Raw genomic sequence first — 1,153,433 nt, 5'->3', positions numbered from 1 at the left:
GGGCCGCATTCCACTGGTGGGTGTGGCTGAAGTTAAAAGGGGCGTGGTCAAAGGCAAAAGGGGGTAGGGCCAACACACCCAAATTGCCAGTATATTTTAGCTACAAGCTCTGACTGCCAGTAACGAAGCCCTAGGAGAGGCATTTCTGCCATTTAGAAGAGGGAAAACTGCACAAAAGCTGGATGGTATTTGGGGGAAAGGAGGATGGGCCAGGAGAAGGGGGCAGGGCCTTCTGGAGAAACCCAGAAGGTCCACATTCGTACCCCAGGCAGGCTGGATTGGGACCCTGGGCCTAAAGTTCTGCACACAACAGCGCCAATAGGGTCCAGAAAAAACAGCTGTAAGGCTGGAAACCAAAGTCAAAGAAGAAACAGCTGCACCAATTTAATTCCCAATGCATTTTGACACTTGCTCTTTATCAAAGGGGAAACTCTTGGAGATTCTTTTGGAGGATTCCCTCTCCCTTGCCTCTTCCAAAGAAGACTGAAGAACCTTTGGAAGAAGCAAGGAGAGGGACTCCTCCAAAAGAATCTCCAAGAGTTTTTCCCTTGATAAAGACCAAGTGTCAAAATGCCTTGGGAATTCCATTGGTGCAGCTGTTCCCAATGTTCTGCACCCCTGATTTAGGTTATACCAACCAGCATGCTGGAAAGATCCTGTAACTGAGTTTATACAGTTGAACTATGCACATCCAATACACCCGATTTGGGGGGATGAACCTGCTCCAGTGTCTCCCCCATACCCCATCTCTTCTCTATCCGATGGTATGGGGCTGGGGGGCCCTCCTTAGATGGTAATATGTATTACTTCCCTTGCACCAAAAGGTAATAAGCCAAGCCTACTGCGTTTGGGGCTCATCCCTCCTGCTCATTCAGCTGTGTGCGGGGCCCTGGGCCTGTGCCCCAATTTCCTACTCTTATGGCACCACTGCCCTTTATTCCATTGTCCCTCCCCACTGCACACACACACACATGGGGCCTGAGGAAACTCAAGGTGTCACTTCTCTTTGGAGGGGAGGCAGCCACGGCACTGCAGGGCATGCTCTGCTAACCACAACTTCCTAATATTACTACTACTACTACTACTACTACTACTACTATATTTTTTGCAAAAAAAAACCACGCAGGGGATATGCTTATAATAAAGGGCATCCTTGTTGTCCTCGTCTCATCAAGGAGATTGAACAAAGACTGTAATCCCCTAATAGCAGTTCCAGCAGGAGAGAGAGATAAAAAGCAGGAGCAGCAGCAAAGCGGAAAAAAATCAATCTCTCCACAATAGGGCATGGAAGGAGATAAGGGTCCTGCAATCCCTGCCAGCCAAACACAACCTAGAATTTACACCACCAACCACTCACGCACATCCAGCTGTTGCCAACCCCCCCCCCCCAGACAAACACGCTGTGTTCCACCACCTCACCCAGCCATGGGAGACGCCAGCAGTTCTGGAGCCCCATCTTTTAATGTAAAAGATTACATCCATGGCTTCATTCCTAAATTAGCGCTTCCTTGTAAGCTCACAGTCAGGTCTAGTTCCCACATACAGCAGGATGAGATGGCAATGCAGACTGTACAATTTCAGACGACAGGTGGGGAATGCCGGTTTTGTACGATGTCCCCTAGAAATACTCTCTGGAAGCAATTAAAACCAAAAAAAGGCTAGCTCTTAAAGGACAACGTTTCCTATTCCAGCCTCCTCTTTTTTGTGCTTGTTTTCTGCTTGCAGGGAGATCTTTGCCCAAAGGGGTGCATTGCTAAATGGGATTCGCCAACCTGCAGTTTAAAGCAAGAAAGCCCATTCTACCATCTCAGTCTGCTCACATAGGGGGAGTGAGACCACGTCCATTCTGGAGGATCTCTCCATGGCATTTGATACCATCAGCCGTGATATCTGGTCTGGGCCTATTCTGCATGGGAGGCACCGCTATGCAGGGTTTTCTGGATGACAAAGTATTAAAGCAGGGGTGCAGAAAGTCAGGCCCCGGGACCAAATGCAGTCCTCCTCACTTTAGGCTGGTGGCTCTGATTTTGGTGGGGCTGTAAATCTACTCTGGGTTTTAATCAGAACCAACCAGAACTCTAAAGGATCTGAGCTATCCAAGGTGCTGAACCCTATCCCCAATATAGGTTTAGCACCTTGGATAGCTCCTTTAGAGTTCTGGCTGGTTCTGACTTGAGGCTGGACAGCCATCTGTTGGGGATGCTCTGACTTGGATTCCTGCATTAAGCAGGGGGTTGGACTCAATGGTCTTGTAGGCCCCTTCCAACCCTACTATTTTATGATTCTATGATTCTATGACTAAAACCCAGAGAGGATTTGCTGCCCCACTGACATCAGAGCCACCAGCCTCCACTGGTTGGAGGGGTACCCTTGAAGGTCATCTAGTCCAACCACCTGTTTAGTGCAGGAAATCCAGGGCTGGAGCATCTCCAACAGGAATTTGTCCAATCTCTGCTTGAAGACCTCCAGCGAGGGAAAGCCTATCAGCTCTCCTGGTAATTGATTCCATTTTCAAACTGCCCTTCTTACCATTAAAGAACTTTCTCCTAATGTTCATCCGGAATCTGTCCTTCTGGAACTTAAGCCCATTAGATCTACACCTGCCCCCACTGGCCATCCTGGAAGCCCAGAAGGCCATATACCCCCTTCCACTGGCCCCACCCCCTTTCCCCCAACCACCAATGGTATGGTGGCTTCCCAGCTTTTATGCACTTTTTAAAAAGGCTGACATGCCTCTCCTCAGGCTGAGTTACTCAGTAAGAGCTTGAAGTTACAGTATGCTGGGATTGCTTTTGCAGTTTGACCATGCCCCTTTTGCCTTCAACCCCGCCCACCCCTGGAAGGCAGAACCAGAGTGCTTCTCAGAAATGGAATTCGGCCCTCCAATGGAAAAAGGCTCTGCAGCCCTGCATGAAAGGGTGGTCCCAGGCCTTGTTAGAGCAAGTAGCTCATTGAGAGCTTGCATTGCCATCATGAAGGTTTCTCCTCAGGACCAGGACAGGACAGGACCTGACCCAGATGACAAAGAGAAACAGAGCTGAGTATTGTCAGCATACTGATGGCACCACCTCACTGCAGATGTCTTGATGATCTCTGTCAATGGCTTCCTATAAATGTAAAAAAGCATGGGGGATAAGATGGGACCCTGTGGAACCCCATAGCACAAATGTCATGGGGCTGAGCAGAGCTCTTGTCCCCAAAGCTGCCTTCTGGAACTGACCCTGAAGGTAGGCACTAGCTTGTCCTTTGCCTCTGGCAGCAAAATGTCTTGAGACAGCCCTGATGTGAAGAGAGGTGGTATCATACACTCCCATTTTTCAATGTCCTGGTAAATCACAGTCCTGATTCTCTGCCTGTTTTTGCTTTTGGGGGAATCCATTGTTAAAATGTCCATCTTCAGGGTTCAGTGTCCTCTCCCTTTCCTGGAAGTTCAGTCTCTGAGTGCATCCCATCTCTAGTGCGCATGCGCATACATACAAGCACATGAACACTAAGGTACCATGAGGAGCACAGAGTGCCATCTGTGTGGCAGATTGCTGAGCAATTGCTGAGGTATACTTTGAACTTGTTGATAACATATTGTAGGACAATTATGGCATGTCTCAATTATAGAATACACAGGCAGAGACACACATGCCAATCACTCCTTCTAAAAGCAAACTCAAGTGGTGAGTGCCAACAGCTATGTAGCCAAAATGGGGCCACTGAGAAACAAGAGGGTGATATCTCCAGGCTTCAGGGAACTCTGAGACAACTATACAAAATTTATTTAAAAAAATAACCTATGCCCCCTCCTAAAGAAAAAAACCAGGCCAACTAGGATTGAGTATGCTCAGCAACTATGGAAAGCTGAGCATCGGTTGTGGGGAAAAACCCCAGAAACCAGGCTGGAGGATGGAATGGAGCATCCTGGAAAGAAGACTGGCTGGCTGAAACCCTGGAACACTCCTGTTCAGAGGTGAGGATGACCTCCAACTTGCCTCTTAACTTTTATCAGTGGAGGTCAAGCAGTTGCAGAGAGTAAACGAGTGTAGCAGACAGAATAGGGAGAGTAGACTTTTCCAAGCTGGGTCCCTCCTGATGCTGCTGCTTCAAACTCCCACCATCCCTGATCATAGCCCAGGCTGTCTGGGAATGATGGGAGTTGTAAGCAGCAACATCTGGAGGGACCCAGGTTGCGGGAGGCTGGGAGAGACCCCTTTAGCATGATGTCATGATGGTGCTAGGAGGGCTTGGGCAGTGATCCACAGGGTGGGAACGGAGGTGTCGTAGCTGTGTCTCCATTTTTATCTGAGTGAGAAATGCTGGCAAGTGTACATCAGCTTTCCCTAACCCAAATCCCTCCAGATGTGACCATGATCGCCAACCAACATCACTGCTGTTGGATGTTGTGATCCATGCTAGGGCGGCCAGATGTCCTCTTCTCCAGAGGACTGTCCTCTATTTGAAGGGCCTCCAGAGGACTATCCTCTAATTTGTAGGAGTCCTCTCTTTGAAGGGCTGTCCAGTCCAAGTCCAGTTTAAAGACTAAGAACCATCGGAAGGAAGAGCAAAAGGGCCTTGAAGTTGCCCATCAGCAGCACCTGGGCAGCAGACCAAGCAAGGCCCACCGGTTACCTGGTCACAGTCTTCCCCACTACGGTGTAATGTATTGTATTTCTATTTAAATTATAATAAGGTAAAGGTAAAGGTGTCCCCAACCAGTCGTGTCGGACTCTAGGGTGCGGTGCTCATCCCCATTTCTAAGCCGAAGAGCCAGCGCTGTCCGAAGATGCTTCCGTGGTCATGCGGCCGGCGTGACTGAACACCGAGGTGCACGGAACGCTGCTACCTTTCCCGCCGAGGCGGTACCTATTTATCTACTTGCAATTTCTTGCTTTCGAACTGCTAGGTTGGCAGAAGCTGGGACTGAAGACGGGAGCTCACTCCGTCACGCAGCACTCGGGTCTCGAACTGCTGTCCTGCCGACCTTCCGGTCTGCAGTTCAGCATCTTAACCACTAATAATTACTTCTAAATTCGCATCTCTACAGATATATTGGCATATGCAAATTTTATGCAGATGTGTGCCCTCTTTTTTTGGTAACGCGTGTCCTCTTTTTGGCTGATCCACAAATGGTCCCCGTTAAGTCCACGACTTCTGGAGGGACTTGTGCTGGGAAAGGCCAGTGTACGTGATATGAACATTCTCTCTGTGGTGTCAGAGCTGTGATCGCTCAGCATGCCAACCAACGTCACGTCTCGCTTCCCCGCTTTGTTCAGGGGGCTCCTCTGAGAAGCGGACAGACATCCCAAAAGACAGCACGATGCAAAAGAGGTGTTCTTCTCTCAGGGCCTCCCTCCTCAGCATAGCAGGGCAGGCCAGATCGTTGAAGCAATTGAAGCGCTTTGCTGTGGTGGCTTCAGGAAGGTACACAATCGCACACGCTCTCTTAGGAACAGTTCCTGTTTGGAGAGAACAAGAAGACCCAGGAAGGCCATCAGGAGACTGGCTGTTGACTCTGCTAATAGAAACCCTCTGTGTAAACAGGGAGGGAATCCAACAGAGATCAGAGCCCTTTTCTCTTTCAAGGAAATTAAACATTTCAAACATTTTGGAACACACGCCCACCCACCCCCCTGGACAGTAATTAACTTCTTCCTGTTCTGTGTGCAGCCCAGTTTTCCAAAAACAGAGCTGGGATGGATTATTTTTCAAAGGAAGTGTTTTTGAAAGGCTCTTCTGTTGTGTCCTATGAAAGGGGGAAACAGTCACGGTGACCTAGGAAATGCGGGCTCGGGACATGTGCATCGAGCTCGGATACCCAAAGCCCTCGGCCGCACTCACGGGCACCGAAGCTTAGCACAAGCCAGCAGGGGCTAGTGTGTGTAGGTGTGTGTGTGAGGCTTTCCTAGCCAAAAAACAGAGAGAAAAGCAGCAGGGACCTTGGATAGCTCCATTAGAGTTCTGGCTGGTTCTGACTGAAACCTGGAGTGGATTCACCACCCCACTGACATCGGTGCCACCAGCCTCCACTGGGTGCTCCTTTCTGTTCAAGATTCCAGGCACTTTATTCTATCCCCCTCCCCAATATTCCCGTCCTCAACAGTCAGTCAGCATTCCCTAAGTATTGAGCATGCTCAGTCTTCATTAGGCTGTTATTGAGGCTTTGCCCTCTCCCCTGCCCCTTAGGATTTTTTCACCACTTTCTTTCTTTCTTTCTTTCTTTCTTTCTTTCTTTCTTTCTTTCTTCCTTCCTTCCTTCCTTCCTTCCTTCCTTTCTGCATGGGTGGGTGCTGTTTTGGCTACATAAACTGCGACACTGACAGCGTGAACATCGAAATAGAGGGAATGACTCTGTACATCTATATTAGGGCTGCTGCCTGATTACAGAAATTCACCTTCAGTTGATCAATTAATTGTTCGATTCAATCTGCAAATGGGTAAAAGCAAAATGCTCTGACTTGAGGAGCAGATTCTCTTTGTTCTTTAGATGAGGCATGCATTTGTCCTAGCCAGTGTTACCTTGGAAAAGGCGTTCCCTCACACGCTGTCAGCAAAAGAGAAGTACCTCTTTTGACATAGTGCTTCCCACCTGGAGTTTGTATTAGTATTAATATTGCATTACAAATATTGTTAATGTCTGCTGTCCAATTAATTGGGGACAGTATTTTGTCGATTTGATTAGTCTAACCCAACTTTCACCAACCTTGCACCTTCCAGATATGTTGAACTGCAATGCCCAGTATCCCCAGCTGGCTGGAGATGATGGGACTTGTAGTGTAATGCATTTGGAAGGCACCAGGTTGGGAAAGGCTGGTTTAACCAACTAAAACCACAATCCTATGCATGTTTAGACAGAAAAAAGTCCTACAATTCCCAGCATGCCCCAGCCAGTATGGCTGGTTGGAGGGATGCTGGGAGTTGTAGGACTTTTCTTTGTCTAAACCTCCATAGGATTGTGCACTAAATTTTGCAGCCCTAATGTATAGAGCACTGATTTATAGAGCTCCCTGTAAATATAAACATATCAGGCAGGGTCAGCATCAAGGGTAGGCACTTGCCAAGGGCTCGGGGGCCACTGACATGAGCCTCCGGGAGTTGCTGCTCCCCTTCACCATTGCAACCTGCTGTCAGGAGCACCCTAGCTGCTTCTTGCAGTCCCTACCAATAGCCAACTCAGGACACAGACGATGAGGAATTCTTTCCAAGACTTTATTCCTTTATTACTTTATGACTCTTTCAGAATATTAGTCGCTAGCGCCAAAGCAAGGAACAGCACTGGGGAAAGATAGCAGAGTAGCCTAAGCCCCAGGTAAGGCAGTTGGTCCCCATTTGAAGGAGAATCACAGGAAGACCCTGAACTTATGGGCTAGGGAGAGATCCTCCCTCTTTCTCTTGGGGCCTCGGGACGCAACCGTTGTTTGAGCACCAAACGAGCGGAGTGCCTCCTTTCGGCACCCTCCATCTGTCCTCGCTCCCTGAGTCTGCGCCGAGCATCCAGCAAGCCCCCCTCCAGCGCTCTCTCACTGCCAGGGTCACTATCTATCCCAGGAATGCTGGCAGGAGGGATCTCTGCCAGCTGCTGTGCTTGTGAGAGATGAGCGAGCTCCTCTCCCACGGATTGCTGTTCCTCCTCAGAATCAGAACTGCTCTGGGGCCTATGGGCTCAGTTTCCACCCTGACATCTGCGTGTTCCCCTGCAATTCTCTGTGGCCCAGACAGCCATGGTAGTGGTGAGGAAGAGGAGGAGGAGATGCCACTGCTGACTTGCTCCCTGGCTCTCTGCCTGCAGCCAAGCAAGCGGGAGCAATGATGGCAAAGTGGAAGAGGAGCAATAGCAGCTGGTGACAATGGCAGTGAGAAGGCTTTACTCAGTGGGTCAGCTTGCATCGTCGTGGAGGGGGAGATAAGCCACGGTGACTTATGTCCCCATCTCCTGTTGCATGCCAGGGGGATTGTGGGGACTGTCGTGATGAGCCCCTGCACCTCGATTAACCACTGCCTCACTGCCCGAATGCTATTCCCCATCATGTGATCTGAATTGGGCCCGGCCACAGGGTTTTGCTGAAGGTGCTGCTCAACCAGCTTTCGTTTCTGTCCACAGAAGACTTTGGGCTGGAGCGGCAGGAAGAGCTGCCATTGCCAGAGTGAGCGAGGAAACGGAAGGAACAAAAGCTAGAATTGGTGTGTGGGATGGGAATCTGTGGCTCTCAGGGAAAGTCCGTCTGCAGTTATGGGGCACTTTTTAAGAAGTCTTGCAACTGGATATCCTATGACCCTTTGCTTTCTCTTCACTCGCAGAGTATCTTGTGTTCCAAGAAGACCCCAGGCAGTTTGTCCTCCTCTCTGCCATTGCAAATTCCCATCCAGCCTTCCCTGCCCCCCAGGAATAGAGTTTCAAGCCATTGTAGCAGAAGGCATGGCAAAGAAACCCAGGCTGCCTAGAGGCACGTCTATCCAGGACAATGTGTGTGTGTCACGGAGCATTCAGGAGATGGTTAGCATATGGGCTACTCACATCTCGCTAGAAAGAGATGAGAGGCATTCAACATGGTCCACTTTGTTCTGAAAGGGATATTAGAGAACTGGAATAATGAAGGAGTTTGGAGAACTTTTCCTATGGGGCAAGTCTAAAGCAGCCTTTCCCCAACCTGGCAGATGTGTTGGACTACCCCTTCCATCATCCCCAGCCAACACATCTGCAGGGGACCGGGTTGGGGAAGGCTAGTCTAAGGGGCTTTGTTTTAAGTCTGGGGGGAAAGACAAGCGTGAAGAGGCATGATAAGGCTTTTATAAATGTCTGAACAACGTGGAGAGAGGAGATACATACTGCCAGAAGCTGGGGTCAGCCCATGAAATCGACTGCCACTGGATCGAAAAAAGACCAAAGGAAGTATTTCTTTACACAACACATAATTCAAATTCACTGCCACAGGAAGCAGCAATGACTTTAAAAAATAAAACAAAAATGGTTAGATAAATACATGCAAGCGGGGCGTATCATAAGATAAGAAGAGCACTGCTGGATCAGACCAAGTGTCTGTCTAGTCCAGCATTCTGTTCACACAGTGGCCAACCAGCTGCCCACAGGAAACCCACCAGCAGGACATGAGTGCAACAGCACCCTCCCGCCCATGTTCCCCAGCAACTGGTGTGCATAGGCACATTGCCGCTGATCCTGGAGGTAGCATATAGTCATCAGGACTAGTAGTCTTTGATAGACTTCTCCTCCAGGAATTTGTTGAACCCCCTTTTAAAGCCATCCAAATGGGTGGCCATCACTACGTCTTGTGATAGTGAATTCCATAGTTGAACTACGTGCTGTGTGAAGAAGCCCTTCCTTTTCTCTGTCCTGAATCTCCCACTAATCAGCTTCATGGGAGGACCCCACTGGGTTCTAGTATTATGGGAGAGGGAGAAAAATGTCTCCCTGTCCACTTTCCCCAGACCATGCATATCAGTCTATCAAAGGCTGGGATAGCTAACTGGAACCTCCATGTTCAGAGACAGAATACTTCTGGACACCAGTTGCTACTTATTCAGATGCATCTGAATACCAGAGGTTGACCTCATCCTTCGCTTGTGGGCTTCCCAGAAGCATTTGGTTGGGCCACTGAGGGGGAAAGGATGCTGGACAAGTCAAGACGGACCTTTCATCTAATCCAGCAGGGATCTTCTTATGTTCTTCATTTCTATCCAATCTAGCCTCCCAGAACCATAGAAGTGTGGGCTATCCCAGGTGTTTGCCTCTGTATGGGGCCTGAACAGGAGCTTCTGGGCTTGTGTGCAGCTCTCCCACGTGATGAACCACTGAACTGCTGCTCAGCAGCTTCTCAGTGAAGAACCTTCCGGAATGACCCCGCCCACCAAGGCTGGCCATTGGCTATTTCTGGGCAGGAAGGAGTGTAAAGTGCTTCCAGTTCCAGCTGAGCCTTGCTTGAGCAACAAGGTCTACCTGAGTACTGGTGTCGTTTGTGATTTTGGTCTTCCTCTGTGATCCAGGCTCCTTCTTTACTTCTTCCCCTGCCCTTCTTTGCCCTCTGGTCCGGATTGCTCTTTGGTTCTGACTCCTAGGAAGTTGCCTTATACGGAATCAAACTGGTCCATCTTGTTCAGTATTGCCTAAACTAGGGGTGGGTCTAATCTGGCCACACCCCCTTTGTCTGGCCACTCCCCCTTCCCTCCAGCCACTGCCCATTTGGTGGCTTCCTGGCTTCTGCGTGTTTTTTCCCCATTGTAAAAGGTTTCCTCAGGGCCTGCAGTGTATGTGTGCACAAGGGGGGAGGAGGCCCCAAATGCAGCAGGGTTGGCTTACCACCTTTTGAAGAAAGTGAGGTAAAAATATTACCATCTAAAGAGGGCCCCCAGCCCCATAAGAACATTAAGTCCAGAGTCTAAAATTACCTAACTGCACCAATGGATAGAGGAGAGACATGTGTGTGGGAGGGGGGCAAACACAGGACCAGGCTTAGCTTTGCACTGTACATTCAAAAGCCTGCACTAAGCTGGGCCGAAATCTGCACTCATTTGCCCTGTGGGCTAGGAGGTCACAAGAGACTGTGTCATCCTATCGCCTTGCTCATGTCTAAAATAAGAAGGTACAGAGCGTGCGTAGTTCAGTTTATATCAAAATCAGTTATGGGATGCAAGATTCCTCTTGATGTTTCCAGAGCGCTGCTTGGTATAACTTTTGCTCAGGGGTGCAGAACCTCAGCCCCAGGGGCCAAATCCAGCTTGTCTGTAGTCCCAGTCAAGCCTAATGGTTTTCTCCAGAAAGTCCTGCCCCCTTCTGCTGGCTCTGCCCCCTTTTCCCCAGCCGCCACCCAGCTTTTCTGCAGTTTTTCCCATTTCCAAAAGGTGGAAATGCCTCTCCTGTCGCTTAGTTACTTGCAGTCAGAACTGTAAGCTAATATATGTTCGCATTTTTGTCCCCGCTCCTCTTGCCTGTGGCCACACCCACCACTGGAATGCGGCCCCAAGAGCTTCTCTGAAATGAAATTCACCTCTTGGGCTGAGAGAGGTTCAACGCCCCTGGTCTACCAGGTGGCGGCTCCTCAGGGTTTCAGACATGGGTATTTCCCAGCCCTACCTGGTGATGCTGTGGACTGAACTGAGGACCTTCTACATGTAAAGCATGCGCTCTACCACTCCTTCACCTCCTGGCTCATGTTCCTGTCCTGCCTCCTGGTTTGTCCTCAGATCCTGATTGGTCTGGCTTGGTCTCCAGTCCTGCTCTCTTTGATCCTGGTTGCTCTTGGCCCCTGACTATTGACTTGTCCCACGCTTCCTGGCTCCTGCTTCCTGGCTCCTGCTTCCTGGCTCACTGTTGCCCATGACTGACAGGCCTTTTGCTTCCTAGCAGTGCAATCCTACGCTGGTTGAATCGGAAATCAGAACCACTCTGTTCAACGGAGCCTACTCCCTAATCTCCATGTTTGGAGTTGCTAGTTGAGTCTTCGCTAGTTGTCTCAGCCTTTTGCGGCGACTTCCCCCTTCCAATCTGGATGGAGGAGGTTCTTGGAATGCAAGCTTATTTTGGCATCCCGGACTGTCGTTTTTCGAATCACGGGTGCTGCTGGCTGCACATGCTAATCCCACTGTTTCAAATTACAAAGCTGCCAGAGTCCCACGGAGCCACCTCCGATCCAAAGTCGGCGTGCCAGGCAGCTTTGAAATCTAGAAATCTTTCCAGGAAGCGCTTTTTTGAAAAAAGAAAAAAGAAAGAACAGCTGGACTCTTTCCCAGCAGGCAAAAGTGTCCACTGACAAGGCCAAAGCTGAGCAAAGAAAACTCCATCTATTTCTCTCCAGTTTCTGGGGAAACTGGGGGCGGGGGGTGGAATTGAGATTTTTGCAGCCTGGCTGTAAGGAGTTCATGCTTATTCATGGAATTAATTGTCTGGCATCCCCACTGGGTTCTGAGTATTAACTCGGCATTCACAAGCTTTCATTCAGAGCAAGGGATGGTTGATGGTTGTATTCTTGGGAAATCTCAATTCTGTGGACAGGCGGATGGAACTGTCCAACATCCTGACAGAGGGACAGGCTGCATGATAGTGGTGGGCAACTCTGGGTGGTCCAGAGCCAATTTTCAGCCCCCCGGATGCCCCCCCCAGGACTGCACCACCCACAGTGGCAAAAACCCCTGCGGTTTGCCATTGAAATCTGATGACAAACCTCTACGGGGCCACATTTAGATTGAAAACAAGCTAAGTTTGGGACTTCGGGGACTCCGTAGTGCTTTACTGCCGAATTTCAGTGGCAAATTGCCATTTTGTTGTTGTTGTGACACCACCAATTTTCAGCAGGGTTGGGGCATCAGCAGGGCCATTGGCGGGCTGCACTCAAGGCCATGGGGGGCCGCATGTTGCCCACCCCTGTTCTATGATATAATTGGCAATGTCACCTAGCGGTGAGGGCCTCACAGATATAGAGTACATGGGCTGTGATGATTTGAGGTCATTGATGGAGGGGAAGGCTGTGTAACCACGTGGAAGGTAGGTCTAAATGTGTGTGTGCATGTGTGCGGGGGGTTCCCTGCATGTTTGTATGACCCAAGCCTTTATTCTGGGTGCGGCTTTCCTCATCTCCTGGGCATCACTCTAGAACCCCTCCCCAGTTCAACTTTTCCTTCTCCTGTTCGCTACGCCTTTCACTCCATTTTAACTACGCTGACTGTGCATGCAAAGTGATGGATAATGGATGTTAAGGGAAACGAATCGATATTAAGTAGAAGCGGGACCTGCAAGAAAATATTGCCGGGTGGTGTGCACCTGTTCAGTGTGCTAGCCAGACATGCCCCTTTTCAGGATAGTCCATTCCATTTCCTCCTCCTAGTTTTCTGGTTTTTCTTTAGCAGCCAGTCAGCATTCTGTGCCCACTGAACACGCCCAGTGCTCAACAGGCTGTTTATGAGTGTCCCCACCCCCTCTCCACTTGGGTTTTTTTCCTAAAGACTTTTTCGTCTTCTGTAAAACCTTGGGATTCCCCCAAGCAGAGGCGGCTCTCTATTTGGGAGCAGTGAATCTCTGCCTCTCCCACACCCACATGTGGCAGAGAAATCCCCCCACAAACAGGTACATTTGCTCCAGTGCAAGGCATGCAGCTGCCAATTGTCATGCATGATCTTCTCCGGCCCACCTCCGACAATCTCTGTACAATACTTAGCATCTGCCCTGCCCTCTGCCCCATCAGCCCCAACGAACACCAGCCTCCACTGCCCCGAAGCCTACAGATACCTCCCTCTTGTGCATGGGTCAGGGGTGTGGCTAGGCCCAGGCCAGAACCTATTTCTCAGGGCCCTGGAACTATTCCACAGTGTCCTGAGTGTCTGCTAGTGACAATTGAAGGGTTTTTTTTCTCAACTGCCATGCAGGGGGCAATTTTCAAGGGGCATTGCGGCTGGGAAGGGAAAGGTTAACTCTCCATTTCCCACATGCAGCAACACCTCCCCCCATAAATCTTCCCCTGCAAGGCAATTAAGCTTAGGAAAAAGCCATTTTCCCATTGGTTTGGGATTCTCTGGGTCAGGGTGCAAATTAATTGAAGAATTTCTTTTATTTGGGGCAGTGGAGGCTGGTGGCTCTGATTTCGGTGGGGTTATGAATCCATTCTGGGTTTCAGTCAGAAGCAGCCAGAACTCTAGAGGACCTATCCAAGGTGTTGCACCTATTTTGGGGAAAGGGTTCAGCATCTTAGATAGCTCCTTTAGAGTTCTGGCTGCTTCTGCCTGAAACCCAGAATGGTTTTACAGCCCCACTGAAATCAGAGCCATCCACCTCTACTGATCTGGGATGATTTGGATGAGAAATGAATTGGTTGGAAATTTAAATAAATCTTAGTAATAATTTCTAAATGTGCATATAGCAATATCAATTAGCACATGCAGATTTTACATAGATTTGTGTCCCATGGGTCTGGGGTCCAGATCATTTATTTTATTTTATTTATTTATTTATTTATTTCTATACCGCCCAATAGCCAAAGCTCTCTGGGCGGTTCACAAAATTAAAACCAAACAACACACAATAAAACAATTTAAAATATATAGAACATTAAAACCACAATATAACAATACAACCACAATAAAACCTAGCAGCAGTGCAGGAGTTTAAAATACAGATTTAAAACAGCAAAGATAAAAATTTAGAAAGCTAAAATGCTAAAATGCCTGGGAAAATAAAAAGGTCTTCACCTGGCGCCGAAAGGAATACAATGTAGACGCCAGGCGAACCTCACTAGTGAGCTCATTCCAGAGCCGGGGTGCCACAGCAGAAAAAGCCCTCCTCCTAGTAGCCACCCGCCTCACTTCCTTTGGCAGAGGCTCACGGAGAAGGGCCGCTGATGATGATCTTAAGGTCCGGGCAGGCACATATGGGAGGAGGCGATCCTTCAGGTAACCTGGCCCCAAGCCGTTAAGGGCTTTGAATGTTAACACCAGCACTTTGAATCGGGCCCGGAAATGGACTGGCAGCCAGTGCAGCTGGAAAAGTACTGGCATAATATGAGCTTGCAGGCCAGTCCCTGTTAACAATGTTGCTGCCCTATTTTGGACCAGCTGAAGTTTCCGGACCGTTTTCAAAGGCAGCCCCACGTATAACGCATTGCAGTAATCCAGACGAGAAGTTATCAGAGCATGGATAACTGTAGCAAGGCTATCTCTGTCCAGATAAGGGTGTAGTTGGTATACCAGCCTAAGCTGATAAAAAGTGCTCCGTGCCACTGAGTTCACCTGTGCCTCAAGTGACAGTTCTGGATCCAAGAGCACCCCCAAACTACGAACCTGATCCTTTAGGGGGAGTGCAACCCCCTCCAGAACAGGTTGAATATCACCTAGCCGGGCAGACGAACCACCCACTAACAGTACCTCTGTCTTGTCTGGATTGAGTTTCAGTTTATTAGCCCTCATCCAGTCCATTACCGTGCCCAGGCACTGATTCAGAACAGCCACTGCCTCACCTGGTTTTGATGAGAAAGAGAGGTAGAGCTGGGTGTCATCTGCATATTGATGGCACCTCAGCCCACACCTCTGGATAACCTTCCCCAGCGGTTTCATGTAGATGTTAAACAGCATGGGGGATAAAATAGAGCCCTGTGGAACCCCATGGCACAATTGCCATGGCACAGAGCAATAATCCCCCAGCACCACCTTCTGGAATCGGCCATCCAAGTAGGAGCGGAACCACTGTAGTGCAGTGCCTCCAACTCCTAACCCAGACAACCTATCCAGAAGGATACCATGGTCGATGGTATCGAAAGCCGCTGAGAGGTCCAGGAGAATCAACAGGGTCGCACTCCCCCTGTCTCTTTCCCGGCAGAGGTCATACCACAGGGCGACCAAGGCAGTTTCCATTCCAAAACCAGGCCTGAAGCCCGATTGAAATGGATCTAGATAAATGCCTAGCAATGCCCCTGGCATGGGTTGGGCTGTTCTGGAGAATTTGTTCACAATTAAGACTCAAGAACCAGACAAGGCAGGTCCAACTGTACAAAGATGAGCCACAGGGAGATGGATCGAAAGACAGCACCATTTTGCCCAGCGTTGAACTTTGCCTTCACGATAGGTACAGCGAGAACCGTGGCAGACGGGAGCCCAGGTTGATCAGGTTACCCAGAGGCCTTTTGAACACTTAACAGGCATGACGGGAGAGTGAAAAACTATTAGGAGTGCAGGGGGACCCTGCTGGAAGGTCAGAGGAGAAACGATCTGATGATGCTCAGTCCAGCACTAATGCTCCAAAGCAGATTAATAGCTCCCCAGGCTTTGAAGAACAGAAAAGGGAGATGGGGGAAGTAATTGGAGAGTTATGCATGAAGGGCAGTGGGGCAGAGTGCATATACTCCTTCCCACCCCTTCAGCCGGGAAATATAAGCTTCTGCCTTCAGTCACTTGAGCGAGGTCCTCCAGTTCACCTTGACCTGTGTCTAGCCTGGGACCTGGAACATCTGGATGGGCTGAATCAATGACTGCTCACTCAGAAAAGCCATGTCCTTCCAGGCTGCCCAACATGCAGACGGTTTGCAGACATGTCCTTCTCTCTCGACTAACTATTTGCTGCTCCCGCGGGCTGTAGCGCAGTGGCTGAGCACCTGCTTTGCATGCAGAAAGGCCCAGGTTCGGTTCCCTCTTTGAAAGGCAGGGAACATTTCTGCCTGAAACTCTGGAGAGCTGCTGCCAGTCAGTGTCAAGAATATTGGGCTAGATCAGGGGTGCTCAATGCCTTTCACCTCAGGGGCCGGATTCCATTTCGGAGAAGCTCTCAGGGGCTGTGTTCCAGTAGTGGGCAGGGCTGAAGGCAAAAGGGCACAGGGCAAAAATACCAACAATTTTAGCTTAAAGCATTTACTGCTAGCCACCTCCAAGAGAGGCTCAGAAGGTGGCAACAAGGGAGAGGGCCTTCTCAGTGGTGGCCCTCTGACTGTGGAATGAGCTCCCCAATGAGACCTGTATGGCGCAAACAATGTCATCTTTTCAGCACCAGGTAAAGACCGCCCTCTACTCCCAGGCATTTCATGGTTTATGATGGGGCAGCTGTGTCTGCTGTTTTTGAACAGGTCTATTATGAAAATATAGTTTACTTACATCGCTTTTAGCTGTTCACATTGTTTTAATTTTTCTGTGTCAAAAATTTTAGACTGTTTTTATTATGTGTTTTTGTAATGCTGGTGTATTTTTATAAATTGTTGTCAACCGCTCAGAGAGCTTCGGCTATGGGGTGGTATAGAAATGTTATTAATTTTGTTATTACATTTATATCCACCCTTTTTTCCTCTTGCAAGGAACTCAAGGTGGCTTACATGGTCCTACTCCTCTTCATTTTATCCTCACAACAACCCTGTGAGGCAGGTTAGGCTGAGAGACAGTGACTAGCCCCGGGTCACCCAGTGAGATTCATGGCTAAGTGGGGATTTGAAAAAACTGCACAAAAGCAGGAAACACCACCAAATGATTGGTGGTCAGAGGCAACGGACGTAGCCATGGGAAGGGGTTATGGCCATCCGCAAAACCCCAGAGGTCAGGTTTGCCCTCCAAGTTCTACACCCCTGGGCTAGATGGACCAATGAACTGACTCTGTATAAGGCAGCTTTCTCTATTGCTATGGAAGTCCAGTCATACAGGCCAGACCACAAGTTTATTTATATTCATTCATTCATTCATTCATTCATTCATTTCTATACCGCCCAGTAGCAAAAGCTCTCTGTTAATTTTTGTTAATTTTAACAAAAAATTAAAACCACAAAGCTCAGCATAAAACAATATAAAATATGAAAGCTTAAAACCGCAATATTATAGTACAACCAGATTAAAACCTAGCAGCAATGCAAAGATTTAAAATACAGATTTAAAACACCAACACTAAAAGACTAGGAAGTGAAAATGCTAAAATACAGGGAGAATAAAAAGGTCTTCACTTGGCGCCAGAAGGAGTACAATGTAGGTGCCAGGAGAATCTCTCTAGGGAGCTCATTCCACAGCTGGGGTGCCACAGCAGAAAAGGCCCTCTTCATGGTAGACACCCCACCTCACTTCCTTTGGCAGGGGCTCACAAAGAAGGACTGCTGAGGATGATCTTAGGGCAGTCACATATGGGAGGAGGCGATCCTTCAGATAACCTGGCCTCAGGCCGTTAACCAGCACTTTGAATTGGGCCCAGAAATGGACTGGCAGCCAGTGCAGCTGGAAAAGTACTTGTGTAATGTGATCTCATTGGCCAGTTTGATAGGGAGAGTCACGCTAGGATTGTATGAGAAATTCATTTCAGTTCATTTGTTATCAGGATTTTGATCAGGATTTACCCAGTTTGCACCTTTTGGACCGAACACAGACTCGGATGCAATCTGCAGGTGAAGCCTGCAGATTTCCGAGCTTGCAATGTGATTTGCGGACCCCCCGAATGTGTCCGACGGCATGTGTACATTTGAAAAACATGCATGAAAAAATGCATACTTTTGAAAAATGTGCACAGACAGAGTTTAATCAATGGGAGAAGAGTGAGTGTGTTTCAAAGATGTGCACAACTGATGTGTACATTTGGGAAAATACGGTTGGATTTTCATGCGAAAAGAAAAAAAAACAAAGCTCGCAATCCGATATGGACTCGAGTCAGAACAAGCTTCAAGAGGAAATTTGGAGAAGTTCTGCGAACTTGAATTTTGCTAGTCCGCACATCCCTAAGTCACGCTCTCAGGGTAAGTGATTTTTGGAGGGAACATGCTCCACTAGAGGCTCTGGGCTCCCGTTCCTTTTCTCACATAACTCATTTTTATTTGTTCTCTATCCAGATGAATCTAGAAGAGCAAATTAAACAATGGCCATGAAATTCAAACCTCGCTGTACCTCTCTTACGCACTCAGTAGCGATGCTGGAATTCTCCTGTTTGATGGCTTGAAAGTCTGGAGTATCTGGGAAAGCATTTAAGCCCATCGCTAATGACTTCCTTGTCGTTAATTTAATTACCCATTCCTTTTCTTATCTTAATCACCCTGCCTCTGTTTATAAACCCGCCCTCCAACACAGACACTGGCGTGGAACCTGAGACCAGCTCCTGGCATCTGAAAAGCTCATTACCTTCCTAAGAGTCCACGCTGCTCTTCATGCATCTGTGGATGTCTGCTGTGGATAAATTAGTGGTGAAAGCAGATAGGTATGGTCAACTATGGACCCCTGCCGTGTTGTGTAAGGCGGGGAAATACCATGATGAGCTTTAAGTTTACATCAGGGGTGTTGAACCTCTTTCAGCCTGAAGGCCAAATTCCTCTTAAGGAACCCAAGGCGGTGTACATAATCCTCCTCCTCCTCTCCATTTTATCCTCACAACAACAACCCTGTGAGGTAGGCTGGGCTGAGAGTCTGTGACTGGCCCAAAGTCACCCCATGAGCTTCCATGGCCGAGTGGGGACTAGAACCCGGATCTCCTGACTTCCAGTCCAACACTCTAGCTGCTACACCACACTGGCTCTCCAGTGGCTATTTGAGCTTGAAGTCCTTACTGCCAGTAACTAAGCCTTAGGAGAGGCACTTCAACCTTTTAGAGCAGAGAAAGAATGCACAAAAGCTGGGAAACGACCAAACGATTGGTGCTTGGGGAAAAGGGGGTGAGGATGGGGAAGTGGGCCTGGCCATGACTGCAACAATTTGGTGAGCATTGCCTGCTACAATGACTGAGATCTACAGATGAGGGCCTCTTGGTTGTTCCATCTCCTGTACATGTAACATCTGATGGCAACTAGGCGGAGGGCCTTTTCTGTTGTGGCACCCCACCTTTGGAATTCTCCCCCCCCCGCCCCGCAGTGCAGCTGTTCCAAACTCATATATTTACTCAAGCACTGGTCGACTCTAATACCTAGCTTGATAGCTTTTCTTTGTTGTTGTTTTTATCTTTGTCTTTTATTGCAATTGTTGTTTTAACATATTTTGTCTACCGCCTTGTGATTTGATCACTAAGGGTGGTATATAAATATTTTAAATATATAAATATTCAGAAAACACGTGGTGACTATCCCAGCTTCAAAATTGTTTGTAGATCTGAAATGAGTCCTTTTTAAAGAATGGGGAAAAGATTAACCCTGGATTGTTAGTTTCTCGCTGCCACCACCACCATGCTGGTCTCTGTTAACCTTATGCAGCCACCTTGCACTATGTCATGGCTCATTGCATGTCAGGATTCTTCCCCATCACGTTTGACTTAAAGACGTTCATGCCTTGTTAGCTGCCTGAAACGCCCATGCCAAGTCCCCAGAGAGGAATGTACAAACCATACACGGGCAACCACAGCTGGATGAGACATGACATCTCTCCGTGACAGACTCCTTGGGCCCCCACACTGATGCGGATTAAACGGTAACCCAGGAAACTGGCTGCAAACGCCTGGGAATTGACAGGATTTACATGCAAAGAGGGAATTCCAGCACAGTTCAGATCCCATCAAGAAGGTCCCAAGCATGCATTTGTTCAAAACACCGCTCTGCAGTGCCGACGTGCCCTCCCAATGCGGCAGCAGGAGAGAACGTTCCAATTGCTAAATCTTTTTCCCCATAGGACGTCGGGGTTTTATTTGTCAGCCTGTTCCCGAGAAGAAAGTCACTGTTAAGAAAGCTGGAGGGATTTATTTAGACACGTTTCTGGAGACACAGCATTATTTGCTACTCTTCTACGGCATGGATGCAAAACGTCAGACAAGCGGGCCAAATATCAGTCCCTGTCTGGCCCTCAGAGGTTCCCCAGATGGCTATGCCCCTTCCCTGCAACCACTGACTGTTTGGTGGCTTTCCAGCTTTTATGTGTTTTCCCATTCTAAACGTTTGAAATGCCATTCCTGAGGCATTCTTGTTCCTGTTGTTGTTATTTAATAAATGTATATACCACTTATATACCGCGGACTTTGCCTCAGTTATCCATGCACTAGTCACATCCAGGCTGGACTCCTGTAATGTGCTGTACATGGGGCTGCCTTTGAAGTTGGTTCAGAAACTTCACCTGCTGCAGAATGCAACCCCCGAGTATTGGTGGGGGCGAGGCGATTTGATCACATAATGCCTATACTGCACCAGCTGCACTGGTTACCAGTGTGTTTCCAAGCCCAATTTAAAGTGCTGGGTTTTTTTTTACCTTTAAAGCCTTAAACGGTTTGGGACCAAATTACTTGAAGGACTGACTTCACCCATATCAGCCTGCCTGCACTTTAAGATCAGAAAGAGAGGCCCTTCTCATCTGCCCACCCATGAGAGCAGCCATGTGGGTGACCACACAGGAGAGGACCTTCTCTGCAGTGGCCCCACACCTCTGGAACAAGTTGCCATCGGAGGTCTGCCATGCTCCGTCACTGCAGGCTTTTAAGAAGGCCTTGAAAAGGTATTATTTTACCATGGCCTTCTCTTGATATGATTGCTGTTTTTGCTGTTGTTATTGTTGGCTTTTATTGTTGCTTTTATCACTATTTTATTATGTTTATGTTTTTAGCACTTTTAAAATTTTAACTGTTTTTATGTATTTTATTGCTGTGAGCTGCCTTGGGAAGGCTTCTGTCCTGAAAGGTGGCCAAGAATTTTTTTAATACATAAATAAAATAAAATAATCATATTAAAAAAAATGTCTTTAAGCTGTTAGTGTCAGTAAGGGTTTTAAGCTAAACTTTGCTGGCGTTTTTGGCCCCTCCCCTTTTGCCTCTGGCCTCATCCACCACTGGAATGCAGCCCTCAAAAGCTTCTCTGAAATGGCATTCAGCCCTTGGGCTGAAAGAGGTTCAACAACCCTGTTCTACTGCCAGGAAGGCGCACTAGCACTTTGCATCTGACAGGCAACTGTGTCCGGTCCTCCTTGTGGCCCTAGCAAATGTTAGTAAACCGTTGCTGATCGGCTGTAAATCACACAGGGGCCTACCACCAGACTCCAATCTATTGTCTGCCTCTGAAATGCAACATGAACAGAATCTCACTGCTTCTGTCTGTTGCAAGTGAAACGTTGAGTAAAACCTTTCTCCCACCCCCTCGCCGAGGGGGCGAGGGGGTGGGAGAAAGGTTTTACTCAACGTTTCACTTGCAACAGACAGAAGCAGTGAGATTCTGTTCATGTTGCATTTCAGAGGCAGACAATAGATTGGAGTCTGGTGGTAGGCCCCTGTGTGATTTACAGCCGATCAGCAACGGTTTATGGCTCCCAATTGTCTAATAATAGCAACAACTGGAAAGCTTTTTGTTCTCCTAAATTAAGTAGGGGGGAAAGAACACGGGCGGGGTGGTGGTGAAACCAGGAGTGGCTTTTTGTGTGAAAGAACTCATGAGCTTGGTTCTGGTATGGATTACAAATTCCTGGGCTAAGCATGTGCTCAGAGGCACCGTCTCCTGCATTCTTGGCGTATGTCCGTACACCAGAGCCACAATTTTGCACCTGGGCTCCAGCTAGCAGATCTCTGGGTTCGAGTAAAAAACAAATCAGATCCCGCAAGCCTGAAGTTTGCCCACTCCAGTTGCACTTTATCACTATTTTGTGCATCTGGGAAAGCAAAGGACGACTGGGCCATTTGCCGCCTTACACGGAGTGAGACCCTTGGTCTATTTCGCCCAGGATTGTGTTCTCTGACTAGCAGCTGCTCTCCAGGGACTCAGTCACCTGCTACTACATCTTTTTAGGGCACAATCCTATGCATGTTTAGACAAAAAAAGTCCTACAACACCCAGCATTCCCCAGCTAGCATAGCTGCCAAAGGGTGCAGAGAATCCAGCGTTGTCTAAACATGCATAGGATTGCAGCCTTAATTGCACATGTCAGGGCTTGAACTTGGGACTTTCTGCCTGCAAAGCACATGATCTACCACTAAGCTACTGCTCCACCTCACTCCCAAAACTTTGCTTAAGGGGATCTTCCATTCCTCCACATCCTCCCCATCTCCCTTCCAACAATGGCCTCATACCATCAAGCAACTGCACTCTCTGTCTTTGGTTCCCTTATTAGGCAGCCTTCTCCAACCTGCTGCCCTCCAGATGTTTGGGGCTCCCAGCTCCCATTAGCCCCAACCCAAATAGCCAATGATTGGGGATGATGGGAATTGCCATTCAAAACATCTGGAATGTGTTGTTAGGAAATTCCACCTTTATTATGCAGCGTCTATGTGCTATCGAACAGTGGCACTTATTTCACATGCCAGTAAGGTAATGCTCAAGATCTTGCAAGGTAGACTCCAGCAATTCATGGAACGAGAATTGCCAGATGTACAAGCTAGGTTTAGAAAAGGCAGAGGAACTAGAGACCAAATTGCCAATATCCGCTGGATAATGGAGAAAGCCAGGGAGTTTCAGAAAAACATCTATTTCTGTTTTATTGACTATTCTAAAGCCTTTGACTGTGTGGATCATAACAAATTGTGGCAAGTTCTTGGTGGTATGGGGATACCAAGTCATCTTGTCTGCCTCCTGAGGAATCTGTATAAGACAAGTAGCAATGGTAAGAACAGGCTACGGAACAACAGACTGGTTTAAGATTGGGAAAGGAGTACGGCAGGGTTGTATACTCTCACCCTACCTATTCAACCGGTACGCAGAACACATCATGCTACATGCTGGACTTGATGAATCCAAGGCTGGAGTTAAAATCGCTGGAAAAAACATTAACAATCTCAGATATGCAGATGATGCCACTTTGATGGCTGAAAGCGAGGAGGAGCTGAGGAACCTTATGACGAAGGTTGCTATCAAGACAAATCTTGATAAAATAGTGAAGAGCAGAGACATCACACTGACAACAAAGGTCCGCATCACTGATGCAATTAATATGAACTTGAGCGCGCTCTGGGAAAGAGCGGAGGACAGGAAGGCCTGGCGTGCTATGGTCCATGGGGTCACGAAGAGTCGGACACGACTTAACGACTGAACAACAAAATTCCCCATAGTAACCTATGGCTGCGAGAGCTGGGCCATAAGGAAGGCTGAGTGAAGGAAGATAGATGCTTTTGAACTGTGGTGTTGGAGGAAAATTCTGAGAGTGCCTCGGACTGCAAGAAGATCAAACCAGTTCATACTCCAGGAAATAAAGCGAGACTGCTCACTTGAGGGAATGATATTAAAGGCAAAACTGAAGTACTTTGGCCACGTAATGAGAAGACAAGATACCCTGGAGAAGATGCTGATGCTAGGGAAAGTGGAAGGCAAAAGGAAGAGGGGCTGACCAAGGGCAAAATGGATGGATGATATTCTGGAGGAGACAGACTCGACCTTGGGGGAGCTGGGGGTGGCAACGGCCGATGGGAAGCTCTGGTGTGGGCTGGTCCATGAAGTCATGAAGAGTTGGAAGCGACTGAGCGAATAGACAACAACATGTGTGGAAATACAGTGCCACCGCCTACCACTCCAGAAGTAGGGTCTGTCAATGCCAGGGTCGGGCAAGATGTTTTGCTGCCTGAGGTAAAGGACAGCGAGGAAATGCCCCCTCCCATGGACAAAAGTTGACTGGACTGGCAGATAATTCCGTCTTCAACACTGACAATGGCAAAGCATCCTCCACCACACTTGAAGGCAGCTGGCTCGCATAGGGGGCACAGAACAGGCCACATGGCACACAGGTCTTTCTTCTGACTCCTTGCTGCTGCCTCCTCATATCTGCCACGTGAGGCAACTGCTTCATTCTACCTAATGGTAGGGCCGGCCCAACGTATCAGCTTCAGGGATTTGATATGAGCAGGGATTTGAACTCAGGTCTCCCTGTGATAAGACCATCACTATATCTACCAGTCACATCATTGCCTTTACAGAATAACATAAGGGGGGCAGGAGGAGAGGGTGCACTCCCTTTGGAGCAGCAATGTAAGAGGTGAGAGAGACGCAGTTCCTAAGGGATGCATAGGAAGAGATGCAGTTACCAGCCCCAGGCCTGGTGTATGGGGGCAATGAAGGCTTTTACAAGACCTATCTTGCAAAATGGCACTGCAGTGCCAACTCCTCTCTGCCCCCCCATTTCCTCCCCCCACCCCCCAGCCCGCTTTCCAGGCTCGAGCACACATCCTGGGTATCGGAGTGACACTTAAACGGCAGGAAACAGCAGCACAAACTTTGGCCAGGCCCTTAGATCAACAATATCTAGCTGGAGTGTTGTTATGAAAGAGAACATGCAGGCCCTGATCCGCCCTGCCCAGTCTCTGGCGGTCCTGATTGTGCAGGAGCGACACAGAGGTCACCAGAAGCTGCCTGCTTGCCTCGATGTCATGATAAGACACACAGCATGCGTGAGGGCAGCCTCTTGCACTCTGATTCTCCCAGTATCAACCAGAAATGGTTGCTATTTCCCATGGCAAAGCATTGCCCCACTCAGGGGGGTTGCTAGGCACTCAAAATTTCAGGGCCCAGGCCAAAGGACACAAATCTACATAAAACTGACTCTGTGGAATAGGTCCTGGGGCTTCGGAAATAGTGTTGGGGCTAGTAATGGCCCTGGTTCCTTTTTTGGTCTCTTTCTTTGGCCATACCTTGTTTAAAAACATGTTCATGGGAGTTGCTAGTGTTGTCTTTTTAAAAAAAAATACCCATGGCAAAGAATACATATAAAATGCATATATACATGAAAATACAACTTATTAGCAATTATACATGGGCTTCAACAAAAGCTGGCCAGATATCCAAATAAGTACCTATCTGAAGGTGGCATCTATATGCCACCCATTCAAATATTGAAAGCATTGTAAGGTCCTCAATCCTTACAATGCACTATAGGAGCTGAGTGTTTATCCTTCCAGGGTTCTAATATCCATCTTTTAGCTTCCAAAGGGTGCAGAGAATCCAGTTACGCTGGCCATTTGTTAATTTCCATGAAGCAGGTAAATAATTTAAAAGAGCGTATACATCAGTGAATATTAAAGACTGTTCCCGTACAAAATTTATCCATATAATAACCTCCTCCCCAAAAGAAGCAACTACTGGAGATTGCCAAAACATATATCTAAAAGAAGCGTTAACTGCATTGCACCGCCAGCAATTAGCCAAATTAGACAATCTCTTATTAAAGAGATGTGGTGGTGTCCCAGAGACATGGTGCTGTCCATCTTTAGGGCTCAGCTCCCAACTCCAGATCTCTAGAATTTTAATCTCTGTGTGGCTGGTTGGTTGGTTGGTTGGTTGATTGGCTGGCTGAATGAGTGCAACTTGTCTCTAGGGCACGCACATATAACTAGGACATAATGCAGTTCACTGGATGCCATTTTATGCACACTGAAGCTGCAGAGGAATATTTTGAGCTGTTCATAGCTGATTGGTTGTAGGAAAATTGCAAGTGTGGTATGGACTGCTGCTGCTCAGGATTCCAGCTCCTCCACTGGACTGTTTCAGGGGGGTCCCCTTTGGGGTTTCCCCCCTAAAGGTTTATTACCTTCTGCAAACCCTGGGGTTTCCCCACCCCTGCTGATACCTCCCTGTTGTGTGCAGGTGGTTGCATTTTAGCGACATAAGCAATGGCACTCACTACCTGAGCATCAGAAATAGAAGGAATAAAGATTGTTTCCCTAGCATTTCTTTGAGCAAAAGAACAATCCTTCTTATTGCAGAACAGATGGACACAGTTTACAGCCAGATGGTGAAGAGCCTTCAACAATATGCAAAAGTAGGAGAAGTGGGGACAAGGGTATTACAAGCTGGTCATTGCACCCCAAAAAGGATACCGTAGAGCTAGAAAGGGTGCAGAAAAGGGCTGCTCTTCCCTGTGCCTGCCAAGACCGTGTCCGTGCATTGTGCGCCGCCCCCATGGAGATGACACACAGCATGTGAAGCCAGGGGCTTGGCCAGTGCTGGGAGGACCGGCTGCTTTTCCCAGCACTGGCTGAGCCCATTCATGTGCCATCCAAGTCCCTTTCTCCGTGCTGAGAAGGGCACAAAACTCTGTGCCCCTCTTTGCACGGAGAAAGGCAAAACGAGCCAGTGTAAGCCAATAACTGACATCATCCAGCCCGTGAATGGTTTGGTGGGGGGCAATTTGGCCCCTAGCAAAAACATCTTCCCCACCTCTGAGCTAGAGCAACTTCCCTGTGAGGAAAGGTTACAACGTGTGAGGCTTTTCAGCTTAGAAACAGGGTGAATAAGTTAGAGGTGTTTCAAATTATGCCTGGTGTGGAGAAAGTGAATGGGGAGACATTTATTTATTTATTTATTTATTTTTAAATTTATTAATCACCCATCTGGCTGGTCACCCATTTTTCTCCCTCCTTCATAAGACTAGAACCCAGTGGGGCCCTCCCATGAAGCTGAGTGGTGGGAGATTCAGGACAGAGAAAAGGACACAGCGCATAGTCAAACCGTGGAATTCACTACCACAGGACACAGAGATGGCCACCAATTTGGGTGGCTTTAAAAGGGGGCTAGACAAATTCCTGGAGGAGAAGGCTATCAGTGGCTACTAGTCCTGATGCCTATATATTACACCAGTACCGGAGGCTGTGTGCCTCTCTATACCAGTTGCTGGGGAACAGAAGTGGGAGGTGCTGCTATGCTCATGTCCTGCTTGTAAGCTTCACAGAGGCATCAGTTTGGCCACAGTGGGCACAGAATGCTAGACTAGATGGGCCGTTGGTCAGTGCCGCTCTTCCTATGTTCTTAAGCCTGTTCCTGTTTTCAGTGGGGAAATGTTGGAGGATATGTCACTCAGTGTCTCTTTACCACTCTTCGTCGTAACATCTGGGTGAACACAATCGGGCTGTTTGCATGTAACGACAACCCATTGGCTTAAAAAGCCTGCAGTGCACTCACCTCTTCCCCTTTACCTCACAGCCCATGATCAGCTTGGCAACCCACGATCACCTCCTGCTGAGCATGACATCTGAACCCAGACTGCTGGGTTAACCACAGGTTAATCGATGGGTTAACCATAGATTAGCCGCTGGGTAAACCATAGGTTAACCACTTGGTTATTGAGCCCCTAAACAACCCAACAGTCTGGGTTTGGATGTCACACTCAGCAGGAGCCAATTGTGGGTTGTTGAGTAAAAGTGGAAGAGACAGCACACCCTCTCTTCCCTGCTCATGCATGACAACCCGCCAGCTTTTAAACCGATGGGTTGTGATTATGTGTGAACCAGGTCCTCAAGTTATGTGTGATATCCTCAAGTTTTGCATTGTTCAGACCCTGCTTAGCATCATTGACTATCGTGTCTATGGGAATGAGGCAATGCGCAGTGCAATGATGTTGCAACACACCCTGCAACAGGTCTTCTGGTCTAAGGGATGAGAGATTATTAGGTTGTACCCAGAGGAGCAACACACAGTTAATTCACTGGGCCTAACTACAGCACGATCAGGATGTTTCCTGCCTTGACTCCTGACAAACTAGGCGAGGTGGTTTCTGACAAGCTCCGTATCAGACAAAGAGAAAGGAGGGAGGCCAAGAATCAGTGGAAGGAGAAATATGGTCACACAGATTTGAGTGAAACCTTCAGAAATTAAACGTGTCTTGGGCTGCTGGCAACAGTTTACCTGCCGACAGGATCCAGGATGTTTATATATAGAGTTCCCAGACAATCAGGCAGCTGGGCCAGACGCCAAAGATGAAGCAAGAAAAACAGGCAGGTTCTGCTCCATCCTTGGCTTTCTCGGCCTCTGGTCCCAAAAGGTTCTGGCCACTGGCCCCATCGGTGTGATAGCACCTGACAACCCATGGTATCCAATCCCACTGAAGGGATTTCATTCTTGTATATATCACACCAGCACCAAGAGGAAGTCGACGCCTCTCCCGCTGGCGTGTTTTGCCTTCTTTGAAACAGACACTTATGCCCACTTGTAGCTTAGCCCAAATTTTTGTGGCTGTGGCTAGGAAGGCTGAATGAGGACAAGGAAAAGTTGCCTGTAGTATGGGAATCAAAGCAAACTGCCCCCATCCACCGAAAAGAAGTAGGACATCAAGCCCGTTAAATGCATCAATATTTGCAGAGTTCAATATTTGCATAGCCATTTTCTCCTGGCCTTGTCATCAGGCTTGGGAAAAATGGCCCATCTGAACATCAAACATTATCATGAGCTTGGTATTATTATTATTATTATTATTATTACTACTACTACTACTACCGCCACCACTACTACTACTATTATTATTTTATTGATTGTTCGTTTCCCCCTTTGGCTAGATTTTTTTTTTTTAACCTTCAGATCTGCACCGGAACATGGACAGACTATATTTGAGAGCCCCAGTGTGGTGGTAATAGTGCCAGCTTTCAGACAAGATGTTTACTGACCCTTTCAGACATCGTTGGGAACTACCCAGCAATGAATTTAAAAGATTTCTTGGCATGAATGAGAAGAACAGAGTGTCCTGCCAAACAGCATCCCTTCCTACCATCCAAGGATGGTGCCCAAACTGTTGACATACAGAAAGCATATAAAGAGGGAAGGTCCCAGATGCAAGAATGCAGGTAGGAGACACCATCATTTCTCTCCAGTATAGGGATGTCGGAGGAATCTGGTTGGGGGTGGACCTTGACAAGCTTTCCTCAGCTCGCCCCCTGACTCTGTTCCATCTTCCACCAGCTGGCCCGATTCAGTGCACAGTCAGACAAGCTAGGAGGAGACACCATCATAGGAGACACCATCATTTCTCTCCCGTATAGGGATGTCAGAGGAATCTGGTTGGGGGTGGACCTTGATAAGCTTTCCTCAGATCGCCCCCTGACTCTGTTCCATCTTCCATCAGCTGGCCCGATTCGGTGCACAATCAGTCAGACAAGCTGGCGGAATTTCTGTAAATTGTTATTTTTTTAACATAAAAACCATTTGCGCAAATTACAGCTGCAAAATATGCAAATCTACATAATTTGTGCAAATCACAGCAATAATGTGTGCAAATTACAGCCATAATTTACACAAATTACAGCCATAATTTGCACAAATTATGCAAATTTGTGCAAATCACAGCAATGATTTGTGCAAATTGTGTGGATTTGAGCAATTTACCACTGAAATTTCCACAAATGGTGCCTGTGGGCACCACACTGTGGATTGAATTTTCACAAGTGGTGCCCATGGGTGCCACATTGGAGCAGTGACATTTTTCGGGTATGGCCCGATCAAGTTCCCAGATTTCAGAGGAAAGCCTGTGGCTTGGCTGGCAAATGCAAGCCAAATCGGGGGCTCTGGGGAAATCTGACAAGCCCCCAAAAGGGCCGGATTTCCCCGCGATGGCCATCCCTGCTCCCATGTCAATCTTGTATCCCACCAGAGGAGTCCTGAAGGCACCTTAGAAATGACACAAAAATGAAACCATATCAATCATTTAAACAGATAAAACCAGCCTGAGAAACAGACTCGACCTGTAGCCATAGTGCTGGGGTCCACAAGGTGGTGCCCATGGGCACCGATGTGCCCACACAGACACCTCTCTTGGCGCCTGCCAGGGTTCCTGCCCCACCTGATCTCGACTTAATTTCTTAAGATTTTTTAAAATAATTAATTAGGAAACTGCAAAACAAATTGCTGCCCTCCAGTGCCATCTTCATTTGGGCTCGAAAGAGGAGTTTTGTGTTTTGGATCTCAGACCCCGCCTCTGCCTTGGACTTCTTAAGATGCTTAGATCCTTAGACTCTTAAGATGCTTAGATTCTTAAGCAAGTTACTTTTCTTTTAGCCTCACCAGTTTGCCTTCTGGGAAATGAGTGTTTTCTAACCAGCCCTGCCCACCATGGCAGCCATTTTATAAATGGGCAAGCCCCACCCCATGCCAGCCATTTTGTGAGAGAGCCCACAACACTCTCAAAATGTCAAAGGTGCCTACCGGCCCAGGTTGGGGACCTCATAGCGATGCAAAACATGTGCCCAAGATTCAGCCACGGACCCTCCTATAACCAAACCTCAGCTCGGAAGGAGGAAAATATCTGCCTCAGGATCCTCTCCCACTGTGGAACTTCACACATGGTCTGAGAATCTTGGCCGGGGCTGGCGTCAAAGGTAGGCATGGTCGGGCACCTGCTGAGGGCCCACCCCCTGGCTGGGGCCCGCAGACCAGAGCCCCCGGGACTTGCTCCTTCTCTTCACCCTTTCATCCTGGTTGTTCACCTGCCTCTCGCTCTGGCCCAGACAAAGGTGGTGGTGAGCTGGAGGAGCAGAAGAGGCTGCGGCCTCCTTGCTCCCCGGCTCTCTGCCTGCCAAGCCAGTAAGTGGCAGCAATGATGAGGATGAGAAGCCATAGCAGCTGGGGACCATAGTGGCGAGAAGGCAGACCCACTCAGGGAGGGGGCCCATTGGGAATGTCTTGCCCAAGGGCCCATCAGATCCTGGAGCCAGCACTGATCTAGGCCTTTGCAGGACAGTGGAAAAATGAACTATTGGTAGGCTTTGGAAAGATCCTAAAAGGAAGCCTCCGCCGTCATTTTTAGAGGGGGGAAAATCACTTCTTATTCACAATTCATGAGGATAACATGTGGGAAAAGTTACCACTTGAAGCTGTGGACATCAGTGATTTATAACAGAAGTCAAAGCAGGATACCATCAGTGGAAAGGCGACTAAGAAATTTTAGTTAGACAATAGCCCTGCATTTAGGGTGGTCTCCGGAAAGTTCTTCTGCACTGCATTTTAAAATTTTCCAGACGTGCGTGTGGAAGGGCCACCATCCAAAATTCTGTGTCCTGAATATCATTGGACTACTTATGATCATGACACAATCCAGCACAAGTTTGAACACTTTGAAAATCCCATTGATTCCCATGGAAGAGACAAGCACAGGCCAGTGTGAGAGCCAGTGTGGTGCAGTGGTTAGAGTGTTGGACAGAGAAACCTGGGTTCAAATCCCCAGTTGGCCATGAAGCTCACTGGGTAACTTTGGGCCAGTCACTGGCTCTCAGCCTCACAGGATAGTTGTGAGGATAAAATAGAGAAGAGGAGGAAGATCACATACGCCACCTTGGGCTCCCTGGAGGAAAGGGTGGGGTAGAAATGTAACAAATAAATAAATATCTCCAGCTGGCATCAATGGAGCATCGAAGAAGTGATGCAAAACTTTCCCCAGCTCGTTTCTGATCTCCTAAAAAGAGTTAATTTGGGATCAATTCAAAATGAGCTCATATTAGCTCCTTGTATGCGTGAGCTCATTCTGAGCTCCAGTTGATATCATGGACTTGGCTTGCAATTAGCCCGGGGAATCCCAAACTGGGGAAATTCTTACTCTGAACTCACCATTTCCAAAGGCTGGCTGCATCATTACTTCAAAATACTTAACGGTGAGTCCCAATCTGGCCCTCTCAGTCCCAATCCGGCCCTTCAAAGTTCATCAGATCTTTTTTTTTAATTTAATCTTACACAAACACACACACACACTCATTTGCAAAAGTCAATTAAATGGAAGAGGATATGATTCGTTTGTCACATGGCATAATCACACTACAGAGACTTGTATTGGTTTGGGAACAGTTTAACTGTCTTCCTTTCCCCCAGGAAGTCCTGGGAATTGTAGTCTGATGAGGGTGCTGATTATTCTCTCTTAGGGCCCCTTAGCCTCTGCTCATGGAACTACAGTTCCCAGAATTCCCTGGAGAAAGGAAATGACAAGAAGAAACCAGTATAAATAAGGCAGTAGTGTAGACCAGCCTTCTCCAATCTGGCTGGGGATGATGGAAGTTGATGGCACCAGGTTAGGGGAGGCTGGTTTCAGCACCACTGAAACGCCTTTCCCTTACATCGCAGCCTCGCCTGCTGTTCCGCTCCTTCCTTTCCCCATGATCTCTCCTTCCTAGGACTTCTAGGTTCAGCAGACTGCCTGCCAATCACACTCAAGCTGTCCTGCTTCTTCAGCGGCTTGGTCAAACGTCCCCTCCTGGAATTGAACATAAAGCCTTCAAAATTCATTTCCTTTTCTGAGCGATGTTGGGATTTGAACCCAGGTCTCTAAAGGTGATGCTCTAGTGCATTAAACACAGCAGGGAGTTCTCTTCTCTAACCAGCTTCCACTGTAAGTAATAAATTCCAGTCCAGCTCTGTGAACGGTTCCAGATGTTTTGGAGTTTCCTCCCATTACGATCCAGCCGCAAAAATGCATGCCTCCCACTGCAGTGACTTAATAGATGCAGCATTTTAATTTTCTCACTGGACACCCAGCTCTGATACGTAGTAAGTGTGTACTCAGCGTTAGAGTTTTGCCATCCTGTCCAGGGGACTCAGCACTGAGGGCATTGCTCCTTTCCTAGGAGCAGGGGCATTACGAGGCGCTGAACAGATTCACGGCCAAGGCCCCTGGGATGCATATCTGCATGAAATCTGCATATGCTAATTTATATCTATATATGCAAATTTAGAAAAAATTGCTATGCTTTATTTAGATTTCACAGTAGGCAAAGCCAGCCAATTAGTTTTTCAGCCAAATCATCTCAAATAAAACAAATTATTCTGTTCATTTGCACCCTGACCCAGATCATCCCAAACCAATGGAATATTTAAATCTAAGGTTAATTGCCATGTGGATTCGGGGCAGGGGGGTGTTGCAGCATGTGGGGAGAGTTAACCCTTCCATCCCCTTGAAAACTACCCCCTCCCCACCGGCAATTAAACTGAGGAAAAAAACACCTTCCGTTGTTGCCAGGTCTCTATGAAATCGATCCAGGTCTCTATGAAATCGATCCAGGGCACTGGGAAATCGATCCAGGGCTGGGGCCCCTTGCCATCAGGCTTAGCAATGCCTCTGCACAGGAGTATTTCCACTGGGGCTGGCCCAAAATGCCACATCGACATCTCACATTTGCAGGCCGAACTGCAGAGCAGCAAAGGGGGCCTTTGGAGGGATAGGGGTTAAGTTTGGGGTGGGAGTAGTGTAAAACTCACCAGTGCACTGTGGTGCTCCTAGGGTCCCTTACAGAGGACAGCCCTCTGTTTTCATGGCTGCCCAGACCAGGCCTGATGTAAACTTAAAGAACCATCTGAAGGGAGAGGAATAGGGGCCTTGGAGTTGCTCGTCCGCTGTCAGCACCTGGACCCCACACTGAGCAGGCAGGGACACAGATCACCTGCTCAATTTCCCCCACAAAGTAAGATATATTTCTATTTAAAGAACTGTGATTATTTCCAAATGTGCATCTATGCATATAAATTAGCATATGCACATTCTATTCACATCAGTGTCAACAGAACATAAGAGGAGCCCTGCTGGATCAGACCAAGGGTCCATCTAGCCCAGCATTCTGACCACACAGTGGCCAACCAGCTGCCCACGGGAAACCCACAAGCAGGACACAAGTGCAACAGCACCCCCCTACCCACGTTCCCCAGCAACTGGTGTCCACAGGCATACTGCCCCTGATACTGGAGGTAGCATATAGCCATCAGGACTAGTAGCCATCGATAGCCTTCTCCCCCATAAATTTGTCCAATCCCCCTTTAAAGCCATCCAAATTGGTGGCCATCACTACACTCTTTCTGTGGGGGGATGCATCAGTGGCCACCACAGGTTCCCCACTCGGTGGCTCCCCCAGGCTACCAAGAATTGCTGTACGTGATGCTGTAGCATTGCTCCGGCAGGGGTTTCGGAGGTGGGGGTAGGTGCCTCCCTGTGCCAACTAACAGGCCTTTGTTAACCCAGAAGACCCCCCCCCCCTTAGCAATGCTACATCATCATGTAGAAGTATGTTTCTCAGGGGCTCTGTAGGAGGGGAAATGGTCACTGCCAGTCAGCGGCTGCCAACAGGAATGCCACATAGGTCTGGCGAGCTTTGCTCCCCTCCTCCAATTTCACCCTGGCCCAAAAATTCCCAAAGGAAAACTACCGGCCCACATCTGACTTCCATAGGTCAGGCATAAGGAAACCACTGGACATGCAGTTCTGCTGGGCCAGCTAGGAATCTCTAGCACAGGGCTGGGCAACGTGTGGCTCTCCAGATGTTTTGGCCTACAACTCCCATCATGCCTCACCATTGGCGATGCTGCCTGCGGCTGATGGGAGTTGTTGTCCAAACATCTGAAGGGCCACAGGTTGCAGAGCCCTGCTCTGGCAGCACCTCACCAAATGATAATTCCCTTTGCAGGAAGCCAAGGCAGTAAAAGTGGCAGAAAAACTGCTACTGGGATTGTTTAGCTTGGAAAAAAGGAGGGTCAGGGGAGATATGATAGAGGTCTGCAGAACTATGCATGGTGTGGAGAATGTGGATAGGGAGTTATTTTTTTCCCTCTCTCAAAATACTAGAACCCAGTGGGGTCCTCCCATGAAGCTGATTAGTGGGAGATTCAGGACAGAGGAAAGGAAGGGCTTCTTCACACAGCGCATAGTCAAACTATGGAATTGACTACCACAAGACCCAGAGATGGCCACCAATTTGGATGGCTTTAAAAGAGGGTTAGACAAATTCCTGGAGGAGAAGGCCATCAATGGACTATGTGCGACCTCCAGAACCAGAGGCAGTGAGCCTATGTACACCAGTTCCTGGGGAACATGGGCAGGAGGGTGCTGTTGCACTCATGTCCTGCTTGTGGGTTTTCCATGGCCAGCTGGTTGGCCACTGTGTGAACAGAATGCTGGACTAGATGGACCCTTGGTCTGATCCAGCAGGGCTCTTCTTATGTTCTTAAAAACAGTGAGGACTAGTGCCTTCAAATCCTGCTTATGGGCTTCCTGGAGGCCTCTGGGTACTCACTGTGAGAAGCCAAATGCTGGACTAGATGGGTCTTTGATATCCAGGAGAGCTCTGCAAACGCTCTTGCCTTCTCATGTTCCACTAACAGAATCAACAGCGTGATCTATTATCTTGCTCGCTCCCAGGACTGATGCGCCCCAGGCAAACAACACACAACAGCAATGGCACATCCTGATTGCCTGAGACAACACTGAAAAACCTGCAGCAACATCCTGGTCTTGGACTGACACATCCTTGTTCCCAAGCAGAAGACAGGGAAGAGAAGAGAAAGAGAATGATGGGTGTTGACAGAGAGGGGATCCACTTACAGGTCCCTTCCCAGACGCTTGTTGGCCCTGAAGTCATCGTGTCAACAAGGAGGCTGAGAATGCCGACTTGCAGATGAAGAATATTAGCAGCTCTCTGGTAAGAGGTGAGGGATGGATGGGTTCATGACATGGCTTGAGACTGAAATACCTGACAGAGAAGCTCTCTTAGTATGAATCTACCTGCATGCTACAATTGCCATTTGAGGTCTTCTTCCAAGTGCCTTCTCCGGGGGAGTTTCGGAGCATGGCAACAAGGGAAGGGGCTTTTTGATGGTGGGTCCCAATTATGGAATGCTCTCCCCACTGAGGTTCCCCTGAAGCCACTATTGTTATCCTTTCAGTAATCCCGTTAACTGGTCCTGAGATTTTTATTGTTGATTGTTTTAAATTGTTTTTGTATGTAAGAGGTTTTTATATTATGTTTCATATTTAAAGATTTTAATCTTTTTGTAAACTGCCCAGAGCATTTTGGCTACTGGGTGGAATAACAAGGTAATAAATAAATATAACAACGACAACGACAACAACTGATTGTGCATATAGATTTGAGATGGGCCAAGGATGCCTGCAAGGAGGAACTTTGGTTGGGGTCAAGATAAGTTAACTAGTTATCCAGAGTAAGCTGTCAGTTAGAGCCACCCCTATGGAACTGCTTCAACCATCCTCAGCCGTTACCCATTAATGGGTCCCTGCCTGTCTGATAGGCAGGGCTGGCTCAAGACATTTTGCTGCATGAGGTGAAGAAGAAGATGGCACCCTTCTCAATCCATGTACAAAAGCCAACTGAACTGGCAGCTGAATTTTTCTTTGACACTGGCAATGGGACGTCATCCTCCACCACACCTGGAGGCAGCAGGCTAGCTTAGGAAGCACAAGATAGGTTGCTTGCCACACTCCAATACCTTGCTGTCGCCCCCCCCCCACATCTCCCTCTATGCCCAACCTATGAAAATGCACATTTCAGGATGAATTTGTGCATTTGGCATGTGCGCAATTACGCATTTGCACATTTGTACAAATACAAATTTGGGCGAATTCAGAAACAAAAAAAATCCGATTCCATCGATGAGCGCAGAATGGAACAAAAGGTGCTTGACAATCCATGAAACACAGACGGAACGGATTTTACACAATCCCTATGTCCCTACTTTGGAATACCTTCCCTAAGGAAGTTCGACTGGCATCAATAGGCCAGTGAGAGCCAGTGTGTTGTAGCAGCTAGAGTGTTGGACTGGGAGTCGGGAGATCCGGGTTCTAGTCCCCACTCGGCCATGGAAGCTCACTAGGCGACTCTGGGCCAGTCACAGACTCTCAGCCCAACCCACCTCACAGGGTTGTTGTTGTGAGGATAAAATGAAGGGGAGGAGGATTATGTACGCCACCTTGGGTTCCTTCAGGAGGAAAGGGCGGGAAATAAATGTAATTAAATAAATAAATAATCAACATTACAACCTCTTTGTAATGGCGTATGTAAGGGCATTTTTATTTGCCGAGGCATTTTAATTGATTGTACTGCTTCTGCTGGTTATATAGCTCTATGATTTGCTGCCTCTTGGTGTTAGTGTTTATGTGATGGCTGTTTGTCTTGTTTTTATAATAGTGTGTTTGTAATTTTGAACTGTTTGTGTCTTGTACACTGCCCTGGAATTCATTTGGATGATGGATGGTTTAGAATTTTTTTAAAAAAATAAAGACAAAAATGTAAAAATGTGTGTACACCCTATACCCACCAACATTTCAGCGATGAAAATAGGGACGTTGTAGTAATACCTCGATTTCCACAGCAAGGGAATCTTGCTTCCTGAGCCTCCAGCCCTTCTCCTGTTAATATAGCACCATAGGCTTTTAGCTGCCTGCTTATTTATTCTGAAGCCGCCAGTTCCCCATTGATTTAACCACTGAGAGGAACTGGTGGATTGTTCTGCCGCGTAAAGATGCACAATGAAAGACCTAGTATATTATCAGTAATTCCAAACCTACCCCAGTAGCTGCCAGTTCTGCAACTGTTCGCTGAGCATTGCAGAGTGCGTTCGCATTCTTGCACCCGCATTCCCATACATGCGTGAGACAAGATGCAGCAATTCCCCCCACAGAGATTTCATTTGAAGAGAACCTACGGAGGGCGCTGAACCCGTTCGAATGAGAATGCGAACCGCCACTCACACTGGTGGCAGCGCCCCATCTGTGGAACGCCCTGTCCTCCTTGCGGGGAGATCTCTTCCTCCAAGAGAGCCCCCAAATGCCGGCAGCTGTGTTGATGCCTATCAGCAAACCAGTCCTATCAGTTTTCGTCTCCACCAGCAGCAGTTCTTTTGAAAAGGAATTGGGTCTTAATTACCTGTTCGAGACCAAGCCACCTCCAAATACTTTGCATGACAACAGGGAACAAGATAGCGTTGCTCGGAAAATTCATCTCCCCCTCACAGGCTACTATGAAGATTGCAGCTAAGCTCAGAAGGAACAGAGAAATCTTGGGGCGGTGGGGAGGAAGATTAGGCCCTGCTAATAAAAAAGTGTGGGTGCTGCATCCCCGTGAGTCCTGGCTCCACTGCACCACTGCAAACATCACGAACATCACGTCTGTTTTGGCCTGTAGCCACCCACGACTCAGAGGTAAGAATAAACCTTTGCCAGGAGGATGTCTCAAAGCATTCCATCCTGTGGAGGCTGGTTGCTCTGTGGGGCTGTGAATCTGCTCTGGGTTTCCGTCAGAACCAGTCAGAACTGTAAGGGGCTGTCCAAGGTGCTGAACCAATTTGGGGGATTGGGGTCAGCACCCCAGATAGCTCCTTCAGCATTCTGAATGGTTCTGATGGAGACCCAGAGCAGATTCACTGCCCACATTGGAGCCACCAGCCTCTACTGATCCCAGCAGGCATAATATTAGATATCATAGCATCATAGGGTGGGAAGGAGCCTACAAGACCATCAAGTCCAACCCCCTGCTCAATGCAGGAAGCCTGATTCCCAAGCAGGCTCCCATCCAAGTACTAACCAGGGCTGACCCTACTTAGCTTCCGAGATCAGGCGCATCCAGCCCTTTGCTCATTAAATGTACGCGCATGAGCCTGAGGTGTGTGTTGTTGTTTTAAACTCTTCCTGGCTACAAAGGATCCCTCTCATGCAAATGCGTAATTGAAAAGATTGTGGGACACTCTCTAATGACAGTGCAAGGCCTGGAAAGGCTGACAAATCCCAAACCACAAAGATGAGTCAGTTTTCTCTGGCTTGGATCACGGTCTTTGGAATATAATTATAGTGAGTATGTAACTACAGGCCTGAAACCCCAGTGTCACAGATAATTCCTGACAACGCACAACCCCATTTCTCATCTATTCCCCTTTTTAGTGGATGCTGATATTACAGAAACGATGCCAGGGGATAGTTGCGGTGGGGGGGAGGGTGCAGGGAGACGGCTGACCTCACCTGGTCTGCGGAACAAAGCAAACACCATTTATCCACAGCGGTAAAACATTTCCAAACAGAGACCTGTGTTAACAGGTGCACCTTTGTTTGCCCACCTGTAGTTCTTCCTTGTGCTGTTTATCTTAGCAATATTTTACCCAGCGTCTTGAGGGACAGGAGTGCAAATATGATCTAAAGATTACAAGAGCGCACGTGCTGAGGGCTCAGCATTTGTGATGGATCTCCAAACTGCTCAGTTGATGTCCTATTAAGGTTATGGGGCGAAGGGCCAAACTACACTTGATGTGATTTGCAGGAGATCCATGATCCATTTCCTAACTTTTAAAGGAAAATGTGGGCTCAGTTCCCAACACCCTCCCCAAGATATTTTCCCACCTGCAGAGCAGAAAATACAAGTACCTGCAGGCTTAGGTTGATTTTAAAAAGCCCTAAATGGCTTGGGGCCAGGTTATCTGAAAGATCGCCTTTTCCTATATGTACCTGCCCAGACCCTAAGATCATCTTCAGGGGTCCTTCTCCGGGAGCCCCTGTCAAAGGAAGTGAGGTGGGTGGCTACCAGGAAGAGGGCCTTTTCTGCTGTGGCCCCCCAGCTGTGGAATGAGCTCCCTAGAGAGGTTCACCTGGCGCCTACGTTGTACTCCTTTTGGCGCCAGGTGAAGACCTTATTTTCCCAGCATTTTAGCATTCTGGTCTTTTAGCTCTGCTGTTTTAAAGCTGCATTTTAAATCTCCGCATTGCTGCTAGGTTTTATTCTGGTTGTAATTTTATATTGTTTTAAGCTTCCATATTTGCTATTGTTTTATGCTGTCCGTTGTGGTTTTAATTTTGGGGAACCACCCAGAGAGCTTTGGCTGTTGGGTGGTATAGAAATAAATGCATGAATATATATATATATATATATATATATATATATATATATATATATAAATGAACAGCTTTCTCCCAACCTGGTACTCTCCAGAGGTTTTGGACTTCAACTCCCATCAGCCCAATGGTCAGGAATGCTGGGAGTGGTGGTCTGAAATATCTGGAGGGTACCAGGTAGGGGAGGGCTGGATTAGACACATTTGTGCAGGAGAAGGCTATCAATGGGTATTTGACATGATTGCTAAGTGGAGCTTCCATATTCAGGGAGCAACTGGCTGCATGCTGGAAGAGAGTGGAAAATAACACAGCACATTTGGGGAAGCTGCAACTTTTCACCTGGAAGAGAACCCCACAAATGCATCCTGCCCCCAGAACCTTCACAGAGGAACAGCACTGGCTGCTTTCTCCTACTTAAGGGAGATGTTGGTGCTTTTGTGACCTAATTCCATTTTGTTTCATTCATTATATTTCTATACCGCCCCATGGCCAAAGATCTCTGGGTGGTTCACAAAAATTAAAAACCATTAAAAACAGTTAAAAATTAAAAGCCATTAAAAAGCACAGAGTCAACATATATCTTAAAACAGTTTTTGAATAATCAATCAAAGACAATCCAGGACCTGATTAAATCATTTTATGCTGCCAAACACCGGAGAGAAGAGGGCAGTTTTAACCCGCTGGTGCAGAAAAGATAACAATGCTGCTGTCAGGCAGGCCTCATGTGCCATGACTCCAAATCCGCACCCTCTTCTCAAATCTATTTGCAAGGTTAGCAACCAACACACTTCACAGGGAAGAACAAAGCCAAAAACACTGTCTTGAGACCTGGAGGCAAAGGGTTAAGAGACATGAGCAAGACGATATCAACTGGAAATTCAACAGACAGCCCAATCCGGTACAGAAGTAATCCCCATTGAGTTCAATGGGACTTGAACTCATGCAAGTGTGCATAAGATGCCAGTACGGGTGATAGGGAAAGACTTGGAGCAGCAGGGATACAACACACTTCAGAGTTTGAGGCAAAGAAAGAACTCTGAGCACTAGTCCAATAATGTGATTTGAGCCACAGATAGAAGACACTCGTTATCAAGCCTTCAAAGTAGCATGTGAAAGGGCAGAGATTGGCCACAAAACATGGCCCAGACGTCTAGGACACATGCTTTGCAAGGCTTTTTGCCAAGATTCAGCTTGGGGGGGGGAAAGCAGCTAAGGAGAGACATGACAAAAGTGTACAAAATTATGCATGGTGTGGAGAATGTGGACAGAGAGACATTTTTCTCCCTCTCTCATAATACTAGCACCCAGTGGGGTCCTCCCATGAAGCTGATTGGTGGGAGATTCAGGACAGAGAAAAGGAAGGGCTTCTTCACACAGCGCATAGTCAAGCTATGGAATTGACTACCACAAGACCCAGAGATGGCCACCAATTTGGATGGCTTTAAAAGGGGGTTAGACAAATTCCTGGAGGAGAAGGCCATCAATGGCTACTAGTCATGCTGGCTGCATGCTACCCCCAGTGTCAGAGGCAGTCTATGTACACCAGTTGCTGGGGAACATGGGCAGGAGGGTGCTGTTGTACTCATGCCCTCCTTGTGGGTTTCCGGTGGGCAGCTGGTTGGTCACTGTGTGAACAGAATGCTGGACTAGATGGACCCTTGGTCTGATCCAGCAGGGCTCTTCTGATGTTCTTATGCTCTTCATGTCACAGGTACAACCCCCCTGGCACCCCTGGGCAGTGGGGGCTGAGAAAGATCCTGCCTGAAACCCTGGAGGCCTACTGCCAGTCAAGGTTGACAATACTGAGTTAGATGGACCAATGTTTTGATGGTATAAGGCAGCTCCCAATCTACGAAAAAGGACGGTGAGTTCTTCTGACTTGAGGCCTTGGGATGGCAAAACTTCGTGAGAAAATCTGCAACAGGGGTCGGGGGGATTGGATGGATGCGAACCAAGAATAGCGAGAGAGGTTTGACTGGGGTGTGGCAAACGTTCCTGAGTTTTTCCCAGAACATGGGGTCCACCAGGACTCTTCTTCTGGAATTTACTGCAAGTTTTCCCGCTCACTTCCCCATGGATTATGCCTACCCAGGCTCGATAGAGCAGAGGCGAAAAGATGTTAACCCCTCTGGGAAATACCACAAAACAACACATCAGAACGCTTTCTTGTTGAATTGAGAATTTCTGAGCGCGTAAAGAAGATGGCTGTGTTAGGTGGCCCAATTGCGCCACCTGTAGTCCAGGTCCGGCATCACAACTCCAGTACGTCGCAAATTTGTTGTGTTTCCAGCTGACCTTGCAGAGAAAATGCCGTTTTCACAAACTAATAGCTACAGTGTTTAAAAAGCCCCTCTTAATATGACTAATAACTATAACATTTAGAGTTTAGGGTATGTGTTCAAAGCATTCCACTTGCATTTCCTCATCAGTCATAACAATACCCCTGTTTTATCTCCCTATTGCAAATGAGGTTGAAAGAACAGTGGACACATGGCAGAGGTGAGATTTGAACCAGGGACTTCATCATTCACAGCTCAGTTTCACAGCCAAGCTGTGCCAAACTGCTTCATAAATTGTACTTCATTGTTCCCATTTTACAGATGGAAAACTGAGACTGAGAGACTGTAGGTGTTCTATTTTTCAGACTACTTGGATTTTGCTATTGACTTTGGTGGGTGACGAATTGCACCTAATAAGTTGTCCAGGTGCACTGAAAAAACAGAACTGAAACTGAAGCATCACAACCTTGTCTAAAGAACCCATAAAGAACCGTGATTAAGGAATCACAAGTGCACAATAAATGCCTTGTGTAGAAAAGCTCTCACTCTTAAGCTTACTTCCCCACCGTGTTTTCCATTTTTCTTTTTCAGCTCAACATTCCATGGCTACTGAGGATGCTCATTTATGATCAGGAGGAGTGCCTTCTCTTTTAAAAAAGGATATTTGTACTTCTGCAAAATTCAGGCTTTCCCTGAGTATACTGATACCTGCCCATTCCCATTCCCTCCATTTCCATCAGCACTCATCACCTGAGTTCACTATTAGAAGGAGTGTTTCTTGAATGTAATATGTTTACTCTGAGCAATTATGTATTTTACACATTGCCCCCCCAAAAACAAACCCCAAGAAAGGATAAACTTAAGGTACGGTCTGCTTGGATTTCTTCACGCTGGGAGTCCTATCACTATATGTGAACCAAGGACAGAGTCAGTTTCAAAGGTTCACTCACCAGGCAATGTCCCTGGGAGTCAGTCTCATTTAACTCAATGAGTCTTACTTCTGAGTAGACATATACTGTTAATTATTGCCTCTTTTTTGAAACCAGGCCTAACTAGATGTTCCAGTTACCGACCTCTTTCTCTCAATGGCCTTCCTAAGAGCAGCACACTCTTGGAGAAACAGATGCCAGGAAATAGAAGTCTGAAGAAATGCATCCCCAAACAATGATGTCCATTGGGAAGGGTCCCATCATCACGGCACCAGTTCTGACTGCACTGCTCCCATTGTAACAGTGAAAACAATTTCAAAACAAGAACAATTCATGCCGAGCGACTGAAAGGTCTGAATTTGCTGTCAGTGGAATTTTCGGTGGCTTCAAGTTCCTGCCCTCTCTGTGGTTCAATTGGCAGTTCTTTGAAAAGTCTCTCTCTCTCTCTCTCTCTCTCTCTCTCTCTCTCTCTCATTCTCTTCTCAGATAATCCCAAGCACAAACGTGAGTTTGTGTATCCCATTATCAGATCCCAATATCTTCTAGGGTGACTCTCATTCCTACATAGCTATGTAGGCTTTCAGAAATTCAAGCATAGCATGCAAAAAGAAGAGAATAAGGGTGTGTCCAGATGTTAGGGAGGCTTTATGTCTTACAAATGGATGTAACAAAACTCTTCGTACATTTTCCACATTCATATAGTGCTGATAAAATCATATACAACCTCAAAACAACCATATAATAAGGAAATAAGAAGCTGTCTTATACTTAGGGCTGGTTATATTCCGTAGTTCTGTGCAAGTACAGGGAGGCGTGGATTGGGGCTGCAGGCAGAATCCAGCTTTCTTTCTTTTTTAAAAGATCAAGTCTCTAGCCCTTATGATTACAAATATAAGCTTCACTGTGTTTCAGCAATGGCAGGCTAAGCTCAGAAGCCAAGGGTGTATGTGAGTGTCAGAATAAGACTTTCATTTCTAGTACAAAGCAGGTTTCAGTAAATTAAAGCATGGCAGGTGAGTAGAGAAGAATAATAAAGGTGCATCCAGATGCTACAGAGGTTTTAAGTCTTGGAAACTGATGCAATGTAATTCCCCATTAATAGTCATAATTCTCATAGTGATAAACCATGTATGTCCCCAAAATCCAGTATAAGGACATAAGGAGCGGCTTTAGGGTTGAGTACATAGCCCTGTGCAAGAAAAGAAACGAGCAGAATGATGTTGGGGCAGAAGTCAGCTTCCTGAGAATCCCAGCTTTCCTCATTTGAAAAAATAAAATTTCTAGCCCTTATGATTGGAAATATGGGTTTCACTGTGTTTGATCAATACCAGGTGAGGTCAAAAGCCAAAAGTGGGTGGCTGGATAAGATCTCCAGTGGTCACAGAGCAGGTCACAGAGTTTAAAATATAAAGTGCTATAGCCGGGTGGGGAATGCTGACAGTTGGAGGACTTTTTTTTCTGTTGAAACATGCATAGGATTGCGCCATAACTAAGTAAGTAAATAAAACGTCCATTTTAGAGTTGCAGCTCATTAAACACCTCCCTGCTTTTCCTTGACACCAAGGCCACTGCAATCACACTGTCCACTAGTTTAAAACGTGTTGGATCAACATTGCTGGATGGTAAGAGAAAGTTCCCAGGGTAGAAACAATGCTGCAGCGTAGGCCTCATTCATGCTATGTTGGAGCCATAAACCCTGCCTTTGCACGCGTTGAAGTTCCCTCTTTTATGCATCCTAACAACATAACGATACTTCATTTTTGTTGCAATTGTATTTTGAGTGTGTAAATTGCAGTGTTTTAGGGCGCAATCCTGTGCATGTTCAGGCAGAGAAAAGTCCTACAGCTCCCAGCATACCCCAAACTTTTTTCTGTCGAAACATGCATAGGATGGCACCCTTATAGTGTTATTTTTATCTTGTTAGCTGCCCTGGGCTTCTTTGACTGGAAAGACAGGTTAAAACAACAACAGCATAAAAAGAACAACTGTACTAGCCAAGTTTACACTCCAGCGCTCCCCCTTTCTTTAAAAAGAAAAGAAAAGTCGAGGGATGTGTGCTTTTGGTATGCATATGTTAGTACTTAGACCCTTTTAATAATTTGGGGTGATAGTCACTCAGTGTGTGAAACCAGTAATTTAGAATACAATCCTATGCACAATTACTTGGGGGCAAATCCCATGAAGTAAAATTGGACAACTTCTGAGTAAACCGGTATAGGATGTTAGTCAGAAATAACCACAGGCTCCCTAAAACTCTAATCTCTAAAACACTGGGGATTCACCCCCCTGTTGTTGCATCTCCCTAGATGTGTTCTTCAGGGCCGCAGTTCTGTGCTCAGCTCTGACTTTCATGCAAGAAACAGAGATCTAAATCCAGGACAGTTAGCAGAACTGGAAGCACCACAGGCCGTGACCCATCATTTCTACGAAACACCCACACATCACCAAATATGTATGAAAAGGGTAGCGAAAGGGCAGCATCGACCCTCCAGGCTCTGAACAGTCTGGCATTTTCATGTGCTAGCTGCATAGCAAGTTCCTGTTCAATTAATGCAAGAGAGAAAAGGCTCCTGGAGCAACTGGAGGGAAATGTTAAGTGCATCTCTTCTTGAAAACAGTTTATTTTATGAAAAGATGGGAGGGGGTCCTGCCCCTCCCCGCTTCATGGGGAACTGTTTGTCCTTTGCTCTGCTTGGACCTAACTACGTGCATGTCTCTAACGTGGTTACCTGCACTCAGGGTACAATCGTATTCCATCTGGACATGTGCCTGCAACAGGCTTTCCCAACCTGGCGCCCTCCAGATGTGTTGGACTACAACTTCCATCATCCCCACCAACTTCCATTATTCCCATCCTGTCATTCCCATCAACATGCCATGCTGGCTGGGAATGAGTTGGGATGGGAGTTGCAGTCCAACCAGACCATGCTGGCCGGAAAGATGGGAGTTGTAGTCCAACACATCTGGAGGGTGCCAGATTGGATAAGGCTGCCCTACAAGAACTGGGCTGGGCTTTGGAAAGCCAACAAAATGCAAGAATATGAACAGCAGGTCAATGGGGCAGGTACTGAGCTGTCGGGTTGAAGCAGCAAGTTGTCAGGCATGCAGTAAACAGAAAGGCGGTACTGTGGCCCCTGTGGCCAGCAGCACCTAGGACACCAAGCACCCAGTGGCATTCACATCCATACAATCAGCTGTTTAGTAGCAACTGCCACGTTAAGGAGTCCCCCATGATCCAGATCACTTATTCCTCAAGGCCACCTATATTTCCAGCCATCTCACTGACAGGTTCCTTCATCCTCTCCCTTCGCAATCAACACACTCCAGGAAACAAGGCTTCAGGCTAACCCTGCTTTATTAGTTAAGGACTAGCCACTTTACAAAGGCAGATTCTAGGAAACTCTCAGACTGCATAGAACCAGCTAATCCACACATCTACAAATATCAATAGAGGAGAAGAAGTGGAAGTTAGAGAAGTTGCCAGCAGTCTGGGCATGAACTTCTCAGCCAGACTTGCTTGGCAGGGATGCCACTCCCTTAGGGTGGCTCCCTCCTACATTGGCTTCCACAAGTGGCCAGCCTGGCGGAGTGTCTGAGCCCTGCCCCTAACTTTCCCCACTTCACTCTGCCCGAGCGTCCCTCAAGTCAGGCTGGGCCATCTGTGTGTCAAGGTCTTGGGAAGAAAATCTGCTGTATCTGGGCTCACTGAGGAGGGGGCCTCCCTCTGTTCTGGCTGTTCCCATTCTGATTCTGAATCTGAGCTGCCAGACATCTCCACATGCTCAGACTCGTTCCTGACACTCACTGGCCCTGCACGTGGCACGATTACTATTGCAAACAACAAAATGGACTGATATACTGGCATGCCAAAAGTACAAAGTCTTTCACTGAATAACACACACACACAAATAGCAGCCTAACTGTGAAATTCACTACCATGAGATGGAGCGGTTAACTTAAAAGGGGATTAGACAGATTCATGGAGGATAAGGCTACCAGTGGCTACTTGTCATGATGGCTATCTATATTGACTTCAGTATCAGAGATAATATGCCTGTGTACACCATTTGCTGCAGAACACAGACTGGCAGATGGCATTGCTCTCATGTCTGTCTTGTGGGCTTCCCATTGTGGCATCTGGTTGACCACAGTGGGAACAGAAGGCTGGAGAAGATGAACCTTGGTCTCATCCAGCCTGGGCTCTTCTCTTGTTCCTATGGCAGTATATTTCTGAGACAATTCAGTTGTGGAAAGGACTAAAATGGTGGGCGGGGGGGGGGGGACTTCCATATCAGAGATTAAATCCAAGATACATTTATGCCAACTGTCCTTTTTCATGGAATACATCCCACTCTCTCCCAGGGCATTCCAGGAACAGCTGGGGAGGCCAACCCGGAAGGATCCTCGATCGTAGCCCGCTTCCAGATCTGTGCAAAAAAGTTAGAACATAAATTTCAGACAATGGAACCAATTACCTGGGGAGGTGGTGGGCTCTCCCACACTGGAGGCCTTCAAGACGAGGCTGGACAGCCATCTGTCAGGGATGCTTTGACTTGGATTCCTGCATTGAGCAGGGGGTTGGACTCGATGGCCTTGTAGGCCCCTTCCAACCCTACTATTCTATGATTCTATGATTCTATGAACTTGTTCGAAGAGGCTCTGGCTTAAAATGACCTTGCCGATAGCCTGCCATTTCAAAGCTGCACATTTCTCTCTGTCTGGAGAACACTGACCCAAAATCACCACTGAAGGAATATAGAACAATGGGCACAGCCAAACATAACTGGTAACTCCTCTTTTAGACTGGAGAATCTCTCTTTAAAAAAAAATTGAAAATCCCCTTTCTATCACCTTGGGTCAGCCTTCCCCAACCCGTTGCTCACCAGGTATGTTGGACTATAACTCCCATTATCTCCAACCAGATGTTAGGAATTGTAGTACAAGACATCTGGAGGGCACCAGGCTGGGGAAGGCTACCTTAGGTAGAGAATGATTAGTTTGCCCAACGGCTTCTCCACTGGGCAAAAGGAGAGTTAACTGCGGATCTCTGCCTCCGTAACAATGGTTAAAGTTATGGAGGCAGAGATCTGCAGTTAACTCTCCTTTTGCCCAGTGGGAAAGGGCTCAGTGGCAGAGCACATGCTTTGGATGCAGAAGGCCCCAGCTTTGATCCCTCTCTTCTCCAGGTAGGGCTGGAAAAAACCCTGCCTGAAACCCTGGAGAGCCGCTGCTGCCAGTCAGTGTTGACAATATTGGGCTAGATGGACCAAAGGTCTGATTCCGTACAAGGCAGCTTCCTATGTTCCAGAGCTCACAGTCAGCTAAGGCCATGTACAATAACCTATTTAGAAGTTGTTGGGTTTTTCTTTCTCAAAATCCCCTTAATTTCTGACAAGGCTGAACAATAGCTGGACAAAATTGTTATTTTTATTACTCCCTAGTACAGGAATGTTTCATGGTGTTGATATTGCTTGTGTTGGGATAAAGGGACCAGGGCAGTACATATTAGAATATTTTGTTCTTATATGGCAACACCAAACCCAGGTCGTATTCCCCGACCCTAAATAAATAATTGTGTGGTGTCAACGGCCAGGAGCAGCAACAGAGAAAGCAACAAGGCTTCTGATGGAAAAGGAGGAGGCCAAGACACTTTGCAAAGTCCAGAGGAATAAAAACGAGCTGTCAGCAAAGTTTGGCCACCAGAGGACGATTCCCCAGTTTCTCCTAGACATCTCTTCGCACGCTCTCAGAAAGAGCCAAGGAACCGGACCCCATTTACCATCTGCAAAGAGAAACACAACCCTGTGTATCGCCTCTGCAGAGCTGCTAGCCAGTTCAACAGATTAAAAGCTTCAACCTCAAGGACAAGGGATTTGCCAGCCATTTCAGACTCAAATTGCTTCCCATAAGTCCAATCACAATTCCCCAATAGCATTTTCAGATCCCCCCCCCCTCAAGTAAAACTATTTCCCTCCCCTGTCTCCATTTCCTCTGAATTAATACTTGAAATGCATTCCACAAACATTACAGATGTGGACGTTTAGAAGGGTGGGAAATATTTACTAGCAAAAATGCCTATCCTGATGATAGAAGGATGTGTGTGTGTGCGCGCGCGCGCGCGTGCATAGAAGCAAACAAAAGCAGCCCATAAATAGAAGATGCCCCTGAAACGCAAGGGCAAAATGCATTGCTTTTGTCCATAGGAGTCAATGTCAGCTACTCCCTTATGCAGGAGAATATCAAAGGACATAACTTAGGAGTGTCATCAGAGTGGGGGCAGCAGGACACTTTAAAATGGGATCAGTCCCAAGCCAATCCCACAGAACTGGCTGAGTGCAATAAAATATTAAATACACTGTATACTCCTGTAAATATATTTCCCTAAGGCAGAAAATGCTTTATATAAATATTTTGAAACTGTCATCAGGTTTTCTTTACAGGCTTATGTTTCCGCCTCCCTTTCCCTGCCAGTATTAAGGCAGTGATTGCTCCAGCTTTTGGGGTCGGAGAACCAGATATTATGGATTCTAGTATTATGAGAGAAAAATGTCTCTGGCTAGATCTACGCTGCTTTATAGGGGTACTGAAGTGCGCTGATAACTGTTGGGGCACATTACACATTCGATATACTGCTGCTGTAGTGTTATTTCCTGCTTTTTATTCCACATTATCCAGTATACCACAACAAATGTCATTGTGGGTCCTACGAGGTATAAATGCACAAGAAGGATATAGAGTTCCCATGATGGGATCGTAATGATATGACGCAAGTTGTACATCTGGCCTCTCTGTCCACGTTCTCCACATTGTGAATATTTTCATAAACCTCATCATGTCCCATCCACCCCCACACCTCAGTTAACCGACTACGAAGACCCAAACGTCGTGGCCTTTTCATAGCAAAGGTGTTCCAGCTCTCTACCCGCAAATCCATTTGCTTCCCCTTTCTTGCTCCTCTTCCAGCTCCACAATCACTTCTTCACACAGCGCATAGTTAAACTATGGAATTCACTTCCACAAGATGTAGTGATGGCCACCAATTTGGAGGGCTTTAAAAGGGGGTTGGACACATTCCTAGAGGAGAAGGCTATCCATGGCTACCAGACCTGATGGCTAGATGCTACCTCCAGTACCAGAGGCAGTCAGCCTATGTACACCAGTTGCTGGGGAACATAGGCAGGAAGGTGCTGTTGCACTCGTGTCCTGCTTGTGGGTTCCTGGTCAACAGCTGGTTGGCCACTGTGTGAACAGAATGCTGGACTAGATGGACCCTTGGTCTGATCCAGCAGGCCTCTTCTGATGTTCTCTGAGCTGTGGCAACTAGAACTGTACACACTGTTCCAAGGGCAATACAGGCTGGTTTTTCCAGTCCTTGTCTTGAGGGGTCTTTGTGCACAGCCGAAATAGAGGTGCCACGGAAACACCAAGGGTACTTTTTGCCAGTGGGACTCTGACAGGCGCCTGCCCTCCAGCTAAAGCCAGACCCTCAGGAAATCTCTGTCCCTTTGGGATAGCTTGCTGCTGCCGTCTGTTCATCACGTTGAATGCGGAGCTCTGGCACATTTAACAGCAGGTGCTTCTGTTGTAATAACCAAAGACTCCTGATGTGTGGGGAAAATGACCCCTCTGATCTTTTATAAGTAATAAAGGCAGCTGGGCTCAAATTATCAAGCTTGAAAGCCCTGTGCTTTAAATTGGGATGTTGTTGTTGTTGTTTTTAGTGTTAGCTTCCCTAAACGCCGTGACTAATATTCAGGAGATAATTCCAAGCCATTAATGGAGAAAGCATCTTCCTTCCACAAGCCCAGAGACCACAGAAATAGAACAGCATACAGCCCAATGATTGCAGCAGATTGAAGGAGCAACTTGAATTAAAATATACCTGCAGTCTTAGGGTGCCAATGTTTAAGTCAGCAAAATTCCGTTTTATTTCCAGCACTAATTCCACAGTACCTGAAGAATGTCTAGTAAAAGTCATTTTAATTCATAGTAATGTACAACACCACTTGGTTTGATGTAATTAATCATTTGAAGCTCACATGTGTAATATTCCCAAATCCCACTAGAAGGCACTTGAAAAATCTATTAATGCATTTAAACAATATCAATCTTGTTAATGCCAATGCAGTATGGATTAGCACCCAGAAAAGTTCTCAGGCCATAACTATGGTGAATAACATTTTATTTTATTTTAATTTATTTATTACATTTCTATACCACCCAATAATGGAAGCTCTCGTTATATTTGGATCCTGGTGGCGGTGTGTCCAAATGAATCCAGAAACCAGACAAAAGAGGCTGAAAGCGACAAAGGTTGTCATGATAGAATTTTGACTGCCTGATTTATACGTTTAAGGACAGTCTAAAATATTAGAACACACAGCAAGCAAGCAGACAGGTTTCTCTGCTTGTTGTATGGCTTTTACAAAAGCATGAGAACTATGTATGCTGCCCTGAGCCCCTTGCAGAAAAAGGTGGGATATTAATGTAAGGAACATCTCCTTAAGCAGCCTTCTTCAATCTGGTGCCCTCCAGATGTTTTGGACTACAACTCCCAGCATTCCTGACCATTAGCCATGCTGGCAGGGGCTTATGGAAGTTGAAGTCCAACACATCTGGAGGGCATCAAGTTAGAGAAGGATGTCCTGAATCAACACTAGAAAACCATTCACACTTAAAATAATAAAAGACACTAACGCCTGATACCAAAGGCCAGTATAAAAATAAACACAGCATCCTAAAAGGTCAGAAATGAGCACCCTTCTTCAATTGATTCAAGGTAATTAAATGCCCAAGCAAAAAGGTCCATTTTGACCTAGCACCTAAGTGCTAATAGGCAGTACTGTTTGGCGAAGAGAAACCTAACAGAAAGCTTTCCTGACCCTATATAAGAAGCAAAAAGGTTTTTTTAAAAAAAGACAAAGAAGAAGAAAAATCCTGTCCTTCGAATTGAGTGACTCTCCAAATCTTATTGCAGAGTGGGAGTCAATACAAGCAGAGCTGAGTAGCTGAAGAAGCTATTATGAGAACAGAGTAAATGGAATAAATGAAAGATTCCCACTGGGGAATACACAGGATTGGGCCTGGCTATTCACCAATCCTAAATGCGTGCCAAGGAGTGTCCCAATCTCTGGGAAGAGCAGTAGCTCAGCAGCAGAGCACCTGCTTTGCATGTAGAAGGTCCCAGGTTCGATCCCCGGCTTCTTCAGGTAGGGCTAGGAAAGAATCCTGCCTGAAACCCTGGGGAGCCATTGCTGCCAGTCAGTGTCATCAGTACTGGGCTAGATGGACCCAGGGTCTGACTCGGTAGAAGGCCGCTGCCTGTGTTCCTACACACACACACGTTGCAGAAATGAGCCAACCCTGAAGAAACAGCCATATTTCCCCTCTGTAATTCAAGCCACCCATTTCTCCTGGAAGTCCTTAACTTTTGTTTTTAACAGTATTTTTATTATGCATTTAAGAGTTACACGTTTCATGAAAAACAATCAACCTTCAAACAGACTGAGCACCAACTATAGCAAAGTGGTGCCATTTGCTAGAAGAAAAGGAAGTATTAAAAAGGGAGTCATACAGGAAGGTGTCGTCATTAGATGCTGCTCTTTAATATTGTGGAGAATGTGGTGTGAGATGGAAGAAAAAGTGGTGTTCCTCTTAGGCATGAGATATGAATGGGAACTGATGTTCAAGGAAGTGATTGTTCTGCCACAGCCATAAAGAGCATGAAATTGCTGCATAAGGTTGCCTGTGAGAGTCAGCCTCAACGTTATTTGATCTAGAAGTCCTTTCCTAACACTCATGTTCTGATCTCTCTCTCTCTCTCTCCCCCTCTATCTCACACACACACACACACACACACACACACAGACACACACACACACAAAGGCTTTCATTCCTACCTCTGTTTTTAATGCCTCCCACAACCAGTGAAAGCAAAACCGCCATGCTCAGGGCTGGCCAAAGATGTTTTGCTGCCTGAGGCAAAGCTGCCCCCACCCACCCCCACCATTCCATGTACAGAAGGCAACCAGATTGTCAGTTGAATCTTTGTTCAACTCTGGCTGCTTCTGCCACACCTGAGGGCAACAGGGTAGTTTAGGGGAAGCAAGGCACTGTGTGGTACTCACACAGCTCTGTCCTCCAACAGCTTGCTGCCATTCCCTTGACCCAGGATCAAGTCAAGGAGAATCCGTGAGCCCCTGCCAAAAGCAGTGAGGTGGGTGGCTACCAGGAAGTGGGCCTTTTCTGCTGTGGCACCCCTAGAGCTTCCTAGAGATGTTTCCCTGGCACCTACATTGTACTCCTTCTGGTGCCAGGTAAAGACCTTTTTATTCTCCCAGTATTTTAGCATTTTAGCTTCCTAGTCATTTAGCTTTGGTGTTTTAAATTTGTATTTTGAATCTCTGCATTGTTGCTAGGTTTTATTCTGGTTGTATTGTTATATTGTGGTTTTAAGCTTTCATATTTTATACTGTTTTATGCTGCACTTTGTGGTTTTAATTTTTGTGAATTGCCCAGATAGCTTCAGCTATTGAGTGGTATAGAAATAAAATGAAATAAATAAATTGGCTGCCTGTGGCAGCTGCCTCAGTCTACCTAAGCCCAGCCTGGCTTTACTCCTTTCCATGATCAGTCTTACATGTGATCAAGAAGTCAGCTGACACACTTGGGCATCTTGTGTCATGTGATCACTCAGAGAACCAACTGAAGACGTTGGAACAGGGTGAAATCTTGCACCTCTGTACTCCATGGACTTAGAGGCCAATGCTGACCCTCCTGTATGATAACCTTGGTTTCTCCTTTGCTGCTTCCCATCCAATCCATCACATGTGCTAGAGCAAAACATCAAGGATACCTCCTCCTTTAGGTACTTTCGCATACATTGGATCAACATCAAGAGTCTAGTTCCATGTCCTCACATCTGAGGACATGATGGGTGGGACAAGAGACAGGGCCTTGTCAGACGTGGCCCCTTAGCTTGCAGAATGCCCTCCCGAAATAAACCTTCCAAGCATCATTGCTATCTATTTCTCATTGCCTGGTGAAGACATGGCCTCTTTAGAAGGCTTTTGATGATAAATCGACGGCCAGCATATTAATCTTTTGTTGTATAGGTAAAGGGAATGACTGTAACACTCAGCAGGCCTCAAACACAACTTTCCTTTATTTATTACACACAGAACTTGGCAGAAGCTCCACCCACTGCTGCCACTCCCAACTCTACAGGAGCTGCCAAGGTTCAAAACAATAACAATAACTAACCCACAGTAAAACAAACACACACACACCCAGAATACATAACCTCTTTGCTGTTGGTTAACTTCATTTTGTATATTCCATGCATTTTTGCTGCACCTTAAATGGTTTTCTTTATAGTTGTTAGTCACTTTGAATTTTCTCGTTAAAAAACCCCACAACGGAATGTAAGATTATAAAAAGCAAAACAAGATGACAATGTAGCTATCTTGGGGGATTATATTGCTCAGAAAGCAAAGCCCAGAGGAACTTTGCCATTTTGCAAATTGCTCACAAGCTGAAGTTTTGGCGCTAGTGAGCTGCTGTGCATTAGCAAGAGAACTGTTTGCTTCTGGGAAGGGAAATGTGTGAGATTATAATTGCTCTTTTCAGGTCTCCATAAAGAGATTTGTGCAGGATGAAAGAACACGTTTCTTTTGTGTGCTTTGGGGCAAATGCTAGAGTTACTTTCCAGTAGTTGTTTGCCTCTGCCGAATTGTAAATACGCTTGCAGAAACCTGTGAAGAAATATAGACCTTGGCACAGCCAAAACAAATGGACTGCCACACCGGGGGGCGGGGGGGCGCTGTTCAGCTCACATTTTTCTTCCCCTCAGAGTTAACTTGTGGCTCCACTTCTCATTTGTCTTGAATTTCACTGCAGGTACACAAAAATAAAAACAGAAAAAATGTCTGACCATCCCCTTAGATAAATGAAGTTTAATTCTGCCCACTGCGTTTAAGGGCATGGAGAATTGCACTTTCAGCTTGAGAAGAAAAACACCGACCATCTTAAAATCTGAGTTTGACATCCATCTATCTTTAGAGTCACAGAATATTGTTATCAGGGTGGGTTGTCACCTTTCAGACCAGCCCCTGTAGCTGTGTCTTTTAACTGCAGTTTGACTGATCTGTTGTAACTGGCAGGTAATTATGTTTAGCTCCATGCTGCAGAAAAACTCACCTGCTAAATATTTTTGGTTTTAATTTTTGCGGACCACCCAGAGAGCTTCGGTTATTAGGCGGTATAGAATAAAATAAAATAATGTTTGGAAGGGGGGGGGGGGAGAGAGAGAGAGAGAGAAGGAAGCCTTCCCCAGCATAGAGATGGGAAGAAGCTCTCAGGGGCTGCTTAATTTCAGTATGTTCAGCTGCTGTTGAAGGCACAGCAGAGCAGCTATAGTAACTTGAATTCTGGGAGGGCGATGCAGCCACAGGGAGCAGAAAGAGAGAATGAACAGAAGTGTCCTAAATGTCTTAGGAAATACAGTGTAGCATGTCCCTAGATTTTAAATAATATTAATCCAGAGGCAGTAGAAGAATAATATGAAAAGCACCGCCCTCCAGTAGTAGGTTGCCACTTTTTTTTCTTGTGAGGTTCCTGCACCTTTAATAGCTGCTGAACTGCTGCTTGTTTTTATGCAGATAGAGAAAGCTTCACCTGTTACAAAATTTTGGCATTCACGCAGCTCTTAAGGCCTCAGGAGCTCTTCAGGAATGGAAGAAAAAAATGTCGATAACAGTCTGGCAATTATTTTAATAGCCGTGTTCACCACAACTCACCATTTCTGTCCAAATGAATCCACCCAAGTGCATAATCTAAACAAACCAATTTTATTCCTCCAATGGAGAACTCCATTCCTCTTTTCTCAATTTTCTATTCTATGACTGAGACATATTTCTGTACATTTCCTAGTTCAGTTCTGCAGAAGACTTGATTTTGTGTTGTTTTTCTACCCTGTTTTGTTGTTTTTTTTGTGTTGTTTCTGCCACCCTAATGGCAGAAAGCGAAGAGGATCTGAAGAGCCTCTTGTTGAGGGTGAAAGAGGAGAGTGCAAAAGCTGGTTTGAAACTCAACATTAAAAAAACGAAGATCATGGCATCTGGCCCCATCACTTCCTGGCATATAGAAGGGGAAGAAATGGAAGCAGTGACAGATTTTATTTTCTTGGGCTCCAAGATCACCACAGACGGTGACTGTAGCCATGAAATTAAAAGACGCTTGCTCCTTGGGAGGAAAGCTATGGCCAACCTAGACAGCATAGTAAGAAGCAGAGACATCACCTTGCCGACAAAGGTCCGTCTAATCAAAGCTATGGTTTTCCCAGTAGCAATGTATGGCTATGAGAGTTGGACTATAAGGAAGGCTGAGCGCCGAAGAATCGATGCTTTCGAACTGTGGTGCTGGAGAAGACTCTTACGAGTCCCCTGGACTGCAAGGAGGTCCAATCAGTCAATCCTAAAGGAAATCAACCCTGAGTGCTCATTGGAAGGACAGATACTGAAGCTGAAGCTCCAATATTTTGGCCACCTAATGCGAAGAGAAAACTCCCTGGAAAAGACCCTGATGCTGGGAAAGACTGAAGGCAAAAGGAGAAGGGGAGGCAGAGGATGAGATGGTTGGATAGCATCACCGATGCAATGAATATGGACTTGAGCATGCTCCGGGAGAGAGCGGAGGACAGGAAGGCCTGGCGTGCTATGGTCCATGGGGTCACGAAGAGTCGGACATGACTGAACGACTGAACAATAACAACAACAATATATCTTTGTTTGGGTTTCTTCATTTTTTTAAAAAAAACAGAAAATGTTTTTTATTCAATTTTTTCCTCATCAACAACTATCAAAGGAGGACGAGGAGCTACATGACTTGAGAATCATTTGGTACAGTTTTTGTTGAACTGTGCCACTGGGAAATGCTTGTGGTGGTGAGGTTTTGCATATTTTAATACTCTTCCATATTAACTCCCTGCACATAGAAAAGTAGCATGCCAGAGAAAAGCCTTGGTTCTTCCAGAAATCATAGTACTTGCTTTGCCCTGAAGGTGGGAAATTGGATATGTTAATGCTCTTCCATACTGAAATTAATAATAAATAAACTCACTGCACATAGAAGAGTGAATGTCAGGTGAAAGATGGGTTCTGAATGTGATGGTAGTGCTATGGATTCAATGTGGAAGTTTCCATATTTTAATGTTCTGCATATTTAAACTATCCACTCCCTGCACATAGAAAAATAGCATTTTTGTATTTTTACTGCCAGGGAGGGGGAGAACCATTTGTGGGATTTTCTGCCTCTGGTGCCAAAATAACTTGGCTAGCTTTGGGCAGTGGAGGCTGGTGGCTCCTGGTTTCAGTCCAAACCAGCCAGAACTCTAAAGGAGCTATCCAAGGTGCTGAAATTGCCACCTATTGGGGTGGGGTTCAGCACCTTGGATAGCTCTTTTAGAGTTCTGGCCGGTTCGGACTAAAACCCAGGATGGATTTACAGCCCCACTGAAATCAGAGCCACCCGCCTCCGCTGTGTAACAGAACATTAAAAAAAAACTGGCCTATAGAGAGAAAGTGATTTTTTTTATTATGTTTTTAAGAGAAGGCAAGCTGCCTTGGAAATCCCTTGAGGTACAATCCTTGTTCTTAATGAAGAACATCTGCTAAGCAAGATTCTTCACATGGCTTGTGAAACCATCCTAAAAAGGATATGAGGTCTGCATTGTCAGCATTGTCATCTTTTTGGTGCCAGGTTAAGACCTTACTCTCAGGCATTTGACATTGCAGGATGGGGCTTTTTAAAATGTTCCATGTCTTATTGGGTCCTGGTATTTTATTGATAATTGTTTTTAGCTGTTTCAAAGTGTTCCACATTTTTATATATTTTATATATATTCATAACCGTAATAAAATTGATATATGATATTTTACCATGTTTGTATTTTAGGGGTTTGATTTTTGTGAATCGCCCACAGAGCTTGGGCTATTGGGCAATAGAGAAATGCAAAGCGTTAATGAATGACAGCCTCAGAGGCAATCTTGTGGCCTTGGTAACATTTGTCATCTTGTTCACCAGTTGCCACCAAACAAGCTGTTTCTGGTAGCGAATCAAAACACCTTGCATTTCAGCTTTGTTTGCTCCTAAAGAGCCCATCGTGAACAGACAATTGCCCTCCATCGCCCTTTCAACAAAGCATCCATGGCAGCCATCGAGACAAGGCTGATCAAGTGGTTGCCAGAGACAAGATGCTGCTACACGGCCAGAGCACCAGTCCAAATGCACAGCTGGAGGAGTACTCCTGTAAGAAGAAACTGACAATCCTGCACGCTACACAGCAAGGGAACAAGAGGTGGCACCTGCCTTCACTCACCAGGAAATGAGGGCAATGGAGGTCATATGCCAAAGCCGAAGCCGTCCTGGCTGCATAGTTGCTACAGGTGAGTTGGAGTCCATAGATAAAGCTCTCTTTCGCTGTCCAGGGACCACCTTTCATGCTTGTCGATGACCAGCTGACAGTTCCTCAAATGGCCACTGATGGCTGGAAAATGGCCTGCTAAGAGGGGAGGCTACTTCTAGCCAGGAAATCCTTACCACTTTTTAACAAAACATCTTTTGGCACCCCTTGAAGATGAACAAAATTATTCAGGCATAAGCTTTCCTGGAGGCTTTTCCCAGGATAAATTTGTTCGTCTTCAAGATGTGTCGAGTCTCTTTGTCACTTTGCTGCAACGGACTAACACGGCCACTCCCCTGGAAACTCTCACTTTATGTTCTTCTTACCACTTTATGAAGGAACTGGAGCTCAATGCTCGAGCACCTGCTGTGCATGCAGAAGATCCCACATTCAGTCCCTGGCATCTCCAGGTTAAAAAATAAAAGCGTCAGCTAGCAGTGGAGGCTGGTGGCTCTGATTTCGGTGGGGCCATGATTCCATTCTGGGTTTCAGTCAGAACCAGCCAGAACTCTAAAGGAGCTCTCCAAGGTGTTGAATCCTATCCCCAAAATAGGTTCTGCACCTCCTTTAGAGTTCTGGCTGGTTCTGACTGAAACCCAGAATGGAATCACGGCTCCATCGAAATCGGAGCCACCAGTCAGCAATATAGACAGATGGACACAAAGTGTGACCGAACATAAAGTGAGCGTCTTGTGTTTTTCCAGGCCAGGATGAGGGTTGAGTGAGCAGCGATCAGCCAGTGTGTGGTAGGCAGAGAGAAAACTGTTACGGAAGGAGGTGCAACGCACCCAGCAAGAGAGAAACGGGTTGGAGTGTTCACGCTGGTTGGAAGACAGAGCCTGGGGGGCGAGGGGGGGGGGAGTCTCCATGCAGAAACTTTGCATGTATGTGCTTTTGAGAGGAGAGCAAATCGGATCTGCTCCTCTGCCCTCAGTGCAAATAACGCATCTCGCAAAAATGCTTTTGAGGCTCTGGTGCTCTTTCTCATCCCCAAAAGCAACTCAGCCATGTTAAGGGCTACCCCTGGAATGTGTCACTGCTTGGGGGAGTAGGGGGTGTATAGCACAATGGCTTCCCACCACTGACCCCAGAGGAGACAGCAGGAGATACTCATTCTGAGCACCATTGAAGGCTTGGACTGTGTAGGTGCATGGATGGATGTAGTGGCAACTGCTGCACTTTGGGGCTGGGGGAGGCAGAGGGCAGGGCAGGGACTCGACATTCTACTGAGATTATCAGAGGAGGGCAGGGGAAGACCATGTGTGGCAATTGGCAGCTGCATGCCATGCATTGAAGCAAATGTTCCTGGTTGTGGGGTGCTTTCCCTGACACAAGTGGGTGGGGGAGAAGTGGGGGGTCTGGGTGGGTGGGTGGGTGCATTCATTCATTCATTTCATTTATTACATTTCTATACCACCCCATAGCCGTAGCTCTCTGGGCTATTCACAGAAATTAAAAACCATTAAAATACATTAAAATACAAATATAAAAGCCATCCACATAATGACATAAAACTAATAACACACACAACAACAACAACAACATATATCTAAAACAATGTAAAACAACCAGCCAGAGACAATCAAGAGACTCATCATACGCTGCCAAATGCCTGAGAGAAGAGAGCAGTTTTAACCTGGTGCTGAAAAGTTGATGATGTTGGTGTCATGCAGACCTCATCAGGGAGATCATCCCATAAATGGGGAGCCACCGGCCCTCTCCCTTGTGGCCACCCTCTGAGCCTCCCTCTGAAGAGGCTCCTGGAGGAGGGCCTTAGACACTGCTGTGCAGGACAAGGACTGGTGAGCAGTCTAAAGCAGCAGCCAGGATTCAAAAATATAGCCCATACTAAAGCTCTACCCATTCTTAACTAGAATGTTAAGTGTGCCACTTAGTGTGCCACTTCCACACCAAGAATCAGCCCTGGAATCTCATTACAGTTTCCTCATCATCCTGGAATACACAAAATAACAGACCCTTTGAGACCCCCCTTGGGAGCCATGGCCCATCACCCCAAATTAAGGGTAAAGCTACTTGTTCAGAGGATGTGGCTTCAAGGGTTGAACCTCTGGTGCTAGAAAGCATGTGCCAGGCCCAATCCAAACTCTAACAAGAAGGATCCAGGGAGAAATCAGTGAGCCGCTGGCAACCTAGAAGGAGCAGAGGGACTACAGAGCACTTCAGAATGTCCTAGTTGGGATGGGAGGCCAGGGTGCGACCTCACATTAAGGCAACTTGTGCAACAGGAGCAAGAGGAGAGCACCCTCCAAGGCACAGGTAGGCAGATTGCAGGTGAGTGGGATCCATTTTGTTTTTTGCAAGGACCCCAAGGTCCACCAACCAGAGCCAGGTGCAAAATGGTGGCCCAGGCAGGCAGATGTACACTAGGAATTAAGGACCAGGGTGCCTCTGAAAACATGCTCAGGCCAGGAATTTGTGATCAGCACCCGAACCAAACTCACCAGTCCATCAGAATCTTGATGGATCGCAAGTCACCCAGAGCTCTACCAGTAGATCCAGATCTACCTTCTGCCCAGCACTCCTTTAGGGTGTGCTTTGGTCAAAGCTGTCCTTTCAGCTCTATGCTGCTCTCTCCGTGGCACAGCTGCGGCATGTGCCCTTGATGCTACTGTGCACCGTGCATGTGTGGGTGCATGGGGGGGGCAGTTGCATTTGGCTGCTGAGCACTTCTCAGTCTCAAACTTACCTGGTGGGGGCCTGAAAAAATGGAGGAGGTGCTCCCAGAGTGACAGGTGGGAGCAAGAGGTTCAGGGCGCCAGAGGCTGACAGGAAAGCAAAGCCTCATAGAGAGCTACAGTGAGGGAATGTGTGTGACTGGATGGCAATGTCAAAATGGGGATGGGGGGTGTTCCTGCGCATGAGAAAGTGTCAGGGTGAAAAATGCTCTGTCTCTTGATAGTGCGTGTGCTTCTGTGTTTGCACCTGTGCAGTGACGTGTGTATGTCTGTTTGTCAATTTCTGCATGTACACATCCGTGTAAAAAAAAAAAAAGTGTGTGTGCGTGCGCACGTGTAATAGCACTGCTGTGTGCACCAGATGTTCTTGAGTGAGTAAACCTGTGCATACTGAGAGTGGTATCAGCAGATGGGTAGGGGGAAGCTGAGCTGAGCAATTGGAGAGCGGCGGGTCTGGCAAGCAGGTGAATGGGGGGGGGGGGAATAACAATGTCTGCGGAGTCGCGCATGTACAAAAGACTCTGTAGGTGCGGGAGAAAGTCATGCGGCTGGATTAGTCGGCATAATAGGGATGCTGGTACCTTGTCGGTCTGGAGAGCACATCTGAGAAGTTTTTCTGGTGTGTGAATGAGGCGGAGGGTGTGCTTAAAGGAGTGCGTAAAAAAAGCCCCCCTCCCCCCCCCCGCGGCAGCGGAGGTGGCGGCGGCGGCGGCAGCCACAGACACAGACACAGACACAGCCACGGTCCGATCCAGTGGACATTCTCCGTCAGGAGCGCGGCATGCAACTCCTTTGGCGGCAGACTGGCGAATGGAACAGAAGACGCGCCGGACTTTCGGCAGCCTTTGCGGGCACCCGATGTGACTTCCTGCCCGCTCCATCGCCTACTCAGAGTAAGTGCATTTGCCACCAAGGGAAGGGAGAGAGACGGATGGGAGGAAAGGAAGAGCCGGGCGGGTGTGCGAACTCGCATTGCTTGGGAAAGCTGAGATAGAAGACCTGGGCTGGGAAGGAGCTGTCCTTTCAGCACCGCAACCTGGGAGGGAGGCCCTTCCTTACGGGTTACAAAACGGCAAAGGTAGCCGCGTTAATCATAAGAAAAATCCCCAAACCCATGTTGCTGTAATACTTTCATTAGGCCAAACAAAAGACCACAAAAAATTGTGCAAGCTTCCAAGATCCCCAGATCGATTCTTCAGGCAAGATGTTATACAAGGTGGGTGGGTGGCATCAGGCTGTTTTAATTTATCCTGCCCTTCCTCCAAGGAGTTCAGAAGGATATACATTGTTCTCCTCTTTTCCCCCCTCACCCCATTTTATCCTAACAACAGCCCTATGAGGTAGGTTAGGCTGAGAGATAGTGACTGGCCCAAAGTCACCCAGTGACGTTCATGGCCAAATGGAGCTTTGAATCTGGGGTTCCCCAGCTGTAGTGTAATGGTTCAATTGAGATGTAAGCAACCTGGTGTTCTTCAGATGTTTTGAACTACACATCCCATCAGCCCAATCCAATGGTCAGGCATTATGGAGGTGGCAATACAAAATATCTGGATGGTGCCAGGTTGCTTACTTCTGCTCTAATCGATACACCACCCTGTTTCTCTACTGCCACTTAGGGGCTAGGGTGAGATTCCACAAACTACAGATCAATGTATTCCTATTGGGGAGGCTTTTATCAGATGAAGGGGGCTATAGTCCATGAAAGCCAGAATAAATGTGTCAGTGTTTCAGGTGCAACAAGACTCTTCATGGGTTTTGTGGCACAGCTACCACCATCTGGAAATTATTTCTAATTTATGAGCATCTTCTATCCAAGGAACAGCCCAGAGTGTTCCTTTAAATCACAGTTGGAAAACAGACCCCATGGCTGAAACAGGTTCTAGTCTGTAAAAGCTCATGCCTCAGAGTGCAATCACATGTGCGTCCACTTGGAAGTAAGTCCCATTGAGTTCAATGTGACTTTCTCCCAGGCAAGAGTATAGAGTTGCAGCCTAAATGTGTTAGTTTTTAAGCAGTGGAGGCTGGTGGCTCCGAGGCCAGTGGGGTGGTAATTCTGCTCCAGGTTTCACTCAGAACCAGTCAGAACTCTAAAGGAGTTATCCAAGGTGTGGGAGTTCTGACTGAAACCCGGAGCAGATTCACCACTCCACTGGCATTGAACCACCAACCTCCACTGTTTTTAAGATGACTTGGGATATTTAATTGCTGATGAGAGTGGCTTTCCTTGCAGCCCAATCCTGGATGTTCAGAAAGTAGAGTTCTGACTGAAACCCGGAGCAGATTCGCCACTCCACTGGCATTGAACCACCAACCTCCACTGTTTTTAAGATGACTTGGGATATTTAATTGCTGATGAGAGTGGCTTTCCTTGCAGCCCAATCCTGGATGTTCAGAAATCAGCCTTGCTGGGTTTGTTTTCTCCCAAGCAACTGTGCCTAGGACTGCAGCCGAAATCTCCCTCATTGCACCAGTAACAATAAGATAGTATCAAGACTATTTATTTACATCACAGACCTGTGCACGTTACTCAGAAGTACGTTCTACTGTATTCAATGGGGCTGAAGCCCAAGTAAGTGTCCATGGGAATGCAGCCATATTTCTTTCTTTAATTCTTTCTTTCTTTAAAATATTTCTACTCCATCTTGCAACCACATGGTTCCCCAAGGTAGCTTGCAGCATCAAATTAAAGCAATGTTAACATGGAAGCTCCAAAGCAAGCATAAGCCTAAATCACATAACAAGGCACCATCACAAGCAGCAACAGCAGCCTAATTCAAATTAATTAAACAATATTAAATGGACAGGCCAAAAGAGCAGTTTTTACCTAGCATCTAAAAACTAGCCCCAAAAAGGTGCCCAATGGATAGAAAAGAAATCTGACTTTAGCCTGCCTTGGGCTCTACAAGTAATACCCGTGTTTTATTGTCTCACCGTGCAATCCTATACTTGCCTGTCAGAAGTAAGTCCTACTGAGTTCAGTGGGACCTAAGCTGCATTCCTAGACCCACTTCCCCCGGGAGTGAGACCCATTAAACTAAATATGTCTTACTTCTGAGTAGACATGGATAGGATTGCACAGTCAGACACAGGTACATGCATATAGGATTGTAGCCTCAATGTCCAAAATCTTAGGACATTTCTACAAATGAGTTCATTTGTGTGTGCGTGTTTTTTAAAAAAAAATAACCTCTGCAATGCAAATGTAAAATGAACAGTAACAAAAACACTCAGGTTTGGAAGACCCCGCTGGCTTTCTTCAACATTAACCATTGTAGAGCAAGATTTAGTGCTTTTAGTTATTCACATATGCAAAAAATAAATAAGGGACCTTTGTGCGATATGTAAAATTAATCTTCATTCATGTAATCATCCCAGAAACAGATTAAAAAGTTCTTAACTTATAGATTTAGATGGTATTCTTTCTAGCCAAAGTCCAGCACATTTAAGCTCAGTAGATTTCAGTGAGGAACCCTAAAGGGGTATGTTTAAATCAATGGGGCCCGAAACTGCTTATCTTTGGCTCAGTTTCAGAGGTTCATTTTATAACATTCATTTTTGTGCCTGGTAGGATATTGTTGAATAGGAATTCTTAAGTCTTCATGATTTCATCAGCTCCAAGTGTGCATCATGCAGAAGTGGGACTCAGTGGTATGGTAGCGTAGAGCATATGCTTTGCATGCTGAAGGTTGCAGGTTCAAGGCTGGGCAACTCTGGTTGGAAGCACTGGACAGCAAGTAATGGGAAGAACCTTCTCTGCCCTGGAGAACTGCTGCCAATCAGAGTAGATGGGGGTAGGAAACCTCGTGCCCTCCAGAAGTTTAGGACTGCATCTTCCATCAGCCCCAGCCAGCAAGCCCAATGGTCAGGGGCTATAGAAATTGCCATCCATCAGGCTGTCTGGTGGACAATAGTGAGCCAAATAAACACATATTCAGACCTGGTTTAAGGCAACTTCCTATGTTCTTAGCTTCCCAAATGACCATCATTCTAGAAGGTACATTTCTGAGAATATACAGTGCTCTGTATTGATTGATTTACTACCATGCCGTAACATTCTTACTGCTGGAAGGATGTGACCCATACTTAGTAAAACCTCTTATTTCCCCCCAGATTTGAATAGCTCCCTCTAAACTGATTGGGAGTCTTGCCGTAGGGAAGGAAACTCCCCACCTAATAGCAGGCTGGACTGATGTGACAGAGAAGGAAGAAGAATGAACACCTCCTTCAGTGTCACAGTGACCGGGCACCTGCGTGAGCTCTGGATGCCAGAGAACCTCTCCTCGACGGGAGGGTCCAATGGGAGCCGGGTGCTGGACTGGGAGGAGCTGGAGAAGCTGCTCTTCCTGTTCGACAAAGAGCCCGCCACCATCAGCCTCACAGTCATGTACTTGGCGTCCTTTTTGGTGGGCTTCGTCGGGAACATCATGTCGCTCCGTATGCTCACTAGGAAGCGCAGCCGCCGGATGCCCAGCCTGAGTGCCACCAGGAGCCTCCTGATCAACTTGGCCATCTGCGATCTCATGGTGGTGTGTGTCTGCATGCCCATTACGGCAGGCAACTTGATTTACAAAGCCTGGGTCTATGGAGACTTCTTGTGCAGGGCTGTGCCCTTTATCCAGGCCATGTCGGTCTCGGCCAGCGTCCTCAGCCTCACGGTGATCAGCCTGAACCGGTATTACAGCGTGCATAACCCTCTCAACGCCAGGTCCTTCTTCACTCGCCGGAAGATTCTGAGTACCATTCTGGTGGTCTGGCTCTTGTCCTTGGGAATCTGCATGCCCCTTATATTTATGAACAAAAGGGATGAGATTGGAGTGGTGCCGAGCCTTCCGCCGGTGTTCCCCATCTGCAGGGAGATATGGCCTCAGGAGAGGGTTAAGCAAGCCTACAGCTTCCTCCTCTTCTGTGCTCTCTACTGCCTGCCAGTCTCATTCAACATGGTCATTTGCTGCTTGACTGTCCGTAGACTCTGGAGCCCCAACAGGCCATCAAGGGACAGCAGCACCCTGAACCAGACCTTGCCAGCTTCCAGGCTGAAGATCCGCAAGAAGGTGGCCCAAATGGTGGTGGCTTTGGTCATGCTCTTTGCCATCTCCTGGCTGCCCATTTACACCATGGACATCTGGATCGAGTTCAACAGCCCCAAGTCCTTGCGGGACATGGCTCCATCCCCCTGGGTCCTGCAGCTCCGGCCTTTTGCCCAGTGGCTCAGCCTCACCAACTCCAGCCTCAATCCAATCTGCTACTGCTTTGTCGGCAACCTCTACCGGTCAGCCAAGGAGATGAAGAGCAGGTACCACAAGAAGATGGTCTCTCTTCTCAGCTTCTCCTTCTCTGAAAAGAGCTTGCCCTCTTCTGTTCCTGAGCTGCTCTCATACAGGGGATCAGGAGGGCCTGCAAGCAAAGAGCCTGACCATATTGTGGCAAGTGGAAAGAGATTGTAGAAGACCTACGGTCCAAGAACCCAAGTGTAAGACAGCCCTGCGGCCATATCAAGCGCTCTCGCTCGCTCTCGTTCTCTGTTTCTCAAAAGCAGTGAGGTGCTGGTAAATTTTGCAGGAACTCATCTGCAACAACCCCCACAGCCACACCTCCAAGGAGAATCCATAGTCACCCCCAAGAGATGACGTGAGGGGTGAGTGAGAATTTTGTTCTGTTCACTTCTCAGAACTTACCAGTATGCGCAAATTTCTTCAAAAACAGGATGGAAAGAACTTGAGCTTTTAAAAAATGCAAATGTGGGAGAAAATCAAATGGACAGATTACCCACTATTACCTGTATTACCTTTATGGGGCATCCTACGCATACGTACCTGGGAGTAAGTTCTGTTGAACTCAGTTGCGCTTACTCCTAACCATGTAAGTTCAACTTGTAAAACACATTGAGCACAGAGGTTTTTCAGCCAGCTGAAAAGCAACCTTTAGCTTTTTATTAGAGATACAAAAAATCTTGCAAAGAATTTAAATGGCTAGAATGAAGTAGGGACTGCATCAAAGAAAAAGAAAGAAGCAGTTATCCTCTGCCTGATCGTTTCCCTCATATTTTGACTTCCTCAATACTAATTATTTTATTTGTTTGTTTGTTTGTTTACAGTATTTATATACTGCTCCACATCTGAACAGACTTTGGAGCAGTGAACAATAAAAGATAAGAAGAATAAAAACAACACATCAAAACATATAAAAATAAAACAGCATGTTAAAAGTTTTAAAAAACAGAATACCAATAAAAACCATAGCAGGTCAGTCAAGGAAGGCTTCTTGAAATAAAGATGTCTTCAGCAGGCAATGAAAATGACACAATGTTGGTGCCTGCCTGACCTCCAGAGGCAGGGAGCTCCATAGAAAAAGGGCCACCACAGCGAAGGCTCTTCTCCAGGTGGACTCCAATCAGGCCAAATGTTCATGTGAAACCACCAGGGGCACCCCAGCTAATCTGTCACAAACAGTAGTAAAATGTGAAAACCTCATTATCACTTTGTTCAATTGCCAGAGCAAGGAGGATCTATCCATTACCTGGGCTGTCTGACAGATGACATCATTGCTTCTGCTCTGAAAAAAGTCCCAGAGCTGCCCTTGCCCATGTTCTCCCTCGACTACACCACTCTTCAAAGCACCATATCTCCTGGATGTAATCCTGCCACACTGAGCAAAATAAATCAAGGCATTAAACATTGTTCGAGACACAGGACCTGGTCTGCTTGTTCCTTAGGCTTGGTCTGAACCTCAGATTTTCAAAAAAGGGGGAGAACAATGCTGCTCTTCAAGAGGAGTGTGGATAGGATGGTTGCATCATTGTTATCTTAGTCAAGTTGACAAACCTGGGGAGAGGAGAAATCTCTTTACTTGGGATCAACAAGGGACTCAGTTCTCCAGCCTGCGTTGGACACAATGTTCAGCCAACCTGATGCCATTCAGATGTTCTCAGCCAGCATGTTGTAGCCCAACACATCTGGAAAGCACCAGGTTGGTGAATGCTGCTCCACACTGAGCCCTTTTGAATTGATAGCTTATTTCTGTCAGGGTGGAAACTGAGCCAATAGAGCCCCAGAGCAGTTCTGATTCTGAGGAGGAACAGCAAACCGTGGGACAGGAGCTCGCTCATCTCTCACTAGCACAGCAGCTGACAGAGATTCCTCCTGTCAGCATTCCTGGGATAGATAGTGACCCTGGCAGTGAGAGAGCGCTGGAGGGGGGCTTGCTGGACGCTCGGCACAGATGCAGGGAGCGACGACAGATGGAGGGTGCCAAAAGGAGGCGTAGTGCTTGCTTGGTGCACAAACAATGGTCGCGTCCCGAGGACCCAAGGGAAAGAGGGAGGATCTCTCCCTAGCCAATAAGTTCAGGGTCTTCCCATGATTCTCCTTCAAACAGGGACCAACTGCCTTACCTGGGGCTTAGGCTACTCTGCTATCTTTCCCCAGTGCTGTTCCTTGCTTTGGCACTAGCAACTAGTATTCTGAAAGAGTCATAAAGTAATAAAGGAATAAAGTCTTGGAAAGAATTCCTCGTCATCTGTGTCCTGAGTTGGCTATTGGTGGGGACTGCAAGAGGCAGCTAGGACGCTCCTGACACTTTCCTTCTCATACAGCTGGAAGGGGTGCAGTGAAATTCCCCAGATGGAATTAATGTGAAAGGACTGCTCCAGATAGAATAAAAATAACACTCACACCTCTCTACATTTGGAACTTACACCTGTGACTATTTGGCCTCAAAGCCCTTCCATGAACTGAATCAAGAGGCCATGATCTCTGCCTCCACGTCCATTTCTTCCAACTCCCTGGTCTTTCCCAATCTCTCTGATGCCTCCAGATTCCTGCAGATACAAATTTACACTCAGAAGCATAAAAGCTTTCTCCGCAGCTGCTGTAAAAAAGCCCAGTTGCATGTAAAGTAAAAGTTGAAAAAGAGGGAAAAGACAGTGTGCTTTGTAGCTAAATAAAAATCAGAACCCAATTGCCCTTGCTGTGATTTTTCTTTCAAGAGAAGAGCCTCAAAGTGCCTTTTTTCTCCTACAAAGGAGAGACAGCTTCAAATGTGTGGTGGTTTGATCTTCTCTTTTCAGGGTAATCTTAGGAAAACTACAGAGTAATCAAGATTCCCATCCAATCATTATTTTTTAAACTTTCATCAAAGTAAACAACATTATATGTACTGTATCTAAAATGTTGGTATTGATGTGAAAACTTATCTTGCCAGACCACACTGAATAGTATATATCTAGGCCAGCACCCTGTTTCCAATGGTGCACAGCCAGTGTCTCTTTGCATCCATTCGCAGGGCAGAGTCAATAGCTGTCTCCGACAGTTTGTGTCCCTTGGCATGTGGTACAAACAGGGATCCTGCCTCTTAAATGTGGACGTTTCATTTGGTGAGCAACCTTCCCCAACCGAGTGTGTGACCTGCAGATCTGTTGGACTACAACTCCCAGTATCCCCCAGCCAGCATGGCCAATGGTGGGAGTTTTAGTCCAACACACCTGAAGGGCACTAGGTTGTGGGGGGAGAGGGGCAAGTTCATAGACTAACCTCCAAGAATATATTGAATATAGTGTTTCCCAAACCTTGGATAGCTGGCAACCTTTTTATCCAATTTAATGGGTTCTTTCTTTCTTTCTTTCTTTCTTTCTTTCTTTCTTTCATTTTAAGGATTTCTCATTTATAGAATAATACAGAACAACGGAGCATCCCATAATGAAATAGCGATATTTGTACACAATAAGCAACTAAAATCAAAGAAGACAGAAAAAGGATGTGAGGGTTGGATTAAGAAAGACACATCAAAGGATTAAGTATAGATGCAATTATATTTAGGGTGCAGTCCTATGTCCCCTGGGAGGGCAACGCAGAGTTCATAGGTTACTAGGGACACACACACACACCGAGTCGGAGAGGGAAGTCCACCATAGAAGGGGAGATCCGCTGTGGAGGTCATCTCTTGACTGATTATTGAAAACTCATTTTTTGTAAAGTGGAGCTTTATATCAAAATGTGACACACACACACCTCGAAAAAACCCTTGACATTTCTTTTATGCATTTATTTATTTCAGATTTATAACTTACCTTTTGACCTGAAAAAAGCTATCAAGATGGCTTACAACCAATTTAAAAATAAATAAGACTAAGAATAGCAGAGAACAGCCACAGCAAAACTGCAGAGCAGTTAAAATTAAAACATTTAAAATGGCAGCTGAAAAGCTCCACAGAAATACAAAAGGACCCTAGATTCCATTAGCAGCTTGACTGAATGGCTAGACATTCACACATAATGCTAAGCCATGGTATGGGTTGTTGAATTCTGGGTTGTTGTGATGTGTGAACATGGCCACACTAAGAAACCATGGTTTTTTCACCATGAACAGCTGAGAACCCATGGTTTTCTTGCTGAGTTGTGAACTCTGGGTTGTTCATACCATGGATTGTCATTACATATGAAACCATGAGTTGTTCATGGGTTGTTTCGCCAGGCTACAGAGGCAGTGGGCAAGAGCGGTAAAAACAAACAAACCAGCCACTCTACATGCCAGTACTACAGAACTGCAAAGACACTTGGGATAAAGGGAAGAAGTGGGTGAAGGGGGAGGGAAACAAACAACCCAGGGATTGAGAAAACAAATTGCAGTTTGTTTGAACATCTGCCAGACAAACCCTGGGTAGGGCAACAAACCATGGGTTAAAAAAAAATGGGTTAGCTTCTGCAAACCAAGCCTTTGTCTGGTGCCTATAGAAGCAAAGGCACCAGGTGGACACATCAAATAAGAGAGTTCCATAATTTAGGCACCACTTTCAGAATCACTATTTGCCAACCGAGTTTGAAACTCCATGTTGGCTTTCAATGGCTATTCAAGGGGATGGGGGGGGGGTACTAAGTTTCCATGAAGAAATGAAATCAGTGCAAAGGTTACTAAACCCAATTGTACATCTGCCAATAAACACTGCCTGATGTCAACTGCCAAACATTATCAAATGTTGTTGTTGTTGTTGTTCAGTCGTTAGGTCGTGTCCAACTCTTCGTGACCCCATGGACCATAGCACACCAGGCCTTCCTGTCCTGCACTCTCTCCTAGAGCGTGCTCAAGTTCATATTCATTGCATCGGTGATGCTATCTAGCCATCTCATCCTCTGCCGTCCCCTTCTCCTCTTGCCTTCAATCTTTCCCAGAATCAGGGTTTTTTCCAGGGACTTCTCTGTTCGCATTAGGTGGCCAAAATATTTGAGCTTCAGCTTCAGTATCTGTCCTTCCAATGAGCACTCAGGGTTGATTTCCTTTAGGATGGACTGATTTGACCTCCTTGCAGTCCAGGGGACTCATAAGAGTCTTCTCCAGCACCACAGTTCGAAAGCATCAATTCTTCGGCGCTCAGTCTTCCTTATAGTCCAGCTCTCACAGCCATACGTTACTACTGGGAAAACCATAGCTTTGATTAGACGGACCTTTGTCAGCAAGGTGATGTCTCTGCTTCTTACTATGCCGTCTAGGTTTGCCATAGCTTTCCTCCCAAGGAGCAAGCGTCTTTTAATTTCATGGCTACAGTCACCATCTGCAGTGATCTTGGAGCCCAAGAAAATAAAATCTGTCACTGCTTCCATTCCTTCCCCTTCTGTAAGCCAGGAAGTGATGGGGCCAGATACCATGATCTTCATTTTTTTAATGTTGAGTTTCAAACCAGCTTTTGCACTCTCCTCTTTCAACCTCAACAAGAGGCTCTTCAGATCCTCTTCACTTTCTGCCATTAGGGTGGAATCGTCTGCATATCTGAGGTTGTTGATAATTCTCCCGGCAATCTAAATTCCGACCTGTGATTCATCCAACCCGGCGTTTCACATGATGTACTCTGCATATAAGTTAAATAAGCAGGGTGATAATATGCAGCCTCATCATACTCCTTTCCCAATTTTGAAACAATCGGTTGTTCCATGTCCAGTTCTTACTGTTGCTTCTTGTCCCTCGTACAGGTTTCTCAGGAGACAGGTAAGGTGGTCTGGTACTCCCATCTCTTTAAGGATTTGCCAGAGTTTGTTGTGATCCACACAATCAAAGGCTGTAGCGTAGTCCATGAAACAGAAATAGACGTTTTTCTGGTATTCTCTTGCTTTCTCCATGATCCAGCGAATGTTGGCGATTTGATCTCTAGTTCCTCTGCCTCTTTGAAACCCAGCTTGTACTTCCGGTAGTTCTCAATTCACATACTGCTGAAGCCTAGCTTGTAGGATTTTGAGCATAACCTTGCTGGCATGTGAAATGAGCGCAATTGTACGGTAGTTTGAACACTCTTTGGCGTTGCCCTTCTTTGGGATTCGAATTTAAACTGACCTTTTCCAGTCTTGTGGCCACTGTTGAGTGTTCTAAATTTCTTGGCATATTGAGTGCAGTACTTTAATAGCATCATCTTTTAGGATTTTAAATAGCTCAACTGGAATACTGTCATCTCCACTAGCTTTATTGTTAGAATGCTTCCTAAGGCCCACTTGACTTCACTCTCTAGGATGTCCGGCTCAAGTTCAGTGACCGCACTATCACGGCTATCAGGGATATTAAGATCTTTCCTGTATAGTTCTTCTGTGTATTCTTTCCACATCTTCTTAATCTCATCTGCTTCTGTTAGGTCCCTGCCTTCTTTGTCCTTTACCATGCCCATCTTTGCACAAAACGTTCCCTTGAGATCTCCGATTTTCTTGAAGAGATCTCTAGTCTTTCCCATTCTATTGTTTTCCTTGATTTCTTTGCATTGTTCATCTAAGAAGGCCTTCTTGTCTCTCCTTGCTATTCTCTGGAACTCTGCATTCAGTTGGGTATATCTTCCCTTCTCCCTTGCTTTTGGCTTCCCTTCTTTCCTCAGCTACTTGTAAAGCCTCATCAGACAGCCATTTTGCTTTCTTGCATTTCTTTTTCATTGGGATGGATTGAGTTGCTGCCTCCTGAACGATGTTACGGACTTCCATCCATAGTTCCTCAGGCACTCTGTCTATCAGGTCTAATCCCTTAAATCTATTCCTCACCTCCACTGTATATTCCTAAGGGATATGATTTAGGTCATAAACCTGAATGGTTTAGTGGTTTTCCCTACGTTCTTCAATTTAAGCTGAAATTTTGCAAGAAGCAGCTCATGATCTGAGCCACAGTCAGCTCCAGGTCTTGTTTTGACTGACTGTATAGAGCTTCTCCATCTTTAACTGCAAAGGACATAATCAATCTGATTTCGATATTGACCATCTGCTGATGTCCATGTGTAGAGTCACCTTTTGTGCTGTTGGAAAAGAGTGTTTGCTATGACCAGCGTGTTCTCTTGGCAAAACTCTCTTAGCCTTTGTCCTGTTTCATTTTGTACACCAAGGCCATGCTTGCCTGTTATCCCGGTGATTTCTTGACTTCCTACTTCAGCATTCCAATCCCCTATGATGAAGAGGACATCTTTTTTTGGTGTTAGTTCTAGAAGGTGTTGTAGGTCTTCATAGAACCCATCAACCTCAGCTTCTTCGGCATCAATGGTTGAGGCATAGACTTGAATTACTGTGATGTTGAATGGTTTGCCTTGGATTCGTACTGAGATCATTCTATTGTTTTTGAGATTGTACCCCAGTACTGCTTTTCCTACCCTTTTATTGACTATGAGTGCTACTCCATTTCTTCTAAGGGATTCTTGCCCACAATAGTAGATATGATGGTCACCTGAATTAAATTCGCCCATGCTTGTCCATTTTAGTTCGCTGATTCCCAAGATGTCGATGTTCAATCTTACCATCTCATGTTTGACCACCTCCAGCTTACCTTGATTCACTGATTGTACATTCCAGGTTCCTAAACAATATTGTTCTTTACAGCATTGGACTTTCTTTTCACCACCAGGCATATCCACAGCTGAGTGTCCTTTCAGCTTTGGCCCAGCCACTTCACTCTTTCTGGCGCTACTTGGAAATTCCCTCTGCTCTTCCCCAGTAGTATATTGGACACCTTCCGACCTGAGAGGCTCATCTTCCAGCGTCATCTCTTTTAGCCTTGTGATACGTTCCATGGGGTTTTCTTGGCAAGAATACTGGAGTGGATTGCCATTTCCTTCTCCAGTGGACCACATTTTATCAGAACTCTCTGCCATGACCTGTCCATCTCGGGTGCACAGCATAGCTTATGGCTTCACTGAGTTACGCAAGCCCCTTCTCCACAACAAGGCAGTGATCCATGAAGGGGAAACATTATTAAATACTAAAATACAAATATCAAATGTGGATGATGGATATGAAATGGTCACCAAATCTCCACTGAATATCTACATATATTTGGAGGCCGTTCCAATAATATTGTTATGTTCACCCCACTCTCCAAGCACTGAGAAATATCAGGGGTGCAGTGCTTACCTGGGTTTGGTTTCCTTTGGGATGAAGTTGCTGGAAGCTCATTGGTGTTTTGTAATATTTGTATTTAGTTACAAATATACAAGTTTGGTATAGGTAAAAAGTAGGTGCAGTCAACTTTAAACAGTCTCTCTGGCCCATCAGCGCTTTCCCATCCAACCCCCAATCTTACAGCAATATTCACAAACAGAATTCTCAACATTTGGGTGGGGAATTCAATTCTCAGTTACCTTTTTAAGGATCCAACGGCATGGTAAATGGTTCTCCTCAGATGAGGAATGGGGGACAGTTGACATGGGAGGAGGAAGCAACATCATGTTCCCCAGGGATGTCTCATTAAATTACCATCTTTAGGGCATAATCCTATGGCCACTAGACAGCATCTAGATGGCCATAGGATTTTTCAGTTTATGGGAACCGAGCTCAGAGCCAGCACTCCGAGCTCAGTTCCCAGAAATCTGACTCCCCGCCACCTCCCCTGCCACCTTGTAGGAGGCACAGTTTGTCCCCAGTTCCACGCTCCTAAGAGCAGCATGGAGTGGCTGAAAAGGGGGTGTTTCTGGGGGCAGGGAGGGGACCACTGAAGCATTGATACGCTGCTTCCTATGGGCTGTCCAGCCTTCCCCACTCCTAACCAGTGCCATGGTTAGACAGCCAAAATAGGCCATCTAGCCGCAAATGCATGGTGGCCAGAGTGCAGAGGAGAAGATCCCCTCTGCACTCCACCCACCCTGCATCGGATAGTCGGCTGCCTCCGAGTTCAGAGGCAGCTGACTATCCCCATAGGATTTGGCCCCCGGCTGCTTTTTTTGCTTCAAGATTTCAGAGAAAAGCTAGCTGTCTGTCCCCTGCAAGGATCGCCACCTGTTTATTGGTCATTAAAATACATTTACGTCTTACTAATGATTTGTCAGAAAAACAAAAGAGATGATTTCCTTCCAGGTGATGGCATCTACAATCTGTTATCCTCTTTTCCCCCCTTGCGTGGGTTCGTGTGTGTGCTGAAGTAACAATCAATGAAGCAAAGCAAATAAATTATGAGTAAATTTTGACAGCATACAAGGGATGTTTCCCAATTGTTCGGTAACAAATGTCTTTTACGATGCTGCAGGAAATAAGTTATAGGATTGGAACAGTGTATGATGCCTGGAATATGAAAATATGTTTTGTTTTGTTTTGTTTTGTTTTTAATTATGGGAGAGTTGGGAGGAATGGAGTTGGCATTAAGTTTGGTTTCTCTTTCAGCTCACATTTTCAGAGGCAGGCTGAACGGTACCAAATCGTGGAGGCTGATCCCATGACCTCTGCCCCAGGGCTGTTCGACCTATTACACAGGCAGGCCCATATTTGTCATTCAGCAGTACTTAATAGCCCCCCACCCCCTGCCAATCTTGCTTCCCTGATGAGTGTACCCACATGATACATGTGTTTGCCTCTTTCTCATGTCTTCAGATGGACACTTGAAACATGATGGCTGTTCAGCTAAAGATGTAATGTATGAAGAGGCTTTCTTCAATTTCATGCCATTACCCCATCTCTTAACAGCAGCTGCCTTCAGATTTCTAGGTCCAAGAAGACCTAACTTTAACCTGAATCATGAGACATAGATAGAAACACACACACACACACACACACGCCATCATCACCATCATCATTATTAGTATTATTATTATTTAAATAGCCTTCCCCTTTCTCCTTTTTTCTCTTCTCGATCTCCCCCCCACCCTTCTCTCCATATATATATACACACATACACATACACACACACACACAGAGTATATATACGCACACACCATTTTATTTATTTGTTTATTATATTTCTATACCACCCAATAGCCAAAGCTCGCTGGGCAGTTCACAATTAAAAACATAAAATACTACAAAAGATAGAATATAAAAGTTTAAAAGTTTAAAATTACAGTGTAAAATAGAAGTAAAATCCAAACTAAACCTAGCAGCAATGCAAAGGTTTAAAATACAGTAACAGATTTATAACCACAGAAACAGTAGGATTAAAATGCCTGAGAAAATAAGGTCTTCACCTGGCACCAGAAAGAGCACAATGTAGGTGCCAGGTGAGTCTGTCTAGGAAGCTCATTCCACAGCAGAAAAGGCCCTCTTCTTTGGTAGGGGCTTCCAGAGCTTACATAAATGGTCCTCTTCTTTCTCCTTTTTTCTCCTCTTCTCGCACTCTCTCCCCCGCCCCATGTATATGTACCATCTATTATTACTATTATTATTATCATTATTATTATTACATGAACAGCCCTCCTCTTTCTCCTTTTTTCTCCTGTTCAATCACCCTCTTTCCTCTTCTGTAACACCTGGCATTTATTCGGCACTTTAGAATCTACATATATTACCTTCTTGTAATCCTTACCGCAACTCTGTGAGGTAGATCAGTAGTATTATCCCCCTGTTGCAGTTGGGAGATGAGACGGAGAGTTTTTCTACAGGAGGTTGTTATGTTCTTTCAGTTCCATCACAGAATTGAGGTCCTAGCTCTACACAAAGAGCTTTTCCTTTCCTGCTTTTCCTCTACATAACCTGTAGATGGCACTGTGCTATAGCAGAATATTGCAATTACACAAGTAAGAAAGTGCCTTTTCTTTCATTTTCAGAAATAATACTCCATTTTCCCTGCTCTAAACAAACCTGGGAAAGTGCTCTTAAAAACCAGAAGAACTGGAGGATCACGACATCATCTAAATAACCCATAAACAACCCTGAGTAAGGAAACATGAGCGCACAATAGATGCCTTGTGTAGAAAAGCTCTGTGAAAGAGTGGTTTGCCTAATGCCACCTAGTAAGTTCATGGGAGATTCAAAGGGGGACTTTGCCAAATACTCATTTTGTTTACAGAAGAGCATTTGAACATTTGACCCATCCCCCTGAAATCTGAAGAAGTGATAGAGTCCTGCAGCAGGTACCGCAGAAGTCCCTGCAGAACATGTAGTTTGGCCCTAATACATTGACAAGTCCATTTAATGAATTATACAGTGGCCCTAAATGTTTCCCCCAAGTTCAAGAAAATAGCACATTCTCCACCTCGTTTCTTCTCCAGGCACCCACACACGCCTCTGTCCTGTACCAATTTGTTTCCATTATGTCACTGCTTTATTTTTCCCCTCTCTGGTGCTCAGTGGTTCCATCTTTTTCATCTAACCATCTCTTTCCCTGCCTCTCACTGAGGTCATTGTCTCCTGGTGAACATTCCCCCCGCACCTTCCACCTCTCAGCCTTGCTGCTGAGATCACCAAGAGCCCTCTCAAAATAATGAAGGGCTATTTTTAAAGCACACACGCGCTCTGAAACAGAAGCTGCCTTTCTTGCATCCAGTTGTCACCACATGGCCCAGGCTTGAAAAGTTCCACCTGCCAATGCCCTTGGTGGGATTTGAACCCATGACGTTCAAAGACGAGGCCTCTGAGTCCTATAGGCCACCCAGCCCACAGCCTTGATTCCATTCGCCTCAACAATTTTCTGCATTTCAGCAGTAGCTGCATGACTCATCCCACGGAGGCATTCACTGCCTTGGCATTTCAGAAGATGAGGAGGTGTTATATTCCGCTCGCACTTAATTTTAAAAAAATCCAACAAAACCTTTATTTATAGATGATTTCCCCTCAGGAATGCCTTTACACCATCTCCTCATTTCAAATGCCTGTCAATCAGCCAGATATGAAAGTGGTCTCAGCACTTCTAGATGCCGGTGCGAAACTAAAGGGAACATAGCATCATAGGGTTGGGAGGGGCCTACAAGACCATTGAGTCCAACTTCCTGCTAAGTGCAGGAAGCCTGATTCCCAGGAGGTCTCTCATCCAAGGAGTAACCAGGACTGACCCTGCTTCGCTGCCAAGATCCGACAAGATCAGGCATATCCAGCCCTTTGGCTGCTGTTGATGAAATGAATGCAGATCAGGCGGCCAGGACAGAAGCTTTGCTAATAGTTTCTAACTATCTGATATGAATGCTGTACCATGTAGCAAACCAGCCACACTATCCCAGCAGCCAGGGCCGGCCCCAACATTAGGCAGAGTGAAGTGGCTGCCTCGGGCGGCAGTTCCTGGGGGTGGCGAGTGGCAGGAAGAAGACAGCTGTACGCGTACCATGCAATCTGCCTAGTGGTGGCTCCTTTAAAAAAAGCAGGCAAACAATGTTTGACATGGATATCTTTCACAAACCCTCAATCCAAAGCCCTGTCTCCAGTTATTTAAAATCCACTGCGGCAGTCAGGTATGGCAACTGTAAAAAGTCCAATCGCTTTTCTTCCCTGTTCCAACCAGTCCAGCCTTGATCAAGTCATCCCCATGGAAGCAGTGGTGGCAAAGGCCAGCTTGGTCAATGCTCCAGAAATGTTTTCCCTCGCTTATGTCCCACCCAGATAGGAGGAATCCCGTGCTGGCTACCCTTTCCCTCTGGGCTTAAATAGAGGCGGTGGCTTGTTGGCCTTTTAAAAAGCCCTTGTGGTCACCACAGTGTCCGTTTCTATAAAACCCGCAGCTGTCGAATAGGCATCACGGCAGCAGCGATCTCCCCATCACAATACCGACATCTGACTTGGATTCCTGCATGGAGCAGGGGGTTGGACTTGATGGTCTTGTGGGCCCCTTCCAACCCTACTCTTCTATGATTCTATGACAGGCACAGTGCAGGCTGGTGGCTCCAATGTCAGTGGGGCAATGCATCCACTCTGGCTTTCAGTCAGAACCAGTCAGAACTCTAAAGGAGCCATCCAAGGTGCTTCACAGCATTGGGCTTTGCACCTTGGACAGCTCCTTTAGAGTTCTGGCTGGTTCTGGATGAAACCTGGAGTGGATTCACCGCCCCGCTGACATCAGAGCCACCAGCCTCCACTGGACAGGAACGTAGCTGGCCTCATGTACAAACAGCAGCCCTCAGAGGCACATTAGCCAGGGACATGGGAACTCTCCCTTGGCCATCCTATGGAGATCATGGCCAAGCAGTCACATATGGCTCAGAGTGAAGGAGCCATGTGAGGTCAGGGAAATCATTCATTCACTCATTACATTTATACCCCACCTTTCCTCCAAGAAGCCCAAGGTGGCTTACATAGTCCTTCTCCCCTCCCTTTTATCCTCACAACAACAACCCTGTCGGGTGGGTTGGGCTGAGAGTCAGTGACTGGCCCAAAGTCACCCAGTGAGCTTCCATGGCCGAGTGGGGACTAGAACCCGGATCTCCTGGCTCCCAGTCCAGCACTCTAGCCACTACACCCCATTATTGGTATGGACTCTGATCACCCCGTAGGCCTACCGACTTCCTCCTTCTATGCCAGCTGCCAGAGTGCCTTCCTTTGTCTCCCCAGGCTCTTGTTGACACCTGGAAATGCGTTCTCTGCCAGCACATTAATGGGTCAGCGTGACGCTCCCTTACGAAGCTTATTGCAGAGAGAGTGATTGCTTCTCCCAAACACCTATTAATAAAGGACACAGGGGGCTGAACGCAGGCAGGCTGGAACAGCACTGGCGACGAGCCTTCATGTGTGATGCGGGACGCAGACAGCGACAATTGCTGCCCGTTGACTCTTAACCTGCCAGCGCAGCCAGCTAAAAGGCTCATTGACTCATGCAGAGTGAGCAAAGCACGGGGAGAGGAGAAGGGCCATATGCCCGTCATATTACTGGTAGAAAAACATTTGTCATTATGAGGGGTGGGTTCTATATTGCAGAGACCCTGGAGGAGGTGCAAGGCATCTCTGCATGCTCTATGTCCAGAGCAACATCGCACCCCACTACAGCATCATTGTCACTAGGAATGTATGGATCTTATAAAATCTGTTCTGTCTGCATTTTGTGGATTGTCAGGCACCTTTCGTTCCATCATCTGCTCGTTGGCAGAATCAGGTTTTGCCCGTTTCTCAAATTTGCACATATTCGCACTTGCACAAATTTGGGGTGAGAACCACCATGCATAAATTCCCTCCTCTCCAATGCACATTTTCATGCATTAGCATATAGGGGAAATGCACATTTTTGGCCAGTGCTTTTTATTTTGTATCTTTTTCTATGACTAAATTTGCATAAAATTCTGGAAAGTTAAAAAACAAAACAAAACACCTAGTCCAGATGTCTGTGGAACCCGTGCAACTCAGGAAAAACTGGTCCACTGCAGAATCTGCAGGTTGGATTCACAGAAATCCAAACTCATTTGATTCCATTGCGGATTTCTCTGACATCCCTAGCTGTCACCAAGGGGAGAATCCCCCAGTGTCAAGGCAGGCAGAGAACAAGTCATGCAACAAGAACAAAAAGTCCACTCTGTCAGCTCCTTCTATCTAGTTCCATTCTTTCTATAGTTCCAGTTCTCAAATCCATTGGAGGCACACATCTTGCACTGGTGTGTTCTTGGAGGCCATCCCACTACTGACACCATGTGTTGCCTCTTGACCCTTGATTACTGAATTCACCTTCCATACAGTCATTCTTAGCTGAAGTGGTTTATCAACAGGAGTTTATCACACTGCTCTTCCTTGTGGCAGATGAATATTGCTGCTGCTTTGTCTCTCCATTGCCAACATACTTTGCAAAGAATGGCAGTCGCTGGATTTCTGTTGAGGCAGGTGTATGTCTGCCATGATCTGGTTGCTCACAATCTTGTAAGCTGTAATGATCACTCAGCACACTGGAGAGACAAAAATGCACCCAGAGCATATTGGGGAGGTGGGGAGAGGGGAAGAATATAAACCTGGAACTCGATCTTTCTGCCACACTGGAAACAACAGAATGGAAACTTCTTGAACCAATTACCGGGAAGGAAACAGACTTGCCACAAGTGCATTAAAGCTCACAGGTATGTGCTAATGCATTACGATAAAGGCTCGGACAGTTAAATTAATAAAACGATTAACCCGGCGGCAGGCAAACAAAGCCAGAGGATCCTACAAAGCCATTTGCCAGGGAGTGGAGGGAAAACACTTTCTGTTTCCCACGAGACCCAAATATTGCCTCCCAGATCTTCACAAGTTTCAGGCAGGCGCAGAATGGAAACAGCATTCAAAGTTCAGAGGACAATGTCACGCCAATCAACCGAGCATCAAGGGCTCTCTGGCGCCTGCCTAATTGCCTTGACATGCACCAGACAAATTTGCAACTTGATGCTCATCCGACGTGGAACAAGGGTATGAGCCCCAATTGCCTCTTTCCTTTTCTTCTTGCCTTCCTGAGGGCTCATTTCATCACCTCAGTTGTGACCTCTTGTCTAGCATGTGGGTATCTTTTGCCAGCTTGCACCGTTCGCTGCATAACAACCAGAAACCATCAGTGCTCAATTTTACAGGCTTCCTACCTGGATACCCCGAAAACCACCCCTCCTGAGGACAGAGAGGAGCTTGTTGAAACCTAGCATATGCTCCAACTGTTCCTATTAACTATGGACGGTCGCTGTTTCTCGACCTCTCTCCTTCGTTCCATTTCTGTCTCCATTTGATCTTGTTGGCTAAATGCCCCATGCCTAATGCACTGCCTCCACCATGGCTGGCCACACGTGAACTAATCATATCCCAGAATCCTTTGTACCACTGGAAACACTCTGGGGTACATATGGGGATGTGCAGGTTTTGTTAAATCTGTTCTGTCTGTTTTGCCGATTGTCAGGCGTCTTTTGTTCCGTTGCCTGCTCATTGATGGAATTGTGTGTTTTTTTAAACCAGGATTTCATTCTACTTCCTCTAATTCTGCCCCCGCCCCTGCGCCACAAGTGAAAAACTGAAGCAACATCACTGGAATTCACATGACTCAGAAAAAGCCGGTCCGCTGTGGAATCCACCAGTCGGATCCGTAGACCCCAAGCTCATTTGAGTCCGTTGCGGATTTCTTCGACAGCCCTAGGCACACAGAGCAAGGCTGGGGGCAAGGCACGCTGCCTCCGAGGTGGCGAAGCCCCACGCTAGGGCCGTGTCAGGGCATGGTGGGGCACCTGCCGAGGGCCCGCCCCCCAGCAGGGGCCCACTGACAAGAGCCCCCTGGAGCGGCTCCTCCTCTTCGCCACTGCAACCGGTTTGTCTGCCTGCCTCTCGCTCTGGCCCAGACGACGGGGGTGGTGAGCAGGAGAGGCTGCGGCCACCTTGCTCCCCAGCTCCCCGCCTGTCAGGCAAGCGAGTGGAAACAATGAGGAGGAGGAGGAGGAGGAAGAGGAGGAGGAGGAGGAGGAGCAGCTGGTGATTGTAGCAGCGAGAAGGCAGACTCGCTGAGGGGGCCCACGGAGGGTATCTGCCCAAGGGCCCTCCACGGCCTGGAGCCAGCACTGCCCCACATGTGGAGGGAGCAAAGACGGCATGGCACTCTTGGCTCGAGATGGGCCCTGGGCAGGGCTGCCCATGTGTCCTGCTTTACTGACAACAGTCCTCTGTTTGAAAGTGTCCTCTGTTTGATGGGCTGTCTGGTTTGGAAACAAAGAGCCGTGAAGAGCAGGGGCCTTGGCAATACCCATCCACAGCCAGCGCCTGTGCGGCAGACCGAGCCGGCACAAAGGCTCAGCCTTCTCTCCTATGGTGTGACGTATTGAGTTTCTGCTTAAATTAAAGCTATTCTCTCTAAATTTGCACCGAGACTTATAAACATGCATACGCAAATCTAATGCGAATTGGTGTCCTCTTTGGGGGCAATGCAGAATTGCCCCCCTAGATTTGCATACGCAAATCTAATGCGAATTGGTGTCCTCTTTGGGGGCAATGCGGAATTGCCCCCCTAGATTTGCATACGCAAATCTAATGTGAATTGGTGTCCTCTTTGGGGGCAATGCAGAATTCCCCCCCCCCCTAGATTTGCATACGCAAACCTAATGCAAATTGGTGTCCTCTTTTGGGGGCAATGTGGAATTGGCCACCCTAGATTTGCATACACAAACCTGATGCAAATTGGTGTCCTCTTTTGGGGGCAATGCAGAAGCGACCACCCAAGCTGCCTTTCCAGGTCTGGGCAACAGCCAGGCCCAAAGAAGCCATTTGGTGTTCTTGCGTGTTTCATTTCTTCTTTCCAGAACCCAAACGTAGGTGGACAGGAAGACCCAAGGAGGGAATGTTCCATTTGCCAGCTGGCTGTTCCACACTTATACCACTTTCAAGCCATGTGTATGTTGCAGTACTCCGTTTGCTGCCTTCCTCCTGATTTTCTGGCAGGCCAGGACTGCACACACCAGTCCGGGAAGTGCTGTTCATGGAGGGTCACGTTTCTACTGGGAGGTAAATCCCAGCATTACCGCACTTCCAAGATGCTGCTCTTCTCCTCGATACTGTTCTAACAGCAAAAAGGGTTGCCTTCATTCCTGCTTCCTGGAAACATACGAGTTTTTAATAACAAGTGCATAATCAGGAGGAAAGAAGACTGAGACAGGATGTGGGGAGCAGGGGACATGGCAGCGCTCTTCAAGTACCTGCAGAGCTCTCACACAGACGAAGACAAAGTCTTGTTCCCTGCTGTCTTACAGGGCAGGTGTAGATCTAATGGGCTTAAGTTCCAGAAGGACAGATTCCAGATGAACATTAGGAGAAAGTCCTTTAATGGTAAGAAGGGCAGTTTGAAAATGGAACCAATTACCAGGGGAGCTGATAGGCTCTCCCTTGCTGGAGGTCTTCAAGCAGAGATTGGACAAACCCCGATTGGAGATGCTCCAGCCCTGGGTTTCCTGCACTGAGCAGGGGGTTGGACTAGATGACCATCAAGGGTACCCTTCCAACCAGTGGAGGCTGGTGGCTCTGATGTCAGTGGGGCGGTGAATCCGCTCTGGGTTTCAGTCGGGACCAGTCAGAACTCTAGAGGAACCATCCAAGGTGTGGATGCCTCCACTGCCTCCAGCTGTACAAGTCTATCTCCATTTGGCCAAATCTTGTGAAAGAGAGGTGTGAATTACCAGCCAAACAGAATTTTTGGAATTACTACCACAAGATTTGATGATGGCCATTAGCCACGGGGGCTTTTAAAAACCATCAGACCAATTAACAGAGGGAAGGTCTCTAGGCAGATGTGAACAATGAGCCAAGTCCATATTTGGAGGCAGTATACCTCTGAGTACCAGAGGATGGGGACAGGAGGAGGCGGCTGCTGCTGCTGGCGAGCTGCCCAAGAGCAGGGCCGGCCCTCTCGCGAGGCGGGATGAATCCCTCTCCTCAGGCGGTGGAGTGACAGATGGTGTGCTCCCCACCCCACCAGGAGGGCCTGCTGCCGCTGCGTGCCACCCCCCGACTGCCACCATCACACTGCCCACCCCCTCCCCACTCCATCACTTCCGCCACCACCTCCTCTGCGGATCCTCTCATGTGTGGCAGGTGGGTGGGCGGGCAGGTGAGCAAGCCCTCCGAAGAGCCTTGTCGGCGGGAAAGCGGTCAGCGGAGCTCTTCAGAGCCAGGCATCCTGCGAGGGGTGTCCCTGAAGATCGCCCATGGGGCAAGCATGAGACACAGCGCCACAGAGGTGAGTACACTGGGCCGGGCGGGTGGGTGGGAGGGAGGGGACTGGTTGGTCAGTTGTGGGGGGGAATGTAGCAGCTGCAGCACCGGGCCGGCGGGTGGGAGGAAAGGGAGGAAGACAGGCATGGCAGGCAGGCAGGGGGAGGGAGGGAGGCGGACACAGTGGCAGCAGTGGTGGGCAGTGGCGTCACCTCAGGCGGTGGGAGAGCTTGCGCCAATACTGCCTAGGAGCACACACAAGACGGCCTTCTCTGCAGTAGCCCCACACTTTTGGAACAAGCTGCCAGAAGGCCTTGAAAATGTATTATTTTATCATGGCCTTCTCCTGATATGACTGCTATCGCTGCTGTTACTGCTGTTAACACTGTTGCTGGCTTTATTGTTGGCTTTTATTGTTGTTTTTATTGTTTTTAAGGTCGGCAGGACAGCAGTTCGAGACCCGAGTGCCGCGTGACAGAGTGAGCTCCCGTCTTCAGTCCCAGCTTCTGCCAACCTAGCAGTTCGAAAGCAAGAAATTGCAAGTAGATAAATAGGTACCGCCTCGGCGGGAAAGGTAGCAGCGTTCCGTGCACCTCGGTGTTCAGTCATGCCGGCCAAATGTCCACAGAAGCGTCTTCGGACAGCTCTGGCTCTTCGGCTTAGAAATGGAGATGAGCACCACACCCTAGAGTCGGACACGACTGGTTGGGGACACCTTTACTTTTTTTTTTTACTACGTATTTTATTGCTGTAAGATGCCTTGGGAGGGCTTCTGCCCTGAAAGGTGGCCAAGAAATATTATAAATAAAGAAATAAAGGATATTGGACTTGATCAACATTGGTCTGATCTAACAAGGCCATCCTGACATTCTTAGAAATCTGCAACTTGTAGCACCAATTTGCCCGTCTTTAGCTTGTTTTCAGGTCCATCCCAGAATCATCGGAAGAAAGGCTGAAGGCTTATTAAAGGCTAAACCCTTTAATACGACGAGGTAGAATTAACCAAAAAAACTATATTTTCCCACCACGTAGAATGCCCTAAACAGTGGGAAAGGATGCATATTCTCACTGCATGTTGAAAAACATCCTGTATTCTTTCCTGCGGCAAAAGGAGAAGGGGACAGCAGAGGATGAGATGGCTAGATAGCATCACGGATGCAATGAATATGAACTTGAGCACGCTCCGGGAGAGAGCGCAGGACAGGAAGGCCTGGCGTGCTATGGTCCATGGGGTCACGAAGAGTCGGACACGACTGAACGACTGAACAACAACAACATTCTTTCCTGCATTTCCTAGAATTTATTTTCTTCATCATCATCATCAACAGTTATATGCCACCTTATTTGCTAAAAGGCCATCAAGAACTTTTTAGCAGCAAACCTTGAAGCACAGGGAGCTCTGCTAAGTGCTTCACGTCTCATTCTCACGTGAACCACTGACCTGGGAAAGCCGGCATATCAGTTCGGGGTAGTGAATACGTTGTCTGAATGCGCCCTCGTGTGGCGAGAGCTGGAATTTACCCTGCCAGGGTAAATCCCAGCCTTGGCTTCATTCTTAGCACGGTAAATACCAGCTCTCGCCACATGAGGGCGCATTCACACAACGTATTCGCAGTTGTTGTTGTTGTTCAGTCGTTCAGTCGTGTCCGACTCTTCGTGACCCCATGGACCAGAGCACGCCAGGCCTTCCTGTCCTGCGCTCTCTCCCGGAGCGTGCTCAAGTCCATATCCATTGCATCGGTGATGCTGTCCAGCCATCTCATCCTCTGCCTCCCTTCTCCTTTTGCCTTCAGTCTTTCCCAGCATCAGGGTCTTTTCCAGGGAGTTTTCTCTTCGCATTAGGTGGCCAAAATATTTGAGCTTCAGCTTCAGTATCTGTCCTTCCAATGAGCACTCAGAGATGAAAAGGTATCGTGAACCGCAGGGGAAAGGGGTGATATCAGCATTGACTCTCGCGGACCGCAGCCTTGAATCTATTCATGTTACAGCCAGGACGCATATAAACAGAAGTATCTACCATGAATGCTGCTCTTTGAAGAAATATCAAGAGGGTTAAATAAATGTTCTGTTTCCAAAGCCTAACAGGAAAGGCAGGGGTCAGGGAAGCAATTAGCAGAATGTGTCTCAACAGATTTGGTGTGATTAAGTGCAGTGATAACGGAATTAAACCTAATTCCACAATCCTCTGGCCATCTATTAGATGTTTACACTGGAGGAAATATTAAGTAGATAAAACTTCTGCGAGAGAGGGAAATTCAGATGGGGGGTCATTCACCATGGAGATGGGAATGACACTATCACTAAGCTGAGCCCCCAAATCCAGCAGTCTCCTAGTTACTCTGTTTTCCTTTGGCCCAAATCCACCAACGCCTGGAGCCCAAAGCACATGGCTATGAAAGCCTCTCGCAGGACTGAGTGGCAAAACAATCAAGCACCGGATGGATCTGTTAATAGGCACCAGGATTTTTCCCCTCCAGAAGAACAGAAGGAACAGTAGGGTGGGCAAATAAAGACAACTTGGATGCTGGGGAATTAAAATATGAGGTGTTTACACAAGGAACTATTGTTAAAATATATTTTTTAAAAATTCGTTTCCATACCACCCAATAGCCGAAGCTCTCTGGGCTGTCACATACTGCTGTTTGTTTATATTTGTGGATGCACCTGGCTCATCCGTTCCAAGGAAGGAAGTCCTATTTGAACACTGATAAGAGCGCCTGAGCAGTCTCCATGTAAAGCAGCCTTCTCCAACCTGGTGCCCTCCAGATGTGTTGGACTGCAGCACCCACCATTCCCAGCCAGCATGCCTCAGGGAAGACCAAGGAAAGTGGGTTCAAAATGAACCAAGAAGAATCTTCCCTGGACAATGGGAGTGTCACTCTACTCTTTTTCTTTGTCTAGGCAGATATCTCTATATCCCTAAATGTCTGTCACAGCTGTGACTTCTCTCCTGGACTAAGAATAAAATGTGGGAGCAGGTTCCTTTATCACAAAATGATTGGGTGGAATCTCTGATTTCATGAGGGCTAGAAACTTGCTAAGACAGACACCTGGGTATGTCGGCCTGTCCAAATGGCTAATAGTTGGCATGGCTAGAATCTGGGACAGAACCTAGCCAACTGGGCCATATGACAACTGATGGGATTATTTAGTAATGATGCCTCCTGTTAGAAAGGCAATTGGTAGAGAAAAAGCAAAAGGCAAAACAAAATGAGCATTTACTTGTCCCACGTGCATCCAGGTAACAAACAGAATAACAAAAGGAGACCATGCTCTTCTTCAGTGTAGGAAAAGAAAACAGTTTACTCACAAGTATTCTTGCACATACAATGCAGGTACAGCGTAGAGTTTCAAAAGTGTTTGTTCAGTCCAGTTTGTGTCCCATTACACAGGCCGGAGCGAGAGAACAAACACGTGTGTTCCCAACAATGGAGGAGGTCGGGGGGGAGCGGGGGAGGAAGGGGAGGAGGAAAAGAAAAATTACAGGAAACCACACTGTAGGCTATAGAGAGCTTGAGGCCAGCTGTGGTCTAAATACCTATGCATTAACTCACTAACTGCAACACTGCCCGCTTCCAGCAACTTGCAGATGAGGTTGCAATATTCCCAACAGCAACGGGGGGTGGTGGTGAGGGAGCAATTCAGATTAGGGAATCAATATGGGGGAGAGGTAGGGTTGCAGTCAGTCATTGACTTTGCCCCGAGCCACTATTTTCACTCTGGCTCCTCTCCAAGGCATTCTTTTTCACCTGGATCCAGTTGGTGGACCCTGGGAATCTAGTCAAAAACAATGTAGATCCCACAAGCCACCCTTCATTTATAAAAAATACCTCACACTGGCAGCACCATCATTCCTTCTGCTGGTCTATCCTTACTTGTGTTGCTCTGTGGCTGAACAGATGTGGAAGAGCTGCCTTCTCGGTTCCAGCCCCATCACTTGTGCTTTGAGTTGCACTGCGGCTGAGATGAGATTTTTAAAAAATGTATTTCAGCATATAAGAACTTATCTAAATCTCACCCAGTACACATTATCCTTTGACAAAGAGTTCAAATCAAAGGGAACAGTGTTGGACATGGTCACTAAATCTAAATGTATCACTAAATGCATCATTCCAAAAATTCACAAAAACACTCCATCTTTCAATAAACCTGACTTGAGACATTTGTCCTTCTCTAACCCTTATACAGTAAGTTAATTTCATCTTTATTACAACATCCCAGAACCTTATCACACACACACAAACCCTCCAACCAGACGAGGAAGGAACAACGTCCTTTTTCCAAAATTAAGCTATTCAGATTTTCACCACTGTCAAGATAATGACCAACTCCAAATTCTCCATATCCACACTCTTTTAAGTAATTCAGAAGGACTCTGAGACAATCCATCAGATATCCCATTATCTGCTCAATATAAAACAGAACCAAATATTGTTGCTCATTTGGATGAGAATTTTGAGCCCATGTTATTTTTCTCCCACGAAGAAAATTATTTTGCTGAATGCACCAACCTTCCCCTTTCGGAAGAACAAACCTTGTTTGTTTTCAGCACTGGCTGAAGACATTTTTATTTAAATCAGCCTTCCCTGACTACCCAGCCACAGTTTTATTAGCATCATTTGGTTTTAAAGAGTTTGACTCTGTACTTTCTTTTTTCTTATTATTTATAGTTCACCGCTCAGGAATGTTATTGGAAGAAGAGCACATATAAATCTTGTAAATAGATAAATAAACAAACAAAAAACTGAAGAGTGGAAGGAAAACAGAAAGGAACAGCCTGAACTCCGACAATTTCTGGGTGAGTGTCTGACAGAGAGAGAGGATCACAGCCAAGTTGAAGTGGTAGGAGAATCCATGTATTAAATTGATGGGATGATACTGCAGGCTGAAAGGGATGAGACAGCTGAAACTCCATTAGACCCAGCAAAATCTCACAGTCCAAATGTGGGATATCACAGGCCGAGCCCTGGCCATGCACAGATGTTCAGCTTCAAAACACTTGGCCACTGTCAGCCACAGGACAGATTGTTCTGCAGCACACATCAGAGCCTCCTGGCTGGATCTGACCAAAGGTCCATCTCATTCATTATTCTGCTTCCCACAGAGGCCCAGCCAGATGCATGTAGGGAACTCACAAGTAAGGCATGAAGTCAGCCCCCCTCCCTGGTTCCTCTTCCTCCTCACCATCAGACATTCAGGGATGTGCATGGTGGTTCTACTTTGCTGTTGCTAAACATTGATAGACCTGTCCTTTAAAACTGTTCACATTAGGGGTGAGAGAACTGGCCTATTTCCTGCCCATGCCACTTTCACATATATTTTTACTCATAGTTCCACTCCATTTCTCCATCAACCAATTATATTAAGGCTGCCTATTAGCCACTATGCCAAGTTCAAGGTTTTGTTGCAGACATTCAAAGCCCTAAACAACTTGGGACCAGGATACCTACCCAGCCAACTAACCCCCTTCCACCATAGACGCCAAATCAACGCCTGAGTTCTTCTGAGGAGGCCGTATTGTCATTCCAGGGCCAACAGCGTGTTGTCAGGTAACAGCACATAATGGGGCCTTCTCGGTAGTGGCATCTACCCTCTGGAATGCTCTCCCACGTGTGGTTCAAGAGGCGGAAACTATGGCGGGTTTCTAACACCTCTTGAAGACACATTTGTTGAATCAGGCTTCCCTGACTTGTAATCAACCATGACACTGCTTTGTTTCACTGTTCCTGTTGTAACATTTTTAATGTATTTATTATTTTATATTGTTTTTACATTTTTTATATTGTATTATATGTATTTTTTTAGCTTAGGGATTCTAAGATGTCAAGCAGTATAGATAAAGATGTAGATATAGATATATTTATTATTGTTGTTGTTGTTTATTCGGTCAGTCGCTTCCAACTCTTCGTGACTTCATGGACCAGCCCATGCCAGAGCCTCCTGTCGGCCATCGCCACCCCCAGCTCCCCCAAGGTCGAGTCCGTCACCTCCAGAATATCATCCATCTATCTTGCCCTTGGTCGGCTCCTCTTCCTTTTGCCTTCCACTTTCCCTAAATGGATCAGTACAGAAACCAGAGATATTTATATTATTATTATTATTATTATTATTATTATTATTATTATTTACACTGGAAGCAATCCTACCGGGATAGGCGTCCGCCTCCAACCTCGGAGGCGACCACCTATCCAATGAAGGGCAGGAGAAGCACGGAGGGGATCGTCCCCCCATGCTTCAGCTGCCCTGCATTTGCGGCTAGACAGCCGATTTCAGCTGCCCAGACGCGGGAAGGCAGAGTGGGGGAGAAGGCTGCCAGAGAACACGTTGGATGTGTTGTACCGGCATTTCTGCCTTCCCCATCCCGGAATGCCCCGTTTTTGCCACTCTGCACTCCTCTTCCCAGCGTGGAGCACAGGGCTGTTCCGTGCTGCCCGTGAGGCAGCATGGAAGCGGGGGAGGTTGGTTCTCAGGGAACAGACATATCCTATGGCCATCTAGCCGCTGACTAGCAGCCATAGGATTGCTCCCTTATTTTTGACACTTCTATTCTGATTAATATAATAAAATCCCTAAGCAGTTCACATATAAATATTAAAATCACATTTATAAGACAATATTAAAAACAATTCCAGTGACAATAATAATACAGATACATATCTTGACATAAGCATTGTAATATGTATTAAATGCGTATTTTGTCTCAAAATATTATTTGCTTATTAAATTTATAGCTCACCTTTCCTCAGTGGCTTCTAGTCCTGATGGCTCTATGCTCCCTCCAGTATCAGTGATTTTGCCACCGCCACACCACCAAATTTTGATAGCAAATGTGGCAGCATAGTGGCAGGGGGAAGAGCTGCGGCCCCCGGTGGGACAATGTAGCCTCCTGATCCCCCAGAAGTTTCCCACCCCTGCTCTACAGAGCTCAAGACATTGTACATGGTTTCCACCTTCACCAATTTTATCCACACAGCAGCCCTGTGAATTAGGTTAGGTTGAGAGAGACTGGAAGGACCAAGTCACCGAGTGGGGATTTGAACCTGGGTCTCTCCAGTCCTACTTCAGCACTCTAAGCTTCTCCAACCTGGTACCCTCCAGATAGGTTGGACTACAATGCCTATCACTGGCCAGCCAGGAAAGCACTGGCTGCTCTAACCACTACACACATATCTGAACACATATTTTCTCACAAACTACATATTTAAATGCATATTTGGATACATTTAAACTTCTGAGAACTGCATCAGAACATTCTGAGAGTATCCTGTCTGGTTGATAGCCAAGCTCTGATCTGCGCATTAGTCTGACAGGTACGGATCAGGTCATTTTGCACAGGAATGTGCAAATACTGAACTTGTCAAATATCCTGACTTCACAGACGTTATCGCAGCTACCTTGACAACACTCCTGCAGAGAGAAGCAAGCACAATATTATCCACCTCTTGCAGACGGGGCAAAGTGGGGTTGGATGGCTAAGAGATAAGAGCATATCAAAGGCCATCTGGTGAGTTTGTAGCAGAGGAAAGAACTGGAGAGAAACAAGCCCAGTCTGAGAGCCACCGTGGATCTCCAGTTCTCAAACCTGACGCACAACCGTAAAGGTATCCTATGAAAAAAGAGAGGCCTTGACCTTCAAGCAGGAGTGGGCAATATGTGGCATTCCAGATGTTGCTGGACTACAACTTGCACCAGCCCCAATGGTTGGGGGTATTGGGAGATGTAGTCCAGCAACATCTGGAGGGTCAGGAATTCTCTACCCCTGCCTTAAAGAAAAAATGGTTAGCCCAGCTTTCCCCAATCTGGTGGCCTCCAGAAGAGTTAGACTACAACTCCCATAATTCTCAGCCAGCATGGCCTTTGGAGGGCCCTCCTTTGGAGAAGAATTGAGTCTACAGTTCTTGGGTCTGTTTTTGCCATATTTTATTCCAAATCAAACCCCTGGGCTTGTTTAGTAGGTATAACAGCTTCCCTGCCCCCAAAAGGTGCCCTCAAAGTATGGAGTATATTGTGCAGAATATGACTCAGAGTTATGATTGGAGGGAAACAATATACAGTCAGGGCCAGAAATATTGGAACAAGGATAACTGTTTTGGCAGTTGGTCTCTTACACCACCACATTGAAGTTGAAAGGAAACACACCCAGATGGGAGCAAAGTCAGGACTTTCAGCTGTAATTCAGGGGGGTTGACAAAAGTGGGGCACTAACTATTCAGGAAGGACAGCCAGTGGCATACACACACACACACCCATCGTTGGCGGCTCATAAGTAATGGAACGAATGGCTGACAAGCAGCTGCATGGCCAGGTGTGGCCTGTTTCCTGGGTACCCCATGACCAATCAAGCAGATGAAAGGCCTGGAGGTGGTTCTGAGTGTTACATTTGCATTTGGTAGCTGTTCACTGGAACTCCCAACATGAGGTCCAAAGAGGTGTCCATGTGAGTGAAGGAGGCCATCATTAGGCTGAGGAAACAACATAAACCCATCAGAGAGATAGCAAAAACAGTGGGAGTGGCCAACACAACAGTTTGGAACATCCCAAAAAAGAAGGAATTAACTGGCAAGCTCAGCAACAGCAAAAGGTCTGACAGACCACAGAAGACAACTAAAGTGGATGACCGCAGAATTCTGCTCATGGTGAAGAGGAACCGTTTCACAACATCTACCTAGGTCAAGAATGCTCTTGCGGAGGTAGGCATGTCATTGTCAACATCTACAGTCAAGAGACAGCTTTATGAATGTAAATACAGAGGCTTCACAACAAGGTGCAAACCACTGGTAACGCTCAAGAACAGACAGGCCAGATTAGCCTTTGCCAGCAAACACCTAAAAAAGCCTGCCCAGTTCTGGAATAAGATGCTTTGGACTGATGAAACCAAGACTGTACCAGACTGATGGGAAGAGAAAAGTATGGAGAAGGAAAGGAACAGCTCATGATCCAAAGCATACCACATCATCTGTCAAACCTGGTGGAGGCAGTGTTATGGCATGGGCCAATGGAACCGGGTCACTGGTGTTTATTGATGACCTGACTGCTGATAAAAGCAGCAGGATGCATTCTGAAGTGTATCGGGCTATACTTTCTGCTCAGATTCAGCCAAATGCTGCCAAAGTGATAGGACGCTGCTTCATATTGCAGATGGATAATGACCCAAACCATACAGCAAAAGCTACCCAAGGGTTTCTGAAGGGAAAGAAGTGGGATGTTCTGCAATGGCCAAGTCAGTCACCTGATCTCAACCCAATAGAGCATGCTTTTCACTTACTGAAGACAAGACTGAAGGCAGAAAGACCCACAAACAAGCAGCAGCTGAAGGCAGCTGCACTAAAGGCCTGGCAAAGCATCTCAAGGGAGGAAACTCAGCATTTGGCTATGTCCATGGGTTCCAGACTTCAGGCAGTCGTTGACTGCAAAGGATTTTCATCCAGGTATTAAAGGCGATTCTTAAGTTTGAAATGATGTTGGTTTGTTCCATTACTTATGAGCCACCAACGATGGGTGTGTGTGTATGCCACTGGCTGTACTTCCTGACTGGTTAGTGCCCACTTTTGTCAAACCCCTTGAATTACAGCTGAAAGTCCTGACTTCACTCCCATCTGGGTGTGTTTCCTTTCAACTTCAGTGTGGTGGTATACAGAGGCCAACTGCCAAAACAGTTATCCTTGTTCCAATATTTCTGGCCCTGAGTGTATATCTACTAAGTTCCTTTGGCTCCCTGCAGGTGAGTTACATTCTCCAACCATCCCACAAATAATAAAATCTTGTCTATAATATAATAAGCTGCCAGACACTTCATTTTATTTTATTTTGCCTGTTGCTCCCTCGCTTCATCACCACAATCTCACTCCAACTATAGGCAAAGCTGCCAGTATGGAATCTTCATGCATAACCTAACTGCTGAAGGGGAAGAGTCATTTGCGAAATGCAGACAATTGGTACAGCTCTCATGAAGGAAGCAAGAAGGCAGGTTATCTGAAGGAAACCCCAGTTAAATGTGTATTAACAGCTTTGGTGTATGGAACTGATGAGCAAGCCAGAAATACAAGTATCCTTGAGAAATGATCACGTGGTTGGAGTTGAACCCATGGTCATCTCAGTTAGGAAAGTAGGTGTCCCCCTCCCTGCCCTTTCCTTAAAAGGTGACCTTGGCCAGTCCAAGAGCCTCCTCACCTCTTCTGCATTTGATCACCCTACAAAAATGTGTGCATGCCAGATTCCTGAAAAATTAATGCAGCACTTCACAGTCTCGCTTTTATCGAGTGTAACGCACCCAAGGGCACAGAGGAGAAATGTACTTCGTAGGCGCAAGGAGCGCTCCGCCGTCGACCAGCCACCATTCCATCCAAAGGACATCGGCGGTTGCCAACCCAGCTGCCCTGAGTTTGCATTGAGGAGGTTGGGGCTGTTTTGTCCTTCCCAGGAGACATCACTGTGCATTAAGAAGATGGTGCCATTTCCCAGGACACCGTGTGGAGGTTTGCTGGCCTTGAAGAGAGACTTGGCTCTTATCACTTGGCTCTCACATCGGATCTTAAGACAACTGTAAAGGGATTGCCAACTCCCAGTTTGACCACAATTATGTCTAGGCCCATATAACCAAATTTTTGTTCACTTTCATCCCTTCTAACCCTTGCTTTTCCCTCTCCGAAGTGTTCTTCCCACTGTCAGACTTTAACCTGGAAGTCCCTTGGGGCAGAGCCTCTTCTGTTTTGGTTAATACTATATAAAGCAGAATATACAGGTAAGGGGAAATACAGGTTACACCAGGCATTCCCAACCTTTTGGGGTCAGTGGACATATCTGGAATTTTGAGAGAATCTCACTGGTGCTCTCACAAAATGGCTGCCATGGCATGTGCTAGCTGAGGTATATGGGAGTTGTAGTCCAACACATCTGGAGGGCATGTATTGGAGAAGGCTGCTCTTCAGGTTCCTGTTTTGCTTTTCTTAGGGTCATATTCATGGGGTTGTCTGGCAGGAAAGTTTCCTGCCCCCATAGCCCCCAAATCATGGCTCTCACAGCACCTCTCATCAGGCTGCCATATATTGTGTTTGCTGCTGTGGGAGGTGGTTATATATAGCAAGCAGAAGCATTGGGACCCGTGGAACCCAGAAAGGAACGCCGAGGAAACCATAGCGTTAGTCTGGAAATGTTCAATGACAGTTTGCTATCCGTAATTCACCTTCCTAGGCATTGAGAGAAAAAGAACAAAAGTAGCAGCAATAAATATGATAGGGTAAAGTCTCAGCTCTGCATTGCCGAAAAGGCTGCATATAAGAAGCAAACCAAAGAGGATGATCCTGAACTTTATCTCGCTTCATAGGCCTACTACACAAAGCATTTATTGTGCACTCATGATTCCTCACTCACAGTAGTTTGTGGGTGCTTTACAGGATGGTGTCATTCTCCAGGGCCACTCTCATGCTTTGCAACCATTATAGCAGTGGGGGTTTTTTCTAATGAGGAAAATCTGGTATTTTTGTGAATGGTGCTATGAAAATTTCACGTATTTGCACAATTCCATTATACCACAGCATCACCTAGTGGTTGTGTAATAGAACATATAGAAAGGAAGAGAAAGAAAAACCCAGACCATGGAACAACGGGCTGTTTTAAGATTGGGAAAGGAGTACGGCAGGGTTGTATACTCTCACCCTACCTATTCAACCTGTACGAAGAACACATCATGCAATGTGCTGGGCTTGATGAATCCAAGGCTGGAGTTAAAACCACTGAAAGAAACATTAACAATCTCAGATATGCAGATGATACCAGTTTGATGCCTGAAAGCAAGAAGGAGCTGAAGAACCTGATGATGAAGGTGAAAGAAGAAAGTGCAAAAGCTGGGTTGCAGTTAAATCTCAAAAAAAAACCAAGATTATGGCAACCAGCTTGATTGATACTGGCAAACAGAGGGAGAAAACGTGGAGGCAGTGACAGACTTTGTATTTCTAGGTGCAAAGATTACTGCAGATGCTGACTGCAGCCAGGAAATCAGAAGTTTACTTCTTGGGAAGAGAGCAATGAAAAATCTTGATAAAATAGTTAACAGCAGAGACATCACGCTGACAACAAAGGTCCGCATAGTTAAAGCAATGGTATTCCCCGTAGTAACCTATGGCTGCGAGAGCTGGACCATAAGGAAGGCTGAGCGAAGGAAGATCGATGCTTTTGAACTGTGGTGCTGGAGGAAAATTCTGAGAGTGCCTTGGATTGCAAGAAGATCAAACCAGTCCATACTCCAGGAAAGAAAGCCAGACTGCTCACTTGAGGGAATTATATTAAAGGCAAAACTGAAATACTTTGGCCACATCATGAGAAGACAGGATACCCTAGAGAAGGTGCTGATGCTAGGGAAAATGGAAGGCAAAAGGAAGAGGGGCCGACCAAGGGCAAGATGGATGGATGATATTCTGGAGGTGACGGACTCGACCCTGGGGGAGCTGGGGGTGGTGACTGCCGACAGGAAGCTCTGGCGTGGGCTGGTCCATGAAGTCACGAAGAGTCGGAAGCAACTGAACGAATAAACAACAACAACAAAGATCTTAATCCCACAAAGAATCCAGCAGAAGCCTCAGTAAAGTGGTGGGTTAAAAGCATCATACAGAAAAGCCCTTTCACTGCTGGGATGGTGTAAAAACTGCCTTCCCTAGCCCCTACCCATGGAGGTAATGCGTGGTCAGTAGCCTGTAGTCACCAGACATCAGAGGCCATTAAGGAAGCATCCAGCTACACAGAGGTCTAGAGAGCCCTGTCTTGATACATCACAGTAGAATTCCCGCCACAACATATCAGAGCAGGCTGAGAGCTCCCCCACATGCACAAACCCCTGTGTTCTTGCTCCCGCACACTCTCTTAGCCTCCATAAATACACATCACATGGGGTTTGCTAGACGGCATGGTTCCTTCCCACACTTCCCCTTGAGAGCCAACAACAGTAAAGGGGAATTTGTACATTCAAACTTCTCTCAGCCCTCTGTTGAGGAACAGGTAGCAGCTAGGAGTGACCACCCATCAATTCTCATTAGAACAATCCCCTGCAGCTGTTATACCATATATAAGCCTTGAGAGAAGCTCATTTTGCACCGCCAAAAGGGATGTTTGCCACACTGCCTTGAGGGGAGACCTTTGTTTTACAACAGGGAAGGGAGGGTGGAGGGGAACTTACCGTGAACTTAGCAGCATAGCCAGCAATGGGTATGTCTTGGCTAAAAGTATGGCTGCAAGGCTGGATCCCTTTCAAAGGGGGGGGGGGAGAAAAGAAACACATGGTCAAGCTTCTACAGCTGTGGCCAGAGGAACAGCCACACCTACCAATACAAACAACCCTCTCCGTCCCCTACACCCCTTGCAAAAATAGCTTCCAGGCTATGAATGGAAGCCTTCCCAGGAGAGGAGTATTTTTATATATTCAGTTGTGGGGTGCAGTTCAAAGGGGTTTGTGCGCAGAGCTCCTCTACGGAACTGAATATGGCCCGTGGGACTTTCGCCTTGTTCCTGCTCAGAGGCTAGTGGAGGTAAAACCACTGGATTCCGTGACCATTTGGCAGAGGCAAAGGTCAGGTAGTTGTTTTTAGCATCTCGGGAGGGTGGGGAATAAACTGGGCCCGGGCAAGGCAAGAGGGGGACCACTGGCCTGTACTTTTAAAACACATTTTCCCTTCCAGACGTCTGAGGATCGTGGCTCTGCCATTTTGGGGGGAGAATTTGAAGTCAAGGAATCCATTCGTGTTGATGTAGAACAACTTCCCCCAGACTGGTGCCCTCCAGATGTGTTGGACTACAAGTTTCATCCTCCTCCACCAGCATGGCCATTGACTATGCTGACTGGTGTTGATGGGACTTGTTCTCAAACGTATCTGGAGGATTTCAGGTTGGGGAAGCCAGCCATGCTGTCTGGGGGACGCTGGGAGCTGTAGGACTTTTTTTCTGTCTAAACATGCATAGGAGTCTGTCTTGAGACTTCTAAACCTCTACAATGGCTTCTTCTGAACGTTTATGTGTCCGTCCGTCCATGTATATGTGTGTGTGGGAGGCAGGGAACAAGGAGAGAAACTTAAGATCTTTGCCAACACAGATTAATATCTGAGCCAGAGAAGAACTTCCAGACCTGTAATGCTGGCCTTGTTTCTGAGGTCAACGTTATAAGCTGTCCAAATTCATATTTCTGAGCCAGGAAAGACATATTTAGCGTTCATCACTCATGTGTGCTGCTCTGAGTAGGCAAGTGAGCACACACACTAATACCACTCCTTCTAACAGTGAACTTGGGTGGTGAGTGCCTACTGCTGTGTAGCCATAATGGAGGCACTGAGAAACAAGAGGGAGGAATCAGCATTCTCCAGGGAACCCCAAGGTTTGCAGAAGTAAACAAAAACAAAAACCCTCAAACAAGCCCTTATCAAAATCTAAGCAGGCACCCCTACACACACATAAACACACACAAAATACACAACCCCATGTACTCTTAGCATGTTCAGTAACTACAGAATGTTGAGTGTCAGTTGGGAAAGAAAAATGTAAAATAGGGTGGGAGAGGGGGTGGAATGGAATTACCCTGGAAGAAGGCCTGGCGGGCAGGTTAGCACCAGGAGCGTTCGTGCTCAGAGGGAGGATGCCCTGCAATAATTTGTTGCAGGTCCCACTTGCTGCATATAAGAATCTGTTATAATTCCAGATGGCTAAGTTGAGGCCTTGGTTAGTCTTGAAGCAAAGACACTTTGCATATGCTCAGAGATATTCTCCCTTAAGCCTGCAGGCATGGGTGGAAAGAAAAGAATCCCAGCTAATGTCTTGTGTGGGAAAAGCCTAGGGCTTTTCTACATGAGGCTTTTATTGTGCGTTCACTATTCTTCACTCACAGTTGTTTATGGGTGCTTTAGATGATGTCATGACCCTCCAGTTTCACTGTGTTTTTAAAGAGCTCTTTCAGGGGGCAGGGGTGGAGCGGGGAAAATCCAGTATTTTGTTTTACCCCAAAACAAAGCACAAGTTACTGCTAGTGTAATTGTGTTATTCCACTATACCACAGCTCCACCTAGAGGTTATGCAGCAGAAAGTACGGAAAGGCAGGAAAGAAAAATCTCCTTGTGTAGAGTTCCAATCTGAATTCTATAATGAAACCAGAAGCCAATACAGTGGGTTAATAGCCTTGTCTAGAAAAGCTCCTAGGGTTAAAAATAGATCCCAGGGTTGAAATCTGTTGGGTCCCCCTGGCTCATATTAAACCCCAACCTCTATCCCCCAAATATATACACTAGAAACTTGTTTTTCCAGCCTTGGTGCTCTCATCCCTCATTGACTGCTGGGTTAGCTGCACTCCTACTTGCGTCATGCTGGATTTGCTGGCTCTCGCAAACCCCTCATTTTTCCATCTCGAGAAACATCCAAGCAAAACAAGAATCTATTCCAGTCAAATTTCTTCCATTCATTTTGCATTCCTGCAGATGCAGGCAAACAACAAGCTCAATCTGATGTTCCATCGCTATAAATCTCTGCATGCACTCGCTCTCTCGCTCTCATTTTTTTAAACCAGTGTTTGATTTGTTTGCTATCACCCACCCCAACAAACCAGAATGAAAGGAAGGCAAGACAGAGAATAGGTAATACCGTCCTGGCTCGAACCCCCAGAACCTGTTTGTCCTCAATCCTTGCCTGGAAGGACAAAGGCAATAGATGGCTTTTTATGGCAGCATCCCACGCTGCTGGAGGATGAATGTGTCAACACGATGAGAACCCCCAACCATAGGCTTTTTCAGTTACGCAAAAGATCACCCAAAAAGTTGGCACAAGACAGCAGAAAATCAGCCTAAAAACAAGCAAGGGGGAGAATGATCACACCAAGGATCTAAAATGTACTAAAAACATATAATGAAAAGGTCTGGGAAAATTTAAAAACGGTCTCCACCTGGCGCCAAAAGGGGGAAAGTGCCGGCAGTTTTTGACCCAACTGCCCAGTACGGCCTTCTCTCATCTAAGAGTGTTTTGATCACAGAGCAAGAAATTGCTGAGATGTTTGCCAGGCAAGGGAAGCACAGACAGTTTGCATCATCAAAGGCGGACAGAATTCAGGCTTGCGGGATTTACTTTGTTTTTTTACTAGAACCCCCGAGATCCACCAACTGGAGCCTGCTGCAAAAGGCAGACACTTAGAAGGAAAGAATTTGGAGGCTAGGAATTTGTTTTTGCGTACCAGAACTGAACATTGTGTACAGTCCTTTCATACAAAAATCCGTTCCTGGTTACCCCAAGCTTCCTTTATTTCAGCAGTATGATTGAGGGCGGGATGAGTCATGTTCCTGCTGCTGTTGCTAAACAATTGCGAGCCCTGAAATCTTTCCCTGCTCTATTCCATGTGCAGCCCAATGAAGGAAAAGAGTGCACGATTTCCACTCTTCCCTTCCTTGGCCATTATAGAAATGGTTTTGCTCCAGTTGGGACGTTCCTGCATTGTTTTCCTGGCTTCTGGCCCCATTGGCACACCCAAGGCATTTATATTTCTCATATAAGTACCGCTTGGTTGGCCCTCGGCACTTATTTTCCTGGCTGGGGTGGGTGCTTGATACTCATTTAAAAAGCAATTCATTACAAATTACATTCGACTGTATTTGAATGAAGGATTTGATTCACTGTAATCATAAACATCTTTGACTATTTCAACTTAGGTTTTGGCTGTCTGGCTTTGTCTCGCAGGGCCTCTCTTACCACCAGGCAGAGTGAGGCATCCGTCCCAGGCGGCTGATTTGAGTGCATTTTTATTGCCAGGGAGGGAGAGGGGCACCCGCGGGATTTTCTGCTTCAAGTGCCAAAATAACTCAGGGCACAATCCTATGCATGTTTAGACAGAGAAAAGTCCTACAACTCCCAGCATGCCCCATGCTGGGAGTTGTAGGCCTTTTCTCTGTCTAAACATGCATAGGACTGCACCCTTAGCTGGTCTTGAGTACTATGCACCTTAACTGGGGATGGGGGGGGGGGTAGCATTTGTCTTGGCCTCCCCTGCCATGGCCCCTAGTACTGCATCCCTAGGATCTACCCACTTCCATAAAACAGAGTGGCCATGTGTCTTCTTTTGCAGAGGACTATCCTCTGTTTGAAATACTATCCTGTGCAATTCCACTTTAAAGGCAAAGAACCGTCAGAGCTGCTGCCTGTTAACAGCTGGGCAGCAGACAGAACAGGTCAGCAACACCTGTATTTTACTGCATTCCTGCTTAAATTACAATAATCTTCTAAATTTGCATCTATACATATAAATTAGCATTTGCACATTTTATGCAAATTTGTGCCCTCTTTTGTCCTCTTTGTTTGGCGAGTCATAAGGGGCCACCCTACCCCAAAACGCCTGGCTATGAGCCCATGGCCAGAGATGAGTGGCCTTAAAGCAGCTGATGCAGCGCTACCGTGGAAGGCTGTCAGGCCTGGACCAGTCCTGTATATTACATGTATAGAAGAGCATCTGGAAGGCTCAGCATCAGCACCTGACAGCCTCAGGCAGCTGCTGGGGCCCCCTACAGGTGCGGCCATCATCGCTGCCCTCTGCCCTGCCTCCCTCGCCACATCTGGTGGCTTGATCTGCAAGCTGCCATTTTGATTTCTGCCGATGCCAAGCAACACCATCTCAGGGGCATTGTGGGAACGGGGAGATGCTTCCGCCATCTCCCCGCCGAGGCCCACTTGGCGCCAGCATTATTATCTTTTCGGCACCGGGTTAAGACATTCCTCTTCAATCAGGCATTTGGAGGGACATGATGCGTTTTAATTGGTCCTGGATCTGTCTCTGCGTATGACTGGCCAAAGTTGTTTTTAGTTATATGTTGTCTTTGTATATATTGTCTGCGTCTTTTATGTAAATGGCTTTTAAACTTCGCCTATTGCATTTGTTCTGATCATTATAAACTGCGCAGAGAGCTTCAGCTGTGAGGCAGTATAGAAATGTAATAAATAATAAACACAATGTGTTTTAAATGGCAGTTGCCCATTGCTACCGCTAGATAACATGGCGGCTGGAGGCCCACAGGCATGGGAGGGGCCCCACTGAAGGGCACTGGGCTGAGGGCCCGCTCAAGCCTGGCGCCAGCCCAGCCACCTGGGAAGCCTGTGTAAGTCGTCACTCTCTGATCTCGGAGGCCGTCCAGGATGTAAGAGCAATGCTTCTTTGCGGAGGAACAATGCAACTCACAAGCTCACCTCTTGCTGTTTCAGGCCTGCAGCTGTAGGAAGACGACAACCCAGCTCTACAAGATGGCTCAGATGAAACCGTCTTGACCCGTCGCTTAAAATCTCCACATGGTTTAACTACAAGGCAACCTCCAATTGAAAGGAAGCCCAAGGTTGTGCAACGGCATTCATTTGCATTCATCCCTTGTTAACCTTGCCTCCCCAGCTATTGCAATTTGTACTGTAAGTTACTTCAGGCAGAGACCTGCATCTTCTTTTTTCTTATGTGCCTTTGGAAAGCACCATGACCGTTGATGGTGACAATTAAATTAGGAACCATTAACAACAACCACAGTATAAATTTCCATATCAAGCACTACAACACTCAGATTTTCTCCCATCCCACCTCCAAGTTGTGGGGTTTGTTTTTTCTGCACAAGAAATCATGAAAAAATTGCAGTTTTTTCTGGAAACAGGCCCCTCCACATTGCAAGAGATCAATATCATCGGGTGTTGCTCTGAGCCAATGTCTCCAGTTCTGCCCACTGGCCACATACCTCAGCCCTAAGTAAAGTTCCTGACTCATTTTTTAAAGGAAGGGTTTTCCCCCCCTCCGTGTTTCCACTGCCAGTTAAACTTGTCTTTATTTTTAAAATGGTACCTCTGGCAGAAGCCAACACATTCAGAAGCCCCTTCTGACAAGCAAGCCCTTGTTTATTTTCTTTCAAGTGCTGGAAGCTTACAAGGTTCTTCTTTTGCTCACATTTTTCCTGGTTATGATTCACAAATTCCAGGCTTGGGCAGCCGCACAAGAACAGAGTGCTTTGGGCGTGCAGCATTGCATCAGGGGTAAACTATACCATGAGGGCATTGGCACAGACTTCAGGGTCATGTTTAGAACTCGAAACATTTCCCCTCCTGAGCACTGAAGCAGCTAGGCAGCCATCTAGGACGGCACTGTGGACAGCACAACACTTCTGCTGCTGCAGTCTATGGAAAGAAATTTCTCTTGCGCCTGCCCTGCGGCTGCTTCAGTTGCTTGTGAGCTATAATCCACCACTTCTGGAGGATGCTAGATTGGGAAAGTCTGCACCAGGACATACTTTAAAACTCTAAAGGGCTCAGGCTCTGATAATTTCAGGGAACATATGGGAGTATCCTGCAGCTCTCAGCCCATGAGATATTCTGACGGGTCTGTGCTTCATATTCCGTCTTGAGGAAGACACTAGGTAAGCCTCTTCATCAGGAGTCCTTTTTGTCGACACCTTAATGCTCTGGAACTCTTTTCTTCCGAGAGAAGCTCATATAGTCGCCTCGTGATCTTTCCAAAGTCTTGTGAAAAATGGTGTTTTAATTTTTAATTTATTTATTATTAAAGCCCTATTCAGCTTGGGACCAGACCATGTTCTCCCATACAAGCCTGCCCAGTTCTTAAGATCTTCAGAAGAGACCCTTCTTTCGCGACCGCCACCTTCAGTGGCATGTTTGGTGGCAACACAAAAGAGGGCCTTCTCGGTGGCTGCTCCCTGACTGTGGAACTCCCCGCCAAGGGAGGCTAGGTTCGCTCCTTCTCTGCTGTCCTTCTGCTGGCAGTCAAAGACCACTTTATTCAAGTGGGCCTTTGGTGTGTAAGCGGGTCTGTTGCACTGGATGCTGTTTTTACTCTGTTGTTGTTGTGTTTTAATGTATTTTCTTGTTATTGTTTTTATCAGTGATTGAAAGCCACCTTGGGTGCCATTTTTGGTAGAAAGGTGGGGTACAAATCAGTCAGTCAGTCAGTCAGTCAGTCAATCAAATAAAATAATCTTGCCTTTTTTTTTTCCTCTTGCAAGGAACCCAAGGTGGCTTACATGAGCCTCCTGCCCATTCTGTCCTCACAACAACCCTGGGAGGTAGGTTAGGCTGAAAGTCAGTGACTGGCCCAAAGTCACCCAGTGAGCTTCATGGCCAAGTGGGGACTAGAACCTGGATCTCCTGAGTCTCAGTCTAACACTCTAACCACTACACCACACTGGCTCTAATATATATTTGGTTTTGGACCGTAGGTATTGGGCTGGATCTAGGATCTGCTTTCTTCAAGAGAAAGATCTCTTACCTGAGAAGCACTCCACTAGCGGAAGGTCCCTCTACCTGGTTTCAGGGGATATCCCCTCCAACACAACTCACCCCATACAGCAGGGTCTCCAGCATTTTTAGGGAGCTGGAAGGACTGCTGTGGGCAAGGGGGGAACAGGGAAGTCCACTTCCACCAGCTCAGTTGATTCAGCTGAAATCTGGATCCAACCCTTTTTGTATTATTTTATTGCTGGTTGGTTTTGTGGTTGGTTTTTTTTAAACCGCAAACAGCTGTGAAATGTTTACATGAACAGCAGTACAGAAATATTCTGAAATAATGAAAGAAAGAAAGAGAGAGAGAGAGAGAGAAATGGAGAGCTGACATTCAACCAACCAATAAAGCACTATTCTTAAGGTCAACCTTTTGAGACAGGCCTCTTAACAGCCCACTCAGAAGGGGAAAGCTCTTGGAACTACCAGTCAGCACTGGGAAATGGATTCCAGGGCTTAGGGACCCAGGTTGTTAAGGGCTTTCAAAGGGAGCACCAGCACTTTGAACAAGGCCTCAAACATATAAATTGGGGTGAACATGAAGCCTGTAAGCTGCATATGCCCCACACACACACACTGGCCTCTATTGCAGCCCCCGTGTCAATGAAATTTGCCCACATGGTGGCACTTTGCTGCTGAATTTTGGCAACAAACTGCAATGGGACCACTGCGATGGGACCACTAAATCTGTCCCTCTGCAGCCTCTGTCGGGGTTTGCTGTGGCCCCGCCAAATTTCAGCAGCACAGCACGAGTGTGGCCCATGGAGGGGCCTAGGGGATGGAATGCGGCTCCCAGAATTCCTGAAGTTGCCCACCCCTGTTATAAATGTTATACTTGTGGCCCTTCCAAGTCACGGCTGCTTCCCAGTTCTAGTACTTCTCTACTGGTAGTCTGGCTTGTTCAAATGTTCAGAAACATCTGTTTGATCACTCCCAGAGGCAGAATACTAGGTTAGACATGCTATCAGTCTGACCCTATACAGCGGTTCTTCTTTTTCTTATATACAGCTGCTAGGAATTAACATGAACATCTTACAAAATGTGGAAGGAGAGACAAAGTTGGCCTCTGAGCTCACAAGAACCCAAACTGAACTTGTTTCACCTAAAACTCCCCTCAATTTCATGTTGAGATTCGGATGGGCGAGAAATGCCACAAAATCATGTAATGTGCTGCAAAGCGTTGCAAGTCCAAGACGATCTTTTCGAAAAGAGAGGAAACGCACTCACACAAGCCGAGGAATTAGGCATACACCATCTGGCTTGTCTGGATTCAGTTTTTACACATGCCTTGGCATTCTCAAGTTGTTCCCTATCAACAAGACCATGCTTATTTGTTCTTTGAGGAGCAGGTGATATAATGTGGAGGGCAAAACAACACCCCCTCACAAGAACTAAGAACAAAATATTTCATTTCTCTGGCTTGTAAAAGACAAGGCAAGCGCAAAATGCAGCAGCCAGAAATTCCTCTGGTTTGTAGCAATATCTTGGGGCACCATCTTCAACAAGCTAAGAAACAGACCAAAGATCAGCCAGTATAACCTCTTGCATGCTAAGCAGAGGGCGTTTCAGGAAATAGAAGAGTACCGCTTATTTCTCTTTCTCTGATGCACAGCAGCATCTGTCTTCGTCAATAAGGCCACAAAAACATTCCAAGTTTTGTTGAAAAGCACTCAGCGCATGAGATAAGTCATCCATATACAACACTGGCATGCCACAGATCTATGGCCTGGATAGATGCACCGCTGATGGGGTAATGCTGCACACGTTTGGGCAAAGGCCATGTGGCATGCAAGCTTATAAACGAGACAAGCATTTGCACAAGCCACGACCACGTAGGGATGGCAGAGAATTCCGCCACGGATCTCGGTGAGTCCGAATGCCAGTGCATTCGGCCCCCCGAACTCCATGGCGGAACGGCCTGCCACCCCCCCGTGGATCCTCCCCGGGACGAGACTTATTTGGGGCGGATCTTCCGGGCGGCGGCGGCTCCAGTGGTGGCTCTGGCGGCGGTTTGGCGGCGGTGGCTGCCGGTCTTCCGACCGGCTGATGCCGCCGCCATTTCCAGTGTTAAAAAAAAAAAAGACGTGATAGGCTACGCAAATCTTTACGTAACCTATCACGTCTGATTTTTAAAAAAACACAAAAACGCACGTATGCAAATGGCGGCGGCTACAGCCGCCGCCATTTGCGTTCCTTATTTTGGCCCGTCTTAGTCTACGTAAATATTTACATAGACTAAGATAGGCAAAAATAAGGAACGCAAATGTCGGCGGCCGTAGCCGCCGCCATTTGCGTACGCACGTGTTGTGTTTTTTTTTAAGTCAGACGTGATAGGCTACGTAAAGATTTATGTAGCCTATCACGGCTGACTAGAGAGGTAGAGGTGTCCCCAACCAGTCGTGTCCGACTCTAGGGTGCGGTGCTCATCCCCGTTTCTAAGCCGAAGAGCCAGCGCTGTCCGAAGACGCTTCCGTGGTCATGTGGCTGGCATGACTGAACACCGAGGTGCACGGAACGCTGTTACCTTTCCCGCTGAGGCGGTACCTATTTATCTACTTGCAATTTCTTGCTTTCGAACTGCTAGGTTGGCAGAAGCTGGGACTGAAGACAGGAGCTCACTCCGTCACGCAGCACTCGGGTCTCGAACTGCTGACCTGCCAACCTTCCAGTCTGCAGTTCAGCGTCTTAACCACTAAGCCACCGCGGCCCCTTCACGGCTGACTACAGGGACGCAAACGGCGGCAGCTACAGCCGCCGCCATTTGCGTCCCTGCTAGCCAGCGGCTGGATGTCCGGCTGCTGGTGGAGCCGGCCGGCGGTTCCGCGGAATCCCTGCGGAGCGGAGCCAGCCGGCCAGGATTCTGGGGGGAGGGATGGAGCGCCTCCCTCTCCCAGCAGAGACAGGTAAGGGCAATTTCGTACATCCCTACAACCACGATTGTTAAGTAGCCCCTTGTCCTAATAAACTTGTGAAAAAGGCAAATTCAAAAGGTAGGGATTATTAGCAAAAGGACTGAAAATAAAACTGCACTATTATAACACCCTTAGTCAAATCTATGGTGCAGCCATATTTGGAATACTCTATGCAGTTCTGGTCGCCATACCTCAAAAAAGGATATTGTAGAGCTGGAACAGGTGCAAAAAAGGGGGGGCAATGAAAATAATTGCACTACCCCCCAAATTCAGTTAAAACACTTTTGTTTGGGGGGGAAAATGGCGTCCTTACTGGTTAGTGTGCCAAAAGGGTTAACGCTCCAAACAGGGTAATTTTGACCATTTGGGTGCTCCGTAGCCACTAAAGACACAGTTTTTTCCAGCACCCGTAAGGGGGTGGGGGGAATGGCCCACAGACCTCCCAAAGTTGCCTGCTCCTGCTGTAAAATATGCATAGGGTGGGCAATTAAAAGCCCCATGTAGTCAGATACAATTTCCTGTTCCACATCCACACCGAGGTCTCCGACCACTAGTGATCCGAAGGCATTAGGCAGTAACTCCATGTTTCTTTCCTTAATGGATTTTCTGCGGTAAGAAACAATATGGAAGAAGCAGTGGGAAAACAAGGGTGGGTTATGAGTGGAAGATGAGGAGGAGGTCTGAACCCCTCGTAAAATCCCGCGAATGTGGCAGAGTGATGGCGATTTAAAAGCCTTGTCTAGAACCACCCCAAGTCCAAATAAGAACTGAGCAGATCAAACCAGGATGGATGCAGAACCAATTTCAGCCCACGGACCAAATTCAATTTCAGAGAAGCTCTCGGGGGCTGTATTCCAGTGGTTGGTGGAGCTAAAGGTAAAAGAGGTGGGGCCACAGTATGAGCATATTTTAGCGTAAGGCTCTCACTGCTAGTAACTTAGCCTTAGAAGAGGCATATTTACTGCTCTTACTGCTAGTACGCTCTTATGCTCGTATTGCTAGTAACTAAGCCTTAGGAGAGGCATATTTACTGCTCTTACTGCTAGTACGCTCTTATGCTCGTACTGCTTGTAACTACGCCTTAGGAGAGGCATATTTACTGCTCTTACTGCTAGTACACTCTTATGCTCGTACTGCTAGTAACTAAGCCTTAGGAGAGGCATATTTACTGCTCTTACTGCTAGTACGCTCTTATGCTCGTACTGCTAGTACGCTCTTATGCTCGTACTGCTAGTAACTAAGGCTTAGGAGAGGCATATTTACTGCTCTTACTGCTAGTACGCTCTTATGCTCTTACTGCTAGTACGCTCTTATGCTCGTACTGCTAGTAACTAAGGCTTAGGAGAGGCATAGTTACTGCTCTTACTGCTAGTACGCTCTTATGCTCGTACTGCTAGTACGCTCTTATGCTCGTACTGCTAGTAACTAAGCCTTAGGAGAGGCATATTTACTGCTCTTACTGCTACTACGCTCTTATGCTCGTACTGCTAGTACGCTCTTATGCTCGTACTGCCAGTAACTAAGGCTTAGGAGAGGCATATTTACTGCTCTTACTGCTAGTACGCTCTTATGCTCGTACTGCTAGTACGCTCTTATGCTCGTACTGCTCGTAACTAAGCCTTAGGAGAGGCATATTTACTGCTCTTACTGCTAGTACGCTCTTATGCTCGTACTGCTCGTAACTAAGCCTTAGGAGAGGCATATTTACTGCTCTTACTGCTAGTATGCTCTTATGCTCATACTGCTAGTACGCTCTTATGCTCTTACTGCTCGTAACTAAGCCTTAGGGGAGGCATATTTACTGCTCTTACTGCTAGTATGCTCTTATGCTCGTACTGCTAGTACGCTCTTATGCTCGTACTGCTAGTAACTAAGGCTTAGGAGAGGCATATTTACTGCTCTTACTGCTAGTACGCTCTTATGCTCGTACTGCTAGTACGCTCTTATGCTCGTACTGCTAGTAACTAAGGCTTAGGAGAGGCATATTTACTGCTCTTACTGCTAGTATGCTCTTATGCTCGTACTGCTAGTACGCTCTTATGCTCGTACTGCTAGTAACTAAGGCTTAGGAGAGGCATATTTACTGCTCTTACTGCTGGTATGCTCTTATGCTCGTACTGCTAGTAACTAAGCCTTAGGAGAAGCATTTCAACCCTTTAGAATGGGGAGGGGAGAGAAAACTGCATGAAAGCTGGGAAGCCACCAAACTCTTGGCAGTTGGGGGAAAGGGGGAGGGGCCATCTTGTGAAGGTTGGAGGGCCAGATTGCGACTCCAGGTAAGTAAGATTTAGCCCCTGGGCTGGAGGTTCAATACCCCTGGTCTACAGTACCCTGACATGACCCAAAAAGACGTGCTCTGAAGAAACAGAAGACGGTGCGCCCTCTTTACTCTTTTTTCACAATGTGATTTGTATTAAATATTTTTAATATATTAATTTTCTTTTCTTCCCATATTTGTTTTTTTTGTTTGTTTGTTTGTTTTTTAGAAAATGCAATAATAAAAAGCATCCAAAAGAATACAGTTGGTGGAACAGACAAACTTTTCTCCAAACAGCAAAACAAGAGGGTATGTTTAAACAAAACAGAACAGACTTGAGAGGAAGAGGGGAAACCCTTCAATGGGAGGTTTGAGGATCTTGCATCCAAGCAAGCAACAGGATATGTAAAATGCTGTAGAAAAAAGGTACACTTTAAGGATGCAATCCTATGCATGTTTAGAGAGAAAAAAGGCCTACAACTCCCAGCCATGAATTGTGGGTGTTTTTTCTGTCTAAATACGTATAGGATTGCGCCTTAAATATGTCAGCTTTAAGTAGGTCCACATAGGCAGAGGGACACTCTTATTTTGAACAAAAAAAGAGGTTCTTTGGGTATTTTGAATGCTCTAGGTCAACCAGCTCCATCTCATTCAGTTTTTAAGCAAGCTTTCTGGCTTGGGATAGCCAAAGAGTACAAAGTCTGCCTCATAGAGCTTGTACAACTGCTGCCGCCAAGCCATGGGGATTTTGGCAAACCAGTCTTCCTCCCAGCTGCTGGCTGTCCTGTTCCGGTAGCTGGGAGGGAAGCGGAGAAGGTGGTCCACCTTGAGAAGCTGCAACAGGTGAGCGGCATCTTCGTCCAAAGTCTCCAGCTTGCCGATAAAGTCATACTCGATCTGGCACGGGTGACAGAGGCGGTAGACCTGCCTCCAGTGCTCATTGAAAGGGGCCATCTTCTCTGTCCGAGGGTCCAGCAAGTACTGGATGAAATCCGAGAAGGAGACTTTGAGGCCCGCCCCAAAGGCCTCACTCACCGACGTCGGGAGGCTGGTATAGTTGGCGTACAGCTTCAACATCGGGATGGCGAAGCGGCGGTAGAACTCATCGTTCTCCAGCTCAAATTTGCTGCGGAAGGCCGAGATGAGCCGGACGAAGGGGTCGCGGACGAAGAGGAACTTGGTGTACTTCTTCAGCTTGATCTTCATGAGATGGCGGGAAAACTTGCCGTAGCGGCGCCAGAACTTATTGAAGGTGAAGTGAGTGCTGATGTTGTGGACGTGCTCGCGGGGGATGTCCAAGGGGTCGACGTACGGGACGCCCTGGTCCATCAAGCTCTCGCTCAGGACGATCATCACCCGCTTCCAGTTGGTGCATGCCACTTTGGGGACATAGCAGTAGATGACGCCGTGGCGGTCGTCCACGATGAGGTGGTTGAGCTCGTAGTTGGGGATGTCGTCGAACGATCGCTCCTTGGTGGGGAAGGTGAAGTTGGGACTAGCACACAGCTCCTGCAGGGTCCTCCGCCTCTCTGCTTGCAGCTTCTCTTGGTCCAGGATCAGGTTGGCATCGTGAGTGGACCAATCATAACCTCGGACGTTCTCTTCCAGGTTGCTGGCGATGGGCTGGCCTGAGGCACGTGAGGGTGGTGGTTCCGTTTTCCGACCAAGATTGACGTTCTGTTTTGAGTCAGAGTTCAGGAGGTTCTCCAAGAAGTCATCAACATCCGACAAAGAACCTCGTCCGTCCTCCCGAACTGTGGGAAGTACCGCATGGGGTCTGGAGAGAGTGGTGTGCAGGTAGAAGTGAGCTGTCCCTACGTTGTCCCAATATACGATGATCAGCAAGATCATGAAGATGGAACCCACCACCACCGAAAGGCGAAAGAGCCGCGCTTTGGTCATCCTGGCAGGCAAAGTCAGAAGCTACCTCATGCCTATCTCACCTCCGACTCCCGCGGGAACATCTGAAGCCCGGCATGGCGTTTGTGGATGGTCAGGATCCTGCAAGGATATTGAACACAATGTTAGCCTACTGTTCCCACACAAAACTGTCAGGGAGAAAGAGAACGAGGACACAGAAAAACACATTGAAAAACGGAGGCACCCAGAACTAATTCCATACATTCATTTTAAGTGATGGTACGTGTGCTTTTCTCCTAAAATGAGGCTTGTGCGTAGACATTCCTCTGGTCGCCTGTGGCGAGGGAAACGTGCATTTATTTATTTTTAAAATACACAAACTGCTCCTCCTTCCAAAAGAGGGTTTGCAGAGCGTACACACAAAAATCAATTATTCAATATGATAAAAACAACAGAAAAGCTAAACGTCAATACAGGAAAGTTTAAGATGCCTGGGCGAATGAAAAAGGTTATAACCTGGCACCAAAGTGGAAAGAGCTGGTTCCCTCTGATGCGCACATACACTCCCCCCACTGCCAGCCCGCCACCCGCTTTTAGGCCTATCAACAAGCCACAAGTGATTAATGTAAGTATGTGTGTGGGCATGTGGACTAGCAGGGCAGAACCCCCACTCAGTGGCAAAGCAACTGATTTGCATGCAGAAGCTCCTAGATTCAATCTCAAGCATCTGCAGTTAAAAAGTCAGGTAGGTGCTGATGCAAAAGGCATCTGTCCAAGGCCAACTGCCAATCAGAGGTGGATGGATGTCTGACTTGGTATAAGGAGGATACCTGTGTTCCCAGTAGTTGCTGTGGTACGATAACTTATGTGGACGGCTAAAAATTATTAGGAACACTAAGAACTTGATGTCTTTGCCAGACAGCTGTTCAGAACACACCTAGGGGGTATGTACCTGTGTCTGTTTCTCTTGGGGGCGGGGGGATATTTAAAGTCACAATAACAGCTCAGCCATTTTTCACGAAACATCGAAGAGGATCAACAGATGAAAGGAAGTACTGCTACACGAAAGGCCTGAAAATTTACTGCAGTAAGATATGTTGATATTCTACTGAGGACTGTGGAGCCACTATACAGGGACTATACGTTAAACCTATTTTAATATATGTTGATAACATATTTTATTCATATTTTACTTATTTGATTCAAATTATATGTTAGTGTTTTATAGTTAAGCTCAAAATATCATTTTTAGGTTCTCCAATGTTCACAGAAACAATCTCAAATCAGAAAGCTCATTTTAATTATTTTAATTGGTTCGATTTATTTTAGCCTGTTGCACCTATCTTAAATTATCTTCCAATGTTTTATTCTATTGATTTTAGTTGTTTTAGATGTTTTAATTTTTAAGTTTGGAAGTTATTTTTGCTGCTGCTTATTTTGCCCAAGTGGGTTATGGTGCCAAATGTTATAAGATACTAATAGGGTAGTGTATAGTTTTAAATAGCTTAGAAATGTTATATACAAGGAGGAGTTATACAGAGCTGGGCCTTTTGCCTTCATTCTTGCAGGCCCCAGTTAAACGCCGAGTAAAAGCACAGGCTAAAATTACACATTTTTTCTCTAAGCTGCAGCTTTCAACAGCTCAACAGGCAAATATGCCACAGAGCTCAGAAACCCCTCACCAAACTCTGATTGGTTCGATACCTCCCTCTGAATTTAGGACTACAGAACAGGGGAATTGTTTAGAAAAATCTGACCCGGACTCAGATGTGCCGCAGGAGGAAGGGGCTACTTTTGCTCCTGCCTATGAGGAATATTTAAGCCCCCAGGCACTTTTAAAACCTTCCCTGGACTCAGTTTGCCTTGATGTCATGGGGACACAAAATATGCTATTTGCAAATACGTTGCAGTTCCTCCTACGAGATATCTCAGATATTAAACAATCAAATGTAGAATCTAAGCCAATTCTGAGAGACCTAATGGGTCTGGGTTTAGATCCTCCTCTTAAGTTACTCTGGGCTATGGGTTCTGCCCCACAAAAGTGTGATATTGGTAGGAAAAGTTGTGTTCAAGCCAGCACCCAAACTGATCCCCTAGAAGCTCCCACAGGGACCCAAGCAAGGGCGGATATAACGAGGGAGCCCACAGTGCTGGGAGCTAAAGAAACAATTCCTAGCCCTTCTAGCAACGCCAAGAGAAAAACTGGGGGAAGACCCAAGAGAGAAGCCCTGACTCAGAAAAATTCCCGCAGGGGCGGTAAACCTGACAAGGGAAAAAAGAAGCTTGCATCCTGCTACAGTACTTCTAATAGTCATTTTAATTTTAAGGGACTGTTTAGACTCATGGACAGCGAAGTTCAAGGAAAAAAATGATAGCCCTAACAAGGTAAAGATGGCTCAGAGCTCTTGGAGGAAGAAAAACTCTTTGTTGCATCTTCCTGCTCTACCCCCAGTAGTGGAGGACCCTGACCCACAGGCAGCAATTACGAACCTTTTGTCACTCAACCCAGCTGATGTAAAATTACTACCTAATGATTCTCCCCCGCCTGGAGGCCTAGGTATAGATGGAATTATCAGCACGACTAAATTGCCTTTGGCAGCAAACCCATCTATAACACTTCTAAAATACCAGCTGATCTTCTGTAATTTTCCAAGGCCAAGCAGCGAATTGTCTCAAACTGAAAAGAAGTATTATTTTTTACAAATCCTTAGTGACATAGGGCTACGTTTTCTGTCAATTTTTGTCATAGAGGATGCTGAAGATCTGTCTCTTGACTACCCTAATTTTGGGATAAAAAAAACCTACACTAAGACCTCCACTGTGCACTCTATCCTCACTTATAGGGGGGCTTTTGCCAATGTTAGGAAACAGGTGAAAAGACATCTTTTAAACACCTGGACCCAACCTTTGATTGAAGGACTGTCTGTGAAATGTCAGGATACTGACACCTATAGACAAGAGACCCTCCTGACTCTGACCCCCTTTGTCAAAAAACAGTCAACTCTGATAAACTTTGACTCTAACAATTTAATAAATCTAGATCATGATGTTAATGAGATTAGAGTCAAAGAGTTAGATTTTACCAGGAATATGAATAAGAACCCTCTCTGTATGGCCCACTGGACTGAGAGCCAATATGATATAGACTCTGGTGAAGAATTCTCTGCAATTGAACAACCATTTACTTCTGTGATACCTGAAGAAGCTTTAATTGATACATTCTATGACCTGCCAGTAATGGAACAACAGTCAATTACTACCAGGCTCCATGCACTGTTGAAAAGATTAGCCGAAGGCCACCCTGCTTTGGACCCTTCGCAAAAGCCTCTTCAGGTTCCAGCTCTACAATCAGATGATATCAGCCACACAGGATTACTGAAACCATCTAATTTAAACTCCTTGGAGAAAACGGCTGCAGATGAGCAAATCGCAATACAGCCGCAGCACTGCCTGACACCATCCTCCTTGCCACTTTCTGCTATTGAGCCTCTCAAGTTCACCTCTTTAGGAAAATCAAATTTGACTGAGCTGGGATTCTTTCAAACCAAACTTCAAAAAGTTACAGCAGAAATAAATTTACCATCCCGCCTTCCAGCACAGCCTCTGAAAAAAAGGGCCACTGTCCCGCCCCACCTTCAAACCATGCAGCACAGAACGGTATAGCTGACGGACACTTCATAGGGCTAGAATTCGCATGCGAACAGCAGTCAACTCCACCTTCTCAGACCCCAGCAATAGACAGGCCATGTGGAGACAGGGATAGCCCCCACTCTGTGGAACTCCCTCCCTAGGGAACTCCGCCGTGCCCCCTCTTTAATGAGCTTCCGTCATGCATTAAAAACGTGGTTGTTCAGGCAGGCATTTGGGGTGGGTTAGGGTATTTTAGAAAACGTTTTTATTGTAGAATTTTGTTTTAAACTGTTTTATTATACGCTGTACATCGCCCACAGTGGCTGGGTGACCAGCCAGATGGGCGATTAATAAATTTAACAATAAATAAATAAATAAAATCTGAAGCAACAGGACTCCACAAACAAAACAATGTCAGCATTAAGAGGACTGATCCATGCTGACTATCTTCCTCTCCACAGGTTGGCACTGCTATTTCTATTAGATTACTCTCTTGGAATGTTGCAGGATGGGCCTCCAAGCTGGTAGATGAGAATTTTAAAAAATTTTGCACTCAGTTTGAAGTTCTTTTTATTCAAGAAACCTGGGCAACCACTACGACTGTTCCCACTTTTCCAGGATACCTTGTGTATACCCAACCAGCTAGCAAATCAGATAGTAGAGGCCGTGCCCGGGGAGGTCTAGCAACTATGGTTTCAGTGGATAATAACCCAAATATTTTACAGCTTGATGTAAGCGATAATAGTAACATCTTAATTCTTCAGGTGGATTGGCCTTCAGGTCTGACCTTTTTTTTTAGTAAATGTATATTCTCCCCCACAGAATTCAAAGTACGAAGATACTTCCATATGGAATGAACTGGATCGGGCCCTCTCCACCCTATTTGAAATACAGGCTGACCCCAAAATCTTGATAGCAGGTGATATGAATGCTAGAATAGGACAAAACAACTGTAAAGTCCGTGAGAAAATGGGACTTACTCCAGACGATCTAGCTTCTCTCCCTACTAGAAATACTAAGGAACTGGTGCTTAATAAAGCTGGTCTATTCCTCTTTGCTCTTGTTGTTAAGTTTCACTTATATATATGTAATGGGACAGATATAGACCCAGATTCGAACTTATAGACATATATTGGCCCAAGGGGCAGGAGTGTGATAGATTTTATGATCTTCTCACAATCGGCTCTATTCTTTTTCATGAATTTTAAAGTCCTTACTAGACCAGAGAGTGATCACATGCCGATTCAGATGTGTCTTTCGTTACCAACTGGAAAAGTTCCCCTTGTTTTTGCTTCTGCAAATAATTTAATAACCCAGGGAGAAAAAAGTCTGTGTTGGAATGGGAAGCTGCAAGAATAAATAAATTTATTTCTAGCAACCCCCAAAATGTTATCTTTGAGAGAGGAATTTTTTACCTCCCTGGAACTGCTGGAAACTTATGGGTAAATAGTGAAAGACCTTAGACCATTTGTGGTCACTACTAAAGCTCCTTTTCCAGGCCTGCACACTAGTCAAGGCTGGTTTGATAAACGCTGCACTGCCCAGAAACGTAGGCTGGCAGGAGCAATCAGGAGACTGAGGCAAGAAGACTCCTTAGAAAATGTTACTGTCTACATCAGCTTGCACAAAGAGTATAAAAATCTCCTGCGCCAGAAGAAGAACGAGTATGTCCAACAATCCTGGATGGAGCTAGTGCTGGCAATTCTAGAAAGAGATTCAACTAGATTCTGGATGTTGGTGACAAAAGGGCAAGGAGACATCATGACTCTATTGATAATCAAATTACTTCCTCACAGTGGCAAGCTCACTTTTCGGCCTTGTTTAGACAATTTTTTGGGGGGACCCCATCTGATCCCCTTCACGGCAGGGATTTTTTGTCTTTCTCTTCCTGCCCTGATTGGGAACCAGTAACCTGGGATGAAGTGCATGATTTGATTGCCTCCCTGCATCCTAAAAAGGCCCCTGGAGAGGATATGCTTCCTGGTGAATTGTTTAGATCTAATTCTACTTGGTGGCGCCAAATTCTTGCTAAAATGTTTACTTATATAAACCAGCATGGAAAAATCCCCCAGGGCTGGGAAGTGAGCATTGTTGTTCCTATTCACAAGAGAGGCTCTAAAGCAGATCCAAATAATTTTAGACCAATCAGTCTGCTTAATGTTGTTTCAAAATTATATACTAAATATCTTTTACACAAATTGGAGTCATGGGCAGCCGAAAACTCGATTTTAGCTGAAGAACAGGCCGGGTTTGCAAAGGGGAAATCTACAACAAAGCAGTGTCTTGTTCTCCATCACCTAATACAGAAATATTCTCAGCATGATAGAAAAGAGTTATTTGTTACTTTTGTGGATTTTAGCTCAGCCTTTGACCTTGTAGATAGAGATCGTTTGTGGCAAAAGCTATCTGCCACAAACATTGATAGAAGGCTGTTTCTTTTAATCCAAATGCTTCACTCTGACATTACTCTTAGAGTTAGGCTGGGGGCGAATGGATTGTTATCAGCAAGCATCCCAACTGATAAAGGACTGTGTCAGGGATGTTTATTGGCCCCTTTTCTTTTTAATTGTTATATTAATAGCATTGTACAAGAACTGAGTGATATGGAATGCTTCCCAGCTTCTACTCAGGATGTTAAACTCTCAGTCCTCCTATATGCGGATGATATCGCAGTGATTTCCACTACATTAATTGGTATGCGAAGGCTCTTGAGAAAGTTGAGTACATTTTGCACAAGAGAGCATTTGTCTATTAACTACGCTAAGACTAAAATTGTAGTATTTGGGAAGAAAAGGAAAACACATATGTGGAAGTTGGACAAAGAATTCATTGAACAAATGAACAACTTTAGATATTTGGGCCTTAATTTCAACGCCCGACTTTCATGGAGACAACATCTAGATGTAATTAAGCTGAAATCATCCCAGTCTACTCAATCTCTCCTTCAGTTCTCTCGATCACAAGGGGGAAGTTTGGTTGCCCCTGCAGTTGAGATATTTCAGAAGAAGGTAGTTTCACAACTGATTTATGGGGCTGAGGTATGGGGATATACGAATGCCACTATTTTTGAGGTGGTTCAGAACTCTTTTATGAGATCTCTCTTAACTGTCCCCCAGAGTACACCTGGGGCCCTTCTAAGGGCAGACGTAGGATTGATTTCAGTTAAAACATCTATTTACGCTGCTCTCGCTTTGTATTGGCTCAAGTTGACCCATATGAGCGATTCCCGTCTTCCAAAAAAATGCTTTCAAGAGCAACTTCAGACCCCATCCCAAAAGTCTTGGGTAAACCTGACCAAACCTATGTTGCAAGCTTATGGAACTGATACTGAGTCCTTTCCTTCTTTCCCTTCTGATATAGTAAAGCAGAGGCTTAAAGAAAAAAATTATCTTTATTCTAAGTGGATGGATTTGGTTACAATCTCACAAATGCCTTATTCTTGCTGGTACCCATTATATAAGACGTCATTTGGTCTGGAGAGTTACTTTACAACTCTGACTGTGCCTCACTTACGGAAATCATTTACAGCATTGCATCTACAATGCATGCCTTCTTGGAGGGAAGATTTGACAATACCCCAGTCCATCAGAGTCTCTGTATCTGTGGGTCTGGGGAGGTTGAGGATGTCTCTCATTACTTACTAAGATGCCCTCTCTATGGCCATCCTAGGCATAAATTTCTTGCCATTATTTCCCAGAGCCTCCTAAATGGAACACCTTTAGAACAGATATGTGTCCTTCTTTCTGGCACTGATGCTTTCACCACTGCCCAGGTAGCAAAATTTGCCTTGGCAGCAAAGAAAATATGTGCCAAAGCCCAAACAGCCTACTAGGGATGATTCTGTTGGATGTATGAATTTATGTTTATACAAATATGTGGCTGTACTGGTTTTTTTTCTTTCTCTCTCTCTCTCTTTTTAATGTACATTGTGGTGGCCTATGGCTTTAAGCAATAAAGTATCGTATCGAAGAGGATCTTTTGCATTCAACATTCAGAAAGGGAGAATCTTGGAACCTGTGTGTTTTGCCCAGAGCAAGAGGCAGGTCTGACTTACAGTCAGCTTTTGTTTTCAGAAACTTACATTAGCCATTGCTTCTTTGTCACAGAATGCTTGTTATAATCAGATACCAGCAATCACTTACCAGTCTGCCATTTCCATCTTGAGACTGAGTCTAAACTGCAGTCCTAGCCACAACATCTCTCCCAATTTTGGGACCTTTTTCTATTCTTCCCCCATCACCTGTTTCTTACACCCCCTGGCCTTGATCAAGAGTTCTGGAGGACCTGAAAGCTTGCACAAGCTTTTGCGACCTTTTGGTTGGTCCCGGTAAAGGCACCGCCCAACTGCGGGCTGTGAAATGCGAGAAGTGTTTTTCTTGCAGATGGACGCTGCTCTGCTCACCAGTGCTAGCAAAGCCCAAGTAGGATTACGCAAGAACAGCTGTGTTTAATGAGAAGGCGGTCTGGTCGCTTGTCGCAGAACAGCTGTTCCGTTGAAAACAGACAGCAAGAATGTCCCAACCAAGGCTGAAGTCCATGTCCTGTCACCAGCCACAATTCTGGCAGCCAACTGGCATTTTAATCTAACCTCTAGTCCAATGTCCTTCATTCATAGCACCTTTCAGAGCCATTTCACACACGGTGCGCTGCCTAGGCTGAGATAATCTGATAGCGTTTCCCTTTGTTAATCACAAGAACTATTACTATTATTAGCATTTTTAGAGCTGATTTTTCAAACCTTTCACATACACCTTATTATTGTTCTTATAGTATGTATTAAATTTCTCAGGGTGCGATCCTATGCACGTTTAGACAGAAAAAAGTCCTACAACTTCCAGCATTCCCCAGCCATCCATGCAAAAATACAACCACCCCATAAAACAACTAGAACCACAGTGACAACCACGTACAATTAAACAGCACAACTCAACTGATGCATGATTTATTTTTTATCGTCATCATCTAGCGCTCTTATTCATTTGTTTTAATCGCAGCTGATCAATCATATGAGCTCACGGGTGCTTTCAGGCAGAGGGCTCCTAATGCTATCAATCAGAAAGCATTATCTGAAAGTCTTACAGTGCAATCCTATGCAAGACTACTCAGAAATAAGTTCCACTGAATTTAACAGGGCCTACTCCCAGGAGAGTCACTGCCAGTCAGTGTCGACAATACTGGGCTAGATGGACCACGGACCTGATTCAGTATAAGGCAGCTTCCTATGTTCCTATAAGAGGCATAATTAAAAAAACTCAATACACATTTGCCATCGGACAAAATTAAAAGAACCCGCCTCTGGGTCTTCTGACATGTATTACCTAAGCACGTTCATCGAAACAAAACTGGTCTCCACCTTTTAAGTACAGCAATGAAGAAAATAGCTTAAGGGACAGTTCTCAGCATGCGCATACTAGTTGAGAACACACGACAGAGAAGAATGTGGATCCAGTCAGGTTTGCAAAAAAGGCACGGCTGCAAATCAATGCACGTCCAGCGAACAGAAAGCCACGGATGCCTCATTATGAATGATCATGCATCGCTTAAGGTAAGGCAGAACCTCCCTGCATTTTGAATGGAAACCAGTGGTTGTTCAGTGTTCCTCAGAGGAGGGAGAGCAATCCAAATGATCAAGGGGTTGGCGAAACTCCCCTTTGAGAAAATGTGACAATGTCTGGGGCTTTTTAGCTTCAAAATAAGTTGAGTAACCAAGGAGGACGGGGTGTGACAGAGGTGTATAAAATTAGACACGGTGTGGAGAAAGTGGATAGGGAGATTTTTCCCCCCTCTCTCATAATATTAGAGTCCAGGGTTATCCCATGTAGCTGAATGGTGGGAGATTCAGGACAAATGAAGTCCTCCTTCACACAGTACATAGCTAAGCTGTGGAACTCGCTACTGCAAAATGTGGTGATGGCCACCAATTTGGATGGCTTCAAAGGCAGATCAGGCAAATTCCTGGAGGAGAAGGCTATCAGTGGCTACTAGGTATGTGCTACCTCCAGTATCAGTACCAGAAGTATACATGCCAATGTATACTAGCTGCTGAAGAAGATAAGCAGGAGGATGCTGTTGCCCTCATGTCCTACTTGTGGGCTTCCCACAAGCTTCTGGCTGACCACAATGGGAACAGGATGCTCGACTGGATAGGTCAAGGATGGCTTTGAAAGGAGATTAGAGAGACATTCATGGAGGGTAAGGCTATCAGTGGCTACTGGTTATGATGGCTGGCTGCATATTACCTCCAGGATCAGAGGCAGTCTGCTTCTGTACCCCAGCTGCAGGGGAATAAAAGCAAGAAGGTCCTACTGTGATCATGTCCTACTTGTGGGCTTTCCATAGGCATCCAGTTGGCCACTGTGCAAACAGAATGCTTTGGACTGATCCAGCACGGATCTGCCTTTGGACTGATCCAGCACGGCCGTTTTTATAAACATAGATCCCACAAGCCTGAAGTCCCCATCCCCAGAACAGACAGCATAAGGCAGTTTCCTGTGTTCATCTGGATCATTTGTAGCTCAACGGTAGATCACACACTTTGCATCAAGATGGTCCCAGGTTTGATCCCTGGCATGTCCAGGCAGAAAGATCTCAGGCACAAGGCTGAAAATGACCCATCTCTAACTGAGCCCTGAGAGAGTTGCTGCAATGCAGAAGAGACAATACTGGGCTAGATGGATCAAGGGTCTCACCTGGTAAAAGGCGGAGTCTGATCTACCTAAGAAGCAGGGGCTGATGTGGGAAGGAGGGGCCGTGGCTCAGTGGCAGAGCCACTGCTTTGCACGCAGAAAGTCCCAGGTTCGATCCCTGGCATTTCCAGGTACAGCTAGGACAGAATCCTGCCTGAAACCTTGGATAGCTGCTGCTGCCACTCAGTGCTGGCAATACTGGACTAGATGGACCAAGGGTCGGACTCAGTATAAGGCAGCTTCCGATGTTCTTCCTAAAGACAGAAAATTTGAAAAACCATCACTTCTATCTATCGGGTTGTGTTTTTTTAAAAATCCCACTTTTCTTCTAAAGAGTTCAGGATCTGTTTTCTTTTTCATCCTCACAACAACCCTGCGAGGTAGGTTAGGCCAAGACACAGCGACTGGCCCAAGGTGAACCAGTAAATTCGTATTTTGAACTCAGATCTCCCTGGCTTACACTCAGCGCTCAAACCACCACACAACACCAACTCTTTATGCAACTGTTGCCAGTGAAAAACAAAGCGCTAAATGCAGTTGAGTTAGGTAAATAAATCCGTATATTTTCCATTTTTGTCCTCATTAGGCAGGCGACACTTAGAAAGGAACATTTGTTCTGAATATGCTGGTTCCATCCCATCTTCTGCCAGATGGGCAAACAGGAGACAGCCGACATACCATTTTTGGTTTTAAAAATGTGGACTTTGCAGGCTTGACAAGGCCTCTGAGATAAATGGCCCTCTCTGCAGACGCTGAACGCAGATGCTGAACGTTCTCCTTCACAACTGAAAACGAACTTCAGGGGGGATGTTACGAAAGCAAAGCTATTTGCAAAGAGCTCGCAGTTATGAAAGGGACTTTTCCCACCAATTTGCCCTTTCCCTTCAGCGGACTTTCTTTACAAGCCAGTTTTCACATGTGCCTATGTCTTCCACTGGGAAGGGAGGAACACAACACGTGAGGGTCACTGGCTCCAAAGAGCATCGCTGAAAACAAAATGTCATTTCAAGGCAGGACAGCCCCTTCATAATTTCAAGGGTCAGCTGAAAATGGAACCTTCCTGGCCCTTGATTTGGTTCTTGGGCTCAATATTTATGCTGTTACTACTGAGACTTAACCCTTGATTTTTATTTTTTTTTTATGTCGTAACTTCCTCCCTGCTCATCCCCTCAGAAACAGATGAAGCACTGGTACAGGAGAGAGTGCCTCTGAGCATGGACAAAGTGTTTTGTGCTCATCACTTAATAGCCACAAACTGACATTTCTGGGGTTACGAAAGAGAATATCCAGGGATGCACTGCATTTGCACTGCATTTTGCATAAAGTAGAACTGGAGGAAATTTTCTGTGTTTCCATTCAGCCAAAATACCTGAGGAATTCCAAAGAAAGCTTTTAAAAAAAGGTTCAACAAGACTAGCAGAATTACTGAGAGAGTTTGTGGACATACAGAGATCCCTGCTGGATCAGACCAAAGGTCTACCTCACCCAGTATCCTGTTTCCAACGGTGGCCAGAGACACTTCCTCGGAACAAGGAGGGCCAATTTAGCTATCACGACTAATACAGTTGATAGAGCTCTCCCTCCTACTCTGTAAATTTGCTGGATACTCTTTTAAAGACATCTAAACCAGAGACGGTCACCACATGAGTGTTATGTGAAGAAGTAGGTTGCCTTGAAATGCGAGAGCTGGAGGCAAATTCAGAGGTTCCTGTCTGGGCAAGACATAGGAGAAACAAAAAAGGTGGAAAAACTGCAACGACACCTTGGAATAAACCATTTGCATATCCTGCATCAGAAGGGGGATTGTGCCAGTCGAGGCTGGGGCCTCCGATGTCTGCGCCTTGGATAGCTCCTTTAAAGCTTGGACTGAAACCCAGAGCAGATTCACCACCCCACCGGCATTGGAGCCACCAGCCTCCACTGGTCATTGTGCCAGAGATCCAACTGGGATGATTCTAAGATAACATGCGGATGTGTTGGGACCCTGGATGTGCTGGGACTCCAACTCCCATTGTTCCCATGCTGGCTGGGAACAATGGGCATTGGAGTCCAAAACATCAGGAGGGCGCCAGGTTGGGAAAGGCTGTGATAACAAGATGGAACCGCAATGCATTGAAGCCAAGGTTATCTATAGTACTGTAATATTTCTTCACTGCAACTTCGGGTTTACAAAATGAAAAACTGTGTGTGTTTTAAAGGAGTTATGGGGCTCATATATTATCTATTTAAATAATATACTATTTCTTAGCCGCCTCTCAAGACTGAGGTCTTCCCAAAGCAGGTTATAATATAAGACAGCAAAATTCAGCATCTATTCAGTACCATAAAACCTTTTCAATTAAAAGACAGGGAGAGAGAAAAAATGTTTTTAAAGCCCTTCTAAAAGCAGGCACCAATGAAGCCAGTCATTTTTCTCTCAGGAGGGAATTTCGTAGCGAGGGGGCCACCACCGAGAAAGCCCTCTCTCTTGTGCCTGCCAACCTTAACTGATCTTTGGCGGGTCAGTAAGTAGGGTCTCCAGTGATGATTGTAAGGCCCTGGCAGGTTCACACGAGGGTAGATGGTTCTTCAAATAACCTGGACCCAAGCCATCCAGGCAGGATTATGCCCCAGTGCCTCTCATTTTAGAAATTATTTTTATTAAGGCCATCAGAGGCAGAGGAAGCAGCAGTCAGACACTTCTCCATCATGCCTAGATACAACTTCAACTGAGAGCCACCCTTCCTTCTGCTACCAATTGCCACTGCTGAGGCTATCAAGGGGAAAGGAAGCAGTAACTCTTCAATTGTGCTTTGATCCAGGTCAATAACTTGCTCTGATCCAGCTCCATGTCATACTTTAATCCAGCTCCATGACCTGCTTAACTTTGTACCTAAGAACTGAGTGCCCAAGTTCTCTTTTTTTTCCTCCTCCCTCCCTATCCCCTTTTCCTTTCATGTCATGTCTTTTAGATGGTAAAGCTGCACACAGGGACTTTCTTATTTCTGTTCTCTGGAAGCTGCTCTGGGAGCCTTTTTTGGCTGAAGGTGCGTGCATGTGCGTAAACATGCTTTCCATCAAATAAATTAAATTAAAAAGTCAATTATCATTTATATTCTATCCCATCCTTCCTCAAAGGGATTCAAGGGGGCATGCCTGGCTTTCTTTCCCTACCCCACCCTGTTATCCTCCAATCCAAGTCATGACCCGGCAACAATACAGGATGGAATAACATACTGAGGTTTTTTCCACATACAGAAGAAACTCATCAGTGATGTGGTGGGGAAAAATATGTACACACATAGAGCAAAGCTGGGAAACTGTTGGCACGGGGAATGACCACAAGAATCACACCCGCTTTGTGAAAGCGTACATCAACTTGCTGTTTTAGAACAAACAACACAAAACCTTTGATGGTTCACCAACTGAGGTTTAGGAGATGTGTTGGCCTTGGCAACATATTGTTCTAATGGATGCAGTATCACAACTTAAAGAAGTCACGACTCTCCCATATCACTTGCAGGACAGTGCCCTTTCTTAGCCAAGCAGAGTTTGAAACTCAGCATCCTATGAACTTGAACTTTCTTTACAAAAGTTAAGTTTCTAGCCCTTAAGGTAGCAAACATAGGCCTGAAAGTGTGTGGGCAACATTTGGTAAAATTGTGTGGGCAGGGGAGGTGCGGGAAGTACAAGCAGGTCTTAACCCAGCCCATGATGCACACAGAATTATGCACAGGACACACATATGTGCAAATTCACTCAGTGTCCATGATTTATATGAGTGATGGAATCTGGGTTTTCTCCGCTGAGAATTTGGGTTCATTTGCCTCAGAACACACTAGCTAACCTGACAAGTGACTCAGGAGAGGCCATGCAGGAAAAAAATAGAATTTGAAGAGGCTTACAGACCATCGTCAACAAACAAACAAACCAGGAGCCTTTTCACATACTACGCAAACACAGGTTAGCCACCAAGGGTTCTCTCAACAAGGAGCCACAGCAAATGCTGGCTCCCTGGCAAAGGTGTAAACATAATGCACGTTTTCAAGCACATGTTTGCTGCATCTGTGGATGGTCCCAGAAAATTTTGAAGTGGAATGATTTTCCAATGGCATAAGTCAATTGGAACCCTAATCAGTTTTACACCTAACTCAGCCTAATCTAATTCTGTACATAACACAGCACCTTCCACTGCCATCTCAGGTGTGTTGCACTGTGCAGATTCTGGGGTTCTGGAATTGGTTCCAATAACAGTATCACCCAATTTTGGCTTTTGGATTAAAGTTTTTAAAACTTCTCCATGTTCATAGCACGTACTGTAGCAATATCTCAAAAAAGTTCTTTCAACAGACAAAAGAAACTGAATATTTGAGGGGGGCGGGGGAGAGAATCAACTGAAATGTACTTAATATGGTTGAAATTTCATATTTAAAAAAATTCAAAGATTTATTTTGAAAGTATTCTTACTGGAGTATTTCTACATGTTTTGTGACATGACAACCCAGTGCTACGCACCTCCTTTACATTGTTTAATCTAAAAATATGAAGGCATTTCTTAACCTAATTATTAGCATGTCGAAACATGTGCGCATTAATACACACCAACACACATGTACAAGCAGGTTTTCTAGTCACCTCAAAGAAGTTATATACAACTTTAAATCTTTCCAATTTGACTGCTACAGTACCCATTCAACAGTGCACTTTTAGAAATGCAAATTTGGGGGGGATGGTTTTCCATGTAGAAAATTCCCCAAAAGAAATTTCCCATCCCAACTCACTGTTTGCATTCATGCCTTATAGCAGAGGGGCAGAAACTCAGGACCAGGGTCCCAATCCAGGCCACCAGGATTCCCCGAGGGCCATGCTGTCTTCCCTTCAGGCTGAAAGGGTTCAACACCCCCTACTTTATACTAATACATTTATTCATTTCACTTCTTTTTATCATCCATTCATTTCGTTTCTTACATTTCTATACGTCCCCATAGCTAAAGCTCTCTGGGCAGTTCACAGAACTTGATCTCACTTTTTAGCCAAAAACAGCTCACAACTACTGAAATCCAATACAAATAATGGAAAGATAACGTAAGAATGGCAAGGTTAAAAATCCTAACGATCAATATAAAACTGCGGATAAGCCAAACAATCCAGTCCCAACCAGTAAAATACGGAAATGCAGTACACCTAAGTTAAGGGATAGTGAAGGATACTCCAAACCTTACAGCTTCAAAAAGCAGGATTATCACATACCAACTCCAGTCTTCCCCAACCCAGCACCCTCCATGCTGGCTGGGGATAATGGGAGTTATAGTCCAACACATCTGGAGGGCGCCAAGATGGGGAAGGCGGATTTTAATAATAATAATAATAATAATAATAATAATATACCCCACCTATTCTCCTCTTGCAAGAAGCCCGAGATGGCTTACATGGCCCTCCTCCTCTCCATTTTATCCCCACAACAACCATGTGAGGTAGGTTAGGCTAAGAGTCAGTGCCTGGCCCAGAGTCACCCAGGGAGCTTCATGCCCAAGTGGAGACTAGAACCCAGATCTCCCAAGTCCCAGCACAACACTCTAACGGCTACACCACACCAGCGATGAACAAATCCTCCTCTTTATCTCTCTCCTTCAGCCAACATGGGCTGCCGCAAGTCAATGTGCAACAAGAGCTACAGGAATGATGGTTTAGCAACCTCTGTCAGACAAAAGATCGCGGTTGGTCACAGCATGCCACTCCGCAAGCATTGCTAGAATCACTTCCAGAAGTTTCCCCTTTTCGCTTGCCCAAGGTAACTGCACCAACCCCAGATTTCACAACCTGCATGCTAAGCATGCAAAGGCAGCAGCAGTAGCAATGACATGCCAATAAATGGGCTGGTCAAAATATTGTCAACTGAACATCCGTTATTTGACCATGATCGATAGTGTCAAATATCCACAAATCCAAGTACACTATGGTCAAAGTGGCAATTTACTTTTACGACTGTCTTTAAAAATGGCTGAGGGATTTTATTATATTCAGCAGTATATAAGTGTCACTAATAACAATAATAAGGGGCCGCGCGTGGCTTAGTGGTTAAGACGCTGAACTGCAGACTGGAAGGTCAGCAGGTCAGCAGTTCGGGACCCGAGTGCTGCATGACGGAGTGAGCTCCCGTCTTCAGTCCCAGCTTCTGCCAACCTAGCAGTTCGAAAGCAAGAAATTGCAAGTAGATAAATAGGTACCGCCTCGGTGGGAATGGTAACAGCGTTCCGTGCACCTCGGTGTTCAGTCATGCCGGCCACATGACCACGGAAGCGTCTTCGGACAGCGCTGGGTCTTCGGCTTAGAAACGGGGATGAGCACCACCCCCTAGAGTCGGGCACGACTGGTTGGGGACACCTTTACCTTTACCTTTAATAACAATAATAACAACTGATCTTTAAAAAAGACAACAACATAAGAGCCTTCCAGGAAATGTTGCCACCGGTAGATTGACTTAGGTGTTCCACGATAAAAGACAAAGAGAAGAGCTCTTGAGGGCGCAATCCTATGCATGTTTAGACAGAGAAAAGGCCTACAACTCCCAGCATGCCCCAGCCGGGAGTTGTAGGCCTTTTCTCTGTCTAAACATGCATAGGATTGTGCCTTAAGTGAATTGTTTTGCATATCTAGGCACTTTACCTTTGTTAAACCATTTCGTGGTTTCACAACAACAGCTAACTAATTTGTTTTGAGTTAGCATAGATATCAAACCTGCTGCTGATTAAAGCATCATCCTTTGTTTTTCTAGTAAAAATTAATTAATTTGTAATTGTTAAAAATTAATTAAAAAATATGTGAGCATTATTCAGGAACACAGGAAGCCAGCTGCCTCAGAGAATTTGTCCATCTAGGCCACGGTTGCCTCCCCTGACTGGCGGTGACTCTTCAGGGTCTCAGGCAGAGAAGTGTTTCAAATTGCATGTAACATGATGCTTTAAAATAAAAATGGAGAAGCTGAGGAGTGAAGCTGGGTCGTTGTGCATGCAAAGCATGTGTTATACCAGGGCTCCCCAACACAGCACCCCGGGGCACCGCCAATGGTGCCCGCAAAGCACTCCACTCCCCGTCCCTTCCAAAATTTAGTTTTAATTCAAAACTTGAAAAAACGTTGAGGCGCCACATTCTCCTTCTTGTTCCTGAACCTGCCACTGAACAGCGGTTCAGCGGGCAGGAAGAGAAGGAAGGAGTCACTTCCTGGCCCCACCCAATCTTTTTCCATCCCCACAGACCTTTCCCCTTTGCTCTCTCTCTCTCCATTCCCAGCCTCTCACCTTTCTATTTCTCTCCAGCCAACCCCTTTCCTCACTATTTCTCTCCCTTCCTCTTCCCCTTCTCCCACCTTCTTGCTCTCCCTTCCTAGCCTCTAGCCTTGCTCTTTCTCTTCCACTACCCATTACCTTGCTGTTTCTCTCCATTCTGTCTCTAGCCTCGCTCTTTCTCTTGCCCACCTCTTTATCTCACTGTTTCTCCCCTCTCCTAGCCTCTTGCCTTGTTCTTTCTCTCCCACTCACCCCTTTATCTTGATGTTTCTCTCCACTCCCAACCTCTAGCCTCACTGTTTCTCTCCTCTGCCCATTTTGACTAGCCAGTCCCCCCATGCTGGCCAGTATGTGACTAGCCACAACTTCCCTGGGAGCCTTTCTGTGGTGGTGCCCACAGCAGTTTCTCAAATTCCCAAACGTGTCCATGGGTCCAAAAAGGTTTGGGAACTCCTTTGCAATACCGCTGAGCTAAGCCCCACTCTCACCTAGGCACAAGCCTCTGCTTGGCCGGATTAGGCCTATGGGTTGAAAATTGCCCACCCATGACTTAGGAAAAGAGACAGAAATCTGTAGACTGGAGTTTTCCCCTGAAGATTTGAGAAGCATCAAAAGCTCACCCCACCCCCAAAACAAAACCCTTCTCCTTCTGTGACTTCCAACTGTTTCAATGCCAGTTGTCATTGCAACACTCTTTCCTATTTATAGTTCGCACTGATTTCCAGTCCAGTCATTTCAGAAGGACCCAAGTGGTGGCTAGATAACTGCCCAAGCTGGCTTTGGCAGCTCCTAACCACTGAAGGATTTCTGGGCCCACCATACCCCAAAAGGAGAAATATGTCTCCATCCCATACCCCAAAGGGCAGCTCAGGTCCCACCACTGCCATGACCATACAGTCAGCCACCAACAGCAGATTCCACTAACAGAATCACAGTGTCATAGAATCATAGAACAGTAGGGTTGGAAGGGGCCTACAAGGCCATGGAGTCCAACCCCCTGCTCAATGCAGGAATCCAAGTCAGAGCATCCCCGACAGATGGCTGTCCAGCCTCGTCCTGAATGCCTCCAGTGTGGGAGAGCCCCCCACCTCCCTAGGGAATGGGTTCCACGGTCGTATTGCTCTAACAGGATGTTTTTCCTGTTCAGCCGGAATCTGGCTTCCTGTCACTTGAGCCCATTATTCCATGTCCTGCCCTCCGGGATGATGGAGAAGAGATCCTGGCCTTTCTCTCTGTGACTCTGTCCTCTCTGTGTCCGATTTCAACCACATCTGAAGTGCTCCCCACCATCACCCAACCCTCCTCCAGCCCACTCTACCTTGGAAAGCCAGTGCCACTCCCCTTCAGCAAACGCCCAGGGCACCTCAGGTCCCCACCTCTACCTATTTTATGGAAACGTTTCCTGATTTCCAAACCCCTCAACTTTCCAGGGCAGGCAAAGTCTACGGCAAAGTCTGGGGAACTTGCGGCACTCCAGACGTTTCGGCCTACACCTCCCATCATCCCTCACCATATCAGGGGCAACGACTGAGTGGCAGAGCCCCTGCTTTGCATGCAGAAGGTCCCAGGTTCAATCCCCGGCTTCTCCAGGTAGGGCTAGGAAAGAATCCAGCCTGAAACCCTGGGGAGCTGCTGCTGCCACTCAGTGTCCACAATACTGGGCCAAATACAGCAGCTTCCTACGTTCTACATTCCATTGGCCATGCTGGCTGACACTGATGGGAGGTGCGAGCCAAAACATCTGAAGTTGCCCACCTCTGGTCTGCAACGCCCACCGTGCTGTGTGTCTTCACGCTCCGGAACTTTGGTCTACCAGACTAATCTGGGTTTGAGCATCCCTTCCCAGCGCTTCCTCCCTAGAAGCGTCCACAGGTGTGCGGCTGTTAGGGAGGGCTCCCTGGCAACTCACAGCTGATGTACCTCCAGGCGGAGGAGCCCCTTGTGCACCCAGCAGACGCGCGCAGACAGGCCCACGCGCAAAGTCATCAGTGTTCGCGAGTCGGGCTTAAACCCGACAGGTGCCTCTCCAGAGGCCTTCGCCTCGGAGCCCCTTCTCTCGGCCATCCCGAGGGCGCCTTAGCCCGTCGGGGGCGTCTTTGGAAAATGTACCGCTATGGCCACGGAGGGCTCGCCTCAGCACAGCGCCGGCCCCTCCTCTGCCGCTCCCTCGCGGCGCGCTGGGGCGCTCGCAAGCCCGGCCGCCTCTCCCGGCGAGCGAAGGCGGCGGGCCCGGGGCAGCCCCCGCGCGCCGTGACCTTCAGCAGCCCTCTGGGCCGGGCGGCATCCGGCGCGCTGCCCTCCTCAAGAGCACCTCCGGGAGGCGGCCGGCGTGGGGAGGCGGACGGAGCCACGGCCGCGCACTCGCCGCCACCCGCCTCCCCCCGAGCGCGGCTGGCACGAAGCATCCACGTGGGAGGCTTCCGCGGGGGGGGACACCGGGGGATGGGACGGGGGGGATGGCGCGGGGGCGGGCAAGGCGGCATCCTGCGATGCCGGGGGCCGCGCGGTCGCTCCCGCGGCCGGCATTACGCGCCGAGAGCGCGCGGCTCGGCCGGGCGTCTGCGCCAGCCCGGCTGCAAGAGCCCGCACCCCGCCGCCCGGGTGCCCAGCTCACCTCCCGCCCGGGTCGCTCGGGCAGCGCAGCCTCCTGCACCGGAGGCGCCTCGCCGCGCCGCGCCGCGCCTCGCCTCCGCAGCCAGCCCGGCAGCGGCTCCTCCTCCGGCTCGCCCTGCGCCGCCCCGTCTCTCGCGAGAAGGCCGGCCTGGGAGCGCTCTGGGCGAGCGCAGGCGCCGCCGAGGCGGGGGCTGCCGCTGCCGCTGCTGCCGCCCAGCCGGGGGGCGCCTCTGCCCGCCTGCCTCGCCGGGCGCGGCCGGGCTGGCGGCTCGGAGGAGCCGGGGCCGCGCGCAGCGAGGCGCGAGCCCCGTCCGGGCGCCCCGGCGTCGGGAGGGCGAGCGAAGCTTCGCCTGGCGAAGGGGGCTTGGCGGGAGCGCGGCGCCCTGCGGGGCGCTCCCGGTACGGCCGGGAGGGACCGCCGGCCGGAGGGCGGCGTTTGCAGAGCCCCGACGCACCGAAGGATGCCCTTCCGTGGGGTAAAGACAGACGCGACTCCTGCCTCGCGCTGCGGCGCTTGAGACCGAGCCGAGTGGCGGCCGAGTTTCGCGCGCCGAAGCCCCCTGGGATCGGCGGCCTCGGGCGCTCGCTAGACGGCGCCAAGGCTCGGGCTCAAACGCGGGCGCAGGAAGGGGAACAAGGTGTCGACGACTCGAAACGCGTCGGGTGCCCGGCTTTCGGTTTCCTCCTTGCCAGGGCAATGGGATGATGCTCCCCCCCCCGCCCCCTTTGAAACTGGGAAAGATCGAGGTTTTTCTTTAATTTCAGAACTGGAAAGGGGAGGGAGGGGGGTTGTAGGCTATCTAGCGAGCCCAGCCCCCCGAGCTGAGTTTCCAAGCACGTCGCGGCGGCACAAGCGTTTGGTTCGTGTTCTCCAGCCAGAGGGGGAGACGCTTCTTTCTCCTGTTTCGCCCGAGCTGCGATATAGCCAAGAGAACCTTCACCTTCTCGCACCCCAGCCACACGGCTTATTTGAAAGCCCAGCCTGTTCGCGTTTTTCTGCCGCCTTCTAAAGCAAGGGCAGGAAATGTGTAGCCCTCCAGATTTTGTTGGACTACAACTCTCATCAGCCCCAGCCAGCGTAGTTCATGCCGGGAACTGCAGTCCAACAACATCTGGAGGGCCACACATTCCCCATCTCCGCTTTGATGTCCAAATTACCTGAGTCGTCGTAGAAATGTATTTAACACCGATGCAAGTGGCATGATGTGAACCAGGGGAGGCAGACAGTTTAACAGAACTCCGGGCTCTGCCAGCTGGAGCCTGGTGTATGCTGAGCGGGTGGAGGGAACATACAGTTAAAGAACGAGAATGCCTCTGAGCACCTGCTCAGCCCAGGAATTTGGCGTGGGTACCAGAATTGAGCTCACTGTCCTGTCCTACAAAAATCCTCTCATTTTCCCTCAAGCATTCTTCAATCTCAAGACCCTAATTTGGGGTGGGGAGGGGAGAGAGAAGGTGTTCGTTCTCTTGTGGTGAAAGTTAGGAGTCAGAAACCCTTGGTAATCTACTGTGTTGTTTTATTATTGGATTTTTTTAAAAAAAATTCAAAGTTGTTTTTAGATATATGTTGTCTCTATATATTGTCCCTATGCTTTTATGTAAATGGTTTTTAAACTTTGTATACTGCATTTTAATGTTTTAACTTTTGTAAACCGCCCAGAGAGCTTTGGCTATGGAGCAGTATATAAATGGAATTGGTGATGATACTGTGAAACACCCAGAGCTCTACCAGTAGGCCCTGATCTACCTTCCGCCACGTAAGCAAATGCATCATCAGCCGAAGCCAAAGGAGCCAAGCCTTTGGATCTCATCCATTTGGGATGAAGGGCCCTTCTGTTTCGCCTCCTTCACCGAGTCCTCTACACCCTTTGCCACCCTCCTCAAAGCTGTTTTTTTTTTCTCCCCTGCCCACTGGGAGAGCTCAGTTCCTCTTCTGTGATTTTGCCACATCGCTTCTATGCTTCGGATACTTCCTAGCTGAATCAAGGTGGTTTTTCCCGCCTCCTGTTCTACTGCTGTGCCTCCCAAGAGCAAATGGAGCTTCCCTACCTGTGTTGCATTATACAGTCAGCAGCTGGGGAGGGGCCCAAACAGACCATCTCAACCGCGAGTTGGACACAGTCAGGGAGCAACAACCAGCGAACCAAAGCAGTGCATAAAAAGTAAAGCAAAAGCACTGCTGGTTTGGGGGGTGGGGAATTTTCACAAAATACCACCAGCATTGTGTTTAAATCACATTTGTATATATTTGATTGCAGTATTTTGGGCTGAGGCTGGAGGGTTTAAGAAGGGTAGATAGGAGAGAGGGACTGGGATAAGAGGCAAAGACAGTTTATTAATTAAATGTATGTATCGCTCAACTAGCAGGTGCCCTCGGAGTGGTTTACAATAATAAAAAAAAACAAAATGATAAAACAACAACCAAAACAATAAATGCAGCAATGACAATATTAAAACATTAACTTTATTAAAGGGTCAGCAGTAAAGGTAATAATCAGAGGAACAGATCAGATTCCTGCCGGAAAAAGACGGTCTTCTGGCAGACCTGGCATGCAAACATATACAGCGAAGATGCCAGGCAGATCTCCCTGGGAAGGGCATTCCACAGACAGGGAGGGGGCCACTACAGAGAAGGCTGTTTCCCTGGGAGCCACCCGTAGCTACCATTGTGGGCGGCAACACCCAAGGAAGAGTTCAGGTTCAGCTCCCTCCATTAGAGGACAGAAGTCCTAACAGGTGCTGGGCTGTACCACCTGATACAGGATTGTTTAGTGAATCTACCCATCTGGACAGAAGTTAGTAACCAACCACACAAGCCTGAGTCACAGTTTGTCTTACAATATTCAGCACCCCACACAATCAGTTGTATAGCGGGGCCAGAGCTCACAGGGCCAAAGTGCTAAGACCTTTTGCGCAGCGGGACACCAACATCATCTGCCACCCCCCAGACTTCCCTCTGAGCTTAGCTGCAATGCTCACAGTAATGGGGCAAGTGGGTTTTCCGAGCAACCTACATATATCACTCACACATACACGCATAGATAGACAGAGATCAACACAGCTGCCTGCATTTTTGGACTGTCCTGGGGTGTGTGGCTAAGGGCACTGTCATGAGTGTCTGCACTTCAAAATTTACCACTGCACACCCTACCTGGATGGATCCCACAGATGCAGGAATTGACCCCCACCTCAGGAAATGTGGGTTCTGTCAAGCATCACTGCTCACTAAGTGGCTTATTCTTAAAACTAGAAGTCCAGTAACCCCCAAATGTAGAAGAGAGGACCCAAGATCCCTTAGGGCAGGCACTGCACAAGCGGGGAACACGGGTAAAAACAGGAGAATGAAGACATTCACCGATGTGTGGGGCAACTACAGTTGTATAGTGATTGGGAAGACAGGTGAGTATCCCTCTCCCCAGTGGAGGCTGGTGGCTCCAATGTCAGTGGGGCGTTGAATCCATTCCAGGTTTTAGCCAGAACTCTAATGTAGCTCTGCTTCTCACCTTGGATAGTTCCTTTAGAGTTCTGACTGAAACCTACAGCTGATTCACCGCCCCACCGGGATCAGAGCCACCAGCCTCCACTCCCCCCCCCCCCCGTTCCCCTCTCCTTATACTCTTATTTATTTTATAAGAACATAAGAGCCCTGCTGGATCAGACCAAGGGTCCATCTAGTCCAGCATTCTGTTCATATAGTGGCCAACCAGCTGTCAACCAGGGACCCACAAGCAGGACACGAGTGCAACAGCACCCTCCAGCCCATGCTCCCAAGCAATTGGTGTACGTGGGCTCACTGCCTATGTACACCAGTTGCTGATACTGGACGTATCACATATATCACATAAGCACATAGCCATCCAGACTAGTAGCCATTGATAGCCTTTTCCTCCAGGAATTTGTCCAACCCCTTTTGAAAGCCATCCCTATTGGTGCACAACATCCTGTGGTAGCGAATTCCATAGTTTAACTATGTGCTGTGTGGAGAAGTATTTCCTTTTTTCTGTCCTGAATCTCCCACCAATCAGCTTCGTAGGATGCCCCTGGGGTCTAGTATTTTGAGAGAGGGAGAAAAATGTCTCCCTGACCACATTCTCCACACCATGTATAATTTTGTACACCTCTATAATGTCTCCCCTTACCCTCCTTTTTTTCAAGCTAAACCATCCCAGCTGTTTTACCTTCTGTCATAGGGGAGATGCTCCAGCCCCTTGATCATTTTAGTTGCCCTTTTCTGCACCTTCTCCAGCTCTACAATATCTTTTTTTAGGTGTGGTGACCAGAATTGGACACAGTATTCCAAATGTGGCTGCACCATAAATTTGTACAGGGGCAGTATGACATTGGCAGTTTTATTCTCAGTTCCTTTTCTAATTATGCCTAACATGGAGTTTGCCTTTTGTACAGCGGCTGCACACCGGGTTGACATTTTCATCAAGCTGTCCACTACAACCCCAAGATCTCTTTGCTGGTGGGCCACCGCCAGCTCAGTTCCCATCAGGTTATACTTGAAGTTGGGATTTTTTTAGGGATGGCAGAGAATTGCGCCACGGATCTCGGTGAGGCGGAATGCCAGTGCATTCGGCCCCCTGAAATCTGTGGCAGAACGGCCTCCCACCCCACCCCACGCGGATCCCCCCCGGGATGAGACTTACCTGGGGCGGATCTTCCGGGCGGCGGCAACGGCGGCTGGTCTTCCGACCGGCTGCCACCGCCACCATTTGCAGTCTTGTCGCTTTGCTTTTTTTGTTTTTTTCACAAGACAGTTTAAAAAAAAAAAAAGTGTATGCAAATGGCGGCGGCTACAGCCGCCACCATTTGCGTTCCTTATTTTTGGCCGTCTTAGTCTACGTAAATATTTACGTAGACTAAGACGGCAAAAATAAGGGGGAATGCAAATAGCGTAGCGGACGCTATTTGTGTTCCCCCTTATTTTCGCCGTCTTAGTCTACGTAAATATTTACGCAGACTAAGACGGCCAAAAATAAGGAACGCAAATGGCAGCGGCCATAGCTGCCGCCATTTGCGTACGCGCAGGTTTTTTTGTTTTTGTTTTTAAGTCAGACGTGATAGGCTATGTAAGTCTTTACATAGCCTACCATAGCTGACTACAGGGACACAAACGGCGGCGGCTATGGCCGCCGCCATTTGCGTCCCTGCTAGCCAGCGGCCGGATGTCCGGCTGCTGGCGAAGCTGGCCGGTGGCTCTGCAGAATCCCTGCAGAGCGGAGCCGGCCGGCGAGGATTCCAGGGGGAGGGAAGGAGTGCCTCCCCCCCCCCAGCAGAACCTGGCGGAGCCAGGTAAGGGGACTTTCGTACATCCCTAGATTTTTTGCCCCAGTGTGCATCACTTCACACTCGCTTACACACTGAACCATCTGGTCAGTGGTCTGGGCTGTACCACTTCAGACTGCAGGCAGGGGCTCACAAGATGGAATACTGCTATCTCAAATGCATCTCATGCGAAGTAGAACTCTTCTGCCTGTGACTGGTAGGAGAGGCTCCGCCTTCCAGTTGCCTTATTTTGACTTTGCTGGGTTCCTCGAGCTGGCACCTTGCTGCTTCTGCTGTCCGCTGGTGCTGTCTGCAGGCCCTGGGTGCGAAAGTAGATGACCAGTCCTGATGAAGTTTGCCAACTCAAGCCTCAGCACTTGTACCACTCACTGCTTATTCCCCATCCTGGGTACGTGCTAGGTGCTGTACATAGGAGTAATGCCGTTCCCTGCCCAGGCTGTGCCTGCCCACCTTCCCTGCCAGAGAGGTTGCAGGGTGTGTGTGGCTGTGCTCAAGTTTCAGAGCAGTAAACAAAGATCGGGGGAGGGGCAGAGATCAGTGCACAGTCCCAACCAGGCCGTGGTCAAGTTCTCAGAGAGCAGGAGCTTATGCAGGGTGCTCACACCAGAGACAAGTGGCTCAGACTGAGGAGCAAGCTCTGGAGTTGCAGCTTAATAGGGCTCAGTGGACTGGGATTGGTCAGAATGCATGGGCAGGCTGGTTCTGCAACCTGAGTGGTGCTCTTGAAATGCAGGGCTCCGCCTGCCAGACTTGCAGTACCTGATTCACACATAATGCTAATGCATGGTTTATTTAACCCATAGTTTGTTGCCCTACTCAGGGTTTGTCTAGCAAATGACTGAATAAACCATGGTCTGTTTTCTCAATCCCCGGGTTGTTTGTTTCCCTCCTCTTTAATCTGCCCCCTCCATATATCCCAAATGCCTTTGCAGCACTGTAATACTGGCATACAGAGCGGCTGGGTTTTTTGCTGCTCCTGCCCACCACCTCTGTAGCCTGCTGAAACAACCCACAGTTCTGTGGGTTGCATGTAATGGTAACCCATGGTTTAAACAACCCAGACTTCACAATCCAGCAACAAACTATGGGACCTGGTTTGCATGTAACGACAGAGCACAGATTGAGTTGCCATTGAATCGTGGATTCTTCACTATGGTTTAACAATGGGTTATTAACCACAAACAATCCAGCAAGAGAACCCATTGTTGTTGCATTGTGAATTCTGGATTGTTCGTGGTTCACAACCCATAGTTAAACCATAGTACAGGGTTTTTATTTATTATTTATTACATTTCTATCCCACCTTTTTTCCTCCTAAGGAGCCCAAGGTGGCATACATAATCCTCCTCCTCTCCATTTTATCCTCACAACAACAACCCTGTGAGGTGGGTTGGGCTGAGAGTCTGTGACTGGCCCAAAGTCATCCAGTCAGCTTCCATGGCTGAGTAGGGGCTGAGTGGGGGCTGAGTGGGGGCTGAGTGGGGGGGGTCTCCCAACTCCCAGTCCAACACTCTCCCCACGACAACCCATGGTTCAACAGCAACCCATACTGTGGATTGTCGTTACATGCAAACCAGGCTGTTCATGCTTAGCCAGGGTTTGTTAACATGGCTGGGTTTGCACAACACGTCGACCTAGAATACAATAACCCATGTGTTAAATATACCTTGGGTTAGTGTTATGTGCGAACTAGGTCATAGGGTGCTAGTGGCACAGGAGGTAAGGTGTGGGTGCTACACAGGCAGGAGGCCCAGTTCAACACAAACACAGTTTCATAGCTACAGTAAAAATATTGCAGCCTCATCCTGCAGAAAAATAATCATACACATAATACATGCAATGCAATCCTAGATGCGATGATCCCTACTATCTTACATATTTTATATAAAAACAGATTGGACAAGTTCATGGGAGAATGTGTCAGTCAACAGCTATTAGCTTTGATAAGTTAATAGAACGTCCATGTAAAACAGTAGCATATCTCTTGGGTGCCGCATGCTCAGGGCAAATGAGAGGGGCTGGTCATTAGGCCCAACTCACAAGCTATTGAAAGCAGAATGGTCTGATCCAGGAGTGCACATGTGGCATATGTATCACCATCCTTCCAGTGTGGAGCTCTCGATGTAAAATGCATGGGAAATTATTTGGAACAGGAGACAACTGATGTGGGGAAGAGGAAAAGCATATGACTGAAGTAACCTGAGAAATAGTGACCATCAGCCAGAAAAGAGTCTGGAAAAAATACCATATTGCAAAACGTACTGGATTTGCCACTTTAGTTCCTAGAGAGCGAAGGGCTCAATAGCAATACCATACCAGCCCTGTCTGGTTTCCGTTATTTCTGTGCTTCCTCTTCAGATTATACTGGGATCATGAGGCTGTCTGAAAAAGCGATACCTCCTGTCCACTAAAAACCTTTCTGGCAGGCAGAAAGAAACTCTGCATCTTTCAGACTCTTGCCAGGGACATGTGTGTGATGTGCAATTTACAATCTGGCAGCTAAGCACCGCACATTTTAAGAGGTGTTCCTTAAAATAAATGCAGCCACAGATCCGTCCCGTTGTAGCCAGCACCAGCTAGAAAAGGAGAGGACAAGGCATAGGACATGGGGGCACCTTAAACTGGAATTTGTTTTTAGATGACCAAGTAAAAGCAGCAGCGTCCATTCATTGGCCAAGATGGCTCCCATACTGACCTTTGACGCGTTTCTGGAGAACCTGACCTCGGATTTGACTGGAGTTGCTCTGCTGGACGGTGCTTGGGGCCGTGTTCCTTACAGCCAGGACCTGCCGCGGGTTTTCTTCTGGACAGGGGCAGCAAAAGAGAAGGGACATGGAAGAGCACCAGGCTACTTTAGGCAAGAAGCAATGAAGAGTGTGTTTGGGGCTAAGGATTTAAGAAGCAGACTTCTACCAGGACAGTCCATCTGGACCAGGAGTCTCGTCTCTGATTGACAGTGGCCTTTTCCTAGATCTGTTATCCGAGATCCTTTAGCTCAGGTATAAGAACATAACGTCAGAAGAGCTAGACATGGGTGTCCGCTGGGATTTTTCCAGGGGGTGGTGGGGAGCAAAGCTGCACAGCAGTTTGTGGTTGTAATTAGTGCGCAGTGCATGGACCACTACAGCACACCGGTGCATTTCCCTTGCCAGCGCTCTTTGTTGCTTAGCATCGCGTTCTGTGATGTTTAGGGTGCAATCCTATTGCGATTCCCATCAGCCTCTAAATTCTGAATCCTATGCAGAGCGGAGCAGTGCCAGTGGAGGCTGGTGGCTCCAATGTCAGGGGCGGGTGAATCCCCTCTGGGTTTCAGTCAGTACTCTGAGGGAGCTATCCAAGGTGTTTCACAGTATTTGGTTTCGCACCTTGGACAGCTCCTTTAGAGTTCTGACTGAAACCCAGAGCGGATTCACCACCCCGTTGCCATCGGAGCCCCCAGCCTTGATATTTGCCTCCGCGCTCCGCCCACTCTGCATTTTAGCCAAGCTAAACGCACCAGCTTGTCCCATCTAATGAATGCCTAACAGCACGAGGTCCTCAAAGAAGATCCAATTCCTGTCCTGCCTTCCAAGGTGCAAGGGTGGTGCTGGTGGTGGTCCTGGTTGTGAGCCACACTAGTGGTTCCATGGAACATCTGCCCCCCAAAAATGGCTTGCAGAGGCCCCCACAGAGCAAGTATGCACAGGCCAGACCTGAGACTGCCTGCTTCCCGGCAGTCAAGCAATGTTCTACCTGTTTGGTGGCCAATGTGGAATTTCATTTTGGTGGCAGGTGCAAGGACATGGGAGGGGTGGTTCTCGACGATATCTGTGGAGTTGGCTTTGGACAGCAGGCTCTCCGGGCCATGGTCTCCATGACTGGATGGGATCCGATGCTTTACTTGGGAGGCCTGTAAGACAGAGGTGGCAGAAAATAGATCGGGATCTGCAAGTAGATTGTGAGACAGTTTCCAGTCTGTTGGTAAGGGCCATGGCCGGTGCCAAAAGCAGGCATGGTCAGGCAACTGCCAAGGCTCCACATCCCAGTAGGGGCCCATTGACAAGAGCCCCCTGGAGTTGCTCCTCCTCTTCCCCATTGCACCGTTATTCACCTGCCTCTCATTCCAGCCCAGGCAACAGTGGTGGTGAGAAGGAGGAGCAGTAATTGCAATTGTCTACTTGCTCTCTGCCCGACAAGCAAGGAAGCGGTAGCAGCGAGAAGGAGCAACAGCAGCTGGTGACAATAGCGGTGAGACGGTAGACTCACTGAGGAGGGGCGCACTGAGGGTGCCTTGCCCAAGGGCCCACAAAAAACTGGAGCCGGCACTGCTTCTGACATCCAGCTGTTCAACCGCAGCAACAATAATTGCACACACACACAAATTAGGCTGTTGAAATCAGATGTAGCAGCTCAGATGAAGATTTGTAAATACAGGTGATCCCAGAGAGTGGCTCAGAGGATGCAGCCAGTCACTGACTTCATCACCACGCCAGCCACCATTTCCCACCTGGCTCTGATTGGTGGTCCTGAAGGTTCTAGCAAAAAAAACCCCAGAGTCGATCCTGCAAGCCTAAAGTCCATCCCTGCTTGTTGTAAGACACCCCCATCCCAAGGCTTCTGTTAATTAAGAAATATGCAAATTTGCTTAATTGCATACTGTTTACATTTGCTGTTTGTGATGACTTGGACTTACCACGGGGCAGATGGTTGATGCTTGTAGCGCAGAGTACACAGCCACAGGAACTGCCCCAGCTAAACGTCCTTCAATTTGTGCTCTCCACATTTGCCTAATTTCAGTTCTGGCCCCATCCCATGTAAAACAGCCTTCCCCAACCTAGTTCCCCCTAGACGTTTTGGACTTCAACTCCCATCAGCCCCAACCAGCATGGCCAATAATCAGGCATGCTGGGAGTTGTGGTACAAAACATCTAGAAGGCACCAAGGTTGAGTAAGGCTGCCAGGAAGCAAACGCACCCTGGGGGAGGTAGGTTCAAGGGAGCGGGACCTTTTCTTCCCGGTTTTCCTCTCCAAGGATCGTTCCCTCTCTCCTCCTTCCTTCCGAGCCTTGCGGTGCGGCCGTTCTTTCCTCTGGGGCTTTGCGCTGAGGCTTTCAACACTCTCCGTGCCTTTTAAGCGATGCTCCAGAGGGAATCTGGGCTGTGGATTCTTCACTTCCAGCGCCTCGTCCTCTTCAAAACAGCGGATGGAAGAGAGCTCCCCACCGGGGTCTCCATCGTGGGCTCGGGACCGGCGTCTGGCTGCAATCAAAGCGATCCGTTTGGTACCGTTGGCAATCTCCTTCAAAGCATCCAGGCTGAGGGGGCTTCCAGGTTGGACTTCTACAATGGACTTTTTCCTACTGCAGTCATGGGAAGATGGAGAACGTAGTTTGGAGGCAGCCTTTTGTGAAGGAACACCTGGCGCCTTCTTCTAGAAAGCAAAGCCATCGAAAACTCAGCATTCGCTCTGTGGTTTCTGAGTTTTGTTTGTTACTTAGCAAATCATTCCACTCAAAAGGGTGGTCTGGTTCCACTGCGGCCGGGCCTGCCAGACTCTGGCTCAAGGGTGCCATCTAGGCTGCAGTACCACCTTTCCTCAGCATTCGGTCAGCTGACCCAACCCAGGGCCAATCCCTGTCCACCAGGCCCTATTAAGCCTTAGTTCTCAGAGCTTCCTCCTCAGTCCACGCAACTCCTCTCTGGCATGAGGACCCTGCCTAAACTCTTGCTTCCTCTTCCCAATTTCCGCCTTGGATATCTTGCCCCCTGCCTGGTTTCTGACTAGGCACCGAGCCTCTGTGATCCTTATTTGTTGTTCTGCAGCCTTCCCCAACCTGGTGCCCCCCGGATGTTTTGGACGTCAGCTCCCATCAGCCCCAGCTACCACAGCCAATGGTCAGGAATTCTAGGAGCTGTAGTCCAAAATATCAGGAAGGCACCAGATTGGGAAAGGCTGCCCTGGAACTTGACCCCTGCTGTTTTGGACCACACATCTGCTCCTATCCACTTTGGCTGACAGGCAGTGCTGCCTGGGTCCCAGAACCCAACCGCTTGGAGCCTGAGAGGTTTCCAGATGGTCTCTCTCAGTCTATCCTACCTCACAGGGTTGTTGATAAGAGAAGGAGAGGATATTCTCTTGGGTGAGGGGCCATAGCTCAGTGGTAGAGCCCCTGCTTTGCAGAAGGTTTCAAGTTCGATCCCCAGCATCTCCAGGTAGAGCTGGAAAAACTCCTGCTTGAAACCCTGGAGAGCCATCGCTGCCAGTCAGGGTTGACAATACCAGGCCGTATGGACTCTGTGTAAGGCATCTTTTGATGTTCCTATAACTCCCTTGTGCTCCTCAGTTGGGAAACAGTGTGAAGGAAAGGGGAGAAAGAGAGAAGGACTGCTTTTGACTGAGTTACCTGTCGAACCGGCGTTCTCAGCAAATGGAACAATGTAGGGGTGCAGTTCCATTCACAGTTTGGCTTTCTTTTGGCTGGGGTGTTCTTAGATGATCTGTAGCTGTCACTAGAAAAGGGGAAAACAACAAAACAACGTGCTTCAACAGACAAAGTGGCAGGAAAACCACGCTCTTTGGCTTATTAGCAGACTAGATTAGGCTGATCAAAACAAGATGGAAAACAAGGATGGTTTAACACTGGAAGATGGAATCAGGGCTGCAAGACCTAGAGAAACCATTTGTAGCCCTAAGAAACGCACTGAAAAGACTCTAACTGCATAAGCCTAGGCATGTTTATTTGGAAGTATGTGCCACATTATTCAATGGGACTAACTCCATTCTGAGATTTTTTCCCCCTAATTTTAATTGCTGCATAGGGAGGGGGGGTGATTTTCATCAGGATCGCAGCTGGAAGAGATAAATCTCCCCTCTCCGTGCAGTGCGATCCCAGTGAAGGGTGGGAGGGAACGGGGCTTATTACTGAATTTTTAAGAAAAACCAGGCATGGTTGCTAACCATACAATTAAAGTAAGATGTCGTTTGGCCCAAAGTTGCCCCAAAACCTGTGCTGAGGTAATGCATAGATCTTTCTTCTCGTATTGGTTCTTGCTTTCCTGCAAGGCACTCGGCTGTCCTGAGAAGTCCCCATGAAAGCACACAATTAGTGAGAGGATAAACCCAGGTAGGTACTTCACAGATCCCAGTCGGTTTCTCACAACCGCGGATGCTTTTGCCACAGCCATGTCTGTGCATCCTAGCATTTGTGCAAGCAGCAACTACGTTAGAGAAGAGCCCCTCCCCAAAAGGGTTGTTTGACAGCAGAAGCACAGCTGGAATTCGAGAGTCTTTGGAAAGATGCAAGTACCTGTCCGACTCCACGACAATAGGGGGAAGCTCAAATTTCGCCCCCCAAATAAAATCTTTCTTGGGATCAAGCGATCCTCTTCGATTTTCTTCTTTGTTGAAGTCCAGTGGCTGACCCTTATCAAGAGCACAGCCATCCTGGGGAGGTGGGAAACACAAAAGAGGAAAACTTTGTAAGCTGCTATACATATCTTCTCGGGCAGGGGTGAGCAATTTGTGGCCCGCGGGCCAAATGTGGTCCTCCACTAATCCACATGTGGCCCGCTGAGCCCTGGAAAACTCTACCCACTTTCCCCAGCAGCCCAGCCGATAACTGGGCTGTAGAAAAAAGACCGCTGTTCCGGCACTCCTAATAAGGGTTGCTAACGGGGTCCTAGAATCTAGGAAAAACCAGCATTGTCTAGCAGACGGAGACCATTATCATCACATCACAGATTGAAGGTGGTTGAATTAGTCCTATCCCTTTCCCCCAGAACTCCCTTGGTAACTGTAGTCCTGGGAGAAGGAGAGAGGGAACTCTCAGCATGTTCACAAATTCTGCCCAACCTGTCACCAAACTACAAATCCCAAGATATTTTCTGGGGGTGGGACCACGGAAGTTAAACTGGTATAATAAAACCAATATAAGCGTGTAATCTAGGTATGGCCAAAGCACCAGACATATTCCAGGAACACCCAGGCACATACCTGCACTCAGCCATTAATTTCCTGAATAGAAAAGGTATTATGCCAATGTCCACACTTGGAGGTAGGCTGGACTTGTGAACATACAAAGATCCAGTGTGCTAGGATTAGAGTGCCAGCCCAAGGCTGGAGAGACCTCAGTTCAAATCCATATTCGGCTGTGATGCTCGCTGGGCAGCTTTAGGGCAGCTACCATTGCCTGCCTACCTCACAAGGTTGTTGTCCACCAAAAAATTTTGCTCAAGGCGGCTAACAAGATACCGATTTAAAAAATCTTAACTAAAGCATAACAAAAACAAATTAAAAAGCAATGAAAGACACAATAAAAGAAATAAACAGCACCCAGCCAATGAAAAAGCCCTTCAGCAACAGATTGGCTCGCATGCCTGAATAAAGGCATCTTTGCCTGCCTGCAGAAGGACAACAGAGAGGGAGCTAACCTAGCTTCCCTCAGCAGGGAGTTCCACGAATTGGGAAGGCCCCCTCTCACGTCCCTAACACGCACGCTTCTGATGACAGCGGTACTGAGAGAAGGGCCTCCCCCGAAGATCTTGAAACCCAGCCATGTCCCTAGAGAACATGCAGGTATGTTTCGAAGAAGCAGGCACAGTGCTGCCTCACCTGGAGCGCGCTGGACATCAGCGCATGGAGCAGGAGCACGCGGTCCAGCGTCCCTTCTTCTAACTCGCGGAAATGCAGGCGGTCCAGCTTCCCCAGCGGCACTGGGACAGGGATGTTGTGCTCTGGGGGACAAGCAAGAAAGCTTCACGCAGGTGATGCCACAAAAAGAGATGGGTTGCGTGACGTCTCGGGGAATCGAGCGCGCACAAACTCTGTTAAAGGCAACGGGGACTTGGGCGGTGTGCGCATTGTCTAGCAGTAAAGCCCCCTGGATGGAATGCTTTATGTCGTTTTCTACACAGCATCTCCTGCTGCCAAAGACAAATAATGCTCACAGATAGCTAAGGAAGGCATCATTAGAGATCAGTATTATAAAGGCTATCCGGGGGGGGGGGGGGGAGAGAGAGAGAGAGAGAGAGTCTGCAATTCTGTGACATTTATTTATTAGTTTGTTTGGTCACTTGTTTGTTTCATTTATAGTCCACCTTACCTCCAAGGAGCCCAAGGCGGCATATATGATCCCCCTCCTCCTCTCCATTTTATCCTCACAACAACCCCTTGAGGTATGTTAGGCTGAGAATCAGTGAATGGCCCAAAGTCACCCAGTTGCGCTTCATGGCCAAGTGGGGACTCGAACCCGTGTCTCCCTAATCCTAGACCAAAACGAACCACTTCACCCCACTGGTTCTCTGGCTTTTTCTGCGCAGAGCTCCGGCCATACCCTTTATCAGCAACCGCTGCTGCCGAATTATCTCTTCGCAGAGGCGTCTGTGTTGCTGGTGGCGCTGGATGACAAAATCCTTCTGGCACAGCAGGTTCTCCCGGTACAAGGCGTTGGCCTGAAGCTCCGTCTTCCCGACCTCCAGCTCGTGAGCCTTGCAAAGGAGCCTCAGAACTTCCCGCTGCTCCTCGCTGGTAATTTGCTTGGGCAAGAGCTTCTCCATCTGGGACACTTTCTTTTTGGCATTCGCCAGCCTCCGCTCCAGGTCTGCCTAAATTGGGAAGGGAAGAGGGGCCCTTGAGGGACTGCGGCCTTAATCAGGTCCGGCGCCAAGGGCAGGCATGGCCGGGCACCTGCCGAGGGCCCACACCCCAGCAGGGGCCGACCGACGAGAGCCCCCTGGACTTGCTCCTCCTCTGCACCAGTGCAACCGGTTCACCTGTGTTTTGCTCTGGCCCAAACAGTGGTGGCGGTGAGGAGGAGGAGGAGCAGCGGATGCCGCGGCCTACATGCTCACTGGCTGTCTGCCTGCCAAGCAAGCATGTGGTAGCAAGCACAGTGGGTGGCAATGGCGGTGGGAAGGCAGATTCACGGAGGGAGGGGGCCCATTGAGGTTGTCTTGCCCAAGGGCCCCACAACACCTGGAGCCAGCCCTGTCCTTAATCATTCCAGCCTGGTTTGCATATTGGAGCAGATTTCCCTGTGTTCCACTACTCTGATATCGCTTTGGTTCTGCTCCATCTGAATTCTGGAATGTTGGTAATGGAATTTCACAGGAACCTTCAACCAGCATAAAGAAGCACCAGAATCCTCTAGCGTTTACACTCCTGCTTGCAGAGGGTTTTTTTTTAAAAGGGCAGGGGGCTTAAAACAAACTATTTCCTATAATTGCTCCAGTGACAAAATTAAAAATAAATTAATTAAGCCCTGGAAAAACAAACAAACTTTAAAGCAGGTACCTTATTTTTGTTTTTCCACCAAGAGGTTTAAAAAAAAGCTTTACATTTCTTTCAAAATTTTGGAAATATACCTCGGAAAAATCTCTGATTCCAAAAGTTTGCACACTGCCTGGTAAAATGGAGCCTCAAAATCTAAGAGGTGAAATTCAGGAGGTGGTGGCTGAATCCTTTTGCTTAACATCAGGAAAAAGTCACTACTTGGCGACTGATTTTACCCCTGTTAAAAAATGGTCACCGAAACTCACCCTCAAGTCTTGCCCATAATAATAGAAAGGCGTTATTTTCTTATATCTATAAGATATAAGAAATATATATATAATATATAATATATCACACACACACTAAACGTGGAGGTAAGCAGCACAATCAGGAGAATGTCATGGTTCAGCTCTTGCTGGCAAGGTCTCCCCACAGTTTGGTGAAGAGCGCTCCCCTCACAGTTACCTTTAAGGCAGCCGTTTTCCGTTGCTCTGCCAAGAGCATGCTGATCTCCTCCCTTGCTACTACGACCTCGTGAGGTTCAGGGGAATCTTCTTGCTCTGCCTCCTCCATGGCTTCGTCTTCCTTTTCGCTGGCATGCCACTTGTTGGGACACTTCCCAGCCTGATAAGCCTTTTCCCGTTCCCAGCTGCAAGGAGTCACATCTTAGCGAGGGCTGTTCGCATCTCTGGACTCAACGGTTTATACCAGGGGTGGGGGACCTCTTTCAGCCCGAGGGCTGAATTCAATGTCTGAGAAGCTCTTTGGGGCTGTGTTCCAGTGGCGGGTGGGACCGAATGCAGAAGAGGCCAGACCAAAGTCAAAATGGGTGGGACTAAAAACACCTAAAACATCAGACCTACCAGCATATTGTAGCTTAAATGCTGCCGGTAACTATGCCTTCGGAAAGGCATTTCAATCTTTTAGAAGGGGGGGGGGGACCTGTGCAAAAGCTGGGAAATTACCAAACAATTGGCAGAATGGCAGATTAGGACCCTGGGAGGGCAGGATTTGGCCCATGTGCAGGAGGTTCCCCACCCCTGGTTTATACAACAGTGAAAGATCGGAAGAGCTTCATAGAAAGGGGGCAAGTTTCATGAACTGGAGGAAGGCCAGAACTGTTCTCTAATGAAGTTCCCATGCCATCAGTGGCAGGCAGTAAATACTGCTCTGTTGACTAGGCCAGGGCAGAAGGCCAAACCAGAATTGTATAGTATTTATATCAGAACTGGCCAATCCACATCCGTCACAATGCTGACCAATCACAGAGGGCCAATATGGCACATCATGATTCCTTTCTATGCAGTCCAACATCATCTGGAATACCACACATTCCCTATCGCTACCTTAGAGCAGGGGTGGGCAGAAAGTCGATCTCTAGATGTTTTGGACTTCAATTCCCAGGATTCCTGACCGTTGGCCATGCTGGTAAGGGGCTTCTGGGAGTTGCAGTCCCAAACATCTGGGGATATACTTTCTGCTCACCCCTGAATCCAGCAAAATTCAATAGACAACATACTCAGGGGCATCATTACCACAAAGCATCCTTGGGTAGCTGGCAGGGCCTCTCCCGGCCTCTTAATTTTCTTTTTCTGGCTTGGCTTTTGAAGCAGTGCTCAGTGTTGCTGACTTAGTAGTGTTCTGGGGCATTCTGGGAAATCAAAAAGGTAGCTAAACCCTGCTGATCAGAGGACCACCACTGCAACCAGTTAAGTCCACTGTGGGGCCCACAGACAGAGGAGGGGGGCCCACCAAGGGACACTTTGCCCAGAGCACGCTCAATTCTGCAGCTAGCCTTCTGAACACATCTTTAGCATCATGACAAGAGGGAACGGGAGAATTCTAAGAGCAAGTTGCTGACTGAATTGGGGGACATTCACCCAGCACTTCTGCCCTTTGGATAGCTCCTTTAGAGTTCTGACTGAAACCCAGAGTGGATTCACCGCCCCACTGACATCTGAGCCACCAGCTTCCACTACTTTCACCCACAACTAATCAAGTGCCCTCTGAGCCCCTTGCAGGGTAATGCCGCCCCCAGGGAATGGGTCTGATGGAGGATAAAAAGCAGAAGAGAGCAGTTTGCAAGTCAAACACGCATTCTGGCTAACAGTGCATTATTTTTAAAAAATTATGTCGCTGTTTGAAAACACATGGTGTGCTCTGATATTTTCTAGGAATGGGTGAACATGCAATATTCCTCCTCAAAGCTCAGTTTGCATCATTTGCATTCCCAAACGTGAACAACTTTTTTTTTTCACCTGGGAAAAATGCTTTCGATTGGGGAAAATGCGCATTTTTTAAAGTGTACACCCAAAATGCGCACTTTTCCCCCAGAGGCTAAAGCTTGAAAACACAGATGTTTGGGGAAATGCGCATTTGCACAAGTCCATATTTTCAGAAGTGCACAAGCATGCATTTTTGAACACGAAAGCAAGTTCAGCAAATCTCAAACATTTCATGAGAATCGTACTCCTGTTCACATTCGTGTTTGGGGTTGCAAATGGGGTGTCTTCACATGATTTGCAAACAGGAATGAAATTCTCCTACATCCTTTGTATTTTTTCTCCAGGCTAATTTATCAAAGGCTGTGAAGCCCGCTTCTGGCCATAAGGCAACCAATTCAAGAACTACAGCAGACGTCAGATGGCAAGGCTGTACCATGAAGATAAGGGGGGGAGGGGACTTTACGGATGGCCCCCTCAAGTAATACTCCTTGCTCCCTCCCTGAATTTTCAAGTTTCATTAATGGAGGTCAATTGCAATCCTATGCATGTTTACTCTGACATAACACCCACTGTCTTCAGAGGGGCTTCTTGTCAAGACTGTATAGGATTGCAGCCAATGTCTTGACATTTTACTTGTGGAAGTACATGGGGGGAAATGTGTAGGCACAATTCCATTCAGTTGCTCACTAAGAAGTTACACATTTAAATAACTAAACATTTTAGGCTACTTGTATTTATATTTTGGGTTGCTCCATAATAAATGTGCCCTTTTTTGACCACTCATCAGAAGATGTCTTTTTATGGGCCTATATGTACATGCCCACCACTGGAATGCAGCTCCTGAAAGCTTCTTCAAAATTGAATTCAGCCCTAGGGCTGAAAGAGGTTCAACACCCCTGCTTGAGCCAAAATGGGCTTCCCTGCCATTTCCAGCCATTGGTTCTAGCCCTGCCCTGAGAACAAATGCATAGCTGCGAAAAGAAACCACTCTGCTCACTCTGCAATCATCAGAAGGTGCCTGGAGGTGTCCACATGCAACTCCATGTTGGTGTTTTCCAGCTCCATAAGGCTGCGGCGCATGTCCATTTGTTCCTTGAAGGCCCCGATCAGCTGCTTCCGTAGCTTGTTCATCTGTTGACAGCTGTACTCGTCAGGGTCCTGGTGAGTCTCCGCTGAGCAAAAACCAGAGGACCATCATTTTTCCACATCAGCATTTTTTCCCCCCATTTTATTTTTAAGCAAGGTTCTAGCTCTCAGGATGCAACACTATGCACATTGACTGAAGAGTAAGCCCCCAAGAACTACGCCCGGGTTAACATTGCCCTGTTAAGACTTAAATATGTGGGTAGGAAGAAACTTAGGTGGGAGCACCAAATGGGATTTTGCATGGGGAGGGGGTGCAGAGCTTTTCTGAATGCCTGCTTTAATCAAATCCTGGGAAATTATTAAAACTGATGTGCTCAAAGAAGTGGTTAAAATGTTTTGGCTGCCTTGGGAAGAAATTTTGCCCATTGATGAATGATGGGGAAAAGTAATCTCAGAGTAACTTTTCCTTTCATCCCAGATAACTAATATAACTTTAAGAAGTGACCTGCAACAAAATGTTGCAGTATGGAGTGTTTCTGTGCACTGTTTCCATCAGCCAGCTATGCCCTCCTCCACAACACACCGTTCCGTTTCCCCTTCCCACCTATTTTTCCTTCGCTCTCCCCCACCAACATTCAGCCAGCATTCCATAGCCACTGAGTATATTCGGTCCTCATTGGGCTGTTTTGGGGTCTGTCCCTAACCCCATTGTAGGGTGGGGTGAAAACCTACAGTTTTTTGTGCAAAACAGGGCTTCCCTGAGCCTTCTAATACCTCCTTCTTGTGCATGGGTGATATTGTTTTAGCTACATAAACAGTGGCACGCACACCAAAACATTGGAAATGGAGGGAAGGATTCTTAAGAAAACAACAAAAGGAACAAAATGACAGTGAAGAGAATTCCATAAACCCTCACCTCTGCCTTGTATATCTTTGGTGCCGGAACTAAGAAGGTGCTTCTCCCTCTCTTGGTTTTCAACCTTTGCCTTCAAGCATTCGATCTCCCTGCGCAGATTTGAAATGATGCTGGTGTACTGAGCAACGTGGTAGGAGACGTTGAGGAGGTTGCGCTTTACCTGCTGAGCCAGAGAACACCTGTTGATTCATCCCATAAAAGAAAACCTGGTTGCAAACAGCAGCTGCATGTGAAAACATGCCTCTGGTATTAGAATAAACAGCCTTCGGTCATCAGACATCTGTTTCCCAAATAATGGAAAGAAAAAAAATCAGCCCTACTGGATCAGACCAAAAGACCACCAAGTTCAACACCCCGTTTCCTACAGGGGACAACCTGATACCTCTGCAGGACAAAAGCACGAAGGCAATAGCACAAATTCAGGGGAATATCACCTCTGAACATATAGCCATCATGACTAATAGCCATTGATGGACATCTTCTCTGCCATTCATTTGTCTAATTTCCCTTTAATGCCATCTGAGTCTATGCTCATGGCCACATCTCATAGCAGTAATTCCATAAATTAATAATCCGTGGTGCATAGTACATCATAGACCCCTCCATAGAGAGTTGACACTCATTTAAATTAGTGCTGTGCTGAAAATTTCAATTCTTCCATTTTCAGCATTTCTGGCGAAAGAGGCTGGGAGAGGTAAGAATTTCAGAGAATTTTCTCCTTGTGGAGGGGGACAGGGTTTCCACATACATTTTAAGTGTAGGCAGTTCTTGCGGGGTCTTCTTTCCATTTCTTATGTTTTTAAAAACACCCTCTTCACTTGCAGGAGCCCAGGACTCTTCTCCAGCCTGGCAGTTCTTTCTGAACTGCCAGGAGACCATATGACCTCGCCTTCTCCAATTGGCATTCAGGAAGAACTCCCGGCTGGAGAAGAGTCCTGGGGTCCTGCAAGTGCAGGGGGTGTTTAAAAAAAAAAATAAAAAGAAGACCCCTCAAGAATTGCCTACACTTACAAAAGGTATGTGGAAACCCTGCCCCCCCTCTCCAAGGAGAAAATTCTCTGAAATTCTCCCCCTCCCTGCAAAGGAGGCAGAAAAAACAATGCCTCTTTTGCAGGGAGAGAAAAAGTTCCTGAAAATAGGGGGAAGGATTCAGCACAGTACTAACTTAAATTATATAATACATTTGAATGTTAAGGTCAGGACACAAAATGCAACTTAAATACACCTATGAAGTATGTGCCACCCCCTCACCACACCAGTTCACACACACTTCCCAATTGCTCCTTAGTGGAACAGCATCTTAGAGATCATTATAGTTATCACAGGAGTTTTAACTTTTTGGAACTGCAAAATGCACACAGCTGGGATAATACCTCAAATGTTGAAAAACTGAGAGTGAATTCCAAGGCGCATGGTATACTCTATGGGTGTTGTCTACACTATGGACTGGCTTAACAGTCATTCCCTCTTCTCAGGTGTTACTGGGGCTTGTGGTCATTCTAGGAGGAGGACTGGCTGGGGGACCACTCACAACAAAGATTTTTTTTTACCCTCCTCACCAAACTACAATTCCCAGGTTTCTTTTTGAGAAGAAGGGTCTGGTGCACATTTGTGGTATAGATATGCCCTGTCATTACTTAGTTCTATTATCTAGGCCTCGACTCCATTTGTACACCAGGCTCACAGGACAATTTGCTAACTTGCAGTAAGATCACTCCTTCTAATAGCAAACTCGGGTACTGAGTGCCGACATGATTGGAAGCAAAACAGGGCCACTGAGAAACAAGAGGGAGATATCTGCATGTGTAGGGGATCCCTGAGGTTTACAGATGTATAAGCAATCTTACCACCACCACCCAAAAGATCCTAAAGGCACAAATGGCACAAAAAAAACCCAACCCAATGAGGACAGAGCATGCTCAGTACCCATAGAATGTTGACTGTCTGTTGGAAAAGAGAAATGGACAACTGCAGGATGCAGGGGTATGGAACAGCCCGTTGGAGGAGGGTTGGAACCCTGAACAGGAGTCCTCCCCTCAGAAGGCGAGAATACATTTTGTTGCAAGTCCTACTGGTTATTCTTCTGCTGTGTTTGGAGAAGGCAGAATCAAGTTCTTGGGTTGCTTTGCAGTCTTACCCTCGTTTTGATGTTTTTCGCTCGATATGCATACATCAAGGTTGTCCGAGATTCTTCGAAGGAGGTGCCGGCGGGGCTGACGTGGGCAATCATAACTGTCCGGCTGTTGCCACCCAGCGAGTCCTACATGGGTGACATTTTCCCATGACTCTCTAGCCAGCAGCGGCCAACAAAACTCAGACCCCTGAACGCAGCATTAAAAGATTCCCACGGGCCAGAATACACAACGCTCTGTTTTTTCCTGCAGTGCCAACCATCTATGGGATAGTACTCAGCTGGGGAACCCTTTTTAAAATGTAATTATTTCATTTTCACATGCCAAAGAGAATGGCATGTATGGTTCTTACCTTCCCACCCACCCCATTTTATCCTTTATCAGGAGGCCCATCCTACTAGAAACTTTGTTTAGCCACCTCTACAGCGCCTGATATTTCAGCAAACACAGCCCACATGCTTTCAAGAAAATCTTTACATCTATAAGGGCTAGAAACTTTTTTAAAAAAATGAAAGCAGAGATTTTCAGGAAGCTTAATTCTGAGCACAACAAGCACATTGCACAGGTATTTTCCACCATCTGCAACAGACACACAAGTCACTCAGATATAGATTTGTATTTGTATACACAGGTCCTTCTAGGGGCCAAGGAAGGCTCACCTTGAAAGACATTCTCATGTTGTCAACTTATAAGCCAGATAGGGTGGAATACCATCACTGACGTCATCAATGGCCTTTTGGTCCCATCTGACACCATCCCTGGCCTTTATTGGTGTCCTCTAATGATCCCTGGCCCAGACTGAGCAAAGCCTCTGGAGGAAGTAATTTTAGCACAATCTCTCCCTCACGTTACATTCCTTGTGCAATACCACCGCAGATGGCTTTCTAATTCCTCAGCAGAAAACGGAAACAGAAAACGGTCGGAGTACCTTTAACAGACGTGTGAGCTTGCTGTCTCGGAAATTGACATACTGGGCTCGGCTGGCCCCCTTTTCGCTCAGCGCATTGATGCAGTTCCCCAAAGCTAGCAGCGACCGGTTGATATGAGCTCCTTCCTTCATCCTCTTGCCACGGTTCTGCGTCTGCAGAGAAGGACAGGACAGATTAACTTTTGCGCTGGGAAATAAATTAATTACCGTAATCAGAAATCTATGTAGAACAAGCGTCGAAAAGTTCACAGTTCAGACTTCAGTGAGCCACAACCCCCCCCCACTGGCAAGATACACACCCTTTCTGCCTCAGCATTTGAAATATCGGGATAATTGTATTGCCCTACTTCATAGAGTTCTTGTAAGGGTTACTTGAGCTGATGTGATTATTTGCTGCTGCTTTTTGATATTTGTTGTCAAATTGTTATTCACTGTCTGTTGTCTTTATTATCTTTTTAAAATATTGTAAGCTGCCTTGAGCATTATTAACAAAAACGTGGAGGAGATTTTAAATATATAATGGATGAACAGTACTTTGAACACTCAGAACGTGCCATATACATGCTAGAAGTGTGATCCTAGGCATGCTTACTCAGGAGTAGGTTCCACTATGTTCTATGAGGCTTACTCCCTTGCAGGCATGTTTAGGATTGCAGTTTAAGTGTTATAAGCTCCTGCAGGTTCTTCAAATGCTCTTGCCTCCCAAACCCAAGCTGAGCGGTTTCCATCAGGTGATGACGTAGCTGCAGCATCCCTGGCCAATGGTCATCCAGCCTCTGCTTAAATGCCTCCAGAGAAGGAGAGCCCACCACCTCCTGAGTCCCGAGGCAATCTGTTCCACTGCTGAGCAGCTCTTGCCATTGGGGAAAAGTTTCTCCTAATGTTTAGCCAAAATCTGCTTCTCTGCAATTTCATAGAATCACAGAATAGTGGGGTTGGAAGGGGCCTATAAGACCATTGAGTCTAACCTCCTGCTTCAATGCAGGACTCCAAGTCACAGCATCCCTGAGAGTTGGCTGTCCAGCTTCATCTTGAATGCCTCCAGTGTGGGAGAGCCCACCACCTCCCTGGGGATTGATTCCATTGTTGTATTGCTCTAACCGTCCAGAAGTTTTCCCTGATGTTCAGCCGGAATCTGGCTTCCTGTAACTTGAGCCCATGATTCCGTGCTTGTTTTGTCCTGAGGACCAACAGAGAACAAATACACTCCATCTTGTTGGTGAAGTCCAGCTCCAACTCAACTGGGGTGCAAGGTTGAGGGAGGCTGCTTTAATAATACCCTAAGATCTGCCAATAAAGGCAGTCTGCCCCCCCCACACACACACAATGTTGTCTGGGCCAGAGTGAGAGACAGGTGAACAAGCAGGTTGCTTGTGATGGTGAGAAGGAGCAAGTCCAGGGGGCTTTTGTCAGTGGGTTCCTGCTGGTGTATGGGCCCTTGGCAAGTGCCCAACCGTGCCTACCCTTGACGCTGGCCCTGCATACTCCAGCTAGTAGCGACTGTCCAGGACCTCAAGTAGAAAAGGCTCTCTCCCAGCACCCACAACCTGATCCTTTTGACTCAGGATCAACAACCTTTTGGAGTCAATGGGCACGTTTTGGAATTGTGAGAGCATGTCATGGGCACTCTCACAAAATGGCAGCCATGGGGTGGCTTGCCCATTCATAAAATGGCTGCCGGGGGGGCATGGCCAGTCACAAAACACCCAAGAAAGCAGACTGGTGCAAACTAAAAGAAAAGGTAACTTTCCCAACACCCTAAGTAGAAGACAGAAGTGGGATCTGAGCTCCAAAGCACAAAACCCCACTTTTGACCCCTGGAGGGGCAGCACGCCACTTTATAGCATGCCAGCCAGCCAATTAAAAATAAAAATGAAAACAATCTTGAGAAATAAAAAATCAGGAAGGTCAGGGAGCCTAGTGGGCGCCAAAAGAGGAGTCTGCCGGCACAACATTGGAGACCCCAGCTTTTTAACTGGGTAAGTCAAGGACTGAACCTAGAAACTTCTGCATGCAAAGCAGTTGCTCTGCCACTGAGCTACAGACATGCATCAACTGAGCAGGGGGGTCTTCCAGGGCAGAGGCTGGGGCTGCTTGTGCTGAGGAATCACAGTGGGTGGAGGGTGGAGGGTGGAGGGTGGGAGGAAAGCTGCAGGACAGCCAGAGACACCTGGGCTGCGCGTTCCGATCCAGCCAGGTCGACCATGAAGAGCCTCCCCACTCTCACTTCCTCGTTGAGGTCCTTCACCCGACACGTCTGTTTTACCGACACTTGCAGGACCGCGTGCGACCGCGAGGAGGTCTTGTTGGCCGCTGTGGGCTCCTGCGTGCGCTCTTTGTTGCCTTTCGTCAGCAGCTGCATGATCTGAAACAGGCGTGTGGCACCTCAGGCCTGGGGGCCAAACCCGACCTGGCTGGGGCCCCCAAATGTCCCTGCCCCCTTTCCCCCCAACCGCTGTGGCGTCCCAGCTTTTGTGAAGTTTCTCCCCACCTCATTTTAAAGGTCGAAATGCCCCTCCTAAAGCTTAGTTGCTGGCAGCCAGAGCTTGAAGCTGAAATAGGCTGGTAGATTAGCACCGCCCGCTTTGTCTTTGGCTCCACCCACCACCAGCATGTGGGCCCCAAGCGCTTCCCTCCCTCCCCATGGATGGCCAGCCAGGTTCACCTCCTGCGCATTGGTGGTAGAGACTTCCGTTATTCCTGCAATCTGAATGCTCCCTTTGGAGTCTTCCCTCAGCTCAAGAAATCCGGAGGATGGATTCAGAAGGTCACGGATCACTTCATTATAGATCTCAAAGACAGAGAGAAAAGGGAACATTGGAAGCTGCCGATTTGTCCATCTAGCCCAGTATTTGTTTACACTGACCAGCATCTAGCCCAGTATTTGTTTTCACTGACTTTCCCATCTTCTGCCATGTGTTCCTCCTGGCTGGAGATGCCAGGGATTGAGCCTGAGACCTCTGCATGCAAAGGAGGTGCTCTGCCCTAATTTAGCCCCCACCCCCAGAGAAATGGGAACCCCCCCTTTCTCTATGTAGGCAGGTGGGAACAGGAGTTTTGCATTTCCTTCTCTGCACAGCACACACTTTGGTCTGGCTGATGCTGCGCTTGGAAATGAATCACACTTATATCCACCCCAGCTGCATTTCCCCACACTACGTCCGGAGGCATTACTGGCTCCAATTAGTAGATCACTGACTAATCTGGCTTATGGAGATACCCCATCTGGCCTGCAGAGTCACCACGGATTCCTCCAAGGAGTGCCACTTGGCCTCCAAGCCTCACTCCCTGTAGGAATCCCGGCTCCCCTCACAGATCAGAGATAACAGTGAGAGATGCAGGTGATGGTGAGTGATTCAACCAGCGCTGGGAGTAAAAGCTGTACCACTTGCTGGCAAGTGTCTCCACCTAGACCAGTCCCCCAAAAGCACCTTCTTACCTACAATCCACACCCAGAACAGAGCCCAGGCATCTCACCTCTAGGTAGGACATGCAGACCAAGTAATCCATGTCACCACCGGTGGCTTCTATGGCTCGAAAGAGATCGTTGAGGGTGCGGATATAAATGCCAGGTTCAGAATCTGTCCCCAGCATAGTGTAGGTTTTCCCAGCACCTAGTTAAAAATATGGGGGGAAAGAAAAAGGTAAATGTCTGAACTTGCCTTTAAAGGCTGTGATTCTGAACCTGCATGTTTTGGATGCAACCCGTGAAGAGAGCACCTCAGTCCACCCCCACCCCACCCCGTCCACTCCGCCAATTGTATCAGGTCATCCACCAAGCAATGCTATTTAAGTCATTTTACCTGTAGGGCCATATGCGAAAACGGTGGCGTTGTATCCAGAAATGACTCCCTCTATGAGATTCTTGGTTGTGCACAAATATACCTCCTCCTGGGAACAATTAGTAGCAGCAGATCAGAAACACATTAGCAGTCATTCACATTTGGGCTTTTAAACACTTCAGATCAAGCTGTTTACTGAAATGGTCAAGTACAGGTACAAGCCTATGCATGTTTAGATAGGGAAAAAGTCATACAAGTCCCAGCATTCCCCAGCCAGCATGATCATCCGGAGAAACCCGGAGGGTTCAAAACCCTTGATGTACAGGAAATAAGGTTTTCCCACCTTGGGAACATTCAAACGTCCAGTCCACAACCTAAACGCACACACAGAGCAGGATGAAGTGGCAGAGTTCATTAAGAACTGCACCACGCAACACTAGAAGCATATTGCTTACCTTTTACCCATCCCTGAAATAACCACAGACAACATAAAAACATCTCATTGCATGAGGTCTACAGGGTACATAACATCTCACCCCTCATTCCTAACTATCCAGACCCTCAAGTACATGCCTCTGGCTAGGAGGTGCCCCAATTATCCGGACATCTGATTACCAAATGGACTGGATATCTCATGGGTCATTTGGTTGTGTCTATATAAATCAAACTTCTGAATGCTATCAGTAAATGACTCCCCGTACCCTTTTTTCTCTTTTAGCACATTTTCTGCATGTTTTCTGCATTCCTTCTTCGCACCCTTTTAATAGGTGCAAAAAGATTTTGTGCTGCATTCCCTGCCAAGAAAATTTGACATCAGCAAAACAAAGGCAGCGGCAGGCACTTTTTAATTGACCTTAACGAAGCAATGTGTGAAGTCGATAGTCAAAAATAGGCACAAAAATTTGATCTATCAACCAGGTTTTCAGCAGAAAGCATCTCACTTACATACATAAATGGAACAAAGAAAAAGAATAACAAGGGAAACAGAGAAGAAACTCAAGAGAGGCAAAGGGCTTGATTAAGCAATCCATGAGAGTCTTTTTTCTTTCTTTTTTACCTTTTAAAGTGAAACATATATTTGGAGAGCAGTGGAACCAGTTTGGAAGAATTGCCACCACATTCATTGCATTGTAATAACCAAAAAGACCTTTCTCTCTCTGTGGTCAAACGCTAAAGGGGGTGGGTGAGAAAATTGATTCTGTCAGTTTGTAGCAAAAGCTGGCTGTGAGCAGCACTGACTGGTTAGCACCCATAACATCACCACGATGTTTCCTGTTGCAGTCTCTGGAGCAATTTTGCCACTGTTTTTTTGCTGTTGATTTCTTAAATGGATCATATGTTTTTGCTTTTATACTTTCATAGGTGTATAGTGAAAGTGAAGGATCTGCTGTGACCTCTCTTTAAACATGAGATCTGTCTTTACCTGTGACTGTGAAGGAGCAGCAGACAACTGCTCAGAACAAACCTGTATGCTGTTTATACCCACCCAGATGCCTTTGTTTTCAAATTCCATATGTGTGTGAGAAGGGCTAGTCGTCATTATTCAATTCTGAGGGAAAGACCTTCTGTCCATAGTCAGAAGCACCCTTCTTTATTACTATTTGGCCGGCTCTGAGCTCTGGCACTGGGTCAGGAGCTAAGCCCAATCTTGGCTCATATTATGCCCTGCCCTTAATGACAAAAAGCCCAGCTCACTCTTTCTCTGTTTCTGCGGCCTTCACTGTGTACTGTCACCCACATGCTACTGGGCATTCCTCTGCAGCCATGAGGACTACGGACTTCATTTTTATAAAACTAAAACAGACAATTGGCAGTTGCAACATCTCCTGTCATCCTTTCACATCTGAGCAACTTTAAAAGAGGAAAGCTACAGTGTCCTCATGTCATACAGATGTACCCATCTTTTTCCTTCTTCCATGGAAACCTAAGGGGGGTGGATGTGAAAGTATAAAGTCTCCTGTAACAAGAGAAGCTTTAAAACTGCTTATATCATACTGCCTCTATACAAATCTATGGTGCAGCCACACTTGGAATACTGTGTACAGTTCTGGTCACCACACCTAAAAAAAGATATCGTAGAGCTGGAAAAAGTGCAGAAAAGGTAAACTAAAATGATCAAGGGGCTGGAGCATCTCCCCTATGAGAGAAGGTTACAACATCTAGGATTGTTTAGCTTGGAAAAAAAGAGGGTAAAGGGAGACATGATGGAGGTCTACACAATTATGCATGATGTGGAGAAGGAGACATTTTTCTCCCTCTCTCAAAATACTAGAGCCATCCTATGAAGCTGATTGGTGGGAGATTCAGGACAGATAAAAGGAAGGACTTCTTCACACAGCAAAGAGTTAAACGATGGAACTTGCTACCACAGGATGTGGTTGTGATGGCCACCAATTTGGATGGCTTTAAAAGGGGGTTGGACAAATTCCTGGAGGAAAAGGCTATCAATAGCTACTAGTCTTGATGGCTATGTGCTACCTCCAGTACCAGAGGCAGTGAGCCTATGCACACCAGTTGCTGGGGAAAATGGGCAGGAGGGTGCTGTTGCACTCATGTCCTGCTTGTGAGTTCCTGGTCGACAGCTGGTTGGCCACTGTGTGAATAGAATGCTGGCCTAGATGGACCCTTGTTCTGATCCAGCAGGGATCTTCTTATGTTCTTAAGCTTCAAATGCATACATTCATAGAATGAATCTTAGGAAAGGAGAGTACTGAATGCAAGGAACTAAAGCAAGGTAAACATGACCTCATCCCCCAGGAGTCCCCCGACTCTGAACTCTGCTGTAGGCTTAGAATTTAGTAATACCATCCCCAGTGATTTAGAAAGACGATACAGGATGAATATATATCAAGTCTTCCTAAGAGCAATTACTCAGAGCAAATCTACATGGCAGATGTCTCTCCTTCTTAGTTACTAAGAGCTGGTTTTTATCATTCTTTCACTTTAACATTAGATTTCAAAAAGCAATTTCAAAGCATCCGTTTTAGCTCAGTGGGCAGATCAAAACTGTAAATTAAATGCAAGGGCCATAGCACTCAAACCAGCAGCAAATCAAATATTTATTTTATTTATTCATGTATTTATTTAAAATATTTCTTGTCCACCATTCAGGACAGGATACCTCCCATTGGTGGTGTACAGCAATAAAACACATCATAAAACCAAACGCAGTATATTTTTTAAAAGTAAAAACACTGCTTAGATATATTTTTATATATGGACATATATAAATCTATTAAATAAATAAATATAAAAACAGTAAAACACAATAAAACAGCAATTAAACTTTAAATTAAATACAATTTAATGCAACCAGAGAAACAAAGAAAAAGCAACACAGATTTCTCAGATGCATTTCTGCAACCCACTCCCATCAGTGTGCATTGATGCAACTTAATGCATCATTCATAAGTTAAAGAATGTGGAAGTCCCTATATATTTTGAACTTGAGCCCTATCGAGACAAAGTATCTTGATAGTCAGTGTGGTGCAAAGTTTAACGCTGCCTTCCCCAACTTGGTGCCCTGCAGCTGTGTTGGCCTTCAACTCACATTGAAGTCCAAGCAAGCATAGCCAATGGTCAAGAATGCGAGCAGCTGTCCCAAACAGCTGAAGGGCACCAAGTTGGGGAAGGCTGGATTGTCATAGACCAGGGTTCAAATAGACACTCAGCCACGAAGGTCACTCGATGGCCATCAGTGAGTTGCTGTCTCTCAGGCTAACCTACCTCACAAAGTTGTGGCTTGGGGGACTGGGAGAACCATTTATGCTGCCCTGAAGTCCATACAGAAAAGACAGGTCCTTCTTCTGAAGCCCCTGCCAAAGAAAATGAGGCAGGTGGCTACCAGGAAGAGGGCCTTTCCTGCTGTGGCACCCCAGCTGCAGAATGAGCTCTCTAGAGAGGTTTGCCTGGCACCTACACTGTACTCCTTTCGACGCCAGGTGAAGACCTTTTTATTTTCCCAGCATTTTAGCACTCCAGTCTTTTTAGCTCTGCTGTTTTAAATCTCTGCATTGCTGCTAGGTTTTATTCTGGTTGTACTTTTATATTGATGTTTTCAGCTTTAATATTTTATATTGTTTTATGTTGAACTTTGTGGTTTTAATTTTTGAGAACCGCCCAGAGAGCTTTGGCTATTGGGAGGCACAGAAATAAAATAAATAGACATCTCTTGAAAACACAGTACAAGACCAAAATGAGCTCCATATTGTGGTGTAGTTGCTGGGATTTGTCTTTTTTGGGTCCTATATATGTTTGTACGTCTGTATGTCCCCGGAGCAACAACAGATCCCAGGTTCTTTCACAGACTGCAAGTATCAGCTCACCTGGGCTGCCTTGTGGCCAAAAACCATGTCAAAGATAAAGGTCTTCTCCCGGGACCGGTTGGCTCGCAAGATGTCATCTGGATCTTCAGTTGGATCCATCAGAACCACCATCTATTGAAAAGAAAAGGGATTTGCACTTTCGGCTTAGTGATCATCATGGTGGCACCAGCTGAGGGCCAAATTGCATATAGAATGTTAGAACTGCCTGCTCAGTGCAGGAATTTGGCCCTTGCAGCATCCCTGATAGATGGCTATCCAGCCTCTGATTAAAAATATCTCCACCATATTTGGAGCTCCCATCACAATTTTCTCTTTGTAAAACCAGCCATGAGAAAGGGGGTCAGTTTTGACTGTGACTGTGGAAAGTTGGGAGGGACATTGAATTTAAATGTTTCAGTGCAAAATACAGAGCATGAGTCCTGGGTAGGTAATTTGGTATATCAACCCCTTTTGAGATTGACACCCTGTCCTAAAGAGATAAAGAAATGGTTGCAATGTCTCAAAGTTCTTGCAATGCAAAATGCTTAAAGAAAGAGACTGGGTCCGTAGTAATCGTTAGTTGATAGTATACGTTTTTTGCACGTTTTTTATGGTAGGTTATTGATCAGGCCTGGCTTCTCTTGATTCTTCTGGGAATAATTTTCCTTGCTTTCATACAGAAAAAATGTTGAAAGGGAAAAAAGCATATTCTTTTCTCTCAACTGGAACACATCAGAAGCAGGCATTTTAGTCTCAAGGGGGATTATGTACTTAAAGGAACCATGCACTGTAATTCTCTATTGAAACTTTGGCAGCTTCCTGGATAAATACATAATTAGGAAAGTGTTTGCAATGTAGATTATGAACACACAAGAGCCAATTGGTAATAAAAGCACAGAAAGATGCAAGAGAGCAATAATCCAATTAACGGTTTCAGACTATCAATAATTGATGCCCATCCAGTGAGATGGGATCTCTCTCTCTCTCTAATCCTTTATGTAGTTAACAGCTAAAGATGTTTCTTGATGGGCGCTAGTGGCTGGAAGATGTTTCATCAATGGCTTTTGATGGCTGGTGGCAACTAGTTGCCATACATACCTGGTAGATCATTGTCCTTCTGCTCTTGTGTCTGTAGCAGTCTGTAGCTGGAATATGGCCAATGAAGGGGATAAAAGTATGCATTTTTGCAGTTGGAGATGCTCAAAGGGTTTGCTTTTGGGCAAACTGATGTTGTTTTAATGACTAGTATTGACCATCTGAGTTTTTGCCCATTCTTCCAGTTTCAATATTTGTTAACAATCAAATATCACACAAACACAGAACTCCAGGACTCTCTCTTTCCAAGGAAGTGGAACCTGTGGCAACTGATCCCAGAATTCTGTACTGCCTAAGCAGAGGAGCAAACCCCCCCCCCTCATGTGGCTTTGTTCAAGTGGGTTTGCTTCCTTGGATTTCAAATTCTACAACTGGAAACCTCCAATCGTGGTTTGCAAATGTGCTTCTTTTTTTCTTAACAGGAGTTAGGAGCTTTTATAGAGAGTAGCACAGTCTTCCCCAACCTGGTGCCCTCCAGATGTTTTAGACTTCAACTCCCATCAGCCCCATCCAGCACGGCAAAGGTCAGGAATACTGGCAGTCGTAGTCCAAAACATCTGAAGGGCACCAGATTGGGGGAAGAAAGCGTTGGCAGCTAGAGTGCAGATTGTGATTGGGGAGATTTGGGTTCATGTCTCCACTCAGGCATGATGCTCACTGGGTGACTTTTGACCAGGCACTATTCTCTCAGCCTAACTACCTTGCAGGGTTGTTATGAGGATAAAATGGAGTGGGGGTTGCAGCGCTATGTACACCATCCTATGCTCCTTGAAGGAAGAGCAGGCTATAATAATAAATAACATACATTTCAGCTGCAAAAGCTTTTACACAATTTCAGACAAGGTCTGCAAACTGTATATTCAGTCATTTCAGCCACCACTCGCACGTCTTCTCTGTGTCCAGGGAAGTTTGAACCAAGTATCTTCTGACATCTTCAAGACTGCAGGTTCAATCCTTTGCATTACCCATCACCTGCTACTTGATACACACTAGAGAAGCCAGGAATCAAGCCTGAAACCTTCTGTATGCAAAGCTTGTACTTGACCACAGAACTATGATCCCTCACTCACCTGGTCACCCACTCTGTGGGCTATAATGGCTGCTCCTTCCTCAAACTCGGCTTCGTTGATGGGACGGATACGGAGAGCCACCTGCTCGTAGACACAAGAATTGGGCTTCTGATAACACAAGAACTGCCACGTGGTTCAGGCTAGCAGCCTGGCTAAGTGAGTACCCCCCACCCCCAAGGATTGTGCATACACTGTGTTAAATATATTCATCAATCTCCAAACATGCTGCACATTTTCTGCACACATGGGTAGGGACAACTAAGACCTGTAGCACAATCCTTTTTGCTCAAAGTAAATAGTTCACAGGATTGAATGCTAATGAATGTATATATATATACCCCTGCAGATAGAAAACTAGAAATGTATATATACCCCTGCAAATAGAAAACAACTTTTGTGTCGATGCACATGTACGAGCGCACGTAGTGGTTGAAACATGGGAAAGAAACATGGTCTCAGATGTAGAGTGAGACTGTGTAAATCCACCCAAGTTTGCTGGACTTTGGTAGCCACCAGTGACAAATATTGCCTTCAACTTCTCCTTGTATCAGGGCTGTGCAAAACAAAAGTCAAGATGTCTTTCCCCGCTCCACCATTTCCTGTATAGAAGCTGACCAGATCGGTAGTTGAATCTTACTTCCAACACTGGTGATAGGACAGTGTCCTCCAGCACACCTGTATGGAGTATTAGGGGGTGCAGGGGAGGCCATGTGACACACACACCCCTCAATGCCACTCCCTCCACCCCCTCCACTATCTGCAGCCCAAGGTGGTTGCCTCACTGCACCAAATGGTTGAATCACCCCTGCCCTGCCTGTACCATTGCCACCAAGACATTAAACCATCTGAAATAGATTTAGGCTGCAACTCTCAACTCACTTACTAGGGAGTAAGATCTACTGAACTTAGTGGGACTTACGTCTGAGTAGACATGCACAGGTTTGCACTAATCTATTAATCTAGTCTACCTCTGCACCAAAAAGGGCAGGGGGGGGGGAACAACACAACATCTGAAAGACAGCAGACATATTCATAAAGGGAGGGGCCTTTTAACTCCTAAATGGATTTTAACCAAGTTGTGAAGCAATCCATGTCAGATATTGCCCCAGTAACTGCATGCATATCGTTTCTACAGGGAACACGTCTATTTCCACAATAACAAGTCTAGATGAGTAATCCCTTAATGAGGGTTTTCAAGGAACAGCTCTGAGATCTAGAATTATTTTCAGGGTTCCCCCCACTCCTTTGTGCAGTACTTGAACAGAGAGAATTAAGATGAAGTGATCAGATTACCAGGGAAATTGCCCTTCTTTCTCTGGTGTTTTGGGTATATAAATAAGAGGCTTCTGAGCGATAGCTTGTGTCTGAAGGATTCTTTTGAGCAATCCTTCCCTGAGCGCAGTAAGAAATGGCAGCTTATCATTTATTATTTACGTAATACTAATTTAAATAACATTAAATAGTAATTTAATTAAAGAATAAACACACAGTTGCTTTGCATACACCTGTATATCACCAACATTTTTGTAAACATCTGGATCACACACGTCAATAGCGCAGGAATATATGAAGCAATTGCAAAGAAAGGGATGCCCTCTGAGCATGAGCAAAGTGCCTTGCCCTTCCAACAGGATGACTTCTAGCACTTGGGGATGGGACACATCTCTCAGTCTTGAGCCCCAGAACCTCTCTTTATTTTTCAGAGACAGACAGATGGTCCTCCCGATGGTGAAGTGGGAAAGGGATGACTACTGCTGCTGTAAGGGCTGCCAGACTCACCACCAGCTGCTGTTCTGCCCTCAGATCCTTCATAGTAGCTGAGCTGGGGGTGGCTGAAGCAGTGGCCGAGCCCTCGGGGAGTCTCCTCTGGGATGGACTGGGAGACCTTGCCAATGGGGTGCCCATTGAGCCAGCGAGATTCAGAGCAACTTGCAAAGGCAGTGGCACTGCTGGCTTGGCACAGATGCAGGGGAGTGGGAGGAAACAGTCAGCAGGTGAAAAAGCTGCAGAGATTTCCCCAGGTGTAGCAGGTGGTGCAAGGCAGCGGAGGGAGGAGACAGAGGAAGAGAAAACAGTGCCAGGGACAGGACAGGATGAAGGAGGAGCAATGAACACCATGATTTTTCACACTTGTATTCCATCCTTCCATTGTGTTCAGGGAGTCATGCCCCACTTTACCCTCACAACAACCCTGCAAGGTAGATTCAGCAGCAAGATCTGTGGTTGACTGAGGATTCGAACTCAAATCCCTCCAGGCAAAGTCCACTCTAACCACTACATCACACTGGCCCTCACTTTTCAGTATTTCCCAAAATGAGAGCTGCTGGTTTCACCCTTTTTCTGGAAAGGTTCAAAAGTGACACTTGAGACATGCTTAGTACATCTGTTACACTATCCTCTGTGCAAGACAGCTTGCATGGCTATTATGCACTTTGAAATGATGGAATGCACTCTAATTCTGGGATGTGTGAAAATTAAACTAAGTGTGTGCTTTTCCCACTGATGCAGCCCATTAGGCTTCTGTGCCTTTAACAACTTATTGTCTGGTAAAAACATAAGAGTCGCATAGTACTCCCAGCACAGGGACACAGCAGTGGAGAGGTTTCGTGTGTTGGATTTCTGTCACATAACTATTAAAGGGGAGAGAGAGAAAAGTGGCATAGATCCAGATGTCTTCATTCAACCTCTTCTTCAGAGCAGTTGGGACTTTTTCAAGGGTAAAGGAAATGCATTCAGCATGTGCTCCAAGACCAACTTTACTTCCAATGTTTCTGCAGCCATAGAAAATGGGTTTGGGGAGGGATCTCTCACTTAAGTTTTAAGGCCTGCTCTTCCTGCTCCCCTCCCCACTAACTGGAGGACCCCTCAGAGGAACCTATGGGGTTTCAAATAGGGATGCAAGGGGGAAAGGGAGGCAGTAAGGGACACTTTTAAGACCATGGCTCAATTGGAGATAGGAATGTGTGGAACAATAGCACCTTTGAGTGTGAGGAACACACTTGCCTTAAAGAATAATTTCGCTCATGATTTTGGGTTGGATGTTGAGATCTGTGAGGTCTGCAATTATCCTCTTTTGGAAAGCTACTCCAGGAGAATACATTGTGGAGGTTCAAGGTATTTCTCCACCCCTTCCCTAGGGCAGAAGCATAGGTCCAGTATTGCCAATTTCAAGAGACAGACCTCTGGCTTACCTGAAGCACTTTTGCCAGTGATGTGATGAGCAAAGAACCACCTCTGCTAGCAAGTCATGTCTCCCATTCTAACCTCTAGGCTTACGTCCCTGTAAGATGTTTTACTTCCAATGTTTGGAACGTCAGGAAAACCACTAGACCGTTCAGGTATGACCTAAATCATATCCCTTATGAATATAGAGTGGAGGTGACGAATAGATTTCAGGGATTAGACCTGATAGACAGAGTGCCTGAGGAACTATGGACGGAGGTCCGTAACATTGTTCAGGAGGCAGCAACGAAATCCATCCCAAAGAAAAAGAAATGCAAGAAAGCAAAGTGGCTGTCTGATGAGGCTTTACAAGTAGCTGAGGAAAGAAGGGAAGCGAAAAGCAAGGGAGAAAGGGGAAGATATACCCAACTGAATGCAGAGTTCCAGAGAATAGCAAGGAGAGACAAGAAGGCCTTCTTAAATGAACAATGCAAAGAAATCGAGGAAAACAACAGAATGGGAAAGACTAGAGATCTCTTCAAGAAAATTGGAGAACTCAAGGGAACGTTTTGTGCAAAGACGGGCATGATAAAGGACAAAGAAGGCAGGGACCTAACAGAAGCAGATGAGATTAAGAAGAGGTGGCAAGAATACACAGAAGAACTATACAGGAAAGATCTGAATGTCCCTGATAGACATGATAGTGCGGTCACTGAACTTGAGCCGGACATCCTCGAGAGTGAAGTCAAGTGGGCCTTAGGAAGCATTACTAACAACAAAGCTAGCGGAGATGACAGTATTCCAGCCGAGCTATTTAAAATCCTAAAAGATGATGCTGTTAAAGTGCTGCATTCAATATGCCAACAAATCTGGAACACTCAACAGTGGCCACAAGACTGGAAAAGGTCAGTTTACATTCCAATTCCAAAGAAGGGCAACGCCAAAGAGTGTTCAAACTACCGCACAATTGCGCTCATTTCACATGCCAGCAAGGTGATGCTCAAAATCCTACAAGCTAGGCTTCAGCAGTATGTGAACCTAGAACTACCGGAGGTACAAGCTGGGTTTAGAAGAGGCAGAGGAACTAGAGATCAAATCGCCAACATTCGCTGCATCATGGAGAAAGCAAGAGAATTCCAGAAAAACGTCTATTTCTGCTTCATTGACTACGCTAAAGCCTTTGATTGTGTGGATCACAACAAACTGTGGCAAATTCTGAAAGTGATGGGAGTACCAGACCACCTTACCTGTCTCCTGAGAAACCTGTACGAGGGTCAAGAAGCAACAGTAAGAACCAGACATGGAACAACCGATTGGTTCCAAATTGGGAAAGGAGTACGACAAGGCTGCATATTGTCACCCTGCTTATTTAACTTATATGCAGAGTACATCATGAGAAATGCCGGGTTGGATGAATCAGAGGTCGGAATTAAGATTACTGGGAGAATTATCAACAACCTCCGATATGCAGATGATACCACCCTAATGGCAGAAAACGAAGAGGATCTAAAGAGCCTCTTGTTGAGGGTGAAAGAGGAGAGTGCAAAAGCTGGTTTGAAACTCAACATTAAAAAAAAGATCATGGCATCTGGCCCCATCACTTCCTGGCATATAGAAGGGGAAGAAATGGAAGCAGTGACAGATTTTACTTTCTTGGGCTCCAAGATTATCGCAGACGGTGACTGTAGCCATGAAATTAAAAGACGCTTGCTCCTTGGGAGGAAAGCTATGGCCAACCTAGACAGCATAGTAAGAAGCAGAGACATCACCTTGCCGACAAAGGTCTGTCTAATCAAAGCTATGGTTTTCCCAGTAGTAATGTATGGCTGTGAGAGCTGGACTATAAGGAAGGCTGAGCGCCGAAGAATTGATGCTTTCGAACTGTGGTGCTGGAGAAGACTCTTACGAGTCCCCTGGACTGCAAGGAGGTCAAATCAGTCCATCCTAAAGGAAATCAACCCTGAGTGCTCATTGGAAGGACAGATACTGAAGCTGAAGCTCCAATATTTTGGCCACCTAATGCGAAGAGAAAACTCCCTGGAAAAGACCCTGATGCTGGGAAAGACTGAAGGCACGCTCCGGGAGAGAGCACGCTCCGGGAGAGAGCGCAGGACAGGAAGGCCTGGCGTGCTATGGTCCATGGGGTCACGAAGAGTCGGACACGACTGAACGACTGAACAACAACAACAAAGATGTTTTAAGGGAGAAAATGGCTGCCTATGCTGACATTCAGAACATTAGTAGTAGTTGGCATACGAACAGCTATACATCATGATCTACCGTGGCATCATAGAGATCTCCGCAGACAATTCATGGTACTATTTTTTACCTACAAAATCTAAACACATTCATTCTCACCTCCTTGTAAAACATTACAACAGAATTCCCAGTGTCACAAAAGATCACATCCTATATATTAACAGAGAACCCATTATCCGAGAGTGGATCCTTATGTAGCCAGAAGAGCACCACACACAAGAGGGAAAATGTCAATAGGCTTGAGGAATACCAAGATTTGCAGAAGCACAAACGATCTTTAGAGAAAAGCTTGGGTGGGGGGGGGGGGAATGACATAAAACAGCCCAATGAAGGCTGAGCATGCTCAGCAAGCCCAGAAGGCTAACTGTTGGGGGCAGGGGGAAGAGACCAAAAAACTAGGGGGAATGGAATATCCTGGAAAAGGGCAAGCAGGCTGGCACCCTGAACAGGAAGAAGCACCCCATGCTGCAACTTTTTACTGCAGGCCCCAATCCTTCTATTCCACTTGACATTAATATTGCATCAATTTGTATGGCACCTTTCAGTTAGCAAAGAAAAAACCCCAAACGGTCCCTGCCAAGAGGAATTTACTATCTCAATTCTGCCAGTGGGGAAGAGGGAGAAAAGAGAGGAATGTAAGGAAATGCAGCCCCATGAACTTAGCTTTGTTTTAGCTGGAGAGGACTAGAGAATATCTGACATAACTGTGAGTAGTAGGTTCCATACTCATTCATGGAGATTAAAACGATTTCATGCACAAGGATGCCTTTAAAAGTGGGGTGATGGCGGTAATACATGCTTTAGCCATATGAATTGTGAACACAGATGAGTGGTAAAAGGGTGACCAATTATTTAGTAGGGTTAGCCAAGAGTGCGCCAAACTGCAGGGCCAAGCCTACATGAGAACGTGGAGGCCCTCTCAGTGCCTGTGCTGCAACTGTAGAATTCCATTTATCTGGTGAAATCCCAAAGTTTAAGCAAATTTGAGAAATGCTGCAAGATACAGTTGGAATGGCCACTGATTGGAGTTGAACTAGCAAAGTGCAGTTTGGGCATACCATGCAGTATTTTGGGCTCCCAGTTTGACAAAGCTAAATGCTTTGGAAAGGAACAGGATGAAAATCTAGGGAAAAAATCAATCTCAAAAATAAATCATTTTATTTTTGTTAAAGTAGCAGTCAGGGCCAGAAATATTGGAACAAGGATAACTGTTTTGGCAGTTGGCCTCTGTACACCACAACACTGAAGTTGAAAGGAAACACACCCAGATGGGAGCGAAGTCAGGACTTTCAGCTGTAATTCAAGGCGTTTGACAAAAGTGGGCACTAACCAGTCAGGAAGTACAGCCAGTGGCATACACATGCCCCCATCGTTGGTGGCTCATAAGTAATGGAACAAAAATTAAATAAACAAACCAACATCATTTCAAACTTAAAGATAGCCTTTACTACCTGGATGAAAATCCTTTGCAGTCAATGACTGCCTGAACTCTGGAACCCATGGACATGGCCAAATGCTGAGTTTCCTCCCTCGAGATGCTTTGCCAGGCCTTTACTGCAGCTGCCTTCAGCTGCTGCTTGTTTGTGGGTCTTTCTGCCTTCAGTCTTGTCTTCAGCAAGTGAAAAGCAAGCTCTATTGGGTTGAGATCAGGTAACTGACTTAGCCATTGAAGAACATCCCACTTCTTTGCCTTGAGAAACTCTTGGGTAGCTTTTGCTGTATGTTTTGGGTCATTATCCATCTGCAATATGAAGCGGCATCCCATCAGTTTGGCAGCATTCGGCTGAATCTGAGCAGAAAGTATAGCCCTATACACTTCAGAATTCGTCCTGCTGCTTTTATCAGCAGTCAGGTCATCAATAAACACCAGTGACCCGGTTCCGTTGGCAGCCACACATGCTCATGCCGTAACACTGCCTCCACCAGGTTTGACAGATGATGTGGTATGCTTTGGATCATGAGCTGTTCCTTTCCTTCTCCATACTTTTCTCTTCCCATCAGTCTGTAACAAGTTACTCTTGGTTTCATCAGTCCAAAGCATCTTATTCCAGAACTGGGCAGGCTTTTTTAGGTGTTCGCTGGCAAAGGCTAATCTGGCCTGTCTGTTCTTGAGCGTTCCCAGTGGTTTGCACCTTGTTGTGAAGCCTCTGTATTTACATTCATAAAGCCGTCTCTTGACTGTAGATGTTGACAATGACATGCCTACCTCTGCAAGAGCATTCTTGACCTGGCTAGATGTTGTGAAAGGGTTCCTCTTCACCATGAGCAGAATTTAGTTGTCTTCAGTGGTCTGCCAGGCCTTTTGCTGTTGCTGAGCTTGCCAGTTAATTCCTTCTTTTTCAGGATGTTCCAAGCTGTTGTGTTGGCCGCTCCCACTGTTTTTGCTCTCTCTCTGATGGGTTTATGTTGTTTCCTCAGCCTAATGATGGCCTCCTTCACTCGCATGGACACCTCTTCGGACCTCATGTTGGGAGTTCCAGTGAACAGCTACCAAATGCAAATGTAACACTCAGAACCACCTCTAGGCCTTTTATCTGCTTGATTGGTCATGGGGTACCCAGGAAACAGGCCACACCTGGCCATGCAGCTGCTTGTCAGCCATTCGTTCCATTACTTATGAGCCACCAACGATGGGGGTACTTCCTGAATGGTTAGTGCCCCATTTTTGTCAACCCCCCTGAATTACAGCTGAAAGTCCTGACTTTGCTCCCATCTGGGTGTGTTTCCTTTCAACTTCAATGTGGTGGTGTACAGAGGCCAACTGCCAAAACAGTTATCCTGGTTCCAATATTTCTGGCCCTGACTGTATTACAAAATTAATGCAAATATTACTCTTAATATAATGGGTCCTGGGCTGAATAAATCTGAACTACTGTGGCAGATGAAGGCATTCAGAAATGAGCAATACTACAACTTGTTGGCTGAGGTCAATCAACATTTTAAAAAGAATACAAGGTTCACAATGTAACTAGCAATGAGAAATAATGTCACATGGTGGTAGAATATGTTAACCACTATTGTGCACTCTGACGTGTATGGAAGGCAATTTCTGTAACAAGAATTGTAATTTTTGCCCATGACAAAACATGTTCAGTCACAAGTTTGTGGACTATGTAAAACTGGCCTTCCAGAAGAATGTGGAGCCAGTTCTAACATTCTCAGCATGCCTGTTTGACTCTTTATTAGACATGGCAATTATTTCCTCTGAACCTATCATCCCATAATAGGAGAGAATTGTAACTCAGCATCCTTGGATCGTGATGACAAGTACTTATAGAGAAAGACAGCATCTTTGGAAGGGAGGCAAAGTACAGTATTAAAATTTACCGGGGGGTGGAGGGGGGAAGAGAATGGTTCAGGATCACTTCACAGTCACTTGCAACCTTGGTATTTAATCCAAGGGAAGTGAAGAATTAATTTTCCATAAGTTGTTCGAAGATTTAATAACCAGCCTGCTTGGCATTATCACTCCACTAGCAGATTATTTTTAATGGCTCTCAGCCATGCCAACCTAAAAAGTATGTGCTATTGCCCAGAAGTTATACTCCTTCAGCATGCAGATGAAGAAATTTAATATTTGAATACTTCCGAAAAGACCTCCCTGAATGTAGATAACTACCTTACTGGGAAGTTAGACTAAAACCATTCACCTTGGCATGTTAGCTGTCCAAGCTACAGGGGCTTCCTGATTTGGAAAAGCACTCAAAAATGCAATCCCTCCATTTGCCTCCTGCAATGGTACAGACTCAGAAATAATGTACTGTATTTGTTGTTGTTGTTGTTGTTGTTGTTGTTGTTCAGTCGTGTCCGACTCTTCGTGACCCCATGGACCATAGCACGCCAGGCCTTCCTGTCCTGCGCTCTCTCCCAGAGCGTGCTCAAGTTCATATTCAAATGTACTGTATGCTTTCCGCTAAATATGTAGATCAGCACTATTATTGCAGACGGAGTGCGAAAACCTAAAATAATTTAATAAAATCCAACAACTGCTACCTGTTGCAGAAAGGAAATTAAATCTACAATAATTACCTATTATCTGTTAGAAATCCAGAACATGTTCTATACAATGTTCTGCCTTACTGAAGACAGACTGAAATACTCTTTATTGAACTACTGATCTGAATGTACAGTGACTGGATCCACTATGATTTAGGCAATACCTCTTATTGGACCAGTGTCCAATGGTTGCACAGAAACCATTTACAAGTTGCACAGAATGTGGAACAAAAAGTCTGTAAGTGAAAAGTTTGTAATCACTACTGAGAGTTCAATAGGTAGTATTATCTAAGCCACTTAAGTTCCCAACATTTTGCCATTATTCTTCTTCTGTATTTGGTTTACGGAATGAATACATTCAAGCCTTTTACCAAAAAGGCAGACAGCCATTAAATATTTTACTGCTTTTGCTCTAAGCTTTGGTGATATGAATGATCAGAAATGGACTACTGTAGTATATGAAGTCATTCAAAATTTAGAGATGGAGTCATATGCTCTTTCATTATCTTGCTGTTGAGAAATGTAGCTGTAAGAGCTTGTAGGCCAACCACCTTTTCATTCTCTTTGGAAGTTATACAATTTGATGGCAGACTAAAGTTCAATTGCCTCCCTGTTTGCAGTTTACTACTACAATAAAAATCCATGCTCAGATGGAGCTGATTTAACAGTTTTAGTTACTGCTTTACATCCCTCTGCAAAGTAGACAGCACATAAGGCAACAAATACATAAACTCCCTCATTTGTCCAAAGACTGTCCCCACTTTCTTATTGGTGTTTGGGCATGAAGGAAAGCAGGATCTGAAGTCAAACAAATGCAAAGTTAATTTGTGGATAGGAAGAGGTTCTTGCTACAGGCAAATGCCAAACCAATACATTTCAAAGTACAGAAGCCTCAGATAACACAGACAGCTTTCTTTGTTAAGCATATAGGTCTGCTTTATTTCCAATGTTCAACCCGTGGAGAGATCCTGTCACAATCTGAACGGAGGAGGGTAAAGCCCACTGTAGTGCTGCTTCAGCACACTAAAGCACATTACGTGGAGCACTGCTCTCTCGCTGGTATTTTCCCATACAAAACCAACACCTGTCCGTACAATACAGACACAGGAACAGTCCTCAGCAAACAGAGGCATCGTAGTCTGCAACAAGACACTGGAAAGTGTGCCAAGGCTGCACTTGGAAGGGCAACGGTTCCAAGCTTCAGCTGGGAGCACTGCTGGAGCGTCAAGCAGCAAATACTGGTGGTAGAATTCTAAAAATTAAACTAAACCCTCCTCCAATAAAGAAATAAAAATTTAAAAGCAGTGCCTTTTAAATGACTCCACGGCAAGCAGTGGGGACTAGAAGGCACTACAATGTGTCAGAATGAATGAATCCTGTGCATTCACCGTCCAGAGAGAATATGAACTTTAGAAATTCCAAAGATGTGTAGACCTTCTGAAAATGAAAAAAAATCCCTTCTCAGTACAAGATATGGTGGTGCTGCAAAAGAAGGAGAAGGTGGTTACTCACAGTCCCCGGCCCTTCAACAAGCTTCTCCCCTCCTCCCACTGGCGACACAAAGCAAAAATACTTTACCACGGCCTTCGGATTACTCTGCCTCTGCAACTGTAATAATTTCTTCATTGATAAAAAATTCAACAGTCTCCTCCTCCCAGTCATCTACGTTGCTGTCCAGCTCGTCCGTGTCCACTCCTGGAAGGAAAGAGAGCAGACGTTAGCCCCGGATGATTTGAAGGCAGCAAAAGTCATCCTACCCTTGGGAAAGTACCTCCAAAAAAATAAAACAGACCCTTAACCATGTAAGGGCACAGACACAACTGTCTTCTTATGCACATCTACTAGCTCTGCTGCAAGTCAGCCTTTTCAATGAGATCTGGCTAACTCTTTTAAGTGACATTTTTGTCACTTTTCCCCTAGTAGCAAAAAACAAGCACTCATCTCTATGTGAATTGTTCCAGGTTTTTCCAGTTTGGCACAAACCGTATTCAAAAGTAAGTCCCGCTGAGTTCAATAATTCTTACTCTCAGGTAAGCATGGACAGGATCACAACCTAAGACAAATGGTGTTTTCCAAGCCATCAGTGCGCTTGCCCATCTTACCTCCTCGGAGCTCCAACCGCTCAGTCCTTTGTTCCATGTACAGCTCCTGTGCCATCTTGCGGTATTTCTTGAACTCCTCCATCATTGTTCGCCTTCTATCTACCAGTTCCTACAGAAAACAAGAGGCTGCTATTGAACCTTCCACCAAAGTGCACCGAGAAACCTCTCCAACAGCGATCACCTGAAAAAAACTGCACCTGCCAAGGCTGAGAACATAAAACTTACTTGTTAAATACTTCCATGGAAACCAGTGAGACTTACTTCCATGTAAATGTGCAAAGAACTGGGGTACAAGTTCTCCAGCACAAACAGAATGCTTTTCACTTTGTGAAGTTTAGTACACTAATACTAAATTTAGTAGTGGGCTACTACTAAAGTAGTAGTAGTACTCTCCCCCCCGTCATGGATCACTGCCTTGTTGTGGCGAAGGGGCTTGCGTAACTCAGTGAAGCCATAAGCTATGCCGTGCAGGGCCACCCAAGACGGACAGGTCATGGCAGAGAGTTCTGACAAAATGTGGTCCACTGGAGAAGGAAATGGCAACCCACTCCAGTATTCTTGCCAAGAAAACCCCATGGAACGTATCACAAGGCTAAAAGAGATGACGCTGGAAGATGAGCCCCTCAGGTCGGAAGGTGTCCAATATGCTACTGGGGAAGAGCAGAGGGTATTTCCAAGTAGCGCCAGAAAGAGTGAAGCGGCTGGGCCAAAGCCGAAAGGACACTCAGCTGTGGATGTGTCTGGTGGTGAAAAGAAAATCCGATGCTGTAAAGAACAATATTGTTTAGGAACCTGGAATGTCAGATCAATGAATCAAGGTAAGCTGGAGGTGGTCAAACATGAGATGGCAAGATTGAACATCGACATCTTGGGAATCAGCGAAGTAAAATGGACAGGCATGGGCGAATTTAATTCAGGTGACCATCATATCGACTATTGTGGGCAAGAATCCCTTAGAAGAAATGGAGTAGCACTCATAGTCAACAAAAGGGTGGGAAAAGCAGTACTGGGGTACAATCTTAAAAATGATAGAATGATCTCAGTACGAATCCAAGGCAAACCATTCAACATCACAGTAATACAAGTCTATGCCCCAACCACTGATGCCGAAGAAGCTGAAGTTGATCGGTTCTATGAAGACCTACAACACCTTCTAGAACTAACACCAAAAAAAGATGTCCTCTTCATCATAGGGGATTGGAATGCTAAAGTAGGAAGTCAAGAAATCACCGGGATAACAGGCAGGCATGGCCTTGGTGTACAAAATGAAGCAGGACAAAAGCTAATAGAGTTTTGCCAAGAGAACATGCTGATCATAGCAAACACTCTTTTCCAACAGCACAAGAGGCGACTCTACACATGGACGTCACCAGATAGTCAATATCGAAATCAGATTGATTATGTCCTTTGCAGCCAAAGATGGAGAAGCTCCATACAGTCAGTAAAAACAAGACCTGGAGCTGACTGTGGCTCAGATCATGAGCTGCTTCTTGCAAAATTTCGGCTTAAATTGAAGAACGTCGGGAAAACCACTAAACCGTTCAGGTATGACCTAAATCATATCCCTGATGAATATACAGTGGAGGTGAGGAATAGATTTCAGGGATTAGACCTGATAGACAGGGTGCCTGAGGAACTATGGACGGAGGTCCGTAACATTGTTCAGGAGGCAGCAACGAAATCCATCCCAAAGAAAAAGAAATGCAAGAAAGCAAAGTGGCTGTCTGATGAGGCTTTACAAGTAGCTCACGAAAGAAGGGAAGCGAAAAGCAAGGGAGAAAGGGGAAGATATACCCAACTGAATGCAGAGTTCCAGAGAATAGCAAGGACAGACAAGAAGGCCTTCTTAAATGAACAATGCAAAGAAATCGAGGAAAACAACAGAATGGGAAAGACTAGAGATCTCTTCAAGAAAATCGGAGATCTCAAGGGAACGTTTTGTGCAAAGACGGGCATGATAAAGGACAAAGAAGGCAGGGACCTCACAGAAGCAGATGAGATTAAGAAGAGGTGGCAAGAATACACAGAAGAACTATACAGGAAAGATCTGAATGTCCCTGATAGCCATGATAGTGCGGTCACTGAACTTGAGCCGGACATCCTAGAGTGTGAAGTCAAGTGGGCCTTAGGAAGCATTAGTAACAACAAAGCTAGCGGAGATGACAGTATTCCAGCCGAGCTATTTAAAATCCTAAAAGATGATGCTGTTAAAGTGCTGCATTCAATATGCCAACAAATCTGGAACACTCAACAGTGGCCACAAGACTGGAAAAGGTCAGTTTACATTCCAATTCCAAAGAAGGGCAACGCCAAAGAGTGTTCAAACTACCGCACAATTGCGCTCATTTCACATGCCAGCAAGGTGATGCTCAAAATCCTACAAGCTAGGCTTCAGCAGTATGCGAACCGAGAACTACCGGAAGTACAAGCTGGGTTTCGAAGAGGCAGAGGAACTAGAGATCAAATCGCCAACATTCGCTGCATCATGGAGAAAGCAAGAGAATTCCAGAAAAACGTCTATTTCTGCTTCATGGACTACGCTAAAGCCTTTGATTGTGTGGATCACAACAAAATGTGGCAAATTCTTAAAGTGATGGGAGTACCAGACCACCTTACCTGTCTCCTGAGAAACCTGTACGAGGGTCAAGAAGCAACAGTAAGAACCAGACATGGAACAACCGAGTGGTTCAAAATTGGGAAAGGAGTACGACAAGGCTGCATATTGTCACCCTGCTTATTTAACTTATATGCAGAGTACATCATGAGAAATGCTGGGTTGGATGAAACAGAGGTCGGAATTAAGATTGCTGGGAGAATTATCAACAACCTCCGATATGCAGACGATACCATCCTAATGGCAGAAAGCGAAGAGGATCTAAAGAGCCTCTTGTTGAGGGTGAAAGAGGAGAGTGCAAAAGCTGGTTTGAAACTCAACATTAAAAAAACTAAGATCATGGCATCTGGCCCCATCACTTCCTGGCATATAGAAGGGGAAGAAATGGAAGCAGTGACAGATTTTACTTTCTTGGGATCCAAGATCACCACAGACGGTGACTGTAGCCATGACATTAAAAGACGCTTGCTCCTTGGGAGGAAAGCTATGGCCAACCTAGACAGCATAGTAAGAAGCAGAGACATCACCTTGCCGACAAAGGTCCGTCTAATCAAAGCTATGGTTTTCCCAGTAGTAACGTATGGCTGTGAGAGCTGGACTATAAGGAAGGCTGAGCGCCGAAGAATTGATGCTTTCGAACTGTGGTGCTGGAGAAGACTCTTACGAGTCCCCTGGACTGCAAGGAGGTCAAATCAGTCCATCCTAAAGGAAATCAACCCTGAGTGCTCATTGGAAGGACAGATAATGAAGCTGAAGCTCCAATATTTTGGCCACCTAATACGAAGAGAAAACTCCCTGGAAAAGACCCTGATGCTGGGAAAGACTGAAGGCAAAAGGAGAAGGGGACGGCAGAGGATGAGATGGCTAGATAGCATCACGGATGCAATGAATATGAACTTGAGCACGCTCCGGGAGAGAGCGCAGGACAGGAAGGCCTGGCGTGCTATGGTCCATGGGGTCACCAAGAGTCGGACACGACTGAACGACTGAACAACAACAACAAAGTACTCTCCCACACTGGAGGCGTTCAAGACGATGCTCTGACTTGGATTCCTGCACTGAGCAGGAGGTTGGACTCGATGGCCTTGTAGGCCCCTTCCAACCCTACTATTCTATGATTCTATTCTATGACGTAGGTCAAAAAGATGCCACCACAAGAAGGAAAAGGAATTTACAGACATTTCTCAATATAAATACAGCAAAAGCCTCAATGTTTCCAGAGGAATAAAGAGTTCTCGTTTACTGACTTTTTTCCCTTAATACTGTAGTGCCCCCCTCCCCTAAAACTCGCTTTTCACACAACATCCCTGCCAGAACTCTCTATAGAGAATAAATTCCAAGAGTTCTAGATATGGAAATAGGAATCTACACTCAAACAGAAGCACTAGGGGTATTAAAAGTTGGCAGTGGTAGCACCAACTGTTGATAAAAGACTGACATTGTTCCAAGCAAACTTTCATTCATGTTCCAGAAGCAGTTTACCTTTGAGGCTTTAGATTGGCTCAGACGATCCTTCTGTTCAAATATTTTGGAATATCTTTTCAGATCTTTCTTGATTTGCTGTAATGAGGGAAAACAGACAAACCAGCACATCAAGTTTATTTCTGTTAAATAAATAACATTAATTACAAGTGGCTTTCAAATATTCTGTACCGAATACTACAGCAATCCTTCAAACGTTGAAAATTCTAAGTCAGTGCCCCAGATAATCTTTTAATGGAAAAAGCTATACTTGACCAACATAAGGCTTGGGGTAGAAATTGGCTTCCTTGGAGACTTGTAATCCTTGCCTTGAATAAATCCAGTGTTCTTCTCTGGCTTGGGGTTTAAAGCAAGTTAGAGAAAAATTCAGCTGCCCCACCACCACCCACCAGCCAGCAACCCCCCACCCCACAGGCACTGGAAGCTGCTCCAGGAGCAGACACACAAGCAGGATGGTATCTCCTCTCCAGCCCTTAAAGTGTAGTGCGAAATGCCATTTTTCCGGCATTACATGTTGTTAACCTCGAAAAATTGTATTTCCCAGAGCAGACACTTGGACTGCTGCCATCAGAAAGGGGCAGAAGAGAAACCACACTCCCTTTTCCCCTGGTAAAGGTATCAAGTTGCCTTTTTTTTATCCGTGGTCACGTGAGTGACTGGGAGGGGATTTAGAGGCTGCATGGGGCAGGATCACACCCTGTCACACCCCAATGTAATCAGGAACATAATGGGGTCCATTAGCCTTGGTCCAGCATTGTCTTCTCTGACTGACAAGAGGCTCTGTGGAGTCTCTGGGAGAGGTCTTTCCCATCACTTGCTACCTGGCCATGTCACTGGATATGCCAGATATTGAACCTGGGACCTTCTGCATGCAAAGCAGGGGCTCTACCATTGAGCTACGGCTCTTCCCATCTCTAGAGTTTGAGGTGCACATCAACTCTGCCTTTTGCAATATCATCCATAAAGTACTAGAGCTATTTCCCCAATACTGAGCTTTACTCTTTTAACCCCAAGCCCAACAAGCTACAAAAAGCCTCACACTATAAAGGACACCACACCTTTATTTGATCCTGGGTGAGCAAAGTAGGTGGCCTGGGTCTCCAAAGTAACTGGCAGAATCGGTCTTTGTTATTCTTCTGGAGGAGACGACCCTGGAAAGTCCACAGCCAATAGGCATTGTCCACCTAGAAAGACAACTCAGTCAAGCAATACCATACATAGCGCAGCATTCTGTAGCAGCCGAGCACAGCAGTTCATTTCATAGATGAAGAAGTCTAAAGCTAAAGCATCCATCAGCCCTACTGAGGTATTAAGAAGATGTGAAACAATTGCTACATTTCACAAATGAATGCCTTTGCTTCTATATGATAAATGTTTAGTATAAAGATCTGAATTACATGGAAACAACCCCTACATTATTTACTTCGATATTCCAGTAAGACCAAAACCATTATACCAGCCCACTGAGGGGCTGACATATAAAAGTGGCAAAGAGAAACAATATGCATTATTAAAAAGGAGGGGACCTACAAATCAAGGCTATCCAAGCTAAAATAACTGCAATTAAACCTCTTAAGGTGGAGAGGGATAAGAAAAAGGCCTTCATAATACCTTGTGACTCCACCAAGACACAGAAGTCACCACGTAGCGGCCTGTTGGATCCCACTCCACATCTGAGGCTGTGTAGTGCTCAGCAATGTTCATCATGGTGCAGTCAGATGTATCAACAAATGCTAAGGCACCATTCATGCTGCACAGAGAAAGAGGGAAGAAATGTATTTCATATATTACACACATACCCCTAGCTTTTAAAACCCAGTCTAATTAAGGTCTCTTTGAGATCTGAGGATGAGCAATGTCTCATTTCCACGCTAGAAAGCTGCATTTAACAAACTGTCTTCAGTAAACCTTATTTCTGTTTCTTACAGAGAAATCAAACTCTACAAAACTGTTTCAAGTAACAAAGAGTTCTGTAGCACCTTACAAACGAATGTTATTAAAGGGTCACGGGTGGGTTTTTGCTGCAGCAGCTTAACATGGCTGTCTCTCTGGAGTTTGTTTGAAGTTGCACTACACAAGCTTGATCAGGCTACTTCCATAGAAGCCTGAGGGTTGAGACTCACTTTCTCCCTGATGAAAATGCCTCAGCTTGGAACTTGTCAAGCTTTGAGCTTTTCTAGTAAAAAACCCTCAAATATCCACTTTTTGAATTTGCTTTCATCATCTACAGTACGTTTGAACAGTATTCCCATAGAGATTATTACACAGTGGGGCAATATCAAGAGTACAAAGAAAAAAATTTTTTTGCTTTGCAACTAAGGTATCCTCCTAACCTGGCGAAGAGGTACTACTCACCTCCTGAGACCAGCTAACACCACAAACTGTCCTTGAGGGCTCCAGAATATTGTGTTTGCTTGCTGCTTGTCAAAAATTTCTGAGATAAAATTTAAAAAACACACCATGAAATTGACTTAACTTCCTTACTGTCTGAAGTTAACATGCTGTAGTTAAGAAAGCTAACACAGTAGCCCAAGTTACCGGCATGACCCCTGTTCATGCTGCCTCCTGAATTTTAAAAATCAAGAGCAGCAAGGCTAAACAACCTCATTCATATAAGAAGCCTCAGTATCAACACTTAGAATTTAAAGAATATGTTTTAGCTGAGGATTTTTGCAATCAGAGGATTGACTGAGTGCTGTGCTTAACCTTGTTTTCACATTTCTCCTTCCCAAGTTTCAATGAGAGAGAAATCCAAGAGACCTAAATAAAAAACTCAAGCAATTATCTTCTAAATGAAGAGCTTTAACAGGCCATCTCACTATCATGCAAACTTTTCCATACCCAGAAGGCTTTGCATATCAAAGATATTACTCAGCATCCCAAGATGAGCCAGACTGTCACTCAATTGAGACATGTTAGTGTTTTACCTCACTTTGTTAGCCACCCAGAGCTCCTTGATATGTATGTTTTAATACATAACATACATTTTAAGAACTGGAGGCAAAATCCACCAGGAACATCTGCTGTGCAAACCCTCATCAAACGATGTGCTTGCACAGTTCATATTTATTTTCAACGCAGTACACACAAGACCATGGATCAACAGCTTCCACAGCCTAGAAATCATTTAAATTAAGTCCATAACATAGACTAAGTCCACTTCACCAACACCCACCGACATGGCCCTGGATTTTAATTATATATTCTAGCTGTTCTTATCAAAAGGAAGTAGATTTGGGGATTTAATGTATTTCAATGGTATTTCATTGAAAATCAACTGTGAAGTAGATATTTTGTTCAAAACTAGTTCTTTGGGGGCAACTACAAGCCCTACTGCCCAGCCAACTCCCACCCTCAGCTAGGCAATTTTAATGTATTTATATGAACATGCCATTTTAGCCCTAAAAGGGCCCCCACAGCACCTCACTATGAAAACAAAATGCAATGAAACCAAGAGCAGCATAAAAACAGCCAAAGCTTGATCAAAAGAGGAAACAAAATGTTCACATCAAACAAAATGCTATTAAAAGAAAGCTTGAGAGGAAGGGGGGACACCCAAGCCTTTCTAGGGAAGGACTTCTACAATGTAAATGCTGCAAGTGGGTGGGCGGGCAGGCAGTCTTTAGGTATCTTGGCTCCATGCGATGTAGCAGTTTATAGGCAAGGACTAGCACTTTAAATTGTGCGTGGAAACAAACAGAGAATCAGTGGAGATGAAAACAAAGTCTGGTAAGTATGCCCTGAAAAGTGACCTTTGGAAATCACTCTGGCTGAAGCAGCATTTTGCACCAGCTGAAGTCTCTGAACACTTTTTAAAGGAAGCCCCATATAAAATGCGCTGATCTCCACTTACTGATGAGCTCTATCTTCCCATTGTTCTTCACATGGTAAAAGGAACAGGATATTCGTGGTGACTCTCCATGCAACACAGCAAACTTGCTTCCGTTTGGCTCCCAAGCAAAGGCTATGATGCTTTCTGCAAGAGAGAAAAGACCTTATCAGCCTGGTGACATTAGTGGGACAAAACCTTTTTGCTGCTGTACATGCGACTAGAAAAGTCACAGGCTCTGTGAAAAGCCTTCTAATTCATGTGGCGGCATGAGACACTCAAAATCCTTGGGCGCAATCTGAAGGCACATGATGCACGAACTCTGCTGAAACGAAGCAGGTCTGGGTTTGGCCAGTGGTTACAGGGGCAACCCTACATGTGTCACCTTGAGTTCCATCAAAGGTGAGATGTAAATATAATTTGATGAAACACAGCATCCAAAGCAATAAAGTCTTCAGACCCAACTACAAAGTACCCAAAATAATTTCCCCCTGAAATTACATACATTCTGAGCCATTTCCAGTTAAAAAAAACCCCTATTTTAATACTCCCTATATGAAGGTGACTATATCACATGACACCTTGAAGTGCTTCACTTCTGATGCATTTAATATGCTATAAGCACCAGCCCAAAAAAGGATGCCACAATCAACATAAGTCGGGGGAAGGGAGCATATATGAAGAAGTCTTGCATCATGCTGGAACTGTGTGAAATGCATCCTTTACCTTTCATTTCTACCACATCGACTGGAACCTGCTTCTCTCTCATCCGGAAGATTTCAAAGTTGGTCACTACACCCTGGTGGGGGGGAAATATTGGCATGTCATCTACCCAGGGAAGGACTTGAGAGGAACTGTATTTAATACAAAGCTCAAGCAAGATGCACCACTGTCATTTATTCACTGCACCGAGACAAGACTGAACAGCAAAGTACTCCATTGAAATGCTCAGTATACGAGGCTATTTATTATAAAGAATCCAAGGCAGAGTGGGAGGTGGGATCTCAACAAGTTGACTGAGGTGAACTGTGAAGAATTCAACTGCCTGCAGGGATCACTCAACACCCAAGGACTGGGAAATGGGAAGGTGCACACACCAAAAAAACCACAGGCCTGTCTGTGTATAACACAAGTCCTTGCCAGATGGATAGTTTCATTTTAGTATCAACCCCTATAATTGTAATCACAATCCATATTCATGAGGTGTTATAGCTGCATCTGAGCTATCTATATTTATAATAAAAACCTTTGATTCTTTAATATACCCACTGGTTATCATTGCGTTTCTGCAGTAAATGTGTCCTACAAATTGTAAAAAAAAAGCTTTTCTGCAGTACTTTTTTTTTTAGAGGACTGCCAGAGTTTACAGTCCAAAAAGAGGGAACAATGGCACCTACATCAAGTGCAACAAGAAAGAAGGGAGAAGACAGCAAGCATGAAGCAAGCAATATATATGTCAGGAGATCAGATACCACAAAGCTACTATGGGTGGTAGGACACACCTGCAAATGATAACCCGGAGCAAGACCAATACAGTCAAAAATAGGACAGCTTCCAAGTGACTCAGTTTTAACTATGAAAGCAGTGTTTCTCAAAATATCAACCAATATTACAAGTATGTTTAGGAGCCAAGTACCTGTGTACCCTTGGGGGTCCTGTCTACTTTTACACACAGATAATCTCCGTTTTTTTGCCAGTGAAGCTTGCAGTCCACCACATTGAACAGATTCCGCACTCTGATTTCCTGTCTGGAGGGCAGCTGCATCAACGTCACCCTTGCTGGAATATCTTTGTCTTCAGGCACCCAAAATGCAATTATGTTGCCACCTGGAGACCAGGAAAAGTCTCTGAAGGATGGTAAGCAAAAGCAGGATGCAACAATTTAGTAGGTTTAAGACATGTAAAACACACACAGAGAAAAATCTATTTCTCAGATTTGGAAAAGGAGAAGGAATCCAATGTCTCAGATACCTAAAGGCATCATCAAGCAGAGTGAAGAGCTAGAGGGGAGAGGGAAAGCACACTCACTTGATCCCCGTGATTTTCAAACTTTTCTTATCCAGCAGACCCATTGACTAGAAAAAGAGAAGATTGCAAAATCATTTTGACAATTGTTGAGTCCTACTTACAACACACTTATTTATCTTGTAACACTAATGGTTTGGGGATATCTGAAGGGGAAAACAGGTGGGGTGCTTAACCCTACCCATTCTCCTCAGGCAGTTTTTCACATGTTATTTCTTCACCAAGGCTCCAAGGGCGGAAATAAGGGTAAAATATTATCAGGGTGAGGTCAGAAAGGAGAATGCAGGGGAAGGATTAAACACATACACATTGATTCTCCCATAAAAGTCCCCTCTCTCTGTATTCACATTCCTCAGCACATGGGTCTGAGACCCACACTGGCCAGGGTAAACATGCATTTCCATCCTCATTAGTGGGCAAGCATTTTTTGGAACATTTTGGTTGTGAACAGGCATTTCACAGAAACTAATGCATTATGTTAACAACACAGACCCAGACTTACAGGTGTCTCATAGATGCTAAGTGTGTCAGATGTCATTCGAGCAAAGAATTTACCATCGTGACTCCACCTGAGCAAAAAAGAATTTCAAGGTCAGATTAGTTTTTCTTCCTCACAACAGAAGTGTTTTAAAAAGTTATTTTTAATTGTCTCTCCAACCTACTTAAAAATGGGCCAGTGGGCTGAATTTTCACAGTGGAATCCTCGCTTCTTCTGTCCAGTTAGGATATCCCAGATAATGATTGCTTGAGGGTCATCCTGTGTATCCATTAGAGGGCTGAAGGTCACTAGGTACCTTCACGAAGAAGAAAAGACCCATTATAGGAACATAAAAGCAAAAATTCCCTTTCAAGTTGAAAAGTTTAAGAACAGAAGAAGAGCCCTGCTGGATCAGACCAAGGGTCCATCTAGGCCATCATTCTGTTCATACAGTGGCCAAGCGTCGACCAGGAACCGACAAGCAGGGCATGAGCGCAACAGCACCCTCCCACCCATGTTCCCCAGGAACTGGTGTACATAGGCATACTGCCTTTGGTTCTGGAGGTAGCACATAGCCATCAGGACTAGTAGCCATCGACAGCCTTCTCCTCCATGAATTTGTCCAACACCCTTTTAAAGCCATCCAAATTGGTGGCCATCACTACATCTGTGGTAACAAATTCCATAGTTTATCTATGCATGGGGGAAGAAGTACTTCATTTTCTCTGTCCTGAATCTCCCATCAATCAGCTTCATAGGATGACCCTGGGTTCTAGTATGTAGAGAGAGGGAGAAAAATGTCTCCCTGTCCACATTCTCCACACCTCTATCATGTCTCCCCTTACCCTCCTTTTTTCCAAGCTAAACAATCCCAGCTGTTGTAGCCTTCTCTCATAGGGGAGATGCTACAGCCCCTATATCATTTTAGTTTCCCTTTTCTGCACGTTTTCCAATTCTACAATATCTTTTTTTAGGTGTGATGACCAGAACTGGTCACAGTATTCCAAGTGTAGCTGCACCAAAGATTTGTGCAGGGGCAGTATGATATTGACAGTTTTATTGTCAATTCCTTTTCTAATTATGCCTAACATGGAGTTTGCCTTTTTTACAGCAGCACACTGGGTTGACATCTTCATTGAGCTGTCCACCACATCCCCAAGATCTCTTTCCTCGTCAGTCACTGCTAGCTCGGATCCCATCAGGCTATACTTGAAGTTGCGATTTTTTGCCCCAATGTGCATCACTTTACACTTGCTTACATTGAACCACATTGGCCATTTCGATGCCCATTCTCCCAGTTTGGAGAGATCCTTTTGGAGCTCTTCACAATCCCTTTTTGTTTTAACCACCCTAAATATCTTGGTGTCATCTACAAACATGGCCACTTCACTGCTCACTCCTAATTCCAGATCATTTATGAACAGGTTGAAAAGCACTGGTCCTAATACAGATCCCTGTGGGACCCCACTATTTACTTCCCTCCATTGGGAGAATTTACCATTCATTCCTACTCTCTTTCTGTTCTTTAACCAGTTACTGATCCATAAGAGGACCTGTCTCCCATCCCTGGTTTACTTGTAAACCAGTGATGGGAAACCTGTGGCCCTCCAGATGTTGTTGGACTGCAATTACCATAAGATCCAGCAATCCTGCCCCATGGTCAAGGATGATGGCAGTAGCAGTTCATCTACATAATGAGGGCCAGTTTCCTCAGCCCTGTTCTAAATCAGTTATGTAGATCTTCTTCTACTCTATCACTACCTTTTTTTGGCCTCTGTTCCCAGGAAGACAAATAAACAAAAACATGCTTAAAATACAATGCTTGGTCAAAGTCTATAATCTTGTAAGGCAGCAAGCACATCTTCATGTATTGTCAAGACTCAAGCAGATTTTTTCAACCAAAATGCAGATTTTTGTGCTTTAACAGACATCGCCCATGATAGTCCAACACCAAACTTTTAAAAAAAGTTTGGTGTTGAAGTCTGCAGGGATTGCTTCCAACAGCCAAGATATATTCTTGTTGCCAGCATGGCTCAGGGTCTTCTCAGACAGACAACACTTGACTTGGCCGAGTACCATTAAATTAATGAGACACTGGCCAGTTTTGTAATAGCTATTTAAAACCCCTTGGGCAGTACTCCAAAATATTACTTTCACACTGTGCCCTGGAAAATACACAATATTGAAAGAACAGGCAATAGAGGACAAAGAAGTGAATAAATGGCACAGCCCTGTAAAACATCACTATCTATCCTGTGCCATCCCTTTCCTTTAGCATTACTGTATTAAGAATACACTTTATTTGAAAGGCTTCATGAAGAATGTCTGGAGACAGTGCCAACAGCTTAAATCCCTTAGCAAACAAACTCATTTTCTTGCCAACAGCTAAACTAAACATCTACAGGCTATGCAGAGAAGATGGGAGAGACTGGACAAAAATCACAGCACAAAAGTCTCTGGGACCAGTATGTTCTCACCTCAAAGTCACCACACCTACAGGTAGATTCTCAAGGTAGGAAGTCTTAGGTGGTCCAAGGAATTGAAGGGGTAACTCCCCGCCCCACCCGGGGGGGGGGGGACACAAGACAAACAGGCTGTCTGAATCAAGCTAGATGGGCTGCTACAGCAGTACTACAATGTAAACTATGAGCATCTCTAGGAAGCTGCTTCGAGGCAGGAAAGCCATTTGGAATCCTCCTAAGAAGAGGAATTGACGGCTATATACAGCCCCAATGGTTTGCGCTACCCTATAAGATGTAGTCACCAGGCAGAAAGGAGGACAAATTCAGAGTAAGAGATGCACACAGATGATGAACAGGGAAAGCAAAAGGCCTAGAAGGAGTCCCTGCCCGCCTGAAAGCCCTGGACGTTAGCAGACAGAAGGTGGAAGACCGTGATGAGCAAGAAATCCTTTCCCTCTGGGCTAGGAGACAAACTCCTGAAGGAGAAGTCTATCAATGGCTACTAGGCTTGAGAGCTATGTGCTGCCTCCAGTACCTGAGGCGGTATGCTTATGTACACCAGTTGCTGGGGAACATAGGTGGGAGGGTGCTGTTGCACTCGTGTCCTATTTGTGGGTTCCTGGTCGACAGCTGGATGGCCACTGTGTGAACAGATTGCTGGACTAGACGGACCCTTGGTCTAATCCAGCAGGGCTCTTCTGTTCTTATGGGTCAGTTTCTCACAGGCTAGGGTTGGGGAACCTGTGACCCTCCAGATGTTGGTGGACTCCCATCAGTCCCAGCCAGCATGGCCAATAGTCCAAGATAAAGGGAGTTATAGTCCAACAAAGTCTGCAGGGGTACAGATTCCTAGAGACCTTTAAACCAGGGGGACGCTCCCCAACAACGTCCTCCTCAAAACTACTTTTACACAGCTGTTGGCAAGGAAGTCCTGCTACTCCTCAAGAATGCTTCCATTATAAAAAAGATGACAACAGCTTTGAAATGGAATTCAATGTTCCATGCCCTGGAGATCCAGTCAAGCTGAAAATCTAATATGCTTTACCAAGTGAACTCTCCTCTTTCCTAAGGGGTTGAGAAAACTGTTCAGACTTAACTGACTGCTTGTGAATGAGAAGGACTCCCAAAAACAGGATTACGACTGCAAACAACAACAAACATATCTAATTGCTGTCCCTACCTGTAGATTAAGAACTGGGGGGTTGGGGGGGCACTCCTGTGCGTGCCTCTGGTGTCTGAAGTACAATGACAGAATCCCAGCTGTGGGATGCACTCCACAAAGAGATTTACCCAATGCCTACATTATTGTCTTTTTGGTGCCAGGAAAAGACCTTTTATTTTCTCAAGCTTTTTAGGTACAATTTTAATTTTGCTGACTTTTCTATACTGGTTTTCCAATCTTGTGGATTTTTTGTTTACTACGTTTTGTTTCTATTTAGATTTAAATTGCTGTATTATTGCTTGTAAAACACCCTGGGAATATGATTGAAGGATGATATAAAACATCTTCTAAGTAAGCAACCTGGACATTTAACTGTAAAAGGCAATAGATTATATGTGCCCACCTCCTGAAGCACTATTTCCAGCTAATCGCTTAAGAGTACCTTTCACAAGGTGAGAAGTCAATGAGTTGCACCCCCTGGTGGCTGAACCTCTGAATCTGTTTGAATTTTTCTCCACCCCACAAAGCAATGCCCCTCTGATGGAACGTAGCCAGGTAGGTACCCTTTGGAGACCAGCGTACATAGGTTTCTGTCCATCGCTGCAGGGGGGGAAAATGTACAGCATATATTATTGGATCACATCTTATTTGAATATTGGTGTATAAAAATGTGTTTAGAGAACTCCGCATATGACTCAGAAGTTTAAAATACCTTTTAAATGGAAGGAAACCAAGATGGAGTCCAAGATGGTGCTACAGACTAGCCTTGTCACAAGTAGGTTATTACTTTTTAATCCACTTTTTGGCACCAAGTGCCCCCCCTCCCCAAAGCAAGCTGACTTGCTACACAGTATCAAATGGGCATGTTCCAAGGCATAACTTTGTAGACTATGTCTATCGTAGTTTGTCCAAATGTTGCCTTGATTCCCTATTAGTAGAAAGGCAGGATATAAATAAAATGAAATATAACTATTTTCTGATAAAGATGGGCCACTGATTCTGAAGTGGTGTTCTCTTTTATACATAGTTAAATTTTTAGTCCCCACCCCACAACAAGACGTTACGTCCCTTACTCCAGTGGGTAAACAAAGCCTAATTTCAACCAACCTCTCAATGTATTCAAAGCTGGCAGAAACATTTCCTGATGTAATTTATCAATGTACTCTGAACAGCTACTATGTTCCTTGAACCATGTACCAATCAACTGAACATCCAATCTCATTACACATTTTATTCCCTCTTTTTACCATCACTGAACACAGACTATTATCGGTACAGAGAACCCTCCTAGAGACACTCACAGCTCGCTCCTCAATTGTGACAGGATCTTTAACATCATTCCAGTAAATAGTGGTCCTATCTCCAGATTCAAAGATCACGCTATACTGATCTCTACAATCTGGATCTTCCAACCAGTAGCGCAAATTCCCCTAGAAAAGCCAAAAAGAAAAAAAAAGTGAGGTAAAGAAAGGCCTGGAAAAAAAAATGCAAAATGAGAATGTAACTATGGGAGAAAGAAAATTCTGCTAGATGGCAAACATTTTTTCTTTCATATTATCCATGTCTCAGGCTCTCACAATACAAATATAAGAACAGCTGTTGTCTAGGCACAAGGAATTTTTGAAATCTGGGGAGTGTTGAAATTCATATCTGAAAGCTGATAAACCCAGATGAATTTTGTGAGTGTCCAAACTCTCCAAGACAGAACAGTGAATACCAAGATTCAACAAATTCATCTGAGTTTGTTGATATATACCACATACCTGAATTCTCTATGACAGCTTGCAAACGTTTTGCATTCTTATAGGCGTCAATGCTATGTATTCTTTAGCATCTTGCCGTAATATTTATAAATGTCTCTGCAACCCCGCTTTTAAAAAAGTGAGAACTGGGATGCTCAGAATTCTAATGAACACCTTCAGGGAATCCCCAGCCTATCATTCATATCATTCCAAGCTGTCCTGGGGCAATATTTTAGCTGTTTAAATTATTCATTGTTTTATACTGTTTAAATGGATTTTATCTGTATGCCGCTCTGAGATCTTAATGATATAGGGTGGGATACAAATGTTTTAAATAGAATAATTAAATAAGTATTCCTCAACCTAAAATGTTAGGACTTTGTATCCAATATGGGGGGAATCTAGGGCAACCTTTTCCCCTGTACTTGAGAATACATTTCGGAAAGCTTCTGTTGGTAGAGGCTCTTACAGAAACCTTACGTTCCGCACATGCTTTTGAATACTCACCAGGTCTTTAAATGGCTGTTTTTCTGGAATTTCCCACTCATCACTGATTGTCATGTATCTGAAACAATGATTACATCAGTTATACGTATTTGTATTTAAAACACGCACACTTCTATTTTAAGGGAAGGATGTGCCAACAGTTGTACTCACTTGTCAAAGTCAGTGAAAAGGTTGACCCTGAAAGTGTGCTGCTTGTCTAGCTTGTAGCCATCTGCATTTTTTATGGCATCCAAAGCATGAGTCGGAGAACTGTATTCAAGGAAAATATACCTGTAGTAAAATGCAATCATCAGGTTAGTGTTGATAACTTCATTCAACATCTTACTGTCCACAGAGGTGATGTATGAAGTGAAAGGCTAAACACTCTGGATTCAGCGAAATCTCAGCAGTGACATCAGCCATGCTTCAACTGGATATAGTTTAATATCAATTAGCTCCACAGTTATCTTCCAGCCTTGTTTATATAACTGAGCAAATGTCGTGTGACACTGTGCAATGAGCAAAACCTAGGTGTGCGATTATGCGGTCACAGCATTAGCTCTTGGCGAGACTCCCTCCCTCACGAATGGCATATGTTATTTCAAGAGCAGGAACATCAGGGTATTTTTTTTCCAATCTGCACTATATCTGAGAACAATGGCAACAACTAAGTAACAAACGTGAGGCTCCACATGCTTGTCATGCAAGCATATGACATGCCATCTGTGCAAGAGACAAGACACAAAAGGCAAAATGAATGGGATGAAAGGCAAATGGGAGATCAGTTTGAAAATGCTAGAATGAAGATTTAAAACTTTGGCTGGCCTTTCAACACATCACACGTGGGAAGGAGGAGGAAGCAATGTCTATACCTGTTGGTCTGATGACTGAGGCCAGGCTGATCTCACACTTGCTGGTGGTTCACTGAAAGGAGAACAACCCACCAGCAGCCCTGGAACCAGACTGACCAACTAACTCTCAATTTATACTAGTTTGAAAAGCTGGATGTTGGAAGCAAAATTATGCCAATATTTAATTTATAAAACCTATTCTTATATGAAATGTGCTTTTATTATATTTATCAGGCAACTCACACTCTCCCATTATCACAACTACAAGAAGACTTATCTGTCCATGTGCAGTGGATAGTAAGTGTACATTTCTGGCACAACCTGTGAAGGGCTGCTATTTACTCCACCAACATTCCTTGATATCCAGTCTATTTTCCCAATGGAAACCCACGGTCTCCTCATCCTCATAGCACAGACCTTGACATTTTCTGTTGCCATGGTGGGAGCTCCGCTGGGTTTGACAAGCAACCAGCCTTCTTCCCAACTTTGACACTGCAGGGATGGAGAGGGAACACTTGTGCGACAATCCCCACTCCCTCCACCGTGCCAAGCTGCTTGGATGCACGACACTCAGTGCACCACACCTCACCTCTGAGTGCCCAAGGCTGCACATTACCTACATGCCTTTCCCACAGGAAAGCTGGTAGAGAGCTCTCTTGGCCACTGCTAGGTGGCAGATCTCTGAGTGCCTCTAACCCAGCAGCACCAAAGCCAGCTGTCTTCCTAGCAGGGAAGGCTGGCAGGGGGTTGGTTTGGCCACACCAACACTATTGGCACTGCCCCACATGTCTTTCCTGAAGGAAAGACTGGGGGGGGGGAGAATTTTAGTCTAATGGGGAGAAATCCGGCAATAACAATTTTTTGGCTGGCAAGGGCAGCCAAAAAATGCAGACCCATGCTCATTGCACTCACCCTTTAGTCTGGCCATCAGCTTCTGCATAATATTCATTGGTGATTTTCCCAAACTTTGAGAAAATCTTATGGATAACATTCTTCAGCTTCTCAAGACGGTCTGGTCCAACCTGGGGAACATTATCCACCACAATCACTGAATCAATTCCATCTGCCTCCTGTGGACGTTCTTGCAAAATATCTTCAAGTAATTCTGTGGAAAGTAAGATAAGGAGAAACTGAATATGCAGTGCTGGTGAAGGAGACAGACAGCCACACCCACATGTGTATTTAAACGATAAAATCAACAACTGCATTCATTTAGATTGATTAACTATCTAATAACAGGAAAAAGGGAGTGGTGCAAACTCCATATTAGAATCAATTCTTATGGTAACATACAGAAGGCTAGCTTATACTTTTAGCATAAAATCAATACTGATTTCTTATATGCTTTTCTAAACAGCATTTTGTCGTTTGTTTTGTCACTAGCTTGTCTTCACTGCCCTTTTGTATACCAAAGATTTATTTAGAACAGCAGTGCCGCTTGTCCCTCGCCCCTCATGTGCAAGCCAGTGGTAGCTGCCCTCAGATGAGCTGCCAAGGGGCAAGCTATTCCTCTCAGCACTACATACCCACATCTGCCTACCTCTCCTTTAGGCCTGTTCCAACTCTTTAAAGCCAAGAGTGGCAGTGTAGTGCTGAGCTGTTCTTCCCTCCAATATCTGCCTTGCAATCTCAACTCTCCACCTTCTGACATAAAAAACTACTGCAGCCTAATGATACCACTATAGAGTTTGCTACTACCCTGTGCACCACTACAAAAATATCTCAGAAAGTTGTTCAGCGCATCTAGTCATCCTCTGAGTTGAACACTATGAATATTGTAGCATCATTATAATTAGAGAGGAAGCCATGTTCAAATCTTTTAATTATAGCAGCTTAACAAGTTTTCCTTGCTTTCAAAGAGGTATTTCGTTTAATCATGTATCAAATCAAGACAACTTTTCCATCCTCTAGTTCAGGGGTGGGTAGAAAGTAGATCTCCAGGTATTTTGGACTTCAGCTCCCAGAATCCCCTGCCAGTATGGCCAATGGTCAGGAATACTGGGAGTTGAAGCCTAAAACATCTTGAGATCTACTTTCTGCCCACCCCTGCAGTCCAGTTCTCTAAATTTACCTGCCCCTTCCACAATATTCCTCTTTTGGATTATAATATAAGATTAATTTATAAAGCATGGTCCTCTTGATACAGTCCTATGATAGGTTTTTGTGCATGCAGCAATACCCAACAAAATATTCCAGCACACTGATTTATACCATCATGGCTTGAAATCAGATATCATTAACATGTTTTATTGCTGTACTTTATAACCATACAATGCTATACATGCCCAGTTTAAAACTGCCTTTGGAAATCTAACTTTTACATTCACATTAGTTGAAAGGTGAGAACCATGTCTCTGCATTTTATACAGCATGAACATTTGAGCATGTATTAGGAATCTCTTTTAGATTCTCTCAGCATCCTCTGAGTAAGCAATTCCAGAACACATATGGCAACTAAATCTATTTAATATTTCATCCAGAGATATGAAGGAACAAGGGCTAATGGGCAGCTTCTGATCTATTATACTGTAATACACCAGTCTGAAGCAGAGGTTGAAAGATCATGTTCTATATGCAAAGAGGGGCTAGCTATGTGTTACTTCTAAACTAATAATGGGCATGATGCCACTACGGGGAAACAGGATGTAGATGTTCCCTGCATCCATGTTCCTCTGAAGTATCTGATTAAAATATCTGGTAGGAGAAAGACAGGCATCATTTTCTTTAAAATTTGAAAAGAAAAAGGCAACTTTTTCAAATGAAAAAAAGTCACAAGGCCTCAGAAACTGGACATAAACACACCAGGCCCATACCAAACGTTGTACTGTACTAGTTTCATGTTAATAATTGCTTTGATCTGAATTTTGCAAATGACCAGAGAAAAGTGAGAGCAACAGAGAGAGGTACGTATATTGAAGTTTATGGAACAGTGGCAGTTAGACCATATTGTGACACACACTGACCGGTCTTGTTGCAAATGTAGAATTTGTCAGTGATTTGTTCCCAATAATCCTCTTAAAAAGAGGACAGCCATGCCAACAGAGAAAAGATAACAGGGCTGGGAAGGCACTCAACTTTGAAATTGGCACAATGGGAATACAGCAAATTGGGCCTTGCAGTATTTTCAAATATAAACATACTTAAATTAAAATAAATCCTCTCTATATGACTGAAAATGTCTTCAAACATTAGAACACATTAAAAATAAAGATTATCTAGATAGTAACTCAACAGGGGAACAATTTTGTGAACTTTAACCAAAAGTGTTAATTAGAAATATTGGAGGGCTTGCCCTCCTCAGTGGCCAGCGTGGAAACACAGGCTAATAGCCTCTTGGAAGGCTTATTTACAAGGCTAGAATAAAGTTCTGTAGCTATAGAACTTCGCTGCAATACGTTATCCAACCCAAATGAGCAATATAACAATGGAAAGTGGAATAGTTGTAACAACTAAATATAGTTGTACAAAAAAAGGGGAAAAATGCATGCCAAAACATAAGCTCTCTCAAACCTCTTGTAAACCAGAACATTAGCTCTCAAATCCACTAGAAAGTCCATTAATTCCCACACAGTACTCCTGCACCACCATGTTGTAGAAATAGATTTGCTTCTGACATTTATTTTCAAGATATGTCTTAGCTGCCACGTTTTTTCCAGTCTTGGCTTCATATTAAAAGACCTGACCAAAAGAAGCAAAATGGGGCAGCCCTGTGGGAGGAAGACACACACACGAACGTATATATAAGCCAGTTCCTATTCTTCTATGATTCTGTCATACTCTAGTGTAACCATAAAACAGAATCCAAGATGTGACCATGCAAATAAGAGCAGAAGCGATTCTCAAAGGATGTGGTTACAGGATGTCACCAGAAGCTGAAAGTGAGCCAATTGTTGTTTCCAAGCACACACCTTTATTTTTGTCCATGTAACTGAATTGATGCCATTCAAAACTGAGGAGAAAAGTGAATGGCTGCACCTGGGGAAACTATTTTAAGTCTGCTCTTCACCTCTAAAAGTGGGTGGCCTGGACATTACTGACAGATATCTATAGGGACAGGCACCCCCACCCCTTATCCAAGTCGCCTTCTGTCTGCACAATGCCCATAACAGTGAACACTGTGGAAGGATGCCAACCATAATGGGAAGAGTTAAGAATACAGGAGAGTGGGAAGAATGGAAAGGGGGAGTACTCTTTGGTAACAGGTGGTTTTTCAACACCAGCATCCAATACTGCCTGCATGCTAGCGGGACATAATGCTAGCACAATGAGAAGCTAACAGTTCCTGAAATAACCAGAAACTAACAGAAACTCATTTCTGGAACGGCAAATCAGTGGAACTCATAGAAGGGACCACTAGTTTCTGTTCCACTAGTGGTTCCTTTAGGAAGTGCTAGTTCCTGTTGCACTAACAGTTGGTCCCATGGGTTCAACAGGACTAGCGGAGGTGCAACAGCAATACTGTATACTGCCCTGGGATTAATAGTTGATTAAAAAAGTTAACAGAAGTTTTGAATTCTATCTGTCCTCAGGCCCTAATTTAGATTGTGTGCGCATGTGTGAAGACAGGAACTAACCAATTCTGAGTAGCTACTACCCAGCAACAGCACTTTAAAAATGGTAGTCTATAAATCCAAATTGGAGTTTGAGATTTACAATAAGGCAAGACTCTCTACATCTGTATGTTACCTCCAAATTAAGTACTTATTTTTCCTGCAATAACGCCTATGAATCAATAATAAAGCACAACTCAAGTACCATCCCTGCCCCTAGTGGGCTTAACTCTACAAGTTCATACAGGATGCGCTCCCCCACCTACCAACCTTTATTTGCGGCAAGTGATACCCACTCAGGAAAAGTTACTGTTGGATAAGGATCTCTGATCAACCTTGAGTTATTTGGAAAGACGGTGACTCAAACCATGGTCTAGGGTTAAAATACAGTGTTGATACTGAATTCCTTGTATGGCTTTAAAATGTTGAGATTCATTGAGAGCATTTGTATGAAACCCATTCAGCAGCAGTATTAACATGCTCTGATGTTCTAGTCCCCACTCAGCCATGGAAGCTCACTGGGCGACTCTGGGCCAGTCACAGACTCTCAGCCCAACCCACCTCACAGGGTTGTTGTTGTGAGGATAAAATGGGAGGAAGATTATGTATGCTGCCTTGGGCTCCTTAAGGAGGAAAAGGATGGGATATAAATGGAATAAACACATAAATGCATTACAGTAATACAGAGCCTGTGTTCTTCATTACAAAAGGCTTACAGGATGGATTCCTTTTTCTAGCTTACATATTTGGATTGATCCCAGCAGCCATTATAATTGCCCGGATGACAGCAGTTTGCCATTCTCAACCCATGATACCCAGGGACAAAAGTAGAAGCATTTGTTTTTCTAAACAGTCTTGTCTTTTGTCCTCTTCTTTGCTTAGAATAACTCAAAGTAGACCAGTAATGAAAGCTGCTTAATTCTGCTCTGGAACACTTGGATCTAAGTCTCATCACAGCGGTCCTCTTTGGTCATTCACTCTCAGGCCCTACTCTTATACTTTTAGCTTTACTCTGTCTATCTATCACCCTGTTTATAGTTAAACCACATACACACATGAGTCTCTGTACAAGTACTGAAAGTTGCTATTACCATCATAGTAATATTGTGGCTATTAACGTCAATAATAGCTCTTAACCTAACTGCTATCTCATGGAACAAACACCTGCATATTGCTTCTGTGTTTACCTCCACCTCCTCTTCCTCCAGTGTTTCCCCGTAGCAAATTTTAGATTGTACACTCCTCAGGGCAGGGACCTGTCCTCTTACACTCTGTAAAGCGCCATGCACGCTGATGGCATTATGTACATAATATGCATGAAACCATTTGAACACTCAAAGTGTACTGGGGGGGGCACAAAACCTTTTTTTGCTCATAAAAAATAGGCAAATAAAATTTGGTGCAGACTACTAACTTCGAGTGGCTTAGTAACACGGCTGCTTTATATGAAACCTCCAAGCTGAAAGACAGTGTACCTCTAAATGACAGCTGCTAGGGTTCAAAGAGCAGAGCAAAGAAGAACTGGCCTTCACATGGGCACCATTGGAAGCATATGTCTGGTCACTGTTACAAACTTAACTTCCTCTGGAAATGCAGCAGACCAGCAAAGTAAAAATATGGTGCTGTTTCTCTTTTGTCAACTGCTGCTCACAAAACTTTTTACTTGCCTGCTTTTTATTCATAAATCCCCATCTTATAAATAAAAAATACGCAAATAAAATTTGGTGCAGGCGACGAACTCTGAGTGGCTTAGTAACATGGCTGCTTTATATGAAACCTCCAAGCTGAAAGACAGTGTACCTCTAAATGACAGCTGCTAGGGTTCAAAGAGCAGAGCAAAGAAGAAATGGCCTTCACATGGGCACCATTGGAAGCATATGTCTGGTCAATGTTACAAACATGGCACTGGATTACAGACTTTCTGCCTTATCCAGAGGGGCTTTTCCTAAGACCTTGTAGGTAAACAGAACCTGCTCATTCAGGGGCAATATATCCCAACGGGGAGGGCTACTGCTCTGCTACCAAGCTTCCCAGAAACATCAGGCAGCTAACCACCACTGAAACAGGATGCTTATACATAGATTCAGGGGAGCCAAGCTGGTCTCTTCCACATGTTTGGGGCAACAGCTTGCATAAGACACAGCAGCATGGTCAGCAGCTAGACATGATCGGAGCTGAAGTCCAAAACATCAGAAGGCACCAAGCTGCTTATTCCTGGGACAGACGCGACAGCCTAAATGTGTGCATATTAAAGGTTTTGCATGCCGTTCCGTCATTTCAGGGTGTTCACTTCTGCGAGCCGCCCAAACAGCTTTGGCTACTGGGCTGCACAGAAATGCAGTACGTGAATGAATGAACGAGGCCGTTCGACCTGATCCCGCGGGGCTCTCCTTAGGCCCCTGTATCCCCAATGGCCCCGCGGCCCACCCCCCATCTCTCTATCCCCACAAGCGCTCTCAGCAAGAGCGGCCAAACACGTGTCGGCCCTGGAAGCGAGGCAAGAGGGGGCCTCTCTCCCGCTCCTCCAGCGACACCCACCTTCCTCATCGATGTCATCCACGAAGTCCTCGGGGTCGCTGAAAGAGATGTCGTCGTCGTCCTCCTCCTCCTCGGGCGTCGGCTCTTGCTGCGGCGGCGGCGGCTGCTCGTCGGCCGCCTCCGGCCGTTCCTCCCGCTCGGGCTCTCGCTGCTCCCCCTCAGACTTCTCCTCGGAACCCTGCTGCTGCTGCTCTTCCTCCTCCTCCTCGGCCTCCTCCTTTACACCGGCAACGGGAGACTCCTCTCGGGCGGGCGGCTCCTCAGCGGCAGGAGCAGCAGGCGCAACCGGCGGCGGCTCGTCCTGCTGAGGAGAAGGAGGCTTAGTCACCGCGTCGAGCGGCGGCGGCGGCTCTTCTGGTTCCGCCGCCGCCTCGTCGCCGTCGCCGTCGTCGCCGCCCTCATCCTTCTCGGCGTCGCCTTTTTCGGGCTCCTGAGGGGGCTCCGGCTCGGCCTTCGTCTCCTCAGGCTCCTCCGCGGCAGGCCCGTCCGGCTGCTCGGCCTCCGAGTCCTCGCCTCCGCCGCCTCCGGACCTCTCCGCTTCGGCTCCGGCCGCGGCGCCGGCGGTCGCGGCCGCCGCCAGGCTCTCCTCGGTCTCCTGCATGGGAAACGGGCGTCGAGGGGGCCGCGCGGCCTTCCCGCTCGCCTCACCCACCGCGCGAGAGCAGCGCTCGGCCGGAGGGAGGGAGGGGGGGAGGAGGGAGAAGGGGGCGCGCGCGCGCACGGGGAGGCGCCCTATTGCCGGGCCATGTGCGCGAGAGGCCCGCGGGCAAGTCTCGCGAGGCTGGCGGAAACCAACTCTCTCTCCTCCCCTACGCGCGGGGGAGGGGGGATACCCTACACTAGAGCCCTGTAAGGAATCTCATAAAACTAGAGTCAGCGTCGGTCTCTCTTTTTTCTTTTTCTTTTTGCGCTTTCCCCGCAACTACTTCTTCTTCTTTTTTTTTTTTTTAATGGAACGCTTTCAATCATCATCCCCCCTCTAATGTGATCAATCGAGGTGGGTCCGTCCAAGATGGCGGCCTACTTCGAAACCTCCCTTAGGTGGGGCTCGGATCAACCATCCCAGAGGGTGTGGAAGGGGGAGGGGGCTAGGAAGAATGAATTCGCATCCCTTCGTTTATTTTACTTTTGTTACAAATGGTATAAACCCTGGGAGTTTTCATTTCGGTCTTTTTAAACGCTTGAATGTATACAGATAGTAGTGGGGAAGGAAATCGTAGGAGGATGGTATGAGTACCGGCACCCCTTCAAAGCGAACAAAATGGAATCGTCTAATAGTACCCGGTACTACTCGTACCAGGAGCGTGGACTATACTAACTTAATTGGAGGGGGAAGGTCTAAGCATGTCGCTTGGACACATACTGGGGAAGACCTAGTATAGCAAGTGTAAGGAATAGGAAGGTGCGAGGAGTTTATCTAAAAAACATTAAATGTCATATCGGAACATAGTTTTTAAATATTTTTTAAAACGGTTTATTTCGCAATCAATGAGTGGTATGATCCAAGAAGCCCCGCCACATCAGCTTGTTACTGCACACGTGATCTTTTTTTCTTTTCTTTTTTTTTCATATACAGGGTGTTTCCAAAAGATGGACCCGATTTGAAAGCTCTATATCTCTGCATCCACGAACCGCCCGTGAATGAAACTCTTACCACTTGAAAGGGTGGGGCGTAGAGCGTCAAATGATTACAGCTAGGTGCCTCTCTCAGCGCACAGACAGCCCCTAGCCTCAGTCATTTGGAGGATGGCGACCCCGCAACACAAGGCGTTTCGTGTTCTGCAGTTCAGCAAGGCTGAATCCGCAGTTGCGGTGCAGCGTGCGTTTCAACGGCGTTTTGGCATTGATCCGCCAACGTCAAAGAGCATTCGTCGCCGCTACCGACAATTTGAGGGAACAGGCTGTTTATGTAAGGGGAAGAGCACAGGGCGACCACGCGCTTCAGAGGAAAACGTGAGAAGAATTCAAGAGAGTTTTCAGCATAGCCCGCACAAGTCCACTCGTCGTGCCAGCCTAGAACTTGCGATCTCTCTTACGACTCTGTGGCGTGTGTTAAGGCGACGTTTAATCATGAAGCCATACCGGTTGCGCCAGCTTCCTACCCTTGATTTAGCTAGGGATGTCAGAGAATTCCGCGACGGATCTCGGTGAGGCCGAATGCCAGTGCATTCGGCCCCCTGAAACCCATTGTGGAATGGAGCCCCCGCCCCCCCACCCACGAAAGGTGCGCGGGATGAAGTGCCCGCCGCCCCCACCCCACGAAGTGCACACGAAACAGAATACTTACCTGCTCCCGTCCGCGCTGCTGTGTGAATGGCGGCCGTCCTGCAGCCGCCATTTGCTTGCTCCTCTTCAGCCGTGATAGGCTACGTAAATACTTACGTAGCCTATCACGGCTAACACAGGGACGCCATTTGCATCCCTGTGGAGGCCGTGATAGGCTACGTAAGTATTTACGTAGCCTATCACGGCGGGGGGGGGGCAAACCCAAGCGTATGCAAATGGTGGTAGCCGCCGCCATTTGCGTATGCTGGGTTTTTTTCCCCCCTGCTGTGATAGGCTACGTGAGTATTTATGTAGCCTATCACGGCAGAGGGGGAAAAAACCCAGTGTACGCAAATGGCAGCGGCTACCGCCATTTGCGTACACTCGGGTTTTCCCCCTGCCGTGATAGGCTACGTAAATTTTTACGTAGCCTATCACGGCGAAAGAAAGGGACGCAAATGACGGTGGCTACGACAGCTGCCATTTGCGTCCCTGCAGGGCTGCCCAGCAGCTGGATGTCCGGCTGCGGGTGCCTGGCTGGCAGCTCCATGGCTTAGCTGTGGAGGCTGGCAAGGATTCCGGGGGGAGGGATGGAGCGCCTCCCCCCCAGCGGAACCAGATAAGCGGGGGTTTGTACACCCCTAGATTTAGCCCTTTCATCAGTCAAGCACTTTATAAACCATAACGTTATTCAAACTCTGCTGAGATATTAGTAATGATTCTACATTTTATTGATTGGGGGTGGGCGGAAGGTAGATCACCAGGTGTTTGGGATTTCATTTCCCAGACACCCTTGTGATTCTGGGGATATTGAAACATTGATACGTACAATGTTTTACTGTAATTTTTCTCGGGGGCGGGGGGCAGAGCAAAACTGATTCAGCCAATTTTGGCATCTTCTGGTCATTCAGATGTAGTACTATTTCTGTTATGTCTGAAGGGGTGTAATGTCAACACTACACAGAAAGGTGCAATGTTTTTGAATAGTTTTAAAAATTAGACCTAAGATGCTTGCAAATGGTGATCCGTGATTTTGCTCAATCAACATTAAGTGATTGCAACTGCTGTCCCTGTACTGTTACAATCACATATTTTACTTCACATACCCATTTTCCTTTTATTTGTAAAGAACTGTAAATGGTCTGTGGACTAATTTTAAATAAACTATCAGCTACTATACAGTTACTTTTATTACAGCATTCTTTATGTTTAAGGGAGCAATCCTATGGCCACTAGTCAGTGGCTAGACTGCCATAGGATATGTGGTTTTCTGGGAATCTTCCAACCCTACTATTCTATGAATTGACCTCAGAGCCTCTGAGGTCAGTTCCTGGAGAACTGACCTTCCCGCCCCCCCTTCTGCGCTTTCTCACAGGCAGCGCGGAACAGCCCTGTACTCCGCGCTTGGAAGGGCAGCGCTGAGTGGCCAAAATGGGGTGTTTCGGGGGGCATTCTGGGGCAAGGAAGATGGAAATGCCAGTACGACACATCCTATGTGTGGTCCGGCAGCCTCCTCTCCCGCTCCGCCATTCCGCAGCTAGACAACCGAAATCAGCTGTCTAGCTGAAAATGCAGGGCAGGAGAAGCACAGAGGGAATGATCCCCTCCATGCTTCTCCTGCCCTGCATTGGATAGGTGGTCACCTCCGAGTTCAGAGGCGGCTGCCTATCCCCATAGAATTGCGCCCTTAATCTCCAAGGAATTGAGGGCAGCCTACAACCTTCTCTCTCCCATTTTATCCTCACAACAACCCTGTGAGGTAGTTTAGGCTGAGAGAGTGTGATTATCCCAAGGCCATCCAGTAAGCTTCCTGGCTGACTGGAGATTTGAACCTAGAACTCCCTGGTCCTAGTCCAACACTAACCATTATACAGCGCTGTATTTTAATTCAGGTTATTATTATTTTAAAATATCACACATAATGAACAAAAATATATTGGCACCTTTTCAAGCAAAACTTCTTCATATATCAATTTAAAGTTGCATTTCACATTACAATTGTATAGACATGTATAAATATATTGGATCTACGCTGAATTGAAAACAATTTTTTATTGAAAATCATGGATGTTAAGGTCACTGGGAAATGTAATAATCTGATGCAAGCCAAACTGAAGTGTTATTGCAAACTCTTTTTGCATCTGAGTGGCAAAATAAATACAAACATCAGAGAGCAGAAATACCAAACTTGTTCTCTCTAGAATCCGTTAAAATTACACACACAACAGGATGCTGAACTTTTCAATTCATTTTTGATAACATCCAGTCTGGCGATTATTAAATTAGATTTTGAACAGCATGATGTGAAGCCTGTTTCAAGAATGTGGTCTGCCACTTGTAAATATTCCTTTGCAATATCTATCAGAGTGACCCCATAAGCATTATAGTGCTGGTGCAAACCTCATTATACCATTTTGTTTTGGCCTTTGAAGAGAATTGGGCAATTCGTCTCTACAACATTAATCTCAGACAGGTTTTTTGTAACACTGTGGTAACACAGATCCTATCTTCCCATCCCTATCCAGAACAAGCTTTACATTAATCTCCCCTCCTCTCGCTTCCTATTTCATAAGTCTCTGGTGCAATAATTTGCATACGTCATGCATACACCTTCCAGATGTTTGGATGACAACTCCCAGCATTCCTGACCATTGTCCATGCTGGCAGCAAAACTGTTGTCTGGGGTCTGAAGACTGGAGCATGTTTTACTCTGATCTTATGTCATCTTCAGAGGTTGCTTCTTTATTTCCAGGCTTGATGTAAAGTGTTGGTTATGGCCTGGGGCAGCTGAATTGCGATGGGGGCGGGGGGGGGGGATTTACTCACACTTAACCCTGCCCACCAACTAAGATCAGAATCTTGGCTTTCAGTCTCACCCATACATGAGATTAGATGGGCGGGTACTCGAGAGAGAGCCTTCTCAGTAGCGGCACCATATTGTAGAATGCGTAGAATCACACAGTGATGGCCACCAATTTGGATGGCTTTAGAAGGGGGTTAGCCAAATTCCTGGAGAAGGCTATCAATGGCTACTAGTCCTGATGGCTATGTGCTACCTCTGGTATCTGAGGCAGTATGCCTATGTGCACCAGTTGCTGGGGAACATGGGTGTGAGGGTGCTGTTGCACTCATGTCCTATTTGTGGGGTTCCCGTGGGCAGTTGGTTGTCCACTGTGTGAACAGAATGCAGGACTGGATGGACCCTTGTTCTGATCCAGCAGGGCTCTGATGTTCTTAGTACCCTCCCCATGGCTCCACAGGTCTCCTCTTTTAGTCTTCATGTGGTGTTTGGAAACCTTTTTATTCAGTGTGATTTTAGCATTTAGTCTTCTAATTGCTGTTCTCTGCTTTTAATTGGGCTGCTGGGTTATTGTTTTTTACTGTCTGCTTTCATTGCTGTTTTATGAATATTTTGTATTCTGTATCTTGTTTTATTGCATGTTTTTATCATTCTTGTAAGTGGCTTTAAATACATTTTGATAAGTGGAGAAATAAATGCAATACTGACAGAGTATGTGCATTATAAAACATTTCCTGATGCCAAGAACAATGGATTCTGGGTGCCTTGCTGATGGTGAACAGTCTGATACTGCAGTGCTGGAAAGAGACATTCTTGCCACCTATTCAGTGATGGATTGTGGACTTTTGCTCCTAACCTCTCTGTGAATTTAACAGCCTACCAATGAAACTGTCATGATGATGCTTAAATAACATGCTTTTTCCAAAACCTATACCCAGGGACTGATAGGTTACTGTTAATTCTCCACCCCCCATCCCTCACATTTGTAAGATTTGTAGGACACTACACCATCTCTGGTTCCCCGCTAGCACATCCGCTCCCCCACACACACACATACTGCCCCCTTTTCTATTCTCTTATTATTGTGTTATTAAAACTATATGAAAAATAAAAATAAAAAGTCACCTGTGAGTCCAATAAGCCAATTCAACAGAGAAGGCTAGCTGCTGAATCTCTGCATGGACTTTCCTCTATCATATCAGCATCCACTGGAAGTGGTAATTATGTGCACGTCTGCATTGGGTGTGATTGGAAAATACAATCACTCCCAATGCAAAAATATAGTAGAATTACCATCGGGGCCAGGTGTATGTATCATCTCTGCATGATTCACTGGGGAACGCCGTATGTGCCTTGAATGCAAAAAAGCCCAGGTTCAGTTCCTGGCATCTCCAAATAAGGCTGAGAAAGTTCCTTGTCTGAGACTCTGGAGAGAGATGCTGCCAGTCAGTACAGACCAGGACTGGGGAACCTCCTGTCAAAATCTGCATTTGCTTGGTCAAAACCTGTCAGGATCCAATTTCCAGCAGTCGACATGGCCAGAGAAAACCATGGGCAGGATCAGTCTGAAAGTGGTCACAGTTTTGGATGGGACTTTATGCTTTATTCAGTATGCTGTGGAGGAAACAGAAAAGACATTTACACCCAGGCATTCTATTTCCCCAGCTTGTGCTGGGAGTTGTCGGACCTTTTTCTGTCTAAACCTGCATCGAACTGCGCCCTTAATCAGTTTACCTAGACCATTAGTCCATCTATGCATATACATATTTTTATATAGGTATATACATATTCTATGTATATATGTTCTACATAGCAAAGGATATGTATGATGTATAATTTAAAGTATAATGTAATGAGTGTGGGTTTCTTATCTTTTTTCTTTTTTTCTGAAAGCATATTTATTACTTATTTCAGAAATGTCTGACCTGTTTTCTGTCCACTAGGGGAACTCAAAGCAGCTAATAGAACAGAGAGACAGATAATAAAGACAGTATCAAACAGCATGAAACAAACGAGATTATGTTTGGCTTCCCCCAAAGTTCACCAGATGCCAAAAGGAATATATTGTTTGGCAGGGCCGGTATCAACGGTAGACATTGTTGGACACCTGCCAAGGGCCCACATCCCAGTGGGTCCCACTGAGAAGAGCCCCCTGGACTGGCTTCTTTTCTCTGCCATTGCAACCGGCTTGTTCACCTGCCTTTCCCTCTGGTCCAGGCAGCAGTGGTGGTGAGCAGGAGATGCCACTGTCTGCTTCCTCACTGGCTCTCTGCCTGTCAAGCAAGCAAGTGGTAGCAATGATGAGAAAGACGAAGAGGAGGAATAGCAGCTGGTGACAATGGCGGTGAGAAGGTAGGCTCACTGACAGAGGGGGCCATTGAGGGTGTCTTGCCCAAGGGCCCTTCAAAAACCTGGACGACCCACCTTTAGCTCAAGCATGCATTTGAGGATGCACTAGTGGTATTACTGCTGGCACAACCCACCTTAGTGGGTCCTGATCCACCAGCTTAAGACCAGTCACTAGATCAGGGGTGGGCAACTTGTGGACTGCAGCTCCCATAAGCTGTCAGCATTGGCTGCGCTGGGTAGGGCTGACAGTAGTTGTAGTCCAACAACATCTGGAGGGCCACAAGTTGCCCACCCCTGGTCTGGATGACTAGCGGATGAATGTCTAAACTGACTATTGTGTTAAGGTGAGGTCACAGAATCATAGAATAGTAGGGTTGGAAGGGGCCTACAAGGCCATCAAGTCCAACCCCCTGCTCAATGCAGGTATCCAAGTCAGAGCATCCCTGACAGATGGCTGTCCAGCCTCGTCTTGAATGCCTCCAGTGTGGGAGAGCCCACCACCTCCCGAGGGATTTGGTTCCATTGCTGTATTGCTCTAACAGTCAGGAAGTTTTTCCTGATGTTCAGCCGGAATCTGGCTTCCTGTAACTTGAGCCCATAATTCCCTATCCTGCATTCTGGGATGATTGAGAAAAGATCCCGACCTTCCTCTCTGGGACAGCTTTTCAAGTACTTGAAGAGCACTATCATATCTCCCGTCAGTCTTCTCTTCTCAAGCCTAAACATGCCCAGTTCTTTCAGTCTCTCTTCATAGAGCTTTGTTTCCAGTCCCCTGATCATCTTCGTTGCGCTCCTCTGAACCCTCTCCAGTTTGTCTGCATCCTTCTTAAAGTGTGGTGCCCAGAACTGGACAAGTACTGCAGATGAGGCCTAACCAGTGCTGAGTAGAGGGGAACTAGTACTTCCCGTGATTTGGAAGCGATGCTTCTATTAATGCAGCCCCAAATAGCATTTGCCTTTTTTGCAGCCACATCACATTGGTGGCTCATATTCAGCTTGTGATCGACAACAATTCCAAGATCCTTCTCCCTTGTAGTGTTGTTGAGCCACGTATCCCTCATCTTGTAACTGTGCCTTTGGTTTCTTTTTCCTAGGTGCAGAACTTGGCATTTATCCCTATTAAATGTCATTCTGTTGTTCTCTGCCCAGCGCTCCAGTCTATCAAGATCACTTTGAATTTTGTTTCTGTCTTCCAAAGTATTAGCTATCCCGCCCAATTTGATGTCATCTGCAAATTTGATCAGCATTCCTTGCACCTCCTCCTCCAAGTCATTAATACAAATGTTGAAGAGCACTGGGCCCAGGACTGAGCCCTGCGGTACCCCACTCGTTACCTCTCCCTAGTTTGAGAAGGTCCCATTGATCAGCCCTGTTTGAGTCCAATTCTGTAGCCAACTGTGGATCCACCGCATCGTTGTTTCATCTAGCCCACTTCGAGCTAGTTTGCTCATCAGGAGATCATGGGGCACTTTGTCGAAAGCTTTGCTGAAGTTGAGGTATATTATGTCTACAGCATTCCCACGGTCCACTAGGGAGGTTACTTGATCAAAAAATGAGATCAGATTTGTCTGGCAGGATTTGTTCTTGACAAATCCATGTTGGCTTTGAGTAATCACTGCATTGTTTTCAAGGTGCTTACAGATGGATTGCTTTATAATCTGCTCCAGAATTTTCCCAGGGATTGATGTCAGACTGGTCTGTAGTTCCCAGGTTCCTCCTTTTTACCCTTTTTGAAGACAGGGACAACATTAGCCCTCCTCCAGTCATCTGACACTTCACCCATCCTCCATGATTTCTCAAAGAGAATAGGCAGCAGTTCTGAGAGTTCTTCTGCCAGTTCCTTTATTACTCTAGGATGCAGTTCACCTGGCCCTGGAGATTTGAACTCATTCAAAGTAATTAGGTGTTCCTTGACCAAATGCCTATCGATCTCAAGCTGCAATCCTGCCCCTTCAGCCTGTACTTCGCCTTTGCCAGGGGGGTCATAGACCCTCTTTTGGGAGAAGACTGAGCCAAAGTAGGAATTGAGCACCTCTGCCTTTTCTTTGTCATCTGTTATCATTTTGCCATCCTTATTTAATAACTGAACAACCATTTCTTTCCTCTGCCTTGTACTATGCACGTAGCTGAAGAAAGCCTTTTTGTTGCTTTTAGCATCCCTCGCTAAACTCAGCTCATTCTCAGCTTTAGCCTTCCTGGCGCCATCCCTGCAATTCTGTGCTACCTGCCTGTACTCTTCCTTTGTTGCTTGGCCTTCTTTCCACTTCCTATATGTCTCCTTTTTTGTTTTCAGGTCATCTCTAAGCTTTTTGTGAAGCCACATTGGCTTCTTCTGTTGTCTTCCCCCTTTTCTTCTTGTTGGAATTGTTTGTAATTGTGCCTTGAGAATTTCCTTTTTTAAACGATCCCATCCATCTTGGACTCCTTTTCTTGTTAGAGTCGCTTGCCATGGGACCTTACTGATCAATGTTCTGAGTTTATTAAAATCAGCTTTCCTAAAATCCAGGGTACGCGTTTGACTACACTCAGCTTTTGCTTCCCTTAGAACCAAGAACTCAAGTACAACATGGTTGCTTTCCCCCAAAGTTCCTGTAACTGCTACTTTATCCACCAAGTCATTTCTGTTGGTTAGGATCAAGTCAAGGATAGCTGATCCTCTAGTTCCTTCCTCTACTTTCTGTAGGAGGAAGTTATCCACCACACAAGTCAGGAATTTCCTGGAGGGGCCATGTTTTGCAGTATTTGTCTCCCAACAAATATCAGGGAAATTGAAGTCTCCCATTACTACTACATCATGCTTCCTTAAAACGTTGGCTATTTGCTTTTCAAAAGTTTCATCCTCGTCTTCTCCTTGATTGGGTGGCTGGTAGTAGACTCTGACCACCAGGTTTTTTATTCTTTGCTCCATTTATTTTGATCCAGATGCTCTCGATGGGGCTACCAAGCTCATCCTTCTGTATTCCTGTGCAGAGATATGTATTTTTCACATACAGTGCAACCCCACCACCCTTTCTGTTCCTCCTGTTCTTTTTGAAGAAGTTATATTCTTCAATTGCTGTATTCCAGTCATGAGAGTCATCCCACCAAGTCTCAGTTATACCTATCAAGTCATAATTTCTCTTGTATTAAGAGTTCAAATTCGTTCTGTTTGTTTCCCATACTCTGGGCATTAGTATACAGACATCGAAGACCATGTGCTTCATAGTCTGGCTTTCTTCCTACATGTGTCTGAAGACTATTATTGGGCGCTATTAGAGCTGTTCTCTCCCTTTCATGGATCACTGCCTTGTTGTGGCAAAGGGGCTTGCATAACTCAGTGAAGCCATAAGCTATGCTATGCAGGATCACCCAAGATGGACAGGTCATGGCAGAGAGTTCTGATAAAATGTGGTCCACTGGAGAAGGAAATGGCAACCCACTCCAGTATTCTTGCCAAGAAAACCCCATGGAACGCATCACAAGGCTAAAAGATATGATGCTGGAAGATGAGCCCCTCAGGTCGGAAGGTGTCCAATATACTACTGGGGAAGAGCAGAGGGAATTTCCAAGTAGTGCCAGAAAGAGTGAAGCGGCTGGGCCAAAGCCAAAAGGACACTCAGCTGTGGATGTGCCTGGTGGTGAAAAGAAAGTCCGATGCTGTAAAGAACAATATTGTTTAGGAACCTGGAATGAAAGATCAGTGAACCAAGGTAAGCTGGAGGTGGTCAAACATGAGATGGCAAGACTGAACATCGACATCTTGGGAATCAGCGAACTAAAATGGACAAGCATGGGCGAATTTAATTCAGGTGACCATCATATCTACTACTGTGGGCAAGAATCCCTTAGAAGAAATGGAGTAGCACTCATAGTCAATAAAAGGGTAGGAAATGCAGTACTGGGGTACAATCTCAAAAATGATAGAATGATCTCAGTACGAATCCAAGGCAAACCATTCAACATCACAGTAATTCAAGTCTATGCCCCAACCACTGATGCCGAAGAAGCTGAGGTTGATCAGTTCTGTGAAGACCTACAACACCTTCTAGAACTAACAGCAAAAAAAGATGTCCTCTTCATCATAGGGGATTGGAATGCTAAAGTAGGAAGTCAAGAAATCACTGGGATAACAGGCAAGCATGGCCTTGGTGTACAAAATGAAGCAGGGCAAAGGCTAATAGAGTTTTGCCAAGAGAACAAGCTGATCATAGCAAACACGCTTTTCCAGCAGCACAAGAGGTGACTCTACACATGGACATCACCAGATGGTCAACATCGAAAACAGATTGATTATGTCCTTTGCAGCCAAAGATGGAGAAGCTCTATACAGTCAGTCAAAACAAGACCTGGAGCTGACTGTGGCCCAGATCATGAGCTGCTTGTTGCAAAATTTCAGCTGAAATTGAAGAACGTAGGGAAAACCACTAAACCATTCAGGTTTATGACCTAAATCATATCCCTTATGAATATACAGTGGAGGTGACGAATAGATTGAAGGGATTAGACCTGATAGACAGCGTGCCTGAGGAACTATGGACGGAGGTCTGTAACACTGTTCAGGAGGCAGCAACTAAGAAATTAGTTTCTCATCCCCAAGAAAAAGAAATGCAAGAAAGCAAAGTGGCTGTCTGGTGAGGCTTCCCAAGTAGCTGTGGAAAGAAGGGAAGCGAAAAGCAAGGGAGAAAGGGGAAGATATACCCAACTGAATGCAGAGTTCCAGAGAATAGCAAGGAGAGACAAGAAGGCCTTCTTAAATGAACAATGCAAAGAAATCGAGGAAAACAACAGAATGGGAAAGACTAGAGATCTCTTCAAGAAAATCGGAGATTTCAAGGGAACGTTTTGTGCAAAGACGGGCATGATAAAGGACAAAGAAGGCAGGGACCTAACAGAAGCAGATGAGATTAAGAAGAGGTGGAAAGAATACACAGAAGAACTATACAGGAAAGATCTTAATGTCCCTGATAGCCATGATAGTGTGGTCACTGAACTTGAGCCGGACATCCTCGAGAGTGAAGTCAAGTGGGCCTTAGGAAGCATTACTAACAACAAAGCTAGTGGAGATGACAGTATTCCAGCTGAGCTATTTAAGATCCTAAAAGATGATGCTGTTACAGTGCTGCACTCAATATGCCAACAAATTTGGAACACTCAACAATGGCCACAAGACTGGAAAAGGACAGTTTACATTCCAGTTCCAAAGAAGGGCCATGCCAAAGAGTGTTCAAACTACTGTACAATTGTGCTCATTTCACATGCCAGCAAGGTTATGCTCAAAATCCTACAAGCTAGGCTTCAACAGTATGTGGACCGAGAACTACCGAAAGTACAAGCTGGGTTTCGAAGAGGCAGAGGAACTAGAGATCAAATCGCCAACATTCACTGCATCATGGAGAAAGCAAGAGAATTACAGAAAAACGTCTATTTCTGCTTCATTGACTATGCTAAAGTCTTTGATTGTGTGGATCACAACAAACTGTGGCAAATTCTTAAAGAGATGGGAGTACCAGACCACCTTACCTGTCTCCTGAGAAACCTGTACGAGGGTCAAGAAGCAACAGTAAGAACCAGACATGGAACAACCGAGTGGTTCAAAATTGGGAAAGGAGTACGACAAGGCTGCATATTGTCACCCTGCTTATTTAATTTATATGCAGAGTACATCATGAGAAACGCCGGGTTGGATGAATCACAGGTCGGAATTAAGATTGCCGGGAGAATTATCAACAACCTCCGATACGCAGATGATACCACCCTAATGGCAGAAAGTGAAGAGGATCTAAAAAGCCTCTTGTTGAGGGTGAAAGTGGAGAGTGCAAAAGCTGGTTTGAAACTCAACATGAAAAAAATGAAGATCATGGCGTCTGGCCCCATCACTTCCTGGCATATAGAAGGGGAAGAAATGGAAGCAGTGACAGTTTTTATTTTCTTGGGCTCCAAGATCACCGCAGACGGTGACTGTAGCCATGAAATTAAAAGACGCTTGGTCCTTGGGAGGAAAGCTATGGCAAACCTAGGCAGCATAGTAAGAAGCAGAGACATCACCTTGCCGACAAAGGTCCGTATAATCAAAGCTATGGTTTTCCCAGTAGAAACGTATGGCTGTGAGAGCTGGACTATAAGGAAGGCTGAGCGCCGAAGAATTTATGTTTTCGAGCTGTGGTGCTGGAGAAGACTCTTACGAGTCCCCTGGACTGCAAGGAGGACAAATCAGTCCATCCTAAAGGAAATCAACCTTGACTGCTCATTGGAAGGACAGACACTGAAGCTGAAGCTCAAATATTTTGGCCACCTAATGCGAAGAGAAAACTCTCTGGAAAAGACCCTGATGCTGGGAAAGGTTGAAGGCAAAAGGAGAAGGGGACGGCAGAGGATGAGATGGCTAGATAGCATCACTGATGCAATGAATATGGACTTGAGCACACTCCGAGAGAGAGCACAGGACAGGAAGGCCTGGTGTGCTATGGTCCATGGGGTCACGAAAAGTCGGACACGACTGAATGACTGAACAACAAGAGCTGTTCTCTCCGTTGCGGTGCATGAGCCTTCGTCCATTGTTACCCCCAACTTTACATCTCCTTTCCCCGTACGATTCAGTTTAAAGCCCTCCTGATGAAGTTCTTCATGCTGTGGCCAAACACATTCTTTCCATCCTTTGTGAGGTGCAACCCGTCCCTTGCCAACAGCCCATCTTCCAGGAAGTATAGTCCATGGTCCCAGAATCCAAATCTCTCGCGTTGGCACCACCTTCGTAGCCAGTCATTCACCCAGAGTATTTTTCTTTCCCTTTCTATCCCTCTTCTAACTACTGGAAGGATGGATGAGAAAACTATCTGGGCCCCAAAGTTCTTGAGTGTCCTTCCCAAAGTCTGACATGATTTCTTTGTAGCTCTGCTTGGCGGTATCATTTGTTCCCACATGGATGAGAAGAAAGGGATACCTGTCAGTGGGCTTTATGAGTGCAGGCAACCTTTCAGTCACATCTCTAATCCATCCTCCCGGGAGACAACATACCTGGCGAGTTCACAAGTCTTCGTGACATAAATGGGTTTCGATCCCACGCAGCAAGGAGTCTCCCACTACTACTACTCTTCTCTTCTTCTTGTTATAAGCCTGGGTTTCATTGCCTCTGCTTGACTGACCTTCAGCCTCTTGCTCACTCTTATGCAGGTTCCCCTATGATTCTTCCTCTGCAGGCTGTCCTCCAGTCTCATCCGCAAGTACCTGGAATCGGCTCCACAGCTCCACTGCTTCCACTGGTGCAGAGTGGCGTCTAGTTCTTCTTCTCCTAACTGTCACCCCTTTCCAAGGAGTATCCTCTACTGCATTTTTCCTCACCTCAGCATTTCCCACTTCTGCCTCAGCTTGCTGTTGCTCTTCAAGCTTTTGGTCTTCACTTTGCTGCTGTAGTTCCACCATTCTGTCCAAGAACTCTTCGTGTTCTCTTACTCCCCAGATGGTCGACAGTCACTGCTCCAGTCCACTTACTTTTTCTTCCAGCAGCATGATCAACTTGCACTTGTTGCAGGTGTAGGCCATGTTGTTCTCAGGCAAGAAAACAAACATTGGACACACCTTGCAGGTCACCACCACTGGAGAGTCTTGTCCTTGCATAGCTTCTATTCCCTTTTTGTGTCTAGCTTTCTGATTGTTGTAGACTAGCCTGTGCCTGCTCCTCTACTCAGTACAGGTTAAAAGCAGAGTCCCACTGGTGTGGTAGTGTGTGTTACAAGAAAAATAAAGAAGAAAAAAAATGTTAGGGACCTCCCCCGCTGAATGCCCCTGGCCAACTCCTGTTTGCTCCCCCTGTCCACTCGCTCTGGTCGCTCGCTCTCTGGGAGCTTGCTTGCTTCTGTAGTCCCTGGACCAGCTGGAGCAGCTTGCTCTTTTCTGCTCTGCTCAAGCTGTGAGGTAGGAAACAGGTGAGAATGCAAGTTCCATTGTTAGTGTTATATACGCAGTGGCCCTTCCACACATGCCAGACATTCATTGGTGTTAGTATTAAATTCATAGAATCTCAGAATAGTAGGGCTGGAAGGGGCCTACAAGACCATCGAGTCCAACTCCCTGCTCAATGAAGGAATCCAGGTCAAAGCATCCCTGACAGGTGGCTGTCCAGCCTCGTCTTGAATGCCTCCAGAGTGGGAGAGCCCACCACCTCCCGAGGGAATTGGTTCCATTGTTGTATTGCTCTAACAGTCAGGAAGTTTTTCCTATGTTCAGCCAGAATCTGGCTTCCTGTAACTTGAGCCCATGATTCCGTGTCCTGCACTCTGGTATGATCGAGAGGAGATGCTGGCCTTCCTCTCTGTGACAACCTTTCAAGAACTTGAAGAGTGCTATCATATCTCCCCTCAGTCTTCTCTTCTCAAGGCTAAACATGCCCAGTTCTTTCAGTCTCTCTTCATGGGGCTTTGTTTGCAGTCCCCTGATCATCTTCGTTGCCCTCCTCTGAACCCTCTCCACTTTGCATCCTTCTTCAAGTGTGGTGCCCAGAACAGGACACAGCACTCTAGATGAGGCCTAACCAGTGCTGAGTAGCGGGGAACTAGTACTTCAGTGATGAACATGCGTGAACTGTCCAGTAACATTTTAAGCTGTCCATAGTATGCCTTATTTTGCAGCATTGTTGACTGATGATAAGTTCTTCTAGCACCACACACAACTTCTGTTCTCACCAGATTGAAACATTATCTCCAAGGTGAACAGTGCAAGTGGAAACTTTACTCAGTAATACTTGGCGAATCCTAAGGTTTACTTGCTAGAGCTTAAGCTGCTGCCCTTGGGAAGCATATAAGATATAATCATAGAATCATAGAATAGTAGGGTTGGAAGGGGCCTACAAGGCCATCGAGTCCAACCCCCTGCTCAATGCAGGAATCCAAGTCAGAGCATCCCTGACAGATGGCTGTCCAACCTCGTCTTGAAGGCCTCCAGTGTGGAGGAGCCCACCACCTCCCCAGGTAATTGGTTCCATTGTCGTATTGCTCTGACACTCAGGAAGTTTTTCCTGATGTTCAGCCGGAATCTGGCTTCCTGTAACTTGAGCCCATTATTCCGTGTCCTGCACTCTGGGATGATCAAGAAGAGATCCTGGCCTTCTTCTCTGTGACAACCTTTCAAGTACTTGAAGAGTGCTATCATATCTCCCCTCAGTCTTCTCTTCTCAAGGCTAAACATGCCCAGTTCTTTCAGTCTCTCTTCATAGGGCTTTGTTTCCAGTCCCCTGATCATCTTTGTTGCCCTCCTTTGAACCCTCTCCAGTTTGTCTGCATCCTTCTTAAAGTGTGGTGCCCAGAACTGGACACAGTACTCCAGATGAGGCCTAACCAGTGCTGAGTAGAGGGGAACTAGTACTTCCCGGGATTTGGAAGCGATGCTTCTATGAATGCAGCCCAAAATAGCATTTGCCTTTTTTGCAGCCACATCACATTGTTGGCTCATATTCAGCTTGTGATCGACAACAATTCCAAGATCCTTCTTGCTCGTAGTGTGGTTGAGCCATGTATCCCCCATCTTGTAACTGTGCATTTGGTTTCTTTTTCCTAGGTGCAGAACTTGGCATTTGTCCCTATTAAATGCCATTCTGTTGTTTTCTGCCCAGCACTCCAGTCTATCCAGATCACTTTGAATTTTGTTTCTGTCTTCCAAAGTATTAGCTATCCCTCCCAATTTTGTGTCATCTGCAAATTTGATCAGCATTCCCTGCACCTCCTCCTCCAAGTCATTAATAAAAATGTTGAAGAGCACTGGGCCCAGGACTGAGCCCTGCGGTACCCCACTCGTTACCTCTCCCCAGCTTGAGAAGGTCCCATTGATAAGCACTCTTTGAGTCCGATTCTGTAGCCAACTGTGGATCCACCGGATCGTTGTTTCATCTAGCCCACATCGAGCTAGTTTGCTCATCAGGATATCATGGGGCACTTTGTCGAAAGCTTTGCTGAAGTCGAGGTATATGATGTCTACAGCATTCCCACGGTCTACAAGGGAGGTGACTTGATCAAAAAATGAGATCAGATTTGTCTGGCAGGACTTGTTTTTGACAAATCCATGTTGGCTTCGAGTAATCACAGCATTGTTGTCAAGGTGCTTCCAGATGGATTGCTTTATGATCTGCTCCAGAATTTTCCCAGGGATTGATGTCAGACTGACTGGTCTGTAGTTCCCAGGTTCCTCCTTTTTACCCTTTTTGAAGATAGGGACAACGTTAGCCCTCCTCCAGTCATCTGGCACTTCCCCCGTCCTCCATGATTTCTCGAAGAGAATAGACAGCAGTTCTGAGAGTTCTTCTGCCAGTTCCTTTATGACTCTAGGATGCAGTTCATCTGGCCCTGGAGATTTGAACTCATTCAAAGTAATGAGGTGTTCCTTGACCATATGCCTGTCGATCTCAAGCTGCAATCCTGCCCCTTCAGCCTGTACTTCGCCTTTGCCAGGGGGGTCATAGACCCTCTTTTGGGAGAAGACTGAGCCAAAGTAGGAATTGAACACCTCTGCCTTTTCTTTGTCATCTGTTATCGTTTTGCCATCCTTATTTAATAGCTGAACAACCATTTCTTTCCTGTGCCTTTTACTATGCACGTAGCTGAAGAAAGCCTTTTTGTTGTTTTTAGCATCCCTCACTAACCTCAGCTCGTTCTCCGCTTTAGCCTTCCTGACGCCATCCCTGCAATTCTGTGCTACCTGCCTGTACTCTTCCTTTGTTACTTGGCCTTCTTTCCACTTCCTATATGTGTCCTTTTTTGTTTTCAGGTCATCTCTAAGCTTTTTGTGAAGCCACATTGGCTTCTTCTGTTGTCTTCCACCTTTTCTTCTTGTTGGAATTGTTTGTGATTGTGCTTTGAGAATTTCCTTTTTTAAAAGTTCCCACCCATCTTGGACTCCTTTTCTCGTTAGCGTCGCTTGCCATGGGACCTTACTGATCATTGTTCTGAGTTTATTAAAATCAGCTTTCCTAAAATCCAGGGTACGCGTTTGACTACACTCGGCTTTTGCTTCCCTTAGAACCAAGAACTCAAGTACAACATGGTCGCTTTCCCCCAGAGTTCCTGTAACTGCTACTTTATCCACTAAGTCATCTCTGTTGGTTAGGATCAAGTCAAGGATAGCCGATCCTCTAGTTCCTTCCTCTACTTTCTGTAGGAGGAAGTTATCCGCCACACAAGTCAGGAATTTCCTGGAGGGGCCATGTTTTGCAGAATTTGTCTCCCAACAAATATCGGGGAAATTGATGATTCATTAATGATGATGATTCATTTGTTTGGCGCTATAAAAGCAAAAAGGAAGGGTGGGAGCTCAGCCATAAGACACATGCTTTGCATACAAAAGGTCCCAGATTCAGTTTCTGGCATCTCCAGGTAGGGAAAGACCCCAGTCTGAAATTGTGGAGAGCCACTGCCAATTGGTGTAGATAATGCTGAAGTAGATGGCCTAATGGTTGGACTCGGTATAAGACAGCTTCCTACACATATCGACAGAGCAGTGCCTTTATGAGAGCTAACAAGATTTCCACAAAAATGTGCAAGCTTTCAATGCACCACCTAGCCTGATGAAGAGTTCTGGAGGACTCAAAAGCTTCCATAATTTTGTGGAATTTTGGCTGGCCCTAATAAATGTATTGCCCAGCTATAGATTTTGTTGTTGTTGTTGTTGTTCAGTCATTCAGTCGTGTCCGACTCTTCGTGACCCCATGGACCAGAGCACGCCAGGCCTTCCTGTCCTGCGCTCTCTCCCGGAGCGTGCTCAAGTCCATATTCATTGCATCGGTGATGCTATCCAGCCATCTCATCCTCTGCCATCCCCTTCTCCTTTTGCCTTCAGTCTTTCCCAGCATCAGGGTCTTTTCCAGAGAGTTTTCTCTTCGCAGTAGGTGGCCAAAATATTGGATCTTCAGCTTCATTATCTGTCCTTCCAATGAGCACTCAGGGTTGATTTCCTTTAGGATTGACTGATTTGACCTCCTTGCAGTCCAGGGGACTCGTAAGAGTCTTCTCCAGCACCACAGTTCGAAAGCATCAATTCTTCGGCGCTCAGCCTTCCTTATAGTATAGATTTTGTCCCCCCCCCCCAAATATATGGTGCTTTGGAGAAAATAAACACAACTACAGAAAGTTTTATAATCCAAATTGTAAGAGTGGGGGAGACAACAAAAATGTGGAATGGGAGAAGGGTAGATAAAGAGGAATGAAGGCAGCAGAGGGAGGATCGGCCCTAGGCCAGTTCTCCACTCATCTCTTCAGTTGTCACTCATTATCATCAATTTGCCAGCAGCGTATGGAGTAATTTTCTAGTGGATAATGATGACATGGTATCTAAAGATCCTTATTTTTATCAGCATTTTATACTGATCTGGTTTAACAATGTAATGCAGTGTTTATTCTTTTAGCTTTCTTGAGCATGTACAGGATATAAATTTTTAATAAAAGTAGATGGCAACCACTCTTGGAGTGGACAGCAGAGCATATGAGCAGATGCAGCTATACATATGCAGGCTTCATTTTAGTTTGGGGATGAGAATGAATTATGCACTTGCCAACATCCCCAAGTTTGTTGCAAGGAAGCACAATAATTTTTAAGAGTTTACAAATCATGTGAAGTCCTCAAGGCATACTGTTCCAAATTCAGTGAAGCAAAGAAGTGTATTTTAAAATCAAAATGGACTTTGGGGAGGTGGGGAATTATGACTGTAACATTTCTTTAAGTATTTTTATCCTGCTCCTCAGCCCCCCTACCTGCCAAGGCTCCCAGAGCAGTTTACAATCAGTCAGTAAAATAAGACAGTCCCTGCTTTCAGGCTTATGATCTAGAAAGACACCACACACAAAGAAAAGGTGATGGAGCGGGAAAAGATTTTCTACAGGCTGGTGGAATGGCCCTGCTTTGCCTCTCCTGAGGGGCAGAGGAGATGAAATGGGGGAGGCCCTGATGTTCCTTCTGTTTGCGCCTGTGTACCTTGCTCCTTCTTTCTCACAGGGGAGTTGATGTCAGATAACCCTGTGTGTGAATATGGTGGCGGGATCCACTCCAGACTGCAGGAGGCCTCACATAACAGAGTGCTCCCCCATGGGGTGGGGACACATTTATACACATAGAAAATGAAAATGTCAAGAAGAGGGATGAGCTTTTACTGTCATTTTTGTTTTCTATGTGCACGCATTTTGCAAATTTTTGTGTGGAAAAGCATTCAGTCATGTCAACCCCCCATCTACACACTTGTGCAGTCCAAACAGAGGGTGACTACTTTTTCAGTTTTTTTGTGAGAATGAGACCATAGTTTGGATTTGACTTTTTCCCACTGGCCAAAAGGCTGGCTGCTCCTCTTCTTAAAACAGTAAAACATTTAAGATAATAAGTTGTCCCTATGGAATCAATGTATTTATTTACTATGTTTAACAGCATAATCCTATGCATATTTAGACAGAAAAATGTCCCACAAGATCCAGCATTCCCCAGCCAGACAGCCATATCCCACCCTTTGTCCAAAGGAGTCAGAATGTCATACAGGATCTCCCTGTTCTCCTTTTATCTTTACAACAATCCTGCAAGGTAGGTCAGTAAGCTTTGAGGTTCTTCTGACCACCTCATAAACCAACCTGCCCACCCTGTGAACTTTTCCCTTTCAACATCTTTATCCCCTGGCCCATCTTTTACCATTTTATATTGTAAGCTGTCATTGGAAGACTGCAGTCTTGAAAGGCGGCAAATAAATAAATAAATAAATGATTCCCCTTTTGAATCCCCACATATATAATTAGTCAACATTGTATTAAAGGAGAAGGGATCCTTACATGAGCCTCACCCCAATATATTTATTATTTATGTATAAATTTATTTTATTTACCTATTTATAATACTTATATACCGCTCCACATCAAATGATTTCAGAGCGATGAACAGCAAAGATAAACAAATAAAACACCATGTTAAAACAATTAAAATGAAAGAAGTTCTGATAAGACCAAATTTAATAAGACGCAGCTGGTCACTCAAGGAAGGCTTCCAAAAATAACAATGTCTTCAGGAGGTTGTTGTTGATGTTCAGTTGTTAAGTCGGTTCTGACTCTTCGTGACCCCATGGACCATAGCATGCCAGGCCTTCCTGTCCTCCACTCTCTCCCGGAGTGTGCTCAAGTTCATATTCATTGCATCGGTGATGCTATCTAGCCATCTCATCCTCTGCCATCCCCTTCTCCTTTGGCCTTCAACCTTTCCCAGCATCAGGGTCTTTTCCAGGAAGTTTTCTCTTCGCATTAGGTGGCCGAAATATTTGAGCTTCAGCTTCAGTATCTGTCCTTCCAATGAGCACTCAGGGTTGATTTCCTTTAGGATGGACTGATTTGACCTCCTTGCAGTCCAGGGGACTTGTAAGAGTCTTCTCCAGCACCATAGTTCGAAGGAATCAATTCTTCGGCGCTCGGACTTCCTTATAGTCCAGCTCTCACAGTCATATGTTGCTACTGGGAAAACCATAGCTTTGATTATACGAACCTTTGTCAGCAAGGTGATGTCTCTGCTTCTTACTATGCTGCCTAGGTTTGCCATAGCTTTCCTCCCAAGGAGCAAGCGTCATAATTTCATGGTTACAGTCACCGTCTCTGGTGATCTTGAAGCCCAAGAAAATAAAATCTGTCACTGCTTCCATTTCTTCCCCTTCTATATGCCAGGAAGTGATGGAGCCAGATGCCATGATCTTCATTTTTTTAATGTTGAGTTTCAAACCAGCTTTTGCACTCTCCACTTTCACCCTCAACAAGAGGCTCTTTAGATCCTGTTCGCTTTCTGCCGTTAGGGTGGTATCGTCTGCGTATCTGAGGTTGCTGATAATTCTCCCGGCAATCTTAATTCCGACCTGTTTCATCCAACCCGGCGTTTCTCATGATGTACTCTGCATATAAGTTAAATAAGCAGGGTGACAATATGCAGCCTTGTCGTACTCCTTTCCCAATTTTGAACCAATCGGTTGTTCCATGTCCAGTTCTTACTGTTGCTTCTTGTCCCTCGTACAGGTTTCTCAGGAGACAGGTAAGGTGGTCTGGTACTCCCATCACTTTCAGAATTTGCCACAGTTTGTTGTGATCCACACAATCAAAGGCTTTAGCGTAGTCCATGAAGCAGAAATACATGGTTTTCTGGAATTCTCTTGCTTTCTCCATGATGCAGCGAATGTTGGCGATTTGATCTCTAGTTCCTCTGCCTCTTCGAAACCCAGCTTGTACTTCCGGTAGTTCTCGGTTGACATACTGCTGAAGCCTAGCTTGTAGGATTTTGAGCATAACCTCGCTGGCATGTGAAATGAGCGCAATTGTGCGGTAGTTTGAACACTCTTTGGCGTTGCCCTTCTTTGGAATTGGAATGTAAACTGACCTTTTCCAGTCTTGTGGCCACTGTTGAGTGTTCCAAATTTGTTGGCATATTGAGTGCAGCAGTTTAACAGCATAATCTTTTAGGATCTTAAATAGCTCAGCTGGAATACTGTCATCTCCGCTAGCTTTGTTGTTAGTGATGCTTCCTAAGGCCCACTTGACTTCACTCTCTAGGATGTCCGGCTCAAGTTCAGTGACCGCACTATCATGGCTACCAGGGACATTAAGATCTTTCCTGTATAGTTCTTCTGTGTATTCTTTCCACCTCTTCTTAATCTCATCTGCTTCTGTTAGGTCCCTGCCTTCTTTGTCCTTTATCATGCAGTACCAGAAGCAAAAGCACCAAATGTTTATCTTGCCTTTCCACAAAAGCAAGCCTAAGGCAACTGACAGCAGTGAAAACATGTACAAATAAACACAGTAATAGTACACATAAACAGACCACAGCATATTTGATAGCACATAGAATTGCCACTTTTGGAGGGAGCAGCAATGCTTTACTTTTATGTCAGAATTAGGGTTCCTCATTACTGCATCTCCGTGCCTGAAAAGTTTTCCCCCAACTGAATTTGTGTCAAAGTTGTTAAAACTGAATTTGTCTTGAAGCTGTTAAAAGGCACAGGGGGGGAAAAAGGAAAAAAGAGCGCACAGGCGTCCCTATGACGGCTACTCTTTGATGCGCTTCCGGGCTTTGAAAACCTGGCTGCTCAGGCGGGCATTTGGGGTGCGTTACATTTTATTTTTTAAAGCAGTGCTGTTTTGTTGTTGTCGTTCAGTTGATTATGTGAACTTGTTGTTAGCGCTGTACGCCGCCCAGAGTGGCCAGGTAGCCGGCCGGATGGGCGGCTAATAAATCAAATAACTAGAACACTCTGTGGTTACGAGCACTCTGTGCATGCTCGGGGATGCTGCAGCCTGCATCCTTCCTTCTGAACGGCGAGCGCCGCTCCCCGTGCGGCAGGGCGAGGCAAGAAGAGTCGACCTCCGGCTGCGATCCCTCGCGCGCTGACCCAGGAGCAAAGCCCACTGAGCGCAGCGGGGCTGGCCTCAGAGTACGCGCGCCGAGGAGGAGGATCGCGCTGCGAAGTCGCCCGCCCGCCCGCTCCGGCGAGAAGAACAGGGCGCGCGCTCGCCCCTGCAGGCCCCGATGAGGCCCGTGCCGCCGCCGCCGCCTCGGCGTGAGGCCCGGAGGCCTGGGGCCGAAGCGAGCCCGCTTCCCGCCCACGCCGTCCGCCCGGCTGAGGGAAAAGAAGGCGGGCTGGAGCCGGGGAGGAAGGGGAGGGCGTCAGGCAGGGTCCCGGCCGCCGCCGCCGCCGCCTCACATGACTGCCGCCGGCAGGAGGAGAGCCATGGACGGCGAGCTGCCCGCCGCGGGCCCGGGGGCAGCCGGCGGGGCCTCAGGTAGGCCGAGGCGAGGCCTGTCACGCGGAATTATTATATCGTTCGCGGCTGTCACGCGGAATTATTATTTCATGTTTCTCGCGGGGATCGGCCGAGGGCGTTGCCCGCCTCGCCAGAAGGGCAGCTCTGACCGGGGGGGGGGGGCCGAGCCGGCGCGCGTGAGGTGACCGGGCCTCGAGCGCGTCGGCCCCGCCACCGCTCCCCGCTCCCGCTCCCGCTCCCGCCGTGCGGCGGCCTTGCGGCGCGCCTCCGAGGCTCTTCTTCTTAATATGCTCGCCCGCTCGCCCGCCCGCTCTTCTGTTGCTGTGTTCTTCTTAACGCGACTTTATTTATTTATTTATTTATTTCATTTCTATGCCGCCCAATAGCCGAAGCTCTCTGGGCGGTTCACAAAAACTAAAACCAAACAACACACAATAAAACAATTTAAAATATATAGAACATTAAAACCACAATATAACAACACAACCAAAGTAAAACCTAGCAGCAGTGCAGGAGTTTAAAATACAGATTTAAAACAGCAAAGATAAAAATTTAGACAGCTAAAATGCCTGGGAACATAAAAAGGTCTTCACCTGGCGCCGAAAGGAGTACAGTGTAGGCGCCAGGCGAACCTCACTAGGGAGCTCATTCCAGAGCCGGGGTGCCACAGCAGAAAAAGCCCTCCTCCTAGTAGCCACCCGCCTCACTTCCTTTGGCAGGGGCTCAAGGAGAAGGGCCGCTGATGATGATCTTAAGGTCCGGGCAGGCACATATGGGAGGAGGCGATCCTTCAGGTAACCTGGCCCCAAGCCGTTTATTCATTCAAAAGCCGCAGCTGGGCGACACTTTAGTTGAGGGCCGACCCCAGCCCCGTGAAACGGTGAGCGGGCCTTCGAGTTCTCCAGCGCTCTTGCTCAGGTCTGCGTGGCCCCGAAAAGCGGGCGCTGGAGGGAGAAGCGGAAAAGTCCCGAAACTGTGGTCAGATGTTACGGGCCATCACTTCTGCCTCTTTGAAATAGTCCTTTTCTTTTTAATGTTACTGGAGATCCTCCGTCGTTTTGAAATGGCTTCTTTAACTCACAGCGCGATCCCGTACACGCCTACTCAGAGGTAATGCCCCTTGAGTTCAATGGGGCTTACACCCAAGTAATTGATACAGGCTTACAGCCTCAAGACACAGATCCCTTGCCTGTTTAAACAGAAAAGAGGCCAACAACTCTCTTAAGCCCTAGGACTTTTTTTTTTCCTGTCTAAACACTCATGGGATTGCACCCTAACGTAACTATTTCAGTGCAGGTGGAAGTCGGATTTGAAGCCGCTTCTTCGAAACACAAAAAGCAAAGAGAAATTGTGTTGGTCCGGGAGGGCAACAGAAATCCAGAATCCACAGTGGGTCTGTAGGAGCAACCAAAATGTCTCCGAAGAGCGTATGCAAGCTAATGAGTTCCTAATGGAGGTATTACTCAGTTGTGGTTTTTGGATTTCTTCGGAACTGTATTTCCAGTGAATGTGGAAATCCGCCTGTCTGTTTCCTGGGCTTTTATATTTGGATACCCAACACCAAAAAAGTAACCTGCTGCTCTTGGGTGTTGGAGTTTTATTGCATTTCATTTCTTTTGGAAATGGACTTTCTCTCCCCACTTCCCAGTTTTGTCTCAGCTACAACCCTATAAGGTAGGCCAGGTGAAAAGATGGGTCCGTGGCCCGGGGTGCCTAGAGTTGGCTTTGTGGCTGGGTCTCACCATTTCCTACCATTAGGCAGAAGGAGGTGACCACCTCAGGGTGTCATGAAAGAGCAGCAAATTGTTAGTTACTTAACTTGTTGTTGTTGTTGTTCAGTCGTTCAGTCGTGTCCGACTCTTCGTGACCCCATGGACCAGAGCACGCCAGGCCTTCCTGTCCTCCGCCTTCTCCCGGAGCATGCTCAAGTCCATATTCATTGCATCGGTGATGCCATCTAGCCATCTCATCCTCTGCCGTCCCCTTCTCCTTTTGCCTTCAGTCTTTCCCAGCATCAGGGTCTTTTCCAGTGACTCTTCTCTTCGCATTAGGTGGCCAAAATATTTGAGCTTTAGCTTCAGTATCTGTCCTTCCAATGAGCACTCAGGGTTGATTTCCTTTAGGATGGACTGATTTGACCTCCTTGCAGTCCAGGGGAGTCGTAAGAGTCTTCTCCAGCACCACAGTTCGAAAGCATCAATTCTTCGGTGCTCAGCCTTCCTTATTTCCTACTTAACTTTGGTGGTTGTATTTTTTACTGCCCGGGAGCAGGAGTGTGGGATTTTCTACCTCAGGTGCCAAATTAACTTGACTGGCCTAAGGCACTAGGTGTGGGCATGGAGACATTTGTTGCTCTGCCTCAGGCAACAAAATATCTCATTGTGCTCCTAGACAGAGGGCTCCTAGCACTACCAATTCCAAGGCATTATATTATTATTATTATTATTATTATTATTATTATTATATTTATTTATATCCCGCCTTTTTCCCAATACTGGGACTCAAGGCGGCCATTGCAAGGCACTGTGTAGCTATTCCATCTTTCCCCTCCTTATTGGATTTTCTCTAGCAAGAAAGAAGATGGAAGAAGAGGTGGGAAAACGTGGGCAGGTGGGAAAACACGGGAGGGTTACAAGTGGAGGATGATGTTGTCTGGAGCCTTGTAAATTCCATGAATGTGGTGGGGCGATGGAGTAATAAAACCCTCATTTGGAAGCACCCCTGGTCCAAGGCCAGGCTGTGCCAGTATTTTTTATTTTTTGTATAAAAGCAACCTCAGAGGCCCATTGAGGATGTACCTAGTCACATAATGGCTGCCATGGGGGCCTGGCTAGTCAAGTGGTGTGGGGGGAGAGAAATAGTAAGGCTAGAGGCTTGTGGGGGGAGGGGGAAGAGGAAGGAGTTACTTCCTGGCTCACCCAGTCTTCTTTCATCCATGCAGACCTTTCCCCTTTGCTCTTTTCCTCTCAACTCCCAGCCTCTAGCCTCACTATTTTTCTCCCCCAACCCCTTTCCTCTCTATTTCTCTTCATTGTCCTTCTTTCTCTCCCTTCCTAGCTCCTAGTCTTGCTCTTTCTCTCCCACTCACCCCCTTTATCTTGCTGTTTCTCTCCACTCCCAGCCTCTAGTCCTGCTGTTTTCCACCTGTTTGCCTGGCAGTTTCTCCCCCCCTTGTAGCTTTGCTCTTTCTCTCCCCATTTCCCTTTTGCCTTGCTCTTTCTTCCTGCCCACTGAACAGCTGATTACTGGAAGGAGAACCTGAACGTTTTTCAAGTTTTTATTAAAACATTTCTTTTGAAGGGTGCAGGGAGTGAAGAGCTTTATGGGAGCCATTGGAGGTGCTTGCAGGGACCGTGTTGGGAACCCCTGGTTTAACTTCCACCACACACCATTTTCCCCATCTAAATTCTTCCCCACCCACCACCCACCATTCCAGCTGCTGCTGGCCCTACTGGTGGAAAAAATATAAGTATCTGTGTCCAGCTATACCATATTAGCTGCCAATATGAATTGAGTAAATTTCACATCTTTTTTCCACTTTAAGGCATCTCTTTACTTGTATTTTATTTTACATATATTACTCTGTTCATACCAAACTGAGTAACTCTACCTAACTCTGTCCTGGTAACTATTTAATTTGATATTTTCATGTGCACATAGATGACTTAAACTTTTAAAATTGTTTTTATATAAGTGGGTTCTGAGTGCTTGGGAAAATGTATATGATTGTCCTATAGGTGTCATTACTGGAATAGGTCTGTCCCAAGCCTGGGATTACTTGTTGCTTTGGGGTCAAGAGGAAAATACTTTAGACCTACAGGAGGAAGAAGCAACAGAGTGAAGGCATTTTTATAGCATGCAAACCAAGTTAATGAACGCGATGTTAGAGACATTTTGCTGCTTGTTTCACTAGCTTTTTGTGTGAAATGAGAAGGAACTTCTAAATCAGCTTGTTTTGAAATCTTGTTTCTAGATAATAAGGAATAGTCCCTCTGTTTATTGGCCTTTAAATTAATACTCATATACCAAGCACCACAATATAACCATCTGCTCTTGTATTCTGAGATCCCTTTCTTTTCCTGATGTTTACTAATAGTGGTATAGCACTTACATGGATCAGTTTAAGGTGACATGCATTATTGGTCATAAAGCAGAATGCTTTGAAGAAGTGCCATGAGGCCTAGGTTCTCCTTGACTTTAGCCTGTTCAAAGCAGGCTTAGGGAACTTTTAATAAACTGGAAAAGAGTTTGTTCTTTCAAGGTGTGCCACAAATGATAACAGATATTTGTGGGCAGTTGGGCTAGTAAAACATCTTTTTGTGGGATAATTGCTTTTGTGCACTTATTTCTAAGGGCTGTGTATAGCAGTGAGTGCCTTGCAAGACTTTATCCACCTGCTTTTACAGCAAGATCTGCTGATTCATTTTCTTTGCCTATATGTTAGCCTTTTCAGATAAATCCACAAAAGTTTTGTTCTTCAGTCGTTCAGTCGTGTCCGACTCTTCGTGACCCCATGGACCATAGCACGCCAGGCCTTCCTGTCCTGCGCTCTCTCCCGGAGCGTGCTCAAGTTCATATTCATTGCATCGGTGATGCTGTCTAGCCATCTCATCCTCTGCCGTCTCCTTCTCCTTTTGCCTTCAGTCTTTCCCAGCATCAGGGTCTTTTCCAGAGAGTTTTCTGTTCGCATTAGGTGGCCAAAATATTGGATCTTCACCTTCAGTATCTGTCCTTCCAATGAGCACTCAGGGTTGATTTCCTTTAGGATGGACTGGTTTGACCTCCTTGCAGTCCAGGGGACTCATAAGAGTCTTCTCCAGCACCACAGTTCGAAAACATCAATTCTTCGGCGCTCAGCCTTCCTTATAGTCCAGCTCTCACAGCCATACATTACTACTGGGAAAACCATAGCTTTGATTAGACGGACCTTTGTCGGCAAGGTGATGTCTCTGCTTCTTACTATGCTGCCTAGGTTTGCCATAGCTTTCCTCCCAAGGAGCAAGCGTCTTTTAATTTCATGGCTACAGTCACCGTCTGCGGTGATCTCGGAGCCCAAGAAAGTAAAATCTGTCACTGCTTCCATTTCTTCCCCTTCTATATGCCAGGAAGTGATAGGGCCAAATGCCATGATCTTAGTTTTTTTAATGTTGAGTTTCAATCCAGCTTTTGCACTCTCCTCTTTCACCCTCAACAAGAGGCTCTTTAGATCCTCTTCGCTTTCTGCCATTAGGGTGGTATCGTCTGCATATCGGAGGTTGTTGATAATTCTCCCAGCAATCTTAATTCCGACCTGTGATTCATCCAACCCGGCATTTCTCATGATGTACTTTGCATATAAGTTAAATAAGCAGGGTGACAATATGCAGCCTTGTCGTACTCCTTTCCCAATTTTGAACCACTCGGTTGTTCCATGTCTGGTTCTTACTGTTGCTTCTTGACCCTCGTACAGGTTTCTCAGGAGACTGGTAAGGTGGTCTGGTACTCCCATCACTTTAAGAATTTGCCACAGTTTGTTGTGATCCACACAATCAAAGGCTTTAGTGTAGTCAATGAAGCAGAAATAGACGTTTTTCTGTAATTCTCTTGCTTTCTCCATGATGCAGCGAATGTTGGCGATTTGATCTCTAGTTCCTCTGCCTCTTCGAAACCCAGCTTGTACTTCCGGTAGTTCTCGTTTCGTATACTACTGAAGCCTAGCTTGTAGGATTTTGAGCATAACCTTGCTGGCATGTGAAATGAGCGCAATTGTGCGGTAGTTTGAACACTCTTTGGCGTTGCCCTTTTTTGGAATTGGAATGTAAACTGACCTTTTCCAGTCTTGCGGCCATTGTTGAGTGTTCCAAATTTGTTGGCATATTGAATGCAGCACTTTAACAGCATCATCTTTTAGGATCTTAAATAGCTCAGCTGGAATACTGTCATCTCTGCTAGCTTTGTTGTTAGTAATGCTTCCTAAGGCCCGCTTGACTTCACTCTCGAGGATGTCCTGCTCAAGTTCAGTGACCGCACTATCATGGCTATCAGGGACATTAAGATCTTTCCTGTATACTTCTTCTGTGTATTCTTTCCACCTCTTCTTAATCTCATCTGCATCTGTTAGGTCCCTGCCTTCTTTGTCCTTTATCATGCCTGTCTTTGCACAAAACGTTCCCTTGAGATCTCCAATTTTCTTGAAGAGATCTCTAGTCTTTCCCATTCTGTTGTTTTCCTCGATTTCTTTGCATTGTTCATTTAAGAAGGCCTTCTTGTCTCTCCTTGCTATTCTCTGGAACTCTGCTTTCAGTTGGATATATCTTCCCCTTTCTCCCTTGCTTTTCGCTTCCCTTCTTTCCTCAGCTACTTGTAAAGCCTCATCAGACAGCCACTTGGCTTTCTTGCGTTTCTTTTTCTTTGGGATGGATTTCGTTGCTGCCTCCTGAACAATGTTACGGACCTCTGTCCATAGTTCCTCAGGCACTCTGTCTATCTGGTCTAATCCCTTCAATCTATTCGTCACCTCCACTGTATATTCATAAGGGATATGATTTAGGTCATCCCTGAATGGTTTAGTGGTTTTCCCTACGTTCTTCAATTTCAGCTGAAATTTTGCAACAAGCAGCTCATGATCTGAGCCACAGTCAGCTCCAGGTCTTGTTTTGACTGACTGTATAGAGCTTCTCCATCTTTGGCTGCAAAGGACATAATCAATCTAATTTCGATATTGACCATCTGGTGATGTCCATGTGTAGAGTAGTCTCTTGTGCTGTTGGAAAAGAGTGTTTGCTATGTTCAGCGTGTTCTCTTGGCAAAACTCTATTAGCTTTTGTCCTGCTTCATTTTGTACACCAAGGCCATGCCTGCCTGTTGTCCCAGTGATTTCTTGACTTCCTACTTTAGCATTCCAATCCCCTATGTTGAAGAGGACATCTTTTTTTGGTGTTAGTTCTAGAAGGTGTTGTAGGTCTTCATAGAACCGATCAACCTCAGCTTCTTCGGCATCAGTGGTTGGGGCATAGACTTGTATTACTGTGATGTTGAATGGTTTGCCTTGGATTCATACTGAGATCATTCTATCATTTTTAAGATTGTACCCCAGTACTGCTTTTCCCACCCTTTTGTTGACTATGAGTGCTACTCCATTTCTTCTAAGGGATTCTTGCCCACAATAGTAGATATGATGGTCACCTGAATTAAATTTGCCCATGCCTGTCGATTTAAGTTCACTGATTCCCAAGGTGCCACAAAAGTTACTAGTCCACTTTATCCATACTCTTCTACTTGCTTTAATAATTTGTGGTGCTTGGGTTCATTTCAGGCAACCAGAATATTAAGTGTTAGTCTAAGACAGGGGTGGGCAGCTTTTTTGGCCCTGAGGGACAGATGCAGTTGGGGATGTGCGTGTGCGCACGTGCATACAGATTCTCTCTCTCTCTCTCTCCCCCCCCAGAGAAGCCATCTAACATTTCAGTTAATTATGCTTGAGGAAGACTCTAACACCAAAAGTCGTGTATATAATGTACATTAATGTACATACAATCTTAACCGTTTCATAGAGCAGCAGGGCAGATGTACAACCTTCCACCGTCGACAAGTTAACACTTCAATTCCACACACACAAGTGTGCGTGCACATGCACACACACACGTGGTGGTTGCAGCTTGTGTCTAGCAGTTAACCTTTATGCCTGGACTTGAATGCCGAATATGCAGATAAATCCAGATGTGTGCATATATCCTTTCTAGTAGCCAATTGTTAACTGTGTGTAGGCTTTATGAAGAAGGCTGGAACAAAACTTTCAGGGATGTGAAATTTGTATAGAATCCAGTTTTGCATTATTTTTACTGCATATAGGAAGCTCAGCCATGAGCGTGTGGTCTGAATGAAGAGTAAAACCAATCTTACCTATGTAGTATAAATAAATAATGGCTTTTAATCCTGTGTTCTCAAAGTGGGACTACCCTTTTCCTGCATTGAGCAGGGGGTTGGACTCGATGGCCTTGTTGGCCCCTTCCAACCCTACTATTCTATGAATCTATTCTATGAATCTATGAATCTTTTTCTCATTCTAGGTGATGATCGTGGCACATTGGGTCTGCACTCTGTGTGGCCCAGTGAGCTGTCACTCCTTATTATCCAGGATGTATGGAAGCCCATTAGGGGCTTTATAAACCTATTTTTGCCTGGGACTGCAGCAATGGGGTAAGCAACAAGTTCCTGGCAAACTACAATATGTGGTTGGTGGGCTGCATTTGGTTCTCTATCTCAGTTTTTGGAGGTTTGGTGTGTTGTTGTTTATTCGGTCAGTCGCTTCTGACTCTTCGTGACTTCATGGACCAGCCCACGCCAGAGCTTCCTGTCGGCTGTCGCCACCCCCAGCTCCCTCAAGGTCGAGTCCGTCACCTCCAGAATATCATCCATCCATCTTGCCCTTGGTTGGCTCCTCTTCCTTTTGCCTTCCACTTTCCCTAGCATCAGCATCTTCTCCAGGGAATCCTGTCTTCTCATGATGTGGCCAAAGTACTTCAGTTTTGCCTTTAAGATCATTCCCTCAAGTGAACATTCTGGCTTTCTTTCCTGGAGTATGGACTGATTTGATCTTCTTGCAGTCCAAGGCACTCTCAGAATTTTCCTCCAGCACCACAGTTCAAAAGCATCGATCTTCCTTTGGTCAGCCTTCCTTATGGTCCAGCTCTCGCAGCCATAGGTTACTACGGGGAATACCATTGCTTTAACTATGTGGACCTTTGTTGTCAGTGTGATGTCTCTGCACTTAACTATTTTATCAAGATTTGTCATTGCTCTCCTCCCAAGAAGTAAACGTCTTCTGATTTCCTGGCTGCAGTCAGCATCTGCAGTAATCTTTGCGCTTAGAAAGACAAAGTCTGTCACTGCCTCCATGTTTTCTCCCTCTGTTTGCCAGTTATCAATCAAGCTGGTTGCCATAATCTTGTTTTTTTTGAGGTTTAACTGCAACCCAGCTTTTGCACTTTCTTCTTTCACCTTTGTCATGAGGTTCCTCAGCTCCTCCTCGCTTTCAGCCATCAAAGTGGTATCATCTGCATATCTGAGATTGTTAATGTTTCTTCCAGCGATTTTAACTCCAGCCTTGGCTTCATCAAGCCCAGCACGTCGCATGATGTTTTCTGCATACAGGTTGAATAGGTAGGGTGAGAGTATACAACCCTGCCGTGCTCCTTTCCCAATCTTAAACCAGTCCGTTGTTCCATGGTCTGTTCTTACTGTTGCTACTTGGTCGTTATACAGATTCCTCAGGAGGCAGACAAGATGACTTGGTATCCCCATACCACCAAGAACCTGCCACAATTTGTTATGATCCACACAGTCAAAGGCTTTAGAATAGTTAATAAAACAGAAATAGATGTTTTTCTGAAACTCCCTGGCTTTCTCCATTATCCAGCGGATATTGGCAATTTGTTCTCTAGTTCCTCTGCCTTTTCTAAACCCAGCTTGTACATCTGGCAATTCTCGTTCCATGAATTGCTGGAGTCTACCTTGCAAGATCTTGAGCATTACCTTACTGGCATGTGAAATAAGTGCCACTGTTCGATAGTTGGAACATTCTTTGGTGCTTCCCTTTTTTGGAATGGGGATATAAGTTGATTTTTTCCAATCTGATGGCCATTCTTGTGTTTTCCAAATTTGCTGGCATATGGCATGCTTCACCTTGACAGCATCATCTTGCAAGATTTTAAACAGTTCAGCTGGGATACCGTCGTCTCCTGCTGCCTTGTTATTAGCAATGCTTCTTAAGGCCCATTCAACCTCACTCTTCAGGATGTCTGGCTCTAGCTCACTGACCACACCGTCAAATCTATCCCCAATATTATTATCCTTCCTGTACAGATCTTCCGTATAGTCTTGCCACCGTTTCTTGATCTCTTCTGCTTCTGTTAGGTCCTTGCCATCTTTGTTTTTGATCATACCCATTTTTGCCTGGAATTTACCTCCGATGTTTCTAATTTTCTGGAAGAGGTCTCTTGTCCTTCCTATTCTATTATCTTCTTCTGCTTCCGCACATTGCTTGTTTAAAAATAATTCCTTATTTCTCCTGGCTAACCTCTGGAATTTTGCATTTAATTGGGCATATCTCCCCCATCACTGTTGCCTTTTGCTTTCCTTCTTTCTTGGGCTGCTTCCAGCGTCTTCTTTCTTGGGCTGCTTCCAGCGTCTCGTCTTGCCTTCTTCGTTTTCTTTTTCTTTGAGACGTTTTTTGTTGCTGCCTCCTGAACAATGTTGCGAACTTCTGTCCATAGTTCTTCCGGGACCCTATCTACTAAATCTAGTCCCTTAAACCTATTCTTCACCTCCACTGCATATTCATGAGGAATATTAGTGAGCTCATATCTAACTGATCTGTGGGTCTTCCCTATTCTCTTTAGTCTGATTCTAAATTGTGCAATAAGAAGTTCGTCATCTGAACTACAATCAGCTCCAGGTCTTGTTTTTACCGACTGCATAGATGTCCGCCACCTTTGGCTACAAAGGATGTAGTCAATCTGATTTCGGTGTCGACCGTCTGGTGAAGTCCATGTATAAAGTCGTCTCTTAGGTTGTTGGAAGAGAGTGTTTGTTATGCACAGTGAGTTGTCTTGGCAAAATTCTATCAGCCTATGTCCTGCTTCATTTTGTTCTCCCAGACCATGCGTGCCTGTAATTCCAGGTGTCGTTTGACTACCCACCTTAGCATTCCAGTCTCCTGTGATGAAAATAACATCTTTGTTTGGCGTACTATCCAGTAGGTGCTGCAGATCCTCATAGAACTGATCTACTTCTGCTTCTTCAGCATCTGTGGTTGGGGCGTATATTTGGATCACTGTGATGTTAAATGGCTTACCGTGAATTCGAATTGAGATCATTCTGTCATTTTTTGGATTTTATCCAAGCACTGCTTTAGCCACTTTATTATTAATTATGAAGGCTACTCCATTTCTTCTGTGGTCCTCTTGTCCACAGTGATAGATCTGGTGGTCATTTGATGTGAAGTGGCCCATTCCAGTCCGTTTCAGTTCACTGACACCCAAAATGTCTATATTTAATCTTGCCCTGGCTCATAGATCTTACATTCCAGGTTCCTACGGTGTGTTATCTTTAGAACATCGGATTCGTCGTTCACCACCAGCACCATCGGCTGCTAGCCGTCCTTTCGGCTTTGAGCTAGCTGCGTCATCACATCTGGGGCTAGTTGAACTTATCCTCTGTTCCTCCCCAGTAGCATTTTGACCATCTTCCGACCTGGGAGTCCCATCTTCCGATGGTATACCGACATATCTCTGGTTGTACTGATCCATTTAGTTTTCATTTTAGTTATCTTGGTGAATTGATTTTTGCTCAGTTCATAGGCTGACTTGTTGCTATGTTACAGTCTGGGATATTTAGGTGAACCCTAGATTTCAATTGCATATTCTTGAAATGCTCAGAGATAAAGTATACTCAAGACTTCATGAGTGAACTCTTGCAGCACATTAAATTTGGTTACATATTAGGCTGGTGTGGTTTATGAAGAACCAGTGGCAGTTGAATTCTTCAGCAAGTTATAGTTCAATGGCTGCTGGGGCTTATTCTCACTTAGTATCTGAGGTAGTGGAAGACCTCAGTGGATGACACTGAAATTTTCACATGGGAGCCCTCTAAAGCTTGGTGATGAAAAAGCCAAACTTTAAATAAGGTGGTAAAGCCACCCCATGACCTCACCCCCTAAGATGCAGAACATGTATCGTGGGATAATGGCAATAACCATTGGAATTGTGTCTCATTGCTGCTTTAATTCATACTGTATACAAAATAAGACTTGTCAGCTTAGATTCTATTGAACCAAGGCATGAGATTAAATGAGTGCTTCTTACACTATCTCCTCACCAACATCTTGTGGCCTCTGGAATTTTTCCTGGCATTTCATTGGCTAGAAAGCTTGGGTTATTTCTCTGTCTTCCATTGTATTGTGCAGCCTTTCTCACTTGCTTCACTCATCAGGAGTTATTTTCTCTGCAGGCACCATTATGTAGCACACACAATGTGCTCGATGCATGTTGTACAATCTAATCTGGCTGTATGGACTGATCTGGGACAGGGCTGATGGGTGGATAGTTCTGCCTTGTGACAAGGAATTCAATTAGATCAGCAGCCAGCGTCAAGGTTATAGGCATGGTTGGGCACCTGCTGAGGGCCCACGTTCTAGCAGGGGCCCACTGTCAAGAGCTCCTTGGACTTGCTCCTCCTCTTCACAGCTACAACCTACTTGTTCACCTGCCTCTTGCTCTGGCCTAGACAACATTGTGTGTGCCTCACAATGGTGCCTGTGGAGAAAATAACTCCAGATGAGCGAGGCAAGTGAGACAGGCTGCACAACAGAAAGGAAGACCAAAAAACAGGAATACAATGAAATGCTAGGAAAAAAATCAGAATTCTAGGGGTTGTAGGACTTTTTCTGTCTAAACATCTATAGGATTGTGCCTTGAAATGACTATTATAGCCAGTGTGATCTCATGGTTACAGAACTACTAGAACACGCTGGCTATAATAGTATTTTTTATAGTTTCTGTAGCGCTTGTGCAGTCTCCTTTCTAGAAATTTACTACATTAATGTTTGCAGCAATCCCGTGATGCAGGTTTCCCTGTTTTATAGCTGGGAAAACTGAAGCAAAGAAACTAGTAAGTCTTGCATAAGGCCACTCAATTAATTAATTGCCATCCTGGGATCAGAGGAAGTTTCTTCCCAGTCTTGAATCCCACAGTGTCTATTAAAAATGGCTGGCTTGGTCAAACAGAATATTCCAGGCAACCCAGCTGTTTCTTATTGAGGGCTGTTTTTGAGAGTTGTGTGTGTGATTTTCCTGGCCTGCATATAAAGGAAGAATTGCAGAAGCAAGTTAGTTCTGTGTCATTTAGTGAAATTCTGTATAAACTTCTAGATGTAATTTTATCTTCTGCTGAATTCTAGCAATGCTGTTGTGGTTGGTGATTTCCTTAAAAGCAGCAACACATACGCAAAAAAACCCTTCATAGGAGGAAGTTCTTAATGGGTAGTTGTATATCTTCCCATAGGGTTGTTTACTACTGGATGTAACTTTGCTTTGAGAGCTTTTTTCTAGGAAGTGGGATTTTAAAAAATCCAGTAAACATTTTCTTGTGAATAAGCTGCACTGATTTCTTTGGAACTGACCACTGTGCAAACTTGTTTAGGATTGTAGCCATAGTCGATAGATAGCATTCCATTTGTAGCTCCTACAGGGTAAGATAGGAGAAAAGAAAAGGAAATGCTGATGATTCTCTGTTATTGTGTTCGGATTTTTGGCTCCATATGACAGGGAAACATCTGGTTTTGCTAAGGGGAAATCTGGGTTCCCCACACTATGTGGATCTGGAATCACCTTTCCAGGGTCCCGGCTTGAGATAGTAATGGTTACACTTTGACTGCTCTTCCTGCTGGACTTATCATGTTGCTTCCTGAGGAATATTTTTTCACTCTCCTTGCTGGAATCTTTTGTTTGCTGTGGTTGCTTCTGTGATGTCTGTTTTGTACTTTATGATACTTTCCAAGATGAGTGCCTCGGAGAGTGTTCGCCTAAATGAATGCCGATAGGTTTGCCAAACCGTTTTGTCTGGCTCTCTATCCTAAGATAATTCTTTGGTCCACAAGATTTTTATGGTTGCATAAATTCTAACTGCATCGGGGACAGGGTCTGTGCCAGATGGCTGGAAAGCCAAGCAAGTGATGTCTCTCAAAAGCCCCTATGACTAAAACTAGCCTCTCCTTACGCTCCTGAGTGTAAAGCTGATGCATCTTAGCAACATGCAGCTGTGGATCTATGTGTGTTAGGAATGGGCTATCTATTGTATCTATGTTTCCTCCCATGCAACAGCCAAAGTCCTGCAACAATCCTCCTGCTGGGTGAGTCTTGTTGGGTGGCCTGAAAGACAGGGCATTCTCAGCACTGGCCTCATTGCTTTATAATTCCCTCCCCAAGGGGTTGGATTGATCTCATTACTATTTACATTTTACTGTTTAGCAGAAACGGGGCTGTTGTGGGATGTTTTTGGTGATGGCTGACTTGCTTAGGAAATCTTTTTGGGGATGATGTATGGTTTTGTAATTATGCTCCTTTGTAACTTGATTTTTTGTTGGCTCTTTGTTTTGCTATTGATGTTTTAGGAAGGGTTTGAATTCTTATGTTGGACACCATTTGAGTTTTCCTGTTTTTAGAAAAAGTGAATGTTGTGTACTCTCAAGATTTGCATGATGGTGTAGAGGTGGAAAGGTGGGGAGAAAAATAGAGCAGGTGTCAGCACTGGGTGGCTGAAACTGGCTGAACTCAAGGGGCTTAAGAAGCTGGTCCAGTGCAGATATAGCACAGTAAAGATGTGTGCGATGGCATGGTCAGTCACAGGCCTTGGTCAGAGCCCAGGAGTCCATCTGAGGGAGGTGATTTAAATCTGACCTTCAGTGTATGGCAACTACTTTCTACTCCCAGACTTTTGCATTATAAAGATAGAAAGTAGAAAAGATAAACTATAGAAAGCTTAGGGCTGTTCCTGAGGTGATGTTTTTGTACTTGCATATAATGTGTGTCCTGAAATGGGTACAAAACTCCCAGAAAAATCAGTTACTGACTTTTGGAGCATCTAGAGTAGCTTTGCATCCTTAAGGTCTGAGTATAAAAATGGGCCAGAACCAGAGTGTGCTGTTATTAAGATTCCTTTGACTTCAAGGGAGAGCCGGTGTGGTGTAGTGGTGAGAGTGCTGGACTGGGAGCTGGGAGATCCGGGTTCTAGTCCCCACTTGGCCATGGAAGCTCACTGGGTGACTTTGGGCCAGTCACAGGCCAGTCACAGACTACCTCAGAGGGTTATTGTTGTGAGGATAAAATGGAGAGGAGGAGGAGGATTGTGTATGCTGCCTTGGGTTCCTTTGGAGGAAAAAAGGTGGGATATAAATGTAATAAATAAATAATAAATAAATAAGGGCTCCTCTCTTCACTTCAGTAGTTGTGCAGCCATTTACACTTTTCATTAGCACCATTAACAACTGACTTATCAATTTTTGTGATGGCACTACATCTGCATTATATTTAATAGAATTACACTGAAGTGTACTGGAACGCATTGTGTGGTTATTTCTTTAATCGTAGGAGTTAAAGAACCCTCTGGTTAAAGTAATAGCAATCCTGGCCAGGGTCCCTAAATATGGAAGGGGCATGCCATCAAGATAGTCAAGGTAGAAATAATTAGACAGCCTGTGATTTGTTGAAGTGGAAGTAATACTCATTAGAAAGAAGCAGCTATTTGTTCAGTGGGATATTTGCAACTTAAAAAATCAATCTGTATTTCTGGGTTGTTATTGGATACAGCAGCCCATACCAATGGAGTGACAACATTATCCACCCTAGTCTTCTTGGCTGGTGCTCTTGCCAGTCAGATGATAAATTTGCTTCTGAACAGCTTTAAAGAACATTGTCTTCCAGGCTTGCTATTAATTACTTGACAGCAGACGTCCCTTGGTGAAGTTATTCCTCCACATATCACGTGAGTGCACGCCATTTCGCTTGTTGTTGTTGTTATTATTCATTTCTATACCACCCAATAGCTGAAGCTTTCTGGGTGGTTCACAACAATTCACAAGATAATAAAATACAGCATAAAATTTCAATATACAAAATTTGCGTCACTTGGCATCAAACCATGAACCTCAAACTAAACATAATTGTCTCAGGAGCTACATTGTCTAACATAGTAAATATTAGGTTTTTATTTATTTATTTATATAATTATTATACCACCCAATAGCTGAAGCTCTCTGGGCGGTTCACAAAAATTAAAACCAAGAAGCACACAGTAAAACAATATAAAATATAAAAACATTAAAACCACAGTATAACAATACAGCCAGAATAAAACCTAGCAGCAATGCAGAGATTTAAAATACAGATTTAAAGCAGCAAAACTAAAAGTCTAGAAAGCTACAATGCTAAAATGCCTGGGAAAATAAAAAAGGTCTTTACCTGGCGCTGAAAGGAATACAATGTGGGTGCCAGGCAAACCTCACTAGGGAGCTCATTCCATGGCCAGGGTGCCACAGCAGAAAAGGCCCTCAGCCACCCGCCTCACTTCCTTTGGCAGGGGCTCATGGGGAAGGGCTGCTGAGGATGATCTTAAGGTCCAGGCAGGCACATATGGGAGGAGGCGATCCTTCAGATAACCAGGTCGCAAGCCGTTTATTCATTCAAAAGCCGCAGCTGGGCGACACTTTCGTTGAGGGCCGATGTTGAATGTTAATACCAGCACTTTGAATCTGGCCCGGAAATGGTCTGGCAGCCAGTGCAGCTGGAAAAGTATTGGCATAATATGAGCTTGTTGGACAGTCCCTGTTAACAATCTTGCTGCCTTATTTTGGACCAGCTGAAGTTTCCGGACCATTTTCAAAGGCAGCCCCACGTATAATGCATTGCAGTAATCCAGACGAGAAGTTATCAGAGCATGGATAACTGTAGCTAGGCTATCTCTGTCCAGATAAGGGCGTAGTTAGTATACCAGCCTAAGCTGATAAAAAGTGCTCCATGCCACTGAGTTCACCTGTGCCTCAAGTGACAGTTCTGGGTCCAAGAGCTCCCCCAAACTACGAACGTGATCCTTTAGGGGGAGTGCAACCCCCTCCAGAACAGGTTGAATATTACCTAGCCGGGCAGACGAACCACCTGTCAGGGTGGACACTGAGCCCATAGAATCCCAGAGTAGTTCTGATTCTGAGGAAGAGCAGTCGCTCCTGGGAGAGGAGTGCGCTCCTCTTTCCCAGGACCAACAGCTGACGGAGATTCCTCCCACCAGCATTCCTAGTTTAGTTAGCAGTCCAGGGAGTGACCAAGCACAGATAGCAGACTTGGTGGATGCGCGACGCAGACGCAGAGAGCGGCGCCAGATGGAGGGCGCGGAAAGGAGGCGAAGTGCCAGGTTGGCGCGCAAACAACAGCTGCGCCCAGAGGCTCTAAGGGAAAAGGGGAGGGACTCTCCCTAGTCCTTAAGTTCAGGGGTCTGCCAGTAATTCCCTTTCAAACATGGACCAACTGTTCCAACTTAGGGCATAGGTACTGTGCTGCTCAGATCTAGTTGCAATCGGTATAGTTGTTAAGTTGTAAAAGAAGAATAAAGCTTTGAAAGGAATTCCTTTGTCTGTGTCTGGACTTGGCTACTGGTTTAGACTGAGAGAGACCTCCAAGGAGCCTTCGACACCACCCACTAACAGTACCTCCGTCTTGTCTGGATTGAGTTTCAGTGTATTGGCCCTCATCCAGTCCATTACCGTGCCCAGGCACTGATTCAGAACAGCCACTCGCTCACCTGGGTTTGATGAGAAAGAGTGGTAGAGTTGGGTGTCATCCGCATATTGATGGCACCTCAGCCCACACCTCCGGATAACCTCCCCCAGCGGTTTCATGTAGACATTAAACAGCATGGCGCAGAGCAATAATCCTCCATCACCACCTTCTGGATTCGGCCATCCAAGTAGGAGCGGAACCACTGCAGTGCAGCGGCACCAACTCTCAACCCAGACAACCTATCCAAAAGAATACCATGGTCGATGGTATCAAAAGCCGCTGAGAGGTCCAGGAGAAACAACAGGGTCGCACTCCCCTGTCCCTCTTTTTACTGCTCTAACCTATGTACATGTGGTATAAATATTGGGAAACATTTGGAAGAATCTTGAGTACACAAATAACAATACTGGGGAAGAGTGATCAAAACTGAGCACTTTTAAGGCCCTTTGGTTCCAACTCAGTCAGAGCTAGTGACATACATAAGTCACATTGAAATCAGTAGGGCTGGTACAATGACCTTTTTTCCGGATTGGGGCCATTTATTTCAATGAGAGAGTTGCATTTGTTCTTAAATGCTTTAACCCTGGGTGGATCATGATCAATATTGTTCTAAATGTTACTCTGAAAATGCTTTTGCGGTTCATTATAAAAGTATTTTGTGACAATAATTCTATATAATTGTTCCAAAATTTCCATTTTGGGCAATTTGGGAAAACCCTGTAGGAAATTTTATTCATTCATTCAATCATTTTATTTTTAATCCAACAAATAACAGACGTTCTCTGTCTGTTGTCTTCTGATTCATTTGTTGCTTTGTGATTCTTCCCATTTTTGCAGTGCTCAGCACTGCCTCCATGAGGAATTGTTTATTATTCCTCCGTCTGTTCAGCAGATTGTACTCACAATTTTCCTTTTGCATGGAAGCAAAGAGAATTGTTGGAGCCCTGGGATTGTGGCTGGAATATGATTTAGTAGCCTGTGTCATGTTTCACTGTCTCAGAACTTTCTATATTCCAGAGCCAGAAAAATATTCCAGAGCCAGTGTGGTGTAGTGGCTAGAGTGCTGGACTGAGAGTTGGGAGATCTGGGTTCTAGTCCCCACTGGGCCATGGAAGCTCAATGGGTGACTTTGGGCCAGTCACAGACTCTCAGCCCAGCCTACCTCACAGGATTGTTGTTGAGGATAAAATGCTGAGGAGGATTATGTATACCGTCTTGGGTTCCTTGGGAGGAAAAAAGGTGGGATATAAACGTAATAAATAAATAATAGGATATATTCAAAACTTTAAAATGGGTGGGCAACTGCAAGACATTGGGAGCCATTTTCGCCCTCCAGACCTGCTCCATGGGCTGCAATGTATGTGTGTAGAGGGATATATATTTTTAAAAATCATCTGTTGCCACTGAAATTTGGCAGCAAGCCTTTCCATAGTGCTCAGTACTGCTAAAATGGACAAATTTAGCTTGTGCAAGCTAAATTTGGCCATTTTAGCATTCCATAGTCACTACAGAGCACCGTTTCGTTGGTTTTTTAAAAAAAAGATAATTTGGGGTGTTTCAGGGGGCAGTGGAGAGCGGTGCGGGTCACAGTGGGCCCATGGGGTCCACAGGCCGTGTGCTGTCAACCCCTGCTTAAGAACATAAGAAGAGCCCTGCTGGATCAAAGCAAAGGCCTACTAGTCCAGTTCCCACAGTGGTCAACCAGATGCCCTAATGGGAAGCCTGCAAGCAGGACATAATCACAACAGCACCCCCTTGCTCATGTTCCCCAGCAATCAGTATTGAGAGGCCTACTCTCTCCAGTACTGGAGGTAATACAGCCAGCCATTATGACTAGTAGCCGTTGATAGCCTTGTAACAAACAAACAAACAAACAAACAAATAATCATAATGGCTATATATTACCTCCAGTATCAGAGGCACTATGCCTCTGTATACCAGTTGGTGGGGAGCACAAGCGGGAGGGTGTATTCCCATAAGCATCTGGTTGGCTGCTGTGTGAACATAATGCCGGATGAGATAGGTCTTCGGTCTTATCCAGCACCTCTCTTCTTAACAAGACACCAAATGCTGTTTTATGTGAAAACCTCTAATTTTTGAGAGGCTTGTGCAGTGGGTGAATTTGATGGGATACTGTGGAAGATGGCCTGGGGGTCAGGAGTAGGCGAGGCTGGTTGGGTGTGATTAGGAGAAACATTTGGGTGGAACAGAAAAGCCTGAGGGTATGGCAAGAGATGAAAGTGTACATATCTAAAGAGGCCTAAGTATATTTCTTAAGATTGTTTGGAGTTGAGGGGTATTGGAATTTTAAATTTGGGGGGGGGGCATATGGAGAGCTATCAATCTGCCTTTTGCTAAAGGTGCAATACAAATGTGTGTTTATATTTGTTTATATTTTGAAATGCTGCAATCCAATGTGGCTTAAGACCTCTGGGATAAAAATATAAATAAATAATGTACAAGCAAGGTGAAAATGAAATGGCTGAAAAATCAAGGCTCTAGGCTGTTACAGTAACTTTGAGAACAGACTTGATGGGGAATAAAAAAGTAGATAAGATTACCTATTGGAGTGTGTGTGTCACCTTGCTGGAGAAACAGATGGCGAAATAGGAAAAGCCTTATGCCTTTTCTTGTCTATTTTATGAGGTCAACTGGGATCGGCCCTATCATTAAGCAGATGCCTCAAGATGTTGGGAGATGGCAGTAAGATGTTGGGGGAGAGAGCTTTGTGCTGTGCAGCCTGTGCAACGCCCCTAAGCTAGCTTGCTGCCCTCAGGTGTGGCGGAGGACCATTACCAGTGTTGAAGAAAGATTCAGCTGGCGAGTCCACCTGGCTTTTGTACATGGAATGGGAGGGGGGGTGCCAACTGGTTCTTCACATCAAGCAGCACAGTGTCTTGGATTGGCTGTGGGGCCAACAGATGCTTATCTGTCACTTGGCAGGAGGGATGCTGCATCATCCATTGGAAGAGTAGGCTGCACCGATTTATGTAAATGTAACTGAAAAGTGAACTGGGAGGTTTTGAGGGCCATCTTCTTTATATTGTTTTATTATTTTTAATGACTGGTGACTTTTTCCAGGACTCTGGCAATTTCCAGGAATCTTTACATGGAGTTCCCGTTACCTGTGTCTTGACTACATTTCCTTTATAAACGGAAGAATTCCTTGTTAATAGCCCTGCCTGCCCCACATCCTGAAGTGATACGTATGTGGAACTGTGGCTTTCTGATTTAATGGTGTGGTAAGGGGAGCACCAGGCCTGGAATGGTATGATGTAGCAGCTAAGAGTGAAGTCCCACTCTACACCTTTTCTTAACTGAGCTCACTAAATAACCTTAAGCCTTAGCAATTATACCCTACTTTACAGAATTATAACTTGCCTTTGCCTCCTAGACTTATTTTAAAAAAATCACCTCCCCTTTTCTGCCTTCAGCCTTCCAAGCTTTGCTATTTTTATTTGAAATTCTGCAAAAGGTAAAAAAACCTTCAGCAGGAAGGATCATAGGCTGCCAAGGCCTCATCCCACCTTATTCCTGCTCCCACCTGCTACCTGTTGCCGAAATCCATTGCCATAGATACTGTTTGCCCACACCCATTTTTTGCCTCTGGAGTTGACAGTCCTCGGGGGCGGGGGCAGACTGGGCTCATAGTCTGCTAGTTGCTGACTCTTGATCTAGGAGTGACAATTGCCACAATACAAGAACCTCAGATGTCACAGCTAATCCTGAGTTGTCTGAAGTACAGAACATGCAATACTGGGAAGCATTACGTACTAGCGTGTGTGATGTTCTATGATAAGAAACCACCCTTTAAAAATTAGGGGAAGCTGGCAACTATCCACAGCAGAGTGGATGTTCTCCTTTGTGGCCCCTAAATTGTGTAACTAGCTGAGACACACCAGTGTGGGGAGCTAGACAGGCTGTAAAGGCATCTCTTTTTAGACAATCCACTTTGATTTTATTGTGTTTTTTATTGGCTGCTTTTGGATTTTTCCACTTGTCTCTTTTAATTGTTTTATTATGTTGTGATTTTAATGGCTGTATCCTGCCTTGAGAATCTTATTATTGAAAGGCTGGTCGTAATTCTTCTAAATGAATGATATAGCTAGCCCCCTCCACTCCCATGGGATGTAGGTTTAGGGGACAAGGATGTTGAGAGTACAACTTTTTAAAATTAGACTTCATAACAGTTCCTTTCCTTCCACAATTTGTTGTTACTAGGATCCAAGAATGCCGACTCAGGGATTCACTCAGATTCTTGTCTTAGCGGGAGCAAGCTGGGCAGGAAATACAGGCCTCTTGGCTGGCTTTCAGTGTAGATTTTTGGCACCTGACTGAGAAGAGCAGCGGCTTCTTGCTTAGGTGTGATTAGGGAGGTCCCTGGATGTTGTGGAGAGGGAGGTGATGACTCTTCACTGTGGGCACGTCTGCTTTGGAAGGAGTGGTTTGCTGGCTTCTGCTATTGGTGTAGGTAGCACAGGAACAAATCACAAGACAGAGCTGTTGCTTTTGCAGCAGCATTTTTCCCTGACATTTTATTTTTAATTTATTTTCCTCCCCTAGATGTGGAAAAACCTCTGATAAGTGACTTGAAGGAGACAGAAGAGCCTCCAATGCAGACACCCCAGGGAAATCCACTGGTGCTTTCCCATACCCTACAAGAGCTGTTGAGCAAGGACACAGTGCAGGTGGAGCTGATCCCTGAGAAAAAAGGCCTATTTCTGAAACACGTGGAGTATGAGGTTTCCAGCAAGGTAATGCTGCTTGATGGTGAGCAGGGGGAAGAGTGGGAATTGTTTTCTCGGATCCATTCTGTGTAGGGCTGTCACCTGACTGAAAATTGTACGGGTTGATTAGTTGTTAGAGTTTTAGTTGATTAATCAAATAATTGCATATGAATTAAAAAACACAATTGTTCTAAAGCAGGGGTGCAGAACCTCAGTCCTGTAAGCTAAATCCGGCCCACCTATTTTGCATCCTGTTTTCCCAGTCTATTCCCTCACCCCCTTCTCCAGGCTCTGCCCCTTTCCCTGACCACTGATTGGTGACTTTCTGGCTTTTGCACCAGGTTTTGTTTTTTGTTTTTAACCATTCTAAAAGCTTGAAATGCCTCTCCTAAGGCTTACTTACTGGCAGTAAGATTATTAAACTAAAATATGCTGGTATTTTTGTTATTCCCCCCACCCCCCTGCAATGCGGTACCTGAGAGCGTCTCTGAAATTGAATTTGGCCCTCCAGCTGAAAAATGTTCAACACCCCTTTCTTACTAATAAAGTATACTTCCTTTGCTGTAGGTGATGCATGCAGGTGCTATCTTGGATGAGGCATTCCCCCTTATGTGTGAGAGAAGTTAGGATGCCGCTTCTAAGATGATGCCTCCTCCATCACTTTGTTTGCATCATCAAAGAACAAAGGAAGTATGTTGTTTTTTTCTTTAGGAAAGTCATGTTTTCTTTTATACATTTTAAATGTATGCAGATTTAATCATTTAATTTCTTCCTGTGTGTATGTGAGACAGAAGCAGGAAATGTAGAGAAAAACCAATATTTAAAAATAAATAGATCTTTAAATTTTTAATTGTGTGTTTAAAATGTAATTTTTTTTTGTTTTAAATTGCAAATACTATATTTCTCTTGAATAATTATTAGGAAATATTAAATCTGGATATAATCATGTTAGCCCTACAGTTAATCTCTAAAGTTAACCAATGCATCTACCAGATATACTGAGTTAAAGGAGGCTTTTCTGTGTAAATGAAGAACCAATCTGACCATTTCTCAAATATGTTTATACCCTGCCTACCAAATAATAGGCTTTTTATTTTCACCTGATGAAAACAATTTGCTTATTGCCCAATAACTATCAGACCTTCGTTCTACCTATCAGTCATGGGCATGTCATTTTGTTTGGTACTTCATTTATGTTAGGGTGGGGCTGGGCCAAGGCAGAGTGACGCAGAAACAAGTAACAATGGAAAGAGGAAAATACCAAATAGTCCAGTGTGCAGATTCCTATATTTCCATACGTAACCTCACAAATTGTCATGGGTGCCACTTGTAAGAAAGATCCTGCATCGGAATATTCTTAAGATAATGGCCTTGTTCATATGTCACAATTACCCAGATTTTTAAAATGTTTTCAGTTATTGTGAATGTGGTAGTGCATGCTGCTTGATCACTCCTGCTGAAAGTGAGACTGGCGAAACAACCCATGGACACTCCGTCCTTGGGTTGTTTGCTGTGATGTGTGAATCAGGAACTCTGGCTTGTCTCTCCCATGACAAGCCAGAATTGGAAGTGTTTTGAAAGTTTTTACTGCTATCAGTCACCCATCAGGATAAACAAGCTGTTTTTCCACTTTAAAAATCAGCTTGCCTGTTCAGGCAGGGGCGATCTGCTTCAGTAAAAACTTTAAAAAAACAGCTGTGTGTGCCCTGCAATTGGTGTCTACAACTGCAGCCCCGCTCTTTTCTGCTTTCTACTTTATCAGGCGAACAGGATTAATTAAACAATTACCTATCTACCTGCATAACTTAATGCCCATCCCATGTGTTAAATCATTCATCTCAGATCTCAAATTAATTTTGACAGATGCAATGTTCCTTTTATTTACTTACATATGTATATACAGTTATACCCTGACTCATCCTATGTTCAGGGTACCTTACAGGATCCAAAACCATCCAATTGTGTATTTTGGACTGGCCTGTTAATAGTACACTTTTAGAAACCAATATTAGGAATGACAGACTAACTTGAGTCTCAGACTGCCCTCCTTGGCTGTTTGAAAAGTAGAGTTGCCAAGACAGACCAGAAGTTAATATTAACCTTACTAGCAGCAACAAAAATATGCATGGCTGCACATTGGGAAAAGTGACAGTTGTACTAACTCTGGAGTGATTTAAAGGTGTATGGTCCATTGGACTGATGACAAAACTGACACTTTTTAGGGCTTGGGGTGCCAAGCAGAGTAATGTTGTTCATGGAGGATACATCTGTCAATGGCTCCTATTGGGCTTTGTGCTGTTGGTGGAAGCATAGGTGGTGACAGTAATGAGGAGTGTCTTTTAGTAGCTTAGGCTGGTATGCCAAGTGCAACTCTATCTAATGAAGGTGGACTTTGCCTCTATTACCAATGCATTAGTGACATCCAGACTAGGGTATAATGCACGCTATGTGGGGCTGCCTTTGAAAATGGTTCAGAAACTTCAACTGGTGCAAAATACAGCCACATGGACCTTAGTGTCCCTTCCAACATGATTCCTCCCTGCCTTTTAACCTCAGGTGAGAGAGCCCTCAAGTTACAGAAGTGAGACTGGCAGTAGCCATAAGCAGGGCCTTTACTGTTGTTGTCCCAAGTCTTTGAAATTCATTATAGATTTTATAACCAATTTTTAAAAAATAAAATATTAAAACAGACAATTCATAAAAATAAATTACTTAAGGCTCTATGTTTTGCTGATGCTTATAATTCAAATATGTGACAAACAAAATCCATGCTTCAACCTAAAAAGATCCCTGCAGGATCATACCAAAGGCCAGCATCGTCTTTCAGATGCAGAGAAGACCACAAGAAGGTCATGAGGGCAAAAAGCTCTCTTCTGCTGTTGTTACCCTGCTTTGCTTTATAACTGTTCAGAACCTTCAGCAGTTATAGAACATCATGATCATTTGCCTAGTTTCATGGTCAATGAGCATTCAAGAAGTGGAAGAATGTATTTATGTAATCAACCAAGATGGTCTCTGGAAAAACCAAGAGAAGTACATGTGTCCTTGAACGGTTTCAATTGTGGCATCACCTGAGCTTACTGGCAATGTCACTGATGATGATTAATTTAAGGGATTTATGATGGCCACTGGTTTACATTTTATTAAAAGGGGACCAGGGCTGATAGTTGGATTAGTCTTCCATCTTCAGAGGCAATATCCCTCTGAATACCAGCTGTTAGAGAAAAACAATGGGTTGGATTTGACAGGAGTCACTTCAGTCATGCTGTGGGGAAGGGCTATAGCTCAGGGGTAGAGGCCCTGCTTTGCATGCAGAAGGTCCCAGGTTCAATCCCCGGCTTCCCCAGGTAGGGCTGGAAAAATTCCTGCCTGAAACCCTGGAGAGCTGCTGCCAGTCTGTGTTGACAGTACTGAGCTAGATGGACCGATGGCCTGACTCAGCATAAGGCCGCTTCCTATGTTTCTGTGCTGTACTTGTAAAACATCCAAAGGCATCTGGCTGGCCACTGGTCAGGAACAGGATGCTGGACTAGAGAGACTAGCCTTCCCCAACTTGGTGCCCTCCGTATGTGGTGGACCGCAGCTCAGATGTGCTGGACTGCACCAGGTGGGGGAAGCCAGAGATAGATCTTTGTTCTGGTCCAGCAGGGCTCTTATGCTCTCATTAAAAAGAGATCAATCACATTCGTGGAGGATAAGTCTATTAGTGGTTATTTGGCATCATAGCTCAATCAGGCTTCCATGTTCAGTGATAGTATATCTCAGAAGACCAATTGCTGAGGGGTAATGAGTAAGGGAGGGTTATTGCCTTCAAACCCTGCTTGTGGGCTACCAGGAGGCATCTGGCCACTGCTGGAAATGGGACACTAGACTAGATAGACCTTTGGCCTGTTCCATTAGGACTCTTTGCATTATGAGGTACAAAGAACTGCAGTGGTCCCATTGAAACACTAAAAGGTTTCCTCTATCTCTGCTGTAGCGTTTCAGGTGCTCCGTGTACAGGCGATACAATGACTTTGTGGTCTTCCATGAGATGCTCCTTCAGAAGTTCCCATACCGTATGGTCCCTGCTCTTCCTCCAAAAAGAATGCTAGGAGGTAAGTCTTGGCTGATGAGGTGGGATGTGGGGTAGTTGTGCTTGAGGAGTGATGGCTGAAGGTGAGCCAGTTTGGAGACATCTGTAGCAACCACATTCTTCAGTTCAACTCACAAAGCAAACTATGGTTTGTACTAACCATAGTTACTCACACCATGGTTTGTGCTTGTAGGTGCATAGCAGGCAAACCAAGGTTTGGATCTGGTTGTCTGCTTTCCGTTTCCATCTGCTTAGCACTCAGCTTCATAAGTTCACTTCCATGATGAAGCAGCATTTTGAGACAGAGCAATGGTCCTAACTGTAGTTCATCAGTGGTTTGTGTATCCTGACGTAAAAGCCAGCCGCAGTTAACACAAACTGTAGTCTTCAAGCTGTGTTTCAATATCCTGGTTTGGCAGCTCCTTGCAAACCATGGTTTGTAAGCACTGTAGTTTGGCCATGGTTTGGCATTATGTCTGAATGCAGACACTGTGTCTCAAGGAGAAGCTAAGACAGTGTTGGAGAGCTGTAAGTGCCAGGCCAGAAACTCTATTGAGACAATTCAGTTCTGCATTTATGCGTATGAATACCATACTTCTCAAAATGCTCAATTTGCATGAGTTATTCCATACCCAATATTTGTATTTTGTTCTGCAAAGAGTGCTGTGGGGGCCGGAGGAAGAAGGTTCGGGCCAATGCTGGACATAAAGGGAACAAAAGAGGAAGGCTATGATGGAAAAATAGATTATTGTGAAGGGCATGAAAGGTCTGCATCCTCAACTTTGGAGCCTCTAACAAAGCTGTTCATCTACATATGAGGCTCCTTATATATAGTGATACATATTGAAGTACAGGCACTCCACATGAGAGTCTCCATAGCCACCCTCCCAAGGAGAGTCCAAAATGCAGGCAGCTGTGTTGATCCATATCCACAAACCGATTCTAGCAGTTTTCATCTCCACAAGGAGCAGGTCTTTTTTGAAAGCTAATGGTCTTCACTGCGCATTCAAGACCAAGCCATCCCCAAATATTTGCATTACAACAGGGATAGTTTACAACATGTGAAGGCAATCTTTTCTAGTGGGGGGCCGGGGGGGGGGGCAGACAGACACATTTGTCCTTGCCCCCCCCCCCACAGCTATTGTTAGGATTGCAGCTAAGTTCAGAGGGAGCAGGGCCGCCTGTGGAGGGTGACAGATGACATAACCATCCCAATTAATAGAAAGTCCTGGTGCTTCAACCCTGTGATCCCTGGTTGACACTGCTTATGCGGAGACAGGCCATTGATCCATTTAGCTCAGCACTGTCTGTACCAGGTATGGGCAGATGTCAGGCATGCGAGAGCTATTTTGTTTTTTATTAGAGCCCTGCGATCCAGATGGAGCCAGATGCAAAATGGTGGGCTTAGGGAGAGGTGCCAGTCACCTAGTGTACCTCATGAGCCATACACTGGGATGACCTGCATATGCACATATAACTCTATATTTGAGTTACTGCAGATCAGAGATTCTGATAGCTTAATTGAGAAGGAGGTGTCAAAAGCCTTTTTGTTGTTTCTGTTGTTGAAAATGTAGGGAGCCAGAAACCCTTGCAAATCACCCAGCCATCTACCAGTACTTCGCAATCCACCTTTTGCTTGCCCCTCTTCTACCCTGATCAGCAATGGCACTCTAAGGATCTCTGCCAGAGATCTTTCCCAGTCCTGCTGCCTGAAAGCCTTTTAACTGAAGGATAGCTCTACTTCTACCACTTCTCCCCTTCTCGGACCTTAAGACAAAGGGGGAGAGGAAGGCTGAAGTGCTAACTGGTCAGCCACAGAATCTTTATTGCAATTGGCAAGGTTGCAAAGCAGGCAGTGCTCAGTTTTATGTATAAATAGATGTCCCAGGAGGTTCTCAAAGCTGCCTTGGGTTTCCTCCTTTAGCGGACCGAGAGTTCATTGAGACAAGGCGGCGTGCACTGAAGCGTTTTGTTAACCTGGTGGCTCGGCACCCTCCATTCTCAGAAGATGTACTTTTGAAGCTCTTCCTCTCCTTCAGCGGGTCGGTGAGTACTTGTGAACAGCACTCTGTGTATATTTGAGTATGTTGTATGGAACTGTGCTGTGTGTATCGCTGTGTGCTCTGACTTGGATTCCTGCATTGATGGTCTTATAGGCCCTTTCCAACCCTGCTATTCTATGATTCTATGAAATATGTGTTACTAATCCTCCCTTAGCTGGAAGTATAACCTTGGTTAACTAGCGGTTAAGTTTGCAGTCACCAGATGCCGACTGAGGGTAAATCACCTGATTGCTTTTTGCTTTTTTTCCCAATCTCTTTCTTCTGCTTTTCCAGGATGTGCAAAACAAGCTGAGGGAGTTGGTCCAGGGTGTGGGAGACGAATTCATGACTTGCAGATTAGCAACTCAGGCCAAGGTATTGTCTCTGTCATGCAGCTGGAAAGCTTCCTACCTGTTTGGGGAAATAGAAGCAGCGTTATTTGAACAGGAAACTTTTTTCTTAACAAACTGAAGAACTGGCTGCAATCCTGCTCAGTTAAGGCTGCTTAAATCCCACCGACTTTGATGGAATTTGAGCAGCTTAACTGTGACTAGGACTTCACTCACTCCTGGCTAATTTGGTGGGAGGGGAACAGAGACATGACAGTCCAACTAATAACAATAATAGTTGTTCATATATTAGCACCTACATTTACATAATGTACCAACTGCCTGCAGGTTCACCATCTAAAACACACTTTTTAAGGGATTAAAGCTAATTAACTGACTGTCTTTGTAACTGAGGGATGTCTGTAATGGCACCATCTAACGGAACAGAAATAGTGCCACAAGCTAGATTACTTTTTCTAGCTAGTATTCCTTTTCTCTCAGGGCCAACTTCAAACAAGACGGTGGGGAGCTGTGATTGGATCTCGCATCTCTTTAAATGCCTTCCCCTACTGAGGGGAAGGGGAGGGCCCAGAGCACCTTTCCTCTTCCTACACCATTTCCCTGCTTCTGAATCAGCCCCCTCAAGCTGCTATTTATTTATTTAGCACATTATACACTGCCTTTCATAATATATATCCAGGGCAGCTTGTCGTGTTAGGAAAAACATACAGGTCCACGTACGTTTTCCATGTGTTGGCCTGGATGTTTTCTGTAATGAGGCACATAGGAGCTTGAGGGAGCCAATTTACATCAGGAAAATGGTATGGAAGGGAGTATTATTTATTTATTATTGACATTTATATGCTGTCTTATCTGCTAAAAGCCATCAAGGCAGTGTTGAACCATTTTTTTTTAAAAAAAGCTTCAAACAATAAAAACAGAGCATTAAAACAGTTAAAACATTAAGGGCACAATCCTATGCATGTTTGGGCGGAAAAAAGTCCTACAACTCCCAGCATCCCTCAGCCAGCCATAGTAGTTCTTGAGAGAGCAGATTCCATAGTTTGGGGGCAACATAGGAGAAAGCCCTTTCACTGTGTGCTGACAACAGGGCCTCTGCGGGTAATGGTACCACCAAAAGAGCCTCTTCTGCAGAACTTAGTACTCAAACACATTCATAGTGGGATAGGCGGTCCCTTAGATAGCCAGCTTCTGCGTCATTTAGGGCTTTAAAAGTTAAAACCAACACCTTGAATTTTGCCTGGAAAGCAATTAGTAATGAGTGCAAGTCTGTTAGGGCAGGTGTAGTATGGTCCTGCTACCATGCACCAATTATCAGCCTAGCTGCTGCATTTTGCACTGATTAAAGCTTCTGGACACTCTTCATAGATACATTGCAATAGTCTAAATGTGGTGTAACTAAGATGTGGATAACTGTTGCCAAGTCCGACTGACTCAGAAAGGGTCTCAGCTGGTGCAACAAACATAATTGTTTACCCTGCGGGTCCTGATACAATTTGGACCCTGTTATGGCTGGCTTCTAAAGAGACAGGAATTCTGATCACAGATCTCCAACATTTTACTCAGTTTGGCCCTTTAGTTTCACAATCCCCAGCCTTATTGCAGCTCTGGCTGATTATTATGTAGCAGTCATAACTGTAGTGATATCCACCCAAATTCTTGTACTTACCTTCTTGAGAAAAGGTGGATGATCTACAATCTTTTGTGGCCCATATATCCGTGGAAGGAACCCCATCTAAACTTTTCATACCTCCTGAGTTTTCTGCAGCGGTGACCTGGGATGTGTATGTGGAATCTCCTGTTTGAAGAGTGTTTTGTATGAAATTGCAAAGAGATCTCTGATTGACACATTCTCTCTTCTCTGAGCTTGCAGTCACAGTGCTTCTCTTTGTGATGTATTCTTTGTGCATTTGACAGCTCTTGTAAGACCTGTTGACCTATCTTGTGCTCTCCCTTAGAATTTCCTGCCAGCTGACATCCAGGTACAATTTGCTGCCAGCAGGGAGCTGATCCGAAACATCTACAACAGCTTTTACAAACTGCGGGACCGAGCTGAGAGAATAGCCTCCCGAGCAGTTGACAATGCCTCCGACCTCCTTATGTTTGGGAAGGAACTAAGGTAGGTTGGCTTAGGCTGAGCAACCTCTCTTGTAGCCTCAAACGCAGCATAAACTAGATGAGATGATGGAAACCTGTGATTGGGTCTCCTCTTGCTGTAAATTCTGGCGAATAGCAGCTGTGGGGGGCCTAATCCAGATTGGGACTGTGGCACTGGGAAAGGGAAGGACTAACCCTTTCCCTTGTGTTACTTTCCTGATGAAAAACACGTCCTCCCACGACTCCCCCTCCTCCATCTATTTGTTTCATTAGGGGAAGATGTTTGCATAAACAGTCTGTGTGCATGCATGTTTCCCCTAATAGCAACATACGTGTGTGTGTGTGTGTGTGTGTGTGTGTGGGGGGGGGTTAATTGGGGAAAATAGTGCACTGGGAGAGGGCAAATAGCAACTTTGGGGGGGGAGGTTAATTGGGGAAAATAGCGCAGGGGGAGAGGGTTTACCTCCTCTCTCCGTGCCACAGTCCTAATCCAGATCATGGACCCCAACTTCTGCTGTTTGCCAATATTTAAAGCCCTTGTATCTGTTTGGTTAGTACTTCTTTACATTCACGTTGTTGTTGCCAAAGTTATGCCTCTCTTCTATGTTCTTGCACACTCTCTGAGTCCCTGCACTATTTCTTCTGACAGGCACAACTGAGGATTCATGGGACCATCGATCCCATCTTCCTTTAGCAACTGTGTATGCTAATCCTACTACTGCTGGAGGTTTTCCCTTATCTCCAGGTTTATGTATCTGGCAATACTGTTGGAAAAGGTCCTCTACCTTTTCCCACAAGACCATATCTCCTTGACTCCGCCGTCCCATGGTGATGGCCCCAGGCCTGCAACAGCTGTTGCCACTGAAATGGCAGTTTTGGTCTTTTTAGTAGGATTGCCTTATTCTCGGTCCCAGCTGGGCTCTCTGAATCTGACTTCTGGGGACTGTCTTTCTTTAAACATAATTAGATCTCTGTCCCAGCCAGGCCCTCTGATCCTGATTTTTTGGGACTGTTTTTTTCCCCTTAGGTATCGTTCACTTAGTGCCAGCCATGCCCTCTAATCCCAAGCTTTTTACACTAGTGAAACAATACCAGCCGGGCCCTCCAGTCCCGACCTGGTTACTACACAAATAACAGTTGGGCCCTCTGATCCAACTGTTATTTGTGTAGTAACCAGGTCGGGACTGGAGGGCCCGGCTGGTATTGTTTCACTAGTGATCCCCCTGAACACTACCAGTCGGGTCACCCCCGATCCTCTGGTATGCAGGTTGTCCCACCTGCAGCAGGAGTGTCACTGCTCCCCCTCTCCTCATCTCTCCACCAATTAACATGGGGTAATCAGTCCCAATCAGACCTGGGATCTAAAAAGAGTTGGAGTAATGAGGCTGCACACAAGAGCTCTTCTAATCTTACATTGCTTTATTGATTACACCAACAGCATATAGAGAATTTGCACTTCACATTACAGATTTCAGATATCCTACACCTAGAATTTGGTCCCTATCCAGTCATACTCACCACAGTGGGAGGCCACCCCCACTCAATGGGACTTTGCTCCAGAGATTATGGGTCTCAATGTGCCCGCCTTCCTGATGTTACAAGAACTCTGAATTGGGCTGATCCCAGGCCCATTTTTATATCCATCAGTCCACAGTCCCTGCATGGCCACTGACCCTTAGTCCACTGTCCTGGCATTACTTCACGACCAGTTTGGCTGTTGACCCACATCTGTGGACCCACAGTCGCTGCAGACGTTTCACTGCTGACTCACAAGTCAAAAGACAGTCTTACTGCTGAGGGTGCAGTGCTCTGGGGTGAGCGGCCCACAGGCCTAATTGTTATTCCACAGGATGTTACGAGGGCTCTTTTGAGCCATTTTTCTACAGGATGCTGTAATCCCTGACACGACGCTCGCTGATATCAGACTGTGAGGGCCTCTTCACCCAGTTTTCAGAAGTGCTTACGGCATGTTTTCTGAGACTCCTAATACTCCATAGCTCATGGCCTTACTGGAACCCATCATCATTCGTATTTCAGGAACCCATTCACCCTAAAACCTGATATATAATGTGGATACATAAATGCTGAAACGTACATGATAACATGTACAAACAAATGTAATACACAAACTGCAATGCCTAGTCTCACACCTGCTCCCTAAAAAGGCTAAGGCTGCAATCCTATACACACCTACCTGGGAGTAAGTCCCATTGAACGCAATGGGATTTACTTCCGAGTAGTCATGTAAAGGATTGCACTGTAAGAGAATTTCAGTTGTTCGCAAGCAGCTCTGTATATCCTCAGCGTAGGGAGTATTTCTGAAGAGTGATACTGCAGGGAGAAGCATTGGCTGGTTTCCCTCAGTGTGTCAATACTTGGTACTGTTTGTACTTTTGCCTGCTGTTGCTACTTTATCCTGTGTTGGATCTGAATGAGCTTGTGACAGCACCATGCAAGCATGGAATGTGATGGTGGGCATGGAATTCAGTAATGCCTCTCATTCTGTGAAAAGCACATTTTTAGCCCTTATGGTTTCAACGCTGGGCTTGGAAGTGTGTGGTTGATGCCTGCTAAAATCTCAGAAGTGGGGATCTAAGCAGGATCGCTTGTGGTCAGAGCACCTTGCCTGTACAAACTACTCGTGGGAATAGGATACCTGTTATAAAATAAGCAAATATATATCCATAGGAACATCGGAAGCTTCCTTATGTCAGACCCTGGGTCCATCTAGCCCAGTATCGTTGACAGTGGTTGGCAGCGATGGCTCTCCAGGCTTTCAGGCAGGATTTTTTCCTAGCCCTACCTGGAGAAGCCGGGGATCGAACCTGGGACCTTCTGCATGCAAAGCAGGGGCTCTACCATTGAGCTGCGGTGCTTCCCACAATGAAGAAGCTGAACCTTTTCCTGTACTTGCACATTTTTCTCAGTTTGCACAATGCTTAGAAGTTGCAGAATTCTGCTTAGCTTGGTGCAGAATTTTGGTTTACTCATTTTTGGTGCAGAGCACCCTGTTGCCCTGCGTAGCTGGCAGTTGCGGAAGAACAAGAGCACATGGTGAAAATAAGAGGCTTGGATTTCGAAAGTAACGAGGGACAGGTTAAAAAGAGAATCAAGTTGTGATTTGGAACAAACTCTGACGAAGAGGGAACATTTGGGCAGCCTCTCTGGGTTTTATGGAAGTTTCTTGCCGGATCCCAACAAACCCTTCTCCTCTTCCTGTAGTGCTTTGGGCTCCGACACAACTCCGCTCCCTTCCTGGGCAGCTTTGAACAACAGCGCTTGGGGCAACCTAAAGCAGGCTCTGAAAGGCCTCTCCGTCGAATTTGCACTGCTAGCTGACAAAGCTGTGCAGCAGGTGAGCTCCTGCCACTGCTTCCTTATCCTTCATGACGTACAGTGGATATCCTGATGAAGATGGGCCTTGTAGTTGGGTCTCTCCTCCCGGCCCCATGGGGGCCCTGTAGGATAAGATCTGAAAGCAGTCATATTTTAGGTCCACAGTGGTACTAGAAGTGGAGGCCTGTGGCTCTGATGTCAGTGGGACAGTGAATCCACTCTGGATTTCAGTTAGAACAACCGTACGTTGGGTAGCTCCTTTGCAGCTGTGACTGGTTCTGACTGAAACCCAGAGAGGATTCACCACCCCACTGACATTGAAGCCACTAGCCTCCACTGTGTACAAGATGTCAGTTGGAAGGTAAGAGAGCTGTTCTGGTGGTTCAGATTAAGGCACTGGGCCCTGTTGCCAGGTTCCTTTTTCAAGCTACCTTGAGCCTTACTTCTCTTCTGTTCCCCTCCCTGGGCTCTACTTGGGTCAAGAGCCTCAGCCATGAGCTCGTTAGTCCAGAATAATCAGAGTAATTCCACTGTAGCTACCTAAAATGGGAACCAAGTAAGCATTAGAACCTGGAAATGGCTTTCTCTCTGCTCTAGATCTGGCCAAACTGTTGCCTAAATTCACACTGTTTCGTTAACTCACTTGCCCTTCTGCTTTCTAGGGTAAACAGGAAGAGAGTGATGTGGTGGAGAAGCTGAACCTTTTCCTCGACTTGCTGCAGTCCTATAAAGTAAGTCCGCTTTCATCTTGCCAGTGTGTGATGAAACTGTTCAGAAATAGCTGTGTGTGCTCACTGGAAGACCTTGCATCAGTTCAATAGAAAACCAGCCAGGGAGTTGGTCATGAGGCCAAACTAGACATTGGAAGAGGAGTTAGTGGTGAGGAGTGCTGGGGGTGGGGGAGGGAAACCTGCATCAAGACAGCCTGAATTATGTCACCTGAATGAATTGTGCAAATATCCCTATATTATTCATGTAAAATAATGTATTTGGCTTCTGTTAGCCTTGGGAAGGGCAAACATTCTCAAGTGCACTGAAGCGCCCCCCCCCCCCCCCACACACACACACATTTCAGCCTTGCTTTTGAGCTTTGGCTGGCCTTGTCCATAGACTTCCAGGCCTATCTTGAAAGCCTTGGAGAGTAGAAACATACTTCTTTTAAAAGAGATGCAAAGTTGAGATGCTCAGCACGCTGGAAAAAAAAGGTCTGTACACTGTAGTGCAAGGCCAGCAAGCTGGGACCCACTGGACATGGCCATGGAAGAGGCAACCCTGTTTGCTCCAGCCAAATATGAGTTTGGGATAGAGAACAGGTCCTCTGAAGACCTTAATTCTTGGGCAGGCTCATATTAGCAGTGCAGAATCAAGGCAGGAAAATCAAGATTACATTCCCAACAGTGAGAGGGGGAGAGAGACTTTTCCGTGTGAGGTCTCCAACCCTGCTATCTCCCCCGTACACTTGTAGCCCCAGCTCCATCTTTACAAGTTTCTCTTTGACACCAGCATGGTCCCAGTGATGATGTGTAGTAAGAACAGGGGTCAATTTCACTCCATGCTTTCTGGGGCTGCATGGGGTCAGCTATAGCAGCCTCTTTGGTTTCCTCCTCAATGAGGAGGTACATGTAGTTGTCTGTGAGGGCTGGAAGGAGCTCCACCCTCACGTCAGCCTGTAGGACTACCTTAGATGGTCGTCTCTCAAACTCCATATGGAGGAAGCTCGCTCGAAGTTGTGGAAAACCATCAGAAGATGAAGGAGAACTTTTAGCTAGAGTGAGGCAACAGGTTGAGCACTGAGAGTGCCGGACACCCGGTAGTGTTTTTCCAAAATATTTTATGTGCTGCAGGGCGCTGCAAGGAGTTTAGACTGTCATTTACATAAGGAACATTTACAAAGGATAAAAAGCATCCTCTTTTGTCACTCTGCACCACCTAACTTTTCTCTCCGCAATGTAGGACCTGTGTGAGAGACATGAGAAGGGAGTTTTGCACAAGCACCAGAGAGCCTTGCATAAATATAGTATGATGAAAAAGCAGATGATGAGCGCCACAGTACAGAACAAGGAGCCAGAGACTGTAGAGCAGCTGGAGTCCCGAATTCTGGAGGTACAATAGTCTGCTTCTTATACAGCAATATGTGCTTGCTAGCTAAGCATTTAGGGCTTGCGTGCATGCCATGATTCTGTCCAAGCAAAGAAATATACAGGACTCGGCATAGCCCAAATAATTTTGCATTTTGAGAATCTTACTTTTCATTAAACTGCCCACAAACAAGAGCCTGGTGACTAGCCCTTATGGCTGTGGGCACTGCCTGGTGAAATGTCTGTAGAAAGGGGTTGGCAAGATTTCCAGTCATTGAGGATGGGGTGAGGGATTAGTGACCTTGGGCTTTTGGCAGTCAGCAGAAAATGGCTGCCCATAAAGCCAGGTTTTAAATTGGCAGAAAACCGGAAAAGATGGTCCAAGTGTGTTTGTGTTTGCAAAGCATTCCATAGCCTATATAGAGACAGCGTGGTCCAGTTCGTAAAAGACAAGACATAGAGACTTAAGAATGTGTAGCACTTTAAGGGTCATCGCCAGCACTTTCATCTGAGCCTGGAAGTTTATAGGAAGCCACCAGAGCTGAGGTAAGAAAGGAAGAATGTACATCTTGGGGCTTCTCCGTGTCAAAAGAGAAGCCATCTTCAAAAGCAACCTCATGACATTCTTGTGTGCTTCCTCATCACCCACAGATAACCAGCATCTTAGCTGACAGAGAAGATCAGGTTGAGAGCATGTCCTGCCACATGAGGAGACTGTGGACATGTTGGCAAAACCTCATGGTTGTCCTGGTAGCATGACCAGTGAGGCAGCTTCCCAGTACCAATAATTACTTGCTGGCTCACCTTGCTCGTTGCTCCCAAGCTTGTAGGGCAAGTGACTTTTGCTCTTGTGAATGCTCATGTTCCAGAAACAGAACTTAACCACCCCATTCTAGCAGAAGTGAGAAACTACTTTTGAGAAGTGTATGTTACATCTTGTCCTTTGTGTATCCTCTTCAGAAAACCCCACAAATTATTTTTCTTTCTCAGCAAGAAAACGCGATCCTGACAATGGAGCTACGTAATTACTTCTCTCTGTACTGTCTGCACCAAGAGACTCAACTGATTCACATTTACCTTCCTCTCACATCTCACATCTTGGGGGCTTTTGTCAATTCTCAGATCCAAGGTCATAAGGAGGTGAGCACCTTTTAATGTTGCAACCTACCTGCTGGACTGTTCGGTGGGTCATCTTTCGCTTCAGCATCCTTCAGTTTGGTTTTCAGTTTTGTCCTTTTCTTTGAAAGGTCAAAGTCTCTTTCATACGTGGTTAAGGCATAATCTCCGTCTTGGCCAATGTGGATTCATTAATGAACAACTGGGAGAAAATGTTAAAAGTATGGAGAGCTCTTGTTCAGGATTCCAGCCAGCCATGCTCTCTTTCAGAATATTCCATTTCCCCTTCCCACCTGGGTTTCCATTCCCCCCCCCCCCCAAACAAGTCAGCATTTTATGGCTGTTTTGAGGGGGTTTTCTTCTGCAAACCTTGTGATTCCTTCGAGTCTGTTGATAACTCCCTCTTGTGTGTGGATGGTGCTGTTTTGGCTCCATAAGCAACAGCACGCATACTTCCAACACTGGAAAGAGGGGGAATGATGATATGTACATTCACTGGATTTCTGAGATGAGACCTGCTTTTTCTACATTAGCTAAGCAGAAATATCCAAATTGCCCTCTAGATGGTTTACTGTTTTCAGCATTTTTCAGGTAGTTTCTTTATATGCATTAATATCTGGATATAGTTCTTTATGGGTATATTTTTTCCCCTCAGCAGAGTGCTGTGACTGAGGCATGTAACAAGCCCTTCCCCAAAAGTAACTAACTGAAGGCATAATGGGCTGCTCTGAGGCAATGTTTGCATGGGAAAAGTGGCCGGGTGTTTATAGTCTTCTTCATAATGCTTTATAAATGCTTAGGTAATTCTTGAGGTGTTTTGTTGTTAATTTTATTGGAGCCACAGTCGCTGTCCCTCCCAGGACTTTGCAGCCTTGCCTCCGTGATGGTACCATTCTCTTCTCTCCGTTCTCTAGATGAGCAAAGTCTGGAATGAGCTGAAGCCGAAGCTGAGCTGCCTCTTTGCAGGATCCAGCAACGTGCCGACACTGCCATCATCAGCCCAGGAGGGCAGCCTCTTCTCCAGTTAATGGTTTAGGACTCTGGGGTGTGGCAGGGAGGCCAGGAGGGAGGGCCTGTGCAACTTGCACATACGAGGGGTTTAAAGTAGCCTCCTGTTGGCTATATTTGTACTCTCTTTTTTTGTCTTTTGCTGCTTTAAGCTGCTCCATGATTTATGGGCTGCCTGGAAATGTGACAGTGCAGAGAGAGAGAGAGAGAATCTCTCACCTTTTAAATTATTTTGGTTTTCATTCTGAAGTGCTGTGGTGTGGGGACCAATTTCCTTATCTCAATAGCTTTCTTTAACGCTCTACTTGAGCGGATACTAGGAATCTTCTGTTGCTGATATCCTCATACCCTTAATTTAACCTTTCCCAAACGTACTGATTGGCCCTTGGCAAGCAACTGCCTCTTGAGCTCCCTGAAAACACTGTTTTGTTGTTGGGTTGTTTTTTTTTTAGGGAGGGACCATAGCTCAGTGGTAGAGCCCAGGCATTGCCTGCAAAAGGTCTCAGGTTCAGTCCCCAGCATCTTCCATTAGAAGCAGGCAGCAGCTGCTGGGAAATACACCTCTGTGCCTGAGACCCTGGACTGCCACTGCCATCCAGGGCAGACAAGACTGGACTAGATGGATAAATAGCCTGACCTGGTATCAGGAAGCTTGTTCTGCGTGTTGTTTTATACAGTCCTACTTTTGCTGGTGGCAGTATCTTAAGACAGCCTTCCAAACCCTGGTGCCCTCCAGATGTATTGGACTAGAAGCCCCATCAGCCGCACCCAGCATGGTCATTGGGGATGGAGGGCATCAGATTGATGAAGATTGCCTTAAGGTAAGGATGGGCAGCTAGAGAAACCTGGGCCAATTCTGGTCCCAAGTGGGATGTGGAGCAAGTGGCCTCTGTGATGTTAGGAGAGGGGCTGGTAGAAGGCAAATCCCAGAAGCCCCTGCCAGCATGGCCAGTGGTCAGGAATGCTGGGAGTTGAAGTCCAACACATCTGGAGTTCTACTTTCTGTCCATCCCTGCATTACGACATGCCAGCAGGCTGCTTTATGGGTGAAGTTTTGAGCTTTCAGCACCTCCCCTTTCTTAAAGTGGCCCTCCAGCAAAATTAGTGTCTGACTAGGGACTGCTTAAAATGAGACACTTTCTATAGGAATATAGGAAGCTGCCTTTTACTGAGCCAGACCACTGGTCCATCTAGCCCAGTATTGTTGACACTGACTGGCAGCGGCTCTTCAGGGTTTCAGGCAGGATTCTTTCCTTGCCCTAACTCGAGATGCTGGGGATCAAACCTGGGACTTTCTGGTGCAGGTGCTCTAGCACACCAAGCTACATCAGTAGCACTTGTGTGTAGAAAACCCTTTAGCACACACTTCTATTCCCATGTATGCACTTGGGCCAGGGCACAACTACTAGGAAGCTATGGAGGACTATGGCCTTTTCTGGGGACACAGGGAAGTCCAACCCAAAATATATCAAATGCACACTGGTAAAAACAAAACAAAACAGGCAATGGTAAAGGCTGTTTTAGAAAACAATGCAGAAAACATGAAAAATTGTATAGCAAATGCACACTATTTCTGAAAAGGACTAATGCCAGTCTGAAAAGAATTGAACTTCCTGCAGAGGGATGAAATGCAGATTCCAAAGCTGCTAAGCCAAGCAGTGGCTAGATGAGATTGTTACTGCTCAGTCAGTTCCCACCTGATGACTGTCCTTGGTGGACACTTGAAATCTGTGCTGTAAAATGTCCCTGATGCAAATGCAAAACTTTAAAAGTACAACATTCCAATACCTTCTGTACTGAAAAATCTCAACGGACATCTAGTCCACCTGTGTCCATTTCAAATAATCTGAGTTGAGTTAAATAGAAAATGAATTGAGAATGACTTTTATAATATTTGTGAGCAAGTGGTTTACTTCACACATTTCAATGTTCCAATCATTTTGGAATTTATAGTCCTGTTTGGAAATGTCATTGGTGTAAATTATCTGGTTTTTTTAATATATATATATATATATATATATAGTGCATTGCTTTCTGAAATGGGCTTTAATACAGATATCTTACAGTTTATATTTTTTGCTGGTGTGCATTCGATATATTTTGGCATAAACTTACTTTGCCTATTTGGCTGTGTTGTGCCGTTCCTTTAAAAAAACCCTTTCTGTGTACATACACATTGAAAAATAGAAATATGCAGTTGTCATATGTGACTATCTGTGTGTGTAATTTCCTACACAGGAGCATGATACAGGGATCATGTTAGAAACAACTGAAAGATTTCCAGCTACAAAGCATGTGTGAAGTGCTTGCTTCATTCTTGCCTTTGAACTTGCAAGGTGTGTGTGTGTGTGTGTGTGTGTGTTGGGGAGAACATAAAGGTTGACTCCCTGTTGTCACATATGTTGGCCGGGGGCTGTATCCTTCCTGATAAGCCTATGTGGAAAGTAATGAAAGCCCCTTTATTTGAATTTCTGCTTTGGAGTGTGTGTGTGTCTGTGTTGCTACCCAGCCTTCCTTTCACTTTATTTAATGCAGCATGCTAAACTTACAAGTGAAGACAGATCTAACACTTTTATTCAAAGGGACCTCTTCATCCCCAGAATCGAACTCTGAAAAAAATAGTCCAACAAGTTCACAGCAGGACTAGTGCCTGAATTATCATCAGGATATGTCCCCACCCCCACCAATCCCCAGAGCACATTTTTTTTTTTTAAGGTGAAGGATAAATGTATAGCCAGGTTAATGTGAGTTTGTTGCTTAAAAAAACAAAGCAGGTGCTCCCCTGTAGCATATTTTTTTTGTGGGGCGGGGAGAGACCAGTGGAAGAAACACTGTTCAGTGTGTTGGTCTGTACATCTGTCTTGCAAATTACAAAGTTGAGCTCACACTGCAGGCAAGGAATCCACTAGAATGTCTTTTTATGTTATATCTTTCTTCATCTTTATAATTCTCAATTGAGGGGTATTTTGTTTCCCCCCCACCCCAAGAAAGAAAACCCCAAAGGGAAAGTGAACCTAGTTCCTTCTTAATACACTTTGTGATGTTTCTTGGGACCATATTTTAAAACAAAAAAGGCAAATCTTGAGTGTGTACCAGCCTTCCTATTAATGTTATGGTGTGTTTTTTAAAGCTCACCTTTTTGCCCTTGCTGGAGTGAATAGGAAATTCTTTCCAGCCCCCCCATCTCCTCTTCCTTGCCTTGTTTTTATTTTTTTGAGGGCAGCCTCTTTGTTTCTCATCGTATTAAAGTTGCATGCAAAAGTTACACACCTATCTCAGCTGCGAGAGGGGAGGTCAGACCAAGGCAAGGACCACATCAATGCCTGACTCTGACGTTGGGAGACTCACCTACTTAGGACCAAATCGATTGCTCAGGCTGGCCTTGGAACTTTCTCCTTGTATGTTTAAGGGCCGTCAGTAGCTAGGATAAACCAGGCTGCAACCAGCTCAAAGGCCTTTGCTGTACATGTTTCTTCCTGTCCTTAGCAGAAAAACTGACCTACCTTTTCTTGTATATGTTAATACAGAATATTTTTGAAAGCTTTTATAATGGAGATTAAAAGTATTAAACTTTAATTATTTTTTCAGTTAGAAGGGCAGTTAGATAAGCTAATTGTTCTAAGCCCAGGAGAGGCAGGGCCCTTTCTTGTTCCATAAATCATGTGTGTGTGAAAATGACCACATGGGGCCCATTCGCTTCACCAAATGGGCCTATTGCCAAATGATGGTGCAATTCCTTTGCTGTGCTCCAGGAATGCATTTCAAATCGCACTTACTGCACCATTGCAAGAACCAAAAAGAGGGTGGAAAGTGTGGTAATGTGGGTTGTGCTCCATCACAACCTGTGCGTGTGGGAGAACAATCACACAAATCATTGTACTTCCAAGCATATTTTGCAATTGGCTTTAGTGATGCAATTGCTGCTTGTGCCAACTGCAGCCCACCAGTGGAAGCGGTTGCATAATAGCTGATGGTGCATACAGAACATTATGTGTTGAGTGCTGGTATGCTTATGCCAAAAGGGCTTTCCATCCATGGACAGGGCACACCAAAGCTCAGTGTTTAGTTATAGTTAACTGCCTCTGCTCATGCTACAGTAGCTCAACGTCAGTGCAAATGGCAGGTATTGCAACTAGGATCTGTGGATTTTGTAAAATCCATCTCATCTGCATTTCGTGGATTGTCAGCTGCCTTCTGTTCCATCATTGGTGGAATCGGATTTTTTCCCATTTCCAAAATGTACGCAAATTCGCACTTGCAAAAATGAGCAAATCCCCCTCAGAATGCACATTTTCATGCTTTAGTCTATGGGGGATATGTGCATTTTCGGCCAGTGTTTTTTACATTTTTTATTTTTATGTCTAAATTTGCGTAAAATTCCAGGAAAAAAAAAAGGTCTGTAAGTCTGTGGAATCTGTGCGACTCGGGAAAAGCTGGCCTGTTGTGGAATCCATGCGTCTGATTCATAGAAATCCAAACTCATTTTATTCTGTTCCAGATTTTTCCAAAATCCCTAATTGCAACAGAGCTGGCCATTAAGCAAGCCCTAATGCTGCATGGGTCCTCTCAACCTATGCTCTCATCACCCCAGTTGGGTTGTGGTACCTAGAGCCCAGTAGCTATTTCTCCCTGTGTTTGGGAGCCGGGGCTCCCCTGGGAATCTGCTATGGAATGTGCGAACTTTTTTCTACAAATGCCCCCTCAAGGTAAAACTGCAGAAGCCTAAAAGAAAATGCTGGATGGTTTAGGAACTTCCACAGGCCACTAAGTAAGACTCAACCTCCTTACTTTTGAACTGCCTTATACAATCAAGGCAATTCAGTTTACATGTGCTATCTGACGTCTGATCAACCAACTCAAAGACAGATATGTGTCCAGCATTTCTAAAGCCAGTTTCTAGCCTGCAATCCTTTGCACAACTCCCATATGAACTCTGTAGGATTTGCTTCCAGATGAATGTGTATAGCATTGGACTGCAAGACGGTGACCTTCTACATGTTTACTCCAAAGTAAACCCCACCAGGACCAATGGGGCTTATTCCTTCATCTGCACAAAGCATTGCAGCATTCATATGAATGGGAAAAACTCCTATGTTTAGGATTGATATGTTAAGTCTCTTAGGCTGCAAACCTATCCATGTTTAGACGGAAAAAGTCCTATAACTCCCAGCATTCCTCAGCCAGCCATGCTAGGAGTGGAAGGGCTTTTTTTCTGTCAAAACATGCATAGGATTGCACCCTTAATGCTTTCCTTCAACTTTGCCTAGTCAAAACAGCTGTGTAAAATTAGAAGTCTCTACTGGGAGAGCAGCTTTTGAGGTATTTACACTTCTTTTGAGGAAACAGTATCTGTAGTAGAGCAGTAAATATACATGAAAACAGCTGTGCGGGTAGTAAATATCTTAAAGGGGAAGATGATCATGTGGAACAACTGCCAAACTCTCAAATGTTAACTTCCTGTTATTTTGCTTTTCAAAAATGTCCTTGCTAAAGCACCAGCTGAAGAGGGGTGTTTTTCCCTGTAATCCTCTTGGATTTTGTAAACTCCATACCTCCTGCCCACTTGACAAAAATAGTGTTGTTGTTTTTTTTAAAAATGAAGCACTTTATCAAACTGCAGGAATAAGAGAACTTCTTACTACAGCTGGTAGACTTAATAAATGTTTACAGATTATGACCTTCCCAAAAGTATATCAAATGTTACAAAAATATGTATTTGTAAGAGATGTGCTAAATGTATATTAAAAGTTAAAGTTTATTTCAGCTGTAAATGTACTATTCACCTTCTAAACATTGCATTAGCAGCAGTGAGTGGGTAGCACTTGGTCATTCACGTCTCTGTGATCAAGGTGTTATGGTTTCAGGCAGGGGTCTTTCCCAGCCATACCTGGAGATGCCAAAGATTGAACCCGAGGCCTTTTTCTTGCAAAGGACATGTTCTAAGCTACCATAGAGACTCTTCAAGCTATAGCTGGAAAGGACAGCTGACATTCTAATACTACATATTGGTCCTTCTCTCACCATCCATTAATCAGTAAGACTTCCTCATAGAAATTATTTGGGTGCAGGATGCATGCAGTGCTTCTGTCCGTAATTGTTGCCAGGAAGAAAAATGAGAAGCTAAGCCACTAATGTACAGGCAGTATAATATCTACTTGAGAATTTAGGAGTCTGTCCTCTTGTTAGAACACATACAGAAAAACAACATTATTTAAGTAAGTCGAGAAAGGAGCTCACCTAGCCTTTGGGACAAATCTAACTCGTTAGGGCACATGCTAAAACAACCAATTACTACCACAAAAAGCCCAGCTGAAAAGGAGTAGCAAGTGGTGTCACAGTTAGGGACCTTTATTCTCCTACAAGAGAGCAGATGCTCCTTTTTTCTGCCTGCCATCCACTTCTTCAAGGGTTGTTTCCTTTGCTGTGGAGGAGATTATGTTAAGTTAAAATGCTTGCCTCTTGCCCAATATGGGCAATGATTTGTGTTTCAGTCAAGAGGGTTCCTCCTGTGCTTTGTTTCTTCTTACACCTCCTCCACCTCTTTCAGGGTGTACTCTAAGATAGTGTCCTGCCCCTGGAACTTAAAGTAACCAAGGAACAACTTCTTCTGGAGTAGGAGAGGAAACCAGTAGATATCATCAGGCCACATGTTCTTGAAGGGCACCTGGTCTAGCTTGAACCACTGAGGGCACATTTCTGCAAGGGCAGGCAGAAGACATAAAGGGAAAGAATAATTAAGGATAGAAACAGATTGTCTTTTTCTCAGAGGTGGCTATGCTCAAATGCCTCCCTCCCCCACCCGCCACACACCACGGGAAGTAATACATCTCTCAAACCACTTTTCATGGCGTATCACCTGGCTTCAGTGTTACAGTTACTGTTGGCATCTAGAAAGCTGGCCACCATCAGAGAGAACAAACGGGAACGGGATGAAGCTATTGCATCTTCTGGGTTTTGGCTCCATGAAGATGTTGGTAGACAGCCCTTATGCATAGAAACTCTGGCTGTTATGCTAATGCACTACAAAGGTGGAACAAGAGGGAAGGAGATACAACAAGAACTCCCACCAGATAGTTAAGCATTGACCAGTCAAAGGGATTTGGTCAATTGACCAGTGCAAATAATCTTCAAGTGTTTTTAAAGCATTAACTTTATTATTCTAACATCTGATATCTATACGAATTACAAAAGCATGTTATTTTAACCATTATTGTGAAACAGTGATTTCAGTTTAATGAAGTTTCTGTACCCGAGTCCAATGTCTCATAGGAGTTCCAGTGACCTACTTCTAGGAGCAGTGTGATTTACTGAAGCAGCAACCTTTGTGAGCAGAGGATACAGTTATTCAGATGTTACTGATGCACTATTGCTCATGTTCACTCCTTCCATGTTTGCATAACCAGACCACTTTTGTGAGCTGTGGCCAGGTTTACTACATGATGCAGCCTTAGGCTTCCTATATGCTATTTAGATAACTCCTGCAGAGTTGGATAGTGCAATAAGGGGAACATGAAACTCCCCATGTCTCCAGTCAGGCTGGGCGAGGGAAGCACTTTAAAAGTGTAAAAAAAAAAAATATATTGGATAAAGATCAGGAAAAGTATAAAGAAATGAGAAGGGCAAGCATTCTCACTACACTGCCCCTCCTGACTGCATCCCTACCATCGCTTTCCGTGGGATCTCCATGAAAACTGTCAGCGCGGAAGATATGGACTTCCATCAGCTCAGTGTTGCCCACAAATTCAAACGTGATCTGGCCCATCTTTTGCAAAGTGTCCACCGTCAGTCCACTCTCTTCCTGTAATTCCCTGAATATAACAAACAAAGTTAACTGCATTCGGAACATTAAGGGTTTAACGCTTCTATTTTTTTCCAGAAGAAACAAAGTCAATTATAAGCACATGGCATGACACGTGCAATTCTGGAGCGAGGTTCAGGCTCACGTGCTCTTTCCTTTTCCTCTCATACCAGTGGGTCTTCATTACTGTGTTGCTCATCCTGCACTACTTTCAGTTTCTTCTGTACCTGACACTGGTAGATAGGAACTGTAAAATGATCCCATTTTTCTCCCAAACAGGAGAAAATTGCTAATAGTTTGAATGCCTGCGGATGTTTAGCTGATGCAGTTAACTAGACCTGTCTTTAACGTGAGTAATGTGTGCAGCTGAAAACTTCTGGCAGCCACTCCCCATTAAGGATAATGGGAGCCCAGGGTAGGGCTCCAGCCTCTCTTTGGCACTTCTCTGAGAACTTCCATTTTTTAGAATTACCCCCTTGATTTAATGCTTTTGTCTAATTTTAGCCAATCTTCCTGGAACACACAGTGGCTGTCTCTAAAAGAGAAGGCATTTTTTCAGCAATGGAGCTAAAAGCTTCGCGTTGCAATAATTAGGCAGCTGACTAAGATGCCACAACGGTTTCAGCAGGACAGTTTGAAAGGCTCGTGTGTGGGTCAGTTTTCCTGCACAACAGAAAGACAGAAAACGCATCCTGGATTAAGATGGGACCGGATAGGTGATTACAATGACTGCTTGATAAATTCCTATAAGCACAGTGCAAAGGCAAGGGACATTGTGGACCTGTTAGGTGTAACTGATGAGTAACAGGAGATCATGTTGAAACATACAGCTTTCCGCTGGTCTTCAGTCATTTTATCTCAGTCAGGCAATTGCTATATGTCTTCTAATGCGGCGACACAGCACCTGAGTAGGATCGGGATATATTGCTCTGACTCCAAAGTTGTCATCAGAATGTGTTTCGAGGCAGAGATAGTGATGGAATCTGAGTGCGACTGTTGTACACACCAAGCTAATGCCACGGTCCTAGGCAGCATATCCTACCAACTTGCTGTTGATTCACTTCTCAAGGGGAAAGAGAGCTGCTCAGCCTTTTCCATGCTTGCTAAAAAGCCAAGCATTCTCACTGATTTACTAGCTTTCTATGCGCAGAGAGGTTTGTTTTGTTTTTCTTGAACACTTCAAGGAAACGACTTCAATTACCCCCACATTGATTGGATAAATGCATGTTCCAGCCACGAGAAAGGGGGTAAATTTCTAGATGCCCTAAATGATTGTGCCCTAGAAAAGTTGGTCATGGAACTGACTAGAGGGGAGGCGACCTTGGTTTAATCCTAAGTGGTGTCGCCCAGGACCTAGTATGAGATGTAAATGTCGTTGAACCAATTGGAAACAGTAATCACAGTACTATCAGATTTAATATATAATTAAGTGGACAATTGCCCAGGAAGTCCAACACAGTCACATTTGACTTCAAAAGAGGAAACTTCTCTAAAATGAGGGAACTGGTGAAACAGAAGCTAAAAGGGGGAGTCAAAAGGATTAAATCCCTTGCCCAAGTGAGGAAAACAAAAGGGAGTTGCACAAAGACGATGCAAGCAGACAATACAAGATGCAAAAAAGCATTTTGAAGAGCATATCACTAGCATCATCAAGGCCAACAGTGAAGAATTCTTTATATCAGAAGCAGAAAACCAGCTAGGGAGGCAGTTCGACCACTGGATGACAATGGAGTTAAAGGAGTACTGAAGGAGGACAGGGAGATTGCAGGGAAGCTGAATGAATTCTTTTCATCTGTCTTCACTGCGGAAGATGTAGGATGGATACCTGTGCCTGAACTGATGTTTTCAGGAAAGGGGTCTGAGGAACTGAGGCAAATAGTGGTGACACAAGATGAAGTTCTCAACCTTATTGATAAATTGAAAGCAAATAAATCACCAGGCCCAGATGGCACCCATTCTAGAGTTCTCAAAGGACTCAAATATGAAATTGCTGATCTTCTAACCAAAATGTGCAACATGTCCCTAAGATCAGCCTCTATACCAGAGGACTGGAAATGGCCAACTGTAACACCAATTTTCAAAAAGGGATCTGGGGACCCAGGATATTACAAGCCAGTTAGCTTAATGTCTGTTCCAGGTAAATTGGTTGAAGGCATTATTAAAGATAAAATCAGTAAGCATATAGAAGGACAAGCCTTGCTGAAAAAGAATCAACACAGCTTCTGTAATGGTAAGCCCTGTCTCACTAACCTTTTAGAGTTCTTTGAGAGTGTCAATAAACATGTAGACAGGGTGATCCAGTAGACTTTGTTTACTTGGAATTCCAAAAGGGTTTTGATAAAGTCCCTCACCAAAGACTCCTGAGGAAAATTAGCAGTCATGGAATCAGAGGACGGGTCCTCTTATTGATCAGTAACTGGTTAAAGAAGAGAAAGCAGAGAGTAGGAATAAATGGTAAATTCTCCCAATGGAGGGAAGTAAATAGTGGGGTCTCACAGGGATCTGTATTAGGACTAATGTTTTTCAACCTGTTCATAAATGATCTAGAATTGGGAGTGAGCAGTGGAGTGGCCAAGTTTGCGGATGACACCAAGTTATTTAGGGTGGCTAAAATAAAAAGGGATTGTGAAGAGCTCCAAAAGGATCTCTCCAAACTGGGAGAATGGGCATCGAAATGGCCAATGTGGTTCAATGTAAGCAAGTGTAAAGTGATGCAAGCTGGGGCAAAAAATCCTAACTTCAAGTATAGCCTGATGGGATCTGAGCTAGTGGTGACTGACCAGGAAAGAGATCTTGGGATTGTGGTGGACAGGTGTCAACCCAGTGTGTGGCCGCTGTACAAAAGGCAAACACCATGTTAGGCATAATCAGAAAAGGGATTGAGAATAAAACTGCCAATATCATACTGCCCCTATACAAATCTATGGTGCGACCACACTTGGAATACTGTGTACAGTTCTGGTCACCACACCTAAAAAAAAGATACTGTAGAGCTGGAAAAGGTCAACTAAAATGATCAAGGGGCTGGAGCATCTTGCCTATGAGAGACAGTTACAACAGCTGGGATTGTTTAGCTAGGAAAAAAGGGGGGTCAGGGAAGCCATGATAAAGGGGTACAAAATTATGCATGGTGTGGAGAATGTGAAACACAAGAAAAAAATGCCCTAAGATGATACATCATTTTAGAATGCTTCATACAATACCTCTTGCATATACCACACAAAGACTGGGCATGCTTATGGAATCTGTGAAGTCGCTGATCCTGCATGTCTCTGACAGCAGTTCTAAAAATCACAACTGCGGGGGAGCTTGATAATCGTGGAATAAAGACCATCCCTCCCAAAATGCTAGTTCACACAATCTGGACAGCCTGGACAGCATAGTAGTTAAAGTGTCAGATTAGGACTGGGGAGACTGGGTTCAAATCCCCACTCAGCCACTGAAGCTCATTGGGTGACTCTGGGCCAGTCTACCTCATAGAGTTGTTGTGAGGATACTTTTTTGTTGCTGGTGAACACAGGAACATAGGAAGCTGCCATACGCTGAGTCAGACCCTGGGTCCATCTAGCCCACTATTGTTGGCACTGACTGGGAGCAGCGGCTCTCCAGGGTTTCAGGAAGGATCCATTCCTGGAGAACATGGGGATCGAACCTGAGACCTTCTGCATGCAAAACATGTGTTCTACCACTGACCATGGGCCTTTCCTATGATGGTGGTAGGAGAACGACATATGCCATCTTGGAGGAAAAGTGGGAGAAAAAATCAGACAAAAAACAAAGGCCATAAGAGAAATGTCAAAATCCATGTAGTGTAATACCTATGGAAGGAATACAAAATGGAACTATAAAATGGAAGACCAACAATTGTCTGCTACTTTCTTGTTCCCAGTGGTCCTTGGGGCACCGAAACCTGCCACATCATGTGGCAGAGGCCAATCTGAATGTTTGCAAGGCATCCCCCTCCGTATCGTCTTAAGACTCTGACTGTGTAGACATCATGACTGTAACATCCAGTCAGCCTATATTTTTGTTTTCTCCTATTCCCCTCCCCGCTGTCTATTCTACACATATTTTGCATATAATAGATAAACAGTCTACTGCAGACACAAGAAGGCCCTGTGTTGCACAAGGCAATTGATCCCAAGGTTGTTCCATTCTCACCTTCTAGCTGCCTGCTCAACTGTTTCGCCTGGGTGCACCTTCCCTCCAAATCCATTCCAGAGTCCAGCCCCGAAGCCACGTTTCTTCATACCCAGCAGGACTCGCTGCGGCTGCACCACCAGCACCAGGGTGAATAACTTGGTTGTCAGCATGCTGTGCCCTGTGCAGAGGGAAGGTCAACAACACATGCTCAGGACAAATGAAGCTCAGCAGACCACAACAGCCAGCAGTCGACAAGGCTGAACGGTAATTCGGGGAGCCACTGCTCTTCAGAGGTTCGTGTACTTGGGTAAAAAATGCAGTTCTAAAGAAGCATTTAAGAAAAAAAAGTGAATTTAACCAGACACAGCCATTCATCTCTTACCCCAACAGTCTTATTTCTGAAATAGTAAGTTTCCACTCTTGTAAAGCAAATTCCTCTGCATCTTTCATCCCCCAATAAGTTGAATTCAAATCAGAACAACTAATTTCCGAGGAACATCATGATGCCGTGCAGACTTTGGTATGCCTACACTCACCCGCACATCATTTCATCAGATTTAGGTGCACCTGAATATGCATAGAGGGCTATAGAAACGTGCACACTAATTTCAGGCCACACAAAACCCCACTGCACTCTGTGGCACTTCTAAATAAACATGCGAAGAATTTGGCATATAAATGTTATTAGGAGTGAGTAAGAGCGCTTACCTTGGGGTTTTTGTTTTTTGCATTTTCCACATCTGCCATTGTAACACCTTCATCAACTAGTCCCTTTAATCCAATGGTAGTTTTTTCGGCTTTCTATTCTGCTTTAGTGACAATCACAAGTGGTATCTTTCCTTGGGCCATGTGGTTCATACAGGGCTTTTTTGCACCTTCCTGCAATGCACCTGCTCTTGTTTCCTCTTTCTGTGGTCTAGATTGTGTGGATAGATCTCATGGGGAAATGCTTTCATCTAGCATTCGCCAACTTCTTACACTGGCCGCTGTGGTTGTACTTTTTAGTCGTGGCTGGATGTGGAGGTGATCATTCTTATATCAGAGCTTTAATCTACAGTTCTGGACAGCACATCTAAAAAAGGCCATTGTAGAGTTGGAAAAAGTGCAGAAAAGGGCATACCTAAAGGCACAATCCTATGTATGTTTAGACAGAGCAAAGGCCTACAACTTTCAGCATGCCCCAGCCAGCATGGCTGGGGCATGCTGGGTGTTGTAGGCCTTTGCTCTGTCTAAACATGCATAGGATTGTGCCTTAAAATGATAAAGGGGCTGGAGCAACTCCCTTACGAAGAAAGGTTACAACAGCTGGGATTGTTTAGCTGTGAAAATAGGCAAGCACAGGGAGGCACTATGGAAGAAGAAAGTGGATAAGGAGACATTTTTCTCCTTCTCTCATAATACTAGAACCCAGAGTCATCCCATTAATCTGATTGGTGGGAGATTCAGGCCAGATAAAAGGAAGGACTCTGCTCACACAATACATAGTTAAACTATGGAATTCACTACCACAACAGGTAGTGATGGCCACCACTTTGGATGGCTTTAAAAGGGGATTGGACAAATGCCTGGCTATCAATGGCTACTAGTCCTGACGGCTATATGCTACTTCCAGCATCAGAGGCAATATGCCTAGGTACACCAGTTGCTGGGGAACATGGGCAGGAGGGTGCTGTTGTGCTCATGCCCTGCTTGTGGGTTTCTTGGGGGCAGCTGGCTGGCCACGATGAGAACAGAATGCTGGACTAGATGGACCCTTGGTCTGATCCAGCAAGGCTCTTCTTATGTTCTTAATGCCTAAATATCAACCTGCTTCTGAAAGCACAATAGCAAGCTAGCCTCTCCACCCACCTACCCCCGGTCAATTAGCACCCTAATGGCAGAAAGCGAAGAGGATCTAAAGAGCCTCTTGTTGAGGGTGAAAGTGGAGAGTGCAAAAGCTGGTTTGAAACTCAACATTAAAAAAAACTAAGATCATGGCATCTGGCCCCACCACTTCCTGGCATATAGAAGGGGAAGAAATGGAAGCAGTGACAGATTTTATTTTCTTGGGCTCCAAGATCACCACAGACGGTGACTGTAGCCATGAAATTAAAAGACGCTTGCTCCTTGGGAGGAAAGCTATGGCAAACCTAGACAGCATAGTAAGAAGCAGAGACATCACCTTGCCGACAAAGGTCCGTCTAATCAAAGCTATGGTTTTCCCAGTAGTAATGTATGGCTGTGAGAGCTGGACTATAAGGAAGGCTGAGCGCCGAAGAACTGATGCTTTCGAACTGTGGTGCTGGAGAAGACTCTTACGAGTCCCCTGGACTGCAAGGAGGTCAAATCAGTCCATCCTAAAGGAAATCAACCCTGAGTGCTCATTGGAAGGACAGATCCTGAAGCTCAAATATTTTGGCCACCTAATGCAAAGAGAAGAGTCACTGGAAAAGACCCTGATGCTGGGAAAGACTGAAGGCAAAAGGAGAAGGGGACGGCAGAGGATGAGATGGCTGGATAGCATCACTGATGCAATGAATATGAACTTGAGCATGCTCCGGAAGAGAGCGCAGGACAGGAAGGCCTGGCATGCTATTTTTTTAATTATTTATTTATTATTAAGTTTATTAATCGCCCATCTGGCTGGTCACCCAGCCACTCTGGGCGATGTACAACATACAATAAAAACAGTTTAAAACAATAAAATTCTACAATAAAAACATTTCCTAAAATACCCTAACCCACCCCAAATGCCTGCCTGAACAGCCACGTTTTTAATGCACGGCGGAAGCTCATTAAAGAGGGGGCATGGCGGAGTTCCCTAGGGAGGAAGTTCCACAGAGTGGGGGCCACCACAGAAAAGGCCCTCTCCCTCGTCCCCACCAGTCTAGCTGTCCTGGCTGATGGGACAGAGAGAAGGCCGTCCGAGGCTGATCTTGTTAAGCGGCCTCCTTGAGCATGTGTAGAGTGCATTTCACTCACACCCTCTGAGTAACTGCAGTCTGCCTTCGGCTCTACTTCAAAGGCACTGATAGCAAGGAGGGTCGAGCCCCGGCCAGCTAGCATTAAGCTCCCTCGTCTTTCCCTCCCGCGGAAACACACTTGCGTTCCTACCGCGCGCGCCAGAGAGCAGCTCCCCGGTAGCTCCGATAGCCGGGCGGGAAACAAACACCGCCTGCAGGAGGAGGAGGAGGGGCCCGGGCAGGCGCGGCCCTTTTCGAGGCGGTGCTTGGCAAAGGGGAGAGGGAGGAAGAGGAGGAGCTCGCAGAAAGAAGAGCAGAGGCTCAACGCTCGCTCCCTAACGACGCCTCAGCGCCGGTATCATTGCGCGGCGGAACCTGGAACGCCGAGCTGCGTTTCTCAGGGGACGCTTGAGGGGGCGGACCAGGCCGGTACAACCCCGGGAAGTGCCCGCCCGCTCGCGGGAGCGGCCTGGCTGGAGGGAGCCATGAGCCGGTGAGTAGCCGCCGGGGGCGCGCGCCGCCCGGCAGGAGCGAGCGGCTCTCCTCTTCCCCGGGCCAGGGAAACGGCATCCTCACCTCGGCAGGCTTGCAAAACAAACCTCCCCGAGTGAAGGGGCAGAGGAGGGCAGCCTAAAATTGCCCTCCTGTCCACGCTGGCTTCGTTGGCTCTCCTTGGAGGGCCGCTTGTTTGGGTTTTAGTTGGTCCAGTTTGCGTATGAATGGAAAAAGAGCTTCTCCGTTGCTAGGTGACGCCTGTACGTGCCGCAGGGCCAAGCAGAAACTGCGAAGTGTCTTGTGGCAAAGTCTAAGAGCCCAGTCCGATGCATGTTTACATAGAAAAAGGGCCTGTAACTCCTAGCATTCCCCAGCCAGCCGTGGCCAATGCTGGTAGTTGTGGGACTTTTTTTCCTGTTTAAACATGCGTAGGATTGCAGCCTAACACACTGATGGTGGCATAAGCTTTTGGACTAGAGCTTAATGGTTAAGACGCTGGACTGCAGACCGGAAGGTCGGCAGGTCAGCAGTTCGAGACCCGAGTGCCGCGTGACGGAGCGAGCTCCCGTCTTCTGTCCCAGCTCCTGCCAACCTGGCAGTTCGAAAGCAAGAAATTGCAAGTAGATAAATAGGCACCACTTCGGCGGGAAAGGTAACAGCGTTCCGTGCACCTCGGTGTTCAGTCATGCCGGCCACATGACCACGGAAGCGTCTTCGGACAGCGCTGGCTCTTCGGCTTAGAAATGGAGATGAGCACCACACCCTAGAGTCGGACACGACTGGTTGGGGACACCTTTACCTTTTTTTACCTACTTTATCAGATGTATAAGGTGTTAACGGTGAGTTATACGTGTGTGTGTGCATATACCCCCCTTTATGGATCACTGCCTTGTTGTGGCGAAGGGGCTTGCGTAACTCAGTGAAGCCATAAGCTATGCCGTGCAGGGCCACCCAAGATGGACAGGTCATGGCAGAGGGTTCTGACAAAACGTGTCCCACTGGAGAAGGAAATGGCAACCCACTCCAGTATTCTTGCCAAGAAAACCCCATGGAATACCCTGACTGCTCATTACCCTGACTAGTCATTGGAAGGACAGATACTGAAGCTCAAATATTTTGGCCACCTAATGCGAAGAGAAAACTCCCTGGAAAAGACCCTGATGCTGGGAAAGATTGAAGGCAAAAGGAGAAGGGGACGGCAGAGGATGAGATGGCTAGATAGTATCACCGATGCAATGAATATGAACTTGAGCACACTCCGGGAGAGAGTGGAGGACAGGAAGGCCTGGCATGCTATGGTCCATGGGGTCACGAAGAGTCAGACACGACTTAACAACTGAACAACAACAACAATGCATATACCAGCCTTCTCCAGCCTGGTTGGGGGATGCTGGAAATTGTAGTCCAACACATCTGGAGGGCACCAGGCTGGGGAAGGATGGAATATACACACACCAGGTAGGGTGGGCAGGGATTGTAGACAGTGAAGTCTGAGGGAAATAATCAGGATAAAGGTTTTTTGGTTTTTTTTAATTTCATGTGTGGATCGGCTTACCCAGAATGTTATTGTGTTTGTGTTATTGGCATCAACTGTTTTGTGAATGGCCACACTTAATAACGTAATTGTCACCGTCTGTACTTTCTGCATTTCATTTCTCTCTGACTTCACTGTTTACAGTTACCCACAACTATGTGTATATATCCCTGTAACTCAGGATAATACTTTATGCATCTGATGAAGTAGACTCTAGTTACTGAAAGATTATGCCTTGGAGTTCATCCAAGGGTTTGGAGTGTGGTTGATTAATGCAGCCAAAAGAGGCTTGGTCAAGTAAGTGAGGAGAGGGGTGAATGATAAAGGAGGGTATAGTTCCATCCAGCCTTAAGTTACCTGTAGTAAGACCCTTATTGAAAAATTCCTCTCTGGACCCCACCATATTAGATTATTTCTATCCAGTCTCAAATTTTCTGTTTGGGTGCAACATACTCAGCATAGAGTGGGATCTCAGTTCCAGGGTTTCTTGGATGAAAAGTGATTATCAATCCATTTCAGTCCAGCTTCAGGCCTCATTTTGGGACTGAAATAAACAACCTACACCAGGAACTAGACTGGGGTTGCCTCCTCCTGTACCATACTTCCTGCTCCTTAAGATCAGAAGGTGAGGCCCTTTCCTGTGTCCTACCTAGGGTGGAGACACAGTTGATGGCAAAAAGAGATAGGGCCTTCTCCATAGCTGCACAGCCTTACCCTGTGAAGTGTGGATGGCTCCCTCTGGCTGACTTTCACTGGTTAGTAAAAATATTTTTATTCCAGCAGGTTTTTTGCCTGCTAGGTATCTGCTGTTTCATGTAAAGGTTATGTACTATCTGTGGTCTCTGCTTTTGTAGTTTGATTGTATTTTATGACATTTTGATTTTTTTTAATTGTTGTAAGGCACCTGAGTAGTGTTTAGGCACCAGAATGGCAGGATAGAAATCTCTACATAAAAATATATATATATATATATAGTCCACTGGCTCCGATCCAAATTTAGTCAAGGTAGACCCATTGAAATAATGGGACGTAAGTGAGTCATGTCCATTGATTTCAATGGTTCTATGCTAAGTATGATTAAATCTGGATCCACTCATTAATTTTAGAAGAGGAAATGGGAAGGATATTGAAAATCCATACAGGCAGAGGCCAAGTTGTAGATCTTGGTCTATAGCCATCTAACAAGCTGTGATCATATAGCAGCGGAACAATTTGCTTTTCTTTCCTACAGGTATTGGAAGCTGCCAAGTCTTTTGCTTCAGTGTCAGAGGATCCACACTGCAGTGCAGTCTCTGAAAAGCAAAACGGGGGCAGAGCAGCGTTGGCTGGAACGGCATTTCAATGACCCGTATGTGAAGAGAGCCAAACAGCAGAGCTATCGTTGCCGGAGTGCATTCAAACTGCTGGAAATAGATGACAAACACAGCATCCTTCGCCCCGGGCTGTGTGTGCTCGACTGTGGCACAGCCCCTGGTGCTTGGGCTCAAGTTACAGTCCAGAGGGTCAATGCTGCAGGCTCTGGTGAGTGCATTTATGACAGCCAGGTAGATGGCACAGTGTTATTGCTCATTTTCCTTGCAGTCTGTGACCTTCATCTACCAGTAGTTATAACTGCTGTTGGGTAGATGCATGACAGCAATTTGGTCATCTGTTTTTAAGAATATCACTTTAAAATAAATCCGTAAGAACCTAGCAGGGGCGAACAACAGGAGCTGTGTCTCTCCATCTTGCTCTGCTTGTGAACTTCCCAGGGCATCTGGCTGGGCCAGCGATGGAGAGAAAGCACAAGGCTAGATAGACAAATGACCCCCTCTCCCCCTCTCATCTCTCTCATATAGCATGATGGGATGGCTATGGTTGTGAGATGGACGACCCTTCATTGAGGTGGTCTTCGGCATGACACATAGAATGGCCCCGATTATCTTAAACTGTAGGCTCCTTGGGAGCAGGGGCCTGTATATTTTCTTGGCTGTGAAACTCTGTAAGGAACCATGTTCAGTGATGGTAGTATACATTATCTGTCTATATCGATTTATCCCTAACTAAATAAATAATAAAAAGAAATGCAATTCAAATTTCTTGTCTGGGAAAGTTCATTATAATTCTGTTTTCACCCTTGCCAGAGACCTCATTTTAATATAATGTCTTTTTCCCTCTGGGAAATGATGGCGAGGGACATCTCGGAGGGACTTGATTTAATTCATTAATGTCAGGGAAAAGTGCTCTGACAGTGGAAAATGCTGCGGCTGGCTGGCTCTGGAATGGCTTGACAACAAGACGTGACAGTGATCAATGAAGATGATTTCTGAAATATTGATCTTTACAGAAAGGCTTGCTTTTAAAACAGCTTGTCATGAGAGTGCTAAAAATAGCATTTATGGGCTGGAACGGATTAGCATGCTGGGCATGGATGAGTCTGACAGTAGGTTGTCAGCGTCTGCATAGGAGGGCTGCAGATAGTGAAGGCGAGGAAGTTTCCTAAGGCATATTGAAGGAGGGGGAAGGAAACTTCCTTGCAAATGTGTGTGCAGATGGTGGCTTCCCTCAGTGGCTATAGTGTGGTGTAGTGGTTAGAGTGTTGGACTAGGAACCCAGATCTCCCATCTGCGTTCTAGTCCCCACTCAGCCATGAAGCTCACTGGGTGACTTTGGGCCAGTCACTGACTCTCAGCCTAACCCACCCTCACAGGGTTGTTGTGAGGATAAAATGGAGAGGAAGAGCACAAGGCCACCTTGGGTTCCTTGCAAGAGGACCCCCCCCCCCCCGAATATATAATAATAACAACAACAACAACAACTTCAATGTTGGGGAAAGGCAGGTAGTACTCCCACTGGAAGGGGGACTAGATAGCTTTACAAACAAAATAAAATAAATCACACATTGCATAATTAACTTCAGGAATTTGCAGCCACACGATGCGGTGATGGACAGTGTCTTCAATGGTTTTAAAACAGAATTAGAGTAATTCATGGGGGAGGAGGATGACGAGTGGTGGACTATCGGTGGCGATTAGTCATTATATGAGACCTCCAGGTTCAGAGGAGGGGCCATAGCTCAGTAGTAAAGTATATACTTTGTGAGCAGAAGATGCCAGGTTCAATCCCCGGCATGTCCAGGTTGGGTTGGAAACCTCCTGCCTGAAACCCTGGAGAGCCACTGCTGCCGGTCAGCGTTGACAATACTGGCCTAGATGGACTAACGGTCTGACACAAGGCAACTTCCTGTGTTCAGTATGCCGCTGAATACCAGGCCCTAGAGGACATGCAACAGGCGAGGCTCTTCCTTATGAGTTCCCAGAATGCTGGACGAGAAGGACCCTTGGCCTGATCCAGCAGAGCCGGACCCAGGGCTAGCTCAGCTGTGGAAAGTGCATCATTCTGAGGATGTGGAATCTTGGTTGTTTGTTCGGGGTGGAAATTCCTAGCACACGTACGGTATTACAGTATTACTAGCCTACATGGTCACCTGTACCCTTCGGACATGGTCACTCATCCATCGACAGCCTGAAAGAAAAGGAAAGAGAGAAAAATGGAGTCTCTTCCATCTGATAGATGTTTCCTTGCCGGATCCCCTGGAGAGAATTCTTACTTGCCTTAGTGAGCAGTTACGTACAAGCTTGTGGTGTTTGGTAACCAGGCATCAGCAGGGTTAGCGTAACATATTTCGCATTTCATGCTCTTTTCAAATACGTTGTGACTGGACCTGAGCTTTAAGGCTAGAATGAGAGGTACATTGAAATACATCATCTACCTGTCATCTTACACTGACTCTTCGTTTCTAGACCCAGGTGCCCCTGTCGGCTTTGTCCTTGGAGTTGACCTCCTTCGCATTGCCCCTTTGGAAGGAGCCATCTTTTTGCCTCATGCTGATATCACAGATCCAAGCACTCAACAGAAAATCCAGGAACTGCTTCCTAAAGGGAAGGTGGATGTTATCCTGAGCGATATGGCGCATAATGCTACTGGGATCCGGGAATTAGATCATCAGAAGTTGGTCCAACTCTGCTTGACCCTTTTGGATTTTGCCGTGCACATTTTGCAGCCTGGTGGGACCATGCTTTGTAAATTCTGGGATGGCGGGCAGAGTCCTCTCCTCCAAAAGAGGCTGATGCAAGACTTCAAGGAAGTGAGAACCATAAAGCCTCAAGCTACTAGGAAAGAATCAGCTGAGACATACTACTTGGCGAAACTATTCAGAATGGAGCATACCCAGCAGAAGAAACACAAGTAACTTTGTGCATGCTTTGTGCGGTCAGTTATGATGAAAGCTGCAGAGTGGGTTCCTGTGACAGCAGTCTACGTAGGATTGGGGTGCAAGCTGGAGATTTTGTGGAAGTGACAAAATCAACAAACCAAAGTAGGTTTGGAAAAAGCACAAGAAGTAGCTTTGAAGAAGTATCATTTATCGGCTAATGATGTAGATCTGGAAGTCATTAAGGGTGCAAACCTATGGGGATAGGCGGCTGCCCCTGAACTCAGAGGTGACCATCTATCCAGTGCAGAGCAGGTAGAGCATGGAGGGGAACTTCTCTGTGCTCTGGCCACCCTGCATTAGCAGCTAGAGGGCTGATTTTGGCTGTCTAGCTGCAGCACTTCGGAGCAGGGGCGGCCAGCTGGCACATAGGGAGTGTCATAACGATGCTTTGCTGTCCCCGCCGCTCCCTGCCCCCAGGAACACTGCCTTTCCCCCCACTCCGTGCTGCTCTTAGGAGCCCAGAGCCCGGGACAAACCGCGCCACTTACGTGGCGGTGGGGGCAGGGAGGCAGTTTTCTGGGAGCTGACCTCGGAGCATGGGCTCTGAGGTCAGTTCCTGAAAACCAAAAAATCCTATGGCTGTCTAGTGGCCATCGGAGTGAACCCTAAGCATGCAGTCCTGTGCATGTTTTGTTTAGACAGATAAAAGTCCTACAATTTCCAGCATGGCTGACTGGGGAATTCTGGGAGTTGTAGAACTTTTTCTGTCTAAACATGCATAGGATTGCGCCGTAAGATATACTCATTCAGCCCAGCCATAGAGCGAAAGGTGTGGGCTATATGTCAGCCAGCTATATATCAGCCAATAAGTAAAACCAGAAAAGAGAAATATCAGTAGGCTTTTTTTTTTGCCTCTGTGAGCAACCTATGAGGACTTTATTATTATATTTAATTGGCAGATCTTATTTGTACCGAGTATAATGCATGTCTTTGATCTCGGTTTTAAATTGACTTGTTGCTGCAAGGCTTCCTTTCCTCTGTTCTCTGTATTAAAATGATATATTTTATAATGGTGTTCTATTGCTTGTGTTTTTTGTTGGAATTTTTGTTTTATCCTTAAAAAACTTAAGGTGCAATCCTATGCGCATTTAGGGCGCAATCCTATGCATGTTTAGACAGAGAAAAGGCCTACAACTCCCAGCATTCCCCAGCCAGCCAGTTGTAGGCCTTTTTTCTTTCTAAACATACATAGGACTGCGCCCTTAGACAGAAAAAAAGTCCTACATTTCCCAGCATGCCTCCGCAAGCATGGCTAGCTGGGGAATGCTGGGAATTACAGGACTTTTTCCTGTCTAAATATGCATAGGATTGTGACCTTAGAGAACTTTGGTTAAAGGGTGATGCATAAATGGTATGAATAAAAAATACAATATGAAATACAAAATATGCTGAGGAACTATGCAGTTTTGCAACATATACTGTTCTAACAATTTATTTAAAATAATAGCAGCACTGTCTGCGCTGAAAGAGAACTTTTACTACATCTGACGTATGACACACTTGTTCTCATTTTGCTTCTCTTTTCATCAACTGATGTGGATATTCGGAGGAGGCATTCGAGAATGGCTGTGGAGAGCACTGGAGGCCTTGCACGTTCCTTGTTAAAATCCCTTTATTCCTAAAGCTATAGGAAGAAGAGGGACGATAGGATGGCTAGCGACAAGTTTTACTAGAGGGCTGCTGTGAGAACAGGGTGGGTCTCAGCCAGCCTTAACCTTAGTGACTACCCTCACTTCCTGCATCAAAACGTCCTGCTCTTCCTACACACTTGTCTTTTATTTGTGTTAATACTTTATTTCTGATTTTAGTTTTTAAAAAACAAGCTGCATTTCCAAGTGGCCGATGTCATGCTGCTTGAGGATGATGGGACTTGCACTCCAACACGTTTGGTGCCCAGTTGGGGAAGGCTGCTCCAGGAGAGCCATTATCTGTCAGAGCAGCCACTACTGTCATAGATGGATAAGTAGTCTGGCCTTGCCTAAGGCAGCTGCCTCTGTAGGGCTCCTGCTTTGCATGCATAAGGTCCCAGGTTCAATCCCTGCCATTTCCAATTAAAAGGATCGGGTAGACAATGACTAGCAGCACCACCTCTTCAGGCCTCACTGAATCAAACAGTATTTACTATGGGGAAAAACAAATGAGAATATTGCTGGGGGTGGCAGGGTCAGTGTTGAGACTTGTGGCTGGGCACCTGCCAAGGGCCCACACCCCAGAAGGGGCCTACTGACAAGAGTCCTCCGGCCTTGCTCCCCCTCTTCAGCGTTGCGACCTGTTTCTTCTGCCGCCTCTTGCTCTGGCGCCGGCAACAGTGCTGCCGCTGGCAGGGCTGGCCTCGAAGGCAGGCATGGCTGGGCACCTGCCGAGGGCCCACACCCCAGCAGGGGCCCACTGGCAAGAGCCCCCAGGACTTGCTCCTCCTCTTCACCGCTGCAGCCTGGTTGCCCGCCTGCCTCTCGCTCTGGCCCAGACCAGGGTGGCGGTGCGCAGGAGGAGCAGTGAAAGCTGCTGCTTCCTTTTCCTCTGGCTCTCCGGTAGCCATGATGAGGACAGGCGCAACAGCAGCCGGTGACAACGGGCTTTGAGAAGGCGGACCTCCTGGGGGAGGGGGCCCATGGGGCCGGGCTGGGGTCTCGCCCGAGGGCCCTCCGAAACCTGGATCCAGCGCTGGGAGGGCAGGAAAGGTGAGTGGTGCGCACATAGTCCCAACACTACGGCCGGAAGAAGAGCGGGGAGGTGGCTCCTCGCCGCATTACGGCGAAGGGGCGGGGCCAGGAGGGGGCGAGGAGGAGGGCATAAGTGAAGTGAGGGGGAGAGAGAGAGAGAGGGGGGGGAGATCTCGCGAGGATTGGGCGGGCGTCTCGCGAGATCTCGGCGCCGGGACGAGGAGGGAGATCCAAGCCGAAGAGGAGAGAGCAGCCCGCCAGCGCGAGGACATGGCTGGCTGGGGCGGGTGAGCGAGTGGCGGGTTCGAAGGCGGCGCGCGCGCGGGCACGTGACGCCCCCTCCCTCCTCCCTCGGCGCGCGCGGGAAAGGGCCGCCCTGAGGTACGAGTCGCCGGCGGCGGCGCTCCTCCGCCCGCGCCCGCCTGGGGTTGCCGGGCGAGAAAGCAACAGGCGCCGCAGCTCGGGCTTCAGCTTTCATCCCTGGCCGCCGATATTCTTCTTCGCCGTTCGCACGTTCCCCTCAGCGCCCGCGTTCCCCCGCGAGATCTTGGCGAGCGCTCGAGAGCGCCCCTGAGCGTGTCTAGAGTGCCCGCCGCCGTTGTTGAGAGAGCCCCGTGCTCACGCGGCCCGCGGGGCTCCTAGGGCAGGGGCTGAGGCGCCTGCCTTCTCGTGTCTGGGCGCGAGCCGGTGGCGAGGGAGGGAATGGAGCCGGCGTCGCCGGCCTGGTGCTTTCCAGGAGGACTTCAGCCCCCATCAGCCCCGGCCAGCAGTGCCAGTAGCGAGGAATGCTGGGAGCTGTCGTCCAAAACATCTGGGGAGCACCAGGTTGGGGAAGGTTGGAATAGAGGAACCTCCACCCCCCCCCCCCCGCCCAAGCATTAGTGGGGGGTTTGGCTACCGGGCGGCGGCAAGGTTGAAGGAGCCCCGGTGGGAAAAGTTGAGTTTAAGGTGTCACGCGCGCGTGCATTTGTGTTTACACGTAGCCTTTTCCAAGGATGAGACAGAGGGATGAGGTGCCCCAGTGGGAAAAGTAGAGTTTTAGATGTCACACGTGTGTGCATTCCCATTTACACGTAGCCTTTTCCAACCTGGCATCCTCCAGATGGGTTGGACTATGCCTTCCATCATACCCAGTCAGCACATGCTGACGGGGTGGGTGGGTGCTGGGCCTTGTATCCCAACACATCTGGGTTGTGGATTGAGTGAGAGCGTGAGAAATAACAACAAAGCACCAAAAACCTGAGAAGCTGACTTAGACCTGGTCTAAGCCCATTGGGCCTTTTAGCTCAGTATTTATTTTTGTTGATCGCAATGCCGCCGTTTAGGATACAAATCCACCAACAGCGGCTTATGAGTAACATAAAAATAATATGAACAATAAAATAACATTTTTTAAAAAATCCTCAGGATCTTTTCCTCTGGGCAATTGGTAGAAGATGACATTGAGCTGGGGAGAATCCAGCTGGAACAGGTGCAAGTGTCTGGGCTTATCCTCACCTGCCTCCCTGTCTCACAGATTAGCTGGAAACCAAGAAAACATGCAAAAGGAAAATGCAACAATTCAGATTTGGTTGTTTTGTATAACGAGAGATGTGCCTGCATACAGTGGGCTATAGCCCATGAAATCTTATGCTAGAATAAATGTATTACTTTTTAAGGTGCTGCATGACTTTGTTGTTTTAGCTGCAACTGACAAGTGCTGCTATCTTGCTGGAAATTGTTTTTGATGGACTCCTTCCCCACTAGGGCTTATGTTTCAAAACAAATTGAAAGTTTCTATAAGCCTAGTTCCCATCAGGGGAAAAGAAACAACTTTAAACTGCACAATAACATTTTTATAAACATCATTCCTCAGGGGAAAGAAAACAACCAAACAACAACTTTCATCTGATGGCTTGCATTTTGTGTTGTAGTCTGAAAATAATTAGCATGTAGGTAACACGTTTATTTATTTAAAATGTTGGAGAGACAAGCCAGAGTTCTGGGTTTGAACATCAGGGTAGTATTGTTTGGCTGTTGCTGCTGGTGACAGGAGCCAAAGACTTCAGGGTGTCGTAAATGGTCCTCCCCATCAACAGTGGCTCTGTAGAGACTCTGGGTCTGAAGGAATGGTTGCTCCTGAACTGCTGTCTGGCTCTGGAGGCCAAAGTATATTCAAACAGTGCTCTGAATCAACCTGGACCTTGGGCTTCAGCATTGTTGGCAAACACAGATGATATGAGGAGGGCTCTGGATAGGGGTGAATGCTCCTTCCTTGTTCTCCTCGACCTCTCAGAGGCTTTCGATACCGTTGACCACGGTGTCCTCCTGGACCGCCTGGAGGGGTTGGGCATTGGGGACACCGTATTGCAGTGGTTCTGGTCCTTCCTCGCCGGCAGATACCAGAGGGTAGCACTGGGAGAGGAGGTTTCGGACCCGTGGCCACTTACTTGTGGGGTGCCACAGGGTTCCATCCTCTCCCCGATGCTGTTTAACATCTATGTGAAGCCGCTGGGGGCTATCATCAGGAGGTTTGGGGTGCAGTGTCATCAATATGCGGATGACACGCAGCTCTACCTCTCGTTTAAATCTTCACCAAGGGTGGCCGTAGAATCCCTGTCCAAATGTCTGGAGACGGTGAGTGGCTGGATGGGGAGGAATAGGGTGAAGCTGAACCCTGACAAGACCGAGGTACTTTTGGGGGGAGACAAGAGGAGGCTGGGGGATGTTGACCTGGTGTTGAATGGGGTATGGCTACCCTTGAAAGACCAGGTCCGCAGCCTGGGGGTCATTTTGGACTCCCAGCTGTCCATGGAGGCTCAGGTGTCAGCTGTGAGCCGGACAGCGCTGTATCAACTCCATCTGATACGGCGGCTGCGCCCCTTCCTTCCCAACCATCTGCTCCCATTGGTAGTACATGGCCTGGTCTCCTCTCGTTTAGACTACTGTAATGCGCTCTACGTGGGGTTACCCTTGAAGATGGTTCGGAAACTGCAGCTGGTACAGAACGCGGCGGCTTGCCTGATTAAAGGCAGCCGCCAGCGAGATCACATCACTCCAGTGCTGAAGGAGTTGCACTGGTTACCAGTTGTTTTCCGGGCCAAATTCAAGGTGTTGGTTTTGACCTTTAAAACCCTATATGGTTCCGGCCCAGCCTATCTTAAGGAGCGCCTCCAGCAGCACCAGACAGGCCGCTTAACAAGATCAGCCTCGGATGGCCTTCTCTCTGTCCCATCAGCCAGGACAGCTAGACTGGTGGGGATGAGGGAGAGGGCCTTTTCTGTGGTGGCCCCCACTCTGTGGAACTCCCTCCCTAGGGAACTCCGTCATGCCCCCTCTTTAATGAGCTTCCGTCGTGCATTAAAAACGTTCAGGCAGGCATTTGGGGTGGGTTAGGGTATTTTAGAAAATGTTTTTATTGTAGAATTTTATTGTTTTAAACTGTTTTATTGTATGTTGTACATCGCCCAGAGTGGCTGGGTGACCAGCCAGATGGGCGATTAATAAATTTAATAATAAATAAATAAATAAAATAAAAAACACTGAGACAGCATGGGCAGCGCCTTGTTTAGTGTGGGGTTATTTAAACAACAAATGGAAAGAAGTGGGTGGGGGGAGGATGAGAGGAAGTGATAGAGACCAAGACAAGATGGAAGGAGCAGGAATAAACAGAGAGGAAAGCAGAGATGATATGCCTGAAGGCAATGGAATGAGTCTTATGAGAGCTGGGAGGAAGAAAGAAGTGGTAGCGGGAGAGAATAACCAAGAGACAGAACAAAGAGTGAAGGACAGGGAAGAGAAAGCCTTCAAGAGGCACAGCAAGCAAGACCAGAAGAAAGTCTCTTGAAATGGAGTTGGGCTGGGGCAAGACAAATGAAGCTTCTTTGGGAAATTGAGGAGGAAGATCTTCAAGAAAGGAAAGGAAGCTGACAGGGCAAAAGGGAGCGGACTGAGAAAATAGAGCAAATGAGACACGAAGTGAAAAGTGGGACTCCCTCCAGAGTGTGTGATCTTGGTTCCCGAGTTTCAAACACAGATCTACTCCTCAAACTTCTGGGGGCAAGGTAGCAATCAGGAAGTTAGTTTTAACACTGAAGCCCAAGGACCTAGAGAAGCTGACTGTGGTACTGTCAAGAGTGAGGTTGATACCTACCAGGTGTGTCCTAGAACTGTACCAACTCAGCTCCATCCAAGAAGGAAATCCCTTTGCCTAGGGCCTTGTTTATCTTTTCCTTAAAAGTAAATGGCACCTCTCCAGAAGGAGAAGAAATCAAGCCATTGGAGTGCTGTATAACTACCAGTGGGTCAGTAAGCATTGTTTCATTTACTTTTAGAGGACTGGAGTAATTGTATTTTGCAATGGAGATGATGGAAGAAGGGGGTGTTGAAGTACCCATACCCCCGGAAGATGTCACAAACTGATTTTAACCTCACAGCAGCCCTTTAAGTTAGGTTTGGTGAGAGAGAATTGTGACTCGCCCACGGTTGCTCTAGTAGCTTTATAGCTGAGCACAGTTTTGAGCCTGAGTCTGACCAGTCCCATTTCAAGCACTACATCACACTGACTTTCGAGTGCATGATGACATCTGGGAAGTGGACCAAATTTTACTTCTGTCTGATGGTGCTTTGTTGGGTGTAACTAGTCACGCACAGAGATTTGCCTTTAGCTTTTCGCTCTTAATTGTATGCATTTGCAGAAGTCAGATGCACATGGAGGACACAGAGGGAAATACAACAGTCTTCTCCATCCTAAAATCATACAATGACTTCATGTCACATTATGCAGAGGAAACATCTAGTTTGGACACCACACAATCACCTCAAGGCTCTCTGCAGATGCAGTACCAGCAGATGATGAAGGTGAGACTTCCTTAGTTCAGTTGCTCTTCAGTGGTTACATTTGGCAAACTAAACAATCACTTTCATTGCTCAGAACCTGATTGGGGTAAAGCACGGGCAGAGCAATGCTACGGTCCCTGGGAGCGTGTCTCTGGGACCATAGGATATGGTGGATCACCCTTCCTGATGGGCAGGAAGGAGGAGAGGCCAGGATCTGCAGGATCCTAAAGCATCTCGGTTTCTGTCCCCACCCACTGCCAGGTAAGGCAGCTAGACAGGTTGAGAGGCCTGTCTAGATGAAATGTTTGAAGCAGAGGAGCAGGAGGCTGTAAAAGCCACAGTCATCTTGTCACTCTGCCTGGCTCTTGCCGGCAGGGCTTTGGATAGAAGATGGCTCTGATCTCAGAGCTCTCTTTGAGGGGCGGTCACATAGGATTGCACTCTAAATGGATGACTTGTACCAGAACAGTTAAGTTAGCAAGGAAGTCCAGGATCTGAGAGAAATGGAAACTTAGTTTATGGCTAGGTGAAAATGGAAGCAGAGTGTGTGTGTGTGTGTGGGGGGCGGGCATCTGTAGAGCTTAAAAAGCACTGCAATTGAAACTTTTAAATGACATTTTAATCCCATTTTTCTTCCAAAGATTTCTGGGTAGTGTAGAGAGAACTCCATTTTAATTTCATTTTAAATACTTGTTCTTAAGGGTTAAAGAGTCATAATATAAACACTAGAAAAATGCCTGGTTCTCCATTTGTTCAAGTATTAGGCCTCCAATTAAAATGCACACTGTTTTCAGCACTGACCTCTGGGTGAAGGTCACACCATGGAGTCAAAAGTATTTGTGATTCCATTGTTTCATAGATCAGTAGATAGTAACCCCACATTTCTCATAAATATTTTTATTTATTTATTTCTATACTATCCAATAGCTGCAGCTCTCTGGGCAGTTCACAATATTGATATTGCAAAATATTGGAAAAGCTGATGGAAATAAGACATTTTGGATGTAAATGGAGACTTTCCTATGTAGTCTACTACTGGTGCTTTGTGTATCCTCTTAGAGCAGGGGGTGGCAAGTTGTGGATCTCCAGATGTTTTGGCCTACAACTCCCATCATCCATCACCATTGGCTATGCTGGGCAGGGCTGATGGGAGTTGTAGGGTGAAACATCTGGAGGGTCACAGGTTGCCCACCTCTGTATTGGAGTATTTCCTATTTCTATGTTTTTGCTGCCAGCTATTTATTTAAAATACTACTGCTGAACCCTCCTTCTGATTGCTTTCACCACATTTGTCAGCAACAGAGGTAGCTTTTCCTATACGCAAATCATACAATGTTTTTCCTTTAAAAATTGGCTACAGGCTTTACTACACATGCTGATGCATATTAAGAGGATGACTTGGATAGAATCCAAAGGCCTCTCTGCTCTGTTGCCTGTTATCTCTGCATTATCTGTACTAGCCCATTCATCATTTGAAGGAATAATTTTTGAGCAGTTATGGGGGAGTTTTGGGAGTTAGGACCTTGAATTCGAACTCAACCCTTTGCCTCAGCGTCTTCATTTGTAAGATGATCTAAGAAATATTTTACTTCCTTCATATAGAATGTTTTTTAAAGTATATCTTTATTTTACTCTAATGGCTCAGAGTGATCTCCCATCCAAAGGACTTATCAGGTTCACACTTGCTTAGCTTCAGATCAGGTGCTCCCCAATCCATTCTCTGGGTCCCTTCTCTAGGTAAAAGTTAGGGGGCAGAGGGGGAGGGGTGAAACTGTCAGAATTCTGAAAATGCATCGAGAGCCTTCATTAGATGGCCTTGTGAGAGTGCGATTTACTGTTTGTTTCTTTGTTTTCTTGGCAATGGAACAGCTTGAAGATCAGGCTGGGCAAATCCATTCAGGGACACAGCTCTTGCAAGCGGAAAGGGAGAAAATACAAATGGAACTGAGTCACAAAAGGGCTCGAATTGAGCTTGAAAAGGCAGCGAATACAAATGCCAGGAATTTTGAGGTGAGTTTGCTAGTAATGCGCTGCTGAATGGCAGAGACATCAGTCAGAGCCTCTTTTAGACCATTGCTGCCTTCTTGCATGATTGACTTGATCTGAAGGTAAGCTTCCACGATCCTGTGGTTATGTTGTTAGTGCACAGGAGAGAGCGCACATGACCCTTTATAAGTATTTAAACATAATGTAGAGAGTAGTGTGTTGGACTTGAACTGGGATTATCTGGGTACTTGGTCTGGGGAGGTCTGCGTTCAAATCTCTGATCTGGGTTCAGCCATGAAGCTTACTGGGTAGCCTGAAGTCACCACCTCTTAGCCTTGACTAAGTGAGGATAGAATGGGATAATTCCATGTGTGCCCCCTTGGTAAAGATGATAAATATGATAAACTTATTTCCAGAAGGGTAGCTGTATTAGTTTGTTGCTGCAAAAACAATGAGTCTTGTCAGCAAAAATGATAAATCTAGCATCTGAAGAACTGAAATGGCGTGTGTGATGTGGCTGCCTCTGCCTTCTAGGTTTCTGTGGCAAGTAAAAGGTTAGCATGCATTTAATTCTGTAAAATGCTTAAAAAATTCAGAAGCTTTTATATAAAAGCTTCATATAATGAAGTAAGTAGGAGACGGATCTCTATTGTGGCTAAGAAAAAGTGAGTTGCTGAGGAGCTTCCTAGTTCCACTTCAAGTCAAGTGATTTTATGGATTATTCTAGTGTCAGTTCAGCCCCCAAATCTAGCTGAGTCAGTCACAGAAACACTTGAAATCCTTGTACAAAAAGGGAGCAGCACTAATCCAACAGAGTGGTAATTACCCTGCTCACATTCTGCATTTCAGGAGTCATGTGGATAAAGGTTTTAGGAACCTCATGCTGCATAATCCTTGCTTAGTATGTAAATCCGTAGCTTGTTTTGCTTTGATTAGCAGAGCAATTTGCTACACGTTTTCCAATAAGTGCTAATCAATTTGAGTTGGAAGTAAATGGAAACTGTGCTGGAAATGCTTCTGGAGTCTCAGAGACAGGGAAATGACATAGAATCTGTCAGGAAAGAATCAAAACAGTGGTGTGTGTGGTACTATTTTAGACTTTTCCAGTTAAATGTTTTGTTAGCGTCTAGTTTGGTCTTCCCCAAACTTGTGCCTTCCCCTCAGATGTTTTAGACTACAACTCCCACTATCCTCAACCACTGGCCGTGCATTGAACCCAAGTAGATATTGTTGGACTTCCAAAAGGCTTTTGATGAAGTCCCTTACCAAAGACTCAGCAGACATGGAATAAGAGGAGAAGTCCTCTTATGGATCAGTAACTGGTTAAAGAACAGAAAGCAGAGAGTAGGGATAAATGGTAAATTCTCCCAATGGAGGGAAGTAAATAGTCGGGTTCCACTATCTGGACAGGATTGTGCCCTAAATAGATATGTTTTGGGATCTCTTCAAGCACTTCAGTATTTGACACTAATTAAAATATTGAATTATGTTTTAATAACTTGGAACATGGTAAAGTAACTTCTATTTTATTGCTTCACATAAGCTTCCAGTGTCTTCCCTTATGCTGCCTGCACAAAATTTTTGGGTTCTGTACAGGTGAGCAACAATTCACAGTGCTTATATTCCATTGTTATGTGTAATCAGTACAGAGGATAGCGGGCAGCTTTAGCATAGGTGAGCATTACAGCATAAACCCAGAAAATGGAAGTATCAGCAGCCTCAGGTTAACATCTGTAGCAAACACAGTCTTCCCCAATATGGTGCTCTCCAGATGCTTTAAACTACAAAATAGAAGAAGATAAGAAGAGCCATACTGGATCAGGCCAAGGGTCCATCCAGTCTAGCATTCTGTTCACACAGTGGCTGACCAGTTCTTGACCGGGAACCCACAGGCAGGACATGAGAGCAACAGCACCCTCCCACCCATGTTCCCCAGCAACTGGTGTACATAGGCTCGCTGCCTTTGGTTCTGGAGGTAGCACATAGCCATCAGGACTAGTAGCCATTGCTAGCCTTTTCCTCCAGGGATTTGTCCAACACCCTTTTAAAGCCATGCAAATTAGTGGCCATCACTACATCCTGTGGTAGTGAATTGCATAGTTTAACTATGTGCTGTGTGAAGAAGTACTTCCTTTTGTCTGTCCTGAATCTCCCACCAATCAGCTTCATAGGATGATGCCGGGTTCTAGTATTTTGAGAGAGAGAGAAAAATGTCTCCCTGTTCACATTCTCCACACCATGCATAATTTTGTAGACCTCTATCATGTCTCCCCTTACCCTCCTTTTTTTCTGAGCTAAACAATCCCATCTGTTGTAACCAGCTGTTGTAACCAATCCCAGCTGTCTCTCATAGGGGAGATGTTCCAGCCCCTTGGTTATTATAGTTGACCTTTTCTGCACCTTTTCATAGCATCATAGAATAGTAGGGTTGGAAGGGGCCTACAACACTGCCGAGTCCAACCCCCTGCTCAATGCAGGAATCTAAGTCAGAGCATCCCCAACAGATGGCTGTCCAGCATCATCTTGAATGCCTCCAGTGTGGGAGAGCCCACCACCTCCCTAGGTAATTGGTTCCATTATCGTATTGCTGTAACAGTCAGGAGGTTTGCCTGATGTTCAGCCAGAATCTGGCTCCCTCTAACTTGAGCCCATTATTTCGTGTCCTGCATTCTGGGATGATTGAGAAGAGATCCTGGTCTTCCTCTCTGGGACAGCCTTTCAAGTACTTGAAGAGCACTACCATATCTCCCCTCAGTCTTCTCTTCTCCAGGCTGAACATGCCCAGTTCTTTCAGTCTCTCTTCACAGGGCTTTGTTTCCAGTCCCCTGATCATCTTTGTTGCCCTCCTCTGAACCCTCTCCAGTTTGTCTGCATCCTTCTTAAAGTGTGGTGCCCAGAACTGGACACAGTACTCCAGATGAGGCCTAACCAGTGCTGAGTACAGGGGAACTAGTACTTCCCGGGATTTGGAAGCTATGCTTCTATTACTGCAGCCCAAAATAGCATTTGCCTTTTTTTCAGCCACATCACATTGTTGGCTCATATTCAGCTTGTGATCGACAACAATTCCAAGATCCTTCTCGCTTGTAGTGTTGCTGAGCCACGTCTCCCCATCTTGTAACTGTGCCTTTGGTTTCTTTTTCCTAGGTGCAGAACTTGGCATTTCTCCCTATTAAATGTCATTCTGTTGTTTTCTGTCCAGCGCTCCAGTCTGTCAAGATCCCTTTGAATTTTGTTTGTGTCTTCCAAAGTATTAGCTATCCTGCCCAATTTTGTGTCATCTGCAAATTTGATCAGCATTCTCTGCACCTCCTCCTCCAAGTCATTAATAAAAATGTGGAAGAGCACTGGGCGCAGGACTGAGCCCAGTGGTACCCCGCTTGTTACCTCTCCCCAGTTTGAGAAGATCCCATTGATAAGCACTCTTTGAGTCCGATGCTGTAGCCAACTGTGGATCCACCTGATCTTTGTTTCATCCAGCCCACTTTGAGCTAGTTTGCTCATCAGGATATCATGGGGCACTTTGTCGAAAGCTTTGCTGAAGTCGAGGTATATAATGTCCACAGCATTCCCACAGTCCACAAGGTTGGGAAAATAAAAAGGTCTCTGCTTAAGGTCGAAAAAACAACAATGTAGAACTGATGTGTCCAAGATATTTCAAGCTTGATTTTATATAAATTGCAATGTGTGAATTTGTGCAACTTGATCTGCTTTCTTGTGATCATTCCTCAGTCAAAGTCATACTGATGCTTGTTCAGTGAAAATTATTCAATCTTAAGGGGCAATGTCTTGGCCACATGTGCTTGTTTCCTTTTTCTTTGTTAATGATTGAGCTGGCTAAGCAAATTGGGCAGAGGGGTATCTCAGAGCTTTATGTGGACAATGCTGTGAGCTGTGTGAGACTTATTCTGGAGACTACAAAGAGAAATTGATGGCCTAGAAATTGTCCACCTAGTTCCCAAAGTTTCTGTTCTACTAGTGAAATCTGTTAACAGTCTTGGGAAGAATTTGCTTGGTGGATATGCTTGCAAGATTTTTCTGGGGCTATTTATGTGGGGTTTTTTGAAGTGTCTTTCAGTTTTTCCTCTTTTTCTAGCGGGAGGCTGACCGTAACCAAGAACTCCTCAAGCGCATCAAGCAGTGCCAGGAAAGGGAAACTGAGGCAGAAAATAAGCTTCAGGAACAAATTGAGATCAACAAGTCCTGTCAGAAGAATGCAGAATCTCTGAATAAGAAGTTGGAGGAGAAGGAGAGCAAGCTGGCTGAAGGTTACGAAGTAAGAGCAAAGCAGTTTATTTTTTAATTCCGTACTTCATTTAATTTCTGAGCATACATGCTTATTGGTACAAATAGTTATTGTTGTTGTTCAGTCGTGTCCGACTCTTCGTGACCCCACGGACCATAGCACGCCAGGCCTTCCTGTCCTGCGCTCTCTCCCGGAGCGTGCTCAAGTCCATATTCATTGCATCGGTGATGCTTATTATCACAGTGATAGTTATTACTGTGTCACAAGTAAAATGGATGGCATGTGTTCTGCTCATAGTGCTCAGTTCCTCATTTCAGATGGATATTAAGTGTGCTGGTCATGTGGGTAAGAGAAAGTGTGGGAGACAAATCTGGAAGTATTATTAGAGCAGGGATGGGCACCTGCAGCCCTATGGCAACATGTGGCCTTCAGCCTAATTTAGAAGCCCTCTGCATGCAATTATTTCAGGCCTCTGGCAAGAACAATATCTCCCTTCTCTGGCAGCCTGCTGCATGGGAAGAAAGGGGGAGAGAGTGAAAAGGGGGTGGAAGAAAGAGAAAAGGGGTGACCCACCTTCTTTTGGCTCTGACCACAACTGGCTTTGGCCCTGCTCATGGCCAACGTGCTGCCCCTGGCAGATTACCTACAAGGGAATGTGGCTCTTGAAGGAAAAAAAGTCTGTCCCCCTCTCCCATTCTGGAATAGCATTTTTTGAAAGCAAAGAAAATAATAGTTTTGCAGATAGGGAAGAAACCATTGTGATCAGATGAAATTTGGAGAGGTAGCAAAGGGCATAATATGAAAGGGCTGCAGGAAGTGGTGATTGGTTTAGGAGGAGCATTAATGTTTGCATAAAACTAGGAACATCTAGAAAATGTTCCATTGCCATTTTCTGGCCAATGGCTCAGTGAGATTTTAGGGCCAAATTACTTCTGTTTTTGCTGGGGCTCCTCATTTTGTGAGTTAAAGAGTTTGGAATGTAGGCATGTTCGAGGTACGAAATACTTAAGGAATTGTTATAACTTCTCAAACTTACCTAGATTTTCATAGTTTCTTCTGTAGTTCATTTGGTATTTTGCATTTTTAATAGCTTTTACAGGTATGGCATTTCCACTATGATCTGTCTGTATAGGATTTAATGCAAGTGGTGCTTATCATGCTGCTTCTGGTGTGCATACTTTTGGGAGGGACATCACTAACTGAATATTAATGAAATTGTAATGTTATAAGTTCAGGACAAATGTTTATCTTGGAGAAAACTTGTGAATAGGCATAGAATCTGGAAGTAACCTGGAGGGAGAAAGAAATGCGAACGTTAACACAAGAAGTGGCCTTTGTTTTCTAAGCAGGCCAAAGCCTAATGGCAGGTCCGGATCCTTTGTATCGTTCATGTAACCTAGTTTTCACAACTCTGGTTTGTATGACTCCATTTAAAACCTGATGTTGTCATTGTTGCTTGTCTGTTGGGCTAACGTATGCAGCCTCTGTTTTGAAATTCCACTGCAGAGAAAATATTCATAGCGTGCTGATGGAACAATTTGCATCTCTCCAATGACTCCTTGTGTAGATACACATTCTAACTTTGAAACTTGCTATTTGCATGTCAGTTTGGGGTTACTTACTTAACTGGAGATGACAATTAGGGTGACAGATGAGAGAGCAAAGCGTTGCTTTTGTCTTTGTTCTGAGGTGACTTTTTAAAGGCCTGATGATATATTACTGGTTCTTCACTCTCATTGATACCGTTTGATCAGAGCCGGTTCGTTGTCTTTGTCATCCAGCCTGTGGGTCCAACAGTGTATTAGTGTATTATTTCTCTCTTAGACAATCAGTGTGTTGAAGGGGAAGATATCCGAGTTGCAGTGGAACGTAAAGAAACAGGACATGCAAATGAAGAGCCATGAATTGCAGAAACAGGAGCTGACTGAACAGCTGGGTGTAGTACAAAAGTGAGTAGGGGATTAACAACTGCCTGGGAAGAAAACTTTTATATCAACCTAATATTGATATAGCTACTGACTTGTTGAACTGATCACTTGATTAAGCCTATCCAGTGCATGCTGTATTTTTGTTGTTGTTGTTGCTGCAGAAAAAAAGATGACAAGAGGCAGGGCCATAAAAAAAGTTGGTTGAATTACTAGCAAAGTGCTATTGGTTTGTTGGGTTCCATTTTGGTCTCTGGGTGTGTGCTCCTCTTTTTTCTGTGAAGGTGTACACCCAGAGGCAGTAGTCCATCCTCCATCAAGCAGGTTGCGCTGTACTGGGGAGGAATGAAACAGTCTCTTACCTGGTGCACCCTGAACTGGGCCTTTGCAGTGAGGTGGCCGTTGCGGGGTGGAAGCCAGGAGGAAGGGAAAACAGAGTTCTCAGGGGATCTCCTGTGATCCTGCTTTAAATAAAGATACAGCTCACGTATTTTGGTCACTTTGGTCTGAAATGCATGAGTACCCCTTAGTAGGCAGGGGAGTACATTACACAGGAAGTTCAGTGTGACCAAGGGATGTGCAGTTTTATAAAGAATGGTGTAGAAGAGAATGAATAGAGAGAAGCACTACAGCACTGTGAAGTGATGGTGGATTCAGGATGAACATGTTGACCAGGTTCACACTTAATTCTAACCGATAGTTAACTTAGGGTCAACAACTCAAAGTTTAAACAACCCAGAGTTCGTAACTCAACAACAAACCATGAGTTCTTTTTCTGGGTTGTTTGTGGTTAACAAACCATGGGCTGGGTTCAGGCAACATGATAATCCACACTCAGGGGTTGAGTATGGATTGAGTGTGGGTTGTTGCTGAACCGTGGGTTGTTGTTAAAATGTGGGTTATTGTGTTGTCTGAACCCAGCTGCACTAACAAACCATGGTTTGTTAAGCATGAACAACCCACAGTTCACAACCCAGCCACAAACCATAGGTTCTTTTTGTGTTGTCCGAACCGAGCCATGCAAACAAACAGTGGTTTGTTAACCACAAACAACCCATGAAGAGAACCCATGGCTTGTTGTTGAGTTGTGAACTGTGGTTTTTTTTTTGTGGTTAACAAACCATGGTTTGTTAGTGCAGCTAGGTTCAGACAACACAATAACTCACAATTCAACAACAACTGACACTCAACCCATACTCAATCCTTGCGTGTGGGTTATCATGTTATCTGACCCAGTCACTGTTGGGTAGCGTGGCTGGTTTCACACATCACGACAACCCAGAAATCAGTAACCCATGGGTTAAATAGACAATGGGTTAGCATTATGTGCGAACCAGGTCATAGAATATTTATAGTGGTAGTCAGAAGACTAGATGGCTTTTTAACAGTGGTTAGACAAATTCATAGAGGATAAGTCTGTCAAGGCCTGTTAGCCAGCATGGCCAGAAATCGAACCTCCCTGTACAGAGGCAATATTCAACTATTCCATACATTTTTATCCTGCTTTCATAATAAAATGATGAACCGTGACATATATATGTTTTAAATAAGTGTATTTTTAAAATGCCTTACAAATTAAAAACAGAGAAATAAATTAAATACCACAAAATTACAAGCACAATAAATCCATAGAACTATAAGATTTCTTATAAACAACAGTGTAAGCAGCAGTAGACCAATGAAACAATAAAACCAGCCAGTAAATAGAAACAACCTATTCTACTACTATGCTGTTAAAAGGCACGGCATCTAAAACTCATGCCAGGGGGACAGAGCTAATCGGTACCTCCAGCTGAAGAAGCGAGAAGGCTGTGTCTGTCGCAGCCTGCAAATGCTGTTGGAACCAGTATCGGGATAGAAAGACCTTTGTCAGTAGTAGCTTCATTCAACCTGGTGCCTTCCAGATGTTTTGGATTACAGCTCACATCATCCTGATCATCAGCCAGGTTGGCCAGGTTTGATGGGAGCTGTGATCAAAAACATCTGGAGAGACCCCCATGGGGGAAGGCTGGCATACAGCAACTCCAAGCTCCTTTAAGGGCTGCTTCTGATGCAAAAATACTCATGGGGATATTTTTAACATTCTGTGTTGTGTTTTTCTGTCGTTGTTCCTGAGTAATATAGGAATGTTTTTAATAGTTAAATATTTATTTATTGTGAGCCACCTAGTACACATCAGAGAACAGGTGGAATATAAATGTTTAAAATAAATAAAAATAAGATGCAAAATAGGTATTGCTATAAATCACTCCTGTGTCTAATATTGGAATGTGGCATATTTTAGACCTCCTACCTAGATATGAGATGCATGGTAAACATAACTGGAGTCACAGGCGAGACTTTAGTGGGGGACATTTAGGGTGCAATCCTATTCAGGTTAAGAAAGAAAAAAGGCCTACAACTCCCAGCATTCCCCAGCATTCTGTCAAACATGAATAGGATTGCGCCTTTAAAAAATTAATATTGGAAATAGTCTTTTGGTTCATATAAAGTTGTCTGAATATATTGTTCAGCAGGCAGAAATGCAGTACCCTTGGTAAATAACATGTGGTTATAGTATACCATATATACTAAATACGGTATATGATCAATACCATTGATTTCTATGTCTTGGTATGAAAATAGTTGTTAGAGCACAGAGATACCATGGCATTGTTAATGACTGCAAATCCAGTCTACTCAACGTGTGCACACGTGCCTCTGTATGTATTAAATGGATATCTTATATCCACATGCAATAGAAAATGGCAAGAGGCCAGCCAGCAAATTCAGGCTGTACAAGCAAAGGATGATCTGATGGCTGAGAAGGAGCAGAAGATTCAGGTGAGATCTTTTTGTTCTCCTCCTGTTTAATTGTATGTAGTTAGCTTTTTGCTGTATAAAACTACTCTTAGGAAAGCATCAGTATCTTACCACCACACCAGAATTTTAAAAATAAAAATAAACATCACAGAAACACTTTTTGAGGGGTACCGAATTGACTTATATTCTTCCTGGATACACCCAGGATACGTGTGATGTTGCTTTGGATTAACAATGAAGTTAATGTTAAAATGGCTGCAGTGATTTCACACATGTCATCTTTAGCTAGCTTTAGCTTTCTGATTGTTCTCTTGGTCTTTTCTTTTTCAGGATCTGGAGCAAAAGCTTTCCTTGCAAGAACAAGATGCTATAATTGTGAAGAACATGAAGACTGAATTGGCACATTTTCCCAAAATGGAGCGGGAGCTGCAACAGCTCAGAGAGGAGAATGCTTACCTTAGGTGAGAAGAAAGAAATCGTTGTGCTCCATTGAAAGATGTGCACTTCGTCCCTTCCATTCCTGTCCACCTGTGGCAACTTCTACACTGAAGCTACAAATCCCTTTTTTACATCTTGGCATTTTGCATTCAAGTTTCACATCAGTCCTCCTTCTCTACACCTGTGTTACAGCCATGTGCTCATACTGGCTCTGGAGCACTAGAACTGCCACATATAATATGTATAATAGTAGTAGACAGCTTGACATTTGATTTGCAGAGAACAACTGGAATGCGGGATGTCTTCATGAGTTGTTCTCCCTTCTTTTCCCAGGGAAATGAGAGAAAACAATGGATTGCTCAAAGAAGAGGTGGACGGTCTCCAGAGGAAACTAGAGCGTTATGAGAAGATTCAGGCAGAAGTGGTGGCTTTGGAATTGGAGAAGGAGGTGCGGCCCAGAGAATGCAACACACATAAGGAGGATTGGTCATGCTGCCTTTAGCTGTGAATTATTGTTAATTTTCTAATGTGAAAGTACAGACTGTACCTCTGCCAGCTCTTCAAGCCTGTTAGATAGCCTGTTAGGCTAACATGAAAATTTGTAACTAGCTCATTGTGTGTTGTTTAAGAAGTTTCTTGGACAAACTCTGGTCTCTGTGGTAGCTTTTATGTTAATTTAAATAATTAAATGTTCTGGAATTTAAGAGTTGCATAGGGATGATAGCATTTGGTGAACATCTAAGGAAGAGACTGCGATTTACACTCAGATCATTGCTGCTGTAAATGTGACTAAATACGGTATATGATCAACACCACTGATTTCTATGTCTTGGTATGAAAATAGTTGTTAGAGCACAGAGATACCATGGCATTGTTAATGACTGCAAATCCAGTCTACTCAATTGCCTAGACTAGAAGGAAGTACAGGGTGGCGGTGAATTTAATTTCACGAAGAATGAGCCATGGCAAGTACAGCTGGCTTGAGATTTGACTTGATTAATGTAGGATCAAGGACAGGTGGTACAGAATAGAATGTGGATGAACTTGCAGTAATTTTAGCATTAATCCATCCAACAATTATATTTGGGGTGCAAATGAACTATTGTAAAGGGTGGGAAAGTGTGGGTGACTTAGGATATCTTACCTTATTTTCCTACACGTAGAGCTAGTCTTGGCATGCACTGCCTGTTCACAGGTCCCATAGCTGTTTTGCAAAGAACACTATCACCATGCTGATCAAAATCTGAGTCCTTTGTCAGGTGGGGTTAGTTGGTGCACGAATGGATTCTTTTTATACTTTGGCAGTATAATGGTGATATATGTTGATAAAGACTTTAAAAATAAACTGCTAAACTTGAGGAGGATAAATGAAACAGCGTAACTCAGTAAATTCAGATGTAGGTGTGGTTTTTCTTTAGGTTTTAGAATCACTTTGTCTTATTTCTCTCTTCAGAAACTTCAGGGAAGGCTGAATACTTGGGAGAAACTGGACCAGAGCACTGGCTTAGATATCAAGTAAGTGAAGGATGGGAGTGAAACTCTAGGCCACCAATATTTTTGTTTGGTCAAGATGATGTAAGATGATCAGCTATTTCTCCTTCTTTTCTCCATAAGAACCATCCTCTTTTCCATTTCTTAAGCAATATGTATATAGTTAAATAAATAGGATCTCTGAGAATTTACTGGTGCTTTGGGTAATTTGCCAGCATCTACCAAACCTAATGCAGCATTCGTTCAGTTCTTGGCTCTAGATGTTAATGCTTGGCTTCTGGTGAAGGGGATTAGACAAATTCATGGAGGATAAGGTTATCAATAGCCACTAGTCATGATGGCTATATATTACCTCCCATACTATCGAAGGCAGTATGCCCATAATACCAGATACTAGGGTACATGAGGGGGAAGATGCTATTGCCTTCATGTCCTATTTGTGGGCATCCCACAGGCATCCAGCTGGCTACTGTAGGAGCAGAAAAGTGGACTAGATAGGCCTTCAGTGTGACTCAGCAAGGCTCTTACATTCTTAAGTTGAAGGATTTTCTCTGAGGATTACTCAGTGATATTCAGTGTGCTACATTTGTGTCCTTTCCTTAACCTCCCTGCTAAGTCTGTTGGCTCTGATTACATGGGGTGACTATGCTGACATTTAGAGTTATGATCTAAATGATCTTACGTTGCAGTGTGGATGTTGCAGAGTAGGTGCTCTTGGGGAATTCCCACAGACCCATTGCTTCTTCATATTGGGGAACTTTCTCTAGCGAGGAAAGATTGTGAACCACCTAGAGAGCTTTAGCTATGGGGCAGGATAGAAATATAATAAATGAAATGAACATCATCACAATTTTTTTTAATGCCTTGCTAGTGCATACATGAACTAATGATAATGGCATATCACATTGGGTGTGTTCATATCGCACTCAAAATGGGGGTTTGGGAGCCGGTGCACTCTGAGACCCTGAAGTTTTATCTACCAAACTTTCTTGTGAAAGGTAAAGACAGGGAATGAGGCAAGCGTTTACTTTTCTCCTGCTGTTAATATTTAATGAGCTAATTTCACAGTAGGAGAGAAATGGACAAAACCCTCTTCATTTACACTGGAATATTTGGAGGAAATGTCAGGGAGGCTTCTGTTTATGCAACAGTGTTTAGCATTGTTAAGCGTATTTATTCAATCAGGAGAGAAAATTGCTCTCCAGAAAAATATTTTTTTTTATGAGGCTGCCCTGCGTGCAATTAGATAAGAAAAAAAGTCAACTCTAAGGCCTTTGGCATATGTTACATTCATTTTTGTGACAGGAATAGGGCTGTGTAAATATAAAAGATGACTATCACAGTCAGGTTCCTGGAGTGAAAGCTTGAGAAGAATCAGTTGCCAAATAGTGAGAAGGAGAAAATAGGGGGATTTGGATAGCTGTTGCAAAAGACAGCACGGGTTGCCTGCAAATAACAGGTAAAAGAAGGATTATATCTACTTATGGATCTTCATCTACTTCTATTACATCCCCCATTCATACTTCAACTATAGGAGAAGCATTCCCTGCCCCTGGCCTGAGTTTGTTTTGGTACTTCAAAAAGGCTTCTGTTTGGTGAGCAAGAGCTGCTTGAAGCAAGCATGCTAGGTCACAGCAGAATGGTATATGGGTGTGGCTGATTTTTGTTGAGAATGCTTCTGTCTACTGGGGGAGTAGGGGAAGATAACTGCTGCCCAGATCTAACCCTGGTGGTCCCTGTTGAGTTTCATTTCTGTGGGTCAGTAAAAGACCAAGAGGTCTTTGCAATTTTTCCCTCTGGTCCTCATCTGGTTACTGCATGTAGGCTTGTGGGGTTATGAGTGTTGCTTCAGCTGCGCCCGCAGTGTCTTCCTGGGCACCTTCTTTGCCTTGAAAGTCAGAAGTTGTGACACTTTTGGTCCCAGAACTGGTGTTCCAACATTAGTCCTTCTCTCCCACCATGGTAATTTTCTAATAATGTTGAGGGTAATGCTATGCCCACTCTGGGGAGTCTTCCATCCATCTTTTTCTAAATGGGTGCATCAGCTGATAGGAGAGGGGCTTTTGATGAATAATAGGAGCCAAAAGATATTAGTGGGTGGCAGCAAATCTTTGTTGGAGAGTCGAGGCAAATGTTTTAGTTTGGTCTTCTTTCTTTGCCATTTTATTGAATTTAGAAAAAGAAAAAGCTCTTCTCTCCTCTCCTTGCAGGAAGTTAACTCTAGTCAGCCACCTACAAGTTAAATAAAAACCTTGTCCAAAAGAGTATATATGGGCATCTCAATATATTAGCATACATAAAATATGAACCCACAGTATTGCTATCTCTTGTATTTGTGTACATTCACTGTTTGCTACTACTTACTATGCTGTTTTTGTACTACTAAATACACAGTCAACTACAGAAATGTCTTACATGCTGTTGTGGATGCTGTCCAAATAAGGATAGCTTGTGCTGGCTGAAATGATCTGCTATAAGCCTTGGTAGCTGGAAGGGAAATAAAAATGGGTCGATAGTGTCCCTTAAACTGTGCCTGAGCCTGGAGGAAGAGGCTTGGACATCACAGGGCACTAAGAACATGAGCCATGCTGGATCAAACCAAGGGACCATCTAGTCCAGCATTCTGTTCACACCATGCCCAACCAGCTGTCGACCAGGAAACCATAAGTAGGACACGAGTGCAACAGCACCCTCCCACCCATGTTCCCCAGCAACTGGTTTACATAGGCTCACCGCCTCTGGTTCTGGAGATAGCACATAGCCCTCAACCCTAGTAGCTATTAATAGAGGGGAGATAGGATAGCGCTCTTCAAGTACTTGAAAGGTTGTCACAGAGGAAGGCCAGAATCTCTTCTCGATCATCCCAGAATGCAGGACACGGAATAATGGGCTCAAGTTACAGGAAGCCAGATTCCGGTTGAACATCAGGAGAAACTTCCTGACTGTTAGAGCAATATGACAATGGAACCAATTACCTAGGGAGGTAGTGGGCTCTCTGACACTGGAGGCATTCAGGATGAGGCTGGACAGCCATCTGTCAGGGATGCTCTGACTTGGATTTCTGCATTGAGCAGGGGGTTGGACTCGATGGTCTTGTAGGCCCCTTCCAACCCTACTATTCTGTGATTCTATGACTTCTCCACTAGGCCTTGGAAGGCTCAGCTTTCACCTTACTGGCAGATTCCACTGCCTTCCATCAATGTCCTATGGCCTATTTTAGGTCACTGTCTTGTGAAGGTCAGTTATATTACATGCACACAGGCATAGTCACAGAGAGAAACAATCTTAATGGGAATTTATTTGTTATGGAAACAATAAATCGTTATCCACTAGATGGCACACTTCCTCTGACTGGACCAATTTCTTACTACTGTATTGGGCTCCATACAGTAGAATAAATCAAGAGGGATTATATGTGTGACAGGTAGGAAGTTAGGTTTATAGTGTTCTCCTCTGATAAAAAGCTGGGGAGAAAGCAAATATCTACAGATGGCTAACTTTGTTACCATGCAGGAAATTGGTTTTTCTCTCCTTTAGCAGGCTTTGGCCAGTGAGGACAATTTCCTATCTTAGCTTTAGGAAGAGTGTGAACCGTGTTGTGCTGGTCTTGGAGGGTTTTGTCTCCCTGGTGCATTGACTTTTGTAGAGTAAACTTGCCTCTTCTATGACAGGAAACCTATTTGGTATATCAACGTTATAGTGGGATAAGCAGACATAGCTAACTTACACAGTGCTTTGATTGTATAAACTAGTTTATTTTATTCAGCATTTAGTCCTGTATACTGATAGTGTTTAGAGATTCCAGTTAGAAACAAAACCATTCAGATAGTAGGAACATAGAGGAAGACTCGGTATCTGTTCCTGAGAGCTTATATTGGAAAGGTAGTGATGGAAGATGAAGATATGAAAGAGGTTGTTGATTGATTGGTGACCAACTACAAAAGAATCTGTGTACCAGATCCATGCATATACCTAGTATTTTTAAACATGTTGGCTTGTGGTTTGGTGAGGGCGAAAGATAATGGGGCACTTCTGTTAACCTCCCCCCCACCCCCCAATGCTGAAGAAGAGCCCTGGTCTACAGAGAAGCGTCAGTATGGCATGTCTTCTGGCCAGCTCTTAGGGAACATTTCCAGTTTCCACACAGCCTGCCAGCTACAGACACTGGGCACCGAAAAATCTGTTGCCTTCAGCCCAAAAGCCAAAGCAGCTAGAGCCAATCTGTTTCTCTCCCTGGAACATCTGTGTTCTAACTGGCTGACAGGGCTGAAGGGACAGGGTCTTGACATGGTTGAGACCAACTGAGGAAAGGAACTAGTGGGTTTGGCTTGTGTTGCTTTCTGAGCAGGACTGAGAGCACCAGCCTTTGTATTGGTTAATCTAACACAGCGTCAGGAGCACCCTAGCTGCCTCTTGCAGTCCCCACCCATAGCCAACTCAGGACACAGACGGCAAGGAATTCTTTCCGAGACTTTATTCCTTTATGACTCTTTCAGATACTAATCACTAGCGACTAAGCAAGGAACAGCACTGGGGAAAGATAGCAGAGTAGCCTAAGCTCCAGGTAAGGCAGTTGGTCCCCATTTGAAGGGGAACCACGGGAAGACTCTGAACTTATGGGCTAGGGAGAGATCCTCCCTCTTTCCCTTGGGTCCTCGGGATGCGACCGTTGTTTGCGCACCAAGCGAGCGCTACGCCTTCTTTCTACGCCCTCCATCTGTTGTCGCTCCCTGCGTCTGCGCCGAGCATCCAGCAAGCCCCCCTCCAGCGCTCTCTCACTACCAGGGTCACTATCTATCCCAGGAATGCTGGCAGGAGGAATCTCTGCCAGCTGCTGTGCTTGTGAGAGATGAGCGAGCTCCTCTCCCACGGACTGCTATTCCTTCTCAGAGTCAGAACAGCTCTGGGGCTCTATTGGCTCAGTTTCCACCCTGACACACAGGACAGAAAGGCCTTCTGATCAGGATCTGCTGGAGGGGGGGCCCTAGGTAGGCTGCCAGCAACTGGCGCCCTAGGTGACCCATGCTGTCAGCGCCCCACCCCCAAATGCCAAGGGGAGATCGAGGCTGAGGTTTTTTGGTAAACAGGGGAACGTTTTTCCCCCATTTCCCGTTTAATGAAGAGGCACCCCTCCCCGCACATCTTCGGAAGCAGGGGTATTATGTATAATAAACGGTGCCCCAAATGGTTTTCTTTGTTGAGTGCTGTACCAGCACAGAGGGTCTGATAAAAGCAAGAAAGGAGATGAGCATGGCCCTGGAGGAAGGGTCCCAGTTGCGTCCTCAGGGGGACATGGCCAACAAGGCGCCGCCAGCCCCTAGGCTCAGCCCTCGGGGGGCAAGGGAAGTGGCTGCTCTGGGGGCGGGGTCTCACTCCTTGCCTCCAGGCAGGAGCAGCAGCGGAGCAGGAGGAAGTCCGCATTGCCAAAGGAAGGACCAGGTCCTGCGGGTGGGCGGCCTGACTCAGCCCCACCATCCATAGTCGGTCCCTTGCTCACCTCTACAGCCTTGGTTGTAGTCGCTCCATACGCACATGGTGTACATGCACGGGAAACGAAATAATGACATCTTTGTCGTTGTTTTAAAAAATGGTATGCTTTCCTGGAAGTTGGTGCCTTGCTTAACTTGGCACCCTAGCCAGCCACCTAATTCACCTGTGTGGGCCAGCTGCCCCTGAGTGGGAAAGGGATGGGCGGAAGGGTTTGTGAGGATGGAATGGCACATTCTGGCTGATGTGAGGCCATTGCCCACATTAGGTAGCCCCGTATCATCGTCCTCTCTCTTTTCAAGTAATTTTTAGCAGTGCAAAATCCTGGATATGGTATAAAGGTGTACCATAGGATGTGGTGATCTTGACGAAGCTGAGTAAGTCAGAGTCTAGTCAGTGCTTGGATGGGAAACTGCTTAGGAGCCCCATAAATGCTGCCTTGAGTTCCATCATGGAAGAAAGGCAGGGATATAAAAGTAAGAAATACTAAAACAGTGATGTGGCATCATCATATAGTGAGTTTCCCTGCTTCTGCAAGTGTCAGCTGGTAAAGTGGTGGGGAGCAGGGATACTTGTGTGCAATCTTGTCCAGCACTGTGCACTATTAAATGTTATTGCTGTGAAATGAAGAGTCGCATAGTCATTGCTCTCAGCGTTAGCCACATGTTGGTTGAAAGTGAGAGAGAAACTTGCCAATTCATTTTAATCATACATAACATTTCCCATGGGATATTTATTTTGCCACTTTTGCTGCCTCACATGAAAGGGAGCGCCAAACCACTCTTCATTGTGCAAGGAAGTGTGATTATCATCTTTTTACAGTGGAGAAATAGGTGCAGCATTCTGAGGAGTTGGGACCATGGTGTCTGACTCAAAGCTGATAGGAATCTTTCTTTTCTTAAAGGAGAGGGGAGAGCAGAAGTAATGTGCCTTTTTTGTGAATGACCCTTAATAAAGCAAGGAGCCTGCTGCTAAAATGAAATCCATTCTGTATCATTATAGTTGCCTTAGTATTCTTCTCAGCAGATAAAGATCACAGCAGCTACCCCTGGAATTACAATCACATTTCCATTTGCTCTACTTGGCTTAACAATATAAATTGGAGAAGGGAGCTGGCACACTGCCTTTTCCAGCCAACCGGCCCGTGGTTTTGATGTGCGCAGGAGTAGCTGGGGGTGAGGATAGGAATAGGGATGACCTAACTTCTCTAGCTGTGTTTCAAATGGTAAAGGCAATCTATGGATGAGTTAGAGCATTCTGCACTACTATCAGGTGTTCACAAGGCTATCAATGGCTACTAGTCACAATGGCTATATCTTACCTCTAGAATCAGAGACGGTATGTCTCTGAATGCCAGTTGCTGGAAAACACAAGTGGGAGGGCACTGTTGCACTCATGTCCTATTTGTGGGCTTCTGGCTGGCTGCTGTGGGAAAATCAGAATGCTGGACTAGGTGGGCCTTTGGTCTGACCCAGCAGGGCTGCTCTTATGTTCTAAAGTAGGTAGTCATGCTCCAGCAAGGAATCTGGCTGTTGATCCAAGTGAGCCAGGAGCAAGCGCAGGGCTGGAAACAGGCAGGAGCCCAGTTCTAGAGCAGCGATCAAGGATGCAGACAGGAGCTTTGGCGGAAACCTTGTTCAAGAGATCTGTTGCTTGGATGGCGGAATAAGTATAGAGGCTAGGGCTCTCTATAGGGCATGGTGGATAAAAATTTACCTCTGGGGACAGCTGACTGCTTAGGCAGGCTGGTACTGAAGCCTAGACTGGTAACTTCCCTGTTAAACTATTGCAATGCAGTTTACATGGGGCTGCCCTTGAAGATGACTTGGAAGTTGCAGCTAGTGAAAAATGCAGCAGCTAAGCTGTGGACTGGAATGTCTCATAAAGATCACATAACACCAGTTTTAAAATTGTACTGGCTGCCAATATGCTTTTGGTTGGAATTCAACATGCTGGTGATGACATTTAAAGCCCTAAGTGACTTGGGACCTTGATATTTGAGGGATTACCTCTCCCTCTTTATGCCTACCTGAGGATTGAGATCTGTTGGAGGAGCCCACCTCTGCATCCCACCAGTGTGAGACATACAATATGGTGGGAGAGGGCCTTCTCTGCTGTGGCACCCTGGTTGTGGAATGCCCTCCCCTTGGAGGCCCGATTGGTGCAGACATTGGTTTCATTTCGGTACCAAGTTAAAATGTGGCTTTTCACCAAAGCCTTTGAGGGCTAATTGAATTCCCTAAAATTGCACACTGTTTTAACTGTTTTATTGTTTTAAATTTTTAAATTGGTATTAGCTTGTTTAATGGTTTAATATGCTTCTGGCTGTTTAAACTATTTGTGGTTTTATACTGTTTAAATTGATTTTATCTGTACGGTGCCCTGAGATTTTAATGATATAGGGCAGGATACAAAGGTTTTAAATAAATAAATAGACTGTGTTCATAAAGCACAAAGCTCATTCTGTCAGCTTGTAGTGGAAGCAAGAGGTAAAGGATCAAAGCTTGACTGCTGAGAGCCTTGGTTTGAGAACTGCCCTCCACCACCCCCACACACACTTTACAACTACAAACTCACATAATTCAAACTTATGTTTCGTAGGCTGCTCTAGTCAATTGTTTGAAGGGCGAGGTAGAAATCCCCACAGAAAGTATTCTGAACTTTTCTGTGAAGCATATAAGATTGGTTAGATTGGATTGGGGCATGTTGGAAGGCGTTTGAAAAGTTAAGGGCATGTAGGACTCCGCTTATAACAGAAGTGGGATGTTCCAAGATAAGCAAACTTTTATGGTCCCTGTAATTTTTCCGTAGTTAGCTATGATTTATGAGCTGTAAAAAGATTGTAACTTCATGGTGGTTGCTCACAAGCTTCCCTATGTAAAACAAGCTGTCACATCACAGTGGGGATTTTCTGAATATAGAAAGAAAAAATAAATATTAAAGAGGAACACAGTTATTCTTTGCTTTTGTCTCTTGCTGCTTGTCAGCGCTTGAAGTACCCATGGAATAATGGCCTGCCTTGTCATAACTTTAGATATGGGCTAAATCTGCTCCTGTGATGGTTTTAAGCTTATTCACAAGTCTTTATGGAGGCTGGGGTAACATTTGAGAAATTGCCTGTTTAGGATGATGTCCAAAACATAGGTTCCAACTCTGCCTTGCCAGGTGAGAGACAAGTCAGAGTTCCAGGTTCGCCAGGTCCGAACATCACACGAAACAACCCAGAGATGGAGTGTCCCGGGTTTTTTTAGCCACTCCCACTCGCTGGAGGAGCCAAGTGGGAGCTATTGAGCAGTGTGAATTGGCACACTTTCTTGCTCACAACAACCCAGGGTTTAGAAAAACTCTGGGTTGTCATTATATGTGAACCAGGGCATTATGTGTTGACTGTAATAGTAACCAGTTAGTTCGCATGGTTGTTCAGGGAATATGTTAATTTCAAAATGGAAAACCTGATTTGAATCAGATCCTTTTTTTTTCATTGATTTAAATCAGGTACTTATATTACCTCCATCTTAGTAGCTCCACCTTGGTTTTTGGAAACATGCTAAGGCAAGGTGGGTTATATGGCACAGTGATTTAGTTCAGTGCTGCTTGTTTGGTGGAGGTGTGACTTCCAATTCTCAACATAAAAGATTTTCTTCTGGAAGCATTTCCTAAATGTTCTCCAGCTTAAATATCCCCTGTTATATAAGGTCAGCTTCAGTGACAAGCCAGAGCAGGAAATGAAGCTTTTGGAAACAGTGGCATTGTACTTTGTGTATTAATCAGTTATCCACTTGGCCATTTAAAATTAGTGCTTACCATTTATGTGTTTTGGAGTTTAAAGTGTGTTATATACATTCATTAGAACATAGGACCATAGGCAGCTGCTATATACCAGGTCAGACTTTTTGTCCATCTGGCCTGGTATTGTCTACTTTTCTACCTGAACTTTTTAACTGGAGAAGCCAGGGGTTGAACCTGGGACTTTCTGCATATAAAGCATGTGCTCTGCCATTGAATAGTGGTCCCTTCCCTTTTGAATTACCTTTACAACAACCCCGGAAGATAAGCCATAGAGACAGGAGGCTGAGGCTGAAAGAGGCTACCTTGTTTAAAGGCACCTAGGAAGTCTATGGCAGCAGTGAAATTTAAAGCAGGGACTTCGTGGTTTACTGCTTATGCTCTTAGCTGCTGTTCTACATTGCATCCCATCATTGACTATTAAGAATTGCAGGAAGCAAAGTAGAACAAAAAATAACATCAAGAGATTGGAATTCATTCTACATTGGAGAAAAATTATTTTCACGTGACATGCCTCTAGAACAGAGATGGGCAACTTGTGACCCTCCAGAGGTTTTGGCCTATAATTCCTATCAGCCCTAGCCAGCTTGGCCAATGGTGAGAGATAATGAGAGTTGCAAGCTATAACATCTGGAGGCCCACACGTTGTCCAACCTTGCTCTAGCAGTACAAGGGGTCCTCTAAGCTGAAACATGCCACTCCCAGGTTTCCGCTCCTGGAGGTGACCAGGGAGGTCACCAGTCTGGCATGTCCTGTACCTGAGATTTCCATATATTTACTGTGTATTGTTTGAAGAATAGTTTTCAAAACATAGAAGGCTCAAACACTTTAGACTTTGCTTATAAAGAACATGCCCCAACCTCCTAATTATTTTGCTGTAGGAGATACTTCCTGAGAAGAAGCAACCAGAACTGTACAAGATACTCCAAATGTGGTTGTAACACAGATTTATAAAAAGGCATTGTAACACTGGCCATCTCATTTCAACCTGTTTCCAAACCATCCCTAGAATAGAATTTCCCTTTTACAGCCACCATCCATTTGAGTTGACGTTTTAATTGAGCAATCTATTATGACGTCAAGATATGACTCTTGGCCGGTCATCACTAGTTCGGATCCCATCCGCTAGGATTTTTTTTACCGAAATGTGCACCACCTTTGCACTTTTTTGCATCGAACCTCATTTGCCATTCTGCTGCCCATTCACTCAGTTAGGCTGTGCTACTTCCAGTACCAGAAGGCAGTGAGCCTACATACACCAGTTGCTGGGGAATGTGGGTGGGAGGGTGCTGTTGCGCTCATGCCCAGCTTGTGGGTTCCCGGTTGACAGCTGGTTGGCCACTGTGTGAACAGAATGCTGGACTAGATGGACCCTTGGTCTGATCTAGATTGGCTATTCTTATGTTCTTATGATATTCTTTTGGAGCTCTTCAAAGTCTACATGTGTTTTTTTGTTTTCCATCCTGAATAATTTGCTGTTGCCCAAAGATTTGGCCATTTCACCACTTACCCTGACTAGTACTGGTCTTGGTACATATACTGAAGGGCAGGGGTACTCCTTCCCTCCTTCCTTCCTTCCTTCCTTCCTTCCTTCCTTCCTTCCTTCCTGCATAGTCAATTTTACTCACTACCTCTTTGCTTCCTGTTTTTTAAGCAATTGCTGATCCACAAGAGAATCCACCTTCTTATCCCATGACTGCGAAGTTCAGTCAGGAGCCTTTGGTGAGGGGTGTTGTCAAAAGCTTCTTAGAATTTTAGGTAAAAAAATGTCCACTGGATCACCTCTATGTATGTGTTCCTGGCATTCTCAAAAGAACTCCAAAGGTTGGTGAGGCAAGACTTCACTTTAAAGAACCCATGACTATTCTTCCATAGCTAGACTTGCTTTCCAATGGGTTTAATAATTATATATTTAATAATTGTTGTTCAGTTGTTAAGTCGTGTCCAACTCTTCGTGACCCCATGGACCATAGCACACCAGGCCTTCCTGTCCTCCGCTCTCTCCCGGAGCATGCTCAAGTTCATATTCATTGCATCGGTGATGCCATCTAGCCATCTCATCCTCTGCCGTCCCCTTCTCCTTTTGCCTTCAGTCTTTCCCAGCATCAGGGTCTTTTCCAGGGACTTTTCTCTTCGCATTAGGTGGCCAAAATATTTGAGCTTCAGCTTCAGGATCTGTCCTTCCAATGAGCACTCAGGGTTGATTTCCTTTAGGATGGACTGATTTGACCTCCTTGCAGTCCAGGGGACTCGTAAGAGTCTTCTCCAGCACCACAGTTCAAAAGCATCAATTCTTTGGTGCTCAGCCTTCCTTATAGTCCAGCTCTCACAGCCATACATTACTACTGGGAAAACCATTGCTTTGATTAGATGGACCTTTGTCGGCAAGGTGATGTCTCTGCTTCTTACTATGCTGTCTAGGTTTGCCATAGCTTTCCTCCCAAGGAGCAAGCGTCTTTTAATTTCATGGCTGCAGTCACTGTCTGCGGTGATCTTGGAGCCCAAGAAAATAAAATCTGTCACTGCTTCCATTTCTTCCCCTTCTATATGCCAGGAAGTGATGGGGCCAGATGCCATGATCTTCATTTTTTTAATGTTGCGTTTCAAACCAGCTTTTGCACTCTCCACTTTCACCTTCAATAAGAGGCTCTTTAGATCCTGTTCGCTTTCTGCCGTTAGGGTGGTATCGTCTGCGTATCTGAGGTTGCTGATAATTCTCCCAGCAATCTTAATTCCGACCTGTGATTCATCCAACCTGGTGTTTCTCATGATGTACTCTGCATATAAGTTAAATAAGCAGGGCGACAATATGCAGCCTTGTCGTACTCCTTTCCCAATTTTGAACCAATCGGTTGTTCCATGTCCGGTCCTTACTGTTGCTTCTTGTCCCTCATACAGGTTTCTTAGGAGACAGGTAAGGTGGTCTGGTACTCCCATCTCTTTAAGATTATTTAATAATGCTTTTCATCAAATTCATCTGAACACACATTAGGCCAACTGGCATGTCATTTCCCATTGGAACAACTTTTTTAAAATTGGTGGTATTGATTACATTCCTATCCTCTACTAAGGAGCCAAATGCTCAGGTATAGGTCATCCAGACGCACTGACTTGTTAATTTTAATTTTTCTGTTCGTCCCTACAGCTTCATCCAGTCACCTCTATTTGATTTGGTTCAGGCACTCTACATGAAAAAAACAGTTCAGATATGGGTAGGTGCCCCAAAATGTTCTGCAATGAAGATAGATGCAAAAAGCCACGATTCATTGTAGTTTCATGTTGCGTGCACAAGGGTTTGCTGCTACATAATGTGTAAAATTTCCCTGGGAGTACGATGTCATAAGCAGGTTTGCTTGCATCCAGCTGAGAAACGTATGGCTCCATTCGCTACAAGGTTCCTCAAAATACCGCATTTACAAACAAGAGCCCCTGACTTAACCTTCTAGGACAGCACTTTAAAATTTGCTGCAAAGAACCATTTCTATGTTTCTGCTGAACATACAAATTCATTGGAGCCTTATCACCTCCAATGTTTGCTTCAAAACCTCAGTCTTCACAAATTTCAAAGCTACAATTCCCTGAATGGTCCAGTCCTGTGCCAGCTTTCATTTAGCTTGCTAATTTCAAGCAAAAACATCTTCCCCAGCCTGCAAACTTTCCCCAGTATTTATTTATTTATTTATTACATTTATATCCCACCTTCTTTCCTCCTTAAGGAACCCAAGGTGGCGTACATAGTCCTCCTCCTCCTCCATTTCATCCTCATAACAACAACCCTGTGAGGTGGGTTGAGCTGAGACTCTGTGACTGGCCCAAAGTCACCCAGTGAGCTTCCATGGCCGAGTGGGGACTAGAACCCGGATCTCCTGACTCCCAGTCCAGCACTCTAGCCAACACAACACCAGAGAGAGGATAAAAGGTTTGAGTGTACATTAAACACATGATTTAAAAGTTTGAACTTAACCCTCTGTATTTCAGAGAGCATTGCTACTTTACTTTAAAAAAATGCTACCTCTGTCAAAAGAGAGACACTGCAATACAGAAGTTTGTTAGAATAGCACTATCAGAAAAGACTGACTTTCACCACTTCTTCAGGATAAAATGCTTTAGTTTCCATTAATTTTTAGATTCTAGGATTACTATTATCTCTTGATTTTATACTCAAGGTTACTAAAAAGGATTAGAATCCCCACTTAACCCATAAACATACACCAGAAGGCAAAGAGGAGAAAAAAAGCCAACCCTTTCACCTAGTAATTTTGCATACAGCCAAGAAGTTAAAGGCATTAAGTGATGCTATGAACCAAGCCGTATATTTCCAAGTGGTGTGAATGCACCAGAAGGATGTTCTAGACCCATTTCAATCTGGGTCTGGACAACAGCAGCCTCTGCTGCCTTGATGACCTCAGTTGGGAGAGAAGGGGAGTGCAACCCTGTTGGCTCTCCTTGCTCTCTCAATGGCGTTTGATATCAGCAACCATGGTTTTTATTAATTTATTTTAAGAGAATTCTTACCTACTTTTCATTATAAAATAATCCCAAAGCTGGGTACAGGTAATAGAAGACACTAAAATAATACATTGACAAAAAGCAATCTAACAAAAGAGAAAGTAACAGATAAATAACAGTTTACACATTGCAGTGAAACAAAAGAGGACAATGCAATCAAAAGCCTGGGTAAACAAACAGCTCTTTAGCTGGCCCTGAAAGCTTGTAAGACTTGGCCCCACCCATATATGAGGGGGAGAAGGAGTTCCAGGCAGATGCGGCACTGTGGACTTGGTAATGGACTGGATGAGCACCAGTAAACTGAAGCTGAATCATGACAAGATGGAGGCACTGTGGAACAGTGCTTTCCAGTCTGGGAAGTTGATGTACAACCTGTTCTGGATGGGCTGCACTCCCCCTGAAGGGACAGGTATACAGCTTGGGGAAGTTCCTTCATCCAACATTGTCACCAAAGACTCAAGTAGCCTCAGTAGCTCAGAACACCTTTTACCAACTGGATAGGGATAGCTGACCAGGGTGATCCATGCTCCTCCAGATTATAATGTATTGTTAAGTGGGAATACCCTTGACGATGGCACAGAAGCTTCAACTAGTACAGAATTCAGCTACTAGAATTCTGGTAGGTGTATCCAGGTGGAGCCATGTACCACCAATTCTGAATTCTACTGGCTGCCTATTCACTTCCAAGCCCAATTCAAGGTGCTGGTGCTTACCTTTAAAGCCCGAAGTAGGTTTGAAGGATTACCTCCTCCCATGCCAGTCTTCCCTCCATTAAGGTAATCAGATGAGGCTGTTCTCCAAGTTCCCTCATGAAGAAAGGTGCATTATCCATCTACAAATAAGAGGGCCTTTTCTGTGGTAGCACCCTGGCTCTGGAATGCCCTCTTGAGGGAAATAAGGCTGATGCTGATATTATACACCTTTTGGCACTCAGACATTTAAAAATTGATTGCGTTTTAACTGTTAGTTTTGTTTATGCCTCTCGGTTATATTGTAATAATGTTTGTTTTCATTATTTATTTTTATTGCTGTCTTAATATTATATTTTTTAGATTTTATGTCTGTTGAGGGCATTTTGTGATCAAAGTGTGGTGTGTGTGTGTGTACATATACACACATGTACGTGCGTGCATGCACACGCACCCCCCCACATATATTTAAATAAATACATTGACGAGCGCCCCCCCCCCCCCCCGAGTTTAGAAGTGAAATGAAGGACAAAAATGGAAACAGGAAAAGTTTAAAGTATAAATGACTCGGAGACTTTAGCAGTTAACTGTGTTTGTAGAAATGTCAGAATGAGACAGTGTGAATAAAAATAAGATGTGAGCATTTGAGCCTTCTGACAGCAGCACTCCATTCTCTTACCGATTAGTCTCTGCTATTTAAATGATAATTTCACTATAGTTACATTAAGCATGACTGTTTGCCTTGAAGTAGCTTTTTATTAAAAAAAAGGGAGGAGGTGTGTGCTTGCTGGAAATCTTTTCTCTTTACAGCATACTGAGTGCTCGGGTTCAAGCTATTTGCATTTTTCAAGGGTCACCTCACACTTCAAAAGAAGAAACAGCTACTCTTACTACAAGTTGTTTTCTACTGCCACTTCACTTGCTGAAAATAAAACACAAGAATGTAAGAATTGCCTTGCTAGATCATTCTGTTTTCAATAGCCAGATGCCTTGGGTGTTCACATGCAGGGAATGTACATGATGGCCTTCATGGCTCACAGAAATACTGCTTCTACATATGGAGGTTCCGCTTGGCTAGAATGGCTAATAACCATCAATGGCTGTGAGTAAGGATGTGTACAATTCTGGGTTCAGATGTCATGCTAAACAAGGTGTCCCTGGGTTGTTTAACTGCTCCCGGAGGCACTACTCACTAGTGGATAGCACTGCAGTAACTAGCTTGCTGGCTGTTCACAGCAACCCAGGGCTTAAACCAAGACTGGGCAACTTGTGGCCATCCAGATGCTTTGGCTTGCAACTCTCGTGATCCCTCACCATTGGCTATGCTAGCTAGAGCTGATGGGAGTCGTAGGCCAAAACATATGGAGGGCCACAAGTTGCCCAGCCCTGGTTTAAACAAACTTTGAGCTGTCAATTGTGTGACGTTTGTATGGACAGCACAAAAATAACTTGTTGGTTCTCTGCGTAAATTGCAGCTTATGAAAAAAATCTGATGAAACTACTGTCGTTTTCAGCAGTTTAGGATGATGCTTAGTAATATACTAAAATTTCTCAAGCTCTGTTGTAGCCAGTACATTATGTTCTGTTATATTCTGGCTGGTTAAATGCATATTTTAATAAATTATGGATCAGCTGCAGGTTAAAACAATTCTGAGTTCCCATTCTACCTGTTTTTTAATGAAGATACATGCCAGGAGACATTTTGTATGTTTTTTGGTACTCTTTTGTCCCTTCACTTTATTTAGAAAAACACACCTGACTTGGACCTCACTAGGGTGCATATCATGTAGCATGGATTAGTTAGTCTTTAACGCCTTTCATCACAGTTTTGTAGTTGTACTTCTGAAAATTTTCTGATGGGTTTGGTGGTAAAATAGGAGCATGGAGTGGCAGGTAACCCCTCTGCACAAGCCTTCTGACAATTTTTTGGACAGTTTCCTCTGACTCTTCACAGCTGTGTTGGTTGAGCTTGGATGCCGATGATTTTTTATTTATGAATTCTCTTGCTCAGCTTTGGCAAGCATGTATCCAATTGTCGACATTAAATTTTGCATTTGGGCACGTGATTTGCATAACCATCCTATTCCCAGCTTGGTGGCTCCCTGCAAATTTAGCATCTACAGTTCAGCTGCATTTGCTATTGGCACGAAGTCTGCTGGTGATTAACATAATTTAATCTGGAGTTTTCTTGAGAGAGGGACTTTCTTTTGAAGAACTCTCCCTCTTGCGTCAATAACAGAGATGTCTGTCAGCTTGTCTGAGAAGTTGCCACTGGAGAGTGCCATCTCTGCTGCTCAACAGTTGGTGTACCTGGAAGGGCAGTCATGAGAAACGTTTCCTCGGAAAAGAATACGCTTATTGCAGCATTCCGTGTCCAAGTCTTGAGTGATGTGGGGTGGAAAATTTTCTACTACTATAAATTTGCCATAGAAAATGTGCCTCTTTTAGACAGTTCATTTAGAAATGTAGAAATAGGTGTGATTTACTTAGAGGCTACTCTTTGCACCACTCAGTTTAATTGTCTGTGTGTGTTTAGAAGATCAGGCTGACCTTCCTTATAACCTCTGCCCATTTCTGTTGTGAGACTTGCCAAGTCTGATGGCAGTGTTTTTATGAACAAACACTAATGTATGCGAGCAGTGAGCAGAGTTCTCACAAGTATAAAGAAAAATGGTGGCACCTTTTCCCTTGAAATACATAGTTTTATAGAATAGACAGAGGTGAAAACAGTTAAATTTTGTACATTTTGTAAAAAGTTAGTGAAGAGTTCAACTTCATTCCAGTAAATATATTCTGACCTATTTTGTATCTAAAGCAACAAAGGATTTTATTTTATTTCTCAAAGTTATGCCAGTTGGCATTTTCCATTTTAAATCCTTTTGATTCCCGAGCGCAATAAATCTTTAACCTTATTGCAGCAGATTTCTGTTTGTGTGATAGGTAGACTACAGTGACATTAAATCAGAAATTCTTTTTTTTTTATAGCTTCCAATGTGAATTTGGTATCTTTGGTCATACCTAAGTTGAATGTGCAATTTTCATAGAATATTATGTTGTATGAAAAGGTGATCCTATATAAAGTTTACAGGCTAGGTTTTAGACGAGCAATGTACAGTCAGGGCCAGAAATGTTGGAACAAGGATAACTGTTTTGGCAGTTGGCCTCTGTACACCACCACACTGAAAGGAAACACACCCAGATGGGAGCGAAGTCAGGACTTTTCAGCTGTAATTCAAGGGGTTTGACAAAAGTGGGGCGCTAACCATTCATTAAGTACAGCCAGTGGCATACACACGCCCCATTGTTGGTGGTTCATAAGTAATGGAACAAACCAACATCATTTCAAACTTAAGGATCGCCTTTAATACCTGGATGAAAATCCTTTGTAGTCAATGACTGCCTGAAGTCTGGAACCCATGGACATGAACAAATGCTGAGTTTCCTCCCTCGAGATGCTTTGCCAGGCCTTTACTGCAGGCAGCTGCTTTCAGCTGCTGCTTGTTTGTGGGTCTTTTTGCCTTCAGTCCTGTCTTCAGCAAGTGAAAAGCATGCTCTGTTGGGTTGAGATCAGGTGACGGACTTGGCCATTGAAGAACATCCCACTTCTTTGCCTTGAGAAACTCTTGGGTAGCTTTTGCTGTATGTTTTGAGTCATTATCTATCTGCAATATGAAGCGGCATCCCATCAGTTTGGCAGCATTCGGCTGAATCTGAGCAGAAAGTATAGCCCGATACACTTCAGAATGCATCCTGCTGCTTTTATCAGCAGTCAGGTCATCAGTAAACACCAGTGACCCATTTCCATTGGCAGCCATACATGCCCATGCCATAACACTGCCTCCACCATGTTTGACAGATGATGTGGTATGCTTTGGATCATGAGCTGTTCCTTTCCTTCTCCATACTTTTCTCTTCCCATCAGTCTGGTACAAGTTACTCTTGGTTTCATCAGTCCAAAGAATCTTATTCCAGAACTGGGCAGGCTTTTTTAGGTGTTTGCTGGCAAAGGCTAATCTGGCCTTTCGGTTCTTGAGTGTTACCAGTGGTTTGAATCTTGTTGTGAAGCCTCTGTATTTACATTCATAAAGCCGTCTCTTGACTGTAGATGTTGACAATGACATGCCTACCTCCTCAAGAGCATTCTTGACCTGGCTAGATGTTGCAAAAGGGTTCCTCTTCAACATGAGCATAATTCTGCGGTCATCCACTTTAGTTGTCTTCCGTGGTCTGCCAGGCCTTTTGCTGTTGCTGAGCTTGCCAGTTAATTCCTCCTTTTTCAGGATGTTCCAAACTGTTGTGTTGGCCACTCCCACTGTTTTTGCTATCTCTCTGATGGGTTTATGTTGTTTCCTCAGCCTAATGATGGCCTCCTTCACTCGCATGGACACCTCTTTGGACCTCAAGTTGGGAGTTCCTGTGAACAGCTACCAAATGCAAATGTAACACTCAGAACCACCTCCAGGCCTTTTATCTGCTTGACTGGTCATGGGGTACCCAGGAAACAGGCCACACCTGGCCATGCAGCTGCTTGTCAGCCATTCGTTCCATTACTTACGAGCCACCAACGATGGGTGTGTGTGTGCGTATGCCACTGGCTGTACTTCCTGAAAAGTTAGTGCCCACTTTTGTCAAACCCCTTGAATTACAGCTGAAAGTCCTGACTTTGCTCCCATCTGGGTGTGTTTCCTTTCATCTTCAGTGTGGTGGTGTACAGAGGCCGACTGCCAAAACAGTTATCCTTGTTCCAATATTTCTGGCCCTGACTGTATATTCATATAAACATACTTTTAAAAGAATCTAATGGGTTACATATTTGAACTCATTTCTAAGATAAGATATCCCATACCAGAAACAGCCTTGACAACCTTTTCTTCTAGGAAGAAATCCTTGCTTTGACAAATTATCCTATTCTTAATAGTTGAACTTTAAATATTCCTTAATGTTGCAGTCTTCTTGAATTGTTAGCCTATCTTTTAAAATGTTTGTACTCCTTTTCAGTTTTCTGTCAGTGGTAAATTAAGGGCGCAATCATTTTAGACAAAAAAAAAAACTATAACTCCCAGCATTCCCCAACCAGCTGTGCTGGCTGGGGAATGCTGCAAGTTGTAAGACTTTTTTTCTGACTAGACGTGTATAGGATTGTGCTCCAAATGAATTCTCCACTCCCTCAGCTAATACATTAGTAAAGGTACCAAGCGCCAGATCTAGCATTGCTGCCTTTTGAATGCCTCTAGATCACTTCTCCGACCCCCCCATGTTCTGATTATGACCTCTTTGACATGTTTAAATATCCATCTTGTATGGTTCTTTCCTCTCTTAGATATATGCTTTAGGAAAACATCTATGTTTGGGAAGGGCAAGAATAGAGAGGATTTATTTATGTTTACTTGTGCTTCTGAATGGGGACCAAAAACTCTTTCAGGTATTGTTAATATAGTAGATAAAATATTACCACTGCACACCTTTCCAATGGTTCTGACTTGTATTCTCCACATTACTTGCACTAATTTCTATGAAAATATAGCAGCAATGTGAAGTATGAAAAAGCTTAAGGCAGGGATGAAGAAAGTTAACAAGTTGAGTATGTGGGTGGAAGCCAGTGTGGTATAGCAGTTAGAGTGTTGGATTGGGACTCAGGTTCTAGTTCCTACCTGGCCATGAAGCTTACTGGGTGACTTTGGGCCAGTCGCTCACTCTCAGCCTAGCTTGCCTCACAGGATTGTTGTTAGGATAAAATGGAGAGGTAGAGGATCATGTAAGCAGCCTGAGTTCCTTGGCAGAACAAAGGTGGGATATAAATGTAATAATTAACAATAATACAAACCATAGTAGTGGAAACATAGTTGCGTTAATCTAGATGTACATTTTATTTCCCTTTGAAATACTATTAATGTGAGAGTGAGTAAAAAAACTTACTGTAATTTAAAGGTTATTTGAATTGTTCTTATATCACGGGAGTTTCCTGGGTGTGTGTCTGTCACAAATGTGACCTTTGTTTCGGAACTATTAGGATGTTGTTTGGCTATTTGAGTGTCTGAGTGAAAAGAAGATTCTGTGAAGTGACAAACCTGTTTGTCTGGGCCTGATTTGGGTTGGCAGTGTTATAACAACTGGCTTGTGTAGTGGTGAAGGGCCAGAGCCAGATTTAATATATATTTAAGTGGACAGTTGCCCAGGAAATCCAAAACAGTCACATTTGACTTCAAAAGAGGAAACTTCTATAAAATGAGGGAACTGGTGAAACGGAAGCTAAAGCGGGGAGTCAAAAGGATTAAATCCCTTCAAAATGCTTGGAGATTACTCAAAACCACAATAATAGAAGCCCAGCTAAAACGTATACCACAGGTTAGGAAAGGTAGCACCAAGTCCAAGAGGTCGCTGGCATGGTTAACAAGCAGTGTTAAGGGAGCCATTGGAAAAAAGAGAGCTTCTTTCAGAAAATGGAAGTCTTGCCCAAGTGAGGAAAACAAAAGGGAGCACAAGCTTACACAAGGGCGATGCAAGCAGACAGTAAGAGATGCAAAAAAGCATTTTGAAGAGCATATCGCTAGCAAAATCAAGGCCAACAATAAAGAATTCTTTAACTATATCAGAAGCAGAAAACCAGCTAGGGAGGCAGTTGGACCATTGGATGACAATGGAGTTAAAGGAGTACTGAAGGAGGACAAGGAGATTGCAGGGAAGCTGAATGAATTCTTTTCATCTGTCTTCACTGCAGAAGATATAGGACAGATACCTGTACCGGAACTGATGTTTTCAGGAAGGGGGTCTGAGGAACTGAGGCAAATAGTAGTGTCAAAAGATGAAGTTCTCAACCTTATTGATAAATTGAAAGCAAATAAATCACCGGGCCCAGATGGTATCCATCCTAGAGTTCTCAAAGGACTCAAATATGAAATTGCTGATCTTCTAACCAAAATGTGCAACATGTCCCTAAGATCAGCCTCTATACCAGAGGACTGGAAGACGGCCAATTGTAACACCAATTTTCAAAAAGGGATCTGGGGGGACCCGGGAAATTACAAGTCGGTTAGCTTAATGTCTGTTCCGGGTAAATTGGTTGAAGGCATTATTAAAGATAAAATCAGTAAGCATATAGAAGGACAAGCCTTTCTGAAAAAGAATCAACACTGCTTCCGCAACGGTAAGCCTTGTCTCACTAACCTTTTAGAGTTCTTTGAGAGTGTCAATAAACATGTAGACAGGGGTGATCCGGCAGACAAAAGGCTTTTGACAAAGTCCCTCACCAAAGACTCCTGAGCAAAATTAGCAGTCATGGAATCAGGGGACAGGTCCTCTTATGGATCAGTAACTGGTTAAAGAACAGAAAGCAGAGAGTAGGAATAAATGGTAAATTCTGCCAATGAAGGGAAATAAATAGTGGAGTCCCACAGGGATCTGTATTAGGACCAATGCTTTTCAACCTGTTCATAAATGATCTGGAATTAGGAATGAGCAGTGGAGTGGCCAAGTTTGCAGATGACACCAAATTATTTAGGGTGGTTAAAACATAAAAGGATTGTGAAGAGCTCCAAAAGGATCTCTCCAAACTGGGAGAATGGGCATCGAAATGGCAAATGCGGTTCAGTGTAAGCAAGTGTAAAGTGATGCATGTTGGGGCAAAAGATCCCAACTTCCAAGTATAGCCTGATGGGATCTGAGCTAGCGGTGACCGATCAGGAAAGAGATCTTGGGGTTGTGGTGGACAGATCAATGAAGATGTCAACCCAGTGTGCAGCCCCTGTACAAAAGGCAAACTCCATGTTAGGTATAATTAGAAAAGGGATTGAGAATTAAACTGCCAACATCATACTACCCCTATACAAATCTGTGGTGCAACCACACTTGGAATACTGTGTCCAGTTCCGGTCATCACACCTAAAAAAAGATATTGTAGAACTGGGAAAGGTGCAGAAAAGGACAACTAAAATGATCAAGGGGCTGGAGCATCTCCCCTATGAGAGAAGGTTCCAACATCCTAGATTGTTTAGCTTGGAAAAAAGGAAGATAAGGGGAGACATGATAAGAGGTCTACAGAATTGTGCATGGTGTGGAGAATGTGGACAGGGAGACATTTTTCTCCCTCTCTCAACATACTAGAACCCAGTGGGGTCATCCTATGAAGCTGATTGGTGGGAGATTCAGGACAGAGAAAAGGAAGTACTTCTTCACACAGTGCATATTTAAACTATGGAATTGGCTACCACAGGAAGTACTGATGGCCACCAGTTTGGATGGCTTTAAAAGTCAAATTCCTGGAGGAAAAAGGCTATCCATGGCTACTAGTCTTGAGTGCTATGTGCTACTTCCAGTACCAGAGGCAGTGAGCCTATGTACGCCAGTTGCTGGGGAACATGGGTGGGAGCGCTCATGCCTTGCTTGTGGGTTCCTGGTTGACAGCTGGTCAGTAACTGTGTGAACAGTTTGCAGGACTAGATGAACCCTTGGTCTGATCCAGCATGGCTCTTCTTATGTTCTTCTTACCTTGGTCCGCCTCAGCCATGACCTTAATAGGTGGCCTCAAGAAGCCACGCTGGCTCAGCTCAAACTTCACAGCAAACCTAGTTAAGGAATTTTAACTGGTTTTTAGCGTACTATCTGAAATATTGTCAAATGGTCATTTGTGTCTAGCAAAATCAGAATCAGAAACCACGGTTTATGCTGCCAAAGGTTTAGTGATATTTAAATGTAGAGCCCTGAGTCCTGGAGGTTGCTGCACTAAATACTGAAGTGTTTGGTCAATCTACTTATGTATTTGAAGCATTTTTTCCTTCTTTTCATCTAAAAAAATTATCCCAGAGCAGCTTGCAAAGATCATCATCATCATCATCATCACAACAACAACAATAACAGTAACAACAGTTAACAATAATGAAAACGGAAACAGACCAGCTTCTCTAAATCATGGCTTGTTGCATGTTTGGAAGCTCAAACTATTGTTTTGGGTCTGAAGCTCTGATTAGTACAAACCATGGTTTGGCAGAATGTTAGTATTGACCTCTCAACCTCCAGCCTCTGCCCCATATGCAGAATGGGTGTAATAATCCTGACCTATTTTACAAAGGGAATGCAAACACACACTCACATTCTCTCTCTCTCTCTCTCTCTCTCTCTCCAGGAGTAACTTTGTAGTCCCTGTGTATGGTAGCTTTGGATCCTTTTGTGTGGGTTTTGTCTCTTATTTTCAGACTCTTGTTTTGGGGTGACTTTAAGAAGCGTAACCAGCGTAACCAAAGAGGGCAGGCCACACAATCCTGCTTTCTCCATAAACATGTTCCTTAGAAGCAGCTTGAGGGCTCTGGTTGCCTTGTTGTAGAAGACTTGAGATTTCCCTCCTGCCTGAACAATAGGCTTTATATCTATTTGTACGGTAATGAACTGCATTTGTTTCTTTCAGAAATGCACTTTGCAATTTGGAATGCTTCCATTTACAGACAACCCCTGCCAAATTAATTTTATTTAATTATCTCTTAGGGCTAAGCTTGAATAAATTTTGTGTTAAATTCGCCATTTCTCTCTTTAAACGAAATGGAGTTAATATCCTTGTTAAAATATGATTAAAACTAAAATTGAGTTTTTTGAAGTCTGATTATCCCATGAAATGGAATTTTTAAACCTAATTACGAATGGATTTGCATACATTTTTCAGTACCATTGAAAAGAGAGTTGAAATAAATTTATTAATGAAATCCTCTTCTGCTGTCTCCTTGGGGCATGATGTAATTGCAGGTGAAAGGGGGTAAAACTCTCTGCTTTCCTTTCCCCACTTCCATTATTATTATTATTCAACTAAGGACCCCTGACCCAGCCCCAGTTTTATTTAAACCCTTCTCACTAGCTTTCTCTGTCTTACAAATAATGTAGGTAATTGATGGAACATCTGAGGGCAACTTCATGATTTTGGAGTTTTTATGCCTGCTGAGCAATGGTATTTCCCGTAGTAACCTATGGCTGCGAGAGCTGGACCATAAGGAAAGCTGATTGAAGGAAAATAGATGCTTTTGAACTGTGGTACTGGAGGAAAATTCTGAGAGTGCCTTGGACTGCAAGAAGATCAAACCAGTCCATACTCCAGGAAATCAAGTCAGACTGCTCACTTGAGGGAAGGATATTAAAGGCAAAACTGAAGTCCTTTGGCCACATCATGAGAAGACAGGATACCCTGGAGAAGATGCTGATGCTAGGGAAAGTGGAAGGCAAAAGGAAGAGGGGCCGACCAAGGGCAAGATGGATGGATGATATTCTGGAGGTGACGGACTCGACCTTGGGGGAGCTGGGGGTGGTGACAGCCGACAGGAAGCTCTGGCGTGGGCTGGTCCATGAAGTCACGAAGAGTTGGAAGTGACTGACCGAATAAACAACAAATGCCTGCTGAGGGGAGGGTTTTGGAAGAACTGAAACACTGACTTTCTTTAAACTCTAATTTTGCATCTTCCAAAATACTGAAAACTGTTCTATACCAGATACAAATGAATGTTCTTCTTTGTTGTCTCCATTTTGTCTTAGGGCTGGGACCTTTGCAGAGCCGCTTCTCCCTACTCTTTGTGCATGCCTTGGGTGCAACAGGGTGGAGTATTCCCATTCAGTTCTCTTCAAAATGAGCAGTTCTGAGCATTTTCTCTAAGGGTTTATTCCCCTCTGTACTCTTTTTGAGATTCTCTTGCACCCCCCCAAAAAAAATTTAGTTAGGGGTCTTTCCTTCTTTTAGTTTTTATTAATTAGCTGGGAAATATCCTATGCTTTGTTGGCTGTCTTTGGATTGGTGAGTCATAAGTTATACAGGACTGCCTTAGAGATGAAAAGTATTACTCTTATCAAGTGCCCTGCAGGAGTAGCTGGAACATAAGAGTTTGGGGCTCAAAATCTTTTCATTACTTCATTCTAGAGGGTAATTACATTAGTCTTTTGTGCAAAACCAAGTAGCCTTGTGGCATCTTGCAGACTTAACACATTTATAGTAGCATAAATTAGAGCACACTTAGATTAATTTGTTGCCACAACACATTTGTTGGTCTGTGAGCTGCCACATAAGCCTCTGTATTCTATGAGTAACACTCAGTATTCTTTGAACGAAGCATAACACTAGATATATCTGTATATGTTGAAATCAAATTCTAATTTGAGTTTCAAAGAAAAGCAGCAAATCATTTTTTTAATTGTCCCATATGCTTTTTTCATTTGTACTAGAGTCAGTTTGTTGTCAGTGTCCTAGATGCATTGGCATTTAAAAAAGGAGAAATTAATAGCTTTGTCACACAATGGCAAATGAAGTAATGCATTAGGCACTGAAAGTCACCAAAACTTCATTTCCAGGAGCCAAACTAAGGAGATGTCAGCATTCTTGTGACAACGAGCCCGCCCTTATCTTAATCCCTGTCACAGAAGCCTGTAGCAAAGATACAGGGAGTTGTAATTGTATTTGGCTGATCTGAGCTCTGTGCCTAATATAGGCAACTAAACCAATGCGCCAGTTTGCTAGGGAATGAGCTGGCAAAGAAGAACAGTAATTGCTGAAGTGCCACTGTTTACATCTTTAATGCGATTACTCAGCAGTTCACTTTCTGTGTCTTCAGGTCTTTCAATTTCTTTCTGGAGTGAATTATTCATTATTTATGGGTGATGGTGATGGGGTTGGCTTCTTCTCAATGGTTTATTATATCCAGTTAGCACTGAATTCCTTTGGCACACATGCAGACATTCATTCTTTACCACTTGTTTTAACATCCATAACTCTTTTTGATGTTGAAACTTTCACACTGTATGCCCAGCATTAGAGTACGCTTCGCAACAAAATCAAGCTGTCATGGGGTGGTTCCCTTCTGTCGTGTCAAAGGTAGAAGAACATAACATTTAATGAACTATGTAGTGTTGAAATGTAGGGGTATTTATTGCATTTTATTTATTTTTATTTTTTAATTTATTGCATTTATATCCCGCCTTTTTTCCTCTTGCAAGGAACCCAAGGCAGCTTACAGTATATCCTCCTGCTCCTCTCCATTTTATCCTCACAACAACAACCCTGTGAGGTAGGTTGGTCTGAGAGTCTGTGACTGGCCCAAAGTCACCCAGTGAGCTTCCATAGCCAAGTGGGGACTAGAACCTGGATCTCCCAGCTCCCAGTCCAACACACTCACCACTACACCACACTGGCTTCGAATTTTGCATTTGTAGAATAGAGCAGCATATTCCATTATAACAGGAACTCTGCAAATAGCATAACTGTGAATTCTCCACAAGATTTATATAAGGCTTTGGTGTCCCTTTTAACTGAAAGTCTTGTACCTTTTATTTAGAAAGGTTGAACAATGGGACCTGGCTTTAAATGATTTAATATAGCTGTTTGTGTCCATTCTTTCTTATTTATTTATTTATTTATTTATTTATTTATTGCATTTATACCCCGCCTTTTTTCCTCTTGCAAGGAACCCAAGGCGGCTTACATTATCCTCCTCCTCTCCATTTTATCCTCACAACAACAACCCTGTGAGGTAGGTTGGGCTGAGAGTGTGTGACTGGCCCAAAGTCACCCAGTGAGCTTCCATGGCCGAGTGGGGACTAGAACCCGGATCTCCCAGCTCCTAGTCCAACACTCTTGCCACTACACCACACTGGCTCTCAGTTAGTTACTTATAGATGATGTACACGTAGGTGGTAATTTACAGAAGAACATAAATAAAGCCTGGTGTCTGCCCCCTCCCCCCAAAAAGACATTGGAGAAGCCCCATTTTAGGAAACGTCTGTAGTTGAGGAATTTTTAGCAGGAACTCTCACGCCATGTCCCTAGCAGATTTCCACTTATTCTTCAGTTCTCTTTTGACTGCCATTGTGGTAGCCTTGTTTGGGAACTTCTCTGCATTCCCTAATAATAGCTTAGTCTCCCACAGGGATCTATATTGGGACCAATGCTTTCTAACTTATTCATAAACATTCAGGAATTAGGCAATGAGCAATGAAGTGGCCAAGTTTGCTGATGAGAAATTATTTAGAGTGGTTAAAATAAAAAGGGATTGTGAAGAGCGCCCAAATGATCTCTTGAAACTGGGAGAATGGGCATTGAAATGGCAAATGTGGTCCAGTGTAAGCAGGTGTAAAGAGATGCACATTGGGGCAAAAATTCCATGTTAGGCAAAATTAGGAAAGGAATTGAAAATTAAACTGTCAGTATCTTACTGCCCACCATTACCCGAGCTCTCTTGGTCGCATAGCCTTCCCATCCTCTGCCTTGCCATTTCCATAGGGCCACCCTCCCCTCTCCTTAATTGGCAGAAGCTAATTTCCCCAATCTTCTTGCTCTGTCTTTTAAAGTCAGGCCTATTAGAGATAGTATACTGGCCCATGCGTTGCGAGGTGGGTCTACTACACAAGCTGTTTTCCTCTTCTGTAATGAATGTACATGTGTTGAGGACAAAATCTTTAAAAAATAATGTCTGCTTTTGGGCTTCGAATGAGTATTTGAGCTAATTTCCCCATTTTAAGAAGTATCTATTCCCCACTTTGTTAAGAGCATAATGCATAAATCCATAGTGTGTGCGCCGCCTCTCCGGTTAAAGGCAGTCTTAGATCTGCTTTGGCCGTTACATGTGCATACACAGAAGTTACATGGGCGAAGATCTATGGCAAGAGTCAACCACTGAATTGTGGCTCCTTCCCAAACAAAGAACCATTTGAGACAAATTTAGCTCAGCCTATGCTTAACCTCTGTGCTTAGCTGCTGTATGTTTTGTCCAGCCTAGAAAGTCTTTGTGCTGAGTAGATTGGCTTACGCGGATGAATGCATAGAAGGGAGCATTGGTTGGCCAAAAGAACTGAAGAAGCTTTAAGGCTTCCTTTTATGTTTCTATGCTAGCTCAGTGATAGAACACATGCTGTGCATACAGAAGGTCCCAGATTCAATCCCAGGCTTCTCCAGGTAGGACTAGGAAATTTCCTCTGAAACCTGAGAAAGCTGCTGCCAGTCACTATGGGCAATGCTAAACTAGATGGATGAATAGTCTGACTCAGTAGAAAGAGGCTTCCTGTGTTCCATAAGGATTGCCTCCTCTGACCTTATAAGACTCCATTCCAGTTGCAAAATCCAGCAGACTAAGAAGGTGGATCATTTAATTGGCTGTCCATTGTACTATGATTCTTGAAGGAGTTCTAGTGGTTCATTTTGTATTTTCAGATTCAAAGCACTGATTGTTGACCTATTAATGAGTTTCCATGAAGCTTTTGACCGGAGCTGTAATTGGTCCTTGTTTTTAAACATCCAGATTTGTTTAAAACATGATTAAAAACCCACAGAGAATTATTGCCTTAGTTTAAAGTACTGAAAGCCTTCTTTTCCTAGCTAAACAGTTCAAAGAGTGCATCTTGCTAATCAGAAGAATATGCTTGCATCCCTGGAGTGGTCACACTGGTTTAATTGGAGACTGGGCTGCTTTGAAGTCCTCTTAATTCTCCCTGAGCTGGGGAAGAGGGTTTGAAGGCAGTGACTATAAATCTGAAATTTCTTCATTTTATTTACATGTATCTGGGGATGCATATAATACATTTTTCCTGAAGTTCTTAAGCTGAGTTGCCAGCTTGTGGACAGCTGAGTGATACAGGGAGAGTCTGAAGATAGAGGGCTGCTGAGTGGGTGTGTGCATATGTGCTGCATTTAAGGGCAACATTTGACCTGTGTGTTTATAAAAAGCAAATAGGCCTGTTGATGAGTTTTGAGTTGATTAGTCATCTGCCTTTTAACCAACTGATTAAAATATATTTACATCTTTCATTAATATGCAACTGTAATATAATGTTGACTGCAATGTTCTACTACATATTTCCATTTCGTAATATAAGTGCCTTTCTGTGATCTTGAGTGTGTGGGATAATGCAAAGTTTGGTAAACAAAAGCTACTACTCATGATTGGAAGGAAAGGCCATAATTCCCTTGACTTTCAATGTTCAGGACTGCTGTTGCCTATTTAGTCAAAATGACACCACCTGCCTCAAGAGAGAGGTATCAGCAGGCTTGGGGAACCCTGATGTTTGTAGAAACAGAAAATATAACCCTAACGGGACAACTATTTGGGAAATAGACCCTTGAAAAGTATTTTTCCATAGAGCTGTGCCTGAAAAATGCTCACTTCTTTTTTTAAAACCTTATGCTTTCTTTCTTTTTTTAGTATTTTTTAGGCTACTTCTTGTGTGTGTGCACAAGAGGAAGAAATATGTGGTCAAAGGCATAATTTCAACGGAATTACTTGCAATTCTAAGAACATCTTCTTTAGACTCCCATGAAGTATTTTACATAATACACGGACTATTCCTTCTGTCAGAATCTCTTCTTTTGTGTTTTAACCATGCTCTGGATTGCATGGACTGATGGTATGAACTGGGGGTAAATGGTACTGCCTTTGGGCAAGTCTTTTGAATAAGGGACTTTTGAATAAGGGACTTTGCTGTATACCTTGAACATAATTTAGCTCAGCAATACGTTTGTCTGATTAACTGAGCTTGCACTGTTACAGAAGTATTTAGAATTGTCTGCAAGAACAATTTGTTACTGCAACTAATATTAAAATTATTTACAACTTAATCCAACTTCCTTAAGCCATCTTTTATTGCAATATTTTATTTTAATATACATATATACCGAGGTATTAATAGTGAGCCCCTTCATGGATCACTGCCTTGTTGTGGCGAGGGGGCTTGCGTAACTCAGTGAAGCCATAAGCTATGCCATGCAGGGCCACCCAAGACAGACAGGTCATGGTGGAGAGTTCTGACAAAATGTGGTCCACTGGAGAAGGAAATGGCAACCCGCTCCAGTATTCTTGCCAAGAAAACCCCATGGAACGTATCACAAGGCTAAAAGATATGATGCTGGAAGATGAGCCCCTCAGGTCGGAAGGTGTCCAATATACTACTGGGGAAGATCAGAGGGTATTTCCAAGTAGCGCCAGAAAGAGTGAAGCGGCTGGGCCAAAGCCGAAAGGACACTCAGCTGTGGATGTGTCTGGTGGTGAAAAGAAAATCCGATGCTGTAAAGAACAATATTGTTTAGGAACCTGGAATGTCAGATCAATGAATCAAGGTAAGCTGGAGGTGGTCAAACATGAGATGGCAAGATTGAACATCGACATCTTGGGAATCAGCGAAGTAAAATGGACAGGCATGGGCGAATTTAATTCAGGTGACCATCATATCTACTACTGTGGGCAAGAATCCCTTAGAAGAAATGGGGTAGCACTCATAGTCAACAAAAGGGTGGGAAAAGCAGTACTGGGGTACAATCTTAAAAATGATAGAATGATCTCAGTACGAATCCAAGGCAAACCATTCAACATCACAGTAATTCAAGTCTATGCCCGAACCACTGATGCTGAAGAAGCTGAGGTTGATCGGTTCTATGAAGACCTCCAACACCTTCTAAAACTAACACCAAAAAAAGATGTCCTCATCATCATAGGGGATTGAAATGCTAAAGTAGGAAGTCAAGAAATCACCAGGATAACAGGCAGGCATGGCCTTGGTGTACAAAATGAAGCAGGACAAAAGCTAATAGAGTTTTGCCAAGAGAACACGCTGATCATAGCAAACACTCATTTCCAACAGCACAAGAGGCGACTCTACACATGGACAAAACCAGATGGTCAATATCGAAATCAGATTGATTATGTCCTTTGCAGCCAAAGATGGAGAAGCTCTATACAGTCAGTCAAAACAAGACCTGGAGCTGACTGTGGCTCAGATCATGGGAAAGACTAGAGATCTCTTCAAGAACATCGGAGATATCAAGGGAACGTTTTGTGCAAAGATGGGCATGATAAAGGACAAAGAAGGCAGGGACCTAACACAAGCAGATGAGATTAAGAAGAGGTGGAAAGAATACACAGAAGAACTATACAGGAAAGATCTTAATGTCCCTGATAGCCATGATAGTGCGGCCACCGAACTTGAGCCGGACATCCTAGAGAGTGAAGTCAAGTGGGTCTTAGGAAGCATTACTAACAACAAAGCTAGCGGAGATGACAGTATTCCAGCTGAGCTATTTAAAATCCTAAAAGATGATGCTGTTAAACTGCTGCACTCAATATGCCAACAAGTTTGGAACATTCAACAGTGGCCACAAGACTGGAAAAGGTCAGTTTACATTCCAATTCCAAAGAAGGGCAATGGCAAAGACTGTTCAAACTACCGTACAATTGTGCTCATTCCACATGACAGCAAGGTGATGCTCAAAATCCTACAAGCTAGGCTTCAGCAGCATGTGAACTGAGAAATACCGGAAGTACAAGCTGGGTTTCAAAGAGGCAGAGGAACTAGAGATCAAATCACCAATATTCGCTGGATCATGGAGAAAGCAAGAGAATTCCAGAAAAATGCCTGTTTCTGCTTCATGGACTACGCTAAAGCCTTTGATTGTGTGGATCGCAACAAACTCTGGCAAATTCTTAAAGAGATGGGAGTACCAGACCACCTTACCTGTCTCCTGAGAAACCTGTATGAGGGACAAGAAGCAACAGTAAGAACCGGACATGGAACAACCGATTGGTTCAAAATTGGGAAAGGAGTACGACAAGGCTGTATATTGTCACCCTGCTTATTTAACTTATATGCAGAGTACATCATGAGAAACACCAGGTTGGATGAATCACAGGTCGGAATTAAGATTGCTGGGAGAATTATCAACAACCTCAGATACGCAGATGATACCCCCCTAATGGCAGAAAATGAAGAGGATCTAAAGATCCTCTTGTTGAGGGTGAAAGTGGAGAGTGCAAAAGCTGGTTTGAAACGCAACATTAAAAAAATGAAGATCATGGCATCTGGCCCCATCACTTCCTGGCATATAGAAGGGGAAGAAATGGAAGCAGTGACAGATTTTATTTTCTTGGGCTCCAAGATCACCGCAGACGGTGACTGTAGCCATGAAATTAAAAGACGCTTGCTCCTTGGGAGGAAAGCTATGGCCAACCTAGACAGCATAGTAAGAAGCAGAGACATCACCTTGCCGACAAAGGTCCGTCTAATCAAAGCTATGGTTTTCCCAGTAGCAACATATGCCTGTGAGAGCTGGACTATAAGGAAGGCTGAGCGCCGAAGAATTGATGCTTTCGAACTGTGGTGCTGGAGAAGACTCTTACAAGTGCCCTGGACTGCAAGGAGGTCAAATCAGTCCATCCTAAAGGAAATCAACCCTGAGTGCTCATTGGAAGGACAGATCCTGAAGCTGAAGCTCAAATATTTTGGCCACCTAATGCGAAGAGAAAAGTCCCTGGAAAAGACCCTGATGCTGGGACAGATTGAAGGCAATAGGAGAAGGGGACAGCAGAGGATGAGATGGCTGGATAGAATCACCGATGCAATGAATATGAGTTTGAACACACTCCAGGAGAGAGCGGAGGACAGGAAGGCCTGGTGTGCTATGGTCCATGGGGTCACGAAGAGTTGGACACGACTTAACGACTGAAAAACAAAAATTAATAGTGAGGCAGTAATTGCCAGTACCTGTGATATGAGCGGTATTTTTTACTTTTAAGAGGAAAAATATGAATAAAAATATGTAAATAAACACAATTACTTAAAAATTCATACTATATAAGCGGAAAAAATACATAAGGCTGTATATTCTGGTATTCCAATGGTTTTATAAATAAAAGTCAATTTTTCAATACATTTGTTGTGTGCAGGTTCTTCATTAGATCTTTTATAGCAAGTAAACAGTTAAAAAAGTCTGTTGCCCTCTTCTGGTTTGGTAAGGTGCTCCTGCTAGCAGGAGAAGCCAGGTGAAATTTCCAAAAGCAAAAGTGATTATAATGGGAGATTTCAATGCCAGGATGGGAGCAAGCAATGCTGCGGTTATTGAATCTAAATGTTTTTATCTAGAAGAGTCGGAGGTCCCTTACCTTTTGCAATCAACCCGAAGATCTAAAGATAAAGTTATTAGTTTTGCAGGTGTTCTTCTGGCCCAATTTATTAATTGCTCAGGGCAAATGCTACTGAATGGTTGGGCACCCTTTGACAGTAGCGGGGAATTTACATTCTCCTCCAGTTTAGGCTCTAGTGTTATTGATTACGTGATCATCGCCTGGGTCTTGCAGGAGCGGATCCATTCATTTGGGGTTGATAAAAAGCACTGATAGCGATCACTTCCATTAATTACTATGTGTAATGGTTTTGAGGATAGAATCGTAACCAATCACCAATTATTACCACCTATAATTCCGCCAATAACCAGTAAAGTGGTATGATGGAACAATCGCTCTGAGGATAAGATTAATGACTTCATGCTCTCTGATGTTGGGAAAACTTTATATCTGAACATAATATCCTCTAGCAATATAGACAAAGCAATTTCCCATTATGGAGAGTTGATGGATACTTTATATACAGTTTTAGAAAACCACAAACCACAGATTCAAAAACACAGACAAAGCTTTGGTGGGTTTGATCGTGAGTGCATATTCCTTAAGAAACAAATTCAGAATATATATAAGAAGCCAGGTGAAAGCAAATGAGCTGCATGCACTAGCACGTAACTTACTCAAGGTAAAACAGGATTCCCCCAAATCATGGCATATTCAGTGCAAATGCGGCAGACAAGTATAATTTGGCAGCTTTGGAAAACGTGATATACTGGAGATTAAGAGTTGGACACGACTTAACGACTGAACAACAACAACAAAACAGGATTAAATTGTTGGAGTGGGGTGATAGTTCATTCTATGAACAGTGATCTGCAAAAAAAAGAAGTTGCTTTTATCTGTACTGTATCCAAATGGATGATTTCCATTGGAATAATTTATGACAAAGGCAGGTTGGTGGTATTGTGGATCTTATGTTTGTGTGGTAGTTAGAGCCAACTGTTACAAAAAGGATGCATTGAATGTGCGATAATTCATTACTGCTATTTCCTAAGTGTTGGTGAATGTGGAGATTTGGCCCTTCCCTTTCCCTTCCATTATTCATGAGTGAATCCTTAACTTCTGTGCTGAAGCTCAAAAAGGTGTCCTACAGGTCTGCTTAAAAAGTGTTGGGGCAAGGGGGAAGTAAGTCAAGCTTGCCCTCTGTCACACCTAGTGGTCAGCCCCATTTCTGTGAGCCCTGGTAATGTGCAACAGCAAAGCAATTAAAGTGTATCCCTGTGGATAAGCTATACTACAAATTGAGCTTGTACACAGATGTGCTTGCCATCATTAAGAGCTGAGAAGGTTAGGCTTTTTCCTGTGATTTATCCATGCACTGAATTAATTGGAATAAAACTAATCTCCTGAATGTCTCCATAAGGGCAGATAAAAAGGCTTTTCCCCATATGCACACGTCTTCTCTGTGGTTGCACATGGTGACTGGCCATGAAATTTTGGGTCACCTGTTAACTGCTAGTGAAGTCCACTCTCTAAAGCAGTATAAAGTAAAGCAAAATGCCTGTGTTTCCTTGCTTAGGCTGATGCAGTAGGACACATCTGCCAGAATGTTGTTTTGTTTTTCTGTACGTTTATTAGTTTCCTCAAACAAGTCTGGAGTGGCAAATGATAGCAGCTGTCGGGCAAAAACAAGAACCTGAGGAGAAGCCCAGTACTCCACAAGAACCTAGTTGGCTTGTTTTTCTGCGTGTTATGCTTGTTCCATCCAACACTTCACCTCTGCCCTCCTTGCCAGATGGTTCCAGCTATTGGAATGTATGATTGCCAGTTTGGATGCCGAGAGCCTAAACAAAGCTGTGTGCTGCTTGAGTGAATGGAAATTCTTTCATTCGTTATTTTGAGTGAAGAATGTTGCTGTGATAACCTTCGTGAGATTAATAGTCCCATCACATGAAGAGCCCTGATTTGTAATTTTGTTGGAACGTTTTTTTCTTTACTTTCAATCTTTTGACAAAGATTTCTCAGTGCCCCCCCGCCCCTGGTGATGTTATACAGTTCTCCAAGTTGTAGTCCTTCACTCTTGAATTCTTGGCTTTTCCTTTACCCAGCCCATAGAATCATAGAATAGTAGGGTTGGAAGGGGCCTACAAGACTGCTGAGTCCAACCCCCTGCTCAATGCAGGAATCCAAGTCAGAGCATCCCCGACAGATGGCTGTCCAGCGTCATCCAGCGTGGGAGAGCCCACCACCTCCCCAGGTAATTGGTTCCATTGTCGTATTGCTCTTAACAGTCAGGAAGTTTTTCCTGATGTTCAGCCGGAATCTGGCTTCCTGTAACTTGAGCCCATTATTCCATGTCCTGCATTCTGGGATGATCGAAAAGAGATCCTGGCCTTCCTCTTTGGGACATCCTTTCAAGTACTTGAACAGCCCTATCCTATCTCTCCTCAGTCTTCTCTTCTCAAGGCTAAACATGCCCAGTTCCTTCAGTCTCTCTTCATAGGGCTTTGTTTCCAGTCCCCTGATCATCTTTGTTGCCCTCCTCTGAACTCTCTCCAGCTTGTCTGCATCCTTCTTAAAGTGCGGTGCCCAGAACTGGACACAGTACTCCAGATGAGGCCTAACCAGTGCTGAGTAGAGGGGAACTAGTACTTCGCGGGATTTGGAAGCTATGCTTCTATTACTGCAGCCCAAAATAGCGTTTGCCTTTTTTGCAGCCACATCACATTGTTGGCTCATATTCAGCTTGTGATCTACAACAATTCCAAGATCCTTCTCGCTTGTAGTGTTCTTGAGCCACATGTTCCCCATCTTGTAACTGTGCATTTGGTTTCTTTTTCCTAGGTGCAGAACTTGGCATTTATCCCTATTGAATTTCATTCTGTTGTTTTCTGCCCAGCGCTCCAGTCTATCAAGATCCCTTTGAATTTTGTTTGTGTCTTCCAAAGTATTAGCTATCCCACCCAATTTGGTGTCATCTTGATCAGCATTCCCTGCACCTCCTCCTCCAAGTCATTAATAAAAATGTGGAAGAGCACTGGGCGCAAGACTGAGCCCTGCGGTACCCCACTCGTTACCTCTCCCCAGTTTGAGAAGATCCCATTGATAAGCACTCTTTGAGTCCGATTCTGTAGCCAACTGTGGATCCACCCGGTCGTTTAATCTAGCCCACTTTGAGCTGGTTTGCTCATCAGGATATCATGGGGCACTTTGTCAAAAGCTTTGCTGAAGTCGAGGTATATTATGTCCATAGCATTCCCACAGTCCACATGCAAGTCAATGTTATGTTTGTTCCCATGCGTGGCCCTGTAGGTCCGTTGGCACTAAAGTATAATTATTGTGAGTAGGGTGCCAGTTAATACCTCATTTTGCCTGATAAAAGGATTAATCCTTTAAGACGGGGTTAAAATGTGTGATGGGTTGCCTTATTAAACAGTCCACACTGGAATCTAGCGCATGGAAATACCTGTTTGGTGTAATATCTGTGGCACTGCATAGTCACATTGGACCTGTTCACATGTCACAATAAGCCAGAATAATAATAATAATTTTAAATTCTGGCTTCCCATGAATGAGCAAGCATACTGTTGCACGCTACTCGATCACTCCAGCTTGTCTCTTCATGCCAGTGGGAGCAGCTTAAGCCAGGGACTCTTAGCATGGCATCTGAATGGTGTGACATCTGAATTGGGGACTCTAGCTTGTTGCTCTCCAGGCAAATTATAGTCATAAGCCAAGATCAAACCCTCATGTCACTCTAAACAATCCATGACCCAAGAGTCCCTGGCTTGTTTAGCTCCTCCTGCTGGCAGGAGGAGGCAAGCGGGAGAGATCAAGCAGTGTGCACTAGCACAGTTATTCACGGTAAGCCTGTATTCAAGAAAATTTTGGCTTACTGTTATATACTAATACAGCTATTGCCTTTGCCCAGAATCTAGTATTTCAAAGACTTATTACTATGTTTACACTGTGTGAACTCTTGATTATTTTGCTTAAATCTACAGAAAGCTATGACTCTTTTTCCACCAGAATGATCTTTGTACATGTTACTTCCTTTCTGCTACATTAAGTAACTGCTTAAATCCACAGCTATTAAATTCGCTTTATTTTTCCATGAATTTGTGGACTAACTTTAAAGAAATACATGTACCATCTCAGTAATCCTTACAACGGCCCTGCGAGTAGGCCAGTAATAGCATCCCTATATAGTAAATGGGGAGCTGAGTCAGTGTGGTGTACCCAAGGCCCTTGAGTGAATTTGTGGCCAAGGTGACAATCTGAACTAGGGATTACCCAGCTCACAGCTCCTACCTTACACCAGTTGTTGAAAGCTTGTTTCACAAAACGTGACGCAATTATGATGGGGCTGCTTGCCATCAAGTTAACTTCTCACTTCATTTGAATGGTTTTAAATTTTCAAAATCATCTTTAAATTACTCCATTTCAAATTATCCACACTTCAAAGAGATTCAAAGAGCTTTGCTTAAGAGTGATTTTGGTCTTTTATTGCCTTAAACTCCAGTGCTGGGCTAATGTGTACCTTAAGGGCAATATCTTTACCTCTGAATTCTAAATGCTGGTTATTTCTACTTGGATAATGTGGAGTTTTTGCTAGGAGGTTTATTCTCCAAGTAGAAAAAAATGCCATCTGTACTTGAGCTCCTTGCAGTTGGCTCAGGAGAATTATGCAAAAACTGTATTTACTGATTCTTAGATTTATATGCAAGTAGTTGCCATTTTTAACTTGCCTTTTTTGTCTGATTTTGTGGATATGTTTATTATTATTCATTGAATAAAAGTTAGTAATTTTGCATTTCCAAATATAGAATATGGGGGGCTATGATGAGGTGCACCTGATGCAGTTCAATAATGATTTGCACTGTAGAAATGCAACCCTGTGTCTCTAGGCTTCTACTATATGAAGAAAATTAGTTTGTAGTCACGTTGGCAAGGTAGTTGACCACACAAAATAAGCAACTCTATCTTTGGAATTTGGAGAAGGCCTTTCCAACTCATGGCAGTACTATTGTGCATATACAGTAACACTGATTTTGTGAGATATTAAGTTTTGTCTAACCTGGACATGAGCCAGCGTATGTTGCCACAGTGAAAAGAAAATGCTCATTATGTAAGCAGACACAGGAAGGGGCAGATGATGCATTGTAAGCTGTACAAACAAAACAACAACAACACAGGGTATGCAACTGGCATGTTTTGCCTGGGTACTCTAGTGCAGGTTGTTCAGTATCTGAATCTGTTACAAAACGTTCTGTAGCACCTTAAATACTAATGGACTAAGTTTCTAGTCCATGAAAACTTATGCCATGATAAAACTGTTAGTTTTTTGTGTGTGCTGCAAGATTTTTTCCAGCAATGTGTTGTGGAAAAATTTCCAGTATTTTTCTATTCTATAAAAAATTTCTATTTTTCCACATAACATTTTCAGGTTTTACAAATTATTGTTTCATAACATTGGTTAATAACATCATAAATGAATATAATACAAGTCAAATTGGCCAACTGGAATGGATGAAGTGTCAGTCAAATGTAAAATCAACCCTGTAATTAACTTACTTAGGTGTCCATTTTCCTGCCTTAAAATCTAAGTTATTTGAGATTAATTCATGTTGTTGATCTGTTATGACTTTATAGATATTCGGGTAAAATAATTTCCAAGTAAAGGTTTGCATTTGCTTGAATATAACATTTAAACCATACTCAGCACACTTTATTGATTTTTCCTTAATATAACATTTCAGTTCAACTGCTTTTGGCTATTAGAGAAAAAAATGGTGGTATTTATATATCACAGAAAATTAACATGGCATACTTATCAGTCCATTAAGCTATCTGTTTTAAACATTATGGGTTGGATTCAGACTTAGTTGTGCTTAGAGTAGACAGGAAATCAATGAGACTGAATTTAGTCATGGCTAACTTAAGTGACATAGATTTTGGTGGTTCTATTCAAAGCATGACTACATTTGGATCCAATCCGATGTTTAAAAAATGGCAAGTAGATAAATCTTTTTAAGAGATTGCAGTTCAAGTTTAGAGTTTATTAGTTTGTGTGCGGAAATGTGAAAATGATATCTGCTTTTTCAGACATTACAGAATAATTTGGTTTTGGTTTGCTTTTGGTTTTAAGCAAGCTTAGATTTTCATTTTGGGTTTGGGCAACAAATCTTCCTGCATATGTTGATTCTTATTATGTTACTGTTGGTCCAGGCTAAATGATGTAGAGGCTAACAGGTTCTGGATCAAACAGGATTTGGCTTCTTAAGCACCTCACCCTCCTCTTTCATACCACTGTTTTCAAATTCATATCTTTCATTTTGTTTCAGGAATGTATATTTCTTTAAAATAACTGCATACGTACCTTATCTCTTTTTGGACACATTGTGTTGTAACTGCTTTTTGCATATGTAGAAAATATGTACTGTTTGCTTGTGCTTCTTTTTTCAGTGTGCTTTCAGCTAATTTTAATTAGATGTCCTTGAATTCCTGCACTGCTGACCCTTGAATTGGAGCAACACAGTTTGACAAAGGCAATTAAGTCACTGACTTTCCTTCATCCTTTCTTTCTCTTAAATGTTTTAATTCCTGCTATGCTCCTTCAGTTAATTATATACTCTTCTGTTCTCTGGTTTTAATGCTGAATAGTCAAGCATAATGGTCAAGAGTTCTTACACTTATCTGTCTTGTAAAGTAAATGCCTTAGGAAAGGATTGTTAGGTGTTAGGAGGAGTGCATGTACATCAAAAGGTTTGTTAATTGCCTGCTATTGCCCAGGGTGGGAAGGACTGGCTTAATTCAGTAAGGAGACAGTAGTGCACTAGGGGAGCGACCGCTCCTACCACAATAGCAAGTATGGACTTGATAAATGAGGAGTCTTCCTAACTGTGCTGCTATGTATTTCTTGGGTCAGCTTGTAAGTGAAGGCAGTACAGCATGGGGAAGTAATTCTATCAACTCCACAGTCGAAGAGGACCCTTTAGGGCCTAACAGTTCGGCTGATCCGTGTAGAGCAGAGGATGGAAGTAGAATTGACCTCATGCCCTCAGATTACGTACAGAAAGACAGAGACACGCTGAGGCATGCTGAGACAGGTGTGTGTATTGATATGTGCACCCGCAGAGTTGCCTAGATGTGCACAGAATAGATAATATCACATGCTGAAAGATTTTCCGTTGATTTTGAGAATTTTAAACTCAAAGCAAATAATGTAAATACAGTGTTTCTAACAGGTCTAAGTCCTGTATGTTAGCAGTCCCCAACCTTTTTGGCACTAGGGACCGGTTTCGTGGAGGACAATTTTTCCATGGACCGGGGGGCAGGGGGGATGGTTTTGTTGGCGGACTTCCGGCCGCTGGGACGCAAATGGCGTCTGCTATGTGGACGCCATTTGCATCCCTGTTATTTGCAGTAATAGGCTACATAAAGATTTACGTAGCCTATTACTTGAAGAACAGGGACGAAAATGGCATCTGCGTAGTGGACACCATTTGTGTCCCTGGAGTCAGCCGACAGCTCTGCGGACTCTCTGTGGAGCCGGCCAGGGGTGGCGAGGATTCCAAGGGGGAGGGACGGATCACCTCCCCCCCCCCCGCGGACCCCCGCGGACCCAAGGTAAGGGGGTTTCGCACACCCCTGCATCCCGGTTCCTAGCAGGCCACGGACCGGTACCGGTCCGCGGCCCAGGGGTTGGGGACCCCTGCTGTATGTAAAAAATGATGCAGGAGCTGTATGTTTCCTTCTCCCATATTAGAAAGAGGATTGAGTTGTCTGTGAACAGGCAAATAAATATTACTAGTGAAAGGTCTCATGAATTCCTGAAGAGGTTTTGTGTAATTCTGAAGAGGGAGGAAGTTAAGGAAACCAGGTGAAGATAAGCCTGGTTAGTTAACACTTCTGTTTTTTTACTAGTTGATATATTTTGTTTTACCATACGATACCTAAAATGGAATTGGTTTCTAGTAATATTTGGTGCTCTAAATTGTGTTCTCAGACTGTAGGTATATGATGAAATCAGACCTTTAGAAACAAATTTCTGCACTGGCATTTTGCATGGAAGATGAGGGAGGAATGAATTCTGAGTATCGTAGTTCTGTAACAAATGATTATGTTTCATGTCTGTCAAGTTTGTTTTCCATCTAGCTTTTTCAGTGAAAACATTTCTATTTTATTTGCTTCATATGTTGCAGAAATTGCCTGTTACTTGGTTCCAAAATTATTTTTGTTGCCAGTTATCAACTGCAGCACTTCCAAGTTACTGTCAGCATTTGCCCCCTTTTGTACAGGTCCATTTATTAACTGGTTTAAAATCTACTTGTTATATGAACCCTTTGCAGTCTTTGATTCAACAGAGGGCAGTGCTGTGCAGAGACCTTCATCAGGCTCAGAGATTGAGTTGTTCTAATTTACTAGTTAAGTGAGTGTAGTCTGGGCCCTTGTTGAGTTTTAGAAGAATACCAACCCCCCCCCCTTTTTTTTTTTTGCAGTTTCCTCTGCTGGCTTAAATCTTTGGCCAAGTTAACCTTCATATGATGGTGTATGTTGTTTGGTATTGAAGTGAAAACCTTTGTTCACAAGAGTTATTTATTGTAAGTTGCATGTTGCTTTCCTGATTCAGTAGAAGGCATTGTACTTTTAAGGAAGTCCTCAAGTTTAGTGTTTCATATAATTTAGAATAGATTTGAAAAATGTTCAAAGAAAGTTACAAGCCCATGTACACACATCTTTTTGTTGCATTTGTGACCCATTGTTTCGTAACAAGGTAGGTGAGGAAAGAACGATATGCAGAAGGTTCTCTGGCTTGCTTTCTGAATGTGATTCTTACTACAGGCGAGCAAGTGAGTGGCTATTTACAAGCATCCATGTTCCAAATAATACCAAATATATCAACCACTGACATCTTGTTATTTGTTTCTGTTCAGTAAAATCATACAGCAGTGGCTGACATATTTGGTATTCAGTGGGATGTATAGTATTTTCTAATGTATCTGAAGACTTGCAAATAATACAACATTTTCCATTTATTCAACAAAGAAATATAAGCATCTTTTTATATCGGACACTACTCATATTTGATAAAATGAACCCATGTCTGTATATTTGATATGAGAGCATTATGTTTATAACAATGAACTTTGTTTTGCAATTCCTCTTCTCAAGCAGAGTGACTGCTATTGCATGATTAAAAATGAGCTTGTCAACACACAGCCAGGAAATTCTCATGCCAGCAAAATGGCTAGCAATAGCTCCTTTATTTCATTGCAGCATGTTCAGACTTCCAGATTCTGCCCTGATGAATGAAAATATTGACATTTTTTTCTTTCTTTCTTCTTGCCTGGGTGCGGTAATGGACTGGATGAGGGCTCACAAACTGAAGCTCAATCCAAGCAAGATAGAGGCATTGCTAGTGGGATTCAACTTGTTCTAGAGGGGTTGTGCTGCCCCTGAAAGATCAAGGGCATAGCGCCCAAATCCATCACTGTCATTAGAAGCTGAAGTGGCTTCTGTGGCTCGGAGTGCCTTTTACCAGCTTCAGCTGGTATCCCAGCTATGACCCTATCTAGGGGTGGATAGCCTAGCTGCAGTGATTCACACTCTGGTAACTTCCCGTTTGGTAATAGTAATGTGTTGTATGTGAGGCTTAAGCTAGTGCAAAATATGGCTGTGAGAACTGGAACTGGGACCAGGCATTATAATCACATTACACCAGTCCTCTCTCACCTGCACTGGTTCCCAATTTATTTAATACATTTCTATACTTCCCAATAGCTGAAGGTCTCTGGGCAGTTCACAACAATTAAAACCATAAAATACAACATGATAAAATGCAATATGATGTTTTTAAAATCTACAGTATATAATAAAAACCAAAATAAAACCTAGCAACAGTGCAAAGATTTAAAATATAGTACCAGATTAAAAACAGAAACTGAAAGACTAAAATGTGTTTCTGGGCCCAAATCAGAGTACTGGTTTTGACCTATAAAGCTGTACCTGTCTTGGGACCTCAGTACCTGATGGAGCCACCTGCTCTCATATGTATCTACCCATACCGTAAGTCATCCATGGAAGCCCTTCTTCAAATGCCCCCTTATTCTGAGATTTGGAGGCTGGCAACAAGAGAGAGGGATTTTTTAGGGGTAACCCTCAGCTCTGGAATCCTCTCCTCTCTGACACCCACACTACTATCTTTTCGGCACCAGAATAAGACTTTCCTGTCCTCCCAGGCTTTTTAAGTCTTTTTAAGTATTCTTAACTATGTTAGCATTTTACTGTTTTAGTCCCTGTGATGCAGTTTTACTTCCTGTACCCGATATCATACTTTATGCTGTGTTAGCATGTTATTAGTTTTATATTACTGTTTATTTTTAATGGAGTTTTAGAGCCATTTATTTTATGAGGCATTTAATAAATGAATTAAATAACATTCTTATTTTGCAGGCTGCCTTGAGTCTCTCTTTAGGCTAAAAGTTGGATCATAAATATTTTAATTAATAAATACATTTTTACAGCGCATCACTTCATGCAACTTCTGATAAGCTATAGCAGTCTTGGTCTTTAGCTGTGTCTTCCTGTGATATGAAAATATGTTGCTTTTAACCTTTAACATGTCCAAGCTTCTTTAACTGTGAATTGTGTGTCTTCCAATTGTTTAGGAGCCCCGATGATCTCTCCAGGCACATCATTGCCCTGCAGCAACGGGAGCTCGTTCTGAAAGAACAGAACTCTGCCATCTCTAGCAGGTCGGCTGTCAAGAGACTGTGTGTATTTCAGCAGGGGTTTGTTGTACTTGTGTTTAAGAAATGGCATAAATTTTGGCCCAAGGTGTACTGAAGTAAGTGTGTGTGTGGAGGAAGGGAGTGATGTGGTCGTACCATCAGTTTGCCATTGTGAGTTGACAAAGAAAAAGGGCACTGGACATTCAGTATTTGTGAGGAGTTCTGATTCTGTCAGTGTTTGTGAAATGAGCACAGGCCAATACTTCTAAACTCCATTCGGCTTTGCAGCATAAACATGCTTTGAATCATTCACAAGGTCAGGATGCATGTGTGCCGCAGCTCTGTGGTGACTGAAAAGATGTTAAGTGGAAAATAGTGTTGTGCACCTGATCATAGTCAAAAGGTCTTGTGTATTTCTCTTTGTGCATGCACATCTCTTGTTCTGGTTCATGGGTTACAGTTCTCAATAGTAGTATACTAGCTAGAGATGTATCATGAATAAGAGAAGCTAGCGAATATTTCCAGTCTTTCATTCTGGAAAGCCTTTGAATTATGAAAACACGTTGTTGACCACCTGGTTCATTTTTACTATGTTATTTTGAAATCTTACCAAACTATTATAGCAGAACTGACTCTGGTGTTAGGCTGCTTTTGATTAAGGTTTAAGCTTGAGCAGTGTTCATTGTCTTTGCTACATATTAGACATGAGTAGCATTCGATCTGGGGTTAGCCATGAGAAAGAAATGCAGGCGTTGGCTCTTTGGAGAAATAAATAACCAAACTACAATTTCCAGTTTTATAGTCAAAGACATTTCTGTTAAATCCTTGAACTGAGAGTGGGGTATTTGCGGTTTTAGAAGATCAGGTTTTGGATGTCACTGTACTGACGTTACAAGGGTCTCTTATCAATTCTGGATCATCACTTCATTCTGTAACCTCTCAGTAGTGACAAGCAAATTCAAGCTGGGCAGTAAAAGCTTAGAGTGTACCTAACTAAGAGCAGCTTAAACTGCTTAGCCAGTTGTTAAAATTGCTAGCCAACATGTAAAACTCCCTGATGCAGCCAAGATTAACCTCTGCTCCATGATAGGTATCAGGAGTCTTGAGGGGGAGGCATATTCAAGAGCAAGTTTTGCTTCATTTCTTAAAGGGGGGGATGTATTGATTGTTTTGTTGTTAGTTCAGGGTGTAACTCATGATCTGTCAGAGAAAATGTTCTTGTGTCATGTATTAATTGCCAGGAACAATGTTTTTATTCAGAAAACAGCTTTTTACAAGTGTTTGTTCATGCTGGACATAATGGCACTAATTTAATGTAAGCAGAGGGAGAAGGAAAATGATCAAAATTGCATTTTGAACTGATGGTAAAAGCTCTTTCAAATCAAAACTTGCTAGTCTTCCAAGATGCTCTAATTAGTTTAGTTTCCATATGCCAAGTTCTTTCTCCTTTCTTCTGTAATATATAATTCTGTCTTAAATGTTTTAATTCTTCCATTATTTCCAGATTCCCAGGAAAGCTTCCTGTGCTCCTTAAGAGCAAATGTCATCATGTGGTCCCAGAAAGACCTGATGGACTTAACTTTTTTTTTTTTTTATGGCTTATCTTTGCACCTAAAATTTTTACTATTGAAACACATTAGTAACAATGGGTAGTGGTCGTGACCATGACACCCTCTAGTTGGTTCCAGCAACGTATAATGCAGCCATCTTGAAGTGCAAAAGCTCTTGCTTTTAATGCCAAGATCTTGGGCCCTAAATGCTGAAACGTCTAGTTTTAAGTTCTGAAGGCAATATTACATCCTGTGCCTGGGAGTATTTAAAGACACCCCCCCCACACACACACACAAACTTGGCTGCCAATTGAGATCTTTGTCAGAGGACCTTTTCTAGGTGCCCTCACCTTCTCAGGTCAGGAGGGTGGGAACCAGAGAAAGAGAGGGCCTTATTTGTTGTGATGCCTATACTATGGAACTCTTTTCCTAGATGTGTTTACCAGGTGTTACCTTTATTATTATTTGGGCACTAGGCTGAATCTATCCCATTTTCTAATGTCAATAATGGTATTTAAAACACATTTTTTATTATCTCTAGTTGCTGTTTTGTCTGCTGACTCTACTGTGTTTATCCTTGTGCTTTTATTGTTTATATTTTATTGCTTTTATTGATTGCTGTAAACAGTAAACAGCCATGTGGACGTCCCTGCCTCAAGCATGATATTTAATAGATTAGCAGCTAACTACTTACTGAATAGTTAGGATGTTTTGAGTCCTTTTAAGAAGTAGTGTGATTTTCATTGGATGTTTTTGTGTATGGGAGATGTAGTTCAGCACACCTATGAGTGAACTCATTGTAGCAGCCCCACCCGATATCTGTTGTGATTTTCACAACACAAGAAGTCAGTGAGCAGGACTCACTTTTGCTACAGATTCTACCAAATTATTTAAGAACTCCTGCATATACTTCATTACACAGTTGCTTGATAGATAATATTTAGTGAAGCCAAAAGGTGGGCAGGACTACGGTGGCAGCCATGTCCACTTATGCTGGCAGGTTTTTGGTGACGTAGGAAGTCGCCTTATATTGAGTCAGACATTTGGTCCATCTAACCCATTGTTGCCACTGACTGGTAGTAGCTCTCCATGGTTTCAGGCAGGGTTCTTTCCTAGTCCTACCTGGAGAAGTTGGGGATTGAATCTGGGACCTTCTACATGCAAAGCGTGTGCTCTGTCACTGAACTATGACCTCTCCCCCTTTATGCTGTGCATTGTTAATGTGCCACACGATGGACGTATAGGCCCAATTCCTCTTAGAAACTCCTCCTGCTCCTAGAACCTTTGGGCTCCTTTGCTGTTGAAAGATGAGCCCTGTCTTCTGACTCCTGCCTAATCTTGTTACCACCTGCCACTGCCTGCATATTTTCTCAGTTCATGTTGTAGTGGAAGTTGTAGGCAGCTGCCAAAACCTCCAGCATCCACCTGCCCCTTGCATCGTTCAGGTGATCTCATCTGGGAAACCTTTACATAGGGTTTAGCAGATAACGTAGGAGTTCTGACAAAGTTCTGCTACTCTCCTCTATGATTCTCATATATCTGTACTTAAATGTGTTTATATTTTCTGTGCTTATATGTGTGGTAGATATTAGCTAATAAGGCTCTTAAAGATACCTTCCATTCCAATATCCACCCTGGTGGCTGACAAAACAGTCCCCGGTTTCCTCCTTTCAGAGTATCTAAGTGGTAATTTACTTGAGGAGCATCAGTGAATGGCTTTAGATGACAAATCAGCCATAGCAAAGTTGGCGCAAGGGAGCAGTTTGCTACGCAAGATCACATCCTTGCTTGCAAAGCAGGAGAGCAAACTGAGCTGTGTGTGGAGCCTGCTTCTGTTGAACTTGCCTTAGGTGAGATTTGAGGTCGGGGGAGAGCAAGAGATCATCATAGTGTGATAAGCAAGACTGTTCAACACGACAAACTGCGTTACTGAGTGGAGTATACGAGAACAATTAAGCTTAACTTGTACTAGTTGATACTTACGTTAATTTATTTTCGAGGTATTAGTCTTTACTGAAACATATACTAAAGTGTTAGCTTCAACTTGTGGTTCCTGGCTTTTGGCAGTTTAACTGAATCTTATTATTCATGTGAGCCAGTGCACACACCTTTAGGGATGAGTAAAGATGATCTAAACTCTCTCTCGCTCACTCGCTTGCATGCACACACATGCACACGTACCCCCACCCCGGGAGAATTCTGCCTGGCATTGGCATCAGAGTCAGGATCAGTGTTAAATTTTAGCTGGGCTTGTTAAGTGGAACATCCCTCCACCAACTTTGGCCTTGTTGGCTAGTGTGCCAAAAAGTGTTGTTAACAGTGTCAACCACCTGCCATGCCACAATGTAGGGCTGAATTGCCCGTGGGCTATGCTGGGCTTGGTGGGCCACAAATTGTGGAGGTCAAAACCTAGGAAGTGATGCACTGAGGCATTCACTTAGAAAATTGGGCATAAGGGTTTTAGAGCTGGTGCAATTGCACAGTTCAACCTCTGCCTGATGCTGGGTAGCAGACATTGGTGCTGTTGTGACAGCAGTTCCTCCCCAGTCCCTATGTAGCACAGCTGTTGTCACACACCAGGCCTTTCCTCATGAGGACTGGCAGGAGAGCAGGATTCTTTTTTGCATCTTTCTGTGTCATTCTATGGCTTTCTTGTGGCGCTGCCAACATCACTGTGTCCAGGAAAAGGGAAATGTGGACGCTATAGAAAGTGGAACAGCAGATCTCTTCTGATCCATTCATCTGTAGTAGAACATACGGATGTGAGGGGAAAATTAAATGTGCTGACCAAGTTGGCTTCCACCATAGGCATACCTTGTGGTATGAATTCATATACATACTGTCTTCTGGGGAAGCAGAGAGCAAATAAATTTTAATATCCAATTGATTTGCTACGTTCTAGGAGTTTGTAACTTGTCCTGCCTGTCTCTTATTTCCTCAATTGTGCTTCTAGAAATGCCTTTGCATACCTAGAGAGCATGGCAATTACTTTTCTATCAGTTCCTCATTCATTCATGTCATTTATTTATTATATTTCTATACTGCCCAATAGCCAAAACTCTCTGGGTAGTTTACAAAGACCTTAAAATATAATATTGTGACATAATATAAAAGCTATTTACACACACACACACACACACACACACACTTATTAACAATCATCAATAAGAAATCCCAGGACCTGTTAAAAACTCTGTCATATGCTATCGAATGCCTGACAGTAGAGGAAGGCTTTAACCTGGCACTGAAAATATGGCAGTGTTGGTGCCAGGTGGCCCTCACTGGGAAGACCGTTCGGGGCAGTTGTGTGGTGATCCCCAGTTTCAAAGCTGGGAGGAAGGCTGGGATTGTTTGACAACTGCATGGCCAAGGCACAGAGCCTTGGATATATAGGGCCAAATCTACCCCCACCTCCACCCTGCTGACCTTTCCTGTTCCAGAGCAAGAAAAGCAAGTGTGTGTGTGTGTGTGGGGGGGTACTGCCCCACCAGGTCTTTCCAGTAGGAAAAAGGTGCGGGGAGGGAGGGGAAGGCTTTCAGCCACTACTTGACATTAGGGCTACGGCTGAGCATCAGCTGAATACACAACAAAATAAGACACCCCCAAACAGCAATGCTAGTAAAGCACACAACTGGAAAATGAACTGAATTACAAAAAAACGTGAGTTTATAATTGGGGGGTACTCAAAACAAAAGAAAAACAAATTATTGAACTAATACATAACAACCATAAGGATATTAGATACAAAAATATAGACGTAGCGCACAGAGATATGAACACTTGATGGAGCAATCTGTGAATCTTGGTATGAATGTAGATCTTGATCATTTGTAGGGTTTAAGATGGTCTGCAGTTTTAAAGACCATTATCTGGCTTGTCTCCACTTTGTTGCTGTACAGAAGCCTTCTGTATTTGTGTCCATTGCCATTGGTTGGTACAAGCTCCACATACTAAGGTAGCTAGAGGAAAATGTCCTTTTAATGTGCAGAGTGGCTGCAGCTCTAGTTGGTTGTTCAGTGCTTCAGTAAAGCTCAGCATATCAGTTCTTTGTGTAAATACTTGAAGATGCAATCTGACCTTCTTGAATGAGCACTTGGTTTTCATAAGGTTTATAGCTCCTAACAGTTGTAGAAGCTTATTCTTTTTGCTCTCGGAAAGTGGTTTGAAGGAATCCTAGGGTTCTTCTTGAGAAGACGAGCAGTGGCAAACAGGCTTTCCTGAATGATAGTTTGTGTACCTATGTTTTCCTGCAATATTCTAGGATGTACTCTGTGCAGGGCAGCATTGCGGCCCAGTTGGCCAGTGCTGTATGTGAACTGAATGTGTGCTGTACAACATGGATGGGCAGAAGATAGATCTCCAGATAAATTGGACTTCAATTCCCAGAAGCCCCTGCCAGCATCGCTAATGGTCAGGAACACTGGGAGTTGAAGTCCAAAAGATCAGGAGATCTACCTTCTGCCCACCCCTGCTCTAGACCTTGTCCCAAAAGTCTCTGCAGCTCACAGAGGTGCCTCAGGAGACAGTCAGCTTGGAAAGAATGAAAGTAAAAAAGTTCAAAAATGGCTGCTCTAGAACTGAGGAAATTGTAGGATACTGGTAAAAAGAGCTGAATTGTTGGCTCTTTGGCCAGGTTCACACAATTTGGGAAGGAAAGTAAACCCTTGTAGCTTATTTTCCCGCCTTGCACATGCCAGTTGCGTGCCGTGTAATTACCATAATTAGCCTCACCAGGCACTGTTTGTCATGTCGTCTGAACCTGGAGAGGGTGCGTGGCGGGGGTGGGTAACAAGTCATCCCACAACCCTAGAACAAGCCATGGGTTGTGCGGCGATTTGTAAACTCACCTGCTGCTTAATCTCTCTGGGTTCTGCTGAGACGACAAGCTGCGTCCTGCGAGGGTAATTGTGATAATGATGCAGTGTGTGACTGGCATGTGCGGGGCTGGAAAATAAGCTATGATGGTTTATTTTCCTTCCCCGATCATGCGAACCCAGTCACTACTTGATACTAGGGATGTACAAACACTGACCGATCCGGGGTGGTGGTGTCCGTGGAGGGGCAATTTGGGCTGCTCAGGGCCCTGTGGAATCCTCTGGAGCACAGCTGTGTCTGCCGGAGTTGGCAGAGTGGCTCTCCAGATCCCTGTAAGATGCAATATGCTAACGGCAGCTGCCGTTAGATAGACAGATAGATAGTAGATAGATAGATAGTTCTCATGCAAAAGTTAGAGTACCATCACAGTTGAGGTGAATACTCAGCATTGAATGAAAAAAATTAAGATTCCCTAGAAATTCTTCCCACCTAACTTTGAGTGTCTGGGAGAAGAAATCTTAGAGCCACTGCCTGTATGTGATTGTGAGACTTCCTCCAAATTTGTAGGGAGAGACATGGACAAGCAAGGTGTTTGTCAGATTTGCATTCTGTGTTTATAGGAATGAAATCTTCACCTCTTTCAAAAGATGGTAGAACAGATTTTGTGGTTCCAGTACTTTGAAATCTGCCAATTTTGACTTTTAAAGCTTTATGGAACTATTTGATGCATTGTGTTCTCTTATTTTCTGGGGCAAGCATCTCTAAAGAGCTAGTCATAATGAGTTCTTGGCTGGTTGCCTTCTCATTTGGAACAAGAAGGCATGGTTAGTTTGCATTCTTGGCCAAAACAAACGTTTTGGTAAGGCACAACAGATACCATACTTGGTATCATTCTCTTAATGAATGTTGTGGAGGGAGCCTGTGTTTGATTTCAGTGTCCATGCTTCTGAAATATTTCATTATTGTTATACCCTTCAGTTTCATGGAAACCAGTAAGGTCTTCCATTAAGGTGTCTGTCTATCTCTTCGCTATGCCAGATTCTGAAAATGACTTGAGCAAAACTCTAGTAATCTTGGAAACAAATGACACATTCGAATTTGTAAACACACCCCCATGTTCGGTTACGGTGATGGCTTATGACAGGTATGTTACTCAACAACCCTTTATTCTTTATTGTTGGTGTGAAAAAAATCTGTGATGCTCAAGAGGCATTTCTTGAGCAGTGGGTAGGCTTCCTGTTTAAATGGGTTTTCATTATAGACATAGCAAGATATGAGACCAAACCTGTCTTTTATATACAAGTGGGACAGCTGTGTGGCATAAACACATCTGATGCTGAGAACTGGAGCAGTTACAGAAGAATAGCATTTAATTAACCATATTTTTCCTGAATATTAACTTTCCTCATAGGAGTTGTCATCTTCTTTTCCGAACATATCCAAAATTTGTACTGTCAAGGAAATTTTAGACCACTACCTGGTAAAGACCGCCTCTAAATGATTATTTGCACAGACAATTTATTGTTGTAAGCCGCCTTGGGAGGGCTTCTTCCCTGAAAGGCGGCCAAGAAATATTATATATAAATAAATAAATAAATGAATGAATGAATGTTTGCTTCCTAATTTAGCTGCTTGTTTGCTAGAAGAACCAAATTCACCTTGTTTCTTTCAGGGCTTTCTGGTATGAAACATTCTGACTTCTGTATACTTACATATACCTAAATTCTGCACTTCCTTTCAGAAAGACCTTTGTGATTTCTTTCCATCTTCTCCAGATAGTCTTTGGGTTGTTCCATACATGATTTTTCCCCTACACAGAGAACACTGTATGTGGATAACTTCAGGGTGAGGCACAAACATGCATGCCATTGCATATGAAATATTGTAACAAAACATTTTGGTAAGTGGGTACCAAGCTTCTTTTAATGTAAAGTAGCAAGTCCAGATGTGTCTCAAGCTGGGATATTCTCTAACAGCAAATGTTAAAGACTTGCAGGGGGATTATATCTCCCATTAAAGATTGTGGGGGGTGGTTATATCTTACATTTTTAAGAAGGAGGTGGTAAAGTGTTTGGTTGTCAGGCTAGCCCCCCCCCCCCCCAGTTTTGAAGCCATTGCTAAAACACATATTCCAGTATATAAGGTTTTTTCAATACTCTGCTGTTGGGGAGGAGTAATAGTTTATTCTCTGTAATTCTTAACTTCTCTTGGTGAGAGTGTTCCAGCTTGAAAAGCTTCAGGGCTTCATCTTTTCTATTAAAAATCCCAATTTCCACTCACCAAACTCTTTGTTGTTTCTGACTATGTGGGTTCATCCGTTTGGCTTATATAACAGGAGGTGTGGTGCCAGAGTTTTGTTTTTGTTTTGCTAGTGCATGGATTGTGAAAACTATGCATCTACGCAAACTATGAGATGGGGCAAAGGGAAAGGACTACGTGGTCTGTGCTTCAGCTTGAGATCTGTGTCGTATTTATTTCGTTATTTATTTATTGGCATTTGTAGGCTGCTTTTCTGCCTACAGCCAGAAGGAGAGATAGTCTTCACCAGGCACCAGAAGGTCAAGAAGGAATGGGCTAGGCATGTAGGTGCACAATCTGGATGGAGCAGTCGAAAAAGCCCAGTTATTTATTCCTAGTAGCTGTAGTTATGAAGATGGTGGGACACAGAGCAGAATCTCTCCAGAAGACCTTGGTAGTTGGGCAGCTGGTAGTTACGGTGTTGAAGAATAGTTACGAGTAGTTAGTTAGACCAGGTTTTAAATCCCCCTTGGCCACAAGTTTTATTGGGTTAGTCGTGGTGTCTCAGCCTAACTTTCCTCACAGGGCTTTTATGTGAATAAGGGATGAGTAGGTAGGGGGACATGTATGCCATCCTGAGCTCTTTTGAGGAAGGGTGGGATAAAAATCTGATAGAATTTGATGCTAAAGTGCTAGGACTAATTTATATAAGGCTTCTCCAGCACTATTCATATTCAGTGCAGTGTGTGTCACCATCCCAACAGTAAAAGAGAGCATGTCACATGATTATTACCCTATGGTGTGTTCTCCTGCGTCAGTTGGCAGCTTGTCATATACCACTGCTGGATTCAAAACAATAAAGTGGTGAATGAGCACGTTTCATCTTGGGTAGCAGTAGACCCTGTGCCAGGTGTACTGTAACTTGGACGGCTGTCCTATTATCCCTACTCATCCTCATGAAATCCCAGTTCCTGTGGCATCTCTCATATTCATAAAGCTTGGAACATTGATGTAGTCCCAAATGAAGATTGATGATGGGAGATGAACTTGCTTACTCCAGTTTATTTACCTTTTGCTATGGAAATATTACTGAAAATGATGATGGTAGTGCTTGACTTGTTGTTGTTTTTGAGAATAAGTGAATCTGATGCTGTCATCCTGTAGTTCTTTATTTGGCTGTGTCTAAAAATGCACATTTAACTTGGCATGTCTGGCAGCCTTTCCTTAGAAAGCTAGCCAGGAGTGTAATGATGGGACTCTGAGCTGTACTGGCACAGTTGAGTGGAAAAGCCTTCTGCTTAAGAGGCTGCAAGACGTTCCTTGCTGTTTTAAGCACAAAATTCACTGGTTTAACATATATTGTTTTGGATGAAATTACGTTCTCCTCACTTGCTTCTTTACACTTAACTCTCCATTGTCTTTCATTGACCTGCGCTTCTGTTGTTGAACAGCCAATTACTGTAATTAGACTAACTATTATTAACTCTCAGGCGGTGATATAAAAATCAGCCCACATACAAATTGTCTGTGATGGATACAACTGTTATAGCAGGTGACAGTAGTTTTAAAAAGGGGGGGGGGGAGAAGCGAGAAGGGGAAAAAAGGCATGATGAAAATGAGCTCCCAAATGTGAAGCTTGTCTCTAAGCTTTGTCTAGAAGCTTTGGAAGGTGCAGTTTCCTAACCTTAAAATGACAGTGAGCATGTTAAGTGAGACCTTAAAGTTGCAGAGGTTTCGATGAGCTGCAAATTAGCCCAATGATTTTGGTATTGTACTGTAGTCTAGCTGCTTCTCTGCCTCAATGAATAAAAGGCCAGCCTAAGGCATTTGGGCAACCTTGACAGATGTGTAGCCTCTTCTATTGCAAGTCTGGTGTTTACTTCTAAATCCACGCTACCTTCTTCCAGGCTTGCTCCCTCTCATCTTCCCTCCATGAACGTTACAGCCTGTCCATCATTCCTACTATGTGTGCTCTTAGCAGCTTGGTACTTATTCAGACCACTGGACATCCCTTTGGTCCAGGAAGCAAACTGACCCTGTCATTGTATGAACTTAGTCACTTCAGGCAACTGTTTTCTGTAAGACTGTTTTAGAAATCTGTGCTTCTGATCTACTGCACAAAGAGTTTATCATAGTTTTAGTGGTGGTGGCACAGCAAGGGAATTGTGCTTCATTGGAAGTCATTTGAGCACTTGACTGTACCAAAGAATAAGGGGACTGGTGTTAATGGAAAAACTCACATATCGGTCAAGGCTGCAAAATTTTTTGATTAAGCCAGACTTGTTTTATATCACATGATTTCCATATATCTCTTATGTAAACCAGTAATACAACCTACAGTGCAATTGCCAGTCCATCATACGTCTTTTGAAAGATCATTTGGGATAACTAGGCTACTCCAGTTGAACAGTATTGGAACTCACTGTCTTCCTTCTTTTCTGTTCAGAGTAAAATTTCCAGAATTTTTGAAGCCATGGAACCCTACCCCCCTGGGGGTGGGGGGTGGGGGGTTGTTGGGGGGGAATTTTTGGGAGAATGGAAACCTAAGTAATACTAATGTTTTTAGCACTCTTTACAGATCTAAAGTCACTTTGTTGCTTTAGGGCGGCCTTCCTCAACCTGGTGCTCTCCAGATACTTTGAACTTCAGTTCCTATCAGCCTCCTGTCAGGCAAGATGGCCATTGGTCAGGAATGCTGGGCATTGTAGTCCAAAACATCTTTAGGATACCAGGTTGAGGAAGGCCGCTTTAGGAACGTAAAGCTTATGTATAACTTGGTTTGCTCATAAGATTATCATTATATTCGAAAACTTTAAACAGTAAACTCAGTAAACTTGTAATTATTGTCTGAATAAACTATACTTTAAAAATGTAATACACCAAACATGATTGATTTTATGAGCAAACCAAGATATACATAACATATTTTAGGTTTCTAGTTTATGTCTGACCAGAGGGAACTTCAGTAAGTAGTCCATGAAACATCTGAATCATCCTAGAAGCCCAAAGAAGCATGAAGAGCTGGAGGCAGAGGAAGAGAAGTCCAGAAACACAGGACTCAGTAGAACAAAACCCAAAATGTTAAGGATGTACGTTTTCTTCCATATTATGATATGGTGACTCTATTCACTTTTTGGAAAACCGAGCATGACTTTAAGCATCCCCAAATGTTTATCAGACAATCATAGAATAGTAAAGTTGGAAGTGGCCAATAAGACCATCGAGCCCAACCCCTTGCTCAATGCAGGAATCCAAGTCAAAGCATCCCTGACAAGTGGCTGTCCAGCTTCATCTTGAATGCCTCCAGTGTGGGAGAGCCCACTACCTCCCTAGAGAATGGGTTCCATTGTCGTATTGCTCTAACAGTCAGAATGTTTTTCCTGATGTTCAGCCGGAATCTGGCTTCCTGTAACTTGAGCTGATTATTCCACGTCCTGCACTCTGGGATGATTGAGAAGAGATCCTGACCTTCCTCTCTGGGACAACCTTTCAAGTACTTGAAGAGTGCTCTCATATCTCCCCTCAGTCTTCTCTTCTCAAGGCTAAACATACCCAGTTCTTTCAGTCTCTCCTCACAGGGCTTTGTTTCCAGTCCCCTGATCATCTTCCCTGCCCTCCTCTGAACCCTCTCCAGCTTGTCTGCATCCTTCTTCAAGTGTGGTGCCCAGAACTGGACACAGGTCTCAAGATGAGGCCTAGCCAATGCTGAGTAGAGGGGAACTAGTGCTCCACATGATTTGGAAGCTATACTTCTATTAATGCAGCCCTTATGAGTAAAAGGTACACTACAGCAATAATTTTAATAAGAAATAGAAGAAGTAACGATGCTAGGAATCTTACAGAGACGACTAAAAAACATTTTCCCCCATGGCTTCATTATTTCCAGACAATTTACATCTCTAGTCTTTCTATAGAAGTATTTTATTACATAATTTTTAGAAATCATTGTGTGTGTGTGGTGGAGTAAATGCTTGATAATAATATGTAAATACCTTGTCTTAAATTCTAAAAGAAAATATTTCATTATCCAAAGCTGTTCAATTTTTCTAATTTTTAAAAACAAAAACAGTCTTTGGAAAAAAAAAATGGGAAAAAGTCCCCTCCTCCCCCCCAGGCCTTCACATCTCTATACCTGTCTGTTCACCACATGCAGTACATCCAGATACTCATCTACTCAGCAGTAACCCTGCTGAGTTCATTGGGGCTTACTTCCAGGAAACGTTTATGGGATTGTAGCTAAGGGCACATCCTATGTATATTTAGACAGAAAAAAGTCCTACAACTTCCAGCTTCCCCCAGTCAGCATGGGGCATGCTGGGAGTTGTAGAACTTTTTTCTGTCTAAATGTGCATGAGATTGTGTCCTTAGTTTGCTACTATTTTGTCTGGTTTCTTCTATCCGCTGTAGCAATGCAATGTTGGTGAGACTCTCTGTATTTTGTGGAAGATAAAATGAACATAAATAAAATAAAAAGATGTCTGAATATTTCTGATGTGCGTATATTTGTAAATAAAGTCAAATATTGCACCCAGAATTCAAATGTTAATTTCTTAAAATGTGTTCAAGATAGCTCTGTCGACAGCTATAACTAGAACTTACATGACTTACATTCGCATTTACTTATATGAAGCTGCTTTATACGGAACTCAACTATTGGTCTGTCAAGCCCAGTGTTATATCTTCCGCATACAATGCATGGCTGTACTACTGATCTGTGCCCTGCCTGAGAACTGTAGTTGTAGCAATACTGACTGTACTGAAAATGATACATTATTTTCTCTTCAGTGCTTTCAGGGTAATGTGTACTTTAAGCATGCAATAATGACTTCAGAGTAAGATGTGGGGAGAGTAATATGTTGCAAGGTTAGTTGCTTTGCAGAAGTAAATGCAAGTGTGTTTTGATAACCGCCATGAAGCCACCCATCCATTTAAAGAGTAGACTATAAAATATTATATCTTTAAAATTAAGTGTCTCAAAAAAAATATGTAATGGTATTGGTGCATCAACTTTATGAACTCTCCAGTTATTTAGCCAATTTCTGTCAAAAGCATTTGCTGAATGAATTCCTAACGGATATGTGTCACCTGATGGTATGCACAATCTTTCTGACAAGTGTGCCACGAGTCAGTATATATGAAGGGGCATTACAGTATGCATGCTGTCCTTCTGTGCCTTCATGTGGCTTTGCTTCCAGTCAGCTGAGCTGGGAAGCAAACAGCAGTGTAGCATGGGAGAGAGTGGCAGGTTGTGGGCTAAAGCTTGGTCTGCGTGTCCCAGTTCAGGAGGGTCACAGATTCCTGTTACTTATGACACCTTTCCTTTAAGAACATTTAGAGAGCAATACTATGGTCTTCAGACAGTGCCTGGGGGACCATAGGATAGTTCGGTCAGAAACAGTGCTGTGACCTTGGAGCCGAGAATCCGTGCCCCCTGCCCCCTCCTTCTCAAAGCCAGCATGGAGAGAACCATGCTGGCTGCCTCTCTGAGGTTGCACAAGTGGTCTCAGAGAGGGGATAAGGGGGGATGTTCCAGTGGGCAGGGAGGGAAGGAGACTGGGGAGGCTGGGATACGAGCTATCCTGAAGCCTCTCCAGCCTCCGTCCCTCCCCCTCCAAAGCACCCCAGCTACATGGGCAAAAATGTCAGTCTAGCTAAAATGCAGAGTGGGTAGATCGGGAGGTGACCATCGCTGCCGCACCTCCTTCTCTGCATTTGGATGATTGTAAGCCTCCGGGTTGTATGCTCCTCTGCTTTTTACCAACGTGTTATGCTTTGAATATTTATTTCCTTATTTACAATTATTTTTAGGCCACCTTTAAGGGTAAAACCTTCTCAAGGTGGTGGTAAAACCCTTTCAAACCAGTGGTAAAAACCTCTTAAGGCAGCCCGGTAATGAAACATAGTAATGAAACATAGTTTGCACTGTGATACTGAGTCAAATGTGGATGCAATTTCTCATCAAAAACATTTTCCTAACTTGTTATAAAGGATTCATTGTCTGAGAAGTTTCATTAGGAAGTAGTCTAGTTTTTAGCTGTGCATGGCAAAAAATCCAAATTGTCGTAAGTTGCAAAAAAAGCGCTCTGCTGCTCTGAAACGTAAATGACTAATGTGCATAATTTATTTCAGCATCTGGGCCTGAAAAGTTGCATACCAAATCTTGTTTGGTTTGATCAACAATGGTTGAAAATTGGGATTTATCATGTAAATGCTGACAGATATGAACATGTGTCAACTAAGTGGATGCCTGACAAACCTTCTTATTGTACAGTGCTGATGTTGAAATGTTAATTTTTTGCTGCTTTAATTGCATTTTTTCTTTGCTTAATCTACTCTTTTCAAAGTCTGGCTGTTTTGGTTGCACTTGAGCTCCCAACTAATTTTTCCTTGACTGTGCAGAAAACTTGTCAGGTGCCTGTGCTACTTTTTGGGCAGAAAAGAGTTTCCTGAAAGCTCTATATTACCTTCCTTAATATTGAAGGATGAAAAAAGGAGCAGGTGCACTTGCAAGCCTGTCTTCCGATGCAGTAATGTGTTCCGGACAGAAGATGGTGCCTTCAGCCTTTGCTTGCTTTCTTCCTATTCCTCCTCCCCCACCCTCCACCCTAATTTTTTTTTTAAAAACCACATTCTTTGCAGCACAACCAGAATGCTGTCACTGGGATTATAAATTCTGAAGCCAATTAGATAAAAAATGTTGCAAATGAAAAGGAAGAAGCTAAAAGCTGGTGAATATCTTCATGTGAGTACGCCAGCCTAGGAGAGCACTTCCTGGGGAGTTCTCAGAAGCAAGCTTTCACCACTGCTTTAAAACACCCTCCAGCAGAACACAACACTGATCTGAAGCATCTGCTGAGTTAGCTCTGTTTAACTGTGGAGCCTGGGGTTAGATGAGATGATCTAGGGGTTTTATTAGGTTTCATGGAATAATAGCTTGCACGACGTGGCCTCTATATCTATGGTATTGGGCAAGGATCTCTGTAGTGGTTTTGATGCCCTGGGAATGTTTCTTCTCACACTCAGGGCTCCACACTCTCCTCCAAATGTGCTTTTCATTCATTGTCATCCCAGAAGACCATCCTGGTGGCTACGTATGCTATTTTATGTTTACTCCTTTTACCAGACTATATTTTGGACTGGCCTAGTCATACATTATTTTGCATAAATATAACATTCACTGGAAGGTGTTCTTTCCTGGAAAGTGAGGTGAGTTTTGGATTGCCATACATTTATCTACTCAAGGCATGTGTATAGGGGAGTGCTGCTTCATTTCTTAACATCGTACTCGTTTAGGTTGCGGGCTGCTGGTATGGATTCCTTGAAGGATTTGTTGTCCTTTCTTTCTTGGCATCCATAGCTTCTTCTAGGGATAGTCACGGAAAGTGTAAAGATATTCCTTCACTGGCTACTTATTTTGTTGGCATGCCATCACAGCTTATGCCTTGATACTGGCCAGCACCCTCCTCCTATTCATTCATCTGCTGACCCAACAAGTTTTGGAAATTGACCAGTTAAGTCTGAGGTGTGGATTGACAGTTGTTGTGAGTCATCCTTGTAGCAATACATTTATTTATTTATTTAAAAGATTTAAAAGCCATCTTTTAAGATAAACCTTCCCAAGGCAGTATACAGAATTTAAAAACACAAAACACAATAAAACAATGCTTTAAAAAAACAATAAAACAACAATAAAATAAAAATTAACAATAAAAACCAGGTAACACCATACATACAACAGCACCCAATATAATCTGGACTCAGTTGTAGGAACAGGTAAATCAATAAGTCTTAAGGGGCCACTTGAGAGGCCTGTAGTGGCCTGTAATTATGTGGAAGGGCCAGGCTCAGCATCAGGAATCTTCACAGTTGGGCAGCTGCTGATGGCCTGAGTCCTCGAGAGATTCTTCTGCTGACCCAAAATCCTGGTTACAGCCACTTGGGCTTGGTTGTTCTCTCAGCACTGGGTGACTTCTAGTTATCCTCTGCCCAGCACACAGTTTGGAGCAGAGCTCACTGTATTAGTTAGCATAGAGGTTAATCAAGCCATGGCCTAAGGAGTTATATACATTTCTCCAGAGAAGAGTAGATTGCATAACAAGAATTAATTTCTAGAAAAACTCTGTACTCATGGGGAAAACTCTGTGTTCCTTTTATACCAGTGGTTGCCAGTCCTTTTTGTCAAGTGTACCACATGGGTTCATGCTATGAGGCTGCATACATAGCTCCCTGGGCTTTGGTGTGATTTTGTCTCTAGTTCATTGAGCCAAGGGAGCAGAAAGCAGTGCACTGCTCGTGCAAAATGCTGGAGGAAGGCTGCTTATCATATTGTATGCGTTCCCAAACCATATCAGGCTGGTACTGTGTTGAGTACACTGGCTTTCATTCTGTCTCTGGGCCCAATTCAAGGTGCTTGTTCTTAATTTTTCACAACCCAAACAGTTTGGGACCAAGATACCTGAAGGACTTTCTCCTCCTGCATGAACCTGCCCACATGCAGCAGTCAACAGGGGAAGCACTGTTGTATGCCACATTACCCAGAGGTCTGGGATTCATGGCCAGGTTTTTCTATAGCAGCACACAGATTTTTGGACTTGCTGCCAAGGAGGCTTGGTTATCTACGTCACTGATCATCTTTAGAAGGCAGCTGAAAGCAGTCTTGTTTGAATGCTTTTTATGGAGTTGCTCATTGGTGATTTTCTCCTGCTACTTGGCCTTGTGTATAGTATTGCTGCTGGGTTGTTGTCATCTTTAGTTTTTAGTTTGTATTTGTTTATTTTGAAAGTTGCTCTGAGGGCCTGATTTTGGGGTGGAAGAGTTTAGAATATAAATGATTTCTAAATGAAAGTGTTGGCCTGCCTAGGGACCCTTCTCCTTTGTCTAGAAGTATCATAAACCCTAGTGGCCTGTGCCACTTGTGGTACCAGTGCCACGGTCTGGCCATCAGTAGTCAGTGTGGTATAAGTGGGTGACAGACCATTTGGAGAAATGATCTTGTTTGGCTGCCACGCAGGATTATTGGGTTAGCAGACCAATAGTAGTTCAGCCAACTTAAGAAGCATTTTGGACTGGTGCTCAATTTCCTTTGCTAAAAGTATACTCTCCAGACTTTTCAGATGAAAAAAAAGTTCACTCTTGCCTATTTGTGATGTATTTTTACACCAAAGGTTATTGCCTGAGTTTTCCCCCTATCTTTACTCTAATTATACATTGCTGAGAGCTTTTTTCACCTGCTTTGTTCTGTATTATTTTATCATGCAGTAGCCTCTGTAACTGGGTTCTGAAGCAGGTTATGTTAGTAAAGTGGCCACAAAAAAAATAAAAAACCACTGTTTAATCTCAGAATGGCATCCTCTGCCCACCTCAAAGATTAAATTTTCAGGGACCAGGGAAAGGTGACTGAAACCTGAAGAACATTATTGGCTGTGCATGCACACCAACAAGCTTTTTAAAAAGGCATCCGCCAAATCTTCCCCCTGAAAGGAAAAATAGGGACAATGATTTTCCTGGGACAGGTACCAGAATCTAAGCTTTGTTCCAATTAAATAGAGGCAGTTGGAACATATGTAAATTCAAGTTTATAAATATACTTTTTCTGGCATCTGCATCAGAAAAATTGTCAATTCCCCCCCCCCCCCATATTGTTCTGGGACCTGGCATTTCAAGACTATCTTAGTTTGGATGACTGGTTAGAGTTCACTGACCTCATGCATCATTGGAGCTTGGAGTAGCGTTCCAGCAAAATAGAACTCCATCCCATTAATATTTTACTTATTTGCTGTGTTCTCACACATTTTCTATGTTAATATTTAAAAACATTATTTACATATTCATAGGCATTTTATATAAGTTTTATTGTTAAAGGAACTGGAAATGGATACAGTACATAGAGTGTTCTCTTTTATTGAGACAAGAGAAGAATCAAATCCATTAGGAAAGGGCTTTCCTTGCTTAGGCAAGGCTTTTGAAATATTTACTGAAAAATTAAACCAAAGTGTGTCCCTTTTTGGCATGTGAGGGAACCATCAGGTACAATCTATGGTTAATAGTATATTATGAGAGAGTGGGGAAAATAACTAAATATGGGAACAAAATATATTTCATTCTTGCAGTTTTTTAGGGTGCAATCCTGTGGCCACTAGACAGTGGCTAGACGGCCATAGGATTTTTATGTTTTCGGGAACCGACCTCAGAGCCAACACTCCAAGGTTGGTTCCCAGAAAATTGCTTCCCTGCCCCCTCCCCTGCCGCCTCATAGGCAGCGTGGTTCATCCCCGGATCTGTGCTCAGAAGAGCAGTGCAGAACAGGGGAAAAGGGGGCATTCCTGTGGGCGGGGAGGGGTGGGGACAGCAGAGGCACTGGCATGATGCTTCCTATGCACCATCCGGCCTCCCCCCTTCCGCGCTCTGAACCACTCCATCTAGACAGCCGAAATTGGCTGTCTAGCCGCAAATGCAGGGCGGCTGGAGCGCAGAGAAGAAGATTCCGTCTGTGCTCCACCCACCCTGCATTGCATAGTTGGTCGTTTCCTAGTTCAGAGGCAGCCAACTATCCCCATAGGATTGCGCCCTTATTTATTGCATGTCTATACCACCCAATAGCTGAAGCTCTCATGTACAGTATTTGGTTGCAAAACACAATTGCCCGTCCTTGTTTGTTGTTTTCTTGAGGCTTGCCCCCTGTTTTGTAGCAATGTGTTGGAAATATTTTGCCATTAGGGCAGGGAATGGGTCCTACCTTCTAAAGACCATAAGTACGAAGACTCTGAATTAGCCCAGCCTTCTTGGACCTTGGTACTCATGGCCCCACCCTGGTCCTATCATAGTTTTTGGATGCCAGTCAATTGACCAGACCAGATTTTGTTGAGTGGTCAAATGCTCAAAACATTAATTTATGTAAAAGACAAGCTTATGCCTATTCTAGTAAAATAAAGAACAAGATGGTTAACTGCATTGTGAAACAATGGAATTTAATTATCATATTGGAGCAGCTGAATCTTCCATTTAGTTTGTTATTTTTCCTTGTCATGATGGGCTATTAAACTCTTACCATTGGCATCTAGAGTACTTTGGTAAATAGGAACATAATTTTTGGCAAATAAATGCTATATGGGACTGCATTAAAGGTAAAGGTGTCCCCAACCAGCTGTGTCCGACTCTAGGGGGTGGTTCTCATCTCCATTTCTAAGCCGAAGAGCCAGTGCTGTCCGAAGATGCTTCCATGGTCATGTGGCCGGCATGACTGAACACTGAGGTGCACGGGACTGCATTAGAGAAGGATTAAAATGGCCTCTTTGCGTGTGAGACCCCATTGGAGTGATAATTTTATATAGGAATCCTAGGTAAAATGTCAAAATCCATCTGAAAGCACCTTGTAAAGCAATCCATCTGGAAGCACCTTGACAACAATGCCGTGATTACTCGAAGCCAACATGGATTTGTCAAAAACAAGTCCTGCCAGACAAATCTGATCTCATTTTTGGATCAAGTAACCTCCCTTGTAGACCGTGGGAATGCTGTAGACATCATATACCTCGACTTCAGCAAAGCTTTTGACAAAGTGCCCCATGATCTCCTGATGAGCAAACTAGCTCAAAGTGGGCTAGATGAAACAACGATGCGGTGGATCCACAGTTGGCTACAGAATCGGACTCAAAGAGTGCTTATAAATGGGACCTTCTCAAACTGGGGAGAGGTAACGAGTGGGGTACTGCAGAGCTCAGTCCTGGGCCCAGTGCTCTTCCACATTTTATGAATGACTTGGAGGAGGAGGTGCAGGGAATGCTGACCAAATTTGCAGATGACACAAAATTGGGCGGGATAGCTAATACTTTGGAAGACAGAAATAAAATTCAAAGTGATCTGGATAGACTGGAGTGCTGGGCAGAAAACAACAGAATGACATTTAATAGGGACAAATGCCAAGTTCTGCACCTAGGAAAAAGAAACCAAATGCACAGTTACAAGATGGGGGATACGTGGCTCAACCACACTACAAGCGAGAAGGATCTTGGAATTGTTGTCGATCACAAGCTGAATATGAGCCACCAATGTGATGTGGCTGCAAAAAAGGCCAATGCTCTTTTGGGCTGCATTCATAGAAGCATAGCTTCCAAATCCCGGGAAGTACTAGTTCCCCTCTACTCAGCACTGGTTAGGCCTCATCTGGAGTACTGTGTCCAGTTCTGGGCACCACACTTTAAGAAGGATGCAGACAAACTGGAGAGGGTTCAGAGGAGGGCAACAAAGATGATCAGGGGACTGGAAACAAAGTCCTATGAAGAGAGACTCAAAGAACTGGGCATGTTTAGCCTTGAGAAGAGAAGACTGAGGGGAGATATGATAGCACTCTTCAAGTATTTGTAAGGTTGTCACAGAGAAGAAGGCCAGGATCTCTTCTTGATCATCCCAGAGTGCAGGACACGGAATAATGGGCTCAAGTTACAGGAAGCCAGATTCCGGCTGAACATCAGGAAAAACTTCCTGACTGTAAGAGCAATACGACAATGGAACCGATTACCTGGGGAGGTGGTGGGCTCTCCCACACTGGAGGCCTTCAAGACGAGGCTGGACAGCCATTTGTCAGGGATGCTCTGACTTGGATTCCTGAAATGAGTAGGGGGTTGGACTCGATGGCCTTGTAGGCCCCTTCCAACCCTACTATTCTATGATTCTATGAAATAGGTGTATTGAGGTTCCAGCATGGAATAGAGAATCAGCTTTTATTGATTTAGCATCATTTCTAGAATATGTCTGTGATTATGGTGCAGCTCTTTCTACTCAATTGCTTGGTGCTTTGTGAATTTGCTGAGAATTCGGTCTTTGAGATAGCTTTTTAGGATAACACATTCCTGGCCTTTGTCTTGGTGCAGCACATTCAAGGATAAACAAGCTTCACTAAGAGAAACTATTTTATGACTCTGACACTTGTTAAAATAGTGTTTTGATGCTGTGTGGTTGCACTTACTTCATAATGTAAAAAGGTCAAGTGATTTTTCAGTCATTCTAGTGCCAGGTTTGTGGTGGTATTAGATCCTTGAGCAGGCACTGATTCCTTTTCTTTAAAAAAAAAATCTTATGTCTGTGGAAATAATTTGCCTATTTTTTAACCTTCTACTTACTAGGAAAGAGAATGGAATGCTTCCAATTATTTTTCCTAGTTGGCCAGTTTTCCCACTTTTCATTGTTAAAGTCTGGTACAGATGCATTGGCTGCTCAATAGGTTAAAAGCTGTGGGAGAACTGGTCTTTCTTCGTTGTCTATGTGCATCACATATATGGGCTCTGTGCCCGTGCGGAGCCTCGATTCAGGAAACTTCTACCATAGCTGAGGAGTTTGGGTGGGAACTCTTCCACCACAGTTCCAGTGCACATGTCCCAGGTGGGCTCCTTTCTTATTCCCTCAGATCTCTTCCAACCACCATTGTGGTAGCCTCATAAGAAAACTTCTCTGTGATCAGTTTGTCTGGTAGTGTTGCTGAAGCTGAGGTTTCTTTCTCTCTGTAGTTCTTTCTGTCATATTTCTATCTATCTCTTCTAGCGTTATTTTATTTTGTCTTTGTTTTTGTCATCTAGCAATCACCTGAAGGGCGTATGCCCCTCAGGGTGCCTTTTCGTAAGTGGGTCTGCCACGGGAGGAAGTTGCCGCTGATGGACAGACACTCACTCTGCCTTTTTTTGCATGGGAGAAGGGCACATTGTTCAGTTTTGCCTGCATTGCCAGACTTTTTCAAAGCAGCCTAGGTGTAATCAATCAGATCGCCTATAAGCTGTATTGTGGAGGAAAGCGTCTCAGAGCAGACAGGACCCCCACCACCACCACACCCAGGAGGTTGTTGACACTTTTTGCTGACTAAAAAGCACATGAAAAAGGCTAAGGCTTTGAACCAGGCTGGTCTTTCTTCTTCTGAAAAGTCAGCTGAGTTGACACTGGACCAGTTGCGATCACTACTTCCTTTTTACACTGGGTCTTACAGCTGATTTAACTTACTACTCTAGACTATGGACTACTTCTACTTCCCCTCAAAGAAGGCACTAATCCAAGAGGGGGTGAAAAGATGTTGGAAAAACCAGTGATAGAGAGAGCTTTGTCAGTGGTTAAGCACTCTATCCTGGAAAGACTTATTTGCCTTAGATGCTCACCTTTAGGACTATGTCCAGATGCAATAACCACTGGTGTAGTGATAACTTTGAAGTGCAGGTGCTTATCATGACAGTCCCCAAGGGTTGTCGAGAAATTCAGGCAGCTGTGTTGATCCATCTCCCTCCCTCCATGTATGAATGTATGTGTTTGTGTATGTTGTTGGAAAAATCCATTCCCACTCCATCCCCAGCTTCTGTGAGGAATGCAGTGAAGCTCAGAGGGAACAGGGAGGTCTGTAAGGAGTGGCAGATGACATCAGCATCCCTGCTGATCAAAAACTCTTGGTGCTTTGACTCTGTGAGCCCTGGTTCCACTACACCACTGGCAGTAACATTTCATTGCTTCATTTTACAAATAAGCTTACAGAAAGGTACAGTGTGGGTTGAGTTTCAATCTAAGCCTTCAAACAGCAGATGAATCAAACCTCTGGGAACTTTTTCTACTCTTTTACCTCCTGTATGTATGCAGATGAAGCGTGTACTTGAATCCATAAGAGTTGCTACCTGAGGTCACAGGAGATTGTTTGAGTTTGATTACATAGGTTGATACTTTGCTTGGTCTATGCCTTTCCTTATTATGTTGCATTGGCCTCCGTGGGACTTCCTCATTTTATTGTGCCCAAGACCATTGGGCTTCACTTTGGAAGTACAGGCAGTTGCTCCAGGCGTGTACTGGAATAACTGAAGCAGTGTATACATATGTGATGGAAGTCTCCATGCAGTCACATATTCATCATTAAATACGGGTTTCCTTGTCTGTGTGGTGGGAGCTGCAGAGGCAAAACTAAACAGTGCCAGCTTAATGTGCTGTTTCCGTATTCAAAGAAAAATGATGTTTTTGGATTATAGCTGACACTCTCAGCACAGTATCTCTTCCCCTCCTGTACCTCTTAGGGCTTGGAGAATTGTTGACCAACATACTCATCTTGAAAAGGAATAAATAATACAACATGGGGATAATTTATGTGCTATTTGCCCTTCTGCTAATTGTTGACTTGATGTTGGGTGACTCTTTCACAGTCTTAGTAGTATTTCTTTCTGAATTTTTAAAGCATATCATAGGCCTATATCTTTCTCACTTAACTGTGATGAGAAACATGTGTGAGCAGACTCTTTTTCTGTATTGGCTGTAGGCTTGAATGGCAACCGGGGCGGGGGGGGGGGGAATGAGAGGCACTGACCTAGGGAGATATATCCAGAAAAGTTGGGGAGAAGGATTGGTCTTCATTTCAAAAACCCAAAGGGGAGTATATTCCACTGAAGACCAGGGTTTTTCTTCAGTATAACAGAATGGTTTGGATAGTAGCAGCAGAAGTGATGCATGCACTTTAGCAGTATAATATGTTAGTTTTGTCTTCATGAGGTGTGAAGGAAAGAGGAGAGGTTGGGTGTAAGGATGCCAGTACAGAGGAAAGGAAGAGGTTATAAAACAGGGGAACAAGAAAGGAGACATGGCTAGGCTTTAGAAAACCAGCTGACATTGAAAAAAGACATAGCTGAGGTCAGTTTATAAAATAATTGTGAATATTTGAGATCACTGTTTTATAAATATATTTCAGAATGTAAGCATCAATAAATATGGAAACAATGGAATTAATGTGTGTGTTTACTGTCCCCTGAGATGCAGTACAGAGGCAGTGATGGAATTGTAGTTTGACTTTTTAATTGCCCCAAATTTCCTTTCATTTTGCAAGCCATCCAGCTTATTGTATATAACCACAGGAAAGAAGCAGAGGGAATGTTTCAGACTCTCTCATTTCTTTGCTCAGCTAACTTTATAGCTCCCTCATATTTTGTAGCGGTAAACGTTAGAAACTTTATTGCATTTAAACCAGTTTTAATATAGCTGATCATAAAAAGCTGAGGAACAGAAGCGCTTGTCCATTGTAGGGGTGTACACTCTGAGCTGTTGCTCACTAGTAATTGAAATGGCTACTTTTTATATCCTGAAGGATAAACATGTAGATAAATCAGTTGGCTGCAAATGCGCCAAAAGGTCTAGAAAACAAATCCTATGAGGAAATGCAAAGAGAACGCAGTATCATTTGCCTTGAAAAAAAGATTATGGAGAAAATGCTGACATCTTTGAAATATTTAATAATTGTCCCTCTTTATTTGAGGACAGGAGAAGAAAAAAAGAAACATTTGCAAACTGCTGGGAGATGGACTAAGCAGGTGAAGAGTGGTAACCAAATCTTAGGTTTTCAAGTAAGGTTTTACAGTGGTTCTTTGATACAGGATATCCTGACTCTTCTTATGCCCAAAGCAGTGAGTTTGAGCTTTTTAAGTAGTGCAAATACATAATTCAAGTGAGAATTGGTACAATACAAAGTAATACAAGGAAGCTGTGCAGCAGAGATCTTTATATGCTCTTCCTTGTTGAACACAGTCTATTTCTGCTTCCTTCTCTACTGCCTCCATTATACTGAATTGCACCTTCTGAGTCAAGCCTGGCCCATGCTCTTATGAGAGGCCTCCTTGTCCGATTTAGTGCCTTAACAGGTTTGGTGTAAGAACTAAAATAGAGGTGCTGGCTAGCTAGCATTCCTATCTCAGAATATCAACATGATTCAGACAATCAAGTTCTGTCAGGGTTTGACTTTGGTACAGCATCTGCCCTGGCTTTGCTTTTATTCATTAAAATGCCAAATGGATTTTCTGCTTGATGTTTCTTCCCTTGGAACATGGAACAGGACATGTTTTAAATATCCTACTTTTGAGCCCCCATAATTGGTAAGATTTCTGGCAATGTGTTTGCAAGACCGGCTAGAACTCAAGGGTCTCAATGCATATGTGTGATGTGGTGTGTGTTTAAATAAAGCATTGAACACAAGGAAATGTTTTGGGCTCAGGGAGCTTGCATTCCAGTTATGGAGTCTTGGTCATAGCTCAGTGTTAGAGCAAACACATTGCACGCAAAATGTCTCAGGTTCCATCCCTAGCATCTCCAACCAGGGCCAGGGAGCACCCCTGTCTGAAATTCTGGAGAGCTGCTGCCAGTCAGTGTAGACAGTACTGAGGTAAAGGGAGGTAGTCTGACTTGGCATAAGGCAACTTCCTATGGCACCCTTCATCTGGCACCTAAAACCAAGATGCTACTATAACACATTCTTCCATTGTGGGCACAGTTATCCAGCAGATTTTTGCCTCCTCCTGAGACTTTTGAATTATCACTTGCTAAAAAAGGACAGCTGAAAAGTACCTAAGATATTGAACAATGGTTGAGTTGTGACATTGAGTCATATTTCTGAGTAATTTTATAATTAGAGCTAGTTGTTCTGCTCTTTTGGAATACATCTTGCACATTTGAGTATTCATGACAGAGAATATGATCTTAAGATCAAGCAGCTGCTAATAAAAGATAGATTTCCCCATTTTAGCTATTGTTCTTGAAATTCTACACTTATTATAAATGTTCCCTATAGAGTAGGACACAACCTCAGATGGGACAAGACTGTGCCTACACAATAGAAATTAAACTGGATCATCTTGCTACTTGTGGGCAAATACTTTTCCTCCAAGTGAGATTGCTCAGTTGCTTTTCTGTAGCTTATAGTATAGTTGATCCAAAGAGTGAGAAATCAGAATTACGAAGCAGTACCATTATTTAAACCAATGGGGTTATGGAAGCATATACTGGTGAGTAGTTCAAAAGCTTGCATATCAATTTTTCATCAGAAATTGCTCTAGCTAGAAATGTTGCCATAGCTATCCCCTAGCCTTTTGATTATTGTCCTGAAAGGGAATTGTGTAGTACAGCCTTCCCCAACTTCAGATATGCCCTCCAGATGTGTTTGACTACAACTGCCGTAATCCCCAGCCAGCATGGTGGCTGTACAGACTTGACCTTGAACAAATATCCAAAAATATGCAGGGTACCAGAACAAATGCATTGAATGACGATCTCAGTTGCTTGGTCTCTGCAATAGCCTGTTTTGTGTGGTCTCTGATGGCAACATCTGCTTGGCATTCCAGAAGCTTATGGCTTGGACCCTGTTGCATGCAGTTTACATGCTCCCAACTGCTGTCAAGGGCTCCTTGGAGGGCTCTCTCAGTCTAATCCAGTAGCCAAGACCGGACGCAGACAAAGGGATTCTTTTCAAAGTTTTATTCTTCTTTTACAACTTACAACTCTACAGGTAGCAACTAGATCTGAGCAGCAGCATCCCTATGCCCTAAGTTGGAACAGTTGGTCCCTGTTTGAAAAGCAATTACTGGCAGACCTCTGAATATAAGGACTAGGGAGAATCCCTCCCCTTTTCCCTTGGATCCTCTGGGCACAACCGTTCTTTGAGCGCCAACCGGGCGCTACGCCTCCTTTCCGCGCTCTCCATTTGGCGCCGCTCTCTGCGTCTCCGCTGCACATCCAGCCAGTCTGCTATCGGTGCTAGGTCACTCCCTGGACTGCTTTCTAATCTAGGAATGTGGGTGGGAGGAATCTCTGTCAGCTGCGGGCCCTGGGAAAAAGGAGCGCGCTCCTCTCCCAGGAGCGACTGCTCTTCCTCCGAATCAGATCTACTCTGGGATTCTATGGGCTCAGTGTCCACCCTGACAACTGCTAAGACTGCCAGCTAGAGCTTGCAAACTGTTCTCGATCTAGTGAACTTGTTCCAGTGAAAAGCATAGTTGTACCCAGGTTGTCTCTTGTTTTATATTCTCTCTCTCTCTCTCTCTCTCTCTCTCTCTGCATATCTAGGACAGATAAAGAGAGAGCACATAGATAATGAGGAAAATAGATATAGGAAAATGATTTATTGCAATATTTGTTTTAATTTTTAAAAACATTTTAATGTGATTAAAAACAACAGAAAACATACACAGATTAAGGAAGGAAGAACAAACCAGACAGAAACAAAATACAAGAACCAACCAGACCACCACAGCAGCATACACATACACACAAAAGCATACATATCCACACAAAAACAGAATGATTCACAACATCACTGTCAAATCGAGTTTTTCTAAATTAGTATTTTGATTCCACTAACTAAAAAAAGATTGCCACTTTTGCATCAATGGATGCAATTTTGACCTTTTATGTTAATGTAGTTTGATTTGCATTTAATTTTCTTTGTATTTTGAATAGTTGGTTAACTTTTTCTTCATTCTATGTGAATCGGCTCAATTTTTGCGTTAAAAAAAAATTCTTGGTCAGTCAAGCACTACTTTAAAAGCATAGCATCTTCCAATGTAACCTTTCTGAAGTTTTTTTTCAAATAGAGATGGCATGTTTCTAGCTTAGCAATTCAGATCAGCCATTCATTCACTTTGGTTTCCCACTGTTTATGCATTTCCCTGTCCTATAGGAGCCAAAAATTCTTCTAAATTAATTCATCCTTTCTCTGCACTCAGTGTAGACTCAGACACAAATCTGAATCACAGATTCCACTGTAGCAGCAGGAGGAGGTTTTCATGATGTTTTGGTCATTCAATCAGTGTTAGCTCTTTAATCTCTGCTGTTCTGCCTGGCAAGTACCTTTTCCTTGTTCTGAATTGCAGAATTCTTGTTCAAAAGGGTCTGGGAAGAAGATATTTAGCATCACATCTAGGTTATTGCTGAGTTACCTAACCTACAAGTGACCCTATGGACCTAAACTAGAATAGGTTCTTTTTTGGGGGTGGTGTGATGCTGCTGTAGAGTTAAGAAAGATGACAATTTTCTGTCATCTGAAAAGAAACTGTTGGCAGTTAGCTGCACAGCATCTGCATGTGAAGACTCTTTGCATTTCATTAGTAATAATTGGTGTAGCACATCAATATTTGTGGTGTTCGATAATTTTAATGCATGGTACATTTGTCCTTTGAAAGCTTCCAATCTAAAATCTATAGACAAGCAAGCAGTGAGGAGGATATAATACAGATCATATTTATTTGCCATTATTATTACTGCTATTATTTGGTTCTACATACTGTTCTGTTCTGTTCTGCTTCTATTATCATGAGGGCTTAATGTCTTTTAGATGTTGGTGAGGCCTGTTGCAGTTTTCCCCCGTGGATGGTTTTTTTCAGCAAGGTCAGGTTTTAGGAACGGGAATAGAACAGCATCACAGAGAGTTCCAAGTAGTGTTGGGGCTGGAAGCCAGACATACTTCTTTGTCTGTTGCTCTAACAAGGAGCAGAGCAAGACTGAGCCTTAAATGGGCTTGGCCTGTTACAGCAATCTCAGACTGTAACAGCATGGGAGTGGCTGTGGTATGCTAGCATCCTCATGGCCGGAGTCTCAGAGTTTGAGAATGATAATGCAATCTCCTCTGGTTTCTTTCTTTACATACGAGGGCCCTCCTTCTGCTTTAACCTAGGTGTGTATCATGCCATACGTTGCTTCTTGTCCCTTTTGGGTTGCCTTGGCACTTTTCAACTTTAAAACAGTTATGGTTGAACACCCTAAGGAATCTTTAAACAGTATTGCCTTCAGTTAGAGAGGATCCATGTATCATATTGAAAAGCTTTGCTCTAGCATCTTCTGAGCATATGGATCCCTTTTCATAAGCTGGTCAGCAAGACAGCAAATAGATATTTAAACAATGTTTCTTTAAAAAAATGTTCTTTACAGTATTTACAGAGGACAGGGTGAATATAACATAGATAGAGAGATTTGTGGTAAGAGATTGCATGATAAGTTCATTCTGAAGAATGTGAATGTGAGGAGATAATGGGTGAACAAATCAAAATGTGGAGCTGGCTGCTGTTACAGCCCAGAGCTGTTCCTTCATCTTGGGTCTTTTGGCTGAAAAATCAGTTAAAAATTACTATATGCCATGTCCTATTACTGCATTGTTCATTTGAGTAGGTCATTTCCATGTATACCATCTTCCATTTTGAGGAGGAAAGGCAGGATTTAGATGAGATAACTTTTTCTTAAAGTCTGGAATTAGCTATTGTAGGGTGGTTGTCAGGTCACAGGTCTTTAAATACTCTGATTTAACATAGCTATGTTCATGCTCCTATGTGTTGCTTTCCCCCCTCTTGATAAATGAGCTGTTTGGTTAAATAAGAGAACAGCCAATTTTTATTGACCTTATGACCCGCATGTTCCAGTGATTCAGTATATTACATTTTGAAATAAGAAGTACTCAAGTGAGCCATTGATGAGAAGCTGAAGGCTGAACAAATTCTGATTTAGTGACAGTGCAGAAAGAATTGCTGATTGAGTCGATAACTTGCAAATGTGTCCCGACTTCAAAAACGATTAGCTTGCAATTAAGGGGCCAATGTATGGTGACAGGAAAGAGTGAAAGATGAAACTAGAAAACATACAATTTGAGGAGTTACAAGTGTTGAAGTCACTGTGGTGGCTTAAGGAGATTTCTCCCATATCTGGTGGGGGCAATGGAAAACTGGGAAATGTTCCCACATGAATGGACAATATTTTGCATCAAGCACCTTAAAATGGAAGGTTATGTCAAAAATTTGGTTTGAAAAAGAACTTTAGACATACTCCACTCTCTCGTAGGATAAGCTTGAGTGTTATTGCTCAGCACTGGAAAACAAGCAACAAATGTTGGGAGAGAAATTAGTGTTCATTTTTTATAATTAGCAATTGTAAATGAAGTATATGTTTTAATAATTTATAAACAGGATACAGGGATCCTCTGTTTATGCTTCTGTGTGCATACGCACCACTACTACACATGTACATGAAGTTTTGGATAGATGGATGGATGGATTTTTGTTGCTATATATTCCACATTATTACAGTGAAATAGAACAATAACAATATTAAAATAAAAAAGAGATGGAACAGTGGTGGGGGACTGGTTGGGACAATGATTGGAAAGGGTAAGGTAGTATGGACTATACTGAGGAGTGCAATTATGCATTCGATATAGAAGCTCACACGGGGGGTTATACATACATAATGAAATTCAGACTGACCAGTAGAATTCTCACTCAAAAATGTCAGTATAGGCTAACCACATATTTAAATATGTGTCCATACACTGGAGTTTAGGATTGGAGGCGCAGTCGAACACAGAGTGCTGTCAAGTCTAGCCCTGATTTCTAGAAGGGGAGGGGTTACCATTTCTTCCAGTGCTGTTACATAAGTCTTTTGGCCACCAAAAGGGCCTGAAGGAGCCAATTCTGGTGACCATCTGACAGACCCCACAGTGTGGGAATATTATTCAGTAATACACGCATATCAGCCAAACAAAATGTTTCATAAGATTGAGGACACAAACCTCAGACCAGAAGGGTGGAACAGAGGGCAACATGGCACATCACATGTATCAGAGACACTTGTCCCACACTGCAGCACCAACAGAGTGATCAGCCAATAAGTCTCTCTCCCCCCGCCCCCAGGTACAGCCTGAGGAGTGTCCACTAAACCCCTAAACCCCTGAATCTCTTGGATCAGTCTAAGCCTCGAATCCAAAGAAGCTGAGTGGATAGCTGTCACGGCATGTACGTCCATTAGTGTTTTTCAATTTGGCAGTCAAGTTCTCTGTCCCAGTATACTTGGACACCCTGAATAACTGGTGTGAAATAATGTTGCAAGACAGTGGCAGACTCTTAGCACAGATGTCTGCATGAGGTAATTCAAAATTTCAAGAGGCTCAAACGCACTCAAAGCTGCTGGTCTGAAATGGGTCTGCAAGGAATGTTTCAATTGTGAGTATTGGCATTTGGCTGACTTCAGTAAAATGTATTGAGTTTGCAGGTCATAAAACAAAAGACATTAGTCATCCCCCTTCCTGGTTTACTGGGGAACTCCAGACAATGAAACAGGTCAGAAGACAGCTGGAACTTCAAATGGTGTAAGACTCGTCGTGAAGATGATCGAGCACATGTAAGAGCATATAATTGCACCTACTGTGTGGTGGTGAAGGCAGTAAAGAAAGCTTACTTTACTGCTTTCACTGAATCCTCGAGTAGCTGTCTGAGCTTTTCCAAGTAGTTCCAGAGTTGCTTTCATCTACCCTAGTGAGTGAACCCAGTACTGGAGCCCTTGGAGGTCTGTTGTGACAAGTCTGCAATATACTTTGAGGATAAAATCGTCCACCTTCATGCTGACTTGAACACTGCTATTGATGCAGTGTCTGTTGAGGTGCCCAATGCATTGTCTTTTCACTTTTTGGAGCCTGAGGATGTGGACAACATATTTGTATGTCGTGAATTGCCCAGAGAGCTTAGGGTATTGGGTGGCATGGAAATAAGATAAATAAATATAAATAAATCTGTATGACCCACCACATGCATTCTTGATCCTTGCCCTTTGTGGCTTTTTTGAGCTAGCTGTGGGGGTCTGACTGGATGGATCATGGAAGTGGTGAATACATCATTGTGTGATGGGGTGGTCTCTACTGCCATGAAGGGCACAGTGGTTCAACCACTCCTTGAAAAAACCCTCCCTTGCCCCAGAGATCTATGCCAACTATTGTCTGGTAACAAATACCCCTTCCTGGATAAGGTGCTTGAGAGAGTGGTGACATCTCAGCCTCAAACACTCTTGAATGAAACTGATTATCTGGATCCATTCCAGTTTGGGTTCAGTCTCAGTTTGGGGACAGAGGCCTTGTTTGCCCTGATGGAAGACCTTCTTTGGGAGAGGGACAGGGGGAGTATGACCATGTTACTTCTTCTTGATCTCTCAGTGACTTTTGATACCATTGACCACAGTCTCCTCCTGAACTGCCTCCATGAGTTGGGAGTTGGAGGCAGAGTTCTACGGTAGTTTGGCTCTTACTTCTGAGGTTGGATCCAGAGAATAATATTAAGTGACTGTGCCTCGGCCTATTGCAGGTTGAACTGTGGCATGCCACAAAGCACTGGCCTGAACCAGTATTATTTAATATCTATATGAAACAGTTGGGAGTGTTCATTAGGAGATTTGGGGGCAAGGTGTCACCAGTATGCGGAAGACACCTAGCTCCTTTTCTCTGTGACAGCTGAATTGGGAGAAGTTGTACATATTCTGAACTGTCTGGATGCAGTTATGACTTGGATGAGGGCTAAGAAACTGAAGCTGAATCCTGATAAGACAGAGACCCTATGGGTGGTTGGTTCCCAGGTCCGAGAATTGGGCTGTGTTTGCCTGTTCTGGATGGGGTTGCACTCTCTTTGAAGGAGCAGGTACCTATTTTGGGAGTGTACCTGGATCCATGTTATTTACCATAGGCCCAGGTGACCTCAGTGGTCCAGAGAGCCCATTACCAACTTCAACTGGTGAACCAACTATGCCCATTCCTGGATAGGGACAGCCTAGCCACAGTGATCCAAGCACTTGTAACCTCATGATTAGACCACTGTACTGCTGCCCTTGTGCCTGGTTTGGAAGCTGCAGCTAGTGCAGAGTGCAGCAGCTATGATACGCACTGGGACATCTGGCTATGCTCACATAAAACCTGTGTTAAAAGAACTGCACTGCCTGCTTATTAGCTACCGAGCCATGTTCAAGGTTATGTTGTTGACTTGCAAAGGCCTAAACAACTGGGACCAGAAGATTTTGCAGACTGCCTTCCCCTATATATCTAGATGACCTTTAAGGTCTTTAGAGGAAGCCTTGCTGGTCATTCCATGACCAACAGAATGCCACCACATAATATCTTGAAGGCAGGCCTTCTTGGCAGCAGCACCCACCCTTTGGAAAACTCTCCTCCATGCATATTAAGCTTTTCTGTGCTTTAACTATTCTTTCTCAAAGGCAATATTGTTCAACGGCAAATTCAAGCAGTGATGGAAGAGTATTTCGTGCTGAACGTTGGATCTACTCCATCTGAGGCAATTGAATGGGAAGCCTATCAGGCTTATATGAGAGATCGAGTCATAGCCTATGCCGTACACAGAAAGGAGGAAAGTGAGTGAGAAACAGAACTGGACCAAACCGATGCTGAGCCATTTTTCCTTATGCCGTACTCCCATGCTTTATGTACAACTCACAACAATGAAAAATGAGCTAAATGTTATGCTGTCAGCCAGGATTGAGTTTTCCCTCACATGTTCTAAGCAGGCATATTGGGAAAAATATGAAAAGCCCAGTAGCCCTCTTTGTCATGGATTGAAACAGATGGGAACCAGAAATCATATTCCACTAATTAGAGATAAGGTAAAAACCACACCACACCAGAAGGCATAAACAGACATTTTCCTGCCTCTTCAGGAGGGCATTCCAGAACCTTTGGGCTAGCCCCTCCCTCTGGATGGCAGGCAGAGTCTAATTGCAAATGATCCTCTTCAGAGGGATTGGACCTTGTCTGACATTGGGGCTGGGGGGCTAACCCAAAGGTTCTGAAATGCCCTCCGGAACATACAGAGAACAGGAATTCACAGTAAGGAAAGTTTCCTATTTCAGGAATGTTATTGAACATTATATGCAAATGATTCAGACCCTCTGACTGTCATGAAATTGCAGAAATAGTTGGAACTGCATTGCAGTTTAATATAAAGTGAATAAAAGAGAATTGAAATACTTTGGGGCAGGAGTTAGCATGAGAAAATAGATGAAATGCGGCATTCAATAACTTTGGATACGCCAAGACACTAAATCTGGTGAAGAAGTTACTTGAGACATAGGAACCTTAAATATAAGTATATGGACGAGATTGAGGAGAAAGGAGGTAGAAAACAGATAAAGCAAGGCATATATATGGTGAAACTCTAGTTCACTGTGTTGTTTTGGTGTTTAATTGAGAAGGAATTTGAGAGTCTTCACTGACTAATGAAACAGGACTATATTTATTCTCTACTAAGCAAACATAAATTCTTCATTTAGAATACATTGTAAATGAAGATTAGAGAACAGACCTTTTAATCTGCATGATTCTGATTCCAAAATTCAGATTTTAAAAAGCTTGTCTTAAAATTATGTACCATATAAGGCTTATTCCATAGGCATTTAGGTGTGAGAGTCCACAGAGGCCATGTTAGTTACCTGTTTCTGAGGGTAAGGTAGCAGTGGGTGGTACTTGATCCAGTCCTGACAAATTGACTCTGCCTTCCTGCTGCTGCACATATGTACATAACCAGGTAGGACCAAGGTTGCCATTGGGAGTAGGAGGGGAGAGAAAATCTGTTTCTTCGGAACCTGTGTGTGTGTTGCGGTTAGTTTTAGACTTGGACCGAGTTCAATGCCCACTCTACTATGAATCTCAGTGAGTGATGGGCCAGTCACACTCTCTCAGCCTAATGTACCACACAGAGTAGAGAGGATAAAGGAGGACAACCCATTCACAGGTAGTGTGTTTGGGAATAGTAGAGGAAAAGCAAATATCGGTGGCGACTTACTTAATAAGAATAGCCACCTATTTATGCAGCCTAGCCACCTATTTATGCAGGTAGACAGAAGTAATTTTCCTGACCTCCAGAACAATCTGAATTGCCTCTGTAATGGCAGATCTTCAGGAAATTCAGAACTGCAATTGGATTTTCTAGTGCTAATTACATTGGATTTAATGCCAAACTACTAAGATTATATAATCTTTGGGGTATTCTAGTGGTATTTCCAGCAGTAAAATACTGGCTCGAAATATACCTATTGCATTCATGCTTCTCTGTTTTTCTGGCAACACTAAAGAAGAAGCAACTTAATAGCAATACATTATATTTCTTATCTGTTGTGGTGTTTAAGGCAATTTGGACATAACAAGATAAAACCCATTATGGCTCTAAAGTATATGGACTTGCAAAACCCAATGATTAAAATGAAACCCAGGGCTATTTGATAATGCTGTTTCAAAGCATGTGTGATAGCTTATCCATATGACCCACCCAGAGAGTTTTGACTATTTCGTGGTATAGAAATGTAATAAATAAATAAATAAATAAGATAATGTTAAAGAGTGTATATCCTGTGGGCAAGTGAGGGTGGGCTAGGCCTTGAAAGTTAGGAAGTGGGGATGCATCTGCCTTGGATTTGCTAACACCCTACTTGGGATTCCCTTTGCCTCTGGTATCTGGACTTTCTCACCACCATTCTTAGTCTTAGGGCTCATGCATTTTTGCGACTGACTTAATTTTCAACCTTCAGCTTGGGGACTGGGGTGTGGGGAGGAGGAGAGGAAATGGGTTGAAAATGCTGCAGGAAAGTGATTGTCATTAGCTCATTTATCCCTAAATTTGGAGAGACAGAGCATTGCACTCCCCTGCAAATCAAATCAAAGGTGACAAGAATTTTTTACCTGCCTTTACCCATGTAGACTTTCAGTTAACATTGTGTTGTCTCTTTAAACGGTTAAGGGCACAATCCTATGGCTGCCAGTCAGTGGCTAGATGGCCACAGGATAGGTTGGTTCCCTGAGAACTGACTTTCACCCCCTCCCATGCTGCCTTGCAGGCAGCACGGAATGGCCCCACACTCTGCACTCAGAAGAGGAGCAAGGAGCAGCAAAAATGGGGTGTTCCAGGAGGCGTGCTGGGGTGGGGAAGTCGGAAATCCAGTATGACACATCCAACGTGTCGTCCAGCCTCTGCTTCCCATGCTCCGACTTCCCGCAGCTAGACAGCCGAAATCGGCTGTCTAGCTGTAAATGCAGGGCGGGTGAAGCATGGAGGGGACAATCCCCTCTGTGCTGCTTTTGCCCCGCATTGGATAGGCGGCCGCCTCTGAGTTCGGAGGCAGCTGCCTATCCTGTTAGGATTGCTCCCTAAATTGCTTTAACTTATAAACATGTAAGAAATGGAGGCAAAATAAACCTTTGAATTAGAGTTATTATTGGGTGGATTTTAGCTGTTTTGTTCTTCCACATTTCAACACAAGTCCAGATCCTCTGGCGTTCACCAAAGCAAGTGGTTTTGGCCAGAAGCCTCTGGCAGAGATTTCTGCCAGTCCTTTTCTGGAAGTGACACCTTGTCCAACTTCCCCAAGATAACCAAGAAGTCTCCCTCTGCATGACTCTAGGACCACATGCCAGAGAATTGGGGGCCATCTCCTCAACTTCGCTTCATTCTGGGAAACTACAACTGCCAATGCCTGGGTCAGGGAGATGGTGTCCCAGGGATATGCCCTGGAGTTTTCCTTTTGCTTCAGGCACATGTTTCTGGCCTCCCCAAGGTCTCAAAAACCCTCCAGAAATTAAGCTATGCTGTGGGAGATCAATCATCTCCTGGACATTGAGGCGATAGAACCGGTCCCTCTGGGTCAGAGCGCTCTGGGGTCTACTTTTTTCTTAGTTCCCAAAATGAATGGGAAGGCAAGAACTATTCTGGATCAGGATTTGAAGTGGCTCAACGCATTCTTCATATCATCAGCAGGAAGTTTTTCTGACTTCCATTTGCCCTAAGACAGTCCATTCCCAGATGAAGGCCTGGCATAAACTGGATGTGCACAGGCCCATCTGTTTTTACCTTAATAGGATGGCTGCTGTCAGGCACATGGAGGCCTTGTTTTGTTTCTCACCAGGACAGTTCCTTGGAGAAGAAGGTATCATTATCTACCATTTCTAGCTGGCTGAGGGAATGCATTGCCTTGGCCTACCAATCCCTGGGAAAATCTCCTCTGTCAGGAGTTGCAGCGCACACTTTGAGGACCAGTTACTACTGCTGCATTCTGTGGTGATGCCTCAATTGAGGAGATCTGCAAGGCAGCCCACATGGGCCTCTTTGCACACCTTTGCCAAGCATTATGAGAATGATGGTTTTTATTTGGCAGATGCTGTCTTTGGCAGAAGAGTTTTGCAGAGGGTGCATTGTTCCCACCCAAGGAGGGACTGCTTTGGCACATCCGAAAGGTCTTGGAATGCCCTCCAGAAGATATAGGAGAAAGGGAAGTTTCTCATGAATTCCTGTTTTCTGTATCTTCTGGAGGGCATTCCATCTATCACTTAGCTGGTGTACTTCTGCTCCCTTATAGGCTTCTGTATCCACCGCACACGTGAGGGTGATCGTTAGGCCTTGTGGGTTCTCCATTCCAGTTCAGTGAGTCCATTGGGTTTCCTGGTAAGGGATTAGTATTGGTGCTGTTGCCTTTGTTTACTTGAATTCTTTTTTTTGTTTCATCCTTTTGCGGTTTAGACTGTGTTTCCTGTTAGGAGTTCAGGGTCAAGGGGCATTGGCTTTTCCAGTACAGTCTGGGCAGCCTGGGTAGCCCCTTCCCCTGGGGAGGACTGTTAGGTTGGACCCTGCCTGTTATCTTGTGGGAGGGGGTCATCTGAAGGTCATGGAATGCCCTCCAGAAGATATAGAAAATAGGAATTCACGGTCAGAAACTTCCCTTTTACTTCAGGGGTGGGCAGACTTCAAGCTTGTGGGATCTACTTTGTTATTTTACTAGAGCACCAAGGTCCACCAGCAGCTGCAAAATTGTGGCCCAGCTCATGTGTTACAGCAGTGCAGAGTTTTTGTAAACCCTTGGCTACTATACAATACTAGCAACATGCTAGTGCAAATGCCTTGATCACTCTCATTTGGCTCTTCCTTCCAGTTGGAGGACTCTTGTCCCTGGCTTGGTCAGTACAATGTTCGAACTGGGAACTCCGGCTTGTCTCTCCCCTGACAAAGCTAGAGTCGTAATCCAAGAACAAACTCTGTTGTGGGAGAGACAACCTAGAAAACCTGGTTTGGATGGCATGTTAACCAAGCCAGGGATGGAGAGTCCCTGGCTTATTTAGCTGCTTCTGCTGGCAGTTGGAGCCAAGCAGAGTGATTAAGCCATGTACACTAGTACACTGGCTCACACATGGTAACCCAGGGTTTAAAAAAACTTCTGGGTTGCTATGGCGACTGTCTCAGGCAGCCAAACATATGCTAAGAATTAAGGAGCAGGGGGCCTCTGTGCACATGCTTAGCCCAAAAATTCATGACCAATACCAGAACCAAGTTCATAAGTCTTTTCAGATAAAAATGTACTCCTGGTTTTCTCTCAGGTGTTTTTTCTTGCAACCTAATTGGGTGTGTGTGGGGATGCCTTTTAATTGTTGCTATTGTTGAAGAGTTGGAAACCCTTGCTGATCTATTGCAAGTCACCCAGAGATCTACAAGTAGATCCTGATCTACCTTCTGGCCACCCCAGGTTTACTTCTGTCAGGGTGGAAACTGAGCCCATAGAGCCCCAGAGCAGTTCTGATTCTGAGGAAGAACATCAATCCGTGGGAGAGGAGCTCGCTCATCTCTCACAAGCACAGCAGTGGCAGAGATTCCTCCTGCCAGCATTCCTAAGAGATATAGTGACCCTGGCAGTGAGAGAGCGTGGGAGGGGGCCTTGCTGGATGCGTGGCGCAGACGCAGGGAGCGGCGACAGATGGAGGGCGCCGAAAGGAGGCGCTCTGCTCGTTTGGTGCTCAAACAACGGTCGCGTCCCGAGGACCCAAGGGAAAGAGGGAGGATCTCTTCATAGCCCATAAGTTCAGTGTCTTCCCGTGGTTCTCCTTCAAACGGGGACCAACTGCTTTACCTGGAGCTTAGGCTACTCTGCTATCTTTCCCCCAGTGCTGTTCCTTGCTTAGTCGCTAGTGATTAATATTTGTAAGAGTCATAAAGTAATAAAGGAATAAAGTCTTGGAAAGAATCCTCGTCGTCTGTGTCTTGAGTTGTCTATGTGGGATATATCAAAGTGGGATATAGGGCATTCCCTATTTGCTATCAGAGTACAATAGGAAATGCCTTCGGGGCAATCAGTGAACTGTTGTTGTTGTTCAGTCGTTCAGTCGTGTCCGACTCTTCGTGACCCCATGGACCATAGCACGCCAGGCCTTCCTGTCCTGCGCTCTCTCCCGGATTGTGCTCAAGTTCATAATTAGTGATTAACTTTTTAAAAATTCTTCCTAAGGTGACTGAACAAATTGAGAACATAATTGATTTCTTTAAACTCATAATCTGTTGCTTTTCAAGCTGCCATGTATTTAAATGTTTATGCTGCCTCTTCACTAAAATGTTCAGTTTAATTTTTGCTTGCTTTTGTTTTCCCCAGGCCTTAGTTATCTGTATATTGCACAACTTGTAAAGAGGCTATGGATAACATTGTCCTAAATTACAACTGGCCAGGGAGGGCTCCTTTTGAAATATTCCTCTTTTTTTTTTTTTTGCAGATTAAAGACTTTCAGCTTTATTTCGTGTCATCCATCCTACTTTATAAATTAATTTTCTGCAGGACATCCAGGTGCTTGAACTGGCATTTAATCACATTTTGGTTGCTGTGGTTTCTGGTTGAAATGGAGGCACATATTATTCTCTGTAAAGGAAAATCTGAAAGGCATCTTGGGAACAGAAGGAATACACCAAATGGGAAAAGGATGGTGGGACTGGTTAGAGCAAATAACCTAAATCCTAAGAAGGTTGCCATGGGTGTCCACCACCAAATGTTTAGAAATGTGGAAATCCTTTCAGAAGAGAAATCTCCAGTATAGTGGGTGTGTTTTGAAGACTTTCTATGATGTTGCTGGCAAGCATTTCAATATTCCTAAGAAATCCACTCCACCTATGAGCATCCTGCATACCTCAAGAAAGGCAGAATCAATTGTTTTGTCAATGGTGATGCTGTGCATACCTGTTGCAACCAGAACAGTGTTCCAGATGAGTTGGCAGGATGTCGCTTTTTCCATTAGGTACAAGCAGATATCCCGTTCTTTCCAGCCTCAGACATGACTCAGTCAGTGAGTGAAGCCAAGTTGTTTTTGCTTAGTCTGTATATTTTGGATGGTCTAAGCCAGTGTCTTATGGGATGTTTCATGTCTCAAATCCCTGACTATGGGCAGCAAAGCAATTACAACCACAGCATCTGTTTTGGCTTTGAATTATTCCAGTCTGATGCAGGTGCCAGCAGTGTGAGTGCAAAAATGGGTGCTTGTCTGCCAAAAACTGGCAAGGTGCAGCTGCGCTCAGTCCTTTACAAAAACATACACCTGCACCGTATAACTAAGCGGTGAAATATGGAGAGGTCAAATTGCACAATTTGGTTGGCAACCTGAAGTCATAACTAACAGCCTCGATTCAGAGAGACCTCCCAGTCCTGTAGCGTGTATCACACACATTGTCTTTGGTCCCATGAATGGCTTATGCTGACATACCTAGGGGCTACATCCTCCCATTTACAATCTTTACAATCTGTGAAAAATACTGCAGCCCTTAATGTCATACCACTTGTGCATCAAGTTCTGGCAGTAAGGATGTAGCAAAAGATGTTCTTGGTACGCAATTTGGTCCAAACTCAGACCTACCCAGTTCAGATTTTGGTCACCCTACAACACTTCCATAATGTAAGATCTAACGTTTTGAGTTGGCCCATGGTTAAGCTGTCAAAGTGAAATTTCAGTTCATTTGATTACATTTAATCTGTTATACTAAAATCTGCCCTTTTCTACCTGACCTTTATCATTGAGATAGATGTGCTATACATTTACATATGTTGCAGCAAGCAACATGTGCCACAGTGGCACTTGGAATGGCAAGTTCCATCCAGTCTTGCAATATATGTGCCAGCCTCTGCAACATGCTGTCCTAGATGACCACATAGGATTGCCTGATGGTAATTCTGGACATAGTGCTCTATATGTTCTTGTTTGTGCTTGATGCTGATTTGTTGTAGCCACATAAAGATGTTGTAAATTCACCTTTCAATGGAATGTGACTGCTGTGCTTGCTACTCTGCCCTGTGCTAATTATGCTGAGTGTGGAAAGAAAGAGATGCTGCCTAATTCTGAGGTTTTGCTTATAGTTTCTGTTTGCTCCTGAATTGCAAACAGATTTTCTTCCTCTGTGGGAACAGAGTGAGGCACTTGATTGATTTGCTAGTTGCAGGGATACAAAACCAAGGGAATCTATTGATTCTACATGTTCAGCTGAATCCATTCTGTAATACACTTAATTGCCCTTTATCAGAGTGCACTTAACCATACCTGTTCTCTGTTTAGGAGTGGTTTTGCTAAGTGTATGCTATTTAAGATTTTCCCCTGTATTGTAAAAGCATGTCTAATGTTTGAGAGAAGTCCTCATCCTTTCTAGATCAGAAAAATGAAGGGTTTCCATTCCCCAAACAATTTAGAGACTTCTTCCTTATGCAAGAGGATCTATTTTTTTAAAACACAAAGTTGTATTTTGCATACCCTCATTTTTAATAGGGCTTTTGTGGAGTGGAATATTTGGAGGCATTAGTCCTCTCAGCAACTATTAGGCGCTGCCATCAAATACAGCTAAAGCAAAGGCTGAATAAACTCCCATCTTCAGAGTTGCTGCTTCTGCAAGCACGTTCTCTCTGATCCATAATGCTGACATAATACTGCATCTTGGGCTTTTACTTTTGAAGCAAATGGATAATGCCAACACAAATATTTAGGATTGGGGTGCAACACTTTCTTGCTTGCTTCTAAAATATTACTTTACTTGTTAACTGTCACCAGTTAATTTATAGGATAATCTTTCACCCAAACCTTGATGCTGTCTCCCTTCTCAGTGCAATGGCCCAGCCTTAAATCCTTAGCCATCTTGTCTTTTGAGCATTCAGAGGGCTGTTGCCTTAGTTTGGAAGTGTAAACTCTCTTTTATGCTGAGGAACTGTATGACCTTGATACATGTTGTTGGTAAATTCTCCTTGGGCATGCAGCTTCTGTGGCAATTCTAGCAATGGAAAGGAAAGAAGTAGTCTTTAGATAAGTGTCCAGCCTTTTATCTCTGCAACTCAGTTCAGCTGTGAGTGTTGTGGATAGATAACTTTGAAAACAAGAGCATATATCCTTTCCCCCTTTCCCCTCCAGAGGCTCTTGAACGTGTTCTTATGACAGCATACTTCTAAAAAGTAAGCTATTCTGCAAGAGCTGAGATTTTGTATTGTTTTCTCTTTTTGATAAACAAAACTACATATTTGGTTGCCTTGCTACTGAAATATGTAAAAGAGAGATGCTTTAGCTTGTTTGAAATAGCTGCTTTGTTCCTTTGAAGAGTTTGGGTTCTGCTGGGCAGTGGCAGTGCATCATCAAACCCTATCCATTGTAATCCAGTGCCAAAAGAATTAGAAGCCCTGCAAATTTCATGGTGAAATTCCCTTTGAAGCCTGTGTCCAAGAGACTTCCTAGAAGGCAGGAGAGGAATGTAAGAAATAAATGAACTTGCCAATGTCACCGCTACCCTAAGCAAGATACTGTCCAATTGAGAGGGAAAGATTTCTTGGCACTGACTGTTAAAAGTGGGATGTTGTGAAAAACCTCTGCTTGAGCCCCTGGAGAGTTTCTGCCAGTCAGACAATACTGGGCTAGGCAGACAAATGGTCTGAAGCAACTTCCTATAAATCCATCTGAGCTCTTGTTATTCTTGCAGAACTGAGACTTCCAACAGTTGCTCAAAGGAAGGGGACATAATTGTACAACAGAGGGAGTTTATTAAGCTATGTGGAATAATAGCTTGGCTGGGTGACTATGCTTTTGAGATCAACTGAAAAGTATTGTTGGGAGGAGTGATGAGTGGTAACAGAATTTTCATAGAATTGTATGGATGGAGAAAGGTCTCTGTTAATGGTTTCTTGGGCCCTAGAAAATCTTGTAATATCTTTGTTGCAGCACGTAGGTTCTCATCAGAAAATGGTATGACATGGTATTGTTTTTATTAGTGAGGTGAATGAAATAGTTTCACTATTAATGAAGATTAAGCTGTTCTATGATACACATTTGGATAAGCTGTTATATGATACCCTGTGGGCAAGAGATTTATATGTAAGTATAAGTTCAGAGAGTCTATCCATGGCCATTCAAAGCTCTTGCTCTATCCGTTACTTGATATGATAAATCCTCAAGCAAGTCAGCAGGTTTGGGCTTGGAACTCTTTAGGGACAACTGGTTGTTTTTAGGCGTCAGGTGTTCTCAAGCATTACATGCTTTCATTTTTCATTTGATAATATTTTATGCATCTGTAGAATCTTTAAAATTAAACCCAAATATTAGATACACTGATGTTAGATACAGTGCAACAACTGTTTCAAGAGGCTAAGTTCACAATTGTCCCTCAAATGTAAAGTCTCATTTAAGTGAAACTGGAAAGCAAGACTGTAAGGCTAATACACATAGGAAAGGAAAGGTTCCTCCTGTGCAAGCACCGAGTCATTGCTGACTCCTAGAGGGACGCCGCTTTCGCTGGCGTTTTCATGGCAGACTATAGTGAGGTGGTTTGCCATTGCCTTCCCCAGTCGTGACTACCTTTCCCCCAGCAAGCTGGGTACTCATTTTACCGACCTCGGAAGGATGGAAGGATGAGTCGACCTGAGCCAGCTACCTGGGACCCAGCTTCTGCTGGGATTGAACTCAGGACTATTTATTTATTTATTGAATTTATATCCTGCCTTTTTTCCTCTTGCAAGGAACCCAAGGAGGCTTACATTATCCTTCTCCTCTCCATTTTATCCTCACGACAACAACCGTGTGAGGTAGGTTGAGCTGAGAGTCTGTGACTGGCCCAAAGTCACCCAGTGAGCTTCCATGGCCAAGTGGGGACTAGAACCCAGATCTCCTGGCTCCCAGTCCGTCACTCTCACCACTACAATAATGCAGTCACATGGCAATAATCTCATGTGTGAACTCTTATTACACTGATAGCTGCTATGTATATATGATGACAAGGCATCTGGACAACCAGGCAATCCAATAATTTCTTGGTTACTCCATGAATACTCATGTGTATGAATTGATCTTTAGTTAAGAATGCAGTAAATGAATAGATACCTCCTCCCCCCAGCACTAATATAATGGGGGCTGTGCTTAATCCTTAAGAAAAAAATGCAGCATAAAAATAAAATACTGTGCTTATGGTCCATCTGGCTAGGGAGATGCATTTCCTTTTGCCCCTGAGGGAAAGTGGCAGTTTGGCAAGAGAAGAATTGTCAAGAGTAAATTAAATGCTGCAGGACTGGAAATCTGCCTGCTCAGCATGAGGTGTGTTTCTTCATGAAAATACCTCTTAGTTACAAGAAATATAAGATTTCTACCTTTTAGTATGGGAAATGCATGGGTTTTTTTTGCTTGTCAACCATTTAGTAAGCTTTGGAGAGGGATAGAAATCATACTATTAGTTTTATTATGATTATTACTCTGTCTTGATTGGTAGGTTTGATACCCGAGGGAAGCTACTGGCTTAAGGGGGAAGGCCTCTGTTTTGTTTCGAGGTATGCTTTTCTACATGCGTCCTCATGAAACTGAGAGGAAAGGGATGCAGGAGGAAAGCAAGGTAATAATGTAGTATTTTTTATGAGTGAGAGAAAGTGTTTATGTGTCCTTGCTTTGTAAGTCCATATCTGCAATCGGTTCTTTATGTTGCACACACTGTTTAAAAAGAAAATGATACAATGGGGAAGGCAGTTCCTGATAAAAGTGGAACAACTTAAGGCTTTATCGGCTTGGTCCACAGGCCAGATGGAGATGTTTCAGGGGCAAAGATCTGTAGATTTTCTGAACATTATATTAGTGCCACGTGAGGCAGGCTTCCCAGGTATTCATGGACTTAGTGTTAGTGAACACCAGCCTCCCCAGTGTTGTGCCCTCCAGTTCGAAGAGTTTCTCTCAGAACCTTTTGAGACAAAAGCAGGGTCCAGTGTGCTATCCAGACTCATGGAGTCTTTGAAAAACAGCTGAAAACTGAACAGAGTGAGTTTCCTAAAAAATGAAAGTCCAGGGTTGTTCAGAGGATGTACTTAAGGCCATGCTTGAATCTAGGAGACCTTCCACCAACAAACTGCTTGGTCTTGTATTGATTTAGTTTAGTAACAGAACGTAGGGTGTGTTGATTTAAATCAGCAATGGGGAAAAGGGATGATTCTAAATTATTGATTTAAATCAATTTTCCCAGTGTGTAATTCATGAATTTCTTGAACATGCATGCATACTAACAACTAACACGCATTGGTTTTCAACTAAATAGAGCATATTATACTTATTTGTAAGTTATCTAAAACATTTGGATCTACAGCTCATCTACCTTTTGCACTATAATTATCTGCTTAGAGACATAGTTGGTAATTGTGAAATGTATTGATTTCTTTAGCTTGCTCTACACACATGTAAGGATATATACCAAGATCATGAAATGGAAAAGAATGGCATAATCCACCCATATTTAAGCATATTTAACTCCTGCTGATTTTTATGGGAGTGTAAACTCCCTTTTGAAGTCTGTGGGATTTAAAATGGCTAAACCTGTGTCCTACAAATACATGCTGTTTGGTTGACAGTCATAAATAGGTATACTGGCTACAATAATATATACACTGCTTGCTCCAAACTCCATACATGGAGGGAGCAATCGTAAGGCCCCTAGATGGCATTTTGGAGGCCATAGAATTTTATGGATTCCTGGCTCTTAGGTCAGAGACTGGGCTCTGACCTCGGAGTCAGGAAACCATGCTCCCTGCCCCCTCCCCTGCCCCCTCGCAGCCAGCATGGAGAGAACTACGCCATCTGGCTCTAGGAGCTTGCAGACACAAGCTCATAAGGAGGAAAAGACATTCCCATGTGGAGGGGGCTGGGGAAGCAGGAATATGAGCTATTCCCAGCCCCTCCAGCCTCCGTCCCTCCCCGAAGCCCCCGCTAGGTAGTCAGAAACGCCCATCTAGCTAAAATGGCTCTGCATTGGATACTCTTAAGCCTCCAAATTTGGAGACTTGCAAGTACCCAGAATGGATCTAGTAGGACTGCACGTTAAGTATGTTTCCTAATAGCTATTATGTTCTAAAATGTTTTGGCACTGGGAATCTATGAAAGGCCTTGTGTTCCTTGACTTATAAAGTGGAATAGGGCAATATTTTTTTTTCCTGTAGAAGGAGCAGGTATCCTATCTCTACTGAAAAACAGGCCCTTGAAACTGACCATACTAGCAGCTACTACCAGCTGTTTAAACCTAGTAATCCTGAGGAGGAAGACAGAGATCTCCTTTTCATACACTGACTGGGTTCACACAACACGATCACCTCACTCAGTGGTTGAGTGTGGGTTGTCATTGAACCATGGGTTGTTGTTGAACTGTGTGTTATTGTGTTGTCTGAACCCAGTCGTGCTAACAAGCCATAGCTTGTTAACCATGAACAATCCACAATTCACAACCCAACAATAAATCATGGGTTCTCAGGGTGGCTTGTTCGAGAAAAATAAGCTACCCTGCAGAAAACGTGTTAGGCAGTGTGATAACCCACCGTGGTTCAACAACAACCCACACTCAACCCATACTGAACCACAGAGTGTGGGTTATGTTGTGTGAACCCAGTCATTGACTTGTCTCATTATTAAAGGATGGATTGCAGGCCTTTTCTTTAATGTTATTCCCGCTATAGGGTTTTCAGCAGAATTGCCCAACTATGGAAACGTTACCTCTTCTGTTGAACTACATTCCCAAATCGGTACACACTGCTTATTTGTATTCCACCAGTTGGGCCATCTGTTTATGGAGACAACTAATATGAAGTTCATCAGCATATCCAGGTTTTTCTAATATTCATTAGAATATTAGAATATGCATCTGGTTTTCAGTAGTGGCAAGCCAGATGTTTTGGGGAAGCTTACAACAGGGCATGAAAGCAGCAATCTCTCTCCCCCCCCGCCGTTAATGTCCCAGCATCTGATTATTCAGAGGTATCGATACCTATCAAGCTGTGTATCTGTAGCATAATATTTTTAGTCCTGCATATTTACAAATTGTTCAGTTTCTTTTGCCATGGCTCCCCCCCCATTTAATTTAACCAGGTTTCTAGCTTAGTAGGTCCTTTCTTATATTTCTTACCATATTCTCACTCAATGTTATTTACCTCTCTATTTAACTGCATTGATTTATGTTGCCCTTTCAGCTGTTTCGATCGTACCCAGTAGAAGTTTGATTTGTAACCTCAACTGTTCTTTAAATACTTCTAACCTTCTCAGTGTTTGTTTCTCATGAATATTACTATTGAACTTTAGGCAATGTCCTTTAGGATTTAGAACATAACTTTATATCCATATTTCTTACAATGCTTTCTCTCATTGACCTTTTTACACTTTGTAGATATTGCAGTGTAGGAAATTTCTCTTCGTACTTCTATCAGCCCCATCCATTACTATAATCGCTCAGCATTGCTGCCCTGAAACCAGATTTATATTGAAGGTTTTAATATTGCATATTCAGTTACCTAAGATTTCCAGTTTAGTCTGTTGGCTTCTGCTTTGCTTTGGCTTCATCATATGAATTCCTTGTCTATACTTCAAACCCTTCATCTGTTGTTGTTGTTGTATAGTTTGTTTTGTGTTTCCATAGTTTATTTGTTGTTTGTCTCTAATGAGTTCAAAGGGAACACAAGGGTCCATCACAAAATATTTTCCAAATCAATATAGAACATTACATTCTGGCCCAAGGGATTATTGTGTTAAAGTCCATCTGTAACTGACATCGTAATGGGGAAGGGATAACAACTAAAACTGCCAATATCATAATGAGCGGTATCCAGTTGGATACTAGTGCTAACGTAAATTATGTTGCACCAGCATAAGGGACTTCTAGCGCAACACCAGTAGCGTTACCTAGTGTGATGTGCTTTCTGGGGTTGATGGGATTTGTAGCCAAACACATCTGGAGGGAACTGGGTTGGAGAAGGCTATGCTGAACCACAGTGTAGTGTTGTGTGTGAAGCATGCCTCAGTGTAATGTTACAAAATGCTTTGATCAAATTGAGGTGTTTATCTTTAGTTATAGAAACCAGAACTGACAGCTCTGAACTAAGTTACCTTCTAAATTGTTGACCTATATGCCGTAATTTTATTAATTACTGGTTGATAATTGAAGTCAAGCAATTGCTCTGAGTCTTACTTTAGAAAGGGAATTAGTACAGAAAATACATTTTTCTTCTTAAAAAAAAGGAAAGTTGACATCTGTGTATCACCTTCACTTATTCCCTTATTACTCATTTTTTTCAAGTCCGTGAAGCCTGCAGTGTTTAAACTGATTTGTATTTGAAAGGTTTAGTCAATATTATTTGCAGTGAGTAAGTGGCCACCGTGGTCTGCTGACACATTGATTTTCAGATGATTTGTTCCTTAGTCACTCAATGACTATTCCTTTAGATCAAGTAATATGTGTTATGAAAAAACTTAATTAAGTGCATTGCTATAATTGTGTAGCCTACATTATTGTAAATCTGAATACTAGATAATTTAATTTCCTTTGAAATGAATTAAAAATTGGAACCTAGGAATTGGCCTTTGTGTAAAGGTTTTCCCTGTGATTTGCAAAGGAAAAATGTAAGAAACATGCTGCAATTTTGTGCAGAAGCTATAGGTGAAGCCTTATTTATATAAAACTAGACATGAGTTTTAATATGGATTTAGCAGACAAAGGGGCTCTTAATTGATATGAAGGTGCTAGTTTTCCTCTTGTTGTTGTTGTTGTTCAGTCGTTCAGTCGTGTCCGACTCTTCGTGACCCCATGGACCATAGCACGCCAGGCCTTCCTGTCCTGCGTTCTCTCCCGGAGCGTGCTCAAGTTCATATTCATTGCATCCGTGATGCTATCTAGCCATCTCATCCTCTGCCGTCCCCTTCTCCTTTTGCCTTCAGTCTTTCCCAGCATCAGGGTCTTTTCCAGGGAGTTTTCTCTTCGCATTAGGTGGCCAAAATATTGGAGCTTCAGCTTCATTATCTGTCCTTCCAATGAGCACTCAGGGTTGATTTCCTTTAGGATGGACTGATTTGACCTCCTTGCAGTCCAGGGGACTCGTAAGAGTCTTCTCCAGCACCACAGCTCGAAAGCATCAATTCTTCGGCGCTCAGCCTTCCTTATAGTCCAGCTCTCACAGCCATACATTACTACTGGGAAAACCATAGCTTTGATTAGACGGACCTTTGTCGGCAAGGTGATGTCTCTGCTTCTTACTATGCTGTCTAGGTTTGCCATAGCTTTCCTCCCAAGGAGCAAGCGTCTTTTAATTTCATGGCTACAGTCACCATCTGCGGTGATCTTGGAGCCCAAGAAAGTAAAATCTGTCACTGCTTCCATTTCTTCCCCTTCTATATGCCAGGAAGTGATAGGGCCAGATGACATGATCTTAGTTTTTTTAATGTTGAGTTTCAAACCAGCTTTTGCACTCTCCCCTTTCACCCTCAACAAGAGGCTCTTTAGATCCTCTTCGCTTTCTGCCATTAGGGTGGTATCGTCTGCATATCGGAGGTTGTTGATAATTCTCCCAGCAATCTTAATTCCGACCTCTGATTCATCCAACCCGGCATTTCTCATGATGTACTCTGCATATAAATTAAATAAACAGGGCAACAATATACAGCCTTGTCATACTCCTTTCCCAATTTTGAACCAATCGGTTGTTCCATCTCCGGTTCTTACTGTTGCTTCTTGACCCTGGTACAGGTTTCTCAGGAGACAGGTAAGGTGGTCTGGTACTCCCATCACTTTAAGAATTTGCCACAGTTTGTTGTGATCCACACAATCAAAGGCTTTAGCGTAGTCAATGAAGCAGAAATAGACGTTTTTCTGGAATTCTCTTGCTTTCTCCATGATGCAGCGAATGTTGGCGATTTGATCTCTAGTTCCTCTGCCTCTTCTAAACCCAGCTTGTACTTCCGGTAGTTCTCGGTTCGCATACTGCTGAAGCCTAGCCTGTAGGATTTTGAGCATCACCTTGCTGGCATGTGAAATGAGCGCAATTGTACGGTAGTTTGAACACTCTTTGGCGTTGCCCTTCTTTGGAATTGGAATGTAAACTGACCTTTTCCAGTCTTGCGGCCACTGTTGAGTGTTCCAGATTTGTTGGCATATTGAATGCAGCACTTTAACAGCATCATCTTTTAGGATTTTAAATAACTCGGCTGGAAGACTGTCATCTCCGCTAGCTTTGTTGTTACTAATGCTTCCTAAGGCCCACTTGACTTCACTCTCTAGGATGTCCGGCTCAAGTTCAGTGACCGCACTATCATGGCTATCAGGGACATTCAGATCTTTCCTGTATAGTTCTTCTGTGTATTCTTGCCACCTCTTCTTAATCTCATCTGCTTGTGTTAGGTCCCTGCCTTCTTTGTCCTTTATCATGCCCATCTTTGCACAAAACGTTCCCTTGAGATCTCCAGTTTTCTTGAAGAGATCTCTAGTCTTTCCCATTCTGTTGTTTTCCTCGATTTCTTTGCATTGTTCATTTAAGAAGGCCTTCTTGTCTCTCCTTGCTATTCTCTGGAGCTCTGCATTCAGTTGGATATATCTTCCCCTTTCTCCCTTGCTTTTCGCTTCCCTTCTTTCCTCAGCTACTTGGAAAGCCTCATCAGACAGCCACTTGGCTTTCTTGCATTTCTTTTTCTTTGGGATGGATTTCGTTGCTGCCTCCTGAACAATGTTACGGACATCCGTCCATAGTTCCTCAGGCACTCTGTCTATCAGGTCTAATCCCTGAAATCTATTCCTCACCTCCACTGTATATTCATCAGGGATATGATTTAGGTCATACCTGAACGGTTTAGTGGTTTTCCCGACGTTCTTCAATTTAAGCCGAAATTTTGCAAGAAGCAGCTCATGATCTGAGCCACAGTCAGCTCCAGGTCTTGTTTTGACTGACTGTATGGAGCTTCTCCATCTTTGGCTGCAAAGGACATAATCAATCTGATTTCGATATTGACCATCTGGTGACGTCCATGTGTAGAGTAGTCTCTTGTGCTGTTGGAAAAGAGTGTTTGCTATGATCAGCATGTTCTCTTGGCAAAACTCTATTAGCTTTTGTCCTGCTTCATTTTGTACACCAAGGCCATGCCTGCCTGTTATCCCGGTGATTTCTTGACTTCCTACTTTAGCATTCCAATCCCCTATGATGAAGAGGACATCTTTTTTTGGTGTTAGTTCTAGAAGGTGTTGTAGGTCTTCATAGAACCGATCAACCTCAGCTTCTTCGGCCTCAGTGGTTGGGGCATAGACTTGAATTACTGTGATGTTGAATGGTTTGCCTTGGATTCATACTGAGATCATTCTATCATTTTTAAGATTGTACCCCAGTACTGCTTTTCCCACCCTTCTGTTGACTATGAGTGCTACTCCATTTCTTCTAAGGGATTCTTGCCCACAATAGTAGATATGATGGTCACCTGAATTAAATTCGCCCATGCCTGTCCATTTTAGTTCACTGATTCCCAAGATGTCGATGTTCAATCTTGCCATCTCATGTTTGACCACCTCCAGCTTACCTTGATTCATTGATCTGACATTCCAGGTTCCTAAACAATATTGTTCTTTACAGCATCGGATTTTCTTTTCACCGCCAGACACATCCACAGCTGAGTGTCCTTTCGGGTTTGGCCCAGCCGCTTCACTCTTTCTGGCGCTACTTGGAAATACCCTCTGCTCTTCCCCAGTAGGATATTGGACACCTTCCGACCTGAGGGGCTCATCTTCCGGCGTCATCTCTTTTAGCCTTGTGATACGTTCCATGGGGTTTTCTTGGCAAGAATACTGGAGTGGGTTGCCATTTCCTTCTCCAGTGGACCACATTTTGTCAGAACTCTCTGCCATGACCTGTCCGTCTTGGGTGGCCCTGCACGGCATAGCTTATGGCTTCATTGAGTTACGCAAGCCCCTTCGCCACAACAAGGCAGTGATCCATGAAGGGGAGTTTTCCTCTTGGGTGGTGTTAAAAGTACTACTTAAAATTACTCTTACCTCTAGCTTTTCTGTCGATTGATATTGGACCTAAGCATTTATTTTTTTTTAATTTTGAATCTTCTCAATACAATTATTGCTTTTAGCTAATTTTTTTTGCTAAAATGTAGTGAATTTCAGCCCAGAAACTTCCTGAAAGTTACAGATCTGCTTATTAGCTCTTATTTGTGTTGATTGGGGGGGGGGGGGTCATTATTCGAAAGAGCCATGTTGGAAAATCCTTCATGTACCTTTATTTACCTTAAATGTGTGCAGTTAGCAAAATGCCTCTAGCTTTTGTTGTGGGACATCTGAAAAGGGTTGTACGTTTGTGTGTTTTTTAGAAAATCCTAATGCTCAAAAAATATAAAAAAATAAAATGATATATTACTTTGAAAACTGTGTTTCCTGGTAATCAAGTGTTTACAGAAAGATGCTTTGTTCAGACCCTTTCCTGCGGCTCTGTATGCTTAAACAAAGAGCTTTTAGACTTAAACACAGCTGTTCATTTGAAAATGAAAAATCAAATTAAGCAGAACCAGCCTTTGAAAGTTAATGCTGTATAGCAACTGAAACAAAGGAAGGAAATACAGTGTTGCATGTTTCACTTAAATAACTTTATTTTTAAAAAGTTTTTCAACTAAAAAAGTGTAGTTTCAAAGACGCTCATCTCTTGCAGTATCCTGCAATAGAACATCTGTGCTCATTCTGATGCGGATGAATGACATGAATTAAACTAAAACTGTTGAACTGCTCTCTTTAACATAATTACACCTTGTTCGTTTTGGAGACACAATGCAGGGATGAAATGCCAATTAAGGCTGGTATGTTAATGAGATTGAGACTGAATAGCGGATTAGCATGGACACAAATCCAACTGGAATTGATTTGATATAATCCCTGAAGTTCGTTCTGTTTTAATAGAAATATTGTTATTCTTTTGAATAACTCCAGTGGTGGTTTTTAAATAAATAAATAAATAAGGTCCTATTCTGATTAGGCTTTTGTTACCTGTTTATAATGCTAGCACTAATCTGGTATGAATTGGGTGGGTATAGTCGCCATTCTTTTTAATGTTTATGTGGAATAGTGTTTTTAGTATGTAGCAGACTTTCCCCCCATCTGTTCATTCAAAATACCCTCTTGAATGCTGTCATGATTGAGCCATGCTAAAACCCACAAGAGCTGCCTAGAGCTCAGATTGGACAAAGGAAACTTGTGCAGTTCCTAGTGAAATGCCTTCAATTTCTTTTCTAAGATAATGCTTTCTAAGAAAAGAGGTTCATTCAATAAAATTCTAAGACAACAGAGAGATGTATTTAATACTTTCAAATAAAAATGGACTATGAATAATACATGCACTCGTCAGTGTAAATGTATTTGCAGTTGTTGCATCCTAAAATATAGCACTACAATTGTATGATTGTTTCTCCATTTTAAAAGAATGTAGTCTCTGGACAGCAAGTTTGGGAGCCATTTTTGGTCTCCTTTCCACGTGGCCCTTTATAAAAACTTCCTGGTCTTGGTTTATTGTCTGACCTAGGAGCAACAGGCCATGACAATGGTTCTATTCCCAGTGCTAGAATTCTCCTTGGAATTGCTCTGGTTCCTAGACAAGCAGGTCTGACTGAGGAGATGGATTGGAATTTCTGCCAATGTTTAAAAGGGAGTATTTGTATCCTTGTATCATTAAGATCTCAGGGTGCCGTACAGATAAAACCAATTTAAACAGTATAAAACAATAAATAATTTAAGCAGCTAAAAGCATATTAAACCATTTAACAAGCTAATACCAATTAAAAACCTAAAACAATAAAACAGTTAAAACAGTGTGCAATATTAGGGAATACAGTTAGTCCTCAAAGGCTTTAGTGAAAAGCTATGTTTTAACTTGGTGCCAAAATGAAACCAACATCTGCGCCAATTGGGCCTCCAAGGGGAGGGCATTCCACAGCCAGGGTGCCATGGCAGAGAAGGCCCTCTCCCATGTCCCACCATACTGTATGTCTCATGCTGGTGGGACGCAGAGGAGGGCCGCTCCAACAGATCTCAATCCTCAGACAGGCATATATAGGGAGAGGCAGTCCCTCAAATAATGAGGTCCCAAGCTGCTTAGGGCTTTAAATGTCATCACCAGCACCTTGAATTCTATTTGGAAGCATATTGGCAGACAGTGCAATTCCTTTAAAACTATTCACATCCATTGTGAGTTGGTTTGCAAAAGTCTGCTTGCATAGGTGAGTGTGCCCACCACAAGAGGTAAAGAAACTTGTTATCTCCAAGTAGGTACAAATTTGAATATGTTGTAGGGGGCACCTAGTTTAATTAATAGTTTCTTTGTCCCATGAAATCGTTATGTTTAGATAGAATTTGCTTCTAAGATCTTGCAAAGAGCAAAATAAATTCCTCTTTAAAACCTTTAATGTAGAGAATTACTTTCCTGTTTCCTTAAGCTGCATGACTAAATTGCTTGTAACTTTATCTTCATATTTATTTATTAATATTTGTTGTTGTTGTTGTTGTTCAGTCGTTCAGCTGTGTCCGACTCTTCGTGACTCCATGGACCATAGCACGCCAGGCCTTCCTGTCCTGTGCTCTCTCCCGGACTGTGCTCAAGTTCATATTCATTGCATCGGTGATGCTATCTAGCCATCTCATCCTCTGCCGTCCCCTTCTCCTTTTGCCTTCAATCTTTCCCAGCATCAGGGTCTTTTCCAGGGAGTTTTCTCTTCGCATTAGGTGGCCAAAATATTTGAGCTTCAGCTTCAGTATCTGTCCTTCCATTGAGCACTCAGGGTTGATTTCCTTTAGGATGGACTGATTTGACCTCCTTGCAGTCCAGGGGACTCGTAAGGGTCTTCTCCAGCACCACAGTTCGAAAGCATCAATTCTTCGGCGCTCAGCCTTCCTTATAGTCCAGCTCTCACAGCCATACGTTGCTACTGGGAAAACTATAGCTTTGATTATACGAACCACTGTCGGCAAGGTGATGTCTCTGCTTCTGTCAGGGTGGAAACTGAGCCGATAGAACCCCAGAGCAGTTCTGATTCTGAGGAGGATCAGCAATCTGTGGGAGAGGAGCCAGCTCATCCATCACAAGCACAGCAGCTGGCAGAGATTCCTCCTGCCGGCATTCCTGAGATAGATAGTGACCCTGGCAGTGAGAAAGTGCAGGAGGGGGGCTTGCTAGACGCTCGATGCAGACGCAGGGAGCAACGAGCAATGGAGGGCGCAGAAAGGAGGCGTAGTGCCCGTTTGGTGCACAAGCTAAGGCCGTGTCCCGTGGACCCAAGGGAAAGAGGGAGGATCTCTCCCTAGCCCATAAGTTCAGGGTCTTCAAGTGATTCTCCTTCAAATGGGGACCAACTGCCTACCAGGAGCATAGGCTACTCTGCTGTTCATTGCTTAGTCGCTGGTGATTAGCATCTGAAAGAGTCATTAAGTTGTAAAAGGATTAAAGCCTTGAAAATAATCCTTTTGTCTGTGTCTTGAGCTGGCTATTGGAGTGTACTGAAAGAGGCTGCTAGGGTGCTCCTGACAGCTTCTTACTATGCTGTCTAGGTTAGCCATAGCTTTCCTCCCAAGGTGCAAGCGTCTTTTAATTCCATGGCTACAGTCACCTTCTGCGGTGATCTGGGAGCCCAAGAAAGTAAAATGTGTCACTGCTTCCATTTCTTCCCCTTCTATATGCCAGGAAGTGACGGGGCCAGATGCCATGATTTTAGTTTTTTTAATGTTGAGTTTCAAACCAGCTTTTGCACTCTCCACTTTCACCCTCAACAAGGGGGTGAAAACCCTCCCTTGCTTTTCACTGCCCTTCTTTCCTCAGCTACTTGTAAAGCCTCATCAGACAGCCACTTGGCTTTCTTGCATTTTTTTTCTTTGGGATGGATTGAGTTGCTGCCTCCTGAACAATGTTACGGATCTCCATCCATAGTTCCTCAGGCACTCTGTCTATCAGGTCTAATCCCTGAAATCTATTCCTCACCTCCACTGTATATTCATAAGGGATAAGATTTAGGTCATACCTGACTAGTTTAGTGGTTTTCCCTACGTTCTTCAATTTAAGTCGAAATTTTGCGATAAGAAGCTCATGATCTGAGCCACAGTCAGCTCCAGGTCTTGTTTTGACTGACTGTATAGAGCTTCTCCATCTTTGGCTGCAAAGGACATAATCAATCTGATTTCGATATTGACCACCTGGTGATGTCCATGAGTAGAGTTGCATCTTGTGCTGTTGCAAAGGCGTGTTTGTTATGATCAGCGTGTTCTCTTGGCAAAACTCTCTTAGCCTTTGTCCTGCTTCATTTTGTACACCAAGGCCATGCTTGCCTGTTATCCTGGTGATTTCTTGACTTCCTACTTTAGCATTCCAATCCCCTATGATGAAGAGGACATCTTTTTTTGGTGTTAGTTCTAGAAGGCGTTGGAGGTCTTCATAGAACCGATCAACCTCAGCTTCTTCGGCATCAGTGGTTGGGGCATAGACTTGAATTACTGTGATGTTGAATGGTTTGCCTTGGATTCGTACTGAGATCATTCTGTTGTTTTTGAGATTGTACCTCAGTACTGCTTTTCCCACCCTTTTGTTGACTATGAGTGCTACTCCATTTCTTCTAAGGGATTCTTGCCCACAGTAGTAGATGTAATGGTCACCTGAATTAAATTCGCCCATGCTTGTCCATTTTAGTTCGCTGATTCCCAAGATGTCGATGTTCAGTCTTGCCATCTCATGTTTGACCACCTCCAGCTTACCTTGATTCATTGATCTGACATTCCAGGTTCCTAAACAATATTGTTCTTGACAGCATCGGACTTTCTTTTCACCACCAGACACATCCACAGCTGAGTGTCCTTTCAGCTTTGGCCCAGCCGCTTCACTCTTTCTGGCGCTACTTGGAAATTCCCTCTGCTCTTCCCCAGTAGTATATTGGACACCTTCCGAGCTGAGGGTCTCATCTTCTGGCATCATCTCTTTTAGCCTTGTGATACGTTCCATGGGGTTTTCTTGGCAAGAATACTGGAGTGGGTTGCCATTTCCTTCTCCAGTGGACCATATTTTGTCAGAACTCTCCACCATGACCTGTCCGTCTTGGGTGGGCCTGCACGGAATAGCTTATGGCTTCACTGAGTTACGCAAGCCCCTTTTCCACAACAAGGCAGTGATCCAAGAAGGAGTATTAATATTTATATACCATTTAATATAATATCAGCTTGTTTTTTTGATCTGCTGAGAGAGCTTTGGCTGTTGGGTGGTATTTTTTTTGTTGTTTATTTGGTCAGTCGCTTCCGACTCTTTGTGACTTCATGGACCAGCCCACGCCAGAGCTTCCTGTCGGCCGTCGTCACCCCCAGCTCCCCCAAGATCGAGTCCGTCACCTCCAGAATATCATCCATCCACCTTGGCCTTGGTTGGCCCCTCTTCCTTTTGCCTTCCACTTTCCCTAGCATCAGCATCTTCTCCAGGGTATCCTGTCTTCTCATGATGTGGCCAAAGGACTTCAGTTTTGCCTTTAATATCCTTCCCTCAAGTGAGCAGTCTGGCTTTATTTCCTGGAGTATGGACGGGTTTGATCTTCTTGCAGTCAAAGGCACTCTCAGAATTTTCCTCCAGAACCACAGTTCAAAAGCATCCATCTTCCTTCGCTCAGCCTTCCTTATGTCCCAGCTCTCACAGCCATAGGTTACTACGGGGAATACCATTGCTCTAACTATGCGGACCTTGGTTGTCAGTGTGATGTCTCTGCTCTTAACTATTTTATCAAGATTTGTCATTGCTGTCCTCCCATGAAGTAAACGTCTTCTGATTTCCTGGCTGCAGTCAGCATCTGCAGTAATCTTTGCGCCTAGAAAGACAAAGTCTGTCATTGCCTCCACGTTTTCTCTCTCTGTTTGCCAGTTATCAATCAAGCTGGTTGCCATAATCTTGGTTTTTTTGAGGTTTAACTGCAACCCAGCTTTTGCACTTTCTTCTTTCACCTTCGTCATGAGGTTCCTCAGCTCCTCCTCGCTTTCAGCCATCAAAGTGGTATCATCTGCATATCGGAGATTGTTAATAATAAATAAATAATAAAACCTCTAAGCAGTTTACATACAAAAATACTAAAAACCACAGTTAATACGTGCGTGCATGAGTGTGTGTGTGCATGTGTACACACACACACACACACATCAATATAACAATAAACACAACCATAACTTCAAATAACAAAAATAACAAAAATAAATTAATAAATATGTATGTATTCCTATACCTAATGCAAAAATGGAGCAGAGGTATAGGGCTGAATTTTGCAGCAAATATACTCGTGAGTATCCCACTTTATGTCATCACATGTTAATCTGAACTGGCATCTAGGACAGGAATAAAAAGAGACAACTATTTCTGAAGCAGAGTCTTCCACTGCACCTCGTTACTCAAACATGAGCTTACCTGCAGTATTTGGATCATCTTGAACGGTTGTAAAAATGAATTCTTAACCTGGCAACTTTTGGAATTAAGTTGTCCCTGATTCCTAACAACTTCAAAAAGGTGGACAGCCAAAAATCAAGCAATTCTAGTTAAAGGGATTTCAAAAAGGCCCCATTTGAGCAGGGCCTTTGCTTCTTCATACTCCTACTTACTCAAAGATAAGTATTCTTTGCCTAGATCCATAATCTCTATTCACACTGCTTGTCTGAAATTAGCCTTCTTAAAATGTGTAGACAGCATCATCTTAGCCCAATTCATGCTCAAAGCCCGTTGTTTGGTGTTCTGATGTTTCTGTATCCAGTACCCTGGAGGCAAGGCAGCCGGTGGTTGCAGCACCGTAGAAAGCTCCGAGCGGCTTGCTCTGACACTGACTGAGACTTACCAAACCTGTGTATCCAGCCCACTCTATCCCCTTGCCTGAAGATGGTAAATCCTGAAAGGCCAACCTGCAGGCCTGAAGAGAGGCACTTCTCTGTTTTGTAGCCTCCTGGCAGACATGTTCCCTGTACAGGTGTGGTGGAAGAGGAGGTACTCAATGGCTCAGGTGAATGAAGGCCTCCACAGGGGTCCTGCCTCAGGTTCAGTGTCAGGAACCCAGTCCAGTTTCCCAAAATATGGTTCAACAGTCCCCCAATCATCCTGTTTTTCCTCATCTAATCTGAGCTTGAGGCTGGGGTCACAACATCTGGGCTCTTTCGAATCCCCGCCACCACCAGGGCCATTCTCCTTGAACCCCAAAGCCCTGTTATTTCTAGGCTAGGACAATGCACTAGCTAGCTCAGTAGCCCATCTCCAGTCTTGGCTATCAGAACAATGACATACAGGTAACTGAGTGAACTGAGTACATCCTTGATGATATCATGACTTCCCATCCTTCCAAGGTCGGTAAAATGAGTACCCAGCTTGCTGGGGGAAAGGTAGTCACAACTGGGGAAGGCAATGGCAAACCACCCCACTATAGTCTGCCTCGAAAGCGCCAGCGCAAGTGGCGTCCCTCTAGGGGTCAGTAATGACCCGGTGCTTGCACAGGAGGAACTTTTCCTTTTTTCAGTGCTGGTTTAGAAAGGAAGAGCATGTGCTTTAATGTTTTAATTATTTATGTGGAAAAAGTCATAGGATAGAGTTGTAACAAATCTTCCTCATAGTTTTTCTGAGGTAGGGTGGGGATTACGCATGGATACTGTAATTCTTCCTGGGAATACTGTAGAACTGATTGGTGGGCTGAGCATTTTTAATTTCTCTCCAGTACTTCTCAGTTTGTTTCTCTCCCACTCCATATGCAAAACTGCTTCCCCTATACAGTCTCGTTTGCTCCTTTACTCCAGCACTATTCTCCTTCTGGAAGTCAAAGCAACTTAATAACCCTTGAAATCTCAGACTTCGCCCTGAGAATATATTCCTTCCAAATACTTCCCAGTAAACAATCTCCTGTCCCGCTTATTCCAACTGTGGGTAGATTTTTAAAGAACGTGGAAAGTGTGCTTTGTAAATGGACTGACTGAGTGGGCAATTTTGGGGGCAAGCTCCCTTTTACTTCCCTTGTTTTGTCCTCTGGAGGCCGAATGTGGAAAGGGGAGGAGCTACTGCAGGGGCAGAAGAAAATTTTGGAGTGGATTTCTTTGGGAGAGCAGGAAAAACCATGTGTCCCAGTGTTTTAAGACCTGCTTTTGAATATGAATGCTGGGCTGTGTTGGGAATTGCCAGGGAAGTGGAGGCAATGTTTAATTTTCAGAAGGAGAGCTGCAGGAGGCACATGGGGAACAGTCTCATCTTTACTATTAGACCTTCTCCTTAATTCTGTGGGAGGAGCAGCTGCTTGGAAAGGGAAAGGCACTCTGCGGGTATTCAGAGGCACTTCTCCTATATTTTTGCTGGCTGGTGGAAATCATTTTTGACTACTAAGCCCAAGCATAATGTGGATTACTTAACTTGAAAGAGGAAGGAGATGAAACAGCTTTCCTTTACCAAATGCTCATATGTAAGGGGTCAGTAATTGGAAGTTGAGGTACCAAGTGTGCCCCTCTCCCAAGTGGAACTGCCTGACCCATAGATGCCAATCTAGGGACAAAATGGAATGGTGTCTGTGGCAGCAGGACTTGATAATAGGCTGCAGTGCGGAACAGGAGTTGGGCTTTGGCCCTCATAATAAAGGTCTTATTGCTGACCAGAACCATACGTAGTGTTCTGGAATTATGATGGCAGGTTCTTGGGTCACTTTGCATCCCTGCAGCTTCACCTCTCAAGCCCTTACCCATTTTATTGTTCATGTTTCATGCAAATAAGCGTAGAAAGAATAGCAAGTGTAAGCAACTTATAGCATAAGAACATAAGAAGAACCATGCCAAATCAGACCAAGGGTCCATCTAATCCAGCATTTTGTTCACACAGTGGGCGACCAGCTGTCGACAGGAAACGCACAAGCAGGACATGAGTGCAACAGCACCCTCCCGACTATGTTCTCCAGCAACTGCTGTACATGAGCTTACTTCCTGATACTGGAGGTAGCATAGAGTCATCAGGACTAGTAGCCATTGATAGCTTTCTCCTCTAGGAATTTGTGCAATCCCCTTTTAAAGTCATCCATTTGGTGGCCATCACTACATCCTGTGGTAGCAAATTCCATAATTTCACTATGTGCTGTGTGAGGAAATACTTCCTTTTATCTGTCCTGAATCTCCTACCAGTCAGTTTCATGGCATGACCCCACATTCTAGTATTGTATGAGAGGGAGAAAAATATCTCCCTGTCCACATTCTCCACACCATGCATAATTTTGTACATCTCTGCCATGTTTCCCCTTACTTGCCTTTTTTCCAAGCTAAACAATCCCAGCTCTTGTAACCTTCCCTCAGAGGGGAGTTGCTCCACCCCCATGATCATTTTAGTTGCCCTTTTCTGCAATTTTTCCAGGTTTACTATATCTTTTTTTTAAGATGCAGTGACCAGAACTGTACACAGTATTCTACGTGTGGTCGCACCATAGATTTATATAAGGGGAATATGATGTTGGCAGCTCGATTCTCAGTTCCTTTCCTAATTATGCTCAACATGGAGTTGGCCTTTTTCACAGTGGCCGCACACTGGGCTGACATTTTCATTGAGCTGTCCACCACAACCCCAAGATCTCTCACTTGGTCGGTCACCTCTAGCTCAGTTGCCATCAGGTTATACCTGAAGTTGGGATTTTTTGCCTCAGTATTCATCACTTTACAGACCTCCAGATGTTGTTTGACTTCAACTTGCATTCACCCTATCCAGCATAGCCAATGGTGAGGGATGATGGAAATTGTAGGCGAAAACATCTGGAGGGGCAAAAGTTGCCTAACCCTGATGTAGAGTATCACCTCCCCCCCCCACCCCCGCAACATTGAAATAGTCTACATGTTAGGCTCAAATTCTCCTTTTCAATAAGATTTGTGGTCATAGAATCATAGAATAGTAGGGTTGGAAGGGGCCTACAAAGCCATTGAGTCCAACTCCCTGCTCAGTGCAGGAATCTAAGAGCATCCCTGACAGATGGCTGTCCAGTCTTGTCTTGAATGCCTCTAGTGTGGGAGAGACCACCACCTCCCCAAGTCCTACCTTACATGAGGAAATAGAATGGTATGGTGTCTAGATAGTGCCTATGAGCAGAACAATAATGGAGTTTGTAGTTTCTGGATGTTTAATTTTAATGCTTTTATAGTAATGGTCAGCTTGGAAGTTGTGACATATCAGCATCTGTATCACTTACAGAAATACCAGGCTGCTTCACTGTTGTCCATTTTTGCTGGCAAGGAAAAGACAAGAATGATTTATAGTGGATTCGTATGATAATTTTCTTGGTTTTAGAATTTAGTAAGGAATACATTTGTTTGTCAAGAGACATCCATTAACGGAGTGGAGAGAGGGAGTGGGTGCAGGGTTATAAAATGCTATTTATCATTTGTTTTTCATGTGTCTGCAAGCAGAAGCAGGCTGCAGCTGGTTTGGCAATGTATTCCTTGGTTGTCCATGTTCCGTTTTATTCCCTTAAATTTTCTATGAATGGACGTGCTAGAACACCCAACAGGAGGGAGTTGATATAGATACTTACCCTCATTTGCATTGGAAGGATTCCAATGGAAGGATTCCAACTAACAACTCTTGTTCACCTTTCCCTGGAGGGCACTGATACCAAAATATGTTCCTTAAGAAGGCAGGGAAAAGTTGAATGCTTCTGCATTCCCAGATTCACTGTAGGTTGCTTTGTCTGTCTTAGATGCCAGGCATATAATTTCCACAGAGTCAGGATCTGCCTCTGAACAGCTGGGGTTAAATTGCTGTGCTGTTGGCTAGTCAGGCACTGCTATCTGTGGTGTCTTTTAGTCCCCTTTCACTTAAAATCAGATGGTCTTTATTTGTTTCAAAACAGGTTTCTGGTAATCAAAGCACAGTAGCTTTAATAACAGATATTGCCTGTATAGTTGGTCTCTGAAACTATGATCATTACTTACCTTGCTGGGGATGTTTCACTCCAGGCAGCTGGTTAGATAAATCCCTGTCTTTATCTCTACATTTCTAGACAGCTGCATATTCCCATCTGTGCTTCTACCATTCTTGGCTGTTTGGTGAAGTTTTTTTTACAGAGTGGTTACTCAACCTTGAGTCCCCGTCTCCCTGAGTGTTTTGAGTACAGTTTGTTGCCAACGCTACAGGTTTGAAACTGAAATGCCACTTGTTAACTTATTAATATGTTGCCCACTTGTTGACTTACTACTATGTTGCCCACTTAATGGGATTTCCATGTGTGAATGGAGGCCTGTGGCATTGTTTGGCTGTACTTTAAAATTGTGTCGCGAGTAAGTTAACATAAAATAGAGCATTTCTGAAAGCGGTATTTTTAAATTCTTTTGATGCTTTACTTAGTAGTCAGGACACAACAGTTGGTTTAACCTCCATTTCTGGAGATGTCCATAGCTTGGATGCTGGCACTTAGTGTGTTTTGGGGTAGAATGGGGAAAAGGAAATATGGCAGAGCAAACTGCATGCAGAAAGGGAAGAAATTAATGTTGGCTCTGAATAGGATAGAGATTACAAATCTCTGATTGCTTTGGGCCTGCAATCTCATGTGTTTGGGCCCATAATCTCATGCATATGAACCAGGGCAGAAGCAGGGTTGGATATAGTAGCTAAGCATATGGTGTAGCATATTGGGGATATTGAGGATCTAAAGCTGGACAGCTATACCCAGTAAGCTTTCTACAAGCAGAAGTTCTAATCCTGGGTTGGGGTGGAAATGATGAGAGCTCATGACAAATACTACTCTTAGCAATCCCACGTAGCTGCTTTGAGCGAGTGATGCCTACATCGGGAATGCCTAAAGTGGTGAGAGTAAAAACGATATGCTATATTTCTTTTAAGTTTGAATCTGCTGCATTTTTTTCTGTACTAGGGACTGAGAAGCAGGTGTAGTAAGGAAGGAAAGATCCATGGTAGTGAAGGAGCCCATGTTTTAGAACTAGGTTTCAGTCTTATCTAGTTTATTCTATGAGCTCTCTAACACAATTGTTGGACTTTTCAGCTCATATAATCAATCAATGTGCAACAGTGGATGGGGAATTGGGATTAGATTTGGGAGTCCTGGATACAAGTTCTACTCTTCCATGTATTTGTATGGATTTGGGCAAGTCAGCTTCACTTCTCCAACTGTAAAATAGTAATTGTTACAACCTACCTCATAGGATTGTTGTGAGTAAACACTAATAAAGTATTCTGCAAATTCAAATTGCTATATAAGAGTAGGAGTAGTAATGTGAAAAGATTGTACCCATTACTGATTTCATATTACAGTAACAACAGAAATTTATGGGAAGGACTTTCTAGAAAAATAGCTGTAGGTTTAGCCAGCAATTCAAGTAAGGTAGTCCTTGCAGTCCCCAGAGTCTCACCTTCACTCACTGAACCTGCTTGACAAGTTGACTTTTTTGTTTTAATTTTTATCATTGATGTTACAGCTACATTATTAACAGATTCTCATTTACACATGTCAGAGGAGGAGAAAAATCACCTAATTAACTGCTTTCCCCAGAAAGAGGAGGGAGGGGAGGGATGTGGGCTGCCAATTTATTCTCCATTGCTTTCTCCCCCCCCCTTAAATGTGTGAGATTTACAACCACCTGTCAGATATGAGCTGTAAGAATCATTTTCTAATTACCACGATTTCTACCATACCAACTTTGAATTGTTGGGTTTCTCCCCTCCCCCCTCCCCTGCTCCTTTTAAATTGGGAAAAGATTCCATTGAAGCAGTGCTTCATTTTCAGTAGGCTCCAGCAAAAGCCTGAATCTTTTCAGTTTGTAATTGATATTCGATATACGTTATTAATGACTCAACCAAAAGAACATGGGCAAAGAAAACAAGTAAACACACTAATTTCAGTAACTTAACCACAATCACAATAAGGAATAGCAGTAATAACAGCCTGTTGCTGGGGCTGCAATATTGAAGCTGTTTGTCTTCTGAGGCTACCTTTTGGAGCAAGTGGGAAGCTTTTGCTTCCTCTCTCTAAAGTGGGAACACATAGCCCTACTCTAACTCTGCAGCTGTCCCATGTATCCGGAGCCTCTGTCAGATCATGGAGTGCATTCTCAGACTTGTCTTCTGCTCACTTAGGTTCTTAACTTCACAGATGGCAAAAGGGACCTCTGAATCTCTGTGGCCTATGAATGCTTAAGTGGGAATTGTGACTCCAAGCTCATGGGATGGTACATTTACACTAGGAAGAGATGGCTTGACAAATTTGTTGATGGAGGCAGAAAACCCAAATAGCACCCTTCCTAATGGTGGTAATAGAAAAAACTCAATAATGGGCAATTTGATGGTGTTTTTACTGGTAGCTCATAATCTGCTTACTGAGGAGAGGTGCCTCACCATGCTTGATGGTAGGGTCAGCCCTTGTTAGAAAATTTTAGTATAAGTATGGACTGAGCTCATCTCCCTCTTCCCAGGTTGTCACCCATGTAACTGTCCCAAGAAAGGAAGCACATGGGAACCCTTGAATGGCTGAGTGAATCAGAATCCTAAAGCAAAAGACTCGCTGATACGGGGAATGTTTAGGCAGACATTTTGTTACTACCTCTTGTGGTAATACAAAGTTTTATGGAAACCATTGTTTTCATGCTAAATATGCCCTCTTTCTTCCCTTGTGGAACACCTAGTAAAGGGATAAATGCTTGCAGTCAAGATTTGTTGCTTCTCCAAAGGTAAAGCAGCAAATCATGACTGCAGGCATTTGATCCCTTTAAGCTCCTCCTTGATGTTTCAGATTTTGTGAGTTCCAGTGAGTTAAGGCTGCCCCAGTTCATCATTTGCACTGGCATATACCTATTCTGTGTTGTATGATTAGGCAGCTGGTTGGCCACTGTGTGAACCGAATGCTAGACTAGATTGGCCCATGGTCTGATCCAGCATGGCTCTTCTTGTTCATATGTTCTATATACAGTGTCAAATACTGCAGGGGCCAGTCTCTACAATAAATAACTCTGAAATAATTTAGTGATCACAGATTTGTTGAAAAGGCAGATTGCTAGAGGTTTTTCAGAGAGGAAAAGGAGATATTGGTTCTAGCTGTGAGATTTTTGCTGCTGAGGTTTTGAAAACCACTATCTTTAATTGTGCTTTGAGAGGTAGAATGTATTTATTGATAGTATCTGTAATAAAGGAGGACTCCCAGTACCATGGAGCTTTCTGTGCTCTGAACTCCATGTTTGTTTTTGTTTTGGTGACCAGTGGGTATTTAATTGGCCCATTTCTTTTCTGGCCTGCACTCTGCCTTATTTTCCTATTAAATGGTGATTGCGCATTGTTGAAGGCAGTCAAGTGTAAATTTCTTATTTTGCTTCAGCTAATGGTGTTGTTAGAGGTGGATTTACACATCTGCAAATATTGGTTGACTTGAGGCATGAGCAGAAATATCGATAGATACAGCTGAAATGTTTTAAAAAATTGTGTAGGGAATGTGTGGTCTTGATGGTCTCTGTTTGATTACAGAACCACTCTGATTTCAACTTTAATGTTGTTGCCCTCTGGTAACAGTCACCATAATTCCAAGATAATTTAAAATATCTGGCGCTTTGTGCTTATGTTTTGAAAGAAATGTTCTCTGAAGGGCAGCCAGGTTTAGGTGTTTTACCAGTAGTGGCAGAAACATACTTTGAATTGTGTTTCCTGAGGTATTTAGGATTTATTTCACTGTGCAGATGGTGAAGATTCTGAAGATCTTATGCAGTCTTTTGGGTTATGCATGGGCTGGGATTTCTCATATTACACAGCAAAAACTCACGGTTGCCACTATTTGTACATTCAAAGAAAGAACTGTAGTCAATCTTGGCTCTAAAGTATGAAGATAATAAATGGATGTTTAAAAACACACACATCAGACTGGTCTTTAGATACACAATTTACAGAAATGTGCTCTGTATGAGATCCAATTGTTCCTTTTATTTTGCCTTCTGTCATGCTTAGTTCCTCTCTCTTTTCCTCTGTGAAGCCACTACCCTCTTTTCAGCCAGAAAATAGGTCCTTTGGAACCCCAAAGTTTTGTCTCTTGTGCTTTTCCTTGCACCAGCTAACCTCCTCCTCCAGCATCCTGACTTCTTCCTTATTAAGTCTTGAGTACAGAGTCGAGCACCCTACTTTGTTCAGCATGTAGCAAAATATGTTCATAATATCAGTGCCCAGAAGCAGTAGTAGAGGACTGAAATGGAACTCATTCACTGTCAGGCACTTAAATAATAAGTGCAGTTGAACAAAGCCTGGAATCCACAACCAACTTGTCCTCTCCTTATCTTGCAAATGCAGTGCCTGGATCTGGCATCATTGGGTTCCTAAGATCCAACCTATTTGAGCCTGTGTGGCCTCCCATTGCCATTAAAGGGCTAAGATGTCTTTCCCTACATTGTTTAGTTGGCTTTGCAGTTACATTGGGGTAGTGAAATTTTCATGGCTAAGACTGTGGAGGTTATGGATGGCTTTCATGTTATTGATTTACTGTCCTTTTGTCTCCAGTATCCCTTAAAACTCCAGCCTGCTAACACAACATAAATCATAAATAAAATAGGCAGTGAGAAGTGACCAATTGCTAACTTCTCATAAACTTAACCTCAGGGAACAAAAGGCAGCATAAAGGAAATCTTAGCCATTTTTTCACTTGATGATGTTCCTGTGGAAGGATGTTCCACAGTCCTGAAACAGCCTATGAGAACACACCTGTATGTGATCTTAATATGTTAAGGTTTGTGCCCCAATGGTATTGTTAAAAATGTATCATTGGCCGACATGAAAGACTATGCTAGAATGTAAGTGAGGAGATACATGAACTTGAAGCTGTTAGTATGCCACTTTACGAATTGTAGTGATCCAGTCAGGTGTTAATGTTCACATTTTTTGATAGAGAATGCTACATCAGTTCCGTAACCCCAGTCTTTCAAGCAAGTGCATGGAGGCATAAGAAAACTGTTCATTTCCACAACATCTTGAAATTTAATCTTCCTGCCTACCCCTTTGTCACTCTGCTGTTTGCCGCCTTACTGTGAGTTTAATTCACAAACTGTTTAAGTGATCTGTCATCCTTCAAAGGAACCTTAGCACTTAACAGCCCTTCTGTATGTTAAACTTTCATGGAATGTCTTCAATTAAAACGAACCTTTTAGAGCTCACACTGTTTATATGTTAAAAAAATTGTTATTGCGATTAAAAAATCCCAGAAGGTGTGCTGAAAAATGCAATAAAAATTTGCACTGTTTAATGGTTATCACCCTGGGTATCTTGTAGGTTTCCACTAATGAAATGTGAATGTGAATTTCATTTTCTTTTCTTTTTTTGCCTGGCTGAATCTTCTTTTATGAGCCTATCTGCATGTATTTCTGCCCATAGAGAGTATCTTTTATATCCTTTTGTAAGTATATTGGGTGATTTTATTCCCCCTTTAGCCATATACTATTCTGCTTTTTTTAACTACTTCATTTTGAAGAATACAGATTTGTTGGATTGCTTCATAGTAACTTGCATATCCCATAATTCCACCTTGAAGTTGCTTGAGTGGAAATTTCTTTGTATAGGGAAAACAAGAATCAGGTGTGGCTTGCTCCCTCCAATTTGATTTTGCAACCTCCAAACAGTCCAGAAAAGCCAAAATCAGCTGTCAGGATATATTTATATATTTCAAGACTTTATATAATGCCCTTCAGCTGAGCTTCTAGAGTAGTTTACAAAAACAAGATAATACATAAATAAAAAATAACAAACACGTTAAAAGAGAAAAGGTATAATAATATACATTAAAAAATTGGGAGAATAAAAATGTCTTTGCCTGATGCTGAAAGGATAACAATGTTGGTGCCAGGTGGGCATTTCTGCGGAGAGAATCCCAGAAATAGGGTGCCACTACTGACTAGGTTCTGTCTGTGGTCATCACCTACCTTACCTCATGTGGTGGGGACACCTGGAGGAGAGCCTCCAAAGATTACCTCAGTATGCATGGCAGGTTGGTATGGGAGCAGGCGTTCCTTCAGGTACCCAGGTCCTAAGCCATATAGGGCTTTAAAGGTTAGCATCAGCAGTTTGCATTGTGCTTGGACCATATGACTCTGAAGGTCTTTCAATATCAGTGAAGTATGTTCCAACTGGTCCTAGTTAGCAGCTTGGCTGCTCAATTTTGAACTTGCTGAAATTTCTGGCAAGTCTTCAAAGGCAGTTTCACATGCCACACACTGTAGTAGTTGGTCCTTGATGTCACTAGAGCATGTATAACTGTGACCAGGCTATATCTTTCCAGGAGAGGCTGCAACTGGTGCATTGACTTAAGCTGATGAAAGATACTCCTTGCCATTAGGCTTCCTTGGCCTTCAGTGACAAAGCTGGATTCAGGAGTAACCCCCCCCCCCCAAAAAAAAAACCCCATGAAAGTAATCCCTTAAAGATAGTGCAAAGCCATCCAGAACAGGTTTAACACCATATCTCTGAACTGACAAACCAGCTACTCAGATAACCTCCATCTTGTTGGGATTACGTTTCAGTTTATAGGCCTTTGTCCAGTTCATTACCAATTCCCAGCATGATTAAGCACTTACATAATTATCATAAATGAGTCTTTTCCCCTTAATCTACTTATTGTATCATAATACTGTTGTTTACAAAAATAATGTTTAAATTTTCCCATAAAGGACTGGAAAAGAGGGATAGTCTCAAAAAAATGGCAGGGATGATAGCACAGGACATATGTAATCCCCATAAAGGATTATGCTCGTAGTTTTGGTACAGCTTTTTCAATGAAGGCCCAAGTAGCATCAGTGCTGAGATGTGTGCTGAGTGAACCAGCCCTACCACAAGTACTCTCGCTCTAGTCTCCCCTTTACACTTCTTAAATGTTTAGAAGAAACTAGCTGTCTATATTATTTTTTAATATATTTATTTATGTATTCATTTATTAATTAGCAATATTTATATACTGCTTTTCCTTTGAACATATGTTCAGGTTTTCTTTGCTGGCCCAAGCACTTGCTCTAAACCATGCAAGTGAGAAAAGAAGCACTGGGGGCAGTGCTTGTGCGGTAAGCAATCATGTCATTCTGCCAGTCCACATGGTTCTTCATTACAGAAGTTATGTGAGCAGCATAGGAACACCCACAGGGAATTGACATCTGTGGTGCTTCAGCAATGTATGAATCAGCCCTGAGACAGCATGGTCTCAGAAGCTTAGGATTCTGTGGCAATGACAGAATTAAAGGCTGTGCTCTACACATTTGAGATGTGAATGTTTGTAAGAACATAGAAAGCTACTTTACACCCATGGTCTGTCTTGCTCAATATAGTCTACACTGACTGGCAGGGCCTCTCCAGGTGTAAAGAATGGATTGTCCTTTCCCTTCGCAATGAACAACACAATAGACACAGCCTCAGGCTATTACAGAATCTTAGGGTTGGAAGGGGCCTACAAGACCATCGAGTCCAACCCCCTGCTCAGTGCAGGAAGCCTGATTCCCAGGCGGTCTCCCATCCAAGTACTAACCAGGGCTGACCCTGCTTAGCTTCCGAGATCAGATGAGATGATTCTATTTTGCTAGAGACTAGACTCTCTACCCCTTCATGGATCACTGCCTTGTTGTGGCGAAGGCACTTGCGTAACTCAGTGAAGCCATAAGCTATGCTGTGCAGGGCCGCTCAAGACGGACAGGTCATGGCGGAGAGTTCTGACAAAATATGGTCCACTGGAGAAGGAAATGGCAACCCACTCCACTATTCTTGCCAAGAAAACCCCATGTAACGTATCACAAGGCTAAAAGATATGACGCCGGAAGATGAGCCCCTCAGGTCGGAAGGTGTCCAATATACTACTGGGGAAGAGCAGAGGGAATTTCCAAGCAGCGCCAGAAAGAGTGAAGCGGCTGGGCCAAACCCGAAAGGACACTCAGCTGTGGATGTGTCTGGTGGTGAAAAGAAAATCCAATGCTGTAAAGAACAATATTGTTTAGGAACCTGGAATGTCAGATCAATGAATCAAGGTAAGCTGGAGGTGGTCAAACATGAGATGGCAAGATTGAACATCGACATCTTGGGATTCAGCGAACTAAAATGGACAAGCATGGGCGAATTTAATTCAGGTGACCATTATATCTACTACTGTGGGCAAGAATTCCTTAGAAGAAATGGAGTAGCACTCATAGTCAATAAAAGAGTGGGAAAAGCAGTACTGGGGTACAATCGCAAAAATGGTAGAATGATCTCAGTACGAATCCAAGGTAAACCATTCAACATCACAGTAATTCAAGTCTGTGCTCCACTGATGGCGAAGAAGCTGAGGTTGATCGGTTCTATGAAGACCTACAACACCTTCTAGAACTAACACCAAAAAAAGATGTCCTTTTCATCATAGGGGATTGGAATGCTAAAGTAGGAAGTCAAGAAATCACCGGGATAACAGGCAGGCATGGCCTTGGTGTACAAAATGAAGCAGGACAAAGGCTAAGAGAGTTTTGCCAAGAGAACACGCTGATCATAGCAAACACGCCTTTGCAACAGCACAAGATGCAACTCTACTCATGGACATCACCAGGTGGTCAATATCGAAATCAGATTGATTATGTCCTTTGCAGCCAAAGATGGAGAAGCTCTATACAGTCAGTCAAAACAAGACCTGGAGCTGACTGTGGCTCAGATCATGAGCTTTTTATCGCAGAATTTCGGCTGAAATTGAAGAACGTAGGGAAAACCACTAAACCATTCAGGTATGACCTAAATCATATCCCTTATGAATATACAGTGGAGGTGAGGAATAGATTTCAGGGATTAGACCTGATAGACAGAGTGCCTGAGGAACTATGGATGGAGGTACGTAACATTGTTCAGGAGGCAGCAACGAAATCCATCCCAAAGAAAAAGAAATGCAAGAAAGCCAAGTGGCTGTCCGATGAGGCTTTACAAGTAGCTGAGGAAAGAAGGGAAGTGAAAAGCAAGGGAGAAAGGGGAAGATATATCCAACTGAATGCAGAGTTCCAGAGAGTAGCAAGGAGAGACAAGAAGGCCTTCTTAAATGAACAATGCAAGGAAATCGAGGAAAACAATAGAATGGGAAAGACTAGAGATCTTTTCAAGAAAAACGGAGATCTCAAGGGAACATTCTGTGCAAAGACGGGCATGATAAAGGACAAAGAAGGCAGGGACCTAACAGAAGCAGATGAGATTAAGAAGAGGTGGAAAGAATACACAGAAGAAGTATACAGGAAAGATCTGAATGGCCATGATAGTGCAGTCACTGAACTTGAGCCGGACATCCTAGAGAGTGAAGCCAAGTGGGCCTTAGGAAGCATTACTAACAACAAAGCTAGCGGAGTTGACAGTATTCCAGCTGAGCTATTTAAAATCCTAAAAGATGATGCTGTTAAAATGCTGCACTCAATATGCCAACAAATCTGGAACACTCAACAGTGGCCACAAGACTGGAAAAGGTCACTTTACATTCCAATCCCAAAGAAGGGCAATGCCAAAGAGTGTTCAAACTACCGCACAATTGCGCTTATTTCACATGCCAGCAAGGTTATGCTCAAAATCCTACAAGCTAGGCTTCAGCAGTATGTGAACCGAGAACTACCAGAAGTACAAGCTGGGTTTCAAAGAGGCAGAGGAACTAGAGATCGAATCGCCAACATTCGCTGGATCGTGGAGAAAGCAAGAGAATTCCAGAAAAATGTCTATTTCTGCTTCATTGACTACGCTAAAGCCTTTGATTGTGTGGATCACAACAAACTGTGGCAAATTCTGAAAGAGATGGGAGTACCAGACCACCTTACCTGTCTCCTGAGAAACCTGTACGAGGGTCAAGAAGCAACAGTAAGAACTGGACATGGAACAACTGATTGGTTCAAAATTGGGAAAGGAGTACGACAAGGCTGTATATTGTCGCCCTGCTTATTTAATTTATATGCAGAGTACATCATGAGAAACGCCAGGTTGGATGAATCAGAGGTCGGAATTAAGATTGCTGGGAGAATTATCAACAACCTCAGATACGCAGATGATACCACCCTAATGGCAGAAAGCGATGGGGATCTAAAGAGCCTCTTGTTGAGGGTGAAAGTGGAGAGTACAAAAGCTGGTTTGAAACTCAACATTAAAAAAATGAAGATCATGGCATCTGGCCCCATCACTTCCTGGCATGTAGAAGGGGAAGAAATGGAAGCAGTGACAGATTTTATTTTCTTGGGCTCCAAGATCACCGCAGATGGTGACTGTAGCCATGAAATTAAAAGACGCTTGCTCCTTGGGAGGAAAGCTATGGCAAACCTAGACAGCATAGTAAGAAGCAGAGACATCACCTTGCCGACAAAGATTCGTATACTCAAAGCTATGGTTTTCCCAGTAGTAATGTATGGCTGTGAGAGCTGGACTATAAGGAAGGCTGAGCGCAGGAGAATTGATGCTTTTGAACTATGGTGCTGGAGAAGACTCTTACGAGTCCCCTGGACTGCAAGGAGGTCAAATCAGTCCATCCTAAAGGAAATCAACCCTGACTGCTCTTTGGAAGGACAGATACTGAAGCTGAAGCTCAAATATTTTGGCCACCTAATGCGAAGAGAAAAGTCCCTGGAAAAGAGCCTGATGCTGGGAAAGACTGAAGGCAAAAGGAGAAGGGGACGGCAGAGGATGAGATGGCTAGATAGCATCACCAATGCAATGAATATGAGTTTGAGCACGCTCCGGGAGAGAGCGGAGGACAGGAAGGCCTGGCATGCTATGGTCCATGGGGTCACGAAGAGTCGGATATGACTTAACGACTGAACAACAACAAAGACTCTCTACAAATGCAGATTCAAAGAAACTCACACTGCCCCAAGCCCTAACAACGAATCGACAATCTCTAAACAGAGGAGATGAATCAGAGGGTAGAGAAGTTGCAGCAGTTTGGGTATGAACCCCACCGCCCAGCTAGCTTTGCAGTGATGCCCCTCCCTTAGTGTGGCTCCTTTCTACATTTGTTTCCAAGAGTGGCTATCTGGGCGGAACGTCTTTTCCTGCTTAGCTTTGTGACACTCCCTAGCATCTCTTGAATTCCCACAGTGGAGGGAGGGGGCAGAGACTCAGCCTGTACCATCTGTTCATCAAGGCCATTGGAGGAAACCCTCCCAGGGTCTAGGCACTCTAAGGAGGGTCCCTCCCCCATTCTTTGATCTAGCAGTTCTAACTCTGATTCAGAATCGGAGCTGTCAGACATCAGAAAAGGGTGGGACTCATCCCTGACCCCAGAGTTTCAGACAAGAGTCTTTCCCAGCCTTACTTGGAGATGCCAGGGGCTTAACCTGGGACCTATTGCAGGCAAATCATGTGCTTTACTATTGAGTTACATCCCCTCCCCCAATCTTTTACCCAAATTGTTGCACGACACAGAGGGAATAGCATGGAGTAGTAAGTAGTGTCAGACTTTGATTGTGGAAACCTTTGACTGTATCCTTGTTCAGCAATTAAACTCAGTCTGGGTCAGTTGTACACACTCTCAGACTAGCCTATCCTACTCCACAGGATGGGTGTGAAGATAAAATAGGATAACCCCAAGCTTGCAGTCCTGAACTCTTTGGGGTTTCAATGTTGTCATGTTAATATTTTTGCTTTAATTTGTTTTGTAGCATTTTAAGCTTTTTGTAAGCCACCTTGGAAAGCTGTTGAAGGGCAGGTTATAAATCAAATAAATAAACAGAAAATGAAGGATGAAGTAGAAATGTGATAAAATTCTTGACCGTCCAGAATAATTGCTGTGCATGCTGCTAGGCCACACAGATGCTGAATAGTATTTCTTGTAACATAAAGAAACAGTATTTCTTGTCACATCTATTCCACCTGCCACCTGCTGCTCCCATCATCCTCTCCTCCTCCTCCTCCTCCTTCAATAAATCATCATCATGCACCCTTTCGCACACAGATTCCAGTGTTATAATGGGGATGCCTGGCAACTCATCCATAACTTTGGAACAGCACTAACCTGCTTTGACTAATCACGTTTGTCTTCAGATGTTTGTAGAAAAAGAGATTCCTTACCATTCTCCAAGGTGGCTTTCAGCACCAGATACTGTTTCCTGTTTGTCTATTGTGTCATTGCTGGCTTTGCAGATGTTAAGAGCCAATTAAAATATTAAAAACAACAGTGGTGACCCCAGTCCCTGGCATGGCATTGGGACTGTACCTCCATAAAAGAGTCTGCATCTTTAAAGCAAGCAGGTCAGGTAGGCAGCTTGGTTAGAACCTAGGCTCCTTGGGGTTTACGCCAAGCCACCTCCTTGGTGTGTTGGCTTTTCACATGCTGCTGTTAAAACGCAAGGGAGGATTTAAACATGAGATCCTTCCCCTTGCATTCCCAAATCAAGCCTTTTTCCTTTCCATGTACAGGGAGATTTTGTTATTTGTTGGGGTGAGTATTCACACCCATCATCCTATATGTGCATTCTGAAATAATGTAGTCATACGAAGGAGTGAGATCTACTTACGCAATAGAACCTGCTCTTCCTCAAACACATGAAGCAAGTTTCTTTTCTAGGCACTACATCATAGGAAAGAGAGGCAGAGTTTTTAGACCATTTATTAATCTTAGAAATCAAAACAAGTGTCTGCTCATAAGGAAATGCATGCTAGATAGGTTGGCTTTGTTTGGGAAAGATTGCCAGTTTCCAGATTTCAATCTGAAAGATTGCATATTTCTGTATCTGAGCACTGCAGTACCTGACAGAGTTTCGTATGGTTCAAAATGGATGCATTTGTTATTTTAACATGCAGTCCTATAACTCCGCCTTTCACAACCTCACAGATCTTTACAAAGTGAACAGCAGCAGTAGTGTCTTGTTTGAAAAAAGCTGGTTTTCATATATTCCTGTATTTAGAGAATAAGCTATGAATAGGATGTGTATAAGAGGAAACATAAGAAGCAAAGTGCTAGTTTACAGAGCTTTTCTTTTCATCTCAGCTGTTTCCTCTGACATAGGAAGTCTCTTCACAGCAATATTTCCATGCGTAGCCTGATAAATCCTTGCCATCGTTCTGAAGAATTTTGAATGTGAATGAGAGAAGGGACCCATTGTTGCTAGCTGAAGTCTTGGATGTTGTTCATTTGGTTTTAGAGAGAGGATGGCTTAGTCCTAGGGTGAACTAGGTCATCAATGGGCAGTTTAGGAGAGGACATAACAGATGATTAAAAATGGCATTGAAAGTGAGTATTATAGAACAAAAGCAAATGTTGGTGTTTAATATTTTTCAGACCAATCTGATTGGGAGGGTTACTGTTTATTACCTTTCCCTTAAAATCTATTTTAGGTTTAAGCTTGGAGAGAAAATATATTCTCTTTAGCAAGCACTTTGATAAAGAGCAACGCTTGCTAAAGGATGTTCAGATTAATGGGTGCGGCAAAATGGCCATGAGTATCAGGCATTCATTCCATGAGGTAGCAGTGAGAATGATGTTGGGCAATCACCAAGTGTTTCAAAATTAAAAGGAAAATGCTACAAAATCAGGTATTTTGCTTGTGTTGCAACTGTTACTAAGATAGGTAAAAGATGCCATTGATCCAAAAGTGCTCCTTTTACCCCAAACCTAAGTGCAGTCATCTTCTGTTTTGTTTTTCCTGCTGCCCATTTGCTCCTTTAAAATGTAAATTGACACTCAGATGTTCGCTGTGTGACTTTTGGGTTATGAATGTCCAGCTGGCAATGACTCTACTCCTGCAATTGTTTGGTGGAATCCTTAAAATATTAACCCCAAATATATTGTTTGTATTGCAGTAAAACTCTCTGCAAGCAAAATTGACTTCTTGTGCATCTAATAATGAAGGATGCTGTCTTCCTAGCTATTTACTTTTAGAGTTTTTTGTTTTTAACATAGCTAGCCACTCAAGAGTTTCCTGGGGTTCCTTGTTCATATACCATTGCTATACTGTTCTAAAACTGTTGAGAATAACAGCAATTAAATGAGTCAAAATCAATTTCTCTGTTTGCACATTTCAGCAGGGAGTCTCATGAAAGTGACTGCAGATCACTCAGGCTACCTATTGGCTTTGTTTCCTCCTCTCCCCCCCCCTTTTTTTTTTCTTTCCTCCCTGGTCAAAGAATTTGTCTGAAGCTAACAGTTAAACAATGGTAGACAGTAAATGGGAATTGGCTGAATGTTTGATTCTGTTGTTTTACTAATTTGATATTTTCTGTTTTTAAGGTGCCCGGTGTCTTCACTAAAAAGAAAAATATTGTATGGCCCATTTTGGTTTGTTTTATTTGTATTAGCCACAGTGGTGGTTCCACTTACTCTCAAACGGCTTGCATTAACCTCAGAGTGCCGTATAAGGAGTGGCAATGCTCAAACTAGGAAGCAATGGATTCCCAAATTTAACTGCTCCAAGCATCTATGTCCATGTGGGCCCCCTAAAGAAAGTGACTTTGCTGAAGTATTGCTGAAGTAACTTCTGGTGAATCAACCAAGGCTTTCAAGATGTGTTTCACAAAACTCTTTATCTGGCAAATTCATATCCATTTAAAGTTTTACCCCCCGCTGGGTCTGTTAGTTTATAGCTTGGTATAATTGTTGATTAGTTTTCCTTCTTGGCCAAACTTATTGCTTGGGTTACAGAACTGGAAAGTAAATGGAGAATCCCAAGGGAAACATGGAATATGCATGAATTATTGCCTAAGTTATAATCCTTTGAAGCTGACACAGATCTATTCAATAAAGATTGATGCTCTTGGGTAAAGGTTTCATTTCTGGTGTTCATATAGGGTTTGGATGGTAGCAAACAACTGTTGCTGGCTAGTTAATCGAAGTATTGCTTTACTCTGTCTGACAGCTCTTTTATTTATCTCCAAGTGCAACATGTACTGTTAAATTGACTTCATTTGTGCTTTAATATGGAGGTGTGTATGTGGATATATGACTGGTGGTAAATTGGAGCCCCTTTTCTTTAATTTTCTTGGTGGGATCATTATGGTATATTTAGCTATAAGGACCATGGTTAATCTCAGACTTGCTGTTCTTCATAGTTGGCAAATTCTTTTGTAGCTTCATAGTACAGTAAATACAAGTGTCTGTTTAAAACAAATTCTTAGGGCCATTATGAAAAACTTCAGGTGTTTCAAAGCAAAATCCCTGATAACTCCAATGCTTCATGAGGCTTTGATTCCAGGGATCCTGATAAATATGCATCCATCTGACCAAACACATTTTAAAAGTTTGGGCAAGGTGCACTCCGACCTGCATCTTTGCTTATTGCTAATATATTGGTAGCATAGATGAACATATGCTACCTGCAGTGTTTGAAAGCTAATCCTGCAGACAGATGGCAGAACTTTAAAAGAGATTTCCAACAAAGCAATAGTGTGGATAGAAGTTTTCTCCATTATAATTAGCATGATTCTCTTGGTAGGTTCATATCAATAACTTTTTTTTCTATCTGTAATCCAGAATTAGACATAGCTCAGTCTGCTTTCCTTGCAATCGCACTGGTAAAGATTAGGGGTTGCACTGGTAAATTGTGCTGGTAAAATTAAGTGCACTGGTAAAGATTAGGGGTGATGCTTTCAGACCCTGCCAGTAATAGCCTTATTTGGATTTTTTCCATCAGCGGCTAATAATGAAGAAAATATGCTATTGAATGAGATATTACTCATTGACCCTCTACTGGTGTTATTATCCATGGTTGAACTTCTTTTCTACCTTAGTCATCATGCAAAGAGGCAATAGAAAGCCACATTCCCCTCTTGAGTCACCAAAGACCACAACTCTTAGCTTTGTTGTCAAGAGAAGGTACAAACAACAAGGAGTCGTGCCACAGTTCACTACTTCTCAGCATTCCTTGCACTTTTTTTTCTTTTACTGTGTTACCTTCCTTTCTTATTGTAAGTACAGCAGAATAAATGGTTCCAATCCATTTGGGCAGCTTTCCCGAACTTGGTGCCCACCAGATGTTTCAAACGACAACTCCTACCATCCACAATCGTTCGTCTTGTTGGCTGAGGCTGATGGGAGCTGTAATCCAAAACATTTGGAGGCTACCAGGTTGGGGAAGGCTACATTAGGGGAATGCACAGGTGAAAAGGCAAATGCAGTTTAAAGAGCCATGAGGAAATTCAACAGAGATTTATTAAAATCAAAATACAGTCTTTCCCCACTCCCTGGCAATGAGCTGGAATTGTTAGAGGATGGTAAACAGCAAATTATATTCCCGAAGGGAACCCCAGGTAAATCTAGTGAAATGCACAGGGCTTCATGCCGTGTTCTTCACCACCTGCCTAATGCTGTAATTGCCTGAATGGCTACACAGATGGCTAGGGTCTTCTGAGACTGCTTGGCTTTTTGTTTGTTTTTTATTTTATTTTTATTCCACTTTTCTGATAAATATTGTCTCTCAAAATGGCTCACATCAATAAAATAATGAAAGATGGGCTCTGCTTTGTCTTAGAAACTAAAAAAAAGCAAGAAAAAAAGCAAGACACATAAGGGAACGGGTGTAGAGGGAACAGGAAGAGGAGAGAGGGAACAGTTTGATAGTGCCAGAACAAAATGGTAAGTTGTAAACAGGCATTTCTTTCCAGTTGAGGCGATTGATATGCTGCAACTGTCACTGCAGCTGTTGTTCCTCAGGCTGGTAGCAGGGACCAGAGTATGTTTCCCCTCACTTCTAACTGCCAGTTGCCATTATTCTGCAGAGCAGTGTTCTTTCTAGCAGGACGTGGGTGCTGGTGGGAGTGGAAGCTGCATGTAGTTGCTTCTTCTCTGACCAATGGTTGGGGCCAGGCTGGCCTTCTTGTTGCTGTAATGTTCTTTCTGGGAGGGAGTGCATGCATCCTCCCAGTAGTTCATATTCCTCTGGCCAATGGCCCTTTACCTCACTTCTGCAATCCGTATTTGTTTGTTTGTTTGGTTTATATACTGCTCTACATCCAGTAAAATAGCTGAGCAGTGAACAATAAAAGGGGGAGGAGGTAATAATAGCAATAATTGAAATACAGAATTAAAACCTTTAAAATCAGATGATACCAATAAAACGGTGGCTGGTTTGTCAGGGAAGGCTTGTTTAAATAAAAGTGTTTTCAGCAGACACTGAAAATGAAACAAATATGGGTCCAGGGGGTCCAGATTAGTCAAGAGGAACTCTCATCCCTGCTTGCACAAGACCACACATATTTTCAGGTGACCTCACTGAACCCCCCCCCCCCCCCAGCATTGGTTGTAAAGCTTCCCCTCCAATGTGGCCTAGTTAGTGGAAGTGGTTTGCCGTAGAGAGCAGACTTCGGTGGGTAGGGATTTTTAGACGATATTTTTTTAAAAAACATGATTTTATGAAAAACTGTGTGTGTATTGTTTATTGCTAGAAACCACTACCAAAATAACAACAACCTGGTTTACTAAGGCATTCATCTAATGGTAGGCTTACAAACAAATAAACAAACAGCAATTATTGTGAGACTTCCAATGAAATCACTAGAGTCAATGGCTCTAATTAAGTCCCCAAGAGAGTTGGTCAGGAGGGGAGCCAGCAACTCTAATGAAAAAAAAAAAAAAAGATCTGTACTGCAGTATTTAATTGCCTCAATTACTGGGGTGTTAGCAATAGGGATAGATTTCTAAATATATTTTAAATGATAAAATTGCATTTTCATGTGTGTTCTTAATTTAATGTTGATTCTCACATAAATTAATATCTAGGAAATGGGGGCCATAATAGCAATTATTGTGTAAACAAACAAGTGTTTTGCATTTCTAAAAACAATGTTTATGCGTTCCTATGTAAAGCACCAAGTACAAAAATGTTTTCAATCTCATGTTGAGGAAAGCTGGTAATCAGAACTGTCTTTTAAAGAATTGAAATTATACCATAGCAAGGGTTTGGAATGTCTACGTGTTCCAGAAAAGTAGGATTTATTGTGCTTTGGCTAAGTTTGTGTGGATTCTATCAGCAATATACAAAGGGGTTTTTTGTTTGTTTTTTAAAGGAAGTTTCTAGACATATAGTTTCTGCAAAGATACAGTTGAAAGGCAGGTCCCCCACCCCCCTCCCTGCAGTGCTGGCACCATTTAAACATATTTTACTGTAACATTTTCAACTGGTTTTTGACTTCTTTTTTTTTTATTCCAAGTTTTTAAGTGTGTGCGTAGGAGGGGGAGAAGGGACAATCACTCCAGATGTCACTCAGAATGGGCAACAGTGCATGGGGTGTGGGAGGAAACAGTTTTGAATGCTCTGTTTCGAACAGACAGACCAGAACAAACAAACAAACAAACAAACAAACATTTTCAAGAGCTGGGATTTCACAGAGTAATAGTTACGACTCCACTCAGGAAGACAGGAGGAATCAGTTGCAAGTCTTGACTTGTGGGCTCATTACTGCCTTGCATGCATGAATAGAGGTGACATTTGAGAGCCATGATGGATGAATTGGCACACTGGCAAGGGGGTGATGCATTTTATTTATTAAGTTAAATTAATTAATTTATTAAATTTACTAATCGCCCATCTGGTTGGTCACCCAGCCACTCTGGGCAATGTACAATAATAAAAACATTAAGGGGGTATTGTCAGGAGCGCCCTAGCTGCCTCTTACAGTCCCCTCCATTAGCCAACTCAAGACACAGATGAAGAGGATTCTTTCCAAAGCTTTATTCCTTTTACAACTTAATGACTCTTTCAGAGGCTAATCACCAGCGACTAAGCAAGGAACTGCACTGGGGTAGTTAGCAGAGTAGCCTAAGCTCCAGGTAAGGCAGTTGGCCCCCGTTTGAAGGAGAAGGGCAGGAAAACTCTGAACGTATGGGCTACGGAGAGGTCCTCCCTCTTACCCTTGGGTCCTCGGGCTGCAACTGTTGTTTTAGCGCCAAGCGAGCAGAGCGCCTCCTCTCGGCGCCCTCCATCTGGCGCCGCTCCCTGCATCTGCGCCAAGCATCCAGCAAGGCCCCCTCCCCTGCTCCCTCGCTGCCAGGGTCACTATCTCGCTCAGGAATGCAGGCAGGAGGAATCTCTCCCTGCTGCTGTGCCTGTGAGAGATGAGCAAGCTCCTCTCCCACGGGTTGTTGCTCTTCCTCAGAATCAGAACTGCTCTGGGGCTCTAAGGGCTCAGTTTCCACCCTGACATGTATATGTGTAGAAGCTGAGTGGGTAGAGAAGGAGCAATGCTGTGAGTGTAGTAGTTGGGTGGGTGTATCTAGTGAGTGAGTTAGATTGTAGGTGGGTCTAGAAGATCTAATTATGGCTTCAACTATTAGTTCATTAAGACAGCAATCCTATGCTCACCAGACCGCATCGGGGGGAGTGGGGGATAGGATAGTTCAGTTTCCTGGCTCTGAGCTTGGAGACAGGGCTCCGTGGATGGAGCCAGGAAACCACACTCTCCACCCCCTCCTCCTTGTAGCTGGTGCGGAGAGAACTGCGCAGGCTGCCTCTCTGCACTCAGAAAACAGAGTATGGAGATGGGGAAAAGGGGGTGTTCCCAGGGGAGGGGAGGAGACTGGGGCAGCTGGAACTCGGACCCACCGCTCTCCCCCTACCCTGCATTGGATACTTGCCAGCAGAAACTTCCAAGTTTGGAGGCTGCTGACTATCTGGATAGATTCTTCCCTAAACAGATTAAGTGATGAAGTCTTTTGACCAATTAAAAAAGTTCCCAATTAATTAGGTAGCAGACCTAAAATAAACTTACATTATTTTTTAATAACATACAGTAACCGCAGGTGGCAGGTGCCAACTTAGAAGAGGCATTCCTCTTCTGCGGAGGGAAGCATAACATGTGGAAGCATAATCGAAAAACAGAAAGTAGGCTGCTTTTCTTCACAAGAATTGCTTCTTCATATACAAGCGGATGAAGATTTAATTAATAGTCAATCAACCAAGTAAGAGTTCTTTAAGTGGATGACCATCCTAGAGCCGTTAAGTTTATATTGGAGGGAGGGGTCAGTCCGGTTCAAGTGTTGCCCAAACTGTGGACTGCATAGGGCACCAATAAAATCTGACAAAAGTGTATGTCTGAGTGGAAATAGTGAGTCTGAGTCTAAGATTTAAATTTCCACTTGACCATGAAACCTGAGGCAAGACAGTGAGGAAGTCATGTCTTCATCAAATTTACCTTGCAGGGGTACTGAATAAATGAATAGTATAAGAATTTGGGGAGAGCTATCCTATGGCCACTAGACAGTGTCTAGATAGGATTTTTTGGTTTCTGGGAACTGAACTTGGAGCCAGGGCTCTGAGCTCAGTTCCCAGAAACTGCTCTCCCCACTCCCTCCCCTGCTGCCTCATAGGCAGCATGGTTCTTCCCCATCTCCACGCTTGTAACCTCAGTGCAGATCAGGTGAAAAGGGGGTGTCCCCGGGGGAGGGGAAGAGGCCACGGAAGCGTCATTACGATGCTTCCTATGTGCTGTGCAGCCTCCCCCCTTCCCGCTTTGAGGTCCCCGCTAGACAGCCGAAATCGGCTGCCTAGCCGCAAATGCAGGGCGGCCGGAGCATGGAGGAGGGGACCCCCTCTGTGCTCCTCCCGCCCTGCATTGGATAGTTAGCGGCCTCTGAGTTTGGAGGTGGCTGACTACCCCAATAGGATTGCACCCTAAGGCACTTAAAAATAAGACTAGAAGCGAAAGGGCTCTGCTACATATTCTAATTCTAACAAATTTGCTACCTATAATTTCCCCAGAGGAAATGCATCAGTATCTGCATAAGCTGATTTACAAAAAAGAAAAAAGACAAGTGGAGTAACTTGGACATCATACAAGCCAAAATAAATGCCATCTTGCTTTCTCTTCCGCACTCTGCTGTAGTGTTCTAGGATAATGGCTCTCAAGCTTTGTAGTTCAAGGAAACCCTTTCCACATGGTCCTGTCTGCTGAAGAAACTCTTGGCTGTTTGCTCATGCATTGCAGAGCATTCTGCACTCCTGTTGTGCCTCTCCGTCACCCCACACGCACCCCAGAACATACCTGATACATTCCTGCATATGTACAATGAAGTGGAAGATCAGTTGTAGTGGACAAGCTGCCTTTTGGAGAAGCTGTGCAGGAAGCCTTTTGGGGAACATTGAAAACCACTAGTTTGGATATAACCCAAACAATTGATTCTTGGTGGAATCTACTGTGCTGCTATGGTTCTATGCTCTAGGCTTCACCCTCTGTTTAACTAAAGAAATCATAGAGTTGTGATCTCTCTGTATTTCCCTTCTTGAATTTTGCATCTTAAGTCAGCAGGTCTTATACTATCCATTATAGAACTGCTACTTCCTAAACTTTGGGAGCCTGGATTTCAGTTAGCTCCTTGAAGCAAGCAGGTGTTTGCATACTGGGTTTGTTTAGTAGCTTTCAGTGCTGTGTAAGCAGAGAATACTTCTATCATTTTTAAACAAGAACTAGCCCTGCTTTTTTAAAGGTCAGTCCTATCTCAGTCAGTTCTTAAAGTTCAAGAGGAAATAAACTGCTTAGAGTTGGCATTTTTCAAGTCAAGTGTCAACTTTCTGAGCCCCCAAGCCAGGGAACACAGAAGGGGAGAGAAAAGAGAGATTAATAGAGAAGCTGCTTGGCTGATAGATCCAGTGATTGGTGTGCAGAAGCATTCCCTTGTTCTTTTGTGTGTCACTTTTATAGAAGAGGAATGTGGAGGCTCTCCTTTTCACTTTGCAATGCACTTTGCAAGGTTCTTAGATGTGTTTCCTTGCTCATTAGTCCACTGACAGCAAGCAGAAGGTTTGTCAGTGCTGGCGAAGCAGGAAATGTTTCATGACAATGACAATATGGAAGTCCTTTTAGCCACGCTGTGTTTTGTTACTAGGTACGATTTAAAAAGAAGTTTAGGGAGACATTAGAATGGCAAAACCTCCAAGCTGGACTTGGAAACTAACTGTATTGACTTCTCTTTCCTATGGGGGGACGTCAAGATCAATAAGGAAATAAACACAAAGAAATGGCTTTATTTATCAGGTACATTGGAGGCAGCAAGGAAGATTATAATGGAACACAGGTGCCGATCGAAGGGAGCGCTGAGCTTAAGCATCTACTGTTGCTTGCTGAAGTGTCTGTATTGATTGCAGGAGATGTAGGGTGCAGTGATATCAGACCTGCTAATTGGGATGTTGGGTTACCTCAGGGAACAGAAGAAACATGGCTTTCTTTTGTCACAGTTTTCTTGTCTAGCCTGGCTTCATAGTTTCCATGGCATGTGCACCAACGTGGTGTTGCGCAGCCATGGGTATGCACAGAGAGACACTGTGATCTTGGCTGTCAGACCTGACAGCTTGGTTCATGGAGGCATGACAGGAGGGGGTTGTTTATTGGCTCATTGATGATATTGAAGTAAGTGGGGGATTGCATTCCTTGAACATGTTTTTAAAATGAGCTGATTAACAATCCATTTTAAAGATACTAGATAAAGCATCTTCACTCTTACAAAACTGTCCGAAGATTTTTCCTCCTAGGTGCAAATAGCTTTGTGTGGGCAAGAAAACTATGGGCAAGTTTGTAAATAGCTGTATGTCTGCTAGCCTCTGATAAGTAAGAATTGTCTGCAGACAACCTAACAGGGAACTTTTCATAAACTGGAAGAGCGATGGTTCTTTTTTCTTTTTCAGACCATCTCTATACCACCAATGACTAACATAGTTGTGGAATTTGGGGCTACTGAAAGTCAATTTGGGCTAATATACCCAGGGCGTACTTGCAAGGGTAAAGAGGAAGGTGCTTTGTTTTTCAAAAGTGTGTAAAATTGGCCTGAAATGTCAATTTCGGAGTGTTGTATAAATATTATTTCTTTTACCATTTTTATATGCCGCCTACTAATAAAAGTTTTGGGGGCAGCTTATAGTGAAAGGAAACTGATACATCGAAGATAAACCCATAAAATTAGCAGCAGAGTATAAAACAAAAAGATAATATTCTTTTTATACCATCAGATTTTGGTAATTCTTCATTTCTCAGTGAGCTTTTCAAGTCAAAAACACTTTTTAATTTGTAATGACTAACTTTTTGTCAAGGAATTGTAGTTTAATAATTACTGATCGATTTCAGAGATTCTCTTCATACCCAGTTTTGATAGATAAGAACATAAGAAGAGTCCTGCTGGATCAGACCAAGGGTCCATCTAGTCTGGCATTCTGTTCACACAGTGGCCGACCAGCTGTTGACCAGGAACCCACAAGCAGGACACAAACACAACAGCACCCTCCCACCCATGTTCACCAGCAACTGGTGTACACTGCCTCTGGTACTGGAAGTAGCACATAGCCGTTAAGACTAGTAGCTATTGATAGCCTTTTCCTCCAGGAATTTGTCCAACCCCCTTTTAAAGCCATCCAAATTGGTGGCCATCACTGCATCCTGTGGTAGCAAATTCCATAGTTTGACTCTGCACTGTGTGAAGAAGCCCTTCCTTTTCTCTGTCCTGAATCTCCCACCAGTCAGCTTCATAGGATGACTCTGGGTTCTAGTGTTTTGAGAGAGGGAGAAAAAAGTCTCCCTATCCACATTCTCCACACCATGCATAATTTTGTACACCTCTATCATGTCTCCCCTTACCCTCCTTTTTTCCAAGCTGAACAATCCCAGCTGTTGTAACCTTCTCTCATAGGGGAGATGCTCCAGCCTGTTGATCTTTGCAGTTGCCCTTTTCTGTACTTTTTCCAGCTCTACAATATCTTTTTTTAGGTGTGGTGATCAGAACTGGGTGCGTCTGTGGAAGAGCCTACTCCTTTTAGATGTTCTAAACTGCTCAACACTATGCCCTCTTTGATGTACAGGGCAACACCTCCCCCAGTATGCCCTTGCCTGTCCTTCCTATAGAGTTTATATCCAGAGATGATCATATCCCACTGGTTCTTTCCACCCCAACAGGTTTCTGTAATGAAGAAAGTAATAAAGATAGTGGACTTTATCTGTGCAGGATATACAATTGGTCCAAAGTATATATAAGTAGTTCTGAATTGCCTCAGCATACTGGCTCAGGGCAGTTAATAAACATTTAAAATACAAATGTTGAACTAAAATGCTTAAAACTCAAGGCACATGTTTAGACGGAAAAAGTCCTTCAGCTCTCAGCATGCCCCACGTGGTATATTAAGACAAAAAATTAACACAGGGTACTTTTCAAAGCATTGTTGTTTACTAAGTACATGTAAAATAAATGTGCTAAATTAGATCTCTCAAGGGCAGGGATGGGCAGCTTGTGGCCTTCCAGATGTTTTGGCCTACACCTCCCATCAGCTGTAGTCAGCACAGTGAAGGATGGTGGGAGTTGTAGTCCAAAACATCTGTAGTCCACAAGTTGTCCATCTCTGCTGTAGGCAAACTGAATGCAAACTGAACATTTTCTGATGCAAACAATCCTATGCAAATTAACCTAACCCAACTAACCTATGCAAATCAACCTAATTTGCATTAGAAAATTTTCTGATTTTCCATTAAACCCACATCACTAGTGGCTAGCCCAGTGGCTCAGGAAAACTCACATGCAGGGCTTAAAGCAAACAGCCCTATCAAGCTGTTTCCCACCACAGCAAGTATCAGAGGTATATTGTCTCTGAATCTTGAGGTTCCACATAGCCCTTCTCACTAATCACCCTTGGTAGATGCGAACGTCTACAATCTCCCTTTGAAGCTACCTATGCTGTGCTGTTGTTCCAATCATTATTTTACCATTCTATTTTTTATTGTTTTAACTATTTACTCTAACAGTTAAGAGTCTAACCCATCATGGAGGTTCTTGTTCTAAAACAGGGATGTGGGCTGTTGTGGCCCTCCAGATGTTCTTGGACTGCCAATCCCATCACCCCTCACCATTAGCTATGTTGGTTAGGGCTGATGAGAATTGCAGTTTGGCATCATCTGAAGAGCCACAAGTTCCCCACCCATTTTCTAAATAGAGATGTAAAATCTCCAGAAATTTTGAGGCCATGGAAAAATCTGGGGGTTTCCCAGGGGCGTTTTTTGGGGGGGGAAATGGAAATTTGGGGGAAAATTGAAAAATAAGCAATAGTTATTTTTTTTAGCATTCTTTACAAATCTAAAGTCACTTTGTTGCTTTAAGACAGCCTTCCCCAACGTGGTGCCCTCCAGATATTTTTGGACTTCAGCTCTCATCAGGCTAAGGCAGCATGGCCAATGGTCAGAAATGGTGGCCACTGTAGTCCAAAACATGTGGAGGGCACCAGGTTGGGGAGGGCTGCTTTGGAAACATGAAGCAGCCTTTCTGTTCCTAACATTATTTTAAGTATAACTTAGTTTGCTCATGAAATTATCATTATGTTTTAAAACTTTTAAGAGTAAGCTCAGTAAACTTGTAATTATTGTCTGAATAGATTAGAACTAAGTTAAATGACTAGTACAGCATTAGAAACACAGGACTCCATAAAAAAAAAACCAAGCTGTCAAGAATATACATTTACTGGCAAGAATGCATAATGGTGACTCTACTCACATGTTGGGAAACAGGGAAATAAATGAATGAATAAATGCTGGGAATCTTCCAGAGAGGATTAAAAAACATTTTTTCCCAATGGCTTCATTATTTCCAGACATCTTACATCTCTAGTCTTTCTATAAGAGTATTCTTATTACATAGTTTTTTGAAATCCTTTTGGGGGTAGTAAAGGCTGTGTAATAATATATCTTATAAATGCTTTGTCTTAAATTCTAAAAGAAATCATAATCCTTTTCATAATCATAATCCAAAGCTGTTCAACTTTTCCAATTTTTCAGAAAAACAAAAACAAAAATGGTCCTTGTGGGGGAAAAACAAATGGAAAAGCCCATTTTTTCCCTGAATTTTTCAATTTTTTCCCGATTTCTTTGATATATTCACTGAAAGATCATGACGGTGTGTCGTATTGTTCAGTGAACAATTAGAGGTATAGATGCTACTACAGTGATATAACTGGACTTGGTTTTTATTGTGGGTGGGATTTAACAGCCCATCACAATTGTCAGGTGTCATTATAGCAATCTCAGTAAACAAGATAGGTGAAACGGAACTGGGGAAGGAGTATTCTTTCCACATTCATTTATAAAGAGTGTTACAAATTAGGTAAGATCATCCTTGAAGTAAATGGGACTTTTTTTTATGAATAGAAGTGGAGAGTAGCTTTATAGAAATATCGGGCATGTCAAAATGAATTCTCATAATTTAGAATGGCCTCTTTTATAGAGAAAAAAAGCTGCTGCTTTTTAATCCATTAAAAGAGGAGTAGCTATTGCTATGGGCAGACAGCAATGTACTCCTTTTCACATCCCCTTTCCTAGAATTGTCAGTTCTCTATTACTTGAACCTCTTGTTGTTGTTGTTGTTGTTCAGTCGTTCAGTCGTGTCCGACTCTTCGTGACCCCATGGACCATAGCACGCCAGGCCTTCCTGTCCTGTGCTCTCTCCTGGAGCGTGCTCAAGTTCATATTCATTGCATCGGTGATGCTATCCAGCCATCTCATCCTCTGCCGTCCCCTTCTCCTTTTGCCTTCAGTCTTTCCCAGCATCAGGGTCTTTTCCAGAGAGTTTTCTCTTCGCATTAGGTGGCCAAAATATTTGAGCTTCAGCTTCAGTCTCTGTCCTTCCAGTGAGCAGTCAGGGTTGATTTCCTTTAGGATGGACTGATTTGACCTCCTTGCAGTCCAGGGGACTCGTAAGAGTCTTCTCCAGCACCACAGTTCGAAAGCATCGATTCTTCGGCGCTCAGCCTTCCTTATAGTCCAGCTCTCACAGCCATACATTACTACTGGGAAAACCATAGCTTTGATTAGACGGACCTTTGTCGGCAAGGTGATGTCTCTGCTTCTTACTATGCTGTCTAGGTTTGCCATAGCTTTCCTCCCAAGGAGCAAGCGTCTTTTAATTTCATGGCTACAGTCACCGTCTGCGGTGATCTTGGAACCCAAGAAAGTAAAATCTGTCACTGCTTCCATTTCTTCCCCTTCTATATGCCAGGAAGTGATGGGGCCAGATGCCATGATCTTCGTTTTTTTAATGTTGAGTTTCAAATCAGCTTTTGCACTCTCCTCTTTCACCCTCAACAAGAGGCTCTTTAGATCCTCTTCGCTTTCTGCCATTAGGGTGGTATCGTCTGCATATCGGAGGTTGTTGATAATTCTCCCAGCAGTCTTAATTCCGACCTCTGATTCATCCAACCCGGCATTTCTCATGATGTACTCTGCATATAAGTTAAATAAGCAGGGTGACAATATGCAGCCTTGTCGTACTCTTTTCCCAATTTTGAACCACTTGGTTGTTCCATGTCTGGTTCTTACTGTTGCTTCTTGACCCTCGTACAGGTTTCTCAGGAGACAGGTAAGGTGGTCTGGTACTCCCATCACTTTCAGAATTTGCCACAGTTTGTTGTGATCCACACAATCAAAGGCTTTAGCGTAGTCCATGAAGCAGAAATAGACGTTTTTCTGGAATTCTCTTGCTTTCTCCATGATCCAGCGAATGTTGGCGATTTGATCTCTAGTTCCTCTGCCTCTTTGAAACCCAGCTTGTACTTCCGGTAGTTCTCGGTTCGCATACTGCTGAAGCCTATCTTGTAGGATTTTGAGCATCACCTTGCTGGCATGTGAAATGAGCGCAACTGTGCGGTAGTTTGAACACTCTTTGGCGTTGCCCTTCTTTGGAATTGGAATGTAAACTGACCTTTTCCAGTCTTGCGGCCACTGTTGAGTGTTCCAAATGTGTTGGCATACTGAGTGCAGCACTTTAACAGCATCATCTTTTAGGATTTTAAATAGCTCAGCTGCAATACTGTCATCTCCACTAGCTTTGTTGTTAGTAATGCTTCCTAAGGCCCACTTGACTTCACTCTCTAGGATATCCGGCTCAAGTTCAGTGACCGTACTATCATGGCTATCAGGGACATTCAGATCTTTCCTGTATAGTTCTTCTGTGTATTCTTTCCACCTCTTCTTAATCTCATCTGCTTCTATTAGGTCCCTGCCTTCTTTGTCCTTTATCATGCCCGTCTTTGCACAAAACGTTCCCTTGAGATCTCCAATTTTCTTGAAGAGAGCTCTAGTCTTTCCCATTCTGTTGTTTTCCTCGATTTCTTTGCATTGTTCATTTAAGAAGGCCTTCTTGTCTCTCCTTGCTATTCTCTGGAACTCTGCATTCAGTTGGGTATATCTTCCCCTTTCTCCCTTGCTTTTCGCTTCCCTTCTTTCCTCAGCTACTTGTAAAGCCTCATCAGACAGCCACTTGGCTTTCTTGCATTTCTTTTTCTTTGGGATGGATTTCGTTGCTGCCTCCTGAACAATGTTACGGACCTCCGTCCATAGTTCCTCAGGCACTCTGTCTATCAGGTCTAATCCCTGAAATCTATTCCTCACCTCCACTGTATATTCAGAAGGGATATGATTTAGGTCATCCCTGAATGGTTTAGTGGTTTTCCCTATGTTCTTCAATTTAAGCCGAAATTTTGCAACAAGAAACTTATGATCTGAGCCACAGTCAGCTCCAGGTCTTGTTTTGACTGACTGTATAGAGCTTCTCCATCTTTGGCTGCAAAGGACATAATCAATCTGATTTCGATATTGACCATCTGGTAATGTCCATGTGTAGAGTCGCCTCTTGTGCTGTTGGAAAAGAGTGTTTGCTATGATCAGTGTGTTCTCTTGGCAAAACTCTATTAGCTTTTGTCCTGCTTCATTTTGTACACCAAGTCCATGCTTGCCTGTTATCCCGGTGATTTCTTGACTTCCTACTTTAGCATTCCAATCCCCTATGATGAAGAGGACATCTTTTTTTGGTGTTAGTTCTAGAAGGTGTTGGAGGTCTTCATAGAACCGATCAACCTCAGCTTCTTTGGCCTCAGTGGTTGGGGCATAGACCTGAATTACTGTGATGTTGAATGGTTTGCCTTGGATTCGTACTGAGATCATTCTATCATTTTTGCGATTGTACCCCAGTACTGCTTTTCCCACCCTTTTGTTGACTATGAGTGCTACTCCATTTCTTCTAAGGGATTCTTGCCCACAGTAGTAGATATGATGGTCACCTGAATTAAATCCGCCCATGCCTGTCCATTTTAGTTCACTGATTCCCAAGATGTCGATGTTCAGTCTTGCCATCTCATGTTTGACCACCTCCAGCTTACCTTGATTCATTGATCTGACATTCCAGGTTCCTAAACAATATTGTTCTTGACAGCATCGAACTTTCTTTTCACCACCAGACACATCCACAGCTGAGTGTCCTTTCGGCTTTGGCCCAGCCGCGTCACTCTTTCTGGCGCTACTTGGAAATACCCTCTGCTCTTCCCCAGTAGTATATTGGACACCTTCCGAGCTGAGGGGCTCATCTTCTGCCATCATATCTTTTAGCCTTGTGATACGTTCCATGGGGTTTTGTTGGCAAGAATACTGGAGTGGGTTGCCATTTCCTTCTCCAGTGGACCACATTTTGTCAGTACTCTCTGCCATGACCTGTCCATCTTGAGTGGCCCTGCACGGCATAGCTTATGGCTTCACAAAGTTACGCAAGCCCATTCGCCACAACAAGGCAGTGATCCATGAAGGGGACTTGAACCTCTTACTTGGGTATAAACTGCTGTGAACGTGAGTATATTGCATATTTTGTGTGCCATAATAATAAGATGGTGGAAAGAATTATGCCAATCCTTTCAGCACCACTAAATTTCTTGAAACCAAGTATGTTGGGCAATCCTGATTTGCCAAGTGGTTGGCTATATACACGTATGCATTTATTACCTTACTATTCCACCTTTCCTCCAAGGAGCTTAGGGTAACATTCCTGTATCCAAGTTAATTCTCTCAATAATCTTGTCAAGTAGGTTAGGTTGGGGACATAGTGACTAGCCCAAAGTCACCAGGGAAGCTTCATGGCTTAGTGTGGCTTTGAACCCAGGTTTCCACAGTAATAGTCACACTGTAGTCACTATACCATTCTGGCTCTTGTTCAGAAGGTAGTCTTTTCAAGTTTTTGTTAGGTGTTTCTTTCTGTAAATGTTTCAGTAATAATAAATAGTTGCCTGTGGAATTAGAAAGTGTTTTCAGAAATATAAATGTTGGCCAGATGACTCCACACACCCTGAATTAGGCGGCTCTTTCCCAATCATGTGTGTATTCCAGTTATGCCTGCTTGTTTTCGGTTGCCTGTTTGTTCTTCACAAAAGATGCTCCCTGTGCAATCTAACGAACTCTGAGCAGTGCAAACACCTAGACCAAGTATCCAGAAAATAAAGGCAGGCATGTATTTACTGAGTTGAAATGCTAACATTTTATTCAGGACCACTGAAGAGGCCGCTCAGAGATTGATTTTCCCCGCCCTGAATACTCTTTCAGAAAATTCCAATTGCAAAGGAGTAGCGGCTGTGAAATAAAAACATACAGATCAGAAAAACTGTGAGTGACCGGCAGTGTGTGATGTTCATTTCCTGTGGGAGGACAGTAATATGCATTCAGAATGAAGTCTGATTCAAAAAGGTCAGCTCGGACAGTCCTGGGGAGTATTCATAAGGTAGTAATGAGTCACGAATCTGTGAGGGCTCTTTGTCATTAAAGTGGTGTGCTGGTTTTAAGGCTTTAAAAAAAAAATATATTTTTTTTTTCTGTTTCTTATTGTATTGAAATAAGATATTGTCCTACTGACAAGAGCATTGGAACTGGCTTTTCCATTGATAGCCCAGTGCTGTGATGTGCTCTCTGCATTTTAATCTCTACCTTGATGCAAGATTGTCTCCCTATTGCTCTCTCTGTTCAGCAGTGTTCAGGCTGTCTGTTTTTGCAGCTGCATTCCCCCACCTCCTATGTAAATGCAGGTTTGAGTTCTTTAACTTAACAATGAGATGCCCTAGCTGCTCTTGTCCGTTGCTCTCCCAGAACCTTTTCTTTGGGTCCATGGAATTGAACTTCATACCGGAGTGTTGTCAAGTTTAAAGGAGGTTATCAGATTTGGTATTAGAGAGTAAAGTGTGTTGCTGTGTGGCAAGTACAAGGCAAAAACAAAAACAAAACACTCCTTCATGAGGCATGACTTCTGCTTAGTTGGATGTAGTGAGATGAGTAGGGTAACCTCATCACCTCTCTGTGGGTTGTAGCAGTGAAGTGGAGCTTGCTGCTCTTACTTACTCTGCATATTTATTTGGCCCGATAGCCCCCTGCTGTCTTGAAGGAGGTTCTGTTTCCCGCCTCCCAGCTGAGCAGAGCAGAGCAGAGCAAGCTGCTCCAGCTGGTCCAGGGACTACAGAAGCAGGCAAGCTCCCAGAGAGCGAGCGAACAGGGAGAGCAAACAGGAGTTGGCTAGGGGAGTTGCAGTGGTTGAAGAGACAAAGGAGACAAAGGAGACAAAGGAGACAGAGACCAAGAGGTAAGTGGGCTGCAGGAAGCCCAGGGGGCTGCCCTTTATCCTTCTGATTGGCTGTGAGCTCACCAGGTGCTTCTGAGAGCTCCAACTGAATTGGAGGGGTGTGGCCTGAGTACTCCCAGCAGCTGACTGGGCGGGAAGCTTCAGTCTGTTTCCCGCCTCCCAGCTGAGCAGAGCAGAGCAGAGCAGAGCAAGCTGCTCCAGCTGGTCCAGGGACTACAGAAGCAGGCAAGCTCCCAGAGGGCAAGCTCCCAGAGAGCGAGTGACCAGGGGGAGCAAACAGGAGTTCGCCAGGGGAGTTCGGCAGGGGAGGTCAAGGGGGAGGCCCCTAACATTTTTTTTCATTTTTTCATTTTTTATTTTTTTAACTAACTTTTTTCCATTTATTTGTCTTGTAACACACACTTTCACACCAGTGGGACTCTGCTTTTAACCTGTACTGAGTAGAGGAGCAGGCACAGGCTAGTCTAGAACAATCACACAGCTAGACACAAAAAAGGGAAAAGAGGCTATGGAAGGACAAGACTCTCCAGTGGTGGTGACCTGCAAGGTGTGTGCAATGTTTGTTTTCTTGCCTGAGAACAACATGGCCTACACCTGCAACCAGTGCAAGTTGATCATGCTTCTGGAAGAAAAAATAAGTGGACTGGAGCGGCGACTGTCGACCCTCCGGGGAGTAAGAGAACACGAAGAGTTCTTGGACAGAATGGGGGAACTACAGCAGCAAAGGGAAGACCAGAAGCTTGAAGAGCAACAGCAAGATGAGGCAGTGGGAAATGCTGAGGTGAAGAAAAATGGAGTAGAGGATACTCCTTGGAAAAGGGTGACAGTTAGGAGAAGAAGAACTAGACGCCACTCTGCACCAGTGGAAGCAGTGGAGCTGTGGAGCCGATTCCAGGTACTTGCGGATGAGACTGGAGGACAGCCTGCAGAGGAAGAATCATAGGGGAACCTGCATGAGAGTGAGCAAGAGGCTGAAGGTCAGTCAAACAGAGGCGATGAAACCCAGACCTACAAGAAGAAGAAGAGAAGAGTGGTAGTAGTGGGAGACTCCTTGCTGCATGGGATCGAGACCCAAGTATGTCGCAAAGACCCGTGGACTCGCCAGGTATGTTGTCTCCTGGGAGGACAGATTAGAGACGTGACTGAAACGTTGCCTGCACTCATAAAGCCCACTGACAGGTCTCCCTGTCTTCTCATCCATGTGGGAACAAATGATACCGCCAAGCGGAGCTACGAAGAGATCACGTCAGACTTTGAAGCTTTGGGAAGGAAACTCAAGAACTTTGGGGCCCAGATAGTTTTCTCATCCATCCTTCCAGTAGTTAGAAGAGGGATAGAAAGGGAACAAAAAATACTCCGGGTGAATGACTGGCTACGAAGGTGGTGCCGACGAGAGAGATTTGGATTCTGGGACCACGGGCTAGACTTCCTGGAAGATGGGCTGTTGGCTAGGGACGGGTTGCACCTCACAAAGGATGGGAAGAAAGTGTTTGGCCACAACATGAAGAACTTCATCAGGAGGGCTTTAAACTGAATCCTACGGGGAAGGGAGATGTAATGTTGGGGGTAACAATGGATGTAGGCGCATGGACTGCAACGGAGAGAACAGCTCTGATAGCGCCCAGTAATAGTCTTCAGACACATGTAGGAAGAAAGCCAGACTATGAAGCACATGGTCTTTGATGTCTATATACTAATGCCCAGAGTATGGGAAACAAACAGAACGAACTTGAACTCTTAATACAAGGGGGAAATTATGACCTGATAGGTATAACTGAGACTTGGTGGGATGACTCTCATGACTGGAATACAGCAATTGAAGGATATAACTTGTTCAAAAAGAACAGGAGGAACAGAAAGGGAGGTGGGGTTGCACTGTATGTGAAAAATACATATCTCTGCACAGAAATACAGGAGGAGGAGCTTGGTAGCCCCATCGAGAGCATCTGGGTTGAAATAAATAGAGCAAAGAATAAAAGGAACCTGGTGGTCGGAGTCTACTACCGGCCACCCAATCAAGGAGAAGACGAGGATGAAACTTTTGAAAAGCAAATAGCCAATGTTTTAAGGAAGCATGATGTAATAGTAATGGGGGACTTCAATTTCCCCGATATTTGTTGGGAGACAAATTCTGCAAAACATGGCCCCTCCAGGAAATTCCTGACTTGTGTGGCGGATAACTTCCTCCTACAGAAAGTAGAGGAAAGAACTAGAGGATCGGCTATCCTTGACTTGATCCTAACCAATAGAGATGACTTAGTGGATAAAGTAGCAGTTACAGGAACTCTGGGGGAAAGCGACCATGTTGTACTTGAGTTCTTGGTTCTAAGGGAAGCAAAAGCCAAGTGTAGTCAAACGCGTACCCTGGATTTTAGGAAAGCTGATTTTAAATTCAGAACAATGATCAGTAAGGTCCCATGGCAAGCGACGCTAACGAGAAAAGGAGTCCAAGATGGGTGGGAGCTTTTAAAAAAGGAAATTCTCAAGGCACAATCACAAACAATTCCAACAAGAAGAAAAGGTGGAAGACAAGAGAAGAAGCCAATGTGGCTTCACAAAAAGCTTAGGGATGACCTGAAAACAAAAAAGGACACATATAGGCAGTGGAAAGAAGGCCAAGTAACAAAGGAAGAGTACAGGCAGATAGCACAGAATTGCAGGGATGGCGTCAGGAAGGCTAAAGCTGAGAATGAGCTGAGGTTAGCAAGGGATGTTAAAAACAACAAAAAGGCTTTCTTCAGCTACGTGCATAGTAAAAGGCAGAGGAAAGAAATGGTGGTTCAGCTATTAAATAAGGATGGCAAAACGATAACAGATGACAAAGAAAAGGCAGAGGTGCTCAATTCCTACTTTGGCTCAGTCTTCTCCCAAAAGAGGGTCTATGACCCCCCCTGGCAAAGGCGAAGTACAGGCTGAAGGGGCAGGATTGCAGCTTGAGATTGATAGGCATATGGTCAAGGAACACCTAATTACTTGGAATGAGTTCAAATCTCCAGGGCCAGATGAACTGCATCCTAGAGTCATAAAGGAACTGGCAGAAGAACTCTCAGAACCGCTGTCTATTCTCTTTGAGAAATCATGGAGGACAGGGGAAGTGCCAGATGACTGGAGGAGGGCTAACATTGTCCCTATCTTCAAAAAGGGTAAAAAAGAGGAACCTGGGAACTACAGACCAGTCAGTCTGACATCAGTCCCTGGGAAAATTCTGGAGCAGATGATAAAGCAATCCATCTGGAAGCACCTTGAAAACAATGCCGTGATTACTCAAAGCCAACATGGATTTGTCAAAAACAAGTCCTGCCAGACAAATCTGATCTCATTTTTGGATCAAGTAACCTCCCTTGTAGACCGTGGGAATGCTGTAGACATCATATACCTCGACTTCAGCAAAGCTTTCGACAAAGTGCCCCATGATCTCCTGATGAGCAAACTAGCTCAAAGTGGGCTAGATGAAACAACGATGCGGTGGATCCACAGTTGGCTACAGAATTGGACTCAAACAGGGCTGATCAATGGGACCTTCTCAAACTGGGGAGAGGTAACGAGTGGGGTACCGCAGGGCTCAATCCTGGGCCCAGTGCTCTTCAACATTTGTATTAATGACTTGGAGGAGGAGGTGCAGGGAATGCTGATCAAATTTGCAGATGACACCAAATTGGGCGGGATAGCTAATACTTTGGAAGACAGAAACAAAATTCAAAGTGATCTGGATAGACTGGAGCGCTGGGCAGAGAACAACAGAATGACATTTAATAGGGAGAAATGCCAAGTTCTGCACCTAGGAAAAAGAAACCAAATGCACAGTTACAAGACTGGGGATACGTGGCTCAACCACACTACAAGCGAGAAGGATCTTGGAATTGTTGTCGATCACAAGCTGAATATGAGCCAACAATGTGATATGGCTGCAAAAAAGGCAAATGCTCTTTTGGGCTGCATTAATAGAAGCATAGCTTCCAAATCCCAGGAAGTACTAGTTCCCCTCTACTCAGCAGTGGTTAGGCCTCATCTGGAGTACTGTGTCCAATTCTGGGCACCACACTTTAAGAAGGATGCAGACAAACTGGAGAGGATTCAGAGGAGGGCAACAAAGATGATCAGGGGACTGGAAACAAAGCCCTATGAAGAGAGACTGAAAGAACTGGGCATGTTTAGCCTTGAGAAGACAGAGGGGAGATATGATAGCACTCTTCAAGTACTTGAAAGGTTGTCCCAGAGAAGAAGGCCAGGATCTCTTCTTGATCATCCCAGAGTGCAGGACACGGAATAATGGGCTCAAGTTACAGGAAGCCAGATTCTGGCTGAACATCAGGAAAAACGTCTTGACTGTAAGAGCAATATGACAATGGAACCAATTACCTGGGGAGGTGGTGGGCTCTCCCACACTGGAGGCCTTCAAGACGAGGCTGGACAACCATTTGTCAGGGATGCTCTGTCTTGGATTCCTGCATTAAGCAGGGGGTTGGACTCGATGGCCTTGTAGGCCCCTTCCAACCCTACTATTCTATGATTTTGCTAAACTGTGGGTGGGGAGAAGGACCAAGAGAACTTGTTATTTCTGGATGGCTCAGAAATTGGCAAGAACATGATGAGTGACTAGGTGATTGCTCACATGCTTTCTCCTGTGGCTTCTTTCCTATAGGTAAGCCCTGAGGTTTTAACTTGGCTGCCAGTAAGCAGAAGACAGTTTTGATGTCTGGACTAAGAGGATGGTGAATGGGGGGAGAGGGGAGGGGGCTCTTCAGCATGAGCTTCAGAGCCCTTCTATGGTACCCTCATTCCTGCCATCATGCTCATTTTTCTGCTCATCCTCACCCTGTGTTGCAGTTAAGGAGCTGGGTTATTGCTACAGACTCTACTATAGTCCAGCAAACGGACTCTACCATAGTGGCAGGTGGTGGCTTGGGAAGAGCAGGAGGTGGAGTCTTCAAGTTCGACAAGAATTATTCACCAGCCCCCGTGGATTTCAGGATACCAGAATTTCATTTGCAGAAGAATCTCCTAATTTTAAATTAGGATCTCTTTTGGGAAACTACTTCACCAAGGTGCATGTTGGTGACTGGAAGCCTGGAAGTGGTAGAGCATATGTATTTCATGCAGAAGGTTCCGTGTTCAATTCCCCGCCTTTCCAGTTAGGGCAGGAAAAACTCCTGCCTGAAACCCTGGAGAACTGCTGTCAGTCAGTGTTGACAATAATGGGCTAGATTGACCAATGGTTCAAGTTAGTATAAGGCAGCTTCCTATGTTCGTAAGTAGGCAAGTTGGCAGCTCAGTAGAATTCAGGCAAGCTTCAAGCACTTTGAACAGTTTGACCTGTTTGGTGGCAGGCATAGCCCACAGGTGTCTGAGGATGCTGTAAGGAGAACCAGGTGGTGGACAGTCCATTATGGTGAGCATAATCAAGAGGGCAAGGGCCACAGGGTTATGCGCTCAGAGAGACAGAATACCGAGTCACATCCAGAGTCTGGAGAAGCAGGAGCTTGGATTACCATGGACAGATCATTAGGAGCAAGCCAGTTGTATCTCTCCAGGCCTTGACTGTGCCTCCCATACTCCACAACGCCCTAGCAGAGGCATTGCAGATCCACATCTGGCTTCAGGGTGCCCAGCTTGGATTTCACCAATGTTTATTTCATGGTTGTACCCAGTGCCCTGTGGGGCATGCTCCCTCTGGAAATGACTATATTTTGACAGGGTGCTGCAGCAAGGGTGGACAACACTTGGAGCGAGCAGTGTCTGTGTTGTGCCTAGGTGTCCAAACCCATTCCAGAAGTAAGCAACAATGTGATTACAGGTTGAGAATTGATGGGGCAAATTGGATTATTCATTATGGTTGAGATTGAGTTGAAATTGTGCCGGGCAATTTCTCTCTCTCTCACTTCAAGGTCAGATGAGAGTATTTACCATTCTCTCTCTGTTTATCTGTGGATGCAAATTGAATTTGGTGATTCAAATTGATGAAATGTTAGAAATCTAAAACTCATCAGAGGCGACACGGAGAGAAATTACTGGGTAGAGATGGCTGGTGGCTTCACCATTCCATGTCCTGGCCTCTCCTTTGATTAGTAATTATTTCAATCTTTGTTTTTTCTTTCTTTCCTCATTCTCAGTTTTATTTCAGTTGTTTTGATTTCTGTTTTTCAGAGAAAAAGTGTAATGACACTCTGAAGCATTTAGAATTGGAATTAGATGGCTGAAATAGCCAGCTGCGGGCAGGCAGCTCAAACTACAACTTGGGGGAGCCAGCATCTTTCCGTGCTTCAACGTCTTTTCTTTTTAACAGTTGATTTTCCCTTACATATATCACTGATCAGGTTTTTGAGGCTGTCATAGGATAGCTGATTGTCTCATCGGACACACCCCAAAAGAGAACAGCCGCATCTTATTCCTGCCAATTGCAAAATGGTTCACCCATATCAGAAGAGCATGAGCCAACTTCCAGAGATGCTCTTTGGTGGAGGCACCCAAACCCTGTAGTGGAGCACATGCTTTGCATTCACAAGGTCTCAGGTTCAATCCCTGGCAGCTCCATTATAAGGGTTTGGTAGCAGGTTTTGAGAAAGACCTCATGCTTGAGATCTGCTGCCAGTTGCGCAAGACCATACTGGTTTAGATGGACAAATAGTCTGACCAGATAAAGGGGAGAGTCTTATGTTTATCATAGAGGTAAATGCTTAAGACTGTAAGCACTTTGTTGTTCAAAACTTATTTGGCATGATCCAGCAGCTAAAGGTGGAAGCAGAGAAATCGAAAAGCAGCCCTTGCTCATTCCTCAGTGCGATTGGGGGGCGGGGGGGGGGATTTTGTTGGCATTCATCTGTTTCCCCCCATTATGAGTTATGTCTGTGAAGATGATTTATTTATTTTATTTATTTATTAGATTTATTAGCCGCCCATCTGGCCGGCTACCCAGCCACTCTAGGCGGCATACAGTACAAATAACAACACAAACTACAACATAGTCCACTAAACAAAACAACATTGCTCTAAAAAACACACAAACCCTAACCAACTCCAAATGCCCGACTGAACAGCCAGGTTTTCAAAGCCCAGAAGAAGCTCATCAAAGAAAAATTGGGGCCCATAGCATGGGGAACCCCCCCCTTTCAGTTTTCTAAAATGGGATTCAATTTTAAATCTGTGTTACCCTGGTAACTCCCATTCTTATGTCACTATCTCCAGTTTGATAGCTTGCAAAAAGACCATTTGGTCTTCCATTAAAAGGCAGTGTTTTCCTTAAACAGTTAACTCCTCCATTTGGCTCCTGATGTCTCTCAGATGTCATCTTTGAACATCCATTCCACCTGTGAGATGAGACTGCAGGGCTCACTCTGTTGGCTTTGCTGATAGGCTGGCTCCATTTGGCTCTTCCTGTCCCTCAACTTTCCATTCAAGCTAGTCATTATAAGAGCTTTGCAACTTTACTGCTGTCTGAGCTTGCATGTTTTCCTCCCCCTTAACCCATCCTCTTTTCGCTTTGTATCATGTCTTTTAGATTGTAAGCCTGAGGGCAGGGACTGTTTCATTTATTGTTGTTTTTATTGATCTTATGTAAGCTGCTCTGGGAGCCTTTTTGGCTGAAGGGTGGGGTAAAAATGCTTAACATAAACAATAATATATGAACAAATTAACACTCCAAATATGCTAGAAACAGCACTTGCCCTGTGGATTAAAGTGAGCTATAATAGTTTGTTTCAATATAAGCAGTATACACACTGTCAGTGACTAGCACTGTGTATAATTTGTGTAAAAAATGCTGAATTTTGTGACAAATATAAATTATATAAATTATGCAAAATTGCATATGTTTTTCTTGTAGTGTGAGCTAAGCCTGTCATTGAAGTAACCCACCCCTGGAGTTGTCCAGCCATGGCCAGTTGCTGGGGAATATGGGTGCTTTTGCACTCATGTCCTGCTTGTGGGTTTCCCGTGGGCAGCTGGTTGGCCACTGATTGAACAGAATGCTGGACTAGATGGACCCTTGGTCTGAACCAGTGTGACTTTTCTTAGATTCTTATGTTATGTTCCCATTCATATTCAGACCTATCTTTTGCAAACCTTAACAATTTTTTTTTTTTTAAGCTAGGTTTCTCAAGATACTGAATTTCTCTGAATTATTTCTCAGAATAATACCATAGACTGCATTTGACCAAAGTCATAGTTAAATACATTCCTCATAATGGCCTGGAATAAAATGTATTCAAGCCACAGTATTGATGATTACATGCACCTTTTGGGGAAAACTAAATTGGTCTCAGGTTCAGGGCCACTTCATCTGTTTTAGTGCGTTTGATGCATGATATTATAAAGCTTTATTTGGTTGTCTTTTTCAATGGAAATAGTTGCTACTGTAGGAATCATTTTGACATTGTAGTATAAGAAGGTGGAAGGTCCCTTTATGTAAATAGCTTTTAGTAGATCATTATTTATCCATTGGGGTCAAGAAGGCATTTTTTTTGCCGGAGTGCAATGAGCATGGTTGTTCTATCTGTAGGCCCCTTAGGATCCTTGTGTTGGATGTAATATTTGCTTAATTCCAACATCTATAAAACTGAACTACATGTGTTTCATTCACATAAAACCTAGGAGAAAACTGCTTGGTTTGGGCCACGGATATTGGGCCCCATGTAAGTAGGCCCCATGAAAATGTGACACACAGGAGCATGCCTGGCAGGCAGATCCCACAGCATAGATACTCTACGCATGTAGAGCCTTGTCCAAACTGGACCTTAAATTTGCTGAAGAAGATTTTCAAGCTAATTTGGTTTTCACCATAACAGCATACGAAACGTGGTGTGAATACTTTTATTTCCCAACCTAGTATGTTGTGGAATAACAGTGTCCAGGACACTATTCTTTGTTCTGGACACCAGGCTGAGCAAGTTCATTGTTTATCAATACAAGTTTGGGAGTTACAGAAGAATAAAAGGCAATATCGGGAAATATCTTTGTGTGGTCGATGGAATAATGTAGAGAAACACCGCTGCTTGTCAGAAGACATGTTTGGTTGCAGAAGGGTAAATTTTAGCACTGCAAGGTTACAGAAGGTAGTTTAATCCACCATGAGTTGCGGCCAGGGCGAGGTTTTCTTTGCACCGCATTTCTAACAGACTAGCCCAGCAGCTGGCAAGTTTGGGGCCCCTTCCAACCCTATGATTCTATGAGTTAAGTCAGTTTCAGAGAATGAGAGATTATCAGTGCATATACTGCACATATAACCCCAGGCCTTGGTATCATTTTGCTGGTAGTCTACTGAGGAAAGGAACAGACTGCAGTGCTGTGATAGAGAGGCAGCTAAGAGTGGAGGCCCAACACTGTGCCATAGCCATGCATAAAATGGTTAAAAGCTCCCTCAGATAAAACAGTGCATCAGGCAGAAGTTGTTAAGGGCTTTCCTAAACAGAAAGGGGTTTAATCATGCTATTTACTATGGATGGTTATCCCCTTTTTTGCTGAGTCAGGTGTAAGCTTTTAAGTGTTTTTGTCTCTTAAGGCTGCAGCTTGGTACAGGGAAGTGAAGCAAATTATATAGTTGCTTCAGGTTAATAGGACTCTTGGGAATGATGCCCTCAATGTCCGAAACTACCCTCAGAACACCTGTTACCCAAGTCATATATCTACTGCACATATGCCCACTTATTTCATGTTTAATGTGGTGCGCATTCATGCTGACTTGGACTTGGAAGATGTGCTGTTTTAATGCAATACCTGTTCTACATGCTAAAAAGTTTAAATTCCCATTTTCTCAACATCTGAGATTCACCCCGCCCCCAATCCTGCATATAGGATACATATTTTAGGAAGAAAACAGGTAGAAGGTTGCATTTTAAGCTCTTTGAATGCTGTCCATTTTTCTAAAACTGCCTATCACTCTGTTAACCTCTTATCTGATTGTGCCCTTGCACACCCTTTAATGAAGCTGTGTGTGCTGGGAGTAATCCAAGGCAGGATTATACTATTATATATTCAGTACTATAGAATATATACAAAATATCCTCTATGGACAAGTGTTGACATTGGAGAGTGTAGTGTATATGGATTAGAGCTGTATGAGGTTCCAGAATATAGTTCAGAATCATTCCCACCATCTGCCAATGACCTATAACCCAGGGCTGTGTGAGTTTATTGCAGTGTACTTCCCTTCCACATTCCTCCTCACCCCACTCCTCCCCAATTTTGCCTTTGCTATGATTTGCATGGCGAGTGGCAATACATTTCCCTTACACATTGCCCCTTGTACAGTCTCTGGCATCTCTAGCTTTTTGTCAGTTTGCCCATTTTCTTGGCATACATTCTGCCATTTTAAGACTGTGTCTTTTATGTAAGTCTCTTCCCGTCAGTTAACCCCTGCATTAATACTCTCGCACCAGATTTTTCTTTGTCACTGTGCAACTTTGAGTGTGCCCCTTTGTGCTTTTTCTATGATCATCTGTCCAATATGGCTGACACCTGAATTGCTGTTGTCCAAGCAGAGCAATATTTTTAATCTTTATTTTCAGTGGTGCCCATTGCCATATCTGTAGGATGGTGTGTTGTTCACTAGAAAATTACAGTAGCATGTTAGGTTTGTTTTTTGGTGGTGGCGGCCATGGTGGGAGAATTTGCAGTTACCATTGTAATTTTTATTTTTTAGGGAAACTTAAAATGCAACTTACAGCTTCTGTATTCATTGTGTCTCTCATTGCTCTTGGAAGGGCTGAGGACATTCTTGAAAGTAGAGTTTTATCATTAAGGTTATATTAAAGTGGCCTAGAGAAAGGAAGAGCACAGCATTAAAAGAAGATTCACATATTCTTGGCACACAAAGATCCTGCCACTTCATTCAAAAGACTTGGGGCAGTGGGGAACAGTAGTAGACTAAAAAACAGAAATGGCTTTTCCTCTTTTAAGGCCAAGAATACATACTTTGAACTTGCAAAGATTTCTCAAAATGCCAACATGCTCATCGTTCAACTCGGCCATCAGATGTGGGTATTTAATGTTTTATGAGTTTTGAAAAAATGAAAGCGTTGGTTTGTATGATGCTTTGGCCTTAGAAGAGCCAGTGGTTTATGCAGCAAGGGTGAGGAGGGTGGGTTGTTCTTTAGAAGTGATGTACTGGATTGAGTTGCTAGAACTATGATAAACGAAATGATGGTAACGCTAACCACCATCACTCAGCAGCTCTTCTGAGGCATAGCTTCTGGTGCTAGATCCTCTAGCATAATTTGTTGCCTTTACTCAACAAAGGGCTACAAAAGCATACAGCAACTTGTAGTCTTCCAGATGTTTGGCCCACAACTCCCAGCAGTTCTAGCCAACATAGCCAATGTGGAGGGATCATGGGAGTTCTAGGCTAAAACATCTGGAGGGCCACAAGTTGCCCACCCCTGTACAGCCATGAAACAGATCACCCAGTTGCCAGAACTTGGAGGAGTGTGATGGGATGGTAGTTGATGCGAAGAGTTGCAACGAACTAAAAGAAGCTATTTTTCCCCCAGCTTGGTGTGTGTGTAAGTGTATGCTACTCTGGAGCAAAGCCAATTGTTGGACTGGGTAGAAGCAGTGGAGGCCGGTGGCTCCAGTGTCAGTGGGGCAGTGAATCCGCTCCAGGTTTCAGTCAGAACCAGTCAGAATTCTAAAGGAGCTATCCAAGGTACTCCATGCCTTAGATAGCTCCTGTAGAGTTCTGACTGGTTGTGACTGAAACCTGGAACGGGTACACCACCCCACTGACATCAGAGCCACTGGCCTCCACTGGGTAGAAGCAGCCCAAATGTTGTATTTGAGTTAATCTGATGTGTTTTGGGAAACTTTTCTGAATTGAAAAGCAAGACATTAGCCCAATAAATAAATAAACAGCTGTGTTATCATTTTAGACTCCCCGTTCCTACATACATATTATGTCAGCCTTTCCAAATCTGGTGCCTTTTAGATATTTTGGACTACAACTCCCAGCATTCCTGAGCATTGGCTATGCTAGCTGGGGCTGATGGGAGTTGAAATCCAAATATCTGGGGGCACCAGGTTTGGGAAGACTGTACTGTGCTATAGAATGAAACTTCTTAATGGGGAGATTGAGATCTCACTGGTAGGTTTGCCACTTTAGACCATGGTAGTTCTGTAAAAGTTGCTGGTGATGCTGACAATTGGAGCGGTTCTTTTCTATTGGTCGATAACATTGCTGGTGCTGTGTAACGGCTAAGAGTGCTGAGCTTTAAACTTGAAAATCTATAGTTCAAGGCTCACCTCAGCTATGAACTTGTTTAGAATCTTAGACAAGCCCCCTCCCTGCACCATGGCAATAATATATAAGAGGAGGAGTTAGGATTACTGGGATAATGTGCGCTAAGTGCATATTGATACCCTGTGTAAACTTGTTTATTCAGAACTTGCTTTTCTATTTAAAAACATCAAAGCAGTGGACAAATGCAACTATAAAACTCTTTAAGTCATATGCAGAAAAGCATATACCCTTAGATGGTTTGCAGGGTACCCATATGATCCTTGGCCCATCTATAAGTGAGCCTTTGGGGGCAGGGGTGAATCCTGTTGCATATACTGGAGCAGTAAACCATTCTTGCGAAAAAATACACACACACTGGTATAGTGGTTAGAATGTCAGACAAGGGCTGGGGAGACCGGGCTTTAAATCCTCATTCAGTTATGAAGCTCGCTGCGTGGCCTTAAGGCCAGTTCCGCACACTCAGCCTAGCCTACCTCAAAAGGTGGTTGTGAGCCTAAAACAATGTTAGGGAGAACATTTTGCACCAACCTGAGCTCCTTGGAGGTAGGGCGGATTAAAAATGTGACAATACTTAAATTGCAGTTAAAAATTTTACTGTAAACTGCTTTAACTGCTTCTTGCAAATGAAAAATGGAACTTAAATCATAATTTTCAGTTATTGTTGGTGTGTGTGTGTTTTATAGCTCAAGATTAGAAGATGGTTGGGATTGTAAACTGTATGCCCCTGTGTTGTTTTCCTGATAGTTAGTTGATTTCTTAATATTTTTCTTCTTCAAATAGTGTTGCTGGCTGATTTTTTTTCCTTTCTTTTAGTTACCCTTCCATTCCGGGTTTAGAAGGGATTCCCCCCCTCCCCTCCTGAGAACCAATTTTCTAATTGCAACCTGGCCAGTGGGACGTGTTGATTTTAAAATCATGTGCATCCGTTCTTTTAACTATTATGGATTTAACATTAACAACAAAAGCAAAAATCCCAAACTCATAAAAATAAAAGAAAATGGCCTTGGGGCCACTGGTGCAACTCAGTTGTGTATCAAGTCCGGCCAGTTCAGTATCTTTATATAAGGTGATCCTACTGCCGATTAGATGAAAATTCACTGCAAGTCCGGTTTTACTGTTAGCTCTATGCATTCCCTGCCCCCACCCCCCAATAGTTGTAGCATCTACAGCTAGTTTATCCAAGAATGACCATGCATAAAATTGGATTATTTCATCTGTGTTCTGAAGTCTTAGCAGTGGAAGGGGGAGGGGGGCTGGGAAGCCATCACTTCCCCCTTTTGAGAGTCTGTATTATTGAAATTCTGGCAGTCATTATAGTTGAACAGAAGATGTACATGCTACTCTATGGCAAAGGTTTCATTCTCTGTGTAACTAATTAATTAAAACAGAAAACGGGACAGGGGCATAGTGATGTTTCAGTTATTAAATTAGCCATTTTTCACAGCCTTCATGATTAACTTTCCCACCTGACTACGACAATGGAAAATTTTATACTTGACTATTAAACTGGTATATGAATAGCTTCAAATTGAACTGGAACTTTAATATTAGCACTTTAATTCATTGATGGATTTAAGATGCAAGTATGGAGCAGATAGCAGGTGGGGAAAGATTTGACTGGGAATTTGTGGTTTCTGCTTTCATAGTTCTGCTATGAGAACCAAAAAGAATCTTGGAGGGAAAAACACAGAATAATTTAACAGTGCAAGAATATCCTTTGTGGTGTGTGTCTGACTGTGTGTGTGAGAGAGAAAGACAGATAGACATACAAAATTCAGTCAGCAATACCTTGTTATGAAGGTGTCTATTTTCTTTTGACTTATTATAGAGGGCTTGACTCTGGCTCTGTAATCAAATAGTATAAACATATGACGTAGTGTTTTTATTCTCATACTCCCTCCCAACCCCCATTATGGAAAGTGATGTTTAGATTATCATTCATGAATGTTATTATTCGCTATTGTTTTGTATGTCTCTCCAGATAATTCTGGGAGCTCAGACATAGAAGGTGCCCTTCGTGCAGCTATTTTGAGGTTTTTGAGGGCATGGCTATGCTGCATCCATGCAATTGTGAGCTGCATTAAGGGCCCCCCGAAGCCACTTTGAATGCACCTAAACAAAAATGGGTTGCAAATGGTTTAATAACAACATGGTATGCATGTATGTAATATTACAATAAACAGCTGTGTACCTGATCGCTGGTAGCAACTAAGAGTTGCCTCTAGGTCATCAGCGAAGGAAGTTTGTGTTACTTGTAAAGCGGTTGCAACTGGTCAAGAGTATTCCCGTTTTAAAGTTCTTTTATCCTGTGTCAGCTGCAGTAATCCATCTGCTGTCAAAACCAGGAACCTGCCTTTGTTCAAATGTGATAATTTTGTCTTCCCTAGTGCCAGGCTATTGGAGAAGGCCCGGAAGCAATTGCAAGAAGAGTTACTGAAGGTCCAGAGCCAATTACTGGAGGAGAAGAAAAAACGTGAGCAATGCGAAGCTATGGTGAGGTGCTTGCAGAAACAAGTGAATCTACTCATCAAGGTATGTCTCTTGGATGAAACAAGCTGATTTTGTTGTTGCTTCCTTTCACATATTGGGAAGTCCAAAAAATGACAAATTTGCTGTTGCTTGCCATATATATAGTTACTAAACATCTTTATTCACACGTGTATGCAAACTCACAATATGTGTATCTGGTGAACCCAGAAAGAAGGCTTGATTAGTATACCAAAGCAAAGTTAGAGGTGGGGTATTACCACTCACCAAATAAGGAGCAGGGAGAGCGCTAGGGAAATGGCGAGGCAGGTCTTGGGAAGCCATATGCAAAGGGACATCCTTCAAAGTTCAGTGGCTTAGGGTGGGCCATGTGAAGGGCCAAATGAACAGATTCAGAGTGATTTCAGAAGAAAGCGAAATAAGTACAGACAAAGTCAGTACATTGACCTTGTTTCGGAGTAAGAGTCAAACCAAAGTGAGGTCCGTTGGGTTCCCCTCACTTACCGTAGCTTGTTTACATCATGTTTAGACTATTGCAATGTGCTCTCTTTGTGGCTACCCTTGAAGAGTGTCCAGAAGTTACAATTGGTGCAAAATGAGGTAGCTAGGCTGCACAGTATCAGGACTATATTCCACCTTTTTAGAAAAGCCTGCGCTGGTTGCCAATTACTTTCCAGGCTCAATTCAAGGTTTTGATTTTATCTTTTTAAAGCCCTGAATGGCTTAGGACCTGGCTATCTAAGGAACCACCTGTCTCATTGTGAACCTGCACAGATATTAAGTTCTTCAATAGAGGCCCTTTTGAGGATGCAGTTGTCAAACAAGCGAGAAAAGGGGTTTAATGTTTATGCCTATTGCCATGTAGCTGAAAAAGTTAACACATTTCTGTATGTTGATATTGGGGGCATGGAGGAGAGGTCCAATATAAATCTGGCAGTACTTTGTTGAAAATTATACATTTTCTGTATAGGGACATTTGTTTTTCACTGGAATTCTACCACCACCATCATATTATCGTCATCAACATCATTAAACTGAGATCCTCTTAGAGCATATTGATGATGATGATTATTGTGGCCAGGTCTGTGATTCTGCTTTGTTGCCCAGCCAAAGAAGCTCTAAAATACCATGTTTTATGCTGACCTTTTCTGGAGTGTGAAGCAGGCATATCACAGGAGGGCATTTAGGATATTTTTCTCTGGCTGCTGGTATAAGAGGCCATTGGGAGTCTGGAAAGTGATAAGGAAACTGAGCTGCTGTCACTTCTCCCAATGTTTTCATGAAGAGTTCGCATTTCAAACCCCCCTCTGCTGTCTTTGGAAAGGAAAGTGCTCTGGTCAGCCTTGTTTTGATCACTGGATAATTGAATTGTTATACAAGTTGGCTCGTGGCTAATTTATAGAATGCCAGCAGTGTGCTTGGTGTCCTGCCTCACAGTTCATCTATATGGGAGCTGCCCAATTATTTACAGTTCTCGAACCACCTGTGCCCCCACATATTTGGGTTATTCTGTGGTAGGTTGGGTCTAAGAATGGGTGGCCATGGAATGGTTTCAGTCATTCCATTAGCTTCTTCCTACCCACCCCCAATAAGCACCAGCAAAATTATAGTAAGCAGTTATTTTAACTAATGGGAGCTTAGTTGGCGTTGTTGATCTTAGTATTGACAATGACTACAATGGAGAGGGAGAACTCGTTAGCATCTTCTCTTGAACCAAAGAAGGATCCACATCCTGATGGTCTGTCAATAGGGTTTCTGGATACACACATTTGGGGGCATGTTCAGTGAATCTGTGGGGTTGTGAAGTTATCCCTGTTCAGATAGAATGTTCCGTATGGTAACATTACATAGTTTAGCAGGACAGAAGCGTACGACAGGCTGGACGGGGTTGCTCAGATGGTACCATACAGATGCTGTTGGTTGACACTGACCTCCTGTTGTTCTCTGAGGTTTAGGGACTAAAGTTTTATTTGCTGGGATTTCCCAGCATATTAAATAGCACACCAGGGAAAGAAAGAAGTCTGATAATGCAAATGCTATACAATTTAATTTGCTAATGATCTCATGATATCAGCATCCTTATAATCTACCTGTCTGAAGTTTTTCGGGCCTGCATCCTGTCTATGTACTATCTTCCTTGTAAGAGGTGGATTCTAGATGTACTATCTTCCTTGTAAGAGGTGGATTCAAATAACAGGCTGACATGAATGGTTAATTTAAATCTGACTGCATGGAGACTCTTTGGAGATTTGCTCTCTTGTATTGGCTTATGACATGAAAGCTGTAGCCGTTATTGTAGAGATTCTTAACATCTGTCTATGTGAACTGATGGTAACATTTGTGTTGTGAACTCCTACTATGCAGTCCAGTTTAAAGTGTCCTTTCCATGACTGCATGGTTGTTAGATTCCACCTTTGGAATGTATTTGTACTATGAATGCTGAGACAGGTAAATAAACACTTTTCTTGACAAAGCTTCTCATAACCCTAGGACAAAGACTTTCATTTTAATTAAAAGAAAATGATCATATAATTTAATATTAAATTGAGCAAATATATTACCTGTTATAAATAATATCTTTGCACTGAAAGCTTTATAATCCTGACTGATATTTAATGATCTAATTAGTTGCTTCTGTGGTAGACTCGGTTGCTGTAAGTATCCTTGAAAATGGAAAAAGGGAGGGGAATATGTGGGAGCTGATTGTCCCCGGCTCTTTCAGAATAATGTAGTGCATTTTGTAAACACAGAAATGCAGACTTGGGAGAAGCTGTTTTAGTCTAAGGTATGGATATGATTGCACATATGAGCACTTCTTTTTCAAACATCCTGTTAAGCCACTGAGATTTCCTGGGGGATAAGACTACTGATGGCTACTGGTCATGATGGCTATAGTGTAGTTCCAGCATCAGAGCTGGCATGCCTCTGAATACCAGTTGTTGGGTGACAGCAGTGGATGGTGATTGCCCTCCAGCTTGTGGATGCCTAGTTGGCCACTGTGGGAAAAAGGATGTTGGATGAAATAGACCTATGCTCTGATTCAGCAGGGCTCTTCTATTCTCATGAGCTTGAGATATCCCATCAATATCTTCCTGTAAGGTTCCAAAAAGGGCTGGATTTTCTTTTTTTGGGTATGGATGAAGGAAGGACTTCAAATGTCACGACTGTGTATTTATAGTTCACTGCTTAAAAGCGGCTAGTTCCCTTTTGCTCCTTTGACATTTAAACATTTAAAAACCAATTATTGTTTATTGCAGTGGTATGCTCCAGTGGTCCCTCGACCTCAGTTTCGAATTTCTTAGATTTCTAAGCTGTTGCTCACTGGGTCATCCAGGAATATCTGGCTCACAATTAAGCACATAAGGACTACCTTGCAGGTTTAGACCACAGGTCCATCTTGGGCAGTGCTGTGTCAGCACATCAGAGGGTTGTGTTGCACTCATGTCCTGCTTGTGGGTTTCCTGTGGGCTCCTGGTTGGCCAGTGTGTGGCCACTGTGTGAACAGAACACTGGATTAGATGGACCCTTGGTCTGATCCAGTGGAGCTCTTCTTATGTTCTTATTTCTGGTAGACTTCTAATTAGGATGCAGGGAAAATAGCCATGCCTTCATGTTTGTCCTCAGCAGCTGATAAACAAAAATATAGTGAATCAAAAATTGAAGTTCTATTTTCAAACTGATCAGACTAATAGCCTTTGGCCAACAATTCATAGAGGGCAGACCTTATTTTCTCCCCTTTCCCTTTTAAAGTAATCTATGCTAATGTGCAGCTCAATAAGAACTTAGGGGAATCAATTCCATTGTTTAATTATGCATTGTTTTTAGAAGTTTTATTTGTCTGAACCTACTGCTAATCAATTTAATTCAGGAGTGGAATAAAATTAATTTAGGGTACAATCCAATGGGGATACTTGTCTGCCTCGGAGCTCGGAGGTGACCAACAATCCAATGCAGGGCGGGTGGAGCATGGAGGAGATATTCTCCTCTGTGCTCCAGCCGCCCTGCATTAGCAGCTAGATAGCCAATTTTGGCTGTCTAGTCAGAGCGGGGGGTGGGAGGCCTGATGGAACATAGAAAGCATCGTAACGCTTCCACCGTCACCTCCCTGTCCCCAGGAACGAGCACGGAGCTGGGGACAAATTGTGCCTCTTATGAGGTGGTGGGGGCAGGGGCTGGGAGGCAGTTTTCTGGGAACTGACCTCAGAGCACTGGCTCTGAGGTTGATTCCCAAAAACTGAATAATGCTATGACCATCAAGCCACTGTCCAGCAGCCATAGGATTGTGCCCTTAGTTTATTTATATTTTAAAAATGTCTACCCTGCTTTTCAACAAGAAGGACCGAAGCCCGCTTTCAACAATTTAAAAAGACAATATACAGTAATATCAGAATAATAAAATACAGTGAATGACACAGAGCTAAAATAAATGGAGTAACAGCAGGAGAATAAGTAAAACAAGATAAATGCTTAACAAAACAAGAATGGCTTCACTGCTTGCCTGAAAACCAACCAGGCTTCCCAAGAGAGGGAGTTGCATAACCTTGATGCTGAAGAAATGGCTGTTGAGGGTGGAAGAAAGACTGTAGCTGCGCCTTTCTCCTACTTGGTTCCTTAAATCTTTCCCATAAATTGTAGTCTGTTCAGTATCCTTTGATTTTTAATTTTGGCCGTACGGTTGGTCATTTGGTAAGAGCATGCTATTTTAATCCTCCGGGGGTTGGATTCAATGGTCTTATAGGCCCCTTCCAATCCTACTATTCTATGATTCTATGTTTCCCAGGACAGCATGTTTCGGATTTGGGAAACAAATGCTAAGGAGGCTCAGTCGTTTGTGGAGAGGGGCCTTTGTGGCAGTATTTTACAATGCTGGTATGAAATCTTCAATCAAGTTGGTGGAGGAGGGAAAGGTTCTTACATGCAAGCCTTGGCTGTCACAATTACACGTTTAATGAACATTAGGTTATCAGTCATTTGTATGTGTGCTGCAAATCGGGAGGCAGCCTTGTAGACAGGAAATCATTTTAATTAAGCCTAGGTTGGGTGCCTTGAAGTCTTTGAGCCATGGCTGTTTAAAAGTGCATCCAAAAGCGTCGGTCTTTGCCAAAACCAGTAGAGAAACTAATAAATAGAAAATTAGTCAATCAGCTAAGATCTCACTTGCAGACAATCTGTTCTAGTTAAGGAGGACTGTGTCTTCCCTCTCTGTGGAGGAAATCTGTTTGCTCTCAGATTTCAAGAAAGCTACTTAGCTTTGAAAATTAGTGCATACACTGCCCTTTCTGTTTGACTTTTTTTTGCACTGAGGTTCCAATCTATGGTTACTGAGTAGGTTATAAAACAAAACAAAAATGTCTAGTGGAGTGGAGAGCATTCAGGGTTTATGATGGCTGCTTTTCTACCATCTGTCAATTGTAGCTTACTCCGAACCATGCTGTGACTAGACATCCTCTCAGAAGCTCTAATGTAGTATCAATCTTCTTACCATTATACAGCCAGTAATGTGACATAGGATTGGCTCACCCCCCCACTCCTTTTTTCAATTTAGGGGAGGCAATACTAAGTACTCTGGGACAATGAACAGCCAGTCAAGTTCCTGTAAACCAACCCAGATAACACTGTTGTTTTAAGAGACATACCTTTTTCCTTATATTGTGGCTATGTTATGTCATAAAGCTGATTGAATCCTGGTTGATTCTCTTTCGGTAATTGTACTCTGCCTTTCCTGCTTGTAGACATTTTGTTTCAATGAGATGTTTTATAATCAGGTAAGACAATAAATTTCTTTTAGTTGTGCTCAACACATTGTTTATGTTCGGGTATGTAACCTGGACTGGCATTAAACATGACATAATGTCTCTTGTGCTTTCTTGAAAATCAGGATATGAATTGATTAACCAACTCTAGCAGTTTATTTATGTTGGTTGTCTGGAAGGCATCATCTCAACCATCAGTGCTAATTGTATGAATAACCCTTCCAGAGCCTGAAGCTGAAAAAATGATTAGAAAATGGTGCTGTTTGATTAAGCTGCTTCTTAAATGTTTTACATTCAAAATATGTGACTTGAGAAAAATCAGACAAGATTTGGGATAATAGTGTCAGTTTTTCTGCTAAGGTAGACGCCATAGCTGATTCCCACCTTGAAAGGAGAAAATTCTCCTGTCATGGTAGCTGGCTTTAAATTGCCCCAGAACTTCAGTGAAGTAGACTCATTACATACAGAGCTGATATGCCTTTCCTAAAGTATTCAGGTAGAACAGGCTCAGTTGTCATTTCCATGGACTGAGAAGGAATTCCCCACAGGTTAGATTACAGAGAATGTTGTTGCCTTGAAAAAAATAACCACTTGCATTTCAAGTGAAAATTATTGCAGTCCTTCTGGTTGCAGAGAAAAACATGGAGATGTACATATATTACAACGTCTAGCTTAGAAACTAGAAGTAGTCTGGTGTTTTTTGACCACCCTGTGCTGGAACAGCTCACTTTGAAGACTCAGAGTATGTCCCGTTAGCAGCATGTAGCCCTAGGATGTGTATTCTGTGACCCAGTATCTCCCACTTTGCTAACAATATTTGTGTCTCTATACATGGCACGTAATGAAAAAGTTAAACTTTTTTGGCAAGGCACAATGGAGGGGGAGTGATGTAGAGCACTCGGGAAATAGCATAGGAATAAGGTAGTAAAGGAAGTAATGGGCAATATCTAATGCTGCCTGCATGCTAGTGCTACCAACTGCTAGTGCAATGGGAAGCTGGAGGTTCCAAAAACACTTGGAAGTGAACCAAAATGCTCATTTCTGAAATGAGTGTGGTCAGCAGTGATCGCAGAAGGGAGCTCCACTGACCTGTCCCAGAAATTAGCATTTCAGCTTGTTTCCAGGGTTATTTTAGGAAGTGCTGGCTTTCTGTTGCACTCACTGTAGGTCCTGCAGGTGCAAGACAAAGAGCGGAGGCTCAGCGGCACTATTGGATACTGACCAATGTCCTCAGAAGCCATTCCCAGGCCATCTTTTGTTTCTAAGCTTAACGTTGCACTACTTGTACATCTCCATGCTTTTCTTTGCAACAGTGAGGGCTGGAATTATTTTCTTTTTAAGTGCAAGTGGTTATTGTTTTCAAAGGTGACAACATTCTCTGCTGGTTTCTGTGCCTGGTGCAGAGGATGCTTGGAATATGGGCAACCTTATGCACACCTCCGTCTTGTGTCAATTCCTTCCTGCTATCAAAGAGAATTGTGGAAATCACATATACTATTAGTCTCTCTGCAAAATAGGCTGCACTTCCCAAACCAAATGTAATGGCAGCGAGGCTCATTCTTAATGTCTCTTTCTGCAATCTCCATTCTTGCTGGTACCTTTTCTATTAAAGCTGTGATGAGAATTGCTCAGCACTTCAAATGTAATATTGCTGTCATTTTATATTGAGGCAGGATAACTTATGCTGATTGATGGTGTGTTTCATCATTATATTCATCACGAGACATTACTCGTATGCTTGACATTTAGAAAACCCATGTTTGGAATGTGCAGTTTTATTTTGAGACCTTTATTAAACAACTCCAAGTCTAAGGGTTTAATTGTTACTGATAGCTAAGAGTATAATTACCTTGGTGAAATATCATGACTATATTAAGCAAATGGAGATTGGCTTCTAGAATTAGGTGAACACAAAATCATTTTTCTTGTTTGATATGGGGCTGTTTCAAGAGAGCCTCTAATATCATTTTGCAGCATCTTTTTAAGGAAAATGAGCAATGAGATTTTAAAGGGCTATGTTTCCAGAAGGAAGTTGTTGCCTTTTGAATTTAATACTTGGGAAGTTTGTCGAGCTAAGGTTAATTAGGACTGTTCTTCAAAGGGAAAACAAAACATTAAAAATAGAGGCATGTTTTCAGACCTGTGTACTCCTAGATAAGGGGATATGGAAGCATGGTTTTCTCCCTATGTTACCTTTTTTATTTTATGCAGAAATGGCTGAGCTTTTGGATTCATTCCATCAGGAACAGAGGCAAAGCTACTATTTACAACAGCCTTCCTGAACTTGGTGCCCTTCAGATATTTTACACTACAAATCCCAGATTTCCTTACCATTTGCTCTGCTGGCTGGGGCTGATGGGAGTTGGTTGAAAACATCTGGAAGGCATCAGGTTGGGGGAGCCTGTTTATGCTATTGAACCCATGCTGGTCTCGTCAGGGTTGCATGTATGTTACTGTGGCCTTAAATGGTTGTGCTGCTGAACTGTGGGTAACAAGGGGTGCATACGTCTGTTTTCCCGTGTTGTTGGGGATTACCTCGGACAATGTGGAAGCCCTGCCGCTAGTAGGCACTCCTAATTGGTGTTTAGTAGGAATTATCCTGCACTGTATTGCGGGGCTCTGAGTTCTTGGGTGTCTGGAAAATACAGTAATGCCTTTGCTGTGTTAGTTGTCATTTAACTTCCTTTTTTCCAGGGTGGTTTTACAGCTTGGCTGTAAAGGTGAATCCAGAAGGCAAGGAGTTTGAGCAAAGGAAGGCAAGGAGGGCACCTTCCACTCTCCCAATTTTCCCACCCTGCTCTGAATGTGGCAAAAATCCTTGCAGAGCCTTCTCTGTTAAAGGTAAAAGGCAAGGCTGTGGCATTTTTTTAGGCATATCTACCAGCATTCCAAAATTGCAGATGAGCAAGGGATCAGCACAACCATGCGATGTGGCTTGCATCCATTGAACCCTCTGAGCCAGGGTGGCAGAACCTCTAGGAGAGGCAGATCTCTGTATGAATATGCCCTGCATCCCTACGTTGTACCCAGGAGGCTACACAAAGGGCATTAGAGTGGCAGTAAATGACCTTTCTGGTTCTTTGCTGCTTAAAGGCAGAGTGCCTCCTTTCCTGTCCAGCTTGCACATTATGTGTTAACATTAATTTATGGTAAAGGCTGTTTTAATGCCAGAATGATAGGAGCCATTTATGTAACATTAAATCAAAATAAATACTGTGGTCCACCCTGCAGGGCGTTTTCAGGGTCTTAAGAGTAGTTCTTCATCCAGAACAGCTAATAGATCCTGCTTTCTCTTGAGCAAAATGAACATTAATATCTCGCTCGCCGCTAGAAGGTTGGTTTATGAAAATTAGAAATACATGAACAAGAGAGAGATTTATTTGACCTTCATTATCTACATCTCTCCTGGGAAGCATCATCTTCTGAGGCTTCAGAAGCTGGAATATTTTATGCCCAGTAAAAAAGAAACTAGATTAATCCAGTGTTATGGCTGAGAATTTCAACACACCAATGTCAGGTAATTCGGAGTCAGGGCTTTCTCAGCGACTGGTAAGTCACTTTATGCATCTGTTCCGCTCTGTGGCTTGTCACAGTGGAACATTTGTGCTTTAAGCTTCTCAGCCTTGAGTCGTGGCAGCTGCATGTGGGGATAAGAAGGGACGTCAGCAGTGAAATGAGGCAGCCTTGCTGAAGGAAATGGAAAAGAATGGAGACACAAGGAGACAGAATATGCTGGCATAATGGGTGCCTGCAGGAAGGGGCAAGGGGGAGCAGTTGCCTCCTGTCCCCCAGATCAGCCACAATCTCCAGCTGTCCAGCTTTCATTTAAAAAGAAAAGGAAAAGCAAGTCTCTAGCCTTTGTAGAACCATAGATATCAGGCAAAATGTAAACCACTATTCTGCCCATTCATTTTGTGAGGAACTACCTTGCTCCCACCCTTTAGTGCTTTTAGACAATGAATGAAGTTATAGCAATAGTTCACTCTCTGTCTGTCTCTCTCTCTCGTACACTCACTCACTCACTCACTCTGGGTGTTTTAACCCTTTTGGGTGTTTTAACCCTTTTGGGTGTTTTAACCCTTTGGGGAGGGGTCTTCCCTATTAGGAAGCAATTGCAACCTCATAAAGTAGCTGAGTTTGGGCAGTAGTGTGTCAACCAAAAAACAACAGGTAGCAGCAACAATAAGAGTTCATGATCTTTCTAACTCAGGTCTTGTTAATGTTTTTTCTGAGTTTATAAACAATAAATGCGTGTAGATAAAGTTCATAATTATTATATCGGTATTGCAGGAAGCAGGACTTTGGCTGAGAAAGTGTGGGTTACATTAGTCCTACAAAGTACCCCAGTGGTGGTGGTTTTCCCATTTTATGTGCGTGTGTGCATGAGTAGTGTAAGACAACTCTACAGTGTAGTTGAGTGTTATCCAGTCTCCTGGTTGTGTTGGTGTTTTAGGGAAATGCAGGTGGGGCTGTGAAGTTGATTGTAGCAGCAGTGCAGTGTATTAAGGGCTAGAGGGGGTTGTGTCAGGGTGGACACTGAGCCCATAGAATCCCAGAGTAGTTCTGATTCGGAGGAAGAGCAGTCGCTCCTGGGAGAGGAGCGCGCCCCTTTTTCCCAGGGCCCGCAGCTGACAGAGATTCCTCTCAACAACATTCCTAGATTAGAAAGCAGTCCAGGGAGTGACCCAGCACCGATAGCAGACTGGTTGGATGTGCGGCGCAGACGCAGAGAGCGGCGCCAAATGGAGAGCGCGGAAAGGAGGCGTAGCGCCCGGTTGGCGCTCAAAGAACGGTTGTGCCCAGAGGATCCAAGGGAAAAGGGGAGGGATTCTCCCTAGTCCTTATATTCAGGGGTCTGCCAGTAATTGCCTTTCAAACGGGGACCAACTGTTCCAACTTAGGGCATAGGGATGCTGCTGCTCAGATCTAGTTGCTACCTGTAGAGTTATTAAGTTGGAAAAGAAGAATAAAGCTTTGAAAAGAATCCCTTTGTCTGTGTCTGGACTTGGCTACTGGATTAGACTGAGAGAGCTCTCCAAGGAGCCCCTGACAGGTTGTTTGTATGTGTATATAGGTTTACAAGAATTTGGCATTTTTAGCTCTCTTTTTTTAAGCTTTTGCAAGAGGACCAAGTGGAGCCTCTCTCTCTCTTAGTGCAGGCCTTGCTGCTGAAACAGTGTGCGATGCAGCTCCTCAGAAGTTAGTGTTTCCTCATATATTGTAGTAATAAATAACCCTGTTGCAAAGGTTATTGTGTGAATCTGAGTCTATTGCATGTTGCCTTTAGAGCAAAGCCTAGGAGTAGTCTACAAGCTGAGCAGGTCACCCCACCCCAGTATTAGCCACACCTTTCACCCCTGTAATGGCTGTTGGCCCAAGGGCCATTACAGGGGTAAAAGGAGTCAGGAAAGGAATTGAGGGTTTCACCTGTTGGTGGAAAGACATTGTTCAGACACCAAATCTACTCACTGAGAAACAATAGAGGAGTAGATCTGGTGTACAAATTTCTCAGAGGCCATGTCTACCTATCTTGGTAGACATGGTGCCCAGGCCTTGTCACTCCTCAGTCACCATATCTACCAGAAATGGTGGACCTGTTTTTTTGATGCTATCAGGGCTTTTAAAAATGTGCAACTCAACACAAAATGTGCATTTCCAGGGAAAAATATGTAACTCCAAAAGAACATTTCTGCAGTCCAAAATTCAAGCCATGCAAAAGTTGTACTTCTACCTGGTACAAAAAGTGGCTGATGATAATGTGAAAAGTAAAGTGAGTAGTCTAGGTTTCTCTAGAACCCTAAACCCTGATCAAGCATACCCATTTCTTGCTACAAAAGTCACTCCCCACAGACCTCGTGTCCTCCAGTTGTTTTCGGCATCAACTCCCATCAGCCCCAGCCAGAACAGCCAATGGTCAGGAATGCTGGGGGTTGTAGTCAAAAACATCTGGAGGGAACCAGATTGGGAAAGACTGTTCTAGAGAGTGTTCACTAATGTTTCCAAGATGAAGGAAATCATTCTAGGCAAGTCATGTGAAGTTGTCAATGTTATAATAAGGACAGTGATTCCATAAAATATCCAGTACAATATTCTTAAGATAGCTGTACTGTGTTTGTGCTTTTGAGATTTTTTTCTTGTTTCTAGGTGTTTTATTTTTTAATCCCTCACTCCAAATAAAGTTTTGTTGGAGTTCCTGATGCTCTTTGAATATAACATGCTTCTGCATTAGTGCTGTCCAATTCCCAGGATCTTTTACTACTCTGTGTAGGCTTGTAAATGTCATGGGATATAACACTAAGCAACAAAGTGCACACAAAAGGAAAATGCACAGGTATGTCGTAGTGGCACATGCTATGTGTGCAAATTGCCACTACAAACTGTTGTGTGCTGCAGCTACCTTCCCCTCCCCCTGAATAATTCCTCCGGAAACTCACGGCTGGCATCCCTTCTGTCAAGGGCTCCTTGGAGGCCTCTCTCAGTCTAATCCAGTAGCCAAGTCCAGACACAGACAAAGGGATTCCTTTCAAAGCTTTATTCTTCTTTTACAACTTAACAAGTCTACAGGTAGCAACTAGATCTGAGCAGCAGAGTACCTATGCCCTACGTTGGAACAGTTGGTCCCCGTTTGAAAGGGAATTACTGGCAGACCCCTGAACTTAAGGACTAGGGAGAGTCCTTCCCCTTTTCCCTTGGATCCTCTGGGCTCAGCTGTTGTTTGCGCGCCAACCGGGCACTACGCCTCCTTTCTGCGCCCTCCATTTGGCGCTGCTCTCTGCGTTGGCGTCGCGCGTCCACCAAGTCTACTTCCCGCGCTCGGTCACTCCCTGGACTGCTATCTAATCTAGGAATGCTGATGGGAGGAATCTCCGTCAGCTGTGGGCCCTGGGAAAGAGGAGCGCGCTCCTCTCCCAGGAGCGACTGCTCTTCCTCAGAATCAGAATACTCTGGGATTCTGTGGGCTCAGTGTCCACCCTGACACCTGCTACTGGGTTGAAGGGATTTGGATAGGCCTGGTATGAGGGGCTAGGTGCAACCAAAGGCTCAGCAGGTGACATTGAAGACTGAATTAAGTTCCCTCCATATTTGGCCTTGAGTTAACCCAGAGGTAGTTTGTGGGGGCAGGTGTGAGAGTGGGGATGGTGAGATGCCACATTTCCCTCTTTCTAGTCCTTGAGGGCTTGAGGGCAGAAATCTGGGGTAAGGGGCTATCAGGGTGGACACTGAGCCCATAGAATGCCAGAGTAGTTCTGATTCTGAGGAAGAGCAGTCGCTCCTGGGAGAGGAGCGCGCTCCTTTTTCCCAGGGCCAACAGCTGACGGAGATTCCTCCCACCAGCATTCCTAGCTTAGATAGCAGTCCAGGGAGTGACAGAGTGCGGATAGCAGACTTGGTGGAAGCGCAACACCGACGCAGAGAGCGGCGCCAAATGGAGGGCGCAGAAAGGAGGCGTAGTGCCCGGTTGGCGCGCAAACAACAGCTGCGCCCAGAGGATCCAAGGGAAAAGGGGAGGGACTCTCCCTAGTCCTTAAGTTCAGGGGTCTGCCAGTAATTCCCGTTCAAATGGAGACCAACTGTTCCAACTTAGGGCATAGGTACTGTGCTGCTCAGATCTAGTTGCAAACGGTAGACTTGTTAAGTTGTAAAAGAAGAATAAAGCTTTGAAAGGAATCTCTTTGTCTGTGTCTGGACTTGGCTACTGGATTAGACTGAGAGAGGCCTCCAAGGAGCCCTTGACAGGGGCTTTATTCAAAACTTTTCTTGATGTACATACCTTGCCCTCATGCACCGCAGCTACAGAAATATTGGAACAAGGATAACTGTTTTGGCAGTTGGCCTCTGTACACCACAACACTGAAATTGAAAGGAAACACACCCAGATGGGAGCAAAGTCAGAACTTTCAGCTGTAATTCGGGGGGGTGGTTGACAAAAGTGGGGTACTACCATTCAGGAAGTACAGCCAGTGGCATACACACACACACACCCATCGTTGGCGGCTCATAAGTAATGGAACGAATGGCTGACAAGCAGCTGCATGGCCAGGTGTGGCCTGTTTCCTGGGTACCCCATGACCAATCAAGCAGATAAAAGGCCTGGAGGTGGTTCTGAGTGTTACATTTGCATTTGGTAGCTGTTCACTGGAACTCCCAACATGAGGTCCAAAGAGGTGTCCATGTGAGTGAAGGAGGCCATCATTAGGCTGAGGAAACAACATAAATCCATCAGAGAGATAGCAAAAACAGTGGGAGTGGCCAACACAACAGTTTGGAACATCCCAAAAAAGAAGGAATTAACTGGCAAGCTCAGCAACAGCAAAAGGTCTGGCAGACCACAGAAGACAACTAAAGTGGATGACCGCAGAATTCTGCTCATGGTGAAGAGGAACCCTTTCACAACATCTAGCCAGGCCAAGAATGCTCTTGCGGAGGTAGGCATGTCATTGTCAACATCTACAGTCAAGAGACGGCTTTATGAATGTAACTACAGAGGCTTCACAACAAGGCGCAAACCACTGGTAATGCTCAAGAACGGAAAGGCCAGATTAGCCTTTGCCAGCAAACACCTAAAAAAGCCTGCCCAGTTCTGGAATAAGATTCTTTGGACTGATGAGACCAAGATTACCTTGTACCAGAATGATGGGAAGAGAAAAGTATGGAGAAGGAAAGGAACAGCTCATGATCCAAAGCATACCACATCATCTCTCAAACCTGGTGGAGGCAGCGTTATGGCATGGGCATGTGTGGCTGCCAACGGAACTGGGTCACTGGTGTTTATTGATGACCTGACTGCTGATAAAAGCAGCAGGACGAATTCTGAAGTGTATAGGGCTATACTTTCTGCTCAGATTCAGCCGAATGCTGCCAAACTGATAGGATGCCGCTTGATATTGCAGATGGATAATGACCCAAAACATACAGCAAAAGCTCCCCAAGAGTTTCTCAAGTTGAAGAAGTGGGATGTTCATCAATGGCCAAGTCAGTCCCCTGATCTGAACCCAATAGAGCATGCTTTTCACTTACTGAAGACAAGACTGAAGGCAGAAAGACCCACAAACAATCAACAGCTGAAAGCAGCTGCAGTAAAGGCCTGGCAAAGCATCTCGAGGGAGGAAACTCAGCATTTGTTCATGTCCATGGGTTCCAGACTTCAGGCAGTCATTGACTGCAAAGATTTTCATCCAGGTATTAAAGGCAACCCTTAAGCTTGAAATGATGCTGGTTTGTTCCATTACTTATGAGCCACCAATGATGGGTGTGTGTGTATGCCACTGGCTGTCCTTCCTGAATGGTTAGTGCGCCACTTTTGTCAAACCCCTTGAATTACAGCTGAAAGTCCTGACTTCGCTCCCATCTGGGTGTGTTTCCTTTCAACTTCAGTGTGGTGGTATACAGAGGCCAACTGCCAAAACAGTTATCCTTGTTCCAATATTTCTGGCCCTGACTGTATTTCTTCCTTTAAAAGAAGAAAGAAGGATGGACAACCAAATGCTTACTCGTGGAAAGCAAAATATAGCAATGCATGGCAATATCTGTAGTCTGCACACACCCTTCTGCACCATCCAGCTTAGAACATTTTTTCACTCAACCAGTAAGGAAGTGCCCAATTGGTGAAAGAAGGTGTCTGTCTTCCCTCCCTTTAAAATTGCTCTTCAAACACCATTGCATTTTCAGTATTCTGTTTCTGTTTTAAGTCTCTACTTTGAGTGGTGCAATAGTTTACAAATCAAACCACTTTTAAAAAGGAAACACAGAGAAGTTCTCTGATTTGGCATGGGTCAGAAAAATGAAATGTTTTCCCATATTTGGCGAATGTTTAGTGCCAGAATTCTATAGAACTCTTTCCAGCCTGTTGGTAACATCTGGCTTGGCACCTGTATTCTCACTACAGTTAATAGTTGGGAACTGTGATGCAGGGCAGAACATCTTCCAAAATGGAAACTTTTCCAGAAAACATTCTAGAGCTTTATTTGTCTGTGGAATTTTTTCAGTTTCATAAGTTCCTTAGTAACAAAGATTGGATGTCAATTTCAAATAGAATATTAGGGAAGCTTGGCAGTTTCAAAGCTGTAATTAATGTTTTTCAGGTGATTATCCTTAGCAAGCATATGAGAGAATACATACTGTCACTGAAATACATAGATGTCTCAGAGTGAAATGGAAATAATAAATAGTGAAAGCGAGACTGAAGGTGCTCCAACAACCTTCATGGAAGAGAGTTGAACTCTGTTGAAACAGATAAATGGTTGTCAGGATATCATGCACAGTTCTTTGGGTTGCTAACAATAATTCCTGCAACCTTCCCCAGCCTGTTGCCCTACTTGCTGACTGAAAGATGCTGGCGTTTGTAGTCCAATATGTGTGGTCCTGGAATTTCTTATTGTTGATTGTTAAAATTGTTTATATAGTTGGTGTGCGTGTGCGTGCAAGTGAGTGGCGTGTGTTGTCTGTTTATACGTTTGTATGTTAATGGTCTTTATATTATGTACAATATTATATTTTCAAGGTGTTTAATTTTTGTAAACTGCCCAGAGAGCTTTGGCTATTCGGCAGTATAAAAATGTAATAAATGAAATGAATGATGAGTGATATCTGGAGGGCACCAGTTTGGGGAAGGCTGAATTGGTGTGTCAACAATTTTCAGTACCTTTGTTTCTTTCTTATGTTTAAACAATACGGGAAGTTAATGCTACTGTCTTCAAATATTTACAAGTATTCCACTAAAAATATCCACATAATATAACATTTAAATAACATTAAGTGATTTAGCTTAAAAAATTGCATTAATTTTTTTCCTAAAATATCTCAGGTCATGTACTTGTGTTGTATTGAGACAGAAGAATTATCATGGGGTACTTTTTTTTTTTGTTTTGCTTTTTTGTTTATTTTACGATTACTCTCTGGTGATTTTCCAATGCAAACTGAATTTTTTCCTGATGCAAACTGAACATTTTGTGATGCAAATGACCCTATGCAAATTAGTCAAATCACCCCAATTAAAAACTGGTTTCCCACATCGCTGGTTGGGAAAATCTAGGGTAAACACATAAGTTTTAAATAATCATGAAATGCACGTAAGTGTTGGTGTCTGAGAGGGAAGGTCATTCTAGAGGGAGGGCACCAACACAGAGAAGGCCCATTGCCATGTTGCTGCCAGATGTAACTCTGCAGGATGTGGCAAGGACAACAAAGCCTCCCCTGGAGATTGTGGTGGTCTAATGAGTCTATGACAATCTCCAGATGGGAGAAGGTGCAGTGCAACACTTGAGAGGCTGTTGCTATGGGGGGCAGAATGTATGTTCTGGGATTCCTGTATTATAGTGTCCTAACAATGGCCGTTTTGCTAGTCATGCGTAGAATAGCATAGCCATTCTCAAAGCATTCCTGTGGATGAAACATATTAGTTAAAACTAGCCTGAAAACCCTTCTTACAGGGAATCCTTTGCATATGCCAAGTGTTGTTGTGGTTGTTTTGCTACTAATTAGAGCTGCATCTGGTGTTCAGAGCATTGGGTACTATTTCATAGGTTGGCAGAGGAAGGGGTCAAATCCATCCATGTTTGTCACTGCTGTTGCTGTAGAGGTCCATCACTACCTGCCAGAACAGAGGGGCTGGCAAAATCTAATACACTCAATTTTTCATCAAGTGTTGCTTTTCTATTTTTTAAACTGATTTATTGTAATTATTTTAGGTAATTGTGGTTTCTTAGCTGTCTTGAGCTTGCTGATGGAAAGGCAGATGGTAAATCTGTTATGTAATTGGGGATATTCTACTTGATAAGAGTTCTCTTGTAACTTTGGCTTCAGATTTGAATTCTACATGTTCATATATCACCCTTTGATACTATTTTATTTCATCTGTTAAAAAAAAAGCAAAGAAAGACCAGAAAAAAGCGTTCTCATTTTTGTTATTGGGAAATGCCATTTGCAGAGTTGTTATGCTAACCTTGTTGGGAATATTATTGCATTATTCTTCTGTGAAAGCAACATGTAACTCAGTGGCAAGGGAAGCAAAAGCAATTTCAGGATTACAACAAAAAGAAAACACCTTTTTATGCCCCTCCTTAGAAAGATGCTTATTAAGATAGTATCTGTGGAAGCTTGGTATGGAGAACAGATGCTTGTGACCTGCCTCAGGCGTAGTTCAGAACAAATTTGGATGGGTGGTAGTAGATTTGTGACCTTTTTGTGTTAAGTGAACATTAAAGCTGAAATTGGCATTGGTAACGCATTCAGAGTCTCTTTGTTCTCGATTTTCTCTTTTAAAAATAAAGACTTTAAGAGCTGCTTAGCATGTACTGGAAGCATTCAGGTGCTCCTTGGAAATGTTTTATTCCAATTCCGTCTAAACAGAGGATTTATCTTTGTTTAAGAACCAAGCAACTTCTGTGAAATCATTTGTATCTCCCCAAAGAATTTATCTGAGAGTCACGCTGCCATGCATTTTTCACAGGTGCTGAAGCAGTTTCTTGGAGAACACCCGCACTATGGTCAGCAATTGTGGCTTCTCTTGTATATTGAAATTAGCAGCCTATGTATGCATGGTTCTGCCATCAGTCATATTGTCTGCTGTAGGGAGATTTTCCTACTTCCATTCCTCTATACATATTTTGATAGATCTGAGGTCAGAAAAACAACTATAAAAATCTGTTTATCTGCAGGATGCATTGATGATAACAAAATGCAGCCACGTGTGGCTGCTCTGCTATCTCTGTGCCTTGCTGGAGTAGCCGTGAGTGCTTTCACATGAGCCTCTGGAAGAACAGAGGGTGATGTGTAATGGGCTTGTTTACCACATGGAATAGCTTCAGGCATCTCCTCCACACCAATCCAAAGCAGGCCCCAGAAAGCAAAACATAGTTACTGATACAGCTAACTTTTTTTTCTCATCAGCCAACTTGTTTAGTAGAAAAATGTTGCATCTCTCCTCTCCCCCCCGCTTCCCTTATAGACATAAGATGAAATTCAGTACCCCTGTGCCTCTGTTTTCTGAGCTTATAAAAGTAAGGCCAGCAAATTAAACTGTCACTTTTCAGCACTTCCTGAACAGGTTACAGTGCAATTGCAAATAGCAACTTCAGTGTGTGTTGTTTTGAAAGCAGTTGTCAAAGCAAGTTAAAAAAAAAAATGAATATTAAAAAGGCCAGACTATTTTTATTTTCTACACTGTTAAAAGTATTAGATTACATTAGTGAGATCTTATTAGCTGAAATATTTCAAACAAGTAGTAAGGGTTTTTAAAAGGTTTTGACACAATATGTTATCCTGAGAGCACGCTTTCAGTCACTTATTTGTTGGTTGAGGAGGGTAAGGGATACAAAATTATGCATGATGTGGAGAATGTGGATAGGGAGACATTTCCCCCCCCCCCCAATACTAGAACCCAGTGGGGTCATCCCATGAAGCGGATTGGTGGGAGATTCAGGAGAGAGAAAAGGAAGTACCTCTTCACACAGTGCATAGTTAAACTATGGAATTCGCTACCACAGGATGTAGTGATGGCCACCGCTTTGGATGGCTTTAAAAAGGGGTTGGATAAATTCCTGGAGGGAAAAGGCTATCAGTGGCTACTAGTCCTGATGACTATGTGCTACCCCCAGTACCAGAGGCAGCGAGCCTATGTACACCAGTTGCTGGGGAACATGGGTGGGAGGGTGCTGTTGCGCTCATGCCCTGCTTGTGGGTTCTTGGTCGACAGCTGGTTAGCCACTGTGTGAACAGAATACTGGACTAGATGGACCCTTGGTCTGACTCAGCATTGCTCTACTTACGTTCTTATGAGAAAGGGGCAATTACTGATTAATTAATTAATTAATTAATTATATTTGTATCCCACCTTTGTATTCCCACCATGGAACTCAAGGTGGCTACATATGGTTCCCAGGTGGTCTCCCCTCCAAGCACTGTCCAGGCCCAAATCTGCTTAGCTTCAGTAAGGTAGCTGCCTCATGCGCCTTCAGACCATGCCCTGGGACCAAATCAGAAACTAAAGCATGTTGGAGATCTAGGCAATAGGCCCCTGAATATTTAGGGGTTCTTAATGGCCCTCTTTCAGTTGGTGGTCTGAGATCTTGTACTGCAGAAGTATAGCAATTATCTCAGGTAGGCAGAGACACTTGGTCTTTGCAATTAATTCCAAGCTCATAATGCTCTAAGAGTGACAGGACAGCAAGCAAGAACGTATTAAACTGCCCTATACTGGATCTCAGCATTGGTCCCATCTAGCCCAATATTTTAGGCAGGGGTCTTTTTGATCTGAGGTTTTTGTTTTTGTTGTTAAATTGGAGATACCAGGAATTAAACCTTCGACCTTCTGCATTCAAACAAATGTTCTACCCTAAGCTATGGGCCCTCTCCTTGGCTAGACATGGCTAAACACTGTTTTGGATCCCTGCTCGTGTAAGACAGATTGGTGGTTTCACAATAGCTGCCCCTTGTGTTTTCAGCCTTAGAAATACTAAAGTTTCTTTCAGATTTGCATCAGAGAGCTCAGATTAGCATGGTTCTTTCCCTCCTACCCCGGTCCCCATATTTAAGGAAAAGAGTAGCTTGCCTTTGTAACTCTCTTACTAACTAGATCAGAGTATCAAATTTTTCTAAAGTTTCCTCTGTCCTTTTTTTTGTCATCCAACTGGATAAACACTCCACCCATTGTATATGGTAGTCTGATCCTAATTTGCTCACACAGATATAGAGAATTTTGCCTGTGAAAAATTATTGAAGTTCAGAGAGAGGGAGAGAGAAAAAACAGGCTATTTGAAAATTAGCCTGGGTATTAAGAAGGTTCCTTTGGGACACTTTTACAGCAAGTTTCAGCCAGAAACATATGTTTTAAATCTCAAAGTCAATGAAAGATTTAAAGGAAAAGAAATGTATTATTGAATAAATTAAAATGTAGCTGTTTAAAAGTTCTTTTTGTATAAGTTTTATTACATTTGAGGAGTGAATAAGATGGTTTGAGTAGCTTTGCTCCCCCAGCCTGGTGCTCTCCCAGCATCAGACAGCATGACCAATGGTCAGGGATGATAGGAGTTGTAATCCAAAACATCTGGAGGGCACCAGGTTGGAGAAGGGCATGGTCTGAAGGCACATGAGGCAGCCACCTTGCTGAAGCTAAGCAGGTCTGGGTTTGGTCAGTGCTTCGGGGTGGGGGGAGACCACCTGGGAATCCCATGTAGCCACTTTGAGTTCGCTGATGGAAGAAAGGTGATATATACATGTTGTCATCGTCATCATCGTCATCATCTCACTGGGTGACTTTGGGCCAGTCACAGACTCAGCCCAACCCGCCTCACAGGGTTGTTGTTGTGAGGATGAAATGGAGGAGGAGGACTATGTACGCCGCCTTGGGTTCCTTAAGGAGGAAAAATGGTGGGATATAAATGTAATAAATAAATAAACAAACAAAATGGTGTGTCAGGGCTCAAGCCAATAACTGGTCCTGTACCTGGGATCTGAGGAATGTCAGGTGAGGAGTCTGCTTGCAAGCTTCCTCTAAGCCCTCACAGTTGGAGGGAATTTCAGGGAAACCAGCAAGGGGGCCTCTTAACAGCTATGGGCCAGAGGAGGTAGGTGGGTACGGCCTGAGCCCTGTCAGGGCTTGTGGGCTAGGCTTCTTCAGTGGTACGGGCACCAAGAGGACGCTGGAGCGGCCGTGCGTTGTGCGAGATTGCCATGGCCGCCTTGCCTCCCTTAATCCCTGCTTCAGGTTCACCTTGCTCTCCCCTCAAAGGGGCAGGAACTGGAGCTAACCTAGTCCCGTGGGACTCTTGAATCTTTGCAGTAAAAGGCTGTAAGTCAGCTTTCCTCACTGGGGGACGTTAAACAACCCTCACATAACCCTGAAACAGGCCATGGGTCACATAACCCACGTTCGCCGGGTTCTGCGTGATATGACAAACCCTGAGCAGGGGTTGCATATCCAGTGTGGCAGCCGCATGCACCCCATACTTGCCACAGCTTCACCATGGGTTAAATAAATTGTTAAATTCCACTTTATTGGGGTTTGTCTTTTAAAAAACGTTTTAACTGTTTTAACCTGCTCTTTTATTCTTTTACTGTGTTGTTCACCGCCCCGAAATCTTCTGATGTGGAGCGATATATAAATACTGTAAATAAATAAATAAAAATAAATAATAAGCAGCATTTATTCATTTTAGTCCAAAGCTACATGCACGCACAAAGTGTGTACGTAATTTTCTCCTCATCTGTGATGGCAGAATGTTTTGTTTCCTCATGCTTCCTGCTCAGCAAGTTAGCTTTTTAAACTCTCCTGGAATTCCTAATACCTTACAATCTTCTCTAGACTCTGATAGGGTGATAGTGAATCAGTCCCTTTTTATCTGACTAAACTATTTTATTAATAGATCTGCTAATATTAATGTCTACTTAGATTTAGCATTTACAGACTTATTACTGGAGTAATATTTTAAGTACTCCTAATCACATAGAATAAAAACAGTCCTTATATCGGGGCTACAGGGTCAGAGATGTTCAGAAGCCTAACTGAAGTTTAGTTGTTGAAATTATTTGAAGGTGCTCGTATCTAGGTGGTGACATGTGTTGCTCTCAAAGACAAAAAGGATGCAAAAATATTCCTGGCCTTTAGTAGAACATAGTTGAGATTTGTATTGTCTGTCTAGCTAGAAAACAGTGCATTGTCATTTTGGATAGAATATTGGACTTGGACCTGGTTCAATTTGTTGAGGCTTTTGAAGGAAGAGCAGCATACAAATATGGTAATTACATACTCAGGTAGGCAGAAGTATTACAAGACAATTTGGTTCCATTCATGGCAGTAACATGAGCAGCTCTGTCCTGATTTACTGCAACGATTGTGGATTCCTACCCTTGGCAGGTTTGGTTCAGGTTTGGTTCTGCTCCTTCAAATGACTGTCGCCTGCTTTGTTTGAAGCTCATGCTGGGTTGTATTAGACTCTGAGGCTATGAAGGGCCAAGTGGCTGGGAAGATGTTTTGTGAAGGGGTCACCCTGCTGGTGTTGTAGACAGGGTCCTTGTGTAGCACCAATGTGCTTTTTCACGTGCTGTGGGCTTTGTGGGTGCAGGAACAACCAGCTGGTCATAGGGTTGGGGCCAGTCTTTGGACTGGCTCCTTGCTGTTTGGTCTCCTAAATGTTTGATGCTGGAACAGAAACATCATAATAAATAATCCTTAGCATTTATATAGAAAATTGTCTCTTTGCAATATTTACCACAGTATACAGCTAACTGAGGAAAATGTCATATGAAGTGGACTGATCTATGAGAGCTGATGCCAGCCTTCCCCAACTGGGTGCTTTCCAGATGTGCTGGACTACAAATCCCAGCACCTGGTCGGGGAAGGCAGGCTTATGCCACAAAAACAGTTGGCAGTTTAGTCCTGTAAGGTAAATTCTTATACTCCTTGCGTTCTCAGCATGGTGCCTGTGGGTGCCATGGTGCCCACAGACAACTGCCTTGGTGCTGGCCAAGGTCCCCTGCCACTTCCAATTTTGATTTTTTTAAATTTAGGTTTTAAATTTTGGGCATGTGCTGGGCATGGTCTAAAGCAGAGCGCTTGGCCTGCAGCCACTCACCATCTTCCTTTCCTTCCCCCAGAATGCCTCTGGACCCAGAGGATTTCTTAGGGAATTAAATTGGCAGGCAGCTGCAGGCTACACACTTCAGTTTATTTTATTTTTATTTTTATTTATTTACAATATTTATATACCGCTCCTCATCAGAAGATTTCGGAGCGGTGAGAACATAAGAATAAAACAATGGTTAAAAGAGTTTTAAAAGTTAAAACATTTTTAAAAAGACAAATCCCAACGAAGTGGAATTCAACAACCCACGGCTGGTCATGCAAGGAAGGCCTCTTGAAAGAACAACGTCTTCATGAGGCGCCGGAAAGAACACAATGTTGGCGCCTGCCTGACCTCCAAAGGCAGGGAATTCCATAGGAAGGGGGCCACCACACTGAAGGCTCTTCTCCTGGTGGACTCCAACTAGGCCATAGGTCCATGTGGAACCACCAGGAACATGCCCTCTGATGACCTCAGTGACCGGGCAGGTTGGTAGGGAAGGAGGCGCTCTCTCAGGTATCCTGGTCCTGAGTTGTTTAGGGCTTTGTACACTAGTACTAATACCTTAAACCTGGCCCGGTAGCGAATAGGCAGCCAGTGCAGTTCCCTCAGCAAAGGAGTTACACGCGGAAAAGGGGCAGCTCCCGACAACAGCCGACCTGCTGCATTCTGCACTAGCTCCAGCTTCCGGACCAGCCTTAAGGGCAGCCCCACATAGAGCACCTTGCAGTAATCCAGTCTTGAGGTTACTAATGCCTGTACCACCGTGGTCAAGCTATCCCTGTCCAGGAGAGGCCGTAGCTGGCGAACCAGCCGAAGCTGGTAAAAGGCACTCCGAGCTGCCGCGACCACTTGGGCCTCCAGTGACAATGATGGATCTAGGAGTACCCCTAGACTACGGACCTGATCTTTCAGAGGGAGTGCAACCCCTCCAGAACAGGCAATGAGCCTATCTCCCAGACCCGGGAACCACTCACCCACAGGGCTTCCGTCTTGCCAGGATTCAGCTTCAGTTTATTGGCCCTCATCTAGCCCATCACAGTCTAGGCACTGATTCGAGATTTGCACAGCCTCTCCTGATTCAGATGTCACAGGGAGATAGAGCTGCGTGTCATCAGCATACTGATGGCATTTAGCTCCAAATCCCCTAATGACTGCTCCCAGTGGCTTCATATAGATGTTAAACAACACTGGGGACAGGATGGTACCCTGCGGCATCCCATAGCTCAGTTGCCAAGGGGCCAAGGAATAGTCACCCAATGTTACTCTCTGAAATCGGCCCCATAGGTAGGACCGGAACCACTGTAGCACAGTGCCTCCAATACCCATCCCACGGAGTCGATCCAGGAGGATATCATGGTCAATGATATCAAAAGCCAATGAGAGATCGAGCAGAATTAACAGGGTTGCACTCCCCCTGTCCCTCTCTCGGTGAAGGTCATCCATCAGGGCGACCAAGGCTGATTCAGTCCCATAACCAGAATGAAACCCAGACTGAAATGGGTCTAGATAATCAGTATCCTCCAAGAGTGCCTGCAATTGGTTCGCCACAACCCTCTCAAATACCTTCCCTAGAAAAGCGGTATTTGCGACTGGGCGGTAGTTGTCTAATACCGTTGGGTCCAGGGTGGGCTTCTTCAAGAGTGGCCGCACTACTGCCTCCTTAAGGACAGCAGGGATCACCCCTTCCCGTAGGGAAGCATTTATCACTCCCTGGACCCACCCAGTCATACCCCTTCGGCTAGCTTTTATTAGCCAGGAGGGACAGGGATCAAGAGGCACGTGGTCGGTCGCATTATTGCAAGCATCTTGTCCACATCATCAGGCCGTAACAACTGGAACTGATCCCACAAAATTGGGCAGATGGTGGCATCAGACACCTCGATTGGTACTGCACTAACAACAGTATCAAGGTCGCTGCGGAGACAAGTGATTTTGTCCTCAAAGTGCGATGCAAAAAGGTCACAGAGGGTCCTCGACGGGGATCCATTTACTTGGGAAGATGTTAACAACTGCCGGACCACCCAAAAGAGCTCCACTGGACGGCTACTTGAGGACGCAATGGAAGCAGCAAAATAAACCTTCTTTGCTGCCCGCACTGCCATGCAGTAGGCACGATTATGCACTCTAGAGCGTGTTCGGTCGTCTTCACTTCGAGTCTTGCGCCATTTGCGCTCCAGCCGACGTCCAGCCTGTTTCATTGACAGTTTGCAGCGCACTCAGACACTAGGTAAAAACATTTCAATATTCTGCCTGGTAATCTTGGGGGAGAGCTGCAGGGTGACTTTGGGAGGACTGGGTGGGTATTGGGGCAACTAAGGGGTGTGCTAGGATAGGCTATTGAGTGACCTTGGGAGGGCTGGAGGAGAAGTGTGTGTGTGTGTGTGTGTGTGTGTGAATGAATGGAGTGTGTGATTCCGTGTTTGTGAATAGGGGTGTGTGTATGTGTAAGAGAGGGAGAATGTGCATTTTGGAGGGTGATTTTGAAAGGGAGAAAGTGTGTTTCTTGTGTGTTTACAGTATGGGATGTTTGTTTTTGGGTGTGATCTTCATATTAATTTGTTGAAAGAAATATGATGAAATAAATTAAGGAGTTATTTGGGGAAATCAATTAACTTTCTTTGAAATGGGTGGTCTGTTGGAGCAGAAAACTGTAGGTTCAAAGAAGTGGTTTTGTGTTCTGGAGTTCAGACCCTTCCTCTGCCTTATACTCATGTTCATGTGCAAGTTACTTGTCTTTTAGCCTCACCAATTTACCTTTCCGTGAAATGGGTGTTTTGTGACCCTCCTTGGCAGCCATTTTGTGATGGTGCCCATAATGTTTTCTCAAAATTCCAGATGTGCCCACTGCCCCCAAAAGGTTGTGGACCCCTATTACACTCCTATTGCTGATGGAGGTTGGTGAGGCCAAAAGAGAGTATTTTCCAAGGCAGCAAAGCAGTTAAATACCATAGACACTATGTAAAGTGTTTGTGCATTTAAAATCCCATGTATACTTCATTATGATGTAAATCCATTCTCATTCTGTGAGTTTTTCAAACTAATTTTCCTAATGATCTGGTAAAACATATTGGTCTGAGATGGAAATGGCTTATGGCCTTCAGCTTTTATTTAAATGATGGTAATTGGCTGATGGTTGCCTTCCAATTATTTTGATGTAGCTGCTGTATTTAATGTTCAATTGCATCTTTTGTTGGCTTCTAGACTAACTTAAATCTGCGGTCCTTTTAGAGCTGTCAAATTAAAAGCTTTATTTGTTGCTGTAGCTTAATTTCTCAAGGAGATTTCTTACTTTTATCTTTTGATATCCCTGTAATGAACTTTTATTAGTTTCAGTTCAGCCTCTGTTCTGTGATGGGGCATCCCAATGAGATGGCATAGAATAGAATAGTATAGTAGGGTTGGAAGCGGCCTACAAGGCCATCGAGTCCAACCCCCCATCAAGTCCAACCCCAATTAGTTTATTTTATTTTCAGTTAGTTCAGGCAGTTAGTTTATTTTCTATTTGGGTCTTTTTTATATATATTAAAGACAGCAAGATCTGAAGTTCAGCCAGTCTTAAGGGGCGGTTTAGAATATTAAGTTCTCCTCAGCTTCACAGAGGACATTCCTCACCCTGGAATGGTGCCACCTCCTGGAGAAAGTAGGTAGGGTCCACTTCTAATTTTTGTCTTTCCATGGGGAGGAGCCATCCTGTTCCCAGACTGGCCTGTGTAACAAGCAGAGCAGTTGGGTCAGGAACATAGGTAGCTGCCTTATACTGAGTCAGACCCTTGGTCCATCTTGCCCAGTGTTGTCGTCATTGGCTGGCAAAACCTCTCCGTGGTTTCAGGCAGGATTGTTTCCTAGTCCTACCTGGAGATGCCAGGGATTGAATCTGGGACCTTCTGCATGCAAAGCAGATGTTCTACCACTGAGCCACAGCCCCTCCTAAGAGCCCAGCCTTTTGCACTGCCCTTAGTTATTCGTATTCCCCCACCCCTTTCTCTCTTGCTTCCCTCTCTTCTGCAGGACCACTGATCAGGTGGTCCTAGGCCCGGCATAACCTTCGTGGTACAGCTCACAGTGGCCAAACCTACCTCTAGGCCAGTCAGGAGGTGTCAGCTGTCCCGACTCCCTCCCACACCCCAGGGCAGAGTGTGGAAAAGGTCACAGTGCAGCTCATCAGAACCAGAAGGACGGAGAGCTCTTGACTTCATCACAACAGGGCTTCGTGCATTTTTGGCACCAAGCCCAGATGGGTGCCAGAATGAGGTAGGGGAGAGAATCTTGGTTTCTTCAACCCCATATTTCCAACTGCCCAGGCAGGAAGCATTGCCTGAGTTCCTGGACTGGGTTAAAGGGCTATAGACCCAGGAGATCGGGGTGGGGGTGGTGTGGTGGGGCGACTAAGTAATCCCTCAGTAAATCCCTATCTCCCAGAGGGAGATAACAGAGGGAAAACCAGCAAATGGGGATAGGGCTAAGACCTCGCTCAGCCTCTATACTGCAAATGGCTCAGCAGTCTGGGGATAGGGAGTCTGGGTCAAGGAGGAGATGGAAGCCGTGCCACAGCTGGTGCACCTTTTGCCTCAAGGTTTTTCCTACTATGTTAGTGAAAGCCCTCAGGCTTGGCATGTAACTTATTTTTTGTCAAGGGTACCTAGCCATGGACAGAGGAATAAGCAGGTTTGGATTCTGTACCCAGATAGCTCAAGGATGGGCTCAAGTAAATTACTCTCTCTCTGCAGCCTTCTTGGTGACTCCTTTCTGGATGCTATCCAGTTCTGGGTGAGAGCTGTGGTAGCTAGCACTGTGGTGAGGAGGAAAGGATGGTTGTGTGCAGTTGGGATGTAGATTCTGTATCTCAGGCATAGTTGGTCATCAAGCCCTTTGCCAGGGCCTAACTTTTTGGAGGCTTGCAGTGTCACGGTTGAGCCCAGGCCTATTGAGATTTCTGAGGACTCTGATTCTTAATCAAAGCTACAACAGCTGGATCAGAGAACGGGGGAGGAACCTCCCAGCTCCCAGGAGTTGGGAGAGAATCTTCCCAAGACCTTGGCAAAGAGGTGACCCAGGCCGAATTGCTGCCTCCCCCCTCCACTACGGGATCCCAAGTTTTGGATGAGGAGGAAGAGGGGTGTGACTTGAGAGAGATGCCAGAGCGCATCACAAGTCAAAGCAGGCAGAGTTAGAGACGGGGCTAAGACGCTCTGCCAGGATAGCCAGTCTTAGAAGACAACGTAGGAGGGAGCCACCCTAAGGGAGAGGCATCACTGTTAGGCAGGTTTGACCTGCCTAATACAATAGCTTGAACTTCTAGTCTCTGTCCTGTTGACTGCAAAGGGCACACTGTAGATACCTATCTTGTTGAGACCAAAAGATAAGAAGAAGGCACTGCCCACTGCTAGAAAGGATGAATAATGCTTCAGAGTGGCTCAGTCCTTTCACTACCACAAACAGGCATCAAAGCAATTCCGTCCCAGTGGATCGTGATCTAAATGGAATAGGGGCTTCATGTTAGGGAGGAGCTAAACTGGTGCCTCAATGGGCTCTGCTCCACCTGGGCTTTCCCTAGCCGTGCAATGGAGCAGTCTGCCTGGATGAAGTAGGCTCCTGGACCGAAGTGCCGGCTAAAGGAGATCAAATTGGTGCTTTGCCCATGGACCCAATGACATCGGGGCAACTGTCTAGCCCACAGACCGAAAACATTTCCCCACTCCCGGTTTATGCTATTACTCGGAAGGTGTTTCTTCCGTTGGTGCCAGAGTTCTGGTAGGATGCCAGGGACAGATGATACGTAGGGGATTCTAGAATTCCTGCAGGCAGGATTGGCCAAGGGGCTTGGTAGCAGTATTCTTAAGTGCCAGGTGGCAGCCCTTAGCAGTGTCCTGTGTTGCAAGGGGAAGGGTCTGACCATATTCATGCTCAGTGACTCTTAAGGGGTGCTTCTGCTATTAACCTGTGCACATTTTGCAGGTTTCCAACCTGGAGTCTAAATTGGGTGCTTAAGGCTCTCGTGGGTCCCCCCATTTGAGCCCCTGGCCTCTCTAGTGGCAATCAGGGTTGGGTTTGCTCTTGACTTTCCAAGCCTGGTCTGAGGAAGCAGGGTGGCCCTTCCCACTTGGGAGTATCACTTTCCTTGGACTCTCCCTGCAGCCCAGGAAGAGAGGTTATCTCAAAGGTTGTGGGATGCCCTTTGGAAGATTCAGAGGACAGAAATCCCCCCCCCCCCGCAATTTGCCATTACCTATTTCTGCTCTTGTTTCCCAAGTATACACAGCCAGCATTTTCTTCCTCACTAAATGTTCTCCCCTCATTTTGAGCCAAGAACTTAAGGATTGCTTTCCATCACTTTGTTGAAGGCTTTCCTCTAAAAGGGTAGGAGGAAGGGACAAAGTATTGTTTGTTCCTGCTCTTAATATTTTGTGCAACCACACATAAATCAGTGTTTTCCTGAATAACCCCCAGGGGAAGAAACCAGCACTGTTTGCCTTTATGTAAATGCAGCCTATGGGAGGGGAGTGTTTTCATGTGCATGTGCACGCATGCACGCACACAGGCACAGCATTGCACTGGAGGAGTAAAGAAATTGTATTATGGATGTCCACCCTCTCCATTGAAAACCATCTGTCTTTTCTGATGGGGTCTGGCTCACTTGCTCTAGGAGCAAAGGAGAATTGGTTGGCAAGCTGGCAAGGACAAAAGCGTTCTCTCACATGTGGCACCTCCTAGTTTCTCAGCCAGACTCGAAGTAATGATAGGCTTGATAAGGCCAGATGGCAGTCAAGGACAGCATTTAATAGAAGAGAAATGTCTAAATACTGTATCCAGGGTTGGATTGTTCATTCTCTTTCCTCATTCTGGCCTGGCGCAGACAATGTTGAGGGACCTCCTAAGAAGATCTTGTGTAGAAAACTGTCAGAGCAGATTGCTGTATGGATTTTCAGAGGATTAAAGTTAATTAAAGAGCTCTTCCTTGCTTCCATTTCCTCCTATCTGCCAGCTATTTACATGCTAATGTAGGGCCTGCTAGGGAGAATAGGAGAGGTGTCAGCACTGGGCATATTATCATACAAGGAAACAGTAGAAACTAATGAGATGAGATATATATATATATATATATATATATATATATAGAATTGAAAGTCTGTAACACTGTACATTTTGCATATCTTCAGGAGTGTGTGATCTGACTGAATATAATTCACGCCATTAAGGTTGCATCTTGCACTGCATAATAATTTCCTACATTATGCACTGTAATATCTTAGCACAAGCAATTTCATAAATAAAGAGAAAGAAGAAAAAAGAAAAAAAAACTCAGTGTTGGGAATGCAAAGCTTATTTTTGCAGTGGTGATGGGTATCTCCCCCCCCCCCACAATATATAAATTGGCTAATTTACTGGTTGCTGCTAATACTATCTCTGTATTGAAACCATTAATTGTTAGTGCACGGGGAGGAAATAAAGGAGAAGGAAATGGTGGTTTTCAGTTCTCTGCTGAATATTCCCATTTTATTGTGTGCTCTTGTTTTTAATGCTTTGGGACAAGATTAATATAGGGAAAGATGTAGGGAAGAAGATTTTCCATTCCATCAGGCTGCAGTGAGGGAGAAAGTGAAGTAGGGCCACCATCAACTCTAAGAAGCCAGCTCTATCAGACACTTCTCTCCAGCAACTGGAAGAGCTGTAGCTCAATGGTATAGCATCTGCTTTCCACACAGAATGTCCCCGTTCTGTCCCTAGCATCTCCAGGGCTGGGAAGGTCTACGGCCTGAAACCCCAGGGAGCTGCTGCCAGTCAGTGGGTGAGTTCGCACATCACACTAAGCCACTATTGGTTGCTTGTTTGCTTGATAGCCCACGTTACTTCCAACAGATGTTCAGGTGCACTGCGGCTTGCCATTGGTTGTTTCCCCCTTAGTCCTCCTACCCACTCCTGGCATGTATCCCAGGCACCTTTGCAGCAGCAATTTTTGTATCCTTGTTTCCTACATCAGCACCCTTTCAGCAGTTGGTCTGCTGGGGTTGCCAACTCATGAGCCTGCCACACACACACACACACACACACACACCCCAGATCGCCAAATGCATTTAATTTTCTGAGTCCTGATGAACATGGTAATGCATTTGCAAACTTTTTAAAATATATATATATTCGGGGTCTTGCCAAAGACTGCCTGTCCACTGTTTAGCCCAGCATACCAGTAACCCCTTCTTGTCAATTTTATCCTCCACTTCAGCTCTTGCTTTGCTAGGGAACACCTTTTTTAAAAAAAGGCTGCTTCACATACTACCGAAGTAATTACACCCATCCAAAAAGCTCCTGTTCCTGGAGCTGCCAGCTGTTTTCAGCTCCCCACCCCCTTCACACTTGTTGCTTCACTTCGCTGGTCACCGTTGTTAGCTGTCGGATATACATATGGGTTACAGAGCAGTGACAGAGATGAGTAAAGATGTGCAAATTTCAGGGTAGAACAGTAAAGCGGAGGGGGAAATTATGCAAATTTAATAGCCACAGACTTTCGAATGTACCCACTTGCACAAGACTGAAATAATAATAATAATAATGATAATAATAACAATAACAATAATAAGAAAAATAAATAAAAGGACTCTTCAGTGTCCTTCCTTCTGGATTTTTAGGAGCATGGGGCTGTCAGGGTGGACACTGAGCCCATAGAATCCCAGAGTAGTTCTGATTCTGAGGAAGAGCAGTCGCTTCTGGGAGAGGAGCGTGCTCCTCTTTCCCAGGGCCAACAGCTGATGGAGATTCCTCCCACCAGCATTCCTAGCTTAGATAGCAGTCCAGGGAGTGACAGAGCGTGGGAAGCAGACTTGGTGAACGCGCGACGCCGACGCAGAGAGCGGCGCCAGATGGAGGGCGCAGGAAGGAGGCGTAGTGCCCGGTTGGCACGCAAACAACGGCTGCGCCCAGAGGATCTAAGGGAAAAGGGGAGGGACTCTCCCTAGTCCTTAAGTTCAGGGGTCTGCCAGTAATTCCCTTTCAAACGGGGACCAACTGTTCCAACTTAGGGAGGGCATAAGTACTCTTCTGCTCATATCTAGTTGCTAACGGTAGAGTTGTTAAGTTGTAAAAGAGGAATAAAGCTTTAAAAAGAATCCCTTTGTCTGTGTCTGGACTTGGCTACTGGATTAGACTGAGAGAGGCCTCCAATAAGCCCTTGACAGGGGCAGAGGGCACTGAGAAGGGATGAAAGATGATAGCGGCAGCACTAGCAAGATTATGAGGAGTGGCAGGGGTTTTCACCACTCTTGCTGGGCGGCTGTCTAGCTATTCCCGAAACCTACTATGAAGTCACTGACTGAGTTCACACAACATGCTAACCCACACTCAGTAGTTGTTGTTGAACCATGAGTTGTTTTTGAACCGTGGGTTAGTGTGTTGTCTGAACCCAGGACATTTTCTGCAGTTTGGCTTGTTAACCATGCAGTGTGGCTTATTTTTCTCAAATGAGCCATCTTGAGAACCCATGGTTTGTTGTTGGGTTGTTCAGAGTGGTTAACACTGTATGGTTAACAAGCCACCCTGTGGAAAATGTCTTGGGTTCAGACAACACACTAACCCATGGTTCAACAAACAATCCACACTCAACCACTGAGTGTGGGTTAGCCTGTTGTGTGAACAGCCCCAGTGTGCCAGGTTTGTGCCGGGTCACAACAAGCCATCCTGAAAACAAGTCACCCTGAACAACCCAACAAAAGCCATGGGTTCTCATCATGGCTTGTTTGTGGAAAGAACCCACAAAATGCTTCCGGTTTGGACGTCATGACGAAATAACCCACTGTAACAGCCCACCATGGCTTATCATATTGTGCGAACCAAGTCAACATCAACAGTACTGAACTAGATGCACCTTGGTGTATAAGACAGCTTCCTAATTCCTAACAATGGTCGCATGGCAGGAGTTATTCCATCAGTCTGAGACGACAGAGAGAGAGAGAGAGAGAGAGAGAGGGAGAAGCAGGGCCACTCTGGCTCAGCTGAGAGAGCAGCAGCTTTCGGTTCCTTCTGTTCTTGAGTTGTTTCTATTTCAGCTGGTATTTATAAGAACGGTGTAACTGAGTATTAGGGCCCAAGTTTGCTTTTTTCTTCCTCCCTTCAGTCTCTTTTCCTTTTGTGTTGTGTCTGTTAGATTGTAAGCTTCTAAGTGCACCTGTCTGCCAGGGAAACAGACAAATTACTGATCTTCGTAAGCTGCTCTGGGAGCCTTTTTCGGCTGAAGAGTGTGGGTGTGTGGGAAATGCTTCAACTAAATATATACCAAACTGGACTATTGTAAGAAATAATGATACTATTTATCTATAGCAGGTGTGAAGTGTTTCAAAGCGCCTCACATATATTGCGCTGGTTTGGACATAATGCCAATTCATGGGTTAAATAACCTATGAATTGTCAGGATCGCACGTGAGTGAGTGTGCTGCCTCCCACTTTCTCACCACTTCTTCTCACTCACCACTTCCACTTTACATCTGCTTTGCTAAACTGGGCATTCCTGGGTTGTTAGTCGTAATGTCTGAACCCAGCACTCTGGGTTGTCAAAGGTGGAACAGCCCAGAGTTTTAACCCAACAACAAACCATGGATTCAAACTCTGGATTGTTTAATCCACAGTAACTGGGAGGGCTGGGTTCAGATGTCATGACTAACAATCCAGGAATGGGGTGTTCCTTGGTTGTTGAGCAAAGTCGATGCAAAGCAGAATTAATAAGCGAGTGGAGACAGTGCACTCACTTGCTCATGCTCAGCCCTGACAACTGATGGGTTGTTGTTACATGAGAACCAGGTACCTAGCTCAGTGATCCTTGCAGCACCCCATTAAAGGTGGCTAGAATTATCCATCCCCATAGTGCAGATGCAGGGCTGAGGTGGAGTTGGCTTCTCTAAGGACACCCAGTGAGTTCATGACTGAGAACTAAACAATATGTGATGGGTAGCCACATACATTTTATGCACAAGCCTGTCCCTTTCTTGCATAGGCACGGGTGGGTGTTCTGTATGTGAAAAGGGACACAAGGGGGGGAGAACTCTTCTCCCCACCTTGCCTCACCATGCTCCATTGCTTTGCACAATTTTCTCTTTGCCTGGCTCACTTCTACTATCTGAGAGAGGCTGGGGGAAATAGCTTAAAGTATCAGAATGTGGTGGGGAACATGGGGCAGCTATGTAACTTTAGACCTTGGATGTAAAGGCCTCATGGGGGCCCCCATGAGATCGCCATGGCTATTACTTCAGTTGTGAAGCGTGCAAGTAACATTTCCATGTTTTAAAACTGCTTCTACATTCCTGACACAGGAACAACAAAACTGTTTGCCAGCCCTGTTTTTAAAAAGAAATGATCTTGAGCATGTGCAGTTTTGCATTTCAAATCCACTTTAATCATAGGATAATCTTGACTACAGGGATAAAATGGAGTTTGCTTCTGCACCTGCTGCTCACTGTGTGGTGATTCCCCCAGCCCTCAGGCTCTGAAGCCCTGGACTTTGGCCCCACCTAGCTGCCCCACTGGTGGAGAAGGGTGGGTAGGTTTTTGCTTCTCTCCTTTCCATGCCCTTTTTCTTGTAGAGAGCAGACCAAACCCCTGCGTGTGAATGAGCTGCATGCACACAGCTACCCTGAGTTGAGATTTGAGCTGGGAGTGTCCTGGTTCACTCTTAGGCACTATGCTCTTCAGGCTCCCATAATCAGCATCTTGCCATATTTCATTTAGGATGGGCTTTGGCAGCTTAAAATTATGCCCTTTTGCTTTTCCCTCTGCTCTCCTTATATTTAAGCATACAGAGGGGGAAAATTCATGTGGGGAAGAAACATCTTTATTTAATAGCACCATGCAATGGTGTTGTTCCATTCTGTCTAACATGGGGTAGCCTCGACTTGCCCTAGGTTGTCAAACAGACTGTATGGTAGTATTCGTGATTAAGCTTCCAAAGGGTAGATGAAGACAGTGATGGAAGAAATCCTGAACGTTCTGATTTCAAAATGAAACCATTTGCTTGTGTTGTGGAATTGCAGAATTGTGCCTTTTTATCCTTGCTCTTTGTGTATGAACCCTTGGCTTAGTTTATGCAGTGCTCACAAGCAATCAGATAGGGAAGGTCAAGAAACCAGCCAAATGTTGGGGTAGTTGAGAGGAAAAGCTGTGGTGCTTCTGGGAGTTCGTTCAAGAGAGTTGCTTGTATCTATCTTGGAGACGCTACCGGCTTAGTTGATAGAAAAAGTAATAGAAAGGACAATGTGAAGAGGACCTCTCAACTGCAGGCGACTCTGGGCCTTTTCACACATAATGCTTTTAGGTAAACATCCAAGGAACTTTATACTTAAAAACATGCTGCTTACAACAAATGTGCATCATTCAAGTACAGGATTGGTACCAATTCACTGTCAAATATACACTTGTAATATGCTTGTGTTTGCTCCTACATAAATGTGTGGAAACACCTTCAAAATCCTCGTGGGAAATACTGAGCAACTATGAGGAAACCCCACTATCTGCAGGTAATCCTTTCCCCCTCCACTATCCCAGTATTTGGCTGGTTCATTTATTTCCCCTGTCTGATTTCTTAGAATTTCTTACAGTCTTGCATTTAATTTAACCACTCACCCGGTTGCTGCTGGTGACCAGGACTCCCATGGAGGAAACTGAGCAGGCTGGCAAGGAAGAAAAAGATTGGGTAGAATCCAGTAAGGCACTTATGCCCCCCCTCCCCCGATTCTCTTCCGCTCCACTGATTCCATTGTGAAAGTGGCGCTCACCGCTTGTGCAATAGTGATTTAGCATCCTGGGACAACCCAAAATGAGCAGAAAAACTAGTTTCTGGAAAGAGGCAGGTTGGTGGAGCGTGCATAAGGGAGCTCCGCCAACTGCCTCCTTCCAGAAATGAGTGTTTTGGCTCGTTTCGGGGCTTCCCCTAGGAAGCACTAAATCTGCCTTGCATAAGCAGTGGGTCCCACTTGCACAATGGAATCTGCGGGACCCACTACTTGAAGAAGGGAATTGTGGGGTGGAAAAGAATCGGTGAGGGCATAAGTGCCTCGTTGGATTTTGCCCATTGCTCCCTCCTTTGTCAACCTGCCTGCCTTCCGTACTAGCTGTAGAGGGAGAGCTTCACTTCTTCTGTGGCCAGTATGCATGAATGGGTGAAGGAGAAACAGAGTATTCTGTTTCTCCTTTGGCAGTCTGCTGTACTTCAAACCTGCATATTTTTTTACCAACCTGTTTTTGACTTATAAGAGGCTTCCCTCTTATGAGTAAAAAGCAAGATATAGATATAGATACAGATATAGGTATTTTGCAGGTTGTAACTTTTGGGGCTTAGTAACAAGGCTGATTTCTTGATAAGTTCCCAAGGAAAGGCAAAGTTTTTTAAATTCCTCTGTATGGTGTTTGCTTTTGGTCTGCAGTAAGGTATGAACAATACAGTAGCTCTCCTGTCCCTTAGTTTGCCATGAGAAATTTGATGTGCTGTTTGCTCTGTGCATTGACCAATGAGCCAGGAATAATGGCGGAATTGCCTTACATGCTGGTACTGCTGGGAGGGGAGGGGAAAAGAGTTGCCTCATAATACATCACAAGGAGTGAGGGGAAGTTTGTGTTTCAGTTTTGCTGTCTTATCCCAATAAATGTTATAAGAAATGTGCTGGGAGGTAGGTTGTATTACAATGATCCTGGATGGTTATTATTCAGGCCCAATACTTATCAGGCTTTCCCCACTGTCCAGCAATCTTATTAGCAGGCTTAAGTGGGATGGGGGAAATTCAGTGCGGTTCTCAAATATGTTTTAAGTAAAAGCAATTCCTTTTAGCTTTGCAAAACTTCAGCTTTGAACGTTTTCATTTATCTGGATTTGCTTTGTCCTTTGTCCTGCAAAGAAAAAGTAGTCCTCTGCCTGCTTGTGACTGCCCTTGTCCTGGTTATTCTAGGTCCAAGGATATGGAACAACTGGTGCATCCAGCCCACCAGCTACTTCCCTGGGTCCTGTTCCTTCTTCCAGTAGGGAAAAGTTCTAATCTCTAATCAGCAACTGACTGGAGATAAGAACATTTCATCTGCTGAGCACTGGAACAGGTCCCCTTTCTCAGTGCTCACCAGAGCAAAGCTGTTATCTCTGATCAGCTGCTGACCCAGAGATAAGAGCTCTTCCCTGCTGAGGAGTGGGAGTGGGAGTGGGGCCTGGGGGAAAAACTGCTGATTGATTCCATCCTGTTTACTTTTGGGTAAACTTAAAATCAGTAAGAATCACTTTTGGCCCTGTCCACTGTTCCTTTGGGCACACCCACAGATGGAATTTGCCCCCTGGGATCTTTTCTGAGATTGGAATTCCGCTCTTGGCCTGAAAAAGGTTCCCCATCCTTGCTCTAGATGCTTTGGCTTGAGCAGAATTGAGCAGATACTCCAGGAGGTTGCTCCTCCACATGCCTGGTAATAGGAGGGGGTTTCCCATATCTTTGCTTCACTAGGGAAAAGGGGCCCCGGTATTGCTGTGAGCTGTGTTTCTTTCTGTGAAAGAAAAATGTCCTCTGGAGTGCTTTTGAAACTTGAAAACCAGCTTGTAAACAAGGCAGAGATGCAGACTCCTAAAGAAGCTTGCTTTCCTAGTAAAGACAGGAAGGGCTGCAAGTTGTCGCTTGAAAACACCAAAGTCCTTCTGTGCAGCTTTAAACAAAACACATTAAAACCTTTTATACTGCTCATTGGAAGGACAGATAATGAAGCTGAAGCTCCAATATTTTGGCCACCTAATGCGAAGAGAAAACTCCCTGGAAAAGACCCTGATGCTGGGAAAGACTGAAGGCCAAAGGAGAAGGGGACGGCAGAGGATGAGATGGCTAGACAGCATCATGGATGCAATGAATATGAACTTGAGCACGCTCCGGGAGAGAGCGCAGGACAGGAAGGCCTGGCGTGCTATGGTCCATGGGGTCACGAAGAGTCGGACACGACTGAACGACTGAACAACAACAACAATACTGAGTGAGGAAACAGAGGAGAGGAACACTGGGATTTTGGTATGTCTTCTTTTTCTGTAGTTACTTTACTAAATTCTTTGCTCTGGCAACCCAGAGGGACTTAATACAATGAGAGCAACCAGTCTGAGGCTGAATTGCTCCCTGATGTGATTGCATCAAGAATAAATTTGATCCCCAGTGTCTGAAAATTGCCAAAGGTTATGACCTGGGTCTGCTGAGAAAGCACCATTTGACTGTTTACAGACTCAGTATTGCTGTTGGGTTGATTTTGGAGGGAGGTTTGTGTTTTAACTGCCTGAAGAAAGTTTAAAACGTATTGATGGCAGAGGAGAGGGAAATAAACAGTGATGGTTAAGATGGAAGCATACATGCATAAGGACCCTCTATGGTATACTTTAAGGATAAAGACGGGAGTGAACCAATGGATTTCATGATGATGAGACAGATTCAAAACATGGTTAAGCCTACCAGAGGTTTGCTGGCTGATCAATAGGGCAGAATCTAGGCCTACATGCATGCAGGTGCGTGCGGACATAGACGAATGCACCCTGCACTTGTCCCAAACAAAGGGATTGATGATCTACGGGGTGGAAGGATGGGAACACCAGGGCAAAGAGTGTGTCTAAAGCGAGAAAAAGGAGACAGAATTCCACTATACTGCTAAAGTAGTTGAATTGGGCTGTAGTCATGTTTTTCCCGTTCGTATTTTTCCTTGACCCTCATCCCCAAACCATTCTACTCTTGTTCTGTACAGTAGTTGCTCATAACTGTCCAGGCATGCCATGCTGCTGGAGAGAGGAGATAATTTTTCAGCACCTTAATTGTATATACAGAAGTGAGGACATAATTAATAGGACCAGGCATCCAGGTCTAGCAGTCTAATCCTGTGTATGCAGATTGTGTCTGGGCACGGTGAGCTTGGAAAATAGGAAGTTGCCCTATATGGTGTCAGGCCATTGGTCCACCTAGCTCAGTATTGTCTACATGCAGGTATAAGCCTTTCCCAGTTCTACCTAGAGATGGCAGGGATTGAACCTGGGACTTTCTGCATGGAAAGCTGGTGCTTTTCCATTGGGCAGTTGCTCTTCCTCAATTGCTGGAGGGAGAAATCTGATGAAGCAGCCTTCTCAGCAGAGCTGATGGTGGCCCTGCTTCCCTCTCTCCTACCTACCAGCCTAACCTCAAGATGCCAGACATTGAGCCAAACCGTCTGATCTACCACTAAATTATGTCCCTTCTTTAAGCTCTCTGGTCTCTTACTATCATGACGTTTCATTTTATTTTGAAACAAGATTAACAAAATAAAGGCAACAAAAAGAAGAAAAACGTGCGTAATAATAAATCATAATCACTAAAGACTCGCTAGTTTCTTTCCAAATATAAATATTTTCATAACATAATTTTTTCTTATCCATAGCAGCTCTTTCCTTGTCAGTGTAAAAAAAACTATGTATGAGCTTTTTGGTTTGTCTCCCTGATTTAGTGGCATCACAGAAGACACACAGTACCAGGAGTGGAACAAAGTTTTTCTATCTGTGAATTAGAGGTGACTCATTTTATAAATGAGTAAATGGTCTGTTGTGAGGTCCTGGAGGATTTGAGTGAGTTGTTTGGTGGGATATATCACTGAGTCAGGGTCAGTGTTAGGCAAGTCCATTTACTGTTTTTCCCCCTCCCCCTTTTGTATAGTCTTAAGAAATAAAACTCTCTCTCTCTCTCTCTCTCTCTCTCTCTCTCTCTAACTCTCCCTGCAAATTTTAATTTTTAATAAACTTTGCCCGAGTAGGATTTAAAGCTTATCTTGAAAGACATATTTAGAGTGCTGCCATGGTAAAGTGATTTGTAGGGGGAAAATACATACAGCTGAAAATAGGATATTTCTGCATGCCTGCTCCAAACTCCGGCAAGAGTTTTCAAAATAGGATGACTTGTCAGGGCAGATGCTATGCAAGCCCAGAATTATTAATTAACAGTCGGGACTGGTGGCTCTTGGGCTGCCAGAGATGGATTTTGTTGTATCTGAGAGCTCTGTGGGAATGAATCAGTGAGTTGCTGCAGGGCAGGGAGGGAGGGAAGTGGGAGCAGTTTCTGCTGAAACTGTAGAGATGAGCTAGAAAGGTTAATCTGGTGCAAGTATGTTGAGGACAGATGTTGTTTTGGGTTGAAAGGAGGAGGGAGGGTCAGGTTGGTGAAATGAATGAATCTTTTAGAGTAAGCATTACAGGAAGGCAGTCCCTGAGTTGCATCCAGGGCCTAAGTAGTTCCATCTAAGCCTAGGCAGCTGTGCAAAATTTTAGACCAAGACACAGTGAAATGTTTGCCCTCAGTTTTTCTCATAAGGAAAAGAAAAAAAACAAAAGTCCTCGCTTGAATGTTATATCTCTCATGCACACATTTGCATGTAATGCTATGCTCTGAGTGCGCATGCTTCATAACTATGATGCTTCCATTGTTAGATGGTGCCCTTCAGAGCTGGCGTCAAAGGTTGGTATGACTGGGCACCTGCTGAGGGCCCACATCCCAGCGGGGGCCCAGTGATAAGACCCCGCTGGGCTTGCTTCTCTTTACAATCTCAACCTTCTTGTTCGCCTGCCTCTCGCTCTGGCCCACACAGTGGTGGTGAGAAGGAGGAGCAGTCGATGCCACTGCCTGCTTGCTCATGGGCTCTGCTACCCAAGTGGGAACAATGATGAGAAAGAGGGTGAGGAACAATAGCAGCTGGTGCCAATGGCGGCGAGAAGGCAGACTCATGGAGGGGGCGGGACCATGGTGAGTGTCTTGCCAAAGGGCCCTCCAAAGCCTGGAGCCAAGTCTGAGCACTCTCAACCCTTTGCTGTTGTCTGGTGGATTCTAAGAATGCAGAGGTTGTTTTGGAGCATGAGTGTCCAACCTCTGTAGCACTGCTGCCAGAATAGGCACAGACAAGGGTGGTGGTGCTTGGGAAGGGATGGTTAAGAAATTCTCCCCATTCAAATTTCTCTCTGGATTTTGGCATTCCACTTCACTAGATCTTGTGTGCATCTGCCACTTTTCCACCTTCAGATTTCAAAATTTGTTCAGACTATCCCTGTGCAGTTTTCCAAAGTTTCAGTTTGTGTCTCTCTTTCCCTACCTCTCTTAGTGGTTATACCCCTTCACACGAGGGCACATGGGCATGGATTAAATTATAGCACAAAAAAGAAATCTTGATGTAATAGAGTGATTGCATTAGGTGCCTTTTTTGTGTGGTGTTAATCACTGTGCATTGCTAAAAAGCATGAACTGAAAACTGTAGTAAATTGCATATGAGCCAATTTCAAAATTAATTTATAAATTCTTCAAATTAAAAAAGGCAAGTAGAATGGAATACAGGACAGAGCCAATCCACTGAATGATAATGAAGTGAAATGGGGGACGTCCAAACATCCCAAATTTGTGACATACTTGGCCAGATGTAGGAGGAGGTGTGGTTGGGCTGTCTAATGGCATAGAATCAAGACAGCCCTCTTGCATCCTGCTTCTTGCATGTGGACTGCTACTTGATCTTAGACCAGCTGGCTGGGAATGATGGGGGTTGTAGTTCAACACATCTGGTTGGGGAAGGTTGGACCAGAGGCAAAAACCACTCTGGGGGCCAGAGGTTGCATTTATATCGTACTGTGCACTGTAGCAGTACCATCAGATACTTGTGTGGCATCTTTGCCAAACTGTTCGCCACAACTGTCCTAGATAAGGTAGCAATGTCCTAATGCAATGTGAGGTGCCATATGTCAAACTGGAAAGGGAGAAAAGGGAAAGAGTGAGTGATTGTGTTCTGCTACTGGCCTGATTGGGGAGAGTTTAAAAATGTTACAGCTGCTGCAGGTCTAAACAGAGCTTGCCACGAATCTGCTGGATAACAGCAGTTGAGCTAGAGTTTGTAACCAATTCTAAATAATTAACCTTAAGTGTGTGAATGGCAAAAGGGAAATTTAATGTATCTGTTTCAAATACAGTTGAAAAGACTCTGGTAATTTATCACCCAGCAGCTCACTCTGTGTTTTAATCTGCCAGCAGTTAATTATAGCCAGTATGGTTTCAGAACATAGTAAGTGCTCAGAGGTTTTTGGGATGTTCTGGAGATGAGATAAGAGCCCATTACTGGGACAGGTGGTTTAAAATTTTGAGCTTTATTGGACAATGGGAGAAACAAGTTCATACCTTCTGTCCCTATGTCCCAGCTTTTCTAAAAATGCATGGCAGCCTGGAACACTGATTAGGCATGTGCCTTGAGTGTCATTTAGGGAAGGATGTGGGAGAGACATTTGGCCTCCCGCGCACCCCTTCCACAAAGAGTTATTCCTGTGGTGCACCTTTATCTCTAATTACTATGAGGCAGGAACAGTGACCACAAGAAATCTGTTTAAATAAGCAGCTTTTTACAAGGTATCCCTGAATTATATCCAAGACCCTTTTAACCTTTCAACCCCCCCCCCCCATTGCAATCTCCCTCCATTGAAAGCTGTAATGGTGTCCCTGGTGTAATTCTTTTCCTTTGCAGGTAATTTTTAATCCATCATTAAAAAAAAAGTCTTGAAACCATGCACCTCATTTTGAGCTATAATTGCCATCTTTTGTATTCATCTCTGATTCATCAGGGAACGCTGTAGTAGAAAAACCAGTTGTGGTTTTTCACAGGGGGATTGGAAGTGCTCTGTGCATTTTCCCAGTTCTTTCTCCCTCCTCCTCAGTAAATAACAGTTCCTTGAATAAGAGGCCACTGTATAGATACAGAAAAAAAAAAAGATATATTAAAAAGTTAATCAGTACGTGTCTAGCACCATGGGCTGGATCCTCCAGAACCAGGAGGGAGAAATTCAAATTGGCAGGTGACACACACCTCTTAGGTGAGAAGTGACTCTTGCAAGGTAGGGAAGGTTGTGTGATTAGAAGGAATTTTTATACAGGCAAACAGACAGAAACCCATTGCAAGATGGAGCATGACATTTGGGAAGGAAGGGCAGGAGAGCAGCTCATAGCCTCTTCCAGCCATGTAAATGAGCAAGCCCACAAAATTTACTAACCTGCTTGTGGGCAGAACAGAACTGCACTTTACTCAGAAGTAAGTCTCACTTTATTCCCAGAGACTTTAATAGGTGGGAAGCAGGGACAATCATGGAAGCATAGAATCATAGAATAGTAGGGTTGGAAGGGGCCTATAAGACCATGGAGTCCAACCCCCTGCTCAATGTAGGAATCCAGGTCAAAGCATCTTTGACAAGTGGCTGTCCAGCTTCATCTTGATTGATGAAGCCCATGATTCAACAACAGCCCATGATTCAATGACAACCCATACTCAACTTGTACCCTGGTTTGTCTTTACATGCAAACCAGGTCATTGTCTGTTATGGGAGGCATTAAAACTAAAGGGAAAACAATGGAAATAAAAGTAAACCACCAACTTTTCTATACTGACAGATGATATTTTTATTTATTTAAGTTCTTTAAATTATCGTCATGCAGTTTAGAGACTGATTTGTTGTAATACAGATTAACAGAAGAAGACAGTATACCTAAGCACACTATTAATGTCCACATGCCAACTGATAAGATGTAAGAGAGGTTGTGTACAAACTGATCTAATCTTTGCTCTTCATGATTTTCTGTTTCACCAAGAACTTTGTAGACCAGACCGTACAGTTGCATGTTATGGAACAAATATAACCTTCCTTTATTTCTTTAAAATCGGATTTAAATATTTTAATCTCACTGAAGATGAGTTGATTCGAGGATTTATAAAGGTGTCATAGCACCTGAGGGAGGCCTTTGCCTTTTGACATGACATTATAAGATACAGCATATATCTAAATCTTTTGCATATGTGGAAAGACTCATGCTGGGTGATTAGCATTTCAGAAGTGCCTCCTGGCTCATCTCCCCTCTGGGATCTAACTGACTGCAACGTCTGCCATAGAATTGGTACCCATCTGTCCCTCTACCCCAAATTGTCTTAGTGGTCTCCCCACATGATCTTATGATGATCATTCCACATGGATGAGAGAGTATAACATTACTCTGCCAACATCAGCACAAGAACTGTCCAGGAACCAGTCCTTTAGGCATGCTCCATGATGTCATTTCTTGTTGGATGTTGATGCCTACTTGGACATGAAGAAGAGAGTATTAACATTCTTATAAGAGTGTATTAACTGCTGCCATCTTGCAGACAGTGAACTTCTAGTTAAGGGGTCTAAGAATCTGCTGTAGAGTTCTGAAATAAATGCAAGATTTAACAGAGAACTGTTCATTGATGAATAGGAAAATAGTATTGCAAAAACAATTGCTGATCTTTTCGAAGTTTGCCTGGCTTTCTAACATAATTTAGAATATGTACCTCAAGGTTTTGGAACTTACATTGCAAGGTTCAGAATCACTTTGGGACAATCTTTCCTTATGTGCTGTTCCTTGTATCAAATTTCAGATAATCCCAGGACCCTTCCTGGGCAGAGTAGGACAGGTGTATATCTTCTTCTTGTACTAGTATTGCTCAGTGGTACCATGGCTTGCTTTGTATTTTTGCCTTCCCCAAGGCTGCAAGCCACCAGCACGTGTGCGTTTCAGTGTTAATTTGTCCCAGTTCGCGGCAGCAGCATCATTAGTGGAATAATGCGGCTGCTGTAATTACTGTGGGATTTGTATGCAGCAGTGCACTATTTCATCGTGGCAACCCTTCCTCTTTAATCTGCATGGGCCATCTGCTTTATTTCTTAACTAAAAGCTGTGTGTTTCATAGCTGCTTCGGCAAGAACTGTTACTCATATAGAGTATGAGTATGAACACCATCCCTACCACTGTTTCGCTGGGCCTTCCTAATTTTATGTATGTATGTATGTATGTATGTTGCTGGAGAAGACTCTTACGAGTCCCCTGGACTGCAAGGAAGTCAAATCAGTCAATCCTAAAGGAAATCAACCCTGAGTGCTCATTGGAAGGACAGATACTGAAGCTGAAGCTCAAATATTTTGGCCACCTAATGCGAAGAGAAAACTCTCTGGAAAAAACCCTGATGCTGGGAAAGACTGAAGGCAAAAGGAGAAGGGGACGGCAGAGGATGAGATGGCTAGATAGCATCACCGATGCAATGAATATGGACTTGAGCACATTCCGGGAGAGAGCACAGGACAGGAAGGCCTGGCGTGCTATGGTCCATGGGGTCATGAAGAATCAGACATGACTTAATGACTGAGCAACAACAACATATATGTATGTATGTATTTGGAGTATTTTTATCCTGCTCCTGAGCAAAAAAGGCTCCTGGAGTGGCTTACAAATAACCAGTAAAAATAGACAGTCCCTGCCTGCACACGTGCAATTTAAAATACATGACACACAAGAACAAGGGATGGGCAGGGAAGAGGAAAGAATGAAGTAATCTTTTAGCGGGACTGGTGGAATGGCCCCACTTCCCCCGCTCAACTCCATTTTGTAAGATTGCTTCAGGTTTATGCCCTGTAGTAGCGCTATAGATAAGTCTGGCTTTCCTCTTGTTTCAGTGACATTTTAAAAAGTGTACTGTTGGGTTTCAGTCTGGCTTACGGTGGGCCTCCTACATAGTTTCAAAAGAACTTCTGGGTCAACGTTTATGTCAGGCCTGAGCTGCAGCATTACATTCCACTCATTTGGGAGCTTTTGGGAGCTCAAGCAGATAGTTGTTCCCATGTTGCTCTCTGTGCTCTTCAGATTTGCCATGAATTTGTTGCTGTGTTCAGTGGTACGTGCAATCTGTCTAGAGGGAAAATTGTATAAAATACATTACACTCCCAGTGCTAAGCTGAGGATTCTGGAGGAATCCTTAGCTGTGGTCTATGTCTCACTATCTGAGTACATCCAGACATCCCCCCTCCCACGCCCCTCTCGGGGAATGTATCGGGGTAGAAACTGGGAGACTGCAGCTCGCCACCCTAGCTTTCCCTAGAGACAAACTTGAGGTGGTGGGGGGAGTTTCCTGATTGTCACAGTGATTATGTGGGAGCTTTTTGAGAGAGGTGCACTGGAACCTGGTTTCTGCATGTTACGAAACAGCAAGTCTGTTTGATAGGGATTTTGAGTGACTACTTTTTTGCACACCATAAAAGTCAAAGGTTTTATATATTTGAGCGGTGTTAAATTACAAGGAGTGGAGCAGATGGCAGGGTGTTTGTGTACTTGGACACCGAGACTTCGGCACAATAAAAGAGCAGAGAGACCGTCTCCCACTCCGCAAGTTTAGCTTTGTTTTTGTTACCTAATATCCCTGTTATGATATGAAAGTTGTACAAATTAAAACAGTCTAGGAACAATGTGTGTATCTGTATTCACTCTTTCTCTCCCCCAGCCCCCTGGTTAATTTGTTCCTTGTGGATGGCCTGCTCCCAATCCTGTCTTTTGTTTTCCTTATAGAGAAAATTGTAAGATGAGTTGAGAGTGTTTCACTTCAGCACCACTGATTTCTTCATGGTCTCTGTGCAGTCCACACATGTTTCTTTACCTGTTCCCTTCAGTCCCACTCCTAATTCACACAGAGCTAAAGGTAGCTCAGGATCAGGCGCATTGCCTTTGATGGCTCTGGCAGGCTGGGTTTGTGACCCTAATGTGCCTGTTGGATGGGAACTTTCACTGGTAGCCTTGGTTCACCACCCTAGTCCACCTGTTAGATGGGGCTTTTCACTGGCCACCTCTTTAAAGGGACCTGCTATTTGGGGACCTGGCAAATTCCTTCATTTGGATATTCTTAGCCTCAGCCTGACAGCATTAGTTGTCCAGCCGTTGGACCCTCCTTGATGGCTGTTGCGGAGGTACTTCAGACATAAGCTGTCTGTAAGGGTGTCTTCAAACCTAGACAGCATAGTAAGAAGCAGAGACATCACCTTGCTGACAAAGGTTCATATAATCAAAGCTATGGTTTTCCCAGTAGCAACGTATGGCTGTGAGAGCTGGACTATAAGGAAGGCTGAGTGCCGAAGAATTGATGCCTTTGAACTGTGGTGCTGGAGAAGACTCTTACGAGTCCCCTGGACTGCAAGGAGGTCAAATCAGTCCATCCTAAAGGAAATCAACCCTGAGTGCTCATTGGAAGGACAGATCCTGAAGCTGAAGCTCCAATATTTTGGCCACCTAATGCGAAGAGAAAACTCCCTGGAAAAGACCCTGATGCTGGGAAAGACTGAAGGCAAAAGGAGAAGGGGACGGCAGAGGATGAGATGGCTGGATAGCATCACCGATGCAATGAATATGAACTTGAGCACACTCCGGGAGAGAGCGGAGGACAGGAAGGCCTGGCGTGCTCTGGTCCATGGGGTCACGAAGAGTCGGACACGACTGAACAACAACAACAACGACACTTCAAAACTTAACTGTAGAATGACAGATTGGCGTTCATGCCTGTCATTTGCTCACAGTGTTAGATTTTCTTCCTTCTTTGTTCCTTAAAAACAAGGCTTGTCTGTTTTGTTAGTTAAAGTTTATTTCCACTAAAAAATTCCCAGTTGGCAACTGTTTGGTTTCCCCCTCCTCATCCTAGAATTAAACATTTTATGAAAGGACTGCCCATCCTGTTTCCACCCTGTGCTATGCCTATCCTATCGTGGAACCTCTCTGAAGCTGTGGTTTTGTCACAGCGAATAAAGCTGTCCTTTGAGGCACTCACCATGTGCCCCCTTAGGCTTTTGTTTTGGAAAGCCTCTTTTTTGCTGGCTATAATGTCTGTAAGATGGGCAAATGAACTTTGCGCTTTGAGACATGACTCACCATTGTCGCTCATGCACAGGGAGAAGTTATTCCTAAGACCAGAGTTTTCATTCCTTCCGAAAATGGTGTCTTCCTTCCACCTTAGCTGAGACATGTATTTGTTTTACATTACCGTCACAGTCATTTTTCCTAACCCATCCATGCCCTTGGGGCCCTTGTTAAATACCTTGGCTGTTCACCGGGTCTTGGCATTTTATCTGGACAAGACCTAGGAGCTTCTAACAGAGCATGCAACTGTTCTTCTGCTATGAGGGTCCCAAAAAGGAGATGCCAGTTTCTGCATCTATGTACTTCAATTAGTTTATTTACTTAAAAGATGTTTTAACCCATCTCTATGCTGGCTCTCTGGCATGCCGCTACGTAATCCTAATCGTCTACCTTTGTTCGCCACTATCGGCTGGATGTTTGGGCTAAGGTGGATGTTTCTTTTTGAAGGGGTGTACTCAGCTCACTAGCTTATTAGCACTTGCCCCTCCTCCAATAAGTAAGCTTGCTATTCTACCTTTATGTGGGACTGCACATGAAAAAAGAAGATAGGTTGCTTACTTCTGACTCTAGTTCTTTGTGTGATTATCTGTGCAGTCACACATCCTAACTTTTTGCCCCAGTGCAGGTGTTGTTTGGCATCTGTTTCTGCTTTGCTTTGATTTTTATAGCCATTGTGTGGGTCAGAAGTTTGAACTGAGCAAGAGCAACTCCACTTGACCATGTGATTAGAGGGTGTGGTGGTATCAGTGTTCTTCTCTAAATATAGAAGCGTCACAAAATAGGCTCTGCACAGGCAAAGAACCCATATATGTGACTGTAGAGATGACCACTCAAAGAACTACCGTTACAGCAACCTGAATATACAGCCATGTTTAGCTCAGTACCATGGGTCATAGTGACCTTGTGAATTATGAGTAATTTGAGAAATAAAAATACCTCCATTTTAATTAACCCAGGATTGTTGTTAGATTAGGATGCTTCCCTTAATCTTGCCTACTAAAATGGTTAATATAACGTTCAGGTTATTGGAACCCATTTAATAGGACTCACTGAGTGAGTGCCCTATGAAAACAGCAAAACAGGAAAACGCTCCTGGTTTCTTGTTACTACAAGAGAAGGTGAGGAAAGGCTCTTTTTAAAAAAAAGTTGGTTTCCTTACAAGTTTTTGATTTACACTACCAAACTATTGAAGAAACTAATTGGTATGTGTAAGAGACATCTTTATTTAACAAGGTAATGTATGTCAGCTTGAATTTTCACAGTTACAGATGCAGCCTTTAATTCCCTTTAGAAAAAGACTTCTAAAGCATGTTGTTTTTAATATGGATTTTGAATTTCCAAAAAAATCTAAGATCCATATTTCCAACAAGTTACACTTCTTTCCCATTTGTACCCTTATAACAAACATGTTAAGAGTTGTTATATTTATTTTGCAAAACCTGGATTTTTAAAAAAGATACCTAAATATCATGGCCACCTGAAAAGACACACATCCATGAGCGTGCGTGCGCACACGTGCACACGTGCACATCACCCACCTTACCCTTCTCAGAGCCATTCTACACATGACAGTTCATCTAAATACAAACCTGGAATGCAAAAAATTTATAGATGAATACACACAGTATTTAATAAAATAGAACCTTAATTAGGATGGCAATCTTGTCTTCTGTATGAAGACCTGTTTCTGTAAATCACTTAGAAATTTATGTAATATAAGCAATTTGTAAATATTGTTAAATAGTAAATCAAACTTACATTTTATTTTATTTTAAAAACTGTTTATCAATCCTATAAACCAGTCATATAGTAGTGGTAAAGGGTATTGGACTGAATCCTAAAGTTCATTCAGAACATGTCTCCTTATAACTCTTGCCTTTTAAAAAAATCTGTAAATCCGGTCTGGAATTTTGACTATGCTAGGGCACTAGAGTCCTCTAGAAAGTTAAGGTGTTTACATCTATTGTATTTCAGTGGAGATATTCCGATACCCCTGGGTTTCAGAATTTATGTAGTGTTTATCGTTTCCCCCCATCCCCTGCCATCACTACCTCTTTGGATTTGTGCCATCCCTGTGCTACATGACTAGTAAATGCATCTGACAGATCCTATGAGCTTCCTTGTCTATCCTGCTGAGCCTGAGAAAAGTAGGATCAATACTATTCTAAATGTTGCTGTCAGAGCCCTGAATGTTTGGCCAGCAGTGGGCCACTTTACTCAGAGCACCTCATTGTCTGTAATTTTGAAATTGCGGGGGAGTAGCTAGTTGAAGCCAAGAGGATTTCTTTGGAGTAAATGATCTGAAGCTAGAGCATGTGTGCATATCTCTCACTGCAGATCCTTCTTGCATCTTACTGCAGTGTGTTAAAGAAGTGCAAATGGATGGATGGTGCAAGGGGAATGAAGCCAACATGTTTTTGTCAAATAACAGGGCAGTAATGTCCTCTCCAGTATAGCTTTCAGTTTATTATAGCGTATTCAAGAGGAGGGGAGGATTGGTCTCTTGCTGCTTCTGTTGAAAAATCGTCACTCTTTGGTTTGCTTGGTACAAAGACGAACATGGTGCTTTTAAACCTGGTAGACATTGTTAACTTGGACTTCCAAAAGGCTTTTGACAGAGTCCCTCACCAAAGCCTCCTGAGCAAATGTAGCAGTCATCGAATAAGAGGAGAGGTCCTCTTATGAATCAGTAACTGGTTAAAGAACCAGAAGCAGGAATAAATTGTAAATTCTTCCAATGGAGGAATGTAAACAGGGATCTGCATTGGGACTAGCACTTTTCAAGTTTTTCATAAATGATCTGGAATTAGGAGTGAGGAGCGAAGTGGCCAAGTTTGTGGATGACACCAAATAGGGTGGTTAAAACAAAATAGGATTGTGAAGAACTCGAAAAGGATCTCACCAAGCTGGGAGAATGGGCTTCAAAATGGCCAATGTGATTCAGTGTAAGGAAGTGTAAAGTGATGCACACTGGAGCAAAAAATCCCAGTTTCAAGTATAAGATGATGGGATCAGAGCTTGCAGTGACTGACAAAGAATTATATCATGGGGTTGTGGTGGACAGCTCAATGAAGATGTCAACCCAGTGTGCAGCTGCTGTGAAAAAGGCAAATTCCATGTTAGGCATAATTAGAAAAGGAATTGAAAATAAAACTGTCAAGATCATACTCCCCTTATACACATCTCTGATGTGACCACACTTGTAGAATACTGTGTACAGTTCTGGACACTGCACCTAAAAAAGGACATTGTAGAGTTGGAAAAATGCAGAACAGGGCAACTGAAATGATCAAGGGGTGGAGCAATTCTGCTATGAGGAAAGGTTACAACATCTGGGATTGTTTAGCTTAGAAAAAAGGCAAGAGAGGAGAGACATGACAGAGGTGTACAAAATTATGCATGTTGTGGAGAAAGTGGATTTTTTTTCTCCTCTCCCATAATACTAGAACCCAGTGGGGGCATCCTATGAAGCTGATTGGTGGGAGATTCAGGACAGATAAAAGGAAGGTCTTCTCCACACAGCGCACAGCTAAACTATGGAATTCGCCACCATAAGATGTAGCGATGGCCACCAATTTGGATGGCTTTAAAAGGGGGTTAGACAAATTCATGGAGGAGAAGGCTATCAGTGGCTACTAATCCTGATGGCTATATTCTGTCTCTGGTATCATAGACAGTATGCCGATGTACACCAGTTGCTGGAGGACATGGGTGGTAGGGGGCTTTTGCACTCATGTACTACTGGTGTGTTTCCCATGGGCAGCTGGTTGGCCAGTGTGTTTCTAGTCGAGAATGTTGGACTAGATGGACCCTTGATCTGATCCAGCAAGGCTCTTATGTTCTTAAATCACACATATTTCTCTGTATTTCTTGTTTGGGAAATAAATTCTGAAAGTCTTGATAGTTCATTTAGAACCTGTTTATTTACCCACATGTGGCTGTGAAGCAGATGTTTTGCCACAGGCAAGCTCTCTGTTTCCACATGGCATTGCATGAGTTCTGGTTATGTCTTGGGCTCTGATATGCATCCACATTTCACAGCCAGGAAAAAAAAGGTACAGAGCGTGAAGCTCCTTTTTAAAAATACATTTTTGGCAGTCTTCTAATCCTCTGCTCTGCAATTGGGACAGAAAGCCTTCATTAACAATGATCCTTGTTTACAACATTCAAATTTATTTATATCATTCTGTTTATTATTTTGCTTTCTATAACATTTAAAAATGGTTTATAGTGTTCCTGTTGTGGCATATTTGGTAGAACAGGGATAGATCAAAGTGTCAAGCTTGAACTATGCATACCTTATGGACTACTTTCTTCCCTGTGATCTAATATCTGGGTTCATTTGATAGCAAAGACTTTATCAATTCAGGTAGGGTTCCCATTTCAATGACAGCTGGGTGTGTGTGAAGGAAAGATTCTTAGCAAGGTTTAGGGACAAACTCTTGGATATGTTGAAAACTTGCAAAGAAGAACTGTTTTCAAGAGTGCTGTAGCTACTTTTTTATACCTCAAAATCACTATAGTAATGCTGTTGTCAACACAAGTCAAGCAGTCACTTAGGATTTGTGCTTCTGCCATATATAACCTAAATTGAGGCCACTTTAAACTGTTTAAGAGAATGGTGCTGAGAAATTTGTCTGATTTTGACCCTGAATTGAATCCAACCTTGGATTAAAATTTATGAATGTGTGTGTTAAAATATGTCCATGATATTTTAAACTGCTCTGAATCAAAAGGGAATTTTATTTCCCTTATATATTGAAATAAATATAAAGGTTGGGCAATAAATTCTTGGTCTGTTATCAGGCAAGTGTGATTATGGGAGTAGACTTAAATTTGTTCTGATTTTCTCTCCCCTCCATTTTCTTTCTTTCTTTGTAATTTTATCGTTAACAGAGTTAATATTGACTCTCCAGGATTCATGAACCTATAGAGGTGGGTGCTCCAGGAATCCTGTTACGGAGGTTTTGTGCAACCCAGTGTCAGTAATTAACTTCCAAATGCCTGTGTCACTTGAAATGAAGTTGCATTGGAAAATGGCCATGCTAAACCACCGAGTAGCAGCACTTACCTTGTTTTATGTTGTTTTGCTTCCAGATGGAAGCTTCTGAAAGGGGGTTGGGGGGTGTCAGTTGCCCTACATGCAGGCCACACAGATTGTGATTATCTCCGTTTCGATTCCTATATAGCCCAAGTTACAAACCAGAGACTAGCAGGGTCAGAAGAACATTATGTTGCGTTGTATTTCTTTCCACCTCATTTCCAGTCTAGGGGAAAGCTGCGAACCTGCATTCAGTGGTTTAATTTCTGGTTCTTGTTAGGGGAAGTGAAGACATTTTGCCTTCTTGGAGAGGAAGGGTTCTTTTCCTTTCTACCCATACTGTTGCATGATGCAAAATTGGTCCAACGTAGTAGCAATCCCCAGTGGTTAGAACAGAACTGATGGGTTCCAGTTTTATGCCAACTCAGAGGATTTCTTCGATAAACATCTTCAACTAGTGAATTAGGAGCTAGAGTTGCTCATAATGAATGTTTCATTGAATGTTTACCTTTTCAGTCAGTATCTGAATACACAACCAGCAAGGGAGATCTTTTGAGAGTAGCCCAGGGGCTGCAGAGTTGTCCTTTTAGCACCTTTTTTTTTTTAGTTGAAGTGTGAAAGAACATCTGGTTGTCATGAATGCTTTGGAGCTCCCTGGAGGGGAGGCTTTGTCATCTTGTCTGCAACAGAGAGGACATTTCTTCATAGAAATACCTAGGGAGGCGGTGAGCTCTCCCACACTGGAGGCATTCAAGATGAGGCTGGACAGCCATCTGTGGGGAATGCTCCGACTTGGATTCCTGCATTGAGCAAGGGGTTGAACTCCATCTTGTAGGCCCCTTCCAACCCTACTATTCTATGAATCTCTGAATCTCTGAATTCTATAGCCCTGTTCACGTGTTCAAAGATCACCTGTAGGGCTATATATAAGCATTTCTGGACTCGGGGAGGATTTGAAGCATGTGCTTAGAAATTCACTTCAGGCCTTTGCACATTTTGGATTTTTTTGTGCAACTATCATGTTCAGTAGCTGTTGGTTTTGTGCAATTTTCCTTTTTGCAGAAAGCAAGCATTGATCAGAAACACAAGTACAAATTGAGTAGAGATGAGCAGTGAGCTGATGTGTTGTGTTGATTGCGAGCCTTCGCAATCAACACCACAGAGAGACAAAACTTCAGGCTAATACAACTTTATTTTGCTAGATATGAGCCTCTCTACAAATGCAGATTCAAGGAAACTCTCAGACTGCCTTAGGCCCTAAACAACTAATCTGTGATCTCTAATCAGGGAAGATGAACCAGAGGGTAGTGAAGTTGCTGGCTGTTTGCCGTGAACCTCTTTGCAGTGATGCCCCTCCTTTTAGGTGTTATGTTATGTTATGTTATGTTAGCTATCCTGGTGGAGCATCTAAGCCCTGTCCCTAACTTTTCCCACTTTGCTTTGCGATGCACCTAGCGTCTCTCAAGTCATGCCTCTCTTCCTCCTTGGAAATTTGAGTTCCCATGGTGGAGGGAGGGGGCAATGACTCTGCCTGGGCCATCTGATTGTCAAGGCCTTTGGAGGAATCTCTCCCAGCATTTGGGAGCTCTAGGGAAGGTCCATCTCCCAGGCTCTAATATAGCTATTCTGACTCTGATTCAGAATTGGAGCTGTCAGACATCTCAAGGGGCTTAGACTCATCCCTGACACCTTCCCTCATGTTCAGGCTTGTGCATAGACACTCTGTATTTACGTTGATCACTTACTCCCAATTTCTCCTCTGATTTTTTGTTGCAAGTGAGACAGATATCTCAATCTAATGTAGTCTCCGCAGTGATCATCTGGCATTCAGGAACATCTGTTAGATATGAATTTGTTTCATCTAACTTAGTACCAAATAAACATTTATTTAATTTAGCTGAATGCAGAATAAAAGAAAACAGTGATCAGAAGTGTTTATTATTTTGCATTATGTTTTTAATTTTAAAAAGGTTTGAATGCTTTGTTTCTACACTTTTCATTGTACTGCCCTGAAGGATTCATGCAAACAGGGTTCTTTTTTCTTCTTCATTGATTTTTGTACTTACTTTAACAAAGCCACTTCAATATTGCTTCACACTGGCTCGTGATGGGTACCGGCACTCTTATTGGGAAAACTTGACCATAGATGTAGAGGGTTCATCTGGCCGGATTTTCTATGAACTGTCGCAGTGCTAAGCAATTGGCTGTTTTTATATTGGCATGTCTTGACGTATGCAAATCAGTGTAAATTTGTGATTTTTCCCTGTCTTAGGACAATTTGTAGCCTGCGCAGTGTTGCGTATACAAAATTGATTTAATGCTAAGACCTTTGGTGTCATTGAAACCATTATTTGCATGGCATTTAACAGTGAGGAAATCTTGTTGGTGTATGAGTGGCTGTCGCATCCTAGTTTCAATTGCTGAAGAGATTTCTCCACATTTTCCCCACCACCAGCTTTTTCATATTGAAAACATATATGCTGTGCATTCCAGAGGGAACATCAAAGGTGAAATGTGATGAGAAAGCAGTACAAATGACCAACTTGTAGTTCCCTTCGGCTATTGGGCTATTATTCTTGTGTGAATAATAAGTTGCATATGTAACTCCATAGGTACAAACTGGGTTTCTGAAGTTGTTTCAGGTACCGCATTTACCTCATGGCTGTTGGTAGGCACTGTGAGATAAATGTAATAATCCTTTCACATTTAGCTTTCGGGAGTCTATTGACCTCAGGAAGTATACATTGGTCTTAATGGCTGGCAGCACATCAGATGTTGACAACCTCTTTAAAAATTCTTCGCTCTGTTTTGGTGCTTGGAAACATCTCCCATCTACAGAACGTCTGAACAATTCCATAAATTATGGTAATATTGGTGACAGTGAACCTCATGGTGGGAGTTGTTACTTATACTTGATATTTATATAGCACTGTAGACTGTTCTGAGCACTTCACATACGCTAGCTCATAAATTACTAGCTTTGCATTCTTATTAAACATCAGCTAAATCTAGATTTGAACTGATAGCACATTCCCATCAGAACATTGGATGGCATTAGATACTTTTGCCCTGGAATAAATGTCAGTTGAGATTTTGATTTCATTGCCTATTCAGTAAGGATATATCTGATCATTAGCTGTTACATACATACATACATACATACATATATATATTGGAATTGTATACATCACATCTCAAGGTTCTTCTGCCTTCCTTACTGCTTTCTATGTGTGGAAGCCCTTTTCCTACAGGTGCCTAGAAAATGTAAGTGCTGTCACTCATCATCACAGAATCATAGAATAGTAGGGTTGGAAGGGGCCTACAAGGCCATCGAGTCCAACCCCCTGCTTAATGCAGGAATCCAAGTCAGAGCATCCCTGACAAATGGCTGTCCAGCCTCGTCTTGAAGGCCTCCAGTGTGGGAGAGCCCACCACCTCCCCAGGTCATTGGTTCCATTGTCGTATTGCTCTTACAGTCAGGAAGTTTTCCCTGATGTTCAGCCGAAATCTGGCTTCCTGTAACTTGAGCCCATTATTCTGTGTCCTGCACTCTGGGATGATCAAGAAGAGATCCTGGCCTCCTTCTCTGTGACAACCTTTCAAGTACTTGAAGAGTGCTATCATGTCTCCCCTCCGCCTTCTCTTCTCAAGGCTAAACATGCCCAGTTCTTTCAGTCTCTCTTCATAGGGCTTTGTTTCCAGTCCCTTGATCATCTTTGTTGCCCTCCTCTGAACCCTCTCCAGTTTGTCTGCATCCTTCTTAAAGTGTGGTGCCCAGAACTGGACACAGTACTCCAGATGAGGCCTAACCAGTGCTGAGTAGAGGGGAACTAGTACTTCCCGGGATTTGGAAGCGATGCTTCTATGAATGCAGCCCAAAAGAGCATTGGCCTTTTTTGCAGCCACATCACATTGTTGGCTCATATTCAGCTTGTGATCGACAACAATTCCAAGATCCTTCTCGCTTGTAGTGTGGTTGAGCCACGTATCCCCCTCTTGTAACTGTGCATTTGGTTTCTTTTTCCTAGGTGCAGAACTTGGCATTTATCCTTATGAAATGGCATTCTGTTGTTTTCTGCCCAGCACTCCAGTCTATCCAGATCACTTTGAATTTTGTTTCTGTCTTCCAAAGTATTAGCTATCCGGCCCAATTTTGTGTCATCTGCAAATTTGATCAGCATTCCCCGCACCTCCTCCTCCAAAATGAAAATGTTGAAGAGCACTGGGCCCAGGACTGAGCCCTGCGGTACCCCACTCGTTACCTCTCCCCAGTTTGAGAAGGTCCCATTGATAAGCACTCTTTGAGTCCGATTCTGTAGCCAACTGTGGATCCACCGCATCGTTGTTTCATCTAGCCCACTTTGAGCTAGTTTGCTCATCAGGAGATCATGGGGCACTTTGTCAAAAGCTTTGCTGAAGTCGAGGTATATGATGTCTACAGCATTCCCACGGTCTACAAGGGAGGTGACTTGATCCAAAAATGAGATCAGATTTGTCTGGCAGGACTTGTTTTTGACAAATCCATGTTGGCTTCGAGTAATCATGGCATTGTTGTCAAGGTGCTTCCAGATGGATTCCTTTATCATCTGCTCCAGAATTTCCCCAGGGATTGATGTCAGACTGACTGGTCTGTAGTTCCCAGGTTCCTGGCATCCTATCTAGTGATTTCTGCAAATTAATCTCAGCTAGTGCAGTAGCAAGTTTTTTTTTTTGCCTTGTTTCTTCTCTGTCTTTATAAAAGTTGTGCTAAGCCCAATTGGAATGGAGTCAAAAATTATCTGAGGTAAGCAATTATTATCTCTCTCTTCCTCACAATATGTATTTACTTGCAACATTCTTCCCAAATGACTCTGTGAATCATTCCTTCTCTGGTCAGGTCTTATCAAAGCGTGATTCAGTTAATATCCTTGGACCTTGAAAATCCTTTTGTTATTCTGATCTAGGGGCTGTTCTCAGAGCAACCATATAATAACTAGCAGCGCGGAAGATACTTTTTCCTTTGAGCTTACATATCTGAGGGAAGGATTGATGTGTGGGTTTCACTCCTTTAAAAGCAACACACGCACACACTAATCCATTGTGAGACATCATAGTCTCCTCTTCTTATGTCTGTGTCCTCTTTTTTAAAAATGGTAGGGTTCCTTCCCTGTACCGTATCTTTTTTTTCACCTGGTTTCTGCTTTGTCACAGGAGTTTTGCCTTGTCTTGTGCCCTCTTAGTTTTACAGCAGCATGATTGCTTCTTCCTTAAGGCAGTGTCTTAAGTGTCCCCACCTCAATTTCCCACAAGAGGCCTTTTGATCTCGAAATCAGGGAGGATTATTTTCTGAACCCAGCCTAAAGGTGGCAGTCATGGAAATCAATTAAAGCAGGGGGCTGTGACAGAAACAAGCTCCCACCCTCAACCACCAGTACAGTCCTGTATGGTTCACATAAAGGGCCAATGTCTTTGATAGGAATAAAGGTCTGGATAGCTCATCACTAATGGAAGGGGGTGGTCACCTCAGACCTTCCTTCTGAGTGGTGTTTGGAACTCAGGGCAGCAGTAGCCTGCAACTTCCTTTTCATAGCATCATAGAATAGTAGGGTTGGAAGGGGCCTACAAGGCCATCGAGTCCAACCCCCTGCTCAGTGCAGGAATCCAAGTCAGAGCATCCCCGACAGATAAATATTTTCAATATTCCTTCATTAGCCTGGATCTCCCCTTGACTCTTTAGGAACATAGAATTTGCCTTATACTGAGTCAGAACATCAGTCTATCTAGCCCAGTATTGTCAAAGCTGATTTGCAACAGCTCTCCAGGATTTCAGGGAGGACGTTTTTTCAGCTCTACCTGGAGAGGCTGGGGATGGGTTGGGAACTTTCTCAGTCTCCTTCTTTTGGGAAGTCATGGAGAATCCCTTTCTCTCCTGAAACTTCAGTACTGCCAAGCAGTGCTCCAGACCTCCCATGTTAGGAAGGCGTTTGGTATGTGATTTCAGCTTGCTATTTTTCATCTCTCTGGTTTTGAATATTTTGATTGCTGTTGCATTGTAATTTTCTGCTGCTGCTTTTAATGTTTAGTGTTTATATCACAACTTAAATGATTTAATTGTTAATGTTTTATTTAAAAATATTATTAATATTTTTGTTGTTGGCCACCTTGCACACCTAGGAAGGTATACTTGATGTAAAATAAATAAAATGCAATACAATAAAGAAGGGCAACCACTGTTTGGTGCAGAAGCCCTGGAAACCACTTTCAGAGGCTGAGCTGGCACAACAGAGGGCTAAAGCACTTCTGCTGCTGGAAGTGCTCAATGCTCAAGCAACACAGCAGGCTTTCACGTATGTAAACAAAGCCTACATATAGCTAGGCAGACAGTCAACACCAGATGGGATGGAGATTGCTGCTCATTTATACTCTGAAGGCTTTGTTCACACAAAACCGTAGAGCTCATGCAACCATTTCACAGCCTGGACAGTTGCTAAGGCCCCTGTTCCTCTATGTACAAGAAATAACTCTTCAAAAGTTTCACTTCCCAGTATCTATGCAGAGTGGTGCTCATCAGGATTTTAAAAATTGCTTCTGCTTATGTTCAGTTTTGGGTAGATAATAGCACCTGTCTCGTTCAGTTTCTTGATCTTCTTCCACAGAAGGTTATTTATGTATTATTGCAGTTATTATTACATTTCTATACCACTCAATAGCCGAAGGTCTCTGGGCGGTTCACAAAAATTAAAACCACGAAGTACAGCATAAAAGCAATGTAACACATACAGGCTTAAAACTACAGTATAAAAATACAACCAGAATAAAACCTAGTTGTTGTTGTTCAGTCGTTAAGTCGCGTCCGGCTCTTTGTGACCCCATGGACCATACCGCCCCAGGCCTTCCTGTCCTGCGCTCTCTCCCGGAGCATGCTCAAGTCCATATTCTTTGCATCAGTTATGCTATCTAGCCATCTCATCCTCTGCCGTCCCCTTCTCCTTTTGCCTTCAGTCTTTCCCAGCATCAGGGTCTTTTCCAGAGAGTTTTCTCTTCGCATTAGGTGGCCAAAATATTTGAGCTTCAGCTTCAGTATCTGTCCTTCTAATGAGCACTCAGGGTTGATTTCCTTTAGGATTGACTGATTTGACCTCCTTGCAGTCCAGGGGACTCGTAAGAGTCTTCTCCAGCATCACAGTTCGAAAGCATCAATTCTTCGGCGCTCAGCCTTCCTTATAGTCCAGCTCTCACAGCCATACGTTACTACTGGGAAAACCATAGCTTTCCATAGCATCTAAACCATAGATTAGACGGACCTTTGTCAGCAAGGCGCTGTCTCTGCTTCTTCCTATGCTGTCTAGGTTTGCCATAGCTTTCCTCCCAAGGAGCAAGCGTCTTTTAATTTCATGGCTACAGTCACCGTCTGTGGTGATCTTGGAGCCCAAGAAAATAAAATCTGTCACTGCTTCCATTTCTTCCCCTTCTATATGCCAGGAAGTGATGGGGCCAGATGCCATGATCTTCGTTTTCTTAATGTTGAGTTTCAAACCAGCTTTTGCACTCTCCTCTTTCACCCTCAACAAGAGGCTCTTTAGATCCTCTTCGCTTTCTGCCATTAGGGTGGTATCATCTGCGTATCTGAGGTTGTTGATAATTCTCCTGGCAATCTTAATTCCGACCTGTGATTCATCCAGCCCAGCGTTTCTCATGATGTACTCTGCATATAAGTTAAATAAGCAGGGCGACAATATGCAGCTTTGTTGTACTCCTTTCCCAATTTTGAACCAATCGGTTGTTCCATGTCTGGTTCTTACTGTTGCTTCTTGACCCTCGTACAGGTTTCTCAGGAGACAGGTATGGTGGTCTGGTACTCCCATCTCTTTCAGAATTTGCCACAGTTTGTTGTGAGCCACACAATCAGGCTTTAGCATAGTGATTGAAGCAGAAATAGACGTTTTTCTGGAATTCTCTTGCTTTCTCCATGATCCAGCGAATGTTGGCGATTTGATCTCTAGTTCCTCTGCCTCTTCTAAACCCAGCTTGTACTTCTGGTAGTTCTCGGTTCACACACTGCTGAAGCCTAGCTTGTAGGATTTTGAACATCACCTTGCTGGCATGTGAAATGAGCGCAATTGTACGGTAGTTTGAACACTCTTTGGCATTGCCGTTCTTTGGAACTGGAATGTAAACTGACATTTTCCAGTCTTGTGGCCACTGCTGAGTGTTCCAAATGTGTTGGCATATTGAGTGCAGCACTTTAACAGCATCATCTTTTAGGATTTTAAATAGCTCAGCTGGAATACCGTCATCTCCGCTAGCTTTGTTGTTAGTAATGCTTCCTAAGGCCCACTTGACTTCACTCTCTAGGATGTCCGGCTCAAGTTCAGTGACTGCACTATCACGGCTATCAGGGATATTAAGATCTTTCCTGTATAGTTCTTCTGTGTATTCTTTCCATCTCTTCTTAATCTCATCTGCTTCTGTTAGGTCCCTGCCTTCTTTGGCCTTTATCATGCCCGTTTTTGCACAAAACGTTCCCTTGAGATCTCCAATTTTCTTGAAGAGATCTCTAGTCTTTCCCATTCTGTTGTTTTCCTCGATTTCTTTGCATTGTTCATTTAAGAAGTCCTTCTTATCTCTCCTTGCTCTTCTCTGGAACTCTGCATTCAGTTGGATATATCTTCCCCTTTCTCCCTTGCTTTTTGCTTCCCTTCTTTCCTCAGCTACTTGTAAAGCCTCACCAGACAGCCACTTGGCCTTCTTGCATTTCTTTTTCTTTGGGATGGATTTCGTTGCTGCCTCCTGAACAGTGTTACGGACCTCCATCCATAGTTCCCCAGGCACTCTGTCTATCAGGTCTAATCCCTGAAATCTATTCCCCACCTCCACTGTATATTCATCAGGGATATGATTTAGATCATCCCTGAATGGTTTAGTGGTTTTCCCTGTGTTCTTCAATTTAAACAGAAACTTTGCAAGAAGCAGCTCATGATCTGAGCCACAGTCAGCTCCAGGTCTTGTTTTGACTGACTGTGTAGAGCTTCTCCATCTTTGGCTGCAAAGGACATAATCAATCTGATTTCGATATTGACCATCTGGTGATGTCCACGTGTAGAGTCGCCTCTTGTGCTGTTGGAAATGAGTGTTTGCTATGATCAGTGTGTTCTCTTGGCAAAACCCCATTAGCCTTTGTCCTGCTTCATTTTGTACACCAAGGCCATGCTTGCCTGTTATCCCGGTGAATTCTTGACTTCCTACTTTAGCATTCGAATCCCCTATGATGAAGAGGACATCTTTTTTTGGTGTTAGTTCTAGAAGGTGTTGTAGGTCTTCATAGAACCGATCAACCCCAGGTTCTTCGGCCTCAGTGGTTGGGGCATAGGCTTGTATTACTGTGATGTTGAATGGTTTGCCTTGGATTCGTACTGAGATCATTCTATTGTTTTTGAGATTGTACCCCAGTACTGCTTTTCCCACCCTTTTGTTGACTATGAGTGCTACTCCATTTCTTCTAAGGGATTCTTGCCCACAGTAGTAGATATGATGGTCACCTGAATTAAATTTGCCCTTGCTTGTCCATTTTAGTTCGCTGATTCCCAAGATGTCGATGTTCAATCTTGCCATCTCATGTTTGACCACCTCCAGCTTACCTTGATTCATTGACCTTACATTCCAAGTTCCTAAACAATATTGTGCTTTACAACATCGGATTTTCTTTTCACCACCAGACACATCCACAGCTGAGTGTCCTTTCGGCTTTGGCCCAGCCGCTTCACTCTTTCTGGAGCTACTTGGAAATTCCCTCTGTTCTTCCCCAGTAGTATATTGGGCACCTTCCGACCTGAGGGTCTCATCTTCCGGCTTCATATCTTTTAGCCTTGTGATATGTTCCATGGGGTTTTCTTGGCAAGAATACTGGAGTGGGTTGCCATTTCCTTCTCCAGTGGACCACATTTTGTCAGAACTCTCCACCATGACCTGTCCATCTTGGGTGGCCCTGCACGGCTCACTGAGTTACGCTAGCCCCCTCGCCAGAACAAGGCAGTGATCCATGAAGGGGATAAAACCTAGTAGCAATGCAGAAATTTAAAATACAGTAACAGATTTAAAATAGACTAGAATGCTAAATGCTAAAATGCTGGGAAAATAAGAAGGTCTTCACCTGGTGCCAGAAAGAGCACAACGTAGGCGTCAGATGAACTTCTTTAGGGTGCTCATTCTGCAGCTGGGGTGCCACAGAAGAAGAGGCCCTCTTCCTGGTAGCCACCCACCCCACTTCCTTTGGCAGGGGCTCCCAGAGAAGGACCCCTGAAGATGATCTTAGGGTCTGGGCAGGTACATATGGGAGGAGACAATCCTTGAGATAACCTGGCCTCAAGCCCTTTAGGGCTTTGAATGTTAATACAAAATCCCCAGCATCTCCAGGGGAGAGCTCAAAAAGAATCCTGCCTGAAATCACATACTGTATTGGACTCTGGCCTCATCCATCGGCTGGAGAACCGAGGCACCTCCTGCCTCCCAGGAAGAACATCATCACGGGGGGAGACCAACCTAGCCCAATACATCCGTCAGTGGTGTATTTGCTTTTCTTCCCCTTCTCCCTCCCAATCCCTTTTCCTTTTATGTCATGTCTTTTAGATTGTAAGCCTGAGGGCAGGGACTGTCTTAATATTCATCTTTATATGCCACTCTGGGAGCCTTTTTTGTCCGAAGAGTGGGGTAAAAATGCCCTAAATAAATAAATACCAGCACTTTGAGTCGAGCCCAGACATGGACTGTCAGCCAGTGCAGCTGGAAAAGTATTGGCATGATATGATCCCATTGGCCAGTCCCCGTTAACAATCTCACTGCCCTGTTTGGACCAACTGAAGTTTCCAGACTGTTTTCAAAGGCAGCCCCACGTATAACACATTGCAGTAATCCAGACAAGAGGTTATCAGAGGATGGATGACTGTAGCTAGGCTGTTTCTGTCCAGATAAGGGTGTAGTATGTATGTATGTATGTATTATATTTCTATGTATGTATTATATTTCTATACTGCCCCATAGCCAAAGCTCTCTGGGCGGTTTACAGAAGTTAAAACATTAAAACAGAATATACAAAGTTTAAAAACCATTTACATAAAAACATATGGACAACATACACAACAACACATAACTAAAACAACTTTGAACTAAAAACATTCTTTTTAATCCAAGAATAAAACACAGCTTAAAACAACACTGCTTAAAACAGTATACAAAAGTCAGCAGAACGAACAGGAGTTCTCAAAAGGGGAGGCTTGCCAGAATAATAGTGTCTTTAATGCCTGCTTAAAAACCTTCAACAACATCAGCAGGCGCATTTCAACCAGCAGGTTATTCCACAACTGAGGGGCGGCAAAGGAAAAGGTCCTCTTGCGTGTGGCTGCCAGTCTCACATTAGGCAGCCGCAGCAGATAGTTGGTATATCAGCCTAAGCAGATAAAAGGTGCTCCGTGCCACTGAGTCCACCTGTGCCTCAAGTAATAGTTCTGGGTCCAAGAGCACCCCCAAATTACAAACCTGATCCTTTAGGGGGCATGCAGCCCCCTCCAGAACAGGTTGAACATCACCTAGCCGGGAAGACAAACCACCCACTAACAGTACCTCCGTCTTGTCTGGACTGAGCCTCAGTTTATTAGCCCTCATCAAGTCCATTACCATGCCCAGGCACTGATTCAGAATAGACACTGCCCCACCTGGGTTTGTTGAGAAAGACAGAGCTGGGTGTCATCCACATATTGATAACACCTCAGCCTGCACCTCTGGATAACCTCCCCCAGTGGTTCCATGTAGATGTTGAACAGCATTGGGGACAAAATAGAGCCCTGTGGAACCCCACAATATAGTTGCCAAGGCACAGAGCAATAATCCCTCAGCACCACCTTCTAGAATCGGCCATCCAAGTAGGAGCAGAACCACTGCAGTGCAGTACTTCCAACTCCCAGCCCAGATAACCTATCCAGAAGGATACTGTGGTTGATGGTATCGAAAGCCACTGAAAGGTCCAAGAGAATCAACATGGTTGTACTCCCACTGCCCCTGTTCCAGCAAAGGTCATCCCACAGGGCAACCAGTGCCGCTTCCGTTTCATAACCAGGCCTGGAGCCTGACTGTAATGGATCTAGATAATCCGTTTCATTCAAGAGTGCCTGGAGTTGTCCTGCAACTAGCCGCTCAAGGACCTTGCCCAGGAAGGGAATGTTAGCTACTGGCCTATATTTGTTAACTAGACCCAGACTATGTTAACAAGACTTGACCAGTTGAAGATTTTACACTTGTAGTTGTACAAAGGATTGAGGGGACCTGTCATCTAGTGAAGGTGCATATTGAAAGAATGAGGGAGAGACTCAGAAGCAGTATGTAAGTGTAGGCTTTCATTCACTACAGACCCTGGAAGAAGAACAAAACTTAATGGCTGGTTTGAACATTCAGCATTGAAGGTTGCAAGATGCATTACTTCTTCTTCGTGATCTCTGTGCATGGCACATATGGGCTCTGCGCCTGCATGGAAACTTCCATAGCTGAGGAATTTTGGGCAGTTAAGAGACTATACTGGACCATTAGTTACCTGTGGACACTCCCACTCTTGGAGTGGGGGTGACAGGCTGGTGTAAGAGGGAAAGTGAAGTGTCTGAGGTGGGAGATTGTATAACGTCATGAAATTCCTGGGGAATGGTCACATAACCGTAGCTGAAAAACATTGCCTTAGAGTAAGGAACATGCCCCCCCATCATAAACTCTTTTAAGCAGTCCTTTCACATTTATGATCTAGACCAGTTGAAAATTGCTTGGAATCTTAGTAGACCACTTATTATAAGTTACGTATGTACTTTGATTTGTAGAACAAACAAACAAAAGTTTATTAACGTTTTTTCCCCAGCTCTGGCATCATTGTCAAAAACAGACCTGTATGATGAAAATCACAGGCCCGACGTCAGGCCACTGAAAAGAGCCCCTTTAACTGATAAATTTTTAGGGAGAAATTGCAAGACTGCCAGTGTCTTATTATGAAAGTCATGGCACTTGCTAGCCTATCTGATAATCTGGCTCTGGTCAAAATGGCCTCAGTCTCTGTCATCAGAAAAAATAAATTGAGTGCAGGACCAAGTAAAGAAATCCTTGACTGATCTACAGGAGCTTGTGCACCAGCAGTGGTATGTGAACCACAATTCGGGAACCTCTGATCTAGACCACTACAGAAATGCTGGAGTAAACCTCCTCTTCACGTATTATCTCCTGCAGTCTACATCAGTGTCTATTAGCCACTTCGGGCACTTTTTGAGACAAAGAGCGTACAGATGAAGTTAAATAACTATCTTCCCTTTTGCCATTTCAAATAGTTTTACAATCGAGCCTAGAATCCAGGCACTTCACTTTTCTTGTTGAAAATATCTCTTGTTTTGGCTAATTGGACTCACTAATCTGAAGGGGGGAGATGGAGGAGAAAAGTACTTCCTTGATTTCCTACTAATGAAACAGTCTATTAATATTCTCCTTAAATCATTGTTAATTAAGCAAAATGCAGATTTAATGCTAGGAATGGGACTGCTTCCACACTGTGGAACAGGCACTGGGTGGAAAGTATCATCACAATTGTACCTGCCAGAGTGGAGCTTTAGGCTTCTGTGTGTGCTGGGGAGCAAGTGAGCTGCGAGTTTGTTTTTGGATTAATAGCTGAAATTCACTCATGTGGAAATAAAGCAGATTTAACCGTGACTAGAATTTGTCATTAAAAAGTCATTATGAAAGCCGGCCAGCGTAGTTCGTTCGTCCTTCCTTTCTTTCTTTCTTTCTTTCTTTCTTTCTTTCTTTCTTTCTTTCTTTCTTTCTTTTAATGACAAAACAATCTCTCTTTTAAAAAAGGAAAGGAGAAAAACACTATATTTTTGGTTGGAAAATGGTGCAGAAGCCATAATATAATAGAACTGTGGTGAAATGAGTCAGTTTAGAGATTTATTGATCAATAAAGTAGACAATTACGGCTTGTTTATAAAAGGAAAAGTCCCTCCTTGGCCCTGCAAGCAACACTGAGACTGTAATAATGATAACTCTCACATCTTGCTTGGAACGATAAAAGTCAATAGGAAGATATAGGATTTCAATAAAATTATGACACTAGATAAACTTTACCCCAGGAACAAGTTTTCCCCGGGTATCTGATTGACTTTAGTTAGATTTGTAACTTTAATTTCGTTTCCATTGATTTTGTTTGTGTGTGTTACAACTAATTAGAAACTTGCTGTCAAATAGCACACACCTTTGAAGGGTTGAAATGTAAACCCAAGATCAGGGACAATATCCAAGAGAAGTCCAGGTGGCTGTACACATAGATACCAAACTATAATATAATATATCTATATCTATGTCTCTGTCTCTATATCTATATATTAGCCTTTATATTTTTAGTACTATAGCTTTTCTCTTCAAAGCATCAACTCTGTTTATTCCAGAAAGACATTGTATTTTCTTGGGGTGGTGTGGCATGGCATGGGAGAACTGCCTAGAAAATGCTAGTATGTCACAGAAATAAGACATTAAAAGAGGAGCTTAGCAGCAGTAGTTTATATTTATAACCAGTTATCTTTTCCATAGAAAACACAGGTAGGTGACTTGAGGTACAGTGAATCCCCACTCAGGGACATGCTAGGTCAGAAAGTCTTGGCCGCCTGTGGGTTCATACATACAAGGGAAATCCAAGGTATGCAGTAAAATACTAGCTTTTCAGAAAGAGAGAGAGAAAAAGGGAGCACTCTTTTCTGCCCCCAAACCTGAGGGGTCCAAAACATGCATGCTGCCCTCAAACCTTGGCAATGGCAACAGAGAAGAACACTTAGGTGCAAGCTTTCAGCTAGGTGTGACTGTGAGGCTGAAGGAAAACAAGTGGCCTCCTTGATCCAAACTTGCCACTCTTATCCACCATACCACAGTGGGTCTACATTCCTGATTATTATTGTCTGTATCGTTACAAGTCTCTTCTTCCTGGCTGCTTTTCAGGAAGGCCCTAGATGAATGAAGTTCTGAAATAAGTCCTATCTTGGATGCTTTGAGAGATGGCTGATTTGGTGCTTTCAGCTAATCCAGCTCTAACAGATTTGTTCACCTGATAATGTTTTGCTTTGTGCTCTGTATAGGGTGTCACCTTCTGGTTAATAGTAGCAATTCAGGATCCTTGTATGGGCCATTTTTCTCTTGAACCCAATTTTGCTTGGAGTAGTTGCAGAGAGACACCTAGAGAAGCAATTTTTGGATTGCTATATTGAGAGGCTTGGTTGGATTTTGTGAGGCTGCTGCATTGGCTGGCATGGGGTTGCACTCATAATGCTGGATCCACCTGGTTTGTCAGACCGGAAGATTGCAAAGAAGCCTTATGCAGTTGCTGATGGATAGCCCTTTTATCTGTTTGGTAGCTGATAGTAAAGACTTGTCAATTCCCCCAAATGTCAGTAAAGGGGCTGTCAAGTAGTATTTTATTTCAGATGGCAGTATATTTATTGTTCATCACAGGAGAAAATATATCTTCTGAAAATATCCTTGAAGCCTGCAAGCTTGAGATTAAAGTGCTTTTAGGCAGGGAAGGGGTTGGGAGGTGTGAGGTGCCCATACTAGGCAGGCTATGTTGACCTGTCTGTTCTCTTCATAGCTTCTTTTGTATAGATGCTTTGAAGCAAAAGGAGTAGCTGGTGATGCCAGTTCTTCTGGTCCAGTGGGAAGGCAGTTGCCTTCCCTGTTCTCCTTCATTAACTCAGTTTCTGTAGCCCAAAGCTGTCCCTTGGTTTCACCTGATGAGCCATCACCAGTCTTTCCTGTCTGACCTTTCAGTACCATGAATGTTTTGAAGAGATCCGCAGAATTTCCAGCAGGTATTCTCACCTTCCTTTTCACACCACTTTGAGTTTATATACTCTTCCTCAGCCCTCCTAGGTTATTAAGTGTTTTGACGTTTTGACAGCCTAGTTGGACACAACCTCAGAATCCAGATGTGCCATGGGTATCAGTCTGTTAGCCTTACAAGTACTATTTCTGAACTGCAGCTCTTTTCATTAAGGGTGGGGTGGAAGAGGGGGTGACAACTTCTTTTGAATTTCTGTCTTACATAGGCAAAATACATTGATAACTCCTCCTGACTGGCTTTGTCCCCCTAAGGGGAGGCTTACAGGAGAAGCGTTTCAGTGCAGTTAAGTTAGCAAACATGGACAGATTTATCTCAATAATTCATAGGACATCAGTGAGAAGAGAGAGTTCAGATCATAAAGGTCCTCTCTGAAGTTCAACAGGGTACAGTGAGGAAGCTCTCGCAGTCCAAATCACAGAGGTCTTGACAAGGGATGTTGATTTTCTCAGCTTTTTATGTAGTATTAAATTCTGCCTAGGAGCATCCATAGACGTAGGCCTGCTGTAAAGTAAGGTGAGGTGGATGCCTCAGATGGCAGTGTGGGAGGTAGATCTGGCCCATGGGGCACAATTCTCTCATGCTCAGTTTCTCTGTGCTTCATTGCAGCTTCTTCTTGAGAACGTCACTTAGATGGGAAAGGGATGTCATTTGGATTTCTTTCCTCAGGCACCAACATGTTGTGCCGATCTTGAGGATGTGTATTTGGATCTTTCTGTGCCATCCTTAGATCAGGAGCTGTTGGAATCACAGTGCTAAATAGTTGGAAGCCAGTGTTGTATAGTGGTTAGAGTAGTGGACGAGGACTGAGGAAACCTGGGTTCAAATCCCCATAGAGCCATGAAGCTCACTGGGTGAGCTTGGGCCAGTTGTCATTCTCAGAAGGGGGATGTTCTTCCTCCAAGCACATCCCCCTCCCTAGGTTGTTGTTAACAGTAAAATGGGGGAGTGGGATGTGCTTAGAAGAAGGATAAACATACTAAAATATAATATAAAGAATATATTATACACAGGGAAGCTTTATGTATAGCTGTTGTTGTGGCCTTTTCTTCTTTTTTTAGTATCAATATTTGCCCTTGCAATTTCAAAGTTTTCTTCAGCTTGCTTGAACTTGCAGTGATACAACAGACAGTACCAAAAAGCTTCCTCGGTATTTTTATGCTTGCTTTTATTCCACTGGAATTTGGCTGCTTACTTGGCTTAACCTGACTTTCCCTGTCTGTTATATATCTCCCTGATATAATGAAATGTACATCAGATAGGTTCATAGCCCTGCTAATCACGATATGTGCCTTGCACTGTTAATGAGAATCTTCTGTTTTTACAAAAAATACAATTGACATTTCATTCCCGTCCCCTCAGCCGAATTTGCTATGCATTTCCCACTTTTCTCAATTAATGCCAGATATTTGAACTGCAAGAAAAAAGATTTAGTCTAAATGCAAGGAAGAAATTGCTGATGGTACAAGCTGTTTGACTGTGGAACAGACTGCCTCAGAAGGTGGTGGTGGACTCTTCTTTGTTAAAAGTTTTTATGCAGAGGTTGGATAGCCACCAGTCAGGGATGCTGCATTAGTGGATTTCCTATATCAGCAGGAGATTGCAACAGATGACTTCTGAGGTCCTTTCCAGCTGTATGATTCTATGAGAGAGAATGCAGATGTTTTCAAGATGCTGATAATCACTAGTAAGAGGAATTAAAAAATATCTTCCTTACAAATGCAGCAGCATATCATAACAAAACATATATTGTAACTCAGAAATATGTCTGTTACTCATATTGGATGGTCCAAATGAAAACCTTCCTTATAAAGAAATGTTAGTAGCTGCACAACAAATTATACCTAAAAATTGGAAAACAAATATGGAACTTCCAATTGACAGTTTGTACAGCTATGTCTGGAATATTACTTTAGACAAAAAGCTAGCAAAACAAGTAAGTGCGACAAAATCACAAAAGGAAGCAGAACATTTTCTGGAGACAGTATCAATTATGGGAACCGAGAAGATGAAAACAGAAGACCACCAAGCACTATGGCACATTGTGGAAGGACACATTTTGGTAGCTCCACATGAATACAAACATCTTCTATGAACCACCTGAACATTATTGTGTACTTGAAATGAAATCAGCTGCAATCCCCTGTGATTTAGTGTGTTACTGTTATTAAAGTTACTGTCTTTAATGAAATGCATTTTTTTTAAAGTTCCTCACATTAGGCGTTCTAGATGAGTGGTAGAGTTGAGTCCATTTCCAGACTAGGATCCGCATGGACATACAAAATATGATTACCCAAATCATTTCACTATGACAGAACTGTATGGTGAATTGACTCTTAGTTCAGCTGAAACAACATACAAAATGGTATCCATTACCAGGATCTGAAATCTCCAGTAGCAGTAACCAGAAATAAAAATCAAATCTGGCATCCAGAACAGCTGGCAATTATCACATTTAGAGACATTGTACCATAGTTGTAAACTATACTCCCAATTATCGTGTGTGTGTGTGTACATGTACAAAGAGACTGCAGATATAAAGAATTGCAAGGAAAGGACAGTAAGCTAAACTAGGAGTGTGGAAAACAGATATGGGAGAATTCCTTCTGAACAGAACTCATTGCAATAATGTGTGGAAAGTGCATCATATTTTGGAAAGCATGGTCTTGTATTTTTTCCTTTCAATTTGAGATGGGTGAATGTCCCAAGTTACCATAGTTCTTGAGCCCTCCCCGCCGAAGAACTCGAGTAATTTTCTGATCCAGTCTGAAGGCTTCTTACCATTAGTTCCTATGAGGACTGGGAAAACACTGCTGTTAGCGGGTGGGGGTGTGAAATTGACAAAAAGGTCAGCCCTGTCTCCTTGATTTCAACCCACAACCATCTGTTTCCTGCCTGCCTAGGAATTGGCTGAGCCACTAGTTCTTACGGAGGTGTGAAAAACACTGTGGGGAATGAAATGTGGGAGAGGGGGTCCCAAACGCCTGTTGAGGACCAGTGGAAGTCAGGCCTCCTTCCCCCACCCTCTGATTTTGGCTTTCTCCCGCCCCCTCCACAATACAAACAAACGGAGCTGTTTCACTTCATTAGTATGCTTGGTGGCAGCAAACAAAAGCATGGGGTGAAATTGAGATGTGGGGGAAGGGTAGTCAACAGGGGCTGGGACACTCACTAACCTCCAGTTTTGCTCCTGCTTATCTCCCCCCCCCCCCGTTCCAATATAAGCTAATGGAGAGAAGCAGCACCACTATCTTGCTTTGGGGATGGGGAAAACATACAGGACTCTGACTCTGAGTGCTCGGGATAAGAGATTTAGAGGGTAGAATGCTCAAGTCTGGGTTGGACTCCAAGTCTTTTGAACCCCCTGAATTTGAATCCAAGCCAGGCTCAGACAAACTCTTCTGCCATCCCTGCATTCCATAGTACAGATTTGCCATCTCCCTTCCAGGGTGACGTGCCCGCCATATGGTTGAGACAGTCTTTGAGTTTCCATTTAACGTAAGAAGCAGTTCTTGGTGTGCTCCTAAGCCATAATTTCTCATTTCTGAAAGCTGCATTTGTTTTTCTGTTATATCCAAACGCATCACTTCAGGCTTTTTGCAACTGATAGGATGTGTAGCAAATATTCAGCCACAACATGATAAATGCAGGAAGAGTCCCAGAGCATATAAGTTAGATTTGCCCCCTGTGCTTCACAGTGCAAGCACGCATCTGTTCTTCCAGTCTTGCCGTGCTATCCACATGCTTTCAAAGTCTCTGAGGCCATAGCGGTCTTTAAGATTGTTCCCAAAGAGGTTGTGCCGTTGAGGAAATCGGTTTGTGCAGAACTGTTCTGTGGCGTAGAATAGTTCTGCGCTTTGTTTTCCAAGTAGTGTGTTAGAGATGGACCATTTTTATATCCATTCACTTCTTGTGTAGTGTCTTTGAATCCAGAGACTGACAGGCTCATGTATGTACCTGCTGTATTGTGTAAACATTGGAGCTGCTACACATTTTACACATGTATGCCATCACAGATGCTGAGGTTATACCATTCCGTTCCATTGCAGGCATATGTGGTGGGGAGCTGTGGAGGCCAATTTCATCTTGCCTACCACATGTTCATGCAGTGCACTGGATACCTGTAGATGCTCATTATGTGAGTGTGTACACATATTCCCTAATGTGTAAGCATCCCAAGCATAATATTAAATGGGTCTTGATTCTTAAGAATCCTTCTTTACTCGTGTGTGTGTGCGTGCGAGTGTGTGTGTGTGTGTGTATGTGTAGCTGCTGTTATTAAATTGTGCATGGGAAAGCTATAAAAACTGAATACTGTATGTTGTATAGGATGCCATGTAAATGGTGTTTTCATGTGATAAACATTGCATCTGTGTCAGTACATACTGCTCACAGTTCGCCCTGTGTTCAGGTACAGCCTCACTGGAGGCTGTGTTAGTGTTCAGTTTTGCTCTGGTTTTCAGAGTAGTGTTCTATCTTAAACCACATTTCAAAGAGTCTTCAAGAAGCTATTTCTGTTTGAGCTGGGTCTTTCCCCCTGTCATTATGTATTTGTAACATGGCAAAGGCTTTAGTGTGCATACGTTTCCCTCTATGAGCTATGTGCCTTTCTAGCTAAAGACTTCATTTAAAGCAAATGTTTTCCCCATTTCAATATTTTTGTTTAATTATTATTGTCAATGCTGGTGTCAGAGGTGTGGAAATAGAAAAGAACAGTGGGGAAACTGCCTAATCTCTCAGGAGGAAAGGAATGAAAATGCATCTTCTATGCTAACTTGAACATGCAACCTGCATGTATTGCATGGGAAGATAATTGTTTTTGTTTTCTTTTCCCCATGTCGACAGGCACGTGATGGAATGAGAGCAATCCTGGAGTCCTATGACAGCGAGCTGAACCCATCAGAGCATTCTCCACAGCTCAGCTTCCGTGTGCGGGAGGCTGAAGAAATGGTGCAGAAAGTTGAAGCACGCTGTACTGAAATGCAGGTAATGTTGAGGCACCATGCGAATGGGATGCTAATCACTTTAAGGGAGAGAAAGCAGTTGCTAGGGAAGTTGCAGCTCACCCCACCTCGCCTGGTTTGTTCCTTGTTTAAGTAGAATCTGTAATGCAACCCTAGTTCTTGACACCTTCTCAGGGCTACATCTGCCTTGATATTTAGTTTGGGGGCGGGAACGTTCTGTGGAGAAATGTGGGATGAAATGTGTCAGTGGGGAGCCACTTGTGGTCCAATGGATGGAGTACTGGACCTGGACCTTGCAGTGCTGAGTTGAGGTTTTAATTCAGCTATGCACTTCAGCAAGTCAAACTCTTGCCTTTGGTTCTTGATTTATAAACAGAAATAATAGTAACCAAGTTCTCATAGGGTGGTTGTGATGTCTGTCTGTTGCTATTTGTCATGATGGCTATATGGGTTCTTCTTGTTGAGAGGCAGTTGCTGGAGGGTAACAGTGAAAGGGGGAGGACTGTGAAGCAGGATGCTGACCTAGGTGGGCCTCTTAAAATGTCTAGTTTATAAACCATGTTAAGACATTAAAGATGTTTTAGAAACTATTTAGTTGAAATCTGCGCCAAACAGATTGGGCAGAGGGAAAGCAGAGGAATTGGAGAAATACGGCATTATCTATCTGTTGGCTTGCTTCTTTTGTAGGTGTGAGGACACAAAAGATGTATTGTGAATTGAAGCAAGTTAGTAAAAGTTTTACCCAGTCTTCCAGGGGGATGAATAGATACAGCTTCAGTTGTGCTTTGCAGTTTGCCTTTTAAAGTAACTTTGCATAGTCTTTCCCTTCATTGCATTTTTTTTAGTTCTCCCACTGTTTCTTATTAAGATGGTTTAAATACCTCTATTCACTCAGTCTCAATAAGTTGCTTCCATTGTAGCCCTCCAGGTTTCACACCTTTTTTGTTTATGGAGGGAAAAGTCTTTTTCTGTCTTCCCTGTTTTGTTACCAGTCTGTTCACCTCCTCCAAAGAAAGAATATGGAGAAATGTCTTAAAAATAAAGCATTTTAAAAATGTATTTGATTGAGTCAAGCAGCTGTTTTTTGTTAAACACAACAATGCCACGTGATAATGAGCTGTTACTGGTTGCTGACACTAAGAGAGAGAGAGAGAGACAGAGAGGAAGGAAGGAAGGAAGGAAGGAAGGAAGGAAGGAAGGAAGGGGTCTTGAATTTTGTCCCAAAAATAAAGCAGTCAGAACCTCCAATTTACCTATAGGGTGTGCTATAGGATAAATAACAGATATACAGATGATTTCTTAATCATCTTCATTCACTCTTTTGAATCAGCCCAGCTATCGTCACATTTGACTCATTTTAAAGCTCTTTGATTTCTCCACAAGACTTTGTTTTGGAGCAAACTTTACATGGAACATGACATAACTGCTGGCTTTATGTCTCTGTACTCCTTTCCTTTACCTTCTACATTTGCATTATGATAACATTAAGATTTAATTTGGTTGCTGTATTTTGTTTCATTTTCTGTCCTGTGATGGCATGAGCTACAGCCTGCACCATAAGCAGGAGGGGACGTGAATAAACCAGCTAACCCAGACCAAGGGGATATCTGTATTCCTTGGTTGTCTCCATTAAACAGCCCTTTAACCTCTGGACTTTAATTAATGATCCAGCTAACAATATATACTAGATAGTGTGATATGGTACTTGGAAACTAGGTGAATAACAAGGTCTCAGATAAAGTTTTTCCAAAACAAATTTTGCTTTATTTAAAGTTTTAATAAGGCAACAAGAAAAAATAGTTTTTGAGAAAATGCTTTTAGGGAAAACCCCCAGTTTTATAACAGTTTGAACAGTTAACCTAATGATCAAATAAAGATGGAGATAAATGTATCCCGCTAGACCTATTCTACACTGATTCCTTGACCCAGCAAATACTTATCATGACTAACTACTCTGTTTTCCAGCTTCGCTTTTGTATAGTATTGTCACTCTCTTTCTCAACCCTTTTGCCAATCAGGAGAGTAGAATCCTGGTTAAGTTTGTATTTCCCCTTAATTGCTAGGTTCTTATGATGAACCATTGACCCTCCTATGAGCTCATTTCCACCCTAACTGACAGATTCCTGAGCTGAATTTAATCCTACTGTCCAGAAGATCCTCCTGTGCAAAAAGTAGCCATTTTACAATCCCCAAACCAAACACTTAAGATGGCTGAATGTTTCATTCCTTTTTAATTTCCTTTGTAATAAATCAAGAGACCTATCCTTTAGACCAGTCTTCCCCAACCTGATGGCCTCCAGTTGTTGCTGGACTTCCAACTCCCATCAGAACTGGCCAAGGTGACCAATGGTCAGGAATGCTGGGAGTTGTAGTCCAAATCATCTTGAGGGCACCAGATTGGGAAGGGCTTCTGTGGCCTCCAGATGATTTGGATTACATTCTTCTAATGTGGTGTGATGGGTTCTCTCGAGCACGCAAGACAACTAAGTAACACAGCAGCTTTTATATAGCACAGAGTTCTTTTACTTGGCCCCGATGTATATATTCCCAGGTGTTGGCACTCAGTTCACATGGTGGCACAAAATCCTTCCCTCTTTACACATCCAGTGCTCCACGTGAACACCTGTATGTGCAGAAGCCCAGTTCATGAATCTTCTCCACTAGGAAGCAGCTGGAAATCAACTTGAGTCTCTAGGCCATCTGGCATTCTCATGCATCACCTGATTCATAGCAGATGCTATCCACATGATGGAGTTTTCATGCTTCTTGTCCATTGTGCAAGATGTGGCCCTGGTGTCAAGGAATGTGTGAACCTGGGCTCAGATGGGATTACATGGCCAGTCAAGTCACCTGTGCTTATTTAGGTGCATTTTTGCTTTTGTAACACTGTATAAACACACACTTCACAAGCAAGGCTTACCCCTTGACTGAAGTTTATCAGAGTTGTTTTGAGAGAGCCATGATGATAAATTTAGGCTTGGGAAGGTTAATGCCAGTAACACATTGTCATTAATGTAACTCCATTAATGGTCCTTTCATTACAATACATTTGGCTCGGCATGAAACGTTAATGAAGAGAGATTTGCAGGGGAGACTGACACCTTCAGTAGTCCGCAGCATTTTTTACACTGATTTATACTGCCTAGGAGCTCCATGTGTACTCTAATCGGTTAATTATGAGCCCAGCAGTTTCCACACATCAAAGGCCATATGTTCTCGTTCTGTTCTCTCAAGAGATTATTGTGGGGGTAGTGGTCCTCTCCTGGTGACCTGAAAACTCATCAGCAATGTATTCTCACCTTTTTCTAGCCCCTAATAGCTGTGGCACATCTGCGGGTACTGGCAGCTTGGCACTGCCAGTGCTTATAATAATCACCATAAAATAGACAGATCTCTGCGAAATGTTAAGCCGCCCCTGTTCCTCTTTAAAAGTGTACATGTGGATGAGACAAAATATTTATCTGGGCACTCACACTAGCAGCCTGCCTGCCCATCACTGCATTTCTCATGTGCTCTTAGCTTTTCTTCCTAGGCAAATCTTTGTATCAATCAAATCTCAAAGGCAGTGTGTGGCCTCTCCTGGGATGCATTGTATGAACTGCAACCAAGGATTTATAAGCATGTCCTTCTACTCGTGTAACCTCCAACTGCCTTGCTGGATCAGTAAAGCAGCACTGAATTGTATACATTTCCTCAACCTCTCTTTCCACTTCCCTAGTCTTCGAAGTCATATGATTTTGGTTATTCAGTTCTTGTTCACATCTTTCATCATGCTGTACCTGGTGGTGGTGGTGGTGGTTTGCTGGCATGTAAATGCAGGAAGGGCTGTGGTGGTTTGCTATGGCCTGGCAGATGCCCAGGTCTGAGTGCTAGCAGAGTGGTGAGTATTGGGAGCCAGACACATGCTGGCTGGCAGACAAACAGTGGAGGAATAGTAGTTCTCTCGGGAATGAGTTGCCCAACAGAGTTCAGCAGACCGTGGAGCTAATTTGTCCCTTTTGAATGTAAAATATTTAATCTACCCACCGACTGACCTTGAAAAGATTAGCATTATCATTAATTAGTATTTTATCATTTAATGCATTTATATCTTGCTCTTCTGCTAAAAGTACACTCAGGGTGGCATATATAAATGAAAACAGAATACAATAATCTCCCAATAACATAGTAAAAGCCAGACAGAAAAAAATACAATTTAAAAAAAGCAACCAATATCAAACAGTTAAAAAAAACACACCACAGAAATTGTGCATTAAAATCCTGTTAAAATAAAAATGCTTGTAATTTTTGTTTAAAAAATAAGAAAGAGGAAGCTGGCTGGATCTCCACCAGAAGGGGTATTCCAGAGCTGTGGGTGTCACCACTGAGAAGGTCCTGTCTCCTGTGCTCACCCACTTCATGGTTCCGGATAAAAGCAGAGCAGGCACGGCGTCTGAGATAGACCTTAAAGCCCAGGCAGGTCTAGATGCCATTCAGCAGGCAGTGCCATGGGGTTGGCAGTCCAGGACCGCCTGATTCCCAGGACAGCAGGTGTTTAGTATCTTGGCTTGAATTGTCTGAATGTAGCAATGACCCTGGTGGCACAGGGAACAGGGAATTATTGTTCTACCTGCAGGGCTTCTGGTTCAACCCCACGGCAATTGACATGCTGTGTTGTCATTCTTGATGTGATGAAGAATTAACCGGAGTGAGCCCTGTGGATTAACAGGTATAATTTCTAACAGGTCTCCCATTGCTACTTAATGGTTTTCTGCCCGTGAACATAGCTTTGGATGAAAAATGTTTTTAGTGACATTTACTTCCATCTGAGAGAAAATAGATGGTTTGTGTTACTTTGGATTTTTAAACCTTTTGTTGTCGTCATCCCCCACCCCGGGCCTTTTATCCCTGCTACCTTATTGTGCCATCTTCTCTATGCTGACAGTGACAGACAGCTAAGCATTCCAGGGGGCTTCATCCTTTTCCCAGATGCTCACAAAGTACACGTTTGGTCCCACTAGCTTCCCTGCCATTCCAATGTGATATCTTACTTGTCTGAGCCCTTACTAACAGTAAAGCATCCTGGTGTGTGTGCGCGTGGGAGGGGGGATATCCTTTTCTTAAGTTCATGCTAATTCTCTCTTTACTTCAGCTGTGTTCAGAACTAGCTGTTGTTCTTCTGACTGATCAAATTCCTTGCCCTTGTGGGCAGTGTTTGATAGAGGATTGCCCATGATGTATGTTCCATTGCAGCTATACTGGGAAAAGTAAGCTGGGTATCTGTTTTAAGCACTGTGTGCACTGTACTATCCCTCCTGGGTAAACTCCTTATTTGCCCAATCAGATTTCTTCTAGCAAAGGTGGGTTTGCCCATGATCTGTGGTTTTGCTTATGTGTGCATTCCTTTTTGTAATTTTACTGGGAATAGTAATCTGTGTGTCTGTTCTCAGCATTGCATACTGCAACTCCCTTTTGACTTCCTTCCTTTCTTCCCTTTTCTGCCCTCATTTAGCGCATGTTAATTTTCAAGTGATTTACACAGAGATTGGACAGTAAATCCTACAATTTTATTTGCAGATATTATGGCTTTGATATTCCTCTGTGCACTGCATAGTATGGTTATTCCCATAACATAGCCAGGGAAACAAGAGGTTGTGGGTTTTCTCAATATGGTGGGGCGCCCCCAGGTCTCCCCAATAAGCTTCAAAATCAGAAGGAGCTGTTTGGGAAATTCCTTGAGGAAGTCAAGTCACTGGAAAACATTAGAGGAGATGTGTGTATGTGCGCGCATGCACATGCAGAGACTTAAACTGACTGCAGTTGTGCCATAAAGGCAATTTAATTAAAACTGCTATAGCAGACTTCATTGCTGCAGATAGCTCTCTGTTTTGGAACTGCTTAGCAGCCCAGTGCACAGAAGTTTCTTAATTCTCAGGAATTGGAGGGCATCCTGGACTTCTGAATAGGTCCTTTGTTTTGGGGCTGACAGGAGGCCCAGCTCAAATGCTAAACTTTTCTCAGTGTGGCTGTTCTTTGCCTCCAAGGCAAAGAACATGAGCCTGTTCTGAGATTGCTTTATATTAAATTGAATGGGACATGGCACCTGTAATCCTGGTAGCCTATTGAGTTAACACTTCTATGAGGAACAGTTGCAAGGCAACCATCTAGTTGGTAGTCTACATCTTCAGAAGACATAAGAACATCAGAAGAGCCCTGCTGGATCAGACCTAATGTTCATCTAGTCCAGCATTCTTTTCACACAGTGGCCAACCAGCTGCTAACCAGGAACCCACAAGCAGGACACAAGCACAACAGCACCCTCCCACCCATGTTCCCCAGCAACTGGTGTACATAGGCCTACTGCCTCTGATACTGGAGGTAGCACATAGCCAACAGGACTGGTAGCCATTGATAGCTTTGTCCTCCATGAATTTGTTCATTCTAAGGCATTCTAAGATAGAAGTGAGGCCCTTGGCAAAGGCTGCATTCAGCTAGAAGATACTGCCCAAGCAGGTAGGTTTTGCAGTGATTCTGAAAGGTTCTTTCTTTTTGTACTTTGGGAACTCTGTAGTGGGAGGAGCAACCACTTAAAATGCCCCTCTTCATACTCTTGCTAGTGTATAGATGGTGGTATCAAGTGGGTAGGCTCATAAGTAGTAATACAAGCAAGTTTTCCCTCCATTCTGGATCCATGATGCTGGTGATGCTGATAATTATTAGCAATATATCTGTACCACTTCTCATTTACACAAATCCTGAAGTAGTTTACATATGAATATAATAAGTTGTACTATATTAGAGACTGATATATCTGTGCTGCTCTCCAGTTCTTGGACAAGAAAGCAGGTATACATGTATGTAAACTGTTGCTATTTACTTTTTGATCTTGACTCTTTCTTCAAGACTGGATTGGTAATATCTTGGCTAAAATTGAAACCTCCTGCTACACCAATTTTGCAAGGCTGGGTCAACAGAAAACTATTACTGAGCATTCTTTTTCCTGGTCTAACCCAAACCACTCTTCCCACAAACCCCTGACTCTGTATTCAGTAATGATCTCTCTCCCAATCTGTATATTGCTTCCAGTTGATTTTTGCTTATTTCCTTCAGTGCACTTGGTGCTGTCAGTGAGGGCAAAGCTAATTCTGCTTCAAAGGTTGGATACAGTCTCTATGCTGTGCTTTGTACCCCACTCTTACTGAGCCATCTGGCTAGGTTGGGCCTTCCAGTGAAATAAATGGCATTGGGGCTCAAGGAGTGTGGGTCTCACAGCAGAGAATGCCTGTAAAGTGTTTTTGCACTTAACAAGGCATCTCCCTAAGGACGTACACACACAAGTGTGCTTGCTTTTAATACATGTTTGAGCGAATGTTTGCTTAACAGATGTATATGTCTTCATGTAGACAGGCTGCCATATGTTTCAAGTTCTGTTAGCTGATCCTGTGCAAGGTAGACTAAAAGTGGTGAGCACCCCAGGAGTGCTGCTGGTTTGTAATTGTGGCTTTGCCAACCTCCAGTGCACACTCACATGGTCCTATCTGCGGCCTGCCCCGAAACCCTTGCTAATTTTCAACTCATGTCACAGTGAGCTCCTCCCCAAGGCAAGAGAAATAATGGTTTGTTTCAGGACCCAGTCAAACAGGACCAGCGCATGAAAGGGGAGCAAAGTGAGCAGGGCTGTGGCATCCTAGTCAATCAGAAAGCAGTGGAAAAAGATACTTCCGCATAAACACAGTCTGTCTTGCCACACAGTATGGTATTTTATGATGGCAATAGTGATGTATATGACAGCGATTTCTGAGCTGCCTCTATGTCAGCAGAGGGGTTGGGGCAGGAAGAAGGACTTTGGCTTCCATCGGCTGAGTTGCTCAGATCCTAGAGAGGGACAGAGCTGGCAGGGCCATAAGCAAGGAGCAGGCTCTAGGAATAGAGGATTGGGAAAGCATGTGGAGGCAAGAGAAGTTAAAAAGTAGGAGCCTGAGAGGGGAGAGTCAATCTAGAAGAGGAAATGAACAAAGGAGAGAGGTGGAAGGGGCTGAGGTTCCTACATGAGCACTCTGCCCACATTTTGGCTGATGTCCTTCGCAATTATATTGTGCTAATGCTTTGGTATTATTGGTTCTGCCAAGGCACTCATTGAGGAGGGACAGGGGGCAAAAATTAAAATTCTTCACCTCACTAAACGTGCTTTACAATTTGAGAACCACTGATTTATATGATACTTATAAAGTGAAAATTATTTATACCAACCCTGTGAAGTAAGTTATTGCTATCCATGTTTTATAGATGGGGAGAGAAATGAGGAGTGAATCTATGACATGACCCCCAAGGCCATCCAGTGAGTCCATGGCTGACAGAGCACATTCTGTTTTATTTATTTTAGGTACTTGCATCCTGCTGTTCGACAGCAAAAAAGGCAGCTAACAGAAGTCAGTAAAAATCGCAGTAATTCAATACAATCCACAATACAATTAACATTAAAAACAAGTTTTTAAAGCACCAGATGGTAAGAATAGCAGCAACAAATCTCCAGATTCTGTCCCTTTTTCATCCACCTCCTTTCTTGGCTATATCAATGACAGATGAAAGTCTGTGGGTTTCACCTCAGAAGTGGATATTAGTACTCTAACAGGTTTATACGGAAAGAGGCGATGCTGAAATAGTCAGGTCCCAGGTTGTTTTAGGCTTTAAAGGTCAAAACCAGCACTTTAAAGGAAGCCTGGAAGCAAATTGGTAACCAATGAAGATGTTATATATTATAAGAGTAATGCGGCCTAGACTGGTGGTTCCAGTTAAAACCATGGCAGCCACATTTTGGACCAATTGAAGCTTTTGAACCATCTTCAGAGGCAGCCCTATTTAACTCAGTTATGCATGGATCCCACTGACATCCTTCCTGATTTGAGATCCGTTTGCTCACCCAGCAGCTGTTCTGGCAACAGCAGCATTGTCATGTGTGATGTTCGAGCAGGGCCTCTGGCTAATTCTCTAGCAAACTCATGCTTATCTAGAAGAGGGTTTCAATGTGTATTTATCTCCTCTCCCTTGTTTTTAAGCTTCCCAAATGGTTTTGTTCTCAGTAGATCCTCTTGCTTGGATTAAAAGTCTTGTAGAAATTGTTGCCTTAAATGTCTTTCTTATGGTTTATTTGACTAAACATCCCGCTCCCCAAATAACAGCACTTAGTTGCGTGGCGCTTTTCCTCATCTCTTTCCAATCCCTTTTGGCTGCCTTCTTTTGAAATGTTAACTATGTACCCCGTTTAAAGTGGTCTTGTCAGCAACAGCAGTAGTGCACGTCAGCATTTCTAGAAGATTCTTTTTTCAACCTGGGAGTTCGGCTCAACTCCTTAAGTCTACCTGACTGTGGGAGACTAGCAGATGATAACAGAGTCTGACTTCTATAGAGGATTTAAAATTGGGTTCTTTTCCAAGGAAGGTTTGGAAGGAGGAGATAACTAATGTTCATTTACTATTCATTCACGTTTTGTCACAAGGGGAGACACAATTTCAGTGTGGGGGCCAAGTATTTGAATGTGACTGTGTTGGAGAGTGTGCCCATCTGCAGCTGGAGATAGACCATTTAAAATTAGATGCTTTGCCAGAACAGAGGTAGGGGGGTTATTTGTAGTGATTGCACACATTCAGCCAGAGCCCACCAGATGGCAGCAAAGAAAGGCTTCTTGGTAAGAGAGCTTCTTTCCATCATGCATGGCTTGTGCCTAGTTATAAATAGGCGGCTGTATGAGATTGCTGTGGGATGCAAATAGCCTCGGAACTGGAAGAACCTTCTCTGTGGAAGCCACTAGAGCAGAGATGGGCAGTTTCTTCAGCTTGTGGGGCTGAATTTTTCCAGTCAAACTGTTCAGGGGCTGTACACTGCCCATGATGTCATCACTGCCGTATGCACTTTGGCTTGGGAGGATTCTGTTTGATTAATCTGCCAAAGGAAGTGAGGCGGGTGGCTACTAGGAGGAGGGCTTTTTCTGTTGTGGCACCCCGGCTCTGGAATGAGCTCCCTAGTGAGGTTTGCCTGGCGCCTACATTGTACTCCTTTCGGTGCCAGGTGAAGACCTTTTTATTTTCCCAGGCTTTTTAGCTTTCTAAATTTTTATCTTTGCTGTTTTAAATCTGTATTTTAAATTCCTGTACTGCTGCTAGGTTTTATTGTGGTTGTATTGTTATATTGTGGTTTTAATGTTCTATATATTTTAAATTGTTTTATTGTGTGTTGTTTGCTTTTAATTTTTGTGAACCGCCCAGAGAGCTTCGGCTATTGGGCGGTATAGAAATGAAATAAATAAATAAATAAACGGAATCATTATTAATTGATAATAACAATAATGATGACAATAGAAATAATTTACCTAGGCATTTGTTGATTTTAATAGCTTAGAGTGCAATCTTACAGGATTGATGCTCATAGGGTAGAGGGCTCTGATCTTGGAGCTCTCCATCCATCTTAAGGCCCACTGGCAAGAGTCTGGTGGGATGAGAGCAAGGACAGCAACGTTTTTGCCTCCTGTTCCTCCCAAGCAGCATTTAAATGTCAGACAGGCCTCTGAGCCTGCATAATGCACTTACCCTGCTGTGGGCAATGAAGGAAGCAGAGAGACCTGTGGATCTGGTGGTTCTTCTTTGTGGTCTCTGTGCATCACACATACAGGCTCTGTACCTGTGCAGAGCCTCTATTCAGGAAACTTCTATAGCTGAGGAACTCTGTTTTTGATGGGAACCCTCCCCCACCATCCCACTGAGCATGTCCGAGTGGGTTCCTGCCGATCTCAGTTCCTTTTCGACCGCCATTACAGTTGCCTCTCCAGGAACTTAGTCTGTCTTCTAGGACTTCATTGCTGAGGTTTTCCTTCTCTCCCCTCTGTCTGCTCATTTTTCTATCTTTTCTTGCTGTTCTTTTGCTATCTTAAAAAAAAAAAAAAGTAGGTTAGACTAGTTAGGTTTTTTCATCCTATCAACGTATGGCACTGAAGGCCCCTTCCGAAAGCAAATTGCCACCATCTGATGGTCACTCTTTATGCCTCCTTTGTCTTGGGGAGGCTCACATCATGGAGCCCCACCACCATTGTCAATCATTCTCCAAGCAAGCCCATAAAAATTGTTCAGATAGGTTAAAGGTGATTTTGTGGCAAAAAGCCCTTCAAGTGGTGGACACTAAGAAACCCTAATCTCAATTGGGGACTTCAGGATCTAAAGAGATACCGATCTCTGCATTAGCCTCTCCTCCCCAATCCTTGTCAGAAGTGGAGCGAGTGGCCCCACCTAATCCTGGCGGTTCGCTGGCAGTTTCGGTGGCTAAGAAAATTTCCAAAAAGGCCAAGCAAGCTAACCCTGCGATGAAGGGTCTAAGAATCTAAGAAAAAGATGAAAAAGGAGGTTAAAAAGACCCCAGCAAGATAATCGGAGTCAGGAGTCCCTCCTTCCCCACCTCTTTTAAACTCACCAATCCCGACACTGCCCTTGGTACCAACTGCTACTGTACCGTTGGATTCTCCGTCTACAGTCTTGGAAGGGGAGATTAGAGATCTCCCCCATTCCACATTGACCCGATCTCAGTCCTCGGGACAGACGCTCCCAATCTCCAGAGACACAGTACCGTGACCGAGGATTGCAAGCCTCTCGATACGGGAGACCACAATTTTCCGCAGCCCATGGGGACCCTATCACTTGGTACCACTCGCCCCTTTGTTGTTATGACAAGGATTACTGCAGTAGACCTTGCTCCCCTCAATGGGAGTGGGGTTGATACTCGGGCTGGTCTATGCCTCCTCCAAGGTCTTATCAATGTGATGATTGGTCACTTTGAAGAGATTTTGACCTGTACTACGATTGTGCAAGATATGTAGGAGCAGCTTTTCGATACAGATCGCATCCACCAGCTTCAATTTCATGCCCACCAGATACTGATGTTTTTCAGCCACCACCTCCAGTGCCACCACGCTCAACTTCTTTGCGATTGGCTAGAGACAACACAGATAAGGGTCCTCCCAGTCATCCTCTGCCAGCCCCACCTGTGCAGGAACAGAGTGAGAAACTAAAGACTGCTACTCAGACAGAATTATCTCACGGTTCAGTGGAGGATTATCAGTCGGATTCGTCATCTTATTCCTCTGTTCCACCATCTGTTTCTTCTCCTGATGATGTGGTGGATGCTCGAGATAGAGGTTCTCCTTTGGAGGATGTGGGCCATTTCTCAGAACACATTTTACAAATGGCGCAGTCGTTAGGAATAGAGGTGCAGCAGCTGGGGGGAAAAGTCCAAGACCCAGTCTTTGATGCAGTGTATTCTGAGTCTTCAGTACTGGTAGCGATCCCATTTCTGCCAGCACTTCTTCAAATGGTGAAGCAAATGTGGTCGGCACCATCTTCTATGGCTCCTGTGTCTAAAAGATTGAAGTCAACAAATAAAGTGCAAGAGAAGGATGCCACATTCCTTTCTTCACACCGGCTTCCTAATTCAATAATAGTTGAATTGGTTTAGGGACAACCGCAGCAATCTCACGCGTCTCCAGTGGATAAAGAAGGATGCAGACTCGACCTTATGGGATGAAGATTTTATTCATCAGTGGTGTTGGGACTCCTTGTTGTTAACTACCAGGCCATGATGTCCTGTTATCAATCATTTTTGTGGGAGAAGATGGATTCCCTATGCACCGACCTGCCGGAAGATCAGCTGGAATTAGCCAGAGTATTGCAAGTGGAGGCGGTTAGACTTTCATGCCAACAAATCACTAGTACACATCATCAGGTGGATAGCAGTGTGAAGTCAGTGGTGGGCTCTGTGACACTGAGGTGCCATGTGTGGCTCCAGTCCACAGGACTAACACCTGAGGCCCATTCTAGAATTGAAGACTTGCCTTTTGATAGAGAAGGCTTGTTTCATTCTAAGATGGATGACCAGATAGACTCCATGCAGAAGGCCAGAACAATGGCTAAAAAGATGGGAATCATACAACCTTAACAGCAACAACCTTAACAGGCATCGCTGTTGGTTTAGACGACAGACTTCCTACTATCAGAAGCAAGCCACAGACCATACCTCTCGGTTCCAGCCGCACCAGCAAAGGAAGCAGTATTCTGCTGCTAGATTTTGTACCCCCCACCCCCGCAATAAGGTGGACAACTCCTCCAAATGGCGTCTTTGACTCTGTAACGGCCCATGTTGGTTGTCACCTCCTTGTCCTGCAGTTTCACAATCATATTTCTTTCTTCCTCCTAACTTGGTGTGCGATAACCTCGGATCAATGAGTATTGGCTATTGTTCATTGCGGATACAAGATCAAATTTGATGCTGTCCCTCCAGCGGAAACTATTTGAATGACCCCACCATTGGTAGCGTTACATCTAGAAATGGAGTCCCTCCTTCAGAAGGGAGCCATCCAGCATGTTTCTTCCGGGCAGAAGAACAAGAGCTTTTTCTCCCATTACTTCACAGTTCTGAAATGGGACAGCGGACATCCTCCCATTTTGGACCTATGGAAGTTAAACGAGTTTATCGCACCCAAGAGATTCAGGGTGACTGCACTTTCAACAATTGCTCCCTTCCTTCGGAAAGGTGTCTGGTTCACAGCGGTGGATCTCGATCCTTATTTACACGTAGCAGTTGAAGAGTCATTCTGGAGGTTCCTTTGCTTCACCCTAGGACCGGATATGTTTCAGTTCCGTGTGCTACCTTTCAGCCTTGCGATGGCACCGAAGGTATTAATGAAATGCGTGGCAGTAGTTTGCGCGTATCTCCGGCTCAAAGGCATCAAAGTTTACCTGTATTTGGAACCTTGAAGAATGACAACTCCAGAAACACAGCAGAGAGGAAATCCTCCCAAAAGATGGGCAGCATAGGGATAATAATTCACAAGGAATGGCGACTCACTGGTCAAGCCTATTCCTGATAAATAGGTGCAGTTCCAGTATGAGCTTCCTTGGGGTAGGTGCTCCCAATCAAATTCTCTTAGGGTTGAAACTTCGTAGAAAGAGCAGGAGAGAGAGAAGGAAGTAAATGAAGAAGTCATCAGCACAGGTACATGGTTCAGAAGAACAGGATTTGTTAAGAGAGTACACATCCTCAGTGAAGAAATCAAGGCATACAAAATATAATTCTGCACTTATAATGTGGCACAGAGAGCCATTGTTTGACTAGAGTTGCGGCTTTTCTCTGTGCAACAAGTATTGGAAAGGAAGTGTGTCTTATGCACTCTGACTGTATCCTAATGCAAACTTTCGATCCAGAAAAACAATTCAAAAATCATGGTCTACAGCAGTCAATTTTGCTGAATCATCTGAGGTATACAGAAGCAACTCAACAGGCAAAACAGGTTCATTGTTCTTCAACTGATGGGTCAAGTGTGTCTTGTCTGGACCTCAAGCAGGTCAGGGTACTTTTGTAAGTACATCTATTAAAACACATTAAAAATAATTAACAATCTTTTGCCTAGCTAATCATGGACACCTTTTTTTAATTGATGAAACCAGTTAATCAACTAACTACAAACTTATGTATTTAGAAGTATGTCAAATTGAGTTCATTGGGTAAGTGGCTAAAGGACTGCAGCCTAAATCTTGTGGCCATACAAAATCTAAGCTTACCACTGCAGCTAGTAACTGATGTGTGTCTTGATCATGTAAATACTCCTGGCTGGCACAAGAACGGAAGAACTTGTCATACAGTGGCTGTATGCCTGTATCTAAAAGGGTTTATTTCCCTTTATGTGTTGGGAAGTGTGAGAGAAGGCTTGCTCATACTCTCAGACATGTAGAATATAAAAAGCAAAACTATTTTCTAGAGCCTTTTGCTGAACCACCAGCAGATATTAAATTGCAGATAAAAATCATTTATATTCCATAAAAACTGAACAGGATCTTGGGGAGTTTGTTTGGCTCTGTTCAGTTCTTTGGGTTTTACCATTTATCCATTTGGCTTAATCAGTGTTAAAATCAAACAAGCTTTGGTTGGTGCGAAAGCTTTTTAGCAAACAGAAAGCCTTGTGGTTTAGAGCAAATCAACAGTCATTCTACAGACTTGGCAATGCAGTTTCTCAAATGTTATTTTACTATGCTTAATGAAATAAGTAGTAGTATTTAACGTTTCTCCTAGGGATAGTTTATATAAATTTCAGTTAAGATAGTACTTAACTTTAGATAGTACTTAACTTAATTTTGCAGTTGTTGAAAAGAATTTATAACCTTCAGAATGACTTACGTTGGAACTGCCAAACAGACGCAATGAAGATTATGCAGATTGGAAAGAAAGTTTGGCAACAATAAAGGATATTACAGATTATGAGATCCAACTTAGCCCCAAAGTAGTTTTATTTGGCTGTGTAATTAGGAACATTTGTGCAATTGCTTGTTTATGTAAATTAACCTATGATTTAAAAAAAAGTAAGAGAAGGTACCCCAATGCAGAGTTTTGTAGATTTTTAAAAGTAGCATAGCATTTGGGACTGCAGTCATTCTAGCCATTTCTCTATGAATCATATTTCTGTAACAGGAAGGAGTTGTATGCCTGACTAGAGAGAGGAATGCCATTTATCTTCACAATACAAACATGATGGTTTTTAATTCACTCATTTCTGCCCATCACTCTCTCACACGTATGGTTGCCCAATTATTTTATCGTTGGATCATAAGGGCTGCACTTTTTACTCTAGAAGAAGCCTAAGTTCATAGCATCTTTATATAGTATCTGCTTTCATATTCTCTGTATATTGTTGTTGTTAGGGTCAACGCTACTTTTCATTTATCAGAGAGAAGAGTTCTACTTGCCCTTGGTATTCTCCGTTGTGCCTCAACATGGGAAAGATCAAGGGCAGAAAAGAGAGACCTTCCTAGGAAGAGTCTCATCCAAGTGTCCTTATCTGGCCTGTGATTCTCTAAGTTGCTTTATGGCATATATCCAAACAGAAAAGTACAGTGTAGTTATGCTTCCAAACTTGTCTCTCCTTCCATTAGCATGTGTGTCATTGGCTGTTAATGGCATCTCTGAATAGGCAGCCTTCAAGTATGGAGGTATTTCTCTTTGACTGTGGTGTTTAAACAATTTAATGACAATAAACATTAAACATGGAGATTTGAAAAGTTTTAAAACATAATGAAAACCCCTTACTTGCTTTCTTCATTTACTTTGTAGGATATTTTGTTGACTGTCTGTGTGTGCTTACTGCAATGGAGAATGTAAATTTCACAACTTGCTTTTAGTCTGGGCCCAGCAGGGCCCAGAGCATGCACACTGACAGGACCTAGCTAATAGTCGACAGATCCTCATAGTGTGTGATTGGGTTGTCGGCTTAAGGTAATTGGCATGCAGAAAACATTGTGACTGAGTTTTGCTGAGCTTGCGTCAGTGACATATGGATTGCATTGGCTTGATGATGCAGAGCTGTAGGGGCCTTATCAGAGCTTTCGATGCAGATTTAATAGGAGAGCCTTGCAGGCTGTAGGACAGTTTCATGAAAATTGTGATGACACCAGAAATTCAAATGGCTAGAACAATGATCTGTCTAGATAATGCTTTATGAAACCTAGTGTGCTGTAGTGGTTAGAGCAGGGGAAGTCAACATACTGCCTGCAGGCTCTAGTGTGTCACTGGACATCTTTCTTGGTACTTGCCAAGGTGCCCTACCCCTCCCACTTAAAAAATAATAATACATTTTCTTACTGGCAACTGGGATCACTTCTAAACAAAATGAGGGCCTCCAGCTGCTGCCATCTTCATTCTCCATAAAGATCTGGTGTACATGATGAGGCTCAGAGACTTTCTTAGGAAATGAAGACAGCGGGTGGCTGCAGACTGATGCTTTCATCTGCAGGACACTCAGCCACCAAGAAAAAGACACTGAAAACTGTGGATTCATAGGAGCTATTTAGGGAGCAATCCTATGAGGATAGGCGGCCATCTCCGAACTCGGAGGCAACCACTTAGCCAGTGCAGGTTGGGTGGAGCGCGAAGGGGATCTTCACCTCTGTGCTCCGGCTGCCCTGCATTTGTGGCTAGATGGCCGATTTCAGCTGTCTAGCCACAGCACTTTGGAGCAGGGGCGGGGGGTGGCTGGACGATGCATAGGAAGCATCGAACCAGCTCTTCCAAGGTCCCTGCCCCGAGGAACGCCCCCTTTCCTCCCACTTGGTGCTGCTCTTCCGAACGTGGAGCCCAGGACAATCCGCACTGCCTACGGGGCAGCAGAGGAAGGGTGGGGAGGCAGTTCTCTGGGAACTGACCTCAGAGCGCAGGCTCCGGGTTCCTGAGAACTGAAGAATCCTGTGGCCATCCAGCTGCTGTCTAGCAGCCATAGCATTGTGCCCTTAGTGTGTTGCCTTTTGACCAGTCATTGACTCTCAGCCTAACTTTCCCCACAGGGTTGTTGTGAGGATAAAATGGAAAGGAGCAGGATTATGTATTCTGCCTTGGGCTCCTTGGAGGAAAGGTGGGACATAAATGTAACAAACAAACAACAATAAATAGAAGTGGTCTAATGAAATCTGTTTCTCCTGTTGCAGAGTTTAACAACTCCACATTTTTATTTGCTTTTCTGTTACATATTTATTCAGACTTCCTCCAAGAACCCCACCCCCTTTTTAAAATCCTGAAAATAATCTTGTGAGGTAGGTTAAGTTGAGAGATAATGACTGGGCCATGGTTACCCAGTGAGCTTCATGGTAGATTTGAGTCTGGTTCTTCCCAGTCCTACTCCAACACTAACTATACACATTTTGGCTGGAGTTTTTGTCTTCTAATGGGAAATAGCTGGACGATCTCAATGGCACATTTTTGCTTCTATAGTATGGGGGAGCCTTTTAAACTCCACTCATTTGTGGAAGACTTTATGGATTTACTATCCATGAGAAACGAGCCAATAAATCAAAGTTAACTTGGGTTGGGTTTTGGAAATGCAAATACATGTATAAATCTGTTTTGGTGTGTGTGTTTTTTTTAATATCATGTAATGGTCCCTGGAGGACAAAAGAATATCAAAGAATTTTTTTTAATATCATCCTAGAGTGCAGGACACGGAATAATGGGCTCAAGTTACAGGAAGCCAGATTCCGGCTGAACATCAGGAGAAACTTCCTGACTGTTAGAGCAATACGACAATGGAACCAATTACCTAGGGGGGTGGTGGGCTCTCCCACACTGGAGGCGTTCAAGACGAGGCTGGACAGCCATCTGTCAGGGATGCTCTGACTTGGATTCCTGCACTGAGCAGGGGGTTGGACTCGATGGCCTTGTAGGCCCCTTCCAACCCTACTATTCTATGATTCTATGACCCTTTCTCATTTTAGCTTACATTTGAATTCGTGGTCTGTACAGTGCTAGAACCCATGTTTCATGTTATACATGTTAAAACAGTAGAAGTGATGTGACTGCAAATAAGTTGTGTTTATACACGAAGCATAACAAAGGTTTTTGCACATACTTGTTTCTTAGAAAAATGTGCTGAGTATCTGGACATAGCTTTGCAGAACTGTGACTTCCTTGGAAGGAGGCACAGTTGTAAACCTTTCCGTCACTTCATTTTTAGATGTAGGATCTGACAGTTAAATGTAACATAGGAAGCACCCCATACAGCCCTGCTAGTATGAAGTCTGTCTTTTCTTTTTGTGCCTGTCCTTTAGACACCAACTTTATGTCAGCTCCATCAAAGTGCTAGTCTCAAGTCAGAGTGCTCTCTTTCTGCAAATCAAGGTATGGGATCACAGCTTAATTTAACCTCTATCTCACAGAGCACTGTACCATGGCTGAATTCTAATTTCCAAGGTACCAGGTATTGTGTTATGCCTGATAACACCAGTTGTCACTGTCTCTAGACTGTGAATGTTTCTATTTATCAGTGCCCTGCATCACAAGTAGCCCTTCCATTCTTCCTTTAAAGTATGGCTGCCTCTCTCTACCCCACTTTAAATCACTTTTACAGCTTTACGCAGAAGTGTGTACATTCCCTTTGCGACTTCTAGCAACTTGTTTCTTTCCAAACCCAGCCTCCCAGTATTTGTTACGTTCCCTGGACAAGTTGTTTTCGCTCCCCCATGCCTTTCTAGCTTACTTCTTCTCAGTGTGATTGTATCTCTCCATTCTGTTTCTCTGTTTCCTATTTATAGAATAACTTCCTTCAGTAGCAGTCAATTAGAACAGTGGTGAATTCTTTAAAAGGAGGATGCGAGGAGGGAATATATTTGTTGATTTGCTTGTTCCGGGGGAGCCAGATTGATAGTTTACTTCAAGCCCTTGCGGCACATTTAAAATTCTCTTGGGCTCTGTTGATTTTTAAATACATTTTCATATATTAAAAAATGTACAAAAAGGACTCTGCTCCTTTCCATGCAGTGCAGGTTGCAAAAATGTCAACAAGGCAAGCAAGGAGGTGTCCCCCCCGTCCCCCCAGACATTAAAATCAAAGAGTCCTGATGAAACTTCCTGACAAGTTTTCTGTTCAGTTTAGATTTGTATCACTTTTGCCCAAAGTGCTCACACCATTAGTAAAATACAACTCCATTTTAAAATCTTATGATGCAAAATTAAAAGGACCATTGAGGCGACATCTTGGTGGGTGGAAAAGTGTGAAATAAGTTTTAAAACCAGAATTCTAAAGTACACGAAAGCAGGGTGGGGGTGGGGGTGACGGCGGCAGGGGAGAAGGATTCCGAGCTGATCTAGGAGCTCCAGTAGGACAAGTAGGAAAAGCAACTAGCTGAGGACAGGATCAAGGAGGCAGAGGACATACATTATTATTATTTATTACATTTCTATACTGCCTCATAGCCGAAGCTCTCTGGGCAGTTTACAGAGTCAAGTGAGATAATGACCAGGTTCGCATTATCACAGAGGGGGAAATAAGCCGTTGGTGGGGTTCTGGGACCCATGGGCTGTTGTAGGGTTTGGGGATGGCTTGTTAACCACAGCAACAAGCCACCCTTGCTGGGTTTGCATGACACAGCAAGCTGCACCAGCGAGGGTAATTATGCAAATCCCCCTTGTATGTGACCAACCTGCATGGCTGGGGAAATAAGCCACCATGGCTTATTTCCCCCTCTGTGATCATATGAACAATACGGGCAACTATCTTGAAGAACGTAGAGGGTCAATGACGATGAGGACAGAACCTTTAGATTTAGCAGTTTCAGTTTTATAATTTAAGATGGAGGCACCAATTTGAGCAGTGAATAAGGGGACAGAGATGGTGTGACAGGCCTTAATAGGGCATCAAACACAGAGTTGAGGAGCTGAAGATTCTTAGAGTTGGTGATGGATCAGGGAGATATAGTCGTGCTGTTTAGCCAAGGAGCCTGCAAATAAGAAAGAGGAGAAGATGAATTTTAATAGACAAAATCAACCAATCAACCAATTCTTCTGTTCTCTTCCAGGAGCATTCAGCTGCATGAGAACATGAAGGGAGCTACCAAATGCAGTGAATGAGCCAGGGCTGTGGATGGGACAAGCAAATAGTTTACTGGGAGAGCAGGGAAAACAAGTTGAACGCTGAGGACAGGAAGCATTGAGGGCAGGATTGAATGGAAGGCAGAAACTGCAGAGTCTACGGATAAGCAGTAGACTGACTAGCTAGGGAAGGGATCAGATGTCAGGGATGAGTCCCAGCCCTTTCAGATGCCTGATAGCTCCGATCCTGAGTCAGAGTTAGAACCGCTAGATCAAAGCATGGGGGATGGACCCAGAGCCTAGAGTGCCTAAACACTGGGAGAGATTCCTCTGACGGCCTTGACAAACAGATGAACCAGGCTCAGTCACTGCCCCCTCTCTCCATGTGAGATCTCAAGTTTCTGAGGAGGAAGAGGGGCATGACTTGAGAGATGCTAGGGCACATCGCAAAGCTAAGTGGGAAAAGTTAGGGGCAGGGCGCAGACGCTCCACCCCGATAGCCACTCTTGGAAGCCAACCTAGGAGGGAGCCACCCTAAGGGACAGGCATCACTGCGAAGCAAGCTTGGCCATGAGGTTCATACCCAAGCTGCTGGCAACTTCTTTACCCTCCGTTTCGTCTCCTCTGCTTAGAGATTGTTGATTAGTTGTTTAGGGCCTGGGGCAGTCTGACAGCTTCCTTGAATCTGCATTTGTAGAGAGGCTAGTCTCTAGCAAAATAAAGTCATATTAGCCTGAAGCAGTGTCTATTGTGGTGTTGATCGTGAAGGGAAAGGACGATCCATTTCTGACACCAAGACCTAAGAATGAGCATTTTAAAATCACTTGTTCTTCTAGGAGGTACAGTGGTAGTAGTATTGTGTAGTTTTAGGTAAGATGTTCAGCACCATAGTAGCTCTCATTCAGTTTGTCTGAGGTGTGATGGTTGAGCGTTGCTTTCGATTCCTCAGTGAGGGCAGTACGGAATAATTTTCCTCATGTTTTGAAACTTGTTATTAAGATATCTTTCTAAGTAAGTCTAAGGCTGGCCCATCTACCCAGTTGGTCCTGTTTCTCATTTGCAGACTAGACATAGACGAGAATACATTCATTTAGAACTTCCATGCCTTGATCAGCTTGGACACTGTTCTCTACAGGTGACTGGGCAAGTAGCTGTTCACAAGCCTGGGGTAAGATATATGGGCAGGGGATAGAGGAAGCAGAGTGTTCCTCCTGGAGAACTTTCACAAACTGATGTATAGTCCCAGGAAGCCTATGCTTTGTATTTTTCTGAATGTGTAGATTATCCCTGAGATGTAAACACAAGCTGCAGTCTTCAGGCAGTTGCTATGTAGTAGTTCTGTTAATGTTATTGGGAGTTCTCCAGAAAAAAGTGTTTTAAGAATGGTTGACCTCCTTTTTCACCTTTCACATTGAGTCTGTGTTTGGCTGACCCCTCTCTCAGAGAAGTAAATAAAACACATGGCTCATGCTAGGAGATCTGTGCTGGCCCATTAAGGTGAGTTCTGTAAACAAGCTCTAACTCCACCCCTACCCCCCCAGGAGCTAATTGAGGAATGGGTTACAAAAATCACTTCATTGGAGCAAACACTCATTGGCCAGCCATATATAGAGGGCAGGCTGTAATTACATAGCAATTTCTGAGAGCTGATTAGGTTTAATTCACCCTGCCCTTTTATTAGATGACACAGCTCCCTTACCTGATTTTGACTGGAAGCAACATCTTAGGTGTGAGATGTTGTTCCGCTCTCTCTGAACAATATGTTGTTTAAACACTGAAGGGGAATTTTTGTCAAGTAATTGCAACCCATTATGTCTTTTTTTCTCTCCTCAGCCTGGTTAGTCTTGCTGAGATGCAGTGGGTGCCTGCAGGGAATTGTGGATGAAGAACTGATCTAGCCACTGGGACGGGGCTGTAAATGAGGTTATAATGTGGAACAGCTATAATAATATTACAGATCTCATCTGTCTAAGCTACGATAGTATTACAAATCTCATCTGTCTTTAATGCTTACAACATTACAAAGTGCAGATAGATCGTAATTCCTACCATATTTTGAATTCTTACCATGACAGAATAAGTTCTTATAAGGTTTGCAACATAGGGCTTTAGTGCTTTGGAGGGATGTTTGGTGGTGAGTCAGTGTGTGCTTCTGTCTCTTCAAGGTGTTGGAACCACAAAACTTGAAAATTAAGGCATTGGTCTTTAATGGAAGTGGAGAGCTCGCCCATTATTAGCAAGCTGCAACTTCTGAAGGGAGGTACAGTAGGGAAAAATCTGTCTGAGTATAGCTGAACCCCCTTGTATTTATGGTATGTGTGTGTGCATGTGTGTGGGGGGAGAGAACTTCAAACAGCATGGCACACAGATATTTTCCAGCAGGTGGATTATCTCAGTGTAGGAAAAAGGTAACATTTTAAGTGGCCAAAAGAGCTTTCACATACCCTCACATACTGATTCTGTCTGTCACTCTTGAGTTGTTACTATGTACACATGCTATAGATAACCCTTTCATCTCAAAACATCAACTTCATTGAGACCTCTTTGTTTCTCATGCAGCTTTCAGCTCTTGTAGAAAACCTCCCTTATGCAAGTCCTATTTGTGTTTTTAGTAATACCAAAACCTGGCTGATATAAGCCACTGAGACGTGGCCAGAGGAAAAGCAGGATGAAATCTAGAGCTCAGCCCTGGGTCTGATTTTGAGTCCTGGAATATAATGTATCACAGTAGTTTCTCTGGTTGTGCAGAGGTGTTGTTTTACTTATCTCCCCTCTTTTTACAAGTGTATAAAAGGTGGTTTATGCTTTAAAAATGAAACAAATACAAAATACAGAACATCTTTCCATTGCCACTAAGTGTCTATGGCCAACCCAGCTTCCATGCACCTCACATTACGCAATGTAGCTTCCAGGTAGACTGAAGTCAGGGAATCTTTCTTTGGGAATGAACCACTGAGCAATGGGCAAGAATTACAAGAATCCACATGGACAAGGGTAGAAGAGGATCATAGGAGCAAAAATCCACATGGACTCAGTCAGAGGTCTGAGTTCCTCACCCATGGCCTAGAATAGGAGGGGGCAGGCCTGTAGAATCTACTTTGGTTTTTGCTAGAATCCCAAGGCCCACCCACCAGAGCCAGGTGCAAAAGAGTGGCTGGAGACGGGCATAGAACAGGGAAAAATCCCATAGAGTGCACACACAAATCCACCCCTGGTTTGTCTCAAACTCTTCCCCTCCCACACACACTCAATTTCTACAGCCTAATTTAGGGGGAAAAACGTTTTCTCATTGCTGTTGTGCTTCAGCTATTGGGCAGTATAGACATGTAATAAATAAATCAATAAATTTCTATGTAAAAGGTTATATTATAAAAGATAATCAGCTATTATAAGATTTCAATAATATATTTAAAATATCAGAATATAAACACTTCAGATGAATAAACACATTTCTATAAGTTAAAGCATCCACATAATCTGTTGATGCGATTGTTAAACCATTTGGACTCAGAAATCCATGCTGATCTACTACAAATCCCCCAGAGATCTACCAATATATCCTGATAACCTTCTGCACACTGCTGACCTAGAGGATCCTTTGAGGATATATGCTAGGCCAGTTATTTAGCCTGACATTTCTAGGATCTCATCCATCATGCTGTATGGTTGTAATTTTTTTCTTGCATTCTTGGCTGGTAGGAACATGCTACTGCAATTTCTGCTAATTTATCAGGAAATACTTTTACTTTCACTTACTGCTCAGTTATCCTGATGTCTGGTATAATGCCAGCCCTCTTTCTATCCATTTTGGCCAGGGAAGAGGACAAGAGAGGCCTATGGCAGGTTGTTAATTGGACTGGAAATATACCTATGGTTAGCTGGACACATCATTAACAGAGGGGTGCCCTTGTTGTCGCTGTTGCCTGTTAAGAATGTAAATTTGCCAGCTGGTTTTTGTGTGTGTGATGGGAACAATTTGTGTGCCCAGGAGGGGAGTGCTTTAGCATCAGGCTTCGCCTGTAGAGTTCCAGAGATGTCGAATGACTCCCTTGGAGTCCATCAGCATCAGAGGTTCACTCAGCTGTGACTGCAAGATGCTGTTCTAGCTGCCATGCAACTCCAACAGCAGTCAGCTTGGCAGAGTTTCATCAGTCATGTTGCCTTTTTCTGTCGAGGGAGCTGGAACTTGGCATTTTTGCTTGGCAGCATGTTACCTCCCTGGAGGCTATGATGCCATTGGCTTGGAATAGAGGCTCCAGCCTGTGTGTGTGTGCGCACACAGACACAAAGCACAGTATTCCCAGAAGACTATTGCTGATCCTTTTGATCTTCATATTTGTCTTCCATGTAGCCAAGGCTTTTGAAGGAAAACAAGAAGAGTAAATGAGCACGCTTTTCTGTTCGGAGTTTCTCCTTTCCTCTTCCACTGACATTTAGAGTGTGCATTGGTAGATCAATTGTTACTCATCCATAGCCTTTGGAATTGGGCAAGCTATGAATTTATGTAAGTCACTGGAGGCCAGGGCCCAGCAGTGTTTGCTGAGGACAAGAGATATTATGACCTGGTTCACATGTCACAACAACTCAGGTTGTTTTTTTTAAACCTTGAGTTTTTGTGAAGGAAGCAAGAGGAAGCAAGTGTGCTGCAGGCGGGTGGAGCTAATCAACCCAGGGACACCCCATCCCTGGGTTGTTGATCATGACATGTGAACCAGATATCCTGGGTTGTTGGGGAGAGACAACCAAGAGTTGTAACCCATGGTTTTTTTTAAAAAAAAATCTGGGTTATTGTGACAGGCAAACTGGGCCTATGTGTCTGTGGTATCTTCTGCTTCTCAGGTAGCTTGAGTAGTAAGATGTTGCCATATATTCAGGAAGCACCATCATCCCTAGTCCCAAAGATACATACTCCTGACCTCACAAGTATCTGATATTTTGTGTTTATTGAAGCTCTCAGAATGCAGTAAATTACAATTATACGATAACCCATCTTGAGTTCTATTGCAGCTATGTATAAACTCTCAAAGCATGTAGTGATTGGTAGGATTTCCCTTCTTACCTCTCTGAGATTCTTGCCAAAAGGATGACTTGCCTCATCCCTGGCAAGTTATCAAAGTGACCCCTTCTGCTTTTCAATACCTACAGCAATAGATTAGATAAAATCTCTCTCCTTTTTCTCACTCGTGTGGTATGCTTCCAGGGAAAACGTAAGGCTTGGGATCCTTAAAGCATATTGGAAAATGTTTAGCACACTCTAAGCTTCTTCCCTGTTTTTCACTTGATTTTTTGAGCAACTCTGAGAATGAGTTAACAGCCACTGCAGCTATTGGTTAGTGACTTGACATAGATGATTCTCCTTTACCACCAGCTACTTTTTGGGAGTATCTGTCCAAGATGGAAATTAGCAGTGTTCTGTGATGACTGCCAAAAGGTAGTTAAATGCTAACAATTCACACATCTAGGGGATAACTGCAATTTCCATGTGAGTTATGTGTTAACTCACCCTGATCATTGCTAATCTATATATTTAAAATAAATCTCAGTCAAACATGGTGGTGTCATTCTGCCGGCTGTTGTCACTCTCACCGCTTTATCTCTGAATCAGTCTTGCTTTTTTATTTAAATGTACTGGGTTTTTTTTGTCAGGAGTGGTATGAAAGGACTAATTCAGTAGCTTTTCCTGGTTCTTGAAATTTATTTCACATACTGCTATAAATTGGCATGTTTTACTGGTGGAAATTACTTTTCATAGCAGCTTTCACAATATTTTAATACGGTGAATTGCGGTATGCAAATAAACTGAAGTCTAGCAGTGTAACTGTTGGAACTTACTTTTGTCACAATCCTTTCCACCCACACAATTGAGCTGTTCGCAGCTGTTTGAATTCAGAGCCCCACCTCTCCTGCAGTAAAACCAGGAAAGGTATGAAAATATCACATATAAGAACGAAGGTGAATGTATTGTTCTGTCTTTTAAAAGTAACCTTTTAAATTTCTTGGCACATTTTCCAAACAGAAAACCTGTGACCACTAAATATATATAAAAAAATAATCTTTAGCTGGAAATGCTGATAGTGTACAACTTCCATTTTCTAATGTGTTTGGTAAGCCAACTCTTTCTACAGAACGTTTCTTGCTTTTGGCTTGATTCTCAGATGAGAAGAACTGATTTCGTTGTACTCGGGAGAAGAGAAAAGAAAATGGCATAGTTACCCTGCCTTTGCTGGCCCTCCAAATGTTATTGGACTCCATTGCCTATCATGACTCACCATGCTGGCTGGGGCTGATGGGAATTTGAGTCCAACAACATCTGGAAGGCTATAGGTTCCCCATCCCTGATGTAGTGAGACAGTGCTTTTTCATCAAGGATTATGATCATGTCATAGTAGCTGTAAGGTTAAAGGGGGGGGGGATGCGCTGGAGCTTCATAGTAAACACCCACTTGCTTAGCCTTATTGAAGTTTCAAGTTTTTGAATCAAGATGCTGAAATAGCATTAGCCCGTGATTCCCCAGAATAATTTTGTGAGGTACTTTTTATCGAAAATGCAGAGACAATGAAGTGTCTCCCAGATATTGATCAAACTTGACTGAGCTTCATTTCAAAAACCACTTTCTGTAAAGGGACTCATATTGGGTCTGTGACCTTGTAGGTAAAGAGGCCAATAATCACCCAAATTGACTTGCTAGGTCTGCATACAGCTGTCTTGTTAAGAAGGAGGAAAAGAACTGTGGATATATTGTCCTAGGCTTTTGCTGCATTAATGATGTGTATCTGATGTGTATGTTGCCTCTTTTCTTCAGAGCAGCCAGGCTCTGTCTGCACCAGGAGCCTCTCTAAATTGTCACCACAGCAAGTGCCATTGTCTCCTGCCTCAAGTAAGGAAAAAAATAATAATTGAAAAACGGGCTGGCTGATTTGTCTTTTGTCATGGACCTGGGACAAAAATATCTGAGTGAGAAAGGGAGGAGATGAAGCTACCTGTGTCTGTAGTGTGATATGAAATACTCAAGGAGGGAACTCCAAGAAAGGTCCCACCGCCCCTAGAAAATGTCACGGAATTAATTTGTTGGCCCTCAGTCCTGCCTGAGGTTACACTAATTTGGGATGGGCAGGAGTCCCCTTCATGGATCACTGCCTTGTTGTGGCGAAGGGGCTTGCATAACTCAGTGAAGCCATAAGCTATGCTGTGCAGGGCCACGCAAGATGGACAGGCCATAGTGGAGAGTTTTGACAAAATATGGTCCACTGGAGAAGGAAATGGCAACCCACTCCAGTATTCTTGCCAACAAAACCCCATGGAACGTATCACAAGGCTAAAAGAGATGATGCCGGAAGATGAGACCCTCAGGTCAGAAGGTGTCCAATATCCTACTGGGGAAGAGCAGAGGGAATTTCCAAGTAGCTCCAGAAAGAGTGAAGCGGCTGGGCCAAAGCCGAAAGGACACTCAGCTGTGGATGTGTCTGGTGGTGAAAAGAAAGTCCGATGCTGTAAAGCACAATATTGTTTAGGAACCTGGAATGTCAGATCAATGAATCAAGGTAAGCTGGAGGTGGTCAAACATGAGATGGCAAGACTGAACATCGACATCTTGGGAATCAGCGAACTAAAATGGACAAGCATGGGCGAATTTAATTCAGGTGACCATTATATCTACTACTGTGGGCAAGAATCCCTTAGAAGAAATGGAGTAGCACTCATAGTCAACAAAAGGGTGGGGAAAGCAGTACTGGGGTACAATCTCAAAAACGATAGAATGATCTCAGTACGAATCCAAGGCAAACCATTCAACATCACAGTAATTCAAGTCTATGCCCCAACCACTGATGCCGAAGAAGCTGAGGTTGATTGGTTCTATGAAGACCTACAGTACCTTCTAGAACTAACACCAAAAAAAGATGTCCTCTTCATCATAGGGGATTGGAATGCTAAAGTAGGAAGTCAAGAAATCACCGGGATAACAGGCAAGCATGGCCTTGGTGTACAAAATGAGGCAGGACAAAGACTAATACAGTTTTGCCAAGAGAACACACTGATCATAGCAAACACTCATTTCCAACAGCACAAGAGGCGACTCTACACATGGACATCACCAGATGGTCAATATCGAAATCAGATTGATTATGTCCTTTGCAGCCAAAGATGGAGAAGCTCTATACAGTCAGTCAAAACAAGACCTGGAGCTGACTGTGGCTCAGATCATGAACTTCTTGTTGCAAAATTTTGGCTGAAATTGAAGAACATAGGGAAAACCACTAAACCATTCAGGTATGACCTCAATCATATCCCTGATGAATATACAGTGGAGGTGAGGAATAGATTTCAGGGATTAGACCTGATAGACAGAGTGCCTGAGGAACTATGGATTGAGGTCCGTAACACTGTTCAGGAGGCAGCAACGAAATCCATCCCAAAGAAAAAGAAATGCAAGAAAGCCAAGTGGCTGTCTGATGAGGCTTTACAAGTAGCTGAGGAAAGAAGGGAAGCAAAAAACAAAGGAGAAAGGGGAAGATATATCTAACTGAATGCAGAGTTCCAGAGAATAGCAAGGAGAGACCAGAAGGCCTTCTTAAATGAACAATGCAAAGAAATCGAGGAAAGCAATAGAATGGGTAAGACTAGAGATCTCTTCAAAAAAATCGGAGATCTCAAGGGAACATTTTGTGCAAAGACAGGCATGATAAAGGACAAAGAAGGCAGGGTCCTAACAGAAGCAGGTGAGATTAAGAAGAGGTGGAAAGAATACACAGAAGAACTATACAGGAAAGATCTGAATGTCCCTGATAGCCATGATAGTGCGGTCACTGAACTTGAGCCCGGCATCCTAGAGAGTGAAGTCAAGTGGGCCTTAGGAAGCATGACTAACAACAAAGCTAGTAGAGATGACAGTATTCCAGCTGAGCTATTTAAGATCCTAAAAGATGATGCTCTTAAAGTGCTGCACTCAATATGCCAACAAATTTGGAACACTCAACAGTGGCCACAAGACTGGAAAAGGTCAGTTTACATTCCAATTCCAAAGAAGGGCAACGCCAAAGAGTGTTCAAACTACTGTACAATTGGGCTCCTTTCACATGCCAGCAAGGTGATGCTCAAAACCCTACAAGCTAGGCTTCAGCAGTATGTGAACCGAGAACTACCGGAAGTACAAGCTGGGTTTCGAAGAGGCAGAAGAACTAGAGATCAAATTGCCAACATTTGCTGGATCATGGAGAAAGCAAGAGAATTCCAGAAAAACGTCTATTTCTGCTTCATGGACTACGCTAAAGCCTTTGATTGTGTGGACCACAACAAACTGTGGCAAATTCTGAAAGAGATGGGAGTACCAGACCACCTTACCTGTCTCCTGAGAAACCTGTACGAGGGTCAAGAAGCAACAGTAAGAACCGGAGATGGAACAACCGATTGGTTCAAAATTGGGAAAGGAGTACGACAAGGCTGTATATTGTTGCCCTGTTTATTTAATTTATATGCAGAGTACATCATGAGAAATGCCGGGCTGGATGAATCACAGGTTGGAATTAAGATTGCCAGGAGAATTATCAACAACCTCAGATACGCAGATGATACCATCCTAATGGCAGAAAGCGAAGAGGATCTCAAGAGCCTCTTGTTGAGGGTGAAAGAGGAGAGTGCAAAAGCTGGTTTGAAACGCAACATTAAAAAAACGAAGATCATGGCATCTGGCCCCATCAATTCCTGGCATATAGAAGGGGAAGAAATGGAAGCAGTGACAGATTTTACTTTCTTGGGCTCCAAGATCACCGCAGACGGTGACTGTAGCCATGAAATTAAAAGACGCTTGCTCCTTGGGAGGAAAGCTATGGCAAACCTAGACAGCATAGTAAGAAGCAGAGACATCACCTTGCCGACAAAGGTCCGTCTAATCAAAGCGATGGTTTTCCCACTAGCAACGTATGGCTGTGAGAACTGGACTATACGGAAGGCTGAGCACTGAAGAATTGATGCTTTCGAACTGTGGTGCTGGAGAAGACTCTTACGAGTGCCCTGGACTGCAAGGAGGTCAAATCAGCCAAATCCTAAAGGAAATCAACCCTGAGTGCTCATTAGAAGGACAGAGACTGAAGCTGAAGCTCAAATATTTTGGCCACCCAATGTGAAGAGAAAAGTCCCTGGAAAAGACCCTGATGCTGGGAAAGACTGAAGGCAAAAGGAGAAGGGGACGGCAGAGGATGAGATGGCTAGATAGCATCACGGATGCAATGAATATGGACTTGAGCATGCTCCGGGAGAGAGCGGAGGACAGGAAGGCCTGGCGTGCTATGGTCCATGGGGTCACGAAGAGTCGGACTTGAGTGAACGACTGAACAACAACAACAACAACAACAACAACAACAACAACAACAACAACAACAGAAGTTGGGTATTGGCCCAGTCAGAAAAACCAAGAAAAGGAAGCAGGTCTTTACCTTCCTGGGAACAACTGCATCTCAGGCTGAAGGCTCCATGGGAAATCCACTTCCACCTTCCTGGTCCTTGCATGAGGGCTGTGCAGCTGTAAAAAATGCCTCTTTTCCAGCAGCTTAGTATACTGCATAGATATACTGCATTAGCGGACCTCCATTGGCTTTCCTGACTGTGTTCTTTCACTTTGGTTCAGAATCTTATGTTTCAGCATTCTGAGGCTGCACCACCCCATGAGGACTGTACCCATGACATTAAAAGATATCTGAAGTGATTATTAGACAGCTGTTGTAAGTGGTCAGTTGCCAGTCAGTTTAAATGAGACCTTGTAGACAAAACAAATGTTCTATTATCTTAACGTGTTTGGATTTTGAAAGGTACATCCAGGAATGCAATGTGAATATGAAAACACCTTACCCACTATTATTGGCTTGATCTTTGGGTCAGGTAGGTAGCGTTCTCTTGATAAGGGATTGCTAAGTGTGGTCAGATGGGAGGGTCCCAGATCCAAGGCTGGATCCTAAAAACCTACGTTATTAAAATGGTCAAATTATAGATAAGTTTCACGGGCCCCTTCTGCATTAGGCCATGTTGTGCTGGAAACCTGATAACGTGTGCATTGCCACATTTTCCCTCCATAGTCTCACATTCTGCATTTAAAACAGGGTCACCCCATTTTCCTGGAGCCAAACTAAGGTTGCTAGGCTGTAGACAGCCACATGCTCAGTGTGCTGATGGATGAGCCCTGCAGAAGATCAAGACTGGAGCTGGATGGAGTGGTGGTGAAAGATACACAGGAAGGTTGATCTGGGGTAGAGGCCAAGGTCTGAGCCAAGATGTCCAATTGTAGGCAGATGTATGTGGGAATAGTCAGCAGACAAGGACCAAGCAGGCTAACAGATACCACACGAATGTGTGAATTGTGGAGCCATGGAAACAAGGCTAGAATCAGTTTAGTTATGAGCCAAGTTATAAACAGGCCAGGTGAGGAGGAACCAGTGGGTGCTTGGGTGTCTGTTCAACTGTCAAACAACTCGTTCTGCCAGAGAATTCTTCCTAATGTTTAGTTTAAATCCTTTTGCTTTTAACTTGAACCTGTTGGTTCAGGTCCTACCCTTTGGAGCAACAGAAAACAAATTTGTTCCATCAACTATGTGGCAGCCTTTCAAAAAATCTCTTCCGTAGTTTAAATGTACTCAAATCTTTCAACCTTTCCTCATAGGACTCAGTCTCCAAGCCCCTCACTCTCTTTGTCACCCTCTTCTGTACACTTTCCAGTTTATCAATATCCTTCTTAAATGGTGGTGCACAACACAGGACACAGTACTCCCTGTGAGGTCTGACCAAGGCTGTACCAGTACTTCTTGTAATCTGTTGATGAAACCTAGAATTGCATCAGCCTTTGTCCTCGCTGCATCACACTGCTGACTTAGGTTAACTTGTGGTCTACTAAAACCCCTAGATCCTTTCCGCATGTACTGATTTCAAGCCACGTGTCAGCCATCCTGTATTTTGCAACTGATTCTTCCTACCAAAATGCAGAATTTTCAGTTATTTCTGTTGATATTCATTTTGTGAGTTTGGGCTCAGTTCTCCATCCTGTCAAGATCATCTTGAATCCTATTTCTGTCTTCAAAGGTATTAGTTATCCCACCCAGTTTGGTGTCATCTGCAAATCTGATGAATTTCCCCTCTACTCCTTCATCCCAGTCATTTATAATGGTGTTGAACAACAATGGGTCCAGGACAGAACCCTGCAGCATCCCATTGGTTACCTCTCCAGGTTGACAAGGAGGACAGAACTGCTTCATCTTTCCCATACTGTGGCCTCATGTATTTCATCATGAAGGACACCAGCGCACAGCTCAAGTCCCAACCAGTTCTGACATATCACATAATGTTGGGAGTTCTCCAGTGCTTTGTGGATTGTTTAAATTGCACTTTTCTAATGCCTTATTGAACATAAGCTACAGAGGGGAAAGGGATGTATGTACGTGTGCAATGCCCCCCCCCCCAAATAGCAGGGGCACTTTTATTTGTCTTAATGGCTAGAGACTATAGTAGAACACTTCGTTAGATACGTTATTTGCCAGTGCTTCTGGGTGAGTTGGATTCTGCTTTGGAGCAGCTTAATCCATCAAAAAGGGTGGCTGGCTCCCATTCCAGCTCCAGGGTAGAAACTGGGGGGTATTGATTTGTCCAATATAACCACCCATCCGATAATTAATAGACTGTGCCCAACACAATTTTTTTTTGCCATTCTAATTGACACAGGGAGCACAGCAGATATAAGGAGAGCAATGGTCCTGGACCTCTGATTCATTCACTTCCAAGTTGTATTTTTTCCCTGTCCTTTTGTAGACAGATGGAAGAGAGTTGATGTGGACTACAATTAATATTTTTTAGGAGATGTTTGAGGAGGGGCCATTGGAAAAGCATTGGAAAATAAGGCAAGTAGCTAAATGTCGCTCTGTAACTGAAGAGCTTCTTAAGTCTCAAATTGAACTCCAGTATCCTTTCAGAAGTTTGTCACAGATTGTGTCTGCAGTTGGGCATTCCCTAGAAAGGGAATGGGGATGTTAAAACATTGGAGAAAAGCTAAGGAAAACTTTTTCTGGTAAATCTGGAGGGGCAAGGATCTGATACTTATGATTTATAGAGATGCAGGGAATAGGGCCATCCACCAATTAAATAATTGCTTGATTACTCACTGTTTAGTGATCACTTGATCACTTGCCATTTAGTGATTATTTAATTGGCTATTCGTTTCAAAAATTCTGCATCCAACTATATTAAATGCTTTGTTTTGCAAGACTTTAGTATTTTATAATAGACTCAGTAAGGCTCAATTAAGTTTGCTTTTTCCAGCAGAAGACTGGGCTGAGAACTATGTTTTGTTCTGACATTTTTTCCTGCTTTTATGAATGAGTCTTTTGCTGTCCCTTATACCAGGAACTTCTTCCCTTGCTGCATTCTCTCTCCCTTTCAGATTCTTCCCCCAACCTACTTTTCCTGCAAACCCTTTGACTTAACCTTTTAGTGTTCATGGACAAAAGAATCAAATCGATGTATTTCCATTTCCCATGTTTACCTGAGGGGCAGCCATGTTAAGTCTATTGCAAAAAACAACAACAGAGTCTTGTGAAACCTTAAAGATTAACACATTTATTCAGGCATTTCATGGGCTACAGTCCACATTGTCCGCAAAAGCTTATGCCAGAATAAATGTGTTAACCTTTAAGGTGCCACAAGTTTCTTTGTTATAAGCTGTTTTTACGGTGATCTCCCCCTTCCTTCTGTGTAACTAGATTGTTTTTCCCCAACCTGGTGCCTTCCAGATGCTTTGGACTATAACTCCCAGCATTTCTGACCATTGGTCATGCTGTCCGGGGATGATAGGATTTGAAGTCATAAATGTATGGAGGGTGCCAGGTCGGGGAAGGCTAAACTGTACGACTCTTGGGGAAGAGGCCATCGTCATCATCTTCTCTTGCTCAGAAAAGTGTCATATATGCTGATACAGACTAGTTCTGCTGTAACACTGTCCGTATGCTTATTATCTTCCGTGTGTAAAAGGCAGTATCTAAGCACACACTTGGATGCCTTTCCAGATGCTACAGATGAGGAACCCCCATTAACTTCCTGGATTTGAGTTAACTCAAATTCAAAGTAAAAGAGTACTGATATTTCAGTATTATTTGACGTGATTAGAAGTATTCTGAGGTGCTATGAGAGGCTGCAGAATGATGAGGCCAGATCTTCAGCAGCAGGAAGTCTGTCTGATGCGCCTGGCATTCCTTAGCAGTTCAGCTGGGCAATCAGAGAGGGAGGCAGGAGTTCTGGAGCTTTGTATGTACTGCTTTGGACCAAACTATAGCTGGAAAGGAAGCAGCGGTGTTCTAGCCAAGTTGTGCAAGTTCCAGGACTCATAATGGTGGCTTGGTCATATACACACAGCTGTGAGACCATTTTAAAAAATCCAGGGAAAATCTTTGTGTCACTTTGTTCGTGTTTTCCAGAGATTAAAATCTAGAATATATCGATGAGAGCTGTGCCTCTTTCGTGCTGATAAATGTAATGGCAAGTGTTTCATCGACCTTCTTTACAAATGGTCAAAGTCCTATTAAGATATCTGAGACTGTATAGCATGTTGGCTTAAGGTACAGGTTGGTGCACATTCATAGCTTGAAAAGCCAATCTGTTCCACCTCAGGAAGTCAAGTTACAGGGGACAATGGAGTCAAATTTCCCCAGCTTTCTCTGTGGCTGCCCAGTAAAAATCCCAAGTGTGTCAGGATCAAGGGGTGCAACAGGCTGCTTTGTGCTTTCCTAAGTCTCTTTCCAGCTGCTTCTTTTAAGCTGTTGTGGTGGCTGGCAGCTTTCTTGAAGTGCACTGATTAAATGAGCCATTGGGTAAGTTCAGAGCTGAATGTTTCCTTCATAATTAACTGTGTGTGTGTGGCTGTCAGGCTGCTGATGATTAGTTTTGCATTTTCCAATAACATGATATAGAGTCACTCTGGAGATTACTGCCCTCTGAAAAATTGTGCAAAATGATCCATGGTGAACTGAAGGCAGTAGGAGGTTGTTCTAAGTGATTGCTTTGTCGTGCTCCTCAGATGTAAGTAGACATCCCTACAGCTTGCAGAATGAGCCCACAAAATATGGAAGATGACAATGTTTAGGGAGCACAGAGTTAAGAGCTTCAGGAATGAAATATTTATGGTTTCCAAACATGCATCAAGCTGTTCTTCAAATTCTGACACCTTCTTCTAATGTCATTTTGTAGCTGAAACTGCTACTACAAAACATTAGCATTTCCTGAGGGATGTAATTAACTGTATTTTCTGACAAAATATATTGTTACTCTGGTCTTAAATTTAGAACCCAGTAGAGGCTAGGTTCCAATGTATAGCCCACACTATGCAAAGGATAAATTTTGGGAAGGAGGAAGGGGGTCCGTATGGTAGCTGTAATTTTAATAGGATTAAGGCTGCAATCCCTTGGTCCCTGGGAGATTGCAGCCTTAATCCTATTAAAATATTGGATCACCCTCTGTCCCAGACTATATTGGATCTCCCTCTCTGAGGATGGAGAGAGAGATCCAACCTCAGATCCCCCTTTGCAGCCCCTGCAGAAAGTTCCCCATCACTTACCTCCCAGTGTTGGACTTCTGACATCCAGAGAAGTAAGAAGGTGTGTGTGTATGGCGGGGGGGCGGGGTGGGGGTTGGATCCACAAAGTTCAAAGTCTTCCCAATCCCCAACGATGACCCCAGCATCGGGAATTATTTATGCCAGCCCTGGAGCTGGGATATATCATTGCCTCCCATTCCCTGCAATGGGAGCGAAATTGGTCAGACCCCTCCCTCCCCCCGGAACAGGAAGGAAAGGAGGATATGGCAGCTCTTCCATCATTTGTGTCTCACTGGCATGAGTGTGGCGTGGCATTGGAGATGTCGAAGGCTCTGACACTGGAACACTCCAACTCTTCAGGTAGAAATTGGTGTGTGTATTGAAGCGTCAATGAATGTCTTGTTGAAATGTCTACATGGGTTGTAAATTTGAGAATAGAGTAACAACAGTGTTAATTTAGTCCAATTGTTGGACTAAATTAAATTGGCTGCTACACAATATGGCCTGTTAGTTGATGTTTCAAACTAGAAAATCCTATTTAGATAGGTCTTGTACAAATATCAGAGAGTGCAGTTATTACTTTTTGGTGCGCTCATTGCTGGTAGGATAAAGACAGCTTCTGACTTTGAAGAACTTCGTAATCATTGTTGCCAAGAAAACTTTAAATCCTCCTCCTTGTGGCTCACTATTGACTCCAGCCTGCTGATGTAATTCAACCTGATTAAATATTGGGGGAGAATTTGCTTCCAGGTGTCTATGTCTTTACACACAACCTCCTGGTGTTTCAGCTCCAAACGTAGCAGTAATTTCATTACAACTACCCTCTTGCTTCTCACCCTCTACTCTCTGTCACTGGCACAGGACAGGCATGGCCCGCAGTGTTTAATGAATGTATTTCTGTTTTCCCACACCAGGATCTGGGTTTATATTAGAATCACACTCATTTTGTTTGAGTATCTCTTCCTTTAATAATCTGCTGTGATTGCAGGCTGTGCACAGCCAGGTCCTCTGACTTCATGGTAGTTCCCACTGAACTCAAGGGCCGAGGCAAGCTTATAATTGCAGTGTTTGTCTGGAAAGCAGAACAACACATTTTATGTTAAGCTCTTGAGACTGTAATTTTTGTTTTGTTGCATTTCAGTGTGATTAGCTTTTGTGGCTTGATGGTTTCCCCTTCACCACCGGTACCACTTCTTTGTAGTGAATCACTTGTTGTTCACCTCTGTTTTGGAGACTGTGCCTGTAAAGATCATTTCATGTGGCATTCGGAAAAGATCTTCGGGAGTTTTAATGAACAACTGCCTGGAATGACGTGAATTAGTTTATATGAAAGGCTTCCATTCTTGTTGGGTTTGTTTAGGCTGGCATAAATGGGTTTCTATACTTTAAGCTTCTCTATGTAGCTCCAGGGAAGATGATTGGTCTCTAACATGATCTCATGAAAGAGAAGAGGCGAGGGGGAAAATAAGGAGAACGTGTTTTCATGCCATTTCTCTAAAACAAGGTTAGAATGCCAGTTTTTCTCTGGAATACCTCATACTGAGGACCTTCCACCAAATACTTCATACAGAGATCCTTTCTACAGTGTAAGAGCTGCCACATCTTCAACAAGATTGGGCAAAAGTATCCCAAGCTAGGACAATGTAATATTTCAGGCAGAGCTTTACTCTAGTATTTCTTCCCCATCCAGCTTCCCTGAAGTCTTCCCTATTACATTACTTTCTCCAAGAAATCCTCTTTCAAGATATATGCTGTTTTTTTTTTTCAGTGCTTACCAGCCTCAAAAACACTCCTCCAAGATCGCTTCTCTTTAAAAGAAACCTGAGGATAAAGCCATTTTGACCATTTGGATTTTTTTTTTGTTAAGCCGGGAGAGTGGTGGGAAAATCATCTTGTGGTGCTGTTTTCCCATTTACAATTAGTATGCAATCCTAAGCCAGGCAAGGGTGACATTTGAACCAGGGACCTCCTCGTTCACTGCTCTGTCTCTTTGCCACTATGATACGTTAACCTTGTTTTTACCCCTCACTTCTGTTTTACTTTTTGTTTGGCATTTTCTTGAACTTCCTTTCTTTTTGTCTTGAAGGATCAGTTGTCCCAAACTTTGGAAGAAGCAGGGAATCAGAAGAAAAGAGCAGATATGGTAAGTGCTGGTGTTTGGGGAATGTGTGTGTTCATTTGCTTGTGTTTTTAATTCTTAATTGCAGCAACAAGTGCCATCATGAGCCACATCCATCCATTTAAACTGCTTTCAGATCTGATGCAAGATCTCAGCAAAAGCCCTTCATTGTGGAGGAAGTAATTTTGAGCAAACACACATGCATGCGCAGAATTTGGCTGCTTTTCAGGGTTGCTTTATACAAGCTGAAAAGTGGATGCATTTGTGGCTTGTGCTTCCTCTTGCCACATTTGTATGTCCTGTGTGAATCCTAGAGATGTACGTTATTGTCATCCTTTGGGATTCATGGAGGGTATCCACATATCCCTGGAGGGGATATAAGCATCCCCTGGCTTTAGGAAAGGCATGGAAGTGTGTCACCCATGTTTCCACTCTGTGGCTTGTCCAAAGACAGCTCAAACTTCTATCCTTGGCAAATCCCTGAACTCCACTGAGATGGATTATGCAGTGCCACTCTGTGGGAAAAACACTTCTTTTCCTTCCTATGTGCTGCCTTAGAAAAGAGCTTGAGGGCTGCATTTAATTTCCAGTAAAAGGAGTACTTATTTCATGGCTTAAAGATTTGCACATTTCATGGCACATTGTTCAAAACTTTGATACTATGTGATTAAATGTTGACGTATTAAAGTAGGAAAATAGCCTTGTCATATTCAAAGATAAATTGTGAATTCCCTGATGTCTGTGAACAGAAACACAGCCCTTTGTATACTGTCAGATGTTTTCCCGAGGTAGCTGCTCATTTATCAAGGCTCTTAAAAGGGGGCGAGCGGTGTGATTATGCAGAATTTTCTACAAACTGATTTCTATAAGACTGTTTAATTCTCTCCCCCCCCCCCTATTTTCCTTGACTCAGTTTGTATTTTCCCAGGCAGTAACTTACACACAATCCTGGGCTGGAGGAACTGGGGGTTGGGTGGGTGGGTTTAACAAACGACACTGCTTTTTCTCTCTCCGCTGAACCATTCTCTGTCATCATACGTAAGGTACAGTTCAGTGTTTGGCAGTTCAAGACCTGCAAATGAGCAGGTTACGATGCTTCATGGTCAGAACATTTCAGCTCAAGCGGTCCTAAATAGTACAAAACAAATGGTGTGAGCATTAAAACATTTATGGAAAACTGAATTTGTATTCATAGAAGCAAAAGGGACATGCGGCACAAGCTGTCACTAAAATAAATTTATACAATGTTTCATGGTTAAATACCAATTAATGAAACCACCTGCTGTCTAGCCACTTGCCTTGAGTGTTCACACAGTGCTAAAGTCTCAACAGGTTCTTCTGTCTGGAGAGTTATTATTACAGACAGATGCACTTTCAGGGACTCTGGGGATGCAGTCAGGAACCACATAGCCCTGAAGGGATGTAGCCTCGGGATCACCCCAGGCAGAACGTACTTGGGCTTCAGAGCCCACTTCAGGCACAGAAAGAATCGGGGGGCGGGGTGTACCTTCAAGCTCCTCTGATGGACCGGCAGGATGAGGCACCTGGATTGGCCAGGCCTGGGATAAATTTGAAGAGCCTGGCCTCTTCTGCTGTTGCTTGGTCACACCCCAGGACATTTTGCCAGCCACAGTTACGGCTCAAGCTCCCAGCTCTAGCATGCATCCTTGGGGATCTTGGATCCCAGGACTTACTTTGAGTGTAGTCATTCATGGCTCCCGCCTGACATAGGGAAGCTGCCTTATACCTGGTCAGACTATTTTGGCTGTCAAGCACAGATTTGTCTGTTGTGACTGCCAGTGGCTCCCCAGAGTCTCAGGCATAGATCTGTCCCAGCACTTGCTACCTGACCTTGGAGATTCCAGGGAGTAAACCTGGACCTTCATGCATGCAAAGGAAGCTCTCTTTCTTTATGGGTGGCACTGGCACCCACCGTGGTGCAAGGTCTATAAACAATGAATTTTACCACTGACCATTTAAGCATAAATGTGTGATTGCTAGAAACCACAGTCACCTTTAGAAGAGAATCACAGAATGCATTTCTAATCTAAACACCTTTCCTTAGGAAAGGATATTCCATAGATACAGCAGCCTTGAGAGGTGTTGACCAATTCTGAGCAAAACTTTGACATGATACTCCAGCCTTTGACCATTCCTGTCTCTGCTGTTTTCAGGCCTCTTGGACATCTCTATTAATGCACTTTTGTTTGGGTTGCCAGCACCCTTGTGATTTCAGTAATAAGCTGCCACGTGTATGCCAAGGTCCTTCGGCTGGGTTGCAACTATTTTGCAGTTCCAATATTGGGCCTTCTGGAAGGAAAGCCTGACAGCTGTGTCATGCTGTGCAATGGATAGTCATTCCTGAAGGATTAACTGCTTTCAGATCTGATGCAAGAATGGATTTTAATTGAGATATTAAAATGGCTGTGATAACTCGTTTGGCAAGTGATTTGGCTCTAAAACTAGATGGTATCTTTTTTTTTTTTTATAGCTTGACTAGCATTATTCATTTATAAAAGCATTTTACACCTCCTTTTGTCCCCAACAAGGGCCCTCAAAGTAGTTTACAAAAGAGAACAAAATCGCACAAAGCACCACAACATAACATTTAAAACTAAGGCCTGAAAATCAAAAGGGGCTGAGTTAAAACACTCAGTCATATATTAAAAGCTAAGTGGAAAAGGGATGTCTTCATTGCCCACCTCACTGCCATCAGGGTTGAGGCTACTCTCGCCTCCTTTGAGAGGGTATTCCCCAACTGAGATGCTGCCACAGAAAAGACCCTTTCTCATGTTCCCATCATAATAAGGGCATAATAAGAGGTCTTCAGAAGATGATCTCGACATACTGGGAGGTTCATATGGGAGGACACGGTTTTTCAGATATCCTGGGCCATAGATAAGCACCAGCATCTTGAACTGGGCCTGGAAATGAATTGGAAGCCAGTGTAATGTGGTCTAAAAAATGTATACCAGAAAGCAATCTGGCTGCTGCATTCTGTACCGGCCGCAGTTTCTGAACACTGTAAAATGGTGTCCCCAAATCCCATACTAGCTAAACATCCCAGAAGGATACTGTGGTTAATGGTACTGAAGCTGCTGAAAAGTCCAGCAGGACAAAAAAAGAGATGCACTCCCTTTGTCTAGTTCAGTGCATAGGTCACCACCAGTGTAGCCAAGGCTGTTTCCATCTCAAAACCAAGCCTGGTCCCAGACGAAAAAGGATCAACTCTGGGGCCTCTGTGCACAAGGAACATTTGAGTATGGAATTGTTGCACTCCTTCAGAAGGGTGCTTTTGTAAGTGTTAAACTGAAAACCCCCTCAGCTTTGAGACTGGGTTTTGAGTTGCCAGCCTCCCTTTGGCGTCCCCATCTTGCTAATCAGAAATGTGTGCAGTGTTGCCTTCCATGCTAAGCAATCCTCACATAGAGACAGGCGTGAAAAAGCTGTGTGGAAATGAGGGATGGGAGAGAAAGCATCCAGGAGCGCAGAAGAAAGGTGGTTCATCACATACCCTACATCTTGATGGCTCCATTCCTTGTTGTTTTCCTGAGACAGATGTGGCTTAACCTCCTCCTTTTCTGCAGTGGCAGTTCATGTTATAGATGTTTCTTTCTCCCCAATGCATCTTTCTTGCTTGTATAAAAGAAACAGGAAAATGTTTTTTGCTTGGATGCTGCCATTCTCCTGGCAGACCACCTGGGGGGCCCCAAGGATATCCAGCACTACAAATTCCTTAACGTCATGATGTTGAAACAAACACCCTGGTCTGACTTGCTTCAGCAATTCTGTGCTTAAACCCAACTGGCCTTTTCAGATTTACTTTAGACTGTACTGCTTATTCTTCTGATGTTGGATACTTGTGACTCTTTGTCTCTTCCCTCACACCATCCTCTCCAATCTCTTTTCAACACCTTCACTCCATTATTTCTCTGTGATTGAGTCCTTGTTAGTTTGATGCTAAGGTGCTGTGGCTGAAAATGTATGAAAAATTCTGCTCCCTGACCAGTGTTCTGACACATGTTGGTATTACTTTTCTACCAGTCACTCTGTATGTGGGCTTAACACCACGGCTGTCAGTAGAATGGCAAAAACACTTGTCAGGTGCTATCACATGGCTCACTAGATCTTCGGGCTGCTCTGTGGAATAAATAGCTCTGCAGGTGACATCCCTGTATCTGCCTTGAAGAAAGTTTTCACCCTCACTTTCAGAGTATTGGCTGTAGTGATGTTTACTAAGTGTCAGGGTGGACACTGAGCCCATAGAATCCCAGAGTAGTTCTGATTCTGAGGAAGAGCAGCCGCTCCTGGGAGAGGAGCGCACTCATCCTTCCCAGGGCCAACAGCTGGCAGAGATTCCTCCCACTGGCATTCCTGGCATAGATAGCAGTCCTGAGAGTGAGAGAGCATGGGAAGAATTGCTGGACGCGTGACGCCGACGCAGGGAGTGGCGCCAAATGGAGGGCGCGGAAAGGAGACATAGTGCCCGGTTGGTGCGCAAGCAACGGTTGTGCCCAGAGGATCCAAGGGAAAGGGGAGGGACTCCCCCTAGCCCATAAGGTCAGGGTCTGCCAGTGATTCTCCTTCAAACAGGGACCAACTGTTCCAACTTAGGGCATAGGTACTCTGCTGCTCATATCTAGTTGCTAACAGTAGAGTTGTTAAGTTGTAAAAGGGGAATAAAGCTTTGAAAAGAATCCATTTGTCTGTGTCTGGACTTGGCTACTGGATTAGACTGAAAGAGGCCTCCAAGGAGCCCTTGACAGCAAGGTCTGAGGCCTGATTGGCTTTATTTCAGCAGTGGGGAATTGGGAAGTATGTGTGTGTGACTCCTGTACAAAGCCATGTTCTAGGGCTCATATGACTCTGACCTGGAGATTATATTGGTAGTCATACAAGTATGTTCTGAAAAGAAAGGCTAGTACCATCACATAGAGGTAAAGTTGATCACTTTTTATGCAGCTTGCTAATTCCTTCACATGGCAGTTCTTCTCCTCTTACTGGATTTGTTGTTGTTGTTGTTGTTCAGTCGTTCAATCGTGTCCGACTCTTCGTGACCCCATGGACCATAGCACGCCAGGCCTTCCTGTCCTCCGCTCTCTCCCGGAGTGTGCTCAAGTTCATATTCATTGCATCAGTGATGCTATCTAGCCATCTCATCCTCTGCCGTCCCCTTCTCCTTTTGCCTTCGATCTTTCCCAGCATCAAGGTCTTTTCCAGGGAGTTTTCTCTTCACATTAGGTGGCCAAAATATTTGAGCCTCAGCTTCAGTATCTGTCCTTCCAGTGAGCACTCAGGGTTGATTTCCTTTAGGATTGACTGATTTGACCTCCTTGCAGTCCAGGGGACTCATAAGAGTCTTCTCCAGCACCACAGTTCGAAAGCATCAATTCTTCAGCGCTCAGCCTTCCTTATAGTCCAGCTCTCACAGCCATACGTTGCTACTGGGAAAACCATAGCTTTGATTGAGAATGGTATTAATATATAAGTAGGCTCACGCAGGGCCTTTTTCACCTTGGGGAACCTTGGGTTACCAAGACCTTTCCAGCCACCTGCCAGTGATGGCTCTTGCTGGGCTAAGGGATGCATGGACAGAGGCATTTTCTACCCTTTCACTTGGAATTGTATAACTGAACCTGAACCTTTTCCATGCAAAACACATGTACTGCTAAGTTACAGGTCCTCTCATTTGACACACAAGAGTGTTGTAATTAGGGGTATCACCCAATTAAATCAGTGTTGGCTAATTCAATGAGTTTTAATCTGTTAATATGCATACATGTGCACATTACTTAAATAATAGTTTTGAAGGAAAGAAAGACCACCTTTTTTAGGTGGAGCATTTTTTAAATATGTTGCGGTCATCTTAGAAGAGGCATTCCCTTTCGTGACAAAGTGATGGTGGAATGACTCTCCTAAGATGGTAGCTGCAGTTTTCAAATTTACTTACATTAAAAATAATTTAATTTTAAAATGGTCTTGCCTAATTAATTGGAGATTAATTTTTAGTTGATTTTAAAAGGTTTTGAATTGATTGATCTAATGATTAATTGACTATTACAACAAGGGCTTCACTATTTATACACCTTACTTTTAGTTTTAATGTTTAGTTGTGCTTATTAAATAACCTTGTAATGCTTATGATTAAAGTTTGTGTGCTTATAATGCATAGGGAGGCTAACCTGGAGTAATGAGTGACTAGTCTGCAGTGCCAGATGAAGTAACATTGCCACAAGGGATGTTAGGAGGTGTGGTAATATTTGCCATCAAATGAAATTGCAGTCACATAGTCCAAAACTACTGTATCAAAGGGTAATATACCTGTTAAGCTAACTGACACAGTGTATTCCAGCACATGATTCAATTACTTCTCTGCGAAAAGTCAGTTTACTACTTGAAAAAAAGAGAGAAATTTAAACAGCTCCAGCTAATTGCAGTTGACAAGACAAAGGCAGTTTGACTTTCCAGTATTAATTAGCAAACCCATACTAATTAGCTTGTATAAGCACAATTCATGCTTCTTTCTCTAAATGCAATTAATATCGCAACTGACGACGTCTCTGGGCTGTGCCGCCGTATCATTAACATACTTCACCCTAATTAAGCCTGGACAGCAGTGGCTGGAGAAATGAGTTTGTGATTATAGCCATACAGAAACTCTTCTCGTATTTCATATGCTATACTGAGCTTGAACCTGGAATTTATTTTCTTGTTTAAGATAAATTCACCTCCCTCCCACTGCTGTGTATATAGAATGAAGGCACTTTGATTCTTCTCCCTTTTGATGTGTACTTTCATCATGAAGCCCCATATACTTGCTTAGATATATTGTTTCTTCCTTAGGTTGTTTATATACTTTCAGAGGGGAGATCAAGGAGTTTTAACACTGCTTCTCACACCTCAGTACCATTCTTGTTCTTAAGCAATAATAAAAAACAGTAGTCTTGGCTCCTGTCCCTTATTGGAGTTAATGCCAGAGATGATAACATGCCAAGTTCTGGGCGACTGCTTCTGGGTTTTAATGTTGCTTCCTTGCTACGTGAGGTCCATGGTCACCTCTGTTCATATACAAGAGTCATGGGTTTAGTAGCTGCTTTGGTATGCATAGAGGGGCTATAGCTCAGTGGTAGAGCATGGCTTTACTTGCATACTGCCCCACGTTCAATCTGTGGTGCCTCAGTTATTAAGCTGAGGGTCTTGCATATCAGGGTTTGGAGGATTTGGAGAGCCGCTGTTTTATTTTATTTTATTATTTATGTATTATTTTATTTGTTACATTTATATCCCACCTTTTCGTCTTGGGAGCCCAAGGTGGTATACATGATCCTCCTCCTCTTCTGCATTTTGTCCTCACAACAACCCTGTGAGGTTGTTAGGTTAGGTTAGACTGAGAGTCAGTGACTGGCCAAAAGTCACTCAGTGAGCTTCATGGCTGAGTAGGAACTTGAACCTAGGTCTCCCTCATCCCAGCCCAACACTCTGACCAGCACACCACACTCACTTTTAATTTTTTTAATGACTTCTGATTGAGGATCTGGAAAACAAACGGCAGTGGCTAGGATAAAAAAATACCCTATGTCCTCATTTGAGATGTTTGGGATTTTCATTTGTCCTAGGCACTTTTTTTGCATGGGAAAAAACCCTATACATAGTAAGTGGCTGAGATTGGGGGACATTATTAACTACTGTGCAGGTGACAATATTCTATAACAACCTTCCTTAACTGGGTGCCTGCCAGATGTTTTGAACTACAACTCACATCAGCCCCAACCAGCATGGCCAATGGTCAGATATAATCGGAGTTGTAGTCCAAAACATTGGAGGGTATCTGTTTGGGGAAGCTATCCTGGAAGGACTAAGTTGTAGGTCTACTGCTGTGTAAATTCTGCTATGGAAAGTGCATTGGTGTAAGCATATCAACCCTAAGGTTATGGTTAAGCCATCTAAGGCAGTTTTGTATGTTCAGAGAAACAGTTTCATGCACTGTAATAGTCATTACTTGTGCTAACTGCTGCCATGGTATTTAGTCATGCATATACTGCTGATAGGAGTCAATAATGCAGTGGTATATACTATCATTGAAATAACTAGTATGAAATCAGTTGTATATGAAATCATTGTCAGTTGTGATGTCATCCAATGGCAGTGTTGTCTACACATGGTGGCTGTGGGCCTGGGTCTCAAGACTGTGGTCTCCTGCCACCATTCTACATATGGTGTTTGTACATGCCTGCATGCAATTTGCTTAATCTCAGCTTCCATTTCACCCCTTTTTAGAAGTACGAGAATAATAGGAATTGGGCAAGCTGGATGTACATTTGCTCATGTGTATTTCTGGGGACACAGTAATTCCCCCCTGTGATAGCAGAAGTGCACTATCTGGACGGCCAGGCCGGATACCCACCATGTAGGAGAATACATTGTTGATCAGTATCTGAGGTGGTCACAAGTTTAAAGAGTATAGCATCAGACAGTAGTAGTGTTTTTGTTCTGGCAAGGTGTGGACTGGACTCTGATGATCAAATGTTTCTGGCCTTGTCATTAACTAATCGAAGTATCAAACTCTTTGAAAGGTGATATGGGCCCAAGGGAAGATAATCACCATCGTTCCAGGAATTTGGGCATCTACAAAATATTTAAATGTGCTTGAATATAGATGATCAAGTGACTTCGGGTACTGAAACAAAAGTTGGAAGGTAGTACAATATTGTATGGAACAGCCAAGTTGAAGGCTTCAGGAAACAGGAAAGTTGTGGTCCAGGCTCCAACAAATGGACACACATACACCACCACCACCACCACATTCAGATTTCTAGTTCCTGCATTTCACTGTCACAGGTCTATTTCCAAGAATGTGTGTAAGAATGAAGTATGGAGGGGGTGTGGGGCCACACATGCCAGCTTCGTCCCAACGTCCCTCCCTGTTAGCACCACTCCTTCCTGAATTGAGTATGAAGGTCTTTATGGGGATTCTTCACACACTCATCTGAACTTGCTTAGAATCTTTCCCATGACTGGAAACCTCAGCTGAATGCACAAAGAGTGCCTTTCAGATATCCCTGCTCAGTGTGGAAAGGTTGGTGGTGGGGCTGATGCGATGTCAGGGGTGGGGCTGACAAATACGCCATTTTCCACACATTATTCCCACACATGTCCTTCGAATGCATGAATAAGGGTACTAAGATCAGGACAACCTGGTAGACAGTCATCAGTACTGTGGAAGATTCAGATTCTAGTGAACTATGAAGATAGCAGAGAGCTTTGGCTATTGGGCGGTATAGAAATGAAATGAAATAATAAATAAATAAATAAATAAAGCAAGCAAGCAAGCAGGAACCAAGGCTTTTTATTGTGCCGGGTTTAGCACAACATTCTGAAGTACCAGTTAAGATCTACAAGAGTTGATCAGAAGTGATAGGACAGATCATTTAAGCAAGTTTGTTGTGCTGAGAAGATCAATACGAGAATACAGTATGCTGTGCGGGGTGTGTGTGTGTGTGCGCGCGCGCGCGAAGCCAGTGATTCCAAAATGAGACCAAAATATAAAAATCTCTACCTACAACAATTAGTTATGTTCTAAATGACTTTGTTCCTCTTCCTTTGAGTTTCCTCAAAGTTCCACAGACTCACTGTATGCATCCATACAAAAATTGAATAATTAACTGGTAATATAATCAAGGGTTGCTACTCTAGCCTCTAGCCATTAACCTGCTTTGGAAACAGCCGGAGGGATGGAAAGTTCACATTCTGTTTAACCACCACATGATCAGTATGGTTGAAGTATGTGAAGGGATAGCTCATCAGAATGAAGAGAGCAGTCATAAATGTTGGGGGCAGGGGAGAGCAAAGTAATGGATAACTCACCACTTCCAAAGCCTGCCAGGAGAAGGGTGCCTCTGCCCTATCCTGACCCCACCAGCCAGTGGATCTCAGCATTAGATTTCTTTGCCTGTGAACTTGACATGCACCCTAGGTAACTGGCCTGTCATGACTCAGCCTCCCTCCTGCACTCTGTTAAATCTATGTAGTAATTTCATGCACTAAAACAATTAACCTGCAACGTTCCTCCTTAATGTGGAATAGGAGAAAATGATTTGGGCATTGATAGGCTGGAGCGCTGGGCAGAAAACAACAGAATTAAATTTAACAGGGATAAATGCCAAGTTCTGCACCTAGGAAAAAGAAACCAAATGCATAGTTACAAGATGGGGGCTACTTGGCTCAACTCGCCTCCACAGGCGAGAAGGATCTTGGAATTGTTGCAGATCGCAAGTTGAATATGAGCCAACAATGCCATGTGGCTGCAAAAATGGTAAATGCTATTTTGGGCTGCATTTATAGAAGTATAGCTTCCAAATCTCGTGAAGTACTAGTTCCCCTCTACTCAGCACTGGGTTGGCCTCATCTGGAGTACTGTGTCCAGTTCTGGGCACCACTCTTGAAGAAGGATGAAGACAAGCTGGAGAGGGTTCAGAGGAGGGCAACGAGGATGATCAGGGGACTGGAAATGAAGCCTTATGAAGAGATTGAAAGAACCAGGCATGTTTAGCCTTGAGAAGAGAAGAGGGAGATATGGTAGCGCTCTTCAAGTACTTGAAAAGTTGTCCCAGAGAGAAAGGCCAGCATCTCTTCTTGATCATCCCAGAGGGCAGGACATGGAATAATGGGCTCAAGTTACAGGAAGCCAGATTCTGGTTGAACATCAGGAAAAACTTCCTGACTGTTAGAGTAATACGACAATGGAACCAATTACTTAGGGAGGTGGTGGGCTCTCCCACACTGGAGGCATTCAAGATGAGGCTGGACAGCCATCTGTCAGGGATACTTTGACTTGGACTCCTGTATTGAGCGGGGGGTTGGACTCGATGGTCTTATAGGCTCCTTCCAACCCTATTATTCTATGATTGTCTGATTTTTTTTTTTGTATATGCCAGAGTGTCATAAATAGGGCATCTCATTTCACTCCATTGGACACTACTGTCCTAAGTTTATTATTTTGCAGTAAGAACATTTAATAAAGCAAACAGTGGCTGGATTTGCACTAATCCATGGTATGGATTGTATAATTGTTGGGTTGTCATATTGTTCAAACCCAGGCATTGTCATGATGTGCGAACAGATAGTTTGTTAACCGTGAAAAACCCAGAAAGAGAACCCATGGCTGCTTGTTTGGGTTGTAAATCCAGTCACACTAACAAACCATGGTTTGTTAACCACAAACAAAATAGAAAGAGAATCCATGGTTTGCTGTTGTTTATGAACTCTGGGTTGTTTAAACCATGGTTTGTCATAATGTGTGAACTCAGAACCATAGGTTGTTCATGGTTGTTCTGCCAGGCTAAGAGGTGGTGAGCAAGAACGGTCAAAAAACCCAGCCGCACCGCAGCACCACAAAAGCATTTGGGTTGCAGGGTGGGAGCGGGTGAAAGAGGAGGGAAACAAACAACCCAGGGATTGAGAAAACAAACTGCAGTTTGTTTGCTTGTTTGCCAGACAGACCCTGGGTAGGGCAACAAACCATGTGTTAAATAAACCATAGATTAGCTTTATGTGAGAACCAGGTCACTGTTAAGGATAATCCTGCTTAATATTTCTAGAAGAGAGCTTTTGCATTCCTTCCTTTTGATTGTGTGTGTAAATCTAACCATTCTTTGTCTGACCCATTTGGGTATGGAATAGCCTCCTGGGAGCAGACATAGCACCTAATTTTTATTTTACTTTATTTTAACTTACTTGCCAAAGTCAGTTAAAATGAATGGTCCCAGGAGGAATTCCATCTGGTGGCTGTGATGCATCTGCCTCATGTTTCCTCTTTGGAAATTGATGTCCCATTTAGAAGACCCTAGCAAAATTGGAACCATTCATTGCGCATTACTAGAGGTGAAACAAATACAGATGCAGAAGCACAGGGACCTTGATGAGGTAGAAGTTAACGAAAAACACATAATAGCCAGGAAAATAATTGATAATGTTGCATTTGCACATTTTGGCATTCCCAAGGTATGCTTAGATTTGACCTGATTGATTTATTGGCTCTTGGTCATCCTGGATCTTGCCCTTGAAAAGTTCCCCCCCGATCCTGTTTGGGATAATTTGTTGGTTCTTGAATGGGGATCCAAAGTTCTGAACATCTTTGGGAAATCTCTGGCAGCCTTTGTTTCAGCTACCTTTTATTTGGCTGAGTGGATGTATAGGGGTTTTAATTGTATGAGACTGGGGAGGAAAATAAATTTTTTAAAGATGGTTTTAGATGCATTGTAGGCTTCAGCAGTATGCGAACCGAGAACTACCGGAAGTACAAGCTGGCTTTCGAAGAGGCAGAGGAACTAGAGATCAAATCGCCAGCATTTGCTGGATCATGGAGAAAGCAAGAGAATTCCAGAAAAATGTCTATTTCTGCTTCATGGACTACACTAAAGCCTTTGATTGTGTGGATCACAACAAACTGTGGCAAATTCTTAAAGAAATGGGAGTACCAGACCACCTTACCTGTCTCCTGAGAAACCTGTATGAGGGTCAAGAAGCAACAGTAAGAACTGGACATGGAACAACCGATTGGTTCAAAATTGGGAAAGGAGTATGACAAGGCTGCATATTGTCACCCTGCTTATTTAACTTATATGCAGAGTACATCATGAGAAACGCCGGGTTGGATGAATCACAGGTCGGAATTAAGATTGCCGGGAGAATTATCAACAACCTCAGATACGCAGATGACACCACCCTAATGGCAGAAAGCGAAGAGGATCTAAAGAGCCTCTTGTTGAGGGTGAAAGAGGAGAGTGTAAAAGCTGGTTTGAAACTCAACATTAAAAAAACGAAGATCATGGCATCTGGCTCCATCACTTCCTGGCATATAGAAGGGGAAGAAATGGAAGTAGTGACAGATTTTATTTTCTTGGGCTCCAAGATCACCGCAGACGGTGACTGTAGCCATGAAATTAAAAGACGCTTGCTCCTTGGGAGGAAAGCTATGGCAAACCTAGACAGCATAGTAAGAAGCAGAGACATCACCTTGCTGACAAAGGTCCGTCTAATCAAAGCGATGGTTTTCCCAGTAGTAATGTATGGCTGTGAGAGCTGGACTATAAGGAAGGCTGAGCTCCGAAGAATGGATGCTTTCGAACTGTGGTGCTGGAGAAGACTCTTACGAGTCCCCTGGACTGCAAGGAGGTCAAATCCGTCCATCCTCAAGGAAATCAACCCTGAGTGCTCATTAGAAGGACAGATACTGAAGCTGAAGCTCAAATATTTTGGCCACCTAATGTGAAGAGAAAACTCTCTGGAAAAGACTCTGATGCTGGGAAAGACTGAAGGCAAAAGGAGAAGGGGACGGCAGAGGATTTAGATTACGATTGCTAGGAAAACAAGGACATGAATAAAGTCACTTAGGCAGCTCTATGCGCCAATTGTAGGGGTAACTCTCATGGACCAAAGATGGGGTCTGGATTTGGAGAGATACCCTGCTTTCAATACATAAATATTTACGAGTTCCAAGCTTGCGCAAGAGGATGAGCAAAGGCGCAATCTAACAACGTTACTTTCCATGTTCCAGTATTTGACTTGGTGCAGAATTTTTTACAATTTTAACTGCAGTGTACTTCAACACCCCACCCCACCCCCCAAACTTCATACTCGTAAATAGAGATAAAATGGCAGGCGGCATGTCTGGTCAGAAATAATCCTGCTATGTATTCGTAGGCTTGCAACCCCAGCCCTTCCCTTCTATGGCACTAGAATAGTGTGCATCTCAAGCTCTTGGCTTGGTTGTTCTCGCTTTAATAGCCACATAGCTGGTGTGCAGAGGTGGCCCAAATGGAGCACATTTTTATTCAGGAGTTGCCTCTTGAAAGCAAAGAGATCATGCAGAGGAACTTTTCTGGTGACCTTTTGATAATAATTAACAGCCTCTCCCTCCCCATTTGGAATCACTTAATTGAGGTTGACAACTCTTTGTTGTATTACAGGCTCTGGCTTGTCAGGAGAATTTTATTTTTTTGCTCATCTATGAATATTGCACTAACCTCTAAAGACTGGCTGCTTCAATCCAAGCTCTTGCCAGGCCCTGTCCTGTTGGAGTTGCTTTGATTTATGGCATCTTTGCAGAGGATCTGCTCCTTCCTTGTCTTTTGTATGACAGCAGTGAGACTATGAGTCCTGTAGACCATTTGCACATGTTTGTCCTCTTTTTAAAAACATGCTTTCATGTGTGGCTTATGTTTTATTTTCCCCTTTGTGGCTCTTTGATTTCTGTTATTCCTATAGAACCAGAGTTGTCATGGCTATCAGAGGGCTAGTTCATAGTTCTAAAATGTGGAGAAAATAGAGCAAGTCACTTGCTCTCTTTTTCCAAGGTAACTTGGTAAGTGAGAGTTAAGGATCCCCTTTGGAAGCGAGGTCTGCACCAACTGGCAGTTGCCTGTGAATCAGAGAGACATTTGTAGGTTCTGGAGTTCCTATGCACTCCAAGGGTTTGTAGGTTCTGGAGTTCCTATGCACTCCAAGGGTTTGTAGGTTCTGGAGTTCCTATGCACTCCAAGGGTTGCTTCTAGCAATGTGATTAGGTTAGATAGCAGCAAATGTAAATGACAACTTCTTTGCCCTGGCTGATCCTAAGCCCCTGCTTGGCCAGTCTTCCGGTACAAAATGGAGATTCTAGAGTCACATTTTGTGAGGCATATCTGAAACACACCAGTGCAGCTGAGTTCTTTGGTAGCACTGCCTTGGAGATTATTCGATCCAAAGCCAGGATATAAATCTTCAGAATAAATAATATGAAGATAACATAAAACATGTTTCTTGGGGCAGGGGGGTGAAATCAGAAATTAATTATATCTTGGCATAGAATTTGGACTGTCTTGACATGTAATTGTAACTGTTTTGCAGGGATAGGTTCACAGTTCTCTCCCAAGGAAGACAAGTCTAACTTCCCATTTTACACTGGAAATTGTAAAGGGAGTTACTGCTTCTCATGATTTGATCACCAGCAGGGGTAGCCTCTCCACACACATGCACTCTGGGGATCAGAGGCACTGTGGCAGTGCATCTGATCTCCTACTTCAGAGCCGTGTTGCTATGCCATGGGGTATTGCTGTATTAAAATGGTTGAGCGTGGAGGGCAGAGGTCATGTACATCCTTATCTTGTCATTCCCTGTTCAAGCATAGATTTCTCCTTCCCAAGACAGCCTGGTTTACATGTATTTAAATACTGATGGATTTAAATAGCCCCTTGAATTATGTTGAGGCTTGTAGTCAAACGCAGCCTTTCACTTCAATGTTTCATACTATCTCTACGCAATTCACTTCTTATTTATCTTTCCCCTTCAAAAACCTGCTCTTTTCCAAGGAAACCCAGTGGTTATCCATTTTAAATCTATTATAAATGACCAACTATTTTCTTTAAAAACAAATATATCCTACTTTTAAGCCATAATTGGCTCCCAAAGCAGCTTACAATTACAGTCCACACCACATCATGGTACAACATGCTAGAGATACATGGCGATCTTAATGGCAGCCTCTTCTGGTCCCTGGAAGTTAATGTCCTAGTCCAGGTTCCAGACTCCTGGTTTGAGAGATTAGATGGACTCAGAGGCTGGCCGATGGTAAAGATGCCAGTCCACAGAAGAAGAGCCCTATTGGATCAGACCAAAGTCCTATCTAAATCCATCATCTTACTTCCCATCATGAGCAACCAGATGCCTATGGGAAACCTACAAGCAGGACACGAGGGCAGTAGCCATCTCCCACTGTTATTTCCTAGCAACTGGTATTCAGAAACCTGCTGTGTCTGATCCTGGAGATAGTATACAAGGCTTATTCAGGCATAGATTCAAACACCTGGTAACTGCAATCATCATCTTAAGTCAAGGCTTCTAAGCAGAGCAGTAACAATAACAGTCTCAATGATTGTCAGCATGAAGCTTACCAGGCTCATTCTACAGGCAATTAAAGATGGGGTAGACACAACTTAACGACTGAACAACAACAACGAAGTTCCCAACTCCATGCATTCAAAATCCCCTTTATATACTCTTTTGAAGCCATTAAACATGTTTAGATTGTTTTTACTTCATAACTTTATGTTCATATTCCTAAGGCTACATTTCTATTTTAAATCAACATGTCTAAATAATAATGTTGAATTTCAAACTTCTTATCAAGATAAATGTTTGTAACCACATACATATAAAAACATTCCAGAATCCCATGACTTGTTACAGGCATGTTTGTGACACAAGAATTATTTCTCTGACTTCAACACATCTTGTGGGTGTGTCTTTTCAAAACAAATTTCTTATATTTAAAATGTGGGAAACTCCCTCATATTACCTTAGTTGATGGCATACCTGGTTTGTTATCAAGCTAATTGTTTTTACGGTTACCTAAATGGTTTTTATGGTTGTTTTTACACTATTTGGAGTGAGATGCTGCTATGACTCTAATATGGGCACTGACCTCCTGGTAGTCCAACTGCAAAATCAGTCACCTATTGTTTGGATTCGTTTCTTATCTGAATACTAATGAGCCAATTGTCAATTACTGATGGCCTGGCATTTCTGTCGGCTATCTGGGAAACCCCAAATATAAGATGACTTTAACTATTCCCGTGCTATGTAGGGATGGACAAAAGGGACTTACCTCGTCCCGCAGCTTGCTTCGCGGTGGGGGGGAGGCGCTTTGGTTCTCCCCCCGAAGTTCAGGCGAGGGGGGGGAGGCGCCCCGCCTCGCCCGGCCGAAATTCAGGCCGGGGGGAGGCACCCCATCCCTTGCCGGCGAAATTCAGGCCGGGTAGGAGCGCCCCGTCTCCCCGGCCGCGAAAAAAAAAGTAAAAAAAAAAACCCAAACACACACACCCGTGATAGGCTACGTAACGATTTACGTAGCCTATCACGGCTAGATTTCCAAAGTCAGCCGTGATAGGCTACGTAAATCGTCACGTAGCCTATCACGGGTGACTTTGAAAAAAAAAAGCGCATACGCAAATGGCGGCTCCCATGGGGACCACCATTTGCGTTCCTTATTTTGGCACGTCTAGTCTACGTAAAGATTTACGTAGACTATGGCGAAAATAAGGGCAACGCAAATAGCGTTCCCTTATTTTCACCGTAGTCTACGTAAATGTTTACGTAGACTAGACGTGCCAAAATACGGAACGCAAATGGCAGTGCCCCATGGGCACCGCCATTTGCGTATGCACTTTTTTTTTTTTCCCCAAAGTCACCCGTGATAGGCTACGTGACTATTTACGTAGTTATCACGGCTGACTTTGGAAATCTAGCCGTGATAGGCTACGTAAATCGTTACGTAGCCTATCACGGGTGTGTGTTGTTGGTTTTTTTACTTTACTTTTTTTTTTTGCAATGGCGGCGGCGGCAGCTGGTCGGGAGACCGGCCGCCGCCCCTGCCATACCGCCGCCGAACCGCCGCCGGGACCCGCCGCCGAGAGGGACATTTGCCGAAGGTAAGTCCCATCCCGGGGGGGGGGCGGGGGGCCGGCGGAGAATTTCCCCAACACTTTCGGGGGGCCGAATGCGTCGGCACTCGGCCTCCCGAAGATTCGTGGAGAAATTCTCCGCCAACCCTAGAAGAGGCCAAGTTATGCTGCATTAGCTATTGGGATCCCATTCTTTAATCTAGAATTCTCTTGGAGGCATTTAATTATTGAATTTCCTAATTGGGCAGCAGGAGTAAGATGGGTGCAAATCTGAAAGATTTGCCTGATCTGCTACACTAGCACTTGGTTTATATTTTGTGTCCAAAAACATATTAGTGTACTCATATTATCTCCTCATTATGTGATAATTGTTACTGTCACAGAAATATTGAATGGAGTGCAATAGGCCATATTCCGCTAGGGTCACATATACTTTACCATAAGTCCTTGGTCTATTAATCCAGCCTAGAGCATCTTATATCTGAATTGTTTAGTGGAAGGCCTGCTTGGCAAGATTTAGAGCTGCTTCTTTCACACACACATGCACCCTCACATTTATACATACTTAAAGTGATATAACAACAGCAACAAGAACAAACTGAATAAGGCAGATTTAGAATCCGGGTTAATGGTTCAGAGTTAACTACTTCCTCCAGCAAACAGCTACCGTTAATGTATGTATAGCATGAGACAGATATTTGGATACACGCAGCATACATACTGACTTCAGCTTCTCTCAAATACAGTGTGGAGTGTGTGTGTGTGTATTTCTTCCTCCTGTTGCTTTTAAAAGAGAGCAATTTTTCAAGTTTATACCAAATGTCACTCTATTTCATTTCCAAATATAATCTCTTGGAGAGAAGGTTCGCTCTCCCCATTTTCAATCGCTAAAGTTAATATATGAATTTATATTCTTTTCTCCCACTCTCTCTCCTAAATTAAGAGGCGTAATTACCAGAAGCGCTTTGTACAAATGAATAAACTGCCAAGGGAGGAGGAGCAGGCACCGCTGGGTGCTCGTGACAGAAGCCCCCTCCCTTTCAGGCCCCCTGTCTCCCATCCCGCCCCCCCTGCCCCCAGGATTCTGCTTATGAGGCTGTTTCTGTCTTCCCATTAGCAGCATCTGCTCACATTCAGGGGCAAGATGCAACCCCTCCCCACATTTTGGGAGCCATAAAAATACAACATTGCTTCAGATTGATCAAGAAACCACCAGTGATTGCAAGCATCACTCCTTCCCACATAACCTTTCCTCTTTGTCAAAATACCAGGCATGCTTTGGTTACTGCTAACTGCAAGCAACAAAGATCTGTAATCCAAGCATTTGGTCCCATGTTTGTCCTCCTACTCTTCCATCTTCAAAGACTCTCACAAAAAAAGGGGAGGGGGAGGAAGTATCAGTTATTGCAATAATTGGATTCAGCAATTCTACAGCACATTCTTTGGCAGGGTACCTTGCAGTAATTTACGGATCCATCCAAGAGCTCTTTGCTTTTGGCACCCTATTTTCACTTCTTTTTCCATGGGGGTTTGTGATACTCAAGGCAGACACCGACAACCAAAGGGTTCCAGTACCTGTGTGCCCAGGAATTTGGGTGAATAATAATAAGCATTTCTGTAGCACATTTCAGCCAGTGCTTCACACGCATTATATCTCAGGCATCCTTACAGCTCTGGCTCACCAACCAGGTTATTAGCCATAATTGGCTTTATATTAATAAAACTGAAAGGATTGCTCTGTTCTGGATGCAAGAGTGGCAAATCTGAGATTTTGGCAATGACATAGGTGGGAAAAGAGACCTTAAGGCTTCTTGCCTGTAGGAAGTGCAACACCAATTATTTGGGTTATGCTGGAGAATGATAGCGAAAAGCCATAAGATCATAGGAAGCTGCCTCATACCAGATCAGGGTACCATCCATCTAGCCCAGTATTATCCAGTCTGAGGTCCAAACTCAGCAAGATGCTTTTTGATTGCCAAGGTAATTGTCAATGGCTCAAGATGTCTTTTTTTTTTTTTTTAAGTGAATAGTAGGCTTGGGGCCTCAGTCCCAATCAGGACCTTGGTGAGGGGGATAGAGGGGTGTTAACACATTGTTCCCTTCTGTGTTCCTTATCAGGGGCCCCTCACCCTCCACTGCACCTGTTTGCATTTGTGTGTGGGGGGGAAGCTTCAGTCAGCACAAATGGGGAAATTCTCCCCCCGTGTAAATAGAAGGTTGGGGAGAGGGACACGATCTGGATTGGGACTGCAGTGGGGGGCAAAGGGTCAAGGTTCCCCTCATACCTTTACCAGGATCCTGATTGGGTTCAGGGGCCCTGCACCTGCTTTTTACTTTAAAAACCTCATTCACAAATTTGTGTGAATAGCGGCTTGTCTAGTCTTGCCCGAACTGGCAGCAGCTCAGGCAAAGGTCTCTCGGGTCACCTGCAGTTAGATCCTTTTAACTGGAGGTGTCAGGGGTTGAGCCGGGGTCCCGCTTGTAATGTGTATGCTGTACAGCTCCTCCCCAGAGCCATCACTGCTAAGCCTAACTATATGTATTTATCTTTGCCTCCTTTCCATGTACAAGAAAAAAGCAAACATGGATTCTCTCTCCTTCCCTTGACTGTACTTCCATCTCATTTGGCCTGCAATATATTACCAAGGCCCCTCAAAAATAATTTCTTGATTCCAGTCACAATGGCACAAGATGAGATACCTGAGCCAATGCTCACAAAGTCACTCATAAGCTCATCTAAGTCCGCATTAATTGGCTGTAACCGTATCAGAAGTGTTCAAGCCCTACTCTTTCACTTTCCCCAGTAGACAATTTTCTTTAATTGCTACAGAAAGTTCCTCTCAATAGGGGGAGCATAAGAAAGCTAGTATCTACAAAGAGTGAATATACTTTTAAGTAATTATATATTAGCCATGGACATCTCTCTTCTAGTAATCCTTGTAAGGAAAAATGCAACTGACTACAGTTACTCCAGGGAAGCTGACAAAGTTGTTGCATCCAATAATCAGGCACCCCATATGAAGTAACTGAAGAGGGACATCTCTTTTAGGTAGTGGTGTGTGTGTGTGTGTGTGTGTGAGAGAGAAAGAGAGAGAGAAATTCAAGCTAAAAATCCTCACACACACAGAGCTCAAGCAAACTGACCATAAATCTATACCTCTCAACACACCTTTGAGGGTGCTTCATTGTAAAGCAATGTCATTATAATTGAAATTCCATTGCAATTAAGCACACATGCATTTATGGCTGTGCATATGAACAACTGAATTATTCTGACTTCCTGGTGTCCATCTCCCTATAGGCCCCAAGGCTGTAATCCTGTGTATGCTTCCCTGGGAGTAAGTCTTGTTGAATTTGGTGGGACTTGCTTTTTAGTAAACATACAGAGGGTTGGGCAGAAAACAATTAGAGTGCAGGTGACATATACTTAGCCTGGGAGGACTCCTCAGACAGTGTGGGAACCTTTCCATTGCAGTTAGACGAATGAGGACATGGTCATATTTGGGCCCACAACTGTCCTCTGAGAACGTAGCTGTTTGGATTAAGAATCCTGGAAAGCCTGACGATTAGGGGTCTCTGAGATATGGCAAATGGGAGGAGAAGAACCACACAGGAAATACAAACACTGATGCAGACTTATAATTGGTTGCAATCCCATTTGTGCTTCCATTGACGACTCACAAAATAGAGTGGGGATTTGTGGAACAAAGAAAACTGATATTGATGAGCTTCTGGCATTTAGCTTCTGTGGTTCAAAAAGCCAGGTATGGCTAAAATTCTAAGGGAGCAATCCTATGTTCCTAGATAGAGTCTGGGGGGCCATAGAATATTTCGGATTCCTAGATCTGAGGTCGGAAACGCTGCTCTGACCTTGGAGCCAGAAATCTGAGCTCCCTCCCATCGCAACCAGTGCAGACAGAACCACACTGGCTGCCTCTCCTTGCAAAAGTGACCTTGGAGTGAAGGTAAAGGGGACATTCCCTTGGGTCAGGAGGGGAGAGGACTGGAGAGGCTGGCTTACGCTGTATCCTGAGGCCGCCCCAGCCTCCTTCCCTCCCCCTCTACAGCGTCTCAGTTAGATGGGCGAAAAAGCCTCTGCCGCGCCTCCCTCTCTGCACTGGATACTTATAAGCCTCCAAGTTTGGAGGCTTACGAGTATCAAGGGTGGATCCTATGGGATTGCACCCTAATATTCATTTGGCCAGCCCCACTTCCCCACACTCTGGATGGGAAGCTGGGGACACAAGAAATAAATGTATTAGCAATATAAAACAACATGCTTTAAGAATTAACAATAGTGCATGCAAATAGGTGTGTTTGTATGTATGCGTGCATAGACATGAGCCTAGGAACAGAGGAAGCTGCCTTATGTTGAGTGAGACCATTGGTCTGTCTGGGCCAGTATTGTTGACACTGAGTGACAGCAGCTCTCCAGGGCTCCAGAGAGGATATTTTCTAGACCCTACCTGGAGATGCCAGGGATTGAACTTGAGACCTTCTGCATACAAATCATGGTCTCTGCCACTGAGCTATGACCCTTCCTGAGTGCATGCATGCAATTCTGGCACAAAATAAATGCCTCTGAAGCAAATGTTGAGAGCAGGTAAAAGGAGCTAAGTTTGAATAGTGAGCCACACATCATTTTATGTTTAATTTGGTTTGGTGTGGATGATTGATTGCAGTCCTATGCCACCCATTAGCCAAAGCTCTCTGGACAGTTTCCGCATAGGTTGAATTTGGAATGGGGGTCAGCCAGCTTCTGGTCCCAGCTGCCCCCCACCTTCGGAGTCACATGGAGCCACCTATATAGGGCCCACATGGATTTTGCATGCATAAAATGCATGCATGAAATTTCCTTTTTAAAAAAGGAAATTCTAAAGGCACAATTACAAACAATTCCAACAAGAAGAAAAGGTGGAAGACAACAGAAGAAGCCAATGTGACTTCACAAGAAGCTTAGAGGTGACCTGAAAACAATAAAGGACACACATAGGAAGTGGAGAGAAGGCCAAGCAACAAAGGAAGAGTACAGGCAGGTAGCATAGAATTACAGGGATGGCGCCAGGAAGGCTAAAGCTGAGAACGAGCTGAGGTTAGCGAGGGATGCTAAAAGCAACAAAAAAGCTTTCTTCAGCTATGTGCATAGTAAAAGACATAGGAAAGAAATGGTGGTTCAACTATTAAATAAGGATGGCAAAATGATAACAGATGACAAAGAAAAGGCAGAAGTGCTCAATTCCTACTTTGGCTTAGTCTTCTCCCAAAAGAGGGTCTATGACCCTCCTGGCAAAGGTGAAGTACAGGCTGAAGGGGCAGGATTGCAGCTTGAGATCAATAGGCATATGGTCAAGGAACACCTAATCACTTTGAATGAGTTCAAATCTCCAGGACCAGATGAACTGTACCCTAGAGTAATAAGGGAACTGGCAGAAGAACTCTCAGAACCGCTGTTTATTCTCTTTGAGAAGTCATGGAGGATGGGTGAAGTGCCAGATGACTGGAGGAGGGCTAATGTTGTCCCTCCCCTTCATGGATCACTGCCTTGTTGTGGTGAAGGGGCTTGCATAACTCAGTGAAGCCATAGGCTATGCCGTGCAGGACCACCCAAGACGGACAGGTCATGGCGGAGAGTTCTGACAAAATGTGGTCCACTGGAGAAAGAAATGGCAACCCACTCCAGTATTCTTGCCAAGAAAACCCCATGGAACGTATCACAAGGCTAAAAGAGATGATGCCAGAAGATGAGCCCCTCAGGTCGGAAGGTGTCCAATATACTACTGGGGAAGAGCAGAGGGTATTTCCAAGTAGCGCCAGAAAGAGTGAAGCAGCTGGGCAAAAGCCGAAAGGACACTCAGCTGTGGATGTGTCTGGTGGTGAAAGGAAAATCCGATGCTGTAAAGAACAATATTGTTTAGGAACCTGGAATGTCAGATCAATGAATCAAGGTAAGCTGGAGGTGGTCAAACATGAGATGGCAAGATTGAACATCGACATCTTGGGAATCAGCGAACTAAAATGGACAAGCATGGGCGAATTTAATTCAGGTGACCATCATATCTACTACTGTGGGCAAGAATCCCTTAGAAGAAATGGAGTAGCACTCATAGTCAACGAAAGGGTAGGAAAAGCAGTACTGGGGTACAATCTCAAAAACGATAGAATGATCTCAGTACGAATCCAATGCAAACCATTCAACATCACAGTAATTCAAGTCTATGCCCCAACCACTGAGGCCAAAGAAGCTGAGGTTGATCGGTTCTATGAAGACCTACAGTACCTTCTAGAACTAACACCAAAAAAAAAATGTCCTCTTCATCATAGGGGATTGGAATGCTAAAGTAGGAAGTCAAGAAATTACCAGGATAACAGGCAAGCATGGCCTTGGTGTACAAAATGAAGCAGGACAAAAGCTAAGAGAGTTTTGCCAAGAGAACACGCTGATCATAGCAAACACTCTTTTTCAACAGCACAAGAGGCGACTCTACACATGGACATCACCAGATGGTCAATACTGAAATCACATTGATTATGTACTTTGCAGCCAAAGATGGAGAAGCTCTATACAGTCAGTAAAAACAAGACCTGGAGCTGACTGTGGCTCAGATCATGAGCTTCTTGTTGCAAAATTTCAGCTTAAATTGAAGAACGTAGGGAAAACCACTAAACTATTCAGGTATGACCTAAATCATATCCCTTATGAATATACAGTGGAGGTGAGGAATAGATTTCAGGGATTAGACCTGATAGACAGAGTGCCTGAGGAACTATGGACGGAGGTCCGTAACATTGTTCAGGAGGCAGCAACGAAATCCATCCCAAAGAAAAAGAAATGCAAGAAAGCCAAGTGGCTGTCTGATGAGGCTTTACAAGTAGCTGAGGAAAGAAGGGAAGTGAAAAGCAAGGGAGAAAGGGGAAGATATACCCAACTGAATGCAGAGTTCCAGGGAATAGCAAGGAGAGACAAGAAGGCCTTCTTAAATGAACAATGCAAAGAAATCGAGGAAAACAATAGAATGGGAAAGTCTAGAGATCTTTTCAATAAAACCGGAGATCTCAAGGGAACGGTTTGTGCAAAGACGGGCATGATAAAGGACAAAGAAGGCAGGGACCTAACAGAAGCAGATGAGATTAAGAAGAGGTGGAAAGAATACACAGAAGAACTATACAGGAAAGATCTGAATGTCCCTGATAGCCATGATAGTGCGGTCACTGAACTTGAGCAGGACATCCTCGAGAGTGAAGTCAAGTGGGCCTTAGGAAGCATTACTAACAACAAAGCTAGTAGAGATGGCAGTATTCCAGCTGAGCTATTTAAAATCCTAAAACATGATGCTGTTAAAGTGCTGCACTCAATATGCCAACACATTTGGAACACTCAACAATGGCCAAAAGACTGGAAAAGGTCAGTTTACATTCCAATTCCAAAGAAGGGCAATGCCAAAGACTGTTCAAACTACCGTACAATTGGGCTCCTTTCACATGCCAGCAAGGTGATGCTCAAAACCCTACAAGCTAGGCTTCAGCAGTATGTGAGCCAAGAACTACCGGAAGTACAAGCTGGGTTTCAAAGAGGCAGAGGAACTAGAGATCAAATCGCCAACATTCGCTGCATCATGGAGAAAGCAAGAGAATTCCAGAAAAACGTCTATTTCTGCTTCATTGACTAAAGCCTTTGATTGTGTGGATCACAACAAACTGTGGCAAATTCTTAAAGTGATGGGAGTACCAGACCACCTTACCTGTCTCCTGAGAAACCTGTACGAGGGTCAAGAAGCAACAGTAACAACCAGCCATGGAACAACCGAGTGGTTCAAAATTGGGAAAAGAGTACGACAAGGATGCATATTGTCTCCCTGCTTATTTAACTTATATGCAGAGTGCATCATGAGAAACGCCGGGTTGGATGAATCACAGGTCGGAATTAAGATTGCCGAGAGAATTATCAACAACCTCCGATACGCAGACGATACCACCCTAATGGCAGAAAGCGAAGAGGATCTCAAGAGCCTCTTGTTGAGGGTGAAAGAGGAGAGTACAAAAGCTGGTTTGAAACTCAACATTAAAAAAACGAAGATCATGGCATCTGGCCCCATCAATACCTGGCATATAGAAGGGGAAGAAATGGAAGCAGTGACAGATTTTACTTTCTTGGGCTCCAAGATCACCACAGACGGTGACTGTAGCCATGAAATTAAAAGACGCTTGCTCCTTGGGAGGAAAGCTATGGCAAACCTAGACAGCATAGTAAGAAGCAGAGACATCACCTTGCTGACAAAGGTTCGTATAATCAAAGCTATGGTTTTCCCAGTAGTAATGTATGGCTGTGAGAGCTGGACTATAAGGAAGGCTGAGCTCCGAAGAATTGATGCTTTCGAACTGTGGTGCTGGAGAAGACTCTTACGAGTCCCCTGGACTGCAAGGAGGTCAAATCAGTCAATCCTAAAGGAAATCAACCCTGACTGCTCATTGGAAGGACAAATACTGAAGCTCAAATATTTTGGCCACCTAATGCGAAGAGAAAACTCCCTGGAAAAACCCTGATGCTGGGAAAGACTGAAGGCCAAAGGAGAAGGGGACGGCAGAGGATGAGATGGCTAGATAGCATTACCGATGCAATGAATATGAACTTGGGCACGCTCCGGGAGAGAGCGGAGGACAGGAGGGCCTGGCGTGCTACGGTCCATGGTGTCATGAAGAGTCGGACACAACTTAACGACTGAACAACAACAACAAGACAGCTTGCACAATACATCTATATTTTGTAGTACCACTCTGTTATCTGAACTGAGGGGTGCTTCAGGGACCACAACGCATAAATCATTCTTGAAGCCCAAAACACTCCTGAGTAGGGCCTATCCACATAGCTACTGTTTTCTCTCTTGATCAGGTAAGTCACAGACACACCTGTTCAGTTAAGGGGAATAGGCTAGTCAGATGGAGTGGGAATGTTTCACAGGCAATGGCCCCGTTGTCTCAGAGTTCCCTTCTAACTGATCTATGCATGGGTCCTGCGGTGCAGGCCTTTGGACAGGCCTTGAAAATGTACCTGTTCTGGGTTGCATTCTCCTGACAGTACTGCTGGCTTCATGTATTTTACATAAATCTTTGTGGAATGGTTTAGGCCTGCCATACAAGCTGCTCTCTTGAACTACGTACCACAGCCTGGTCTGACCATTTTAATGTATCTTAATGCATGTTATGTTTTGTGTGTACTATGCCCTAAAAGGCAGATTCAAGAGACTAAACAAACAAGCAAAGGGGGGGGGGGTGCAGTTTCAGGATGTTTCATCCAAAACCTGACCTCTGGTTTCTTCCCAAATCCAGACACAATGACATTGGGAGGGGAGGGGGGACAAGTGCACCTGCATTCTCATATTGGGGGGGGGAAGCGTTAATTCATATTGGATAGCTGATAGGATTATCACAGTAAGAAATGTTTCCCTCAATTTTCTGATTAGTGAGCTTCTCTCTTTCCTAGCACGGCCCATCACAGATGGCCAGGATAAAGCAGGTGCCCTTGAGAATTCCAGGGCCGTGAAATCTAAGGCACCAGGAGGGTCTGGCAGGAAGCATTCAATTCCACCCCACCCTTCTAGCACAAAGCCATTTATTATGTGCTTTGCCTTTCCATCCCTGCCGAAGGTTGCAATGAGGTTTGTTATTATAGTTTTGTGCTGCTCTCTGGTCTGCATGTGGACAGCATCTGAAGATGCAGCACCAGTAAATAGGCTATTTATCATTGGCTAAGTGGCCTCAGCCTTGAGTCCAACTGCCACCTGCTCTCTTGACATAAGCAGATAAATTGCTGCTGGATCCCTTTAGAGGAAAAGGCAAAGGGTTAGTAATAGATTGCTGCAGCTTGTGATTGTGTGTTTATAGTAGAAGGAAAGAACTTATTATGAAAGTGTGTGTATATGTATGTGTGTATGTATGTATGAGAGAGAACAGTGCTGGAGGGAAGGATGTTAACATTAGAGGTCTTAACTAAAGTAGTAAGGTTAAAATTCCCACCTTCCTCCAGGCATGGCAAAAAGACTGCATGCTTCTCAGTTTAAAAGCAAACTGGCCCAAAAGGGTTAGTACTGTTTTACAAATTGAAGTCCTCATGGGGAATTGGTATTAAATTTGAAAATGAACTTATCATTTGATAATTCATAGAATTAAGTCTTTGGACAAATTAGAAGCCTAACACTATGAGTGACTTGCCTTTATCCCACTGAATCAATGAGCCGCTTGATAGCACTGCACTGCTCAGGATCAGTCCCACCTGTACCTGCTGCACTGAAAACAGTTACAGAGAGTCTATTCTTCACATCAGCCAAGGCTGTTATGACGTAACTAAGGGCGCATCCATGCATCATGTCGAAAGCTCTGATGTATGTGTAAAACTAAAGCAAGAATAAGTATTGTGATCACACAGTGCTGTTTTCAGAATGTGCCTGGAAATTCTTGTGTAGGCCTCACCAAGCCAGTTGAACTATATACATCTACTTTCCAGACCTCTCTCCAGCTGAAGAAATACCAAACATCTGGAGCTTGCACATTTTCTTCCTTATAGCTTTGGTTCCAGCAACTGACCCTCTGAGGGCCCTGTGAGAGCAAACGCAGCCTCCTGGTTTAGATGTGGGCATGGTTGATGATGGCTCCAGCCTGGCCTTACCATACTCATTCAAAATAGTCTCCATTAAAGGCACTGTTTCAGGGCAGAGAGGCTGTTCCATCAAGGGTGAGCTAGTCCACCTGCTCTCCCACCCCCACCCCCACCCCCCGGAGACCGTATAAGCAAGGCTAAAGCTTCAGCTTGGGAGTCAATGCTTCAGGGGGGATATGCTGTTCCAATCAAGGCACTCCCCCTCCCCCATCTGCTCTGTTCCATCCCGCTGCCTGGGAAACCTTGGTGATTATTCCAGCTCTCCTTTGGCATTTTTGCTGATGGGGTTTTGCTTTTGGACAGGAAGAAGATGTCTTCAGGCTTCAGGCTTGTTGTTGTTGTTTTAGGTTTAAATAGTTGTGATATTTCTGCTTTAAACCCATATTTGGGTTTATTGTTTGAATATTGTATTTGTGTATTTTGGGGTGAGCCACTTTGGGGGCCTTTTGGCCAAAAGGCAGCATAGAAATAAAGTGTAACATAACATAACATAACATAACATAACATAACATAACATAACATAACATAACATAACCAGATGGATGAGGCAGAATTTGTTATTTTATTCGTTACATTTATATCCTGCCTTTCCTCCAAGGTGATGTACATGATCCTTGTCCTCTCCATTTTATCTTCACAACAACCCTGTGAAATAAGTTAGGCTGAGAGTGGGTTACTGGCTCAAACTCACCCAGTGAGCTTCATGGCCGAGAGAGGACTTGAACCTGGGCCCAGTCCCTGTCCAACTCTCATGACACTACACTGGCTCTCACTTGTGCTTTAGAGACCACTGACCATTTGAAAGTTTCATCTGACATTCATTCTCATCATTCACTGAGAGAGGAAGAAAAAAAGTTTCAACTCCGTGGGCATTCAGAGCCTCAGGAGTGTGACTGTCCTATCTGCTTAAAGCATGCTTCTCTATCTTTGGTGGGGATTTTGCAGCCACAGAAACTCTGCAAGTTAAACCTGCTACAAGGCGACATTGGTATGGTACAGAAGAAGCCTAAAGCACCAGAGGAGGGAGACCTACACTACGGTGCTGCATATCTGATTTGCCTGAAGTGCTAGTAAGAATGGGAAAAGCAAAACTGGCATCCTAGAAGGTATAGGCAGAGACAGAGTGTCAACAGTCAGGAAGGAAGTAGTGGCAGAAGGCGAGGGCAGTGGTGGGCTTGTGGGCAAGCTGTTAGCGGATGGTGAGAAACCAGGCACACGCGCAGGAACAGAGGCTGAAACGGCTTTGTGGTGGCAGGAAGTTTAAGTTTGGGGTGGAGGAACAGTTGTAGCCACAAGAAAGGGTGCAAGGATTGCTGGGTAAAGTGAGGACAGAGTGATCTGTAATGCCTTCTCATGACTTACACACAAGCTGCTAGCTTTCTAGCAAGCTGATAAAATGATGGCGCAGGCTATTCATAGTCTATTTCACACCTTATCTACTTCCACACTCTGGTAATGTCTAGTGACCCGCTCAACTTCACAATGGCTGCTCTGTGCATTTATCCAGTCCCTGTTTCTGAGCTTAACTATAGTACTAGCAAGCAACTGAGATTCCTAGTACCACTGTGTGCTCCCATGTTTATTGTATCTTTCATTCGATGACCTGAATTGCACTGTATTGAAGGTGTGCGAGAGCCACTCATTTCTAGAGGCATTTAGATGGTTTTAATGTGAGTTACTGTTCCTGTCCTAATTATTTTTTCCAGCCCCATTTGCCTTTTTTTTTTTGCATTTAGTGCTTCCAGGGTGCTATGCACAATGCCTCCAAAGTATTTCTTGAGTAGTAATACCTAATCCAAATTTTGAAAGTAAGATTGGTTATATTATATCTACTATTTTGTGCCTAAGAGTGAATTTCAACTGTCACTTTGCTGCACAACAAGCGAGAGCTATGAAATTGTCTAGCACTCCATTCTGCTTTTAATGTAATTCTCTTAAATAGCTTGACCTCACTGTTTTTACCCTTTTTATTAATAAACATGTTTAAAAAAAGTCTGAAAATGTACGGGCTCTCGATTTGTGAGAATTCACCATTTGAGGTCAACCTCCATTTTTTTTCCCTTTTAACCAATTGTGAATCCTCAGGAAGACATTAAAACCATAATCTTTGGACTGGATGCACCAGAAATACTGTACTTTCTTGTTGTAGTAGGTTCCCCTGACACATACTTTGACAGCAACCTAGAACATTTCTGAAGGGCCTGTAATAGTAAAACAACAGAATAACTGGTTGCGCTTGTTCTTGGGTGTGCATCTCCTCCCCTCACCCCCATAGAACTCCTACCTTTTTGAGATGGAGTTACTTCACACACATTCACACCAATGGCCCTTATTTGCCCTATCTAACCTGATCTTAGGCAAAGATCTTTTCTTCCAAGCCTTCCAAAGTGGTCTACGTTAATTGGAGTTGCCAGAGATTAATCCAGGATTTCACAGAATCATAGAATAGTAGAGTTGGAAGGGGCCTACAAGGCCAATGAGTCCAACCCCCTGCTCAATGCAGGAATACAAGCCAGAGAATCCCCGACAGATGGCTGTCCAGCCTTGTCTTGAAGGCCCCCAGTGTGGGAGAGCTCTAGGGAACTGGTTCCATTGTTGTACTGCTCTAGCAGTCAGGAGGTTTCTCCTGATGTTCAGCCAGAATCTGGCTTCCTGTAACTTGAGCCCATTATTCCATGTCCTGCACTCTGGGATGATCAAGAAGAGATTCTGGCCTTCCTGTCTGTGGCAACCTTTCAAGTACTTGAAGAGCGCTATCATATCTCCCCTCGGTCTTCTCTTCTCAGGGCTAAAAATGCCCAGTTCTTTCAGTCTCTCTTCACAGGGCTTTGTTTCCAGTCCCCTGATCAGCTTTGTTGCCCTCCTCTGAACCTCTAGTTTGTCTGCATCCTTCTTAAAGTGTGGTGTCCAGAACTAGACACAGTACTCCAGATGAGGCCTAACCAGTGCTGAGTAGAGGGGAACTAGTACTTCCCAGGATTTGGAAGCTATGCTTCTGTTAATGCAGCCCAAAATAGCATTTGCCTTTTTTGCAGCAACATCACATTGTTGGCCCATATTCAGCTTGCGATCTACAACAATTCCAAGATCCTTCTTGCTTGTAGTGTTGTTGAGCCACGTATCCCCCATCTTGTAACTGTGCATTCGGTTTCTTTTTCCTAGGTGCAGAACTTGGCATTTATCTCTATTAAATTTCATTCTGTTGTTTTCTGCCCAATGCTCCAGTCTATCAAGATCATTTTTAATGTTGTTTCTGTCTTCCCAAGGATTAGCTATCCCGCCCAATTTTGTGTCATCTGCAAATCTGATCCGCATTCCCTGCACCTCCTCCTCCAAGTCATTAATAAAAATGTTGAAGAGCACTGGGTCCAGGACTGAGCCCTGTGGTACCCCCCTGGTTACCTCCCCCCACTTTGAGAAGATCCCATTGATAAGCATGCTTTGAGTCCAGTTCTGCAGCCAACTGTGGATCCACCAGATCGTTGTTTCATCTAGCCCACTTTGAGCTAGTTTGCTCATCAGGATATCAGGAGGCACTTTGTCGAAAGCTTTGCTGAAGTCGAGGTATATTATGTCCACAGCAATCCCACAGTCCACAAGGGAGGTTACTTCATCAAAAAATGAGATCAGATTTATCTGGCAAGATTTGTTCTTGACAAATCCATGTTGGCTTCAAGTAATCACTGCATTGTTTTCAAGGTGCTTACAGATGGATTGCTTTATCATCTGCTCCAGAATTTTCCCAGAGATTGATATCAGACTGACTGGTCTGTAGTTCCCAGGTTCCTCCTTTTTACCCTTTTTGAAGATAGTGACAACATTGTTGTTGTTCAGTCGTTCAGTCGTGTCCGACTCTTCGTGACCCCATGGACCATAGCACGCCAGGCCTTCCTGTCCTCCCCTCTCTCCCGGAGCATGCTCAAGTCCATATTCATTGCATCAGTGATGCTCTCTAGCCATCTCATCCTCTGCTGTCTCCTTCTCCTTTTGCCTTCAGTCTTTCCCAGCATCAGGGTCTTTTCCAGGGAGTTTTCTCTTCACATTAGGTGGCCAAAATATTTGAGCTTCAGTATTTGTCCTTCCTTCAAATAGTATTTGTCCTTCCCCCTTCATGGATCACTGCCTTGTTGTGGCGAAGGGGCTTGTGTAACTCAGTGAAGCCATAAGCTATGCCGTGCAGGGCCACCCAAGACGGACAGGTCATGGCAGAGAGTTCTGACAAAATGTGGTCCACTGGAGAAGGAAATGGCAACCCACTCCAGTATTCTTGCCAAGAAAACCCCATGGAACCTATCACAAGGCTAAAAGAGATGACGCCGGAAGATGAGCCCCTCAGGTCGGAAGGTGTCCAATATCCTACTGGGGAAGAGCAGAGGGAATTTCCAAGTAGCGCCAGAAAGAGTGAAGCGGCTGGGCCAAAGCCGAAAGGACACTCAGCTGTGGATGTGTCTGGTGGTGAAAAGAAAATCCGATGCTGTAAAGAACAATATTGTTTAGGAACCTGGAATGTCAGATCAATGAATCAAGGTAAGCTGGAGGTGGTCAAACATGAGATGGCAAGATTGAACATCGACATCTTGGGAATCAGCGAACTAAAATGGACAGGCATGGGCAAATTTAATTCAGGTGACCATCATATCTACTATTGTGGGCAAGAATCCCTTAGAAGAAATGGAGTAGCACTCATAGTCAACAAAAGGGTGGGAAAAGCAGTACTGGGGTACAATCTTAAAAATGATAGAATGATCTCAGTATGAATCCAAGGCAAACCATTCAACATCACAGTAATTCAAGTCTATGCCCCAACCACTGAGGCCGAAGAAGCTGAGGTTGATCGGTTCTATGAAGACCTACAACACCTTCTAGAACTAACACCAAAAAAAGATGTCCTCTTCATCATAGGGGATTGGAATGCTAAAGTAGGAAGTCAAGAAATCACCGGGATAAAAGGCAGGCATGGCCTTGGTGTACAAAATGAAGCAGGACAAAAGCTAATAGAGTTTTGCCAAGAGAACATGCTGATCATAGCAAACACTCTTTTCCAACAGCACAAGAGGCGACTCTACACATGGACGTCACCAGATGGTCAATATCGAAATCAGATTGATTATGTCCTTTGCAGCCAAAGATGGAGAAGCTCCATACAGTCAGTCAAAACAAGACCTGGAGCTGACTGTGGCTCAGATCATGAGCTGCTTCTTGCAAAATTTCGGCTTAAATTGAAGAACGTCGGGAAAACCACTAAACCGTTCAGGTATGACCTAAATCATATCCCTGATGAATATACAGTAGAGGTGAGGAATAGATTTCAGGGATTAGACCTGATAGACAGAGTGCCTGAGGAACTATGGACGGAGGTCCGTAACATTGTTCAGGAGGCAGCAACGAAATCCATCCCAAAGAAAAAGAAATGCAAGAAAGCCAAGTGGCTGTCTGATGAGGCTTTACAAGTAGCTGAGGAAAGAAGGGAAGTGAAAAGCAAGGGAGAAAGGGGAAGATATACCCAACTGAATGCAGAGTTCCAGAGAATAGCAAGGAGAGACAAGAAGGCCTTCTTAAATGAACAATGCAAAGAAATCGAGGAAAACAACAGAATGGGAAAGACTAGAGATCTCTTCAAGAAAATCGGAGATCTCAAGGGAACGTTTTGTGCAAAGACGGGCATGATAAAGGACAAAGAAGGCAGGGACCTAACAGAAGCAGATGAGATTAAGAAGAGGTGGCAAGAATACACAGAAGAAGTATACAGGAAAGATCTTAATGTCCCTGATAGCCATGATAGTGCGGTCACTGAACTTGAGCAGGACATCCTCGAGAGTGAAGTCAAGTGGGCCTTAGGAAGCATTAGTAACAACAAAGCTAGCGGAGATGACAGTATTCCAGCCGAGCTATTTAAAATCCTAAAAGATGATGCTGTTAAAGTGCTGCATTCAATATACCAACAAATCTGGAACACTCAACAGTGGCCACAAGACTGGAAAAGGTCAGTTTACATTCCAATTCCAAAAAAGGGCAACGCCAAAGAGTGTTCAAACTACCGCACAATTGCGCTCCTTTCACATGCCAGCAAGGTGATGCTCAAAATCCTACAAGCTAGGCTTCAGCAGTATGCGAACCGAGAACTACCGGAAGTACAAGCTGGGTTTCGAAGAGGCAGAGGAACTAGAGATCAAATCGCCAACATTTGCTGCATCATGGAGAAAGCAAGAGAATTCCAGAAAAACGTCTATTTCTGCTTCATTGACTACGCTAAAGCCTTTGATTGTGTGGATCACAACAAACTGTGGCAAATTCTTAAAGTGATGGGAGTACCAGACCACCTTACTTGTCTCCTGAGAAACCTGTACGAGGGTCAAGAAGCAACAGTAAGAACCAGACATGGAACAACCGATTGGTTCAAAATTCGGAAAGGAGTACGACAAGGCTGCATATTGTCTCCCTGCTTATTTAACTTATATGCAGAGTACATCATGAGAAATGCCGGGTTGGATGAATCACAGGTCGGAATTAAGATTGCCAGGAGAATTATCAACAACCTCCGATATGCAGACGATACCACCCTAATGGCAGAAAGTGAAGAGGATCTCAAGAGCCTCTTGTTGAGGGTGAAAGAGGAGAGTGCAAAAGCTGGTTTGAAACTCAACATTAAAAAAACGAAGATCATGGCATCTGGCCCCATCACTTCCTGGCATATAGAAGGGGAAGAAATGGAAGCAGTGACATATTTTACTTTCTTGGGCTCCAAGATCACCGCAGACGGTGACTGTAGCCATGAAATTAAAAGACGCTTGCTCCTTGGGAGGAAAGCTATGGCCAACCTAGACAGCATAGTAAGAAGTGCACCCTGAGTGCACATTGTGTACATTGTGTACATTGTGCACAAGTCAACCCTGAGTGCACATTGGAAGGACAGATAATGAAGCTGAAGCTCCAATATTTTGGCCACCTAATGCGAAGAGAAAAGTCCCTGGAAAAGACCCTGATGCTGGGAAAGACTGAAGGCCAAAGGAGAAGGGGACGGCAGAGGATGAGATGGCTAGATAGCATCACGGATGCAATGAATATGAACTTGAGCACGCTCCGGGAGAGAGTGCAGGACAGGAAGACCTGGCGTGCTATGGTCCATGGGGCATGAAGAGTCGGACACGACTGAACGACTGAACAACAACAACAACATTTGTCCTTCCAATGAGCAGTCAGGGTTGATTTCCTTTAGGATTGACTGATTTGACCTCCTTGCAATCCAGGGGACTCGTAAGAGTCTTCTCCAGCACCAGAGTTCGAAAGCATCAATTCTTCGGAGCTCAGCCTTCCTTATAGTCCAGCTCTCACAGCCATACATTACTACTGGGAAAACCATAGCTTTGATTATACGAACCTTTGTCAGCAAGGTGATGTCTCTGCTTCTTACTATGCTGTCTAGGTTTGCCATAGCTTTCCTCCCAAGGAGCAAGCGTCTTTTAATTTCATGGCTACAGTCACCGTCTGTGGTGATCTTGGAGCCCAAGAAAGTAAAATCTGTCACTGCTTCCATTTCTTCCCCTTCTATATGCCAGGTATTGATGGGGCCAGATGCCATGATCTTCGTTTTTTTAATGTTGAGTTTCAAACCAGCTTTTGTACTCTCCTCTTTCACCCTCAACAAGAGGCTCTTGAGATCCTCTTCGCTTTCTGCCATTAGGGTGGTATCGTCTGCGTATCGGCGGTTGTTGATAATTCTCTCGGCAATCTTAATTCCGACCTGTGATTCATCCAACCCGGCGTTTCTCATGATGCACTCTGCATATAAGTTAAATAAGCAGGGTGACAATATGCATCCTTGTCGTTCTCTTTTCCCAATTTTGAACCACTCGATTGTTGCATGGCTGGTTGTTACTGTTGCTTCTTGACCCTCGTACAGGTTTCTCAGGAGACAGGTAAGGTGGTCTGGTACTCCCATCACTTTAAGAATTTGCCACAGTTTGTTGTGATCCACACAATCAAAGGCTTTAGTCAATGAAGCAGAAATAGACGTTTTTCTGGAATTCTCTTGCTTTCTCCATGATGCAGCGAATGTTGGCGCTTTGATCTCTAGTTCCTCTGCCTCTTCGAAACCCAGCTTGTACTTCCGGTAGTTCTTGGCTCACATACTGCTGAAGCCTAGCTTGTAGGGTTTTGAGCATCACCTTGCTGGCATGTGAAAGGAGCCCAATTGTACGTTAGTTTGAACAGTCTTTGGCATTGCCCTTCTTTGGAATTGGAATGTAAACTGACCTTTTCCAGTCTTTTAGCCATTGTTGAGTGTTCCAAATGTGTTGGCATATTGAGTGCAGCACTTTAACAGCATCATGTTTTAGGATTTTAAATAGCTCAGCTGGAATACTGCCATCTCTACTAGCTTTGTTGTTAGTAATGCTTCCTAAGGCCCACTTGACTTCACTCTCGAGGATGTCCTGCTCAAGTTCAGTGACCACACTATCATGGCTATCAGGGACATTCAGATCTTTCCTGTATGGTTCTTTTGTGTATTCCTTCCACCTCTTCTTAATCTCATCTGCTTCTGTTAGGTCCCTGCCTTCTTTGTCCTTTACCATGCCCGTCTTTGCACAAAACGTTCCCTTGAGATCTCCGATTTTATTGAAAAGATCTCTAGACTTTCCCATTCTATTGTTTTCCTCGATTTCTTTGCATTGTTCATTTAAGAAGGCCTTCTTGTCTCTCCTTGCTATTCCCTGGAACTCTGCATTCAGTTGGGTATATCTTCCCCTTTCTCCCTTGCTTTTCGCTTCCCTTCTTTCCTCAGCTACTTGTAAAGCCTCATCAGACAGCCACTTGGCTTTCTTGCATTTCTTTTTCTTTGGGATGGATTTCGTTGCTGCCTCCTGAACAATGTTACGGACCTCCGTCCATAGTTCCTCAGGCACTCTGTCTATCAGGTCTAATCCCTTAAATCTATTCCTCACCTCCACTGTATATTCATAAGGGATATGATTTAGGTCATACCTGAATGGTTTAGTGGTTTTCCCTACGTTCTTCAATTTCAGCCGAAATTTTGCAACAAGAAGCTCACGATCTGAGCCACAGTCAGCTCCAGGTCTTGTTTTGACTGACTGTATGGAGCTTCTCCATCTTTGGCTGCAAAGGACATAATCAATCTGATTTTGATATTGACCATCTGGGGATGGCCATGTGTAGAGTTGCCTCTTGTGCTGTTGGAAAAGAGTGTTTGCTATGATCAGTGTGTTCTCTTGGCAAAACTCTATTAGCCTTTGTCCTGCTTCATTTTGTACACCAAGGCTATGCTTGCCTGTTATCCCGGTGATTTCTTGACTTCCTACTTTAGCATTCCAATCCCCTATGATGAAGAGGACATCTTTTTTTGGTGTTAGTTCTAGAAGGTACTGTAGGTCTTCATAGAACCGATCAACCTCAGCTTCTTCGGCATCAGTGGTTGGGACGTAGACTTGAATTACTGTGATGTTGAATGGTTTGCCTTGGATTCGTACTGAGATCATTCTATCGTTTTTGAGATTGTACCCCAGTACTGCTTTTCCCACCCTTTTGTTGACTATGAGTGCTACTCCATTTCTTCTAAGGGATTCTTGCCCACAGTAGTAGATATGATGGTCACCTGAATTAAATTCGCCCATGCTTGTCCATTTTAGTTCGCTGATTCCCAAGATGTCGATGTTCAATCTTGCCATCTCATGTTTGACCACCTCCAGCTTACCTTGGTTCATTGATCTTACATTCCAGGTTCCTAAACTGTTTAGGTTCCTAAACAGTGGCTGGGTGACCAGTCAGATGGGCGATTAATAAATTTAATAAATAAATAAATAAATAAATAAATAAAATATAATCTGGCTGCACTTGGACCCAATCTTATGGTCCGGAATTAGGATTCCATGTGAGTCTCATTAATAGAGGTGAAGGATACTGTATGCTAATGCCTTATCTCCCCTGGTGCCGAAGACCAATACCGGTGTGTGTTTTTGGTTTGCATCTCTAATTAGGGCAGTGCTTGCTTGTTATTTTCCTATGTGTGCAGGAAGTGCTGCATTTTACTGTGTATTTTTTAATGAGATGGCAGATGGGAAAAGGGGAAAAAAGAAATAGGAAAGACAAATCTTTGGAAAGGCTAAACCTTTGCAAAAAAAACCAAGCTGGGATAAGAGGATGGAATGGGGTTGAAGGATTGCATGACATTTTAATACGCGTGTCCTAAAACTGGGTGTAACCTTTGGCCAAGCCAAAATATGCCCACCTACCTGGAGAGGCAACAGTTCCTTTAGAGTGTAATCCTCCAGTAGCTGAAACTGTGCTATAACCTTGTCCTAAGTAAGAGCTGATATTTCATTGAAAAGCAAGGACGGCCTTGTCTGGGTCTCCCTTTACGCTCACAAGGGAAGAGGGGTGGAACAGTTTGGTGTGCCCCACCCATGCCTGAGAAGCAGGACATTTTATTTTAGAGCAATACCAGTTTGAGGGTGTTTGATTATCTGCTTTTACTGTGGCTACTGATGCCACTGGTGTCAACCCTGTATAGATCTTGTGATCCCTGGAAGTGACACTAATGAGATAAATTAAGTTGGAATGCCCTGAGCAGATCCTTCTTCTTATCCAGTAATGTATGGTCCATAAACTAGTGTGTGGGTATCTGTTATTTTCTGATGCTGTGGATAGGGCCAGGAAAACATCTTTTACCAGGAGATGGTGCTTACTGTACCAGGAGATGATGCTTAATCAAATTTCAGACTCATTACTTATTCAAGAATGGAAATTGACAAAATTTCCCTCTTAGCTATGTGATTGCCATCAAATTGTCTTCTTTATATCTCTTTGCATATATGTATACTTACAATAATGTATCTGCGATCTGGGGAGAAGGGAAGGATGATGGTAAAAAAACTAATTTGCATCCTTTCTGCTTACTTTTCAGCTGGAGGTAGAGCTACAAATGCTGAAGAGTCAAGCATTCACAACAGATCCAAGCATCTTCATCGCTAGAGAGGAGGTGAATGCGCTAAGGTGAGCATCCTCTCCCCTTTTCTAAGCAGCTGGAGAAAAGAGACAGGGCTAAGCTCTTCTAATTAGGAAATTTGTCTTCTATGAAGAAATACAATTCCTTAGTGATAGGGTTGCGAGCTTTAATCGGTGTGATTAATTAACTAAACTTTAATCGCAGATTAAAGTTTCTCTCCTGACTAATTGGCAGGCTTAAAGCAAGCAAGGAGTGTAGAACCCTTGAAGGGTTTGCCAACCTACAGGCTGTTCAGATACCACCACTCGTTCCTTTCTGTTTGTACTGATTTGGTAAAATAGGCACACAAAGTTTTTGTTTATTTGCTTGTTCATTTGTTTAAAATACGTATAGCTTGCTTTTCTGCCCCAAGCCAACCTACACAAAACAGACCTTGTGGCCCAGCTAAAGCCAAGCAAAGATGGGGCCCATCTGATCTCCTTAGGGAGGGAGGTCCATAATTGGGGTGCTTCCACAGAAAAGGCCCTGCCCTGTGTCCTCACCAACCTAACGTCTCTTGTTGGTGGAACATATCATGGAGCCTCTAAAGAAGATTGCAAATTCTGGGCAGGTTCATACCGGAGGGGTGATCTTTCAGATATCCTGGCCCCAAACCTTTTAGGGTTTTATAGGTAAGAACAAGCACCTTGAATTGAGCACAGAAACAAATATGGAAGCTTTGCTAGTTGGTACAAGACTGATGTTATATATTCTACAAAGCACATACTAGAAAGCAGTCTGGCTGCCTCATTTTGCACTAGATGCAGTTTCCAAAAGCTCTTCAAGGGTAGCCCCACATTGCAGTCATTTAAAAAGGAGGTGATTAAGGATCAGCTCCACCTTCTCCATGAAGAGACACAGTTGACAGACCAGCTGAAGCTGGGCCAAGGCACTTCTGATCTCAGCAACCAACTGACCCTCCAAGAGCAATGCCTGGTCCAGAAGCTGCCCCACTTGATCCTTTAGAGGGAGTGCACACCCACCCGAGCAGGTTGTACCCCCAATCCTGGATTGGCTTGTCTACTGACCAGCAGAAACTTCGCCTTGTCTGGATTGAGTTTCAGTGTGTTAGTCCACATCCAATCCATCGCTGAGTCTAAGCAACAGTTCAGGACTTCCACAGCCTCCTTGTCATCAGTTGAAAAAGAGGACTAGAGCTAGGCATCATCAGCATAATGCTGAGACCCAAACCTCTGAATGACTTTGCCCAGTGGTTTTATATAGATGTTAAGCATAGGGGACAAAATAGAGCTCTGAGGAACTCCCACAGGCCAGTGGCCAACAGGCCAAGCAGTAGTCCTCCAGTACCACCTTCTGGGAACTTTCAGCCAAATAGGACTAGAGTCTTCACAAAACGGTGCCTACAAGTCTCATAATAGCAAATGCCTCAGAAATATTTTTTTAAAGGATATTGTAGAATTGGGAAAAGTGCAGGAAAGGGCAACTAAAATGATCAAGGGGCTGGAGCAACTCCCCTGTGACAAAAGGTTACAACATTTGTGATTGTTTAGCTTAGAAAAAAAGGTGAAGAAGGCAAGATGTAATAGAGATGTATGCAATTATAAATGGTGTGGAGAAAACAGACAGGGATAGATAGGGAGATTTCTTCCTCTCTTGTAATACTAGAAACCAGGGTCCTCCCATGAAGCTGATTGGTGGGAGATTCAGGACAGATAAAAAGAGGCACTTCTCCACACAGCGCATAGTTAAACTATGGAATTCACTTCCACAAGATGTAGTGATGGCCAGCACTTTGGATGGCTTTAAAAGGGGGTTAGACAAGTTCCTGGAGGAGAAGGCTATCCGTGGCTACTAGTCCTGGCTATATGCTACCTCCAGTATCAGAAGCAGTATGCCTATGCACACCAGTTGCTGGGGAACATGGGTGGGAGGGTGCTGTTGCACTTCTGTCCTGCTTGTAGGTTCCTGGTCAACAGCTGGTTGGCTACTGTATGAACAGAATGCTGAACTAGATGGACCTTGGTCTGATCCAGCATGTCTCTTCTGATGTTCTTATGGTTATAAAGATACCATGGACTATGGTACTGCATGACACTGAGAGGTCCAGCCAAACCAGCATCGGCACACTCTGCCTGCCCATCAGCATTATCCACCAGGACTGTTCCAAGTAGCTTTTCTTTCCATTCATATTGATCTGGCATGTAAAGATGGCATTGCTTTCCCGTTTATAATATCTGAAGCAAAGAGAGATTGCCTATGGAAATTAAATTATCAGGCTTTTATTTTTATGGTAAGAACAATAGGTATTTGAAGCATAAAGTGCTCCACTGAAATTCATGTAATTGCAACTTATAAATCAGTAACTTCTACAGTATTGATGGATCTTGAATTTGGTTTTGGTTTTGACCAGAGCTGTTTTGGTTCTTGTGTGGTACTGTAGTAGGAAATGTTCCATATTTTTAAATCAGAAGATGGCTTTTATTTCTAACAGTGAGTTGTAGCTGTTGTTTCCTGTATTGTACATTATCTTACACTTAAAATAAACTGTCCCCTTCAGTATTGTCAAATAGGTACCTTCATTGATGTTTTGTATGGTCTGTTTTCTTTGCAAAGTAGTTGATTGACTTACAGCACACTCCTATGCATGCTTAGACAGAAAAACCTCTGGCTGGGGGATGCTGGGAGTTGTAAGACTTTTTTCTGTCTAAACATTCAAAGGATTGCATCCTTAAAGGCTAGACAGTCAGTAAAAAAAAGCAGTTCTGAGACCTGCTTAGAGGGTTTTTATGCTTACTGTATAATACAGCCTTGTCCATAGATGTCCACCAGATGTGGTTGTTTTTTTCTTTGGTGTTTGTTGTTCAGGTCGCCTTTCTTCTCCCCGCCCCCCCTCCAGTTTTGAAAGCTAGTGCAATCTCCTATATTCTGTTAGTTGGCATTGCTGTGGCTCCTTCATCGCTTATTTCTTGCATTTACTTCCCTCCCTGTGGAACCAGCCTGGCTATTTGTTGTTTGTTTTTTTTTACTAGCTGCCTGCCTTTTAAACAGAGGATCTGTCAGCATCTGTGTAGGAATGGCTCAGAATCTGTCTTTTTGTAACACCGATGTGCTTCCAGCAGAAAAATAGTCCCCCTAGTGTGCTGTTGCAGATGGCAGAGGTATACATGTTGTGATTGAATAAGAGAGAAGTTATAAAACAGCATTCCAGCAGAGGGTATGGAGGCCCTTAAAAGCTATGGTACAACTAGATAACCCTTAATTCTGTTATTAAAGCTTTTACAGCTTCCTTTCCAAGGCAGGTATACCAATAACTGAGCAGCAACAACAAAAAAGTTTGGATACATAGTTTCTTTAATTTAAAACTAACAAACAACAACTCACAAAGCCTGATAGATCTGTAATGACTAGGATTTGTGTTCTGGGATGGTGGGAGACTGTGTTTCCTTCACTCTTAATTCTTTATGCTTTCTGTATTACTATTTTTAAAGGATTGCTTTTCTCTTAAGGTATGAATGAAAGATTTTGGAAAAGAAAAAAGAAAAAACCTAAAACTACATACTTTTCCCTTGTAGCTGATTGAATTTTGAAAAGTTATTCTTAATGTATAATATGCTCTGTCTCTAGGCAAGTAACACAAAGTTTCAATCAATTTTAAATGAGATTGAAAAAATCTGGCAAAAATCTGGCCTGTCCTCTGCTTAACTGTCCCAGTAGAGTGCAACTTCAAAACTGGACACAGAGCCATTCCCTTTTTGCTTTACAGCTGTGGATACATTGGCTGGTTGTTGTTTTTTTACCACCATGTATGTAGAGGTCATTCTTTATTTCATGCTGCAGTTTCTACCACTCCTTTTATTATGAGGTGACTTATAATGTTTGGGAATGATAATTCAGTTCTGTGATGCTACTGATATCAATGACTGTGTTTACCCTGGCGCAACAGAACAAAGCCGGTTGAATTCTTTTATGCAGCACCAGAGCAATTATAAAGTTAGGTAAGTTTGCACAATTGAGTTTAAGTTGCAGTATTTGGATTGTGCAAGGTTTGGACATTTGGTACTAGAATGAATGATGTGAACAACAGGGCAGTGAAGTTTATAGGAGCAGGTACAGTTGGTCAAAAGAACAGCTAAGCATGTTGCTTGCAGAATTTCTGAACTTTTCTGTGGTGTTGTGCATACCTCTGGCCTGCCAGATGATGTTGGACTCCAGTTCCCATTAGCCCCAGCCAGCCTGGCCAGTGGTTAGGGATGATGGGGGTGGTAGTTCATCAACTTCTGGAGGGCCACAGGTTCCCCACCCTGGTGCAGAGAATACTGAGCTAAATGGTGGAATGGGTTGACTCCATCTTCCTACCTGCCTTCCTATATTGCCCTACCAGGTGTTTTTCTGAGCAGTCGATATTTGTAAATGCTCTGCCTTCTCACCCTCAAACAAATATGGCCTTAGGGCTCAATCCTATGCATGTTTAGACAGAAATAAGAAATAAGACTTATTTCTTTCTAAATATGCATAGGATTGTGCCCTTAGAGAATTAAAGAAACCAAAGTGGGTCTACATTTCTCCCTCCTTTCTCAAATATGGTACGCACAACACCACAGAAAAGTTCAAAGGTTCTGCAAGCAACATGCTTACCTCTTCCTCTGATTGATATGGTGCTGTGCTCTGTCAGTAGAACCAGCCTTCTGTTTCTGGCCTCTGAGAGCTGGAGGGATACGGAATATAGATTTTTCCCAACGACTTTCCAGTTCTCTTAGTATGGAGTACAGCGCCTTCCTTAGGCAGGACGAGCTCCAGTCTCTTTATTTCTCCCTCCAAAGCCCATTACTCAGTGTTTATCTCCATTGAACAGCATTTGCCATTCGTTAGCTAACAATGTCAAGGACAGAGGAGGAAAACAGTTGGATTTTCACATATTCCAGGGCTTGATGACATTGCTGATACCTTCAGAGGGTAGAAAGCAAATGATTTGTCCTCTTTTTGCTTCTCCCTCCTCCTCCTCTTGTAGCTTGCAATGAAATGCAACTTGCAATGAAATCCTGTCCCCAGTGACCTCTTGAGTAACCTGAGCACATAGGAAAATATTCTATCATATTTTATTTGTTAGTATTTTTTACCACTTCTGGAATGTTTGGGTTTGTTTGGTTTGTTGTTTCAGAAACATTTGATCTCCAGTTTACTCTGTAGTCAAAATAAAGAAGAAAAAGCACATAGCTGCTAGGTATGGATTTAAAGTAATGTATGTTTTGGTCCCGCGTTGAGGAAACACAACAAAACATCTGCAGAAGATTGGAGGTAGGGCAGGAATATTTTTGCCCTTATTTCATTACCGCAAGAAAAGAATTGAGTGACACACATCCCTGAACTTGTGGTACCCAACTGAAAGCTCCTGTTCTGCAGGAGCACAAATGTGGATGAAGGGCAGATGGGGGAGACACTCTATCCACCTACCTCTAGGGTGCCCTGCTCCATTTGTCTCCTGTAATCACTATGCATAGTGGTTAAAAGATTGAGCTGTGAACAAAGTGGTACCTAGTTCAAATCTCAGTAGTTTTAGGCAAGCCACTAATCTTTCAATCTCACCCTCTCGCCTCAACTGCACAATGGGACTAGCAATGCTATAACTATATCTAGGTATGTATGTATGTTTATCAGATCCTGGCTTTCAGTCCGGTGGTTCCTTAGGTGGCTTACAAAAGGCTGTAATAATACAACCTCCCCACCTTCTCTCACAACACATGCACACCCCTTGGTCCCCTGACTGATGTCAGGGTGTGTTAGCTTTGCAGTCCCAGGGCAACTGTCAGTTGCAGCTGAGTGTTTCTTTGTTGTTGTTGTTGTTGGCGAGACAAGAGAAGCATGCTCCTTGCGATGCTCTTCCTTTGTCTGATGGATGGGGCCAAACTGGTCTTCTCCTTGGTGTGATGTTTCTCCTGGGGGTGGGGGTGCAGCCTCCCTTTAGTTCTCTGCTGACTACAGTCCCAGGGCAACTAATACTGACCTATCTTACAGGATCATTATCAGGATTGCTGAGAGAATGTATAAGAAGCATTTTGAATAGCAGTCTAAAGTGTTACTCAGAAGCTAAGCATGATTGTAAACTTGGACCATTTCAGCCATTCCCTACCATTCAGATCTTCAGGCTGTTGCCACAGGATACTACGCAGCAAGGCACAATGCATTGTGTTTGCGTTCCTCCCTGCACACAATTCTGTCACAAATTCACTCTGGCAGGAAACAGGTGGAAAACTAATACAAACTCTTGCAAATTGGAAAGAGGGAAAAGAAATCCCCCCTGGCTCAAGAGAGTATTATTTCTGCTGCAGTTCCTTGTCATGTGCCTTGATGTGTCCTTGACCTCTGGTGCCAGGCTCCTTGCTTGTCTGGAGTTGGCCAGCCCTTCCAGTTAACCGCTTGGCTCCAAGAAGAAATCCTGCAGAAGCCTTCTTAGAGGGGGGCTTCAAAGTAAGAATGATCCTGCATCTTTCAGTGTCTTCCATATAGACCTTGGGGTTAAAAACTCACTTTTGAAAAACAAATGCAGAAATTGAAGGACAAAGGCACCCATGTTAATCCCCAGAATCTGTATTCACATCTTATTGAGGGCTGTTTAAAACAATCCTTTGTCTTCTTTTTTCTTTAATATGGAAAGTAAAATTTCCCTTGGAAGCTTGAAAGACTTTATCTGTTCTCCTCACCTCCCCATTTTCCTCACAAGAACAAAGCTCTCTTTTCATCACACCTTTTATAACGTTAAATGTGAAATTCTCTTCCAACATTATTACTTCTGAGGAGATGACAAAAGCAATATTAACACTGTCAGTCCCTCACCTACACCCTGCCTCCCATAAATCATAATAGCCGTATTTTGCCGTCACTGAATGGCTGGGGGCCGGTTCGGCATTTGATTTTGTTGACCATACTGTAAAGACCAAATTTACAGAGTAACAGGTTGTACCTTGCCGATGGTGAAGAAGGTCTTCAGGTGGGCTGGTTTTATGGTGTGTGTGTGTGTGTGTGTGTGTGTGTGTGTGTGTTTAACCACTTAAGTAGCACCAGATAAAGGGGCTCTAATCCCCTGGAACTAATCTTAAATTTTTCTTTCTGCTGTTGTCAAACAACAACTTGAATAAATCCTAAATGTTGTCTATGGATTTAGTGACTTGAGTAGAGTTTCAGTAATTTGAAAGAAAGTCATGTTCTTGCCAACGTCTATTAGTCACATTTGCTGGACGTTGTGCTGCTCTGCTCACAATACCTCATCTTGCTGTTCTTCGGAACACTTTGTTGTCTCTGTATAGAGGTTTGCTGCTTTTTTCCTCTCAGTTCCATTCAGTACTCCCATGTCTGGCCTCAGCATTTTAAACAAAACAAACAAACAAAAAACCCAGTCCTATTCATAGACAGGGAAATTATATGAAGCATTCTTCCCCCGTCTGCATTTCTCACAACACTGAAGTGTGCTTGGTGCTGAAATGTTTGTGATATAACAATGAATAACAGTGGTTTTTCAGCCCGTGTTTTGGGTAACTTTAGCTTACCATAGCTCTGCAATAAGATCTGTTGATGCTGAAAAGCTTTCCCAGGAGACAGTATCCCATAACTGTCATTCTCCCCCCACACACACACTGGCCCTATTCAGACACACATTGGGGAAGAGTGGTTAGGCTAACCATGGTACATGGTGGTTACCACTAACCACTGCAAGTGCTACTGCTACACGTGCAGGTAACCATGTTCCGCAACATGGTTAGACTAACCATTCTGTAGCCACCCTCCCTCCCACAGGAAACCACAGCCCTCTGTATGGGTAGCCATGCATCCCAGCAGCCTTTGTGCTGTTGGCCATTTTGGTGCTTGGCAGCTACTCTTCCTTTGGCTGCTTTTGCCATGGAGCTCTATGGCAGCTGTCAATTAGCCATGGAGACTGCATAGACATCATGCTAAGCCATGGTAGAGCCCACTAACCATCTTACAGCAAGTGATTAGTGAATGTGGTTAGTCCATGGTTAATAAACCACCATGGTTGGGACAGATGCCTGTTCAGACATCACACTAAGCACTCATGGTTAGCTCAGAACTCCTTACCATCATGGCTTAGCGTGATGTCTGAACAGGGCCACTTGCTGCAGGAATGTATTGCCTGTTGGCTCGCACATAATCTCAGTTCATGCCGGATAATGGACAGTCTCATAGTGCCCAGTCTTATCTGAGAATATACCCTAAAACAGAATCCAGAATATTCTACAATGGTGTGAGTTCCATAATAGATGGGTTCAGGGAACCTTGGTGGACAAAATCATGTGGGTTGGGTTCCTTGAAGACAGAAATGAAAAAACATCGCATTAACGCTTTGGAGGTGTATGATAAGCACTCCATGTAGCTCAAACAGCCAATCACAGTGCACTTAGGCAAAGGACCAATTGGCGTGGCTGAGGAAGTAACATGCCTTATTCAGAGCATAACCACTGAAGATACAGCCAAGGAATTTGAACCTAATATAGATTACTGAAGTGTAATAGAGAACGGAAAAGCTGGAAGATTTTCTCTCTTGACGAATAGAGTGCTGTACATCAGGAAGAGTTCACTGCCAGATCAAGATTTCAGAATGAAGGAATATTCAGTCATTGTGTGGTCTGAAATAAGGGATTTTCATTGTCATCCAGAGGGTATTCATTGACATCTGGAGGTCTTTTGATGTTCTGTAGTAAGGGACATGCAATAACACTAGGATAGAAGTAAATGAAATAAGCATGGAGAAGACCCATTGTGAAGAAGCCTCTCCTTACTTTGGACTGTATGCATGTGGGTTTCTTGCCTCTTATAAACTGTTCCTCTGTTGTAACATTTGGATGTGAGTTTCCTCCCCCTCACACACACGTATTTTAAAGTGATATATATATATATATATATATATATATATATATATATAATATATATTATATATATATAATAATATAATATATATATTATATATATTATAATATATATATTATATATATTATAATATATATATTATATAATATAATATAATATAATATTATATATATTATATATAATAATATATATTCCAGGCCAACCTCCTGGAAAAACAGATACACAGCTTGGTAGTGGAGGCAGCATGGTTGAGATCTTGCCTCTGAGCTAAAACGCTCTCAGAGGGCCATAGAGATGCCTTCAAATGCTGCATTTTTATGCCTTCAGAGCCTGCTTTTCTGGATAATTTTAATTTCAATTATATCTGTTGCAAAGAAAGCCTTCAAGGGATTCGAAGCAATCTTCACAGCTGAAATTCTTGTTCATGTTTTCAACCATCAAGGCATTAAAAAAAGAGTACTTCATAATTAATTTTGTGTGTAGTCTTCAGTGGTGCTGTCTGTATCTGTGGTATAATTTGAGCCACAGAACTGTGGTACTTGGCCATACAATCTGTATTCTGCTCAGCCCTAGAACACATGAAATGACAGTGAAGGAGAAAGCATACTTGAGGCAGTGCAGATCGCCTATTGCCTCTTAATAATAACAACCTATCCCCATATATCTCTACTTGGAACATGGCTACCAGGTCACTGCACCTCAAAAAGGAAATAATACAGCTGGAAAAGGTGTAGAAAACAAACAAAAATGATCAAGTGGCTAGAACTACTTCCCTATGAGAACAGGATGTCAGGAGTGTTTTAGCTTTAAAAAAATGTGAGTAAGCCGGGACATGATAGAGGTGTATAAAATTACACACAGCCTGGAAGAAGCAGGTAGGGAGATGTTTTCCTCCCTCTCTCATAGTATTACAATGAGTGCTCATCCCCTGAAGCTGAGTGGTGGGAGATTCAGGAAAGTCAAAAGACAGTACTTCTTCACATGGCACGTAGTTAAACTATAGAATTCCTTACCATAAGATGTAGTGATGGCCACCAACTTTGATGGCTTTAAAAGGGGATTAGATAAATTCATGGAGGAGAAGGCTATCAGTGGCTCCTAATCATGATAGCTATATAGTACCTCCAGTATCAGAGACAGTATGCCTCTCAGTAACTGTTGCTGGGGGACGCAAGCACCAGGGCGCTATTGCACTCATGTCCTACTTGTGGGCTTCCCATAGCCATCTAGTTAGCCATGGTTAGAACCAGAAAACTAGGAAGGGCTTTGACTGATTCAGCATGGTGGTTCTTATGAGGAAGGAAATAGCTTCCATTGAAGTTTAAGGATCAAAAATAAAACTGCCATTATCATAGTGCTTTTATACAAATTTGTGGTGGGACACACGTGGAGTAGTGCATCTCAAAAGGGGTATGTAAAATATACAAAATAAGGGCAACCATAATTATCAGGGGGCTGCTGGAACAGTTCTCCTACAAGGAATGTTTGGGGCTTTTTAGTTTAGAAAAAGGTAAATGAGAGGAAACATGGTAGAGGCGCATAAAATTATGTATGGTGTGGAAGAAGATGCAGAGAAATGTCCATCCTTGTCTCCCCTAATACTAACACCCAGGGTCATCAAAGGCAGCGGAATGGTGGGAAATTCAGGAAGACAAAAATAAGTACTTCTTTACACAGAGCATACTTAACAAATGGAATTTGCTAGCACAAGATGTGGTGATGACCACTCACAGATGACTCTAAAAGGTTATTAGACAAATTCGTGGAAGATATGAGTATCAATGGCTGTTACTCATGATACTGTGTGGTACTTCTTGGATCAGAGATAACATGCACCTGAATACCAGTTGCTGGGGAATGTGGACGAGAGAGCTCTGTTGTGCTTATGTTGTGCTTCTCAGAGGCATCTGGTTGGGCATGGTTGGAAACAGGATGCTGGACTAGAGAGGCATTTTGTTTCACCCAGCAGGGTTCTTCTTGTGTTGTTATGACCTTGATATGATTTTAGAAATTAAGCACTAAAACACAAATCGCTAGCAAGGATAGGGAGGTGCCTTTCCCCCCAGCTGTGGAGGGACAAGGCCGAGAAGTCCTTAAGAAATCGCCCCCCGTTTTGATCATTCTTGAAAGTAACACATCTTTTCTTCAATAAGTGGTGCAGTAAAAATATAAACAATCTAGTGATTCAGATTTTTCATAAAGTTGCAGCTAGAAAATCTTGCTCAGCTCTCCCAGGAAGCTCGCTTAATCCAACTTCGTGGACAAACCGGCTTTGCAGGTTAAAAGCAGCGTCCTGACTGTCATTATCAGTCCCATTTAAAACAACAACAACAGCAACAACAGATCAAGTGCTTAAATACGCTTAAATACAAAAGGAATCCTGCTTCAAGTTGCTGTTGTTTAATTTACCCCCCTAGTATCAAGTCTGCCTCCCATATCTGGAGACTCCATAAAAGTTTTTATGTTGTCTCCAGATATGGGAGGCAGGGTGGCTACTAAAGTAGGTTAGACCAACCTTGCCTAACCTGGTGCCAGTGCCAGTTGAGGATAGTGGGAATTGTATTCCAGCACATCTGGAGGTCACCAAGTTTGGGAAGGCTGGTTTTAGAGTATGGGACTGTAGACAAAGAGCTCACTTCTCTTATTGAATAGTTATTGACGGAAGGCGAAATTGAGAGATTTTAATTGGTGTTACCTGTCCTATGGGAAGGGTCAATGACTTTTTCAATTTATTGTGGCTTTTGAGAGGGGAAAAAGAATTTGGGTGGGACCTTTGCAAGGGGATCCACACCTTACTTGGCTCTTGCCCATACAAGAAACATGAGATGGGAGAAGTCAGGGTGGAGGAGAAGTCCTCTATTAGCCCGAGGCTGGAAGTCTCCTCTGGCTACATGTGATATTCATAACTCACAATTTCTCTCTATTGTTGCCTCCCACTGATGAGCCCAATTGTAGCACAGGTAAGAATATTAAGGATTTCAGTATTTCATATTTCTCCCCTAGGTTAAAGATTGAGGAACTGGAGACTGAACGGAGCCGATTAGAAGAGGAGAACAAGTCTCTGGAGGTGAAGCTGGAACAGATTACCCTTCAGGTAAGGGCTTAGGAAGCTGGATAAGCATGCCTACAGACATTGGCTAGGTTTGTTGTGTCCAGAATTTGTTGTCTTCCACCCCGGGAGTAATGTTCAAGAAGCTGAGTCCATCCTACACCCTTCTGCTTTTCATAACGATGTTGCACTGGACATTTCTCATGCAATGGAAGATATGTTGTACCCCATAACACTGGGATTCTTTTCTGTTATTTGGGTAAGTGGATACTGTTGCATTCAGAGGCCTGAGGTGCTTAGAAATAAGAATCTGGATGCAGATGAAGTCTAACAGATGTAGAAGATAATTGTATGGGTCCTTCCTTGCATACAGCCAAAAGCTGGGTCCTGTTGTCCCTTCCTGGAATTCCCCTTGCCCTGACAATCTGATGTTAGTCCTTTGGCCTGGGGGTGGGGAGGGACTAGTTTGTGATTAATGCAGGGTATTCTGAAATACCGGCCTGGGTCAAGGAATAGATCTGCCACTAACATGACAAATACCAAAACTAAAACAGTGGAACAGCAGGTTGTTTCTCACAAGATATTTGCGCTCTGTGTCTGAGCGTGTCACATGGCATATGACAAGCACATGTGATTTCAAATGTGGCTTTCCCCTCAGAACATTTATGAGCAGGGTTACCATATCTTTGTTACCAATTGTGGACATATTGAGGACATGTGTGCACCTTTCATATAGCATGCAATGCACATGTACATAGTATAATATATATTTTATTTTATTCATGTGCATTGTTTCATTTCATGATTGCTTTCCAATCATAATTGTTCTCAGAGCAGTTCATTGTATTAAAGTCAGATTTATAGGCAGATGATATTTCTCTTAACAATAACAACAGAGCAGGAACTGCTACTGTTATCAAACAGTGGTATGGTGTGACTCCTATTTCTGCACCCATGGAAGGTGGTTGTGGCAAAGGGGGTGGCAATTAGTGTGTGTGTGTGTGTGTGTGTGTAGATGTTCTTCAGATTCCCCTCCCTACTCTGTGTGATCTTCCTGTGCCACTATTCTTGTCTTGGAAGAACTGGACCAGAGTCTTATTCTGTGTTTAAACGGGTCTGTTATTGTATAATAAACTTTGATGGACTGATATTCTGTTTTGTATCCACTTACCTCATCTTCCTAGTAGGATTACTCAGCTTCATGCATTATTTGGACTTATGAATATAAGCCCTGTCATCCTGGGTAAGACCAGTGTTTTATCTTGCTCAGCATTCTGTGTCCTGGCAGTGGCCACACAGTGGCGACATCTGTACCCCCCTTGTGTGCCAGGCCACAGCATTGCTTCGGGTAGCGAGAGGTGGTCTGCCTTTGTACGTGGGGGCTTCTGTTCTGTATGTCGTTGCTTGTCTCTACTGAAAGACCTGTCTTGCATGGACGTATCTGATCTTTCAGAAAAATTACCTGAGCTGGCAACCATCACAGCCCCCTGTGGGGAAGGAGTTCCTTGGGCTATTATGAGCACTACTTCTTGATTGTCTTTTATATGCTGCAGTTAAGTGGGTCTTCCCAAATTCTTCTGTTCTGAGAGAATGACTAAATTTTCTCTGCTTGCTCTCTCCATGTCAGTTATGGGTTTATACATCTTTCTCATGTCTTCATATTGTTCTTTAAGCTATTTTTTTTTAAAGAGGCCAGCTCTTTAAAGCAGGGGTGGGCAACTTGGGGGGGGGGTGTCCAGGGAGCACTTTCCACTCCCTTGGACCCTCCTGCAGGCCACAGTCCTGCTACCCCTGAATTTGGTGGTGTGGTGGCAGCAAAAAAGAAAAAGAAAAGAAAGGTGGTTGCCACTGATGGTTTGTCAATTAATTTCATTTTTTTGCCGTCACATGTTGCTGCATGTTCCCTACCCACCCCTGATTTAAAGTATGTATTCATGAGGAGGAAGGCCTTGAGCTATTGGTGATTCCTTTTGCCTTGTTTCTGAACTTTCCCTGCCATTCATTCATTCATTCATTCATTCTAGCTCAACTAGAATGGAATGCCTGTCAAGTATGGGTGTACCCACAGTGACAGAAATATCCAAGCTTTACTGCTACAGCTTCTTTTGTGGATATAGATTGGGAACAACAAACCTTGCTTTCTGGACTGCGAGGTTCAACATCTTCCTTATTCTCTCCCCCCCGTGCCCCCCCCCGTTTATGGAACCATTATTTCTTTATTTGTTTTGTTTTGTTTTTGTATTTATTACATTTATATCCCGCCTTTTTCCTCCCTAAGGAACCCAAGGTGGCGTACATTATCCTCCCCCTCTCCATTTTATCCTCACAACAACCACCCTGTGAGGTACGCTGGGCTGAGAGTCTGTGAGTGGCTCTAAGTCACCCAGTGAGCTTCCATGGCCGAGTGGGGACTAGAACCCAGATCTCCCGACCCCCAGTCCAACACTCTAGCCACTAGAGTACACTGTAGTACTGTATTCATACATTACAATTTGCATAGGTTTATTTCTAATGTCTGGTTGTCTCTCCGGAGTAGGAGAAGTAACAGTTTTTTCTTGTGTTCAGTGCTTTACTAACCCTAATTCATTCATTGTCAAGGTAGGACCCTGAAGTAGGTCACTATTATTCCCATTTTGCAGGTGAGGAACTGAGTCTGAGAAGACAAGAGACTTGCCCACGGCCACCTAGTGAGTCCATGGCTGAGCTGGAGCTTGAACCCTGGTCTCCCAGGTCCAAGTGCAACTCTCTCTCCACTGGGCTGAATGGACTCCCGCTGCTCATAGTGATCACGCTGCTAATGTGCAAACCTGTTTCGTATGCAAGCCTGATGTACCTCTTCTTTTCTTCTATGCACTTAATGAGGCCACTGAGGACAACCTCCAAGGTTACTGTCTAACTGTAAGATCCTGTAACCCATCTCTTAACGTGTATTTTATTGATGCTTACGGACAGGACCATGTGTTTCTATTTTATGGGCCAGGCATGCTTGGAAACAGTCCAGAAGCTTTTTAGAAGCACACGAGTGTTGGTAGCAAAACAAAGATGCATGTATGCCTATTTTGAAGTAACACCAAGATATATCTTAATCAAACGGGTCTTTGTCTCTTCTTTTGAAATTGATAAAGCAGTTGAGTTGGAGTCTTCATCCAAACTTAGCACAGGTAGAAGCAAATTTGGACCTTGGGTTGTAGCACAAAAGCTTTGCAAGCCACGGGGATGCATGTGGGGTGGGGGTCACACCTTGTACACTTTTCCTTGGGAGTCCTTACACTCACCCTATCGTATCAAATAACAGGTTTTATGAAGGTACCATTCCGGCTGAAACAGTAATTTTTGTTGAGGTGGGGGAGGTCATTCTGCTAAAACGGTAGATACAAGAGGGCCAGCATTTTATTTTGGAATCCTACAAAGAATCCTTGCACTTTGTGACGGGGAGAAAGCCATGGAATGAAGCAGCAGCCAAGAAAAACAAGTTTACTTTTTTTCTTTGTTTTGTTTCTATAACACCTGCTTTAAAGACATTTCCTGTTTGAAGGCAGCACACGAGAACCTGGGCTTCTTTGAATTAGATCAGACCTTGTCCTTGCTCAGAGTGCTGCTGTTGTTGTCGTCATCTCTTTTTCTCTTCCCTCGGATGTGCAAAATACAGCATTGTGGAGTTCCACTCGTTTTAATTCCCTTCCCTTCCCTTCCTTTCCCTTCCATGTCTTTCCTATACTGTAAATTGTTTCATGCTGGTAGTGTTTTTTTAAATGCTAGGCTTGAAATTACCCAGATTTCAGACAGACCATTGATTTTATCTTGACACCTATTAGAGGCAAATCAAATTTCTCTTTTATTACCAATTCCTGAAGATCGGGATGGGGGAGGAGTGACAGCTTTGATAAAACAGGCAGTTGAGAGCTCCAGAGCGCTTTCACCAAGCAGCATTTCGTTTGAAGCCTGTCATCCAGCTCCCCTTTAATTGGGTTGTTGTCGTCAGAAGGAGATGAAAGTATTGGGTCTGGTGTTTGGATGCCCCAGTCTCCAAGGAGTGCTTACAGCAGCTTTGGTTCCACAGCAGGTTCCACGCTCATTCGTTTCATATTTCATGCGACATCCTTGTCTGAAGATAGCTGTCAGATCACAGCTCTTAGGCAGTGTAGTCTAGACCTAAGTAATCCTTCTTTTTGGGGGGTGGGGGTGGGATGGGGAGGTTTAGGAAGGCCCGCTCTGTTTGTAATTGGTGTCAGCTCCGCTGTTAGCCCAGCTCTTGAGATCCTGCAAGCAATCAGCATTTGAGATCTGCCTCTGCTAGAAATGATTCAAACCTGTCTGCTTCTATTTCGCTAATTATCCCATCCTTTTACACTCTTCCAAGGAAAAGAATGTAAGAATATGTGGTTCTTCTTCACTAATCAAGCCTTCCTAAGTCTTGTAAGCATCAAGCCACACTGGAAACCGGGACCAAAACATCTAAAGGAATTGCCAAAACAGAGACATGATTATGATCATTCTGTAATTTAACAAGGGTTGTAAATATCAAGTAGACAGGTGCAGGTGGCCCATAAAATCCATTAGTTTGGTCATCAAATTTGTTGACGGCCGATTACAAGCACAGTTGTTGTGACTGATGCAGGCTGCTTGGGAAGGAGCCACCATTGCCCATTCAAAGAGCATTTGGGGCTGCTCTTAATACGCTTTGGTAACCTCTTGATTATGCCATTGGTAACCATCATCCTTTAAAACTGAGCTGCGGCCAGACTGCAAATTACCGAAGAGGATGGGTGATCACAATTGTGTATAAAACAGGGACTGTCATCTTACCATAGGGGTTGGGTTGGTTGGTAAAAGCAGGAGACAGTATTGCTGATATGACATGCCTCATGTGACATTAGAGAACATACTTACAGAATATGAATGACTCCCTGATAGTACGGCAGTGCATACAATTCAGTAACAATCTTGTCAGACTTGGTGTAGATGAAGGGGTAAAGCTGGCACTGGGAGTTGTTGCAGAGTGTAGTCTCCTGGTCTGCCTCGCTGGGTTCAGTCTGAAATAGAGGTGGTGCTCATAAGCCTGATAAAATCATTGGTCAGTTTTAGCTGAAACCATGAATTAGCACTGGTTTAAACTCATTCTTTCATATAGCAGTTTATTTTGGCTATGTATAAATAAATCCTGGGTAGTGTTGCAGTATGTGCCATGAAGCCATGCAGTTTTCTAGGTATCATCTTAACTTTGTTAGTAAGAGTCTTCTGTAGCAGAGGCATGCCAGTGCTGCAGAGAAGCAACTTATTTGTCCGGCAAAGATGTTATAAATAGAATCAGAAGAGTCTCTTACATATTCTTATTTAACATTGCTTTAGAGTCAATAGCACGCTAGGGGCTGTACAGAGACAGAATGCAGAAAAGAATCAGATCTCTGGCTTGAGGGCTTGCAGTCTCATTTGCTCCAGAGGAACCTAATTCAAGATCCAGGTTCACTTCCAAATGAAATAAAGGCTAAATTCCCCTCAGACGCCAGCAGGCTTCATCACAGAAGCATATCTCATAGCTGGCGCCTGGGAGCCTTTCCATATACTAAATATCTATTTAATTTTCGTCTCACCTGTGACATCAGTACCACACACAGCTGGGAATCAGTGCAGGCTCTCGCTACTCTAAAAATATCCCAGACTGAAGAGAGTGGAATTTCACTGCTTCGGAATACACGCAATGGAAGGTATTGCTTTGCTCTTAGGAGTTGGGTTCTACAGCTGTCGCGTGTGGGTGGAGTAGATTGGGTGTTGCACTCACATTGGCCACTCCTTGTGACAAAAACTGATACACATATTTGGGTGAAGGACTTGCCATGTCATTCGGCAGGTTGCAGATTTGGATTATTTATTTTATGTATGAATCATTATTCTATGCTGCCTTTCCACAGATGTCACCAAGGCAGTGTAGAACAATTCAAATAAAAACAATACATACAAACAAGAAAACCACATTAAAATGTTGAAAACATTGAAGGGATATTAAAACCACTACTCGCAATTTTAAAGGCCCAATTAATGAGGTGTGTCTTACTTTCTGAAAAGCTGGGAGAGTGGGAACCAATCTTAGATGTGAAGGAAGAACATTCTACAGTTTGGGAATCATGGACAAAACCCTTTCATGGCCACCTGATAAACAGGGCTCTGTATGGTTGGGCTTCCTCAAAATGGCCTCTTCCGCAGATCTGAATAACTGGACAGGTTCATAACAAGATAGGCAGTCTGACCCTCAGAAAGCCAGGCCCTAAATGTCTCAGGCTGTCTGTGTCCGGGTGTTTTGACATGACCTATGGCTTGTTACTAATGTATGTTTTCTGTGTAATGACATGTCCACACAAATTTACAGCATGAATCACTTGAATTAGGGGCCGTAGCTCAGTGGTCGATCACATACTTTGCATGCAGACGGTCCCAGGTTCAATCCCCAGCAACTCCAAGTATGGCTAGAAAAGAATCCTGCCTGAAACCCCGGAAAGCCATTGCTTCCAGTCAGTGTTGACAATACTGGGCTAGATGGATCCAGGGTCTGACTCAGTATAAGGCAGCTGCCTATGTTCCTGTGTTCCTCCTATATTATGTGTAAAAGTGAGTCATGCGGTTCCAGACATAGCCTGATATATGTGGACACATGCAAGAAAAAGCACATGTGAGCTGCACTCTGGGGTTGTACACTAACCATAAATGTATTTGGTTCACATCATTTGTATAGCTGCACAGTTTGAGATGAGGTGGTTGTTTGTACATTTCTTCTCCCTCCCCACTTTTTTTTTGTAATGAGCACAATAAATAGCAGCCGCAGAAGGGGTATAATGAAACTATTACAGGACTAAAAGCAATGCATTGCCAAATGTTTAGTTTTCTGGGTTTCTTTTCAGGATAGTTTTGGAATTTCCTGCTGTAAATTAAAGGAAACATATGTATGCAGGAGTTTGTCTCCATGGTATATGTGTTTGGGGCACAATCCAGTACTGTGAGAATGGGCTAGCTTTGTGAGTCATAAGTTGTGCAGGCCCACCCTATTATTTTTAGATGTCTAGTTTTCTGAAAATCAGGGTATATCATAAGACCATTCAGACATTACACCAAGCCATGGGTTTGCATTATGAGTATGTACTTTGGGCTCATGTGATCTCTCTTCCCCTTGTTGCACAGTGATTGCAAGCTTCCTGGCAAATAATAGTTTTGTCGTTTTGTCAGAACTTGGCAAAGTACGGTTTGCACCATGTTGTATTTTATGTTTTTAATTGTTGTGAACTGCCCAGAGAGCTTTAGCTATTGGGTGGCATAGAAATGTAATAAATTAATACATAAGTGAAATCAAGGTCTCAAACCAGGATCAGACTGTGGTTTACAGGCAAACTATGATTTGCTGAGTTCGGACAAAATGGCAAACTATGGTTTGCCTCTAAAGCAGGAACAGACGTGTTCAGTTGCGTAAGACAGGGGAAACACATGAACCCAAGGTTCACATTGACTTAGTGTTACTTCTCAACGTTGTCAGTGTTGGACTTGTATGTTGGTATGTACAACAACATCATGAATATATGGAACTACTTTATACTGAGGTATACCATTTAACCTTTACTCTGGTAGTGGCTCTTTAGGAAGCCACCTTTTTCCAGCCCTACTACTCAAGATCCTTTAAACTGGCATTACCAAATGTGCTTGTTTACATCTGTATGCGAACTTCCTTGTGTACACATGTACCCAATGAAACCTGGAGGTTTAGGGATCTTTTGCAGAGGAGTGGTGCACATGCAGGAAATCATCTTTGTTTTTCTTTATTTACTATTACATTTATATCCCATCCTTTTTAAGTCTTGCAAGGGACCCAAGGTAGCTTACCTGGTCCTCCTCCTCCTTGTCATTTTATCCTTACAATATCCTGTGAGGTAGGTTAGGTTGAGACTCAGTGGTTAGGCAGAGAGTCAAGATGGTTCTGACTCTATGGGTTCTGGACAGGGGGACTGAACAGCTGGTTACACCACTATTAGGAACTCATAAGCAGTGACACTGCCTTCTCTCTCACCATCTGGGCCCAACTCTCTAGGATTCCAGTGGGCCTGCAAAAGGCCAGCATCCCCAAGCTTGTGTTCATGTATTCATGAACAAGGAGGCCTGCAGGTGTCTCAGGAAGAAATATTGAGCTCACAGTGTGACTGGGATCCACCAAAAATGGGAGCTGGCTGAGAAGCCTCAGTGGGTGCTTCACCAGGGGGCGATGGTCTGTCTGAGTATACAAAGCCACAGATCTGTCTGGGCATGTAGCAGCAAAGTGGCTGAAGCAAAAAGGTGGAGAGAGACTCTGGCCCTGCTGTGCACCACAGTAGGAGAGGAAGAGTGCTAAGAATGATCATGAGGAATGGGCTAAGAGCCAAGCAACCCTGGGGTGATTCGTGAAGATGTGTAACAGAGAGCCTGTCCATCCCAAGACCCATGAATGAAGAACATACTGTGTGCTCGAACTCAAAGGCGGGTATAGACTTCAAACAAAGGGGCAATGACTTGTGGCGGACTCAGGATTTGGTGGAACAAAGGGATTAGTGGCTTGACTCTTTGGAATGAAAGGGAACCTCAGAGAGGTCCCTGGATACTTGACTGCATTAAAGCAAATGGACCAAGCATTACAAAAGCCATGCTTCTGAGAGACCCTTAAGTAGAAGTCTTTAGAACAAAGGGATTCATGAGCGGTGCCAGGTGGTGCTTCAACCTGCCACTCTATCTTGAGGTGAGGATGCTTCTGGATTGATCCATGTTTCCTGCCAAGGCTGTAGACTGGACAATTTAAAGGTACCCTCATGAGTTGCTTGACTAGGGTAATGACTTGGTAGTCAGGAATGCATTTGCATGCATCCAGAGTTCCCAAACTTTGCAGACCACATTCGGGATCTCATTTGATTAAGTATCAGTGGAGGACAAACAGAGCAGTGAGCTACAAATACAGAAGTCAGGCGTTAGCATCAGGATCCTCTTACTCCTAGCTGCCATGGAGCCTGTTGTCCATGCAGCCTTTCTCAGAGCAATAATACATATTAGTCAAGGTGCTACAGTGATGCCCACGAAAATACAAACCATAAACTACATGTGGATAAGAGCCATCATGGCCAAGGTTGTCAGTAACACGCAAGTCACTGGGATTTGAATCTGGAACCTTCTGCATGTAAAGCATGTGCTCTACCACTCACCTATAGTTCCCCCAATGTCTTTGACATACCTATCCTGGATATATTGCATGTTTGTCCATAATTTGGTTTGTGTCCTGATTGACACCTGGTGGTGCAGAAGATTGACAGCTGGCATTGGAGCAATCAGTGCTACGTTGCAAAGAGTTTGTTTTTGCTTTCTGCTTTGCTTCAGACCTGGTATTAGCAAGTGATGAAATTGAGATATTGATGATTATGTGTGGCAGCCTGTATAACTCCTGACATCCATTCGTATTCTCAGTTTGTGTGGGGACAGCTTGAATTATGGCTGGAGGTGCCATCCACCTCCGCAGCCTTTCCCTTCTGCTACCCCCTTGGCTCTTGACACCTAGCTCCAGGCTGCATTGATTTTCCTTCAGTCCTATAAAAGTCTGTAGCATGGATATTACTCACTGTTCAGATCTTTACTGCTAATAAAAACTTCAGGTTACAGAGAGATGAGAAGGGTCGGGAATTGCTGGGTGTTGGCACCCCTGTGCACCTTAAATCTTTGACAGCATTGGAAGAATAAGAATCGGGGGGGGGGGGGAATGGCTAGAATGATGAACAGATATAAGGCCAAATATGATTTAGAATTGTTCTTTTGTCTCCTGCCTTGGTGGGTTCTCCCAAATGGAAGACAGCCTGTTGTGACTTCATTTTGCAATTGGCTCTTGGAGCGTGCACCAGTTACTCCCAGAAGTGGTTTAGCTTTAAATCACATTATAGGTGCAGGCCTCACCCCACCTCCCCACCCCAGTCCTTGAAGGAGCTGGCAACTTGAAGTCAGGAAATAAAGGATTGATCAAATCATTGCTGTGTTTGGTAAAGTGGGAGGAAAGGCTTCTGAAGAGTGCTCAATTAGCATCTATTTCTGCAAGGAGCCCTGTGTTTACAGGCAGTGGGGCGGCTGGTGAAGTGTTCCTTATGCAAATACAACCCTCCCACCTTTCCTGCTCTCCTCAGCTCTTTGGAGTTGAAGGGAAAATGAGATTCTTAAAAGTTCTGTGGCTGCTTCAAGGAAGATGCACTGTGACTTAATTGGATCCATATGCTTGGAGAGTGAGCTTCGAATAGTTCCGACTACTACTTTGTTTGCAGCTGGTCGGTGGAAGGAAAAGTGTGGTTACAGCTCAGAAGATTGGATCCATAAAGGGAAAATGACATCTCTTAATCATTAAAACTCACAACGCTTGGAGCTACAAAAGTGCTGGTTCTGGAGGCCGCTGTTTATCTGTGTTTCAAAGTGCTGTGTGGCAATAGCTTTCTTTATTCCTGCATAAGGAGGATTAGCTGGTGAGGTGGTGGTGGTATTAATAGACTTTGATGGTCAAAGAGGACTGTAGATGTTTTCCCAGAAGAGGACAGACGCCTCAGACTTGGAAGGTAGACCTCAAACAGGTTGGTAGCTCTTAGGTAGGTAGTTCCTGAATCCTATAGCCTCTCTGCTCTTAGGCCCACCTACCCCTCATTTGTGAAAAAGCAGCGGCACTTGAACTAGCTGGAGGTTTAAGTTAGTAATGGGAATGAGGTTGAAAGAGAGAAGGTGAGTCAGACACTGCTCCGTCATGCCTGGATATAGCTCCATCTGAGAGCCCCCCTCCGCCCTGCTACTAAACGTCACTGCTGAGGCTATCAGATGGAAAGGAAGCAGCAGCCCTTCCACTGTGCCCATGACCTGCTGAGTGTTGCAACTAAGAATCTAGTGTCTGAATTTCTTGTTTTCCTCCTCCCTCCCAATTCCCTTTCCTTTTGTGCTGCCTGTTTAGATTGTAAGCCTGCTGGCGGGGACTGTTTTATTTCTTACCTTCGTAAGCTGCCTTGGGAGCCTATTTGGCTAAAGGGTGGAATAAAAGTGCTATAAGCAAATAAAATAAATAGTTGTAGCCCCATCTCCGAGAGTTGTGAAGAATTTGGGTAGCTCCATTCTGTGCCATGTAGCTCTTCACAACAAACACTTGCCTATTTCACACCTAGCTGAGGTAGGCTTGCGACTTCCCTTCTCTGCCACAGGCTCTTTGCTTTTAGCATCTGCCTTGTCTGTCAGAAGCTAAAATGTTCTGTAAAGGGCTGGGTGAGCTTCAGAGCAGCCCTTAGTTCTGAGGCTGCTCAGACCTCCCATTACATAACATCCTCCTTTAAAATAATCCCATTCATGCAATTAACGTGACCTTTAGTTTGGTCCTCAGAGTGGAACGACACTCTATGAGGAAAATGGCACCCTCAGGTTGAGTATTTCCCTCCCCTCCTGTACCTTGTAGGAAAGCCGCTTTTCCCAGCCTGGTGCCCTTGAGATTTTGGGACTACAACTCCCAGCATTCCTGATGATTGGCCATGCTGGCTGGGGCTAGTGGAAGTTGAAGTCCAAAACATTTGGAGGGTACCAGATTGGGGAAGATGCAGTTAAGCTTGGCCTGTGTCCTGACATCCTCCCACTCAGGTTTCCCTTGCAGCTGATAGCATGGGCCAGGTCTGGGGAAATGTGCAACAGAGTATCTGAAAGACCACCTCCTCCCAGGCAAACTGCCTGCTAGATCTTCAGTAGAGGGCTTGCTCTGCACACCCTTGCCTCAGAGATTAGTTGCAGGTCTCTTCCATTGCACCCAGGATCTAGAACTCTCTCCTCACTGGATGTTCACCAGGTCCCCTGGCCTTCTGGTGAATACCTTTTTGTGGGTTATTTTTCCCTTTCTCTGCCTTCAATCTTCCTGCTGACATGTTTTGTCTCCACTACACTCTGATTTTCATTCTCCCTCTCTCTCGTTCTCCCCCCTCCCCCCCCCCCATGCTATGTGTACTTTTTAGGACTGTTGTGAGCTACGTCGGATGGTTGTTGCGAGCAGAAAAAGTGGGATAAAATGTTTTAAAATAAATCATGATGTTGGAACATGGTAGACTTTACTACATGTCGTGGAGGGGGCAGCGAGATATTTTACGTAGGAATGACATTTTCTGCAGCAAAGCTGTGTTTCTTGAAGCATGCCATAGAACATTGATAGGCTTTCCTTTGAAGTTATATTTAAGAGACGTCTGAGGATTCCAGGGGTCCTTGTTCATCTGTCTAGTATATTTTCATTACTCATTCTCTTTCTTGTATTCCTCCCCCTGAAATAAAATAAAATATTCCAGCTAGGCAGCAGTGTAAGCGGTAGTTGAGTGTGGTCTAAGTAAACTCTTCAGAACAGGTCTTTGGCATGTTTCCTTCCTTTTACAAAACTTCTCCCTTATTCTAGTCTTTGATAAGTTATTTAGAGGTTAGGACCTAGTACGAGGGTGAAGTTACTTAATAGCTGAAGTTTGATAAGCGATGGGTCAGGATTGATGAATACATCTGACTATTTACATGGCCCAGAAACCAGAGCGATAACTCACCCTTTCGAGATGACCTGCTATTGAACCATTAAGCACTTTTCTTAGTCCCCTAGATGATCTTGAGCATTTCCTTTCCCAAATGCCTCCCCCTCCTTGCCCCTTTTCACATACCTTTGTTACACAGCTTGGCATCCACATCACTGATCAGTCTGTCGTCACTTCTGTCGTCACTTCTTGGAATTAAGACAAGCTACATGCTAACCTGACACTTTCAGAATCGGTATGTGACTTATGCACATGGTGAGTCAGTAGACTACTGGAGTGGAAACACCATGGTTAAAGCAACATGTAGGTTGATTGGAATTAATTACACATTATCAGAAGCTGAAAATACACAGCAGGGACCCCAGTATGATTATCATTAAAGAAGGAAATATGTGCATGAGAACTCTGTGTGTGTGTGTGTGTGTGTGTGTGTGAGAAAGAGAGCGGGGGGAGAGAGAGATCAGTACAATGGGGAGGGGGGTTGTAGCAAAGGCAGCTTATAAACATTTATTTCTTCATTATTTTTGTTATTAAAAAGAAAAAAGAAAGACTAATAGAGTCTGTAAATAGCCACTTTCCTGGTTGTCTGTGCCAAGTAAGACTCTTCTCCAGCCCACAAAGCAAGGAAGCTTTAAATTTAAAGGGATCTGAGCATTCCTAAATGTTTTCTTTAAAGCCCATTGGTGGCAATGGCCAGTGGACAAGAGTGGCAAACATAAATATTTGTTGGCCTGCAGACTAGCACAATTTGCTATGGAATAGTAACATTTGTAATCCAGTGGGGTATAGTGGTTAGAGTTTGGACTAGGACTGAGGAGATCCAGATTCAAATCTACACTCAGCCCTGAAGCTGTCTGGATGAGCTTGGGGCAATCACTACTTCTCATCTTAATCTACCTCTGAGGTTGCTGGGAGCATGTGGTGGTGGTGGTGGTGGTGGTGGTGGTGAGCTCCTTGTTTGCCCCCTTAGCTCCTTGAGTCAGAAATGCGGTAGTGGTAATAACTTAGTTTCAGTGATGATGAGGATCATATTGCATGTCCAGTTAGAGTCAGCTTTTCACTCTGTAGGAGCTTCAGTTGTCAAAGGCAAAACTGATGCTACTGGCTCATGTTTACATTGTGTCCTTTTGTACTTTCTTAAGTTTTCTCCCAATGTTTGTGTTTGTGTTGCAAGTGAAGCAGTTACAAAAAAATTATTTGGCCCTGAACCTGAATTGTTGGCCATGTAAAGTGTATTTGAATCACTGCCATCTGTGCCTCCGTCAGGAGACTGCCACTTCTCAGTTCACACTTTGAAAAATGGGTGTTCGGCTACTCGAAGCCTTGCAGCTCTGTTCAAATAATATTTCACAGGGTTAAAGTCTTATTGAAGTTTTCCTTGATGCTGTTATTTTTGCAATACATCTTTAAAAAGAAAAGAAAATGCAGATGTTCAGTTGCTGCCGCATAATGTACCTTAAAAACAAAGAACATCCTCACTTCTATTTGTCTAGTTCGCTCTCTGGATCAGTCACAAGAGAAATGCCCTCTCCTGGCGTTACTTGATGAAAATTCCAAGCAATTAACTATTAAACCAAGGAATCCAGTCAAAACATCAAACCTCTGTTGCCTCCTTGCCACACACATCTCTGCATGTCACTTAGAGGACTTCAAATTGTGTTGTATTAAACAAACAAACCAAAGATGGGGCAGCTTAACTAATAGTGCTCAGTCTCATCTCTGGTATGGAGATAGGAAACTTAAAATAAAAATCATGATCTAAGTTTAAATTTTCTGTGGGGAATTTTGAACAACATCTCACCAGACATGAATGGTGTGCCTAAATGACTCTGTGCAGTCTTCTTTATGTCTCAAAATAATGCGAGAATTGGTCCACCAAAAGGGGCAATTTCCACTGAAGCGATGATACCCTGGATTGGACCATATATTGGAGGAGTTAAGAGTCCATATTTCTCTGGGGAAAAATGCTTTGGGGTTTGGTTGAAGTTCTGCATGGTCTTACATGGGTAGCATTCACTTCCAGAGGGAGTTCAAGGTCTATCTATAAGCACCTCTAATATAAAGCCCTTTGTCCATCTGTCCATGAATTTATTTATTTCCTTGTATGTCTCCATGTAACATCTGCCACTGTTTTGTTTGGAATGGTCCCAGGATTCCCTCTTGGGGAAGATGATGGCAGAGCATTTATGAAGGCTTCACTTCTCTGGAGCAGGTGTGGGCAGAGTTCAGGCCTGTGGGATCTACTTCATTTTTTTCCCCTAGAACCCTAGAAAAATAGTGTTTACTGTAATACTGTTTTGCACCAACTAGAGCCTGGTGCAAAATAATGACACAGGTGGGCAGACATACACTACAAATTAAAGAACAGGGTGCCTCTGAGCACATGCTCAGCCCAAGAATGGGTGATCTATTCCAGAACCAGACTCACAAGTCATTTCACACACCAATTCATCCCCCCCCCCATTATTTTTCAGCAACCTAATTTACAGGGAAACAAGACTTGTAGTTGATATTTTTAGACAATAGGGAGTCAGAAACCCTTGCTGACCTACTGCTAATCACGCAGATATCTATGAGTAGATCCTGATGTACATTTCCTCTCCCCCCTCCCCCGCCCCAGTCTGGAACTTTCAATTTATACTGCTTTTTTGGTTTATGCTGGAGTATAGCAGTTGGTTACTGGGGTAGTTAGCTCTTAGTACTTTAGGGAGGGAATGTACATTATGCAGCAAACACGAGGCATCCAAACCAGTAGAAGGTTATGCATAAAAGTGTTGCCTAGGGATATGTTTCCCGTCCATGTGTTCCCTATGGGCGGATAATACATGTGCATGTGGCTCATTCAGGATTGCAAGCAACAGGCTCCTTGAGTTACTTCTGTGATTGATGTAGGAAGGTTGCTGCTCATATTTGAGACTGTAAGGACTGTAGTTCCTAAAGTACAGACTTAGGAACAGTCCTTCCTGCTGTTTCTAGAATTAGTGTTCTCACAGCCAAGCATGGCGTTGCACTATGTCTATCAAGGAGCTGCTGCTTTTGCACATCACCCTGGGGTAAGGAGTGCTTGGTGCAGCCTTCCCTAACCTGATGCCCTCCAGATGTGTTGGACTACAACTCCCAGCATTTCTGCCATTGGCCATTCTGGCTGGGGATGATGGGAGATTATGTCCAAAACATCTGTAGGGCACCAGGTTGGAGAAGGGTAGCTTGGGGATTTCTAGAAATATGACAGCAGTCAAATAATGTAACCACACAGTCTATTAAAGTATCTGCTAATTCTGTGTGTATTACAAGATGGGGGATACGTGGCTCAACAACACTACAAGTGAGAATAGAATGCTGATCAGATTTGCAGATAACACAAAGTTGGGCGGGATAGCTAATACTTGGGAAGACAGAAACAAAATTCAAAGTGATCTGGATAGACTGGAGCACTGGGCAGAAAACAACGGAATGACATTTAATAGGGAGAAATGCCAAGTTCTGCACCTAGGAAAAAGAAACCAAAGGCACAGTTATAAGATGGGGGATACGTGGCTCAACACCACTACAAGCGAGAAAGATCTTGGAATTGTTGTCGATCACAAACTGAATATGAGCCAACAATGTGATGTGGCTGCAAAAAAGGCAAATGCTGTTTTGGGCTGCATTCATAGAAGCATAGCTTCCAAATCCCGGGAAGTACTAGTTCCCCTCTACTCAGCCCTGGTTAGGCCTCATCTGGAGTACTGTGTCCAGTTCTGGGCACCACACTTTAAGAAGGATGCAGACAAACTAGAGAGGGTTCAGAGGAGGGCAACAAAGATGATCAGGGGACTGGAAACAGAGCCCTATGAAGAGAGACTGAAAGAACTGGGCATGTTTAGCCTTGAGAAGAGAAGACTGAGGGGATACGATCGCGCTCTTCAAGTCCTTGAAAGGTTGTCCCAGAGAGGAAGGCCAGGATCTCTTCTCAATCATCCTAGAATGCAGGACACAGAATAATGGGCTCAAGTTACAGGAAGCCAGATTCCGGCTGAACATCAGGAAAAACTTCCTGACTGTTAGAGCAATACGGCAATGGAACCAATGACCTAGGGAGGTGGTGGGCTCTCCCACACTGGAGGCCTTCAAGACGAGGCTGGACAGCCATCTGTCAGGGATGCTTTGACTTGGATTCCTGCACTGAGCAGGGGGTTGGACTCGATGGCCTTGTAGGCCCCTTCCAACCCTATGATTCTATGATTCTATTTGTATATTATATCGATATTGTATGCAGTGTATTTACATCACGGTCTTCTGTGATGGAGCTGAGAATGGCATCTATGGGGGTCCCGTCTCCCCCCTGCATCCATTTATCCTCACAACAACCCTGTGAGGTACCTTGTGCTGAACAGTGATTTGGAAAAGGTTGCCCAGTGAGCATCACAGGTGAGCAGGGATTTGAACACAGGTGTCACTAGCACTAGTCTGAGTCTAACCCAGTTGCTCTGGCCACTACATCAGGTTGGTTCTGATGGGCATACAGGTTTATAGTTAGATAGCAGAAGTCTAAAAACATACTCTGATCATTTTATTACATTTTTTTTAGGAATGAACATGTTGACTATTAAGCCTACAAATTTCCACTGCCAGAGCCAGGCTAACATTGTTTATCTGAACATTTTTCTGTAGTTTAGTTCAGCACTGATTAATATTCACCTAATACATGTAACATGGCGTAAATTACATCATAAATTTAACAGCCTTGCAGTTTCTCAAGATGTTAGCATTGCTGCAGCATAATGCTGCTTGTTTAACGGATGCAGGGAAGTCTGTACACTGCTGGTGCCTCAAGCACGCTAAAAGTGGAAAAGTCACCAAGTGAGTGCGCTAACATGAACAGAAAGCACTAGCATGGAATGAGTGTGTTGGCCTAAGAGAACAGGAAGCTGGAGCATCAGTGAGTTCCACCAGTAATAGGCCCAGACTTGAATGTATGGAGAAGAGCAGGAGAGGATGTGGCAGGTTAATTGTTAGCCTCTGTTGCCCCAGATGTAATCACGTGAGATGAACCAGCTGAAGAGGTTTATATCCTGCTACACAGCAAAAGTCAATGTCCACCAAGTCCTGTTGCCTGGGAAGAAAAACACACACACTAGTACATGCAAACAAAAGCTGGCCGAAGAAGTTTGTTGCACTAGAGTATTTGTAACTGACAACATCAGGTTGACCTTTTTACTCTCGGAGAGGGTCAATTTGCCAGGGATTGTTGCACTGGGACGCCTCCTTCAGTCTCAAAGGGTGTGTTAGTTTAGGAGTAGATCCTAGGAGTAGATCAAACCAATTGCTAACCTAGGAATAGATGGGAATACTTACTGGTGGTGGTGGTCGAGTATCTGATGGTATTCAAGCAGAGACTGGACAGCCAGTTATAGGAGATGCTCTACTTACATGGTGCAGGCATTGGACTAATAAGCCTAACAAGAACCCCTCTGACTGTAGGATTCTTTGAGGTGGCCCTTCTGGTTTGGACTATGCTATCTCTGCTCCTCTCCTGTAGTTTTAACAGCAACATCAGTCCTGATCTAATGGTACTTTTAGATTATCTTGAATTTTAGAAGACACCTCACTGAACTCCTTTGTCACCATCGCTGGCGCAGTGTCCTCGCTGTATCACAGATGCGTCTCCTCCCACTCACAGTGGTGAATGACTGACTGGCCCTTTATACTCCAGCTTCTGCAGGTGCTAATAAGGTCTCCTGATATTATTGCCAGACAAATGGTTGCTTAACTGCCTTCCGGGCTGCTGCATGTTGCTTAGACATTGCCTCCTGATGGGACCCCACAGATTATAGGACCCAGAGATAAATAAAATAGAAACAATTATGTGCAGTCATTCAATCAAAGCTATAAAATTATAAATTTTTATATTTGCATTTTTTATTTTTTATTTTATTTCATTTCTATACCGCCCAATAGCCAAAGCATGGGGAACTTTCACCCCTCTCCCACAGCCACCACTGCCTAAACGAGTCAGCTCCTCAGACAGAAGATGATCCAGATCCCACTACAAGGACCAGTCTAAGAATTTCCTTTGAGTCAGTGTGGGGACAGTTTTCACTCCAGCTTGTTCTTGTTCAGTCGTTCAGTCGTGTCCGACTCTTCGTGACCCCATGGACCATAGCACGCCAGGCCTTCCTGTCCTGCGCTCTCTCCCAGAGTATGCTCAAGTTCATATTCATTGCATCGGTGATGCTATCTAGCCATCTCATCCTCTGCCGTCCCCTTCTCCTTTTGCCTTCAGTCTTTCCCAGCATCAGGGTCTTTTCCAGAGAGTTTTCTCTTCACATTCGGTGGCCAAAATATTTGAGCTTCAGCTTCAGTATCTGTCCTTCCAATGTGCACTCAGGGTTGATTTCCTTTAGGATGGACTGATTTGACCTCCTTGCAGTCCAGGGGACTCGTAAGAGTCTTCTCCAGCACCACAGTTTGAAAGCATCAATTCCTCGGCGCTCAGCCTTCCTTATAGTCCAGCTCTCACAGCCATACATTACTACTGGGAAAACCATCGCTTTGATTAGACGGACCTTTGTCGGCAAGGTGATGTCTCTGCTTCTTACTATGCTGTCTAGGTTTGCCATAGCTTTCCTCCCAAGGAGCAAGCGTCTTTTAATTTCATGGCTACAGTCACCGTCTGTGGTGATCTTGGAGCCCAAGAAAGTAAAATATGTCACTGCTTCCATTTCTTCCCCTTCTATATGCCAGGAAGTGATAGGGCCAGATGCCATGATCTTAGTTTTTTTCATGTTGAGTTTCAAACCAGCTTTTGCACTCTCCTCTTTCACCCTCAACAAGAGGCTCTTGAGATCCTCTTCACTTTCTGCCATTAGGGTGGTATCGTCTGCATATCGGAGGTTGTTGATAATTCTCCCAGCAATCTTAATTCCGACCTCTGATTCATCCAACCCGGCATTTCTCATGATGTACTCTGCATATAAGTTAAATAAGCAGGGTGACAATATGCAGCCTTGTCATACTCCTTTCCCAATTTTGAACCACTCGGTTGTTCCATGTCTGGTTGTTACTGTTGCTTCTTGACCCTTGTACAGGTTTCTCAGGAGACAGGTAAGGTGGTCTGGTACTCCCATCACTTTAAGAATTTGCCACAGTTTGTTGTGATCCACACAATCAAAGGCTTTAGCGTAGTCAATGAAGCAGAAATAGACGTTTTTCTGGAATTCTCTTGCTTTCTCCATGATGCAGCGAATGTTGGCAATTTGATCTCTAGTTCCTCTGCCTCTTCAAAACCCAGCTTGTACTTCCGGTAGTTCTCGGTTCGCATACTGCTGAAGCCTAGCTTGTAGGATTTTGAGCATCACCTTGCTGGCATGTGAAATGAGTGCAATTGTGCGGTAGTTTGAACACTCTTTGGCATTGCCTTTCTTTGGAATTGGAATGTAAACTGACCTTTTCCAGTCTTTTGGCCATTGTTGAGTGTTCCAAATTTGTTGGCATATTGAATGCAGCACTTTAACAGCATCATCTTTTAGGATTTTAAATAGCTCAGCTGGAATACTGTCATCTCCACTAGCTTTGTTGTTAGTAATGCTTCCTAAGGCCCACTTGACTTCACTGTCTAGGATGTCCGGCTCAAGTTCAGTGACCGCACTATCATGGCTATCAGGGACATTAAGATCTTTCCGGTATAGTTCTTCTGTGTATTCTTTCCACATCTTCTTAATCTCATCTGCATCTGTTAGGTCCCTGCCTTCTTTGTCCTTTATCATGCCCGTCTTTGCACAAAACGTTCCCTTGAGATCTCCGATTTTCTTGAAGAGATCTCTAGTCTTTCCCATTCTGTTGTTTTCCTCGATTTCTTTGCATTGTTCATTTAAGAAGTCCTTCTTGTCTCTCCTTGCTCTTCTCTGGAACTCTGCATTCAGTTGGATATATCTTCCCCTTTCTCCCTTGCTTTTCACTTCCCTTCTTTCCTCAGCTACTTGGAAAGCCTCCTCAGACAGCCACTTTGCTTTCTTGCATTTCTTTTTCTTTGGGATGGATTGAGTTGCTGCCTCCTGAACAATGTTACGGACCTCCGTCCATAGTTCCTCAGGCACTCTGTCTATCAGGTCTAATCCCTGAAATCTACTCCTCACCTCCACTGTATATTCATAAGGGATATGATTTAGGTCATACCTGAATGGTATAGTGGTTTTCCCTACGTTCTTCAATTTAAGCCGAAATTTTGCAAGAAGCAGCTCATGATCTGAGCCACAGTCATCTCCAGGTCTTGGTTTGACTGACTGTATGGAGCTTCTCCATCTTTGGCTGCAAAGGACATAATCAATCTGATTTCGATATTGACCATCTGGTGACATCCATGTGTAGAGTCGCCTCTTGTGCTGTTGGAAAAGAGTGTTTGCTATGATCAGCATGTTCTCTTGGCAAAACTCTATTAGCCTTTGTCCTGCTTCATTTTGTACACCGAGGCCATGCCAGTGATTTCTTGACTTCCTACTTTAGCATTCCAATCCCCTATGATGAAGAGGACATCTTTTTTTGGTGTTAGTTCTAGAAGGTGTTCTAGGTCTTCATAGAACCGATCAACCTCAGCTTCTTCAGCCTCAGTGGTTGGGGCATAGACTTGAATTACTGTGATGTTGAGTGGTTTGCCTTGGATTCGTACTGAGATCATTCTATCATTTTTAAGATTGTACCCCAGTACTGCTTTTCCCACCCTTTTGTTGACTATGAGTGCTACTCCATTTCTTCTAAGGGATTCTTGCCCACAATAGTAGATATGATGGTCACCTGAATTAAATTCGCCCATGCTTGTCCATTTTAGTTCGCTGATTCCCAAGATGTCGATGTTCAATCTTGCCATCTCATGTTTGACCATCTCCAGCTTACCTTGATTCATTGATCTGACATTCCAGGTTCCTAAACAATATTGTTCTTTACAGCATCGGATTTTCTTTTCACCACCAGACACATCCACAGCTGAGTGTCCTTTTGGCTTTGGCCCAGCCGCTTCACTCTTTCTGGCGCTACTTGGAAATACCCTCTGCTCTTCCCCAGTAGTATATTGGACACCTTCCGACCTGAGGGGCTCATTCTCTGGCGTCATCTCTTTTAGCCTTGTGATACGTTCCATGGGGTTTTCCTGGCAAGAATACTGGTGTGGGTTGCCATTTCCTTCTCCAGTGGACCACATTTTGTCAGAACTCTGTTCCATGACCTGTCCATCTTGGGTGGCCCTGCATGACATAGCTTATGGCTTCACTGAGTTACGCAAGCCCCTTCGCCACAACAAGGCAGTGATCCATGAAGGGGTCACTCCAGCTAGTGAGGGTTAATTCAGTGAAATGAAGAAAGTTTGAACCCCTTTTTTGGTGGATCAGCCAGACGGAATGTGAAAAGATTGTCTAAGAATGCTGGTGGAATGCTGGTGAAGAAAAACAGATGGTCATGTTGGAAGAAGAGGCAACCTGGCATGCTATGAGGTCGTTGGACTCCGACTTCTGCCCTGATGGTTCTTTGGTAGCGACACAAGGTGCTCTTGCCATTGCGTCCCTCCTCCAGCATTTTCTTTTCCAAAGAATGATGACTTTCCGAGGCCTCCCTCAAACATGCCACTATTGGGCAATGAGGGGTACTGATGTTATTGCTATTTATGTACAAATATCAGAAATAAAGAAGTTGATTAAACCTTTGGGGGTTTTCAGGCCTTGGGAAAGCTGTCCTTACAATTTTATCACTCACTCTCATTTTTCTGATGTGAATTCTATTATGATGTCATGCAGCAACAAGCATAACTTAATTTGAAATGTATAGAAGGACATAAACGTTTTGAATGGTTTACTCTCTATTTTTTGCTTGGTAATTCCCACATCCAGTGAGGGGACACACACACACACACACACACACACTTCTTCCTCCACAACTTTGAGCTTCTTTTGATGTTGCAAAAGCTTTTATTCCATGGGCCAACTGCTTCTAAATGTTCTATTATGTGATTCAGAAGCAGACAAGCTTTTACTGGTCTTGTATTACTCTTTTATTGTACACTGTTGTTCTCTCCCAGGTTTTGTTGCCACCACTCTCTGAAAAGCCAGGTTTACTGCAGTGCTCTTTAGTTATCTTCAGCCTTTCATAATGACAATCGCTCCCCAGTTAATAGTGGATTTGGGAGAACGTTTGCTTACAAATCATAATTGACCCACAGTCTCTGAAAGTGACCAGCCTCATGCAATCAGAGAAAGGGGGGGGGGAGTAAATAAACTACAACTTGCTTCTGATGAAGTGGACTGAAGTTCCTGAAAGCTTATGCCAGAATAAATTTTTTAGTCTTTCAGGTGCCACAAGACTCATTATTTTAGCTAGTTTCTAGTAGTTAAGAACAGAGTAACTGTTCTGATATCTATATTTGATTCTGCACTGAAGTTGGATGATAGAGCTAAACTTCATCGTTTGGGGGCGGGTACAGCCTTTTCATGAGTTTACCACTTCATATTGCAAGAAGAGGGTGTTGTATATTTAAATGCTCCCTTCTGTGAAGACCTCTCTACTGATGGAAAGCTAGCATGTCAAGGACAGAGGCTATCCTCTACTTCTTCCTGATGGGCTAGATTGCTGGTATGTGACTGACAAGCAGCTATTGACTGGGTTCACACGACACAACAACCCATCGTGGGTAACTAGCCATGATGGGTTGTGTCATCCAAACTCAGATGGTTTCCTGTAAGATGGCTTAATTTTTGGCAACAAGCCACCTTGACAACCCATGGCTTGTTCTAGGAGTGGTTCAATCCACAATGGGTTGTCATGTGAGCATGAGAGAGCATTTTCATCATGGGTTGTTGTGACTGGTTACAGAGCCGCACAGTAAGAGCAGCCAAAGCCCCTGTGGCTCCTCGTGATCTCGCCGTTGCTGCCGGTGGTGACAACTCCCCCACTGATGCCCAAGTAGAGCGATCATCACGGGGTCACCACCATTTTTTTTGTCCCAGAAAATTGCACTGTTGCTTTCATAATGTTTTAAATTGTTGTTGTTGTTATTTATTGTCAGTCTTTCATCAGTGTTGGACTGACATTTCTTGGTATCCCCCACCTTTTCAACATTTCCCCAAGTCTCCCTCTACTCCAGAAAGGGATTCACTGCTGTGTTACTGCATGTGCATAACTTCCCCTCTATTTACTTCCAAGCCGTTACATTTACACAAAATCCCCCTCCACTTACTTCCCAGCCACTAAATTTGTGTATATTTCGCAGTCCTCCCAAATGAGCAAATTCTCCCAACATTTTTTTTAAACCCTTAGAGGGTGGCAGAACAGGATGGAGCAAATGGGGCAGCAGCACCAGCAGCACTTACACCCCCTCCATGGGCCCCCATTCTATCCCATGTAGCCACCTTCTCAGGGTTTCTTTTTTTTTAGAACTGTCAGGGAACCGCAGAAACTGCAGCAAGAAGTGCTCCAAAAATGAGCCTCAAAAAGGGGGTGGGGAGTTAAGATCTCCCCTTTCCAGAGTAGCTGGAGACTTTGGGGAGACTTTGGGGAGGTGGGGGGCACAGAGAAGTGATAGTCCAACACTTAAAAGCGACGTAGTCACATTATTATTATATAAGGATGAACATATTAACAATCACTTCAGGCAGGTTGTTCATTCCCAAGTCTTAATACATCAAGCTGTGGCTGACAATAATGGGTTTTGTATTTTTACTTTCTTCTTCTCAGTGGGAAATATCGACCATTCATAAGCGTTGAAGAAACCACACTTTTTCTCCAAACCTTTGTTCTTGGAGTCCAGTGTATTTGTTGATTTTGAGCGTCTTATTAATATTGTTGTATGACTCTGGTTAGCAATCAGACTTCCTGAAGGGCCACAGTGGAAGGGGTGGTGGATGGAAGGCCAAGGCCTCAATCTCCAGCCCTCAGTTTAGCCTACTGGGCAAGACCTGTCCCCACAAAGGCTCTTCCCTCTATGTCACAGCTTGCTCTGGGTTGGCAACTGGGTGGCCAGGCAGTATCTTTCAGAGGGTGAGGTTTGGCCCAGGGGAGCTCCAGTTTCTGAGCCCACTAGTACTGCTCCAGTCAAGTCAAGATCATGCACTCAGTATTTATTCTAAACATCCCCCCACCCCACCAGAGAGTACCTTTCCACTTTCAAGGGCTGTCGTCTTCCCCCACATGGTCACTGACAACCCTGTGGAGAGAGAAACATAGGATGCCCCTACTATAAATGAGAAACACATCTTGTATTTTCTGTCGTGTTTCATTAAGCTGGTTGAAGGCAAGTTGTCTTGGCTCCTGTGTATGGTACTATTCAAGCCTAGCAAATATTGAAACAAAGGTGTGTTTCCCCCGCCCCCCAGTGCACTTTTCTACAATTGAATAGAGGAGGGTACACAAATTATAATGTGTGTCTGTCGTAGTAGAGATACCTAGTTATATACACCATTCCAATGGCATTCACATTTTTGTTCCAAAATTCCTTGCTACCATAACAAATGAAGCCACTACCATTTCTGTGATTTGTGTTTGTTCTGAAAAGATTTGTGTTTGCGTTTGTTTTTTTAAAAACCATTTTTGTTGGATGTTCAAAGATGACATCTATTTTTGAAGTAATTCAGGTGCTTAAATGTTGTGGAAGATCTTATATGATCCTGTGACCACAAATGCATAATCTAGATGTATAAGGAACTTTCTAAAATAATGTTGAACTACTACTATACACAGTGTAATTTATTTTATTTATATAGACTCCCTACCTGCCTCATCTCTAGGGACAGAATGTGTTTGTACATATATGAAAGACAGATAGACTAACAACAGAGTAATTTAAAAATACATTTAGTGCTAAATGTTTTGGCTTCTGCCTTCATCAGTAGCTGTGATACTAAATGGATACCTAGATTGGCAGTTTGGAATGCTGGAAGATGAAAATTCCTAAGAAGAAAAATCAGAGGTGTGAGTGGTATAAAGCTTATGAATTGTCCTCCAGGTGTGTGTGTGTGTGCGCGTGCGTGTGTGTGTTTTGTGTGTGCACACATACATAATGGATGAAATATCTGTGATACTGCAGCTATCCCTAGGATAGTTTCAACCCAGCTCATCTCATTCTCTAACAGCCTGGGTTGCCCAGTGGATGGACTTATTCTGGATAGTAATTGATACAATGCCCATGATTGTATGCTTTTCTTAAGGCTATTGCTTGTGCTCCTACCCTTTCTACCAGAAGTTCTTATAGTTGCAAATTTTCTTGGTTTTGCCCTGCAGTCATTCTCTTAAATATTCTCTTAAATTTATTCTCAGCCTGTGCTCAATTCTCTGAATGAAGATAACTTTTGCTTTTCCACTTGGAAAAACTTCTGCGTTTCTTGGGGCTGCCTTTGTGCTGGTAGGAAGAAACGATGGAGCTTTGAGTTTGCAGAGAGAGGCTGATAAGATCATTGTATTTTCCTCTGCAAATGCAGTGTTGTAGTCTTTGCTAATAACTTTCTAGCACTGTCTGACAAGTAAATTCAATCCATTGGGCTGCAGGAGGAGAGGAGAAAAGGATGGAGAACTTTTTTTAAAAAAGAGAGAGACTGTGGAATTTGTGATGGGGAAATGTTAGAGGGTGGTTGTTTTGTTTGTTCATTTATATATTTCTATCCCACTCTTTGGAAGCTGCAAAGCAGCTCACAGCATTAATAAAATACAACGACTTCATTAGAAGAGCTTACCATTTAAAAATTAAAGCCATAAAACCAGTAGACCCATGTGAGGAGGAGAGGGGAACTAACTTACTTACTTACTTACTTACTTACTTACTTACTTACTTACTTACTAGATTTATTAGCCGCCCATCTGGCTGCTTACCTAGCCACTCTAGGCAGCATTTGTTGTTGTTGTTGTTGTTGTTGTTGTTGTTGTTGTTCAGTCGTTCAGTCGTGTCCGACTCTTCGTGACCCCATGGACCATAGCACGCCAGGCCTTCCTGTCCTGCGCTCTCTCCCGGAGCGTGCTCAAGTTCATATTCATTGCATCCATGATGCTATCTAGCCATCTCATCCTCTGCCGTCCCCTTCTCCTTTTGCCTTCAGTCTTTCCCAGCATCAGGGTCTTTTCCAGGGAGTTTTCTCTTCGCATTAGGTGGCCAAAATATTGGAGCTTCAGCTTCAGGATCTGTCCTTCCAAGGAGCACTCAGGAGCCCCTTCATGGATCACTGCCTTGTTGTGGCGAAGGGGCTTGCGTAACTCAGTGAAGCCATAAGCTATGCCGTGCAGGGCCACCCAAGACGGACAGGTCATGGCAGAGAGTTCTGACAAAATGTGATCCACTGGAGAAGGAAATGGCAACCCACTCCAGTATTCTTGCCAAGAAAACCCCATGGAACGTATCACAAGGCTATGCTGTTAAAGTGCTGCATTCAATATGCCAACAAATCTGGAACACTCAACAGTGGCCACAAGACTGGAAAAGGTCAAATAACAGTGCAAAATACAACAAATTTACATAATCAACTGAATAAAACAACATTGCTCTAAAAAACCCTAACCCACCCCAAATGCCCACCTGAACAGCCAGGTTTTCAAAGCCCGGCAGAAGCTCATCAAAGAGGGGGCATGGTGAAGGTCAGTAGGGAGGGAATTCCACAGAGTGGGGGCCACCACAGAAAAGGCCCTCTCCCCAGTCCTCACCAGCCTAGCTGTCCTGGCTGATGGGACAGACAGAAGGCCTTCCGAGGCCGATCTTGTTGAGCAGCATCCCTGGTGTTGCTGGAGTTGCTCCTTAAGATAGACTAGGCTGGAACCGTATAGGGTTTTAAAGGTCAGTACCAACAACTTGAATTGGGCGTGGAAAACAACTGGTAACCAATGCAACTCCTTCAACACTGGAGTGATGGTCTCACCGATGGCTGCCTTTAGTCAGGTGGGTTGTAGCGTTCTGCACCAGCTGCAACTTCTAAACTGTCTTCAAGGGTAACCCCACATAGAGCACATTACAGTAGTCTAGCCAAGAGGAGACCAGGGCATGAACTACTAATGGGAGCAGGTGGTTAGGGAGGTAGGGGTGCAGCCGCTGTATCAGATGGAGTTGGTACAGCGCCGCCTGGCTCATGGCTAACACCTGAGCCTCCATGGACAGCTGGGAGTCTAAAATGACCACCAGGCTATGGACGTGGTCCATCAGGGGCAGCTGCACCCCATTCATCACCAGGTCAACATCCCCAACCTCCCCTTGTCTCCCACCAAAAGTACCTTGGTTTTGTCGGCGTTCAGTTTCAGCTTATTCCTTCCCATCCAGCTCCAGACACCAACTCCAGACACTTGGACAGGGTTTCTACAGCCAACCTTGGTGAGGATTTAAATGAGAGGTAGAGTTGCGTGTCATCCGCATATTAGTGACACTGCACCCCAAACCTCCTGATGATGGCCCCCAGCGGCTTCACATAGATGTTAAATAACATCAGGGAGAGAATAGAACCCTGTGGCACCACACAAGTGAGCAGCCAGAGGTCTGAAGTCCCCTCCCCCAGAGCTACCTTCTGGTACCTGCCAGAGAGGAAGGAACGGAACTACTGTAATACTGTGTCCCCAATGCCCAGCCCCTCCAGGCGGTCCAGGAGGATACTGTGGTCGACGATATTAAAAGTTGCTGAGAGATCAAGGAGAACAAGGAAGGATCATTTGCCCCTATCCAAAGCCCCCCTCATATCATCCACCAAGGCCATTTCTGTCCCATGCCCAGGTCTGGAGCCCGATTGAAATGGATCCAGATAATCAGCTTCTTTCAAGTGTGCCTGCAACTGCAACACAACCACCCACTCAATCACCTTGCCCCAAAACGGCAGATTTGAGACCAGGTGAAAGTTGTTCAGGTCTTGGGTGTCCAAGGAGGGCTTCTTCAACAATGTTCTTATCACTGCCTCCTTGAGGGCTGATGGCATCACTCCCTCCTCAAGGGAGGCGTTCACCACCACCTTGATCCCCTCACCCAGTCTCTCTCTGCAGCTCATAACGAGCCAAGATGGGCAAGGATCGAGTGAGCAGGTGGTTGGCCTTAAAGATCAAAGCACCTTGTCCACATCATCAGACGGAAGAAGCTGGAACCGATCCCACACAACCGATCTGCTGCTGGCCGCCCCTCTCTCACTAACTGTATTCACAGTGCACGGAATAGCCCTCCTGATCTGGTCAATTTTATCCTTAAAACCCTTTGCAAACTCGTAACAGGATGCCTTAGAATGCTCCATTGGTTCTGGAACAACTGGACTGACCAGGTTCCGGACCACTGGAACAGCCTCCTGGGACGGTAGTCTGTGGACACAATAGAGGCAGCATAAAAATCATTTTTTGCTGCTCTTATCGTCACGTGGTAGGCTGAAGCTCCAGCTCTAACCCGTGTCTGATCATCTTTGGAGCGAGACTTCCACCACCGGCGCTCTAGCCATCTCACCTCCTGCTTCAGAGCTCATAACCATGGGGTGAACTATGGTGCAGTCTGAGCTCTGTTCAGGGGGAGAGTGCGTTTCGGAGCCACCCTGTCTAATGCCCTGGTGATTGCAGCATTCCAGCCATCCACCAGGGTCTCGACCAAGTGGCCAATTGTGTGCGCCAAAGAACCCCCAAGCTCAGTCAGGAATCCATTTGGATCCATAGGACACCTGGGGCGGACCATCTTAATGGGTCCTCCACCCCTGTGGAGGGGTTGTGGAACCAAGAAGTCCAATCCTACCTTGACCATGACATGGTGGATATACCCCCGTTTTCCAGAACTAGATGAAAAATATGATTTCAAAGCAACTGAACTAAAAATGACAATAATAATCCTGTAACTGCTGCAGCGGAGGTAGGTTCAGGAGCAGATGTGCATAACTGGGCATGTCAGAGAGGAAGTAGTAACTAAAATGCCACGGAACGTGCAGGAGAGCCATGGCACAGATGGTCTTCGTGGCTTTGGATCAAGAGGCATGTGTCTGTATTTTATTTGGGATGGCAGACTATGTGGTCTGCTGCAGTAGCACGTGTGTTCGTGTGCATGCGCGTGCATGTGTGTGCGTGCTCGTGCACACACCCAACGGAACTTTGGGCTTGTGCTTCTTAAACAGCATCCATGTCATTTGGCAAACCTCTTTTGAAAAAGAGAGGTCTTTCCAAAGCATATTGTGATACGATATGGGAGGCTGCTGTTTTGGTTTGTTCTGGTGTGTGTGTGTGTGTGTGTGTGTGTGTGTGTGTGAAAAGCCTTACTAGCTATGCGGAATGTTTTAAGTAACTCCTTGGGTTCTGGCCTATGTATTTTTGGGTAGCTTGGCAGGAATCAAGCAGCAGTCACCCTTTCAGCTGGGCATTGGTCAAAACGTCTGGGGTTTTGTAGCCAGTGACAGAGCTGCATCATGCCCGGATGATTAGTACAAGCCAGGAGCAAGATATGTACAGACCTGCCCTGGCACAGAAGAGAACAATCATCATTACCAACACTGTCACTACTGTTGCTGCCACTGACAATTCATTTGGTTCTAAACAAAGGGGAAGGGCCATAGCTCAATGGCAAGGCAGGTGCTTTGCAAGCAGAAGATCCTAGGTTCGATCCCCGGGCTCTCCAGGTAGGGCTGGGAAAGACTCCTGTCAGCCCTGGAGAGCCCAGTCGGTGCAGATTAGGGGTGGGCAACTTCTGGCCTTCCAGATGTTTTGGCTCACAACTCTCGTCAGCCCTAGACAACATAGCAAATGGTGAGGGATGATGGGAGTTGTAGGCAGAAACATCGAGAGGGCCACAGGTTGCCCACCCCTGGTGTAGATGATACTGAGCTAGGGGGACCAGTGGTCTGGCCAACTTGGTATAGAGCAGCTTCCTCTAGACACTGTACAACAAACTGAAAAGGCCTTTATTTCTGCCTGGAAGACCTACACGGGCTAGGCCAGCCTTCCCCAGCCTAGTGCCCTCCAGGTATTTTGGATTACAACTCCCAGTATCCCTGACCACTGGCCATGTTGGCTGTGGCTGACCGGACTTGAAGTCCAAAACATCTGGAGGGCACCAGTTTGGGAAAGCCTGGTCTAGACAGTACAGAGATGAACTGGGATAATAGGGCTTGCAAGAGGGTAGGATTACTGTGGGTAGGATTACTGATAGCAGATGTGCAGAGAAGTGACTGTGCTAGTCTTAGAAAGGAATGGTAAAGCTATTGTTGATGGAGGAGCTGGCTTGATGGATAGAGAGCAGGAGACCATTCAAGCCACAGGGAACTGCATGATCCTCCAAAAAAAGCACAGACTGGGAACATGAGAAACAGGTGACTAATAAATCTAATAAATAAATAAAACAAGAAGTGGAATAGAGTGAGGATGAGAGGATTACTAGGGAAGCTCCTTGAAGGTAAGGTCTAGGACAATGATGTTAATGCAGAAAGTGAGGACAAGTCAGTGTAGAAGTCATGGGACACCACACATCAGCTTCAGGAGAGGAGAATTTACTTAGGGATGCTAGCAAATGTGATGGCAGAATTTGCAAGGGGAAAACTTGCTTGGGGTTTGGAGTGGAGAAAGGGTTAAGCAGCCCACCCCCACCCCAACACACAGTTTCTCTGCTCTAAGTTCCCCCTTCTGATGTTGTTTTTGATCTTTTAAAAATGTTGCTGGGACTGAATCACACACCTTTGCATATGGTTAGCCCTTACTCCCCTCTCCTGTTTGCAGCATCTCCCCTTGCTAAAGTCAGTGTCTGCTCTTTCAGTATGTATAGCGGATGATACCTTTGTCATTCCTCCAAGATCTTGCTGGGATGCTAAACACTTGCCAAGTTGGTTGTAAGCTGCTGGCTACTGTTTGCATTCTGGAGCTGACAGATCATGCTAGTATAAGCAGCTTACATTTTCATGGCTATTGGTCCCCTGAACCAAGTGCTGTCAGTGATACAGGCCAAGAAATTTGGCAGGCTCTGGCAGGACAAAGGATTTAGCGTCCTGATTGCTTCACAACAGAGAACTCCTTGACCTCTACCATTCTTTCCCTCTATCTATTCTTCCTTTTCAACCCTCACCAAGTTTTAATGGTGTTGAATGAATTGTTCCCAAGTTAAATTAAGTAGTTGGTCATGTCGTATTGCAGCAATGGAGAGATGAGCTTATGATAAAAAGAATTGTAGTCATGCTCTGGTGCAGCGCCCATGCAAAGCTCATTCTGGGAGGTTTATATTTCCTGGATTATTTTGTGTCTCCTCTTGAACCCTCCTTCAGTGAAATATTCTTGCACTTCAGCCATTCCTCCAGGCTATCAGCATATAGCAGTCTTGGTCCCCGGAGGGCTGCTGTGGCCTGGCATACAAAACAGCTATAGAAACAAGGAGGCACAGCTCTTAATGGCAAACAACTCACATAACAGGAGGGAAAATGAAATGACAGCAGAATATGGCCGAGTGAGATGCATTGGCACTTGTCTCCAATAACCATAAAAAAATGTAAAGTTTACGATCAAAGGCTTTCCTCAAAGCATTTTTAATGACACAGCCATTTAATCCCTCTAATGCAGATCGAGATGGAGTTAACTGAAATCTACAGCCATCTTCCTCCCTCTGCTCCGTTTTCGAACTTGTTACTGGCCATCGATCATTCTAAGAGGCTTTGGATCAGTGACTATTGAGTCCTATGTAATAGGGAGACCAGTTTGGCGCTGATTAAAATATGAGGTCAGCAAGACTTTAATGCAAAGACCTGGCTGTAATGGACCCAGGACCTGACCTGTGAAGGATTTGAAAGAAGCACATATTAGCTGGGGAGAGGTTGCACCCATACCCAGAATAAAGAGGTGAGACATGGGTTGGGTTAAGCAGGGCCACAACTTTATTCACTCTTCACATAACAAGCCGAACCGCAACAGTTCAAAACTGTGTGGAAACTGTCTGCAGCAGAAACTGCCTTATGACCATTTAATCCTTCCAGGATTGAATCTCTGGCCCTAGATTGGAAAGCATATGCTTCCTGCTCCTACCCCATCTGACCACAACTCTTCCCATGCTGAAGGAGGCCCCACCTGGATCACAACCCCCCGAGCCCCAAGATTCTGGGGTGTGTGACATAAGCAAGGCCCCTACAGTGTTCCTTTCCCTGCTTCAAGTCCAAAAGCCCTGTGCAGTTGTCCTAGGGGATCCCCACTCACCATCTTGGTGCCTCCAGGTGCTGACCTACAACTGCACCTGTAACTTGCCTCTACATAGTCCCTTAGCTCCCACCTACCAAGGGCATGCTCTAGGAGGCCACGCTGTGGACCTCCTAAAAGACCTCTGCTGCCCTGCCTGGAGATGCTAGGATCGAACCTGGGACCATCTGCGTGCAAAGCATGTGCTCTACCACTGAGCCGCCTTGGATCACTCTCGCCCTTCCACGCCCTCCTGGCCAGCACTGCTCATGAGCATGAGTCAGCCAAGGCCTTGCAGCACTAGCACCTTGCCTTTCAGTAACGCCAGGTCACCTCCCCCAAGGTGTAATAACAAGAGGTATGGTGGCTGATGAGAAGGGGAAGCAGATGGCTCCTTAGCATCTCCCATCTGCCAAGCCACTCAATCCTTGTGAACTTACTTAGCCCCAGCTGTGACCTGGCTCCAGCTCCGTGAGCCTGGTGGCTGGCCCCAAAAAGACCACGCTGTGGCTGCATATGAGAGTCTCCCTCGTTCCACCCTCGTGATTTGACCTGCCAAGAAATGCAACCATTAGTGACAGAAACAGTTGTAAACCGAGGATGCATATTTTGCTGTGCCATTGTGCTGAAAGTCTGGTGTGTTGCTTGCTAGTCATTTCCTCCCTGGTGCTGTGGATGCTGTTGGTCACTGTACCATTCTTTCTGTGGCAGGATGGGTACCTCAGGCGTTCCCCTTCCTTGCTGTGTCAGAATTGTGCTCTGGAAGTTGACGATGCAGCTTAAGCTAAAGGTGGTTTGGATTTCTTGTTTTATTTCATTTTGTCATTTTCAGTACAGTTTCTCCAGTAATAGCACCCGCTATGTTTTTAACCATAAAACAAGTAATAGCACCCATGATGCTTTTAACCATAAAGCAAGACTGACTCTCTGGAGACTCAGCTCTGCTTTTATTTTCAGAAGTTGAGCGATGCTATTAGGACGTTTCAGGGCCAGGCTGAGGCTGTGGGCACCTTTATCCAAATCTCCTGGGCTGAAGACTTTGCAACCCAGGCTCCCTGCCTCCCTCTTATGGGGCTGGAGGGTTGAGCTGGAGTTTGAACTGTGGTCGGCTCAAAATTCAGCTTTATTGGCAAGGCAAGAGCAGACGGCTGGCCCTGGTGTTTATACCACCAAGCTGTGCTGGTCCGGATACTTCATATGGTTTCTCAAACACAGGATAGCGCTGCACACTCCTGTTCCAGTCTGTCCTGAAGAAAGCTTCAGAGGGTGGTCAGGGGGCATTCCTCGGTGATCTGTTACAAATCTCCTAGAGATCTACCAGGAGTTCAAGATCTACCTTCTGCCATTCCCTGTTGTAGTGGAGGGCAAGGCTGATGAGGTTTTGGTTTGTGTATTCAGTAGAACTGTGTGCTGGCAGATCTCTCTCTAGAAGTTAACCACCTGGCCACTTCTGTCATCGAGCTGTTTACAGCTGCAGTCCTAAACGTGAAGTTCTCAAACCTCTGTATTTCCAAGGAAGTCTTTTCTCCATCAGCCCTCTCTCTGCAGCACACACTCTGCTGATAATGGAAATATAAACAGTGCAGTTGAACAGTGAGGCAGGTGTTTCCCACCCCCCATCTCACTTCCTTTGAAAAGAGCCACTTTTCCTAGTATGAAAACTCATTCTCTGTGCATGCATTTTTCACAGCTGCAGAGAAGAAAGTAGAGGATGTGCTTTCTTTCCTTGCCACTCTAGGTTTGTCGAGCAGCTGGAAGCGGAGAAAACTGTAGTGGCTACATTGTCTAGGGTTGTGTTACAGGATTCACTGTTCATGATTCAGGCATGTTGGTGGAGAGTATGAAGCTGGTGGAGGACCAGCTTAAAACTGCTCAGGAGTTGTTTTCTTCTCCCAGGGAGTACTGCTGTCCTAGAGTAGTATTGATCGACTGGATTTGAAATAGGGAAGTGATGAATGGAGAACCCACGTTATTTTGGGAGATTTAAACTGCTCCATCCATGGCAGTGAAATCTGGCCTGAAATACTCCTTCCTCTTCATTTAAAACTTACCTTCTCCTGGATGGGGGTGGTGTCCTTATTATAAAAGGCATGAAAACTTTGATATGAATCAGGTTGGCTAAGGCTGACACCCCCATCCCCATCCCCACCCCTTCATCCGGGGTCTAGATTCATGCTTTGAATGTCTCTCACTTGGATTTTACCTTCTGCTCATATTGGAAAGGCTTTGATTATCCTTCCACAGAGTGGGAATTTCCACATCCACAAGCAAGAGAGGCAGGAAAAAAATAGGTATTCTGTATAGAGGAAAGATGTTTCCCAGCTTCCTGAAACTGTCTTGGACAGGCTGTCCTATAGGCCTATTGTCTGCACTGCAGTAAATTAGTGTGGCCCAGTATAGTGACTCTTGGGGATGGTTCAACCATAAGGAAGTGTAAGGAGGACTAACTTGAGTGCTGGATTTTAGATACTATTAAAGATCAGCAAATGCCAGCAAATCAGTCTTGCCAAGAATTTGTGTTCATTCCTGCTCACAATTCAAATAGAGCTACGACAGTGTGCTTCTGTATTTTCCAGCATGGCTGACTCCAATCTGATGCTGTTTGTCTTGTGGTGACTTACAGGCATCTCCTATGAAGCAAGATTGTACCCAACTCTGAGAAAGATGCTCCACAAACAATACCACCCTTCCAGCCCAATTATTTCTACATTACACCCACCCCCCTACACGTGTGCGCACATTTGGAGTTTGAATGCACTCTGGAACGCTGGAGATTGAAGATCACTAATGGCTGATCAGCTTATCCAGAAGAAAGCTTGCCCTTCACTATCATCTCTCACCCTGGAATCCACAGTTTCAGGTGTGTGTTGAACATATTCTAGGGACTATGTTGAGTTTAAGTGGGGCAACAGTGAGGCCAAACTTAACTGGCCAGTGCCCCAAGTATATTCAGTGTGTGCCCTAGAGCATGCCCCAGAATTCTTTGCAATGTTTTACGGTTCTGTGGAAGTTGAATTAGTGTGGAAAGGGTTCCGTGAAGGCAGAATGTTTGAAGCCGTTATGGGCTCATGGAACTTGAGAACAATCTAGCAACAAGAGTGGATAGATGAGCAAAAGCTTTCTCTTTCCAAGGGAAGTCCACCTGAATGGCAACAAATCACAGTCTACATTTTTGTTCCCATTTTGCTCAGAATTTTTAATGACTGATATTTGTGCCATCACACCATTATTCATTCAGTTTAATTTAACTGTAATTGGATGAGTAATGTGTGGGCACACGGCCATGGGGGTCTCTCAGGTGTGTGCTAATTTGCCAGTGCTTGCTTTTTATAACAGATATCTGTGGGTTTGTAGGGAGAGCCCACCTTGAACATTTTAGCTCTGTTCTTAAATTCCTTAGAGCTGCAGGATACATGGCCTTTGATCCAAGCAGCATAGAAATGCCTCACTCACTTTACTCCCAACAAAGTAATCATCTTACAGAAACGTGGCCTTGAAATGACGGTAGTGGTATAAGGAAATGAACTGTGTTGGCTTTTCAGATAGTTGTGTCAACTTGACCTAAGAGTTTAGGCTCATCATAGCATCTAGAGTCCCTTGCTCACTGGACCTCTTGTTCCACTTAAGGATCCAACTAATACTGAGTCAGACTATTGGCCCATCTGGGCCAGTATTCTGACAATGAGATTCTAGTGTCTCCTGAAGAAGTTTATCCCACTCTTACTCCCTAAGGCCCTTTTAGTGGAAATGACTGGGATTGGGTCAGAGATCTTGAATGCAAAAGAAATGCGCTGTCCCACTGAGCTATGAACTCACCCCATATGGAACTGCCTTTTATGCCATCAGGTGAGTGGTCCATTTCACTGGAGGTTAGGTCATGTAATCCACTATCTCTCCACCTCCTCACCCACCCCTCCACAATATGGGGATGGTAGTACTGCGCTACCCTACTGCAGCTTGTTAAGGACTAGTGACATAAAATATGTGAAGTGTTTTAAACACAATAAAGCACTATAAACATACCAAGTTGCTGTCATAGTAATGAGTTAAATACTGATGAGCAAGAGCTTCTGCCATTGATCTGTGGCTACCCATTGCCTGTGCCTTGGTAGCTTGAGAGAGTCAACAGTTGTTGATGGGAAAAACAAGAACAACTAAATGCCTGTTTTTCTGAATCCACCTTTGGAACATTCCCATTGGTGATGTGTCAATATATTTCAAGAGCCAGCAGTTTTGCTTGTATGTTCCTTCATTTACTGGGGGCGGGGGGGGGGCAGTTTCCTTGTAGCATCCAGAGATTGGTGGGCTGTGACGTTAAGGGACTGCAGCATCAGACTGATGCACTGGCTGTGAGAGAATCAATAAATCTCTTAAAAGCTCCTGAGAGCCAAAATCTGAGTCTGAATATGTGAACTGAGTGTTTATTTTACTAAGGCTGAGTGTGGTGTGTATGAACAGGATGGAAGCTGGCTAAATATAAATTTAAATAAATTTCTCTTCAATTAAAGTAAGTTCAAGTGGGATCTCAGATAGTGCTGAATGCTTAATAGAAGTGTGAATATATTTGGTGGAAAATCTTTCCATTCAATCTTGCCAGAGTTTTTAATGGGCAATTTAATGGGCATTGGGACAGTCTTAACATCACATATACACTAATGGGATCTGAACTGACTGTGGCTTTCCAGGAAACAGATCTTGGGATCATGGTGAGTATATATGTATGTATGTATGTATTTATTTCAAAGCACTTCTGTCCCACTCTTCAGTCGTAAGACTCTCGGAACAGCTTACAAGAATCAACAATCAGCCAATAACCCAGTTTGCACGACATGCTGGGGCTTACCCTGGGTTGTTTAAGACATGATGAGCTGTGGCACATGCTGGGTGCAGTTTCATTATGTAACCCCTCAATCGGGGGTTGTCATGATATGCGAACCAGGCCATTGGGGGTTCTGTGAAAGTTAAACTGAAATTATTAGGGAGTTGGTCTGGTCAGGAGGAAAGGCTACGTTTTGAGGGATGTTTAGTTTAGAAAAAAAGACAACTAAGTGGGATATGATAGAGGTTGATACCGATAGACTTGGTGTGGAGAAAGGAGATAGAGATGTCTTCTTCTTCTCTCATAATACTAGAACTTGGGATCACCGAGTGAAATTGGTTAGCAGTAGGCTGGGGTCAGAGGGAGACCACCCCACAGTGTGTTTTCAGGAGCACCCTAGTGGCCTCTTTCAGTACACTCCAATAGCCAACTCAAGACACAGATGAAAGGATCCTTTTCAAGGCTTTAATCCTTTTACAACTTAATGACTCTTTCAGATTCTAATCACCAGCGACTAAGCAATGAACAGCAGAGTAGCCTATGCTCTGGGTATGCAGTTGGTTCCCGTTTGAAGGAGAATCACTTGAAGACCCTGAACTTATGGGCTAGGGAGAGATTCTCCCTCTTTCCCTTGGGTCCACGGGACGCGGCCGTTGCTTGCGCGCCAAACGGGCGCTACGCCTCCTTTCCGCACCCTCCATCGCTCATCGCTCCCTGCATCTGCGTCGAGCGTCTAGCAAGCCCCCCTCCCGCACTCTCTCACTGCCTGGGTCACTATCTCAGGAATGCCGGCAGGAGGAATCTCTGCCAGCTGCTGTGCCTGTGAGGGATGAGCTGGCTCCTCTCCCATGGATTGCTGATCCTCCTCAGAATCAGAACTGCTCTGGGGTTCTATCAGCTCAGTTTCCACCCTGACATGTGTAATGAACTTATGGAATTCACTGTCACAAGTTGTGGTTATGGCCTCAATGGCTGTAAAACTGGATTACATAACTTAATGGAGGGCAGGTCTGTCAGTGTCATTGGCTAAATCGTACCTCCATATTCATATGCAGTCTAACTCTGAATTCCAGTTGTGTGTGTATGTGTGTGGGGGGCGCTACATGGAAATTGCCAGGGCAGTTCAATGGAGCGTATACCTGGGCACTGTTGGAAACTACACGCAGGCTAGGTCCAGCTGAGCTCTGATGTCCATCAATGTAGATTTGAGATATAAGATTCAAATAATTTTAAGTAATGGGAAAATGGAGTAATCCCTGCTCCTGGTGACCAGCACGGTTTTTTTTAGTTATGCTCTTTATCATGTGGAGGTGTGTAGGAACACAACAATTCCCTTCCTGGATTAGGCCAGGTTCCATCTAGCCTGAGGTGCTGTTTGCAATAGCCAGCTAGATATCTCTGCACTCACAAGCCGGGCCCTATCCATGGAGATTCCATTGAGTTATCATGACTTTTAATAGCATAAGGAACAAAGGTCTCTCTAGCTGGTTCTATGAAATAGCTCAAACAAACATGTCCTGGTTGGTGTCTGACACACTCCTTAATGGAGTGGGTTAGTCATATATAAACGTGTGTATTCAGTTGTTGCCTTCCAGATTAATTGTTTTTTCTCTCTTCCTTTTTTTAAATGTGGGCTTGGTGGCAAATGTTTGCCAATTATGACATTAGTGTAGACAGACCTCCAGGACAGCTTCAGACCTAACATTTGGCTTGAGATAACATGGCCAGAAAATGTGTAGTTGACTTAAAATATGTCTTCTAGGAAGAAATCAGATATTAAGACTTTTAAGTGACACAGACTTTCCTGATATGCTGGTTATCAGTTCCTCAAGGCCATTTCCTTCTCCTATTAAAAATAATCATCTTATTTCCAGTGTGAGCTTTTCTGACTTAATTCCATGGTATGTCTCTGTCAGACAGATTAAGCTGCTTTCTTGCATCAGATATGTCTTTCCTGTGTTGATAATTGTAGACCTTGATCACATTACCTCTCAGACTTTTGGTAAATTTGATTTGGGGTCAGAAAATCCCCCCTCCTCACATGTGCGAGTGCGCATGTGCGTGCACACACGCACACACACACACACACACACAGTGACCCATCCATCTCATCATTGATCAAAGTGTGGTAAGAGCAGGTGAGCTGTGGATATCACATTGCTCACTTGCTCAAGCAGCCTTGGATCGTTCACAGAACATGGGCCTTTTTTTCAGGTAGCACTGACATGGTTCTCATTCCCAATATCTGCTTATGGCTCACTAAAGCATGGATTAGATGGGCTATTCTTCTTTTATTGTCATTGCTGGAAATGCTAAGACATGGAGGATGACTTCCCTCTGGAGCATATGTACTAGAATGGTAAGCATTCTGATAGCCATAGACCTATCCACAGCCTGTAGCTCGCTCAGCTAGGTTCCAGCCACAGGTCAAGCCCAGGAGTCCCCGACAGCTATGAGCAGAGTTCCCTAAGTTCTGTATACTGTTATGGATCCTTTTGCAGATTCCCATGACCTACATTCTCCCAAATACAGTATGGTCATACTTACCACGTGATCTTGATATGTATTGCCAAATTTTCTTACATGCTTGTCTTAATGTCCTATTCCTATTTTGGACACCTTTTTGTGGTGGTGGTGGTGCGGGAGATCATTCAAACTATTTTAAATTATCTTGGAGTGTTTAGAACTGCAGAGTTCTACTGTAATGTTTTAACATATGTTGTTTGTTTTCTGCTGTCAAATGTTACTGACAGCCAGTTATTGAGCGTGTCTTTGTTTGCCATCCCCACCTCATCGAGAAACACTATCAGCAATAGGGTTTTCCCTGTTTTTGTCTGTATCTGTCAGTTTGTCATTTCAAATCTATTTTGTGTATGCTTTTCATTTTTTTGTAGCATTCAATTTTTTAATCAGTATGTCATGATGTTCTAAGTAAAAATCCTTTGCAGAGCTCTAATATGTTATGCCAATGGCTGTGTCTTTGAGCTAAACTTGAAATGTTGTCAAGCAATGATATCAAATTAATTTGATAAGTCTTACCTTTCAATCAATCGGTAATTATTTGTTTAATTTTGCTACAACTATATAGCCACCCACCCCTGCACCCAAATAGAGCCCCATGACTGTTTTGATTTTGTGTACTTTGGGCACAAAAGAGAGTGCAGAAAAGGGCAACCAAAATGATCAAGGGACTGGAGCAACTCCTCTATGAGGAAAGGTTACAACATATTATAGAATCATAGGCTTGGAGGGGGCCTACAAGACCATCAAGTCTAACCTCCTGCTCAATGCAGGAAGCCTGATTTCCAGGCGGTCTCCCATCCAAGTACTAACCAGGGCTGACCCTCCTTAGCTTCCGAGATCAGGCGCATCCAGCCCTTTGCTCGTGGGACTGTTTAGCTCAGGAAAACAACAATAACAACCATGAGCATGGGGAGACATGGTAGAGGTTTGCAAAATTATGCATAGTGTGGAAAAAGTGGATGGGGAGAATGTTTCTTCTTCTCCCATAATAGTAGAACCCGGGGTCATCCCATGAAGTTGGTAAAGGGTGGGAGATTCAGTACAGATAAAAGGAAATACGTCTTCTCACAGTGCATACTTAAAAGTATAGAATTTGCTACTGCAAGATGTAGTGATGACCACCGACTAGGATGGCTTTAAAAGAGGATTGGAGAAATTCATGGAGGAGAAGGCTATCAGTGGCTGCTAGTCATGATGGCTGTATGCGACCTCCAGTATCGGAGGCAGTCTGCCTCTGCATACCAGCTGCGGGAGAACACAAGCAGGAGAAGCCGTTGCACTCATGTTCTACTTCGTTGGCTTGATTCAGCGTGGCTCTTCTCATGTTCTTAGACTGACTACAACCAGAGAATTTTGGGAATGGAGTGGACAAGGCCAGTTTATTCTCTAGTATAGAGTGTTACTTAACTGATTTAATTTTCCAGCCTTCACAATGTTGCATTCAGTAGGTGATGGCTCCTCATTCTCTCATTTTGGGTGCAATTACCAAGAAATGTGCAAATCAATACTGCAAATGAGTAATTAGCTATCACAAAATATGGGTGTGTGAATTTACTGCGACTCATCAGGACCAATTGAAATGGCTGGAAATAAACAATTGGATGTAGTTGGATAACGCTCACCAATAATTTTCAGGCAGAAGCTAGAGAAGCTTCATAAAACCCTAAAACAATTTGTGCTCATTTCAAGAAATTGTTTCTGGATTCCCCAAGATTAAACAGACACTTCAAAGGAACTTTGTCGAAGGGGAAAGAGTTAGATGAGTTTGATTATGTGACTGAGAGACTTTGCTGCTGCTGATGTTGCAATATTTTGTATTTTGATGATGGTGTGAAGCTGCCATTGCAGGTCAACCCACTGGTTCTATCAGTCTTCAGCTTAATTCAAAAGCTGTCTCTTTTCATTATGGACACATCCTCTCCAGAGGTCCAAGATCATTTGCTAATTATGCTATTGAAAATAGGGGAAATGAAAATACTTGAACTTGATGGAGACAGCTACAACTTTCTTTTATGCTAACAATATCATCATCTACATAGCCCAGAATTGGCAGTTTTAAGGAGGTGCTTGACCTGGACGTGTTGGCCTTCTCCTTCTCCAGATTGATTCAACCCTTAGTTGCATCAGTGGGAAATGGAACAAGGAATAGAATAAAAATTAAACAACTAAGTAATTCAACATAGGCATTATGGTAAGATTGTTAAGGAACATAAGGAACAGCATGGTAATGCTTGCAGGCATCTGTTTGGGAGGGAAATTACTTCTTCAAAAATGCTGCTGCTATTTTGTCTCTGAGAAATCATGCTGACTGTAACGACACTGAAAAATGGGAAGCAGATATGAGGGGAAAGTCCGATACGTTGTAGAGAAATTTAGGAGGTTTGTGCAGTTTGCTCATTCACCGAGAAGATTTAAAAGACAAGAGAACTTCTGAAGTCCAGCTGACTAAGGCTCCATATTGTATCTATTTGTTACCTAGTCCATCTTAGAAGTTGCGCAGTCCACAAGGGCACAATGAAGGTAAGAAGCATTGTAGCTGAACACTATTGTGACATAGAATACAACTAAGTAAACACATTGCTTCTAAAGCCATCAACTTAAAATTAATGCATATCCATAAAAAGGTAGTAAAAATGTACTGCTAAAGATAAAACCCTTATCCCTGGCAAATAAATATTTGCTCAGTTGTGTGAATGGAATGTCTCTTAAATAGGTTGTTGGCCTTTGGGGCACCTTCTGAGATCTGCAGCATATAGGCTGCTGCAAAATGGCATATTTACATGCCACAAAAGTAATGCCCAAAGCCCTGGGTCAGACAGGAGGAGCCATAATGGAGTTCCTTTCCATGCCAGTGTTTCTTCTTTCCCCAAAAGGGTGCAATACTGGCATGGGAAGGAACTGCAGTGCAGACTCCTCCCACATGGGGACAGGCTGTGGCTCAGTGGTAGAGCACATGCAGTTTCCTATGTTTTCTGTGGTGCTTATGTAGTGTGGGAAGCAGATGTGCCTCAATAGGAGGTGTGGGAAGAGACAGTGTCTCTACCATATATGGGACCTAAGACATTCAGGACACTATTATAAGCCACAACCATAGGAAGATGGTTCTGACAGTGAAAGATGAGGGGAGGGCACTTCTTTCAACTCATGGTGGTATACGTCAGCAAATACAACCAATACTATGAGAATAGCATATGTTGTCCCCTCCCCCTTCATTAGCTGAGCATTTTCTTCCAGGACACTAAATAAGGGATGGTTAGTTATCATCTTTTAGCCATTGAAATAGTAGCAAGATTCCTAGAGGCAGATATGCTGTGATCAGTAGAACTCTTGGTTGTGGGGATGGACCCTTACTGGACTTTATTCCAGAGCAGGCACATCATCAGTGTCAAATGGTTGTTTGTGTAGCAGTATTCCTTTGCCACTAATGGTGTGTGAGCACCTTGAATAAATTCTTCCATACACTGTAGTAGTTTAAGTTCTGTCCAAGATCCAAGAGCATGCCTAAATGATTTCCAGTGAGATATTTGACTCCCCCCGCCTCCCCAGCATCAGACCTCATTTCATATCTTCAACTGCTTTGGAAAATAACCTCCATTTCATCAAATGTGGCTTTGACAAGCAGCATGGAGGGCTGCTGTTCAAGAAACACCTGGCCCAGTGTCCCACTGGGCATGCAAAACACTGGGCATGTGCAGTTCTTTGGGTCCTGGCCACCGTTGTTAATTACGCAGAATGCTTAGTCATATACACATTCCTGACAGAAGTGGACAGCAGTGATAGATTTATAACGCCCTGCAAAAAAAAAAAAAAGTAACTTTATTTGCCACCCAACTTTGCTTGCCTGTGCACCGTTTAAACCTTGGTAAGGTGGAGGAAAAAAAGCACGAAACAGCTGTGGAGCACATGTCCATTCAGAAATTCTTACAGAGCTTTTCGAAATCTCATGCTTGGTTGATTGCAAGTTAGGATTGATGACTCTTCTTAAGTGGGGAGATTCTTGGGATGAGTAACACTTTTTCTTCACATCTCTTTCACCATAGGTAAGTTAAAATTTGTCATGTGAACTATGGATATAGGAAAGATAATGTGTGCCACCTTTACCGAATGGTGGATGTCAGAAGAAACCCCATTCTGAAACAAGTTTTATAGTTCATAGATCATTGGATTACATGGTTGATAGGAATTCTGTGGTGGTAATCAACTGGAAATAGTATCATTTGTAACTGCAAAGCTGAAGAAAGATTCCTAGGAACAATGAAATGTTTCCATCGTTTAGTAACTGCGACTGATTCAAATTTTTAGTTATGGATCGATGCCCAGATAAAGAAGAGAAGAGCCTAACCGTTGGTACTTAAGTAGCTTGTAAGATTTAAAATCCAAACATCTTAGAGAAGGGTTCCTCTCTGGAGAGCCAGTGTGATGTACGGTTAGAGTGTTGGACTGGGATTTGGGAGATCTGGGTTCTAGTCCCCACTCGGCTGTGAAGCTCCCTGGGTGACTTTGGGCGAGTCACTGACTCTCAGCCTAACCTCCCTCACAGGGTTGTTATGGGGATGAAATGAAGAGGAGCAGGACCATATAAGCCACCTTGGGTTCCTTGCCAGAGTAAAAAAGGTGGGATAGAACAACAACAACAACAATTATTATTATTATTATTTGCTGCATAGGTGCAACAGAACAGAGTGAAGCTAAAACTGTAATGGTGGTAAAGCTGCTGTCAGTGATTGCCTGAGTTCTTATAATGCCAGACAGGAATAGGACAGGATGAGGTTCTGTCTGGTTGCACTTGGCAAGCTCTTTTTATCCTAGAGGGGAGGAAGGAATAGGCAAAAGACCCTAGAACAGCCTTCCCCAACCTGGTGCCCTACAAATGTTTTGGACTACAACTCCCATGACCATTGGCCATGCTAGCTGGGGCTGATGGGAGTTGAAGTCCAAAACATCTGGAGGGCACTAGTTTGGGGAAGACTGCTCTAGGGAATAAAGCAGAAGCATAGAAACGGTTAAAGCGGGGGGTGAAAAGTCACCAGATACCTACAGCAAGACTATTTCCTCCCAGAGCAGTGCTGGAATGGTGACTTAAACACCTTATTATTGTGGAGACCCAGTTTACAAGTCATATGGCAGCTGTGTAGAATCTGCTCAACAACGAAACATTTTTTATTGGCTCTCACCTCATCATAACATTTAAACCAGGCCTTAGTTAAGGGACATAAAGCTTGGCACAACAAGGAACATTTAGCCATCATCTCTTTGATATGGCACTAAACCTTTATCATCTGCTTCTCTACCATCTTTTTTAAAGAATACATATGCTGCTACATGAAGCTGTATAAGCCTTCCTTATAGGGGACTAGTTTTTCCCCATGCAATGAGATTTTCTAGGGCCTCGCTGAAAAAAATGAATATAACAAGAGTGCATTACCTGATCTGACTTTCCAGAGCTGTATGTAATGAGTGAAGGGAGGAGTATTGATTTAGTCTCGTTGCCGTGTTGCTTATAAATATACATGAGGATTGGGGGCTGTTTAACAGTTCTTTTTAATTCTCCTTGCATTGCTGACTCTTTCAGTTGAATGCATAGCAAGCTGCTGCGTGACAGCCTTATTCTCACAGTTTGGGACCTTTCCAGTGTATGTTAATCCTGTCTGCAGAAAACTTCAGTGCTCTAAAAGTAAAACGATGAAGAATCTCCCTCAGATAAGGGGACAGGAATATTAGAGGGGCATGTATAGCACTATATAGGCCAGAGAATGGTTTGAGGGCACAGAATGCTCTTACACTCCTAGAGTTAAGCGGGTCTCAGCCTGGTTAATACCTGGAAGGGCCATTGTCCAGGGGCTCCATGAAAGCTGCTCTGAACATTCCAAAGGAAGAACCAACTTCGTGTAGTAAATCAAGTCCCTGATCCAGCCAATTCCTCCCTTCATATGTTAAAACCGTTGCCAAGCTCGGGTGTATTTTAGCTTTGCCTGCTTGTAGTTACTAAAATCCTTGCTTGGATTTATGGTGGAGAGGGTGTTCAAAAGGAAGGCCAATGCAACCCTTGACCCCCTGTGACAATGGGCAGCAATTATGCTATCTCTTGCTTCCCCTTCAGCTCATGACAGGAGAGGAGTGGGAGGTAATAATCCCCTGGCAGCTCATCATTTAACACCGGTCCAGATGCTGATAATAGTTTCATTACAAGGAGATTATCCTGGAGGAACGGAAATTTACAACGGAGTGCTGGTCCATTCTAAATCCCTGTACAATGCTGAAGCCTGGCCTTTGCTGACCACGTCTGCCAGCCCCAGAGCCTCCGAGCCGTTCGTGATACTGCAGTTCAGCACTGATGCCGAAAGCAGATGTGTTCCACTTCCACTTGTTGCTGACTAGTGCGGTTCCATATAGAAACGGGGGGGGGGGAGAGAAGGGTGGGTTTTTTTAATCATGCAGTTACCACTGGCAGAACCACCGGTGTTGGCTTTTTAGTGGGTTCACTGGGAACAAGAACCAGAATCTCTAGTGACCCAGGAACATGGATTCAGCATTCCCTAGGCTGCTACTTAGGAACTGAAGGCAGCTCAAGCTAGGATGCTAATGCCAGAGACAAGAGGCTTCCTGGTCTTCAGAACTGGGTGATTTGGAAGGGCCAGTCTCATGCTTTTTATTTATCTCCCAAAGTCGCGCTACACTCCTTTAGTCTGCATGCCTTGTCACTGAGGGAAGCTACAAGACGCAAAATCACATCACCAGCGCAAGCTAATCAGGTCACCAAATTGGGTAGAAAAAATGATCCAGAGATTCCAGCCCTTATTTAGGGCTTACCTTGTCATTGCTTTCCCTAAGATGGAACACCAGAGATATTAGTAAGAGTGCTCAGGGCTGATGTTAAGATGGGCAGAATGATCTATGAGAGGGCTACCTTCCAAACTGTACAGCATTTATAGATTAGCAATCCCAGTACCATGCATCTTTACTCTGAAATAAGACCCATTGGTTTGGATCCAGATTTAGGCATGTACAACTGGGCTGGTAGAAGTAGGGTTCTTCACCCCTCTTTCCTACAGCAGCCTCTGAAGGCCCCTAAAACTGCTACATGGAGGATTGGGGAACCTTGCTGAATGGTATATGCTGTGGTGCAGGGGGTTTCCCCGGAAATTGGAAAGAGGCATCTCTTTGAGCAGAGCCCTTCCGTCAATGGAAGGCAGATCCTGGATCCATCCCATTGTGTTCAGCGGAGCTTGACCCTGTCTTTCACCATCATAACTGCATTCTATACCAGCTGAAGGGGTCTCCAGGTCTATTCCAGATAGATTGCTATTCTGGAGTGCCCTCTGAAAATGGTATGCATTTAGATCGGGGTGGGCACCTTTGGGTGGTCATGGGGGAAATTTGCAGCCCCTAGACTGACCCAGGGACCACACTCCTGCCATTGTCTGACATGCAGTGGCCAAATAAGTAGTGATTTGCTGCCAAAATTCAGTGGCAAACCACTATGAAGGCTCCACTTTAGCTTGAAAACAAGCTAAATTTGGCACTTTTGAGTCTCTGTAGTGGATTGCAGTAGCAAACCACCGATTCTTTTGCCATTGCACCATACAATTTCAGCAGGGGTGGCAGGGACAGCAGTGGAGGCTGCATTCAAGGCTATGGGGTGGGCATGTTGCTCAACCCTGCTTTAGGTGAACTAGGCTGCAATTGTCATACTCGGTCTCAGACAGAACACTTGCCAAAATCAACAACTGGGACTTACTTTCACTTGGATGTCGCCATCTTTTCTGAGTTTGTGTTCAGCAACGTGTTAAAATGACCAGATTGTTGGTAAACGCCATGATGGACATTGTTATAGATCTGGATGGATTTTTTAGATTTCAGCGGTATTTAATTGGAAAATAAACAACATTTGGATCAGTGGGAGCAATTGTTACTACCCCCTGTGTGGTTTCCTATTACTGCGCTGTGATCTTCTAACACAGATTTTCATTGTACTGATTATTCTTCTAATGCTACTAATAATAGCATATTTTATTATCTGTTTATAGGACAATATTTTCTTTAAAAACAAAAAACAAAAAACACCCTACTGTGGCAATTAGGTATATTAAGTAGTAAAGCTTATTACAGTGAAGCTTCTCTTTCCTTTAAGAGCTGTATCATTTAGAAAGAGGGAGCCTCTGTACCCCATACTGCATTATAATTCTTCCCTTCATGTTTGAATAATAAGGGTTCCAGGCTAGCTTGGAGGATTTATACTACTTTTCTCTCCTGGGATCTCCGCTTTAAAATCCCCTCCGAATTAATTCCAAAAATGAGCTTTATAGGGGAAATGAAGAATTAAACCCAACATAAAAGGAGGAATTATGCTGCACCACTGGGAGTTAGTTTGAGTGGTTAAGACTCTGGTTTGGAGTCAACACAGGACAGGGGCGGGGGATTATTTAGAACAGGGGTAGGGATCCGGTGGCTCTTGGGCCTCCCTGAATGACCTACATCATATCACGGCTCCACAGCAGTAGTCTTGAAAAAAGCTTCTCATTGGGCCAGCGGAAGGATTTTTTAAAAAGCCTAATTGCATTTAAAGCCTAATTAAAGTGTGGGAGGGTTGTTGTTGTAGTTCTTTTGGTGGTCATTGCAGCTGGGGAGGGTATTGGTATCAAGTTCATTAGTAGTCCTCAGACCTTCATGTTCCCCCAAAAGAAATAATTGAAACAACCAGGACCCTTCAATTCTGCAGAAGTTGTTTATGAATCTTTAGCCTGGAATACAAAATTTGCAGTTGATTCAGTTACAGAACATTGTGCATCCATGATTAGGAAAATCTCATACCACTATAGAGACCTTGCTGAGATGGTAGCAGTCAAAGGCAAATAAGCCTGGTTCTTTCATCTCTAAAAAATGCAGAATAGTAACATGTGCTGTACAGTTTCTAACTCTTCACTTTTGTTGTTGTTGTTCAGTCGTTCAGTCGTGTCCGACTCTTCGTGACCCCATGGACCATAGCACGCCAGGCCTTCCTGTCCTGCACTCTCTCCTGGAGCGTGCTCAAGTTCATATTCATTGCATCCGTGATGCTATCTAGCCATCTCATCCTCTGCCGTCCCCTTCTCCTTTTGCCTTCAGTCTTTCCCAGCATCAGGGTCTTTTCCAGGGAGTTTTCTCTTCGCATTAGGTGGCCAAAATATTGGAGCGTCAGCTTTATTATCTGTCCTTCCAATGAGCACTCAGGGTTGATTTCCTTTAGGATGGACTGATTTGACCTCCTTGCAGTCCAGGGGACTCGTAAGAGTCTTCTCCAGCACCACAGTTCGAAAGCATCAATTCTTCGGCGCTCAGCCTTCCTTATAGTCCAGCTCTCACAGCCATACATTACTACTGGGAAAACCATAGCTTTGATTAGACGGACCTTTGTCGGCAAGGTGATGTCTCTGCTTCTTACTATGCTGTCTAGGTTGGCCATAGCTTTCCTCCCAAGGAGCAAGCGTCTTTTAATTTCATGGCTACAGTCACCATCTGCGGTGATCTTGGAGCCCAAGAAAGTAAAATCTGTCACTGCTTCCATTTCTTCCCCTTCTATATGCCAGGAAGTGATGGGGCCAGATGCCATGATCTTCGTTTTTTTAATGTTGAGTTTCAAACCAGCTTTTGCGCTCTCCTCTTTCACCCTCAACAAGAGGCTCTTTAGATCCTCTTCGCTTTCTGCCATTAGGGTGGTATCGTCTGCATATCGGAGGTTGTTGATAATTCTCCCAGCAATCTTAATTCCGACCTCTGATTCATCCAACCCGGCATTTCTCATGATGTACTCTGCATATAAGTTAAATAAGCAGGGTGACAATATGCAGCCTTGTCGTACTCCTTTCCGAATTTTGAACCAATCGATTGTTCCATGTCTGGTTCTTACTGTTGCTTCTTGACCCTCGTACAGGTTTCTCAGGAGACAGGTAAGGTGGTCTGGTACTCCCATCACTTTAAGAATTTGCCACAGTTTGTTGTGATCCACACAATCAAAGGCTTTAGCGTAGTCAATGAAGCAGAAATAGACGTTTTTCTGGAATTCTCTTGCTTTCTCCATGATGCAGCGAATGTTGGCGATTTGATCTCTACTTCCTCTGCCTCTTCTAAACCCAGCTTGTACTTCCGGTAGTTCTCGGTTCGCATACTGCTGAAGCCTAGCTTGTAGGATTTTGAGCATCACCTTGCTGGCATGTGAAATGAGCGCAATTGTGCAGTAGTTTGAACACTCCTTGGCGTTGCCCTTCTTTGGAATTGGAATGTAAACTGACCTTTTCCAGTCTTGTGGCCACTGTTGAGTGTTCCAGATTTGTTGGCATATTGAATGCAGCACTTTAACAGCATCATCTTTTAGGATTTTAAATAGCTCGGCTGGAATACTGTCATCTCCGCTAGCTTTGTTGTTACTAATGCTTCCTAAGGCCCACTTGACTTCACTCTCTAGGATGTCCGGCTCAAGTTCAGTGACCACACTATCATGGCTATCAGGGACATTCAGATCTTTCCTGTATAGTTCTTCTGTGTATTCTTTCCACCTCTTCTTAATCTCATCTGCTTCTGTTAGGTCCCTGCCTTCTTTGTCCTTTATCATGCCTGTCTTTGCACAAAAGTTCCCTTAAGATCTCCAGTTTTCTTGAAGAGATCTCTAGTCTTTCCCATTCTGTTGTTTTCCTCGATTTCTTTGCATTGTTCATTTAAGAAGTCCTTCTTGTCTCTCCTTGCTATTCTCTGGAACTCTGCATTCAGTTGGGTATATCTTCCCCTTTCTCCCTTGCTTTTCACTTCCCTTCTTTCGTGAGCTACTTGTAAAGCCTCCTCAGACAGCCACTTTGCTTTCTTGCATTTCTTTTTCTTTGGGATGGATTTCGTTGCTGCCTCCTGAACAATGTTACGGACCTCCGTCCATAGTTCCTCAGGCACTCTGTCTATCAGGTCTAATCCCTGAAATCTATTCCTCACCTCCACTGTATATTCATCAGGGATATGATTTAGGTCATACCTGAACGGTTTAGTGGTTTTCCCGACGTTCTTCAATTTAAGCCGAAATTTTGCAAGAAGCAGCTCATGATCTGAGCCACAGTCATCTCCAGGTCTTGTTTTGACTGACTGTATGGAGCTTCTCCATCTTTGGCTGCAAAGGACATAATCAATCTGATTTCGATATTGACCATCTGGTGACGTCCATGTGTAGAGTCGCCTCTTGTGCTGTTGGAAAAGAGTGTTTGCTATGCTCAGCATGTTCTCTTGGCAAAACTCTATTAGCTTTTGTCCTGCTTCATTTTGTACACCAAGGCCATGCCTGCCTTTTATCCCGGTGATTTCTTGACTTCCTACTTTAGCATTCCAATCCCCTATGATGAAGAGGACATCTTTTTTTGGTGTTAGTTCTAGAAGGTGTTGTAGGTCTTCATAGAACCGATCAACCTCAGCTTCTTCGGCCTCAGTGGTTGGGGCGTAGACTTGAATTACTGTGATGTTGAATGGTTTGCCTTGGATTCGTACTGAGATCATTCTATCATTTTTAAGATTGTACTCCAGTACTGCTTTTCCCACCCTTTTGTTGACTATGAGAGCTACTCCATTTCTTCTAAGGGATTCTTGCCCACAATAGTAGATATGATGGTCACCTGAATTAAATTCGCCCATGCCTGTCCATTTTAGTTCGCTGATTCCCAAGATGTCGATGTTCAATCTTGCCATCTCATGTTTGACCACCTCCAGCTTACCTTGATTCATTGATCTGACATTCCAGGTTCCTAAACAATATTGTTCTTTACAGCATCGGATTTTCTTTTCACCACCAGACAGATCCACAGCTGAGTGTCCTTTCGGCTTTGGCCCAGCCGCTTCACTCTTTCTGGCGCTACTTGGAAATTCCCTCTGCTCTTCCCCAGTAGCATATTGGACACCTTCCGACCTGAGGGGCTCATCTTCCGGCGTCATCTCTTTTAGCCTTGTGATACGTTCCATGGGGTTTTCTTGGCAAGAATACTGGAGTGGGTTGCCATTTCCTTCTCCAGTGGACCACATTTTGTCAGAACTCTCTGCCATGACCTGTCCGTCTTGGGTGGCCCTGCACGGCATAGCTTATGGCTTCACTGAGTTCCGCAAGCCCCTTCGCCACAACAAGGCAGTGATCCATGAAACTCTTCACTACCACATGGATATACATGAGTTGCAGATGGAATGCCATTAAACCTTCTTTCCAAACTAGCTGAGAGTAGAGCACTGACGAAAATAAGTGTTAACAGATTCCTATATTTTGGGACAAATAATGGCCTCAGATACCTTGTTTACCCTGCTTGTGGAACCATAGCACCCCCCAAATGTAATAGAGAACACATCTTCATTGCAGATATTTGACCTGTTGAGATAACACAAATTTCACCTTCTTGTAGCCCAAGGGAAAATATATATACAGTCATGTGAAAAAGGACAGATATTGAAGCTGAAGCTCAAATATTTTGGCCACCTAATGCGAAGAGAAAACCCCCTGGAAGAGACCCTGATGCTGGGAGAGATTGAAGGCAAAAGGAGAAGGGGACGGCAGAGGATGAGATGGCTAGATAGCATCACCGATGCAATGAATATGAACTTGAGCACACTCCGGGAGAGAGCGGAGGACAGGAAGGCCTGGCGTGTTATGGTCCATGGGGTCACGAAGAGTCGGACACGACTTAATGACTGAACAACAACAACAACATGTGAAAAAGAAAGTACACCCTCTTTGAATTCTATGATTTTACGTATCAGAACATAATAAAAATCATCTGGTCCTTAGCAGGTCTTAAAATTAGGTAAATACAACCTCAGATGAACAACAACACATGACATATTACACCGTGTCATTATTTATTTTACAGAAATAAAGCCAAAATGGAGAAGCCATGTGTGAAAAACTAAGTACACCCTTACTGCTTCCTTAGGTATGAAGAGGCTAAGTAGCAGCCTGGTGCTGCTAATCAAATGCCCTTGATTAAATGATCATCAGCAAATGTGACCACCTCTATAAAAGCCGAAGTCTCAGGAGTTTGCTGGTCTTGAGCATTCAGGTGTGTGTTAACACAATGCCAAAGAGTAAAGACATCAGCAATGATCTTAGAGAAGCAATTGTTGCTGCCCATCAATCTGGGAAGGGTTATAAGGCCATTTCCAAACAATTTAAAGTCCATCATTCTACAGTGAGGAAGATTATTCACAAGTGGAAAACATTCAAGACAGATGCCAATCTTCCCAGGAGTGGACGTCCCAGCAAATTCACCCCAAGGGCAGACCGTGCAATGCTCAGAGAAATTGCAAAACATCCAAGAGTTACATCTCAGACTCTACAGGCCTCAGTTAGCATGTTAAATGGTGAAGTTCATGACGGTACAATTAGAAAAAGACTGAACAAATATGGTCTGTTTGGAAGGGTTGCGAGGAGAAAGCCTCTTCTCTCTAAAAAGAACATGGCAGCACGGCTTAGGTTTGCAAAGTTGCATCTGAACAAATCACAAGACTTCTGGAACAATGTGCTTTGGACAGACGAGACCAAAGTGGAGATGTTTGGCCATAATGCGCAGCGCCACGTTTGGCGAAAACCAAACACAGCATATCAGCGCAAACATCTCATACCAACTGTCAGGCACGGTGGTGGAAGGGTGATGATTTGGGCTTGTTTTTCAGCCACAGGACTTGGGCACCTTGCATTCGTGTCCGACTCTTCGTGACCCCATGGACCATAGCACGCCAGGCCTTCCTGTCCTGTGCTTTCTCCCGGAGCGTGCTCAAGTTCATATTCATTGCATCGGTGATGCTATCCAGCCATCTCATCCTCTGCCGTCCCCTTCTCCTTTTGCCTTCAATCTTTCCCAGCATCAGGGTCTTTTCCAGTGCCTTTTCTCTTTGCATTAGGTGGCCAAAATATTTGAGCTTCAGCTTCAGTATCTGTCCTTCCAATGAGCACTCAGGGTTGATTTCCTTTAGGATGGACTGATTTGACCTCCTTGCAGTCCAAGGGACTCGTAAGAGTCTTCACCAGCACCACAGTTTGAAAGCATCAATTCTTCAGCACTCAGCCTTCCTTATAGTCCAGCTCTCACAGCCATACATTACTACTGGGAAAACCATAGCTTTGATGATACGGACCTTTGTCGGCAAGATGGTGTCTCTGCTTCTGACTATGCTGCCTAGGTTTGCCATAGCTTTCCTCCCAAGGAGCAAGCGTCTTTTAATTTCATGGCTACAGTCACTGTCTGCGGTGATCTTGGAGCCCAAGAAAATAACATCTGTCACTGCTTCCATTTCTTCCCCTTCTATATGCCAGGAAGTGATGGGGCCAGATACCATGATCTTACTTTTTTAATGTTGAATTTCAAACCAGCTTTTGCACTCTCCACTTTCACCCTCAACAAGAGGCTCTTTAGATCCTCTTCGCTTTCTGCCATTAGGGTGGTATCGTTTGCGTATCGGAGGTTGTTGATAATTCTCCCAGCAATCTTAATTCCGAGCTCTGATTCATCCAACCTGGCGTTTCTCATTATGTACTCTGCATATAAGTTAAATAAGCAGGGTGACAATATGCAGCCTTGTCGTACTCCTTTCCCAATTTTGAACCACTCGGTTGTTCCATGTCTGGTTCTTACTGTTGCTTCTTGCACAGGTTTCTCAGGAGACAGGTAAGGTGGTCTGGTCCTCCCATCTCTTTCAGAATTTGCCACAGTTTGTTGTGATCCATACAATCAAAGGCTTTAGTGTAGTCCATGAAGCAGAAATAGACGTTTTTCTGGAATTCTCTTGCTTTCTCCATGATCCAGTGAATGTTGGCGATTTGATCTCTAGTTCCTCTGCCTCTTCGAAACCCAGCTTGTACTTCCGGTAGTTCTCGGTTCACATACTGCTGAAGCCTAGCTTGTAGGATTTTGAGCATCACCTTGCTGGCATGTGAAATGAGCGCAATTGTGCGGTAGTTTGAACACTCTTTGGCGTTGCCCTTCTTTGGAATTGGAATGTAAACTGACCTTTTCCAGTCTTGTGGCCGCTGTTGAGTGTTCCAAATGTGTTGGCATATTGAGTGCAGCACTTTAACAGCATCATCTTTTAGGATCTTAAATAGCTCAGCTGGAAGACTGTCACCTCCGCTAGCTTTGTTGTTAGTCATGCTTCCTAAGGCCCACTTGACTTCACTGGCTAGGATGTCCAGCTCAAGTTCAGTGACTGCATTATCATGGCTATCGGGGACATTCAGATCTTTCCTGTATAGTTCTTCTGTGTATTCTTTCCACCTCTTCTTAATCTCATCTGCTTCTGTTAGGTCCCTACCTTCTTTGTCCTTTATCATGCCCGTCTTTGCACAAAACGTTCCCTTGATATCTCCGATTTTCTTGAAGAGATCTCTAGGCTTTCCCATTCTGTTGTTTTCCTTGATTTCTTTGCATTGTTCATTTAACAAGGCCTTCTTGTCTCTCCTTGCTATTCTCTGGAACTCTGCATTCAGTTGGGTATATCTTCCCCTTTCTCCCTTGCTTTTCGCTTCCCTTCTTTCCTCAGCTACCGGTAAAGCCTCCTCAGACAGCCAGTTGGCTTTCTTGCATTTCTTTTTCTTTGGGATGCTGCCTCCTGAACAATGTTACAGACCTCCGTCCATAGTTCCTCAGGCACTCTGACTATCAGGTCTAATCCCTTAAATCTATTCATCACCTCCACTGTATATTTATAAGGGGTATGATTTAGGTCATACCTGAATGGTTTAGTGGTTTTCCCTACGTTCTTCAGTTTCAGCCGAAATTTTGCAAAAGAAGCTCATGATCTGAGCCACAGTCAGCTACACAAAACGTTTACAGAACCACCTTAAGCTTAGAACTTACTCCTACAATTCATGCCTGCCTCCCCACCCCCCACCCCAACAAAAGATGAGCCAGGGATTTCGCATAGACCTTGATAGGTAGAAGCACAAATTTGTCCCGCTTTTGTAAAATGAAAATGTTGGATGCCTTCTGTGACTGAAATATGACACCAAGGTACTTGAATCTCACTACTTGCTCTATAGGATGCCCATCTAAGACCCATCAGCCTTTCACAACCAATTTTGGTAAATATCATCATCTTTGTTTTATCATAAGTGATATTCAATAGTTCTTTTGACAATAAGAGGAAAACATTTTACAGGCAGGCTTCATCCCTAGCTTAGTTAATGGCAGTAGTACTGCATCTTCTGCTTAAAGAATTGGTACCTTAACACTTGCCAAGGTAGGAGGAAACAGTTAATCAGCCATTAAACAAGAGGCTAAATAATTTAAAAACAAATGAAACAGCATATACGTAATGACTCACCCTTGCTGAATCCCTTTAGTTATTGAAATAGAGTTAAGTAATATGCAAAACTGAAATACTTTGGCCACATAATGAGAAGACAGGATACCCTGGAGAAGATGCTGATGCTAGAGAAAGTGGAAAGCAAAAGGAAGAGGGGCCGACCAAGGGCAAGGTGGATGGATGATATTCTGGAGGTGACGGACTCGACCTTGGGGGAGCTGGGGGTGGCGACGGCCGACGGGAAGCTCTGGCGTGGGCTGGTCCATGAAGTCACGAAGAGTCAGAAGCGACTGATCGAATAAACAACAACAACAATATACCTTGTGGGTATAGCTCACCATACTAGTTAGTCTTTGAATAAAGGACTCTTAAGAAAAAGAGGTGCAGTTTATCAATTGAAGCTTAAAACAATCCACCCTGTCTCTCCCTAGAGATGGAATCAAATCCAGATTTCAGATCCCATGAAAGCTGCAAAAAGTCTTCCTCTGGAAGGTCTGGAATATTTCTCCACCAAATCAACTAAAGCTATACAATGATCCAGTGTGGGTCTCCCCTCTCTGAATCCAGCCTATTCCATGCCAAGAGTACCAGTTCCAGCCCAGATTTCTGTCAGGGTGGACACTGAGCCCATAGAATCCCAGAGTAATTCTGATTCTGAGGAAGAGGAGTCGCTCCTGGGAGAGATTCCTGATGGAGATTCCTCCCACTGGCATTCCTAGCTTAGATAGCAGTCCTGGGAGTGACAGAGCGTGGGAAGCAGAGTTGACGGACGCGACACCGATGCAGAGAGTGGCGCCAAATGGAGGGTGCGGAAAGGAGGCGTAGTGCCCGGTTGGCGTGCAAACAACGGTTGCGCCCAGAGGATGCAAGGGAAAAGGGGAGGGACTCTCCCTAGCCCTTAAGTTCAGGGTCTGCCAGTGATTCCCTTTCAAACGGGGACCAACTGTTCCAACTTAGGGCATAGGTACTCTGCTGCTCAGATCTAGTTGCTAACAGTAGAGTTGTTAAGTTGTAAAAGGAGAATAAAGCTTTGAAAAGAATCCCTTTGTCTGTGTCTGGACTTGGCTACTGGATTAGACTGAGAGAGGCCTCCAAGGAGCCCTTGACAGCTTGGTCCCCGTTCCTCCCCCCCCCTTCTCCTATTGCCTTATGGAGGGTGCCGGGGACCTGGCGGTGCAAGCTCTAGCTCAAGAGAACCAGATGCTCCGTGATCAGATGGCTCAACTGACGGCTGCTGTGCAGAATCTACAGGCTGCGGTTCAACCAACTCCACCTCCAATTCCCCCCCGCCGCAAGTTCCCGGTGGCTTTGCCAGAGACGTTTTGTGGTGAGAAAGGACTTTTTCAGATTTTCAGGGCCCAGTCAGAGCTGTACATGCGTCTTAGGCCTGAAGATTTCCAGACGGAACAGGTTCGTGTGGGTTTCATCATTAACCTACTGTCAGGCATGGCAGCTAGATGGGCTTTGGGGCTCCTGCTCGCTAATGACCCCCTGCTCGAGGACTATCAAGGTTTCATGACAGCCATGGCCCGTTTTTTCGATGACCCTCTGCACACGCAGATGGCTTTTTGGGAGATTCGCCGCCTCCGGCAGGGCAAGGACTCAGTTTCCAGCTACGCGACAACCTTTCGCTTGCTGATGCAGGATTTACAGTGAAATGATGCCGTGCTAGAGGCTCAGTTTTTGGATGGTTTGAACGACGAGATCTTAGATGAGTTGGCACACATGCCCAGCCTGCCTACTTTGGAGGACCTCATCCAGACCTACCTACAGATAGTCGGCTGGAGGAGCGCCGGCAGACCCGGCGGGGCGCCGGGGGCCGGGATTTCCCTCCTCCCATTCCCCCACGTTTCCTGCCTCCTCCCCCACCCTCCGCTCTGGCGCTGGGGATGGAGGAGACCCCGATGCAGCTGGGGGCTACCCGAGCCTCACTGCCGCCAGAGGAACTTGAGCGCCGGCGAGCTGAGCACCGATGTTTTCGATGTGGAAAGCTGAGGCATTTCGCCAAGACCTGCCGAGTTAAATCCACAGCTCCGCTGCCTCCTCCTCCTCGTCCCCAGGCCTGACTAGACTGCCCCCGAGCTTGTTGGGGGCCTCCAGTGTGGGGGTCAGTTCCCCACCAGGTGGGTGCCTTCCCCAACTGCCTCCACCCTCCCGTCTGCTGTTGCATGTTCACCTCCGCTAGCTTTAGTGGACTCAGAGGCTACGACCAGTTTCATGGATGAGACCTTCACCCTTTTCCACAAGATTCCTACCCTGCCCCTTCCCGCCCCCTTGGCAGTGGAGACCATCGATGGGCGTCCTCTCTCTTCGGGCGCGGTGACCCGTATTACAGTTCCGCTCACTCTACGCACCCAGTCCCACGTTGAGCAGATTCAGTTTCACTTAGCCAAGGTTCCCTTATACCCAATCGTGCTGGGTGTTTCCTGGCTCTCTAAGCACAGCCCTCAGATTTCTTGGGGGCTTCAGCAAGTGGAGTTTGCGTCTCCCTACTGCTGGGAGCATTGCCTCCCAGAGGAGATGCCAGTCCCAGCCCAGGCCTTAACCCTTTCCTCCCCCTCCTTGTCTGCTTCTGGCAGTCCTTCAGCGACCGTCATCCTCCCAGAGAAGTATGCAGCTTTTCGGGATGTGTTTGACAAGAAGGAGGCTGACCGGCTTCCCCCCCACCTCCCTTTTGACTGTGCCATTAACCTCATTCCGGGGGCAACCATCCCCGCTGGCCAGCTGTATTCGATGTCGGAGCCGGAACTTCGAGCTTTGCGGGAGTTTTTGGACAAGAATCTCAAATGCGGCTTCATTCGCCCGTATTCCTCCCCCGCCTGCGCTCCTACCTTCTTTGTGGCCAAACAATCTGGAGAGCTCCGCCCGGTGCACAATTTCAGAAATCTAAATTTGGTCTCCATCCCTAACAATTACCCCCTCCCCCTCATACCTGAGATGCTGGAGCGCCTGGGGCGAGCCAAGATTTTCACAAAGTTGGACCTGTGTAGCGCATACAATCTCATTCGCATCCGGGAGGGGGATGAGTGGAAGACCTCTTTCAGGACCCGGTACGGAGCGTATGAATACCTAGTAATGCCTTTTGGGCTCTCCTGTGCCCCCCCCTTTTCGCGTTTAATGAATGCCATCTTCCGGGACTATTTGGACACTTTCCTCATTGTTTATCTCGATGATTTACTTATATTTTCTGAGGACCCCCACGCCCATCAGTGTCACGTCTCTGCCATCCTCCAGCGCCTCCGCGAGAACCATCTTTATGCCAAGCTGGAGAAATCTGCATTTGACCTAACTTCTTTGGACTTCCTTGGCTACATTATTTCGCCTGACGGTATCAGGATGGATCCTGCAAAGGTCCAGGCTGCCCTCTCCTGGCAGGCTCCATCCACCAAGAAGGACTTGCAACATTTTCTGGGTTTTGCTAATTTTTACAGAAAGTTCCTGCCCGGTTTTGCTCGGCTGACTTCTCCTCTCACAGACCTCCTTAAGGGCAAGAAATCTCCTTTTCATTGGACGGCATCTGCCCAACGGGCTTTCGAGGAACTTAAGAAGCTTTTCAGTTCTGAGCCGATCCTGTTACATCCCGACCCGAGGAAGCCTTTTGTAGTGCAGACCGATGCCTCTGACTTTGCGGTGGGGGCGGTGGTCTTTCAGCCAGATCGGGAGGGCGGCGCGCTGCAACCCTGCACCTACCACTCCAGGAAGCTGACCATGTCTGAGAGGAATTATACCATTTGGGAGAAGGAACTGTTGGCCATCAAGTCCGCTTTGGAGACCTGGCATCATCTGCTGGAGGGGGCGCAGCACCCGGTCAAAGTTAGAACCGACCATCGCAACCTCGAACATCTTCAGACAGCCCGTGCCTTAAACCAGCGGCAGATTAGGTGGTCGCTTTTTTTTTCTCAGTTCCACCTTAAGATTTGCCATGTGAAAGCCTCCGACAACCTCCAAGCGGATGCTCTTTCTCGTAAGCCTGACCTCCAGCCAGTGAGTGAGGAAAATCCCCTCCCCCGATTCTTCCCCCCCAAGGCCTGGCGGCAGCTGCGGTGCCTTGTTCTTGGGAGGAGCTCCTTCTCTCTGCACAGCCTCAGGATGCTTTTGTTCGCACAAAGGTGGAGGAATTGGGGCTAGCCTCTGCCCCCCCCCACTCTACCCCCTTCTCTTTGCGAGGTGGCCTGCTTTACCATTCCGGCTGGGTCTATGTGCCTTCTAGACCCCTCTGCGAGAGGGTCCTCCATCAGTGCCACGACTCCCCCACAGCTGGGCATTTTGGCGTCACCAAGACCCTGCATGGAGTGACGAGGGATTTTTGGTGGCCTCGTGTGTGTCAGGATGTCAAGTCCTATGTCGCCTCCTGCCCAACCTGCCAGCGGGCGAAGGCCCCCTCAGGCAAGCCCACAGGCTTGCTTCACCCCCTGCCTACCCCCTCAGGACCTTGGAAACTGCTCTCCCTTGACCTCATCACTGACTTGCATCGCTCACACGGTAAGACCACTATTCTGGTGGTGGTGGATTTGTTTTCTAAGATGGCCCATTTCATCCCCTGCTCTGGGTTGCCCACAGCCAAGGAGACGGCAGAGCTGTTTGTGGCGCATGTTTTCTGCCTCCACGGATGGCCCGAGGGTCTCATTTCAGATAAGGGGCCCCAATTCATTGCCCATTTCTGGAGGGAGCTACTTGCGTTGCTCCATGTGACGCTCCGTCTTTCCTCCGCCCACCATCCACAGATGGACGGTCAGACCGAGCGCACCAATGCGACTCTGGAGCAATATTTCACTGTTAAGTCAATTACCAGCAGGATGACTGGTTTTCCTTGCTGCCTCTCGCAGAATTTGCTTATAACAATGCCTGCCATGCTTCCACCCGCCAGATTCCATTTTTTGCCAATTTTGGTTACCGCCCCAAGGCCTTCCCGTCCACCCTAGCTCCCTCTTCAGTGCCAGCGGCCCAGGACTTTTTAGAGGAGTTGCGAGCGGTACACCACCTCTTATAGGACTCCCTCGAGCAAGCCAAGACAGCCTACAAGGCCTCTGTGGACCGGCGGCGCCAGCCGGGTCCATCTCTGCAACCGGGGGACTGGGTTTGGTTGTCCACCCAATACCTCCCCTCTCACTCGCCCGCAAGGAAGCTCGCACCTTGCCACACGGGACCTTTCCAGATTACGGCCCAGATTAACCCTGTTGCTTTTCGCCTGGCTCTCACCCCCTCCATGAAGATCCATCCTGTTTTTCATCGGTCCTTGCTGCAGAAACCCCTGGTTTCTGGTGACCCTCATCGCTCAGCCGGCTTCCCACCGCCGCCAGTGCTGGTGGAGGGGGAGGAGGAGTTTGAGGTTGCAGAGATTTTGGACTCCCGCCTTTCTCGCGGCCGCTTGCAATATCTGGTGTACTGGAAGGGGTACGGGCCTGATAAGCGATCCTGGGAACCCGCGGAAAATGTGCATGCTCTGTTGCTGCTGAGGAGCTTCCACCAGCTGTACCCCCACAAACCCGGGGCCCCAGGGGAGGAGCATGAGGGGGGGCCTCATGGGAGCGGGGATGATGTCAGGGTGCACACTGAGCCCATAGAATCCCAGAGTAGATCTGATTCTGAGGAAGAGCAGTCGCTCCTGGGAGAGGAGCGCGCGCCTCTTTCCCAGGGCCAACAGCTGATGGAGATTCCACCCACCAGCATTCCTGGCTTAGATAGCAGTCCTGGGAGTGACAGAGCACGGGAAGCAGACTTGGTGGACGCGCGACGCTGACGCAGAGAGCGGCGCCAAATGGAGGGTGCGGAAAGGAGGTGTAGTGCCCGGTTGGCGTGCAAACAACGGTTGCACCCAGAGGATGCAAGGGAAAAGGGGAGGGACTCTCCCTAGCCCTTAAGTTCAGGGTCTGCCAGTGATTCCCTTTCAAACGGGGACCAACTGTTCCAGCTTAGGGCATAGGTACTCTGCTGCTCATATCTAGTTGCTAACAGTAGAGTTGTTAAGTTGTAAAAGAGGAATAAAGCTTTGAAAAGAATCCCTTTGTCTGTGTCTGGACTTGGCTACTGGATTAGACTGAGAGAGGCCTCCAAGGAGCCCTTGACAATTTCACATTTATAGCATAAATCGTGCATATAGTTTACCAATGATATATACAAGACTAATCAGCCTATACTGGGGGGGGGGGGGAATCTGATCTAGGTCCTTTCTTAAAAATGGGAATAATTATTGTGCTGCTCCATGTCCATGTCACAGGAACTTGACCTGTTCTTGCTATGTGCCTCGACAGAATAGCCAGTTCAGTGCCCACCATGATTTCTTTAAGATTTCAGGTCAAATTTGATCCAGCCCAGACATTCTTTTGTCCAGCAGGCCCCCTGTTATAGCACAAAACTTCTTTTGAAAGTCCCGTCAGATTCAGAATTCATTTATCATGTGATATGGGTGCCTGCTGTTGTAAAAACAGCACCTCCTTGGATGTGCAGTACTGTTCTTTGGATCCTGGCCATTGTATTTCACTGGTGTTCTTGTAATAACAAAATAAGGTGTGTGTTTTTTTAATAGCTTACAAACTATTTCACTTCAAAATGAAGCGTGAAAAGATTTGAAATTTATAAATAAATCCACTAGATCAGCCCAGAGGCACGTCTAGTTCAGCATCTTGCGACTTACAGTGACCTACCAGATGCCTTTGAGAAGCCCAAGAACAGGACATGAACACAAGTGCCCTCTCCATTGTTTGTTCCCAGGATCTGCGATTTAGCAGCATCCTGCTTCTGAACATGGAGGTTGAAGCGGTCCCCTGGGAACTCTGCGCTGGCTACTTGGGTTTTCATCTATTTTAATTGTGTATTATGCTGTGTAGTATATCACATTCAGCTTTGTACAATACGGTATTCTTTATGTCCATTTTGTGTACTTTAAGGTAGTATTGCCCAGTTGGAGCACAGCGTTACAGGATAGTTAAGCCAATGCTTGCTTTAATTCTAAGCAACATTTTCCCCCGAGTGCATGTTCTCCATACACATGAAAGAAGAAAAAATATTTAAAATATTTGAGCTGAGACTTTTCTAAATGTAGAACAGTTGACTGTGTTTCCATGTTTTCAATGAGGAGCAGAGCTGAAACACCCTCTCTAATCAAATCACAGATCAAAGGCTGTTATTTCTTTGACTTTGCAATTATGAACTTGCCCGTGGAGTTTCAAAACAAAACAAAATCTGCAAAACTGTAATTTCCTGCAAGTATAACTCCCAAACATACAAAGACCTTGGACGTGTGAGCTGCCATACTGGATAGAAATCGCTGTTGAGGTCACTTTTGGTCATGAAACGTTAATATCTCTGAAGAAGGGAAGCAGCAAAGGTGACAACACTCATTGTTGCCTCATTTGGCATCAGCTAATGGCAAGTAATCCAAGTGGCACATAACTCCATCCAAGTAGTGGCTATACGGTGAACATAAATGGACATTTGCATTATACCATGTCCAAACAAGACTTACATGAAACTGAGAAAGGAGGGTTCATGGTTGAGACTCCATCTCTCTCCAGCAACGGCCTGGGTATCCTTAGACAAATATAGTCACAGTTTGACTGGCATGGTGTCAGTTGTGCTCCTGTGCACACATACTTAAAATATGTAAAAACAGATATAAAATGTGGGATATAAAAAGTAATAAATACATAAATATACTTGGGACTGGGAACAGGTCCCAGTGAACTCTGTGCAAACATCCATAGGATCAAGCTTTGGTAGATATAGTTAGGTATATCTAGCTAAGCAACAGCAGATTGGGTGGATGGGTGAGAGGAATATGGAGTTCTTTTCAAGAAATGTAAACAATCAGTAGAGACCACTATGCCTTGTAAAATGGCATTCCTTTAAGGCTGCCTTATCAGTGTTAAGAATCCATCCTCCCTTTAATTTGTCTCTGAGATTTTAAAGTGAAGCAGTCCGAGCTCTGCATATCACACATTCTAACATGGCTCCCCACTCCACCCCATTTAGCATGTTGCTGTGTCCCCATGAGCTTTATAGAGGATGTTGGATTTGCAGTAGTTAACGGTAACATTGTTTGTGCTTGCATGCTGAAGCTTTCTGGCACCTCCTACTTGTTCTTTACTATTAGAGTGGAACCCAGTGTATATGTGTGATTCTGTTGTATTGTTTGACAATATGGTCTGTGTTGGGAGTTCAGCTGGTCATACATGCATTGCGCCTCAGTTCTCAAATTGTGTAGGAGATGTTCCAGAGGTCTTCGTGGAAGGAGACCAGCCAAGGGAAGAGGACTTTATTCTAGGGAAACCACTGTAGGAAACAGACATGCAATTCATATGCCTTCTCCCGCTTGAAGGCACTCTGCTCTGTGCCCACCTTGGAAATAGGAGAGCGGCCTAGGCCCCAGCAGAAGGGGACATTTGTCTGGTATGAAATTTGTCCAAAATATCCTGTCTCTTCCTTCACTACCCCAATTGGGGTAGCCTGGGCCAGGACCTTCAGCATACCTCGTGACTGAGGTGCTTGTGGTTTGTGAGTTTTGTAGACAGTAGCATAATTCCCATTTTTTTTGGAGACCACATAGAGCAGATTTGGGAGAGAAAAGCAAAAGGGGGGGGGGAGCTTGGACAAGAATTTTCTTCCAGCATTTCCAATTGCAAGGATGTACACTCCTGCCAGAGCTGCGAGGAGCAGGTGGTGCCTATGCCAGTTGCTCTGTTTACTTGCTTAGTCTTGTCTTTGCCATTTCTGTGTGAATACAGTTTGTTTGGAGGGCGTTTAGTGATCCCCTGGGTGTGGTTATCTGCCATAACAGAGGGAGTTGCGTGTTTGGTCAGCATGTTTGCCTTTTGTATGCCAGGTCCAGAGGGAACTGTTTGGATGCAGTTTAGTTTAGGGTTTTCCTCTAATCACTTTAACAAGCCTGAGCAAAGAAGCAAAATGAAGCAGCAGCAATTCCATTAAAACTGTGTTTGTGGGGAGAGGCTTACTCTTCATCTGAAGTTGCCACGCATTGAGTGAAGGAATGAGTTCCCCCATCTCCATAACATTTGAGGACTAAGCCCCAGCTTTGGCAAGGCTATCACAAAGGGAGAACAAATCCTTGCACACATGAGATTTTAATGGTGCACTGTTTTACAAGCACAGAGTGCTTTACCCATACTGTCAGGCTCACATCAGCACAGGGCAAAAAAGATTGGATGCTCTACAAGGAAGTAAATGCTCTCAGTTGAAAGGCAACTGGCTGTGGGATGAACACAATTCCTTTCCATCTCTTTCTGCTCTGTGTACATTTTTAAGTATTCATGAAGAGGTAGCTGTTCCCAACCATCCCTTAAAAATGGCTCTGGGGATGATTTGACACAGTTTACGGATATAGGTCACAATTCAAAATTAAACACTCTTCAGCCACATTGATTTCAATAGGACAGCTTTAAGTATGTGCCCATCATTTGCAAAACTGTCGTTTGGATTGTTTGGACTTTCGGCCCATTCAATCCCAGAGGCTCTGAGTAGATTGCAATGCATTTAAATACACTGGTTGCAACTTAAAATTTAGATAACTAAATACATTTTTACCCCCCTCATCCTAGCCTTGCTGCAAGGAACTTACAGTTTAAATTTCAGCAACAATAAAGAGAAGAAAGGGAGAAATGAGGGAAGAATGTACAAGTATATGTGCTTAGGCTTAATTTCAATTGGAACCAAGGATAAGCCAAAGCCTTGACAGAGAAGGTGGTGTTTGAAAGAGAGAGAGAGGGGTGAAATGATGTAGGTGTCATTTCCTCTGGGCCTTGGCCTTTCCAGGGAGTAGGAGAAGACACTGATGAAGATGAGGATCAGACTGCTCTTCCAGGAGAAGGACAGTCAATCATTTACTCAGCTGTCACCCCACCACTCAGCCAGAAGACACGGCCTTGCAATCATCCTTTGAGACAGAAGATGAACCACTGGCAGAACCTCCATCTCCCCAGCCTCATAGAAGTCTGAGACTACCCAATCAGGTGAAAGCCTTTTAACAGTCCAGCCAGCTCTTCCAGAGGGGTTGGAGCTGGCCATACAACAGGTCTTGGCTGCCTACATAAGGCTTCAGGTGGCGTTAGTTTGCTGCTGGGACAGTATCCTCCTCTGGTTCTAGTAGAAGAAAGCTCCAGCCAGCAAAGCTCACTCTGAGCTATCCATGGTCCTGTTGCAACTGCCCTTTATACAAGAGGGCTTCTGCCTTGACTTAACTTATCCTGTCTGATGTGCTCACCTTAACTCGACTCTGCCTGTCTGACACAACCTCACTTGCCTCGACTTGACTGTTCTCCCTAGACTGGACTCTCCTTGCTCTGATTTGGTCCTGTCAAATGCCACTGGCTTGCCCTGTGAGCCTCAGGTAAAGGCAGAATGGGACAATAGGTATTCTCACACTGAGGTTCTAGTCATGAGGGTCAACAAGAGAATATGGCAGCAGGTTTGTGTTTGTTTGTATGTATGTATTTATTTATCCCCCCCTACCCACGCAAATTATTGATACTGAGATAGTTTTACTGCCTAGAGCACCAAATCACATAAGTGGTTTTTTAACCTTTCAAGAAAAAATGTTAATCTTTGATGTTTGCCTGTGTCAGGCACAGCTGATAGCAGTAAATCAAGTAATATGTCACTCCAGGCTGACTTGAGACTCTTTCTTACCTATGCCTGCTACGTCTGAATTACAAGGTTAACATTATTCCTTATGAGTAGCACCAAGAAAGGCCCTTGGTTTTTCTGCTTCTTTCAGTTTCTCCCTCTCTACTTCTTTTAGTTTCTGCCTCTCCTTTATCTTTTCCTCCCCAATCCCACCCCCAGATTCTAAATTTCAAAAGTGCTCGATAAACCACTGAAGTGAGCAATAAGTGTTATGTCCCTGGTGCACTTTTTTTTTCTTACTACAGAAAAGTGTAGCTCAGTCCGCCAGCTCCAGTGTGTCTTCATAGTGTGGTGTTGCAGAAAAGACTCTCTCCCTGATATGATTACCAAATTGTCAAACTCTTATCTTTTGCCATTCTTCCAGCAAGATGGTTGTAGAGCTTCTATTAGGGTCTCTTGCTCTTAAACTGTGCTCCAGTTGTCTCTGCATTTCACACCTGCCTGGGGATCACAAAATAGATTTTACATTGAGCCAGAATATGTTTTGTTTCCGATATCACCTACTCCGGTTTGTTTCTACAAAGAGGCAATATCAACAGGAAATGGTTTTGAAACATTTCCTTCAGATTTTCATCTACTGTTTATAAGATTTTCCATATGGCACTGATGTAATTTTGCAATTCTGTCCTTTTCCTCCCACTTGCAATATGTATGATGGAGTTGAGCCTATGTCACTTATGGTTTAGTTATCCATATCAGCCTGCCTGCACTTTAAGATCAGAAAGAGAGGCCCTTCTCATTTGCCCACTTGTGAGAGCAGTCAGGTGGGTGAACACACGTGAGAGGGCCTTCTCTGCAGTGGCCCCACATCTTTGGAACAAGCTGCCGTCAGAGGTCTGCCATGCCCTGTCACTGAAGACTTTTAAGAAGGCCTTGAAAACATATTATTTTACCTTGGCCTTCTATTAATATGACTGCTACTGCTGCTGTTAACATCATTGTTGGTTTTATTGTTGGTTTTAATTGTTGCTTTAATTGTTGGCTTTTATTGTTTTTATGTTTTTATCACTTTTAATATTTTAACTGTTTTTATGAATTTTATTGTAAGCCACCTTGGGAGGGCTTCTGCCCTGAAAGGCAGCCAAGAAATATTTTAAATAAATAAATAATCCAGATGAGAGGGTTTACAAAACAGTCGGAATAGTTGTTAAGGGGTTCTTTTGTGTTCACTTGAGCTGATGCCTGGATAGCAACATTTTTCAAGGCCGTGGCTCAGGCCTTTTATGTGGTGGCCCCATCCTTCTGGAATGCCCTACCAATGTGTGTGCTTTTCTCCCTCCCTGATTGTTTTTTTTAATGGACTTTAAAGACCCAGATGTTCCAGTCTGCTTTTAAATGAATGGCTGTCCATTTTTCTTTTATTAATTGGGAGTGTTTACTGTTGCTGTTATTTTAAATGTTTTATTACAGCGTTCTAGTTAATTGTATTTTATATTTTATTGTTTTAAAACACTACTTTGTACACTGCCTGGAGATGGCTTTGCCTCAAAAGGCAGTATAAAAATATTTTAATAAATAAAATAAATTTGCAAATCCAAGGTGTAGACTGCCATATCAGGGTTTTCCATAGCTGTCAAGTCTTGGCCCAGCTATAAACAAACTTATCTGTTCTGCCTGGACCAGTCTTCTTGACCTTGTACACCTTTATCTGCAAAGTGATATGCCAGCAGAAGTATTTCTTTTGTTTTTATGGGACAGCCTATGCTTTATCGAGTTTGTCAATCAGTGTTAAATTTGCACTTGTCTTTTATGAAAGGGTTTCCTTGGCTTTGTGCTTTCTTGAAAAGGTCCTTGTGCCCACATTAGCCAAGGTGAAGCCAGAACACAGGCTGGGGCAGAAAGAGGAATGGGGGCTCTCTGGCAATAAAACAGCTGAAAATATTTGGGTTTACTCTGCTCAGTTTGTTAAGATCAGTTCAGCAGTTGATCCAAATGAATTCCAAGCTTCTGTAGCCCTTTTTTATACTGGCAACAATTCCTTTATCTTTGTGGAAGTGTTGCCTGGCTGCTCTGCTGTCAGTAGTATACAATGGAAGGCATAGGCTCTCCCCTTAGCTAGGAGTCCTTGAGCTGCAAGCTTTCAGATACATACCCATCATTGGCATAGAAATACATTAGGGATCTTTCCCAGAAATTTAAAATGAGATGGATTCTATTACAGCCCTAAGGTATTGGCCTCGTATCACAATGTGTTTTCCAGCATGTGCCTCACTTTAATGTCAAGCGAACAATTTCCCAAACAATGACTCAAGTGCAGGTGGCCTCATAAGAATAGGATGAGCTGCACCACTACCTGGCCCGGGCTGCCTTTAAGAGTGTGTTCTTATAAAAAGACGCAGATATAATGGGCTGAGGGAGAGATAAGAGCTCACAGCACCACTTTGGGAGTGGATTTTCAAGAGAGAAATGGGAGTGAGCAAGGTAGTGGTCATAGCAGGGAAGGTGTGGATAATCCCCCGTTATCTGTGCCTCTTTTATTTCAGTGTGATCTAAGGAGTACCTGAAGTCAGACCTTTACGTGGGACAACCTTAGTTCGAGAACACTTTATATTACAATAGTGAATGCCTGGTATTAAACCACAAGCGTGACAGGTTGGCTCTTTTCAATGCTATCTGAAGCCTGGCCTGATTAACAACTGGAGTGACTGGAATGTGTTCCTGAACCCCTCATCTGAAAGGGGTTACTAAGTACAAATACTTAGCTGCAAACCTGTAACTTTTTAATATTTTGCCGCTTAATGTGAATGGAGAAACACCCACCGTGCTTGAGCCAGGAATGGAAAGAAAATCTAATACACCTAATAAAAAGAGATTTAATAAAATCTGATACACAACCTGTGGCTCTTGAAACCTGTGACTTGTCCAGGGGGAAATGTTTTGGCTTCTTGCCCTGCACAGTTCTCCAGAGGCAGGCAAAGCCTGCCCTTCACATTGGTTCCAAAGTTGCAGTAGTGGCAGAGCAGGTGGATGTTATGCTGAAATCCTTCTTGGTCCCGATTGACAGAATCCTACCATTGCAATCGGGTCTCCATTGTGCTCGGGGACACCACTGCTACTGGCTGTCCATGAATGCTGCCTTGGTGTATACTTCTATGCATACAAAACATCATATGCAAATATGGTTGGACACTTTCAGCCAATCCCTACTAATCCCCCTTTGCATCCATCACTGCACCCCCCACCCCCCGACAGATCCAGGGCACTGACTGCTGGAGCAAGATTTTAAGACTTGTATTGTGCAGGCGAATTAACTCTTTGCAGGGACCCTCCCACCAATTATATTTTCTGTAGCTGTGTTCTGTTGTTTAAACAAGGTGCCTGAGTGGCTGGATATGTGTCGCTAGAGGGCACTAAAACAGCTGCAAGATCTTTAACCTGTATGCTTTGGTGGTGTTCGCTGCTAACTCCGTACAAGAAAAAGGTGGAGTGAAAAATCGTCCTTTATGTTTGCCGTTTTGCTTTTAAATGGATCCACTGTGAAATCATAAGCCATAGTACAAATTCTACGGAAGGATTTATGGCTGGCTGGGGAAGTGTCGGGCATTAGGTTCAGCTGCTGTTTTTCGTCTGCAGAAAAACAAAACATAAGAACAGGTATCTTGTTTTTTTTGTTTACAATTTATTTAGCAAGTTGGTTGTACAAACAGCTGCCCGGTTAGTGATATAAGGCGCTCCAACTGCCTTTTAAATTATTTGGAGATTTGCATGGATTTTTCCATAGAAGCTTAAAATGGCTTATCATAAATCAAGCCAATAAAGCATTTTTGATGTAAACAGTGACTTTGAAGCTCCTCATAGTCTTCTGTGCTCTTACTACCCTCTTGGAGCTCTTCTTTTTTCCCTGTGAATCGGCTGCTGGCTTCATTTAGCTTTTGTTTGAGTGCCTCTAGTGAGTCAGATTTCAGTTTTGCCCATTTCACCTGACCGTCTTCTGCTTTATTGGGAATCATAGAAGCCATGAGATACTCCATCACTATTACCAAATGTTCCAGGACACTTGCAACAAATGGATTAAATACAGCTCCATCAAACTTCCCAGTGGCCAGTGTTTGGATGCAGAAGTCCATGGGGCGTCAGAGTCTTGATGGGCCATTTGTCTCTTGATGGGGCATCCACCTCTTTACTAACCGGTTGAGTAGTCAGGACTGCTGAGGCTGAGTCCTGAATTATTCCTTGCTGGCTGCCAGGCCCTGGCTCTTAGGATGGTGTTCTGCAGGTATTTGGGAGGCTACATAAACCCAGGACAGCTTTTGAAGCCTCTGGCTGGTGGGCCAGCTCACCGACCTTCCTTGTGCCCCAGCCCCATTGCATTCCGGCCCCCCCTTCAGCCACATGTGTTCCTCCGTGTACAAGGGTTTCCTGCTGCTGATCCTCCCTACTGTTGGCAGCTCTCCCAGAAGCAGAGAGAGCTTGTACATGTGGAACAGCTGGTCACACCTAACAGCAAGCAGAAGGAACCAACTGAATTGAACCCTTAGGCCTGGTTCACATGTAACATCAACCCAGAGTATGGGTGGCATATGGATTGTCGTTGAATTGTGGGCTGTTGCTGAATCATGGGTTGTTGTTCTGTGCAAACCCACTATGGTTTGCATATGGGTTGTAAACCATGAACAACGCAAGAAGAGAACCCATGGTTTGTTATTGGGTTGTGAACTCTGGGCTGTTTGTGGTTAAGAACCCATAATTAAACCATAGTGGAGGGTTCACACATAACAACAACCCACAATTCAGTTACAACCTGTACTCTGGGTTGTCGTTATGTGCAAACCAGGTCTTAGTGTGTAAGTGAAAAAAGTAAGCCTGTCACATGCCTTTGAGTCTTGGCTTTTTAGAAAAGTGGAATTATTGCAACCCCCCCCCACACACACACACACACACACACAACTCTCTGCCAAGTGTGTGGCTGTATTTTCTGAAGACATAAGTTTAACTTCACTGTTGTTTCACTTTGAAGGGAAATTAATCAGCTATTCTAGGATCTGGCTCATCAGTTAAACTGCTATAAATATATTTCACCTCTTGGGAAAAGCGCAAAATGAAATCTCTCTTTGTCATTAAAGACAGTTTTGTCTTTAAAAATTACATGCTATGGAGAAATGTAAAACATGTGATAATGAAACTTTTGTTTCTGTCCTTCAGAGTATTAAGAATGTGCAGCTACCCTGGGGTTGACTTAAAGCTCATTTGCTCAACCATGTGATAAGTTCAGTTATTCCATGATAGATTAGTTGAGTAAAATGGTTGTCACCCATTAACTGTTCTTTGTTGAGCTTTTTAATGGCATGAATGCCATCAGTGAAAGTAACTTCCACATGATAAGCTTGTTGTAAGGTAACTATCACTTTGATTGATTGCTGAACCTTACCTGAATCCTAACATTAAACTATATGTGTGCGGTTTTGCCCTTCTGCCTGCAAGGCTGTGCTGTGGTTAGGCATGATCCTCTCTAGCATGCTGTGTCCCTATTGATCCCAATTGGTCACATTTCCATATTTTGTAGGGCTATCATGATCCCAGTAAAACCAAGGTGCTCCACTTCAGCATGAACCCAGCCAGCCTGGCTAGGCAACAGCGCCTGGAGGAGGAGGCACATCTGAGGGAAGAATGTGAGCGCCTGAGAGAGATGGTTAGAGTACTGGAAGGGGGAGGTTCTCTCCCAGAAAAACCTGAGCGCGCTGCAAGTCTCCAGTCACCCCAGGAAATTGCTGGTATGTGTCTGCCTCTGTAGTCTCATCCATTACTTTTTCATCTCAGGGTTGCTCTTTGAACCAATACCAAAGGGCAACATTTTCGCGTGTGGGGTGGGTGAGGGGTAGTTGGGGGGATTAAACTGCAAAAAAGTAGCATATATAATAGGGTTTAAGTATAGATAAGTGTTTGTAATAATTTTTTAAAAAATCTTCATGCTAATAGTGCTATTAACACAGTCAGCCTCTTGCCTTTTCGATTAATTCTTCGTAATAATAACAGTCTTGTGGGTTAGAACCAGTGAGCTGATACACAGGCTCCTGAGGAGAAGGATGTCAGGGTGGAAACTGAGCCCACAGAGCCCCAGAGCAGTTCTGATTCTGAGGAGGAAGAGCAATCCATGGGGGAGGAGCTGGCTCATCTCTCACAAGCACAGCAGCTGGCAGAGATTCCTCCTGCCCGCATTCCTGGGATAGATAGTGACCCTGGCAGGGAGAGAGCGATGGAGGGGGGCTTGCTGGACGCTCAGTGCAGACGCAGGGAGCGACGACAGATGGAGGGCGCTGAAAGGAGGTGCTCCGCTCATTTGGCGCTAAAACAACAGTTGTGTCCCAAGGACCCAAGGGAAAGAGGGAGGATCTCTTCATAGCCCATAAGTTCAGAGTCTTCCCGTGGCTCTCCTTCAAACAGGGACCAACTGCCTTACCTGGAGCTTAGGCTACTCTGCTATCTTTCCCCAGTGCTGTTCCTTGCTTAGTCGCTAGTGATTAGTATTTGAAAGAGTCATAAAGGAATAAAGCCATGGAAAGAATCCTTGTCGTCTGTGTCCTGAGTTGGCTATTGGAGGGGACTGCAAGAGGCAGCTAGGGCGCTCCTGACAGCGGCGAGATTGCTTTGATCTCACCCATTCTAAAGAGTAACCCTGACTGATATACAAAAACCTAGATAGCCATGTTGGTCCATTGGGGAAGAGGGCACTAACATCCACTGTAGGGTAATATCCTTATTAGCACCAAACAAAACATCCAAACAAAGCACCAATGGCTGGAAGGGGGGTGGGGGAGTTGGAAACATCCAAATCTTCTGAAACAAGATATCCAAACAAAACATCCAAAGAAAGCTCCAACCTCCACAGTAGGGTAATAACCTTATTAGGACCTTGCTACAAATGCTACAAATTAGTGAAAAGTTTTTGAGTTCTCCAGGACTCTTCATCGGGTTGGGGGATGGGACGGGGGACTGAGACATTGATGACAGGTTCCTCCAGAGAGCCTGCAAGCATTGCCTCTGACCTGACAAGGTAGGAACAATGTCTATGAGGTGCTAAGAGGGTTAGAGACTAGGCCTGCAGCAGAAGTAATAGGAATGTGGTAGATGGATGTTGTTTAAGTGGCACCATCGATTTCAAAACTGTGTTAACAAGGGCCTTGTTTTTGTGAGCATAGCAAAAACAACAACAATCCTGAACTCTTTCCTGTCTCTTAAAAAATAGTCCAACCAACCTTGATGCATCAGGGACTCTTCTCATCCAATAGCTAGGGGTTCATGTAAACAACTGTAGAGCTGTTAATCTCTGGCAGGTGGAGTTCGTAGTTCCCTAGATAGATAAACAAAGTGATCTGTGAATGAACCGAGATAGGCAGCTGTGTGGCTGGAACACCCTGCTCATGCAGACAAGGTGTAGCAGGATAATAACCCTGTGCTGATAACTTCTGAATCTTAATTATATAAGGAAGTGCAGGAGCAGACAGGAAATCTTTCCCCTTTCATAGCTGCGCAAAACAGTCGGCTCTTGAGCCTCTCATCATCTGCAGTTGCTTCATTGGTCAATTGGAGGTGCAGGGGGAGGTGGGGAGATAAAGAATAAATGAATCCAGTTTGCCTAAAAGGCAAATTTATTGTTGTCCTGTGTCTCCTGGAGAGTATTCCTCAACCCTGAGATAGCTCCTCTCCCTGGAGCAGCTGGGCAGGATCAACATCTCCCATTGCTTCTCCAGGCAGAGGGTCCGCCCTGCCCTCCCAGGCTGACCCTGCCAAGCAAGCAGAGTGGCCAGGTCACTTGTTCTTAAATTTATTGCTGAACATCGCTATTTAAATCACTCTAAGTGTAACTCTCTGCTCCATCAAGCATATCTTAATGTGTCCATGACCCACGGGGCTTGTTTGTGCTTTGAATTTACTGTGGGCCTGTGCTGAGTCGAATTCGATTTAGCCCTCATGTGTCCTGCAGTGGTGACACCAAAAACATCTGGGCTTCTGTGTAGGCTGCTAGAAATCTGTATTGCACAAGCGAGACACCACTGGAAATCTGTGTTGCCCGTTTCAGGTTGCTGAGGGCCAAATCTTCCCCTTGAAACTTTTAACACAGGGTAAACATGCGTGCAAGCCGAGATTCTGAATGGATCCTGTTTCCAGGTGTGGACCCTGCTGACTTGTTTTTTGCTTTTGCTAGCATCATCCAGAATGCTGGGGCAGGGGGAGAGATGGCCCTCAGTGGTCCTGTTTTCTGCCTGTTTGGATTTTGGTACTCTTATATTGTGGAACAGGGCCTTTGATATCTCTACAGTATGGGCTTGGATAGTTTCGCAGCTCCACTTTCATGAGAATGTGCAAGTGAAAATTTAAAACAAAAGAAGAACACATCAATACAGCCTTGGGTCAGCTTTTTGGTATGGGTGACAACCAAGTGCTATGCAAACTCACTTTGAATTTAGCAGAAGTTAAAGGAGTAAGTGGTCAGATTCAAATGTGTTGCAAGTCTTAAAAATGCATACTGCTCAGGGGTTGAACCGTGCAGAAAACCCGTAGTGCTGGGGGAACCAGTTACTGCCTTGGATCAGTCATACAAAGAACACTGCAGCAAAGTGTTGCCTGTGACTGTCCCAGTTACACCCTTGGATGCAATCTGGTCATATGAATCCATTCCCTTGGAAGTCTGAGCCTTCTCATTCATCACTCATTGTTGTCATCTCCTCCGGTGTTCCTTCAGCCATGTATCTGGCTTGTTGTGACCTCTCGAAGTTTGTCTCTTACGATAGACTTTTTGCAGCTTCTTCCAAAGCAAGCTGACCCCAAGCCTGTGGTGCATTAGATAGTCTCATTCCACTAAATTCCCAGACTGCAAAACGTTTGGAGGGGAGAGGGATGGCTGTCTGATTAACTCATGTCAAAGATTGTCTTTCTTTTTTTTTTTGTTTCTGCAATTCAACCTGTGGGGGCTGTTGCATCTGGTTGCCTGCTTTTGAAGCAGGGCTAGATGGACCTTTTGATCAGATCCAACAGAGGTTGTCTTGTGTGATCTTTAAATTTTAGGGTCATCTTTAAAGAGTTTGGGTGGGATAAAAGAGGTAGCTTGCTCTCTGTCTCCCTACACAGTGCAAATGCTTTCTGCTCTCCTGTTTGCAGGTCTTGCACTCCTCCTCCATGCCCCTCCACTCTCCCTGTTAAATGGAAGGTGTGTATGTGTTGTGTGTTTGTGGGAACTCAGCCTCAGACCCTACTTCGTGCCAAAATACTTGCAGTGCTGTTGTCTGCTGTTGGCATAGACTTAAGAACATTAAGAAGAGCCCTGCTGGATCAGACCAAGGGTCCATCTAGTCCAGCATTCTGTTCACACAGTGGCCAACCAGCTGTCGACCAGGAACCCACAAGCAGGGCATGAGTGCAACAGCACCCTCCCGCCCATCTTCCCCAGACTAGTAGCCATTGATAGCCTTTTCCTACAGGAATTTGTCTACCCCCTTTTAAAGCCATCTAAACTGGTGGCCATCACTACTTCCTGTGGTAGTGAATTCCATAGTTTGACTATGCGCTGTGTGAAGACATCATTCCTTTTATCTGTCTTGAATCTCCCACCAATCAGCTTCATAGGATGACTCCAGGTTCTATTATTTTGAGAGATGGAGAAAAATGTCTCCCTATCTGCATTCGCCACACCATGCATAATTTTGTAGGCATCTATCATGTCTCCCCTCACACTCCTTTTTTCCAAGCTAAACAATCCCAGCTGTTGTAACATTCTCTGTTAGGGGAGATGCTCCAGCACCTTGATCATTTTAGTTGCCCTTTTCTGACTTTGGTTTTATTCTGTGGTTGTTTTAAATCTGTTTTGGTTTTATGTTACATTTCATCATGTTCTTAAATTTTATTTTATTTTAACCTCTGTTTTGTGAACCATCCAGAGAGTTTTTTCCTGTTGTGCAGTATGTCAATGTAGTAGGTAAGTAAAGGCACAATCCTATGCATGTTTAGACAGAAAAATGTTCTACAACTCCCAGCATTCCCCAGCCAGCACTGCTGGCTGGGGAATGCTGGGAGTTGTAAGACATATTTCTGTCTAAACATAGATAGGACTGCACCCTAAATAAATAAAAAAAATGTCAGCAACCTAAATTCAGACTGAGTGGCAAAGTGTATGTATGGTGAAAGCTGGATTCTCTTCAGGCCCAGTCAATTAACATTAATGCAGTAAGAGGTGGTTGTCCAAGTAAAGAGTATTTATGCTTTGATTGTTCATTTGTTTCTTTTTTAAAATAGATTTGTGTGTAGCTTTGCAGACTTCCTTAATGGCAAAGCAACTCTGTTTAGATTTTCTTAAAGATAAATAGGCCGATCTTGATAGACAGGGGAATTAAAAGGGTTGTGTATTGTTTTCCTTCAGCATTGCCAATACGTACTGAGCTGTCATCTCAACTTGCAGCATCTAAAAATGTGGGTGTCCCTTCGCCAGCCAGCTTTGTTATGCCCAGGAAGCTTGTTGTGATCCAAAGCAGTTTAAATTTAAGGTTCAATGGATTATAATTACAGCACCAAAAAATAATCAGGAAAACATTACGGGTGATGAAGCTGATGGGTTTTGAATATAACGTGTTGGCTACTATTAAACCCTCTCAATGGATGGGAATGCACCATGGACTCAGTGATGGCAGTTCTGACTTGTGGGTTAGGTAATAAGGATTTTTTTATGGTGGGCGCTAAACCTCATTAAATGTGACTCCATTAAAAATCAAGGTTATGCTGGACTCTAAATCTCTTTGAGCACAGCCGGTGGAGGCCGTATCACAGTTCTGGCAACTTGCCATGGAGTTCATTGGTGCTTTTTTCTCATTTGCTTTGTAATAGTCTCTATTAAAATGGGTGACATGGCTATTGAGAAGGAACACTTCGAATGGCATGCCCTATGAACGCCCCTCCTCTCCCTCCCTTTTGCCTTGTGTGATATGAAATTGGCAGATGGGATGGTCCAGGACGTATTACTGGGGCAGAGCTGCAGCATCTCCATTATCAGAATGGGCTATAATGCTCCAGAGTTTTGGCACAGATCATACATCTGGCTTGTGAAACAGCATTGACGACGGGCAATGTGTGAGGAGTTGACCAAAGTCAGGTTGCCATGTGAGGCACAGCTCTTCCAAATTCCTGTGTCCTTGAAGCGAAAGTTCAGATAACAAATATGAAAGGATAGAAGGGGGAGGGGCTTTCACAAGACACTTCCTGTGTTTTGATTCCATTTCCAGAAATCCTTGCTACCATTTTGGGGTCCCCTTTCTTTATCCTTTGCTTGTTTCCTTCCCATGCCTGCTCCTCTTTTACTCTTGCTTAATTTCCTATGTTTCACCTTCTGTGCCTTGCATACTTTTTTCTCACACTAACTCAATGATTCCAGTGATTTTATTTCTGCTTGCTTTGGCACAACCCCTTATAGGATTCTTTAGTAGCTCCTGAATAGATCTGTTGCACTGCAGATCAATCTTGACAATTAATTTCTGTCAAGAAATGACAAGGAGATAAAGCGAGGCAAATCCTTTGGAAGGATATTTCACTCATGTCTTTCTACCATGACAATTAGTGCCTCTGTGTGGGAGGTTGAACAACTGTGTTTCAGTGGTGGTTAGGGGTGCTTGACTCAGCTCATTAAGGTTCTTCATTCAGTAGTAATCTGATATTCTCTCCCCATCCTCCCTCCTCCTCAGGTTCTTCAGCTATAATAGGTTGTCTTCCTCAGAGACACCAGACCAGGTATGCCTGAATTACATTGCTGTGCCTGAACTAGACCCTTGCTCTCTTCTCCCTGCCCAAATTCAAAACAGGCTTGGTTAAAGCCTCAGGTTGTCTCAGCAAGCCAGAGCAGTATGAGAGCAAGGCCAGCTTCCTTAATTAAAGAGAACTAGGTCTACTGCCTTCACCAGGTAGCCTATGAATGGGGGGTGGGATGGGGGGACAGAAATGGATGCCCGTACCCCTCCTTGATATGCAAAGAACTTAGCAGCTAGGTGCCTTTTGCTCATGTAATCACCCCCTCCCCCTCCTCTTCATTATCATTATCAGTATTATTGGGAAGCTTTTGCTCCATATGTGCACACCTCGAATGTGCTCAGTATTATCTGGACGTTGCCACTGCTGCTTTGGAATCTGCTCACCTTGAATCTGCTTACCACGAACAGTGGGATCCTCTCACCCTAGACTGTGTTTACACCTTCCTAACTATATCTTTTCCTGTAGTCTTTCCCATTTAGTTTCCCACTTGGGTTTGCATCTGGATTAATGGAATATCTGCCTCTTTATGATTGCCAAGCTTGCCGTGTCCTTTAGCTGAAGCTCTGTGGACCCTCCTGCACTTTCTGATTGGAGTTTCTCAAGACCATCTCTGGGATGTGGAGCTAATGGTAGCAGTCTTTGTGCTTTGATGCTTTACAGTGTGCTCCAGCTGAGTATATGGACTTGGAACTTGATCAGCAGACAGACCTACCTGCCATTCATAATCTGGAGTGTCTTGGTCGAATTGCAGCTGGTTTTCTGTGCTTCTGGAGGGTATAGGACAAAGTCAGGGTACATTCATACCTTTATGCACAGAGGCTTCTGAGAAATGAGGTGTCTTAACTTTCAGAACATGAATCACAAACAAGCCCCCCGACAACCAACCTGTTTCATATCTACAGTGTGGTTCGAGTGTTATCTGGGAGCCCCTTGTCCGTCTGTTTTTTTTTTTTAACAAGCTATCAGTTGCAAAGCAAACTGAAAGTTTAGTTATGAATTTAGACATTTGGTCTGAACAGAACTTCAGCAGAAAACGTTACCATGATCGCTGCCATGGCAAGCTCTTGTAATAGTGATTATTAATTGGAATTAAATTGGGTAATGAATTAACATTAAAATAATCTAATCTTGTTGAAGTGACAAGCTGAAGACAGTAAAATTAGTCACTGTCCAGCCTGCCTGCTCCACTGATGAGTCTGTATGTGAGCACACACGTGCCCTCAGAGCATGCTGGAAAGGGATCGGATGGCATTAAATGTTCAGGGTTGGTTTCTGCTACTTCCCCTGCAGCACAGGAAGAGAAATGTTCATGTAGAGCAGGGGTGGGTAGAATTCAGACTTGCAAGGTCTTCTATGATTTTTTTCTGAAACCCCAAGATCCATCAGCTGGAGCCTGGTACAAAAGACAAGCACTTAGAACTAAAGGATTCTGAAGCTAGGAGTTTATTTTTAGTACTGGAACTCTCCTTCCACGTAAAAATCCACTCCTGATCATCCAAAGCTTTCTCCATTTCAGTGATATAATTTAGGGCAGGGGGAGTCATTTTGTTGCTGATATTATTAAACATTTGAGGTAGGGTTCATATCAACTGATATACTTCAGAAGATTTGCTGATCTACTTCACATAACCCAGAGAGCTACCTTCTGCCCTTGTTTTGCAGAGGATCCCAACTGCGTTAAATAGGCACTTGCTTCCCCACTTCCTTCACCACCACCACCACCACGCAGTATTTTACAAAGAACAGGAGTTCTGTGTGTGCAGTTTTTCAGCATGCTTGGAGGGAAAACAGGGCTGTGCTGAGTGCAAGTGAATTGTGCCCATGCAGAATGAGGCTCTGAATGTCTGGAACCTATGCTTCGTTGGGGGAGCAGGATTGTGGTGCTGAAGAAGCCATATAGTTATATTTTTTTTGCTTTTGCCTTTTCATTTTATAGTGGAGTCTAATGGAGTATTTTGTTCTCCACTGTAACCCCTTCTGGGAATAGAGCACTGCTAGTAGTAGTGATATTGTAGGGAAAATTAGAGGAGGTAGCAAAACATCCTCAAAAGCTGAGTAGGTGCTACCCAAGCTCGAAGACTTTGTGTTGATTCTTGGAGCCCTCTGCATTGACACTGATGCATAAGCCCTCTGGTTCTTTCTGTCTCTAAAGTGAAGAATGTCATCTTCCTTGCTTGTCCTGGATGGGACCCTGAACCCTCTTCCTCAGAGGATTCCAACCCCTTGTCCTGAGAGGAAGAGGCTCCAGAGTGAGTGGTTCAGAGAGAAGACTCAGCTATGGAAAGGCATCATGAGGCTTCCACCTCCCCAGGATCCAGTTTACCAGAAGGACCCCAGGAGTGGACACCCCTGTGTCCAAAGGAGGTTGCATTACTGTCTGACTCTGAGGACTCTGGCCATAAGGAAATTAGCATGCCACAGTCACTCCCATGTCGTCACAGCCTGAGATTGCCAAAACAGGCCAGGCCCCTTTAAGAGGCAAAGCCTCAGTCAGTATGGAGGTGGAGCCAACCAGCCTAAATCCAGCAACACTTCTATTTAAACATCAGTCTTGCTCTGATCCTTGCTGGAGCAACATACAGTCAACCCCATCTAGCTTCCAACCCCAGCACCACTCAGAGCTTTCTGTGGTACTGATCGCTTTCCATCTTGCTTACTAAGATACCTGATGTAACCTAACTCCTGCTCAGGATCCTGATCCATAGCAGAAGCTCAAGCTACATCACAGAGCATCATCAGAATTCATGGCCTGAAATGGAACATTGCCTGACAAGAACCCAAAGCTGAATTAATCCATGGAAGAGTAGGACCTCTTGAATCTTTCTTAAAAGGTGTGAACATGAGGAGGGCAATGTGCTGCCAAAGGTACCTTGGATTTGAAGATGTTAGGGTGACTCCATTAAGTCACTGAAGGGGAATTTAGCTTCCATGCCCAGAGAGTCAGGGGGTACTGATAAAGTCAGCAGCATAAGCAATTTTGCATCAAGGGGATCTGTAATGGTTGGCATCAATCAAAGGCTACCTGGTAGAGAGCACTTATCCTTCCATCAAGAGCAAAGGATCTACAGATCGTTGATTCTTCCCCTCTAGGATTAGTCTATGTGAGTATATATATTGCTTTCTGCCTATATTAAAAGAGTAAATGTTACTGTTCAGATGTTCCATTTCGGCACAACTTTACAGGTCCCTAAAGCACAGCACACACAGCATCGTGAAATTCTTATGCTTTATTTGTTTTCAAAAAATGCGTGCCACAGTCTCTCTGGGTGGTGTATGAAAAAGATGAAAGCAATAATTAAAATTAAACTGGACTTTGTGGCTCCAGAGAAAAGGCAGCCACATTGCTAACAGAGAGAGAGAGAGGAAATGACAGAAAGAAATCAAGAACTTGGTGGTGAAGGTGGGAATGTAAGTGAGACAAAGTGAACCAGATTTTAAAAATGCATCCAAAACCTTGAGGGCAGTTTCAAAGAGAGATCAGAAACAGCTAGATGGAAGAGAAGGAGTGTGTGTGTGTGTATGTATGAGAGAGAGAGAGATTTAGTGCTTATAGGTCTAAGGCTTCTTATGCCTCATCCAGTACCTGATGATGTAATCGGTGTGCATGATCATAAAAATGTATCTATATAGCACTTTCTGAATATCCAGAGAGCTTCTGAATATCCAGAGAGCATAAATTACCGCTTTAATCAGAACAACCTGTAAAATAGTTCAGAGTAGTCATTCCAATATTGCAAATATGGGGCTGAGACTACGACAGTAGTGGCTTCCCTAAAGCCAGCTAGTGTCCACATTCAGATATAATAAGGGGCCATAGCTTCCCAGTATAAGAATATACTGCGGAGAGCTTTGGACTCATACGCTCCCCTTTCTTCCTTCTAAGCACCCAGGAGAAGAAAATTGAAAGCATCTAATTTTGGTTTGAAAGCATCTACTTTCAGTTTGGGATAAACTACTATTTCCTGTTACATCCACATTTGTGAAAATTGGTTAGTTCAAACAAGTCAGGATCACACTGTGTTTTCAGATTCTTGTTTGTTAACTGGCAAACTAAACTAGTTAACACAGTTAGATAAACGCAGTTACCTAACTTTGGATATAACAGGAAACTTTGTGAAAGCTTTTAACCTCCTTCACTGGTGCACAGAGGAGGAGGGTGGGGGAATGCAAAATTCTGAAGCTCATCTGTGTCATGTTCTCATAACTAACAGGAAACCATGGTTTCCTGCTAAGCCTGAACTGGGCCAGTGAATTCAGAGCAGATATGAGATTTGAACCAGGGGCTCCTGGTTCACAGCTCAATCTCATATAACTGCTACATAAGCAAAAGAGGCAGGTTCCTGATGCAGGGAGCTTACATTCAGGTTGGACCCTGGTGAGTGTCTTATTTTTTGGGTGGAACTTTCAGTAGGAGAAAGGTGACTCCGCCTTTTGTAGCAGTGACACATGTTTGGCCAGTCCACTTGAAGGGAGCAGGCATTAAATGTTAGTCTTAGATACAGGGAAGGTGTGGATTTGAATTTCCAAGGTGGTTGATGGATAATGCAGGTGCTGGGGTGTGGGGAGACATCAGGTTGATGGCCCAGTTAAAATATCAGCGCATATTGTTCCTGCTAATGCAAAGCAGGAATAAGGCCACTTGATGTTTTTGAGCATCTCTTCTCTGAGGACAGAAACAGAGAGAACTTCTGTTCCTTGCTCCTAAACCCTGACAGTAGTTGAAAGTGTGCTTGTGTTTGGGGAGCATGGTGGGTTAGGAAAGACAAAGAGGGAAGCAAGAAATGCTCTCCTTAGCTGTCATGCCAGTCCCTTTGGGCGCGAGAGCCATACATCTCTCCTTAGCCAGAGGCAGTTTTGCCTTCACAAGAAGAAAGTGTAATGAGCAGTAAAGGGACCTGAAAGCCCCTTCTGTTCGTGTTGAAATAATCCACTGAAATGGAGTTCCTTATTTTATACTTCCCAGTTGCTGGGATCTGCCGTCTTCATGGTCTCTTCATAAAGAGTGGGCAATATCCAACGGTGACATTCCACAAACTCAAATAGCACCACCAAATCTTTCAGTTGCATGTGCTCCTAAAAGTGGTTGTGCCGCCTCTTGCACAAGCAGTTACACAAGCAAACCTTCAGTTGGATTGTCCACTTGCTCATAGTTCTGAACCTTGTTCCTACTAGTGCAGTGTCATTTGCACTAGCAAAATGACACAGTTGGGTACTGCCCAGTAACATCAGGACAGAGGTGGGCTGACAGTAGTCTTGTATGGTCCTATTTCTTTCTTCCTTTTTAAAAACTAGAATCCTTATGGTCTACCGCCCAGAGAGCTTCGGAACCGCCCAGAGAGCTTCAGCTATTGGGTGGTATAGAAATGAAATAATATAAATATACCAACATACTATAAAACAAAAGTATGTAGGACCTCTCAACAGATCCAAGAATAGATAGGATAGCCCAATAGATAACGAATCTATCTTGAGTGTTCCTGAGTCTTCCAGCCTTTGCTTAAGAAGCTAAGTGCCTTGCTGGATCAGACCAAGGTCCATCTACTTTAGCATTATTTATAAGAGTCCTCACCAGATAATTGGCCAGTTGTCTACCTGTGAACCACATCCTAACTTCTTCCCACTTCTGCAGCAGGAGATAATGATGTGCTCATACAAATGTATGACACTGCTTTATACCAGATCAAACTACTGGTCCATCTAGCGCAGTACTGTCTATTCCAATCAGAGATCCTTTTTAAGATGAAGATGCCAGGGAGTTGAAAGTGGGACCTTCTCCATGCCAAGTATGGACTCTGCCAGGAACTATGGCCCCTCCCACAGACCTCACAAGACTTTTGCCTTAGTCTAGACTTCCCCTGTGTTTCTTTAAAGCAGGAAGTAAACACTGTTTTTCAGCTTCTGCCTTGGTTAGTGTTTATAGCAGTATTCCCCAGCCTAGATGTTTTGGACTTCAACTCCCATCAGCTCCAGCCAGCATGACCAGTGACTAGAAATGCTGGGAGTTGTAGTTCAAATCATCTGGAGGGAATCAGGTTGAGGAAGGCTGGTTTATAGAGTTCTAGACGTCACTGTTGGAACCTTCCCTGTCACTGTCCAGACCTCCTTAGGAAAGGGACATGCAGCCTACTGCCCTTCCTTCCCTGTGGGATTGTGATAGGAATTGCCAGTTAAGGCAGTTTGCATCAGAGACACAGCCTTTGATTAGGTGTGATGTGCCATAAGGGCTGCCGGATTGCACACAATTGAAAATGCTCTTTCATTCATCAGCAGGAATGAAAAGAAAGACTTGTGCTGATGTCTCAAATTCAGGCCAACACACATTCCCTGACATTAGAAAAACCAGCCTGCCAGCATGGCAGAGCACTCTTGTGGGGTGGGGGAAGAGCCTCGGATCTTTGCTCAGCATGTTGTCAGTGCATTGTTTCACCTAGAAATCAAAGCTTCCTGTCTCGGTGAACAGCAATACATGGTGGAAACCTATTAGAGAAGGAGTGTGTAACCGGGGGACTGGGGATATATCAAGTTATGGGGGAAATTGTGTTGAGTCTCTTCATAGCAAGGAAGCGATGGGGGCAATCAAGATTTTAATAGAGTATGAGTAGGTAGACATTTGAAAAAGGGGAAGCGAAGTCCAGGAGTTATTGAATATATGCGCACAAGATCCAAGATGGCAACACTGCTGATCAGCAGAAAAGTTTACTCGGCTCACATGTTATCTCCAGGTTCCTCAATTTCCAGTTAAACACATTTAGCAGGAGCTGAAATTTGTCTGCATTCGCAATCTTCAGTAATGCCCCAAGGCTGCAATTCTCAAGTAACTTATTTCAGCGGAAATCTTGTTTGCATTAAGTGGCACCAGTTGAAAGTCAGCAGCTGGAGGACTGGAAACCTGTTACTAATACCATGGGCTTAAAATATGTTTACTCCGAAGTGTCTCTATGGGCCAGTTCAAGTGTGTATGTTCATTGATTGATGATCACAGCATCAAGCGGTGACTTGCAAGCCCTGTGTTCATCTAGGTTGCTTGTCTTTGAAGCACTTGCTTTTGGAACTAATTTGTCTGTTCAATTAAACAAGAATTTAATAAAATGTTATGAAGAGCTGGAAAACAAAGCTTGCCTTGCTACAGGAAATGAATGCCAACCCGGCAGGCTGAAGCAAGGGCTCTATTTAAAGAGTTTATATTTGCCAAGCAAACCAATGGCAGTGCATTATATGAATCTGATATGCAAAGTTGTCAGTAAAAGTGTAAACATGGTGACAGCAGGACTAGCAATTCCCATCCTAATCAAGTAAACTGAGTAACACGTCCTCCTAGCTGTGGGATACTGGAGACTGATTTCCATATTAAACGAGGGAAGCGACATAAATCCAACAATTAGATTGATATTTTAATCAGAGAAAATGCAAGAGACACACAGTTATATGGTTCCCACATGATGGTTAGCTTGACCTCCATAATCATATGTACCGTTTTCAATCTTTTTTGTGATATGATGTCCTCAAAACATGCGCTTGAATGCAGTCAACTTGCAGCTGCTTTGGGGAAAGGACTTTTACCATTCTGAATTTGAATATGGCTGGAGACTGTATTACTACCTTTTTTCTCTTAGAGCTGCAAGCTTTAATGCATTTAACTGGTAGGTGGATTAGCCAATGTTTTTTTAACTGGTGGAGCTGAGACTTAAAGATGCACTTTCTTTTTTTAAACTAAAGACCATTTCTGGTGCAATTCTGCAAGAGGGAATGAAATAAATGTAAAGATAGACTTTCTCTAGTGAGGAGCAGTACTTTTCATTTATTTATTACTTTATAAGCTACTGCACACTACCTTCAGTGCCTCAGAATGTAACAAGTTACAAGGGAAATGGTCAATTAAAATTATTTATTACATGGACAGTCTGAGTTCTAGAATGCTTGTTTTTGCCCCCCAAGAAGCCCATGAGGTCTATCAAGTGGAGAGGGCCATTTTTTACTCCTGGCATTATGCAGGTGACATTCTGTAGGTACTTAAGTGTACACCTGAAAATGTAAAGCATACAGATAAACTCTTAACACATGCCAGTTTCAATGCTCATAGCTGCAGGCCACCACAATAGCTTTCCAGAGACCTGTGACAGGCTGCATTTCCCACTTGCGTGTACACTCATTGGTAAACTCTGCTTTGCCTCAACATATGTGAAATGTCCCACAATATATGGCTTGCCCATGTGCCCCCATGAATCTGATACTGTCACCCACAGCCAAGGCAGCACAGGAACTAGTTCATTTAAGGCAAGGGGTAAGGGTGGGGGGAAAGTAGCAGATCAGCTCATGGATGAGTGGTAAGAGAGGAGCAGGTACCAGAAGGTACCATTACTGCCCTTTGATGAGGAGAACTAGCCAGCTGGGAGGTTTAGTGGAGACCATCAGGCCATAGGGAGAGGGCGGGATAGATGACTAATGAGCTTCCGTCGTGCATTAAAAACATGGTTGTTCAGGCAGGCATTTGGGGTGGGTTAGGGTATTTTTTTAAAAAAAAAATTATGGTAAAATTTTACTGTTTTAAATTGTTTATGGTGTGTTGTACATCGCCCAGAGTGGCTGGGTGACCAGTCAGATGGGCGATTAATAAATTTAATAAATAAATAAATAAATAAATAAATGACTATAGGACATGTTGACCAAGTCCACACAATCACCACAGCCCACTGTGGCGCATGCCAGCTACCCTTTTGAATATTCAAGATGCAGCGGGCAGTCATTGTGGCTTATTGTGTTGTGCAAACCCAGCAAGGGTGGCTTATGCGAGGATTAAGGATTAAACAACCCTTGTGTAACCGATGGGCTGTTTTAGCATTATGCGAGGGTTGTTTAATCCTCGTATAAGCCGCCCTTGCCAGGTTCAAATGACATGATAAGCCACGGCGACTACTCACCGCGGCTTGAATGTTCAAAATGGTTGCCAACACATGCCACAATCCACCGTGACTTAAATAAGCCACGGTGGGCTGCAGCGATCTTGCAAACTGGCCCATTATCTGCTAATAAAATGAAGGAGGTGCTGGTCATACCTGCTTAGCTATTTGTTTTTGCTTTAGGAAAATGTTTCCCACTTCCTCTGGGGCTCTCTCTTGTTGATCTTCTGGACTTGCTTCTGAAGGCTGACCATTGCAGAGAGAAATCAGGTTTTCGGGCTTAAAGATTTCTTGCATTTACATCCTGCTGATCCCCTGAAGAGTTCAGAGCAGCCCCCATATGGCTCCCAGGTGGTCTCCCATCCAGGCAATTTTCAGGGCAAAATCTGCCTTAAAAGCATCATTTGGTGGGAAAGGCGGGATGCAGATTTACTGAACAAGCAAATAAATACGTGGCTTCAGCAGTAGAGCTGTGGCAGGAGCTTTCTGGCCAGTTGAAACGTTCATGGGCCTTCCAGAAGTTTGCTGACACAATTCCCCTTTACTGGGGAAATTTACCCATGATTTAATAGGTGCACACAAGTGTAACCTGATTCAAACATAATTCTGAGGCAAAAAAAGCCCTATATCTAAATCAAAATTAGGGGGACCTTTCCCTTTCCTTTCATACCAGTCAAAAAGAAAAAGAAAAAGCCTATGGCAACATGGATTAAGAAAGCCTTCCGCAACCCGGCGCCCTCAAGATGTGTTGGAGTACAACTCCCAGCACCCACTGGGGGATGATGGGAGTTGTAGTCCAACACTTCTGGAGGGTGCCAGGTTGGGGAAGGCTGGATTAAGATGATTGTTCTCTATGCCTTTATATTTGGCTAAGACCGTGATTAAAAACACACACACCTAAGCTGGATCTAACTAATATTGTTCAGTATCTGGCACTCTGTCATTGACTTCTCCCTCCCCACTTCCGGTAGCCCATTTGCCTATAGGATAGATAAAATCAAGGAAGCGAGATTGTTTGGTTAGAGGTAAATGGCTATCCAAAATGGTCCTTTGATATCCGTGAGGCTTTAATAGGTCAGTACTGGAGCTTAATATATGAAAGGAGAGCCAGAGCAACTTGAAAAAAAACCCCCATCTAGCTAGAATCTGTACATGTGGTGTCAAAACCTTCTGATTCACAACATCAAAGGCAGCTGAGGGATCTAAAAGGATCAGCCTGGGCACTTTGAATAGTCTGATAATGTTGATTAGGTGTAGTTCCCTCATTAGGCTTTGTCGTATTGTTATCTTTGATCATACTGAAATGAGATAAAATGTGGAAGGAATGCTTTTCATATTCTTTTTTAAAGAAGAAATCCTAAATCTATAAAGGAAGAAATGTTTCTTAAAATGGATCATAGGTGCTCTCTTCCATAATATGTCAAGATAGTTCAAATGAGGATATCGTGGTCAATTTGGATTATTTCCTATAAAAACTAGAGTCAGGTTTTTGTTATCTCATCTGCCCCATAAAGTGTATTTCAAATAGGATCTGTTCCTCAAAAATTTGACTCTAGCATTACCTTAGTAGAGCTTTTTATGGAGAGTAAGATAATTATGTAATTAAGGGTACAATCCTATGCACATTTAGACAGAAAAATTATTTACACAGGGCCATGCATAACTTTAAAAGCAAGGACATGGGTTGTGGTGGATATGGAATGGGATGAGAATCCAGTGGAGGGATAGTCAAAGCAGTGGGAGAGATGAATAATTTTGGCAGCAGAAATTTGGATGTACAGATGAGAAGACTGAGGTATGATAAAAGGTCAGACAGGAGAACGTTGCAGGAAGTGGCTACAGTTTTCACCAAGTGAACAGAGAGGAACGAGCATGTTTTCACAGTGCTGAACAGGGAGGCCTGGTTTGGCAATTCATTGAATGCGCCAAGCAAAGGAGAGAAAAGATGAAGCCAGGGCTGCGGTCCCAGTAACAGACTGTGAGGGTTTTCAACAGATATAGAGAGGAATTGAGGAATGGAAGGCTTGGGAGGAAAGAGGAGTAATTTGATCTTACATGTGTTGAGTTTGAAACTATGATGAGACATCAAACTGGATATATCAGACAAGACGGCAGAGATTTGGACTAGAAAAAGGGTGGGAGGTTTGGGGTAGGCATTTATAACTGGGTGCCATCATAGTGGCAGCTACGGAATTTAATACAGTCACCCCCAAACCCAGAAAGGTGTAGTATATGTAAATCAGCAGATCAGCAGTTCTCTCTCCTCCCAAGCTACTACCAAGAGGCAAAACCAAAATTTCCCCTTTAAAAGAGGACAAAAGCCCACCTAAGTAAGGATGGGGAAAAAGTGTTTGGAAATATGTACAGCTGCAGGGAAGCACTTTATAAAAAGCATCTTTTTGGCACTGCATTAAAGGGGCTGGCACATAACAATTTTTTATTTTTTAAAAAATTATTTCTTGTTCCAGTTTAGTGTTCAGGATGCTCGGGGAAGGTTCCAACATAGCGAGGCTTTTTCCTAATTACTGAATTCCTCAGATGATTTACTTCCAAGTAGTTTGGCGTCGGCTGGTTTGCATGTGTCAGCAGTGCTGACCATCATGCTTGCAGTCCTGTCAGGACAGATTCCGTTTTGTTGGTTAGAAATCTGGAGGTGAAGCCTGCCCTGCCTGTCAAGGAGAGCCTGTGATGGGGGAAGTTGTTTGCTGCAACTAGACAAGTTAGCAATTTTACCACCTGCCACAGTGGCCTGAATTTTAGCCCTCTCGGTGACCAGGCAATAGGATGATGACAATTATATGTTGCAGAAGCCATTCCCATATGAATCAAACATGGTAGTTTTGTGGCTCTCCTTCATTTGCAGCAGTACAATTTAGCCAGTTGCCCTGCCGCCGATGAAGCAGAGTCCAGTACCAAAGAAATAGGCAGAGCTGCTAGCTTGGCTGCCTCTCACAATGAAATCCTTTATTTTCCTCTCTTTACTAGCTTTGTTTGTGTCTCATTACACAGGGCTGGTCTGAAGTGACTCACTTTTTTGGTGAATGTTTCTGGCCATGCCAAAAATTTTCTCCTGTTTTCTGCAGTTTTCTGGCATTCTTGCAAAATTGTTTATTTGTTGAAATTGCCCTCATTTGCTCTCACTTCCCATTGTCCTCAGCAATGTCACCATGGAGCCAAATTTGATTAATTGTGATTCTGTTTAAATACATCTGGTTAAGCTGTCACATCTTGGTGGGGATCTGGAGAGGAAATTAGCCCTTCATTGCCCATTAAACGAAAATGGCCATTGGCTGGAACACTTGCGTTATGAGCGAACAAAGAGTATGGGCGGGTAGAAACTCAAGTTCAACAGCTACTTGTTGCACTAAGGCCACATCAAGACCAACACCAGTGCAAAGGAACATATGGTTCCTTTTTGTAAGCATGGTGAGTTCTCTGTAGACTGGAAGCAAAACCTAAATTAAATTTGTGAGGATATGTGTTTCTTACTTTCATAGTGTAGGAATAATGCAAATATTGGTAGAACTGGATACTTCCATTTTCTAGCATGCTTTGGAAGGGCAAGTGTCTTGGGCCCAGGTCCACTGTAGTATTATGTATAGGGATTCTCTCTCCCCACCTATGACTAGATGTACATCCTTGGCATTTCAAGCGTTGATCATGCAGACATAGTCCCATGTTGTGGGCTATGTCAACACTGATCCCAGGGCTTCTGGTCGGAGCCAGTGTTGCCCTTGCAGTATTCCGCGGAACCTCTGCAGGATGCTATCTCAAACAGCTTTTTAAAAGGTTGAAAAACCTTCTCATGTCTCCCCTGGAATAAAAAGGGGAGGCAAGGTAGCATCTGGATGAAGTCTTGGTAGATTAGTCCTCTCGGCGAAGCAGCAGGGGGGGTGGATTCCGAGACTACCCTCCCAGAGCTTAATCATCGCCAAAAGTTGTTTTGAAACTCCTATCTAAATAGGAGAAATTAGGGCTGACGTGCTCCATTGTAATTTATGGATTAAGAAATACCAACACTATTGAGGAATGGTTTAAGAAATATTAACAATATTTGAGGACCTGCAAGATCTGTTTGAAGAGAAACATGGCTACAGCAAGGAGAAAAAAAGGAAGTTCATCTCCGCCTACTCCCCCTGTACCTCCTTTGGCAAAGGCTCCAAGAACTGAAAATATAGGGGAGTTATTTAGTCTGATAAAAACTTTGTCTTCACAATTTGCTGAACAGGCTAAGAGGCTGGATACAATTCAGAATTCCATCACCACCCTGCAAGGGGCTGTGGATTTAATTAACACTTCTTGGCAAAAAATGGAGGTGAAGGTTAACGAGCTGAAAGGTAGGGTGGCAGTGAATGAAACTGCGTCACAAGTTTTTTTCAACAAGTCTTTTGTCATAAATTTCTTAACTGGAGGCTTTTACACACAGGGCAAATGTACATATTATTGGTATTAAGGATTTGCCTAGTGATGTAAATTTGTCTACTTTTGTAGATAAGCTTTTGCATGAGATATTCCCTGTGCCATCAGATTATTTACTTGATATTGAGCAGGCATTCCGTGTGCCAAATGCCAAAGGGACTGGCTATACGATTATAGTCCAATTTGGAAGTATCTCCACAAAAAATTATATCCTGTGTTTGGCAAGAGGGGGTGGAAATCTTTTTTGGAAATAAGATAAAGTTATGTTATTTCCGGATTACACCAAAGAAGTTGCTGAGAAAAGAAGGCAATTCATCAAGGTGAAAAATCTGGCAAAACAAATGAACTTACAATATCACTTAAAATATCCTGCTACATTTTGCATTGTTTCTGAAGGTCAGATGAAGAAATTCCTAAATCACGAAATGGCGGAGGCATGGCTAAATGCAAAAACATGTGAGATTTCTGTTCCATCCCCATGAACTGGAATCCATAAATATGTTTTGTTAACTGACTATGTTTAGTCTGAATGACTCAGGCTAGGGCAGAGTTAATTGCTTATGTGTATATATATATCCGTCTGCTTTCTCATTTTTCTCTCTCTTTTTTTAAATCCTTTTTTTTTAAATGGATACAACATACTGTACCTAAATATACTGTTTGAGGGTGTATAGAAATGTGCACACTCATTTATATATCTAGTATAAAATATATTACTGATTGTTGTAAAGTTTTTAAGCTTTATTATCATATAACATTATAAAATTTATTAGTGATTTGTTATTATTATTATTTATCCTTTTTAATCTCCTTCCTTTTTTATTATTATTACTATCATTATTATGAGACTGGCTAGTAAGATTTTTGGCTGGTTAAATTGTTAAGCTTTACTATTATATGTTAATTGAAGAGCAATATATGGTTGCTGGAAATGAATTGTAGGCCTGCTTGCTTGCTATAAGACTGATGACATGATATGATTAATCATGCTGTACTGAATTGTAATATTGCCAATGTTTCAGGTATAATTTTTAAGTAGAATGGGATTTGAAGCCTGTGTGTACTGGAGTTTAAACTTAATCCTTTTAAATAATTTTTTCCCCTCCTTTTTGGTTATTGCTGTGTCCTCTTAAGAATATTGTATTGTTGGGAAACTGTAGCTACCGATTAGGTTGTTGGTACTGTTTATTTCATTTATAAAGACAAAAATAAAATAAAAAGTATTAAAAAACAAAACAAAACACTGATCCCAGGGAAAAACCCAGCCAGATAGAGGTAACGGTGGGGAGCTTTTGAGTAAGCTTGTTCCATCCTAATCCTCAAAGAGGAGAAACAACTCATATGCATTCATTTATTTTGTTATTAAAAAGATGTATATGCTGCCCTTTAGCTAAAAATGAAATAAAGGGCACCTTACAAAATCATAGACACAGATAAAAATGCAAAGAGAATCCTGTAAAATGACAACAGCAGGGCAGACACATACAAAGCCATAAAATCAGCAGAAAGCAGTTGAAGCTCACCAGATGAAAAACCCACTTGATGACTTGATGAAGAGCCTGGGCAAATAAAATATCTTTGGAGCAGAGCAGACATCAGATTAAGTGCCAGGCAAGCCTCCCTAGGAGGAACATTCCACGTGCGGAAAGCTGTGCCATGCTGGCTTTCCAAATGTTGCATGGAACAGATTTGGATGCTCAGACTGTTCCCATCAGAAACCTGCAGATAGTGGGCTGAGATGGTGGGAGCTCTTTCTGAACTTAATTATTGATGGGGACAATGTGCTCTTCTGTCATTTATTTAATCTTAAAATGCCAGGTAATAAAAGGGCATCTGCATCTGTTAATTGGTTAATTTGACTTGTAAGAGACTCATGCAATTTAGTCATCCAGTTTATAGGCATGCAAGAAAAAGAGAGGAAAAGCCCCTGGGCTGTGTTTTCCATCATTCTGTTCATTGCTGCCCGTGTCCATCATTAGTCTTTATAGCACAGTTGAGTGTCCCTTTAACAGTTATCCTTGCTCTGCTTGCTTGATTTTTTTTTCAAAGAGGAGAAAGCACCTTTCTGCTTCCTAGCATATGTTGCTGCAGCTCTTCGCTGTCATCTCTTTTACTCTGGTGAAGCCTAACCATATTTATTTAAATATGGTGGCCTATCCTCACTGGGAACCCACTGCTGAGGCAGCAACTTGCCTTGACGAGTTCACAGCTTGCTCTGACAAAAGCAGCAGGGTGTCTGAGGCCTTTCAGCTTCCTCTGTCCAGATTTACTTCTCCTTGGTTCCACCCCACAAGGGACGTCCCCCTGGCCTGAAAGCCAACGCTTCTCTGCTCTATGGCTTCTCACCTAGTATGTTCCCTGGGTTGTTGGGCAGGTGTTGTGAAGAAGGAAGTGCTTGGCTCTTCATGTGAATCAGGGACAGAGGAGGTGCGTCCTGGTTTGCAGGTTTGCTGCCATCAGCCTCAGGTTTGGTATTCTTGTTTGTATTCTTCAGCTGATGGTATGGTGACCCTGTGCTCAACCAGCTCATTTCCCACTGTTTCTGACCCTTGACTATTGAGGCCAGAACCCTGCCAATATTGGTGCCAGGGCGGGGAGTATTGGCTCTTGCTCTTTTTCATCATGACCTTTGGAAGGGCTTGGATTTGGGCTCTCGGTGCTGTATCCCCCAACTCCAGTTGAGAACAAAATACATGAAGTTTAAGTTTTCCTTTCCAGTGTAATGGTTTTCAAATTACATTGATATTTCCATTATGAAATTAGAATATCAAGGTTACTCATTTTAGAGCAAATGACTTTAAACTTGTATAATAAGTACCAAAACTCTTTTTTAAGCAGGAAGAGCCCAGATCTTCTTTCCAGCTTAATGAAGGGCAGCTATGTTGTATTATTATTATTATTATTATTATTATTATTATTATTATTATTTTCATTTCTATACCACCCAATAGCTGAAGCTCTCTGGGTGGTTCACAGCAGTTCACAAAATAATATACAGCAGTGTACCCACCCATATTGGGATCATTAATTTTTATGAAGAGAAGCTTGGAGAAGCAAGACCTGAAGTAGAACATTGGTCTTCATTTGGTGGATTGGGACCAGATGGGTCATGACTAGGGGCACTGTCACCATTTTCTTTGCTTATGAGGTTAGTTTGGGGAGAGGGATTAGGAGGAGAAAGATATAGAATGGAGACAGTAGAAGAAAGAGAGAAAAGAGAGAGAAAGAAATGGAGGAAAATGGGCATATATACAGCAAAAAATTGAAAGCTGAAAGCTCCAAATATTGAAAAATGAAGATGATGACTGATGTAGAATTGGGACCAGTGGTAGACATCTGTTGGAGCATCACAACCTTTTTGTGTGACCTCTTTTGCCCCCCAGCCAGTGACACACAAACCTTTATTCTTACTTGATGATAGCAGCAGTTCTGGTTGAAATCCAGACTTGCATGGTGAGGTATTGGCAGAACGTATTGGCAGAACATACTGCCTACTTAGTAGCTCAGCCTTCCCCAACCTGGTGCCCTCCAGATGTTTTGGACTACAATTCTCAGAATTCCTGACCATTGGCTGTGCTGGCTGGAGCTGACGGGTGTTGAAATCCAAAACATCTGGAGGGCACCAGATGGGGAAGGCTGTAGAAGCTGATTGTTGGTTTAAGAAGAGGGAAGACATGGTCTGGAATCAGGTCCACAGCTCCAGTGGTAGAAGATGGAATTTAAGCAGAATAGGGAGATGAATGGTATTTATGCAGGGATGGCTGAGATGAATAAAACAGTCTGTTTTGAAAGTCATTAGTCTCCATTTAAAAATGTTGAACTCTTCACTGGTGATATATTTTGTTGCTCTTCTACACCTGTTGACTATTTCCTGCATCCAAATAACACTATTACTGCTCAGATAGGCTTGTGCAGAGCTGCTGCCCAAATGTTTACACAGTGTTTACTTTATCACCATTATTGTTTTTCCTTTAAAAACAATTAAGGTGCTTCCAGGCACCAGCATCCCTTGTGATTGTGCCTGACATGTTGGAAGCAAAGCAAAAATACCTCATAGAAGAGGGACGTGTGATCACAGGAGTTTGGAACAACTGTTGCTGTTCGACTAATTTACCCCACTTGCAGATGTGGTTTTCATTCAGAAACAAGTCAGTTATTCCTTGCACTACATACCAAGTCTGGTTTGAATCACTCAACTCATTCTTGAGTTATTGTGGCCACCCCTACACAAAATCACTAAATCAGTAACTTCTCTTTTTTAAAACCCCCCAAAACCAAAATCAAACCTATAAAAATACCAGACACATTTATTCTCTTCACAATAACCTACTATTCAATAAAACATCAGTAGTTTGCTTTTAACATTTTGTGTGAATGGAATTGCATATTACTAGTTGTTGTTGTTGTTGTTGTTGTTCTTCTTCTTCTTCTTCTCCTCCTCCTCCTCCTTCTCCTCTACATTTCCATACCGCCCAAGAGCCAAAGCTCTCTGGGCGGTTTACAAAAGATTAAAATCTTAAAAATACAATATAAAAAATGATATAAAAACGGTTTACATGCAAAACAACTTAAAACACTTAACAATAAACATTCTGGGATGGGTTAAAAGCCTTATTATATGCTATCAAATGCCTAGGAGTAGGTTAACAAATATTTATTTCATTTGATTCCAGGGCCAGTAAATCTCCAAAATGGCTAAAAAAAAAAAATAAAAAAATGCCAAACCCATTTTTCTCTAAAAAATCAAAACAACACATTCCTATAACAAAATAATTTTAATATTCCGTGCACTCTGGACTACCAAATATGGACATAATAGCCTTCACCGTGTGTCCTGCACATGCAGGCTTCCATGTGGAGCACCCTCCTTGTCCATCAAGTGCACTACAGAAGAGGGCAAAGGTTCATGCACACTATTCCATAATGTGAAGAGGAATGGTGGCCCGAGAACTGGACTTTATACATATATTATCTCTCTCCCCCGCCCCCATTGAACAATTGTTGTATTTATCCTCTTAGCTCTTACCCGTGTTGCCCTAAGATGATGCCCTTCCTCCATTGCCGATCAAGCTATTTAGGCCTCTGCAATGTATATTTTCAAAGTACTGTATAAACATTAACTAATTAAGTGCATATAACATGTCCCAAAGTATGTTAAAGGAAAACTACGATGGAATATCATTGCTTGATCCTGTGTAAAACCTGACTTGAATCACTAATTATTCTCAAAAAGTGTTGTGCCTAATGGCGTGCATCAAAACAGGAAGATTACAGCAGCAGTATGGTAAGCTCATGGAGCTAGAACTGGAGAAAGGAAGAGACAGGTACGTTTTGTGCTACTTCCCCCCCCCCCCCGCCTTAGGGTTGTTTTAATGCAAGGAGAGAGGGATTGCGGTGGGGTGGGGGCAGGAAAACCTAAAAGTGGTTGCACCCGGGTGCCTAGCTGCTGCTCCATGATTTTATCTTTCCTTGCTAATAAGTATAATCAAATCTGCATTTCCTTTTGGAATTTTCATTAAAATTGCAGGACCAGTGATTACACAGCTGCCTAATTTAAGTCAGTGGGGATTTTTAAACATGTTCAGATATTTTTAAATACTGCTTAAACTTCCTTGTTTACAGTGTTATGATTAAGTGGAATTTTCTGTAGTTGTTTTCAAGCATTAGCAAAAATCCCTGCAGTTCTCCTTTATTAAACCCTTTTTTTTCGAGTGGAACAGTTGCAAGCTGCCATGGAAATGATTATTTCCTTTTCCACCTGTTCCCCTACGCCGCCTTACTGATCTGGCATGTCTGCAAACATCAGTGGGAAGCCAAAACCAGGGAAGCAACCAGGCCGTGCGTTTGTGATTCTTTCTAAGCCTCTGCTGCATTTTGGTTCTGTGTCCTTCCAAAGTCCAGTATAAATCTAAGTGTTATAGGAAGTGCTGCTTCTGTGCAAAGGAACTCTCGATAGAGTATGCTATACAAATCAGTTTGGAGGCGAGGTCCAACTTAAAGCCCCACACAGCCTTCTGGGAGAGAAAAGCGTAGCCACAGGGCTTGTGTTAAATATTGAAGCTGCCTATGTCAACTATAGTAGGTTTCTCTATGAATGTATTCTATTTGAGGGAGTAAGAATTATTATTGTGTGATGGGGGTTTAGAGAAATAGTGGATTTCCTGCATAGGCAGCGGGTTGGATAAGATACCTTTGAGTCTTCTTCCAGCTCTATTAATTTATATACTAGAGCTGTACCAAACACTCTTCAGTTTCAATTTTCTGGTTGAAATGAGCCATTTCAATATGATAGAAATGTTTCCCAAAACTTGCCTGCGTGAAATGTATTCTTTCCAAACCATGTTCATCGTCACTTTTTTTTTTCTCTACGGCTGCTGCTTTTTCTCTCCTTCTTGTTGTATTAGTCACATGGGTGCTCCCACCCAATCAGGGATCCTACACTGAATCACAGAACCTCACAAAAGCATCATTATGTAGCCAATCAGATTTGGTTATGCGACAATGTCACTGACATCAAGTGAAAAGCAAAAAAAGAAATGAATAAGGGCACAACCCTCTCCATGTTAAGATAGAAAAAAGTCCTGGGAGAAGTAGGCACCCTAAGTGGATATTTTCACAAGAAGTGATGAAAAATGGCCAAAAGCGGCAACGTTTTTTACGTAACTGAAAATATTGGAACAAAACTGTGTAGCTGTCACTCCGCTCTAATACTGTGTGTTTCTCTGTTTCATGCAGATCTGTAAATATACATACAACTAGCTACCTGCTTCCCAAAATTTGCCTGTGTATTGGCCCCAGGAGCGTAGCCAAGTCATTTGTAGTGGTAAAGGGGCCTAGAGATCCATAGTGCTTGCTTAAGTTCATTATTGGTGCAATTCCCATGCTAGTAAGCCTCTGAGCATGTGCAGATGAGTCAAAGGGCCGATAACAGCCTTCTCAGTTCATTCCTTACTAATGAGTAGCAAGCCTCATCAAGCACTCTGCCTGGGAAGTGAAGTTTCTTTACAGGTGGCTGTGCTTAAGAACCAAACACTTCTAGCCTATGCTGGGAATGAACGCTAGGGGTGCTTGCTAGTGCTATGCTGCCTTATTGCCAACATGTAGAGTATAAGACCCATTGTACCCCATGGCTCTGGGTTCAGAGAAGCTGTCTGATCCAACCATTGGGTAGACCTGTGTGCTGCAAGTTACCCAATAAAGTACTCCTTGTAAGTAAACCTTTGAGTCTGATTTATCACTATCTAGGCACTTCTAACCTAAGAGTTCAACACCCAATGCAGGGGCGACACAGTCTGGTAATTTAAAATGAAAATGTGGAACTTGATATCATTAATCTGACCATGCAGGCTGCCCTGGAGCAGGTCTTGCCTGTGACCCCTAAAAGCTCAATTCTCGATGGGCATTGCCTTCAGATGCCTCAAGGTCAACATGATCCAGAGCAGTGTGGCTACAGCCATATCAAAGGGTGGTGGAGGTTGCATTCTGAATTGCTCTGCATGAAAGTCCTAGAACAACCAAGAGCTTCAGGATGTTGTCTGGACTGCATGCCTGGAAAAAGGAAATGTTCCGTTTAGAAAGATAAATGCGTATAGTTTTGTGGCAGGAGGAGGGGGGTGTTATTTATTTTAATAACGTTGGCTAGGGACAGAAATTGAGCGTTGATTCATATGACTTGTCTTATTTAGCCTCAGGCAAGCCTGGAGATTCCTTGCAACCTAGACTGATGTGTTATGCTTTAGGGGGCATAAACAAATATATGGACGTGTTCTTCTGGAGTGAGAAGAGTTAATCTTCTGCCTTCACCTTCTCTGTTCCTTCTTCCTTGAAAGTTTTCTTTTGGGGGGAAGCATTGGCTGTTTTTTATCATTCTTCCCTACCCCCTCCTAATCTGTCACTATCTGAAGAATTCATTACATTTTGAATCAGAAGCCTTGCTGCATATATTAGCAGGTTTTAATAGACTTGCCACGATTCAAAAAGGAGGAAGAAAAGAGAGAAGATTTAAAACTCTTGTCTTGCCGAAAGCAGACAGATTGACTCCAAAATGACTCAGTCAATAAAAGATGAGTTCTGAAAAGGCTTCCCTCTGCTCAAAGGAAGCTCGCATTCCAGGGAATTAGGTTTTTCTAAGCCCACTGTCAGAAATTAATAATACATACAGCATGTAAAATGGATTTAGCCCTCTACAGCCTTATACAAACATATATTTGACTTGCTAAATGTGACATGACTACCAGGATTTTCCAGCCTTTATCCCAGGAATTTGAAATGTCTCTAGAATGTGGTGACCTCAGAGTAAAAACACACACCATCGAATAAACTTCTAGATAACATTTCCAGTATGTCCCTGTTCAGTGGAACACCTTCTTATGTTTGTTTATATTTTCAATCACAACTGTTCCAGGAGCTCTAGTTAAATTCCCTGTCTTTGCTCTCCACCTTTCCGTGAATTGTGGATATCAATGCCTTTACAACTAGCTGGGAGAAGATGCACTCATAACAGTTGTCACTCTTTTCTGCCACAAAATGCCCAGAAGCTTTCACCAGGATGTTTTAAAGCTCGAACAACTCTCCTATGTTTTTTGGAGTGTTTTTTAAGGCTACCAATGTGGCAGGAGTTTAGCACAAATTATATCTATATCTATATCTTCATGTTGGTACTGTGATGAGTGTAGAAGCCCTATGGAATCTGCTCCCTTCACAACAGCCACACTATTTCCTAAACCTTTTTCATATATGGTTGTTAGCTTACTTCCACAGTCATGAGGACTATCAATGTTTTTTGCTCCTTCTCAACCACTTCAAGCTCAGGTCATTAGGAATGGCAGCTCTGAATTTTCTGTTGTATTTCATTCCTCTTTAGCCATGCAATAAACGAAGATCTCTGAATAACTGAAATTGAATTAACATTATTGGCTCTCACTTTTAGTTCGAGGAAAAGCAGAGCAAGCCAAATAGCCAGCAACCTTATATATGCTGAATTTTACTCTAAAGGTGTATCTGAGAAGGGGTATTGGACTTATGATGCTCAGAATATTTTTCAAAGCTTTTGATTCAATCAAAGATATTTCACCCTGTCTTTTGGAAGGTAGAAATAAGCATTGGCTCAGAAACAGTCAAAATCACTTCCACCAGCACAATTTTCTCTGTAGGACTTGCCCCGCCCTTGATCTTTTACTGCACTTTTTTTAAACAAAACAGTCTACTTTACGCTTTCAGAGCTTGGGGTAATGCACAATCCCTTCTCCAAGGACCACTTCTCCCCTCTTGTCCAGAAAGAAAATATATTGGCTTCCTGCAGTCCCTGTCGGTGTTGTATTTTATCCCTGGTTTCTTGAGCCAGTGAAAATTCTGCATCCGGAGCTTCTTCCTTTAAATAAGACAGGAATGATATTGCCTATTTTTAAAAGAGCTGTTTTTTTAAAGAGCTTTCCATCGTATACTGCCTCCAGATGTTCTCTGGATGATAGAATTTAAGCTTTGGTGCCCACAGACTTGTAGAAACACTGGCACTGTGCACACACATTTATTTATTAGCAATATTTATATACCACTTCTCATCTGAAACAAATCCCAAAGTGGTTTACAAAAGAATAAAAACGAGTTGCAAAGGAAAAAAAGTACACACACACACACAGGTATCGCGAAGTTGATACACAGCTAGCTCATGACTGGAGGAAAGCCAAAACAAACAGATATGTTTTCATTAAACACCAAAAACACACCAGTGTTGCAGCCTGACATATCTCAGAGGGAAAACCCACAGGGTGGGTGTCATTGCAGATAAAGCCCATGTCCGGGTCATTGCTAAACAGACAGCAAGGCCTCCCCCTGAAGAACGAAGTGGCCTGGGAGGTTGGTATTGGGGAGAGGCATTCCTTGAGGTAATAACTTGATCCTGAGTTGTGTAGGGCTTTGAACATGAATACTAACACCTTAACCCTCGCTCGGTAGCTGATTGGCAGCCAGATCTGTTTGCACAGGTGTAATACGCGTGTGGTAAGCCACCCCAGTCAGTAACCTAGCTGCTGTATTCTGCACTTGCTGCAGATCCCGAACCATCCTTAAGGGCAGCCCCGCATAGAATGCATTACAGTAATCCAGTCTCAAGGTTACTAATTGATGACTGGGTGGGAACTGCTTGAAATGGATTACTCATCATCGTAGGCCTTTGGGTGCAGTGGCTTGCCAGGATGACAGGACTGTTTTTTACACAGCACCACAAACCTTTAGGGAGGGGCTGTGGGGGTGTGGAGAACACCTTCCATTCTGCATGGGGTGCTGGACACAAACATCTGGTTGTGTGGAGCAATCAGCCTTGGGTGATCATTAGGCCTGTTAAATTATTCAAGACTTTTTAGTTGATTAATCACCTACCTTTTTAGACGATTAATCAAATTTATATAAATCTTCATATTACCCAAACTTCAGTGTAGGTTGAGTTATTGAAGGAAGCATGACACAATTTGCAATGCAATAAAGAAAAGCCACCAGAAGAAACAAAATGTTTTAATATTTTCCTTTTCATTTCCTGTTACAGTAACACACCGGAATGAAAATAGCCTCCCAAATAAACAAGACTGTTTTTAACAAGTCTCTCCTTCAGGTTTGTGTCAGGGGCGCCCTAGTTGCCTCTTGCAGTCCCACAGCTCAGGACACAGACGACGAGGAATTCTTTCCGACACTTTATTCCTTTATTACTTTATGACTCTTTCAGAATACTAGTCGCTAGCGCCAAAGCAAGGAACAGCACTGGGGAAAGATAGCAGAGTAGCCTAAGCCCCAGGTAAGGCAGTTGGTCCCTGTTTGAAGGAGAATCACGGGAAGACCCTGAACTTATGGGCTAGGGAGAGATCCTCCCTCTTTCCCTTGGGTCCTTGGGACACAACCGTTGTTTGCGTGCCAAGTGAGCGCTACGCCTCCTTTCCGCGCCCTCCATCTGTCATCGCTCCCTGCGTCTGCGCTGAGTGTCCAACAAGCCCCCCTCCAGCGCTCTCTTGCTGCCAGGGTCACTATCTATCCCAGGAATGCTGGCAGGAGGAATCTCTGCCAGCTGCTGTGCTTGTGAGAGATGAGCACGTTCCTCTCCCACGGACTGCTGTTCCTCCTCAGAATCAGAACTGCTCTGGGGCTCTATGGGCTCAGTTTCCACCCTGACAGTTTGCCCCACCAAAGCTTGACTTGATTAATCTATCAATTAATCAATGCTTGTAACCAGAATAATAAATTAAAGCGGTCTCCACATGGAAGCTATTAGAGTATACCCTTTGAAGTTGCCAACCTGAAATATAATTGCCTTCTCATCCCACAGCCTCCCCATATTAGATGCTCAAGATGTTCAACTTTCCTTTTTTTGCTGGTTGGGTATTGAAAATCTTTTTTGCTTAATTTGTCTGATTTTCTTCTTGACGTTTGGACAGGGGGAGTTTCCAATGAATGTTATGTGACTTTCCTCCCCAGCCACCATCCTGGGATGTAGCCAACCAGTAATCTCTTTGGGGGATAATTGCTAGTGTTTTTTCAGATAATTTTTATGAAAGGTGACAAACTGTTTGCTGGAGTGAGATGTTAATAACATGGAAATGCCCCTTGTTTGAAAGCTGGCACAGGAATTACCCAACACCGGCTCTTGAAGAGCCAGCAGTGCCGTTGCAAGAGGCAACGAGCGACTCTGCTCATTTGCATATAATTTCAGGGCTTGCATGTCATCTTTTGTGCAAACCATACAATTTCTGGCGCAACAGGGAAGACACATTCAGAATAGAGAGAGAGATGGGGAATTGGGCTCCCCCACTTCTTGGATCAGGGTTTTAAAACAGCTCTGTTCAAAAGAAATGGAGGCAGACAATGTCTAGAAAGACACAGAAGGAGAGTCTTCAAACCAATCAAGCTCAGCTAACCAAATCAGGGAAGGCAGCATTAACTTGAATGCCCCACTTCCGCATCTAGTTGAGCCTCTTGCCCTCTCCAGGCATTCATTTCCACACATGTTCAGATCACGTGATGGGAGGAACAGGGGTGTGTGTGCAAGCCCTGCCTCCAGCATCTTTGTCCTCACTGGCTACAGCAACCTTCCCCCAACCTTGTGTCTTCCAGATGTGTTGGACTACAATTCCCAGCATCCCCAGCCATTGTGGGAATTGCAAGCCAGCATATTTAGAGGACATCAGGTTGGGAAAAGGTCAGACATTTGCACATTGAGCAGAAGGGAGAATCTTTGTCTGATCAACTGAAGATGTGATTCTCTGTGTGATTGGAAACCATGTGTGATTGGGGCTCCCAAGAATGTGGAGGATTCTGATTCAGTTGAATGTGCAAAGATTAGGGATCTGCGAATCAGCAAAACTCGAGTTCACCAAAGTTCTCCGAATTCCATCTCAAAGTTGATTTCAACTCGAATCCGTATCAGATTGTGAGCTTTGTTTCTTACTTTTTGCATGAAAATTCGTATGTATTGTCATGCTTATTTTTCCAAATTCATGCATCAGTTTTGCACATCTTTGAAATGTACACATCCTTCTCTCATTGACCAAAGCATATTTGTACGCATTTTTCAAATGTATGCATGCTGTTGAAACCATTACTTTGGGTCCATGAATCGCATTACAAGCTTGGAAATGTACAGACTTTGACCGTAGCTTGTTTCCATTTTTGGTCCGGAAGGTGCAAACTGGGTAAATCTTGATCAAAAGCGAACTGAAACAGATTTCTCATACATCCCCAACAAAGATTCCCTCTTTAGATCTCCCTGCTCAATTAAAAAAAAGTCTGCAACTGGTAGGCATGGGAACACTGGAGGCGGGGCTAATGCACAAGGACCTGCCCACCCTTCCGTGCAATCTTGGTGAATACCTGGACAGGGCTACTGACGTATGGCAGTGATTTCCAAACTGTTTCGGGAACCCTGTGATTCCTCGGTGAGAAGGTTAGTAATAGCAGACATGCTTCCTTGAAAGACATCTTGTTGGCCACTACTGATCTTCTCCTGCAACTTACAACAGCAGAAGAGGTTTGGGTGCATGTAGTGTTAACTATCTGTTCAGCCGGGGTGACAAGCCCAATCGGTCTGGCCAGTGCCCCATGTCAACTGAGAGCACACCCTAGCACGTATCAGCCTCCTGGCAAACAACATCACAGACAACTAGCATGTATCTTTCAGTGGCCCAGCACGCCTCAGATTTCCCTTCTCAATGAAGATGCTGTCCCTCACCTACTGTCTGCAACTTGTAAATGTCTCATCTTGATGCATCATGCCTGTTTCAGAGCTAATTTTAGATGAATTCTCACTGTGTCAAGACTGAATCACGAGAGAGAGAACGTAGATTTGCCATTTCCCCATAATTTGGCATTTTTAATATGAGTGGGACTCTTCCTGTTGAAAATGAATGGCTATCCTGTTCACATCTTTGGAGTATCTGTAGGTAGCAACCGTGGAATCCTGTGAGGCTCACTTCTTTGAGGATTTTCTTGAAAATCGAGTTTCTAGTTCTCACTGCTCATTTTTGCTAATGAAGACTAAGAAACTGGGGAGTTCTTGTTGAGCTCTTATAGCCTGGAGATGAAATGCATACATTCGGAACAGCTCCCTACAAGCACCCTGAATTTTGAGCTTCCAATTATTTATTTCACTACACCAATCTATAGCAGTAACATCTAAATACTTAGGAAGCCTCAAGAAACGTCGGAACTACCATAAATCTTGGAAGCCAACTATGTAAACAGAAAATTTTTACTTAATTTATTCAACCCACAGTGCCTTAGGTTTTTGGTCATAAAATGCACGAGGAGAAGAGTTACTGCCAACTGCTGTCCAATCAGCATTTGGGCCCATATTGTCTTATTTGCATAATGTTATTTATCAAAACTGAAATCCCCCACTTTGGTTCAACTTAAGGTTATTTCACAACTTAAAGTACCTTAAAGTAACATGAGATGGAGTGACAAATGGAGTTCAAAACGTTTATAAGTAGACTTGATACTGTTCCTGTTTGTCTGATGTAACACAAAATCCTACCCCCCCCCCTACTTTCTCAACACCCCACAATGAAAGCTCAAGGTGATAGCGAGAGCCATAGCACAGCTGGATGTGCAAATCATTAGGAGGGCAGTCCTTTCCTTTATTCCAGCTAAATAAGGTTCATTAGCCATGCTATAAAGGGTGGTGGGTTGTTGTTGTGTTATAGATAGAGAATGCCAGAGATCTCAGACAATCCACTTAGCAGAGGCTGTTGTGCATTCTTCATCAGTTCGCTGGGCCTGTGGTAATTTACTTGCCTTTCTCCTTCCCTTAATAAACTCAGAAGCTTCCGTGAACAGCCAATCAGTTTCCAATGATAAACTTAACAATTATATCTTTCCTGCCCAACTTCCCCAACATTTTCTAATAAAATCACATGAATATTTAATACACAATTATTAAATATTTAAAAATTTAAAACTGAAATAGTTTTTGAAGTGAGCATGCGATGAATAATTCACAGGCTGCAAATGAGGCTCGGCATGGCATGGCGTGTTACTGCTGCCTTCCGGATTTTCCACACTACCCATGGTCTTGGTGTTGGTTCTGTCAGGGTCCAGCCCCCACAACATTGGTGCGTTTCTCTCCCTTGCATAGTAATACTTGAGGAGGGAGAAGGCCATAGGAGGGATGCATAAGCCTCAAAGGCAGACAGACAAGACTGAAAGCCTATCTGTCCAGAAGATGCCTCTCTTTCCAAGCTCCTTCTCACTTGCGGAGGGCAGGCACGACTGTTTTCCCCTCTGCTACTTTCCTGCACTTTTGTCCTTAGACAGAACTTTCCCCCCGCACCCTCCCGTGCTGTTCTTTTGGTTTTGTTTGGTTTTGTTTTTTCTCCTCCTCCTCACTGAACTGTCAGTTTTGTTCTGCCTCAGCAGTATCGTCTTTAAATTATTGTTTTCATAAAATGGACTCCAGGAAGCGAAATAGAACATGACAAATATTCCAATAAACAGGGAGCAGAACCTCCTGATCTGCGGCTTGAGCGAAGAGGTCGGAGGGCCCTTGAAAAGTGCACCCGAAGGGGCTGTTCTGTGTGGAAAGCAAGCTGCTTAGACCCAGCTGAAGGACAGAAGGAACCAAAGAGGGTTTGGGGCAAACGTGTATGTGTCTTCTCGGCCCAATATGTGCTTAGCTTTAAAATAATGGCAGGGATTTGAAGGAGTTAAAATCAGGGTGAGTGAATTTCAGATGGCTTTCCTAACCAAGAGAGCCAACCTTAAAACTAAAGAGCATAGCTTTCACCAGACCATGGTGTCCTCTGCTCCTGCTGCCGGGGTAAAGTGGTGTATGTCTTTCTCCTCCAGTCTGCAGTTTTGATGCCTCGCTGTTCACAGTGGAAGCAGTTCCATTAGTCTGGGCCATGTATGCAAATATAAAATGCTGGCCTGACCTTTCAGTAGAGTTGCCTTACACGGGGGCAGGGGCAGGGGGAGGGGAAGACAACAACTAACAATGGAGGATTCAGTCCATGGCCTAAAATAGGAACTAGTCAGTTGGAGAAAAGGTTTTGTAGCGAATTTAAGGCATACTGTCTGGAGGTCTCCTGTCCAGTTTGCAGCACTTCCAGTGAATGTAAATGAGGGCCTAGATCTTTGTAACACTCTTGGCTTGAGACTCTTAAGTCTGAGATGGTAAGAACAGAAGAAGAGCCCTGCTGGATCAGAACAGTGGCCTGTCTCGTCCAGGGTTCTGTTCCCACCATCGCCCATGGGAAGGCCACCAGCAGGATATGAGCACAACATCAACACCACCACCCCCATATTCCCCAGGAACTGGTATATAGAGGTATGTTGCTTCTGATATGCAAGGTAACCTATAGCCATCATGACTAGTAGCTATTGATAGCCTCATCCTGTAATTCTGCAGTGAATGGACTGTTGGTCTAAGTCAATATAAGGCATCTCTTTAAGATAGTTGTAATAAATCAGATTTTGTTGCTTTTGTGAAAATCTGTCCCCAGATACACAAGGCCTGAAGTTACAGGCTTCTATATGTTGGGAGAAGGAAAGCCATCCAAAGTATCTCATTTTTTTCTACATAATCTCAATGCTACTGTCCAGTATCTCTAAGGCATGGTTGCTGAAGCACAGAGGTAAACAGGAAGAAAAGATGTTGAAAGTTGAGAGGCAGCAGAAAACCCTGAAAATTCTCCTGGAAGGAGCAGGAGAATCGCAGATTGGGGCACATATGCCCCATCCCATTGATCTTAGGGGCAGCAGTCCCCAGGTGGGGTGGGCAAGGGTGAATCCTCACTCTCATCAGTGTCCATGACTACAGATCCTTCTCTTTTCCCTGTGCAGAGCTTCATTTGTAAAGAGTGTCGGGACAGGACAGCAAGTCGCAGTTAGAACAATGGGGTGGACAGGTGCTACACCAGCAGCCACGGCTAAAGTCCAGTTTGTGCTGACCGTTGTCCGCTGAAAAGCCAGGGTTTTCTCCTTTCCGCAGCAACATAGCCTGCTCTTCCTATCTGGCAGCTGTTCAGCATTGTTCGCTGGTATAGTTGGTCGGGGCAGCAAACCTAACAGTGTTATTCCAGTAGGAATGATGTCGTGCAGGGGTGGGCAACTTGTGGCCCTCCAGATGTTTTGGCCTACAACTCCCATCAGCCCTTGCCAGCATAGCCAGTAATGAGGGATGATGGGAGTTCTAAGCTAAAACATCTGCAGGGCCACAAGTTGCCCTCTCCTGATTTAGTGGTTTGACTGAGCTTTTACAGGGGTATTATAAGCCTGAAGCCTAGGCTCTATATTCTGGCCCTACTGGCTCCCCGGCCTGCAGTCTCCAGCACTCCCTTGCCTGCCCACATCGCTCCTGCCTTTAGTACATAGTTCCAGCCCTCCTTTTTTCATTGGCTTTTGGCTTCTACTCCATGTCTCCTCCATTATTTCTTCAAGATTCCTGCTTTCCAGGACACTGCCTCCCCCCCCCCCGTTTTTTCTAGCATTCATCTCTGCCTCTCCCCACTCTCCTGGTAGCATATAGCACTTCCTTTCTGTAATGCTTTTTCAGAGCCTTAGTTTCACATCTCCACTGCCATTTTCCGCATGCCTCATTCACCACCTGCCATTGCTTCAAGTTCGTCTCCGAGTCCATCACCTACTTTGCTGCTTCCTTGCCTGCTGGCTCCCCCTCAAGGCCTCGTCCCAAAGCTGAGCCAGCTCCTGTGTGAGGTCTTAACCCTAGGCACACTGGCAACTTTTCCTTCCCTCACAGGATCTGGACTACAAACTACTTAGTTTCACTGAACATTCTGTACCATTGCACCAGCTCAGTGAATCAGTGTCAAAGGATTCACCGTCACAGATGCAATATAATATAGATGAAGGACTAGTAAAAAGAGATGAGGCAGCAATAAGAGTATCCAAGAAAAACTACAAACACCCTTGTAGGGAGACAGTTACATTATTCTTTAACTTAGCATGGGCTTTCCCCCCATGTACAATATCCAGAATAAATATGTGTGTTTTTCATGGGTCTGATATTGCAAGCCTCAGTTTGCTTCAAATTGAGATACCAAATAAGCCCACTGTTTAGGGGATTAAATGTTTTACTTACCCGGTATGATGCAGAAAATGGTATTATGTATTTCTTACCAGGGATGATGTAGGAAAGGGTGCTATTCAAGCTACAAGCAGTAGCGCTGAAATTCTTTCATCCACGTTTTTGAGGAATAGCCTTTCTAATATGCTGTCGCCATTTCTGCTTTTGACTAATGTTGTAATCCTCACAGCACGCATTTTCTTTCACAGCCAATCACCAATCTGGGCACAGAAGTTTAATGAAAAGTTACTGGAATAGGAGTAATCCATGAGCTAGTTAGAACTACTGGCGGGGGGAGGGGGAGAGGCATCAACGTCTGAATCTTGGCTGGAAGAACAAGCTGCTTTTTCAAAGTCGCTGCCAGTTTCTGAAGACACAAGGCTATGACATTTTCTTCCTGCTCTGAATATGACACCCTTTGTCCTGATCTGTCCACTGTTTGGATGATTTCACCATGTCAGTAAATATCTTTACATCACATAGGAGCAACAACTATTTGGGAAGTTTGTGCTAGCCACTGCATATATACGGTATTGACTAAAGATGGGCAACTGTGTCCTCCTCCTCTTGGATAGACTAAGGCCACTTCTCAAAAAATGTTGCCAGAGGGCAATAAACTATCCCTAGCAGGGGATCCTGTTGCCCCAAGGTTCCCCTGCAGGGGAGAAGCTTCCAAAAGCATCACCTGTAAAAACGGATGGAGAGAATCCTCTTCTGCTGAGTAGCAATACATTTCCCTATCGCAAAGTGGTTAATAAAGTGTGGAGAACATTACCAAAGGGTCTGTATTTATCTGAAAACAATGTACTAATAACTTCTTATGCAATTAGTTGAGATACTTAGTTTAACTTTTAGCTTAATTTTCAGTTTATCATGAGTGCTCAGAAAATGGTAAAATAAAGAAGCTATTGATGGCAAACCAGTGAGGGTAATTGAATGCTGTCTGCTAAAGTAGCAAGTGTAGGTGTTTCACTACATTAGCTCTTAATTTGAACGTCAGGTCTTAATCAATACATATTTTACAGGAGATTGATAAGAGCCCCCCACACACACACACACACAGTTGTAGAATTCTAGCTGTTGGTTAATTCAGGAATATAGTGTTGAAAATCTGGTAATAACACTGACAAGGCTAAGAGTTATGCAAGGCTATCACCAATTTTCCATCACCAGGTACCCAGAATGAACCTTTGTTCCCCAAGATGACACCTATGGGTCATAAACTAGAGACTGTGGCTAGAAGTAACATTGGTGATTTTGTGTCCTAGAAGAGACTCCTAGCTGAGAAAAGCAACCCCTTGCCTTTATAGATAAACTTGCATGGCGATGAATGCAGATGAAAGGCTTGCCAGAGAAGCGGTGATGGGGTAACCTCTAAAATGGAGGATTACAAATACATTTTGGATTGAACATCAGATCCGTAAGATTACGTATTGTTTTATTGTTTATTATATTTCTGCCAAGCTTTTTGGCCAAGGTTGTCTTCGGAAGTGGCTTACAATTAAGGTCCTCACAGAGGTGGAATATAACTAGGGATACGTTGATGTGTGTATGCAGCCAGGGGGAGAGGCAGTCCCGTCTGGCCCCTGGCATTTGGTGATACAGTCCACATTTCAGGCATCTGCAGAGAAATCTACTCTAGTCCCTGATTTAAGGTGTGTGTGTTGGGGGGGGGGGGACTTCCACTCTCCAACCCCCCACTGAGTTGATGTGAATCAGGATAGCATGGTGGAGAATGCTCCCAAGAATGCTAGACCAGGGCAACCTGGTAGGGTCTCAGTCTGATTGAGGCCTAGTACAGAGTTTGTGTCTATTGTCTGAAACATATCCAAGGAATTAATTGAGATGTCCCAGTTGTACAGACAAGTATATGATCCTTCTGGTTTCTGATTTGGCCAGTAATCTGGATGTGCCTCAGAGTTGTTGGAATGGTGGAAAAAACGAAGTGGAATCTAAAACACACACACACAGAGAAAGCTAATGTGGAGCAATATATTTAGAACTGCCTAGGATCTTATATTTACAGTAAAAAAATAAGAGGCCAGCATAATTTGAAGCTGTTTTCTGTTGGTTAAAAAAATGGCCACAGTGTCACATAATGCAAAATTCTTTTTTAAGCTTAATTCAAGTTTGCTCAACCATGTGGGGATCTATAGAAGTGTTGTGCCGTGCAAACTGTGTGACAGCCTCTCTCCACCCCCCTCCCCTCTATTCTGCTAATACTGCATCCTAGTTCAAAAAGAGCTTCATAAAACAGAAGAAGTGGATTTCATCTCTTTGGTATGGAGATCATAAAAGTGTGTAGGTCAGAAGACACTCTGCTCCTCTCCTATTAGCCTTTACTTAATATAATGCAATTTATTTTTATATGGTGTCCTTCGCAGAGTATTGCAAAACTCTTTGTGTCATAAACTAAGCATGGAAACGAGCTTTCAGCTCAAGGCTTAAGCAGGGGAAGTGTCTCCTGAGCACAAAGGGCAGCATAAGAAAATAATTCGGATTTCTGGAGTCCTGAAAAGAATGGAATAGGTGGCTGGGTTATTATAGGAATGCTACATAGAATGTTGGCTGGAGATGGGGTGTGTGTAGGAAGCTGTGCAGAGTACAGAAAATGGGCAGAAGCCAGAATAGGTAAAGAAGCAAAAGTGTTTTATGGAATATAATGGTAATGTAGCTATGGTGATCTTTCGGGAGCATAGTGGCAACTTTCTCTTCTAACAGAGAATGAGAATAGCCAACATAGTGAAAAGGGATCTTCTTATAGAGGCAGTTCAGTTCTGATAAATACCCCTGTGGGTTGGCAAGTTGCAGGCTTTATAGGGAGATTTGTCTGAATGCGGTCAGTGGATCTTTGGCTTGATATAGTAACGGGGAGGCTCTTACATGCTGTGAAATGGTGGGTTTTATCATGCCAGAACATTAAAATATACTCATAGAACAGAAATGCCATATACCTTGTGACTAGGTTCACATAATACCATTTCAAGGCCAGAGCACTGATGTGTTTTAGGGAAGCCTTATGCATGAATGGCTGTTCTCTTTTATTAGTAGATGGTGTGTTCAAGCGGTGGAAAAACTTAGTGTAGGCAGAAAGGAATGTAAGAATAGGATGGGATCGTTCCCTCTATTTTCTGCATTGGGGCTTTGACTGCTATTGCTTACGTAGCCAAAATGGCACCACCCACGTTCAAGAGGGGAGCTAACAGCAGGCTTGTGGGGGAGGGGGGCACAAGGTTTGCAGAAGTACAGAACAGTCTTTGGAAACTAAACCTTAAGGGGGGGGGGGATGTCCATGTAAATTAAAGCATATTTGGTAAGATTGTAGCCACAGAATGCTGACTAACTGGGGTGGGGTAGGGACCTGGAAAACAAGGTGGAAAGCGCAATGGAGTGGAGTATCACGAAGGAGGGCCTGGCTGACCGACTAGGACAGTGAACTGGAGCACTCTACCCAGCAAGCTTTTGTTGCAGGTCAGAACTGTTGTTCTTGTCATCCTCATTTGTTTATACTCGCGTAAGGGCTTGTTTGTTGTTTGTTTTAAATAACAAGGCTCCCCCAGGGACTGGATTTGCTAGCTGTTTTATTGGTGTCCTGTTTGCTCCTAAGGTAGGAAACCTAACACTGCTAAGAAGCAGTGTCCAAATTAGAGCTGCACTAGAGAGGTTGCTGTGCAGTGACCTTGTTATTGGGCCAGAGTCGGCCTTGCTTCTCATTTTGTAGAGACCAGCAACATGCTTACTGGCCAGACTGTAATCCGAGCTAGGCATTGCCAAAGGGTTCACTAGGTAAAGTTCTGTTTTGAAAGCAGTGACATTTTCTTTAGAAGATATAAAAGGCCCATCCCATACTTCATTCAAAACAGAGTGAATTATCCATTCATGTTCATGTAAGAGTGTGTGTGTGTGTGTGTGTGTGTGTGTGTGAGACAAAGTTTGAAGGTCAGGTATTGCAAAGTTAATGGTTTGGATATTTTGATTTCTCAGGTTGCTTGAAGACACTGGGCAGAATCAAAACTGTGAAACTGGTTCTGGGAGTCCGAAGTTGTATCACAAATCGCTTTTTAAACAGAGCAAAGTTCCAGAACCAGTTTGTAATAAATGGCATTTGGGGTTGTCAGCTGAACAACAAGGGGAAAGTCAAACAGTTCCTTGGATCCAGGCCAGTGTGTCCTCTGACTCCTAAATACCACCCTGATGGTAGATTTCTATGGCAGAAGCATATGGGAAATCAGAAACTCAGTGGAGTTGGTGCTGTTGAGGATCTGTTCTTGGCTGTCTGTCCAAGACCAGTAGCTTTGAGCCTGTTCCCCTTTCTCTGACCCACAGAAAACACTTTTTCCAGCGATGGGTGATCGATTTACATCCCAGTGATTTAAAACACTGCGGTTAAGATAGACTGTGAGCTTTCTAGGCTGATATGTCCAGGAACAAGCCCATATTAATAAATGTTGTACACATTGTACTTGCTGTATTTATAGTGCTTGACCTCAACAAACAGATATTATCTCCCTGGCTCCTAACATAGGAAACATAATTGAATATTTTTAAAAGCCAAACTAGATGTTATACAGGGGATATGTAGTGTCTCCTGAACTTATTTATTTATTTGTGTTACTGAGAAGCAGCCTCAGAAGCTCCATGGGGAGCGGAAGAGCAGTAGGGGAGGCTCTGCTTTACCCTTTCACTCCCAGCCAAAATCTCCCCTTTACCGTTTCACTCCCCATCGCTCCCTACCAAAATCCCCCCTCCCAAGCTGACCTCTCACTTATGTGGGACAAGAAATACCTTTTCCCCCATGGAGAGAAAAGCAGTGTGTGCACGCACACATATGTGGGGTATTTTTAAACAGTCGGTGGCTGGAACAGAAAGGGCCAAACAGCCTCTACCCCCCCCCCCCGCGTAACTCTGTCTAACTGGCAAGACTTCTGGAGGCTGCTCACATGTTTGCGTACAACATCTCATTTGGCACAGAAAGAGGGTCATGGATTCAATTTTAAGCCATTATAAATGCATAGGGTTCACTTTAATATATTTGTATTGCATTCAGATTTCATTTGAAAGCAGGATATTTTATTTTATGTTTGAAGAGAACACTAACTATAATTGAAATGGTAAAAAAAAAAAAAAAAGCAGTTCAAATCAGATATTTGCCTTTTTGTTAACTGATTTGTGTTTACCCATACATCTCTGCCTGTATGGCAAAACAGGAATGCAACATCATCCCAGTTATCATAAATGTGCCCCAAACATGGGCATTTCAGTTTTCAAACCATGTTTTGGAATCTTTAAATGAAAAAGACTTATAGAATCTTTAAAAGATGTAAAGCCTCTTTAAATGGAAACGAATGGAAAGATTCCATTTAAAGGAAGTTTCCTGAGAATAATTTTCAGTAAAAGTAGTCAGGTTCTAGGATGCTGTGAGTGGGTGACAACCGCTCTGTTGCCAACGTCACCTCGCTTTTTAATATACCTTCATGCTGACAAAGATGAGTGGACAACCACCCCCAGAACTTTCCAATGGCTGCCTTTTCCATCTCCGAAAGCAAGCCTTTCGGAGTACTTTGCATTATGTTTGGCAGGGAAATGATTTCTAGATTTTATTTCACTCAGGAATATCAGTGAAAAGGGAAAGAACCAAACCACTTTCTTTCCATCAGATGCATTCCTCTGTGGTTTGAAATATAACATACACCGGGGATCATTGTGATAATTACATAGAAAGAGCAAAATAAGACCAAACCATACAGTTCTGTGACAGATAGAGAACTCTGACTGTGTAAAGATCTGCAGTGTCTAAAATGCTAAATTTTATTTGTTTGTTAAGTAGTGCTTTTCACCATTGTTTTCAAACCAGTTTACAACATTAAGTGTCTAATATAATAATAATGTGATTAACACACAATTTAAAAACAACAGCAACCCAAAACCAATAAAACCAGAACAGAACAGTCAACAGTAGTATAAAACTCACAACTACTGTCTCAGTTAGATGTTCTGACTTGTCTTCAATTGGAGACAAATGTTGAAGCCAAGCAAGCCTCCTGGAGGAAGGTAGTGGTCCGTGAGCAAGAACTTATTGACAGCTCTTAAAGAACTGGGTGGAGGTGAGGTGCTTGGGAGGGGGCGGCTGTCCCATGGGAGAGGGTGTTCCCTCAGATACTTCAAGCCAAGATCATGTAGAGCTTTATCCATCAAAACCTGCACCTTCAATGGGGCCTGGGGACACACCAATTGAGAGCCAGTATGGTGGAATGGTTGGAATGTCAGACTAGGATTGATGAGAAGCAGATTCAAATTCCCACTCAGCCGTAAAGATCACTTGGTGACCTTTGGCCACACACCATCTCTCAGCCTAATCTACTACACTGGGTTGTTGTAAGGATAGAATTGGGGGGCGGGGGGGGGGGAGATAGAATGGTCTCCCTGGAGGAAAGATTGGATAGAAATGTAAGAAATAACTATAATAGAATTATAGAATTTCAGTATCCTCCTACCTGTCAAAAGCTAAGCAGAATTTTGGAATAATTGAAATTTATGCATCATCTTCAAGGATAACTCCTCCTAAAACACCCTTTAAGAATTTTGCTGTGTGCTGCTAACTGCAGACAACAGAATAAGAACATGCAGCTTTAAAAAAAGTTCTCTTGAGGAGAACTTTTAAAAGGTGTCTGCCTCTAAACTGATCCTTGGAGAATGGGAGTGAAGTGGTATTTAACTTCTTCTGCTTTTCTGTGAGCTATTCAGACTGCCCCAGAACCAGACCAATACCTCCTTCCTGGTTGTATAAAACTTAGGCAAGGCAACATTAACAATCAGCTGGGGAGAAGGATATTTATTTTTCTAAGCCTGGGTTGTATTTATTACCATTTCTTAAAAAAAAATATCCCAGTTGATTGGGATATATTAAAACCCATGCAGTCTCTGATGGTGGTGAAATATTGCTTACCATTGAAACATGGACAATGGATTTTGTTTTCAGCTTTCCTCCGTGGGGATTTTAATCTGAATAGTTCTCGTTTAGGGACAGCCTAGATGAATGCAGAATTGGGGAGAATATTGAGGTCAGAGCTGCCAATTAACCTCCTGATTTCAGTAGCTGATTACTCAATTAATCAAGGGGCTCAAGCCAGCCAGGAAAAGGCTGCAGAGGCACAATAGCAATGCCAGGAAGGGACCGGCTTCCCTCAAAAGTGATAAACTTGGCTGAGATCTTCATGGATTTACACCAGTCTGGGGGTGGGAGTGTTGCATCAAAAAGCATGCTCACCTCTTCGGGGTCCCAAGTGGCAGGAGGAGGAAAAAGAGCAAAGCTGTGGCTGTTTATGGTAAGGGAGAGGGTGAGGCTTTTGGTCAACGTGTGATTCCATGCCTGTAATGGCTTCTGCAGCACCAGGTTTAACGCATGTTTATGAGGTGCCCCGAAGACGGTGTTTCCCAAATCTTTTGAACTTGCCATTGAGCAGCAGTGGGTCACTCCCAGTACTTGTGACCTCAGTGATGAGACCACCTCTTTACTTAATTCAAACCCGTCCTCAAACACACCTTTTCCATGAAGCCTTTTGGCACAATCTTCTCGTCTGCATACCCTACTGTCGGGGCAGACAGCCTTTGGAGGGCTGAGGGACGCATTCCCTCGGAAAGTGGTTGGGTGTTGCATACAAGTGGAGCGAGGAGCTGAAGCCCAAAGTGTCTGGGGCCAAAACCAAATATGAGCGAGGCACCCCTTTCTCTCCCCTTTGTTTATCCATCATGCAATCATTCTCTGCCTGCCTGCCTGCCTGCCTCTCATGCACACAAGCACCCCAGTTCATCGCATCATTTCAAAGAGGGAAACCATCATCGCCTCAAACACACTCTCTCTCCTCTTTTCTCTCTTTTACATCCATCCATCCACCCCCCATTCCCACACTTTCCTTCCATTCACACCATTTCCCCAGCCCTCATTCACACACTTCTCTTCCACTCTGCTTTTCTTCCATGCTGGGTGGGGGAAGGGGAAGGCTTCTCTTTCTCCCAGGCTAGCATGGAAGACTAGGAAGGCCAGGAACAGATCTCCCTGTTCCTGCCCAAGCAGCTCGCTTTCCTTCCCTGCTCATTTGGGAGAGGCCTCTTCTTCTCCACCCACCGTGGAAGCGGCACTTGATCAAAGTGAGGTTGCAGAGATGCCACACGCCATCCTCCCCATGAAAATCGCACTCCCGCACAGGTTGAAGAACCATTGGCTGGTTGGTGGAAGTGTGATTTGCATGGAGAGGATGGTGCAGGCAGCTTCACAACCTTACTTTGATGAAGCACTAGTGGAACATTTGTCCTGGCACTATCTGTGGTTGGTTCTCTGAGAGACATACTGGTATCTGCACACAGAGGGCCAACCATCTAATGATAGGCCCCAGGGGAGTGTCCCAGCAGCAGCAGCAGCCCCGAGAATGCAGGGGAAGGGTTGTTGCTCCATGACAAAATCAGCAATGGCAGGGGGGAATTCTGGTGGGTGGTTAGGTCTCACGGCAGGCAGCAGGAGAGACCCCTGTGGGCTGCAGGTTTGCCCATATGCGCCCTACTAAGCCTAAGTATAGGTCACTGAAATAGATGCATATTCTTCCCCTGCTCACACTTTGCTCTCCTTCTGCTGTTGTTTCCCCTGAGTAGAATTTTAGATTATGAGCTCCTTGGGGCAGGGCTGTGTCCTCTTGAATTTGTAAAATGCCATGCATATTAATGGTGCTGTGTAATTAAGAAATAAGAATAAGAATAATAGCAGTGCTAATACCAATACTAATACCAATGCTAATATAGAACAGAACTTGTTTTATATTATGCTCAAATCACACCTTGGATGCCTACAGGTGTTCATCTTTAACATGCATCACCTTTGCCATCTCTCCATGTATACTCATGGCCTGAATCGTCATGAGTCTGGGAAGGGGGAGCAGGAGGAAAAGCAGGAGGTTTTGGAGAGTGCACGTCTCTGTTTGTTACTGAAACGAATGTCTCTTTGCTCACCCTGGACTGCTGTGTTGATAAAACAAGCCGACTTAGGCAGCATCTCCAACGTATATTTAACTAAAGCCCGTCTCTGTAATTAATGGGGGGATAAATTGTGGTTTAATTACTCAGAAAGCACCTTGGGTGAAAGATTCATGATAATTGTTGTGTATCCTCTTGAAGGATTCAGAACGCTGGCAGCAACCTCAGTAGCGATAAAATGACGATGGAGTGGCAGCCAGCTCTGTGTTCTTTACCGGGAATCTGCCAGTGCAGAGAGAGAGAGAGAGAGAGAGAGAGAGAGAGAGGATGGTACTCTTCAGGGCTGGATGTTGTTCTTTTGTGTTTGTGTCTTTCTTTGCAACACACAGGTGTTTGGTGTGTGTGTGTCATTCGTCCCCCCCCCCTGCATTATTTCTGTATATTGCTGCAGTAGCTAACATTGCCATTTCCCAGGCGAATGAAATAATGTAGAAGATCACTATATACTGGACTAAGGTGGCAGCAACTTGTTAAATTCATAGCAGAAAACATTAGAACCAAGTTGTAGCTGCCTGCAATCCTGTCAACATTTGGGTCCATATCATCTTGTTTTGCATGGTTACAATCCTGAAATCCCCACTTTGGTTCTATCTCTGATCAGTTCCCTAACTTAAATCACTTTAAAGCGGATAATCATAGATTCATGGTTTAAAGGGGGAAAAAGGAAACTGGTTAATTAGAGCCTTCCTGGGTTATTGAGGCATGTCACAAAGGCTCTGCATGTGCGGGCAAAAGGATCATTCATATCTCAGCTTATGCAGCTGAGATACAATTGTCTGAATGCAGCCAGTAAAAAATCTGTTTCTAAGTCTTCTTTTGGGCAGTGCGGGGAGGAGAGACTTCCAGAGATACAGGACACCTGTAGGCAAGGGAGGAGCAAAGAAGACTTAGCAATGAGAACCATATAAGCAGTTAGGGTCAGCTCTGGGTGCAATTACACAGTGATTGCTGAAAGAAGTTGGAATTGGGTGGAAGAACCTATGCAAGCAAAGGCAGAAATTAGGCAGGTATAACCAGTGGAGCTGACAGTGCTGGGGAAAGGGCATACAAGGGTTAATAGATGAAGAGAGAAATCCTATGGCCTCTAAGCGTCTGGGGTGCCGTAGGATGCTGCAGATCTCCTCCGCGCCCGTAGACAGAGCGAATGCAGAGGAGGAGATCTGATTGTGGATCTTCCCTCCCTCCATGGTGGAAAGCTTCTCTTATGAGGTCACAACTGCGCCCTCGAAAGAGAAGTCTGAGAGGGAGTAAAGGGGGGCATACTGGTGTGAGAGGAGGGGAGAGGAGAGGCCAGGATGTGCAGTATCCTATGGCTTCTCCAGTCCTCTCCCCGGCCACTGAAAGGTAAGTCAGCTGCTTTTTGTATTTTAAACAGAGGAACAAGATGTGAAACTGCCTCTGTCATCCTCTTGCTCTGCCTGGCTCTTGCCAGCAGGGCATAGGATAGGTGGAGGACTCTGGACTCAGAGCCCGCTGTCTGTTGGGGGTGCAATCCACAAGATTGTGCCCTAAAGGGGCACTTTTTCCTTTGCACTTTATAGAATCATAGAATCATAGAAAAGTAGGGTTGGAAGGGGCCTACAAGGCCATCGAGTCCAACTCCCTGCTCAATGCAGGAATCCAAGTCAGAGCATCCCTGACAGATGGCTGTCCATCCTCGTCTTGAACGCTTCCAGTGTGGGAGAGCCCACTACCTCCCTAGGTATATATTTGAATATATTTAACTGTTTTAAGATCTCTGTTCTCATGTTGGTATTCAGTTGTTATAATATATTTTTATCTATTGTTGTGAGCTGCTTTGGTGGCTGCTAAAAGGCAGAGTCTAAGTGTTTTTGCAAATAAATAAAATAAATAGTATTATGAAATATTGCATAACTGGTTAGCCTTACTTTATTATAAAGCAGGTTGTAGAAGTTAGTAGATGATGATTGATCCATCATCTAATTCTTCTCCTCAGTTGTATAAAGAAATGAATGTTCAGATTTCATGGTTCCCCTTCCCAATGCAGGCAAGGGGCTTGGTTTCCCCTCACTTCTCCTCTTTTTTGCCACTAAAATCCAGCACGTACATCTTTTCCTTTGTTCGTCTCTTCCCAAGCTAGATTGAGATGTGTCGGGCAGCATCTAGGGTCTGATTCTAGCAAGGCAGATGAGGGTCAAATGGGCCAGAGGCAAAAGACAGGATCTTGGATGCCCTGGTGATCAGGCACTGTATCCGGCCACGAAGGGCCAAGGACCAGAGGCAGAGGTGTAGTCAGAAGATAAGCTGGGTGTCAGGTAACTAGATGATAGGAAAAAGATGGCTTGGAAAAGATGACAGGAACATGGGCCAGAGGCCAGGCGCCAGATGGAGTGAGACAGCGTGTGCCACTGGTGTGTTAGATGAGTTGCTCAGACTAACACAGCTTGGAAGAAGTGTTATATTCAGCTAGCCAACCTGGGAGGCCTCTGTTGGCCCCCCGAGTCACATGGACCTGGCTGGACTGAATTGCTGCAGTTCTCGCTGTGGGCCCATGTGGGTGGCGCTGCAGCAGAACATAGATTGAGCCGGCAATGCCCTTAGCCGGACAGCTGTCCTGGGGTGCAGGGAGTAAGGCACCGGGGCTCTGGTGCCTGAGGTCCCAGTTTGATTTCCTTGGTGCTTTCAAGCACTCTGAATGGAATTCGCTCTCTTTTCAGGTCCTGCTTTCTGCTCCATTGCTGCTTTATTTAACCCTTTCTTATCGCAGCCTTTTCTAACCTACACCAAGAAGGATACCTGGAAGTAAGGTTTTTAATCTGCAACAAAAAAATAACTGTACCCCCCTCATTTACAGAACTAAAAAAACAAGTGGAGAGTGCTGAACTGAAAAACCAGCGCTTAAAAGAAGTTTTCCGGACAAAGATCCAGGAGTTTCGCAAAGTATGCTATAAATTGACCGGCTACCAGATTGACATGACCACTGAGAACCAGTACCGGCTCACCTCGGTCTATGCTGAGCATAGAGAAGACTGCTTGATCTTTAAGGCAAGTTTATTCCACACACACCCCACCAATGTATGTGAGGATGTCATGTGTAAGTGTAAACGTGATCCGTATTGCCTTCTGGCTGTTTCTGGTGGTTCACCCAATCTGCAACTTAGATGCTGAGATGAAAACAGCAAGCCCAGCATTGCTGGCAAATTTCGTACTTCTCTGTACCTGTGGAATTTGAGGGTACTTTCAGGCAAGAAGCTGTTTGGGTGTTCCCTGGAAGGCTTCTCCCTCTCTCTCCTTGTCTTGACTAAGTTAGGAGCGGTTCACCAAAGCCAATGGGTGGCTGCTAAACGTGAGCAAGCCGAGAAAAAAAATGTATAGGCAAGGCGTCTACTGTTAGTCATCCTCCTCTGTTGCTTGGAGTTGGGTGCCAGAGCAGGGTGGACTTCCCCTCCAACCTCCACCAGTGTGTGTGTTCAACAGCCACTCCTTATTATATGTATAGGAGGACTAATGGATTGTATGTTGCTGTAGTTCTGGGGGGCTGCTTGAAACACCCTCTCAAGAGCATAAGAACATAAGAAGAGCCCTGCTGCATCAGATCGAAGGTCCACCTAGTCCATCCCTCTCTTCACACAGCGGCCAACTAGATGAATGTGAGATGCCCACAAGCAGGACAGGAGTGTACAAGCACCCTCCTGGCCGTGCCTCCAGCAACTGCTGTGCATAGGCACACTACCTCTGATACCATTGATAGATCATGCTTGTCCTAGCAGTAACCTATGGAAGTATTTGCGTACGGTTTGGCACCATCGCACTGTTACCCTACTGCTTATAAGTGACGAATTGCAGCCTTGTATCTTTCTCTGAATATTGGAAAAGGCGAGATCCTGAAAGGGATAAGCTCCTCCCAGCAGTCCCAGGGGACACAGAGCCCTGGTATGGACCTCTTCAATCTGATCCACACCGTAGGATGGCTGACTTTGGTGGCATCCCCATGACAAGTGAAAGATGTGCTCTGGCTATTAAAGAGTTGGGGGTTGTGCTTTCTTCTTTCCTGTTCTTTCTCAGACACTGAGCACATTCTGTTGTTGACTGCTACGTCCTGGTTGTCAAAACAGGGACCAGTCAAGACTGAGCCCCAGCGCAACCTGAGTTCTGCAGAAATTCACTTTCCCAAAGAATTCAAAGAAATTGCAAATGTTAACAAGAGGATTATTTCATTGACTGTTTCCCTTAGTAAACAATGTGATGATGCTACTGTCTTGGATTATTATTTCTGTTATTTACTGAGCTAGCTGGCTGGAGGAGGTTTTTGGCAAGCAATGAATACTTGGAATATAGGCAATAGGCACTGAGTCCCATTTATCCTTTCCAAAGAATAGGTTAATCTCACCTCCACAACCCCATGGATTGTTTGTTATGGCATTACATTGTTGATTTACAACCCTCTCCTTCTTCAAGTCCCATTTTATGGCTGACTTACTTAAGGAAATGTATATAAATCCATTCATTGAGACTTGGATGTTGTCTTCTCGAGTAACTACAGGGCCCTTGTTTTCTTTCTTCACCAGCCATCCCTTTGTGTATTCATCCATTATTTTTCTCTCCTTGTAAACAATAAACTCAAGGTATGGGAAGGCAGGCACTTGGTGGACATTCTTGATGCAAATAATAAGCAGTAGAAATACTCATCTTTGCAAAGCGGGGAAAATAACTGCTGGTTTGGTAATACCGTTTCAGGTTGGGATATTGATATTAAAGGGATCATTTTATTCTAGTAGCTTGTTTTCCTACCAGTGGTACAGCTGTTTTACCACATCAGATATCCAAACAGAGGCATTAGTGGTGACAATTGTCATTGCTGTGTCCCTGTCCTAGATTGATGCCACTGGGGAAAAATATGTATTTTGCACACTGGAAAAGACATTTTGGAGCCGGTGTGCTCCTCTTATCATGGTTCTAAACGTTCATTGGCGTTCTTAATTGTTAGCCTTCTGGTCTAAAGCCATGGGGCGATTTCATTAAAAATGAATTGCAAAAAGCAATTTTGCATCTCCCCTAGCCATCTTGGTGTTGACGGGAGGGAACGAGCAATAGTACCATGCTGCCAGGAGTAATCAATGGTATGGGGGCAGGGGGCAGGTCTTGCCTTGTCCATTCCCTCCAATCCTTCGAACACAACTGACACTTGGGCAGAGACTGACATCGGCTCTCTGCACTGCAGTGCTTGGTGCCAGACTTGAAGTGTAGGAAGCAATATTGGTGCAGGAGAGGTAGATAGTTGCGTGCGGTTTTTCACAACCATCCTTTGGGAAGCTTTGGTTTGAAATGTGGCATACACACCCTCCCACTAATCCCCTGATGCCTCATTCAGATTAGAGGTGGGTTAGGATGACAGTTGGTAAAGGCACTATGTTTCCGGGCTTTGGATCCATATACATAACACACACAAAAACAAAAAAACCTTGTAAAGATGGTGGAGCCACCAATCCAAATTGGAGGGGCCATAGCTCAATGGTAGAGCACTCATGCAAAAGGTCCCAGGTTCGATCCCTCGCATCTCCAGGTAGGGCAGGAAAAACCCCTGCCTGAAGACCTGGAGAGCCGGTCAGTGTCAACAATATGGGGCTAGATGGACCAAGGGTCTGACTCGGCATAAGGCAGCTTCCGATGTTCCAAATGTAGCCGTGTCAACTAATAGGTGCAGGGTTACAATACCTCTCACAGGAAAGGGCTGTATGCAACTCCCTTTGGAATACCAAAGGGAGAAACATCCCACCACAATCTGGAATTGTGGAATCTGGAGCACCACGCATGGCTCTCTAAGGCAGGGGTCAGCAACCTTTTTGGGCTGTGAGCACATTTGGCAATTTGAGAAACTGTCCTGAGTACCACCACAAAACGGCTGCCTTGGGAGGCATGGCAAAGGACTCAAAAGACTGAGCACAAGCCAGAGGTGGAGTCTGCATCTGGTGGGCACCAAGAACGGTGTCTGGTTGCTCAGCAGTGCCCATGGGCACCATGTTACCTACCCTTGCTCTAAGGCATCAGCTAATGGAGATCTTTTTTTAATCGGAGATGCCAGGGAGTGAGTGGATCTGGGACTTTCTGTATGCAAAGCATGTGCTCTGCCCCTGAGTTAAGGCTGGCTGTTGGGAAAAAATGCTGGCGTACGCTAACCTTGGCCTGAGCCAGCAAGTCAGTTCTTTTGTTTTTAATCACTTCATAATCTAAGTGATCTCCTGACTTAAAACCATTCATAATAATAAAAAACCGAAAGCCACCAATAATACAGTCACTCTTGCGCTCGCATGCTTCCCCCTCTCCTCTCCCCTCTCCTCATGTGGCCATCAGGAGAAGGTGGGAAGCTTTTATTTTAGGTGACCCTCAGGTTAGCGTGTTTTATTATTTTTATTTATTTTTATTTATTACATTTATATCCCACCTTTTTTCCTCCTTAAGGAACCCGAGGCGGCATACATAGTCCTCCTTCTCCTCCATTTTATCCTCACAACAACAACCCTGTGAGGTGGGTCGGGCTGAGAGTCTGTGACTGGCCCAGAGTCGCCTAGTGAGCTTCCATGGCTGAATGGGGACTAGAACCCAGATCTCCCAACTCCCAGTCTAACACTCTAGCCACTACACCACACTGGCTCTCCAGTGTTATGTGGACCATATACTGTGGTTAATGTTAACTATGGTTTGTTGAAACAAGCCAACTTCACACCACAGTTGATGAAGCCATAACCACAGTTTGACTGGTTTCGCACATCATGACAAGCTGCAGTTAAAACAGAAGTAACTACTTCCAAAGTCCTTGCAGCTGCACTGGAGGAATAGAGAGAGAGCATGTGAACCCAGTACTTACTGTAGCTTGTTCTTGTAATGCTAAACCATGGCTTAGAGTTATGACCAAGCAAGACCTATGTATACTATTATTATTCCTACTACTACTTTCATCTGTTTGGTTTGCAATACACCACGTCTGTATTTTTCATTTGCGATACTTTAGTTTCCAAAAGGAGTCATATGCAACCCAGTTCTCATCGTGTTCTGCTTTACAGTGCAGGAGATAGATCATTCATATAAATATTTTAATATTGACCGGCTGGGGAGCTGTGGCTGAGCCTGAGAGAGAGTGGCTGTCCTGTCCTGAGCCAGCCGATGCAATTTGTGGCTGAGCAAGGAGGGATTTGAACATTTGTGCCTCGTGCTTATGGACAGAACTCCGCCCACGTCTGAGCTCTTCTGGCCTGTAACAAGCTGTGGGTGTTTGTGTACATCCAAAAAGCAAGAAACATTTGTACTAATCTCAGTTGCGTAATTCATGGAGCTGGTTCAAACAAATCCTTTGGCACCTTGCAAATTTCCATTGTTCACCCATAAACTTTAGGGCTGGTTTCAGTTTATGCTGCTGGTGGCATTTAATTTTCATTGCAGCTCTGACAGGTAGACATTCCAAAGGGGAAGCTGTAAAATATGCCAGTGGTGTTCCTCTAAAGCCTGGATGAAGTGCTGCCTCTTTCCACAGATGCAGGGTGTGCCTCATAGCCACATCTTGTTCACCTTCCTTTTAAAGTGTGCTGTTTCCAGACTCCCTTTGGTAATGCTTCTGATTTGAGCACCCTTATTTTAGTCATGTATTTTGTTGCAGGTAGATGAAAAGTTTGGCCTTTGACTTATTGCAAAGGAGAGAGTGGGCGCTGGGTTTGCGTGTGTGTGTGTGGTGGGGGGGGGTGTAGCAGAAGAATATCAAAGATGGCATCCAGACACACACACACACACACACACACCATTTTCTAGCTGCTGACCAGGTTAAGTGATAAACCCCCTTTTCCCTCTTATTCCCCTGTTTTGAAAGATTTTCTTTTCCAATGTCTCATTGTCCATCTTGTTCTGTCCTCAACAAGTGTGATTTCCTGGGCATCCTTCTTACCCAGCAGTGAGGGGTATTCTGCAGCATTGCTGGATTTTTGAACAAGAACCAGAACAAAACACAAATAGTCTAAGAAAAAACTCTGTACTACATCAGGGAGTCAATATAACATCACTGGAGAAGGGGAAGAGTGATTCTTGCACCCTTTAAAACAATTTTGTGTATGTTGAGGCAGATGGTAGAGTACCTCAAACTCTGCATGTGTGTGTGTGTGTGTGTTGGTGTCAGGTTGCAGAATATCCAAATAATGCCCACTGTGGATGACAAAAATGGAATAAATAAAACTCAGTAATTTACAGTATTTTCCCCTTTAGTGGTACTCCTAAATCTGTCATCTTGACCTCCTATTGATAATGCTCCTTTTTTATGAAATAGTTTCTTGCAACTCCAGATTTCTAGATATTCTCTCTGATCTCAAATAGCATTGGGTTGTCGTTGGAGTCACATGAACTACATAGATGCGCATTGTGCGCACACCACTTCTTATGAGTGAAAAGTGTGCGGAACTCTAGAGCTGGAAACCTGCGGCTTATCAGGTGTTCCACAGATTGTTTTGAATGACAGGGGGAGGGGATGGTGTTCCCTTAGTGAGACAATGGTGCACCTGCCAATCCATGCCAAGGCAGGTCAGATGAATAAAGTGAAGACCTTGGTAGTGGTCAGAGTTGGAAACTGATCCTTCATATCTTGTCTTGAAAACAGATGTGGTTCTTGTAGTGCATGGTATGAGCACAGATGAAGAGTGGGGCTCCCATTATTTCCCATGGCTCCCCTAGTCCTTATGCCAGGCCTCCTATTTCTCTCACGTGTTACAACTTCCTGTTTCTGTTTGTGCTTCACTTGGATGTAAGCACTAAGGAAAGGATTCATCCTAGCCTTCCAATATGTGAACAAGGACATATGCCCCCAATTAACTGGATCTCGGACAAAAAGCCCTTAGCAATACACACAGGAGGATTCCTCTAGAAAAAATAGATGTGCTCTCCATGAAAGATGTGGATGGCTTTTTTGGAAACCTCTGCTAGCATACTCATAGGGTGGGCACATCTCTGTTTTATGGCTTTCTGTCTCCCCTTTTAAAATTAAACGTGGTGCAAGTTCTCATCTAAACACTCCACCAGGATTTTAGATGCAGATGATTTTGTGGAACGTAATATATTACAATTATCGGTCTTATGGCAGATATAGTCTATTACAGTGGCTGGTTCATTAAAGGTCTTAGTTGGTTGTACATATTTCTTTCATCTATGTAAGTGACTGTAATGTACAAGTAGCTCAATGATGTACACAGAGGCTACGCTTATTTAGCTTTCTCCCCCTGCCCCCCACCCCCGCCACCACCGTATCTGAAGTTTTTTTTTCATTTCCTTAAAATCCAACTCTGATTACTTCCCTGTTCTAAGGACCAGTTGCTAAATATACAGTGGACTCTTCAAAAGTTCCTGCCTCCATTACCCCTCACCGCTATGTGCTGGTCAAACCATTCAGCTGAATAAGGTGGTGAAAAGAGCAAAAGGAGGAATTCCCATTTTGAATGGCTGCCATGTGCTAAGGAAGAAGGGAGGAGACAGGGAGAGGTTTTAGCCCAGACCTTTGCCAGTTCTGATCATTTTCTGTTTACAAGGATGTTCTTAAAGAAGGGGAGTATTTAAAATTTAAGAAGGGAGAGCCAGCGTGGTGTAGTGGTGAGAGTGTTGGACTGGGAGCTGGGAGATCCGGGTTCTAGTCCCCACTCGGCCATGGAAGCTGAGTGACTTTGGGCCAGTCACAGACTCTCAGTCCAACCTCCCTCACAGGGTTGTTGTTGTGAGGATAAAATGGAGAGGAGGATTAAGTACGCCGCCTTGGGTTTCTCAAAAGAGGAAAAATGGCGGGATAGAAATGTAATTAATAAATAAAATTTATTTTATTGGGAAAGGAGTACAGCAGGGTTGTATACTCTCACCCTACCTATTCAACCTGTATGCAGAACACATCATGCGACGTGCTGGGCTTGATGAAGCCAAGGCTGGAGTTGAAATTGCTGGAAGAAACATTAACAATCTCCGATATGCAGATGATACCACTTTGATGGCTGAAAGTGAGGAGGAGCTGAGGAACCTCATGACGAAGGTGAAAGAAGAAAGTGCAAAAGCTGGGTTGCAGTTAAACCTTGAAAAACCAAGATTATGGCAACCAGCTTGATTGATAACTGGCAAATAGAGGGAGAAAACGTGGAGGCAGTGACAGACTTTGTCTTTCTAGGCACAAAGATTACTGCAGACGCTGACTGCAGCCAGGAAATCAGAAGACATTTACTTCTTGGGAGGAGAGCAATGGCAAATCTTGATAAAATAGTGAAGAGCAGAGACATCACACTGACAACAAAGGTCCACATAGTTAAAGCAATGGTATTCCCCATAGTAACCTATGGCTGCGAGAGCTGGACCATAAGGAAGGCTGAGCAAAGGAAGATAGATGCTTTTGAACTGTGGTGCTGGAGGAAAATTCTGAGAGTGCCTTGGACTGCAAGAAGATCCAACCCGTCCATACTCCAGGAAATAAAGCCAGACTGCTCACTTGAGGGAAGGATATTAAAGGCAAAACTGAAGTACTTTGGCCACATCATGAGAAGACAGGATACCCTGGAGAAGATGCTGATGCTAGGGAAAGTGGAAGGCAAAAGGAAGAGGGGCCGACCAAGGGCAAGATGGATGGATGATATTCTGGAGGTGACAGACTTGACCTTGGGGGAGCTGGGGGTGGTGATGGCCGACAGGAAACTCTGGCGTGGGCTGGTCCATGAAGTCACGAAGAGTTGGAAGCGACTGACCGAATAAACAACAAAATAAAGAAGGTGAAATAAAATAATAAATAAAAAAATAGGATTCCCCCACCTATAGTCAGACGTGGTGCAGTCCATTTTACCACCTCATTCTGCTCCTTGTGTAGACCAGACCCTGGTGCATTAAGAATTGGGAGTAGTTTTCAGGCTCTTGCATCTATTCCCCCATCCCTCTCCCCCATCCCTCTCCATCATGAGGAGCTTTGAGGGAGGAGTATGGAGGAAGTCTGTGAGCCTATTTCCCATTCCCAATCTCATTACTAAACTGCAACCTTTAATGCATAAGATGAATCAGTTAAACCTCTTTTTATTTTACTAAAAAGGCCTCCCCAATTAATAGGAAACTCATTTCTTTTAAATACAACTACTTATAAAAATTGCAGATGTCAAGCTTCCATCATAGAAGAGGCATCTCTCTTTCACATTCACACACCAGGGAATGCATCTAACAGCTTTTGCAACATATATATGCACCATCTTAAAAAGAGAAAGCATGCTCAGTTAGATGCAATTGCCTCAGTTAGATGCAAGTATTATGCAGATTTACAGCACAATCCTATACCTGTCTGCTTGGGAGTATGTCCCATTGGGTTCATTGGGGTGTATTCCCACATGAACGTGCTTAGGATCACCGCCACTAAAAATGAAAAGAAACCCTTTTCAACTTTTCATGAAGGGAGGAGAAGATTGTGATTTTCAGCTGTATTTTTTCTTTGCCTGCTCAACTGTATCAATGCTAAGTAAAGAAGACAGAGGAAGGGTCTGGGCTGCTGTGGAATGGACATGACCAGAACTGGATGAGAAAACTGTTCTGAAGAGATAATGGACTGCTTAGTATAGAGAGGAGGTAAATCTGAGAGATGAACAAGGCCTACAAAATAATCAGGGGTGTAGAGACAGGAAATCATGGGATCTTATTTATCTTTTTTTTCATGTTATCACTGGTAGGAGACAGCCAAAGGAATTGAAAGATGATACATTTATATCTCATGAAAGGAAGCTGTTGCTGTTGTTCGTGGTGGTGGGGAGGCTCAATTTAGACTATACAAAGTGTCAGTGAGTTTATAAGCCTCCAAAATAAATGTGCGTGGACTGATGGGAATATTTGTATAGGGAAGTAAAGTAGGGAAGTAAAGTTGTCAATACCTTGTAGGACGTGTGCTACTGTCTAATTCGGGAAAGGTAAAGAGAACAACTAGCCTTCTGCCGCGGAGACCCTGGAGCTATAACAAAGAAGCCCATGGGCTGAGGTGAGGATTTGGCGAATGTGGGTGCTCAGGTGCAGAAGGAAATTGTGGCGTGCAGTGTTGGCCCCTGCAATTGACAGGCAACGTGAAGACTGAATTGGCCAAGACTGGTATAAATGGGGGTAGCCTGACCTTCCGATTGGTCCACAGAGCAGGACCTGTTGCCTCCAGACTTTAGCGCAGGAGCTGGCTTTATCTCAAGATCCCATTTCCATTATAAACACCAAGGATCCCTGTGTTGGGAAGCCACTGCCCACAGCCTGAGTCTGGGAATGGCTGCCTGTGGCCCTTACTGGCCTAAGCTTGATTCACCGCTACAACAGGTTTCCATGAAATTGTGCTTCTAATTTAATGGTGGGTGTGCAAGCTTCCAGAAAAAGCTTCCTATGAAGGAAGCTTTTTGGAACCTGCTACAATCAGTCTTTTACACACACACACACACACACACACACACACACACATGGAGGGATGGACCCTGCAATTAAGCTGATTGAATCAAACACACCACAGATCTTCTGATCCAGTAAGATGCAAGCACCCTGAATTGCATAGGACATCCTCAGGGAATAATCGTCAGGACTGTTGTGCCCAGATGGAGGACTCAGAACCACAGAAGATGCTCCTGTCACAGGTTCTGCTGAACATTGGGATTATGTGGAAACCCCCTGTTGTTGCACCTTCGCTATTCTTGCAATCCCCCAAGTCGTTGTCTCCTCCCTGGACGGACACCACAGTATCATCAACGCTGGCAAAGTACATGAGCAAAGGTCGAGGGTCTTCCAACTTACAACATTACCTGTGTAGAAGACTCTGTGCCTTGCTTCTGGATAGTGGGCTGGGCAGCTCCCCTGCCGTTCCCAAAATCATTGCCTCTGCTTCTCCTTGTTTTGCTGGACAGCTCCCTTGCCAGCTTTCTCTCTGGCTTGCTCAGTTTTACAGACCGCAGCGGCTGGGCCCATGAAACTGAAATGGAATCATAGACATGGATGGTTTGTTTCTATACAGAAAATGTGCCAGGCCCGTCCTTGTTTTGACAAGAAGCATCTATTGATGCATTTTGTCTGAAAAAAAAAAATACATTCCGTGGATATGTCCTTATTTTATCAAAAAGCAGCTCAGATCCCTTACAGATTCCTTACTGGCAGTTTAGAGATGCTGATAAATGTTACAGAGAGGGCATTGCAGCTATCCCCCCTCCCCATTTTCAGTTTCTGTCATCTCCACTGTGGGAGTTATGAGTGGCTAATGCCCATAAGTGTTCCCATAGCAGAAATGATCAAAACGCAAAAGCTGCTTCTGACAGTCAGAATCTGTGAAGCAGGATCTTTATAAGGACCAGTTGGCATTCAAAGCATATAAGCTTTGGGGTAGCACAGAACTCTCTTTTGTTTTCTTTACTTTTTAAAGGCTGCAAATTGGAAGAGAATAACTTCTTTAAAAGAAGTCTGAAGATGGCAAACATCAGCAGTTGAAGTAGTACAGCGGCATTTACTTTTGGAAGCTCCAAAGTAAAATGCCTCGGTAAATACAAAGCATTGTAAAGGGCACTGCTGAGGCTAAGCAACAAGGTAGCCTGAAGGGGTTGCCGAGGGAGGCTCTTCTATGACAGCAGCTCTGCTCCTGAGAATGCCCTCCCCCAGGCACCGCCAGAGCTTGCTTTTGAAAGTGAAGCTATCCGAAGCAAGGCGCCCATTAAAGATTTGTCAGAGGGGGGATGCTCACTGGGCCGCTCAAAACATCCAAGTGTAAAATGCAGTAGCTCTAACTCACTGGAAACATACCGGCAGCCAGAGCAGGAAAGCAAGAATAATACGCTTTCTGCAGCCAACCTCTGTAATGGAGAAGGCACAGAAACCTGGTCTGTCAGATTTCAGCCAGAGTCAGATTCCAGGCTGATCTGAGGGAGCCAGCTGTCAATTCAAGAGGGCCAGAAACAGATGTGCTGTGGTCCAAAAGAGGCAGGGGTCAAGTTCTAGAGCAGCAAACAAACCTGGAAATCCCAGGCAGAGGTCCACATCCAAAGCAGCACTCAGGAGAAGGGAGCCAGTGTCCTGGCACCAGGGACTAGTTCCTTGGGCTAGCAAGCAGGTTCTGAGGCCTTATAGCAGCCTCCCCCAATCCAGTGCCATCCAGATGTGTTGAACCACAATTCCCATCCTCTCCAGCACTTGATGGGGATGATGGGAGTTGCAGTCTAGCAGCTCTGGAAGGCACTGGGTTGGAGCAGGCTGTTTTATAGCGTCTGCTGTGAAAACAGAGAGCTAGTAGGAGAGGAGGTAAAGGCACTGGAGCCTGACTACAGCGAACCCCCCTTTGAGACCCCACCCAGGTACTTTGCAGAATCATAGACTGTGTTTACTTTTTGGAACTCACAGTTCTGTTTGAGTGCTGGTTGTTCCATGTTTAAAAGTATTGCTTCACAAATTCTCCCCACCCACCCCTTTCTTCCTACTGAGCTAATGCAGTTACCTGATTTTGATCTGATAGTGATTCCTTGAGAAACGCGCCTTAGACAAGTCAGGAAAGACGGGTATTTTTAGAATAGGAAGGGTTGTTGTGTGGGAGGGAGAAACATTACTTGCAATGTGTCTGGCACTGCTTCTGCAAGCTAAAATCTTTATTAGTGTCCAGCTTCAATAGTTCCTGGTGTAATAAAATCAACAGCTTTTTCCCTGAGGCCCGTTAAATTAACAGCTAGAGCACACCCCGGCATTTGATTCACATTTGTTTAAGTAGCTACTGAAAGGCTTGAAACCAGAAAGACTGAAATAAAATTTTAATCTGGATCAAGGATCCTGACTTCTTTTTGGGGTTGGAGCACCAGTATGAACCAGTAGCATTTAAAGAGAACAAAATTAACAGAGCAGGGAACCTTGTTTGAGGCATCGACACACATTAATAATATGCATTAACTTGCATATTTATTGTGTAAGCCTGAAGGGGAAGCTAATGATGGCACAGTTGCAGTTGGTAGCAATAGGGATTGAGGCTATTTTTCTCTCTCTCTTGCTTATATAGTCCATTTGACATCCCTGATGGTGCATATGAATTAAGATTCCTCATCATTTTGCCTATCATTCCTGATTGCCTTGTCTGACCCTAAATCCATTCTGGGAGGGCACAGAATTCCTCGTCCCTTCAGTGTAAATCCCAGACTGACCCTGAGCATAGCTTTACAGTGAGGCTGTTCACACAACACACTAAGTGCCAGGGCCCAGCTTCAGTGCTGCAGTGGGCCTTGAAGGTTACAGCCAGGATTTGATTGGAAGTAGCCTGGAAGGGCCTGGGCCTATTCAGCCTCTGGAATGCCAGAGTCTGTGTGAGCTTCTCTCCATCAGCGTTCTCAGAGCAGAGCCAGGGGGACTCGCCCAACTCCCTGTCCACTTGTCAAGGTGGACACTGAGCCCATAGAATCCCAGAGTAGTTCTGATTCTGAGGTGGAGCAGCCGCTCCTGGGAGAGGAACGCGCTCATCCTTCCCAGGGCCAACAGCTGGCAGAGATTCCTCCCACCAGCATTCCTGACATAGGTAGTGGTCCCAGGAGTGAGAGAGCATGGGAAGAGGGCTTGCTGGACGCGCGACGTCAACTCAGGGAGTGGCGCCAAATGGAGGGCACAGAAAGGAGGCGTAGTGCTCGGTTGGCGCACAGGCAACGGTTGCGCCCAGAGGATCCAAGGGAAAAGGGGAGGGACTCTCCCTAGCCCATAAGTTCAGGGTCTGCCAGTGATTTTCCTTCAAACGGGGACCAACTGTTCCAACTTAGGGCATAGGTACTCTGCTGCTCATAGCTAGTCGCTAACAGTAGAGTTGTTAAGTTGTAAAAGAGGAATAAAGCTTTGAAAAGAATCCCTTTGTCTGTGTCTGGACTTGGCTACTGGATTAGACTGAAAGAGGCCTCCAAGGAGCCCTTGACACCACTTGCTGGTCTGGCCTTGGCAGGCAGGGAGGCTGGAAGCTGTCCGTGAGAACCTGACAGAGATAGGGTTGGGCTTGCAGAAGAGTCGCCCAGGTTGAAGTGTCACTGCTGGAGGGCTGAGTAGGGCCACCCTGTTTAGACAGGGGCCTTGCTGAAAGGCTAAAGGCCCTTGTCTGTCAAGGGATCTGGAGCGGGTGTCCTACAATCACGTCTTCCCTTCTAAGCTGATGCAAAGGTGAAGAGGCTTTGCTAGGAACATCTCATCTTCATTGCCCAAAGCCGTCTCTGTTTGGATCCATCATTGTCAGGGCTTTTGAAGCACTCTGCACATGGACTGGAACTTTGAATTGTTAAGGACTTGCCATGAAAAGTACTGTGAGGCTTTTCACAGACTTGAACTCTTGTTGCTGTGGATTGTGTGTCTGTGTTTGTAGTCAGCTCTGTGTACGGCGGGCTGGATTTGATGTATGTCTTTTGGACTTCCCTCTGCCAGAACACATGCAGCATGGAGTTGCCAATGTGAAGCAGTGGCCTGGAACTCCTTGCATGTGTGGGTATGCCCTTCCCTTGATCTTGATATGCCTTGACCATGTAGCCTGGAGTTATCAACAAAATATTCAAAGTTGGAGTCTCTATCAGTGTGGGTTGTTTAAGCCTTTCAAGAAGTTATCCCTTGATTATCTGATGATGGGTTCATTCCAGGAATCATTCCCTTTCCATGTCCGGGGTTGGAACCCCATGAAAGGATTATCTGGGTTAGGTACCAAGGAATCCAGAGTCCCTTCCCTTGTGTTCAGAACCGTGGAGATGGCAGTGGAGAAACCACGTTGAGGAGGGTCTCAGTCACGATAGTAGCATTTAGTTTTGGACTGTTCTGGAATTACATAGAGCCTATAGCTACTGACCATCAGCTATATGATTTCTGAAGAGTGTAACCATTAAGCTTTTGCTGTGGGATTCCCTGCAATAAAGAAATCTCACTGATTTGGGTGACCAGTGTCAGATTGCCTGAGCATGTGCACTGGGGGATCGGGAAACCTGACACTAACCCACACTCAGTGGTTGAGTGTGGGTTGTTGTTGAACCATGGGTTGTTAGTTGAACCATGGATTAGCGTGTTGTCTGAACCCAGGACATTTTCTGCAGGGTGGCTTATTAAGCACCCTAAACAACCCAGCAACAAACCATGGGTTCTCAAGGTGGCTTGTTCACAAAAAATAAGCCACACTGCATGGTTAACAAGCCATGTCAATAAACAACCTATGGTTCAACAACAACCCACACTCAACCACTGAGTGTGGGTTAGCGTGTTGTGCAAATCCAATCAGTATCTCATATAATGCCATACAGTCTTCCTCCATCATTCCAAGCTATTTGAATGGTTTCCTGACGGCTCTTGAGGATTTTCCTGTTGCCTCGGCAGGCGACTCTGTCGAAGCCCTGGCCAATCTCTGGAATGGAGAAATGACCAGGGCCATGAACACAATCACTCCTGAGCGTCCTCTCCCACAAAGTGGAGCTGCACCAGCACCCTAGTTTTCTAGGGAGCTGGCGGTGATGAAACGAGTGAGCAGACGACCAGAGCAGTGTTGGCAGTAAACTCGGAGTGAATCCAATCAAACACAGGCTAGAGCCTATTTGAAGGCCTACTCTGTGGCAATATGGGCAGCAAAGAAAATATTTTTTTCTTTCACTATTGCATCTACAAAGAGCCATCCAGTGGAGCTGTTTCGAGTGGTTAGGGGTCTTTTACACACCAGCCCGCAAGAGGATAATTTAAACCTCTCGACAGCCCACTGTGAACAATTTGCTCAGCACTTTGCAGACAAAATTGCTTGGATCTGCTCTGACTTGGATGCTATAGTTGATACAGACCCAGTGGATGTAAATTTGGCCCCTGCTTGTCTAGAGTTGTTGGATACTTTTGCATGTAAAAACTTTTTTGTTCCAGCAGACCTTTGGGGATTGCTAGTCTGGACCTGTGAAAATACGATGGATACTGCTTTTCTTGTTGTCTTTTAATGTTTTGATATTTTTACAATTTTAATATTGACGATTTAATTACATTTTTAACTTTTGTACACTTGTATTTATATTTATAGGTTTTAATTGTACAAGTTTTAATGTTGTAAAGCTGCCTTGAGTCCCAGTATTGGGAAAAAGGCGGGATATACATAAATATACATCAACATCATCCCACACGGTCTTCTCAAAAGAGCTGCATTGCCACATAGGGACATAAGAAACTGCCTTATTCAGAGGATTGATCAATCTTGTTCAGTATTGTCTACACTGAGCAGTGACTTTCCAGGGTCTCAGACAGGAGTCTTCCCCAGCCCAGCCTGGAGATGTTGGTGATAGTGCCTGCATCCTTCTGCATGCAAAACATGTGCTCTACCACTGAGCTCTTTAGGAGAGCCACCTATCCTATCCCCAAAGTGATTGTAATTGTCACCTGTTGCATGCCCTGCTAGCCCAGATCTACTGTTTTGGTTTTCCTTTGTCCAATATAGAAAATTGAACGATATGGATTTTTTTTTCAATTTGGAAAGTCCTTGGGTCCAGTACTGGGACTCAAGGCTTTGTATGGAATCTAGAAGAGTAAAATATGAATGGCCTTTTGCTGTCACTGTGCCATTCTGTAATAGCTTGATTGGAAATAACATCAAAGACTCACTAAAACGTTGTCTGTTTCACAGCTCTTTGACACACTGTGTAACTGTAAGCAGCTGGGTCTTAAGTTATGTCTAAGCTGCTATAAGAGGGTTTTAAGGCCGAATGTGTATCAGCCCCCACAGTCTGAATGCCTAAGCTTTTGTCAAGGGCTCCTTGGCGGCCTCTTTCAGTCTAATCCAGTAGCCAAGTCCAGACACAGACAAAGGGTTTCTTTTCAAAGCTTTATTCCTTTTTTACAACTTAACAACTCTACTATCAACGACTAGCTATGAGCAGCAGAGTACCTATGCCCTAAGTTGGAACAGTTGGTCCCCGTTTGAAGGAGAATCACTGGCAGACCCTGAACTTATGGGCTAGGGAGAGTCCCTCCCCTTTTCCCTTGGATCCTCTGGGCGCAACCGTTGCCTCTGTGCCAACCGGGCACTACGCCTCCTTTCCGTGCCCTCCATTTGGCGCCGCTCCCTGCATCGGTGTCACGCGTCCAGCAAGCTCTCTTCCCACGCTCTCTCACTCCTGGGACCGCTATCTATGTCAGTAATGCCGGTGGGAGGAATCTTTGCCAGCTTTTGGCCCTGGGAAGGATGAGCACGCTCCTCTCCCAGGAGTGGCTGCTCCACCTCAGAATCAGAACTACTCTGGGATTCTATGGGCTCAGTGACCACCCTGACAGCTTTACCCTAAAGGTCCTCTGGTTACTAAGAACTTGCTAACCTATATTTATTAATACCTTCCCTAGCTGGAAACAGGGCTCATCTCCTGTACATATTTTTGGAACTGGATATCAAAATATTTCCCTAATAGAGTAGGACTTCAATGTAACAACAATAGAGTCTGTTTTCATATTCCTAATGGCATGCAAAAAACAACAAAGTGTCTTGTGGTGGCTTAACAACTAACAAATTCATTATGGCACAAGCTCTCATGGACTACGGTCCACTTTATTAGATGCATGAAGTATTATCCTCAATTGGCAGGTACATATAAATATTTATATAAAGAAAACTTCTAAACATTGGGGTAAGATGGCAATTAAATGCGAAAAGTACAGACTGTGACAATTCAATTAAAGCTTAAATTTATACAGAAAATTGGATTTAGTAGCTACCAGGCTTTGTGGAGCCAAAGTTTGGTTTATAGGAAACTTGTGGAATTAAAACAAACTGGCTTTTATTAATCTTTTAGAATCTCATCTAGGCTAAGCCCATTAGTTAGGCAAGGCAAGAAATCTGATGATTCACATTCTGAGATGCTGCTGAGCATATTTCTTACTTAAGCCATAGAATTTGATTGAGAACTGGGTGTGTTAATTGCAGCCGACTTTATATCTGACTACCTGTGCGCAAAAGACACAATGGCGCACTTAGTGGAGGCTGGTGGCTCCGACGTCAGTGGGACGGTGAAGCTGCTCTGGGTTTCCAAGGTGCTTCCACACCTTGGATGGCTCCTTTAGAGCTCTGACTGGTTCTGGCTGAAATCTGGAGTGGATTTACCACCCCACTGACAGTCGAGCCGCCAGCATCCACAAGGGTGCACTCTCGGAGGACTTTAAAATGAGCTAGTCGGTCACTTAACCAGGGACTCTGGTTTGGCCTGTAGCTAGGATGTAGCCTACTGTGCTACCCAAGGCAGTGTGTGCTTTGTCTTCAGAGCCTTCTACAGCCCTAGAAGGGAATGGCTCATGAAACACTGGCCCCGTGGTTAGCAGCCACTATGAAGCCTCTGGTTGGCCAGCCACTCACAGGCCCAACCTGGCCCTGACATCAGTGACTATAATCCTCCCGGTCTTCAAAACACCCAGCTTGCTTCTAGTGGTAGCAGCAATATCTTGTCTGATACGTTGATCATGACAACAGCTTGACTCTTGGACCATAACAAAATAACCGTGTAGTTGTAGGTATCAATTGTTCATCATCAATTCTGACTCCCTCTCTCTCTCTCTCTCTCTGTGCAAAAGAGAGAGAGATCCAGGCGTTACATGGCTATGTTAACTAGAGGAACCTAGAAAATTGCTCCTTGGTGAAATTTCTCCAACAGTTTCAGATGTTCCCTCTGACAAAGTTTTTCACTCTCTGACCAGAAAATTATAATGGGAAGTTAAATTAGAAGGTTAAAGTGAGGGTCAAAATTACAGCACTTAAATGTTTTGTTTTTAAGTTTAATCCATCTTTAAGTGCAAATTCAGCCCGGCCTTAATTATCGAGTCAATGGGGTTCCTTCATAATGCACGTCTGAAATGATTTGGGAAATAGATTGCTTTGCAGTCCTGCTTGCATGTCCTTTCACCTGGAGATTCAATCCTCAGTGTAGCACTGACACCCCCACCCCCAAGTGTTACATTCATCCCACTTCTCTGAGCAGTGAGACGTCCCAGGAGTGCACCACTTACCCAGGTGTGGTTTCCTTTGGAAGGAAATCACTGGAGGCTTATTGGCATGTTGCAGTGTTTGAGTTTATTTAAAAACCAGTGTGGTGTAGTGGCTAGAGTGCTGGACTGGGAGTCGGGAGATCCGGGTTCTAGTCCCCACTCGGCCATGGAAGCTCACTGGGTGACTTTGGGCCAGTCACAGAGTCTCAGCCCAACCCACCTCACAGGGTTGTTGTTGTGAGGATAAAATGGAGGAAGGAGGAGGATCATGTACGCTGCCTCGAGTTCCTTGGAGGAAAAAAGGCGGGATATAAATGCAATAAATAAATAAAATAAAAATAAATAAAAACCAACAGATTGAGCATAGGTGGAGCACAGCTTGAAATACTCCAACAGACATCCCCCAAATATCCTGGGCTATAAGCATTCCTTTGCCACCTCCAAGGCTCTGGCTACATATTGCTTTAAGACAACCCAGTATTGGGGCCCAGTACTGCTGTTTGCTGCTGCCAATCATCCCTCTCCCCCACGTGTTTATTTACCTGGAAGGTAGTGGCTGATCTTTGGGATGGAATGGAGCCAAGTAGCTCTGTTCTGTGGCATTCAGCCAACATCTTAAATGGCCCAGAATTCAAGGCCCAACAAGGTAGTGCATTGCATTTGGGGGGAGCTAGGATTGCAGCCGCCCATTGTGGAACAGAGTGATCAGCGCTGTCCCATCCCAAAGTGCAGGTGCCACCTGCTGGATAAATAAACATGTTGGGGGTGATTAGCAGTGGCAAGCTGCATCAGGCTAGGGCGTGCGTGGTGGCAACAGCGTAGGCCAGGGTGGCTCTGGCAATGCTGGGCGGTGGGGTGAGTAGGGGGGCAAGGGCCCCCTGAGCCCTAGGTCTGTTGGCAGGTGCTCGACCATGCTGACCACTGACACCAGGTCTTGAGTAATCACAAGTGTCTGAAGTCACAGAAGTCGGGATAATGCTAGATTTCATCCATTTGTTCAGGAAATATGGTACCAGCACCGGCGCAAAGAATGGCTCGAAAGTACCTGAAGCTGCTGTTCTGCCTTGTAAGCTGCCCAGCTAGCATCCGTGTGTAAGCTGCTTGGGGCCGTTTCACACATTATAGAGCTGCGAACGCAGGTTTGCCAGTGAGTGTGCATTTGACAGAGCTGAGCCAAGCATTCTTCCAAGCACGTCTTAGCCCTGGCAGTAGCAGCAGTTGCACCCCCTTCTGCTGCCAAGTGCCGTTTCCTCCGTGCGTCCTGCACCACTCAGCCTCTTCTAGCTGGAAGGAAGTGGGAAGTGTTGAAGGAATGGTGCCCAGCAGCAGGAACCTGAATAGTGTTGGTGGTAAGCTTTCCCCCTGTTCCCACCCCCTCAATTGTCAGAATGCCCCCCAAGTTTATACCCTACAAAGAGGGAGATGAGGGTTAGGGGCCATTTCACCTTCACACTAATAAAAAAGCCGCAGTTGGTTCTGTCTCCCTGATCGTTGTGCTCATGTGATACTCCTGTTTGCAGACATGAGTAGTTTGTGTTTGGGTTTTACCTTTTTAGCTGTGCGCTTGAAAATGCCAGGCATATAGCTAAAATGTGAAGGAGGCCCTCCACCAGGGTTGCAGAACCGTAGGCCCAAGGGCCAAATCCAGGCCTCCGGGCATCCCCGAAGCACCACATATGCCCTTTCCCCCAACCACCAATAATTTGGTGGCTTCCTGACTTTTGTGCAATTTTCCCCCATTCTAAAAGGTAGACATGCCTTTCCTAAGGCTTAGGGCCAAACTAAACATTCCTTTAATCACGCCTAGCTGAGCTGCATGAAATTGTCTCCCCTACTCAATTGCTTATGGCTACAATTTGAATTGGGTTCCATGGTGTTTTAGGAGAGGAGGGTTTAACTTCCGCGCCCCCACCACCATTTTTGTCTTGAAATTACACGCACGTGATATCAGGGTTGCCTCTGAGCATATAGAGTGGGGTGGAAACTGAGCCCATAGAGCCCCAGAGCAGTTGTGATTCTGAGGAAGAGCAGCAACCCGTGGGAGTGGAGCCAGCTCATCCCTCACAAGCACAGCAGCTGGCAGAGATTCCTCCTGCCTGCATTCCTGGGAGAGATAGTGACCCTGGCAGTGAGGGAGCGGGGGAGGAGGCCTTGCTGGACGCTCGGCGCAGACGCAGGGAGTGGCGCCAGATGGAGGGCACTGAGAGGAGGCGCTCTGCTCACTTGGTGCTAAAACAACGGTCGTGTCCCGAGGACCCAAGGGTAAGAGGGAGGACCTCTCCATAGCCCATACGTTCAGAGTCTTCCCTCCCTTCTCCTTCAAACGGGGACCAACTGCCTTACCTGGAGCTTAGACTACTCTGCTAACTACCCCAGTGCAGTTCTTTGCTTAGTCACTGGTGATTAGCATCTGGAAGAGTCATTAAGTTGTAAAGGAATAAAGCCTTGGAGAGAATCCTCGTCGTCTGTGTCCTGAGTTGGCTATTGGAGGGGACTGCAAGAGGCAGCGAGGGCGCTCCTGACATAGAGTGCCAGAGCAGTTCGGATTCTGAGGAAGAGCTGCAATATGCGGGGGAGGGACTTTCCCAGGCTTCAGAGGCACAGCTGCACGGAGAGCCCTCCCCCCCTTCTCACATCCCTGGGAGTGATAGCGGATGGGGGGAGGCGAGGGAAGGACAACCTGAACTCTTAGACACAAGTTGCAGACGCAGGCACAAGCGGGAAGTCGCAGGGGCTGAACTACGGCGCTCTGCCCGATTGGCTCGGCGTCAGCAGCTGCGCCTGGCAGTGTCATGGGAGAGGGGGAGATCTTCCCCTCCCACCCCTCAAGTTGAGAGCTTGCTGCCTTTTTTCCCAAACGGAGATCAACTCTTGTAGTTTCCCTTTGGACTCCCTGAAGGCTGTTTGTTTTGTGTTCTGTCAGTCTCTAGCCATTTGCATCTGTATGCCTCATTACGGTAAATGGAATTAAAGCCTTGGAAATGCAGCCTCTGGTCTGAGTGTTGATTTGGCTCTTGGAGTTCTCAGCCGGGCAAAAAGGGAATCCTTTTAACCCCGTGGGGAGTACGGGTTAAAAAAGAAAACAAGCCTTCATTGGAATCAATGGAGACTCCCCCCCCCCTTTTACACCCCCCCCCCCATTGTACACTGCATGATTAAAGGAATGTCTAGTTTGGCCCTTAGTTACTAGGAGCAAAAGCATTAAGCTCAAATATGCTGGTATTTTGGCACCACCCCTTTTGCCCTTGGCCCTGCCCACCCCTGGAATGGAGCCCTCCGAAAGCTTCTCCAAATTGGACTTTGGCCTAGGTGTTTGGCTGTGGAGTAGCTGTGTGGAAGGTCTAGTTTTGGTGCTTGGCATGTTTGCACAACTAGTTATTTCTGTTCAGCTGAAAGAGAGCGGGAGAGAGCACCCTTCAAGCTGCTTGTCCCCAGCTGGTTTTCTCCCACTGTGCTCGTGTCTCTGTGTTTTGCCTCTTCCCACCCCCTGCTGCTCGGTGAGTCTCAAGTCGCATTTTTGACAGAGCACTGTTCTCGCAGCAGCCGTCCCGCACCCTTGCACACACAGTCAAACAAACAAACAAGCAATGGAGCTCATTGGTGGAACTGGCCAGGCAGAGAGAGATTGATCAGAGATTGCGGGCCTCTGTTAAGTTCTCATTCTTGTTAATTACATGTTATTTTATTTTTTTATATATTTTGTGTTCAGTTTTCTTGCACTGTTCTAAAGATTTAGTTTCTGCTCAGCTCCAGGAGGTACATGCCATTTGTGAGCGAGCGTAATGTCTTTCTGCCAAATGAGCTGCATCAGATCTTGTGGGAAAGGCCAGTAACAAAGGCAGCGGGGGGGCGGGGGGGTGTTGCCATAATCAACTGCTCCAAAACAGGATCTGGTCTGCCGAACATCCTGCTGAGGAGGGGTGGTTTAAATCCTTTATCTCGAACTTCCCAGCAACCTGTCACCTTATGCTTTGTTCAATCCTTGCCCATGTCTTCATCCCCTTCAAGTCATTGTCTGCTTGATCTCCTGCTGTAGTTTCTGTCCCAATGCATGCCTTATGTTGTTTGTTCCCCATCACCCCCCACCACCCTCTTTTGCTAAACAATTTCCTTACCTCCTGGTGGAATCTTAAGTGGATTTTTTTTCTTTTTAAATTAGTTTGATCTCCTAAAGAATAGATTAATCTAAAAGAAAACCCAACAAAAAGATAATCCTTTTATCACAGAGCCCCAGCAGAATAAGAGCTAAACAAGATCTCTGTTCTGTGTGCTTAGTGAGACATGTTGGCATTTTAAGACCCACTTTCAACTCTTAAAGCTTATGTAGGTTTTCAGTAGATTGACGGAAGTCAGTTTCAGAAAGAAGGATGAGTGTTGATGTCTCAGTGAGTTGGTGTGAAATATGTAAAAAATATATTGTCGGGGGGATAGAGAGTCTAATTCGGAAGTTCTCTGGGGCTTTTTTTTTTAGTACATTTTGGTTCAACCACAAACATAGCTAGATTTTTAAATGTCTCTTTAATTTTGGTGACTTTTTGTACCTACACACCCATATATTGATCTGGGTTTGAACCCCAGTGGGTAAAGCTGAAACAGGGACAAGGAGCACAGCCTCGTTCCACCCCCCCACTCCCCGCCTCACTATCACACATACAAATCAAATAGCATCGTTTTTACAGGCTGGTATAATGAACCACCCTTGCGCTCTGAAATTTCCTTTGTGCAGAAGTGTAAAATAATGCTCTCTTCTCTTCCTATGATGGTCTGGCAGCTGGTAAAAGAGGGAGGCCCCCATATAGCTTGTTGAAAGTGCATTAAAAACAGAAGATTCCTGATTGTAATGGCGGAAACATAGGATATAAATCTGTCTGGTAAATAAATGTGAGGCAACATCTTTCAGTGAATAAGGAGACCGTTTTATCTCTCTGTAAAAGTCCTTTTCCATTTCAAGGCCCAGATTATGTGGGAACTCTCATCTGCGTGCCTCTGATGGATGCAAGTTAATTCTTGGGTATTTTAGGAGGCGAGCGTCTGGAGGCCTCTCTCCTGAATAGATTTTATCCTTCCTTCTCTTACTCAGCTCAGCACGCTCCAGTCCCAAACCTGCATGCTTTAGCTCTTGCCTGCTTTGTTCACTGGCGATGGTGGCATGGCTGTTCTCCTTCTGGGTGAAAGCAGACACTAGCCGCGCGCTACTTTGACCAAAGGCCTTCTGCCGCTGTGTCCAGCATCTGCTTCTCTCATCCCCGCCATCATGGTAATTAACCTAATTATGAGCCGGCGTCTGCTTTGCCCATGTCTGGGCTTTCGTTCCCCTTCATCTCTTTTGAAACCCTCATTAAAACATCATTATTTAACTTAAATAGGCTGTGGAGAAAATGAGCCATTCTGACTGGACCTTGCCACAGGTGGCCCTTCCGCTTTTCTCAAGGACGGGAAGCAGGTGCCAGCGATGGCGCTGTCCTGCCAGAACGAGCAGACTGGCAAAATGGGGGTGGGCAAATGGTGTCACACACCATGCCCCGCTTCTGGCCGAGAAATCCCAGGACCTGAGGTCCAAGCAGAAGTCAAGGGTAATGCGCCTGTTGCCAGTTGGCAGGCAGAATGTGTTGAACAACCTTTTCTCTCCTTACATTTCAGGCACACTTTGGGAGAGGATGCATTTAGATTTCGAAAAGTGATTCTCTGTCTCTAAAAGCATTAGATATTTCTAACAGGAAGTCTCCTGCTTGCGCCATACACATGCAGTTTGTGGCGTGTGCAGTAGCTAAGGGGAATTATCTTTGCCAGTGGAGTTCTCCCACCCCTTCCGCTAGAGATATGGTTTCTAGAAGTATGAATGTATAACTTTAGCTAATAGCAGCCTTGGTCTCCCTATGTTGGGAGGAAGACAGGAGGAGCGTGACCCTGTTGATACTCCTGGGTCTCTTGGCAACGGTCAGTACTATCAGCCATGGAATCCTTCTGGGACGACTGGCTGAGCTGGGAATAGGGTGTCCTGCATTGCAGTGGTTCTGCTCCTACTTGGCCAGCTCCAGAAGGCGGTGCTTGGGGAACATTGCTTGGCCCCATGGATTCTCCAGTATAGGATTCCTCAGGGGCCAGTTTGGGTCCCCATGCGAAACATCTACATGAAAGTGCTGAGTGGAGTCATCCAGAGTTTTGTCGTGCATTGCCATCAGTATGCTGATGACATCCAGCTCCACTTCTCCTTTTCATCTACATCAGGTGACCTCATGCTGAAGGACAGTTTTGGATGTGGCTTCTAAAACATTGCTTCTGCTGCTACAGAAAATATCCATTCAGTGTCCCACAGTTCCACTCCTCCTCCCCCATACGCTTCCTTTTATGTACAAAGCAACACATACACGTATTATTTCTTCAAAGCTCCAGATGCTGAGAATACCTGTTTCTTTCTGGCCATTGTTATGAACCATTCGTTTGCCTACTGTGAAATGATCTGTTTACCACTCCACTTCGCCCAAACACCGAGTGGCATGGACACTGCTTGAAACTGAATTCGGGTGGTAGCTGATCCAGGTGGCTAGCCTTTTGCGTGGTGTATTGTTTTGCCAGAGAGAAAACAACTGCCACATGTTTTTCTCCAGTCTGGGAAAACCACTAACAGGAATGTGTTGCAGAAGTGCAGAGCAATCTGCGTGGCAGATGATGTGCTGAGCCACTGCATGCCACCACTCATTCCATCTCAAGCAGCATCTCCGCTGGCCGGTACTGGTGTGAAGCAAAGCCAAAAATTCCACAGGAAGTGCTAGTCATCTATCTTTGGCCACAGTTGCTTATCCAAGCCATTTGGTGGAACCTTCCAAGAGGTTGAGAATGGTTCACAGGAGTTCTCCCCGCTCTCCCCCATTTTGGTGTACAGCTGAGCTCATTGCCATTGTTCTTGCTAATGGAAAATATAACACAGTTTATAAAGGAATGGGAAGAGAGCCTGAAAGTCCAGACTTCTCAGTCCCATTATTGGGTAATCTCATCTTTACTTTAATACACTTATGTCCCATACAGAGCAGCTTACATGGAGCTCTTGAGAGGTTTCCCATCCAGACTCTGCTGAGACTGAGACCACCTTTGTTGTTCAGTCGTTCAGTTGTGTCCAACTCTTTGTGACCCCATGGACCATAGCACGCCAGGCCTTCCTGTCCTGCGCTCTCTCCCGGATTGTGCTCAAGTTCATATTCATTGCATCGGTGATACTATCTAGCCATCTCATCCTCTGCCGTCCCCTTCTCCTTTTGCCTTCAATCTTTCCCAGCATCAGGGTCTTTTCCAGAGAGTTTTCTCTTCGCATTAGGTGGCCAAAATATTTGAGCTTCAGCTTCAGTATCTGTCCTTCCAATGAGCACTCAGGGTTGATTTCCTTTAGGATGGACCGATTTGACCTCCTTGCAGTCCAGGGGACTCGTAAGAGTCTTCTCCAGCACCACAGTTCGAAAGCATCAGTTCTTCGGCGCTCAGCCTTCCTTATAGTCCAGCTCTCAAAGCCATACATTACTACTGGGAAAACCATAGCTTTGATTAGACGGACCTTTGTCGGCAAGGTGATGTCTCTGCTTCTTACTATGCTGTCTAGGTTTGCCATAGCTTTCCTCCCAAGGAGCAAGCGTCTTTTAATTTCATGGCTACAGTCACCATCTGCGGTGATCTTGGAGCCCAAGAAAGTAAAATCCGTCACAGCTTCCATTTCTTCCCCTTCTATATGCCAGGAAGTGATGGGGCCAGATCCCATGATCTTCGTTTTTTTAATGTTGAGTTTCAGCTTTTGCACTCTCCTCTTTCACCCTCAACAAGAGGCACTTTAGATCCTCTTCGCTTTCTGCCATTAGGGTGGTATCGTCTGCATATTGGAGGTTGTTGATAATTCTCCCAGCAATCTTAATTCCGACCTCTGATTCATCCAACCTGGCATTTCTCATGATGTACTCTGCATATAAGTTAAATAAGCAGGGTGACAATATGCAGCCTTGTCGTACTCCTTTCCCAATTTTGAACCACTCGGTTGTTCCATGTCTGGTTGTTACTGTTGCTTCTTGACCCTCGTACAGGTTTCTCAGGAGACAGGTAAGGTGGTCTGGTACTCCCATCACTTTAAGAATTTGCCACAGTTTGTTGTGATCCACACAATCAAAGGCTTTAGCGTAGTCAATGAAGCAGAAATAGATGTTTTTCTGGAATTCTCTTGCTTTCTCCATGATCCAGCAAAAGTTGGCGATTTGATCTCTAGTTCCTCTGCCTCTTTGAAACCCAGCTTGTACTTCCGGTAGTTCTCGGTTCGCATACTGCTGAAGCCTAGCTTGTAGGATTTTGAGCATCACCTTGCTGGCATGTGAAATGAGCGCAATTGTGCGGTAGTTTGAACACTCTTTGGCGTTGCCCTTCTTTGGAATTGGAACGTAAACTGACCTTTTCCAGTCTTGCAGCCATTGTTGAGTGTTCCAAATTTGTTGGCATATTGAATGCAGCACTTTAACAGCATCATCTTTTAGGATTTTAAATAGCTCAGCTGGAATACTGTCATCTCCGCTAGCTTTGTTGTTAGTAATGCTTCCTAAGGCCCACTTGACTTCACTCTCGAGGATGTCCGGCTCAAGTTCAGTGACCTGCACTATCATGGCTATCAGGGACATTAAGATCTTTCCTGTATAGTTCTTCTATGTATTCTTTCCACCTCTTCTTAATCTCATCTGCATCTGTTAGGTCCCTGCCTTCTTTGTCCTTTATCATGCCCGTCTTTGCACATAACATTCCCTTGAGATCTCCGATTTTCTTGAAGAGATCTCTAGTCTTTCCCATTCTGTTGTTTTCCTCGATTTCTTTGCATTGTTCATTTAAGAAGGCCTTCTTGTCTGTCCTTGCTATTCTCTGGAACTCTGCATTCAGTTGAATATATCTTCCCCTTTCTCCCTTGCTTTTCGCTTCCCTTCTTTCCTCAGCTACTTGTAAAGCTTCATCAGACAGCCACTTGGCATTCTTGCATTTCTTTTTCTTGGGGATGGATTTCATTGCTGCCTCCTGAACAATGTTACGGACCTCCGTCCATAGTTCCTCAGGCACTCTGTCTATCAGGTCTAATCCCTGAAATCTATTCCTCACCTCCACTGTATATTCATCAGGGATATGATTTAGGTCATACCTGAATGGTTTAGTGGTTTTCCCTACATTCTTCAATTTCAGCCGAAATTTTGCAACAAGAAGCTCATGATCTGAGCCACAGTCAGCTCCAGGTCTTGTTTTTACTGACGGTATAGAGCTTCTCCATCTTTGGCTGCAAAGTACATAATCTGATTTTGATATTGACCATCTAGTGATGTCCATGTGTAGAGTCGTCTCTTGTGCTGTTGGAAAAGAGTGTTTGCTATGATCAGCATGTTCTCTTGGCAAAACTCTATTAGCTTTCGTCCTGCTTCATTTTGTACACCAAGGCCATGCCTGCCTGTTATCCCGGTGATTTCTTGACTTCCTACTTTAGCATTCCAATCCCCAATGATGAAGAGGACATCTTTTTTTGGTGTTAGTTCTAGTAGGTGTTCTAGGTCTTCATAGAACCGATCAACCTCAGCTTCTTCGGCATCAGTGGTTGGGGCATAGACTTGAATTACTGTGATGTTGAATGGTTTGCCTTGGATTCGTACTGAGATCATTCTATCGTTTTTAAGATTGTACCCCAGTACTGCTTTTCCCACCCTTTTGTTGACTATGAGTGCTACTCCATTTCTTCTAAGGGATTCTAGCCCACAGTAGTAGATATGATGGTCAGCTGAATTAAATTCACCCATGCCTGTCCATTTTAGTTCACTGGTTCCCAAGATGTCGATGTTCAATCTTGCCATCTCATGTTTGACCACCTCCAACTTACCTTGATTCATTGATCTGACATTCCAGGTTCCTAAACAATATTGTTCTTTACAGCATCGGATTTTCTTTTCACCACCAGACACATCCACAGCTGAGTGTCCTTTCGGCTTTGGCCCAGCCGCTTCACTCTTTCTGGCGCTACTTGGAAATACCCTCTGCTCTTCCCCAGTAGTATATTGGACACCTTCCGACCTGAGGGGCTCATCTTCCGGCGTCATCTCTTTTAGCCTTGTGATACGTTCCATGGGGTTTTCTTGGCAAGAATACTGGAGTGGGTTGCCATTTCCTTCTCCAGTGGACCACATTTTGTCAGAACTCTCTGCCTTGACCTGTCCGTCTTGGGTGGTCCTGCACGGCATAGCTTATGGCTTCACTGAGTTACGCAAGCCCCTTCGCCACAACAAGGCAGTGATCCATGAAGGGGGAGACCACCTTACCCTTTAACAATCCATCAGGGCTATTTATCCTCAGACTGTGCATCCTCAGACTATTCACATGCATGTGTCCTGATCTTGCAGTGTTAGAGGCCTGTCTCTTTTGAAGGGCCTATGACTGTTGAGTGACCTTTCTGGCCTGTCATCATCACTATTATTTGATGATGATTTGATGATGATGGTGGTGGTGGTGATTAACATTTACATATGTATTGCCCCTGCAGTAGGCTTCAAACTCTTAATTTAGAGGTGCCAAGATAGTGATAAATCAGATCCAGGTTTACTTACAAGGAGATACTTTATTGAGTACAATCAGTACACAGGCATATCCAATGGTTGGATCAGACAGCTTCTCTGAACCCAGAGCCATGGGGTAAAATTGGTTTTATACCATACGTGAGGCAGCATGACAGCAGCAAGTGTTAATTAGCGTTCATTCCCAGCATAGACTAGCAGTGCTTGGCCACAAGGAAACTTTCCCAGCACAGACACCTGCAGCTTAGCATAAACATAGCTTCACTTCCCAGGCACATCTTGATAAAACACTCTGACTCGTTAGTATGGAATGTGCTTGAGACCGCACTATCGGCCTTTGACTCATCCTGGTAAATCAAGAGGCCTGTTAGGGAAAACAGCAGCCTTCTGAACCACCGTCAGAGAGGATTATTGATCATCAAAGCCCCTCTAAAACTACTAATAGCTTGGTTCAGGCCTGGGGTCTTACAACATATCACCTTTGTACATCAAAGTGGTGTACAACAATTTAAAACAATGAAACCGTAACACAATAAAAACAAGAACATTAAATATAGTACAGTGTTAAACCAAGCACATAAATCAAAAGGCTAAATTAAAAAGATGTCTTCAAATTCTTTATAAAAGCCGAGAGAGTGAGGCCAATTGTAGTTCTCAGAGTGCATTCCACAGTTTGGGAGTAACACAGGAGAAAGCCCTTTCATGTGTGCCTCACAAAATGGGCCTCTGCAGGTAACGGTGTTCTGAAGAGGGCCTGTCCTGCAGTTCTTAATAACTGGGCATGTTCGTAACAAAACAGGTGGTCCCTTGAAATGCCAGGTCCTGATTCTTTTTCTGTAATTGTACTTTATTAAACGATGTGAACGACTGAACAACAACAACAAAAACGATGTGTTTAGTTTTATTGGAACTGTTAAAGTGTTCGTTTGCTGGTTGCCTTCTCATACTTTGGAGAGAGGCCTGATGAATGCTTGAAATAAATAAGTACATAAATAAAATAATAAGTATTGAGAATACTTCCTGAGATTTCAGGCTCACCTGAGATTTCTGGTGTTTTGAGCAGACCAGGTCAAAAACATTATTGTAATGCTGGGCTGTAGACAACCTGGTGGGCCAGGAGAAACCAGTCGATTGCCCGGATGGCTGGAGTTACCCTAGAGCCTGGGAGTGGGTGGGGGAGGCATCAGAATCCCAGGTTCAGTCTGCAACCCTGAGTGGCTCACTACATAGAGCAACATAGCACAGATTCGAAAGTTCCCAGTCCTTAGCCCTGGTGACTCCTGACAATTAGGTACCCTTTAATGCTGCTGTCCTCTGTTATCGTGGTACATGTTCTCCTTTGATTTCAAGTACCATCTCTTTGTTATGAGTCAGTGAATACTGAGGATGCTTGGAAGCACATCAGAGTTTGTTTGATTGCGCTTGTTTGTCCTGTATGTTCATGTTCTGCGCCTTTCCCAAGTGCAGGGAGGGGGCTTTCAGGGACAGAGCACCACAGATCCATGTATACTTTGCTATGGCTTTGCAGAGCATGGATTTACAAATCCTTGTATCTTTGATGAAAAGCTGGTTATGTATTACATCAACACGGAAGGCAGATGCCAAGGAGAAAACCTGATCAGAACTTCAACACTGTGGGCACTGCTTGCTCCAATATAGAGTTTCCCAGCCAATGGTTTTCAGTTTGCATTCTTCCTTGCACTTTGTTGTTGAAGGAGTATTCATAAATCACACAGGTGAGCCTTCCAGCTAAGAAGAGCAATTAAAAAAGCTGTTTTACTACACAGACTTCAAAAGAATACAACAGAAACAAATGGAAGTGCAAAATCCAATGAACCACATGAATGTTGAGCAAAGAATGCAAAGTTGTGCACATTGATGTCTTTATGGAAGAGCTGTGCTGAAGTTGAGCTCAGTTGTCTATAAGAATTCTTGGTTATTCTTCATATCTGCCCCATGCCGTGTGTAAAAATGATAACCTGGATCAATGATGATCAGAAGATTATCAGGCAAGGCCTTGGCCTGAGCCTTACTGTGGTCACAGAGACTTTCCAAAATCCTTGCTGGAACTCAAGTGAAACCAAAGGTTAGCCCAGGAAGCAGCCAAGCCCTGAGTGTATCATGTTGGCTACTCACTCTCTTCCTTAAACCTACTGGAACACATACCTGGTATCTGATGAAGGCCTGGAAGAAGTGGGTGGATATACATATCCCTTTCCTTGATTGAAAATGGCTCTATTCCAACTGACATTTGCTACCACAACATCTTTTGCTTACATTCACTTACTCTTGGGTGTCTTGGAATTTAATACCAAATTTCCCAGTATGCCATTTTTGGTCACTGAACCTGTGATGTTCCACGGACCTCTGAGTCTTTGGATAGTGACCTTTATCAGCCTTTCCACTATGGACTCTGCCCCCCACCTAGTTATGTCATTGGAATTCAGAAATTCGAGCTCCTACCTCAGTCCTGCAATCTGCACCGACGTTGATATTGCAGAGACTCTTAACAGGTCCCAGCTAAGAATAACAACTCAATAAACATTTTCTCCTTTCTAGATTGAGAATTGTGCAACTTTTAAACTTCTTTTTTCCCTTAAAAAAATTAAATTCTTGGTCCATTAAATGTTTATTGCGCTCACAGCATGATCTCAGCTCTGCATCAGTGTATGGATTCAGGTTTGCACAATCAACATCTCTTTAACAGAGCAATAATAGAAAACCCACACTGGGCCAACGAAGCATGATATATCTGTCTGTCTGCCTGCACCCCTGTGTGGAATAGGCAGGCATCCCTTGTTATATCCTCCAAAAGAAAAAAAATATTTCATCACATTGCAGTGGGAAAAGAAGAGGACATGCCCTTGGTACTTTGGCAAGATGGCCAGTGAAGCCCAACAACGTCATTCTTCATTTAAATCCATTAGAGTGATGATAGTTGGGTGCTGGAACAGAGAAACACCTGATGAAAGGACTACTTTGTAACAGGGAAAGATGGACAGAATGGAAGCAGGGTAATAGACTGTGATGGGTCTTTAATCTCTGCGGCTGCTGTGAGCAGTAAATTCCTAAATAGCGTCCTTTCAGCCTTAACCTATTTATTTGTAAAATGCTAAATTTAATTTTCCCTTACTCTGCAGGAAGGCAGCAGCCCAGGAACAAAATCCTGGACAAAGCCAGAAAGCTGTGCCAAGGCAATTGTTCCAACATTTGCATTTTCTCCAGCATCTTCACCCAGGTCATGTTGCCCTTCCCTGCTGTAGGTATTTTGAGGAATGTATCTTCGTAATTAATTATCCAGCGGGGGGCGGGGGGCTGTGTTTCCCTATGCTTTGAGCTTCTTTAGACGGAAGAATGGGGCATTGCCCTCACATCTGTTGCTTTATAGAAGGAGCGTAAGCTGTGAGGTGTGCTTCTCTGCTGTCATTGCTCGTACGTGCTGAGTAGTGGCAGGTGAAAGAAAGCTGTGAGTGGAGTGTGCACAGAGCAATGGCAGGGCAAACAGATGCTGAAGGTGTGCAGAACTGGGACCCCACAGTTCTCTGGGCCAACACTGTCTGTAGGGCACTTTTAAGGGTGCAACTAGATGGTGATTCAGGATACCCATGAATAAGATGTCTTACGGGCTTAACAGCAGCCATAAAGGATTCGGAATCAGATTGGGACCATAGCGCAGAGGGAGGAAAGGACTTAAGCCTTTCCTTTCATGCCATTTTCCAAATTAAAATCTCCCCACCCCAATTCCCCAAGAAGCTGCCATTTGTAGAACATATTGTTATGATAGAGTTCCTCTGTATTTTTCCATGCAGGATGTTGAGATGTATGTGTATGCAGTTACTAAAATAGTAGCATTATAGTAGCATGGGGGTGGGAAAATGTTTAACCCCAAGGCAGCATCTCTGATCCAAATGGTGCATTCATCCTCTCAGTTGTGGATATAAAATCCACATATCGTTTGGCTCTAAATCTTCCTCTTATGCACAGTGATGCCTGATCAGAGCAATTGCTTCTGTAAAATGGGGCAATGCAGTCTCACATAATACAGCACTGCAATTTCCATATCTCCATTGATTTCAATACCCCCCCCCCAACTCCAAATCCAATTTGCCTCTTAATTTCTCGTCTTGGAAAATGTGCCCTGCCATTGACACATTGCAATTAATCCCAGCCATGCTACAGAGAAATCAAATCAGCATGAGGATACGACTCTCCATCAGCATGAGAAAGCAACGTTGTTCTGTGCTTCCATATATAAAGTGGCAAGTCATTTCAGGAAGTCCTAATGAAGACAGTGACCTGACTGTGGTTTACGTGATTTGGGAACAAGAATGGCTGGGTCAGGATATCCTCTTTGGCAAAGCACTGTGCAAAGGCTAACCAACATTCAATAATGGAGGCAATCAGAGTTTCTGTCTCTTGTAACCAGTTGGTAGTAATGGAGGAACTATAACTGCAGCAATGCAAGTTCAACACCGAACAGCAGATTTTCCCTGAGCTCAATCTGTAGGAGAGGAAACATTACATGTTCCCAGCAAATTGGGCCGCAGTCCAATACCTACATACTTATATATACACACACACCACTCCTCTCTCCATCTATAAAATGGCATCTACAGCTGGCTTGAGCTCCTTTCATTCTGTAGGGACTGAAATTTTAATCATTGGATTAATTTTTCAAGAACCAGAGTGCAAATTTGTAACAGTATTAATAATGAATACAGGGAATGAGAGGCGTTTGGGAGGGATGGGGAGGAGGGGCAGGGAAGCTTGGTCTGGGGGTCAGGCAATGGATTTTTTTTCAAACTTGCAAAAAATGTCTGGATTCTGCTCAGTCAATGCATCACTCCTACCCTTTGTCCTTAAGGCGTTAATCATTTATTTTTATCCAGGGCTTTATCAGCTGTTCTCTCTCTTTCCATAGTTGAACCAAGTGCCCCAGCCAGTGATAAACAGGGATGTTTGGTGTATGCTGCAGTATTACTCTTGTGTGAACACAGCCGTGGCCTGTGAATTATCGTTGGTTCTGGTGTCCTGCTCTTCTCCATTCTCAACCCTTGGCACACAGCCTTGTGTTAATGTTCTTCCTACAACATCTAGATTTCCCTGAGGGGTTTATGACGTTGCTTTCCACTGTGGTGTCAGCAGCCTATCGCCAGCCACACAGCACGCTTGTTCAGAAGCTTGAGCAGTCACATATGCCTTACCAGCTGTCCCTCGCGTTAAAAGTGGGGGAAAGCATGATCCAGACGTGGTCACAACCTGCCTCTCAGTAGAGCCAAACCTTTCCTGGTGCCGTCTGCTTCAGGGCCATTGCAAGTGTGCATGCAGTAATTTGGGATGGATGTACTGCAGATGTGAGATGATGTGTTCGATGGACAGACGGAAGAAAGTTCCGTATCGCCCAGTGCACAATGCAGACTTACAGAATGAACTGCCACACGTTGCGGTGATAGCCACTGGCTTAGAAGACTTTAATAGGGGGTTAAACAAAGTCATTCAGGATGACAGGCCTTTCTGTGGCTATTAGACGTGATAATTAAATGATCTTCAGAGGCAGAGTACCTCTGAATACCGGCTTCAGTGCAGCAGTAAATTCTGAAGTGCAGGAGCTCATCATGACAGTATCTCAAGGAGCACCTCCAGCAACACCAGACAGGCCGCTCAACAAGATCAGCCTCGTGAGTGAGGACGAGGGAGAGGGCCTTCTTTGTGGTGGCCCCCACTCTGTGCAACTCCCTCCCTAGGGAACTCCGCCATGCCCCCTCTTTAATGAGCTTCCGCCACGCATTAAAAATGTGGTTGTTCAGGCAGGCATTTGGGGTGGGTTAGGGTATTTTTAGAAATATGATGTTTTAAATGTAGAATTTTATTGTTTTAAATTATTTTTATTATTGTACATCGCCCAGAGTGGCTGGGTGACCAGCCAGATGGGTGATTAATAAACCAACCAACAAACAAACATAGACACACATGACCAGCAGTATGTATCATAATACCCAAATTATTTGGCTCAGCATGACTGGAGCCCTGTGCATAGTAAGCTCTGTTGAACTCGGTGGTGCTTGCTCCTGGCCACATGGGTTCAACTTGTACAACACTTTGAGCTTTAACAAAAGATCTTCAGCCAGCTGAAATGCAGTGGGCAGGAGGGTGCTGTTGCATTCGTGCCCTGCTTGTGGGTTTCCTGTGGGCAGCTGTGGCCACCGTGTGAACAGAACGCTGGACTAGATGGACCCTTGGTCTGATCCAGCAGGGCTGTTCTTACATTCTTAACCTTTAGCTTTTAATTAGATATGCAAACAACCATTTAAATTGCTAGGATGGCAGGAGCTCCATCAAAGAAACAGAGAGAATTATCCAGCTTCTGCTTGATCATTTTTCTCATGTTCTGCCTTCTATGTGCTAATCCGTCACAAACCACAGTAAAACTTGAAAGCTTTGTTATCACCTCATTTACTTGCCAGAGCAAGGTGGGCCCATCAGTTACCCTGGCACTCCTGTAGATGGTGTCACCGCTCCTGCTCTGAAAAAAGCACCGGAGCTGTCGTCCACATTCCTCCTTCACTATGCCACTGTTCAAGAGCAACAGTGGGAGAGAGGCTTCAAGGTGATCTTGTGGGTTTCCTGGAAGTATCTATTGCAGCTGGTTGGAAGCCAGATGCTGTATTTAGGTGGGTCTTTGCTCCGTTCCAGCAGGGCTGCTCATATGTTCTTATGCGGTGATCTCCATCAGCACGAAGACATAGGAAGGTAAGCATATAAGGAGTGGAACTGTCAGTCCCCAAAGGACTAGGATGGAATTAGATGTCTTGCTGGAGTTGATCATCTGGAGGCATGGTCAGTTGCACAGCAGGGTTGGAGCTGAGAGATTCAGTTGAGGAGTGGCTGGAATGAGGATGTGGCCAGAGAGCAGTCAGAAAGGCAGGCTAATAAAAAGGGCTGGGCAAACTTCAGGTTTTCAGGATCTACCTTTTTTAAAAAACGAGAAACCCTTGCCAATCCACTGCGAATCACCCAGAGATCTACTAGGAGATCCTGATTTACCTTCTTTCCACCCCTGAAATAGATAGTGAAGCTAGCAGACTGGAATGGGATCAGGCAAGGGGAGGAATAGACATGACGATGGATGGAGTCACTTTGAGCATGCTTGGACAGCCATGCAAGCAATAGCAGAATTTGGCTGCTTCCCAGGCCCGACCAGGAAGCATTTATAACCAGGCCGGTTCAAAGGGGGATGGGGGTGAGGAGGAAAACTGCAGTCATGCTGAGACTTGGGGGGACAGTAGTGTCTCTTCATTCTACACTCTCAGGGGACTTGCCATAAGCAACACCAGTGCACAGCGCAAGAGGGGTCCTAGTTTGTCCCGGCCGATCCCTACCATGCCCTCTGTAGTGACAGCAGTGTAAAGATCGTTTCTTCATTTGCTGCATCAGATGGATTTACAGAAGGCTAGTTCTGAGCAGCAGGCAAAATTTCAGTTATTTCTGCTTAACTGCTGGCTGCTTCCTTCTCTGACACTGAAGGTGTGATTTATTTATTTTTAAAGCAAATTAAAAGGAGTATATATTGGCAGATCAATTAGAAATTAAAGCTTCCCTCCTTTGCCAAATCTGCAGAATAGACATATCCAGGGAAGAACTGGGGCTTCTCCCTTCAACAGATTGCAGGCAATTTGCCTGTGGACAGCTCTCTCATAAATTATGGATACTGTTGCACATTTTTGCATTGTGTAGCCAGTGCAGGTGGTCTCATTTTGCATGGGCTCCCCCCTTTCTCTATACCATGTTGGCAAATAATTAACGCACTCTGGAGTTTATGGGCTCCATTCACACTAAAGTTCTCCAAACTCCTTTCCAAATAGCGTGGGGTTCTTCTTTACTTCAATCTTCTGTCGTATAATCCCACCAGCTTGAAGTAAGTGGGCCATCGCAGATGGGGTAGGCATTTTTTGCACAAGTAGGAGGTCTCTCGGCCATTGCACAGATGGATGTGCGTGTGTTTCTGTCTAATAGTCATTTGCCAGTGGCCAAAATGTAGGACAGAAGCAGGTGTGCATTATTCAGTGCAGATGAAGGCGCAGTGGTGGAAAGCTACAAAAATCGATTGGAGCGGCTTTAATCCACTCAGATAAATAACCTGCTTCTTTGTCGTGTTGCATTCACATTGAAAATGAGGTTTGGCTACACAGTTCATTCTTGGTTCACTAAGGCCTTGTGCTCTCAAACAGCTGACAGGGCGGTAAACCTCAGTGTCAGCTGGAATGCTTCAAACCGCAGGTGTGGAAGGTCACATGAAGGGATTCTCCTCCATACCAAATCCAAAACACTACCACCACCCTGTGCATAGAAAAGTAGCATGTTGCCAAGAAGGGTTGTCGTCCAGCTTTCTCCCTGTCACGCAAATTTTCTCTGTGTAGGAATCTCTCTCTCTTTTTCTTTTTTTGTGGAAGTGTTCCATCGTGACCTCTTGTAAGGAGCCACTGGGGCTAGAACCAACAGCCATCAGCTCTCTGTACAGCTGTCCCATGCGGTGAGCTATCAGAAATTCATGTTGGAGCCTCTTCCCAGCAGTGAAGTATTTCTGCATCCTGGATTGGCCTCACCCACCTGGTCTGGCCCCTGTGCACTCCTAGGCAGGAAGGCCTAGATGGTCTTATAGGCCCCTTCCAACCCTACTGTTCTATGATTCTATGAAGGCCTATAAGAGGCTTCCTGTTGGGGCTGGGACTTTGCCTGAGCAACAGTGCTCTTGCTGGCTCTCGTGCTTCTGTGTGTTCCTGCCTTGGTTCCTCATCTCTTTTTGCTTTATATATTTATCTATTTAAAACATATATTCCCCACCTTCCCCCCAAATGCCCAAGGTGGCTAACGTCATTTAAACTCCAAAATTTGCCAGTGAATTGTAGTAGGAGACATTTGTTACAGGAATTTCTGCAGACATTTTTATAACCCCCTGAAAGAGGCCTTAAAATAAAAATAAGCCAAAACACGTTGGGCTTTTTATGGCCAAACTGCGGGCAACTCTCGTTTATTCCTGTTTGAATTCCCTGGAGGCATTCCTTTGTAGCCAGAGAGTCTTTGAGTATTTGCATCTGTAATGACCCTGAGAACCCTGAGAATAATTAATGGAAGGTGTGAGACTGAAGCCTGTCTTTTTGTGTGTTGTGAGTGCTGGAGGAAACAGGGGGGGGGGGACCCTGACAGCTTGCCCGCAGTTTGAAAGGCGGCTGTCTGACTAGGCTAACTTAGAGAGGGAGGTTCCGCCCCTCACTTGCTGCTTCCCTGCGTAGCCTATCACGCATTGCTAACCGGTTCGAATGTCTAAGCTCTGCCCCTGACGTTTCCCTCTTATCTCCGCATCTCCGCCTGGTGTCCCTTAGGTCACAGACCTCAAGCTCCTCCTCCTCCTCCTGCTTGCTGCTTCTCACAGAGGGGGGCAAGGGGGGGGGCTTCAGGCCTGGCCATGTGGGAGCTGGCAACCTGAGAAGCATGCCTACCCATATCCGAACTGGCCTGTGAAAAAACCTCCCCTGGTTCTGGCTGCTCCTCCTCTGAATTTGAGCTGCTAACTATCTCCCTGCGCTCAAAATCAATCCTGACAAGTTTGGCAGGGGAGTTCGGCAGGAGAGGTCAAGGGGGGAGTCCCTAACAATTTTTTTAAATTTCTTTTTCTTGTAACACACACTTCCATGCCAGCGGCACTCTGTGGTTAACCTCCAGTGAACAGAGGACAAAGCATAGGCTGTCCCAGCACAATCAGAAAGCTACAAACATAAAGCAAATAGAGACTATGGAAGGAAAAGACAAGACTTTCCAGTGGGGGTGACCTGCAAGGTGTGTGCAATGTTTGTTTTCTTGCCCGAGATCAACTTGGCCTACATGTGCAACAAGCTGAACAAGTGCAAGTTGATTATGCTGTTGGAAGAAAAAGTAAGAGGACTGGAGCGGCGATTGTCAACCCTCCAGGAAATAAGAGAACACAAAGACTTCTTGGACAGAACAGTGGAACTACAGCAACAAAGCAAAGTACAGAAGCCAGAAGAGCAACAGCAAGCTGAGGCAGAAGAGGAAAATGCTGAGGTGAGGAAAAATGAAGCAGAGGATACTCCTTGGAAAAGGGTGACAGTTAGGAGCAGAAGAACTAGAAGCCACTCTGCACCAGTGGAAGCAGTGGAATTATGGAATTGTTTCCAGGTACTTGAGGATGAGACTGGAGGAGAGCCTGCACAGGAAGAATTACAGGGGACCCCGCATGAGAGTGAGCAAGAGGCTGAAGCAGAGGCAATGAAACCAAGGCCTACAACAAAAAGAGAAGAGTAGTAGTAGTGGGAGACTCTTTACTGTGTGGGATCAAAACCCAAGTATGTCATGAAGACCCATGGACTCACCAGGCATGCTGTCTCCCAGGAGGATGGATTAGAGATGTGACTGAAGGGTTGTCTACACTCATAAAGCCCACTGACAGGTATCCCTTTCTTCTCATCCATGTGGGAACAAATACCACCAAGTGGAGCTATGAAGAAATCACATCAGACTTTGAAGCTTTGGGAAGGAAACTCAAGAACTTTGGGTCCCTGATAGTTTTCTCATCCATCCTCCATGAAGCCAGATTCCAGCTGAACTTTAGGAAAAACTTCCTGACTGTTAGAGCAATATGACAATGGAACCAGTTACCTGGGGAGGTGGTGGGCTCTCCCACACTGGAGGCATTCAAGATGAGGCTGGACAGCCATCAGTCGGGGATGCTCTGACTTGGACTCCTGTATCGAGCAGGGGGTTGGACTCAATGGTCTCGTAGGCCCCTTCCAGCCCTTCTATTCTATGATTCTAAGACTCCCATTCATCATAAGGTACTCTGCAAAAAGAGGAGTTGTCCCCCCCCCCAAAAAAAAAAACACACACACACAAGTGTGAACATTGGCTATTTGAGGTGAGGGAGTTTGCAAAAAGTTGTGTACTCTGCTTGGCTTGGCAAGTTAATTGCTGCAATACCCCACCCCAAAAAGAGTGATCTTGCAGTTTTGGATGCTTAGGGGGATGCTTTGATATGTCCTTTACTGTGGCTTTCAGCTAAGCACAAATGGGAGGAGATCCAGCATCTGACGAAGAAAGGTGAATGAGGTAAGCTTAAGAAATAGCGCGGTGGGTGTGTTTCAACTTGAACAGTTTTTATAGTCTTCTGTTAATGTCACTGAAAGCTTGTAGTTAAAATCTACAAATATGTTCCAGAGGAGGAAAGCATTTACTTTGCCTGGACAAAATGCTAGACATATGCAAAATCTGCTTCCACCAATGCCAGTAGAAGAGAAACTGTATATTCTGAGGGCAAGAGATGCACCTGTGAGGGAAATCAGTGGCAGTTTTGCAGGGCTGTGAGAGTCGCAGATAGCGCCTGGATGCCAGGAATTCATTCTGGGTTTCATTTTCTAATGTGGTAATCTTTAAACAAGGTTCCAGGGAACTCAAGGTTTTCTCAGGAGTTTATCGGGTGTTTCTCAGTAAGAGCTGCAACAGCAAATAAACTTTTCTGAAAAAGGAAGACTCCTTGTCTGCAACTGTTGATCTCCACCTGATAGGTTCAGCCACAGAAGGGAAGGAGATATTGGTGTGTTCCAGGGTGTATTATTTGTTCCCACCGGGAGAGTGGGAACTTTGCATTTTGGGCGGATCCTAGGTCAGGTCCCAGAATGCTCTGCAGCACAGAGTGATTTTTTGGCAGATTTTACCACAAAAAGTTTGGAAACCACTGCTTAATTGAATGCCTTGCATGGGCACTGTTGATCTTGACCATTCCCAGGAGGTAAGTGGATATGTGGGCAAACGGTCCCCAGAGAATCTTGTAGAGAGAACGTCTCTTGCTCTTATTGCTTCCTCAACCCCCTCTTGCCTCACTTAGCCCTGTCTGAAGTGTATTCACTGGAACTGAAGAAACGAACCGTTCAAAAATAGTGACGTCTGTCTGGCGGCTGACTTGGGTACCTAGGGAGACAATGTCACATGCCAATGGCAATTCAGCAACTGAAGCCTTGTGTTTTCCCAAGAAGTACTATTCAGTGACACACTGTATATATATATTTTTAAGATGTACTGGCCAGAGCTGACAGGACTCAACATTTCTATGAATGAGAACCTGTGCTGGAAAGGCATCTCCAAACATGCTTACTTATCAAGAATGACATGAGGTAGAAGGTCAGACCTTCCTGAAGTGGAACCTCCAAACAAATTACGCTGGCTATAATGACTTCCAGGGCCCTTTGGGGTCACTCCTACAAGTGGTCAGATTGAAGATCTGGGGGAAAGACGTCCTGGTTCAGAGCAGTGAACAAAAACCAGAGGATACAGATGCAAGTGCATAGTCAAGATCAGGAGAGTGGTGAGGTCAGTCAGAGGGAGGGGAGGCAAGGCACAGCAGTCTGAATGGCTAGGAGTCGCTCGGTCCCAAGTACCACGCCTGAAGCCAGAGGTTATACAAGTCCCAGTCAGGCCTCTCTTGGTTCTGTGGTTAACCTGATATACCTGTGGTGATGAGCTGCAGTACCACTCTCTGCCCATTACTTGGGTCTCTGCAGTGCAGGAAAGATCAGGCCAGCAGCTCCTCCTGCTTGAGACCTGCCCCTGTGTCCCAAAGACGAAAGCTGACCAGGGCCATGGCTGGCTGGAGGATGCTAGGAGTTGTAGTCCAACACATCTGGAGGCTACCAGGTTGGGGAAGGCTGCCTTACTCAATTTCCTTTGGCCTGCGCAGCAGCAAAAGACAGGTGTAGAAGTGACAGAAGTAGAGATGGAAAGAAAGTGGGAGATGAGAGAATGGAAGCTTTCTTGGGCTCAGGGATTATTCATCAGAACAGCGTGTTTTACCCCAAATATACAACAGCACAGAGTGTCAGCCAGTCCTAGTTCCCTGGCATGCCTGAAAACATGTGCTGCTTGCACTCACATTTTTTTTGGGGGGTACCCTTAAAACATTTTCTGGGTGTGGTCATTAGTTTGTTTTCCTTTTCCAGGGTAATTAATAGATGCTATTCATATTGAGGAAGCAGGTGTGTGCTGTGTGTCCTCCTCAACTGGGTCCTCAGTACTGCTGCCCTCCTTTGCCAAGTGATGAAGACAGTAGGGAGAGGCACCATGCCTCTGAAAAATCCCCCTTCGTTCTCCAGAGTCTTACTTTGAGACGCAGAAAACTATGAGACTCTGGTCTCTGCATTTAAGGCTGCCATTGATTGCAGATGGAAAGAGTGGTGACGTGAGATAACCTGGCTCCTGGCAGGCATTTAAAGCCTGGTGGATTATCCATTGAGCTAGCAACAGGGCCGGACAGTCAGGGGGTTGATTTAAGGGTTGTTTTTCCTGCCTTCTGCACGCCTCTCCCTGTTGGCATCTCTGTTCCCTGACTGTGCTGTGGTCTCATACATTACTTTGTGGTTGCAACCTCTTGTCTCTTTCCCCCTACCCCCACCTCTCACTCTTAGCCAGGCAGCAGAAAACCAGCAAAGAATTTGTGGCCAGGCTCAGCTCGGCCTCTGAGAATTTGAAGAAACAAATAGTACTCTCTACATGCTATGGTAACCATGTCCTCACATTTACCTACCTTGAGATTTGTTTGTCTTCTTCCTTCCTTCCTTCCTTCCTTCCTTCCTTCCTTCTTTCCTTTTTTTTTTTTTTTTGGTGGGCTGGTGGCGGGGGACATAAGTGAAGCAAGGATGAGAAAAATGTGACAAAAGCAAGGGGAAGTGAATAGTGCCTATCTTTAATGGCAGAGTCCAAGTTTGGAGATTTCAGACAGTATATTGTGTATCCATACCCATTTTGAGATGCAAGTTGTGATGTTCTGTGGTGGTAACTGTCTATAGGGAGAGAGGATCAGTAATTTCAGGGGAAAGTAGGGGATAGCACATCAGCTTTTTTTTTTTTTTTTTTACCAAATAATAGCAGGTTATTTATATATAATAGAAGTACCCATCCAAGGATGCCAAACCTATCATCATCATCCTTTAAAAGTGGTTGGGCAGAATTGCTCCTCACAATTTGTTCAAACTCGACTGTGTATGTGACGGAGTCTTTTATGTGTTGTGGTTGGTTTTCCCCACTGCTGTGGGTGCTACATTGCTCCTTGTTGACCAGGAACAGGCTTCAGGCTCGTACGCCCCCTCCCTCTCTTTCCCCCCACTTCCTTAAGTGTAGGGGCAACATGAGTGACCAAAGGAGAGATCCTTTGCTTATTTAATGCAGGATCTTCTCTAAGCCTCGAAGTCATACTTAATCTCTCAGAGCCAGTGGAGATGACCTCAGGACATATTTTCTCATTAACTCCTCCCCACAGTGAAGGTTGGGAGGGAAAAACTGGAGCTTTAGGCCCATTGCTGGCTTACTCCTGGGACAATCCTATGAAGAAGAAAAATAGTAGCCAGATAGGCCTCATGGATGGGCTCTCTGTGGAGACATAAAATGGGTTTCAAGAGTGCGGAAAGACCTTTGCAACTGGCAAATGAATGATGGAATATATACATGCAGCAGAAAGTGTTGCATACCTTGAGGAGAGGCAATTCAGTTTGCAGCACAGGATGGAAGGGCTGCAGAAAGCCGGAGACCACATCAGCTGCTGTGAGGGTCCCATCCAGCAGAAAAGCATCCCTTCCTCTGGTCCTCCCCCTGCAAGTGAGGATTGTTGCCTGCCTGCATGAGGAAGAAAGACAGTTATGTGCAGAGTCTTTTCCACCCTCTGGTGTCTTGAGGTGTCGAGGTCTGTCTATTGTTGGAAGCAAGTGACTCAGCCAGATGGGTTGGCCCAGTAGGACTATTACCTCCTTCAATTGGGACTTGTAAAGGAGAACGAGAGAGTGCAAAGCAACCATGCTGGAGCCTGTTCTTGGAGTAAAGGCATGTTCATTAAGATGTAGCACCTCAACGGAGATTAGGGGCTGAATCAGATCCCAGTGAAAGCACTGCAACCTTCAGTGTTCCATCATTAACAGTATGTTGCTTATGTTGGGTCAAAGATGGCAAGTTATGTATATGTGGAAATCATACGTGACCATGTGGCCCTTTTCCGCTTATCTGCTAAAGCCTGAAGTTGGGATTCAATGCTGTTTCTGTAACAGTCAGATAGGGTCCACAGGAGGCAAAAAAAAAATCGCCAGGGAAAATAATTCTTATCCCACCCCGGCACCTCTGTTGAATTTAGGCACACTGGGATGGAGTGGAAGGTACGGAAGTCATATTCTGATTCCTTGCTTCGATGGGAGTTGCCAGAACTCTGCCCCTTGGGAAATGGGTTTATCAATACTTTTCAATCTGGAGCAGATCATGCATTGTGTTTAGCCAAATTGAGAGCAGGCCATTTCTGTGATTCCCCACTCCCTTGGTCATTGTACCAATATGTGTGTGTGATCTGTGGGCCAATTAAACCGCATAGCTGCCCTCACTGCTGCTCCCATTCCATTTCTGCCGCATGTTAATTGCTGGCACGTTGCCTCTGATCACTACATGAGAAGGAAGACTTGCAGCTTGAGCAATGACGAGAGAGGATAGGTTGGAAGAAAGCACAGGAAATTGGTACGCATGAAAACTGGACACGTTGGTGCCCGAAGCAAAGTGCCTCTTGTTCACAGTAGTCAGCAGTACTCATTAGAAACTGGTTTTGTTCCCCAGAAGAAACAGCCCCAAACACCCTTGCATGTATGTCGAAGTATAAACTGGGAATTGCCGGGCCTAGGAGTTGGCCAAGTGAACCACAGTTACTTATGCCAGTATTTTTATGCTGCCTTTTAGAGCAAAAGCCCTTTCAAGTCTCCTCACGCTCAATGTCACACAAGCAATTAAAATACAAAACAATTTTTAAATATAAAACAATTTGTAAAATATACGATTTTAAAGTAAAACAGCAGCGTAAAACGCACAGCAGTCCAACCCAGCTGAACCCAAGTCCCCCTGGTCCATATGTCCCTGAATACCAGTTGCTGGGGAACATGAGCAGGAGGGTGCTGTTGTGCTCATGTCCTGCATCTGGGCCTAAGAGACATAATAGTAATTATGGACATAATGATCAGATTCAACAGATAATATTGAAGTATTGGTACTTGTTATCTGGAATCTCTAGATGTCAAGAAAAAGCTCTTTCTGCATCTAAACGGGCATCGCGTTTGAGAGACATGTTAGTTCACCACTGTTTAAAGACACAAAGCCACGAAGCACTACCTTTAGATTCATTAGATGAAACCACTGGGAGTTTCTCCTGTAGCCGTTGCAGTGAGTGTAGCAACTGTGTTAGGATAAAGGAATTTGTAAACCCTGAAGACAATAGGAGATAGGTTTTGTGGAATTTATTGAATTGTAATATGAGAGGGGTTATCTATGTGCTGCAATGTCCTCGCTACTTCTGGGCTTCCCATGGACACATGGCTGGCCACTGAAGGAAACAGATAGGCCTTTGGTCTGGTTCTACGGTTCGGCTTTTACGTTATGTCCAACAATGCCCACTGCACCACGCTGATAGAACAAGCCACTAGGATCCTTTGCCAGGTGAACAGAGCAGCGTCTTTTGTGTGATTCCCTTTCGGCTGTAGTTTCTTGGCTTTGCCACTTTCCACTGAGAAGCAGCTCCTCTCAGTTCCAGCAACAGATTTGTGGGACTGTGGGCTGGAGGACACGCCCTCCCAGACACACCCTTTCAGGCCCAGCTGCCCTCAGCCGCAGCTGAGGCCTGGATTCGGGCCTGGATTCATCTCCTACCATTCACTCCTTCCAATAGCCCAGAAATTGTCATTTAAAAAGCAAAACCCCAACCTGCATCTACATGCACAGCAGAGTTGTACATGATGAATATTCACTCCGTCGCCTCTTTTTGTTTTCTCCATTGGGAAAGCTCTAGGGTAATGGCAGAGATCTTCTAGCAGCTGCAGCCGTTCTTCGATTTGCAGACAGGGCGAAGCTATAATGATGGCAAGCCTGTTGCCCAGAAGAAGAATGTTCTCCATTTAGGCTAGGCTTGCACAGAGTAAATGGGAGAAAAAACAGATTAAATCTCTCCATAGTTCAGGGGCGGGGGAGGGAGATCACTCATCATTTGCCTTCTCTATTTTAGATGCATTACAATGAGAGTAATGCTCAATCTTGAAACCCCTTCATTTTTTAGAGAGGCATTATTATCTGTTCTCCTTGCTGTTTCTTTTAATTTGTTCTTTTAAAGTGGTTTCTCCACTGTGAATTTCTCTTGCCCTCTGGCCCCTGAGCAAGTCTGTGCTGCCTACAGTCCTTTGAAAATCATGAGCTGGAGTCTGTTTTTCCATGTTAATATCATTTCTCTTTGCAAATTCTGTCGGTTACGTTGGGGTATTTCATGACTCAACAACATCCTTTTACAATTCTGGATTTCCAGCATCCTGGCCCCATACCCACTCAAATCTAAATAGATGACTGATTCCATGAGCTGGGAAAATCAAGAGCCATCGAGTGTGAACTGTTGGGCACAGAATCCCAAGTAAGCTGGATGGTTTGGAGTACGTTTTCATTTGATTGTAAATTCAGGAGTGGAAATTCAATTCAGAGTGAAAATGTTCTTCTTCTTTCCATTGGCATCCCTCTTTAGCAAAGACAAAATGTGTTTAGAGTGTAAATGGCCTGTCAGGTAGATTTTTGAAAAGGTGGTAAAAATCTCTGAACCAGAAAAGACAGCTAAGAAATAATAAGAGCTACAGCAATGCAGCACAAGGACCTTAAATATGGAATTAACAGTCTACATGTTGCCCCAGGGACATCCCTCAAAATGGCATTAGTGTTTAGCCGAATTAACAATGGCTGTAATATAGCAGTCATGCCCTTGTCGCTTCTCACTTTCCATTGACAAGTTTCAGGCGTATTGCTCTCCTTAGGAACCTGGAACACTTGATTAACTTTACTCACTAGTTCACAACACCATGAGCAGAACCTTCCACTCTAATTATCAGCTATCATTAATCTGTCCTGTCTCTTTTCCACCTTCATTCACGCTGGAAGCATCAAAATGACTATAGATGGTTAAGACAAAGTAAATCTAATGTTTTCTTCCTAAAGTTTCAAATGTCAAACACTATAAGCTTCTGTACCACACAAGGAGGTGTTGTTTTGCAGAAGAATTAAAGACGGTTATGTTGAAAGTCTGGAAATCAATGCTGGTTTTGGGGCTTGTTTGCAATTGCCTTGAGGAGGAGCTGAAACTAATAGAAGTCAGTTGGCGTTTCTCCAAGGGGAGCTCTTTCAACCTCCTAGTGACCCTCTTTCTAGAGTAGCTGGTGACAACATCAGTTCTTTACAGCTTCTGTTGCCAGTTTTGCAATACAGATCAAGGTCACCCCATCCCATTTTGGTCCCAGTCTCCTTGTAGGTTGGTATGTGCACATATTTTCCCCCCAAAGGGAAACAGAGCAAAGCTAACTTAGAGAATTATTTGGTTCTATAGGGTGCTAAAGGGCTGTAGCACACATTACAAATCCAAGTTTCCCACCAAATGTATTACTCAGCAGAAAGCTATAGCCAATCCTGGCTGTTGTTGTTGTTGTTCAGTCGCTAAGTTGTGTCCGACTCTTCGTGACCCCATGGACCATAGCACGCCAGGCCTTCCTGTCCTCTGCTCTCTCCCAAAGTGTGCTCAAGTCCATGTGTTTTCAGAAAATGGATTGTCATGTCCACACTGTATGTGTTTAGATGTAGGTAAGATTTTTTAAACACGCACACACCCCACGCATTTAAAATTTAACAACATGACAGTTATATGACATGAATTTCTCTTTAGGTCTTTGTACTTTTGCATGTGTGTGCATGTGCGCATTGAGTTTCAACATGGCTTTCTCTCTCGTTTGTTTTTGTATCTATTTTTTTCAAATAATAATTTAAGTGTATACCTAAAATGAATAAGTCATCTGTAGCCATGCATAAGTCTTCTGCAACCTGAGATGTGTAGGTGGAAGGCACATTCTTCCCACATTCTGGATATGAGGAGGGACTATAGCACATTAGTAGAGCTCATGCTTTGCATGCAGAAGGTCCCAGTTTCAGTCCCTGATACCACCAGATAAAGTGATGAACTTGGGTAGCAAAGTTGGGGGGAACGTCATGCTTGAGACCGTGAAGATCTGCTGTTAGAGTAGACCATGCTGGGTTAGATGGACAAATAGTCCAATCTGGTATAAGGCCGTTTCTGTGTTCCTATATGTATTTTCTGTACCAGGGTAGGCAACCCAGTGCCCTCCAGATGTTTTAGACTACAATATCATAATACATTCACCATGCTCACTGGGGCAGATGAGAGTTGTAGCCCAAAACATCTGGAAGACTCCAGGTTGCCTACTCCCTCTTCTGTACTGCCTACATAATGTACATAATGCATAATCTCTGTTCTCACTAACAGTTTCATTCGAGTGTTAGCCTGGCTTGATACAAGCTGGCTGTTGTGCAAAAGCACATTGAGAAACTTCATTGGCTAACACTCGAATATTACTCAGTTGCTTGTTCCTGTCTACTTGGCTCTGCAGTGTTTCGTCAAAAGTGTTCCTAGTCAGTGTCTATAGCATTGCCTCAGATATTTCTTATATCTTTCAAGTGGAAATTCCTCTGTAAGGAATGCTGAATACAAGGTATTACTAATTTTCAGCCGGTGCAAAATACTGTAATGCCATGCTGGCTGTGGATGATGGGAGCTGTAGTCTGACACATCTTCTGGGCACGAGGCTGGAGAAGGCTCAACTAGTGGAAATTTCTCTGGGGTGTTTGGCACATCCCTAAACTTTCTGTAGTACTTTATGTTCATTGCCATTGGAACACAGAATTAGTTAATAACATTCCTCTTCGAGAGTTTCTGTTCTGAAAGGTGTGTTAGCTTTATGGTGTTTGAGGGCATAATACTAGGTGGCCTTCTGCAAGTCACTCTTCTTAGCCGCATTCAACCCACCCTACCCCCATCTGGAATATGGGGATCGCCAAACTGACCCCACATTACAGGGTTTCTGTGATGATTGATAAGATAATGTACAGGAACTCCTTTGCACATTCCAAAGAAACAAAATGCTCAGCAATATTACAAAGATAAAACTGAGTAAGGAACTAAGCACAGAAGATTTCAGAGAGCTGTCCTGCCTCCACTGTGGTCCTGCCACATCTCTGTGGTCTTGGATTTAATTGGTTAAATTTCCTTCCCTATAAAATCAGACATCCTCCTCACCTACCCCACAGGTAGGTTATGGGCTTCTGTAATTGTAAAGGGTTTTGAACATAAAAGTTGCTATCAAAGTATGAAGTGGTGTTACCAGTGGGTTAAATTGTCTTTTTTCACACTTTAATATTTGTTTAATATGCAAATCTAGAAGCAGCCTTAATTAGTGATACCTAACCTTCATAATTACATGTTCTCTGTGCCTTTGCTAACCCTTGCTTTAAGAATGAAAATTTAAAACTACTGTAATTAAATATTTGTAAGTGTTCATACTTGATGTTGATTCCCACAGGCAAAAACCCCTGGTGAACGCCGGGACAATGGCAGGGGTGGGGGGTGTCCTAGAACACTATGTCGTGTAGTGCCAGCTTAGGTTTTGTTTCTCTGACCTGGTTTGCATGACATGGCTGAGTCATCGTGCGTTATTTAACCCATGATGAGCTGCAGTGCATGTCAGTTGTGTATGGCCACCATTTTGAATATGCAACCCCTGGCTGGGGTGATTGGGGTTGCACCATGTCATACGAACCCAGCCATCATGGGTTATTTGAGGGTTAAACAACCCGCAGATAACCCTCAATAATTAGTTGTCAGGGTGGAAACTGAGCCCATAGAGCCCCAGAGTAGTTCTGATTCTGAGGAGGAACAGCAATCCGTGGGAGAGGAGCTCACTCATCTCTCACAAGCACAGCAGCTGGCAGAGATTCCTCCTGCCTGCATTCCTGGGATAGATAGTGACCCTGGTAGTGAGAGAGCGCTGGAGGGGGGCTTGCTGGATGCTCAGCGCAGACGCAGGGAGTGGCGCCAGATGGAGGGCGCCGAAAGGAGGCGTACCGTTCGTTTGGTGCTCAAACAACAGTCGCATCCTGCGGACCCAAGGGAAAGAGGGAGGATCTCTCCATAGCCCATAAGTTCAGAGTCTTCCCGTGGTTCCCCTTCAAATGGGGACCAACTGCCTTACCTGGAGCTTAGGCTACTCTGCTATCTTTCCCCAGTGCCGTTCCTTGCTTAGTCGCTAGTGATTAGTATCTGAAAGAGTCATAAAGGGATAAAGGAATAAAGCCTTGGAAAGAATTCCTCGTCTTCTGTGTCCTGAGTTGGCTATTGGAGGGGACTGCAAGAGGCAGCTAGGGTGCTCCTGACAGTAGTAGGGTTATGTGAGGGTTGTTTAACCCTAGTATAACCCACGATGGCTGGATTTGCACAACATGGTGCAACCCCTGATTCCCCCAATTTGAGGTCGCATATTCAAAATGGCAGCCACACGATGAGCCAGCCACGTTGTGCGAATCGGCCTGTCTTAAGCCACAGTCCTATGCAGAATCAGGCATGCTTAAACATTTGGGGTTTTTTAGTGGGCTTAGGTGTGCCTAACTAGGCTTGGGCTCTTAATGTGGTCATTTTGGAAAATTCCAGCCATTACTGGAGTTACAGAGGACACTCTTATCACTGATCCAGCGAGCAGGACTCTGTATATATTTTGGGATTACCAGGGCTGGCTCAACCATGGAAGCAAAGTATTGTCAAGGGCTCCTTGGCGGCCTCTTTCAGTCTAATCCAGTAGCCAAGTCCAGACACAGACAAAGGGATTATTTTCAAAGCTTTATTCCTCTTTTACAACTTAACAACTCTACTGTTAGCGACTAGCTATGAGCAGCAGAGTACCTATGCCCTAAGTGGGAACAGTTGTTCCCCGTTTGAAGGAGAATCACTGGCAGACCCTGAACTTATGGGCTAGGGAGAGTCCCTCCCCTTTTCCCTTGGATCCTCTGGGCGCAACCGTTGTTTGCACACCAACCGGGCACTACGCCTCCTTTCCGCGCCCTCCATTTGGCGCCGCTCCCTGCATCGGCGTCGCGCGTCCAGCAAGCCCTCTTCCCGTGCTCTCTCACTCCCAGGACCACTATCTATGCCAGGAATGTCGGTGGGAGGAATCTCTGCCAGCTGTTGGCCCTGGGAAGGATGAGCGTGCTTCTCTCCCAGGAGCAGCTGCTCCACCTCAGAATCAGACTACTCTGGGATTCTATGGGCTCACTGTCCACCCTGACAAGTATAGGCAAGAGCCTGCAGTGCCCAGATTCCGAGGGCACCAGCCTTCGCTAGGCAGATACCTTGGAGAAAGAGCTGCCATCTGCACTTCTGGAGGAGAGGCACAGCGGTAGCCCTGGGGCAGGTGGTGATCCCTGCGTTCCAGTGGGCAGGATCAAGAGCCTGCTGAGCTCCACTGGCTGCCTGCGGCATACGACACATTTGTTAGAGGGGAAGAAGTAGAAGAGTGCCAGCCGTTAACGATGTGAATGAGAGAACTGTATCAGTCAGCTCTTGATGATCTAATGGGCTGCTGTTGTGCTGCTCAGCCTGTGATGATAAGACATAGAGGGGTGGGGGCAACAGCAGACATATATTAATTTACTGATAGCAGCAAAATACCTTGGTCTGGTCCTGGGACTTCTAAGGCTCAGAGGTCCTGTGCCAGTGGCAGTTATTTATTTATTTTATTATTTTATTATTACATTTACATCCCGCCTTTCTTCCTCTTGCAAGGAATGCAAGGTGGGGTACATAGTCCTTCTTCCCCCCCTCCATTTTATCCTCACAACAACCCTGTGAGGTAGGTTAGGCTGAGAGTCAGTGACTGGCCCAAAGTCACCCAGTGAGCTTCATGGCTGAGTGGGGACTAGAACCCTGGTCTCCTGAGTCCCAGCCCAACACTCTAACCACTACACCACACTGGCTCTCGCACAGTTTTACTCAGAGGTGCCCTATTGCTTTCCCTAATAGTCTGTTCTCCATAACTCTCTGTGTTATTTGTATCTGCTGTCTGGGAGGGATGGGGCTCCAGTCCTTTTCCCCCTTGGATACTGTTCCCTGCCCCCATCTCTGCTGGCCACCAAAATCCCAGTCGGGATGCCCTTTCTGCCCTTCATTCTTCCTTGTTTAGAAAATCCCAGTTCCTGTGAATGCCTCAACTCTGGAAACTGAATACATTTAAACAAAGCTGAAATGGGCACACATTTGTATGGTTGGCTGGCTGGCTGGCTGGCTGGCTGGCTGGCTTCCTTCCTTCCTTCCTTCCTTCTTTAAATTCAGAAATGGGAATTCCTTAGTGCCATGACCTCCTCTGGCCTACTGATTTCCAAGACTGTCTTTGCTGGTCTGGCAAATTTTCCTTTAGCCAGAGTTTGTTGGTAGCGTGCAGCTTCTGGGTTCTGGATCCGTTGCGGCCTGAAGTCTCTGCACTGAGCAACAGTAGGAATGTAGGAATCTGCCTTCTACCAGGTCAGACTATTTGGCCATCTAGCCTAGTATTGTCTAATCTGGCTGGCAGTAGCGGTCCAGGATCTCAGTGAGGCAGAGGAGGCCTTCCCCCATCACCTGCTACCCAATCCTTCTAAAAGGAGATGTTGGGGATTGAACCTGGAACATGCATGCAGAGCATGTGTTCTACCATTGAGCTATGATCTCTCCCTCCCATTGCTCAGCAACAGGATAGAAACGTTCATGTGGGAAGGCCTGACACCTATAAAACATTAGGTCAATCTATCTCATGTGTGTTTCCTGCTGTCATATCAAGAGTTTACATAAGAGAATGTCTAAAGCTGCCTCAAGATGTGGGGACCTGGGTTCAAATTATGTACCCATGTTCTTTCTTGTGTCATCATTGGGCAACTTGCTATCTTTCACTCACAGATCTTGATTTGTAAATCAGGAATAACAGCCTTCTACCTCATAAGGTGTTTTTGTTTTTGTTTTTTAATTGCGATGAATGAGGATTACAGTAAAATATTATATGGCCCAGTCGTGGTGCCATGTAAGCAGTTATTGAAAACATACCTACACAAATATAGAGAGTAATATGACATTTATGATTAATACTGCTGACATTTCAAAACGTATAGCAGTTGTTAGACTTAGGCACTATTCAGTTATACATTTCATTTTATGTATTTATTTAATTTATTTCTAAAATTTATTGGTCGCCTTATAGCTATTAACTCTCAAGGTGATGTTCAGAACACCAATAAAATCCATATAGGTCAAATCAAAACTACTTAATAAAACAATTGATTAAAAGCAATAAATTAAAACGGCAATTAAAAGCGACAGAAAACAAATCTAAAAATACCACGGAGATAAGACTACTTTAAAATATAGCATCATAGCAACAGAAATACAAGAGAATTAAAAGACCTGAGAGAATAAAAAGGTCTTTGCCTGGCGCTGAAAAGATAACAAAATAGGATCCAGGTGGACCTCTCAGGGGAGGGTAATCCATAACTTGGGAGCCTCCTACTGAAAAACCCCACTCCTGGGTAGTCAGCTCTGAACTAGTAAAAGATATGTCTGCAGGTGAGGGCACTTGGAGCAGGGCCTCAGATGATGATCTCAGGGCTTGGGTAGGCATATACGAGACGAGGTGCGCCTTCAGATTCTGTGGCCCCAAGCCATGAAGGGCTTCCTAGGTTAACACTAGTACTTCAAATTTGACCCAAAAATGAACAGTGAACCATTGAATATGATACAATACTGGCATAATATGATCATAACACCCAGTTCCAGCCATTACCCTAGCTGCCTTATTTTGTACTAACTAAAATTTCCAGACAGTCTTCAAGGGCAACCTCACATATAATACATTGTACTAATCTTAAATGGAAGGTTACCAGGTCATGGATCACTGAAGCCAGGCTATATCCATGTAGGGTCGTGGCTGGCATACCAGCCTAAGCTGGTAAAAGGCACTCCATGCCACAGAGGACACTTGTTCCTCTAATGACAAAGGTGGATTTACAAGCACCCCCAAGCTATGACCTTGATCTTTTAGGGGGATAGTTCTTCCAGAACAGGTTGAACACCACTCATAATAAACCACCCACTAACATTATCTACATCTTGTCTGGATGGAGCTTCAGTTTGGCCCTCATCCAGTCCATTACTGCAGCTGGCACTGATTAAGCACGTCCACTGCATTAAAAGAGAGATACAGCTGTGTATCATCAGCCTACGGATGACACTGTACTTTAAATGTCCAAATGACCTCACTCAGTGGTTTCATGTAGATTTGAAATAGCATGGAGAATACGATGGAACCTTGTGGGACCTAAAAACATAAATGGCATGGGGTTGAACAGAATTCCCCCAACACTACCTTCTGGAAATGGTTGACCAAGTATGAACAGAACCACTGCAAAGCTGTACTGCCCACACCCAACTCAGACTGCCTCCCCAGAAGAATACCATGGTCAATGGTATAGAAAACCACCGGAAGTCCAGTAGAATCAACAGGGCCATACTCCCCCTGTCTCTCTCCTGGCAAAGATCATTCTGCAGGGCAACCAAGGCAATTTCAGTGCCAAAACCCTGATTGCAGTGGATGAAAAAAAAAATCTGTGACTGGATCTGATTGGTCACCACATGCTCAAGCACCTTGCCCAGGAATGGGATATTACCCTCCAGCCTATAATTATTCAGATCTCCCAGGTCCAATGTTGTTTTTCAGAAGTTGCCTCAATACCACCTGTTTTAAGGAGAATGGGATTGCTCCCTCTCATAAGAAGAAATGTATAACCACCTGGACCCAGCCAATCATCCCCTACATACTAGATATAATAAACCACAAAGGGCAAGCATTGAGCAATCAGGTTGCTGGTTGAAATTTACCAAGCACCTTGTTCACATCTTTGGGCCCTAAAAACATCATCCAGCAAAATCCTCCACAGATTGAACCACTTGAACTGTGGAACTGGAAGTCGTGATGGATACAAGCAATTTTGACCTAAAAATTTCCTGCAAATATGTCACCGTGTGCTACTGAGTGTTCTATCAGATCTTCCGCTAGGCCAGAAGCCAAAAGACCCATCTCCACTGGATGACATTGAGAGGATGCAGTGGTGAAGGAGAAAAATTGTCTCTTCATCTCTATCCCCCCAGAGAATAGGCTGAAGTCATAGGCTCAAGTCATGGGCTCTTACTTGTGTTCGATTGAATTCAAAACCAGTGTTCCCCTACCAATGTTCCAGTTGTCTCCCAGCTTACTTTGTTGCCCTCCATTCAGATTTATACCAAGGAGTTGCAGATGGACACTTAGCAGTGATCATGAAGCCATGATCAGGCCATCTTCATTTTTTACAGAGTGACCAAGGCTTCAACAGGTGTGCCTACCACACTAGTCAGAAATGGCGTAGTTGTAAACACTGAATCAATTTACTTTCTCAGACAGTACTTGACAAGAGGGCATAAACTGCCTACAGACTTAAGAATATGTCCCTTTATTTCTTCAGCTAGAAATCAGTTTCTCGATTTGGCCATTGAAAAGTGGAAGGCTTATTTATTGGTACACTGAGGAAGGCCCAACTAATTTTAAACTCCTGATACATGAAAAATTCTTCCTGCTCCTATTTAAAACCAAAACAAAGAACTGAGACTGCACAGTGAACAGATAGTTTCATTGAGATGTCCACAATGGATCTCCCAGGTTTTTCTTCTTGGGTACTTACATTTAATTTAAAATCAAGCAATCTAAGTAAATAGTTTATTCTGTTCAGTAGGTGCTACATTTTATTTGTCAGACCTGAATATCATCTGCCATTCAATTCGTGAAGTCTTACTGCACTTTCTTAGTCTTGATTAACTTAGTAATTTATATTGTAAAGAGGCATCCAAATGCCTTGATTTGTGCAATCAAGGAAGGGCATTAATATTCTTTCCTTCTTCATAATCTGGGAAACCTGAGTTTCTGCAGGGAGAAATGACTCATTAGACTGTAAAGCCATCTTTAGTCGGGAAGAGTCAGTTCACCTTGGATTGACTTGGAAATGATTCAAGTTGAACTCAGATCATTTTCCAAGCTTCTCTCACCTCTTCTTTCCTGAACCTGGAACTTCCCTCCCCGTGACCTTCCTTTGTGGCACCCCTGAAGTCCTGCTCATTACATCTGAGAGCAGGAGCAGGAGTGATTATTGGACAATATATTTGACGAATTCATATCAAACAAGGGGTTCTGCATAATTTATTTAGGGCACAGTCCTATGGGAATGGCCATAAGCCTCCAAACCCAGAGGCTAACGGCCATCCAATGCAGAGAGGGAGGAGCGGCAGAGGCACTCTTCGCCTCTGTGTGCCTCCCGCTCTGCATTTCAGCTCGAGGAGCTTTTTTGCCTGTCTAGCTGAGGCTTGGGGGTGGGGGGGAAGGAGGCTGGGGAGGCCAGAGGATTCCTGATAAGCCAACCTCCCCAGTCCCCTCCCTGCCCACAGGAACACTCCCTTTACCTAACCTCTGAGGTCACTTTTGCAGCTTTGGAGAGGCAGCTGGCACAGTTCTCTCCATGCTAGCTGTGGGGGGGGGGGGAGCCTGAACTCCTGGGTCCGAGGTTGGAGTGCTGACTCTGACCTTGGTTCCAAGAAGCCGAACTATCCTATGGCACTGCAGACACTGTCTAGGGGCTGTAGGATTGCTCTCCCCAAATATTTAGATGTTGCCCTAAAACCATGTTCTCAGGGCAGCTTACAACAAAGTTAAAAACAGATTAAAGATGCATAAAGAAATCAATAAAACATATAACATTTGTCCAAATGTCCTACCCTAATATTCTGTTGTATCTTGCATTGAAATTGTAATTTTAACACTTCATCAATACAAGGACTGTTGAGTCTTAGCCATTTCATTTAAATAATTGTCTTGCACTCTTAATTGTCCACCAGCTAGGTAGTAATGAATAGGAGATGAGCATGCTAGTTATTTTCTGTTCTGTTCCATAATGAAAATGTAAAGGCTGATTAAAAAAAAAAAAAGGGAAGCAACACTTAGAACACACAAATCATTCATTTCTCCTGCCGACTTTTAAGCTGATATATGTGAAAATCCTTACAAGGAAATATTGATTGACGTGTGTGTGTGTGTGTGTGTGTGTAAAAAATTACCAAGGCTTTTCTGTCATGTGTTCCAATATTTCCAGACCTTTTTTTGACCTAAAACCATTGTGATGAGGTTTGCTTCACATTTCTTTCAGTAATTATTCTGTATTGTAATACTAACTGGCATTGACTCTTAGTCCAAAATGCATATACCATTTAGTCAGTATTTATTTAGCTCCATTGTGTGCTTATTATGCCCCAGTTGCACCCTTTGTATTTATATTTCTCAAACAATAGGCTGATATTCTGCAGTGAGATCATAACTGTATGGTGTTTCCTCTTCTGAAAGAGTATGTGTAGGATATATGTGTTGTTTCATCTGTTGCATTACCTATTAATTTTCCAAATTGAATTCATTTCTGCCAGTGCTTCAAATCTTTTCTCACTGGCCCTTTAATTTTCCCTCTTTATTTGTTACATTTCTACCACCTGCAGTTAAGCCTTCTCCCAAAGTGTGATGGTGATGGAGACTGACCTTCGTGCTGGTCTCCATTATATCCTTATTAGCTGTCTGTGGTCAACTCATTGTGTGATCCCCGCCATTGCTGCTGGCTCTTTTAGATCTTTAATGTTTGTCACACTTCCCTGATCAAGCCTCATGGGTGGCAGTGAAAAGCCTAGGAAATGCTTTGATTCATCAGTCTGTGCATGGGGTTGAAGTAGAGGCAATACAGATAGCATGCAGGTTGCCTGAACTCTCATTCTTGATCTCTTAATTATTATTTCTTTTCATTGTTGAGGTGGAGGTGGAAATAACTTGGTGGCTTCCCTGTTCAATCTGAGGTGAGCTGGGTGAGCTCACCTGTCTCTAGCGCAGGTGTTGGCAACACACCAGACCTGTTTCGTGGCCTGCGCTGCGGTGAGTGGGCACCTTGTTTTAAATGCAGAACACAGTCTTCTGGGATCCTGATTTGCCTTGAAAACAAGGTGTACGCTCACCACATGCCTTCTTTTCAAGTTGAAAAGCAGCACTCTCGCTGCCGCATTGCCCAAATTCCGTGGCAGTTCGGCAGTGCGATGGTGTTTTCAGCGGCAAGGGTGTGTGTGTGTGTGACCCCGGTGATGTCCACGTGGGTTAAAATTGGCTCCTGGACCCTCTGAAGTTTCCCACCCCTGCTGTAGTGTTATCTGAACTACAGAGTTATAATGCCTGATAACTTTATAAACAAATCTTCCAACTGCCCACTGCCAGAAAAACAGGCTTATTGAGATGCATTTTCTGGAATAAACATCAGGGTTTTATCATTTAGGCATCTGTTTCTAGACAACTTGAAGTCCTGTTATCCCGGTTCATGAGCTGAAGTCTTGCTGAAACGTAGAGACCAGTTTTGGCTGATCCAAATAACTTAATTCCATAGGGCAAGCATACTGAATTCACTTAACCCCACTCCTCACCACCCCAGAAAAAGTCACCGCGAAGTGATTTCCCCCTGTATTTTTCGCATAGTGTAGGAAATGGTCCTGTAATTGAATCACCACATGATAAGATTACTGTTTAGGTGATAAGTACTTAAGGTCAGGTTGGTTTGCAACTAAAGCATCCTCCACAAATGCCCATGCAATATTTTCTACAAAAGTTCCAAGGGTGAAAATTCCACCATCTCCCTTTGCAGCCTATTCCATTATTTAGACCAACAGCTAGGACATTTTTCATAACACCTAACTGATATCTACTTGTAGTTTAACTTACTGCTTCATACCATATCCTTAGTGGTCCCCCTTTCATTTCAAACCTCTTTTTAAATACAAGAAAATTGTCAACATAGCCAGTTCCTTCCACCTTTTCATGTTTGATTTCCCTTGTAGACCCTTTATCATCTTTGTAGGTCTCTCTGCATCCTTTTAAACTTCTCAGTATCTCCCTTGAGTTGCTTGTGTTCACTTCCTTACAACATCACTCCAAAAAAGGTTTTACCCACAGTACATAAAATGATGTTCTTACCGTCTATGATCTGGAAAGTATGCTCAGAAATGTCCCCTTTCCCTGACTATTTTCCACAAGACCTCCAGAGCTATTGTCCATCCTGTAAGTGGCAGTTAAGGCACAGTTAGGGCCTTGTTCAAATGTGGATTTCGATATCCAGTATTCATCCATCTCTCTTCTCTCTCTCTTTCTCTGACCTGGTTCTCATGCAACAGCAAGCCACCATGGATAAATTTATCCGTGGGGTTTGTTGTCACGTGCCAGCCACCATTTTTAAAATACAAGTCAGGGGATGGTGTGTGTGTGGGTGCACTGCGGCTGGTTGTGTTACGCAAACCTGGCCAAGCTGGGTTGTTGGCATGGTTAACAAACCACCCCAAACCCTAAAACAACCCAGGGCTGGTTGTGACCCAGTTCGCACGATTGCAAGATAGTTAATAAGCTGTGATGTCTTGTAACCACCCTGCGTACGCTGGTCGTGTGCTGGGGGGATTAGCGTAATTGCCCTTAGCAGCATGGCGTCCTGTGTCGTTCAAGCCTGGCCACAGTAGCTTGTTGTGTTTTTAACAAGCTGTTGTTGAGTTCTGGGGTGGCTTGTTAACTATGGCAACAAGCCACCCTGGCAGGGTTCGGGTGACACCGAAGCCGTGCCACCAAGGCTAATTATGCTAATTCCTCTGGCATGCGACTGGCACATGTGGCAGGGGAAACAAGCTGCCATGGCTTATTTCCCCCACTGTGGTTGTGCGAACACAGCCTCCCCTCTCTCTGAGAACTGGAGACAAGATGATTGCAGGGAAAGCACTGCATTGTCTGTTCTGAGCTCACTGGATATAGAACAAAATTGTGTACTTATTCCTAGAGAGATTTGTATCCTGCAAGTTGGGTGCATAAATGCAATAAAATAGAATCAATTAAATAAGTGAACAATGTGCAAAGAACCCAGAATGAACGATGGAAATGCTCCTTAAAATAGTGGGCCATAGACGGTGCTGATTCATACAGTAAACTGCAGAGGCAGCGTGCCCTCATATTCCCCTCGGCTTTCAATGCACATTAAATGTACCGTTGGATTTGTATCTTGCCTTTTTGTTTTCAAAAAAGGCAGGTCACAATTCACATTGAACCCAAACTTTTTGTTTTGTCCTCGTTTTAAAAGCAATCGTACAACTTAAACAGAATGACAGATGAAATCAAATCATAGGCTGACAGAATAATCAGCTTCTAATCAGGTTAAATGCCTGCCAGAACAAGAATGTCTTCCAGATACAATGGGATGGCATCTGGAGGGGGCCAAACAAATCTCCCAGTGCAGGGGGTTCCACAGTTGGGTGCCTCTGTGGAGAAGGCCCTGTTGCACATACCCACCAAGCACACCTGAGATGGAGGGGCCATATGCAAAAGGGCTTCCCCGGTTGATTTTCATGCATAGGCAGTATCATGCAGTCCTTTAAGTATCCTGTCATCAGCCTTTAAAGGTAATAAGCAGTACTTTGAATTGAGCCTGGAAATGAATATAGTTGGAGCAGCAAAAAGGAGTCATGTGCTCCTGAAGACCAGCTCTCATCAGGGCTTTCACTGCAGCATTTTGTACCAGCTGGTGTTTCAAATATAGCCCCATGTACAGTGTGTTAGAGCAGTCCAGGTTTGAGGGTGACTAAAGCATGTGTCACTGTGGCCCAGTTGGGGCTGGTGTGGGGCGCTGGCATCATCTACCAGTGCTCACTCCTACTAGAGAATCCACAGGCTGCACAGGGTGTATGACATTCCCGTTGACTCTCAAGAGAAGAGCAATTGCACAGCAGTGTTAGCACTCGGAGTCTCCTGGATAACTGCTTGTGGATGACTTTGTGGGTGGCTGTAGGTCAGACAGCACTCCCAAATGGCAGGGCTGATATTTTAATGGGAGCTGAACTATCCAAAGCAGGCTGAACAATAGTGCAATACGACAATGGAACCAATTCCCTAGGGAGGTGGTGGGCTCTCCCACACTGGAGGCGTTCAAGACGAGGCTGGACAGCCATCTATCACGGATGCTCTGACTTGGATTCCTGCATTGAGCAGGGGGTTGGATTCGATGGCCTTGTAGGCCCCTTCCAACCCTACTATTCTATGATTCTATGAACCTCTGCTCTCTGCTCAAGACCAGGAGCATTTCTGTCTTGTCGGGATTAAGGTGGTGTTTAAATGTTAAAAATATGCAGGCTTAATACCAATCACTAAGAACCCTCCCAGACAACAGCATCTGCGGCTCCTGAAAGTAGTTCTGTGAGTCCCCAGGGGACAGAACATCCATAAATGTGGAGCTAGCCCCAAGGGAACCTCTCCCTATTCCCTTGTCGTATGTATAGTGTGTGGACAGCGGAGTCGAGAGGGTGTCGCCAGTGCCATTTGTAGCGATTGCAACTGAAAACAGATAGTTTAGCTTGTAAACATTTCAGTGCCTCCACTTCAGCCCGTTTTGCCTTCTGGCTCTCGCAGGATGTTTTGGCTCCTTTTAGCTTGCATGTGAGCCAGAACTTGAGGCAGATGCGGCTTCTTTTTCTTTTCCTTAGTAATGTTCATCTCTGTTCTAGCTGACTAGATGAGTCCACAGATAACGCAAGGAGTGAATCAGCTCCAAGGGAGATGGAACTTAATTGTAGCAGATGAAGGGCACTCTCGGCAGCCTTTCCAAGAGTGTGGAGATTAGACTGTAATCATTGTTTGTAAGCAGACAAGAATAAAGGGTAATCAGCCAGGCAGCCTTGACAGATTATCCCTGGAATTAATATGATCTTCCATGGCCAGCTCAACAACTTGCACGTGCAAAACATCTTAGGGATAAGGCAGCATCGCCAACCCATCACCAGACACTTGGAAAACTATGTCTCCAGGAGATGCTGAAGGGTTCAGAGTTGGATCATTAGACAATAGGTGTTTGATCCAGACTAAATTATCACATTTTAGGCCCATTGAAATCAGTGGGACAAGTTAGTCATGACTAACTTAATCCAGACAAACTAATGCTTTCCTTTGGAGAGTGACCATGAGGTACCATGGAAAGGGAACAACCACCTCTAGCTGCAGATGCCTAGTTCTTTATAACTAACTCATTTTCTTACCTGCCTCCACATATATGTTTCTTTAACTTCAGGGATTTTGTTGTCTTCAGATATGCCCATATTGGACACAAAGGAACTTGGGTCAGAGGTTTTTATAGGTGTCTATAAGAACATAAGGAGAGCCATGCTGGCTCAGATGAAGGGTCTATCTAGTCCAGCATTCTTTTCACACAGTGGCTAACCAGCTGTCCATGGGAAACCCACAAGCAGGACATGAGTACAACAGCACCATCCTGCCCATGTTCCCCAGCAACTGGTCTACATAGGCATACTGCCTGTGATACTGGAGGTAGCATACAGGATTATTGATAGCTTTCTCCTCCATGAATTTTTCTAATTGCCTTTTCAAGCCACGCAAATTGGTGTCCATCATTACATCTGTTGGTAGAAAATTCCATAGTTTAACTACTATGCCCAATTCACTTCTCTATGCCCTTTCAGGCAAAATGGGTTTTTTGTTGATCGAAAACTGTCTTTCTATGGAAGATTTGGGGTCAGCTAGTGTCCCCCAGATTCTTACAAAAATGGCGACTCAAACTCCTTACCAAGGAAATTGTTCTACATGAGGCACAGGAAATCATTTCAGAGAAATGTTGCAAATAAGCTTGGAATCTCATCTGTAATTATGAACTCTGCTGGTAGCCATGAGTGCAATTCAGTTACGATGCAAATGCCAAACACCCAGCAAAGTGATTTAATGTTCCTCTTATGTGGAATGAGAAGAACTAAAAAACAGTGACAGAAAATCCAGCCAGAGGATCGTTAGAGATTCAAGGAGGGTTAGGGCCTCAAATATGTGTCTCTTTCATAAGGAGCGAAGAAAAGGACTGAAGACTGGAGAAGTGGCTGTGAATCTCCCAGTGTAATCCCTGGACCTGTGAGGTTCATTGGGTTTTTCATTTGAAGCTGCCTCTTTATAAACACAGCTGGAAACAACTGGAGATCTTATAATTATTCATTGCCAACTCAGAGCAAGAAAATGCCATAGCTTAATTGCATATGTTAATTAATTTAAATGTATGCAGATTTAAAATTGCACAGCATTGAGCCCAAGCACAAAAATAAATAAAACTACTGAGTTTCAAGAGATCTGATATATAAAAGATGACACAAATAAGTGGTTTTGGAGTAGATTTGCATACAAGAAAAGGAAGGATGTTTAAGCTGGGGCAATCTTGTTTGATGGTTGCATGTTGCAACTCCTGCTGTTGTGGAGATGCTGCAACAGGTCAGAGAATACAGAACACATCCAGTGTCAGAAAGACATGCAGACAGCTTCCAAGCTATTTTCCTACCATTGGAAGACGCTAAAACAAAAGAGTCTTAAAGAGTTTTAAAAAAGAGCCCCTTCATGGATCACTGCCTTGTTGTGGCGAAGGGGCTTGCGTAACTCAGTGAAGCCATAAGCTATGCCGTGCAGAGCCACCCAAGACGGACAGGTCATGGCAGAGAGTTCTGACAAAATGTGGTCCACTGGAGAAGGAAATGGCAACCCACTCCAGTATTCTTGCCAAGAAAACCCCATGGAACGTATCATAAGGCTAAAAGAGATGACCCCGGAAGATGAGCCCCTAAAGTCAGAAGGTGTCCAATATACTACTGGGGAAGAGCAGAGGGAATTTCCAAGTAGCGCCAGAAAGAGTGAAGCGGCTGGGCCAAAGCCAAAAGGACACTCAGCTGTGGATGTGTCTGGTGGTGAAAAGAAAATCCGATGCTGTAAAGAACAATATTGTTTAGGAACCTGGAATGTCAGATCAATGAATCAAGGTAAGCTGGAGGTGGTCAAACATGAGATGGCAAGATTGAACATCGACATCTTGGGAATCAGCGAACTAAAATGGACAAGCATGGGCGAATTTAATTCAGCTGACCATCATTTCTACTACTGTGGGCAAGAATCCCTTAGAAGAAATGGAATAGCACTCATAGTCAACAAAAGGGTGGGAAAAGCAGTACTAGGCACAATCTTAAAAACGATAGAATGATCTCAGTACGAATCCAAGGCAAACCATTCAACATCACAGTAATTCAAGTCTATGCCCCAACCACTGATGCCGAAGAAGCTGAGGTTGATCGGTTCTATGAAGACCTAGAACACCTACTAGAACTAACACCAAAAAAAGATGTCCTCTTCATCATAGGGGATTGGAATGCTAAAGTAGGAAGTCAAGAAATCACCGGGATAACAGGCAGGCATGGCCTTGGTGTACAAAATGAAGCAGGACAAAGGCTAATAGAGTTTTGCCAAGAAAACACGCTGATCATAGCAAACACTCTTTTCCAACAGCACAAGAGACGATTCTACACATAGACATCACCAGATGGTCAATATCGAAATCAGATTGATTATGTCCTTTGCAGCCAAAGATGGAGAAGCTCTATACAGTCAGTCAAAACAAGACCTGGAGCTGACTGTGGCTCAGATCATGAGCTTCTTGTTGCAAAATTTCGGCTGAAATTGAAGAACATAGGGAAAACCACTAAACCATTCAGGGATGACCTAAATCATATCCCTGATGAATATACAGTGGAGGTGAGGAATAGATTTCAGGGATTAGACCTGATAGACAGAGTGCCTGAGGAACTATGGACGGAGGTCCGTAACATTGTTCAGGAGGCAGCAACTCAATCCATCCCCAAGAAAAAGAAATGCAAGAAAGCCAAGTGGCTGTCTGAGGAGGCTTTCCAAGTAGCTGAGGAAAGAAGGGAAGCGAAAAGCAAGGGAGAAAGGGGAAGATATATCCAACTGAATGCAGAGTTCCAGAGAATAGCAAGGAGAGACAAGAAGGCCTTCTTAAATGAACAATGCAAAGAAATCGAGGAAAACAACAGAATGGGGAAGACTAGAGATCTCTTCAAGAAAATTGGAGATCTCAAGGGAACGTTTTGTGCAAAGACGGGCATGATAAAGGACAAAGAAGGCAGGGACCTAACAGAAGCAGATGAGATTAAGAAGAGGTGGCAAGAATACACAGAAGAACTATACAGGAAAGATCTGAATGTCCCTGATAGCCATGATAGTGCGATCACTGAACTTGAGCCAGACATCCTAGAGAGTGAAGTCAAGTGGGCCTTAGGAAGCATTACTAACAACAAAGCTAGCGGAGATGACAGTATTCCAGCTGAGCTATTTAAGATCCTAAAAGATGATGCTGTTAAAGTGCTGCACTCAGTATGCCAACACATTTGGAACACTCAACAGTGGCCGCAAGACTGGAAAAGGTCAGTTTACATTCCAATTCCAAAGAAGGGCAACGCCAAAGAGTGTTCAAACTACCGCACAGTTGCGCTCATTTCACATGCCAGCAAAGTGATGCTCAAAATCCTACAAGCTAGGCTTCAGCAGTATGCAAACCGAGAACTACCGGGAGTACAAACTGGGTTATGAAGAGCCAGAGGAACTAGAGATCAAATCGCCAACGTTCGCTGCATCATGGAGAAAGCAAGAGAATTCCAGAAAAACGTCTATTTCTGCTTCATTGACTACGCTAAAGCCTTTGATTGTGTGGATCACAACAAACTGTGGCAAATTCTGAAAGTGATGGGAGTACCAGACCACCTTACCTGTCTCCTGAGAAACCTGTACGAGGGTCAAGAAGCAACAGTAAGAACCAAACATGGAACAACCGATTGGTTCAAATTGGGAAAGGAGTACGACAAGGCTGCATATTGTCACCCTGCTTATTTAACTTATATACAGAGTACATCATGAGAAACGCCGGGTTGGATGAATCACAGGTCGGAATTAAGATTGCCGGGAGAATTATCAACAACCTCCGATATGCAGACGATACCACTCTAATGGCAGAAAGCGAAGAGGATCTCAAGAGCCTCTTGTTGAGGGTGAAAGAGGAGAATGCAAAAGCTGGTTTGAAACTCAACATTAAAAAAACGAAGATCATGGCATCTGGCCCCACCACTTCCTGGCATATAGAAGGGGAAGAAATGGAAGCAGTGACAGATTTTATTTTCTTGGGCTCCAAGATCACCGCAGATGGTGACTGTAGCCATGAAATTAAAAGACGCTTGCTCCTTGGGAGGAAAGCTATGGCAAACCTAGGCAGCATAGTAAGAAGCAGAGACATCACCTTGCCGACAAAGGTCCGTCTAATCAAAGCTATGGTTTTCCCAGTAGTAATGTATGGCTGTGAGAGCTGGACTAGAAGGAAGGCTGAGCGCCGAAGAATTGATGCTTTCGAACTGTGGTGCTGGAGAAGACTCTTACGAGTCCCCTGGACTGCAAGGAGGTCAAATCAGTCCATCCTAAAGGAAATCAACCCTGAGTGCTCATTGGAAGGACAGTTACTGAAGCTGAAGCTCAAATATTTTGGCCACCAGATGCGAAGAGAAAAGTCACTGGAAAAGACCCTGATGCTGGGAAAGACTGAAGGCAAAAGGAGAAGGGGACGGCAGAGGATGAGATGGCTAGATAGCATCACCGATGCAATGAATATGAACTTGAGCACTCTCCGGGAGAGAGCGCAGGATAGGAAGGCCTGGCGTGCTATGGTCCATGGGGTCACAAAGAGTCGGACACGAGTGAACGACTGAACAACAACAAAACAAAAGAGGCTGACAACTCTCAGTGTATTTCTTTAAGCTGGGGAAGAGTTGTTGCTTGATGGCAGAGCATGTGCTTGGTATGTAGAAGGTCCCAGATTAAATTGCAGGGCTTGGAAGCACTGGGCGGTATCCAATGTTAATCCTACTCAGAGTAGACCCATTGAAATGAATGGGATTTAAGTTAGTCATTACTTGCCTGTCCCACTCATTTCAATAGGTCTACTCTAAGTAGGACTCACATGGGATACTACTCACTCCTTTCTGAGACCCTGGAAAGCCTTTGCCAGTCATTGTAGACCGGCAGGCCTGATTTTATGCAGCCCATGAAGCTTTCAGACTCTCCTATTCCTTTTCTTACCTAGTGGTGAGTTCCTTCTATATTCTCACCTCCGTGGCGTCAACAGACTCTCCCTCTGTGATCTAGCTCCAAGCGCTTCCTCTTCCATGTGTGTGGAGTGGGAGGAAGAGAGGGAGAGAAAGAACAGTTTGGAGGTTGGGTAGTGGTGGAAAGAACTGGGGTTGGTGGGGGGGTGTTGAGCCTAAATTACACTTTAGAAATGGAAAGGTTAAGTGGATGGAGGAAGGGTGGTGGGGAAGCCCTCTGCAAGGACTCATCTGAAGCAGCTCTCTGTTCATTTCAAGATGCACAACCTACTTTGGCTCTGTAAAACTGCTTGCCCCAAAGAGACTGAAAATGTTGGACTACTTGCGTAGAAAATACTGCGCTAGATGGTCTGCCTTGATGTACTGGAACTTCCTGGGTTCCTTTCTATTTGAATTGTAGTACTGCAGAAGGCTGCAGGTCCAGTCTTATAAATGATGTGGGTTCTCCAAAGGCAGTGCGGTTGGTTTCCAGGAGAAGCAGGGGCTCAGCACTGCCAAGGGACCATGGTGTGGACATCTTCAGCAGGACTTAACCGTGTTGCACCGAACAAATAGGTTACCTGACTGGAGGAGGACTCGTTGATCTGGCCATCTAGTGACACTGTTTTCATCCCACCTTTGGCATAGTTCTAAACGGATGGCCAACTACAGCCACAATACATCCTACATAGATAGAAGCGCAGCGGTCAATCAGATAATAAAAAACCAAGCAGCACTTCACTCTTCCTGAATCTACCCCAGCCCAAATCTCCAACTCCAAGGAACATTTTGCATATGCTTCTGGAGAGATGTTTGAGCCAGGTCTCAAGCAGCCTCTTCAAGGGGAGTGTTCCACAGCTTACGGTGCAATCCTGAGAACTACGTCCTTCAGGTCTTTCCAGAACTGGCATCCTCATAAAACGCAGCCTGCAACAAACCTTGATTGCCAGATGTCAAAAGGCGAGGGGCTTAATGCAGGAAAAGGTAATCCTCGAAGGGATAATGGGGCCCGGTTTCCGATAACAGTCTGAATGGCCTGTCTGTTTATGCCTTTCTGCTGTGGCCAGTGTTAGTGAGTGCCTGGCAAGCATGGGCTTCTGCTGGGGTCCTTGGATGTTTGAAGGACCCAACCATCCCCTAATCTAGTCTTGGGAGGGTAGAAGAGAGGATGTGTTAAAGGCCAAAGAAACAAGAGAGTAGCCATGCTCTCCCAAGGAGAGGGCTCTCGAAGTCTCTTGCTCACAAAGACCTGGAGCCAGCTAGTGCGTACTGCACGGCGTTCATGATCAGAGTGTTTGAGCGCATGCATGGCATCCCTCTGGTTCTCTGGGACTGGTGTCACTGTTATTTCTGATGGATCGTTAATACATCCCCAACTCCTAGCAGCTGGGCTAATAAAAGTAATAAGTTCCTTGGTAGTCACCTTGCACGACTGCAAGATTTATGGCTCTAAGCAGTGGGAGAGCAGCCGGGGAAGTGGAGAGGTTTCTCAAAGAAACTTTAATATTTCAAGCCCTTACCTTCTGTCGTTTCTGCCTTGCCTTCGCCAAGGAAAGGATCAAATTAGAAGACCTAGTGGGAACAGAAAGAGATGTTCCATTCTTGTGGCAGTAGTTAGGGAGCTGTCAGCAGCCCTTATTAGAAATGTCTGTTTCTGGCACATTGTAACTGGTATGTTTTGTTTACTGCAGGCAAAACATTAACACACTGGGTTCCCACCCCGAGAGCAAGGTATCTTAATTCAGCACCATGTAGGTTCTAATTTGCATGGAATTAAAGGGACAGTGTGAAGCGGTTTGGGCTCCTGCTTCACATTTCAAAACAAAACACATACTTGGGTTGGAAAAAATAAAAATGGAGCGTACTAAGGCACAATACCCAGGATTTTGAAAATACTGAAAGTGCCTAATCTGTGTTCATGTAATTTTAGCAGTTTTGAGGATCTACACATGTAAAGGAAAGGCTTTTCTCAACCACGATTTAAGAGATTGGTAGCAGTCTCTACAGGATTCCACACTTCCTCTCCTTCCCAGAACAAATCCCTCCCTCCAGCCTTAAATCCAACTTTAATTGTGGCTAGAGATGAACTAGGCTCCCATTTAAGTAGGGCTGGCAAACAAGGCTGGTTTCCAATCCTAGTTAAGCAGGAACCTTGGTTAGCTTTTTAAACTGCAGTTAACGCTGTAATCAATGTACTGTGTAACCATGATTAAAGTAGGAGCATTCCCTTTGATGTGGAGCGAGAAGGGACTAGGAGGAGGGAATGCAGGATCTTGCCGCCTACTCCAGTCTCTCAGTCGTAGTTAAGAGGGCTTGTCCGTTATGGCCACACCAATCTTTAGTGTTGAGCTGAACAATAACCATTAACATTTCTGGCTCTGGCATCAGAGTGTCTTCTGCTACTGTTGCCTAGACACCTACATGCAGTAGAACAGTATGGTTCAGCTGCTGGTACTGACAAAAATGTGAATTGACTACATCTGGGTGCAGTGGAATATATCTCAACTGCACTCCAGATGTTAGGTAGCAGGCAGTCTTGTAGTAGCTACCAGGGTTGGCAAAATTGATCTTCTGTGACTATAGGTGACTTTGAAAGGGGTCTACCAAGGTCTAGTACAAGGACACCTGTCTTTATGTTTTGTTTTTACATGGAGATGTAAAGACAGAGAGATGTTTCTTCTGGCTCCATGATGGAATCCAGAACTGTCACCCATCTACACGCCGAGCACTGCCAGAGTGAACAGTTTGCATTGTTAGCCTCCTCGATCCCAAAGCAAATCGCTTTGCAGAGCTTCCAGGGTATACCAACTTGTGTGCAGTTTAACAAGCTTTATTGGCAGAACTTGTCAGCTTCCTTCTGTTGAGGCTAATCAGCATACACTTGCTCCAGAGCTAATGGGCCTGTGGGTTTTAGCTATGCCATTAACTGCTTGTACTCGCTACTTCCTCTTTTAATTGTACAGCTAACGACCTAATAGAATTTTCTGTTGCATATGGTCCTGCTCACTTTCAAACTCAGTTGTTTTGAACCCAATTTTCCAAACCAAATATATTCAGCTCATTAAGGACTACTTGCATGCCTAGGCTTTATTTCAGGAGTCAGCTGTTTTTACTGATTCTTAAAGCTAGGCAGCTGGCCAGACTCTATTTACCTCCTTCGAAAAGTATCAATGGAACTTGCCTTGCAAGATTAGCTACTTTGCCAGTACCAAGAACCCCACTCCCCCAACACACACACACACACACACACACACACACACACACACACCAAATGCAAACCTGCTTTCCAATGGAGTCCGAGTGTGGAAATTCCTTGATCCAAAAAATTAAAGATGTGTTTAAACTCAGCATTATGTTGTAGGGAACTTGTGGAAAAGAATTCATTACTTCGTGTTACATTTTCAATGAGTAATGTAGTCAGATTCAGGTCTCCCGCATACCTCTGAGCTATTGCAATCAAATTATGTCATCCTGAGCTACAATTTTCTGATCTTCTCTTGCACGATTCTCACTGAAGCAAGGGAAAGAGGGTATGCGAGGCACAGAGATATTAAAAGCGCACAAAATGCTGTCGGGAAACACGACTTCCCCACAGACCAAGCATGTAAGTTTTTGCAGCCCTATTATTTATAAAGCCTGATCAAATTAATTTTGTTAATTCAAATGCAATAGCTTCACTACAAAATAGAGATGCCTACAGCCCCCTCAGTCTCTAACCCCTCACTGAAGTTTCTGCCCCTTTCCTTTCCTTTCCTTTCCTTTCCTTTCCTTTCCTTTCCTTTCCTTTCCTTTCCTTTCCTTTCCTTTCCTTTCCTTTGCCATTCTTCCTATCCCTCCCTACTGTTCCTGCTCCATCTTCTTTAAGGTGCTTTGTATGTGCGTGTGCATGCGTTAGGGATGTACGAAAATCACTTACCTTTCAGGGATTATGCTGATGGTGTGGGGGGAGGCGTTCCTCCCCCCCCACCGGAATCCTGGCCAGCTGGCCGTGCTCCGCAGCGATTCTGCGGAGCCGCCGGCTGGCTCCGCCAGCAGCCGGACATCCGGCCGCTGGCTAGCAGGGATGCAAATGGCAGCGGCCGTAGCCGCCGCCGTTTGCATCCCTGTAGTCAGCCGTGATAGGCTACGTAAATGTTTATGTAGCCTTTCACGGCTGATTAAAAAAAAAACAAGCGCGTATGCATATGGCGGCACCCATGGGTGCCGCCATTTGCGTTCCTTATTTTGGCACGTCTTAGTCTACGTAAACATTTATGTAGACTAAGACAGCGAAAATAAGGGGAACGCAAATAGCATACGCTATTTGCGTTCCCCTTGAACGCAAATGGCGGCGCCCATGGGTGCTGCCATTTGCGTACGCGCGTTTTTTTGTGTTTTTTTTAATCAGCCATGATAGGCTACGTAAACATTTATGTAGCCTATCACGGTGTTTTTTTAAAATTTAGCTGTGATAGGCTACGTAAATCTTTACGTAGCCTATCACATTTTTGTTTTTGTTTTTAACTTGGAAATGGCGGCGGTGGCAGCCAGTCGGAAGACTGCCGCACCACCACCGTGCCGCTGCCAGAGCCGCCGCCGCCGCCAGGAAGATCCGCCCCAGGTAAGTCCCGTCCCGGGTGGGTGGCGGGCCGTTCCGCCACCGATTTCGGGGGGCCGAATGCTCTGGCATTCCGCCCGAATGCTCTGGCATTCCGCCCGAGATCCGTGGCGGAACTTTCGTACATCCCTAGCATGCATGTGTGTGTTTGTGTGCATGCATACACCCCCCCCCATATAATAAGAGAACAACCATACATTGCAGATACCAGTATATTACATCTAAAGATGTGTCCAGTGGTGGCTCTATCATGAGGAAATCATGCAGGATTTGACTCTTTGGCACCAAATTTGGGGAACCATCGAGGGAGAATGAGAGACAGAGACAGTGTGTGGGGCACGATCTACTGGAAAGGTTTCCTGCACAGTCCCCATTGAAATGAATGGGAGCTGTGCAAGAGCATAGTAGTGACAACCCTGAGCTCAAATCATGATATCTGTTTGCCTAAGTAGTAAAGTCTCTGTTCATAACCCTTTGGCCTAGTCAGGATTGATTCTGAGCGTATGGAGATAGTTAGCAGTTCAGATTCAGAAGGGGAACAGCCAGAACCAAGGGAGGCATCTTCCTGAGCGAGTTCAGATATGGATAGGCATGCTTCTCAGGATGCTAGCACCCAGATGGCTGGGCCTGAAGCCCCCCCCCCCCGTTTCCCTCCTCTGTCAGAACCCAGGAGGAGGAGGAGGAGGAGAGCACGGGGCGTGACCTGAGGGATGCTAGACCGTGGTACAGAGTGAAGAGGGAAAAGTTAGAGGCAGAGCTCAGACGGTCGACCCGGTTGGCGATGCGTGAGGGTCGCTGTAGGGGAGCATCACTGGAAGGGAGGGGCATCCGTCCCTAAGTTATTCTAGCCAGCAAGTTCTTGTTTGCTGCTGCTGGCAAGATGGCAAGATGGCAACTGCTGGCAAGATGGTAGCTCCCCTTTGGATCCCCTGTTGTCATTCCTTTGTAGCCTGAGAGTCTTCGAGGATTTGCATCTGTAATGAACCTGTTGATAGTGACTTAAAGGTGTGAGACTGAAGCCTCTCTTCTTGTGTGTGTGCATGAGGAAGGGGGGGCCAAGGGAATGTGACAGGCCTTTCCTAGCCTTGATAGTTTCAAGTAATTGATTGCAGTTGATTAATGTTTCTGTGTGTCTGCTATGAACAAAGTATGCTGAAGATGTCTGCAACATCCAGCACGGCTTCTTCCTTTTCAGTAACGACACAAACACCCAGGCTAACCTCCAACTTTCTTAGGTTTGAATCATGTGTTCCTTTCTGGAGCTTCCCATTGCTTAACCAGTTCTCAAAATCCATTGCTAAGCCTGCGTGCCTTTTCTGCGGTGACTAGCTTCATGGAAGAGCCTCTTTTGAGGTGTTCCATTTATTTTAGAAATTTCTATCTCACTTTTCTTCCACTAGGGGAATTCAACACGGCCAACAGCATAGAGAGACAAATAATCAAGGCAATATCAAACAGCAGGATAACATATTGTAATAATAGAATCAGCAAACAGAACCTTAACTCAGAAAACCGTTTTGCAATTCTCAGTAAAATGACTCCTGCAGGTTCTCTTTAGCTGCCATTTGGTGAACTCTGAAAGTATTTGGAGCAATTACAGAGGCATAATTAACCTTTACCAAAGTCATTCAGATTTTCCTCCTCATGCTAATCATTTTCAAATGCTTTTTTTGTATTATTGGGACTAGAATATGGTTTGTCAGATGGCTACATTTTCAAAGGTAGAAGTGACATCGGTACAATCAGTGTGCCTTGAAAATTGGGGGGAACACAAGAGTACATTGCCATTAGAATTTACTGTACAAATTAGCATAATCTATGTCTCGACATTTTACAGCGCGTTTCCATTATTCACCCTGTGTTCTTCACACATTGCTCTTTTATTTATTGATTGATTGATTGATTGCATTTATGTGCCTACCTTTCTGCCACATGATACCCAAAGGAAGTTGACCACTTCCTTACACCTGGGTTGCAGGTCAGTTATTGTGACTGATGGCCCCTTTTTCTGAAGTTATACGGAAGGTGCTTATGAAGATGGGGCTTAATTTTGAGCCCCGGGGCACAACATGGCTGGACCTCAGAACACAAAGGAGAATAATGAGTTGCTTTTTGAGCATGTACAAAGTTCTTACCCTCTCACTACTGATTCACCAATTGGTCCCCATAACTGCAGCTGATCAGGTCAGGGGAAATGGCATACCAGCAATTAGGAGGGGGCTGTATCTCAGTGGTAGAGCACCTCCTTTAGATATAGAAGGCCCCAATCCATGATATCTCCAGGTAGGGCTGGGAAAGAAATCCTGAAGAGCCCATTGCTAGTTAACCAGGGGTAGGCAACATGGTGCTCTGATACAACTTTCCTGGCACCCACCAAGGTGCCCTCCCTCTCCTACTTATTATTTTATTTTATTCATTTTTTAAATACCAAAAATTATTTTTGACTTTCCACCACATCACAGCCACTGCGTGTCAGTGTCCTCTTTATGACCTGGACCCCCTGAACAACTCTTCAAGGATCTCTTGCCTCCGTAAGAGTCCCACCTTCCTTCTTTTAAACGTCCCCCTCCCAGTAACATGGGGTTTAGACTGTAGACGTCGGGTGACTGACACTCTAGACGCAGGGTTTAACCACAACAGTTTTACTAGTAGATTTAAAGCAAACAAATTGCAACTAATGGTATTTACATAATAGAGCTGAGTGATACAAAAGGCATTAAAAGAAAAATTGCAAAATGCAAGTTCCTTTACCCTAGCTGTCCTAAGACTTTTGTAGGCTGCGTTTTCCTGCTCACTCTTTAGACTCTGCTCTCACTTCAGGCTCTGGCTTGTCTCGCTCTTGCTCTGGCTGCAGCCTGGTCTTTCTGACCCTTATTGGCTCTCTCCCTCTCTTTATATACCCTCCTCCTTCAAAACCAAAAGTCCTGCTTCAGACCTGAAGAAATAAAACTCAAGTGGAGAAATGAAACTCCTCCTCTCAGGGTAACTCCAGGCCTCTACGCCTGACCAGGAGGATGTTTTTCCCTTTGCTTCTGTAGGCCTCAAACCTCCACACTGAACATCCATAGTGTAAGACCTACATCTCCCTGATAGCTTTGTTTTTTTATACTTGCTGCACCAGAATCTTCTGGTATTTTCCCATTGCTGGTGGATTCTTTTGAGAGCAATCTCTGCAGCAGAAGGCCTGTACAGGAGGTCTCAGGGTGTTTATGTTCTGTATCCATAAACCCAGCAATAAAATGCTTGGGTGTAAGCATTAGCGGGATAGGGAGGGAGAAAGGAGGCTTAACAGGTGCATGTTTGTAATTAACACGGCCAACAGTGCTAGTTTACTGACTCCCCTCTGTTCATTTCAGACTCCGACGTGCTAATTGATGGTTGTAATTCATTATAAATGTGGCCTAATTAAATTACCCATCGGTGGCTGTGAGATTAACGATCGTAATCTAGGTGAGCACGTGATTCAATTTAGGCTTGTCAAATTTTTCGGCTTTTATAAAAAGGTTCACAGAGGGCAAGGAAGGAGAATACGCCGAAGTTTGTTGAATACACGCACTCAACCCCTTCTTGAGAGCACAGTAATAACAGGCTTAGCGGGATTAGCCAGATTAATGGAGGATAAGGCTATCAGCGGCCCCTGGCCATGATGACTGACCAGTATTGGAGGCAGCATGTCTCTCAATACGACTGGCTGGGAAGGCCAAGCAGGAGGATGCAAGTGCTCTCATGTCCTGCTTGTGGGCTTCCCATCTGGGTCATCTGTCTGGCCACTGTGAGAACAAAATGCTGGACTAAAGAGGCCTGATCCACTGCAGCTCTTCTTGCGTTCTTCGGGACAAGTGGAAGAGCACGCTTCACATGTTGCTTGGCAAGTGATTCTTTCACATGCTATGGCTAACCTCTAAGAAACATTGCATACCCTGAAGATGAGAATTATATGTTCAAGGACTCTGCATCTTGGGATCAGACTAAACCATGTGCCATAAGGTTTACTTCTGGAGAGGAAATGTGGTGTATTGGTTTGAGCTTCAGACTTGGATGGGAAGGCCTGGGTTCAAATCTCGCAGAAGCCCACCTGGCCATTTGTTTGAGGCCATCCTCCAAGTACCTTCACTTTCAGAGGTGATGACAGGAAACATGGCTGTTGCTCTGTATAGGTGGAACTCCTTTGCCACAAAAGCTCATCTGGTGCCAAATCGGTCATCCTTTGGGCGCCCAGCAAAGACTGATTTATTTACCCAGGCCTTTCAGTATGTCATTTAGTGACTTTCAGCCACGTTGGGAACTTCTGTTGAACAACAGTGATGTATAAATAGCTGGTTTTGATGGTGGTGGTGATTATGGTGATGATGACGATTTTGCCCTAATACTGGTTTTACTGGTGTACCAAGTTTTCCTTGGCTCCGATATTTCCAAAGGATTGTTTTATGCCTAATTTTTATATTTTGTTGTAATATTGTTTGCTGCTCTGTGAGTTTTTTAGCTGAAGAGCAGCATAGAAATATTGAAAATAAATACGCACTGCCCAGAGCTATTTCAGATATAAATGTGAGAAATAAATAAGAGTCAGAACAGCAGGGAAGGGGCAGGGTTGAGGTTTATGAAGTTAAGCATATTTAGGAGAAAGTAGATAGGAGAATTGTTTTCTCCCCCTCCTGTAACACTCAAACTCAGGGTCGCCCAGTGAAATGGACTGGCAGTAGATCAGGGGTAGGGAACCTGTGGCTGTCCAGTTGTTGTTTTCATTTCTATACTGCCAAATAGCCAAAGCTCTCTGTGCAGTTCAGAACAATTCACAAGATAAAATACAGCATAAAAATTTAACTATACAAAATTTAACAACAATTTGAAACAGGTAAAATAATTTCAATAAAATATTAGACCTGTTCAGACAATTGACATAAATGCCCCATCATATTCCATTAAAATGCCTAGGAGTAGGGGACAGTCTTCACCTCATTCTGAAAAGATGGCAGTGTTGGCGCCTGGCAGGCCTCAGTGACACTTGGGGGGCCACCACTGAAAAGGCCCTGAAAATATGATTGGACCCCAGCTCTAATCAGCCTTAGCCAGCATTGCCAATGGTCAGGAATGATAGGAGATGCAGTCCAACAACATCTGGAGAGCCACAGGTTTCCCCTCTCCTGCACTGACTTAGAGAGAAACAGAAGACAGTCTTTCCTCACACCATTCCTAATGAAGAAATGGAATTCACTGCCTCGGGATGTGGGAAGGGCTGCCAACTTAGATAGTTCATGGAGGAGTAGAGCCCTATCTGTAGCTATTTGTCATAGTAACTATCGGGAACCTCTCTGCTCGGAGGAAGTTGCTGTTTGCCCCAAGGAAGTTGCTGGGGGGCAAGTAGCAAGGGAGGGCTGTTGCCTGTGAGCTTTCTGGAGACTTCAGTTTGGTTGGACTAGGTGCTGGACCTGTTGTCTGATCCAGCAGGGTTCTGCTTACATTCAGATGTTCTTGACAGGGCAGCCATAGCCTTTTGCCAATGGAACAGTAAGAAGTGCTTGTGCGGATTCACCGTGCTTTTGTTCCTGGGAAATGAGTCGTCTTACGTTCTCAATCAGTTTGTCTTCCTGCCTGAGAGCAGCTGAGCAGACCTTATCAACCCCTTTCTGCCTGCCTGATTTGGGGAGATTTAGGGCCCTGTATCTCCCTGGCTCTTTCCCCCAGTTTATATTTCTAGGCAAGTATGCTAGCTTGGATAGCAGAGGAGTTGCTGAAGAAAGGCTATCCTCCCCCCACACACATAAACCACTATGCGCCTGCACTGTATAGGCTGTGCACCACACGTGGACTCCCTCCTGCTGAGGGCAGTACCCCCTACAACTCTCTGCCCTGCTGGGGGTTAGATGATTTCAAATTGGAAGCCAGGAGCTTCTAGAAGGCTGCCAATAACTTGGTCTGCTGCGTCAATGGACAGTGAAAGTGTCTTGCTTGGGGATGCAGCAGGGTTGCTTTCTGCCCCATTGCTGGAACCTTCTTGCCCTCCAGTGTCATTGATACATGCTGGCTTGCAGTTATGCATATCTCATTACTGTGGAATATATGGGCAACTGAGGCTCATTAATCACCTAAAAATCAGAACTATGCAGCTGTGGTGTGGGCCATCTGAAGCAGTGTTGCTTGCCAGGTTTGTGGAGCAGGTTCAGGGAGGCGCCTTCTGTAGCAGCTGGATGAGTTCTGGGGATAGCCACAACACCATCATTATTTTAACAAACTTCACCAATCTAAAATTAATCATACCTTAGAAAAATGGCAATGTGATATTTTCTCCACTGGAATATGGGTGATAAAAACAAATGGACACAGTGAGTTGGCATCTGAGTATTAAAGCGAAAAGCTTGCTTTCACTGATGGATACTGAGAGTTTGGTCCACTTTTGTGAACAATGTAGCATAGAATTAGTCTACTGTGTAATGGTCCCAGTTATTCCATGATAAAACATGGTTTGTGAATCAGTCCTTGGAGTATTTCTATCGCCCTGGCCGTGGGCGTTGAACTCTTAGGTTAGAAGTGCCAAGATAGTGATAAATCAGACTCAAAGGTTTGCTTACAAGGAGACTTTATTGAGTAACTTATAGTACACAGGTGTATCCAATGGTTGGACCAGACAGCTTCTCTGAACCCCGAGCCACTGGCTACAATGGGTCTTATACTCTACAGGTTAGCAGTAAGCAGCGTTTCAGCAGCACATGCCCCTAGCATTCATTCCCAGCATAAACTAACAGTACTTGGTTCTCAAGCATAGCCACCTGCAGCTTTAAGGAAAACAAACTCTGCTTCTCAGACTCATCAGTGATAAGACATTCTCCTCATTAGTGAGGAATGTTCTTGGAGCTGCTTCTCACCCTTTTGACTCATCTGGCTACACCAGGAGGCCGGTTAAGGGAAAACAGCAGCCCCCTGACCAAAGGCAGAGAGCATTATGGATCTAAGCCACTCTAAAACTACTAATAGCTTGGTTCAGGCCTGGGGTCTTACAGTACTAGAGAGGTATGTCAGTGTCTGGGAACAGAATACAGTGGTCTGGATGATGTTTGGGAACCATCCATAGGGCGGAGGGAAAGAATGACCAAGAAATGGTCAAATGTGTCAGAGTCAGCCTGGGGCTTGTGGATCGGTGCACCAAAATAATCTGTAGGAGTGACCAGGAGCCTGAAGCAGGAGAAAGTTACTGCTGTGTTGCTCAGGTGAGGGCAGTAGGCCAGCCATCTCTGTTTCTACCAGACTTCTCCCATCTAGAAGTGGCCATATAGACAGCAGGGACCAGAAAGTCTGAACATATACAACTGATTCTGGCCCACTTTCACTGGTTGCCTGTACATTTCCAAGCCCAATTCAGGATGCTGGTTTTGATCTATAAAGCATTACACAGCTCAGGACTGCAGTAGCTGACAGAGCACCTCTCCCGGTATGAATCTACCCATACACTGTGATCATCATCTGAGGCCCTTCTCTGAGGGAGGTTTGGAGGATGGCAAAAAGGGAGAGGGCCTTCTTGGTGGTGGCCCCCCAACTGCGGAACATTTTCCCCAGTGAGATCTGCTCGGCACCAACGTTGTCATCTTTCTGGTGCCAGATTAAGACTTTCCCAGGCATTTGACAGCATATAAGATTTTTAATGGGTCCTGGGATTTTATTGTTAATTGTGCAAAATTGTTTTATAATTTTGTATGTAAATGGTTTTTTAAATCATGTTATTATATTGTATTTTTAGGGTTTAATTATTTGTAAACCGCCCGGAGAGCTTTGGCTATTGGGCACTATAGAAATGTAATAAATGAAATGAACTATTGCCTGCCAACACACTGCCCATGGTAACTCACCAGGCTGCATTCCAGGCATGGCCCAACTGCTATATACTTCCAATTTTAATAGCTGGTTGGGGATGTGCCCATCTATCAAAAGAAGAAGGGTGGCAGATCATTGCTGACAAAGGCCACTGATACAAACTAAGTTTAGAGGTTCTCCTCATGGTAGTCTTAAACTGTTCTTTAATTTGAACTGTTTGAGGCTGCAATTGATACCAGCAATCAACCAGTATTAGCTGTGCAGATGTAATCACATTATGTCAAAGTTTGCAGACAGCCTGTCTTGGCCAGAGAAGAGGCAAGGAGCCCTTGGTTACCATGGGGCTTGCATCCTGCTTAGTATGAGTGATGAATTAATATTGGATGCATCCGTTCCATTTATTTAGTTAGCTCAGGTTAATAAAATAATGCATTTTCCAGGCAGAGCTGGTTCTTTCCCATAGTTCCTCTAGTGTGTACCATTCAAGTTTTGTACTGAAGGAGGAAAGCAGCATTGCAGGAAGAGGAGGAGCTCAAAACATGACAAAGAACTTTTATTGCCTCAACTGCTGAAGTTGGCATCCTCTTCACCCCAATTCTCTGAGTAGTGAGAACTCCAGCAGTGCAAATCTGTTATTCAGGGTTTGGTTTCCTTGGAATGAGGTCACTGGAGACCTACGGTGTTTTGTGATATATGGTTTATGTATACATACTGTATATGCAGGTGGAGCGTGTGTGGGAGGCTCACAGCATGAACATTCTAACATGTGCTCCCCAGTTAGATTTCTAGGGGAGCCACCAGCACTCTAGGATTATTACAGAGAGCAGCCCAGCTCTCTGTGTGTCTCTGTCAGTCTCCCTCCCAAAAAAACACTTTGGTACATGCCACTCAGTTTCTTCTTTTGTTTCATGTTACACACAGACGTGGCTTGGCCTTCCCCTTTGCCTAGTGGGGGGAATAAAGATGAGTCATCTCCACCCATCACCTATCCCTTCTTGAGCCATCTTGGTTCCCAGAATGTCTGGCTTAGGGATGTGCAACTGAGCAAAACTCGCAGAAGTTCTTCAAATTCCATCTCGAAGCTCGTTCCGACTTGAGTCCGTATCAGATTGCAAGCTCTTTTTTTCTCTTTCTACATGAAAATCCATGCATATTTTCGTGCACATTTTTCCAAATGCAGACATCTGTTCAGATCTGTGAAATGTACACATTCTTCTCGCATTGGTCAAAGTGCATTTGTGCGCATTTTTCAAAAGTACGTGTTTTTTTCTTGCGATTTTTCAAATGTGCACATGCTGTCAAACACATTGGGGTGGGGGTCGCAAATGACATTGCAAGCTAGAAAATGTACTGTCAGGGATGAGTCTAAGTGCCTTGAGATGTCTGACAGCTCCGATTCTGAATCAGAGCTGAAGCAGCAGCTAGATCAGAGGCCAGGGGAGGGACCCTCTCTAGTGAGCTAAAACGCTGGAAGAGATTTCTCCCAAGACCTTGACCAACAGATGGCCCAGACTGAGTCCCTTCCCCCTTCCTCCACCATTAGAATGCAAGTTTCCGAGGAGGAAGAGGGGCGTGACTTGAGAGACGCGAGGGCACAACACAAAGCAAAGCGGGAAAAGTTAGGGGCAGGGCTCAGATGCTCCGCCCGGAGAGCCGCTCTTGGAAGCCAGCATAGGAGGGAGCCACCCTAAGGGACAGGCATCACTGTGAAGTTAGCTTAGCAGGGAGGTCCATACCCCAAACTGCTGGCAACTTCCCTCTGGTTCGTCTCCCCTGCTTAGAGATTGTTGATTAGTTGTTTAGAGCCTGGGGACAGCCTGAGAGTTTTCCTTGAATCTGCATTTGTAGAGAGACTAGGCTCTAGCAAAATAAATTTATATTAGCCTGAAGTTTTATCTATCGTGATGTTGATTGCAAAGGGAAAAGATGATCCAATTCTGACATGTATAGACCAGCTACAGATTGCTTCTGAGTCCGTGAGTGATCTGGAAGGTGCCAATGTCAGGGTTGCCTCTGAGCATATAGAATGCCAGAGCAGTTCAGATTCTGAGGAAGAGCTGCAACACGCGGGGGAGGGACTTTCCCAGGCTTCAGAGGCACAGCTGCACGGAGAGCCCTCCCCCCCTTCTCACATCTCTGGGAGTGATAGCGGACGGGGGGAGGCGAGGGAAGGACAACCTGAACTCTTAGATGCAAGGTGCAGATGCAGGCACAGGCGGGAAATCGCAGGGGCTGAACCTAGGCGCTCCGCCCGATTGGCTCAGCGTCAACAACTGTGCCTGGTAGTGTCATGGGAGAGGGGGAGAGTTTCCCCTCCCACCCCTTAAGTTAAGAGAGTTTGCCGCCTTTTCCCAAACGGAGACCAACTTTCGTAGCTCCCCTTTGAACTCCTTGAAGGCTTTTCCTTTGAAGTCTGTGAGTCTCTAGCCATTTGCATCCTTATGCCTCATTAGGGCAAATGGAATTAAAGCCTTGGAAATGTAGTCTCTGGTCTGAGTGTTGATTTGGCTATTGGAGTTTTCAGCAGGACAAAAGGGGAATCCTGACAGCCAACTGGGTAAATCCTGATAAAAAATGAACTGAAATGAATTTCTTGTACATCCATCCACTGGCTATCAACCATCTTTTCTCATGTCTTCAGAGATGTTGCCTCTGGGCAAGGGTAGGGAACCTTCCCCCCTCCTTTTTTTCTTTTTGCCCCAAAGGTCACATTCCCTTTCTGGGAACCTTCCAGGAGCTGCTTGCCAGAGGTTCAAGTAGGCAGGACCAGCCTTCTGTCTGTCTGTCTGTCTGTCTCTCATACACACACACACACACACACACACACACATGCATTCACACATAACCCACACATGCTGATAGACACACATGCAAACTCTCCCAGAAAATGCTCCCCCATGCTGCAATCCAATTGTAAGTCTGATTGCAGACAGGAGGCTATATTTTGAGTGTGGGTTGGAGAGTTTGGGGAGGGAAGGGTTAAGCCTAGTTGTAGGGAAGAGGGGATGCCACAGGCGGCATTGGAGGCCCCAGAAGCCACATGTGGCCCATGAGCCAGACATTCTCCACCCCTGCCCTAGGGTCAAAAATCACAGAGTTGGAAGGTATCTCCAGGGGATCATCCAGACCAACCCCAAATCTCATTAAACAATGGTTGCATTTTAATTTGTCAAGCACCTTTTAATTTGTCAAGAGCCTTTTGTTACAGGGCAACTTCTAAATAATGCCCCCCAAAGAGAAAAGAAACAACCCCAGACCCCCATCTCCTCAAAGCAAATGCAGCAGCTCTGAGAATTTAGGCCAAAGGTACTGCTGGATCTGAGGGGAAAGGGCAGGGCCAGCATTTTAGGGCAACTCGGTGCAAATTAACAGACCGCCCATCTTCAGCTCCGTGTCCTGCTGTCTCCTGTCAGATCAATAGGCTCCCTTTTCACCAAGGCAGCGCAGCCTGTCGACTCGGTGCACCGTAAAGGTAGAGAAGCAGCCTGAAGCACACGTTGTCCTGGTCATGTCATCTCTCCCTCTTCCCCTCTGCCTTTGAACACTCTCTCATGCCCCCCCCCCATGCAAGGAGATGTAAACACCTGTGCGGCGAGCGGCTCTGCAAGGAATAGCAACCCGGCGGCTCCCCAGTCAGGGGCCGACTCGCCCACCCAATCTCCATTTCTGCAGGTGGATTCCGTCAGCCGCCATCATGGCTTGGCCCACTTCTCTCCCTTTGGAACGCCGCCTTGCCTTGCCCCGTCCTGCCGCCTGGATGCTGCACATTGACCTGGCTTGTGATTGCCTTCCAACAGTCAAGCTTTCTAGCATGTTCTGTTCATTACCCATGTTTGTACCCTTGTTTTGTTTCTTGTCTTCTGGTTTGTCCCCTCTCCTCTTCCCCCCATCCCCTCATAATGCAAAGCAGGGCTGTGGGAATCCAGGGGAAGAGAAATGAATGGCTAAAGTAGCCTTAAAATCTTTTGCACTAAGGGACAAACTAAGTTAATTAGTCTGCAAAGAGATTCCCAAATCAGCATCTTAAGACTTATCACATATATCTGGCAAGGCTTCTACCCTGCCCCTTACCAGCAGCATCTCTATTGTCCTCTCCTTTTCCTCCCCCCACCCCGTTCCTTTCTTTGCTTAACATAGATTCTGAAGAAGAGTTCTGTGAAACTTGAAGCTAGCTGTCTACTCTGTGATTTTTAATTGAGCCTAATAGAGATGTGCTGCTGCTGCTGTTTGATGGTGTGTTTTTTCACATGGACTGTGAAAAACTGCCTGGATTTTGTAATTTGCAATCCTCATTGGTGCTTGTAGTATTGGATTAAATGGTTGTCACTCTTAATTGACAATGGAGAATATAGAGGGCTTTCATTATAGAGGTGCAGGGTCAGATTAGCAGCCTTTTTGCCCTCCATAAATAACCTAACAAATTTATTATTGCATTCGTTTTCATGGGCTAGGATCCATTTCATCAGATTCATGAAATGTTATCTGCTGTTGGCACATACGTGTACATCCACACACATACAAGGAGAGAAAATAGTGGAAACAGTGGGGTAAAATACAACAAGTACAGTCTGATAATTTAACTAAAGCTTAAGCTTATGCAAAATAAGTACAATGGCCATCCAGGGCTGTAATTGGTGATAACACAACCATCTCGGTATTGCTAAGTTAATTTCAATTGACACCTCTAATGGGAGAGGAAACCATTGTCTCTATTCATGCCCATCGTCATAGAATTAAATGCTGTGATAAGTTCTGATACAGCAGTTTCATGCTGGAGTCCCTCTTGTAAAAGTCTTTTCTTGAAGACAGATGATGTGTAGGTCAGCAATAGAGTGTCTTGGGAGACTGAAATCTTTCTCCCATGCGCTTCTGGATGCTTCCATTTTTGATCTCAGATCTGTGTCCATTTACTCGTTTGCGTAAAGACTGACCTGTTTATCCGATGTAGTAGGCAGAAGGGCATTGCTGGCAGGCAACAGTATATATCACATTAGAAGATGAGCAGGTAAATAAAGTTTGAAGATGTCGCTGATGTCATTAGGTCTTGTAATGGTGTTGCCTGAGTAAATATGGGAATAGCATTAGCATCTGAGTTTGTTGCAGGGTCTGATCCCTATGTTCATGTCTCTGTTGGGTGGTCTGTTGCTGACTAGCTGTTTTAGATTGGGGGGGGGTGTCCCACGATGCAAGTGCCACAATGGGCTGCAGATCATTGATAATACATTTGCTGCAACAGACTAACATGACTTATCCCTCTGGACATTACTCCTCCATAGGGTATCATGATCAGTGCCGGTTTTCAATTTATTTCCAAAAATTCAGGCTGTGGTTTATCCTATACTTCACTTATCTCTGTGCTTCGGGCACACTGGTTGATCGTTCCGGTTCCTGATGTCACTGATAGCATTGTCTCCATAGCTAGGGTGGGTGTAATATCTGTCATGGTTTCATCTTTCAAAAATTTATTTGAAAGTGTATATATTTTCTAAATCTGTTGCCCACACCAAGCCTTACTTGACAGGGCAAGATAGAAAGCTAAATAAATGACAGGTAAGCAAGGCAGACTCTGTTTCTATGGATGTGCCTCTCCAGAGTGCTCTTTCTCCCATTGCCAGCACAAAGAAGCCTGCATTAAGTGCTTCTGCATGAGCCTTCCAAATATTTTGCCCTCTTTGGAACTCCTCCTCCAAAGTGGATAGTTAAAGCAGAGAACTCTCTCCATTAGAAGGTGTCAGTTTAATGTTGATTAGAAGTCCAAACCAGTAACACATTCATTCTGTTTGCCTACATCCTCAGAAAGGCTTTTCCTCCAGGGCTGAGATGAAGTTTTTGTGGGATTAAATCAGCAGCTGAGACCCATAGGGCTGACTGAGAATTGCAAAATTAATTCTGTGCCTTCCCCGCTTTGGGTCTGGCCTCCTCCAGCTCCTGACTAATCAGCCTGGGGACCCCAGTAACCAACAGATGGATGGAGCTCAGGCCGTTTCCCACTTCAGCCAGAAGAGCTGTCACGTCCCATCCCATACGGTGGTGCCTGCTGCTATTCTCTTGCGGGAGAGGCCACGGACAGCCGTCTCATCTTGCAAAGTAGCCCCTGTCCATTTGTCCCACAATGGAAACTCTTGTCAAGTTGCTATTGAGCAAATGTTAAATGCCAGCACTGACACTTGACATCTGGTCCTAGTGAGGCGTGTGAACTGGTGCTCCCTCCTCTTCAGAGGGCTCTTTTTCTCATCACAAGCCCAAAGAAACTAGTCGCTTGATTTGCCATGGTGAACTGGCACAATGCACTCTCATGCCAGCCTTGTCCTTGCTCTCCAGTCTCAAAGGCAATCATAGGTTAAAGAAAATATGTTCTGAAAGGCTGTCTGGACCTTTTGCTGGCTGCCAGAGAAGAAGCTGAATGACTTAACGAGGACCACTTTTGTAGCTCGAATTAATTTCCTTTGTTTTATGTTGGGAGTTGTCAGCTGGAATAAATCCCAGGTAGAGCTCCCTTGATGGCTACAGGAGGATGCATTTATTTGGAAGGTAGTGGCTTTCCATCTCTTATCAGGAATGTAGTATTTTGGATCTGAAGGAATAACTCTTTAGATGAACGTAGGAAAGAAGGGCTTGTAAGTGGAAAAGAAATCTGAGGATTGAAAATCTGAGGTGGGAAACACTTCTGTTGTTGTCTTGCTGCATTTAGATTACTTTGGAAGAAGGGATAGGGAAGAAGAATAGCTGCACATAGGAAGCTGCCATGTACCAGTTCAGACCATTGGTCCATTTAGCCCAGTATTGTTGACCCTAACTGGCAGCAGCTCTCCAGGGTTTCAGGCAGGATTCTTTCCTAGCCCTACCAGGAGATGCCAGGAATCAAACCTGGGATCTTCTGCATTCAAACCAGATGCTCTCCACGGAGTTACAGCCCCTCCGTTCAAGAGCAGTAGAAGAAACTGGGAATAAAAAGATGAAGAAGGGATGGAGAGGGATGGTAGTTTAATTTTGAGAGGGTCTCTCCATCTCCTCGGCACCAAACTTTGAGGGTGCCGATGTAATCCCAGTAGCCAGCTTTATACATCTGGAGCCTGCCTGAGTTTACAACGTATGATGGAAATGGAATCAATCAAATTTTCACACTTTCCCAGAAAACAGAATAGGCGGCTCTGCCCTTCAGCTTTCTGCTGCCCTGCACCTTCATGACTTCCCATTGGATTAATTTTCTTCTTTTGTGTGTTGGCCTCTATTGTATAGTGTTCTGTCTCCAATGAGGTCCAAAGGACAAGTGATAGTGTCTTTCATTGGTCATCTTCACTGCCACTAATGGATAACTCGCAAAAGCAATTATCCATCAAGCTATGTATCAGTGGTTGCTTCCTCCACCCTCCCGCTCATTGGTTTGAGAGGGTTACATGCAAGGGCACTGGGCAATGGAGCACATTTTAAAAAAAAAAGTGTTGCATGGATTAGTACGGGATTTATGTTCCTATTGCATGTGGGAGAGAAGACAGAAGCACATCTCTGGCTTAGCTCCTTCCTGACTGATTGAGGACAGAAAGTTCTGAAGAGCACTCGTCTGTAGAGTTGCTTGGTTGTCCCTGCTTTCAGCAGAGGGGACTGTAATGAGCTCTGTTCAATGTTGAACTTTGCAACTCCAGATAACTCTTTAAATAGCAGCCTTCTTCAGCCTGCAATGACTGGCTCGGTGCCCAGGTTGAAAATCTAAACTGCTATCTTTCTCTGAATTCTGTGTTTAATGCCTGTCTGTTTGGAAACATTAACCGCTGCTGTGTGGCTACTGGCCAAAGATTCCCAGCTTGCCTTGTGCACCGTACCCTTTGTGATTCCTTGCAGGACTGAAAGGAGCAAACGGTATTGGGGTGGAGGGGGGGGACTAGACAAATGAATGGTCTGTTAAACTATCACATCCCAGGCAGATACTGAGCCAAACGTGGAAAAGCAACAGCAATCTGGTGTCCTGAGGCATGCTGGCTGATAAGTTACTCCAGCTGTTGTAGATGGTGGCTTGGATGGAGTAACAGCAGTTTTGTGAGGGTGGCTGTTTAAAAATTTATATCTTGCCTACTAGCCCTCCAAGAGCTCTGGAGGTGACTTCCAATACAATTAAAAATGCGATAGAAGAAAAGCAAAACCAAGTGTAAACAATTTTGAAACCAACTGCAGCAGTTCAGGGCCCTAGATAGACTCAGAAACCAAAGGCTTGATCTTAGCCGTCCTACAAAAGAGGACAGCTCCTGGGGCAAGGAGTTCCACCAGGGAAGGGACGGCTGCTGAGAAGGCCCTACCCCTTGTAACATTCAAGGCGTGACTCTCCAGAAGTGGTGACCCTCCACCACAATGACCATGGAGTCTGCAGCGGAACATACAGGAGTTGCTTCAAGTAATGCCTGAGGGAGCCCCCTTGCATGATCTGCCGATCCAGTGACATGGGAAGTAGGACACGCTGAATTCCTAGTAAGAGAACCAGTGCTCCTTCACTCAAATAATAAGTGTTTATGGAATATAATGCTATAGCTTTCACTCAGTATGAATATGCAAAATATCTTTATATGATTTGCACTTGTCATGAGTGTTCTGTCAGGATTGGGAGTGCAGGCGGGGCTTCCAGTCTGTGTCAGCCCAAGATCATGGGGAAGCAGGTTAATACAGTGTCCAGCTCCTTCTCTAAGCCCAGATGCCACCAGTAATCACAAACATGATCCCGAGGCAATTCCTCCCTGGCCTCTCTGCCCCTCCAACCAAATCCTGCATGGTCTGGTGTTCTCACAGGATCCAAGCCTTCATGATATCATTCCAGGCCTTTCCCACAAACAGTGCCCATCTCTAAGCCACTGCGGCAGTTCATTCCCCCTGCATCCTGGTTCTCCTGTAGGGTCTCTCCTTCCGCATGCTGCAGTTCCCAAAGTAAGTGCCCAGCTCTCGCCTGAGACTTCTCAGCTGCCCTTTTGCGTACAGTCTGCACAGTCGCCTCTTTCTGGCAACTAACTAGATGGCCTAGTTAGATGCCACAGCACATACAGAAGGAGCCTCACTGCCGTTACTTGGGCAGCTGTTCAGGAAGTCACCAGGCCATTCATAGCATGGGGACTACTTTGAATAGCAGGTGCGGAACCACCGAGCATAGAAAGGTTACTGGAAGCAGCTGCCAACATCTGGCTGGTATTTCAAGTTTGAGAATTTGTACAAGTGGCTGAATCTGCCGTGCAAGATCCGGGCTGATGCGATTTTCTTTCTCCTTGATAAACAATTACGGAGATTAGACACTTGGGATCCTTTCTGCCTCCAGTATGCTTCACCCCAAGTATGCTTAAAGGAAACACTCCATTTGGCTCTTGAGAGCATAAAGTGGGAATTAACAGAAGGGGAAAGTCTCTTGTTCTTCCAACCTTTTTTTCCTCTACTTCACAGCGGAGTCCAAAGAAGAAGATAAAAAACACATCTCGCTATCACACTTTTGATTGCCCTTGGCAATAACCACCTTCTCTTTCTCCGGAGCTGCAGCAGTTAGGGTTCCCCACTTTTCTGTGCTTCCTTTAGCTACCAAAGACTTTGTGCGTAGCGAGGAGTCATCTGAATGGACGTCCTGAAGCAGCACCCCAGTTCATGCCATGCTCAGGACAGCAGGTTGTTGCTTCTTTAACTGCTTCTGAAAATCCCTATTTTCCCCAGGGTGAAAACCTTTTAATAGAGTGGTGCTGGTTTTCATGACTCCCTGCAGAAGAATCAAAATCTCTGCCTCTGCAAACCACCTTCCTGTAGGCAGGTGCTACAGATTACCTGCTATTCTATACTGGGGAGAATAGATACCAACTTCCTGCCTTCCAAACAATGCTTGTTGAAACACTTTTCAATCTGCAAAGCGTTTTAAAAACCTTCTTTGTCCTCATAATAAGCCTTTATTATTATTATCATTATCATCATCATCATCATCATCATCATCATCATCATTATTATTATTATTGAATTCCAGCAGCTGAAATGGCATTGGGTTTCTTTCTTTTCTTCTCCTGTCTTTTCTTGCATTTCTTGTTTTTGGGTTGCCTTCATCTGAAGCGAAGATCAGCATGGCCGCTGCTGTCATTGTACTCATTCCACCGCTGTGGTCTCTTCTGCAAGCCGGATGTATCTTTGAGGAGCCAGTCCAGCTAGGCTGTGTTGCTATGGTAAAGCCTCCAGCGAAGCTTCGTCGTTGCATTTAATTGCTGTTCAGTGGCTGTTTCCGGTGGCCGTCTTGAGGTGCCTACGTGAGCTAGCACGTAACATCTCCTCCCAGGGCTGCTGCCTTCACCCCAAGTTACCCTCTGACAACTGAGATGCATTAACTTTCCAACTCTCTGGTAATTAAGCAGTCCTGTGATGCACTTTGTCGAAACTTTAAAAACTGTGGGGTGGGGAGAGACAGCAACAATGACAACCTCTATTGTGAATTCTGTGGTGGTGGGAGAGTCCCATTAGCACATTCTGCGGGGCCTATTAATTCAACTGAAGCACTGTTTATTAGGCAGAAGAACTTGGGAGCCCATCGGTGGATTTTAAACAGGTTCGGTAATGAAATGTAAATGGTGTAATTGGGCTTGTTCTGGAAGTATTTCTTCTTCACCTGCGACCCGCTTGATTGCGGTTTGACAACACGAAGGAGTGTGCATCTCTTCGTTAGTGACAGCTAATTCCCCAGAGTTAATGGAGTGGGACGCCCGGGTGTCTGGTTCCGGGAACGGCAGGTCATGCTGGAGCTCCACCATGATTGGCACCGATCCGAACACAATGTAACTTTAATTACAGTCATTCCAAATCTAAAGCAAGCATTTAGCTGCCAGGGAGAGGCTCTTAATGCTGCAAATGAGATGCTGTCTAATGGTGCTGACCTTAGATTAGGCAAATACTGGGTTGGGTGAGACCGAGATTGCCATCTTCCAAAAGGCAGGTAGCGTTGCCAGCGGCTATTAGCTCAGCAAAAATGATGGGGTGCGGTTCTGCCACTAGGTTAACCATATGGCTTTGCTTGTAAGTGCGACACACAGATGCTGGAAGGGAAATGTGTATCGTGTGACTGTTAAACACAGTCTTTGCACCCAAGCATGAAATGCCTTCTCTTGAGACTCTTTCTTTAGGGCTGCTATGTTTTTGTGTTTTTGTTTTGCAAAGTGCAGGGATTTTGTCTGCTTCTAGGAAACCTTTGCATCCAAGCCTTGAAAGACTCAAGAGGCCTCCTAACACAAAAGCGAGTTCCCCTAATCTTTGATCCAATCAGAGATAGAGTAGAAGCTCAAAGACACAGCCTGCCTTCTCTGGATTACAGTACTTTCTTTGTAAGTCTCCATGTTTAAGCTCAAGTCAGTATGGCATAGATTCACTTCAGCTTGTGTGTTTCCTTAAAGGATCAGCAGTAGGGCTTTCCGGGAGTTATTGGTATAACTAACATCCCAGTCTCCCCTGGCCTAAGGGTGAAAACAAGTTTAGCTCCTGGGATGAAACTAGGGGGGACCATGCAGATATAAGCCAGGGGTGCTGATCTTCAGGCCCTCTCTCTATTTTCATCTGGCCCCTGGAATTCCCTGATGACCTCTGTGTTTGGTCTGCATCTCCGTGGACTGGCTCATCTCTGGGTGGTATTTTTCTCAAGGGACAGAACAGTGTTTCCTGTGACTTGCAAAAACTAGGATTTCACTTGGTTATTTTAAAGTTGAATGAGAGGCCCAGAAGTCAGAAAAGATTTAATGTACGTAAGCTGTAGCTGAAAGCTTTGCATATCTGATACTGCTAGGGAGGGGTGTAGGAGGCCGCCTAATAGGATGCAAGTCTAGAAAAACTAGTGAGAGCGAGCTGTAAGAAAAATCACAAAAGCAGAGAAACACAGGATGAGACAGCCGCAACAAGGCCCAAATGTGTAACCTTTTGTGGGCAGATGGTTTCCCCTCCAGACTAATTTATCTTGATTGAAAGACCACCTTCCCTGGCAAGGTCGCACTCCTGTTCGTGCCGGCAAAGTTCCCTGTGCTTCCCGAGAGCTAATTCTGCACCTCGCAGAGACAAGGAGAGCAGGCACATTTGAAGATGTACACCTGTGCGCCTGCGGCTCTTGACGGCAGCAGGGCTGGCAGTCACAGTGCCACGGATCATAGTTCCAGCAGGCGCAAACCCAACATGATGGCTGCCAGCCGCATTTCTGAAAAGCGTGGAGGGCCGCAGTTATGGTGCCATCTGCCAGGCCTTGGGGGGAATGCCCGACAGGATGGGAAGCAAGGAGGAGTGGATAAACCTGATAAAGAGCAGATTGCCATAGCAAGCTCAGCAGCCTCCGTCAGCTTGAGTCTCTGGCCTGCAACCACTTCTGCTCTACGTAACACACCAGTCTGAACCTTTAATGCCTCTCCTCCAGTTCCTAGAAGCATCAGGGTCCTTCCCTGGCTGGGCTGTCAGCTCCAAGCTTGCTATCACAGAGGCTTTCAACAGGCCATATGATTTCCCCCTACGCACATGCACCAAATTGTTTTTAACAAGCAGTCCTAAAACCCCGGGCAAAAACCAACTGGAGCTGCTGGTGGCCAGTACTGTGACCCCAAAATAGAAATGCTGTGCATCTCCCGTGAAGCCGCTGTTGTTCAGATATGCAGCAACGTTCCAGACAGTGCCTGTGGCCATCCTGGAGAATTTAACTTGTTCTAATTCAGACAGAGGGTCTTGTGTGTGCACTGTCCCCCCCCCCTAGAATTCCCTCCAGACAAGAGAATGTGGCTGCCTGAGCGGGCTCTGCTATTTAAGCACCTAGAACGGAGGGCGTTGCTTGGATAAGAGTCATTGGTGTTGATTTCATAAGTGGCACTTGATCAAGCCCCTGCTGTGTTGCCTGCAGTCATGTACAGAGGCCGAACCGCTTGATGCGCAGCTCAGGAAATTTACTCCATTGCTTCTCCTCCGGAGTTTACATGGAAGCAGCATTGTTGAACAGTTAGAGCAGAGACCATGGGGTGAGGGTGGCAAGGCACCTGCCTTCTGTTTCCTGAAGCTGCATCAGCTCACACCTGTTGCATGGCATAGCCTGTCAGTGCCTCAGTGCCCTGTGTTCTAAAAGAAGTGTTGGAATTTTCTGTATATGAAGGAGAAGCTGAGCTCAGCCACTGAGGTTGCATTTAACTTGCAGCCTGATCAGAAATCAGAATCCTAGAAAGCTCCCAGTGGGACTGCTGGCTGAGCTATAGGACGATGTTGCCCGAACAGAAAGCTGAAGCCATCAGAGGCCTTACGAAGTTCTGCATTAGGCCTCACCTCACTGAAAGAGCCACTAGTGTTCCTTAAAGGGCCCTTTCCTCATTCTGAATTGTTTGGCCTCGAAGTCCAAGGAAGGCAATAGAGCCTTGTGCTCTGGCCAGGGGGGCATGGGAAAAGGTACTGAAAGTTCTCCCTTGGAGAAAGTGATCTGTTCCTTATCTTTATCTGAGTTGTCAGAGCACTTTGGTACCCAAAGGTCAGGGACCATGATACAATTTCTAGTTGATCACATAGTACCTCCTGGTTGCTGGGATTCTTGCAAAGAATGCTGGACTAGGTGGACCTTCTCATGTTCTTAAATGGGAGTATATGCTTAGGATGCAGAATACAGATTAGTGCCCCTTAACTGTTACGAGATTCTCAACGGTTAAGAGAAGAGAGCTCTTGCTTTGAAATTCAAAACACGTTGGTTAGACAATGGAGAGTCTAGGGTTTGTTTGCTTTTTAAAGGTAGATCATGTGAAAGCAAAGTCAGCCTTCCTCTCACTTTAGAGTGTTCAAAGTTTCACATACATTATGTCAGTAGTCATTACAGCAAACCGGTAAGGTAGGCCACTGGTCCCCAAATTGCAGGTGGGAGGTGGAGACTGAGAAGCAGTGGTTTGTCTAACAAGTTTATGACTGAGGTGAATTTGAGCAGAGACTTCCTGGTTGACAACTTGGGTTTTTTACAACAAAGCTTCCATTTTGTGTCACTGTGCTATGTAGCATAGCATAGGGCCAAACCCCACGTGCATGCGGTAGTACCCCAGCGCCCTGGAGGAGGCGTTAGAAAGGTGATTTGGAGCAGAGCAATGGTGGCTGGTCAAGAAGTTGCACACCTCCATTGTACATCACTTTTAATCACCCCTTCCTGAAGCAGCTTTTCCTGTTTTGTTGTTGTTGTTTGTTCATTTCAAGGCAGTTTGGCCTGGGCAATCTCTTGCCCTGGTACCGGCCAAGCTCAAACCAACTTAGTTTCAGACCATGCTTCAGGCTTGATAGTGTAGCCCCAAGCAGCAAAACACAACAACCCACCATTTGTATTCTTAAACTTGCTTCCAGCTCTGAGAGTCATGTCCTCCCCATTCTCAACAGTAGGTGTGCTTGCAGTGTAGGGCGTATGTTTCGTCCAGTACAAAACCAGAGTGATTTCAACCCAGGATCATCACCATCATCTCTTGAGAATACAGCATTTTGTAGATGGGTGGCAATCTGTTTAGCCGCATTAGGGAACAGAGAGATTGGAAGAGCCTTCCCTTTCTCTGTCTCGCACCTTGCTACCCCAGGCTTCAGTAGAATCTACCACCTGCGGAGCTGTGCAGAAAAAAGACGAATGCCGACAACCAGGCTAAGCCAAAGTCCTTTAGAGTCACACTTCGTAGATCTAGAGTGTGTGTGTGTGTGGGGGGGAGTACCAGTGTGTGTGGGGGGAGTACATAATTCTTCACCATTGGCCAGTCTAGTTGGGGCTGGTAGAAATTGGAGTCCAACAAACCTTGGGGGCAGGGCAGAGGTTCTCCATCTTGGTCTAGAGAGAAGGAATGTAATTAGGTTGTTCTTGATGATTCGGAGCGAGATTTCAGCTGATTCGTTGGAAGACTGGGCTCAGTGCTGAGCTTGGGGGTAGTGGGGAGGTAGGGGGCCCCTCAGTGGACTTTATCAGCCCCTGACTCCTCCCAGTTTTAGCCAAGTCATAGGCCAGTCTACCATCTTCCCACGTGCTTCACCATTCTCACCTCTTTGTCTTCAGTCTTCCTCCTAAGCCCAAACACATTGCTGCTACTTAGGATAATACCTGGACCCAAGAGAAATAGTTGCTTTACTGCTCTGGCCTTTAAGCAGTGTGTGGATAGCTGTGTGTTCACCATGTGTTGTACTACGAATTGATTCCACATTTGGTCAGCCCAAATTACAGCTGGTCTTTGAAGGCATGTTATTTGTTCATAGACTCTGCAAAAATAAGCTGCGGAATGTCTCAGTAGGGAATGAGGTAGACAAACATGCAAACTGGTAGTAACCGAGCTGAAGACTGGATTGGGTGTTGCTCACGTAGGCAAATGAGTCTTTTTGCGCTGGCAAAAGCTTCAGCCAATTTGATACTCAGGATGAGCAGCTTTTTCCAGTCATTAGTGTGCAACTTTGATCTTGGAAGCAAGAGCTTATTCCCCCTCTTTCATGTCGCTTTGACAAGTGATGCCAGTGACAGACTGACAGCAGTAAAGAACAGTCATTTGGAGAAGCTTCTCCTGAGTTTTACTGAGATTAAAACTCCAACAGGGGCCATGGGAAAGTCCGCAGTGATGGAATGGCAGGTGATGGGACCAGAGTGGGTCATTAATAGAAGAGAATTTATGTCCAGAGTGTTGAGCGCTACCAGAGGGGACCAGCTCTTAGGAACTGATTTGCTTCCCTTCCTGATGCTGCTTTCGCCTAAAGGCTATCCAGGGAGACACAACCTCTTTTTAACGACCACCTGCTTTCCATGTGGGCTCTCTAAATCTATGCTCAGCGTCTTGGCTGTGTTGAAAGTGCATTTGTTAGCTCAGCTTCTTTCCTTTTGTCTTCAGAGGGTTGCACCGTTGTATGCTTCCTCCCCTCTGCCTGCCTTAACTGCAGCTAAACATTGCATCTGCACTGGCGTTCCCTGTCCTTAACACTAACTAATCAGGGAGTTATGCTGGGAAGGAAGCATGCAGACCCACAGCGCACTTCTGATCTTTCGACTGTGGACAACCATTAATATCTGCGCCGAGCCAGAATATTTGTTTCCAACAGGAACTCAATTAGCTTTTAATATGTGGGTTGTTGTCTATAAGGCCAGAACCTGCTAAAGGGTAGGAAGTGCAGAAGGAAGATTCCTGGGTTCCACCTCTTTGGTCTGGCGGAAGTCTAGCAAATGAATTGAGTGTTCTCCACCTGTCAGATGGAGCCCTAGGGAGTTCCCATCCTGTCCATGGGAACTTCTGTGAGATTCCCCTTCTCCATTCAAGGAGATGATCCTCCAGTGAGGAGAGGAAGAGGTTGTAGGCGGTCAGAAACTGGAGGGAAAGGAGCTGGCCTGGGACATGTTAGAGCTCTCCAGGGAGTAGAATTTCCTCAAGGGGTCTGCCTGTGTCTCATATGTCAGATCCAGTGGCATAGTGGTAAATTTTGAAGTGGAGGCTCTCGTCATGACAGTCCCCAAAGCCACACCCCCAAGGAGAGTTCAAAATTGCAGACAGCTGTGTTGATCTATATCAACAAATCAATTCTAGGACTTTTCATCTACTAGGAGCACGTCTTTTTTTAAAGCTAAGAGGTCTTAATTTCTCATTCAAGACCAAGCCACCCCAAAATTCTTTGCATTACAACAGGGATAGCTCACAACAATATATTGTTCTTGGGGAAATCCATTCCTTTCCCAGGGACTGGGAGGATCACAACTAAGCTCAGAGAGAACAGGGAATTCTGAGGGGGGTGGCAGATTATATCAGTGTCCCTGCTAATAAAAAAAAGTGTCGGCACTGCATCCCTGCAAGCCCTGACTCCACTACACCACTTGACAAGGAAGAGAGTTGGTTCATTAGAATTCCATGTGTATATGGACTGTGTAAAGCTGTGGTTTTTGAGCTGTGCTCTAAGAAATCCTGGGGTTCTTTGGAAGCTTATCAGGCTTGCCACAAGGGGAATATTCATAGAATCATAAATCATAGAATAGTAGGGTTGGAAGGGGCCTGCAAGACCATCAAGTCCAACCCCCTGCTCAATGCAGGAATCCAAGTCAGAGCATCCCTGACAGATGGCTGTCCAGCCTCGTCTTGAATACCCCCAGTGTGGGAGAGCCCACCACCTCCCCAGGTAATTGGTTCCATTGTCGTATTGCTCTAGCAGGAAGTTTTTCCTGATGTTCAGCCGGAATCTGGCTTCTTGTAACTTGAGCCCATGATTCTGTGTCCTGCATTCTGGGATGATCGAGAAGAGATCCTGGCCTTCCTCTCTGTGACAACCTTTCAAGTACTTGAAGAGCGCTATCCTATCTCCCCTCAGTCTCCTCTTCTCAAGGCTAAAGATGCCCAGTTCTTTCAGTCTCTCTTCATAGGGCTTTGTTTCCAGTCCCCTGATCATCTTTGTTGCCCTCCTTTGAACCCTCTCCAGCTTGTCTGCATCCTTCTTCAAGTGTGGTGCCCAGAACTGGACACAGTACTCCAGATGAGGCCTAACCAGTGCTGAGTAGAGGGGAACTAGTACTTCCTGGGATTTGGAAGCTATGCTTCTATGAATGCAGCCCAAAATAGCATTTGCCTTTTTTGCAGCAATATCACATTGTTGGCTCATATTGAGCTTGTGATCGACAACAATTCCAAGATCCTTCTCGCTTGTAGTGTTGTTGAGCCACGTATCCCCCGTCTTGTCACTGTGTGTTTGGTTTCTTTTTCCTGGGTGCAGAACTTGACATTTATCCCTATTGAATTTCATTCTGTTATTTTCTGCCCAGCACTCCAGTCTATCAAGATCACTTTGAATTTTGTCTCTGTCTTCCAAGGTATTAGCTATCCGGCCCAATTTTGTGTCATCTGAAAATCTGATCAGCATTCCCTGCACCTCCTCCTCCAAGTCATTAATCAAAATGTTGAAGAGCACTGGGCCCAGGACTGAGCCCTGCAGTACCCTGCTCGTTACCTCTCCCCAGTTTGAGAAGATCCCATTGATAAGCACTCTTTGAGTCCGATTCTGTAGCCAACTGTGGATGCACCTGATCGTTGTTTTATCTAGCCCACTTTGAGCTAGTTTGCTCATCAGGATATCATGGGGCACTTTGTTGAAAGCTTTGCTGAAGTTGAGGTATATTATGTCCACAGCATTCCCACAGTCCACAAGGGAGATAAAGGAGAACCAACTGCCCAAAAGACAGTTTGTCCACCATTAATGAATTTCCCTGCACCATGTGCAGCCTCCAGGGATAGTTGGGTGCACTTGAGGGTGTTCTCTCAGTTTGCACACAAGGACAGCTTTGTCCAGCAGGCCCAGTCTAGCATTATGGGTAAGCCCAGGATGAATGCACCTGTCAAGGGCTCCTTGGAGGCCTCTCTCAGTCTAATCCAGTAGCCAAGTTCAGACACAGACAAATGGATTCTTTTCAAAGCTTTATTCCTCTTTTACAACTTAACAACTCTACCGTTAGCAACTAGATATGAGCAGCAGAGTACTTATGCCCTAAGTTGGAACAGTTGGTCCCCGTTTGAAAGGGAATTACTGGCAGACCCCTGAACTTAAGGGCTAGGGAGAGTCCCTCCCCTTTTCCCTTGGATCCTCTGGGCGCAGCTGTTGTTTGCGCGCCAACCGGGCACTACGCCTCCTTTCTGCGCCCTCCATTTGGCACCGCTCTCTGCGTCGGCGTCGCGCGTCCATCAAGTCTGCTTCCCACACTCTGTCACTCCCAGGACTGCTATCTAAGCTAGGAATGCCGGTGGGAGGAATCTCCATCCGCTGTTGGCCCTGGGAAAGAGGAGTGCACTCCTCTCCCAGGAGCGACTGCTCTTCCTCAGAATCAGAACTACTCTGGGATTCTATGGGCTCAGTGTCCACCCTGACAGCACCCTGGAAGCCTTTGCAGTGCACAGAGGTTTCCCAAGCAGGCAAACTGGTGAGGAAGACGAGGAAGTCCTAAACACTTTGGTGTGAACCATTGGGAAAAGGGATCCCATCATCATGAGCTCCACCAGTGGATTGGTCACACAATAAGGAGAGAGCATATCTTCTGCCGGACTGATTCCATTTAATCAGGTTCTTGCAAAATTTTGATCCCTGCAAGATAGTCCTACAGGCACAAGTGTTTGGGACATGGCCTTTCAATTTCCAAACTAGAAATTGCAGCCTCACTCCAGCTGTGCATATGCATGGTCACCTCTTCAGTCCTCTAACCGCATTGCCTGAATGGAACGGTTGGCAGCAGGACACATCTTTGCAGGCACTTGGGCCTGGATTAAAGTCTCCTTTTATGTCTCAAGTTCTACTCCAGAACAACAGTGAGGCATTGGTCTGCTTCATACATAATGCTGACCCGTGGTTTTTTTAACCCATGGTTTGTTACCCCACCTAGGGTTTGTCGGGCAGATGATAGAACAAACCGTAGTTTGTTTTCTCAATCCCTGGGTTGTTTGTTTCCCTCCTCCTTCACCGGTTTCCTCCCTGTATCCCAAATGCCTTTGTGATTTTGTACTACTGTCACGTAGAGTGGCTGGTGTGTGTGTTTTTTTAATCACTCTTGCTTGGCATCTTTGCAGCCTGGTGAAACAACCCATGAACAACCCACAGTTCTGGGTTCGTACATAACAACAACCCATGGTTTAAAGAACCCAGAGTTTACAACCCAGGAACAAACCATAGATTCTCTTTCTGGGTTGTTTGTGGTTAAGAAATCATAGTTTATTAGCATGACTGTGATCAGACATTATGACAATCCAGAATTCTCCATCCCGTACAGTGGGTTAGCATTACGTGTAAACCAGGCCACAGTGGGGAAAATGGCACTGAGGCCAAGTTGTAAGGTTGTTTCTAAGAATAATTAGAATTTAATCAAGATGAGTATATCCCCCCTCCCCACCCCATCTGTTCCCATCCAACACCATCACCACCAACACTATATCCCTCCCAGGAATGGCAATGTCTGGGCTGAGCTGGTGTACTGTTCCTCGTGACAGGAGGGGAGTTGTTGAGGAGAGAGCTTCAGAAGCTACAGAAAGGACCCCCTCCTTCCCTGAAGCTGTTCAAAGTTGTTTTCTAAAGTTTCCATCTTTTCAGAAATATTGTGTCCTGTTGAAATAAGTGTCAGTTTATTGTTTACAGCGAGAGTTTCCAGAAGAAAAGAGCAGTGAAACAGGGAGCAGAATTTTCAAAGGAGCCCAGCCTGCTGCCTCTGCCAGCATCTCCCTTCCCTTTAGTTACACCAAGGTGACCTCTGCTTTCCCACCCAGCTCTGCATTTCTCTCACAAACAGATTAGAATTACACACACAGAGAGAACATTGTCCGCCAAGAGCCCATTCCAACCTGGTTGTGTCTGTCCTGGTTTTTTCTGTCCTGGTTTTTGTCACCACAGAGTTGGTTCCTCTACTGCTTTCTCCAAAAATCCTTTAGTCCAGCCTTTCCCAACCTGCTGCCCACCAGATGTGTTGGACTACAACTCCCATAATCCCTGAGCCAGCTGTACTGGGGGTTATGGGAGTCTTAATACAGCACATCTGGAGGGCTTTAGTCTAACGCTGGATTTATCGGTTTTTAATTGCGCGGTGCTTTCCTGGTTTGAATTGACAGACTTCTACCAACAGTTGTTTGGCTTTCTTTCTAGTTCCACCCCCAGCCCCCACTTTGACCTCCATTATACATGCCCTAGGATCTCTCTCCTTCCATCTCCTGTGCTGTCATAACTAACATGCAACTGTTCGATGCCGACGTAGAGTTAATTGCAATCATTTCTGATGTCTGTAGCCACCATTACCAGTCAATTTAGAGCAAATCAAGATGTGCCTGTGACTGCGCTCTGGTTTGCGGAATGAAGAGAGACAATTAATGACAAATAAAGCCTAGCCAGGCTTAAAGGGAGCGGTTTCTTGAAAGAAAAAGGGCCTTGCTATGGCACTGTGGTGAAGCAAAATGCATGGGGGGAGGCAGCGCCAGCAACGGTGGGGATCCAAGATGCTCTGAACCCCCACTCTTCTTGTCCCCTCTCCATTGAGTGAATCATCAGTCCTTGCTTGGAGATGCCTTAGGTAGCAATGGTGGTGCCATTTCTCCCCCTCCCCCCACGCCATCTCATGGATGAACCTGGTGCCCAGTCGCTTTGGTAAAAGCAGTGCTGTCGGGGAGTAGAGCCATCACTGGGATTCATCAGCGTAAGAGGCCATTGTGGCCTCTCGCTTCGGTGGCTTTTTGAAACATCAGGCACACTTGTGGAAAAGCGGTCTGTTGGCCGTGGCAGCTGAATGCACCCTCTATATGTGGAGGCAGCTTGTCTCTGAGTCCCAGATGCCTGGGGCAAGCAACAGGGGGGCGGCTACCCCCACCTCATCAGCTTCCTGGGAGCATCTGATCAGTTGTGGTTAGAAGCAGAACCCTTGTGTCAGGGTTGCCCCTGAGTGCAGCGATTGGCAGAGTAGCTCAGAGTCTGAAGAGGAACCGCAAAATGTGGGGGAGGAAATTTTGTAGGCCTGGACAGAGATGGATAGGCCTGCCCCTCAAGCTTCAAAGGCACAGCTGGATGGAGAGGGCCCCTCTTCTCCCATCCCTGTGAGAGGTAGCGAACAGGGAGAAGGGGGGCTGGCAGAGCCTGGATTCTTAGACGCTAGACACAGACACAGAGACAAGAGAGAAATGGCAGGGGTGGAGCTTAGGAGATCTGCCCGATTGGCCCGGGAACAGCTGTGCTTAGAGTCCTCACAAGATAGAGGCAGATCCCCACCCACCCCTAAAGTTAGGACAGCAAGCTCGCCTGTTCCTCAGACCGTGGGCACTCCCTGAAGGTATTTCCTTTGTAGACTGTGGGTCACTGACAATTAGCATCTGAATGACCCATTGAATTAAGTGGATTAAAAGCCTCGGAACTGAAGTCTGTGTTTTGATTTGGCTTCTGAAGTTTTACAGCCCGGGCAAAGGGAAACGTGACACCTTGACTGATTTTCTGTGGCTGGGCAAGAAGGCTTTGGCCACACTTGCTCTCACCCAGTGTAAGCTACCTGTACAGAAAGCAAAAGTAAGTAGGTACACCCATAGAGCCCCTGGCCATGCGCACCAAACATGCAAGCGTTGGGGGGGTCATGGCTGCCAGATGCATTGTGGGGTGTCCAACCCCCTTCATGTGTTCCCCGAATGCAGGCGGGGACGTTTTTGTGTAAGGTGCTTTGTGTAAGGGAAGCACTTTTGAGAGAGAAGAAAATGTTAAAAGCACAGCCCTGAGAAATTCAGGAGCATCAACAAGACCTGTTTTAGGGGGAAAGGAGAAGCATATTCGGATAGAGACGGACACCGTGGGAAAGGCTTTATATAAAAAGCCGAGGAATATATAACCAGCATAAGTGACTAGAGATCTGGGGAGATGTGTAGTTAAACAGAGGAGAGGTGGGTGGGTGGAGGGGACCAGGTGGAAGGGTGACATATTCCCATATGATGCCTTTGGGAAATGAATTTTATATAGGGCCATGGCTATTTTGGGGAACAGTGGATGCTAGAAACAGAATAGCAAAGAAGTATCTGCAAAAGAAGGAAGACAGCATTTGGCTAGGATTGGGGTGGTGAAAGGATGTGCTTATCTCCTTTTTGCACATATAGCTTTTAAGTGGAGCTCTGTCCATCTAGTCTACCAGCATCCTGTCCTCCACAGCAGCCAATTGGGTGTTTTGAGGAATGCCAGAAGCAGGGCATGAAAGCAGCGGCCCTTCCCTACTCTTGCTCCCCAGCATTCGGTGTCCAGTGGCAGCCTTGCCTCTGGACATGGAGGTTTCTGGAGCCAGTGATGGAGCCGTCCTTCTCCCTGAATGTCCCTGATCCCCCTTTAAAGCCATCTAAACCAGGGGTGGGCAGAAAGTGGACTTTGGGAGTTCAGCTCCCAGCATTTCTGACCATTAGCCATACTGGCAGGGGTTTCTGGGAACTGAAGTTCAAAACATCTGGAGATCTACCTTCTGCCAACCACTGATCTAAACCAGTGGCCATCACCAGCTCTTGTGATGGCAAATTCTGTAAGTTAATTCCGCGTTGTATAAGAAGTCTTTGGTTTGTTCTGACTCGATGGGCTATCTGTTACGTTGGATGACCTATCATTGTAGTATAATGGGAGAGGTAGAAGAACTTATCTTTCACCCCACAGTTTTTTTTCACACCAGGCACAATTTTGCATCAGAAAATGGAGGCAGGAGAAGAGGATCTAATTTGTTCATGGTGTCAGGAGGCAGAGATGGTAGAGCTAAGATTAGAATTCAGGCATTTGGGGCTTACACGATGGTATGCAAGACACAGAACACTCTTTGTTATGGGGGACTCCCAACACAATCTGTAACAGTAGCTTTCTGTGATTAATGATGGCAACTTCATTAGGAGGAGGCAGAAGCAAACAGGAGGAGACAGAAGCAGAAGAGTTAACCACTGTCCTGGGGCAAAGCCAATTTGACAGTAAAGCTCCAGCAATGTCTTGTGAGTCTGTCAACCCGGCTCTCTGGTGAGGAAAATTAAGTTGAACATTAAATCAAATATCAGATGTTGAACCAACCAATTAAAAAGAGCAATCACACAGAAACATGCAGATAGATAGATAGATAGATAGATAGATAGATAGATAGATAGATAGTTTTTGTTTACTCTTCTCTTCCATAATTAATTCAGCAAGGAAACTTGTTTGAGCAAAATGGTTCTTAAATTGATCAGGAGCTGCTGAGGTGACAGAGAGGCACTGATACCCACAGAAGCATACAGAGGCTTAAAAAAAAAAAAAAAAGCAGACATCAGCAGTCAAGCAAAAGATCTGAGGCTGGTCTTGCTTTAGCAAAGCCCACATGCCTCGGCTTTCACCCTACTGTGGGCGGCTAACCTTTCTTGTCCCCCCAAATGCTTAGTTTTTTCTCCCTTTAGTTAGACTGGTTGATTTGGATTCAGAAACAGTGTGTCCTGTTCAAATAATTCTGTTCGGATTATTTGCTTTTTTCATGCCTGGGTTTCATGTGTCGTTATGGGCAGTCATGTATCCAATTCAGACATAACTGCACAACTTTGCTACCTGTTACATGCACGAGCAGTTGTAAGTATCAAGTTTGTGCACTTTATCCTCATTTTTCTCCTCCTTTCCAAGCATGAAGGGAGTTAGAAACGTCTTCTTCTAGTTAACATCAAACCTTGTTTTGCCATTGTGTCTAAACACAGAAAAGTATGTTTTGCTCAAACCATAGTTTACCCACAAAGCAGGATCCCAAACCGGAACTTATCCTGGTTTGCAGGCAAATGATGGATTGTTGCTTAGTAGCAGCATCTAATCTCCTCTTCTCATGTGCAGAGAGAGTGAAAAGAGGGAGTGCCCATTACATCTAGATGTGGTTGTAAGAGTGCTGAGTGGGTGAGATGTCAAAGTGCTTCTGAAAGGAGATTTTTGGTCAGTCCTGGGGATCTCATCATCTGCTCTGGAGATGATTCACATGTTATGTTTTGTGGGATGAGGAGATTACTGTTTCACCTGTACATATGGGAACATAAGAAGAGCTGTGATGGATCAGACCAAAGGTATCTCTAGTCCAGCATTCTGTTTCCACAATGGCCAATCAGATGCCCATGGAAAGCCCATTAGCAGGATATGAGTGCAATAGCACCTTCCCAATCGTGTTCCCCAACAATTGATATTCAGAGGCCTCCTGCCCCCGATACTGGTGGGAATATACAGCCATCATGACTAGTAGCCACTGATAGCCCTATCCTCCATGAAGGAAAATGTGTTGTGTGAAAAAGCGATACAGGAGCATGACTGCTTAATAAGAGTCATGAAATGCAAAAGCCCCTGGGTTGGCCCAGGAATTAAACTGAAGCTTTAATTCAAACAACCAGGTTATCCAGCGATCAAATAGGTACATTGCCTCTTGTGGGTGGCAAGGAATCTTTTGACCACTACAAGTAGAAACTGGGATTTGAAGGGTGGCTTGTTTCACATACTGTGAGAGGGATTTTTGGAGCCAATAAGAGGCAGCCAAACCTGCCTAGAACAAACTCCATGAACAACAAGAAGACTCCAGCCAATCCTGAAAGACAAAAACAACCACCAGGCTGGACAAAAATGGTTAGCAAATGATATCCTACCCATATATTACACAGTATTTACACAAGATGTGGATAATACAAGTTTTCATACCAAAAATACAAGGCTTTGACAACCATAAGATCTTGTGGGAAAGGTTATGTTACATATACTGGGCACAGTAAGGACTAAAATCTTACTGAGCTTTATACTACAATTACACAATAAAAGACAGGCTCACAATAATTATACAAATTGTGCATAATATACAAACTCCATCCACATCGCATGATGTAATTGCATCACATGTTGCTGTGGATCGAGCTTATGGCTGTGGTTGATATGGTGTGGAATTCTTCACATTGACCCGCCTTTAGCAGACAGTGGCGTTTGGCTGGGGCATGGTCACATTTTTCAACCAATGTATTTATTTGTGTGTGCAAACAGGGAAATTGACCTTTAGATCTGCAAAAACACTAGGTGTGATATGTCCTCCACCTGAGAGAGAACAGACAACATTTTCATTGGATTTTCTGAAGCCCAGCACACAGCCTTCACAGTGAGACGCTTTGCATTAGTAAATGTTTATTTTCTTTAGATGCAAGTTTCTTCCTGACACTCATGGCCAGTTCAGGTGTTATCCCACCCATGGGATAACGTTTTTGGAAATAGCCTAAGCTACTTACATGCAGCAGGATATAATGTCCAAACTGGGTTTGCCACGTAAGTTCGCTGGTTTGCATAGAACCTTTTTTGTCTGGGCTGCCGTCAGGAGTGTGCAGTACTGTCCCAGAGAAGTTTGGTAGCGTTGGGTTGACTTGTGTGGTAAGCTCCCACTTTGCTTAGCACACATGTGTTTTTCAGCTACATCAGCACAGGAGGCTAATGTTTGAACAAACCGTCAGTTTCACCAGTTTCCTTTAGCGATGGGTGAGAGCTCACCACAAATTGACTTGGAAACAAACAGTTACTTCAGAAGAGAATCAGAAAATGATTGCAATTGCAGTAGCCCCTCAGTGAAGTTGCATGTACTAATGCGCTGTTATATCAGGATGCCAGGAGAGAGTGAGGGGAAGGAAAGCCCCTTCCTCCTTCCCTACGCCTGCATGCTGCTGTTTCTACCACTGCCTTCTGAGGAATTGGCCTTTAGAGGAATTGGAGGGAGGGTATTTGGGAAAGTGGGGAGTATTTGTGGGGAGGGTGGGGTGCTGGTAGGGAGGGTACTTTTGGGGATCAGGGACAGCTGGCGGAGTGCCAGGAATCCATCTCTGGCTTGGATTTTAATCCAGTCCAAACAATTTGGGGGCTTTAAAGGTTGCCCCTCATTTGTGACAAATCTGCATGTTCATGCTTTAGTCTATGGGTGGAAATTGCACATTTTGGGTGCACACTTTTAAAAATGTACATTTTCCCTGATTAAAAAAAGGAAAAGATGCGTATGTTCGGGAACGCAAATGAGGTGACATGAGCTCGAGGAGGAATCCAGAGAACCTCGGTGAGCTTGAACATCACATATTCACCCATCCTTAGCACCACTAAACACAGCACATGGGTTTGCTTGTGATCTCCACTTGTGATCCCATAGACACATACAGGAAGTGACAAGAGGCAAGCTTCTTCATCCTGGCTGAAGACTCATCATGACTGAGGTGTCCAGTCCCTGAGCATTCTGGCAGGGGAGAATCTGATGCGCTCACCCCCGGGAAAGATGTTGTTCATCCTTGTTGTAGTGAAACTCTGAGAGGCTATTGCAAATTGTGTTAATGGAAGGTTATCACCCCCATCTTACTAAACCAGTAGAAAATAATTACGAATTTGATGAGGGAGACTCTTGAGCTTGCCCCAGTAGATCTTTCCTTGTTGTTTGTTCAGTACAGATCTTAGATGGCAAGCAGTTGTTCTCTGTTAGCATTCTTCCGAACATTTCTTTATTAATTAATCCTATCTTTATTCACACCATGCTCTCTTTGCTGTAGACAGCAGGTAATAAGCACAGATCAAGCAGGCGGAGATGATAAATTATCTATTGAATAATTAACAAATTAGCCCCAACAGATGGAACCGAAGCTCAAATTTGTGTAAAGACACACTGCAGAAAGAGAGCACAAGGTTGGTTGTTCCTAGTTCATCAGCCATGCAGTATTTCAATGCCTTTTAGGTATGGTTTTGCTGTTGCCTGTCATCCATGATCAGCGTTGGTGGCAGATTCACTAGGGCTATTCCAACCATCTTGGAAGGCCAACATGTTTCATGTCGAGAGGTAAGATGCAGAAAGGTTTAAGGCTGAGTGGTAATGGACTATTGGTGGAAATTACTGTAGTGCTGAATACAGCAGAAAGTGTTCATGCGTGCCCTTGCAGGAGTCGTGTGCCTTTTTTGACCCATCACACAAGACGCTGCCACTGTTATCCCACAAAGGGTAAAAAGCCAACACACCAACGACTTAAATAAATATGAGGTTGTACTGCTGTCATGTGCAGTGCAGCTGCCTGCCACCTACATTATTTATCACTGCTTTATTTTTCACGGTCCTTTTTTCATTGTGGCTCCGTTATTCATGAATGTATAAGATCATCAATAATGTGTGGGTATTAATAATGTATCTTCAGTAACTCATTTGGTTATATTTACAGCATCCATAATACATTCAAATAGCTGATTATTTGAAGTGTAAAAATGAAATCCTGGATCCTCTGAGGACTCCCTCGGCTTTGTGTGACTTTTGTACATGCTACCATTTTACCTGCTTGTAAGCGCTACCATTTTACCTTGGTGTATCTTCATGGCTGTACTGAGTAATGACTTCGGACCGTGCTGCAATGAACTCAATTCAGAGCAGTAAATGGCATTACTGAGTGAGTCTGAAGGCAGAAGGACCTAAAAGGGTGCCATCCCATACATGTTTAGACAGAAAAAGTCCTACAAATCCAAGGGTTCCTCAGCCAGCATGTCTGGCTGGGGAATGCTGGGAGTTGTAGGACTTTTTTGCTCTCTAAACATGCATAGAATTGTGCCCTAAGTGAATCTTTGTTGACAATGGCACCCGGAGTTTACTGGTGGATACAGGGCTGACGTCAAGCGTAGGCATGGTCAGGCACCTTCCAAAGGCCCAGCACAGGCCCAGTGATGAGAGCCCCCCGGCAATGCTCTTCCTCTACACCATTACAAGCTGCTTGTTCACCTGCCTCTCGCCCTGGCCCAGACAAAAGTGGTGGAAAGGAGGAGCAGGAGATGCTGCTATTTGCTTTTCCTTGTTTTTGCTCTGTAAGCCACCCAGAGAATATTTGCTGGTGGGCAGCCATATAAATTTAATGAATATATTTTATGAAATAATACATGCTTGGGTAGGATTTAAACCCATTATCTCATGGCATACAGAGCAGGAAAATTGGTGCGGGGAGGGTGGAATAGGTTTTGAAAAGGATATTGCTTTTGATTGATTGGGCAGAGAGGGTGTGAGGAGGCTGGTTTGATTCCGGTCTAGAAAGGCATCAGAAAGGGTCCCCCCCCCCCATTGGGGGCTCCATTCCCTTCAGGGTAATCTTTCAGGGTGGCATGCCAGCAGTGGGCTGGGATAGGCCAAGCCAAAAGTGGGTGGGACTACCACTTTCTCTAACACCCCCTTCTCTCTCTCTTCCCCGCCCCCCCCCCCAGTACCTCCTTTTCCTTCACTTCCTCTTTCTCCCTGCCAGTGGGCTACCAGAGGAGGGACCCATCACTCTTGTCAAACATCTGAACTGATTGCCTGCAGAAGGCTTTTGAAATTGGCTGTGGGGCTCTTGGTTTCCAGAGCTGGATCCTTTTATTTCTGCTTTTCCTTACTACAGACTTCTGCACACAGTTTTCAAAGGGCCGTGGTTCTTTGTGCGAAGCAACTGTAGCAAGATTGTTGGGGGTTTTTGTCTTTTCAAAAATAGATTTAGAACAACCTTGACCCACTGAGACAACGGTTCTGACCACAAAAGATGAGGCCGTTAATGGAGAAGAGTTTTTTGTTTGTTTTTTTAAGAGTTGAGGAGAACATGTGTCGTTCACCTTCTATACATAGATCTGAATTTTTCTGCACTGTTTGTACGATGTAGAATGTGGTATTCTTCAAAAGACCCGGTCGATGGGACTAGGTTCCTTCAGCATTCCAGTCATCAGAGTGCTAACAAGAACTGTGGCGGGTTTTGTGTGTGTGTGTGTGTGTGTGTGTGGGAGGCAGATATTAAAAACTGGTTGTTTCTCCTTGCTGCTTGAGCCCTTGTTGATTCCACTGAGTACCATATGGCTCAGAACTGAAACCGAAACAAAACCTTGGATTTCCTTGAACCCTCCAAGACAGTATAAAATTAGAGTGCTTTGCAAAAATAGGAAGCGGTGGGGGTTTCTTGCTGAGCAGGGCAGGCTGCACACTGCTAAAAACGAATTCATTTAAGACCTCAGTGTTTGGGGAAGACCAAAACAGGGATGGAGGGGATGTGGATGACAGTGAGGGTTTAGATTTCTCACCAGGGGTATGTAGTGCAAAACCGTACAGAGTGCAAGAGAGGCGTTGTGTGCATATTTGGGGTGTGAGTTCCTAACCTTAATGGGTGTTAATGGGTGCCTAGGTATCTATGATAATGTTTTCCACTGGATTTTCTAGTTCTTCCTGCATGGTGCTTTATCTCTTTAGGGTTCTAGATAAGCCAATCAGTAGGTGTGCCCAGATGACACGATTGCTTAGGAACCAAGTAGGGAGCAGAACATCTGCACATTCCAGAGGTCCCAGGCCTTCTGAGCAGCAGGGGGGAGCCAATCCTATGCCTACTGTGCCAATGGAGGACAGCCATTATGTGCTTGCTGCTTTCTTGCCTTGTATATGATTAAGCCTCTGCTTTTTTGGAGCCGAGCTTCTAGGGAAATGTTTAAAATGGCAGCAAGGCTTACCCTCTTTGTAACATTGCATGATGGCCCACAAAACCCCACACCAGAGTATAATAACTCTGAAGAGCCTGAGGAAGGCAGCGTCTTTTGCTCTTCCTCATCCCAGTTGCCCAGTTCATCTTTATCTCCCCACCCCAACCCCACCCCAGAGATGTCATGTTCCACAACTTCATCTTGTTTCATACGTTAAATTCAAGCTATATGCTCCACTGCCCTTGGTTCATCTGCTCATCCACCGTGAAAGCCCAAGATCTGTTGGCCGTTCCCGTAAAGTGATTTAAGTTAGCTTGGGAGCTTTTGAGAGGGCTCTCTCCACTAGATGACATTGTCAGCACAAGCCTGCCAGTGACTGATGTGGTCTAGAGTTTGCCAGGGTATGGAGTGGATAAATGTGCCTGACGCTTTGTGATAGAGCTGGTAATTACATTTCTCAATGAGTGATATTAATAGTGAAAGGAGGCTTCAGCCCGCTGCATGAGAATTGGTTCTACGAGAGGCTGCAGGGAGAGATGGAGTCATTTATTAACCTGATGAATTACAGAAAAATGGACTTTTCCTTAGAATGCCGAAAGGCTTTCTTAGATGTGATGCCTTCTGAGGAGCTGCTCTGGCCCTGGGGCCAATCCATCGACACTTTATCCCAACCCTCTGTCACCATCATGGGTAACAAACGGAGCGGGGGGCTCTGTGATCTGTCTTCCCTGAATGGATTGTAGTGTGTATGTCATAAGAGAGAAGCAGCAAAGGGTTGAGTGTGGATTTCAGACAATCTCCCAAATTATTCTTTGGTCTTCTAGCCTTTTCATGCCTAAATAGCCTTTCCTTGCCTCGTGCGTCCTCGCAACTACCTCGCAAAATTAACTATTTTGCGGTTTTAATTGTTGTGAACTGCCTGGAGAGCTTTGACTATTGAGCAGTATAGAAATGTAATAAATAAAATAAATAACGATTGTTCCCGTTTTAGAATTGGAGAAGTAAGTCGACCATTATGTGAATGCATGCTTGAATTGGGAGTTGGACCCAGGCTTTCTACACCAAACCCAGCATGGTCAGATCAACTGCACGGGTTTGCCAAGCAGCGTACTTAGTGCAAGGGATACTGACATGACCAATTAGGATATGGAGGGCATGTCAGTAGCACATCAAAAGATGGACTTTCCATTGCCTGTATCAGTTTGGATACAAATGTTCTTCTCTCTGTGGTATTCCTTCTTCCTCCAGCAGCTAGAAAGCAGCAACAAGTAGCTTTTATGATCTACGGTTGGTTATGGGCAGAGCAGGCCTGGGTTCTACTGCAGCTGCTTTATTAACCTCAAACATGATCTCTCTCTCTCTCTCTCTCTCTCTCTCTCTCTCTCTCTCTCTCTGTCTCTGTCTCTCTCTCCCCAAAATCCCATCTCTGTGCTGTTGTCCTCCCGTCTTCCTTTGCTTCTTTTTCATCCCAGGAGCTTCTCCCGCATGAGCTTTTTCTGTGTTCAGGTATCTACACACCGATGAGGGGGAGCACTTGCCCAGTTCTGTTTGGTGCTGATTTTCACACTGGTGCTGGGGAAAGGATCGTCAGTGCCTCCAAAGGCGCATCACTTGTTGATGCTCTGAATCCCAGAATGCTGCGCTCGCTGCTGCCACATTGCTCCATTTCTCTTGGGGCTCCTTGAAAGCAACAATCCGCCAGCCCTGAGAGGGGAAAGAGAGAACAATGGAAATGAGCCCGCGTCTGAGAGAAGAGAGACAATGTGAAGTTATTAGAAGTGCTCCAGAACCAGAATGATTTAGCGGCATGATTACTTCTTAATGCAACACTTCACACGGTTTTTTATTAGATTTCCTCCTCTCCGCCCCCTCTCCCCTCCTCTCCTCTCGCTTCCACCCTTCCTTTTTCTTTCCTTCCAAACTCTCTCAAAATATGCTAGCTGGAAATCAGCACCAGAGGCTGTTAGACTTTATATCACGCAGTTAATTAACTTTTAAATCATACATTGTCACCTGGGTGGCTTTCCGTTCCCCCCTTCGAAGAGCTAGACAAGAGTGGCAGCGGCTGTGAGACGGCTCAAAACGCTCGCCCAGACGAAGGTGATGCCAGGGGGCCGCATCGGTAGGGCTCCTCGGCTTTTGAACCACTAGCTGCGTGGCTTGTTCCATCCGTTCAGCTTCTAACGAAATGGATAGTAAGCAAGGAAGAGGAAAGACCCGCCGTCATCGGCTCCGCTTCTGGCTCCCTCTCCGCTAATGGACAAACCTCGACAGACAAGCCTCCCCCACTGCAGATATTAGACAGCAAAGCAAGCTTCTTTGAAACACTTTGAGCCCGTGCTCCCATCTTGCAAAGCGCACTTGAACTGCTCCCAGTTCCATTCCACTACATCCTGTGTGACTGCTCCACCCCCCTCGCCTCAACTGGAGTGTCACTGTACCCCCTTCCACGTGTGAGCCCCCAAACCACCACCCCTATTGCCTCTCCCCCAACGGCAAAACCCGTGGGCGAGAGTGGGGGGCATGCATGGGATTACATGGATAAAAGGCAACATTGGAAGGAGGAGGCAGTGGGGAGTAGAAATGAGATGGGGTTAGGGTTAAGCCTCGGGTTAGGGTTGGTAAAACCTGGGTCCTTGTGCAGGAACAGGGGCGTCACGAAAGCTTAGATTGACTGGACAGACTGAGTGGTCAACCACGACGGCTTTCCTACTGTTTTGGAGTATACAGTGTGGATGGGGAGATGTTTCAGTGTCACATGAGGGTTAGGCTTAAGCCTCAAGTTAGAGTTAGGGTTGGGAAGGCCCAGGACTCTGTGGTGGTATTGGGGTCTCTGTAAAGCTTAGCTGGGCCAGACTGGCTGAGTGGGCCACCAGGACAGGTGGCTTTCCTACTGTTTTCGAGTATACAGTGTGGATGGGGAGATGTTTCAGTGTCACATGAGGGTTAGGCTTAAGCCTCAAGTTAGAGTTAGGGTTGGGAAGGCCCAGGACCCTGTGGTGGTATTGGGGCCTCTGTAAAGCTTAGCAGGGCCAGATTGGCTGAGTGGGCCACCAGGACAGGTGGCTTTCCTACTGTCTTGGAGTATACCATGCGGACAGGGAGATATGTGAGTTTCGCTTGAGAAGTAAGGTTAAGCCTCAGGTTATGTCCTGTTCTGGACTGAGCAGAAGCCCACTGGGATCAATACCAGGCAGCAAGAGGCAGGCAACAAGGAGTCAAGGCAGGAGTTGCAGCATGCAGGAGAGCTCCTAGTGAGTAACTTGCTCTGACAAAGACTGAGGCCAGACTGAAGGCTTTTATGCTACAGTCCCAGACTCCACCCATTGGTTCAGAATGGAAGCTTTAAAGGGACAGACTCCTGGCTTGTAGCCTAGCACTCCTCCATCTCTCCAAGAGTTCCTGCCTGGCAGGCTGCCCGCATTGGCGCATTGGCTTCCTGACATGTGGGGCTTTTGCAGATGAGGGTGCTGGGGCTCGGCTCCAAGGTCTCTGGAAGCTCGGGCTCAGGGGTCTTTGGAGGCTCGGCCTCAGGGGTCTCTGGCAGTTCTGCGGTGGGGCTCAGACCTAGAGTTTCCTCAGTTGTCACCACTGAGTCTTTTGCTTCAGAGCCCAGGTCACTGCTGCACTCCCAAATCATGACAGGTTAGGGCTGGGAAGGCCTGGGTCCTTGTACTGGAACTGGGGCCTCTGTAAAGCTTAACTGGACCAGACTAGCTGAGTGGGCCACTAGGACAGCTTGCCTACTGTCTTGGAGTATACTGTTTGGATGGGGAGATATTTGAGTTTCATGTGAGGGTTAGGGTTGAGCCTCAGATTAGGGTTAGGGTTGGGAAAGCCTGGGTTCCTGTACTGGAATTGGGGTCTCCGTAAAGCTTAGCTGGGCCAAACTGGCTGAGTGGGCCACCAGGACAACTTCTGTACTGGAGTATACTGTGTGGATGGGGAGATGTTTGAGTTTCACATGATGGTTTGGGTTAAGCCTCAAGCTTGGGTTAGGGTGGGGAAGGCCCGGGTCCCTGTACTGGAATTGGGTACTCCATAAAGCTTAGCTAGGCCAGACTGGCTGACTGGGCAACTAGGACAGCTTGCCTACTGTGTTGGACTGTACCGTGTTGATGGGGAGATCTTTGAGTTTCACATGATGGTTAGGGTTAAGCGTCAGATTAGGGTTAGGGTTGGGACTGGGTCCCTCTTCTGGAATTAGGGCCTCCATAAAGCTTAGCTGGCCAGAGTTGCTGGGTGGACCACCAGGACTGCTTCCCTACCGTCTTGGAGTGTATCGTGTGGATGGGGAGATGTTTGAGTTTCACGTGTGGGTTTGGGTTAAGCCTCAGGTTAGGGTTTCTGGGTCACGCCAAGGGAGCTGAGGACATTAAGATCGAGATGACATTCCTAATACAGAGCTTCATGGTATCTTTTCACAAATGGTGGCCATATTCCATTCTCAAACATCCCTGTACCCTGTTTTGTTTCTTAGGAAAGTGCAGAATTTACCAGTTCTAGACGTAATCTTCAGATACTATGCTTTGCCAGGAAGCCACAAAACAATGAAGTCTCTGGTTCTTCTTAGGCTCCGTGAAATCCAGTGTTTTCAAGGAAGGATCTTCAGCATTTCTGAAGGAAGGAAATCTAAACCGCCAAGGCTTTTGCAGCTGCCTCTCACTTGGCAGCAATACAAAGGGGCTCTTGTTATCACAAGACTTTAGCCAGGCCCAGGTGAAGATGGGGATAGACTTGTTGCATGTAATGGAGTGGGATTTTTTAAAGGGTTCTGGTAGTTCCATTGTATTGAAAAAGGTGGGTGTTGGGAAGGAAGTGCCCAATGTGGCAGGGCATGGGGTGGATACAGTTGACCTTAACTTGGCAGGATCCATTAATCCCCAATGCTGTATGTTGATCCTTCACCTTGACTGTCGTTCAAACCAGTATTTTTTCCCAGTCTTTCCCTGCTCTGTCTGTGAAATGGGAGTGAGCCCTAGGTGCCATCTCCTATATCTCTGTGGCAGAGGATGCATCTGGCTTTGTCTTTTAGCTGTTCTTTGGGGAAGGTCAGAGATCTGGCTGGAAGGAAAGCAAAGACTAAAAATCCGCCCAGAGCTCTGAGAGAGATGACCAGTGGGGGAACACAAAAGGCGGGGTGTGTGCATATAAGAGAGAGACAGCATCTTGTTCTAACCTATGTTTCCTAAGGAGCAGATACATGGGCCAAGTGAGGTAGGGAAGCTGTGTTTGGGTGAGGCCTTCAACAATGAGAGTTTGATAAGCAGGGACTGGTCAACCTGATGTGGTCCATCTTTTCCATTCCAGGCAGGTATTGCTGCATCTGCAGCCGTGACTTTTCAGGAGAAAGAGGGATGCTTCTGTGAATGCCAGAGCCAGAGGACAAGATGAAGGGGGTGGAGGGAGAGAGGGGAAGAGGCCGGGAAACTGTTTATGTTTATCATGCAGCTGTTTTTATCCTCCTCCTTTTTCCTCTCAAAATTGGTACAGATAAAACAGGCAGGATAGCCTGAAAATCTGCATAGCTGTGTCTCTTCAGCCACTAGAGCCCTTATTGTTCTGTTGCAGTGCCCAGTTACGTGTCCAGAATCTTGAGGTGATTAGGGCTGTCCATTTGCCATGTGGTGGCTTCTTGTGTACTTGCAGGGTGACTGGAACCATGTAGGGCAGGGATGGGGAACATATGGCCCTCCAGATATTGGTGGACTACAACTCCCATCAGCCCTAGTCAGTATAGCCAGTGGTGAGGGATGATGGGAGTCGCAGTTCACCAATATCTGCAGTGCCACGCATTCCCGTCCTTGATGTAGTGAGTTTCTTGTTCACAGTGTCGGGTTGCACCCTCTTAATGTGTTGTTTCATGTGCAGCTGAAGGAGAAGGCTATCATGGAGGAGAAGGCTATCCATGGCTCCTAGTCCTGATGGCTCAATCTACCTCCAGCATCAGAGGCAGTCTGCCTGTGGACACCAGTTGCTGGGGAACATGGGTGGGAGGGTGCTGTGGCACTCCCGTCCTGCTTGTGGGTTTCCTGGGGCAGCTGGTTGGCTGCTATGTGAATAGAATGTTGGACTACATGGAGCCTTGGTCTGATCCAGCCTGGCTGTTATGTTCTCATGAAGATTCTGGAGAGTCAGCTGCCCAGCTTGTTTCTTTTCTGAAAAAAAGTAAGCTTTGAGATCTTGTAAGTTCCGGTGATGGCATAACTTTAATGGTGACATAGCTCAGTGAAGGAATTCTGTTCAGACATCCACTTTTGTAAATTGTGTACTAACTGTGGAATTTGGGTTGTGTGGTCATGAATTTGGGAGGTTCTAGAAATAGAATTCTGGATCTTCAGAAAAGTAGGGTGGGTACGTGTTTTGAACCCCGTTTGAGAGACTGCTGTTGGGTCTAATCAAGTGTGAAGTAATAATATTCTTATTATTCCCGGCTGGCTGGGGAATGCTGGGAGTTGTAGGACTTTTTTCTGTCCAAACATGCATATTTGCTGTGTGTGTTTGTGTGTAAGTACACCCAGTAACCGCAGCTTGCCTTCTGCAAGCCAAGTAATATTGTCATACTGTTTCTCAAACACTCCAGCATAATTTGGGTCCAGGATTTCACTGGAAGTGGTTAAAATGCTTTGGAGAAACCAACTGAATCAATCTTCCCTTCCACTTTGTGTTCACACCCTTCAAGTAGAGTAATTATTTGGATAACCCTTCTGAGGCAAGGTTTACTGAGTTGGTGTTCTGGGGTTGTAGTAGCCCGCCCATCTGTTCGCTGTCACTTCAAGAACAAAGCTCAGCCTTGTATTGTGAAATCTGCCGTGAAAGGATCATGCTGTTTTGTTGGACAAGGGAATTAAACACATGTGGGAAAATCGGTGTAAATCACCCATGTAACGCCTGGTGTCCTCTGACACAAACTGTTTTTTGAACTGTCCACTTTCTAGAGACAGAATGAACATCAGAGCAGCTTTGCTGCTGGATCAGAGCAAAGCTCCAGCCAGGCCACAATCACCTGCTGCTCACAGTGGCCAATTGGGAAACCCACAGGCACAACATGGAGGCAATAGCTCTCCTGCACAGGCTACATATTAGGCCCCTGGCGCTTTCATCACCTGTCTCCCCCTCTGACTGGTGACCCTTGAGCATGGTGTCTTAGACCAGCATTCCCAACCTGATGTCCTCCAGGTGTGATGGACTACAACTCCCAGCATGCCCCAGCCAGCTCCACAGCAACTGGTCTTTGGAGGGAGACTGCTTATATTCAAAAGCAGCATGCACTACACTGGGGAGAGACAGCCTTCCAGGAGTGTGCCCTTCCCAACACCACATGGTGCAAGAAGTTGGCTTCCCAGGCCAGGAAGAACTGCCTGATGGAAAACCACTTAACAAGAGGCACCACCCAAAGATTAGACCAGCTTGGGAGGAGAAGGTGGGGCTGAGAGGAGTCACAAGAGGCAGAGTTGGGGGGAGCCTGGGGGGTGGGCTAGAAAGGGGTGGTAGGAACACCCAGAAGATTATAAACCCAAGGCCAGGACATCCAGGCAGAGAGGACTCGCTGGCTGCAGGGATTTGGGAGCTGAGGAGAAAGGCCTTCATCTAGGATAGCCTTCCCCAAGCTGGTGACCTCCAGATGTGTCAGACTGCAGCTCCCAGCATGCCCCATCCAGGGCACCATCTGGATGGCACCAGGTTCAGAAAGGTTGGTCTAGGATGACTTGCTGAAAGATCACCAGCCAGAGTGGGAGGCAGGAGACCTCCTATCCACTTCTCTTTCAGAGCCAGCACGTTGGGGAGCCACCTAAGCACCAGAGGACTATATGTAACCTGTTCAAGAGTAAAAATTAAAAGGAAGCATCAGCATTCTGCAGGTGTTTTATGGGGTTTTCCATGATGGAGATGACCAGCCCTTTCGATGTAGAGCTTTCCTCTCACCCCCACCATGCACACACCCATGACAAAGGAATAAGGTTACTTCCAAATGGTCCAGGGTTCTCAGTGTGAGGTGGCCCTCCTTGGGAAGACACAGGTGATTGCTGGGAGCAGGGCCAACTTCAGAGGGTGGCAGTGTGAGGTGTTTACCAAAGGATCAAAACCAGTAAAGGGTTCACCACCCTAATGTCATCTCCCCTCTCGATTTACATGAACTACCCAAGAAGATCAGAGGTGGCATGGGAGACTTCTTCATTCCCCTGCCTCACCTTTTCTAAGGGCCTTCAAAAATCCTGGAGCCAACCCAGGCAAAAGAGAGAAAGATGAGCCCATGTTTGTCCCCTTCCATGCTCGCGTTTCTCTGTTGTTGTCAGCAAGGTTTTGCTAAAGTCATGATAAAACTGTGCAACTAAATCTGTTTCTATGCCTCGCCTAAGATAAAGCTCTGTGCCTTGACTAGTCAATGGGCACGTTTTGCAAGCAAGTAAGCCACATTAATTTAAAAGTTCCTTAGAGCTAAGCGGGAGAGAGAAATCAAAGCCTTTTAACTTTTTTATATAAAAAGGACAAAATCAGCAGCAAAAGAGATTATATTCAACAGTGTCTTTTTAATTAGAGCAGTAATTAATTCTTCCCTGACACAGACAGAGATTATTCTTTTTAAAAAATATTCCCATATGAAAGGAAATGACTTAAAGATACATAGAGGAGGTAACTGAGGAATGGAATACAAATCACAAGGCCTCTAGGAGGGAATCCAATGTGGAATGAATGCATATATATTTATTCATTTATATATTTCTTTTAATTATAGCGATCAAGGGCTGATTCAGCCCTGTCGTCATGGTGCATCATCTTCGTGCCAGGTGAAGAAAATTCCTGTAATATAATTCAATGACCATGTGATAGGGCTGAGAGCCAACTGCAGCTCTGTGGCGGCATGGGGGACCAGTGAAGTGGAAAATGCAGTTAACGCCACTTTGCATACACAAATTGCACACCGCACCCTTTATTTTCATCAGGGAGTGGGGAGCCTCTCTTGTGTCTGTATAGATTTTAAATGGGAGGAGGGGGAGTTTCTACACGTGACATCTTCTTCTTGGGTGATTGCTCCATCAGGATGGAATCCTGCAAAAGGTCAGGAGCTTGAATTAAAGCTCTCTCTTTTTATACAGTTAGTGATGTTGAATTTTGTATTTCCTGGACTGGAAATATGAATCTGTGTGGCTCATAAGACGAGGCAAGCATTACAGCTCAGAAGTTCTTCTCTGGCTTGGTTTTTGGTCTGATGAAGAAATCAAGTCCTTCTTCCTTGCCTCTCACCGACCTCCAAACCCCCTCCTTGCCCTCCTTGCTGCTCCAGCAGTGGGAGGGAGGGAAACAGGAAAATCTCTTTCTCCTTCATTCCTCCTTGGCATGCTGTCACAGCTGTGAATGAGGTGCTAGGAATGCTGGGGAACATAGTTCTGGCAGTGGTGATACAGCTGGGGATGACAGGGAACCGTCTCTCTTCTTCCTTCTTCCACGGATCCTTTGCACTCTGTTATGGATGGGGTCCAGGTAGGGATGTACGGACTGTGTAAAATTCACTCCGTCTGTGTTTTGTGGATAGTCAGGTGCCTTTTGTTCCATCATCTTCCCACAGACGGATGTGAATTTTTTTCCGTCATGTGGAAAAATATGTAAGTATTTACGTAAGTATTTACATAATTTACCTTAGTACGTAACATTTAGCGTATTGTCCCCCATTCCATGTTTCCTCAGCAGAAACTTGCGTATTTTCCTACTAATTTATATGCGTACATTTTGGGAAAGTAAAAAAAATCATCCTAACGTCCACAGACTCTGTGCGGCCTGAGGGGGTCGCTCCGCAGCGGATTCCGTAGGTCAGATTCTTAGAAATACGAGCTCATTTTAGTCCATCTTGAATTTCTCCAGCACCCCTAGAGCCAGGTTTGTTTGTTTGTTTGTTTATTTCATTTCTATACCGCCCAATAGCCAAAGCTCTCTGGGCGGTTCACAAAAATTAAAACCAAACAACACACAATAAAACAATTTAAAATATATAGAACATTAAAACCACAATATAACAATACAACCACAATAAAACCTAGCAGCAGTACAGGAGTTTAAAATACAGACTTAAAACAGCAAAGATAAAAATTTAGAAAGCTAAAATGCTAAAATGCCTGGGAAAACAAAAAGGTCTTCACCTGGCGCCGAAAGGAGTACAATGTAGGTGCCAGGCGAACCTCACTAGGGAGCTCATTCCAGAGCCGGGGTGCCACAGCAGAAAAAGCCCTCCTCCTAGTAGCCACCCGCCTCACTTCCTTTGGCAGGGGCTCACGGAGAAGGGCTGCTGAGGATGATCTTAAGGTCCGGGCAGGCACATATGGGAGGAGGCGATCCTTCAGGTAACCTGGTCCCAAGCCGTTAAGGGCTTTGAATGTTAACACCAGCACTTTGAATCGGGCCCGGAAATGGACTGGCAGCCAGTGCAGCTGGAAAAGCTCACAGGCCAGTCCCTGTTAACAACCTTGCTGCCCTGTTTTGGACCTGCTGAAGTTTCCAGACCATTTTCAAAGGCAGACCCACGTATAACGCATTGCAGTAATCCAGACAAGAGGTTATCAGAGCATGAATAACTGTAGCTAGGCTATCTCTGTCCAGATAAGGGCGTAGTTGGTATACCAGCCTAAGCTGATAAAAAGTGCTCCGTGCCACTGAGTTCACCTGTGCCTCAAGTGACAGTTCTGGATCCAAGAGCACCCCCAAACTACGAACCTGATCCTTTAGGGGGAGTGCAACCCCCTCCAGAACAGGTTGAATATCACCTAGCCGGGCAGACGAACCACCCACTAACAGTACCTCCATCTTGTCTGGATTGAGTTTCAGTTTATTGGCCCTCATCCAGTCCATTACCGTGCCCAGGCACTGATTCAGAACAGCCACTGCCTCACCTGGTTTTGATGAGAAAGAGAGGTAGAGCTGGGTGTCATCTGCATATTGATGGCACCTCAGCCCACACCTCCGGATAACCTCCCCCAGCGGTTTCATGTAGATGTTAAACAGCATGGGGGATAAAATAGAGCCCTGTGGAACCCCATGGCACAATTGCCATGGCACAGAGCAGTAATCCCCCAGCACCACCTTCTGGAATCGGCCATCCAAGTAGGAGCGGAACCACTGTAGTGCAGTGCCTCCAACTCCTAACCCAGACAACCTATCCAGAAGGATACCATGGTCGATGGTATCGAAAGCCGCTGAGAGGTCCAGGAGAATCAACAGGGTCGCACTCCCCCTGTCCCTCTCCCGGCGGAGGTCATCCCACAGGGCGACCAAGGCAGTTTCCGTTCCAAAACCAGGCCTGAAGCCCGATTGAAATGGATCTAGATAATCCGTTTCATTCAAGAGTGCCTGGAGCTGTCCTACAACCACCCGCTCAAGCACCTTGCCCAGGAAGGGGATGTTGGCCACTGGCCTATAATTGTTAACATCCTCTGGGTCCAGGTTAGGCTTTTTCAGGAGTGGTCTAATTACTGCCTCTTTTAAAGCGGCAGGCAACACTCCCTCTCTCAAGGAGGAATTTACAACCTCCTGGACCCAGCCGGACAACCCCTCCTTGTTCGATTTAATAAGCCATGAAGGGCAAGGGTCAAGCACACAAGTGGTCGATCGGACTTGGCCAAGCACCTTGTCCGCATCTTCAGGCCTCAGTAACTGAAACTCATCCAATAAAACTGGACCAGACGGTGCTCTGAACGCCTCTACCAATGGAACTGCATTAATGGTGGTGTCCAATTCATGACGAATCTGAGCGACTTTATCCTCAAAGTGCCGTGCAAACTCGTCACAGCGTGCTACCGAGGGTTCCACCGTCTCTCTCCCTGGCCCAGAATGTAACAGGCCGTGAACCACTTGGAAAAGCTCCACTGGACGACACTGAGCAGATGCAATGCTGGTAGAAAAGAACTGTCTCTTTGCCACCCTCACCGCCACAGAGTAGGCTCGATAGTGGGCTCTTACCTGTGTTCGGTCAGACTCAGCACGAGTTTTCCTCCACTTGCGTTCTAGCCGTCTCCCCTCTTGCTTCATTGCCCTCAGCTCTGGTGTATACCAAGGAGCTGGCCGGGCTCTGCTCAGAGGGAGAGGGCGCTTGGGCGCGATCGTGTCAACCGCCCGAGTCATCTCTGCATTCCACAGAGCGACCTGGGCTTCAACAGGAGCACCAGCCATACCAGCAGGAAAATCCCCCAGAGCCCTCTGGAATCCATCGGAATCCATTAATCTCCGGGGGCGGACCATTTTAATAGGTCCCCCACCCTTGCAGAGGGGAAAGGCCGCCAGGAGTCTAAACCTCAGCAGGAAGTGATTTGACCATGACAAAGGGACAGATGTTAATTCCTCCACTTTCAGATCACCATCCACCTGCCCAGTTGAGAAAACCAGATCAAGCGTGTGTCCTTTTATATGCGTTGGGCTGATGACATGTTGGGACAGCCCCATGGTTGTCATGGCGGCCATGAAGTCCTGAGCCGCCCCGGATACAGCAGCCTCGGCATGGAAGTTGAGATCCCCCAGGACCATCATCCTAGGGGTCCTCAACACCAAGTCCGAGACCACCTCTGTCAGCTCAGGCAGGGAGACTGATGGGCAGCGGGGTGGGCGGTACACCAACAGAATCCCCAATCTGTCCCGGATACCCAACACAAGGTACAAACACTCAAGATCTGCACTCGAATGAGCAGGAAGCCTGGAGAGGGAGATTGAATTCCTATAGACCACGGCAACCCCCCCTCCCCAACCCTCAAGTCGGTGTTGGTGCTGCACCGAGTACCCAGGATGGCAGAGCTGGGAGAGAGTGACCCCTCCCAGTTCCCCCACCCAGGTCTCAGTAATACATGCCAGGTCAGCCCCCTCATCCACAATCAAATCATGGATGAGGGAGGTCTTATTTTGGGCCGACCTGGCATTCAGCAGCAGCAGCACCACCAGACCCGAGGGCAGACTGGTAAGGCTGCCAGGAACCATCAGGTTGGGGGAAGAACCAGAAGAGGGGACAGCTGTAAGGTGTCTAGCCCCTCTTCTCCTCAGCTGGCCTGTTAATCCCCCAACGCCATACCTCCCCCTGCCCGTGACCACAGTTATGGTGGCACCTCCCCAACCCCCTGAGTTGCCCAATAGTCCTCCCAGGCACATATTAAAATATTAAGATATAAAATACACAACAGTTTAAAAAATATAAAAGATAAAAGAGAACAGCAGCTAAGAAGGAGCAGATAAAGTCCACGTTTGCCCCTTTCCCCTTGTCTTTAAAGCTGCTGCCCTCGAACAGAACAACTGGGAAATGTAGTTTTCCCAGCACTACTGAGTGTAGTAAGTAAGTGGGTGAGTGAGGTGTGAAGTTGGGATGGGTTGTGTCCCATCATAGACCTGACAACATGTTAGGTATGGCAGCATCTGATTTGATTTGGAATTGGGCTTGGAATAAACCATGTTTGGGCAGGGGTGGGGTGAGGGGGTGGGGGAGGAATAGTTCAGTATTCCAGACCTGACTAGGAAATTTTGCTTCATCACTAAATGCATTTCTAATGGTGTGGAGGCATTCCTGGAGTTCTGCCCAGTCTATTCAGTGATGCTGAATGTTAACAGTAAGGTGATCTGGATCTATGTGCAGTTGGGTCTGTTCAGCTGTCTAATCGCTCATATTAATGGCAAATCAAGCCATGTTAACACCATGGGCTCCCCCAATCTCTTGGGTTGATGTGCGGGCATTGTTTTGCTGATCCTGATTTCCTGAGTGGATATTTAGTTGAGGCATCCTCATTCAGGGGTTTGGCTTGCAGGCACAGTGAAGTCCAGCTCCATCTCAGCTGTTGGGAAAAATGATAAAGGGGACACACAGCTCCTCCCCAGTGGCTAAACCTGCTAGATGTGTAGAGGAAGCAAAGCTGTTGACAGCAAGGAAGCTATCGCACCCCTACTTAGCTGGTTGAGCTCTTGGACGCTGCCATGGGAAGGACGAAGGGGCAGAGCCAGTTCTCCTGAAATGGATGCAGGATGAGTAGGACTATGTTTCACTCTGCTGTGCTAGGGCATGCTGGCTTCTCCATACATATGGGCAACTTTTCCCAGAAGCCCTACAGAATTATGGGTGAGTCCCTTATTATCATCCTCATGATGAAAAATCTATATTGAACATTTTAACAGCGCTCACCTTTTAGCCCCCGCCTCTGAAAACCTGCCAACTTTCCCAGTTTGTGCAGTAGACAGATACTGTTGGGTTTTAATCTGCCTCTCTGTGGCTTTTGAATCTGATCCACCGTCGCACAATTTGCTTATTCTTCATGTCTGTTCCATCAAAGGCGTCACAGCATTGATGGCTGCAGACTTGTATCCTTGCAGTGTGCAGATCCTCAAACACCCGTCTGAAGCAAGCATCTGGGAAGCTCACCTGTCATTGATCAGAACCACAACCATCATCAGGAGTTACGAAGATGAACAAAGAAGAACACATCCCTGCCTTCTTCCCTCAGGCCTTCTTAGCTTCAGTATGAGGACTGCACCAGCTGTTTTCAGACCCTTCTTTAGGACTTCTCTACTTAGGGAGGAACAACAAGGGAAGACAAGACCCTACGAGGCAAGTGTGGGCCAAAGGGGAGAATGAAGTGCTAGAGGGTCCTAAAACAGGGCCTCTGGTGGCATTGCCCGGGTGCCTTATTCCCTAAACCTCCAGGGCAGCTCTCAGGCCAGGAGACATTTGGGGCTGATGTTTTTATTTATTTATTAAATTTATTAATCGCCCATCTGGCTGGTCACCCAGCCACTCTGGGCGATGTACAACACACCATAAAACAATTTAAAACAATAAAATTCTACCATAAAAAAAAATTTTAAATACCCTAACCCACCCCAAATGCCTGCCTGAACAACCATGTTTGCTGTGCTGCAGTGCCACCCATGCAGTGGCCAGAGAGGGTCCTGCCGCTCATCTGCCCAGCCAGACCAGGCAACCTGAGGAACTAGTAGGGGCTTAGCATATTGCTATTGCTCCAGAATTGGTTCCTCAGTCTGAGCAACTCATTTCATTGAGTAGCCACAGAGAATCCCTTGCCTTGCCTGATCTAGAACTTGAGAACCATCCCTTCCATCTTCAACCAGGCCATCTACCTCTGGCCCTTTGGACCCTTGTTCTGCCTTCTCTGGAATCTGACTGTGGGCCTCCCTTAGCCCACATTGTTGCCCCTGACCCCACTGGGCCCTCCCAAAGAGCTTCTTGCCAAAACTCATCTCCTCTGCAAGTCAGAGGATAAGTGCAGTTACAAGCCAGCCTCTTCTTCCCAGCACGAAGGAAGTGCTAGCCACAGGCGGGATGTCGGTAGCAGATTTCTCTCACAGCTTCTATAGTAGTAGGACTCCTGGCTATGCCTAGAATAAGGCAACCATTGTATGCTGATTGAAGGCACAAGGCAATGCATGGCCGATGCTTTACAGGCAGCAGAGATACGATTCCAGGATGTATAGGCATGTTTCATGCAGATATTGAATCTCTCTGTTTTTCTCTAGGGCTCAGGGCGATCTGCAGTACTCATTTATCCTTACCACTACTCAGTGGGATAAATTAGGCAGAAAGATAGTAAGTGAGCTTCAGAGATGAGCAGGGATGTGCTCCTAGGTTTCCCAGTTTCAAAACTATCCCGCTGAATCACAATCCTAAATCGTGATCCTAAGCTACAGTTGCCAGTACCATGGTTCAGGAGACATGGACACCCGTGCCTTCCTGTAATATACATCCACTCAGTTTTCATGGAGCTTATAATATCTAGAGTGACTCCGTGGGAGAGAGAACTCAGCAGGGTCACAAGTGCCCATTTTTTACTAGGCATACTCTCCTAAAGGGGAAGTTGTATAAAGGCCTCATGAAACCAAACTGTAATTTTGGCTGTAATTTTCCCCAAAGCCTTGTGTTAAGTCTGCCATCTTGCTTGGGGCTTGAGATGTGTGTGTGTGCGCGCATGCGCGCGCGCATGGTGGGGGACGGATTTACAATTGCTTCCAATAGAACAAACAAAAGACAATGACGTGCTTGACAAAAGGGAGAATTTCTGGATCTATAGACTGAGAACTCTTAGTCCAAATGGCCTTTATCTGGAGGACAATTCATAAGCATTACACCAATCATACCTCTGTTGTTGTTTTTTTTCTCCTAAGGAACTTTCATCTCAAGGCAGTCCAGACTGCCACTCCTGATACCCAGTTACCAGTATAGTTACTGATGAAGGCGGAAGCCAAAACATTTAGCTAACATATATATTTTTGAATACTCTGTTCTTAGTCTTTCTACCTTTCATATATACTATTTTTGTCTTGGAAATTTGTTTTCTCTGTAGCCCCAAACAGCCAAACTTAGAGTGCAGCATTTCTGTTTATACCCACCGTCCTCTCCAGTCAGCACAAAGGAGGCAAATAGAAATCTTACACACATTGCTGTAATGTCAGTACTGACTCTTACTGCAAAGGGAGTTGTGTTGGTCTTGGCAGAAAAGGAGGAGCGGAGAAGGCATGGAGGGGGAGGCTTTGGGGTTGCGGTGGGCAGCTTGCCCAGCTACTAATGAGCCACACCTGATTAGCCTCCGTTTGCTGGCTTGGCACTTTGGGCAGTGGGCAGCCTCCTTCCTTGGCACAGTGGGTTTTATCTATTAAAAAAGCATTGGGAGCCAGTTCTGGCAGGGGAACAAATGGTGCGAGGTGTCCTGGCATGACGTCGGAACAATTATTTTTTTGTTGATGGTGCTTCCAGGACAGCTGAAGGTGATGGAGGTGGCAGCTTAATTGAAGAGGGCCAGAGCACTTTATGTCTCCTGTCAATTAATATTCCGCACAGATTCTCTTCCTCAACCTGAAGGCTCTTCCCATTGTTCCTTGGCGGTCTTTGCAAAGAGAGAGAGGTCCGGGTGAAGGGTTGAAGCGTGAGCATGAAGGAGCAGGGAGTGGGAAGGAATTAAGGACCGAATACAGATTACTCACCAGGACAAAAAGTGTTTGTTGCGCAATGGCTGAGACAGAATTTGTTTACCAGCTGTGAATTATATCATGAGTGTCGTGGGAGCTGGGATGTCGGTAGCCTTGCCCCATCAGACCCTCTAGGGAGGGAGCTTGCAGGCACAGGCTGACAAAGATCTGGTGAAGGAGAGCGTCAGGACCAAGCCCTCTGTTCTGGTTTCAAACTCTGATTTAGATTCAGAGATGGCGCTAGAAGAAGCCTAGCAGAGACAGGGTTTGGGGGAGGAAATTCACCAAGACTCCCCAGGAGCCAGCCAAAAAACCTTCCCAGGGGCTTACTGAGGAGGAGGGCTAGGCTCATAGACCATCTTCCGTCCTCCCCATGGGAACCCAGGCTCTGTTGGAGGTGGAGGGAGCTTCAGGATTGACAGAGGACAGAACTCGCAGGCAGAGTTAAGCAGGCAGAGTTCAGAGGAGGAGGTGGGAGGTGTCACACCAGGTTGGCTGCCCATCAGAAGTTGGCTGGAGAGGATCCTCCCTGAAGGCAGGAGCTCAGAAAAAGCCAGCTGAGCATGGTGGGAAACCCGTCTGGAACTGAAAGGCACCTAACTTGCTTTCAGTAGCTCTCTTACCAAAAGATTTGCTTTGCAAATTAAGCCTAGATGACAGCTCTAAGCTTTTGTAGTTGCTTCAGAGGTGAAGAGGTGCTATTACCTGAATAAAGAGTTTGTAGATTGCACAGCCAGTCTCTGCTGCCTCATTACTCAGCAGGTGGAGCTTAGCATCTGTGACAGTGAGACCCCCGCCCACCCCAACCAGGAAAGGCCAAACAAGTGCCTGGTCAAGGCTACCACTTTGGAAATGGACAAGGAGAACAGCTGTAGCATTTGGTGAGGAAATGTTTCATCCAGGACTCAAAGTTATTCTACACCTGAAGAAGCATGGGAGGATCAACATGAAGTGGCAGCATTCTGGACTCTACCACTTCACACTGCCAGTAGCTTGTCATATTTTTGAATACTTCTCCATTTAGAACCAGAAAAGCTCCCTTCATGTAGAGCAGGGATGGGCAACTCACAGCCCTTCAGATGTTTTGGCCTATAACTCCCATCATCCCTCACCACTGGCTATGCTGATTAGGGCTGATGAGAGTTCTAGGCCAAAACATTTGGAGGGCCACAGGTTGCCCACTCCTGATGCAGAGGGTTATGCTAAACGTTTCTCACTCCTGGGCTAGTTTTCTCCATGCGACCCCTCTACTTTGCAGTCTTTGTAGTATGGTCCAGATTTCTAGTGCCTTATTCTGCATAATGTCTGGGGTAAGGAAGCAAGGAAGATCATGTGTTGGGGAGGTTCACTCCCCTTTCCCAGCTCCACATAGCAAACAAAACCCCTAATTTAGACCAAATTGTTGCTGTATCAGGGCACGTCAGTAAGCAAGGTTGGGATGAGCGTGGTAATTTTTCAGTCCTCTCAACTTGCCACGTGGATTGCTTTGGCTGTGCTGGGTTTATCTTGGAGCTGGCGTCTGCCTGCAGTTGGGGTAATTGCCAGTCCCGCGTGTGTGCCTGTTGTGCATATCTTGTTGATGGGATATGAAAGTGAGCGAAATGTCAGTTCAGCATTGCGTGGAGGCCTCACTGACACACAGGGCTGCGTTTGCAATTGCTGGCATTTTTTTCAGTTAATTGCCTTTTTAATCATAGTGAAATTGCTCCTATTTGCATGAATATTCCAGCAGCGGAATTGGTTTGCTGTTGTCACAGATACTCACTACATATCATATTCATAGTGTTGTTTAATATACCTCATTTTGGAGAATCAAACTTTGTGGTTGTTCGTTCTGCCTGCCAGAGGATAAGAAATATGAAGACTCTTTTTTATTTATTATATCTCTCCCCCGCTGCCCGCCCGCTAATCCACCTGCAGGCGCCTGGCAAATTGGAAAATAAAGTACATTTTAAAACAAAAGCGTAGATGAATTGACCTCATAAGTAAACACCCAAGCAAGCCCTGAAACAGAAGACTTCATGCATGCACACATGCCTCAACCGTCCCATATGCAGGCCATCTGTATAAATGATATGAAATGGGAGAGGACAACAAACTTCCTGACTTTCACTTGAAAAGCATTCCAAGCATATCCACGTGTGTACAAATTGGGGAGCAGCCTCTGCTCAGTGGTGGAAAGTCCGCGGTTCAGTCCCCTGAAGCTGCCTTGTACATCTAATAGCATCTACTCTAATTGGCAGTAGCTGTCCAGTGACCCTATTGAAGGTCTTTCGTAGCCCTGTAAGTTGAGATCCTTTTTACGCTGAAGATACTGAGGGGCTCAGGACTGAAGCTGAGGACCTTCTAGGTGCGAAGCCGATACTCTTCCACCAAGCCACAGGATGCTCCCCACATACAAGACTGCCTTGTACTGATTCAGGCCGATGGGCCCTCTAGGCCAGCCTTCCCCAGTGTGGCACCTTGGGGATGTGTTGGGATGGCAACTCCCATAATTCCAATGGCCATGCTGGGCTGGGAGTTATGGGAGTTGCAGTTCCAACACATCTGGAGGGCGCCATGTTGGGGAAGGCGGATCTAGGCTAGTATTGCCTACTCCAACTAGCAGCGGCTCTCCTGGGCTTCAGGCAGAAAAGGGTCTTTCCCACTATCTGCTCCTTCTAACTGGAGATGCCAGAATTTGGACCCGAGACCTTCTACTACATGCAACACAAGTGCTCTGCTACTGAGCTATAGTTCCCCAAAGTCATGACATGTAAGCCATTGTCACCCAAGTTGCTCAGGCTCACTAATGAATGAAGATTATGACATATGGTGGCCTGGGTGGGATTTCTGGCCTTTTATGCCAAGGATGAGGGATCCAGCCATCCTGCACTTCCAATCCAGCCCTCCAAGGTTCTCCAGGTAGCCACACCCCCTTTCTCCAGTCCCAGCCCCTTTTCTCTGATCCCCTGATCATTTGGTGGTTTCTTGGCTCTTGGGCACTTTCTCCCTCCCCCCACCCCCTTTCTAAGAGGCTGAAATGCCTCCCCTAAGGCTTAGTGACTGGGAATGAGAGTGTTAAGCTACAAGATGCTGGTAGGTGTTGTATTTTTGGCCTTGCCCCTTTTGCCTCTGGCCCCGCCCCTTTGCATTCAGCCCCACCCACCACTTAGCCCCCGAGTGCTTCTCCAAAACTGAATTTGGCCCTTGGGCTGAAAGAGGTTCCCTTGTTTGAACCTCTGATAAAATCTGACTGTAAAACACAGCAGCTGCATAAATGGTGAATTAGCTCCCAGAAGGGTCCGCTCCAGATTTTAGCTTTGAGGAGCCACACTTGGGCTCTAAACATGCTATAAAGAAATATGCCAAAGAAATCTGAAGAGGGAGAAGGGAAGGCTGAACTCTGCCAGGACAGGCTTCACAAGCCAGTTGACACAGAGCTGATCCGTCCCGGACACTTGTCTTGTTCGTCTCGGCTGAATCTGTACATAATGCAGAGTGAGATGGTAGAGTCCTGAGGTGAGAGAATGGATTGTACCACTTCAGACTGCATGGTGGATCACTTTTTTTACTGCTCCCTCATGGGGGAAAGGTCTCCTTGTAAGTAGACAGTTTGAACCCTTGTCCCTGACTGTCATGGCACGAGGCTGCACAGTGTGTTGTGGCTGATTTTTTTTCCTAATTGCCATACGTGTCTATAAATGCTGGTCATCTGGCTAGCATGAGGGAAATAATGGGCCTGTGGGAGATTTCACGCCAGATCTACACATGGGGCAGAATGAGGTGACAGAGTACTGAGACATCAATAGGCTGCCTGGATGGGTAGAGCCACCCATGGGGTTGGGAGGACATCATTGGGTAGAGCCACCCATCGGAGTTGGGAAGACATCATAATCTTTGGAACCTTTGATTTGCAACCCTTGGCGGCAGCAGCACATGAATCCAAAGTCCCCCAGTTCTAGTCTCAGCAGCTCCTGACAATAGTTGAGATTTAAAAAAATAAAATAAACTAGTCCAGGAGAACCAAACATGTTAAGCCCCCGCCGCTTGCTCCTTAATGGTTCTTTTCCCAATGAACTAGATGACGAGCAGTCTTTCATGCTGACATGGTGAGTTCGTTCCTGGTAACCCTCTGAACATCAGTAAGGATAATATTGCATTCCCCTATGTTAATGCTGTGACCCCAGAGAGGAGGAGAAGATAGATAAATGAAGGGAGAAGTATAAATCATGCGTGCTCACGTGGCTCGTTCAAAGCTGAATCTTTGAGGTTCAAGCATGTGAATGAGGGGGAGAATATTCTCTCTCTAGGAGTTGAAGCAGCTAGTCTAAAATTAACTAAGCTCCTCAGACTGCCAATATGCAAACGGTGAATCCCTGTGGATTCTTCGCACTGCACAGGGCTATAAATACATCAGTTGAGGAGTGGGATGGAATGTGCTTTGTGCTCCGAATGTGTGCAGTGTAATACATTCCCTGTACTTGGGTCTCTTCATGAAAGTGATATTGTGGGTTGTGCCATGATGGGGGCTCGGAACAGAGACTCTCTCTTTCTCTTTTTCTGAAATGCAAAATTTGCCGCTTCTGACTTAATTACAGTTGCTATGTTGAAATGTTTCTTTAAAAGCCTTTGTGAGTAATTAGTGTCAAAAATATAAGATCTACAAAGCCATAAACTCACAGCTTGGTAATATTACCAAGTACTAATTAAAAAGAAGAAAGGGGGAAAAAGCCTCTCTTTCATGATCAGATTTCCAGCGTAGCAAAAAGATTAAAATGATGCAATTCTTCGGCAAAAGCGAAGGAGACAAGCGCTAGAGGTTGGGGGTGGGCAAGTGTGGTGGAGGGAAGTGGACACACTTGAATTATGGAGGAAATTGCATGGGGGGTCTTTAAATGAAATCCACAGGCCCCACCCCCTGGCTTCCTCTGCCTTATAAAAATGGTCGTTGAGGGAACTGTCACAAAAGAGGGACGGGCCAGTGTTGCACCCATTGAAGGATGTATGATGTTCCAGCCTAGCTGCTGTAGGTAGAAGCATCCTGTAGGGAAGCCTTCCTCAACCTGGTTCCAGCTATGATGGCCGGGGCATGCTGGGAGTCTCAGTCCAATGCATCTGGAGGGAACCAGGTTGAGGAAGGCTGCTCTAGGGGTCCATTATGTTCCTGTCTGGATTTAAGAAGGGTTAATTCCATCCTTCTGCTAGCCTGCCCTGCATAAGCTTGGCTGCTGAACCTGCCCAGGGAGTCAGCTCCAGATGCGGTGGGTGGCTCCGCCCTTATTCCTCCTCCTCCATTTGGGTATTCTTTGCAAAGCACAAGGGAGCCCTTCCAAGTCCTAGCTTTTCTGATGGCAGGCTTGTCACGGCCTGCCCCTCATGCCCCTCCTGCAAGTCATCTGGGACCTGTCCTCCTGGGTGCCACATCCCCATCAGCCTGGCGGTAGAGCTGTGGACCGTAGTAGCTTCAGCCCTGGGTGCTGTTCTCGGCTGTTTGGCACATCGCCAAGGCAACCATCTTCTGCTGGCCACTGCTGCTTCTCCTCCTCCATATGGAACTGCCGAGCCACCTCCCGCTGCCACATCTCCCTCTGCCCTCAGTGCATCAAATAGCTGGACCCTTCCCCAATTTCGCTCTTCTCACCACACCCTCTGGGGTTCTGCTCAGTGTTCATACTCCAAGAGAACTGGATTGGCACAAATTGGCCAGGGCCTTGTAATCCCAGTTGAAAGGAGTATGTGATGTTAGGAAGGTAGAGGCTATGCTGGATACCCACTGGCACTGGGGAGGGTTCCCCATCACGGGATTGCAGCTCACTCAGTTAGGAGGGATGCTGACTACAACAGGCTTTAGGGGAGATCTCCTAGATAGGGGATTTGCAAGGCAAGCATCAAGGCATGCCTTTGCTAGGTGCTACATACTCATGTCCTTGGCCGCAGCAGCCTTCCGGCAGAGGGTCCTAGCTTCCCAGTGTGCAGCCCTCCGCTCCTGAGCTCCCATCCTGAGGTTGTTACTCCTTTTCTACATCCCAGCCAATCCACCCAGTAGTGGATTGGCTGGGATCAGATTGGAAATCAGATTTCAGCTGATTTCCACTCAGGCATATCTGCAAGTTGTAGGGATGTTCTTCATTAGTTCCCAGAGTTCAAAATGTTCTCAAACTGGTTGGCAAGTTTGTCCTTCAGTTATAATATTCATGCCGATAGGTTTGAGCAAGCAGGGTGATAATTTTTCTGCTCATCCTGTTTTGGTCTTGGAAGTTCTGAAGCCCTTTCTGCTGATTAGGTCAAAAGATGGGCCCTTTCCTGTGCCCAGGAGATGATGCTACCCCAGATGTAAAGACTGCCCTCTGATTACCTAGATGAAGGGGCTCTTAAGCAAACTGTGGTTGTGTATGGCTTTCCAGAGACTTGGATGCTTTATTGTTGAACTGTCAAGCATCATTTTTGTGGGGCCCAGTACAAACGTGTAATGCAGCCCCCCCCCCCCAAGACACACCATAATCCCACACCGTGCGTACAAACTTGTGAATCATGAAAGAAATTTTTACACTTTACCTCTGAAATGATATTTTCTTTATCTCTAATACTAAGCATGGCCCATACTGGGTGATTTCTCCCATACCCCCAACACCTCCCTTTTGTTTATTTTTTGTTTTTTTGCTATTTGTTTGCTATTTTTGTGTAAAATAACATCCAGCCAGAAGAGGAGTCCTAAGAACTTTACTGATTATTTTGTAACTTCTTAGTTGGGCCAAATAGAAGGTATTATCCTGTCGATGTTTTGATTTTTAAAAAAATATATAAATTCTAACTGGACCAGCACTGCTGCAAATGTTGTATAAATAGACCAGTTCACTTTAGAGCTTGGGCCCTGGCTGTCATTGGTCGTACTTCACACATTCATTTTTTTTTAATCATCTGCAGGGGCTCTGGTAAAACATGTAAACCAGAACATTGCAGAATTGTATAGCTCATAAAGTTGTACCCTGAAAAAGCTGAAACTAATTCCCTGAAGCTGACCATCCCTGCAGGGAGGGGAAATCTTTGACTCTCCAGCTATTGTTGGACTATAAGTCCCATCAGCTTCAGCCAGCATAGCAAATGGTCAGGGTAGTCCAACAACATCTAGAGGGCAACAGATTGTCACTTGGAACCTATTGGATAGTGCCTATGACAAATAACTGTACATACAAATGCCTAGATCATTTTGGAATGGTATTAAATGTTTTAATGTATATTTTTAAAGTGTGGGTTGGGTAATAGGGATGTATGAGAATTTCGTTTTTGCTTGCAAAATGCGTGAGCATGCCCCATTCAAAGCTCTGAGCGCAGGCACGTGTCCACCGAAAATATTTGTAAATTGTTGAACAGATGCTTGCGTTTGTCTCGTTCCCAGTTCAGTTTGTGCAGATTTCCTCACCTGAGCGAATCACCTCAATAGACTGAATCAACCGCACTCTAGTCTATGAAGGAAATTTTCACAGATTTGGGGAGATTTGCACATCACCCATTCGGCCATCCCTGTGGGTACATATCCCCTTCTGGCTGGACTCATATAGCCCTTTCAAAGGAGGGAGGGATTGTTGATTTTCCCTTAGGCTTGAAATTGACTACACCAGAACAGTCTAGCTGGTCTAGTTAATTTCCTTGTTCCATCTATTTGTGTAGAATTAAGAGAATCAACTGCAATTAGAAATACAAAACAAGCTCTAAGCCCATCTCCCATTCTCCATTGTTTCTGTAGTTATCAGGCTAAAATTGCAGGATCAGATATTTGCCACAGTAGAGAGGAGAGGTTGATTTCTGAGTAATCGTTGCCTGTATAGCCTGTGTCTCTCTCAGGGTGAAGGCAGGAGATGTATTTTGCTGCACAGTAGTCATCCCATGGTTCTTCATTGCTTTGCTTGTCTGCTGTTCTTGTAGCCTTCTCTGATCAGCAGGCTGCTTTCAAAGGGGAGATTCTGAATGTGACAATTACCTGCAAAGAAAGGTGTGTTCTCTCTGTTAGTTTTCTCGCCAAGCACAGCAGATTCTTCCCATGTTTTGAATGCAAAGGTATGAGCGACCGTGTTCACCTTGGTCATGGCCTTGTAAAGAAGCCATTAGTATGGGTGGCAAGTCGGTAAGAGACGGGATTTTCCCCCACCCCCCGCCGGTTAACAAGCCAGCCCTGTGCGACCTTGAGGATGGTGTTTTGTTTCCCTCGCATAACAAATGAAGCGGTGGTTGGGTTTTATGGTTCAGGAGTGCACCAGGACCCTTGTAAAAGGGTTAAGACAGACCCCAAGAATGGGGTATATGTGATTTTCATCATTTTACTGGCACATGTTTTTCACTCCTTTACATTATACCATCAAAGAAGCTTCTATATCAACATTTCCCAAAATGGCTTTCATGCTCCTAACAAGGGTTACCTGCAAGCTGAAAGCCAGCTGGGGACAAAAGAAGTTGACTGGCCACCAGTGGCCTTGTAACGAGAACTGCAAAAAAATTGGTGGAGGCAGGTAATGATGAAGAGGGGCGGAACCTCAGCGTTTGCACCTGGCATGGCTGTGGGGCCTGATTGCACAAGCAAAGATGGCAGTTGCTTGGGGCAAAAGTATTTTGCAGGGTTCCGCCAAAGTGCCACGTGATCTGAGTGGTTGCACTGTTGCAGAACTCAGAGTCAGAGAGACCACAGAGTGAAGGAAAAAGAGTTTCTTTATTTAACGCGCGGGCTTAAGGCTGGAATCATTTCCAAAGAGCCAGAAGCCCCGATTTACATCAGCACATTGTTTTTATAGATATTGTGACACATAGGAAACAGCTCCTCCTCTCCCTCCCGTGTGGGGTTGCAGTCCTCAACATTTCTTCTCCTAGCACCATTGTTTATAATACAAGAAATGGGTTATAGGGTAGCCATGATAAGCAGAGAACAGAAGAGAACAGCAGAGAACAAAATATACAATAAGCAAAGAACAGGAACATGATATGCAATTCTATGCTGACCTTAGCCTTTGTTGACAAGATAAGAAATTCCTGTGTCTCGTCAGCTTACAAACATGTATTTCAGAGAGCAAGAGCTCAGCAAGAACATGAAGCATGAGACTGCATGAGGCTACTTAGTCTGACCCCCGATATGGCTGCTACATTCCCCCCTTAAATGCATATTTTCATTACAATTATAGCATTTTATTACGCAAATAGACATTCTGGTTTGCGAAGCATAACACAGGACTCTTACAGCAACCGACTGTTACAGCAACCCTCTTACTTACTATCTTGTTGAGCTATTAGAGCGTAGAGGGCAGCAGTTTTACTAGCCAAGACATAAAACAGATTGGTTAAACAGCGCATAAGACAAGGAATGCAAAGGCATAACAGCATCTCTATGAACAACACTGGTAGAATTAGGATGAACAATGCCTTAAGCCAGCTAAGATCTGGAAGCCAAGAGGTTAACTAATTTAGCTAATTGTTTTCTTATTGTTATGTCAGCCACTATATTATGCATGCAGATTATTGATTTGAACATCTACAGCATTACTATTATTAGTCAAATTAAATGATGGAGGAGAAAAAGATAAAAAAAAACTGTTTGCAGGTATATCTCTTGGCAAACAAAAATGTTTTACTCTCGTGATGTTAGCCAGGTGAAGCCAGTAATTATCAGTGAATTGCTGGGACAGATTTCCCTCTCTAGGGGCAGACCCCCCTTTTTGCACCTTATTAAGGAAACACAATGCAACATTACTAACACTACAACACGCATGTTTGATCTTCTTTGGGATCTGACCGTACGCTGGGCAGCTATTCACCTGGCTAGCTGCAGTAGGGTCTAGTCCCCTTCTTCAATTCTCCAGTTACAGGTCTGACCGTACGCAGGGTGGACAATCTCCAGGTGCGCCCACAGTAAGGTCTAGCCTGAGTCTTCTTACTGCTTTTTCAGAATGATTTTTAAAGGATTTTTGAAAAGGAAAGAAATCCTTTCAAAGGATTTTTGTTTATAGTCTATTCCCCCCCCTCTCGCTGTCTTGACTCGTGTCTAATGTATCCAGGGTTTAACTCCAGCTGCTTTCATAGCTGTGGGAGTGGAAAGTATGACAGTTTTCGGTCTTCTCTACTTGGGAGTTAAAGGGTTATTTTTCCCTCTTTAACTCATACTTCAACTCTTGGTTGGAAAGGATGAACTTCTGTGATGGGAATTGGGGGCTTATTTTCTAAGACAAAGCAACGCTGGGCTTGAAGAACTTTGCTCAGTGTTTGGACTTCTTGTTTAAGGCTAATGTTTGCTTGCTTTTGATGCCACTCCAGTGTCAATCATGAAGTCAATGTCACGGCCCCTCACAGTCAGTGTCACGGCCCCTCTCAAGCTGTCTTCTCTCTCGCCCGTTTTGGCTCCTTTGGTTTTCTCTTTTGTGTATTTGATTTATTTCATTTGGGCATTCACGCCACCAATGTCCATCTTGTCCACACTGTGCCTCTGCTTCTGCTGGATCTCCTTCTATTTTTTCGTCCACGTCTTCTTGGGCCTCTGGGTCGAGGGTATACTGGCGATAGGCATTTAAAAGATGCTCCAAGTACACTCTGGGGCCTCGGTGGCACCTTGCAGCACTTTAGACACTTTGGTCATATTAACTGACTTCTTCATACTTGCCTTCATGGCTTCTAACAGCAGGGTTTGATACTGGGTGAGGCGCCCTAGCCCCGCTTGTGTTTTGGGATTCCAGCAGGGGGGGTTTATTTACAAGGAGACTTTATTGGGTAACTTACAGCACACAGGCATACCTAATGGTTGGATCAGACAGCTTCTCTGAACCACGAGCTATTGGGCTAAATGGGTCTTATACCATACATGTTACTCATGAGGCAGCACAACACTAGCTAGCATTTTCAGCATAGGCTAGAAGTGTTTTGTTCTCAGGCACAGCTTCCTGTAAACAGACTTCGCTTCCCAAAGTGCTTGATAACACTTTCATTTATTAGTATGGGAACAGAAATCTCTCTCTCTTTCTTTTGCTTTCTTTTTCTTGCTGATTTGCCTGTATTGCAGATCATGTTTCAAACTTTTTACATAAAACTTTCTTCTCTATGCACCAGCCTTGTCTCTTTATTTGTCTTTTTTCAAGTTAAACTCACTTACTTAAACCTTTCTGCCTTACACTAGTCCCAATGACACACATTTGGGATAGGCTCTTCTTCTCCTTCTAGTTACATTTTCTTCATCTTAAAGAACTACTACATTATTGTGGTTACTTTACCCCAGGTAATAAGCTCTAGGCATAATCAGCTGCTTCTAATTCATCTTGGGAGCAACTATGGCCACGCTTCTTCTCTGCAAATGTTCTTTCTCTTTGCTTCTTGCCTACTCTTTCTTCTTTTTTCTCCCTTCTCTATCTGTCTGCCACTTTCTCTATTTCTGTCTTTTCTACTTGCCTCTGTCTTTCTCTACTTGACTTTGGCTTTTCTCCTTGTCATCCATTGGGAACCACACACTCAGTATCATTTGGAGTTGCAACTAACACTAATCTGCAAATATCACATATATTTTATGATATCTAAGAAATCATAAAATATACACAACAAACTTTTTTTGCAATTTAACACAATGAATGGAAAACACTTTTTGCATGGTAAGGCATGATGGAGCAGATCTAGCAATTATACTGCTCTTCTGGCTGAAAGCTCAGGGCCCATCAAAATCAAGGGACGGGCATACCCACACATGCAAAGAGTTCTAGGTCACCATTTTTGCATCGGCAACTCTATGCTGCATGAGTTTTGGCAGAAGGAAATCTAAAAGTCATAGATCAAACTCAGCCTGCTGTACACTGAGCTGACTACAAACACAGACACACGGTCTACAGCAATGAGAGTTCAAGTTTATGAAAAGCTTCACAGCACTGTCCATCGCAAGTCTTTGACAATTTAAAATTTTAGTCCATGTGCAGAGTGTCTCTAAAAAGCCCAGACAATGATGGAGGCAAACAGAGAAGGCTCTGGGCAATGAAGATGAGATGTTTCCAGCAAAGGCTCCCCACTTTTGCATCAGTTTAAAAAGAGGAAGTGTGGCCCTACACCCCTTCTGACAGACAAGGGCCTTTAACTTTTTAGCAAGGCCTCTGTCTAAACAGAGCAGCACAGCTCAGTTCTCTAGCCGTGACGCTTTAACCTGGGCAACTCCTCTGTAAATTTTATTTTACTTTTGTCAGGTTCTCACAGACATTTTAAACTTACTCTTTTTTTCTCTCTTTTTTAACTTGGTACACAAAAGCAAAGTGCCGAGACTCAGGATGCTGGGGGGTGATGGGCATCGCTTTATACTTGCATTTTTCAGGCAGCCATTAATTTTCTTCGGGGAGGCGATGGGGTGATTTGCAGGACTTCAAAGGCAAGCTTCTCAGTTTGTTTGTATTTGTAAATCCCAAGCTTAAAACAGGACATGATGAGGTGCAGGACAGCTAAATCTTTGCTTTGGCATGGGCAACAAATAACTCGGGTCAGCTTTCTTCGCTGGGGTCTCAAACAGGAAAACAGTCTTAATTTAAAGTTGTAACATCACTGACAGCGTCAGCCAGCCAGCTACACAGATCTCACTGTTTTTCAAGACAGTTACTCCAATATCTTCTTTTCTTCTCAATCAGGTTGGGTCTCCCAGCTTACACAGTTTATTGCAGCTTCCAGGAGCATGGTAGTAGCGTGATTTTGGCTTGGCCAGGAACATGCTGTCTGGTTTCTCAGCCTCTTCAGCACACACACTCAGGCAGTGTAACACTAGACACTTAAATCAGTGAGATTTCTTCATTGCAGGGAATCCCACGGCAAAAGCTTAATGGTTACGCTCTTCAGAAATCATATAGCTGATGGTCAGTAGCTACAGGCTCTATGCAATTCTAACACAGTTCAAAGCTAAACACAGTTACCTTGACAGAGATCTTCAACGTGGTCTTCAACGTGGTCTCTCCGCTTCATTCTGCCTTGGGACCGTCCTATGGCACACTTTCCACTCGAAGAGGGTTCTAGCCTGTGCCCTGGGGGCTGATTCTTCACCTTTATTCTCCATTTTGCACCTTCATCTTCTGGGTCTTCATTTTCAGTTTCCATTTCTTAGGGATTTCATCCCAACCAGGCGAGGTGATGATGTTGCACAACTCAGAACGTTGTGGGCAATTTTCCTGCCCCCCCTCTCGGTGCGCTAGGCTAACAGCTACTTCTTCGGCCTCACACTCCCACGCTCCCACGCTTCGTTAAAAGCCAAGCTGTCCTGCAACATTTCTCTGATTAACAGCCTCAGAACTTGTTCTTGTTTTTGTCTCAGCTCGGCCTTGAGCTTTTTTGCTGTTTCCTCTCTCTATTCTGAATCCTTTAAAAAAAAATCTTTTTCCTTTTTTTTTTTTTTAACATACATCTCAAGGGGGTGCAAGTCTTGCTTCCCCCACCTCCCATAGCCTTCCTCTTAAGATGAAGACGGACACAAAGAGGGAAGGGGATTGGTCAGCGAGTAAGGGGTCTCACTGACCGACACAAAAGGAATTTCACACCACACACTTTGCTACTGGCCTGGGCACCCGGACGGTCAACAGTATGCGACAGAAACCGCAGTAGCCACTCACACAATTATCAATTTTCATCACTTCATTCATATGTCCCTGCCACCCACTTTCCCACTTTTCACTAGAGCGGAGAGCGGCTTCCCCAGGTTCCTCAGCTTCCTGCTGAGTACTGGCCGTCTGAGTACTGGCGCCCGCTCGGGGGTGTGATCAGGCCCCCCTTCTACCCGCAAGGAGTAGGTTCTTTTTGTATACGTATACCAACACTGACCTTCTTCATAAGGTGGGGCCCTCTTTTTTTCTGCCCAGTGGCCTTTCTCCCTAAAGGCGGGGCCCTCTTTTATTCCATATACTTGCCTTTCTCCTGAAGGCTTCCATTGTGGGTTTCAACACAATTGCAGCTGCGATACAGGCAGGGCTCAAGTTCCTTCCTCTGCTTCCCAAGGTTCTCTTGCTGCTCGCTGCCGTTTGGGCTGTCCCGGCGCAGGCTTTCTCCCATTCACCCGACAAAAAGGTCGGTGGCGCCAAGAAGGGAGGCATGCGCCGAGCTCTCCCTCCCGGTGCGGCGATTAAGAGCAGGCAACTGCCACCTCTCTGTCTCAGAGCCTGCCACATCCGAGTCACGGCACCATTTATGTTGCAGAACTCAGAGAGACCACGGAGTGAAGGAAAAAGAGTTTCTTTATTTAACACGCGGGTTTAAGGCTGGAATCATTTTCAAAGAGCCAGAAGCTCTGATTTACATCAGCACATTGTTTTTATAGATATTGTGACACATAGGAAACGGCTCCTCCTCTCCCTCCCGTGTGGGGTTGCAGTCCTCAACATTTCTTCTCCTAGCACCACTGTTTATAATACAAGAAATGGGTTATAGGGTAGCCATGATAAGCAGAGAACAGAAGAGAACAGCAGAGAACAAAATATACAATAAGCAAAGAACAGGAACATGATATGCAATTCTATGCTGACCTTAGCCTTTGTTGACAAGATAAGAAATTCCTGTGTCTCGTCAGCTTACAAACATGTATTTCAGAGAGCAAGAGCTCAGCAAGAACATGAAGCATGAGACTGCATGAGGCTACTTAGTCTGACCCCCGATATGGCTGCTACAGCACTAGAACAGCCTTCCCCAACCCAGTGCCCTCCAGAGGGGTTGGACTGCAGCACCCATCATTCCCAGCCAAGATGGCCATTGGGGAAGGCTGCACTAGAATCCGGCAACACTGCAGAAGCCATTGGGATGTAACTCTCAGACTCCGAAGTGCAGCCTTTTAGAGTAAGAAAATGTCTCGCCCTCTGCCTGACCATGGTGCTGAGGATCAGATTACAAGGGAAGTCAGCCTTCAAAGGTGGACCACTTCTTTTATCTTGTTCCTCTGCTGGAGATGATACTGATCTGAGCTTTGGGCGATCACTTACCAATCCCACGTGTCTCCCCCCCACCCCCGGCATGCCCATTCCTCTTTAGAAGAATTTTAAACACATGCATGAATCAAAGGAACCCTTGATGTATCTCAGACCTACCACAGGATGCAGCCTTTTGTTGATGTTCTCTTCCCTGAATTCATCCAGAATTCCAATTTTAACCCAATTACAGTCTTGGCCATCACACCATCCCATTGCAGCAAATTCCCAAAAATCAATTGCAGGCCATGTGGGTGGAAAATTCCTTTTATTCGTTTTAAACTCATATTTTAGAGCTTGGCTTTGGCAGGCAATCACCCAGTATCCTATAAAACCAAGCAAATGCTTTTTGAAATGGGTTTTGCTGCATGCTGTCAGTACACGTGTGCCGATGGGCTAGAAAGGGGCCAGTTGGGAAAGGACTGCATTTGTGGAGGCTGTTCTGTCGGAGGAAGATGCTGCCAGCACCGAGATCTAGGAAGTTAGTCCAAGGCTCAGGGCATCTCATTTTAAATTGGTTTCCATCTCCACCCTTATTCTCATTACGCTGGTCCTGCTGTTGCAACTAATTCAGTAATGGGGATTGTTTTACAAATGGTACTTTTTGTTGATGTTTATCAGCAAGGAGATTCACTCATTTTGTTTTTTAGGGTCTTTTGATACCCTTTGGCAGCTGCTGCAAGAACTACTCCTCTCAGAACTTCTTCACGCATTCCATCTTCTGGTGTAGACCAAAGATTTTTCAAGGGTACATCTAAAAATGCAAATGATGTTCTCCTGTTGAGTCCAAGATGAGAGAACACATTCCTAGTTATCGTTAATGCATGAATATCTAATAGCAGCCAGGAGTCCTGAAAGGCAGAAATGATAGGCCCACCTTTCTACTCAGATCTTCTATCCACATTTGTCCATCCGCAAATGGGAGGCTCAGATCTATGGGAAGGACCGTCCTATATTGCATTGCCATGCATTTAACAAGAGCAAGTCTATTAAGTGAAAGGAACAGCATCATGTAGTTGTATTTCAGTGAGAGCATAAGAATTGTTTCTCTGGATCAGCCCAAAGTCCAAGAGAAGACTCTGGGAAGCTCACAGTCAGGGCAGGAAATTGATGGCCATCCTCTTGCTTGTCACCAGCATCTGATATTCCACAATCGACTCCTCTGTTCAGAGGGCTCCATTTACCCTTTGTGGCTAGTAGGCACTGGTGGGTCCTTGGATTTGCCTAATCCTTTTTTTAAAATGCCATCAGACTGGTGGCTGTGTCCAGCCTTGTCGCAAGTCGACGGCTCCCCCTACATTTTAGCACTGTGGGTTGCCTTGACTTCCGTTACCTTCCAGAAGCCTGTCAAGGTTTAAAAATGGCCTCCGCTATCCTTGTGTTGGGGAGAAATCAGAATGCTCGAACCTGTGTGCATCAGATATCCCAAATAAACTTGGCAGGGCCAAACACATGTTTTCCATCCAGCGAGGCTGCTGCAAGCATCTTCTTGGGAACTGCCTTCCCCAAAGCCTTTGGCGCAGTTTGAGTGGCAGGGTTTGTCTGATCCTTCTAAGAGCTCGGAATGGCTGTTTTGAAGTCTTTCGTCTGTGAACATGAAAGGCTTCCTTTGGCACTTGCGGCGCAGAGGGCAGGGCCAGCCCTGTCTGTCCTAATAAAAAATGTAATCAGCGATCCTCACTTCGTGTTTCTTTAAAAATGCATGAAAGAGCAGCGGCAGCGGTTTTACTCTTGGCTGTGGTAGGTTTACTCCACCTGCTTTCTTGTGCTCCTCTCACCCCCCACCTCCACCTAGGAAAGGCCCTACCTTTGGCTTTCCTTGTTTCTGGAAGACGGGCGTTAGAGGCTTTAATTGCAAACAGTGGAGCTTTGCATTTGGCAGTCATTGCATTTGATCCCAGTACAGAATCGATCGTCCTTGAGCTACAGCTGAACAGATATTGGCTGGATTTTATAAGCCCTGGCGTATTTAGCAAGAAGCTCGCAGTCAGAAAATAAACATTCCAGTTGGGAAAGCAAAAGGAGGAAGGCTGATAAGAAATAAGTCAGCCCCATCTTTGCCTTCTGCTTTCAGGAAGGTCTCTTGACCTGATGCGAATGCTCCCTATTGTCCTGGAGGCAGCATTTTCCTCCAACACACAGCTGAAGCAAGGAAACCAGGAGGTGGAGAGCAGATATGCAAAACATTACCAGAATAAAAATATCAGAATGCAGCATGTGTATCTGGTGACTAGGACGGCACCTCTGTGTGTGAATAAAATAGACATATACACTTGCTTCCCCTCCCCCCCCCCGCCCTCCCCGAGCAATTAATTTCTTGAAACATCCTTTGCCTAAGAGGAACATGCACAGAGGTATTCAAACAGACGTCACTGTCTCTTGATAACTGTGGCGGGGTCTTCCGATGTGGTATTGTTGCGGGACAGAAGAAAGTGGAGCCTGCAGAGAAAAGCACAATTCAGGTGTTTGCCTCGCCCAGTCTGCACAGAGCAATCGGCCTTTCTGAAGAGATACAAATGCAGTTCTCTTGCCTTTTGCTCCAGATGAGAATCCTTTGCCGAGAAGGGATACCGAGCCTTGCTGCTTCGGAAAGGAGAGGAGGAGTGTGACTGGGGAGTGCAAAGCACAGAATGGTGAAGTAAACCAGGGGCGGGAAGAAGGTAGATCCGGACCAACTGGTAGATCCCTGGTTGACGAGCAGTAGATAGGCAAGAGTTTCTGACTATCAATTGACTAACTAAAAAGCCTTTCCCCCCTAAATTACGTTACTGAAAGAGAATGCTTGAGGGGAAACCAGGAGTGGATTTTTATGTGAAATGACTTTTGAGCTTGGTTCTGGTACTGATTGCAAATTCCTGGGCTGAGCACATGCTCAGAAGTATCCTGTTCCTTAACACTTAGTGTATAGCTGCCCATTTGGGTCACAATTTTGTACAAGGCTCTGGTTGGTGGATCTCAAGGTTCTTTCTAGTGAAAAAACAAAGTAGATCCTACAAGCCTGAAATTAAATGACCCCCCCCCCCGCTGCCCATAAAACACTGCCTCAAGAGAATCTCAAAGTCAATAAAATGACATGGAGGCTTCCAGCTATCGCAGACATCTTGTTAAGGTGCTGACAAGCCTCATCTGATCGGTGCCACTCGGGGGGTCACTAGGGTTCCTCTCAATGTGGAATTCCACAAGGGCTCAAATGCAGGCAGAACAAGATGCAGGAAGCAATTTGCTGGCCTCTTGTCTGTGCCACAATGGTATCTCTTATCTATGACATGAAAAATCTGCCATTCAAAGAAAATAAAAGAAAAGAAAATTATCCCACATGTCACCTGTAAGTTCTTTGGATCCCAACCTCGGTTTGTGTTTCTCTCTTAGAAGCAGACCTCCGAACAAGTACTATTCCATAATATTCTTGGCACAGGATCAGAATTCATTGTGGGACCCTCCCAGAACCCCACAACTTTAAATGTGCATGCAGAGACCCACTTTTCTCATGCAAGATGTTTGTGAGCATGATTCCTTCTCAGCAGGGCCCCTTGCTCTTGACTGGCTTCCATACTGAGCATTGATTATTTGTTTTCTTTCTGTGTTTCCTTCTTACCCATTTTAAATGAAACTTGGAGGTTTTCCTCTCACTGAATGGCTTCCAAGTTCTCCTTAATAAAAGAGGCTCATTTTTGATATCTGTGTGTCAAGTCTTCAGTAGACGTTGAGGATCTTAGGGCCTTAGGGCTGGGTTGACTTGGCCTACAAATTCCCTCGTGTCTTGGGCCCAACATAGAGATGGCTTCCTACCCTGTCTTCTATAGCAGTGTTTATGATTAACCAAGAGTATCCCTGAGCGGGGTGGGGGGCATGATGAAGAGCACATATATGCATGCAGAATGACCCAGGTTCAGCCCCAGTATCTCCAGTTTAAAGGAGCTCGGGTAACCGTGCTTGGGAAGACTTCTCACTTCCTATGATGACGGAGAGCTACTACCAGTCCAAATAGACAATGCTGGGCTAGAAAGATCAATGGTCTGAAGTGGTGTAGTGATACATTTAGCAGGAGCCCATCATGAAACATACCCACCCCCCAAGAGCAGTACGCATAGCATAATACCCAATTGATTAAGATCAACCCTATGCATAGTTACTTGGAAGTAAGCTCCATTGAAAGTGCTGGCTTTTGCTTCTGACTGCATAGGTTCAGCGTATCAAACACACTGAGGTTTTAACAAAGGCTCCTTTTCAGCCAGCTAATTAGCCAAACGAGCGCTACGCCTCCTCTCGGTGCCCTCCATCTGTCGCTGCTCCCTGCATCTGCGCCGAGCGTCCAGCAAGCCCCCCTCTAGCGCTCTCTAACTGCCAGGGTCACTATCTATCCCAGGAATGCGGGCAGGAGGAATCTCTGCCAGCTGCTGTGCTTGTGAGAGATGAGCGAGCTCCTCTCCCACGGACTGCTGTTCCTCCTCAGAATCAGAACTGCTCTGGGGCTCTATGGGCTCAGTTTCCACCCGGACATTTAGGTTAGCTTTTTTGCTGGCTGTTTTTATCCAGTGTTTAACTGGATACTTGATTTATATATTTAAACGTATTGTTACCCAATATCTCTGGGATGGAGCGGACTGTGTCTGTATAAATAGAAACTGCACTGAAAAAAGAAAGGAAACCTGAAAACCGTTCTGTCATCATACGCATCCGCTCACTAACTGCTACTGGGTTTTTACTTGCCTCTCCCAAGGAATTTTCCCCACCCTTTTTCATATGCATTGACCTGGCCGGTTTTGTTCTGGAATAGCAACATAGCAACATCAACCTGGCAACAGCAGTCAGTGCATGAAAAGGCAAATAGACAAAAAGCTCAACAGAAAGGTGGTGTTTCTTGGAGTCTGTTTTTTACTGAGGGACATCTGTGTGGGTGTGTGAATGGAAATAAGTGGGGAAATAGCTTACAAATAATTCATGAGAAGCTTCCATTGAGAAGACACCTTAATGACTTGAGGAGCCTCCTGGCCAGCCCTCGCTGAGCATTTTTTCCCCACTCTTGCAGATTAAAGGTCACCTCAGATCCAAGCAGTTGTATAAACTGTGAGCTCATAGAGGGGCATGTATATTCTGTTCCAGGCAAGAAGCAGCATTAATGAAGCATTAAGGTTGAGTAATCAAGCATCTAAACATTAGGAACGCAGAGCTGTGGCTGAAAGTTCTCCCAGTGGTGTGTCCCCCTTTTTCCTTGTGCCTTTTGGAAAAAGGGCTTCTGAGCCCATAACATTCCGGCAGGTAGTCCACCAGGGAGGGCGCAGAGGCACTGATGGATCATGTGTCCCGCATTCCATCTTTGGTCTCAACCCATTATGTCGATCCCAAGTCTCTCAACATGGCCATGCCTTCCTCCCTTTCTTTTGTTCTCTCTCTTTTCTTCCTGCATTCTCCCCCGCCCCGCCATTTTAAACTAATCTTGAATGTTACATTAGATGAAGATAATATTTTGAAGATGATCACCACCCTGGTTTATCTTCCTGGTTTGTTAACCAACATTAAGCCAGAGTTCCCTGGTTCAAACATAACCGGGAATTCTGGCTTATTACAAGCCAAGACCTTCATGCTGGAGCCAGTGCTCACCAAGAGAAAGGGGCAATGGAGTTGCACTTGTCCCACCTCCATAAACCATGGCTTATGAAGCCTGCAATAATCACCTGAACCGGGCCTTTTTCTCTTTTTCTATAAACATCTTACGGAAAGGGTACAGAATACTATGGAACAAGGTTTGGAATTGAGAGATTAAAACACCATCCACTCACTTTATCTTGGTGTAGTACGTTCCAAAAATTATTTTGCATTTCACAAACAATATTGTTCTGCAGATACAGGAAGTAGCCATGTCACCAAAACAATCATATAGGTGTGATATAATCGTATAGGTGTGAAAATTTGAATGACATATATTACTTGCTCATTAATCTAAGAACCTCTTTCTTTAGGTTATATCAAATTCTGGTGCAGATATAAAGATCCATTTCTTATTTGAGAGGGAAAAATGAAAATCTAGTTGAATTGCATTCATGGGTTAATAGGTCCAAAAATATCAAATCTGAAATGAACAAAGACTGCCAGAGTTAGAATTATCTAGATATTACCATCAAGCAAGTTGGAGGACACCACATTATATAAGAAAAATAATGTTCCTCAGATATGATCACTCACATCCAGATCATATCTGAGAGAATATTCCCTATGGCCAATTTATGAGAATCAAACACAATTGCTCCAAACAGAGATTATATATGGTAGAGTCTAAAAACTGAGCTTTAGCAAAAAGAAGAAGAAGAAGAGCTTATCTAGATAAGATATTGCAGACAGCTGGAAAGAAAGTAGATAAAGTGAGTGGAGACAGACTGTAACACGCTCTTCAGACAACCCCCTAAGAACAGACTAATATGTCGTCTACTGTATAATAACATCGATGTTACTCTGAAATGGCCTATAAGTAAATAATTGATATTTGCTACAAGATACTTGCTACAAGGAAAAAATGTAGCTTTTAAAGAAGGTAAGAAACAAAAGGAATTGGATAGTGAGAAGTGATAGAGCAAGGATGGGTGCTGTGAAAGTCAGCTCTTGATGGTAGGGTCAGGCCCTTTCGGGCTATTTTCCATGTGACCTCTGTAAATACTCATTAAGACATTGTTAAAAACATTGTTAACCCTGGTGGTGGGAAGGAATATATTTGCAGGGACTTTACTACATGTCATGCCAGGTTGTCATTTATGCTATACAATCCCCATGCCGGGGGGCGGGGGGGAGACACATATAGGGAAAACAACCAAGTTCTAAACATAAGAAATGGAGAACATGACGGCAAGAAACATCAAAATGTGGGATCACCACTAGTACAACACTGGATTTATAAATCCCTTAATGTAGGAGATTTAACTTTGGGGACTGTGATACGGCCTTTAAAACAAATCAATAAAGTTATTTTAGAAAGAGAAGCCAGATGGATTTTAAGATTGGGCACCATAACTCCAGTTGGCCTCAATGAATCCCATGATCTTCCTACACTATTGGGAGCCTATGGTTGTTTTTCATTTTAGCAGCTACCTGCTCTGTTGATCCATCTGTTGCTTAAATTAATTTGGATTTCTAGAAACCATGTGGAACACAACACATTGTCTTGGCTCTTCGCTTCCAAAGGCTGTGGGCAAGTTTGCAAGTCATGCTAAGCCACCCTGAGAATGAGTCACCATGGGTTGGTTGTTGGCTTCCTACCCCAACAGACTTCCTAGCCCTCCCAGCAGCTCCTGGCATGTATCCCAGGGGTCTTTGTGGCAGAACTCCACGTTCCTCTGTCCCTACATCAGCACCCTTTCTGCAACTGGTCCGCTGGGGTTGCCAGTTGCTGAGGGACACCCCCCCACACACACACACATCAGAGCGCCAAATGGAATTAATTTTCTGAGCCCTTATAAACACGATAGCACGGTTGTAAATTTTTGGGGGGTACTGTTTAGCCAAGCATAGCAGTATCCCCCTCTTGTCAATTGCCTTGTCAATTCATCCTCCCCTTCCATCCTCCCCTTGCTAGTGCACCCCCTCTTTTTAAAGACTGCTTCACCTGCTCATAAAGTAAGCACACCCACCCCAAAAGATCCTTCTCCTGCAGCTGCCAGCCGCTTTCAGCTCCCCCCACCTCTGAACCCTGCCTCTGAACCTGGAGGTTTCATACGACCTCCGATTCCCTTTTCACGCCTTCTAAGCTAGCGGCCACATCGACCCCTCGTGGGAGCACATTCTGTAAATTAATGATGCATTTTGCAGAGCAGGGGGTGGGGAGCCTGCGTCCCTCCCAATGTTGTTGGGCTGCAACTCCCATCATTCCTGACCTTTGACCATGCTGGCTGGGGCTGATGGTAGGTGGAGTCCCCATCCCTGGTATACAGAGGTATGAACAGAGCCTCTAAGGCTGGCAGCTGTCCAAGGCTTTGCCCATCTGTGTGGGGCACAGTGGGAGAGCTGCCCCTGCTGGGATCCTTCTACACCCGTGAGAGGTGAAGCTTGGTTATGATCCCGTTCTGGCATTTACTGTCAGGTGGCAAGTGGCGTCCTTTGTGGAAGAAGATGAGGACCGAGCTAGATGTGACATTCATGTCTTTAGCCCTGTTGTGTAATTCCTTACAAGATGGTCATCGGGGGGAGTGGGGGTTGAGCCAGATCAGGACCACTGTGTTTTATTTGTAATAGGAGGAAAGCTCTGATTGGCGCAGGGACTGTGTGAGCCAGCAGGCCACTCCCAGTCTTCTAGCCATGGCTAGGAGGTCAGGCAGCATTACAGCTGCAGGCTAGCTCAGTGGCAGAGCCCCTGCTTTGCATGCAGAAAGTCCCAGGTTCGATTCCTGGCATCTCTAGGTAGGGATGGAAAAGAATCGTGCCTGAAATCCTGGAGAGCCATTGCTGCCAGTCAGTGTTGACAATACTGGGCTAGATCGACGAATGGTTTGACTCAGTATAAGGCAGCTTCCTATGCTCCTATGAGCCACTCTGATTTTAAATACCCCACTTTCCCCTCTGGCAGACAGACACCGCGATCCAAATCAGGAGCAGGTGAAAATCCTGTAGCTAAAACCTTGCCCCAAAGGAAAACACTGTGGGGGTTGAAAAAGAAACTTATCCCAGCCAGGCAGTTTCATATTGGAATTGTCCTCTCAATTCAGTGTGTGACAAACAAGTCTGTTTTCCTGTTAAAAGCTGTTCCGGGTATTATGAAGAAATAGCAAGTCTAAGTGATTTTTGACTGACAGGCAATTGTTAACTTTTTTTTTTCTTCCCTTCTCATCCGAAAGCAGCCTGGTCTCAAGGATAACAAGGAGGCTAGGATGTGAACTCTCGGGGCTTCCAGAACTAAAGCTGGATAAAACCCTCCTCAGAGACAGACGGCATCTAATGAGCTTCAGGCGCGGGGGGGGGGGGTGTCATAGGACAGGGGGAGGCTTTTAAGAAGATGATTGCCAGTTTGTATTTCGACAGGGATCTGTCTGGGTTCTGAGGCTGGGCCATTTTGGCTGAAATGTTAGGAAGCAAGTCTGACTGACTGGCAGGTTAGACACTGAAGATGCACCCTGATTCCCACACTTTCGGAGTGGTGTGCAAATGTATTTTTCCTTGGAATTTTCCTGCCCATCTATCGTGCTTGGGAAGCCATCTGTGCCAGCTCTTTTGATAATAGTGGAAGTAGCCGCGGCGGCTTATTGATCTAATACCATCTCCTCTTTCGCAGTGTGTCCACCATTCCTTCCTACTTGGCCTTCCATAATTAGTATAATGCACCACTTAAATGAAGACGTATTCTGTTGTCACCTGTGAGTGAAAAGAGGCATGAAGGCATGTGTGTATGTTGTTAAGGCATTTGTTCAGGCATAAAGAGGCTTATTCTCTAACCCAAGGATAGAATTAGCTACTCAGCTACTTGCCTCCGCCAGGCTGAGCACCACCAGGGCATCTCCTACCTTTTCCTTTTTCAATTCATATTTTAAAAGCAACATATCATCATCCTCATCATCCTCATTTATTTATCCCTCCCTCCCTCCCTCCCACCCACCCACTCACTCACTGAACTCGCAGTAAGATACTGTTACTTGTCCCAGCCTTTTAAATGAATAGGCAAGCCTTGTACATTGTAACTTTGCTGGTCACCTATGGTGATTAACAATTTACCCATCTCTAGACCATCTAGCTGTGAGTCCTTCAAGATCTGGTCCCAGTTCCTCTCACTGGCTCATCATTTCCACATCATCATTTCCACATGATCTCATCTGGGAGGGTGGCGCCCTGACTGTCTTCAACCACAACGGCTGCTACTGCTGCTGAAAATGCCTAGAGTCCATCAGAGCTTAGGCGTTGTTTAAGGGGGTTTGCTGGGGGATAAAATGTATTATTTTGCGGCTATGCAGATTATATTTTTGTATTGCTATTGGTAGGCCCTAGTATGAATATTTTTTTAGAGCATATTTATTGACATTTTTATGATTATATACATTTTGTTGCCTTGTAATTGTTAGTGAATCATCTTGAAATGTTATATTTTATTAAGTAAACTCTTCTGATGTTGGGAGCTGCTTTGAGCAGGGTTTTCCATTGAAAAGAGGCAAATAAGATTAAGGTGACTTGCTGTTTCTGGAGGCAGATTCATTTAGCTCAGGGGTGGCAACTTGCACCCCTTGGCCTAATTTCAGCAGCCCTTGAGAAGCCATCAGTTCAGACCTCTGGCAGGCCACTGAGCAGGGAGGAAGAGAGAAAGAAGTGTGTGTGTGTGTGTGTGTGTGTGTGTGTGAGAGAGAGAGAGAGAGAGAGAGAGAGAGAGCATGTGCAGGAATGCCCCTGCCCACCTCTAGCTTCAGCCCCACCCCTGCCAGCATACTCCCCCAACAGATCACTCTAGAGGAAATGTGGCCCTTGAAGGAAAAAAGGTTCCACACTCCCAATTTAGTTCCCTCTCTCTCAGGCTAGCCTAGCTGACAGGGTGAATGCAAGGATAAAGTACAATAATACACATCCATGTTTGACTCGCCATGAGTGTGGTAGAGGAGGAGTGGGATATAGATAATGATGCTGTTGCTGCTGATAGAGAGATGTCTGCACTTTTCGGTGAGGAACGTGATGCACTTACACCCTGCTGGAGACCATGTGAGTGCACAGTGTGCAAAAGTGATCCATATCTGCACTGCAAACGCAGAATATCTGTTCTTGTGGACGCGTGTCCCAAGTATGCAGGTGCAGTGTGGAGGAAGGTAGGAATATCTTCAATTCTGAAAGGGGGGGGGCGGTCTTTGCAGATTCCCTGTGATTTGGTTGTTTCTTGCCTCTCTGCCTGAAAACATGGCTATATCTCTGCTTTCAGGGAGGTATTGTGGTTAATAGCTAATACTGAAGAAGGGTGTTGCTTTCTCCAGATTATATGCAGAAACACAAGCTGCTCTTATCGCAATTATCCACATTATCGCTTTTGTGTGCATTTTGGATGCATGAATGGTTTGGGGAGGAGAGGGGGAGAAGTTCCTGATTTCCATGGAGCACACAAAGAGGAAGTGACAGCAGCTAAAGTGGCGGTTTTGTTACCTCGGAGGCCTGAGCAGTAACATTAAAAGCAAATGCATGAAATGTTGAGTTTGGAACAACTTTCCTTTTGTTTGTAATACATTTTCTGTCTTCATTTATTGCCACTTCACATCTCTGTTTACAAAGCTTGTGGAGGGATCTGGAGAGGCAGCAAGGGCTGAGAATGGGCCAGGAGTGGCTGACTTAAACTATTAGTTTCACTGGGTTAAGCGTAACCATGGATTACGAGAAATAGAGTACATTTCTAGATGGATTGTGACTCAGAGCACATGGTTAGGGGTCCCACAAAAAGAGATGCAAAAGAGAGCTGGTGTGCCATGGTGGCTAAGGCTGAAATGCTGAGCACGCTTACTAGGGAGCAAGACCCACTGAACATAGTGGGATTTACTTTTGAGTAAACATGCATACATTCCTCTGTACGAGACTGAGCTATGAATCAGGAAGTCTTGAGTTCAAATTTTGCCTCTGCTATGAAGTTGTTAGGTGAGCTTAGCCAAGTTATTCTCTATCAATGTCCACCTGTAAAATATTTATTCATTCATTCATTCATTCGTTCATTTCATTTCTATACTGCCCAATAGCCAAAGCTCTCTGGGCAGTTCACAAAAATTAAAACCAAAAAGTGCAGGGTAAAACAATATAAAATATAAAGGCATTAAAACCACAATATAATAGTACAACTGGAATAAAAACCAGAATAAAACTTAGCAGCAATGCAAAGATTTAAAATACAGATTTAAATATGGGGGAAATAATATTGGCCTACTGCAGAGGAGATTAGTATGAATATGTGGCACTCCTGAACTGCTAACTGAACTGTGTAACTTATCCCTAAGAGCAGCTTCCTTATAGGAGGACTGGAAGATGGTCGATGTAAGATCCTATATACTAGTAGCAAACTTATCTTCCAAAGTGTGGATCTTTCCTTATGTAGCCAAAATGGTAGTACCCATGCACAAGAGCCTCAGCAAGCTTGGGATAACAGAAGTACCGATCACTTTAAGGGAAGAAAACTGGGCGGCGGGGGGGGGGGGGACAGCCCAGTGAGGACTGAGCATGCTTTGTGGCCATGGAATGCCAACAAGCCATTGAGGGGAGATGGAAAATTGTGGGGAATAGAATGGAGTATCTTGAAAGAAGGCACGGCTGGCTGGCTGATACCCTGAACAGGAGCATCCCATGCTGCACCATTTGTTGCAGGTCCCACTCTTTAAAATGGGGACAGGATCCAGGAAATTACAAACCTGCCACCCTAACCATTCTCCTGGGTAAATTGGTAGAAAGCATCATGAAGGCTAGAATGCAAAGAAGAAGAAGAAGAAGAATTGGTGACGAGGAATCAGCATGGATTCTACAAAAGGAAGAGAATTCCTGTCTTACTCATTCACCCATTACAGGGGTTCATGTGCCATAGCTCCTGGATTGAATGCTACACCACTAATGTTAGAACTGCCCAATGGATGAATCTGTGTGTTTTGCCATTTCTGTATCAGTTTATGATTTTTAAAAAGCCCACACAACCATTCATATGCATTTTTGTGCGCACAAACATTTCTTTATCTGTTTGTGTGCAACTTTCCCTAATATAGGCATTTTTGCAAACACATTTCCCTAATATATTCCTTTTTGTACATTATTTTTCCCAATTACACGTTTTTGTACACATTTTTTTTACCCGAGAATTGCAAAAACCAAAGGACAAGTGCGTCCTGCTTCACTTATTAGTTTGGGAAGTGCAACTTAGATAGATGAATTATACAATGCAAATCAAGCTAATTTTGCCCCCATCCCTAGCTAGAACAACAGTATCCAGTGAGACAAGAATTTATCTGGGAAGTTCTCATTGAACCCTGCATCTCCCTAGGGAGAAAAGCAAGAGAAGAGGCCAAAAATTGAAACTTGACTTCTGTTGCCTTCTGGGTTTTGAGCCATTAAGTTTTAAGCTGTTTTCAGCAAACAATAAACTAGGATTTCTAGAATGAACATTGAGCGGTTTGGTGTGTGCGTGTATGCGTTTTAAGAACCTGGGACTTTAAAAAGCTTGCTGTGACTTGCAATAAAATTGCTAGACGAACGCTGGGAAACACACAGCAGTAATTTTATTAGCTTTTATTTTCCAATTTTTATTATTATTTTTTTGGTAGCATAATGAAAAACATTTTCCTGGAGCTGATAGCTGTAGTATAAAATTACTGCTCCACTGTAGCGCTTGCTAATTGAACTGGAAAATAATCACAAGGCATGTGAGTGTTGGAGGTTCACGTGACTCACGATAGCCAGAAGCTTATCTGGGTGAAGATGAAACAACTGGGGGGGGATGCGGAAAAGTGAATTTTATCTCCACCATTTGATAGTGTTTATAGTCCATTGGAGGAAGAATGCATTAGTACAAAAGTAGTTGTAATCACGTAATTTGATAAAAAGAATAAAAGGACATCATTTCTAGGTCCAGCTCTGTTAAAAGGACCACTTCATACATAACATCCTTTAGGAGCTAAAGTTAAAGTTTAGGTGTACAGCCATATTTTAAGTAGACACCTGAAAATGTTACACATGCAACATCGCACTGCAAACACACATTTTTAATGGGTACTTTTGCCAGAGATCTGTGATTGGCCATAACCCTGAGCAAAGTGTATACTCAGGGGCAAACATAGGAAGTCCCAGTGTTCACTGGTGGAACACATGTTTTGCATACAGAAAGCCCCAGGTTCCTGGCATCTCCTGTTAAAGAAGCTCCAGCTGTAGATCTGGGGGAGACCTTTGCTGGAGACCCCAAAGAGCTGCTGCCAGGCACAGCAAACTGTCCTGAGATAGACGAGCCAACAGTCTGACAGTATAAGTCAGTATATGTTCAAACCAGAGCTTGCCTGCAATTTGTGAAATGGCCCTTAATGGGAAGGCTGTTGTATGACCCTTGCTTTCTTCTGGTGCAGGTAGTCTAAATCTACCTCGCTCTGCCTTGTGCAGTGTGTTGAAAATGTGTTGCTGTCTTTTCCAGTGTGCCAGTGTCTGTATATTTTACCGAATTTTCTATATAAACACAATAACAGCACAAAGTGTATTCCCTTGGAATTGAGATTGAACCATAAATACCAAATGCTTTCTTCGATGAAGAGAAATTAAGAGGCTTTTGGAGATACATAAAATGCCTCACCTGTCTTAGTGGAAATGTTTTGCATGGTTCTAATGGAGAAAGGTGGTGTCGTCTCTCCCCCCGCCCCCAAACACACACACACACACACTCACACACGCTACAAGCCTTAAACAAGCCAATTTTATTTATTAGTTTTTACTTTGCTTCCATTCACAGTCTAGCCCATCAGTACAGAATGAGAATCTCTGCCCTGAATACTTAGAGTTTCAATAGCAGATCAATACAAGATCTTTGGGGAGTATGAGCTGAGCTGCTCCCTTTCCCCTTGGCAAAAGGATGAGATGTTCAGGCCTTCCTAGCATCAACTTGCCACTTCCTTCACCCTCTTTATAAAGGAACATATTGTCTCTTTGGGCATGAGGGATGACTGCTGAAAGACATGATGCAGCAAAAAAGGCCAGAGTTTAAAGAATGCCCAAGGGCTGCAGATTGCCGTTTGAGCAATTTGGCTGCCTCGAGGTCATTGCTAATTAGCTATATGTTGCTGAAAGAAGCTAGCATTAAATGTAATGCTGCACTATGGAAACAGCCAATCATACCACCTTGCCTTTGTAGTTGGGACATTTCCTGTCACCTAGCGACATGTGGAGAGGAGAATATGGTCACATCAGGGAAATGGCAGAGAAAGGAGGAGATGGGATCTATCTGAAAGTGCATTTAATCAAGCTTAGGCAGTATTGGAGCTTAGATGAGACTGTAATGTGACAGCTGTTACTGGATCTGTGATGTGTACAGGCCTTCTGGCAAAAATGCATCAGTTCGTATGATATCTGGGCATCTTTTCTTCTGTCTTCCTAATTGCAGAGATGGTGTCTGCATAAGTCTTCTCCCTAGTGCACCTCCAGCAAAAGGAGCTGAGCTGGAGGATGGCAGCGCCGTCACTGAAGACGCTCTAGCATGAAGCGAGAGTTACTCACATCTCCATCAGCCACAATAGGCTTCCAACCCAAGGTAGTGAATGATAATGTTCGAGTAGCCCTAACAGCAGCCGAAATACGGGTCTCCGTGTTTGTGTGGATTTATTGACAGCCATCTATTTCTGTAGGATACATGATATTGCATTTCCACAACCTTCACAGGTTGAGGCAGTGATCCTCAAATGGAAAGGCTAGAAAGCTGGATGGTGGATTTCCAGTTTAACAACTGTGGTGGTGTTGGGGATCTGTCCAATTGACAAGAGCAGTCAAGGACTCTGAAATGTCAGCTGGGATGTTGTGGGTTCAGGCTAGGACTTTGTCTGTGCTCAAGTCTGAGAGCCCCCTTCAGGTACAGAAGGAAACAGGGCTGGGAAACCTCAGCCCCTGCAATTGGCAAGCAGTATGAAGCCTTTAGGCTGGTCTGGTATAAATACCAGGAACTTGGCCTGCCTTTGCTCCATATGTCTGCTGCAGCCACCCATTCAGGTTCCCAGTTCCAGCAGTGGACAGCCAGGACCTTTGCTTGGCAAACCCCAATACCGTGTCTGGATTTGGGGAAAGGGTCAGAGAGGAGAACCCAAGACGTATGGTTCCCAAGCCAAAGAAAACATCTGGGTTGGTAGGGTCCCTTAACTAAGCATTCAAACCATTGCTGTAGGACAGCTTTCCCCAACCTGTTGCCCTCCAGATGTGTTGGACTGCAAGGCCCATAATTCCCAGCCAGCATGGTCAATGGCAATGGGAAATCATTTCCAGAAGCTGAGGTTCTTTTTTATTTGAATGCAACTTACTAATAGTTGTCACTCAGCCTTCAGGCTCTGGGCTTCCCTTGTGTGTTTGTTAACTTCAACTGCTACCATCAAATGTCGAAATTAGCTATGGATTTCTTCACAAAGCTGCTGTGAGCTCCATCCTGGAGAAGGCAGCAGCCACTGGAGCGAGAAAGGATTTAAGCTGTGCTTTCTATGATTCTCAGCCTCCAAGTATTAGCACAATAATGAATTTCAGGCCCAACTTTGAGAGAAAAATATCGTGGAGGGCTGTCAAATTAATTGATCTTCCCAGCATCTCACTCTTCTGTTTTCTGCCATGCACGGCTTGCTGATCTTGTTGAATCATTTCCCAAGTCAACTTGGTACCTTGTGTGAGAAACTGATGCTTGTTAGAGCTGTTCAGTGCCACACTGAACTCGGAAAATAAGGCTCACATTAATTAAGATGCTAACTTTTATGCTGGCCTGGTGAAAGGTGTTGCCTTACCTGTCAGGTTGGTTCTAGTGTCAAAATAGGTGCTTGGTGCTGGTAACCAAGGGTTAAGTGAAATTTTCAAAACACTACAGATCAGCAGCATGGATGAACACCTTGTCACAGGAGGGATGTTGTCAGGATCATCTTGGATTCAAATTAGTCCTGTGCAGTGGTGCGCAATCCAAGGATACAGAGTAGGAAAGGAAGAGGTAGTCTTGTTCTTCAAGGTCCCAGCATGGTGGCACCACCACCGTCACCATCACCAAAGCAAGCCCATTGGTTGCTCCTGACTTGTCTTGTCTGTATATGCTTCCAGGTCAGATCAGAGTCTTTGCCTGGACAACAATCAGACTGACACTGGTCATTTTGTGAAGTTCCCCAGTCAAGCTCTCAGTATCCCTGCCTGTCTACCTGCTTCGTCCTCCTCTGCCTCCCTGCCTGGCTGCTTTAGTATTTATTTGCAAGCCTTTCTGGCTGCTGCTTCTGTCCTGCCCCCTTCAAATGGACATCTTGGCTTATTCCCTGTCCTCTGACTGGGGGCCAGAGTAGACATAATAAGAGTCAAGGAGCTGATTTTTAGTCTCTCTCTTCCTTGTACTACAAACAATGTATGACAAGGGCAGAATGGTGGTGTCAAATCATGCATTGGTTTTTAATAGATATTACAAAGAGATACGGGGTGGCAGCAGCTCCATGCTGCTTATATATCTAGCTTGGCCCTGATTTTGTCTCCAGACTGATCCTCCTGTGAATTTTCCCCAGCACTCTTTCCGACATTGAGCCCCATTTTTCTGGGAGAACATGCCATCTCCCCACATGCTTGACTACCTCCATGGCATAGTGCTGACAAATGATGAAGTTCCTAACAGAAGCCACCAGAGTTAGGAGTGGGACTACCCAGTTCTCTGCTCAACTGCCTTGGGTGGTAAGCCCCCAGATCTACAGGCTGGAGCCACCAGATCTACTACAATCTTGCTTGGTAGTGAAAGGTTAGCATGTACTATAGTGGTTCTGCTCACCTGGGTTGGCTACTGATTCTCCTCCGCTGGAAGGCTATAAAGGCTTTCTGTTCAGTTTGAGATTTTGGCTGGGCAACAATGGCCTATCCTAATTCTGCCTCTCAGGTTATTCTGACTCCTGGCTTGATGATCCATCCCACCCCTAGCTATGACTCCAGGTTCCTCTCAACAGCTGCCTGTAACTGACTTCTGACAGACTTTGGCCTAGCTCCGAGGCAGGATGCAACTGGGGTTCAGTTCAAGCACAGGTGGACATGGAATAGATGGGCAATGGATGGTGTCATAGACGGGCACAAAATCAGCCACTGGATCAGGCAGATGATGATCAAAAGGTCAGAGGTAATGCAGAGTCAGGCAGAACATCAAGTTCCAAGGCAGGAATACAGGGATGGAGGGAACAGAAGCAGATGTGAGATCAAAGACAAGGTTCATGATCTGAGGAAGCAGAAGACTAGGTTGAGCCCGAACACCTATGACAACTTGCTTGGACTGATAAGCTGGCTTGGCTGCACAGACCTGGCACGTCCCAATTGGCTTGGAGAATCAGCTGACCATATCCAAGGAAGTCACCTGACTCTCCTCAGGGCTGGAACTGCAGCCTAGATGGGCACCTTTCCCTTAAGATCTAGCCTTCCTGGCCTTTTCTGAGGGCCCAGAGTGCTGGTGGTCCAAGAGACAAAATGCTACTGGAAACTAACTGTTGGAAGCCCTGGTTCGAGACCCCACACCCCGAGTGCCTTACAGACAGTTAATCACCTGGAGCCTTTCCCTGTTGTCTTTGGTTTTACTTCCCATCCCCATCTCCAGCTTATCTAAAGAAAAGTGATCCTCCCCTTCTTTTGTAGACCCAAATCCTCTGCTCAGCATCTGTGACTTTGCATGCAAGTGACGAAGCACATGCTGCTGTTCTTGTTTCTTAATTTATATCAAGGTTCTGCCTAAGGGCACTAGGCTGAGACGAAATAAGAACTTAGAAGAGCGAAGATGACTAAACCTAGTGTGAAGTACTGATGAGATTTCTTATCAAGCCTGCACATCGCCTCTTTGAAAGCTTTATGCTTTGGAGAAGGACTGCCAACAGCGCCCTGTTTTCATTGTTTTTCTCCCATTGTGGCAAAGTTTCCATACAATCAGCTATCCAATCAAAGCACTTAAGTGGCTGTGGGTTTCCTAATGCAGCATCAGTCCCCAAAGCCTGGTCAGCTGTCTCGTCTTTCTTCCCACTTCATTCTTTTGCAAGAATAGTAAAAATGTGAAAAACAGCACGCAAGTGGATTAATCATCCCCTGCTATTCTTCTTTGAGATTGTAAAGCAACAGTCATCCTTCATGAGTAAGATGCCACTCTATCCCTGTTCCCATCCCAACTCCCCCCCCATTTATGCTCACCCCCACAGTCTCTTTCAAAAAGATGGGCCTGTCGCAAGAAACAAGGGAACTGATTTCTAGCTGGCAGCCCGTGAATCCTGAGGTCTTCAGCAAACCACCTGAATCATGAATCACATGGAAGGTACTGCAGCTGGGAGCTTGAGTCTGGTGGTTTCACCATTGCTTTGTTTTTTTATTACCCAGGAGAAGGTCAAGAAGGCAAGCGGTGAAGGAAAGAACCAAGCCAAGGGTGATATGTGTCACTCACGGCTTTGTGCATTGAAAGGCACAGACGAGGTTGGTTTGGTTGGCAAGGAATATTTCAACACCCCTAACTAAAATATTCCAACCAAGTCAGCTGTACAACAGAACTGCACAGGGAAGTAGGGCTGTGTTATCCTGTGGAGACAGGGGCGACTGACCTCTGTTCTCAGATCAGACTTTGCGATCTTCACTGTGCTATTTACAGCTTAAAAATATATAATGTTTTATTATCCCCTCTCGGAAAAAAAATCTCCGTGGCCAAGATATATCAAAGAAGCAGTCATACAAATTAATACAAGTAATAAAAACATTCTCAATATGATTTTATGTTCTTATCAATTAATGTTGGCCTTGACAAGCCAAATGGGGCCTTGTGAGTAGAGGCAGTTATGTCTCTGATTGCTGGATGCTTGGAATGAATAAGAGGGACATAGATATGACATCATGCTCAGCCTGCAAGCGTCCATTGCATTTGGCTAGCCTCTGCAGGAAACAAAGCACAGAAGTTGATCCTTAGGGAGTGTCTGTAGTTCAGTGGTAGAGCAGACACTTTGCATGCAGGAGGTCCCATGTTCAATCCCAAGCGTCGCCAATGAAAAGAATCAGGTATCAAGCAGTGTGAAAGACCTCTTCCTGAGACAATGGAGAGCCATTGCCAGTCAGACTAGACAATACTTGGCTAGGTGGCCAGGTAGTCTGGCCCAAGGTAATTTCCTATGTTCCTAGATGGACTCTTGGTCTGATCTTGCAAGGCCATTTTATGTTGCTTGCTTTAATGGTGATACTCAATTTGGCTGCTTGCCCTTTCCTTTCAGCAACTGCAGCCATGTTTTTTTCCAAGCAACCAACTCTCAGCCTCTTCATTTTCTTGTCTTTTGAAAACGCAAATAAGATCCTGTCACGGCTTGCACTAAAAGATGCTTGAAGGTCATGCCAGCACCATCATAAAAATGAAGGAGAGGAAATCTTAGTGAGACTTGTCAAGAGTCCAGCCCAGCAATGAGTCTGAGGGGACCTCATCCGAGGAAGAGAACTGGGACCTTGCAGAGACTTCTGATGCCACTGGGGAACCAGAAGAACTGGCTGTCACAGTACAGCAGGCCGAGTTACCCTGACCCAAGGACACCTTGACTCCCCCCCAATAACTTCACACACCATGTCTGGACCCCAGACCCACCACCTACCCTCCCAGGATCTGAGGTGGTGTCAGGCCCAGCACAAAATGCAGAGTCAGCAGATAAGTGCTTGTCTGGCAAGGGGTCTGCTCAGGAGGAAGAGGGCAAAGACAGAGAAGGAACAGGTGTGCTTTTGGACCCAGCAGAGGGCCAGGAACAGGAGGAGCTGACTGAGAGGGTATAGACCACCCTATCTCTTCTGCTGGGTATCAGCTCCCTATCAGGCTCTTATAAGTAGCTCTAGCTTATCCTAGCTCCAGCTGTACCTTGCTCTAGCTCCAGGTTACCCTCACATCAGCATCGGCACTAGTTCCATTTTACCTCCTCCAAGGTATAGAAAACTGGTGACAGATGGCTTAAAAATCCTGAAAAGTTCATGGGATCATAGCGAGTGAGCATCGGTTGATTGCCAAGCTGAAACCTGGAGATTTTGTCTTTCTACTTTGTCCATCCTGCAAGCGGCTTCTTTGGAGCCACTCTTATTCCAGACACATGGCCTGGCCACTGGTTTGTGGTGCCCGGAGGATGCTGCTGCTGCTGCTGCTCATTTCTGTTTTCTCTTGAGGGAGCCCAGTTGCAATATGGCAGGCTCACAGATGGTCAGGAGATGCAGCATGAGCATCCTTGGAGTCTTCAGCCACAGAATGCTTTCCTTCAGCACCAGAACAGTCCCATCAAAATGGGCATGTGCCTCTGAAGTAGAGAGGAGAAAGTTGGAAGGTCAGGACCTACACTAGCTGCTGAAAGTAAGATTTTATGTCAGCCTTTATTTTTAACGTCAAATGAGCCGAATATTTCTTTTTGCTTCAAAATTACAGATTTTCTGGGGCTGAGTGAGCAGCAGCCCCAAATCCCTTTATCCTACTTTTTCCGTGGCCATTGTTCCTCCCATCTACTGCTGCCCCATTGCCACCCCACTCCAATTTCATTCCTCTTCAAGCGATCCCAGCCAATCATAGGCTATGTATCGTATGTGATGACATGATGCTATGTAGCCAATCAAATTTGTCTATGTTCTGATGTCGATATGGGCAAACAAAGCACATTTATTAGATAAAGGAATTGCTTCCTGCACTGGTCACATGGACTATCCCTTGCTCATAATGCTAGAAATCAACAAGAGTCCTCCCAGGAATCTGAATGCTGGGAGATTCAGGAGAGATAAAAAGAAGGATTTATTCACACAGCTCATAGTTAAACTATAGAATTCACTACCACAAGATGTAGTGATGACCACCAATTTGGATGGCTTTAAAGGGGGATTAGATAAATTCATGGAGGAGAAGGCTATCGATGGCTACTACTCCAGATAGCTATATATTACCTCCAGTATATGCCTATGTACACCAGTTGCTGGCGAACATGGATGGGAGGGTGCACTTATATCGTGCTTGTTGGTTTCTGGTGGGCAGCTGGTTGGCCACTGTGTGAACAGAATGCTGGACTAGATGGACCCTTGGTCTGATCCAGCAGGGCTCTGCTTATCAGAGATCATTTTAATAGTAGAAAACTTTCACAGCAACCCCTGAAAGAGTCATCAAAGGGGGATGGGGCCCTTTTGCCTTAGCTTGATTTTTACGAACGTAAGAGCCATGCTGGATCAGACCAAGGGTCCATCTAGTCCAGCGCTCTGTTCACGTAGCAGCCAACCAGTTATTGACCGGGAACCCACAAGCAGGACAGGAGTGCAGCAGCACCCTCCTGCCCATGTTCCCCAGCAACTGGTGTACCTAGGCAGACTGCCTCTGGTACTGGAGGTAGCACATAGCCATCAGGACTAGTAGCCATCAGTAGACTAGATTTTTAACTAGTGAAAAGCCTACCATCATTGGCAGGTACAATGTATGAGCAAAGGTGACTTTTATATTGTGAGAAACCCTAACGTCAGGCCAGAACAGTGCATTCACACACCCCATTGCACCTTCATATGGGATCCCCTCAGTGAGGACTCACCCACCCACTTTCAGGGATTGAATCATTTTTCCCCTAAGGGTGGTTCTCAAAGACTAAATGAGAAGTGCAAATGGAGAGAGAGTTTGCCAGAAATGCTGATTCCATTCTTTGGGTGGCTCTTCGCCTCTTTCACCCAGGTATTCAATTTCCTTTCTGGCTCTTTGAGCCAGTTTCTCCTTGCCCAGCCCCTGAAAGAGCAGCTTTTTCAATACGTTCCCTGGAAATCATTTTATAGTTGTCCATCCCTCTTTTCCCTCGTAAATTCACTTTATATATCAAGCCAGCAACACAGGGTCAGAGGTCATGGCAAGAAGCAATTATTCTAAAGAACCAGCTGGCCACTCTTAGTTTACAAAGATAATATTATAGGCAAGAAGAACATAGCTGGAGATGCAGAAGGTTATTGCAGGAAACAGCCTTTTTCCTTTGATAGATGGATGGCAAAACATCCTTATTAGTGCTGCATTGTTAAGCTGTCCCATGGGGGGGCAGGAGGACGGTGCAACGTGATGCCATGAAGGCATCACAACCTGCCATTTGCTACAAAGGAAAATAAAGAACAATAGACGGAGCCAACTCATAAGCATTGCCAGTCCTAGCCACGTCGTGTGGGCCCATTTGTCTTGTTTTGTGTTTTTAGTATTTCTATCATTTTAAATGAACAGCCCCTAATTATAGTGATTTACTGGCTACCTGGGGACATGATATTTGAGCAAGGCCGAATGCTTAGGAGAGACTGATCAGTGAGGCATGATTCGATTGGGGGATTTTAATAATGATATCACCACCCAGGAGAGGCAACTTTTGAGCAATTACACCACTCCTCAGAACTCTCCTCTGATTAAATTGTAGAACTGAAGCACTCCTATCTCTCCGATAGCTTCCTCCTTCTTCCCCTGCCCCTCCATTATCTTAATTTTTCAAGTTTGGGGACAATCTTTAGGGGAGGCCTTTAGAAAGCCAAATGTCTGTTGTGGTTGCTTTAAACTCCCATTTCTTACAACTGGGAAGTATTGAACATAAAGCAGGGTACCCTTGTGTCTAGGCTGACACTGTGCCACACTGGCTCATCTCTCTTTGGAATGTAGCCAGACAAAGCCCTCCCTGGTAGTGGGTCTATGTTCTACCAGCCCAACCTTAGCAGCTGGAGTCCTGGCCTGCTTGTTGGCTGCCTGCTAGCTCCCTGACTCCGTAACGGCAAACAGAATAGTTGCTTTCTGGGCATGATGGAAGACAGGGTCCCATTGCTCTTTGAAGCTGACTGTGGGGGAGGGACCTGTTGCCTGGCAGCAGTTCAGAGAGGAATGCGGCAGCCTTTTTTGTTTCTTTTTTTGTCGTGTGGCTTGCTCAGGTAGAGGAAGGGAAGCTGGAATTTGAACTGCACGTTAGGTCTTGTGCCTGCCTGGCTTCAGACCGTGCTCCCTTGCCCAGTGTTGCGTACCTGAGTGGACAGACCCTCACTCCCGCTATGACCTCGATGAAAGATACCAAGACGGTTTTTCTAACCATGAGTGTTTCTGACATTTCAGGTTACTTAAGCAAGTAATTAAACAAGTTTGGTATGGACACCAGTTGCTGGGGAACATGGGCGGAAGGGTGCTGTTGCACTCATGTCCTGCTTGTGGGTTTCCCGTGGGCAGCTGGTCGGCCACTGTGTGAACAGAATGCTGGACTAGATGGACCCTTGGTCTGATCCAGCAGGGCTCTTCTGGTGTTCTTAATTTTGACTTTTGCACGTGTTGGGGGAGGGTAACATCTTGATTTGTTACTTAATTAAAAAAGGAAAAGAAAGAAACTGGTGTGTGAGAGAGATGGGGTGGTTGGTATACCACTGTCACAATGGACAACAAGCTTGCTTGCGACTGACTTCGCAGCTTGCTTTATATTGCCTAGACTTCTTGGTGGTCTGGCTGAGGGACTTTGTCAGGGTTGGGCCATAAGCAGCTGTCTGGAGCAAGTCGGAAGCCAGGAAGCAGAGGTGAGGATCAACGAGCAATCAGAGGGAGAGCCGGTAGGCAGGAGCAGAGAGTAAGGCTGGAGTCAGGATCACACCAGGAGTCAGGAACAAATAGCAAGACCAGAAACGCACGGCGCACCAGAAGTCAGGTAGACCTTGTTGCTTGAGTGAAGTTCCAGGGAGACAGGAAGGCTGCTGCCCTGTGCCAAGCCTCAAGGCATCTTTCTAGTGACACAGAGAAGACATTCTCTTGATAAATAGCTTTTATTATGCAAATCACAGCCAGATCCACAGTGCTCCAGGTTACAGACCTAATCAACATCCAGCAACACAGAGCAAAGTTCTCTAGTCAGCTTTGCACAATACTAATGATACAAGAAGTTCCCTTTCGTGAATGCACTATGCTAGGACAGGAACCTGCTGGGACCCAGGTTCCAGGCCCGCTATCAGGGAGGGACTTCCCCAGGGACCTCTTTGGAGGGGCCAACCTTTTAGACAGCCTCATTTCCTGAAGTTGCTCATCCCTCCTCACCCAAAATCTGATCCTTGGGTCCGTGACTCCCAGCTCCTCCCCCACCATAAGGTCTGGCATTTCCACAGTGGATGGAGAGGTTTCTACCTGGCTTTGATTAGCTGGCATCTGGAAAGTCTCATCTCTGCCACGGTCTTCTCCAGCCTTGGTAGCTCCCCCACCCTTTCGCCCTCTTCCCCATCTGACTCTGAATCCATTCCCACACCTCCTCCAGGTGCTTCTGCAGAGAAGTGGGGCCCAATTCTTACACCTTGTGATACTCCTTCCTGCCCGGGAGGAGCCAGTAGTTAGCCTGGGAGGAGTCAGTCTGGAAGATTCTTCGTTGAAAAGCTGCAGCAACGTGGTTCACCACACGGGTCAGCATTTCCTGACGCTGTTCTGTCAGTGTGTGCGAGATCTCAGGCCCATCTAGAAGTTAAATCGACTTAATGCTTATTTCTCCTGACTCAACCGCCGTCCAGACATATGAAGACTGGTGATTCCTCACTCATGCGTGGCATTCTGCACATGGCTATTACTTCACATTTCCATAAGTAAGCCATGGCATTGACAATAAGATCAATCAATCAATATTTCTTTTTGGTGCAGCAAGAAAATTGCCATACAGATATCAAAGCTGGTTCTTCTAATAGTGAACATGGTTGGTCCCAGGCTCAAATTAAACCCTCCCCTTTGTCCATGTGGCTGAAATCATTAATCCTTTCAGTTGTAAGGGATGAGATGGTTTGGTTTTTGATGGTGGAGATTGTGGTGGTGCTTTTTTTTTTTTTTTACTTCATCCATCTGGAAGCAAGTGTTCCCTGACGTTTTAAAAGCTTTGATGGATTTGTTTTTGCGCGCGTGCAAGCGTGTATGGTCCCCTAAAAATGCATGAATTTGAAAACTGAAGCCATGTGGTAAGGCTTAATTCCTGAATGAGTGGTGCAGGGCTTAACTTCATCTTGGAAGTCATGCTTTTAGTGTTTCACATAGAAGCTATTCTTCCTATCCATAGGTGTGTAGTGAACAGCTGACGATTCCCAATAGGGAAACATGGCACTACACAAGTTTAAAGCCACTATACCACTGTTAAGTGCTGAACAAGTCCTGATCTGGGGAAAAGAAGAGGGATTTAACTATTGCAATCTTACCAACCCAAACATTCTCTTACTGCCATCATAGAGAGGTCATAAAGAGGCTGCTCTGAGAACAGGCAGATGAGTGACAATAGACAACATCAGGGGCTAAGCAGAAATGTGTCCTTTTTACTCTTAGGGTTATTTCTGACCATGTGCTGACCCCAGGCTTTTGGAATCAGGTCTCATCCCCTTCATTATCCCAGGGTTCTCCTCCCACCCCAGTTTTAAATGAGAAATGGCTCTGATTTTGAAGAGAAGATCTCGCACATGCCCCTGAGAGAGGATTGTGTGTCTCACGTTTTGTTTCCTCATCAGCTTTGTTTCCTAGCCTGCCCTTTCTATGTGCAGACATTCCAGAAGAAGCTGGCAGTCTCTCTGCAAGGCAGCTCTGCCGTTTTTGGAGACAGCTGTGCATGGACAGTTAGCTCCTGACATTTAGAAAAATCTTAGAATCTAAAGCAAGAGGCAGAAACCAAAGGATTTTCCTGCTAAAAGGTCAAAGCTGGGTTTTAAAAAGATTTTTTTTAAAGGAAAGGATGTTTTAACATTGGTTTGTTGGTCTGTGATAAGATCTAAGCCTGCTAAAATGGAGATTAGAAAATGCAGACCAAGACAGGGCAATGGAAATGGCCAGCCGCTGAATGCTGTGAGGTGAGGAAGTGGATGAAGACAATGCAAGAAGGTTATCATTTTGAAAAGAGTAGAAATGTGGTATGATGTACCAAGTGATTCTTCTGTGCAAGCCCCATTGAATCTGCCTTTTTGATGCCATTCCAGCCAGCAGCCCCTGCCACATCCTGTGCTCATGAATTCCGCTGATGAATTATGTCTTGTGTGTTTATTCTGTCTTTCCTGGAGCCTCTGCCAATTGATGGAGGGTCAAACTACATGCTGCATTCGAACATAACATAGGAAGAGCTCCACTGGATCAGACCAAGGGTTCATCTAGTCCAGCATTCTGTTCACACAGTGGCCAACCAGCTGTTGACCAGGAACCCCCAGACAGGGCATGAGTGCAACAGCATCCTCCTGCCCATGTTCCCCAACAACTGCTGTACACAGGCATACCGCCTCAGATACTGGGGGTAGTACATAACCATCAGGACTAGTAGTCATTGACAGCCTTCTCATCCAGGAATTTATCCAACCCCCTTTTAAAGCCATCCAAATTGGTGGCCGTCACTACATGTCGTGGTAGCGAATTCCATACTTTAACTCTGCACTGTGTGAAGAAGCCCTTCCTTTTATCTGTCCTGAATCTGCCACTAATCAGCTTCATGGGATGACCATGTGTTCTAGTATTGTGAGAGAGGGGGAAAAAATCTCCCTACCCACATTCTCAACACCATGGATAATTTTGTGCACCTCTATCATGTCTCCCCTTACCCTCCTTTTTTCTAAGTTAAACAATCCTAGCTGTTGTAACCTTTTGTCCAGCCCCTTGATAATTTTAGTTGCCCTTTTCTGCACTTTTTCCACCTCTACATACCTTTTTTTAGGTGTGGCGACCAGAGGTGGACACAGTTTTCCAAGTGTGGTCACACCATAGATTTGTATAGGGGCAGTATGATACTGGCAGTTTTATTCTCAATTCCTTTTCTAATTATGCCTAACCAGGAGTTTGCCTTTTATTACAGCAGCCACACACTGGGTTGTCATTTTCATTGAGTTGTCCACCACAACTCCAAGATCTTTTTCTTGGTTGGTCACTGTCAGGGTGGAAACTGAGCCCATAGAGCCCCAGAGCAGTTCTGATTCTGAGGAGGAACAGCAATCCGTGGGAGAGGAGCTCGCTCATCTCTCACAAGCACAGCAGCTGGCAGAGTTTCCTCCTGCCAGCATTCCTGGGATAGATAGTGACCCTGACAGCGAGAGAGCACTGGAGGGGGGCTTGCTGGATGCTCGGCGCAGACGCAGGGAGCGACGACAGATGGAGGGCGCCGAAAGGAGGCATAGCACTCGTTTGGTGCTCAAACAATGGACATGTCTCGAGGACCCAAGGGAAAGAGGGAGGATCTCTCCCTAGCCCATAAGTTCAGGGTCTTCCTGCGGTTCTCCTTCAAATGGGAACCAACTGCCTTACCTGGCTTCTCCTTAGGCTAGTCTTCTATCTTTCCCCAGTGCTGTTCCTTGCTTTGTCACTAGTGATTAGTATCTGAAAGAGTCATAAAGGAATAAAGTCTTGGAAAGAATTCCTCATCATCTTTGTCCTGAGTTGGCTATTGGTGGGGACTGCAAGAGGCAGCTAGGGCGCTCCTGACAGTTACCGCCCTAAAGGTGGGTTTGAATCCCTGCTTGGCATTCCCTGTGTCTTTTTTTCCTTTATAAAAAGCTGCCCTGGGAGGAGCAGTAATTCAGATCAGGACTATACCATGGGGAAAGGTGTGGGGTTTTTTACCCTTCCCCATCTGCATACACCCCTTTTTCTCCACTGAAAATCATCCCCAGCTGCTATTTTCTGTAAACAGCTAATTTGAGGGGAAATTGCTTGGAGGGAGGTTTCACTGGCATGGAGAGAAAGGGTTAACTCCAGACAGTGTGGTCACCCCCACCCCACAGCTGCTTTTTATAAGGACAGTGATAAGGGGAATCCAAAGCATGTGATGCAAACATGCCTTTAATGTGACATTGACCCTGAACCCCAATGCTCAGAGTTTGTCAGTGGAGGGGAGGGGGGAAGGGAATGACCTGGTACACACGATCACTGCAGCCCACCATGGGTTATTGGCCATGGTGGGTTGCAGCACCCATGGGTGCCAAGTTGGTGATCCAAGCCCTCGCCACTGTGGCTTCTTATTACATGAGAACCTGGTGAGGGTGGGTTGTTGGGGTGGCAGAGTCCATGGGCTGTTTTAGGGTTGTGAGTGGCTTGTCAACCACCCCAACAACCCACCCTTGCTGGGTTCACACATAACGAGGAGCTACGGCACCCCCTAACCACGCCTCAAATATTCAAAGTGGCAAGCACCGTCACAATGAGAAGCCCCGTGGAGCAATTTACCCACAGTGGCTCCTTGTTACATGCGAACCAGGCTGATGTCACTCCATACAGTCTCTCCACACCTTAAGGAGAACTGAGCATCCATCTCTATTATCTGTGACTTGGATAAAGCTGGACCAATTCAAGTTCTGGAGGTTACATTTTAAAAATCTTAATGAGTGCACCTTTCCTTTCCTCCATAATCACTTACATGCTCTGGAGCCGTGTATGTTTCGTTCCAGAGGGACAACATTAATCCTCCTTTGTAGTCTGCATGTCGCCGCCTTACCTTTCCAGACACTTGCAGGGCCCTGCCAGTCAACTTGAGCAACTTCCAGACAAGGAGGTTTTGTCAGTTGATGCGTCGTTTGACACATGCCGGCATTGAGAGCGCGGCTGACTTCCCACTTGGCTTGTGTCAAGGAGGAGGGGTGAGCCTTGCTGCCAACTGCCAACTATGAAAGCTACTCGAACTTGTCACAAGAACTCAGCCTCACTATAGAGGAATGAAGGATCACAAATGGATGTTCCTCGTGGGTAAGCCTATGTGATGGTGGGATGAGCTAGGCCTGTGTATGCTTGATCCCAGACCAGTTGACTGATAAAGCTTTTGCTAGGCTGTACCTCTTGACATGGGGATGGAGAAGTTCATATCTAAATACTCTCTTGTGAAAAGAAGGAACAACCTCCTTGGGGATAGAATGCTAGCATATCAGGGAAAAGGCTAGATCACATGCTTCTCTGTGGCATGCTAGTTTTCTGTGTGCAGGGCTTCCCTCCTTGGGGTGGGGGGAGTGGACTTTGGCTGTGCTGGCTAGGGCCGCTGGGAGTTGTGGACCCAAACATCTGGAGGGCCACAAATTGCCCACCCCTGCTGTAGACAGGGCAGTGGGCCAGATGATACTTCAATCTGATCCATGTGGAGGGGAGGAAGAGTATATCTGCCCTCCCTTAGCCTCTCAGTATGCCGGCCCTGCCACTGACATCCCTGGATATTCATGCAAGGCTACAATGTTCAAATAATGCCTACATGGAGCCCCTCTCCTGGATTAAATAAACAAATTGGTCTGCAGCTGGTGGGTCTGGAGCCAATACAGGGTCACTGTCTGACCCAGTGGTGGGAAGCCAACCATCACACGAAGATATGGTAAAAAAAGAAGTGTGTCCCCAAATGGATGTTTGGGATGCAAGTGGGTCCCAGGTCTGAAAAGGATGAATACTGCACAAATCTCTGTCTGCCTGTATTGGACTTGATGTGCAGAGGCTGTATTCTAACCTCTCCCTGCCCCCAGCACCCCTTGCCATGCACATGTGGTGACACTGGAGAAAAATCCAGCATATAGGATGGGTGGGCAGGGAAGGCAAATTCTTATGCATTTATGAGCCCGATCAGGGTGATGTATCGTCCAGACCAGTACAGAGAAAGGAGAAGTCACTGGAAGGGATGAAGAGGAGTGAACTGGAGAGAGAGACAGAGACAGAGAGAGTTTATTCTGCAGCTAAGAAGAAATGGGCAGTTTGCTCCCTTCTCTTGGGCAGCCATTTTCCACAACTGAGCTTTTGCTCCCTCTTCAACCTTCATTTCCTCCATCCTTTGTTCCAGATGGTATGGAACAAAAGGAAAAGGCAATTAAGTTCCAAAGCAACTAGCTTACTTGAGGACTCTGCACTGACACTCAGCTGTATCTGGAGCACAAATCGCTGCCTTCCAAAAGGAATGGATATTAAAAAATATAAAGCCCTGAATAATTTACCAATTTCCAGTGTTAAAAGGAAGATTGATTATGTTTTTCTTCTCCCTGAGGATAGCTAATCTTGTCTCATGTAGGAAAGCAATTGTGCTAAAGGCGCCTTTCTCCAAGGGATGCTGGGATTCAGCACCACCGCAGATGACAAAATGAGAACCCCGCCTCATCCCGAGCCTAGCATGTGGGCAAAAAGCCAGTTCTGAGTTCATGACCAATGTGTTAGATGGAACACTGGCTAGAAGTATGGGTGGATTGGGGGAGAGAGCTGGACTCTTGTCTTGTGGGGCGGAAGGCGGGGCACAGTTCAGTGGTAGAGCACATGCTTAGCTTGCAGAAAATAACAGATGTGGTCCCCAGCATCTGCAGTAAAAGCTAGCATGGCTGGGCAAGACCCTCTGCCCCAAGGCTCCAGAGACCCTACTGCCCCCTAGAGTAGACAACAGTGAGCTTAAAGTACCAGTGGTCCGATTCTGTATGTGTGGCAGGGCTGGGCCCTGGGCTGCAGACTGGAGAGAGTCAAGAGCCTGGAACTGGGAGGCAGGACTGACAACCAATCAGGATATGAGGGAAAACCAGGAGACAGCACCGGAGAACAAGCCAGGAGTCAGAAGCAAGAGGAAGACAAGAACAGTGAGACATACCAGAGCTCAAGCAGATCTTGTTGCTTGAGCAAGGCTCAGCTGGAGAAGGAAGCTCTTCTTGTGTTTCTTCTTGGCCAGGAGGAGCCAGCATCCGGCCTGGCTGGGCCAGACCTAGAAGGGTTCTTCCTTGAGGGACTGCAGTTGCACAGCTCACCACATGGGGCAGTAGACAACCATTCCTGACAATAAGGTTCACAAGCTCCTCAGTGAGAAAAAGATGAACCCACAACAGCCCTCTTGACCAGGCATTAGTTGGGTATGGATGGATCTCCGCTTATCCGTTCCATCTGTGTTTGTGTTCCGTTTCTGTCATGGCCTACAAACGCTCTGTACATATGTTCACTAAATTATGTATAATAATTTGTAGTCATACGTTCGGTATTTATATGACTCTTGTAACATAATTTACATAATTTAACATAATTTTCATCTTAAAAAAGATGAACCCACAACAGCCCCCTTGACCAGGCATTAGTTGGGTATGGATGGATCTCTGCTTTTCCGTTCCATCTGTGTTTGTGTTCCATTTCTGTCATGGCCTACAAACGCTCTGTATGTATGTTCACTAAATTATGTATAATAATTTGTAGTCATACGTTCGGTATTTATATGACTCTTGTAACATAATTAACACAGCTTTATATGTACGCCTTTCCATCATGTTTTTTTTTTCCCCGTCTTTTCCTCTTCCCTCAACTGAATTTGGTTTCCCCCTGCCTGTCTTACCTCCTTTTTGGGGCATCAGCTTTTATTCTCTTGAATAATTTCCTGCACCCCCTGCTTGCTCTTCCCACCTTCCTGCCTCGCCAGTCAGGAAGCTGGCTTTCTCTACCGTTTTAATCCGATAGTTGCTGGTCTAGCCTAAGAACTGTAGATATAGTTTCTTTGCATATGCAAGCACATATTTTGTTGTTGTTGTTGTTGTTGTTCAGTCGTTCAGTCGTGTCCAACTCTTCGTGACCCCATGGACCATAGCACGCCAGGCCTTCCTGTCCTGCTCTCTCTCCCGGAGCATGCTCAAGTTCATATTCATATACATATGTGCAAATAATTACACTTACTGTTGTTAAGCTGTTATATGTAAATGTAGTTTGGAAAACTGCATCACAGGCGTTGAAGCAGCATGTAAACATGAAAAGACAGTCTAATCTGTATTGTGCGGTTTTATAAATCTTAAGAGAATTTCATGGACTGTGAATTCTTCAGGTATCCCTAGCAGTAGCTAGCAATAATGTTTATACCTATGTTGCAAAATCACTTTCAAAAGTTTCCCTCAGTTGGGTTCATATGGCTGCTTGAACAACTGTAAGCTCTTCACGTTATCAGGAATGTAGCACAATTTATCCTGTTTTGTATAATTCATTCAGGTTTTGCTTATCATTGGGAGACTCTTCTCCTCAACCACTAGAACAGGGGTGGGCAGGAAGTAGATCTCCAGATGTTTTGGACTTTGATTCCCAGCATTCCCAATCATTGGACATGTTGTCAAAGGGCTTCTGGGAGTAGAACTCCAAAACATCTGGAGATCTACTTTCTTCCCACCACTGCCCTTGAAGGCCTATCCCTGCAGCTTTTGAGGTTTCAATATTCATCACTCACGTCCTTTCCATGGACTTTTGAGTCTATTTTCATTAACACGAGGGTTAGAAAACTGCTTTTTTTAAAAAGGGTTGAATACCACATTCAGTGCATATATATATATATAATTAAAGTGGGAGTGAAAACACCTCCCCCAGATTTGCCACCCTATTTACAAACAGCAAATGAGTGGCAATTTCAGGGGGCACAAAATCATTTGGAGATTTGAGGAAGGGTGGGCCTACCACAGCCATGGGTTCCTTTTTAAAAAATAAATAAAGGTGCAATGCTATGCATGCTTAGACAGAAAGAAGTCCAGCAACTCCCAGCGTGCTGGCTGGGGAATGCTGGGAATTGTAAGACCTATTTCTGTCTAAACATGCATAGGCTTGTGCCCTAAATCTGTTTTAGCTCCAGTGCCACAGAGAGTGTAACTGGAATTCTTCTCAGTGGCCATTGACTAGTGGACCATCCCCCCCCCCCCCACGAACACTCCAGAACTAACATTCTGAGCTTTAAAAAAAGGTGGTGCTAAAAAGAGATGCATTTCTGCTTGGAATGTAGAGCAGAAACGGGGTTATATGGGGGGGGGGAATGGAAAACATCCCTCCGCACCACAAACCTGAAATAGTCCCCATTTCGGGGTGGAGTGGGGGGATTGACAACCTTCCCCGCATGCGCGCACACTCAGTTTCAAGCTGAACCTTCTCACATGAGAACATTCTGCTCAGCTCTGCCTTTTCTCTGCCTCTGTGAAGTCACAGCCAGACTTCTCTGTCCCTTCAAGTTGGCCCAAAAGTGTTGGGGACCCCTGACCGCTGCTCAGGGGTCAGGGTTACTGTTTTGGAAGTCCTCTGTTTGCTGGGCAAATTCCCACTTGCACAGCCTTCCTGCATTCCAGCACGATGGATGGCGTTGGGTCCCAGGATCAGTGCAAATGGAGAAGTTGTCTCCTCAGACTGGTGCTTGAACCTTTAACCACTGGTTTTTATGTTCTGTAGTTTCAGCGGAGCCCAAGCTCAGCCTGTTCTTTTTTCATGCAGGTCTTAAATGCGTGAAGCAGCTCTGTGGTTCCTTTTGAACAGATGTCTTCCCTGATAAAACCCCTCATCAAAAATGACTTGAGTGTACATTGCCGCTGAGCTGTTTAGAAATCTAATGGAAGTGGTGAGGGTTGAATTATCAGATCTTCCCCCAAAAAAGGAAAAAGAAAGAAGAATTGGGAAGGAGGGGGGCTGAAGGGTTCAGGCCATCAATCTTTCATGGGACAGGGGATAGAGCTGTTTGTATATTTCTATCCCACTGAGACTGGTTTTATTGATAGATTACCTTCTGTGGCGCTCCTTTTACTGCACACGTTAACTCAACAGCCCCTTTCAACTTTGTTTTCAAAACGTTCCCAACATTCTTCCCATCGCTCGGTAATTCATTATTCATCTGAGGCTCGCGCAGGGGGTATTGTTCAGAGATTTTGGAAATGCAGAATCTTAATAATGGCCCGGTTAAATTGTGTGTTGAACACCTGCCCAGCAGTCGATAACGTTACCTTGATTAGAATAGGATATGCTGGAAGAGTCTCTGTAGCAAGGGTGCTGGCATGTGCTGGCATCCTGGGAGAACACGGGCAGGCATAAACTAACCATCGCTCTTCCCTTCTCCCTTCCCTGCACCTACATTTGTCTCCCTACAGGCCTCCAGATCCTCTGGTGCAAAGATGCAGTTGCTGGAAACCGAATTTTCACAGTCAGTCCATGAGCTGATTGACCTCCACCTCCACCGCCAAGACAGCATCCCTGCCTTCCTCAGCGCCGTCACTCTCGACCTCTTCAGCCGCCAGACCGTGACTTAGCCCAACTTCTGCGGCTGTTTTCAGCCTCTGCTCTTTGTTTTATGAGTTTCGGCTGTTCAGCTGTTTAGAATGTCATTAATCAATCAATCAATAAATACATATCACTAACAGAGTCCCTAGTGCTTTTCGAGTGGCCGAGGCTCTTGTTGGATCCCTGGGGCCAGTGATAGCTAGGTAGTAGGATTAAAAAAAGGGGGGGTGACCTGCTGGCTATTAAAGACAAAAAACAAGGACAATCCCCCCGCCCCCCGCAGGCTTTCTAGCAGAGCTTGAGATTTATTGAAGTCCCAGGATCCTCTAAGAGCATTGCCCTATTAGAAACACCTTAGACAGACAGAGAGAGTAGGGCAGGGGTGGACAACGTCTGGCCCTCCAGATGTTTTGGCCTACACCTCCCATCAGCCTTAGCCAGCATAGCCAATGGTGAGGGGAGTTTTGGCAAAAACATCTGGAGAACCCCTGGAGTAGGGAGGCAGATGACTTCTTAGGTTCCATCCAAAGATACAAGTTGATCCTATGACAAAGGTCATGATTCTCTCATTGCCGCCCAACTTGTGATCAGGCAAAGGACAAACACAGTATGTTTCCTGTGATCCTTCAGGACTTTTTATATCCGGGTCCTTCCTGCCCTGCCCCCTTTTTTTGTCCTGCTCTGATGCCACTTCAGTGTTTTCCTTTGGCCATGGCTTCTCAGGTTGCACCTGAAATCCAAGGCCCAGAGGTGGTTGTACTGTTTCTGCCGGGCAGCTGGCCCATGGTAGGAGATTGGGATTTGCACCTTAACCTGGGCATGACAAGAACTCCGCACCTTTTGTTCATTACTTTTCCGTCCATTTGGAAGGGGCTATGGCAGGATTTGTTTTTCACATTCGAAATTGTCTGCCGTGTCAAGATGGTTCAGGGGATTTTGCAAATGCGGCGTCACTCGCGCCTTGATGCTGTGCGCACCTTCATTTCCAGGGAGTCGCAGCTTCTCTTCCACAGCATTGCAGCTCACAGTACGATAATGGATGATGGATGGTTGTGCTCAGACTGATATTACCACACCAAGAGAAGGGCGTCTTCCTCCCCAGCACACAGCAAGACCATCATTTTTCGAGAGGCATCTTATTAGGGGCAGAAACGGAGCAAACCTGTCCTGTTATTCTGTCGCACGCTCTGTTGACTGCCCTGCTTGGAAATGCAAAGCAAAACAAAACATAGTGGTCTGCAATATAGCCTGAGCATCAGTAATGGGTTGATTATTCATTAATTAATTTATTTGTTTAAAGCATTCCCATAAAGCATTCAATTTTTTTAAAAAAAATATAAATAAAAGATAAACCAGCATGTTTTATAATAAGGGCAGTGCTAAAAACAATCACAGCAGAAATTGAAAATATATCAAGTTAGTTGCCTTGTTTGCAGGGCCATAGGTGGGCATCCCCCTATCTGGAACTGGATCCCAGGGAGAAAGACCACATAGGCTTTCTAGGATCTTCCAGTGATGGTATTCCATCCCACACAGGGCTGCAATGCTGACGACCAAGCAAGTACATTGGAGACTTGGGCTATGGCAGACAGTCTCTAATTCCTTGGTGGAATAGCAGAGGATGGGAGCCCTCTCTGTGGTAGCGGGGGAATCCATGCACCCAGATATGATTCAGTGGATCAAAACCACCGTTAGATGACCACCTGTCCCAGAGACTCAAGAGCCTACTCTTCACATAGGAGGATATTCCGCCATTCCAGACTGAAGGTCCGTAAGGGTCTCACAACGCACCTTTCAAGCCCCAGGGGCAGGGTCCCTCAGAATCCTCACTCTGAAGACCATCTTCCTGGTAATAGTGACATCAGCAAAGAGGGTTTTAGAACTGGTGGGCTTCCCTCTAAAGAACTGTGCATTTTTCACCAGGGCTACATGTTCTTGCACCCAGAGCCAGCCTTTATCCTGACGGTTAACATAGCCTTCCTTAGGGACCAGGAACTGATCCTGTCTTTCTTCTGTGCAAGTCACTCCACTGCCCTGGACAGGTGTAGACCAATTAAAGTTGACATAAGTAGGTCTACATCTCGTAGACAACACAGTGCCCTATTTGAATCCTTCAAGAAGTTAGCTGTAGGCGCCTTTCTTGCCTGTGGACCAAGCCAGTGCATTGCATTGGCATACACTTCTAGCAACCTTTTGGCCCTGAAGGGATTGTAGTTTGCTCAATTTGGGATGGGGGACTTAGCAATCCTTTGGGAAAGGGCACCCCTGAATCTGTAGAGCAGCCTCCAGTTCTTGGCTCACACCATCACTAGGTAACACAAGATCAACACTGTTGCTTCCTCTGAGGGCATCTTCATCAGGAGGGTCCTCTAGAGAGTGCTGTACCCCTAAGGAGAGCTGGCATTGAGAGGTTGTTTGGCATTCAATCCCACCAGTGGGTGCACTGCTCTTTAACATCCCCCAACTGGCTGGTCTCCTCCCTCAGGGAGAGAATAGGAAATGCTGTACTCACCAATGAATGTTTGTACTTCTCAGGGTCACCTTTGGATCCAGTCCTCCAGTGGAGGTGGGGGATGTACTCATAATTAAGCTAATTATTTCAGGTTCCTAGGGTTCCAGTAAAACAAACAGAGAAACCCAAAGCTGGGGTTACATGTCCCTAATGTAGCTGGTCATTTTCCATCACTATCCAACAGGGGTCCTGGTGTCCTCTGCCGTGCTCCAGAAGAGTTTACCTTCTCTTTTCTGTTCTCCTTCCTTTTGTTTCTGTTCTTCTACTTTTGGTCCTGGACCTCTTTATCGGAATGAAGCATCTGGGGGTTGTGGGGGAGGCCCTGCTTCCCCTGGAAACCACTACAAGAGCCCCCAGAGGAGGGGCCTACCCCAAAACTCCTTTCCTCGAGAAGAACAGAAATCTGTTAAGTACAGGATTTCTGTGTCCGGTTCAAAGCCCGTGGCTGCTGCTGTTGGCTGATGAATTAGCTTTGAGCAAATGTTCTTCTCTCAGAAAGTACTGCCCTTTAACAGAAGGTCACTCTTGGAAACAATGACTGGGCTACTTTTTCTATGAAAAAGAAAGAAAAAGAGAGAGAGAGAGAGAGAGAGAAAGAAAGAAAGAAAGAAAGAGAAAGAAAGGGGCTGCTCTACCATCCTCTTCTCAAAAACTGGCTCAAAGATCAGTGGCCATAGAGTGGCCACCATCACAGCTCTGGGGAGCCATTGTAGCTATTTGTCTGGAACAAGAGCCAACAGCAGAAGTTTCCTCTCTCTCTCTCTCTCTCTCTGTCTCTGGGCTGCTTTGAGTCTTGGTGTGAAGATGGATTGCCTGGCATTCCATGCCAGGGGAACACTTCCTGATTCATATGCACGATGTGGCACCAAGAGCCGCCTTCATCAGTCATGGAGAAAATGAATCATGACGTCAGCCACTCACGGCTCCTCGACCGACACAATGGCAGAGCTGCAGCTGCCTCTGAAAGAATCGTTCCGCCGGCTTCTTACAGGAGAAATGAAGTAATTAATAAATTTGCAATAAACCCGCTATCTTAACTAAACAGAGGTGGAGGGGTGGGAGCAGGTGAAAGCCAAGTTGGAAATTGACAGAGCCTCCTACCATCAGGCTGTGGATTCCCAAAAGTTGAATTGATGATCAACTGGATAAAAGAAATGGAAGAAGATAACTTTTCAGCTTAGGAGCACACATGTCATCGACCCGCTTCTCAATGATTTCTTCAAATGAGATCAACTTTTCATTGGCTCTTTGGCTACATTGTTGATGACATCATGATGCACCCATCTGCCCTGATCCAGTGGCCCGAGTGACGCAGAGCCTGTGTGAACACTGAAGCCCTGTGGAGTTCTGTGTTGCACCCTATGTTGCACCCATTGCAGTAGAAGAGGCAACTGCTGCCTTCATCTAACGTGTCGATCGTTAAGATTAGAGAGCTACCTTTTCAGTGGCTTACAGAAAACTCACTGTTGCAATATGTAGGACTTGAGGGGAGAACACCTCTAGTTTACTATTTCTGGGCCAACTCAAAGAAAGGACAGACAGACACACATTCCAGCTGTGAAATGTTCTTTCCCCGGAGCTGAGCTAAAGTTAAGATGGACAGTAAGGATGTAAGAACCTCCCTGCTGTGCTGGATCAGACCAAAAGTGCTGCGAGTGCAGCATGCTGCTTCCCACAGTGGTTAACCACAGACCTCCCAAGGAACCCACGATCAGGACATGACGCCAATAGCACTATCCTGCTCTTGCTCCCCAACAACTGACTTTAAGAGGTATACTGTCCCTGAACATGGAGGTTTCACCTCTTGTGGCACTGAAACCCAGAAAGATACCTTGTGCGATGAAGTGTTTTCTTTCATCTGCCCTGAATCTGCTGCCCATGAATTTCCTTGGAGGTTTCGACTTCTAGTAGTGTTGAAGAGGGAGAAAAAGCTTTCTTCTTCCACTTTCCTCAATACCATGTGCAATTTTTATAAACCGTCTTCTGGAAGCAGTGCAAGCAAGCAAAAATGATAAATGTGGAATGTTTTATAAATATAAGAATGTTAGAACTGCCTTGCTGGATCTGACTGAGGACCAGTCTAGTCTAGCATTCTGCTCCCAGCAATGGCCAACTTGGTACCTCTGGGAGCTTACAAGCAGGGCAAGAACAGAATGGCTTCTCCCTGTTGTTTGGCCCCAGCTCCTGATGCAGGTATACTGCCTTTGAGCATGGAGGTTCCATCTATTATCAGGGCTCGTAGCCACCAAGAGAGACCTCTTCTCCATGGGTTTCTCTAATCCGGCATACCAACAGCGAACTCATTCTCTGAGTGTGGATTCTTATGTAGCCAAAACGGCGCCACCTGTGCAGAAGAGGGAAGCATCAATAGGCTATGGGGAACCCTACAATTTGCAGAACTAGAAAAAGAAAATCTTTAGAAAGAAAAAAAAATCCCAATGGAAGGAGACACCCCACCCCCAATGGCCAGCATGATGGCTGGCCGTGGGGGGACGGGGACAGACTGGTGATGATGGAATGGAGTCTCTTACAAGAGGGCATGGCTAGCTGGAAGCACTTCATGCTGCCCCATTTTGTTGCAGGTCCCACCTGTCCATTTAAAATGCCACCTTAGCCAGATGCCATCCCCACCTCCACTGAAAGGCTAGAGTGTCACAGAGAGGGAGATGGGAAAATTGCCGTTATTGCCGTTACTGTCAGGCTTAGATTTACTGAGTTTGGGGCAGGTTGAGCTGAACTCTCTGCGACAGACCCTGTCAGCGTGAAACTGTGGGGATAAGGTAATAGCAAGTTGATCGTTAGGACTGTCATACGTATATTGGATGCCTCGATCTCCAGTGTAGAGATTCAGTTCATTTCTTGCACTGTGACAGGCTTCAGACATACTGGTGGAGAGAAGTATCTTTATTTCTGCTTTTTTGTCACACACACACACACACACACCCCGTTTTGACTCTGGGTATTTGAGAGAGAGTGTCGTATTCTGTGTTTCTGCTTGGAATGCTCTTGAAATGGCCCTTTGCAAAGGGGGTGGAGAGGGCCAAGAAGCAATAGCTTCATTTTCAGATGACAGGAGAGGAGGCGAGAGCTTCTCTTTTATCCTGTCTTGCAGATTTCTTTTGGTCCTAGAGGAAGGGGGTGGGGGCGGGAGGGGCCGGATTACAGAAAGTCTTTAATTCCAGTTTGTTTGGTCCTTTCATCTCTTCTCAGGGTCAAGACAGGAAAAACCTTAGTCCGACGCAGCTTCCATCTTCCTGTACATATAGGAAGAAGCCTGCCTTTGCAGCCCGTCTGCTGCCTGGACGCGGCTAAGAGTCACGCTTTGGCTACAGAAGTAAATATGTTCAGATACGAGGTTATTGCTGATTTTCGAAGGCAAGCCATGACTTGGCTTCAGAGGCAGAGCGGCCCCAGGAAACCTTGGCTGATCCTCAGGTTGGGGGCTGGGGCCACAGATTAATATAATCTCCCTGGAATCCATGGTGGAGGACAGGGGGTTTCACAGCAGCAGAGCTGAGTTCTAGAAAGAACCGTCAGCCCCAAAGAAGGTCCAGGCGTGGGCTGCAGAAAGCAGAACAGAAGGTGGTAGGTTCAAGTCGCTCCTGCTGGGTTTTCTAAAGGGTTTGGGAACAACGAGCGTTTTACGAACCGAGCCAGAATGCAATTGGCTTGTGAATAAGCATGGCCCATTCTGAGCTGCTGAATGGCCTCTTTCCCAAAGCTTACCCTCCAGCAGCAGTAAATGAGGTGGAGGACGGCTTCTAATGAAGGCTCCAACCAAGTACCAAAATGAAGCTCGCCACTTAGGAAGGAGCCGCTGCTGCTGCTGCTTTGGGAGGTCATCATGACTGTGGAGGCAAGCAGGCGCTGACGGGGCAAGTCTCCAGCTGGGAGGGAAGCAGGAAGCTATGCTAGCAGTCGGATTGAGGCGCTGGACTAGATTCATGATCTTTGTGGGGCCAGGTGGGCCCTTTTTTGTCTCGCCTGAACTGCAGGAGCATAGGAAGCGGCTGCATGCTGAGTCAGACCGTTGCTTCATCTGACTCGATACTGTCTGCAGCCCCTAGCAGTGGCTCTCCAGGGTGCAGGCAAGGTTCTTTTGTACCTGTACCTGGTGGTGCCAGGGGTTGAATTGGGACCTTCTGGCTGCATGCAAGCTGTGTGCTCTGCCGCTGAGCTCCAGCCTGTCCCCTGCTTGCTGTGTTCTCACCCCCTGGCCAGCAGCAGTGATGATGCCAAAACACCGCCGAGAGCAGAACAACAGCGTCCTCTTCTTGCAAGCTGCTGTAGCGACTGAGGCACCGGGGCCTTGCCACCAGGATCCTTGGTTTGAGACTTCCAGCGCCTTATAGTGGCGGGGGAGGGGGGCTATTTTTAGGGATGTGCGAATCAGCAAAACTCAATCAAATTTCTCCAGGCCGTTCCATTGAAGCTGCAGGATCCGAGTGCAGCGGGGGTTGCTGGGCCTGTGCCTTGGCTGCTTCCCGTGATGCTGTTGGCTTTCTGTTTGATTCTTGCTTGTGTAAGGAGCAGCTTTTTGAGCCTTTGATAACGGGGCAGGCCTTGTCGCTGAGGAGCATCCCCCCACTCCAGAAGTCCAGTTCTACTCTGGTTTGGCCAGCTATGTTTTCTGGGGAAATTTGATCTGTAGATTGTAGTGGGTGAAAGCAGGCACTGTGGCGGGGTGGGGGTGGCAGGGCATCCAAGAGAAACCTGTCTTCTCACCTTCGGGGGGAACTTTGTTTTCAGAGGAGAATTGGCCTTAAACTTGTATCAAAGGCCTCAACCAGAAGAATTGACCAGCCAATAGAAATGCTTCCTTCCTGAGCACCATTTTAAAAGTTCTTACCTTCTTATGTTCTTATGTCACACATTTAATTTGGCAGGCTCTTCTGCCACTTGTGATTTTTGTCTGTGATATTGCAGCTATGATGCGATAACGTCATGAACGGTTTTAACGCCTTTTAGAGAGCAATCCTATGGCCACTAGGCACTGTCTAGATGGCCATAGGATTTTTCAGGTTGTGGAAACCATGCTCCCCCGCCTCAGAGCCGCCGTGGTTCTCTCCGTGCCCCCTCTGCTTGTAAACAGAGTGCAGAGAGGGTGAAAAGGGGGCAGTCCTGGGTGTTACGAAGTCTGCTTTAATTTACATGGGTGTGCATATCACATACATGTAAACCAAACACATACCTGAGGGATCTTTTGGCATTAAAACTTGATACCCCTACAAGCTGAGAGAGTCAGAGACCACAACAAGGTCTTTGAAAGCAATTCTTTGATTTATTAAAGAAGAATTTAAAATGAATTAAAATCACACATCAGGGAAATTAGAACTATACATACATTTGGGGAATTAGAATCATACATTAACCCTCAGAAGATTAAAAAAACTTTTAAAGTCAATAGTGAAGTACCCTGGAAAATTGTGTGTGTGTTTGTATATGTAGCTGATCATGGAGGAAGAGAGAGAGAGTGTGTGTGGGGAGGGGGGGAGAAGGAATTTTCCACTTGATATTTTTGAATGGAAGAGTAATAGACTGTTCGGGGAGATGTGTGAGAAAGTTTTAGAGCAAATGTGGGGTTTTGGGAGAAAGTGGATGGAGAAAGAGCTAAAGCCCAGGAGTTTTGGAGTTTGGCATTGGGGGGAATATTAGGAAAAGGGAGGAAAAGAGAGAAGGAAATAGAAGATGATGCAAAGCTTTACCTTTCCTTATCTGCTGACTTGCGAAGTGATGGGAAACTCTGTTGAGTTCCTTCTCTGGGAAAGAAGGGGAGAAAGAAGGGAGGAGGGGGATTGCTCTTCTGAACAGAAACGATGGAATCCTCTTTCCTTCTTTCTCTTGCTGCATGTTCTATGAATTTGGATTGCTGTTTTTATCCTTTTTCTCTCAGGATGTAGTAATCAGAATAAAACAAAACAAGTCTTTCTTCTAAGATTACTCATGGATGTTGGAAAATGGATTTTTAGGTGTCAGACATTAAGGGAAGAAAGAAGACAATGGAATTCTCTTTCTTTCCTGATGTGTGGAAAAGATGGGAGTTGATGGGTGCATATTTCTGGTTTTCACAGGTCCTGGTGAGCGAGATAGCCAGGGGGATTTTGGTGACCATCTTAAACAAAGGTGACCAAAGAGTCATGTAAGCATGCTTGCTTACACAACATTGGGTTTTCAGCTTTAGGCATTGAATTCTTTATTTTTCCTTCAATTTGGCTTAAACAGGAAGGTTAGAAATCAGCATAAAATATTTTCATGGTGGGGGCTTCTGTAGTTGTCCTAAGGCAAGATCTGAAAATTTGCAAGTGTTAACACAGAGGAATTAGGACAACCAGAGCACAGTGGCTGGCCAGATAGTTTATGCCAGAAGTCTGCATCTCCTTTGGGGTTGTACCTTAACATCCTATGGGACCTGTTTTTCTGCCCATCTCCAAGACCAAAAACCCCTATTCCCCTGTCCAGGTACAGGCCACATTTTCCCAGATCAGCAGAATTTGGGGGTAATTTGTAGCATGGGGTGGGGAGGGGAGAAGACTGCAGAAACTGCTTTAGACAGCTTCCTATTGAGTCTCCGGGCCCCTTCCCCCCCTTCCCTCTCTGAAGCTGTGGCTAGACGTGCGAAAACATGCATCTAGCCACAAATGCAAGGTGACTGGAACGCAGAGGAGAGGATCGCCTCCGTGCTCTGCCTGACCAGCATTGGATAGACGTCGGCGCCCAAGTTCAGAGGCTGACGTCTATCTCTGTAGGATTGCGCCCTTAGCGTGGTTTTGTTTGTTTCTCATTTTTGTACAATGCCTGGGGTGTCTTGTGAATGAGAGATGGTTCAATTATATTCAGGGTAAATAGGCAAGCAAAATCACATTGGCTATTGCTGACAATCCGATTAGACTGCAGTCACAGCGAATAAGGCTGAGGGGTGTGAGCGCGAAGAAGGAAAATGGCGTTGAGAAGCAGCAGCTGAACAAAAGGACACGGAACAGCTTCAAAGCTATGTGAGTGTTCTGTGAGGTGAGGGTTTGAAGGGGAGGGCAATTAGTTCAGCTGCATCAAATGTGCTAATTTCCACTGATTTATGTGGTTATCACATATTTATCCCACCTTTCCTCCAAGGAGCCCAAGGCAGCATACATCATCCTGCTCTCTGTTTCATCCTCAAAATTGCCTGGTGAGGTAGGTTAGGCTAAGAGTCAGGGACTATTCCAAAGACACTCAATGAGGTTCATGACTGAGTGGGGACTGGAACCCGGGTCTCTGCAGTCCCAATCCAACACTAACTGCTATACCACACTGGCTCAAGGTGAATGACTATCAAAGCTCAGTGCTGTTCTGCTTCCTCCATCTGTTGCTCCCGGTGCTTAGCAGGGTGTGGGCCGTACTATGTTCCGGCCAACCACCGCCACCCCGTGCTGCCGTTTTGCAAGAGCAACAAGCAAGCATTTCTGCTTGCCCGTGACCCACCAGATTCCAGTTCAAGCAGCTGGGCTGGCTGATGACTGGCCCGTTGCTGCCCAGATAGACATGCCAGCACTTGCCAAGTCTTGGTTCTAAGCTTGCTAGACTCCGCTCGCATGGCCTTCTGCATCTGAGGCAGACTGGGATTTAGTAGCAACAGTACTTAAATTTGCCTGATGTTTAAATGTAACAGAAAGCACCTGGTATAAACAGAGAGAGGATTTTTTCTTCTCCAATATAATTTTTGATTTTGTCTGTTAAATCCCCTTATTTTCTCATAGAGGAAGCCTGGATGTCTATATGGCTTATGTCCAGCTTGCTTTAACACAACTGTCTAAAAATCCAGTTTTGCACATCTGCTTTCTTCCTTGAGCATCAGCCTTCTGGCTAATACAGAGTCAGCTTGAAGTACCTTCTGTTTGTTTTTTGTTTTTTAATGGAACAGCAAAAGCTGGTTACAAAATTTATGGAAACCTGCCATTGAACTCAGTGGCCTTTATTTCCGTTTACGTGTCTGAGGATATTCCTTCCCCTTATTGTATTTCCCCAAAGGGAGAGAGTGGAGCAGTACCCTACAGCATCCAAATGGAGTTTAAGCCTGAAACAGACTGTAAACCGAACTGGCCCTACCATGAGGCAAAGCGAGGCAGGTGGCTGGCTCAGATCACACATTTTGTGTGTCATAAAAAGCAGTGGAGGGAGAAAGCTCTGATGCATGGGGATGGAAGCCAATGGGAAATTGAGAGTCCACTGAAGCAGTAGTAGGAATGTATGAGAATTTCATTTTTGCTTGTGCAACATGCAAGCATGCCCCATTCAAAGCTCCACGTGCGAGCACGTGTCCGCCAAAATTATTTGCAAATTGCCGAACACATGATCACGTTTGTCTTGTTCCCATCTCCCAGTTCAATTTGCACAAATTGCCTAATTTGTGCAAATTGCCTCCATAGATGAAAGTGGGGCTAATTCAGTCTACTGAGGAAATTGGGGAGATTTGTGTACATCTCCTTTCCGAACGTTGCTCGATTCCTGAAAGTTTCCTGTGCGCACAGAGCGGGCGGCAAACGTGAATGGGAATCGGATATGAGATGATGTTCGGAGAATGCTGGCGAAGTCAAACATGGCTCATTAACCCATCCCTAAATAGCACTGCTTTTGCACATCCCAATTGGGGCTTTCATGGGAGAACTCCTGCTGGATTGATCAGCTGGTTCAGACGTTGCTCACACCATGGGGAAGGGCTGTAGGTGAGTAGTAGAGCATGTGCTTTGCTTTCAGAGGGTCCCAGGTTCAATCCCTGCCATCTTCAGCTAAAAGAATGAAGGAGCAGATGGTGGGAAAGATGATGGGTGGGGGAACCTCCAGCTTGTAGGCCTAATTTGGCCTGCAGAGGTTCTCCTCTGGCGCATGGAGGCTTAGGTTTCCTCAGCAAGCCCTGCCTACTCCCCTCTACAGACCCCACTCCCTGGCCTGGAGGCTACCAGGGGCTTGGGGAGGAGGGATGTGAAGGAATCCCCATATTAACTCCAATTTGTGACCTTAAAGTGTGTGTATCAACCCTAAGAGCCAGGCTACTTGTTACTCTCACCATAGGGGATGCCACCCACCATGGCATCCCTGTGGAGAGTTCTCCCTCTCCCTGTCTTAATAGCTAGGAGTGCTTGCCACATGATGGGCTGTCATCACCTGATGAATTTTGCTGCCTCCTCCAGTAGCAGCCAATACCTGAGAGCAGGGAGAACTGGCGGTGGTGATGTCATTTTGGCCAGCGACCCTTGTAGCAGGCGTAAATGGGTAGCGCTCATAAAATTCAGTGGAACAGAAATCTCTTGGGGGCTGATGTTTCTGGAGGCATCGGCAGCCAATCCAATCGAGTTAATTGCTCAGGTTTGGGAGGGGAGTGAGGGGTAGGCTTCCTTGGCCACCTACAAGGAAGTGGAACAGATGCCTCTCAAGGATGAAAAAAGTAACCCACGATGGACCAAAATCACCTCATTGTGTGTCACATGTAAAATAGCAATCTTCTGCCTCTCCCCTTTGAGGCTGGAGCTCTTGGTTGCCCAGGTGGACTTCATTGGCATACTTATTTATACCTGTTAATGCCACAGTCTTTCCTGAACTCTCTTTTTGAAGTTTCTGGTTGATGGATGGATGGAAGCCTCATTAGCCTTGCTCTTCTCGTTATGTTTTGGTATGCTTTCTCTCTCTCTCTCTCTCTCTCGCTTGCTTGTTTGTGTTTTGGATCTGTCCCATTCCACCCCCACCCACCCCTTCCCTTCTTGCTCCAAGGTTTTAAACTCCTCCTTCCCATTTTCTCCTGCCTGGCATGCCGCCAAAGCCCATTGGGAGGTCATCTTGACACAGACAGGAGCTGGGTTTAAATAAGGACTGGGTAATTTTATGACCATTAGCAACATTTCCTGCGATGCAAGCTTAAAATAATAAGGGCAATTGCTTCTCATGCTTCAAGGAGCAAGCTGATTGCCTGGAGGGACTGAGAAGGCAATTTTCTACCCCTCACTCCCCTCCCAAACCTGTGCAATTAACTCGATTGGACTGGCTGCCGACGCCTCCAGAAGCATCGGCCCCCAAGCTGTATGCAGATCTGGTTCATTTCAATGGGGTTGTGCAGTAAAACTGGGTAGACTGTGCCCCGTGGATCAACTCGGTCACCCTCCCACAATGCCTCCTAGAATGGTGACTACACTCTGCTCTTTGAAACTTCTGCCTCATTATAGGGATGCCTACATTAGATCAACTCTCTGAGCTGCCAGCTCACAATTATCCAAAAGAGCTTCCAGTGTTATTTCCCTCTCCCCTCTCCCCACGCCATGAAGGCTACTCCCTGTACTTGTCCCCCATCAGACTATTGTGCTCTGCTGTTCGGCATTTGTGCTTACCAGGTTAAGGATTTGTACTTTCAACCTGTATGTTCTAGACTATGAGCAAGCAGAAGATGAATCAGACAAACCCCTGGGTGATTTGCAGTCGATCAGCAAGGGTTTCCAGCTCCCAATATAGGAAGTAAAATCACAAGTTCAAAAAGACAAATCTGCCAAGGCTGGCCTAGTGTTGATCTCTTATCCTTCCCTTGTAAAATATGAGTATCAGGGCCAGTGTCAAGGGTGGGCATGGTTGGACACCTGTCAAGGGCCCACACCCCAGCAGGGGCCGCTGACAAGAGCCCCCTGGACTTGCTGCTCTTTGCCATGGCAACCTGCTTGTTCACCTGCCTCTCGCTCTGGCCCAGGCAGCAGTGGCAGTGAGAAAGGGAGCAGCAGATGCCACGGCCTACTTGCTCACTGGCTCTCCTTTGCTACTTGCTCGTCAAGCAAGCAAGTAGCAGTAATGATGAGAAAGACGATGAGGATCAACAGCAGCTAGAGAAAAAAGTAGACTCACTGAGGGAGGGGGCCTATGGAGGGGGTCTTAGAATCATAGACACGTAGAATAGTAGGGTTGGAAGGGGCCTACCAGACCATCGAGTCCAATCCCCTGCTCGACGCAGGCATCTAGGTCAGAATCCAAATCTTGCCCATGGGCCCTCAAAAACCCAAAGTTGGCATTGACCAGGTCGTTGTGCAGCTCTGTGTTAGTATTTCGGGCTCGAATCCCTGTTCTGTACTAGTAGTTCAGGTGTAGAATTCTTACTCAAACAGGCGGGACATCCCAGTGAATGGCTCAGAGGGTGCAGTAGATCATTGGCTGTGCCACCTGAACCGCCACTTTTCACCTGGCTCTGGTTCGTTGACCTCGAGAGCCTATTAAAAAAAAACAAAGTACATCTCACAAACCTGAAACCTGCCCATCCCTGCTGCGGGGAAATGGCTGAGGCTGAAAACAGTTCCCAAATGTTGTGGCCTCGAACTGTTATGCTTCAAAATGACATTTTCTAAGGTGATTGGAAAGTTTCTTTCTCAAAAAGATGGTAAGAGAAGTGGGCGGGGGGAAGACAGTCAAATAAAATAACCCATAATGTCAGATACATTGGAGGAAGTGGGGTTGATAAATGTTCCCCAGATAATATCACTTTTCCCCCCTCCATCTTTCCTGTGTGGATTTAATAAACCCACCCATAGAGTGATGTCAAATATTTTCTGTTCCAGCTGTCAGGTGGGGATTGACATAAAGTAATTTAGCGGCAAGCATGGCAAAGCAGAACCCCCGTGGGGCAGGGGGGCCTGATTGAAATGCCGGAGGCCCCTGTGCACCCCCTTGCAGCCAGCCTCGGCCACATCAGCGTCTCACCTCCTGCGTTCCTCTCCAGTCGCTCCCCCAGCCCGGCCTTGCCGTTCAGCCTGTTTGGGTCTGCGGATGGCTGTTCTGAGTGCCGCTGTTTGTTAGTTAACAACCCTGAGGTGGTGTTTTGAGAGGATTATAGCTCTTACAAATCACTCGTTAACTACGCTAACTCATTAGAATATGCCACATACAGAATAGTTCTTAAGCGTGCTAATGGGCGATTTTCAGGGATTATTGCCATGGTAAACCATAATTAAGCATTTATAACGGTGCTTCCTGTTTAATTATACTCAAGCCACGCTGCAGGGGAGGCTGGGCAGCAAGCTGAGAGCCACTGACCCACGCGCCTGCATTGGAGCACGTCTTCATCCAGCCAGTGACTAGGTAAGAATGGGACTGGCCATGAACTGGGACAAACCACCGAACACTTCAAAGGCAGGGTTTTTCATCTGAGATTTCCAAATGGACTGTGATGTCCCTGTCTAGCTACCTGTAATCCTTGAACTGGTGCTGCTGGGGATTGGACCTGGAACCCATGCACAGCAAGGCCACTACAACTGAGCTGTGGCCCTTTCCTACTACAGAGGAAATGGCATTATATGAAGCTAGACTGTTGTCTGTCTAACCCAGGACTACAGGGGTGCTGAACAGTTTTTAGGGTGCCCGTCCCCGGGCCGTCCACAGACCGGATGATGTCAGTGGCCATGGCTGCGGCCACTGACTTCCTTGCCCTGCCCCCTTCCCATTTTGCCTTCCTCCATTCTGGGAGAGGCACAGGAAAGCATCATGAGGCTTCTGTCTGTCCAGGACCCACTTCTCCAGAGGAACCCCTGGGGGAGCCTCCCTTGCATTCAGAATAGGCTCCATTACTGTCTCAGATATTGAGGACTAGGGCCATGAAGACACTAGTAGGCCACAACCCCTACCACGTCACCGCAGCCTGAGGCTGTTCAAACAGACCAGGATCTTTTAAGACTCAAAGCCTCCATAGATGTAGAGCTGAAGACAACCAGTCCAGAGGCCTGTAGGAACATTCTGTTTAAGCCTCAGCCTTGCTCTGATCTTCATTGGAGCAATATACAGACAACCTCGGTTCCATCCCCAGCATCACTTGGAGCTTTCCGTGGTCCTGAAACTTGCCTTGCCGATTGTTCCTCGGTTCTGACCTTCCTGAGAACCCCATCTCATAGAGGTATTCTCCAACCCTGGCCTCACCAGCACCTCAACAATGCTGAGCCTTTGGCTCAACAGAGGCACAACAGAATGCCTGCCTCCCCACTGTTATCTCCAGTCTGAGATAGGAGATAACAGTGGGGGTTACTCCAGGGGGTATTCATCCAGGGTGAAGGATTTGGAGGCCAATCCCTGCCCCCTGGAGGAACCAAAGAAGGCTCCTCAGGCCAGCTATGGAACCTCCACAGGCTGTATTAGGCCCACAGGGCAGAGGTAACATATCTTTGCAGCACTACCTGCTCTGACCAGGCTGTGGCTCTCTAGAGCCTCCTGTCACATTCCTCCGCCCTCCTCCTTCGCAATCAACACAGTCCAGGAAACAAAGCTCCAGGCTAACACTACTTTATTGGCTATTGACTAGCTTCATTACAAATGCAAATTCTAGGAAATATGACTACAAATATCAATAGAGCATACGAAGTGGAAGTTAGGAAAGTTGCCAGCTCTGGGCAAGAACTTCACAGCCAGACTAGCTTCACAGGGCTGCCCCTCTCTTAGGGTGGCTCCCTCCTATGTTGGCTTCCACGACTGGCCAGCCTGGCAGTGTCTTAGTTCTGCCCCTAACTTTTCCTGCTTCACTCTGTGACAGACTCTCACGTCCCTCAAGTCATGCCTTTGCCCCCCCTTCCTCTGAAACTTATGTTCTCATGGTGGAGGAAAGGGAGAGCTGTTCAGCCTGGGCCATCTGTGTGTCAAGGTCCTGGGAAGAAAGTCTCGCCATATCTGGGCTCACTGGGGAGGTTGCCTCCCTCTGTTCTGGCTGTTCCCATTCCCATTCTGAATCTGAGCTGCCAGACATCTCCACATGCTCAGATTCATTCCTGACACCTCCTTGCCCAACCTGGTGCCCGCTATTGGCCATGCTGGCTGGGGGTGATGGGAGGTGTAGTCAACATTTCTGGAGGGCACCAAGTTGGGGAAGGCCGGTGTAGAGAAAGTGGATAGAGAGAATAACAAATGTTATTACCTTCATCCCTTGTTTGTGTGTTTCTCAGAGTCATCTGAGAAGATGGGAAGCAGGAGTTTTATGTTATATTGTAATGAAGTGCATATTTCTGCGTATATGTGTGCATACACATATAAATATATATTTTAGATATATTACTTGAAATATACAAATGATTTGTTCCTGTTTTTATCCTTTTCTTAAACTTCTCTTTCTCCCCTTTTATTATCATCATCATTATGGGATGATTATTATTTCTATTCCTTGTTGGCTAAACCTTTAATGTTTATTAATACGTGTTAACTGAATGGTAATTTATGGCCAATGGAAATGGAGTGTTTGCTTCTATTTCTGTGCTATAAGACTGTTTGGATATTTGGTTTGTTCTTATTGAAGTTTAATATAATTCTGTTTTTTCTTTTCTCTTTTTTTCTCTTCCTTCTTTTGCTATCCTCCCTTTTTTTCTTTTTCTTAGAATACTGTAATGTTGGAAACTGAAGCTTCTGATTATATTGTTGGTAGTGTTTATTTCATTTATAAAAATAAAAAATAGATTTTTAAAAAAGAAGAAGATGAGAAGCAGGATGCTGGGCTGGACGAACCTTTGGTCTGATCAAGCAGTGCTCTTCTCATGTCCTTCGCCTGGTAACTCAAGGGACTCCCAAATGAAAACCCACTGCAACACTTAAGTAAACCACAGTCAATGATGATGAGAACGAGCTCCTGGTTACTTGGCACTATGGAAAAAGTTTCCAGATTAAACATAGAAAAGAATTCCTGTGCATATTAACATGTGTGTAGAATTGAGGATTCTGGCACAGCTGCTGCTTGGAAGACGCTATTAAGAGGCACTGGAGCCCTTTCCTGTGTTCAGTGCGTGTTGTTGTTGTTGTTCTGTCATTCAGTCGTGTCCAACTCTTCGTGACCCCATGGACCATAGCACGCCAGGCCTTCCTGTCCTGCGCTCTCTCCCGGAGTGTGCTCAAGTTCATATTCATTGCATCGGTGATGCTGTCTAGCCATCTCATCCTCTGCCGTGCAGCGACGCTTAAAATAGGCTCTGTCCGTTTATGCAAACTGGTAGCAAATGTGGTTGTCTAGCTGCAGCTTAGAATCAAGCAACATGATCAGCAGAGTCAAGAGGTGTGACTCTCGCCAAACTGTAGCACTTCAGATTGCAGGTATAGGAGTAGCTTGTTGGAATGCTCCAGCTCATAAGAGATTCCCTGAACATGGAAAGTTAGCATGACAGGCATTCCTGTCCCATTTCAAATCCTAAAGTGGTTCAAACCTGGATTACATTGGCTTCAATCTCAGATAAAATATAGCTCTGAGGAGTGGGGGGACGGGACCTGCATTGCTCAATTAGCTGGACCACAAATTCAGGATGGGATTACAGCCTGGGAAAATGTATCACGGCTTAATGTCTTGACTCCAGACAGACACAAATCCTAGCCTTTGGCTCCCTTTCTGGCATTAAGCATAATGAATGATCTTGTCCGCCTTGTTTGTCTCCTCTTCCAGTGTAACACTGTAATTAACTTAATTACCAACAGATTCCTCTCTTTTTTGTATGGAACTTAAAATGGAAATTAAATTTTGCACCTAGGTTTACAGACTACTAACGAGAATCGAACAATCAAGCTCAAAGCTGGGTCCTTGAGAATGTATGATTTGCATATTCATGATGTTAATAGGGTTCAGAAGGTATATTTGCAAGTGATGAAAAGGATTAATTAAATCTCATTTGCATAGGGAGAGTTGTTTAACTGTTGGTATCCCAGCAATGTGGGCAATTTTGAAAGGCAGAGCTGGAGGTGAGGAGGCTGCTCAGAAGGCAACTCTTCTTCACAGTCTAGAAAATGGAAGTTGTGAATGATATATGTATTATACTACCCTTTCCCAAAGCAGTGGAAAGTTCAGGGGGAGAGCCACCCATTTCCATCATCTTATTATATGTCTTACTAGCTAGAACAAGAAATGAATCTGTATTCAAAACCCAGTATTTTTTGCAAAAAGTCCACAAATTTCAGTTTGTGCATGTTACGGATTGCCAAAACCAGTCGATTCTGATCTGAGAATGATAAAATGACATCTCTCTCACTTAGTGCCCATGAAAATACTGGTGGAGATGAAGATAGCAAGCCTGGGCAATGTTTTGCACATCCTATCTGTAACAGGGCCACCGGGGGTGGACTTGTGGGAATCCTGCAAGGGCTACAAAGAGAAAGGGACCCAAGCAACAGAAGTATCTGGCCTTTGTGGTGATGCTGGCATTGCTCACTGGAGCCTGAGCGAGGCTGCGGTAGCCAAAACACTGAGGGTAATTGAAGTGGGTGAGCCCAATGCTAAAATCTGGCATGGTTCAGGTAAAAGTTGCTCTGCCCTACAGGCTATGGAGAAAGTGGTGGCAGAGTGAGCAGAGATACCAGCAGAGGCCAGGTGGACCACCCTTGAGAAAGGTGCAAGGGGGAACGGACAGACTCCACCCAGCACTTCAGGTTTCCATGTGGCGTGTGGCAGACTCCACCAGATGTGAACAAGCCCCATGATGAGGGAGCAAAGGAGGAGACCTCAGAGGGACTGCTGTACAAGGGAGACGAGCCAGGACTGCTCAGCCTTAAGGACAAGGAGGACAGTAACTTTCCTCTTTATGTCCTCCCTTTTCGTTTGATTTGTGCTTAAACATAAGCCTGGGACACAATGACTTAACAAAGGTGGGGGGTAAAAGATGACCCCAGCCGATACAGATGAAGACTGTTTGCAGGGTTCTAAACCCTGTAAATCCAGATAGGCCCTTTTCTCCCCTTCTCTCAGTGAAACATTGAAACTGAAAGGTCAAGAGGGTCAAATCTCTCCAGAACACTTGGGGGGAGGGTACTCAAAATCAGAGTATTAGAAGCTCAGTTTGAATGTATATCACAGCTCAGGAAAGGTATCGCTGAGTCCAACAGGTCACCAGCATGGTTAACGAGCAACATCAAGGAAGCCTTTAGAGAGAAAAGGGCTTCTCTCGGAAAATGGAAGCTGTCCTAAATGAGGAGAACAAAAAGGAACACAAACATGCACGGCAGGTGATGCAAAAAATACTTCTGAGGTGCATTAGACTGTTGGATGACATGGGAGCTAAGGGAGTACCAAAGGAGGGTAAGGAGACTGCAGAGAAGCTGAATGAATTATTTGCATCTGTTTTCACTGCAGAAGATGTAGGGCAGATACCAATGTCTGAACTGACATTTTCGACAGGGAAGTGCTTGGAACTGAGGCAAATATTGGTGACAAGAGATAAAATACTAGACCTTATTGGTAAACTGATAACAAACCAGGTACAAATAGTATCCATCCTAGAGTTATTCAAGAGCTTAAATGTGAAATTGCTGGCTTTCCAACAAAAATATGTAGCATGTTCCAGATAAATTATTCCAGATAAATTGATGGAAAGCATTATTAAAGACAACATTATCAAGTATATAAAAGGGCAACTCTTGCTGAAGAAAATTCAGCATGGCATCTACATAGTTAAGTCCTGTCTCACTAACATTTTAGAGTTGGTGGAGAGTGTCTTCAAGCATGTATATAGGGTTGTTCTGGTAGAAACTTCACTTGGACTTTCAAAAGGCTTTTCTCAAAGTCCCTCACCAAGGACTCCTGAGCAAATTTAGCAATCAAGGGATAAGATCAGAGGGTCCTCTTCTGTAGCTAGTTAAGAATTTCCTATTGGTGTCTAGTGAAATTTCCCTTCTGGGGGTAATAATAGGTGTGTGACTAGGTGGGGGGGGGCATTTTCACTGGGCCTCCAGAAGAGTGAAGAGTTCTCTGCACATCGCAGTCCCAATGAGAATTACCCCTGCTCCCATGTTTACCATCATGTTAATTTTCATCAGGACTTCAGCACATGGGAAGGGGAAGTTTAACCTTTGCTAACAAAAATACACACACGCACACTGCCTGGCGCATACCTACAGTCAGCCCAGAGTCTCGTGTTGCTTGTTACATGTGTACACACGCTAGTTGTGTGTCCATGTGAACGAGGATGCACAGCAGCTGGCTGGGGGCTGAAATTTGAAGAAGAGCAAATCTAAACACTCGGGGCGACAATAAAATGTCAACAAGGCATTCCCAAAAGGCAAATATAGGGACACAAGAAGGGTCAGCCATTCAAAAGGGACCAGAAAATGTGGACTCTCCCTGCTAAATAGGGACAGTTGGTTGGGAACTGCTAACCGCTGCCCCATGTGGTGAACCTCTTCATGGCAGCGTCTCAAGAAAGCAGAGATTAGGAATTCCTAACTCAAGGGACAAATCCAGCCAGCCAGGCTTCCCAGTTTGGTCCACAAAGCTCCCACAGTTCAACATGCCTCATCCTCTGCCATGCACCCCATGCCATGTTTTTTCTTTGATCCCCCCTTGCCTTCCCCCCCCCTTTGATTTTATTTGTTGTTTCATAATGGGTAAGAATCACATTTTGCCCCACCCACTTTGCCTTTGGCCCCACCCCCCTCTAGAATGACCCGCCCCCCTGAGAACCTTCCCACATTGAAACTCAGTCCTCAGGCCGCAAGGGTTCCCTCACCCCTGCAATAAGGTGCCAGGAACCGCTGACCACTGCCCTGTGTGGTGAGCCATGGCACTACAGCTTCTTAGTGAATAGCCTTCTGGGCTGACTCCACACAGGCTGGCCATTGGCTCCTCACAGGCAGGAAGGCGCCTCGCAACTCTGCTTGAGCAAGGAAGTGTACATGAGTTCTGGCATTTCTACCTCGACTTCAGCAAAGCTTCCGACAAAGTGCCCCATGATCTCCTGAAGTGGGCTAGATGGAACAGTGATCCGGTGGATCCACAGTTGGCTACAGAATTGGACTCCAAGAGTGCTTATCAATGGGACCTTCTCAAACTGGGGAGAGGTAACGAGTGGGGTACCGCAGGGCTCAGTCCTGGGCCCAGCGCTCTTCCACATTTTTATGAATGACTTGGAGGAGGAGGTGCAGGGAATGCTGATCAAATTTGCAGATGACACAAAACTGGGCAGGACAGCTAATACTTTGGAAGACAGAAACAAAATTCAAAGTGATCTGGATAGACTGGAGCGCTGGGCAGAAAACAACAGAATGACATTTAATAGGGATAAATGCCAAGTTCTGCACCCAGGAAAAAGAAACCAAATACACAGTTACAAGATGGGGGATACGTGGCTCAACAACATTACAAGTGAGAAGGATCTTGGAATTGTTGTAGATCGCAAGCGGAATATGGGCCAACAATGTGATGTGGCTGCAAAAAAGGCCAATGCTCTTTTGGGCTGCATTCATAGAAGCATAGCTTCCAAATCCCGGGAAGTACTAGTTCCCCTCTACTCAGCACTGGTTAGGCCTCATCTGGAGTACAGTGTCCAGTTCTGGGTGCCACACTTGAAGAAGGATGCAGACAAGCTGGAGAGGGTTCAGAGGAGGGCAACAAAGATGATCAGGGGACTGGAAACAAAGCCCTATGAGGAGAGACTGAAAGAACTGGGCATGTTTAGCCTTGAGAAGAGAAGACTGAGGGGAGATAGGATAGCGCTCTTCAAGTACTTGAAAGGTTGTCACAGAGAGGAAGGCCAGGATCTCTTCTCGATCATCCCAGAGTGCAGGACACGGAATCATGGGCTCAAGTGACAGGAAGCCAGATTCCGGCTGAACATCAGGAAAACTTCCTGACTGTAAGAGCAATACGACAATGGAACCAATGACCTGGGGAGGTGGTGGGCTCTCCCACACTGGAGGCCTTCAAGACGAGGCCGGACAGCCACTTGTCAGGGATGCTCTGACTTGGATTCCTGCATTGAGCAGGGGGTTGGACTCGATGGCCTTGTAGGCCCCTTCCAGCCCTACTATTCTATGATTCTATTATTTCTGGTCTTGCTCTTTGGCCCTGGCTTCTTCTCCAGTTCTGCCACCTTGTTTGCCCCTTGATCCTGACTCACTCCAGACTCCTGGCTACAGCCAAGCTGGAGCATGTGCATTTTGCTGCTTCCTGCCAGTGCTCTTTGTTTTGCTGAGGCAGGTGGAGACAGTGCGCCATTAACAATTTCGTGGACGGAAAGTAGGGCATGCAGAGACCCAGGTCCATTAAAGCTGTATGTCTTTGATGTGGAGCTTGGACTCCCACATACATAAATGGCTTTCTTAGGCCATGGAGAGAATAGATACAAATGATGCAGGAGGAGGCATGTGGTGGTGGGGGGCACAAGTTGTTCTTTGTTTATATGCTCGGCTCTGCCAGGAATCCACGGAGGAAAATATTCTGCAGTGATGTGGCACATCTGTGTGCTGCAAAGTGGCTTTGCTCGTTATAGAACAGACATGGTGCTGTGCTGAAAGGCCCATTGAGCCCAGCGTTTGGTTTCCCACAGCCAGCGGTGTAGTGGACAATTCTGAAGCGCAGGCTCTCATCATGACAGTCCCCATAGCCACGCCCCCCAGGAGAGTCGAAAAATTCCGGCAGCTGTGTTGACCCCTCTCAACACACCAGTTCTAGCCATTTTCATCTCCACCTGGAACAGGTCTTTTGTAAAGTGAATGGGTCTTAATTCCCTGGTTGAGACCGAGCCACCCCCAAATACTTTACATTACAGCAGGAATATCTCACAATAATATATTGTTGTGGCTCAGAGGGAACACCTGAGGAGGTTGGCAGATGGCATCATCACCCCCACTAATCAAAAAACCAAGTCTCTTTGGCCATATGAACCCTGACTCCACTACAACACTTAGGGATGACAGAGAAATTTGTTTGGGCAGTGGAGTTTGACTGGTTCTCCTAGGCCCAGCCCCCTGGACTTCATTTCAGTTCCCACTGTGGTGCCCAGCTCAATCTCCAGCGAGATTTGCGATTTTCCAGGGATTGTGTGACTTTTCAGGTGGAGGGTTCCACAATTTGTGCAGATCTCTGAATAATTTGCTCAAATTGCTCAGAAATTTGTGCAAATTGTGGGAACTTCCTCCCCCCGCAGTGTGGAAAAAAATTATTGGGAGTTCAGAGAACAGCCCACAGCTTGGCTTGCAGATGCAAAGTGAGTCGTACAGGCCACGGATCTCCATCGAGCCAAACAAGAACCAGATTTCCCAGCAACAGACATCCGAGACAACACTGTCTCTAGAAGCGTGCCAGATGCTGTCGGGAAGGCTGCAAACACGGCCAGAATGTGTCAGCCACTCCCCAGTTTATCCCCAGCATCCGGCACAGAGGTGGACCATCCCTCTCACTGGGGATCATTGTGGCTCACAGACCTGTACTCTTCTTCCAAATGGCCCAATACTTTTAAGATGCTACGTAAGCTGGTGGCTGTCACCACCTCTTCTTGCGGCAGAGGGATTTTATTGTTTTTTTTCAATACGGTGGTTTGCACAGTGAGAGGGCAGATCTCTGCCCCAAGAGGCTTACAATCTAGAACAAGGGTAGGCAAATTGGTGCCCTCCAGAAGTTTTGGATGACAGCTTCTATCAGCCCCAGCCAGCATGGCCAATGGTCAGGAATTATGGGCGTTCTTGCCCCAGACATCTGGAGGGCAGCAGGTTGATGTTTTTAGTCTGCTTAGTGGAGCTGTTGTTTTTCTAAAAAAGAATTGTGTGTATGTGTTTACATGTGCTCTTACTCCTTATTGCATTCTGCTGCTGTTTTAACTTAATGTTGTGAGCCACTTTGAATACCCTGTAGAAAAGCAGGATATAATTCAACGTCAACAACAGTATAGTTCCTTCAGATGAGAATGTTGTCCAAGTGAAATGTTGCAGAATGGAGCTTCCGAAGAACTGGAGCTTTCATTGTCTTTAAGAGGAATACGTTCTGAGCCTTCATGGCGATGAACATGGGCTTGGAAGTGTGTGAAAACTGAAATCTCAGAATCCAGAGGAAGGGGCTGTATGCAAGCGGCCAGACCTCTTCACTTCATTGTGCACTTTAGCTCTGCATTTCTCCCCACTCTCAACATAAATATCTAAAATGTCTGCTTATACTCAGCATAATTTATTCAGGGTGTAGGATTAGATTTTCCTGGCTGCCAAAATGGTGTTACCTTGGTGTAAAATTTTGGTTTGATCTTCTTGAACACTCGGATTTGGCTAGGGCTGTGGGCTTCTTAGGCAAGAAAGAAGTGGGTGCCGTTCTTTCCCACTGGCTCGCGAAGCTGTCCTCTGTTTGGGTTTGGGGGACTGTCCATCCTGGTCTTCTGGCTGAAATAAAAACCAGACTTGGCCCATTGTTTGTATGAACTGCTTTGTTCAGTGGAGCCTGAGACACACATGGTTCACCTTGCAACCGCCGCACCTTTCCTCCTTCAGGCTACCTTGCGCCTCACCCATCTTTTCCCCACTGCAGCTGAGGGAAACTAACTGGAAACTGCTACGGTTAAATTCCTGTGGTCTGTTTGCTCTGCGGCATTTATGAAATCGCTTGCTCATCAAATGTGGGGAATTGTTTATTTTTTAAGTAAAACAAACACAAAATACCTCAATTTTTATTGCAGCTTGAACAGCTGCCCGGTACCTCCCGGCTTTAGCAATTGCCAAGCTAGGGAAGAGAACAAGAGTCCTTAATCAATTTGGAGCACTGGAGGCTGAGTCACTGACTCCATCCATCACTGGCAAAATAAATACAGTTTGGCCAGAGAGACAAGGAAGAAGCTAGCCTGTGGGTGCACACACCCACAATGCCTAGCAGTGGCTCAACTTCCTTCCTGTTCTCCCAGCAATGCACCCCTCTCAGCCAAAGTTCCCACTATTTAGGGTTTCCACTTGATCATCTCCAGATTAAGAGATGCTATACTGGCCAACATAGGGCAGAGAGATATTGTCCAGTTGGATGCCAGGGGGTAGAAGATTTGGTCTACTTTCTTTAGGAATGCCCATTGTATTTGGATTTGAGGACTCAGTACCGTGACCACTTTACTGCTGGTATTAGAGACACTCCCCTTTAAACAGAATTCTATTTTTATTGGCTGGGACAGATTACTTTGTGACATATCGCACTGTTACATTTTTTAAGCTAGCTCTAGAGAAGAGGAAGTGCTTGATTTGAACAGATGATAACAGGTCATTGAGCGACTTTAATTAATGAAATAATTTTTAGTATAGCAATCCATTGTTAATGGGTTGTTAAATTATTTCTCATTTTGTACTCATTATGGTTAGTCTGGTTTCTTTGTTGACATTTTATATCTTTCTTGTTTTCGAGTTTTAGTTTGATGGATATGCAAAACTCTGGTTGGTTGTTGAGCAATAAACTGAAGGGAACTGTTCATCTCCATTTCATTCAAGTTTGATAGCAGTGGGGTTGAACTTCTTTGAGCCTGAGGACAGAATTTCTGTTCAGAGAATGTCTCGGGCCACATTCCAGTGCTGGGTGGAGCCGAAGGCAAGGGGGGTGGGGCCAATCCCCCCCCCAATACCTGCATGTTTTAGCTTAAATCTCTTACTGCCAGTACCTAAGCCTTAGGAGAGGCTTAGTACCTAAGGCAAGGCAAATTATTAAGAACATAGGAACATCAGAAGAGCTCTGCTGGATCAGATCAAGGGTCCATCTAGTCCAGCATTCTGTTCACACAGTGGCCGACCAGCTGGCCACGGGAAACCCAAAAGCAGGACATGAGTGCAACAGCACCCTCCCGCCCATGTTCCTCAGCACTTGGTGTACATAGGCTCACTGCCTCTGATCCTGGAGGTAGCAATAGCCATCAAGACTAGTAGCCACTGATAGCCTTCTCCAGGAATTTGTCCAACCCCCTTTTTAAGCCATCCAAATTGGTGGCCATGACTTCATGGCCACCAGTGGTACCCGAAGCAGAAAGTCCCACAGGCACCACTCCTCATCCTTGGTAATAAAAATACAACAGCAACAATGCCTTAAGGGCGCAATTCTATGCATATTTAGACAGAAAAAGGCCATACAACTCCCAGGATTCCCCAGCCAGCATGGCTGGCTGGGGAATGCTGGGAGTAGTTGGACTTTTTTCTGCCCAAACATGTATAGGATTGTGTCCTAAATAACGAACAACTTGCAGCCCTTCTGTGACACTGAAAATCAGCTGCCTAAAGAGGCGTCCTTGCTCTGCGTAATGGTAGGGCCGGCTCTGCACCAACACTGCCTCAATTAAATGTGGCTCCTTTAAACAAAGTGCTTGTCTCCAAACTTGAGTTTCTGAGCATTGTCAGGTGTTTGCTGGTCTTCCTTGGCCACACCATCACCACACGCCCTACACAGCTCTCGCAGCGAATTTTGTTCTCATGTTCCCCACCACTGCCTTGCTCCTTATAAAATGAAACCCCACCTGGGTCTGTTCGTGGCAGGCACAAGACGCGCCTTGACCTAAAGGGCCCCAACTTCCCCCTGGCATTTGCATATTCGTTTTTGCTGCTTAACAAGGCAATCTTTCAGGGTGCCTCACTTTTCTTGGAGCTAAATTGGCTCCCTCCTTCAGCCATTCCCTCCTCCTCCCCCCTGCCATCTTGTTCCGATTTTCCTCTCCGCTGAAAAGGGTAAAGTGTCAGGCGTGGAAAGGGCAGCTCTGTAAGCTTGTCCTTTCCCTGTGAAGTAACCCTTCACACCTTGGGAATACGAGACACGCTGTGCTCTGAGCACAGTGCCAACAACACCCTTGCTTTGAAGAGTGCTGAGACCCCTCAGGACGTGACCCTCCTGGCTGGCACATTGGTGAGCCTGTTGGGCAACTTTGGGCAGCGGGGGGGGGGGAATGCCAGCACTCCCTTCTTCAGGCTCCAGCATCCCCCTCCCCCCCAAGCCCAGACAGTGGATCTACCTCACCCTGCCTAGCAAAGGCTACAGCTCTGGCGTAGAGCCCACATTTTGCTTGCAGAAGGTGCTGGGTTCAGTCTCCAGCATCTCCACGTCAGGCTGGGAAAGCCCTTTCTCTGCCTCGATCTCTGGAGAGCAGCCGCCAATCAAAGTGGAGAATACTGGACTGGAGGGAGCAGTGGTCTGTCTTAATATAAGGCAGATTGATCTGTTCAAAATGCTTCCAGGCCTTTGCCTGGATAACTGTCATGATGACGACGACGACGACAATATAATTATTATGAAATAGTGATAATAAAATTTGTATCTCACTTTGAAGAGTTCAGAGCCCTTGGCATGCCTTATATTCTTATAAGAGCCTTGCAGGAACCCTTTCAGGCAGGGCTGGGGACCCCATGGGTAGGGATTTATTGATTGATTGATTTCATTTCATTTCATTTCTATCCCACCTATCTTCTATCATGGAACTCAAGGTGGCTACATGTGGTTCCCAGGGGGTCTCCCTTCCAAGCACTGACCAGACCCAGACCTGCTTAGTTTCAGCTTCATGCCTCATGTGCCTTCAGACTATGCCCTGGGATGTATGGATTTCATAAAATCCCTTCCGTATGTATTCCATGGATTGCCAAGCACCTTTCGTTCTGTTGTCCGCTCATTGGCAGGATCAGATTTTTTTTTCAATTTCCCAAATTTTCACAAATTCGCAGTTGTGCAAATGCTCAAATCCCCCCCGCCCCGTCCGGGGGAAATCCCTCCAAAATGTGCATGTTCATGTTTTAGCCTATGGGGGAATTGTGCACTTTCAGCAGGTTTTTTTTTTTTTAATTTTACGTATTTTTCCATGACTAAATTTGCATAAAGTTTAAGGGTTGGAAAGAATCCTGCCTGAAACCTTGGAGGGATTGCCAACAAGGCTGGGTTAGATGGGTCTGGCCAGTGGCCTCTGTGCTGAGGCCAGCCACATGATTCCCAAAGCCGGTCCAGAGATCTCTTTCCCTCTTAATTATTCCTTCTCCGCCCTCCTGAACATTCCTCCTGTAGCCCTGACCAATTCCTTGTTCAAGCATTAACTTCGTTGTTGCCAGTCCATGTCCCATCATAGCCAGCCAGATGCCTCTGGGAAAGCCCATGAGCAGAACATGAAGCAAAAGCCATTTTTCTCCCTCTATCAAAATACTAGAACCCAATGGGATCATCCTATGAAGCTGATTGGTAGGAGATTCAGGAGAGATAAAAGGAAGGACCCTTCACACCGTGCAGAGTCAAACTGTGGAATTTATTACCACAAGATGTGGTGATGGCCACCGATTTGGATGGCTTTAAAACGGGGTTGGACAAATTCCTGGAGGAGAAGGCTATCCATGGTTACTAGTCTTGATGGCTATGTGCTACCTCCAATATCAGAGGCAATGAGCCTAAGTACACCAGGTGCTGGGGAATAGGGGTGGGAGGGTGCTGTTGCGCTCATGCCCTACTTGTGGGTTCCTGGTCGACAGCTGCTTGGCCACTGTGTGAACAGAATGCTGGACTGGATGGACCCTTGGTCTGACCCAGCCTGGCTTTTCTTGTATTCTTATGATACCTGGGTCTTTTTTTAGAAAGGTCAGTCACCTTACATGGAGTCCCCAGTGGTCTTCCACCAGACACTGATCCAAACCTGTTGTCACATGGAACGTGGAGCAGACATCTTCTTGTGCTCCAGAGCACAGGACTCGAAGGTGGACATAGCAGGGAAGCAGATTTCAGCTAAAGATTTGGAGGAACATCCTAACAGTAAGAGCCATTTGACAGTGGAGGAGACTTCCTCAGGAGGTCCTTTGCTAGAAGTATTTTTAAAAGAGGCCATCTGTCAGCTGTGTTTGAACAGAGGGTTTGATTAGTTCCCTTTCCAACTCTGAAATTCCAGGATTCTTTTCTTAGCTTCAAGAGTGTTGCAGCATTGGATTCTCCCGGAACATTCACTGTGGCCATTCCAGATTCCTTGCTGCTTCACCATCCTCTGCATGCTGAACATCGAATCTGGATCTCCTCTTCCCCAGTATAATTGCCTCAGGAAACCCACAGAAGTCCTGAAGACCAACAACTGAACTTTTTAAATGTCTGCTCAGTGGGATGAACATAGCTGTATTCAGTGCCATATCTCTGACATTGTGGGAGAAGGAGAAGGGGAGAGACAGAGATGAAAGAGGGAGGAAAGGGGAACAGATGAAATGGTGGAGGGGATGAAAAGGGGCGTAAGATCAGGGAATGACCAAGAGATGCAAGAGGGTAGTGGTGTCCTTCACAGGAACTGAGCTTGGGAGAGGCTGGAGGGCCACACAGAGCTGAGTGCAAACGTTTGGAGGGTGAGCATTCTCTTTCCTGATTTCAGGAAACAGGGAAAAGATGCTGAGGGACTAATCACTGGGTTTTCCTGAGGCCTTCATGTGAAAGCTCTGAGATGCAGGGGGCAAAGATTTAGGGTGGGAGGCAGGAGAGAGTGGAAAAGACGGCAGCCTGTTTTCCTGACTGATACAGCCACGTCTAAGAACAAGAAACTTCCAGTCCTAATAGGGCTGTTATTTTTACTCTCACTATCATGTTTGGCACAGGAGGAAAATGTAGGGCTGTCACCCGATTAAAGCCATCTTAATTGTATGGAGTTCAGTCAGTTAGCAGATTGGTTAAATATGCACGCAGGTAATAACAATAGTTCTGCAGCAAGAAGCAGGCTTCCATTCTTTTCAGATGGTGGGTGCATGTGTTGTAAGAGGCATTGTCGAAGAGGCATTCCCATCTGTGTGCGCAAAACAGAAATGCCTCTTCTAAGATACCACCCCATCTGTATTTTTAAAAAGATATACTTGTATTCAATAATAAGTGATTGATACTTTTATCAGTCAGAGGCACCAATTTATCAGAGGCACCAAATTTGAGTGGATTGTTTAAGAAATTAGTTGTATGTTGCAGCTGCAGAGGGAAAATGCAGCCCATTTTGACGTGAGCACCAGAGGTGTAAGGAAACCTCCTGAAATATTTTGTTAAAACTCATGAAATTCTTCTAGGTTCACTTGGAATTCCTAAGCTGTTTCAACTGAGTTAGTCCCTCCAAGTTTGCACAGGTGAAATCAGGTGACAAGCGTAATTCCAGAGTTTCTTTTCCCATTACTGGTCTCCAAACAGGTTGTGCAGCACTTGTGAGAGGCAGATGACCCCTTGGAGTCCCAGGTAGATAGGTGCTTACCGTTCTCCATGACAGCAAATGCCAATATACTGTGCCTAGTTTTTCTTCATTCGCATAACTCATGCAGGTTGCAGAATTCACCTTTTCTTGGTGTGGAATTTTTGAAGAGCCCTGCTGGGTCAGACTAAAGGTCCATCTTGTTCAACATTCTGCTTCCTGCCGTGGTGAGCCAGAAGCCTCTGGAGAGCCTGAAAGTTGGGCTTGCAGGCAGTAGCCCCCTCCCACTGTTGCCCCCCTCCATACTACCTCTGTCAGGAACCCGCAGAACCCGAGCCAGAGCCCTTCCCCTGAATCCAGTTCACCTGAGGAGCCAAGGACCTCTCATTCCACCATGCCTGCCCAACATTTCAGGGAGTGCTGACAGAAAAGAGATGTGCTCACCTTCCGGCAAGGGGGTGGGACTTAGAAGGGGCAGGCTAGATGGAGGGATCTAGGCAGGTGTCCCCAAGTTCATCAGACCTGTGGGCACATTTGGGAAGCTGAGAAATTGCTGTGGGCACCAACACAAAATGGCCCCTATGGAGAATGTGGCTAGTCACATAATGGCTGCCATAGGGGCGGAGGGAGAAATAGTGAGGCTAGAGGCTGAGAGGGAGGAGGAAATAGGGAAAGAGCAAGGCTAGAGGTTAGAAAGGGGGAGGAAGAAGACTGCCCTAACATTTTCCAAGGTTTTTATTTAAACTTTTTTTTTTTAAGGGGGCAGGAATGGAGAGCTTTGTGGGCACTGTTGGCGATCTGTGTGAGCGCTGCATTGGAAACCCTTGACTGAGGCTATCAGGCCTAAGCTGTCGTCCAGCCTTCATCACTTGGAGCTTTCAATGCTGCTGCAACCACCTTGCCACCTCACCTCCGAGATACCTGCTACAAATGAATCAAAGCAATAATCTGGGAGAAGGTGTTGATCCAGATCATCATAATGGCTGTGCTACGGTCCCATCCCAAGAGCATTCAGAGCTGGTCCTTGTGCAGCAGCAGCAGCAGCTCTGATGAGTCAGATCCATTCTCTGGTCCATCCCAAGGAGGGCCGTGGGGAAGTACTGCTGCCATTGGCCTTTGAGGACCAGATCTCAACCTCCTGGCAGGAAGGCCCTGAGGAGCATTCCCCAACTCAGTTGTCACCGCTCCAGACCTCATCCGCTAGAACAGCCTTCCCCAACTTGGTGCCCTCCACATGTGTTGGACTACAACTCCCATAATGCTCAGCCAGCAGGCTGCCCTAGAAGAAGCTGATGGCTGTGTGAAAAGGTACCGGCCTCTTAAGATGGTCAAATCCAACACTTGTGTGAGAGGGCAGAGCTTCAGAGTAACTCCCTTGGGCAGGGTATAGAACTCTGCCCAGTGTCGAGGTGACTTGCCTCCTCATCTTCAGGGCAGGTTTGCTAGCTGTGGTCCTGTAACTTAGTCACTGGTCTCTGTCCCATTATCTCCAGCCTTGTCCAGGGTCCTGGCCGTCTTCCCACTCTAGCTTGGGTCCAACATACAGCTTTGCCTCTTGCCATCTCGCCTGAGCCATTGACTCCCTGTGGCAGCAGAATTCATGCTGGATCAGGACAAGTTAAAGAACTGGCTTTCTGGATCAGACCAAGCTCCATCAAACCCCTCCTTCTGCTTACAACAGAAGCCAGCCAGATGCCTCCAGAAGCTTGCCAGAAGGGTGCATCTGAGTAATGTTTGCACCTGCCATCTGGTACATCATGGAGGTTGCATGGAGCAGCTGTCATGGCAGATGGCTGTTAACAGACTTCTCTTCCATCACGAATGTGTCCTTTTACAAGCATGGACATGTGTGGCCAGCATGCCTTGCAGCAATGACTTCCGTAAGTTAAGTACTGCTTGTGTGAAGGAAATACTCTGTCTTATTCCTGATGGGAACTGCAGTCATTTGGTATCATTTAGCACTGTATTCTAAGCGTTATGAGAGAAGGCCAGTCACGATAAGGCAATCAATGCTTATTGGTCCTGGTGGCTATATGCTACCTATAGTATCAGATTCAGCATGCCTATATACGCTAGTTGCATGGGAATGTAGGCAAGAGGGTGCTATTGTTCTGCGTCCTACTGATGAGTTTTCCACAGGCACCTGGTTGACCACTGTGGGAACGGAATGCTGGACTAGATGGACCTCTGGTTTGATCCAGCAGGGCTCTTCAGAGGTTCTTATGTTGGTTTGATCCAGCAGGGCTCTTCAGAGGTTCTTATGTCAACAGAGGATGTTGAACCTCAGGCCTGTGGGCCAAATCCGGCCTACCCGAGGTCTCCATTTGGCCCTCCCAGGCTCCCCAGATGGCCACACCCCCTTCTAGCCCTCTGTGCACCTATTGTTTAGTACTTTCCTGGTTTTCTGGTCTTTCTTTCTTTCTTTCTTTCTTTCTTTCTTTCTTTCTTCTAAAAGGTTGACATGCCTCTCTTAAGGCTTAGTTACTTGCAGGAAGAGCTTTACGCAAAGACACTGGATGATGATGATGATTTGTATTTACATCCCGCCTTTTTTCCGCCGAGGAACTCAAGGCAGTGTACATAATCCTCCTCCCCTCCATTTTATCTTCACAACAACCCTGTGAGGTAGGTTGGGCTGAAAGTCAGTGACTGGCCCAAAGTCACCCAGTGAGCTTCCGTGGCCGAGTGGGGACTAGAACCCGCATCTCCCGGCTCTCAGTCCAACACTCTAACCACGACACCATGCTGGTATTTTGGCTCCACCCCTTTGCCTTTGGCCACACCCACCATTCAAGAACTTCTCCAAAATTGAATTCAGCCCTAGGGCTGAAAGGGGGTTGACACCCCAACTCTGCACTACATAATTTGATGTAATCTACCATAACACTCCCCAACACACCTGTGTTATCTCTTTTTTTTTTTTTCCTCAGCAAAAAAGGCCTCAAACATGTTGGCCCTTCGTCGCAGGAAAGGTTCTGGCCTGTGCCCTTTAGCAAGGGGCTCATCTCAGCAGCCGGCTGGTCTATTGTACACAGCGTGGAGATATTCCTAGAATTACACTTTTCCCACAGTCAGCCAGATCCACAAATAATTGAAGTGAACAAAAACTCTCCCATGGACTTATACAAGGAGCTGCGTTTCCCAGGAACCTAAGCACGCTTTCAGTTACTTCAGTACCAGTTTCCCCGCTTTCTTTTTCTGTTTCTGCCCAAAGACCTGCTGACTGACCCTTTTGTAGACCTGACTTTAATTCTCAAAGCAGGCTGTGTCTGCATCATGTTTTCAATTTTGCCCTCCATGGGCATCTCGCTCCTACAGCATGGTCATGAAAGCATGGGCATCCTTTTGACTCCCACTCATTTTGCCCTTCGCAGTAATGATGGCTTCTGTACTTCTCTGGCGTCTTTATTCAACTGACTAAATAGGCAACGTTCTTCCTCAGGCATTAGGTTTTAGGTGTAGTGTTTTAAGTTGTTGTGGTGCTGATGAGTGCATTCAGTAACTAAAAGTGATTTGGTAAGGAATAATTGAAATAAATAATTAAAATGAATAATGATATCTGGCATTTTGTATAGCTCTTTAACATGAACCAAGCATTTCACCTGCGTTCTCAGGAGACAAAAGCCCTGTAAGGCCAGCCAGTGGTACTGTTTCACAGATTGTAGCTTGTCTGACCCAACTGACTGAGCTTATAGCCCATGCAAGATTTGAACTCAGAGCTTTAGCAGTGGCACAGGAGTATCACTCGGAAGATCAAACTTAGGAAAACAGGGAGTGAGGGGAGACATGACAGAGGTGTGCACAATTATGCAAGGTGTGGAGAAAGTGGATAGGGAGATGTTTTTCTCCCTTCCCATAATACCAGCAACCAGTGGGGTCATTCCATGAAGCTGAAGGATGGGAGGTTCGGGACAGATAAAAGGAAGGACTTCTTCCCATGGGACGTAGTTAAATTATGCAATTTGCTCCCACAAGATGTAGTGATGTCCACCAATTGGGATGGCTTTAAAAGGGGATTAGATGAATTCATGGAGGAGAAGGTATTGATGCCTACTAGTCATGATGGGTATATGCTACCTCCAGTATCAGAAACAATGTGCCTGTGTGCACCAGTTGCTGGGGAACATGAGTGGGAGGGTGCTGTTGTTCTCATGTCCTACTTCTGGGTTTCCCGCAGCCAGCTGTGAACAGAATTCTGGACTAGATAGACCCTGGGCTCTTACGTCCCCAAAATTATAACACAAGCTTCCCCAACCTAGTGCCCTCCAGATGTTTTGGACTTCAACTCCCATCAGCCCGAGCCACCCTGGCTAATGGTCAGGAATACTGGGAGCTGTATGACAAAAAGAACAAGGCTGTAACATAATGCCAGACAGGAAGCAGGACGTGAGCTGTCCTTCCTGCGGCCAGTACGTGAAGCATCTCTAAGACGGGTGTCTTTCATTTGGCCCACAGAGGAGGACTTCAGGCTTGGCACTGAGAAAACCTTTCCACCTTTGGCATTTCCCCTTCCTAATTTCAGAAGATGGTGTCCCACTGACCCTTGAATAACGAGAGCAACTCTGATTTTCTCTTACAGAATGTGTCTTTTTCTCAGTGCACTTGGAATGGACCAGAACGGAAGTCACAAACATTCATAGAAAACAAGAGACACCCCACCCCTTCCACAGTGAACAACAAACCCAACCAAAAAACAAAAACAAAAAAAACTTGAAACCAAGCCCAACGGTAGGTTTTTTTTCTTCTTTTTTTCTAAAATCCATGATTAAAACCTGGTACAAACAGGTGAATATATAGATATATATATCTTTTAGTAGATGTAATACTTTTTTCCTTTCTCTTTCTCTCTTTCTCAGTATACAGCAAACATTTGCAAATATAGAATTTCTTTTCTCTCTGTACAATAGAACGGCGTCAGTTTTACAATGCGATGTTGCAACAGATCCTTTCACCCCCCAAAATGTACAAATGGGACTTCAGGAGATTAATAGTCTAAACTGGAAGACTCCATTTGCAAAAGGCCCAAAGGATTTATTTTATTTTTTAAAATCCTTCTGCTAACTTTTTCTGATTTACCTTGTTTTGTTTTGTTTTTACTTTTTGGTTACTGAAAGGAAGAAGGCAAAACTGTACACAGGGTCCACAAATATCACAGAATAAGGAGTCATGCGATGCAGTAGTGGTTATTCCATCCTCCTTTTCTTTTCTGCCTGGCTCTCTTACACTTTTATTTTTCTCTCATTTCTTTCTTTCCTTCCTTCTGTTTTTAATGCAATTTTCGGTGGTTGTTGTTTTACAAAAGAAAAGAAAACTTGTTTTTCACTCCACAGTTTGCTTAGTTTTTAATCACCCTGTTGTTGTTTTCTCCCTCTCTCTTTTCAAATTTGGTGTGGATCCCACAAACGTGAGATGATATTTTAAGACCTCTCTCTCCCTCTCCCTCTCCCCCTCTCCCTCTCTCTGATACATTATATAGAATAATTATAGATTCTCATAAGTTATTTATTTGTTTTTTTGTTTTTTTTAAAGACAAGTCTGGATTAAAAATAAGAGCTGCTGCTGATTTTCTGTTTTTGTTTCTTTTGGTCCAGTGTTAAGTCACGAGCGGGTCGAGGGCTCAGGACTTGTGCTGGGCAGAAACCCCCTTCCAGTAGTCTAAGATGTCGTGAAGATCCTCATCTTTTGCAAACTGGACCTTTTTGCGCAGGGCATGTCCAGCGGCCATGTACTCCTCCTCGTCTTTGTGCCGCTTGCGGTTCAGTTTGAAACGCTCCCAGATGCTGTGGGACGGTTTGCATGTGTACTCTGGGCTGGAGGAGTAGCTCAGGTTGTGGTACTGAGGGGAAAGCTGAGAGTAGGCCAAGTCTCTGGGGCGGGGCCTGGTCAAAGGTTCCAAGATGGAGGGCTTGCGCCCTGCCATGCCGTCGCGTTGCTCCCCCTGGTGGGACCCTGGATAAGAGTGCCGGTGCTCGCTGTACTGTCGGATCTTCTCTGCCTCAGCCCGTAGGATAGCGGCTGCCGGCGTCACAGTGAGGATGGTGTCTGTGGTCGGAGATGTCTTCTCGATATATTTGGCTTCTGATTTGTGGCCGGAGCCCTCGGAGCGGAAGGATCTGGGGCTCCGTATGGAGCCGCTGGAAGAGGTGCTGGAACGCTTTGGCGGGGCCTCCATGCTGTGGTGCCTCTGCAGTGGGTGACTGTAGCTCTCCTTGTAGACTGGGGCGAGGAAGCTGTGTTTGCTGGGGATCTGTTCAGATAAGAGCACCAGCTGGGGCTCGGCAGTGGACACCGCCCCCGACTTCACTCCTTGGAAGGAGGTGGATTCCGATTTCAAGGCATCGATGCAGTTGTTGATGATCTGGTTCACCTTGTCCACCTCCTTCGTGATGGTGGAGATCTCTGCCACTGAGCTCTGGCTGTCCGGCGGCATGGGGAGCTCACAGTCTCTCCGTTCGGGCTGCTCCCCTGTCCGGACTTCCATGTAGTTGCCCTTTGTCGCCTTTGGGGTCTCGCTGCTGTCGATCAGCTTGTACTGCTCCACCTCTCCCACAGAGGGGAGGTAAGGGATGCGGGTCATGGTCTCGCCACCCAGCATCTGACCTTGGGACAGCTGGGAGATGCTGGTCGCTTCCATCTCTGGCCCGTACTTCAGCTCAATGATGGTCTTCTTCATGTTGATGGCGGCTTTCTTGTGCTTCTCTTCCTGATGACGCCTCTTCCGGAGGCAGTAGTACACAACCCCCAGGACAATCACCATGCCGAACAGGCAGCCCAAGATCGTCATGATGTAGTGAGTGGCAGTCGACGGGCTGGGTAGGGGTTCTTCCCTGTTCTGCTTGTTGAGGTTGATGGTGAGGCAAGTGTAGTTGTGCCTTGAGACCCGGTTGGAAGACATCACGCAGTAGGTGTAGTCTTCGTTTGGACCCAGGTCCGTCAGCTCGATGTCTTCTTTCTTCTTCAGGAGCTTGGCGAGGATGTTGTATCGGCCGTTCTCGAACTGGGCCAGCGTGTACATCTTGCTGTAGGGCACTGGGATCTGCACGCTCAGCACAGCTGAGTTGTGTGTTGCGTGCTTGACTTTCATGGTAGGGTACAGGCCCGGATCGATCACGGGGGTGTGCAGGGAGACCTGCGGCGTGGTGCCGTCTCCGGAGAAGCACTCTTCCTCAGGGCATGGGCTCTCGGGGGGAGCTGTGGTCACCGGGTTCTTGGGGGGGATTAAATAAGGCGGCATGGTATAGGGGCCGCCAGTGCAGAGAGAGGAGAGCATTCCCAGGGCGTTGCGGTACCCGCTGCGTCCTTGGCCCAGAAGATAGTAGCCCGAGTAGTCGGGCGGGGAGTCGCACTGCATGCGGTCGTAGGTGCGCGTCATGTTGGTGAAGCCCTCAAGCCACTGAAGGAAGCCCAGGAGCTCGCAGGAGCAATAGAATGGGTTGCTGTAGAGTTCGCAGACGGAGAGTTTGTTCAGGCCCCGGAAGGTGTTGCTGTCCAGCCGCTGGATCCTGTTCATGGACAAGTCGATGTTCACAATGTTGGGGCACTCCCCGAAGGCATTGGGGGTGACAGTCTCAATGAGGTTCGCCTGGAGGTAGAGGTACTCCAGCTTCCCCAGTCCCCGGAGGATCCCCTCCGTCAGGTTCCTCAGGCGATTGTAGCCCAGCTGCAGCACCTGCAGGTTGTACTGTCCCGAGAAGGCACCGTCCTCGATGTACGAGATCTCATTCTTGGTCAGGTTGAGGTATGTGAGGTTGCTGAAGCGGCTGAGGGAGGAGAACTGGACACTCTTGATCTTGTTGTCGTTCAGCCTCAAGTCCAAAATGGTGCTGTTGATCTGCTGAGGAATGGACTCGTACGGGGGCTGGTTCTGGCTGCAGATGGCCAGCCACACAAAGCCCTTTTCTCCCTCGATCAGCCAGCAGTCGGCCCGCACCTCGCCTACGAACAGGAGAGACACGGCCGCCATACAAGCGCACAGCGCTGACGTCACGGCCCGCCGATGGCCTGCCATTTGGAAGGGCCAACTAGAAACGGGGGATTTCCCCTATTATCTGCTGGAAGGGATGGGGGAAAGAGGGCGGCTTGTCTTTCGGCACAGCCCTGCCGTGGGCTAGTATTTCTTGGGGAGCTTTGCTGTTCTCTCCTTTCTCTTCATGGTCTCGAACCATGAAGGGAAACGTCCAGTAGAGGAAAAACAGAAGCGTTTTGATCAGTGCTGACTTTTTCCAGGTGCCACTAGCAAAAGCTTCAGCAAAGCTCCTCCTGGCAGGCTGGCTCATCCGCCATCATGCTGGGCTTCCTGTAAAGTCACTCCAGACCAGGAAGGGTTCAGGGAGAAGATGGGCTCTGAGTCAGGTGCGAGCTTGCCTCTCCCTCTCAGCACAGGCGCTTCCAGTTTTCTTCTTGTTGCTGGCCTCCACTTTGATGCTGGGCTCCTTCTCCATCACATGTATTCTCCTTGTGTCTGCCCCTTATGCTGTGCTTGCTGGGTCACTTGGATCTCCTGCCAACACAGAAGCAAAGAGACAACACTGGTGTTCAATGGCCTTTGTCAAAGCAGGAAAAAAAAAACCCTCTAGACCAGGGGCGCAGAACATCTGGCCTGGGAGACCATATCCAGCCCTCCTGCAGTCCCAATATGGCCCTCTGGAGTTCCTCAGAAGGCCATGCCCCCTCATCCTGGCCCCACCCCTTTTCCCCCAACCACCAATCGTGTAATGGTTTCTCAGCTTTGGTGCCATTTTTTCCCATGCTAAAAGGCTGAAATGCCTCTCCTAAGGCTTAGTTACGGACAGTAAGAGCTTTAAGCTAAGATTTGCTGGTATTTTGGGGTTTGGGGCCCTATCCATTTTTCCTTTGGCTCTGCCCATCACTAGAATGCGGCCCCGAAGAGCTCCTCTGAAATGGAATTTGGCCCTCAGGCTGAAAGGGGTTCAACACCCCTGGTCTAGGCTGAAATGATTTGTGGGAGGGGTGAAGGTTATCCCCAGTCTAAAATTATTTGGCGAGTGTCCATCATAGAGTGTCTGAAACTTAAGTGTAGGGATTGGGGAGAGGGGGTGGGATTCCGTTTGCTTTTTCATGTGATCCTACCAAGTTTGTGCTTCCCTAATTCACATGTGAACCAAAACACAAGTATGTGTTGGTATTTGCCCTTCTCCAAACATTGTGATGCAGTCCTCCTTAAAAAAAAAAGAAGAAAAAAGTGTATATTCGGGAAAAGGGTGCAGAAAATTCATATTCATGAATTCAAGATATGAAAGCATATATTATGGAAGATGCATATGTCAGGCAAAAATGTGTGTAATTAGGAGAAATGCAGTCAAAAATGCATACACCTACACATTTTGTGCACTTAAAAAAAAAGATATCACTAACTGATGTGGAAACAGGACAGAACAAACTTGAGATTGGAAAAAGGTGACAGGAGAGAAACTGAAATGGACAGATTCGTCCAGACTTCAGTGTGAAATGTGTACTGAGAGCCAAACGAGATGTGATATTATTCTTGTCTTTCGGCCTAGTGTGGTTGTTTTGTTTTGCTTGTTTTTAAAGGAATAGCCAGTAAATTCATATTTTTCTTTGAAGTCATACTGGCAAATCAGACAAATAAACAATATGTCACAATGTTGACAACCGTTTTGATGATAAGAAAAGCATCCATGTCCTTGTTCTCTCATCTACAGGATTTCCTCTGCCCTTATTTATTTATTTATTTATTTATTTATTTATTTCTATACCGCCCAATAGCTGAAGCTCTCTGGGCGGTTCACAAAAATTAAACCCCAAAAGCGCAGATAAAACAATATCAAATATAAAAACATTAAAACCACAATATAACAATACAACCAGAATAAAACCAGAGTAAAACCTAGCAGCAATGCAGAGATTTAAAATACAGCTTTAAAACACCAAAGCTAAAAGACTAGGAAGTGAAAATGCTAAAATACTGGGAGAATGAAAAGGTCTTCTTCACCTGGCACTGGAAGGAGTACAACGTAGGTGCCAGGCGAACCTCTCCATATTAACCAGTGGAGGCTGGCGCTGCCAAACTCTAAAGCAGCTATACAAGGTGCTGAACCATTCAGCGCCTTGGATAGCTCCTTCAGCATTTGGGCTGGTTCTGACTGAAAACCAGAGCAGACTCACTGCCCCACTGACATTGGAGCCCCCCACCTCCGTGATATTAACCCATCCTGTGGCATGAGCCTCTTCCTCTCACTAAGGTAAATCCTCGCCCAGACCTCAATAACCCATTTTTCGTCCCACACAACCCACATGCAGACACATCACTCAACCCCACATCCACCTGCCACACATAGAGTGATGCCTGGACTGCCTCCATTGGAAAGCATCGGCTTATCTTCTTTGACCAGAGCGGGCAGCAGAGTTCACTCCAGATGGTCTGTCTTGTAAGTTCAGGAATCATAAACAAAGTTGTCATGTTGTTGTTCAAAACAACCCACGGTGTGTTTGTGTGGGGAGGGGGTGGACCAACGACCCAAATTCGGTGTATGGGTGGAATAAAAGACTTACTATACGATCAATCTAAAAAAATGTATCTAAACTTATTTCTAGCCCGCCCTTAAGGGTAGAACCCTCTCATAGACTTAAACTGGTTTAACAAGCCTTCCTTTTCTCCCATGGGAACTGTTATTCTGGGTGTAAAGTCAATGTGTATGTGGCCTCGGATGATGGTGATGATTTTCCAAAAATACTCATCAAAATACAATTCCAAGGATTCTTCAGTGGACGGCATGACAAGGGAAACACAATCTGAATTTGTAGAACAACAGTGCTCAAAGAGGACATTTCTGGGATGGGCTGAAGAGATCTGAAGGGGAAACAGGGAGGAAGACGTCTGTAATGTAGGAAGGATCGAAAGCAACTCTCCTGGTAGCAGCAAAATGCCTGTTTCCTGGCAGGCATCTTATAGTTTACGTTATACTCTTAAATGAATTATTTCAAAGTGTCAATTGCACAGCAGCTTCCCCCAACCTGGTGCCCTCCAGATGTCTGGGACTACAATTCCCTTTGGCCCCAGCCAGCATGGCCAGTAGCCAGGGATGATGAGAGTTGTAGTGCAAAATATCTGGAGGGCAGCAGGTTGGAGGAAGCCTCAGGGCAAAGAGCCATCTTTGTGGGTGGGGCTAGGAGAGAGATGAGCACAATAAGGATAACTTTATTTGGTGCGCTAATACTGTGCCTCTGTGTAAGATGCCCAGGGGTCCTGAACTGGGGACTCTGGTGGCAGGACCCAGCCAGATGCTTTGCCACTTGCCCCACTCTGGCAGCTTGAGGGACAGGGACCCTGTTGGCCCAATCTCCGCTGTGTTGCTGTCCACCACTGCAGATGGCCAGAGGTGGCACTGCAGTGTTCAGCGCAGCAGGAGGATTGGCTGACACGAGATGCCAGTGAAGTCCCACCAAGCTCTGCCAAGCTGTTGGCTCTGCCCGGGCTCCTTGGTCTGAGCAAGCCTGGTGCTCAGGCACAGACTGAGCTGCTTCTTGGTCTTCTTGGCCATCTGCCCGTTTGCCTCTGGGACCTCTCAGCCCTGCATGTCCTGCATCCTTGTAGCGGCTGGGGCAGTCCACAGGTTTTGTGGCGTCTTCTCACCGCAAGGGTGTCGCACACCCGCATTCCCTTCTGCTCTTGAAGAGTGTGGTGTAAGAACATCAGGAGAGCCCTGCTGGATCAGAGCAAGGGTCTGTATTCAACAACATCCTGTTCACACAGTGGCCAACCAGCTGCCTGTGGGAAACCCGCAAGTAAGACACGAGTAAACCGGCACCATCCCCGTTGTGTTCTGTGGCAACTGGTGTACAGAGCACCACTGCCTCTGACACTAGAAGTAGCATAATGCAGAGGCAGAGAACCTCAGGCCGGTGGCCTTCCTGGGGTCCCCCACATGGTGCAGCCCTTTCTCTTTCCACCAACCACCAATTGTTTAATGGTTTTCCAGTTTTTGTCCAGTCCCCCTCCCCCTGCCCATTCTAAAAGGTTTAATTCTCTCTCTTAAGGCTTAGTTACTGGCAGTACGAGCTTTACACCATGTCATACTGGGGTTTTTTTTGGATTTTTGCCCCACTCCTCTTGCCTTTGGGCCTGCCCCTTTGCCTTCGGCCTGCCCACCACTGGAATGGTGGGTGGCCATGGGAGCCCTGGAATGGTGGGCAGGCCTGAGAGCTTCTCTGAGATGGAATTTGGCTGTCAAGCTGAAAGGAGTCCCCAACTCTGCCATAATGGCTAGTAGCCACTGATAGCCTTCTCCTCCAGAAATTTGTCTAACCCCCTTTTAAAGCCATCCAACCTGGTGGCCATCACTACATCCTGTGGTAGTAAATTCCATAGTTTAACTATGCGCTGTGTGAAGGAGGACTTCGTTTTATCTGTCCCAAATCTCCAACCATTCAGTTTCAGTGGATGACCCCATTGGGTTCTAGTATTATGAGGGAGGGAGAAAAATTTCTCCCTATCCACTTTCTCCACACCAAGCATACTTTTGCACACCTTTCTCATGTCTCCCCTTACTGTGCTTAGGCCTGTGAGGCCTAAGCAGAGATAGTCCTTGGTGGTCAGTAGGGTAGCTTTCTGCCACTGGGGTTCCTGGTTCAAGCCCTCAAGGCCCATATGGTGGCTACTTGCCATATATAGTGGGAGCAGATCCATGTGCATTCATTGCGTGTGATAGTGTGCAAGCAAAATTGTACACTGAAGCGATACAGTCCTTACTTGCAAAGTGGCTTGAATTTTCTTGCATGTATCTTTCTTTCCAGGCCTCGGTTTCTGCTTTCCCTTTCTACCTGTGCCCAGCTCCATCTCCTCCCTGTCATTCTCTCCCAGATCCTCTTTCCCATTCACCCGGGTCAGTTTATCAATAAATGAGGGAGCCACCGGTTACAAAAAGAGCCATGACGGAGCAGCGGCGATCCATTACAAATGATAAATGTTTAATCATGCAAAGAGATGGGACAGGGGGAAAAAATTGGCTTGCAGGCACCAAATGTTAAAACGAGCCAGGGCTATTCATTATGTGTAAAATAATCAGAGGAGACATCTCTAAGATGGTATAGCAAACATTTATTAATGATGAAGTCTCCGCTAAATGGCTGAAGTGTCCATTTCGTATATGTCACGTGCGGAAAGGATGCTTCTAGGCAGGTGCCTATTTGTGTTCACTCTCGCTCGTGCTGTCCCCCACCTTCACCTGATACATATTCCAGGCTTGGCTTCCATACACTTGCGTGGCGAACTTGGTTAGAATTGCTGCAGAGTTGAATAATAAAGGGAACCTTGATTCTCTAAACCTGAATCAATTTCCAATTCAAAGTTCCTCTGTCGGGGCGTTTGCGCAGAGACTGTGACGCATTACAGCTAGGTTGTGCATCGCAGTACATCCAGTCGTATGCGCCAAAGTTTCCCCCACTCCGCCACCTTCATATTTTGTGGAGGGAGATAATATAAGACTTCCCCGGCCAATTTCTCTAGCTCTCCTAGCTGTTAAGTTTAAAGAAACAGAGCCAAAGCAGGGAGAAGATTGAGGGAGAAATGGAAGGTAGAGATGGTGTTTTTCCAGGCAGAGCTGAACGATACTAGGTGGGGTCAGGGGCTAAATGTACCAGGAGCGAGCTGAGCCTAAATCAGTCACCTCTTTTCATGAATGTTTTTGGCAATGTCAAAAAATGCCTCTCCTTTTCTGCCAATTCTTCAGCATTCCTTGCAAAAACAAAACCCCATTGCCCTCACTTGCCCTCAGTGATGCCATCACATCGTCAGACCTTCATTGGCCATGAAACATAGTGATGTCATTGCATTCACTATGGGATCACTCACATCACTTACTGAGGAAGGAGAAGCAGCAACAGAGGAGCCGGCAAAGCAACAGGGCTGAAAAGCATCTGAACAGGTGAATATTCATGGAACCCTTCTAAGAGCCAGCGTGGTGTGGTGGTGAGAGTGTTGGACTGGGAGCCAGGAGATCCGGGTTCTAGTCCCCACTCAGTCATAGAAGCCCACTGGGTGACTTGGGCCGGTCACAGACTCTCAGCCCAACCTACCTCATGAGGTTGTTGTTGTGAGGAGAAAATAGAGAGGAGGAGGATAATATAAGCCGCTTTGGGTTCCTTGCAAGAGGAAAAAAGGCGGGATAAGAATGCCTATTAGTGGAAGGTAAGGAAATAAGTGTGCCTATTAGTGGAAGAGAGAGAAATGGCTGTTTGCTACCCAAAAGTTCACACTAGAAAATATTTGGTGCAGCTTTATGCAAAACTTCAAAAAATATGGGTTGGGTTAATTTTAAGTTATGGCATGCTATCAAATTGTTTCAGTGAAGTTCAGCTTTTTATATCAATCTAAGTGCTTGTCAGTTATCCTGTTGCTTGTGCCCCCGTGGGCCAGAACAGAACAGGGTGAGAGCCAGTGCCAGGTTTTGCAGGGCCTTGGGCAAGATGGCCTCAGCGGGCCCCTCCCTCGGTGAGCCGGCCTTCTCACCGCCATGGTCGCCGGCTGCTCTTGCTTGCTTGGGGGCAGAGAGCCAGGGAGCCGCGGCATCTCCTGCTCCTGCTTGTCCTCACCAGAGCTGTTGTCTGGGCCAGAGCAAGAGGCAAGTGGAGATCCAGGGAGCAAGAGGAGGAGCCAGGCCAGGGGACTCTTGCCGGGGGGCCCCTGCTGGGGTGTGGGCCCTCGGCAGCTGCCCGACCACACCTACCCTTGAAACCAGCCCCAGGCAGTATCCTGCCTTGCATATTTTCCCCTTCTGTGCCTAGAAATGCTGTTTTCAATGCGCAGCTTCATTTTTTTAAAGTGATATACTGGAAATTCAATAAAAAAGGTAAAGGTAAAGGTGTCCCCAACCAGTCGTGTCCGACTCTAGGGTGTGGTGCTCATCCCCGTTTCTAAGCCGAAGAGCCAGCGCTGTCCGAAGACGCTTCCGTGGTCATGTGGCCGGCGTGACTGAACACCGAGGTGCATGGAGCGCTGTTACATTTCCCGCCGAGGCGGTACCTATTTATCCACTTGCAATTTCTTGCTTTCGAACTGCTAGGTTGGTAGGAGCTGGGACTGAAGACGGGAGCTCACTCTGTCACGCAGCACTCGGGTCTCGAACCACTGACCTGCCGACCTTCCAGTCTGCAGTTCAGCGTCTTAACCACTAAGCCACCGGGGCCCTCTACTCAATACAGAGGCTGAAACCTCCCCCTATAGCTGTTGCCCCGAATGCAAAGACATCTGGCCCCAAGGATCCAGTTCGGAGTCCGAGGGAGGAGAGGGAAGACTGATCCAAAAGTGAGCAGAGGGCCAGCCCTTGTGTGTGGTTTGCCAAGTGGAGAGAAAGACTTGGTGTCACCTGCACTCTGACAATGAGCGAACAACAACCAGCGTTTCCTTAGTGACTGTGAGGCTTGTAAGAGCTGATGCTGATGTGAGGCTAGCATTACCTGCCTTATAGCCCAACCAAGCTTGCTTCCCACCTGCTCAGACTGTTTGTGTAAAGCAGCTATTGCAGCCTTGTATATAGGCCCTCCAAAGTTACTAACCTGCATTTTTTTCTTTACTAGCCTGCATTTCCACGCTGGCCATGGAAAAGAAGAAGCCCTCTATTCCACTGCTAACATGCAACTGCATACCAGTAGCCTCTTAGCAGTCTAGTTTTTTTAAAATCCTTCTACCAAGATGAAGGAGGGACTGAGAGATCTGTCCCTTCTCTGCCAGCCTGCTTGCTCACCTGCATGGAATTCCTGGTCGCCTATGGCAACCAGGCGAGTTACCATAGGCGATCGCGGCTCTCTGCACTTTCTCCTCTCAAGGATGCTGATTCTGTTCAAGCTGCTCTGGAACTTTCTACCACTTCAAGAAGTGGGGAGCAGTGTTAGGCCCAAGTTTTGTGGGACCCTTGGGCAAGGCACTGACAGTGGGACCCCCTTCTGTAAATGGGCCTGCCTGGTCCTCACCAGTGACACTGTTGCCCATTTGTTTTGCCTACTCCCTCTGGGCCATGTCTGCACAACTGCCTAGAGGGAGAGTGCAAGGCAAGCGGATGATGCTGATCTCTTCCTTGCTTTTGTCTCTGGCTGCAGGCTGAGGGAGGGCAGGAGAGCAGGCGATTGCAGCCAGCAGGAGCAGCAGCAAGGCCATGAGACTCCACAGACCATGCCCCCTCCTCATGCGCGTTGCACCTTATCAAATGCCTTACAACGCCAGCCCCTGATGGCGAGCAAGAAACATGGTCAGCCCTGCTCTGAGCCATCTTTTTGACCCAAGGAGAGCTGGCCTAGGAGCTGGCCAGGGTGCTGCACTGCATTCCTGCGTCCTACGAAGCTGCTCCCGTTCCCTTGTAATTCATTTGTCAGCGGGGTTCTCGCTGCTCTGATCCAAACTGACGTGTGCCATCTCATGCCGCTTAGCTCCTAAAGATCTAACGAGATCGCAACACCGCAGGTAACCTGGCTGAAGGCCATTGAGTATAATTATATGTAGCGTCTGGTTAAGAGGGAGGGCATCAGTTGCTTCCTGGGTATAAGCCCTTGCTGGCTTTCTCTGCCTCGAGGTCGGCCTTTTGAAATATCAGGATGTGGGTAGGCTGAATGTCATAGAATCATAGAATAGTAGGGTTGGAAGGGGCCTACAAGGCTATCGAGTTCAACCCCCTGCTCAATGCAGGAAGGACCCTGTTCGGCTGTTCATGGGAAGAGGGTCCTTCATACCTGTAATCAAGAGGGGATTTTTCCCCCTCCAGATTAAATTAGTTGATAGGAGATATGAAGATTTGCTTAGAACCTAAGAAGAGCCCTCCTGGATCAGACCAAGGGTCCATCTAGTCCAGTGTTCTGTTCACACAGGGGCCAACCAGCTGTCGACCGGGAACGCACAAACAGGACATGAGTTTAACAACACCCTCCCGCCCATGTTCCCCAGCTTCTTTCATATTGAACCTGCTTGATTTGTGTGCTTTATTCTGACTCCAGTGTTCTGTTGGTTTTGTTTCTTTTAAAATTAGATCTAGGCATTATGCTTGACATGAGGTTGCCAGGGTAAGTAGTATGCCTACATTAGTTCTCTAGAAAATGGTGGCTGGTGGGAGGGAGATGGGGAAATGGTGGCCAACAGTTTGGCTGGAAAAACAATAATAGAACAGTGGAAACTCACCACTGCCTTGCCGGCAAAGATAAGCATCCCCCCACAAAACCCTTTAGCATCCCCCCACAAAATCCTTTAACATCCCCCATCACTGGAATGCCCCATATTCACTGCCTGAGAATAGGATAGTGAGCCTCTGGGTGTATTTTTGTTCAGATCTCATAAGAATGGAAGAAGAGCCATGCTGGAGTAGACCAACAGTCCATCTAGTCCAGGATTCTGTTCACACAATGGCCAACAAGCTGCCCATGGGAAACCCACAAGCAGGACAGGAGTGCATTAGCACTGTCCCGCCCATGTCCCGCCCATGGTGTACATAGGCATACAGCCTCTGATACTGGAGGTAGCATAGAGCCCTCAGGACTAGTAGCCATCAATAGGATTCTCCTCCAGGAACTGGTCCAATCCCCTTTTAAAGCCCTCTAAATTGGTGGCCATCACTGCATCTTGTGGAAGTGAATTCCATAGTTGATGCACTGGGTAGAGAAGAACTTCCTTGTTTTGGCCACAAAACCAGTTGCTGGGAAGAAACACTGGGAGGGCAGCTTTGCCCTCCTGTCCTGCCTGTGGAGTTCCCAGAGGCATCTAGTTGACCACTGTGAGGAACAGGATGCTGAATGAGACAGGGCTTTGCTCTGATCCAGCAGGGCTGTTCTTGTGTTCTTCAAAACTTTGGCTTTGACCCTCATAATGGAACAACTCAGTGTTGCATAGCCTCTTCCTGCACAACATCTTCAACCCAGTGGTGCAGTGAGGTCTTCACGGTCTTATGGAGGCCGCCTTCGGATGGCCATGGATATTACTTCCATTGTGAAGCACACAACTAAAATTTCTGCTCCCCCATCTGCAATCCTAACCACCACTTCATGCATCTACATTCCTGATATGTTAGAACAACAACAGAATGGTTTTCCAATGCTCAAAATACTCTGAGCATGTGCAGTGCTGTATTTTAAACTCACGTACCATTGTGACTACAGGAATAAAATGGAGTTTACTTCTGCTCCTCCTACTCTCTGGGTGGTCATTTGGGGGTCCTGGTCCAGCCCAGGCTGCACCATTGCTTGAACCAACGACCCACGGATCTCTCTGGTGATATTCATCCCTTGTCCTGTAGGTACTCAGTTTTGACTCTTTTCTGGCTGCCCGCTACTAATTAACAGTATGTAATTAACAGTAAAGGGGTTGCGGTGGCTTAGTGGTTAAGACGCTGAACTGCAGACCGGAAGGTCGGCAGGACAGCAGTTCGAGACCCGAGTGCTGCGTGACGCAGTGAGCTCCTGTCTTCAGTCCCAGCTTCTGCCAACCTAGCAGTTCGAAAGCAAGAAATTGCAAGTAGATAAATAGGTACCACTTTGGTGGGAAAGGTGACAGCGTTCCGTGCACCTCGGTGTTCAGTCATGCCGGCCACATGAGCACGGAAGCGTCTTCGGACAGCGCTGGGTCTTCGGCTTAGAAACGGAGATGAGCACCACACCCTAGAGTTGGACATAACTGGTTGGGGACACGTTTACCTTTTTTAAAAAAATTAACAGTAAGTAATTAACAGCATTAATTGATTGATTGATTGATTAATTAACTGATTGATTTGGAGGTCCGCCCAAATTGATAATTTGATTCTGTAAGTAATTAACAGTAAGTAATTAACAGAAAGTAGATCAGATTCTTCTGGTAGACCTCTGGATGATTTGTAGTAGATTCAGCATTTCTGAATCTCATTTGTTTTAATAATAGCAAGTAAAATGACAAAACACCGCCCGCAAATTCCGCAGTGCCATGTCTGGCCGTGTGCTAACTGCTCATCTTTCTGTGTTCCTCCCCTCTAAAAATGGGTATTAAAGTGGGGTCTTAGACAAGTCCCTCTGTAGCTCTGCTGGCCAATGGGTTTTATGTTAGATCCCTCATCTGTAGTATATCAGATGTAGATGCGTACTCACATAGGCAGGGTATCCCAGTGTATGTCTCATGGGATCCAGTAGCCAAATGGCTTCACCCACCAAGCCACCATCTTGCACCTGGCTCTGCATTCTCATCACTAATCTGCACCTGCCTCCAGTTGGTGGACCTTGGTGGTTCTAGTAAAAAAAAAAAAAAAAGGAATAGATCTACAACCTTGTAGTCTGCCCGCCTTGGTTCTAGACTCTAGACCCCAACTCCAGGCCAAGCTACTTTTCTTTAAGTCTTATCAGCTTTTATTTGGGGTAATGGGTGTTTTGTGGTCAGCTACACCCTCCATGGCAGCCATTTTGTGAATGGGCAAGCCCCTGCCCATGGCAGCCATTTTGTAAGAGTGCCCATGACACTCTTTCAAAATCCCAAGTGTGCCCATGAACACAGAAAGGTTGGGAACTCTTGTAATCTAGAGGACCAGAGAGAAAGCTGAAGGACACCTTGGCCTTGACTGAGATCGTCAAAAGCACCAGGAAATCTCTGTATATTTGTTGTTCACTGAAACATTCTGCACAGAATGCACCTAAGCTTCACAAAAACAAAGCCATCCCCAACCAAACTTTGACACCGACTCTCTCTGGAGGAATTGAGTTTTATCGTTAATAATCTAGCGCTAAAAGGGTAACATCTGTTTTGGACAAACTGTAATGAGATTTAAACCCCAGGTGGAAGGAGAATTCTGCAATAATAAATGACTCGCTGTACGTCTAAATAGTTTTAATTTTTTTGTTGGCAGAAAAATCTGTGGTGTGTGTGGGGTTTTTGTTTTTTTCATTTTTACCTCAGGCACCCTTTGCCAGCTTTTCCTCTTCGTTGCTGCTGCTGTTTAGTGGTTGCTATTAATTTCTGTGGTGGCAGATGGAGTTACGTCTAACCCAGTGGCATTTGAAATGAGAACCTCGGCCCATGGAAAGTGTGCCATCTCTGAGCACGTTTGCTTCGATGGAATCTTTTTGCTTTCTGCATGCGATTCCCCTTGCAGTTTTTCAGTCTCTCTCTGTCTTTTGAAGGGGAAGTCATACAAATAGAGTGCAATCTGATGATGTCCTGCTTGGAAGTAAGCCTCACTGGGTTCAACGGGACTTATTCCAAGGGAAATTTGTAAAGGATTGCAGCCCAAATCTAGTGCCCCCTTTCGGGCCATTTGTCTTTGTGCATGGGAGCACAAATCACCTCCCCACCACCACCACACACACACTGTCATGGCCCCATTTGTAGGACATGAAAGCAGAGACCATTTGGTATATTTGGGGAGCAGGATGCAATATTTTGAGGTGGATTACCAGAGCTCCTTTGCAGCTCTGTCCTTGTTGTGGTTGTTCCACCTTATTTGCTGAAAAGCCATCAAGGCCGTGCACAGCAATGGAAAACAACCGAACATAAAAACAATGAAAATAGACTGGTGGCTGCCATCTTTCCTTCCCACAATACCCAGTTGCAAGAAGCATTCTGGGGGGAAATGGCAGCTGGAAGTGGACCACCATTTTTTGTCCATTTTCCTCCTCAGAATGCCCTCAGAAAGGTGTGCTTTTGGGAGAAGAGGGCGGTTCCCTCCCCAAGGTAGCTCAGGTAAGTTTCAGCCCACCCCAAATTAAAATCCACAGGCCCTTCCAACCGAAATGCGAAAAAGGAGAGGACGCCTTGCCTCTGAAACCTTCTCCCACTGCCAACATTTTAGTCAAACATGCGGAAGTTCATCTCAGTCCTGATTTAAGTCAGCCATTCCCAAACTGCCAGCCACAAGACTTTGGTATGTCGAGGTGCTGGAGCGTACGAAAAGAAGACAAAAATGGCCATTCACTCGACATGGAGGCTGCCTGCTTCTCTCTGAATGGTTATCTTTTCTCTCCTTCTTTTATCTCAGTCCTGTTGGCTGCCCTGCCATTGGGCAATTCCACTGCATTCCTGCATGAGGAGATGTAACTGGCCCACTCAGTCACTTCCACTTCAAAGAGACAGCCACAGGATTAGCCTCAGGGGCTTCTGATGCCTCTCTGTGAGAATCTCTGCTCTGAGTTTTCCCTCCTCCTATTCAGGAGGCACAGGTAGCATATTCCCTCACCTTGAAACCATCAAGAGGTGGGCTCCACTGCAGACAGGTCATTCCGACTCTTAGACATGCTGAAAGAAAAGCTCTGTGGGTGTAAGAACAAACTGTGCCTCCAATTTTAATTGAGAGTGGGGAAGAAACCCAACATCACTTCTGGGTTAGGGTGACCAGATGCTCTGGCTGACGCCTGCACATTGAATGGTTGAGTCAAAAAGGAACTTCTAGGCAGGTTTGTCATGCGGGGTGCAAAGAGCTAAAATGCTCTCTGGTGCAGAACTCTGAACAGGACTTGGGTGTTATTTTTAAGGTGCGTCGCCACCTTCCCAGACCTGGTGCTTTGCAGTTGTTTTGGATTACAACTCCCAGCCTTCCTGACCATTGGCCATGCTAGCTGGGACTGATGGGAACTGAAGTTCAAAACATTTGGAGGGCACCAGGTTGGGGAAGATTGGTCTAGCATAATAGGATTTATTTATTTATTTATAATAAATTAATAACATTACATTTCCATACTGCCCAAGAAGCTCTCTAGGCAGTTCACAACAAATTGAAACCACAAAATTCAGCATAAAAAAGAATGGAAGATTTAAAAGTTTGAAACTACAGGATAAAAGTACAACCAGAATAAAACCTAGCAGCAATACAGAGGTTTAAAATACAATAACAGATTTAGACAACAGAACTAAAAGACTAAAATGCTTGGGCGAATATCAAGGTCTTCACCTGGCACTAGAAAGAGTACAAGGTAGGCACCAGGCGAGCCTCCCTGGGAATCGCATGCCACAACCGGGGTGCCACAGCAGAAAAGGCCCTCTTCCTGGTAGCCACCTGCCTCACTTCCTTTGGCAGGGGCTCCCAAAAAAGGACCCCTGAAGATGATCTCGGAGTCTAGGCAGGTACATATGGGAGGAGGCGATCCTTCACATAACCTGGCCCCAAGCCATTTAGGGCTTTGAATGTTCTTACCAGCACTTTGAATCAGCACTTTTATTTATATTTTTACATGTTGTATACTGCCCTGGTATTGTAAGATAATACGCCAAAAAGAGATGTTATTTTCATTACAGGAGACTGGAATGCTAAGGTGGGTAGACAAACGACACCTGGAATTACAGGCAAGCTTGGTCTGGGAAAACAAAATGAAGCGTGATATAGGCTGATAGAATTTTGCCAAGACAACTCACTGTGCATAACAAACACTCTCTTCCAACAACCTAAAAGACGACTTTATACATGGACTTCATCAGATGGTCGACACCGAAATTAGATTGACTACATCCTTTGTAGCCAAAGGTGGCGGACATCTATGCAGTCGGTAAAAACAAGACCTGGAGCTGACTGTGGTTCAGATCACAAACTTCTTATTGCACAATTTAGAATCAGACTAAAGAGAATAGGGAAGACCCACAGATCAGTTAGATATGACCTCACTAATATTCCTAATGAATATGCAGTGGAGGTGAAGAATAGATTTAAAGGACTAGATTTAGTAGATAGGGTCCCGGAAGAACTATGGGCAGCAGTTCACAACATTGTTCAAGAGGCGGCAACAAAAAACGTCCCAAAGAAAAAGAAAACCAAGAAGGCAAGCTGGTTGTCTGCTGAGACACTGGAAGTAGCCCCAAAAAGAAGGAAAGCAAAAGGCAACAGTGATAGGAGGAGATATGCCCGATTAAATGCAAAATTCCGAGATTAGCCAGAAGGGATAAGGAATTATTTTTAAACAAGCAATGTGCGGAAGTGGAAGAAGATAATAGAATAGGAAGGACAAGAGACCTCTTCCAGAAAATTAGAAACATCGGAGGTAAATTCCAGGCAAAAATGGGTATGATCAAAAACAAAGATGGCAAGGACCTAACAGAAGCAGAAGATACCAAGAAAAGGTGGCAAGAATATACGAAAGATCTGTGTAGGAAGGATAATAATATTGTGGATAGATTTGATGATGTGGTCAGTGAGATAGAGCCAGACATCCTGAAGAGTGAGGTTGAATGGGCCTTAAGAAGCATTGCTAATAACAAGGCAGCAGGAGACGATGGTATCTCAGCTGAACTGTTTAAAATCTTGCAAGATGATGCTGTCAAGGTGATGCATGCCATGTGCCAGCAAAATTGGAAAACACAAGAATGGCCATCAGACTGGAAAAAATCAACTTATATCCCCATACCAAAAAAGGGAAACACTAAAGAATGTTCAAACTATTAAACAGTGGCACTTATTTCACATGCCAGTAAGGTAATGCTCAAGATCTTGCAAGGTAGACTCCAGCAATTCATGGAACGAGAATTGCCAGATGTACAAGCTGGGTTTAGAAAAGGCAGAGGAACTAGAGACCAAATTACCAATATCTGCTGGATAATGGGGAAACCAGGGAGTTTCAGAAAAACATCTATTTCTGTTTTATTGACTATTCTAAAGCCTTTGACTGTGTGGATCATAACAAATTGTGGCAAGTTCTTGGTGGGATGGGGATACCAAGTCATCTTGTCTGCCTCTTGAGGAATCTGTATAATGACCAAGTAGCAACGGTAAGAACAGACCACGGAACAACAGACTGGTTTAAGATTGGGAAAGGAGTACAGCAGGGTTGTATACTCTCACCCTACCTATTCAACCTGTAGGCAGAACACATCATGCGACGTGCTGGGCTTGATGAATCCAAGGCTGGAGTTCAAATCACTGGAAGAAACATTAACAATCTCTGATATGCAGATGATACCACTTTGATGGCTGAAAGCGAGGAGGAGCTGAGGAACCTCATGACGAAGGTGAAAGAAGAAAGTGCAAAAGCTGGGTTGCAGTTAAACCTCAAAAACACCAAGATTATGGCAACCAGCTTGATTGATAACTGGCAAACAGAGGGAGAAAACGTGGAGGCAATGACAGACTTTGTCTTTCTAGGCACAAAGGTTACTGCAGATGCTGACTGCAGCCAGGAAATCAGAAGACGTTTACTTCTTGGGAGGACAGCAATGACAAATCTTGATAAAATAGTGAAGAGCAGAGACATCACACTGACAACAAAGGTCCGCATAGTTCAAGCAATGGTATTCCCCGTAGTAACCTATGGCTGCGAGAGCTGGACCATAAGGAAGGCTGAGCGAAGGAAGATAGATGCTTTTGAACTGTGGTGCTGGAGGAAAATTCTGAGAGTGCCTTGGACTGCAAGAAGATCAAACCAGTCCATACTCCAGGAAATAAAGCCAGACTGCTCACTTGAGGGGATGATATTAAAGGCAAAACTGAAGTACTTTGGCCACATAATGAGAAGACAGGATACCCTGGAGAAGATGCTGATGCTAGGGAAGGTGGAAGGTAAAAGGAAGAGGGGCTGACCAAGGGCAAGATGGATGGATGATATTCTGGAGGTGATGGACTCGACCTTGGGGGAGCTAGGGTGGTGACGGTCGACAGGAAGCTCTGGCGTGGGCTGGTCCATGAAGTCACGAAGAGTTGGAAGCGACTGAATGAATAAACAACAATTGTAAGATGAAGGGTGGTATAACATAATAACAATAATGGTGATGATAATGATAACGATAATAATACAAGACCCCGGTAATGTCTCTAAGGGCTGGATGCGCCCAGTCTCATCTGATCTCGGAAGCTAAGCAGGGTCAGCCCTGGTTGGTATTTGGATGGGAGACTGCCTGGGAATCAGGCTTCCTGTACTCAGCAGGGGGTTGGACTCAATGGTCTTGTAGGCCCCTTCCCACCCTATGATTCTGTGATCTATGATCTTTTCCAGCTGCTTCCCCTAATTTATGTCACAGTAAGGGGACGGCAGAAGATGAGATGGCTAAATAGCATCACCGATGCAATGAATATGAACTTGAGCACGCTCCGGGAGAGAGTGCAGGACAGGAATGCCTGGCGTGCTATGGTCCATGGGGTCACAAAGAGTCGGACATGACTGTATGACTGAACAACAACAACAACAACATCACAGGCTCCACTGTCCCAATTTTGTGGTCCCTGGCAATTTTGCCGCTTGTGGATGCCTTATTGCAATGTGGTTGTGTCACTAGGGTGGCCATTCTTCAGGATGCTGCTCCCTCCCCAGAGTCTGTAGGAGAGAAATCTCTGGTGCACATGAATGTAGCCTATAGCAACACCGCCTGCCATCCATATGCACTGCAACAATTGGCGAGGTTCATTCTGAGCTGGTGATAGGCAGCTCCCCCAACGTGTCACGAACTAACCACAGGGCATACTTACCGCAGCAAATCTTACAGCAAAGCACACCATGCCCCATTTTGATGGTCAGCACAAGAACATTTTATGTAAATATCTGGTTGTCTGCATGGTGGTCATGGAACTGCTGGAAATTGCATTGCGTTGGAGCAACCAACAATATTCCATGGCTACGAAAAGGTGTGGACTTGTATATCAATCTGCATTGATGGAAAAACTCATACATGGAATTCGTGTTTGATGAAGGAACTGGTTAAGCAGGATGCTTTTCTTTCACTTGGCACCCTTTTATTACTTTTGTGAATCAAAATAGACAAGATGAGCAGAGCTTCACTTGTCCTTTGCCTTTCTCCAAGAGGGGAAAGTGAAGGACGAGTGAAGCCCACTTGTCTGGCACTTGCAGGAACTCCTGAATCTGGAGTAAGAATAGTTCAGATGTTAACTGCGGTTCTACTTTAGAGCATCAGGGAGGGACCATAGCTCAGTGGTACAGCACCTGCTTTGCATGCAGAAGGCCCCAGGGTCAATCCCCAGCTAGAAAGGAATCCTTCCTGAAACCCCGGAGAGCTGGTGCTGGTCAGTGTTGACAATACTGGGCTAGATGGACCAAAGGTCTGACTCAGTGTGAGGCAGCTTCTTTTGTTGCTAGCCAGTGCTGGATCCAGGTTTCGGAGGGCCCTTGGGCAAGACATCCTTGATGGGCCCCCTTCTCTTCTTGAGTCTCCCTTCTCACTGCCATTCCCACCAGCTGCGTTCACTCTTCCTCCTCTTTCTCATCATGGGTACCACTTCCTTGCTTGGCAGGCAGAGAGCCAGGGAGCAAGGAGGCCGCGGCATCTCCTGCTCCTCCTTCTCACCATCACCGTTATCTGGGCCAGAGCAAGAGGCAGGTGAAGAAGCAGGTTGCAATGGTGCAGAGGAGGAGCAAGTCCAGGGTGATCCTGTTAGTGGGTCCCTGCCCTCGGCGGGTGCCCGGCCATGCCTGCCCTTGACACCTGCCCTTTTCCTAACAGACACCCCATTACACGTTGCTGAAAAATCTACTCTAGATCCTGCTGTATTGGTTTTCTCTTCCATTGATTTTAAAAGCCAAGAGGGGGATTGTTCTTTTAGTTAAAGATATATGTGCAAAACATTAAATTGGCCGACAACATGTTATCAATAGTTTTTCAAAATATGCTGCAGAGTGCAAAATGGCAACTTATGTGCACTGTGTGTTGCTTTATTGATTGATATGAAAAATCTTCCTGTGTACACATCACTTCAGGTGGCTTACAGTGGTCAAAATCACAATATCATCATTGAGAAATAACAGCAGCATCCACAGTGCAGGCGAGGAAGGCAGAATAGACAAAAAAACAACTTCAGGTGAGAAACACGATCGACCAGGCTAGACGAAAGTCTGCAGAACAAGAAAGCCATGACTAGTCACTGACAGAAGGTGGTGAAAGAGAGGGCCGACCAAGTTTCATGGGGCAAACTATTCTGCAGTTTCGGTGCAGCCACTGAGAAGGCCCTGTGCCTTTCACAGCCAGCCATGCATCCACCATGGGCGGGACACAGAGAAAGGATTCTTCATGAGGTCTTAGGCAGTGAAGATCCCTTAATGTTCATGTGGACTAGAACCAGAGTGCATCCTTCCCCACTCAGGCACTTGATCTCTAGTGGCCCCGGAAAGTGGGTTAGACCCCAAACAATGACAGTTCTGGCAATTCACAGTGACATTTTTACAAGGTACCCCCAAAAGGTGACACAAGAAAGGAAAGGGACAAAACAGGGACAGTGATTTACTGGCAACAGGGACCAGAAAATAGGGACTATAGCTGGTAAATCAGGACAGATGGGACAGATGATAACATACTGCAGGACATAAACACATTAGAAAAGCTCTGCTGAATCTGAGCAAAGGCCTGTCTGGTCCAGCATTCTGTTCCCACAGTGGCCAACCAGATGCCTAAATGGCTCACAAGTAGCGCATGGGTGCACTCACACCCTCCCACTCATGTTCCCCAGCAACTGGATTGAGAGGCATATTGCCTCGGACCCTGGAGGTAGCATATAGCCATCAGGACTAGTAGCCTTATCCTCCGTGAATTTGTCTGACCCCCTTTTAAAGCCACCACAATTACGTTTTTCTCGTATACCTTTAATCAGTTGTCCTCTTTGCTGTTAAAGCAGTGCAAAACAGGTTACTCCAGAATAAACACAGCAAGCAGTGCCTGTGTGTGTGTGTCCTTAGTGTCATCTGTGAAACATTGCACGGGTGCATGTGTATGCAGCACAGCAGGGATTTCCGTTTGGCCTCCTTAAGTTGCAGGAGAAACATTCCCCTTCAGATGGGGTTATTTTCAAGGCTCCAGAGGAGGGAAGCCTTCCCCCCTGCCTCCTTCCCTCTGCCAAGCCTTTTCAAAGAGATCCTCCAGGCTGAATGCTGCTCAGTGATAGATCGCTGGGCAAACCTCTCTGGGTTCCCATCCCGGGGAGGCCCCTTCCATCTGTGCAAGACTCAATGGCGTCTTTGTGCCGAGGATAGAAGATTGCCTGCTGCAAACCTGATCTTGAGTTCTTCCCATGTGCCCTGCAGTAAGGTGGGCAGCTTGGCTGAAAAGCCCTGAGAGGGAGCAGCAAGGAGGCAGACCTTCCATCTGAAGGGAGCACAAAAACGCGGCACTGGGGAGTGGATGGCCGGGGATGGAGGCGGGGGGAGAGAAAGCAGCATCTCAGGTGCTGTAGGTAATCACTTTTAATCTCCTGCTTAAAATAGCCCAAAGTCAAGCAAAGGAGGGATTAGATGGCCTAAGCCAGTGTTGTTGTTGTTAGTGCATAACAGACTTGGACTTCCTTTGAAGGGGGAAAGGAATTGGAGCGGGTTTGCTTCCCCTCTGAAATCATGGCTGGTCTCCCTGTTGCTTAGTGTAACTGGACCTGGGCAGCTGAAAAATTACATCTGTGGGGAACGTTGCAGCCCCCAAATGGGGCTGTATGAGAATTTCATTCCTGTTTGGAAACCTTCCAGACATGTCCCGTTCGCAACGCCAAATACGAAGTGAGCAGGGACACAATTCTTGGGAAGTTTTTGCAGTTCCCTGAACTTTATGTTTGTGTTTGAAAGTGTGCACTTGTGCGAGCACAAACTGGCCAAAATATGCTTTTGCACAAGTGCGCACTGCCACACATATGCAAGTACACACATGTGGATTCCACACACACACACACACGTTCATGCTTTAGCCCACGGGGGGAAATGCACTTTTTTTTCAATTTGGAAAGATGCTGACTTCTAAAAATATCCAATTTTAATCAATCAAAAATGTGCTTTTCCTGAACAAATTTTAAAAAGACACTTGCATTCAGGAATGCAAATGAGGTGAGCTGAGCTTTGAGGAGGAATTTGGAGAACCTCACCCATCCCTACTCGCAAATACAATTTAATGGCATTTTGCATCAGAAAACCACATGGTGAACATATATGGAACTGAATTGGACTATCTGAGCCTAGTCCTGGGTATGTTGACTAACAGTGGCCATGGCCTCATTCTTTCCTACCTGGCTCTCCAAACTCCTTTAAGGAAAAGTGAGGGGGGGGGGGTGAGCCTCGGACCTTCTGCATGTTGAAACATGGATCCATCACTGAGCTACGTCCCTTTGCCCCTGTGATGGCTGGCCCTACGCAGAATCCTTTAATCTCAAGCATATTTTGCATCAGCAAGTTGTGGGGAACACATCCTTGAACAATAAAGGTTTGGGCAACAGCACCTGAGTCCAGCCAGCTGATAAAGGAGATGTGTCCATGCTACGGTTTTCATTGGTTTACCAGCTGTTCCCTCTCTAGGAGGAACCCTGGGAAACAGAGTTCTGCGAGAAAGGTTAGGGAACTCTACCAGAGAATGAGCACCATCATTGCCCAAGATGACAGTTCCTGGGATTCTTTGCAGGGAAACCTTAAGAGCTAAAACTGAAATAAAATATAATTTATGGCATGCATAGATATGCCCAGAGTAATTCGAACCTCTCACTGCTTTATCCCCATTCCTTTTAGGTTTAGCCAGTGCATGTGACCACTGACAAAACCTATAGAGAAAGCTACAACCACAAACAAATAACATATGTACCTGTTGTTTCAGGAATTACCACCGTAGGCACAATCCAGCCAAATCCCAGCACATCTCAGTCCCATATGGGCAAGTTAAACCCATGCTTAGATCTCTCTTATCGAGTTTAAAAGTGCTTACCTTGCTTAGCATTATTGGGGGAAATAGCATATTTCATATTTAGGAAATGCTCTATGAATTCACAAAGGTGTGCTTTATGTTTTGATTGCCAACATGACGATGAACAGCCAGTAGGCTGTAGCCTTGGTGAGTTGGATGGGTGGGCTGAAAATGCCAACAGATGACTAGAACTCTCTAGCCCTCCCCATCTCACCCTATCACACTTTCAGCTAGTAAAAGCCATCTCTTTATTACCTTGACACTCGATCCTAATGGAAATAAAACCATGGAAAATACATACCCAGCCAGGCAGCATTCAAAATGTCCTTATAAATAAATATACAAGAGCCCGTCCCTGTGTTCTGTCACATGCTAGTGTGATCAAGAATCCAGAGCCAAGAGTGGGACTATGCAGATGAAGATAGTTTGGGACTTGGTTCTATTTAAACCTTATGGAAGGGGCGGCCCTCCAAATGTGTAGGCCAAAACAACTGGTTGCCCCAACAACTGGTTGCCCCAACAACTGGTTGCCCCAACAACTGGTTTCCCAAAGAACTGGTTGCCACAAGTTGCCTACCCCTGCCTTATGGGATACAATAACCAGCAGGCAACTGACAAGATCTCTATCACAGTGATGTTAAGCAGTTTGCTGGTGCCAACATTTAATGGAGAGATTACACATGCAGGGTCTTCCTCTTCCGCATCTGTTGGCGCTGGCGTGTGCACATCTTTAGAAAGAAGAGCTCAGCATTCTGGGTAGCCAGGGAAGGGTGCCTCTTGAAAACCCAGCCCCCGCTGCCTAGGAAATGGAGCGCGGATGTTAACTTGCTGCCCACAGGCCACCGAGCTGCCACCAGCTGGGAATGCTTCCCGGCTCTGCGGGAGGATGCTGGTGATTGATGCGTCTCCAAAAACCAAGAGCCTGTTGCATCGACCTTTTTGTAAGACTGGGCTGAAGCTGTGCTTGGGAAAAGAAATGCTTGCTTGCCTGTGTGCACCCTCTTACTGGAAGACATCACTGTCTCAATATTTGGGAGGAAAGAGGGGGGTTTCTGCCTCTCTTCCTCCCTTGCCTCTGTCACTCAGTAGCTCCGTCTTCTTCAGGGCCATCCCCCTTATTGGTTCATTACTGTCACCTTTCTAGTAGGGCTTTTTCCTCTACTTAGTTTTTGCTCTTCTGACAGCGTTTCCTCCCTCCCTTCAATATTATGTGTTGCATCTTCTCTTTTGAAAGAGAAAGCTTTGTGGAACACAGTGATATGGGTGAATTTGGAACTGGGGGAGTCTGAAATATGAATTCCACAGTTCAGAATACCTCATCCTAATCCAAGGCAAACTCAGGCCCTTCTGAATTCAGGTCTGGGCTCATACTGAGGTTTGCTCCAACCCATCAAATGGTAGCTAGTTTTCCCTTCTCCCCATCTCTGCAGGCTCCCTCCTCTACATCTAAATGTAGGTGGTGACAGGATAGTAACAATCAAGTCTCCTCCCCCCTTCTTTCACCCAGGTAGGAGTAACAATGGCATCAATATTTCTCTCTTCCGTGGGTCACCTAGAATGCTGCAGCTGCAGTGTCCCATGCACAAGAAGCACTGGGACACATAGTTCTCCAGGGCTCCTGAGAGTTAGGATCCCTGGAGAATGACATTTCCTAGGGCTCTTGCACATGGGATGCTGCTGTTACAATGTTTTAGGTCCCCCAGGGGAGGGGGAGACCTTCCACTACTACTCCTACCTTGCCTCCAGGTATCTTTGGGAAAAGGGCAGGGGGTGGTATCTACAGCTCATAGAGGGTGAGGGTGGAGGAAATGATTGAAATGCTCCTCTGCTACTGATGACATCATTGGTAGTATGATAGGATTTCCAAATTTGGCTCAGGGTGGGGGGTGTATTGTGCACCAAGACAATCTTGAATATGTGACTTGTATTGATTCAGTGAATATGCATATATTTGCATAATTCTGTGATTTATGGGGAGAAGCGAAGAGCTTGGGAGGGGGCTGAAAGAATTGGCCTACAGGAAGGCCTCTGCTTAGGGATGGCGGAGAAATCCGCCATGGACTCCAGTGAGGCCGGATTCTTTAGAATTCTTTAGAATCCGCCCCCCCCCCGGAGTCTGCGGCGGAATGGACTGCTCCCCCCTCCACCCCACGAAGGCCGGTTGGGATGGACCCTACCTGGCAGTGGCCAGTCCAGGTCTATCGTCTTCGTTCTGCACCCATTCGCTGCCGGGCTGCAGACGCTAATGGCGTCTGGTGTAGCAGATGCCATTTGCGTCCCTGCCCTACCATTTACGTAGCCTATCACGGCCAAGGGCAGGGACGCAAATGGCATCTGCTACGCCAGATGCCATTTGGGTGGCAGCGGCCGGAAGTCTGGCTGCGGCTCCGCTCTGCGGCAAGTCCAGCGGATGGTAAGTAGGTTTCGTACACCCCTAGCTCTGCTGGACCCAGCCAAGCATCCATCTAGCTTAGCATCCTGTTTCTGACAGAGGCCAGCCAGAGGGAAGCCCATCAGAAGGCGAGATTGCTGCCCCATTGTGTATCTCTGGTATCTGCTACTCAGAGGCATACTGTTTCTCCACATGGAGGTACCAATTGCTGACCACACACTGAGACACACTGATTCCTTACCTTCTCCCATGGACCAAGAGAGGGACAGAGTGCGCTGGAACCTATTTTAAGACCAGCCTTTCTGCTCCATGCAAACTACAGCTGCTAAGTGTTCCAAGATTTGTTGGAAGTGCATTTCCAAAGCAAGTGCTGCCCTCCCTCTCTCTGAAAGCGGGGTGGGGGACGGCTGACTCACTGCCTCAGTGGCACGGGCCTTTGTTTTAAGAAGCTTTAACTCGTCACCTTCATTTGCTGATTCTCCGTCACCAGCTGGGCTGGATCCTGTATTGAACTTAATTCATTTTCTGCCCAGCAACCTTTCTTATTCAGCTTTTCCTGCACAGGCTTCCCCCTACTCATCTCCCCCCCCCACAGCCTTGGACTTGCCCACGGCCACTCTGTACAGACAAGGAGCACTGATAGCTTTTAATGGAGTGGTTCCTGTGGGTATACATGTCAGCCGCTGCTCTTGCGTACAGCAATAATGAATGATTTCTAGCCTAGCTTCAAAGATTTTTTTTTAACTTTTTGCCATTTTTTATAAAAAAGAAGGAGCTATTTTTAATAGGCTGAGGCACAGCACTGCATCTTGGCCTTATTTTTGTTTTTAACACAATGGGGCTGTTCAGACAACCCCCTAACCCAGACCCAGTGGTGGAGCATGGGTTGTTGTTGAACCGTGAGTTAGCGTGTTGCCTGAACGTCCGCAGGGTGCCTTGTTAACCATGCAGTATGGCTTGTTTTCTCAAATAAGCCACCCTGGGAAGCCATGGGTTGTTATTGGATTGTTCAGGGTTGTTAAAAAGCCACACTGCATGGTTAACAACAAACAACCCATAGTTGAACAACAACTCACAGTCAGCTACTGAGTTTGGTTGTTAGCATGTTGTCTGAACGGCCCCTTCAGAGGTTAAAACAGTCATTTGGGGGTGGCAGAAATCCCTAAATTAGCAGGAATGCATCAATGATGTTTTTAGGACTGCAACATTTCATTGGTTAATCAATTAGATCAATTGATTCAACCCCATTTAATCAGCTAAAAAGGCATCCCTGATTAATCAGGCAACACATTTATTTATTTTTTAAACAGAGTATTTAAAAACCCCCAAGTGCACATGGCAAGCCCTTCATTAGAACAGGCATCCCCCTCCACAGTCACACAGGAGATGGCCCCTGCTATGGCATATACATGTACCATTTCCAAACAGAGAAAATGTGCATTTCTTTCCTTCAAAACTATTATTCATTCCCAACCTGGCACCCTGTAGATGTGTTGGACTACTATTCCCATTATCCCCAGCCAGCATGGTCAACATATTTGGAGGGCAGGGCAGGCAACCAGATACCCTCCAGAAGTTTTTGATTACAGCTCCCATAGGCCCCAAATAGCATAGCCAATGTTTAAGGATTGTGGAATTTGTAGCCCAAAACATCTGGAGGGCACCATGTTTCCAACCCCTGGGTTAGAGTGTTGGACTAAGATCCTGGGCAACCAGGATTCAAATTCCCATTCAGCCATGAAGCTCACTGGGTGATATGGGGCCAGGCGCTATGTCTCAGCCTAACCTACCTCACAGGGTTGTCCTGAGCATAAAATGGGTTGAGAGACCCATCATTGCCTTGAGCTTCTTGGAGGAATTGGGGGTGGGGTTATAAAGGAAATAAATAATTCTGATAGATATGAATAGATGGAAATATGCACAAAATTCTGATAGATATGAATAGATGGAAATATGCACAAAAGTAATTCAAATCTCTCATATGTTTGGAAACTCAGAAAAACCACAGAATTTAGCTATTCTGTTCACAAAGCTTGAACCAAGCAATGCAACCAGCCAGCTTGTTTATGAAGTTGGAGTCAGATAGCAAAACCAAATTCCTGTCTATTCCAGGGGCTTCGTATGGAGAAATAGCTGCAATGTAGAGTTCTAGAGAAGATGAAAGCACTCTTGGGGGCCCTTGAGGAAGGAAAACACCCCGATAAGCCACTATTTCTCTACCTATTTTGAATGTCCACCTTCTATGAGAGGAAAGCAGAATTTAACTTAAATAGTAAAGTACAGTTCAGTTTTGAGATAATCTAGCACCATGGACAGCTTCCCACCCCACGAATCCTTAAAACCTCCATCTTTGGGTGTTTTCCACCCACTCCTCCCTCTGAATTTGAGCCTCGCCAGTCCTGACAGCTCATCCGTCTTGTGAACTTTGGAAAGAACAATGATTTAATGGTTGGAAGCTAAAGTTAGACACATTCAGCCTTGAAATCGGGTGCAACTGCATCACGGTGGAGGTAATTTAAATGTTCAAACTCCTTAAGGCGGAGGCGGAGGGCTTGCAAATGGTTGACACCTCCAAGTCGAGAGCAATCATCCTTTGAGTTGATTGGCTTTGGGGTAAATCCAGTGGTTTGTATGTACTGAAGAACTTCTCAGATAATCCTCCTCTAAAGATTAGGCAAAGCAAAAACCCACTTGTGAAGCCAGCAGGGAGAGCACGGTTGGGACCGGGGAGATGTTCAGTAATTTTTTTGCAGTGGGGAGGAGGAGCAGATCCCTTCTGAGAAACATCATTTGTCTTCTTGAAACTCACATTTGAATTTAGGCGAAGTCCAAGGACCTATCTAGTCCTACATTGTGTTCTCACAGTGGCCAATCAGATGCCTATAGGAAGCCCACAAGCAGTGCATGAGTGCAACACCATCCTTCCCCTTGTGTTCCCCAGAAGTGGCATACAAAAGCATGCTGTATGACTAGTAGCCACTGACAGCCTTCTCCTCCCTGAATTTATCTAATCTCCTTTTCAAGCCATCCAGCTTGGCAGCGTCACTACAAGCATTTTGTTGTCATGCCCCCGCCCCCCACTGCCCATGCATAAACTTTTCTGGTGCAGTTTCATGGCACATTGTTAAAAGCAATGCAACAATGGAATAAACTTTTTTTTTAATCATAAAATGTCTTGTGAGCATTTTCCCTAAAAGGCAAGGTAGAATTAAAATACAATCAATCAATCATCAATCAAGATAAAGAAATCTCTGAGTGACAGTAGACAAATTCACCTCTTAACTATAAGGCTTTTCAGTTGCTTTAGGAGAATCTGTATGTCCCCACTTACTTTTTGTTTCTCGATTCAGAGTTTGTCCTTTTGGATTTCAAGATCCCACATGTCCCAGCTTTATTACCTATTCCCCATTCTCTTTGCCTGTCTTCTTGGCTTTTTCCACATCCCCTGCTAGATGCTGCCAATGTAGGGCTGTCGGATAAATCCTCAAGAGAACCAAATGAACAGGCATTTTCATGACTCCGACCCAGGAATTTCGCAGCGGACCAGCTTTCCCCCTGTCAGGTGGATTCTAGACCGGTTTTCTAACTTTCCCAAATTTTGTGCAAATTTTGTCATAGCACAATATGTAAAATTTTAAAAGCCTGGCTAAAAATGTGCATTTCCCCCATAGACCAAAGCGTGAAAATGCACATTTAGGGGAAAGCTGAGCATTTTTGGAAGTGTGAAATTGCGCAAAGGCACATTTGCACACATTTGGAAACAAAAAAAAAATCCTTGCGGTTGATGGGTGGACGATGGAATGAAAGGCGCCTGACAAACCGTGAATCACAGACTGAACCCCTACTCCAACATCTTCTTCCCCATTCCGGTGGGACTCATACTTATACCTTCCAGCGTTCCTGGATACTGGTACCCCAGTGCTGTCTATTACTTGCTTGTTTGCTTCTCTACTTACTTAAAAAGCTTCTGTGCTCCTAATACAGCCGTTTTGGAGCCCTTCTTAGAAGGAAATCACCAATCTTGTTAATTTATAAAGGAACTGTTTGGATAACCACCGGAATGAGTTCATTTTGTCACATTAACTCTCCTGCTCGCACTGATGTTAATGAAATAAAGAAATATGGTGGTTCCAGACTTTTAAACTTCTCTCCCCACTGGATTTGCATAATGGTCCCCGTCGCCCAAAAGAAGGAACGGATCTGTCTGAAAACATCCTTACACTCCTCAATCATCCAGCTCGGGTGGGAGTGGTAGATTGGATGGAGAGGCGTGCTTTGTTTTTGTCAGGGGGGTGGCATTTTGCCAAATGCTGAATGTTTGTGTTTTTTTCGGGGAGGGGGGGGAAGAAAGCTAATATTAAGATGCAGTCCAATCTTGTCAGGGGAAATAAAATAACTTTGTGGGGAAGTTATTGATCCATAATGGTTCATGGGGCTCTATTTTACAGATGGATCAGATGTAATGCCCGTGTTTGAAGCATTAACCCTTTGTGGTTTTTGTACAGCACACAGTTAAGCACACAGGGAGGAACTGACAGCAGGATGGTCAGAAGGCAAGTTGAGCCCCTGGTCGAGCACTGGATGACCTACAATAAATCAGCAACCGTTTCTCACTCACAACTCTTTTAACTATAGCAACACCCCCAAAGCTTTTTTCCTAAACTGCGTTGTTTGGATCCCTGATCGATTGTCCTTGTGGCCCCAACTGCATCAGGAGGTTCTCCTTTGCTGGAGATATTTAAGCAGAGGCTGGATGGGTGTCTGTCAGGTGTGCTGTAGCTGCTTCAGAAGAACAGAAGAAGAGCCCTGCTGGATCAGACCAAGGGTCCATCTAGTCCAGCATTCTGTTCACACAGCAGCCAACCAGTTGTCGACCAGGAACCCACAAGCAGGACACGAGTGCAACAGCACCCTTCTGCCCATGTTCCCCAGCAACTGCTGTACATAGGCGCATTGCCTCTGGTTATGGAGGTAGCACATAGCCATCAGGACTAGCAACCACTGATAGCCTTTTCGTCCAGGAATTCATCCAACCTCTTTTTAAAGCCAACCAAACTGGTGGCCATCACTACTTCCTGTGGTAGCGAATTCCATAGTTTAACGTTGCACTGTGTGAAGAAGCCCTTCCTTTCCTCTGTCCTGAATCTCCCACCAATCAGCTTCATGGGAGGACCCCATTAGGTTCTAGTATTCTGAGAGAGGGAGAAAAATGTCTCCCTGTCCACATTCTCCACACCATGCATAATTCTGTACACCTCTATCATGTCTCCCCTCACCCTCCTTTTTTCCAAGCTAAACAATCCCAGCTGTTGTAACCATCTCTCATAGGGGAGACACTCCAGCCCCTTGATCATTGCAGTTGCCCTTCCTGCACCTTTTCCAGCTCTAATGCTTCCTCATTGCAGTGCCTGGAACAGGGGGTGGAACTAGGTGATCTCCAAGACCCCTTCCAACTCCATGACTCTGTGCACACTTGTTGCTGGCAGGTGCCAGTCATCCCAGAGCATAGATCATGGGTGCAGTAGGTAATTGGGTCCACCCATGAGCCAACATTTTGCCCCTGACTCTGGCTGGTGGACCTCAAGGTGCTTCAAACAACAACAACAACAACAACTTAGATCATAGGCAGCTGCCTTACACTGAGTCAGACAATTGGTCCATCTGGCCCAGTATTGTCAACACGGACTGGCAGCAACGGCTCTCCAGATTTCAGGCCTGTGACCAACTGCATGCAAAGCGTTTGCTCTACTCCTCCCCATCCTGCAAGTCTGAAATGTGCCTGTGCCTGTTCTATGGGGCATGGTCTTGAAGGCAGGACCTGCGTCAAGGGTAGATATGGTTGGGCACCTGCCAAGGGCCCACACCCCGTCAGGGGCCTGCTGACAAGAGCTCTTTGGAGTTGCTCCTCCTCTTCACCAGTGCAACCTGCTTCTTCCCCTGCCTCTTGCATCAGCCCAGGTGATGGTGGTGTTGAGAAGGAGGAGCAGGAGATGCCATGGCCTCCTTGCTCCCTGGCTCTCTGCCTGTCAAGCTGGCAAGTGGTCGCAGTGATGAGAAAGAGGCAGAGGACCACTAGCAGGTGCTGACAATGGTGGTGAGAAGGTAGACTTGCTGAGGGAGGGGCCCCACTAAGGGTGTCTTGCCCAAGGACCCTCCAAAACTGAAGCCGGCGCTGCTTGAAGATTCTTGATGCCGTAACCTTGCTGAAACTAAGCAGGTCTGGTTCTGGTCAGTGCATGGATAGGGGACAACCTGGGAACTGCTGTACATCATCTTGAGTTCCATCATGGAACATCAGGGGATATGTAAATGTAATAAAAACAAACCAGCTTGATAATTCAGGAGCTTGACATGCGTCCCTTGCCCACCACTGCACATCTTCATAAAATCATAGCATTTTAGAGTTGGAAGTGACTTGAAGGTCATCTAGTCCAGCCCCCTGTTCACTGTAGGAATCATCCCCTCCAATGTACAACCACAATGGGAGTGTTGATTGTGTTCAAGGGTCATGTGCTGAGTTTAGGTGGGGCAACACTGAGATCCAACATACCTGGCCGCTGCCTCGTGTGAACTGAGCATGCAACCCAGGATGTTTATGTGTTTCTGAAAATGCTTGAACCCCCACCTTTCCCCTTAACAGACTCTCAAGGGAGCTTACAAAGTTGAACTGAGCAATACAAAGTCAAGTAATAACAAGCAGTATTCTCCATTTAAATGGGATTTGCTGTCCAGCACCTGCTTGAAGACTTCCAGTGAGAAAGAGCCCAGCACTAGCGCTCTACACAATTGGTTCATTCTAGTGTCAAAATGCTCCTCTTCCTAATGTTTGACCACAATCTGCCCTCCTGTAACTTAAGAATATTTGATCTAGGCTTGCCCTCTGGGCAGCAGAGGAGAAGTCTTTGCCCTCTGCTATGTGACTGCCCTACTGGTATTGGAAATGGGATATTGCAGAAATCTGCAATGGAATCAAATGAGTTCAAATTTCTATGAATCCCACTGGTGAATTCTAAAGTGGACCAGCTTTTCCTGAGTCCCACAGATTCTGCAGACTTGCGGACCGTTTTTTTTTTTTTTACTTTCCAGAATGTTACGTAAATTTAGTCATAGAAAAATATGTAAAATTCAAAAACACTGGCTGAAAATGCACATTTCCCCTATAGGCTAAAGCATGAAGATGCACATTTGGGGTGGGTGGGTGTTCTGCATCTTGGGGGGGGGGGAATGTGTGCATTTTGCAAGTGCAAATTTGCACAAATTTGGGAAATGGGGAAAAAGCCAATTCTCTCAATAAACGGACATATAAACAAAAGGCACCTGAAAATCCACGAAATGCAGACAGAACAGATTTTACAAAATCTGTACATCCCTAATTAGAAGAAGGCCCTCATGTCTTCCCTCTCCTAGGTCTTCCCTTCTCCAGGCTAAACGTAACCAGTCCCTTCAGCCGTTTGTCCCAGGACTTGTTTTCCATATCTGCTGACCATCTTTATTGGCAAGAACACCATGCCCAATCTATGCAGCATGGAATTTTTCAGGCAAAGGGCAGCTGCTAGCCTATAAAAAAGCATCGGTGCTGACAAAATGGGGGAGTCAGTCCCCTGGCAGCAAGGTAGTTATTAAGTCTGACTGGGGGTGGGAGGGAGAGAGAGAAGCAGAATCTCACTTTTATAAGGGGAAAAGGCTAATCAAATAATGGATTGTATGGCATTGGAGCTGTGATTCATGTGCTTAAGTGTTTTGCTGAATTGGGGCCAATAGAAGCCCAGCCCAGACTACCGCTCTCTACAGATACAAGCAGAAATTTCACACAATAAAGGAGGTGTATTTTTGAACCGCATCCAGCATGGCCAACTAACTACCTAGGACTCTGAAGTGTGATGGACAGCCCAGGTAACAGAAGAAGAGAGCAAGCGGGACTGGCAGCGAAATGTGGCAGTGTGTTTTCTGCCCTTTCAGAAGAATGCTCCTATTCAGGGCTCCAGACAGCCTGGAACAAGAGTCTTGTAGTGCTGTTCAGGCATCGCAGGGGAGTGCAAAGTTTCAAGAGCAGAGAAGGACATCTTGTTTTCTGCCACCCCCACTGCCTTCCTCAGCCCCAATGTTATTTTTGCTTGACACTCCACCACCTGAGTTCGTTATTAGAGGGAATGATTTTTTTTTAAAGCTCATCTCAAAGTGTGTGAGCACATGAGAGGAAATGTTGAGCCGAACAAGCAATCTACACAAGAGCTCATTAGAAAATCTCATGAACTATTCTGGTTGGTTTGCTCCTGTAACCAGGCATCCGGAATCTGCAGGTGATTCTGGGATGTTCAGCAGAATCGAGATGAAAAATCTACTTCTGTCAGAGGATTTTTGGAATGGAACCTGTTGTGTGAATACTGGCAAAAGGGAAAATGTGTTTGCACATCTTGGAGGTGGACAGAATCCAGAATATGGTTCAGTATTACATAACACCCTTTCAATCTGGACTTGCTTAATGCCCATTCATGTTTTATATGCATGCCTACACGATGTAGCTGGTTTGCAGAAAAGGAACCTGATGCAAAGAGCAGGAAAAGTACATGCCTTCAGTTGGAAGGCTTTATACTAGAGTCCCCGATATAGTGTACTTAACATAATGGCTAATCTGGCCTTGGCATTCAGAGATGATCATTATGCCTGCATATCAGAAGCCATCCTTTATTTAAAACTGTCTTCCTCACTTTGCATTTATCTATAGAATCTTGGCTCAAGCCCCTGTGCAAGAAAGAAAAAGAACCGCAGTTCCTTCAGAAGGCCAAGTTTCTAGACAAGCTGACTCAGCGGAAAGAAGCAGGCCTGATTGAACGTGTGCCGAAGTCGGCTTGCACATCACCTCTGGGCACAGCTTAAATGGAGGAGGCAAAACAGAGAGTGACCATGAGCCCCCAGGTTGGTAACTGGGTCCCCGATCTGATCAGCATGCACAAAATAAACTTTGCCACCACCACCACGCCACCCAGCAGAATCCCAAGCTGGAACTGTGGAAAGAAATCGATGGAGTCTTTGAGAAGGGCAAAGGAAAGGAGAGAGGGTTCATCTTTGTCCTGTTAGGTTCTCTTTTTGCTGTCTTGATTTAAAGTTCAGCATAACTAGGATGTTTTTTTAAAAAAAGACCCTATAAGCAATACAGTTTCAGCTTCATTGCTCAGCACCAGAACTTGGGGAGGAGAGCGGATGCCGTAGAAAATGAGCTTGTTGAAATACCATCTTATGTGTCCTCCAGGATACTGCTGGATGAGGCCTGCAGCCAGAAATCTACGGCTTAAACTGGGAGTGAGGTGGGGGCATCAGGGCAAAACAGCCAACTATTCTGAATACGAGCAGCAGTCTCATGTGTTTAAAGTTATTCAGTCTGCAAAATAAATTCAAGAATATAAAACGGCACTTCATTACCCTTTTAAAAAAGAAAAACAAACGAACTGCTGATCAGTTAGCTCAATTTCTTTGCCCTTGCTGCTGCAGAACTCAGGAACCCGGGAGCTGTACCAATCAGGTGGGCAGGGATCCTGCTTGAACATTTTCCCTTCTGACTTTGTAAGTAAATGGGCTAGAGATGCACTCTTCCTTTCTAATAAAAGCCAAAAATTCAGGGCCCTGGTCTGATTGGTTAATGGGGAGGGGGAAGCGGGGGAGAGAAGTGCTCATTGTCTAGCAGAAGAACAATGGGAGCTGCCTTATGCTGCGTGAAACCTTCGGTCCATGTAGCACAGGCTTGCCCGCTCCGACGAGCAGCGGCTCTCCAGGATGTGAGATGGAGGTCTTTGCTGGCCCCTTTACCTGAAGTTCTTTTAACTTGGAGATGCCAGGAACTGAACTTGAGACCTTCTGCATCTAAAGCCTATGATATCCGGTGGATCTTGTCCTGATCAGCATCCTGAGTCGGGTGACTGTTAGCCCTGCAACCCCAAACCTTCCCCCTGAATCACAGCATTTCCTCATCTCATCTGGCACTATGTGGCAGCTGCATGCATCTTTTCCTGTCTGTCCTCCCTGAACCTTTTGATTTTGAAGCCTGAGGCTGAGGCTGGGGAGGAGGCCGGAAGGAGGGGATGTGCATCACAAGCCCCCTGATCCTTTTCTTCCTCCCATTTGTAAAGACGATGGCACAACATGCGATCTCTGTCTGTCTCCGCTACAGGGACGAGGCGAGGCAGCTGACGATCCTTTGGTGTTGAGCTTGGCGGGCGAGATAACAAGAGCGCGCTATCTTGGCAAAAATGGCCTCGCTAGTCATAGCGCATTAGGGTGATAGATGCCAGTCATTTGCCTCTGATAAGAAAGTTGTTTCTCTGCGAGGAAGTTGGGAGTAACTTGCAGGCCCAAGAGGCTGAGCGGCAAGCCAGAAAGCATGTGATCAGAAGCATACAGTTCTTATTGGGGAGGTCAACCCATATCTGGGCTGTACCATGTTGGATTGCAATGGCAGGTAGGCACTCATGATGGAATGCTCCTGCAATGCAACCTCTCCCTGTACATAGAAAACTAGATGTCAGGGAGAAGGGCTCTCCCTGACCTCCTAATTTTCTATGTGCAGGGAGTTTGTGGGTTTTTTCTGTATAGAGTGTGTGTGGGGGAATTATGGCCCTCCAGATGTTTCAGCCTACAATTCCCATCAGCTTTAGCCAGCATAGCCAATGGTCAGGGAAGATGGGAGTTGCAGGTCCAAACTTCTGGAAGGCTACAAGTTGGGAGAGATAGAATGGCTACTGTGGAGATTAGGGGTGTACTGATTGTGTGCAATCTGTTCCATCTGTGTTTCATGGATTGTCAAGTGCCTTTCATTCCAACGTCTGCCCACCCAAGGAACTGAATTTTTTATTTTCGGAATTCGCACAAATGTGCAATTGTGCAAATTTGCACATGCAAAAATGAGCAACTTCCCCTGAAATGTGCATTTTCACACTTTAGTCTATGGGGGGAAATGTGCACTTTTGAGTGTGTTTTTTACAATTTAATTTAATTTTGCATATTTTTCTATGATATGCAAACTTTCTATGAAAGTTTGGGCAAAATTCAGAAGAGTTAGAAAAATGGTCCGCAAGTCTGTGGAATCCACCCGACAGGGGAAAAGCCAGTCTGCTGCGGAATTCGTGGGTTGGAGTCATGAAAACCCAAACTCATTTGGTTCTGTTGCAGAATCTCCAACATCCCTAGTAGAGATTGGGGAGAATTTTGTTTGGTCCACACTTTTGAGCAAACAGTTGTAATTCGCACATCCTAATGTGTAGATCAGAACACAGCTGTCCTTCAGATTATACACACCTCTGAATTTTGTGACGCAGCTTTCAGCTCAAAAACTGCATACAAAACTGCATTTGCTAGGGACCTTGCATATCAAAATGCATATGAGAGGAAGGTTTGCATACGAAATGTGAACCTTCTTGAAAACCACATACGAAAATGAATACAAATATTCATGTGGTGGTGTTTATTTACACTCTACAGACTGATACAGAAACTGGATGGAACCGTTTTAGGATTGAATATATGCGAAACTTACGGACACAAAAAACAGACCAATCTGTCTGTTCCTAGAGTTATGTCCGGGTTCTGGAATTCTTTCCCCCAAACATTGACTGTATGAGACCTGCTTTTCTTTGACAACAGAATAACATCACAAGTCATTTGAGCATCTATTAGAACAATTATGGTTATACTTCCAGAACAAACTTGGAAACCAGTGTGTGTGTGTGTGTGTGTGTGTGTGTGTGTGTTGTGGGTGGGGGGGATGTATCTTATATTAGCCGCATAAGAGAAAAAGTTCCTCTCTCTGGCCTCATTTGCCATAGGTCTGTTTTGGGAGCAGGATTCCTCTAATGCTATTTGTTTCTGTGCTGGTTTGTTTACTGTACTCCCCCCGCCCCAATGACTGAAGTTCTCTGGCTGATGCAGAATACATTAAAAACATAAAATACACACATTAAAACAAATAAATAAGTAAAAAATAAAAACAGCCCAGAATCAAGCCAAGATAAAACCAGCAACAAGGAATAAAACCATCTCAGCACATAAAACCAAATTAAAACCAGGAGCAGAAGAGAATACCAAAGTACTAGTCTGAAATGTGGGGGAAATCCTTTCCCCCAGTTTGTCTTCCCCTTCATCCTTCCTCGATCTCCTCCTCCATTGCTCTGGAAGTCTCTTTCATGAAACCATCCATTCCTAGCCCCTTTTTGAATCATAGCCCCATTTCTGTTCTCTGTTTTTTTAGGTCCCAACAATTCTCTACTTCCTTTCTTAGCCCCTAACGTCATCTTGCTCCTCTCTGGGGTGTTTGAAACTCATGCAATGGCACCCACAGGCCCTTCTGCTTGTCTTGGTTCTCTGTGATGCCACAGAATCTCAGCCAATCATTGCCATGTGCTCCATCACCACCAAATCCTTCAGTGCATTACAGCATAAATTAGAATGCTAAAATCATCCTAGTAGCAAAGGGCCAAAGTTGAATCTCACCTGCATACAACCTCCTTGGCTTAAATCAGCCATCCTCTTGATTTAATGCCAAGCCGGTTGGCCAGGAGACTCCAGCTGTAAATAGTGTGGTCATGAATGCATGGTCAAAAAAAGATGAAATGCATCACCGAGAACAGGGAGTCACATGAAATTTGCATAGGTGAATGTATATGCATAGCTGGAAATTTAGACAAAAATGCTATAACTGAAATAGAAATACATAACGTCTCACCATAGTGGATTGTCAGCAGGTGACCTGTGCACCTGCTCAGCCCAATATCCAGGTGGTAAATGTGGACGGGCAACTCCCAGGTACTTGCTTCTCTCCCTACTGAGGATCCTTAGGCTGCAATCCTATGCATGTTTAGACAGGAAAAAAAAATCTTACAGTCCTTTTTTTTTTTTTGTCTAAACATGCATAGGATTGCATCTTTAATCTTTAAATCAGACTTGGAGCAGACAGGACTTCAAATAGAAGAGGTCTTCAAACAGAGGGCTGTTCTCTGTAAAAGTAGCAACGGAATAAACTGTATACAACATGGCGACCATCTAAGCAGTGAGCAGAAGCCTTGTCAAATCAAATACCCAACAGAACTCTTCCGGCACAAATTCCCCCCGCAGGTATTTCACCAAACACCCTGTTTAAACAGCACTTTGGAACTTGGCATGGTGGGAATTGCCCAGTGTGCTTGTAATGACTATTTGATACCTTTTGTGTTCACCAAGTTGTAGAAGCTTGTCTAATTAAATTTTTTTGTTTGTTTAATTTAGGGGGTTTTAATTGAAAACCGTATAACATCTGTGGTGGCTTCGTAACACCTGTGCTTGACAAGGCCGCTTTTCATACCTGATTGTCTTAGTCCTTCCGTTTGGATAATGGCAAGATGGGGCTTTTGTGGGGTTTGTCTGAGCTACTCGAGCAGCTGCAATACTCAGAGGGCATGTAATTAACACAAAACACAAAACGCAACGCAAGCTTTCTTTCTTTCTTTCTTTCTTTCTTTCTTTCTTTCAAAAAGATGGTGACAGTGGCATCCAGTTGCAGAAAGAAAAGTGCAGAGGCAAACAGAACAATGGTGCCAAGACACTTCTCCCTTCAATGCACAATAGGAAACCACTACAAGTGATCGCAGGATCCAGGTAACTATCTTTGTGGGTCTTGACAGGTGAAATGGAGAGAAGGAAAGATCACATATTTGGAAGGTGAGTGGCTGTGTGTGTGCTCTGATTCTATGGTAGAGCAAGGGGGCAGGGGAAGAGGCAGAATGTGAAAGTGGGAACAGAATTCTTGACAATCTGCACTTTTAAAAAATCAAGTTACTAGTCCTCATGGCTGTGATGATACTCTTGGCAGTGTGTGGCCAGTGCCTGGTGAAATATCAGAAGCCAAAGGATGAATGGAACAAGATTTTCAGTAGCTGGGAGGGGGCGTCTTACTAATCACATCTACCACAAACATCCTCACACTCCACTATTTCTTGGATGAAATTAGGAACATCCATACAACACTCCTATTTTCATAACTAGGATAACCTGAGCCTCCCCAACCCACTACCACATATGCTAGTACACATTACTGAAGGCTTTCTGTTTTGGATTTATAGGAGTAAATCCAACGTGGTAACCAATAATTACTGCTGTTATGTCATCCATTTACTTAACTAAGAATGGAAGGACAGGTCCCTGCCTGCAAGGGGCTTACAATCTAGAAACAGACACAATGGAGACAAGAGTGGAAAGAGAAGGAAATGGAGGCAGGGTAGACAGGGAAAAACTTTAGTTCAAGAATTGTGCAAGGGCAGGCTGGCCACTGCATGGAGCCTTAGTGTTCATGTGCAGGCATTCTTTACATGCATGCGCAACAGAGACAAGGTGCATCCCTCCCCGAGATTTAATTTCTAGAGGCCAAAGAGAAGGGAAATGAACTCTGAAGGAGGACAACTCTAGCCACTCACACAAGCATTTTTTTTTTTATAAAGGCATCCCCCAAAGGGGAAAAATAGGAACAAGAAAAGTGATGGTTATCATAAAAGAGGGAGTGTCCCTGATACTGAAGGAATCAGATATCTTGGTCCTTTCTACATCCTTTCACTTCACCACCTTCAACAGGGGACACTGCTCAAACTATGAGAGAAAGGGTAGGGGGCCCTAAATGAAATTAACATGCCCCACCCCCTGTCTTCCCCCAGTGTAAGCCAAACTGTGCTCCCATAGCTTTCTAAAATCTGCAACTAAGGGGAGGGCTGGCAGAAAAGGTATGGGCCCCAAGCTCCTTCTGCACCCCCCCCCCCAGCCATTTGAGCACTGACTAATTTGAGCATTGACTGTCCCCTTTTTCCAGGGAGTACATGGAAAAGTGGGGGCTGTCCGCTGCCTCCCAGTGGGACTGTCCCCTCTTTCCTGCCCCTTCTATGCTGCTTTGGGATGCTCCCAGCTCCTCTCCTCTGCCCCCTCCCTCTCTGTAGCTGTCTTCTGACTTGCCTCCCCCTCTGATGTCAGCTTTCCAGGACATGCCCCCAATCCTGGATATGTCCAAGGGATGGGGTGGAGGGCTTGGCATCTTGCGCTTTGCAGGGGTCCACCTTGCTTTCTTGAGCCCAGTCTATAAATTCCTCTCATCTTTCAGAGTGCATAAAAAAATCAATCTAATTATACAGCAAACATTAATTATAGCCGAAAGACCACTGGAAAAGGAATTGATCTGGAGGAGAGTGCTAATCCCCAGTTAGCCACAAAAAATTGACGAAGCAGCAAGGAACTGAAGTAAAAGCTGCGAGGGTGGGGAAGAGATGGGTAGGGAAAGGGTGTGTGTGTTTTCTTGGTTAGAATGGAATGGATGCTTTGCGGGACTGCCATAATTGTGTGTCAAAATAAGTGCATTCTACGTGCATAGATGTGGACCTGTTGGGAAACCTGGATTCAATATGTGCTCATTGGTGAAGTTTGCATGGCTTCTGTGTAGACGTGCATGCGCTGTGAATCAAGCAAAGTGCAGCAGCCACTCAATAAACAGCCTATTTTGCTTCTGAACCAGGTAGCCCCTGCACCTGGGTGATGGGTGTAGGGGTGGGAGCACCAGAAATGCTGGAGTTTGCCAAGGTTCTCCAAACTCCACCTCAAAGCTCAGTTCGTCTTGCTCCCGTTTTTGCTTGCAACCTGTTTTTCTTTTCATTCAAGTGGGAAATGTGCGCATTTTGAATGGGAAAAGTGCGCATTTCTGTACGCATTCTTCAGAAGTGTGCACTCCCCTGCTCCAAGTGTGAAAATGCCTCTTTTAGGGGAAAACGTGCATTTTAAAGGGCACATTTCTTTTAACAATACACATTTTCCTAACCCAATCAGAAGTCTGGGAATGTGCGCGCTCAGTATTGTGAATGGGACAAGTTCTGGGGAGGATAACGACAGCAAGAACAGTATCCTCAGAACAATCCAGAAAAAAAAATCCAAAGCCTAGGAAGAGGCCTAAAAAACCTACCCCAAACCCAAGGAGAGTTTTTTTTAAAAAGTGGGGCTGGGGGAGAAAGCGAATCCCACCCCTGTTGTCCCATTAGAGAGGTGGGTTAAAACAACAACAAAGGACCCAAATCTATCTTCCTCATTCTTCCTCTGATGTTTCGATTATTAGGCTGGGCTGGCTGGTGCTGGGAGGCTGCAGTGGCAGGCCTCAAGCATACTGTATACTGTACTGTATATTTACTGTATACTGTATATTTAATACAGTGAATAATTCACTGTATTAAATAAAACAATAGCCCACACACAGTCTCCCTCCCTCCCTCCCTCCCTCCCTCCCTCCCTCCCCCTCACACACACACACACACACACACACTGCTGCAAATAACTATGTAGTAAAAGAGCAGAGACTGAAGCTCAGGTGGCCACAGGTTTAGACACAAAACCCATCTGCATAAAGTTTGGAATTGACTGAACCTCTTTTCCTATCACCTGTTTTGGAAGACTGTTTTGTAATCCTTGTACACAAAGATGACAAAAACAAGAAGAAGGGAAGTGGGGAGGGGAAAGAAAGGATTCCATCTACAGCTGGATGACCACAATCTCCAACAAACATGTCTAATTAAGAAGGGGAACCTGCATGGCTGGGCGTTTGATTTATGACTCACCCACGATGCCCATTTACCAGTGGTGGATGGTGGTGAATGGGAGAAAAGCCAGGGTGCCTCCTAACTGGGGGGCTTTACCCTGAGAAGCTCACTTGGTTTTTCTGCACTTGGAAAATGCTTTCTAAAATGGCCTTTAGCTGGGCCTTCCAGCACGTTTTAGAACTGGTTTTTGTATTGCTGTTAGAGCTCTGCTGGATATTGTATTGATTTTTTAACAGCTGCTATTACTGTGCTTTTAATGTCGTCCATGGAGGTTTTACTGTATTTGATAGTTTAAAGTCATATGTCTCCCTGGGGCTAAATAATATCATATATATTAATATAGACCACAGACAGGGACCTTTCTGTGGTGGCCCCGTCACCTCAAAACTCTCTTCCTAGGCTGCTATGGATGGTCCTCTGTCGACTGGCTTTTAGGACATCCTAAAGACTTCAGGTAAGTGTTTCAATTATACGAGAGTTCATTTTAAAATTATTTTATCTCCTGGTGTTGTTCTATATTTTATATGGTTCCATTGGATTCTTTTGCTGTTTTAATTGATGGGCTGTCTTGTGTGGGTGGAAACCCTAAAGGGTGGGGTATTCAGTCTATGAAATGATATAATAATAATACTCCTCACTTTCAAAATGGTACTACCCATGCCCAAGAGGGAGGTATCGGGCAGCAGACCTCAGGAGAACCCCAAGATCTGAAGAACTACAAAAAAATTATTTAGGGAAAAACATGCAATGCTGGATCGCAAAACTGCCCAATGAGGACTGAGCATGTTCAGTGGGCACAGAATGGTGACTGACTGTTGTGGGGGGAAGGATGGAAAACCAGAGAGGAGGGGGAATGGAATGAAGTGGCCGGAATCCTGAACAGGACTTCACACTGCAACATTTTGTGGTAGGTCTCCTTCCTATGACTAATAGCCCCTGTCAGATCTATTCTCCACAAGGGGCAATGCAGACGGGGCTGGATGCATCATTTATTGATGACGGAACTTGTTATGCACCTGTAAGCGAAAGAAGAGACAGTGCAAGATTAGCAAGGAACGCTTTGCTGTGTAATATGTGAGCTCCGGCGTAGAGGGAGGCTGATTTGCTTGGTTGCTGGGCAGCTCTTCAATACGTTCCTAGCGGCTTTGGCTGGCTGTGGATCAGGGCTGCTGAAGCTTTACCTGTCTATGGTTTTGTTCCTTGCAAGAGCCCGATGAGAGCTTGATCTTGTTGGCATGAGGGTGCTGGAGAGACGGCTTCAGATCCTTCTGCGCTACCAACGGTTTGTCCCTAATCGCCTCTCCAGAGTTTCCCCCTCACTGTGCTCTGATGGACAAGGGTCATGGAGGGCTTTTCTAATCATCTTCTCTACAGCTGCTCAAATTCTCCAGGCTTTTGAGAGAAACCATGGCGCTGGGACTCACCTCTTGTGGCTGGGAAATAATAAATTGGGAGCAGGCTCACAAGCAAAGCTTTGGATTTTGTGTGCCTACTAGTTTCCCTGCCTCACCTTCCCTGCCAAGTTCTGTGCCGAGAGCAGAGTGTTCTCAAAACTCTCCCGTTGCTTCCCTCAGATTTTCTCAGTTGTTTCACCCATGCATCATGGACGTCCACAGTTCTGCCAGCATGGTGCCCTATATTTTGCCACCTGATGCAGGTTGCTCTGCCTTGCCAAATGGCAGGGCCGGTCCTGCAAGCAGGTTATTTCTGTAGCCCTTAGAGCAGCCTCCTGAAAGAAAGTCAGTGGCATTATCCCCATTTTACAGGTGGCAACACTGCGACTGAGAGAGTGACAGCTTGACAACATTTCCCCCTAAGTGAAAAGTGTGGGCCCTGGCGGCTCCTGTGTGGTTCCAGCTCAGGCGGCCGCAGCTTGAGTGTGAACATTTGCGCCCCACAGGTATGGGGCAGGTCACGTGGCTCTTTTACATGTGGAAAAAGCAGCTTTTGCACAACTTGGCCAGTGTATGTGTGAAAGGGGAGTTCTGCTTGTGACTGAAGAGGGGTAAATTTCTAAGAGGGGATTTGAGCCGAGATTTCATGGCTGCAGGAACCTCCATGTTTGAGGCAGGGTGCCACTGGGGACAACTTGCTGGAGAAGACTTGTTGCCTCTGTGGGCTGCTGGTAAGATTCTGAGGTTGGCCTGTACGGGAACCAGGACACTGGACTGGGTGGACCTTTGGCCTGATCCAGCAGGGCTGCTTTTACACAGGGATGCTGTAGAAATCTGCCAGAGTTTCAAATGAGCTGGATTCCAAAGAATCCGACCTCTGGAGCCCACGACGGATCAGCCACACTCCCCTCTGGGTCTGGAGGAGTTCCTGCGAGGCGGCTCTCTGGCTCCCTATAAGACACGATTCGCGAATGGTGGCTGCCATTAGCTTATCGCAGGAAAGTTACAGCCGTAAATGGTGTATTGTACACCATTTGTGGCCATAAAGCACTTACGTTTACCTAAATACAGATGTAAAAAGCTGCAATTTAGGTAAAAGTCAGTGCTTTATGGTTACAAATGGCATAAAATATGCCATTTACAGCTGTAAATTTCCCGTAATAGGCTAATGGCAGCTGCCATTCGCGTATTGCGTTTTATAGGAAGCTGGACAGCCGCTCCGCCAACTCCACCAGATGCGGCAGGGCTCTGGAGGACTCCACAGGGCCTCAAGCAGCCTGAATTACCCTGCGACGGACCCCCCTGGACCAGACAGTGGTGGGTTCCCTACTCTTACATTCCACACCAAAAGCCCAGCAATCTCTGTAGCTCAGGAGTGCGGAACCTCTTTCAGCCGTGGGGCTGCATTCCACTTCAGAGAAGCTCTTGGGGGCCACATTCCAGTGGTGGGCAGGGCTAAAGACAAAGGGGTGTGGCCAAAGGCAAATGGGGTGGAGCTTCAAACTTTAGCTTCAAGCTGTTCCTGCCAGCAACTAAGCCCTAGGAGAGGCATTTCAGCCTTTCAGAATGGGGAGAAAAACTGCACAAAAGTAGGAAACCATCAAATGATCAGTGGCTGGAGGAAAGGGGGTGGGGCCAGGAGAAGTGGGCATGGCCATCTGGGGACCGCCAGAGGGTGAGATATGGCCCTTGGGCCTGAGGTTCTGCAACCCTGCTCTAGCCACTTCACCACCCTATCTCTACTTCATGGTCCACAGCCTAGGACATCCTGGGAGTTCTTTGCCACTTCTGCCTCTGATAACTGAGAGGCCACCAGAGATGACATGTACCTTGCCACAAGGCTTTGTCAGTTTACATCCCTCCATGTGCTACCCATTTATTTATGTTTCCCATTTCTGGTCCACCAAGCAATCAAGGAGAAGTGGATATAGTCACCTGCCAAATGGCAGAGCCGTTGCCAAGCTCCATCTGGAAATCCTTAAGTGGCCAGAAATGCCTTCGCAGCAAACAGCATTATTATTACCATAAGAAAAGGATCTTGAAAACACTAATCTGAATATTAGTGCATTTGACTAGACAGAGACAAGTGTGTGGTGCACAGTGATGGTGGTGGGGCCTCTGAGAGGCCCAAGGACCCCTGGGAAATGACAGGATACCAGAGCACTAGCAGCTGCAGCACCAGAAGCAGAAGCAGTATTCTCAGGCTTACTGGCGACCCTAGTCCCAGTTCTCCGAGCTGAGAATGCAGCAGAAAAGTTTTGAAGAACAGGAGAAGGGTGGTGGAGAGAGAAGTTTACTATTCTACTCCTTCTCCCTGGCATGCTAGTTTTCTGAGTTCGAGGAGAATTTCTTTAATATGAGCAAACATTCAAACACACAATAACTCCCTGCCCCCACATGTGAAGTGGTACTGTCCAGCATGATGCCCCACTCATGAGCCTTCTGTTTGCGCAGCTTGGCTCTACAGGCTAAAATAGATGAGCAAACATTGCACATGATATAACTGTGTGTGTGTGTGTGTGTGTGAGAGAGAGAGAGAGAGAGAGAGAGAGAGCAAGCAAGCTATCAAACAAGGTAGTCCCTTCACTAGCATGTCAGGAAGAATGCTGTAGGCCAGTACAATTGCAATGGATGACGATGATGACGACGACGATGATGACAAAGATGGGGAGCCTTGGCCCTCAAGATCTTCTTGGACTCCATCTCCCATCAGCCCCAGCCATCATAGCCTCATTTACATAGTCACTGACTCTCCGCTTGAGACAGTGCATGGGGATTTCGCAAAATCACCAGCTGATAACCTACTCAGTTGCCTGAATAAACAATGAAGCCCAGTTTTTGTAGGTAGGCCCCCCAGCACCAAGTCCCCTCAGCCTTATTGCCACACAATCCTCGGGTAACACAGCAGACATGATCCTCCCTCTTTCCATCTTATCCTCATAACCTTGTGAGGTAGGTTAGGGTGAGCATCAGTGACTGGCCCAAGTCACCCTTCATGGCTGGGTGGGGACTAGAACCCGGGTCTCCTGAGTCCCAATCAAAGAGGAAGGGAAGGGCAGCTTCAGCAGTCGTGCTCTCCAGAGGCAACCATAGAAACAAAATGGGGACACGAGATTGCCCCTGGTAAACAGGGATCATAGAATAGTATAGTACAATAGTAGGGTTGGAAGGGGCCTACAAGGCCATCGAGTCCAACCCCCCAATGATGAAAGCTTATGGAATGCCAGGATATCTGGCCATTTGCCAGGGACACGTGCAGCAGGAGGAAGAGAAGGCCGTCCACTGGTTATTTTGTTCACATATCCACCAGAGCTGCAAGAACAGGAAAGAACTGGTAAGATCAGAAGGAAAGGAAGCTGAGAGTGAGAGAGATGATAATGGGCCCCAATAGGGTTGGAGCATGATTGCCTGCTGTGATACTGCAGTAGGCCCAGTGTAACTTCAGGCTTTTAGTAAATTAAAGACTTTGTTCTCCTGATGTGAGCTGTGCCATGGATCTACAAGTATAAATCTGCCCCCAGACTATTTCACACCATGCAGGGCAAGTTGTGCTTAGGGTGCAAAATCCTGTTTGCTCTGGGTTGTGATTGCCATTATAATAACTGCGCAGTCACCTGAAAGAGCCCCACGAGCAGGGCCTCCCTCACCCAGTGACAATGAGAGGTGGCTGCCTAGGACAGCTCTTGGTATGGGATGGTGCTTTGCTGCAGTAGCAGATGGGAAGGACTTTGATGCTGGCACCTTCGGGCCTGACCTAAAACACTCAGGCAAAGCAAGCCATGGTGGTGGAGGCCCAAAGCGCTGTAGGAAGGGAGGAGTCAACAGGCAAATGGCATGAACTTCTGGTGACCCGTGTCAAGGAAGGGTGCGGCGGAGGGGCCGTGGTTCAGTGGCAGAGCACCCGTTTTACATGCACAAGGTCCCGGGTTCCATCCCCAGCATCTCCAAGCAGGGCTGGAAAAATTCCTGCCTGAAACCCTGGAAAGCCGCTGCCATTCAGTGCAGAGAGTACTGGCCTAAATGGACCAAGAGTCTGACTCAGTATAAGGCAGGTTCTGATGTTCCTATGATGTCACAGAGCTGGAAGAGGAGTGGAGAAGGGCAACCAAAATTATCAGTGGGTTGGAGCAACTCCCCTAAGAGGAAAGGCTGTTGTGTTTGGGGGATTTTTTGTTTAGAAAAGAGATGACTTATGAAATTCTGCATGATGTGGAGGAAGCTGACGGAGATAATTTGCAGCAAATTGCAGCATCAGGAGGATTTTCAGCAGGGAAATGATGTGGGGAGGAAAGGGGCTAACCCTCTTTCCCTGATGCCATGGTCCCGATCTGGATTGCCCCCCCCCTTTTGTGGAAGACAGCACACTTCTTGAGCATGTGCTTTGAAACATGTGCTCAACGTAACATGTCATTTGACCCTCATTCAGGCCTTCCCATTGCTCATCAAGGCTGTGGGAATCCCCATTCAGAAGCTCTCCCCAGAATAGAGTGTCACCGCCAACTCTCCAGCTGGGCATCTCAGCTGCTAATTTAAGAATTTGGGGCCACGGCTAAGCTGGCAACTGGAATGCTCCTTGATGTGGAGAGGGGGAACTTAGGGGAGAGGGAGGAGGCACCTTTTCTTGTTGCTGTCACGCCACAGCTCTGTACAACAAGGAAACAAACATGCACGCACACAACCTCACCAGTATTTCTAGTAAAGGTAAAGGTGTCCCCAACCAGTCATGTCCGACTCTAGGGGGTGGTGCTCATCTCCAATTCTAAGCCAAAGAGCCAGTGCTGTCCAAAGACGCTTCCATGGACATGTGGCCAGCATGACTGAACACCGAGGTGCACGGAACGCTGTTACCTTTCCCGCCGAAGCGGCACCTATTTATCTACTTGCAGTTTCTTGCTTTCTAACTGCAGTATTTCTAACATGTCATAAATGTCATACATTTGCAGTATTTCTAACATGTCATAAAGACAGATCCCAGAAGGTCATCACTCTGCTGTAATTACTCTTGGTTGCTACTTTGGCTATCTGTCATGACTGAGGGGCTGGACCCCCCACAATCAGGCGAGAGCAGGACTACTTTAAATTCTCCACTGACTCGAGACTTTTGCTGGAGCAACATTTCACCCCAAGAGCTAGTATGTCGCCAGACAGCTGCCTAGCTTCACTTGGTGCTGTCCGTGGTCCTGCTGCCCCAATTCTGCCTCTGGGCTCCACCTGGACCAGGACTGACTCTAGCCTAGGTGAATTCTCCGAGCTCTTCTTGGAGCTGTCCATGGTCCACATTATCTGCCTGAGCTCTGGGTCTACTTCTGTTCTCCACAGAACAGAATATTATCTGACACTAGGGATGGCGGAGAATTTCTCCACGAATCTTCGGGAGGCCGAGTGCCGAAGCATTTGGCCCCCCGAAAGTGATAGGGAAATTCTCCGCCGGCCCCCCGCCCCCCCGGATGGGACTTACCTTTGGCGAATGTCCCTCTCGGCGGCGGGTCCCGGCGGCGGTTTGGCGGCATTTCGGCGGGGGCGGCGGCTGGTCTCCCGACCGGCTGCCGCCACCGCCATTACAAAATAAAAAACTACAGTAAAAACACACACACACACACCCGTGATAGGCTACGTGACGATTTACGTAGCCTATCATGGCTAGATTTCCAAAGTCAGCCGTGATAGGCTATGTAAATCGTCACGTAGCCTATCATGGGTGACTTTGGGGGAAAAAAAAAAAGTGTGTACGCAAATGGCGGCGCCCCATGGGCGCCGCCATTTGCGTTCCTTATTTGGACAGGGGTAGTCTATGTAAAGATTTACATAGGCTATGGCGAAAATAAGGTAATGCTATTTGCGTTGCCCTTATTTTCGCCGTAGTCTACGTAAATCTTTACGTAGACTAGACGTGCCAAAATAAGGAACGCAAATGGCGGCGCCCATGGGGCGCTGCCATTTGTGTGCATGCTTTTTTCCCCCCCCCCAAAGTCACCCGTGATAGGCTACGTGATGATTTACGTAGCCTATCATGGCTGACTTTGGAAATCTAGCCGTGATAGGCTACACAAATCGTTACGTAGCCTATCACGGGTGTGTGTGCGTTCGTTTTTTTTTACTTTTTTTTTCGCGGCCGGGGAGACGGGGCGCTCCTCCCCGGCCTGAATTTCGGCCAGGCAAGGCGGGGCACCTCCCCCCCTCACCTGAACTTCGGGGGGAGAACCGAAGCACCTCCCCCCCACCGCGAAGCAAGCTGCGGGACAAGGTAAGTCCCTTTTGTCCATCTCTATCTGACACAAGGGTGGCTCCAGGAAAATATGTCTGCAGCAGCAAAGGCAAGGACCCTTATCAGAGGAGCAAAGATTTAAGTCCATGCTGTATAATACCTTAGTACTAACACTGTAGTACTAACTCTGTAGTACTAACTCTTAGTGCTAACTCTTAGTACTTAGTACTAACTCTTAGTACTTACTCTGATTGAAAACGGGGGGTGGGGAGAGTGAATTGGGTAGTGGGAATCATTTGAGGGGAGTGCCTGCCACCCTTCTCCGCCACTCTTGGAGTCATCTCTATTCATTTATACAAAAATGTATGCCCGGCTTTCCCTACCCAAAATGGAGTCATTTGTGCACAAAATCAACAGCCCAGCGTCAAAACACAATGACCAGACTTAAAGGCAGCATCAAGAAGCCAGAACACAGAGAACCAAAACTAGCAATCACATTAAAATAAGCAACCCCAGACTTGAGTTGAACACAAACCGGAAGCTCGCCCCATCTCTCAGGGTGGCGAGTTCACGTATGGTGCCCCAGAGTAAGCCCTCTCAGCTGTCACCAACAAGAGGACATGCCCAGCTGTGTAACATGCTAGCCTGGTAAGCCCCAAAGGGGGAGGCAGACTGATGAAGGAGGGGCCCACCACAGGGCCTTTTGCTGAGGGCCCTTGCTGTCCCCATATTGAAGTTGGGGGAGGGCTGAGGCAAAGAGAGAGCAGCTTGCCTAAGGCCACACAGGGAGTTCATCAAAGCTGACATTTTAATAGGGAAGGGCTCCGTTTCTTAGCTGCTACGCTGCACTAGCTCCTGTAGGATTGCACAGTCATGTGTTGAGATCTGACTTGGGAGCTAAGTGGAAGATGAGGAGAGGATGGTGGTGGTGATTATGGTGATTAACAGTAACAATCCTTGTCATTTATGTAACATTGCACATGGTATTAAATGCCTCACATAAGCACAGTCTCATTCATCCTTATGGCAGAAATGGGGAACTTGGGGGTCTCCAGATGTTGCTGGGCTACAACTCCCATCGTCCCTGAGTATTGGTTCTGCTGGTGGGGGCTTATGGGAGTTAGAGTCCAACAACATCTGGAGGGCTGCAGGTTCCTCACCCCTGCCTTGTGGCAACCTTGTAAGGTAGGCTGATCTCTGTTTTGCAGACTGAGTGGGGTGGGGCGACAAACGGGGCTGAAGACTCCTTGGTGAATTCAAGCCCCATCAAGGGAGATTTCACAGACTGCTCTTCCAACGGTCCCAAAACCAGACACAAAGTAATCCATTCACTATGTGGGCTTTAAAACTTAAGTAGTTCGTGAATAAATAATAATCCGTTATTCCCAGAGCCATAATCTATATTTAATTAAGAAAATGACTAAACAGCTGAAATTAAAGAAAGACAAAAAAAAAAAAAAAAACCAGGAAGAAACATCATGTTAAGTGGGTGTGGCGGGGCAGGGTTGGAAAAAGTTACCAATAAGGCGCAGACCACTTTCATAACCACTAAGATTCTACAGAGTTGCTTCAGGAACCCCTACAGCAGACAAAACCCCTTGCCTTGATCAAGAGCACAATCTTATATGTGTCTACTCAGAAGCAGGCCCCACTGAGTTCAATGGAACTTACTCCCAGCTAGGTATATAGTGGGGTGTTGAAGCTCAGGCCTAAATGTGGCCTGCCTGTGGTCCCAGTCTGGTCCCAATCCAGAGGTCCCCAGATGGCCATGTAAACTTCTCCCAGATCCATCTCCTTTCCTCTGACTATTGATCACTTGGTAGTTCCCTGGCTTTTGCTCATGTTTCCTCATTTGATAAGGTCAAAATACCTCTCCAGGGAATTCCGGATGGCCGTCTTGGGACCCCCACCTGAGGTTCTGCACCCCTGCTGTACCTACTTACCTGGGAGTAAGTCCCATTGAACTCAATTGGGCTTTCTTCTGAGTAGATATGTCTAGGATTGCACAGCACTCAATGTGATGGGGACGTGCATGCAATGTTAACCGACGATGTCTTGAAACACGATAGGGTAATAGCAGCCCATCTCTTTAAACCACCATGAAAACAAGATGCACATGAGCAATTGCTGGAGGAGAGAAGAAACCACACTGTTCCGAAATGTTGATGTTGAATATTCCCTGGATGTTTAATACCTGTATATTTGAATGCAATGATTGGTTTATTGCAGCATTTAAGATTTGATGGGTGCCGTTCAACAGTAATAAGTGGCACAGCTAGGTAATTTGAGAACCTGGACTTGAATTAAACTGTACTCAGTTCTTGGGCTGAAAGAGGTTCGATGGCCCTAATAGAGAGAAACAACATGCAGTCCATACAGTTTACATTGTAAACAGGATTTCCTATTTTCCTTTGCAAAACCATAACAATCACCACTCAAAGCAAGGTGAACCACAGCCACTGCAATGGCACTGCGATGCATTCCCTTTTTACCGAAAGAATCCCAAATATCTATCCCTTGAAATTATTCCCAGGCTCTTCAAGCTGTCAGTGTCTCGTTGCTGCAAGTCAGTTATGGGATACGGCATGGTGTGAGGCTGACGGGTGTGGGTGGACATGCAAGCAAGTTGGGCTACCAATTGCTAGGGCAAAAGGTGATTGAGTGACACACGTGGGCGTGTGTGAGTGAGTGGGAGAGAGTTTTCTCTATGCTCAGCAGTAATAAAGGCGAAAGATTGATCTGTTTAGGGATTCCTCCCCATTATAAACTTGGGAGTATTACATTGCAGAAGTATCCATATATTGGAGGGCTGAGCTAAACTGCTTGCTGTCTTTCAAGAACATTTCTGGAGATGCCCCCCAAAGCACCTCCTGTCTTGAGCAATTTTTCAGCCCTCGCTGCAAAACTGTTCATCTAAATTGCCCTCACTTGCCCTCACTCTCCCTCACCCTCAGTGACATAACTAAGTCTGACTTGTGATTTCATTCACGGATGTTAGGTGACCTCATTGCTGCTTGATTCCTGATAGAGTGAGAGTGGGCTCACTCGTGACTAATTCAGAAAGGCAGAAGTGGCAGGCAGCAGTGACAGGAAAAGAATCAAAAGAGAGGGATATTCACACAATCAGAACTTGCTAGTTCCAACCTGAAAACAGAACATGTGAATATTCACTGTACCCCGTATATCTTGTCCCTAGAAGTGAAAGGTTTAATTGGTTTAAGTAATGGATCTGTCAACTAAAGTTTAGTTGATTTGGGGCCAATTTAAAGTGGTGAGGGTCAATTTCATTGTGTATTTTGAAGCTATTTTGGCTCTGATGTGTGACTGTAGTAGAGAATTAAAGACAGCCCTTCCTTCTAACTATGCACAGTAGCTTCTATTTAATAAATTGTGCATTAGTTCATCCTTCCTTCATATGTCAAAAGGACTCTTCATTGAAGTTTTGGTAACATGCAAATATATTTAAACTATTAATCAATTAAAAAACAAATGACTGACCAACTAACTAAATGGTTGACAGTCCTGTTACTTACATCAAACAGCATCCTAGATTGAATTAATCTTGGTTAACCTCACAGGTACAGCAACTGTGAATGGGGCATGCATGTTTGTAAACTCACTGGAACATGCATTAGACACGTACCAGAGAAAAATGATTGACCACAGACACGCTGCTATGTAGCCATTGCATTCTTCATGGCACACACTGCTGCAGAAATGCGCGCACACACAGAGAGAGAATCTGCAGGCTTCTTTCTGGAACCTTCCACTTTGGGGTTGGGCCCAACTAATTTCCCCCACACTGCTCAAGTGTCAAAATGACAGTGACAAACATAAATCTGGAACACACAAACTCTTCCCCCCTTCAATAAACCTGATAAATTATAGGCTTCGAGGCATCTCTTTTAATTTCCTTTATTACCAGGAAAGTTTATGCGTTAGTCTCCCCAAGAGCCAAAACTCCTCACCTGAGGGAGGTTAAATCTAATCTGTCATGGAAGAGCATAACTCCCTGGAACCAGTAGAGCCCCCGAAACAGGCCTAATCATTTAAGCTGAACCAAACGACCAGAGCCAAAGGGATCTTGGGGCTGCCGTAGAGCTAATGTTGTTTTATTTTGCCCTCAAGCTATGAGTTTCAGTTCCTGAGTTGCCATGTAACCCAGAAATCAGTGAAATGGAGCTGATGCCCAAGAAATTCAGGGAATCACGTATTTCTGGTGTCTTGACTGGTGCCTTAAAGTGAAACTGCCATCACAGAAAACCAGGCACCTTGTTGTGGAATTCTGGCTGACAGTGACAGGACAGTGTTGAGGAAAACAAAAAACCTCTCACCCTCCTGGAGCTCTGACTGACATCGACCCTAACAGGATGTGGCTATGAAGAACCTCGACCGGGTGCAGTTCCGACTGACCTCGATGGAAGCCACCGTAAGGAAATGCATCCTCTTGAGTGACGCTGATGGACGTGAACATGAGGGCACCAGTCTCCCTACAGTTCTGACTGAACAGTTGAAGAGGTGGAGGAGAGGTTTGCTCTCGAGCCTCTTTCACCTGGGAGAAGTCAAAGGGAGATGATGGGAAACAACTGTGCCTCTTCCTGCATAATCCCATCATGGCTTCGGTGTCATTTGTGTCAGGATTCCCCTTTTGCCCAGCTGAGAACTCCAGTAGCCAAATCAACACTCAGACCAGAGGCTGCATTTCCAAGGCTTTAATTCCATTTACCCTAATGAGGCATACAGATGCAAATGGCTAGAGACTCACAGACTTCAAAGAAAAAGCCTTCAAGGAGTTCAAAGGGGAGCTACGAAAGTTGGTCTCCATTTGGGAAAAGACGGCAAACTCTCTTAAGGTGTGGGAGGGGAAGAACTCCCCCACTCCCATGACACTACCAGGCGCAGCTGTTGACGCTGAGCCAATCGGGCGGAGCGCCTAAGTTCAGCCCCTGCGACTTCCCGCCTGTGCCTGCATCTGCGCCTTGCGTCTAAGAGTTCAGGTTGTCCTTCCCTCACCTCCCCCCGTCCGCTATCACTCACAGGGGAGTGTGAAGGGAGGGCCTCTCTGCCCAGCTGTGCCTCTGAAGACTGGGAAAGTCCCCCCCCCCCGCGTGTTGCAGCTCTGCCTCAGAATCTGAACTGCTCTGGCACTCCATATGCTCAGAGGCAACCCTGACAGTTTGTGATGCCACATTGTGACATATCTGACATATTTGGATAGATAGCTGACTCTACACACAGAGCAAAGAGACATGACAGCGTCATCCAATGAAGCTGGTTGCCAGGAGATTTCGGGTAGATGAAAGGAAGCGCTGCTTTAAGCAGCATGTGGTTGACTTAGGAAATTCTCTGCTACAAGATGTGGGGACTCTCACCAGCACAGGGGATTGGTCACGCCCATAGCGGATGGGTCTACCAATGGCTACTAGCCGTGATGGCTATATGCAACCCACACATTCAGATGCTGTATGCCACTGGATACCAGCTGATGGAGGGCAACAACCAAAGAGGGCTATGGCCCTGATGTCCAGTTTGTGGGATTCCTGGAGGCCTCTGGTTGGCCACTGTGGAAACCAGGATGATGGACTAGATCAGGGGTCCCCAACACAGCAGCCACAGGGACCTCCAATAGCACCCACAAATAGGGGTGGACGAAAGTCCCTTACCTGTCGTCGAAGGATGTTCGCGGTGGGGGGGAGGCGCTTCGCTGCTCCCCCTGCGAAGTTCAGGCCGGGGGGGGAGGCTTCCCGCCTCGCCCCGGCCGAAATTCAGGCCGGGGGGGAGGCTTCCCGCCTCTCCCGGCCACGAAAGCGAAAGTTTTTTGTTTTTTTTTTAAACGCCCCCTGATAGGCTACGTGACGATTCACGTAGCCTATCACGGCTAAATCTGCAAAGTCAGCCATGATAGGCTACGTCAATTGTCACGTAGCCTATCACGGGTGACTTAAAAAAAAAAAAAGCGCATATGCTAATGGCGGCCCCCATAGGGAGCCACCATTCGCGTTCCTTATTTAGTCGCTGTAGTCTACGTAAATGTTTACGTAGACTACGGCGAAAATAAGGGCAACGCTATTTGCGTTGCCCTTATTTTCACCGTAGTCTACGTAAACATTTACGTAGACTACAGTGACCAAATAAGGAACGGGAATGGCGGATCCCTATGGGGGCCGCCATTATCCGTACGCGCTTTTTTTTTTAAAGTCACCCGTGATAGGCTACGTGACGATTGACGTAGCCTATCACGGCTGACTTTGCAAATCTAGCCGTGATAGGCTACATGAATCGTCACGTAGCCTATCAGGGGGCATTTTTTTTTCTTTGATTGCAATGGCGGCGGCAGCAGCCGGTCGAAAGACCGGCTGCCGCTCCCGCCCCGCTCGAACACCCGCCGAACCGCTGGCCGGACCCGCTGCCGGGAGGGACATTCGGTGAAGGTAAGTCCCATCCCGGGGGGGGTGCGGGGGGCGGGGGGGGTTCGGAGGATTTCTCCCCAAAACTTGTTCGGGGGGCCGAACACGTTGGCGCTCGGCCCCCCGAAGTTTGGGGGAGAAATTCTCCGCCATCCCTACCCACAAAGCTCTCCACTCCCTGTACCTTCAAAAAAATTGTTTTAAATTAACACCTTGGAAATGTTAGGTACTCTTCTTTCTCTCCCTTTCTAGCCTCTAGCCTTGCTCTTTCTCTCCCCTCCACCCCTTGGCCTTGCTGTTTCCCCCTCCCTCTCAGCCTCTAGCCTTGCTCTTTCTCTCCCCTCCGCCCCTTGGCCTTGCTGTTTTTCCCTCCCTCCCAGCCTCTAGCCTCAGTATCCCCCCACCCCCCCCACACACACTTCTTTAGCTCACTTTTGAATAGCCAGCCCCCCACAGCAGCCATTATGTGACTAGCCCCATTCTCCATAGGGGCCATTTTGTGTTGGTGCCCACAGCAGTTTGTCAAATTCCCAAATGTGCCCACGGGTCTGAAAAGGTTGGGGACCCCTGGACTAGATGGACCATTGGTATGATCCAGAAAGCAGCTTATGTTTTTATATGGCTTTTATTGGACCAGTGGGATAAAGTGAATGTGTACACTCAGACTGTGAGTTAGCCCTCTTCCTGGCGATCCCAATTTCAACAGGGAGGCAGGATTGCCCTTGGGCATAGGAAGCTGCCTTCCGTGAGCTAACTTTGTGTTTTTAACAGTTGTGTTAAAAAAACACACACAATGACCTGCAAGTCCACGGAATCTGCACATAAGATGCCAGTTTGCTATGGAATCCAGAGGTCGAATTTATAGAGATTAGAAGACATCTGATTCTGTCTTGGAATTTTCTGACATCCCTAGTCAGGGCTCACTCATATGCCACGAGGAAACTGCTAATTAGTCCTTAGAAATATGTTCATAATTACAGGCTCCCGGAAGCCCATCCATCCACTCAGGAGAAGGCTCTCTGTTGCATCTCTGCATGAGTCACTGTTCTGGCTTCCAATCAGACTCCACTGGAGGCAGGTAGCTCAGCGACCATCTCTGCATGGGGAGTGGTTGAATGCCAATCAGATCTAAGCAAGAGATGCAACTGAATTATCCTCTCTCAAAGCAACCTGCCCATTCCACCCCAAACAGGAGACACAGTGGAACATGGAAGATGCTTTAGACCAGGTCAGAGTTGTCCACATAGCCCTAGTACTGCCTACTCTAACTGGCAGTGGCTCACAGGCAGAGAGATGTCTTTCCCAGCACTTGCCACCTGCTTCTTCCAATGGGAGATGCTGGGGACCGAACCTGCAACCTCTGCAGGCAAAGAACATGCTATACCACTGAGCTACAGCCCTTCCCTTTCGCACAACAATCTTGCTGACTGTGGCCGGTACAGCTTAATGGGGCTCCATGAACAACCAAATCCACACTGCCCCGTTGAAATCCATGGGCCTGAAACGGCCTCTCGCTTTGCGCTGGATTGTGGCCAGGTTGTGAATGACAGGGAGGGAAGGTGGATTTGCAGTGAGAAGGGAAAGAAAAAGGAAATCCGTTTTGCAGCGATCATATTCTGCAGTGGTGCCATGCCTCCTTTTGCTGCCTGGCATGGGCTTCTATCCATAAATCAAAGGGGAAGGAGCTCTTTTTAATGCAGGAAATGCAGGCCAGTCCTCAGAAAATTGCTCAAGGGGTGTATTAATAAGGAGAACAAGCCAGGAACAGTTCCAAATGAATTGGCTCCATGCTCTGGGGGATTCTGTGAATGTTCAATTGTCAGCTCAAATATCCTTTGATTGCTAGGAGGTTCACACAGTGGGAAGAGTTTGATCCCAGGGAACTCAGGATCAAGAAACAAAGATCCTAGGCTGGGTTGGTTTCTAAAGCTGTGAATACAATTTCTGCACATTTTCTGCTCCAAGCTCTCACTGCTGACCTAAACTTCTCATAACTGGTGCTGCCTCTTATACCTGGAACTCCCTCCCAGGACCACCTAGGTAGCATCCACCTCTCCCTCCCCTCTTCCCCACCCTCGCTCTCTCTCCTTTCAATCTCTCCTTGAAAACTTACCTTTTCCTTTTCTTTAAAACAAACAAACCTTTGGCTTAGCCCTGCCTTCCCCAACCAGATGCCCTCCAGATGTTTTTTGGACCACAACTCCCAGGATCCCTGACCATTAGCCATGCCATCTGGGGCTGATGGGAGTTGAAGCCCAAAACATCTGGAGGGCACTAGGTTGGGAAATGCTGGCTTAACCCTTTGTTCTCAGCCCCAGCTGAAATTTGGACTCCCCCTCCCAGCTGTTGAGTGGACCATTGAGCAGATAACCCATGATCGGCACCCCCTGAGCCTGGCACCCCACTCACTCGTCCTGCAGTCACCTGAGTTTCCTGTCTCTAAATCCTTTCCTGCTCCCCTATGGCTGCTTTGATGACATGCCACTGTATTTGAATTTGATTGATTTATCAATTAATCAGTTAAAACAGATGGTTAATCAAGTACAAGTTCATTAATCACCAGTTGTCAGCCCTGTTATGGTATTTTGTTACTACTGCATAAATAGGAGGTATTTAAGATTGAGTTGTGCCATAATGGCGTTTCAGTACAATTCACTTTGGGGTAGGGACGCCAGACAAACCTGCAATGGACTCAAATGCGTTTGGATTTCTATGACTCTGACCTGCAAATTCTTGCAGACTTGCAGACCAGTTTTTACTTTCGGGTGGGATTTGCATTTCTCACTTGTGCTAATGAGCATTTGCGCAAGTCAAATGAAATTCTCATACATCCATTCAAAAAATCAAATTCCAGCAATACAGGCTGCTATCCCATACCCATGGACCTGGGAGTGAGCCTCATTGAATTCAGTGGGATTTCTGAGTAGACATATGCAGGATCGTACTGTTAATAAGTTCAGCAGTCCTGGCTGGAGGAAGTTCTTAACTTGTCAAAACGTTTAGACCAGTTGTGGGAAACCTGTGCCCCTCCAGATCTTGTTGGGCTGCAACTCCCATCAGCCCCAGCTAGCATGGGCAATGGTCATGGATGATGGGAACTGTAGTCCAACACCCCCCTCCCCTGCCTTAGATGCTCCTTCCCAGCTGTAAAGGGATGCATGTTTAATTTGCCCAGCTATGCCCATTAAAAGCCTCGCACATATTTTAGGCCTTTAATTGGGCCAACAGCAGCCCATTTCAATATGGCTGCTTTGCAGCTGTCTGCCTGGATGCAGCGTGTTTGAACCTCCAACGCGGTTGGAAGCCTTAGCCTCCTTGTTCGCCATCCATAAAGCAGCAATTTTAAAATAGCTTGGACCTTTGGGAATTCTCTAAATATGGATAAGCTGGAAGCCTTCCAACAAACTCCCCCCACCCCGCACACTCCCACTTTCCTATTCCATGGGTCAAACCCCCCATATTTCAAACTGAAATCTGAACTGGATTATATTTCTGCACAGCTCTATTGAGTTACAGTAGATGTTCAGCAATTTAGGGGTTGTAGTTTAAAGTTGCAAAGTGCCGATCAGCGACTAGCAAACTGTACATGGCAGCTGCTTGGATGGGGTAACATAGCAGTTTCTGAGCAATGAATTAGAGCAGTGATCGCCAGTATTTTTCAATCATGAGCAACTTTGGCTCCTGGCAGTGCCAAAGGCCCCCTTGGGGGCCTTTCCTGAGCCATGGGGAACACTCCTTTTTTCCTCTCCCCACAGAGAGGTGGTGATGCTGTGCATTGGACTCAGCTGGACTTCTCCAAGGAAGGCCACATCAATCAGTCACTAAGGGTGCTATCCTATGTATGTTTAGAGAGAAAAAAGTCCTACAACTCCCAGCATTCCCCAGCCAGAACCGGGAGAATTGTGGGGCTTTTTTCTGTCTAAACATGCATAGGATTGCACCTTAAGTCATCAGGCAGACAAATTCCAGCAGGCTTGGGGTGGCTTGGGGTGGATCTTTTTCTCATGACTGAGTGAGTGCACAACTCTACTCAGTGCTGCAAAATCTCCCAACGTGGGTCCACCTTGCACTCTCTTTCTCACCCACACTTTTAATTTCCCCTCCAGTTCCATCACCTGCACAGTGCACCATGGCAGCTTGCTAATCATGTGGTTCTTTGCTTCTTGGGCTCCTCCCCCACCATAGTGAATTTGCTGCTTACTCTTGCATTCTCCTCTCCCACTCTCACCCCAGCCACCTTGCAGCTGATGAATGGCAGATTTAAGAACAGAAGAATTTAAGAAGAGCCCTGCTGGATCAGACCAAGGTCCATCTAGTCCAGCATTCTGTTCACACAGTGGCTGACCAGCTGTTGACCAGGGACCCCCAGACAGGGCATGAGCGCAACAGTGCCCTCCCAGCCATGTTGCACAGCAACTGGTGTACCTAGGTGCACTGCCTCTGGTACTGGAGGTAGCACATAGCCATCAAGACTAGTAGCCATTTTCCTGACCCTCCACCCTTGAAGCCTCCTGCAGTAGCCCAGATCACAGCAGCTGGCTCACCACTAAAGCAAGCAACAAGGCAAAACTTGAGAGTCAAGTTTTTGCAGAGAGTGAGCAGCTCTTGCAAAAAGAGAGAGGGTGTATGTGAACGAGGGAGATAGGTGGCGAGCCACACTTGAGGTGCTTGGGGGCCGCCAGTGGCCCTCGGGTCTTGCAGTGAAGAAAGCTGAACTAGAAAGTCCCCCATTTGAATCTTGCCTGTGCTATGAATTCACGCAGTGGCCTTCGGCCAGCCAGTATTCTCACAGCCTCAACTTTCTCCATCTGCAATATGGGCTGAATAATACCAACAGGGCCAATAGGGACCAGAAGAAACAGCTGTACAGCTGGAAACCAAAGTAAAAAAAGAAACAGCTGCACCGATGGAATTCCCAACACGTTTTGACACTTGGTCTTTATCAAGGGAAAAACTCTTGGAGATCCTTTTGGAAGATTCCCTCTCCCTCGCTTCTTCCAAAGAAGACTGAAAAGTATTCGACCTTTCCTAGAAGGTAGTATTCTACCTTTCCTATTCTACCTCTCCTAGATACCTTTTCAGTCTTCTTTGGAAGAAGCAAGGGAGAGGGAATCTTCCAAAAGGATCTCCAAGAGTTTTTCCCTTGATAAAGACCAAGTGTCGAAATGTGTTGGGAATTCCATTGGCGCAGCTGTTTCTTTTTTTGACTGGCATAATATCAGCCTTCCTTACAGGGTTGTTGTAAAGATCAGAAGAGGACGAAGTGTTCACTGAGCTGAAATGCTGTATCAATTCTTATTCTTATTCCTCATTCTTATTATATTGCGCAGATCCCTGGGGAGTATACCTACATGCACAATGCACATTGAGACACATGGATGCTGGCTGGGAATTATGGGAGTCTAACCGATCAGGTGGGGCACCAGGTTGAGGAAGGCTGGCATAGATTAAAGCCCTGGTCATCATATCCCACCTGATACTGTCTCATTCTGGTTCCTGGGTGGTAGCTTTGCAGGGCATGTATTTTCTAGTGTATGTCAATGCAAGGGGGTCCTTCAAAGCAGAGGTGCAGAACCTCAGAGGTGGGGGCCAAATCTGGCCCTCCCAATTTGGTCCTCTGGGATCCCCCAGAAGGCCCTGCTCACTTCCCTTGGCCCCACCCTCTTCTCTCCAAACACCAATCATTGGATGGTTTCACGGCTTGTGCACAGTTTTTCCCCCCATTCTAAAAGGTTGAAATGCTGCTCCTAGGGCTGAGTTACTGGCAGGAAGGGCTTGGAGCTAAAATATGATGGGATTTGGGGTATTTTGGTTTCATCCTTTTTTCCTTTGGCCCTGCCCACCATTAGAATATGGCCCCTGAGAGCTTCTCTGAAATGGAGTTCGGCCCTCAGATGTCAGGGATGAGTCCCAGCCCTTTCAGATGTCTGATAGCTCTGATTCTGAGTCAGAGTTAGAACTGCTAGATTAAAGCCTGGGGAAGGGACCCTCCCTAGAGCACCTAGATGCTGGGAGAGATTCCTCCAAAGGCCTTGACAAACAGATGGCCCAGGCTGAGTCGCTGCCCCCTCCTTCCACCATGGGAACTCAAGGAGGAGGAAGAAGAGGGGTGTGACTTGAGACACTAGGGTACGTCGCAAAGCCGAGTGGGAAAAGTTAGGGGCAGGGCTCAGATGCTCTGCCTGGATAGCCACTCTTGGAAGCCAATGTAGGAGGGAGCCACCCTAAGGGAGGGGTATCCCTGCGAAGCAAGCTGGGCTGTGGGTTCATACCCCAAACTGGCTGCAACTTCTCTACCCTCTGGTTCATCTCCTCTGCTTAGAGATTGCTGAGTAGTTGTTAGGACCTGGGGCAGTCTGAGAGCTTCCTTGAATCTGCATTTGTAGAGGCTAGTCTCTAGCAAAATAAAGTTGTATTCGCCTGAAGCAGTTTCTATTGTTGTGTTGATTGTGAAGGGAAAGGATGATCCATTTCTGACACTGGGGTGAAAGAGGTTCTGCAACCCTTCTTGAAAGGAAGACACTGAATTGCAAATCGTCATCACCATTTTGTAACAAAGATCCTCAAATATTCAGGGGGTGTGGATTGCACCTCATGCTAGCGGTTGTAGCAGGCAAAGCCAATCCAGCAAATGTACTGTTAGGGGGATTCCTGCTGGTTAATGCTGAGAGAAAGAGTGAGACAGACTAATGACCTCTTCCACCTTCCTTGAATAAAGACTGAAATGATGAAATTATGTTTTAACCTCAATGCCAGTCCAAGAGACAAGCGATTCACAGTACCGAGAACTTGGGGGAAATAGATCCAATAATATCCTCTATTCAGATACTTAATATCTTATCTTTACTGCTTGTTACAGACCAGAATCCGATGTAACTGTCACTGGGAGAGCAAAATTTATTCTGTCCTTCCATCTGAGTGCATGTTATCACCCCATGTCGACTGTCGTTGACAGGCAAGAGGAAATGGGCTTTTTTCTCCTCTCTTTTACACATCAGAATATCCAGCTGGTGGAGTTTGCAATGCCAAAAGAAGGCCTCGAGAAGGAAGTTGGCTGGCTTTCATTGAAGGCCGGAAGGAGGACTTGGTGAATTTTGCTGTCAAAGAGGAACTAGAGGCACAGGAATGAAAGTTCGCTTTGAGATTCGCGACTCAACAGTCCCTTTTCTGTGGTGGTAACCGACATTTTGCAGTTGCAAATATTAAACCTTGTCTAACATCAATCTACAACAGTATTTTTGAAATTGTTTACTAGTGATGGGCGAACACCACTCAGCGCACCTCAAAATTCCTTTTTGTTGCTTTCTTGGAACAAATGCTACAAAACACACAACAACCCTAAGACTGACCTGAAATACCCCCCCCCCACACACACACACACTTCCATTTGCTGCCCAATCTGCACTAAGGAAAATTAGGGGGACATTTTGGTGATTTTCAGGTGCAGAGGAGAAAATGGGGTGGTTGTGCCTCTGAAACAAAAGTGGGGAAACTGTTGGTTGTTGGACCTGCTCTGAATGTCACCTCCCCAATAACGGACATGGCTCCTTTTTGCCACTGCTGAATGGGATGGAAAATGGGGAAGGGGGAATTTGCTATGGTCCTATTTTGAATGTCCAGTTTCAAACTGCCACATGGTGTGAGAGACTACCATTTGGGAAATGCAAGTCTAACCCCACCTTGAGTGTGGTGTTCTTTGGGTCTTGGTCTCACGTTATAAATCTAGGATAATATGTTTTCAGGTTATCAACCATCTAGGTCATCTTTAGCCCTAGGATGTAGGGATGGGCAAACCCCCTGATGCCTGGTCCAGCGGGAAGGGTGTGCTGTGGGGAAATCTGGGCTGCTTGGGGCCTCATGGATTTCCTGGAACCCTGGTGTATCCACTGGATTTTGTGTGGTGGCTCTCCAGCTTTATAAAAGGTGAGATAGGCTAATGGCAGCTGCCATTCGCCTAGCGTGGGAAAATTACAGTTGTAATTGGCGTATTTTACATCATTTGTGGCTGTAAAGCACTTCTATCTAAATTGCGGCTAATTGCAGCCACCATTAGCCTATCTTGCCTTTTATAAAACCAGAGAACTGCCATATGTGAAATCCAGAGGACACACAAGAGGAGTCAGTCTGCTGCGGACTCCACAGGTCAGATTCCTGGGAATCCAGCCTCATTGGAGTCCATGGTGGATTTCTCCAGCATCCATACTATGATGTAATAGAAAGAACACCTCCCCCCCACCCAGGAGATGCCATGTAAGTGACTCCCCCAGTGCTTGACCTGTGCTACTGCTCTCAAAAATTGGGTCCATCTGAAAGGGTTCCCACAGCTGTTTAAACTTGGGAGTGGCTCTTGTGCAGTCCAAAGCTTGATGCAGCCTCTGAGTCTTGAACCTCTTGGTTTTCTATCTGCCAATCCCAAGTCCCAGTGGGCTCACCTTGGTACAAGGAACACTTGTCTTCTAGACATCACTTTAATGCTGGTTTGATATCAGTATGGGCTAAAATGGTCAGAATTCAAGAAAGAAACCTTGTTGTACACATGATGCATAGTTGCCAAATAGATACAAACCTGATTAATTTGGGAGATTCATGACTATTTCTGTTAAACAACTTTTGAGGGGCCTGGAGACCCAGTCAAATGAGAAAAGGTTGAAGGAGTTGGGTATGTTTAGCCTCAAGAGCCTCTTTGAAGGGCTGTCACATAGGGGGTGAAGCAACTTGGTTTGCGGTTGCTTCAGAGGGTAGGACCTGAGCCACGAGGGTTCAAATTACAAGAAAAAAAAGGAATTTGGACTAGATATTAGGAAGGGTATCTGGATATTATGAGCTGTACAACAGTGCTACTGACTGGAAGGTGGTGGTGGAGTCTCCTTTATTAGAGGTTTTTAAGCAGAAGCTGGACATTCACCTGTCAGAGATGCTATAGCAAAGGATTTCTTGCATCATTAGGGGGTTGGACTAGATGGCTTTTGAGGCCCCTTTCAACTCTCTAATCCTTCAAGATGGATCATGGATAAGGCACCTCTCACAGTGGGATTAAACTCACTGAGCACTGATTCTTGTGATCACAACTTCTTCTGAAATCTGCATTGTGTGACAAGATGAGAAAAACCCTTCATTATTTATTTGTAAATTCTGTTCAGATAGCATCAGGGGTGGGCAGACGAGTGATGTTTGAGCTTGCCAAAATTCTCCAGATCAGCTCACTGCTTAGCAATCCTCAATTTGTTAACGTTTGTGAACACTGTTTGTCTTTCATCAATGGGAAAATTGTGCAAAATGAACAGCTATCGAATATGAAAGTTGTGCAACCCCCCCAAATTTGTGCAATTTCCCCCAAACCCTAAAGGATTAATTTAATTCTAATGTATATTAATGCATGTGTGCAGTCCACATTAGCACTAATGTAAACTAATATGCATTAACTAATGCAGATAAGCACATTTTTGAAAGTTGCACAAAATTAAATGGGGAAATTTGCACAAATTGAACATAAGCACATGTTCTAGAACTTACTAACATTTCTGGCGAATGCGTTCTCCTGCTTGCGCTTGCATTCAGGGTTGCAAATAGGGCATGGTCACATGTTTTGCAAGGAGAAACAAAATTGTTGTACATTTTGTACGTTTTTGTACTAGATAGCATCTCTGTAGTGCTTTGCAACTGAGGCTGTTTTATTTTTTTAAAAAGTCCTACCTGGTTTCTTCCTACAAAAAGGGTAATGAACCTGGGGGACTTATTCATTGTATTTTGCTAAATTTTATTAAAATAAGAACGGGGTAACAACAACAAAATCTCCCCAACTGCCTGTCTCAGGATCTCTACCCCCCTTCCAGCTTCTTTCTCCATTGGCCCTCTACTCTGCCAATCATCGCCATCACGTTCTATTCCCCAGGCTGCCTCCCTCCATATGTACTGACCCACTTTAACTGTCAGATTTACAGTCAAGCAGTGCACTGGCGGGGAGAAGATGGATTCACAGAATAAATTTTAAAGGGCGAGGGGAGCCAGCCATACAGGAATGAACTGAAACGGTGTGTGTGTGTGTCCGAGACACATGCCTGCACACACATAGATTCACATCAGACGAGAACAAGGAAGTAATAGAAAGGATGATGCTGGCACCGGAGAGATGCCTGGGAGAAGAATGACAGGCAAAGGAGATGACAGTGAGCTGAAGTGGATGTGCAAGACACTTGGTTAGGGTAGCATCACTCAAACGGGCAAAAGCAAGATGGAAAAATCTAACACTATTTGGGGGTGGGGTGGGGGGTCTGTGCAGCTGATGCCTAAATAGCTTTGTATTGGTGTGGGAAGGAAGGAGGCAACAGAATGCAAAAATGATAAATGAGTTGCCAGTTTCCACCAGCAGCAACTCTGCTGGCTGGCCTTGAGTATGGGGCCGAAAATGAGGAGACAGGATTCTGATCATTCCCAGAGGTGAAGGATCCACTTCCAAATCACCCAAAGAGCAGAAACGCATCACACAAAAGAAGAGGACACAAACTTGTATAATATTTGCATATGCTAATTTCTATAAATTGATGCAAATTTAGAAACAATCCTGATAATTTAAGTAGAAATACAGTAGGCAAAGGTCAGAGGAGAACCAGGAGCCCAAGGGAGAGAAGAGGACCACGGAGCAACACTCATGAGGTCCTTTCGAGCCCTTCCTGTCTAAGAGGACCCAGTGTCTGGCCCAGGTTGGCAGGCCAAGCCAGAGCTTGAGAACACATCACGTGCCGGCCGGGAAGGTACCCCAAACTGCAGCTCTGTGAGCACCTCCTGACCCAGCATTGTTCCCAGTTCTAATCCTGGTGGCTCCTGACATTTATTTATTTATAACATTTGTATACCGCTCCACATCTAATCAGATTCTGGAGCAGCAAACAACAAGAGACAAAAGGAACAAAAGATCAACATGATATTAAAACTATTCTTTTTTTAAGAAGTGCCAATAAAACCGAGGCTGGTCCACCAAGGAAAGCTTCTTGGGAAAGAGCTGTTTTCAGGAGGCATCGAAAACAACCCAGTGTCAGTGCCTGCCTGACCTCCAGAGGCAGGGACTTCCACAGGAAGGGAGCCACCACACTGAAGGTTTGGTGGCTTCTCCAGTTGGACCCACGCTGGGAGATTTTTTGCAGCACTGAGTAGAGCTGTGTGCTGTCTCAGTGATGAGAGAAAGATCCACCCCAGTCCAAGGACTAAGTGAGCCTGTTGGAATTTGTCTGCCTGATGACTTAGGGCGCAATCCTATGAATGTTTAGACAGAAAAAGGTCCCACAGTTCTCTCAGTGCTGTCTGGGGAATGCTGGGAGTTGTCGGACCATTTTCTGTCTAAACATGCATAGGATTGCACCCTAAAGCTGTAAGACTGGGTAACCGGCCAGATGGGCGATTAAGAAATTAAATAAATAAATAAAATAAAGACAAGCCTAAAGATACTCATCTGCCATAAATATTTAAGCGCTCTCTCTCTCTCTCTCTCTCTCTCTCAGGCAGCAGCCACGCACTTCTCCTTCCTTGGGGCTAGAGTCCTAAAAGCCACAGGCAGTCAAGGAATGAAATGCCATTGGGAAAAGAGTGCTCAGATGTAGATGCTCACTGCTCAAATGGCATCGTGGAGTGGGCCATAGCTTAGTGGTAGAGCACATGCTTTGCATGTGCAAGGTTTCAGTCCCGGATCTCAGCCATGAATCTTGCAGAGTGGCTTTGAGCCAGGCATCAGCTCTCAGCCTATCCTCCCTTGCAGGGTTGTTGTGAGGATGAGCTCTTTGGAAGATGGGTGGGCTACAAAGGCAAGTCAACACATGTTAATAAATAAGTGCCAGAAGCAGTCGAGTCACGTTCACTTCGACACGCAAAGGGCAATTGCATTGCATCAGCTGCAGACGGGAACAAACAAAATGCCATCGAGATTCTCAGAGGTGCCAAATGGGGAGGCGACGAACGATGAGAGGATTTGAAAATGCAAATGTTCAGGAGCTGAAAATACCCCATTAGTATGTGTGAACAAAGAGAAGAGGATACTTCAGCAGTGACCTAATTTGCACAGCGAGTGTAAGAGACACTATATTTAAGATGAACAGAGTGGTTTTAAAAGAAAGAAAAGGGGAGGTGAACTTAAATGGGCTTTGTTTGTAAGCTGCTGAAATGTTGGTCTTCAGCTTCTGGATCACAACCTGAGCCAAGTGACTTTGCACCAGGAGTTCCATGAGAATGCTGGGAGGCAGGGGAGAAAAGGAAAGAGGAGAGAGACAGAGATGGGCAGATGGGGAAAGAGAAGGTTGCACAGATAGATCTATGGAGCATCTATATCAGACTTCCCCAACCTGGCACCTCCTGGATGTACTACAACTCCCATCATCCCCATCTGGGGTGATGGGAGTTGTAGTCTAGCAGATCTGGAGGGTTCCAACTAAGGGAAGGCCAAAACAGATGCCTGGAACTCTCTCCCTGGTAAGCTTCACCAGGACCACTCACTCGCCATCATTATGGACACCGGAAACCTTGTTCATAGAATCATAGAAGAGTTGGCAGTGACCTTGGAGAACATCTAGTCCATCCCCATGCACCCTGCTATGCAGGATGGAACTACCGCAACCCTACCCAGGTCTTTCAACTGCTCCTCATAAGATTTGGCTTCCAGACTCCTCACCATCCTGGTCCCAGGATGCCTTTGCATTCCACAAAGCTTTTTATGAGTATGTTTTATGCTGTTTTTTATATTGTTGTGCTGCAGGACTGTACAACACATTGATATTGTTTTAATTTTTTGGTTCATTTGATGTATTATATTATTATATTTTTCAGCCTGCCTCCAATTCTCATTTTTCCACCAAGCAGAGAGAAATGGAGGAATAGTCAGTTGCTTTTAAAAGTAAAATGGAACATCAAACTAGCTCATTAACACTGATTTATCAAGACCCAAAGAGTAACTCACCAACGCAGCTTACAGGGGCCATACCCCTGGGCCTCCAGAACATGGAAGAGTTTTTCCTTGATACTTTTCCCACCCAGCCACAAGACAGAGACAAGGTTCCACAGTACATACATTTCCATGAGGGGTGGGGGGTGGACTAGGCCGCTCCAGGAGAGGGGACATTCAAACTGATGAATCAGTACCCTGGGGTAGGGCATCATGCATCTTCCAGGTTACCTTTACAGTGACTAGATAACATGCTGAATCATGGAAGAATATGTAGAAATGTACATTTTGCATCCATCACTGTCCAGTCATGGTTTTTGTTCAGAGGCCTTTTCAGAAAGGGGTTGTGTGTAGGGGGGTGGGAGGAGGTTGGGTTAATCACAGAGAGCTTCCCTGAGCTTAGGCTGTGTGGAATAGTTCTTGGTCTGCTCAGCCCCTATATTTAACTCAGAGGCATATAGTTCCCTGGAGCTTGAAAACACAAACACCAGATCTTGAGAGTTTCTCACCCAACTCCTTGTATGAGCCATGCTCTACATATGGGACTTGGATGGAAAAAACCCACCAAAACATTTGAAAGTGTTTTGATTTTTGCATCGTTTGAATCACTGCTTGGTGAAATAGTCTCCCATGTTGAATGTACAATTTTTTTTATTTTTTTTTAAATGGAAATGGAGCAAAAATTCTGCTCCACTCTGAAACGCAGCCCAAACCACCTGCCAAACCTCCTGTAAGGAGTCATTGATATGGGACGGGCGCTGTCCTGCCATTTGCTCACTTGTTGCTGATGCACATTTGAGTGACAGAGTCCAGCTAGTTCAAAATGGCTATTTTCACAAATATGTTGGAGGGAAAAATGCATTTTGTTTTGAAAAGATTTATCTTGGAAGCACCACACTTCATTATGAGTCTCCCACCTGGAAGACTGAACAGAAACAAGCAAACAAAAGCACTTTGTTAAATGTGGTTGTTCTTATCATCTCATGGAAAGCTTTGGTCAGGGCTATGTGAACACCATGCTTCAAAGGAGTTAAGGTTCTGTGCCCCGGTAATCCAAATTGTGAGACAAGAAAAACATATTTCGACACCCTGTCCAACTCATATTCATTTGCGTGATTTCTCTTGTTTGCATAATTTATTCTGCAAAACAACTTTTTTTCCTCTTACAAGAAACCCATGGTCTGCCTCCTCTCCATTTTATCTTCACAACAATCCTGCGAGGTAGGTTAGGCTGCGAGACAGCGATTGGGCAAAGTCACCCAGTGAGCCTCATGGCTGAGTGGGGACTAGAACCCACATCTCCCAAGTCCCAGTCCAACATTCTAACCGCTACACCACACTGGCTCTCAATGAATGCCTTATTCAGTCACCCCTCTGGCTTCTGAAACTTGATCTACTTTCAAAGCATTTCTTTGCAGCCATAAGGGCCAGAAACTTGCTTCTTTAGAAAAGAAATTGGACTCATGGTAAACATATAGCCCTGTCTTTGGCATTGGCTGAGTTACCTTTTCCCAGCCAGTATGTTATTTGTGTTGGGAATATTGCAACCTTGTCTGCAAGTTGCTGGAAGGGGGCAGTGTTGTGGTTAGTTATTCATGGGTATTTTGACCACAGCTAGGCCTAGGATCTCTACAGCCTAGGGTCTGGTTTCCTATGATTTCTTCCTTTTGCTCCTCCTCTTCTCCCCCACCCTCCGACCTCTCCCACTGCTTGGAGCACACATATGTTTTTTGTCCCTGCCGGTGTAATAGAACACGAAACCAGCTTTTTGATAACAATGCCGTGATTAGAAGCCAGCATGGATTTGTCAAGAATAACGACTCATCTTATCTCATGTTTTGATTGCGTTACTAGTTCAGTGGATCATGGGAATGCTGTAGAAATAATTAATCATGATTTCAGCAAAGAATTTGACAACCGAGTCGGTTCAGACTCATCAGGCAGATTCACAACTTAAAGATTTACATCAGGCATTTCTCAAACTACAATGCCCACCCAATGAAGTGGGGCCGAGGGAAACAGATTGACAAGGCCAGACTGGAACCCAGGAATAATTTACTAGAAGAGAACAAGACAGAGCACCACTTGCCATCTATAGCTCCCCGCTTTGAGTTGTGTCCAGGATTAGCCCTACTTCGCGCAGACCCACCGGAATGAGTGGAACTTCAGTTACAAACTTAAAATAGAAACTAATCTTAGAGTAGACCTATTCATTTTAATGGGTCTACTCTAAGCAAGGGAGGCTGGTGGCTCCAATGTCAGTGGGGCATCGAATCCACTCTTGGTTTCAGTCAGAACTCTAAAGTAGCTATACAAGGTGCTGTACCTATTTTGAAGATAGGGTTCAGCACTTTGGACAGCTTCTTTAGAGTTCTGACTGAAACCCAGAGTGTTCTGAAACCCAGAAATGCCCCACTGACATCAGAGCTCCCAGCCCCCACTGTAAGGTCTAATTGCCAGTCTGGTTGACTTCTGTTGACTGGTTGACTTCTGTACAACGAATCAGGAAGGTGGCATCATCTTGTCCATGTCAGGCAGCCAAATGTCTTCGGCTGGTCCTGCCTGAGGCAGATAACCCTGTTGCCTCACCCTAGGGCAGCCTTCCAATGGCCATGCTGGCTGGGGATCATGGGAATTACAGTCCAACACATCTGGTTAGCACCAGGTTGGATAAAGCTGTTCTGGGTACACAGGGGCCTTGAGAAGAGCTGCCCACTTTTCTTGGGCACATCTAACATGGATGCTGATCTGGCGACCAAGCGCTCTGTTCAAAGGAGCACAACTTTCACACCTACATCCGTCTCTGTGAAGGAACACTTCAGAAGGGACGGCTGTCAAGGGACCCTTCAGGAGAAGCTGGCTAATTAGCTGACTTCGGTGGGTCCCCCCCCCCCCGCTGCTTATTTTTAGTCTCAAGTGCATTTGGGGGAATCTCAGAGACAACTTCAGTTATTCCAGAGAAAGCAGCAAGAGAGCAACCCTGCACAGCATGTTTCATCCTCCCATGCTTCCAGGCCTTGTCCTAAGAGGGGAGAGGAAAAAGATACACCCGCTCTATGGAGAGATGCACATTTGGCTGGTGTGGGGAGAGAATGCTCCTCTCCCTGCCAAGGACGGACCACAGACATCTGATCTCAGTACCGGGGGTGGAAAACCCAAATCTCTCCCCAACCCCGCGATGCATGCAGACACTAAATAGCTTGGTGCACAACCCACTTTGAAGTTTTCCTATTGTGCCCTTCTGAAGCCCCCCGCCCCCCGCTTTATTTCATTGGACAGGCTCCGACAATTCTGCTCGCCTCTGGCGAGTTTGAAAGGTGACCAGCCCTCCTCCCTATTTTGAAGCTGGAGAGATGGTCAGAGATTGTCCCAGCAATTGTGCTCTGATCCTTACCCCCTCTCTAGCTCCAAAGTAGGAATGGTGGTTGTTTGGCAGGAGTGAGCTCAAAGCTCCGGAACTCCCTTGGCCAGGGCCAAACCAGACCACCCTTTCCTGCCCACAACGGTGGCCAAGCTGGCATGCTTCCTCCTGCCAGCCCCTCTCCCTGGCAAGCCCTGCATGAGGAAGAGGCTTATGGGGCGGGGGTGCTGTTGGACTCTGTTGAGAAAAAGTCTTTGGGGTGCCATGGTGCTCACGCCATACACTCCCCCCCTTTTCCTGGTGCAGTGCTTGCTGGGAGGAGAGACCAGCAGCTATAATTTCTTAGCTAAATAATTTGGATCCCTGTCAATGGGGCCCGCATTTATTTATTTGTATTTATTTATCTCTTTTTATTTATTTTATTATTTCCTTTATTTATTATATTCTGCCTTTTTTCCCTCTCGCAAGGAGGAACCCAAGGCGGCGTACATGATCCTCCTCCTTTCCATTTTATCCTCACAACAGCCCTGTGAGGTAGGTTAGGCTGAGACTGAGTCAGTGACCAGCCCCAAATCACCCAGTGAGCTTCATGGGCTTGTTAATGCGAAGTAGCGCTAATGCGAATTAGCACAGGTAGAATGAAATTCTGGTTAAAAAAACCCAATTCTGTCAGTGAGCGGAAGATAGAACAAAAGACACCTGACACGGCGCAAAACACAGATGGAACAGATTTAACAAAATCTGTACATCCCTAGTTCAGACCCTCATTAATGTTTGTGTGTGGATGGTGGTGTGGGTGGGTTGGAAATAAATGCATCCTAAAAGTGCATTTCAACATGGGAAATGAACACACCCCTCTGTCTTTACAAATGGTGATTCAGAATGATAATGTGCAAGCTATAATGTGCTCGTCATAAACTCTGCATGGGAAGGACAAACATCATTTTTTTTTCTTTTGAAGAGGTAGGGCCACCATTTATCTTCTACTGGAATACTGGAATAAATCTAGCACTGAGTAGGAAGTCAAGTCTTATTGATGTTACAATTGTGTTTTGGTTCGATCTCATGGTTCGTTATGAATTATTAGCCTACCGGCTAACTAGAAGATAATATACTAGAATATTGAAAACACCTGGTTTCCAGAGTGGCTGGGTATATATCTGGAGCCACCACAGGCCCTCTAGGAGCAACAGAAACATCCAGAGCACAGGGAAAGAGATGGACCCCCCCCCCCGTCTCTGTTGGAGCCTTGAGAACGGCACCAGCGTGAGAGAGTGGAGCATGGGAGAGCTCAGCTGCAGGCTGTAAGAAACCTGGCTGCTATTTTCTGAACTTTGTTTTCCTGGTGTAGCTGTTGCAGTTCATAGTATTTATTAAATGCATAGGAAAGATTTAGTTTATTGGGCTCTGGTTTATAAACCACTGAAAGACAATAACTGATACTGTGTTGCAGTGCTTGATTTTGCCTATTTTGCAATTAACCTGAAATGTTATTCTGTTAGTATCAGTGAAATGAGTTGTTTATGATTGCAATGTGGTCCTATTCTAATGATGTCTTGGTATGCTTTTTTGTTGTTGTATTGTTAGCCTCTTTGTGGCAAAGCGGCATATAAATTAAATGATGACGATGAATATAATGGCATATTAAATTTGCCTACTTGCAAGCTTTCTTTGCAGGGGTGTTGAAAGCCTTCCAGACTGAGGGCCTGTCAAACCACCAAACTATCGCTGGCTGGAGAAAAAGGGGTGGGGGCTGGAGAAGGGTGTGTGGCCATTTGGGGAACCTCAGAGGGCAAAATTTGGCCTGCAGGCCTGAAGTTCTTCACTCTTGCTTTATTGGCTAAAGCAGATGTGTTTTTTCAGGTGCTGAACTCAGTGCAAATTTGATGTTACATTGTCTCCACTGTATCTTTTCAAGCATTCGTGGTGGGATTTCAGAAGCTGCTTCAGGCTGAGTTCAGAGCAAGGTGGTGGTGTGCGTGCGCACACATGCACAGTTTTTCCTCAGTCAGGAACTGAGTTCCTTTTTAGAGGAGATGCCAAAGATTTGGACCTCCAACCTTCTGCATGCAAAAGATGTACTTGGTGGCTGACCCATGCCCTGGATTTGGGGGGCTGAAGTAAGAAGCTCGAGATGTGAGGCTGGGACCTAACTCAGTGAGCTCTCAGGGACCACATAATGGACAATGCAATTCATTTCCTGCCTACCCAAGCCCAAACTGGCTGTTTGGCAACCTCGTTCTCTCCACTGAGCCAGAATGTGAGATTCTTGGCAGCACCAAGTTCTGGACAATGTACTGGGCTTATTATGGTCAGTGTGAATCCTTCTGTTGCCCTCATCTCCCACTAAATAATGAAAGGCTGTTCTTGTACAATTATTTCCTTGCTACATCCAGATTACAGTGACACAGAGGTCCAAGTCAAATGGCAAAGTACAGATGCTCCTGGCTAGTATCCAACTCTGGTGCCCAGGATGGGAGAGGAACCGACGCCCCTGCTCACGCTGGCAAACGTGGCCGGAATAGCCTCGCGAATGTTGGCCTTTCCTCTTAGAAACACCATTTCTCCAAATGTGGTCCTGGTGAGGGGGCTTCGCCCTCTCTGGCTTGGAAGAGAAGCTACTGCAGCAATGGATCAGAAAGGGAGCAACCGTCCCATACCCAAGGATGGTTCATAGTTTATTACTGCAATAATGGATTATTATTTGGATTATTATTATTAATGGATTATTATTATTAATTATCCATTATTACTGCAATAATGGATCAGAAAGGGAGCAACCGTCCCATACCCAAGGATGGTTCATAGTTTATCAAGGCCATATTTGAAAGTTACGGAGCAGGCTGCCTGATGCTATTCAAAACCGTGGGAACCGAATTCTCTCCTTGCATCTTTCCCACTGAACGGCTAACAGGGCAACCCTATGCGTTATTTACTCAAAAATAGGCCTCATTCTGTTCAATGGGACTTAGAGCCAAAAAACACACATTACATTTTGCTCTCATGTAGGTGTGTGGGCCCTGACTTGGATCAGGACCAGGGTGCTTGAGGAGTTTTTAACTTGTTTCCCCCTCCCCCCAAAAATCCCCCCCAAGGGGGGGAGGGTAAAAAAGAGAAAAATCTACATTTTCAATGGAGAGTTTAAAAAAAAATGCATTAGGGGAGATGTCAGAAAAAAGGGGGATGGTCGTGATCCAAATTGGGGCCATGCACGCTTGCATGGGAGTAAAAAGTAAGTCAAGCCTCAGCGACACACAACACGATTAGCATAGTGTGGAGTTTGGATAGAGGGCACATATACCACCCTTCCACCAAGGAACTCAAGGCCATGTAAGTGGTTCTTGCTCCCACCCACTTTATCCCCACAACTACCGTGTGAGGGAAGTTGGGCCGAGAGAGAGAGAGAGATTGGCCCAAAATTAGCCAGGGAGCTTTACAGCTAGATGGGGATTTGAACCTGGGTCTCTCCAGTCTTAGCTCAACACTCTAACCACTACACCACAGTACCTCATCAATAGGTGGCCTCATGGTGCAAGTTGACATGATGGAGGAAGGGCCTTGGCTGGGTCTCTCATGGGTTTTGAAAGACCGAATAATGCCCCCCCCCTTAAGAACAGGGCCACAGCTTTGGGGGAAGAAGGGTTAAATCTTTTCTCCATGGCACTTCCTGTCCTCCAGGGTGCTATTTCCTCCATGGGGAAAGACATACAGGAACCTGTACATGACTTTTACAAAGCTACCTCAGCAGAATCCAGGCTGATATAGGCATATCAACTGCATGAATTTTCCCCCAGGGCCGACCCAAGATGTTTTGCTGCCTGAGGCCAAAGACAAAATGGTGCCCCACCATTCCATGTAAAGAGGGCATCCAGACTAGCCGCTGAATCTTTGTTCAACACTGGCTGCCTCTAATTTGCACTTGTGGGCAACAGGGTAGGTTAGGGGTTGCAGGGTAGGACAGGTTGTGTGGTACACACACAGCTCTGTCCTCCAACACCTTACTGCCACTCTCTGGATCTGCCGCCTGAGGCAGCCACCGCAAACTGCCTAATGCTAGGGCCGGCCCTGATTTCTCCTACTTTGCCTGCTGGAACACATAGTATCTATTACATGTGTTTACTAAGCTTTTGCCAGGCAAAAACTTGGAAAGAAGCTCAGTCTGCGCATACAAGATTGGTTCCACATTGACAGTTTAAGCTAAATTGGCCAATGTGTTTGCTGGGCCAAGAGTTAAAATGCGAGCCACCCTTCACTTGCTCTCACTCTGCTCTCCTTGGTGCACTAGCAGAATCCCATTTTGCAAAGCAGACTCATTTTAGATACCTAGACGTCTGCTCCCTTGAATTGCTGCCGGCGCCATTTGAGAACATAATTTAGGCATGCAGTTATCTTGGAAAGCCCAGAACAAAAGTGCTCGCTGACACAGATTTCCAGCTATTTAAGCCCCCTATACTTCATCCTCTTCCATATGTAGGAGCCAAAGCACAGGTGACACAGTTGCAGACCAGCTGATGGCCTTTCTGCAAGTTGAGCTATAGGCCAACTATTGTGGAACTTCATCGTGCAATTTAATGTCCAGAGGCTCTAGAAATGGATGTGCCTGTTCTTCCTCACCCTCACTCATGCCCTGTCAGGAACGCCCTAGCGGCCTCTTTCAGTACACTTCAATAGCCACCTCAAGACACAGACAAAAGGATTCTTTTCAAGGCTTTAATCCTTTTACAACTTAATGACTCTTTCAGGTGCTAATCACCAGCGACTAAGCAATGAACAGCAGAGTAGCCTATGCCCCGGGTAGGCAGTTGGTCCCCGTTTGAAGGAGAATCACTTGAAGACCCTGAACTTATGGGCTAGGGAGAGATCCTCCCTCTTTCCCTTGAGTCCACGGGAGGCAGCTGTTGCTTGTGCGCCAAACGGGTGCTACACCTCCTTTCCGCGCCCTCCATTGCTCGCCGCTCCCTGTGTCTGCGTCGAGCATCTAGCAAGCCCCCCCACACACACTCTCTTGCTGCCAGGGTCACTATCTCTCTCAGGAATGCCAGCAGGAGGTATCTCTGCCAGCTGCTGTGCCTATGAGGGATGAGCTGGCTCCTCTCCCACGGATTGCTGATCCTCCTCAGAATCAGAACTGCTCTGGTGTTCTATCGGCTCAGTTTCCACCCTGACATGCCCTGAGGCAAGTAGAATACAGTACCCATGGCACAGCCATGAAAGCACAGGAAAAGCATGGACACAGAATAATTTGGTCATCTGAAAATCTCTGCTTTCCTTGTAAGGAAAGACTCAAGTTTCTAGCCCTTACCGATGGTGAAGATATGCTTCAAAGCATAGATGCAATGCCTAGTGAAATCTCCAAAGCCATCGGGGTCGCTGAATAAGATTCCTGGTGGTTTTGCTGCTGGAGCTTCAGAGCCCTTGGCATCTCCAACGAGAGGGACCTGTGGCAGCTAAAACATGAATTTATTGTGACACGAGCTTCTATGATTGAAGATGTTCTCACCCACACTTTGCAAAAGCCTTCACTGCTGCACGCTAATAGTGAAAACACTGCCATAAATCCTTTTCTTGGCTTAACACCCTCCAGGTTTGGTCACCGGCCAGGAAGATGAAATTCCAGCTGAGCAGTAAAATCCTGGCTGGTTGGCAACCTTAATTTCACAGCAAAAACAGCAAGACTATATTAAGGCCATATCCCGTGGGCCTTTTGATGCCGAGCTAGATGGGCCACTGATCTGAGCCAGAAAATCCATAGGATGCCCCTTTAGGAAACAGGTATACCTGAATGTCCTGCTCACTGTCTCTGGCTGCCCACCCTATTTCGCTGGAAATCCACCTTCTGCTGTCCAGAGCTATGCTTTAGCTGGTGAAGCAAACAGGCAATTTGCATCTGCCCAGCCAATTGGTTGTTTGAGTCACTGCTGCAAAAAAACCACGTTGCAAGATCCTGTGAAATATGTTATTAACTTCTCATTGTCACCACACATGCATGCGTGCACACAGACACACACACATCAGTTTTAATTGCCAGTGCAGAGTGGTTATTAGAAATAACAAAATCAAAAAGTAGCTTCCTCCTCTTCCGTACTGAAAGAGAGGCAGCAGTACTGGTGCTCTGTTTCTTGGAGATGTGACAGAGATGAGAATCCACTTGTGACCCTCCAAACTAAATGTAGATCACCAGCCATTGGCATCTGGACTTTCCAAGTGCTTGAGAACTGCGGTCTGAGGCAGATGGCAGAAACAAGAAGTTTATGGGGCCCAATGGGCCACCATACCATACATGGGTGGTGCACCGTGCTCAGGTTTACAGGTCACAAGTTGATTTCTGACATTTCTAGCTGCCTGAATGCCAAAGCCCTCTGTAAGTTCTGTCAGCTAGACACGTCTTTTGTTAAAGAATCATTCCAAAGGCCCTTTCTTTGGGCAGGAACTGTAGTTCAGTGACAAGGCACATCCTCACCATATAGAAGGTGCCAGGTTCAATCCCTGACATCTCCAATTAAAAGGTTAGGAAGTGATGGAAAGGGCATCCCATCGGTAGTACATGCCCTGGTCTCCTCTCGTTTAGACTACTGTAATGCGCTCTACGTGGGGTTACCCTTGAAGATGGTTCGGAAGCTGCAGCTGGTACAGAACGCGGCGGCTCGCCTGATTAAAGGCAGCCGCTGGCGAGATCACATCACTCCAGTGCTGAAGGAGTTGCACTGGTTACCAGTTGTTTTCCGGGCCATATTCAAGGTATTGGTTTTGACCTTTAAAACCCTATATGGTTCTGGCCCAGCCTATCTTAAGGAGCGCCTCCAGCAGCACCAGACAGGCCGCTTAACAAGATCAGCCTCGGATGGCCTTCTCTCTGTCCCATCAGCCAGGACAGCTAGACTGGTGGGGATGAGGGAGAGGGCCTTTTCTGTGGTGGCCCCCACTCTGTGGAACTCCCTCCCTAGGGAACTCCACCATGCCCCCTCTTTAATGAGCTTCCGCCGTGCATTAAAAACATGGTTGTTCAGGCAGGCATTTGGGGTGGGTTAGGGTATTTTAGAAAATGTTTTTTATTGTAGAATTTTATTGTTTTAAACTGTTTTATTATATACTGTACATCACCCAGAGTGGCTGGGTGACCAGCCAGATGGGTGTTTAATAAATTTAATAATAAAATAAAATCTTTCTGCCTGAGATTCTCAGATAACCTCTGCCAGTCAGAGGAGATAATATGGGGCTAGACAGGCAAACAATCCAACCTTGTATATAACCACTTCTTATGTCTGACCTGTGTCATGTTCTCCAAACTCAGTCCCCCTTTGAGTTAACAACAGGTCTAGGCCTGCCAGCCTTCAGGAGGTTTCAGGAGGCCTCTACATATTGCTGAGACAGCACCTCTTCCTGAGTGAACTCACTCGCCAGCCAGCATAGATCTGTCCAAGGTCCTGAAAGACCTGGCCATCCCATCCTATCCCATCCCAAACAGCTGGCCTAGATTCTGTTTCATCAGACTTAATTCTGCCTCACTCTTCGACAAAGTGCAGCAGCTTCAGATTGGTTTCCCTGGAACCTTGAGTTAGACAAGACACCCTGTGTCACTTGTGTAAGCTGAGATGCACCAGGCCATGTAGGAGGAATTCACACTGTGTTTTTTGCTTATGCCAGCATGGCCTCTTCTGGAAATTGGGGTAACATCACCCCAGAGAGGGGCCCCAGCTGTAGGCTCCTTCCACAGGGCCCGGACTTTCATCTTGCTGGGAGGAGTCACTGTGAAGATGTTGCACCACTGCACAAACATCATGTGAGAAGGGGCTCTGAGCAGCTGTGAGTGAGAGCGAGGAAGTCCTGGATTCAAATCTCACCCCGAAATATCGGCTAAAAACACTGCATTAAACCAATGCTGTCTCACAAAAAGTAATGGAAACGTGACACTCATCCAATTGCAACAAGAAACCTTCCGTTATACACTGCGCTAACTCGATTCATGAGCGTGGGAGCCTCTGCACCCCACCCCCATCTGCAATGTGAGGACAGTAAGACCAGCCTTCTTTTCAGGGTTGTCGTCAGCGTTCCTGTGCTAACATACACAAAGCATAGGAACATAGGAAGCTGCCTTATACGGAGTCAGGTCGTTAATCCACCTAGCTCTTGTTGATACTGACCAGCAGCAATGGGTCTCCAGGGTTTCAGGCAGGAGTTCCTCCTGCTCTACCTGAAAATGCCGGGGATTGAACCTGGGACCTCCTGCATGCAAAACAGGTGCCCTACCACTGAGCTACGGCCCCCTTGAACTCTGAACAGTTTGCAACGCCCAGCAAAAATGGTGAGTGCTGTTGTATTTCTTTCCGTTGCATGGCTGTGTCTGCCTTGCTTATGCTTTTGAACAGAACCTAAGAGTAGCCAGCTCGCCATCGGACCAGAAAACCAGGACAGGTGAAGCAAAAGCTGATGGTGGCTGCCCTCTTCAGACAGGCAAATCCTGGGCTCCATCCTCTGCTTGGCTGCAGGTGAGGGCTCTGCTGGGAGACATGGCACATGGAGTGGGCTTTTCTGCTGTGCCAATCCTTCACCCAGGCCTGGCTGCATAACTCACTCCTCATTTGGCTGACTCTCTGAGATGTGCAGGGGAGAGAGAGAGAGCAGGCCTCCTGTGAGACATTGAGAGGATGTTGCATCTAACGGATGTTCGCTGCCCTCATGTATCCAGGGGGGCTGGCGCAATTGAGTCTGACATAGTGACATGGCACTCGGAGAAAATGCAGACGGGTCGACTGGAAAAGTGTCAGGTTGGCATCCCTCTGTCAAGCCTCTCTGTTCCTGACACATCCCCCGCTTCCCTCTCATTACCACCACCTTTTATTCTCAGCAGGCCTGACGTTTGCCTCCCTCTGAGACCCGAGCCATGCTCATTCCCCCAGGTGCAAGACTGATACAGGAGCCGCCCTGACGGTTACAGTACCACGTCCATGACTGACAATGGAGGATTAATGAGGCTTGAGTTTCTCAACTGCTGCAACAGATTTGACTCTCCTTGGTGAGCGTGCCAGGCTGATCCTTACACATCCAAGGAGGGGGCAGGAGGCCTGGCTTGCACACCTGTCTGCCATGCCGCCACTTTGCCAGCCTCCCTCATATGATGGATGGTTTCTCTTTAAAATGAATAAAATGGCTTCTCTTTTTTAAAAAATCAGCAGTGTCTCATCATCAGTTGGTTGTGCAAGATGGCTGCTGATTTGGGGCTATTTTATTCAAGTGGGGAGAGTGAAACAGAGTACCCCCTAGTAGGGATGTCAGAGAAATCTTCAATGGATTCAAATGTGTTCTGATTTCTGTGAATCAGACCTGCAGAGCCTGCAGTGAACTACTTTTTCGCAGTCCTGCACATTCCGTGGACTTGCGGACTGGTTTTTTACATGGGGGCAGGGGGATTTGTACTAACGCATACTTGCACTACTGTACATTCCCACTAATGCACACTTGCACTATTGCATTTTAGTGCATGTGGGCATTAGTGCTGATGTGTATTAGCGCAAGTGGAACAAAATTATTGTGCATCCCTAAAAAAATCTGATTGTGTCAATGGATGATAGAACAAAAGATGCCTGGTAACCTGTGAAACACAAATGGAATGTATTTAGAATGGAATGCAGGAGAATGCAAAACTGGCAGATATATCCATCCCAGCCCAGGTCTTGGGAGTGCTTAGCTCTTAAAAGTCTGGGTTGCAATCCCTGTGTATTCAGCCACATTAGTTCTGAATTTGGGTTGCCACCTCTTTTTTCTGACATCTTTAGCAGCTATATGGCAGGCAGGGACACCATGCTCCTCTCTGTGCTGGGAATAGTTGTACCAGCTGAATTTGACTGGTGCAGATGAGTGAGAATTTCATTTCAGTCTGTTTTTGATCAGAAGCTACCAAAATTCACCATGTTCTTCCTACTTAACGAGAGAAAGAACTTGAGATTTAAAAGGTCTGAATCCAGGAGAAAGAGAAACTGAGAGATTTGCTCATCCCAAACACACACACGATCACCAGACGGGCAGTCTAACTTCAACATTGGCGACGGATGGGGCAGCGCGCTTCATTGCCCCTGAGGGCATCAGGTCTAGGTCAGTTGTGGTGGGGTTTGTAGGCCTCCGTTGGCCTAACGCTACGGTCACTTCAAGGATGACTGAACCTATAGCATCACCTCAAGTTCTCTGTGTGGGGCAACCTTCATAAAAATAGGGCAGGGTGCTAACAGTCCCACCAATTCCGCATAATACTCTTACCCCAGGTAAGGTGGTGACCATGGAAGCAGGAAACGTCTGTGTCTAGCGCTTGCCTTTTATTTTATTTTTTTTAGCTCTCTATGTGCCTGCTGGGTTTTCCTCTCCTCTTTATTTCCTCATATATGTAAACACGCAGAGGAATTCTAGTGAAGAAACAAATGCCTTTAACAAGGTTTATTGACCTCGTTCTCAAGTAGCATACATTATGGGGGGAAATGGTATCATTAAATGCAAACAGGCAATCATCACTGGAATCTTGAACAGTTAGCATTTTAGGAACAAATGTGCTTAATGGAAAATAGGTTGCGGGGGGGGAGGATTTTTTTATTTTTTTATTTTTTGCTATGCCAAACCATTTAGTTTTTATTTTATTGCATTGCATGTCTTTAGCACAGCCAAGCATCTTTACATCCCTAACGCTCAAGGCTCACAAACACATGTGCCCAGTATCCCAAATGCGTAGCATGGGGGCTGCCTTTTCATAAAATAACTAGTCATTGGACAGGGGCCCAGAATGGGCTTATCATCCATGCAATCACCCGCCTGGAATTTATTTTAAAAGAGGTGGGTTGACGGCAGGGCCGGCCCAAGACATTTTGCTGCCTGAGGCGAAGGACAAGATAGCGCCCCCGCCCATTCCATGTACAAAAGCTGGCTGGACTGACAGATGAATCTCTTTTCAACACTAACGTTGGGACAACATTCTTCACTGAATTTGAAGGCAGCAGGCTAACTGAGGGGGCACAGAGTAGGATGCAAGGCACACGGTTCTTGAACACCCTGCTGTTGCTTCCAAGCATCTGCCCACCTGCCTCACCCTGCCTAATGGTAGGGCCGGCCCTGGTTGACGGGACCTGGAAGGTGCATTTGTTCTCCAGCTCAAGGTGTCCAGGGTCAGGGAAAGAACTGTAGCTCAGAGGTAGAGCACATTTCGCATGCAGAAGTCCCCAGGTTCAATCCCCTCCGTCTCGACATAAAAGGATAATGGAAAGGGGGAAAGGCCATTGCCTTCCTGAGACATCGAAGAGCTACAGTCAGTCAGAGTATACGATACTGGGCTATGTAGACAGATAGTCTGATCTGGTATATCAAACAGCTCCCTATGCTGCTTGATCAAGGAATGCTATGGGCAGAAAGTTCTACTCTGCTGACCAGACAGACAGGGGCTCAGTATTTATACCAGGCCTGGCCAATCCAGAGGCTACATACTGCTTGCCAATCAGAAGAGCCGATGGGTTACACCCCTAGTCCCTTCTGGGCCTGCAGAAGGCTCCAAGGCTTCCTTGCAGAAAGACCACAGTAACTCTTCAGATGAGGCCCCAATCTAAGCTCCTTGAGGATCCTGGATAGGGTGCCCGCTTACAGATCATGAAAAAAAGAGAGGAAATGCATGACCCCCCCCCCCCGATGACAAAAGAGTACACATATCGCAAAACGTTTGCATATGCAAATGTACGGTCAGGGCCAGAAATATGGGAACAAGGATAACTGTTTTGGCATTTGGCCTCTGTACACCGCCACATTGAAGTTGAAAGGAAACACCCAGATGGGAGTGGAGTCAGGACTTTCAGCTGTAATTCAAGGGGTCTGGCAAAAGTGGGGCACTAACCATTCAGGAAGTACAGCCAGTGGCATGCACCCCCCCCCCATCGTTGGCGGCTCATAAGTAATGGAACGAATGGCTGACAAGCAGCTGCATGGCCAGGTGTGGCCTGTTTCCTGGGTACCCCATGACCAATCAAGCAGAGAAAAGGCCTGGAGGTGGTTCTGAGTGTTACATTTTCATTTGGTAGCTGTTCACTGGAACTCCCAACATGAGGCCCAAAGAGGTGTCCATGCGAGTGAAGGAGGCCATCATTAGGCTGAGGAAACAACATAAACACATCAGAGAGATAGCAAAAACAGTGGGAGTGGCCAACACAACATTTTGGAACATCCTGAAAAAGAAGGAATTAACTGGCAAGCTCCGCAACAGCAAAAGGCCTGGCAGACCACGGAAGACAACTAAAGTGGATGACCGCAGAATTCTGCTCATGGTGAACAGGAACCCTTTCACAACATCTAGTCAGGTCAAGAATGCTCTTGCGGAGGTAGGAATGTCATTGTCAACATCTACAGTCAAGAGACGGCTTTATGAATGTAAATACAGAGGCCTCACAACAAGGTGCAAACCACTGGTAACACTCAAGAACCGAAAGGCCAGATTAGCCTTTGCCAGCAAACAGCCTTTGCTAAAAAAAAGCCTGCCCAGTTCTGGAATAAGATTCTTTGGACTGATGAAACCAAGATTACCTTGTACCAGAATGATGGGAAGAGAAAAGTATGGAGAAGGAAAGGAACAGCTCATGATCCAAAGCATACCACATCATCTGTCAAACATGGTGGAAGCAGTGTTATGGCATGGGCATGTATGGCTGCCAATGGAACCGAGCCACTGGTGTTTATTGATGACCTGACTGCTGATAAAAGCAGCCGGATGAATTCTGAAGTGTATCGGGCTATACTTTCTGCTCAGATTCACCCGAATGCTGCCAAACTGATGGGATGCCGCTTCATATTGCAGATGGATAATGACCCAAAACATACAGCAAAAGCTCCCCAAGAGTTTCTCAAGGCAAAGAAATGGGATGTTCTTCAATGGCCAAGTAAGTCACCTGATCTCAACCCAATAGAGCATGCTTTTCACTTACTGAAGTCAAGACTGAAGGCAGAAAGACCCACAAACAAGCAGCAGCTGAAGGCAGCTGCAGTAAAGGCCTGGCAAAGCATCTCGAGGGAGGAAACTCAGCATTTGGTCATGTCCATGGGTTCCAGACTTCAGGCAGTCATTGACTGCAAAGGATTTTCATCCAGGTATTAAAGGTGATTCTTAAGTTTGAAATGATGCTGGTTTGTTCCATTACTTATGAGCCACCAACGATGGGTGTGTGTGTGTATGCCACTGGCTGTCCTTCCTGAATGGTTAGTGCCCCACTTCTGTCAAGCCCTTTGAATTACAGCTGAAAGTCCTGACTTTGCTCCCATCTGGGTGTGTTTCCTTTCAACTTCAATGTGGTGGTATACAGAGGCCAACTGCCAAAAGAGTTATCCTTGTTCCAATATTTCTGGCCCTGACTGTATATGTGTAGGTGCAAACGTAGGAAGAATTACTATAATTTGAATAGAATTGTAAGACGTCTCACCATAGTGAGACAGCCTGACTAGCTGATCTCTACGCCTGCTCAGTCTGCTGTCTAGATGCTAATTATGGATGGGCCACATCAAGGCTGCTCTCCTCCCCATAGTCAAAGAATATGGTTCTAGTACTTGAAACCAGACTTAGACTGGACAGCCCACCACATAAAGGACACCTTCAAAGGGAAGACTGTCCTCTCCCAGTTCTTCCAAAATGGAGGATTGTCCTCTGTAAAATAGGAGAACCTGGCCACCCTATGGTTCAATGTCTAGAAAAACCTGTCAGGTTAGGCCTGATATCTCAAACTCCTGCTGAAATTGTAAAAGCGTTGTAGCTCAGGGGTCAAGTGTCAAGGTGGAAACTGAGCCAAAAGAGCCCCAGAGCAGTTCTGATTCTGAGGAGGAACAGCAGTCCATGGGAGAGGAGCGCGCCCATCTCTCACAAGCACAGCAGCTGGCAGAGATCCCTCCTGCCAGCATTCCTGGGATAGATAGTGACCCTGGCAGTGAGAGAGCGCTGGAGGGGGGCTTGCTGGACGCTCAGCGCAGACGCAGGGAGCGGCGCCAGATGGAGGGCGCCGAAAGGAGGCATACCGCTTGTTTGGCGCTCAAACAACAGTCGCGTCCCGTGGACCCAAGGGAAAGAGGGAGGATCTCTCCCTAGCCCATAAGTTCAGGGTCTTCCCGTGATTCTCCTTCAAATGGGGACCAACTGCCTTACCTGGAGCTTAGGCTACTCTGCTATCTTTCCCCAGTGCTGTTCCTTGCTTTGGCGCTAGCAACTAGTATTCTGAAAGAGTCATAAAGGAATAAAGTCTCGGAAAGAATTCCTCATCGTCTGTGTCCTGAGTTGGCTATTGGTGGGGACTGCAAGAGGCAGCTAGGGCGCTCCTGACATCAAGGACTCGATTTGCATACAGAAGGGTCTAGGTTCAGTACTTGGCATCTCCAGATAAAACTGGGTGGGAAACTGCGGGAGGTCGGAAGGTCAGTTTTGCCCTCAGCCACACACCCTGCAGGTTGCAATAGAGATGTCTGTGTCTGTCTGTCTGTCTGTCTCTCATCTCTCCATCTCTCCATCTCCTATCTATCTTCTGTCCATCTTCTGTCCATCCATCCATCCATCCATCCTCTCTCCATCTATCATCTCTCCATCATCTCTCCGTCTCTCTATCTTCCATCTATCTATCATCTATCTATCATCGTCAGTCACTGATTTGCCAGTGACATTCAGCAGTAAACCGCTCCGTACTGCTCAGTGGTGCTAAAAGGGTTAAATTTAGCTGGTTTGCAAAGCTAAATCGCACCCCTTCAGTGTTTTGGGGGTGTGAGGAGGGCAGTGGGGCTGGGTTAAAAGGATCAGGAAGCAGATCATTGGAAAGACCTCCCTCTAACCCGAGACCCTGGTAGGCCACTGGCCATCAGCATAGACAGGACCAGTGGGGGCCGGTGGCTCTGGTGCCAGTGGGGTGGTGAATCTGCTCTGGGTTTCAGTCAGAGCCAGTCAGAACTCTAAAGCAGCTATCCAAGACAAGAGCACCTTGGATAGCTGCTTTAGAGTTCTGACCGGCTCTGACTGAAACCTGGAGCGGATTCACCACCCCACTGGCATTGGAGCCACCGGCCTCCACTGGACAGGACCAGGAAAGATGGACCGACGATCTCACTCAGTCTGCCAAATTAGGCAGTGGGCCAAAGTAACGGAATCCTGGCCTGTGCCATTTCATTGTTCAATGCTCCACATGAAATGCCCTATACATGCAGTGAACTAGTATTTCAGAATGGCCCGTGCTCAGCTTTTCTCCCCAGCATTCTAATTTTCTACATCCAGAGGGGTTTGTTTCCCCCTTTTTAATGCGGGGGAATGTTAACAAAAATATGCATTCCCCTCTCACCTCAAGTCTACCACTTGGTTCTGCAAACTGCGTAGATTGGCTGTACGGCAAGACAGGAAACCAACTGATTTGGCTGTCAAATTTATGGCCCATCAGAGGGAGGCTTCAGTTCCTGTTGCTACTCGATTATCAGGCAGTGTGTGAAGCTGTAAATAAATAAATATCTCTGTCTGCCTTCATCTCAGGATGCCTTTTAATCTTCCTGTTATATTTTTTACAACCTGCATCTGACTCCCGGCTGGGTTGTACGATATCTCATTTTACTGTCTGATATAAAGGACTGGATTAAACCAAGGCCATCGTCGGATGTTAATCATCAAGTGGCAGAAAAAGAATGATCGCCTACGAGCTGGTTCATGTCATTCAGGATCCAGACATTGCTCTCCTTTCTTGGTATGAGGAAAAGCCAACTCCACTGCCTTGATCTGTCCTACTTCAGGACAGTATGGTAGCAGCCTAACCCATACCTAGAGATCAGGGAAGAAAAAGAGGGGTGCTCACCCAGGAGTTTATCTTGGAGGGTGGTGTCTCCATAATGCCCGGGCATTATGAATCACTTCTGAAGCCTTTCTTAGTGTCCCTTCACCATTAGATGTATAGTGGGTGAGCACAAGAGACAGCATCTTTTGGGGGGTGGCTTCCAGAATCTGGAACAGCCTCTGAAGAAAGGTCTGCCTTCCCTGTTAGCCACCTCGATCATAGTTTTATAGCAGCTATGGGGAATCTCTTCCAGCCCAACGGCCTAATTCAATTTCAGAGACACTCTCGGGGGCTGCATTCCTGTGGTTGGTGGTATCATAGGCAAAGGGGGTGGACCCAAATATATATATATATATATATATATATATATATATATATATATCAGCCTACTGTAGCTTAAAGCTCTTAACTAAGCCCCAGAAGAGGCATTTCAACCTTTTAGAATGGGGAAAAAACTGCACAAAGGCTGAGAAACCATCAAATGATTGAGGCTTGGAGGAAAGGGGGGGCAGGGGAAGGAGATGGGGCCATCTGGGGAACCTTGTACCTTGTGGTTTTAATTTTTGTGAACCACTCAGAGAGCTTTGGCTATTGGGTGGTATAGAAATTAGATAGATAGACAGATCCCAAGACATAGTCTGAAGGCACATGAGGCAGCCACCTTGCTGAAGCTAAGCAGGTCTGGGTCTGGTCAGTGTTTGGCAGGGAGACCAACTGAGAACCACATGTAGCCACCTTGAGTTCCACAATGGAAGAAAGGTGTGATATACATCTAATAAATAAATAAATAGGGACTCCTTAGGAGGACCATATTTGGCCCCTGAACCTGAAGTCCCTGAACCTGAAGGCTCCCCCGGCCCAATGTTTTATAGAAAGGCAGGGTATAAACATTAGAATATTTTACCACTCCTATCAGTAAAAATCTATTATGGAAAGTAACCCATACTGCAGCCTAAAAAGACATCCAATTCAAATTCATCCATTTCTGTGAGGTTCTGCTCACAATCTGCCTGGTTCTGCCATGGCTTCACCCCAGTGGCCTGCCAAATTTCCCCTGCCTCCACTCCAAGTCACCAGCATTGACAGAGGCTCTGTTTTGGTCTTTGATGACACAGGCCAGAGTGTGTCTTATGATATCACTCACGGAGCACCTTCAGGAAGCATCAAACGCTCTGCAGAGGAATAGGTGTATGATATGATTTACTGGGCTGCTGTGACTGGCTTTACCCCCAACTGGTTCCACCTCATCATACAGCTGGCACTGGGTACTGACTCCTTGGCCATGCAGTTCCGCTGCCAACTCCATCCTCCCCAGATAAACATTTTCCTGGCCACAACTGCTGTCAGCAAACCCAGCCTGTAGCCTGTTCCATGCAAGAGAGCACAACAACAGGTGAACCTCAAAGTCATGCTGAACAGAGAATTTGTTTATACGGGACAGGCATGCCACCTGGCACTGTTCAGTTACTTCATAGGCAGTGGCTCAGTGCATGCTCTCCCTCTTTTGACAAGGTGCTTTCTCCATGTCCTAGTCCCCCATAAGCTAGATATTTATTCAGTTCTTTTAACTGACATACAGTCAGGGCCAGAAATATCGGAACAAGGATAACTGTTTTGGCAGTTGGTCTCTGTACACCACCACACTGAAGTTGAAAGGAAACACACCCAGATTGGAGCGAAGTCAGGACTTCCAGCTGTAATTCAAGGTGTTTGACAAAAGTGGGGCACTAACCATTCAGGAAGCACAGCCAGTGGCATACACACACACCCATCGTCAGTGGCTCATAAGTAATGGAATGAATGGCTGACAAGCAGCTGCATGGCCAGGTGTGGCCAGTTTCCTGGGTACCCCATGACCAGTCAAGCAGATAAAAGGCCTGGAGGTGGTTCTGAGTGTTACATTTGCATTTGGTAGCTGCTCACTGGAACTCCCAACATGAGGCCCAAAGAGGTGTCCATGTGAGTGAAGGAGGCCATCATTAGGCTGAGGAAACAACATAAACCCATCAGAGAGATAGCAAAAACAGTGGGAGTGGCCAACACAACAGTTTGGAACATCCCAAAAAAGAAGGAATTAACTGGCAAGCTCAGCAACAGCAAAAGGCCTGGAGGACCACGGAAGACAACTAAAGTGGATGACCGCAGAATTCTGCTCATGGTGAAGAGAAACCCTTTTGCAACATCAAGTCAGGTCAAGAATGCTCTTGCGGAGGTAGGCATGTCATTGCCAACATCTACAGTCAAGAGACGGCTTTATGAATGTAAATACAGAGGCTTCTCTGTATTTACATTCATGTAATGTAATGTAATGTAATGTACATACAGAGGTGAAAAGAAAATCCGATGCTGTGAAGAACAATTTTGTTTAGGAACCTGGAATGTCAGATCAATGAATCAAGGTAAGCTGGAGGTGGTCAGACATGAGATGGCAAGATTGAACATCGACATCTTGGGAATCAGTGAACTAAAATGGACAGGAATGGGCGAATTTAATTCAGGTGACCATCATATCTACTACTGTGGGCAAGAATCCCTTAGAAGAAATGGAGTAGCACTCATAGTCAACAAAAGGGTGGGAAAAGCAGTACTGGGGTACAATCTTAAAAACGATAGAATGATCTCAGTACGAATCCAAGGCAAACCATTCAACATCACAGTAATTCAGGTCTATGCCCCAACCACTGAGGCCAAAGAAGCTGAGGTTGATCAGTTCTATGAAGACCTACAACACCTTCTAGAACTAACACCAAAAAAAGATGTCCTCTTCATCATAGGGGATTGGAATGCTAAAGTAGGAAGTCAAAAAATCACCGGGATAACAGGCAAGCATGGCCTTGGTGTACAAAATGAAGCAGGACAAAAGCTAATAGAGTTTTGCCAAGAGAACACGCTGATCATAGCAAACACTCTTTTCCAACAGCACAAGAGGCGACTCTACACATGGACATCACCAGATGGTCAATATCGAAATCAGATTGATTATGTCCTTTGCAGCCAAAGATGGAGAAGCTCTATACAATCAGTCAAAACAAGACCTGGAGCTGACTGTGGCTCAGATCATGAGCTTCTTGTTGCAAAATTTTGGCTTAAATTGAAGAATGTAGGGAAAACCACTAAACCATTCAGGTATGACCTAAATCATATCCCTTATGAATACACAGTGGAGGTGAGGAATAGATTTCAGGGATTAGACCTGATAGACAGAGTGCCTGAGGAACTATGGACGGAGGTCCGTAACATTGTTCAGGAGGCAGCAACTCAATCCATCCCAAAGAAAAAGAAATGCAAGAAAGCCAAGTGGCTGTCTGATGAGGCTTTACAAGTAGCTGAGGAAAGAAGGAAAGTGAAAAGCAAGGGAGAAAGGGGAAGATATATCCAACTGAATGCAGAGTTCTAGAGAATAGCAAGGAGAGACAAGAAGGCCTTCTTAAATGAACAATGCAAAGAAATCGAGGAAAACAATAGAATGGGAAAGTCTAGAGATCTCTTCAAGAAAATCGGAGAGCTCAAGGGAACGTTTTGTGCAAAGACAGGCATGATAAAGGACAAAGAAGGCAGGGACCTAACAGAAGCAGATGAGATTAAGAAGAGGTGGAAAGAATACACAGAAGAACGATACAGGAAAGATCTGAATGTCCCTGATAGCCATGATAGTGCGCTCACTGAACTTGAGCTGGACATCCTCGAGAGTGAAGTCAAGTGGGCCTTAGGAAGCATTACTAACAACAAAGCTAGCGGAGATTACAGTATTCCAGCTGAGCTATTTAAAATCCTAAAAGATGATGCTGTTAAAGTGCTGCATTCAATATGCCAACAAATTTGGAACACTCAATAATGGCCGCAAGACTGAAAAGGTCAGTTTACATTCCAGTTCCAAAGAAGGGCAACGACAAGGAGTGTTCAAACTACCGCACAATTGCGCTCATTTCACATGCCAGCAAGGTGATGCTCAAAATCCTACAAGCTAGGCTTCAGCAGTATGCGAACCGAGAACTACCGGAAGTACAAGCTGGGTTTCAAAGAGGCAGAGGAACTAGAGATCAAATCGCCAACATTCGCTGGATCATGGAGAAAGCAAGAGAATTCCAGAAAACGTCTATTTCTGCTTCATTGACTACGCTAAAGCCTTTGATTGTGTGGATCACAACAAACTCTGGCAAATTCTTAAAGTGATGGGAGTACCAGACCACCTTACCTGTCTCCTGAGAAACCTGTACAAGGGTCAAGAAGCAACAGTAAGAATGAGACATGGAATAACCGATTGGTTCAAAATTGGGAAAGGAGTACGACAAGGCTGCATATTGTCACCCTGCTTATTTAACTTATATGCAGAGTACATCATGAGAAATGCCGGGTTGGATGAATCAGAGGTAGGAATTAAGATTACAGGGAGAATTATCAACAACCTCCGATATGCAGACGATACCATCCTAATGGCAGAAAGCGAAGAGGATCTCAAGAGCCTCTTGTTGAGAGTGAAAGAGGAGAGTGCAAAAGCTGGTTTGAAACTCAACATTAAAAAAACGAAGATCATGGCATCTGGCCCCATCACTTCCTGGCATATAGAAGGGGAAGAAATGGAATCAGTGACAGATTTTACTTTCCTGGACTCCAAGATCACCGCAGACAGTGACTGTAGCCATGAAATTAAAAGACGCTTGCTGCTTGGGAGGAAAGGTATGGCAAACCTAGACAGCATAGTAAGAAGCACAGACATCACCTTGCCCACAAAGGTCCGTCTAATCAAAGCTATGGTTTTCCCAGTAGTAATGTATGGCTGTGAGAGCTGGACTATAAGGAAGACTGAGCGCCGAAGAATTGATGCTTTCGAACTGTGGTGCTGGAGAAGACTCTTACGAGTCCCCTGGACTGCAAGGAGGTCAAATCAGTCATTCCTAAAGGAAATCAACCCTGAGTGCTCATTGGAAGGACAGATCCTGAAGCTGAAGCTCAAATATTTTGGCCACCTAATGCGAAGAGAAAACTCTCTGGAAAAGACCCTGATGCTGGGAAAGACTGAAGGCAAAAGGAGAAGGGGACGGCAGAGGATGAGATGGCTAGATAGCATCACCAATGCAATGAATATGAACTTGAGCACACTCCGGGAGAGAGCGCAGGACAGGAAGGCCTGGCATGCTATGGTCTATGGGGTCACGAAGAGTCGGACACGACTGAACGACTGAACAACAACAACAGAGGCTTCACAACAAGGCGCAAACCACTGGTAATACTCAAGAACAGACAGGCCAGATTAGCCTTTGCCAGCAAATAGGGTTGGTGGAGAATTTCTCCCCGAAACTTCAGGGGGCTGAGCGCCAATGTGTTCGGCCCCCCGAACAAGTTTTGGGGAGAAATTCTCCACACCCCCCCGGGACGGGACTTACCTTTGCCGAATGTCCCTCCCGGCGGTGGGTCCCGGCGGCGGTTCATCGGGTCTTCGTCAGGGGCGGGGGCGGCAGCCGATCTTTCGACCGGCTGCCGCTGCCGCCATTCCAATAAAACTAAAAAAAAAAAAACGCCCCCGTGATAGGCTACGTGACGATTAATGTAGCCTATCACGGCTAGATTTGCAAAGTCAGCCGTGATAGGCTACGTAAATCGTCACGTAGCCTATCACGGGTGACTTTAAAAAAAAAAAAGCGCGTACGCATATGGCGGCCCCCATAGGGAGCCGCCATTCCCGTTCCTTATTTGGTCACTGTAGTCTACGTAAAGATTACGTAGACTACGGCGAAAATAAGGGCAACGCTATTTGCGCTGCTCTTATTTTCGCCGTAGTCTACGTAAAGATTTACGTAGACTACAGCGACCAAATAAGGAACGCGAATGGCGGCTCCCTTTGGGGGCCGCCATTTGCGTACGTGCTTTTTTTTTTTAAGTCACCCGTGATAGGCTACGTGATGATTTACGTAGCCTATCACGGCTGACTTTGCAGATCTAGCCATGATAGGCTACGTTAATCGTCATGTAGCCTATCACGGGGGCGTGTTTTTTTTTAACTTTTTATTTCGCGGCCGGGCGAGGCGAGGCGCCTCCTCCCCGGCCTGAATTTCGGCCGGGCGAGGCGGGAAGCCTCCCCCCCCGGCCTGAACTTCGGGGGGAGAGCAGCGAAGCGCCTCCCCCCCACCGCGAAAAGCTGCGAGACCAGGTAAGTGGGTTTCGTGCACCCCTACCAGCAAACAGCCTTTGCTAAAAAAGCCTGCCCAGTTCTGGAATAAGATGCTTTGGACTGATGAAACCAAGATTACCTTGTACCAGAATGATGGGAAGAGAAAAGTATGGAGAAGGAAAGGAACAGCTCATGATCCAAAGGATACCACATCATCTGTCAAACATGGTGGAAGCAGTGTTATGGCATGGGCATGTATGGCTGCCAATGGAACCGAGTCACTGGTGTTTATTGATGACCTGACTGCTGATAAAAGCAGCAGGATGCATTCTGAAGTGTATCGGGCTATACTTTCTGCTCAGATTCAGCCGAGTGCTGCCAAACTGATAGGGCGCTGCTTCATATTGCAGATGGATAATGACCCAGAACATACAGCAAAACCTACCCAAGAGTTTCTCAAGGCCAGGTCAGTCACCTGATCTTAACCCAACAGAGCATGCTTTTCACTTCCTGAAGACAGGACTGAAGGCAGAAAGACCCACAAACAAGTAGCAGCTGAAGGCAGCTGCAGTAAAGGCCTGGCAAAGCATCTCGAGGGAGGAAACTCAGCATTTGGTCATGTCCATGGGTTCCAGACTTCAGGCAGTCATTGACTGCAAAGGATTTTCATCCATGTATTAAAGGCGATCCTTAAGTTTGAAATGACGCTGGTTTGTTCCATTACTTATGAGCCACCAATGATGGGGGTGTGTGTATGCCACTGGCTGTCCTTCCTGAATGGTTAGTGCCCCACTTTTGTCAAACCCCTTGCATTACAGCTGAAAGTCCTGCCTTCGCTCCCATCTGGGTGTCCTTTCAACTTCAATGTGGTGGTGTACAGAGGCCAACTGCCAAAACAGTTATCCTTGTTCCAATATTTCTGGCCCTGACTTTAGATCGTCGATAACCCGCACTTCAACCCCACTGGGTTTTGGCAGCAGCTAACAATCAAAATGGTCAAAGAAAAACATTTGAATCATTGCATAACCACAGAATAGAAATTAGAAACAGAGAAGGTGAGAAGCAGCAAGGTTAAAAAATAAATATCAAAAGAGAATGTAAAGGGCCTTCACTTGGCAATCAGAAGATAACAAGGTCGGCACTAGTATAGCTTCCTTGGGGAGGGCCTTTCAGTGTGAAGGTGCCACCATCGATAAGGACTTATCAGGAGTCACCGTCTGTCATGCCTCTGAAGGTGGTGAAGACCTATTCATCCAAACACACTGGGCATTCCCAGGTGGCACAATAAATTCTCCATTAAGGGAAACCCCCTTGGTTATGTTCGGTGCACCCCTTCGTTCCCTTTCCTTCCTTTCCCATCCACTTCCACTTCAGCCCAAGGCCTCCTAAACTACTCCATCTACTAGGTGGGAACAATGCATAAGGTAGCCAGGTGTCCTCTTCTCCAGAGGACAGTCCTCTGTTTGAAGAAGTCCCCTATTTGAAGGGCTGTCCAGTTCAAGTCCAGTTTAAAGATCAAGATCAAGTGCTCTTCACAGACTGGAGCTCTGGGCAGAAAGTAATATAATGAAATATAATAGGGATAAATGCCAAGTTCTGCGCCTAGGAAAAGGAAACCAAATGCACAGTTACAAGATGGGGGAATACGTGGCTCAGCAACACTACAAGTGAGAAGGATCTTGGAATTGTTGTCGATCACAAGCTGAATATGAGCCAACAATGTGATGTGGCTGCAAAAAAGGCAAATGCTATTTTGGGCTGCATTAATAGAAGCATAGCTTCCAAATGACCCTGATGCTGGGAAAGATTGAAGGCAAAAGGAGAAGGGGACGGCAGAGGATGAGATGGCTAGATAGCATCACCGATGCAATGAATATGAACTTGAGCACGCTCCGGGAAAGAGCGGAGGACAGGAAGGCCTGGTGTGCTATGGTCCATGGGGTCACGAAGAGTCGGACACGACTTAACGACTGAACAACAACAAGTTTCCAAATCCTGGGAAGTACTAGTCCCCCTCTACTCAGCACTAGTCCCCCTCTACTCAGCACTACTCCCCATCTGGAGTACTGTGTCCAGTTCTGGGCACCACACTTGAAGAAGGATGCAGACAAACTGGAGAGGGTTCAGAGGAGGGCAGCAAAGATGATCACGGGACTGGAAACAAAGCCCTATGAAGAGAGGCTGAAAGAACTGGGCATGCTGAGCCTTGAGAAGAGAAGATTGAGGGGAGATATGGTAGCGCTCTTCAAGTACTTGAAAGGTTGTCCCAGAGAAGAAGGCCAGGATCTCTTCTCGATCATCCCAGAGTGCAGGACACGGAAGAATGGGCTCAAGTGACAGGAAGCCAGATTCCGGCTGAACATCAGGAAAAACTTCCTGACTGTTAGAGCAATACATCAATGGAACCCATTCCCTAGGGTGGAGGTGGGCTCTCCCCCACTGGAGGCATTCAAGACAAGGCTGGGCAGCCATCTGTCAGGGATGCTTTGACTTGGACTCCTGCATTGAGCAGGGGGTTGGACCCGATGGTGTTTTAGACCCCTTCCAACCCTACTATTCTATGATTCTATAATTCTATGATATTGCACAATTGCAGCCAATTGTAACACAATTGCAGAAGGTGTACAGTGAGATGGAGCGACATTAGGGCCTACGGTGGTGTTGGGGAGATGCTTGGTGGTGCATGAGCCCCAGCAGATACCTGAAGATGCGGGTAAGTGTGTGTGGATCTTCCGAACAGGCATCATTTATTCCAACAACGTAATCTGAGTTTTTGTGATTGCAGAATGATGATGGAGGTTGCAAAATTATAAGCACAGTGTGACAAGGCTTCATGTCTCAGAACAGGTTGTCAAATATGCAAATATTGCACTTGGCAGGGGTCATTCTTTCCTGATGCTCATGAGGAATCATCAGCTTATGTCGTGCAGCTCTGATTACTGTTATCTCAGCCTGCCTAGCAGCAACTACACCTTGGGCATCAACTCCTTTGCAGCTCTTCTTAGAATCTGGCTCTAGTTGGCTGGCCTTCCACATCAATGATGTCCATATTGGAGCTATACTGACTGTTACTCTCAGTAAGGCATGGGTACAGACTTCAAATGCAATGCAACCTGTTTGCAAAAGGTGGGGCTGACCTCCCTTTCCTGGAATTGCTTACTGCTTTTTGCTTGGTCTGCAGGCTAGTGCAGGGCCAAAATCCCCCCCCCCCCCGCAATTTCATAGCCCCATTACCAGCATGGATCAGAAGTATTTACAGAGGACTGGCCTATCAATGATTAAGGATGCAATCAAAGATTTCTTTGGGGGTAATCTGTAATGGCTGCATGCCCGTGCCAAAAGTGAGTAGGTAGAGCCAAAAGTGAGTAGGACAGACCCCTTCCTTCCTTCCTTCCTTCCTTCCTTCCTTCCTCTCTCTCTCCCTGCCACCCCTCTTCTCTCTCTGTCTCTCCCTCTCTTTTACCAACATCACTCTGATCTCTTCCTCTCTCTTCCTGACACCCCTGCTTTCTCTCTGACATCCCCTCTTCCATCTCCTTCTCTTTCTGAAACACCTCTCTCTCTCTCTCTCTCTCTCCTCCTCCTCCTCTTTATTTATCCCTCACTCTTTCTGACACCCATTTTCTCTCTTGCTCCTTCCCTCTGTGACATGGCCTTCTCTGTTCCACATCTCTCTCTCTTCGCCCTCAACCAGAAGCTTGCCAGGGGAAAGGCAATCGCTCTTGCCAAAGGTTGTTGACTGATTGTTTGCAGAGGGCTTTTGAAGTTAGGTTGCCCACTCCGGTATAATATGCACACTTCCCCTGAAGTAAGCCCCAATGAACTCAGTGGGGCTTGCCTTTCGTAAGATTGGACTGTAAAGGCCATGACTGCTAAAAATTGAAACCTCCATGGTCAGAGGCAGGATATCTCCAAGTAGCAGATGCCAGGGGCAAGCAACAGAGAAATGCTATTGCCACTCCACCCTGCTTTTGAGGTTGTCAGAGACATGCAGCTGTCCACTGTTGGAAACAGGATGCTGGATGAGCTCAGCCTTTACATCCAGTCAAGGAAGGGAATTCTTAAATTCCCATATGCCTTTGCACTCTGTTGTACCTTCTGCTTCAGGAAGGGAATTGTAAGGGCAATAAAGGGCACCAAAAAGTGGTATTTTCCTTGAGAAAGATTTTGTGAGCAACTGTCTGCTTTTGCTTTCTTTGCCCGGCGGGGCTCGAACTAGTCCCTGCAGAAGTGAGGAGGCGGCTGTGGCGACTGGAGGGGGAAGGGAGGAGACCAGAGCCATTCATCATAATTAACAATTCTGCCGTGAGTGAAATGAATCCATTGCTTCTCTTTGCTCACACCTGTCCAAAAAGACAGATCGCCAAGCCGCTCAGCTTAATAATTGTCAAAACATGTTCCCACCCCCACCACCATATCTTCTGTCGCACGGGGAACACGGCTCTGATCTCCTGGTTTGTTGCAAGCTCTGTTTTACATCAGCTGGGAACTCAGTGATAGACTTTGCAGCACACAGTTGAGGGGGCCCTGTGGGAAACTGTCACCCTCATGTCGCGGAGATGCAGGCGTGTAAACTTGGATAACAAAGCAGGCTTTTGTCCCTTCTATCCTGGGCATGCTGTCTTAAGGCTGACGTTTACAATCCACTGTCAGGTCCTGCCTTGATCCGTAGACAGCTACTGTTATGTATTCTCATTCTCTCTCTCTCTCTCTCTCTCTCTCTCTCACACACACACACACACACACTCACACTCATACATCAGTCTAAAAGAGCAACTAATGAAATGAGAACTGTTTATGCCCAGCCCAGTTACCTCCAGTGGTGGAAGAAGACAGGGGCCTTATGGGGTGTGTGGACACAGTTGGATCCAGGTTTCTGAGGCCCTTGTGCAAGGCACCCTCCCTGGGCCGCTTTCCTCCATGAGTCTGCCTTCTCACGGCCATGGTCCCCAGCTGTTCTTGCTCCTCCTCCCCTTTCTCATCACTGCTCCCACTTGCTTGCTTGACAGGCGGAGAGACAGTGAGCAAGGAGGCCGCGGCATCTCCTGTTCCTCCTTCTCACCTCCACTGCTGTCTGGGCCAGAGCAAGAGGCAGGTGAACAAGCAGGGTGTGATGGCGAAGAGGAGGAGGGAGTCCAGGGGGCTCTTGTCAGTGGGCCCCTGCTGGGGTGTTCCCAGCTATGTCTACCCTTGGCGCCGATGCTGCAGGCCAATCCGCGCAGGCTCACTTGGTTCTTGGATTGGAATGGATCTTTTAATCATCACTGGGGGTGCACCCTGCTCTCCTTGAGCTGCGAAATCTCCCAGGGATGCTCAACGTTGCTCTCTCTCTGGCCCATGCATTCAGTTTCACACACACCCCTGCACTTACACAGTGCACCACTCAGGGCGGGGGCTCTTGTCAGTGGGCCCCTGCTGGGGCGTGGGCCCTCACCAGGTGCCTGGCCAGGCCTACCTTTGTCGCCAGCCCTGAGCTCTGCCCTGATACCATTTCAAAAGCCTGATCAAAACTTGGTCCATCGCCCAACCGAAGAAGGCCAGATCGACACCCTGGGTCATATCATTATGATCCCATCATGGTAACGCTGTATCCCTCGCACACATTTATGCCTCGCAGGGCACACCATGACATTTGTTGCAGTATACTGGATAACGTGGAATAAAAAAGCAGGCAATAACACTGCAAAAGTGGTATATTGGATGTGTAATGTGACCCAACAGGTATCAGTGCACTTCAATACCGCTATAAAGCAGTAGTGTTGATCTAGCCTTGCTTGTGTGATCTTTATAGCACAATCTTATGCACATCTACTCAGAAGTAATTCCCATTATGTTCAGTGGGACTTAATCTTGGGTAGGGATGTATAGGATTCACAGCCATGAAGCACAATCCTATGCAATTGTTTACTTGGAAGTAAGTCCCCCTGTCTTCACTGGGATTGACTCCCAGGTAAGTGTGCACAGGATTGCAGCCCTAAATCAATGAACAGAGCCATTAAATTGGCACATATATTTAGAACATTTAGAGACAGCCCAATAACCAGAATTGTTTGCATGGTGTACAGGTAAATTAAAAGTGAAAATACAAAACAATAAAACTAGCAGCAAAGTGTAAAAGCAGTGCGGCACCTAAAGGTAACAACAACAACAACAACAACAATCCAGCAGCAGAATAAATGTGCAAAGATCAAAGACATTGAAAAACAGTTCTTAGAATGCCTGGGACATTGAAAAGGTTTTCATTTGATGCCCCAAAGACCATAACATAGGCACCAGGTGAGCCTCTCTGGGGAGTGCATTCCACAGACAGGATGCCACCACTGAAAAGGCTTTCTCTCTTGTTCCTTGTGGCTTGCCTCATTTGGCAGGGGTGCTTGGAGGAGGGCCTCAGATGTTGACTTTAGGATCTGGGTAGGTAAATACATTTGCATGTGAACCAAAACCACTTTGGAAGCAAAAGACATACCTTGGAATGATGAACCATTCTAAATGGGAGGGTGCTGTTGCATCTGTGTCCTGCTTGTGTTTTCCTTAAGAGCCTCGTGGGGCACAGAGTGGTAGGCAGCAGTATTGCAACCGAAACTCTCCCCACGACCTGAGTTTGATCCCGACGGAAGCCGGGTCCCGGGTAGCCGGCTCAGGTTGACTCAGCCCTCCATCCTTCCAAGGTCGGTAAAATGAGTACCCAGCTTATTGGGGGAAAGGTAGTCATGACTGGGGAAAGCAGTGGCAAACCACCCCGCTACAGTCTGCCAAGAAAACACCAGTGCAAGCGGCATCCCTCTAGGAGTCAGCAATGACTCGGCGCTTGCACAGGAGGAACCTTTCCTTTCCTGTGTTTTCCTGGCTGACAGCTGGTAGGCCACTGTGTGAACAGAATGCTGGACTAGCTGGACTCTTGGTCTGATCCAGCAGGGCTCTTCTTCTGTTCTTAAGCACATATTTTTAAATTATTCACATCTGTACTGTAGCAGGTATTAACCTGACAAAGAATTCTCCCCTGCGTGAGAGAGAAGGTGGGCAGGGGGTGCACTGGTGCTTCTTTGTAAACCATACTTGCCACCTGCGGATTTTAGAAGTTTTTGTATTTTTTTTAAAAAAAATAAACAAAATTTTCCACCTCATTATCTGGGACATCTTTTAGATTGGTCAAATGTTTTTAATCCATAAAAAAAGGTAAAGGTGTCCCCAACCAGTTGTGTCCGACTCTAGGGTGCGGTGCTCATCCCCGTTTCTAAGCCGAAGAGCCAGCGCTGTCCGAAGACGCTTCTGTGGTCATGTGGCCGGCATGACTGAACACTGAGGTACATGGAACGCTGTTACCTTTCCCGCCAAGGCGGTACCTATTTATCTACTTGCAATTTCTTGCTTTCGAACTGCTAGGTTGGCAGAAGCTGGGACTGAAGACGGGAGCTCACTCCGTCACGCAGCACTCGGGTCTCGAACTGCTGTCCTGGCGACCTTCCAGTCTGCAGTTCAGCGTCTTAACCACTAAGCCACCGCAGCCCTATTTAATCCATGGATATGACCAATTAATTATTTTATTTTATGTATATGTTTGAGTTGCCTTTCCGCCCAAATGGATGAGATGCTGCAGCCGTAATCAAACTTTTTTGGGCTTCTGTTAGCAGAAACACCAGATGTGCACTGGAATTCCAGCTTAGATTTGAGATTCGGTGCCAGTCCTAACAGGGAGGGATGTTTGAAATATGTTGCTAGTCTTCCCCAAACTCTCTGGCCTTTGCTCAGAATTCCCTGCTGTTTCACATGACAATGAGTCCCCAAATCTGCATAAAGTCTCATTTTGGACAAAATCTGATGATAACTTTGGATATTTGGGACTACTGTCTTTTTCTACTTGGCTCCCAAATTGTTTTCTGCTAGACTCCCTCTTCTTCTAAGGATCTCAATTGCAGGGCTGGCCCAAGACATTTTGCTACTTGAGGCAAAGAACAAGATGGTGCCCCCTCCCATTCCATGTTCAAAAGCCAACTGGACTGGCAATTGAGTCTTTCTTCAACACTGGAGATAGAACAGTATCCTCCATCGTGCCTGAAGGCATCATGCAGGGTGTGTCATGTGGCATACAGCTCTCTCCCACAGCTCCTTGCTGCCATCTCCCAGCATCTGCTTCCTGAGATGAACACCTTACTCTTTCCAATGATAGGGCCAGGCCTGCTCAACTGGACATCCGTCAGAATCACAACGTCCTCCATTGTTGTTGTTTAAGGATGGTGTCAGTGATGGGGGTAGGGATGGACATTAGCCTGGGAAACACAGTAGCTGTCTAATACAACATTACATTTCATGCTTAACCAAATATTAAAACTTGGTTAATGTTTTGCCCGAAAACAAGAGCCTGCAAACAAAGCTGAATCCTGCCGCAGCTGTTATTCTTCTCAAATTCAACAACATGTTCAAGCAAAGTGAAAACCTCCCCCTTTTAAAAATATCATCCTGAGTCGTAATGGAAATAATTGCTTTATCCAGCAGTGCCTTTGCCTGTAGTATGGTGTTTCCATTAAAGTGTTCCTCTTTGTCCTTACAGAATGCATATTCTGAATAACAGTACAAAAAAATTGCATACTGCCAAAAAGAGATGCACTTGACTTCTATTCAAAAGTTCTCCCTTCCCTTTCTTTTTCCACCTCCCTTCTTCTTTTCCTTGCTGTCAGTGGAAGGATGAAATCCTTCACAATGGTGCTGTGGCACTCAAGCCATTCCCAGAGCTTTCTACACAACCCTTTGTTTCAGAAGGAAATGCACAAACACACACCAAACTCTAGTCTGAGGAAGCTACATTACACAGGCAACATTAGCCTGATATTTTCTTCAAGTTCTGAAAAAATACAATATTGTGTGAGCTAGAACTCAGGGGTCGAGCCCCTGCTTTGCATGCAGAAGGTCCCGGGATCAATTCCTGGCATCTCCAGGGAGGGCTGGAAACAAATCCTGCCTGAAATTCTGGACAGCCACCACCATTCAGCGTTGGCTATACTGGCTCGATGGACTGACTCAATGTAAGGCAACTTCCTATGTTTCAAATCTGCTCCCGGATTGTCCGGCTGCAATCACAGAATCATTTACCTGGGAGTAAGCTCCACTGAACTCAATGAGACTTACATCTGAGTAGACATGTATAGGATTGCACTTTTAGTTGTTAGCCTTACCCTTACCATTCACCTGGGGCTAAAGCTTGAGCAGCAAAGATGCCCTTGAACTGTCTGTGCTGAAGCCACATTTCTGTCAGAGGAGAAAGGCTAAGTTATAGGCACAGCTACTGGGGAAGTTGGCTCATTAAAAGAAACTTGCTTCCTACTCTCTTCAGCAGCCTGCCTGCCTGCCAGTTTCCATTCCAAGCCCACTTTTATAGGCTAGCGGGACCTGGATTTGTGCACCCTCCCTTTGAAACCTGTGTCACCAAAGAAACCATGGGGGAGAGCTCTCTCTGCATGAGACCTGGAGAGGTCTTGCCATGGTCAAAGGCATTTTATCTAACAGGGTAGAGTTTAAGCATCTGCTGAAAACTTATCTGTATATCCAGGCATTTGCTGGCTTTAATCCCTAGCTTGGTAGATTTTCCTTCTTGCTGTTTTTACCTTTGAACTTTATTTTCATGGTTGTTTTGATGCATGTTGTACCCTGCCCTGCAATTTGCTAATGAAGGGATGTCAGAGAAATCTGCAATGGAACCAAATGAGTTTAGATTTTTGTCAATCTAACCCATGGAATCTGCAGTGGAATGGCTTTCCCCCTGTTGGGTAGATTTTGCAGACTTGTGGACCACTTTTTTAACTTTCCCAAATTTTGGGCAGATCTCACTGTAGAAAAATATGCAAAACCAAAACCAAAAAAAACCCTGACCAAAAATGCACATTTCCCCCATAGGCTAAAGGGTGAAAATGGGTGTTTGGGGGGGGGGGGATTTGCACATTTTTGCACGTGCAAACTTGTGCAAATGTGGAAACAAAAAAATCCAATTCTGTCGATGGGCAGACGATGGAATGAAAGGCACCTGACAATCCATGAAACACGGGCAGAACAGATTTTGCACAATCAGTACATCCCTAGTGGTATATCAGTATTGTAAATACATAAAATAACCCCCCTTTGGAGGATAGCAGGGAACTAACACTCTCTCCTGTTTGGCCTGCCTCTCTCTGCTGATGTGAATGAACCACATCCCCCATTATCGAAAAAGACAAGAAGTGAAGCAGTCTCTAAGGATTTTTCATGCAACATTGTCAACCGCAAAAAGGCATTTCTGGATAGCTGTCTACATCCCTGAAATGTACACTGTTGAGACACAAAGTGTTGTTTCCATTCTGAATTCTTGTCAAAGACCATTTGCCTTCTTGTCTAGGGAGGGGAACAAACAAAGCCCCCTAATGCCGGGCAGGTTCTTTTAATGCATGTTTTATCTACAAGCTTCTGTCCTGCTGCCTTCTCCAGTTGTCCATTCTCTGCCTGCGTGCAGCATCCCTTGCCTCTCCCCGTGGACTTGACTGAAAAGCTCACCTCTTACCTTGGCGATGGAGCCTCTGTGATGTTTGCTGACATCCAAAAGCAGCAGCTGAATGGATGTTCCCAGTGGAAGTCATGGATTTTGCCTCTTCATCATCTGTGTTTTGCTGCCAGGCACAACGGACTCAAATTTTAAGGATCTTGAAGGACCGATCACCAGGCCCGGCCTCTGAACTGCAAAAGGAACAGAAGAGAAGGTTAATGTACCATCAAAGGAGAGGGGGGGAAAGACTGGGAATCTGAAGGCCTGACATTACAAATAGACATTAGAACACAAAGACAATGGTCAAGAGGGTGCCTGGCTCCCAGCTACAACAAAACCAATCCTTCAAATGCCATCTTGGGCAGAATCCCCACACCCCTATCATGTAAAAACAGACCCCTGCAAGTAGAAAACTAGTTCACAGAAGAGAAGGTTTATATTTTGTCCCTGTTTCTGCCCTGGCTCGTTTCCTACTTGCAAGGTTTTTAAGCAGGGAACACCTTCAGTGGCAGGGATTTCTATGGGGGACATTCACAAACGGTATCTTCCACCAGCAGTATGATGCACCCCAGAACCTCTTTCAGCCTGAGAGTCCTACTCAGTTTTGGATTCCAGTGGTGGGAGGTGTCAAAGACAAAAGGAGGCAGGACCAAAGACACAGGAGGAGCCAAAATATAAAAAAGTATTAGTAGCCATGGATAGCCTTCTCCCCCATGAATTTGTCCAACCCCCTTTTAAAGCCACCCAAATTGGTGGCCATCACTGCATCCTGCACTGTACTCCATTCTACAGCCTCTACTTGCCTCATTCTGCTTCAGGTGAACATTTCTGTGATTAAGGGTGTATACCTCTTGAAAGTATGATATTTCTCCTTTTTCTGTAATGAGAAGCAGAGAAGGACCGGCCCCCTCTCACATGTATATTAAAGGAATATTTCTGCATGCCGATGCCCTTCACAATGTGCTCTGCATGAATTTCATACTCAGATACCTCTATTGTAGTACAAAGTGAATTTTAAGAAGCCACCTTAACCCTCTTGCACATTAGGCAATGTTATTATCCTGAGCCATAAAAATCCATATCTATGCATTTCAGAATTATTGGGCAAGAATTCTATTAGGGAACAACAAGATTAGAAATGGCCATTAGCAAATGGTGCTGTAGAGAGTGATGGAAGCCCTCAAGGTGAAAGCCAGTGAAGATGGAGAGACCAAAGGAAGGTGTCGGCACATCAAAGGAGACAGGTCAGGGACTGGAGAGATGTTAATGAGTTCATGAACAAATATTAACAAAGGGAATGTCAGCTCGAAAAACATCTATGGGGCAATGTATACAATATCTGAAAGGAAAGCACAAGCGAACTGTTAATCAGACAGATAGGATTCCATGGTACCATGGAAAAGTGGCAGATACTCACTATGAGATCTGACATGTGTGCTAAAAAGAGAAGAACGACACCCAACAATGATAATTTAGGGAGGGGAAAAAGCTGTATCCAGGTGAAAAGGAGATAATGCAGACACCTGACTGCTGGCTCAGTTGTAATAATTAGGTCAAAGTACTCATGGGGGGAGGGGGTGTCAAACATTTCCAGCAGTTCTGAGAAGTACCTCCCCCATTTGATGACTTTTTCCAGGCATTGTCTGCTTATTCATTTGCATTGCCCTTACTTGCCTTCACTGTGAATTGCTCTCACTTGCCCTCAGTGATGCTTGATTGGCTACGTAGCATTGGGACAAGGTCCCTCATTGGGTCAGACTATTCTTGTAGTCCATGGGGGATGAAAGAGCAGCCATGGGGGAAAATGAGGAAAAGTTGAAGCTTTCCCTCTAAAGACATATCTCGAGAGGACTACATTTCTCACAGGCCCTCAGCACTTCTGGCCTGCTGCCACAGCATTTGAGATGAAGGAGGGAAGGGACAAGCTATCTGCTTTTCCTCTCCCTATGTGACACTGTTCCTTCCATTGTCTTCCGGTAAGTTTGGAAGGGGAAGGTGTTTGGGAGACAGGAGAGGGACAGAGATTCTTCTCTGACTCAGGTTTTAATCTCAGCTGGAAAAGAATTTGGAGGCTCATAATGCTTGTCCCATTTTTGAAGCAAGCTGTTTAAGCCTCCAGAACTTGTAAATGACCCCAAGCTTGGAAAGCATCACTGGCATCTCTATTAAATATATAAAAAAACCCTTCCATGTTGTTAATTAATTATCCTTAACCAGCAAATTAGAACTTATTGGGGTGAATGTATATGTATATGTATAATGTATATGTATGTATGTGTGTGCACGTGTGTATATACAGAGTGGCCCAAAAGTAGGTATACAGTACAGTTTACTTTCCCTTATTACATTGTTTATTACATTTACATTTGTTTAACACTGTTTAATCTCGTAAGTGCTCGAAATGTATTCCATCAACGTTGCAACATTCCTCGAACCTGTCCAGAACACTGTGACACACAGTAAGACACAAATTCCAGTCCGCTTCTACTCACACATTCTCTCCCCCTCCCATCAACATTCTAAACAACTGTATACCTACTTTTGGGCCACCTGGTATATGCAGGTTGATGGCAATGACAAACAATGAAAGAGAAATGAGAAAAGAATTGAAAGAAATGAACAGAGAGAGACAGAGAGATTGGGCGAGAATTCTGATTTTAATTTACATTAGCTTAGTGTAGTCTGGTAGATTATTTATTGTGGTAAACTGACCAGAATTAGAAGCATACAAAACCAATAATCTTAGTTATAGAACCTAGCATAAAGCGTTGTTGTTGTTGTTGTTGTTCAGTCGTTAAATCGTGTCTGACTCATCGTGACGCCATGGACCGTAGCACGCCAGGCCTTCCTGTCCTCCACTCTCTCCTGGAATGTGCTCAAGTCCATATTCATTGCATTGGTGATGCTATCTAGCCATCTCATCCTCTGCCGTCCCCTTCTCCTTTTGCCTTCAGTCTTTCCCAGCATCAGGGTCTTTTCCAGGGAGTTTTCTCTTCATATTAGGTGGCCAAAATATTTGAGCTTCAGCTTCAGTGTCTGTCCTTCCAATGAGCACTCAGGGTTGATTTCCTTTAGGATGGACTGATTTGACCTCCTTGCAGTCCAGGGGACTCGTAAGAGTCTTCTCCAGCACCACAGTTCGAAAGCATCAATTCTTCGGCACTCAGCCTTCCATATAGTCCAGCTCTCACAGCCATACATTACTACTGGGAAAACCATAGCTTTGATTAGACGGACCTTTGTCGGCAAGGTGATGTCTCTGCTTCTTACTATGCTGTCTAGGTTTGCCATACCTTTCCTCCCAAGCAGCAAGCGTCTTAATTTCATGGTTTCAGTCACCGTCTGCAGTGATCTTGGAGCCCAAGAAAATAAAATCTGTCACTGATTCCATTTCTTCCCCTTCTATATGCCAGGAAGTGATGGGGCCAGATGCCATGATCTTCATTTTTTTAATGTTGAGTTTCAAACCAGCTTTTGCACTCTCCTCTTTCACCCCCAACAAGAGGCTCTTGAGATCCTCTTCGCTTTCTGCCATTAGGGTGGAATCATCTGCGTATCTGAGGTTGTTGATGATTCTCCCAGCAATCTTAATTCTGACCTGTGATTCATCCAACCCGGCGTTTCTCATGATGTACTCTGCATATAAGTTAAATAAGCAGGGTGACAATATGCAGCCTTGTCGTACTCCTTTCCCAATTTTGAACCACTCGGTTGTTCCATGTCCGGTTCTTACTGTTGCTTCTTGACCCTCATACAGGTTTCTCAGGAGACGGGTAAGGTGGTCTGGTACTCCCATCTCTTTAAGAATTTGCCAGAGTTTGTTGTGATCCACACAATCAAAGGCTTTAGCGTAGTCAATGAAGCAGAAATAGATGTTTTTCTGGAATTCTCTTGCTTTCTCCATGATCCAGCGAATGTTGGCGATTTGATCTCTAGTTCCTCTGCCTCTTTGAAACCCAGCTTGTACTTCCGGTAGTTCTTGGTTCACATGCTGCTGAAGCCTAGCTTGTAGTATTTTGAGCATCACCTTGCCGGCATGTGAAATGAACGCAATTGTACGGTAGTTTGAACACTCTTTGGCATTGCCTTTCTTTGGAATTGGAATGTAAACTGACCTTTTCCAGTCTTGTGGCCACTGTTGAGTGTTCCAGATTTGTTGGCATATTGAGTGCAGCACTTTAACAGCATCATCTTTTAGGATTTTAAATAGCTCAGCTGGAATACTGTAATCTCCACTAGCTTTGTTGTTAGTAATGCTTCCTAAGGCCCACTTGACTTCACTCTCGAGGATGTCCAGCTCAAGTTCAGTGAGCGCACTATCATGGCTATCAGGGACATTCAGATCTTTCCTGTATCGTTCTTCTGTGTATTCTTTCCACCTCTTCTTAATCTCACCTGCTTCTGTTAGGTCCCTGCCTTCTTTGTCCTTTATCATGCCCATCTTTGCACAAAACGTTCCCTTGAGCTCTCCGATTTTCTTGAAGAGATCTCTAGTCTTTCCCATTCTATTGTTTTCTTCGATTTCTTTGCATTGTTCATTTAAGAAGGCCTTCTTGTCTCTCCTTGCTATTCTCTGGAACTCTGCATTCACTTGGATATATCTTCCCCTTTCTCCCTTGCTTTTTGCTTCCCTTCTTTCGTCAGCTACTTGGAAAGCCTCCTCAGACAGCCACTTGGCTTTCTTGCATTTCTTTTTCTTTGGGATGGATTTTGTTGCTGCCTCCTGAACAATGTTACGGACCTCCGTCCATAGTTCCTCAGGCACTCTGTCTATCAGGTCTAATCCCTGAAATCTATTCCTCACCTCCACTGTATATTCATAAGGGATATGATTTAGGTCATACCTGAATGGTTTAGTGATTTTCCCTGCGTTCTTCAATTTAAGCCGAAATTTTGCAAGAAGCAGCTCATGATCTGAGCCACATTCAGTCCAGGTCTTGTTTTTACTGACTGTATAGAGCTTCTCCATCTTTGGCTGCAAAGGACATAATCAATCTGATTTCGATATTGACCATCTAGTGATGTCCATGTGTCGAGTCACCTCTTGTGCTGTTGGAAAAGAGTGTTTGCTATGATCAGCGTGTTCTCTTGGCAAAACTCTATTAGCCTTTGTCCTGCTTCATTTTGTACACCAAGGCCATGCTTGCCTGTTATCCTGGTGATTTCTTGACTTCCTACTTTGGCATTCCAATCTCCTATGATGAAAAGGACATCTTTTTTTGGTGTTAGTTCTAGAAGGTGTTGTAGGTCTTCACAGAACTGATCAACCTCAGCTTCTTTGGCCTCAGTGGTTGGGGCATAGACTTGAATTACTGTGATGTTGAATGGTTTGCCTTGGATTTGTACTGAGATCTTTCTGTTGTTTTTAAGATTGTACCCCAGTACTGCTTTTCCCACCCTTTTATTGACTATGAGTGCTACTCCATTTCTTCTAAGGGATTCTTTCCCACAATAGTAGATATAATGGTCACCTGAATTAAATTCGCCCATGCTTGTCCATTTTAGTTCACTGATTCCCAAGATGTTGATGTTCAATCTTGCCATCTCATGTTTGACCACCTCCAGCTTACCTTGGTTCATTGATCTTACCTTCCAGGTTCCTAAGCAATATTGTGCTTTACAGCATCGGATTTTCTTTTCACCACCAGACACATCCACAGCTGAGTGTCCTTTCGGCTTTGGCCCAGCCGCTTCACTCTTTCTGGCGCTACTTGGAAATACCCTCTGCTCTTCCCCAGTAGTATATTGGACACCTTCTGACCTGAGGGTCTCATCTTCCGGCATCATATCTTTTAGCCTTGTGATACGTTCCATGGGGTTTTCTTGGCAAGAATACTGGAGTGGGTTGCCATTTCCTTCTCCAGTGGACCACTTTTTGTCAGAACTCTCTGCCATGACCTGTCTGTCTTGGGTGGCCCTGCACGGCATAGCTTATGGCTTACACTGAGTTATGCAAGCCCCTTCGCCACAACAAGGCAGTGATCCATGAAGGGGAGCATAAAGCCTAGACACCCTCAACCCAAATATACAGCTTTACCAGAATAAGGGTGCAATCCTGTGCATGTTTAGACAGGGAAAAGGCCTTCAACGGCAAGCATGCCCCAGCCCCCATTGCTGGCTGGGGCATGCTGGGCATTGTAGGCCTTTTCCCTGTCTAAACATGCACAGGATTGCTCCCTAATTGACTTAAAATATGCCCTCACTATCAAGTCACTCATTGCTTCCTTGTTGGCAGTGCCACTATTTAGTGACCTACCAGTGGCTGTGAGCATTCAGCCCTCATTGGCAGAAAGGAAACGGGACGTGCAACAGCAGTCCTGTGATCGACTGATAGCGCGAGGCCTCTGGATTAGCTACGGTGCCACTGAAATTACTTAACTGTGTGGCATTCATACACTCCCAGTCTCTATTTACCAGGCAGGGCTTTCCGCCCCTTCAAAAAAAAAATAAAAAAATCTGAAAGATGTGAAGCAATGAATGCCACGATCTGAAGAGGAGGCCCCTGTAAGTCTAGAGCACAAAACAGTGGGTCTTGTATTTTCAGAGATTTAAATGGTCTTATTTTAAATCTCTGAAATGTCAGACAGATTTAAAAAGCCTTGAATTGCAGGTCCATGGGTGTGTGTGTGTGTGTGTGTGTGACTTTTCGTAGCAGTCCCTTTAGCTAGTATTTTTTGGAAGGACAAAGGACACATGATTTGGGGGAAGTCAAGAGCTGGGGATTGTGGAGCCCCGCCCTCCGCCCAATTCCCTATAATTCAAGTATGGATTGAGGAAACACATATTAAAAAATCTGCAAGAACAGTTAAAGAAGAGGTATGGATCGAATCCATTGTTTTTGTGATATAGGATGGGGATTGCTTTAAATTACCATTTTTGTTGATCATTTGCCAACCCTTGGCCAAATCCCATCTGGTGCACGATAGAGATGGAGACTTTTCCCTGCGACGAGAAAAACTTTCAGTATTCATCTGGTTTCTCTCTCGGCTGTCTGACGATAGCCTAAGCCTCCTAAGTCTCTACCGAGAGTCAAGAAATGCATCTGATAAGGTTTTTCCTGCTGGAATGTATTCTGCTGCAGATGAGAGGCAGCATAGAGATTGTAGCACATTCAACCATCGCCACATGAGCCCAGGCAGTAATAACAGATGTTAAAAGCTGCCAAACTTCTTTCTGTCACTAAACTAAAGATGTATAATCCTTGAAGCACAAATGGAGCAGATCTGATGAGCATAAAGTAATTTCTGCATTCACTTTCCCTGGACTTAACCACACTTTACAAAGGTATCACACTGCCATCCGAACAATACCCCCGAACTGTGCAATCAGGGCTGAATGAATAATTTGGAACAGAAGAGCCATTCTGGATTGAACCAGTTCTGACACATTCCGACCTGACTTTTGTTGTTGTTATCGTTGTTACTACGAAGTAGTTGTAATTTCCCTTCCTCTTTCTTACACTCCAACATGCTAACAGTTTATAGGAAACAGCATGTGTCCTTTTAAAATAATTTTATATATATATATATATATATATAAAAAAAAATAAAAACCCAGTAGTAGTTTTCCAGTACTTAATTGCTGGTTCCCAATTGCTGTCTTTGTTGCATTCTGTTCCTAATATTTGGTCATACTCCAAAGTAACTAAGGATGGGTGTGCACATGCAACATTATGACATACAATTGTTGTTGCCACTAATTTTCCGTCAGTGTGCATAGGCCGTATTTTACAGAGTACAAAAGGATAGCTACCTGCCCCCAGTTCTCAGCTCCGAAACACACCAGCATGCATTTAAAAATGCAGATCTTTGTAGGAAAAGGTCTTTTTTAGAAGTGTATTGCTTGGAGAAAAGTGCTTACAGAAATGCATACTTTCTAAGAAAACACTTTTAAATATACATATTTAAATGCATAAATGAAAACATGTGAAATCCACACAAAATGGAAATAGATGCCTCACTGGGAACACACCAGTGCTGTGGGCTTGCCCCAGCAAGGCTCAACTGGAACAGGGAGTCCTTTTTATACTACTTCCTGTCCTGGAATATCCAATGGGAAGCCTGGGTGGGCGGAGTCAGTCCAGGGCCTGAAGGCGCTTCACTGAGAAGACTGCCACCTGCAGTTCACTGATTCACCACATGGGGCAGCTGCTGACAGACGTTGTCTTTTCTATGTGGAAGGAAATCTCCTTTTGAATGGGGGAGTATTCAAATTCTGTAAGTGCCACAATCAATTCTGTAAGTGCCACAATTCTGCTACAATCAGAATTGGGATAGCCCAGACATGGGTTGACCACCTCCTTTGAGAACTAGAATCTAGCTTAGCCATGAATGAAAAGGGCTGTCTTGGCAATGACAAGTCTCATTTTGCACCCCTAAAGCAGGAATGATGACAATGGTTGGTTAGAGGGATCTGCAGCGTGAAAAATGCTGACTTGCAAACTTCTCCAGCGACATTGTGATGTATGTTTTTTAATATAATGCAACAGAACTGGAAAGGATTGCAACTCAGTCTTCCATCCCCCAGTGCAGGGTATTACTTTCTAGCAACTCCCAATTCTGTTTCAAAAAGCTGGCCTTTACTGAGCAAGCTGCATGTTTTTCCAGGTGACAAGAAACCAAACGGCACTGGCTTCCCTCAGCTGTCACTAGCAGAAGTCATGCCATCAAGCTCCAGAGCAGGAGGAGAGAAGAGAAGCCAGGCTAGTCCACCATCTCTGCTGAGAGACCAGTTGCCTTTAGCTCTTCCTAGCTGTCACCCAGCCAGCAGCCATTCCATCAGGCTACCAGAACTGCCCGAGCTTTCATTTTTCCTCCTCCCTCCCCATTCCTCTTTCCTTGTATGTCATGCCTAGGGATATATGGATTGTGTAAAATCTATGCCGTCTGTGTTTCGTGGATTGTCAGGCAACTTTTGTTCTGTTGTCCACCCATCGATGGAATTGGATTTTTTTTTGTTTCCAAATTTGTGCAGATGCACAATTGTGCAAATTCACACATGCAGAAATGCGCAAATCCCCCCCAGAATGCACATTTTCACCCTTTGGCTTATGAAGGAAATGCACATTTTTGGCTGGTTTTAAAGTTTTTGCATGTTTTTCTATGACAAAATTTGCACAAAATTTGGGAAAGTTAGAAAACCAGTCCACGAGTCCACAGAATCCACCTGACAGGGCAGAAGACAGTCCGCTGTGGAACTCACAGATCGGATTCATGAAGATCTGAACTCATTTGGTTCCATTGCAGATTTCTCTGGCATTCCTAGTCATGCCTTTTAGATTGTAACCTGAGGGCTGGGGCTGCCTTACTACTGGTACTTGTATGCTACTCTGAGAGCCCTTTTGGCTAAACAGCAGAGCAAGCATGCTTTAAATAAAAATAAATGAAGTAGTTGCATATACACTGTTGAGGGAGAAGAAGCAGCCCTTGAGCGACCCTCCAACATCCTTAGATACAGCTCTGTCTGAGACTCTCACTCCTCACTCCTCACAACTACCAGCTCTGACTGCTGCTGAAGCCATTAGAGTGGAAGAAAGCAGCAGCCCTTCCATTCTGCTTTGATTCAGGTCCATGATCTGCTGAACTTTGCAACTATGGAGCTAGTGCTCAGCTTGCTTTCTTCCTTCTCCCTCCCCTTCCCTTTTTTTCCTTGTGTGTTGTGTCTTTTAGATTGGAAGACTGTGGGCCGGGACTGTTTTATTATTGATCTTTGTAAGCCACTCTGGGAATCTTTGGGGGGTTGAGGAGTTGGGGGAAATGCAAGAAACAAAGAAAGTGTTAATGCATCAGATTTCATCTCTGCAGAATGTTAAGAGTGTAAGCTCCTTGGGGCAGGGACCTCTTGTACTCTGTAAACTGCCACGCACACAGATGGTGCTATACAAATAAATAAGTAAATAATGATGATGATGACTACAAAGCCCATTCCCAGCACCAAAAGCCCTACATCAACTTGTGGGCACAACTTGTGGTCACAAGTGGGCAACTTGTGACCTTCTAGATGTTTGGGCCTACAACTCCCATCGTCTCTCACCACGGCCTATGCTGGCTAGGACTGATGGGAGTTGCAGGCCAAAACCTACAGAGGAGGACCACACATTGGCCTTACATGGCCCAAATGAGGGTTAGAAACCATTTGCTCCATGTTTCCCATAACATCAAGAGCAACCTGTTAATTTTTGTGAACTGCCCAGAGAGCTTTGGCTATTGGGTGGTATAGAAACAAACAAACAAACAAACAAACCTTCCCGACCTGGTGTCCTCCAGATGTGTTGGACTACAACTTCCAGCATTCCCCAGCCAGCCACATCTGGAGGGCACCAGGTTGGGAAGGTTGCTCTAGATTCTGGGTCCAGAAAGAGGAGCTCTTTGAAGCAACAGGGGCATAGTTGTGTGAGTTGAGAATTACTCAAATTAAAAACCATCCATCACCGTTCTTTCTCGGAGAAGCTGCAACAACACTTCAATTCTCTGGGAAGAAGTACCACACAGAAGTGTCTTGGAGAATGACAGTTAGAATAATAGTCACCCCTGCACCACCCTGAGGACAGAAGAACACGCTGGACTCCTGGGAAAGTGCTTCTATAATACACCATCGGTTTTTCTGTTGAAAGCTTACAGTCTCTTCCTTAATGTCTCAGTAACACAGAGCAGCTCCTGTACCCCCTGCAGCTAGATGAACTATCATTACTTTTTAAGGGCATCAGAATTACAAACTTGGAAAGCAATAGACTGGTACTTATAAACCACAGCTGGACAGCATCAGATTAAGTTTGGTGTGTGTGTATGTGTGGGGGTGGGGAATAAAGCGTGGAGATTTCTGGTTTGTGTGTGTTTAATGCTGAGCTTGTGCCCTATAGCAAATGAACATTTTTGGTCTCTCCCCACAAAGGTTTATTTTTTACAGCTGGCATCTAAACTCTCAGGGAGCATCTGGGGATAATGTCACAGCTTCTCCCCAAAATGTTATTTCTTTATTTGTTACATTTAGCACCTGCCTTTCCACCCCAAATGGCAGCCAACAGCAATAATAAGAATGGCTAAGCATAAAATGGCACCCAGCAATAACAACAGTGACTAAGAATAATAAAGTACAGATTAAAAAGAAAATCTTAATTGAAACAACAGAAACAACAACAGGGTTCAGAGGAGGGCAACGAGGATGATCAGGGGACTGGAACCAAAGCCCTATGAGGAGAGACTGAAAGAACTGGGCATGTTGACCCAGAAGAGAAGACTGAGGGGAGATAGGATAGCGCTTTTCAAGTACTTGAAAGGTTGCCACAGAGAGGAAGGCCAGGATCTCTTCTTCATCATCCCAGAGGGCAGGACATGGAATAATGGGCTCCAGTCACAGGAAGCCAGATTCCGGCTGAACATCAGTAAAAACTTCCTGACTGTTAGAGCAATATGACAATGGAACCAATTCCCTAGGGAGGTAGTGGGCTCTCCCACACTGGAGGCATTCAAGACAAGGCTGGACAGCCACTTGTCAGGGATGCTCTGACTTGGATTCCTGCATTGAGCAGGGGGTTGGACTCTTGTAGGCCCCTTCCAGCCCTACTATCCTATGATTCTATGAAATTTCTGCAACATTCAGCTGTAGTCTGCATGAATTCAAAACACAGAAAATCTGTGCACTGGCCTGACTCATTGTGGGCTGAGTTGGGTTCTGCAGTGGAAAATGGACCAAAGTCTGGGGCCAAAGCAAGGAAAGCTCATCAAGCTCCACCTTCCAAAAGGATTCCTCTGACATCCCTAGGAACTGGTAGCCCGTGAAGCTGTTGCAACAAGGGAGTCACAGGATCCCTGTAACCAGCTCTGTCAACAGTCTGGCTGCAGCTTTCTGGACCAGCTGAAAATTTCTGAGCACTTTTCAAATGCAGCCCCTCATAAAGTGCATTAGGGCAGTCCGGACAGGATGTAACTAAGGCATGCCAGACTGTGGCTGGATCAGACATCTCCAGGAAAGAGTACAGTTCATACACTTGCTTCATTTGTGTGAATGCACTCCTGGCCAATGCCCAGGGCATCCAGGTTCAAGGCCGAGTCCAAGAGTACACCCACAGTGTGAACCTGGGTCTTCACGGGGAGTGTAACTCTATCCAGCATATTCCCTGATCTGCCTTTAGATTAACCAGGAGCAATTCTGTCTTGCTTAGTGATGTCTGTTGCTGGGAAATTCATTTCTTTCTTTTATTGGCTCGGTGGAGTTCCTCGGTGTGCCTGACCTGGTTTGCATTTGTGGGCTGAGCTGTAGGTTTTCCCCTGAATTCTGGGAACCTTTTGCATATTTTGTGTGTGTGTGTGTGTGTGTGTGTGTGTGTTGAGCAGTAATTTGGGCAAACAGAGATTTGTGCAAATTTCAACTGCAATTTGGGCAAAATCTGTGTAATTTGCACAAAATTTGCATAAGTTGCTGCCAAAATTTGCACAAATTGCACACGTTTGTGCAAAATTCGGCTTTAATTTGTGCACATTAAAAAATAAACTGGCCTGGCTTGCTGCAGATCGAGTTGACTCTGCAGCGGAGTACGGACCAAAGTCTGATGGGGCTGAACCAAGGAAAGCTTGCCAAGCTCCACCCCCAACACAGATTCCTCCAACATCCCTAATCTTGTACCCTGCCAAAAATTCAACAGAGGGAGTGTTTTCTCCCTGGTGCTGACTGTCTGCAGCAGGGACAGCCGAAGGCATTGTGTTGCCCAAGACAAAGGACAAGATTCCCCCACCCCTGCCCATTCCACATACAGAACCAACAGGACTTGCAGTGGGTCTTAATTTGACACTGGTGTTGGGGCAGCAGCCTCTTCTACACTTGAGAGCAGCCAGCTACTTTAGGGGGTGCAGGACCAATCATGTGGCACACAGAGGTCTGCCTTCCAACAGAGGAGAATGGCCAGGGGATTCAGGAGGAAAGACCTGGAGGCAGCCACTGCTGCCCCCCCCCCAGTGCTGGCTCCGGGTTTTGGAGGGTCCTTGGGCAAAGCACCCTCCATGGGCCCCCTCCCTCAGTGAGTCTACCTTCTCACCACCATTGTCACCAGCTGCGCTTGCTCCTCATCCCCTTTCTCATCGTGGGTACCATTGCTGGCTTGACAGGCAGAGTGCCAGGGGGCAAGGAGACCATGGCATTGCCTGCTGCTCCTTCTCACCACCTCCGTTGTCTGGGCCAGAGTGAGAGACAGGCGGACAAGCCGGTTGCAGTGGGGAAGAGGAGGAGCCACTCCAGGAGGGCTGTTGTCAGTGGGCCCCAGCCCGGGTGTGGGCTCTTGGCAGGTACCTGACTATGCCTACCTTTAACACTAGCCCTGCCTCAACCATCTACCACCTAAGCCAGTTGTCTCACTCTGCCTAATGCTAGGGCTGGTCCTAGTCTGCAGTCACAGGGATGGTGCTTGGTATGTTCTTGGCCTGCAATAGCTCTTTTGCCTTGGCAAAGGAAGCCGCTACTCCACAGAAATGAGAAGGCAACGTCAATCCGCCATGGAATGACCTTAGCAAAGAAGAAAAAGGCAGTTCACCTTGATAGGGCCTTCCTTGTTTAATTCAGGCTGAAAGAAGCCCACCCACAGCTGTCGCAGTATTACTCACTGCCTATGAAAGCCAAACTGAGCGACTATTCTACATGGATGAGAGATCAATGGACGATGGACTCTTTGACATATCGAAGCACTCAGTTAAATGGGAGCTACTTTTAAAGTAAACACATTCTGATTCTTTTTTCCTTACCTTCTGTCATTACATGGGTGAAGATGGGGATGTACTTGTAACAGCCCTATTTTCATAACAAGGATCAAGGCTTTTTAAAATGTGCAACCAGAAAACATGTGCAAAATGTGCAGTTCCAAAAGAGCACTTGTGCAGTTCAAAATTCAAGTCATGATCAAGCTGTACTATGCTCACTGATCTAAAAAGTGACTGAAAAGCATGTGAAAAGTAAAGTGAATATTCCAGGCTTCTCTAGAGGCCTAAACTCTGGCCAAGCATGCCCATTTCTCCTTCGCCTGTCAAAGACCCTCCTTGCAAAACTTCACTAGAGTATTCATTAATGTTTCAAAGATTAAGGGCATCTAGAACATGTGGATCCCTTTCCTTACAAGTCACGTGAAGTTGTCATTGTTCTGATAAGGGCGGAAATGCCAGAAAATAGTCCATCTGACATTTTCAGCAAGGGCTGCTATGCTGTGTTTCTGCATCTGCTTCTGCCCCCCCCACACACATTCTTAGTTGTTGTTGTTTTTAAATCCCTCACTCCAAATAAAGTTTTATTGGATGTTCTTGATGCTGCTTGTGTGAAGCTTGATTATAATACTCTTCTGCATGAGTGTTGTCAAACTCCCAGGATTTCCTGCCACCCTGTGTAGGCTCCTAAATGTCACAGAAAGGTGACTCTGAGCAACAGAGCATGCTCCCGCCCACACATCAGGAAAATGCACAGGTGTGGCTTGCAGGTGTTCCGTGCACAACTTACAGTCACGTACCACCGTGCAGTTCATAGAATCATAGAATAGTAGAGTTGGAAGGGGCCTATAAGACCATCGAGTCCAGTTCACGTTGTCCTTTAAAAAAGGCCTAGCAAGTCTTGCTGGCTGAAGCTGTCCCAACACCCACATCATTACACATCGTTGAAAGCTCTGTTCTGCCCGTTGTCTGCTATATACCATATTTCAGCTTTCCCCAACCTGATGCCTTCCAGGTGTGCTGGACTACAACTCCCAATGTCCCCAACCAGCACTGCAATAGCCCCCCCTGGCTGGGCATTATGGGTGTTGTAGCCCAACATGTCTCAAGGGCACCAGGTTGGGGAAGACTGTTTATTCATTTCCTCTGCTGTTGCCAGGGATTTAAAAGCTATGACTGAGCATGTTCCTTTGCTTAAAAATATAGTAGAATTGTCTTACAAATCATTCTTTCAATAGTTCAACGCTGCTATAATATGCTATCAATAGATCATAACAACGGCTGGCTGGGTACTGCGTGGTGCCTTGGGCTACAACCCCAGACACGCTTACCTGAAAGTAACTCCAATTGAACTCAGTGGGGCTTACTTCTGAGTAGACATGTGTAGGACTGCACTGCACACATTCATGAAGATGCATGTATATATCCATATGAAACAGAGACAAGAACCATCCTACTCAGCACCACACACATTTACACACTCAAAGATTTAACTTCTAGAGACTCAGGGGAGGGAGATGAACCCAGAAGAACAACGTCATCTTTATTTATTTATTTCATTTATTTCATTTCATTTCAAAACTAGGTCCCATTGAGTTCAGTGGGCTTCCTTCCAGGAAGGGCACATCTCCAAAAAAGGAGGACAAAGGAGGACACGGATTTGCATAAAATTTATAAATACAATACATCTCAGCCTAACCAGGGTGCAGGGGATGGGTACCTGTGGCTCTGTCTGCACTCCAAGGCTGACAAGGCAAAGAATGGTGTGGGACAGAGATGAGTTAATGGCATCTGCTGCTCCTCCTTCTCACCACCTCTATTGTCTGGCCCAGAGCGAGAGGGAGGTGAACAAGCAGGTTGCAAGGGCGAAGGGGAGGAACAGCTCCCAGGGGCTCTTGTCAGTGGGCCCCTGCTGGGGTATGAGCCCTCAGCAAGTGCCCAACCATGCCCACCCTTGACTCCTAAAGAGTGTCCCCTTCCCCCAGTAAGGCCATTAAATCCAGAGTCTAAAATTACTCAACAGAGACCTCTGCCCAGATTCATGGACAGCTTCTCCACCCCATACCCTATACCTCCTGGCTGGAAGATCCTCTCTCTCTCTCTGTCTCTCTGTCTCTCTCTCTCTCCCTGGTTGCCTTGAGAAACTTAGGCAGTGGCAGTCAGCTTGAACATCACGGTCATTGCCAACTCCAGGTTTTTGGAGGGCCCTGGGCAAGACAATGGGTCTCCTCCCTCAATGAGTCTTGACCCATGAAGTCGGCCTTAGGAAGCTGCTTTATACACTCAGGGTGCCACATGCCTAGTGTGTCTCTGAGATGCCCCTGAGTAGCACTCGAGAACATAAGAAGAGCCCTGTTGGACCAGACCAAAGGCCTACACAGTCCAGCAATCTCTTCCCGCAGTGGGAAGCCCACAAGAAGGTCCTGAACACAACAGCACCCTTCTGTTCATGTGCCCCAGCAGCTGCTATTGAGAGACATGCTGCCTCTCATCCTGGAGGAAATATATCTGTAGCCATAGTGGCTAGTAGCCATTGATAGCCCTATACTCCACGAGACCTTGTCTTGTTCCACTCTGCCAAGGGGAGTCAGTACAATGAAGGCTACACAACTACCTCCATGGTATTTCAGTGGCCAACTATCTATTGGGCAAAGCGTAGCATTGTCAAAATGCAAGAATGGACAACAATGCCCTCCTTCTTTCCCTCCTCATCTCATATTCAGAGTCAGGGTTTGCTGGCACCGGCCTCAAATGCTGAGCGGAAATCTCTGTACAGGGACACAGCTGTGCAGCCTCACTGTCCATTTTGTTTGCTTTTTCAAAGGGCTTGCTGTGTGTTAAGCAAACAGCACTGCCTGGATCTTTGAGGGAGGAGATAAGCTGTGTATGGCCCCAGAGGTTACTGCAGTGGGATGAAGAGAAAGGGCAAGTGTGTGAAGAGGGGTGGGAAAGACCTGCATGTGTCTGTCAGGTCCTCCGATTACTTATGAGGATGTTGCTCAAAAGAAAATAAGAATGGAGCAAATGCACTTCAGACGTGCTTCTGCTTGATTATCTGTGCAAAGCGTTGGTCCTCAAGGATGGTGATGATGGTGATAATGATAGAGAATGTGTGTTTGTCTGTCCATCCATTGGTCAGTGCCAAGACTATGAAACCTAGACATCTGAAACTTGCCATGCATACTAAGGAGATCCTAGGGGTGTTTCCATGTGTGCTGCATCAGTGACATCTGTAAAGAGGAAACACATGGCAAATGGTGTGGTTCCCTCTTGCTGATCCTACTGGTGCAATGTGTGAATTATATCCACATGGCCCAGTTCCATTCCACACTGGTAATGTCTGCAGACAAGAACTCTGTGATTTGGCCAACCCAATGGCTCTTCTTTTCAGACATTAGGATCGAACCAAGCAGAAGCATCTCACACTGCCAATGGCAACTTATGAATCGAATCTAATAAGAACCCACAAGAAAAAAGAAGAGCCTTGCTGGATCTGACCAGAGGTCCATTTAGTCCATGATCCTACTTCCCACAGTGGCTGCCAACCAGATGTTTTGGGGAAGTCCAAAAGCAGGGCATAAAGGCATCAACAACCTATTCCCTCCCTGGTTGTTTGTTCCCAGCATCTGGTATACTGCCTCCTAGGGATGTTGTAGAAATCCGCAATGGATTCAAATGAGTGTGGGTTTCTATGAATCTGACCTGCAAATTCTGCAGCGGACCATTTTTTTTTCTGAGTCACATGGATTCCGCAGAAATTGCCGACTGATTTTTCATGGGGGGGGGGGAATTTCTGCTAATTCACATTAGCACTAATGTGCACTTGTGCAAATGCACTAACACACATTAGTGCTAATGCACATTAGCACAAGTAGAATGACATTCTGGAAAAAAATCTGATTCTGTCACTGAGGGGATGATGCAACAAAAGATGCCTAATGATCTGTGAAACACAGACAGAACGGATTTAACAAAATCCATACATCCCTGCTGCCTCTGAACTGGGAAAATCCACTTCCAGATAGCACAGCTAATCACACCGGTCCTATACTGCATAAGAATTGCCTTGGTAAAGTGAAAGAAAACAAACAAACAAGAATTGGTTTATCAGACCAGACCAAATTAGACACAGCAACATGGAACGTGGGCAGCCTGTTCCTGAGAGGTGATACACAGGAATGGATGTGAAAGAGGACTACAGAGGGGCACATATGTCTGTTTTGGTTTCTCTCCATTTCTCATTTTTCCAACCTTACTTTTGGCTCATCTTGCAGATTGAGATCTTTTTTTAAAGAAAAAGTTCTTGTGCAAATTCATATGCATTTTGCATACATTTCTCCTAATACATTTTTGAATACACTTTTGTTTAGTATACACATTTTTTTTGCAAGCAATGTTCCTAATATAGTGTATTTCCTTTCACTAATAAATGCACTTTTGTGTGCACTTTCCCCTCATATACTCATTTGGTACACAATTTTTGGTTGGAGACCTCCATTGCAAAATTCTGAGAAGCCTGAATTTCAAAGGATCACTGAGTTTCAATTCACATATTAGTTTGGAAGCGCAAAATTAGATAAATTTGCATTATAATGCAAACCCGATGAATGTCTTCCCTATTCCTAAGAGAAGACACAGAAAATCTACTTGAGCTGAAACAGACACATAGAAATTATAAGCCTCTAATGCTAACTTTGACATATGGAAAATGGTAAAAGTTGCAATGTATGATTAACAGATCTTCCTGAGGGGTGGGAGCTAGATCGTGGAAATAGGTAATTTATAAATAGTTTTCTATAGAAAATCTCTGTTGCGAAGGTCTCAGCACCCATGTTTGAATCACAAAAGAGCACATCACAGCCTGTTACCAAAACCTCCTGCTGGCAAAAACCACTTGAAATCCTGAGATAAGGGGAAGGTTTTTTCTTCTTTCCAAAAGGGCTGACTAACTATAACATATGACTGGGGCGGGGGGGGGGGGGGAACCAGCCATGGCTTTTGCAAAGTCCGCTCTGCCTCTTATTGAAGAATGTTATTTGTTCCTCCAAAACAGGAATCGAAGGACAAGCAATGGATTGACCCAAGTCCTATGGCACTCATCAGGCTCAAATTTATGCCAAGGGTCTGAGCATCAGCAGCTTTCAAAAGAAGCTGTGATCTTCTCCATTTTTAGCATTCAGCCCTGAGCCTGCGACATGCCCCAAAGCTCCTTGCTGAGTATGTTGGTTGGGGCAGATAGGCCAGCTACTCTTTTGCACCAGCAATGGTACTGTCAGACACCCGGATCCTACGGTGCAGCTTTTCCCCAGCTGGTGCCCTCCAGATATTTGGAACTACAACTCCCAGTATTCCTGACCTTTGGTCATGCTGCCTGGGACTGATGGGAGCTGAAGTCCAGAATGTCTGGAGGGCACCATTTGCATGAGCAGAATAATGGTAGAACATCAGAAGAGCCCTGCTGGATCAGACGATACATCCATCTAGTCCAGGGATGCAGAACCTCTTGTGTCAGGACCAAATGTACTCTGGAGAAGCTCTCAGGGGCCACATTCCAGTGGTGAGGAGGGCCGATGGCACAAGGGCTGGGCCCCAAACTCCAGCAATATCAGCATATTGTGGCTTAAAGCTCTTACTGCCAGAAACTAATTCCTTAGGAGAGACATTTCAACTAGTGCTGTGCCGAAAATTTCTCCCATATTTTTTTGACCCTTCTCATTCAATTTGATAGAAAATAAATTGCTTTCAAAAAGAAATTCAAAGGAGGAGAAATTTCAGAGAAATTCTCATGGGGTGGCTTCTGGGTTCTTGTGCTTACTTTACTTGGGAGGTGGCCAAGCAGTGTGCACAAGTGTCCTGACTTTCATTGCACAATCATCTCTGTGGCATCCTGTAGCCTCCTCAGCTTCCCACACTTCAGTTAAAGCCCAGGGGAGGACAGAATGATATCATTCCTCCCATAGGGCTTTTGCAGATCAGGAAGCGCAGGCAGCCAGGGAGGCTGCAGAGCTATTGGGAGATGTGCAATAGAAAGAAAACACACACATGCATTCACCACATCGCAGTGATTAGGTAAGCCCCCAAACACCACTAAAATAAATTATAAAATGCCCTGAGAATGATGCAGAAAAGTGGAAGCCTCAACACTTATAGCGACAGCAGAAAAAACCAAAAACCCTTTGGAAAAAGGAAGGAACTGTGCTACAACCCTTGCCAACTGTGAGTCCTATCTTTGAGACGCTGTTGGAGAATTTCTCCTACCCTTGGAGAAATTCAGTGAACCCCCCCCCCCCATTTCTCTACCCACAAATATGGAGAATTTTGAGAGGCCATTTGCACACAGTTCTAATTTCAACCTTTTGGAATGGGGGGAAAAAACACCCCGAAGCTGGGAAACCACCAAATGAGTGGTGGTTGAACGAAAGGGATGGGATGGGGGGCAGAGGGATGGGGCATGGCCTTCTGGGGAATCCCAGAGGGGCAGATTAGAGTCCCAGGTGGGCCAGTTTTGGCCCTGAGTTTCCACACTGCTGATCTAGGCCAGCATCCTGCTTCTCGCAGTGGACAGCGAGGAAGCCATCCATCAGGGCCAGAGGGCAAAAGCCCTTTCTCTCTGATGCTCCCACGGCCACCAGGGATGCTGGGGAAATTGGAGATGGACTTAAATCTCAGTTTCCTAAGCATCCAACCTGCATAATTCGCTGTGGAGCGACCCCCCACCCAATCCATGGACTTTCAGATTTTTTTTTTTAACTTTCCCGTGTTTTACCCATGTTTATTCATAGGAAAAGATGCACATTTCTGCTGAAGAGAAGTTGAATGGAATGGGGGACAATACGCTAAATGTTAGGTACTGAGGAAAATGATGGAAATTGTTTTGAAACCTCTGATGGAATTACTTGCATAGTTTCCCCCGTGACAAAAAATAATAATTCGCATCCACCTGTGAGCAGACGATGGAACAAAAGGTGCCTGACAATCTGCGAAACACAGACGGAGCAGATTTCACACAGTCTGTACATCCCTAAAGGTCAGCACAAGTTTTGATGGGCACTTTGGTGATCCTGGGCAAACCTCTCTGATGCTGCTCAAGCTTACTAGGGGGAGGGATGTGAATGGGCTGGGCTGTGGGTATCTGAGAGGACAGGCAGGACTCCTCAAAGCAGAGCAACTCTAGATACCAGGTACTCCTTCAGCAAAGAGAGCACTGTATATTTTTTAAATTACATTTTCTAAGTGGCCTAGCAGTGTAAAGAGAAATGCTGGGCCAGGTGGCTGCTGCGTTCTTCCTGATTCCCAAGGCCTCTGAGCACTGCCTGGGATAGGCACATTGCAAATTCCAGAAAAGTCCACATTTCAAAGGATAACAGAGGTTCTTTGAGTTCACATAGTGTGAAATCAGGTCAGTTCACACAGAAATGTGAACAGAACACATCTATCCTCTATCTCTACTCTCTAGCACAGGCAACTGCGGGAGGTCAGGGGGGCATTTTTGGCTCCCAGAACCCTCCATCCTGTGGGCTGCACTGTTCATTTTTTTTAATTGCTGGTTTGTCAGCAAAATTTGGTGGCACAGTACTTTGCTGGCTAAATTTGACCCTTTTAGCACTCCATAGCAGCTATGCTGCACTAAAACAGACCAAGTTAGCTTGCAAATGAGCTAAATTTGACACTTCTCAAGCTCCATAGCCCCTGTGGAGTGCCATTTTGTTTGTAAGTTTTTAAATTCAGGAGAGCAGCCAGGACAAAAGCAGGACCATCTCATCTCTACAGGGAAGGGAGGGAAGGGTGAGGTCCTAGTAATGATAGGCTGAATGTGACCAAAAGCAGTTACATATTCTTTGGCTTGGTTTCAGCTGAAAATGAGGACTAGTAGGTTAAACCATAAGCATGACCAAAAAAAGAACAGTTAGTTCAGAGGACAGATTTGAAGGAAGCGAGAGAGATGGCACAACATATGTTGTTCTTGGACTGCATAGCCGAAGAGAAGCATATTTTGGCTCCATCCACCGGCAAAGGGACAGAGGCATGTAAGAAGAGAAGGCGACTTTTGGAACTGCAATACAACATGCAAAAAATAGAAGTACAAATATGATCGTTACTCCTCTCCAGCTCCAGCTGCAGTGAAGAAAGGTCTCTCTTGTAATGAGAAATATATCACTTTGTACAAATGAGCCCCGGGCCACTTTCTAGCGCTGAGGCTGTCCTTGAAATCTGGCAATTCACTGGAACATCAGGTGAAATGGATGCATTGGGTGTTTATTTTTTAAAAAGCCATCAAGTAAAGTGGGATGGGATGGGGCAGGGAGGGAAATTGGTTTCTGAATGGAAAAGGAAGAATCAAGTATATTCATAATATCTGCAAGTAGTTCCTCTTTTTGGCTGTGATTTGATGAAAATACCCAGTCTATAAACCTTAATATAGCTTCTATTATATTCCTTCTAGATTATGGACCTTGATGCTACTGACTCATAAGCAGTGTTGAAGGAACAGCCGTGGTGAAATTGAGCTTCAAACATATAATTTGGTTCAGCATTAGAAGCACAGCGCAATTGGCAGGAAATAGTTGGTGTGTTACCAAAAGTATGATTAGACTTGAAAGCGCGGTGTTCTCTTGACAAGAAAGGCCGGCTTAGAAAGAGATTGCACTGGAAGGGCTGGAACCCAAAGTGGCACATAACAAGCAAACTTGTAAAGGGGCTGCTGGAAGACCTGGAAGACCTGAGTGATAAAGAGTCTTTGGATCCTGACTGTCAAATATGCATCCAGATCCAAGGGACATTTTTGAACACTGCAACAACAACCTGTTTTATGGTAGCCACCGGTGAGGTTTTGAGATGCAGAACTGAAGGGATTCTGCGTCAACCTTGAACATATCAGAAATAATGAGTTTTCTGTAGAGATGGCACTCAATACTTCTTTCCGTGGATTGCTGACAAAAGGCACATTGCTGGAAGTATCCCACAGGGAGCTCATTGGCCACTGAGTGAACAGAATGCTGGACTAGATGGCTCGTGGTCTGATCCAGTATAGTTCTTCTTATGTTCTCATGTTCCTATCTGGAAACATGAAATTTGAACATGCTTGTGTATGCATGGCACATGGCTTGGAGTAATAGCAATTCATGATTTAAAATCCTGTATTTACCTGGGTCCTTACCTTTTCAACCTACAGGGGAGGTAATGAAGTCAATGTTATAACATTATGAATGGATTTTTCTATACATGTGGATGTTGTGTTTTATTGATGTATGGATTGTGGTGGCCATTGGCTACTGACTCCTTAATACTTATGTCACATCTCTTATTAAAGTGGTATACCCATGGAGATGGCCCAGATATAAACAACAAGAACAATAGCAACAACAGATCAAGTTAGATCGCTAGGGCCACGTCATTCATTACATTTACTAGGTGCACCTCCAGCATCTGCACAAGCTAGCCAATCATGTTGCTAGTTGCAACAAGGCCTGGGCTGGAAGGTTCACTAGTTGCATGCTAGCCAATCATGTTGCTCTTTGCCTCTTGGGCTCCTCTCTCACACAGAAAATGGGCCGACTGCTCCTGTGTTACCTCTTTCCACCCACCCCACTTGCCACTTTACAGCTGACGAGCCGTAGGTCTCCAGACTTCCCACCCCTGATGCTTTCTCCGGTAGCCCAGATCACATCAGCTGGCCCTATGCTAAAGCAATCAACAAGGAAAAGCTAGAGGGCCCCTGCTGAGAGCGAGCACAGAGAGAGAGAGAGTGGGGGGGGGGAGAGCTGCACTTGAGGTGATTGGGAGCCACCACTGGCCTGCAAGCCTTGTAGTGAAGAACACTGATCTATATCTATATCTCCTTAATAGGAAAGATATATCTCCTGTAGGGTGGGAGACTGTATGAGCTTGGAGCATGGCTAAAGGGGCTGTCATGATGAGTTCTTGCACTTCAGTGCCCATTATGCAACTCCACTGTGAGGAAAGGTGACAACATCTGGGACTGTTTATCTTAGAGAAAAGACAAGTGAGGGCAGACATGGTAGGGGTGTACAAAACCGTGCATGGTGTGCAGGAAGTGGATAGGGAGACATTTCTCCTTCTCTCATAATACTAGAATCTAATGGGGTCATCTCCTGAAGTGGATTGGTGGGAGATTTAGGACAGACCAAGGAAGGACTTCTCACACAGTGCATAGTTAAACTGGGGGATTCACTTCCGGAAGTGGTAGTGATGGCCACCATTTTGGATGGCTTTAAAATGGGATTGGACGACTTCATGGAGAGCAAGGCTACCAATGGCTACTTGTCCTGATGGCTTCATGCTACCTCCAGTATCCGAGGCAGTGAGCCTACATGCACCAGTTGCTGGGGAACATGGGCAGGAGGGTGCTGTTGCACTCCTGTCCTGCTTGTGGGTTTCCTGTGGGCAGCTGGTTGGCCACTTGCAAACAGGATGCTACAGTAGATGGACCCTTGGTCTGACCCAGCATGGCTCTTCTTATGTTCTTATGTTTACCACTACACCATGGTTAATGTGTGGAATGGTTCTCTTGCTGTAACACTAAACGAGCAGAGAAATGCAGTTAAGAGGAAAGGAAAGACATCTCTACTACACTACCCTGTTGCACCTCGAGTGACCATAGATGAAAGTCCAGTGCAGAAATCCCACAGAAGCAGTGAATTTCTGACAGCAGAGGAACAGTCTCACTGGGGAATTCAGAGGATCTGTTGAAATTCACAAAAAGGGGAGGGGGGAACACTTCATCCACTCTCCATGTGTAAGTAAGGGAAGTTATGTAAATAAAGGGTAACGAGTGGCACATAATTACATAAAATTGTTACTTAGTAATGGATGTAAATAACCCAAAATATGTAAAGGGGGAAAACTGATGATGAATTAGAACTAATTACTTTAAGCTAATTAAAATAAGAATGGACGGGATGGAAAATATGTTAATAGCACTGAACCTGCCATTTCTAAGGGAATTTACATATAAGTAGGTGGAATGCAAATTATACTTCAGCTCCTGCCAAATCAGAGCATGAGTTAAAGATTTAACGCTCATTGTTTTCCTAAGGGGTTTTGACTGCAGGAACAGATTAATGCCAGTGTCTAGTGGAGGTGAAATTTTCAATTTTCAACCAAGTTCCTTCTCACAGGAAGTCATAGATTATCTTTGGATCACACATGTGAAGTGGGGAAAAATTAAGAAATTAAAAGCAAACAGAAGAAGAAGGGGGGGGGGAATCTTTCAAAGTCAGATGGATTCCCAGGTCTTTTATCCCAGGTGGTGGCAGAACTGGGAGAAACGAGAACAGACCAGTGCAGAAATTACTGGAGCCAGTGAGATATGGTCTGAGATCCAGGCTTGGACATCTTTTTACAGTTGTGCAGGAGTACTGGGACACCAGTGGACACTTCTACCAATCTAAAGTGTGACCAGATCTGAGATATTGCATATAGTTCTGGTCATTGCACCTCAAGGAATATATTATAGAGCTGGAAAGGTACAGAACAGGCCAACCAAAATGATCAGGGGGCTGAAGGAACTCCCCATATAAGGAAAGGATACAATCTTTGGGATGTTTTAGTTTTGTGGGGGGGGAGTGCCCTTGAAACCCCCCCCCCATGTCCTTACTGGGCAGCAATGCTAAAAGGACCACAGTGAGCAAAGCAAAGAGCCTCCATATGAATCTGCTCCCAATAGCCCTGATTAAACATTGCTCCATTGTGGGTATTGGGGAGGGATTACAATTACTATAGCGGTGGGGAACATTTTTTTATGTCAAGGGCTGAATTTCCTTGGGGTTAATCTGTTGGGGGCCCCATGGTGGCAGTGGATGGGGCTGAATCCAGTGGGTGGGCCAGGGTAAAAGTGAATGGTGCCACCTCTTTTCTCTTTCTTTCTGCCATTACCCCCTCTCTCTGACACCCCTTCTTTCTCTCTTTTTCTGCCACCCCTTCTCTTTCCTCTCCCTTTTGTCCACACCTCTTTCCTTCTTTCTTTCTTTCTTTCTTTCTTTCTTTCTTTCCCTCCCTCCCTCCCTCCCTCCCTCCCTCCCTCCCTCCCTCCCTCATCCATTGAGCTACTGGGAGAGGGAAAAATGGTTTGTCATAGATTGCTTGTGGAGGGCTTTTGAAATGGGGCTGCAGGTTGTCCAACCCTGCCCCTGCCCCTTGATCCACACCCATTTTGTAATTCAAATTTTAACAACACATTTTGTATACAAACAGGTATAAGAAACCCTCACCTTTCCTCTCCTTGCCCCCTGTTATCATCCTGTCAATCCACCCCCATTAAACCCTTCCTGAAACTGTCCATCAACAGACATAAAGGGGGGAAAAAGAAAAGAAAAAGGAAAGGATATGGCAAGGTGAACCATATCGATGAGTACATGAATTTAACTTTCAAATACCTCCAGGAACACTGATCAAAATATTGTTAAATTTAGTATTAACATTACAATCTTTTTCAAATTACAAGGTGCCTTGATTGCCAGATCTATCTCCTATCCAAATGTTCAAGTACGGAGGGTTTACTGCTTTCTGCTGCAGGAGATGTCCTTTGGCTACCGCAGTAACCCTTAGAATCCACAGGCACTGATAAGAATCAATTTTGCATTTTGAGGGAGTATATCCCAAAATTTAAAAGACTAGAGAATCTTGAGATGGTGTCAATAATAAAGGTGTTGATTTCTCATTCCACTTCCCTCTACTTTGCACTCCTGCATAAGGCCTCATTTTCATGAACAGCTGATGAGGTGGTACATTTCTGTCTGGTCTGTACCACTTCAGGCTACAGGAGACAGCTCATAGGGCTGAATATGTATAACATAAACATTTTTGAACTGCACACAAAGAGCTAGCCAGTCAGGGACAAAGCTTGGCTAGAAGCCCTCCCCATGACATCTAGAACACTATCAACAGGGTGTTTTGTGGTTTGTATGGAGAAGTATTTTATCTGTTCCATGGTCATGCTAGAGCAGGGGTGCAGAAACTCTTTTGGCTGGAGGGCCAAATTCCATTTCAGAGAAGCTCTGAGGGGCCACATTTCAGTGGTGGGTGTGGCCAAAGGAGCAGGGCCAGAAATACCAGCATGTTGTCATTTAAAGGTCTGACTGCCAGTAACTAAGCCTTAGGAGAGGCATTTCAACCTTCCAGAATGGGGGAAAACTGCACCAAAGCTGGGAACCCACTGAATAATTGATGTTTGGGGGGGGGAGGGGATGAGGCCAGGAGAAGGGGAGCCTGCTGGGAAATACTGGAGGGCCAGATTTGGCCCTCAGCCCTGAGGTTTTGCACCCCTGCTTTGAAAGCGCCCCTTGCATTAAAATACACCACAGAGTACATGCCCTACAAAGCTACCTCCCAGGAAGCAGAGTGAGACACTATCAGGTGGAATATGAGGACCAGGGCTTTAATCTACACCAGTCTTCTCCAACCTGGTCCCCCACCCCAAATATCTGTTAGACTCAGTGGCAGCTGGAGATTCCACGCAGGGTTTTAGTTACCACCAGCCAAAACTCTAATGGTGCTATCCAAGGTGCTGAACCCTATCCTCAGAATGGGTTCAGCACCTTGGATAGCACCTTTCAGCACCTTGGATGGTACAGTTAGAGCTTTGGCTGGTGGTAGCTAAAATCCTGAATGGGATCACAGTCCCTTTGGAACTGGAGTCACCAGCTACACCTGGTTAGACTCCCATAGTTCCCAGCTGGCATCCATGTGTCTCAATGTGCACTGCACATGTAGGTATGCACATACTCCCCAGGAATCTGTGCACAACAACAAAAACAACAACAATGATGATGATGCAGCATTTTAGTATGTTTGTATCTTGACACACACATCATCCTTCTCTGATCCTTGCAACAAACTTGTAAGGTACTTTGGGGAAAGGGGTGTGTGAAATTCTCAGTCTGTGCTCCAGAGTGAGAGAAATGTGGGAAATCCTATTTGCCCACCTCCCCCAACCTGGTGTCCTCCTTATGCTTTGGACTTCAAGTCCTATCAGCCCCAGCCAGCATGGTCAGTTGTCAGGAATCCTGGTAACCCTAGGCATTATGTGTTTGTTTGTTTAACCAGTTGTATATTCTTCTGTATATTTCCTGTTGCATGGACTTGGATAAATTTGTGCTACCTTTATATATTAATAGAAAGGTAACTTTGAATAGTGATAAAAAAAGGAATGCTGGTAACTGTAGCCCAAAGCATATGGCAAGCACCAGGTTGGGGAAGGCTTTTGAACACTAATAGCTAACTCATTCTTTGAATGCTGATCCTTGCATTGCCGAGAGGGAACCACACATGCACAGAAGGGAGGCATCAGCAGGCTTGGGGAGCCCAATATTGGCAGAAATGGGGGTTTGTTTGTTTTTAAAAGAAAAAGCTCACAGGAGGGACTACCCCCAAACAGCCCATTGAGGATCGAATGCGCTCATTGGTCAGAAATGCAGAGTGTCTGTCTGTCTCCCTGTGAGTATGTGCACGCGTGCGTCTGTATAATGGAATATCTTCGAAGACCACATGGCTGGCTGACTGGAACCATGAACAGGTGCACTCCACATGGCAACTTTTTGTTGCAGCTCCCAGTTGTATCTTCCATCAGGGGTGGACTTTTTTGAGAAGCCCAGGGGCCATTTTCGGCCCTTGGGCCCCTCCCCCACAGGCTGCAATCCATGGCCCATGGGGCAGTCCCCTGAAAAAAAAGACCAAAATTGCCAGTTTGCCACTGAAATTAATCAGCAAACCACTCCGTAGCACTACATAACACTACTATGGTTACATTTTGCTTGTTTACAAGCAAAATATGGCCATTTGGTACTCCATTACAGCTGTGGAGCACCCAGTGGGCCACATTTAGCTTGTAAACAAGCTACATTTGGCTGTTTTCGCACCCTATGGCCGATATGGATGCCATTTCTTTTGTAAAAAACATTATTTGGGGGGGTGGTAGGGCTACACCAGGAGGCATCGGTGGTTGCACATGGTCGTGGTTTACATATTGCCTAAAAGGTTAAAAGGTAAAGGTGTCCCCAACCAGTCGTGTCCGACTCTAGGGTGTGGTGCTCATCTCCATTTCTAAGCCGAAGAGCCAGCACTGTCCGAAGACGCTTCCGTGGTCATGTGGCTGGCATGACTGAACACCGAGGTGCACAGAACACCGTTACCTTTCCCGCCAAAGCGGTACCTATTTATCTACTTGCAATTTCTTGCTTTCGAACTGCTAGGTTGGCAGGAGCTGGGACTGAAGACAGGAGCTCACTCCGTCACGCAGCACTCGGGTCTCGAACTGCTGACCTGCCGACCTTCCGGTCTGCAGTTCAGCGGCAGGCAGGCAGTAAGGAATAGAAGGAGGGAGGAATTTATATACAGCTCTTCTAAAATACTAAGTGCTTTACATGAGATAAAATGAATGAGCCCTTTTATTGGACCAAGAAGAAACTCATTAAGTTGCAAATTACTGGAGTTAAGAAAATGCACACACTCGCAGCAGACCATCAAGGAAGGAGAAAGGGCTGATAAGAAATACCCATTGCTGATATTTGCATTTCAAACACTTTTCCTAGCTAAACAAATCACAGCAATTATATGATTGGCATATTTTGTTAAGTATGTTGTTTAAGTTAGGTGAGAAGGACATGTGTGCGTTGTACATGTGAAAGCGGAGAGCTGAGGCTGGAAGATCAGAACGTCTGCCTCCTCCTCTCCCTCCTGATCCTGCAGTTGCTATACAAAAATGGTAATGAAAAGAAATTGGGGGATCCAATTCTGAAAATTACAGGATATGATGGGGTAGGTGGGTAGATTTAGAGAAATGGAACAGCAGGGCCTACTTTTACCTCCAAAGCGCTGAGAATAATATTCAAAAAACCCCAATAATCCTCACAGATATGGCACCCATTCACTTAATGCCAAGAAACTAAAGAGGTGCATGCTGGGATAGTGTTGGAGTGAACTGTGGCGGGTAGGTGGGAAGTAAACATGTCCCTCACTGCTGAGTCTGGGGTAAATGGCAGGTTACATCCCTTACAAATATGTCCCCAAAACAGCATCTCGTAGCACCTGAAAGACTAATAAGTTTGTCATGGCATAAGCTTCTGTGGCATAAGCTGATGCCATAACTGTTAGTGCTTAACTTGCTCCAAGATTCCTTGTTGCTTTTGATGCAAAAGAGGCCAGCACAGGTAGCATTCTTGGAAACTGTTTCTTGCACTGTCTGCCTTCATTTTATTTCATCCCACACAGAAACTTCATTTGGTTCATTTCTGCCAGGTCAGGATGTCCAGATTTTGGGAAATCCGTCCCATGTACGTTTCATGGATTGTGTGGTGTCATTCATCCGGCGTCCATTCACAGACGGATTCAAATGCTTTTTTTTCATTATGCGGAAAAATATGCAAATAACTCCGCAAGAGGGTTTGAAACCATTTACGTAACTTAAGTTAGTACGTAACATTTAGCATATTGTCCCCCATTCCATTCATCTTTTCCCCATGTATATTTTCTGGTCTCAGCAGAAACTGGCATATTGTCCTACAAATAAATTTGCATAAATTTTAGGAAATTTAAAAAAAAAAAAAAATGGATCTGAAAGCCCATGGATTCTGCCCAGCCTGAGGAGGCTGCTCTGCAGTGGATTCTGCAGGTCAGACTCTTAGAAATCCAAACTCTTTTTAGTCCATAGAGAATTTCTCCAGCATCCCTACTGCCAGGTTCCTAAAGCAATCAAATCATCCAAGGTGTACCCATTTCCTTGACCAACCTAGAGAGGAAATCTCTAGGTTAGCTTTCCCCAACCTGGTGCCCTCCAGATATTTGGGGCTTCAACTCCCATCAGCCCCAGCTGACATGGTCAATGGTCTGGTCTGCTGGGAGTTGTAGTCCAGAACATCTGGAGGGCACCAGGTTGGGGAAGCCTGCGCTACGTTAAGGCACCACTACTGCCAGTGAACACATAAGAACACCGTCACATCCAGTGGGACGGACTGTAGTGGGAGGGGGTGTAGCTCAGTGGCAGAGCTCCAGCATGGCATATAAAAGGTCTCAAGTTCGATCCCCGGCTTCTCCAGGTAGGGCTAGGAAATAATCCTGCCTGAAACTCTGGAAAGCTGCTGCCCGTCAGTGTCGACAATACTGGGCTAGATGGGCCAATGGTCTGGCTCAGTATAAGGAAGCTTCCTATGTCCCTGTATCTCTGAAGGTTAGGAACCTGCACCCGAAATATGCACACAGCCCCCTTTTGCATTCTGCACTTTTGCACAAAACACCTCTGGGTGGGGAAATCCCTCTTTTGATCCCAGCCCCCCCAATCAATGTTTTAAAACAGTTGGCCAGATAGTCTGCCTAGTTAGTTCAAGTTAAGGAGTTCATGTCCCCCCTGTACCCCCTACAAGTTTGTAACACAGCTCATTCCTCAGTTCTCTTCATTCAACCTCCTGCCCAGGGCTGGGGTCAAGAGTAGGCATGGTTGGGCACCTGCTGAGGGCCCACAGCCCAGCAGGGGCCCACTGACCTGAGCTCCCTGGACTTGCTCCTCCTCTTCACCATTGCAGCCTGCTTGTTTGTCTGCCTCTCATTCCAACCCAGACAAAAGTGACTGTGAGAAGGGCAAGGGGTAGATGCCATGGACGTCTTGCTGGCTGGCTCTCTGCCTGCCAAGCAAGCAGGTGATGATAGGCAGAGAGCCAGCTGGATACTTGGAGTCGCAGCTATGTGGCTAAATCTATAAGGGGAGGTACATGTGGGGGGGACCTCTAATGCCAAAAGAGGAGGGAGGTTGATGGATGGCACACGGAGATCCTAACTGGGTTAGAGGAAGGAGTCAGAGTGTAAACAACACCTTGCTAGAGTCAGTATGACTAACCATTCTGGAAAGTGAGAGAGGTAGAAAGGAGACTGAAGCAAGTGTGTGGCAGGAAGGTAAATGATCTTTCTATTTTTTTAAAATAAATTGCATATCACATAATTCTCAATTCTGGCTTGATCATGTCTTGCTTTCCTGGGTGCCCCAATTCTTGCCACAGCCCATGGGGACTTTTGGTTCAGGGTTGCTCAGAGATACGTGCATGGTAAGATAGCTGACTTCCAGATATGTTATTTGATACCTGATGTTTAAATACTTCCAAAGCAAAAGGAAGTGATGCCTTTTATTGGACCAACCCTTACTTTGAAGGTTGCAAGGGCAAGCTTTCAAGATAAGTCTAGGATGGGTCCAATGAACTCTCTTGTCTTGCTTGTTTTGTGCTCTTTTTTGGTTTGGAGGGATGAAATGGTTCTGGTTATTTTTAAACACTGTCGTTTGTTTGAGGACTCTCTCTTCCACTTGAGAGGACTGGCACGCCCCTGGAATGTTCCACTCTCAAGCTTCTTGTGGGCTGGAGGTGGCCTTAGAAATGTCAGAGATGCTGCTCTGTCACAAGGCCATGGGATAAGCAATCATTTGAATATATTAATGGTGCACTCCATTCTCCAAAAGTGGATCCTTATGTAGAGAAATTGGCACCATCTACACAGGCTTGAGGGAACTCGATATTTTGCTTAAGTACAAAAATATGTTAGAGAAAAAATAAAATTAAAGGGAGGACCTAAAATAGCCCAGTGTGGACCAAACATGTTCAGTGTTGATAGAATGCTGTCTGATGCTGTGTGTGTGTGTGTGTGTGTGTGTATTTGTGGAGGTGGGGCAAATGAAATAGAGTACTCTGGAGTACTGGCTGGAACTCTGAATGGAAGCAAACAAAACATGCATCATTTTCTGTTACTATGTATCTCTGTAACATAATGTCTCCTTGTACATTGCTTTTTGGGAAGGGAATTGTGTGTGGGTGTGGGTGTGGGTGTGGATGTGAGTTATTTTTATTTAATAATTACATTATTATTTATTGCAGCTTACAATTCTTCCCCTTCCATTCGATTTACGCAGCAACTCTTGGAGGTAGAATCAGTTGAGAGAAAGTGCCTACCCAAGGAGACCCTTGGGCCAGTCACGCTTAGTGATAGATTGGAGCTTTGAACCTGAGTCTCCCCAATACTATGCATGCTCTTCCTCCACCTCCCTGTATCACATGGAAGAGTAGGGCTTCTTACAACTTCCTCCTCAAACCTTCAGGCAGATGGCTAAAGGAAAACTATTCTCTTTCACTCCCAGAGCAGAATGCCCTGTAAATGCCTTTTAATCCACAGGGCTCCCCCCCGCCCCGCCTTCTTAACAGGATTCCTGTTCAGTTCTCTCTCTTGCTTTCATCCTCTCTCCACTTATACCTATTTCTTTCTGTTTTTTATTGGTTCTCCATGGACTTGAATTAACTGAATGGCTGGTGAGCCTCTTTGCCTCTCCTCCTGGGTTTTTAAGAAGTGGAACAGAGCCAGCACCAGTGAAATCTTTTCACACCTGGCTGGAACCAGGTCAGGCAGATAATATGTTTCTCGAGCTCAGTGGCTAGTCGTTGGGAGACACACACACACACACACACACGTATACTGTTCAGCTATTTAAGCGCTTCAGGCAGGGAGATGAAATACCAAGCAGAGGCATATGTGGAGGAAGGCAGAAAAGGATATGAAGCTGGGAGTAACAAAAAGCAATGTGATTTTGGAAAAGAGAGCTACAGAACATCCCGGGTGGAGCCAGGACTAAGTAAAGGTTGAATCCATGAAGAGCACCTGCCTTGGTGGACTTCTGCAATCTTCGTGGCTGACAATTATGAGCCCATTGAGTGCAAATGACTTTTCTTTTAAAAAACAGCAACAAGCATAAATGTTAAAATCAGAGATTGCAGAGCAGAAAGGCCAGACATTGTCCACACGTGTCCGGAGCACTGAAAGGCCAGCTGCCCATACAAGAGCTCCTACCTTGCACCAGAACACTTATTACCATCAAGCAACAGAATTCAGGGAAGCTCTCTCAGCAAAGCTCCAGGATATTCAGTGGATGAGGCCGTGGCTTCAGATGGTTAGATAATTACACAGCACTGTGGCAGCTATGATCTGCTGCCTTGCTGTCTTAGTTGGGACACCACAATAAATAACTCCAGATGACCTAGTATGAGCACTCAGGCTGGTAGCTAAACCTGGGCCCAATGGAATATCAGACTGAGATACAGTACTGGGGTAAAATCCAACCTAAGTCCTACTTCGAGTAGACCTGTTGAAATGGATGGGATTTAACTTATTCATGACTAACTTAAGTCCCGTACATTTCAATGGGTTTACTCTAAGTAGGATTTAACCCCTGGGATGGATGAATTTGTCAATTTCAGTTTCTCACAGTTTCTCATTTTTTTCCATCTTAAATTTGGTTCATATCAAACTTGGAGAATTTCTCCAGTCTTAAGTTTGGTTCATCCCAAATGCTGAGATTTATATATATATATATATATATATATATATATATATTTCACATCAAAATTCACATGCATATTTCATGGAAAATCCATGTACATATTTGTCCCAATACATGCAGTTTTGCCTGTTGTACACATTTTTGTAAGTAGTTTTCATAGTATAATGCATTTTAAAAAATTGTATGCATTTTTTGATTGGAGAACCCCATTACAACATTTGGAAGAGTGCAAATTACAAAGGTTAACTGAGTTTCAGTTCGCATAATGGTTTCAAAGTGTGAAATTAGCCAACTTAGCATTAAAATTTGAACTGAACGAATTTCTTGCCCATCCCTAGAGATGCTGAAGAAATTTGAGACGGACTAAAATGAGTTTGGATTTCTAAAAATCTGACTTGCAGAATCTACTGCAGGCCAGTCTCCTCTGGCTGAGGGAGTCTGTGGACTCTGGGATCTTTTTGTTTCTTGTTTTTTTTAATTGCCTGAAATTTACGCACATTTATTCGTAGGAAAATATGCAAGTTTCTACTGAGACTGGTAAATATACATGGGAATAAGTTGAATGGAATGGGGGACAATATGCTAAATGTTGCGTACTAATGTAAATTACATAAATTGTTGCAAACCCTCTTACAGAATTAGTTGCATATTTTTCTGCATAATGATAAGAAAAAGAATCCTAATCCTTCTGTAAATGGAAGCCAGAACAAACAATATTGCACAATCCATGAAACACACAGGACAGATTTCACAAAATCCAGACATCCTGCTCCCCAGTTCAAAGAGGTAATGACAGGGAAACCCACCAAGCAGCCTCAAAACAATGACAGGCCAGAGAAGGTGAAATGGAACAAAAGAAGGTGCTTTAGACAAGGTCAGAGTTTTTGTCCATCCTGTCCAGTATTATCTATTCTAACTGGCAGTGGTTTTCCAGGTATGGATGTCATAGGAATCTGTTCAGGGGGTGTTTTCCTAGGCTTGGCCCCCTGGACTTTGTTTTAGTTCTTGCTGCAGCAGCAGAGTCAATTTGCAGCAAGTCGGGCCAGTTCACAGATTGTCTGGGAATTTTGTGCATTTCCTTTGGGGGGTGGGGAAGGTTCTGCAAGGTGTGCAAATTATGGCCGCATTTGCATATTTTGTGCAAATTTGGCTGTAATTTGCACAAATTGCTCAGAAATTTGCCCAAGTTGCAGAAGCTTAAAAAAATGCACAAAAAAGTTCCCAGAGTTTGGTGTCCACGGCTCAGCTCACAGATGCAAACTGCGTCATAGGCGGCACAGAGCTCCACTGAGCCAAGAAAACAACAACCAAACCCTGGGTTTCCCAGTGGCAGACATCCCCATTTCCAGGGCTTCTGCTAGAAAGAGGTATTTTTTATTGCCTGCTACCTGACCCTTCTCAGTGGAGGTGCCAGTCTAACTCCCTAGAAGCTGTTTCTGGATGCAGATTTGTTGGGCACCTTTGCCTTGTTCACTCCAGTTCCCACCCACTTCTGCTTCACAGGAGCAATTTAATCTCTAAATTGGATTGTTCATTTGTCTTGGTCACTGCTGTCTTCTTTGCTGTCTTCTTTGGCAGGAATTTTTTAATGTGCATGACAGAGGCTTCATTGCATTTGGTTCACATGTACATTTATTACATCCTATCTAGTTGAACAGGTTGTGCATGACTTTGGACCACCACCAGATTTTGGAGCACCACCATACATGTGGGAGATGCAGGCCAGACAAATGGAAGGACTTCTTCACCCAGAGTACAATTAAACTATGGCATTTGCTACCACACATTCCATAGTTGTAGTTATGGATGCCAACTTGGACAGCTTAGAAAGGTGCTTAGACACATTCATGGAGGAAATGGCTATCAATGTCTTCTGGGCTGGCACCAATGGTAGGCATGGCTGGGCACCCGCTGAGGGCCCATGCCTGAGCAGGGGCCCACTGACAAGAGCCCTCTGGACTTGTTCCTCCTCTTCATTATTGCAACCTGCTTGTTCACCTGCCTCTTGCCCTGGCCCAGACGGAGGAGCAGGAGATGCCATTGCCTGCGTGCTCACTGCCTCTATAATTGTCAAGCAAGCAAGTGGTCAAAGTGATGGGAAAGAGGAGAAGGAGCAATAGCAGTCAGTGACAATGGTGGTGAGAAGGTAGACTCTGTAAGGACACGGGGCCCATTGAGGTTGTCTTGCCCAAGGGCCCACAAGAACCCAGAGCTGGCATTGTGTCTAGTCATGATGGCTATATATTGTCTCCATGATCAGAGGCAATATGACTTTCAATACCAGTCTCTGGGGAAAAAGAGTGAGAGGGTGCTATTGTGATCATGTCCTGCTTTTGGGCTTCCCACAAGCAGCTGGTTGGCCACTGTAGGAACAGACTGATGTACCAGATAGAGCTTTGGCTTATCCTGCACAGCTCTTCTTATGTTCTTATGGCTATCTAGCCAACAGGCAGAAGTTCTCCAGGGCCTCCAGAAAGAGAGGGGGGTCTTTCCTAGCCCTGCTACCACATATCCTTTTAGACTGGAGAGGGCAGGGATTGAACCTGGGATGTCCTGCATGAAAGCACATGCTCTACCACTAAGCTATGCTATGGTCCCATTCATCCTGCAGGCCCCATTACCAAACTCAGCATTCTAGCCAGCCATTGATCTGCACCAGAGTCACCTGAAAATGGCATCTCTAAGGACCTCCATTCATTCCCTCATTGCCACAGTCACTCTCCTTAGCCTGCTTGTACCTCCCTTTTTTAGCTTACACAGAAATGCCTAGCAGGAATGGGTTTGTTATATATGTACAACAACAAGAAACAGCAGTAAGTCACATCCAGAACAGGCTACCAGCTGATGGTGGACTGATAGTATAAATGCTATCAGGACTGAGATTCTCTTTGTCCTGCTTTTAAGGGTCAGCTGGAGCATCAGGATGCTGAAAGCTCCCTGGAAAGAGCATTCACTCCATTGGGCAAAAGGGTCCTTGTCAGAAGCATGGCTTGTGACAATAAGGAGAGGGCACAGTTCAGTCCAAGACATGGAGTGGACTCCATAGGACATAGCACGGGTGAATGGGGGAAGCATAATTCAAGGGCAGAGAGAGATGTCTCCAAGACTGCAGAGACAGATATAAAGGTGACCTTTGAGCTGCTTCTCTTCCCTCCCTCCACCACAGCTTGTCAGTTCTGCAGTGCTGGATACCTTACCCGGTGCTAGCAAATTATGTCGCTGTCTCCATGGAGGATCCATGTGTTTCTGCCAACCAGCAGTCAATGTGGGATCAGAGGCAATCCTACAGTAAGAGCTTGGAAAATATAAGAAAGAAGAAGAGTGCTGACCCCATCAACATTATTGCTATCCACTATGGGAATTAAGTAATTTCACATGGTTTATGTAAATATTTGCCCAGTCCTATGAAGTCAGAAATCTCTGGGGAGGGGGGCAGGCCAGGTCAACCTAACAGGTGACCAGGAGGTAGAGGGCTGGTGACGTCTGTAGGTATAGCCCACCTAGTGAGCGAGGAGATGTTTTATGAGAGGACAGGCCCTGGAGTTAGATTTCTGAGCAGGAATGGAGGTCAAATGCAGAGGCACAATCTACAGGACCATGGACAGCTACCAGGTAGCAGACAAGTTGTTCTGATGAATCCTAGAGCCAGACTGAGCCCTGTTATCTCCATACTCTCCTGCCCATACTTTCCTGCCCATTTGGTGCCTTCTCATCTTTCCTTCTCTATTTAGGAAGGGGAAAACAAGATAAGGCCCTGCACTATGAAACTGAGCCCACAATCCGTCTGCAGAACTGAAGACACACATATAAAAGAAGGATGCAGGAAATGGAGCCGGATGCTGGAATATTAATTTCCTTCTCAGAGCTATCTGTGGAAATGCCTTCCTATGCTGAATTGCACTTTTAAGTAAATGAAGCTAATTAAGTAATTGCCTAAATTATTACACTGTTTTTTCCTCTTGTAAGTGGAATGTGCATTGTTGCTAATTTCTTTCGTGTTTGGTTAAGAATTGGCAATGAAGGCTTGATGATCTGAAAATGAGCCCATCAGATTTGAAATAGGGAAAATATGGGGAAGGGAGAAAAGTAAAATGTCGAGACCAGCTTAACTGAACCTCTCTCAGCTGCAGAGAGAGTTGGGATTCCTGAAATTAAAATCCTCACTTTTGGCCTTAAAAGAGCTCATCTAAACATGCAGCAGACTGATGTGACACAGCCCTTTCTGGCTGGTAACTTTCCAGACTGTATGTTGGGAGACATGTGTTTAAATGCTCACTGACTAGAAAATGTCCTTGCATGCAGAAAACTAGTATGTCAAGGAGACATGGCCTAGCCCCCTTCACCTTGACATGCTAGTTTTCTGATGTGCAGGGAGCCTCTGTATGCAGCCTGCCAGAACCTGACATTTGCTGACTTTTTGGACAACAATGATGGGTACCTGGAAAAAAGGTAGTTTTTTTTCCTAGCGAAAGCAGCAGAATCATGTAGGAAGCAGCCTTCTACCAGGTCAGAATAATTGTCCTTCTAGCCAAAGGGGTGGGCAACCTACAGCCCTAAGCCTACATGCAGCCACCGGCCTAATTTTAAGAACATCAGAACATCAGAACTTAAGAAGAGCCTTGCTGGATCAGATCAAGGGTCCATCTAGTCCAGCATTGTTCCTTTCTTTTTTCAATCATTTTTTATTGTGAGTTTCAACAAAACAAAACATAAAAACAAAGAACAGATTTTTTAAATACATCATTAATATAGCTACTTGCATTAAAGATCATGGTTTCAATTATTACAACATTCTAAAAAAGGAAAAAAATAGATTATACATAAACTGCACCAAATATCCATATATAGGTCCATTTGCCAGTGGCACTGGCACACCACTCTTTTGAATGTTGCTGGTGTTGTTGGGTTGACAGTCCATTGCATCATAGGAGGTGAACCTTTATCCTTCCAGTGTTGTAGGATCAGTCTTTTGGCAGTCAAAAAGGTGCAGAAAATCCATTTACATGGTCCAGTCCAGCATTCTGTTCACACAGCGGTCAGCCAGGAAATGCACAAGCAGGCCATGAGTGCAACAGCACCCTCCTGCCCATGTTCCCCAGCAACTAGTGTACATAGGCATACTGCCTCTGAACTAGGAGGTAGCACAGAGCTGTCAGGACTGGTAGCCACTGATAGACTTCTCCGGGAATTTCACTAATCCCCTTTTAAAGCCGTCCAAATTTGTGGCCTTCGCTAAGGCTGTGCACCACTTTGGCCTGAAGCCCAAGCTCCGAGTCGAAGCAGGGCACTTTGGGCCACCTCTAAGGTGAGGCAGAGGGGGCCCGAAGTGGCCTGAAGCGAATTGGGTCTCTCCACAGCACTTGGGGGTGCGTCAGAGTGATCCAGAGGGCCCAGCTGCCACACCGCAGCCACTCCTGCCGCCCAGCCCTCAGCACCTTACCCGGGTCCTCTGGACATGTGCCAGCAGCCGTCTTGTTGTTCCAGATGGGTGGAACCATTTTTAAAATGGCTGCCCCATTCCCTGGAACAACAAGACGGCTGCTGGCACGTGTCCAGAGGGCCTGGGAGCTGGCGACCTCAGTGGCTTCCCCAGCGGCACCAGCAGCAGCCCACCCTCATCGTGGGCTGCCACCACTGCCCTCACTCAGGAGCGCAGTTGGCCGGTGACTCCAGCCCCCGCCCCCTGACGCAAGCCTCCACAGGCTCCTCTCAAGCAAGGAACCTGTGCAGGCTTGAGCAGAGGCAGGAGCCGTCCTCGAACTCTTTGCCCTCCCTTCCTGGCAAGGGAGGGAGAGCGCATGGTTGGCGGGTGGCTTCCGCCCTCGTGCCTGTCCAATCTGCATGGTCTCCTTCCATGCAAGGAAGGAGGCCATGCAGGCTTGACAGGCGGCCAGTGCCTCCTGCCAATCGCAAGGAGGGCAGTGAGGGCAGAGCAGGCGGTTGGCAGGCTGTGATGGGCTGCGCAGCAGTCGCTTCACCGGCAGCTTCCCCAGCGGCAGTTCCCCTGGCGGTGGCAGCCTCCCCCCCACACACACACAGACACACATGGAACAAGGACCCAGGAAAGGAGCTGGGGCTGGGCAGCATGTGTGTGTGGGGGAAAGCGGGATTTGGATGTCCCAATCCTTCTTCAGCTTCATAGGCAGAAGTGAGTGAGTCAGAGGGCCCTTGTATCAGCCTGAGCCGAATTGGGCCTGCCTCGGAAGCCCCAAAGCATCCTCCGAGTCGCATTGCAGGGTCCGTGTGCAGACCTACCCTTCACCACGTGTTGTGGCAGCAAATTCCATAGTTTAACTATGCGCTGTATAGTTAAACTATCATTTCCAAAATCCCTCTGCCCTCTCCATCTCTTTTTCCTTGTGCGCCATGTTTGTTGAGATTGCAAGCCTGTGGGCAGGTGCTTCTTGCTGAGTGATTGTAAGCTGCTGCGTGAGCCCTTTTTGTGTGGGAGGGATAACAATACGTTAATGAATGAATGAATCCAGTGATCTCTCCCTCCCATGGGACCTCACTGGATGGCCAGGAGAGTGGAGGAGAGAAAACGGGGTGGTAGAGAGAGAGAGAGAGAGAGAGAGATTGGTAATGTCCTGCACACTGCTGGCTTCAGCCCTGCTCACTGGTGGCAAACAGCCCCCCTGAAAGGTGACTTCCAAAGGAATGTGGCTCTGAACATTAAAAAGTAATGTTCCCCACCCTGCTTTAGGTAAAGCAGTTGGGGACTGAACATTGGGCCATCTGGAACCAAGGAACCTGGGATGCTGCCTTCTACTGAGTCAGACCTTTGGTCCATCTTTTGTTGTTTATTGGGTCAGTCGCTTCTGACTCTTCGTGACTTCATGGACCAGCCCACGCCAGAGCTTCCTGTCGGCCGTCGCCACCCCCAGCTCCCCCAAGGTCGAGCCCATCACCTCCAGAATATCATCCATATCTTGCCCTTGGTCGGCCCCTCTTCCTTTTGCCTTCCACTTTCCCTAGCATCAGCACCTTCTCCAGGGTATCCTGTCTTCTCATTATGTGGCCAAAGTATTTCAGTTTTGCCTTTAATATAATTCCCTCAAGTGAGCAGTCTGGCTTTCTTTCCTGTATGGTTTGATGGACTGGTTTGATCTTCTTGCAGTCCAAGGCACTCTCAGAATTTTCCTCCAGCACCACAGTTCAAAAGCATCGATCTTCCTTCGCTCAGCCTTCCTTATGTCCCAGCTCTCGCAGCCATGGGTTACTACAGGGAATACCATTGCTTTAACTATGCGGACCTTTGTTGTCAGTGTGATGTCTGTGCTCTTAACTATTTTATCAAGATTTGTCATTGCTGTCCTCCCAAGAAGTAAACGTCTTCTGATTTCCTAGCTGCAGTCAGCATCTGCAGTAATCTTTGCACCTAGAAAGACAAAGTCTGCCACTGCCTCCATGTTTTCTCCCTCTATTTGCCAGTTATCAATCAAGCTGGTTGCCATAATCTTGGGTTTTTTGAGGTTTAACTGCAAGCCAGCTTTTGCACTTTCTTCTTTCACCTTCGTCATGAGGTTTCTCAGCTCCTCCTCACTTTCAGCCATCAAAGTGGTATCTAGCCCAGTATTATCGACACTGGCTGGCAGCCATGGCTCTCCAGGGTTTCAGGCAGGGATGTTTTTCCGAGCTTTACTTGGAAAAGCCAGGGATCACACATGGGACCTTCTGCCGGCAAAGCTGGCGCTCTGCCCCAGCCCAGTCAAAACTGGCCATCCCGGAAGCCTATTCAGTAATACAGAGCAGATTTACCTGACTTTCCAAAAATCAAGAACATGTAAAATGAGGGACCTGTTGGGAGAAAGGGGGCAAAAGGACCCCATAGAGCCTCATCATGGGCTCCTGAACCTGCTGCTGTCCAAGAAGTAGGGAACCAACCAACAGGCAGCCCTGGTCAGCATACTTTTCCCGTCTCTCCAAATCTGCCATGAGCTGCCAGCAGAGCAAGCAAACTCGGCGTCAGCCCTGAAAAATAAACTGTTTTAAAGCCCATTTTTTCCTCTCCCCTTCCCCCATTATCCAAGGTAGTGAAATAACTGGCAGCCCAACCCTTGTGTGCGCCACCTCTGAAGCTGCTACCTGGGATACGTTGCTCGATAACCGTTGGCTCCAGCTTTTGCAGCTAGAGAAAGGACCCCAGACATAATGGCCTGCAGGAAGGCACCAGCAATCCGAAGGCACCGCTATCCAGAGCCAAGCTTCAGAATTGACATGTGGCCTGGAAACTTGGGTACTCTCCAACTTCTGGGCATAAATCACAACACTCAGGAGATAAAGTAATAGGCTTCCGTTTGGGACGCAGGAGCAAAAACAGACAAGAACCAAAAGTCACAACAAACACGCAAAGGTGCCCTTAATTGGGCATCCTGTCAATTAAATTCCACGCTCTCCCAGTGAATCAACTAATGCTTAGGTTGATTAATCTACTGACTGCAGCCCCTAATAAAACCAACAAAAAACTAATGAGATAATCAAGGCAAGACTCCACACTATCAATACAGAACAAGCAGTAAAAAACGAACAAACCGACAAACCAAAAACTGAGTGCTGTGTCAAATTTTCCTGAGCTTTGGTTTTTCCTGAGAAAACTGCCATTTGGGTGGGTGTGAAAATGTTTGTAGGAAAGATCCCTACTTTCCACTCTTTTGTACATTTTTCCATGCCTGTTCACAGCTGTTGCTCCCATTATTTATTATGATCACCTTCCCTAACTTGGTACCCTCCAGATGTTTTGGAATACAACTCCCATCAGACCCAGCCAGAAAGACCAATGTTCAGGGATGGTGGGAATTGTAATCCAGAACATCTGGAGGGTACCAGATTGGAGAAAGGCGTGAGAAGGAGAGGGAACGGGTCCCTATTGCTGAGCCAACCTAGTCAGATGCTTCCTAACATTAGAGCATGCATCCAACTACAGATGTCATGCATTCCAAAATGCACATTTATTTCTTTATTATAATTTCTTTATTATATTTCTATACTGCCTAATAGCCGAAGCTCATACTTTCAATGGGATGTACATTTTAATGTGCTTTCTGATGCAGTGGAGCAATGTCAGCAGCTGAGATACATTCCCTCTTCTCTCCCTTCCCAGAAACATGCCTTCTTTTGAATAATTTTCAGAGGTAGCCACATTGCAGCAAGAGCCTTGTGGGACCTTGAAGTCTAACAAATTTGTTCTGGCACAAGCTTTTGTTGACACTGTCCACTTCATCGGATGCATGAAGTGTTAACCTCAAATTTAACCACTGTTAACCACTGTCAAATTTTTGTTGACAGTGTCAACAAAAGCTTGTACCAGAATATATTTGTTAGTCTTTAAGCTGCTGCAAGACCCTCTGTTGTTCTGAAAAGTTTTGCACCATTTCACGAAGGGATGTATGTAGAAAGTTGCTCCAAGGGAGGGAGGTTCATTTCACAGGTGGCAAAAATATTCACAAAACCAGCCCTCCTTTTTTTGCTACAACAATAGTAACAACAGCAACAACAACAGGAACAACAAAGCTCAGTAGCAGTAAAGTCAACAGTTAAAGATCAGCGGTTAAAATGTCCCTATCCCAAAAATCAGCTGTTGGCCACAGAAGCTCCTAGGAAGTGACCAGGTAAGTCTCCCGGGGACTATGATGTTATGTTGATGATAATGATAATGATAATGATAATAATAGGCAACACTCCCAGTTGGGAGAGTGAATGGAATGCTCATTAAGGGGAAATCCCAACTGTTATCTCCAGTCAGTAACAGTCAGTAAATGGAGATAACAGTAGAGGTTCCCCTGCAAGCCATTCACCCTCATCAGACCACTCACCTTCTCAAGCCCCCACTAACCTGCAACAAACAGAGAGGAGCTTGGGGAAGGGAATGGCCCACAGAGGGAGCCCAATTCTCTGTAGGCTGGATGGGGAAGCTCTACAAGCCAAAGGTTACCCCTCCTTGCTTTAGATGTTCCTAAAGCAGTGTGGGAGCAACTAAGGAGGCAATTCCACCACTCCAGGTAATGTATAAATCACTCCATGGTCTCATGGTCTTTGATGGTCATAGTCAGAGAACCCCAGATGTTCCCCAGCTACACCAGTTGCTGGGGAACATGGGTGGGAGGGTGCTGTTGCACTCGTGTCCTGCTTGTGGGTTCCTGGTCAACAGCTGGTTGGCCACTGTGTGAACAGAAAGCTGGACTAGATGGACCCTTGGTCTGATCCAGCAGGGCTCTTCTGATGTTCTTAGATAGATTTTGTCTATCTAAACCAGGGGCAGGAAGATTCCAGGCATGCAAGTTCTAGTTCATTTCCCCACCCCCAACCCCTAGAATACCAAGATCTACCAACCATATCCTGGTTGGTGCAGAAGTCATAATACACTGCAAATTGAAGAATTCTGAGCCTAGGAACATGTTCTGAGCACTAGAATTGAACAGAGCTCATGGCCCTTCCATACAAGAATCCTCTCCTGGTGACCCCAAGTTTTCTGCATTTCAGCAGCATAACTTAAGGCAGTGGCAGGCAGGTGGGGAGGTGTCATTTTGTTGCTGCTATTGTTGAACAACCGGGAATCAGAAATCCTTGCTCATCTACTGCAAGATACCCAGAGGTCCACCAAAAGATCCAGATCTCCTTTCTGCCCACCCCTGAGCTAAACCACAGGAATAAGGCAGGTCTGGCGCATGGCCATCAATGCGCGTGAACTACTCGATATGCATCAGTGTGAATGAGCCCCTTTCCAGAAGACATTTCTTGCTGCAAGCAGCTGTCCTGCAGTGTTTGGCAGTAGAGACTCAACAGCCACGATCTGGCTCCCGATCTTCACGGACGGCATATGAGGCGCCCTTTAATTAGGGACCTTATTTCCGTTGCCGTCTCTTTCCCCACCGTGGCCTCGCAGCGGGAATTGCTGCAAGGTGATGGCAAAGAGGGAAGTGGGGGCTCAGAATCAATTTACCATGTGCCACTCTCCAGCACTGCTGTGAGTCAGATTCAATTTCCTGGAGCTGCCCTTTTGCATATTTCATACGCACACAGATTTACATAGATTTACATACAGTGCAGGCCTATGCTAGGCCTTTTCTCATCCCACAAACAAGGCTCACAGAGATATCTTGATCGTAGGACAGTGGCCTGGGTGGCAGGGTGGTTTTTTTTACCTAGGGCTGGGCCTACCATTAGGCGGAATGAAGCAGGTGCCTCAGGCGGCAGATGTTGGGAGGTGGCAGCAAGTGATGTAGAAGAGACCTGTGTTGCCATGTGGTCTGTTCTGCACCGCCTAAGTTAGCTTGTGGTCTCCAGGTACAGTGGAGGATGCTGTTCTAACATCAGTGCTGAGGACAGATTAATCTGGTAGTGCAGTCTTCTTTTCTAGGTGGAATGGCACAGGGCGCCATCTTGTTCTTTGCCTTGGGCTGGGCCCACTCTTACCATGCCTATCCTGGGTGGGACTCCCAGCAGAAGGCAGCTACAGTCTCTCTTTCCAGCTCTTCCCAGATCTACGTTCATTGATGGTGTGCTGCCACCCAAAATGGTGATGTTCTCCCTGGGTCTTATTAGGAAGAAGAGGACATTGGTAATGGATGTGTAACTGTTGCACCAACAGTTTATAGACAAGAACAGTGGTGTGGCAGTACATTTTGAAATGCCAGCACTCTTCATGATGCTCCTTGTAGCCATGTTCCCAAGAAAAGTCCAAAAGGCAGGCAGCGGTGTAGATCCATATCCACAAACCCATCCTAGCAGTTTTCATCTCCACCAGGAACAGGTATTTTATAAAGCTAATGGGTCTTCATTGCTCATTCAGGACTAAGCCACTACAAAATACTTCACAAACCCTGTTGGATAGCAATGCCTCAGTCTGTCTGAGAAAACAGAGCATTTGACTCCATTCTACTCACAGTCTGCCTGTGAAAAATGTATGTATGTATGTATGTATTTGCATCCCAATAACCAAAGCTCTCTGGGTGGTTCTCAAAAATTAAAACCACAAGTTACATCATAAAACAATCTAAAATACGAACGCTTAAAGCTACAATATGAAAGTATGACCAGAATAAAACCTTGGAGAACTTATGTTTCATGGGAATACCTTGCTGTTTAAAAAGAGGCCACTCCACAAACTCAGTGGGGACAGGGGCTTTTAAAAACACACACAGGGTTGACCAAAGAAGCAGCATCTTAAATGACTCAGTTCCCGCACAGATCTTCAAGAAAGTGGAATTCATAGAAGCATCGCTTCCAAATCCCAGGAAGTACTAGTTCCCCTCTACTCAGCCCTGGTTAGGCCTCATCTGGAATACTGTGTCCAGTTCTGGGCACCACACTTTAAGAAGGATGCAGACAAACTGGAGAGGGTTTAGAGGAGGGCAACAAAGATGATCCGGGGACTGGAAACAAAGCCCTATGAAGATAGACTGAAAGAACTGGGCATGTTGAGCCTTGAGAAGAGAAGACAGAGGGGAGATATGATAACGCTCTTCAAGTATTTGAAAGGTTGTCCCAGAGAAGAAGGCCAGGATCTCTTCTTGATCATCCCAGAGTGCAGGACATGGAAGAATGGGCTCAAGTGACAGGAAGCCAGATTCCGGCTGAACATCAGGAAAAACTTCCTGACTGTAAGAGCAATACGACAATGGAACCAATTACCTGGGGAGGTGGTGGGCTCTCACACACTGGAGGCCTTCAAGACGAGGCTGGACAGCCATTTGTCAGGGATGCTCTGACTTGGATTCCTGCATTGAGCAGGGGGTTGGACTCGATGGACTTGTAGGCCCCTTCCAAACCTACTATTCTATGATTCTATGATTTAGGATGCTGGTAAGAGCTATAAAAACACAAGCCACCTGTTGCACAGATCGATGCAGCTTTTTGTAACCAAGTGTGACAGAGGCAAGTTTGCACACAAGGAGCTCCTGCCAGAAACAAATCCACCATATAGAGGAATGAGAATTGAAGGAGAAATTGGACTCCCCACCAACGGCAACTGGTTTTTAAAAAATGTCTCTGGTGGAATGACCACCTGAGCATCAGCCTATTGAAAGTAGACACTGATGAGGGAACTGAAGGGAGGCCCACTCTGGCTTCTGCAGATGTATTTATTATTTATTGATCCAAAGCATTTCTATCTCACTCTTCAGTCAAATGACTCTCCAAGCAGTTGAATCAACGATCAGACAGTCCCTGCCCTCAGGCTCACAATCTAAAAAAGGCACAATGCACAAGGAAAGGGATTGGGAGGAAGGAGGAAAAAACAGAACAAGGGGCCAAGGAACACTGGCAGCCCCCCCGCCCCGCACAGGAATGACATCACAGGAATGACATCAAGCTAAGGGGGAGACCAACTCAGCCCAGCCAGAAAAGGAGCAGTTGCAGGGAGCTAGCCTCCCTCTCCATGCCAGAAAGAACATTCGGCTCTGATTGACATTTGCCCTGCAGGGACTAGAGATGTCAGAGAAATCCACGATGGAACCAAGTGAGTTTGGATTTTGATAAATCTGACTGGTGGATTCTGCAGTGGACCGACTTTTCCCCTGTCAGGCCAATTCCACTGACTTGTGGACTGATTTTTTCTAATTTTCCCAATTTTTGCAAATTTAGGCATAAAAAATACGCAAAACATTAAAAACAGCCAAAACTGGGCATTTCCCCATGAAAACGCATATTTTGCGGCATTATGCACATTTGGGGGCAATTTGCGCAGTTTTGCACAAATTCGGGAAAACAAATATCCGCTTTGGTTGATGGGTAGACTGTGGAATGAAAGGCGCCTGACAGTGCAAACACAGATGGAACGAGCCTTACACAATGTGTACATCCCCAGCTGGGAACACAGAAAAAACAACGCTCTGGCCAGGGCTGGCGTCAATGGTAGGTATGGCTGGGCAGCTGCCGAGGGCTCACATGACCCGCAGAGGTCCACTGACAGGAGCCCCTTGGACTTGCTCCTACTCCTTACTATTCCAACCTGCTTATTCATCTCCCTCTCACTCTGTGGTGAGAAGGAGCAGGAGATGCCGTGGCCTCCTTGCTCCCTGTCTCTCTTCCTGTCAAGCCAGCAAGTGGGAGCAGTGAGGAGGAGGAGGAAGAGAAAGAGAAAGAGCAGCTGGTGACAATGATGAGAAGGTAGACTCCCTGAGGGAGGGAGCCCATTGGGGGTGTCCTGCCCAAGGGCCCTCAAAAACCTGGAGCTGGCTCTGGCCTCATCCATTCGCCAAAGCTCGCCACTTTGTTCTGGCCTTGAAAATCTCATCTCCCTCACAAGATCATAAGAACATCAGAAGAGCCCTGCTGGATCAGACCCAGGGTACATCTAGTCCAGGATTCTGTTCACACAGTGGCCAACCAGCTGTTGACCAGGAATCCACAAGCAGGGCATGAGCACAACACCACCTCCCACCCATATTCCCCAGCAACTGGTGTACGTAGGCTCACAGCCCCTGGTACTGGAGGTAGCACATGGCGATTGGGACTAGTAGCCATTGATAGCCTTTTCCTCCAGGAATTTGTCCAACCCCCTTTTAAAGCCATCCACATTGGTGGCCATCAGTACTAGGGATGTCAGAGAATTCCACAACGGATCTCGGTGAGGCCAAATGCCAGTGCATTCGGCCCTCTGAAATCCATCGCGGAACAGCCTGCCATCCCCCCACCCCCTGTGGATCCCCCCCAGGATGAGACTTACCTGGGGCGGATGTTTTGGACAGTGGCAGCTCCAGCAGCGGCGGCTGGTCTACCGACCGGCTGCCGCCACCGCCATTTGCAGTCTGTGTTTTTTTCTGTTCTTTCCCCCCATAGATGTGATAGCCTACGTAAAGACTTATGTAGCCTATTCACGTCTGGGTAAAAGCAACAACAACAACGTGTACACTTATGTAGACTAAGATGAAGACAAGAAAGGGGAACGCAAATAGCGCCCAGTACGCTATTTGTGTTCCCCTTTCTTTTCTTCGTCTTAGTCTATGTAAATATTTACATAGACTAAGATGGCAAAAAATAAGGAAAGCAAATGGCGGCGGCCATAGCCACCACCATTTGCGTACGCTTTTTTTTTTTTTTTTACCCAGAAGCCCTCCGTGGCCGGAAATCCGGTTGCGGACGGCCCTGGCCTGGGCCTGGCCGGCTGCTCTGCGAAGCTGCCGTGGAGTACAGCCAGCCGTCGAGGATTCCGGGGAGGAGGACCGGATCACCTCCCCCCCCCGTCGAGGATTCCGGGGGGAGGGACAGAATGCTTCCCACCCCACCATGAACAGAATCTGCGAAAAGGTAAGTGACTTTTGTACAACCCTAAACTACATCGTGTGGTAGCGAATTACATAGTTTGACTATGTGCTGTGTGAAGAAGAACTTTCCTCCTCTTCTTTTCCCCTCCAGTCCCCTTCCCTTGCGTATCTTGTCTTCATAATTTGTAAGACTGATAGCAGGGCCCTTCTCTCTCTCTTTTTATCGAAGTAAGGGGCTTTGTGGGACAGTAATTGTCTGAAATGGGGGATAAAGATGCAATAAATACATACATAAAATAAAACACCCAACGACCGTCTCACAGTAAGGACATAATAAGGATGGCACCAAGGGACAGACAGAGAGGGAGAGAAGACTGGGAGGGAATAACAGTTATGTTATTGTGCATGCCAGTCACTGGAGATTCCTCATTTTTGCTTTTTAATGAGGCCCTACAGAGAAAGACACCTCCGAATAGTGGTACTGGCTGTTGGTCCCAATGCAGCTACCATCAGCTGTGCCTTGAGAGCGCCCTTCCAGCTCTCTGCTCACCCTGAGTTTATGATGGTAGCAACGGATTCTTGGGCACACATTCAATTGGTCCAACAGAGCCTGGCCAGGTCCCCCTATGCTGAATGAGAGTCAAGATGGCAACACAGGGTGTCAGGAGACCCCTTAATCTGCCTAGTCCTGGTGACCCTTTGTGCTGGCCATCACAGGAAGGACTGAGCATCTTGGGGTTGAGCCTTTTGCAATGGCCAGGTGGTCTTTAGGAGGGGCCATAGCTCAGTGTGATAGAGCACATGCTTTGCATGCGGAAGCTCCCAGGTTTGATCCCCAGCTTCTCCAGGTAGAGCAAGGAAAGAATCTGGCCTGAAACCCTGGAGAGCCATGGCCAGTCAGTGTCGACAATACTGGGCTAGATGGGCCAATGGTCTGACTCTGTATAAGGCAGCATCCTATGTTCCTATGTCTGAAATCAGAGATGTTTAACCTTGCATCCTTCCCTAAAAAATAGGAAATGGTCCCTGCCATTGAACGAGCAGCTCAACTCCAAATTCTCCTTCCCCGGCTTTGCTATGGATTAAGTTCCCCTGGTCACATCCATCTTCTTTCTCCCATTCCCAGCAGATCCCCTGCCCTCCTTTCTCAGCCTGTGAATATCGTTTGTTTTGGGTTTTTTTGCTCAATTCATTCATTCATTCATTCATTGAATCAAGGCATCATTGCAATTATTATTCTTATTATCCCTTCCGTCATCCTGCTCATCACACCATTATATTATTTGCATTGCGGAGCTGAAGATTTCAGGTTGAGGCAGGAAATTTGTGCAAGTTGTTATTACTGCAATCAGACAAAGTGAGAATTGGATTGGCAAGGGGTTGGCAGAGGCCATCTCTCCTAGCGGGAAGCCAAAGCTTCATCCAATCGCAGCAGGGATGGAGCTATGCCAAGCAGAGATCCAGCAGCAGCTGGAGATGTGTCTAAGGTGTCCTTCCAGGAAGCATAAATGCACATGCGTGCATGTGCATGTCTGTATATATGTGGGGGTGGGGTGGGGGCTGTGCTGTGTGCATTTCCTACCTTGATGAGATTATTGGAAAACAAGAAATTATACTGTCTGCTTTGTAAATGGGCAACTCCCCCCCAAAAAAACAACCAAAATCAAACAAAATAAACAACCCTCATGCCATTCAATTTTACACACCTTGAGGTCCTCCTTTCCTTCTTCCTTTTGACAGAAACCACCAACTCTGAATCTCATTACGCAGTCAGTTTGCACGATCATAGGGATGGCGGAGAAATCCGCCATGTACTCCAATGAGGCTGGATTTCTTAGAATCCAGCCCCCCGGAGTCCGCAGCAGAACGGACTGATCCCCCCCTGCCACCCTGCCAAGGCCGGTCAGGACAGACCCTACCTGGCAGTGGCCGGTCTAGGTCCGTTGTCTTCATTCCACAGCCATCTGCTGCCCGGCTGCGGAACAAAATGGTGTCCGGTGTAGCAGATGCCATTTGCGTCCCTGCCCTTGGCCGTGATAGGCTACATAAATATTTACATAGCCTATCACAGCAAAAAGCAGGGACACAAATGGCATCCACTACACCGGACACCATTTGTGTGGCAGCAGCCAAAAGTCTGGCTGTGGATGGGCCCAGCTGGTGGCTCTGCGGACTCGGCGCAGAGCAGAGCTGGCTGGGGAGGATTCCAGGGGGAGGGATGGATGGCCTCCCCCCCCCGCTGACCCCTTCAGCGGACAGGTAAGTAGGTTTTGTACACCCCTACATGATCATAAGAACATTTGAAGAGCTGGGCTGGATCAGACCAAAGGTCCATCCAGTCCAGCATTCTGTTCACAGAGCGGCCAACCAGCTGCCCATGGGAAACCCACAAGCAGGACATGAGTGGAACAGCAGCCTCCCGCCCATGTTCCCCAGCAACTGGTGTACATAGGCAGACTGCTTCTGATGCTGGAATCAGCACAGAGGCATCAGGACTAGTAGCCATTGATGGCCTTCTCCAGGAATTTGCCTAACCCCCTTTCAAAGCCATCCAAATTGGTGGCCATCACTACATCTTGTGGTAGTGAATTCCATAGCTTGACTATGCACTGTGTGAAGTCCTTCCTCTGATCTTTCCTGAACCTCCCACTAATCAACTTCATGGGATGACCCTGGGTTCTCATGTTATGAGAAAGAGAAAAATGTCTCCCTATCCATTGTCTCCACACTGTGCATAATCACCGCAGCTTAAAACAGCCATGGTGGCTTGTTTAAGCTGTGGCGTGTGCCAGGTGCATACTAGATATGATTTGAATAATAACCACCTGGACGCAGCTTATTGTATCATCTGAACCTGGGCAATATGGCTTGTTGGAGGGTTAAACAACCCTCAAAAAACAAATTGAATGTTGTTGGGTTATTTGAGGGTTTTTTAACCTTCCAACAAGCCATGCTGCCCAGGTTCGGATGACACAAGCCATGCCCGGGTGGTGATTATTCGAATCGTGCCTGGCACGACCCTGGTGTGCGCTATGGCTTGTTTAACGTGCAGTGATCATGTGAACTCGGTCAGTGAGTGGTGGAGAGACCTATAGTCACACGGAACACTTAATTCTTTATTTAAAGTATTTCCATTCCACGCTTCAGCCAAATAGGCTCACAGAGCAGCTTACAAATAATCAGTAAAAGAAGTCAAAGGGTTAGAAACTCAAAATACACAATACACAAGGAAAAGGGAACCAGGTGGGAAGAGGGGAGGAATTAGGTTTTTCAGCAGGGCTGGAGGAATAGCTCCATTTCTCCCTCTCATCGTCCTCAATGCAGCCTACTGGAATGGCTGCTGGAGATGACAGTTGGGGGAGGAAGAGCTTTCATGGAGGTGATCTTCAGCAGGGCTGGTGGATTGGCTGTAATTCCCCTTGCATCTCTCTCAGCACAGCCTTAGCACCTGTACTGGTTTGAAGCCAGCCGTGCCCACTCCAGGTTTTTGAGGGGCCCTTGGGCTCCTCCTGAGGGGGCTCCCTCAGTGATCCCCTTCCCTTGGTGAGTCTACCTTCTCACTACCATTGCTATGTGCTGTTGCTCCTCAGCCTCTTTCCCATCATTGCAAATACTTGCTTGACAACATAAGAACAGAAGAAGAGCCCTGCTGGATCAGACCAAGGGTCCATCTAGTCCAGCATTCTGTTCACACAGTGGCCAACCAGCTGTCGACCAGGAACCCACAAGCATGGCATGAGCACAACAGCACCCTCTGCCCATGTTCCCCAGCAACTGGTGCACATAGGCTCACTCCCTCTGGTACTGGAGGTAGCACACAGCCATCAGGACTAGTATCTATTGATAGCCTTCTCCTCCAGGAATTTTTCCAAACCCCTTTTAAAGCCCTCCAAATTGGTGACCATCACTACATTTTGTGGAAGTGAGTTCCAGAGTTTAACTGTGTGCTGTGTGAAGAAGCCCTCCCTTTTCTCTGTCCTGAATCTCCCACCAATCAGCTTCATGGGGTGACCCCACCGGGTTCTCGTATTTTGAGAGAGGGAGAAAAAATATCTCCCTATCCACATTCTCCACACCACGCATAATTTTGTAGACCTCTAACATGTCTCCTGTTACCCTGCTTGACAGACTGGGAGGTAGTGAGCAAGGAGGCTGCAGCATCTCCTGCTCCTCCTCACCACCACTGTTGCTTGGGCTAGACCAAGAGGAATGTGAACAAGCAGGTTGTAAAGAAGAAGAAGAGGAGGAGGAGGAGGAGGAGGAGGAGGAGGAGGAGCAAGTCTAGGGAGCTTTTGTCAGTGGGCCCCTCCTGGGATGTGGGCCTACAGCAGATGCCAACCATGCCTAAACTTGAGGCTGGCCCTGGGTGCCAATTTAACTAGCATGGCTGTCAAGGGCTCCTTGGAGGCCTCTCTCAGTCTAATCCAGTAGCCAAGTCCCAGACACAGACAAAGGGATTCTTTTCAAAGCTTTATTCCTCTTTTACAACTGACAACAACTCTACTGTTAGCAACTAGATATGAGCAGCAGAGTACCTATGCCCTAAGTCGGAACAGTTGGTCCCCGTTTGAAAGGGAATCACTGGCAGACCCCTGAATTTAAGGGCTAGGGAGAGTCCCTCCCCTTTTCCCTTGGATCCTCTGGGCGCAGCTGTTGTTTGCGTGCCAACCGGGCACTACACCTCTTTTCCGCGCCCTCCATTTGGCGCCGCTCTCTGTGTCGGCGTCGCGCATCCATCAAGTCAGCTTCCCACACTCTGTCACTCCCTGGACTGCTATCTAAGCTAGGAATGCTGGTGGGAGGAATCTCCGTCAGCTGTTGGCCCTGGGAAAGAGGAGCGCGCTCCTCTCCCAGTAGCGACTCCTCTTCCTCAGAATCAGAACTACTCTGGGATTCTATGGGCTCAGTGTCCACCCTGACATCAGCTTCCCCAGAACTGTGGGAATTGTAGTTTGGTGAAGGGGCTGAGAATGACCTGTTAGAGAATCTTAGATCCCTCTCACAGAACTACATCTCCCAGGCTTGCATCAGTTTAAGCCTGTAGCAGAGTGAGTGAGTGAGTGAGTGAGTGAGTGAGTTATTGAATTTCTTAATCACCTATCTGGCTGGTCACCCAGCCACTCTGGGCGATGTACAGCAATACACTTTTAAAACAATAACATTCTACTTTAAAACATCATATTTCTAAAAATACCCTAACCCACCCCAAAATGCCTGCCTGAACAACCACATTTTTAATGCCTGGTGGCAGCTCATTAAAGAGGGGGCATGGTGGAGTTCCCTAGGGAGGGAGTTCCACAGAGTGGGGGCCACCACAGAGAAGGCCCTCTCCCTCGTCCTCACCAGCCTAGCTGTCCTGGCTGATGGGACAGAGAGAAGGCCATGTGAGGCTGATCTTGTTGAGCGGCCTTTCTGGTATTGCTGGAGGTGCTCCTTGAGATAGGCTGGGCCAGAACCATATAGGGTTTTAAAGGTCAAAACCAACACCTTGAATTTGGCCCAGAAAACAACTAGTACCCAGTGCAACTCCTTCAGCACCAGAGTGATGTGATCACATCAGCGGCTGCCTTTAATCAGGTGAGCCACCACGTTCTGCACTAGCTGCAGCTTCCGAACCATCTTCAAGGGTGCCCCCACATAGAGCGCATTACAGTAGTTTAGACGAGAGGAGACCAGGGCATGTACTACCGATGGGAGCAGATGGTTGGGAAGGTAGGGGCACAGTCGCCATATCAGGTGGAGTTGGTACAATGCTGTCTGGCTCACGGCTGACACCTGAGCCTCCATGGACAGCTGGAAGTCTAAAATGACCCCCAGGCTGCAGACCTGGTCTTTCAAGGGTAGCCGTATCCCATTCAACACCAGGTCAACATCCCCCAACCTGTGATATGCCCTCACAGTGGGTAACCCCTTAATCTTCAGCCTCAACTGAAACAGCACATACCTGGGCTTGTTTCCACACATCTCTTCTTCATCTTGCCCCTTCCATTCAAATGTATTGTCTTACTACCCTTGGCTTTCCATCTGATGTCCCTCCCATCACTATCCAAATGAAGAATGCAAGTGCTCTGGGGACAGGGACATGTCTTCTTTTGCTTATGAAATTCAGTTTATGTTGCATATATTAGCATGCCCAATGCAAGGTCTCTCGCTGCCTGAAGTGAGAGAGAAGACATGTCACATTGGGCCTCCATAACTCCCCACCCCTTCCCATGTTCCACATCCTGTGCCCCCTTTGCCACCGCCCCTGCGTCAGGTCTATGGAGAGCTGTGCAGCTGGGAGAAGCAGCTGGGGCGCTCTTACAGGAGTTCACATGGGGCTCTTGGGAGCTCCGCAGCCACTTCTTCTGGATGTGTGTGACAAGGGAAGAAGGTGGGCGGCTGCTCTAGAGAGCCCCACCAGCCACTCTGTTGCTGTGGCAAATGCCTTGGCAGGAGAGCAGCTGGTGGGACTCTCCAGAACACGTGCTGGAGGCAGTCGTGGTGGGCCCTCCTGGCGGGAGTGGGGGGGGCAAGAAGTGGAGAACAGAGTGAAGCAATTCACCACTCCTCCCACTCTGCTGCCTGATATGGGCACCTCACCGTACTTCATGGGAGGGCTGGCCCATATATTAATAATAAGCAAAATGAGGTGTGTGCGTGTGTGTGTGTGTGTGTTAGAGAGGGAGAGAAAGATTTTAAACATTTGTATATATACTGTATCGAATAGATTCTACGGTAGTGAATGGCAACTATAAATAGTACATTATTTATAACATAAAACAATAAAATATACAATAAAACCATAACATTGAGAACAAAATGAATCAGCAACTAAAAACACACAGCAGGCTAAGGGATTTCTCAAACTGAAATGCCTGGGAAAATAAAAATGTCTCAATAACCAGGCACCAAAACGATTGTAATGTACTAGGCACCAGGTGTGCCTCTTTAAAAAGGATCTTCCATTAAGCAGGAGATCTCAAGGGCCTATGTTTGCAACAAAATGGAAATATGTATTTAATACTGTCATTCTTTAAAGGATCTCATGGGCTGGCATGCATGGTCCCATCCCTACTATTCTCACACCAACCCTGTGAGGTAGGTTTGAATGAAAAACAGCAAGTGGGCCAAGGTTACTCAGTAGGGTTCATGGCCAAGCATAGATTTCAACTTGAGTTTACCTAATAACAGTCCAGTGAGTAGCCACTACACCAGGATGGCTCTTAAGAGCAAGACAAATGGAAAGACCAGTGAGACAGGCTGAAATCCAAGGTGCAAGCAGATTGCCCCAGAGAAACATGTCCACTTAGCTAGGAAAATGGGCTTAATGGCAGAATTCCTCCTGCTTTGCAGGCTGAGGGTCCCAGGTACAGATGCTGGAGAAATTCCAGATGGGCTAAAATGAGCTTGGATTTCTAAGAATCCAGTCTGTGGAAGCCTCTGTGGAGTGACCCCCTCAGACTGCGCGGAGTCCATGGACTTTCGGATGATTTTTTTACTTTCCTAAAATTTATGCATATATATTCATAGGAAAATATGCACGTTTCTGTTGAGGAAACATTGACTGGCATGGGGGATAATGCGCTAAATATCATGCACTAAGGTAAATTATGTAAATACTTACATAAATACTTATGTAATTATTTGTGTACTTTTCTGCATGACGGGGGAAAAAATTGCATCCATCTGTGGGTGGACGATGCAACAACAGGCACCTGACAATCCATGAAACACAGATGGAGGGGATTTCACATAGTCCATACATCCCTAGTCCCATGTTCCATCCCCAGCAGCTCCAGGTAGGGAGAATCCTACCTGAAACCCTGGAGAGCCGCTGCCAGTCAGTGTCGACAATACTGGGCTAGATGCATGAGGGATCTGACTCAGTATAAGGCAGCTTCCTATGTTCCTATGGACTGGGAATGGCCATGTATCAGAAAACATAAGGGAAGAACATCTTTTTAGATCTTCTATTTCATAGCACTAAACCTTGCCAGAGGCTTATGACATGGAATCGTTTCATGCCTAGATACGTCCTGACATTAAAGCCCTTAACATTGCCATAGAAGCCATTACCGGTGCAATCAAAAATAACCCACAATGAACATCAGTGATAATTATCTATCCCCTGCTGCAGGGACATCTGTTCCAGTCAATGGATATAATGTTATGGTATCGCCACACAAAATGGCAGCTGCAAATTGAAAGAGGTCGTTTTGGACAACCTGGTCTGTGCATCTGCTCCAGTTCTTTTCTCTTTCTCTATCACACGTTCTCAGGCTCTGGTCCTCCAAACTCATTCCCTAGCAAGCTAAGGGGAAGGAATAGGGATGGAGAAATCGGTCCATTCTGGTTTCTCACTTTTCCAAACTTAAGTTTGGTTCATCCCAAATTTTGAGAATAGTTTTTAAAAAGTTCTCATGAAAATTTGTCTGCATTTGTGTGTGCATTTCTCCTAAAACATGCATTTTTGTTCACATGGTTTTGATTGGAGAACTCCATTGCAAAATTTGGAGAAATGCAGATTTTGAAGGATTTTTGGTTCACATATTGGTTTAAACGTATGAAATTATATAAATTCACATTAAAATGCAAACTGAACAAATTTCTCCCCATCCCTAGGAGGAGTCAGGAGTGTCTCTCCCAAAGGTACTTGCAGTACATAAGCTCCCCCAAATCCCATATTTGGCCACACTGTTAACAAATGGAGAGGGAGAAAGGGATGGTTGGACAAGAGGATGGAGATGTATAGAAGGTGCAGATGGGACAGGCGGACATTTTTCCTGTTGCCACAAGATATGACCAATGAGGGTCAGGACTGTATTCTGTCCAACATCTTATGGGTATTGAGTTGGGAAATCCAGTGCTGAAATTGTGGCTGGGGAGGTTTCTCTGTGTTGACCCCCTTATGTACTGTTTTCAGAATACTATGGGGGTATGGTTTGAATACCTAGAGGCACATTTTTGTTTCCTTTTCCTTTGCTCATTTTTCCTTTTCTGTACTTCCCATTGTTGTTGTTGTTGTTGTTAATTTAGCATTCAACATTGTATGCATCTGTTTAAAAACAAACAAGCAAGCTTCTAGCCCTCACGACCCAGGTCCTTTCCCTAACATCTCCAGTTAACAGGATCAGGTAGCAGGTGACACAAAATTGGGCGGGATAGCTAACACTTTGGAAGACAGAAACAAAATTCAAAGTGATCTTGATAGACTGGAGCACTGGGCAGAAAACAACAGAATGACATTTAATAGGGATAAATGCCAAGTTCTGCAACTAGAAAAAAGAAACCAAATGCACAGTTACAAGATGTGGGATATGTGGCTCAATCACACTACAAGTGGGAAGGGTCTTGGAATTGTTGTAAATCACAAGCTGACTATAAGCCAACAATGTGATATGGCTGCAAAAAAGGCAAATGCTATTTTGGTCTGCATTCATAGAAGCAGAGCTTCCAAATCCCGGGAAGTACTAGTTCCCCTCTACTCAGCACTGGTTAGGCCTCATCTGGAGTACAGTGTCCAGTTCTGGGCACCACACTTTAAGAAGGATGCAGACAAACTGGAGAGGGTTCAGAGGAGGGCAACAAAGATGATCAGGGGACTGGAAACAAAACCCTGTGAAGAGAGACTGAAAGAACTGGGCATGTTCAGCCTGGAGAAGAGAAGACTGAGGGGAGATAGGATAGTGCTCTTCAAGTACTTGAAAGGTTGTCCCAGAGAGGAAGGCCGCCATCTCTTCTTGATCATCCTAGAGTGCAGGACATGGAATAATGGGTTCGGGTTACAGGAAACCAGATCCCATCTGAACATCAGGAAAAACTTCCTGACTGTTAGAGCAGTACGACAATGGAACCAATTTCCTAGGGAGGTGGTGGGCTCTCCCACACTGGAGGCATTAAAGATGAGGCTGGACAGCCATCTGTCAGGGATGCTCTGACTTGGATTCCTGCATTGAGCAGGGGGTTGGACCTCATGGCCTTGTAGGCCCCTTCCAACCTACTATTCTATGATGGGAAAAGACTCTTCTCTGACAGAGACCCTGGATAGCCATTGCCAGTCAGATTAGACAGTACTGGCCTAGATGGAACAACAGTCTGACCTGGCATATAGCAACTCCTTATCTTACATGGCTCGTGACCACAATACTTGATGGAGCGCCTCTCCCACTACGAACTTACCCATATACACTACAATCAGCATTGGAGGTCCCTTTCTGAGGGATGTTCAGAGGATGGCAACAAGGGAGAGGGTCTTCTCAGTGGTGCCCCCCCATTATGGAATTATCTCCCCAGTGGGGCCCAACTGGCACCAACATTATTATCTTTTCAGCACCAGGTAAAGACTTTCCTCTACTCTGTGGCATTTGATGGCACATGATGGGTCTTTTCAATGTTAGGTGTGTGTGTTTTTTAATTGGGTCCTGGTAGTTTTATTAATTGTTTTTAACTGTTTCAAACTGTTCTAAATGTTTATATATTAAAGGCTTTATATTATGGTTTATCATGTTGTAAACTGCCCAGAGAGTTTTGGCTACTGGGTGTTATAGAAATGTAATGAATCAATGAATAAATCTGTCAGTCTTCACGGAAGGCCATCAGGTTCTCCCTCAGAGAATCCAGATTATACGTCTTAGACCTGCTTTCTGTAGGACTAATTTGTTGCTGCCTCATTCACTTTGGGCCACTCTTGGGCCTGAGCCAGGTCAAGGAGAAGCCTTGTTTATGTGACTCCTCAGACCTGGAGCTGCTTCCTAGCCTGTGGCAAATGAGCACACATTAATGCGAGAGCATGAACTCCACATGTGTGCCAGTGATTCTCCACAGATGCAGCAAAGCTAACAAGTTGAAGTGCTCACCAATGATTAAAAGAAACCCTTGCTTTCAGAACTGCTTTGATTGGGGTTGATGGCTCTGTGAAGTTGGACGCCCTGCTCAAATGATCTGCAAGCATTTCCCCAACATTACCACCACTCCTACAGCAAAGCAAAGCTCTGCAGAGACAGCCAGATCAGAAGCAGCCCCACAGCCACTGCTGAGTTTGGCTGTGCTGCTCACACATATGGCAAGAGTTAACAGCAACAACAAACAGCAACACGAATGGGAATGGGTCCCGGTTCCGAGTGATCTTGGGAGACGGTTTTCTAATGGCTTTGGCCAGTGGCTCAGAGAGAGGAGGATCAAAGGAGCCTTGTGGCATTCCTGAGCTCGTGGGCTTTGTTGGAGGATCAAAGGGACTTAATGTTGTCAGACAATCTGCCACCAAGTAGAGGTCTGCCACATGCCATGCATCCAGATGGATCCCTCTGGAGGCTCCCAGCGAGTTTTTCCCAAAGGCTGACTGTTCACCTTTAAGAACATAAGAAGAGCCCTGCTGGATCAGACCAAGGGTCCATCTAGTTCAGCATTCTATTCACACAGTGGCCAACCAGCTGTTGACCAGGAACCCACAAGCAGGGCATGAGCACAACAGCACCCTCCCACCCATGTTCCCCAGCAACTGGTGTACATAGGCTCGCTGCCTCTGGTACTGGAGGTAGCACATAGACATCAGGACTAGTAGCCATGGATAGCCTTTTCCTCCATGAATTTGCCCAACCTCCTTTTAAAGCCATCCAAATTGGTGGCCATCACTACATCCTGTGGTAGCAAATTCCATAGTTTAGCTTTGTGCTGTGTGAAGAAGCCTTTCCTTTTATCTGTCCTGAATCTCCTACCAATCAGCTTCATAGGATGACTCCTATGGGTTCTAGTATTTGAGAGAGGGAGAAAATTGTCTCCCTATCCACATTCTCCACACCATGCATAATTTTGTAGACCTCTATCATGTCTCCCTAGGAGCACGTCTTGCTTCAGTCAGGGGTGCTCAGCTCAGACCAGCCTCCACTGCCCGCACTAGGTTTAGCATATACAAAGTTTATGCTGATCAGTGTCTGCGGTTATTCTCTTCTTTCACAATGCTGAAGTGCCCACCCTACTTGGGGCTTGTCTTAAGGTTACAAGTTGTGCAGCCTCAGTTCGTTCTTTCTCTCTCTCCCCCTGCCAATGTTTATCTTCACTGTGTTCACACAATACTCTGTTGTCACTGGCGGAGGTTCAGATCCGCCCACCACCTTGCTGGGGTGAGATTTCGACTCAAGCAGTTGCAAATAGTTCATATAAAAATTAAAAATAAATCAATCACAGTTTCCTCATTGCCGGCAAGTTCCCAAGGAGAATCTGAACACAAAGCTCAGCTGGAGTGCAAAAAAAAAAGTGCCCCATTGCAAATAGCTTTCCGGAAGAAGCTGCTTGGGCAGAGAGAGCCTCTTGAACTGCCAGAGACAATAGAGTGACCGTTTCCCTGTAGGAAGGTCACAGACCCCTTTACCTTAACAGCATGCATGGGAGACAAAGATCTGGCCAGTGCGCCCCGAGGAGTTCTGCATAGAATGACCCTCAGAGTGACATTGTTGGTTCTTACTTCTTAAGCCGACTTTGGAAGGATTGCAGCAGATTCTGTTTAATCGCTACAGGCCCTTTCATCCCCTCTCTGCTTCTGTTGTTGCATGCTGTGGGTTTTCCTAAGCTGGCCCGCTGGTCATTTTCATGCAGAGAGTCATCTCTTCTCAGGATCTTAAATATTCCAGCTTTTTCACACACACACACACACACACACACACACAATCTAATCCCCGTGATTGCCCAGGAAATGGAGAACACACATCAACCTTGCTCCTGGTTCTCCTTCAGTCTGGCACTGAGTGCCAAGTTAAGCAGCTGATGGTAGCCGCATTGGGACCAACAGCCAGTACCACTATTCGGAGGCTTCTCTCTCTGTAGGGCCTCATTAAAAAGCAAACATGAGGAATGGGGCTTCATCCTGTCGATTGACTGCCATCTCCAGCGACTGGCATGCACAATAACATAACAGTTATTCCTTCCCAGTCTTCTCTCCCTCTCTGTCTGTCCCTTGGTGCCATTTATTATGTCCTTACTGTGAGACGGTTGTTGGGTGTTTTATTTTATGTATGTATTTATTGCATCTTTTTCCCCCGTTTCAGACAATTACTGTCCCACAAAGCAGCTTACTTCGATAAAAAGAGAGAGAGAAGGGCCCTGCTATCAGTCTTACAAATTATGAAGACAAGATACGCAAGGGAAGGGGAGTGGAGGGGAAAGGAAGAGCAGGGAGATGACTTTTTGAAGGCCAGAACAAAGTGGCGAGCTATAATCAGGCATTTAAATGCACTTCAGGGCAGACGGATGATCCCTTGGTGCTGTTCTTGCTTGAGAGAGGCTCTTGTTCCTTGGGCCAATGGAAGGGGCCAGAGCCAGTGCCAATTCCAGGTTTTTCAAGGTCCTTGGGCAAGACACCCCCAATGGGCCCCCTCCCTCAGTGTGTCTACCTTAGAATCACAGAATAGTAGGGTTGGAAGGGGCCTACAAGACCATCGTGTCCAACCCCCTGCTCAATGCAGGAATCCAGGTCAGAGCATCCCTGACAGATGGCTGTCCAGCCTCATCTGGAATGCCTCCAGTGGGGGAGAGCCCACCACCTCCCTAGGAAATGGGTACCACTGTCGTATTGCTCCAACCGTCAGGATGTTTTCCCTCATGTTCAGCTGGGAATCTATCTTCCTCTAACTTGAGCCCATGATTCCGTGTCCTGCACTCTGGGATGATGGAGAAAAGATCCTGGCTTTCCTCGCTGGGACAAACATTCAAGTACTTGAAGAGCCCTATCCTATCTCCCCTCAGTCTTCTCTTCTCAAGGCTCAACATGCTCAGTTCTTTCCATCTCTCCTCATAGGGCTTTGTCTCCAGTCCCCTGATCATCTTCGTTGCCCTCCTCTGAACCCTCTCCCGTTTGTCGTCATTCTTCTTAAAGTGTGAGAAGGGAGACAGTACCTTCTCACTGTCACCAGCAGCTGTTGCTCCTCCTTCTCTTACTCACCATTGCTACCACTTGCTTGTTTGAGAGATGGAGAGCCAGGGAACAAGTACGCGGTGGCATCTGATGCGCCTCCTTCTCACCACCACCGTTGTCTGCACCAGAACAACAAGTGAGTGAACAAGTAGATTGCAACAGGGAAAAGAAGAAAGTCAAGTCCAGGAGGCTCTTGTCTAGTGGGCCCCTGTTGGGGTGTGGGCCCTTAGCAGGTGCCCAACCATTCCAACCCTTGTTGTGGGCCCTGCCTGGGGCTGGTTTGCAGAGTATGCTGATCCCACCTGCTGAAGCTGGCTGGAATGACTGCCTGGCCTGCATAGAAGCTAAGCATCTAGGAGAAACTGTACCAAAGGGAGTCCAACAGACAGCTGGAGCAAATCCCCTCTATGTACTTCAGGTCTCACTTGGTGGGTTGCTACTCCCTGGGAGGATAGCCTGGCTACTGACAAGGGAAGGGAAGTCCCCAGTTCCTCCTTGGAGGCACATAAGGAAAGAAAGAATACCAGACATTCTGTTTATTCAAACCTCAATCTTTCTGTGCTGCATTTCATGACTTCCAGGCGCCAGATCACACCTTGGCTGCACAGAGAAAATGATATCCCGGCTTGTGGAAAAGGCTGCAGCAGTGAGAAGGGAGGGACACATCTTCGAACTCTCCAGGAGTCATCCGGAAGATGAAATGCAGCACAAGCCATAGAGTTAATGACACATGGTTCGTGCAGGGAAAGAAAAGAAACTTGCTGATATAACAGCAGGAATCCTTTTGGATGGAATTCTTAGAGTTCCTCCAGACATGATCAGACAGACCGACAGACAGCTTACTGAGGAGCTACAGACATCAAAATTGCATGGCTGACAAAAGGGGCTTTTTGTATAAGAAAACCTTGAAATAACCTTGCTATTTCAGCAGTGGAGGCTGGTGGCTCCAATGTCAGTGGGACTGTGAATCTGCTCCGGGTTTCAGACAGAACTCTAGAGGAGCTAGCCAAGGTACCTGGGATAGCTTCTATAGAGTTCGGACTGGTTCTGACTGAAACCCAGAATGCATTCACTGCCCCACTGACATCGGAGTCACCAGCCTTCACTGTATTTCAGTAGGGTGCTACCCTTGCAGGATGGTACTGAGGGCAGGGCACATTGATAATTGCAGTGGTAGAAAAAGCATGCCTTGCAGCTTCTCGCTGGTATCTTACACTGGCCAAGGTGCGCCCTTGTCACATAACGTTGCCAATTGCCAGCATCAGATTCTTAGGTGCTGGAGGCAATACTGAAAACAGCCATTACGTGACTGGGAAAATAGACAGAACTGGAGCACGGCAATGACAGTATAGTGATCCAAACTGGACACAGCTCACGACCCATACTCTGAAGCATCTTGCACACCACAGACGTCATGTATGTGGGCATAAACCGCAGATGGAGAACATGTGGTCCCCAGATCTGGTTGGATTCCAGCTCCCATCATCTCTCAACATTGGCTATGCTGGCTAGGGCTGATGGGAGTTGCAGTCCCACAACATCTGGAGAGCCACACATAGCCCACCCCTTCCACAAAGTCCCAGGTTATGTTGTAGCCAGCTTACACAGGCAACATCACAGTCCTACAATCTCTTGATGGGACTGTGCATGCTTCCAGCAGCATGAAGAGATTCTGGAAGCCATGGGGACAACATTCCCCATATTTCCCAACATCTGTAGATGCTATAGCTAGCAAGCCTGTGAGGCAGCATCCAGGTGATGCCAGGAATCTTGGACCCATCTCTGCTGTGGTGTTGCCTTAGATTCTCTTCTCACAACAACATCCAGGGAACCACGGGAACTTCGTTTCCCATGGTTCCTAGGATTCCTGGGTGCTGCAGCTTTTATACATGGCAGCATCCAGGAACCCTGGAAACTGTTGTTGGAATTCCTTTATCTTTGGCTGAAGAGCCAAGCAGCCATTGCCTCACCAAAAAGAGCCAAGTGACATATAAATTCTAGGGTGCCTTACTGAATGTTATGGACCTCCGTCCATAGTTCCTCAGGCACTCTGTCTATCAGGTCTAATCCCTGAAATCTATTCCTCACCTCCACTGTATATTCATCAGGGATATGATTTAGGTCATCCCTGAATGGTTTAGTGGTTTTCCCGACATTCTTCAATTTAAGCCAAAATTTTGCAACAAGAAGCTCATGATCTGAGCCACAGTCAGCTCCAGGTCTTGTTTTCACTGACTGTATGGAGCTTCTCCATCTTTGGTTGCAAAGGACATAATCAATCTGATTTCGATATTGACCATCTGGTGACGTCCATGTGTAGAGTCGCCTCTTGTGCTGATGGAAAAGAGTGTTTGCTATGATCAGCATGTTCTCTTGGCAAAACTCTATTAGCTTTTGTCCTGCTTCATTTTGTACACCAAGGCCATGCCTGCCTTTTATCCCGGTGATTTCTTGACTTCCTACTTTAGCATTCCAATCCCCTATGATGAAGAGGACATCTTTTTTTGGTGTTAGTTCTAGAAGGTGTTGTAGGTCTTCATAGAACCGATCAACCTCAGCTTCTTCGGCCTCAGTGGTTGGGGCATAGACTTGAATTACTGTGATGTTGAATGGTTTGCTTTGGATTCGTACTGAGATCATTCTATCATTTTTAAGATTGTACCCCAGTACTGCTTTTCCCACCCTTTTGTTGACTATGAGTGCTACTCCATTTCTTCTAAGGGATTCTTGCCCACAATAGTAGATACGATGGTCACCTGAATTAAATTCGCCCATGCCTGTCCATTTGAGTTCGCTGATTCCCAAGATGTCGATGTTCAATCTTGCCATCTCATGTTTGACCACCTCCAGCTTACCTTGATTCATTGATCTTACATTCCAGGTTCCTAAACAATATTGTTCTTTACAGCATCAGATTTTCTTTTCACCACCAGACACATCCACAGCTGAGTGTCCTTTCGGGTTTGGCCCAGCCGCTTCACTCTTTCTGGCGCTACTTGGAAATACCCTCTGCTCTTCCCCAGTAGCATATTGGACACCTTCCGACCTGAGGGGCTCATCTTCCGGCGTCATCTCTTTTAGCCTTGTGATACGTTCCATGGGGTTTTCTTGGCAAGAATACTGGAGTGGGTTGCCATTTCCTTCTCCAGTGGACCACATTTTGTCAGAACTCTCTGCCATGACTTGTCCGTCTTGGGTGGCCCTGCACGGCATAGCTTATGGCTTCACTGAGTTACGCAAGCCCCTTCGCCACAACAAGGCAGTGATCCATGAAGGGGCCAAGGAAGTGAACAACAGGATAAACCATACAACAATTCTATAAAGTATCCATAATAGTAATTTTTAAAATACTGATAATAATAATTTACAAATCAGGACCAGCAAAACTTGAACACATTTCTATGTGAACTAAACTAGCATGTAGGTTTGACAAACCCAGGGGTAGGCAGAAGGTAGATCTCCAGATATTTTGGACCTCAACTCCCAGCAGCCTCTGCCAGCATGGTCAGGAATTCTGGAAGTTGAAGTTCAAAACATCTGAAGATCTACTATCTGCCTGGATTGACCCAGCCAATACTCAAGTTTTATGGTATGTTTTATCAGAAGTAAGCGTCACTGCAATCAATGGGGCTTCCTCCTAAGAAATAGCATAGGACCATATCTCTATATAACTTGAAGAAAAAATGAAGTGTTAACGAACCACTGTAGAGGCAGCTGTGCTCAAAGGGTCCTCGGACTAAACCATCCTTGGATGCAGGACCAAGAGAAAGACCTCCTGCAATGATTGGAGTGGTCCAAGGAACTTCATGAGTCATGGGCCATACTAGACTTCAACAACCCAGGTCAAAGAACTTCCCAATGAACTAGGAGCTCAGACTCAGCAGACAGTAACCTGCATGCCCCATTGTAAAAGCTACAGCATTTATTGCTCATTGGTTTTATAGTGCAGTCTACCCACAGAACCTTTCTGTTTTTGCCATAGCGTTTTACATCTCTCATTCATCACTTATATAGCTTAACAATCTAGTCTTTCCTTACCCTCTCACACAAAGCAGACTGGCCTTTCTCTGATGATAAATTGTTTTCCTATACACCCTAGAGCTCCCATGTCTTCTGACCAGCTGAGCACTCATTAATAAATTTTAGTGGGCAAGACTCTTCAGACATTGACTTATTACAAGAAATCCTCCTGCTGGCCTTCCATAGAAAGTAAATTGGCCAGCTTATTTCTTGCAATCATGGTAGGTCTCTACAAAACCATCTCTAACTACTGGGACATTCTAGAGTTCGTGTGGATTATCATACTCCTCTTAGACCTCATCAACGCAATCCCCAATCATCATCACCATCATCATTTTATTTGTATGCCGCTTTTCCATGGGAAACCATGCTCAAAGCGGCTTACAGCAACCTAAAAAACATACATAAAATACAGCAACATTTCCAGATAACTAACAATTACACATCAAAACAAAATTTTAATAATCATACAAATAGGCTAAAGATCTCACAGTAAATATATACTAGAATTCAACAATCCACTAATACCAAAAGTGAAATACAAAACAATTTCAGTAGGAATAGAAAGAATTTATCTCATCTTGAGCTGAAGGTTCCGCAGCCACAAAACCTAAACCTGACCCTACCCTGATGTTCTCTAGGCTCCTTCAGGAGAAGCCTTTCTAGCTAGAGTCAGTTGGGCCAGGAATGTTGGAGAAATCCACAACAGAACCAAATGAGTTCAGATTTTCATGAATCCCACCTGTGGATTCCACAGCGGACCAGCTTTCCCTTGTCAGGTGGGTTCCACAGATGGGTTTTCTAACTTTCCTGAATTTTACACAATTTTTGTCATAGAAAAATACGCAAAATTTTAAAAACTGGTCAAAATGCGCATTTTGCATTTTGTGCATTTCCGCATGCATGAATTTGTGCAAATTTGGAAACAAAAAAATCCAATTCCTCTCATGGGTGGATGATAGAATGAAAGGTGCCTGACAATCCATGAAACACAGATGGAATGGATTTTACACAATCTGTTCCTCCCTGAGTTGGGGTCCTGCCCTCCCAGGCCAGGTGGAAGAGAGCCAGAAAGAGGAACAGGTCTTGCTGGACTCACAGTTCGATGGTCTCTCCCAATGGATCCCCAATGACTGCTGCAATCTCCTCCATTGGCAGCACCACCACTGGCATCACCACTGCTGCTCTTGTGTAGGAATCATGGGATGGAGTAATCATTGGGTTAAGCACACCATCACTACCCTGCAATCATTTCTCCATTGAAAATTGCTTCCTCCTAAAGCCAATCAGGGTTCCCCTCCAGCAAAGCCAATCAGGGTCCCCCCCAGCAAAGCCAATCAGGGTTCCCCCCAGCAAAGCCAATCAGGGCACCCCTACAGCAAAGCCACTCAGGGCTCCCCAATACAAAATTGCACAGACTGTGTTTATTTGGCCATTAGTGGCACACTTGGGCCCTTTCCAATTGAAAACAGTGGCAGTAACAATTAGCACATGGCACATGCATGGCTTGGCTTTCTTCACTCCAGGAGTCCACTAAGAGGGGTTTTCCCTTTCAGCACTTCATGCCGCTGAGTTACAATGTCCACCAAGCTTGTTTACTGAAGTGTAGCTCAAATATCATTTGCCTAATTTCCATCCCATGTATACATAAGGGTGTGTGTGTCCTGTTTCTCGTTAACAAAAGGGCACCGCATCCCACAGGAGTGCACCGAACTTTTAGCCACTGGCTTTCCATAGCACAGAACATTAAATATTGAAGGTCCTCATCAAAATGTCATAATGATTTTTTTCCCCCTTGTCTTGTTCCATTAGCTCCATTTTTCCAAAGGCTGCTAACTGGAGCTTTTTGCTAAGCATTTCTTTCTATAGAACCCACTTCAGAATTTCTGACAGGAAAGAAGGAGAGAGGAAAGATGGTGCGTTCACCAGAAACATGCCCCCTCACCACAGATACCCTCTGCCACTGTTCATCCAAAAAATGACAGGCATTTGAAATATCTTTTCTTTTTTTCTTCTGTCTCTGGAATATAAAATAAAGCTGTTTTTTACCTGCAGTTCACCTCTCTCTCTACATTGCCAGCTAAAAGAATTACATATATAACCATTTTGCCGGCTTTCCCCCTCTCGCATGTTTGGGATTCTGTCATTTCAGATATCTCACTTAATTTGTGTTGCTTGGTCACTAGATTGTACCCTTTCGCTCCTGATTTGTTCTGAAGTGTGAAATGAAGTTGTGTCTTAATGTTATTTTCATGCTGACTGGGAATAGATAGATCGCTCCATGATCTGCTCAAGAATACTATAAGGCTAAGGTGACAGGCAGCGAAAAAGGAGTATCTCATTGAATGTTACAATGATACTTAAAGATGTGGACTTAAAGAGGTGTGGTAGGGTTAAGGACAAGGCCATGCAGATACTGCAAAATGGCAACATCAAGTGTGCAATTGAGCTGAGAAACTCACTTAGTGTTTTAAAAAATTAATCAAGTTTCTAGACCTCGTAATTGAGAAAATTTGCTTAGAAGTGATAATGCCTGGTGAAATATCAGAAGGCAGAAGGTTGGTATTTCCAGGGGTCAGGGATTGGGCTCCAGTGGCCATCCTAACACCATGCAGAAACAGAGAAAATTGTGTCCAAGGGCACAGTCAGTAACAACTGTAATAATGAAAAGTAAGTATTTTGCAGGTAGGTCAGTTGACCAAAGCTGAGTTCTAGCAGAGGCTGGTGGCTCTGATTTTGGTGGGGCTGTGAATCCACTCTGGGTTTCAGTCAGAACCAGCCAGAATTCCAAAATCACTATCCAAGGTGCTGAGCCCTATTCACAAAATAGGTTCAGCACTTTGCATAGCTCTTTTTAGAGTTCTGGTTGGTTCTGACTGAAACCCAGGGTGGATTGACAGCACCACCAAAATCAGAGCCACCAGCCTCTGCTGCTGAGTTCTATACATGCAGCAGAAAGAGATGCTACAATGGACATGCAGTGCAATCCTGTATGTCTACTGAGATGTAAGCCCCATTGAGTTCAATATGAATGACCTGGGAGTAAGGGATATGGAATTGCAGCCTAAAACACCATGGTAAGTTATGACTTGGTAAAGAGATACCTGTCTTTGACTAATATCCCACACAGTGTTTTGCTGTGAAGATAAGAAGCTACATGGAGGAAGAATGAGATACAAACATAATAGCTAAATAAATGAATATAACCTATAAGAAGCAACTTCTTAATGCTAGTCCTGTGGTGGGAAAATAGAGCCAAAACAATAAAAATAATAATACTCATGAATGGAGTATTAATTTTCCCATTCAGATTTTCTGAAATTCAGATTTCAATCTGGAGTGTGAAATTTTACCTCAAAATGTGAAATTCGGGCCCTTTAGACTTGGTTGGTATCTCTTGGTCATCTTGATTTTAGTGGAGATCCAGTATGAAATCCCACGTTGTCAAATATCTTTGGATGCCTATTAGGATGGAACTGAAACAATTCATTGTTTTTCCATGAATGTCTCCCTTTTCCAGTGGTTTAAGATCTGCCATCACCTGCTGTTGCTCTCAGTTTCTCTCAGGGACATCAACATACAGCCAAATATAATCTTCATCTGATATCCAGTGATATTATCATGCCAGATGTAGCTTTGTGACATCATCTTATTCTCTGCATCTGCCTTCCCCAACTTCATGCCTCCAGATACATTGCAGTATAACTCCCATCATGTCCAGCCAGATGTATAGCCCAACACATCTGGAGGGTACCAGGTTGGAGAAATCTGATGCAGAGAATAAGATGTCACAAAGCTACATCTGTTATGAAGATATTACAGCATAACAGAAGAAGAATTTGATTTGGCTGTATGATAATGTCATTGAGAGCAATTGAGAGCAATGGCAAGTGATGGCAGATCTAAAACCACTGGAAAGGGAAGACATTCATGGAAAAACAGTGAGTCATTTCAGTTCCATCGTAATAGGCATCCAAAGGTATTTGATAACATGATGCTACATCTGACCTGACAACATCACCAGTGGTCATGCTGGCTAGGGATGATAGGACTTGTAGTCCAAACATCTGGAGGGCACGACATTTGGCTAAGGCTGCTCTATGTAATCGCTGATTCAGTGGAATAACCCATGTGACTAATTCAGGAAGGGGAAGAAGGGGAAAATTTTAATTTTATTGCTTGCTTGCTTTTATTCCACTACTGGAACTCAAAGCAACTAATTGGATAGAGATAATAATATTTTATCATGCTGTTTGATATTATAATAGAATCAGCAAACAAAAATGGCACTGAAGTAGCCATAGTGCTATATAGAATTAGAGGTGGGGAGGTTTCACATCTGCAGCTGGGGATGTATGAGAAAATCATGCGAACATGTCCCACTTGCAACCCTGGAAAATCATGCCAACATGTCCCACTTGCAACCCTGGAAAATCATGCAAACATGTCTCACTTGCAACCCTGGATGTGACAGTGAGCAAGAGCGACTTTTTCAGGGAAATTTCGCCATTTCCCAGACATTAGTGTCCAAATAATTTACACTTTTAAAAATGTGCATTTTCCCCCAAATACGAATTTTCATGCTTTACTATATGGGGGGAAAGCATGTGTTTGGGTGTGTTCTTTTAAAAAATTGTGCATTTCCCTCATTTGAAATGCACACTTTTCTGATTTGAACAAAACAAAAACAGAGCACAACTGAACACAGGAAACAAGGTTTGCTGAGCTTCAAGTTGGTATTCGTAGAATCTTGGCAATAGCAAAAATCACCTGTTCGCACATCCCTATTTGCAATATCTAATTATTTTTAGGGGGGAAATTCTACCCCTCCAAAATCAACAGTTTTGACTAGAAACTTCTAAATATTTAGCATAGACCTATTGCCAACAATCAAATACACTCAGATATTTTTAACTGCCGACTACTAAATGATGCAAGATGCTACTACACGTTAACAATCAAATATGCACTATAGATTTCACTCATTATCAGGTATTGAATACCAGAGGGAAAATATTCATTTAAGGTTTGGTGGGAAATATTGAAAGTATATCCAGTGAACACACAATGTAACTTACTGCCATTTATACATCACAAGGAACACATCTCTGTCCTGGTTTTCAAATGTATCTTTTTTGGAAAAAGTGAAGACATAAGGAATAAAAGCAAAGCTTTACAGCGGTTTTTTTTAAAGCTTCCCTTCCAAGGAATTTTTGGCATTCTTCTCAGCTGCCGCTGCTGCTTTATTTAAAGATCGTGGAGTGACAATAAGCATTTCGGCCTCATGCACCCTTTACGTAGGCCTTGATCCTCCAGCAAAGTGGTAATCCCCTGTTGGTGACAACACAGTCCGTTGCCAAGGCAACGTAACAACTCCCAGCTTTATGACTTTGCCACTAGATTAGCAAGGAAAAGACGGGGGTGCGAAGACTTGTTGAAAGACAAATATCTCTGGCAATTAGCAAAACCAGCAAGGAAAAATTATGATAATACAGGAGATAGGAACATTAATCCAATTTATAAGTATGATCTATCCAGGAGTGTTCCCCGGTGAGAAAGTATCTCTTTAAATGGCCCTTTCATTATTAAGTAAACTGAAATCAGGGAATAATATAGAGTAGGAGAGTAATTTGCTTTATTAGCCATTTCAATGGGTAATTACAACATGAAAATTTAGGAAGTTTCAGTCCCGCCTGTGAACCTATATTCAGTTTTGGTCTGGAAAACAGAGACAAGGTACACCCATCTTCTTTCTTTATATATGTACAAACAAGTTCCCAGTGCTCAGTCACACTATTGTGTAACCAAGATACAGAAGTCAAAATAAAGCTTTACCAAGCGGCACTGGCTTGGTTCTTAGTGGCTGGGCTCACCCCAAGTAGGAAACCTGATGAAAACACATAGTGTCACATTCTTAAGGTGAAATGTTAGCCACTGTGCTTGAAAGCAGAGAAGACAAAACCTCTCTCTTGCTACCCAATACACCTGATACTGCGTACCTAATACACAGTATTAATGTGGCTATCACCAACCAGGATGCTACAGGCACCCCACCCCAAACTGCTGGAGATTTCTGCCTCTTCCAAATAATATTTGGTGAAATTACACCCCCCCCACACACACACATGCATGCATTTTATTGCCCAACATAGGGCAGAGAATTTACATGCCTGTGCTCTTGGAAAGCCAGTGTGGTACTGTTGTTAGAGTGTTGAATTGGGACTCTGGAGATCCAGGTTCTAGTCCCCACTTGGCCATGAAGCTTACCGGATGACTTTGGGCCAGTCACTGACTCTCAGCCCAACCTACCACATAGGAGGGTAAAATGAAGAGGAGGGGGACCATGTAAGCCACGCTGAGCTCCTTGCAAGAGGGGTGGAAAGCTGGGATATAAACATCATAATAATTTTAAAAATGCATTTTTTCCTCATTCGGAGATTTAAACTAGTAGAGCAGGGGTGGAACCTTTTTTCTGTTGTGGGTCACATCCCCTCAGTGTAGTCCGAGGGGAGAGGGACATCCCGGTGGTGAGTGGGGCCAGATACTAAAGTGGGCAGGGCTGCCAGCCCTTTCTCTGTCTGTCTGTCTGTCTGTCTCACTCTTTCTACAATCATTTTTCAGTTTTTCCTTCCTCTCCCTCTTCCTCCCCACCAAATGGGCTACATGGGAACAGACAGATCACTCTTGCTGGGAGTCTGAACTGATTGCCTGCAGAAGGCTTCTGAAATTAGGCAAAGGGTTGCCCATCCCTGTTCCAGAGAGCCCCCAAAGACAAAACAGGGTTGATGTTTTATCAGGCTAGGTACCAGAACACAGGGAACTGTCCTCAGTACCAAAGGACAGTCAGGGCATATGTTCTTCCCCTTAAAAATACCACTATTGCATGAATATATGAAGTTGCCCCTTTGGAAGTCAAACCATTGATCAATCTAGCCCAGTCTTGTCTGTTCTGTCTGATAGTGGGTCTCCAGGGGCAAATCGGTGTCCTCTTTTGGTGATGCATTTCCTCTTCTTTGGCAATGTGTAACTGGCCACCTGAGGGCACTGGTGAAGATTTTTCCCAGCCCTGGCATCCAAGATCTTTTTGGCTGGAGTCTGAGCCTAGAATCTTGTGCATGCAAAGTATGAGCTCTGCACCCATGAGTGACTCCATTGGCTGCTTGCGGAGTCAGGCAAGTGCAGAGTCCTCCTGGATTTAGAGCCAGCCTGAAGGACCTTACCAGAAATATAATTGCAGAGACGGTACCCAAAAGGGCTCAGATGTTATTGCACATAATGTTTTACGGCTGACATTCTATTAAGGCCTCCATTAAAAGGCCTTATCCATCAAGCCACATTGCAAGGCAGAAAAGCATAACTAAAGCCAGATGTTATTGTCATCACAAGCCACAAGCCATTCTCAAGACATATGGTAGGGTGGCTGGGGAGGGTGGAGAGAGGAAGTGGTGCTGAATTGATCCTTAGGTTAAATATGCTGTAGCATAGGGCCTAGTCGAGCGAGACCCTGCACAGACAGATAAACTGAAGAGCAGAGTCAGATAAATTGTGGGGATACAGCAGGGCCAGCTCCAGACTTGAGGGGGCCCCCTGGAGAGCCTCTCTTGCATCAGTCTGTCCCCATTGGTGGGAACCACATGGCTGCCATGTAAATTTCCCACAATGCCCCAGAGCTATGCTATGTTAAAAGAATTGTGAGGAAGTAAAATGGAAGCCACTAAAATAAACAATAAATAAATAAATAAATAAATAAAGGGACACTCGTGGCAGGCACCATCAGTGGGGCCCTGCCAGGGCTTTGGGGTCTCAGCAGCTGCCTGAGGATGGTGCATGATGCCATTGATGGGACTGTACCGTTTCAGACCAAGTGGATGTCTCACCACTCCCGCACTTCAAAATCTCTTTGCATATTTTGTTATTATTTATTCTGAGTTATTTTTATCCTACTTTTTGCCAATGTAAGCAAAAGTGGCTTTAAAAATAGATAGATTCCTCACCGCTCAGAATGTGAGAGCTGCTCTCTTATCACATGGCAGGCAAACAGCAGCATCTTGGGGTGCTGGACAGAACATCCTGCCCTGACCCCCCCCCCAAGACTGCAAAACAACGCCACTCTGCCCACCAGCCACCAGCACCCAGTGGGCTAATAAAATGCATTCATTTGATTTTCCGTATTTATAACCTTCTGACTGGGGATGTTGGAGGAATCCATTCAGGGGGTGGAGCTCAATGAGTTTTCATCGGTTCAGCCCCCCCAGATTTTGGTCCATTTCCCACTAACTGGCCCAGCTCAGTCTGGAGCAAGTCAGGACAGTTGGTGGATTTTCTGTGTTTTTTTAAAAAACAAATTCCAGAAATTACGGCTGAATTTTGTGCAAATGTGTGTAATTAGCATAAACTGCACCGAGTATGGCCACAATTCATGCAAATTTGCACAAATTTCAGCCACAATTTGAGCATATCTCTATTTGTGCAAATTGTGGCCAACACACAAACACACAGTCCCCAGATTTCGGGGAAAACCCTCAGCTCACAAATGCATGCCCCCCACAGAACTCTAGCAACCTAGAAAAGGCCAGATTTCCAAGCAATGGACATCCTTACCTTCGACCCCTCCATATGGAGCCCCACAAGTGGTTCACAACTACCATACCCCCCCAATACATTAGGGAGTGCAAGAAGCAAGAAAAGGAAATGTTTGTAGAAGATTGTAGAAGATCACTGCAAAATTCTAAAAAAAAAAAATCTTAATTCAAAATTTTACAGATGATAAAAATTTATCACTTGTGTTACAAATGAGCTGAAATCATTGATAATATTCCTTGTCAGACATTCTCGTTTGGCCAGCCGTCATTTCAAAATAAAATCAAGGCTTGCCATTGATCCAACATAAATTTTCTAGAGTACTTAAAGCTGGTCATTCCAGAAGCACCCAAAACTCATGTCAATCCAGCCACGTGTTAAATTTCAAAGATGCATGTTGGAAATCTATAAAACAAGATACACCTAAGCCTTGAGAATCCTGCATATTTTGCAGAGATGATCAAATGTTTGCTTGTTTAATGCAAAAGTTAGCCATAGCCTAATTGCAGGTGCAACCCCATGCATGTTTAGACAGAAAAGAAGTCCTACAACTCCCAGCATGTCCCAGACAGCCATGGTGGGTGGGGGATGCTGGGAGTTGTAGGACTTTTTTCTGTCTGAGTATGCTTAGAATGGCACCCTTATAGACTCTCTTTTCTGAATGTCTGGGGCTACAGGGCTTAAAATGGGAAGACTGGGGATTGTACACTGCCTTCTTATACCATTGAGGCAGCTGATTGGAAGAGGAAGCTGTAATCTATTCCAGTCGGTAGTCAGTTCTCAGGCCTGCCATGTTAATGGAAGCTGCCTTATAGCAAATCAGACAATTTGTCCATCTAGACCTGTCCTGTCTATACTGACTAGCAGAAGCCCCCAGAAGACTCAGGCAGGGAGGAGTCTTTTTCAATCACCTGCTATCTCCTCCTTCTAACTGGAGATGCAAGGGCTTGAAGCTAGGACCTTTTCCATGCAAAGCATATGTTGCTTGTTATCATGGTTAGGGGTGTCTGTCGTTTCTAAATCCAGCCCTGTTTGGGCTCGATAGACTTCATCTGCCTGGCTGACTCAGCTTGCATTTGCGGGCCAAGCTGTGGGTTTTTTCCAAAGTACAGGAACTTTTCCTTTACTTTTTTTTCATTTGTGCAAATAAAGATTTGCCAAAATTGCAGCTGCAATTTGCAGAATTTGCATAAATTGCAGCCACCATTTGTGCAAATCTCTATTTGTACATTAAAAAAAACAAAAAACAGAACATTGATGAAGAGACCTGACTCAACACAGATCAAGTTGGGCCAGTTCATGGAAAGTGGGCCAAAGTCACTCGGCGGGGGGGGGACCACGGGAAGCTCATTGAGCTTCACCCCCCCCAATGGATTTCTCTGACATCCCTAATCATGGTACATTAAGCTTTACATCTATGCTGCTTTACAGCTAACACCCCCTCCCCTGCCGCCACCAAAGTGGTGGTATACACATACTATTAAAATACAAGTAGGATGATAACATCAAAATGTCAACAAATCAAATTCAAAACTATATTCTGTCTCAGCAAGGAAGCAAAATGAGGGTGAGGTTGGGGGAAACGATATACTTTAATCATCTTAAAACGCACAGTGGGAAAAACAACAGCTTCTGTTTTAAATCTGTTACTGTATTTTAAAACTTTGCATTGCTACTAGGTTTTATTTTGGTGTTTAGTTTTATTTATAGTGCAGTTTTAAACTTTTAAACTCTTATGTTGTATCTTATGTTACATTTTATGGTTTTAATTGTTGTGAACTGCCCAGAGAGCTTCGACTATTGGGTGTTATAGAAATGTAATAAACAAACAGACAACGATCTTTGCCATTGAACAAAAAACAAGAGAAAAAACTAAAAGCATCTCTCAAGGGAGGGCATTTCAGAGCCTAGGAGCTGCAGCAGAGAAGGCCCTGTCCTGTGTATTCACCAGTGTAAGCTCAAAGAAAGGCAAAATGTGGAACAGAATTCAAACTGAAGATCTTTATGTGTTGGCATTCCCATAAAAGAGCAAATCTGGACCCAATCCATTTGAGGTACACTTCCTTCCCTGTGGTTCATGTGAAGTCATATAATGCTGGAGGTCCATTCAGGTGCTTCTGAGGAGGTATATAAAGACTAGCAGACTCAGTCTGGGCAAGTCATCATTGGGCTCCCTCTAGGGATGGTGAAGAAATCTGCTGTGGATTCAAATAAGACTGGATTCTCAAGAATCTGACCTGCGAAGTCCACAGCGGACCAACCCCACACACCTCCGGGTCTGTCGGATTTCCTGCTGGGTGGCTCTCCTCCATTCTAAATGGCATAAATGGCCACAATTTACACAGAAGGAGGTACTTTACAGCCACAAATGCTGTAAACTACACAATTTATGGCTGTATTTTTCCTGTGATTGGCTAATGGTGGCCTCCATTAGCTGATCGCACCATTTGGAATAGACAAGAGCCACTCCAAAAAATCTGACAGACATGGTAAGGCCCTCCAGATGTGTTTGATTGCAACTCCCATCATCCCCATCAATGGCCATGCTGGATGGGAATGATGGGAGTTGCAGTCCAACACATCTGGAGGGCACCAGGTTGAGGGAGATTTCATTGGAGCAATAAACAAATATTTTCCCCCCTACTGAACCTTCCTTACCCCTGCTGATGAAACTGGGAAAACTGTGGCTGTGCTTGTAAACAGACACTTGAAGACAATTAACAGTGCATACCTGGAGCTTCATCCTTCCCCACACAGCCAGTGGTGTCACAGAGCAGATGTTTGCCTCGCTGTAATGTTCTGACATGCTGTGGCCGCTGATGGATTTAGGCACTGATGGTTCCTGGAGCTCCTGTGCCAAACAAGACAGCTGAATTACACACAAACACACATTGGCAATGTGAGTCTATGACATCATCATCACCATCATCATAGTCACCACATTCACTACTCGATCCCTGATTGGTTGGGATCTCATCATAAAAATGCCCTTTCAAGGAAAAAGAAATTGTGTTAAAGCACCAACAGACTCAGGAACAATGGCTACAAACAGCCCCCCCACACACACTGCACATAAGGAGGAAAGGTGGGGGAATTTTAATGCCCTGTTTCTCAGCACCTCCTCGAGCTTGTCTCTCACAGGTTCTGGAACAACTTCTCAGCTTGGTACCCTCCAGATGTGTTGGACACACCCCCACCAGCCACACTGGCTGGAGATGATGGGAGAGGTAGTCAAAGACATCTGGAGGGCACCAGGTTGGGGAAGGCTGCTCTTGAAGGACTATTTGCCACCATCTGCCTGGCTCGCTTTCTGAATGCTGGTCCTTTCCTTGATGGCAATACAGCTGAAAGCTTTCGGTGCCACATTTGTTACGCTGAATCGCCTATTGATGACTTCATGTCTAATGTCTACGATGAGAAACAGAGGAGCCAAATATACCGTAATTTTCCATGTTTAGTGCCTTATTACAGTGGCAGCCTCTGCTCATTAGTTCCTATTTTTCCTGCTATGCCTTCCTGAGTGGTCCTTCTGTTCTGCATCCTTTATCTTCATCTCCAGCCTGCAACTCACTCAGGCTGGTTCTATCGGAAAACGCAGCAGTAGCCGCAGAGCTTTCGGGAGCAGCTGTCATCTAAGCAGCTGAGCCATGAATTGGTTGAATCTCACCTCTGTCATGAACTGCAACCGTGTCTGAAGGGCAGCTTCTATCCCGCAAGCCTAACCTTGCCCTCTCCTGTCCGCAACTCAGGGATAATCAGACTACCTTACAGGGTTGTTCTAAAGCCTGCAATGCACTTTGGCCATTCTGTACAAATGTGGAAGCCTTATAACCTTATTTTCCATTTCTAGCATCACCTTTGAGATCACAGTCTCCTTGGCATGTATATGTGTGTGTGTGTGTGTGTGTGTGTGTGTGTATTTTACAACATCTAATTTCTGTAAAGGAACAAGCCCTTATATTAGCAGATACTTGGTCTCAGAAATAAAATGGGAAGATAAAAGAAATGATGTTGGGTGGGGAAATAGTGAGCTAGTTTGGAGGGCAAAGAACATAATATCTCTTTTCTTAATGGCCCCCTTTGTTACACCGCAAGGTAATGAGTTTCACATTTTTAAAAAATGAACATTTTGTTTACCCAGTTCACTACCTAATTGCAAAATCCTGACCCCCCTTGGGTGGAGAAGCACTCCCAGACCAACAGCAATATTTTATCAGTCTCTCCGGGGATCCATCCTACTGTCAAGGATCGCTCCATGCATCCTCATTGTCTTAAATTATTACTCAAGTGGCAAACGAACAAACAACTTGAGTGGGACTGTTCTCTCTCTCTCTCTCTCTCCCCCTCCAACCCCACTAGTAACATGACTCAGAACATAGAATTACTCATAATACATTCCTATGAATCCAGCACCTACTCTCTCATTCAAGCCCTTTGGAACTGTTTTCAGCCAAGGAACATATACCAGAAAGTTACTGTGGGGAAATGATAGATAGATAGATAGATAGATAGATAGATAGATAGATAGATAGATAGATAGATAGATAGAGACAGAGACTACAGTAAGTTGCACTCTGAGTGCAGCTGCCTTCAAAAGCTGTTCAGAAACTTCAACTGGGCCAGAATGCTGCAGCCAGACTGTTCGCCAAGGCTGGTTACAGGGAGCACACAACTCCCTTCTTACAAGAACTTCACCGGCTACCCATCTGTTCCCAGGCACAATTCAAAGTGCTGTTTATGACTTATAAAGCCCTATATGGCTTGGGAACAGGCTACCTGAAAGACCACCTTCTCCAATATTAGCCTTCCCAGATCTTAAGATATTTGGAAGAGTTCCTTCTTTCAAGACCGCTGCCTTCAGAGGCAAATTTGGTGATGATGACATGGACGGTCCCTGTTGAGGAAGGCCAGGTTCGCTCCCTCTCTGCTGTCCTTCCACTGGCAGGCAAGACCTTTTTATTCAAGCAGGCCTTTGGCATGTAAGCAGGTCTGTTGGGTTGGATTCTGTTTTTATTCTGTTGTTGTTGTATTTTCAATTGCTTTTTAATGCATTTGCTTTAAAATTGTTTTAATTTAGTTTTATTTATGATTGTAAGCTGCTCTGAGTTCTGTTTTTCTGCATAGAAAGGTGGGGCACAAATTAAATCAATACATAATTTATATATATTCTTTGGATCCCCTTTGAGATGTAACGATGTCAGGAAAGGTTCATTCCCAGACTGCTACACCAGCAAATTTAAAAAATTGTGCCACTCCCATGCTGCAAGTGATTTCCAAACAGGGACATGTGGGGAGGGATTGGGAGGGGCATAGGTTGCAGGGAGGGTTAACCCTTCTGCCTCCAACTGCAGTCCCCCACGAAATGCCCCCCCCCCATAATTTGCAATTAAGCTTAGAAAAAGCCTCAGATCGTAGGGATGTTAGAGAAATCTTCAACAGAATCAAATGAGTTCAAATTTCTATGAATTTCCTCAGCAGACTGGCTTTTCCACAGCAGACTGGCTTTTCCCAACTCACATGGATTCTGTGGACTGTTTACTTTCTGGAATTTTATGCAACATTAGTACAGAAAAAAAATGAAAATGTGCATTTCCCCCATAGACTAAAGCATAAAAATGTGCATGGGGGGCAGATTTGCACATGGGGGGGGGAGGAATTGCACAAATGTGAATTTGTGCAAATGCGGATTTGCACAAATTTGGGAAATTGGAAAAAAATCAGATTCCACCAATGAATGGACACTGGAACAAAAGGCAGCTGACAATCTGTGAAACACAGATGGAATGGATTTTCCAAAATCCATACATTCCTATCCGATTGGCAACAGCGGAAGCACTTTTTCTCAGCTTAATTGCCCTGCAGGGGGAGATCTGGGTGGGGGGGATTTGCAGTATGTGGGGAGGGGAGGGTTAACCCCTCCCTTCCCAGCTGCAATTCCCTCCTGGACATCACCTCATGCGTGGCAGTGAAGATGAGAAAAAACAGTTCCATGGGCACAAATGGACATCCAGGGCTCTGGCAAATAGATTGGGCACCTGGAAAATAAGTGTGGGGACTGGCTGAGCAACTCTACTGATTCCAAATAGGTCCTGATAAGGTAATCAATTGTCTGAGAGCCTAAAGTAGCCACTCAACAGAGGCAGCTGTCTGTGGGCACAATCCTATGCATATCTCCTCAGAAGTAAGCCCCACTGAATTCAATGGGGCCTCCTCCCAGTAAAATGGGTAGAGGGGTGCAGCCTGTACTACTTACTGCCCTGGGCTTGCCTCCTTCCTTCCCATCACCCTCTGTTGCAGGTGGATAATTTGGCTGTATCCCCACGCCAGCCGTGACTGCAGCGTAGTCTGGTGGCTCTGATTTCGGTGGGGCTGTGATTCCATTTTGGGTTGCAGTCCAAACCTGCCAATACTCTAAAGGGGCTCCCCAAGGTGGTGAACTCCATTCTGGGGAGAGGATTCAGCTCCTTTGATAGCTCTTTTAGAGTGCTGGCTGGTTCGGACTGAAACCCAGAATGGAGCTACGGCCCCACCAAAATCAGAGCCACCAGTCTCCACTGCATAATTGGATCCTTCTCCTCTGATGTAGAGGAGCAGCAGGGCTACCAGCCATAAGATGGAGCCTGCCTGTTGTATATCCAAGGATGGTCAAGACCAGGACTGAGGTCAGGAGTCAAGCCTTAATGGGCATCCGATGAGACCCACCCCCTTCTGGAGCTCCTGGCCTGGTTCCCACCCCCTGCCCCTTTTTCACATGCAAGCAATAACAAAAGTGAGAAGATGGGTGGGTTTCTTCCTGCTCAGCACCATCAAGACTGCAGGATTTGCTTACAGCTCTGGAACAGAAACTCCTGATTCTTTTCCAGTGGAGGCTGGTGGCTCTGATTTCAGGGTGTGTGTGTGATTCCATTCTGGGTTTCAGTCTAAAGGAGCTATCCACAGTGATGGAACCAATTGGTTCCACAATGGAATCCATGACCTAGGGAGGTGGTGGGCTCTCCCGTACTGGAGGCATTCAAGACGAGGCTGGACAGCCACTTGTCAGGGATGCTCTGACTTGGATTCCTGCATTGAGCAGGGGGCTGGACTCGACGGCCTTGTAGGCCCCTTCTGACCCTACTATTCTATGATTCTATGAACCCTATCCCCAAGCTAGGTTCAGCACCTTAGTTTGCTCTGGGAGAGTTCTGGCTGGTTCTGACTGAAACCCAGAATGGATTCATGGCAGCACCATAATGGGAGCCACCAGCATCCACTGTTTTTTCCTTATTGCCTTTTCCTTAGAAATTGAAAACCGTGTTCACAATATGAAAACGTCACCTTTCCCCACCACCACCTAAATAAAGCTTGCTAATATGGGTCATCCTTTCATAACAGGAAGGTTTGGTAACCCTACTGCTGACTGGGATGATATTTGCATTCCATTTCCACTCACCTGAAGGGCCTTCGAAGTCGATTGCAATGTTTAACAAAAATGCCATTAAAACGTATGACTGAGCACGGCGCAGCCAAAAGAGAAATACTGTTGAATGCTATCAAAATTGATTGGGGTGGGGGGTGGGGTAAAGTTTGGCACACGTGCCTGTTGAAATCAATGGCGCTTTAAAAAGCAGGCTTCACTTTAATTGGAGCATGCCCAACAGAGCAGTTGAAAAGTATCGAGATATAAAACAAAACAGAAACGCTCCAAAATGAACAGAGCAGCGCAGAGTCAAGAAGAGAAACAGACAGCCAGTCATCTTACATACTTAAAGCAAATGCATTCTGCAAGCGTGGACCATTTTGTAGCCAAAACACCCCCACCCCCACACAAGAGCGATATCAGCACGGTCAGGAAGAGCCCACGGTTTGCAGAAATACAAATACATATTTGTTGGAGTGGGGGGAATCCTGAAGAAGGGGACCACCAAAATAGCCCATTGAGGAATGCTAACTGTCTGTTGGGTGGGCTGGGAGGATAAGCCAGAGAACTGGGGAGGGGGAAAAGAGGAAGAATGGAATGGAGATGGATGTGCAAATCAGCAAAACTCAAGCTCACAAAAGTTCTCAAAATTCCTCCTCGAAGAGCATTCCGACATGAGTCCATATCAGATTGTGAGCTTTTTTCTTTTCGCATGAAAATTCATGTGTATTTTCATGTGCATTTTCCTTGTGCAGATTTTTGAAATGTACACATTCTTCTCTCATTGGTTAAAATGTATTTGGGCATTTTAAAAAGTATGCATTTTTCATGCACGCTTCAAAATGTATGCATGCTGTCGAACACATTTTTCTTTGGTCCACAAATCACACTGCAAACTCGGATATGTAGGGACTTCAACTGAGCCCGTGTTCAGTCTGGAAGATGCAAACTGGGTAAACCCTAATCAAAAATGAACTGAAGCGAATTTCTCATACATCCCTAGGAATGGAGTATCCCCAAAAAGGGCATATCTAGCTGGCTGGCTGGGAGGCACCCTGAACATCAGCACTCCACACTGCTACACTCCACACTGCTACTCCCACTTACATCTGGAAAATAACACATTTGTTGTTCCTGCTTTAGATTAAGCTTCCCCAGCCTGGTACCCTCCAGATGTGTTGGACTATAGCTCCCCACATGCTGGCTGGGGTGGAAGGGAGTTGTAGTCTAACACATCTGGAGGTCCCCAGGTTGGGGGAGGCTGCTTGAGACAGTGGTTTCTGCCCACTCAGGCTGACTGCCAGCTCTCTTCAAGAGGGCAGGCTGCAGAGGCTTTCAGTTCAGGCTGGGGCCTGGCCAATTATCATCTTTTTGGCTGGCTATGGAGCTCAGCCTGTTCTCTGGCTCCAATTCCTGGCTTGAGCCATAGTTCCTAGCCTGTGGTTAGAACATAAGAACATAAGAAGAGCCCTGTTGGATCAGACCAAGGGTCCATCTAGTCCAGCATTCTGGTCTCACAGTGGCGAACCAGCTGCTCATGGGAAACCCACAAGCAGGACAGGAGTGCAACAGCACCCTCCTGCCCATGTTCCCCAGCAGCTGGCGTACATAGGCATCCTGCCTCTGAACCTGGAGGTAGCATATAGCCATCAGGACTAGCATCCACTGATAGCCTTCTCCCTCAGGAATTTTCCTAACCTCCTTTTAAAGCCATCCAAATTAGTGGCCATTTATTTATTTGTTTGTTTGTTTGTTTATAACATTACTATACTGCCTTTCTGGAAAAATAAGTCAAGGCAGCTTACAAAAAATTCAGAAAACACAAATCACAAACCAACATAATAAAATATTTTTTTAAAAAAACAACCTTAAAAACCATAGCGACCATTTTAAAAGCCAAATTAAAAAGATGTGCCTTGACTCCCTTCCTGAATGCAGAGAGCAGGGTCCAGTCATAACTCCAGAGAGAGTGTGTTCCAGAGTTTGGGAGCAATGCAGGAGAAAGCCATTTCCTGCATGCCCGACAAACAAGCCTCTGCAAATGGGGGTGTCTTCAAAAGGACCTCTCTGGCAGAGCTTAGTAACAGAGCATGTTAATTCCAAGATAGGAGATCCCACAGACAGACAGTTCCTAAGCTGCTTACAGCTTGAATGTTAAAACTAACATCTTGAATGGAGCCCAGAAAATAATTGGCAGCCAGTGCAGGTCTTTTGGTATTGGGAGGATAGGATCACACTACCGTGCACCGGTTAGCAGCCTAGATTACACATTTTCCACCAGTTGAAGCTTCTGGACAGTCTTCAAGGGCAGCCCCATGTAAAGTGCATTGTAATAGTCTAACTGTGATGTAAGCAAGGCATAGATAGCTGACAGCTGCTTAAGACTCAGCTCTGAACTAGGGATGGATGAATGTATCAGTGCTTTCCCTGCTCTTGGATTGTTTTACATCTCAAGTTATTTCCATCTAATATATGAAGAAGTTTTCAAATTTTGGTAAATTCTTCTAAACAAACAAACAAAAAAAAACATTCTCACCCATCTGCACCAGCCAATTCCACAGCTTAAAGATATTCCCAGGTTGGAGAGGGTCATGTTGTACCTCTATTGCTGGTTAAAAAAAAAAAAAAGAGGTGGCAGCCCTAATTCAGCACTGCAAAGATGGCTGAATAATATACAGGGATTTGAACGCAGACTTTGAAGAGCCAAGCACTCAAAGCCCTGGCCCTGGATAAGCCAATCTGTCCATTTCAGTTTCTCCCACATTCAGATGTTTTAAGTCTCAAGTCCTTTCCATCCCATTTGTAAAGAAGATGTACAAACGTTGGTAAGTTTTTATTTAAAAAAATGAACAGAACAAAACTCCCACCCATCAATACCTCCAAAACCACTAATGTAATATGGCTTAAAAGCCACCAAAACAAAAAAAGAGGACAAAAGAGATGTGCATAAAATTTGTATCTGCTAATTCATAGGTATGGATGGAAATTTAGAAATAATTACTATAATTTCAACGGAAGTAAAATATATTGCCAAAGCCTTTCTTGCTCTTCCTTCTTAGAGGGCTTTATCTTTCAACCAGATTTGGCCAGGCCCTGGATTAATAGCTTTTCAGATGGGATGCCATCAAAATAGAGGACTGCCCTCTCCAAAACAGGGCACATGGCCACCCCAGCCTCCACCAATTTATGCAAATGCAGTTGCACACCTATGGGAACAATGGAGAAAACTTCCTCGGTACAAATGAGTTATCCTCGTTACCTTCTTCCTCTGACCAGGCTCTTAGTGACAGAAAAGCAAGCCAGGGAGAAACGCACAGACTTTTGCTGCTCTAGACATCCCAGCATCAGTGTGGAAGATTAAAACAATGCTGGGTGAAGAAACTATATGCTAAATTTCAGCTTGATACGATTTGAAATGGCTAAGCCCTTAAGCCCTGGACGTTTGGATTTTAAGAACACATAGTGGAGGGGGGGAGTGTAATAAAACACAGAGCACCACTTTACAGAGGCTTTCTTTTTTCTTTTTCTTCTCAAAAACAGAATGGAGTTTTTGGATTTATTAGGCATCCAAATATTAACCATTACTGTGGGAGATATAGACAAGGTTTTCCAGGCTGGGGAGCTCATTCACTTCCTCCTATCTCATAAGCCAAGGAGCAAGGCCTCGCTAGAATTGAAAATATATCTTCAGTATCATCATCAGCCACAGGCCCAGTGCAAGGCTGTGTGCAGCCCTTGGGTAATGGTTTCCCAGTCTCACCCTAGCTCAGCCTCTCAGAAACAGTGAGGTGTAGTGGATAGAGTCTTGGACTGGGGAGACTTGGGTTCCAATCTCCTGTTCAGCTAATGAAGGGCGTCATCATTCTCTCTCTCCCTCCCTCTCTCCCTCCCTCCCTCCCTCTCTCCCTCCCTCTCTCTCACACACACACTTGTTCAAGTTCATAGTACAGTAACATGAATTACAAAACATATCAAACCAAAGGAATTATTAAGCCTATATTAACAAAGTCAGAGAGAGTTCCTCTGAGACTGAAGAGTCAATTCCATAAACCTATTTAGTGATGCTCCATAGAGCTGTGACCAAAAGTATCTATCCAGAGTTTCCCATGAGTAGTTGGGGGGTTCCTTGTATTTTTTTGTGGCATTTAGAAAGACAATGAAATAGCACCTCATCATTACAAAAGCATCTGTTTCCTGTTGTCCTCGAGTAACTTGTTGTTTTCACAATAACCTGTCACACTGCCACTGATAAAAATGTCACTATCTCCTTTCCAGGTAGGGTTTCATTATTACCTTTAAAGTACCACATAGCGCTGCATGGATGAAATGGGATAAATCCCATGCATGCGGCCTCGACTTCCATGCAGGAAGAGCGAGATTCAATGGAGACGCAACTGTCCTGACGAACCTTACCCAACCTTGGTTATCCAGATATGGTACAACACCCATTTTCCCTGACCCTGGGGCTGATGGGAGTTGCAGCCCAACAACATCTAGAGACGCAAGGTTGGGAAAGGTGGGCAATCTCCCTGGACTTGATCCAGTTCCTCTGGACAATCTATTCAACAGTCCATCATCTGCCTCTTTGGGATTTTATGTAATTTGCTTTCACCTAAAGTACAGCAATGGAAAGAAGGGTTGCACTTTCTTCCCATGAAGTTATATATGGAATCCTAAGCTCAGTAATTAAAGCAGATGAAATGGTTTGCTAGCCTTGTATTCATGTTTTCCTGGAGCTTTGGAGCCAGCCGCCAGAGCGCACCCTGACCTCCCCGTCTTAGTCTGTGCCTTGCTTTAGTGTTTGTCATTTCTTAAAATAATTTGACTGGAAGCCACCTTGTGGAGACTTTGAATGGAAAGGCGGGCAAAGACACCTTTAGGTCAGGGGTGCTTCTCTTCATTTATTACATTTTTAGAGCACCCAACAGCCAAAGCTCTCTGGGCAGTTTATCAAGATTAAAAACCCTTAAAATAGAGTATTATGCATCATATAAAAACAGTTTGGCTGCAAACATATAAATAGAGCAGACACCCCCCCCCCCAAACAATATACCATGATCTGATTAAAAATGCTGCCAAAATGCCTGGGAATAGAGGCTGCTCTTAACCTGGCACCAAATAGAGAATGATGCTGGTGCCCGGTGGGCTTCTCTGGGGAGCCTCTTTCAGCCTGAGGGCCGAATCACATTTTGAAGGGGCTGCATTCTCAGGGGCTGCATTCCAGGGGTGGGTGGGGCTGAAGGCAAATGGGAGTGGCCAAAAATACCAGCATATTTTAGCGTGAAGCTCTGACTGCCAGTTACCAGGCCTTTGGAGAGGCATGTCGACCTCTTTGAATCAGGGGTGGAAACATGCAAAAGCCAGGAAACCACTAAATGACTGGTGGGAAAGGGAAAGGGGGTGAGGCTGGGGAAAATGGCTGGGGAGCGAGCTTGGCCCCAGGTGAGCCAGAAGTTCTGCATCCCTGATCTATAAACTCTGGCCCAGTTCACACAATCATGGCTGGGAAAATTCTTTATTATTTATTCTGTTGTTGTTGTTGTAGTTGTTGTTGTATTATTCATTCATTCATTCATTCATTTTACTTATTTATTTATTTCATTTCTGTATTGCCCAATAGCTGAAGCTCTCTGGGAGGTTCACAATTAAAACTGCAGGATGCCTCACATGCAGTATAAAATGAAAACCTTTAAAACTACAGGATAAAAGTGCAACCCAAAATATACCCTAGCAGCAATGCAGAGATTTAAAATACAATAACAGATGGAAAAAACACAGAGCTAAAAGACTAAAATGCCTGGGAAAATAAAAAAAGATCTCCACCTGATGCTGGAAAGAGCCCAATGTAGGCGCCAGGTGAGCCTCTCTGGGAAGCTCATTCCACAACTGGGGTGCCACAGCAGAGAAGGCCCTCTTCCTGGTAGCCACCTGCCTCACTTCCTTTGGCAGGGGCACCTGGAGAAGGACCACTGAAGATTGATCTTATGGTCTGGGCAGATAATATGGGAGGAGATGAACCTTCAGGAAATGGCAACTTATTTTTCCCACCGCGTGTGCTGGTCCCCCGTCGGGAGGATTAGCATAATTACCTTTGGCAGCACAGCTTGTCATGTCATGTGAACCCGGCCAGGGTGGCTTGTTGCTCTGGTTAACAAGATTTGTTATGCCACCCCAGAACCCTACAACAACCCATGGGTTCTGGGTGCCTTGTTACCCACAGCTGGGATGTATGGATTGTAAAATCCATTCTGCCTGTGTTTTGTGGGTTGTCAGGTGCTTTTCCCCCTTCATGGATCACTGCCTTGTTGTGGCGAAGGGGCTTGCGTAACTCAGTGAAGCCATAAGCTATGCCGTGCAGGGCCACCCAAGACGGACAGGTCATGGTGGAGAGTTCTGACAAAATGTGGTCCACTGGAGAAGGAAATGGCAACCCATTCCAGTATTCTTGCCAAGAAAACCCCATGGAATGTATCACAAGGCTAAAAGATATGACGCCGGAAGATGAGCCCCTCAGGTCGGAAGGTGTCCAATATACTACTGGGGAAGAGCAGAGGGTATTTCCAAGTAGCACCATAAAGAGTGAAGCGGCTGGGCCAAAGCCGAAAGGACACTCAGCTGTGGATGTGTCTGGTGGTGAAAAGAAAGTCCGATGCTGTAAAGAACAATATTGTTTAGGAACCTGAATGTAAGATCAATGAATCAAGGTAAGCTGGAGGTGGTCAAACATGAGATGGCAAGATTGAACATTGACATCTTGGGAATCAGTGAACTAAAATGGACAGGCATGGGCGAATTTAATTCAGGTGACCATCATATCTACTATTGTGGGCAAGAATCCCTTAGAAGAAATGGAGTAGCACTCATAGTCAACAAAAGGGTGGGAAAAGCAGTACTGGGGTACAATCTTAAAAATGATAGAATGATCTCAGTACGAATCCAAGGCAAACCATTCAACATCACAGTAATTCAAGTCTATGCCCCAACCACTGAGGCCGAAGAAGCTGAGGTTGATCAGTTCTATGAAGACCTACAACACCTTCTAGAACTAACACCAAAAAAAGATGTCCTCTTCATCATAGGGGATTGGAATGCTAAAGTAGGAATTCAAGAAAACTCCAGGATAACAGGCAAGCATGGCCTTGGTGTACAAAATGAAGCAGGACAAACGCTAATAGAGTTTTGCCAAGAGAACATGCTGATCATAGCAAACACTCTTTTCCAACAGCACAAGAGGCGACTCTACACATGGACATCACCATATGGTCAATATCAAAATCAGATTGATTATGTCCTTTGCAGCCAAAGATGGAGAAGCTCTATACAGTCAGTCAAAACAAGACCTGGAGCTGACTGTGGCTCAGATCATGAGCTTCTTGTTGCAAAATTTCGGCTTAAATTGAGGAACGTAGGGAAAACCACTAAACCATTCAGGTATGACCTAAATCATATTCCTTATGAATATACAGTGGAGGTGAGGAATAGATTTCAGGGATTAGACCTGATAGACAGAGTGCCTGAGGAACTATGGACGGAGGTTAATAACATTGTTCAGGAGGCAGCAACTCAATCCATCCCAAAGAAAAAGAAATGCAAGAAAGCCAAGTGGCTGTCTGAGGAGGCTTTACAAGTAGCTGAGGAAAGAAGGGAAGCGAAAGGCAAGGGAGAAAGGGGAAGATATATCCAACTGAATGCAGAGTTCCAGAGAATAGCAAGGAGAGACAAGAAGGCCTTCTTAAATGAACAATGCAAAGAAATCGAGGAAAACAACAGAATGGGAAAGACTAGAGATCTCTTCAAGAAAATCGGAGATCTCAAGGGAACGTTTTGTGCAAAGACGGGCATGATAAAGGACAAAGAAGGCAGGGACCTAACAGAAGCAGATGAGATTAAGAAGAGGTGGCAAGAATACACAGAAGAACTATACAGGAAAGATCTGAATGTCCCTGATAGCCATGATAGTGTGGTCACTGAACTTGAGCCGGACATCCTAGAGAGTGAAGTCAAGTGGGCCTTAGGAAGCATTACTAACAACAAAGCTAGCGGAGATGACAGTCTTCCAGCTGAGCTATTTAAAATCCTAAAAGATGATGCTGTTAAAGTGCTGCATTCAATATGTCAGCAAATCTGGAACACTCCACAGTGGCCACAAGACTGGAAAAGGTCAGTTTACATTCCAATTCCAAAGAAGGGCAACGCCAAAGAGTGTTCAAACTACCGCACAATTGCGCTCATTTCACATGCCAGCAAGGTGATGCTCAAAATCCTACAAGCTAGGCTTCAGCAGTATGCGAACCGAGAACTACCGGAAGTACAAGCTGGGTTTCGAAGAGGCAGAGGAACTAGAGATCAAATCGCCAACATTCGCTGCATCATGGAGAAAGCAAGAGAATTCCAGAAAAACGTCTATTTCTGCTTCATTGACTACGCTAAAGCCTTTGATTGTGTGGATCACAACAAACTGTGGCAAATTCTTAAAGTGATGGGAGTACCAGACCACCTTACCTGTCTCCTGAGAAACCTGTACGAGGGTCAAGAAGCAACAGTAAGAACCAGACATGGAACAACCGATTGGTTCAAAATTGGGAAAGGAGTACGACAAGGCTGCATATTGTCACCCTGCTTATTTAACTTATATGCAGAGTACATCATGAGAAATGCCGGGTTGGATGAATCAGAGGTCGGAATTAAGATTGCTGGGAGAATTATCAACAACCTCCGATATGCAGACGATACCACCCTAATGGCAGAAAGCGAAGAGGATCTCAAGAGCCTCTTGTTGAGGGTGAAAGAGGAGAGTGCAAAAGCTGGTTTGAAACTCAACATTAAAAAAACTAAGATCATGGCATCTGGCCCCATCACTTCCTGGCATATAGAAGGGGAAGAAATGGAAGCAGTGACAGATTTTATTTTCTTGGGCTCCAAGATCACCGCAGATGGTGACTGTAGCCATGAAATTAAAAGACGCTTGCTCCTTGGGAGGAAAGCTATGGCAAACCTAGACAGCATAGTAAGAAGCAGAGACATCACCTTGCCGACAAAGGTCCGTCTAATCAAAGCTATGGTTTTCCCAGTAGTAATGTATGGCTGTGAGAGCTGGACTATAAGGAAGGCTGAGCGCCGAAGAATTGATGCTTTCGAACTGTGGTGCTGGAGAAGACTCTTACGAGTCCTCTGGACTGCAAGGAGGTCAAATCAGTCCATCCTAAAGGAAATCAACCCTGAGTGCTCATTGGAAGGACAGATACTGAAGCTGAAGTTCAAATATTTTGGCCACCTAATGCAAAGAGAAAACTCTCTGGAAAAGACCCTAATGCTGGGAAAGACTGAAGGCAAAAGGAGAAGGGGACGGCAGAGGATGAGATGGCTAGATAGCATCACCGATGCAATGAATATGAACTTGAGCACACTCCGGGAGAGAGCGGAGGACAGGAAGACCTGGCGTGCTATGGTCCATGGGGTCACGAAGAGTCGGACATGACTGAACGACTGAACAACAACAAAGGTGCTTTTCATTCCCTTGTCCACCCATCAATGGAGTTGGATTTTTTTTAGTTTCAGAATTTGTGCAAATTTGTACATGCAAAACATGTGCACATCCCCACAAAATGCACAGATCCTCCCCAAATGCACATTTTCATGCTTTAGCCTATGGGGGAAATGTGCATTTTCAGTTGTTGTTTTTAAATTTTGCGTATTTTTCCATGTCAAAATTTGCCCCAAATTCCTGAAGGTTAGAAAAATGGTCTGCAAGTCTGTGGAATCCACCTGACAGGGGAAAGCCAGTCTGTTGTGGAATCCACAGGTCAGATTCATGAAAACCTGGACTCATTTGGTTCTGCTGCGGATATTTCTACCCATGGCGTCAAGCTATCCTGGCTATGTTTGCATGACATGGCAAGCCATGTTGCCGAGGGTCATGATGCTAAGTAAGCCACCATGGCTTATCTCCCCATCTGTGATTACGCAAACAAGGACTGCAAGTAGCTACCTGGCATTGTTAAATGGTGGTGCCGGCCATACGTCGCCCTGCTAGAAATCCCCAGAGCACCTTCTGGGAATCTCACCTCTGACATTCTAAGCAGGGCCATGGAATGTCAGCATTTGATGCCACTACCAAACAGCTGTGCCATAGCCTGTCAACTGGGGCAGCTAATGCTGGATACGCACCAGTTCTATTTCATCAATACAGGATAGAGGGGACACATGTCTGAGCATGCTCAGCTGCTGCAAAGAGGCAACTGACAAATACTGCTATTTGAGAGAATTGCAGATATTCATAGCGAAAAAAATATTGTTCTAACGAAGAGGGGATTAAAAAAAGAAATCCAATCTTGAAGGGCCAAGCAGGAAATGAAATAAGCATCTTGGAGATTAGATATGCATGCTGGGCTGGGCTGGGCCGGCAAGGGTTGGGGGAGCGATGACACACATGCCTAATGCTTCCTCCTGTTATTGGGAAGAATTTTCTCCATTGTATAATTTCCTCTATTGACTCTACTTTCGCTTCTGTAGCCTTGGGCAATGATGATTTTATTGTTTCCCTTCACCCCCACCCCCTGGAGAAGGCAGTGCACCTTTATATAGACAGTGTAATGTTTTGGACACCCTTTCTAACAGAGTAAGATGGTCAGGACACCCCGAGAACTACAGTCTGCTGGTGTGATCCACTGGGACCTTTTCTTGTGCAATTCCAGCTCATTTCAGTATGGCTTGCACAGGAAAACAGTCTGGTGAATCGTGATTCATTTGGTTCTTTATTTGATTTATTTCCTGCCTTTCTGCCCCAAAACGGCGCTCACTTCAGCCAACAATAAAAGCCAAATTTTAAAAAACCCAAATCTTAATTAAAACAAATAAAATAAAACACAACTAAAAACACTGCAATAAAAGAATCTGCACTAGCCAATTAAAATCCCCTTCGGACTGCCTTATATGCCAACGGCCTGC

The 1,153,433-nt window shown here is 45.1% G+C and overlaps 10 protein-coding genes and 1 long non-coding RNA gene across 28 annotated transcripts; 6 read left to right on the top strand and 5 right to left on the bottom strand.

Moving 5' to 3' along the window:
* Positions 1 to 35,378: 35,378 nt before the first annotated feature.
* Positions 35,379 to 44,564, top strand: LOC146336498 (uncharacterized). The gene is made up of 3 exons (XR_014785646.1): positions 35,379 to 35,452; positions 41,357 to 41,509; positions 42,971 to 44,564. It is a non-coding gene; the product is annotated as an uncharacterized LOC146336498 (long non-coding RNA).
* A 20,656-nt stretch (positions 44,565 to 65,220) lies between these two features.
* On the top strand, positions 65,221 to 66,453 carry LOC146336497 (QRFP-like peptide receptor). The gene has a single exon (XM_084817862.1). It carries the CDS (start codon positions 65,221 to 65,223, stop codon positions 66,451 to 66,453), a length of 1,233 nt encoding a protein of 410 aa, XP_084673988.1.
* A 43,774-nt stretch (positions 66,454 to 110,227) lies between these two features.
* Positions 110,228 to 132,368, bottom strand: CHST12 (carbohydrate sulfotransferase 12). Of its 2 annotated transcripts, none has more exons than XM_084818251.1 (2): positions 132,258 to 132,368; positions 110,228 to 112,203 (listed from the first exon to the last, which is right to left on the bottom strand). In XM_084818251.1, exon 2 carries the CDS (start codon positions 112,102 to 112,104, stop codon positions 110,854 to 110,856), a length of 1,251 nt encoding a protein of 416 aa, XP_084674377.1. In that variant the 5' UTR covers positions 112,105 to 112,203; positions 132,258 to 132,368; the 3' UTR covers positions 110,228 to 110,853. The 2 variants fall into 2 exon arrangements, with proteins under 2 accessions (XP_084674377.1, XP_084674378.1); XM_084818252.1 differs by lacking the exon at positions 132,258 to 132,368 and adding an exon at positions 127,751 to 127,809.
* Positions 132,369 to 137,711: 5,343 nt separating this feature from the next.
* Positions 137,712 to 167,146, bottom strand: LOC146336495 (kinesin-like protein KIF19). The gene is made up of 21 exons (XM_084817861.1): positions 167,114 to 167,146; positions 165,335 to 165,415; positions 163,191 to 163,301; positions 158,887 to 158,974; positions 158,561 to 158,697; positions 157,749 to 157,874; positions 157,254 to 157,448; positions 155,084 to 155,236; positions 154,161 to 154,283; positions 152,024 to 152,183; positions 151,019 to 151,193; positions 148,262 to 148,445; positions 146,859 to 147,129; positions 146,138 to 146,259; positions 145,122 to 145,181; positions 144,834 to 144,970; positions 143,931 to 144,036; positions 142,502 to 142,957; positions 141,281 to 141,437; positions 140,244 to 140,351; positions 137,712 to 137,872 (listed from the first exon to the last, which is right to left on the bottom strand). The coding sequence occupies exons 1-21, from the start codon at positions 167,144 to 167,146 to the stop codon at positions 137,712 to 137,714; spliced, it is 3,144 nt and encodes a 1,047-aa protein (XP_084673987.1).
* Positions 167,147 to 174,706: 7,560 nt separating this feature from the next.
* Positions 174,707 to 201,748, bottom strand: EIF3B (eukaryotic translation initiation factor 3 subunit B). Its single transcript, XM_084818249.1, has 19 exons — positions 201,073 to 201,748; positions 194,897 to 195,089; positions 193,305 to 193,424; positions 193,155 to 193,212; positions 192,207 to 192,335; positions 191,348 to 191,505; positions 187,466 to 187,597; positions 187,306 to 187,372; positions 186,807 to 186,853; positions 186,415 to 186,625; positions 185,505 to 185,577; positions 184,803 to 184,925; positions 183,305 to 183,383; positions 182,561 to 182,699; positions 182,008 to 182,133; positions 180,950 to 181,027; positions 176,854 to 176,962; positions 176,330 to 176,446; positions 174,707 to 176,233 (listed from the first exon to the last, which is right to left on the bottom strand). The coding sequence occupies exons 1-18, from the start codon at positions 201,671 to 201,673 to the stop codon at positions 176,343 to 176,345; spliced, it is 2,547 nt and encodes an 848-aa protein (XP_084674375.1). The 5' UTR covers positions 201,674 to 201,748; the 3' UTR covers positions 174,707 to 176,233; positions 176,330 to 176,342.
* A 22,725-nt stretch (positions 201,749 to 224,473) lies between these two features.
* SNX8 (sorting nexin 8) lies at positions 224,474 to 272,667 on the top strand. 5 transcript variants are annotated; one of them, XM_084818240.1, is made up of 11 exons: positions 224,474 to 224,551; positions 247,080 to 247,270; positions 251,223 to 251,340; positions 253,243 to 253,364; positions 253,655 to 253,735; positions 255,669 to 255,829; positions 259,030 to 259,162; positions 259,806 to 259,874; positions 261,097 to 261,246; positions 262,212 to 262,361; positions 263,252 to 272,667. In XM_084818240.1, exons 2-11 carry the CDS (start codon positions 247,130 to 247,132, stop codon positions 263,363 to 263,365), a joined length of 1,239 nt encoding a protein of 412 aa, XP_084674366.1. In that variant the 5' UTR covers positions 224,474 to 224,551; positions 247,080 to 247,129; the 3' UTR covers positions 263,366 to 272,667. The 5 variants fall into 5 exon arrangements, with proteins under 5 accessions (XP_084674366.1, XP_084674364.1, XP_084674363.1 ...); XM_084818237.1 differs by lacking the exon at positions 224,474 to 224,551 and adding an exon at positions 224,749 to 225,228; XM_084818239.1 differs by lacking the exon at positions 224,474 to 224,551 and adding an exon at positions 234,740 to 245,722.
* On the bottom strand, positions 263,804 to 278,448 carry NUDT1 (nudix hydrolase 1). Of its 3 annotated transcripts, none has more exons than XM_084818248.1 (5): positions 278,368 to 278,448; positions 275,995 to 276,358; positions 275,305 to 275,464; positions 271,008 to 271,153; positions 263,804 to 270,041 (listed from the first exon to the last, which is right to left on the bottom strand). In XM_084818248.1, exons 3-5 carry the CDS (start codon positions 275,454 to 275,456, stop codon positions 269,869 to 269,871), a joined length of 471 nt encoding a protein of 156 aa, XP_084674374.1. In that variant the 5' UTR covers positions 275,457 to 275,464; positions 275,995 to 276,358; positions 278,368 to 278,448; the 3' UTR covers positions 263,804 to 269,868. The 3 variants fall into 3 exon arrangements, with proteins under 3 accessions (XP_084674374.1, XP_084674373.1, XP_084674372.1); XM_084818247.1 differs by having other exon boundaries at positions 278,380 to 278,448; XM_084818246.1 differs by lacking the exon at positions 275,995 to 276,358 and having other exon boundaries at positions 278,380 to 278,448.
* Positions 278,449 to 278,688: 240 nt separating this feature from the next.
* MRM2 (mitochondrial rRNA methyltransferase 2) lies at positions 278,689 to 287,252 on the top strand. 3 transcript variants are annotated; one of them, XM_084818245.1, is made up of 4 exons: positions 278,689 to 278,721; positions 281,489 to 281,778; positions 284,040 to 284,508; positions 285,061 to 287,252. In XM_084818245.1, exons 1-3 carry the CDS (start codon positions 278,714 to 278,716, stop codon positions 284,486 to 284,488), a joined length of 747 nt encoding a protein of 248 aa, XP_084674371.1. In that variant the 5' UTR covers positions 278,689 to 278,713; the 3' UTR covers positions 284,489 to 284,508; positions 285,061 to 287,252. The 3 variants fall into 3 exon arrangements, with proteins under 3 accessions (XP_084674371.1, XP_084674370.1, XP_084674369.1); XM_084818244.1 differs by having other exon boundaries at positions 284,040 to 287,249; XM_084818243.1 differs by having other exon boundaries at positions 278,689 to 281,012; positions 284,040 to 287,249.
* Positions 287,253 to 287,393: 141 nt separating this feature from the next.
* Positions 287,394 to 923,365, top strand: MAD1L1 (mitotic arrest deficient 1 like 1). 9 transcript variants are annotated; one of them, XR_014785504.1, is made up of 19 exons: positions 287,394 to 287,462; positions 291,852 to 292,014; positions 293,863 to 294,003; positions 298,076 to 298,255; positions 300,050 to 300,174; positions 302,892 to 302,973; positions 303,283 to 303,413; positions 303,724 to 303,838; positions 304,844 to 304,905; positions 348,859 to 348,945; positions 458,047 to 458,191; positions 531,925 to 532,065; positions 570,050 to 570,106; positions 609,090 to 609,178; positions 621,012 to 621,102; positions 693,473 to 693,680; positions 742,415 to 742,605; positions 898,325 to 898,471; positions 917,707 to 923,364. XR_014785504.1 is itself a non-coding variant. In XM_084818230.1 (18 exons), exons 1-18 carry the CDS (start codon positions 287,446 to 287,448, stop codon positions 917,863 to 917,865), a joined length of 2,184 nt encoding a protein of 727 aa, XP_084674356.1. In that variant the 5' UTR covers positions 287,394 to 287,445; the 3' UTR covers positions 917,866 to 923,363. The 9 variants fall into 9 exon arrangements, 6 of the variants coding, with proteins under 6 accessions (XP_084674356.1, XP_084674357.1, XP_084674361.1 ...); XR_014785505.1 differs by having other exon boundaries at positions 287,394 to 287,556; positions 917,707 to 923,363; XR_014785506.1 differs by lacking the exon at positions 348,859 to 348,945 and having other exon boundaries at positions 287,394 to 287,556; positions 917,707 to 923,365.
* On the top strand, positions 388,668 to 426,858 carry LOC146336490 (uncharacterized). The gene is made up of 3 exons (XM_084818568.1): positions 388,668 to 388,694; positions 410,013 to 421,970; positions 426,739 to 426,858. Exons 2-3 carry the CDS (start codon positions 420,669 to 420,671, stop codon positions 426,856 to 426,858), a joined length of 1,422 nt encoding a protein of 473 aa, XP_084674694.1. The 5' UTR covers positions 388,668 to 388,694; positions 410,013 to 420,668.
* A 30,421-nt stretch (positions 923,366 to 953,786) lies between the features above and the next one.
* ELFN1 (extracellular leucine rich repeat and fibronectin type III domain containing 1) lies at positions 953,787 to 956,177 on the bottom strand. The gene has a single exon (XM_084819185.1). The coding sequence runs from the start codon at positions 956,175 to 956,177 to the stop codon at positions 953,787 to 953,789; it is 2,391 nt and encodes a 796-aa protein (XP_084675311.1).
* Positions 956,178 to 1,153,433: the final 197,256 nt, after the last annotated feature.

This window comes from Heloderma suspectum, chromosome 12 (assembly GCF_057233095.1).
Source record: "Heloderma suspectum isolate Gila_16-S chromosome 12, 16-S_ref, whole genome shotgun sequence".
Lineage (NCBI taxonomy): Eukaryota > Metazoa > Chordata > Lepidosauria > Squamata > Helodermatidae > Heloderma > Heloderma suspectum.
This window is presented reverse-complemented; position numbering and strand designations above follow the sequence as displayed.

What these genes read in the sequence shown, in the direction of transcription:
- LOC146336497 (XM_084817862.1), top strand. Translation starts at nt 65,221, where the DNA reads ATGAACACCTCCTTCAGTGTCACAGTGACCGGGCACCTGCGTGAGCTC.
- CHST12 (XM_084818251.1), bottom strand. Translation starts at nt 112,104, where the DNA reads ATGACCAAAGCGCGGCTCTTTCGCCTTTCGGTGGTGGTGGGTTCCATC.
- LOC146336495 (XM_084817861.1), bottom strand. Translation starts at nt 167,146, where the DNA reads ATGAAGGATCTGAGGGCAGAACAGCAGCTGGTG. An exon ending in CGGCTGGGCTGCTGGGGAAA is followed by an intron (nt 144,971 to 145,121) that starts GTGGGTAGAGTT and finishes CCACCTCCCCAG; the next exon opens with GATGGCTGTGCTCTTGATAA. An exon ending in TCTCCAGAAACGCGTCAAAG is followed by an intron (nt 137,873 to 140,243) that starts GTCAGTATGGGA and finishes AAACTTCATCAG; the next exon opens with GACTGGTCATCTACTTTCGC.
- EIF3B (XM_084818249.1), bottom strand. Translation starts at nt 201,673, where the DNA reads ATGCAGGAGACCGAGGAGAGCCTGGCGGCGGCCGCGACCGCCGGCGCC. An exon ending in GGATGACATCGATGAGGAAG is followed by an intron (nt 195,090 to 201,072) that starts GTGGGTGTCGCT and finishes TACTTTCCACAG; the next exon opens with AATTACTTGAAGATATTTTG. An exon ending in TCACCCAGGATCAAATAAAG is followed by an intron (nt 181,028 to 182,007) that starts GTGTGGTGTCCT and finishes CCCTCATTACAG; the next exon opens with CAAATCAAGAAAGATCTGAA.
- SNX8 (XM_084818237.1), top strand. Translation starts at nt 225,150, where the DNA reads ATGACTGCCGCCGGCAGGAGGAGAGCCATGGACGGCGAGCTGCCCGCC. An exon ending in CTGACAAAGCTGTGCAGCAG is followed by an intron (nt 259,163 to 259,805) that starts GTGAGCTCCTGC and finishes TCTGCTTTCTAG; the next exon opens with GGTAAACAGGAAGAGAGTGA. An exon ending in ACTTGCTGCAGTCCTATAAA is followed by an intron (nt 259,875 to 261,096) that starts GTAAGTCCGCTT and finishes TCCGCAATGTAG; the next exon opens with GACCTGTGTGAGAGACATGA.
- NUDT1 (XM_084818248.1), bottom strand. Translation starts at nt 275,456, where the DNA reads ATGCTGACAACCAAGTTATTCACCCTGGTGCTGGTGGTGCAGCCGCAG. An exon ending in GTTGAGCAGGCAGCTAGAAG is followed by an intron (nt 271,154 to 275,304) that starts GTGAGAATGGAA and finishes TGTTATATTCAG; the next exon opens with GGAATTACAGGAAGAGAGTG. An exon ending in AGATCCCACGGAAAGCGATG is followed by an intron (nt 270,042 to 271,007) that starts GTAGGGATGCAG and finishes CTGCCCTTGCAG; the next exon opens with AAATGTGCCCTCAGTGGTTC.
- MRM2 (XM_084818243.1), top strand. Translation starts at nt 280,927, where the DNA reads ATGGCAAAAAGAGATAGGGCCTTCTCCATAGCTGCACAGCCTTACCCT. An exon ending in CCTCTGGCTGACTTTCACTG is followed by an intron (nt 281,013 to 281,488) that starts GTTAGTAAAAAT and finishes TCTTTCCTACAG; the next exon opens with GTATTGGAAGCTGCCAAGTC. An exon ending in GGTCAATGCTGCAGGCTCTG is followed by an intron (nt 281,779 to 284,039) that starts GTGAGTGCATTT and finishes CTTCGTTTCTAG; the next exon opens with ACCCAGGTGCCCCTGTCGGC.
- MAD1L1 (XM_084818230.1), top strand. An exon ending in GAGGAGAATGCTTACCTTAG is followed by an intron (nt 303,414 to 303,723) that starts GTGAGAAGAAAG and finishes TTCTTTTCCCAG; the next exon opens with GGAAATGAGAGAAAACAATG. An exon ending in AAGTGAATCTACTCATCAAG is followed by an intron (nt 458,192 to 531,924) that starts GTATGTCTCTTG and finishes CCATGTCGACAG; the next exon opens with GCACGTGATGGAATGAGAGC.
- LOC146336490 (XM_084818568.1), top strand. Translation starts at nt 420,669, where the DNA reads ATGCAACTCTACTCATGGACATCACCAGGTGGTCAATATCGAAATCAG. An exon ending in ACGAGGGTCAAGAAGCAACA is followed by an intron (nt 421,971 to 426,738) that starts GTAAGAACTGGA and finishes CTTGGGTTACAG; the next exon opens with AACTGGAAAGTAAATGGAGA.
- ELFN1 (XM_084819185.1), bottom strand. Translation starts at nt 956,177, where the DNA reads ATGGCAGGCCATCGGCGGGCCGTGACGTCAGCGCTGTGCGCTTGTATG.